Raw genomic sequence first — 1,153,433 nt, forward strand, 5'->3', positions numbered from 1 at the left:
TAAAGTGCTACATAGTCCTGTTTTTTTGTTTCAGCTAGAACAGACTAACACGGCTGCATTTCTATTACTATTCTTAAAGAGGCAGTGCACTTTCTAAGATTTATCCAGACTCTGTCTCCCTCCCTGGCTCTCCCACTTAGCCATTTCCCATCCTTTCTCCCCAAGGTCACGTCCCTTTTTCTGGGGGCCAAAGCCAGACCCTGATGACTTCCCAAAATTTGTAGAGTGCCCTTCCCCCCCCAAAAAAATGATAGCCCACTCCTGGCCTAAGTAACCACAGTGATCCAGTCTGGTCTTTGAATCCATGAAATTTGTGGTGTGACTACCTACAATGAAAGGTGTGACTGCAGGACCTCTAGACTTACCCAAGTTAGCTTTGATCTAGCTACTTCAAATAAGGGTACGCCTAGACTGTAAGGCTATTTCAGCATAACAGAGGCATCCCAAAATAGCTACTCCATGTCCAAGGAATTCATCCGCTATTTCAAAATAATTTTCCAACTAACGGAAAATTTTGGAATCCCTGAAAAACCTCGTTTCCTGGGGAATAAGGGAAGCCAAAAGATCACTGCCTCTGCTCCTCTGCATGAAACTTTGGGTATGTACCTGAGAGGCTAGCGCTTGCTGCCCCAACTTCACTGCTGTTATTTGAATTAGCTAGATGTAAGTGAATGTGGGTACACAGTTGCACAGATTTCAGTCACGCCTTTCATTAGAGAGAGACAGCCCCTGCCTCAAAAAGCTGACAATCTAATTAGACAATACAGACAAGAAATGGGAAACACAGAGGCTACGTCTACACTGGCCCCTTTTCCGGAAGGGGCATGTAAATTTCACGAGTCGTCGTAGGGAAATCCGCGGGGGATTTAAATATCCCCCGCGGCATTTAAATAAAAATGTCCGCCGCTTTTTTCCGGCTTTTAAAAAAGCCGGAAAAGAGCGTCTAGACTGGCCCCGATCCTCCGGAAAAAGTGCCCTTTTCCGGAGGCTCTTATTCTTACTTCAAAGTCTTTGAAGTAAGAATAAGAGCCTCCGGAAAAGGGCACTTTTTCCGGAGGATCGGGGCCAGTCTAGACGCTCTTTTCCGGCTTTTTTAAAAGCCGGAAAAAAGCGGCGGACATTTTTATTTAAATGCCGCGGGGGATATTTAAATCCCCCGCGGATTTCCCTACGACGACTCGTGAAATTTACATGCCCCTTCCGGAAAAGGGGCCAGTGTAGACGTAGCCATTGAGATAGAATAACTTGTCAAAGGCCTGCTAGCAGATTGGTGGTGGAAATAATACCAGAGCCCATGTACTCCAACACCACATCCCAGCAGGCCCCTAGTATCTCCTCTAAAGATACATCAGAAGGAGCCACTTTCCATGAGAAAAAGATTTGGGTCCCCTTGGGAGACAGGTCCACACGCCAAGAAGGCAGAACACCACAGTAAGGAGCAGCTGAGAAAGGATTGCAATGTCATAGCTAGAGTGTCTAGTCTATGGAAACTTGAGCAGCATTGTTTCAAGGGCAAACCCTGCCACTCATGGTTTTGGATGGCCCCCCGGCCGTGGAAAAATACAGTGCTATTCATACTGATCTTGTTGCTTTCCTTTTTGTACAAAAGTGCTGTATAAATTCTTCTTCAAATGATCAATTAAATCAAGCCCACTACTTTCACCTATCAATGACTCATTACTTGTTCAAAAAAAATCTGATTTGTCAGTTCTTAAACACTTGTTAATTCACACTTATGATCCTTAGTGCAACATAAGTTTCCTTCACATTTTTCATTGGCTCTTCCCTATAAGCCTACTTAAACAGATGTCACATCAGTTTTCTTTAGTCCATCATTTCTTTTGTTGTTTCCAATGAGTTTTTACACTTTAAAATGAGACACAAAGATGTAATGCTAACCCTCAATTATTGCTTCAAACCACACTGACAAGTGGTAATTCCACATCTTATTCAACACAGCATACTCATGTTACTGAGGGATATATCCTTATTTTAATGACAACGTTTTCACCAGGTATCTCATTAGTGTTATGGTATGTGAAATATTTGTGCCAGAACTTCAGCCCACCAAGCTGAGAATACACTGAATACTATAAATGAGAGTCTGATGTTGGGAAAACTGCAGCAGTCTTTAAAACTGAATCATCATATTGCTTTCACATTTTTTTTCATTTAATATTGTTTGCTTATTTTGCTTCACATGCAGAGATGCGCCAACTGAAAAAATACAGCCCCTCCACCATTGAAAAATCTGATTCACAATAAAGATTTGCCATGAAGTGAAAAGATTTTCCCTCCCCAGACAGAAAAGGAAAACACTGAAAACTCCCTGTGACATTGTAAGTGCATAGAAATTCTGGACTGTACTCAGGAGGTGGAATTTCACAACTCTTGCAGTGAATAACTGCTTTTTCTAACAGAAATGGCAAATGTTTCACCCTGGAGCAAATACACAAATGTCCATGAAAATATCAGTTTTCACACATGAATACTCTCAAAGTGAAAACTGGCAGATTAGTTTCAGAGTGCTAGTGGACTGATGAGCCAAAGCGAAGCCACATATGGAAACACACTATAGTTTTTTGTTGCTGTTATTGTTGAGGGGGGGGGAGGAGAAAGTTTTAGACTACAATATTTTTCCAACTATATGAATTGTAGGTCAAGCCTTGATTTAAAGTGACTAATAATTTATCTGCACAAGTCTTTGAATACTTCAGAACCTAGAGCGAATTATTCTAATAGTTTCACCCTTGCCTTGGCTAAAAGCACAGCTTTACATCAAAAGTTCCATTGCTGTTAAACATGTAGTTCAATTACAGGAATGAAACCCCTATGTTTCACTGACAGGTTGCATCTTTGTGTTTGTAGCTCAGAGGCACTGAGACCCCTGAGGCTACGTCTACACGGCAGCGCTATTTCAGGATACTGGAGGTATCCTGAAATAGCTATTCCACATCTTTTGAGCATGCCCATTATTTTGAAATATAACAGGCTTGCTATTCCAATGTCCCTGAAAACCTCATTCCACGAGGAGTAAGGGATGTTTCAGAATAGCAATTTATTTCAAAATAAGTGCTGTGTAGACAGTGCCAAATTTCAAAATAATCTATTTTGAAATTGACTTGAAACAAGTTACGCCATTTGCTTAGCTCAAATGGCGTAGCTTATTTCGAGATACGGTGCAGTTTAGACGCACCCTGACACGGAAAGTGAAGTCTGTTCTACAGCATTATCTAAGAGCTAGTTGGCTTTTCACCCCTAAGAATCCAGGTTCAACCTCCCCTGCTGAAAACCTGGGTACGTAGGCTTTACATACTGAACAAATCAAAAGGGGTATAGGGCCAAGAAAGCTATCTTTACCTGTATGAAGTATTGTGCTGAAATATTTCAATCTGGAAAATGATCTTCACTAACATAGGAAAAAAGTGTAGGAGTGAAATCTTGTCCTCACTGAAAGTCCTGTGACTACATTCAGTAGGGCTAAGATTTTACATTGGGACCTGAGCTTACACATGGAGCTGGACTGAGAAAGGCAAGTCCATTTCATGAAGAATTCAAATATTTCAAAACTGGATTTTATTCTGATTTGGAAGAAAATCTAAACATTTTGACATTCTCTGCAAAGGGGAATGGAGTTCTGTCTCCAGGACAGTTCTCCTGCCCAAGTGCTGTGGATTCTGAGGGCATGTCTACACTAGGAAATGATTTCAAAATGACTAAAAAAAAATTAACAACTCCCAATTAAACAAAATCGAAATAGCGGAAACCCCTTAAGGGAAAGCACTGAAAATAGTTAGAATTAGTCCAAAATACCATGTCCACACAGATTGGAGCCTGTGTCGGATTTAGAGCCCTCAGAAACACTATGGGGAGGGCACAAGGGGAGCGGACACTCCCTGTGGCTGCTTAGTCAGGTAAGCAGCGACGCGTGGTTACAGGAGCGCCTCTCTATGGCCGCGTCTCACATGCCGCTCCTCCACTGCCTCCCTGCTCGCAGGACACAAAAGGGACGCAGTGGGCATGCACCTTATCAGGCTCTGGTTGCCCTGGCAGACACCACAGCACTCACAGCTTGGAGCCAGAGCTGCTGCAAAGCAGGGCCAGGCTCACGGACCTGTGGGCAGTACTTCTAGACTGCCCGCATGCTGGTCCAGGAGGACAAGGACCAGGACCTCCAGGACCAACCCCAGCATGGACTGCAGGCCTTGCTCACTCAGATCCTGGCATTTCTATTGCTGTGTGTGTCCCCCAGCCCTCTGGACACTGCAGAAAGCCATTTCTGGTGGCAGGAGATGAGCTGAGACTGGTGGGACCACATCATCCTGCAGGTATGGGATGACCAGCAGTGGCCTCACAACTTCCATGTATAGAAGGCCACCTTTCTTGAGTTCTGGGAGTGGCTCGCCCCTCCCCTCAGGAGATGGGACACCTACATGCAACCCACCATCCCTGTGCAGAAGTGTGTAGCCATCACCTTCTGGAAGCTCGCCACACTAGACTGCTACTGCTCCATTGAGAACCATTTCAGCATGGGGAAATCCACAGTCAGGGCCATGCTCATACAGATAGCAAAGGCCATCAACCAGATGCTTCTATGGAAGGTCATCACTCTGGGAAATGTTGACAGCATCATGGATGGCTTTGACACCATGGGTTTCCCCAACTACAGGGTGGAGGGGCATAGCCTGCATGCACATCCCCAGTCTGGCTCCTGACTACTGTGCCTCAGACTTTATCAACAGAAAGGGATACTTCTCCATGGTGTTTCAGGCCCTAGTGGATCACAAGGGGCACTTCACCAACATCAACATCGGGTGGTTGGGAAAGGTGCATGACACCTGCATCTTCCAGAACTCCTGCCTGTTTTGAAAGATATACGCTGGCATTTTTTCCCCCAGCTGCACCATCAGCATCAGCGAGGTGGATAGAACCAGTCATCCTGGGCAACACAGCTCTATATGGGCAGCTTGAACCCCAACAAGGAGTATTTAAATGGCAGGCTGAGCAGGTGCCACATGACCATGTGCGTTCGGCCATTTAAAGGGGAGGTTCAGGAGTCTCCTCACCATCCCCTACCTCAGCAAGCACAAACATCCCATTCGTGGTGGTGGTCTGCTGTGTGCTCCACAACTTGTGTGAGAAAAAGAGGGAGACTTTTCTGTCAGGGTGGAGAGTGCAGAGATTTTTTGGCAGATCCTGTACTCCTCAAAAAGGGTGTGTCTCGACTATAGGGGTGTTTTTTCAAAAAAACTTTACCTGCATCTAGACTATTGCCGCGTTCTGTTGACAGTAAATTGAAAGAACATGGCGGTTTTGTCGACGGCAGTAAACCTCATTCTATGAGGAATAGCGCCTTTTTTCGAAAGTCATCTTTCTAAAAAAGGCTCTATTGCATGAAAACAGGGCTTTTTCGAAAGAGAGCACCTAGACTCTCTTTCGGAAAAGCGAGCCGCTTTTTCAAAAAATCATCTTGTTGTCTAGACACTCCTTTTCAAAAGTGGCTTGTAGTCTAGACGTACCCAAAATGAGGAGTACAGGATCTATCGAAAAGCTCCCTGCTGTCGGCAGAGCCGCAGCTAGACTTTACTTTCACTTTTGGAACGGTGCTTGATCGGCACAGCGCCCAAACATGAGTATGCAAATGAAGCCCAGGATATTTAAATCCCTGGCTCGTTTGCACTTTCAAAGTGTTTGATTTGCATCCCTCTGCCAACAGAGGGATGCAGTCTGGAGGCAGCCAGAGAGGAGGAGTGCACTGCCCCTTGCAGCCCATCACCTGCTCCCACATGTAGATAAAGAAAGTTATAGATTTTACCTGCAGTGACTCCTATGAAGCCTGGGAGACATCCTGGGATGGGCGGAGACTGGCTCTATGCTGAGGAGCAGGTCCTGGCTGGTGGACATAGTCACCTGGCTGGACTCCTCCTCAACTTCCTCTTCCTCATTCTCTTTGTCTGCCACCCTGCCCTCCTGCAGGCTGACGCTGGCTGTGTCCTGGCCGGAATCGATGACAGTGGGGGAAATGACTGGCTCCCCCTCCCAGGATGGCACCCAGCTGCTTGAAGTAGTGGCAGGTGTGCGGTGCTATCCTGGAGCATCTGCTCTGTTCCCTGGCCTTGTAATAGGGTTGCCGGAGCTTCTTCACTTTCATACAGACCTAGTCCAGTGTCCGGGTGTAGCCTTTGTCAGCCAGGCTAGCAGCGATCCAGCCATAGATGTCCACATTTCTCTTCCTGGTGCAGAGATCCTGGAGGTCGGTCTTCTCCCCCAGACCTCAATGAAGTCTGGGATCTCCACACCAGTCCACAGAGGAGCTTTCCTGCATCCCTGGCCAGTGGCAGCCGAGGGAGCAGCTGCAGTGCTGGCTGCCATGGGAGACTCTGTGGGAGCATTGGAGTCACTCATTGCTGCCTCGGTTGCTGCTGTGTCACATGGGGCTTTCACAGTTCACCACGTGGGACAAGCACTTCTCCTGCTGCCTGGTGTTTTAAACTCCACAGGACAAGGGGTGCAGTGGAGCTGCCAGATGGACCGAACTATACTCAATGCTTTCTTTGCCTCTGTCTTCACAGACAAGGTCAGCTCCTAGACAAATGCACTAGGCAACACAGTTTGGGAAGGATGTTGACAGCCCTTGGTGGGGAAAGAACAAGTTAGGAACTATTTAGAAAAGCTAAATATACACAAATCCATGGGTCCGGATTTAATGCATCCGAGGGTACTGAGGGTATGTCTACACTACAAAGTTAATTCGAACTAACAGCCGTTAGTTCGAATTAACTTTCACAGGCACTAAACAGGCAAACCGCTAGTTTGACCTTAATTCGAACTAGCGGAGCGCTTAATTCGAACTAGATAAACCTCATTCTATGAGGACTAACGCCTAGTTCGAATTAAGGGCTGTGTAGCCACTTAATTCGAACTAGTGGGAGGCTAACCCTCCCCAGCTTGCCCTGGTGGCCACTCTGGGCACCACCAGGGAAACTCGTCTGCCCCCCTCCCGTCCCCGGAGCCCTTAAAGGGGCATGGTCTGGCTACGGTGCCTATGCCAGGTGCAAGTCTGCCAGCAGCCAGCCAGCAGACCCTGCACCTGGCACAGCACGAGCAAGCCACCCGCTGACACCCAGCCCTCCGCCTCTTCCTGGGACCAGGCTGGCGGCTCCCAGGAGCTTGCCCAGGGCCGCAAGAGGCGGGCGCCCGCCTGGTCTAGTGCGGACATCGTGGACCTCATTGAGGTTTGGGGGGAAGCCTCCAACGTCCATGACCGCCGCACTAGGCACAGGAAAGTGGCCGTCTAGGGCAGGATAGCTGCCAGCCTGGCCACCCAGAAGCAGGTTTGCATGAAAATCAAGGTGGTCCAGTGAGACCCCGACCCTGAGCCCTGAGCTTAGAACATAAAAACATAAGAATGGCTGTACTGGGTAAGACCAAAGGTCCATCTAGCCCAGTAGCCTGTCTGCCGACAGTGGCCAACAGTAGGTACCCTGGAGGGGATGGACCGAAGACAATGACCAAGCCATTTGTCTTGTGCCATCCATCTCCAGCCTTCCACAAACAGAGGCCAGGGACCCCATTTCTGCCCCCTGGCTAATACCACTCCATGGACTAAACCTCCATGACTATATCTAACTTCTCTTTAAACTCTGTTCTAGTTCTAGCCTTCACAGCCTCCTGCAGCAAGGAGTTCCACAGGATGACTATGTGCTTTGTGAAGAAGAACTTTCTGTTATTAGTTTGAAGCTTACTACCCATTAATTTCATTTGGTGTCCTTCTATTATGGGAATTAATGAAGAACTTTATGTACCTTTATGTACCTTCTCCACACCACTCATGCTTTTATAGACCTCTATCATATCCCCCCTCAGTCTCCTCTTTTCTAAGCTGAAAAGTCCCATTCTCTTTAGCCTCTCTTCATGTGAGACCTGTTCCAACCCCCTGATCATTTTAGTTGCCCTTTTCTGAACCTTTTCCAAGGCCAAAGTATCTTTTCTGGGGTGAGGAGATCACATCTGTACACAGTACTGAAGATATGTTTGATACTTCCCCTCCTCCTTCTTCCCGTGGCTTCCCCCTTCCAGCTCCCTCCTAACGGGTTTCCTCCTCCCCTCTCCCACCCTCTCTCTTCTCCTCTCCCACCTCCTTTTCCCAGTCTCCCCGAGTTTTATTAAATAAAGAGAGTTTCTATTTTTGAACACGTATCCTTTATTTTGTACATCAGGAAGGGGGGCTAGGGAGGGGTAAGTGGAAGGATGTGAGGGAGGAATGGGGTATGAGACCCCGATGGGGAGGACTGGGGTGGCTCTGTGGGCTCCTCGTGGTGGAAACTCTTCTGCAGCCCCCCGATTGACCTCCCCCCCCAATGGCAGCCTGCGGCAAGTGCAGCCGGGCTGATGGCCAAGTGCTGTGATGTGCCTAGTGTGGGCATTCAGGGCACTCCAAGCGAGGACTGCTTTGCTGTCCCTCATCGAGTTAGACAAGCGAGCAGGGAACCCCTGAGAATGGTCTGTCCAGAGTTGGGGTCGGGTCCCTTTAAGCACAGCCCTCGGCTTGCCTGAGACAGCAACTCCACGCTCAAAGTCCTAATCTGATGCCCTGCCGGCACTGCTTCCGGCCAGCCTTAACCTCATTTCAGGGTCCACTCAATGTGGACATGCTAGTTCGAATGAGCAAAATGCTAATTCGAACTAGTTTTTAGGTCTAGATGCACTAGTTCGAATTAGCTTAGTTTGAATTAACTAATTCGAATTTAGTTAGTTCGAATTAGTGCTGTAGTGTAGACATACCCTGAGGGAGTTGGCACGTGTCATTGCGGAGCCTTTGACCATTATCTTTGAAAACTTGTGGAGATTGGGTGAGATGCCGGATGATTGGAAAAAGGCAAATGTTGTGCCCATCTTTAAAAAAGGGAAGAAAGACAATCCAGGGAACTACAGACCAGTCATCCTTACCTCAGTCCCCGGAAAAATCCTGGAGGCGATCCTCAAGGAATCTATTTTGAAGCACTTGGAAGAGGGCAAAGTGATCAGGAATAGTCAACATGGATTCACGAAGGGTAAGTCGTGCCTGACCAATCTGATTAGCTTCTATGATGAGGTAACTGGCCCTGTGCATATGGGAAGTCAGTGGATGTGATATACCTTGACTTTAGCAAAGCTTTTGATACTGTCTCTCACAATATTCTTGCCAGCAAGTTAAGGAAGTATGGATTGGATAAATGGACTGTAAGATGAATAGAAAGCTGACTAGACTGTCGGGCCCAACGGGTAGTGATCATCGACTCAATGTCAGATTGGCAGTTGGTTTCTAGTAGAGTGCCCCAAGGATCAGTTCTTGGACCGGTTTTGGTCAACATCTTTACTAATGACCTGGTTGAGGGGATGGATTGCACCCTCAGCAAGTTTGCAGATGACACTAAACAAGGGGGAGAGGTAGATACGCTGGAGGGCAGGGATAGGGTCCAGAGTGACCTGGACATATTAGAGGATTGGGCCAAAAGAAACCTGATGAGGTTCAACAAGGACAAGTGTAGAGTCCTGCACTTGGGATGGAAGAATCCAAAGCATTGTTACAGGCTGGGGGCTAAATGGCTAAGTAACAGTTCAGCAGAAAAGGACCTGGGGGTTACAGTGGATGAGAAGCTGGATATGAGTCAACAGTGTGCCCTGGTAGCCAAGAAGGCTAATGGTATATTAGGGTGCCCTAGGGAGGTAATAGAATCTCCATCCCTAGACATTTTTAAGTCTTGGCTTGACAAAGCCCTGGCTGGGTTGATTTAGTTGGGATTGGTCCTGCCTTGGGCAAGGGGCTGGACTTGATGACCTCCTGAGGTCTCTTCCAGCTCTATGATTCTATGAACTGCAGCTGCAAGAGGCTTCCAGAGGCCAATTATTTTGAACGAGCAGCACCAGAACGTCCACACTAACGCTATTTCAAAATAACAATTTCAAAATTAGCATTATTCCCCAAGAAAAGCAGGAGTACAGATTTCAAAATGAGCGGCCCGGTATTTCAAAATAACAGGCTTGTTCATGTGGATGCTCCACTTATATGTTTGACATAAGGGGGTTATTTCAAAATAACGCCCTCCTATAGATCAGAGCTTAAAGTCCTGTTTTCCTTACTCCGATGCAGTCTCCGAGGCAGTTATTCTTGTTTCTGATGGAAACCTGGCAGGGTTCAGTCTGAGCATGGTTGAAATTAAACCATTTCTCCAAAATATTTGGAACTCTTTTTTTTTTTTAATCTTGATTGACTGACTACAAACAATTGTCCAAGAGCCTATTCAGCTGGATGTTTTCTCTTATTCAGAAAATCAATATTCTCTAAAGAGTCTCATTTACTCTGATGTGCACAGATCTTCATGACCAATCCAATCACATAGAATCACAGAATCATAGAGCTGGAGGAGACCTCAGGAGGTCATCAAGTCCAGCCCCCTGCCCAAGGCAGGACCAATCCCAACTACATGCATCTACATGCAAGTGCTTGTCAAGTTCAAAAGTGACAGTAGCGTCTTTAAAGTTTTTTTCTGTAAAATGGATTGACATTGACTGGCTACTCAGCAAGCGCAAATAGATGGGCTAGTCCATAGCTCCTATAGATTTAAACATGGAGGGTTGTCTCTATTCTTTCTGTTTTGTATGGACTCCTCCCCTAAGAATCACAAGCACTTCCCATTCTCCTCTGTAGATCAGATTCTTTTTCTGAGAGCTTTTGTATAATTGTATTATGTTGCTGAACAAGGTTTTCTCTCCTCCAAATTGCCAATACCTAATTATCCACCACTACTTTCATGTACCTCAAGTGGCTTTTCTTTTTTTTCAGAAAGCAGTAGAAAATCTTACCGTGTCTGTCCTTTTCAACAGTAATCATGTCATAAAAAAACCAACAACCCACCTATTGATTAAAAGTATCTTTAGGACCCAATCCTGGTCCCACTGAAATTATTTTAAAATTACATTCACTACATTATGGCTAGATCTACACTATAGGTTTGTTTGGGGTTGTTTTTTTTTTTTTTGGAAAAAGCTCTGCAAATTGAGCACCACAATTTGCGTAGCTTTTTCTAGTCAATTTTCTAGAAGAGGCTTTTTCTGCCATTTGGCCCCGTCTAGATGTGGCCAAATGGCAGAAAAGCCTCCTCTTTCGGCAGAGCCCTTATCCCTCATAGAACGAAGTATACAGATGTAAGCCAGGGGTCTGAAGGACTGTTTGCAATGCAGCCAGCTGAAGTTGTTTAGCCCTGCAAGATAATTAACTGTTGATAGGTAAATACAGCTCATGCTGGGATGGGGAAGGAATCTGGGGTGTCATTATGTAAATCCAATTCATGCAGGGCTGATGGAGGATCGTTTTTTAGAATGGAATGTGATGTATTGTAACTAATTTGGGCTGTTGTGGAGTCACAAACCATGCTGCTCCTAAATGTGGGAACTGTAAAACATGACACCAGTGCTTTCAGGAGAGACGCCATCATTGTTAGGGGTCTCAGATAAACAAGCAGCCCCCTTCCAGAGTTGAGTGAACTGAGTTTGGGGGGAAAGGGCTTGAGCCAGCCTACTTCATGCCTACCAGGTGTGAGCTGTAATACTGGTTCAACCTGCCTTTTTCTCTCCCACCCCCCACCCGTTCTAAGGAAAGCCCTAAAGCAGACTCCATCCGGAGTCTTTTTGTTATTCCAGTGGGAGCTGGAATCTTTTGCCAGCCTAGGTGGTGGCTAAAGAGTTGAAATCACTAAGAGCTGAGGTCACTGATTTGGCCTGTAGCCAGACCCATTGTGGCCAGCAAAGCGGTTGGTGGGAGCGACCAGTGGGTGGCCTGTAGGAGCAGCAGCAGGCAGCCAGCAAAAGAAGCAGCTGGAAGAGCTAGCACACCACAGGAGCAGCACAAAGTGGCATGGCCTCAGGCTCGATGAGTGGAGTCATCAGGGTGATGTGTCAGGGTCTGCACTGACTGGACAGAGCTGTAAGTGGGGCATTTGAAGTGAGGTATGGAGAAAGTTTGGGTAAGTGAATGGGACCCTTACATTGTTGGACTAGTAAGCCTGAGAGGCAAATCTATTTGAGCTGGGACAGTTACTCGTGCAGGGTTATGAACTCTGTTTGTGGTATTTTCCCAAGCTAATGCCATGTAACCTCTCTCCCTCTTTCTTTAAAAGTTTCTTTTCTACACTCAGACTCTGTGCTTGCGAGTGGGGAAGCATTGCCTCTCAGAGGCACCCAGGGATGTGTGAATTCCACAGGATACTGGGTGGGGGCTCAAGCTGGTTCTATGTGAGATGGATGAAAAGGGACCCCTAGATATTGAACCCAGCTCTGGCTGCTGCTGGCACTACCTGGCAGAAGAGTTACACAGGGCTCCCCAAAAGAACCTTTTGCTCTTCTGCAAAAAAGAGTGGAAGAGTAAACGTGTTCCTTGGACACGGTGGAATTTTCTGGGATACCGGAGACATTCTGGAAAACCCCCACAGTGTAGATGTTCCCTATATATGGTTGATCTGAAAAATAACACTGTGAATAGTTTTAGACTATAACAGATCTCACTGAGAAAGCAAGTACAATATTTATGAGGCTCCCAGTTCCTTAGTCAAGATTTATGAAATTATGATACTGGGGGAAAATAGCAAGTGTAAAAATTATGGCTTTAACTTGAGTTTTCCAAAAGACTAGGCAGAAGAAACTGTTGGATCTGATTCTCCTCTCTCATCAATCTTCCTTTAACTTCAGTGGAATTACATTTGATTTACACCAGCATGACTGAGAGGTGAACTTTACTCCCTGTCTGACAACACTGATATAGTACATAATGTTGTCATAATTGTTTATATTGTAGATGTGCCTGGAAGCCCCAATCAGGACGGGAGACCCATCCTGCTATATATTATATATAATACAGTCCCCACACTGATGCCCTAATAATCCAAGTAGATAAGATTTCTTTTAAAAAGTGGGGGAAATTATCACTCCCTCTTCTTACAGCAGCGGCTCTGAGGCACAAAAGTGAAAGAGATGTGCTCAAATTCACATCGCAATGTTCTGTCAGAGCTGAGAATGGAACTCAATTTTTCTAAGTCTTTATCCAGTGCTTCCACAATAAGCCATCTTCCTCCCATTTTGTGCCTAAGGACACTCCTCCTGCAGAAAAAACCATGGAGGGGGTGGGGAAAATCTGGAAGAGTATAAGATTCTGTCGTGGTGGAGGAAGTGTTTACCTGATTGTGAGAGGAGCACTAAGCCCATTTCTGAAGACAGTGGGGAAGTGGCACAGTGGGATACCATTCCCCAGTGCCCATTTCTAGATTATGCTTTCCCTGGGAAAGCCATTGACTGGCACGATGCATTGCATTTGTAAGCAGGCAGCAGCTGCAGGGGGGAACTGATACAGCTTCTAGTGGCATTAACTCAAGTACCTGGATATCCACTGCAAATCTACCACTGTTTGTTGTATTTGAAGAGAGTAGATTCATGTAAAGCAGTTATTTCCTGGCATTTTCACACACATTCAGACCATGCTCCCCAACTAAGGCCTATCCAAATGTCCTATGGATGTGGGAGCAAGAGAAAGCTTGTCAGTGAGCTGCAAATCCCTCTTCTGCGGATTTCCAGGTATTCTTGTCTAATCCTCATTCTTGGCCTTACATTCACGTCCTAGTTTTTGTTTGGTTTAGTTTTCTTTTCCAGACAATATTTTATGAGGATGAGATATCAGAGGAATATAAAGATGAAACTGAGTCAATTGATTTAAACTGAAGAACCATCCCTAAAATGAAATTTCAAATCAGAGCTTAATCTCCACTAGTCCCTCAAGCGCCTTGTATATATTTCTAAATTATTTTTATCAAAATAATATAATTGGATCCAAGTAAATAAAGCCTCAGGTCCAAATACAAAATTAGGTGGTTCCTTTATCTCATTGGAATCAATTTTCTTCAAAGCCCTAATTTAGCCTGAACAATATCAGTGGAATTTTCTAAAGCACTCAGTATCGGCCTACCTCTTCTAAGTGGTCACTGACTTCAGTGCTTTGTGGGAGTAAAGGTAGGCAAATACCCAATACTTTTCGCAAATGTCACCCTACTGAACCCTCCTAAAGGCAAAGCAGAACATCTTACGCCATAAACACTATGCTGACTCAAACCTGTTGAGTAACCAGCCCTAAATCCTTCCTAAATCCACCTGTGGTGATTTGGGGTCTTGTCTCCATTTTCACATGGAAATGGTTCTTCCATGGTCATGAAAGGGATATGAAATTGTTACACGTCCCATGCACACAAAGTGCAAAGGTTCTGGAAAAGAAAATATCATTTGGCCAAATGAAGGATACTGTATATACCATCATTATGCCCCTCCCCTGGATTTTTTAATTGTAAAGCTAACCAAAACATAGGTAGTGTGAACGGGCTAAAGAGATGAATGGGACATCTCCAGATATAGCCACAGACGTCTGTCAGGGCAAAGGTTATAAAACCAATAGTGATGGAGAATGTTAAATGGGCAAAGGAGTCAATCACATTCAGTGGGCTAAATTGTCACCTGGGTTAAATCTGCTAAGATCCACTGAAGTCAGCTGATTTATCTCAGCTGAGGTGATCTTGTCAGGGCTACTGATGAGGACAGGGGAGAGGAAAAAAGAGGAGCAGTTGACCAGGGATCTAAAGGAGTTTGGGGTTCTGGGCCGCTGCCACCATTACCACAGTAGCAGAGGCAGCTGAAGCCACAGGCCCTATAATTCCCACCAGAGCCCCATACAGAGCTAGCCAGGCAATGCTGAGGGGGAGGTTTGGTGCAGTCCAGGAGGTGCTCAGGGCTAACTGTCCCATGTCCCTTCCAGGGGCATGGAGCCAAGCCCCGCTACCCCCTACTCACACTGCACAGGGTCCAGTGAAGTCTGTCATCAGCAGTGTTCCCTCTAAGCTGTGGGGCAGCACAGCTTCACAGGTGATTAATCAGCCCTGCCCACTCAGAGGCTCAAGGATCCTTGCACAGAGCTGACTGACTGGGTGGGGCTGTGAAGCTGTACTGCCAAGCAGCTTAGAGGGAACACTGGTCACCAGCCCAGGACTTAGTCCACACTAAGTGTGAATTAATTGGCATGTGTGTACCCTGCTCTCTCTCGCTAAACATTTCCCATTACGTGTTAATATAGTCCAATTTGGAATAGTACAGCATTAATGTGCACCAGGAAATCGCCCACAATCGGTGACAAATTAGTACCTTCAGCCTGCCAGGTAAGTGTTAATTCCACTTTTAATACCCGAAGAGTATGTCTTCCTGCATCACACAAACTTGTGTTGGCATCCTGCAAAGGGTAACAGTTCAGATTCTGCAGAAAAGGGTGTCTAGGCACTACATATTAGTTTGATAGAATATTTTAAAAATGCATCTCCATATGGAGGAAAAAAGAAACCCTGAACAAATGCAGCTGAAATGTAGTTGACCTGACTTGAAAAAGCACACCTCACTAAAGACCCAAATGAGGAAATAGTCTTTTAATCACCTTAGAATGTGTGATGGAGCTTTCCCCGTGCCAAAGATCACAAGTTTCCTCTGCATTCTGGTATGTGTGAGTGCATGGTTAAGCATGGCGACAGCTGGATGGATTCTGAATAGGCCTAACTGATTGCAACATCATTGTGCTCTCAGCTCATTATTCTGGCTTGTTTTGTTAGAATTATAGTGTTGGACAAAGGAACCATGAGCCTATGTGCTGATGAAATAAATGTTTGTCATAAATCTATAGAAAAGTACTAGATAGACACAGAATTGTTGCAGAGTTCCATACAGCTATATATCTGGCTTATTACAAGGACATGACTCTATATTATTTCCCAGCTTGATGACAATTATAGGGCTAAATCCTGTGCTGTGGGCCCACTGGAAGAAAAAGGTTGTTGTACACCGATATAGATTTTTGTACAAGAGTACAACAGGATGAATGGGGTATTGGCATGCAGATGGAATCATGCCATACCTCTCAAGAGGGTTTTGGCAGACATGTCTGCCTAATGTGCTTCATTGTGTTCAATGACCACAAGTGGTTTGAGTGCAAAGGGATATAGTTGGTCAAAAAATTGGCAAGCCTGTATTCTGCTGTCCTTCAAATGCAAGCCAGCAAACACATGGATCCTGTGGAACAGGCAAATTCCACTGCACTTAATTATGTAGCAGCCTGTCCAGGGATGGTAGGGTTTAGATCTGTTATACCATCGACACATTGTAGCATTCGTGTCCACAGTGTGCTAATATTTAGGTGTAAGGGCTCTAGCTCAGCAAACAATGAGGTATATGCAGAATTTTAGGAGCATAAATCTATCCCTGATCAGAAAAACATTCAAGCATGAACTCCGCTTTTCACAGAGGACTCCAGGACTAGTGCCATTGAAGTCAATGGAACTAGTCCCATGTTTACATTGAGGTCACTGCCATGGATAGAAATAAATGGTTCAGTAATACAACTGGGGGCACTATGGAGGATATGACTTAGTGCACTGACCATTCTAGACTGCATCTATTATAGATTTGCTTGGTTAGCATTTATAGCCCTTGGTGTATAAGTACCTTGACTGAAAGGAAATTATATTTTATAATGTCAGAGAAGAAATAATGTCACAATATTTGGACAAAGTCATCAGCTAAGGGGCAAGAATCTGGGGCCATTCTTTGTTTCTATATGTAGGAAGCATCATGTTAAAAAGATGAGAAATAAAATGGAAGACGATTGATTTAAATATCCATAGCTTGATTTATGTTCTCCTCTAGAAAAAGCATGGAACAATGTAACTTGTTTTTTGGTAAAGTGACTGTTGGAGCCAAGGAATATCTTAGAATGAAGGTAACTTCTGCTTTGAAACCACGTATCTTCAAAATAAGAAACCTCAAAAATATCTCTCATCAATTTTTCTGTAACTAGGGTATAATTAATCTAAAAATTACTTTTTCTAACACAGAGCTGCAATTTTTCATCCTTCTGACAATAATCCTGATAACTTTTTATATCATAAATCATGTGACAATTTCTTCTTCTTTTTTTAACATGAGAGTAAGGTGCATGTTGATACTTCCGTTTGAACATATCACCATAGCATGTTCTACTGATAGATACACTTAACTGTTTTTAAATTCAGTGAGAGATATAGATGCATCCGATAGGCATTCAATTAATTTATCCACAGGTATGTTTAACAATATGTACTTTGTTCACTCATTCAGCATTCTCTGAGAGATTCTGTAAAAATAATGAAATAAAAGTGTGGTTTAAATAGCTCAGAACTAACTGGTTGTGGTCCTTTGCAAATATATTCTTTGGGAATTAATTGAAATGGATTTTGTTTGAGATTTTTTTATTCTGCTCAGTTATGGCTTTATAACAAATATCTTTGTAGTTTTTAGACTCTGCAACCTTCTGCAGTAAGAATTATGATATGAGGGGTTAAAAGACTAAATTTGTCAACAGTTTAATGAGAGAGCTCAACTAGCTTTATATATGCATTCTTTGAGTAATGGTATGGTGTACATGTCCACTCAACTAGATATAACAAGCAGCAAGGAATGGTATTCTATGGGTGTCCTCCCAACTCAGTGCCCTATAATCACCACTGTAATTGCAATATTTCTGATATCATTAGTGTACTCTGGCTTGTTTCGAGTTTGAAGGGAAAAACAAGCAAATGACTAACCAAATAGAAGTGTAAGCTCCAAAGATTGCTTATACTTTATGCTCCTCTAATGCCCTCCTATGTCCCATTTTCCTGTTCTCCCTCTCTTCCAACAATTCCCATAGTTTTCCTAATATTCCACATTTAAATGGAGTTGAAAATTGAAATTCATTCTTTCCTGAATAGACTTTAAGGCAAGAAGAGATCATTCTGATAATCTAGTCTGACTTTCTACATAACATATCACAATATTTTACCCACTTGTAATTTGTCTGCTCATTTTATTCTATCATGTTTAATAAGTGTTTAGGCAAGTTTATAATTCTGACTAGTTTTGAATCGCTGATCCAGCATTCCAGGCAACTTGGCAGAAAGCAAATGGGCAACTTTATAAATACAGATTCTGGGTGAGTGATTAGCACGCTCTGAAAATCATGGCTCTTCAAGATATCTGAAATTTTGTACTTAAAAACTGATGCTACCAAAATCACTAGTCATTTTCTGAAAATGTAGGCCAATGGGGCCACTTCAGCTCTTGAGTGCTATTGAAGACAAGTAAAGCTATCAAAATCTAGTTCTTAAAATAAAAATGCTTTTTAGCCTTTTGAATGTGCTTAAAAAAAACAACCTTATCAGCTTCATAGAATGTTTAAAAATGCTTTGTTTTTTAGGATGCTTCTAAATACAAATACATTCTATGTGTCCTATGTTTGAGCATCAGCTTCTCATAAAATGACTAAGGATTGTTTCTGTTTATTCTAAACATGGAATATTCAGGGAGGGTTTCTTGGTTTTGTTTTTATTTTTTTAATCACACTGAAGACCCAGTGGCAAAGGCAAACATCTGTTGCAGAGCTCAATCTCATAGGTGGCTTCCAGGCCAAAAATCTTATTACAATGAGTAAATGTGACAGCACAAGAGGGATATGTTTTATTTAATGATGATTCACCTCCTTTTAATGACTTTTTTATGAAGAAAATTACTTCCAATTAAAAACCACTTTGATTTGATAAATATTGGTATGGCACATTGTGGAGAAGGAAATGTGCTACCACTCAAAGAAACATGCACTGTATATAAGGGGCACTTTCTGCAATGTGTATTGGGCTAGATTGAGATTTGGACTGTGTGCACCCTCATGAAAGTAAGAGGGAGAAACCTTCTAACCCTTTTACCTCAACACATTTACCTTGATGTTGGCTAAAACTATGTCATGGTAAGTAATGCTACTCGCCAGTTCATGCCCTCCTTGCATCAAAAGGGTGAATGATGGATGGAGAAAGAATCCCTAATATCTCCATAACTACTGTTCGGAGTACCTGGCTCACTCTGTGATGAGCCATAGTTCACTGATAGTATAGTCCAGCAGTAGAAAATTTTCCTTCAGGAGCAAGGAAGAACCAACGGCAGGCCTTATGACATTCATTTGCACTAATGCATGTTGGTGCACATTAAAAATGTGTCTATGCACATACCACAAACCATTAAAATGCACTGACTCTCTATGTGCTAGAAATTCTGGACTCTTCCTTCAAAATAGAGCAAATTTGCTTTGAATTGAGTTAATGCCGACTATTGTTCATGCACATGCAATTCCTCTGCATCTTACTTTGGCAGTACTCCAACTGCTATCCCATGTTGCTTTGCTTTTCTGCCCAAATTGTTTATCTGTGTGCCTGCCACTGCTCTGGGGTCCCCTCCACCTCTTAAAATCAGGCACAGGGCCTGGATCCCTACATGTGATCCTGGATTTGATATATCTGCATCACAGTGATATTATTCCAACAGGGTTATTATACTATGGTTCAAGCAGCCACTTGAAGGCATTGTATAACTTTCTTGATCTCCTTACCACATGAGAGGCAACAGTATAGCAACCTCTTGTGACAAGCCACTGTAATAAGAAACTTTTTAAGGACATTGCTTAGCAGATGGCCAAGAAGGGTCACAACCAGGAGACAGATCAGTTATGTAATAAGCTCAAGAATTTACAAGAAAACTAGGGAAAGCGGAAACAAGTTGTGGGATGCCCATTTGCCCTGTCCACTCTATAAGAAGCTGAATAGGATTATTGGTGGCACAGCATGCCAGTACAGAACCCTTGTGGTTTCCCTGTTGCCCACAAGGATTCACGGAAGGAGTAGAACAGCAAGGAGGTCTCCTCAGAACGCAAGACGCTGAAGGTAGTTATGTAAGAAGCCAGCTCGAATTCAGCCTCAAACCCATCCTGGGATATATAAGATTATCTTCTCAAGGGATCCTCAGCATGTACGTAGCTTTATAATTTGATTACACTCCACAGCTATGTTAAATTCTGTCTCAGGAGCCTTATGGCTACGGCCTTTATGGAAGGATGTGAGCCTTTTAAAGTCTTCAGACCCCACCTCCCTCTCTCGCTCACTGAGTGCTATCCATCTTCCTTCCAACTTGTGTTCAAAATGGCAGTCAGGCTAAATAATCCCAAACTAAAACTCATACTGCTTACAAACCCATGCTACTGAGGTACATATCCATCTACTTTCTTCCTTTTCCTCTTTGCATCTCTCCTGCCCACTGAACACGGTCTAACCCTGTCCCATTTTCATGCTAAAAATGGCATCTGCATGACACAGCCTCAATCTCACTCTCCGGCCCCCTGAATCAAATCACAAAACTATTAATTATGCAAAGTTAGTAAGTTTACTGAGGTAAGTGTTAGTGGAAAAGAAAAGTTGTGTTTTGTTTTCATGTTTTACCTGAGTTATATGTAGGCACAGGCCTGGCATACCCATGCAGATAATAAGGCTAATGCTCCCAGCTGAGGTATATATAACTTGTTGTCGTGCTGCAAACAAGGTTTCATATAGGAAAAGAAGATTAGGTGAGGGGCTGCATAGCTGCACCACGCTAAATTACTCAGCTTATGCATATCAACAGCCATTTCATTGTTAATGCAGTCAAGTAGACAAAAGAGGCATAATGACTTTTCATGGGCTTACATTTTTCATGGAAAAAGTCTAGGAGCCATTAAGGCTTCAAACAATCTGTACAGACCCAGTATATTTTTCTCCTCATTTTCTGCATCTCTTCAGAGGCGTTAAAGCATAATCATAGACTTTAGGGATTGCTCAGTTTTAGTATATACATTCAGTGGCATGGCAGCATGATCTTGGCTTCTGGCATAGTTCATGACTACTTTCTACTCCTGCAGCAACTCTGAAGGGGAGGTAAACACCATCAGAGCATATGTTGTTGGTCTGGCCTTTGCCCTTTTGAATAAGCCCCTTCTCCACCTTAGTCATCCACCACAGTAGCATTAATTAAACATTGGGACAGAATAAAGGGGAAGCAAAGGGGATTACACCTCGCACCCCCCACCTCCAGTCACCGCCTGATTCTCAATTCAGCCAACCACAACACTACACTCAAGAACAGATGCCACCCATACAAACACCAAGGGTACGTCTAGACTACATGGCTCCATCAACAGAGCCATGTAGATTAGTTTACTCGACAAAGGGAAAGGAAGCGGTGATCTAAATAATCACCGCTTCATTTAAATAAAAATGGCCGCTGCACTGTGCCGATCAGCTGTTTGTCGGCACAGTGTGGCAGTCTAGACGGGGATCTGCCGATCCCAGAACCCTTTGTCAGCAGATCCTTTATGCGTCCTGCCTCATCTACATGGCTCCATCGACGGAACCATGTAGTCTAGACACACCCCAAGAGGGCACAGCATAAGCTGCAACCCCACACTAAGCACTCAAGATCTCAGCTTCCCGGTCTGGCCCCCTATGCGCACACAATTTCCTCTCTCTCAGGTCTCCCAAGACTGAAGTAATTCTCAAGGGATAAAATTTAGAAACAGAGGATTAAAAATACTATCATTGCTGCTATGGACATAGGGGTAACATGAACATTAACTGCTTGTTCTTTTTCTCTCCATCTCCCAGTCACTGCGTCTGTAGTGGTGAGGCCCTGAAGGAGGAAGCCTTTATGAATGGCAAAATGGTTGGCTAACCTAAGGGGAGGATAAATGGAGATCCAAAGAAGAGATGTGTTTAGCCCTGCTTACAGACTCTCAGAAAAAATGGCAAAAAGTAGAGAAGTGTTGTTTTGAAGTCTGAAAAGGGAGGGAACAGTCAGGCAGATATTCAGAGATATCATTGAAGTGCTCTGGGATAGCATTGCAGTGACCAAAGACAGTATGGAGAAAGACGGGAACTTGCAGAAGCAACTCCTGGTGGCAATAATCCTGGAAGCTGTATTGTCTGCTGTTAGGCCAGGAGACAGACAATACAGCACCCTCAGCCATGATCCAACCATATTCTGCAGCCCTTGAGTAAAACAGGAAACTGAGAACTTAAACAGATGTTCCACACTGAAACCCCACACTTGTTCCCAAAGGCATTCCCCATGCTAGCCCTGAAACAGGTATTGAGAATGTGGGAGTGGAGCATATTTAGAATGCGGGAGCTCAGCTGATCCCTCCAATGCACCTGGCAGCTTTGAACCCCAACACTCAACCACAGGAGGACAAGAAACAGGCAAGATGTTTTGCAGCTGCCTGTGAACAAGAGCCCCTCTTCCTCCTTGTTGTGTGCTGCCTCCTTAATCTCAATGAATGTGGATTCTCACGTCTTCACATTTTAATCACTTGGAGCAAAGTTTATAATTTTGTCTAAGTATTTTTGTTATTGGATAATGTAGGCAAGAAGTTAAAAAACATCTGCAATGCATGGTACACAGAAAATCTACCAATTTTCAACTGCACGGCAGTGTTACAGGTTACGGGGGGGTTAGCATGTTGTGGTACTTTGTAATGGTATGCTGTATATGCTTTTCTATTCTAACATCCATAACATCAATGCCAGTGTTCAAAAACCAATCTGCTCACTGGGATAGCAGCTGTGTGTACAGCTTCTAGGTACCTTTTCAAAACCATTCCTGACAATATTGCTCTGACAGTTTGCATATTGCAGTGAACACCTTGCTGACTGTATACACCGCTAAGCAAGTCTCTGAATCTCAACCCCACCAGTCATCATCAACATTTTATCCTTTTCCAGGCTTCCCCAAACTGTAATGGAAATGATATGGTATAGATGAGACCCTAACCTTTTTTCTTTGAAGATATACCTTTGGTTGAATAAACAATGTTTGGTTTGAAGAAGCAGGTTTGAGGCTTGTCATGTTAATAATATTGGCAAATCAGGAGTGGCAACCCAGAAGTCTGATCTAAGAGTTGATGAACAACCTGTTTCTATCCCTTAGAGAAAATAGTTCAAAATCTGTCACTGTCATTCAAAATGGACTGCAAAAGCATATGAGGTGCGGTTCTCTCTGCAATCGTGACACAGAAAATGTAATGTAGGTTAGACATGTTTACACTGTTAAACTCACAGTAGAACAGTGGAAATGTGAAAGTTAAAGTTAACACTTAGGGCACATCTACACAGCAGGGCTAAAGCAGAAATAAGCTACGCAACTTGAGCTATGTCAATTGCGTAGCTAAAGTTAAAATAGCTTATATTGGCTTTTGGCACTTTCTACACAGCAGGAAGTCCAAGAAAGAGCACTCTTCCTCCAACTTCTCTTACTTCTCCTACTATGAGGGTTACAGGACTTGGAGTAAAGAATCCTCCATCTTGACATTATTTCTACTTAATGTCAAAATAACTGCTTGTAGTATAGACGTGGATTTTGTTATTTCGGCTTAATGTGAGTTATGCCAAAATAACGCTGCTGTGTAGACATTGCCTCAGGGTGAGTAAAGTGAGACAATTAGATTCATGCCCAATCCACACTGTTTACCAGTGGGAGCTGAAGGTATTCAGGACCTGAGAAATCAGGTGATTTTTTGAAGTGTCTCACTTCAGGCTGACAAATTTTGAAGAATTCAGATTCAAACAGCAAATAGGATATACAATGCAGCCAATCATTTATTAATATTATCTGTGACATAATGTAGGTGCCAGAAAAATAGGAACTGAAGAGATGACAAAAGAACCTCAATTATCCAAAGGTCTTGTGGGACACTCAGAGTCTTCAAATGATCAGAGGTTTGGATGCTCAGAGAAGCCAGCTCAGCAAACTTTGAAGTCAGCACTTCAGCTCCTTTGGACCTGAATACAGATTGCAATACTTTGCTGAGCCAGCGTCCCTGATTATAGACAGCTTGATAGGAGAAGTTCCCCTTTAAAAATAAATTCAGTACCCTCATGAAGATGGAGGGAGATATTGTAGATAACCCCCTCAACAAATGTTGGCCAGTTCCACAGGATTTCAGGGCTGTCTGCATGTGAAAGAATTAATCCTGCTTTAAAAAGAAATCTCTATTTTTCTCCCCCAAGGGATGCAAAAATCTGGATTATGCCCCACATTATAGTACCTTTTTTACTTGGATAGCACAGTGATGCCTTCAAAGCTATCTTCTCTGGGGATTTTGCTAACACAAGGAATCGATCAGTGGCACAGAACCACTATACCTACAGTGGCTCCTTCACCCCTGCGTCTATCATAGCTGATTTGGCCAATAGAATGTCTAGGGCCCCTCACAACTGTCTAATTTCTGGCTTCCAGAATACCCCCTGCTGGACCAATTTCTGTCATTGATCCAGCCCATAGGGTGTGTCTAGACTGCTGCCACATTCTTTCAAAAGTAAATCGAAAGAACGCAGCAGTTTTTTTGACCATGGAAAACCTCATTTTACAAGGAAGAACGCCTTTTTTCGAAAGTGCTCTTTCAAAAAAACGCGCTCTCTAATGCAAACTCTGCTTTTTTGAAAGAGAGCATCAAGACTTCCTGCGTGCTCTTGTTTGAAAAAGTGGCTTGCTTTTTCGAAAATACTGGTTGTAGTCTAGACCCACTTTTTTGAAAGAGGCTTTTTCAAAAGTATCTTTCGAAAAAGCCTCTTTCGAAAAAGGCTTGCAGTCTCAATGTAGCCTATAGTGAAGACATGCCCTCAGCCACGGGCAACTGATCTAAAAAAGATCCTTAAGAGCATAATTATATTTAGTGGTCTTTTTTTTCATTATCATCGTTGCTATCTTGGAGGAGTAAAATCGAGGGATTTTTTTGTTTTGTTTTTATACTTAAAATGTATTTCTACATATATTTAGCATAACAGATTGCAAATCAAATAAAAATGTGTCCAAGTGAAACAGAATACAATTTAGTTTGGTTTTTATCAGAACCAGAATTTCAGGCTTTTGGTTATACTGTAGACCAGGACATCTAGGGTACGTCTACACAGCAGCGTTATTTCAGAGTAACTGACATTATTCCAAAACAACATAGTGTGCGTCTCCAGTACAACCCTTTATTTCGAAATAATGTCTAGCTGGAGGACTTCTTACTCTGACTCATGGTAATGCTCATTTCATGAGGATTAAGGGAAGTCGAAGGAAGAGTGTTCTTCCTTTGACTTCCTGCTGTGTAAACAGCACCAAAAGCTGAGTTAAACTATCTCAATTTAAGCTACACAATAGCTGAAATTGTGTAACTTAATTCGACTTTACCCCTGCTGTGTAGATATACCCCTACCGGTCCAATTTTTTTTCTCAGTTCTACTAACGTAAATATGTAGTAGTGTCACTAATTGTATATCTGAGAACAAAATTTGGCTCAGTTAATGCCTGCTGTTTAGTTTGCATTGGGATTTTTTTATCAATGCTAAATATTTTTCTATAACTATATTATACAGAGAGAGAGAGAGAGAGTCTATAGTGGTTATTTATAGTGGAAAACTGTACAGTGAAAAAATGACCAAAGCTAGAAGCCAGGGGCATGTGAATCTTTGCTATCAGTGCAGTTTGAAATATAGTATTGAAATTACATTTTCATCCACGCTGTCTAACATTCTCAGCCATATACTTTATATTCTCTCCTGTCTTTGTGGTTAAGATTAATGTAAAAGATTGCATGGACTTTAAGAAATTAGAAAGTTACATTTTTAAAATAAAGTATTTTTTAAAAAGCTCTGCTTTTATTTGCTAGAAACTAAACTGAGCGTTATATATTTTCCCTGAAAGAGTTGGTGTAAATATATATGGCTATGTCTACCCAGCAACATTATTTCAAAATAACTAGCAATATTTTGAAATAATCTGTGTCTCACAACCAGTAGTTCTTTCGACATGTCAAAATACTGTCAAGCCGGAGGGACTTCTTACTCCGACTCTTGTAACCCTCATTTTATGAGGAGTAAGGGAAGTTGAAGGAAGAGTGCTTCTATTTCAAAATAAGTGCTGTGTATTTTGAGTGCTCCCTATTTTGAAATAAGCTACTGAATTGACAAAGCAAAAATTTGAAGAGCTTGCATAGGTGTGATGGATGATTAAGGGAAACAAACACAGGCTGGTATTATGAAAAAGGCACTGGAAGCCATGAGACTTGAGTTCAGTTCTCAACAGTGGGTCTGAAAACCAATTGCCAGGGGGTGATGGGATGTTTTTGTCTTTTATCATTTCTCTTCATGAGTTTGAGAGCATAGTGATTATTCAGTTTCACCCACAGAGGAGGTGTACCACATATGATAGGCATCTATAGGACACAGGGACATTGAAAGTGCATTGAGGGGTATGTAGCTATGAAAATGTGACTGGTTTTGCATCTGTTCTGGCAGTGTCTGAAGGTGCATCATGAACTATTTGACGCTGCCTTCTGATGATTTGGGGTTACGTGAAAGCCAGAAGAGGGTGGCTGGGAAAGATTTCTGTCAGGATGTAGTCCCCATTTAGTATAAGTTTGAAGAATGATAGGTGACAACCAGGAGTGCATAGTTAGTGTTGTCTTTTTCTCTACTGAAGTAGACTTTCTTGTGGGAATTAGGATGTCTTGTTCCATGATGTGATCTAATTCTCTGATTGAGTATCCTTGTTTAGTGAAGATGTTTTTAAATCTGTTTAAGGTGTTTATCTTGAACTTTCTCCTAAGGGCATATTATATGATATCTATGATCTGTAAATAACAGATTTCTTGGTGTGCCTGGAGTAGATATTGGATATTGGAGCAGATATTGGATCTGGGGGTAAGTGGACTGACCCAGGAATTTTTTGTATATATTAGGGTTCCATTGTTGAAGATGATGATGATGTTCAGGAAGATAATGCTGGTGTGGGAGTATTTTAGGGGGTTGGTGGAAGTTGTTAAAGTTTGTCCAGAGGCTGAAAATACCTTCTCTGGTATACCATAATTTTCATGTTGCATTTGTTCCAGAAACTTGAGATTGTTTATGAAGAAGTTGGCATACTGGGCATCTCAGTCTAGATGATAAATGCAAATTAATGCACATTGGAAAACACAATTCTTACCTACACATACAAAATTATGTGATCTAAATTAGCTGTTACCATTCAAGAAAAAGAACTTGGAGTGATAGTGGATAATTCTCCAAAAACATCAGCTCAAAATGCAGCAGCAGTCACAAAAGCTGACAATGTTAGGAACCATTAGGAAAGTGATACATAATAAGACACAAAATATCATAACACTACAATATAAATCTGTGGTACGAATACTTTGAATATTGCATGCAGTATTGATCCTTCCATTCCTAAAAAGACATATTAGAACTGGAAAAATTACAGAGAAGAGAAACAAAAATGATAGGGTATGAAATAGTTTCTGTATTAGGAGATATTAAAAGACTGGGACTGTTCAGTTTGAAAAAGAAATGACTGAGCGGTGTATATGTGACAGAAGTCTATACATTCATGAACGTTTTTAAAGAAAGGGAATAAGTGTTATTTACTTCTTTATATAATACAAGAACCAGAGGTCACCCTGTGAAATTAAAAGGCATCATCTTTAAAATTAACATGAGAAAGTAGTTCTTCACATAGCACACAGTCAACCTGTGGAACTCATTGCCAGAGCATGTTGTTAGGGCCAAAGGTAAAACTAGTTTGAAAAATAATCAGCTAAGTTCAGCAAGGATGTGTCAAGGGATACAACCCTTGTTCTGGGTATCTCTAAACCTCCCACTGATAGAAGCTGGGATTACACAACAGGAATGAGCTCTATTCTGTTCATTCCTTCTGAAACATCTGGGACTAGCTATTGTCAAAAGACAAGATATTGATGTAGAAGGACCATTGATATGACCCAGGGCTGTTCCCATAGTTTGGGCAAAATATTCATTGCTAAATGTAAAGTTGTTATGGGCTCAGGATGAAATGGATGAGAAGGGTGAAGTATTTGAGGTGGATAGATCAGTGTTGTCCATTGTCTTCTAAATATTGAAGCAGGCAGTTCTGCAGTCACTTAGGGATATTGACGTATGGGAATGTGATATCCATGGTGATAAGCATGGTGTTTTGAGAGAGGGTGTTAGTGTTGCAGAATTTTTGGAGAAAGTTGTTATGAGGTGGAGAAACTTACCTATTGTATGGAGAGTGGTTTGAGGATGGTTTCTACTAGTTCTAATAGTTCTTCAGTAAGGCTATGTCTACACTGCATCTTATTTTGAATTAACTCATGTTATTTCAGAATAACAGATTGTGCCTCTACAAAGCAAGCCCGTTATTGCAAAATAACGGGCCTCTCATTCTGACTTCTGTAAACTTCATTTCATAAGGAGTAAGGAAAGTTGAAAGAACAGTGTTCTTCCTTCGACTTCCTGCTGTGTAGACAGCGCCAAAAGCCAAATTAAGCTACTTCAACTTCAGATATGGAATTAACGTAGCTAAAGTTGCATAGCTTAACTCAACTTTAGCCCATAGTGTAGACGTACCCAAAGAATGCCATAGCCAGATACAATGATCTTCCTGAGTGCCCTTGTTTGTGTGTCTTGGGGAGTATGTAGAAGGTTTCTGGGGTGGGTTTATAGTGGTTAGGTAAAGGAAACACAAACATTAGAGCTGATAGTTGCTTCACTGTAATATTGAATGTTAGTGAAAATATCCCAGTCATCTGGAGTGCTACTCCATCTTTAAATCTGTGGGGTAGGGAAGCAGATCTGCAGCTCGAATTCAATGGAGTAATTTTTTTTTTTAACAGTAGCCGGGATCTGCCCCAGAAGTTTTTGATGGAAACTCTTATAAATGTGGTGTTTGTCTTCCCCTTTCCCAACATGTTTTAATGTGTATTATTTGTACTGCAGTAATAACTTTAAGGCCTCAGTCAAGTATCAAGGACAGCTAATGGTGACATATGGACAAATAACAGAAAGAGAATCCCTGTCCACAAAGATTTTGAAGCTTAGTTTTATGAAAGGATGCAATAAGTGGCCGAGCAAGACATTTTTTTTTGGATGAAGGAAGCTAAGTTGACAATAAAAGAAATGCACCTTTTCCTCATTAGGTGCTATAGACATAGGAGATTTGCCCACATCAGTTAGTTGACCAGTTCCCTTCAAAAATCAATTAAAGTTGGTCACTTTTTAAAATCAACCTCACAGGATTGAGGGGGGACATGATAGCAGTTTTCAAGTATCTGAGGGTATGTCTACACTACCACCCTAGTTCGAACTAGGGTGGTAGTGTAGATATACCCTAAAAGGGTGTCATAAAGAGGAGGGAGAAAACTTGTTCATCTTGGCCTCTGAGGATAGGACAAGAAGCAATGGGCTTAAACTGCAGCAAGGGAGATTTAGGTTGAACATTAGGAAAAAGTTCCTAACTGTCAGGGTAGTCAAACACTGGAATAAATTACCCAGGGAGGTTGTGGAATTTCCATCTCTGGAGATATTTAAGAGTAGGTTAGATAAATGTCTATCAGGGATGGTCTAGACAGTATTTGGTCCTGCCATGAGGGCAGGAGACTGGACTCGATGACCTCTCGAGGTCCCTTCCAGTCCTAGTATTCTATGATTCTATGACAGTAAGTATGTAACCTAACTGAAATCGTGCCAGAATCCTTCCCCTAACCGCCCCTCAGCATTCTTGAGTTCTTTTGAATATCACTATAGAAGGCCTCTTTTGGTGTCTATACATTGAGGTTTTCTCTGTCCATTTCACATCCTGTGTAACTGTAGGAGGTTTAAGAACCCTCTGGATGTGTAGGACTCCAGAACTATTATTATTCAAATGTATTTTTCACACAGACAGGTGAATTGATAAGTGATTTCCCTCTCTTGCATGCTATCCCCACCAAGCTTCTATTGCTTCATATGCCCACAAATATGAGAAAAGACCGTTGTTCATGCCCCATAGACAGAGAGAAGCTAAAATGCCTATCAGGTGTAGCAAGCATTCACTGGTGAATTACTGTGATTTCTGTGGTAAGGAAAGATGTTAGGAATTTGTTCTTATGATGGCTCTGGAGCAACTGACAATGCACTCTACCCCAGTCTCTCCCATGGACATTATTTTCATGCAGTAGGCTTCTATCTGCACTTATCCCAGAGAGAACCCTATTTTAGAATGGTTCACCAGGCTACGCTACCTATTCCTGCCATCCTGTCATGGTTACACGATGAGGACTATTTTATACCCTTTTACAGTGCCTCATGGTGCACCCTCCCAGATGCCAGGTTCTGCTGTCTCCACCTCTCTCAGGGTAAAACCCCAGGAATCTGCCACTTTTAGATTGAGTCACAGGGCAGCAGCTCTTCTGTTCATAACAGTGTTTCCTCAACAGTCCTAAACATAACTGGGATGGGCGAGATGCTCCTTTCTGGAAGGGGCTGTTCTGAGTCAGTTTAATAGGCCATTGGTTATATGCTCCCAAAGAGATGTACTCACCATTCACACAGAGGTACATAGCAAGCAGAGAACAGGGTTAACGCCACAAAAGTTTAGCCTGCCTGCCTCTTACCTAAAGCTTTCCCCTTTCTCAAAGCTTACGCTAGCCCAGCTACCTCAGATACATCCTGCGGAGCCTCTACTTCTGCTACATCTCTGATACATTCTCTGACAGCATCTCCCCTTGAACTGCTGCTGATCACGCTCTTCCCCTTCCTCCTCTGTCAGAGATTTTTTTAACAGTTCACTATCCTTTTGATGTTTGGCCAGCCCTCCGAAATGTGCCTGTTACCCTGCCTAAACCAGGCACTTTCCGATTAATAGGTCAACTATTGCTCCCCTTGGTGTCCTTTGAAGTGTTCTCCCCAGAGGCTCTCTCTCTAGTAGTTTCATTTCCTGTTTTCAGTCCCTAACAGCCTCTTCTAATGGAGACAGACAGAACAGTATCAAGCAGCTAAACAGAGGAACACGACATTCATTAAAAATAGTACCAACCCCTCCCCTGTTCTCCACAGTTTCTTTGTGCTAACCCTCCACAGCCAAGTTATCTGGGTGTTCCAAATGGCCAAACCCATAAAAGACAAACAGCAAGCCAACCCCATTTTCACCTGCATGTGAGTGTTCCCCAAACATCCCAGATTCCCTTGTTTAACAAGTGCTGTTTCTCTTTACACTTGAGAGGCACCAAGAAGTGAGCAGCTTGTGGAATTTGAACCATATTAAAGATGTCTCTAAGCTTTAAAGATGAAAGGTCGAGCTTTTCCCCCCAATTAGACTGTATGAATGATGAGATCCTATGGGCTCTTCCTACTTCAAAGGGTCATTCTAACATAACTTTCAGAAGAGATATCATAAAACTATTTTTATGAAGTTGGATAGGGTATGTTCCTTTCATGTTCTAAGAAAGGTTAAATGCAGCCCCAGATCATTGCATCTTTGCTCTTCTCCTTGTCTTTTAGGACCGCTTCTAAAAGCTTAGCTGTAATGATATAGAATAGCAGAACCTCACACAACTATATTTGGACACTTTACTCGCTTTGAGTGATACCTTATTCTGAAAGTACTGCCTCTGAAATCAATGAGATGCAGGCAGTCCTTATAATAAATCCAAGATATGTTCCAAAAGACTTGGACTTATAGTGAAACAACTTAAAGTGGGGCATTTTTTCCCCACAGCTGACTTCCATTTGTACAAATTGCGGAGGGAGGGGGTGTTGCACACCTTAAGAGTGGCGAATGGAAGGACTTACAACACTTCAGTTACTAGTGTCAGTGACTTTATTGTGGAATGGATGTATACCAGGGCAACTTATAGCAGGATGTCCTGTACTCGAAGAGTAAGGTACTACTTGATATGAGAAAGGTAGTGCAAACCTAGCCCATCTGTGGAGCAAGTTTTGCCTTCAACTGTGCAGGATCGACTCTATATTTCTAAAATTAAAGTTGTCCCTTCACATCAGAAAAAAGAACTTTCATAAATGTCTTCAAAGTTTGCACCTCTGGAGCAATTCTAGGTTGAAAATATTGACATCTCCAAACTCAGTGTGTATGCATGGATTTCAATTTTAATCAGAGGTCCCTCCACTATGTTTAAAGTGCTCTTTAATACTTGCATAATCAAAAATATAAAGTGCTGTTTTAGGATTGAATCCAGCCTAGGTTTGAAATAAGAATACGATAACAATGCTTATAACTAAAAAAACAGTGAGGAGTCATGCGGTTTTTACCCACAAAAGTGTATGTCTTGGAGTGAGGCACTATTTGGAATGGGAGATGGGCAAGTACAAGTCCACCCACTTCTAAAGGTTCCACGCCGGCCTTCTGTGAGGGACCACTGAACCTGGGTTTCAATTGATTTCTTCAATAAACAGGGTCGGGGTGCAGGTCACAGGTTCAGAACAAGGGAACTGAAAGGGGACACTGATCAGAAAACCTCGGACAGCACCCACTGCTCCTCAAAGCTGTCTAGAGAGGCAGTGGATACCACCCGGAGGAAACTAGGGAGGAGCAAAAATATGCCCAGCAGTCACAGAGTACCCCCTCATCCAGTATCCTCCTTGTGGTGTTGTAGATGGTGGCCTTCGCCAGGGCCAAGAGAAGGCTGATGAGTGGGTCTTGCAACTTTGTGGGGTCGCAGATAGAGGGTGTGCAAAAATGAAAAGGTGAGGGGAGAAGCGCAGCCAGACCCTCAGCAAGAGGGTCTGGCTGAGCCGGAACAGGGGCTGCAACCTGGCGCACTCAAGGCAGGCGTGCGCCAAGTTCTCCCCTCACACTGCAGAAGGGGCAGTCATTGGGAATAGGGGCAAACCATGTCAGATACATACCCATGCTCATGGCTTGGTAAAGGAGCTGCCAACTGATGTCCCCGATGGGCCATAGGATCAGGGTGGAATAAAGACTGGACCAGTGGGGTTCCTCACTTTCCACAGGTGTCTTATGGTCCTGCCATCTGGCATTGGGGCAGGACATGAGGGTGAAGAAATGGAGCGTGTAGAGCATGAGCCTGTACAGTTGGTCTCTGGGTGCAGTTCGGAAACAGATTGGCTACAGGTGCTGCAGCTGGCTGGATTTCCAAAGGGGAGGAGGTTGGTGGGGATCGTAAAACAGGGGCCCCTGTAGTGAGGTGGAGTGGCTGCCCACTGACCCAGAGGGATAGGAGCCCTCACTGAGCCCTGGGGGGCAGAGCCCAACCTCATAACAGCATGGTGTCTAGACTAGACTGTGTCTAGACTGGCAAGTTTTTCCGCAAAAGCTCCTGCTTTTGCGGAAAAACTTGCCAGCTGTCTACACTGGCCACTTGAATTTCCTCAAGAACACTGACTTCCTACTGTCTGAAATCAGTGCTTCTTGTGGAAATACTATGCTGCGCCTGTTTGGGCAAGAGTCCCTTTTGTTCAAAAGGGCCAGTGTAGACATATCAGATTTGTTTTGCGCAAAAAAGCCCCGATCGCGAAAATGGCAATCGGGGCTTTTTTGTGGAAAAGCGCGTCTAGATTGGCACGGACGCTTTTCTGCAAAAAGCGCTTTTGCGGAAAAGCATCCGTGCCAATCTAGACGCTCTTTTCCGGGAATGCTTTTAACGGAAAAGTTTCTGTTAAAAGCATTTGTGGAAAATCATGCCAGTCTAGACGTAGCCCATCTGACCAGAAGTCAGGAGATGATATGCTAGAGCAACAAAAGGCCATTGCAGGAGGCTAGTCAATCCCCAGCTGCCAGAGTAGCCAGATGCTTGCCCTGTGCTCCCAAGCTTGGAGGTGGAGGTATACCTAAAAGAGGCTGAGGACTGCCGGGACTACAGATAGACTGCAACATGGAGAAACTGCCCACTCTGCCAGAAGTTCAAGTCCCCTTTCCCACAATGATCAGAGGCCCTGCAATGGAGCCTGGGATGCCTATAGGGGAAGTGTGGAAGTAGCCCAGGGACAGCTGACCTTAGTGTGGCTGGCCCAGAGCCTGTAAGTCAGCATGTGGAGTCAGTATCCCCACTGACTGAGTGGTGGCTGTTAAGGCCATGCTCTGGGATGCAGTGAAGTGGGCAGGCCTGTTCTCCCCCTCTATCTTCCCCCTGGTCACACAACACATACTTGTCAGTCTCTCCCTCCCTTTGTGACTGTAAGCCACCAGTGCTGGGAAACTCGTCTGTTGCCCTGCCCTGAATCAGGGCCGGGGCCTAGCAACCGTTGATTCAGCCTGATCATAGGCTTAAGTCCCTGGCCTATTGTGGCCAGCCCACAGTGAGGGCATGGCATAATTAACTGTTGGCTTGGCCTGACGGTAGGCCCAAGCCTCTGCGCTTATTCACTGTGGATGCGGACTGACCAGAGGCCGGATACCCCAGCTAATGCCATGCCAGATTCCTCAGGAGAGACTGAGTAGGGGTGCAGTGAGGCAGAGTGTCTGCTCCCTAACCCGGAAGCAATGGATCCCTTCATTGAGTCCTGGTGGGCTATACACACACATAAATCTGTTAGTCTTTAAGGTTTTTGCAGATACACACCAATCCTGAGATTTATAACCCATGTAGTGCTTTGCATTGTACTAGCATTAACTAATTAATCCTCAACACTGAATAGTCAAGTATTATTTTATATTTAGGGAAATTAAGGGGGGGGAGAGGGGGGAAAACAGGTAGGCCAGGGCCACATAGTAAATCAGTGCCTGAGCTGGCCTGATTGCTCAGAAATCCTTGGCTGCTCGTCAATAGTTCATGGAAATAGGCTGGTAAAATAAAATGATTGGATTAATAGTAAAAGAAATTACCATTTAACATTTCTGCAGGGGCCTATGTGAGATGAGCTGATGGTATCAGTCCTGCTCTCACTGGATTGTTATCTACATGACAAAGATCAGCAGCACAGTGTGCTATGAACTGACACTTCTGCTATCATTCTCAGCAGAGGAGCCAGTTCCTGCCTGAAAAAGGATTAAGTTTAATTACTGGAGCTGGGGAGGATGTTTGCACTCTGCCTCTACTGTTGTCACCCTGGAACTTTTCAAGAGCATGAAATTCATTCGTAAGCAGCATTTTAGATTGCACCATTGCTACTCTCATCCTCTCTACAACTTAGATTTGTATTTTCAATATACAGACTTTTGGCACCTGGTTTCTCTGATGTCTTGTAAGAAAGAATATAGGCCTTGAATCACTTATTTTGTGCCTCTCTCCCTTTTCAACACAATTGCTATGATCACTGTGCTACTCATCACAAAAGTTATGACCAAGGCCAATGGAAGTTACCCCCTCTCCCTGCAAAAAATGGTAAAAACTGTAGAGAATGTTTTCAGTTTTAGCAAACAATTGTGGGAAATATTCCAGTTAGGGGAAATGCACCTAATTTAAAGTTAAATCCTAGCTCCTGTAAATTGGGTAGTGCAAACTTCCTGAAGCTGCACTGTTTGCCCCTGTGAAGGGTTCCACCCTTAGGACACACACACACACCTTGGTGGCTGAGCAGAGTCTTTTATAGTTTCTATTCACCTGTCTGCAGGCAAGGCAGCATCCAACAAGTGGCCTGAGATCAGGCCTCTTCTTTTACCGCCCCCCCCCCCCCAGGTGCACTTAGCAAGGGTGTTGGGAGGACCCAGGCCCAACCACTCCTCTGGGTCTCAGGTAACCTATAAGTAGCAGGTACCTGCTAAGTTTCAAAGTACTTAGTTGCTGTCACTTCTCTGGGCCACTTCCCTGAGATGGGGTATGTCTACACTACCCCGCTAGTTCGAACTAGGAGGGTAGTGTAGACGACACCCCCGCTGTCCCATCCAGCCCTGTAGGGCCTTGTGGTTGAGTTCCCCTTGTCCAGAGTTCTGCAGGGCTTTCTTTGGCTTCTTGGTTAGCCTTCAGGTGCAGATCCTGGCTCTGACCAGGTGCAATACCCCACCTCCCACTCAGAGCTGTCCATAGTGCTAATGTTCCCCAGTTAGCCCTGAGGTTTGCCTGAGTCAAGCTCCAAGAAGGAACTGACAGACTCTGGCCTAGCAGCTCCTTTTATATCCGCCTGCTGCACCCTGATTGGCTGCAGCGAAGGCTGCCACTCTGTTCCTCTTGGAGGGCCTCTCTACTGCTCCTGTTGCTGGCCAGGGTGCTGAAAGGCCTCCTGCAGGGATGTTGGGCTTTGTCCACCCCATCACAGCCCCGTATTTATATTGTGCTCAACACTACTCTTTAAGCCTTGAAGACTCCCTCATTGTCAGCACATTTAGAACCAGATCCAATTCCAACTGAAGTTCATGCAGAGTATTCCATTAACTTGAGGAAGCTGGGGCTCCTACTGCCTTACTGACTGCCCAGCCCTGTTTGTCCTTAGGAAGTCTGACACCCGTATTTTTGAGTGATTTCCTGGAGAAATTGAGCATGGAAAGTTTCCTTCAAAGTGCATGCTGAATTCCCCAGCCTATTGACAGTAGGGATCTCCTGGCTGCCATCTCTGAAATGAAGCTGTTATTGCAGAGCAAATTGCTCTACCCACTTGTATTTAACAAAAATTGGCACCATGGAAGTTTGGGAAAATCACAGGCCCACTGAAAACCCACTGATCCACCTTCCAGCATGGAATGCTTTGAGATATTTTTTTTTAATTGTAAGGGACCCTGTTTTGTATTTCTCTCCTCCATGACTGCAATGTGTGAATGACTGCAATATCAAGCACTTCTTCAGTTCCCCAAGGGAGACCAAGATCCCTAGCACTTTTCAGAAATTACCCTTTAAGCTCTCTCACCTCTGTGCAACTTGTTCCCACGTAGCAGGTGCAGATCCCCTCTACCCACTTTTTGCACAAGATCAAGTCCTCCCCAGAATCTTCTGGCCTCAGGCTAAACCTTTTTTGTCAGCAGCATGGCCCTTACAAACAGGGCCCAGGATTTTGCCCATAATGTGTAAATGCTTTACTTTCAGATGATTGTATGCTGTAAAGTTCTAAATTAGTCTACAACTGCATGGTCACATCTGCTGAACATGTTGGCACATTTGTGTGAGATTTTCCCTCATATTCCGTGAAGTTCCTCAGATCACTGACTGCACATCACGCTGAACTTTAAGACTTCAGTGCTTTTCAAACCTATGTTAGAGGTACATGCAAGTGATAGTATATGTATAACTCTACAAATGTACTGATCCAACTATTCTTAAACAAAATATTTATGCAATCATTCAAATAATGCAACAATATGCAGTCATCAGAACTGGAAATAATTAAATCTAGACACAGACCAGGAATGAATCAAAGGTGGCATTCTCAACATGTATCTGTTGTACAGTCAGGCTTTGTCAGGTCATTTGTGTAGTGACAAAGTACAGCAGGCACTTGGTCATTCTCAGTACTGGATGTAAAGCTCCAAACAGAAGTTACCACAAGGAGGGGAGATTAGGAAATAAAAAGAAATTATGCCAAAGACTAAAGGAGTGGGACAGCCACAATTTCCACTGAATCTTGAGAGTTTAGGAAGAAAGCCTTGTTCTGGAAAACAGGCTTCCTGGAAAAACCAGCTGTAAAGTGATTCATAATGCTAAATAATTGAAAATGCCTTGGCTCCAGATGAGTGGTTAATTCATAGACTTCCTCACCCAGCAGTAGCCTCAAAGAGCCTCAAGGCTTGGAAATATTTGAGTTTTGGCTTAGATCCCAATCCTAAACAGATGGCAGTCAACAGAAAGACTTACTTCCATTGACTGCATTATACTTTGGATCAGCCCTTTTTGGGTAAGATTTTCAAAACTTGTTTTATCCCTCTCACTTCCTGCTCACACACACACTCCAAGGAATGCATTCACACTTCTGACAGAGAGCTCAGGACTCCTAAAACTTTGAGTAGTTTATGCAGGGCCCTTGCCCTGGCTGTAGTACACACCAAGGCCTGGTCTCACCACAGTGGAAGGTTGAAATAAGATACGCAATTCCAACTACATTAATTACATAGCTGGAGTTGGTGTATCTTAAATCGAATTTCCACACTGTCCACACAGCAGGAGTCAAACACTCCTGTCGGCTTCCCTTACTCCTCACAAAAGGAGGAGTACTGGATGCTGGCCAGAGCTGCCCTAAGCGTTCAATGTACAGATCCAGACTGGATCTGTTAAATCAATGCCAGAACATTGACCTCTGGAGCATTGATCTTCCACATAGTATAGATGTGCCCCAAGGGAGTAGTTAAAAGTATTCACAATACCCCATCCTGAAATCTTTATTGAGCTTTTCTATGTTGGCTAATCATGCACCACCCAAATCAGTTTCAAACATCTCGTTGACTTTGATGTTGCAGGACAAGTTCTTTAGCACTTATCGACACACGAGTCCCATTGATATCACTGAGAATTGTTATTGAGCAGAAGTGTATGAGTTAGCTCAGAGACATCAGTGAGAATTCTGTTTGGATGAAAACTGATCAAGGCGAAAAGATTTGGCCCATATACTACTAAACCCCTCCAAGTGATATATTTTGCTTTACTTTTTTAATTAGAGCAGCTTTTTTTTGTAATGGTTCTTGTTGGGGGGGGAGGGGGAATTGCTAACATTATGATGTATTGCAATTAGCCATTATGAAGTATTCCAAAATAGACATTTGAACAGTATATGTGCATTGGCAAGGCTTCAATTGTAATTATAAATATTTAGTGGCAGTTCTGGCATTTACAAATAGCTTGAATGAATTGAAATAAATGATGGCATGCTGGCTAGCTAGGGACATATTTGCATGCTGTAAAAGGATGGGTATATTTCACTCTCCCCTCCCCCATTTAGCCCTCGAATTGTTATTCAGTGTTTATTTCATCATGTGAGATAGCAGATATCTCTCCAGCCTCTGAAATGAACTGTCACTCATTTCACACCTGTACTAAACTGACATAATGCTAACTGGCAGTGTGCTAACATCCCAAATTGCCACCAAACTAGTTAGCTCAGCAGTAGAATTCTCCCTCTGATTCCACTTGCAGTGCTCCCCACCTGCTGCCAGGGAACCTGTCAATACAATGCAAGGTTATAGTGCTGACCAAGCTAGGAGTTCCAGTATGTTGGGGTATGCGGTGCAAGCCACGTAGAACAAACTAAGTAGGCAATGCTTCGTTTATCTGTCATAGGCCATGTCCACTTTAAGCAGCCAGGGTGGAAGAAGAAGTAGCAGCTGGAACCACTGAGAAATGAAATCAGTGGGGAACTAAGACTAAATGTCACATTAAAAAAGAATAGAATTATTCACAGACATTTGAATATGGGGGTAAGTGGCATCTAAGAACGGAATGATCGATTCAGATGATGAGGGATGCATTAACTATAGCTAGGAATGGGCCATTAGGGAGTCGTGTATATTAGTTGAGGTGGAGAGGAAAGTGATGGCTAAGTGCAGCAAAGGAACAAGAATATAGGAACCACTAGACTTGGGGAAACTGACCATAAAATTTAATGTTCATCTTATTGATAGTCCCTGTCACAATTTCAGTGCTTTTTGTTTGTGAAATTAGCTTTTGTTTACAGTAGCACATTGTCCACGCTGTCAGAATCCAGTGTGACAGAAAGGTATTGTAGCAATTCATATAGTACATTTTTACAAGAGACTTTCATGCACTCGTGTAGTGATATAAACATAAAGCTGAAAAACTCTGGCTCTCCTGCTGCTCACATCATCTGGTACCATTGGTAGTATTTTGTGAACTAAAAATAATTTCAATTGTATTTAACTAGCTGGGCCAAAAATGGAAATACAAATACAAATCTTGTCTAATGGTGTTTTGGCTGGATCTGAATCCTCGCATATGAAATTACCACTGTTTGCTTCTGGGTTGGCTTTGCTCCTTGAAAGGGATTATTTGGAAATCTATGTTCCAACTAGGGGTCAGATAAGTCTCAGTATTGTGAGTTTTATTAGATAACCACTGTATGTGTATTGCTGTAGCACCCAACACGAAAGCCCATTTATAATAAAAAAAAGAGAAGGCAAACAGCAACTGGCAACCAAAATGCCTGAGAAATGTTTCCTTGCTTTAACAATCAGCTTATGTAAAATAAAAACAAACTTGCTCCTTTTTATTTATGAGTGGTGTGGAGAGGGCCGATAAAGAAAAGTTAATTATTAGTTCCCTAAATAGAAGAACTAGAGGACACCAAATGAAATTAATGGGCAGCAGGTTTGAAACTAATAAAAGAAAGTTCTTCTTCACACAGCGTGTAGTCAACCTGTGGAACTCCTTGCCAGAGGAGGCTGTGAAGGCTAGGACTATAACAGAGTTTAAAGAGAAGCTAGATAATTTCACGGAGGTTAGGTCCATAAAAAGCTATTAGCCAGGGGATAAAATAGTGTCCTTGACCTCTGTTTGTCAGAGGTTGGAGAGGGATGGCAGGAGACAAATCACTTGATCATTGTCTTCGGTCCACCCTCTCTGGGGCACCTGGTGCTGGCCACTGTTGGCAGACAGGATACTGGGCTAGATGGACCTTTGGTCTGACCCTGTATGGACGTTCTTATGTTCTTATGTTATTTATCTCCTCTCATAACGGATGATATCTTTTCTCTCTTACTTTGAACCAAAATCTTGTCTATCCAGAATTTTTGTCCCCCTCTCTCCCCGAGGGACATATTCCAGAGACCAGACACCACTTTCTCAGAAAGAGAATTCTAAGAGATAAAGTCAAAGCATGTGAACATGAGCTGACCTTGATGATTTCATGTTTTTTATTCCTTTCCCAGAGAGTCTTCAAGGCCTTTTTCAAACCATACACCATGAAGGTAGTGGGATAGGGGCAGTTCTTCTGCCCACATAGCTGGGAGGCATGGGGAAATCCTGCTGAGACTACCTGAAGACAAATTCAAATCAAGTACCTGAAGTCAAGTTCAAGGTCTCATTCTTTATCTGATTATTTAAAAGAGTCCCTACATCTCCACCATGAAGACTGTGGTTGACAAGATCCACTCTCAGGCAGAAAGGAATTTTTCACTGTAAGGATCAAGTTCATGAGAAGGAGAAAGTGCTTTCTCAACAGCTGTTCTGAGACATGGGAATGAACTCCCATGGAAACTAAGGATTATAACAAACTTCCACACTACATACCCAACCCCAGGGTGATAACAGAATAATTGTCTTTAATGTGTGCAATGCCACACACACAAACAGCTAATGATCTATAGTGATAAGAAAACCCTCACAAAGGTAGGCAGCCCCACAGATGTGTACTAATGTTTCCTTTTGCATTTCCAGGAGTTTTACAAGGTGTGAAGGTGGCTCTGGGCTCAGGTAGATGTCATCCTCTGTCTGTGTGCACATAAGGGAACTCTGATTTCCCTTACCTGCTGGGAACCAGGAGCAGTGTGAATGTGGATGGAATCTGGCTGTCCGTACAGAGTGTGTAAACCAGACATGTCCTAAGCCTAACCAGTATGGAAACAGCCTCCATTACCCTGATGGATGGTTTGGAAAGTGCAACAGCCAATGATTACTTGAACTATGTTTGCCACACTGGCATCCAAATGCATGTATAGGCAATACCAATAAAGGTTGTAACTGAATTCCCTTTTTCCAGGATCACTGACTTTGGGGTATGTTTTCATGAGTCAAGGCAGGAACAGGCATGCAAAGTTCCCGCAAATGAAAGTGGGTGTAGACACCATACAGAATCATGTAATTCCTGGAAATTAAGTCCTTTCAAGTACAACCCTGATCTCCTCGTTGCTCTGGCATCGGGAACCTTTCCAATGTTTTCCTGTGTTAGTATTTATGATTCTGCTTCTGTCATCCACTAAGCCTTGCACAATGAGCAAATAGCAACCTTTTCAGTTCTGTTACTCATTTTCCCCTTGGGGTGGGCAAAGTGAGGAGGATAGGGACCAATACTGGAACACACAGTTCTTGGAAACCCCGTGCCTTGCAAACATGCACAACTATTAACTTGAGAGTAGGCTTTCCAGACAGAGTGTAGGTTGCAATAGACCAACAGTTGTCTGCTGTAGCCAGGGACAATAGCAGCCTGCTTCTAAATCAGTACAGCTCCCCTGGATCAAGTGTTCTGGCACTGAAGGGTTATGGCAAGCTCATCAGACAGTCCCATGAAGATCTGTTTTCTCATTCAGAAATTAGGGGGAGGGATAGCTCAGTGGTTTGAGCAGTAGCCTGCTAAACCCAGAGTTGTGAGTTCAATCCTTGCAAAGGATTTATGGCAAAAATTTGTCAGGGATGGTACTTGGTGCTGCTGTGAAGGTAGGAGACTGGACTTGTTGACCTTTCAAGGTCCCTTCCAATTCTAGGAGATAGGCAAGCTCCATTAATTTAAAATTTGCACTAAGCTCCAGATGTCTCAGGTTCAAATCCACCTGGTGGTGGTTATAAAGGCTTACTTTATAACAATTATAGGTGAAACCTTGGTCCCATTGAAGTATATGACAAAACCCTCATTGAGGTCTAGCTTTTACTATTACTTTTATGGAAGTTGGATTAGGCATTTGAGCAATGGGCAATGTCTACACTCTTATTCATGGACAAATGATTTCTCCCCGTTTTCTTTCTAAATGCTTTCTTCCCATCATGGTTGCCTATTTAACAATTGGCTCAGACTGTGATCAGTCAGATTTCTCCAAGGCCACAGTTAGCACCACTCCACAATGCTTTCTTATTGGGCAATCTTTGAAAAGCACATCTGTCTGATATGTGTCAGCTGCAGCTTTCTCAGCTGTTATCAACCCAGGGACACTTATCCCCAGGCAGGTGTTAAATCTTAGTTGCCCTACATGAGTGCAACAAACCAGCAGACCTGTCAAATTTAATCTTGGCATTGTATTTTAAATACTACTGAAATGTACCATTGGGGGGAGGAAGGGATCAAGCACGACACTGCACAGTTGTGAGATTTCTTCCTATTGCCTACATTTATTTACTGCATACATATGAATAACAAATGTTTTATACTTTATTTATACTATTACGTCTGCCAAATTAATTGCCTATAGACATTTTATACACATAGTCCAGTAAATGGCTGAAGAAATTTCAGTGATGCATCAATACTGACAGACAGCAATGCGAAAAATAAAGCAAAAGATGCCATGTTTAAAAGGGACTTTTCTTTAAAATCTGGAATTAGCGATCTAGTGAAATAAAATTACCCCTTGTTATTAACTCTTCAGCTGTCTCGATGAGTACTTTAATGTTTGCCTAGTGAGTGCAGACAGGGGACCTACACATGGTCTCAGCACTGGGTTTAACTCTTTTCTGAAGGAGCCGATCAAAGAGCTGCAGTCGTTTCCAGAGAGAAACTTGATAGGCGGCTTGAGAGCCAGCCCAGCACTTAATCGTCTGTTTCCTCGGCGGCTGCCCTGTCTTCTGAAAGTAGCATCCATTTGTTGCAATCCTCTATTCATTTCATTTTCCTTTCGGGAAACCCTCTTAGACAACGACGGCCCCTCCTTGCCCGTTTTCTGCAATGCACAGCGTCAGCTGGCAGGGAAGTCTCTTTTGCAAACTCCGTTTGCGGGCTTTCTCCAGCAAGCCTCCAGAAAGGTGTTCCCACCTCCCGCAGACAGCACAGCGGCCTCTGATTTCCCATCCCCGCGTCTCTTGCAACATGCGGCAACACACCAGGATCCTATTGGATTAATGCACACGCAAGATAATTGCAGGATCTGATTGGGGCGGGAGGGGGGAGCAGGGAAAAAAACCCCAACCCCTCGCTTGCCAGACCCCTCCCGAGGGGGTTGCCTGGATCATTTATTTATCTTGTGCGCATTAAGAAACCACCATTAGACTGTGGTGGGAGGCGCTTTACTTTCGGAGCGCCAGCCTGCCTCGTTCGCACGCACAGGCGAAGTGGAGCAGCCGGCCGGATCGGTCTAGCCGGAGCGCTCGCGGGGGGTGTGCTCGCTGCAGGCTCTTCGCTGGCATTGGATCTGCCCGTAACGCCGATTGCCCCAGCCTGGCCGGAGTGGGACTGCCGCTCGGACCTGGGCGCCGCGGAGCCGCGGCGTGGAGGAGAAGGAGCGAGGCCGCTGTGTCTCCTTCCCCTCCGCTCTGCCTTCGGATTGGTCTCTCTCCTAAAGTGCTGTCCAAGGGTTGGCTGCAGGGCTGCTGAATAACAGGTGCGTTTGGCTGCTCCGTCGCCTCGCCAAGCGGCAGCCGAGGAACGCGGGTGCCTCTGCGCCGGGGCTAAGGCGGAGCAGAGCGGGGGGGGGGGCCGGCTGGGAGCCCGACCCAGGCGGAGCCGAGCGGGGCCGCCCGTGCGCAGGAATGTGGCTCATCCCCGGGCGCTTGGCGTGACACGCTCCGCGAGCGGATCCCGGCGACTCCTTCGGAGCGGAGCGGGCGCCGGGCGAGAAGGATGCTCAGAGCGCGGCGGCTCGGGGCTGGGGCCAGCCCGGGGATGTAGCGGATTCCGCAGCTGCTCGCGGAGATTGCCTGAGGAGCCGGGGGGGTTCCTGGGGCTGGAGACATGTCCCCTGACTGACTGGGGCTGGGAGAGCTTTGCCCCTCCCCTCCCCCTTCCCGGCTCTGCCTCTTCCCGGCCCGCCTGCCCGCATGCTGCGCGCCCCGGCAGCAGCGTCTCCCTGATGCCTGGTCTTCCCCCCCGAGGGGGTGAAAGGCGCCTAGGATGAGCGAAGGGGCTGCCTGCGCCTCCCCACCTGGTGCTGCTGCGGCAGAGGAGGGGGCGGCGGCGGCGGGGGGCCCGGACGGGGATGGGGCCCCCGGACCCCCGCGGGAGCTGCGCTGTAGCGACTGCATCGTCTGGAACCGGCAGCAGACGTGGCTGTGCGTGGTGCCGCTCTTCATCGGCTTCATCGGCCTGGGGCTCAGCCTCATGCTGCTCAAGTGGATCGTGGTGGGCTCCGTCAAGGAGTACGTCCCCACCGAGGTGATCGATTCCAAGGGGATGGGCCAGGACCCCTTCTTCCTCTCCAAGCCCACCACCCCGCCCAAGAGCCTGGAGACCACCACCGCCACCACGTCCCGGACGCCCAACCGGATAAGCACCCGCTTCACCACCATGACGCGGGCCCCCACCCGCTTCCCGGGCACCCGGGTCCCCATCCGGGCGAGCCCCCGATCCACCACTGTGCGCCATACAGCTGCCCCCGCGACCAGCCTCTCCACCACCGTCCCCTTCAGCACCACCATCCTGACCTCCCGCCCGCTGCCCGGGACCCCCAGCACCCAGCCAATGCCCATCTGGCCCACTGCGGCATACGCTACCTCCTCCTACAAGATCTATGTCCACGACTCTGCTCCATCCTGGACCTTATCTCCCTTCCAGGAGTCCACCACCACCACGCCAGAAACTAGCACAAGTCCCAAATTCCGTAAGTACGGCGCAAGCTGCCTTGCCTTCGGGCACCCCCTTCCCACCACACCCCCCGCTCGGGTCAGCCTTGGCTTGCGTTTCAGAGCCACGCTGGTGCTGGTGCTAGTTTGGATGCGGATGGCTAGTACCGTAGGCAGCCATAGGGTAGCGTGCAATTCCGGAGGCTGCAGAAATGCTGGGAAGCTCTTGGATTAAGTTTCTGCCCCCCTTCCCCGCAATTTATCTCCCCTCCCCGGCCAGTTCCCTCTTTGTGTGGTGGATGTTCACAGCGGTTTGAGGTGGAGGCGTCTCACTATGTGTGATAGGGACTTAGCCTTGCTCAGGGAGGGCTGTTGAGAGCCCAGTGGTCTGGAGGAGAGGTGAGGAGCCCACGTTTGTTAGTGGCTCTGGAGCAAAGGCGCTGCTTGTGTGGGCTGGAGTGACCTGGTAGGCTGCTTAGGGTGACCTGGTAGGCTGCTGGGGGGCGAAGGTCTGGTTGACAATGTGAGTTTCCTCTAGCCAGCCAGGCAATCGTGTTTCCCTTTCAAACCAATCTAAAATGTGCTCCGACCCGAGCTCCCTTTCCCTGCTGCCCGGCTGTGGAAAATCCCCTTAGCCAGCGCTGTCTGAGAGGGGCAGGAGCCCACCCCATGAATATGCAGAAACACCCAGAGCCGATCCAGTCCCGTCTATTTGTTCTGTGCCTCCCGCCACCTCGGCAGATTCCTGCCACCGCCGACTGGCGCTGGGAAAGGGCTCTGGTTCCTGTCTCTGGATGGGGCTGGGTGCCTGGCTCTTCTGATCGCAAAGCTCCGGATTCTGGTTTCAGTGGGAAATGCATTTGGATCGGGCCCCCTCCCTGCCTCCTGTGAAGGTTATCTAGGACGTACTGAAGCCAGCGGAACTTCTGGGCAGGGCCGCTTAGTAGAACGATGAATTGTACCGTATTAGAGTCTCGCCAGTTTGCTTGGATACAGGCTAGGAAACGAGGCGCCGGGTGCCCCCCATTAGGGGCTTCTGCCAGCCACGTCAATTCAATTGAACGTTATCAGCCGAATCGCTTCCATAGCCCGTGGCTCCCCGGTTTGCATGCTAATCTGCGGTTGTTCCGCTGGAGGATTTGGTTAGTTAGTCATTTAAACTTTTTTTTTCCCATTACATCTATTTGCTGATAAGCCCCGGGATAAAGAGTCCATATGCACAGCAAACTGATGCCGCGCATTGGCGAACCAGGCAAAAGAACGGGGAATCAGAAATGGGGGGGGGGGGGGGGGGCGCACAGCTGTCACTAAATCAGCCTGGCAAACAAGGCAATAACTCGCTTCTCCAGCCTTTGGCCAAGGTAAACGAGGGGGAACCTTCCCTGCAAGGTGCATCTGGCATGAGGCAGTGGGCTGGGTACAGTCAGGAAAACCGTTTGTGCCGCTCCGCTTCTCACGTCTGTATGTGAAGCTGCATCTGAAACACGCATCTTTGGGCTCTTCCGTTTCTCCCAAGGGTGCCTGATTTTCATCCCATGCGCCTGTGTTCCAACCTTGGCTAACGCAACAAGGCTGCGTGGCTTTTTTTTTCAAACTGCATTGACTTCTGTGGGGCTGAAATGCTGCACCTTGGCTCCGGGCTTGTTGGAGAGGATCCTGCTAGTCTTGCAATGCTACCGTGCCATTTTACAGCCCATTGCAAGCGCGCGGTGCCATCCTTTGGGGGTCTTTACAGAGAAATCCACTGCAGTTTCCGTTCCTCCACACTGTCTCCCTACGAAGCACTACAGCGAACACAATCCTGATTCATAAATAAATGATTAGCTGGAAGGGCCAGTCCAAACCAAGGCAAAACAAAATCGTGCTGGTCGGAGCAGTCACGCAAATGTATAAGCAATATAGGTCTCTCTAGATTGCTAAAACCAGGTAGATCAGGGTGGTTCCCCTCATTAAATGCCACTCCCTTATTGGATGACATGGAAGAAGTGCAAATCCAGCAGAAATTGACCCTGTTGGAGTACATTGATAGCAGAGATTATTATTAACGGAAGATTAAATAGATTACAATAAAAAGGATTTGAATTTATAGGGCGTGTGGATATTTTTAAGCCCTCAGCTTTGCATACTCGTTCGCTGAGGTTGCAATATAAACTGGGGAGAAGGAAATGTAATCTCTTTCATGAACTACTGACATAGTGTGACCCTATGACCCAATATCTGCATTTTTTCCCTTGCTTTGATTGTGATTAACAGGTCTTGTGAGAAAAGGAAGTCTCTTTTCTCTCTTTTTTTTTAAATTCGGCTTCAGTTTCCAGGTGGAGCTGTCTTTTCTTTCTCTGCCCATTGCCTCAGCTGCTATTAAAATGAAAGTCATGGGTCCTGTTGTATTGTGTGAATACAAATGTGATATGACAAGGCTGATGCTCTGGCTTTCAAGACAAGTGCAGACCCTTGTTTGATCCTTTGCCTTGGTAAGGCACATGTGTAGGCAGAGGTCATAGATCATTTAGCATTTCACAGTTTACAAGAGGAGCTTTGTCTAGATTGTTCTATGTTGCATTTTATTACATTGTTTCAAGAAGGGATAACTGGAAATTGGAAGGCAAATCTGGAGTTATTTGTTCAGAAAGATAGATTTATATCCATTTTGTGTCAGTGTTGGGGGGAATTATCTTTGTGGGGGGGAGGTGTTTATCGTCATAGATATCAGGATATCTTCCTGTTTGATTTTCATCCTACATATCTAAAAAATTCTTGGTTCAGTTTTGCTTATAGACAACTTACTATTTGCTGTTTTGAAAGCTCTTGATGAAAATTCTCCAGGTTCTGACCAAGCAAAAGCTAGTTGCTTATCAGTTCACGAAAAGCCAGTCATTAATCTAGAATTACCACCTAGCGTGGGGATAAAGGGAATCTACCTAAGAACTGAAACCTCCACGAGGCTTCATTTTCAAACCGTGGTTTCACGTCTAAATCATGCCCTGATTTTTTTCATTACGCATTTTCTTGGTATTCTGGGTCCTTTAGAAATGCTATGATGCAAACATTGAGATGTTGTACTTGACATTATTCATGTATGGATTCAGCTATGCAATGAGATGTTGCTTCCTCGTGCATCCCTACATCAAGAAGCTCAGTCAGGCTGCCTGGGTACACATAGTGCATAACAGCCAAGAGGAGAGATGTTACAGAACTCCTAATCAATAGCTTTTGTGAAATCCAATTGAGAGCTCTTTTTTTTAATCTGTGCAGACTGAAACCAGAGAATATTTTGATTTCTATTGATTTTACTATAGGATTATAAGACTGTTCCTGCTTTAATTCAGTATGCAAACTATGTTCTTTATCTGCTTATTTTGCACAACATGGTTTCAAAATATAAGCTTAGCACTTGAACTAAAACTGCTGGTTTTATTTCACAATGGATCAAATATTTTTTTCCACATTAAGGATAGCATTCGATAAACGGCACAGGAGGCTTTTACGAAGGACATTCCATGGGAACATTCTCTCACTGCTGTAAGAGGTGCCAAATCTTTATGAAATGTGATCAGCTCTTTTCACAGCTCAGAAATCTTCTACCAACACATACCTTGATTCTTCAAACTCTTACCTATGCTCTTAACTTTATTATCCTAGCTATCCCTGAAATCAATGGGATTACCCTTGGTAGTAAAGTTAAGCAGGCTCACAAGTGTTTGCAGGATCAGGCTCTTACTTTATTATCCAGGTTGCAATGCACTGAGAACTGATGAAACAGAAGAAGAAAAGTAAACTATAAAGAGCCTGAAAGGTAGCTGCTTCCTCTACCCCTTTTACATACATCCACCCAACTTTTGTTTTCCCCCATCTACAATAACTAAAGTAAATAAAGAGATTGTGTGGAACTAAAACCCATGCATTTCAAAATTACCAAGCCTCCAACTAATAAAGGAGAGTAATTAAAATTAATTTGATTTTCACCAGTTTATGAAGCCTTGTTGCTTTTTGCATTTCAATCAGGTTGGACAGTGGCACCAGACTTCATTTTCTATTTGTAGGCAATTTTCATTTCTGGTGGTCATGGACTAGCACATTGTCACTGTGTCTGAGGTCGAATAGCCTGCAGCCGAAGGTTTAAATAAAAATATATATATAGCAACATATTAGTATTTAAAATTTAATAATTAAATTATAGCTTTACACTTAAACTTAGAAGCTATATAGAGTGTTTGATGTTGACAATCCATCTAAAACAGTGATCAATTATAAAGCATTTAGGTGTTGCCCTTGAATACCATAAGAATATAAGTTTGTATCTTTCTTATTATTTAACCATGTATTATAGTAATGGATAGTAAGTTAACATGTAATTGTGTCCAACTGGAATGGTTTTAAATGGTTGCAAATTAGATATACTATAGTATAGTATACTATACTATACTCAAGTCTTTACCAAAGGTTATTGGAATCCCAAGATAGAGGAAGAATGCAGTAACAACTGAGCAGTACACACAGAATGAAAAACAGATGACTTATTTCCTGTAGAAATTGTTTAGATTCATAAGTCAAACTATTGATTCGTTTCATTCAGAATTAGTACAGTATATTTCAACCAATAATCCTAATTATCAAATAAAAGGGACCTTAATGTTTCAAATTCTTATGCTGCCTTTTAAGATTGAAGGACATACTGTTTGGGGGGGAAAGGCTGCAAGGCTATTCATTGAGAACATATAATCTGTGATCTTTGGTAGAAATGAACTTTTTTTAGAATAAATGTCACTAGCAACTGTACAAGGAGAGTATTTGATAAATGTTGATGACAACATAATGTTATTAAAGTGTTATCATGCCACAAAATATTACCCCTAGAATGATTAATGGTAATAGTCTGTCCAAACCCCCCCCCCCCCCCCCCAGAACATACAAGTTCAAGATTAAAGCAGAAAAGATCTGTCTCTGCCCACATTATTGGGTCTAGCTGTTGGAGCACGTATTTGACTTTACAGCATGTCACCCACCATTCAGAGACCTGCTGAAATACCCCAATATATAGGTATTCTTAGGATTTGGTTTTATTGTACTCCTGAATTCTTTAAGTATTTGGGGCTTTTAGGAGGTATTCAGTGTTACTTCTACACAGTTTTGTGTTAATTTTGTTTGCTTCTCTTACCATTTATTTGGAAATAAACTAAATAAAATGAAGACATGTCTATGAAATTACACGATGTTAACAATTTGGAGACTCTTATGAATCACATAAAAGACTCATCATCTAATAAACCATCTTGTTAGTCTTTAAAGTGCTACATAGTCCTGCATTTTGCTATAAAAGACTTCAGTGATTGCAGAATATGGGGCTGTTGAGTGAGCACAGTGACTGTATATATGGACAAGTATCTGTTCTCTGAAAGTCTCCTGACATTTTTTCTTAACTTTTCTTTTGCCTAGTCTCTTAAAACATGATCTCTTTCACATCAGCCTACTCAACTACATACACACACACATATCAACAAAAAGTCTTCAGAGTTCTGAATTTAGAGTCAGTCTATGTTAAGCAAGAAAACAAATGTTGCAAAAACATTGACTGTATGAAATTGTTTCTTGGGCTGCTTGTCCTTGCAATATAGCTGATAAAAATCAGCTGTGCTTTCCTGCTTACTAAGCTAATCTGTAGGAGGCCTTGCTGCAGCTGGGAGCCAAAATCGTTTTACATCAAGCCCCGCCTATACAGTTTAACAGTGAATATTTTGTCCCTTGGTGAGGGATGTGTTTAAAAAAAAAAAAAAAAAAAAAAAAATTGCCCAGGCACTATTATTTTAAATGTGTTGATAAGTATACAAATCAATATTTCATTATAAAGGAAATGGCATATACTGAGTAGGTGGGAGACCCAAAACCAAACCAATCTAGTTAATTCTTATTATGCTAGTAACAGATACTTTGAATAGCCATGTGAGGGTAACAGATGTCAAACCCTGTCTCTTAATAAGGAGGCTATTCTTAACAATTCTCCCTTACAAAACCTGATGAGGCTCCTTCTTTAGAACTACATTTCCCAGAATTCTATTCAGTCAAGTCTCTCACACTTTCTCCACCCTTCCCCCCAATCCACTCATTGCTAATATCCTGCTATTGACTGGAGTGTTTCCTCAGAAAAAGAGGTCTTCTCTAGATAAGCCTACCAAATAAGCCTACCAAAGCAATGACTGTGTGTTCATACCTTGAATTCTGTTTGCATCTTCATTCTGATTTGGTTGATGGGTAACAAATGCAGCAGTGAAAACACAAGTGGCAGGCTAGCTGCTTTTGTAGTGGTTGTTTAGGAACAAGTTCTTTCCCCTTTTGAAAGTAAATTCTCAGGAAAAAGAGATGGGTAGCCCAAAAAGAAAAGGGATGAGACAACAGAAAGGAGAAGTCTTTCCCGCTAGAAGGTGTCTGACAAATATTTAGTTGTCATGCTTTCCCAGCTTCCACTGGGACTGACAGGGAGGAATGCTTTTATTCCTGTCATGAACAGACATGTTCTCAGCTCTTCAACAAAGGTATGGGCAGATTTGGTTATACCCTGTGCCTATCTGTTTCCTGTGATTTTATCCCTTGCTAACTTATGTCTGCCCTCCACAACCTATGCGGTCAAATTGTGTTTAAAAATACAGGTAGAATTATGTGAAGTTAAACAAACAAGAAAATGTTTGACCAAACCTTTAGTTATTTTTTCAAGAATGTCTCCTACAGTTAGGCATACTTTCCATAAAATATTTGGCATCCATAGTGTAAATACAATTATTCAAAAGCGACGAGGAGTCCTGTGGCACCTTATAGACTAACTGAAGTGTGTCTATAAGGTACCACAGGACTCCTCGTCGCTTTTGCAGATTCAGACTAACACGGCTACCCCTCTGATACTCTACAATTATTCAAAGACTGATTTTTTTTTTCTTTTTAATGATTCTTTGCTCCTGATTCTCTTTGCAGTTTTTGAATAGCTAATTCAGAGACTAGGTTGCTCATGAGCATTGTCCAAACCCAAACTGAGCACAATTTTATCTGGTTTCTGATTTCACTGCAAATTGACACTAAACCACAAGTTACAAAGTTTAAACCATCTGAGTTGATTTTATGGTTTTTCATGAAAGAAACTAAAATCTTCTTATTTTGCATGAATGTAAAATTGAAACTTAAAAGCATGGAGTAGGGAGCATTTGGGGAGCCCAGACACTGCAATGACAGCATAAATAAATGGGTGGATAGACAGATGGAAGTGAAGTGTCACCTCTCAGCATCAGGCTTACTGAATGTTAAGAGTTACATACTCTGCTGAATGTAAACTGAGTTAGGCAATCTCCATTTATTTATATCTCCTAGAACTAGAAGGGACCTTGAAAGGTTATTGAGTCCAGTCTCTTGCCTTCACAGCAGGACCAAGTACCATCCCTAACAATTTTTTGCCCCAAATGGTCTCTGCAAGGATTGCACTCACAACCCTAGATTTATCAAGCCAATGTTCAAACCACTGAGCTAGCCCCCCTCCATTCAGAGAGCTATGTGCCCCCCCCCTCCAGTTTATATTTTGCACTATATGGTTGGTCCAAAAAACACTTGAGTGGCATTTGAACTTTGATAATAAATGTGGAAAATGTAGTTCCTAGTCCTATAGAAAAAGGAATTAATATTTTGGAAGCTATTTTGAACAGATCTCCCGTAAAAGCATTTTGTAACTTTGCACACACTCTGGAAAAAAATCATCTATGGAAATGTGCTTATCTGGCAAAATATGCATAAGGAGGACCTCAATTTGCAGTCTTTCATGTTAAGATTGAAATAGAATCCATCCTGCAAATACCTGTTTTTAACTTTAAGTATGTGAGCTGTGCAATGTGTTCCAAAGTTATGCATGTCTGTATATAAATGTTTATGTAAATATATTCGACTTTCCATGCAAGTTTTGTTATGTTTTGTTGTTTTTAAACAGTTTGTTAGAAATACCTACATGTGGTTAATATTCAGTTTCCACTAATGTTGTCTTTATTTTGTTCGATACTGTACATGAAAGACCCTCCTCTCCCCCATCCCCCCAAAAAAGTTTATAGTAAACTTTCATCTTTGTATGATACAATTGCTTTGTTCTAAACCAGTGGCTCTCCACTTTTCCAGACTACTGTTCTTTTGGCAGTCTGATTTGTCTTGTATATCTAAGTTTCACCTTACTTGAAAATTACTTGCTTACAAAATTGGCATAAAAACACAAGTGTCCTAGCACACTATTTCTGAAAAAAAATTGCTTATTTTTCTCATTTTCCCATACAATTCATAATGTACATCAATTGAAATATAAATATCGTACTTGATAGTACACTTCAGAGCAGTACAAACAAGTCATTGTATGCTATTATAGTTTGTACTGATGTTTTTATGTAGTCTGTTGTAAAGCAAAGCAACTCTAGATGAGTTGATTGTCCCCCTGGAATGCCTCTCTGTACCTCCAGGATATGCACATCCTTGCTTAAGAGCCATCTGTTCTTGACCAGCAAGAGTCATCTCAATTGTGGATTTTTTTTTCATATTGATTTTAAATGATATCCTCAAATTCAAGCTTGCTTCTGTTACAATGGTAAAATGCTGGGAGAATAGAGGGTACTTCATGATTTTTTTAAAAAATGTGTAGCTTTCTTTGTTGAGTTTGTAGGTAGAAATATGTTAACACGGACTTATTCAAAACACACTACCCACATGAAATGCTTTTTGAAACTTAGAAAATGACCTATTCCCTTGGTGTATTTTCAGATTTAAGTATTTGTTACAACAATGTAATTAAACTAAATTCATATGTTGTTTCCCAACATCATTATTGTTTTAAACTTCAGGATTTTAGTTCATAATGAGCTGAGACCTGCTTGCTGGTTGTTACCAGATAGAGGGGCTGTAGCACTGTGTAAGAGCGAACCATTAAATTAGTATTAATAGCAAAGAGCTTCTTTCTCAGATCTAATAATTTTCACTGATGTCAGAACTTGTAAAGCAAGCCATTGACATAAGACAGAGTTATTCTGTGGAAGTCTCTTCATTGGACTATTTTAGTGGAACAACAAAGGTTATTTCTTATTTTGTTTGCAACTGATTTATGAAACATGCAAGGAAGCCTGGAATTGCTGTTTCTAAATATAATTAGGATCTTAATGATATAAATTGTCATATAATTTGTGTCTGTGTACCTTACATTGTGCAACACTAAAATTTAACTCTTTCCCATATATGCACACAATAAAAACAGCCATGTATAATATGAGAAATGATGAAATGCTATTTCCTATAATGTACTGAAAATGGCTGACTGTTGTAACGAATGAAGATCTCTATTATGTCTGAGTGACTAAATAACACTCAAAATGTTAACCATAAATAAATAAAGTAAAACTTCAAATGTGTTAGTATATAAACAGGCTTAGAATTATAGCTAAAATAGCAGTAAATTATTCATTTGGTTGGCTTTTGATCTGTTCAGGTAATACCCAGTAAATAAATAGTTTCCAGGGAATTTCTCAAACATTGTGTTCTTGTTACAGATTTCTGGGGTGTGTGGGTGTCTGTGGGAGAGTTAATGCCCTCTAAATCTGTGAATGACTCTCCAATAGAGAAACAGGATTTTTGTTTGAACCTTGTGGAGATAAGCTGCACCAAAATTTTATGGTAATTTTTTCTTCATTTAATAGTATCAGAGAGAAAGGCTTTGTAATGGCAGGGTTCAGTGGGCCAGGAAACTTAACTGACTGGATTATCCTGATGAAATTTCAATGCTACCGACTTAGGCTGGAGGTGGTTTTATAATTATTCCACTGAGTGGCTGTTTCCCCAGGTTTCTGTTGTGAATAGCTTATTGCTTTTACAGTATGCATTTCATAAAGGGTTTAGCACATTTTCAAAGACTAGGTGTTTATTCAGTACCCTATCAATATAAATAAGTCAATGAAGGGGAAAAAAGAAGACTGGAAAATGCATGTTCAAAACTAGTAGAAATGTGTAAATTAGCAGTGTTCCTTGACTTGATAAGTTATTAAAATTAAATGATGCTTCTGAATCCATATTGTAACCTTTAGAAGGTACCGAAGTTGATGACTATTTTATAGGCGAAAACAATCCAGAAGGACGCTGCACTGATACAGTGTGTTTCTGTTGTCAAACACTAATGATGTGCTGGCATAATTTTGGGATAATGCTGTCTCCCTCTAGTAGCCACATACTGATATTATCCCACTACTGTGATCTAGTAATGAGATCACACTTACTATCTCAAACAGTAGTGCTCTGAGCCATGGAGATAAAGCCCCTGCATTTAGACCTTCTCAGTGACTCATGTTGAGGGCCATTACTTACAACATATGGCACACATACTGTACAAAGTGCAGAGGATATGCCATATGTTTACAATGGGAAGGCTCACTAGCCTTTTCTTTATTGATGAAGCTGGAGGCATAGTGCTTGAATCGATGGTGTCTTACCTCTTATCAATATGCCATGGAAAAGATGCCTTCTGGGTAATGAAGGTGAGCAGAAACCCCTCTTTCTATTATAATAAAAGTTTGGAGCTTCATATCTATAGATGTGAACGCACTTTACCATGGTGGTAAGTATTATCGGCCTTCTGCAGATATGGAAACTGTATGTTGAAGTGAGTATTGACAGAATGCCCTCACACAGCTCAGGGATGATGTTGTGGAGATACGGCTTCTGAATGGCTCTCCCTGTGTCCGTTTTGACCCCTTCTATGAGTAAGTAGTAAGGAGAAGAAGGATTCCTGGTACAGATCACCTGATAAGGGACAGTTTATTTAGCCATAAATGAATAGAAAGAACCACATTTTTTTAAAATTAGTGAATATGAAGCACTTGTATCATCTTGCAGAATTCTGAAGGACTTAAGTCTTATGTAGCTAAGTTTAGGCCAAATATACAAGCATGAGATTTAAGATCAGTTTATATTTGAAAAAGAAAAGAGAAATATTATGCAGGCATAATGATTATTACTTTCTCAAATGTTTTTCAAATTAGAATCATTATTTTATTCCCATTTTAATAGATTGCATGCTAGTTAAACTACCTGTCCTGGAATGTAAACATGCATTGGTCAATTGCTAACATATTGTCCATGCATATTGACACTTTAATCATTGGCTATACCACAAAGCAGGATAAACTCAGTGTTTAGACACATTTTGTGATCTTGACAGATTTAGGGTTTGGTAGCCAACTACACATCAGTTCCTGAGAAATGCATCTATAAATGTGAAAGTAATGCAGTTCCAGAGATTGTAAAGACTCTGGTATTCGTTTCTGGCTTGCTCATAATGTATAACTTAAAAGGATGAACAGAAATGTATTCATTTATGATTGCTGAAATCAGGGAAATGAAATTTAAACCATTCTTGGCTGCTGAGTTGTTGCTGTTTCTTTTAAAATGATGTACTTGTACACAATCAAGAAAGTACGTAGGGATTAAAGTCCAACACCCTTATAATAAGGAAATTATTATAAGAGAGAGTCTTACCATGAAGATAAAGTGTACTGGATTACAAAAAGAATAAATTATTCCAATGAAGTGTTTAATTTTCATGTGGTGAGGTTTTCATCAGTGTAAAAGCAGTTGTGGATTTATTAGGAGGTTTATTTGTTTTTCTTTTAAATGACAATCTCATAAGATACTGAAAGATTATATGTAATTAAAATATATACATTTCAATTATTTAAGGAGAAATTATTAAGTAACACGCTCTTAACTTTCTAGTGAACCCTTCATTTTTTTCTGATTTGTAATTGTTATTGTTCTTTATATGATGGCATAAACTCTTGGCCATTTTTTCTGTGTTTTTTAAAATAATCTCATTTATATTATTTTAGGTACAACATATTCTGAGATCTGTAGAATTAATATTAAGAAATGTATTGATATAGCAACTTAAATCTACCCAGCACTTTACACACACAGAGAATTATTTCCTGCCCTAAAGAATTTGCATTCTATAAGAGATCAGAAACACAAGAGAGCAATATATCAAAGGATGAGCAAGGAGAATATATTGGCAAAAAGAGTGAGGATGAGGATCATTGGCAGAAGTTGGCTTTGAGAGCAGACAGGAAGGAGGGAAGAGTGGAAGCATATTCCTGGAAAGATGTAAGATTGTGTGTGTAAAGTTAAACTCCTGCAGCTAAACATGTGGGTAAGTCTCTGTAGCATTGTGGCCATGGAGGAGTTGGGAGTAGTATGAAACGGGACATGTGAGGCTCTGAGTGTGTGATCTTGTGTGATGTGGAGGACTTCCTGTGAAGTGTGTAACAACACCTACTTTCAATGGGAGTTAAGGGAATACTTTAACCCATCCCACAAGGAAGCAGTAGATCAGGGCTACTCAACATGCAGCCCACGGACTGTTTGTTTGTGGTCTGCGGTGACGTTTGGGTTTATGTAGGGCTCACACAGGTGGGGATCCTTTGAACATGGCCTCCACTGGGAACATGCTCCACAACAGCGAGGCGTCTCCCAGGCACGGTGAGCACTGAAAGATGCAAGTGGACGGGCTGGCTGGAACAGACATGTACAGGCTTGTCAGCGTTTCTAGCCCCCAGGGAGGAGGTGCCGGGAGCACCGGGGCATTATGGGAAAAGCTTTGTATTTATGTCCATCAGTGTGAAATAAGCTATTTGCATGTATATAGCCACACTTAAGTTGCAGCCCTCGGCATGTGCTATGAGTATCATTGTGGCCCCTGAGGCTTCTAAAATTGAGGAGCCCTGCAGTAGGTTATAGTGTTCACAGAAGTCCTCAGAGTCCAGAACATGATTCAGTTCCTCCTACAATGTGTTGTTATCCAATCTGGTAAATGGAGGATCAAGAACTCCACAAATTCAACTCCGCTCCACATAGAGTAAGATTGTGATGAGCATGAACAAGGACTGGGGTAAGTAGAAAGAAACACGATCGGAGGTGTAGAGGAGATGAGATGAAGCAGGCTAGCAAATATGAGGACAGGATGGGTGATGTAATTGATCCTGTGAGAATGGAAAATGAGTGTGTGTAGATGGAAGAATTGAGAAGGAGTGACATGATGACAAAACACAGCTTCCTTCTTCTTCACTATTTTTTTATTCATTTTTTTTGTAACATGAGCAAAAAATAAACATTCTATAATCTATTGCCGACGTATGGGTTGTGCTGATGTATGGGTTGTGCATCTATTGGGTTAATATAATTCTCAAACTTCAAAATACGTTAAATATTTTATTTTGGCCCCTGGCCCCAAATCCTTTGCTGGTGTAAATGGTTGCAATGCCACTGACTTCACTGTGATTTTTCCATGTACACCATCAGAGGACAGATTTTCCCCAAGATTGCAATACTGTCATGAAAGACTGTTAATTCAATAAATTCAGTGAAAGATTTTTCATTCAAGAAATGAATCGTTTTGTAGAAGAGTCTGTAATGGCTACTGCTATATGTTTTTTTAACTTTTTTTTAAAGGAAAATCATTGATTTCTTTTCATGATATTTATTTTGCTGTTTTTTCAATGAAGAAAATACATTTTATGGGTCTGATTTTTTTAATCATAAAGAATGTGAGGTTAAATGTGGAATGCAATATATAGTTAAGGTACAGTCAATGATATAAATTTATTTTGAACAATTTCGTAATGGCCAGCAGTTTTAGAGTGTAGAATGGTTGTAATGGAAGCCCCATTATTGGGTCATTTAACATTAGGCTAGAAAAATCACTTGAAAACCAGGATCAATCCTGTCTTAACACAGCATAGGAACAAGACAATCCAGTAAGCTTCTTTCCTCTCTCATTCCTGTGATACCTTTGTTTCTCTTGCAGTTAAAGCAGGTTACAAGTGAGAGGTCTGATTATGCTAGCCATTTCATGCATGCAAATCCCATTGAAATCTTTCTTATATGTATTGTATATTCCATTGCAATGGACGGTGTAGTAAATATTATCATGAATATTGCCTTCTTATATTTGGGAACAATAATTGTAATGCAGTCATACACTACCCCTTAAGTCAATGTAAGTTACTTTGCTCAGAGTGTGAAAAAGCCACACTTTTGACCAATGTAACTTAAATTGACTTAGTGTGATGCAGACACAGCTCTGTGTCAGTGGGAGATGCTCTTCTGCTGATCTGGCTTTCGTTTCTCATTGAAGTACAGGCAGTCCCCGGGTTACGTACAAGATAGGGACTGTAGGTTTGTTCTTAAGTTGAATTTGTATGTAAGTCAGCACTGGCGTCCAGATTCAGCCGCTGCTGAAACTGACCAGCGGCTCACTACAGGAAGCCCAAGGCAGATTTGCTCTGCCCTGGGCTTCCTGGAATCAGCCGCTGATCAGTTTCAACAGCAGCTGAATCTGGACGCCTGGGACAGAGCAGCTGGGGCACTTCCGGGTAGGTCCCCGCAGCGCCGCACCTCAGCGCTGCGGGGACCAACCCGGCAGCACCCCAGCAGCTCTACCCCAGGGCTATGTCTAGACTGCAAGCCTCTTTCGAAAGAGCGTCTAGACTGCACGCGGAATTTCGAAAAAGCAAGCCGCTTTTTCGAAAGAAAGCACCCAGTGAGTCTGGATGCTCTCTTTCTAAAAAGCCTGTTTGCTTTCAAGAACGCCTTCTTTCGAAAGAAGGCATTCTTCCTCGTGGAATTAGGTTTACCACCGTCGAAAGAATGCGGCTTTTCTTTCGATTTAATTTCGAAAGAACGCGGCTGCAGTCTAGACGCAGGTGAAGTTTTTTCGAAAAAAGGCTACGTTTTTCGAAAAAAACCCTGAGTCTGGACACAGCCCAGGCGTCCCCAAGTCAGCCGCTGCTGAAACTGATCAGCGGCTGATTCCAGGAAGCCCAGGGCAGAGCAACTCTGCCTCTGGCTTCCTGTAGTCAGCCGCTGGTCAGTTTCAGCAGCGGCTGACTTGGGGACGCTTGGGGCAGAGCAGCTGGGGTGCTGCTGGGTTGGTCCAGTAGCGCCGCTCCTCGGCGCTACTGGACCAACCCAGCAGCACCCCAGCTGCTCTGCCCCAGGTGTCTGCGAGAAAAGCCTGGTCTGCTGGGGGGGGGCTCACTACCTGCGCCCCCCCCAGCAGACCAGGGAGCCGCGGAGGATGTGGGCAGCGGGACCGCGGCGCGTCTGGGCTGTCCCGCTGCCCGCGTCCTCGCGGCTTTGCTCCGCGTCTCCCTGGTCTGCTGGGCCCGCCCCCCAGCAGACCAGGGAGACGCGGAGCAGCTTTTCTCGCCCCGGAGGACGTGGGCGGCGGGACCGTGGCACGTCTGGATGGCCCTGTTGCCCGCATCCTCCGGGGCGAGAAAAGCCCCGTTCGTAACTGCGGATCTGACATAAGTCGGATCCGCGTAAGTTGGGGACTGCCTGTAAACTATATCGTCGGGGGAGTGCTTGCTCATTGATGTATGGTGTCTTCACCAGATGCATTGTTGCAGTACTGACGTAGTTCTGTAGTGAAGACAATTCCTGAGGGAAAAGCCCTTTGCGTTGTCTTCTTTCCAAGGTTATTTGTCAAGGCCCTGATCTACACTAGAGAGTTATTTTGAAATAACAAGTGGTGCATCCATACTACCAACCCTGTGTGTGTGTTTTTTTTTTTTTTTTTTTTTTTTTTTTTTTTTTTAAAATAACGGGCTGGTTATTTTGAAATAATACCTCCTGCTTTCCACAGGTAATAGCACTTATTTTGAAATTGTTATTTTGAAATAGCAATAATATGGATACTCCACTGCTGCTATTTTGAAATAACTACTCCCCAGAGTCATTCAAAGTAATTACTCCCCAGTCCTTCCTGGGGCTCTATGTCGAGGTAGCATGTCCACATTAAGGGAGTCTGCCTCGGAATAATTTTGGGTCTTCAAAATAGTGGACACACTATTTCAAAATAGTTATTTCAAGAGTTATTATTTCAAAAGAAATTGTTTTGAAAGTTATTCATAGTGTAGACATGCTCAAGGAGGCAGTAAAGTGCCTAGCCATACTACAAATTATGTGCCTGATCAGAAAGCCATGGGGATCAATGGGACTCTTTTCCCGTGAGTTTTGCATTCATGTGAATTCACTAATATTCATAGTGGCCATTACAATAACTAAACAGTTTGGCTGTACTTAGTAATAAAGGGATTAACTTTGCTTGTGTGACCTGTGGGTGGGCTAGAGATGCCCTTTCAGTGCCTAAAACAACTCAATTCTCACAGAAAAACACCTGGTGACCTAGAATTGAGGATTTTCAGCAAGAATTTCACAGAGTCAACCTCCTTGCAAACAAGTCCAAAAATACAGAAAGAATTACATTAATTCTTAAGTATCAACTTTATAACAACATCTTATGATAAAAATCCATAACGTTTACAATGTAACTTGGCAACTTTATAATCCACATACTTTATCTTCACAGTTATTCATAAACATAAATTAATGTAAATATGTCAGTCCTCACAGAAATAGTGAGCAGAAACTCAGAATTTCCAAAGGCTTCAAAGTTGAGTTTACCTGAGGCTCGGAATCTTTTACTGCCAAGTCTAAACAGTCTAAGTCAGGACTGGGCAAGATGCCTGGGGATCGGATCCGGCCCACCTAACTTTTTGATTTGGCCTGTGGACTGCATCTGGTCACTTTCCATTTATATCTTGTTGCCCATGCTACGAAATTCCAGGCGGTGGCTCAGGCAGCAAGATCCTATTTAAGTGGCCCAAGGTCATTGTGCTGTCCTGGCAGGGGCTGGAGCTATGAGCCCCCCTTTAAATAGCTGCAGCAACTCCAGGTGTTGCCAAGCAACTCAATAGCAGCAGGGCCAGGAGCTGTGAGCTCTTCGCTGTATTTTTAATTCAAAGCCTGCAGCCCCAGGCAATCCCGGGGGGAGGCTAGTTCTCAACCCCACACCTTCTGCCCCCAGACACTGCCCCTTCCGGGGGTGGAGCTGAACCACAACCACGTATTAAAATTCATTGTGGCCCCCATGAGAAAATTATTGCCCACCCCTGGTTTAAGTCAAAAGCAACATCTTCCCCCACACTGGCTTGTAGGCATCTTCAGTTGGAGTCCATGCAGACTCTTCCTCTGCTGAAATCACTGTTAGCCAGTCCGATGATGATCCAACTACTCAGTTAAGTATATTGATTTTATGGAAAAAAAACCAACCAACCAAACCTGCTGCAATACACTTCTGAGTTAGGGAACACAGCCAGCTTTCTGTTCCTGGGCTCAGCTTCTCTCAGCAAGCACAGGGCACATGGCCTTTTGTAAAATTGCTGCCCTCACTCCTTGCCTGCATGGAGTCTCTGAGTCCAGCAATAGGGAACCTATTGAGCATACTCACAACTTCCACACCCAGTTCCAGAAACTTCTGCACGTGGTGAGCCAATTGTAAATCTGCCTAGTAACAATGACCCAGACACAAGTCATTGGTGGATCTGCCACAAAGTTATTATTTTTAAAATGTCAAAGATGGTCAATAGATGCCGCTGTAGGTCTCTATTAAAAAAACCCATTATGAATCTTAATAATACTAGAAAGCAATCCCATATGACACGAAGATAAAATAGGTGATAAAGCTGATCCCCCCCCCCCCCCCGTACTCCTCTATACTGTTTTCCAGGATTCCCTGGTTCAAAAAGCATTAAAAAAGAGTGACCAAAATAACATTTGAAGCTGCTACTATAAATGGGTCAATGCAGACCTTTAATAATGGGTGAACCTCCAGAGTTGGGAATGTTTTTCTTTCTGGAAAATGTACATAGGAGTAGGCAAACTGGTCTGAAGTAAAAAGAAGAGTGGAACCTTTTGTTTACTCAGAACATCAAGCGACTCCTAGCTAAACTTTACAGTTTTAAAAAAAGTTTGATAACTATTGTCACTTTGTTTATGTATTTCATGTCTCCACATCCTAATTGCATCTGAAAACATAAGTGTCAGATGTGCAAGAGAAGACTGTGTATTTTATTGCCTGATTTTTGGGGATTAATATGGCTGTTTATATAATCAGATCAACTGGTAAGCCTATAACTTAACAGAAGATAATATGGTTTCTCTCTGAGAATCAGGCTACAAAGTCTTGCAATCACCCTCAGGATGTAGGCCTAGGACACTCACACTGAGAACAAAATATACCCTTAAAGATGTTAACTGATGGAATGGAATAGTAATCCAATGAAAAAGCAATCAACCAGAATTAAAAAGGAAATAGAATCATATAAGATGAGCATTGGGAGAAATCTGGGGATGTCATCTTGTGCATCCCTCTGCTCAAAGTGGGACCAACCACAACTAAAGCATCCCAGCCAGGGCTTTGTCAAGTCAGGTCTTAAAAACCATTAAGGAAGGAAATTCCACTACCTCCTTAGGTGCACACCCCAACCCATGAGGGGAATTTATAGGGCTGTGTGGACACTACTATTACCGCTGCCAGTATCTCAGAGACCTAAGTCAGTCTATCAGTGCAGGGAAGAGTCTGTAGAGCAGCTTTTTGATTATAGGGTGGTGTAGTCTAACGGCCAGTCTATAAAATATCCCTGGTTGCAGGGTAGTGTGGTCTCATGGCCAGAGTTTATGGCCTGTTATTAGATGGAGGGGTTGGGACAGCAGCCAAGGCCCACCCAATTCCACCAGGCCCTGAGCTAGGGCCCTGTCAGTGGTGGAATGATCCAACCCTAGCCCAGTGGGAAATCCCACTGAAACACGCTGAGCTCACTTGGGTGGGAGATGCCACTCACTTGCCCTCCCTGAGTCACTTTTTACTGAGTCTGGGGCAATCTGTGAGGCTGCAGAGTCCTCCGTCACTGTGACAAAAGTCACTCTCGAAGGCGCCACCAGCTCTGGAGGCTCGTTCCAGTCTCCTGAGTCTCTGACTCCCGCTGTCTGGGTCTGTGGCTGGTCCGCTTCTGCCAGAGGTCCTTCCATCTCCAGTACCCAACCTAGACTGAGTGGAATGCTAGCCCAGTACTTGGAGAATGCCCGGTATGGCTGGGAGCAGGGCTGGAGGGACAGAACTTCCTCCACCTACACTGTAATAACCCCTTTCAGCCCACCATGCTGTATTAACCCGTTCTGTCCCAGTGCAGGGTATGCACACCCTGTCACCATAACTAATACTGTTCTGTTCTACACTACGTGTAGTATCTTTTACTATAAAACTTCTTAGATTAACACAGTCACACTATTCCTTGATAACCTGGTGGCAAGAGATAAAGGACCAACCACCTCTATGGCATGCCAAAAGAGCACAATGGTCCAGGTTCTTCAATCTTTGAGTGAAAGATGAAAAACTTAGGGAGAAACCAGCTCACTAGAAAGTTATGGAAAGACCCAAGAAAACTTGATCTAAAACCAAGTTAAATCTTGGTGATTTTGCCCCTCTTATAGGGGCTGAGTACTATTTGCTTCCCTTCCATGTCCACACTTATTTTCTTCACCTAAATGAAATTGGGGCTCTCTAGGCTGGCATAGGCATCCATAATAAAGACAATTAGCTCATTTTCACATCTGGTATGTCTAGTGAGAGCTTGTTTGATGGTCGTTATTTCCATGTTCTTTGTGGTCTTCTTGTTAAACGAGCAATCGGTAGGCCACTTATCTATGCAAAATACACACACAGACATGGGCTAATTTGCTTTAGCTCCTACTGGATGTGGCCTGTAGTTTCCTTGTGTTACTGCCAAAGTACACTGTAGAGTGCTTAACCCTTCACTCTCCCATGCCCTGGTCCTTCTCACATGAACAGAGAGCAGCAATACCCGAAGTCTGGAGATACAAACAATTTGATATTCATTGGGGTTAGCTTCCAGCAAGCATGATTCCAGTTTCCTTTCCATTTTCCCTTGTTTTTTTGCAGCCTCTTCCTGTTTGTCCCTAGTATACATAGTAACATTTTCAGATATGCCTTAACCATTCATTCTACTGAAATTTGACTAACCAAGCCTAACTTATTGTAACATCTAATTGTTATATCCCTTAATTGGTATACACCCAGCAAAAAATATTGTACAGGAGACAGAAGCAATCAAAGAATCAGTCAGAGACCATGCAGGTAAAAATAGAGAGATGGGGAGCATAATAACAAAGCAGTAATCAAATGAGGATTTCACTACCCCAACTATTGGCAAGTGGGTCCTTGCCAGACTGAAAGCTATCAACCTGAGTTTCATTTAAATCTTCTTTTTCTGTAGACGATAAGTTGGATCATCTTTCTGACAGCCCAAAATTGCCTTATTTCAGTGTGACTGGTTTGGAATATGCCAAGACATGACTGCATCTTTCCCATCTTATGGATACTTTTGTTGCTTAGCCAAAAAGCCTTAGCTCAGGAACAAGTCCTCAGATCATATATGCAGACAAACTGTGAATTTGATTTTGATTTTACTCCTGTAAGAATACACCAAAATTCAGGCCATAACAGGCAGGCCTGAATATGTTTATCCTAACACAGATTAAGCCAAAGCTATTAATCTCTTACAGTAAAACAACATGCCCTTAAGAGAGTATATAATGAAGCAAGCAGACTAGCGCTATGTGCTCCAGTTTCCCATCCAGCCAGAAATGAGAATTATTGCAGTTTCACTAGATTCTTCTAATGAAATAGCCAAACTAGTTTTTGCATTCACAGAGTTTAAATAATTTGGAAAAGATTCAGTTGTTAGCAAATCAACTTGTGGTAGCATCCAAGAGCTGAACCCCAAGCCCTACTAGAGGTTCATTCATTAATTTTAAGGCATACCTTTTGGTACTAGAATCATTCAGTGTATCTCAGTAATCCTCTCTTTAACACCTCTACACCAGGATTTATTGACCATTAAATGACATAATCTGCTATCTGAAATGGAGAGCCAAAATTATTCTTGTCGCAGATACAATAATTAAACAAATTATAAACAAGAAGAAATAATAAATGAATGGAATCGAAGTATTAACATTTTATTTTTACTACTGTTTAAGCATCATTATGTCGAACACTCTACAAAAGACAGAGGAAGGCATAGGCCAGTAATTCCCAACCTTTTTCCCCATGGAGGAACCCCTAAAATAATGTTTTCATATCCCAAGGAACCCCTACCTATGAAAACGTTTGCTTGGACAGAAAAAGTGGACAATGGGGAGCGCAATTCAATTACTGCTAAATTTTTTCAATAACATTTATTTGTAAAGAGCTGTTTTGTGTGTGTGTGTGTGTGTGTGTGTGTGTGTGTATATATATATATATATATGTCAGCTTACATTGTAAGAAAAAAAATTGGAGCATTTTTCCTGTCTTTTTGTGTTCTCTAATCTTTTTTTCAAATATCAAATATCCTCCCCTTCCTGTCTCACTCTCTCTTTCTCTTCTCCTCCCCCTTCTGCCTCTCACTCTCTCTTTCTCTTCTCCTCCCCCTCCTGCTTCTCACTTGCGGAGCCCAAATGGTTGCTTGCTTCCGCGTGGCGGCCCATCTGAGTGGCACAGAAGTCAGCCAAGCACCAGGGCGGGAGGCAAAGGCCGTGACAGATGCTCCAGGCAATAAGATTTGGAAATTTAAGTCTGCGGATAGTGCCTAGGTAAATTCCATAATGTAAACTTGTGATTATATGAAACTCTTAATAATTTTACTATAGATATTTTTAGCATTTCATTAATAGAGAATATTAGCAGGCTGCACCCCATGCTCACTACACTCACCAAGCCCCCTTTCTCTGGCTACTTTTGCAGCCAGAGAGCATGAGAGCATGATGATGTCATTTAGTCACCCAGCAGGAAAAAACTTTTTTATATATAGAGAGAGAGAGATAATATGAATATCTATGAGTGAATATTATATCCTGTGTCTATTTGATTTATATGACCTGGTGTAAGAGTTAGGGTAAATTCTTTTTGTCTTGCATTCACTGCTCTGATATAATTTGAAGTCCCATGGATCCAAAGAAGGAGAAATCAAGCTTTTAGAAAGTTAGTCAAAATTATGAGTTAGGTTACTGCTTAAATACCCAATACACTGCTTTGTGGGCCATATTCTGATGAGTTCAATGATGGTATCAGAAAAAGTTGTCAGATTGCTTTGCTTTGTTTTGCACTCAAAATGCTTAAGTTGTAGCCTTAGGTTAGCTGTTTCTACTAGTTGTTAATGAAAGCTAATATCCACAATACTGCTGCAACTTACTCAGACTTTTCCCTATTATTATAGTTTGAATAAAAGTAATTAGTTAAAAGTTGGAGTTTACCCTTGAAGTATGGTAGGTCTTCTGTAGATGATTCAATTTCAAAACACTAGTTCCATTAGTTAAAGCCTTAGGAAGAAAGAATCAAGCCTTATTATCCAGAAAGTACATAAGGATACTGAACCATTTATTCTTATTTATTATTTTTATTACAGTAGCACCAGTAATTCTGCTATGTTTATTTTTTTTAATACAGTGAAACCTTTGTTATCTGGCACTCTGTTAACCAGAAAACTTTGTCAACCGACATTGCACCCAGCCACGTTACTGTCACATCTTCAGGCTCACAGGCCTGGCTTGGTTTACCATGATTAGCTTAATTTATTTAAGAAGTGCTAATCATCTTTAACTCAAAATAGAAATGTGAGACCAACTGCTTCACAGTACAAAACTACCAATATTAAAAAACTTGAGTTTTACTATTATTGTCCATTGATTTTTCCAATGTGTTTTTTATGATGGGACCCTCAGATAACCAGAAATTTTAGATAACCGGAACACCCTAATCCCTGAGCATGCCAGATAACACAAGTTTTATTGTATATCGAAAGGCACAGCTCTCTCAGTTTATATACAGTCTTGGTCTCTGAGTCATGAATCTTTGAATTTTTCTAAACGTTGCAGTTCCAGAGGCCTCTTAGGACCGTTCAAAGCCTTGATGTGCTTTCTTGATGTGAAAGGATTTGTGTGTCACAAAGCAGAACTGATTTGTGGCATCATTTAGTCACAGTGAAAGATTCACAGAAACTTCAGGGTCATTGTTGCTGAATCAATAGGAGTTTTGCATAAAAAGTGATGCTAGAAAAGAATCCCATGTATCATATATTAAACGGTTAACAGAGAAAAATTAACTCTGATTTCTGTAATGACCCTGTTGTTGCTTTCCAACACTATATGAAAATTGTATCACAAGCTAAGGTTTATCTTAAATTTGGATAGAAAATTGGTAGAAAATTTACTGATGTCCATCATCTCTTCTTAATATATTGTGATAATACTCCTTTGTTTGCAAACATGCTCAAGACCTGTGGGTGCAGGTCACTTGCTGGGATTACACATACATATCTTTGTAATTTCCTTGCCATTGTGGGAGGCCTGAGGTGCTGGAGTGCCTTTGTCTCTCCCATTGTTTGCTGGTGATGCATGGTATTCTTCTTTTGGCTGTAATACTTTGGCCTAATTTCAGCTGTTGAGTTTAGTGTGCAGATGCTGCAGGATATTGGGTAGCCTGAAACGTTGACTATAGGAATCCTTGGTTTTTGAAATAGGAAACCTGTAGAGTGTCTGTAGTGTTCCATATCGGTGTCCTGTATGATTGGGTAGGGAAACCCTTTCAACTAAGGCTTGGTATTCTATACATTTGTTAAAAAAATAATATTTTGGCTTTATTTTGCATACCAATAAAAGGAAAAAGTTAAGTTACAGCTCTGAACCTTTGAACTCTGATCCTGAGAATACAAGCACACTGCATTCTATTTATAACTGCAAAACAGCCTGAGGTCCATTGTTTGGCTGGAGCTACCCTAGGTTTTACAATGCCATTCAACCCAGAGCCCCATGAACTATGGCAGCAGACGTTTGTAAAGGGTGCAGTTCTGTCCTTCCGCAGTTATAGGCCCCCTGTCTGCCTCACTGCACTTTGGTGCTGCCTGCGGGAATGAGGTTTCAATGAGCTAGGAGACAGAGAGAACAGACAGTCCCAATTTTCCACTATTTAGGGAGGAGAGGGAAACATGGGGGCTACTGTGAGGCACTGGTGGAGAGGAAGAAGGATTACACATCACAACTTACCACTCTTTGAGGGGACAAGAAATGCCAGAAGGACAGCTGAGTAGAACATTACCCCCAGAAAGATGCATGTAAGGGGGATCACATTAAGGAACTGTTGGGAGATAGGGAAGCTGTAGGGTCTTTTGTGGTTCCTCTTCTAGGGTATGTCTACACTGCCACCCTAGTTCAAACTAGGGTGGTAATGTAGTCAACCGGAGTTGCAAATGAAGCCCGGGAAATTCAAATCCCGGGCGCCATTTGCACCTCCGGTTGACTACATTACCACCCTAGTTCGAACTAGGGTGGTAGTGTAGACATACCCCTAGATCCAAGTAAACATCCATGTTTTTGGATGCTCACCTGAACCCTGAACTCTATAAGCCTTTATGATGAAGAAAATAGTTTTTTGGAGTGATTGTACAAGTGATTGTTTTTTAAATGCTAGCAGCAACATGACTGGTATTGCAAATGCTAGAAATGTAATTGTAAACAGAAATATTCCCCTTCCCAAACCTATGTAAACAACATGCTCAGATGTGATTCTCATAAAATGTAAGTCATGAATGAAGTATTTATAACACTGCAAAAGAGAAAAAAATGACAAACATGCAGTCCCACAGTGTGTACATTGTACAGTTGGAATACGTGAGCAAAATCAAATCTTGTTGTACTTCTAATCGTTCAATTAAGTATTTGACAATTATTTTTCACTTTTCTGAGCCTGGTTGTTTGCCTCTGACCAAGGCAGTCTTTAAACAGACAACTAAAGTTCCAGCCCAGGGGATCTGAATGATGTAGGTAGCTAATTATCTGATCTTTAGGGTGCTTGTTTGATTTCAGAGGCTTAGAAATGTTTGATGTGTTCATTTCACTAATCGTCATATAGACAAAAGAGACTAAATTTCTTTGCAAACATCAGATGAAAGAGATTCTTACTCTATTCTGTCATTGGCAGAACCTATAGCATCTGCTAGGTAAGTATGCACGTAAGTAAGTATGGAAGTCATTTAATTTGACTCATGACAAGGGCATCTAGGGTGTATTCCAAAATGACATACTACTTAGAATATGTGTACATGCAACCATCAAACAAAATCTTAGTTTTTGCATTCTGTTTACATCTGCAATAACATTTTTTGTTCTTATTGCTTCAGAAGGGTAGCTGAGTTAGTCTGTAATGGGAAAAACTTAAAAAACAAATATTCTGGTAACACTTTAAAGACTAACAAAATATGTAGATGGTATCATGAGCTTTTGTGGGTTCTTCTTCAGATGACCAGAGCCTGAAGAAGTGGGCTGTGCCTGCAAAAGCTAATGATACCATCTACACACTTTGTTAGTCTTTAAAGTGTTACCAGATTATTTGTTGTTTTCTAAGTTTTCCCTTGTTCTTATTGTAATTTATTTGGAAAGCTGACATTGAAATAACAATGAGCATTCTATTTATGCCATTCAGTAGTGAACATTGTTTTCAGTGCTCCAAGCTGCTGCTTTCATTGTTACTGCTCAGTTATAAATGGAAACAAGTTCATAGAATTCTAGGCTCTTCTGTGTTTTGTGAAAATACTACAGAGAGGGAAATATTATCCTAAAAACCCCTCAGGTAATCCTCTTTGTGGCAGAAGGGTCTGTTCCATTTAAGAACAGCTGAAGAATAGTGCCAGGCAAACCTGTTTGAAGGCATGGCCCCTTTAAGTACAGGTAGTTGAGGGAATGATCACCAGACCAGTCTGGGAATAGGGCCAAGTACCTGAGTCATGTGGTCATTTGCTGAGGATTAAAAAGGAAGGCGAGAGATCTTAGAACTTGTCAACATGAGAAATAGACCAAAAATAGATATTGCAGAATAAACTGTTCAGCAATAGCTATTCCTAAATAAAAGTCAACTCGTTCTGTAATATTTAGCGCAGGAGAAATTGTTCTGGAATAAAATTGCTTATTTCAGAATAGTGTCCACAATAGTGTGAGGGAAATAAGGCATCTTACTGCTGAAAAAAATTATCCCACAATAGCTATTCTGTCCAATTTCCTCACATAGTTTAAAATGTGCACACCAACACTTCTCACCTTGCTAGTATGTTTATGTATCCAAAGAGTATACTTGCCCTCTGCCCCAGCGTCACACAGGGATGATATATGGAGATATATATCATAGAACTGGAAAGGACCTTGAGAAGTCATCAAGTCCAGTCCCCTCCCCTCATGGCAGGACCAAGTAACATCCCTGACAGATTTGCCCCAGATCTCTAAATGGCCCACTCAAGGATTGAGCTCACAACTCTGGGTTTAGCTGGCCAAAAGCCACTGAGCTACTCCTCCCCCAAGACCTTAGAGTCAACAGTTATGGGATGAAAGTTCTCCTTTGGTAAATCAAGATGCCAACATTCTTAGGGAAGGTTGCCAAGATTCATATATAGCTCAAAAAGGAGGGCTCTGTTCAAAAGAAGTAAAAGGTTGATTCCAGGGACCAAGGGGCTAAGGAGGGACCTGGAAGAAGGTTTCTCCAGAAAGAGCCAGAGACTGGAGTTGGACTGGCAATCTTCTCCTCTCAAAGGGAACTAGGGAGTCCTGAACCAAAGGAAATAAGATGCCCCAAGGAAGACAGGTTTGAATCTGGAATTGCTGAAAATTCTTGTGTTGTGGGGACTTAACTTTCTCCCTTGTGGGGCCTGATTGATAATGCTGAGTGGAGGCTGTGACTAAGGCCGTGTTTTCACTAAAAGGAAGATCAATGCTGCCACCATTGATTTTCCAGAGTTCCGGAAACTAGTTAACTTGTGGGTCTAGTTAAGACTTGCTAAATTGAACTCTGGACACCCCTGTCTGCACCCATTACTTCTGCTTCTGCAAGACGTAAGGGAAGCTGATGGGAGCATTTGCTCCCATCGGCCTCCTGCTATGGGATTGGCAGGAAAACTCAAAACTCAGTACACGGTCAACCTGTGGAACTCTTTGCCAGAGGATATGGCAAAAACTAGGACTTTAACAGGGTTCAAAAAAGAGCTGGATAGATTCATGGAGGTTAGGTCCATCAATGGCTGTTAGCCAGGATGGGTAAGAATGGTGTCACTATCCTCTGTTTGTCTGGAAATGGGTGACAGGTGAGGGATCACATGATGATTACCTGTTGTGTTCCCTCCCTCTGGGCCATTTGGTATTGGCCACTATTGGCAGACAGGATACTGGGCTAAATGAACCTTTGGAGTGACCCAGTATGGCCATTCTTATGTTATGTTTTTATAAGGTACGTCAACTCCAGCTATATAATTAACATAGCTGGAATTGTGTATCTTGATTCAACATTCACCTTTAGTGTAAACCTGCCACATGTGTGCTCCAGTATCACAGCTGGCAATACTCTCCCAACAGTCTGATGCATAATGGGGGCACCACAGAAGAGGCAAGAAGCATGGGCAGAGTTTCTCAAAAGTCCATTCCTGAGATCTCTCCAACACAGATTAGGAAAGCAGCAAGCCAGGCCTAGGTATCAAAAAAGGTTGAGAAACTCTGCTATAAAGCACACAATAGCTATAGTCTTTTGAGTGGCAGAGAAGAGGTGTGAGGGGAGAATCTGATCTTAGGCTAACTTTGCAGATCCACTCAGCCTTTTCAGTCCTCTCCACCCCCCACACCTCCAAAAAAATCCCTGGAAATTATGGGGAGTACCAAACAATAATTTAATGACACATTAAGATTCATAAAGTAAAAGCATGAAACCACTAAAACACATTGTCTACATATATAAATGATAAATAGCTTTAAATCAGACATTAAGCGGCATTTTTCTTACTTTGCTTACCTGTAACTTGTTATAGATGGAAATATTTTTGTCATTTTGTGTGTGTGGTAAAATGGACTTTTACTGCTAAAAATCAAGCTCTTCAGTCATACCATAGTCTATTCAGAATGCTTATCTCAGTAGATTCTATGGAAGCTTTTAGTAACAGTATTTCCTCTTGCCCGTCTCTCCATTCAGCTAATCTGTCCTTCCTGTTGCATTTTTCTTTTGTCACTGCCTTTTGTTCCAGAAATACTTATTATAGCATGGTGATTTTCCTTTGACAGACATCATAAGTGACCTGTTCTTGATTAACTACTTCTGTTGCTGTTTAGACAAATTATAATTTGTCTATATGGGTATGTCGACACTACCACCCTAGTTTGAAGTAGGGTGGTTAATGTAGGCAACCAGAGTTGCAAATGAAGCCCGGGATTTGAATTTCCCGGGCTTCATTTGCATGTTGCCGGGCGCCGCCATTTTTAAATGTCCGCTAGTTCGGACTCCATGCCCGCGGCTACATGCAGCACGATGTAGGTAGTTCGGATTAGGCTTCCTATTCCGAACTACCGTTACTCCTCGTGGAACGAGGTGTACCGGTAGTTCGGAACAGGAAGCCTAATGTGAACTACCTAGTTCATGCCGCGTGTAGCCGCGGGCACGGAATCCGAACTAGCGGACATTTAAAAATGGCGGCGCCCGGCAAGATGCAAATGAAGCCTTGGAAATTCAAATCCCGGGCTTCATTTGCAACTCCGGTTGCCTACATTAACCACCCTAGTTCGAACTAGGGTGGTAGTGTAGACATACCCTGTTTGCTTAACTTTTATGTCCCCTACCTGACTCAGCCTTACTGTGGTGGACCGTAGGGATGTAAGCGACTAGTGGAGTTACTACTCGACTGCTTTGCTCCAACAACAGGATTTAAGCTAATGCTGCAATGAAGTATTAATTCTGAGCTTTAAGATAACAATTGTGTGATACTTATTAGCAAGCATTTAGACTAATCAAGAACTTTGCTCTATAATTTTGCAGTGACTGCAGTTTCCTTCTAATCAGGCAATTTATTTTAACAATAGAAAATAGCATAATTTTTAAAGTAAAGACTATTTCTGTACTATTTTAATACCTGAAAAATTCAGGAGACACTAAAGAAATATTAACTTATTTAAATAAATTTTTATAATAAAGAATTTTGTATTCCCCTTACTGTGACACACATGCCTTTTTTATTTTTTGTATGTAAATTTATAAAATTATATTTTTAAATATGTGCAGTATGTACAGTAAAACCTACTAAGAATGACCACTCATAGAAGTTAGCAAAAGTGGTGATTTGTAAGAGTAGTTTCTTTTCAAATGTTTGCAGTCTTCAGAGCTTGGCTTCCAGAGAGCAGCAAGTGCTGGGCAGGTGCCTAATTGTGAAGGGAGTAAGAAAATACAGTTGTTAGTCACAGAGGACAGCTCTTTATAGTTTCTTCACAGTCAGATTATAGGGGAAATGTTCCATGGCTTTTGTAAATATTTGCTTGTAACAGGTAGCCTCTCTGCAGAAGAGGTCACTAAGGCAGGTTTACTGCATTTCTCCTTTTGGATTTAGACTTGTAGTAAGGCTTGCACTGCAAAACTTATAAAATACAGTTAAACTATGTAAAACATCTATATTGTTCTCCACTTTTCCAGTTAATGCAACTAAATATTACTATAGGTTGAACCTCTCTAATCCAGAAACATCCATCATCCAGAATGATTTTAGTTAACCATATGTCCACTTTTCATGAGTGTGGCCAAGTTTCCCATGATCTCAGAAAATTTGTGTACAGCCACCAGTCCTGTCTCTCACAGTTCTGTGCTGTTATGTAGCCCTAATTTACCCCCAATTGTCCTATAACAGCACGGTAAGCAGTGGAAGTGTTGATAATGCTGCTTGACCATACTGACCTCCTGTGTTCCAGAAAATTATCTTGTTCAGAACTGGGCAGGTCCTGAGGGTTCCAGACTATAGAGTTTCAATCTGTATTACAGACAAGCATAAAGATTCAACAATAGTCTTTCAAAATAAATTGCATGAAAATTAGACTAGAATTTTCACTACATGTGTTAAGGCCATGTAAGATTAAAAGCAATAAATGTATAAATTCATATTTAGTCATCTAAGTAAATAGTCTGCTTTTTCAGAAGTTCTGAGCACCTGGTAACTCCCACAGACATCAGTGGGATCTGTTGGGCACTCCAAAACAAATGCTAATTTTAGGTTGCCATGTTAAACACTTGGTCCTGGTAATTTAGTTAGGCCATGATTTTCAATGCAGTAGTGTGTACATTTCTCCAAAGCTTCTCCCAGATTGTACTTTCTGGTTTGTTGCAGATTCATTACTAGCTATTAATTCCTCAGGCCACAGTTTACCTATTTGGCTTTTACAATGTGTCAAACACGCAGATAAAAAGTGCTATGGAAATGCATGCTATTAATACTGTAATCTGTTTATCTCCTTGAATAAATGTGGTCGGTTACTGTCTGTGTTTGACAACAAGGCTAGTATTTGTAGAATGCTTTATTCCCAGGTATATCATCTTTTTTATATAACTTCGGTATTCGTGTGTGTGTGTGTGTGTGTGTGTGTGTGTGTGTGTGTGTGTGTGTGTGTGTGGCAATCAGCAGATTGTAGTATGGACATACTCTTAGGCTTAGCATCTGAATCTGATTAATTTGTATTATCTTTACAGCAGTATAACTCAATAACTAGTGAAGTTACATCTCATTTACACCAATGCAAATGAGAGAATCAAGCCTTTAAATCATAGCAAGGTATTGAAAATACTTTCCCAAAGTAATACCTTTCATCTGAAGAGTTCAAATTATTTTCTGAACAAGTCACCTTCTCTTCTCACTCCATTCTGAACTCATTTGCAGAGATTGCACAGTGAGACTGTGTTGGAGCATGAGTTGGAACCCTGGTTTTCGGGCTCCTATTTTTTTACTCTGGAGCACTCCCTTTTTCCCACCATAACTTGTCTCTCCCGCACGTTATACTCATGCTTGTTTGTTTTGTTTGTTCAGGGGAGGGAGAAGAGGAAAGAATATGAAATTAGAAGATTCAGTTTGAATTTAAACTATTTGAGCAATATATACAGAGCCGGTCTTAGGGGCGGGTGAGTTGCGACTGCACTTCGGCCCAACCTTCTGAACTCCCCGACTCTCTGGTGGGGGTTTTTTTTTTTTTTTGCTTGGCCCGGGGCCACTAATTGCTTAGAACCGGCCCTGAATATATGATACTGTTTTCTAGTTTCTGTCCTACCAGCATTAAAATAAATAATGGTCTTTGTTGGGTTGGACAAGAAAGCCTCTGTGAGTAGGATCCAGCCCACCAAGAAGGTTGATCCCGCCCGTGGATGTCATCATCTGGCACCCTGCGTGCCCCATTGAATGCGGCACCCTAGGTGGCAACTGAGTCCACCTATAGTCACAGGCCGCCCCTGCTTCCCGTGCCAGAAGTGTGCAGTGCTTAGAGTGAAACGCCAGCTGAAGAGCTGGCAGCTCATTCTAAGTGCCACACATCCCTTGCAGGGAAGGGGCAGGGAGCGAGATACTTCATGTGCTCCCCCGCCCCCAGCACCTGATTGACCTGGGAGCAGAGGGAGGAGACATTGTGTGCTCCCACCACCAGGGGCACAGGTACCTAATAGAACTCCCCGATTCTCTTGGGGAGGAAAGACAAAGACTTCACATGCTCCTGCACCCCCCGGCCAATCAGGGTCTGTGGGTGGGAGCATGGAAAATGTCCTACTCCCGCCCCTTCCATCCGAGGCACTGCCCCTTCCAGGATGGCTTGGGACCAATTCAAAAATGCGTAAAGTGGCCCCTCTTCGAAAATTATTGCCCATCCTGGTCTTGGTAGAAACATAGACAACATATATGCAAATATGGTACATTTCATACCACAAAAGTGGAAAAATTCCAAGGTTCATAATATTAGATAATGAAAATATGGAAGTGATAATTCTCTTTTTCATCTGTCTAAATTTTTTTATTCATATCCTTCGGTTAGATGTGTGTTTGGCTGGGGAAGACTGCAAAGGTCAAAAATTTGACATGGCTTGATAAACACATTGCTTCATCTTCCCAGAAATACTAACCAGCTTTTTTATGTTCATGTAGGTTATAGCTAATTTGTTTTGCTGGCATATGAAGCAGATGCAAGCAGTGGATCGGCAAGTGAAATTTTGGTGACTTGCCTATACTAATAGAATTTTAAAATTTTAGTTCCTGGTACAATCTGTAATGGATTATACCTTGAATATCTTCGAGATGCATTAAAGACCTCATTTGATGACTAGTTTAATGCTGCTTCCAACAGCAATTTGCAGAGATTAGGATTTAAATTGCGATATCATTGGAGGATTAGTGATTGCTTTTTAAGACATTCTGAGTTGACAGCTAATGGATGGCCTAAATTGATAGCTCTTTTGTAGTTGAGTGTATCTGGATAAAAAAATCAATGAGAAAGTGAATTTAACTTTGTTTATCCATTAATTTTTACTTCAACAGATACTGGATACTATAATAACCTGTTTAATTTGTTGTCCCTGGATATCAGGATATAGGTAACCGCAATTAACACACTTAGTACTTTAATTCTTTTCCAGTAGATTTCCTCATGACTACACAATGTGAATGACTCTTGGCATGTCAGAGGAGATGGAATGCATCTTTCCATATCTTCAGCTAAACAGAATTTAATTGTAGAAAGCTTTACCTGCCACTCCCTCTTAGTTCAAACTAACCCAAACAATTTGTCTTTGAAATAGTTACTTTTACTAATGAGTAGAATAATAACAATGATACTTCGCACTTTAATCAAACTTGCAGATCATAGAGTGCTTTGCAGATATTCATCTTTTAAACCTCTCAAGATACATGTCTGGTAAATATTATTGTCCCAATTTTTACAGATTGGTAATTTGAGACACAGATTGTGATATGACTGTGGCAGATTCTATAATAAATCCTGAGATTCCAGATTCCATATAATCTGTTCTAACCATTAGACATCACACTTCATACATGTAATGATTTCCATTATGGCCATCAAATGTTAATTGGGTGATAGCCCAGTAAGAATGATTCGCTTTTCAAGACTCTCTTCTCCTTCTCCTGCTGATCCCTGGCAGAAATCACTTATACACACCGTAATCCTTCCCTGACTAGCAGCCAAGATTAAGGCGACAATGAATTGAGGGAGGAGAGGAGTTGGAAAGAGAGGCTGGTGACGTTTCTAGACAGAATCCTTTAGAACAGCAGTTATCAAAACTAGCATTCCAGAAAGCAGTAATTGGCATGTAGGGTAAATAGCATTTTCAGAGAGAGAATTCTGGAGAAGATGATATAGACACCAATTTTATAAACTAGACAAATTAATGTGCATGAAAGATATTATAGAAATGTATGAAATAAACCATTTTACACTACATAATAATCCATTTTATACTTTTTAGACTTAACTTTAAGTAATAATGATGAACAATCTTATTTTCTCACCCACCAAAAGCCTCCAGACTGCCTTTTTCTCACAAGAATTATTTTTCTTCCTATCGTGCATGAGAATGAATGACAGCATTTTGTCAGTAGTAATGCCATACATTCTACATTTTGTGTGGGGGCGAGGGGGAATAGAGTTGCTACTTGCAATTATTTTGATAGATTTTTATTGAGTAGTTTCACTTTTATACTTTTAAGATTCTTTTTCTCTTATTGAAAGTACATACCACTTCTGTACAGAATGCATGATGGTAAACTTGTTCCAATATTCATAAAATATGAATAGTAGAGTGAAATTAATTTAAATGTACTATTCTGTTAGAATGTGTTGTCTTCCTTCTTGCTAAGCAATATTTTTTCCTGCTAGTGCAAGGTTAGATTTTCACATGCTGGTACTTATATTTACTTACTTTTTGGACATCCAATAAAATGCTAAGATAAAATCTTTAGTCATCTTAATCTTCTTATAATGACAATTTAGCATTAATTTGTACTTATTTCTCAGAGCAACCTCAAATTCTTCATGAGATTTGGTAATCTTTCCCTATTGCAACCTCACAGACATTTCTACAGATGGCAGGCACTCTTTAAGAACTTGTCAACAATCAGAGACTTTGTATCTATTTTCTCGAAGTGATGCTGGTGAACTACTGCTACCAGGGATGCAAGCAACTCTAGTATAGTGTGATCTCCAGTATAGACTGCTTCATTGGTAGAGACATCTTAGGAGGCAGAGTGGCTCTCTACAGTTTCACTGGCAGGAGCAGAATTTAATCTAGGGTCTGGAATTTTTCTTCAGATTAAAAAAAATCATATGGTGGAAGGAGAAATAAATCCATTCCTGAGCCCTGCAGCTGAAAATTTGAAGCATGAGACATAATCCAGAAGTGAGACTTCGGATGACGGGGCTGATCAATCCTCTTCCCTACCTATAAGCACAAACAACCACATTCTATAGTTACCTCACAAATAAAGTTCACAAGCAAGATGATTAATGTTAGTGGGAAACGATATCAACACACAGGCTACATGTACACTGCACAGTTCTTTCAAAATAAGATATTCCCGATTAGTTAGTCCCAAATACCTTATTTCGAAATAGCACCTCTACACTGCAGAGAAGCCTCAAAATTAGTCTGAGGCAGGCTTCCCTAATGTAGACGTACTATATCGAGTTAGAGCCCCAGGAGGAATAACTTAAAATGGCCCTGGTGAGGGGCTATTTTGAAATAGCAGAGTGGAGCGTCTACTCGTGTCTTATTTTGAAATAGCTATTTTGGAAGAGGTTTATAGAATGAGGTTTATAGAAGCTGGAATAAGCCGTCCATTATTTTGAAATGACAGAATTGCTGTGTAGACTCTTGCATAGTTGTTTTGGAATAATGGTGGTTATTCCAAAATAATTTTGCAGTGTACACACACCCATAGAGAATTCCATTAAAATGAGACCTGTTTTCTGTTTCATCAAATTTGGGCCTTTTAACTTAAGAATGCCAGCAAGTGTCCAAGACTGATTTTTATAACCTTACTCCAAATCCTTTAACTGCAGAACATGTTTCTAATGCATATTTAAACAAACAGTCCAAAACCTTATACGATACAAAGTTTAAAGGAATCAATGCAGATAGGGTGAACATATACTTCTTTGTGACCAGGGAGTTACATAAGAATTCACGTTCAGCTAGAGCAGTGGTCCATCTAGCCCAGTATCCTGTCTTCCAATAATGCTGATGCCAGATGCTTTGAAGAGAATGGGGGAAAAATAAGGCAATTTATCAAGTGATCCATCCTGATTCCCTAGTCCCACCTTTGGGTACTCAGAGGATTGGGGACACCCAGAGCAAGAGGTTGCATCCCTGATCTTCTTGGTTAATAGCCATTGATGGACAAATCCTCCATGAAACTTAGGTAGTTATTTTTTTGAACCCAGTTACATTTTTGGCTTTTACAGCTTCCCCTGTCAAGGAGTTTCACAGGTTGACTGTGCATTGTGTGAAGAATTACAGGTTGTACCTCCTTAAAACTGGGACTCTCCACAGATGTTCCTGCACTCGAGAGCCCTAGGGCAGGAGGCCCAGTGGCAGGGCAGGGAGCTCCACAGTGGGGGGGGGGGGGGGTGAGAGGGCAGGGGCATGGGAGCCCTGCAGCACAACCGGGAGGCAGGGGAGCCACCCGTTGGGGATAGAGGAGCCTCTGGAAGCATAGGAAACCCTGCAGCAGAGGACTGTCTGGTAGCGCAGTCAGATGACCCGTGGCAGGGGTCTGTTTGGCGGTGCAGGGAGGCCTATGGCATGGCTAGGAGCTGTGTGGTAGAGTGGGGAAACAGTATGGGGAGCCCCATAGTGTGTGTGTGTGGGGGGGGGTTCCAGGCAGGGCCAGCAGCATAACCGTCTGGAGGCAGGGGGGCCGGAAGCAGAGTCAGCAGTGGGCTGTGGGGGTGATGGCAGGGAACCTCCCCGATCCTGCAAAGTCCCTCATTCAGGAATCAGTCCATATTTGTTTCAATCTCTTCATACACACAAACTGTCCATGCCCTAATCTTTTTTGTTGCTCCCCTCTGACCTTTTCAAAGTCTAATATGCTTATTTCTTGAGAAGGGGAGGACAGAACTGCAGGCAGGATTCAAGGTCTGAGCGTGTCATGAGTTTACATAATGGCTGTGATAGGGTGTGTACCACTCACAAGGCAGAGAAGGTTAACAATTGATGGGCAGAACGCTGGAGAGAGCCAGAGTGTGTGTGGTGTGTTTTTTTTTTTTTTTTTTTTTTTTTTTTTGATAGCTCATCTGAGAAGGAACAGGCTGGGCTGGCATGGAAATTGGCAGCAGAAAGGGATTGCAGGGAAAGCAGGCTGTAGTCATTCCTCGTGAGAAGGGAGGTTAGTTTAGACTATGGAATCAAGTAGCTCATCGTTATTCCCTGGTAGAAGAGAGTTTGGGCAGGTAAACCCAGAGAAGGGGGAGCCACAAGCTGTAGGAAGAAGTCCAAGGAAATAGCAACAGAGTCTGGGAGCAACCAGACCACAAATGCCATTCATAGCTGTTACCAGATTTGCCCCATACTCTGGGGGTATGCTCTTTATTAGGATTAATCTTATGGGACTGGGGGAAGGTTATCAATTCTATCAGTGTGCTGCTTGTGCTTACTTGTGCTCTCATATGGAGCTGAATTCTCCCTGCTGCTAATATCCCCCTCCCACTGGAGCTCTCCTGCAGGAATTAGGTTCCTCAGGATCGAGTTCTTCCCACCTTAGCAACACACAGAGACACTTACGGCCACTAAAAGAACACGTATGAGAGGACTGAGTAATCAGCACTCCCAAGCTGACCCCTCATATGTCCCTGAACTCAGCAGGCTGGGTTTAACAGCAATGCCACACTGTACCCTCGGGTGCCTTTGGACTCAGTGAGTTGGATTAAACAGCACTTTAAGATGTCATCCTCATAATCCCCCAGGTTTAGCACCTCCTATCCCCACTTTCACTCCACAATCATTCACTGGTAAACCACAGGATGAGCAAATCCCACAGGATTTTGGGCACTTCAGGGATCTTTAACTTGGGTACAAGAAGCATTGTTGCAGAGCGAATGGGGAAGCCAAAATAACACCCCTTGAGGAAGAGTGAGCGAAAGAGAAAGGAAGAGAAGAAGCAACCATCTTAACAATGAAAGTTATTTATTTCTGGGTAGTGAATATATATATATAGGGAGCCAAACACACAAAACAGTTACAATATTAAATCTAAATTGAAACAGATTACAAATTTAGGGCAAGCTAACCATATAACAGTTTATATAGGGCAGAGTCAGGAGACTATACTTAAAGAGGTAGTTGTGGGGGGAGGAGAGAGGAAGAGAGAGAGAGAGAGAAAGAGACCTCACCACTCCGTGGAGCTTGCACTGATCGGGGTTCCTAGATCGTGATGGGAGCCGGGGGTCCAGAGGGCAGGAGATGAGCAAAGCAGTGCCCCCAGCATGATCAGACAGGAGATGATGAAGTTTCAATGGAACTGATGAAGTTTAAATCCAGGTATCACAACAGTTTTTCTTGGGCAAGGGTAGGAGTTTTTATAGGGATAGGACAATAGTTTGAAGAGAACACTGGATTTGTTTATGGGTAAACAGAGGCGAGACAATAGACTGATCACACCTGGTTATGGGTGATGATCCTTGAAGAAGCTCACAAAGCAACTAGGCAGTTTCAGTATTTTGGATGTCAATAGGATCCATTACTAGAATTGGTCTGACAATGACTAATTTGGGTGTGAGCAGGCCTGGGTTCATTAGCATCTGGAACAGAGTTTTCCCATCAGGCAGTGCTTCTCTGCTTTTGGTATCCCATAGTTCAGTATGGTTCCTGCTTTGGAAGTGCTGGTCTCCATTCTGTATGCTAATGGTGATGTCCCTCTGTGCTATCTTCCATGCAGATGAGGCTGGGGTGTTTCCTTAATTCTATCACCCTTGTCTGAAACAGTGTAGGTGTGTCTTCCCCTGTGTTTTCATTGCTTTGTCTTTGATTCTAGCAGAGGCCTGGGGGAAGGGGATGGTTTTCCATGGGTGTCACTCCCTGGCTCTCCAAGAGCACAGGGCTGGTAGGTAACATAGTTTCTGTGGACTGGAATCCAGAATACAGATTTGGGCTCAGGTCCTCTTACCAGCCCCTGGGGAAGTGGCTTTGACTGGGCAATAAAGGGAAAATTGTGGTTTTGGGTACAGACCTTGATACCCTCAACGGGGAGGCCTATGGTGACCTGACTTGAAGGCCAAATTATGAAGAGAAGGGAGTAACCGGAGCCACAGCGAGAGCGAGTGCGTGTGTGGGAGAGTGAGAGAAGTGGCAGGGTTTCTGAGCAAGCACCAGAAGAGAGCACTGAATCATGGATCCCCAGAACAGCCATTGGGAGGAACCCTAACATGCATCTGACGAAGTGGGTCTTTGCCCACGAAAACTTATGCTCCTACACTTCAGTTAGTCTATAAGGTGCCACAGGACTCCTCGCTGCTTTGACAAATCTATGTTGGCTTTTATTTAGCATCCTATTTATAGCCTATGTTGGCTATTGCTTAGCATCCAGTTCTGGGCACTGTATTTCAAGAAAGATGTGGAGAAATTGGAGAGGGTCCCGAGAAGAGCAACAAGTATGATTAAAGGTCTAGAGAACATGACCTATGAGGGAAGGCTGAAAGAATTGGGTTTGTTTAGTTTATAAAAGAGAAGATTGAGGGGAGGGGGGTGCACATGATAGCAGTTTTCAGGTATCTAAAAAGGTGTCAGAAGGAGGAGGGAGAAAACTTCTTAATCTTGGCCTCTGAGGATAGAACAAGAAGCAATGGGCTTAAACTGCAGCAAGGGAGGGTAGTCAAACACTGGAATAAATTGCCCAGGGAGGTTGTGGAATCTCCATCTTTGGAGATATTTAAGAGTAGGTTAGATAAATGTCTATCAGGGATAGTCTAGACAGTATTTGGTCCTGCCATGAGGGCAGGGGACTGGACTTCATGACCTCTCGAAATCCCTTCCCGTCCTGGTATTCTATGATTCTATTATTCGTTAGGTGCTACCAAATGGATTTTTCAACAATTTCTTCTTCTATTTTGTCAGGTGTGAAAGTTAGGCGTGCTGCTCTAATTCTACAATTCACTTTTCTTTCTCTTTCCAAAGGGTTGGTTCTACATCTGCTCTTCTTTAAGCTGAGACCTCACTCATCCTTCAGGAGTTCTCACTAATCACTAATGGTTCTAAGAGTGATTCAACTACTTTTTAAAGTACCCTAGGATGCATGTCATCACACCTTACTGATCTGAATACATCAAACTATTCTTTAGTATGTTCTTGACCTGGTCTGTCTTGCCTTTTCTCTCTTGTTGCCATTAATTATTAAGCATCACTAACAATGTACCTTTTTTTTTGAGAGAGAGGATTAAAGCAAAATAAGCATTTAACACTTCAGTTATCTTGTCTTTAATCCATTATTACCTTTCCTTCCCTGCAGAATGAGGGCCTATACTTCCTTTCTCTTTCTCTTTTATTAGTGCACCCAATGCATTGGTAGAAGCTTTTTTTAGATGCAGATCATTTTGTCCCCATGCTTTTGTACCACTTCTTAGCAACTTTGTCCATATTTCCCCTTTTGTAGGAGTCCTTAAAGAGTCCATTAAAATGTTTCTGATACCCCCCTACTGGACTGTAGTCATTTTTCCTTTCCATTGGGATAGTTTATATAATCTCTGAGAACCTGGTAGCTCTCGTGTACTCTTTTCCTTTATATTCTCTTTCCATGGGATCCTATCTACCAGTTCTCTGCGTTTATTAAAAACTGTTCTTTTGTAAGTCCACTGATCTGATTCTGCTGCTCTCTCGCCTTCCTTTTGTTGGAATCATGAAATCTATCATTTCACAATCACTGCCAGCCCAAATTGTCTTTTACCATCATATGCACAACCAATTCCTTCCTGTTAGTCAGATCAAGTCTAAAATGACTGCCTTTCCATTTGTCTCCTCCAGCTTCTGAAACAAGAAGTTTCCACTATATTCCAAAAAACATATTACATATTTTTTGTTTTGCTCTCTTACTTTTCCAATAGCTGGTTAGTTAAAGTTTCTCATCCCTCCAAATCTTGTGCTTTGGACATTTCTTTTATTTGTTCTAAAAATGCCTCATCCACCTCCTTCTTCTGATTTTGCAGTTTATTGTAGACTCTACCATGATATCACTTTGTTTTCTCTACCTGTTTTATCATCACCCAAAGACTTTCAACTTGTCTATATCTCAGAATAAGTGTATGCATTCTTGAGGCATAATGCAACCCCACTTTGCTCTCACAACTACTTCAACTCTGGTTTAAAATGTTTTTGTTAACAATGTTTTTGTTCAAACTGGAAGCTAACACATCCGTTAACTGTTGAATTTCACCGCAAAGCATGTAAGAGCTCAAGATCATCATCTGACTTCAGCATTTATACCTGATTTATAGAATACTGATTTACAGCTAGCACTCATTTAAACAATTAAATAATAGATTAAGAAACAGATGCTAAATCAGTGGAATTACGCCAACGCCAAATGCAAACTGGGGAATAACTGGCTAGGCAGCAATATTGCTGAATAGAAAATGGGGGTTATAGTGGATCATATACTGAATATGAGCCAACAATCTGGTGAAGTTGCCAAAAAATAATTCTGTGGTGTGTGAGACATGAGAGGCCCCGTTTTATGTGGTGCTGATGAGGCTTCAGCTGCAGTTTCGTGTCCCATTTTGGACTCCACAAATTGTGGGGGAGACCAGACGAGAGCAACAAAAAAGACAAAGGGTTTAGAAAACCTATGTAGAAAGGCTTTAAAATGGATTGTTTTAGCCTTAAGAGAAGGCAATCAGTGGAATAGGGATGTTAAGAAGCGTGTCATTTATAAATCGATAGATATTGTCAACTATACGATTAATCAATAAGGAGCAGCACTGCTACCACAGAGCCGGGTCTGGCTGCTACCCCCACTGTGGCTCTGCACTTGAAGCACTTGTACTGCAGAGCCACAGTGGGGTTTGAGGTCGGGTCTTGGTGCTAGCCAGCCTGCCCTGTGCCAGCTTTCAGAGCCAGGGTCCAGCATCAACCCCTGCTGGAGTTCTGCAGTACAAGCACTCAGAACGGTTGCATGGTCAGGCTGCTCCGTCCCGGCTCGTGCTGGGACCCCCACTGCAGCTCTGCATTACAAGCACTAAGAGCTGGCATGGGGGTTGATGCCAGGTTCTGGGGCAATCTGGGACTGAGCCAGTCTGTCAGCCTTCTTGCTAAAAAATGTACTTGTGGGGGCAGGGAGTGTTGCATGTAGTCAATAGCATTAACCAATTACTGGTTCACACTATTGACTACAGGCACTTGCTTATTGGTTAATTGTTTAGTCGACTACACTATTACATCCCTATAGTGGAGAAGGTGAGGGATGGGGGAAGGAGACCTGAGAAATCTTCAAATATATGTAGGGCTGCTATAAAGAGGATTGTGATCAATTGTTCTTTATATCCACTTATAGTAGGACAATTACTAATTAGCTTAATCTGCTCTTGGCAATGGCTGCTGGTATCTGTACCTCTGCAGGTATAGGTGATTGCAGCTCCCATTGGCCATGGATTGCTGTTTCTGGCCAATGGGAGCTGTGGGAAGTTGTGACTTAGTCCCCATAGTTTCCCACAGTTCCCTTTGGCTGGGAACCCCTGCTATAATATTAGGAGGCAGGGATAGCTCAGTGGTTTGTGCATTGGCCTGCTAAATGTAGGGTTGTGAGTTCAATCTTTGAAAGGGCCATTTTAGGGATGGGGGCAAATCTGTCAGGGTTGGTACTTAATCCTGCTTTGAGGGCAGGGGACTGGACTTGATGACCTCTCAAGGTCCCTTCTGGTTCTATGAGATAGGTATATCTCCATATATTATTTTAACTGTGATCCGTGGCCCACAGGAGCTGCAATCGCCTGTACCTGCAGAGGTGCAGGTAAATATAGGGACGGCAACCCACCAGGCTTAACCCTGGCTAATTGCTGCTGTTTTATTTCCCACCCCTGGACTTGATGATCTCTCTCAGGGTTTCTTAGGCTACGTATATGCTGCAGTGCTATTTCAGGATACCTTAGTACTGTATCCTGAAATAGATATCCAGTGTCTTCACAGCAAGCCTGTTATTTCAAAATATAACAGGCTTACTATTCCGACGTCTCTGCAAACCTCATTCCACAAGGAGTAAGGGACATTTTGGAGTAGCAGGTTATTTCAAAATTTGGCGTGGTGTAGACAGTGCCAAATTACAAAATTACTTATTTAGAAATAAGATCAAAATAAGATACAGTCCGCAATTAACTTAGCTCAAATTGTATATCTCGTTTCAAGGTACAGTGCAATGTAGACCACTCTTGTAGCCCTACCTTTCTACGATTCTGTGTGACGTATAGTCTGGTTTGATTCTGAGTATTAGTAACTTGTGTTTCTTGTTTATCTTTTTATATCTGCATTATGATTCATGGTACAGATCTATGCAGCAGTAAGATTGCATTAGTTGAAATAATCAGTAATATATCACAAGGTTATTTCTACACTTAAGGGCACACCTTCTAGAGCTGTAAATTAATTGCCTGCTTGTGTTTACATTAGGTAATATTGATTCTGTCCTTGAAGGTGAAGCTTGGAATGTGCTCTCTGTAAATATCTGCAAAGCTACGGTATTGTCTTCCTTCAGAGCCCTGCTTAAAACTCTCCTCTGCCAGGTTACCTACAGACATTTGACAATGGTTAGGCTGCTGGAGTGCTGAGATCATGGCCTATCATGCTTACCAGTATTGTCTCACTGTTTCCTTGTACACATCTAATTGTTTGTATCCATCTATTTTCTGGTTTTGGATTGTAAATTCTTTTCAGCCATGGATTTTTTTCCTCTGGTTGTATGGCGCCTAGCAGAGGGGCATCCTGCTCTTTGACAGGGGTCCCTAGCTGAAATTTCAGTACAAATGATCACATATATATTTTCACTGAATGTAAAATAAAGAAAATGGATTTGGGGAAGCTTAGGGTTTATTCTTTACTGCTTTGTCTGTTGCACACTGTTTTACACCAGGGCTCTGTCTACACTGCAGGCTTCTTGTGCAAAAGCTTTTTGTGCAAGAGTGCATCTGCACTGCCATGTGCTTTTGCACAAAAGCATCCATGGCAGTGTGGACTCTCTCTTGTGCAAGAAACCCCTGTTCCTGTCCACACTACCCCATTTGCTCAAGAGCACTTGCGCAAAAAGGCTTATTCCGTGTGGGAAGAGGAATAACTCTTGCACAAAAAGCCCTCTCTTCTGATGATTTACTGTAAACTTTCTTGGGCGAGAATGGGCTTGTAATGTGGATGCTCCGCAAGAATGTGGATGCTCTGCAAGTTTTTGCACAAGAAGCCTGCAGTGTAGACTTAGCAGGAGTACAAAGTGTATATAAATCACTATCAAGTTAAAATGCAAGAGTTCGCTCACTTTGCAGGTGTACATGTCCACACAGATGGAAAAGACCTAGAATATTACTTTAATAGAGCCAATTGGATGGTCACTGATATTTTTGGTATTAATGAAAGGGATTATGTACTGCTATGTAGATAAGTGAAAATTTCCCCCTTGCTTTGGTACATGATCTTCTCCCATTTCCATGGTAGCCTATAATTTGGTGAACCATTTCCCAGTATTAGAAATTGGATTTTGCATATCCCTGTGCTTTTTGCAAGATAGCCTGCCAGGATCAATAAAGGAAAGGCTTGTAGCCTTGCCTCCATCCCCTTTTTGATAAATGTTTGTTTCTTGTATTCTTATGCTGCTAGTAGATTTAATTGTTTAATAGTTATATTTTAATTAATATGTGACAGTGCATGTTGTCCATTAAAGTACTATTTATTTTTAAAGGTTACATTAAAAAACAGTAGTGTGAAAGGATTCCAGTTCATAACAGGAAACAGGTGATTCTGATTATGCCAATTTTCAAAATAATAATAAATGTTACTCATTATTTATCAGTGACGTGGCTTTTTAGAATGGTTATCTCTTTTAGAAGCATTTATTTTGGCTTTAGACCATAATTCCCATCTGTTCTTCAATTCAAGGGGGTCACTCTATTTAGTGTCAAATTATCATCATTCTACACACCGTGTTTTGGTTTGTTTGTTGGGTTTTTGTTCTGATGACTGTTTACATCTGAAGTAATCAACTTCTGCCTCTATCATTTCAAATTGATTTGTCCTATAGGACTGATCATAATACTTTGAGCGTCTTTTTATGAATGATTATTTTTGTTTATTCTGGGTGGGGTTAATATGTTGTGTATTACATTTGGGCCTTGGTGTGTATACGCTAACCACTTGTAAAAATAGAGCTTGTACCTTCCCTAAACCAGGACTCTCTGGTATGGCAACATCTGTGGTAGTACACCACAGAGCTGAGGAACAGGAAGGTCTGGTGGTGGGGCAGGGGCACGGTAGCGAGGGCTGGTGACACAGACGGGAGTTTCATGTGGAGGTTGGGGGAGGGGGACGGGGTTGCTGTGGGAAGTTCTGGATCCAGTGGCCAGGAAGCTCCAGCACCAGCGACAGTCAGGGAGTTCTGGCCCTGGTCCTGGCTGTGGAACTCCCTGGCTGCCACTGGGGCTGGAGTTCCACAGCTACTTGGCTCCATGACTGGGGCTAGAATGGGTCCGGAACCCTGTGGCTGGGAAGCTCCAGCCATAGTAGCAGCCAGGGAGCTCTGGCCCCCACCCCAGCTGCAGAGCCAGGCAGTTGTGGAGCTCCAGCCCCGGTTGCGGAGCCAGGGAGCTCTGGATCTGGCCACAGAGCTCCGGACCCAGCAACAGCTGAGCTGGCGGCAGCTAGAGAGCCCTGAGAGGGCTAGAGCCTCAGCAGGGCCAGGCTGTAGCCCAACCCAAGGGCAGCAGGGGAGGGACCACCTCTGGTCCAGCAAATCCCCTCATTCGGGACCGGTCTGGTCCTGAGGATGCTGGACAAGAGAGGTCCAACTGGTACTACAAATATACAAATGGAACTGAATCTATAAAGGAAAGTCTGATCCCATTCCTTTCAAACTGGTAGCATATATACAAGTCCGTTATTCAGTTAGTTGCAACAGCACCTAACATCTCATCATCACACGTCCCTCAATCTTCTCCATCAGGAAAACCTAGGAAGAAAGATGGGTGGTTAGGTGCAGGTTTGTAGGCTTGATAATACTGGTGATTTTTTGTTGTTTTGGAAACTGGTGGTAATAAAGGTGAGTGCTTAAAACCATTGTCCCAGCAGGTATTTGTACGGCAGCCAGTGACAAATGATCTTAGTTCCTAACTTTTGTTGCTTAATTCCTTTTTCCTTTAGGCTACTCATTGTTAGCATTTCCAAAAATGATTTAGAGACACAAGCCTAAATCTCCTGGATTTTTCAGTGTGTGTTAACACCTCAATGACTCAATCTTGTTAGCCACAAAAATATTTTTAAATCAGTTAATAAAATCTAAAAAAAAAAAAATGCATCCAGCAATCACTTCACCTGCTGCTGAAAGACAGCTATTGCTGTTGGGGAAACACAGGAACTGTAGAGTAGCACACAACATCATATAATAGTTTAGGGATCCAGAAGCTTGAAGAAATTGCAGGGAGAATTTACTTAGGAAGATTGTGATGACTAGAGCCTTGTGCAGATGTAAAATTGATATCTGCATCTGCCAAAGTGATCCACAGATATCCTCATCTGCATCCCCGGATGCAAATACCCACAGATATGAAGCAGATACCTGCAAATTAGCAGGATTTTAGACAACAAAATTTGTATCTGCCAAAATAAGCCACTGATATCTCCATCCACATCTGTGGTTAAAAAGTGGATATCCGCAGATTTCCAGAGCTTTCGTGATCACCCTTGTTGGCATTTGGCTGTCTCCACTTTGGTCTTCATGAAAATTTAGACTACAAATACATCTGCTACAATTTGTGGTCTGTTTTTTAAAACATTTCTACTTTTTAATTCTCATAATTGTCAATTGTTAACAAACATAATCCTGAAACAGTTTTGTGAAAATAAAGATGGAGTTTGGTGGACTGTTTCTGAAATTGTGCATGGCACTGAAATGACTTAAGATGAACATCTCGACTCTCCAAGCATCAGAAGGAAGGGGAAGGCAAGCAGCCTGATTTTTTTCAAAAGGGGGTGCCTTTTAACTGCTTTTGTCTGCTTTGGGGAGGGTGTTTCAATGGCCTGCAGAATTCCCTTGTGATTTTCCTTCCTGGAGTTTTTAGGAGGCATCTACCTCCTCTCTCTTTGAATGAACCCAGAAATGGTGCAAGGATCTCAATGGGGGAGCAGGTCTTATGTCATCACTAGCAATATCCCCATTGAGTTCCTTACAAAAATAAAAAAGAGAGAACTTGAATAAGTGCCATTGTCAATTCTGGGTAATTCTGTATTCAATGTCGCTTTGGTAGATAATGTTGAATTTTTATCAGTGAACAAAAAATTGATGGCTGCCTAGGCACAACTGATCATGATCTAATGTCAGTTGTTATGTGAAAACAGAATATAATTCTAGTCAGTTATGTGTGTGTGTGTATATATAACACACATATACACTTGGCGCTTTAAAAGGCCAATTTCCAAAGCCGAAAACAATCTTGAGCAAAGTTAAGTGGGAGAAAAAAATGTAAACCCAATACTGTGAATTATAATAATAGTAGTTAAAGAGTGCCTTATTATATGTGGGAGGATGGAAAACCATCATCCTGGTTCAGAGGGGAAGTGAAAGCAGCAACAAAAATAAAAAAGCAAATGGAGAAGCAGATGATGATGAGTAAAAATATGTAGTTAGGTACTGCAGACATTTGACAGAGGGGAAGGTGTAGGTATCAGAGTTATGGACAAAAAGGAAGAATTTTTTAAATATATTGGGAACAAACTAAATTCTAGGAAAGGCATAGATCCAATGCTACATATACATCTGTCAGATGCTGGAGGTGGGAGTGGAAATGTTTGGATGAATATGATATTTGTAAGTCTAAATGTTTCTCAAAGACTTGCAGATAGGAGTATTCTCACATTTGCAGTTGATGTCTTCACACATCTCTGGTTCTGATCCAGCTCAACCTGCTTAGCCAATAAGATATGATACGATCATAGCCTGAGGTAGTATGGTGATACATGCTTGAATTCACACAAATGTTAGCTTTCGCTTGAGTGGAGATAGGCATATTTTGGGAATATTGCAAATCTTTCTTCATAATTGATGTTCTAAATGTGTTACAATTATATGTATCTTGCTCACTGTACCCAATTGTCTTGTCACTGTGATGCATCAGAAAGAGATGAGTAATGTGTAAAGAGACACTTTTTATATAATTCAGCTAATACTTTATCATGCAGCTCTCTAATTTTCTACTAGACAATAATATTTTGTAATGGAATTATGAATTAAGTCTGTATAATGATTAGTATTAAGATGGGCAACTTAATGACAATCCATTAATTTGAAATTTTCAGTGATATTCTTTTATTCATGTGGGAGAGTTAAGTGATGTCAAAGATTCTGGGTTAATTTTTTAAAATAGTTTAAGGAGCGTAATTTGAATTGCAAGTTCAATAGGACTTATGCATCTAAATCACATTGATTTCTTTCAAGATCCTATCCTGTGGTAATACAGGTAAGAGATAAATTCACTTACGAAGGACTGGCATGTTTGTTTATTTTGTAACTTATCTAATAAGCCAGTATGTATCCCTTTACTTATTCTTTTCAGCATAACCTACATTCTCCATTACCATTTATGTCACTGATTTTAAATTTGGATTTTTCGTTAGTCAAGCAGCTGACACACATGGATTGAATTCAGTCCTTACAATTGAGACAAGCTCAGTAATATCTCTAACACGTAAAATATTTTTAATTTTGCTTCATGTTCCCCTAGAACTGAGTAAACATCTTATCCTTATTAAACTGCACTAAGAAAAGCCTTTTTCCCTGTGTAGATTGTTTTAAGAGAGATACGTGGATGAGAGAAGGGACTGGTTGACAGCTGGAAGCATGGTCTGGGCGCGTTAGATATGTCAGGCCCTTTCAGTTGTTACCATAGGAATACAAGATAAGATGATACTGCTACTTTATTGAACAAGGCCCTATACAATTGCTTTTGTAACTAAGTGATTAATTCGCCTTAAGGAAACATAAGATGTTCTTCTATGCTGATGTTTCCCAGTAGCAGCTTAATCAAACCTTTTTTTCCCCTTGACTATATGACTGAACTTTGAGAACTTGCAAATTGTTCCCTTTGAAATATAGAAAATGGCATATGTACAACAACAAGTTATGTTAATCAGTAATGTTTTTAAATAATGCAGTTGGTCCATTTGATGATAGATGTAGTAGGACCTTCCAGGAGAGACCAGGCTACAAGAATACCTGAAACTCTTTGTTATAAAAACATTATGCAGCTTGGTTAACTACCTAGCTTTGGCTGTGTCTAGACTACACCTCTCTGTCGACAGAGAGATGTAGATTAGGCACATTGAAATTGCTAATGAGGCAGGGATTTAAATATCCTGTGCTTCATTAGCATAAACATGGCTCCCGCTTTTTTCAAAATTGAGCTTTTTTGAAAAAAACGGCAGTCTAGATGCAGATCTGTCGAAAATAAACCCTTTTTTGAAAAATCCTTTATTCCTTAAAAAATGAGGTTTACAGGATCTTTCAAAAAGGATTTATTTTCAACAGATCCACATTTAGACAGCTGTTTTTTTTCAAAAAAGCTCCATTTCGAAAAAAAGTGGTGGCCATGTTTATGCTAATGAAGCACGGGATATATAAATCCCTGCCTCATTAGCAATTTCGACATGCCTAATCTACATCTCTCTGTCAACAGAAGTGTAGTCTAGAGACAGCCTTTGAGTATGTCCCTGCCAGCTCTTCAGTAGAACTGTATTTCTGACAAGTGGCTTTCTTGAATTCTATTAACAATGTCAAATTTTTCCAGTCTGAATAAAGAAGCAGGATATGTCAGTTTCTAAACTAATGGTTCCCTAATAAGATAGCACCTTAAAACCTAAGATACTCCATAGGAATGCTAACATGATTACTAGATATGATTTTCAAGTATTTAACTAATAGGAGATGCAGTAAAAAGTTGTCATCTGCTCCTTGATGTAATGAAAGGTAAAGCACAGACAATTGCTCTAGTTAAATATAGATGTTGTGGGTGATTAATACTTTATAGATAACTGTTTTGAAATAACACCTTGCAGGGAACTTTCTATGAGAAGTTTATTGACCTATGTCCATTTAAAGCAATCTGTATTTCAAATTACATTGCCCAGTATGTCAAACACCAGCATATTTTAAAACCGTAGACCCAATTCACAACTGTACTGAATCAGTTTTACACTAGGTATCTCCTCTGATGTCAGCAAGTTACATTACTATAACCTATTTAACTGATAAGCAGTTACTTCTCGGTTAATGGTCCTGAATAACCACAACACCCTTCCCCTGTGTGCTCTGCATTTAACACAGAGACTGGCAAGCTGGCTCAGTCCCAGTCTGCCAGTCCAAGTTTTAAATGAAGAGCATGCAGGGGAGCCACCTGCCAGCCTACACTGCTACCTCTAATATAGAGGCAGCAGCGCGCAGGGCGATAGGCAGGAGCTGTCCCATGTGAGGAGCTGGTTTGCTGCTGCCCTGTGCTGCTGCCTTTGTATCAGAGGCAGCTGCACGGGGCAGCAAGTGGGAGCCAGTCTGCTCAGAGAACTGATTTTTAAACTGGCTCCTCCCATGGACTGGCTTCTGCTCGCTCTCTCTCACTGCTGCCTCTGCATCAGAGGCAGCAGTGCGGGGTTGCAGGGGCCTCTCCGAGAGTGGGGCCGGGAGCACACTGGCTGCCAGCCCTGCCCTCGGGGGGGAAGCATTTTAGTAACCATGTAATTGCTAAGAATTGTTGTGACTACACGATTACTAAAACAAACGATTTCTAGCTTCCCTGGTGTAAAACTGGAGTAATGTGGTGATGAATCTGCCTCTAGATCTGTGTTTCAGTTTAATTCAGAAATGTAATTTAGTCCCTTTGTGTGGGGTATTCCACAAATAAGGAGGGGCGTGTGTGTGAGAGCAATTATTTTAATTGTTTTTTGTAGCTCTGCCATCACAATGTGTGATACGCTGTATTTAATTAGGTGTATATTTTCATTGAGGCATCATCCTAGGAAGAGTTTCTGATTAATGGAATTCAAAGTAAATGCTATAGGTCAAACTCACCCCTTCTAATCTATGATAAACACTATCATCACTTTGCACTATCCCAATTTGGCTTCTGTTCTAGGGATGTTATTGTGTAGTTGATTAACCCATAAGCAAAAGCTTATGGGTTAATGCTAAAGGTGATATGCATTCCCCCACGCCCTGCCAGTAATTTTTTTAGCAGGCTGGCCAGCAGCCTGGCTCAGTCGTCACTTGTGCCGGGTCTGGGACCTACCCCTGCTGAAGCTCTGCATTTAAAGTGTATTAGAAGTTGGGTGGGCAGGCAGACTGTCTCAGTTCCAGCTCGTGCTGGGTCCAAGAGCTTAGACCCCCACCCTGTACAGGGGCTGCCACCTGGGTCGACAGGCAACCGGTTTGCGAGGAAGCTGACTTTTAAACTTCCCTGGCAGACCAGCTCTTGCTTGGCACCCCATGCTGCTGCCTCTGATGCGGACGCAGCAGCACGGAGTGGCAGGGGGCTCTTTGGGAGTGGGGCCAGAGCACATTGGCTGCTGGCCCCACTCTCAGGAACTATAGAATAGTTGAGTAACTGATAAGAATTCATTCATAAAAATTAATGTAATTGACTATTCAATTAGCTGATATTTAACATCCCTATTCTGTTCCCTGTCCTGATCTGGCATTCCCCATGGTCAGTAAGAGCCAGAATCTCTGTGAAGCCAGCACAGCCTAGCCAGGCTATGCAGAAGTCGGGGTGGGGTGGGGGAGGGGTGGAGAGGAGGGATAAAGATCAAGTAATTTTTCAGGGATCCCTCCAGCTCATTAAAGAACAGCACTAATGAGGTTCATCGGGACTGGAGGTATGGGTTTAAGTTAAAAACTGGGACATTTGAGTGACGCCTCAGCATCTGTAAATATGTGGGGGAACCGTTGTGGTTTATTTCTGATTTTGTATTCTAAGCACATAATGGCTTCCTGGTTTGTGAATTTTACAGGCATTTGAAGTAGGGATGTTAAATATCAGTTGATTGAATAGTCGATTAATCTCATGAATTCTTATCGGTTAGTTGACTAGTCTACAGTCCTCTGGCAGCCACTGTTCAGGGGGGAGGGGTGTGAGCTCCCAGACCTGGCATGAGCTGGAACTCAGTGGAGTTGCCTGCCTGCCTGGCTCCTATAACACTTTAAATGCAGAATCTCAGCGGAAGGAGGTCCAGGATATACTGCAAGCCAGGACTGAGCTGGGCTGCTGACCAGCCTGCTAAAAAATTTACTGGCAAGTGGTGTGTGTGTGTGGGGAAATGCGTGTGTAGTCTCTAGCATTAACCTATAAGCTTTTGCTTATTGGTTAATCGACTATACTATTACATCTTTATTTAAAGACCCAAGAAAATGATTAGGCATCATATGTTCACTTTGTCTTTTAAACTTCTCTTCATATATTCTGCTCTTCCTTAGGAGCCGAAGAAAAATCAGATACAGTACTTGTCTTCAAATCAACACTACTGATATGTCCTCATCCGACTTCCTCTTATGTCTCCAATATTTAATTTGTATCATTTTTTACTAACAATTACAGCATTCCAAATTGAGTTCAGTGAGTATAGCCATTTCATAGCTAAGTTAACTGAGTCATGGCTGAGTGACTTGTCAAAGATCACCTAGCTCATAAGATGTATAAGTGAATTTGGAACCCAGAATGTCAGACACTGTCATCTCCTTTAAATTGTATTCACAACATTGGGAGGTCTTGCCAAGTACCCAAACACTCTAACCGAACTTATATATATGGCAACAGTAATTTCCTGTTTACAGGTCCTGCAATCAGATTATTTCTCGTGTTTATCTGTTATAAACTTTGTCTCCTCCCTCCAAAAAAATTGGATAGTTCAGTGGCTTCTTGATTGTAGGTTGCATTGTACCATGTTTGAAAGATTTAGGCCTTCATATCTGAGCAGCGGGTGTCAAAAATACTATCTCAGAGTTGACAAGTGATAAAAGATCAGCTGCCTACTCTTACCCTTTTGAGCAGCCAGCCGCCTCTATGAAGAAGTGGAGAATAAATTGTTGCAACAATTTTAATGGAGTATTCTGCATGTTGCAATAACCTAAATTAACTTCAGAAGCAAGCTGAGGATAAATTAACTAAACTAGCTTGCAAAATATCCATATAATTTATGTTTTGTCCTTCTGAACAGTAATCCTTAAAATTAGTTGACTTTCAAAAGTACCATTAAGGAGAAGGAAGCTGGCTGAATTAAAATGGAAATGGAGTCAAATTTTCACCCCCAAACTCAAAATAATTAGCTTTTTCTTAAATCTTAGATAATTTCTCCTGTATTATGTTGAATTTCCATGCACATATGCACTTTTTTATTCCAGTCACCAATGAGGCTAGAGTAGAAGCATGTACCATCAACATCCTATAATAGATTTTTTCAGCTGAATATTTTAGGGTGGAGAATTTCAACAAATATTTAGTCTATATGTAGCCTTTTTGTGCAAAAACATATGAAAATGAGGCTAAGCATGGAATATTGCTGTGCCTCATTTGCATAATTAACAAGTGCCCGTTTTTGCACAAGAGGCTTTTCTGCAGAAAGGAGCCATCTACATGGCTCCTTTTTGCGCAAACTCCCTCTCTTGCACTAGAGTCGTTCTCTGCATTTTTTTCTGGAAGAACAGTTCTTGCTCAAGAGGGGATTTTTGCTCAAAAGCCTCTTGTTCAAACAAAAGTTACACAATAACAAAAATAACAAAATAATGTAAACTTCGGGAATTTGAAGTGTGTGAACCCTATGGGATCAGGAACCAGAAGGCAAATAAAAAGGACCTTTGATTTATTATTATTATTATTATTATTATTTATTAATTTATTTCATTGACTTTTAAATAGTTGGGGTTGGCAGTGCTCCTCCTGGTAAATTGCACTGTGTGTATTCCCAGTATGTTGGTAATACTCCACTAGCTCTAAGGTCAATACAGTTGAGGTATTATAGGGAGAAAATGCAAATTGAACAAATTTAATTAAAATACATAGTTTAGGCCAATTACCAACACATTAAAAGATCACAAGGAAAGAACACTATATAGGCAAATTGTGTAAGAGTCCACCTACCAGAGGATGGGGGAGAAAAAGTTTCAGACTACTTCTTTTAGTGAAAAAGAAAGTGGTACTTTACTATGCACTATTTTTTGATTCCCTGCAATTGTTGCTTTATTTATGAAAGAATCTTAATGGATATTTTTCATTCACACGATCAAGATATATTTCAGTGGAAATGATAGATAATGGATTTCTTCACCAAACAGTCACTAAACCAACAAGAGGTGATGCCATTTTAGATTTACTATTGGTGAGAAGAATTGGTTTTAGAGAAGAGCATTGCTTCAAATGATTATTGGCTTATTCAGTTAAACTAAATTGAAAGATGAACAAAAATAGGTCCGCAACTAAGTACAAAATGGCAAAGTTTTAAAAAAAAGAAATAAAGCACTCAGTTAAGGAAGTGGTCTGGAGTGAAGAATTCAGCAATATAAATGTGGAGGAAACAAAATTTGACTTAGAAGTTACAGAAGTTATGTGAAGCCTGCAAGTGTGTGTGTGATGGGGGGACAGGGCGGGACTTGTAGAGATGCAAACAAAAATGAATAACCAAGCATCTCAAATATGTTACTAAAAGAGGGGTGAGCAATCATTTTGATGGGCGACCACTTCAAGAACTTGGTAAGTGGTTAAGGGCTACATGTTTCTATGTTACTAATGGAGGAGGCATGTGGTCTGTGATGGAGGTTGAATGCAGAAGGGACCTTGGGGTAGGGGAGTGGGGTACAGGAGGGAGCATGGAGTCTGGGAAATGGTTTAGGTGAAGGAGAATGTTGTGAGCTAGAGCAGGTGCAGCCATGCAGCTAAAATGTAGCTTTATGAAAAGTAATGTGCCTCAGTGTATTTTGCCAACCACCCTTTCTGAAAGCAGAAAGGACCTTTATCTTACTTTGGTAAAGGTGCACCAGACAAAATATAGTGTGAAAAGCTAATTCCAAGGCAGAAATACAGTCTTATTATTTTGTTTTAAGGTTTAAAATTAGTATTAGTAAAAGGGTATAATAATTGGGTGTTTTTAATTGTAATTAATGTCTTTGTTCAGATGTGCATACTGCTTCTCTGTAACAAAAAATCAACCTTATTATATATAGAAAATGTAAAAAATTAGAGCAAAGGCCACCAAACCAAATGTTCTAAAAAAAAGCCCCCAAATGAATGTAAAAATACCAAAAATTGATTTATATCCCCATTGAAATGTAAGCAGTCGGCAAATCGATGGCTCTAAAAAAAAAGGCAAGTATTTATCAACTACAATTAAATATTTGTAATCAAAACCAGTTTAGCATAGCAAAAAAGCCAAACCCAATTAAAAATAACAAACAGTCAAAACAAAACACAACAAAAAACAGCATAGCAATGCAAACCCCACTAATCCTAATAAAAAGAACTATTATAAAAACTGTTTTGCCTTAAAAGTGGGAATATTCTACCATGACTGGAACATCAGTCTGGACCGATAGACACCCCCTGCCCCCTCGCTCCTCTGCCTGTAATCAATCCACAGACCATAAACTGGTAAATATAACATCAGTTGGTAGAATTGTGTGTCTCTCTGTAAACATATGCTAACTGCTTTGCCATTGTATTCTCAATATTATCTGAGTGCCTTTTCCCCCTAAAAAAAGTCCCAGGTGCTTCTTATAAGCATAACATATTTTGGTAGAGAATGCGGTAAAAAAACCCAGCATAACAATGCAAAAAATATTATTAAAAAAACTGTTTTGCCTTAAAAGCGAGAACAACCTGCCATAACAGAAACATTAGCCCAAACCAGTAAACCCATGCTCCTCCATCCATAATCAATCCACAAACCATAAACTAATAAATATAACATCAAAACTAATAAATATAACATCAATTAATAAAACAGTATATATCTATGTGTATATGTGTCCTTGTCTGTCTGTCTATATAAGTAGCAACAAATAGTCTTATAGCACTTTAAAGACTAATAAAACATGTAGATGGTATCATGAGCTTTCATGAGCACATACAAACTAACTGGGGCACCCCTCTGGAGCTGTCTATATAAGCATATGCTAACTTCTTTGCCGTTGTATTCTCAATAAACGCAGTGTATTGCCTTTCCCCCCTAAAAAAAATCCCGTGTGCTTCTTATAAGCATAACCCAGAGGATTTGGGTGCGGAGAGGGTGCTTATAAGGGAGAAGAGTCTGACTTGGGGGGGGGGGGAGGGTTTCAGGAAGTGGGTGTGAGGTCTGGGTGGAGCTATGGGTGTAAGGGAGCTGATTTTCTTACCTTGGGAGGTAGTGCAGGGATTTTGGGTTGTGATCTGGGGCAGGGAGTTGGGGGGGAGAGACAGAGTAGGGCGGTAGGTGTAGGCTCTGACTAGGAGCTGCTTACCATAATAGGTGGGTCCCAGCCAGCAGCCTAGAATGATTCTCAGACAGGCTGCCTGTCTGCTGTGGCCTCACAAAATGGTTGGCTGCTGGGATCATGTGCTCTCTGTGCATTGCCTACACCACAAGCATGGCTCAGACAGTTCCCGTTGGCTGGTTTCCCTGGGCACTCTGGTGCTTCTCTTGGACATGTTGCTGCAAGCCTGGCTACATTTTCTGCAGGCTGCCATCCGGGAGGACCATCGAGGGGATGTCAGGATCCAGGAGTCCCTGTGGGAGAGCTTCCACCCAAGGAAGCACTAACAGTCTTCCAGGTCTTCCGCACTAGGGGCTTGTGCCTCATTCCTCCCTCATGTCCTTCCACTTATCCCTCCCTAACCCCCCTCCTGATGTCATATAAAATATACATATTTTCATGAACACAAATTCTCTTTATTTAACAAAACTGGGTGGGGGGGGAGGACAGGAATGAAACTCTGGTGAGACTGGGGAAAGGAGGCGAGAGAAGGGAGGAGAGAGGGTGGCAGAGGGAGGGGGAAACCTGAGAGGAGGGAGCTGGAAGGGGAAAGCAAGGGGAAGAAGGGGGAGGGGGAACTCAGGGCTCAATGTTAGAGGTCTCACCGGGCCAACTGTCTCCCAGCACCGTGGGTGCAGGGGCCTCAGTGTCCCCAGGGGGATGGGGAGGGGATAGAGGGTGTGGAGGATGTGGAGCGAGAAGCGGGAGGGGGAGAAGGAGCGATAGCTGCGGAGGCAGCAGGCGCTGGAGTGACAGGAGGCAGTATGCTCTGCACCAGGATCTGCAGGAGTTGGCAGAAGGCACAGCCCTGGGCAAGCTGCTCCCACCGGAGCTGCAGGTCTTCTTGCACCCAGTGCTGGAGGGTGTGGTGCAGGGCTCACAGTGCCCCCAGGTGCTGCTGTTGGTACCCTACAATGCATGGGTGGTCCTTTGGAGCCCTCAGGTGTGGGAGCATGTCCCAGGTGGTGTGGTGCACCCTGCACGGATAGCTGGTGCGGCTGTGGAGAAACAAGAAAAGTGGTCAGTTCTCCCTGGGGACACAGTGGGTGAAGCCGAGCCCCCTCTGCAAGGTGAGGATGACCGTTCCCTGCACCATCAGAGCCGATGTGTTTGCACAGAGACCATATTCGGAATGTCCTGCTATTCCCGAGAGTGGGAGCTGCCCCGAGACCGCACCCATGCCCCTGTGCTGTATATAGTGTGGCTGGGGTGGAGGAGAGATATCCCCTGCCTCTGTGCAGAGTGGCCTTGTGGAGGAAGGGAGTCCTGCTGTGTCCCACCCCGGAGTCAGGAGAATGTCATGTCTCTTCACACATGCATGTGGCTAACAAGGTAAGGCCCCTGTGTGGCAGCCAGCTGGGACCACATGCCCAAGGGTGGAGGGCACATGCTCGCACATGCATAGGTTGCTGTGTGATCTGTGGACAGCAAGGCCCATGCACACAGTCCCTGGTTTCCGTCCCCCACCCCCCGCATAAGGGGACAGTGATGGCACTCACCTTTTGTTGAGAGCTGGGGCAGCTTAGGGGTCCTGGCTGCTCAGCATGCTCCGTTTGGTCTGCTGAGGCTCCTGGCTCTCTTCCTTCTTCTCCTCAATGCCCTGGTCAGGGCCCTCTGCCCCAGGGTTGACGATCACCTGTGTGACACGGACCATCCTGCCCCCCCGGGATGTGGTCCAGGGTGTTGAAATAGGGGCAACTTGGTGTGTGTGCCCCTGGTTGGGAGCTGCCCCCCATGGCCATGGCATATGCCTGCCAAAGCTCTTTTATTTTCATCCACACCTGCTCCTGGGTGCGGATGTGGCCTTTGCTGGCCATGCTGGCAGCTATCCTGCCATAGACAGCTGCATTCCTACATCTAGTGCGGAGATCATGGTCGTTGGAGGATTCCCCCCAAACCTGAATGAGGTACATAATCTCTGCACTGGACCAGGAAGGCACCCGCCTTTTCGAGCCCCTGGCAAGCTCCTGGGAGCTGGCAGACTTGTTGGAGGGCTGGCTGCTGGTGACTTGCTGGCTCATATTGGGGTCACTGAGTTGGGGCAGGACAGACTGTTTGTTGGGCTGGCAGGCTTGGAGCTGGCACAGGCACTGTGGCCAGATTCTACCCCCTTTAAGGGCTCTGGGGAGGGAGAGGAGTTTTCTTAGTTGAGGCCAGAGTGGCCAGCAGGGCACCCTGGCAAGGGCTAGAGGCCCTCTATTTTGAAATATGCATCTACACAGCGATAATTTTGTAATAGCCGTGTCGAAAAAGGCATTATTCCTTGTGGAATGAGGTTTATCAATTTCGAAATAAGCCCTCCGCTATTTCGAATTAATTTCAAAATATAGGTTGGCTTGTGTAGAGGCTAGTAAAGTTATTTTGAAATAACGGCTGTTATTTTGAAATAACTTTGCTGTGTAGACATACCTTAAGGGAAGTCGGGGGGAAAAGTGCTCTATTTTGAAATAAGTGCTATGTAGATGTGCCCAATTTTGAAATAAACCATTGCAACTTAAGCTACACAATTAACTCCATTCATTTGAAGAAGTGGGTTGTGCCCATGAAGGCTCATGATACCATCTGCATTTTTTGTTAGTCTCTAAGGGTGTGTCTAGACTACAGGGTTTTGTCGACAAAAGTGGACTTTTGTTGACAAAACTAAACCTGCGTCTACACTACCGCTGAGTTCTGTCGACATAACGTCGACAGAACTCAGCAGTTTTGTCGATGCTGGTAAACCTCATTTTACGAGGAATAACGCCTTTTGTCGACAGAGTTCTGTCGACAGAAGGCGTTATTGCATCTAAACTGTCCTTTGCGTCTACACTGCCATGTCAACAAAGCAGCTTGCTTTGTCAACAGAACTGAATGTAGTCTAGACACTCTTTGTCGACAGAAGCTTCTGTCGACAAAAGCCTGTAGTCTAGACGTACCCTAAGGTGCTGCAGGACAAATAATTGTTTAGTTTTTTCAGTTACAGACTAACACAGCTACCCCTCTGAATTTATTATACAAGAATGCTGAACTTCAGTGCCAGAAAGAAGTGTACTACTGAATTATGATTAGGCTTCTACATCATATGTCAGATAGAAGTAGGTGAGAACTTTAAGGAAAACACTGAGAATGATCAAAATAATTTGAATAATGTAGATAAGCTCTATTATAACAATATTATTCTGGAAGACAAACGACCGGCTGTTGTATCTGTAAACAAAAATTGTTCCCGCCTTGCAGTAATTCTTATGTAGGAAAATCTGAAGGTAAATTAGTTGCAGTGCAATTAAAAATTTGTTTAGCTGATTTCAGGTTTTAATTAAGCAACTGTGATATTCATTCATGTTGATACAAGTAGTGGATTACAATACCTACATTAAATTAAAAAATGCATCATGCCCCTGGCTTTAATAATTTTTTTACACAAATAAATTAAAATAACAATGTAACTGGTCTACTGTCATCCTGGCCAAAAGGTAATTTGGCGGTTACTTTAGTTTACTCTGCAAAGGTCTACCTCAGACATTCGAATGCTTAGAGGAGCTGTCGGAAAGATTCTCTCACCTAGGCTGCAAACAGTTTGAGACAGAATAACTTCACTATGTATTTGTACAGTATCTGGTGCAATGGGCCAGCTAATCTGTGACTTGGGTTCCAATGTGCTACCGTTATAAAAGTTACACCAGGTATAGTATAACCATGAAGACTCAAAGGGTACGTCTACACTAGCTCGTTAGTTCGAGCTAGGTAGGGTAATGAGGGCAAGTGGAGTTGCAAATGAAGCCCGAGATTTAAATATCCCGGGCTACATTTGCATGTTCCCGGCCGCTGCCATTTTTAAATCCCCCTTAGTCTGAACTCCGTGTCTGTGGCTACACGCGGCACGGAGTTGGTAGTTCGAATTAAAGATCCTAATTCGAACTACCGTTACTCCTCATTCCACTCCTCATGTACTCCTCATTCCACTCCTCATGAAATGAGGAGTAACGGTAGTTTGAATTAGGATCTTTAATTCGAACTACCTACTCCGTGCCGCGTGTAGCCACGGGCACGGAGTTCAGACTAAGGGGGATTTTAAAATGGCGGCGCCCGGGAACATGCAAATGAAGCCCGGGCTATTTAAATCCCGGGCTTCATTTGCAACTCTGCTTGCCCTCATTACCCTACCTAACTCGAACTAACGAGCAAGTGTAGATGTACCCAAAGTGCCCTTTCCCCCATACTGTTGGTTCGTCTAGACATGTTGACGGGACATTGCTGTGATGTTTGGGCTATTGTTTCCCACAAGATCATTGTTCAGTGGGCAAACAAGGATGCCTGTTGCCAGATTTGTTGACCTGAAACCTTTCATAAGTGTTGTTATTTTTGCCTTTGAAGAGAAAGCTTTTCTTCATCTTTTGAGCATTATTATAACTGCTATGAAAAGTCTCACATTTTAAAATAAGCTTTAACAAACAATTAATTTGCATATACTAGTAAATGTGATGTTATAAATAAGATTCATTCAAATGCTTAAGCCTGCTAATTAATTTCATTTCTGTAGAAAAATGTTAGCATTTAAAAAAAAAACCACAGATAAATGCCAGTGGATCATACCAAGCAGAAGCCTTTGCCTTTCATGGGTTATACACATATCTTTAACATTAAAAAATAGAAAGTCTATATTACTTAAAGCTGACAGTGGAGAGTGTGTGTCTTTCAGACATCAGACTTCCAAATGATTTCTTTTTTCCCCTCTTGAGTCAAATCCAAAATACATTTAGTTATTTTTCATTTATCTATAGAAAGCAGTTGGAGAGAGAGATTTGTCCAGGGGTATAGTTTGATAGCCATGGTGCCTTTATGGAAGACCAAAGATAATGAGAAATCCGATCCTAAGCTTTTAACCGCAGGTGTCAACAGAACATGACAGCTTGGGTACTGCTTTCAGATGTGTAATGTGTGTATTGACTTCCATGGAGCTGTCCTCATCTGTTGGGTGAGGCTACAAAATTCATTCTATCTTCTCTCAAACTGGACCCACAGGTATATGACAATTATTCTCTAGCCCTCGATAAGGTACTATTCTTTCAAAATAACAAAATTGAAATTGCTTATCTGGTAGAGTGCTGATCAGCCCACAGTGATCATTTTCAGCATCTCTTTAAGGTCTAAATAATCCACAAATTTACTCCTGACCATGTGGTTTATTTGAAAATAAAATGTGATTTTAAAAAGAATAATATTAAGAACACAATTAACTGATGGTGTTTTTTCTGCATTCTCGCATAGTTGTTGATGGACAAATGCACATTTTAAAAACAGGGTAAGAATTGTGTGTATGGCACAAGGAAGCAGGGGCATGTATTTCTGTACTTTTCAGTCATCAGAACAATGAATCTGATCACAATTAAAAGTGACATTGCATAGACTTGTATAGATGTGCTACTGGTATAATAGTTAAGTCTGCTGAGCAGCATAGTAAACAAGAATTGTCACAGAATATTAGAAATTTAAAAGAGGAGCATTGCTTTGTAAGCAAATCTTCCCCCTCTAAAAAGTAGCCTTGAAGTATATTTAGTGTGAAATTTAGCCTTCTGTTTTGCATGTGTACCTCTGAATGTCGTGTGTATCTCTGTGTGTGGTTTTTTAACTCATACCAGAAACTGTAAGAAATGAAATCACTGGGCTCCAGGTTGAAAACTCATGATTTTTATCTAGATTCTTGCAATGTGTGATGCTTATCTCAAAGCACCAGCCAACCATCAAAATTATCATGATCAGTCTAGCCACACCATTTTTCTTTTCTTTTTGGGCTGAGCTGTTGCTACTCAATCTCGTGTCTCCTGATGATCTGTAATAACAATCATTTAAACACACGCTGCAGAAATGTGGCCTTTTAGAAACAAAAGGATTGTGGCCTCTTCCCCTTCACGTTTTAAACACAACTTTAATCTAGACAGCTGCCCACTCCCTCCAAATTGTAGGGGGAGTGATTCTCTCTTGCCCTGCTATCTCAGACTGTATTGATTAAATCTCCTATTCTTTCAGGGATGAATGCAGTCATTCAGGGATGAATGCAGTCTCTTTCTACCCTTGCTCTGTTCTGTGGTGTTTAACCAAAGCTTGTCCTCTCTTTCCTTTTTGTCATTGCTGAAAAGCTCAGTCCAGTTCTGATTGTATCACTGCCAAACTGAATCAAAGAATCATAGAACCCTTCTCCATCACCACTGACAACATGACTATCTTTCCTTTTGCTCAGCGGGTAACTGAGGGGTTGTCTTTGACTGCTCCCTCCCTTTTTCCTCTCACATCTAGGCCATGTCCAAAGCTTGCTGCTGCTTCGTCCAGAGCATTTCCCGAAATTGCCCTTTTCTCTCCCTCTCTCAAGAGATGACTCATTTAGGCTCCAGTTCTGGCCCATCCTGATTACTGGAACTTCCCACTGCTTCTCTGACAATTGAATTACTCACTGCCATCCAAACACACTCCTGCCAGTAGTGTCATCTTTGTTGTCCATTGATCTGACCGTGACACATGCAGTTTGCATTCTACTTGTTTTAACAGAGTCATCAGGTGTGAATAGGGTTGATTTTAGTTTTGTTTTGAAATCCTCTTCTGGATTGTTTCTCTCTCTCTTTCATTAGTCACCCTGTAGCTGTAGCAACTGCCCCAGTTACGATTGAAGTATGTTGGGACATTTACTCTTACACTGGATCATAGAATATTATCAATAGCCAGGTATCCTTATTTCCAGGTAAATATGTAGTGTATTTGTGTTGGGGCACCTTGAAGCCCAAGTCATGGGCCAGGGTGTGTTAGGCGGTATACCAAGAGAGCAAAAAGATAGTCCCTGCTCCAATGAGTTTGCAATCTGTGTGAATGTGTGTTTGTGCACTCACAAATAAAGACACTTTATAGAAATTGACATTTTAAGTAGCCTCAAAGTGAGGGGCTTAACGTTGACATCACTAACATTTTCAGCGTCATGAAATATTCTAATCACTTTAGGTGGAGTTGTTTACAAGTAGTTTGCTGTTCCTCTTTTATAGAAAAAATCTGTCATCTACCACACTTTTGCTGACAACTTTACTATTAATATTCGATAAAGAGATAGTACGCTTTTGTTGATGATCACGCTAGGTGAGGCACCCTGATGGGAGTAAAGAAAATCCCATTTTAACATGATGTCATTGTCTAGCAATAAATTATATGATGGTTTCATTGATATTAGTTATTATTGTTCAACAGTGAAGTTCTAATTCTGTGTCTGAAAAACTGCTCTAAAAAAATCTGATAAAAGAGATTAAGGGAATTACAGGCAGTCCCTGGGTTACGTACAAGATAGGGACTGAAGGTTTGTTCTTAAGTTGAATTTGTATGTAAGTCGGAACTGGTACATATTGTAGGGGAAACTCTAGCCAAACATTTCTCCAGAGCTCAGTTTTATTCTCCCACACCTCACTTCCCTCAGTTCTTTATTCTCAAGCTGAGGTGTCTGCTGAGAAAAGCTGCTCCGCGTCTCCCTGGTCTGTTTTGGGGGGGGGGGAGGGCGGGGCGCTAGCTTCGCGTCTCCCTGGTCTGCTGGGGGGAAGCAGCTAGTGCTGGGTTGCCTCACCCCGTTCGTAAGTAGGGATCCGATGTAAGTCGAATCCATGTAACCTGGGGACTGCCTGTACATGGGTATTTGGTGAAAGACCAAAATACCCTTCAAATACCATGCCTCATCATGTCAATTAAGGCAGCAATGCACTTTTTGCCAGTTACGAGCTTGAACATTTCCCCTGTGAGATTAGAGCCATTAGCGAGCTTACATTTGATGTCATAGTACTGAATGCACCTTTTTTATCCTCAGTGAATAGCAGATCAAAAAGTATGAATGTGGAGATAATGCTGAGTCAGTGGAGTTTTTGAGAAGAAAGGGAATCATTCCTAATAAATTGGCATTGTGAGTGGTATAATGCATTGGCATTGTGAATTGTATATGTCATATTCTCAAATGTATAACATTGTGATGATTAATGCAAACCTTTCTCTGCTTTTTCTTTCCTGCAGGGAAGATTTTGAGAGACACCTTTATCACTCACTTTATACTCTATGCAGATGGTTAGTCGCATTTTTGAATGTTTTATATTCTTGTATTATTTTAACATTGACTTTAAGATCACAATAGGCTCACAAGTACAGCTGTTTAAAAAAAACACCCAAGACTATTTGGGTTAAAAAGTTCACCCAGAATTCATCTGTTTTTGTCAGATTTGGTATTTAGAATATTTTCAATCAGTTCTACTCAGAAATCAAGTGTACTTCAAGAGTATGTTGGCTTATTTCCAGAAGGAAGCTTTTTTTTAACCCATCAGATTCTCTAATGGAATAGTCAAGCATTATACAACAGGAACTCGATAGTTTGTGATTGAGACTGACCTTTCTTTGAGGATGTTCTGTCTTAGTATTCTGAGTAGCAGATATTTTTCCCCTCTTTCTTGCCTACTTCTCCCAATACACATCACATGCACATTGTTCCCACAAATTATTTTTCCCCATTCCACCAACTCACTCCTGGGAACTTTCTTCTTGCCAAGTGTTGTAACATTCACTCCCATGATAGGAAACTTGTGATCCTTTTCCCTGTGCCTGAGTGCAACCAGTGCCTCCTTCCCCATGGTTCTCACTACCTGCTTTCATGCGACTTCTGGCCTGGTTTGAGCTTTCAGGATAATCTATCTTGACTAGGCAGAAAGCAGACAGTCTGCTAGGGAGTCATGATGGATTCATTTGGGAGTTCAGGTCTTGAAAACCTGGAGGGTTTTCTGAAGCTGATTTCCCAGGTTTGTGCTGGATTCTTGGGTTTGTTGCCAGCCCTCTTCGTAGTGTCACTAAAGGCCACAGTAATGAGCTCATTTCTTGATGTAATCCACTTGAAAATTATCTAGTTCCTTAAAGAAGAGAGTGATAGCAATCCACACTATTTAATGACCCAATTAATGAGACAATAGTGAGAACAATTGATATGGGCTAAATAGGGCAGAATTGGTCTGCAAAGCAGAAATATTGGCACTGAAAAGTGTGACGACTGAAGCTCCTATCAATGAAGGTGGCATTATTGCAGAATTTGTGCATATCTTAGTGATCTTTGTATCAATGCAGCACCCTTGTTTACCAACCTTTTTCCTTACGGGAATGTTGAGAGCACTGTGATAAAAACTGGTGAAACAGATTAGATTATATTGAAGTAAGAAATTTAGACTTCATCTCACTCCACATATTTATGGGTATCTTCTACTGCCTGGTGTTCTTGTTTTATCTAGAAGTTGTTTTCTTTTATTGCTCAATAGTCTCATAAACTGATGAGATTATTATATTCTGTTCATATACCAGTCTTCTGACAAACCTATAAAATGATATGTGCACCAAGCGTTATTCATTCAGAAATCACCACTGATCTGTCATTAATTTAAGATTAAAGTGGGCTTTTGTGTGATATTTATCGATAGGCATCTATCTACAAATGACTATCTTCATATCTGATTCCATATAATGTTTCTCTTGGTTGTTTCAAGAAGGGTTTGGATGAAAAACCACGTAAAGCAGCAATTTCAGTTACGGTTAGAATGAGAGAGGCATCGATATTTATTAGCTTAATTATTATCACAGTAGTTATCCCTGATGAAAGCATCCTATTTACTGCTAAATATTTAAAGTACTGAGTGGCATTCTTTGATAAAACACTTCAGTGTTTTAAAATTAGAATTGGAAGTGGTCTGAAATAATTAAAGTAATATGATGCTGTACAAATGTAGGTCATTGATTTTTGAATCCAAAAGATCAAGAGATGATTGATCTAGAGGGCACAAAGCCCATTGAAGACGATGTCTGTCTTTCTAGTGGGATTTAGATCAGCCTGCTAGTATCAACTTTATCTCTTTGGATGCGTTGGTTATACCGATATGAGTTCTACTGGGGAGGTGCCTGTGTCACATTTTGGCATTGGTGGCGCAGAGATTAGAAATAAAGAATACCAGTAGCTAAGGACTGCACTACCCACTGACCCACAGGGCTGGTCACTCCAGTGCAAGATTAATGTCAACACGCTGCTGAGGGGAAACAAGTAGTGATACTCTCTGTCCCATGGATAAATAAGGGGGATTCATTCTCCATTGCTGTCAGTGCAGAAATAACAGCTGCTCAAGATAATCAGCATTCTTCAGATAGAGGATTAATATGTAATCTATTATTACCTGCCCAAATATAGCTGGAGTACAGATGAACTAATTCTGTCAGGGCTCGTCTACATTGGCCCCTTTTCCGGAAGGGGCATGGTAATTTTTGAGATTGTAATAGGGAAATCCGCGGGGGATTTAAATATCCCCCGCGGCATTTAAATAAAAATGTCCGCCGCTTTTTTCCGGCTTTTAGAAAAGCCGGAAAAGAGCGTCTACACTGGCCAGATCCTCCGGAAAAAAGCCCTTTTCCGAAGGATCTCTTATCCCTACTTCAAAGTAGGAATAAGAGATCCTCCGGAAAAGGGCTTTTTTCCGGAGGATCTGGCCAGTGTAGACGGTCTTTTCCGGCTTTTCTAAAAGCCGGAAAAAAGCGGCGGACATTTTTATTTAAATGCCGCGGGGGATATTTAAATCCCCCGCGGATTTCCCTATTACGATCTCAAAAATTACCATGCCCCTTCCGGAAAAGGGGCCAGTGTAGACGTAGCCTTAATGTATATTTACTATGCAGGTGACCCCCAACTTGCAACCGCCCAACCTGCAACACCCCGCATTTATGGCCACCCTGCTCCGAGAGCCGTGGGGCTGCCTACCGTCCGGGTCAACCCCTGGCCAGCTCAGGGCACCGTTCACGCCCTGGGGCCACCTACTGCCCAGCCCAGCCTCTGGCCGGCCGGCTCATGGCACAGTTAACACAGTGCTGCAAGGCTGCCTACAGCTTGGCTCAGCCTCCGGCTGTTTACGTCGCACTATGGGGCCATACTGCCCAGCAGAGATCCCAGGCTCCAGGAGACTACAACTCCTAGGAGGCAAAGCGGGCCAGGAACGAAACCCCCATTCATAACATTGCCCCTATGGGCAATAAGGGTTCAAGTTACAATGACTTGACTTATGACAGTTCTCCAAGAACCAATTAGGTCGTAGGTGCAGGGATCGCCTGTAATGTTTTAGTGTGTGAGAATGTGTGTGTGTGTGCACATGCACGCGCGTGCATGCATGTGTGTGTACATGCACAAGAGCTAACCCCTTTATAGAAGTGTTTTTTTAAGCCATACATTTTACAATATCTGGCCACACAGAACCCTGTAAAGGCCCTCAGTCAGAAACTCTAAACTTCAATGGTATGTGCTTTCATGAATAGAGACTGAAGCACATATGCATAAATTCTTTCCTGAATTGGGGCCAAAATCTCTTGATAGCTAAACACAGGTTTACAGATTTTCAGCTGATATGATGGCTGACTTCTTGAGGCACTGTGCTGATAGGTACTTACTTTGAAAAGGATTCTGTTCTTCAGAGATGTGTTTTCTAATTTTATGTCAAGATTCTTTGATATGCAGGGAACACACAAATCTAAAGTTTGTAACAAAGATGGTTATTGTATGTATGTGTGTGAGACTTGACTCTCCCCCCATTCCTGTAAAAATATCATTGCCACAAGAATAGATTAAGAATGTGTTACATTTTTAAAATACCATAATCTTGTACAAGAAAGTGACATCATAGGTGTCTTTTGTAGAACAATGTAAGCTTTACAAATCCTTACTAAATGTATGGCTAAATCTTCTTGAGCTGTGTACTCATAATATGACTTCTTATGGAACATCTGCTATTAAATGGATATGTGCATATATTTCTTTCAAGATGCACGGTCATATATATTACTGAAAAGGTCAAATGAACATACAAGCTTGAATTTTAAAGCAGTTTTGTATTTGTACTGGCTAGCTATTCCACCTCTCTTTTTGCAGGTTGCAAACAGAGGCAAATAGGAATTGCCAACCAATCAAATTGAAAAACGTTGAAAATGTTATGTATGTAGTGCTCATAACTCTGCTTTGTTTTTAATTTATTTATTTAAAATATTTTACCCCACCTCTCTATTTAAAATATTCAAGGCAGCTTACAACATTTTTAAAACACAATATAAATATATATAAAATTAAGTATTTTGCAGAATACTAGTGATTAAAATTCTCATTTTTTGTGTGTGACAGAGTGGGTAATGAGAATAAAAAAATTACACATTTAATGTAGATTATCCAACATATCTGGTTAGCAACAAGTTTTGATTAATAAAAGAGTACTACAAAACTCTTTCAAAGGCTCTCAAATCCAGCTGACGTTCTTCTGACTTTGTTTCTTTGCAAACCTGATTCTCTGTCAAGGATCAAAAAAGTTGATCCTGAACAGAGTTTCCAGTGAGGCTGGAATCATTTTTATGGCTTTGCTGGATGTTTTGCAATATTCAGGGCCCAAATATCAACTGACTGTATTTTGCATGAGTGCAAATGGCTATTACTGGTATAAGTGACATATAAGATATGAAAGGCCAAATAAGGAAAGAACAGGTTACAGAATGTTTAGATGAAATTCATCCTGGGATACTACGGAAGTAAGCTCAGGCAATTTTGGAACCATTAACTATTAGTTTGAGAACTCCTGGAGGATGGGTGAGTATCCAGGGGACTGAAAAAGGAAAAATGTTACTTGTCTTCAACAGGGGGAAAAAAACAGCCAATGGAGTTTCAGACCAGTCAGCTTAAGTTTGGTTCTCACAAAGATACTGGAACAAATTTATTCAACAACTAGTTTATAAGTATTGATGTATACTAGTGTTATAAAGAATATCCAGTATGAAATTTTGAAGAGCACGTCACATCAAACCAAGCTAATTTCCTTCTTGGACAGGATTATTGGCCTAATTTTGGATAGAAGAAAGCATAAGATGTGATATTTATTGATTTTAGTAAGGCTTCTGACACAGTCCCACATGACATTCCCTTAAGCAAACCAGGGAAATGTGGGCTGAATGAAATTAGTATTGAGTGGGTACATGACTGACTGAAAGAGCATGCAAAAAGAATAGTATGGTTTGCTTTCAAACTGGTAGAGTACATCCTGACAGTGTTAGTCCGAGGCCTACTACTTGTCAATATTTTCATTAATGATAGAATAATGGAGTGGAGACTATGGATGATGCCAACCCGGGGAGTGGTTGCATGCACTTGAGAGGTCAGAATAAAAATGCAAAAGGACCTTGGCATTAGGGACGTTAAATTGCGATGAATCAGCTACTTGAATAGTCAATGCAATTAGTTGACCGGGGGGGAGACACTCGCTACCCCCGCTGCGGCTTTGCAGTTTAAATGTAGAAGGAGCTGGGCCCACAGCATCCCGGCTCCTACTACATTTAAATTGCAGAGCTACCGCAGGGTTAGCTCCTGGGGGTGGCATGAGCTGGGACTATGCAGTCCTGGCTCGCGCTGGCCCTGGGAGATCATCCCACTGCGGCACTGTCATTTGCATACCTTCTGAAAGAGCCGGATGGCTCTTACTACATTTAAAAGGCAAAGCTGCTGTGTCTCTGCCTCCCCTGCTCTCCCTGTGCTTGGAGGGAACTTTCTTTTAAGCTGGCTCACCCCAGCACTGGTTCCTGCTCCCCCCACCCCTTGCTTCCTCTGATATAGAGGCAGCAAGGTGGGGAGGGGGAAATGTGAGTAGTCAACTTAACTACCCTAGGCTTATTGAGTAGTTGACTATTTGACTATTCTTTTACATCCCTACTTGGCATATTAGAGAATTGGTCTATACTTGATCTTAGGAAGAAAAAGTCAAATACATAACTACAACACAGTAAATCATAGTGTATGTGGTGGTAGTGCTGAAAAATATCTGGCAGTTACAATGGATTACAAATTGAGTGCATTTTGATGTTAGGCAGTTGTGAAAAAGGCTAAAGTTCTGGGCTGTAATAGGAGTGTCGTAAGTAAGACACAGGAGATAATTATCCACTCTGGGACACTGGTGACAACTGAGTTGGAGTATTGTGGATAAATCGGGGGTGAGACTAGAGGCTAAACTCTGGTATGGGCTTCCATGGGAAGTTATGGAATCTCTGATATTAGAACAGTTTGTCCAAATGTCTTTCAGGAATTGTGTAGGTTTAGTTGGTCCTGCCCAGTACAGGAGGCCGGACTTGGTGACTTCTCAAGATTCTTTCCAGCCCTATGGTTCTATAAGGTACAAGGCAGGGGACAACCTGATTGATATGAAACCAGATAAAATGTAGTACTAACTTTTGCAAGTACTGAGCACCCTCCTGCTGGAAATCAGGCCATTTTATGGTGTCATAAATCAAATACCCCAAACCTTTAGTCACTTTTGAAAATTCAGTCTTTCAATGTTATGAAGCTCATGTTTATTTAGAAAATATATATATGGGCCTGATTACTTCTATGCATCGAGTTTTCTGCTGCAAGTTCTTGCAGGTTTGTGGAATTGCTGGTTGCCCTCATGAAAACCCATTCACTCCTGTGCAAAATTTTTATTGAGGAATAATTTTCTCTTGCTTGTCTTTTTGGCTTCTGTGGAAGTTTTGATGGAGACGCCCTGCATCTTTTGAAATCTAGTGGAGTTTTGCTATTGACTACAGAGGTTGCAGAATGAGCTCTATCAAATTAAAAGTTGGGCTGGTGTGCGCTCATCAAGCTAGATGGTCTTCTCAGTTCACTAGTTGAACTTTCATTAATGTCAGTGTGTGGATTAATGGCAGAACGTGGCTCTTGAGTGCTTGTGAAGTCTTATGGCTATTGTCACAGGGTTGTTGAAAAGTTTGCAAAAAGGGAATAAAATGCAGTGTGAAAGATGATGAAATGGGGGGGGAGGGATAGAGGAGAGAAGGAAAGAAGGAGAACATAATGTTACAAAGGGCATAACTTCACAATCATTTGTAAGCAAGGCATGATTTAGGGAGATAATTTTGTGGAAAGTTCCCCAAACATTTTTCTTAGTGTACCTTCACCATTATTAGTAGCAAACTTCTTCTTAGTATGTATTTCCAGCTTGTACTGAATAGTATGATAGCTTTTGGATACAGAGAAGTCTTTTAGAAATGAGTCAGGAACAGCAAACATGCCTGACTTGTGACCACACATTTGTCTTCAGGAAAGTATTTAAGCATGTGCTTAAGAGTAAGTTTAAGCTTACATGTTTTTCATAATATGGGGTGATGCTGCACCACATATTGCTCATAGTTATATGATTATGGTATAATTATGACATAATTATGATGCCTTTTTACCAGATATGTCTCATTTTGTGTCTTTGAAAAATTACTATTTGGTGATTATGATTATTTATTATTTCTGTATCTAAAGTTAGGAGTAATAACTAGCATATAAGTAATAACGGCTATGACTTAGCAAGGGCATGTGACCAGACTGCACTCCATTTTGATATATGTATTTTCCCACAAACTGGGCTGGGAACTGAGTGTAAAGCTATATAAGGTGGAGAGTGACATCAGCTAGTGGCCTCACCCCTCACACAAGGACAGTTCTGTAAACACCTGATCGACACAGACTGAACTTTGGAAAGTGCTGGTCCCAGGCTAAATAGATTTCTAGCATGTGTATGAAAACGTGATAGGCTACTTATGCCATCAGCCAGAGGGAAAAGCTGCATATGAATTAGGAATTTATCTAGTATATTAGGCCTAGTTTGCACTTTGTTTATTTGCTAGGTAATCTGCTTTGATCCCTTAGCTATCTGTTAGCTGTTATAATAATTTAAAATGTACTTTTTTATTTAATACACTTCTTTTTGCTTCAGCTAATCCAGTTTGTCTTTGAGTGAAGTGTTTGGGGCAACGTCTCACCGTGGTTAACACAGGCTTCCTGAATATTCTTCCCACAGAGAAGGAAAAGTGAACTTTATTAATGAGCCTACCTTGTACAGATCCCTGTGCAGTGCATGATGGTATTCTGGGATTACAGTCGAGCCGGGGTGCAAAGACGAAGTGCTGGGGGTTGTTTCCTGTTCATCCTTCAGTGGCTAAGGTATAGCACTCAGGTAAGCCGAGTTTGAGTGTGTCACTCCACCTGCTACTGTTTTGCGTGATAACAGAATCTGAAGAGTGTGAATCAGTAGCAAAGCAGTTGGGTGAATTGAGGGGCACAGTGTGTCCTGAGGCTCCCAAACTGCACCCCAGAAGTGATAACCCATCACAGGGCCACAGTGCTGATTTTAATATAGGTATCCCATGGCTAAAAGTGAATGTACTAAGGACCTGATCCATGCCAATTGACATCAGTGAGAATATTTCTACTTCAATCGGCTTTGGATCAAGCTCTTACTCTTGGAGCCACCATTTCATCTCTCCCGCCCTTGCACAATTAAAAAACTCACCCAAACAAAAAACATTATTACTTCATTAATATTGCTTAATGTTTCTTTCTTTTATTAATGGCCAAAACACATATGTTCCCAGGACATTATTTCTGGTCTTATATAATCAAGAAATAGAGCTTCTATATCTAGGAAGTTATTCGCAAATTAGTAATGTAAGAAAAGTGTATATTTGGTTAGATTCTAAGAATATCTGGTAAGCGGTCATTTGAATTTTACTTTTTTAAAATCCAAACTTGAAGGTACTGTCCATTTGTTAATGAATATGTTTGATATACTAAGAAATGCTAACCATTCAACTGATATTAAGTGTAAAATATTTTTCCCCTTCAGGCAGAGAAAAATGGTGGGTTTTTTGGTGATTGTAATGAAGATGACGATAAAGGCTCTGACCTTGGTAGTAGGTTTTATTCATAGTTGGTCATTTCCTCTGGAGGAAACAAACACAGAAAGTTAAGTCCAAACTTAATTTATGCCTATAATGGGAGAGCAGGATTTTTAAGGAAGCCAGACTTTTTGAGCTCCCTATTGAGAAATTCTGACTACTCAGCATTTCCTAAATTTTGGCCTCTTATTTGTACATTGACAATTAGCCTAAATGAATTGCCTATGGAGTCTGTTCAATGGTCTGTTCATTGGACTACATTGTCTGTGTTGTGTGCAAGTGATAGACATAAATCTTCTTCCAACCATTGACTATCAAACAAAAGCAGAAAAGTGGGCAGTTAAGATCTTTGCTATAACCTTATCTCTTTGGTCTGAAAAACTGGACCACCAATATCCATGAATAGGCTATTTCTATATTATTATTTATTATTATTATTTTGCTTCCCACAAGAAAAGAACACTAAAAAAGCATTTTTCACAGTATCCTGGCACTTAAGCCTCTGGTAGTAGCTAAAAGCAAGAAGTGCAAAGAAGCATAAAATTAATTTTACAAGAGTTAAATGTTTCTCAGCCCTCAAAATGCTGGAGGGTTTGGTTTGAGTTTTGGGCGAATGATGCAGATTAGTTCTGACAATATTATATTAAACTGCACATTTTAAATTTTTTGTTTAAATAATTGGATCCCGATTTGTAGATTCCTTACAGACACTGGGCATAATTAGAAACCATTTTAATAGGCACACTCCACAATTGAGTTTACATGTGACTGTCACAGGTGAAAAATAATGAACTGATTAATTTGTTAGCTAACCCTCTGACCTTGTGCTATCACTTACATATCAAAAATTTCCACCTAATTAAAGCATATACTTGTGGTAAATTGATCTTGTGGGTTTTTTCTCAACTTTATTAAACTACAAAGGGATTGAAAGGGCAATCACATTTTCATTATCAATAGATATATGCTTCCTGAAAATATTTGGAACAGTCCACTTTATCTTATTAGAGTATGTATCTCTTTCCCTGGTTGGGTTTATTCTGGGACTGGAATACAGTTGTCCTGAGCAGGTACAATACACTTCATTTGCCATTTGTTGAAAACGTTATCACAGTTCTCTCAGCAATGTTACTGATAAGAGATTCACTTCAAAAATATTTTGTACCTCATTAAAGACCTCTTGAAACTAGTTAAAGTAAAAACCATCCAGTTAAGTAGCTTGAAGAGTAGGTGAGTGGGTTTTTGCAAATATTAAAGGAAAGGTGCCACTTTTCATACAGCCATAGTGAGCAATTACTGGTTAGTGGGTGGAGGGGAAGTCATGAAAGTGTTATTCTACCCTACATCTCTGTATGAATGAGTACCTCTTCAGGTATAATGAGTGTTAAAGGTAGAGAAGGGCAAAATAATTGTAGCCAAAACAAGGTCTGTGATTCATTTCAGCTGGGTAATTGGCTCTCAAACTTAGAATTTTAAATTAAAAATGCATTAGAAGCAGTGTTTTCTGTAAGCTGTACACTTGTGCAGCCACTCAGGAGAGATTCAAATGCTGCCCAGCTGATTAGCAGAGTGCCCACAACTAGGTTTCTTTTGTTTTTACTGCTGGTGCACATTCACACATGTCTTGGTGCCCATGAATATTTATTCTGCACATAGAGGGGGAAAAATCTGCACCCGGATGGAAAATGTTAGAGGGAACATTGATTACAAGGCTCTATGTCAGTGTTTCTCAAAGTGGGCCCCGAGCCTGCTTTGAGAGAGCTGCTAACGGGCTGCTCTGGTTTGTTTACTTAACGACTCCACACCACAGAGCCTCACAGCTCCCAATGGCTGTGGTTTGCTGTTTTGAGCCAAGGGGAACTGCGAGAAGTGGCGTGGCTGAGGCCACTGCTGCCCATGGCTCTTCTTGGCTGCACACGGCGAACCAGAGCCAAAGGGAGCCAGGATGTTCTGTGGCTGCAGAGCCGTTAAGGAAACAAATTGGAGTGGCCCATTAGCAGCTTTGAGCCCACTTTGAGCAACACTGCTCTGTTTGCAGCAAGTAGCCACTACATATTTTAGTTCACTATGCAAGCACAAGACAATCTTTATATCCAGTATTAAAACATGAATCTGGTGCATATTTTTATGTTGAAGATTTGGTTTCATTGAAACTCTTCACAGCCTGCTTCAAAATGGTAATGAGATGGATGAATTGGACGGATGGAATCAACATCAATGGAAAGAAATTAAATCATCTCTGATTCATGAAAGATACCGTGTTGATCACCAAAAATATTATCAAACTGCAGAAAATGAAGCAGTAATTGAAGAAAGAACGCAATCAAGTTGGACTGGAAATTTACATCTCCGAAATGAAATTTGTGGTCTGATACCTTGCCAAAAGCCCCAATAACAATCATGGGAGAAAAAATAGAAGCAGTTGAGTAATGCATTGGTTTTAGCCAAGAAATTAAGATATGCCACAGCAGGAAGGTAAACTCTTGTGCTGAAAGAAAACAGGATGTCCTTCAAGGAAAAATCAACAAGGCAACATGAGCCGGCCTCTTCAACTCAACAGTACTGCCAGCAATGTTGTATGGCAGCGAAACAAGGGTGCTGAGAGACAGAGGAGCAGCAACTGTTTCCCACGGAAAGGGTGATGAAAAGAAGAATCCTTGCAATTTCAGTGTGTGGCAGAATCCCTAACAAAGTGATCAGATAACGTGGAACGAGGTGTACCAGTAGTTCGGAGTAGGAATCCTAGTCCGAACTACCTAGTTCGAGCCCCGTGTAGCCGCGCTGCACGGGGTTCGAAGCAGCGGGGATTTAAAAATGGCGGCTCCCCGCTTATGCAAATGAAGCCCGGGAAATTCAAATCCCGGGCTTCATTTGCAAGTGCGGTATGCCTACATTACCCTCCTAGTTCGAACTAGGAGGGTAGTGTAGACATACCCTATGGGTGTGTCTACACTACATGGCTCCATCGATGGACCATGTAGATTAGGTGATCGGCAAAGGGAAATGAAGCCGTGATTTAAATAATCACAGCTTCATTTAAATTTACATGGCTGCCATGCTGAGCCGACAAACAGCTGATTAGCTGTTTGTTGGCTCAGCGTGCTAGTCTGGACGCTCCTGCGCTGACCTGAAAGCCCTTTATCGACCTCCCCGTTATGCCTCGTAGGATGAGGTTTACCGGGGAGGTCGATAAAAGGCTTTCATGTCAACAGGGAAGCGTCCAGACTAGCGCGCTGAGCCGACAAACAGCTGATCGGCTGTTTGTCGGCTCAGCGCGGCAGCCATGTAAATTTAAATGAAGCCGCGATTATTTAAATCACGGCTTCATTTCCCTTTGCCAAACAAACAAATCTACATGGCTCCGTTGACAGAGCCATGTAGTTTAGACGTACCCTAATTGTGCATCTACACATCAGGGCTTAACTCGAAATAAGCTACACAAAGGGTATGTCTACACTACCCCGCTAGTTCGAACTAGCGGGGGTAATGCAGTCATCCGCAATTGCAAATGAAGCCCGGGATTTGAATTTCCCGGGCTTCATTTGCATAAAGCCGGCCGGCGCCATTTTTAAATGCCGGCTAGTTCGAACCCCGTGCCGCGTGTGTGAGGGGGGGTGACCTGCCAGGCCCTGTGTGTGTGGGGGGGGTGGCCTGCCAGGCCCTGTGGGGGGGGAGGGGGACCTGCCAGGCCCTGTGTGCGGGTGACCTGCCAGGCCCTGTGGGGGGGGGGGGTGACCTGCCAGGCCCTGTGTGCGGGTGTAGATGCTCACATAGTTATTTCAGAATAACGGCCATGATTCTGCAATAACTTTGCTGTGTAGACACACCCTGACTAGGGCACAGCCTCCCTCGGGATGAGGGAGTGGACAGGCTGGCTAGGACTTCAGCTGCTGCAGCCTCTGGAGGGTTGGGTAGGATGGCTGGCTGGGGCTGCATCTCTCCTTCACTCTCAGAGCTCCCACTGAGGTTTCAGTTCCACAACCAGTGAAGCTTTCGGTTGGGGCTTTCTGCCCAGGCAATCCCATCAAAATGGAATTAGGTCCCTCTTTCAGGTCGCAACCCACACTCTGAGAACTCCTGCGATCGAAAGATACTGTGGCATTGTTGCAAAAAGCTCAGCTGCAAGTGAGCAGAAGTGGTATTCACCGAAAGAGTGATTACATTCATGCCATTAATGTTCACTGGAAAAGGATTTCCCAAGGGCATAACTGACAGTGGAATACCCCTGAGTGCTGCTGAAATGCGACACTACTGCAGTCGCAATGATATCAAACAAAAAATCCTTCTTTAGACCATCTAAGAACTAATAGTCTAGTCGACAAAATGAATAGACTAGTGATTGTTTGCAACAGTGAGGCCATGAAAAGAAGCCTTATGTGAAATATTGTTTATTTTCAGGACCCACCCCATGCTTAGCAACTGGAGTTGTTTGAGTAAATAAGAGCACAGAAGGCAACTTACTATCTGTTCAGGGTTTTCATGTTCTCCTCTTTCCATCAAAATTTCTGATGAAACTATTAGGCTGTGTCTACATTAGCACCCCTTTCCGGAAAAGGGATGCTAATGTAGACTTTGGAATAGGCAAATCCACGGGGGATTTAAATATCCCCCGCGGCATTTGCATTAACATGGCTGCCGTTTTTTTCTGACATGGGGAAAAGCCGGAGAAAAGCGCCAGTCTAGACGTGATTCTCCGGAAAATAAAGCCTTTTCCGGAGGGTTTCTTATTCCTACTTGAAAGTAGGAATATGAAATCCTCCGGAAAAGGCTTTATTTTCCGGAGAATAATGTCTAGACTGGCGCTTTTCTCCGGCTTTTCCCCAAGCCGGAAAAAAGCGGCAGCCATGTTAATGCAAATGCCGCGGGGGATATTTAAATCCCCCGCAGATTTGCCTATTCCAATGTGCTACATTAGCATCCCTTTTCCGAAAGGGGTGCCAATGTAGATGTAGCCTTAGTGAATGTATTAAGAACAAAGAGAAAAAATGCAGAGACTATGAAAAGTGAAAGAAAGGTGCTGAATCTCACAAGTTTTAAATTGGAGAGCTTTGTTCACATCAAGCTGTCATACTGAGTCAAAAAACGATGTGCAGGATATTCATATTTTTGCAGGTAACAAAAATATGAGGAGATTTTATCGAGGGAAGGAATGGGGACATTTCATGTTTCCCTCCTCTGTTTATCAACCAGGAGATGAAGAAGAGATTGCTGATTTCCACAATGGATGAGAGTACATTGACAACACCAAAAGCAATAGGCAATCTATGGGAAGAGGAATTGTTCCATTGCCTAGTCTCGTTTGTGTTTCTCCAGGTGTTAGAAGGATGAGACACAGGAGGCTATTTAAAATACTGGAAGACTGTCAGATTCAAGTGACAACTTGAAAGTAACTATCTGAAGTTTTACAAAGGTTATTGGATAGAGAAAGAGTGTTGTTATATCTTATGTGCAGATAGCTACCCCAGTTTGAGATTGACATTTGTTCCTAGATGTTTAATGTAGGTTTGAGTCCATGAACTACAATTTTCCAGGATGCACTGAGGAAGGCTAAGAGGGAATAGGGGAAATAGTTGAAGGAAAGGTAGAATGCAAGATTTGTGAAAGAGAGAGGGGAGTAAATCTCACCTTTGCTGTTATCTAACTCCTGAGACTTCATCAAAGACATTCAGGTAGAAGACAGTCTTGGAGGATATTGTAAAGCTCTAAGATTCCTGTTTCTTGTGCAGAGGTTGAAAGTGAACTCCCAAACTCCCCAATGGAAATTATTTTACTTTTTATCATGGTAGCTCATAGAAGACCAAATCACAGACAATCATTCCATTGTGTTAGAGGTACAAAAAGAGTCACCTTATTGTCCTATATATCATTACAGAAATGTGGTAATGCAACATACATCCCTGCAAGGAAAATTAAGATACAGCTTGTGAAATGTTTAGCATGAAGCTTATCAGTAGAATTTGCTGCTGGGATTGTCTAGATTCACTCCGACACTTCGTATTTGCATTCGTTTATCAGTTTTCAGTTCTCAATGAAAAAACCCAGCTCTTTTCTTTTTTGAATTTAAGGTATGGTATTTGAAACTTTTTCTCTCTAGCAAGCGATAGGGGAATGAAGAAGGGGGGGGCGGGAAGAGGGCTTTTAATTTGTAGCAACATCAGGGAAGCTTCAGTTCTTTTCCAGCTGTATTTTGTAATCTAAATAAATAACAAATCCTGTCTCTGATTATACCAATCAGCCATCAATCAGTGTTTCCTATTTCCTATTGGTAATTAACATGTCAGAGATTGAAAAGTTTTTGACTGCCTGTTTTCACATTCTTTCTCCTTTCTATTTGGCATGGATTTTGATTTTTTTTATTCATTATATGTTTAATACAGTTTGTCCCAACATATTGAGAAATGTATTAATTATTAAACAAGGAAAGTGAAAATTAATCAAATAGCTTAATTATGGATTGTACCACTAAGGAATTTATCTGGATAATTTTAGAGCACTGAAAGTATTTTTGACCAAAGCATCATGGCCATAATATTACTGAACTCAGTAAAATTTATCAGGGTAAAACTGGCTCACTGTGTCTAAAGGAGACATAGCTATTCCATCATAAATATTAACAGAAAATAGATTGGAAGGGGAAAAATAAAGGATAGATGGGATTCAGTTGGATGATAAAACACTTTATTCTAGAAATTAAATCAATAGCATCTCAATCACAAGTTATTAGTAGTGTGTTAATCCTGCCAAATTCTACTGAGTTATATGTGATAGTCTTGTGATATGATTTTTCAGCTTGATAAGTACCAATTTTAGGGTTTTTTCTTCAAATTTGCAATTGAGGTTATCTAGAATTATGACAGCAGAAGTGACCTGTCAGTGATCTATCTGTTCTCCTTAAGTCTTCAAGGAGATGTTTCTCTAAGATAGTTTTTGCTCTTTATTGTCTTCTTGTCCTATAAATTATGCTCTGGTTTGTTGAAGATTAAAGTTAAGCAGTCTTCTGTTACATCCGATCTGTGACGACAGCCAGTAGCAGACATCCCTAGTGGCAGGTGATGGGACACTACAAGGGGAGAGCTCTAAGTTTCTACAGAGAATTATTTCTCAGGTGTCTGGCTGCTGGGTCTTTCTGAAAATCTAAAGGTTCAACTGACTGAAATATTTGTGACTGGGAAGGGGTTGGGTTTTTGGTTTGGATTTTTAGTTTAGTTTTGTTTTGTTTTTTTGGATGAGGGGGGTGTTTTCCTTTACAGCTTGGGGCACAGGTCCTTTGGAAGTTCAAACAAGCTGTTGAACCGCTCTAGTCCGGCACTCTCTGGTCCAGCACTCTCTGGTCCAGCATCACCTGTGGTCCACCATGATTTTAGTTATCCAGGTGTCCATTTATCATAGGTATAGCCAAGTTTGGCTTGTAAAGTTTGTTTAAAGCCACCAGTCCTGGCTCTCAGTGTTCTGTGCTGCTATATAGCTCTAATTTACTCCTAATTTACCTTCTATGAACCCAGTAAGTAGTTGGTAATGGAGGTTCAACCTGTAGTATAAATAGTGGATTGTATGTACCTTGAAGTCTTTATAACATGAATTGAGGGCATCAGTAACTCAGTGCTTATGGCTGTACTGTCAGGGTGAGTGGGTGAAGTCCTGTGGCCTGCAATGTGTCAGACGTCAGACTTGGTGATCATGATTGTCCCTTCTGCCCTTGAAGTCTGAGGCTATATATAAATGTAAAAAAGACAACTAGGAGTGCATTTATTTGCAATCCTTCAGGAGAAACCTGATCATCTTAATGCTGGAATTTTGGATTTCCATGCTCTTATTCCTAATCTCCTAATTTACATTGGAATATTCAAAACTAGAAGACTTAGCTGATATTGCTCGAGCCCCTGAGGGCAGTGGGCTGGTGGCTAGGAGAGTGCAGTAGTTTGGGCAGGGGTTGTGGGACTCGGGACAGGTTGTGGGGGGATGTAGGGATCAGTGCAGAAGGGTGGGATGTGTGGCGTGGCTCAGGACAGGGGCTGGGTGTGTGGAGGGTTCATGGGGCGGATAGGGGGTGCAGGAGTCAGGGCAGAGGGGCTTAAGATATGGGGCTGGGATATGTGGGGGGCCTCAGGGAAGGAATGGAGGCTCAGGACTTGAGAGGTCTAGGGGGGGGTTTACTAGGGCTGCCCGCAGTGAAGAGGACAGCGCTGCAGCTGCTGTCCCTTCTCCAGCTCCTGTGTGGGGTGAGAAGGAAAAGGCTGGGGCTGTTGTGCCTGGCTCTGGGCACTAGGCTCCTCTAGCCAGAGAGAGGTCGTGGAGGCTGGGGCTGCTGTGCCCAACCCAGGCTCTCAGCTCCTTTGGTGGGACAACTCGGAGGCTGGGGCTGCCAAGCCTAGTCCTAGATGCTGGTGGGGCTTCTCTGGTGAAAGTGGGGGCCAGGGCTGTGTGGCCTGGACCTGGCCATCAGTGGGTCTCCTCCTGGGGGAGAACAGAGTGACTGTGCAGCCAAGCCCCAGCCCTCAGTGGTTATCCTCCAGGGTGGCAGGACTGGCTGGCAATGCTCTACCTCCTCATCTGGCGCTGCAGCTGAAGGCCATTGGGCAGCAGTTGGGAGCAGAGGGGCCACTTACCTGGGCCAGTGGCTGACAACATGGAGAGCTCTGACCCCAGCTGGTCACTGTCTTCCTGGTGCAGCTGCCACTTCCCCCACCCTCCTGTCCACTGCACTTGTAACCCCCCAATGGTCATTCTGCCGTGTATCTGTCCCTCCTAGCAGCCCCCTCCATTCTGTGTTACAAAAAACAATCCCATTCTAGGAATATCTGACACAATCGAACCCTGACCTTGGTTTAAGTAGAGAGAGAAGAAGCTGCCTACTGAATTTGGTGGTCCTTGCTCTTTCTGTTTAGGAGTTCTTGAACAAATGGACTCACAGACAGATAGGTGCACAAACTCTCTAAAATATGTATAGATAACCAGGGCTCAACAAATGAGTCAATCTACTCGCCCAGGGCGAGTAGATTTTAAGCCAGCACGGCGCCGTAGAATGATCAGCGCATGCACAGCATGCCAAACCGCGCGGCTTGTCAAGCCCTGTAGATAATCGTATTCAAGGTAGGCTAGATGTTGCGGAAAAGAGTGAGCTTTGTGGTATGTGAGGAATAGTCTGTGTTTAGTATTTGATGTACTGTTGGAGGTATTATTAATCTTTAAGTAAAAATTGTACCTGTAATACTGTACCATTAATGTGAGCTTGAGTTATCAGCAACGTAACAACAAGTTGTTCAAGATGCTCAGCACATCTGATTTTTTTAAAAGAAAAGTTTAGATAAAAATATCTGCATTTGATGTTAATTCGCCTTTTCGCATCCTTTTTAATAGGCATTTTTTACTTGCGTAGCCTCTTCCATGTAGAGAGTAATTCAGGTGGAATACTAATGCTTTTACAGGCAAAGTTTCCTCTCAAATCTGCAACTGTAGAACTCTGATATTTTGAATAGGTTTGTAATAGTATGATTTAATGGGTCACTGTCTGTATTACTAAACTCAGATTCTAATAGTTTACTGTCTTCTTGAAATCGCAGATCTCCATCTTTATGTTCATGGGTCTCATGTAAAATGACCAAGAAACACGGTATTATATTCTGAATCCTGAAATCAACCAAGTATGATTTTACATTTCCTCTAAAAAAAGGAATAATTGATGCTCATGATCATAACTAAAAGTGTGCCAGTAGGAAGCTACCTGGTTACATGGCCATTTTTTCATATTTTAGTTAAATAAAGATTTGAATAATGCTCACGCAGTGACATCATGAAGATTTTTGACCCACCCTTAAGTTTTTGGCTATCGGTGAAAGAAATACATTCACACATACACATTTGCAATAAGTTTTGGGAGTCTTTTGTTTTTCCCCCCTGCCACTTAGGACAAAATGAAGAGGAAAAAAAGAGGCCCACATCTGAGGATTAACTAAAAAATGTTGGCACAATGCAGGGATTGACTGAATTGCTAATAGAGATCACTTCCAAATCAAATGGTTCTGTGATTGATCTGGGAGAGGGGAAACCTTTGCAAGAGTTAAAACTGAAATTTACTTTCTACATCAGGCAGGATTCCACCCTCTCAGGAGTTTTGCATCAGGAGGCATGGAGGAGAAGTCATCTTTTAGAACAGCAGTTCCCAACCTCAGGGCTGTGGACTGCTGCTGAGCCGTAACTTGTTGGCTGCTGGGCCACGGCAGCTGCCGAAGCTCAAGCCAGCTGTTCATGGCAGCTCAGCTCTGGCACTGTGGTGACTGAGGCATGGCAGGAGGAGGAGGCACCAGCCAGGTCTCTGTGCTCTACCTGCATGGTTGATTTTGCCAGTGGCGGTTCTGAGGTTACAGCAGCAGTAAGCACCTCCCTCCCTGCTCCCCTGCTCAGTAATAGCAGCCCGGCCAGGGTTCCATGATCCACCCCCCTGTACCCATGGGGGTGCAAGACACACTTGGGGAGCTAAAGAAGGGGCATGAAGGAGGAGGGAGAATGTGTGCCACCAACAGCCACTCCCCCTTTCCACATGGCAGTAACAGCTGCAATCCCTGGGGAGGCAGCCTTGCTCTGGGGAGTTTGGAGTGGGCTGGGCAAAGGGGTGCTGGGTGAGGGTGTGGTGGGGTCATGGTGCAAGAGGGTGTTACCATGGGCTATAGGGGTCAGAGGTTAAAGGGTCAAAGGGCATGGGGGTATGGGTGGGGGTCAAAGGGAGTTAGGCACTGGGCAGCAAGAGGCTAGATGGTCAGGTAACTTTGTATCTGAATATTCACATAGTCATAATTTACATAATGAATATACAAATAAAATGTTACCGATCTGCCAAATGTTTGTGAATGGGTTTGCTGGTCCCTAGCATAAAAAAGTTTGGGAATCACTGTTTTAGAATAGAGCTTAATAACTCTGTAAGAGGGATTTTGTTCCCTGCCTCTTAATGAATACACAGCGGGGACAAATAAAATGAAATTCTATAGAGATTCCAAGACAAAATATATAATAACTTATTAAGTCTAGAAGGGTTTATTAAAATTAACAGCACAATAAGGGCACATCTAAACAGCAGGGATAAACTCGAAAAAAGTTACACGACTTGAGCTATGCTAATTGCATAGTGTAAGTCAAAATAGCTTATTTCAACTTTTGGCGCTGTCTGCACAGCAGTTATTTTGAGAGAGAGCACCCTTTCCTGATTTCCCTTACTTCTTGTACAATGAGAGTTACAGAAGGCAGAGTAAGAAGTCCTTCAGCTCAACATTATTTTGACATTTTGTCAAAATAACTGCTTATGTGTAGACACAGACGATGTTACTTCGACATAGACATAGCCTAAAAGTCCTCAGAACATTGTTATTGTGCCCCTTTCTGAGGAATGGTATAGGGGAAAACAAAACCCTTGAGGCAAACTAATTCATCTGTAATAGGTCTACACAGCAGCATTTTTTTGGAAGAACTGATGTTATTGCGAAATAACAAAGAGCACGTCTCCACAGCAAGCCATTATTTTGAAATAATGGCAAGCTGAAGGACTACTGTAACCCTCATTTCGCAAGGAGTAAGGGAAGTCAGAGGAAGAGTAGCGTTCTTTTGACTTCCTGCTTTGTAGACAGCGCCAAAAGTAGAATTAAGCTATTTTGACTTCAGCGACGCAATTGACATAGTTGAAGTTGCACAGCTTCATTTGACTTTTGCCCTGCCGTGTAGATGTGCCCTAACTTCCTTCATCCAAAAATACAAATCCTGCCAAGGATTCATCTTAGTTATGGAGTGGTGATACTGGCTGTAGCATTCTTTATGTGCACAGACTATGATGTGCTCTTATAAAACCCTGATCAGTATTCTACTTGCCTAATAGCACTCATTTTTCTACTAATGGCCTGTTTTTTTCCTCTTATGGAACCTCGCTTCGCACCATGAAATCAGTGGGTCTAATGCAGAGCAAGGTCTTAGTCAATGTAAGTAAGGATGGCATAAACATATCCTATAAGTATGTCATCAATCAGAGTCCTTCGCTAACATATCTACGTATGCCAGAGCAAGCATTACTGGTGTTTTTTGTTAACTACAACATTCTTTAAAGGTTTTTATCTTGTATATTCTCAACATGAATCATAGAAGTGTAGGGCTAGAGATCATCAAGTACCACCTAGAGCAAGTGTTCCTAGGCCCATCCTGACAGCTGCATCTCATCTGTTCTTAAACTACAATGACTGAAGGTACACCTAGACTGCAGGCTTGTGTCGACAGAAGTTTTGTCAGCATGACAGATACTGTCGACAAAGCTTCTGTCGACAGAGTGTCTAGACTACATCCAGTATTGTCAATACAGCAAGCTGCTTTGTCAACATTAGTGTAGACACAAAGGACCGTGGAGATGCAATAACACCTTCTGTTGACAGAACTCTGTCGACAAAAGGCGTTATTCCTCGTAGAATGAGATTTACCGCCATCGACAAAACTGCTGAGTTCTGTTGATGTTATGTCGACAGAACTCAGCGGCGGTGTAGACTCAGGTATAGTTTTGTCGACAAAAGGCCACTTTTGTCAACAAAACCCTGTAGTCTAGACACAACCTGAGATTCTGAAACTTCCTTTAGGTATCCTTTATAGTTAGAACATGTTCCCTAGTATCTAATTTAACTCTCCCATGCTACAGATTAAGCAGATTACTTTTTAGCCAACCTCCAGGGGACATGAAGACCTATTGATCACTTGCTTGTCTTCTGTGTTAAAGCTTTTAATATATTTGAAGATTTACCTAGTTTCCCCCCCACACACACCCACACCCACACCTACACATTTTAATTTTGTCATGACTAAACATACCCTATTTTTAAAATATCCTCATAGGGCAGGTTTTCTAAACTTTTTGTAATTTTTTGCTCTCCTCTGGATTCTGTCCATTTTATATAATTCTCTTCTACAGTGTGATGCCCATAAGTGGATACAGTACTCCAAGTTAGGCCTTACCACTGTGAAGTAGAGTGTGACAGTTACTGCCCTAGTCTGACATATGACACACCTGTTAATACACTCCAGAGTATTGGCTGTTTTTGCAATAACATAATATTGGTGGCTCTCATTCAATTTCTGATCATTCTAACTGCTGTATCTTTTTCAGCAATACTACCATCTAGTCACAGAAGGGTAACCGTGTTCGTCTGTAACTTTAAAAATGAGTAGTCATGTATCATTTTAAAGACTAACAAATATATATATATATAGACAGAGAGAGAGAGAGAGAGAGAGAGAGAGACAGAGAAAGAGAGAGAGAGAGAGAGAAAATAAATGATAATAATAAGATTTCATGGGCAAAACCCACTTAGGAAGTAAGCTTTGTCCATGAAATCTCAGGATACTCTCTGTCTCTCTCTCTCTCTCTTTTTGTTAGTCTCTAAGGTGCTACAGGACTACTCGTTGCTTTTACCGTCTGATTAGTTATTGCCCATTTTGTAGTTGTGCATTTGATCCCCCTTCCTAAGTGTACTTCTTTTATGCTTGTTTTTATTGAATTTCATCTTGTTGAATTTGGACTAGTTCTCCAATTTATTATGGTCCCTCTTGAATTCTAATCCAGCCCTTCAAAGTGCTGGCAACCCCTTCCCACTTTGTGTCGTTTACAAATTCTGTTAGCACACTCTCTGCTCCTTCATCCAGTTCATTCTTGAAAATATTGATTACTCTTGAGCCCAGGACTGACCCCTGCAGGACTTTACTATATTCATTCCCACTACTGGCTAGTGACTCAGGAAGGACTATTGTTTGGGCATGGTCTTTCAATCAACTGAGCAGCTACTTTACACTACATTTCTCTAGTTTGCTTTTGAGAATGGGACTGTGTCAAAAGCTTTACTAAAATCCTGATCTATATCATAGCAAGGTCCAAGAGCCCTGATCTCCAGCCTAGTCCCAGAAGTCTCTGCTGCAACTGCCATCCTTGCAAGCTCAAGGCAGCTGGCACAGGCCAGCCAATGGCTTTAATTGTGGTGTAGACACCCACAGTGGCTGAGAGGGGAACAGAATAGAGGAATGGGACTTGAGACGTAGGGCTCTATTCCAGGCTCCGTCACTGGTCGCCTTATCAGGAAGGCGAAAGCACAAATGGAATTGCGACTGGCTAAGGATGTGAAGGATAACAAGAAAGGTTTCTACAGGCATGTTAACAAGAAGAAGGTGATCAGAGAGGGTGTGCAGCTTCTACTGGATGAAGGAGGTAACCTAATGACAGATGATGTGGGGAAACCTGAAGTACTCAATTCTTTCTTTGCCTCTGTATTCACGGACAAGGTGGGCTCCTGGACTAATGCACTAAGTGACACAAGATGAGATGAAGATGGACAGCCCTGGTGTGTAAAGAACAGGTTAAAAACTACTTAGAAAAGCTAAACATACACAAATCCATGGGTCCGGACTTAATGCAGCCAAGGGTACTGAGGGAGTTGGCAAATATCATTGAGGAGCCTTTGGCCATTATCTTTGAAAAGTTGTGGAGATCGGGCGAAATCCCGCATGATTGGAAAAAGGCAAATGTAGTGCCCATTTTCAGAAAAGAGAAGAAGTACGATCCAGGGAACTATAGGCCGGTCAGTCTTCCCTCGGTTCCTGGAAAAATCATGGAAGGAATCCTTAAGGAATCCATTTTGAGGCACTTGGAAGAGAGGAAAGTGATTAGGAATAGTCAGCATGGATTCACAAAGGGCAAGTCATGCCTGACCAATATGATTAGCTTCTATGATGAGGTAACTGCCTCTGTGGACATGGGAAAGTCAGTGGATGTGATATACCTTGACTTTAGCAAGGCTTTTGATATGGTTTCCCACAATATTCTTGCCAGCAAGTTAAGGGAATGTGGATTGGATAAATGTATGGTAAGATGGATAGAAAGATGGATAGAAGGTTGGGCCCAGTGGGTAGTGATCAATGGCTCGATGTCAGGATGGCGGTCGGTTTCTAGCGGAGTGCCCCAAGGTTTGGTTCTAGGACTGGTTTTGTTCAATATCTTTATTAATGACCTGGATGAGGGGATGGATTGCACCCTCAGCAAGTTTGCGGATGACACTAAGCTGGGGGGGAGGTAGATACGCTTGAAGGAAGAGATAGGGTCCAGAGTGACTTAGACAAATTGGAGGGTTGGGCCACAAGAAACCTGATGAGGTTCAACAAGGACAAGTGCAGAGTCCTGCACTTGGGATGGAAGAATCCCAAGCTTTGTTACAGGCTGGGGACCAACCAGCTACGTAGTAGGTCTGCAGAAAAGGACCTGGGGGTTACAGTAGATGAGAAGCTGGATATGAGTCAACAGTGTGCCCTTGTAGCCAAGAAGGCTAATAGCATATTAGGTTGCATTAAGAGGAGCATTGCCAGCAGATCCAGAAATGTCATTATTCCCCTTTATTTGGCTCTGGCGAGGCCACATCTGGAGTATTGTGTCCAGTTCTGGGCCGCCCACTACAACCTGGAGAGAGTCCAGAGGAGGGCAACCAAAATGACTAGGAGGCTGAAGCATATGACCTATGAGGAGAGGCTGAGGAAGTTGGGTCTGTTTAGTCTGCAGAAAGGAAGAGTGAGGGGCGGTTTGATAGCAGCCTTCAACTTCCTGAAGGGAGGTTCTAAAGAGGATGGAGAAAAGCTGTTCTCAGTAGTGTCAGATGGTAGAACAAGGAGCAATGGTCTCAAGTTGCGGTGGGAGAGGTCCAGGTTGGATATTAAGAAAAACTATTTCACTAGGAGAGTGGTGAAGCACTGGAATGGGTTGCCTAGGGAAGTAGTGGAGTCTCCATCCCTAGAGGTGTTTAAGTCTCGGCTTGACAAAGCCCTGGCTGGGTTGATTTAGTTGGGATTGGTCCTGCCTAGAGCAGGGGGCTGGACTTGATGACCTTCTGAGGTCTCTTCCAGCTCTATGGTTCTATGATTCTATGCATGGCCATGGGCAAGTCACTTTATTTTTGTGCCTTGCTTTCCGCATCAAGAAAATGAGTATAATGTTACTTTCCTTACTTTGCATAGTCTCTTGAGGTCTACAGATAAAGTATGATAAGAACTAAGTATTATTACTGCAGTATTGCCAGGTTCACAACAGAATCCTGATCTAGTCACCTCCTGTATTTTCCATTTCTTGGCTGATATGCGAGAATTGTCTCCACACCACTTTTCTCTGTGGCTTGATACTAAAATATTAGTGTTTTCTCACCATTTGTTTAATATGAAAAGTGAAGCTATTGGAGAGGCCACTGGAATTGAACTAAATGAAATAAAATATCTATGTGTGGGGAACCTTTAAAATGTAGCTTTGATGTTAATCTAAATGATATTCTTCCCTTTGAACTTAACTCTTCTTAAGACCTATGCATGAATGTGAAAGAATAGTTCTCCACTGTGCCCTCTACACATGGCTTATAGTTTGGGCATTGGAAAAACTTGGCCATCCCTGTTGGTGCACCAGTAATTTTTCTGACTCAGGGAGGAAGGCTGTTTCCCAGGTCTCTTGGGCCCCAGATTGTTCAACTCCCTGCTACCCGGCTTGCCCCACTGACTGGCTCATGGGTAGTAATGAGGCAGCACTAACAGTGGTTAGACAAGCAGAGGAGGCCTGACTGATCACTGTGATGTGCTTTGTGCAGTCACTGGAATTGCTGTCAAATCAATGGTCCAGCTAGCCTGTCTAACAGTTAGCTGCTTTAGAGGAAGAAAATGCTCCAGCAAGATGGGCACTGCCTTCCAGGCCTCCTCAGGCCTGCCTGTCTCTTATGGAGTTATTGATAGCAGTATTCCAACCCCCACATTCTCAGAGCATCTCCCAGAGTGCCCAGTCCCTGACCCACTGAAGACACTCAGGGTATGTCTACACTACAAAGTTAATTCGAACTAACAGACGTTAGTTCGAATTAACTTTGATAGGCGCTACACAAGGAAACTGTTAGTTCGAACTTAATTTAAACTAGCGGAGCGCTTAATTCGAACTAGGTAAACCTCATTCCACGAGGACTAATGCCTAGTTCGAATTAACTAGTTCGAATTAAGGGCTGTGTAGCCACTTAATTCGAACTAGTGGGAGGCTAGTCCTCCCCAGCTTTCCCTGGTGGCCACTCTGGGCACCACCAGGGAAACTCTTCTGCCCCCCTCCCAGCCCTGGAGCCCTTAAAGGGGCACAGGCTAGCTACAGTGCCCATGCCAGGTGCAAGCCTGCCAGCACCCAGCTAGCAGACCCTGCACCTGGCACGGCTCGAGCCAGCCACCCGCTGCCACCCAGCCCTCCCCCTCTTCCCGGGACCAGGCTGGCAGCTCCCGGGAGCCTGCACAGGTCCGCAAGAGGCAGGCGCCCACCTGGTCTAGTGCGGACATCGTGGACCTCATCCATGACCTCCGCACTAGGCACAGGAAAGTGGCTGTCTAGGGCAGGATAGCTGCCAGCTTGGCCACCCAGGAGCAGGTGTGCATGAAAATCAAGGTGGTCCACTGAAACCCCCGACCCTGAGCCCTGAGCTTAGAATGGCCGTACTGGGTCAGACCAAAAGTCCATCTAGCCCAATAGCCTGTCTGCCGACAGTGGCCAAAACTAAGGACCCTGGAGGGGATGGACCAAAACAATGACCAAGCCATTTGTCTCGTGCCATCCATCTCCAGCCTTCCACAAACAGAGGCCAGGGACACCATTTCTACCCCCTGGCTAATACCACACCATGGACCCAACCTCCATGACTTTATCTCACTTCTCTTTAAACTCTGTTATAGTTCTAGCCTTCACAGCCTCCTGCAGCAAGGAGTTCCACAGGTTGACTATTTGCTTTGTGAAGGAGAACTTTCTGATATTAGTTTGAAGCCTGCTACCCATTCATTTCATTTGGTGTCCTCTAGTCCTTCTATTATGGGAACTAATGAAGAACTTTTCTTTATGCGCCCTCTCCACACCACTCGTGCTTTTATAAACCTCTATCATATACCCCCTCAGTCTCCTCTTTTCTAAGCTGAGAAGTCCCAGCCTCTTTAGACTCTCTTCATATGGGACCTGTTCCAAACCCCTGATCATTTTAGTTGCCCTCCCCTCTCCCACCCTCTCTCTCCCTCTTCCACCTCCTTTTCCCAGTCTCCCCGAGTTTTGTTCAATAAAGAGAGTTTCCATTTTTGAACACACGTGTCCTTTATTTTGTACATCAAGAATGGGAGCTAGGGAGGGGTAAGTGGAAGGGGGTGAGGGAGGAATGGGATACGAGCCCCCAATGGGGAGGACTGGGCTGGCTTTGCGGGCTCCTCGGGGTGGAAGCTCTCCTGAAGCCCCTTGATTGACCCCCCCTCTGGATGGCAGCCTGCGGCAAGTGCAGCCGGGCTGATGGCCGAGTGCTGTGATGTGCCGAGTGTGGGCATTCAGGGCACTCCAAGCCAGGACTGCTTTGCAAGTAGGGAACCCCTGAGAACTGTCTGTCCGGGGTGGGAATCAGGTCCCTTTAAACACAGCCCTCGGCTAGCCTGAGACAGCAGCTCCACGCTCTAAGTCCTAATCTAATGCCCTGCTGGCACTGCTTCCAGCCATCCTTAACCCTGGTTCAGGATCCACTCAGTGTGGACATGCTAGTTCGAATTAGCAAAACGCTAATTCGAACTAGTTTTTAAGTCTAGATGCGCTAATTTGAATTAGCTTAGTTCGAATTAACTAATTCGAACTAAGTTAGTTTGAATTAGTGCTGTAGTGTAGACATACCCTCAGAGTGCCCACATCCTTTGCTCCCAAAGGAACTGTACACCACTACCTACCAGTTACATTGTAGGACACGGCTTCAGTCAACGGACAGCACTTAAACTGGTTTAGTGAGAAAGCAAATATTTGTTTATTTAACATAGGACAGAGATTCTAATGATAACAATCTGAAATATTGGAAATAAAGGGTTACATATACAATCATAGCATGTTTACTTAAACTTAACTACCAAGATACTTTCATAATAGCAGAAGCTCCCCTCAGATCCCTCTGTTGCACTTCCTCAGAGCTGCTGAGGAACAAACCCGGACAAAGGGTGGGCTGGAGCAGAATTGCTTGTGGGGTTGTTTATTGGTACAGGTTCTTAAGAGTAAAGTGATACTCACACACACACATCACATTCATGCTGACAGATTGGAGGCGGGATACAAGTGTCATGTAGATTACTTCTGATTTCACTGGTGGCTGGAGTGCTGGTCAGGCGTCAGCTTCCCGGAGACTCGACCATGATGTTCCTTAGGAGATCCCTTCAGATCTATGGGTGGCTTTACTTCCTCTGGGCCGGTCCCAGGTTTCTGCTGTGATGTTTCATTTTGTAGAGGAGAGAGAGGGAAGAGAGAGCTTCTGGCCACTTGTCAGTTAATTTATCTGCTTGCAGGGTCTTTGTCTGCCTTAAAAGGTCATGGATCCTAAAACTGTCTTCTTGATTGGATATTTCTCATTCACACCACACACACATTCCACAGGTTGCATACATATTCATAAGCAATATGGTTTCTAAGCAAAATGAGGCCTCATGGCCTTGGGGTAAAAGAAACTACAGTATCTTGCATTGTACTGCAGATAACATACCAAAGGCATGATAAAAAGCTTAACAAATTATAACTAAGGAAGCCAAGGTCAGGGAAGAAGGGAAAAGCAGAGGAATATGTCTGATCAGCTAAACATCAGTGAAGCTGAGTGGCGGGGAGATGGACGGTGTCGTGTCCGACCGGTTACACCCTCCAGTGTATTACAGCCAGGCTTGGCTATGGTCTTCTGTTAGTAAAACAAGTAACACCATCTTCTTCACTGAAAAGACCAAGAGGTTTTTTTTTTCTCTGTCTCTTCAGTTACAATCCAAAATCTACTGTCTGCGGTTGTTAACAAGGTAACCATGTTGCTTGTTTCTCTGTCTAGAGTCTCCGGTCCAGACTGGGCAAATCACTTGATTAGCATTTTGCTTAAATTGTAAATTGGCACACGTGAACCACACAATGCTCAAGTTACAGGTAAACCGGCAGGTTGATAAATATACCTTGCCTGAAAGAACCCTTTCTTCTCCATTCTGGTGATGATCCCATGTCCCAGACCTTAAGAACCATAATTTTCAAGATTTGTATGTACTAGAGATTTACCTGGCTTTGCTCAGGCCAAAAACTCAATTAATTTTTGTTGTATTTTTTAATAAATGAAAATGTACATGCTTCATTTAAATCATTGCTCAGGGTGGGGCTGGGGATGAAGGGTTCTGTATTTGGACTACCCCAGACCTCTCTCACTGCAGCAGCTTGGGGCCAGGTGAGAAGTGCCTTTCTATGGCTGCTGCAGCTCCCATGGGCACAGTTAGTGTCTGTCCTCCTGATTGGCGCAGGTCCAGCTTCATCTGCTCCCTGCATTACTCAGCCAGAGTGAGGAATGCAGCAAACTGTGCATATTCCCCTCACTCCCTGATGAAGGGAGCAACGTAACAACTTTCCCATAAAAATGGGGGAGGAGAGGTTAAGCTCCTCCTGCTCTCCTTATACGGTACCTGGGGAAATGGGAGACTCAGGGCTAAGGCAGTCCTGGATGGGGCGGGCGCACCCCAGCCAGCCCCTTTCACCTGCCTGGTGATTGTGTCTCTTTTTCTGTATGGCTTTAAGAGAAACAATCCCATTCCAAGCACATTCCATTTTCTTGGCATAAGCAAACCCTTCCTTTGCTTTAAGTTGTAAGAGGAAGCTGTGTACCAAATTTGGTGGTCCTAGCTCACACGGTTTAGGAGATATTTGAACAAATGGCTGGCTGGCAGACAGACTCTCTCAAATATATAGTAGATACATAACCGTAAACATATTTTCTAACCATACACTGCAGAATGGTTATGAGGACCAGTGTGACACAGACTTTTATTAGAGACCTGACTAGTAAATTAAACAGTGTCATGTATGTAGATAATAGATCTTGGGGATCCCTGTAACTCTTATATACCCTGAGCCTTCTGCCAGTTGACACCAAGAGAACTCTGGGTCACAACTACCCCTGAAAAGCTTTCCTGCTGACTCAATAATACAAAATTGGCATATGTCCTGAAACATGAAGAACGACATCCCTTCCAAAATGCATTTAAAAATATTTTCTCTTGTGAAACTGGATGTTATTGCCATCTGTAAAAATGCCTTCATCTTTTCAGAGTACAGAAGTTCTTGTGACAAATTCTTCCACAGGCTTATTGTGGTTGGTGCGTGTGTGAAGGAGTGGGAGGTTAAAAAAGGACACATTGACTTTGCCACGTTTAATTTAAACAATTCAGGTGCATTTTATGCAAGTTTTGTACTTGCTTTGCCCTGATTGAAATGACTGCACAGTGGGCAAAATATCAGAATTAGGCCCAGGAACCACCATTTTGCTAGGCTCTTCGGTGTGCTAAGAAATGAGGATAGAGGCTCCTTTCGCTCTGTCCTTATTCTCCTGTATGAACTAGGCTGAATTAGCTAGATTTGCATACCTATGCTGTTGTTTATTTGGAGTGCTGTGTGCTTACGCAATGTGACTGATTTTATGTATGCTTTATTTTTGAGTTCCTGTTACACAACCCACAAGCTATCTTTGCTGTATTTTGAAAAAAAGAAAGGGGTAGGCAACAGTCACGCGAAATACTTAGCTGTCACTGTGAATCTGCCGTTAATGCAACGTAAGCACTTTTCCTGGGCTTATTATAATTTAACATCTCTCTTATTTCCTGTTTAAAAAACTTGTCCTCAAAGCTGTAAAGCTGGAGGTGAAAAAATTCAAATTATTCTGAGATGGAGCAGGGACCTGCAGACAGGTGACTTTGCCTATTTTTAAAATAGCTCAGCATTAGAAGACAATTGCTACATTTTAGCAAAATCTAATCCTGTGACTTTGCCTGTAAACATGTATGCATGTCTTCAAGCACATCATTAATCCTGCTATGTGGGTCATATTTCCAGGCTACTGATATTTTGGCTGAAATGAAAACCAAAAAAGATACTGCCTCTTGGGATCCCTTGCAGATGTATGCTGTCCAGCAGCTGTTACTACACACTTCAGAAAGCTGGATCTTATGTTGCTGTCAGTGTTGGCTGCTGAAGCTTTGGGAGCATGGGACCACAGTCCTATCCCCATCTACTTCTGTGTTTATGATCCTGGGTGGTCAACATTACTTGCAGTGTTTCGCTTGTGCCCTCAGATGGCATTGCCAGAAGTGTTTTGGCTGCCTTTCACCTGAAAATCTTATTGCTGCATCACACCGGAAGAAAGAGAACAGACAATGGTGGTTTCATTAGGTTGCAATTTCATTTATTTAAAATGTCTTGGAGTACCCGGTGATGAATTGCAAAGGGAAAGTCATCGTGATTCTCTTAATCATTTTCAAATAAGCCCAGCCAGGCCCTAGCTATCCAATTCATGGGACTTCTCTTTGTTAGAGGTGAAAAAGGGCTATAAAAGCTGCTGTACCAGATGAAGGATCCCCAAACCCCATTCCTCAGATCCCTTAGAGATGGGGTTGTCAATCCTCCTGGTTTTGCCAGATTCTCCCAGAATCAGGCTCAATTCCTCAGAGGCTTCTGAAGCCAAACTGGGAGATCAGCCACTAAAAGTCCGGTGTTGGAGTGGGGCTAAAATAGGTTGCCTGGCTGCCTTAGCCCTATGCTGTGCCTGTAAGTGGCTGGCATATCCCGCCCTGCAGCCCCACAGGGGGGAATGGAGTCTTTGCTCCCACCTTGGATTACAACTCTGCAGCTCCCATTGTCTTGGGGAAGCATTGTCTACAGACAGGGGAAGCATGTGGAACCACCTGCTCCCCTGTCTAAGGACCACAGGGGTGTGCTGGCCCCTCCCAGGAGCAACGCTGGGCCAGGACAGGCTGGGAACCTGCTGCACTGCTGGAGACTCAGAACCGCCCAATGTAAGCACCACCCCAGCAGAGCCTGGATTCACTCTCCCTACACTGAGCCCCATCCACAGCCCACACTCCCTCCTGCACCCTGAACCCCACCCCAACCTTGAGCCTGCATACCCCTCCGGTACTTTAACCACCTGTCCCGGGCTCAGGTGGAGCCCCCTTCTACGCTCCAGACTCCTCCCAGCCCAGAGCTTGCACCCCCCTACACTCCAACCCCTTGCAGGAGGAGTAACGGTAGTCCAAATTAGGGACTTTAGTTCGAACTACCTAGGCCGTGCTGCGTGTAGTCACGGGCAGGCAGTCCAAACCACTGGGCATTTAAAAATGGCAGCACCCGGGAACATGCAAATAAAACCCAGGATATTTTAATCCCGGGCTTCATTTGCAAGTTCCAATGACTACATTAGCCACCCTAGTTCGAACTAGGGTGGCTAGTGTAGACATACCCATATAGTGTTATGTAATTTCTGTTACGTATTATACAGGTGGTGAAACTTCAGGAAGCATGTTAATAAAGGGTTCTTTTGATCAGTTCGTGATTGGAGGGTGTTTAGTGTACACTGGATGGCGTGGGGAAGGGGCACAAGCTTGTGGTGATTGTGTAACAAAAAGATTGAAGAATCCAGGCTGACATTGTCATAAAGGAGGGGGATCAGATGTAATAGGAAAGAAAAGTCTAGACTGCAGGCGTGGGAATTGTTAGCATTGAAGAGCGTGGGCAAGAGAAACTGAGGCAAGATCTTTAAAGAGGGAACTGATGTGCTCAGATCAGCAGTGAAAAAGATCAAATTACCAACCGCATTTTGCATGAACTTGAAGTGGTTTGGTAAGGCCAGAGTCCAGTAGTAACATTAATATTTTTCTTAGGACTTCCCAAGAGTCTTTGTGCAGTATAGTTAGGAGTAAAGTATTTTTACAACCAGAGGGAAGGCGATAGTCCTTGGGAAAGAGGTGTTCTTGTTGATATTCACCACAGGCTTAAGTTAAAGAACAAAGCTGAATATTTGACAAGTTTATCTCTCTTGTTTCTGCTTAGTTTCAAAGCACAGAAATTTCTTAGTCTGTGGGGAGTGAAAGATATTGCAGTGCAGACGTTTTCTGTAAGTGCTCCTTTACATAGTACTATTAATCATTTAATTACAAAGCAAGTATAATGTAGGAAACAAATATATAGTAAAGACCATACAAATTGGTGCCAGACAATATAAGAGTTGTGTACAGCCTTGGAAGAAGATATATTTCACACCATTTTTTAAAAAAAATCGACATAACTGCTATTGTTTTGATCCTTTCTGGGCATTTCACAGATGAAAAAAGGAGAAAGCTTGTTCTTCTCTGGGGAATGTGCACTTCTGATGCTCTTTGTGAAGGATGTTTCATGGGAGGAGATGTCTCTTGTCTGTATTTAGTAAGATGTTAATCTTCATAGAGTTTAAGGCTGGTAGGGATAACAGATTCTTTAGTTTGACCTCCTGTGTTTCGCAGGCCGTTACATTTCACCTAGTTACTCCTGTATTAGTCCTGTATCTACAGACCTTAGCACAGGGGTGGGCAATAATTTTTGGACGGGGCCAGAATTCTTCTGGGCTTTCCTGCCCTCAGACCATAATTGTTCTGGGGGTGGGGGAGCCCTCTTTGTCCCCTCTTCCCACTAGGCACTCATGCCCCTGGAAGGGTAGGAAGAGGCTTCACACACTCCCCCGCCCCCAGGCCCTGATTGGCTGGGGGGGCGGGGAAAGTGTGGGAAGCCTCCTACCACCCTGTGAGAAGCGTGTGGCATTTTGAAGTGCTGCGTACTTCTCGCAGGTCCAGGGCAAGGCGAAGGAAGCTTCGCACAGCTCCCTCACCCCCAGACCCTGATTGGCCTGGGGGTGAGGAGGAGGGAGAGGGAAGTGCACAAAGCCTCCTCCTGGCTCCCCCCGCCATGTGGGGAGTACGTGGTGCTACAAAATGCCACGCGCTGTTCGCAGGGCGGGAGGAGGTGTCATGCGCTCCCCCATTCCCAAGTCCTGATTGGCCTGCGGCGGGGGAGCTGTGCGAAGCTTCCCTCGTCCTGCTCCTGCTCTGTGTGAGCATATGGCACTTTGAAGTGCAGTGTGCTCCTCGCAGGATGTGGGGAAGGGCAGAGGAAACTTCGCGCTCTCCTCCTGCCCTCAGGCCAATCAGGGCTTGGGGGCGGGGGAGTGCGTGATGTCTCCTCCCACCTTCCAAGCAGCACATGGTGCTTCAAAGCGGCAAGTGCTGCTCACAGGGCGGGAGGAAGCTTTGCACGTTCCCCTGCCCCCAGGCCCTAATTGGTCTGGGGGATGGGGAGCGGCAGGGCCTCCACTGGTTGAATCAACCCTCTTGGTGGTCCGGATGCGGCCCGCGGAGTCCCTTTTGCCCACCCCTGCTTTAGTGGAAGATTTATTTGAAGCAGAGGAGCCGATAGCCTGTGTGGGCCCCTGAGGTGGCGGGGGTGCTCCTGGAAGGAGCAGCAGTCAGCCCCCCATGCCACACAGAACTGCATGGAGCGCCCTGTCCCCCAGGTCTCAGAGCTGCATGGAGCGCATGGGGCAATGCTCTGGCAACAATTTAAAGGGACCGTCTCTCCAGCCACTGCCACTGCTGTAGTAAATATTTTAGGGAGGGGTCTCACCCCCTCCTAAATCCTAATCTCCTGCGTCAGCCTACATCTTCATCTCATATTCTGAATCCCTCGGCAGCATTCTGCAACCCAGAACCCACACCTGCGCCTCCAACCCTCCTGCACCCCAATTCCTTGCCCCAGCCCATAGTCCCTTCCTGTACCATGAATGCCTCATCTCTGGCCCCACCCCAGAGCCTGAACTTCCAGTTAGAGTCCTTGCCTGCTCCCATGCCATAATCATAGTCCAGGGAAACTGCGGGACAGTGCAGGAGAGTGAATCTCCAAGGGTATGTCTACACTACCACCCTAGTTGGAACTAGGGTGGTTAATGTAGGCAACGGAGTTGCAAATGAAGCCCGGGATTTGAATTTCCCGGGCTTCATTTGCATGTTGCCGGGCGCCGCCATTTTTAAATGCTGGCTAGTTCGGACTCCGTGCCCGCGGCTACACACGGCACGGACTAGGTAGTTCGGATTAGGCTTCCTATTCCGAACTAGCTGTACACCTCGTTCCATGAGGAACAAGCACGTTCCACGAGGAGTAACGGTAGTTCGGAATAGGAATCCTAATCCGAACTACTAGTTTGTGCCGCGTGTAGCCGCAGGCACGGAGTCCGAACTAGCCGGCATTTAAAAATGGCCGCGCCTGGCAACATGCAAATGAAGCCCGAAAAATTCAAATCCCGGGCTTCATTTGCAACCCCGGTTGCCTACATTAACCACCCTAGTACAAACTAGGGGGGTAGTATAGACATACCCCAAGAGAGGGGGAGTGTAGTGAGTGAGGCAACGGGCCTCAGGAAGGGGCACGGCCCATCCACTTAGCATCTAGATCAACCTGCCCCCATTCCTGGCTTTGCTCCTTCTCTAACTTGCTCCTCTCTAACTGTGCTCCACCTGCATCCAGGGACTAGGGATGAGGGCATCTCCTGCTCCGCTCACTGGGCATTCCTGCCAGGGAGTAGAGTCAAGGGCTTGCTCTAGAGTGCTGGGGGGCAGGAAGAGTGGGACAAGGATCTGTGTCCTGAATGCTCAATGCTGGGAGCACCAGAAGGGCAGGAGGAGTGGGGTAAGGCCCTGCACCCTGACCCTACTCACCACTGGGAAGAATGCTGGGTGGGTAGAGCAAGATAAACCCAATCCCACTCATAGACTTTAAGGCCAGAAGGGACCATTATGATCATCTAGTCTGGAACCCCAAGCACGGCAGGGCAAAACCTTGCACCCGGTCCCCTTGGAAGCACCTAGCAGGCAGAGTGCTTGGGGGCAGAGCAGGGCAAGCCCTGAGCATTTCTTTGGGTAGTGTGTATTTTTATGGGGGTTCCTGGCCACAGTATCTATCACTCCTCCAAGGCCAGCTGGGGCAGAGAACGGCGGCTGCATTGCTCCTACCCCCGTCATTGCCCATCCAACTGAAGTCAGGGCCCACCCTCCTATCTCTCTTTGACGATGCTGCTGGCTACTATGGATACAAAATATTCACCTTACTGTATCCATCCCATGTGATGGTTTTAAGATGTCCATCTAATGGTCTGTGCACTGGATTACAAAGGTGTGCCTGGTTTGTTTAGAGATCCATTTGTCTAGCTGCCAGCCCCTCGTGTGGCATGAGAATAAAGGACATTTCATAGTGCCGTATTATGCTCAGCTTCTGTGTGCCTGGGCAAGGCACAAGGCAAAACCCAGTGGCCACCTGCATGAAACTCTGGGGATTGTCTGCCTTAGGTACAATGTGTTCAAGAGTGTGCTGGGGTTGAATGACACATTTTGGTCCCATGATGATTATTGCTGCATAAAGCTCTGTCTGCTTTCTGAGTATATTCGTCCCTTCAGAATCTGGACACAGGGCATAGCTCCAGTGAAATCAATTACAATGTTTCCTAAAATTACCGGTCAAATCCGGTTACATTAATACAGCCCCCACTGAAATCGCTGTCTCTGGTTTTATGTGCATTTGAGAGCTATATTTAGCTCATACTGTTCAAGTACAAAATGTGTTGGAACAATAATTAAAAAGTCTAGTCGCACTGTGCGTTTTCCTTCAGGTTACTCTGAAGCTGCATGTAAGGACTGTTACCAGAAACACATTGCTATTGTAATTTTAGCATAGCATCGTTTCTGAATAATCCACGTCAAGGATAAAAAACATCTAACCCAGTTTTGCTACTTATGATGAGCAGCATCTTACTCTAGGGTTGTGTCTAGACTGCATCCCTTTTCCGTAAAAGGGATGCAAATTAGACACATCACAATTGCAAATGAAGCGGGGATTTAAATCCCCCCCACTTCATTTGCATAAAAATGGCTGCCGCTTTTTTCCGGCTCGCTGCTTTGCCGGAAAAAAGTGCCAGTCTAGGCGCGGATCTTTCGGAAAATAAAGCCTTTTCCTAAAGATCCCTTATCCCTTTATTTTAAGAGGGATAAGCGATCTTTCGGAAAAGGCTTTATTTTCTGAAAGATCCGCATCTAGACTGGCGCTTTTTCCGGCAAAGCTCCGAGCCGAAAAAAAGCGGCAGCCATGTTTATGCAAATGAAGTGGGGGGGATTTAAATCCCCGCTTCATTTGCAATTGCGATGTGTCTAATTTGCATCCCTTTTACGGAAAAGGGATGCAGTCTAGACACAGCCTATAAGTAATCTCAACGGGAAGAGTAAAGTTATTTGGAATTTTTGGGTGCTCAGAACTCTTTAGAAATTTGGCTACTAATTTAGGAACCTAAATTTAGGCATTTTTTTTAAATGGCCTGTGTATTTCAAATCACATTTATTCCCCCCACCCTCTTTTTTTTTTTTGGTGAGAGGATCTTGGTATATAGTTATTTAAACTACCAGTTTCAGATTATATTCTTGTTGCTTTGGTTCTACTAAAGAGAAATCTCTCTGGATGGAAGAGTGGTAAATGGCACACAAGATGTACCTCTGTTAGCCTGAATAAATTTACTTTAATTTCCTAAACCATTTTTAAGTGACTAAAATTGTTTTACTTGAATTCGTTGTCTTTGAAGAGTCATCCTTTGTGTAGGCTTTATGATAGCGCTTGGTATTATTGCTGATGCTTCGCTATGACAATCTTAATATCAGTAAAATTATGCTCAAGTTATTTAAGTGGTAAAGCCATTAGTATAATCTGTATGTCGCTGCTAGATTTGTGAAGGTTTCTATTACTTTATGGCACTTCATTCAGCTCTTTCTTATTATGTCATCTTGGGGCAGCAGGATAGAAAAGGTGGAAGCTTCAGGAATTCAGGAGTTGGCATTTGGTTGATTCCCAGTTTTCTCCCACATCTTTTCCTTCATTTTCTTTCTTTCCACCATAACCATGGCTGCGATGTAAGTCCTGTTTTTCTTCCAAAGGGGGTCACACACATATGGTCTGGCTACCCTGTCTAGCCAGTCTCCATGAGGATAATCCAATATCTGTTCACTGGGGTATATTAAGCCTGCAGAGACTGAATGGAGTGCACCAACTAACTGCAAAAGTTTTGGGATATGACTAGACTACGGAGGGGGGGGCAGTTTCGGGATATCTCTGGTATCCCAAAAAACTCCATCATGTCAGGGAACACATTTGCTCTTCCTTTTTTTATTTTTTTTTGCAGAAGAGCAAACACACTCTTTCAGAAGTCCCTGTATTCCTTGCATTTGGCCTAGTTTAGATGGGCCAAATATTAGAAAAGTCTATTCCGACACAAGCATCAGGAAAAATAATGCAAAATGCAGAGCACATTTTGCGTACCTTTTTCCAACAAAAACTTGTAGTCTAGCCGTACCCTTGGGTCCATAGACATGCTTTTGGATCAGTGTCTTTCTGGCACTCCTCCTTTTTGAGAGCTGGAACCAAATGGACAACCCATGCGTATTTGGTCTTTTATTGGTTCTGGATGCTAAATACCTTTTGGGTGAACAAGATTTGTTTTCAGTAAGCTATTAGAGTCATTTTAATCAGCCCCATCATGAGCAACTGTAGGATAAAAGATTACAGGTGCAAAACAAACTTGAGCCTATGGGGCTAAAACTGTTGATAAAAGAAAATTAAAAGGCTAAAAAAATAATTTCCAAACCAGAATTAATATAGCATTGAGACCTACCCCATATTAGGAAGATGAATTTTTATAATGACTAAAAAAATCTCATAAATTTGTGATAGTTAGATGCAAACCAGCCTATGACTTAAGATTTATATTGCAAAGTAGAAATTAATCTAAGCACATATTCTATCTAGTTCTGTAAAAACTTGTCTCCTATCTCAAATAACAGAGCATTACAGTGCATCATTCTTTAAATACTAGCCAATTAGCCCATCATAAGACGGGATTTTCAGGTCTCTCCTCCAAGTCCATCTTCTCTCCTGAGCCTCTGGTCTCTCTCTCTCTCCTCCTTCTCCTACTGTGTCCCCCCTCTCTCTCAGCTTTCCTTGGCCTTCTGCCTCTCTCTCCGTCTCTTTCTCTTCTCCCCCTCCTGCCTCTCACTCTCCCTTTCTTTTCTCCTCCTGCCTCTCACTCTCTCTCCGCTCTCTCTGTCTCTGTTGGGGATGCACGCTCGTCCAGGGTGCTGCATGGGGAGTGCGGACCCCAACGGCCGCTTGCTGCCGCTTGCTCCCCCGCCGTGGCCCAGCTGAGCGGTGCAGCACTCAGCTGAGTGCCATGGCAGGAGGCAAGAGCGCCCCCCAGAGGGCATTGGGCTTTTATATATATGATGAGTCACAAAGTTCAAGATCCAAACTTTAGGCATGCGAATGATTAGATGCAAAGTTCCAGTGTGAGATAGTCGCCAATTATGGTTAAGTTTATTCCTGAAGCTTTCATCATATGACATTACTTTCAAGTAAGGATTAATCTTTAATTCCTGAAGACTCCAGGTCAATCCTGGAGGGTTGGCAAACCTAATTTGAGACCATCCATGTTTTAGATTATAGAAAATGAGACTACTTTCCTTCCAAGTAATGCAGGTCGCTTAGCAGGTGTTTCACTGATTTTTGTGATGGTAGAGAACAATGATCAGCGTTTTGCAAAGAGGTAAACAAACATCAAATTAGAAGAGTGGAAAAATCCTGAATTAATGAATGCTGTTTATCCAACCTCTTATAACTGAAACGCCTTTCTGAAAAAGAATTGCATTTCACTGGCTAAAGAGGACATCAGGAAATTTATGGTTTTCTAATTGTTTTCCTTACACTATTTGATAAACTGTTCTTTTCTTTCCAATTCACCTCCATTCTACTAGACTTAAAGCAACATTCTGCACAAGTCAAATATAATTATATATTCATCTCAGGCAGCCATGCTCATTTACCTGTTGTGTGCGAGTACATTGACAATATACAAAAGAGAATCAGTAAGAGATAATTTTATTGTAACAGTAGAATTGTGTTTACAAATCTCTGTTCAGTGCTTCCTTAAATCCAGGGGAAAATGATGACTAAAGTAATGCAAGAATAGCATTATAAAGTGCCTCATCCAATCTGCTGATGGAGAGAGAGTACATGCTAGAACTAGCTACTATATATTATTCTACTTGATGGCTGTACTGAGGGAAAGAAAGCAGTGTTTGCATATAATAAAATATATATTTTTCATTGTACATTTCAGTGCTTTGTAATCAAACTGTGTGGTGCCCTGTATATGCATTATGTAGGCAATTCTTGCTTTAGTCATCAGTGGAACTCAGCAGGTGGTCCAAGAGATGCATATAGCTCAACAGTTCCATAGTAGCAACCATGACGTAATTTGTTACATTTAATATTCTGGGGGAGGGGGAATGGCAAAGAACCCCCAGCTGCCTTTTTGAAGTTCAATGAAACTATACAAAAACGAGGAACCTGATACACAGAAATTAGAAGGAACAATCACAAAGGTAAAATACCGACAAGCCAAATGGAGGTTATTAAAAAATCCATAATAGAGATTCAAACTGTAGATAAAACTCCAAATAAACACAACAATAATAGAGGATCAAAAAAACCATAGTTAAATCAGCAGCATGAAAGAGGTAGTTAGAGGCAAAAAGACATCCTTCAAAAATAGGAAGCCTCATCTTACTGAGGAAAATGGGAGCATGAACTTAGCAAGTCTAGTGTAAAATATAACAAGACAGGACCAGAAACCAGCTGAAGAGCAACTAACAAAAGAAACAAAATTAACAGCAATATTTTTTCAACACAGCTAAGTCTGAATGCTTCCTAACAGGAAGCTACTGTTGATCTTCCAAGGTTCAAATTAGAAGTCTAGTTAAGACAGCTAATTCAGAGTGAGAGGGGCACTCCAATTGATGCCAGTAACCCTGCTTCCACGAGCAGTAAGGGAAGTCAAAGGAAAAGTGTTCTTCCTTCGACTTCTGTAGACTGTGCCAAAAGTCGAATTAAAGTACTTCGACTTGAGCTATAAAATTAACATAGCTGAAGTTGCATATCTTAATTCGACTTGTCCCGTAGTGTATAAATACCCTCAGTGGCTCACAATTAAGGTGCTAAGTGAATACTCCAGCAAGACAAGTCCATTGCAGAGAAGCTAAATAAAATCTTTGCATTGACCTTCACTTCAGAGGATATGACGGAGATCCCTGCAGTTGAGCATTCTTTTTTAGATAACAGATCTGCTCCAGACTGATGTATTGTTAGAGAAGATTTTGGAATAAATACATAAATTAAACAGTAATAAATAATAAATCTCCAGGAACAGAGAGTATTTACTCAAGAGCTCTTAAGGAATTCAAACATGAAATTGCAGAGTAGGTAAGCTATTATTTAAATCAGTCTCTGTACCCAGGCGACTGAAGGGTAGGTAATGTAACATCTATGATCAGACTTGTAGATAAATGCAATATATTTGGGAAGAGTCAGTATAACTATTGTAACTAGAAATTGTGACTCATCAATCTGTTAGAATTGTTTCAGAAAGTCAACAAGCGTGTGGACCAGTGTGATCCAGTGGGCAGGGACGGCCCGTCCATATAGGCAAACTAGGCGGTCACCTAGGGCGCCAAGTTAAACGGGGCACCAAATGGTGGCGCAATATCATTCAGGGGTTTGGAGGTGGGGCGTCGATTGCATGGTTCGCCTAGGGCACCAGATGCTGGCAGCTAGCCTAAGGCCACCCCTGCCAGTGGGTACTGCAGTGCATATTTGGAGTTTCAAAAAGGCTTTGACAAGGTCTTTCACCAAAAGCTCATAAGCAAAGTAGGATAAGGATCATAGAATAAGAGGGAAGGTCCCCTCATGGACCTGTAATGACTAATAGATGGGAAACCAAGGTAGGAGTAAATTATAAATTTTCAGAGTAGAAAGTGCTAAATCATGAGGTCCCCCAAGGATTTGCCATGGGACATACACTATTCAATATGTCCATACATGAATTGGAAAAAAGTCAACAGTGAGATGGCAAAATTTGAGGAAGGTTAAAATTACTCAAACTAGTTTGGTCCAAAGCTACCTGGGAAGAATTATAAGGAGAGCTCACAAAACTTGTTGATAAAATTGCAGTTGACATTCAGTGCTGATAAATGCAAAGTAATGCACACCGTAAAACATAATCCCAACTCTACATATAAAATGATGGGGTCTAAATTAGCTCTTACCATTCAATAAAAAGATCTTGGAGTTGTCATGCATAATTCTCTGAAAGTATCTTCTTAGTGCCCAGCGGTAGTCAAAAAACTATCAAATATTAGGGAACACAGGAAAGGGTTAGATAATGACTAAAATACCAGAATTACACTATATAAATCCATATTATGTCCACATTTTGAATAAAGAGTGAAATTCTGTACGTCCATCTTAAAAACAGAATTGAAAAAGGAGTGGAGAATACCAATGAAAATTATTAGGGCTTTGCAAGTTCTATATGGAAGAGATTTAAAAGACTGAGACAGTGCACTTTCGAAAAGAGACAACTAAAGGTGGATATGATAGAGGTCTATAAAATTATGCATGTTTCTGAGAAAGTAAATAAGGAAGTGTTATTTACCCCTTCACATAATAATCAGGGATCACCCAGTTAATAGGCAGCATGAAATAAAGGAAGTACCCCTTCATACAATGCACAGTTATCATTGGAATTCATTGCCATGAGATGCTGTACTAGCCAAAAGTATTTCTGTGTTCAAAACAGAACTAGGTAAGCTAATGGAGGATAGGTCCATCAACAGCTGTCAGCCACGCTGGTTCAGGATTCCGCTCCACTTTCTGGGTGCCCCTAAATGTCTGGCTGTCAGTTGAACCTAATTAACATTTCCAGCAAAGTCAGCCATGTTGAGGTATTCAGGCAAGCGCTGACAGCTTATAACAAATAGTTGCTGCAAAAGCACAGCCGTAACATGTGTATGTTGGGAATGAAGTGTAATGAACATTCAGGGTTTCTATAGTTTATTTTGCATGTCAATGAGCAAAGAATTATCTAAATTGTTGTTATTGTGATGTAATACATATTTGTATGAACTCCATGAGAGTATTTTAAATTGTGTTCATTCATAGGATTTCTGAACTTTGTTCCTTATTCACATGTTCTGACATTTATTTTAGTCTTCTACAGTTGGGGCATCTAATATCTATAAAGTAAATATGTTCAAGCAACCACACAGGAACTCTTCAGGCATAAGAGGGAAGGTGCATGAATATCTAGCAAACATGAAAAACCTGAAGAGAGTCTTTCATCTTAGTTGAATATATTTCTTTCTCTAAAAACCCTTTAACTGCAGTGTGTTATTTTATAGTAATTTTTCAGCATCACATGATGTTCCTAAATTTGTCAAGATGTAGCTAGAGTAAACCTTGAGAAATGCCCCAATGCATCTGAAATACATTTGCCTTGGTTTAGGAGGCGGGCAGCTCTTAGAAACCACACCTCAAGCCTTTTAATGTATTTTAATACCAAAAGCTTTCAAAGGAGACTTGGGATTCCCAGATAATGGATTACTTCCATCCACAGTAATAATACAGAACAGGTTAAAGATCTGCTTTCTTGTTACTTGATATCTGTGTTTCTATCTTCTTATTCAATGCTTTAAAAAATGATTGAAAAAAATGATTGAAAAATAGCTTTAGATTTTTTTTGGGGGAGAGAAAACTAACATAGCTCATTTGGAGGCAGAAAAGAGGAACACATTTTAACGTATTCCTACCATTTACTGAGATATTTTGTTGACTGAAATGAGCATTAAGTATAATTGTATTAAATATTTAAGCATCCTATAATAATATGATTGATTAGATATATCTGAAACTAATGTCCAAGTACAATGTGTGCTCAAAGCTGGTGACAGAACTTTAGGGGAGATGGACTCCCACTTTCCATTGGGAGATCCATGTTAATCTCTAAGATGCTGCAGGACTATTACTTGTTTTTTTAAGATCTTTTCCTATGAAATTCTCCCAAATCATATTATTGGAACAAAGGGCCACACATTCCATCAGAACTTTCCTACACTCTATGATGAAAGCCAGAGTGGGTCTCTTTGCCCTAATTTGTAATCCTATCCTGTACCATATGCCCTGCTAAGCGGTCTCAATATTGAAGTAACTATGGCCAAAGTAAGAGCCAAATTCAAAGTATATTTTCCTCTTATTGATGCTGGTGTAAATAAGGAATAAATCTATTGAAAACACTCTGGGTGCGTCTAGACTGGCAAGATTTTGCGCAAGAGGCTGTCTACACTGGCCTCTTGAATTTGCGCAAGAGCACTGACTTTGAGCAAATACTTTCATGCTCCTGCTCAGGAAAAAGCCCTCTTGAGCAAGAATACTTGCACAAGAGGGCCAGTGTAGACAGGGAAGAATTGTTTTGCGCAAAAAAGCCCTGATGTCTAAAATGGCGATCGGGGCTTTCTTGCAAAAATCGCGTCTAGACTGGCCACGGATGCTTTTGCGCAAAAAGTGCTTTTGCACAAAAGCATCCTTGCCAATCTAGACGCTCTTTTGCGGAAATACTTTTAATGGAAAAACTTTTCCGTTAAAAGTATTTCCGCAAAATCATGCCAGTCGAGACGTAGACCCTGGTTTTATGCTGGTGTAACTCCATTATTTGAAAGAAGATTTACACCTCAGATTCTATGCAATGTTTCTTATACTGCTTTATCAATTACAATCGCTTAGAATAGATCCTTCAGTAGTGTTTTCATTGTGCCATGCTTTTCCTTAGCCATTTTATTCTTAACCAACTACTGCTAATGAGATGATTCCCCTTCCTGTCAATGCCTTTATCCTCCAGGGCAGGGGAGGGCAATAATTTTTGGCCAGGGGCCACTTTAAATTTTTTTTTGAAGTGGCCCCAGGCTGCCCCAGAAGGGGCAGGGCCTAAACCGGAAGGGGCGGGGCCAGAATGCTTCTGGCCTTCCCATCCCCAGATCATGATTGGTCTGGATGTGGGGGAGCCCACTAGGCTCCCATGCCCCTGGCAGGGTAGGAAGAGTCTTTGCATGCTCCCTCACCCTCAGACCAGTCAGGGCTTGGCAGTGGGGGAGAGCGCAAAGCCTCCTCCCGCCCTACTTCCCCCTCCCCCTCCCGCCAGGAGCATGCGGCACTTCCATGTTTCTTGCAGGGCAGGAGGAGGTTTTGTGCGCTCCCCCAGGCCCTGATTGGCCTAGAAGTGGAGGAATGGCAGGGCCTCTGCAGGCCGGATCAACCTGCTTGGTGGGCCGCATCCGGCCCACAGAGGCCCTTTTGCCCACCCTTGCTCCAGGGTAGTAAGTACATATATTTTGGGCATGGCTGACACAGACATTTTGTGCTATGCTTCAGAATTGCTATTCGTCTTAACTATGGAATGGAAACTGTTTGTGCTGCATGGAAGACCTCTGTTTTTGTTTTTGTCTGCACAGGTGATTTTGTGTGCCTATGCTGATGGCATGTAGGATTTGTGTAAGAAGAGCATAACAAATTGTGTATTGCATAAACAGGTATTTTTAGTCTCACTGCACAGTGTCACCCAAGTTTTGTCTGCTCTCTCCGTTTTGAGGTCAATCTCCTACATGGCTTTCACACTGAGTTTACTGTCTTTCACAGCTCTGAGAAATTCAGCATTCATACTGGTTATCATGTCATTTACTCCTGTTTCTTTGCAAACCTTGCTCCTAAGAGAAGCTTGTTGGTCTGAAAGGTCAAAAACCATCTGAAATATTTTGGACATCAGAAAACTAGTACTGAGTTTGAAAAATTGTAGCAATTTTAACCCCACAGTATTTTCCTTCCTCCATTTTGCTAAAATCTAGCTTTCCTGCATATTGGAGTAGAGAAAGAGGGAAAAATTGGCATTGAGGTGAGAGAGTACCTAAAGTGTACAATATGATTTCAATTATATTTTGTTTCTTCTCTTCTGCTCTTTTGTTCATATTGTTTTCCACTGGTAACTATTACATGTTGACTGATTTTTTTATTGTATTTTTTATTTTTCTCTTTCATATTTTTGCCTAAGTGTCTGTGCAACCAGTTTAAAATTAAACTTATATTTAAGGGGTTCTAAAATGCAGCTGGTCAAAAGTCTGAAATCTTTTTTATGGGTAATTACCAAATTCTGGGGGAAAAAAATCTTCTGTTTCAAAATAAATAGTCAAAATTTAAATATTTCCTGCGCAAGGGAAAATCTTTAATAACTAGCCAATAGCCCATCATAACACGGGATTTTCGGGTCTCTCCTCCACGTCCGTGTCTCTCTTTCTCTCTCCTCCCTCCCTCCCTCGCCCCCTCATCTCTCCTCCGCCTCCTGCCTCTCTCTCCATCTCTCTCTTTCTCTTCTCCTCCCCCTCCTGCCTCCATGCTGCATGGGGAGCATGGAGCCCAAACCACTGCTTGCTCCCACAAGGTGGTCCAGCTGAGCAGCGCAGAAGTCAACCGAGCGACACAGCAGGAGGCGAATGGAGGCGGGGCGGTGACGTTCATGGCCAGGGGACAGGGCCTGGAGCCACTGTCACGCCGCACATCACCACCCTGCCCCCCTTCACCTCCCGCCGTGGTGCTCGGCTGACTTCTGCGCTGCTCAGCCAGTCCGCGGCAGGGGAGCAAGTGGCGCAGGTGGCCGTTTGGGTCCTGCGCTCCCCATGCAGCATGGGGGTGCTGCATGGGGACCACGGCACCCAAACGGCCTCTTGCGCCGCTTGCTCCCCTGCCGCGGACTGGCTGAGCAGCGCAGAAGTCAGCCGAGCGCCACGGTGGGAAGTGAAGGACTTGAGTGAGGCAACAGTGCCGGCCAGAGGCAACAACCAGCATTTCAGCGTTACAGCCTCACAGACATTGGGCTACGATTTATATGGTAAGTTTTGAAATATTCAAAATCTTGTTTATGTTAAAGTTTCAAAACAAATGTACTGGTTCAATCATGGTTCCTAGTACACTGTACCCTGGAAGTCCTATAGTCCCTGAGTTGGGACAGTCCACACAGTGGACCTTCTCTGAAGTCACAGATCCTAGAAATCCCAGCTCCTTTTGCATCACATCAGCTGAGTTGGCAGCAAAATAATCAGGGTTATAGAATCCTACCTGTGTTTTGTAGGAAGTGCATCAAAAGTCGGACATTTTTACCAAACATCTTGACAAATCTGCATTTTTCAGTGAAACTCTGCTTTCTTGTACAATTCCTTATCAGTTCCAGGTTGGAATTTGCTAAAACTAACAACACACAAGACATCTGATTTACTTGCAACACTTCTCCTTTCTCCATCTTAATTTTGTAGTCCTAATGCAAGTAGATTAGAAACTGGTTCTGTCTCAGACTGTAACTTATATTGTTTTCAAGGTAGACTGACTCTGCTGTCTTTATATAGGTTCCTATTCTTTTCAATTTCTGAAGCACTCCAGTTCCCAAATCATCTGTTTAACTTAAGTGTAGGAAGTCTCTAGTGATTTGTTGAGTTCAGCAATTTGGGTACTGGACCAGATATAGCTTTGATGTAACTCTGTGGAACTCAGTATCATGGCACGCGGAAACAGTGTTCCCTCTAGTATTTTTCCCATCCCTGTGTGCAATACATTTATATGCACCAAGGCATTTGCAGATGTGTGCCACTAGTACAAACAGAAATCTGCAAATCTCTTGAGAGCCAGGACCGGTGGCTGTAAACAAACTTTATGGGACTACGGGAAACTTTATGGGGCAACTTTTCAAAGCCACACCTATGAAAAGTGGACATCTGGCTAACTAAAATCATTCCAGACCATGGATGTTTCGAACCAGAGAGATTCAATCTGTTCAACTTCTGAAGCACTCCAGTTCCCAAATCATGTTTAACTTAAGTGTAGGAAGTCATAGAATAGAATGCGCTTAGTTGTCTAGGCAGTTGTTAGTCTGTGAGTGTTTTTGGCCTTTTGTAGACAAAACTATACCTGCATCTACACTACCATCGAGTTCTGTCAACAGTAAGTTGACAGAATGCGGCAGTTTTGTCGACAGCAGAAAACCTCATTCTACGAGGAATAATGCCTTTTATCGACAGAGTTCTGTCAATAAAAGGCGCTTTTGCATCCATACTGTGCTTTTTCTAAAGAGAGCATCTAGACTCTCTGTCGAAAAAGCGGCTTGTTTGTCGACAGAACTGGCTATAGTCTAGATGCTCTTTGTGGAAAGAAGCTTTGTCGACAGTATCTGTTGATAGAGCCTCTTGACAAAAGCTTATAGTCAAGATGTAGCCTGATGTGGCTTTCTGGCCATATATTCTACCTCCCATCCATTTCTGCCATATTTGTATTTGTCCAAAAGCAACAAACAGGGAGAGCTAGGACACTTGGCTATATGTGCGTGCTGCTAGAAAAATACCTCCAAGCCCAGGTAGGAAGAACACAGGATTTCACTAAAAATAGTAGTGTGAATGTTGTGGTTTGGCTGGCAGTTCTAGCTAGCTACCTATGCTTGGCTAAGCCAAACTGCTATCCTGGCTGGATTGTCGACACTGCTGTTTTTATCATACTAGCTTGAACGGAACTAGTATCACTCTATCTACTCTGATTGCTCCCAGCTTTTGTGTAGCTATACCCTTTCTTGGGGTGAAATTCAGGCCCCACTGCCATCAGTGGTAAAACTTCTTTCTATTAAGTTCAGTGGAGCCAGGATTTCTTAGCCTGTGACGGTCTCAAATCCATGGCATAGTTCATAATATGGATGTTTTAAAATTAGGACTGTTAGCCATCATCCATATTGTACGTATGAATATAGATACATTTATCCAATTAGTGTGTCCTCCCCAAAATGAAGTATTCAGAGTTGTGTTCACCTGATTATAATGGAAGCTAGCACTTAAATGATTCTCCACTTATTTTTCAGACAAAGAGCCTCAAGGACACTTTGGAGAGTATCTTAACTGAGCCAAAATATTATTAGTTCATACATAGCCTAGGGATGTAGTGAATGGAAGTTGTTGTACAATTGGCTTGGGGTTTTCTAAACTGACTTGGGACTTAGAGAGCCAGCTCCATAGAACTTTAGGTGAACTATGCATCAGTAAATGCAGATTCATCAAAATGGAAATTTTTGGGGGGATCATAAGCTTTGACAAGAAATACATCTCAGATCCAGGAGGGAATTTCTCACCAAAACAAGAGAAGGAAAGTGAGAGCTCTCATTCCGGAGCAGTCAATAGCCCAGTGCATAGATCACTCACCTGGGACATGAGACTCAGGGTCAAGTTTCCTGTCTACCTAATTCCAATCAGGGACTTGAACCTGTCTACAACATCCTAGGTAAGTGCTCCAACTACCTGGTTCAGCTGGCTTTGAAAAGCTAAGAATTTACACTCATGCTGGCCAGGTGCATCGCGTTGCGTCCCATTGCTGAGCTATGGCACCAAATCTAAGCTGTTACTTCTGCAATAATACTTAAGTTTCAGAAATAAGTAATTTTGCGTGCCTTCATTTTTCAGTACTCAGCTTGACATGCCTTAAAGGGGCCTTATTTTCAGCGTTGTGCACTTTTTTCTGGAAGTGAAACCCTTTTGAAGTGTCTCGAGCTAGATACCAAAACTTGAATCCAAAATCACAAGTCACTTTTGAAAATCGAGTTCTAGATTAATAGAGTCTGATAGAATGTAGCATTTCATGGAGCTTATTTGTGATGTTCTATTAGGCCCTAAAGATTCACTAATCTTTTATGCAGTGTTTATTGCAATGTATTGATTTCTTATACAAAGCTGAACATGATAATTTTAAATATTTTTATAAACTTTTGGTTCTTTTCATTTAATATTGGATCACTTTAGTCTTATTGCATTTCAGTAAGCAGGAAGAAATCATGTCACTAGGAATTAAAAATATTTCTATAAGTAGACAATATAAATATAAAATGTTGTGGCAGCATTGAAATCTTGGGAGTTCCAGGAGTTAATATCAATGTATTATCACTGAAACCTTATCTTCCTTCCTGCTGATATTAGCCTCCTTTCTGAAAGGCAGTTGTGTGTTTATAATATGCATGCTTAATAGTTAGTTAATGCCTGTTACGCCGGCTGTTGAGTAGGGCAGCAATGAAGGTTCTCCATTTTTGTTTGTCTTTGGCCATTTTCTCCAATATGTCCCAGTTGTAGTTCATTCTCTTCATATCTGCCTCAGCAGTATGCTGCCATGTTGTCTTGGGCCTCCCACTTTTCCATCGTTCTTCAGGCGTCCAGTGAAGTGCTATCTTTTCAATGGCATCTGCCTCCCTTCTCATCACGTGCCTTATCCATCTCCAGCGTCTTCTCATAATGATAGTGGTCATGTTCTCCTGGTGGTGTCACAGGAGCAGGTTGTGGTTGGAGATTGTTTTTGTCCAAAAGATGCAAAGTATATTATGAAGGCAGGTGGTGTGAAAGGATAAGAGCTTGGCACGGTCACACTCTGTCATCCACCAGCACTCTGAGCCGTATAGTAGTGTTGATATGACACAACTCTGGTACAGCTTAAGCTTGATGTGGACACTGTACTGTGTAGATCTCGATACATTGTTCATACTCCTGAGGACATTTCTGGCCTTACTTAGTCTGCTCTGGATGTCGTTCTTGGTGCCTCCATCATGGCGGATGACGCTGCTTAAGTACGTAAAGCTGTCTGTGCTGGGTAAGTCTGCATCATCTATCTTGATTGGTGCTGGTGAATCTATATTGAGAATCACAATCTCTATTTTCTTCTGGCTAACTCTTAGTCCAACCTGGCATCCAAAGGTGCATAGCCGTGTCTTTTCCTGCATCTGTTGATGCGTATGGGAAAGCAGTGCAAGGTCATCTGCAAAGTCAAGCTCTTCTAATGCGGAAAAAGGTGTCCATCTGATACCCCGTGACACATCGGCTGTTGTTCTCCGCATCAGCCAATCACCATGTTGAAGAGTAGTGCAGACATGACGCATCCCTGTTTGACCCCAGTCTTGACTTTGAAAGACAGATCTCAGTATCCCATGCTACATGTGAAGTTGCTATAAAAACTCTTAGGGTACAATTACACTTGCTCCCGAGTTCGAACTAGGGATGCAAATGTAGGTGACCGAAATTGTTAATGAAGTGGGGATTTAAATATCCCATGCTTCATTAGCATGATCTTGCCGGTGTGTTACTCCACTCAAAAGCTGATTCGATCCAGGAAGTGTGCGCCGGGACACGTTAGTTCCTACCAAACCCCTTGGTTCAAAATAACATTACTCCTCATTTCTTGAGTAACATTAGTTCAAACCAAGGGGTTTGGTTCGAACTAACACATGCTGGTACGCACTTCCTGGTTCGAATCAGCTGCTGAGCCGGGTAACGCGCCGGCGAGATCATGCTAATAAAGCACGGGATATTTAAATCCCCGCTTCATTAGCAATTTCGGTCGCCTACATTTACACTCCTAGCTCGAACTAGGGAGCAAGTGTAGACGTACCCTTAATGAGCTGGACCACTTGTAGAGGAATTCTGTAGGCTCTCAGAATGTGCCAAAAGCTTTCTCTGTGTATGCTGTCAAGAGCCTTCTCAAAGTCAACAAAGTTTATGTCCAACTGTCTCTGCTACTCTGTGCACTGCTCTATGATGTTTTTCAGGGTGAAAATCTGGTCTATACATCCTCTTCCCTTGTGAAATCCGGCTTGTTCTTTCCTCAGAGACTTGTTGACAGCATCTAAGATCTGCTGTCGACAAGTAGGTGTATTATGTATGCATAATACACCTACTTAAAGTAAAAAGAGCTTTCTGTATAGTGTGCTTTTGCATAAACAGTATATTGTATTCAACATACCATTTCAAATGCTATGAAAATGTATTAATTGTGGATTTTTTAATAGGAAATGATTCAGTGTTCCAATTTTTTGCCAAGAACTGAATTTTGGAGCGCTATGTTTTTTGTTAGTTTGTTTTGTTTTTGTTTTAAATCTAACTCCGAGGGATTTAAATGTATCCTTATGTAAAAAATCAGGAACATAAGATGACTATGTGAGCTAAAACTTATAGAGTGCTTATGCAATTGAGTAAAATCTTGCTTATGAGTACAACATAGCCATTGGGCCCTGAATGTATTGTGTGCCTGCTTGTTTTCCTCACTTAAGTGAATGGTCACAAAGCCCATTTATATAATACTGGAATCTTTTGGCTTAGTGAGATAACTTGCATGAGTGAGGACAACATCGGTGAGTAAGAGTTTCAATAACCTACTCACAAGTCTTTGTATAAGTTTGGAGGCATCTAGTCAACTGAATTCAAATAGTGCTCAAGTTTGAAATTTAGATGCCTTATTTATTGTATACGTGTATATTCAAACAGCACATATGGTGAAATTTAGAAAAACAATGAGTAGTTCTATCTCAGGGACTCTCTTTCTGCCCCACCACCCCCACACATATGATTCAGATTTGTGGTGATCTGGAAACCTGTTTTCTCCATCTCCATCTGAAGGAATATTTCCAGCACACCACTGAATATCACACTGAAGCCAGCCCCACAAGAGCCAACCAGCTGCACCTCTGTGTGGACCCCTACAGATGGTCATAACAAGAGTCTGGACTTCTACATTGATTGCTTCTGCAAACGTGCACAGGCTGACATTGTGAACAAACAACAACTTGTGACATATAACCTCAGCCATGCAGAACACAAGACTATCCATAGCCTCAACAATAATTCTAACATTATAATCAAAGAGGCTGACCAAAGAGAGTGCTGTAGTCATCATGAACAGGGCAGATTATGAACAGGAGGCTGCCTACAACTCACCAATACCACATACTACAGGCCTCTTTCCTCTGATCCCACTGGAGAATACCAAAAGAAAATACATCTGCTCATGAAACTCCTTGCTACAGCTTGGGACCAAATCTACACAAATACATCCCCAAATCCCCAACCAGGAATATTCTATCTGCTACCCAAGATCCATAGACCTAGAAATCCCAGACATCCCATCATTTCTGGCATCAGCACACTTACAGCATTATTATCTGGTTATGTTGACACTCTCTTCAGACCCTATGCCACCAGCACACCTAGCCACCTTTGAGACGTACTAACTTCCTGAGGAAACTACAGAACATCTTCCTGAAAACACCATCATGGCCACCATTCTACACAATGATGGATCATTAGTTGTCAGGAACACTATCCTTGATGATGCCACTACACACCTGGGGTACGTTTAGATGACACCTCTCTGTCGACAGAGAGATGTAGATTAGGCACGTCGAAATTGCTAATGAAGCAGGGATTTAAATATCCCATGCTTCATTAGCATAAACATGGCTGCCACTTTTTTTCAAAATGGAGCTTTTTAAAAAAAAACAGCAGTCTAGACGTGGATCTTTCGAAAAATAAACCCTTTTTCGAAAGACCCTGTAAACCTAATTTTTTGAGGAATCTACAACCTATCCTGGAAAACAGTCCTTCACTCTCCCAGGCCTTGGGGGTCAGGCCAGTCCTTGCTTACACACAACCCCTTAACCTGAAGCAAATTCTTTCCAGCAACCACATATCATATCTCCATCGTACTCACCCAGGAACTCAGATCCGCAATAAACCCCATTGTCAACTCTATCCACACATCTACATAAGCAACATCATCACAGATTCATGCACCTGCACATCTTCTAATGTAATATATGCCATTAAGGGCCAGCAATGCCCCTCTGCCATGTATATTGGCCAAACAGGATAGACTTTGTGCCAAAGGTTAAAATGTGCTTCTACTGGGTTTTGTGTATTACCATTACTGATATCCAACTTGTGTCCATTTAACCTATCTGGGCACTCATTCATGGATTTAAAAGGAGCCATTCTTCTACAAAGAAATTTCAGAAACCAACTACAGGGAGATGCTGCAGAACTGGCCTTCATATGCAAATTTTACACTATCCCTCTTGGCTTAAACAAAGACATAAACTGGATGGACCACTATACTCAACGCCTAAATGAAATAAAAAGCTAAGTATGGGACAATTATAGTCCACTCAGCACCGTCACTACAATTAACTGGTGTTTTTTTTCTCCCCCTCTCTCTTTTCTTTTTCTGTCATAGATTGGGAGGTTTCCCCTTTTCTTCCCATGAAAGCTCACAACTATATAAAATATATTGTTAGTCTCTGAGACCTGATTTACACTAAGGAATTATTTCAAAATGACTCCCCTTACTTTGAAATAAGAAGCAGAGAGTCCACATTACCATACCCATTATTTCAAAATAAGGGGCTGGCTATTTTGAAATAATAGCCCCTGCTTTCCACAAGCTTATTTCGAAATAATTATTTTGAAATAGCAGTAGTGTGGCTGTTCCACTGCTGCTATTTCAAAATAAGTACTCCCCAGAGTCATTCAAAGTAATTACTCCCTGGTGCTTCCTGGTGCTCTAAGTCGAGGTAGTGTGTCCACATTAAGAGAGCCTTGGACTAATTTTGAGGCTTCCCTGGAGTGTGGACATGCTATTTTTAAATAGTTTATTTTGGGAGTAATTATTTTGAAGTAATTTCCTAGTGTAGATGTGCCATAAGGTGCTACAGGACTTCTATTGTTTTCTTAAAGTTACAGACTAACACGGCTACCTCTCTGAGAGTATATGGTGAAGTTGAGCATAAATTTTAAATAAAGTTATCAAATAAGTCACCATTATTGTATAAACTATATCTTGGACCTTTAAAATTGAAAAAAAAGTACAGAAATAACGTTTTAGGATTTTATCTGTCTATGGATCCTTCTGCAAGCAAAAAATAGATTAGGATATGCTAATGGAGACATTAATGCATATTCAGCAAGTAACAGTATGTGACACTTTGCTTAAGCTATGTATTTCTTTGCCACCACTCCAAGAAGTTTTTACCCTACTTTCATAATAAAGCAATTCTAATAAAAATAAAAATTCAAGTTTCATTGCTAACTTCTAGATGATCATAAGAGATAATTTTTCTCTAAGCTACCCTTTGGATGTAATTATAGTTCAAAAAGTAGAAGCCATTTTTTCCCCCAGTGGAAAAAGATTTTCAGTGTATTAAATCTGGGATAGAGCCAAACTCTCTATACATCTTTGTACAAAGAAATTTACCAATATATCTTTGTCAAGCAATGAAATGTGCAAAAGGAAAGCAGATACTGTGACAGGAAGACGGTAGATTACTATATCTGGTCACTGACAGACACACAAGCACAAATAGTGGACTGCAGCTGTCACTGCTCCTGGCTGCACAAATATATTGAAGACATTAAATACAATAATATCTTCGGGTATGTCTACACTACCCTCCTAATTTGAATTAGGAGGGTAATGTAGGCATACCGCACTTGCAAATGAAGCCCGGGATTTGAATTTCCCGGGCTTCATTTGCATAAGCGGGGCGCCGCCATTTTTAAATCCCCGCTCGTTCGAACCCCGTACAGCGCGGCTACACGGGGCACGAACTAGGTAGTGCGAACTAGGCTTCCTAGTTCGAACTACCGTTACTCCTCGTGGAATGAGGAGTAACGGTAGTTCGAACTAGGAAGCCTAGTTCGCACTACCTAGTTCGTGCCCCGTGTAGCCGCGCTGTACGGGGTTCGAACGAGCGGGGATTTAAAAATGGCGGCGCCCCGCTTATGCAAATGAAGCCCGGGAAATTCAAATCCCGGGCTTCATTTGCAAGTGCGGTATGCCTACATTACCCTCCTAATTCGAACTAGGAGGGTTGTGTAGACATACCCTTCCAGAGTCTAGTCTCCCAAACAAATATAAGGATAACTTTCATTTACATTCATGTTATATGCACACATCAAAAGAATCCATTTCTTGCAGCTTTATCATTGTCTTAGCTTACTTTATGCATAACACTCTATTTATGACATATAAAAAGTTCTGGCAAAACATATTCTAATCAAATTAAGAGAAATAGAAGAGATATGTTTGGATAGTAACACAGACTGAAGTGTTTCTTTTGTTAAGGCAGTAATTTATAGATTAATTTAAAACCTGTTTGTAGATATTTCGTTCTCTGATGACTGTTACTGGTGTAAAATCACAGTCAAGGGAAGTAGAACGATGTTCCAGTGTCTCCACTCTGCATTTTTATATTTGGCTTTACTTATTTTTCCTCAAATATCTTCTGGATATAATTTCCTTCACCCCCTCATCCTGACTGGAGTGAATAGAGTTTGAAGTCTTCTATTTACCCTAGTGTGTGCTATCTCCTAATGTTGTCTTCAGGTGTCAACAATAGCTGACCTTTTCTTACTGGTGAGACATGTCAAGGATTTGGCCCCTGGACAGCTGTGTGTTGCTGATACCATGAAGCTGAACCATCCACTTAAAAATGTGTGCAGCATACAGATGAGGGTGCTTTCAGTGTATACCTAAGAGTTGGGGAATTTATGTACACAAAAATTACTGTTAGCTTTATGTCACCCTTATAAAATTGGCATGCAGTTGAAAGTGTGAAACAAAATGACTGTCACATAATTTAATATCCTTCCCCATTCACATTCAGTATTGCCATACTGGTTTTGTTTTGTTTTAATATGGTCCGTAATGTGTGATATGAATAGGAGAAATCCAATAGTCTGAGTGTTGCAACTATTCACATCAGAGATCCAAACTATAGAATCATTTTAATAATACTGGGCCTGATCTCTCAACCCTCAGAGGGTATGTCTACACTACCCCGCTAGTTCGAACTAGCGGGGTAATGTAGGCATACCGCACTTGCAAATGAAGCCCGGGATTTGAATTTCCCGGGCTTCATTTGCATAAGCGGGGAGCCGCCATTTTTAAATCCCCGCTGGTTCGATCCCCGTGCAGCGCGGCTACACGGGGCTCGAACTAGGTAGTTCGGACTAGGGTGCCTATTCCGAACTACCGGTACACCTCATTTCACGAGGAGTATTGGTAGTTCGGAGTAGGAACCTAGTCCGAACTACCTAGTTCGAGCCCCGTGTAGCCGCGCTGCACGGGGTTCGAACCAGCGGGGATTTAAAAATGGCGGCTCCCCGCTTATGCAAATGAAGCCCGGGAAATTCAAATCCCGGGCTTCATTTGCAAGTGCGGTATGCCTACATTACCCTCCTAGTTCGAACTAGGAGGGTAGTGTAGACATACCCAGAGTGATAACTTAGAATTCTTAAGTAATCAATATAAGTGATGTAATAAAATTTGAGCCTGCAATATCTGGTTTTTGCAGTTTTAGTATAAGGCCTGAGGCCTAGAAACAATGGTCAAGACTTAGTTAATATAAAGCAAAGTTAAGCTGTGAGCAAGAAGCAGGCTTTACTAACAGAATCTGGCGCAAACAGGGTTAATGATATAAAACACTAAGTGGTGCCGGGCAGAAGCTAGGGTTGTAACAGAACTCCTTGTGAGGAAATATTTTAGCACCAACTCACACCCCATAAGTAACAGACATACTGACCCAGGTACAGGAGAGAGTCTAAACTGACAGCATGATAGATAGTGATTGACAGCTCCACTTCCCCCGCCGTGTACATAGTAATGGGTGGTAACTAATCAACAGAAGTTGGCAACCTGATAATGTATAACTGTTTTGTACCTGTGTATAAAAGTATACCCCAAGGGAATTGTTTTTGTCCAACCTAGGGGGTAAGGGCAGATCCCATGCTACCGACTGAGTTGATCCCATTGTCACGGGCACACATTCTTAGCCTACCTGGAGCCATCTGATCCAGGCATGCTATTACTGTACTTGTTTTACAGTAAACCTGGCCTCGTGCCTTTGATCCTCATCTGATTTTGTGGTCTTTGGGGCTCTCTGAGTCCACTGTGGTCACTATTTGTGTAAGATAGCACAACATACAGAGGAGCATATGTGTGTAGCTGAGTGGTTATCATCATTGACAGGGCAGACTTGTTAGGACCAGCGATGTCTGACTGCCACAATAAATACATAATCTATAGATCAGGCTACAGATTTCACTATCTCAGTGTACTATATGTAATATGTTAAATTATGTCTCTTGCCCTTACTCACCATGAGTAGTTTCTTAATCTGAGTAGTTCCATTCACTTCAAGGAACATTTCAGTTTAAGTAAAGATGGCAAAATCTGCTTTTTGTTTTCCATCCTCCTAAGTAGAACAGTTCTTTCATTTTTGTCATTGTAACTAAGCAAAGGACTTGGTCCATTTTTAACCATCAGATGAATTATGCATTTGCTAAGATATTTGTAGCAGCTGTCCTGCATAATATACAGGCTTCACAATATCACAATGGTTCTCTTGGTCTCATAAATAAAATGATTCTGATGGTTGAATCTACTTTAAAGTGCTGAGTAACAGCAATATAGGTGCTCAGCTGTATGCAGTGAATAAATTGAGTGTCTAAGGTTGATAATTTGTGAAGTCAGTATTTGTATTTCATTAAAAAGGTCAGTAATAGAAATGTACTGATTTCTTGAAATATGTTGAATTTACAGATGCTGAAATCTTTTCTTTGAACAACAGTGAGCTTTTACCTTTTCTAACTTTGTAAAAAAATACTGTGGCTGCGTCTAGGCTGGCAAGTTTTTACGCAAAAGCAACTTCTTTTGCGCAAAAACTTGCCAGCTGTCTATACTAGCTGCTTGATTTTTCGCAAAAGCACTGACGTTCTACTGTCTGAAATCAGTGCTTCTTGCGCAAATGCTTTGACGTTCCCATTCAGGCAAAAGCCCTTTTCCGGAAATGTTTTTGCGCAAGAGGGCCAGTGTAGACAGCTAAAAACTGTTTTGCGCAAAAAGGCCTGGATGGCGAAAATGGCGATCGGGGCTTTCTTGCACAAAACCGCGTCTAGATTGGCACGGACGCTTTTCTGCAAAAAGTGCTTTTGCGGAAAAGCATCCATGCCAATCTAGACGCTCTTTTTCGCAAATGCTTTTAACGGAAAAACTTTTCCGTTAAAAGCGTTTGCGGAAAATCATGCCCGTCTAGACGTAGCCACCGATTTGAGCAAGAAATGTCAGTGCAAATTACATTACATACTTTGACTAAACAAAGAAAACCTTCTACCTCCATAATTAATTGCACCAAGGCCACACTATTGAAAACAATTACATATTAATCATGCTCATGAGAATTAACACATTGGATAAAAACCTGGCTCCAGTGAAGTCAGTGGGAATCTTGGTGTAGCTAATATTTTACTCTATGACTTGAAAGAGACTCTTCATATGCTTAAAGTTACAATGGTGAGCAGATCCTAACCCTGGAGTTTTGCACGAGTGATTCCCCTGAGCCTGCAATTAGCACTTTTGACACAGGCACTTGGGTCTACAAGCATGGAAGCTCATAAGATTCAGAGCCCTTGTGTACATGCATTGGTTTATAAAGGTTTGATCCTATAAGGTGCAGAGCAGCCTCGACTCTCATTAAAATTTCTTGGGATGAAGGGCGCTCAGTACACTGCAGGACTGACTGACTGGGATCTGTTAAAATAGCCTCTTCTTCCTCCTAGCAGGACAACTTTGAAGGCGAATGAATGAACTGTAAAATGTACAAATCATCCATTACACTGTACTTATACTTCAAATAGAAATATTAAATAACTATCATAAATGTGACTGAAGTACAATAACATATTTTTGAATTATTAAAGTGGTCTTGAACATGAGCAAAATATCTTATTGGTTACTTTAGATGGCTTAAAGTGGTTTCACCTTCAATGCGTTAAAAATGTGAATCTTTGTAACCCAAATGGTTATGATTGATTTTTGCTTGTTTCTTTTTACTAAATAGACTGTATTACCTTTCACTAAAATTTTAATAACCTATGCACTATTTCTGGATACAATCCACTCTCACTGATGCATCAGAGCCATATTTAGACAAACTTAAAAACAAGAAATAGTCTAGTCACACCTTAAAGAGTAACAAAACATGTAGATGGTATCATGAGCTTTCGTGGGCACAACCCAAGTTGCCATGATACCATCTACATGTTTTGTTACTCTTTAAGGTGCTACTAGACTATTTCTTGTTTTTTAAGTTTTTCCTATCACAGACTAACTCAGCTATCCCTTTGTAGCTTTTGTATTAAGACAACAAGGTTTATATAGAATTTGCAATTCTACTCAGACCAGCTTCTTTCTGTTTACTGAATCCAACTGATTATCGTTCAAAATCATCCACAAATCAGTACAGACAATCCACCTTTTTCACATTGTTACTTTAATTGGAGAAAGCTTATATTTTAAAATCTGTCCATTGTTGGAATCTTTTTCCATCTTTCTCCGACAGCTGTAGGAGCTCTAACTTGCTATTTGTCAAAAAAAAAAAAAAAAGAGGCAAAAATATCAACACTTTTGAAGCTATCCCTTCCTAATGCTAAGAAGAATACTTAGCAAAACATATCAGGATATGCACTTCCCAAAGAAGTCACAGTCAATTTAATAGACATCTGCCACACATATGTTATCTGGAGGGGCAACTAAGATTACCCCAAACCTCCACCTTGTAACAACATGTCAATAAATTTCCTTTGGTGGAAGATGCACCAGAAAGCAACTATGTAACTCTTTTCTCTCTCTAGAGCTAGAGGTGACCTGTTTTAAAGTTTGCATGCCAATAGTAAAACTCCTGTTGACTTCGCTGGGGCCAGAACTTCACCGTAGGCATTTTTACTAATCCTAAGGTTTGGCAAATTAATATTTATACAAGTCTGGCACTAAGATCATCCCATTATGTTTGATCTTTCAGTGTCACAACCAATTTGTATTGCCTTAGAAGAACACTAGCCATGTTGAAGTTAATGGGATTTTTTTTTCACTGACTTAAGTAGGGCCAGAATTTAATTCCAAATTTTTACATATATTAAGAAAACTATTATAATCAGTTTTCATTTTATATCCAAGTGATTTCAGTAGAATTTGAGCAGCTGTATAGGACGTAGTGTGTATGCTCTTTCTATGTAGCCAGAGGGAACATATTTATTTTACAGACTCTTCCTTGTTTGTCTAGAATATTCCATTGGGGGTGTGCATTCTCTGAGCCTTTATACTTTGCAGTTGCAAAGGTCTAGTTATAACACTGAATTCCCCCATTAAGCTGTGCAAAACAAAATCAAAACTCCAACATTTTATCTCCCTCAGAAATTCAAACATGAGAGCTTATATTAGTTCTTGTGATTAGTACCTCTAAAGACAAGTGAATAGATTTTGTTCTGCAAAGCTTATTATAATAATCTTGGTCATAGTAAATGGTACAGTTTGAATTCGGTAATGCCAAATCTTAAATGTTCAAAAATCACGTGATTAGCTTAAAACAGCATGAGATTTAAAAACAAATAATTTTGGGTTCCTTTCATTTGTTTTCTGATTTTAAATCTTTTCTTTGTAACTGAGATGGCTAGAAACAAAACAAAGTAGCTGACATAGTTACATGATTACACTGTTTAGCTGTGTTGGCTGGCACACTCGTGGGGATAGAGTCCTGTCTATCACTGCCTATTCCCTGACTCATGGACAGGGTGTAAATGAATTAATACCACATTTTATCTTTGTATACCTCAACCTAGGTAGCCCATGCAGCTGTTACATTGCACTATGCATTCATGCAATTTGTGTCTACCCCTTATTTCTGTAGAGTCTCACATGCATTGCAACAATTGAATAATTTTATTTTGCCACGTATTTCATTTGAATTTTATTTTGGGCATTTCAACTAGCTAAGAAGATAACACTAGCCTGGTTAGTTTCAGTTCACTTCAGTTTCTAATTAACTTCAGTCTCCTCATATGGCATGCTCTCCCAATACTATTTAAATAATAAAAGACAAGCTTATTATTAATGTTCACTGGGAAAGCATGTCCATGCTCAGTTCCCACATGATAATTATGTGCAGTAAGTGGAACCAATGATGAAGGTTAAGGTTGAGGAATTTGATCAGTAATATTATTATCTGCACTTTACGATGGGGAAAATGGTGGAACAGAGATAATCGATCACTTGCCAAAGGTTGCACAGGAAAGTGTGTGGCTGAGCTTCCCTAGAGCCACAGGCAGTTACTTCTGGGGCCTTTCACAGACCGGATCCCATGGCACAGAATTGTTCCTGAGGAAAATTTCATAAATTCCAGCTAGTATTCTATTTCTTTCAGATTGTCAATCATCTGGTGGCATAGGGCCATTAAGTATGGAACCCTATCCCCAGTCCCTTGTGTCTGGACAGCTGTTCCACCAACCCTCCATTCCTTCAACTTAGCATCTTAATTTTTTTCAGTGCTACCCCCAAATTAACCACTAATGCTGTGGCTTGAGCTGGCATTGTTTGAGAATCAAAACAGCTACATCTAAGCACAGTATGGTCAGTCCTTCTGCCCAGTTTCTCAAATATCAATCACTAAAAAGAAACAAACACAGGACAATATATATTGGCTGTGACCAGACATTACATTTCTTTCGCAGTGCATGTTTGTCTTACATTTTCCCCTTCTCTTTTAATTTAAAACTGACAATACTCATAAAGCCTTTTCTTGTTGTATTCTACTTCTTTGTTTTAATCTGGGATGTCAGTTATTCTTGTCAATTTTTGAGTGCATGTCCTAACTCATCCTAATTCTGTCTGAACTATTTTTATCCTTATTGTCATTTACAGTAGTTGGCAGTACAGTGTTGTTTCTACTCTTCTAAAAATTGATGCTAAATCTGGATAATAGTTATTCTATTGTCCTTTTTTCCTTAACTAATTGAAATGGTCATAGGTGCGCTGGCATATTAACACTTGAGCATATAATTTTGCATTTTATAATCTGAAAGATGACTTTGTAATAATCCCATTACTTTCCAGAACCCCATTTTCAAACCAGTGATTCCAGCAAATCACTTCACTTGCTATTTGTTCTTTGAATTATTTCATAATAGAGCAATGCTGGGCGAGGGAATAAAAAATGAATTCTTTTTTAAAATTCTGAAAATATGTGTGTAATGGATAGGAGTGTTAACCAGCACCTGGTGACTAAGGGTAAACTCAGGTAACGTGTTGGCAAGAGGCCAGAAGAACTAATGAAGAGAGAGTGCTGAAATTTGAATAGGATGTAGATACCTTGAATATGAGAGTTAAACCAGAAGTTGAGAGACATAGAATGATTTAAACCCAGTCAGGGCTATCATGCCTCCAAAGAATTTGGGGCATGGAAGTGGAAAAGAGAAGATTGTGAGTAAATAAAGGGAAAAAAGGGAATCTAGTCATGATTATGGTATTTTTCTTTATTTTGTAGTTTGGGTTGAACTGCTCTGTGAGAATCTATGTCTCCCCTTCCCATTTGCCATCTAAGAATTGTTCCCAGAGATTTTCTTTGTGTTTTAATTTGTTTATCTTTTGTTTTGTAATAAAATCACTTTTTTCCGATGATGATTTGATTCCTGTGTCCTGGAGAGTCTTGTGTTTTCTGTCCTGAAGGGGCCTACCAGAGACCATAGCTTGTTTTTCTCTTTTCTTTCTTTCAAGCTCTTTTGGGGTAAAAGAGCCTGTCATACCCTTCGGGAAGAATTCAAGTTTTTGCCCCTGCTTTTAGGGATAAAATCACTTGATGGTGGCAGCTACTCCCCCCCCCCCCCCAAAGATTCGGTGATTCTGGGAGAGTTTTTGTAATCAGAGCCTGTAGAGACAAGGTATTTTAAAGTATTTGTGGGCCCCCATCTTCTTCACTCAGAGTGCCAGAGTAGGAAGCAGCCCAAACAATGTGGTTATGCTACAATTATTTAGACTTTCAGAGAAAATACATAATTGAGCATTCCCTACTTACCCCCTTCGCCCCTTCCCCAGGGCCACCTCTTCTCCTGAGCGGGTCTCTGGAAGTATACATGCATTCTTAACACCATGCTAAAATAAAGGTACTGTGATATGTTTATTAGAATCTGGGATCTTCCATTATGTCTATAGTACATTTACCGGTAACAGAACTCTGATCTAAAGTCCACTGAAGTCAATTGAACTTCAGATTGTATGTCCAAATAAAAGTAAAAATTGCTTTAATTCAATAGGCAAGGGTATGATGCCATATGCATACAGAAATAACTTTTGTATAACAACATTTACAGTTTCTAAGAGTCACCAAACCACAAACAAAACAATTCTTCCCTGTTGAGAAAATTATCTTAAATTACTTGGAGATGTCGTGTGCCTTTAATGGACCTTTAACGAACATCCTTTGTTTCAAAGTAACTTGTTTTACATTTGTCTTTGGCTAGGGCAATGTATGGCCTTTATACCGGTGAACGTTCTTTCAAAAAATCAGTTCAATAAATAACTTAAATTTTTGAAGCTTTGTGAAATTAGTCTTGGCATTCCACAATCTCAGTTACAGCTGAAAATGCGATAAAACAGCATAGCAATTCCCTCCCCTTTTTTCAGTGTCTAGCATACTGATTATCGTAAACATTATTTGATAAAGTGGACAGAACATGAATTTTCATGATCTTTGGCCTTTCTGTAATTTGTGACATTTCTGAAAACCATCTGGGATAATGCACCTTAGAACAGTCTTTCAAATGTTTTGTTCTATCAGCATACACACACCAATAAAGCAATTCCCAATTGGGAATGATAGTCATATTCATCCAAATTAAAGCAGAACAAAGCATGTAAACCACCCTAAAAGGTTTCTAGCCATAAATGTGAGTCTAGCTATTCACTGAATACTGACCATATGGAAGCTTGATCTTTACAAGGAGATCAGGTAGGATTTAGATGTGTGATTTCCACAGCCTTGTTTGGAGGCTAAAGAGAGAGAGAGAGAGAGAACTGAGAAGTCTACCCATATGTCTCATAGATCATAGAATGTAGCTGTTAGCATTTTAAATTGAATGGATGGTGTAGCATAAATAAATATTTTCAGTTAGTCTGACAGTGTATGAGGTCTAAATCATAAAAAAAAATTGGGTGATGAAATCACTTACCACAGTAATATGAGGCTGTACACCTTGTATTGCATGCAAGATTAATTCTGTGCCATCCAATAAGGGATCTCATCTAAGCAGCTTTAGTTAGTTTTGTGTTCCATAAGGATTGATGGCAAATCCTCACACATGTCCAGTCATTATGTCAGAGATTGGGTAATCAAGATTTGCGAGCTCTGAAACAATTAAATCTCCCTTTTAAAAAAATAACTAACAGGGGTTCTCCCCCTCCCCTCCTGCGACTAGTAGAAATAAATTGCATCTATTGGGAAATAGCGGAACTTGGTATCCAGTGGGAAATATGAATCTAAAGATGGGATTTTTGAACAAATTTAATGTCACTGGTGGTGATATAATTTGGTATCAATCATGATTCATTCCTGAAACTTTTGCTATCACTGAAATATAATGATGTCCAATAAGTATCTTCCTCTTTGTTTTGACACTGAAGCCAGGTAGAGATGTTTAAAAAAATTGAATATAATTTATATATATATTGCACAACAAGGAACATGTTTGTCATGCAAAATTTTCCTTCCCTCTAAGCATCTTGAAATGGAGCACAAACAGTGCTACTTGATATATATATTTTTAAATATAAATAAAATGTGAATTCATGCTTGAATGTTGTATGCTATCAGATAATTATATAGTTGTACTGGATATATATTTTCTCCTTTTTTAAAATCAGATATAGTTATATAGTCCAATTCAACAGTCGTAATTCTGAAAATATTTTGGCAGATGTGTTCATGGTTTTGTACATTAGACATACTTTCATATGCTAAAATAAAAACTTTTGGGATAAAAATGCTATGCCTACACCTTGTACCACTGTATTTCTGCTTCTGAAAAGAAAGGTGAACACAAGCCACTGTAAGCACAATATATGTAGAATAGTGCTACAAATCTATTTATTCTTAATGAATTTATTTGTAAAGTTTTATTTCTACCAAATCAAATGTTGCTTTCCAGATGTAGTAATTAACCATTCCCCTTCAATATTTTCCATGATCTTAAAAGGGCATAATTAATTTCAGAAACATACGTCTGTCTGAAATGTTTATATTTTTAGCTGTTGCTATTGCCAGTAAAATGTGAAGATTATTATTACTGAAAGAGATTGGAGATAGATAAAAAAGGATTTTTCAGTTTTAATTTATCCACTTGACAGCATTTATGTCCAGTAAGTGTCAATATTTTTGTAGTCATTTTGTCCTGTTTGTAGGGGCCTTTCCCATAGGACAAGAGGGAGACAAACATGTAAAATGTGGATTTAAAATCCAAAACTGACATGAAGAGGCATGGGCAAATGCAGTTTCGAACATATTTTCATATGGCTTTCCTCTTTTTTGGACTAGTGGTCAAATTCCTTCACTCCCAAGAAATCTCTCTATAAGTGACTTGTATAATGAAAACAATGAATAGTCCGATGGCACCTTAAAAACTAAAAAAAATATATAGCACTCATGATTCTATATTTTTTTTTTATTATAGTCTCTTAAGTGCCACAGGACTACTCATTGTTTTTAAAGTTACGGACTAATATGGATACACCTTCATTATTCAAAAGATACAGATCCCTTCTTTTCATTATGCTAATATCCATCTATTTAGAAAGAATTCCCCTCAGATATGGTTAATAAAATTTCTTCTCTCCTTTTGAAATCTTGCATTATCTCTGTTCTTTCATTGCAGTGATGTTGTCAGCAAATAATGATGATACAGTACCATTGCAGAAACATAAGTGAATGGAAATTAATAACTTTTATTTAGGAATTCTTTCTATGCTGCCATATATAATGAATGCCTTTCTAATAGTTTGGCAATGTATATATATTAAAATATTAGAGGAGGAAAAATATTGTGGCATAAACTTGTGATGCCCATTTTTGTCAGGCTTCAGGTCATGTTCTTTGATATTCTTTGGTGAAAGAGAATAGTTCTCATTTCTGGATGGCAGACAGAGTGCTGTAAATGCTGTTCTAAAATGTTTCAGAACTAGGTTTCCCACTGTTTGCGATATAGTGCTTTATTAATTTCCTGCCACGTCTTTCATTTTGTGTAGGCACTCGTAAAAAGCCTTGAAGGCAGTCAATGAAGAAACCAGTAAGATCTTGAAAGCCAAAGGTGGGAATAAGGTGGCAGTGAGAGAATTCCATCAAAAAGTGTGTCTGTGTGTGTTTGATAGGAAACTGTCAGCTAACTATATTTTAAACTTTAGCTCATTAACAAAAATTTGCTGAAAAAAATGTCTTGGGGTCTTCATAAGACCATTATTAGCAGAATGCAATTATGAAGTAAAGGCTCTAAGAACATAAAGGGCTTAGACATTAATATTAGATCAAAGCTTAGTTTTCCTGATATCGTACCTATATTTTCAATGGCTTTACCAACTATAGAGCAAGAGAGGTGTTGAGGCACAAAGCAGGCTCAGAAATTTACTTTTGAGACCTATATTGGTGCAAAATACATTTTAGTCATATATGAATTAAAAAACACTTTAATTTGGAAGAAGATAACTTTTGTTTGATATGCCAATGACTATGGGCTTCAGGGTTGTGTAAGCTTTGGCAAGAGCCATGCAATAATATCATTTAAAATTCAGTTATGCACCACAGCATTTCCAGTGTATATGCCTTAAAGAAATGTAGTTATAATTTATTGAAGAAAGTATCCAAAAAGATGCTGTTATTTTTCAGTATCACAGTATAGCTATAAATGTGTTTGATTTGTATATTCTTTGCCTGGTTTGTTAGTTGATTATTGTCAGCAATTTTATAGGCCATGATTTGGCAAGATTTTGATATTCAGTAAGGTTTCTAATATGAGAACAATTCCATTGACAGCTGAAAAATATTGGGACTATTCATGTGCCTCAGGTTAAGCACATATGTAAGTATTTTGAGGCCTTAATGATTAAACCGTGGAGCTGTAATTGTCTCTCACATGTATGGGCAATATAGGCTTATCCCAGCTTGCTCTTGGAAATCTCACTTGTGGTCCCTCATATCTTGATGCTGCGTTCAGGAATTTCCTTGGTGGAAGGTTGGGACTGATTTCCCATATACTGAGGCAAGTGGTAAGATCTTGTGTGTTTATTTCTTATTACCACATGGCCAGTGCTCCTGCTGTTTTGAGGTAAGAATGCTCTGGTGCCAGACACTAAGATACAATTACTATTCTCATAATCTTATTTTGAATTCTAGTGTTACTGATCCTTTCTTTATGGGTTTGGCCATGTTTTGTTTGCATTGTTTTTTGTTTGGTTGGTTTTGAAGTGGGGGAGGGAGGAATTTGCCTTTGGCTTTCTGGATAAGGAATACACATCATTTTTGTTAAAGATCACTTGAAATAAATATTTCCAAAATTTGCCTTGTTTCCCCCCATATTATTCTGGTAGAAATATTCTACAGATTGAACTTCTCTGGTCTGGAACACTGTGGTTCAGCAACATCCATGGTCTGACATGATTTTAGTTAGCGGGATGCCCACTTATCATGGGTGTGGCCAAGTTTCCTGCAGAACTATAAAGTTTGTTTACAGCCACCAGTCCTGCCTTTCAGTGTTCTGTGCTGTTATTTAGCTCTAATTTACCCCTAAACATGTTCTAAGAGCCCAGCAAGCAGTGAAAGTGTGGGTAATGCAGCTAGACAATATTGATTTCCTGTGGTTCAGTAAATTCTCTGGTTCAGCATCTGTCAGATCTGGACTTAGAGAGATTCAACCTGTAATGTTTTTAATGCCTATATGTCAAAAGCTATGGCTATCACCTCACAGTGGTGGTGTGAATCTGAACTGATATGAAGTAGAGTAGGGGCACGTCGACGGAGCCATGTAGATTAGATTAGGGTTGTAGGCAAAGGGAAATGAAGTAGCGATTTAAATAATCGCCGCTTCATTTAAATTAAAATGACTGCTGCACTGTGCTGATCAGCTGTTTGGTGGCACAGCGCTGTAGTCCGGACACTCCACAGTCGACATCAAAGGCATTTGTCGACCTCCCCGTTACGCCTTGTGGGATGAGGTTTACTGGGGAGGTCGACAAATGCCTTTGATGTCGACCGTGGAGCGTCCAGACTACAGTGCTGTGCCGCCAAACATCAGATCGGCACAGCGTGGCAGCCATTTTAATTTAAATGAAGCGGCGATTATTTAAATCGCCGCTTCATTTCCCTTTGCCGAGTAAACAAATCTACATGGCTCCGTTGATGGTGCCATGTAGTCTAGACTTGCCCTAGAAGTGGAATCATGCTCTGTAACTCCCAAAGACAGAACTAATTACATTTCAATGAATGGGACAAACTGTGGCTCACTTTGTACAGGCAGCATTGAGGTATAAGGGAATGCATGGAGCCCTGTTACACCATATGCCAGAGATCTGCAACCTTGATAAAAATGCATAAGTGTATGCAGGCTCCACAGACAAGTGATTTTGCCCTGGTGCAGGTGGGTGTGAGGGGATGAGGACATAGTCTTACCTTTCCTCTCCTTCCCTCCCATCCCCAAACACATCCCAGCCTTACAGCAGTATAGACCTAGTTCAGTTTACTCCTTGGGATGAGTGGGGGAATTATGAAGGCAAATATGACTTTCCTGCCCAGGCTGGTTCTTTATTCAGGGCAGATTGTTGTTTCACAGTCTTATGTCTTATTCGTTGCACTTGTAAATTGTTTTGAAAATGACTGTTGCCACGATAGCCAAGAATGCCAATAAACATTGACCTTTACACGAGCATTCCAGTCTTGATCTGTATAATGGATTTTTTTACTAAGAGAAGAAAAGTGTGTGGGGGGGGAAGGGGCTTCATTTGATGGCACCTGGGGAAGAGAATGATCATCTTGTTGCCCTGCCATTATTTCTCCTTGTTTGTCATAAAATTAATTCTCTGGACCACAGCTGAATCATTCTACAGTATGAGAACAACTGGGTTCAGGGATACTTTGTCATTGGAAATACTATTCTCAGATTCGATTTAAATCCGAGATTCTGACTACATGGAATCATTCCGGGCCTGATACTAAAAGCTGTTAAGTATCTCTGATTCCGTTGAGGGCCTGATTCTGATACTATGCTTTCACTTCCAAATAGCTGGCAAGTGTTTTTAATGTAAGACATGCAATGTAAGTTAGGTATTTGGCTGTGCATTCCTAACTGAGACTCACATTAGTTCTCTTGCAGGAGGGTTTTTTTTTTCATACAAAAAAAATGGCAGCAAAGACATAGCCTGAGCAATGCTGAGCAACTGTCATTCCCATACTTCGTTAGATGGCAAGTTCCCAGAATGTCATGCAATATTAACTGCAAAAGGTCCTGTGACACTTAGCTATGATTTTAGGAAGCATTTTCTATTCTGTTTGGTCATATACTTCTATTGTTATAATCATGAACACTGTAAAACACAACGGATGTCATTTCATTAAAGTGAATAGCTGTAACTAGCTCAGAAACAAGTGTTTCAATTACTTAAATAATTTAGAAGGATATCAGGGAGTTGACTATTCTATTTGCATGTTAAATATGTTAAAGTGTATTCCTTTGCAATACCACTTAAAATTAAGTACAATAGATCTGAGTATTATCTGAAGCTATCAATTACTGGAATCGGAAGTGAAAAGGTTAATGGTGGCATTTAAATGGCAATGATGATTGTGTTTGTGTTAATAACCTATTGAGATGAATGGAGTAGAGTGGGGTGTAAAATGTTTTTTCCCCATCCATGAGAATTTTTGAGATGTCAATTAGTTTTCTTTTGCAAATAGAATGAAAAGTCAAAATCTGAAAAGTGCATGCAAAGTTGGGGGGAGGGTAATTGGGCCATTCCAAAACAGTTTGTTTCAATAACTTGTCAAAACTGAGATGAAATGTTTCCCTTTTAATATTTTAGCTTTTTATTCTACATTAATTTTATTTCTAAGTGAAACATTACTTTGAATAAAAAAAAGCTCGCTTTTTCATTCTGAAAACGTTAAATTGGGATGTTTTGACAATGTCATTAAACATATTGTCCCAATTTTTACCGAACAGGAAATGTATCTAGGCCAACTCTCTTCCACTAACAGTTTAGGTATTGATGCATTAGCATTTTCTGACCACTCCACCCAAAAACTGAAAAATTCCCAACCAGCTCTAGAATGGAGAACTCTAGAGTGGATTCCAAGCTCCTGATTTTGGTGTAAATTTTAAATTTTATCATGATTGAAGGTGCAAAACCAAAGAAAGAACTAGCACAGATATGAAGTAATTCTTCAAACAGCACAAGAGAGATATTTTTTCTGGCCAACTACAAAAATGAGACAGAAATCCTAGTCTGGGTTAAAACAGAGCAGGGAATTTAATTGTGTCCGAACAAACAGAGGTTTCACAGTTGTGATAGAATCAGTGTTGTGGATCACCTGATAGCACTCCATAGAGGCCTCAATTTGAGAAACACTGCAGGAAGTTCAGAATGTGGGGGAATGTCAAGCATCTGTGCAAATTTTCTTACATCAGCTTCACTGAATTTTCTGATCTACTGGCACTAGTATAAAAAAGTGAGTGTCCTCACCAGACCATTACGACTTGAATAGCACTTAGTATCCTACACACTTGAATCACACTAGGGTCAGAACATCTTCTGTGACAGAGATGACAGTGTTCTGTTTCTGGCTTAGGTCCATTTGGATGAACCTTAACAAAACTTAGCTAAAACTTAAAAAACAACAAATGGTCCAGTAGCACTTTATAGACTAACAAAACATGTAGAAGAACTCCAGTCATCTGAAGAAGTGGGCTGTGCCCACGAAAGCTCATGATACCATCTACATGTTTTGTTAGTCTACAAAGTGCTACTACACTATTTGTTTTTTAAGTTTATCCTGTACAGACTAACTCAGCTACCCCCTGAAGCTTCAGAATGTAGGTAATGAATGAATTCTAGGACTACGAGTCAATGGGAGGGATTAATGAAACATTTTTGTTGTAATCTTATATATGTCAGGTTTCTTCTCTAACTTCCTTGTGTTGCTTATCTGATCTGCTTCTTATAGAACACCAACTATTGTTACCCTTTAAACAACATATTGAGTTTTGGTTTTGTTATAACCTCAGTATTTGCTTTTGTTACCTTAACAGTTATAATATTCCCTAAATACTCTTGGTACTAAGTACGAATACTGCAGATACAGGCAGTCCCCGGGTTACGTACAAGATAGGGACTGTAGGTTTGTTCTTAAGTTGAATTTGTATGTAAATCGGAACTGGCGTCCAGATTCAGCCGCTGCTGAAACTGACCAGTGGCTGACTACAGGAAGCCCGAGGCAGAGTTGTTCTGCCCTGGGCTTCCTGGAATCAGCCGCTGATCAATTTCAACAGCGGCTGACTTGGGGACGCCTGGGGCAGAGCAGCTGGGGTGCTGCCGGGTTGGTCCAGTAGCACCGAGGAGCAGCGCTGCGGGACCAACCCGGCAGCGCCCCAGCTGCTCTACCCCAGGCATCGTTGGCGAGAAAAGCCTGGTCTGCTGGGGGGGGGGGGGGCACACTAGCTGCGCCCCCCCCCCCCCTCAGCAGACCAGGGAGATGCGGAGCAGCTTTTCTCGCCCCGGAGGACACGGGCGGCGGGACCGCGGCGCATCTGGGCGTCCCGCTGCTCCTGTCCTCCGGGGCGAGAAAAGCCCCGTTCGTAACTGCGGAAGTCGGATCCGCGTAACTCGGGGACTGCCTGTACTAAGATTAGTTAGCTAAGCCAAAATTGTAAAATAACTAAGAAAGACCCTAACATACCCCATATGTATCAAGTAGAAATAAGACATTGTGCAATAAAGGAAGACAAGTATATACCTTGACTTGCTACAAGTCCTACTTGCAATACCACTATCACACAGTAGTGAATGTAACCAACATTTACTTCATGGATTATCCTACTCAATATACAGACCATTACTGGTGTATATTCTCTGTGGTTCTTCCTCCCACACAGGAGCAGTTTCCTGATATATGAGAAGGAAATCAATGTTCGTTTTCCTTCTTTACCTGACACCTTGACAGGTACCATTAGTAGTATTAATTTTGTAACTTTAAGACCATGCCTAAGAGTATTCTTCAGTACTTTTAGAGTTTCATATCGTTTCCACTTTTGGTGGAGAAAATGGAGGTGCGTGATGCAGCCAAAAATAGTTACATTTTCTCAAAAGTGTAAATAATTTCTATGCTGCTCCCTAACTGCAGTATATTGCGGAAGAAAGCATGGCAAATACCTGTAGTGTACGTAGGTGACTGTGTACAGGGCATCTCTACTATAAGTCACCCCGGTATACATCCGTTCCACACTAAAGTTGTTGAAGCTTGTAGGAACTGATGCATTATAAGTCCTCCCATTTCCCACTCTTAAATCGCACAACCCTCCCCCCCCCCCCCCAGCCCAATTTGTGCAAATCGAAGTCAGCAAAGGGAAAAACATTCCCCATTTTAAGTTGTTTTGCTGTAAGTCCAAGTTTTTTGGAATATATCTTGGATTTATAGTGAGGATGGACAGTAGCACACTCCCTTTCTGCACAGCTGCTTGCATCCCTCTCTGCAAATAATCTGAGTTCTCAGAAATTAGGGTAGATGAAGCAAGTGAAGGGTCATGAAACCAGCAAGAGATGCTTTGTTTTTCATATTTCCCCTCCTGAGCCACATGCACACGTACATACATCACAGAATAACCCATGCTGTCCAAAGGAGTATTAAGTATTCTGCTGCATCCTTTGAGCCCCGTCAGAGGCATTATAGAGTGCAGCTGCAGGCTGCTGACCAGAGTTAGCACAATGGTAAGCTGTTGCTCTGGTTAGATGTAAAACTCGTTAGCAAAGCCAAGTGTTGGAGCCAAAAATCCCCAGGCATGTGTCGCATTTACAAGCCTTCCCCTGTCCATAATGTTACCACCATTAGCTTTTCATAGGAAAGAAGATGCTGGATTCCTCCAGTCCAGTGCACCATAGGGGGACGTGCCCCCTTCCTATGCTGATTTTCTATTCATTAGCAATGTAATCCCAAGTCTATTCAAGTAAATGGGAAAATTCCCTGCGATTTCACTGGGTGCTGGACTGGATTATAGGGGACTATAGATATCACACACACACACACACAAAGTATTTTTTAGGAAAAAACATTTTTTTAGGAAAAAAACAAAACAGATGAATGTGAATCTAATTTAGTTTCTGAGCCAAGTAATACACTCATCGCTGTTGGCATTGTTGAAAGCATTTCTACAGGTTAGGGCAAATTCTCACGAGACAGCATGTAGTAAGTTTATTCCCTTTGTGGAAGGATATAATTCAGTGTTTGAGTCTCTCAGTTGTGTCGTCAAGCTACTGTGTGTGCCAATAGGAGCTTTTACTCATCTCTGTTAAATCAGAAATCTGAATGCTAAATATACCACTGAAGGACTCCATGTGGATTTGTAACACTTTGAAGAGGATTTCAGGTTTGGAAATCAATGATAGGATTATACTTCATAACTGAAGGGTTTTTTCATCTCTGACAAATATTCTATTGATCTCCTTATGTCACTTTGAGAGAATACAAATTAGCTCCACAAAGCGTGTGTGAGGACTGCAGCATTCATGGCATAATCAAAATGTTAGCTTTCCATATATCTTGAATTTCACTAATAGACATACTCCATAAGCATCATTGCAAAACATTACAGTTGTTGTATTAGTGAATTTTAGATCAACATTGGTATTTTTCAGAGCTGAGATAAAACTATAAATGGAAGCTGCTTTTATGCATCATATGCTGTCTGTGGGGTCACATGTATTGCCTGAGTTTATTTTTGGTCTGAGGAATATTTAATTTTCTCACATTAAACCAATTCCATTTATTACCAAGAGTGGAAATGAAAGGAAGAGGCAGATCAGTTTAGATGGGAGAGTCAAAAAAGGCTTGGATGTGGCTAAAAGAGGGAAGTTTTAAACTCTTTTCCACCCATGTAATTTTATTGGCTTCACTGAATTTTGCAGTTCTAAATGGGAATTTTTTCCCCCACCAGATATATAAGAACTGTATGGGCAAATAAATTGATTGATCTTTGACCGTATTTTGCAGAAGCACAGAGACCCCACCTACAGCCTAGACCCACAAACAGATCCATGAAAATTAAAGATTAAGTCCCAGTCTTGCAAAGACTTTTCATATGTTTAATTTTAGTTAATGTGATTAAAGCTAAGCACATGTGTAAGTTTCTCTAGGAATGAGGCCCAACATCTTTTATAAATGCTACTACCATGGACGTGTGCAGAGACTCATGGCAATCTGTTTTAAAAATATGAACATTGATCTTTAGTAAGTATTATATTTGTTATTAATAATTATCAAGTTCATTTGCTTGAACTCATTTAACTGGTAATTAATAATCCACATATTTATTACTTTATGAGCAGGTATCATATTTAAATAACATTGCACATTGTTCCTGTCTGTGCATATTCAACTTCAGATCTCGTTCAGAAATTATTTTCAACTTATCAATATGCATTGAGCAAGCTATCAGATGGCATGGGCACAGCAGAGCCAGCAATTCATCTACTGAGTCTCTTTTTGGTTGTCAGAATCTTAGCATCTATTTGCCTTTAAAGTCTTGGGCCATTTTCAGCAGTTAAAGGTGACCTTTTAAATAGTTTCATAAGAGCATAGCCATGCTTGTTATCATTAAGGAAAGCTTTGTACTTTTAAACTGTGCAACAGTATGAAAAGGTGGAAGTTAGTGTTAACAAATAAATCTGATAAATACCTTGTCTTCTCCTAGACAGTTCAAGGGTATTTGCTTGGGTTGCTTCAGGAAGGTTACAGAAATCCAATGCAACAGGCAGGAACCATGTAGATTATTTGCAATCATCTATTGAAAGACACAAATTGGCATTTTCTAAATGACCATATTAATTCCTGTGGTGAAGGATGTAAGGAAATTAATGAAATTGTCTTTGTATTTGCACAATCTAATCTGAACTTTTGGTTGTATAGTTTTATAATCAATTTTGGTGTGCAGTGTGTGGAACAAAAGCTCTGATTATGTTTCACAGTATGATAAGCAAAAGCTTTCCTTTTGGCTGAAGCTAAATGCTGTTGTTTTTTATCTTTGTCATTATTTACAAAGAGATTCAGAACTGTGGTGCTAGAATTTTATGTGTTCGTTGCCAACAAACAAGCTGCTATATGAAAACAGCCCCAAGACATGAAAGAAAAGTTGAATTTCCTATAGTAAATCTACTCAGTTACTATGGAATCTATTAACTCTTAATAGTACAATGATAATGATAGTGAAGCATTCCATTTAGCGACATCATTCTGAAAACTAAAAAGATGCTACTAGCTGAAAGACCCATGGTTTTGGACATGCTCTGATTACCTCAAAACAAAGGGGAAACATGAAGCGAAAATCTAACACCCCTCAAAGCACTAACTCATAAGTGTAGGACAGACCATTCAAGATCCCAAGGTGATTACAGTTTCTCCACCAGTTTCTTGATAGAAGCAAGGAACAACTTTGTGGGGAGGCAGAAGGCTAAGAATCAAACGAGTTCTCTCAGGAATTCAAGGAAAGAAAGCTATACCTAGTCATCCAATTCCTATATAAAAAGGGCAGTGTTCTTGGAAGAGAAGCACTGCTCTGAGGAAACACTTGCTCTACACTTTCTGATTGAGACTTTTGGATGCTACAGTGATGAGAGCTATGTAAGAACCTAAATATACAGGTTGAACCTCCCAAAACCAGGACTCTCTGGTCTGGCAACATCCATGAATGTTCCAGGACCAGAGAGTCCTGGTGGAGGGATTGTGTCTAACAGCCCTGTGGTCCAGCAGGGCAATGGGCTACCAGCAGCAGGAATGCCCAGTGTGGCTGGGCGCCCAGTGCATGAGAGTGGGGCTGCTTGGTGGGGCCGGCTGGCAGTGGGGCCAGGGGCAGAAGGGTCAGACAGGACCTCCATGATCCGGCAAAATACCTCATCCCGGGACCAGTCAGGTGCCGAGGGTGCTGGACCACAGAGACCCAACCTATAATACAATAGATGTAGGTATCCTTGTCTGCTAATTTTATGTTGATAACTTACTTTTGAATGAGCACCTAGAGGACTGGAGGGATGTTGAAAAGCTATTTAGAATTCAAACAAACCAAAAGAATAAACATTATAGGGCCTGTCAAATCAGAAATTAATGTTGGTTATAGCTCAGATTTTTAGCATGGTTGTTATCCATTTATTTCCCTACCTAATCTACTATATATTTGAGAGAGTATGTCTGTCGGTGCATGTGTTTTCTCTCTCTCTCTTCCCCCCCCCCTAAATGATAAGAGCTAGGACTACCAAATTTTTATCATAACTTAAAGCAAGGTAAGTGTTGGGATGTGCCTGGAATGCGATTGCTTCTCATAAAACAATACAGAAAAGAGAGAGAATCACTAGGCATATGAAAGGGATTGGCTGGAGGCAAGCCCTTCCCCTCCCCCATCCTATCTGGGACTACCCCAGCCCTGAGCTTGCCACCCCCTCAGGTTGCTTTTAGGTAGGGTGGGGGGGCTGAAGCTTCCCCATCCCAATTCATGTGAGAACATCGCTGGCTGTTCCCCTTTCTCAGTGCAAGTGCAAGTGCACAGTTAGCTGAATTCCTTAATCTGGCAGGGGAGTGCAGGGGACAGATGAATTTGGACCTGCTCCAACTAGAGGACATGCACCCTCCCCTGCCTGCAGAAGCTGCAGGAGCCATGGAGAGCAGCTTCTCATCTTGCCCCAAGGTGCTGCGGTGAGCGAGAACTGGTGTTGTCCTCTCTCCCTAGGTTCAGCCTACATACTGAACCCCTCATCCCCAGCCACACCTCAGAACAATGGTTCCAATGAAGTGTGTATATTTTCATTTTATTTTCCAAAAAACCCCAGAAATTAATTGAGTGAAGGACCTGAGCAGCACCAGCTAAATCTTGTAGTGTTCTATAAAGAGATAAACATTTCATGGGATCACCAGGATTTTTCACTGAATAAATAAGAAATGTATTTATTAGGTATGTTTCCCTAGATACGTTTCTGTTTGTTATGGTTGGGTGTATTTAGATGATAGGTACAAATTCAATTTTTACTTTGATTCTAGTCATAAGAGTCATTTCAAAAACTTCCGATGTCTTATCTTCTATTCAGGTTGCTACTACCTACTGTCTTTTACCACAGTTGTTTCACAATGTGCTGCCTATTTCATTTTTCTCCAGTTATTAAATCTGAAATCATTGCTCATGGTAACAATTTCCACTTTATATTGTTTGTTGTGAGATTCATGCTGATATAATTACAGAGGAGGGAAACGGCCCTCTAATGATTTAAAGTAGTACCTTCCTTCACCAATACTGCTGGAAATCACAGCAAGAAGACAATTGGGACAAATGAATGTTTTCCTGCTATTTCTGTGAGGAAGTTTGAGGCATTACATTAGAAAAATACCGTTCTTATGAAACCTAGACATCTTGTTCCCTCCTAATAAATCAGAACAGATTTCATTTACCTACTAAAGAGGCTAAAAGATCCTGTCTGAGTGCTCTTCAAACAAACACCCAATTATGCTAATTTCTAGTTTTGACCTCTCTTGCAATAAGTAAGATATGTAATTATTAGGTCTGTTTCCCTAGATATGTTTACAGAAGTCCTGGCAATTCCCCATTTCTAAGCTGCTCTAAATCTGACAGTTGAAAATATGTTGATTAGTGTATCTTGTTAAATCATTTCTGAGGGGATACAACATCCAAGCCACTACCAGCTCTCCCTGCTCCTTACTGATCTCTATGCCTTCTTGACACAACCCTTCTGATGTTGTGAATTGTAAAGAAGGGGTTGAGAAGTTTCCCGAGCTTGGCAGAGTCATTGCTACTGCTCTGTGCTTCCAGGTGCAGACACACTGAATATGGATGCCCCGTACACGTACACACACACACACACACACACACACAGAGAATATGGATACCGCTTCCACTCTTGTTTTCCAGAACACCTGCTTCCCAAAGTTGATACTTTTCTATATGCTATACACGTATAGTGATCAATGCATGGTTCCCTCCTCCCCTAGCTCTAGCAACTGGAGATATGAATGTCTCTAATCCCAATATCCAGTATTCTATGAGGGAGACTGATTGTCCTTCTAGACTCTTGTAACTTGTTCTTCATAAGTACATGCAATGGATGCAGTGTATCCTTCATAGACAGCCACTTTATCGTTAGTCCAAATGACCCTTAGTCTTCCTTTGTTCCAAGGGTGCTAGTCTGGGTCCCTCAGGATCTGACAATGCCAAACCACGACAGATCAATATTGCTGAGCAACACTTCCACTAGGCTCTTAAAAGACATTTAGGGATGATTTAGAGCTAAATAACAGCTCAGAATTGAGAGTCAAGACTCAGTGTGTCTGTACACAAACTTTATGGGACTGCAGGAAACTTAGCCACATCCATGGTACGTGGACATCCGCTAAATAGAGTGCCCAACTAGAGAGGTTCAACCTGTAGAAATCTGAGAGTTTTACACTTAGGGTGTGTCTAGACTACAGGGTTTTGTCGAAAAAAGTGGACTTCGAAAAAACCACTCTTCCTAAAAAAAGGAGGTTTACATGGTTTTTCGAAAAAGGAGTTTTTTTTCTGAAAAAAAATTTGTCCAGAATACTTTCACTTTTGAATGACCCACTTTTGAAAAAGCGATCGGAAGAAGAACTTGCTTTTTTTTTTTTTTTTTTGAAAGAATCATGTCTAGATGACGGTTTCATTTTCAAAATGCCCTTTTTCAAAAGAACGCTGTGACATGATTATACAAATGAAGTGAGGGATATTTAAATCACTGCTTCATTTGCACTTTCGATCTGCCTAATTTACATCTCTCTTTTGAAAGAGGGATGTAGTTTAGACATATAGCCTCAGAAACGCATCTATCCCATCTCTACCTCTCTCTGCTATGGCTATGTCTACACTACACTTATTTTCTGAAAAAAGGTATGCAAATTGTCCTCCACACTTTGAAAATCCTCCTCTTTCAGAAGAGCCCTTCTTCCTCATGAAACAAGGTTTGCAGGGCTTCCAAAATACCACGTCTGATCTTCCAAAAAAAATTTCGGAAGAACAGACATGTTCCCTGGATGCAGCGGAGTTTTTCCGGGACACCTCCAGTATCCCGTAAAAACTCCATAGTCTAGACATATCCTCTTTCAACTGCCTCCTCTCTTTGCCCCTTCCTTTTCCATGTTATGGGAAATAGTCCCATTCCTGGCACTTCACATTTTCCAGGCACCTTGGTTTAATTTAGGGTAAAAGGAAGCTGCCTGCCACATTTTATGGTCCCAGCTCTTAGGCTACGTCTACATTGGCATGATCTTGCACAAGAACTCTTTTGTGGAAGAGTTCGTGTGCAAAAATTCTTCCAGAAGAGAGTGTCTACACTGGCATGTGCTTTTGGGCATGAGCATCCTTGCCAGTGTAGATGCTCTCTTGCACAAGAAAGCTCTGATGGCCATTTTAACCATAGGGCTTTCTTGCGCAAGAAATTCATGTTGCCTGTCTATACTGGCCTCTTGTGCAAGAACAGTTGCACAAGAGGGCTTCTTCCTGAATGGGAGCATCATAGTTCTTGCGCAAGAAGCACTGATTTCATACATTAGAACGTCAGTGTTCTTGCACAAGAATTCACAGCCAGTGTAGACAGGCAGCAAGTTTTTGCACAAGATCGCACCAATGTAGACACAGCCTTATAGTTTATGAGGAGTTGTTGAACAAATGGAAAAAGAGACACACAGATAGACACACTCTAAAATATATAGAATGATGTTGTAAATCAGGGTATGTTATTCTGTACTGTGCCCTATTAAAATAGGAGGGGGAGTTATGAAAAACATCATAGTTCTTTAATATCAACATTCCTAATCCTAAACATGGAGGTTTTTTTGGGGGGGAGGGCGTGTTTGTTTTCGGTTTTGCATTCAAAGACCAGTTTTATTTGTGAATCATTACAAAGAAACCTCATTACACATTTTCCTATGAATGCATTGTGAGGGGTGTCTTAGTTTTAGGGCTTTGCTATTCAATTGCTTTGGAGGGTACTTAAAAAAGATGACTTTGTGTGAAATTGCTTATACGTGATGTAATTTCAAAATCCAGTAACTTTGCATTCATGCTAGTTGAATAAACATTTAAAGTAAATTGATTACTGTAGAGCCAGTGTTGCAGTATGCAAAAACAAGGGATTATAGGATGTACCCTATGTACCTGGAACTTGCTTTATGCATGATATCCTCACAGCTACCTTCTCTCCTCTGGATTTTTGTTAATCTTAGAGCCTGACCTGCTGAGCAATCACAGGGTACGTCTAGACTACATGCCTCTGTCGCCAGAGGCATGTAGATTAGGCTACCAGACATTTAAATTTACATGGCTGCTGTGCTGAGCCGACAAACAGCTGATCAGCTGTTTGTTGGCTCAGCGCGATAGTCTGGACGCGCAGGTGTGGACATCAAAGGTATTTGTCGACCACCCAGGTAAACCTCATCCCAGGAGGCATACCTGGGTGGTCAACAAATACCTTTGATGTCGACACCCGTGCGTCCAGACTATCGCGCTGAGCCGACAAACAGCTGATCAGCTGTTTGTTGGCTCAGCGCGGCAGCCATGTAAATTTAAATGAAGCGGCGATTATTTAAATTGCTGCTTCATTTTCCTATGTCTGGTAGCCTAATCTACATGCCTCTGGCGACAGAGGTATGTAGTCTAGACGTACCCTCAGTTCACCTTACAGGAAAAGAGATGTTTAATTGACAGTAATGAGGATGAGTAAATGCACCAAGGTTCAAAGCACAGAATGGTGACTTAAAAGTTTAGATGCCCCTGTCCCGTTCATCATAAGTATACTGGGAGATGGGAAAGGCTGTCCAGGTATCAAGGGGTCATCTTATAAAAGACTCTACTATGCCAATCATGAGGGCTCAGTTAAATTTTATTAATTTTTTTAGTTCTAAAAATTACTCAGTCGTGTTAAAATACAGCAATATACATATTTCACTTTGGTTTCATCTTTGTATCTTATTCAGTTTTTTTTGGGGGGGGGATTCCTGTAATTTTCATCATAGTGTCCAAATGCAATAATCTTCTACAGGGCCAGCAGAAAGCACAGAGATACAGAAACAGTAGAATTGTTTGATAAAGCTGTACAATAACTTTGCAATGAAAAGACATTCACTCTCATAAATGATTAACAAAATGTGTGGCAAGGAATGCATATTTCAGACAGTGTAGCCTGCTACTGAAGACCACAGATATGGATGTGTTGTATTATTTTTTTGTTGCTGTTGTAAATTGTTGGATATTTGGGGAGTGCCTAAATGTGAAACCAAAAAAACTTCTTGTAACCAATAAGTTACGATAGAGTCCTTGTCAGGGACAGGACTTTGTGTTTTTTCAGTAGTAACCTACTGCATCCATTCTCAGACTGAATTACTTTGTAACAATGTTCCTTTTTGTCCTTTCAGTATCGTATCCGATTATCGACCCAACTGATTGAATTTCAGTTAGTATGTACAAACAGGGGGAGATTCTATAGTTTTGTATACATCTGACATGCGCTGCTTCACTTTGGCTGTTAAGGACTCTTGTGGCACTACTGGCATGGAGGTATTGTTTCAGGTAATGAGATGCCTGACACGTTCATTGAGTAAAAGAAAACCCCATTAATGCATTAGGTGTTTTGTCAAGATTAGCTTTGAGTCAGAGTTGATCATTGTAGAGAATTGGCCTTTCACTTTATGCCTTAAAAATGTCAAAAGAGTCTCGCAGTGGGATAAAACCTATATCTGACAATAAGCACCTTCAATATCATTTGCATGAATGGGACAATGCCGGCATTGTTAACAGTCTCAAACCAATATGACTAAATCAAACTATCTTAAAAAAGGCAGAATTCTTATGGCAGTGCACTGAGGCAGTTTATGAAATAACTGAAGTGGGACACGAATGCAAAGAATAGTCTAATAAGAACATAAGAACGGCCGTACTGGGTCAGACCAAAGGTCCTTCTAGCCCAGTATCCTGTCTACCGACAATGGCCAGCACCAGGTGCCCCAGAGAGGGTGGACCGAAGACAATGATCAAGCGATTTGTCTCCTGACAAACAGAGGCCAAGGACACCATTTTATCCCCTGGCTAATAGCCTTTTATGGACCTAACCTCCTTGAAATTATCTAGCTTCTCTTTAAACTCTATTATAGTCCTAGCCTTCACAGCCTCCTCTGGGAAGGAGTTCCACAGGTTGACTACACGCTGTGTGAAGAAGAACATTCTTTTATTCGTTTTAAACCTGCTACCCATTAATTTCATTTGGTGACATCTAGTTCTTCTATTTAGGGAACTAATAAATAACTTTTCTTTATCGGCCCTCTCCACACCACTCATGATTTTATAGACCTCTATCATATCCCCCCTCAGTCTCCTCTTTTCTAAACTGAAAAGTCCCAGTCGCTTTAACCTCTCCTCATATGGGACCCGTTCCAAACCCCTAATCATTTTAGTTGCCCTTTTCTGAACCCTTTCCAAGGCCAAAATATCTTTTTTGAGGTGAGGAGACCACATCTGTACACAGTATTCCAGATGTGGGCGTACCATAGTTTTATACAGGATGGTTTGAGGCAACTGCCTTGGGGACTAAAGAGGGTGGCTGGGTGGGGGTTGCCACCAGCAGCAAGGGTTGGGCCCTCCCCCTCACTCATCAGACATGAAAGGAAGCAGAGCAAATCAACCGCAGCCCACTCTGCTAGCTCCCAGTCCTCTCGCTTGGGGGAAGAGGTGGACACATCCCCTGTACTCACCAGCAGCAGGGAGTGGAGTGATGCATCTGGGAGCCAGTAGAGTGGGATGGGGACAGGTCTTTCCCATTCCACTTCTGCCAGGGAGCGTGAGGGGGAGGCCTCACCCTGCTCCAAATGTCAGTGTGCCTCCTCCTCTCCCCGCTAATCCTCCTGGGGATTAATCCCTCCTGGGATTGCTTGGGGGAGGAGGTTGAACAAAGGGATGGAGTGGGGGCAGACAGGGGCTGGGCAGAAGAAGGAAGAAATGGGGCAGGGTTAGGAGGTTGAGGGAAGAGGTGGAGTGGTACAGAGAAATGGGGGGAAGAGATTCATCCGGAGGTGGAGGGGCGGGGGCTGTCCCGGAACCTGAATTCATGTTTTAAAACCAGGGACTGAACAAAGACATGATCTGGATGGACCATTATATTCAGCACCCAAATGACTTCAAAAGCTAAGTATCGGACACTTCCAGCCCACTCTATAGGCTTCATTTAGCACAGATACTTTAACTGGCAGGTGTTTTTCTTTCTCCTCCCCCTCTGCCCTCTTTTTCTGCTTTACATTTTTGGGGTTTCTGTGCCCCTATGTGCCTCTTGCTCCACTCATCTCAACAGAGCAGAGTAAGTCTCTCCCCAAAGGTCAAGGGAGGAGGACTTGCTGTTCTGTCGGAAGTTTGAGGGGAGAGAGAGCACCATGACAGAGCATGGCCCAGCGAAACAGATGGTTTGGGTTTGAGGTGATGTAATGCATTACTGCTGGGGTTCCTGGTTTGGGCCCAAGAGTAGTGGATGGACCTGGGTCTCCCTCTCTTACCTCCATTTACCACAGAGCAGAGTGTCCATGCATGAACTGTAAGTTGTCACTGAGACAAGTGGCGGGACTGGGGACTGTCAAGTCCCACTGAAGAGGGAAGAGAACCGAATGGGGATCAGTCAGAGGGATGCATCCAGAAGAGGACACTGTGGTCTGGTGAGAAACACGGGTCCTAAAAGTGCAGGTGATGCCACTGCAGGCGTGTGCCCCGAGAAATCAAAAGCTAATTTGCAGAACAGTTAGCAGGAGGTGCTGTGGTTGTGATGCACACCCAGTTAAAGGGGCTATATTCTGGGAAGCAGCAACTCTCTAAGGGTATGTCTGCACTACAGCGTTAATTCGAGATAACTTAATTCAGAATAGTTAATTCAAATTAAGCTAATTTGAAATAACGCATCTATACACAAAAACTATTTTGAAATAGGGTTTTGCTATTTCAAAATAGCACGTCCACACTGAGTGGACCCTTAACCGAAGTTAAGGCTGGCTGGAATCAGTTCCGATAGGGCATCAGGTTAGGACTTAGTGTGTGGGGCTGCTGCCTGAGGCTAACTGAGCTCCGTGCTTAAAGGGACCCTACCAGACAGACAGTTCTCAGGGTTCCCCACTTGCTTGTCTACCTCGATGAGGGACAGCAAAGCAGTCCTGTCTTGGAGTGCCCTGAGTGCCCGCACTCGGGACACCACAGCACTCAGCCACATGGAGCCAGAGCTGGCCCTGGGCACACCGGTGAGTCTTGTGGGGTAGTTTCCATCAGCCCGGCTGCACTTGCTGCAGGCTGCCATCCAGGAGGTCCATTGCGGGGCTCTCAGGATCCAAGAGGCCCCGCAGGAGAGCTTCCATGCCAAGGAGCCCTCAGATCCACCTCGGTCCTCCCCACAAGGGTCTTGTGCCCCATTCCTCCCTCACGTCCTTCCACTTACCCCTCCCTAGCCCCCTGATGGCAAATAAAAGACACGTTTTTTCATAAACACAAACTGTCTTTATTTAACAAAACTGGGGAGAGGGAATGAAATTCCAGGGGAGACTGAGGAAAGGAGGTGGGAGACTGGGTAGGAGGAAAACTGGGAGGAGGGAGCTGGAAGGGGGAGGAGAAGCTCAGTGCTCAGGGATGGGGGTCTTGTCGGGCCACATGTCTCCCAGCATGGTGGGTGCGGGGACCTCGGCATCCCAGGAGGATGGGGAGTGGGGATGTGGAGGTTGAGGTGGGAGAAGTGGGAGAGGGGCAGGAGTGAGAAGAGGAACAGGAACAGTAGCTGGGGGGGCAGCAGGCACTGGGGTGGCATGGAGCAGCATGCTCTGCTGCAGGTGTGAGCACATGGTCCTGGGCAAGCTGCTCCCAGTGGAGCTGCAGGTCCTCTGGCACCCAGCCCTGGATGGTGCAGTGCAGGGCTTGCAAGGCTCCCCCAGGTGCTGGTGGTCCGGAGGAGCCCTCAGGTGTGGGAGCATGTCTCAGGTGGGGTTGTGCACCCTGCACATGCAGCTGGTGTGGCTGTGGGGAAAGAAGGGGAGTGGTCAGTTCACTCTGGGACCACAGTGCATGATGCCCAGCACCCCCTGAGAGGTGAGGGCAACCTGCCCTGCACCGTCAGAGCCGACGTGCTTGTACAGAGGCCATGGTCGGGAGGTCTGGCTCTCCCCAGGAGTGGGAGCTGCCCCAAGACTGCGTGTAGTGCAGCCGAGGCACTGGGGGAGATGTCAAGGCCAGCCTGAGCCATTTTGGTGCCCCGGGCCCCGTCGGGCGGCACTGCCCCCAGGCGCACAGTGCATGTGTAACAACCACCAAGGCGGATTTGAATCTGGGACCTTGGGAGGTGACTCTAGGAGCCTCTACCCTCTGAGCTAAAAGCCAGCTGGCTCCCAGCCCATGCTGTAGAGGTCTCTTGATCTTAACTGTTGCAGTGGTCTAGGTGCCACTTGCCGTACTCAGTAACCACACTAGGTGCGAGGGTTACACATGCGCGGCACGGCACGGCCATCACTGCTGACATGCACGCCGGGCTGTGCAGGGCCCTGTGGCCGTGGGGGGAAGGGCACTGCTGGCCAGCACCGCAGGGCCGGTGCTGTAGAAGCTGGGCTCATGGCACCTGATGGCAGCTATAAGGGACGCCACACGCCCCTTGCAGCTGCTATCAGGTGCCCCCCATCGGTTGGCACCTCGGGCAGCTGCCTGGCTTGCCCACCCCTCAGTCCGGTCCCAGGAGATGTCCTCTGCCTCTGTGTAGAGAGAGGGCAAGCTGCTGGGTCCTGCCCCGAGGTCAGGAGCATGTCAGGTCTCTTCACACATGCGTGTGGCTATCGGGCTATGGCCCCTGTGTGGCAAGCAGCTGGAGTCACCTGCCCAAGGGTGGCACGGCACGTGCCTGCACATGCACAGTTGGCTGTGTGATCCATGGGAGGCATGGCCCACGCATGTGGTCCCTGGTCTCCCTCCCTGCCTCCCTCCTTCCCCCCCAGGTAGGAGACAGTGATGGCATTTACCTGGTGTGGCCTCCCCTGATGACTCTGCTGACTCTGGTGCTGGGACAGCTCAGGGGTCCCGCTGGCGCAGCACCCTCCATGCTGGCCCCTCTGCCGTGACTGGGTCAGGGCCCTCTAGTCCCAGCTCGCTGCCCCCCAAGGTGGCATGGACCATCCCACCCTCAGGATGCGGTCGAGGGAGGGGAAGTAGGGCCAGGTGTCAGCCCCTGCTGTGGCACCACCCCTGGTGAACCCCTGCTGCAGCTCTTTAATTTTCAGGCGCACCTGCTCCTGAGTGCGCCTGTGGCCTTTCTGGGCCATGGTGGCCACTATGCAGCCATAGACGGCCACGTTCCTCCTCCTGGTGCGGAGATCATGGACATTGGGGACCTCCCCTCAAACCTCTATGAGGTCCATGACCTCTGCAACAGTCCAGGCGGACGCGTGCCATTTACAGCCCCTGGCTGGCCCCTGTGTGCTGGGGACAAGGTGGAGGACAGCTGGCTGCCTGGCTCATTATGGGGCCACTGGGTCAGGGGCAGAGACTGCTGGCAGGTCTGGCTCTGGCATGTGCCGTCTGGCCAGAGTCTACCTCTTTAAGGCCTCTGGGGCTCGGGGAGAGGATAGGAGTTTTCCTGGTTTGGCCCAGAGTGACCATCAGGGGAAACTGGGAAGGGCTGGAGGCCAGCTAATTTGAATTAAGTGTCTACAAAGCACTTATTTCGAATTAGCTATTTCCAATTTGGCATTACTCCTCGTATAATGTCTGGAATTAAATTCGAAATAGCGGTTTGCATGTATAGACGCTATTGAAGTTAATTCGAAATAATGGCTGTTATTTCGAATTAACTTTGCAGTGTAGACATACCCTAATACAGTTTTTTATGGGGAAAAGAGTGGATAATCAGCTGAATATGAGGTCCCTGTGTGATCTGTGATGGAAAGTTCTCATGTGATCATGGGATCCATCAACTCCTCTTAATTTGGCACTGTTGTAACTTCTGCTGGAATACTGTGTCTAATTCTGGTGTTCACAATCCAAGCAGGATGTTGATTGAGTGGAGAGGATTCAGCGAAGATCTGTGAGAATGATTAAAGGATTAGAAAACCTGGCTTATAAATAGTGGCAGACTGAAGGAACTCAGTCTATTTAGCTTAACAAGGGAAGGCTAAGGAGTATCTACATGGGGAACACATATTTAATGAAAAGTCCTTCAGCATATCATAGAAAAGTAAAACATGATCCAATGGCTGGAATTTGAAGCTAGACAAATTCAGATTGTAAATAATGCGTACATTTTTAGCAGTGAGGGCAATTAATCATGGGAACAAGTTACTATGGGTCCTTGTGGATTTCCCATCACTGACCATTTTTAAATCAATAATGGATGTTTTTCTAAATAATATGCTACAGGAATTATTTTGAAGTTTTGTGGCCTGTGTTGTATAAAACGTTAGACTAGATATTCATAGTGATCACTTCTGAGCATGAGGTGATGGATAGATTTGTAGATTTGGTTCCTAAAAGGACACCTTTTTTCCAGAATAAATGGCAAAAGCTCCAATTCTGCAGAGATCAGTACTCTAAATCACGTATGTCTGATAGGGCCATGCACTGTCACAAGGGGAAAGAAAAACCCAGTTCCCTTGTGCATTATGTTTAATGACTTCCCGATTTAGAAGACCATGTGGTCAAAAAGTACAGGGACTGCTGCTGAACTGCTCATACCAGGGATTTACAGGGAACTATATCTTCATCCTACCATGCTCTGGGGAACAAGTCTGACTGATTGAAGCTAGGAGTGCAGTTGAAGGGGCAGGAATGGAATATGCAGCAATCACTAAACAGCTGTCCCATTCCCCTCCTCTGCCTGCAACAGATCATCTCTGGAAGGCACTGTGCTTCTGTCACACTGGACGTGTTTGATGATCTGCTGTGGCAGTAAGATTTGACAGCAGCGCCATGATTCAGCCACCTATGATTAAACGAAGAGACAGAGGTATTAGAAGGTTTCAAATCCCAAGGAGTTGATCACAATAACTTCATCATCTCATCTTGTTGCAGATGAGTTCTGTGGGTTGAGACGATGCTTGTATTATCACCCTGTGAAATGCACTTCTTCTTGTGTGAAAGAAAGCTGGAATCATTCTGCATTGCTTAATAAGAAACAGATGAAAATAACCAGCATTTGACTGTAATGTTAGTGAAGTAACCAGATCTGATGAAAGCCAAAATAATAATTCTGCTTCCTTTTCTGTGTTAGGGTATGTCTACACTCCCACCCTAGTTCGAACTAGGGTGGTAACGTAGTCAACCGGAGTTGCAAATGAAGCCCGGGAAATTCAAATCCCGGGCTTCATTTGCAACTCCGGTTGACTACATTACCACCCTAGTTCGAACTAGGGTGGTAGTGTAGACATACCCTTAGTGAATAGTCAGCGCACACACAACATTGTAAGGGGAATAAACTGAAGTTCATTAATTTTAGCCACACACGTTGTAAAAGGGAAATTTATTACAGTATTTTCTTGGTTAACTTATTTTTCCATATATTAATTCATTAACAATCACTATATCTCCTGAAACGGCTTGGTAATGGAAACTTGTCTACTCATTGACAGAATGATTTTTGTTTCCTGTAATACAATACTAATCAAAAGAGCTGTTACATGCTGACTAGGGTCCTTTCTGGGTTTGGTGAATACACAATCAATAATTTCAAATTTAATATACCAAGCAGACAAATGCAGTGTCAATAACATACCAGTGAAAATATTGGTTATTTTTAAAATGTGTGTCAGAACAAATGCTTTTTGCAGTCCCCGTCATCTGCCAAAAATCTATATCCTAAAAGGTACATTTTGAACATTTTTTTGAGTTCCTGACCTTTGAGAGGTAACACGACCTAAACATTATCCAGCACAAATTTGAAGGGCATTTCTCATTCGCTGTACAGTACAGTAAATTGCACTATAGTGTTTTACTTGTTCTGTATATTACAGTTTTCTAGTGAGTGTGTACTACCATAAATGACCAAATCTCTCTGAAACCATAGCATAACTTGTTTGAATAGCCCATCCCAGGCCAATATTTTGTTCTATTTATGGATCATTGTAATTATGTAAGTGTTTGGATAATGGCTGGAGAGGTGACCAAATTATGGAACTAAGCACTCTGAACAAAGGGAGTCCATAGACATGAGGCCAGATACACTCCTTGATTAACACTAACGGTGGAGAATGAACATCAGACTTTGCCAGAAAAACCTTGCAATGGGGAAACTATTAATTTGGCATGATCTTATGACACCACAGAGGTTCCCCTGTGTGGACACTGACAGGAAGGGAATGGGAGTACTGTACTATGTTTAGGGATATAATTGTGTAGTCGATTTACTGATTCACCGATAAGTAAAGCTTAATAGATTAATGCTGTAGACTACATGCATCTCTCCTCCTCCCCCCAGCCGCCCAGCTTAGTCTAGGCTTATGCCCCTACCCCTGCTGCAGCTCTAAATTTAAAGTGTAGTAGCAGCTGGGTGGGCAGGCAGCCCTGCTCAGTCCTGGCTCACACTGCGTCTGGGAGCTTAGATGTCCCCACACCCAACAGGAGCTGCTGCCACCTCCATGCTGCTGCTGCCTCTATATCAGAGGCAGCACCATGGGGCGATAGGCAGCTGGTCCGTGAGGGGAGCTGGTTTTTAAACTGGCTCCTCTCGTGGACCATCTCCCGCTTGGCACCCCATGCTACTGCCTCTGATACAGACACAGTAACATGGAGTGACAGGGGGCTCCTTGGGAGCGGGGCTGGAGCCCACTGGCTGCCGACTCCACCCCAGGGGACTATAGAATAGTGAGTAACCGATACAAATTCATGAGATTAATCGACTATTCAATTAACCAATGGCTAACATCCCAAGCTATGTCTTAGCATTTCTCAGACCCAAGGGCTCCATCTCTGCCCAGGTTATGCAGTCAACTTGTTAACAGTGTGAAATGCTGAATTCAGATTCCAGTTTAATATCTTTTCAAATAAAATTAGTGACCAGGGCTGTTTACTGTAAATTACTGTGTTCTTGTATTGAGTTCACATCAATGGGGACAGGTGCCACTCCCATGCTCTATCAATGAAAGAATGTTGTTTTGTCCTCCACCTCATACGTCCTATCATGCCATAGTAGCTCAGCCACTGTGAACACACAATTAAGATGGTCTGATTCAACAGTGCTGGTTTGCAAACAGCTCAGATAAATTATCTTCATAGAGGCTGGGATGGCAAAAAACTGATTTTCTGTAGCCTTATTAAATCTGGCATTTCTGAATCCCTGTTATACAACACAGTCTTTTAATATATCTTTCTCACTCCAGTGCCCACCTTTATTAGTGTTAAATCATATAGGAGAAGAAAGCATAGTTATTTTCGGCCCAGTGTTAGCTGGACAGGAGATTTTAATTGAATATTTGCATGGCTGTATAGTGGGTACTCTCTGGAAAGCTCGTGTCAAGGTTAATATTGTACAACTTTGCCATGGTTCTGTCAACTTGTAATTATTACCATATTACAAAGCATTAAAACTTCTCAGTTGATGCTGTTTGGCAACAGAATTTGCTAAAAAGAATTGTCTTTTTTGGCTAACTATATTAACCTATTTAATTATCTTTGTTTATTGGGCTAACATGATATTTTCTATGTAGTAGTAGTTTTGTTCACCATTTCCATGTGATAAGCAATATGAGGGTTGCACATTCCAGTCTAGATAATTCTTTATTCATTTACCGGGTTTCATTTTAATGTGATTGGTATAACTGTGCATGTTTTTTTAAGTATATGTACTAATTTGATATGTTTATTCATTTCAAATGTATCTGAGAAATCTGGCAACTTGTATTGTATAGATTGAGAAATAATATATAATGAATTACCGTCCAACATTAGATATAAGATATTTGAGACATAAATGTTATAGGACTGACAGGAGAGTTTTTAACTCGTTCCATGATTTTTTGCACCATCAGCTTGCGCTGCATATGTATGACCTATTGTAAAGTGATTATGTGGATGCTGATAACAAGGGTACAAGTGATTCATTTAATTTTATTATACCTACACCACAATCTAGAAAAGCATTTAAGAACATGTTTAAAATGTGAAAAATGCCATTAATTTCTGGTGAAGCTTGTACTTAAATTTTCTGCTGGTTCAGAGCAAAGTGAGAGACCTACTATACAACATGTAAGAAAAGTCCATGACAAATAGAGCTGCCTACAGAAAGCACCAGTAATTTAGGGCTGAGACATTCAGGATACTTAGGTTATATGGATATTAAATTCCCAGTGACTTCAGGGAACTAGGTGTCCAGATCTCTTAGGCAGCTTTGAAAATCTGAGACCCAGTTGTCTATCTGATCTACATGCTCAGATACTGTTGTTATTGCCATCAGTTTAAGTGGCTAGATGTGTATATTCTATGAACTATGCTTATACAAACTATGGGGGAAAATCTGTATCCCTTTACCATTAATTGAGTTAATCACCCTATCACCTCCTCGTTCCCGGATACATTTAATTCCTATTGAAATTAATGGGCGTTTTGTTTACATGTTCAGTTATACTATTTGATTTTACTTCCTATCCCAGATAGGAGGCTTCTTTGGTGGAGAAGGATCATTTAGTTGTATTGTCTCTTTAAACCTTTAATGTTATGTGATCCTAATTTTTTTAAAAGAGGTAGTTTATTTTACAAAATCTGATGTTTACTGGATTTGAAGAGCAGAACCAAATCATGAGGTTTAATATTTGCGGAAAAGTTCTAATAATTTTTACATGCATAGCAATATTCCGGTGCAAGTGCTGTTGATATGAGAGACATAATTAGCATGAAAAAAAGGAGTGACAAGTGAGAGGGTGCAGTGAAATGTTCCAACTTCCATTACAAAATAATGACCTTCTTGGCCGAGTAAAATATTTTTAATTAAATACCAACAATTCCTAGTAATCAGTGAACCTATTAGCCATGAAATTTGATTCCCTTATCATGGACTGTTCACTTATCAAATGGAGGCAGAAATGAATGTGCATATCATTTGCAGTCTAATGTTGTGTACAGTTTTAAAATACTATTGCAGTGTTTGTGTAGTTCAGGGAAAGTGTAGCATTTATATTTCTGCAAAGGTTGTTAAATGGTTATCAAGAAGAGGTAGCTCATTCTTCTGTCCCTTTGCTTAAATGAAATCTGGATGGACACTGTCTTATGAGTCACATCAGCTGATCCTCACTAGCAATGAACTTTCTTCTCCTCTAGTTGGATTCCTTTCATCTCCTGGTAGTTTTATTAACAGGAAAACTAAATTTCAGAGAATGTTCAGAGAATGTTAACAATACTTTGAAAGTCATTAATAATTGGCTGTTCTGTTCATTAGCAAATGGAAATCAATAATGTGACTTTTCATGGAGCCAGAAGGTTATTGAGAAGATATATGTTGATTTGTATAATTGCAGCTTATACACTAATACTTCTAGTTTATTTTGACTTTCTGCAAACCCAACAAATCTGCAAGTTAAGGAGGTACATAGTCCTCCTCAGAATCACTGCAAGATCTAATTGAAACACAGAACTCTGATGGCAGAGTTACCCTCATGAGAACCACAAATATTCCTTTTTAGATCTTTGAGTTTCTGTTGTAATGTTTTACATGATTCTTAAATGTTTCAGACATGAAATAGAGGAGTCTTGGGCATTAGTGGGTTGATATAAAGCCCTTCCATTGGTTAATAGAGACGTATGGCCTGAGGCACATCTATGGTTGAGCAACTCTGGGTCTCATCCTATTCCCATTGCATTCAGTGAAAATGTTTATGTTCACCTAGTCAGTCAGAGCAGGCATTAAGAGAAGCTACAATTACACCCTCAACCTCTGCAAAGTCCCATACTATGGCAATTGGTGTCACTCCAACTTCTGGTGTTGCAACCTTCATTTTGTTGTGACGGCTTCCTCCCCATCTGACTAACTTCTTTGGCCTTTTTTTATTGTTTGTTTTTGGTTTTACTGCTTGTTACTCTACACAAAAGAGTTGCTTTGCCACTTTCTTGGTTTTCTTCATTAATTTTGTTGTTTGCAGCTCACCCTCATTTGTTGTAACCAGACAGGTAATTTACTCATTTAATTATTTATTAACTCTGTGCTTTTATTTATTTATTTATGCATTTATTAATGCTATGCTATTCTGACTCCCTTTGCAAACCATGCTTATCCACTGGTTTCTTTTCTCCTTCTACCTCAGCATATTTCCCTTTACTTTCTGTTCTCCTTCTCTGTACTAACGATCCCTTCTTCAAGAGAGATGTCCCTGTGGGTGCTCCACAGCAGGTGTCAGTATGTCCCAGCATCATAGACTGGAATCTTTACAGCTGTGCCTGGAGGAGCCTTGCATGCACTGGTCCCACCTGTTGTGACAATGCACGCACAGCCTCCTCCCTTCAGTCCCTTCTTATCGTTCCTGGCTTGAGACGGGGCTCAGCAGTGCTTTTCACTTACCGTCGTTACATCCTGTAGATAAGTAACTTGTTCTAGTTTTGTTGCTTATTAGTTGTTCCATCCAAATTCTCTCTCCTTTCAAAATAACCCCAAAATCTTCCTTTCCTTTTTTTCCCATTTGCTGTTGAACCTACCTAAGTTTGTTAATTACACTGGGGTTCACCTGTTTTAAAACATTACACTATCTGCACTAGTGCCTGTATTTGACGGGCTCTCTAAATGCATTAAAGGCCTGAGAGAATCTCATATCCAGCAGGTTTGCCACCATTGTGCTAAACAGAAAGCTTGAACCCACAGAAATAGAGATCTCCACCTCAAATTGATCATGCTGGAGAAATTTCAACACCCAGTTTCTGACCCAGGCCTTGAGGAGGCCAAAAATCCCTAAACAGATAAAGGGAAGAAGCCACCCAGAAAGCACACCTCATCGGTGCCTCATAAGGCTTAGTCACCCAAACGGTGCGAAATAATGAAATCAGCTCCAAGGGCTGAAATGGCACCGTGTCTGAGTACATACAATACACTGGGTGTCTCTGGCACCAACCGCAGTATTAACAAGCATAGTGCGCACAGAACTCCTGCCAAGGCAATTGGTCCAGCTATGCCTGCCTCACATAGCTCAGTGTCCAACACAGTACTGAGCTGTCATGACGTCACCACGTTGGTGCAGAGAACTCCTACCAAGTCACTGCAACAACCATCTACACCAGATACCAGCACCATTGTAGCATCTGTCAGCACTGTACACATCACAGCACTGACGGAAACCTTGGCACTGATGCTGGCGCCGGCATTGATGCAGACAAACACGGCACCGTCTATTCTGGGCTGAGGTACCTGCATCAGAGGGACTTACTTGTCTTCTCCACATTCAATTCACCTTTCCTCAGCACCAATACTTCACCCAGTACAGTGACACCGAAAGACTGTATGTCACCTCTTGAACTATCTAGTGCTGAAGATGATGGTGGGAACGTAACTTTCTGGTCCGCTCATGCCAGTTTGAGACTTCCATCAGGCAGGGATATCCCATCACGGAGACCACCATCTGTGGATGCCATCACTGATGCCATATATGCCACACACTGGCAATGCTGGAGCCCATGGTCTTACAACTATAAGGAGGAACCAATAGTCTATTATGCCTGTTGTGGCTTTTTTTGCCTGCATTTGAACTGAATATTACAGCAACAAGCATAGCATAACTGAGATTGTCTAGCACTGTCCATATTCCGTCTGTGCGCTGGACTGGGATTTTTCATTTCATACATCATTTGCAGCTTGCTGCAGTGATTCCACAAAATTGTATCCATCCCCCAAAAAGAAAAACTGAACACAAAAAAGACACATATTGTTGTGAAACTTTAGGGCTGTGTCTACATTGCACCCCTTTTCCAGAAAAGGATGCAGATTAGACAAGTCGGAATTGCAAATGAAGCGGGGGATTTAAATATCCCCCGCTTCATTTGTATAAACATGGCTGCCGCTTTTTTCCGGCTCAGGGCTTTGCCAGAGAAAAGCGCCAGTCTAGACGGGATCGTTTGGAAAATAAAGCCTTTTCCAAAAGATCCCTTATTCCTCTTAAAATCCCCTCTGCACCACCACAATCTCCATCACCACAACAAATGGAGGAGGAGGCACAGGTGCCACAGTATCGGCAAGCAGGACTGGACACATCTCCTGATATAAACTCATCATCATCCCCCGATGAGGCAGTGATGCCACCACCACCAACCAGAGCAGACAACTTTATCATGTTTCAAGACCTTTTCTAAAAGAGTGGAAGCAACCTTAACATTGCCATGGAGGAGGTCACAGAGAGTCAACATGAAATCACCAACATCCTCCAAACCACCCCATTGGCGAAAGTGGCTTTAGCTATTAAGCAGGCAGTAATGAATCCTGCAGTGACAATATGGCAGAGACCAGCAACTATTCCGTCTACATGTAAATGGGCGGATAGAAAGTATTATATGCCTCGAAAGGCTCCAAATTCCTCTTTACCCATCCAACTGCTTGGTAGTAGACGTGGCCCACCAGAGGAATAAGCTACAGCAATCTCTCTCCACCCCGGCCGATAGAGATAGTAAGAGACTGCACCTATTTACTGCTAAGGTGAGAAACCTCCTCTTTCACTCCCACCATCTCCCATCCCATTAATTCTATACATTGGGAGTAGGTAGAAATGTGACTCTTCACTCCAAAAGATTTTTGCTTTCTGCTGCTTTTTGCTATGCCCACATGCTCAACTCCTTTTCCTATCACTATAGAACCCTGGATCTCCCTGTTCTACAGATCTCCCTGTTCTACAGCCATCCAGAATTATAGTGGCTTTTCATTATTATGTGAGCCACATCTCAAATTGTTCCCAAAGGACAATGGTTAGACATTGGACTCACTCTCTCCCATTTCTGCTAATTCCAGGTCTTTTACACCGACCACTGGCTTTTTAAATATGGAATGCAAGCATTCTCCAGACTCCCTGTTCTCAAAAAGCTTCCCTGCCACATAAGCTTTCCCTTTAGCTATTACCCCAGCTCCACTATTCTCCTCAACTCTGAACTGAATTAACATGATAAATAACTGTTGTCTCACGCGCCTCTCCTCCAAAATGGCTTCCACATTCTCATATCACTGAACCACTTTCATTCATGCTTCTAATGACCTAATGTACTCTTCCTTGCTACTGTATCTGTTTTGTCTTTAGATGGTGAACTTCTTAAGAAAGGCATCTACCTTCTTTTCTCATTAGAAAGCACCTAGCATATTATGGGTACAACTGAAAATAATAGTGTTAACAATTTTTCCTTTGATTGCAGTATATTCTACAGTACACAGCAGAGCCATATGTATTTATATTTTCAAGATTCTTTTGCAGAAAAACTTCAGAATGCAACAGAAAACAAAACAAATAAATCTCCATCCACTTCGTCCTAAGCACCACTCCTAATATAGGAGATGGATTGCATGCTGCACTCCTAATTTTTCTCAGTCATGGGAATGTAGTCAGAATATGGGTTAGAGCCTCAAAATTGCTCTAACTTCTCCTAAGGTCCAAGCACAGGCCTAGATAGCCTGAAAAATATAAATAATCTGAAGTTCTTTAAGTCTACTATGTACACTTCCTTCCACCTCATAGCAATGGAAAATCAGGCCCATTGTTTTCCAGTGTGGTGCATGTATCTTGTGTCGGTTAAGTTTTGTTTCCAATGTATTTTGCGTTTATATGGAGATAAAAATCCCTTTCCCAGGTAAAAAGTAAAAATTGGCATGTTAGAGACGAAAGAAACACACTTGTTCTGAGCTCTTTGATGGAATCCAAGTTTTCTCCTTGATGCTTTTTGTTGGTAAATATCTTTTGGGGTGGAGAAATTCCTTTACCATCACCATTTTTACATCCTTCTTTCACATTGCTCCCTGCTTCATAGATTCCTACATGATGTATAGCATCTGCACCATGTTTAATGCTTGCCTTCTTAGAGAAAGGAGGCTTGCTCTAGAGATGCAGGACCAACAATTCAGAAGTGGTAGTTTGCTGTTTTTATTGACAAATTAAAAATACTGCAACTTGGTACCTTAAGTGCAAGACAGGAATTTCTTAATTGGAACACAGTTTGCATGGGGAATGTAGCCTGCCTTCTTTCTGGGTGAATGCCTTTCATTCTGTTTTCCACAGCTAGCTTATTAGAGTAATTAAGGAGGAGCCTTGAGAACTAGACATCTCTTCTGATTTTTCATCTTTGCTTTGTTTTAAGTATCAAGGGAGAGAGGATTCCAGGTCAAAAGAATATGTTGAATAAAATTACAGACAAGAAAAAAATCATCTTGTATGGTAATTACATTCATGAATGCCCACTGATGCCTAATGACAACTGTTGAGAAACATTCTACTTGGAGACAGTTCTACTGCATATAAGATATATGTTATGTAGTTCTACTGCATATAAGGTATATGTTATGTAATCCTTCCTTACCTACTGTATGTTTTATTTTTCAATATTACATTTCATTAACAGGTTTTTTTATGAAGAATGCACCTATTTTTCCAGTCCTTAGTTTTGTTCATTATCATTAAATTAATGTGTTGTGAGGTCACAATATGAGGCTTTATGATGGAGATATCAAGAGGCTATGCCGCTACCTCGATGTTTGTATTATAGAAAAAGTCTGTTATCTTGTTGACATTAGCTCTTGGTTGAGCAAGAGTTGGGATCTTAGGTCCTTGTTGAGACATTTGTAGTGATCCCATCACTATGCAACTGATTCAGAAGGACTCCAGTAGTGGCAATAGGGATCTGTGGAACAGTCCCTTGCCCCGAGATGGCTTTAATCTCCTTTCCAGCTTTGAGTGCTTGCATGTCACCTCCGTCTGATGTGAAGCCAACAGTTGTCTTTTCCATTGACTTCAGTGAACTCTCAGTCACACTCAAAAAGCCTAAATACAAAGTTCTCTGGAGGTGGAATGGATTTCACTTTATTAGGTCATGATTCAAAAGGCATTTAAAAGTAGACAACTTTAACATGAATGGTGTCAAAGGAGTCAGTGATTTCCATGGGACTACACATACCAAAATTCCTTGCTGAATCAGAGCCATAGCAAATAATTAATTGAAAATCTCCTGTGCACTTTCAGTTTGCAATTCTCTGACTTTCATATGTTAATTAAGTCAAACCCAATCTTCTCCAAAAAAGCTCAAACTCCTCCTGACATGACTCATTCCATGCAATATTTCATGTTAGATTCCCCTGCATTTTGTTCATAAAAAGGTGGTGGTGGTGGTTAAATGGCTTTCTTCAAAGCTTGCAATTCATCTTTAAGCCTGGAAAGTTTTGGTTAGAAAGCTGAAGATTCAGAAAGTTATGAGCCACTGAAAAGACTGGGTTAGAATGCAAACCCCTATGGAATGTTAGATACTGCCTTTGCTGCACTTTATCCTATAATCATGTATCACTGTATTAAATATACATAAGACTTGAATCCATTAAAGATTTGTGATGACTAGAACACATGATGACAATGAATTTCTCTTAGTAGAAACTCGCTGAAATGGTTAGTGGAGTTACTGTTGGTGTGAATGTGATTTAAGGTACATTATTCCTTATGACATACTATTCTATTTTCACCCTCTGAAAATGAAGAATACTTCTGTTATTATATTTAAATTACTTTTTCCTAAGGATGATGTGTTCATGACAGGGAAATGTAGTACTATTTGGATTATATGAGTCCTAATAGGAAAATCAGAGCTAGATCTAAAGAAGTCTGCAATGTATTCTATACATTGCTAACGAATGTTATCACTTTGAATTTACAGCATTGTTTAATATAATAAATCTTCTCTCCTTATGAATACTAAACCTGAATGGCTAAGTATGGTCTGGAAATGCAGTGCTGAAAACTGTAAATGCAGCAGTAAATAAGGTTAACTTGTCCTTTTGCTTTCATTATTGATATCATATTGATCTGGACCTCTTTGGTGCTGTGGGCTTCATAGACTTAACGTTTGCCACATTTTACCATGACAATGATTACTGTGATGAATGCAGTCTACTTACAATCAGAAATTCATGCAAATACCATAAAAATATATGTGTTATTTTTAAAGGCTACCACTACATATGGAGTGAAATGGATACATAGTTTATAAATTAACAGTTCCCTTAAAGAATACTACAAGAGGATGATGGAAATACCCTTAAACAGAGCTTAATTTGTGGAAGGGATGCCGCTTCCAACCCTGTGCAAGGCTGCTGACTGCCAGTCTATGTAGGCTGCGGGTCAGCAGCCTAGCACAAGGTTAGGAGTAGCCAGGCTACATGGAGCGAATCCTGCCTGTGGCATGACTGTCATTCCAGCCCGCTGTCCTTGTTTAATCAGTTAACATATCAAACTTAAACCAGTTAATTAATTTAATGGGATTTTACATCCCTAGCGTAAACATGCTGCAAACAAAAAATTTACTACATTAGACTAACATATATTTGGAATGACTGTTGTTTATTTCTGAAGACCACTAAATCCTAAAGACAAAATGGTGATTTGGCTTACTATATAGTCATGCAACTTCAATATTAGTGATAGCTCTCATCCTCTTTTTGAGAGAGGCTTTTTTTTATAAAGCTAGAGTCCAAATCCTGAGTTAGGATGTTAGATCAATGGCCTGCATTTCAAATATGCTGGACACCCAGCAGCTTACACATGCAGCAGTTGTTGAGTAATTAGCACTACTTCCTTGTAGCCTACTTGTTTAGTGTTGTAAATAAGGATGTTCAAAGAGCATGACATGCTTTAGATAGGTGGGTAGACATCACCTCATCGTGCCAGAACACACTATGTAAATTCTGAATGGGACTTAGAGGTAGGATTCCAAGCCAGCATATTTTAGAAGATACGTGATAGCTGGAGGGGGAGAAAGAATAATTCAGAGAAGGAAAACCCGTTTGGATGCTGTTGTTTCACCTGTCATTTCCTTTTAATCTCTGAAGCTAAATCAATTGAGTCATTTTTTTCTCAATAATAATTAATAACAATAATTTTTGAGTATTGTAAGGAAGACAGTCTAACTCGATTTAAGTCTGAATGGCTTTGATTGGCCACATATGTAGCAAGAGTTAGCATTTCTAAGAGATGTGGTTAAAGAATCTTTTTTTGTGCAGGCAAAGGGTTAGTCTTGGATTAAGCCATCGATTGATGGGTCTCATCTTCTATGATGCCATTGGTGAGCAACTAAACCAATCTTTGATTGGCAGAGCCAATTATAGATGTCACATAAAAAGTCGCCAACTGTTCTTTTTGGATCCTGTGCTTTTCCTGCAATGCCTGGATACGCTGACTCTCAAAGCAATTAAGAGCCTGCACAATGGTTTGTCACCAGGACAGTCTGTCCTGAACTAGAGTTTACAGATCATTGGGAGATATGCCGCATGACTTCATATTGGCCTTTAAGATATCTTGATAGTGCTTATACTGACCACCGATAGAGAGTTTTCCATGAACAAGCTGGCCATAAAAGGCCATCTTTGGAATCTGTGTATCATCCATCCTCATAACATGACCAGTCCAGCTAAACTGTTTGTTCATAAGCATTGCTTCCATGCCCATGGCACCACACAGCTTAAGAACCTCTGAATTAGGAATTTTGTCCCACCAATTCACGTGGGCAATCTTCCTCAGACAATGCATATGGAACTGATTGAGCTTCAAAACATGGCGATGATATAGGGTCCATGACCCTGAGCCACACAGAAGGACATTCAGGACAACTGCCTGATAAACTGCTATCTTGGTATGGAGTTTAATACCATGGCCATTCCATAGGCGTTTGGTCAATTTTCCAAAGACTTTGGCTAGTCGAGCAGATACATCATAATCCACATTTATGCTAGAGGACAGTACACTTCCCAGGTAGCAGAACTTGTCAACAGCCTTGAGGACTGTACCAGCAGCAGTGATCACTGGAGTTCTAGACTGTTTCCAGACAGGCTGAGGCATAACTTCTGTCTTCTTGAGGCTCACTGAGGCTATGTCTAGACTGCAAGCCTCTTTCGAAAGAGCCTCTTTCGAAAGAGAGCGTCTAGACTGCACGTTGAACTTTCGAAAAAGCGGCTTGCTTTTTCGAAAGAAAGCATCCAGTGAGTCTGGATGCTCTCTTTCGAAGAAGCCCTATTTACATTGAAGATTTACTTTTGAAAGAACGCGGCTTGAGTCTGGACGCAGGGGAAGTTTTTTCGGAAAAAGGCTACTTTTCCCGAAAAAACCCCTGAGTCTGGACACAGCCTGAGAGTCCAAAACGGTGAGCAGAAGTAACAAAGTGATCAAAAAACTCCTGTGCATCCTTCACTGAATGAGCCAGCAATGCAAGGGAAAGAGAAAGGGAAAGGGTTAGTAGGCTAAAGACAATATGCTTGTCCTAGCATCTACTTTGCTTCTGAGGCTGTTTTCCCAGTGTTGCATGAACTTAGTATCATGAAAATATGTGGAGAAGTGAGTGAACGTACCATTTGGAGTAAGTCCTGAATTCTATTTGAATCAGCAAGGCATTTGAGTGTGGAGCCTAATCAGAAACTTGCCTTACATTTCATACCACAACTTCTTGTGTCCTGTTTTTAAGAGATATATGTTTACAGTTTGTAATAAATCAGGTTGCAATACACCCATCCTAGCCTAGAACCTTCAATGTATCCCCAAGACACAGGTGTCAAGTCATTGGTTCCTGATGACCTGTATCAATATGCTGGAATCACTAACTGAACAAGGGCGTCCTTGGGGCTGGGCAGAGGAATGCTACAAAAGATGCCTATCTTGTGGAAAAAAGTGGGGGGATGAGGTGCGGACTCTGTTGCCAACATGTACCTTACTCCATTCCAATTAACCAAGCCTCAGGTTTAATTAAGAGAGATATTTAGGTCAAAGCCCTAATGCATAAGAAACCACAGATCATACCTTACCAAGGAAGACAGAAGTAAATATCAACTATAAGTCAAAGATAGAACTGTCAGTTGAGTGAGGGTATGTCTACACTACCACCCTAGTTCGAACTAGGGTGGTAATGTAGGCAACCGGAGTTGCAAATGAAGCCCGGGATTTGAATTTCCCGGGCTTCATTTGCATATTGCCGGGCGCCGCCATTTTTAAATGTCCGCTAGTGCGGACTCCGTGCCCCGCAGCTACACGCAGCACCGACTAGGTAGTTCGGATTAGGCTTCCTATTCCGAACTACTGGTACACCTCGTTCCAGGAGTAACGGTAGTTCGGAATAGGAAGCCTAATCCGAACTACCTAGTCCATGCCGCATGTAGCCCCGGGGCACGGAGTCCGCACTAGCGGACATTTAAAAATGGCGGCACCCGCAATATGCAAATGAAGCCCGGGAAATTCAAATCCCGGGCTTCATTTGCAACTCCGGTTGCCTACATTACCACCCTAGTTCGAACTAGGGTGGTAGTGTAGACATACCCTGAGAGGCTTTAAGGCAAGAAGGTACTGAGATCCTTCTATAGTGCAGTCTGAAATGTGTAAAATTTTCCAATGCCCACCACAGTTCATGTGCACACATAGGAATCTCTGCCTCCCTCTCTTTGTGTATGGCTAACTATTCCCAAAGTAGACGTGAAGCCTCAAGTCTGTTACTGAAACAGTGAGATATTCCCTGGATAATGTCAATATTCTAAAGTGACTGTCAGAGAAATGTAGGCATTGTGTAACATGGGAAGGGAAATATTTTAGCTAAACCAAGTTTACTATAATTTTCATGTACAGCAAAACTTATTGGAAAAAATTAACAGGAAATCAAGCTTACTACCAAAAAGAAGCTACCGGGAAATCATTCTGTGAATTGTACTTCCTTAAAATCAAGAACTAGTGAAAGCTGCTGTTTTCAGCAGACTTTGAGTTAAATTAATCAAGTTAAAGTCAAATCGATTCTCCCATCAACCTTTCTGTAAAACCGTAAGAAGTATTGTTTTTCTTAACTTACTCAGTATGATTTAATTACTACTTCTAGTAAGTGGCAAGCCAAAAAAATCAAACCATTGACTTACTCGTATTCTAACTGTAATATCAATAGGACCATTATAATGTATTTCCTGTAAATGAAGTCAGAAGAACTAAATTCTCCTAGCCAGTGGCATCTTTCACTTACAATTCAATTTGATTTATAACTAATCTTTTAACCTTGCTTAATCTATTACATGTGTATTAAAACCCCCACCCTGAACTGGTTTATTTCCCAAGACTTTGGCACAAAGTGTGCGTCTACACTGCACCCCAACTGTGAAATAAAATACACACTTTCATAGAATCATAGAACACTAAAACTGGAAGAGACCGCAAATTGTGTATCTTATTTTTATTCTATTTTGAATAGCTTATTTTGAAATTTGGTGCATTTGGTGCCAAATTTCAAAATAATGCACTATTTTGAGACATCATGAAACAAGGGTTACAGGGATGCTGAAATAACATACCCATTATTTTGAAAAATATTTTGAAATAATGGGCATGTAAAGATGTGAGGGAGCTATTTCGGGATACTGCCTAAATCCTGAAATAGCCACACAGTGTAGACATACCCAAAGAGAAAAAGGTGAAATCCTTAATAATCATTTTTAGTTCAATCCTGTATTTCAATAACTTAACATTGAGCCCTATTTTTCTTACAACTCCATTCAGCCCAAGAGAAGAATATAGAGAGCTAGGGAGATTAGAAACGTTGTGTAACCTAACATAATGAGCATCAGCTTTAAAACCTGAAAGCTGATACATCTGGGAGGAAATAATCTAAAACACATACTCCTTGGTAGGGAGGAATATAAAGCTGAATATAAAGCTGAATGATATGATTGGACAGCATATTACACATGAGTGTACAGTGCAAAAAGGCAGCATTAAAGGCCGATATAATTTGGGTCTACCTCATTCCAGAGCAGAGATAATGGTCCTGCTTGCATACCACTGAGTCAACTGAACTTGGAACATTGTATTAATTTCTAGGCATTGCACCAACAGAAAGATGCTGACAATTTGGAAGGTGTTAAGAGCCACAAAAGGAACAGAAGTACGGGGAGGGAGACTGACGACAGACAACCAAAACTAAATCTATTTAATATGAGAGAAATTTTAAAATGTTTAGGCCAAGGACTAGTTCTTTGTTATGTGTTTTTACAACACCTGATACCATAAGCTTTTGGTCCATAAGTGGAGCTGCTAGATTCTACCACAGTGTAAATAATAATAACAATAAGAGCATAATGACAAAGAAACAACAAAGATAATCAGATTGTTAAGGGAAGGATAGGACATACATAGCTAAATATAAGAAGGATGTGATGTCCTGGGAGTATGGCGGTAAAACTGCGAGTTGAGAGGGGGATGATTAGACTGAATATCAATAAGTGCTTCCGGAGAGGGAGGTGCATTAAGTTGTTGAATAGTCTCCCAAGGATAGTGAAGTACCTCTTGTGTTCTCTTAAAAGATATAAAATACAAATCATTTTCTACAGGAAATAATCCTGAAGAGATATGGAGACAACCTATATCATTTAATGCCCTTTCCAACTCCAGCATTTATGAAAATGTGATAAGCAAAGTCACTACAGCTGTTTGTCCTCTTATACCACATGCCCAACTTTCCTGCACTTTGCTGTATGCTTTGTAGTAGAGAAAAATGTTACTTGTTCAATAGTGCAGAGTAGCAACTCATATTTTACTAACTGCAATACGTGCTTCACCTGACTCATTAAGGAAAAATGTCAAATACAGGTGAATACTGGCATGTGAAAGGTTTATTAGGAGAGTACAATTAGAAAAACCCAAGATCAAAGAAGCAGTTATGGGTATTTAGTTCTCAGAAATGCAATAGTGCTTATATGTGCATGCAAGTGACAAAATGACAACACGGAACAAAACAGGATAGTAGAATATACATGTTTTCCTCTTTATTTAGTAAACAGATATTTTCAAAGTATAACCAAGAAAAAGTGAAGATCTATAACCCTTGGCTGTAAAATAATTCAGGGTGTCCAGAAAGGGGAAATCACCTTACTGTCCGTATGGAACTGTGATTACCTTTCAACATTCAGCCTCATCCTTTAAGGCTGTAAATATTAAACCGGGAAGCAGATCATGAATGGGAGAATTGGTTTCAGCTTGTTGGATCATCTTAGAATTATTTTATTAGAGCATAAAAATGTCCACACTGGCTCTGACCAATGGTCCATCAATCACAGCATCCTGTCTTCTGACAGTGGCCAGTGGCAGGTGCTACCCAGGAAATGAACAAAACAAGTAATCAACGAAGCGACTGATCCCCTGTAGTTCATTCTCACTTTCTGGCAAACAAAGAATACGGACCTTTCCAAACATGGTTTTGCATCTGTGCTAATCCTGGCAAAAGCCTTATTTTCCATAAATGTATCTACTTCCTTTTTTGAACAGTGTTCTCATCCTAGCCTTCACAACATCATCTGGCAAAGGCTAACTATGTGCTCTGTGAAGCAATACTTCCTTTTGTTTGTTTAAAATCTGCTCCCTATTAATTTCACTTGGTGACCTCTAGTTCTTCTGTTATGAAGAGTAAATCACACTTCCTCATGTACTTTCTCCACACCAGTCATAATTTTATGGACCTCAATCATATGCTCAAATGATTAGGGGGCTGGAGCATATGACCTACGAGAAGAGGCTGAGGAACTTGGGTCTGTTTAGTCTGCAGAAGTGAAGAGTGAGGGGGGATTTGATAGCAGCCTTCAACTTCCTGAAGGGAGGTTCCAAAGAGGATGGAGAGAGGCTGTTCTCAGTAGTGACAGATGGCAGAACAAGGAGCAATGGTCTCAAGTTGTGGTGGGAGAGGTCCAGATTGGATATTAGGAAAAACTATTTTACTAGAAGGGTAGTGAAGCATTGGAATGGGTTACCTAGGGAAGTAGTGGAGTCTCCATCCCTAGAGGTATTTAAGTCTCGGCTTGACAAAGCCCTGGCCGGGTTGATTTAGATGGGATTGGTCCTGCCTAGAGTGGAGGGCTGGACTTGACGACCTTCTGGGGTCTCTTCCAGTTCTATGATTCTATGATAAGGGGATGGTTGGATGAAATAACATGATCTTGGTAACTAATTGACCATTCATTATCAGTTGGAAATAGGTCAATGGAGGGATGATAGGAGTTGCTATAGGGAACTTTCTGGGTGTCTGGCTGGTGAGTCTTGCCCACATGCTCAGGGTTTAGCTGATCGCCATATTTGGGGTTGGGAAGGAATTTTCCTCCAGGGTAGATTGGCAGAGGCCCTGGAGGTTTTTCGCCTTCCTCTGTAGCATTGGGCACAGATCACAGCTGAAGGACTCTCTGCATGTTGGGTCCTTCAAAGTATTTGAATGCTTCAATATCTTTGATATAGGTGAGAGGATTATTCTAAGAGGGGTGGTTGAGATTCTGTGGCCTGCACTGTGCAGGGGGTCAGACTAGATGATCATAATGGTCCCTTCTGACCTTAAAGTCTATGAATCTATGAATCTTTCTTTTCTAAGCAAAAAAGTCCTAGTCTTATTAATCTCTCCTCATACAGAAGCTGTTCCATATCCCTAATCATTTTTGTTGTTCTTTTCTGTATCTTTTCCAATTCCAAAACGCCCTTTTTCAGATGAGTGAATTGGGTGATTATATCTGCAGGCAGTATTCAAGATATGGGTGTGCAATGGATTTATACAGAGGCAATATGATATTTTCTCTCTCATTATCTATACCTTTCTCAATGATTCCTAACATTGTTAGCTTTTTTGACTACCACTGCACATTGAGTGGATGTTTTCAGAGAAAATGATGCCAAGATTCCCCTCTTTTTAGTGTTTGATAATTCTATTATTTATTTTAATTTCAAACAGTTTGCCTGTTACTGAAGTTAGATTTACTTGCAAGGAGTACTTCTGGAGCCCTGGTATAAGATTATCTATTCATCTGTCATCTTGTATAGAAGCTGATTTAAAAGATAGCTTGCAACCTAGTTAATAGTTCTGCAATTTCTCATTTGAGTTCTTTTAGAACTCTCAGGTGAACACCATCTGATACTGATGACTTTTTAATTTAATTCATCAATTTGTTCCCAAACCTCCAAACACACCTCAAACTGGTACATTTCCTCAGATTGGTCACCTAGGGTATGTCTACACTACAAAGTTAATTCAAACTAACAGAGTTAGTTCGAATTAACTTTTATAGGCGCTACACGTACAAACCGCTATTTCGAACTTAATTCGAACTAGTGGAGCACTTAATTCGGAACTAGGTAAACCTCATTCTACGAGGACTAACGCCTAGTTCAAATTAAGTAGTTCGAATTAAGGGCTGTGTAGCCACTTAATTCGAACTAGTGGGAGGCTAGCCTTCCCCAGCTTGCCATGGTGGCCACTCTGGGCACCACCAGGGAAATTCGTCTGCCCCCCTCCCGGCCCCAGAGCCCTTAAAGGGGCACGGTCTGGCTACGGTGCTCGTGCCAGGTGCAAACCTGCCAGCATCCAGCCAGCAGACCCTGCACCTGGCACGGCACGAGCCAGCCACTCGCTGCCACCCAGCCCTCCGCCTCTTCCTGGGACCAGGATGGTGGCTCCCAGGAGCCTGCCCGGGGTCACAAGAGGTGGGCACCCGCCTGGTCTAGTGCAGACATCGCGGACTTCATCGAGGTTTGGGGGGAAGCCTCCAACATCCACAACCTCCACACTAGGCACAGGAAAGTGGCCATCTAGCGCAGGATAGCTGCCAGCCTGGCCACCCAGGAGCAGGTTTGCATGAAAATCAAGGTGGACCAGTGAGACCCCGACCCTGAGCTTAGAACATAAAAACATAAGAATGGCCATACTGGGTCAGACCAAAGGTCCATCTAGCCCAGTAGCCTGTCTGCTGACAGCGGCCAACACTAGGTACCCTGGAGGGGATGGACCGAAGACAGTGACCAAGCCATTTGTCTTGTGCAATCCGTCTCCAGCCTTCCACAAACAGAGGCCAGGGACACCATTTCTACCCCCTGGTTAATAGCACTCCATGGACCCAACCTCCATGAATTTATCTAACTTCTCTTTAAACTCTGTTCTAGTTCTAGCCTTCACAGCCTCCTGCAGCAAGGAGTTCCACAGGTTAACTATTTGCTTTGTGAAGAAGAACTTTCTGTTATTAGTTTGAAGCCTCCTACCCATTCATTTCATTTGGTGTCCTCTAGTCCTTCTATTATGGGAACTAATGAAGAACTTTTCTGTATGCACCCTCTCCACACCACTCATGGTTTTATAGACCCCTATCATATCCCCCATCGGTCTCCTCTTTTCTAAGCTGAGAAGTCCCAGTCTCTTTAGCCTCTCTTCATATGGGACCTGTTCCAAACCCCTGATCATTTTAGTTGCCCTCCCCTCTCCCACCCTCTCTCTTCCCCTCTCCCACCTCCTTTTTGCAGTCTCCCCGAGTTTTGTTAAATAAAGAGAGTTTCTATTTTTGAACACACGTGTCCTTTATTTTGTACATCAGGAAGGGGGGCCAGGGAGGGGTAAGTGGATGGAGGTGAGGGAGGATTGGGGTACGAGCCCCCGATGGGGAGGACTGGGGTGGCTCTGCGGGCTACTCGGTGTGGAAGCTCTCCTGCAGCCCCCCGATTGCCCCCCCCCCCGGATGGCAGCCTGCGGCAAGTGCAGCCGGTCTGATGGCCGAGTGCTGTGATGTGCCGAGTGTGGGCATTCAGGGCACTCCTAGCGAGGACTGCTTTAATGTCCCTCATCAAGTTAGACAAGCGAGCGGGGAACCCCTGAAAACTGTCTGTCTGGGGTGGGCGTCAGGTCCCTTTAAGCACAGCCTTCGGCTAGCCTGAGGTAGCAGCTCCACGCTCTAAGTCCTAATCTGATGCCCTGCCAGCACTGGTTCCGGCCAGCCTTAACTTCGGTTCAGGGTCCACTCAATGTGGACACGCTAGTTCGAATTAGCAAAATGCTAATTCGAACTAGTTTTTAGGTCTAGATGCACTAGTTAGTTCGAATTAGTGCTGTAGTGTAGACATACCCCTACAAAGATTGGCTCATGTTTGGAAATCTCGTTCACATCCTCAGCCATGAAGACTGATGTGAAAAATTCATTTAGTTTGCCTATGGTGGCTCTATCTTTTTTGAGTGCTCTGTTAGCATCTTGGTCATACAGTGGGTTGACTGGATGTTTAGCAGGCTTCCTTGTTCTGATGTGGGGTTTTCTGGGTTTTTTTGTTTGTTTTTGCTGTCTTGCATCATTTTTATTTAATGTTGGTTGAAAACATCCCAAAGCAGATCTGGTATTCAGCCAGAAAATTACTTTATTGAGGTCTCTGCTTTAAAGCGAGTACATACTGTGGTGGCAATAGATCAGAACTGTTGGAACTGAATTAAAATTTCATTTAATACAATGTGATGCAGAGGACAATTAGGAAGTTGGATTTCTTGTTTTAAGCCTGCCAACATTCAACCCTTGTGCTTTTCTTTGACTATCTCTTCATGAATTTCACCTGACATATGGCAGGGAATTTAGGGAGCTAAGTTTGCTACAAACAGGCAGTATTGATATGCAGAATAAAATAAAATTATATTTCCATTCTAGATCATTGTTGTGAATTTGTTTAATGTTAACTTATCACAATAGGCAAGTAAGTAAATTTCTCTTTAATAACTCTTACACTTTTCTGAAAAATGACATGAAACACTCTGACACAGTTAAAGAGAGCATTAATTTTATTTTGTGTGCTATGCCTTTTGGGGCTGGAATAAAGAGTCCAAACCATGTTGCTTGTCCCTATCTGTCTAGTATAGTTTACATTAGCTGAATCAATAAGGAAATCCATCTGTTGGGAGTTTGTTTCTTTTCTTAAATAATTGACAGTATAAAGCACTTGATTTTTTTCTTTTTAACCTGCAAGTCCTTTTATTATGTTTTTTTTTGTCAGCCATTTTATAGGACACGTGATTTCTATCTTTACAAAACATAAAAGATCAAATCTGATTTTCTTTTGAATTCCAACATTGATGGTCCACTGAAGTCTAAGGAGCAGCAGTCTAGCTGGGAGCAGAATTAGTCCCTCTACCAACAGAGACAATATAAGAATGTACATAGAACCCTTGATACATTTTATATTTCCTAATTCATCACTAGATTGACAGTCCGATAAAGCAGACATGCTCTTGACTTACGCTTGAAAAACTAGGGAACTAATATGGTGGTCCTGAGGTCTATATGAGTAACAAAATCCATTGTGAATAAACAAGCTTGTGTATTTGTTAATTTAAACTTAAAACAAGACAGGTACAAAACTGTAACACAAGGTTTAGGCTGCAGTTAACTCCAAAGTGTAAAACCCACAGAACGTAAGTGTTTAAAATGGCAACTTTTCACAGCCTGAGGTCAAGAAGCATAATCATACCATTACCTAAAGGATACCAATGTACCTTTCCCTCCAGTTATATAAATATTACTGTAATTACCCTCACTGAAACACCCTAGGGCTGATCCTCTTCTTCTTGAAACCCATTTTACATTGGCTTAACTTCCCTGGGTTCAAATGTGGTTGCTCTAGACTTGCACTGCTATATGAGATAATACTGGCATTGTCCCTCTCTAACATAGAATTGTTAGCTTTCAACAAACACAGAATCTGCATTAATTTACAGAGTATAATTGATCTAATTATTTAAACTCTCCAAATTTGTTGGGAATTATTCAACATGTTTGCTTCTCTTCTACCACCCAAGAGGTCTACAGTGCGTATGCAATTCCCCATGAGGAATTGGTCTTCAACTATTTTGTTTTGGAGGGAAAGAGGAGGAAGGAGAAGAATGGGGGAGAGAGGCTGTCCCCATTTTTCTTCTCATCAATGTTGAGACTGTTATTTCTTCTGAAGAAAATCAGAGGCAGATTTCTCCAGAATGTGAAGGCCCCTTCTCTTTGCTCTGACCAGGGTACTCAATTGTGTTTGAAGCCCCAGAATGCTGACTCAATGCAGGAACCTAGACGTAGGTTCACCTACCCTGCCACATTTGGGGGAATCTAGTCTGCCAGCCTCCTGATCTGGGGCTCCCAAAAGACACCTCTTCTGTCCCCAGCCAGAGGAGCCCCAGCCACCTCACGCACCTGAGTCACCTGGGCCACCAGTTGGAGATGAACCTTGTCCAACTCCAGTGGAGGGCAGAGCATGGGTGATGCCAGGGCCTGGGTTATGGGAGATTTAATCTCCTTTGGCCTATGACGCCTTCTGTTTGTGAACCTAGATTCCCTTCCACCTCATGTAGTCAACACAATGATCAACCAACTTGGGGGGGGTCTAAACTATACTTAAAACTATGTCACTTTGTGTAGACTTTGACAGGTCTTCAGTATTGTATTTCAAAAGAGAAGAGAGTGAGAGACAGAGGAACTAAAGTTTCTTTGTGTCATTAACATTCTCTAATCAGAAAGGCAGAATTCAAATAGAAAAGGCTCGTCGGCCATTCCTGACAAAGCACAGCTATTTTGTCTGAACAGAGCAAGTCCTTTGTCTGCAGTTGCCTCCGTCTTTCAACCTTATAAATTCTGTGTCCAGACTATTACTTTTGTAAGCTCTCCAGTGTCTGACCATCAACCAGTGTTTGATGCTGGTGTGACGGATTAGTTCACTTTTCGATGAATTCGCCTGCCTGCCTGAACAGGTCCATCTGGAGTATTTCCATCACAAGTTAATGTTCAGCCATATGTTTGGGGTTGCCATAACTGGAATCTTCTAGATATCTAGATAGAAGTACAGACCTTCCAAGAAAGAAAGGATAATATTTCTCATAGACTACAAATCATAAATTGTAAAGAGAGCTAGCCAGCTGAACCCTACCTGGAAAACAAGAAAGACATTGCATAGTTTATTCTACAATATTTGACATTATAAAAATAAGCAGTTTTTGTGTTAATAAATATGTTGCTGTTATGAAAATTGAACTTGTAGATGGAAAGCTTTTCTATTAGTTAAGTGAATATATTGGATTATGTGACCATCTGATTAGAGTCTCATCACTAGCAAAAACAACTGTGTCTTTAATATTGCATATTTTTTGTCTGTGCCAAGTGAAATGTTGATAAAAGTTGTCGCTGAGAAAACCCAGTGGACAATAATTGGACCTTAAACCTTTCAAGTCTGCCACACAGAACTTGGACATTTTTTTCTCTCTCAGCAGTAGAGCTGAGGAGGGATTCCATCAGCAGTTCCTAAAGTTCCACATGTATAATTGGTATAAAAGTAATGAGAACTGTGTATTCGGATTCAGCAGATATATTATAGATACAGTGGTTTCTGCCAGCATAGATAATCATGCTGATATCTGCCGCAGCCCCACAGTACTCTTTCAATGGCTTCAAAGATGTTTTAAGAGTGTGGTAATGTTCTGCAAGCATGGTGAAAACATAGCACTGTGAGAATGTACTTTGTCATTACCTTAGATCTTTCAAGTATTATTAAGTTACAGGAATTTCAAAATCCATGAGTGATATGACTTTCTCCTGCTAGCTTGTATTTTAAATATCAGTACACTGACATTCCTGTGTTGATCAGATTCCAAAAGGGATGTTTGGGGCAAATTTCTTTCTTCTGCTCTGTCTGTGTTTGGCATGAACACAAAAGGTATTTGTCTCCTAGAACAAGTATCTTATATTAACGAACGACCTCTTCTGTGGAGGCATGGCGAGAGACTTACAATGAAGGATTAATTCTGGAGGCAGGATGGTGCTATGGGATGTCACAGGGGGTAGGATATAGAAGGAAGGCAGACTGGGTCATTCAGGGTATGTCTACACTACCCTCCTAATTCGAACTAGGAGGGTAATGTAGGCATACCGCACTTGCAAATGAAGATTTGAATTTCCCGGGCTTCATTTGCATAAGCCAGGAGCCACCATTTTTAAATCCCGGCTAGTTCGAACCCCGTGCCGCGCGGCTACACGCGGCACGGAGTAGCTAGCTCGGATTAGGCTTCTAATCAAAACTAGCTGTACTCCTCATGGAAGCCTAATCCGAGCTAGCTACTCTGTGCCGCGTCTAGCCGCACGGCATGGGGTTCGAACTAGCCGGGATTTAAAAATGGCAGCGCCCGGCTTATGCAAATGAAGCCCGGGAAATTCAAATCTTCATTTGCAAGTGCGGTATGCCTACATTACCCTCCTAGTTCGAATTAGGAGGGTAGTGTAGACATACCCTCAGATATATCTGATGGAATAGGATTTGGGGGAAAATGGAGGGATTACTAGGGAAGAAAGATGCTTATGTGGAAGTGTTGAGGGCTGGGTGGGAGGGGGGATGTGCAGCTAGACAGGATGCTTGGGATAGGCAAGGAGTCTGGCCTCTGCCTTATCTACCAAGGCATTAGCACTGAAAGAGCTGCCATGTCAGTGGTGCCTAGATCCTCTGGCACATTGAGGGAATAGCAACATATAATCATAGAATCCTTGGCTGGAAGAGACCTCAGGAGTCATCCAGTCCAGCCCCCTGCACAAAGCAGGACCAACTCCAACTAAATCAAGCCAGCCAGTGCTTTGTCAAACTGGGACTTAAAAACCTCTAGGGATGGAGATTCCACCACCTCCCTGAGTAACCCTTTCTAGTACTTCGCCACCCTCCTAGTGAAATAGTTTTTCCTAATATCCAACCTAGACCTCCCCCACTGTAACTTCAGACCATTGCTCCTTGTTCTGCCATCGGCCCTCACTAAGAACATGGTGGGTATGTCTACACTACAGCATTATTTCAAAATAAACTATTTTGAAATAGTGAATTTGAAATAGCTTGTTTCAAAATAACACGTTTACACTCAAAATGCATTTCGATATAGCGTTTTTCTATTTCGAAATAGCACGTCCACACTGAGTGGATGTTGAATCACATTTAAGGCTGGTTGGAACCAGTTCTGGCAGGGCATCAGGTCAGAAGTTGCCTTGTAGCCAGGGCGGCCAGCAGGGCACCCTGGGAAGGGCTGGAGGCCCCCTATTTCGAAATAAGTGTCTACACAGTGTCTATTTCAAAATAGCAATTTCGAAATTGGCACTATTCCTCATGGAATGAGGTTTACCAATTTCGAAATAAGCCCTCCGCTATTTCAAATTAATTTCGAAATAATGGAATGGCTATGTAGATGCTAGGAAAGTTATTTCGAAATAACTGCTGTTATTTCGAAATAACTTTGCTGTGTAGAGATACCTGGTGCGATTGTGCCGCTCCAGCAGGGCAACTTAGGCATTTTGGCTCATTAGGCAACACAAGAGTCTTCTGTCATTACATTCAATCAGTGCCTCAAGGGAACCCAACAGTGCAGCTGCCTCAATCATATTAAAATATCTGGAGCTTCCATGAACCTTCCAAGCATAGATCACGGCCTTTTTGGTAGATATTAACATATCAGTGTAAAATGTTTTCTCCCACAGATCCTCAATTAAATATAGGGAAAAAAAATCCATATTTAGACGCAGTTAGTCACCCAAATTAAGCCCATTTTGATTAGCTATTTGTTAAATACAATTTGTTAGACAAGAAATGACACAATTAACCATGTTCAGAAAGTTTAAGACATAGTCTGTACTCATCTTTTAGATTTTATTTTGACTAATATGGAAAATCTTTCTCTATAAATGTGTGGAAAAAATGTGTAGATTGGTTAACTTTCACATTCTGGAGTGGGGTGGGTCCTGATAGATGGCATTTAGGTAAAAGTGCTAACTGGGGCTGCCAATTTTGGTTGGACATATTCCAAGAAGTTCCATCACTTTACTTAACTAAATATTAAAGATGTGGAGAAATTGGAGAAGGTCCAGAGAAGAACAACAACGTGATTAAAGGTCTAGAGAACATGAGCTTGGAGGGAAGACTGAAAGAACTGTGCTCGTTTAGTTTGGAAAGAAGACTGAGAGGGGACATGATAGCAGTTTTCAAGTATCTAAAAGGATATTGCAAGGAGGAGGAAGAAAATTTTTTCTCCTTGGCCTCTGATGATAGGATGAGAAGCAATGGGCTTAAATTGCAGGAAGGGAGGTGTAGATTGAACTTTTGGAAAAACTTCCAAACTGTCAAGGGGGTTAAACACTGGAATAAATTACTTAGGGAGGTTGTGGACTCTGCATCACTGGAGATATGTAAGAGCAGGTAGAACAGACATCTGTCAGAGATGATCAGATGGTGTTTGGTCTTGCCGTGAGGGCAGGGGACTGGACTTGATGATCTCTTGGGGTCCCTTCCAGTTCTAGTGTTCTGTGATTCTATTATTAATCTTTAATTCCTTGAGACTCCAGGCTGATCTTGAAGGGTTGGCAACCCTATATCCTCTTAAGAAGACAAGTGCTCATTTAGGAAAGTCTTTTGAACTACTCTGGAGTGATATTTTTGATTGTGAAGATTTATAAAGTTTTCAGCCAGGGGTGGCATTGCTTCATATACAGTGAAATGTACTGTTTATCATGAGCCCAGTTGTTGGGTTAGTCATTTAAGAAAGGCTAAAATGAAAGTAAAGAGAGGACTTCTTAAAAATGTTGGATTATTTTTGTCTCAGTCCACAGCTTTGCCTGCAGTTGATCGGGCATAGCTGTGGAAAAGGTAGGAAGTAGCTTTCCCATCCTAGAGCAAATTGGGGCCCTGTTTTGGCCTTGCCAGCAGTTAGTCAGTTTTAAGATTGTTCTAAAATATATTCTGCTGACTACAGCAGGGGTGGGCAAAATATGGCTCATGGGTCAGATCTAACCTGCCCAGCTGATTTGCAGAGTGTGGATACTGACAGCTAGTGGCATGTGTTCAGCTGCCCCTCCCTCAGCTTGCTCTGTCTGAAAACCCTCCTGCGAGCTGCGCAGGGTGAAGGTGGGAGAGGGGAGAGAGGCATGCTGAAGCCAGGGTGCCTACTAACTCATTTGTGCAGAGTACAGATCAGGGAGAGGGACAGACACAGCAGAGCTGCGCTTGTCTGAAGTCTGGATGACGAGTGACTGAGGTTCATACCTGTCGTAAGAAGCAGTGCACTGTGGCTAAGATTTCTCCAGCAGCCAGTGCTCTCTCTCACACACATGTCCCCTTGCCCCCACACGAATAGCCCATCTCTGCAGAGCAAGGAAGGGGGGAGAGATGACGAGCAGGTGAGCTCCCCCTGTCTTAAAGAGCATGGGGTCTCAGAAACTTACCCAGCAGCAGCCAGCTCTCACTCTCACTGCGTCACACACCCACACGCAGTCTGTCACACACTGATCTCTGTGTGTCAACACCTGGGCTCTGGCCTTCACGACAGTGCCCACCAGATAGTGATCAGTGCATTCTTTTTGTGCTGCAACTCTGCTGCCTTGTGCTGAAGGAAATAGTTCCTATGGCATGGGAGTCAGCAATGCGGGCTGAATGCCATCCTGGAAACCTCCAGCTAAGGAGACCTGCTAGTGTTCTGGATGTCTGCAGGGCTCAGAATTGAGCCCCTTGTAGTTTGTATCCAGATTAGCTTTCCTAAATCCAAGTGATACTCCTCTTTCATGATGACAGTTCTTTTGTTTAGGTGCAGCTGTAGCATTCCTCTCTAATGCCACTTTCTTCCTTTGGTCTCCTGGCCAGGGTCCATACACACTGACACAAGTATAGGTTGGACCTCCCTGATACGGCTCCACTGGGACTTGAGTAGTCCCGGACCAGGGAGGTTTCTGGACCAGGGGAGGTCAATGCTACCTGCAGGCTGCTGTACTCCCATGCTCCCGAGGCTGGGGCTCCCACTCACTACTCCTTGGGGTTCCTCTGCTGAGGCCGCCTGGACACCGCCAGACCTGCTTGGATGCTGCCAGCCTGCTGCCACTGCAGATTCCCAGGCTTCCCGGCCAAGGCTCACCTGCTTCCACTCGGCCCTGTTACCATTGGGGATTCTCTGGTGGGGATCACAAAGCCACCTTCAGCCCCACTGCCACTGGGTATCCCAGGGGTTCCCTGGCGGGGCTCCCTGACTGCCTAGCCCTGTTGATGCTGGGGATTCCCTGGCCAAAGATAAGAGGAGTTCTCCAGTCAGGGCTGCCTTGCCACCCAGTCTGCTGCTGCTGCGGGTTTCCCAGGGTCCCCTGCTGGGGCCACCTGGCTTCCATTGACTCCACTGCCGGGGCCTGTCCTGTTCCCGCTGGGGCTGCCTGACCCTGCTACTGCAAAGTTCCCTGGGTGGGGCAGGGACTTCCTGTTTGCTGCCTGGTCCTGCTGATGCTTTGCATTATCCAGCTGGGGCAGGGCTCCTCACTCCCTTCTGGCCCCTCTGATGCCAGGGCTCCCCAGCCCAGCCAGGGCTCACCAGCCCTGTGTTCTTCTGGCTGGCCCACTCTCTGCCTCCAGGGCTGTTTGGTCGAGCAACATTCGTGACCCTGCTGGACCAGAGATCTTGCCGGACCAGAGAGTCCTGGATTTGTGAGTTTCAGCCTGTACCAATCTGTAATATATAGCAGAACCTTATATGCTCTGTGATCACTAATTTTAAAATGCAAATATAATTTTTTAAAAGTGAACGGTTATGATTTAAATAAAATATTTAGTGCAATGTGCACTTAAATTTTAAAACTTTAATTAGTTGGGGAGCCAGTTACCGAAGAAACCACCTCTCACTATATGCCCATAGCAACAGTCGAGACAGCCTTGTAAAATTGTCTTGAAAATTTACCAGGTGCAGCGTAATGCTACTCACTGCCCATTACCATGATTGATTTAGGGTATTTTCAGTAGAGAGACCCTTAATTTCCTGCAGGGCTGGATTCCCAAAGGGATAAGAGCAATCACTAGATACTGATACAACATGGGCAGTTACTGTGAAAGCTTCTCCTAATAATTCTGCTAGTTTAACTCAGTTTTGACCTGACCTAGTCTTACCTCGCCACAGCAGGGAGAAATACCTATCATGCTGAGTTGTACAAAAGTGTGTGTTGATTTGAGGAAATGGAGGACCACTGCCTATCAAGATTAAGATGCAGCAACTAGACTATTTTTTATTTGTGACTCTCAACCAAGACTGAACTGTGCTTGCCAAAGATAAAAATTAAGCTACTCATAGAACAGCTACTCTTCAACATCAGGTAATGTTAGTGCCAATTTTTCTGACATTAAACTATACATTACATCTTTCTCTGTGCCTTAATTTTGGATGTCCTAAGTGTGAGTCATGAAGTGGTAGGTACTTTATCACTGTGTCTTCTGTTTCATGACATGAAATATGGATGCTACAGTGACTCTTATTTGAGGGGTATTGTGAATGGGGCTCAGTAAGGAGAACTCTACTTTTGCTTTGTTTTAATACACAAACGTTTCTGCACTAAATATGAAATATTGAGAAGAGGAGAATGTAAAACCCTATTGATTCTCCTTTTAAATTCTGGCAAAGCTAAAATTTCATGGTATATGAATTCCTTGGTAAAAACTATGTTCTGGGGACTATACTGTGATACTTGATCTAATTCTAATGACATATTCTGAAAGAGTAGTTTATGGTTATTATAATACCTAAGTCCCATTTAAAATGAATAGTGCCCCGATCAAATATGGAACAAGCCAAAGATAAGATTCCATCATGTGACTTCTCTGGACAAACATTTTTGCCTCTCTGAGAAAGGGCACAGGAATAATTAATTCTTTATATTTACCATTGCTGAAAATCATATTGATGTTTCCATAGAAGGAGCTTTACTCATTTATAAACTCTATCATCTTGCAAGGTTGTTCCCGACGTCTTAAAATTTAATTTAATTTGTTTTTATTTCATTGTAGCTCTTGTACTATAATTTTAAGTTTATGGAGTCCTGGTGGTGTTTCATTCAATATTGCTCTATGAAGCTTTGCTCATTAACATTCTCTGGGGATTTTACCCAGGGTATATTGTACTGAGTATTGACAATGTTGCTATATGGAAAATACCACAGAATCTACATGCTGAAGTGCATTTCTTGATGTAAACAGACAGCAACAAAAGTATCTTATAGCATGTTTTGTATGCTGCTAGTGCATTGTATGCATAGAGTACACAGCATAGAGTTAGACGCTGGTTTGAGTACACAATATTTGTGATGAATGCTGTCACAGAGATCTCCTTGAAAATGACTACAGTTAGTCTTTTGGTTCATGGACAGCTTGTTTCGTACTAGTACTCTTGGGGAATCTTTTGTCCGAATAATATTCTGGTGGAAAATGCAGTTTTTGAAATATCAGAATTTCGAGGTTTACATTTTGGTTTTCATGTTTCCATTGGAAAAATTAAACAATCAAATGTTTTATTTTGACTCAGTTCACTTTGGATCACAATATTTTGCTTTATTAAATTGACCTGAAATATATTATTTCAAGACAGTTCAAAGAAACAACTCACCTTTAGTGCATTGCTTTATGGGAGTTGTTATTCAGTCTTCTGCTACATTGTATAAGCAAGTCTCTCTTGATACATGATGCAGCTTCAGTTTGCATTGCATTGTGGGAGATGTAAAGGAATAATGAGATCCAGTGGTTGAAATATTAAGCAAGCCAAATTCAACTGACAAATAAAGTGCAATATCTTTAAGGGAAGGTACTGCTATCTTTTTCAGTTTCTAAAATTAGGACTAGATGTTGTTCTAAAAGATAGACTGGACCTTAAATGAAGGCTATGGGTCGGAGGAAGAAAATACTAGGTGAAATTTTTTGGCCGTTGTTATGCAGGAAGTAAGGCTAGACGATCACAATAATCCCTTCTGGCCTTAAAATTTTGAACTTTCTGCCAGCTAAAGAAATAATGAGAGTGAGCCATTCCTTCACCATTTAGCAGCTAACACTATTATACTTAATGTTTCTTTAAGAAAAGTCAATTTTGAAAATGTTATTGCTTATGAATAGCATATTTAGTTTTGAAAAGCTCATAAAGTGGAAAGGCAATCTGGCTGGTGAAGAGGCTTTTCAATCCAAATGCGTACAGTTTTTGAGATAATTGCATAGGTGGAAAATCACTTCATCTCTATTCATCCAGGCAGTTTTATAAACATACAACTGTTTTCCCCAAACAATATGACATACAGAAAATATTCCCATAGAGTTGGACGCCACAAATATTTTCGCTTGAGATGGGGATATTTATCCCTTCTGCACTCAGTTGAGAATACGTTAGCAGCGGCACCACATAGTCGAGATGAGTCATGCAGTAAAGTACAATTTATGTAATCATTATCCACATATGCTATCCACAGTACATTAGACTGTAAGAGAATGAAAAGTGGCAGTGAAGTTCTTGAAGATAAATATATTTCCTTTCGTTTCAGAGGGGTAGATGAGATAGTATGTAACAGGAAAAACTTAAAAAACAACAAATAGTCTGGTTGTACTTAAAGACTAACAAAACATGTAGATGGTATCATGAGCTTTTGTGGGCACAGCCCACTTCTTTAGATGACCGGAGTGTTGGATGTCCAGAAACTTTCCTTTAGTAAGGTTTGAGATATTTTCACATGCATCATTTAAATAAATTAATATATCTCTGGATTTTAATTAAATAATGGTGTAATGATTGAACGTGCAAACTCATTTTTTTTTTGGACTGGCAATGCAGTATTGGCAATAAAATCCAGATGATAATTAATTATATTTAAGAGTTTATCTAATTTATGAAAACAGCACATATACACTGATGTTTGATTGCCTAAATATGGATAATAAATTAGCATAGATTTATAAAGACAAAAGGTATAATGTCATCTAAATAAATATCAATTAAATAATAAAATAATAGTTTATAAGCATCAACATTCAATTAACAGAAAAATATATCACCCTATTAGAAATGTTTACATTAATATTTTCCTTTCACACTACTGGTGAACACTTGTTTTGTGTATGCTTATAAAAATATAGGACACAAATATAAAAAAAATGGTTAAAAACAGCTCAGCAAAAAGAACATACCAAGATTCTGCTACTGTATTTTAAAAAGTTAGGTAACACACCGATCTACAACTGCAATCTGTGATCTCTCATCTGACCAAGAAGGAATGCTTTTAACTGAACTAATCTGGAAGCTGGTGACTCTTTTAGTATTTGAGCCATCAGCCATCTAGTCCAGAAATATCATTATATAGTGTTCTGTCTTTTCATAAAGAGTTCCTAGTATGGAAACTGCAGAAACATTCTACTCACATGTTTCAAAACATCCCATGATTCTGAATAATAATTCTTCACTTTTGAATAAGGCCAGTTGGAAAATATAAACATCTCTTCTAATTCATCCTTAAATTCAGGGCAATCATTTTGTCATCCTCGAAGCAACACTTTAACGTGTCAGTGAAATAAACAAGTTGTGAGAAAAGGTTTGTGCACATGACAAGGACCAAACCCAGCAAGAAATATTATATCTTTGACTGTATGATAATCAGGCATTCCTATAACTAAATAACAGAATGGTTACTGTAATAACAAGAAGGAAGATGGCAGAATGACTCGGTCTCATGCAGTTTTTTCTATATGAGGAGTTGAGCTGAGCTAAATGTGGAATTTCAGACCAAATTCTGATATTTCAATGATTGGTTTTCATTCTAAAGCAGGACCAATATTTCAAAACATTTTGTAGAAGAGAAATTCCTAGAAATTTAAATCCTGAAATGTTTAAATATTTTAATTTACATGTTCCCCATCAAAGAATTTTGACATTCCTGTAATTTAAATATTTAGTTTTGTTTAGTAGAATTGACTGGAAATATTTCCTTAAAGTCACATCAACATTAAACTGCATTTCTTTTGATTTTTGGGAGCTATAATTTATAGATCAAGCACCATGGAGGACTGCATCTCTTGCAGTGCAATGCAGATGAATTGGCTTTATAGTCATCTGAAGAGTAATTGTCACTGAAGATATGAACACAACCTGCTTCTTTCCAGATATAGAAGAGAAATATTTCTGTTCCCTTTTCTGTAGCATAATTTAGTCTTACAGTGATCCTTTTCGTGATCCTCTATTTGAAAGCCTACATATCATGTAGTATAGATTTTGACCTTTCTTCTTCAATTTCCTAGTGAATAATAACAAGTTAATGTGATTAGAAAACTGTAGCAAAGTAGGCATTTCCTCCCCCTTCTCCAGTTTTACCACAGCTCTTTAGAAACAAAAGCACCTTTTTCCTAAAGGGGAATAAAACAAAACAAATACACATTCCCTTATATGATGCATGTTTAAATATAACCATTTAAAAATACATCTGTGTGACCGACAAAGATCCATACATTTAAGCATGTTAATACCATTATTTACATACTCAATATTAATCATAGAAAGCATATGCTAATCATAAACTCAGGGCTGTAGGGCCTGATTCTTCATTGCACTACATCTTGTGTAAAGTGGGCACAGAATACTACCAAATTAGAATAATGTTTGTTGTGTTCATCTTGAAAAACCTTTTTTCACAATAATGAGCAATGTAATTTCCTCAGAATTGTTGTGCTTTCTGTAAAACAAACAAAACCCCAGCAAACTCCAGCATTCTTGGAGGGCTTTGATATTTTCAATGAGAACATGAACATTTTTCAGGAAATTAGTATTTTCTGATAATTGTCATTTTAATATAAGAAAATTGAAAGACAAAGGTTTTGCATCCATTTTTCCCAGTCCTACATGACTCAACCAGATGCAGAGCAAAGGAACAATTGCACCCTTCCTTTGCTGAGGAACTAAACTTTGTTTTCACCATAGCAGGAACCTTTGAAGACAGTGGAGTCTTGTCATGTTAAGCTGAGTGCTCAGAGTGGGTGCTCCCCAGGCATTTCACTTCATTTCTTTCTTTCATTCATTCGTTCATTTTTGAGGCACCACATGCACCCATCTAACACACTAGTTTCTTTTTGAATTCCGAGATGCACTCTAATAACGAACTGTGTAACAACCTCTGTGCAAAGCCCCATTCAGCACAGCACAAAGATTATATTATTACAGTACTTTAGAATTATGCCTCAATTTCCCTCTTAAAAAGAAGAGGAAGGAAAAGAAATGTTGTGTGATCTTGCTAGTACAAAATTTAGGCCGGCTCCTATTGAAGAGATAATTGGATAATGTACTCCCTAGCCTGATTCTGAGCTTCTTATGTCCTGCCGGAGACGTAAGTCAAATTGCGTGGTTATACGAGAGGAGAGAATTTGACTCGTAGTGCTCTTTGGGATGTCTCTGCATCGCAAGTACATTAAGCTATGCTATGAATATATATGACTAAAAATATAGTTGTGTAAATAATATACTTTGTGAGAGAAGGGACTGAATACCTCCCCTGGGGCTTCCTGGGTCACAGGCTGTGGTCTTTAAACTCACTGAAGAAATACACCTTAAGTGCTTGTCTCCACTGGAATGCTCTAGTTTTGGCAGTGAGTATACCTTTTAGCCTTCCTTCATGAAAAAGCATTTTCTTTGCCTACACATAGTGTATTCTGATAGTGCCAGACAATATATATTATTTATTTAGTGCAGTCCTTTAAATTTCACTTTTATTACCAGACTTCATAACAGTAGGGCTGTAACATAACTCATCAGTGTAATGGTTAGAGAGGGGGAAAATATCAGCTGCTGTTGTCTTCAATAAACAATGCTTAAATACCAGAAGCTTTGTATTTAGCTTGTTATAACAGTCAATGAAATGCTACATTAACAAAGTTGGAAATCAGTGGGCTTTCCAAGGGAAAAGGTCTCTAAATGTGGATGTTTAGGGTTAGTATTTTCTCCATGTTCCTGTAGGCAGTTAAAGCTGAGTACCTTTTCATGGTCCTTCAGAAGTGGTGACAAGCCAGTCCTTTTTATAAATATCAAATCTCTAGATGGTCGGTGTTTGAAATAACAAAAATAAGAGCTCAATTCAATACAAAGATGTCCAATCTTGCTCACTGCAAAGCCCATGCAAGACAGGAAAAGGAAATTGATTTCTTGAGTGTTGCAGCTTTAGCCTGGACTTGATTTTGCAAGCATGGAAGCAGGACATACTTCTTTATTGATTTGTCTCTGAACTTCTCTAATCCTTGATAAAACGCAAATTGAAAGAGCCACCAGAACAGTGGTTCCAGTGATAGAGGGTGCATTTATAAGACTTTTTCATTCCCTCATACTATGAGAGATCCATTCAATCACAAGCATAGTAATTAGGTCAAGCCCCCAGGTATTAATGTATGGCATACAGTCAAAGGGTAGTTCTCGGTGTGATTGATGTCTGCAGAATAGTGAAAATAAAAGAAGAGGTTGATAATTTAATTGCAGAGTGACAGTGACAAGTGTGAAGCCTTTAACAGTTCTGCAAACTTTTTTCTATGTCCTGGAAATGTTGCACTATTTGTTACTATGAGAAGAGTAAATGAAAAAGAATGTGGGGGGAAACGAAGCTTTAAGAATTATCTGATTTTCATTTTAAGTTGCGTTAGACTAAATTTACAAAGGAACTTTGTACCTAGCAGTTCTCATTGTTCTGAATGGCAGCATTTTGCATTCTGGGTGCTTTTGAAAATCTGGACATTTAATTTTGCTGTCTAAATGGGAGCTAGGCTCTTGTGGTGCTGGTGGGTGGCTATTCAAATGGTTTGGAACCAGTTCTCATTGACACCAGTAGGAACTGAAGATAGCCTGCCCCTCGAGGGGCAGGAGTGAGAGCTAATTTTCATGTAGAAAAGGATTCTGGTTTTCCCTTTGCACTTTCATGGTTAAACAAATATAACGTCCATTTCTCCTCTCTGTTATATCAGCTTCACAGTAGTACTACTCCTGTGGATTCAGTGGAATTATTTCTGATTTTCTTGAGTGTATAAGTGGTGGGAGAAACTGGGCCAAGCTGATATATTTTTAAATATGTTTTGCTCAGGAGAGGAGGACACCAAGGTATGTTTTTTCAATAAAGATAATATCTGAAATAAGACGCTGTGTCATTCTCCAAACCACATTCTTCCAGGAATACTGCTGTTCTCTCTGCATATGCTAGCAGATAAGTTGGACTTATTCTTTCAACTTTATCATAAACTGGATTTACTCGTCGGTTTGAAGCAGATCTAAATCACATTGTCAGCATGCTGCTTTGTACTCTCGTCCTTAAAAAAAATCTTTATAGCTTTGCTGTACCCAGCCGAAGGCAGAGATAACGATGAACCATTTCTAGTATGTATGTAATTTAAAAATCAGCGGAGAATATTTCTTGGGCAAGAATCAATAAAGTATGAATATAAACCTGCCAGGTGATGAGAACATGCTGCAGAGTATCAGTGAGTTGTCCTTTTATTTTCAGGGACCAAGGTTCAAACCCACACATGACACCTTGGGAATATTATTATGCCCAAGAGGCTTTAGTAGTCCCAAAGGAAATAAGCTAATATTGATAAAAGACCCCAGCCAAGCTGGGTAATATTAAACAAAGCACTTATTTTTGTTTTTCTTTGGTAAAATAATATTGTGTGAGAGAGAAGATCAGCGTTTTAGGAATGACGAGCCCTTCTTGTTGATTGCTTTACACTCACTCCTTCCTCTCACTCCATAGTAAAGCTAATATCATCTTAGCATATTCAAGATTTGGTTTTGTTTGTGCGTGCTCACAAGGTAGCACTTTTGTTCTGAGATTCAGTGTCAGGCAAGATTTAGTCATATGTATTAGGAATGGAGGTCTGAGCAATCTTTTGCTGGAAATGGGGGCGGGAGGGCAGAATAGTGTGACTGATCCCTCTTTATTAGGAAAAGGAGATCAACCAACACCTTTCTCTTTTGTCTACGCCAGAGCTGGTTGCTATGGGAACCCTCCTAGAAGTGACCTCCTTCAGTGCTTAAATAAACAAGCTGAAAATCAGTGGTTCAAAAAAAAAAAAGAATATTTACTTGTCTTTAAGACAGACTGGCTACAAACTGATTCAACACGTTATCGATCAAACTTTCAGAAAAGGTATTAAATAAAGAATGTGTGGTGGGTGCATTTAAATATGCCATTTTACCTCTCTAAGGAGAGTGTGACAGAGGACAGGAAAATGCCTTGGTATCCTAGCTCCCCTCACAGCTATAGTTTTAATTACCTCTCTTACAAAGTTATGGATTAGTTTATGAAGTATCAGTTAATATCTCAAATAATTAGCTTTGATAAATATAAGTCATCGAAAGTTCTTCAGTCATTGTTGAGTCTTTACTTGAGAGATCTCTGCATTTTGGTGGTAGGTGAAGCGATTCCTATGCATATGTGTTACGAGTGTTTGGGAATGTATCCAATCTATCATACTTCTGCAGTGTAGTTGTGGGTGCTACAGCAGTCTTTGGGGGAGGACAATGTAAAATCTATGTTGTCATGACAGTGTTTAAAAGAGAAATTAAAATGCCAGATTTAAAAGTCTGAAGGTCCGGTTTCTCTTTGACAGCAGTAAAAAAAAGAAGTATCCCTACTGTTTGTCAATCAAAATTGGCCTGCAACTGTATACTTTCTTATGTCAACCTCATGTTCTGATAAAACTGCACTTGCTCGTGGTGAGAACTAGAGGTCTTTAAGAAGGAGATTCAGAAAATATTCTTACTTCAGAAGAAGGCTAGTGGCTTAAAAAACTTGGGAAACTGCAAAAGGGAAAAATAAACCTACTTGGAGGGAGGAAAACATTGTTTGTTTGTATGTAAGCACAGCTATCTCCAATTCCCTTTTACTAGCCTCTATCCAGTCAGGTAGGAATAGAAATGTGTGACCTTCATTAGAAGTTATCCCTCTTTCTCCTGATATAGTATTGTATATTATGTGGAAGAGGGTTGTTTCTGGCATCCTCCACAGTATCTGTTACACGCCCCTCATTGACTTGTTTGGGACTAGAAAATCCTGTGTCTCTGGTCAAAAATTACAATGCAAGATGAGACTGGTAGTGTCACCACACTGCAAGGCTTGAAAAAGCATGTAAGGCCATTGAAGACACATTTCATGTCCACTGGAGGTTCCCCCCTAAATAATGTGATAGGTGCTATTTGTTATTCCTGAGATTTACATACAAAAGGAATAGGAATCCAGTAAAACTGCAGTAATGCTGACATTGGCGTAAGGAGGAGCACTTGGTACAATAAAGTGACAGAATGCATCATTCCTGTCCCAATCAACTGAGCCAAATAGCTATTTTTTATGAAAAACTGAGTCTCTCACATTTTTAATATTGAAATGATGATGTACAATATTACTGCTCATCTAGTATCATGCAGTACCCAAGATAATGCAAGTGAAGCTAATTATGCTGTAACCAACTAATTCCAACATAAAATAAAACTTTATACCAGTAACAACCTACTGAATGCTAAGAAACAAAGTATTTTCAAAATGTAGTTGGCATGATAGTTTCACATAACATTCTCTTCCCATAATTCAGTAACTTGTCAGGCAGAGCTGAAAAGTCTGTGTCTGTATTCAAAAGATCTACAAATTGGAATCATGGGATTAGTAAGGATGATGTGCTTTTTATGGGATTTGTGATGTTTCTGTCACACTTAATTATGTGCCCTCTTTCTCCACCTGAGAGTACAGTGCGTATGGAATGTTTATAATTTTTATCTCAAAAAGCTGCCAAACCTCTATGAAACCAAGTGAAACAATTTTTGTACCTACATCTAAATTGCACAATTTCCTCTCATTTTGTTCATTAGTACCTTTAAAAATGTGATTAAAAGCATGCACTACTAAATCAAAGCTCCAGAGAGCTCTGTAGCTATGTTTCTGCGTAAGAGGCAGATACAGGATGTTGGATTCCTGCTCACAGAGTCCATGCTCAAGGATACTGGGAGCATAGGAAAATAGGAAATACCTTACTGGATTAGAGGCAGGGTCTGATCAGTCCAGTACTTTAGTCTTCAATGGCCGGAGGCAGTAGATGCTTCTTAGCAAGGTAAAATATATTCCACAATAAGCAGATGTGGGATCATCTCTCCTGATGGTCTTGATCTAACTCCTAATAGATAGGGGTTGGTTTAAGGAGTGATGTGGGAGATTTTATATCTGATGAAGAACTCCTGTGGTGTGATAGCTGCAGATATGGAGCTATGTGCTACAGAGACCTACGCCTACCTAATATACCTTGGCTGGATGGGATGTCACACCTACTGTGTATTCAGTTGTGAGTTCCTGCTCCCTGGTGGCAAGTGTGACATATTGAACATGACTTACTAGGTTCCATGTGTTGTTTCAGACTCCAAATCCAATGAGATTAAACTTCACAGTGGACCTCTTGTTGAGTCAGGGCTGTATTATGGATTTATACTGAAACCTTGAGACCATTGACACCATGAAAAATTGCATCATTTCTTCATTGGCAGTAACTGCTTGAGCAGTAATTAGAGAAAAATTTCGGTGACACAGATGTTCGTGGGATGAAGGCCTGATGCTGCTGATTAACTGGGTGGAGCAGCTGGTTGTGATAAACCTGGAAGAATTGACCAAAGGAGAAATTGGATTAAGACCTTTTAATTTTGGGCAGCTGTCCCTTACCCCATCATTGTGAAGAAAGAGCATGCCAGCTGCTTGCCTTCCTAAGTTTGTTTGGAATTTGAAAAAATGGAAACAGATCAGAATAATTTTAATTGTTTCGCATGAATTATTGTTCATTGAGTGACGGTCTGAAGTTCTGCACAGACGTGGCTGGTGTATAGCTATCCTAGAATACAGCATGAAGTAGTTAAATGAGTGAAAGTCTATTTAGCCAGTCAGATCACATCTTGCATCCAATTCAAACCTTGTGTCGCACTGTTCCCTTTTGTTTCATTATGGGAGTATTTTCTGATATCCCGACTAGTTTCTGTGAGCATGGTAGCAATTACTCTTATGTTTGGGGATAATTATGCATCATCTATGCTGTACACTCAATTGTATACTCAATATAACTGTTAACATTCATATTCTTTTCCCCTCCTCGCCACACCCCCCTTTTATTTATATTGAATAGCATTATATTCTGCTATTAATTACTAGGGATGTTAAATGTAGTTTAATCAATTAATCGACTAGTCAATGGATTTTCCATCGACTAGTGGATTAGTCGATAAGTGGGGGAGCTGCAGCGGGGTAAATTCCCAGCCTGGGAGCTACTCCAACTGTGCTCTGCCTTTTAAAATGTATTAAGAGCAGCCTGCTGGCTCTTAATACATTTAAAAAGCTAAAACGCAGAAGGAGGGACCCAGCGCGAGCCGAGACAGTTGATTCCTGGCTTGTGACGAGTACCCCGGGCCGTGCACCAGTCTTTTAAATGTATTAAGAGCCGACAGGCTTTTAAGTGGGCTCCCCCCATCACCAGCTCCTACTCCTACTAGTCAACTAGTCGCTTACATTCCTAGTAGTTACATTGACCTCAAATCATTATTCCACCTGTGAAAGGTTGAAAAGTCTGACCCGTAGCTTGCAAAGCTTTTGTTTTTAGGTGAAATAAGTTACTCATCTAATTCTGTTCTTCCAGGCTTTACTTTAACTGTACCAAGTGGAAAACATTTAAATCTGTTAAGGTTAAGCAATTAAATAGGCCCTTTTATCTTTTGGGTTCGATAGCCTCTTTTATGTGCTCTTTTATTTTTTGAATTTTAAAAGAAAAGTTGTTAAGAGGTAGCTAAGACAGTAAAAACATTTTACATAAAATATTAAATCTTTCCCATCTCTTTGAAAAATCAAGAACTCCAAAAAGATGAATAATGTGAGTATTAATATTGGACTTCCTAATTCTATAATCTGCATATGTAGTTGATAATTTAGTTACAGTCCACAGGAGCATGTTTAAACTACAAACTTCAAGTAATTCAGTGAAAATGGTTAGTGTCTATTCATTGTTTACCAGTTGGTAATTGTTATTTCTGGAAGCTCAACTTAATTTAGAAAAGTAACAGAACTTGCAGCCATCTGCTTCTGAGTAATTACTACCTATGCAAACTTGGTCAGATGATTCCGACTGAAAGATTGAAGGTCAGAGTCTCTCTTTTTATTCTTAGCATATAAAAGGAATCTCATCTTGTAAGGTCTATTTATATGCTGTAGAACAAGGTATCTCATTAGATGTAAGCAACAATGAGAGCAAGTACTCAATAGGTCAGTAGGTGATATTTAATTTGAAAATATTAAACCACACACCTGGAAAAAATATAAGGAATGTGTGTAATAGGCTCTGAAAAAAAGATTTAAGTGACCCGATGGACAGAAACATTAACCTGTTTTGAATGAAAATGAGAAATTAAGGGCCAGGTTTTCATAGTGACGCATATACCATCGCATCTTTTTGTGTGCACCTAAACTTTATGTGCACAAATAAATGAATGCGGAATTAGGGACTGATGTATATTTGTGCATGACTATGCATGTCTTATGCATGCATACATTTTGTGTGTAATTGTCTGTGGTAAATGTAAGGAAAAATGTATCTCATGATGAATTTTCTTTCTTTGCAAAAGAATATGTCAGGGATTATATTTGGGATCAGATTTTCAAAACCTTTTGTTTTCAAAGTAATATGACATCATCAGGTGTATCATTTTGATAATTTGGCCTAACAGTTATAAAAGGGAGTAATGCCCCAGCAGGAATATTGTGAAGAATTCTGCCTTGGGCTTCTAGGTCAGGGGTGACCAAGAATGCCTCCACGAGTCAGATTCAGCCTGGAAAGCCAGTTGATCCAGCCTGCAGCCATCATGCCACTCCACCTATCCCACCTCCTCCCAAACCAATTGAGATCTGGGTTAGGAGGGAGTGTGTGAAGTCTCCTCCCCTGCCAGGGGCATTCAGTGCCTAGAGTGAACTGCCAGCTGTTCACTCAAGGTGCCACGTGCAATTTGGGGCAGGGAGCAAGGGGCGAGAGACTTTATATGCTCCCACACCCCCAGGCCCTCATTGACCTGGGGGCAGTAGGAATGCACAAACTCTCCTCCCACCCTGCAAGGGTATGCGTTGCTTAGAGTGAACTGCCAGCTGTTGAGAACAGCTGGTGGTTCTCCCTAGACCCTGGAGGGTGGGGGGCAAAGACTTCACATGCTCCCGCACCCCCAGACCAATCAGGTTCTGTGGGCGAGGGGAGCATTGAAGTGCCCTGTCCATGCCCTTTCCATCTGAAGTCCTGGGACCGCTTCAAAAATTTGTGAAGTGACCTCCCTTCTAAAATTATTGCCCACTTCTGTTCATAGCTCTGTTTGCCTCTAGCAGAATGCAGCTGTCTCATTCCCTCATAGATGGCTAGTTTCATTAGTAAGTACAGATAGATGAGAGTCATAGCCCCTCCCCTTAACACTCCATGATTCATAGGCAAAGAGGGACAGCATAGTCCCTTGCTTCATGGGAAACAGAGACTAAATTCCCGTGTCCAGTGTTTTCATGAGAGCGGCTCCTGTGGCCTCTCCCTTATGGTAATTTACGGCATATTCCAGAACTTAGTTGACAGGTGCTTTGTGGTTATAACTGAAATGCTTTGCAGATTCTTTGGTGAGGCTTTATTGAATGTTGCTGGTGTTGAAAAGTGAAAAATTATGATACTTTGTTATTGGGGTAAGGTCTTTAGAATGAGGATTGGAAGATAATAGGGAGGAAATTCAAGAGAGAGCATATGTGTCAGGCTCATTAATTTCTGGTTTGCTGCCATTCCACATTACATCCTCTGGTATTTGGGAAGAAGTTTAAATGGCAATACTACTCCCCTTAAAGGTGAAGCAGTGGGGGAGGACTATTGATTCGGAGAGTGATTGAAGGAGTGTTGGCCAGCATTCGCTGACTAAAGGGTTACATTCAGATTCTCCCTTTCAGTCTAAGCAATGCACTTGCAACCTTCTGAAGACTTGTAGATAATCTGCTAGCTGGATTTGGAGAATTTGCAGTAGCCTATCTGGAGATGTGGCTGTATTCTCTGATTCATAGGCAGAACACCTAGAACACTTCCAAGCTGTCTTCCAGCACATAAGGGAGGCAGAGCTGACTGTTAAACCTAGGAAGTGTCAAGGCTGTTCCCCATGCTGGTTCTCCAAGTGCAGAAGACAGGGGCCTGTAAGAGACCTTAAAAATATCCTGTCTCTATAGGATTCTGCTTAAAATCTCCCCAAGGTCACAGATTTCCTGGCCTTGGATGATAGGCTGCCACCACCAAGTGAAAACCCCTTTCTTCTTGAACTCAGGAAGAAAGCACTTGGACTTCTTCCAGAGGGATACCCCCCAAGTTCTTTTACCCCAAGAGAGCTTATACATAAAGAGAGAGAAGACAATTTGCAATCTCTGATAGTTGACCTCTCAGTCCTAGGTGTGCAGACACATACCTCCTGTTACCTTCCAGAACACAAGAATCAAATCAGAGCCTAAAAAAAGGTGATTTTATTAACTAAACAAATGCATACTTGGTAAAGCATACTAGGTTGTGAAGTGTTATAAAGCAACTGAGCAAAGAACAGATTAAAACACAGATAATTGTATCCTTGGGATTCATCTTAATACAATGTATTGGGGGGGAGAACTTAGCACAGAGAAATTTAACCAAACCACAAAATAAAGACACTAATCTGCTCTTAGATTCATGTTTTAAGGTCCACTCCATTTCCATCCCCAGTATTCTTTGTAGGCATGGTAGTTCTGCCTGGGTCAATACATCATGTTCCCCCCACTCCTGGCTAAAACTCACACACAGGAAAACAGTAGGCTGGTATATCTTCCAATTCAAATTTCAACACCTTCTCCCATTGGCTCTCCTGACTCCCTGCCAACATCCCATAGCTGTCTGAGTTTAACCCATTAGTCACCAAATGCTGGCCAGTACTCCTCCTATCCATCACAGTTACCTTGAGGACTGAACATGCATTTCAGTGTCTCAGTATGTGCCGTATTTGATGTACTTGATGTTCTGGGCCCAACTGGAGATTTTAATTGAGACATGTTTCTGTTGCAATAAATGGCCAATTATATTAACTATGTTGCTTTTACAGTGCAATGTGACTCTATTTGTGGTCTTTAGGCACTTTTACTGTAGAAATAATAATCATAATGAGGTACATGGTGAGTCCTTAAGTGGTGAGTATCTCCCAGAGTTTCTGCCTAACTTATCAATTAATTTTACTTGTGATACCAATGGTTCTGCGATTGTCGAAGCTGATTGCCCACCCCTACTGCCAGATGAGCAATAATCATTTTTAAAAGAATGAAACTCAAGAAAATGATCTCCACCTTACCTAAAATACTGATTGCTGCTTGTTTGTAATGTCAGACAGAGTTAAACTGTTGATTATTTTTGGATTACTAAGGGTTTCATGCCCCCCTTGCCTTCCTGGTTACTTGCCTGGAAGTCCTGAGACATTGTAAGAGGACTTGTTCTTATTGTATTAGTGGGCCCACTCTAAGCAGAAATATTCAAACGTATATCATAAGAGTCTGTCCTCAGGACATATTTAGCCCATTATCACAGACTACGGTAACTGGGAAAAGAACTGCATAAGCACCTAAGTGATTCAGGAGCTTTAATCAATGTGAGATTGTCTTCACTAATAAACACCCACTTTGCTGTCCATAGATACACCATGGTTTCAAAGGGGATGTCTGAAAGACAGGAATGCTACATCTTCCCTTGCTGCTTTAACTATTAGAAACATGAGCAACAGAAGTATTGTTGTAGAAGTATATTACACATCACCAGGAATGTGTAATATCACTCAGAACCAGAGAACTCCTTCCATCTTTAACAAGATCTGCTTAACAAGTGCTATCAGTACTCCATACAAATCCATGTGCTCTGTTGAAAATAATGTACAAGATGTCATAAAAAGACCAGCCTGCTAAAACTGAATATGTGGCACGGGAGAAAACTAAGAAAGCCACAGACGATGGATAATTTTCCTTGTGAAGAGCAAGAATATACCATTCTTATAAGTAGTAGCCATGTAGATCTGAGCATCTTATTAATAAGCTACATAAATGGTTTGAAAAACAGTTGGGACTACTGCTTCTTTACAAGGTTTTAGTTTGATATCTAGTTATATTTTTTTTCATGCAATATTTTTCTTCCCACTACTCCAACATGTGGGAACATTCACATTTCAAAAAACAACCTCCACATCACAGATTCTGTTCTGCAGTCATAGGTTTCTGTTCTTTTGTCTTTTCTTCATGTGTGAGATTAAATATCATATACGCTTATGCAGAATAGTCAGTACATATTCATGATTCCAAGGCTAGAAGGGGCCATTGGCTTTTCATACTGTCTTGCATGACCTTCTCATAAATAAACTAGGGAAATTTTGCATAGTCTGAGCTACTATGAAGTAGATGCATAACCGATTGATAAATCATTCCTCGAAAGTTATCAGTGATTCACAGTCTAGCTGGAAGGAAATATTGAAGGGGGGGGGGGGGGGGTACTGCAGGGATCAGTCCTCTGGGTCTGGTTCTTTTCAACATCTGAATAAATTATTTAGCTAATGGCATAGAGAATACTCTTAAACATACCAAGCTGGCAGAGGTTGCAAGTGCTTTGGAGGATAGGATTAAAACTTGAAATGGTTTGAAGTAACTAGGTTGAAATTCAATTAGGATAAATTCAGCGTACTTCTCTGAGGAAGGAACAATCAATTGCACAGATATAAAATGGGAATTGACTACGAAGGAAGGAATGCTGCAGAAAGGAATCTGGGGGGGTCATAATGGATCATAAACTAACTCTGAGCCAAAAGGCTAACACTTGCAAAAAAGCGATCGTTCTGGGCTATGTTAGCAGGAGTGTTGTAAGCAAGACAAGAGAAGTAATTTTTCCACTCCACTCCACACTGATAAGGACTAAACTGGATTGTTGTGTCCAGGTCTAAGTACCACAGTTCAAGATTGATGAGGACAAATTGGAGAAAACCATAAAGAGTGCAACAAAAATTATTAAAGGTGTAGAAAACATGACTCATGAGTATAGATTTGAAAAGCTTGGGTTTGGTCAGTCTTCAGAACAAAAGACTGAGATGAGAACAGTTTTTAAGTACAGGTTGAATCTCTCTCATGAGTACTCTCTGGTCTGACAACATCTGTAGTTCAGCCTGATTTTCATTAGCCTGATGTCCACTTATCATGGGTGTGGCCATGTTTACCACTGTCCCATAAAGTTTGTTTGCAGCCACCAGTCGTGGCTCGCAGTGTTCTGTGCTGTTATTTGTCTCTAATCTACACCCTAAATATCTTCTAAGAGCATAGTTCGGAGTGGAAGTGTTGGTAATACTGCTAGACAATATTGACTTCCTACGGCTTGGTAAATTCTCTGTTTCAACACTGGTCAGGTCCTGAGGGTGCTAGACTAGAGAGGTTCAACCTGCACATAAAACTTTGTTAGAAGGAGATGGATGGAACATTGTTTTTGTTAACCTCTGAGGATAAGACAAGAAATGGGCTTAATTGAAGTAGGGAGGTTTACACTGAACATTAAGGAAAACTTCCTAATTTTCAAGGGTAATTAAGCACTAGAACAAATTGCCTCGGAAGGATATGTAATCTCCATCTTTGGAGGATCTTAAGAATCGGTAAGATAAACACCAGTCAGGAATGATGTAGATGATATTTACTCCTGCCTTGAGTGTAGGGGACTGGACTAGAGGACTTCTCAAGGACCTGTCATTCCTACAATTCTATAGTTCTAAAACAGTGATAATCTGGTCTGACCTCCAGTATAATGCAGGCCATAATACTATCCCGATATTATTCCTACTGCATATTTTCTAGAAAAACATCAACATCCAAAAGTTATTGAAAAATTGACAGTGATGGAGAATCCTCCAAGGCCTTTGGTAAATTGCTTCAATGATTAATTACTATCTCTGTTTAAAAAAATTACAATTTATTTCAAATCTGGATTTGTCTAGCTTCAACTTCCAGTTGTTTAATTGTGTTTTCCCTTTTTTCTGCTAGACTGAAGAGCTCATTATTAAATATTTGTTTCCTATGTAGAAAATAATATAAAAGTCTGTCGACATATTAGAGAGACAAGGTGGATGTGATGAGATATTTCATTGCATCAACTTTTGCTGGTGAGACACAAACTTTTGAGCTTGCACTGCATATAACCATGTATTTAACACGTACACAACACTGTCCATTTTCAGAACAGTTTGTAGCCATTACCTAGCTAATCCTCAAAAACAAAACTGTTAAAATAATGGATTTTGATTTGCTAGCAGTTCCAAAAATATTTGTCAATTGTTCTCAGGTCAGCTTGAAAACCAAAACCATCATAATCTTTGGCAACTCAAAAAAGCTTACAAATAATTGTTTAGAATCCGAATTTCTGTTTTTGGATTTTTTTAAAGTTAAATTGAAGGGCATTTCTAAACAAAGTCATTTCAACAAATGAGAATGTTTTATATTGAACATTTTGAGACAAAGTGGTTCAATTTTTTCAGATTTGGGGGAGACTTGGGCTGAAACAATTCAGTAAAACTGCCATGAATTTGCAGAATATTTTCATGTTGCTACATCTGCTTTTTTACTGGAAAAAAAATCAGATGTAGCAATTTTATTCAACTCTGTTGACAACTTCTCAAGTTCAATCCTGCCTTTATTACTTACCTGAAACTTCCAGTTAGCTTCCATTGCTCAGAGGAAGAAACTGCCTCAAAGTCACAGAAGAGTGAAAATTGCAGCTAAGGTTAGAATTTAGCAGTTCCTGGCTTTTAGACCTGTACTTCCAATCCACTTCTTTTAGGATCGGATCTGATGCCCATTGAATACAATGAAAAGGCTCCCATAAACTTCACTGATAGAGATGCAGCTGTGTTAGTCTGGTCTAGCTGGAACAAAAGACAGGACTATGCAGCACTTTAAAGACTAACAAGATGGTATATTAGGTAATGAGCTAAAATTAATCAAAAAATGAGGCTTACAGGATGTGTCGAAAAAGGGTTTATTTTCGACAGATCCGTGTCTAGACTGCCTTTAAAAAAAAAAAAAAAAAAAAGCTCCATTTTGAAAAAAAGCAGTGGCCATGTTTATGCTAATGAAGCGTGGGATATTTAAATCCCTGCTTCATTAGCAATTTCGACACGCCTAATCTACATCTCTCTGTCGACAGAGAGGTGTAGTCTAGATACAGCCTGGGTGGTTGCTGACAATATTCACAACCTCCATTGCGTGAGAACATGCTGTTTCATGATCCCACCCTGTTCTGCCTTGCATGCTGCTGTATGCTGTGTTGCATTCTGTTCTCACATCAGCCACATGCAGAACTCCTAACTGTGTTTTGTATTCCTCTCAAATAATTGCATTCCTTTCCTAGTGACTTACCACCTTCTAGCATGGTTTAACCATGAATTTTTATTGTAACTCACACATTTTACCTGTCACCCATCTCTCAAAGGAGCAATGGCAGTGTATGATCCCCATTTCTTCAGTCAATGTCAGTTCTTCCTTTATGTTTAGCATCTAATCCAAATCATCCAGTGCTGAGGTCCTATCTCTGTTCACAGAATTCCAACCTGCTGTGAAGCTAAAGGCAGCTCAGGGTTTCCTGGACAGTATTGACAGCTCGTTTTAGACAGATGAATGCTCGGTCTGAACAGATAATTTAGTTTCCTGGTTTATTCAGTGCTTGATCTCTCTGTTGAGATTGCCAACAAGGATGTCTTCCACAGACCATTGTAGTAGCTTTAAATAAACAAAGCAGAAATGTTGTGACTCACAGCAAAAGTGGCCTGCTCTTTTAAAAGTAAGACTGACAGCTTGTTGTTTCCATACAATGCACTTTAGGAATGAAGTGTCAGGCTTAACTTCATACATGTGGCCTTTTATTGATTTTTGTCATCATCTTCACCCTGTACTGTAGTTTTTTCTCCCTCATGAATTAGTTTGGTTTACTTGCTCAAAATGAAAAGACCATAGAATTGGAAGGAACCTGGAGGATCCATCAAGCCCAGCATTCATCTCCTGCATTCATGGCAGGACCAAGCACCATCTAAACAAGAGGTTTTCAAACTCTGAGTTATGGCTTGTTAGGGCAAGCTAGCTGGCCGTCAGGCACTTTGTTTACTTGCTCCTCTGCAGCTACAGGTGATCACAGCTCCCATTGGCTGCAGATCACTGTTCCTGGCCATAGCTCCCACAGGTCGGGAACAGCAATCTGTAGCCAATGGGAGCTCTGATCACCCATACCTTCAGAGGCACAGGAAACAAAGCATCTTGGGGCCAGCTGATGGCATGTAGATTCCACAACGTCCTTAGGCAATACACTACACTCTTTACCATCCTGACAGTTAAAAAGTTTTTCCTAATATCCAACCTAAACCTCTTCCTGCAATTTAAGTCCTCTAAGCCATTTAATTCTTTCCATTACATTTCTCATAAGGCATTATGTTGAGAGTTAGTCCTGAAGTACATTCCTGAAAAAGTGATAATTATTTTCTTCTTTAATTACAACTATAGTTAGAATTCAAATTGAGAAAGGGCACAGTTAAGGGGTTAGGGTGAGTCCTTGCTTATTTAGAATTAGGTTGCGCATATTTTGCTTATTTTATTTTCAACAAGCAATTCTGAAAATTGTATTTCTTCATTGTATTCCTTTGTTATATACGGTCATGCCAATTCACTTTCAGAATATGATCTGAAGAAATGGGTCTGCCCCATGAAAGCTCATCACCTAATAAACTATCTTGTTGGTCTTTAAAGTGCTACATAATTTTTTTCCTAATTTTTTTCCTTTTGTTTTTAAAATAACACGGCATTTTGGAGTGCACCCTTGTTTTGTGGCCCAGCATCACAGCTCTTGACGTAGTACATAGTTAACAGGCCCTGCATGTGAGCAAAATGTCATATATCACACAAACAGAGGGCTTTTCAAGCCGTTGTTTTGTGTAGGTGCCACACAAATACTTTCAGCTTAATAACAAATTACTGTTTGAAGCAATTATTTACCTTTTAAAGGTGGACATTTAGAATGTGCATTGATTTATGACAGTTTGGAGACAGATGATTTGTTGTGGCAATACTGATTGGCATATTAGGCTGCATTGAGATCATCAGAGGAAAGGCGCTGAGAGTACAGTATACAAAGTAGTTGATCTTGTCCAGTAAATAATAATGGTATAACTGTCAAAGGCAGGAGATAATTGGTCTCTGTTGGGTGACAGGCATACTACACAGTTCTCAAGAAAAGTGACATTGTTTCCTTTCATACCTGGTGGTTGCAAGGCTGTGTAGTTGTGCAACTGCCAAACATTGTAACAGTCAACAAAGGATTGCATTACCGCGAATCACCAATCCAATTTAAATGTGTGCTTGGGTAGATGTCTGAACAGCTATAACAAGTGGGTTACACACTTAGGCAGGATGTACTGCAAGTGGCTAGCAAGCAAAACATCTGTTTTGTTCCTTTGAACCCAGTCGGTTTTACAGACACCATTTTCCTCTCAACATCATACTCTTGCCAGTTTATCACTATGGAGCTTAGTAGCCTTTGTATTTATTAAACAATTTGACAAGATTGAATATAAAAACAAAGGGGGCTTAAAAGAAATGCTTTGTCTTTTTGTATTGCCATTGTTAGCCTGAGAAGTGTGACTTATTTAACACTTGTTGTTTATTGTTCCCGGGGGCTGGCTTTTTGTCATGCAGTGGTGAGCCCTGTTTATTCTACTTGCTTTAACAGGAAAAAAAAAAACAACTCTTGGAAAGCACTCAGCCATTACAGTGATTGGGGAGGATGTAATTAGCTAGCTAGTTAGCTATAGCATAATTAATATAAAGGCTGGATTTCCATTCATATTTCTGTTGTATCCTCCTTTAGCAGTAGTTTGGACTCTATGAAAAATAAGTTTGATGTCTAACAGGGCCAATCGGCCACTCTCGCTCATGATGTGTAGTACCTTCCTCAAGTCAGCATTTGCATGGATTGCAGTCTGGGCTACTTCTGTGAGAAGGGTGCTATTCGTCATTGGCAATGGATGTAAATGGGGGCTCCAATGACTAGCTGCTCTTCTACAGGGCTAGACCATTGCCAGCCTATGTGGCCACACAAGACAGCGAGAGGACATGAGGCACCCCGGACAGTGTTGTGTGGGCTGCCTACATTCAGGTGACAGACGTGATGGGAAACAGAATGTTTTTTTCTCCTCAGGGCAGGCTGAGCAGAACTTTATTGCTGCCTACTTCAGTGTGCTTGTGTGTCATTGGATATAATGGTGTGCAAATTACTTTTGTGCCCAGAACAGGAAGAAACCCCAATGCAGATTGCAGCTCTTCAGTGCACAAATTTCCTTTTTGGGCTGTTCCTGGGGTGCACAACAAGATGCTGCTCCTTGCTCAGGGCTGATCATGCTAGGAGTGACTTAGCCGTTTAGCCCGTATGGAGGTGCTTATTCAGCAAATCACTGAAGTGCATGTGTCCTCTTAAATATGCCGGTACAGGTTGGACCTCCCTGGTCCGGCGCCCTCGGGAATCGGCTGGACTAAGGGAGGTCAGTGCGAGCCCGTCTGCTGCCTCCATCTGTGGGTCTCCTCTTCAGCAGCAGCAGAGAAGCTGGCATTGCCTGAGTGGAGATGGAGGGGAGGACTCTGAGGAAGAGGCAGGGTAGCTGTGGAATCTGGCCACACTCCCAGCCCTGAGGCACGGGGCTTTGTAGCAACACTACCTCTTCCCCTGCGAGCCCTCCCTCCAGTCCTTACTGCATCAATGCTGGTCCCTCTGCTACTGCCGGCTGCAGGGATGCACTCCTGCCCCACCCCCTACTGCGGGGCTCTGCAGCCTCCCTGCCTTTTCTGTCCCAGCATTCCCCCTCTCCCATTCTTCTCCCTCCCTCCTGGAGCTTGAGTGCTGCAAGTGAGCTATTTGTGGTGCCCTGCAAGCTCTGGGAGGGAAGGGGAGCAGTTGCTGAGCATGGGACCCGGCTTTTCCCCTTGAGTGGTGCAGGCCAGGAGCACCCACAGGGACGCCGGACCCCAGAAGTCCAGAAAGGGTAAAGGTCAAACCTGTAATCCCATGTTGCTTAAGAAAGCATTTATTGCTTACTGAAGCCTCACCGGTGCTTTCGCACTGCTGTGCATGTTCTCCTGGCCCAGTCTGCCTGGTGGAGAGTGTGTCTGCGTTGCAAGGGAAACCCTGCAGAAGCAAACCTCAGAACCCAGGGCAACTGGCTCATGCTTGTGAGGCTTGCACAACGGTGTTACAAATAGCAGTGTTGACATTGCCATTCAGGGTTTGGCCCAGCCTCTGCGATCCTGAGAGACGGGATCGCTACTGTTTTTAGCCATCAAGTGTGCTCCTCCCAGCCACAGTCCCAGCTGAGCCAGGATCTGAAGCATGGACGGTGGGTGAGCCTAGGTCTGGGAGAGGTAAAGAGCAGGGGCTTGCTTTCCCCAGCCCTGCCTCTTTCACTCAAAGACCTCCCCCATTGGAAGGGCAGATCACCCCTCCCACAGTGGGTGGTGTATAGCCCCAGCCTCTCCCAGACAGAGCAGAGGGTAAGGAGAACGAGTGGCGCGCTGCCCCGGCTTTCCTTGGCTCTGCCTGGATACAAGGGACCCCCATTCCCAGATAGCGCGCAATCTCCCAGATTGGAAGGGTGTACCACTAGCCCCTACTAGCCCCAAGCACCCAGACAGCCCTGGGAGACTGGAGGTGACATGCTGAAGGGATGCATGGGCTGGGGGTGGAGTGTGGGTGGGATGAGGCTGGCAGTTTGAGAAGGTATTGCCTTCCCCTATCTCTCGTATCCGCTACTCATGATCTGAGGTTTCGTCCTATAGGGTTGTGCTGCTTTTTATGCATAAACATTCCCTACAAATCTACGGCCTGGCAGCTGTTAATAGGATAAATTGCATGACATTATTGTAAATGGTTCGTTAAGCCACACATGGTGCATTCCTCTAGAAATGTCTGCTCTGACATCAGCAAAAGGAGAAATCTCCGCTTGTGCAAAACTGCAGATATCACAGTTCATGGTCAAGCAGATTGTTTTGCTTTTATGTAGCAATATTTCACAGATTTTGACCGTTTTTGTTAAATGTATGTGTTGTTTTTGTTGAATATTATGATTATTACATTTTCCTGCCTGGATGACTTCCTTTGAGGATTAGAAAATTGCAGTAGCTTTCTTATCCCTTTTTGTGACAGAGCAGGAATGTCTGAATCTTCATCAAATAATTTTTCTCCTCATTATTTCCTTCCAGACAAACTAAAGCAGAGCAAAGGATGTGAACTTACTCGATCACCATGAACCATATTTATTTCAATATAAAACTTAATTAAGCAGAGCTATTTTTTTCCCTCTTATCCTTTTAAAAGTACTAAAACTATCCAAAACACGATGATTATTTTAATTGTGCCACCTTAACATTACATTTCAAGTTCTGGAGTAAAGAATTCAAGTTTCCTTCATCAAACTTAACTCAGCTATATTTCCCATTCTGTAGGTTTCATGACATACGTTCTAATGTATTTTTGTTTATATTTCAAGGCAAACAAGACAAATACATAATTTTTGACTCAGTGGTAGTGTAAGAGCTTATCTGGTTTATCTTCCTTACTAAATATCTATGTGAAAGCTTAACATTGAAATAACATGTTTGTTCTTTTTAACAGTGTCTTTGCTTCTGTTGTTGCTTTTTGTGTTACTCCAGGTTATAACAGCTAGAGGCTGCATCACTGTCTGGGTCCTTCATAGCATCAACTTTGTAGGCGATCCCATTTTCCCATCCTTGGTAAACCACTGACAACTTAGCTTTCAAGGAGAATGGCTGACTTCCTATCAGAGTCATGCCATGACTGCTTTTACCTGTCACACAAGAGACAAGCACAGTGATGATCTCACCTTTGGGTGCTTTATTTTTGAAGGACCATAGGTGCACTTCAAATCTCAGCAAGTATTTTCTGTAGCAATAGGTATTAGTAATTAGATCCACTTTCCAATTGCTAGGAATATTCACTTTTTGGAATCTTCAAAATGTTCTTGTCACACAATTAGAAAACTTGTTTTAAAGGCAGGCTAGTTACTGGCTTGTTGAGTGCAATGTTTTCGCTCCTTGAAGTTTTCTGTGGTATCCAGCTGACCTTTACACTTTTTTTTCTTTCCTTTTCGTTAGTATGTTGTCACATCTCCAGCATTTATAAGTCACAGAAGTTTAATTGGCCTAAACTGAGGAAGAATTCTGAGTGTGTGGAAAATTCAAGAAGTGAAATATTTTCTGATCTTGAGAAGGATGCAAATTATTCTACAGGGTGCTTGCTTGCTAGTTGTGGAAGATGGATTCAGACTCAAACCATGGATCTGGAGAAGCGAAACTCTAGGACTCTTTGGAATTTGGATCTGAATTTCCTTTAAGGGTTGAATCTTAATTCTAGCTCCAAATTTTAGGTAACACATAATCTACATTTTGCTGCTTAACCATCCCTCTCATAGCAATGTTGGAAAAACTGCTCTCTTTTTGAGGGGATAAAAAATCAAGAACTAAACCAATCCTTGAGTATAATAACAAAAACTCCAGAACTTCCCCAGATGATTCCTCATGTCTGTACAGAATGAACAAACATTTGGACTAACAGATCTTTCAGCATTTGCCAGAAGCCAAGACTATGTATAAAGAGAGATCCTTTATCCCCACACGGATACCTTCTTTTTGAATAGCATGACTCTGTTGGTAACATCTCCTGCTCATGGCTATGTGTGGTACCTCTCCAGGGTGGGGAGCGGAGTTTGTGAAGCAGAGGGAGAAATTAAAGACACACAATCAACTTGAATTATTTTATATTGACTAATATATGTAATTTGAAATAGGGTCTTTTACTTACCTAGTTACTGGCTTGTTGAGTGCAATGTTTTCATTCCTTGAAGTTACCTCTACTGTGGGTAGCACCATGGAGGATAAAACAGCATCTCTGGGGCACACTTCTCTCTCCCATGCCAATGTAGATGGGCAGTGTATGAGAAAGGACAGGGAATTAGAAGGGTCTTGGCTCCATTCTGACAATATGCTAGCCATTGTTGCTCTGCTCATGCACTGGGGAACAAACGCTGCACTAGGGGTGATGGAGGGTGATTCAGGGACCACCCCTGTTTTGAAAGAAGGGGAATCTAGGAGGTAGCTTGTGGCTAAACGCTTCTTGGGCTTCTCCATGTCCTGTGCAGTAATTCACAGAGCTTGTGGCAAAGTCACAATTGATTTACACATCAATAATGCATTTTAAGGTCCTATTGTATGTTTATACACTGTCAGGGATACAGAGATCCTTTTTCTGCTGTATCTAGAATTCCTGAGTATGGATAATTGAGCGCGGCCATTTCCTGGAGCTAATGATCTACTGTGGAAATTTAGATTTTATCGTCCTCTTATCTTGAGTTTTGAAATTTTAATGATGCTACAAATGATTCAGCTTCAAGAAATAATTGTATTGTTGGGAAATTCAAATGGAGACTGCATCGACGGAGAGAGACCAGTGCACGCTGTTTTCTTTCAACTCTCCTTATCCTTGTGATTCCTAAAGGGCAATCCTTTTCCCCAATATACAGTCCAGATAAATAAAGGTGCTAGGGATTTGGGGGACAGGGAAAGGAATCATCTCCAAAATTATGAAGTAACAGTAAGTCTAATCGACAGCTCCTAGAGTCGTCCTGAGGTTCCTGTACCTTCCCTGATTCCTGTGGGAGACTCTGGTACAAATTTGTTCTCTCCATAGGCTTTAACTTGGGCTGTTAGTTCTTCATTGCAATTCTAATATGAGTTAGTTAATATGGGTTAGATAATCTGATTAAGAACACCCTTTTTGCATCATAAATGGACCTAAAGAACCTCCGATGTATGTACAGTATGAGGTGAGAAATCTCTTAGTGAATTTTTGAGACCAATCCTCCTTCATATAGCATGATGACAAATTGACATACGACTACCTAGTAGCATCCTGGCATTTAAAAAAAATCCCAGTTTTCTAGCTGAGTGACACTGTTTCATTGCTGAATTTGAAACCTGTGATAACCTTTTATTTCAGGACTGTTTATATGTGATATAAACACATGACAAAACACTAGCCTCAAGTAGGTGATGTAACTGAGCTCTATTCTTGTATTTACAGAGACTGTCAAGAGTCTTTAAAAATTAAAAGGCAGAAATGAAATTCCTCCGCTTGCACCTTTTAAATAAAATTTCATATTCTGACACTGAAAATTTGATTCACATGCTGCTAATCAAATCCACTTAATTTATAATAAGGGATTATGGGCAGATGGAAAAGACGACATTACTGGTGAGGTGATTAAAGCAAGTGGTGAAATAGCTCTCCAAACTTTTCTCCTGTTTTTTGGATAGAATATGCAATGAAGAAAGGAACCCAAGCCCATGGGAGAGGGGAATTTATGGTAAATTGCCACAGAAAGGTAACCTTACCAATTGCAGTAACTTATGAGGAATCACATTACTCTCAGTGCTTGGGAAAATCATGCACAACATCATCCTGGAATGTACCAAGAAAGAGAACTTCAATGTAAAGAGGAGCAAGTGGTCCTCTCATTAACCCAGCAGTGGTTTGGCTGAGGACAAGGATGGATAAACAGGAGAGCTCATGGAAGCCTCCCAGGTATATAGTGAAATGATTATGAAATTACCCGCATTGTACACTCTTATCTGCTAGGCATTCCCAGGCATTTAAGAATAAAGTTGAGGTCCAAGTGAACCACATCCAGAGTCTCCTGTCCTTCTAGCATAGCTGGACAAGAAGATGGTTGACACAAACACATCAGTCTAAATTACCTGCTTGTTCCTCTTTACATTGAAGTTTGTTGTTCTTCATTTAAGTCATTGTTGTGAGGTAGGGCTGGAGATGAGGGGGTTCAGTATGGAGGCTGCCCCGGGGAGAAAAGGAATCTCCAACTCTCTCTCATGGCAGCAGCTTGGGGCCAAGTAAGAAGCACATTTCAATGGCCGCTGCAGCAGGCACAGCTGGGAGTTGGTTTTATTTCCCCCAGGTGGGGGACAGACACACTCTCTGAAATATATAGCTGATAGCTGTGCCCTTCTCCACCCTTGCCCCCTGCTAACTGAGTGGAGTTATAGCTGTACAGATCCCCATCTCTGTCCCCTTGCTCCCTCACAGTGGTTATTCTACAGTATCATTTTCCCTCCTACCAGACCCCTCCCTTTTCATTTTATGAATTCCAGGCAGATCCCATTGTCCTTACCCTGCTTTACGTTATGATAAGAGGAAACTGCATACCAAATTTGGTGGTCCTAACTCTCACTGTTTAGGAAGAGTTCTTGAACAAATGGACTCACAGACAGATGGACACACACAGTCTCTAAAATATATAGTATTTAACCCAAATCACCCCAAAGTGGTTAATTTTGAGAATGTCAAAGTGTATATATTCATAGTCCACAGCGAGGAATGTGATCCTTAAGTATGCAGAAAAAATATTTGTCCTATCATTGCAAAATGTTTTACTATATCTATAATTCTTAATCTTCTATAGAATATCAATTGAATATATTTTTGGTGCTTACACAAATTTCACCTGAGAAAGTATAGCACACAGAATTAATATGTAAGTGAGAAGTGAATATTATTAATCTAGAAGTCATTTCCCCCCCTTTACTGTTGACAAGAACTTCCTTGCATAATTTATTCTACATTTCATCATGTGCTTTAATACATGTTGATAAATGTGGTTAATTTCTCCTAAACAACATACATACATAATTAAGCTTAACTATACCTTACTTTGCTTTTTTCAAATAGTATCAATTTTATGTATATAGTTTGTTTGTGAGGGTGTGGAGTTTTTCACGAGGTTAGAAATGTTCTGATCCAAGATTAGGAAATATATTTTTCTCATTTTATTTCTAGATTTTTTACACAGACGGCATCAATAAAAAATGTTTAGACTGGCAGGTACATGGGTATTCATGATATGTAGTTCTCATTAAAATAGAAAATACAGTGGTGCAACAATTCAGAAGTATATATTGAGTTTTAAATTGATCTTACTTTATTCTACAAAAAGGCCTACTTCATTCGGGAGGACAGAATTGTGGTTAAAAACTCATACTGACATATAACACAAGTTGCTTGGTTGTTTTTCCTCTTCTGTTCTATATTGAGGTCTTCTGATTATCATTATTGTATGAGGCAATACAATGACTTAGCCTCAGATTCCAGGAAATATTTTCAAATGTTTTTGAAGGTCCCTAGTTGTGCTGACTCTGATGGAAGCAAAGGAAATATGTTGCCTGAACTCCTGCTAATCAGCAGATTTAAAATTTGAATGGTCAAGAAATGAAATATCCATTTAAAAGTATTATTGCATTTGCAGCAGGACCTTTTTGTTTCTAAATATTCATTTACATTTTAAATTCCTCAGAAGTCATTAATTCATGAGACATGAGAAAGTATAGTTGAAAAGAGTTTTTTGTATATAAGTGATACCATCAAATGTCAGTGTAGTGCTGTTTAATGTTATTATAATAGATGAAAGACTGATTTCCTTGCATGCTTTGTAACTGATTATATTGGAAATGTTAAGTCAATAGAAATATTTGATGCATTAATTGTAGCATACTTGATAAATTTGAATTGGCAGTGTAAATAACAATGACAATGAACCACATAAACTCAGTTCAAAATTATTTACCCAGGTAATCTGAACAACAGCAATGAACCCAATGCTAATATGGCTGTGAAGTACAAACTCATTATGTTCGATAGTTTATAGCTATGTCTATCTATATAATTGCAAGTATTGGAAATATGACATTAATAATGCCTGGTTTTGTTTTGATTATTCCTAATGTGAAGACATTTGATGTATTTGTTTTTTAAATTTAGTTTTGTGGAACTCTATTGCAACATCAGTAAATTTGGATATACAAATAAATTAATTCCAAATGACAATCATACCTTCCTATCTAGTAATAATTCATTTGATGCTGCTTGGTATTTTTCCCTTACTTCTCCTATCTGTATGATTATTGCGTATTACAAGAATTTACTTACTTGTGCTTGTTTGTATGATGGATGAGCAAAGTGTCATTTTTAACTGTCATGGTAAAGGGAAGAGTTGAGTAAAATCCTGATCCTATTGTAACCTATGGCATAATTTCTGTGGGATGAGTATTTTCGCCCTAAAGGTGAGGTGTTGTGTGGGTTCTCTCTTTTGTTTTGTTTTTGTTTTATTGGCATAAGTGTTTACCAAGTCTACCAAGTACTTTGCCCACTGAAACCACCAAGTCCCTCACATATTCACTTAGCACTAGTCTAGTTCTCAGGCTGCTTTTTAACCTTCTATAGGGAAGGGGTATGATCTGGTGATTAAAATTAGATCAGGAATTAGAAATTCTAGGTGCTATTCCTGGCTGTGCCACAAAGAGGCCTTGGGCAATAGTTCCTGCTCATGGGAGCTTACATTCTGAGGGTATGTCTACACTGCAGAATTTTTCCAGAAAAATGGCTGTTTTTCCAGAAAAACGACACTTACATCCACAATGCAATTGTGTTCTTTCAACAGAAAGTCGGAAGAATGCAGGGTATTTTCGGACAGCGGTAAACCTTTTTCTATGAGGAAGAAGTCTTTTCCCAAAAGAGCTCTTTCGGAAAAAGGCATGTGAGAACAGGGAAGAAGGGGGTTTTTTTCGAAAGAAGAGGCCTCCAGGAAAAAGCACAGGTGCCCTAGTGGTACTCCATCCATAGCAATCACAACTTAAATGCGATATAGAGTCCAATGAATGTGGACGCTATCTTTCAAAAAAGCAGATTGCTTTTGCTGTGCAGACTCTCTCTTTCGAAAGAAGTTTTCCCAGAAGATCTGTTCCAGAAAATCATCTTCTGAAAGAAGCCTGCAGTCTAGATGTAACCTAAATGTCGCACAAGAGACAACAGACAGGGTGTACAAGGAAACAGTGGTCTAATATTGTTTAGAGGACAATTCAGACAGGATGAGGAAAGGGGTTCACACAAGCAGAGTGAACAAAGTGATGAGTTTAGTTTCACAATTTGTTGGGGGTGACGGAGGAGGAAAAGGCAGTAGGTTTATTTAGTAAGGATACATCTACACTTGCTCCCTAGTTCGAGCTAGGGTTGCAAATGTAGGTGACCGAAATTGCTGATGAAGTGGGGATTTATATAGCCCATGCTTCGTTAGCATAATCTCACCTGTGCGCTATTCCACTCACCAGCTGATTCGAACAAGGAAGTGCGCTCCAGAACACGTTAGCTCGAATCAAACCGCTTGATTTGAACGAATGTTACTCCTCATTTTTTAAGAAGCAAGTGTAGATGTACCCTAAGGGTATGTCTAGACTACATTTCTGTGCCAACAGAGGCATGTAAAATAGGCTACCCGACATAGTCAATGAAGCGGGGATTTAAATATCCCTGGCTTCATTAAAATAAAAATGGCTGCCGCGCTGTGCCGGATCGGCTGATTGTCGGCACAGCGCATGAGTCAAGACGCGGATCGGTTGACTGGGGAAGCCTCATTCCATGAGGCATAAGGGAGCGGTCGACAAAGGCTTCCCCTGTTGACCATTCCGCTTCTTGACTCATGCGCTGTGCCGACAATCAGCTGATCCGGCACAGCGCAGTGGCCATTTTTATTTTAATGAAGCTGGGGATATTTAAATCCCTGCTTCATTAACTATGTCGGGTAGCCTATTTTACATGCCTCTGTCAACAAGAGGCATGTAGTCTAGACATAACCAGAGTGGTCAGCTACAAAGGAAAGCATGGAGAGGAAGGGGTAACAAGATTATTTGCCTTTACTTTTAATGCGGATTTGAGGTTCTGTTGTGGCTATTGATAATGGGATAGAATGGCTAGAAATCTGACAGTTCCTTATATTCTTTTGTTTAGTTTCAGTTAGGCTATGTCTACACTGGCAGCTTCTTGCACAAGAACAGCTGTTCTTGCGCAAAAGCTTTCCAGGTGTCTACACTACAAGAGCGTTCTTGCACAAGTAAATATACAGTATAGCGTTGTAAACCAAGGCTTTCTTCCGGAAGAGTTATTCCTCTCTCCATGAGGAATAAGCTCTCTTGTGCAAGAGCTCTTCCATAACAAGGCAGTGTAGACAAGCAACATGAATTTCTTGCGCAAGAAGCTCCTATGGTTAAAATGGCCATCAGAGCTTTCTTGCGCAAGAGAGCATTCGCACTGCCATGGATGCTCTTGCGCAAAAGCAAATCTCTTGCGTAAAAGCACATGGTGGTGTGGACATGCTCTTGTGGAAGATTTTTTCACAAGAACTCTTCTGCAAAAGAGTTCTTGTGCAAGAAGCTGCCAGTATAGACGTAGCCTTATTGTTTATCTAAAGTTGTTGAATGGAAGTGCTAATTGACACACTCATTCAGGAGACAAACTTTTTCATGACATGTACAGTTTAATACATAAATGTAAGAAGCCTCATTACCCTACATTTATTGTTATTGTTACAAATTTTGCAGGAATCAGTTGTTTAAGTAATTTCTTGGTTAGTTGAGGATTTAATTGTTTTGTGTAATGGGAAGAATGTCTGTGCAAGTCTCCAAAGATGTCTCAGTGGTGGGGGAAATCTCACAGTGAAACAGACAGGACACAGAATACAGAGAAAATTTTCTGTATTGATAATGTTTCCTGCAAGACCAGTTAAAAGTGCCGAGATCACAAATACAGCTTACAAATGCTAAATGTTTTAAGGACATTGTATTTGATTAACATGCTTCTGAGACTTCATACATAGATTTATCCTTCCACATCACATTATTAAGAAATCTGTTGCAAGCTCAAATTTTCTATCATTTCTATATTTTTGTGCCAAAGATGGAGAATCAGGTCCATTAAATCCATGAAAATATATATTTTAATGAGCTTATTCCTGGCAATATGTACAGTATTGGCATATCTCATTTCTGCAACACAGATTCACTAAAATGTCTCTAGATACATATGAATGAATAGCTCTTCAGAAGTTAGAAATAGGAATTCTGATTTTGAAGACCGAGTCATGTGATTATTTTGGTATTATGCTAATGGCAGTGAGGAATAGAATCTGTATTTTAAATTATAAATCTATCAATTTTAAATCTCGATACATTAGAATAAAATACAGCTTCTTTGATTGGTTCTAACACTTAGGCTAACGGAATTCTTTCATCACTATGCCTTGTCACTAGAACCGAAAGTATGACTCTTTACCTGCAGCTTCAGTAACACTGAGACATCGAAAACAAAGGCAGAGATGATTGCATGCTGTAAATGCGTACTCCTCATATGAGTGTGATTGAAAGCTAAAATAAATGAGTGATTTTTGTTTGTGAATAGTCCCAGGAACACAGTTCTGTCATTATCTCACCTTAAATTGTCAAATCTGTGCTGTGGCAGGGTCAGACCTACTCTTACATCCGGGACCCCTGCTCTGACCACAACCCTGCAGTCTCACTTGTCCTTTCCAGTGTTGTGGGCTTCTTTCCCTTGGCTAAAAGGGCGCTGGGCAGACGCCCTGGTCAGCCTGGGCTAAGTAATCAGTCCTCCTCAATCACTGCCTGGGCTCTCAAGCCGCTTAGGGAAGGGAACCCAAACAGTTCCTGTCAGAGTCCCTTACCTTCCTCATCTCTTCTGGCAGTGCTGACGGTCTGTTTATCGGTTTCTCTATCAGCGCTCACTTCCCTCCACCTCCTCCAAACTCCTCTTCCACTTTCCTCTTCGCACTCCTCACAGGGGAGGCTTTCAAAGAGATCCCAGGGCAACCTGAAGTCAGCCCATCTGGCCCTTAACTGATTTCTATCAGCCCTGTCCCAGCTGTTCCTGATGAACCAAGGCCTTTGCTGGGTTTTTTTCAGAGCTGCCTCTCTCCCCTGCCCTGTCACAATGCCCAAACATTAAGAAAAGAAAGAGGAAGTGAGTCTTGTAAGATGCCCTGAAGGTGACATACCAGGGTGCATGTGTGAAAGTCGATATCGAGTTTCTCCTGCTGCTTTTCCCTGATTGATATTTGCAGTAGAGGAGGGCAGTGCTTTTTTGTGACAGTACTGCACCTCCAGTCAGAGCTTACCTGGAAAGAACGGAGCATACCGGCACCTCTGTATGCAAATGTCCGGCAGTCGGCTGGGTTGCATGTCTTAAAAGGGCAATGCTGGCTCCACCCCACTCAACAATTTTTCCTCTGGAGTGCTGGTACCTTTAAAAAAAAAAACAGCACTGGAGGGGGCCATGTGACTGCCAGAATGCTATTCTATTTGCTGTAACATTTTAAGGACTCACACCTCTTCTTAAGGTTGTTCCAGTGTAAAGAGCCTTTGTTATTCTTCCTGCATGTTTCTGATGGGCAGACATAGGGACCTCTCCAAATCTATTGTTTATGGAAAACTTATAACTCAATATAGGCACAAGACCAGTTCTTTAATTGATCATCCAAATATGCAGCAGGGACCCATCCTAAGATGGTGTCTGTCTTAGTGCACCCTCTTTTTAGCATATGATAGCCCTGTTGATTTAAATTGAGTTTGTCACATGATTACAGTTAAGCATGTGCCCAAGTGCGTGACTGGATTGGGAGTCTATAGCTATGCCTGAGGATCTGGATCTCAAGTTGGTCATATACCAGTTGGCTTAATTGCTGCATCATTATGAATTTTTACAAATTCACAGTGTTTTTTATTTGACTGCCTGAGGTGCCATGAGAAAACTTCTGTTTAGATTGTTAGTATATTGCCTCTAATTATTAAAGACAGAGATAGCAGAATGGTAAAAAGGGCTTTATTCCTTTTGCAAGGGTTAAGCATCCTGACCATCACTGAGTTCACACAGGTTAGGAAGGATCAGCTCTGATGGTTCTAGCGAGAAGCCTCAATATTGTTCATCCTCAGGTGTGAGAAACCAGTATGGTAATCTAGAGATGGTAATCCTAGAATTCAGTGACTCATGGAGTGAATTAGTAGTTTTGTGAAGAGAAACTTCTCAAGCCAAATCACTGTATTTTATTATTCTTTTGTTTAGCCCTATCTAACATTGTTTACATGGAAATGATCTAAAAGCCAATACAAGTGTTCACATTTGAAAAGGCTAAAGAATCAGTCCTATACCTTAAGGCTTAGCTTGACTTAAGCATGAGTGGGCAACTTCCAGTGTGCAGGCCGGATCTGGTCTGAAAGGTTAGCCCATGGCGGGTCCCTACTTCTATATTTACCCGCACCTCTACAGATATCAGGTGATTGCAGCTCTTGTTGGCTGTGAAACACTGTTCACAGCCAATGGGAACTGTGGGAAGTAGTGTCTCAATCTGCTCCACTTCCTGCCGTTCCCATTGGACGCAAACGGCAATCCACGGCCAAAGAGAGCCATGATCACGCAATACCTGTGAAGGTGCAGGTAAATATAGTGGCTGAGGCACCCCAGGGACTAGCGCTGGCAGGCCATAGATTTTTTTATTTCCCACCCTTCATGTAAAGTATGACAACACCAAACCAGACAACGTCAAACCAGAAGTAGCCACATGAAAAATTCTGACTAAGAAATGCTCTCTCTTCTTCTTCCATGCCAGATAGAGCCTAATCACTTCTTTCTGTACCTCTGGATTCAAAATCTGTGAAGTTTTGCACTGCAGTATAGAAAGAGTTCTTCCTACTTGAATATATAATGCAAGTCACAGGTTAGTTTATGAAATGTAGTGTGCTGCAGTTTGAGAGTCTAAGGTTGGAGCATGAAGTCTCAAGGATCAAACAAGGACACTCTGCATGAATTGAAAAATGTGGGTTATTTATCTGAAGTTTGGAGTTCTTAAGCAATTTAAGCTTGCAAAATGCAATCCCTGAATGAATTTAATCTTTCTGTCAGCTTCTATGAATCCTCAAAACCAGTTAATATTTTTGCATAGTTTTAAGCAATGCACAAAAATAAAATCCCTCCTGGAAAGTGAAGATAATATCCTAATAAATGTCTCTAATATCCTGCTTTGTTCATAATATATCACTGTAATTATTAAATAGACAGAAGTGAATGCCATAAGAAACCATCTACCATGCCCCACGCTTCACTACATCTCATAAGCTTGTCTTGTAAACTCTAATTAAAAATATATTGCAATAAAAAGAGACATGACTCAGTGCTAATAAGTACCTGTTAATTTTGCTTCTTGTTTATGGTGCAGTTGCTTGAATCAGAATCTAATGTAACGTCTAAACTGTTGAACACATCCAGCAGGGGGCATCCCTGTATTTTATAGATTAGAGGTATGAGAAATGAGCAGTTAACGCTCATATTTGCATATGCAATGTTACTGAAACTGGATACCAGAGAAGTTAACTTTCTCCTTTTCTCTCAATGAGATTAAGTATATGTAGCTGTAATCATGGAGGATTGAATATCAAGACGGAAAGTATTTATGCCTGTGATGTTTATTTTGAAGCATTCAAGTACTGAGTCTTCTAAAGCGGTAAAGTCAGCAGGAACTTTTTTTGCTCTATATTTGTACAGCACCTAGCATAGTACTGGTCCCTGACTGGGGCTTGTAGGCGCTATGATACTAGACGTTTGAGAGTCACCATAAGGTGATTTACTGAGAGAAAAGACGACCATATGAGTTCACTTTTATGCACAGAAAAAAGTTCCCTTGCCTTTTTTTTCCATTTAAACCTTTTAAAACTTAAATTTTGAGCCCAGCTCTACTTCTAGGTTCACATTTTTATGCTGTCTCCAAGATTTTTCAAATGCTATTGCATCTTGTACGCTTTTTGTTTCCTGTGGGGATTCTAATTTTCCCCTGGGTGAGGCCATGTGTGTGTTCTTTTTTTCTTTTGAATGTTAACTGAGTCCCTCCTCTTTCTTACATTTTTCCATTATGATAGCTGATAGCTAATATTTTATAAAAGCTGCTCAGTTAAAGCCTTCCATGTGGAGTATGATTATTTTATTTGTCACTGTCCTGTTTTCTGGAGGCCCTTTCAGGGTAATCTCCAAAAATGATATGTCAGGATATGCAAACTAGCTGTTAAAACCAAACCGGTTCAAAACTCAGCATGTTATGCAAATCAAAGTGAATCTGAAACTTTTATAATATTCAAATAAGTTTGATTTCATATTCCCAAAGCTCCATTTTGTGGACCTACAAAAAGATGTCTCTCAAACTCCAGCATGCTTCTCTATGCCTCTTCTCCTACTGACTGTCTCAAGCTTTGTTCTCTTTGACCTTCCGAAATAATTGATATTGTCCCATTTAATACCGTGACACAAAGTTGCTAGTCCATTGTGGTCGGTGCTGTACATATGCGAAAAAAGACACCATTCCTATCTCACAGAGCTAACGTTCCCAGACAAAAAAAAATTATCTCTATCCACTTTGTATGTATGTAGATCCATAATTGAAGTGTTTCTGCTGCTTGTATGTATTCATTTATAAAGATACCTCAAAACTCTGAATCATCATTGGTCAACTGGTTAAAAGAAACCAATTCAAATAATTATTATGTGTAATCACATATTAAAATATTGCAGCATGTTTTCTTCCACAACTGATAAATATCTAAAGTGAAATTACAATACTTCCAGATACAGAGTCATTAAAAAGGAAATAAGTTTGATGAGGATAATGTTGTATTTATGCACTTTACTATCATTTTCCGTGCCCTGTGTTCAGAAAAATATACTCACAACTGAACAGTTTGTACATTAATGATGAAAATCCTCCCACAGCCTCTTGCGAAAACTCTAATGCAATTAGTTTTTTGCAACCTTCCCATACTCATTCCCTGTTTGCTGCTATATTGTCTTATTTTGATTTCACTGGATCTCCACACAGGAGCCTGCACATTTGGATCAGTTTGCACCATCAGGGAGAGTTTTCAAGCTTATCCATGCATATTTTGTCCATGGTAACATGCCATGCATACAGCTGGTGGTTATATGAATAATTATGTTAATTATAGTTACAGTTTAAAATGTGTATATGAGATATAGAGTGAAATGCTTATAACACAGACTAACAAAAATCACGAAATGAGAGAAGAAAGATGACCTTGCCTTGATGCATATAACTAGAAGTCAAATATAGGCTTTGAGTGTCACTTTGAGCCAGTCATTTAAACTCTTGTGCCTGTTTGTTTGTTTTGTGTAAAACAGGGATAACAATAACTACCAGCTGCTGAATGTATTAATGGCTGTAAAGGTTTTTGAGAGAGTGTTGAAGTTCAAACTTAATATTTGTTCAATGGTTTGTAGTCCTGTCTAACTATATATATTTTACAGTTATTGCATGATAGAAATGGACAGCACCAAAACAGCTGATGTGCTCAGCACAGGTAAATTCAGTTTGCACTCTGATGTTGACTAGGACGATTTCTGCTAAACAATAAAGGCTCCATTGAAGTCAACAAGAGTGTTACCATCAGCTTCATTAGACTGTAAGCTCTTTGGAGCAGGGACCCTTTTGGGGGAGGTTGTACCTAGCAGATCATGGTCCTCTATGACTTGTCTTAGCTACTATTGTAATACAAACAAACCATATTAGTCATGGAAATCATAAAGAGCTAGGGGTTCACCTTAAAGGTTTACAATAGGAAATTGCTGAGCTGTCCTGCTGTTGCTAGGGTTATTCTTTCAGTTGCTATTGCTGCCATAGTTGGAATTGCTGTGTTGTGATGACAGATAGTTATAAGGACTCAGTGTTTGTTGCATTTCTTCTATCGCATTTCAGGCTATGTCTACACCGCAAACCATGGGTGTGATCACACATCCAACTAGCAAAAGCATAAATAGCAGTGTAGCTACGGTAGCATAGGTGGTGGTAGAAACAGCATGGCTCAGTTGTGCAGAGTACAAACCCACCTGAGATGGGTAGGTTTGTACTTAGCGCACCTAAGCTCTGCTGACTATACTTATATTTTTGATAGCTCAATGAGTATGTGTATGTAAGTGAGGGAATCATGTCCCTGGCTCATAGTGTAGACATAGTCTTAAATGAAAAGATGGGCCAGGCACTAGCTTTGGACGTTAATTAAATGCTTTGAAGAATGTACTTCTGTCATACTTCTACGACTTGAATCAAGGTCATTATCATTCCATATGGGGAAACGTGGCGGGTCCCTCCAACCTACCCTCTCAAGTCCAAGGTCCTCCGGCCTGAGTCCAGAACACCGTTTAGGGTTGTAGCAGGGACGCACCCCAGGTAGGGGGACCTGGGCCCACCCTACTCCACCGGGTCCCGGCCCAGGGTCCTGTGAGCGACCGGGTAGCGGGTCACTCCCTCGGCGGGGCAATCCAGCCAAAACACACCAAGGTTTTCCGGACGGGAGAGGAGGCTCCCACTCCTGCCCTGGGCCACTTCCTACCTGGTTCCCTGGGGTTCCTTCCCCTGTACTCGCCCAGCTTGCTGCGACCTCCGGGCTAGCATCTCCTTGGCAGGCAGTCCCTGGGTCACACCAGCTCGCCTCTGTGCTCCCTCTGGCCTCTCCTGGAGTCTTGGGCAACAGCTGTGCAGGAGCTCCCTTCGTAGGTCCTTCTCCTCCGGCTGACCTCTCAGACTGAGTCCTTCCCCAGGCTTTTATAGTGGAGCTACAGGCTGGGCATGCTCGGTAGGGCTGTGGGGGAGGGGGTCTTTGCAGCCAGGTAACCCTGGCTGGGCCCTTCGGGTTCAGTGCGGGGCTACCTCGCCCCGTCACAGGAAAATATTCAGAACTTCTAAGTACAGCTTCCTAGCATACTCAGGTAGCCATGGCAACAATGACATCCATCTTTCTTGAAATGTTTGTCCCTTAATTTTGTTTAAACTCTCTTTTGGTCACTATGTAGGAACTGTTGAGTGTAATGCTTTGATGATCTGCAGTTGATTTTGAGGCAGTCCAATATTTTGCTGGAAATACAATAATTTATTCTTTTTCTATAGTCTTGTTTAGTTAATTTCCTATGAGTATGTTTCGAATTAGTGGATAGAAGTGTATGAAGAAGGAATCTCCTCATTCCTGTATCTATAGTTTGATGCACCGTTGGTGAGCTTTCAAAAACTGAAGTCAATGTAATCCATGAGCCATCTGACTAATAGTCATATTTAGCTAGGACTGCCCAAATTGTTTTTGGATAGAAAATCCTAATTTAATAGAAGTTAGATTTTTCCAAATGAAGTTAGAAATGGCTAACGTAAATGAATTTTATTCCATCCACATTTCACTTGTCTGTCTTCCCAGTTTATACCAATAAGGCAGTGTTATGTTAAATATAGACACAGTCTGACTGTGTTTCATGAATGTTATTCAGGGTTATATCAGGGTAACATGTAAAACCTTTGTTATGTCTTCCTACATACAAGAAGAAAGCATATTTTACCTTTGGCTGACTCTTTTTTTCAGAAGTCTAAATAAGGGAGAACTGTGCCAAAAATGTTCCTTGCCCATAAAAAAACTTTATTCAATACTAAGTATGTGAGCTCAGTAGGGGTACACCTACACAGCAGCACTATTTCAAAATAATGTAGTGCACGTCTACACAGCAAGCCATTATTTCAAAATGATGTCAGTATTGAGGACTTCTTACTCTGACTCCTATAACCTTCATTTCATGAGGAGTAAGGGAAGTCAAAGGAACAGTGTTCTCCCTTTGACCTCCTGCTGTGCAGACAGTGCCAAACGCCAAATTAAGCTATTTCAACTTCAGCTATGCAATTGATGTAGCTGCAGTTATATATCTGAATTTGATATTTGCCCTGCAGTGTAGACATGCTCTGGGTGTGACTCAGTGGGCAAAATGAAGAATGAGTTTATAAAAAAAGTATTTGCACAACTGTGGCTGTAGTACACACTTAAGTGTGCTGAAGGACATTATGCATGAGAAAAGAAGAGGAGGGTGGAATGTGTCCTAGAAACAAGGTCCTTTAAATAGTTGTTGAGAGGAAAGGTTGGCGTCTAAAGGGAGGATGTTCCATGAACTGGGGGCAGCATACAGAACTAGAGTCAGTGTGGGGATTCAAGACAAGGTGGAGTCTGGCCAACATAGTAAGAGAGTAGGATGACGGTGGAGAGCATCTGAATGGACTGGGTGAATCAGCGATGAGACAGGCAAAGAATGCTGTGTGTGGGGCTGCCAGAGATAAAAAAACTATGGAATGTGTTAGTGTATTAACAATAAGGCTTGATAGGAAGAGATGAATTTTGGGGCACTTTAAAACTGGAGACAGCAAGGTGTGGGGAATACTAAGATACATGTGGGAAAGAAAACAGAGGCTGATCTTTAGTTGCTGAGAGGATGGAAGATTACAAGTGTGGGTAATGAAAGGATGAAGCTGACGGTAAAGGAGGAGCAGGAACAGATGAAAGTATGAGAATCTTATCTTTAGAAAGTTCCATGTTTAGACAGGAGGGGCCAACTTTTGTGCTTACTTGTACCCTATGAAAAAAGAAAATGAGAGGGGTTGCAGGAGAGTAACTGAGCATAGAATTTTCCCCATTGAGGATCAAATGATGAGAAAACACGAAGAAGCAGGCAGACGTGTGGGACTGGACAGAAGGTGAGCGTGGGAGTATAGCGAAAGATTTGGAAGTCATTAGCAAATGAGGGGGCATAGAGGTGACTCTTGCCCTTGCCAGTTTTACTGAAAGAGAGTAGATGAAGGTGCATCAATATTGTCAGAATTCTTCCTGAGTGCTGCAGATACTGATGCTGTCAGACATCAAATACATATTTAATTCTCTAAGGTAATTGACAAGAGTTTAGGTGCTCTGCTACAGCAGAGGGCAGGAGAGTGAGTGAGCCTGCCTTAGGTGTGGGAAGGCTGACCGCACTGAAGTGCTTGTCTGTTTGAATAGTGACTGACCACAGCCAATTAGTTTTAGGAAAACAAAGCCCGATTAGAGTTTTATGGACCTGTATCTTTTCTTCATATATTTTGTTTGTGAGCGGATTGGAAATAGGGGTGTTAAAATGATTAACTGATTAAACAATAGAACATAACCAGTTAACCGTTTTAACTTAGGGCCTCCCACCCAGCCCCACCGTGGTTACGGCTGTGGGGTCCTGCCGTAACCATCTGTCCCACCAGCCCCTCTGCACCCAAGTCTGCTCTGGCTAAGGAAGGCTCGCTGCCATCAGAGTTCACCCACAAGGGCTGGTTAAGCAGTAAGCATACCAGTAAGCCTCCCTCCCAATTTCTGCATCCCTGCTATTCCTCCCTCCCAATTCCTTGCAGAATCTCACACCTTCTGGTATTAGCATTGGTATGAATTGTGAGGCACTCACTGATATATAAAAATACATGACTTGGTACTTTGGAAAAGTCACCTAGGTAACTAACGGTGTGATTCTGCCTGGCTTTCAGGTAAGGTCTCCCTTCTCTTTCCTGACTTCCTTTAAGTATCTGGCTGGCTGATACCTCGATGTTCTGGAGATTGTTAGACACCGCTCCCTCCCTATTCCCATGAGCTCTGACCACTGGGGCTGTGAAGAGAGCAAGGAGTGCTGAATGATTCTAATGAACTACCTGTCCTTGGTTGTTCCCATTTGGGGTGTCAGTGGCTTGACAGAGTAAGTGACACTGAGCTCCAGAGAATAAACAGAACATTGCGGCTTACTGCTGGATTTCATGTGAGGATGTATACGTGTGAGAAGAAGGGTTTCGTTGTCTCCCACCTCGAATAGAACTGCTGGATATGTTCTGACTTGAGTGACTTTATTTCTTATCTTTCTCTGCTGTGTTTCCTACTCTTACTATCATTAAATAAGATTGAGTACATATTTTGTGGATATTCCTCTTCTAAAGGATTCAGAGTCTAAAACAATTTGCTGTCACAATTGTAGTGCTTCTGCACTGAAATCATCTGGAAGGAATATGATGTGGGGTGTGTGGGGGGGGGTTGGTTTGGTTTGGGGTTTTTTGCAAAATCAGACAGGCCCACTGTCTGGGAAATACGTTGAATTTAAAATGGTGGTTGCTATTTTTTAAAAATGAATACACATAATTACTGTTTACGGTTAGTATTAGTTCCTTCAGGGTTTAAATGTGTGATTTTTAAATTTGGCTCTCTGTTTCTCCTGTATGTTTAAATTCACATGATGATGTTAAGCTGAGATACCATAACATGAAAGGCACTAGTGTAGGCTGCCTTTTACTATGAGGATCCTTGGTGCTGAAACCTAGCCTACAACTCCCATGATGCCTTGGGAAAAAGGAGGGAAACTATTACTGTCTTCCAGGCAGTGCAGGAAGAGACTTGGTGGGCTCCAGTTTGGAGAGAGGAGCTAGATTGTTGGTGTAGAGCCTTTTTCCAGTCCACGAGCTGCTGCTGGAAGCTAGAGCCTGCTGCTGAGAGCCTGTTGGGGCTTTGATCTAGCAGGCTTTGGGGGCAGTTGGTGATTGTCCCTTGAGGGGAGAGACTCCGGCTGTAGCTGATACTGAGAAGAGCCTGCATAGCAGTAACTGTAAGAAACTGGGCCGTTTGGAAAAGTGCTGCCTTGGACAGAGCACAGAAGACAGATGGACTCTGAGTCCAAAGAGAGGCAGAGTGATCTTCCCAGGGAACCAGAGCTGCAGGCATTTGGTGGGACCAGATCCAGTGGCAGAGGGATTTTGCAGTTGTTGCTTGCCTGGACAGACAGACACACACATACACAACCTGCACAGTACTGTCTTCACTTCAGCTGCAGGTTTTCAAGAGCATCCATGCAAGCAAGTGTCTGGGACTCTGAGATCCAGGGGAGTGTACGCTCTGGGGTGGGATAAATGGTAGCAGTGTAAATACCAGTTAGATAAGTTTCCTTTCTTTCTGTGTACTTTGCTAATTGATTCTATTCACTTTTAGTCTGTTAAACCCTGTTTCTTTAAGTTGTTAAGTGTGTTAATTCTAATTAATCAATTATTATTTATAATTGTTGTTTTGGAGTTAGATCCGGGTTACTACTGGAATAAGGTTAGTAATTCATATTGCTCCATTGCCATGACACAGGAAGTCTGTATGGGTATGTCTACACTACCACCCTAGTTCGAACTAGGGTGGTAATGTAGTCAACCAGAGTTGCAAATGAAGCCTGGGATTTGAATTTCCCAGGCTTCATTTGCATCTTGCCGGGCGCCGCCATTTTTAAATGTCCGCTAGTTCGGACTCCGTGCACACTGCTACATGCAGCACAAACTAGGTAGTTCGGATTAGACTTCCTATTCTGAACTACCGGTACACCTCGTTCCATGAGAAGTAACAGTAGTTCGGAATAGGAAGCCTAATCTGAACTACCTAGTTTGTGCTGCGTGTAGCCGCGGGTACGGAGTCCGAACTAGCGGACATTTAAAAATGGCGGCGCCTGGCAATATGCAAATGAAGCCCGTGAAATTCAAATCCTGGGCTTCATTTGCAACTCCGGTTGCCTACATTAACCACCCTAGTTCGAACTAGGGTGGTAGTGTAGACATACCCTATTAGACTACACTATTGGTCTTCTGACTCCTAAGCTAGCATCTAACTTCTGGAGCATGATTGGAGATATGAAACAGTTTAATTTTCAGCTAGAATTAAAATGGTCCCCGAAACTATGTTTAGTAAAATCTTTACAAATATCCAGTGGGGCCGACAGCCACTGGAGGCCTAGGAGCAAGTTGTGGGGGCAGCTCTGTGACCCTGAAGGGGGGGGACTCTGGTGTAAGGGGCAGGGTCAATGGCAGCCAGCCCTCAGTGCTGCCTGGAGTGTGGTGCAGCCCTCCTCCAGCACTCAAAGCTGAATGGAGTGCCCCGGCGTGCTGGCGCTAATTCAAAGGGGCCAGAGTTCCGGCCGCTATTGCGGCCACAGTAACAGTGGCAGTAGCTAAGAGCTCCAGGTCCCTTTGAAACACCAACTTCCGGTGCAACTGACTCTCCCTCCCGCCGTCGGCATGGCTCAAAATATCCTTAATCTTGTAGAAATCTGGTTTGGTTTGATTTTGTAGTAGCAATATTGTCCCAAGACATTTCTTGGGGAATAATGAAAAGCCGGGGTTAATGACTGCGCCCTTATATCTTGTGCCATCAATTCCCTCATCCATTCATTAATAATCAACAAAGGCCATATGTCTCCATCATTACTGCGTAATGAATGTTTCCCCAAGAGTTATGCAATGTTACCTAACAACAAACACAGGGGAAACTCTACAAACCCAGGCATGGTGAATAAGGAAACATAAAAAAAGTTGTTGTTGTTTTTTTCAATTGAACTGCTACCAAGATTTAAGAACAGCTAAAAAGCCTGAACAGGGAATGAAAGAAGAGCCTGCAGAACTTAAATTAAAGACACAAATTTGAATTTTGAGTATCATTCTATTCAGTAACAGGTTTCCCCCCCTTTATATTCTGTGCTGGAACTTGTTGAATAATGAACAAACAGATTTGGATAAATGACTTTAATTCAATTTGCCTTTGTTTGTGGTAGGATCTTAATATTTATTATATTTTGAATTACTACAATGCAATTCTCTCTGTCTTCTATCCACCTTCTCTCAAGTGGTTAGACAACAAGGAACATAATTAATATACTACGGTTACAACTCAGTGTCACACAAATAAAGAGGATCCAAACAGTAGCCAATCACAAAGGTAAAACCAGCAAATTATGGACCCATGGGTGCATGATGGTGTCTACAAACCCCACATTAGGCTATATGGGTTATAAAGCAATACTGGATCCAGGTAGCCCTGGTTGTCTGGGCCTGCTGAGCTTGCTCTATCTGAAAAAGGTTAAAAGGAGCTCAGCAGCCCAGGCAAAGGGTGATGGACAGCCTATAGGAATCTGCTGGTCTGAGACATGGTAGAGAGGGAGGGGCCGGGTGAAGGACCATGTCCCATGTAAGGGCTCAGGATGTTAAATTTAGATTAATTGGGTAATCAGATAGTCAATACAATTTGCATGGACTATTCAATTAGTCAATAAGGTCGCTTCCACCTGTAAAGTACAGCAGCAGCCCTAGGGCAAGAGCACAGCCAGCAGGGGACTCAAGCAGTCCCTTGCTGCCTTCAGGCTGCACGTGGCATTTCAAAGTGGCAGCACCGTGTGGAGCCTGGTGTCAGCTGGGGACTCCCCCACTGACCTTGGGCTCCACGCAGCACTGCCGCTTTGAAATGATGCAAGGAGTCCTGTGTCAGCCTCCACATGGTATTTCAAAGTGGCAGCACCACATGGAGCCCAGGGTCAGCGGGAGACTCCCCAGCTGATCTCGAGCTGTACGTGGCATTTCACAGTGGCAGACCCCGAGCTCTATGCAGCTCTGCCACTTTGAAGCACCACCTCCTCTTTTCCTGCCCCTTGCTGCCTCTTTTTGAGAGAAGCAGCAAGGAGTGGGGGAAGTGACTAGTTGACTAGTGTGTCGACTATCCTATAAGCATTTGACTAGTCATTCACTTCCCTAGTAAAGGCCAAGGCCCTGATGCAGGGGGAAGGCCCAAATACTCCCAGCCTGGAGTCAGGAACAAGACACTTCTACCACACACTGACAGGCAAGCCAGGCGTTGGAGGTCAGGTGTAGATCACTTGGCCCTCAGCAATTTATCACAGGGTGTTTTGGGTTTTGCTTTCATTAATTGGTAGAAAATACATTCTGCTGGCTATGATATAGGAAGATCAGTAGTTGTTTTCAAAATAACACCACTTACCCATGTAATAGTGTTCGAACATGAGAGTATTATTCTTACAGTTCGGTACATAATTCGACAATGGGCCATATCATACGTAGTAGCACCAGTGATTTCCTGAGTTGATCCATATGGATAAGGCAAGCAGGATTTGGTTCAAATATACAAAAATTCTCTTTTTAATAAATAGGTTAGATCTTGACACTGTTTCAATGGAGGAAATTTTATCTGTGATTGCAGCTGTTTTGCAGTGTTTGGTGTTTTGGTTGATTTTCTTTCCCAATAATTGTAGCTGACTTTGAACTTTTAACTTGTGTATAGAAATGTCTATTTAAGATTTCAAATTTTGTAGGCAAGAATGAACTGGGTTACTAATAATTTAGGAGCATGTAGCACACCTACACATCAGGAACACTTGAAAGACAACTTGTTTAAAATGCTAAGTGCTATGTTTTTAACTAAAAATGATACTTTCTCTAACGAATATGGATTTTTGAAGACAAGCATTGATTTGAGTGGCACAGATCAATCCTCATTTCAGGTGACTTCTGAAATTATGTGTTAGCTTTAATTTTGTCAAAAATAAGCATTGATTTTCAAGACTGGTTCAGTTGCTAGAATATTATATGCAAAGCAACGGTACTTGTAAATTAACACTGAAAGCAAAGGAAACCTGAAATTCTCCATAGTCCCTATATGATTACTGTATATTAAACCAAGTCAGGGGGTTAATTCTCACATGTTCTTAATAATTATAACTGATTAATGCCTCCTTCCTTCAGAGTACTTCTTTATTAAGAGGCTGGAGAAAGTAGGAAGTTTAATCATTTTGATTCAGAAATTCCCATTGCTCAACAATTGCAAGGGAGCAACTTTCCATAAATTATAACAGTATGGGACTGTGACAAAAGGAAGTGAACTGAATGGAGAAAGAGCAATACTCTGTGTTCTGATGACATTGCCTCATTACCAGTACCCCTCTGGTGCCTTCTTCACAAAGTTTTGGTAGCTTGTAAAATAAGGGCATTACTTGTGGTGGGAGAAGGAATCAGGAAGAGCTGGAAAAGAGCCATTGCATGAGGTTTGTGCTCATTTGAAAGAAATTAATGTTGTGTGGTTGAATGCTGCATATCATAGAATCACAGAATCTTAGAACTGGAAGGGACCTGGAGAGGTCATCGAGTCCAGTCCCCTGCCCTGATGGCAGAACCAAGCACCGTCTAGACCATCCCTGATAGATGTCTGTCCAATCTACTCTGCACTTGGGTTGCATTGGTTAGGCCTCAGCTGGAGTGTTGTGCCTAGTTCAGGGTACCACGCTTTAAGAAAGAAAGAGGTAGATAAATCATTTTTGTTGCTCTCCAATTAACCTAGCCTATGCGTAAAGGTTTCATAGACCAGGGATTCTCAGTCTTAAGAAAAGAAGAACGAGGAAGGAGTTGTGTTCTTCGAAATGTTAAGGGCTTTTATAATGTACGGTATTGAATTGTCTCCATGTCCGGTAAGGGCACAACAAGAAGTAATCAGCTTTATCTGGCATCATGGAAGATTTAGGTTAGATAATAGGAAAAGCTGTGGTGGGATGCCAGAGCAGCCTCTGTCTATTGGGAGCTTGGACCCCCCGCGGACAGGGGCTGCTGCCACAGTGTAGCCTCTCCCTGGTAACCTGCCATGGACAGAGGCTGCTTTGTGGCAGCCTCCCATGCCCACCCTTGTCCCCAGCACTGCTGCATCTGAAAGAAATGAAGCAGTGCAGGAGGGGGAAACAGCACCATGGAGCTGGTGCTGGGAGTAAGTGGCTTTTAAGTTGGCTCCCCCCAGCACTGGTGCCTGCCTACCACCTCCACCCCCTTGCTGCCTATGTAGGAGGCAGTAGGGGTTGGCAGGACGGTCCGCAGAGCCAGCATGTGCAGGGAGCCTGATTGAAGCCAGCTTCCTGAATGTATTGGCTCTGGACCTGTACCCTCACCCTTTGCTAGGGAGACAGGGAGGGCGGGCAGGCAGATCCAGTGCTCGTGGGGATCTGGCTGCTATGAACAAATCTTACACCGCAGTTCCGCACCATCCAGACAGGAGGAGGTTGATGGGAGCAAATGCTCCCATTCACTTCCCTTACGTCTTGTGAGAAAGGAGTACCAGTGCCAATGGGGCCGCCCTTTGAGTTCTATCTAGCAGGTTTTTACACTCATTAAATTGAACCCTGAAAGATCGACCCTGGAAATGTCGATTTTCTATGTACAGTGAGCCCTCGCTACTTCGCGGTTCGACCATCGTGGATTCACGACTTCGCGGACTTTTTTCATTACATTATGTATATACGTGAATCCGCGATGGTCGAACCGCGAAGTAGCGAGGGCTCGCTGTATACATGTTAAATATGGTGTCCCTACTTCGCGGATTTTCAACTATCGCGGTCGGGTTTGGAACCTATCTACCGCGATAAACGAGGGTTCACTGTAGTGTACATGTACTCTAACGGGGTTCAAAAAAGAACAAGAGAAGTTCATGGGTCCTTCAATGACTATTAGCCACTATGGGCAGGGATGGTGTCCCAAGCCTCTGTTTTCCAGAAACTGGGAATGGGTGATAGGGGATGGATCACTTGATGATTCCCTGTTCTGTTCATTCCTTCTGGGGGGGACCTAGCATTGGCCACTGTCAGAAAGTTACTGGGAAAGTATATGGATCTTTGATCTGACCCAATATGGCCATTCATATATTCTTAGGATCCATAAATACTGCTGTCTTTCCCTGTATCTGACCATCATCTAACAGGAATTAAACTGCAGGCTTTTTGAATGACTGGGTTCATATACAGTAATTCTGGTTTGTTGAGGTACAAACACTTCAGCATTTAATGTTTCTTCTGAGAACAGTCTGATAGCATCATCTGCTGTATGTTTAGAAACTGTCAGTACTGTGATCACTGGTTCACATTACATGTACTCATGCAGTGGACAAAACCAAAACGAAGAGCCCTGTAGAAGAAATGTTAAACCCGGGACTGTCTACTGGCCCTATTTATTTTGGGTCTGCACATCCTAAACTCAAAACTCCGGTCATCTGAAGAAGTGGGCTGTGCCCACGAAAGCTCATGATACATCTACATATTTTGTTAGTCTACACAATGCTACCAGACCATTTGTTGTTTTATGAGTTTATCCTGTGCAGACTAAGTTGGCTACCTCCGGAAGCTACTGATTATCAATGGAACTGTTCAGCTAGATGAGCTCCTAGTGGACAGAAAGTGTTTTATGATCCTCAGATTAGTTGCTCTTTGTCAGTCAATATGATTTTCGGTACTCTTGTATAATTTTACTACAGATGGATGTCTTCTCTGAGGGTATGTCTACACTACCACTCTAGATCGAACTAGGGTGGTTAATGTAGTCAATCGAAGTTGCAAATGAAGCCCGGGATTTAAATATCCCGGGCTTCATTTGCATCTTGCCGGGCGCCGCCATTTTTAAATCCCTGTTAGTGAGGACTCCGTGCCCGTGGCTACACGCGGCATGGAATAGGTAGTTTGAATTTGGCTTTCTAATTCAAACTACCGGTACACCTCGGTTGAGATTAAGCGATCAGATGAGATTAAGCGAATGAAGTGCAAGATTTGTAAATCAGTGCTTCATTTGCTTTTTTGCTTTTTTGATATCTATCAATGATTTAGATATCTGCATACAGAGTACGCTTATTAAGTTTGCAGATGATATCAAGCTGGGAGGGGTTGCAACTGCTTTGGAGGATAGGCACATCATTCAAAATGATCTGGACAAATTGGAGAAATGGTCTTAGGTAACAGGATGAAGTTTAATAAAGACAATACAAAGTGCTCCACTTAGGAAGGAACAATCAGTTTCACACACACAGAATGGGAAGCGACTGTCTAGGAAGCAGTACAGCAGAAAGGGATCTAGAAGTTATAGTGGACCACAAGCTAAATATAAGTCAACAGTGTGATGCTGTTGGAAAAAAAGCCAACATGATTCTAGGATGCATTAATAGGTGTGTTGTGAATAAGACATGAGAAGTCATTCTTCTTCTGTACTCTGCGCTGACTAGGCCTCAGTTGGAGTATTGTGTCCAGTTTTTGGCGCCACACTTCAAGAAAGGTCTGGAGAAATTGGAGAAGATCCAGAGAAGAGCAGCAAGAACTTGTTCCTCCTGGCCTCTGAAGATAGCAATGGTCTTAAACTGCAGCAAGGGGGGGGGGGGGGGGTTAGAATGGACATTAGGAATAAATTCCTAACTGACAGGGTGGTTAAACACTGGAATAAATTGCCTAGGGTGGTTGTGGAATCTCCATATCTGGAGATATTTAAGAGTAGATTAGATAAATATCTATCAGGGATGGTCCAGACAGTACTGGGTCCTGCCATGAGGGCTGGGGACTGGACTCGATGACCTTTTGAGGTCCCTTCCAGTCCTAGTAGTCTATGATTCTATGATTCCTCTTTCAAAAGAGGAATGTAGTCTAGACGCACCCAAGGAGTGTTGGAAAAGGATATGGTTAATGTAATTCTTGGTATCTTTCAGAATAAGAAATGAGCATGTCATGGAAAGACGTAGTGCCATCTGTATTGCTCCCTCATGGTATGCTGCCCCTCAGTCAAGCATCTTGAGAGAGACGGTTGGGCAAGCTCAAAGTTGAATTGGGAATACACAGCAGAGCCAATTCTCTATCTTTCCATCCTCAAACTATTTCCCCAGGTCTCTGATCCTTTGCTCCCTTGCAAGAGGCGGCAAGATCAGCCTGTAGAAATATGTGATAAATATTTCTCTACCAATGCTAAGTTGCTGAGCATTTGTTTTTCACCGCCTTAGTAGCATTAGCTTCATTTTAAAAATTCTTTCAGTCCTTCAGTGTAATCATCTTTATCCTAACTGCTATGGTGTGTGCATTTTTGAGAGAAGATACATTAAAGTTACTTTATTCCCTCTCCTCCATCCATGAATTATTTTCAGTGCATTGTTCAGACGGGCAATATTTATCATGGAAAATGCCATGTAAGAGCCAACGAAATATTTCTTCAAGAGTAGTTAATGAAGCTAAAATCTTTGAACTAGGATCCTTAATGTAAGTAAGTCTAAAGACTTTGAATTAGTCTCTTGAAGTCTGTCAAGGATTTATTGCTGTGAAAGAATCACAAGTAAAATGTTTTCATTGACAGGGAATCAGAGACAGGGACAAAATTCTAGTATTTTGTGCTGGAGTGTAGTAATGGAGGCATCTACCCAAGGAAACAGTTTCAAACTGAGAGACACACAGCAGAGTGCATGCTGGAGCAAGGCTGCATTATGACTTTCGTGGGCGCTAAGCACTTTTGCCTTTGTGGGCCCCTTCTTCCATAAAAAATATTAAAAATGATTTTTGATATAATTTTAAATACTTCAACATTTTTTTTCTGTTTTAGGCAAAATTTAATAGATTTTCATGGGCCCTAAAAGTTTCATTTTTTTCTGATGTGAGAAAAAAATTAAAACATTTTCTTCGACCCTAAAAGTTCTTTTTTTTCTGATTTTAAAAGAAATTAAAACATTTTCGTGGGCCCCTAAAAGTTTTGTGGGCCCTAGGCACCGTGCCTACTGTGCCTAATAGATAAGTCAGCCCTGGGCTGGATATGCAATATCTACGTGGGAGTTTGGAATTGAGGGAAGTAAGTGGCTAAGTAAGTTTTTGGAATGGACTGCCAAATGCAACATTTCTGAAAAAAGATATTTTGGGAGAACTAAAATCAAGTGTTAAAGTGAGAGCAGGGGCAGATGAATCGAGGTGGGAGCAATCCAGTTTATTGTAGACTGTATGACTGCTGTGTGCACCTGTAGTGTGTATTTGCACACACAGGACAAGTAAATCAGGGCCCTAATAGCCCATTTATTGCATCTGAATACCAGTGCTGCCAAGTGAAGGAGCAGAGAGATACAGAATTATTTATGATACAGCAGATAGGAACATTATAGCGCAGACCCACTGGCTACCCATATCTGCCAACACAGAACTGGGGTTAAGATGGGAGAGAATTTTTCTGTTTCCACATTCTTTGCGTTTTTCTTCAGAATGCTGCTTGCATTCATATATTTTGCTAAAATAAAGAAATAAACATGATTTTAAGTGTCTATAACACCTGCTAGGACAAAATAAGTGTAAATAATTCACAGCTGGAAAATAAATCTTTAATTTTCTAAACACACTCTGTGACTGAGAATTGGTAGAATTGGTTTAGTGAAGTCATTTAAAAATAAAATAGAAGGCACCTATGAAGCTGGCAAAACTGTTTGTAGTTGGAATTCTTTCTGATTGGCTACTGAAAATATTCAACAAAAAGGAAACTCCTCCATTTTCCTTCTTGCTATGTCCACAGCATGTGCTAGACTGATGAAAAAAAACACCTCAACTGTAAGATAAATTCTTTCCTAACATTGTAACAAAATATGCACACTTAAAAAGCAAGAGAGATCACAGTAACAATAGCCCCACCAGGCCAGGCACTGGTTCTTTCATTTTCCTTTTACATGCAGACATGGATTTTCTGCTAATATGCTTTAACTGCTAACAGTAAAATGCATGCTGCTGATTTGCATCTCCACGGAGCCTTGTATTTCTCCGAGCTTTATGTCTCTGTAACTCATCCTAAGAAAATGTGGAATAGTGATAGAAATGTAGCCATGTTAGTCTGGTGTAGCTGAAACAAAATACAGGACTATGTAGAATTTTAAAGACTAACAAGATGGTTTATTAGGTGATGAGCTTTCATGGGCCAGACACACTTCCTCAGATCAAATAGTGGAAGAAAATTGTCACAACCATATATACCAAAGGATACAATTTAAAAAAATGAACACATATGAAAAGGACAAATCAAATTTCAGAACAGAAGGCGGATGGGGGGAGGTAAATGTTTGTGAGCTAATGATATTAGAGGTGATAATTGGGGAAGCTATCTTTGTAATGGGAAATATAATTAGCCTCTTTATTCAAACTTGAGTGTAAAGTGTCGAATTTAAGCATGAATGACAGTTCAGAGGATTCTCTTTCAAGTGAAGTCTTAAAAGGCCTTTAAAGCAGGATGCAGGTAATCAAGTCGTTGAGACAATGTCCTTTCTGGTTGAAATGGCAAGAAACTTTTTTTCTTTGTGATCCTGTCTGATATCTGTTTTGTGGGCATTGATCCTTTGGCGAAGTGTCTGAGACGTTTGTCCAATGTACATAGCAGACGGACACTTTCGGCACATGATTGCATAAATTTTATTTCTGGATGCGTAGGAATATGTGTTCTTGATCTTATAACTCACTTGGTTAGGTCCAATAATGGTATCAGCAGAGTGAATATGTGGACAAAGCTGGCAACGGGGTTTGTTTCAAGGGAAGGTACCAGGGTTGGTATTAGTGCGGTATGTCCTGTGGTTTTGGTAAGAATCATCTTGAGGTTAGGTAGTTGTCTATAGGAGACTATGGGTCTGTCTCCCAGAGCCTCTCAGGCTACGTCTACACTGGCATGAATTTCCGAAAATGCTTTTAACGGAAAAATTTTCCGTTAAAAGCATTTGCGGAAAAGCGCGTCTAGATTGGCAGGATGCTTTTCCGCAAAAGCACTTTTTGCAGAAAAGCGTCTGTGGCCAATCTAGACGCGCTTTTCCGCAAAAAAGCCCCGATCGCCTTTTTCGCGATCGGGGCTTTTTGGCGGAAAACAATACTATGCTGTCTACACTGGCCCTTTTGCGCAAAAGTCTTTCGGAAAAAGACTTTTGCCCAAACGGGAGCAGCATAGTTTTTCCTGAAAAGCACTGATGATTTTACATGAGATCGTCAGTGCTTTTCCAGAAATTCAAGCGGCCAGTGTAGACAGCTGGCAAGATTTTCCGCAAAAGCAGATGATTTTGCGGAAAAACTTGCCTGTCTAGACACAACCTCGGAGTTTAGTATCCACTGGAACAGTATAGTCCAAATTCAATAATGTTTATAAAATTCAATGAGATCATGTGGTGGAAGATATGAGTATACAAATTACTATATTGCTGTTGTCATCTCTGGCCAGGATGATTTATAGGCTACGTCTACATTGCAGGCTTTTTGCACAAGAACTCCCGATCTTGCGCAAAAACTTGCAGAGCATCTACACTGCACGTGTGTTCTTGCACAAGTAAATTTACAGTAAAGCATCAGAAAATAGGGCTTCTCGTGCAAGGGTTATTCCTTTCCCCTTGAGGAATAAGCCCTATTGCTCAAGAGCTATTGTTCAAGAAGGCAGTGTGGACGGGCAACAGGAGGTTCTTGCGCAACAAAACCCCATGGCTAAAATGGCCATCAGAGCTTTCTTGTGCAAGAGAGAATCCACACTGCCATGGGCACTCTTGAGCAAAAGTATGTAGCAGTGTGGACACGCTCTTGTGCAAAAATTTTTGCGCTGAAATTCTTGCGCAAAACAGTTCTTGTGCAAGAAGCCTGCAGCGTAGACATAGACATATTGTATTTGACATTCTCCTTGGAAAAAAACATCAGGAGATTTACAGATACAATGTGCGAATATTGTTCCACTGATTTCAGTGAGAGCTGGGTTGGGCCTTCTCTGAGACACTGATAATGATGCCATATCAAAGCCACTTCCTGTGGCTCCAGCCCTTACCTGTCTTGCTGAAGGCAAGTGATATATCTCTGACTGGTATCAGGGAAACCATTAAAGCCATTTGACATCCTGACAGAAACCAAGTCGAATCTGTCCACAAGCCAACAGTGCGTTGTGAACTGCTGGCTGCGCAAATGCCATGTTCAGAGACCAATCTAGACTTGTTTTACCTGATCTATGAAAAACATGAACACATCACAACTCTCAGTTGAAGAAACTGTTAAAGGGGAGAGTTCATGTCTGAGCTATGCAGATCATGACTCATTATTACCCAAAAAAGAGCTGATTTTTCTGCAGGAGGAAGGTAACCAAAGCATATGACAAAGCAGCTTCTATAGCTGAAAATAACAACCTTTGCACGGACAAAAACATCTCTTGGCCTCAGTCATAGGACTCTTCTTTGCCCAAGAAAAATACTTGTAATGCAGATGGTCAGGCAACAGACTAGTTCTATAATCTCTTCTCCAATGTTTTGCCAAACTACTTCCCTAATACCATATGCTGGGCTATTACTCTGTGAGGAGATACTTAGGCAAGTAAAACTTGTATTACTAAGTTTTCTGTGATATTGCTTGAAAGTTTTTAATTGCTTTTAACAAGTAAAACATTAAAAGGCCTTTGATGTAATAAAAAGTGTATAAATTGGTTTTTTTAAGATTGGATAATTCATTTTCATTTTGTTTAATTTGTTTTGCAATCTTAAAATACTCTCCACTGTAGATGTAATACAGAGACCAATATGTACAGTGATAATGGCCAAGTATTACTCAAGTAGCGGGTGATGCTGGATTTTCAGTTTTAATAATGTTACCAACAGATGCTGCATCTTCAGTGCATAACCAATCTCTGTACATCAGTGTAGTCTAAAGTGGGAGAGAGTTAAAAGTATATTTTGAAAGAATTTATTAACTCAAAACATATTTACCTTAAGTACACACTCCTTTCAAGAAATGTGTGAAACAATGAACAATGTTGCCTCCAGAAGGCACGTTTATAACCATTTTATCTCCACACAGTTATAACAGATCTTTCTTTGATGCAAAGATAAGTAAAAGACACAAGGTCTTATTCTGATCTCACACCTGTTTCCAGCAAGAGTAATGACATTGATTTCTATGAGTTACTTTTCATTTACATGTATTTGAGTGTAGCAACAGACAAGTGTTCATAGACAGCTTACATTGAAAACATCATTCTAATGCAGAATTAATATTGCCAAGTTACATACACTGTTTCATTCTGATAATGATTGCTTGCTACTCTCTGTGCTGTACTCAGCAGTTCAGCTCAGCCTAGTATGAAAAGTCTTTTTCTGAGCTCTCTTTTTGTTAAGCTGTCTGCCAGAAATGTCAATATGTGCTGGCTTTATTCACTTTCATAAATTTGGCTGCAAGCAAAAAAAAAAATTGATTTTCATCCAGACCACCTTTCCTTCAAGCATAGCAGTTAGTGTAACCTGAAGAGGTGAGCTGTATAGAATGCTCATGTCATATACCAAATAAAAGCAGCACTAAATATTTTAAGTCTTAGAATTATTGACTAGATGCTGAGAAACAGTGATCCCTGTGTTCTGTTTAATCTAAAATTGGAGGAACATTTAATCACCTGCAGAGGGGTATGATTTACTCAGAAATGTCTTTTTCGGTGCATGTGATGTTGGGTTTTTGGTTTTTTTTTCTTTTGGCCTTCCTTTTTTAGATGACTCCAGCTCATTTATTCCTGATTTTAAGAGGAATAAGGGATCTTCCGGAAAAGGCTTTATTTTCCACAAGATCCCGTCTAGACTGGCGCTTTTCTCCGGCAAAGCCCCGAGCTGGAAAAAAATGGCAGCCATGTTCATGCAAATGCCGCGGGGGATATTTAAATCCCCCACGGCATTTGCAATTCTGACTTGTCTCATTAGCATCCCTTTTCCGGAAAAGGGTGCCAATGTAGACACAGCCTGTTAGTTTCATTTAGGGACTACTACTTCTTACTTTATGGGAACAAGTGTATAACTTTTTCTTATTCATTTTCTTCACATCAGCCATGATTTTATAGACCTCCATCATATTCCCCCTTAGTCTCTTCTCTCTAAGCTCAAAAGTCCCAGTATTTTTAACCTCTTCTCATATGGCAGCAGTTCTGAACCCCTAATCATTTTTGTTGCCCTTTTCTGAACTTTTTCCAATGCTGATATCTTTTTTTGAGATGAGGCAAACACATCTGTATGCAGTATTCAAGATGTGGAGTGGACATACATACAATGGATTTATACAGAGGCAATGAGGTATTCTTTATCTTATTCTCTATCCCTTTTTAAATGATTCTTAACATTGTTTTTTTTTTACTGCTACTGCACATTGAGTGGTTGATTTCAGAGAACTATCCATAATGACTCTTAAGATCTCTCTCCTAAGTGGTAATAGCTAAATTAGTCCCCATCATTTTATATGTATATTTGGGATTATGTTTTCCAATATGAATTACTCTGTAATTATCAACATTAAAATTCATTTGCCATTTTGTTGCCCAGTCACCTACTTTTGTGAAATCCTTTTGAAGCTCTTCACAGCCTGCTTGGTTCTTAACTACCTTGAGCAGTTTGGTATCATCTGCAAATTTTTCTAACAGAAAAAAAACTGATTAGAATTAGTGCATTAAACTGATAAAGTAGCAGCACAGAAGGGAGAGCTCGAAAAATATATATCTATTTAAGTTTAAAAGTTAAATATTTCGGAGGGAAATGATGTATATGAACATTTCCCTCTTCATTTTGGGCCAGTTCTATATGTGGGTTTTTTTCTGTCAGCATTATACTAGACTAGGCAAGTCAACCTATGCAGAATGTGTAAGTGAACTCAGCTTAACTTAAGATGAGCTGTTGTGGCAATCCCAGAGCGGGAGATTGACTGGAGCACATACTCCCGTTGGCTTCCCTTGCTCCTTGCAGAAGGAGGAGTACCACCAAATGCCTTCTTCTGCAAGGTTCGACGGGGACAGGTGACCAAAGCCCACGGGTAAGTGAAGAACATAGAGACCTGGGAGATGGGTCAGAAAAGGGAGGGAGTGTGGGCTATAATAGCAGAAAGAAAGGAGGAACAAGGCAGAACTGGGAGGCAAGATCAAATCAGTATCTTAGATGCCTATACACAAATGCAAGAAGTATGGGTAATAAGCAGGAAGAAATGGAAGTGCTAATAAATAAATACAATTATGACATCATTGTCACCACAGAGACTTGGTGGGATAATACACACAACTGGAATATTAGTATAGAAGGGTACAGCTTACTCAGGAAGGACAGGTGGGGGAAAAGGGAGGATGTGTTGCCTTATATATTAAAAATGTATACACTTGGACTGAGGTGGAAATGGACATAGGAGACGTGCATGTTGAGAGTCTCTGGGTTAGGCTAAAAGGGGTAAAAAATAAGGGTGATGTCATGCTTAGGGGTCTACTACAGGCCACCTACCCAGGCGGAAGTGGTGGATGAGGCTTTTTTAAAACAACTAACAAAAACATCCAAAGCTCAGGATTTGGTGGTGATGGGAGACTTCAACTATCCAGATATATGTTGGGGAACTAACACAGTGGGGCAACGACTACCCAATAAGTTCTTGGACTGCATTGAAGACAGCTTTTTATTTCATAAGGTTGAAAAAGCTACTATGGGGGAAGCTGTTCTAGACTTGATTTTAACAAATAGAGAGGAACTGGTTGAGAATTTGAAAGTAGAAGGCAGCTTGGGTGAAAGTTAACATGAAATCATAGGGTTCATGATTCTAAGGTATGGTAGAAGGGAGACTGGCAAATTAGAGACAATGGATTTCAGGAATGCAGATTTTGGTAAGCTCAGAGAGCTGGTAGGTAAGGTCCCATGGGATGCAAGACTGAGAGGAAAAACTACCAAAGAGAGTTGGCAGTTTTTCAAAGGGACATTGTTAAGGGCTCAAAAGCAAGCTATTCCGCTGCATAGGAAAGATAGAAAATATAGCAAAAGACCAGGAGATCTTGCATGATCTAAAAATAAAAAAGGAGTCATATTAAAAAAAATGGAAACTAGGACAAATTATAAAGGATGAATATAGGCAAACAATACAGGAATGCAGGGGCAGGATTAGAAAGGCAAAGGCACAAAACGAGCTCAAAATAGCTACAGGCATAAAGGGAAACAAGAAGACATTCTATAAATATATTAGAAGCAAGAGGAAGACCAAGGACAGGGTAGACCATTGCTCAGTGAGAATGGGGCAATAGTAAGGCTATGTCTAGACTCGCATGATTTTCCGGAAATGCTTTTAACCTGTTAAAAGCATTTTCAGAAAAGAGCGTCTAGATTGGCAGGACGCTTTTCTGCAAAAGCACTTTTTGCGAAAAAGCGTCCGTGGCCAATCTAGACATGCTTTTCCGCAAAAAAGCCATTTTCGCGATCGGGGCTTTTTTGCAGAAACCAAATCTCTGCGGTCTACACTGGCCCTTTTGCGCAAAAGTTTTTCAGAAAAAGACTTTTGCCCGAACGGGAGAAGCATAGTATTTCCGCAAAAATACTGACAATCTTACATGAGATCGTCAGTGCTTTTGCAGAAATTCAAGTGGCCAGTGTAGACGGCTGGCAAGTTTTTCTGCAAAAGCAGATGATTTTGCAGAAAAACTTGCCAGTATAGACACAGCCTAACAGGAAACTTGGAAATGGCAGAGATGCTTAATGACTTCTTTGTTTCAGTCTTCACTGAGAAGTCTGACGAAGGAATGCCTGACATAGTGAATGCTAGTGGGAAAGGAGTAGGTTTGGAAGATAAAATAAAAAAGAACAAGTTAAAACTCGCTTAGAAAAGTTAGATGTCTGCAAGTCACCAGGGCCTGAGGAAATGCATCTTAGAAAACTTAAGGAGCTGATAGAGGAGGTATCTGAGCCTTTAGCTATCATCTTTGGAAAACCATGGAAGACAGGAGAGATTCCAGAAGATTGGAAGAGGGGAAATATAGTGTCCATCTATAAAAAGGGAAATAAAAACAACCCAGGAAACTACAGACCAGTCAATTTAACTTCTGTGCCAGGAAAGATAATGGAGCAAGTAATTAAGAAAATCATCTGCAAATACTTGGAAGATAATAAGGTGATAGGGAACAGCCAGCATGGATTTGTAAAGAACAAATCATGTCAAACCACTCTGATAGCTTTCTTTGATAGGGAACGAATCTTGTGGATAAGGGAGAAGCGGTAGATGTGGTATACCTAGACTTTAGAAAGGCATTTGATATGGTCTCGCATGATATTCTTATCAATAAACTAGGCAAACACAACTTAGATGTGAGTACTATAAGGTGGGTGCATAACTGGTTGGATAATCATTCCCAGAGAGTAGTTATTAACGGTTCACAATCCTTCTGGAAAGGAGTAACAAGTGGGGTTTCTCAGGGGTCTGTTTTGGGACCAGTTCTGTTCAATATCTTCATCAATAATTTAGATATTGGCATACAGAGTACTCTTATTAAGTTTGCAGATGATACCAACCTGGGAAGGGTTGCAACTACTTTGGAGGATAGGGTCATAATTCAAAATGATCTGGACAAATTGAAGAAATGGTCTGAGGTAAACAGGATGAAGTTTAATAAGGACAAATGCAAAGTGCTCTACTGAGGAAGGAACAATCAGTTTCACACATATAGAATGGGAAGCAACTGTCTAGGAAGGAGTACGGCAGAAAGGGATCTAGGGGTTATAGTGGACCACAAGCTAAATTTGAGTCAACAGTGTGACTCTGTTGGAAAAAAAGCCAGCATGATTCTAGGATGCATTAACAGGTGTGTTGTGAGTAAGACATGAGAAGTCATTCTTCTGCTCTACTCTGCACTGATTAGGCCTCAGTTGGAGTATTGTGTCCTGTTCTGGGCGCCACATTTCAAGAAAGATGTGGAGAAATTGGAAATGGTCCAGAGAAGAGCAACAAGAATGATTAAAGGTCTAGAGAACATGACCTATGAAGGAAGACTGAAAGAATTGGGCTTGTTTAGTTTGGGAAAGAGAAGATTGAGAGTGGACATGATAGCGGTTTTCAGGTATCTAAAAGGGTGTCACAATGAGGAGGGCGAAAACTTGCTCTTCCTGGCCTCTGAAGATAGAATAAGAAGCAATGGGCTTAAACTGCAGTAAGGGAGGTTTGGGTTCCTAACTGTCGGGGTGGATAAACACTGGAATAAATTGCCTAGGGTGATTGTGGAATCTCCATCTCTGGAGATATTTAAGAGTAGGTTAGATAAATGTCTATCGGGGTTGGTCTAGATGGTACTCAGTCCTGCCATGAGGGTAGGGGACTGGTCTCAATGACCTCTCGAGGTCCCTTCCAGTCCTAATATTTTTTGATTCTATGCCAGTGGAGACTGCCGTCAATGTTCTATTGAGGAACATTAGTATATAGACCTGCTAAATTGAACACTATAGTGGACCTGCTAAATTGAACGCTAGAAGGTCAGCCTCCAGAGTGTCAATCTTCTTCTAAGCGTAGACATGCCCTAAGTGCGTATCCTTCTGGTAGCAACTATCATGAGATCTAACCTGGGTCATTTCTGTTATGGCCAACAGCATGAGCTGATCAGCTGTTTGTCAGCTCAGCGCGGCAGCCATGTAAATTTAAATGAAGCTGTGATTATTTAAATCACAGCCTCATTTCCCTTTGCCGATCAGCCTAATCTACATGGCTCCATTGATGGAGCCATGTAGTTTAGACACACCCCTGCTGTATTGTCAAAATGAGAAACAGGAATATAACTACAGGATATGGTTATCTTGACCAGTGCCATCAGAAAATACAGTGATACATTAAAGATTCAAAAGAGACTGTAAAACAATTAATTCAGTGTTCCAAGTTTATTAATAGGAGAACTGAGAAAGTTAGTACAAGAAAAATATTAAGGACATAAATTTTAGCCACCTTATGAAACTGGTTTGAAGGTCAGTGTAATTAGTGATGAATCATATTTCTGATACCTTTAGTCTTTTTTTTTAATTGTCTCTCTTTTTTGGGGAGGGGGAACATTCCTCTACACAAAGCACAGTTGAAATCCAAATTGCACAAGGCTGTACCTCCAATTACAGTAGTTTCACTATGAATTATCAGTGCTTGACACCTCTCACGATCACACTATCTTTACTAGGCATTGTATGGCTAACTCTGGTTGAGTATTTTGTAAATATAGAGGGGTTTTCTTTTTATTAAGATCTTCTAACTCTCTTGTTCAGAAGTCAAATGTCTCAACATTCATGCAGTACTAAAGACCTAATATTTGCTTGTTAGTACATGGTAATGTTGGATGAAATTCAGTCCTGTGCAGAGGGTCAGCAAATTGACCATGCCTCACTTGAATCATGCTTAAACCTTATTGTAAGGATTTAGGAGGCACTTAATTAGTGCACAGATCTTGTGCTGTGCTTCACATAGTCCTGAATTTCACCAACAGTTAGGAGAAGGAGGAAGTTCAGCATGTACCTTAATTGCATAAGGCTCACTCTGTGACAATTTACATTATTTACATCAGAAGCACTGAGCCTAGGAATTAAAAAATTCAGTAGAGCACACAGGGCAAGTAACATAGAGATAATTTGATCCAAAGTCTAGCAGCAGTAGCTCAGTGGACTGAAAATGACAAAATAACTTTTCATAACAAGCACTTCAATTGGATTAGAAATGCTTTTTTTTTTTTTAAGTTACTTTCCAGTTTGGTTGATAATGGTAAGTTGAACTTGGATGTCAAGAGGAATAAAACTTATTTCCCTGCCTCACAGGAGTTGTGTAAGAATTAATTTATAAATAGGTTTGAAGATTAAAAGTGCTAAGCATTATTATTGTGGAAGTATTCTTTCAGCTTCTTAAAAGGTGGATTGTCATATTATTTTCTTTGTATTTGTTAAAGTGTATCTGGTATTTACTGAAATATTTATGTAATCCTCTATATACTGTAATTACATTTTAAAGAAACAGTTTCTACTAGAATGGAAGTGTCCTTCTCACTCAGTTTAATATTTTTCTCAGTTAAGTTTTAATGCAGTAACTAGAACCAAGAATCTTTTTTTTTTTAAATCATTCTCTGAACAGAGATGTGTGGGAAGTGAAATCACTGCTTTGTGAACTATTCACAAGTGCTAAAATTACCCATGTTGTGGATATCAGTCGCTGAAATTAGATGCAATTTAGTCCTTGTACACAAAGATACTCGTATCAGAAGTGGTCAGAAAACCCTGCCAAAGGGACAGATGAACATCACAGTGTATTTGTAGTTTAAATAGCAGCAAATACATATATTAATAAATTTAGGAACATAAAAGAACAAAACTATCATACAGAAACTGACCAAAGGAACATCAAGAAGATGAGATTACTTAAATAAATATGTTTGCAGCACTGGGCTTTTTAAGGACTGCAGTGTTCCAATCCTTCATTTTTGTCAAATTTCTTGGCCAAATTATGGTTAAGTTCTGTTCAAAAGCATTTGGTGGTCCAGATATGTCCACAGTTTGCCTATTGATTATCCCTGATCCAGACTTTTATAACAACAGTTCCAGGATCCAGTTCCAATTGCCTGCTCAGTTCCAATATCCCATGTGCTTTTAATTTTACCTCAAATGTTCAGGTAAGAAACAAATTTCAACTCAAATCTAATGACCTGTTTTTGAGAGGTACAGAGCATTCACAGTATCCACTGACTTTGGGTACTTATCTTCTGAAAATTAGGTCATACATGTCTAGGAGCACAAACTCCATTTTTTATGGGGAACAAAAGATTTTGAATTTTGTTGTTCCACATTGGAGAGGAAAATGGAGAGGAGGGAGCAATTCACCCCAAACTAGCGAATAGCCCTGTACTTAGGGCACACATCTGGGATGTGGAAGGTCTGGTTCAGGCTTCTAATCTGTCTGATTCAAAACAGGAGCTTAGATCTGGATCTCCAAAGTGACTGCCCTAACCTCCAAGCTATAGAGATTGTATTCCTATACTCCTTTATGGATGTGAAAGCTGTGTGACCTATCAACAACACCTCAGGAGTCTAAAGAGGTACCACTAATTATGCTTTTTTAAGATCCTTCCCAGGACAGAGGCAATAATCCTCATGCACAAACTGCACTGGGCTGGACATTCGCACCACATCCTTCAGTGGAATGCCTTGCCCTCAAAGTTGAAAAGAGAGGGAGAGAAGGAAAAAGAGAACTTTTTCCCAGCAGGCACCTGACTTGTCAACAGGTGTTTGTACCTACCATTTCTGGATCTGTAGTTTCAGGATTGGATTCCTGAGTCCTCTCAGGATGCACATGTAAATTTGAGGTAGAGATTACTGAGATCTCCAGTTGAGGGATCGATGGGCGTATTGGTTGAAAGAAGCAGATTACTGTACTATGGAAAAAACAGATTATTTAGTTCAGTTCATGCTTAGTTTAAAAATCACGTCAGACAACAGACATAATAGATATTCAGATAAAAATCTTTTGCCAGCGGACCACATGTAAAATTAATATTAGCTGAGTTTTCATACACTCCTACACATACAAATCCAATTTGATAATTTGTGTTCTCTCACAGCATTTTAAAACCAGAAAACTACAAATGAGTTAGTCTAGATTTGAAATGGCATAATTGAGCTCAGAATTTGCCCAGTAACTCCAGGGACAGGATTTCAGTCACTTCTATTGTATGATAACTGTATAGTCAAAGTGGACATTTTGTTAAGACATTTTTCTTAATGCCCCTGTCCCCACATGGAATTAGAATAGCCAGTTTGACAACTCTTATTACAGTTTGATTTGTAATGGCTTGAACTCTAGAATCTATGGTCTATGTTATGCTAGTGGTCAAACAGATGATCATAATTGTCTGTTCTGGTCTTAAAATCAATTTAGAGTCAGAAATGACGCTGCTTAAAAAGTCACGGCAAGACAGACATTTCTTGTGTCTTATGTTAAATAACGCTATAGTTGTAGAATTTCAGATATTTTACACACAAAATACACTGTAACAAGATATTTGCACAGAATAGCTAACCTATCTAACCTTCCATTCCTTGTTTGAGAGAGAGAAAAAGATGCACCATTTCATGCCTCATAACAATTTAATAAATATCACTAAAATGTGGCAGTTGCCACAATGGCTCATTAGCAATCTGCCAGTATAATTTAAAGAAATCTGAAATTGTTTTGGGGGAGTCAGTCAGTAGATATAACACACAATAATCTCTGAAGAAGGCAAGAAACATATGGTGTGCTCTCATCAGCTAACCCCAGGGGACTGCACCAAAATCTCTCATTTTACAACTACATGACATTGAAAAGAGATGGAAGGAAAGATTTGTGAGGGAGGAAGGTTGACCACACAAACAAGCAAGTAATAGATGAAACAGTAAGGTGACGACCACAAAGCTAAAATGGTTAGGGAAAAAAATACACCACAGATTGACCTACTAAAACACTGTTCTTCCCTAGGCTGCCTAAACCATTAGTCTTGTATATCGTTGTAGGTACTTGCAGTTCTCCTTGCTGATTTCCCAAGACAAATGTCCTGCACTTACAGAACTCAAACACAATTGACACTTTTTAGTACCAGTAAAATATAGCCATACATAATTCTCACTAGTTTTTTTTTCCTGAAGGTTATCACTGTATTTTGGTTTCTTTTTTAAAACATAAATTAGTTACTCGTATTAATTCTATACTTAACCATTATCAAGTGATTTTCCTTGGATAAATTCAGGAGCTGTTGAGATATACAAGATAATCTATCCAATATTGCATTAATCATTAATTTTGTGTGTCCCAAAGACACATCTTGCCTGTAGATTTTTTTTTCAATGTGTGCAAACATTCTTCTGTTTCCCAACTGGTGGGCCAAAGAAGATTAATCAAATGTAAATTAAAATAAGTAAAGAACTAAATCATTCTATTGGTTCAGAAAGAGAGACATGTGGTATAACTCAGTTCAGAATACTTGTGTTGCCTTCCTTGTACATAAGGTGACTTGCTTCTCAGGTGTTTTAATATAATGAACTGAAGCCTCCTTTTGAAATGAAATCTAGTTAGTTAATCAGCCATTTATTCAAGGTCAAATCAAGATTTGATCATATTACTCCACTGCAGTTGTTTGTAGGCTTTATATTAGGTATTCCACTGACTATTTGATGGGAACATTTCCTATGACTGTCATGTGCATTGAGGGAAGAGCAGTCCATATATCTCAATATAGCTGCGCAGAGCTTCATACAACAGATAAGCACATAAGCAAATGATACCCATGTGGTTTGGAGGCTTGTCACAAAGCCAAAACGTAAACTCAGTACAGTACATCAAACCTCAGGTGAACCCCAGTCCACTATGTGTAGATTACTTACTCTTTATTCTCTTTTTCTTCCCCATGTGGGTGGGGCAAAGGCAGGTTGCAGAGTGAGCCCACAGTGGTGGGTCCTGGCCTATGGCTCTGGGCCCAGTTTCCTGCTTCAGTTGTTATGACAGAAGTGTGGCTGGGCTACGCATGACTGAGTGGCGCTGTCATGCCATGCTCTGGGTTGCATTAACACTTATTTCAACTTGCCCATAATCCCTGCTCCCATCAGGGTGGCCACGCCAAACTTGAGTGTTGTGGTAACCCCATGCAGGAGGTCATAATGCCTAGAACAGGTACTTACGCTTAGCCCTGCAGGACAGGAGAGGCAGCAGCTGATGCTGTGAAGCAAGTTTTATTTTCTGTTAATCATATTTGCAAAAGAGATGGGGCTGTAAATATGTTCTGTGAAGCAAAGGGTGCCTGTGATACATGGATACTCCGTGTCAGAGTGATCGATAATATTTAATGCTCTACAGAAGTCTTAGACAATCAGTCCTTTTGGAAATAATTTGCTTTCTGCATCACATTTTCTTTGTTTTCTCTTCTCTTCTTCATTGGCTGGTAACAGGAGCCTTATTTTTTTGAAAGTTTAATCTGCTTCTGGTTTTTGTTTCCTCGTGTAAATTCTAAACATGCTCACTGAATCGTGTGCACCACAGTTGGTGATGGGGAAACTTCAGATGGTTTGCCTATGCTGTCAAAAGTTTGTATATTTTAATCTGAAACTCTGAGTTGCCCACATCTCTGGTTCTTACCTCCTTTCATACGGTCTTTGATGCAGAGTGGGCATAGGGTGAGGAGGAAGCTAGAAGTCTATTCACATGTTTTATGCCCTTGTTATAGGGTGGCTTGTCAGTCCTGATTACATTATGAGCCACACCTGGGTTGAATCAATTGATCCCAATATAAAAGCAGCAGATAGCAGGGAGGAGTTGAGATTACTGCAAGAGACGGGAAGCTTTATAGGAAGCTGCAGAAGCCCAGAAACTGCAACTTATGTCCAACTCCATAGGGAGCAAGAAGGGAATGGAAAGGTGCAAGATGCAGGAGTGAATGAAGGGAGCTGTTCGGGCAGGGAGGCCTGGGAGAGAGCCTGTCCAAGTAACAGAGCTGACACTGCAAAAAACTTACTTGGAAAGGCCTGTGGAGAAGGAGTTCTTCAAGTTGGAGAGAGTTAGCACAGAGTCAGGGTGCTGCAGACTGACCTCTGACCAGATAGGAGGGGGCTATCTGGGATTGCAATTGTGAATAACTGAATAGCCCTCTCACAAATTCAAGAATCCCGTTATCTTTCTCTTAGGTGCTTGCTTCCAGTGGTACAGAGACCAGTCCCTCTCTCCGATGCACTGGAACCCTTTAGTCTCTCTACCTGTACCCCTGAATTCCCACTTTAAAATGTATTAGTCTATGTTTTGTGGTCCCTTAGGGACAACCAAGTTTTGAGAGAGCTTGTGAGACCAGCAGCTCTCGTGGAGTGAGGTGAACATGTTTGTTTGTCATGATATCCCGGCATAGCCATCCACATCTGGAGGAAAATGCCACAGTACTTTTCACATTTTAATGTGTCAGATACCTCGGCCCAGTTCATCTGCATCCAAAGATGGTTCTTGATTAGACTAGCAAGAGAGGTTCATGCAACCATCCTTTCAAGGACACGGGGAATGGAAATCGAAAAGCTGAACAGAGAGGAATGCTTAGAGGTGTAAGTGAAAGGTATATCTTGACTGAATGTTTTACATGGGCAGAGGGATACAGACTGAGTGGCAGTGCATGGTTAAAAGAGCAGAGAGCATATAGCAAATCCATGGAGGGATCTGAAAACAAAGGGCTTGCTTCTATGCTCATTCATGTCCATAGCAGAACTGCTAGTGGTGCAGGATCAGGCCCCAGGAGAGATTCTGAATTGATAAAAAGTAAACAAATCTCTTACCACAAAGAGCATGTCTAGTGTTAAAAACAGACCAGGAACATAAGGGGCCATGATTTTTGTATGGCTGAATTTATTAAGAAGCAGGCTCCTTGTTTAGTGCAAATTCCACTCATATAATGCATACCTGGATGTTTGCACCTGCAGTTCGGTTGTGGGTAAGTGAGCATCATCAATTCTGTTTTGCAGTCATGGACCCAGTTGACAAGCACAATTTACATCTGCAGGGAGGGACCCTGGACCAAAAATAAAAGCCTATTTGAGTGTTTAATACTCAGTTCTTGTTTTTGAAAACATCTGTTGCCTCAAAAGGAAATGACTAAATAAGACACTTAATTTAGAAGCAGTTCTCCTCTCACAATTAATTTCTCCCATTAAACAAGTGGGCATTGGTAGTCCTGTAAAAATAACATGCAGCCTATCAGATACCAGCAAAGTGTGTTCCACATGGGGAAATGAGGATATTGTAGAAGAGAATGTATCCAGCCTTTTGATACAGAAGAGTGTATGCTGCATATCACTAAGCGACCTCTGATTCAATGATTCATGATGCAGCACTAATTCTGACTGTAGAGGAAATTGCTTTGTCACAGTGTCCATAACTGAAGTGTGGGCCACCATCAGAGGATAAACATAGAACAGGAGGAGGTGGGAGATGTGGAGATGCAATTAAACTGCATAATACTTTAAATATGATTGTCAACCAAATAAGTACAGTATTAGAAATTGATTAGTATACAAAATATCTCCCAACCATTTAGTCTATTTAAAATACAGTCACAGCCTTGCTTGGTTACGATATCTTTCATTTTAAAATAAGTAAACTAGGCTTGCTACAACTCTTGGAATTTTGAGAGATTTTATTATGCAAAGCTTTACTACAATGTTAGTAACTATTGGCATTTCTGAGTAAATTTGAGGTGGGGGACTAAAAAATTAGGCCCAGATTGTTAAAGATGGTGTGATGCGGTGGCCAATCTTGCAACACCTGATTTAGCAGCACTCTTTTAAAAGTGATTTAGGCAAGGAGGAGCCAAAACGCCACCATCGGTCAACGACATTGAGTACTAAGTGCCTAATTCATTTTAAAAGTGAGACTTTGGCTCATAAAACAATAAGGTGTTGCTGCACTGACCACAAAATCTACTGATTTCCCTTAAAAATCTGGACCATAATCATTTTATACACAAGCAAATTACATGTATTATGGCTTGTTGATAGCATACATGGAATTATCCACCTACAATTTAATGGGTGCAACAAGGTTTTATAAAGTGTTAACTGGTAACTTTATTTTGTTAGCTCTGCTGTAAGTCTTTGCATTTCATAACTTTCTTTGAACGCATATTAAGATACATATGAGAGATTATTAAAATGCGGGCACAAAGAAAGGACGTTGTCTCTATTAAATTAAGTATCACTTTATTCCTTCTATGATTGACTTCAGTAAAGTAGTATGGTCTTTCCTTTTCTTTTTCTTTTTCTTTTTTTAAATCCACCTCTAAACTAAGGAAGAATCTTGCCTAATATGTTGCCTTTTCGGACCGGACAGTGGCTAATTCAATTTTTGGCATATTTCATCTTTTAAAATATCTATTCGGCCATTCATTCACATACCTATGTTTTAGAATCAATGGCGTTTTGTAGTCCCCACTAATGCCATTTGGATTTCTCCTCATGTGCACGTATCGAGAGAATTCTATAGTAATTAGTGGGAAAGTAGGAATGGGCAATACCGTTTCTATTCACCATCACTATAGTGCTTGGGAATTGGATTTGTTTTATTATGTGTTTTGCTATGCAGTGCTGAAGCTTGAACATACACTTCTTGAAGGGGATGTGTGACACTTCATAATGCACAGTCTGTTTGGACTATCTTTACATGGCTTGCCATGGACAGGAACTGTACGTGTATTTCAGTGATCTGCTTAGCAATAGCAAAGTTAGCAATTTTTTCCCTGAATTTTTATGAAAAATGAAACCTGGAAATCCCAATCATGCCGAACAAGGATCAGAACATAACCCATGATCAGTGACTGGGAAACTGCCAAGACCACTTTGGGCATCAAAAGTTACCTAACAAGCACTACCTGCAGGCCAATTGTGACAACAGTGAATAATAAACAGTGACACAGAGACACAAACTAAGCCATAAGGATGCAACTCAAATTCCTGGGAACAGACTGTGTATTAAGGGCTTGTCTATACAGGGCTTTAGTTGACTTGAGAGGAGTTTAAATTTTAGTTCCCCCTGGCAGCTTGTACACTAACTAGCTGACATGGACACTGCTGGCTGGCATGACAAGTTCCTAGTATAGGCAGTCCCCGGGTTACGTACAAGATAGGGACTGTAGGTTTGTTCTTAAGTTGAATCTGTATGTAAGTCGGAACTGGCGTCCAGATTCAGACACTGCTGAAACTGACCGCCAGTTCTGACTTACATACAGAATCAACTTAAGAACCCCAAGCTTCCCCAAGTCAGCTGCTGCTGAAACTGATCAGCAGCTGATTCCAGGAAGCCCGGGGCAGAGCAACTCTGCCTGGGGCTTCCTGTAGTTAGTGCTGGTCAGTTTCAGCAGAAGCTGACTTGGGGACGCCTGGGGCAGAGCAGCTGGGGTGCTGCTGGGTTGCTCCAGTAGCGCCACTCCTCGGTGCTACTGGACCAACCCAGCAGCACCCCATCTGCTCTGCCCCAGGCGTCCTGATTCAGCCGCTGCTGAAACTGACCAGCAGCGGCTGAATCAGGACCTGGGGCAGAGCAGCTGGGGTGCTGCCGGGTTGGTCCAGTAGTGCCCAGAGCGGGCGCTGCAGGACCAATCGGCAGCACCCCAGCTGCTCTGCCCCAGAGTCCAAAACAAAAGCCTGGTCTGCTGGGGGGGGGGGGGAAGCACACTAGCTGCGCCCCCCCCCCCTCCAGCAGACCAGGGACACGGGGAGCAGAGCCGCAGCGGCAGCGGGGACCGTCCCCAGCAGACCACAGGCACCCAGACTGAAGCGGCAGCAGCGGCGGTTCCCCGCGCCTCTGAGGCTTTGCTCTAGCAAAGCCTCAGAAGCGCGAGAACCCGCCCGGTGCCCCTGGTCTGCTGGAGACGGTCTCCAGCAGACCAGGGGCACCGGAGCAGCTTACGAACAGGGCTTTCTCGCCCCGACCTCCGGGGCGAGAAAGCCCCGTTCATAAGTGCGGATCCACCATAAGTCGGATCCGCGTAAGTCGGGGACTGCCTGTACATGCTAACATAGTGCTGTTTGGTGCTGCCAGCCTTAAAGCTTCCATTTTTTGCTGATTGCATATGAAAAGTAGCTCCCATAACTGCCAAGATTGGCAACTGCAGCATGTTCCAAGCTCAGCCTCTGCCCATGGGTCCTGAAGACATAGTGGGCCCTATGCATACTGAGCCTCTTTGCCCCCTCCCCCCTATGCTCAGCCTCTCCCTCTCCCTCATCCTTGCAATGCCGAGTCTTCCCATAGGTCATGTCTACATGTGGACTTAGGGGTCTGATTCTCTGCTTGAGGAGATATTCTTGAGCTAGCTGTCAAGCGCATGAAATAGCAGGAAGCTGTAGCAGTGCTATCCACCCTGTCAGAGACCCTAAGGACATAGGCCATCTGGCTCATCCTGCAGCTTCTGCGACCATGGCTACATTCTGCTTTTAATTCATGAGCATATCTCCATCAAGGTGAGAATCCTAATCCAGCTCCAAGTGTAGATATTCCTGTGTATTCCTATCTGGATATCATCCTAGTATGCTGCTGCCATTGCAAGACACCTAAGCAAGAGACTAAGAAGGCATAAAGCATCCTCCTTCTCCACTGTGTGAGCTATATGTCCTGAATTAAAAGCACAGAGATCAGCCACCTTAGGGCTATTACCAGCCAGCAGGAGTAAGGAATAGTGAAGGACTCTGTCCTATCTTTATAATCATTCAGTCAGGACAGCATGGAGAGAAAAATAGCTATTTACTAGTATAGACCAGTAATACATTGCATTCCTTCTACAAAAAAGAGAAAAGCAGTACCCAACTTGTAATGCTCACAATTAATACCCTGGCAAAAAATAAACCTGGTTATTGCAAGATTTATGGGCTAGTTTTGCAGTGCGGAGAAATGTGACTAAAAAGCCAAGACTTTCAGTGGTTATGGGATCCCAAATCAACCTCTAACCTTCCGAGCGTTGTTCATACAATTATAAACTGCTTCACTTGTAAATTCCCTGTAAAGATGCTCGAGTGAATGGTTTTGGCCTTTGAGAGAAAATTAGTTTGGGTTTTGATTATAAATCATAATAGTCCTTTTCTCTTGATTAATGAATTGAGCTGCATGAACAACCATCTAATTTAGAGTGATCTATTTTGGAGAATTAGAGAACTGCTTTCCAAGTATTGGTGAGTATATTTGTTCACAGTGCGAGGTATTTATAATTACAGCAATATGTTCTAGAGCTCTTGCACTGTAAAGTACCATTGCTAACTTTACAGATAGAACTGCTCTGAGTTGTAACTTCGTTTTCCAAGGTCATAGACTATTCATACTTATTGTGGAAAAAAAAGTCCTATGAAATGATTGGAGTGTCCATGATATAGAATATAAATTATTGATGAATAAAGTATTTATTCTGCCATATCAAATAATTTAGAGTTTTGTACTGAAAATTTGCAGTATACACTGCCAGTCCCCTTTGCTCCAATAGCATGTGAATAACGATTGCAGAATCTGTTCCAAAATTAGCAAGCTAATTGCTCTAAAGATGAGTGACACAAAATGGAGTATAACACACGTATTTGGGTACCCAATCTTGAGAAGGGGGAAAATGGGATTTTAATATATGAATATATTCAATCTTCTTAAATCTTTTGACTCCCCCATACCAATTAGAGTAGATATGAAAAAAGAAGCTGAAGAACAGTTATCAGATGTACAAAGATGCTAATATTCCTATTTTAAAGTGCAGAAAACAGCTTTGTGGTATGTTAATTAGCAGTTAGTTAAGTAGTAGACTGATGAAGGTACTGTCAAAAATATCAAACTTTGGTATACATACATTCTTGTATTTTGTCCTGTTCTGGGGCCTGATCTTGGGCGTGGCAGATCTCCTCATAACAAGAAGTTGAGATGAGGGCTGAAGGAAGGTGCATAAGTGACATAAAACTCATCTTTGTGTGCTCTGGGCTATCCCCCCTGTGATGTTCTCATGGCATCATTTGGGATAGCCTAAACACCATGGTCACTAAACTTGGCTGCTAATGGTACACAAGGACTGAAAAATAGCTGAGGCTATGACATAGGTGCTGAGAATGCTATCAGACTGCCTGGCTTTTTAAGAGGGAATCTGGTTCAGCCTTGCCCATGACCTACCAGATACTTCACAGCAGATACGGGCTCAATTAGCCTTTGTGATCCCAGCTGTGGAAGGGTGAGGGACAGTTGCATGGCGAAGGAAGAGACCTCATTGAGGGGTGGAGACCTAAGGAAGAGAAACTGGGGAATGCCTGCTTTGGTAGAACAGTGATAGAAATGTAGCCGTGTTAGTCTGGTGTAGCTGAAACAAAACACAGGACTATGTAGCACTTTAAAGACTAACAAGATGGTTTATTAGATGATGAGCTTTTGTGGGCCAGACCCACTTCCTCAGATCAAATAGTGGAAGAAAATAGTCACAGCCATATATACCAAAGGATACAATTAAAAAAAATGAACACATATGAAAAGGACAAATCACATTTCAGAAGAGAAGGGGGATGGGGGGGGGAAAGGAAGGTGAATGCCTGTGAGTTAATGATATTAGAGGTGGGGAAGGGTAGATGTCTGTGAGTTAATAGTATTATTAGAGGTGATAATCCCCCTGCATCCCCCTTCTGTTCTGAAATGTGATTTGTCCTTTTCATATGTGTTCATTTTTTTAAATTGTATCCTTTGGTATATATGGCTGTGACTATTTTCTTCCACTATTTGATCTGAGGAAGTGGGTCTGGCCCACGAAATCTCATCATCTAATAAACCATCTTGTTAGTCTTTAAAGTGCTACATAGTCCTGTATTTTCTTTGTTAGAGAGAGTCTAGAGAACCAGAGGGAGTTTTTGAACTTTGGGACAGTTTGTGCAGCCTTAAATCACAGTGATTTTTTTCACCCTAATTATATTCCAAAGTTTATATCTAATTTATTAATATAAGTCACCAATACTAGCTCAATAAATTTTACTTTCCTAATAATAGGAGATTGTTTATCTCCTAGAGATTGAAAGGTCATCAAGTCCAATCCTCTGCCTTCACAGCAGGATCAAGTACTATCCCTGACAAATTTTTGCCCCAAATGGCTTCTGCAAGGATTGAACTCATAATCCTGAGTTTAATAGGCTAATGCTCAAACCACTGAACTATCCCTCCCGCTTAGCAATCTGTGCTTCAGATTTCTTTTCCCCTGTGCCTACCTCACTTTCTTTTTCCTCCCTGAGGCTTAAATTTTGGTGTTTCCTGCCTCTGTTTCTTACCTCAGTAAGTTATGTGTCTGTTCATATCTGGCTTTTGCTTTTGTGCAAGTAAATATGTAATTAGAAAGATATTTTCAATTTTATTTGTATTGTACTTCTAAAAGTTTGAGAATTTCTTTATCTGTTTACTGAGAGCAGCTCCTATCTCCTGTTTCACACAATGCAGAGTGTTGCATTGTATCTTCAGTGGGACTATTCATTCATAGTCAGGGAAGAAGATGAATACAGATTGGAACAGGTGTACAAATGAGCTACTGAGATGATTTGGGAAATGGCATGTCTGTTTTGTGAGAGGAACCTAAAACAGCATGGCTTGGGCAGCCTAGCCAAATGAAGGCAGAAAGGTATTTGCTTTCTGTAAATACAGCAGTGGGTGAATAGCTGGGAGAATAAAGAGCAATTTAGGCTAAAGAACAGTGTTGTAAGAAGAACAAATGGGTATAAATTGGCTGTGAACAAATTCAGGATGGTAATGAGACTTAAGCACATGGTGGTGATCCATAGGACTTGTAGGGGCAAACAATGTAATTTGTTTAAAAGAAAGCTGGACATATTTATGAGGGGGATTGTGTGATGGGGTTGCTTGTGATTTTGGGAGGGAGGACAGGGCTCACAGCCTTGGTTCTTGTCTTTTATGTTCCTACAGTAGCATGCTTCAGAGGTTCAGCCAGTCACCTACAGACTCAGGAAGAGATTTCTCTCTTCTCGTTCTCCTCCCCGCCACTCTGGTTTTCTCCAGTGTGGCTGTTCCATCTTGAGCTGAAATTTGGGACCTCAAACCCACAGGGTCGCGTATGCTTGAAAGCCTAGGCCAGAATGTCCACGTTGCTATTTTTTTGCATGCTAGCTTGAGCCCTGCAAACAGCTTTCTGTCCTCCCAGGTTGGGAGGTTTGCTGCAGTGTAGACATGTCCCTAGGCTTGAAAAATTAGGCCAGTATTTTGAAGGCACTATTTGTTTTTAGGCATTATTCTTCACTTCACATTTTGTATAATCCATGGATGGGTGAGGCTTGCTGAGTCACCTGAAATGCTCAAATTTGGAGGAATCTGCTACCTTTTAATGACACATCAGGAATGTCATGGCAATTGTAAGGCAGGATGTCTGGGAATGATGCCAATCAAGATACCATCATCCATTGTTTTGATAACCAGTTTTGTAGTCAAAAGACACGTTATGTCTGATCCTCTAATCCCATTCAAGCAGGAATTTATTTTGCTGAATGTCTCCTCTGCATATTAGCCTCTTGTGATCTATTGGGGCTAAGTAATATTTAGATTAATATCCAGTCTGACTTAATATTTATCCATTGGACAGAATCATTGGGTAATCATTGCTTTCAGTTTATATATCAACTGGAATTTTAGTAGGCCTCAAATCTGATTGAAATGACTCTATCACTGCCAAAATAATCTTGGCAGAAAATGGGGGTAGGGGGTGGGTAATTAGATCTTTAAATGTAATTGTCAAAAATCTGCATGCGGTCCATGTATTTTTGTTGGTATTTGCCTCCCTTTTCTTTGTCATTCAACAAATTGCAGTGGCTACATCATCAATGTTGTCTACACCTCAAAAATAATCAGTAAACTGCAGCTGTCTTGCTTCTCCTAATGCAGCCTTTGAATTCAAATGTCCTTTAATGATGTGTTCCCACCCCTGCAGAGCAACAGCCAGACACACTAATAAGAAAAATTCACCATGTGAACAGAGCAGTAAGTGCTTGGAGTTGCCCACCTGGTGAGCAAGCACACTATTTTATTTAATAGAAAACCTCAAAAGCCCAGAATGTGCTTAATTAAAGTCTATGGAAGAATAAAAGTGAGATAAAAATTAGAATGAAAAGGGAAAGTTTTAAGAAAAAGCCCCGAGAGACAGAGAAGATATAAGGGAAGCAGGAAAAATATTGGTTTTTGGATTCTTTTTGAGCAAACCAATTTTTTATTACAAAAAAGCTGCCATGTGACCTATTTTGCTTGTGCAGCAGCATAGCTGCAGCTGAGCAAATCTCACCCATCTGTGCCTGATTGCCTCTGCCAGCAGGTCTACCTGCATACACACTTTCATTAATCACATCTGAATAAAATATTTTTCTAATACCTGGATGTCTAAAATTTGCCACCTAAATTTGGAGGGAGAGGCACTTCAGAAAATTCAGGCTGCTTTTATTTAAATGCAGTGCATCTCCAAATCTGACTGAACTCAATACGTGGGTGGTGTTTTCTGAACATCTGTCCACTTGGTATTTTGCTGGGCGAGTGTGTGGCAGGGAAACTTCTAGGCAAGATAGAACGGAAATCTATACAACTCTGCACAAGTGTTGCTGTCTTCTCATAAGCAACTAAGTGTGTGATCAGGGCTTAACTTTGTATTTAGGAGGGGAGTAGAAAAAACCCACAGGACAGAGAAAATAGACACCAACAAAATGGACCAAAAATAAAACAACCCCTGCCCTCCAGAAAGATAAAAGACTGGTTTAAAGAGGAAATATTTATATTGCCATTATTCCAAAAACATATACTGGGGATACCGATCTTTTTCTAATAATCTGGGGATGCAAAGTGTTGATTTTCAATTTTTTTGCTATGTTAAATTTTTTAATTGGCTCAATATGCTGACTCCCTTTTCAAATTGAAGTGGTTATGATTAAAATATGAAGATTTTCAGTTATTTTAAATTATTCTTCATTGCCCACAGCATTTGTAAAATGATTGGAGTGCTTCCCATTTTTATAAACTCTCGACTCTGTAAGTGGTTGGGGTTCTGAGTATCAGCAGTGTTAAAAGTCACTGGAGCACTCCTGAGTTTGTTTTTTTTATAGGTACTGCTTCGATTTGGTGCTTAACATTCTGATTTCAGTGGTTAAGGGGAAGAAAACAATAGAAAGCTTTTATATGTGCTGTTGAAGAAGGAGTAGATTGCAGAACTGGTCTGAGGACTTATGGGTGTAATTAAGAGGTTTAGTGAAATGACTTGTGAAGGCAGATCCACCACCATAGTATCTCAGGATAGTATTCTGTTGTAAAGTGCTTCGTTTCTTCTGATATGTCTGGGTGAACTGGTGTCTGCGAGACTATGAACCAGAGTGGAAAGGATTGGTGCTTAACTGCTCTACTTCACGTTTACTCCATAAAAAGGAAATAATGTACCTCTGGGAGGCTGTTGAGAAGAATAATTTATTACCATTAGTACCGAGCTTTGAAGGTAAACATTATGATTTAGCCAAATCCTGAAGTCTATCAACTGGATAGATGGTTTTACTTGTCTATAGAGTGAGTAAGAGGCTCAAGATTTAGCCTATTTGCTTAGATCTGTCATGACTGAGAACTTATCTACTGGATGGGTGGTAGGTGGTGGTCATTTCTCACTTCATTGATCTGAGGAACTCCAGACTGTTATGGATCCATTCCATGCCTTTGAGTAATGGTAGATGACTGCTTCTTCTTTTGGATGTTAAGGTGGGGCGAGGGGGAATAATTCAAGCAAAGGTGTGCAACTATCTGCAGGTATATTTGGGAGTACAAGAAGATTCTGGCACAACTGCCATTCGGGGAAATCTTGTGGCTCTTAAAACAGCTCTCCCATTGAAGTTACTAGGGGTTTTGATGGGCGAGCAGTGAAAAATCCTGCAAGTCTTAAACTCTTCATGTGAGTAGAGACCACTGCTAGCTTCACAAAAACACATCTGGGATGTGGGTGGTGATGGATGGTTCGTTTGGGCTTCTCTGAGGCCTTGTGGAACTCAGGTCATAAATGACCTGTCAGTGTGGACCAAGAACATTGATAGTAGCCTGGGAGCTGGTAGCGGGAGGCAAGAGGAGGAAAGGGGAGGAGAAGCTCCGGGTTGGGGGTCTCGTTGGCCCAACTGTCTCCCAGCACTGCAGGTGAGGGGGCCTTGGCATCCCTCGGGGTGGGAAGGGAGAAGAAGTGGGAGGAGGAGTGGTAGCTGGGGAGGCAGCAGGGGCTGGAGCAGCAGGAGGCAGCAAGCTCTGCCCCAGGGTAGATGGCCACCTGGGGGACACAGACTGTCCTGCCCCTCAGGATGCTGTCCACAGCATCAAAATAGGGGAAGGGGTCTGGGTCTGCCCCTGGTTAGGAGCTGCCCCTTATGGCCCTGGCATATGCCTGCTGCAGCTCCTTTATTTTCATGCAAACCTGCTCCTCAGTTCACATGTGGCCTTTTCTGGCCGGGCTGGCAGCCATCCTCCTGTACACGGTTGCATTCCTCTGTTTAGTGCAAAGATCATGGACGTTGGAGGCATCCCCCCAAACCTGAATTAAGTCCCTGATCTCCACACTGGACCAAGCAGGTGCCCACCTTTTCCGGCCCCCAGCAGGTTTCTGGGAGCTGGCAGACTGGTCCTGGGCAGTGGTGGAGGACTGGCTGCCTGGCTCATGCTGGGGCCACTGGGTCAGGTGCAGCGACTGCTGGCTCTGGGCCGTCAGGCTTGGAGCTGGCACAGCCACTGTGGCCAGAGTCTACCCCTCTAAGGGCTCCGGGGAGGGAGAGGAATTTTCTTGGTTGTGCCTAGAGTGGCCACCAGGGAACCCTGGGAAGGGCTGGAGGCCCCCTCTTTCGAAATAAGCAACTACACAGCGCTTATTTCGAAATAGCAGTTTCAAAATTGCTGCTATTCCTCGTGGAATGAGGTTTACCTATTTCGAAATATGCCCTCTGCTATTTTGAATTAATTTTGAAATAGCAGTTTGACTGTGTAGATGCTGGTAAAGTTATTTTGAAATAACAGCCGTTATTTCAAAATAACTTTGCTGTGTAGACATACCCTTTGAGATTCACCCGTATGTGTATAATACAAAAAATGCTTCAAGATATCTGCTAAAACATAGAAGTATGCTAACACGTGTATTATGGAGAGTGATCTACTTTGCAATCATTTTTATGGGGCTACTGCATTGCAGATGTATTAAAAGCCCAAATCTGACTTGTGTATATAAGTATCCTTGAAATTTGTACCTGAATAAATATTTTAAAAAGCCTCTGACAAGGTTTTTGGGGCGGGGTGTGGTGGTGTCTTACATTATTTACATACTCAGACTCCTGTAAATGTTATTTCCTCTGCATAAAGTAGAAATTTGTTGTGTATTTACTACATTAATTCCATTGCCTTATAGCAGGGGTTCTCAAACTTTGTGATACCACGACCCTCCTTCTAAGTTGCTGGCAACCCCCTAGGGGTCGGGTCCCGCAGTTTGAGAAACGTGGCCTTATATAACTCAAACACTATCCTATTCCTTGCATTGTTTTGATTATTTGCGATTCTTTTTGTGAATTTGTGTGTCAAGGGGATATTGGAGTGGACATAATTAAAGACCTGAGCCAAAATTTTCCAACTTGGTAACCAAAAATTAGGCACCTAAATCTATTTAGACGGTTAAGTGAGAGGGCTAATTATTTAGGCACTGAGTACTAGAAACTCTGATTGAAGTCAATGAGGGCTACAGGTGTTCAACCTTTGGAAAGCAATCCTTTTGATATTTGAATTAAAGATAAATGCCTAAATCAATATTTTTTTAAGACTTGTGTTTGAAAAATCACAACCATGAGCACATGGATTTAAAATAGGTAGGTTGTCTTTTGTATTCCACAGGAAAGGCAAAAGTGAAATCCCGGCTTGCCTGAAAGTCAATCGCAAAACTTCCATTTATTTTACTGGAGCCTGGATTTCACTGGTGGAATAATAATTATTTCTTCCTCACCCTCTTCTATAATTAGAGCCGTTATTAATGAGACTTTCTGGTTCACTGGCAATACTGAAAAAATTGAACAGAACAAAAACAAGGTTTGTATTTAAAATTTTCTTTAAAAGTTGAAAGAGAAGAAAATTATTTTGGGTGCAATGAAACATTTCCACAAAATTGAAACTTATTTTAAAAATCAATGTGGTCAAAATAAAATTAGAGTTATTTTGAATGTTTGTTTTTTGAAATAGTTTGATTATTTTTCAGGGTTATTTTTTTAACTGAAATGGTTTGAAAGTTGACGTTCACAAAACATTTGGATATCACCAAATCTTAATTTGTCTCTGAAAAAAGCGGTTCCTGGGTCATTGCTCCACTCTTCTCTCTCTGTCTGCTCTAGGAGCACAGAGTCAGGTCTCCAGCTGACACCTGTCTTGGGGCAGGGACACTTGTGACATACTCTTGTCACAGCGATGGCACAGCTGCCTGTCTTATCCTGTCCTCAGTAGCCCACGCTGCACAGTTGCTAGCACCTGTTCATTGCATTCCCTCTAAGACCTATGCTTAGTGTATTTTCAGCAGCTACAAGGAAATGCATAGCGCTCTCAGCAGTGTATTTATCGTAGCAAACACATTACAAGAAAGTATCAGAGAGGTAGCCGTGTTAGACTGAATCTGCAAAAGCGACGAGGAATCCTATAGACTAACCGAAGTGTTTGGAGCATAATCATTTGTGGGCAAAGACCCACTTTGTCAGTGAGCATCTGATGAAGTGGGTCTTTGCCCACAAAAGCTTATGCTCCAACATTCGGTTAGTCTATAAGGGCCACAGGACTCCTCGCCACATTACAAGAAAGAAACCCATGTACAAAATTTCCTGCTTGCTTACTGTAACTTTTCAGAGATTATCCCAACTCCAAAATAGGACTCTTGTAGGTGTCATGCTTTCCAACTCTTCAGCAAGTGGTGGGAGTAGAGAGGTGGGACCTGAGACCCAAAGTCCTATCAGTTTGTGGACTCCAAAGGGAACTGTCAGGTCAGTTCATACTTTGTTTCCTGGTATCTAGAAGAAAACAGCCGGAATGTCTATACACCAGCCACCCATGGAAGTGAAAAGTCTTTGGTATTTACCATCTCTGGGTGATCATCCCCATAGTGTCATAGCTGCAAGAGCTGTGATAACCGTCCCCATGAAGTAGAACACAATCATAGATAAACTGTTCACACATTTAAAACAATAGTTTCCCCCCCCCCCTTCCAGCCCACTCCAAAAATACTGCACGGGGTGGTAATGTCTGCTGCAGATTTTGTCTTTGTTCAGCTGTGGCTTTAAATTCAAAGTCACAATCCAGAGAAGTAGCTTGCATTGGATACATGCATTTATGATGGGCTTCTGTTACACAGAGTATTAGTAGAATCTGCTGTAATTAAGGAGAGAGAACACAGTCTGAGGGATGAAGACAAATAATATTGAAAGACAATAATATTCAACTAGCCAATTAGCCCATCAAAGATGGGATTTTCAGGTCTCTCCTCCACCTTGGTCTTCTCTCCTGAGCCTCCGGTCTCTCGCATGCGCTTTCTCTCTCTCCTCCTATTGCCTCCCCCTCTCTCTCAGCTCTTCTCCGTCTCCTGTCTGTCTCTCCGTCTCTTTCTTTCTCTTCTCCCCCTCCTGCCTCTCACTCTCCTTTTCTCTTCTCCTCCTCCTGCCTCTCTCTCCCCTCCGTCTCTCCCCGCACCCCTTCCTCTTCCCTTCCCTTCCACTGTGGAGCTCAGCTGAGTACTGCCTGCTCAGCTGGGCTACAGCGAGGGAGGGGGCGGGGTGGTGATGTGCATGACCAGGGGGCGGGGCCATGTATGTCACTGCCCCCCACCTTCCCCTCCCACTTCGGGGGAGCCCAAATGGCCCCTTGCGCTGCTGGCTCCCACGGCAGCCCGGCTGAGGGGCGCAGCACTCAGTGCCACGGCGGGAGGAGAAACGGGTGGTGACGTACACGGCCCTGGACGTGTATATCAGCACACCCCCCATCGCTTCCCACTGGGCTCAACTGAGCGGCGCAGCACCAGCACCGCTCAGCTAGGTCCTGGCAGGGGAGCAAGCGGCCGGTTGGGGTCTGCGCTCCCCATGCATGGCCATGGCTGTGTACATCAGCGTTACAGACTCACAGACACTGGGATACTATATATATGATATTTCAATATTACTGACCACAATAATATTGAAAGTTTGGTTTTGCAGGCCCCCCCCCCCCTTTTTTAAGATTTTATTCAATTTTTAAAGATTTTATTGATGATAGGAGTTACTGTAGAGAACTTTCTGGGTGTCTGGCTGGTGAGTCTTGCCCACATGCTCAGGGTTTAGCTGACTGCCATATTTGGGGTTGGGAAGGGATTTTCCTCCAGGGTAGATTGGCAGAGGCCCTGGAGGTTTTTTGCCTTCCTCTGTAGCATGGGGTACAGATCACAGCTGGAGGATTCTCTGCATCTTGGGGTCTTCAAAGTATTTGAAGGCTTCAATATCTGAGATATAGGTGAGAGGATTATTCTAGGAGGGGGTGGGTGAGATTCTGTGGCCTGCACTGTGCAGGGGGTCAGACTAGATGATCATAATGGTCCCTTCTGACCTTAAAGTCTATGAGTCTATGAAGGGCTGGGACTCTGTCCCTTAGTCAACTGTTTGCTATGATGCCTGTGATTATTTAAAGTAATCTTGCAAACTTTGATCAGACTGTAGTTAGCAAATTATGTATAGTGTCAACTAATTATCTTAATGGTTAATTTCCTCAAGTCCCTTTAAGAAGATTTGTATATTCCTTTTAATACTAAAGAACTGTGTTGCATACTGAATGGTTTCCAGAAACATCTGTGGAAAATATCTGAATTACAAATAAGTTTATTTTGGTCATATAGAGGATTGAAAGAAATATAGGAAGTTAAAGGATTCAAGAGAAGATAAAGAATTTCTAGGCCATCTAATGCATTTCTCCACTTACGTTATTTCTTGGAGCATATATGATTGTATTTAGTCCAGTATAGATTTAAGTATATCATTCAATGAAGTGTCTGTCTCTACCACTGACTAGTAGCCATCGCTGTTGGATGACGATTCTTGTATTCTGGGTAAATGATCCTGCAATGGGGTGGCATTCATCTCTAGCAAGCACCCATTGTGGCCGAGTGCATGTGCCTGCGCTCTCTTCTTTTGAAGCCACTTCAGTGACTCAGCACTCCAGCCAAGTCCCACACTTTGTGTGACTCAACAAACCCCTTTGGGGGTAACGTCTAACAGGGACCCATCTCGGTGCCCTCTGTAGTATCCCTCCGAGTGCCCTCTGTTTCCCATCCTGGCAGAGAGAGGTACCCCTAGGGCTTCCCTTCTTGGAGACAGCGTCTTACCTTAAGGCTTTATCTCAGAATCCCATCATAGTTCAATCTTCATTAAGCTCACCATGCAGAGCTATCCACTGTGCTGCTGCTCTGCCAATCAGTCACCCAGCCTGCCCATCTTGCGGTCTCCAGAGGAACGGATTGACTCTAGTCCTGTGGCTTTTTTTTAAATAGGGTCTTCCTTGTCCTTGATTGACTGCTTTTGTCTGCTTGGAGGACTTCTCTATTGTCTTTCTGGGGCAGGGCATGTCAGGACCACAAGACCTCCAGCAGGGGGCATCAGGACCTACTCCACCTCATCACAAATATCGTTCTTAATTCAATCCTGTATTTATCTATCACTTCTTGCTTCACTCTATAGCCCCTTTGTCTTTGGTGAGTAAATGCTTTGTATATTTCTAAATTGCAATAACATTCCTCTTTGGCTAGGTGTACTTTTAAAGCTTTCTTTGGAAGTTATCCTGCACCCTTGTTTTAGTAAGCTCCCTCTGGTTTGTTTCATCCAGACCTTTCCATTTTTAGATGTCCAGACTAGAATGGTGTATTCTACATGCAAACACCTAAGTAAGCAGATAAGGAGCGATTGTAACTAAACCTCCCTTCACTGCCCTTTTTCACTGCTATATCCTGTATCCGTACCAATAGGTCTCTTCGGCATTATTTCTTCCTAGGTTTCTAGCTCCCATTGAGTGTGCCTGTTTTGATTTGTTTTCTCTATATCCATTAGCTTAATTGTTGCCAAGGTCAATCTCATTTACTTTGTAGTCTCTAACTACTTTTCCTGTGTACCTGTCCTCACCAGTGTTGGCAACTGCTTTCAATTACATCACACTGGGTATTTTTCAGCTGAACTTTATGGTCCGGAAATGCTGATTTTTGTCAACTTTGAAAGGGTCAGTTTTGACAACTCTCCAGAAATCCCTTTCCATTTTTGGAAAAAAGTAAGAGACTCCACCCAGAAGAGCCAGGTGGGTGGGGGCACTTATAGAAAGGGGAGAGGTCAGAGTTCACATCCCTGTTTTGCTTCAGTCAAAGACTTGAACTCTCACATCCTGGGGGCAACTTAATCACCAGGGAATTGGCTATTCATAGGTGAGGGTTGATGTGCAGGTGCTTGTTCTCCGAAATAATTCGGAAGGTCAGTTTTGTCTGATGTGAAATGTATGGGAGGGGTGGGGGATTGAATCTCGAAATTCATGAGATGGAAAATCAGTTTCCCACAAAGCTCTACTTCCAATTTTGTATCGTGTGAAACTTATTAATATTTATTAACTCTTCTGCATCCATAATGAAGATAGTCTTGGACCTAATGCAGTCCCCAAGGTGTTATACCCCTTTGCAGTGATGTGGTATCACTGGTCCTTAGCAAACATACTTCTGCACTCGTGATTTACTAACCCAAGCGACTCTGTTTCCCCTGCACAGATATTGGTTCATTAACCCTGGTTCTGGTGCATGGATGCTACCCTATTAGCCCCTTTGTGTCAGCCTCCCTAAACTCTCCACAGCCTCTCTTTTGGCTGGTTCCCCCTGTGGGTACTCACTGCAGCTCCCCAAACGTGTAGCACATCTAAAGGCTGCTGCTGACCTACCCTATAGGCAAAGCAGAAGGGACACCGGGTGTTAGATGTGGGACAAGACAGGGCAGGCTCCCTATGGGAGCTGCGCCACCACAGCAAAGAGAAGCAGTGCTGGCTGACCCAAAGCCCACTCAAAGATGGTCACAGGAAAAGGGATGCTGTGTCAAATCTGACTGAGCAGAGGCACAAACTTGTGCTTGGGGTCGCGGCACCATTCTGTCCTACTCTGCTCCAAGAATTTGGCCCTAGGCATTGAGCGGGCCCTAGGCATTGAGCGGGCCCTAGGCATTGAGCGGGCTCTGTGGAGGGAAAATGGACCTTTTACTTTGCCTTCTCTTATGCATCTGCTGGAATTGAGGTCTAGTGGTACAGCTGAGTAACCATGGTAGCTGGTGATCTACTTTGTCCCAGGGAAGAGGAGTTCATCCTCATGTCTCCCCGGCACAGGCTGACTTGGGGCTATAAAGTTGCAACTGATCCCCAAATGATGAAAGATTTTTTTTTTAATTCTTTCATTATTTTTCCATGCTTTGAAGTCTGATAAGCTATGGGACAGTTCCTAAGATCTTACATCTTTCCTTTTTGGATGCTTGATACTTCTGTTGCTTCTTTCCAGGGGTTTTTGCGCAAAAAAGGAAATGTCCCCACTGCTTGTTTTTGCACAAAAAGCCCTTGTGCAAAAATGGCTCAAATAGATTATGCAAATGAAGCATGACAAAATACTAATAAATGCTTCATTTGCATACTCTCTGCTGGCAAAGCTTGCAGTGTAGACATAGCCTAACTGTTCCAAGTACACCCTGCTGGTATCAATTAAAAGGCACAGTTTGAACCTCTCTAGTCCAGCAACATTCATGGTCTGGCATGACTTCAGTTAGCTAAATGTCCACTTATCGTGACTGTGGCCAAGTTTCCTGTCATCCCATAAAGTTCGTTTTCAGCCACCAGTCCTGGCTCCCAGTGTTCTGTGCTGTTACCTAGCTCTAATTTACCCCTCAATGTCTTCTAAGAGCCTAGAAGCAGTGGAAGCGTTGATAATGCAGCTACATAATATTGGCTTCCTGTGGTTCAGCAAATTCTCTGGTTCAGCACCGGTCAGGTCCCAGAGGTGCTGGCCTAGAGCGGTTCAACCTGTATCTAGTTTTTGCTAATGCAAACTGGGTACCTTTTCGTTTGTGAGTGTAGTCAAGGGTCAGTTTTGACATTACACCATCAGGTCTACATGGGGTAACTAATGTGTAATACTTAGACCACTGTACAGAGCACATGCTTGTTTTGTGAACTGTTGTGTCTTGTAGATATAGACAAGTCCCTATAAATGTGCGTGTGTGTTTGGGGGGGGGGAGAGCGAGGGCTTTGGAAATAGTTCTTTTAACAACCCCTTTTGATCTTACACCTTCATGCATGGTCAAAGTGCTTCCATAAAATACAAATTCTCAGTTTGTCACACCAACAAAGCAGAAAGCAAAATCATGACAGAGATGAGTCTTTGAGGAAGTTGTTGTTTTTGCAATTACCTCACACCTGGCTCCCCCCAGGCCAAAATGGTTTACTCTTCCCAAGGCTAAGCCTGTGATGAAAGAAGGATAACAAACCATTACAGTGTCCTGGTCCAAGGAAAGGGAAGCAGATTGAAATGGCAGACACTGTCCAGGGAATGTTAGTCGGAGCAGACAAGTGACACTGAGAGTCAGCGTCTGCAGTAACTAACCTGTAACTAGCTCTCCAATACAACAGAGGGCATTCTGGCTAAGCCAAGGGACATGCCAAGCATAGGAAGGCAGTTTGCACACACAAAGCTTTCTCATTTTAAATCCATTTTTCTAAGTGCTGTGGACATTTTTGTCAAAGAAATTGTACCTGTGTTTGGAAAACGGTGTTTGTCACTGCAAAGCTACACTGTTCCAAGGTCCTGAAAGGTGCAAGGTCTACTGGGTATCAGGCGTGGCAACTGGGGTGGGGGTAACCCAGAGAGGAAGTCAGAGCGGTTGGATTATTTGTCAATACTTCTTACTCATCAGAAGTCACAAACAGACAAAATATTGACAACTAAGTGTAAACTCCTGCAGGGAAAAACCAGATACAGATAAAGAGGAAGAAATTGAATTGAATTAAAGGATAAATTAAAGGATAAATGCAATGTTTAAATCAAAGTTGGTCTCTTCCAAATGGAAAAACCAAGTGAATGTGTCTAATTTCTGGAAAGAAAACACGGGGCAGTTATCTTTTAATTTTTGTATGCATCTGTTTGTGCACTTTGAAATTAATAGAGAATACAAAAGAAAGCTGACAAAGCAAATTGAACACTTATGTTAAGTTCCTAAATTCAATCCTTGATTTACAGATAGGGCACAAGATGGTTTAGCGCATCAACATTAACATGTGAAGGAAGATCCCCTTAGTCATGGTGATGTGCAATATCTGAATTTGACCCACAGAGCAAAACTAGAACAAAGATATAGCTATATAGTATGTCTGAAGAAACCTCAGCCTTGTTTGTCCAGTGTTCAAGAGGGTGAAATGTGACTGAAAATATTTCAGCTTGGATGTGCCTGAAGTTGTTTGAGCTATAGTTGCTATTGCTACTTACATACTTAGCAAAAAAGCCCTTCTTTTTTTTGTTTCTCCAAAAGAGGAAATTGCAGTTAGACTTAGAAAAAAATGAAATAAGTAAACTGAGCTCAGAAAATAATCACATCAGATCCTGCTGTCAACCAACTGTGATGGTGGAGGACTAGGACCTCCATCACAAGCTTTCCCCCCACTTGATAAATGCCAGTCTTGCTGGCAGGAAGTACTTATTTCACCAGAAAACTAGTTGTTTGGGAAGATGGGGCACAAACCAACCAGAGATTTATATGTAGCATTGTTGCAGCTGGCACTGTCATGGGTATGCAAGAGAGAACTTGAGCAGGTTTCCTCTGCCACCTCCTAAATATATATATTAAAATGATTAAATAAAGAAAACACATGTTTCTTTCTCCTTTAGTTCCAACCCTGATCTTTACTGGTATGGGAGAATGGCCACCGTTGTTTGTAATAATTTATTACTTACCCAATATGTATAGATAGTCCATTGTTCTGAGCCCTTGCTGCTTTACATGACAGGCAGGTGTGCAGCAGCAAAGAAAATACTTTTGTGGTTACATCTTACAGTCAGCAATACTGCTATGTGTATTTCTCAGTTGTTCAGGGATAGCCATTTAATAATATTATCAGATGTTAATAAAATTTTATGTTAGCACATGCTTAAATACAAAAGTAACCTTACTTCAAGTATCAGTGTTCATTCTCTTCACACACTTACTGAGATTTCTTTAATTAAACTTTCAGAGTTTTCACTGGCAATTAGGTCTGAATTCACATATGGTAGCTCTTCATTAGAAAATAGTGTCTCCCATGTTGGCAATTCCTATAGCTATCCAAAAAGAGGACTTTTTTTTGTATTTGTTTGAAAATTGGTGATCTTTTATATGTTTAAACCCAGATTATTTAACACAATAATAAATTGTGTGTTTTGGCATCTGGTTAGTTTGTTTTTTCTGGGCACAAACTTTTTTTTCCCTTGAATACATTAGGTTATTTGTTACAGCTCTTTAAAGAGGCGGTGCAGATATATTTCTGCCTGTGTGTTATAGAACTATTAATTCCACTTTTCTTTCTAAGAGTTTGATCATTTTAGTCCCATGGTAGCCAATCAGGGAGTAGAAAGAATAAGCGTAACTGTAACAAACATTATTTAAAAATAATCAGGGTTTAAATATATAAAGATTTTAGCTTGTTGGGTCACAAAACGTTTACTGTGATTGCAGACACTTTTGCTGCATTGCATCTCGGTGGCACAGAAATAACACATTCACGGCAACCGCTTGAAGTGAAGGATAAGACTTTTAATGAATGGCCTTGATGAATCAGTCTTCCTATCATGCTATCTGAACTCACACAATGTCATTTTATAGCTCTAGTTAAATCCTGATATTCTGTGGCCAGCAATGGAAAGGTACCTTGCACTGCCAATAAACCTTAGTCCCAATCAGCCTTGTGTTTAACCATTCAGCCTCTTTCACAGAATGCTGTATTTTGTGCCATGAACAGATGTCCAGTTGGGATTGCGTTGGCAGTGCTAAACTAATTTCATTTGTCACTTTCTGCACGACACACTTTATTCTAGGTCACTAAAGGCAAACTGCTAGTGTTCTAAATCTCTGCCTTAACACATCTCTGCCTTGTGCTGCTGCTGTAACATCACTCTTCAGGCATGTACTTTGTACTGTGCTTAGATGTCATACTCAATAAGGTGACCACTGTGAATCCAAACAACAATAGAAGAAAATAAAAAGATGGGGGAATCGGGGAAATCTTTGTTACCTTTCCTGAAATTAAATAGTATCCCAGATAAACATGAGTGCACAATCTATACACAGTGCTCAAAATATTGGTAGCATGGAATACGCATGGTATTGCTTCATCAGTATTCAACATAGCTCTCAGGGCTTGAAGGTGGCTGTTGTTGTTGTTGTTGTTTTTAATGAGTAGCAAGAGCTAAAACCAAATTGCTCCCTCCACAGTACCTGAAATAAGCATGAGACAAAATTAAGAGCACAGAGAATGAGGAAATATATTAGCTTGTAGTGGTTGCTAAGCCATGTCTGCTACAGTTCAGGTTACTTCAGGGCTTTTATTATAACCACATTTTCATTTGCATCTTTTTCATCTTTATTTTTTGAATCCCACAGAGATGAGATTTCTGCAGCCTTCAGCAAAGAGAACATTTTTGAAGCACAATGGTAGTGATCCTTTCTATTTTGTAGGGGAGATGGGAGGGTAGATGAGGTGGGGAAATTTGAGCAATTTATGTTATCTAGCAGTGCGTAATCCAATTGATGGATGGATTGTGTTCCCAAAACTGAAAAATGTGAACATGTGAAAAACTGCATTTAAGTACAGACACTTGGCTTATTTGCAAAAATACACGAGTGACTGAGGTCTAACTCAGTTTTAGTAACTCAGTTTTCAAGCATGCACCAGTGATACCCAGCGTTAAGTGACCTGTTTTAAACAAATTGTGTATCGGGTATCTGCTTGATTTTTGTTTTTAGTTTTTTAGTTTTTTTTCTGTGCACTACTTTTTTTTTTCCTGTATACATTAGGTCATTTGTTATGGTTCTTTAAAGAGACTGTACAGATCTATTTCTGCCTATGGGGTGTACATGAACTGTTCATATCCTTTTGCTTTCTATAAGTTGGATCATTTTAGCCCCATTATATTCTTTTCTGTTCCTTGATTGGATAAGCATAACGGTAACAAATGAAGAGGAAGATACAATCAGTTCACTGCACCTTTGTTTCTCGCAGGAGATGATGAGCCATTTGTGAAGTTAGAGGATCAGGGACACAAGGAATTGAGAAGTTTTAGGACATTAAATCTTTTTCCCCACAAAGCAAATTTGTTTAAGCACAGCTCCATTTTTCTTTAATAGTGGAAAGCACAACAAATTAGTCTGTTTGGAACTTAACAGCATCAAAGGATAGAAAGACATCCTGCTGTTTATCTCAGGTATGCAGGAGAGAATTGTGGTGTGTATCAAACATGGCTAATCGAGTTAGCAAGACTCAGAGATCAACTCCTCCAGATTTGTGCTGGAAAAAAAAATAGTCCTCATAGTGATACAAGGTTGAGATTACGATTTTAGTGCCTTATGTAGCAAAGGAATATGCCAGAACAAATCTTTAATTGACTTTAGCAGAACTCTGTGCAGAAGTAATGGTTTGCATTTTGTGATCAGGTCTTAACATCCAAATCTGGGAGGGAGCTTTGCTATCATTGTTGTCCATCTGGAAAGGAAAATGCTTTGGTTGTGTGTCTCCTGGATCAGCTTGTGTGAGCCACTTGAACTGGAATGCTGGTATACACAGTACTTCTCTGTTTATGCGTAGATTAAGATTTTGGAACCTAACTTCAGTCTCCTTCTTTTTTTTTTTTTTTTTTTTAAATCTCCACTAAAATACATGTGGAAGTGTTGTGTGCACTCAAACACCGCCTGGGTGCTTTTATTGCATTACCAATCCAGAGGCTAGCCATCTCTTGTTGGTTTTGCTGTGTGTAAATACAGCTTTCAGAGTCCTTTACGTACACTCCTAGTGAAATCCCCTGATGTGCACTGTTGTAACACAGTGGGGGTATGTCTACACTACAACGTTAATTCGAACTAACTTAGTTCGAATTAGTTAATTCGAACTAAGCTAATTCGAACTAACGGATCCAGACTAAAAAACTAGTTCGAATTAGCGCTTTGCTAATTCAAACTAGCATGTCCACATTAAGTGGACCCTGAAGCGGGCTTAAGGATGGCCGGAAGCAGTGCCGGCAGGGCATCAGAGGAGGATTTAGAGTGTGGAGATGCTGTCTCAGGCTAGCCGAGGGCTGTGCTTAAAGGGTCCCGACCCCCACCCCGGACAGACAGTTCTCAGGGGTGCCCCGCTTGCAAAGCAGTCCTGGCTTGGAGTGCCTGGACTACCCACACTGGGCACATCACACCACTCAGCCATCAGCCCGGCTGCACTTGCCGCAGGCTGCCTTCTGGGGAGAGAAGGCAATTGGGGGGCTGCAGGAGAGCTTCCACCCCCAGAAGCCCACAGAGCCAGCCCAGTCCTCCCCATCGGGGGCTTGTGCCCCATTCCTCCCTCACCTCCTTCCACTTACCCTTCCCTAGCCCCTCTTCTTGATGTACAAAATAAAGATAACGTGTCTTCCAAAATGGAATCTGTCTTTATTGAACAAAACTGGGGGAGACTGGGAAAAGGAGGTGGGAGAGGGGAAGAGAGAGGCTGAGAGAGGGGAGGGCAACTAAAATGATCAGGGGTTGGGAACAGGTCCCATATGAAGAGAGGCTAAAGAGACTGGGACTTTTCAGCTTAGAAAAGAGGAGACGGAGGGGGGACAGGATAGAGGTCTCTAAAAGCAGGAGTTGGGTGGAGAGGTTGAATACAGAAAAGTTCTTCAATAGTTCCCATAAAGAAGGACTAGAGGACACCAAAGGAAAGGAATGGGTAGCAGGCTTCTAACTAGTAACAGAAAGTTGTTCTTCATAAAGCAAAGAGTCAACCTGTGGAACTCCTTGCTGCAGGAAGCTGTGAAATCTAGAACTAGAACAGAGTTTAAAGGGAAGTGAGATCAAGTCATGGAGGTTGGGTCCATGGAGTGGTATTAGCCAGGGGGTAGGAGTCCCTGCCCAAGGTTTGTGGAAGGCTGGAGAAGGATGGCATGAGACAAATGGCTTGGTTACTGTCTTCGGTCCATCCCCTCCAGGGTCCCTAGGGTTGGCCGCTGTCGGCAGACAGGCTACTGGGCTAGATGGACCTTTGGTCTGACCCAGGACGGCCATTGTAAGCTCAGGGCTCAGGCTCGGGGGTCTCAGTGGACCCCCTTGATTCTCTTGCACACCTGCTCCTGGGTGGCCAGGCTGGCAGCTCTCCTGCCCTAGCTGGCCACTTTCCTGTGCCTAGTGTGGAGATCGTGGATGAGGTCCACGATGTCTGCACTAGCCCAGGCGGGTGCCCGCCTCTTGCGGTCCTGGGCAAGCTCCCGGGAGCCGCCAGCCTGGTCCCGGGAAGAGGGGGAGGGCTGGGGGGCATCGGGTGGGTGGCTCAATCCGTGCCAGGTGCAGGGTCTGCTGGCTGGGTGCTGGCAGGCTTGCACCTGGCATGGGCACCATAGCCAGCCCGTGCCCCTTTAAGGGGTCCGGGGACGGGAGGGGGGCAATAGAGTTTCCCTGGTGTTGGCCAGAGTGGCCACCAGGGAAAGCTGGGGAGGGCTAGCCTCCCACTAGTTCGAATTAAGGGGCTACACACCTCTTAATTCAAACTAGCTAGTTCAAACTAGGCTTAATCCTCGTAAAATGAGGTTTTCCTAGTTCAAACTAAGCGCTCCGCTAGTTCGATTTAAATTTGAACTAGCAGAGCGCTAGTGTAGCGCCTATTAAAGTTAATTCGAACTAACGTCCGTTTGTTCGAATTTACTTTGTAGTGTAGACATACCCTAGGGGAGTCAGGTGAACAGCTGAATGTCAGTGGCTAGCCAATAGTAAATTACACACATGCACACACCTGTTCTTTAGAGCAACTTTGGTTATTTGATTGACTGTGTCACATTTCACATATATTTCATTGTACGGTGAAGGAAACTGAGGCAGAGAAATGAAGGAATTGGTCCAACAGCTGGAGCAAATCAGGACGGGATCTGAAGTTAGGACTTCTTCACTAAGCCTTGAGCTCATTCCTTGCCGATTATACTCCCTCTACCGCATGTACATAGTATTGCAAATGTAGCTGATACTTGTTCAAGTGCTTGCCCTTATCGATTCCGTTGGAGGTGTGTGCTTGCCCCGAGTACCACTGCCAGAAAGTGTCCCTCAGTGGTATCCTTCTGGTTGGCTGTGTTGCCCCCCTGCTCCCTCATAGCCCCAGTCTGCAAGGTCCTGCTGCCCCTTCAGTTCTTTCTTCTAGCTTGTGATCGCTACTAGAACTGTCGCTCGTCCTTGTGTTTTTCTTTAAGAGCCTCTTTCAATGGTCTTTAACCTGTAAATACTTCTTTTCTAGAGTTTGTTTCAGTGGGTTAGTAGCAGACCCCGCTAAGCAGGGCTAGCCCTTCCCTGGCACCGGGATATGCCTCAGCCCTTGTTTTCAAGCATCATGTCACAAGCCAATGGCAGATAGTGAACCACACTCCAGCTGCCTCAGGTGTCTGGGGCAGGCCCATGTGCAAGAGGATTGCAAGGGCTTCAGGCCCAGAACAAAGGACAGGGATAGTGGGCTGCTCTGGCAGGAACATGGAGCTGCCAGAGCCTTTCCCTCTGCAGGAAAAGACTCAGGCTGTGGGACATTACACTGCTAAAAATATCTGTGTAGATGTGGTAGTGCTTGGTCGTATGGAGAGCCCTGCAGGGTTCAGGCATGTTTATATGCCTCACTGTTTATACTGCCATTTGTACCCCGGTTAGTGGCAGGGGGGCATGCCATGTCTGGGCTCTGTACTCCTTTCCAGCATTGTCATTTTTATCTTCTCTTCTCTTTTTGATAGGCCTGTAGAAATGGATTCTCACTGAAGATGGTTTGATGTAAACGCAGGCATCATCAGACCCTCTCTTTCTATTCTAATTCTTATTTACACTGCAGTTATTTTTCTTTTTCATAAAACAAACAGTTCGGAGGGCAAGATGAGATGTCTCTAGGGTGCTTAGTGGTCTTGCAGTATAACATTGCACTTTGATGTCAGATTGTCTTTAGGAATTTAAGGAAATAGGTTTTTGCTTTGGGTAGTTTTGGTGGGTTTTTGTGCTTGCTAGCTTGACAATTTTTTGACAGAGAAAATGGCAGCAGGGTAGGGAGAAGGAATATAGTGTGTTTCAATAAACCAGACAAAAATTGGTTAAATTCACTCTAAAAACAGTAACAAAGATGCTTTGGCTCTTTTGAGACTTGTCTACGCATTTAAAGAAAAAACAGTTAATTAGCTTGAACTTGAATATGCCATTCATCAGGAATCATTAAGTGTTTTACAAAACATGTAATTAACTTCTCAAGCTCCTTGTCTGACTAGAAGTACAACATATATACAACATATGTAAGCTCCAGTTCTCTCTGCAAGGCACTTAAGCCTGTGCATAATTTTGAATAGGTTTGCCTGTACAAATATTCCATTTTTCAATCATCCCAAAATGCATTTGGCGATTGTTCCTTTTGTGACCCTCTTTAGTTGTTTTCAGCTGTTTATACAAAATGCCATTCATCTCAAAATTAAGACCATAGTCCAACGTAACTGAAATTGTAGTTGTTAGATACCTGTGATTTCATTTCTAGGAGTTATGACAGAGTCTTTTTATTACCCTGTCACCCAATCTAGGCTAGAGTGAGAATTTTTTCTAACTAGCAGCCTTCTGCTGGATTTTGTGTTCATAGTATCATAAACTGTACAATACATGAACATCCTATTTTCCTTTTCATTGGTTTCTGACATGAAAACAACTCAGCATCCCAAATCTGTACCTATTCTAGCTTTCTTAATTATGACTATTTATCTTCATGATCAAAATTGTTACAATTATTAAAAATGTATTCAGAATCTAGTGCCAGCAAGTGTGCTGGAGGCTAAACAGCGTGGTATGAAGATACGCCAGGAATTAAAATAAACTAGTAAAACAGAATCCGATATATAAAGAAACAGACAAAAGGTCTCATCTGCTAAACCAAGGATGGGCAATTTTTTTGGCCCAAAGGCCACATCTGGGTGGAGATATTCTATACTGGGCAATTAATGTAGGACTGTAGCAGGGGGATGGGAGGCTGAAGGGGCTTCAGGTGGGGGGCAAGAGAGGGGTGTAGGAAGGGATTCAAGGCTGGGGTTTGAGTGTGGGGAGGTGTTCAGGGTGCAGACTCCGGCCAGGTGCCAATTACCATGAGCAGCTCCTGGCTGACAGAACAGTGGGGCTAAGGCAGGCTCCTTGCCTACCCTGGCCCTGTGCTGCTTCTGGAAGCAGCTGGCACATCAGGCAGCAATCCCTGGGAAGAGGCCGAGGGCTCCGTGTGCTGCACTTGCCTCCGTGTGCATAGCTTACCTTGTCTCTGGTTCCCCATGCCTGGTCACTGGGAGTGCTGGAGATGGCACCTGCTGGTGAGGTCGGCATGCAGAACCCTCTGTTCCCCCCTGTCCGCACCTCAGGGAACTGCAGGGACATGCCAGCTGCTTCTTGGAGTAGCACCAGGCCACAGCAGGCAGGGAGCCTACCTTAGCACTGCCAGACTAGAAATCCTAAAGGCAGAATTAAAAGCCTTGATGGGCCCGATGGAGCACATGGGCCATAGTTTGCCAATCTCTGTACTGAGCTCTTCATCAAATTGCAGTGGGGGAGGTCTATGTTGGATATTAGGAAAAACTGTTTCCCTAGGAGACTGGTGAAGCTCTGGAATGGGTAACCTAGGGAGGTGGTGAAATCTCCATTGCTAGAGGTTTTAAAATCCCAGCTTGACAAAGGCTGGGATGATTTAGTTTGGCCCTGCTGTTAGCAAGGGGTCGGACTCAATGACCTCCTGAGCTCTCTTCCAACCCTAGGATTCTAGGATTCTATAATCTGCAAAACTGCTTTTTGAATCACTGACCATCTTACATATTGTCATCTCAAGAGGGTGAAATCCTGACGTTCTGAAGTTAATGATGCAACTCCCTGGCTGTTGATAAGGCCAGGACTTCACTCACACAATTGAGTCCTAAAAATAGGTAAACAGTACCAGGCCAAAGTGACAGAGCACTTCCTCATTTCATCCTGACTTCATTGGCACTCAGTAGGAAAAGTGATTACCCATAGCATTGTCCTTTAGCACCTTCCTGAACTGGAACCACGAAGAGCATTCCATGGGCAAAGAATATTGTAAATTTCCCTAGAAAACGCATGGATTAATTTCAAATGTATGATCATTTTAAACAAGAAGGAAGGTTACCATTTATTCATAATATTAAATTATAATAGATTTAGGATTATTGCTACCTCCCACCAAATACTGGACAGCAGTGCTCAGTTCAAACAATGTTATGTTTCTTAATACCCCAGGTTACAATGTAAGAGAAACTCAAGATAGAATCTTGACTATTTACTATATGTACAGATTGAGAAAGGCACAAGAAATAGCATTCTATATTAAATTCTCCTCTGAATATATTAAATCATTCACATCCTTTGCACTTAACTGTTCCAGTTCTCTCCTGCAGGCATTCAAAAATTGCTTTGTATCATCATAACTATAAACTACAAAATGTAGGCTCCTCTGAGAGAATAAGAACTTTTCCCAGAAACAATACAGATACTCAGTTTGAAATCTACATAATCTATCCTTGAAGAAATAAATCTCTTCTTGTGAGCCTGGATGGCTATAGCAGTGTGTGGATTTCTAACTGCAAATTGTTGCAAAAAACTTTTTTTCCTTTTTTCCACTACCTAAAGTTTGATTGATTTATACATTCAGTAAAACAAATATTGCCCACCAAAACATGATCCCGGAGAATGATTGAGGTAACAGGATATGAGCTTGGACCACAGCTGTAAATTTTGTTTAGGATTTTGGTGTCAGTTTGCACCTTGAATTCAATTCTCTGTTGAGCTGTTATCTGACCAAATGGGGTGATCTGGATCATGCTATACTAGTGTAAATCCCATGGAGTAGCACTAGTTGAAAACCAATATTACAGCGAGGAGACTCAGACCTCCTGAATCTTAGTGCAGAGTGTAATCCAGATTTGGCATTCTCAGAGGTGGATGGGATTATTCAAATCTGTGATTTTGCCTCTGCCCGATTATAAATGTATGGGGGCAAATCCTTTTGTAATTTACATAAGTGTAAATCACTTCCTTGTAGTTACCCTCAATTTACAAAGGTGAGCAGAATTAATCTCATGGATCTGAAATTGAGATCTCAGAGTTGGGATCTTTCTAATTGAGATTGCTGAGCAGGAAGTGGCTCTTGTTTTCATCTCCTTTCCAGATGTACATTTTCTTCCGGTTTGAATACATGAGGGCTACGTCTACACTGGCATGATTTTCCAAAAATGCTTTTAACGGAAAAGTTTTCCGTTAAAAGCATTTTCGGAAAAGCACGTCTAGATTAGCAGGATGCTTTTCCGCAAAAGCACTTTTTGCGGAAAAGTGTCCGTGGCCAATGTAGACGCGGTTTTCCGCAAAAAATCCCCGATCACCATTTTCACGATCGGGGCTTTTTTGCGGAAAACACTACTGTGCTGTTTACACTGGCCCTTTTGCGCAAAAGTCTTTCAGAAAAAGACTTTTGCCCAAAGAGGAGCAGCATATTATTTCTGGAAAATCACTGATGATCTTACATGAGATTGTCAGTGCTTTTCCGGAAATTCAAGCGGCCAGTGTAGACGGCTGTCAAGTTTTTCCACAAAATCAGATGATTTTGCGGAAAAACTTGCCAGTCTAGACATAGCCGAGGAATTTTTGGCATAAATGTTGGCCTTTATTGCCCAAGAGGAATATAAAATGTCCAGAAGAAGCTTCAGCATCCTTAGAACTCTGCATTAATGAATGACTTTGCAGTGAAGCATAGGCATTAATTCTTGCTGTTGTGCTATTATAAATACTGAGGGGCTGGCATTGTGAGGTGAGATGCAGACTTGGGGCCTCAATCTGCATACGCTCAGGCTTATGTTTAATGTAATTTATGAGACTGGTTTCTGTGGATTGGGATTATCCATATCAGTTAAATTAAGCATGTGCCTAAATACTTCCAGAATCAGAGCCTTAGTCTAATCTCCTCTCTCACAGGATGCAATCATAGGGCACATCTACGCAGCAGGGAAATGGTCAAATTAAGATGCACAACTTCAGCTACGTCAATTGCTTAGTTGAAGTTGAAATAGCTTAATTCGTCTTTGGCGCTGTCTACACAGCAGGAATTCGAAGGAAGAACACTCTTCCTGTGACTTCCTTTACTCCTCATGAAATGAGGGTTACAGGAGTCAGAGTAAGAAGTCCTCCAGCTCGACATTGTCAAAATAAAGGCTTGCTGTATAGACTCGCTCTTTGTTATTTTGCTGTAATAACACCCATAGATATTTAAATAAGTTTAAATGCAGCCAAAATGAATTATATTTTTGGAACTGTATTTGGTAGCAGTGTCAACAGGTAGAGTTAAAATAAAAAAAAGTCATCTTCCATTGAGGAAAGGGGAATGATACTAATAAATGGCACTGACCTTGCTTTATTTTGAAATCAATACTTCTACTTTAGTATTCTGATAAACCATTGTCATAATAGAGACAGCCCTATAACATAAAGCCAATAGACAAAACCTGTTCAAAATGCACACTGCTGGAACCACAAATATGTGATCTGCTGGATGGATGGTATTTTTCCATCCTCCCATCCCATCCCATCCTCCTCCTCGGAGCTGAGGAATAGGTGACTCCAGGGGAAAAAGCCACTCAATGAGTGAGGACTTCAAGCTCCTGTAAGCCGTACTATATGAGAACTAAACTCACTTTCCTATTTGAACTCTCTGGGGATTGCTGATTAATTCACTTTTCTGTAAGCGCTAGGAATATTTTTTTTTCTGTATCAATCAGTGTTCTTCAAGTCAAGTTTTCCTGTTATCTCTGAGAATCACTGAAATGTCCCGGGGTTTTTGTTTTGACAGTCCCCACAGCAATTATCAATATCGGGGGAAAATGTCTGAGTCCCATTCCTCCATCATTTAATCGTTGCTCAGGCTAAGATGCTAGGAAGATCAATGAGATTTGCTTCCTGCATTTAAAATTACTCATGTTCTTAAATATCTTGATAAATTGGTGCTTAAGAGCCCCATTATGCAAGTTGCTGAGCACCTAAAATCTCTTGACTACTTAGCCTCTGGAAGAAGCGGGCCCTAAAGGTCTGAATATATGGTTACAGATTTGGGTATTCATTTGGAAGAATTCAGATACTGTAGTTGTCTACATATTATTTAAATCTCTTAGGCTAAGAAATAACACTGAAGATACTGTAAAGCAGTGGATCTTGCTGTCTGCATTTTTAGTAGTTTCTTGCTTCTATTAGGTTGGGTATTCAAATAGTAGATTAGTTTATGGTATTAGTGACTCAGACCAATAGCAAAATTGTGACTCAAACCAATAGCAAAATTAAGTATAGTCTAACACTTGTTTGGAGACCCCTCCCTCATCTCCCTTTTGCCCTCAAAATTTTCAGAAAAGCAGACCTGATCTTTCACCATCTCTGTAAATCTTATTCTATGAGCCATACGGGATATGTCAAAAGAGCAGGTTTTTCTGAAATTTGGTGCTGTGTATATGCGCCAAACTTTGGAAAACCCTCTTTCGAAAGAAAAGCAGAAAAAGATACTCAGATTGTGGTTCTTTGTACTCTAGACGTAGCCTTTGTATCAGCTGTCATTCTTAAAACACTAGTAAATCAGTATACCTTTAGTTCCATGGGAAGCTTATTTCTTTTTGTACACATGAGTGAATATCTGAATTGTTTCCATTCAGTTAACAGTTACCTAGCTGTGAAAGTTAAAATGAGTTTTGTTTTTTCAAAAATCTGTACTGGTATCCAACTCCTTAGGGTTCAGTGTAAGCTTTAATTCAGGCAGGTACAGTGCTATGATACATATCAATGATGAGCTTTATTCAAATTCCATACATTTTTAAAGTATTTTGGAATAAACTGTCGTGGCCACTTGAGGTTAGATTATTGCACCTACTGTGTAATAGCAGTATCCTGTATTTAATTTTTCAGTAGATTGGGATACGCTAGAATCATACTTCTAGTCTTATATTCATGGTTCGTTATATACTCTGTATTATACCCAGAGGATACGTCTAGACTTGCCACATAAGACCGAATAGGCTTGCAAAGCAGGCAAGTCAGAATAGGGAAATCCGCGGGGGATTTAAATATCCCCTGCGGGATTTATAAAAAACATGGCCGCTGCTTTTTTTCCGGCTTGGGGGAAAGCCGGAAAAGAGCGTCTAGACTGGCGCGATCCTCCGGAATAAAGCCCTTTTCCGGAGGAACTCTTATTCCTTGCAAGTAGGAAGTCTAATTGTTTATCTTTTTAACTGTTTAAATTGTGGTTACAATTATACCAACCAGATGGGTTTATCTTGGGTTACACTTTTAAAGCACAACCATTTCCACACACAATCATTGCCATTAAGGGTGGTCAAATCATGATTTGTTTACTCTATACAACCTTTCAATATAGCATAATATCCAAACTTGAGGAAACTTTTCTGGGGAAAGTTTGAAAGGTCATTTCAATAGATGATGCACTCCAATTTAGCAGATACTGCTGCCTGTCTAGGTGGTATATACAAAACCTCGTACCCAGTCTTCAAAACTAAAATTCTGCATGGCTTGGCTTGTCACTTAAACCAGAGATGGAACCAATGGCAGCAAGAAAAATATTTCCCTGAGGTACAGTGAAATGATGGATTTCTGCTAAGGTGCAGGGGTAGAGCCACATTTTGTCCAAAATCAAACAAACATTTGTGGAAAATATTGGGCCTATTATATCAATTAAAAACAATTATAGTTGATTGGCTCAAGCCTTGTCTTGCCTCTGTGAAACCTTAATTCAGCAACACACTTAAGCAAAAAAAAAAAACTAATTTTAAGCACCTGAGTAGCCCGATGGGATTATTTACCTGCTTAAACATTAAGCGGATGCAGAACGCACTTGGCTGGATAACAACCCATTAGCCTACATGCTAAGATGCCAATCCAGTTAGAGAAGAAATGACTCAGGATGGACAATTAGGGCACCTGCATGCTGCAGCCAAATTAAACAGCAGTGTAGCATGCATCTTGCTGCACACGCTATCCAATTATCTTCCACTTCATACCCTGAGAGTTTATAAACTTCAGTATCTGTCTGAATATATAAGTTCTATCTAATTTATAGGTCTGTCAATATTAAGGATGTCTGTTTTGCAAATTTAGTTTTTTTGACAATACTATTAGGACAATGAATTAAAAAAAAAGCCAATTAATCATTCTTGAAGTTTTTGCGAAGAAAATGCATTATGCTACATTTCTCTTTGCCTCTGTCTCTGTCTCTCTCTGTGTACTACACAGTAGAAAATATGACATGGCATTCACCCAATTTTATGGGGCTACGTTAATGATTGGCTGGCCCCTTCTAAGTGAAGTATATCCAACGATCTTGATGACTAGTCAGGAATGCCCAAGTTGGGACTAATGAGGGGTGGGATGCAAAGCTGTCCTTACCCATGCACAGAATGTGCAGTTGTGTAGGATACCCGAAAATTTGGGGCACTGCTGGGTCTTAAAGTCTTTCTATTCCTGTTCTGTGGCTCTGCTGCCTCAGGAGAGGATGCAGTTAACTTAAAAATGAGAGAGCCTGCCAGACCTTATTGGCAGAACATGGAAGCAATGAAAGAGCTATTCAAGTGATAGTGAAGACATTTAACAGGCAGTTGCCAACCCCAGGTATATCCGCCGGTTTCTGAATTGATTGTGTGAGCTGACAGGACCTTAGTTTAAAATTTGTTTTAAAAATGTTTCAAAATGTTGCTGAAGATTAGATAATCACTTCTCTAAAGTCATCATGTGCCCTGGCGGCCATTGGGCATAGGGCCCCATAAATCCTAAGGATGGAACTGGTGGGATAATACCTGAATTAGTACGTAAAAAGACAACAGTAGAGAGGTAACCCAAAGAGGAGGAAGCTGAGGAAAGGGGCTAGGAGAGGGGCCTTAGAAAAGAGTTTCAGGAGGGGAGTGAGCTCTGGAAGTGATTGCCCTAGAATGAAGGCCAAAGAGGCTGGGAAGCTATTCAAAGTTTAAAGAAGCTGAGCAGGAATGCCGAGGGCTTGTGTCTAGGAGAAGGGAGTTGAGAAGAAAGAGCTTACTGACGTTAAATTGGGATGTTTATACATGAAATGACACTAAGGCCATAGTTATTTGAAATATTAGGGTATCTATATCTGCAATGAGTGATTTCTAGCTCAAGATGGGTTGGTGAAATAATTCCTGATTCCAGCAAGGAGAGGCATAATTATGGCTGTCTTTATTGGCCCACCGTTGGGCAGTGCAGAACCCTCAGGCTACATCTACACTACAACGCTATTTCAGAATACTGGAGTTTCCCCAACTAGCAATTCTGTGTCTTCACAGCAAGCCAGTTATTTCAAAATATAACGGGCTTGCTATTCACATGTCCCCATAAACTTCATTCCATGAAGAGTAAGGGACATTTTGGAATAGTGGGTTGTTTCAAAATTCGGCACTGTGTTGACAGTGCTAAATTTTGAAATAGACTATCTGGAAATAAACACCGCAATTTGCATAGCTCAAGTTGCGTAGCTTATTTCAAGCTAGCGCCGCTGTGTAGTCGCGCCCTCAGAGACCACACTATTTGCAACAGGTTTGTGTAGAAAGATGAGGTGGTGCCACGAAAGTTATTTAATAAGCTCTGTGAGGATCGAGGAACATATAATACTGTGGTGTATATAATGTACACACTCTTGTCATTTTTGATAGCAGACATCTGAGGATATAGGAAAACGACCAGGAAACATTTTAGAATGCTGTCTCTGGGTCAGAGTGCTTCGGTTAACTACAGTCCTTGCAGTTCTACCACTGCCAGAGGTAATTGGCTCTAAGGAAATGTACATTTAATGCTAAGAAGCCAATCTCTTATAATTTGTAAACAAAGAATAATATATAAATTAATGATATGAGCTTTGTAAAAATACTTGAGGAATACAGTTTTATCAGAAGCTTATGGCTGTGATGACTGATAGTTATGCAACAACAGGTTTTTACTAAGATAAGTTATTATATACGAACTTTTAAGATCTAAGTGGATTAGGCAGCACATACCAGTCGATTTCTTTCCTTGAGTTATGTTGTATTACACAATATTCATCTGACCCCGCCCCCCCATGCTCCCAATAAAAAACAATCCACTGGCCCCTACTTGAAGGTAAGACTTGGTGTGACTAAATTCCTGTTAGTAAGTAAAGTTAAACACGTACTTTAGTGTTTGGGGGATCCAAACTTTTAGACTATAAAATCTACAGGGGTAGAACTGGCACTTGGAATACAGTTTTACTAGCACAACAAGGTCCATGAGTTGAGATGAACCTTCAGACACCAGAGTGATTTAAATAATTGGTACACTTAGAAGTTTTTGTTCTACCTTTTATCATTCCAGAATAATACTGATGCCTTTTTGCCTTACCCTGTTGTAAAACTAAGAGGTTCAAATTTCTGTGTCACCATTTCCTTTAATTAGACATCCCCCTCCTCCAAAATGGGCAGCTACTGGACCTTGCATCCCATAAGTTTAAATCCTGGACATTTTTCACATGCATAACCATACTCTACTTTTTTTCAAGTACGATATGTACAATAAGAAGATTTGATCCAGTACTTCCAATATTTTTCTTCACTGTACACAGTCAGACTTCCTCATGGAAGAAAAATGACTGTGGTGAAGTTGATCACTCAATTTTGAGTTTCATGAATCTTTTCAAAGAATGGGACTTTACCAATCTGATTTACTGAAGTTTATTAAATTCCCTTTTTTTCTCTGCACACACACTGTAAAACATCACCCTTCATATTTCAACATTGTCATGCGCACTAGAGGGGGTGAAATTCCAAAAGGTTGAACTCAGCTATACTCTGATGGAAACATTTGTTTCAACCACAGCATATGCTCAGGGGGCAAGCTGAAAAAAAGAGAATCAGTGTTTTACTATGGAATAAACTAACAGTTCCAAATTGCACGTGGGGTTTACCTACTCATTTTCTCACGCTTTAACTGAAAATCTATTATTGTAACAGTCGCATCACAATAGCTTCAATTAAGTCAATATTTACTAACAAATCCACATATAAAATGTAAATAACATATTTTTGTACTGCTCTTTGGGAACTAATATATTGTAACTTGTAATTATTTTATATATTTCACTTCTTACTGGGGTGGTTGGTTAGGAAACCGCTTTATAGAGAAATCATGCATTCACAACATCATGACAGTGTCTTCAACAAGAACTCAGGTAAATTGACTCCTTTGCATATTTAAAGAATTTACAAAAAGCATTTTGTGGGATTGTCGGCAAAAAAGCTGAGTACTACCACTGGTTTTGGTCTAGAATTTTAATGCAGAAAATGCCTAGGTGTGCTTTCACATTGTAAATGCCTTTCATAAGGCAGAAGCAAAAACATGTTCCTATTTAATACATAAAAAAAATCCATTTAAATATTGGAGGGAGAAAAAAAATTTATTTCAGATACATTATCAAGACTGAGTTTGTTCCTGTATTGCTGGGATGCCTTCACTGTAAACAAATTGAGTTAACTGTATAAAATAGATTGTTTTAATGGATTCACTCCTGTCTCATTTTCTCTAATTACTGTAATTTCAGTGATGATTGGAGGGTATTAATAATTAACTACTGCAGAAATACATGTTTCATTTTATTCGTCAGATTAAAGATTTATATGGTTAACATTAGGCAGTCCAGTAGATTACCATAAATTAATTAACCCTTTCATGATTAATAAAAGTGACTTTTACACATAAAATATACAATTTTCTGTGTTTGTTCCTTAGAATGGAACCAATTAGAAACAGATGGACAGAGAATGAGGCAGTGAGCTGTTAATTGGTCCATAAGTTTATTCTTTGTCAATACTGAAGATGCCAGACCAAGTTTTTAAATTAACTGTATGACACCACACTGTATTAATCCATCATACATTTTATACTGGTCCCATAGCATGCTGAGAGATCTTTTTAGTCCTGTCCCTTCAAACATTGCATTTACTGCCCAGGCCCAAGCAACAATTGCAGTCTCTGCATTCTCATGACTCTATATATTGCACATTGATAAAGGTCTCTTGTTGGGACCCACCTCTCTTTCCCTTCCACCAGTGAAGCTGGCTGATCACAAACAGGCATGCATTCTGCACCCCATAAGAGGCCTCAGGGAGTTTTCACTGTAGTTTTAACCCAAGCACCTAGTCAAGAGTTGAGCACTACCCGCATTCCCATTCACACACACAATCCTCTCACCCAAGTTAAATACCTGGACTAGGTAGGCTGACAGGGGATATAGGCTAGAGCCCTCAGTCTGATTTTTCTGTGGATGGTAACCCATCCACTTTGCAGTAAGGAGACAGTCTAAATCACTCAAATTCTTCTAGTCCCCGATACCTTCCCACAATTCCCCTAGTATGCTTAGGACAACATATCTCCCACAATTCACTGGGAAAGAATCACATTGCATCTCAGCTTACTGCTTCACAAAGAACCATGGGGTATGCTTCCAATGCCCCTACCAACACACATAAGAAAAGCTAGCTCAAGTAAGGGCATAATGACTGTGGTACAAATGAGGTAAAGCTTTGCAGGGTAGCTATTCTCACCTAGACTAATCCAGACGGTAATCACTCTGCAGCCAAGACATACCCAGACAGGCATGCATTCTACAGAGATGCCACTTCTGACATCAGAAGAGCTACTTTCTCAAACATGTACAGAGATAAATTTTAAAATTTATTTAAAATTTAAGCAACACTAATTTTTGGCTGGAAGCATCCTCGCAGTCGGTAACACAATACAAACATGTTTTTAAAAACTCCATATAGGAACACTTCCCCCCTTCTCTGGCAATTATGTCTGGAGAGCATCTCTTTATACCACTTCTTATGAGTGTGTTATCTGCCTTTGTATGTGTTTTGTTGTCAGTACACAGTTTCTCACACTGGGAACAGGTTTGAACCAGTGGGCCATCTTCAGTTTAGGAAAACCTATTCGGTTTTTGAAAGGTTAGCTTTGAACTCAGGCTTACATAATACACTAGCTTTTGTTACAGCGTCCTTCCTACGCCGTGTCGCAAACAGCATTTTAACGGGAAAAAAAGCTAGGAAATAATTAAGGTTTTCAGTGAGACCGTATGTGGAAAAAATTGAGAGATGGAGGAAGGAGTTCCAGTTTCTGGAGCTCTAGTAAGTGTGGCCATTCATCTATGAAGAGTTGCAAGGCAAGGGCAGAGAGAAGGCCAGCGCTGATGGAGGAGAGTTGAAGGAATGTGGCAATAGGGGTCTGAAGGGGCAGAGAGTTCACGTGGCGCTAGCTGATATTTAGCAACACTAATAATAGGAGGCAAGCCGATTCCTGGAGTGGGGGTAGGGGTGATTGTGTAGCTCAGTTGCTAAAATTACCTCAGAGCCTCCATTCCTGGCTCCATAACAAGCTTGGGGTTGTGGGCATGGGAAAGGGAAGTGTGCACCAGAGGGGTGTGATTTGTATGGAACACTGATGTGCTGTGCTCGGTCCTGTTGGCAGGACTGTCAACTGGGGGCGGGAGGGCAAAAGAGGCAGCTGCCCTGGGGTCCAGTAATTTGAAAGGGCCTAGAGCTCTTGGCTGGTGCTGCTTCAGCAGTGACCAGAGCCCTAGGCCCTCTAAATTTCCACTGTAGCCCCAGTCAGCATGGTCTGGGCCACGCTAAACCACCCAGGCCTTCCCTTCCATCTGAGACCGAGCCCCTTCCAGAGTCCTGGAACCACCCCTCTTGCCCAGGGGCATGGCAGTTCTGTCATCAGCCCTGTGTGCTAGTTTGCACTGGTGTCCCATTTCTGCTATGCAAATGCATACTGGGTATGCTGAAGAGCATGCCAGCCACATCTATGTGGGGTAATTAGTGCAACACAGTCAAGCAGTCTAAAAGTCACACCAGTCTAGTCTGCTGTGCTGTGTCATGTAGTCACACCATTTACGTGTGACTCCATAAGTTATTATTCTCACTGTGCCCTTGCTTTTCTGTCTCTAGCATGGAGCTAGTACTACTACTATGCTCTCTCATTTTGTTTATTTTGTCTATTTAGCCTTTGTAAATTCCTTAGAGCAAGGAATATAACTTACAGTGTGTTTTGTGTAATTATGCGTAGTGCGGCAGGAGGAGGGGAGAGGTTCTTATTTTAGCTGAATAGATTTGTACATTACTAATGAAAACTATTTAATTTCAATACATAAATAAATAATGCCCATCAGAATCCCAGAACAACATCCTTCAGCAGACTAAGAAACCAACAAGAAATCTGTTCTTTAAAGGGAAAGTCTGTTGATTCTAGCAAGGGATTTTATTTATATGCAAAATCGGACCAATGTTAGATTCTCAAATTGATCCACAATGAATGTGTTTCACTAAGGCTGTGTCTAGACTACATGCCTCTGTCGGCAGAGGCATGTAGATTAGACAGATCGGCAGAGGGAAATGAAGCTGCGATTTAAATAATCGCGGCTTCATTTAAATTTAAATGGCTGCCCCGCTCTGCCGATCAGCTGTTTGTCGGCAGAGCAGGGCAGTCTAGACGTTCCCCTGTCGACAGAAAACCCTTTTGTCGACCGCCCCGTTATGCCTCGTGGGATGAGGTTTACCGGGGCGGTCGACAAAAGGGTTTTCTGTCGACAGGGGAACGTCTAGACTGCCCCGTCTGCCGACAAACAGCTGATCGGCAGAGTGGGGCAGCCATTTAAATGAAGCCGCGATTATTTAAATCGCGGCTTCATTTCTCTCTGCCGATCTGTCTAATCTGCATGCCTCTGCCGACAGAGGCATGTAGTCTAAACACAGCCTAAGATTTTGAGATTGACTGAGTAGGTTTTGCATCATCTTACTTGGCTCTTCTTCAAGGAAGCTTGGAGAGAACTTTCCATGAATGGAAATCAGCCTTTTGTAAATGAAATATAAATAATGAAAGTCCGAGATCATAGTATACTAGGACTGGAAGGGATCTCAAGAGATCAAGTCCAGTCCCCTGGCCTCATGGCAGGACCAGCCATGGTTTATATGATTCCTGATAGATGTCTGTCCAACCTGCTCTTAAATATCTCCAGTGATGGATGTTCAACAACCTTCCTAGGCAACTTATTCCAGTGTTTAACCACCCTGACAATTAGGAAGTTTTTCCTAATGTCCAACCTAAACCTCCCTTGCTGCAGTTTAAAGTCCTATTCTGCATTTTGCCCTATTCTCAGAGGCCAAGGAGAACAATTTTCCCCCTCTTCCCTGTGACACTCTTTTAGATACCTGAAAACTGCTGTCATGTCCCCTCTCAGTCTTCTCTTTTCCAAACTAAACAAGCCCAATTCCTTCAGCCTTGCCTCATAGCTCATGTTTTCTAGACCTTTAATAATTTTTGTTGCTCTTCTCTAGACCTTCTCCAATTTCTCCACATCTTTCTTGAAATGTGGTGCCCAGAACTGGACACAATACTCCAACTGAGGCCTAATCAGTGCAGGGTAAAGTGAAAGAATGACTTCTCGTGTCTTGCTCACAACACTCCTGTTAATGCATCCCAGAATCATGTTTGCTTTTTTACAACAGTGTTACATTGTTGACTCATACTTAGCTTGTGGGCCACTATGACCCCTAGATCTCTTTCTGCAGTACTCCTTCCTAGACAGTCACTTCCCATTCTGTATTCATGAAACGGATTGTTCCTTCTTAAGGGAGTACTTTACATTTGTCTTTATTAAACTTCATCCTATTTACATCAGCCCACTTCTCCAGTTTGTCCAGATCATTTTGAATTATGACCCTATCCACTAAAGCACTTGCAACCCCTCCCATCTTGGTGGTATTTGCAAATTTAATAAGCATACTCTCTATGCCAATATCTAAGTTATTGATGAAGATATTGAACAGAACCGGTCCCAAAACAGACCCCTGTGGAACCCCACTTGTTATGTAAAACTGAAAGTTATTCCATTGGTTCTGATGTCTCTGGAGGAAGAGGGGGTGTGGATTTGTTTTGCTTGTACTTTCACATTCCAAAAGCTGGAACAAGCAAATAATATAAATGCTTATGTGGATTCATTGAAGGTGAAGACAAAAATTAAAAAACAACAAACCACCTTGTCTTACTAACAAGGCCAACCCCAGTGAAGTGCATCAGCCTGTACAGCCCCTTCATTGGTCTGGAGGTGCCCTAGGTCTCTCTGGAGCATGGGCTGAGGAGGCTCACCTGGAATATAGTGTACCCACTGTTGGTCAGGGGTGCCCGTCTGCTGGGTTCCTATGCTCCCCCCTGCTAAGCCTGAGCTGGGACCTCCATACTCCCTGTCCTTTGCCTTTGAATAATGATGGGACTGAGGTGCGCACATGGTGGCAGGGGAGATGCATGTGCAGCATCCTCCTGCCAATGCCGCCCTGGGCCTGGCAGGGGCCCAAGAGCCCACAAAAGAGGTAGAAATGGTGCAATCTGGGTGCAGGTGCCACAGGGGAACCCTACTCTCTGCACAACAGCTAGTAACCCTTGACCTGGGCCTAGGCCCTCTGATAGGGAAAATCCCCCAGGCCCTTGTGATTCAAAAAGGCCTGGGGGTCCTGGACAGTGTTGCTGCTGCAGCACCAGCAGCTGGAGCCCGGGGTCCTGTAAATCACCACCAGAGTGTGTAGCGCTGCTTCTGCCCAAGACCCTGTCCCTTTCAGGGGCACAGAGCTGGGCTACTCCCACCTGACCCAGACGCTAGAGTATCTTTTGGCCCCACTGTCCGTGCCTGCCATGGCCCCACCAGCTATGTCAAATGATATGAACTGCTGGTGGGAAGCAGGGCCAGACACACCACCTTGCTTCCTGCTTGCTGTCTGACTCTGCCTGCCCTGTTCAAGACAGAAAGGTGTTGTCATTGGGATGTTGAAGTGTGGGGCTCAGAGCGGTCAACCCAATTTTCCCTACCCAAGGGATGTCTCTTGTGACTAAGTTCTCATCATTCAGATTCCTTAGATGCTTTTCTGAAGACATGATTCTAAGGCTCATGCTTCTCATTGCTTGTCTAAATGTGTGACAGTTCATGCATATTTATATTCTACTATCTTTCTTATTCAGAGGATGTTGTCAAGCATGTAAATTGCATCATACTTGGAAAAACAAATGTGTGTCACCAGGACATGCAAAATATTTTCCCTCAGTTTGATGGTATTTTCTTTATTCTCTATAGAACCCATTTAATTGTGTCTCACTTGCTGTTGTTCTTTCTCCTCTTTGACTGTGAAAGTCTTCCAATGGTTTTAATTTAATATCTCCTAATGTTTTGTCTCTTTCTTTGCTCCACATGGAAGGTGGCAAAACATTCCCTATAAACAGAAATTTACAATTTCCGGTTTTACCACATGGCTAGAAAGTTACCAAGTTCCTTTTTGGAAGAGGAAAACAAATCATACTTATTTTCAGCAGTGCATAGGGCCTGATACTTCCTTCGTGCTGTAGCTTTATACCTGCATAACCCCATTTGTTATCTTGAATATGTTTATGCTGTTTTTGTTAGCAATTCATTTTCTATTGCATAGATAATTTAACAAAGATCGATGGTTTCATGATTGGCAAAGAACTGAATTCAAATGAATAAAAAACAGCATAAAATACTTTGTGCTGTGTGTAACTATGATCACCATTAAGTTCATATGTATTTTTTGACAGCGGTGTCCTTATAATGTGCAAAAAGAAAATACAACAGCAAGATTGAAGATTTCTAGGAAGGCTCAGAACCACAGTTGCATTATATTAGCAGAACAGAGCAGTTATCACTCAACAGCAGAAGTGAAAGCTTGGGGCTAAGCAGAACTCATCATTATTTTTAGATATTTTCTAAAAAGCTTTAAAACTTTAAGCTCAGATACCTAACACAGAGTGTGTCCTTGGTTACACATGAATGCAGCTCCTGTTGTGCTCCAACGAGAGTAAAACGTACCTAGGTAAAGACAGGGATTTTGCTCCGTTTTCATAAAATACGTGCTCAAATGAATTGATGTTGATAGTATTGTATTGGGTAGCTCTGACAAACATGCTAGTTGATTTCTGGAAAATACACAAAAGAGAGGTACTTACCCAAGAGAGCCTACTGTGTCTGGTGGTGGTAACAGCAAAGTTAGAATATTCCTTTCACCCGTAAGGAGATAATGAAGAGGGCTTTTGATTGTAGATTTACAATCATACAGTTACTGAGTTTAGCATTTTGGAGGCTCTTTTAAAAAAAACAAACCAGGAAAGTACACAACCCCCTCAGGTTTTTAGGTGGTGTTGAAGTAGTTCATTCTTGACAAATGGAAATGGAGATTCAGCTATACAGGCAGTTCCCGGGTTACATTCAAGATAGGGACTGTAGGTTTGTTCTTAAGTTGAATTTGTATGTAAGTCGGAACTGGTACATATTGTAGGGGAAACTCTAGCCAAACATTTTTCCAGAGCTCAGTTTTATTCTCCCACACCTCACTTCCCTCAGTCCTTTACTCTCAAGCTGAGGTGTCTGCTGAGAAAAGCCGCTCCGCGTCTCCCTGGTCTGCTGGGGGGAAAGCAGCTAGTGCGGGGTTGCCTCACCCCGTTTGTAAGTAGGGATCCGATGTAAGTCGGATCCATGTAACCCGGGGACTGCCTGTATTTTCTAATGCCAAGCATAAGGGGAACACAGAAGGAAATAGGAGAGAGAAATAGATGAATATGATATAGAGGCTAGTGAAAAGAATAGGAAGGGAAAATATGAAAGGGTCCTGGTGAAAACTGGGTGGGGTCTATGTAATACAGACCCTTAAAATCAAGGAGAAGAAATAGGAACTTGGAAGTTCAGCATGACATGAACTCAGTAAAAAAAATAGGTATCTTTCCCCAATTCAGCAAGGATGGTAATAGGCAACTTCAAACATATTGAAATGATGCAGATGCTTCACAACAACCTTCAGTCTTAAGAGGGAAATTGCATGGTCAACATGACAGTAAAGAGCTTTGATTTGTGCAACAGTATTTTGGATTACCTGTTGGATGCAGGAAGTTAGTATGACAAAGACAATTTGCACAAATCATGATGTGATATGGGTGTACCTTATAAAATGACACTAAAACATAGAATGCCCATACAATGTGGAATTTTGAAACTCAGCAGAAGGCTTGCAGGTTGCAAAATGGAGAGTGTCCATTCATGTAAACTAAATAATTTACAGAATCCCTCCTCTCCCAATGAGCTATTTCTCCGAGTATCTAAGGCTATGTCTAGATTGAAGGCTTCTTTTGGAAGAACCTTTTTTTGGAAGAGATATTCCGAAAAAACTTCTTCTAAAAGAGAGCATCCACACACAAAAGCGATCTTCTTTATCAAAAGATAGCATCCACACTGAATGAATGCTATCTCGCATTTAAGCTGTGATAACTATGGACAGAGTGGACACCAAGGCACCCGTGCTTTTTCCTCTTTCCTTTTCTTTTGAAAGAACTCCCTCTTTCCTGTCCCCACACACCTTTTTCCAAAAGACCTCTTTTGGAAAAAGGCTTCTTCCTCGTAGAAAGAGGATTACTAACGCTGGAAAAACCCCTCTGTTCTTTTGATTTACTTTTGAAAGAATGCAACTGCAATGTGGATGTAACTCAGGTTTTTTTCAGAAAAATGGCTGGTTTTCCAACAAAACTCTGTAGTGTAGACTTACCCTCAGCTCTGAGAAGGATTTGTTATCTGCAAAATTGTCAAAGGATATTGCAAACAAACAAAAACAAAACCCCCAATATTGTGTGTTGTACTTCAAAACAATAGTGAATATGCTCAGAGTATAGCTTGATGTAAAGGGATGAGAGGAAGATGGGGCTTCAGCCTTAAGACACGTGTTTTTGATTTTTTTTTTTCTGGCTTGAAGTCAGGACCATATTTTTATTTGAAGACTTATATATTTTATCACCCATGTGTCCATGCCTCATTATTATTGCAGACCTTGGTTGCTTCTGATTTGAGTCCCTTGTACCAGAAACATTGTGACACCGAAGTCTGGGATCCATCATACAACATGTGCCGACATACTAAAGAGCAGGCAAATTTTAAAAATTGCCTTCATAGTTATAATAGAAATCTATTTTTCTTTACAAAAAAAATTCCTTGCATATCTTAGTATTGACAATATCAGATTCTATGCTTGTATACAACTTATACAATTGTAGGACTGAAAGGTTTTGTGTAACCTGCTCTTAAAATTTCTAGTGAGGGAGATTCCACTACCTCCAGCTGCAATTTATTCCAGTCCTGAACTACCCTGAGAAGAAAAACTTCTTACTACTGAACCTAAACTGCCAATACTGCAATTTAAGCTCATTTCTTCCTGTCCTATTCTCAGTTTTTAAGGAGAATAGTCCTCCCCCTTCCTTCTTGTAACAACCTTTGTGTACATGAAAACCATTTATCATGTCCAGTCTTCAATCTCCTTTTCTCCAAAATAAACAAACCCCATGTTTTCTATCTTCCCTCATAAGTCATGTTTTCTAGGGCTTTAATCATTTTCTTTGCTCTGTCTGGACGTTCTCCAATTTGTCCACATTATTTCCTGATGAGCCTCCAGCTGAGGCTTAACCAGTGTGGAGTAGAGTAGAAAAATTAATTCTCATGTCTTGCTTACAACACTCTTGCTCACACATTCCAGGATGTTTGAATTTTTTGTAACAGTTATTCTTGATGCATATTTAGCTTATGATCCACTCTGTCCCCTTGATCCTTTTCTGCGGTACCCCTCCCAAGTCAGCTATTTCCCATTTTGTATGTGTGCTACTGATTGTTCCTTCCTTACTGGAGTACATTACATTTTTCCTTATTGAATTTCCTCCTATTTACTTCAGATAGTTTCTACAGTTTGTACAGATAATTTTGAATTTTAATCCTGTCCTCCAAAGCATATGCAACTTCTCGCAGGTTGGTTTTGCCTGCAAACTTTATAAGCATATTAGCAGATTTACCTAACATTGCTTGGGTCAGTAATTTGGAAATTCCATCGAGTGTACAGTAGATTTCCGATAATCCGGAACCTATGGGACCTAGGTGGTGCCGGATTATCAGATATGCCTGACTATTGGAGTTTTAATGAATTTCAATGCAATGTAAATGTAATGGCTGGCACCATTTTTAAATGCCGGCTAGTTCGGACTGCATGCCGCGCGGCTACACGCGGCACGAACTAGCTAGTTCGGATTAGGAATCCTAATTTAGTTGTGCCAAAATAGAACATTACTCCAAATTTCTCTGCTTAATCTTTTTTCTGTAAGGTTTATTGAGAAGCAATTTGATTCCATGATCATCCTATTTTTCTGGCTCATCTTGGCCATGGTCTTTCAATATTTGCTCAGTTCTCTCAATTTTGAGGAGTGTGATTCTGTCTCATTTCTTTTTGGTCTTATGAGCAGCAATCCCATTCCAGGCTCATCCCATTTTCCTGCAACAACCAAAGCCTTATGTTGCTTTAAATTATAAGAGGAAGCTTTATACTGAATTTAGTGGTTCTGGGTCTTACCATTTAGGAGGAGTTCTAGACAAACTCTCTAAGGGTATGTCTACACTACCACCCTAGTTCGAACTAGGGTGGTAATGTAGGCAACCAGAGTTGCAAATGAAGCCCGGGATTTGAATTTCCTGGGCTTCATTTGCATCTTGCCAGGCACCACAAGGCTTCTTGCCAGGCTTCCTATTCCGAACTACCGTTACTCCTCGTTTCACTACCTAGCCACATGGCACGGAGTCCGCACTAGCGGACATTTAAAAATGGCGGTGCCCGGCAAGATGCAAATGAAGCCCGGGAAATTCAAATCCCGGGCTTCATTTGCAACTCCGGTTGCCTACATTACCACCCTAGTTCGAACTAGGGTGGTAGTGTAGACATACCCTAAAATACATAGTAGACCTTCTATGCCATTATCTAAATCACTGACGGTATGGAATTGAACCACATCCAAAACTAATTCCTGGGGGACCCCACTCAATATGCCCTTCCAGATTAGAATCATAGAATCATATTACTGGAAGAGACCTCAGGAGGTCATCAAGTCCAGCCCTCTGCCCAAGCAGGACGAATCCCAACTAAATCAATCCAACCAGGGCTTTGTCAAGTCGAGACTTAAAAATCATGTTGACTTTGAGCTGCATATGTCCTACTAGAGGTGAAATTTGTAGGAAGAAATTATTTACAACCTACAATGGTTTGGGAATGTATAGAATTTCTGGCAGCTCAGAACTGTCTGAATGCCAATGAAAGTGGTAAAGTACTTTTTTGCCTTTAAAATGTTTTTATTCTCTATGTCAATGAAGCACTATTTTCCAATCTGACAAGCAAATTAAAATATGATGGTTTGGGGGGAAAAATCCATATTGTATTCTGGTGTGTGTATTTAAACACACATACCATCTTTAAAGAAGTGTTTAAATATTGTGAATGGGTGCACTGGTCATGCTCCCTAATATCATGACCAAATTTCTTTAAATTTCTCCTACTTTTCATTTAAACTAAATGCCACTTTCTCCAGATGTGCATGTCCAGTTGAAAAAAAAATAGCTAAATATTTCTAGATTAGAAGCCTGCTTGAGAGAAAGTGTTTATCTGTAGACCGAATGAAGTCCCTCTTTGCATTCTGGCAGTTGTCTCTGACTGCTATACTTATGTGTTCTCAGAGCCATAGCAAGTGTTACGGAGCCCAAGAGAGGATCTTCCATGGTCTAAGAGCCTCCATTTGTACAAGTGCTAATGGCATAATGTTGTCTGAACCAACAATGCACAAGCAAATGAGATTAAATAAGATTTCGCTGTTCGTCAATGTGTGAATATTTAAAGAAGCATAGCTAACCGTATTAAAGCACACAGCTAACTCTACCCTGTGCAGCTGAGGGGGTTCACAGAAAAGCAGACAAAAAGACATGGTCTCTCTTAAAAAAAGCTTTTAGGGTCTAGTCCTGAAAGCTGATGTAAGAAATAGTGCTCTTAACTCCTATTATTAACAGTGTAATGGGCATCTGTTGGAAGCACTCGGCAGTGCATCTTGAAGGATCATAGTCTAAGCAACCTGCCATCACCCTGCCCATGCACCATGGTTCCAAGTGGGGAGGGCTGCTTACCATGGAATGCTGGATTTACTTAACGCCTCCCTCAGGAAATGCTTCTATGCCAGTAGGTGTGGTATGGAGCCTGATCCAAAGGCAGTGGAAGTATTTTAACAGACTTTCATGAGATTTGGATCACGCCTTTATATGGGTCTGATTCCCCTCCTGTGCTGGTTCAGGTAGGATTCTAGAAAATAGGAGCTGCTCAAATATTACATTTTAGACCAATTAGATTAAATGCTGCTATATGAAAGGAACATAAAATACAACTTCCATTTTAAATCTTAGCTATTTTAAACTACTCATGTGACTTATGTCCTGAAAACCACAAGATCCTTTTCCTATCTGTTTCTGCCATCCCACTATAATTTCTCGGAGGAAGACTTAGTAATTAGAGTAGGGAGATATGCACCCACCATGCACTTTCAGAGGGAGCTGGATGCCTACATTCCCAATTAGCCTTTGAAAATCTACCTCTGTCTTAGTTTAATCATCTGTATGTACAGTAGGGATTCTTATCTGTTTACCATACAAAGTGTGGTGATTTGGGGATTCTGTGTTTACCATATACGATTTCTGTGTGACATGAACTCTGTTTTTATCAAGCTGAAAACTGAATTTTGAAGGATCCAAGTGGCTGAAATGCAGAAAGTAAAACATAAATGGCGTATGTCCATCTTTGAGGTCCATGATTAGCTATCGGCCACTCGCACAAGTTCCCTGTATATTTGTCCTTTAACAATGTTTCTTTTTCAGTTAAAACTTTAAATAAGACCACATAAAGGCAAGTTCTGATACTTGTTTGAAATCTATGCTGGTTAAAAAAAGGTGTTTTCACTCCAAGAGATTAATGATGCCAAAATCTGAATATGATTAAAAATTAAACATGAACTTTATACGCATAAGGACAGTCACATGTACATTACATTTGTTACCTATATTGCAATATTTGCAGCCTTGCCAGCTCCATTAGGAGGAGAAATTGCTGATAGAAGTTAAATATTAATTTGGCGTATTCCAGTTTATTTACAAAGAGTGTTCTCTGAACACAGTAAAAATAAACAAATAGGAGTCGGTTTCCTTGTTCAGAAATCCATGTCTGCCTTTTCAGCAAATCCTCTAACCAAAAAGAAGCTTGGTTTCTTGGCTTCCTCCCATGGTGGTATACACTGCTTCTCCCCTCTGTCTGCTGGCTTTTTCCTTGCTTTCTGAGTCCTTTCCACGGGCACACAGAAAGCTGTGGCTGCTCCCAGTCAGTGGTTCAGCCCCTGCCTTTTCAATCAGTCTCCAGAGAAATCCCTTGAGACACATGGCTTAGTTTCTGAAAAGTCCTCTTCATATTGTCCCAAGCCTTTGGTGATGGTATCCATTATTTTGGCTATCACTAACAAAGGGGCATTTAATTGCTCCCTCGTTTCTCCTCATTTAAGAGTGTTTAGTAAACCCATTCATGTTTACCAGGTCTGTGTCTGATGGCTGCTATTAATGCTTTCCAGTATTATAATCTAAAATGAGGATTTGTGTGGTTTAAAACATTTGTTTCATCAATGTATGAACTTTTATGCTTGGTGGGTATAAGCTAACCACTAATAGATGGGGATAAGAAAAAAATATACTGGTTAGCTGAACTATATTTATCCATTACAGGATTTATTTATTGTGCTTGCATCTGAACCATCTAGGAGTTTCCAATGTCTGAAATAGGATGCTGAATTAATGGGATCACTGATATGATCATATGGTAATTCCTGTGTTTCTATATTCTCGTGTACTCAGAACTGCAGAGGTTTCAGTGTGCTATGAACCTATACTGTGCATGTGTGTGCAACATGTATAGAACATCGAGTACATGTATTCAGAGCCTAGGCTTATGCTAAAAGTCCACTTACCTTTTCCCTCTGTGATTGCTTACGTATCTAAATACTTACTTGTATGAGGGCACTTCCTTGAATATCTACTACAGTACCTGTGGCATATTGTTTTGTGGATAAATGGAGGACTTCAATTTCAGTGTTCTCAAATCTGAAATCCGTCAACTTTCCACAGCACTCAATTTAAGAGAGAGAAAGAGAGATGGAATCTTGTTTTCTGAAATGTATTGCCATAGTTTTATCACAGCAATAACAGTAGATTTTAAGATTTCTGCCCCATAAAAATGAAGGTCAAATATTGCTGAGGGTTTGTTTTTGAATTTTGTTTTTAAACTATGTTCCAAGTATGTTGGCAGGCTATTGATGCAGTATTATGAGTATTTCTATTATCAACTTCTGCAGATCTGCATATAAGGTTGTTATAAATCCCCCTGTTTCACACGATCGATTTGATTTTAAAAGTAATTTGCCTCCAGAGAAGCACAGTGCATATTTTTTCCTATTACGGTGCAGACAACTGGGATTGATGACAGCCAGATTTGATGCAGCTCTAACTCTCAATTTATGGAGATTAAGTTGTCGTTGGAGGAAAATCTACTGGAGGCTTAAGGAATCTTTTTTTTCTGGAAGCAGTGTGAAGAGATGACTAATAGACAGTTCTCTCTGTAGTTCCTTTAATGGTATGCATACAATATTCAATGAATATCAACCTCTCGCCAAACCAGACTGTTTTTATATCATACAGTTATATTGTTCAGGAGATGCTTCTAAGTGGCATATTACGTCTCTGGATAATCTTAAGGAAGTAACTTGTAAGTAGTTACAGTGTTCCCACATGTGCTCTATGGGATAGTGGTAAAAACTGCAGAAATAGGAGAATGGTTCAGTGCTTGGAGCACAGAACTTGAGTGTCACGCATTCAAGCCTCTGCCCTGTCACAGATTTCCTGTGGGGAAGGCAAAGCAGGTGCCAGCTCATGCTGAGGCCCAGGGCTTCACTGACATGGAGAGCTGGAAACCAGTCTTGCTGAGATGTGGATTAGAATAGCTAACATAGATAGCAGTGTTATAAGAATGTGCTCAGTGTTTAGATTCTGTGGAAGGCTTGTAAGCTGTGGCATGTATTAATCCAACCTCTAATATTTGTATCCGATCCAGTTATAGTGGAGCGTTGGCATTCTAACCCTGTGCAACTCAGCAAACAGGAAAAGAAGCATTAATTCAGGGAAAGTGCTCATCCTGCACACAAGATGCCCAGTGATGGTAAACAAGGCATCAAGTATCATCAAAGGGAAGAGACATTATTGATTTGATTCCTCTGCTAATGGGAGACCTGTGCATGAATTTATCCCATCAGCTTGAATTCTAGGGTGAAGGTGCTAAAAAATCCTTGACAAGGAGAAAATAGGTCTGTCTGGACTGGGCTGTCTTCTGGACTCTGAAGGGTAAAGGTTCCTAAATGTAAGCAAGAGATCCCCAGGTTGCTTGGCCTGGATCAGCCATAAGGGATATAGTGCTGCTTGCCATATGAACTGATCTATATACATTTAGGACTATAACTCATTTGTGTGTGCTCTGATTTAACCTTGGAAATAATTTTTAGTAACAGGTGTTGTCTTTGATTTGAGAGCTGAATACGATTAATCTAGCAGTTGGGACTGGGAGTCACTTGGATATTATAATTTCGGGTGTACAGCAGGGGTCTCAAATTGCACAATTGCTACTGCCCAGGAGTAGTGTTCCCTCTAAGTTGCAGTCCCTCTAAGCAGTCCAGCCCCACAGCTGCTTAATGAGCCCCACCCAGCCAGGGGCTCAAGACTCAGGCACAGAGCTGCCTGGCTGGGACAGGGATACTTTCCCTCAGCAACAGCTTTCTGCTGTTGCCGAGGAGGAATTGTCCCATCCCACCTCCATGTGTAGTACCCTGAGCCCCTGGCTGGGCAAGGCTCATTAAGCAGCTGCAGGGCTGTGTTGCCACACAGCTTAGAGGGAACGTTTCCTTGGAGTCCCCAGGATGTGAGGGCTGTCTAGTCCATTTCCCCAAACTCTGCCCCTTCCTGCCATCACACTCCACTTCCCTGCTGCCCACCAAGGGCAGAGAGGGAGGAGAGTCTGACTGCTGCTGTGTCACACCAGGCCCCTTGGTAATCCCTGAAGCCACACTTGGGGACAGAGTGCCTTGTTGAGGGGAAGGAGAAGGCAGGGAGTAGGGTGTTGGCAGGAAGGGGCAGGGTTTTGGGAATGGGCAGGCCTTCTTCCACCTGCCAGGACTCCCAGGGCAGATTGCACAATGGCTCTGACCAGGATGGGCAGAGGGCTGTGAGTATGAGACCCCTTGTGTAAAGTGACCATGTTCCTTGGGTGGCCAGATAGACTGGAATATCCAAGTCAACCGTGACTCCGTGACAAATCTGTTCTAATGTTTTTGAAGTTCACACTTGTTACTGGTTTAGTGAAAACTAACTATACAATGTGCAATCCATTTGATGGGGGCTGTGGGAGTCTCTGCTTTTTTGACTGCCTCCCCTGAAGTTAGTGAGCCATTCCAGACAGCATGACAGGGGGCCAAGAAGTACTCCAGATATGTTGAAATATTGTGTATTTGCATTTTTCAGACTTACAGGGGTTTGCTTAATGTATAGTTTTCAGTAAATTGAAAACTTACTGTATGAGCTTTTTTCCCCTGTGCGCTCCCTATTCATGTTCTTGCTAGGTAAGACTTGAAAAAGGGGCAGTGTTGTGTGTTATTTGATCCTAAGTTGTTAGTATTGCATTTGCTGCTAGAAATTAATTCCAGTTCAACTGTCTCACATTGTAATTGGGGTTTGAATTCTTTTGTAGAAGGATGGATACTTTTAAATCCTATTACTGAATGTCCAGGGAGGTTAAAGTGTTCACCTACAGGTTTATGTATGTATGTAGGATGTGGAGAGCATGATATGTTTCTTCCTAGGTCAAAGTTTCAGAAATCCCAAGGAATTTCAGCTACGGTGCTGAGTTTGTTTTGGGCAGAGAACGCAGAGGTCCTACTTTTGGCTTTCTGCTGCTGTTCACAGAGGCATGGGTATGTACTCTGTCACTTGCTTCCCATTGGTGGAAGCATATTTTATGACTTATAAAGAGTTGTAGTAGTTTCTGCCGTCATCTCTTTGTGGAAGCTGCTCTTGTAGAGAAGAGTAGAGAAAAGAGAGTACAATGCAGCCCCCTATGCTTTGTCCACACTGTTATGTTTAAAGTGCAGCCGCGGCAGCACTTTATTGCGGCAATATGGTCACAGCAGTAGCACTGGGAGGAGAGGTCTCCCAGCACTGTAGGTGAGGCACCTCCACAGAGAGAGTAAAGAGGCTCCCAGCTTTACAGCAGTGTAAACAAGCTCTTATTCTCTCATTTGGGCATGAATTTCTAATCTGTTTCTGGGAGAAATGGAGAGGAGAAATGGTCCTTGCTGAGCAGTTAACGTGCAGGCTGCAAGTTGGAAGATATGGGTATCATTCTCATCTTTGAGGCAAACTTGTTATAAGCTACGAGGCAGGTAATATATTTTCTCCCTAACTCAGTTATCCCATATATTGGATGAGGATAATAGTATTTCATGAGCTCACTGGGATGGTTAGTTCATTGATGTTTGTAAACTATTTTGCACTTCTCTAACACTTTCCTATTGAAGGCTCTCACGCTATCATTATTTATAAATCAGGAGGGGGGATGTCCATTTCAGTGTGTCCAATTATTATTTAGACCCTAAATAGCATGCTCAGCAGGCCTCCGGCATCATACAATTCACCTGCTATTGCAGAGCTGTAAAGGCATCTGCAAGAAATACACACTGATCAATAGCCACTGAAATGCTGCCAGTTTCACTACACTGCAAATGAGAAATATTATCTGTTTCATATTATTTGTGGGTCTGTTTAATGTAAGTCTCCATTTTGAAGTTCCGTCATTTTGGTTTTGAACAGCCCACAGAGATGGGGCAGTGTTTGGCCCATGTATCTCCTCTGAAGCTTCTCCTTGAACACACACCGAAATTTCTGGATTTTGACACATTAGCTTGCTACATCTAAAGGTATCATTTCCTTAAGACAAGGGAAATTCAGAATTTCTAATTGTCAGAAAATGTCAACATTTTAACATTTTGTTTTTCTCCCAGATTGGGATGAAGAGTTGAAATTTTCAAGTATTTCATGGAATGGAAATCCTAAAATTTTAAAATTTTGAAATGTCAAAACACTGCATTGCAATGTGTTTGGTCAAAGTGAAACACAAACATTTCTGACATGAGAATATTTTGTGAGTTTTTGGTCTATTATACTAATCAGAAATGTCAAAGGGGTAGCCGTGTTAGTCTGTAACTTTAAAAACAATGAGTGGTCCTACTGCACATTAGAGATTTACCAAAATATATAGAATCATGAGCTTTTGTGGACAAAACCCTGTTCATCAGATGAATTGGAGTGGCAATAACAGAAACGTGTGTGTGTGTGTGTGTGTGTGTGTGTGTGTGTGTGTGTGTGTGTGTGTGTGAAGCTCATTAAGTGGGTTGGATGTGTTCCATACATAGCTTTTGACGTGGAAATGCAGGTATTAATGGCAGGAGAAATTGGCTTTGTAATGCACCAACTAGTTTAATGTCTTTGCTTACAGCCAGGGAAATGGTGTCAAATCTGAAGATAAATTCCAGTTCTGTAGACTCTCTCCCTATTGGGTGGTGAAATGCCTTTGTAGAATGGCTACTTTTAAATCCATGATTGAGTGACCAGTCAGGTTAAAATGTTCCCCTATGAGTGTTGTCTGATTTGTGTCCATTGTGATCACTGCCTCCTGCAGGAGTTTAATTCTCCAATACGAGTGAGGTTTCCTGGCCAGATACACTCCCATATTGTAATGCACCTCACAGATGCTAACTCTGTGGGAGTTCCAGGGTTGGAGCACTCATGGAAAAAAAAAATCCAGTAGTTTCTTACCATCCATGGAAGCCAAGTTCTCTCCTCCTCCTTCCGGCAGTGCCTCTTGCTTGCCGGAGCCCCTCCCTTCCAGTGCTTCCTGCCTGCCACAGTCAACTGTTCTGAGACACACAATAAGTGCTGGGGTGGTGGTGGGGGAGAGGGACGGGGGGAGTCCATGTTCTGGAGAGGGGATGGGAAGAAGCAGCGCAGGGATGGGAGTCTAGGGGAAGAGGTGGAGTGGGAATAAGGCTTGAGGTAGAAATGGTATTGAGCACCTCCTGGGTAGAGAAGATGCAACCAGTTATGTGACTCCTGGATGCCTGTGATGCAACCAGTTATGTGACTCTTCCTGTTATTCACCACACAGGTAGGTCAGAGGAAAACCTGCATTACTTCATCAAAAATGTAATTCTTAGAACCTGAACAATAGGAGAAATGTGGACCTGAAATACAATACTAATAAGGCAATGATAGAAAAACAGTGTAATTTCTTGTTGAGCTGGCTCAAAGCAAAATAGTTTGGGTCAGTTTTTAAAAAAATGTGCTTGAGGTCAAGTATACTTGATTTTGATCTGCCCAATGAAAAATCCAAACATTTTCCCCTTTGAGCTCTGAGTATTTGCCTGATGGCTTTTCTTTTTCTAATTGCTTTTAAAAAAGGAAGCCACCAGAAACCCCCTCATGTTACAAAAATAAATAATATATATAAATCAAATGGAAAAAAAATAATAAACGGACAGCTTTCTATTTAAATCAAACCAATGTGTAAATAATTAAGGCGAATTAGTACATTCAAATGTGGATGTGTTTTATTTGGTTCTGGAAGCTGGAAGAAGTTGATTTAAGTTCTAATTAACATTGACATATTTTACTACTTGGTTATAAAACTAACATTTGTTCCACTGAAAGGCAGAGATAGTTACTTCATTTTGTAGCAGATCTAATTCATAGACACTAACAATTTTCATCAAGCTGGGCTGACAAGTGTAAATGTAGAACACTGAAAAAATCGGAGTGAAACAGATTGATTGGAATCCCATTATGTCTTCTCTTAGATGGTAAACATTTTGGGGCAGGTATTGTCTTTTGTTCATTAGTTGTACAGTCAATGAGTAGATTCCTAAGGGCTGTTGTAATACAAGTAGTAATCCATTCAGTGCAGATAAGCATTTTTATTAATTTACAATAATGTAACTTTTTAAAATAATTCTAAAAAATTCTAACAACTTAAACCTGGAGAGAAATTGTGGTGCCATGGAAGTCAACGGATGTTTTTGCCATTAACATCAATTGAATCAGGATTTCACCCCAGGCCTTCTGCCATGATTATATATAAGTAAACAACACTTTTATGCTAATTAAGTGGAAAATTGTGTCATTTACTGATTCTAATGTTGACCAAACAGCAGCAACAAGGCCTTGGAATGGCAATATGTAGACCAGTGGTTCCCAACCTTTTTAATACCAGGGACCAGCAAACGCATTCATAAACCTGTGGCAGATTGGTAACATTTTCTTTGCATTTTTGCATATTTATTCTACAAATAATAACTATGCAAATATGCATATAAAATATTACCAGTCCACCAAAGCCCTGGCCACCAGCGTCCCCCCACCCCCTCCGCCAGTGTCAGCCCTAACATCTAGAGCCCCCCACCACCAGTCACTTCCCCCCCAGCACCAGTCACTGACCCCAGAGTCCCCTGCATCCAACCTCCCTCAGTGCCAGTCCCCCATCCCAAACGTCTCAGTACAGCCCCTGCTCCTTAAAGATCCCACCACCAGACCTCACAGTGCCATCTTCCTGTTTCCAGAGCTCCACTGCACCCCCCAGATTCTCCCTCAGTGCCAGCCTCCTGTCCCCAATATTAGCCCCACCCCCAAAGCTCCCCAGTGCCAGCCTTGCCTCATAGCACCCCAGTACTAATCCCGCCCCCAGAGGCCAACAAGTGCCAACTCCCCACCCCAGATACCCCAGTGCCTCCTAGTGTCAACCCCCACCTCTTAGAGCCCTCCACCTGCATTGCCTGCCCACTCACCCAGCCCTGTGCTGCCTCCCAGCTGCCAGCTGAGCGCTGCTATCAAGGTCGTTGCTGCTTTAAGTCTGCCATGCCAGGCTCTGCATGGACCTCCCACCATGCAGTAAAGTGCTCTTATGCATCCGGGAAGAGACCCCGCCCCGACCAGTGCTGGTTGGCTGAGAGGGTATTTACTTTTGGGGCTTGGAAAATCTCCCCAAAACATTTTTGGGATCGTGTATTTTCTTATTAGCAATTTTTTTTTCAAAATTAATCAGTCTAATACATTTCATGGCTGCCAGTGTAACTCAGGCTATTTTTTGTATTCTGAGACTCTGTTTTTATTAAAATTATATTACTGATACTTAGTTTTTCACTGCCATGCTTACAATTCGATATTTACAATATGTTATGAAAATCAAAATAGTGAACTAAAAATAAGCCATTCAAACGTCATGAGAATATAACATTTAGAATACTGTGTTTTCTGAAAAATTCAGAGATTTTTGTTTTGTCCCTATCTGGGGGAACACGAAACTTCAAAATCTGTTTCCACTGGTATGGGAATTCCATTTTTCAACTAGTTCTAATAACCAGTTTTAGGTCTGGTAAACCTACACACCATATCACTTTCTACTGTATATAGCTTGGAAAGAAAGTCATCATGCAACATATAAAATGGTTGGTACCTGAAAATATAACTGATACCTGGCTCTTAATTAAAAACAAACTAACTCCCACATGCCCAAATGTCTAACTAGAGCCATATGTGAAGTTCTGTGAACTTTTTAAATTTGGAAGTACACTAAAATTTCCAGGTATTTATTTATTATAGGAGGAAAAAAAACTTATTTGTGAATCTTGTAGGAATAACACGGTTATATTAATTGAAAGAGTGGGCTCAGGCTTTCATCTTTTTCTGTAACACATTACTTCATCTGCATTAGAGATTGGGAAATCAACCATTTCATTGTGTCTTGTATTCATTTATTAAAAGGTTAAGCAGGCAGTTATAAAATATATATAGGTTTAAGCAGACTATGATGCTACCTAAGTGCGCTTAATTCTCCTAACCTAATTACAAGTAATTCATGGCTATGGTCAAACTGATATTACAATTTGAATACAACTGATAAATCAGTGAATTCCATCACTGATAAGCCAGTGGATTGATCTTTCTGCCTGCCACTTACACAATTAGTAAGTAAATCATACAGAGTAAGTTAAGAAAAAGAATCCTTCTTACAGGTTTTAAAGAGAGTTTGATGATTCCTTAAATGTAATTAAACTCAGTCATCTGAAAGCAGCAGCTGTTATTCCATCTTGATTTCTGAGGAAGTAAACTCTCAAAACAGTTTCCCTGTAGCTTCCCTTTTGGCTACCTCTCTCATTAAGCTTTGCTGCTTTCAAAGATTATATCAAGCTTAGTTTGCTAAATATATTTCCCTGTCCATGTTACACAATGCCTAGAGTTTTCTGGCAGTCTGGTGCAAACACATCGATTTCTAAAACTCCAGACTTACAGCAGCTTTAGAATGACACAGGTTTAATCCCCCAGGATGCTTAGTTTTTCAGTATGATGTATTGTTGCCTTTGGGGAACTGTTAATAACACACACAGCCCAGCACTGGAGAAATCAGTGTCCCTCAAATTGCTGTATAGAGGGATCTTCACACCTTCTTCTCTTCAGACGCTCTAATGCATATGATTGGTCCCAGTTTAGAGTTAAATTTATTAGTATTTTGTCAATATTAAGAGATTATAAATATGGACTTTTGCATTCCGTGGAGCTTTGGTTTTCTATCTACTTGGTTACAGTTCAGACATGATATAGTTGATGTCAGCATTTTTCAGTTCTTAATTTCATCCGAAGAATGGAGCAGAATAGAGCTTCAGGTGTCTTGTTGGTATGAGAGACCCCTGCGCTCTCACATGGTTGCCATCTTTTGTGAGGTCATCAGTTGGGGGTCCTAGTATGTTGGTATGTCTTCAGGGGCCAAGTTACATTGAAGGATCCAGGCTACCATGAGCATTTTGTAAACAGTGTCTCCGCTAACATTTTCTATCCTTGGGAGTGTTGAATTGGGGGGGGGGGAGGCGGGTTGAAATTTTGTATGTGCACCACCAATATTGAGGTAGTGTGTTTGTGAGTGGATGTGCACCACCAACACAAACAAAATACACATAATTTTAAGCAGTGCATATGTGTGGAAGAAAATATAAATATGTATTTAACAAGGAGCAAGATATAAAATATTTTATATGAAATCAAATAAAAAAGAAAATTAACACTACCCTTGGAGAGTACATGTATCAACTTTCTAACAGCTCAAGCTAGTACTTCCTACGCCTGACTCATAAAAGCCAGAACTCTACCAAATAGTAAAGATCTGATCTCAATGCAATACAACTTACCATGTATTGATTAGTAACAAAGATTTTTAAAAAATCACTAAGTTCAGAGTTTTAGATCTCTGAAACACTCCAAAAACATTTTGTTAAAATAATCTTTTTATTTCTTAAGCCATGAACCCCTTATGCAAACTTTGTTTGAAATGCAATCATGCAAATGTCCTGACACACACACTTCCTTTGCAGCCTGCTCCTGCCTCAACCCAGTCAGAAACGGAGGACTGCAGCTAGTCAGGACACCCCAAACACACTGCCCCCTGCCTCTACCTCACTACACAGATGCCAGCACCCCACCGTCTCTTTCCCCCACCTACTCCATGCAGTCAGCCCCTTATCTCTCCCTTCCCAGGAGGCTTGAGAGTGCTGAGTTTCTGCCTCTCTCTCCTCCTGGGATGAAGGAGATAAGGGACTGACTGCATGGAGTAGGTGGGGGAAAGAGAGGGTGGGTGGGGTACTGGCATCTGTGCAGTGAAGTAGAGGCAGTATGTTTGTTTGTCTAGATACAAAAAGCTGCTGGAGGTATCTCTTAGTACTTTTGTTATGTTTGTCCAAAGTCATTCAGGCCTGCCTCTGGATACAACCTGTATTCCTTACAGTCTTTTCTGCTTTAATTTCAGTCTAGGGGCATCCCCTTTTTCTAATGCTCCCTTATCTCACAACAGCAGGTCCTTGCCCAGGGTATCAAGGAAGTGGGATTTGTGATGGTCATTGGTAGGAGGCATCTGCCTCCATTGCTGTGACTATCGGCAAGTAGGATGAAGCACATGCCGAGAATAAGATGGACCGTTTCCTGTCACTTCTGGCATATTAGCCCTATCTCCCCCATCCCCCTTTCTGTGGGCAGAAGTTACTGAGTTAGTGGTTACTGTGTCTCTAGGTCTGCTATGGGCACTTCCAAAAAGCTTGGTAGGGTGTGGATGACATTTTCTCACCCTGTTGCTTGGCCTGAACAGAATGGCTTTCTGCCTTCCTCATGACAAGTTGGAGGCCGCACTGTGAGTTTCATATTTCATCATTTGTCACAACTTCTCTGAAATCCAGTGGGGATACAGGATTGGGAGGCAGTTTCTCTGTAGCTAGGGTATGTCTAGACTACAAGCCTCTTTTGAAAGTGATCATCTAGACAGCCACAAGACTTTCAAAAAATAGATCCACTTTTTCGAAAGAGAGCACCCAGGCAATCTGGACGCTTTCTTTTGAAAAAGCCCTGTTTGCATTCAAGAACACCTTTTTTCGAAAGAGCTCTTTTGAAAAAAGGCGTTCTTCCTTGTAAAAGTAGGTTTACCAATATCAAAAAAACCGCCGCATCCTTTCGATTTAATTTCAAAAGAATGTGACAGCAGTCTAGATGCAGGTGAAGTTTCTTCGAAAAAAGGCCACTTTTTTTTAAAACACTCCGTAGTGTAGACACACCCTAGCATTGCATGGGTGCATAGGATGTCACAATGGGGATGAGTGATAAAGGATGCATGACCTTGACAGTCAATATTTCATCAAAGAAGACAGAAAGAAGAAATGGACGGATATGAAGAGGTATCTCTTCTGCTTGCACAGCTTCTTGATAAAGCTGTTTTATAGCTCCCCTAACTCTACCATTTAGTACCAGCATCAACGTGTAATACAGTTGTAAGTAAACAAGAAAAGTTTTTAGACGTGGAAATCACTACCCAATCCAAAGTATCTATTTGTAGAAATGCATGCACCATGAAAATAATTTCATACCAAACTCAAGATGTGATTTATTTTTCTGAGACTCACATTAGTGCAGAAATGCAGATGCTGACTCGGACTCTTCGGAAGATGGACAAACAATAAAGGAACAATATTTTCATTCTAAAAATTACTCATTTAGACTTACTACAGTATTTGTCATATGTAAACCACCAACCAGTGCATTTTTGCTGAGCAAGGAAAGTCAGTTTAAGTTCAGCTGTAATTCAGTGTCTTCAGTGAATATTTCTGGTTTCAGTTTTGCTATGTAGATTTTTATAATACCTCTTTAAATCGTGGTATGTATTCCGTGGTCATTGACTAAAAAGTCAACCTTCTTAATCATTACCACACAGTTACCACATCTATCTACTAATGTAATCAGTTTTGGTACTTAGAACCCTGTTAATTGTTTTGTTAACTGTGATTTGCAATTAGCTAGCTTCAATACATAATATATTTCCTTTACCAAAGCAAAGTGGAACATTACGTACTGCCTCTGTTGTATGGAGAGTTATGTCTGATTACTTGGTAGTTCTTGGAGGGACACTTACAGTATAATGGCCGTCACTCTAAGCCCTTATCTACACTAGGAAGTTATTTTGGAATAACCCCCTTATTTCAAAATAACAAGCGGAGTGTCCACATTACCAAGCCCATTATTTCAAAATATTGAGCTAGTTATTTTGAAATCTGTACTCCTGCATTACCCGGGGAATAATGCTTATTTAGAAATTATTTTGAAATAGCATTAATGTGGAAGATTCGGTGCTGCTAATTCTAAATAATTAGCCTCCAGAGGCCTCTCATAGCTGTACTTGTGGCCACTCTGGCCACACCTGGCATCTCCACTGCTCCCCTGGGTTCAGGATCACTTCCAACCAGACATACAATCATGAAAGGTTAAGCATCTTCTATGAGCCTTTAGACAAATAAAAAGTGAAATCAAGGTGAGTTTCAGGTTTTTGTGATTTCATATCCCACCCCCTCTCAGCTGTTTCTACTGACAAGGGCCAATATAGCAGCTGGGTTTACAGAATAATGTATCTAGTCAAATTTCTGTGACCTACATTCTATGCTATCTGTGAATGTATTTTCCAAGAATTTATAGGTATCACTACTGGCACCTTTCTTTGGATTTTACAACATCCAGCTCTACTGGTGGATCTTGATAAAATTGCCCCACATAAGTCCTGGCAATTCTTGCCCATGTGGGTAGGGGAACTGAGTTGACAAAGCAAACTGGCTCATGCAAGACCACTCTATGAATCAGTGGCAGATCGCACATTTGAACTGATAACCTCCAGAATAAACTGCTTTGCAGGTCAGTCATCTTATTCCTGGGTCTTTTTGTTGAGACTGCTGTTTGTGAGTGTTATCTGATGTGGTGATCTACCCACTAGAGGGAGGAGTGAAAACATCAGCTCACTGAATTTCACCATTTCTGAGGTGGCTTGGTCACTGAATTAGATGCAGTCAGATGTGAACTGGTGGTGTCTAGATTAAAGTCTGTCTCTATTACCAATCCTAGGAATTATCTAGCCCTGATGGTAAGGCCACTTTCTGGTAAACATAGAATTTCCAGAAATTTTGTTTTAATTAATCCAATGTCAGACCTAGTGTTATCTGGCCTAATTGTAGCTGAAGCTCAACTAGCGGGACTTTTTTTCTTTTTTTTCTTTTTAGAAAGGATATAAAATTTCCAATTATATAGTTTATTAGCAGAGGGGCCCTGCTTATGTGATGAGATTAAGAAGCAAAGGCTCTTGGGGGAAAATGCACTGTGTCAGAAAGCCAGTAAGAATCCCTGTTTTCAGAGTTTTTATAATATAAAATGATGGGTATTATTAGATGAGCAATGGGATTTATGCTTATCTGCTATATGCCTCTCTTGAGTCCCTAAATGTGTCCCCTGTTCTTGAAAAAAGAACATTTATTTTACTCTGTCACAGGTGATTTTTTGTAGAAACATTTCACTCTCTATCACTGATCAAATATTATAATTAAAAATTGGATGTAGTTATTTTAGCCACAGGCATTTGTTAATGCTTCTTAAAGCAGCTGGTTGCTTTGCTACATACAGAGATCATAGTGGACCAGAACATGTGGCCACACCAACTGTGACCAGCTGTGAGCCCATCATTCTAGTTAACAGAAGGCCAGTGATTATAACATTTAATGAAATGGTGTGATCTGTGTCAGACTGAGATGATTATTTGTCGTTGCTGGAAAAGCTGCCCAATGCTCCCGGTAAATCAGACACACTCTTTGGGTGATATGCAGTATGTATTACTTAAATAACAAGTAACAAAAAGTGTCAATACAGCCAGGAACCTGTTTACTTTGTGAACTCCATCAGTGAGATGAATTAGGATTGAACGGACTATAGACTAGTGCATTGTAAATAGGATCCAATAATCCATAAAAGTACAAGGAACAAAAGATCCTGTGGACAACACATGTATTTTTATATAGTATTCCTGTGTAATATCAGCTTAATCTTTCTCACCTACAATTCTCATGTGTATATATATTAAATAATTTGAACCTAACTGACACGAAGGGCCAAATTCATGCTCAGCTAGATATAAAGCAGTACAGGTTGAACCTCTCTAGTCTGGTGCCCTTGGGACCTGACTGGTTCTGAACCAGAGAATTTTCTGGACCATGGGAGGTCAATATTGTCTAGCAGGATCACCAACACTTACACTACTTACTGGGTTGTTAGAGGACATTTAAGGGTGAATTAGAGCTAAAGAGAAACACAGAACACTGAGAACTAGGACTGGTGGCTGTAAACAAATTTTATAGAAGTATGGAAAACTTGGCTATGCCGATGAAAAGTGGACATCCGGTTAACTAAAATCATTCCGGATGATGGATGTTTCTGGACTAGAGAGGTTCAACCTATATAACCCTCGCAGCTAGTTTTTCATTGCCACTTGGAACAAGTGGTCTATATCAAATGTGTTGCAGCTTGTTACACATGCAATCCACTGGAGCTTTGCACTTCCAAATGGAATAGATGCACATGTAAAAAGTACTTGTGCATGCAGTTACCTGGTTTGTGTGCAGCAGATGTTCATGCAAGATGCATTTTGTAAAACTCAGCTTTTCACCAGAGCTTTAGAAACATGTCCCACTATGCATAAATAAGATGATCCAGCCCAAATAGTGATTGCCTGTATTTTCAGTGGTGCACTATATGCATGTTATTGCTACACAACTGCAACTGAACTGTCTGAATTAGTACCAGAGGATTTTTGACAATTATTGTAACATATAGCATGACATTTCTGGCTGAACATTAATCATTCTTTCATATGCAAACTGCTATTTTTAGCCTGTCCTTTAAACTTTTTCTAAGTTTTCTGTGTATGTTGAAATAAATTTTGTCTAAATACAGGCAGAGGGGAAAACAAACAAAAATCAAATTAAAGATGGGGATGAAGATTGTCTTGGAGTATCAGAGAGACTGGAACAAGGCAGAATAAATAAATAAATCTCTTCTAAATAACTCATCAGATCAGATTCTAAAGTTTATTAACCCACTTAAGCTGACCTGAATCAACTCAAAACTTAAACATATTTGCCAGATGGAGAGTGTCAGCAGGAATGGTGTGTTCAAACCAAAATATTCCCATCATCTGTTCTCCTACTCATCAAGGAAAACTGGTGGAAGATCTGCGTTGGAGGTCTTGTACGTTAATCAACTTGAGCTTTCAAAGGGAATCACTGAGAGATTTTTTTCCAGATGGTGTACTCCACAGAACCTGTTTGTCTGCCGTTCTGAGCAGCCAAAGATTGAGCAGCACTCAATCAGTTGTATTTCTACTTTAATAGCAATTTGTCGGCTACAGATTTTTTTTCTTGCTTGCTTTGCCTAGAGTCCCTTGGAAAGTGAAGCAACATGATGCCTTTCTGATTATTAGTATTTTCAGTTTTTACCACCTTGAAGAGCCAGAGTAACTAATCTTTCTCAGATCACTTCTTCTAGGATTGGGGAATTGTCTGATATAAATTATGAAGGGGAAACTGGCAGTGATTCAGTAATAAAATACATTTTTACCTCTCCAACATGTGTCTTGCAACTGACAGGGAGAGAGAAAATAGTTTCTAGACTGGAACATAAAACTTCAGTCTGCTTTCTGAGAATGCTAGGAAGGATCAAGTTAGTGCTTCTGACAGTTCTCTGAAAGGCTGTAAAGGTCTGTCATCTATGCTGAAAGTAAAAGATGGAGATAGAATCACAAACTGCAGGAGACAGAGACAAACCTCCTCTCCATGACATGCGTGTGCCCAGAAACAATGCGCAAGCAGCCCACAAGGTTTCAGGGTTCTCATGTGAACCCTTCCAAACCCATTGTGTCTGAGTCTCCCTGGCAATGGGGTGGTGTGAGGGGTCACCTCCCCCTTGGTCCGGGGTCCCCTCCTTCACCGCCCTTGTCCCAGCCCTCCTGACTGTGTCCCTCACTCAGGGTGGCCGCAGACTCCTCCTTTCTTTATGCTTCCCCCCTTGCTCCGAGGTTGAAGGGGGCCTGGGCCCACCCTCTCTCCAGGCCCCAGCCCAGGGCCCTAAGGTGGGGGTGCTCCTTTCCGACGTCACCCACCTGGCTGACGGGGCTAACCGCCTAAACACGTCAGCCTGCAAGAGGTTCTCCGTCCACCTGCCCCGGCTACTTCCTCGCCCCTGAGCGTCTGGATTTCACCCTCAGCCTCCCACTCCATTAGCCTCAGTTTCCACCCTCCTCCCTCGGTTCAAGCCGCTCCTTCCCCTGTTCTCTGCCTCTCCTCTTTTTAATACTGCCGCCTCCTCTCCTGCACCTGCGCCGACGTCCCGGGGCCGGCTCCCTGCCCCGCTCCCTTTGTCCTCACCTGACCTGCCCCCCCATTGCACCTGCGCCGGCGCTGCCATGTCTGGGGCTGGAGGCGCATGGGCCAACAGGGAACGGGGTGCCGCTTGCCAGCTCCGCTCCGGCCACCGACTCTCCTCTCGCTGCGGTCCGGGGGAGAGCAGCTCGTCCGGCCCCCAGCGGAGGTCTAGTGGTGGGGACGTGCCTTGCTCCATGACCCCGTCACAGGTGGCCTAGTGGTTAGGTCCTAGAATTAGCTGGCAGAAAAGGGGTGCAGAACCCTGCTGCTGGCGCCTAGAAACTCCAGCCCAATATATGAGTATAGTCCTTGAGTTTGGGGCCTGGCTCCGAGTCCAGATTTACCCCTTAGCTAGGGTTCTAGCAAATTTGAAGCAAGATTGGAGGCTAACTTGCTCCTGTAGCTGTCCAAGTGGACGGGCTTTCGTTCCTGTCCTGCAGACAGCAGAACCAAGCTCCTGTCTCCTTGGTGGTCATCATCTAAGGGCATGTCTACACATCAAGGCCATTTCGGAATACCAGAGATACCTTATTTTTATTTTAGAGTGCAGTGTAGATGAACCCTACCTGAGCCAGGCTCCTTCCTTTTATCCTCCTTCTAGGCCTGGAGGTGGCTACAGGCAAAGCAGGGACGGGGCTAGCTAGGCCAAAAGGCTTTGTGATGCCAGGCCCTTCTCTCCTCACTCCCTCATACCCATCAATTCTGTTTGAACCTGACAAAGTGGCTACAATTGAAATGTATCTCTTGTTTGAACCAAATTCCTACAGGCCTAGTAGAAGGTGAAAAAAATCACTCAGCAGTTTGCCAGTTTTGTGAAAATTCCTTCCAGGCCCCTAAGCTGATGATCAGCCATCCTCTCAGAACTGAGTGAGGAAAAAGCTACAGGATGATGAGGGTGGGGTTGGAAAGCGCCTCCCTCACCACCACTGCTGGTAGATATAAAACAGTCCCCAATCCTCTGCCCTTCCAGAGGCAATGACCGTACTCCTGGGCAGGACAAGCCTTAGAGCCTGTATCTGAATGCAATGTGTGGCACCCCCATTCATTTGCGCCGGTTGAGGAAAGGGAAAGCAGAGCATCAGAACTCCGCCATCGAGGAGATGGGTAGCAGTGGGAAAGGAAAGGCTGTATTGTACTCTGCCTCAGCTGCTCCAAGCTTAAGTGATCTCTCTCCTCTCCCCCCATCCAGGGTGTCCTCGCTACTTTTGCAGGGGGAGGAATCTTCCATTCAACTAGGATTCTGTGAAATGTCAGTCGCTATATAGAGTCAGTACTAAGTGCTGCTTATTCCTGAGTTCTTGTTTCTTTATAGCTGCTTTGAGTAGGGACAATTTATGGGAAATTATATTGTTTGGCTTTTGCTATTTTATATAGATAAATATGTTAGTGACTCCACAAGACAGAACACTCTTCTTATTGATATGTTCCTAATGCAATCTTAGCAACTCTCTTAAAGCTGTTTTTCCCCCTGTTATTTTTCTCTTTTGAATTCTTCAGAGTTCATATTCTCCATTTCTTGCATTCCAGAAATAGATGAATTTGTATCTGTTTAGGTACCTCCATATTTCCTTATAAATTAAAGAAAATGATAATAAAGATTTTTTTCTTTTTGCAATAATAGCAACAGATAGCTTCCCCAGACTCATTCTTTACACATGTACACAGGGGAAAGATCTTTATTAGATAATATTTTGTCTAGTTATCAGCAGAGGTGTGTTGTTCTTTGCAGCTGTGGCATTTGGAGTATTCCAAAGCATTGAGGAAATTCAAAAAGAATCCAAAGCTGCATAGTCAATTTATGATTGGTGGGTGGATGTCTTGGGTCAGTCAGAATGTAAAGGAGGAGATGAGTTTCTCACAGTGCTGCTTTCTTCCTACCAGAGGTACTGCTTCTGTCTCTCCCGAGTTCAGTTTCTGCCAGATGTTCTCCATTCACGTACTAATCTTCTCTAAGCAATGGAAAAGCTGGAAGATGGTAAAAAATTGTTACCACCTGCTTATTGGTGACTTGTTCACAAGCTTGTTTCATCACAGCTTTGGCAAAAGATTCCTTGTCATTTCCGAGTGTGATGGTCTCCAAACCCTGCATCATAAACATCTTGAACAACTTCCCATTTCACTTCCCTATAATACCCACAGAAACAAACTGTAGTATTTTTAATGTGGCTGACATAATTCCTTTAAGGTCCAGCTCTTTCTTCTTTTTGGACCATTTTTCTGTGGTGTTAAATGTTTCCTGTGGCCCCTCAAATGCCATTAGTCAATACAGGTGACCCCCCGCACTTACGACCTAATTGGCTCCTGCAGAACCATCGTAAGTCAAACCCTTTTTTGCCATAGGTGCAATGATAAAAATGGGTTCAGTTCCTGGTCCACCTTGCCTCCTGGGAGTTATAGTTCACAGTGCGAGCTGGTCCCAGGACCGGCTGGGGAATGTGTAAGAGGAATGTGGTGTGGCGCGATTGCTCCCAGGGCTGGCTGGGAGCTGTGCCGGGGGTAGGCAGTGGCTGGAGCAAGGTGGTCATATATGCGGAGGGTTGTAGGTTGGGCTGTTGTAATTTGAGGGGTCATCTGTAGAAGTGGAAAGTGCTTATTATACAAGTGGACTGTTGCTTTTGTTATAACATATTCCTAGGGTCTTGGTGTGTTCCATTTAATTCCCATTGATGTCAAAAGTGTAGTATCAAGCCTTCCCCTAGTGATATGGATTTGCAATGCCAATTAGAAGTAGCATGTATTCCTCTTCTTAATCTCAGATTATATAAATCTTGTTTTCCTAACTCCCACATATAGGAAGAGCATGAATTGTTTTTCAATTCTAATTCTACTTTTTCCTGCTTTTCATTATCTCTTCATAATGTCATATCAAACTATGACAATTGTCAAGTTGCAATCTTGCCATCTATTTATGCCTCTCTTCTGATTTCTTATTCACATTTGTACTTTTCAGTGTTTTCCTACACACACGCCCCACCATGCTGTGTGCCTATGATTATAAGTGGCACTTATCATTGCTTCTCATGTATCTTATGAAACTGCATATAGACTGTCAGTCTCTGTAACAAATTGAATTTGGATGTATGGTATTTGGGAAAGATGGTTTTCCTCTGTTTTTTATAGCACTGAGCACATGGAGAGTATTAAATTCATAATGATCTAGATCGCGGAAGATTCAGTTCCATGATATTGGCTAATTACAGATTAATTATACATATAAAATGATGGGGACTAATTTAGCTATTACCTCTCGAGAGAGATCTTGGAGTCATTGTGGATAGTTCTCTGAAAACATCCACTCAATATGCAGCAACAATTAAAAAAAGCAAACAGGATGTTAGGAATTATTAAAAAAGGAATGGAGACTAAGACAGAGAATATCTTATTCCCTCTCTATATATCCATGATACCCTCACATCTTGAATACTATGTACAGATGTAGTCATCTCATCTCAAAAAAAGATATCTTGGCATTAGAAAAATTCAGAAAAGAGACAAAAATTGTTAGGATTATGGAATAGCTACCATATGAGGAGAGATTAAAAAGACTTTTCAGTTTAGAAAAGAGAATACTAAGAGGGGAGATACGATATAGGTCTGTAAAATCATGGCTGATTTGGAGAAAGTGAATAAGGAAATGTAACTTGCATCCATAACATAAGAATTAGGAGTCACCAAATGAAATTAATAGGTAGCAGGTTTAAAACAAACAAAAGAAAGTTTTTCTTCACACAGCACACAGTCAACCCGTGAAACTCCTTGCCAGAGGATGCTGTGAAGGCCAGGTTCTTTAACTGGGTTAAAAAAAGAGCTAGATAAATTCATGGAAGATAGGCTAATAGCCAGGATGGGCAGAAATGGTGTCTCTAGCCTCTGTTTGTCAGAAGCTGAGAATGGGCAACAGAGGATGGATCACTTATGTTCTTATGTAATATCACCAGTGGATTTACATGTTTTTCTTATGATTTCCTCTTCCATGCCATTGATTTGCAGTGTAAAATTAACAAAGTTGGCTACAAACCAAACATATTCATTCTTTAGGAAATTCCATTGGAAATATTTGCTTTTGGCCCAAATCATGACAAAATCCCAAAATATTTCCTTTTTCGATGCACAGTAAGCTTTGCAAAAAACTGCATTATGGGAGATATATTCCCACTAGGGAGCTTGGCCTATAGGGATTAATGAGGTAATGAAGCACCTGAACTATAACTCCCTTGAGACAAAATGGCAGCTTAGGCAGACAGATTAATGTTGAACTAATGAAAACATTTTTTATTTGACTCAACAAACTGATTTTTTTAGGTCAAACACTTGAAACAAACTATTTCATTTAGATTTTCCCAATGGAAAACTGAATAAAAGCAAGATTTGAAAATTTCCCAGGGAAGATTGTGATTTTTTTGCAGAACAAACAATTTAAACTTAAAAAACAACCTTCAACCGAAAACTCACAACCAGATTTACTAGCTCAAGTTTCAGATGCCTCCACTTTTATGTCATTTCTTACCATTTCTTTTTATGTCATCTCCTTAGCCTATAATATGTTGTGGTAGGTGAAAAGAAATCTGTATTTGGAATGCAAAGCAAGAATGCCTGCTGCTGTTTCAGCCCTAATTGTCATGTAAATAATTTAATCAGATGTATTAAGCTTGACTTATTCTCTTTTAAACTGTGCTTACCTTCTGGACAACCTTTGTCTTATCTGGTCCATTGTCAATAGACAGAATGTTTCACAAAGCTTAAGTCTGATTTTTAAATTTGTCGTTTTCTTTGATGAAGTCTTAGTTGTATTTTATGTAATTCGACTTCTAACCACAAATACCTCTTCAGCTTTCAGTAAGAAGGTAAAAATCTTCATAAAACTACTTATTTTTCTCTGATCTTAGTAAATGTAAATAAATATTGCTGCTCTTTCACACTCTACTAGAGGATGCATGCAGATTCATAGGCTTTTTATGTATCATTCTGTGCATTGAGTAGCTATTATTCCTTCTTGCTTACATTTTGTTTTACAAAGATTATGAAGAATAAGGGTATGCCTACACTACAGCATTATTTCAAAATAGCTTATTTCGAACTAAAGCATCTAGACACAATGCATTTCGAAATAGCGTTTTGGTATTTCAAAATAGCGCATCCACACTGATAGGATGCTGAATCGCATTTAAGGCTGCTTGTGTGGCTGCTGCCTGAGGCTGAGACCTGTGCTTAAAGGGACAACCCTCTCCCCTCCCCCCCCCCCCCCGGACAGCCGGTTCTAAGGTATCCCTGCTTGCTTGCCTACCTTGCTGAGGGACAGCAAAGCATTTTTTCCTCTGTATGCTCTGGTTGCCCTCACTGAGGACACCACAGCACTCTGCAGCATGGAGCCGGAACCACTCCTGGGCACTCTGGTGCTTATCCTGGACATGTTGCTGCGAGCCTGGCAGCACTTTCTGCAGGCAGTAACAGTCTCCCTGGTGTGCCCCACTGGGGGCTTGTGCCTCATTCCTTCATCACATCTTTCCACTTACCCCTCCATAATCTCCCTTCCTACTGTACACTAAAAGACACGTGCTCATTACAACAAAGCCTCTTTATTGAACAAAACTGAGGTGGTATGGGGGGGAATGAAACTGAGGTGAGACTGAGGAAAGAAGGTGGGAGAGGGGAGGGGGAAACCTGGGAAGAGGGAGCTGGCAGAGGGAGGAAGGGGGAGGAGAAGCTCAGGACTCAGGGTTGGGGGTCTTGCCGGCCAAATTGTCTCCCAGTACTGTGGGCGTGGGGGCCTTGGCATCCCTGGGGGCGTGGGGAGGGTGAGGAGGAAGGAAGGAGAGGAGCGGTAGCTGGGGAGGCAGCCGGAGCTGGAGCAGCAGGAGGAAGCAAGCTCTGCCCCAGGGTTGATGACCACCTGGGGGGCATGGACTGTCCTGCCCCCCAGAATGCAGTCCACGGTATCAAAGTAGGGGCATGGATCTGGGTCTGTCCCTGGTTGGGAGATGCACCCTGTGGCCCTGTTACAGGCCTGCCACAGCTCCTTTATTTTCATGCGAACCTGCTCCTGGGTTCGCATGTGGCCTTTGGTGGCCAGGCTGGCAGCCATCCGCCAGTAGACCGTTCGTTCCTCTGTTTAGTGCGGAGATCATAGATGTTGGAGGCATCCCCCCCAAACCTGAGTTAGGTCCCAGATCTCCGCCCTGGACCAGGCAGGTGCCTGCCTTTTCTGGCCCCTGGCAGGCTCCTGGGAGCTAGCAGACTGGTCCTGGGGAGCAGTGGAGAGCTGGCTCATGCTGGGGCCACTGGGTCAGGTGCAGCGACTGCTGGCTCTGGGCTGGCAGGCTTGGAGCTGGCACAGGCACTGTAGCCAGAGTTTATCCCTTTAAGGGCTCCTGTGAGGTGGGGAGGGAGAGGAGTTTTCTTGGTTGTGCCCAGAGTGGGCACCCTGGGAAGGTCTGGAGGCCCCCTATTTCGAAATAAGCATCTATACGATGCTTATTTAGAAATAGCAGTTTTGAAATTGGTGCTATTCCTCATGGAATGAGGATTGCCGATTTCAAAATAAGCCCTCCGCTATTTTGATTTAATTTCGAAATAGCGGTTTGGCTGTGTAGAAGCTGGTAAAGTTATTTTGAAATAACTTTGCTGTGTAGACATACCCTCAGACTAATAGATACCGATGTCTGTACTGAATGCAGGTGCTTTCCTGGGTAATTTCAGTGGAGCTACAATGGCTTATTTCAACTGAAGATCTAGCCATTGAACCTTAAATTTGCCTGGAGCTATTTGGGTAGTAGCAAGTGCATACATCTTGCAAGTATTCTGTGCTGTTGGATAGAATCAGAATGCTTATTTATGAACTGATTTTTACACATCTTAGTCACACTGAACAGTGATTAAGTGAATAATTCCATCAAATCAATGAAATTATTTGTGCGACTACATGACTCCTAATGTAAGGGCTAAAGAAATTGTCATATAGAGCCTAATCTTCCAAAGCCCTTAAACACATGCTTAATTTTAATAAAATTTACATAAATAATCCCATTGGCTTCCAGAGAACTACTCATATAGCTAAGGCGTATGTAAATGCGGGTGAACAGCACCATAGGCTGTAAGCTCTTTAGAACACACTTTTTTTGTATTACAGATCTGAAAAACATAATAGTGAAAGTTTTAACATTTATTTCAGTATATATGCAAGAATGAAATAGTTTTGTAGAAGTTAATTGTCTTGGTCAATTCCTTTCTTTTATCCTGCAGGGTCCTAGGACCTCTTTCCTCCTCCCTCCAACTTATTTTTTTCCATAACAGAATGAGTGAAATTCAGTCAGTACATATGAAAGAAATCAAAGCTATACACTAAGAACCACAGAAGCCTTACATGGGATGCACAGTTTATTGCAAAGCCAGGGTCATGCAGCTGATCTCTGCCATGAGTTCTGAAATACCTAATCACAAGAGAATGATCTTAGTAGTATGTAAGAATGAAACTCTTTATCCAGAATACGTTTTCTTTTGCATATTTATATGCCAGCATTAAAAACGGTAGTGTATTCGGTATTTCCAAGACATTTGTTTGAAGATAGAGATGCCAGTCACTCCTCTCCACGTTGTATATAAATTTGGTTGAGAATATATATAAAGAAAATATGTTTGGTTTATTTCACTGTTTTACATAAAAGGTAAATATCCATTACACAGCAAAAACAAACAAAAAAACCCAACCAACCAGCCAAAAGAACAGGTTCCAACCCACACCTTTAGCATTAGAAATGATACCTTGAGATCTCTTCCATGCAGTTCCCCAAGAATTCAGACTCCTCTCACATATCTGAGGTTTCTTTATGTGGCATACAACAAAGCCAGGCTCCAGAGCAGAGGGTGGATGGGTACAAGGCATAGCAAGCACCCAAAGTTACATAGCAAACATCTTCCTTTAAATACATTTATACATTGGCTTTGTCATTGGATAGGCAACAGTCCTGTTTAGCACCCAGTGTCCATGAAGGGCTTACCCTTTGTCACATTACATTCCAGGTTTCTCTAATCTATTGTTATCCTGTCCCCTGTAAAGGCTCCCTGGGTATTCTCCCTTACCTAAGCTAGTATAGATATTCCCTGTCCAGCTTTCTGATTGATTTCTCCCAATAATTTTATCTCCCAATAATTAAGGCCTGACCCATACTTAATTACTCATGTCAACAGTCCTACAAAATAGTTTTTTTAAATGGTCTCCAGTGAGCCTATTTTCCTGTGTGAACTTTGTATCTGAGGAGAAGTTGGTTCTGCAATAAACCATTTGCTTTAGGATGTTAAAAGTGTGTTTTTAAAAAAGGACTTCTTTCTGTTTCTTGGAACTTGGACACTAAAGACAACTGTGTGTTGTTCCATAGGGCAGGCCAGCCTGTGTAATATTTTATATGTTCAGAGCAGCATTAAAAGACAGACTTGAAAAAGCCAGAGGTTTTCTCACTTTGTGCTTTTGATTCCATGTTTCCCAGTTCAATCCATACAGCTTTGCTTCATTTACCAAAGCATACTGAAGTTCTGTACAAATTCTGCCAAAATACCTAACGGTACCTTTGAAGCGGCACAACATTGATCTTCTAATGGTTTCAAAGGAGTGGTTGTGGTGTGCAATGATCTATGGCTACATCCATACACGCACATCACTGTCAGCCAACTGTGTTTTGTCAGTATGGGGAATAGAACTAACGACATTTGGGTCCCTACACAATAGCTCTGCTAGCTCAGCCAGTAGGAATGACAAGCTGCAGGGTCACATGACATGCCAGAAAGGGCAACTGAGCAGGTATGACCTGCACATAACCCAGTTCATCACATTGGTGCTAGGATTGTTCGGCATGTGCATAGCATGTCTAACCCATAGATTTCAAAGCAATGTCAAAGTGGACATGGCTGAGGCTTACCTACTTTACCAATTGAATCTGAATCGGAAAGGTTGGCAAGGGTGAGGGTAGAAATTAGGTCTTCTGATTCCTAGTCCAGTGCACTAGTCCAGTGGTGTTCAACCTTTTTTAATTCGCGATCCCCAAGGCCAGGAAAATTTTTCTTGAGGGGGGAAAAAAACCCTCCAGGAACATTTTGTTGCAGCCCCTTTAACTTAAAGCACTGGTCCACTCTCGCCATGCATACGTCAGGCGGCTGAGCCAGGAAAACAAAATGGCAGCTGGCCTGTCACAGCGCGTCCCCCAAGAAGACCCATGGGTTGCGCACCACTACACTAGTCTACTGGGGAAAATTGTCTCCACTATGTAAATATGATATCTCGTATTAGAGTGCATTGGGAAATTAACAAGTGATCTTTTCTGAATGTCACATTAAGATGTTACAATTGTCCTTAGCTCAAATCTGTTCTCAATTGCTTTACCAAATAACTTTCAAGCCAGTACTTCAGTCCATGCCTGAGTGCTTCACTTAAATGCTTTTCTGAAACAAGATGTAGGCTACCAAAAGCCATTTAGAAATAATTCCATAACCCAGCACACCTTTTAAAAGCAATTTTTCTGTATTTATTTTTCACAATAAGTCTTCTAAAGATTTGGGCTTGGATTTACATAGCTCTCAGTGTGTGGACCTAACACCACTGTGGCAATTAGTTCTGTTTATTTCCACTGATGTCAATGGAAAGTTTTGGCCAATGCTGAGTACTTTTAAAAGTCCTCCCCTTGTGTGTTGACTGACATAGCCCCACCATATGCATAGTTAATGTTTCTATCTGCTTTAAAGAATATATCTCTTCTGATCCTAGGTCACGTTTCCATATGGAAACTAGATCAAGTTTCCATATCACAGATGCTTGTGCTGAGCTACTGTAGGAAAAAAATACCATTTCTCATGCAATTATCCACACAATCAAACTATCAAACCACTCCTAACATACATGAGAGCAGCCTATCGATTCAAACAACTTTGTATCAATTTACATGATGATGTGCAATAATGAAACACAAGTATGATACTAGTTATATTTTTTAATCTAGGATTTGGGGTAGAAATAAAGGAAAGAAATTTGAAGCTACAGAAAAGAGATTTAAAATCATATTAGCACATGTAATCTGTGGCTTCTTGGTTACAGTCTTACCATAATTCAGTATATACCCAATATCACTCCTCTGCGATGTACGGTTCCATTTATGACTAGGGCTTTGTCTACACTACCAAGTTGTGTTGCCAAAAACTGCTTTTTGTTGACAAAACAGTAGGAGCATTCATACTGCAATGTGACTTTTATCAGCAACAAAAAAACAGTGTAGATTTTGCTGTTTGTTTTGGCTTCTGCCAGTATCCCACAAGGCCTGCACTTATGGCTATGCTCAGTGTTTTGATCTCTGCTGCCCTGCAGGGATGCACTCATCCCCTTTCAAAGCTCTGGGAAGTTTCTGACAGCTGAGTGAGCAGCTCCATTTGGGGAACAAACAAAGAACAAATCAATGGAGTGCTCCTGTCCTGCTCTGCATTAGGATCACAGCAACAGGCAGACTGCTACTGAAGGGGGAGGAGGGAAGATGCTGTGTTGCTTTGACATTCCTCAGCACAGAGAGCTCACAGAACTGCTCATGATACAGCTCCCTACAGCTGAGACTGCTGTGAGACCTCAGAGGGAATCCCAAGAAGTGCAGGGATAAGCTCTGCCATCCCATAACACTGCACTGTGGGATACATACCTACAGTGCACTGCTCACGCTGTTGATGATGGTGGACATGATCTGCTGACAGAGTGAACAAGTGCAAAACCCCTTTGGCAATTTTGTTTTGTTGACTTTTGAGTGTTGACATAAGTTTTGTCAGTATAATTTAGTAATATAGACATATTCTAGTCCAGTATTTCTCAAACTGTGCTCCACAAGACATCTCGAGGGGCTCCGTGAGGTTGACAAACTGGAAACATCGATAGGTACAACACATTCAATCAGTGGACCGCATCTCCAGTGGGCTTCGCATAAATTTTTACGCATGTAAAGGGCTCCGGAGCCCAAAAGGTTTGAGAACCGCTGTTCTAGTATAAGGATGTTAAGTATCAGGTGATTGACTAATGAAATAGTCATTGTATTTTTGCGTCGAGTATTCAATTAGTCGATAGGGCACCTCTGCCTTTCAAGTGTAGCTACAGCCCTAGGGGGCGAAAGCACCGAAGCCTGGAGTCAACTGGAAACTCCCCCCTCACCCTGGGCTCAGTGCGGCGCTGCCACTTTGAAATGCTGTGGTGGTGTTTCAAGGTGGCAGCACCCACAGAGCCCGGGGTCAGTGGGGGAGTCCCCACCTGATCCCAGGCTCTGTGTGGTGCTGCCTCTCTGAAATGCCGCTAGGAGCCTGATGCGGGGTTCTGTGTTGCACTGCTATTCTGAATTACCCCCTTCTTCTCCCCTCCCCGCTTGTTGCCTCTATCTGATCGACTAGCCCTTCACATCCCTATTCTAGTATAGATTGTCTTGAATGCTATTACAACTCAGCTAACCCAATTTAATTAGATGTTGATGAGATAAGTTTAATTTCTGTGGGTTCTTACAAAAAAGATGAGTAAATGCTGTCATTTGCCATTCAAGAAGCCATTAGTCACAGCAGTTTTCTTCTAGTGGTAGTTGAAGCTATGAGAGAGCTGTTTGTTTAATAAAATTAAAGGCAAGTCCCACTATTTAAACTGCGAATCATTTTTCTCACACTTCAGTTAAATTGCCACATCAGTATTCCTGGCACCAAAATGTGTTGCAGACCTTAAACTGAAGTATATACTAAGCCACATAGAAGAAATATATGTGATATAAGTAAAATTTGGAACAATAGTATGTTATATACCACACTGCTATGCACACTCTTAATAGTACCACTTTGAGAAGGCAGTTTAAACTGTAAACAATATTAAAACATATATATGCCAGTCTGCTATTTCAGTGGTTTGGGAGCAGTAAATACCATGTATCTTCTGAGTTCCTGGAAGCCAAGAGTATCTCATTTTCATATGCTGACATTTAAACTTTTTATTGTTCCCACTACTGTTTATCCTCCCCAAATAGTCATTAATGTTGTGCTCACTTTACTCAATCATTTTAAAAACAGAAACAACAAACCACAAGGTAAGGCAATAATCATTCCCCACCTGTTAGCAATAGCCAGGTATTGGCCTCTGCTGCCATGATACCCAGCCACATCAACACAAACTTTCCCTTGGTTTCCTTTACTCCTCGTGAGGAGCAGGAGTGTTGGCATGAACAGGGACACCTCTGAGTTCGATTTATTTCATCTTTGCCAGCGTTCTGGCTAAGCTGCGCGGCTGCCCAGCTTTACAGGTGATTAATCAGCCCCACCCAGTCAGTCAGGGAGGGGGCTGATTAATTACCTGTGAAGTTGTGCTGCCGCGCTGTTTAGAGGGAACACTGGTCTTCACTAGTCCCTCAGACGATTAATGTGGCAGCGTCGATTTTTCCAGTAGTTCCCTAAGAGACTAACATTCCCAGTGCAGCCATATATGTGTAAGAAATAAACCAAAGAACTGAAGATCACAGAGCCTCACATATTCTTAACTCTGACAACTGTAAATTGATAGGGCGAGAGACAACATGGGCTGGTAAATACCATGACAGGTTGGAAGGCCTGAGTTCTATTTCTGACTTTTTTACTGCTGTGCTTTGCATCTTTGGTCAAATTATTGCTGTTTGTCCTCCTTCCGTTTGTCTGTGTTGTCTAATTACACTGGAAGCATGTTGTGGGAGTGACTATTCTTTAATAACTAGCCAGTTAGCCCATCATAACACAGGATTTTCTGGTCTCTCCTCCACGTCCTATTCTGTTTCTATCTCGGTCTTCTCTCCTGAGCCTCTGGTCTCTCGCTCTCCCTCCTTCTCCTACTGCCTCCCCCTTTCTCTCTCTCAGCTCTCCTCCACTTCCTGCCTCTCTCGCCATCTCTCTCTTTCTCTTCTCCCCCTCCTGCCTCTCACTCTTTCTTCACTCTCCTCTGCTCTCCTCTGTCTCTGTCTGGGATGCACGCTTATCCAGGCTCCACCCCCTAGCCATGTACGTCACCACCCCATCCCGCTTTGCCTCCCGCCGTGGTGCTCAGCTGACTTCTGCGCTGCTCAGCCGGGCCACTGCGCAGGAGCAAGCGGTGCAAACGGTCATTTGGGCTCCACAGTCCCACTTGCTCATACGCGGCAGCCTGGCTGAGCAGTACAGAAGTCAGCTGAGCGCCACAGCGGGAGACGAAGGATGTGACAGAGGCAACAGCGCTGCCCAGAGGCAACACCAAGCATTACAGCATTACAGAGTGTCAGACATTGGGCTACTATATATATGATGTGTTCTTACAGTCCAAAAAACAATGGGTCCTTAATCTCAGTTGCAGCCATGAGGTGTTACCATAATGCAAAATTAAAAATAGTAAGAACAGGTTAACATCTCCATGTAGCCAACAAGGGAAGGATTCAGAGGTGATAAGTACTAAGACACACAGCTCTTCTACAATCTCCTCTATATAAGGTGTGCATAGGCCCACTCCAGGCATGTTGATCTTTTGGGGGGTTACCTCAGTCTCTGTGGGGAGGAAAAAAAACAAAAAAAAGTTGCAGCACCAAAGCCTGTGAAGCTGGGTCAAAGGTCCTCGTGAGGTTTACGTGAATCCATTCTAGCTCAGGACCTCTCCCAAACATGGCTTGCTAGGGTGGCAGCCTTCTGACCATACAAAGTAGAAATAATTTACAGTGTGAGGAATCGTAGGTTACCTCACTGAAACTGTGAGAAAAGCAAAGCATCCAGTAAATTGCATAGCCTAAGTCATGCCTCTGTCTGAAGGCCCGTAGCAAACCAAATTAAGTTGGAGAACAACAGATTGGATGAATGATTGCTCACTTACTCTACCACTGTACAGATGTAATTAGAGGTACATGCAAGTTTTTAAGCATTCAAATTTGAAAATACTGATGATATTGTATAAAAGGAGGAGGTGCTGCTGCTTGTATTTATGGACTTTGAGAAACATTTCCAATTGGATTACTGGGTAAAAGAAGTCCACCATGTCTTCTAGTATGAACCAGCAATGCCCCATGAGACAGGGGAAAGTAATTCCAATCCTCCTGCATCTCTGCTAATCAGACATGAATCAAAACTCCTTCCCAGTTTCAAATATGGAGATCAGTGGGACGCTGAGTGAATCTTCAAGGCCCACCAGCCAGACATCTGAAAAGAATTCTCTGGAGTAACTCTAACTCCTCCCCACCTACTGCCCATCACGAGCTGTTGGGGATGTTTGCTAGTAGCAGTCGCCAATTGTCTATCATGGCATACGGCTCATCACCTCACACCATCACCCTGGGTATGTCTACACTACCCTCCTAATTCGAAATATGAGGGTAATGTAGTCATACCGCAATTGCAAATGAAGCCCGGGATTTGAATTTCCCGGGCTTCATTTGCATAAAGCCGGCCAGCGCCATTTTTAAATGCTGGCAGTTCGAACCCCGTGCCGCGCGGCTACACGCGGCACGGAGTAGCTAGTTCGGATTAGGCTTCCTAATCCGAACTAGCTGTACTCCTCGGTTTATGCAAATGAAGCCCGGGAAATTCAAATCCCGGGCTTCATTTGCAATTGCGGTATGACTACATTACCCTCCTATTTCGAATTAGGAGGGTAGTGTAGACATACCCCCTCATAAGCTTGTCAAGCTCAGTCTTTGAAGCTAGTTAGGGGAATTTTTCCTCACTGCTCCCCCCTTTGGAAGGCTGTTCCAGACCTTCTCTCATCTGATAGTTAGAAGCCTTCATCTAATTTTAAGTCTAAACTTCTTGATGACCAGTTAATACCTATTTGTTCTTGTGTCGCATTGGCACTTTCCTTAAGCTACTAGACATTAAAGACAGAAGGGATCGTTCTGATCATCTGCTCTAACCTCTTGCACATTGCAGGCTACAGAGCTTCACCCACTCACTCCTGTATAAGACCTATAACTTCTGGCTGATTGAAGTCCTCATATCAAAAGAGAATCCACCATTTATAATACTAGTTTAAGCCTGCAAGTGACCCATGGCCCATGCTACAGAGGAAGGCAGCCCCCATCCCCCCACAGCAGGAATGACCCAAAGGAAAATTCCTTCACGACCCCCAAATAGCAAGTTGGATCCAGAGCACACTGGCAGACCCACTAGCTTGACATCTTACAGAAAATTCCTGTAGTAACTCAGAGACCTCTTTGTCTAGTGTCCCATCACCAGGTATTGGGAATATTTGTTGTTAGTATCAGAGGGGTAGCCGTGTTAGTCTGATTCTGCAAAAGCAGCGAGGAGTCCTGTGGCACCTTATAGACTAACTGAAGTGTAGGAGCATAAGCTTTCGTGGGCAAAGACCCACTTCGTCAGATGCAAGTAGTGGAAATTTCCAGAGGCAGGTATAAATATGCAGGCCAGAATCAGGCTGGAGATGACGAGGTGGATCCAATCAAAGAGCATGAGGCCCATTTCTAGTAGCTGGTCTGGAGGTGTGAATTCCGAGAGGAGAAGCTGCTTTTGTAGTTAGCGAGCCATTCACAGTCTTTGTTTAATCCAGAGTTGATTGTGTCAAACTTGAAGATGAACTGTAGCTCAGCAGTTTCTCTTTGAAATCTGGTCCTGAAGTTTTTTTGCTGCAGGATGGCTACCTTTAGATCTGCAATTGTGTGTCCAGGGAGATTGAAGTGTTCCCCTACAGGTTTTTGTATGTTGCCATTCCTAATATCTGATTGGTGTCCATTGATTCTTTTACGTAGGGTCTGTCCAGTTTGGCCGATGTATATAACAGTGGGACATTGTTGGCCACTAAACACATTCTGGTAAGACTCATTCTGATAACACACAAATGAACAGGTCTTGGTCTACAGCTATGAACTTGTCAGTTCTTAGCTAATGCAAATAGCCTTGGCCAGAGCTGGCATTTGCTTTACCACTGTCACTAATATGTCTCCAACTTATAGGAAAAGCTTTTGCAGTTAGCTCCAGGGTGTATGACTTTGCACTATAAAATTTCATCCCATTTCTAGTGTTCCAGTTTTCAAGGCCCTCTAGATCTTTTTTGTATGATATTCCAGTTTTCCTCCATACTGACAATGTCTCCTATGCGTAACCAATGGCAGACAACTTAAGAGAAAAAAGGGTGTCTATATTGCATTGCTTTTCTGTCAGAATTTCAGAGGTAGGAGTTATTTGGAACTCAGTAGTGATTCTTTGTAACACTTCAGCTTTCGAAATTTCTTGGCAGTAACAGTGTGTGTATGTGGTGGCGAAGCATTTTTGTAAGAGCCAGTGATTATATATATTTCTGATCATACTAGGATGTGTAAAAACACCGAGAAGTCCTGTGGCACTTTAAAGACTAACAAATTTATTTGGGTACAAGCTTTCATGGGTAAAAACACTTTGTCAGATGCAGGGAGTGTCTCCCTCCCCCCTCCCCAAAAAAAAGCTTATGGACAAATAAAACTGTTAGTCTTTAAGGTGCCACACGACTCATTGGTGTTTTTGTAGAAACAGACTAACATGGCTACCCCTGTGAAGCTTCTATATGTGAATTGAATTATGAATTGATTACTGCAGCCACTTGTATTGGCTGGTGAAGATCTGTAAGCACAGATTTTTAACTTCAAGCATGTGAATAGTCCCGCTGTAGTCTTTACATGCAGATAAACTAGTCTGTAGGAGTGGCACTTCAGTAAAGACTATGAAGAATCTAGGATTTGAGCCATGTGATCAATAATTATTTTATTCCCCCCCCCCTTCCTTCTGAATACTTTAAATTAGAGCACCCAAATATCCTGTGACACACAAACCAAGCTCCCTATATTAATAAAAAACATTTCCTACTTAATTCCGTACATTTGGGATCAGGAAGGAAGGGGAGGAATTTTTTTTTACTACAGTTTAGACTTTCTACAGTCTGGACTTTCCTTTTCTGGCACCATCTGTGGTCTGTCATCCTTGTGGTGCCCCCAGGTTGGAGTGCTCACAGGGAAGAGCCAAGGGCCCTGCACTCAGCAGCTCCTCCCCCATCCTCCCAGAGTTTCTAGAGTGCCAGAATAGCTCATTTTTCGGCATTCAAGCTCAGGGAGAGAGGGGGAGAAGCAGGAACAGGGAGGTGCTCAGGGAAAGGGCAGGTGTGGAGCCCACATCTGGGAGCCAGGAGCAGAGCGCCACAGCCGACAGCAGGGGCTAAGAGTGTAGACGAGTGGCAATGGAGCTCAGTGTGCTCCAGTGGGACTGTGTTTCTGTCCTCCTAGGCAGTCTGCCTCTTCCTCTGAGTGCCCCTCCTTTTCCCCCATTTCTGCTCAATTCATGTTGGCCTCACTGCTGCCACCAGACCAGAGCCCTGCAACCAGTGGCAGCAGAGGGGCCAGCATTGACCTCCCCTGGTCTGGCAAATTCCCTGGTTCAGGACTGGTCAGGTCTGAAGGGTCCAGAACTAGGGAGGGACAACCTGCAATTGGAACAGTCAGAAATGGCATGACTAGGATTATTTTCACCAAGCTTATTTGTGCGTGTATGTAGCTATACACATTTCATCGCCAACACGCTGTACTATGCCACAGCAAAGACCATCTAAATACTATAACCAATCTGAATCATAGTATAGCATTATGAAACAGTGATTTAGAACTTGCACTGTTGCTTATGTCAGAGACTTCAAATCTTTCACTTAGTTGGAATGCTTTCTGAGAAGCAGATTGGTCTCATCTATGTTACCGAGCAGGAATATGTGGTAGGTGAGAGATTATTTGTAACATTGAAAGCATAAGTAAGCTTAAAAATACTTGACAATGTACCCTTTTAAGAGTTACAGGCTGCTTGCCCTGGACTCAGAATTCTGACTTGGATTCATCTAGTAAACAGACATTCTCTGGTCCTTTCAATACCTTCACTGATGTGGCTAGAATGTGTGAGCAGCAGACCGGCTCCCAGATCTGAACCAGCTGACTGTAGGCTGTTATGCTTGACAACAAGCGGTAATTTATAGGTTCTGCCTGAAAGCCAACTCCACTAGAACTTAAACAGAATACTGAATACACTGGTGAGGGTAGTGTGTTACTTTTTAGATATAATGCACAGAAATCTAAGATGCAGAAACTACAAAGATTTCTAAAGAGAGTGCTCCACAATAGATGCATATTTAAAAATTCACTGAAAACCACCACAATTATGCTCATTTGTCTGGTGCACATACTCCTCAGAGGGGAAGCTTGTTGCACAATGGTAATATTTTGTTCTTGTGAAAAAATTGCAGCAGGAACTTTTCTTCCCTAGTCTGGGGAAAATAAAATAGCAAAGGCAGTGGGGTGGGGGGGGGAGGGAGAAATGCACACCACTCAGGAGGAAAACGCTTTCAAATATTGTTACAGAAACAACCCTTTGTAATATAAACCAGCTCTACACACCTGGAATAATGAATCTTAAATTTAAAAAAATAGGTCCCAGTCATTCTGTACTCTGCTATAGGCCTGGTAATCGTTATTTCAGCTACTCAATTAGCATTTATCCTTCCAGTATGAGCATCCAAAAAGTTTTTCACGGATGGAACAAGGTTGTTAGTGATGTGGATTTGATAACATAGTTGTTTGGGGGGGAAATCTGCATTTTATCTTCAGTTCTCTCTCTGAAAACAGCGTGGTAAATATTTCTTGTAAAGCCAACTGAAACCTGGATGTTCTGAGGGCTTCTCTTTTCCTCATTTGCCATATAGATGAGCCAATTGTTTTAACAAGACATTAGTTAAAAAAGGCAGTACCTCATAATTATTTTAATATCAGGTAGTGCCATACATATGTTCATCAGATGTCATTCTGACTGGGTCTTTGGAGATGTTGTATTATTGTTTGCCATGGGTGACCAACTATGGAACTGTTTGAGGGTCACATTTCTAATGAGCTATTAATTAAGGATACCTTAAAGTTTACTTCCCACGTTTACTCATTTACTTTGCACTTAATTGAAATTTGAATTCATAAATACCTCCTGAGGCCTATGCAAAAATACTTAGGTAGTTAAAGGAATGTCTATAGTTAAATGTTTTTTCAAAGAAACCAGTGACACCTCAATGCCTAATTCCTATGGGCTTTGTGTACCTCTCTAAGATCTAATACTCCACCTACACCTTGAAAACTGAGTAAGAATGGTATTGTGGCCTGCAACAGATGTGCCATGTTCTCTTCCCTGCCTGAAGCCAGAAATCCTGTATGTGAAGTAGAAGTTGTTGGCCATGCTAGATTGAATGCTCCTTGGTTTGGGTGAACACCCTCAGATGCTCCAAAGAATCAGAAAAGCTGGAGAGTTAATAGAGAACCATGTTTGGGAGAGAGAAGTATCCCATGTTCAAGGAAGAATGGACCTGGCCACAAAGAAAGATGTCACACTGGTGTTCTACCCATTTGGAGACAGATGAGGAGAATTGGATAATGGTCACCAGGGAGAAGAAAACCAGGAGGAACAGCTGAAAGTTTCAAATCGGTGCCAGGTTCTCAAAATGGGAACTACGGAAGATAACTCTCTCACAAGTGGATGGCAATTGGCTCAACTGTTAAGAAAAATAAGCTTCCTTGCAAAGAGTTCTCCAGCCATCCAAGACAGGCAGAAAATACTTGTTGTAGATACTAACAAAGAATCATAATGATAGAAATGTAGCCGTGTTAGTCTAGGGTAGCTGAAACAAAATATAGGACTATGTAGCACTTTAAAGACTAACAAGATGGTTTATTAGATGATGAACTTTCGTAGGCCAGACCCACTTCCTCAGATCAAATAGTGGAAGAAAATAGTCACAACCAAAGGATACAATTTAAAAAAATGAACACATATGAAAAGGACAAATCAAATTTCAGAACAGAAGGGGGATGGAGGAGGGGGGGAAGGTAAATGTTTGTGAGCTAATAATATTGGAGGTGATAATTGGGGAAGCTATCTTTGTAATGGGTAAGATAACTAGAGTCTTTGTTAAGACCCCGGCGTAAAGTGTCGAATTTTAGCATGAATAACAGTTCAGAGGATTTTGAAGCAGGATGCAGGTAATTAAGTCGTTGAAACAGTGTCCTTTCTGGTTGAAATGGCAAGAAACTGTTTTTTCTTTGTGATCCTGTCTAATATCTGTTTTGTGGGCACTGATCCTTTGGCGAAGTGTCTGAGACGTTTGTCCAATGTACATAGCAGACAGACACTTTCAGCACGTGATAGCATAAATTATATTTCTGGATGTGCAGGAATATGTGTTCTTGATCTTATAACTCACTTGGTTAGGTCCAATAATGGTATCAGCAGAATGAATATGTGGACAAAGCTGGCAACGGGGTTTGTTGCAAGGGAAGGTACAAGGGTTGGTATTAGTGTGGTATGTCCTGTGGTTGTTGGTCAGAATCATCTTGAGGTTAGGTGGTTGTCTATAGGAGACTATTTAACACTACCTGTTATTCCTCCTGCAATGAGGTTTAACAGGTAGTTCAAAATAGGGCTTTATTTCAAATGCCCGTTTCACTGCCACATGTAGACGCGGGCAGTTATTCCGGGCTTTTAAATTTCAAAAATGGCGCCTGGCCTGGAAGATGCAAATCAAACACAGGATATTTAAATTCCAGGCTTGATTTGCAATTCCGAATGCCTACATTTGCAGCCCTATTCCGAAATAGGCTGCAAGTGTAGACATACCCTTAGCATTTCAAACACATAACACAATGTTAGTTATAACTGAGTCTGGGTCATAGTGGTTAAAGCTCATAATGAGATTTCCCTGAACCAGGGTCTTATTCTGGATGTGGTATTTTAGTTTTATGTGTGGGTGAATGAAGCCTCAGGGTAGACCCTTTACTATGCCAAGGATGTAAGATGGAGCAAGGACAGGGATATTTGTAGCCTGGCAGGGACAACTCTGGCTTATTCCAATTTTTACTCTGGGTTTTGGTTTGGATCCCATGAAAATATGCTTGTTCACCGGTAATTGCTTTTTAAGGTCTCTGAGAGGATAATGTTCCTTGTACGCTAAAGATCTTTTTAAATATTTTTCTCATCTAATCCATCGCTCAGATATTTCCAAAAATAGCAGTAATGAAACTGATGGCCCAGGGGGGTTGATTATGCAGTATGAAGCCTTTTAAAATGTCCTCAAAACATCCTCTCCTTGCTTCTGACCAGAATATTGGAATGGTTTAAGGGTGGGTATTCTTTGGTCTTCCTAAATTCCACAGAATAGCCAGTGTGTGCACAGACTGGACTATGGGACTAGATACTACTGGGCAGCAGCCCACTCACCATGGATGTACTTCAAATTACAGATTTTTCTTTATTACTCATAATCAAAAAAAGGAGGAGGATTCTGAGAGCTTAATTCACTGACCTCACAGTTGTTCATCTCTAGACTACAAGTTCAGATTTGGCAAAGGTCATTGTCATGGGAAAACTGTCACCACCTGTTTGCTTCTTAGGGGCTTGTTGTGCTACTATTTGGTGTCCTAGTGATGTTCATTCACCTGTCATGTCCATGCAGGCTCAGCACTAATTGGTAGTTTTTCTGATGGTCTGAGCAAAACAGCCAAGGAGTGTGTGGGCACGGAGGTTTATCTGCTGCCTCACACAGCAAAACAGATCTTCCAAAATTGGACTCAGTCACATTGGCAAGAAAGTTTGCACTGACATTTACCTGTTCTGTGGCCAAGTAGTTACCCTTTGTGTTGCCAACTTATACAAATCTCATGTGCCATGTGTGCAGAGTGGGGGAACTTGGATAGAAAGGAAAACTACTGTGGCAATTTTTCGTTTGAAAACTTAGTAACCCAGTAGGAGAAATGCAAATTATTTAGCACAGCCCATCACTGAAAATGTTTATGCGCAATGTGCTAACAGTGCAGGTAAAATAGCAAACCAAGCAAAGGTATGTGCTGCGCTAGAAACACAGGAGAAAATGTAGCAATTGTCAAATAGAAAGAGACAAGATGCTTGGAGATGAACAGTTTCAGGCTTCTAAGAAGTCATAACTAATGAAGTACATTAAAGACAAAACTCCCCATACTCATCCCATTAATTAGTATGGATTTTCAGGTGGTTTTTTTTTTTTTTTTTTTTTTTTCAGAATCTGCTTCCAAAAAGATTTTGGACCACATCCACTGTTCTGAGATCAGAGCAAGTCCAAAAGTGGATGCAATATGTGCATTAATTTTACTCTTTCAGCTCTTCAATCTTCAAGACAGGAATTGATATAACCTGAGAACTGTTTTATCCACAGTTAGGCTGAGCACAACGGCGCTACTAGAGCAGCTATGCTGACTGTGTGCTAACAGATCATTCTGTCCTAGAAACATCCTCTGCTGCTGGCTCATGAGGTTGGCTGTGCTGCTAAAACCAGCCGGACCCACTGTACTTGTGAGCTTAGTGCAGGTAAATAAGCTTGTTAACCAGGCATTCTTTTTGTGTTTCCCTAGTTCTGTGGAGGGTTTCATTTAAGCCCAGCCTATCAAATCATCTGTCAGATGCTGCTGACTGTGTTACTTGGGATTTATCGTTGCCAAACAGAAGCTGAACACCAGTGCATCCTAACGCAAATACAAATCACCTATAATTTTGCTTGAATTAAGAGGAATGGTACTAATATGAAACAAAATTACCTCCTTGTGTGTTGTTTCTGGGGCTGACCAAGGCTGGGGACCCGGCATGATTAACCAAAACAAAATGTAATTAAAAAAATCTCTGAGGGAGGCATTATTATCATTATCAATGTGTCTCAGAGAAGCATTGCTACACCTCATATGCTGGAGCTGCGGGAGGGATGGGTGATGTTTACCAAATGGCTGGCTTTTTTCTCTCCTGTGTTGCCAACATAAGGACATAATGCACAGCATATTATTTCCGAAACTCAAAGCAAATGAGGGGTGAAGAACTTAGATATCCACCACACACACACACACACGTCAGGGAAAATGAACACACACATAGAGTCAGGGAAAATAAATACACTGTTCTTTGAGCAATATAAAATTATGAATGTCCCTTCCTGAAATGAATCCTCTTACTTGCTTTCCTGAACAGTGCACTTTCTTTGGCCATGGTGCATTACCACCATTTCTCTACTAGCTTAGCTGCAACATCACATTCCTTTTGTGTGAAAATTTCCACAAGTGCTATCACTAACCTCCCACCAAAGCCATAAACTTACAGAACTGACAGTTGATTTCTAATTATATTTTATTTTGTTGATTTTGCGTTATAGTGTGTGTAGGTGTGTGTGTGAGAGTGTGTGTGTGTTTCTCTCCGCTATCTTGACTGTATGGCTTTTTAGAGACCCTAGCTCACAGCCTTCCATGGAACCTGGCCTGCTTTTGTGTGTGCCTCAGATAGAGCTCATTCAGGCTTTCTTTAAGGAGACCTGTGTGTCCCTTAACTATCACTGGACCTTCCTTAGTCCTGTCCCCTCAATCTGGAAAGCACATCATTAATTACGCCACAGGTAGTACTGCTTGTAAAGGGGCTAGTCACGATCTGACTGGGGCATTATTGGGGGAATTCAAAAACAAGAAGTCCCATGAATTCCTGTCAGTCAATATTAACATCTTTTGGAGCCAGCTATATTGCAAAGTTCACTCCAGTTTTTCATAGCACCAAAACTGGCAATTGTTTTCGCAGTGGCGATATCACTAGATTTTTTTTTCTACTGCCAAAAATCCTCAGGCAGAGATTCACTATCTGAGTCATAGTCTAATGATACAACAAGGTCCCTGACAGCTGCAGCAGTGATATGTTGGCAGGTCTTTGAGTAATTTTGGAATTAAGAATCACCGGTTTCTTATAAAGTCCCACTAATGAATAGCCTAACATAATAGGAGATGGGGAATATTAACTTCATCCTCTCTGTGTCAGACCTAGAGAGAAGAGCTGATAATAAATGTAAGTTATAGTAGTTTGTGGGCTGTGCAGTGTATTGCTATGCATGTGGCTTAGGCTTAAAAGTGTAATTAGTAGAAATGACTTTGTCGGGATTTTAACGGTTCACAAGTACAGGAAGTCCCCAACTTATAAAAGGGTTGTGTTCCAAAAGTTCATTTGTAAGGCAGTTGTTTAGAACTCAGAACACATTTTCCCATAGAAACAATGTTGCAAATGGTTGTTAGGTTTCTAGACTGGCTCATAAAAACCTTTTTAACCCACAATGTATCTGAAATACCATATATTTGCAATGAAAGTAGTAGTTTTTTTAATGTAACTTTGAATGCTAGTGCTTGGGGAAAGGCAGGTTTAATTAGAGGAGGAGGAGGAGATAGGCAGAGATTCTGAAGTGACTTCTGGACATCCCCTGGCTGCGTCTCTGGCCTCTCTACCGCCTCAGCCTTCCTGTGGGCTGCACCTAGCTCCTGCTCACTATGAGGTGACGAGTGGCACGAGCATGGGTTGGAGGACGTCAGAGGAGCAGGAGGTGGCCGTGCAACTGGAGAAAAGTGGTGGTTGCCCCTTTAAAGTGATGCTGCTTCTTCAGCTGCTGGCTGTGCAATGACTCCTGTCCCTCCTGAGTCCTCCAGCCAAGACTTGCACTGCTCGCCACCACTTATGCCTCTTGATTGCAAGGGTACCATTTTGAAAGGGTAGCAGGGGGCAGCAGCCGTATGCTTCAGAATGCGGCTTGCTTTTCATCTCGTTCCCCAGACACTAAGGGAGTGAGGGGAAAGTGCTTGCAATCCATGCATGCCTCTCACACCAGCCAGGTGTGAGAGGCATGCATGGAATGCACATACTTTCCCCTCACTCCCTTAGAATCTGGGGAAGGGGATGAAAACCAAGTCATGTCCCGGAGCACACGGCTGCTGCCCCCTACTTTCACAAAATGGCACCCTTGGTTGCCTGCTCCCCAGGGCTGTATGTGCGGATGTTTGTAAGTTGGATGTTTGTAATTTGGGGAGTGCCAGTATATTCATAAATTATTAATGATGCATTTTCAGGCCATAACTTGCAATTTCGGTGGATGTGAATATCAGATTTGTAGGTTCTATGTGCTGTATCTGCCTAGTGATTAATTGCTCTTGTATTAAATTGCTCTGCATGCGATTCATTGGACAGTTTAAGGATTTTTATGTGTCAAATGAAAAAGCTCTGTTGATGGTGGTACTATGTATTACTCGTTAGAAATTGTCCGTTGTAAGGTCTATGATTTTATGAATGTTAGTCACCGCACTTTTGTAAGTTAAAGTAAATATTCTTCCTTTGTACATGTACTTCTCTCTACCTTTTATCCATCTTTGCACTTAGTATCCTAAATCTTGTATCTACAGTAATTAATGTCTCCTGCCCATTATTTGGATGACAGGAAGTGGAATTAAGTTGTTAGTATTGTCTCCCAAAAACCTCCTGCATCTTATTTTATGTATATCACAAGCCAAAGGTGCTGACTTGTTGAACTTAAGATATTTTGTCCAGCTCTTGAAAGTGAAATAGTCATATTGAGATGAAAGATGTATATGATAGACTGAATTTCTCATGAGTAAAAGTAGGAGATTACAGTACTAAAATAATCTAAAAAAGAAAATATTGGTTGATGAACATGATATATATATCCTGGGTTCACTTGGAAATTATAACTATTAAGAAAAAAGGGCTTGTTTGCTACTGAAGAAAATCCTTGTATTACTAGGTATACATCTGTAAAACACCAATACCGGTGAGGACTTAAACTTGAAGGCTACGTCTAGACTGGCATGATTTTCCGCAAATGCTTTTAACGGAAAAGTTTTTCCGTTAAAAGCATTTGCAGAAAAGAGCGTCTAGATTGGCACGGACGCTTTTCCGCAAAAGCACTTTTTGCGGAAAAGTGTCCGTGCCAATCTAGACACAGTTTTGCGCAAGAAAGCCCCAATAGCCATTTTCGCGATCGGGGCTTTTTTGCACAAAACAATACCGCGTTGTCTACACTGACCCTCTTGCACAAAAGCATTTGTGCAAGAGGGCTTTTGCCCGAATGGGAGCAGAATACTATTTCCTCAAGAACACTGACAATCTTACATGAGATCATCAATGTTCTTGCAGAAATTCAAGTGGCCAGTGTAGACAGCTGGCAAGTTTTTCCACAAAAGCAGCTTCTTTTGCGGAAAAACTTGCCAGTCTAGACGCAGCCAAACAGTATGAATACTGAGACTAGCATACTCTCATACTAAAACAGGAAGCTGAGGAGATTCCATTCTTCTTCCTCCCTACTAAGAAATGTATAGTTAATTATCTTGACAGAATATAAGAAGAAAAGCAATTGGCTGCGGGGGGGGGGGGAGGGTTTGGGGGGAGCAAATATATGTCAATTCATTTTAATGTTACTGACACAATTTTATTTTATTAGTTGCTAGCTTCAGAGAGCCTGTTCAATTTTTGAAAACTGTTTATGTTCAGAATTTTATGGATTTCTTTTCTATCTTTCAGGCTCTCTCCTTATTAATTCAGTGATATTACTGGGTTGATTTAAAAAAAAAGTGCCATGCAAGCAATAGTGACCTTATGCTATTATCTCTTCTCAGTAACACAGAAGTGAAGAAGATTGAATGATAAATATAACATTACAGAAGTGAGGAAGAGTGAATAATAAAAATGATAAAAATGTGTTTCCAGAGACTGATAACGTTGAAGGGATAAGGTTGGGTGGGAATGACTCTTTCTATGTTGTGGTTTTTGTTGTTGTTGTTTCTTTTTGTTCTCGTTTTGTTTTAGCGCACCTCATCTTTTTTCTAGACTCCCATAATGAAGGTGCTCTCTTGAAGGGCACCGTGATGTAGAAACATTTTTAAAAAACCACACTAATTGCAAAAAGATAAATACTGGAGTTAATTTTGTATTCATTAGTATCTGATTAACTCTTCAAGGCCTTATGGTTCATTAAGATTTTTAAACAGTAGTTCTTATTAACAACTATAATTCTTAAGGGACTTTTTCATGAACTATAGCTGTGGTAAATAATTACTTGGATACTGTTAATTAAGATTTTTACAATTATTTTATTAAAGGGTCACACTGTTAAGAGGCAGATTGGGGCATATAAAAACTAAAAAAATCTTAGCTCATATTCAGAAAGTTAAATTAAGTTTCAAAAGCCAATAAAGAATATTAGTGAATTTGCCAAGCACAAAATAGCCAATCTAAAGACATAGAAGTCAATGGAAGGATTTATGGATGAATAGCTAGCATCAATACTTAATAACCTCACAAGATGTGTTGGCAGCAATATTAGTTGTATGGAATAGTATTGTGCCTTGACCAACAGAGAGGGTGGTTAGGTTTTAGAAAGGGTGGTTAGATGAGAGATGTGAGCTCTGTATCAGTTGTGGTTGCTATTGGGATTCTACCATAGTATTGCCTCAGAAACTCTTCAGGTATGCAGTTTTGACAGAGACTTTCATGCCAATTCAATCATGTTGTAGTTCCTCAACACTTTTGAGTGGCTTTCTGACATCAGTTTAAGATCAGAAAGAATAGAATTGAATAATACTTAGAGTTATATCTCTTCAAAACACTTTTCAAAATTAATTTTTCCATACAACTTCCTTGAGCAAGTGTAGATAACAAGTACTAAAATATCCCATTTACAGGTAGAGAAATAGAGGCAGAGATTGTGACTTTTCCAAAAATCAATGGCAGTAGATGGGACTTATCTGATTGGTAGATTTATTTTCCTTCCTCTTATCAGCATTTCACAGTGCACTTTTTTGTTGTAAGAGTTGCAATTTTTGCTACAGATGATCACAATATTACTCCTGAGAACTGCAGATATCTTTGTAATTTTGTTATGTATTCCCTCCATCCACCTGTTTGTCTCTCAGACTGTAAGTGCTTTGGACTGTCATTTACTTTCTGAGCTATGATTTCAGGATGTTAAAAACTACTTGACTGGTCAATCTCCCACTCTTGCTGCCTCTATGAAATAGAGGGGGAGGGAGGGGCACTTTGAAACCCCAAAGCAGCAACTATGCACCAGGCTGCCCCTTTAAAATGCCTCTGAGGAGATTCAAAGGAGCAGCCCTGGAACCTGGGGTCAGCTGGGGAATCCCCAGCTGATCCCGAGTCCTGGGGAAATGCTGCGGAGAGCCTGGTCCCAGGATCAGCTCTGCGGTGGGCGACCCCTTTAAAACTCCACCTCCGCACAATTCAAAGGGGCAGCTATCATTGATCCAGGGCCAGTTGGGGACTCTCCAATTAACCCCAGGTTCCAGGGAAGTGTTGTGTGGCTCCCCTGCCTCTCTGGGTTCCAGGGAAGTGCCCAGGTGCCTCTGCCTCCCCTCCGAATCGTGCAGAGGTGGCAGTTTCAAAGGGCAGCCACCAGACAGCTGATCAACTTTGAGGCCACTGCCCCTTTGAAACTGCTGCCTCCGCACGATTCAAAGGGGCAGGGGAGCCCATAGCATGGAGCCTGGGGTGAGCGGGAGACTGTGAGTCCCCTGCTGACCCCAGCCTCTATGGCTTTGAAAAGCACAAGAGGCCCTGCTGAGCCTCTTGTCCATTTCAAAGCAGGTACCCTCATGCAGCCCGGAGTCAGTGAGACTTCCCATTGGCCCCAGGCTGTAATCAGAGTTCCACATTCCTCCTTTGAAATATACAAGAGCCACTCCCTTGTACATTTCAAATGAAGAATGCGGAGGTGCTGTTGACTAGTCGATGGAAATTCTATCGACTAGTCAATTAACGGCATTTTAACATCCTTAGTATGAATACCATAAAGAAGCCCCAATCTGTTTGGCCTCTAGGTGCTAACCCTAATAAAATGTCATCATCTGCTGTTGTGTTCATAAAGCAACCAATATTTCCAAAAGACTCAATGCTGTTTCCGTGTATCATTTAAATTTGGTAAAATTATCTATACATCTATCGATACACTTACCAATACTACAATGAGCAAACATTTAAATTCTGTTGTCTGTGTCCGAGTATTGTTTTTGAGAACATTTTTATGAATGAGTTAGTTACACCATTTTTTGGGGAGGAATAGAATAGGGATATTTGTGCACAAAAGAAGATACATTTCCAAATCACTCATTGGCTTAAGTTTCATTCATCCTACAAGGCAATAGCAATAATAATATGCAGCTTAGCTGACTAACTATGAATCCTACAAATAGTTAAATAGACAAGTTTCAGAACAACCTGCAAGTTACAAATATTCAGCACAGTTTGGACAAACAAAAGATGGATGAACATTGAAGAAATGACATCCTGACCCCAGATGAAATGTAAGGCTATGTCTATTCTTACCACACTGGAGATCGATCTTACGGGCTTTAAGTTAGTGGGACTAGTAAAGCCCTGCTAAATCAAATGCTAAGAATGCCTCCAGTTGGCGCCAATACTCCTTGATTCATGAGGAGTAAGGGAAGCTGACAGGAGCATTTGCTCCCATCGACCTACCGCTTTGAAGATGTTCCCAAGCTCAGCATAAAGTATGTTGACTCCAGCAACTTTATTTACATATCTGGAGTCGTGTACCTTAAGCCAACCTGTGCCCAGTATAGACCTGGCCTTAGACTGTATTTACCCATGGGCATAATTAAAAGATACTAGGATATAAAATGAAGAATGATCATTTCCGTTGTTGAGGTTTTGCCAGAGACTCTTGAGAGTCTGATCTATGTTGTGTTAACTTTCATAGGAAAGTTTATCACATTTCATTTTGGTGAGATTACACAAAGTATCCAGTGAAAAGATAGGGATAACAAATACAATTGTAAAAATCAGGATTTTTAAAAATCCTTCACAAACATAAAAACTGCTGAATTATGAACCTCAGTATGTGTATAGGCTGTATGACATGCCATGGCTTATGTGAGGCATAGAAATCTACAAAATATGTTGGCACTATAAAAATAAACATCCATGTTCCTCATAACTTATATATTTTTGGTATTCTTATGCTTTCATTTATAGCCATTTTTGTTCCTATACATTTCTTTTTTTCTCCTGTTTTTGAAAAAAAACACACACCCAAACAGAAAACCTTTTCGATCAGATTCTGATAACTTTATATTGGGCTACGTCTAGACTGCAAGCCTCTTTTGAAAAAGAGCGTCTAGATTGCAAGCAGTACTTTCGAAAAAGCAAGCCACTTTTTCGAAAGAGAGCACCCAGGCAGTCTGGATGCTCTCTTTCGAAAAAGCCCTGTTTGCATTCAAGAACGCCTTTTTTCAAAAGAGCACTTTTGAAAAAAGGCATTCTTCCTTGTGAAATGAGGAGTACTGCCGTCAAAAGAAAAAGCCCCGTTCTTTCGATTTAATTTCGAAAGAACACGACTGTAGTCTAGATGCAGGTCAAGTTTTTTTGAAAAAAGGCTACTTTTTTCGAAAAAAAACCCTGCAGTCTAGACACAGCCTTGGATAGCACTTTCTTCCCTGGTGATCAGATTAGTTACTAATGGAGTAAGATATGGGCACTGTATTCTTTGCACAAGGTACAGTCTTGGAAAAATGGTAAATGCAACTGTTCTTCTAAACTGTGGTACATGAAGAAATGTTAAGGAATAATTTTGGTAGTTCTTTCCAAAATTATGCATATTGGTCATTGTAAAAGTCATGGGGAATTGGAAATCCAAGATTCAGGAAATGCCACAGCTAGAAATCACTTTTGGAGAGTAGTGATTAAGTAAGAATATAAATATTTTATACAAAAAAAATTATCTTTTTGGGGGGAAGGTCATTTGCCTATGGAAACATGCAGTGCAGATCTAGACTGTCAGTAGAAGCAATCTTTGAAAATGGTTGACTGGTTTTCATATCAAAACTGCTGAAAGGCTCGTTACCATAAGGATATAATTGAATAAGGATATTGTTTATCATGGTATCTATTTGCATCTAAATTATTCACAAATAATTCACAGTGCCTGCTGTGAAAGTGTAAGATATGGATCATTGAACAAGGATCCTCCGTTGGGCTCAGGTAGGTCAATTTCCTGTGTTTACAGAGCATTGCATGCACTGCTGGAACAGCGTCCTTCCTGCCTTATATATCTGTTTCCAAATATTTTTGTTTTGTCTACGGGAGTAAGGTGAGTCGATCAGTGAATCGAAGCCTTGCCTCATCATTGCCTGTCTGGCAAGGTGCACGTTATAGAATATGAAGCCAAACATTTAATTCCATTTATTAGATATCTTCCATTGTTATTTGCAATGTTGCAGCTTTGTTGGTTCCAGGATATTAAGAGATATGGTGGCTGAGGTAATGTGTTTTATTGGCCCAACTTCTTTTGGTCAGGGCTGCTGCTGGGGCAGAGGAAATCTACTAGATCTGTATATTCTATTTTGGTGCATGTCATTTTTGTGTGTGAAATAAGAAATATAAAGTACGGATCTGTTTATAGTTCTAAATAAGTTGGTAAGGGCCATTGTTGGTGCCCCAGAAAAGTAATGACTCAGAGTTCAGCTCAAAGACTTGGAAACAGCCTTATTTGTCCAGAAAGCCCAAACAGTGGTTGGTCCTAGAAAGACATGTGTCCCTACCACCTGATACTGGAATCCATTTTGAACCTGTTGTTTTTTATGGGAATGGGGGGTGCCAAACTAAGGATTCCTGTTCCGGGAAAAAATCTACGTAAGCAATGGGAAGCAATCAGTCTTTTGTCTTCAGCTGGCTTTGGAAACTGCCTTGTTCACCCTAAGAGGATAGAAAGGAACTTTGAAGAAGGCTGTAGACCCAAATCAGTAAAAGTACAACTTTGGTTTGAAGCTTGTATCTGAAATAAGGACCGCTGTTTAGGGTAAGATTTAGCTATGCATTTTCTGTTCATTTTAATTTAGTAACTTACTTTGATCTGATTGTTTTTACTTGCAACCACTTATATCATACTTTTTATACTTAATAAAAACTCCTTTGTTTGTCATTAAGCCGAGTGTACATAATTGAAACCTGGGGAGAGCAACCACTGCATATCTCTCGTTCATTGATAAAAAGAGCTGACCTCATGAGCTTTCATTGCGTACACATTTTTAAATAGACTGATTTTTTTCGGGATTGATCCCTTTTGAGGGTTGGTTTCCTGAGTGCTGAGTCCTAGAACTGAGTCCTCCCAAAGCTGAAGTGATTCAGTGTCTGCATTGTTCTACAACAGGGCAGTAACTTTGGATAGGAGAGACCAGAGGATCTGGCCCAGCAGGCCAGAGTGATAGAGAGCCCCAGAGAGCAAGGCGACGCATGTCAGTAGCATGATCAGCACAATGGGAAACATAAGAATGGCCATGCTGGGTCAGACCAAAGGTCCATCTAGCCCAGTATCCAGTCTTCCAACAGTGGCTAATGCCAAGTGTCCCAGAAGGAATGACTAGAACAGGTACTCATCAAGTCATCCATCCCTTGTCACTCTTCCCCGCTTCTGATACAGGCTAAGGGGCACCATTCCTGCCCCAGGGGGATTTCTGTGATTCCACCCAGTCACAGGGAAAGGGCATAACTGCCCTGGGGCCCAGGCTTTCAAAAGGGCTTCTGCAATAGAGGCGGCACCCAAAGAGAAGCTTTTGAGTTCCACAGAACTTTTCTGGGTTTCTGGGAAAGCCATTCAAACTGTCATAGCTAAATACAAGATACAAATTGATTAGCATAAGCATTTAACACTTATTCTGAGGGACTATTCATGCTGAAGTATTCCATTAACACTACTGCAGTCATAAGACAAAAAAAAATGCAGAGAGGGGAAGCAGTGGATTACAGATCGTTGTAATAAGCCACCAATGCAGTCTCTTTATTAAGACCATGATTTTTAGTGTCTAGGAAAGTTACGGTTTAAGCTTGCAGGCTCATCCTTTTGATGGTGTTCCACAGATTTCCTTTGAGGCTCTGGACAGAGAGGTCAAATATGAAATGATTGTTTTGTGAAAAATGTTCACCTATAAGGGAACTGATGATTTTACCTACGTATTAGTAGGCCTGTATCAAACTATTGAATGGAACATAAATGCTGGAGTACCATGTTCTAGTTATGCGGTAAACAAAGAGGGATGAATGTAGCAATATAAATGATTATTAGAGTAGTTTTATGTAGGCATTCATTGCTTGTCAGTGGAATTGTAGAGAGAAAACCAGTCTCAGAATAATTATTCTGAAGCAGACATCTGAGAAATTTTTCTCAATAATGTGAGGCGCATATGATAAAGTGCACTGTAAGCTTTTCTGTCCATATCATCAACATTTTAAAATCTTTTTATTGCCTGGGGCTAGGGGGAGACTTTTAAATGAGGCATGCACTATGAATCAGTAGCAGACAGCATGGGGTAGTATGGTATGGTTGGCTAATTTTTTCACATCTTTATTTTTTATACAAAGTTGAAAATTATATACTGATACTTCTAGATGACAAGATGCCTATTTCTATTTAAGTGAGTAAAATTGTTTAAATGAACTGTTGCACACTTATGACAGGAGGTAGAATGGAGGTGGATTTATTTGAATCCTAGAGTTTAAACCCACCCTTGTGAGTTTGATTCACTAGTTTGCATGACTAGAAAGGATTGATGCAAGTGAATCCAATCTGCATGTGATCCAAATGTGGAAATCTTGTGGAAATGGCTGAGATGACATTTCTATTTGATGTATAGAAATCTTACAAAATTATCATATGTATATTCTGCCATTAGGGATCAATATCTCCCAATAACATCTTGCCCAATTTTTTTATCCCCAGATTCCAGTCCTCCTTCAGTTAGGACAGACATTCAGAAACCAGCTTCCTAATCTAAATCTGCGATATTGTTAACATGGTTGATCTTTAATACAGTTTAATAACATTCTACCAGGTTGAATTTCATGAATAGGATGTTATGGGGATAAATTAGTCTGCTCTGCTACAGCAAATTGCAGTTTAGTGTTGTGTGCTGACAGTAAGGCCATGACAGTTTCAGCAGTGAATGTCTGATAGCACAACGCTGGTTGGGGTCAGGCAGAGAAATGCTCTCATATCCAATTCATGTTACAGGGACAGAAATAAACATTTAACAGGGTAGTAGAATGGAGAAAGGAAAAGGGTGAGTGAGCTGTGATAGAAATGCCTTAGACCCTCACCCTCTCTTTTTGGGGGGATATTGAAGTAAAAGACCTAAGCATCCAGTAAGAAGATTAAAGGAGAGAAAATGAGATTTAAAAAATAAAATACAATGAATGATATATGGGTCTCTTTATGTGAAGGGATTCTGAGAATAATGTAAATGTTTCATAGCCTGATTGTATATCCCCTGACCATGAAAGTGTCAAAATGATAGATGCTATAGTGAATAATAACTTTTAGATTGTCTGCCTTGGAAGCATGTACCAGTTTAGGGTTAAAATTGCATTATTTATTTCCTTCATTTTTATTCAGGACTTCCTAGCTCTTTGGAACAAGAGAGAAAACTAGCAATAGCCCTGTGACAATGCATGTCTACATCTTTGGTGTTAGTTTGTATGTACAGCACTCTTATTTTCTATCTTACCATGTCTTTTCTCCTCAGAGATTTGTCCCAGCATCATAGACAGAATGACAAGATGCAAGAGTGGTGGTTTAATTAGGTTTCAATTCTTTTAACTTACCTGGAAACTATTTGGCAATAACTCCAACAGTGAAGGCCATGGCTCCTTCCTTAATCATTTCCCCTTAGTTGAAGGCTGCTTCTTCCCTCCAAACCTGGTCCCAGACAATTGCGGGGATCCTGTTTTCCCTTTGTATGAGTGCTAAGGGGCTGGAGAAAGGGATTGTTTCCCCACTATACTAGGCATTAAGAGCCCCATGTCTCAGCTTCTTTGGGGGGGGGTACAGAGGTGCTGGCTTCCCCCAGCACCTTTAGGGTGCTCAATCCCCCTCTCTGTGCCAGGCCTCACCCCCATTCTGCCTATTCCTGCCCCCTCTCCTTCCCCCAATTTCCGACTCACATAATTTCCTATCCCCTTCCCAAGCTTACCCCATCCTTGTTCCTCTCTCTTCCTCCTAGAGCTTCCTGCATACAGCAAAACAGCTGGTTGTAGTTGTCAGGAAATGCTGGGAGGGAGGAGGAGATATTGATCTGTAACATTGCCAGCAGGTGGCAGGTGCTGGGGGAACTGATGATTTGAACCTCCTGAGATGACAACTGAGATGCTGAAATGCCACCTCTCCCCCACCCCAGTGGATTCCTTTTCCATGGTCTTGTTGAGCCCTCTGGGCCCCAAAGCCTCCTCCAACAGAGCCCACAGACAGGGCCACACCAAGCACAGGTGATACACACACTGAGATCAGCTCTGGAATGACTTGGCTTAAGGGACATGCCCCAGACCCCAGGTGTTCATCCTCTCTGTGGGGTACAAAACCAAAGTTATATGAAATTTGCCTCCTCCCTCAATGTGGAGAAAGGTATGCACAGATTCCAGCTTTCTGAGATAGAAAGTCTATAAACTATGTTCTACTATAAACCACAAGTAAGTTTCTTAACCATAAAAGGTATATTTAAGTGGTCAAAGATGTAGATAACAGAACAAAGCAGATTTTTAAAAAATTGTATAAAGTATACAAACTAAACTAGATTCACCGAAGAAGTTGGTTACAAATAGTAATTCCTCACATGGACATTGTTTCAGGCTGAGTCCTTCACAGGCCAGATACTTTTTTTTTAATCCTGGGTTTAGCAATTCACTGCTTTTCCATCCCTCTTCCCCCCACATCCGCCACACAGCTCAAGTCCTTTTGTTTCCATGTGTTTAGAGTATCGGGTGGGACATCAGAAAAAAAAGGAAACTAAAGGTAATCATTGAATTCCTTGCCCACCTTATATAGAATTTCCATAAGGCAGGAGTCCTTTGTTAATTTCCCCACCTACCAGTGGAACAGTTCAGTGGTCCAAGAAGAAGGTTAGTATCAGGAGATCAGGTCACCTGACTCAGTGTCTATGAGTCATCAGCAGTATGGAGCAGCCACACAAAGGTCCAACCTATTCATAGTCTGCTGTCCTTGCTGATGGGCCATCAGTCCTACCTGGGGTTTTTTTTCCTGGGTAGCCTCTAAAGTGTCAGCAGTAGAAGTGTCCCAAAGTATCAGATATGAAATACAGATATACAGATACACTACAAATACAAAAGGATACAGGCATATAAATGGGGTAATCATATTGAGTAAATCATAACATTTCCAAAGATATCTTACGTGAGCATAAAGTATATCTATGTAATGTCATGTTTGATCATAAGCATAGTTTCCTAAAGAGTATGGAAGTTTCACAGAGGGAAAGAGGAGCTGTCTGCCAGTGGGTGCTGAGTCAGCCCCTATGGAGGGATATCTTCCCCTATGTCTGCTTCCAGCTCTAGTTTATCAGGAAACCATATCTCTATGGAATGGGGACCTGCACTGAACATCTCTTGTTTGCCAAGTTGACAGCTTGAACCTAACCTCCCACCCGCTCAGCTGGATCCTGATCTCCTGGCTTATAGCCGTCGGGAAAAAAATTCCCCAGTACCCAAGTAGGCAACTAGCACAATGCCCATAGCAAAGCATAGACCCCTGTCCTTTGCAAATCCAATGGGAGGAGTTATTGATTCAAGCAAGAAGAGAGAACTCTGTTACGAGGAATAGAGTATATATAGACTCCTCCATGTAAGCATATCTGGTGACTCAACTGAACTCTTTCTGGTCTGCCTCTAGCTCACTAATGACATTCTTCCTCACAGAAGGGTATTTTTGGGAACCCTTAAAGGAGCCATGACCATTTTTTTTCTCCACTGACCAGACAAATTCCTTTGTCTTCAAGACTGAGGAATAATTTGTTCATAAGAGCAGTAAAATGTATACATGTATCATTTAATTTCCACCTACACTTGAAGGAATTGTAGTGTGTTTACCAAATGGTCCTTAATTATAACTTTAAATGACCGTCTCTGTACTCGTTCCACTTGAACTTTCTTATGAGATGATATTTGAAATTTTGAACATGTAGATTAGTCCAGTTATATGACTGAGATTAAGCTGCCTTGCTTGTAGGCCTGTCAGCTACCACTGAAGATAAGTCCATGATTGGCATCAGATTTAGAATTTTCTTCCACAAAAATTGGCTAATTAAACTAAAGTAGATAAGCCCCTCAGTCTTTGGAGGTGATGCTGGACAGATTTTTGTGCTGAATGTTTTCCAGCAATGATTTTTAGTTGCAGATCTTGGGAGGATATGTTTCCCGAGTCCTGGGAGATCTTAGTGCAAGTATTTTAAGATCATAACACAGAAACTTCTGGAAAATGCCAGGCACTTCAGGAATACCAGGGATGGTTTGTACTAGAAGAGCCTAGGTGGTTCTCAGTCTGGGTTCTGAGGCAGCCTGGGGAATTGTGAGCAGGTTTCATGGTTGGTGGAGGAGGGAGGGCAGAGGGGGTAGTGCCAAGCAGAACTAACTTTAGACTCACTGGTACCCAGGGCAAAAACCCAAAGCCCTGCCACATGGGGTTGAAAGCAAAGCCCTGAACCATGCCACCTGGGCCTGCAGTGAAATCCTGAGCAATGTAGCTTCATAGCAGCCCCTGTGCCATGGGACCCCAGGCAGTTGCCCTGATAGCTACCTTCTAATGCTGCTCAGGCTTTTATGTGCAGCAAACCAGGTTTTGTGGCACAAGTGTGAACTTTTTATAGCATAGAAGGGGGCTCAGAATGATAAAGCAAAACCTAATTGCAGTCTTGCGCTATGTCTAGACTACGTTCCGCAGGAATTTGCATATCTTCTTCCAATCTCACTTTTGAAAGAGATCTTTCCAAAGTGAAAGTAGTCTGGACATGGTTTTTTCGGAGGGGAAAAAAAAAAACCTTTTAAAAAAAACAAAACATTCTTCCTTAAAAAATGAGGTTTATGCAGTTTTTTCGAAAAAGGGTTTTTTTCTCCAAAGAAACCATGTCCAGACTACTTTTACTTTTGAAAGATTCTCATTCGATAGTGAGATCCGAAGAAGATATGCAAATTTCTGTGGAATTTGAATACCCTCTTTCGAAAAAAATGTAGTTTAGACATACCCTTGGATAGCTAACATTGCACAGAGAGCAGGAGGAATACAAACGGGCGAGGTTTAATGAGGTTTGGTTTTCTTAATTGTCTGTACACCAGTTCTTCAAGAAAAATAGTTTTACCAGAATTAAGGCTTTTCAATGTTACAGCTAGGTATATAAATTGAGAGAGAAATCTATCTACAGTTAATCTTCCTAACATGTCATAAGCCCAGCATTTCATAAGTAAAATGGCTTGTTGTCAACTGTAATTTCTTAGGACAAACATGGATAATTGGATATATGATAACTCTGTAAGCTCCTCGTACCTCAACGGTATGTTAACGAGTTGTGATAGTCCATAAATAGCCATCATTGTTCAGCTAGCTGCCACCCATAGTTTGAACGCCGTGGAAGAACAAAAGAACTGGAGATGCTTGAGCAGTCAGAAGTAGCATTGGTAATGATGACTCTCTGATCAGGAGTCTATCAATGTAATTTTAACAAAACCATCTCTTTGCGGAAATTAAAGCAAACTGAGTATGAAGGGTAAGGTTAAAAAATATAGTGGGTGTTAGAAGCAAAAAGAAAAAAAAGTATCTTTGGACCACATAAATAAAGAGCATTTGGGGGGACGGGGTAGATGTTTAGTGCAGGTACTCGTTCCATAGGGGTATGGTTCTCTGATAAACCAGAGGTGGAAGTAAATATAGGAGAAGATATTCCCCCATTGGAGCTGACCAACTGGCTCAGCACCCACCAGCAGACAGCTCCTCCTTCTCCTGTGATATTTCTATATTCTTTATGAAAATATGCATATGATATGAATATGACATCACTGAGATATACTTTATGCAAGATGGCTCGTGTAAGATATCTTTGGAAATGGTTATTATTTACTGAATATGATTGTCCCATTTACTTTGAAAGCCGTGTTCATTGTATGTCCCTTGCAGTTGTATTCTCTGACACAAACAGAACATTGAATTCACTTCAGAGATGAAATAACAAACATATTGAAAGTGTTCTTTGTATAGGTACCACAACATTAATTGTTAGGAAGATCAGCAGTTAAGAGGACCCAAGGAAAAGTAGGTGCTACTTCGGTAGAATACTCAGCAGCAGTAGCTTCTCTCAACCGTCACAATTTCTTTTGGATTGACTTTCCAGGGAGTGAAATTAGGTTGAATTAGATCCATTTTCACCTGGGGATAGAGATCATAAAGTCAGGATTGTGCTCAACAACAGGAGAAACTTTTTCGTTGGAATATTTTTGTTTTGCTTTACATCTCAAAACAAGGCAGCAATCTCCCAACAAATCCAATCTCTCTTTAAAACAGTGTTTTACCCATCAAGTACTATCAAGAATGCTGCTATACAGTGTAGCAGGGCTACTGCCCATGAAAGTGATTCTCACCTTTTCCCACAGTGTACAACCCTGGGTTACAATGGGGATAGGAGTAGAGCAGGAAATTTTTAGGGCTCCTCCCTTTCATTTAGTTACCCAAAGAGTGTCCTCTTTTTATATGTCTAGACTGCATCCCTCTGTCGGCAGAGGGATGCAGATTAGGTAGGTCAACATTGCAAATGAGGCAGGGATTTAAATATCCCACACCTAATTTGCATAAAAATGGCCACCACGTTTTGCGGGCTCAGCACTTTGTCTGCAGAAAGCAGCAGTCTAGAGGGGGATCTATCGAGAAAGAAAGCCTTTTTCAACAGATCCCTTATGCCTCCTGCAAACATGGCAACCATTTTATGCAAATTAGGCACAGGATATTTAAATCCCTGCCTCATTTGCAATGTCGACCTGCCTAATCTGCATCCCTCTGCCGACAGAGGGATGCAGTATAGACATACCCTTTGCCTTTTTGTGACCCCTTATGGATCATAACTACAAGGCTGACAACCCATGGCCTGGGCTATATTCCACTTAAATTAGAACAGGTAAGACTTACACTTACAATTTAGGTCAGTTATGTATGTGAAAATACAACCTTGTGTAATTTCTCGTGTTTTAGTAAATCACATATTTACATTATGAAGAAGGAACTGTCCTTTGTAATTCACATACAATCAGCGCTTGGTCTGCTACGTATGATACCCAAAGAAATTACTCTCATTAGAACCAGACATGAGCTCCTTCAACATTTGTGTGCTAACAAACGTATAGCGCTTGGAAGAAAACAGCCCTCTCCAATTGATAATGAATAGTTAATCCAGGAAGCCAGCTGTAGTCAGAGGTAAATTAGATTCTATAGATTATAAGAGCAAAATAGCACTGCATTTTGATGTGTCTTAGCTATATATCACCTTTTGGGGAAAAAGACAAAGACCTCTAGCATGCTGTATTTTGAAGGCACTCTTGAGAGTTTCCAAGGTCTAATGTATCGGCATATTAAGAAATACATGGTAGTTTACTCTGCCCACTGTCTCTGTTCTTGTACAGTAGGGGTTTGCATAAATGCTTAAAGTCGTGCCTTTGCCTTATTATTTCTACCGTGTATAATCAGTTTTAATGCTACTTGCATAGGGTATACCATAATGGCATTGGTAGTTGTAATACTCTAGCTTTGTGTGTTTTGATTTAATAGCAAAACTGTATTTTTAGCTTGAACTTTTCCTTTTTAATTTTTTAAAGTATACTAAATCCAGCCACATAAGGATGTGAAGCAGGCATAAAGAATATCATATCACTATCCAATTACATTACTTTAATGGGATGCTAGTACAACTCTGTAATAACTTTACTATTGGCCATGCATATATTAACTTACTACAGTGATGGAATGGTAAAAACAAGCCAGCCTAAAACCCACCAGATTAAAGGAGGACAAAGCAATTTCTTTACCTTTTTAAACTTCTCTGAGCTTTCGTGGGCAAAATCCAATTTTTTCCTGAGACAGTGGGATTTGCCCATGAATCCTCATGATACTATATATATTAACAGAGGTGTATCTGCAGAGTTTACTTCAATCCCAAGGGGAGGAAGGGAGGAAAAGAGGCATCTTACTCGCTTCTCTGGTTACTCACCATCCACCTGCTTACCGCTCTCCGTCTCTGCTCTACGGGCTGGTTGTAGCACCTCTCCATCACTTCTCTGTTGGCTGCTTGTCTTGTGCCTCTGTCACATCCTTACTGGCCACTACTTGTGCTGCTGCTACCTTGCTGGCTGCTTATTGCATTGCTCTGGTGCTGCCCTGCTGGCTGTCAGTCACCATTTGATGCCATCTGCCTCTTGGTTGTGACTGATGCAACTCCCAGTGATTTCACTCCTAGCAAGCAGGGTAGAAGAAACACAACTTCAACACAAAAAGAGGCTCTTAATGGTGCTTATATAGCTCTGTTTTTTGAACAACTGACGGAGTGGTGGGGGTGGGGGCAGAGAAGGAGGGAGAGAGGGAAACCAGTCAAACCAGCTGAGGCAAAGGAGGGTATGCAGCTTCCTAAGGAGAATCACTTTCCCTCACCCCTTCTAGTCTTATAGCGTATGTCTACACTAGCTCATTAATTTGAGCTAGGTAGGTGAATGAGGCGACCAGAGTTGCAAATGAAGGAGGAGTAACAGTTAATTCGAACGAAGGACTTAATTCGAATTAACATTTCACTGCCACGTGTAGCCGGGTGGCAGTGAATTAGGGCTAGTGAAATTTCAAAATGGCGACCGGACGGGAACATGCAAATAAAGCCTGGGATATTTAAATCCCCGGCTTCAGTTGCAACTCCGGTCGCCTCATTCGCCTACCTAGCTCGAATTAATGAGCTAGTGTAGACATACCCATAGAGCTCTGAAAGTCCAGCCCCTGCTTAGTGAGGTTCTTTTTGCGACTTCTGAGCCCTTCCCTTTGGAAAAATTTACCACAATCCTACTTTTTTGTATTCCCACAAAAGCTCGAACATTGGTAAGCATATTTTAGCTATCTCTGGAGTCAATCCAAAGATAGGTAGTTTTGGATCACAAATTACGTTGATTGCAATGAGCAAAATACTACTCTGTTTGCTGAATATCACTTTGGTATGTAAAATGATAAGGTGTCTACCATAGCCCTCTGGGAGGGAGCATGGTCTAGAGCAGTAGTTCTCAACCGTGGGCCATATGGCTCCCCAGGGGCCACACCCTACTTCTAGGGGGCCACATGGAAAAAATGGAACATTAGGTAAATTATGTACCTTTTTTTCCAACTAACAGTGGATATGAGGGGGGCCACAGAGGTAAATGAGGCTCAGAAGGGGGCCATGAGCAAAAAAAGGTTGAGAAACACTGGTCTAGAAGTGGGCAATAGAAGTGGCTCTGCCACTGACGTGCAAGTCATGGCATCAGTCTGTGCCTCAGTTTCCCCATTTGTAAAATGGGATCTCATGTATTTTGAGATCTACTGACGAAAAAATACAGACAGGTCTTTGTAATTGCTACTGTCTAGTTTCAGTGTTATAAACTGTGTAAATCAGTTTCCATCATACTTGATTCTTCTGTGACAAAGTATGTGGTCATGAAACTAAAATCTGGGGAACTAACATTTCCCAAAATGATTCTGATTAGTGTGCACTTCAGTGGAGTTACTTTTTGGGAGGGGAATTAAGCTGTGTGCATGTACATGTATATTGGGATTACTAAAATGTATCTGTTAACGTTTTTTATTGTTAAAGCAACACAGTGGAAGTGGCCATTTTATTTAGGTGTGAGGAGAATTGTTTATGTACAGAAAAATATGTTCTTAGAGCAGAATGAGCCAAATGTTACTGACACAGATATGACAAGGTGCCTGGAAAAAGGCACACTTAGAATTCCACAGTCAAAGACAGACTGCAAGAAAAAGGGCAGCTATGCCTCTTTGCAAGAGTTTTGTTTTATATTTAGTCACCAAACCAGTGTGAAAAGAGCTTCTGTAGTACCACCTGGGTTAACAAGAAGCCATAGTCCTCTTTAGCGATTCCAGCCCTTGGCTCTTCGCTAGGCAAATAGGTCTAATATAATTAGAGGTTCCTGAAAATCCAATTCACCATGAGGTTCTATTAGACACTTAACTCCCAGATCAATATGTCTCTCAGATCTTACTTTAGCAAACTGAAAAGCTTATTTTCTTTTGTTAATACATCTTTATTGAACAGTTAAAAGTTAATCTTGTATTTCTTATGCATACACGGGTAAACTAGTTAGTCATTTACATAAGACAATTTGCCAGTCTTTCATTATAACAGAGATAGATAAGCTGAAGACGGTATAATTGATATTATTAATTTCCCATGTGTCTCACACATTTGATCTTAAGGTTAACCTAACACAGTCACATACATAAAGTGAAGGCAATTAAGACATGAAAAATAGTAAGCGTCTAAAAACTAATTTGGTTACATTGGTAAACTTCTAATAGGATATAGGTGAAACACACTTAGCATCTATTTTATGATTCTTATCAATACAAAGTGAATGAGTTGGGGATTGATAGCCTAATTAACATTTCTTTAATACCTGTGGATTGTCTTGATTACAGTTGCAATGCCACTTAAGTTATGCATCATTAATAGGTTAGTTGGTTTGCTCCCACAATAGGCATGTACTATCAATTTTAAAACCAGCAGCTGTACTGCACAAATTGATTGCTGTGAGATTCAGTAAAATCCTTCAATTCTCATAACAGTTATCTGACACAATTGAATTTTCAAATGCTCTGTAGGAGACTGTTTCTCCCATAACAGAAGAGTACAGATTGTCTGTTCTTAAGTAGCTGCGAAGGAGAGAACACAGAATGTACTGTCATGAATATATTGCCTCTTGAATATCTTTTCATACCTTTCTTCCGGTCTATGTAAGTGTATTTATAATCAAATTTATATTTTTTTTTCTGACAAAGTGGATGCTGTTATAGCATCAGGCAACAGACATACATTGGCAAACAATCGTGAATTTTGATGAATATTTTATACCAGATTTTCTGAAGAGTTCAAGGCCAATTTTTCAAGTTGTCAGCACCCAACTAAGCAGCCACCTAAATTAGTGGTTGATTGTCCAATTACTCAGGAATTTGCAGGTCCCATTGTCTCTTTCATGGCTGGATTTTCAAAATAATGTAGCACATTGGGTGCTCAGAATTTCTGGATTTTTAATTGCTTATTTTGGTGCATTAATCAGAACTGAGCTCTTCTAACATTCTGACCCTAATTACAGGTGATGAACTCTTTCGATAGTCTCGTCATTTGTGTCTACTGGGGGTCTTTTCCCAACTATTTCCTACTCATGAAATTTCTGTTGGTATCCGTGGGAGTTCTATGCAAAGGTATAGGCAAGAACATAGCCTAACAAATCATCAAGATGTTGCTATATGTAAATATCCTATGTCATAAATCATTATGAAGAGTTTTCTTTTCTAACTCTTTCCTGACATTTTCATGTTGTCAGACACTGTTGAACAGATATTTTGTATGTATTAACTTGTATTTTCAAAATAGGAAAACAGTATTTTGACGGCCTGTGTCTAGTCTAGAAATGTGTTAATGGGCCTATAATTTAATCTCAGGCAGCCTGTTCTGACTTCATGCGGTCATTTGCACGCATACAGACAACTTGGAACTGGCTTGAGACTTCATTAATATGTCTCATTGATTTGAATCACTCTACTCCATGTGACTATGTTGTGATGCCAAACAGGGAAACTGTTATGAAAACTTCATTAACCCCTTTCTCTTTTTTTCTGGGAACAAGGTCACATTCTATTTCAAGTACAGATTTAACCTTTATACTCTGGGATTCTATTGTCCAGAAACATCTGTGCACTGGCATCCTTGTGGGTGCTCCTGGGCTAGAACACTTATGGGGAAAAGCTGGACCCCACGCTCAGCAACTCCTCTTCTTCCCTCCTCGAGTTTTTGGAGCATTGCAAATAGCTTATTTGCAGCTCTCAAGCTCAGGGAGTGAGGAAGAGGACCAGGGATAGGGAGGACGCTTGGGGAAAGAGGCAAGGTGACAGTGGAGATCTGTGGTGAAGAGCAGCCGAGGGGCCAGCAATGACTTCCCCTGGTTCAGTGGATTCCCTGGTTTGGGACCAATCAGATATCAAAGATGCCAAACCAGGGAGGTACGATCTGTATTTGATTCTGCACTTGGACTCTAGGGAGCATGAGGGAAAATGGGCTGATTTAAGGAGCTGATTCAAATTTATCAACATGACCGAGCCTCTCTCTGATTTCCAGCAAAAAATACAGTGGCTATTATTTCTAGGCAAGTAATTGGTGGCATGGTGCTTTTGTGCTAGAAAAATTAGAGAAATGTATTCTGCTCAATCATTGTTGTGATTGCTCCTTCATTTTCTGCATTTCAGTATGAGTGTGTTGAGTGAAACTACCATGGGAGCCTCTTTTTTGTTTAAGACAAAATTAAAGACATTTGCATAAGTCATACATCCTCTCTCCCATTGTTAAAAAAATAAATATGGTAGAATAAACTCTATCAGCCACACAAACTAGACTTTCTATTCCTTTTGCAAGGTTTCAAGGCATATCTGAATTTAATAGAGTTTAATACTATGACATTGAAATGTGATCATTTGTCTGAGACCACATGTCTAGGAGATGTGTATTGGAATCTCCAACTTTCATGGTTTTATTGCTAGTTAATACAATGCTGCCTTTTTAGACACACATTTTAAAATTTAACAATATTATTAAAATATGAGTGATGTTTTCCATTTTTGAGATAGGTATTAGGAAACTTAGCTCAAAGAAGCTAATTAAACCAAATAAAACGCCTGTTTTCCAGCAGAAGCTTAATTTGTAGAATGCTGTGTTTAGCTTTTATCTGTAATTTATCATTGCAGCTTTGGGGGATTTTTTTAATTAACAGAGCTGTTTTTCTCTGCTAATGCCACCACAGCATGTGTTGCCAAAGACAGAACCTCTCCATTTCATGGCATTTTTTCCCTGGCCTGTGATAACTGCATCAAAATCACTTTAGTTTTGAACATTTTTCTTCATAGTATCTGATTATTTATTAAACACTCATCCTCATTCAGTAGCATGAGGCTAAATCTTAACAAACATTGGTACTTAAAAGGCACTTAAACTTGTTACATTTTCTTAAAGAAAGAAAAATGCAATGCTAGGGTGTTTGTTATACTTTTTCCCTAGATGACACTAATCTGGCTATTATAGAAGTACTGTATTCATACTTTTTTATTTCACATACATGTGAATACACAGAATAATATATATGCTGTTAAATTTCTCTTGCATGCAATGTAGACCACAGAAAGAGTGTCTAGTCCCCAGGAAATTATTATACTATTGGGATAGTTATATGCTGCTACTCCCCACAAAAGTACAAGTCATAAAAGTGAAATTCTAATCCCCTTATGTCAATGGAAGTTTTGCCAATGGCTTCAATGGACCCAAGATTTAATTGAGTTTTCATAGAATCACAGACTGAAAGGTATTCTAGAAGCCATCAAGTGCAGTCCCCTGCACTCATGGCAGGGCCAACCTCCATCTAGACCATCCCATGTTTTCTAGTAATTTCCAGTTAGTTTCCGTATGCTTGTTTGTCAATCTTAATGTTTCACTACTAATTTTCTTATTTAAAAAAATGTGTTTGATAAATTTCCAAGCTTCCTATTGGGCATTCTGAGTGAAATATGTTGTTTTTGGAGAGTTTTGCTCTTCTTTTTTTCCTTGTCTACTGTCTTCATCAAATATGAACAGTGTTTTATGAAGTTCCCAATGTACTTAGTGCAGCTTAGGCCTCCTTCTCCACAGCCTTAGAGAAAAGAGAAAAAAACATAGGCTTTGCCACGTGTCTGAAAGGTTAAACAATTTGGGCAGACTCCAGGAGGGTGAGTGATTTTCAAAACTGGTGCAGTGCATGAGTGGATACAAAGGGAACTCCTAGAGCAAGGGTGGGCAGTAAAAAAGTGGCCAAGAGGAGCTGTGATCGCCTGATACCTGTGGAGGTGCGGGTAAACATAGAGGTGGGAGCCCACCAGGGACTAACCCTGGGGGAGCGGATCCAGACCATGGACCAGTATTTGCCTACGCCTATCCTAGAGTATCGTTTTTTCCCTTACATTTACCTATATGTAAAGCTGTATGTCTGGAAAACATTCCTAATGATGAGGGCTCTGTGAATTAGTTGGATTAGTTTTCCACAGCAAATGCAGAAGACCTTACATTACGTTCATTTTAAAACAGGCTTAGTTATCAAGCCTGTACTGTTGATATGGACCCCGTAAATATTTTCCTTTTCCAGGAAAACAAAACTGATCTGCCTTTCAAACTGACTATGGCAAAAGCAGTTGAGCTGTCAGGAACCATCCGGTGCTGGCAGGTGACAAAGGAGATGATTGGCTAATCCAGGGTTCGGATGAGAGAAGACACAATAAGAGAAATAAAATTAATACTTTGGGACCCAAACATTATATAAAAATATTTCAGTTAAAAAATCTATTAAAATTTTCTCTCATTTTCACTTCAGAACCTAAGTTGTTTGGAAATTAAAATCCTAAAGTTCCCATTGCTAAATGAAGGATGTAAAGCTCTTTCCATTAAATCAAATTCTTGTTCTCTTGCTAAATCAAGGTCAGGTAACAAGTCCGAGCTCAGCCCACTAGACTCATTCATGCTGCTCCTTAATATGCTTTGTAAAGAACGCAAGCCAACGAAGGAAAGGGAAAAGAGAACCTAGAAATTCTACATCCTAATTTAGAAGGATGGATTCTAGCAGAATTCCTGGCATTTGACAATCTGTAAAGAAAATTGTTGTGTTGGAGATTGACTCTACTTCCCAGTGATTTGTTCCAGAAGCCACTTTCTGGCCTTAACACAAGGAGCTCATCTTATCCACCGCTAGATTTAATTTACTCCAGTAAAAAGTAGTTTTGAATAAAGTTCAAAGGGGAATAGGAAAATGGAGCTATAGGGAAGAACAACTTCATTTACTAATTTTATAAGTGACTCTGGGGATTGGAAGCTCAGAAAAAGAGCGACCAAAGCATGGGTTAGTGGCATTTATATAGCCTCTATTTGAGAACATCTGGGCCCACATGAGAGCCTTTACAACAGAGAAATATGTTTGAATGGTTCTGCTGCCCACAAGAACTTAAGGTAAACCAAAAATGGGTAACATCAGTGACAATTCATGTAGGGGAAGGGAACTTCAGTATTTGACAGTAGGCTGGAGAATGGTAGATGTCGGTTGCAAAAGAAGGATCCTTCAATGTAATCATCTTAAAGAAATGACCACTTAGAAAGAGTTCACACATATGGATAGTAGCCCTTTAATTCTTTCCCATGTTTTCCCCTAAATTCATGACTGGGGTCCTATTCAGAACAACTCATTTTATACATTTGCTTTTTGTTGCAATTACATACTTTACATATATAAAGAATTATCATGGGGAGAAAAAGTAACAAGAATAACTAAAATGTTAACCTTTCACATCCAAAGCTGAAAGCTTTTCATGGAAAACTCAAGGGACATGATTTCCAATTTCAAAAACTAGGGCTGTCAATTGACCTGCATTAATGCCTGCAATTAACGCAGGACAGGATTAATGGGTTAATCTGCTCTGGAACTTCAAAGGCGCAGTGCACGCAGAGCCAGGGATCAGCTGGAGTGCCCTGCTGATCCCAGGCTCCTAATGGGTTGCCCCTTTAAAGCGCCAAAATGGAGCAGCACTTCAAAGGGGCTTTGCATTGCAAAGCCTGGGATCAGCTGGACATTTCGCTTGTGCTGTCCCTTTGAAGTGCCGTTTTGGTGCTTTAAAGGGTCAGTGCTGCATGGAGCCGGGGATCAGCTGGCATCACCAGCTGATCTGAGGCTCTTAATGCGCTGCCCCTTTGAAGTGCTGCCACAGCACTTCAAAGGGGCAGTGCTGCATGGTGCCTGGGGTTAGCAGGGGATGCCAGTTGATCCCGGGCTCCTGTAGTGCTGCCCCTTTGAAACGCCATCGCTGCATTTCCAAGGGGCAGCTGCACTGAGCCTGGGATCAGCTGAGGACTCCAGCTGATTCCAGGCTTCCACAGCGCTGCCCCTTTGAAACACCGCCTCAGCATGAAAACGCCACCTTTGCAGTGAAAATGAGCACTGTTCTCACTTGTTTAGTGAGAGGGAGCAGGATTAGACCAGGATGTATGATTTTGTATGTTTGTGCAGCTTCACCATATTCCCTTTGGGGATGTGTTTGTGTAGTGGTATAAAATATTTCTCATACAGGGCCATAAGGTTAAAACTGACTTCTGTGTACAGTAACTGCATTAATATACAAATGGACTGCATAGTGTACTTACATTTAGACAGTACTTCCCCATAGTGGCATTTCTCATTACTTTTCTAGACAGTACTCAAGACCCGAGTAAGTCAAATGACTCTTCTTCCTTTCTTTTTTGTGCCTTCTGTCCTTTTGAGCAGTTGAATCAACATGAATAAATGCTTCAGACTGTCTGTTTTCTCATACAAAGGGGGAAAACAAAGGAAGCTAATGAAGCAATTTGCTGCCAGCTGTAGAATGTTATCATTTAACGATTTTTTTAAACATAGCCAGTCTGGGTGATGGGTGGAGGAGGTTTAGTGGAAAGGATGCAAAATGTTTATGAATTGCAAGGGACTTTTTTTGGCTTAGCAGCAGAAATATTGTAATGCATTCCCATAAATGTGTTCACATTTTTTAAGTGATTATACCAATAACCACTCTATTCTGAGGGAAAAATGGAACAGGCAACAGAAAAGGAGGTCCAGAATTTAAGACTGTGCTACTGCCATGTTATACCTTTTATAGCTAACCTAAGTTTTATGTTCCTTGGAAATATCATTATTACATTTTCCCAGACATTAGGAAGACTATATCTCCTAAGCGAGTGACTCAGCTTAGGTAAAAGGTCTCTGAAATCAGTGCCCTTTAGGAAAGAGAATCTTCAGCCGGCTCTTTTCACCTTCTCTTCCTGACCTCTTCTTTGTGGTTGAAGCTGTTTAACTTATAGTATAATTTTTTTTAAATAAAAAAAGTTAAAAGATTCTTTTAAAAGAAAACCATTGTTGACAAGAAAATAAATTTAGTAAATTTAATTCAAAAAATTTAACCAGCTCTGACTGGAAATAAATTGTCCCTCTTATTCTCCCCATACATATGGCTGGTTTAAGGATGAAACAGGTTGCTGTTCCTGTGATACTGTGCCGCGGCAGGCACAGCCAAAGCATGACAGATTTCTGAAAGTGTACCAACAAAAGGAAAATTACTAAGGGTTTCATTCAGACTCATCTATGCAGTGGATAGATGTAATATGTGGTTGTTAGTCATGGAAAAAGACCAGATGGACTTTTGAGGATAACCAGTTTCTGTAAAAGTAGCAAGCAAAAGTAGGCAAGTCACATGTTTAAACCTACCTTGAAATGAAGTTAATAATTTGGATTGTCTTGGTCAACCCAATGGCTTTGAACCCATTGATTTCAAGAGACTTTAATGTAATTTGTAATGACATTCCACGTTTTAATGGTAGTCTAATGGCATTTCTCTCAATATGTTTTCTTCACAGATACCACAACATATTCCACTGAGCGATCTGAGCACTTTAAGCCATGCAAAGACAAGGATCTTGCATACTGTCTCAATGACGGGGAATGCTTTGTGATTGAAACGTTAACAGGATCTCACAAACACTGTCGGTAAGGCCCTTCGCCAAATGTTTGACAAAAAAAAAACCTTGCAAAAATATTTGATAATATCCAAGACTACAACTTTCAGAAAAAAGAAATGTACTGGCCTGGAAATCAAATTTACATTTAAAAATTAGTAGAAAGCACAGCTGATTGGGTCTGTGTTGCTTGTTTTTTCCAAGTGTTATCGTTGCAGGAATAAAATAGGGGCAAAAGAAGCAATGCTTTGTTTGGCTGCATTGATGAGAATAATTCTTTAATACCCAGATGTTTTCTGAAATGATAATCCAGTGCAAATACATACATTTATTCTTATTCCTATAATTTAAGATGTTATTTTGCTGTTTTTTTAAATTATTAGTTATTTATTTTTGATAGTCAGATCAGCATTTTGATGATAGTGTTCAAATAGGAAAAAAGAAGCTCTATTCCTGGATCCAAAGTATTAACAGCTGTTATATGTAACTGTTCACTAGAGAAAAGGTCTGTGAAGTTTTCATGAAGCTTATGTGCATTTTGACTCATTTACACTTGCCTGTTAACGTCTATATAACACCTGAAAGGAACGTCATTTTAGAAGTAGGAAGCTATTTTAAAGATTACTGAAAAAGTGATCCATCATACTAAAGGTAGCCAGAGGTACTAGTAAGAGAGAAGAGAAAAAATCTTTGTTAACTCTGTCCTCAAAATGGAAAAAAAAAAGGGGGGGGGAGGGGAGAAGGGAGAAGATCATGCAGACAGCTGAGGTGTGCTTGTTTTTGTTTTTAAATATCCAAATATTTAAAAAAATAGAATCTGAAACAGGATGAGATAATTTGAACATTTAAATTCTCCTTTTCGGACACTTTAATTTATATAAAAATGGGCATATAAAATGGATACCTACAAGCATAAATGTCAAACTGAGCCATCCATATATGAGACAAAATCTGTAGCAAAATTTTCAAAAACACCTAGTTTACTGGGAGGCTAAGGCTCAGATTTTAAAAGGTCTTTAGGCATTGCTGTACTGAGCACTGTAGCACCTAACTGATTGAAGAGCCTGAGTATAACTTAGGCGCTTAAAATCTTAAGTCCCACTGACTTTCATTGAAGTTTAGGATTTCAAGATCCTAAAACTAGGGTGTCTTTGAAAATTTCACTCCTCTTCTTTGAGTGTCCATGTTTGAAAGTTGGGCTATTAAAGGTTAATACACCAATCAAATTATTAGAAAAATATCCCTCAAAGCTTTTTATATTTTATGTTGGGCTGGCAATTTGTTTTTCCTTGCAATTTGTATATGCTTCAGTAATCATTTATCTCTCTCCATTATTTACTCTCCTCATATGACACACTTATTAAATTAATTATTCTGAATCATGAAGCATGGAAAATGATGACATCGCCTCGCCAAGCCATCATAAAATTTTATAACTATTTTAAAAAATGTTTTAGTAAGGCAAGTAAACAATTTGTACTCTTTATTTGGAAACTATGTAGGGAATCTTGTCAAATATTTGGGTACTTTTTTATACCCAACAGAAAATATAGTCACTGTTAGGCAGATCATAAGGTTTGCTTCTGTCAGCAGATATTTGGCACTCTGTTTTTGCAATTGTATATGAGTTATATTGACTAAATACCATCACGTGTAAATATTGACAGGGGTTTGCTATTTTCTTTGTTCTACTTTCAAGATTTTCCAGTTGGTGCTCCACAAATTCCTGTTTAATCAGAGTGGCCATAATGACACTTAAATGGCGGTTCTCACAATACTGAGATGGCACTCATACTGCAACTTTCCTGATATTGCTATTCCATTACCAAAATCCCCTACTATTTCATGTTGTCATTTCTCATGGGACTAAAAATCACTGGCTGTTCCTTCAAAGCTTCTGCCTAGGACATATGAGAGACCAAATATTGAGTTATCCCTCATTGTGCGGGCATGATATTTCACCTTACTTCGTCTCCTGCATTGCTTTTCTGACAGGGAAAGGTGCCGGTTCAAGGGAAATGCAGCAAGAGGGTTCTGTAGAAATTATTCTAAAACTTACAAAATTTAACAAAGAACAATGTCCCACTTGGATCTTCTAACAGATTCCATAACATGAATAGAATACTTCATAATAGTTCATAAAAGATGGCTCAAGTTCTGCTAAATTCTATCAGAGTTTTCCATAAGATTATCAGGTACCCAAAGTATATAAGGCAGCATCTCTCACTGAATCTCTGTTAAGATACTGACATACTTGCCCTAAATAAATTGTGAATTTTTTATAACATAGCATCAGCTAGTGACTCCCTATTTGAATGGGGCAATAATTACTGAGTCCTCTAAATTCTGAGGTTAGGATTCACTTTTCCTAACACGACGAAACCAGAAAAATGTATACTTTTTTCCCCTGCACCAGAGCACTACTTTAGGCACTAGTAGGGATAGGGGATGGGAATTTTTCCATGTAGTGTCAGTACTCTGCTCCGAGAGAGCAGTTAAACTCATAACTTGGTTAGCGCATGTGTCATTGGTAAAATTAGCGTAGATGATAGGTGCAGAAAACTAGGTAGCAATTTTCCTGCTTTAGATGAGGATTATTTAACTCCCATTGAGATTAGTCATTCAGTTCTACCACCCGACACCATCTTGAAGATTTAGAGAGAAAACTAAGTTTTATGATAGATTCTCATTTGAGTTTGATTCTGCATCTCATCCATGAGTAGAACTATTTATTTTGATGGGACTTTGGCAAGCGGAAAGTCTGAAGCTTGCAGACCGTGACATTGGCACAGTCATTGGTTCATGTGGCTCAGGTCGCAAAAGGTGAGTGGATGTAACAGTTCACCTGAGGATAACTCTTTGTGAGAGTGTATATTGATACTGGAGTGCGGTTTCTGAGGAAACAAGCTTTAATAGTTCTCTCAGCAATTCTTAAACATTTTAAGCAAGGTCCTTGTCTATCCAAATGCTGCCATTACGTCATTGACAGCACAAAGGGAGTTTGAAGCTCTCCTGCATCGAGGAATTCATGAATTGAGAAAAGCCATAATAGCTGCCTCTATACCAGTAGTTCTCAACAAGGCATTTGGGTCCCCTTGGGGTGGTGTGAGCAGGTTTCAAGGGGGGCTGTTAAGCAGGGCTAGCCTTGCTGGGGCCCAGGGCAAAAAGCTGAAGCCCCATCCAAGCCCACTAATGCTGAGGGGCAGGGAGGCAGAGGAAAAGAGCCACTGCCCTCGGGGCCCGGTGACTCCAAAGGGCCCACATTGCTACTGTCACAGCAATGGATCCCAGAGCCCCGGGCCCTTTAAATTCACCACTCCCACAAGTCTACTCTTCAGTTCAGGACCAGGTGTGTGCATCTTTATGCTCCAATACAGGAAACAATTGGGGGGATTCAGTTGAAAGATATAAATGGGGGTTAGGTGCTTATCTGCCCTTTCTTCAATTTGAAAAACTCACGCATAACCCACAATGATTTAGTGGGACTTAACAATGTGGTAGAAGTTGAACAGTGCTTAAGCAGTTTCCTGAATCATGGGCATCACCAAGTGGCCAGTGATAATTACTGTTGTTGATGCTAAAACGTGATGGTCACAGTCCTCTACATCCTCCTCCACACCTTCTTACACTGTTCTTTGCTTCAGACATGCACACACTCCTCCTCTTGTTACATCTTCAATGAGATGCGAGCTACATTGAAATCAGTGGCAAAATTCCCATTGACTTCCGTGATGACAGAGTTTTTCCACATTAATATTGCTTGAAACGGATAACCTGAGTCATACCAGTATTTGGGGGCAAAAACAATTTTCACTTTAGAAAGAGCAATACAATCATTGCCTTCTATTAAAAGATATTTCCTTCCCCCAGGTAGTACGTTGAGTATTCATAGTGTCTAGCACTTTATGTAATAGAGTAATTTTACTTTCCACTGAGCACCTTCAGCAGATCAGATTTTGTTAATGATTTCCCTTTGGACAACTTTGTTTACTAAACTGTTTAATTTTCTGAATCCCTTCCTATTTTTGTAAGCGCTGAAGCTTGCACACAAGGTTCATCTTATGAATCACCAATGAAGGTGCAAAATTGCACTCTAAGGATTATTTCAAACACACATCATTGTACAAGTAAAATGGATGCCTACATATTTTAATTTCAGGTAGAACTCATTTGGATAGTTCAATTGACTTTAAACAGTACCCCACAGAGAGGGGAAATAAAAGTCACAGTCCATTCATTATTGTTTGAAATGTTCAAATTAATATTCCCCAAAGCTCTGATGAACATATACATGAGGAAATGAATGCTGTAGATACATAATAATCTAACATTATTGTTGGGATCTGGACAAAAGATAGTGATTATAAATTTGAGCCACCATACCTTTAGTGGACAGAGACAGTGATATGAGTTACACATTTTTTAAAAGGCTCCGTTTTAATAAAACACACAATAAGAGCACACGTGTTTATATAATAGTTGCCAAATGAAATCATTATACGCTTAATACCTGAACAGAGTAGTTTTCCCCAGACACAGGGGACTATCATATTCCAGACAATTGATAATCCAATCCAATGAGTCTCTGAATAGAATGACTGAAACCTGCAAGGACACATGTGATGTTTGAAGGGCTTAATCCAATTCCCACTGAACTCAGCACGAGTGGGTCAGAATCTGGGTTGAACAGTGGGCCACTGACCTCATGCTTCAGCAGGGCAGACGAGACATTCAGCAGACATACCTGCCAACTGAGCAGGGAAGGGATGCTTTCCCTGTAATTGCTAATGATCTGTTCATGGGAGAGGGAAGGAAGAAAACTACTTTAAAATTGGCTCATCTCACATTGGCAGGTACTAGCTGCTATTCATATGAATGACTCTCTGACCTTATCCCCACGCCTGCAGGGATTGAAGACATTTCTTAATCCATCTGCCAGTAATACAAGTTTGAGTATTGGCTAAAGCCACCATGTTTGAGTGACAGATGCCCACTAGTATAGATAAATCAAACCCATCTTTTATCAGCTTTCTTCCTGAAAGGCTAGCTAGATCCAGTTTATTTATGAAAGATACGATTTGCCTCACAAGTGCAGTCCTTCCCTCAAACACAAAGGCAAATATAATTACAAACCTACACAAGAAAGAAGAAACTACCATTCAGTAGTTGCTGTCTGTAACATGAATACAGAATTAAGAGATGGAGATGGGCAATTACCAAGATACAAACAAATAACACAGAAAAGACTCCCAAAGATCTTCTTTCTCTGGCAAAGATTATCATAACATTACAGAAGAGCTTGTTCACACACATACTCTCCCAAGCTGAAAAATAAAGGCAAAGCACACAGTCTAGACTCCTCTATGTGCTAAAAATATAAACATTTCTTCAAAAGCCTGAAAAAATCACAGCCACAAATATCAAGCACACTTACGCTAATACTAAGTATATACTTTACTAAATAAGAAACACATCACATCACAACTATGTTCAACCCAGTGTGTCCAAATGATCAGTCAGTAACACATTGGGGGGGACTCACTTTCATATAAGCTTAGAATGGGCCAGCCCTTTTTTTCCACTATATTTTTCTACTATCTCCTTTAGGCTAAAAGACTTTGAAATGTGCGCCAATCAGATATTTTCAAGTGTCTCATTTACATTCTCCTCTTCACCAGCATTTTAAGTACATTAAAACCAGTAGCAATGCCAAATCCAGTCATTTTTCTACAGACATTGTAGAAACCTTAGAGATAAAAGGTTAGCAGAAGATGAAATGTAGCTCTCTTGCCAGTCAAACTGACTAAAAACAAACAAACAGAAAAAACCAGTATTAACTACATTTAACAACCAAGAGAAACTGCATCTGAAGATGCCATACACTGAAATTAATTTGGAAGAGAAAATAAACAATATTTTGCTGCTGAGTTTTAAAATAAAGAAAACGGGGCACACATCGGTGCGGTGATACATTGTCATGCAGAGTCAGAGCTCTGGTCACCCCACACCAATAATCTGACCACTCATCTATTTCACTGTGTGTGTCTATCTTCACAGTGAATAATTTCATCTATAAAGATGCAATGCCATAAAAATAACAAAGCAGATTATGAGCTGATACAAAATGACATCGCTCGGTTGTAGTCAATGATTACAGTGGATGATTGACCATTGTTTTATCAGGCTCTTATACATCTGTGATAAATGAGTTCCTGATCTGTTTTAGCATGTCATAAACTCCTCAAAAGCTTGTGTACTGTTGAGCAAGCATTTCAGCGGCCTCTGATGACTTGGTAGAGTAGTTGTAGTTGAAGCTCAGATGGAGTGATCACAGAACGGTTGCAAAAATGGTCTTTGTTACTTCAGTGTCTCAGTTTATATTTCTGCTTTAGCTTTCCCCTTTGTAAACTCCTTGGATTGCTATTGGATAAGTATAGTGCATTCCTGAAAACCTAGTGTCAACATTTTGCACCATAAGACTTGCTTGTTACTCATGTGAAATGGTTGTGTAAGTTTCAGCATGTAGCTACAAAAGATACGCATTATAATGAACCGCTATGTTGGTCTGATGTTGAGTTACATTATTAAAACATGAATCAGATACAACATTCGATGCAAAAGACAGCAAGTGATGTCTGTGAAATTCTCAGAAGACCCTCCTATCTGATGTCATAAAGAAAAGCAACATAGGTACTTAACTTCAATTCTTATACTCATTTCTAAGCATTCTTATTGTGCCTTTTTTATGACCGGGAGTATAATGGCAATCAAATAATTATGTTCAGCTGACAATTTAGAAACACATATTTGCATGTTTTCAAGCTTGTTGAGAAAAGGCATGTTTGTTTTCATGTGGATCTGGGTGTGATTTTTATTTACAAACTGCATTTCTTTTAGACTTCCCATCCCTGGATTACAGTACATTGACCCAACAGTATGAATCATTCCAGATTCTCAAACAAACACCTATGAGTCACTTCAAAACCTAAGTAAGGCAAGGGAATAGACATTGATCCTAATTTGAATGGCTGGCAGTGTCTCAAACTCATTTTTGCTGTTTCAAGTTGTGCCTTACCTTGTAGTTCAGACTTGTGATGTCACTTAGCTAAACTACTGTTGCTTGAAGCTACGGGATCTCTGAGAATTGTAAGATTTATGTGGAGACTTTATTTAAATGCAAAGGAGACCAAAATATGTTGTCCATTGGCCTTCTCCCTCCTTTCCTCCCCCCCCCCCCAAATCGCTGTTAATAATCTTTATTTTGAAAACTCTGGCAGAGTTAATTCAGAGTTCTCAATTTCCATATAGTAAACACATCATGGTAATCTGTTTCTTACATTAGTAACTCTTTTCTTGTTTCTCTCCTAAATGGATTGTTCAGTACCATCTAGGGCAGAGTCACATTAAAATGCATCTTTTGCAAGCTCTGCTTTTATAAAAACAAAGAAAAGGTAGAAGGATTACTTCAAATATCTAAACATTTGCAACCTTCATCATTATGAGACATTGAGCCCTTTTGTTCTTCTTGAAATCATGTTCTTAAATATAATTAAATGAAAAGCAGCTGAGAAAAATCTACTGTTCAGATTTAAGTGTGCACTTTCAATATAAAGGAAATGTTGGAAAAAGCTTAACTGTAATATTTCAAAGTTAAATCTTAGAAGTAAATCACATAAACTTCACTGAGTTAGGAATTGATTGGTTGCAGAGCAATGCTCACTTTCATGAATCCTTCACCACGTATGTATCATTGTTTAATCAAACTGAGCAGAACTATTTACAGGATCCTACACGTATAACGAGCAAAATATGGATCAGCCGAGTTTGTCTTTGAATAGTACCATGATGGTGGTGATTTCAGCATGTGGTCCCTTGACTAATGCTCAGGAGCATTATGCTGCTGCAGGTAAAGGACATCTCAGATAAGCTTTATATTTCTGCAATTTATTCCATGGTATTGGTTTTACTTTGAAGAGAAATCCAAGCCAGGCTACATTTTCTCTATTAGAGATAAAATTGAGATCCTGACCATTACTGATTGTTAAACCTCCTTTCTTGCAAGGATAGGCTTGTTACTAGCTACGTCCCAGGCTTATTTCAATATCCATATTAGAGCTGAGTGAAAACCAGAATTTCTATCTCATGGGAAATTCCCATATTTCAACATTTCTTTTCATCCCAATTTGGGACAATGAGTGAAATAACTTTTTTTTTCAAGGAAAGTTCAAAGTAATGACATTTTGGAAATGGTGAACTGTTATATATTTTAATGTAAAGAAAAGGTTTTGGTATTCCTGAAGCAACATTTTTCAAGTCACTTCAACATTTACTTTGTACCCTAAGATATGTTATCCCTCATGGAGGTTGTAATTTAGCTGCCTCATGCTCTTGTATCCCCTTATAGTCCAGACTCCCTAGACAGACTATTCATAATATAAAATCATTGCACTGAAAAATTCCCAACTATATTTAATAAGTATCTTTTCTGACTACATCAATTCCTCCTGGAGTAATGATAGTATATAGCAGTAGTTCTCAACATTTTTGAGCTTATGAACCCCTTTTCAATATATTAAAATTTCATGGACCTCTGTGGGAGACAAAAAAAGAAAAGGAAAATAAAAAGAAAAGGAAAGTAAGAAGAGAGAAGTAAGGATTTAAAACTTTAAAACTTTTTTTAAAAAAGTTAAAACTTTCCACGGACCCCCCCCCCCCCCCCTGCAGTACCACTGTGGACCATCAGGGGTCTGTGGACCACAAGTTGGGAACCAGTGATATAAGGTATACTTGTCCGTTAATTTCAGCAAACAAGATGCAGGAGTTAAATGATTCCTTTATTTAAATACACTAATAAAAGATAGACACAAACCATAATCTTTGTCTCTTCTCCTTCCCCGAGCTGCTCTTTCCCTTCTCATTTATGTGTTGTATCCATGCACTTACAGGCAATGGCTATTTTTCACTTCTTGCCAAAGAACACGATTACATTGGAGTGACAATAAGCAAAACCATTAGACAGGGATGAACCAAAAGTGGTTTTTTTTTCTATTGAACACTCCCTTGTTCTCTCACACCCTTCAAAAGAAAGCGGGGACTGAGTTATCATCCCTCCTCCCACAAATATTTAAAGACATGTCTAGAAGGTTCAGTAAAGTCCATCCTACAGCCAGGTTTAAGGCGGAGGTTTAAGTATAAAGGAAGGTATTTTTTTGGAATGCTCCCTTCTACCATCCCTTCAGCTACAGGGAGCAGGAGCTGGCAGTATAATTGGAATGTGTTTCTGATCACACCATCTGTGTCAGCTTACCCCAACTCTGGCAGTAGTAATGCCTGTTTGATTACTTTTTAAATACTTTGCTCTTCTCTTCATTCACCCTGCTTCCTTGTGCTGTCTCTCTCCAGATAAATGGTGGATGTGGAGCATTTCAAGGCAGAGTTGCTATCCCTGCTCAGGTGAGCAGCTCTTGTATGACTTCAGTGAAGGAGCTTTCCATTAAGTGAAAGAAGTGAGACTGTTGGCTCCTTTGAACCTATCTACATGGGAATACTTAAGAGAATTAGGGCAAATCAATTACATGTATTAAAACACATTACCACCTGTTGGCATATGTGGCAAGTTATATGAGCCTGTGGTGTCCCAGCACCAGGAATATTCCTTAGCTGGTGCTGGGCTCCACCAAACTTCATTGCCTGCTGCCTCCTACCCCCCTTGCTGCCCCCTGGTGACTTAAAATGCTCCAGGATCCCCCACTGCCACCAGCAGCAGTACAGTGGGACTTGAGTGGCTTCCTGCTGGCCGCTTCCTGTGTCTGCTGCTGTGTATATCCCTGTGACCCAGGCTGGAGTCTCTGAACTGTGCACTGCTCTAGCTGTTGGGTGTAGCACCTAGAGACCCCCAACACCTAAGAGCCATTGCTAGAGGGGGTTCCTCAGTTAAGTGTGGCACTCCAATCCCCCTTGTGCATCTCACTCCCTCCAGAGTCTGCACCCCACTCCCTCCTGCCCCAACCTCCATCCCAGGGCTTGCACCCCGCAACCCATCTCGTGGACACATTTCCCACCAGAGCCTGTACCCCAGATCTTCTCCTGCATCCAAACTGCCCCCTGGAGCCTTACACAGGTGGTAGATGTGGGGAGAGGGTTGCAGGCTCAGGACATTCTGGGCACCACCATCATTTCTACAAACTTGCTGCCTCTGCCTATGAGGATGCTTTCATTCAGCAGTAAATTTCCGTAGTCACTCTAAGTCACACTAAGTAGCTTTACCCTCCAAGACTACTTTAATCCTGAGGGAGATCATCCATACACAGATTTAATACTCATTGACTTGTCATCTTTAGTCATTTTACCTTAAGGTTTCTGGAATGTCCCCATGTAGAAGATCCCCCTTTCACTCCCACCCCAATTATCCTGAAACACATTAAATAGAAGAGGAGAAGAAAAGGAAAGAAGGTTGCATAGAAGTGGGCAGCACTGCAGATTGAGATATAGTATAATGATCTGGTTAAAAAAGAAGATTTGTAGCTCTATTGTGTGACTTCATTGGGAGATAATTGCATGGATTCTATGTTGAGATGGGAACAAACAAAAAAACCTCGGTCTTAATGCCATCCAAACATTTGGAGGTCTGAATTCTAGAAATGGTTCCTAACTTTAAAGCAGGCCAAACCAAAATCTGGGACCCAGTCTAGGCATGGATCTCCGTTTTGTGGTATGGTACCATTTCTATTTGAAATCCTTTTCAGTAAAGATGAATGAATCTTCCATTTAAACTATTTTATAATCTTACTGCAAAGTTATCAATTGTTTGTTTTTGTATTTATTAAATTCCATTTGACTCAAATATATGCATATTGATGATTATTTTGCACATGTGTGTAATACTACAGCAGAGCTATTATTAAAAGAGAACTTGAAAATGCACCAATAACAAATACTATGCTAGACAATTCTCTTAAGCCTTAATAAAAAACAAACCTCAGTAATAATAGGTGATTTCAACTATCCCCACATTGATTGGGTACATGTCACTTCAGGACAAGATGTGAAGATCAAGTTTCTTAACACCTTAAATGACTGCTTCTTGGAACAGCTAGTCTTAGAACCCACAAGAAGAAAGGCAATTCTTGATTTAATCTTAAGTGGAGCACAGGATCTGGTCCAAAAGGTGAATATATCTGGACTGCTCAGTAATAGTGACCATAATGTAAGTAGAATTAATATCTCTATGGTTGGAAATATACTATAGCAGCTCAACGCAGTAGCATTTAATTTAAGAAAGGGGAGCATTTAATTTAAGAATTAAGTTGATCTGGAAGCGGCCGCGGGTCCGGCCCCGGGTCCTGCGCCACTTTGCTCCCCGTCTCCCTGGTCTGCTGGCTCCCGCAGCAGACCAGGGAGACGGGGAGCAGCTTTTCGCGCCCTGGAGGAGGTGGGCGGCGGGACCAGGCATCCCACCGCTCCAGTCCTCTGGGGCGAGAAAATCCCCGTTCGTATCTGCGGATCCGACATAAGTCGGATCCGCGTAACTCGGGGACTGCCTGTATCTGCAGTTTTAAAAAGGAAGGATGTCACGCTGTTAGAATTGCTTTTCAGTTTATTTTTATTTTAAGGAAGGACATGCATGAAATAAGCAAACAATATATGTAGAAAATGGTGAAGGGAAATTAACCCTCCTTTCCCCCAAAACCTGCCTTTTTTCACTGTAAATTCACTATGGTCCTCTTCATTGCAACTTTAACCTTCTACAATAAAAGTTGTTATCCATCATGTTGGTGGAATGGCGGTGCCAGTTAATAAAATATTCTGGATAACAGACTTTTATTTTATTTATGGGACACCAATTTTCATAGGAATAAAATACAGTGAAGTATAAAATACGATTGAGGTACTCACCAGACCAGTAGTAGTACCACACTGCAGAGTGGTTGGTTGCTTGAAGCACTCAGATAAATGGGTAAACTTTTCTATACATCAATTATCATTGTAGATGTAGTTGGGGGAAATTGGGCTGAATCTGTCACGACCCTAGGACACATCCTGGAATTTTCTTTTTTTTTAATAAATCTCTGATTTCAGCTTGCTTACTTTCCTTTTGTCTCTTTTGCATAAAAGCAGAGTGCAGAATATGCAATTGCATAATGTGCTGGACAGTATACTGGTCATAGTTGCTAGACTGAAGATTTGTATTGTGAAATACCAGAAATGTCAGTTAATTGAGTGACAGCTAACAGAGCTTTTCTTTCCAGTAACCACGCAACACACCTCCACCATAATCATCCAGGAACACAGCCCTGCAATCAGCCAACTCTGCCCATACCTACACTAGCAATTTCATCACTGAACCTAACCACATCAGCCACCAAATCAGAAGCTCATTTGACTGCACATCCACTAATCTGATCTATGCCATCAAATGCCAGCAATGCCCCACTGCAATATACATTGACCAAACGGGACAGTCTCTATGGGAAAGAATTAATGGACACAAATCAGATATCCAAAAAAGTAATACACAAAAACCAATACACAAAAACCAGTTGGAGAACACTTTAATCTCCAAGTCATCGTTTTGTTTCAGGCCAATTCCACAAGCCGAATACACAGAGAAGGGTTGGAACTTAACTTCATTGACAAGTTTAATTCTTATGCAAAAAGTATGAATAGGGACATTGTCTAGCTCCCACACTACCTTACACATCTTAATGACTTAACCAGCCAACCAAACAATGGAGATGCTAATTGTTCTTTCAGCCTCTTGTAACTATTTGACCCATCTACTCACTGCCTCTTTTTTTTCTCCCCTCCTTTTTTCTCTTTTTTTCCTCCACCCCTCTTTGCTTATTTAGTCTGGGATCTGGACTTCTAATACTGACATCTGAATATGTGGGTTGTTCCCATGAAAGCTCATGATACCATCTACATCCTGGTTTTTTAAGTTTTTCCTATTACAGACTAACTCAGCTATCCCTCTAGAGCTTTTACTGTGTATTTAGTTTGATCATATTCCTTTTTTACAGTGATATTATCTCTGTGGTGTGAATGGCTGAAAGGGAAAAATCATAATACTTATTAATGGATTTTAAAGCCAGAAAAAATCATTGTGATCATGTATGCTACCTGACTGCATAACTCAGGCCAAAGAATTTCACCCTTTGAATTATATACTGAGACCCTAATGTTCTGCTGTTCTTTGCTTGAAAGTTTTGGTGTGTAAGATTGTCTAAGTTACGAAATATTGCTTCTTGCAGTGACATTGTTTTTGCTGTGCATAAGCACTGCATGATGTATACAATTCCAGCATACTCTTTTCTATATAAATTGTTTCAGGCAAAGCTTGTAATGGAAATAGTTGTCTCCATCTGATGAAGGTTCAACGGTACATGTGAAATGAGCTTAGTTGTCAATAGGCAAGTAAGGGTGTCTATATGACTACTCTTTGTGCACTTTAATAGTGGTCTTCAGAGCAGTGATCTTTCTAGAATCACTTTTTTATTTAAAAGTATTTTTGGCTGAAATTTTTGTTTTCCAATGAAAATTTTCAGTTTGCTTGGTGAAAACTGTGAGGAAAAAGTTTACAGTTTGACCGAAATGTAGACCTTTTATGCAACAGGAAAGAAATAATTCAATAAAACCTACTGTTGTTACAGGAACCACTTTTGTACTTTCTCCAAACCTGCCTCACCCCCTTGGGAAATATTCCTCATAAACAACAGCACAACTATCTCATTATCCAGTTCCTATCTGCTCCGATGCCTACAAAACACTTAACGGTTAAGTTGTTGTTGTGCAAAGACCACTACCTAACATGCTAATCAGTGTTATGTGTTATTTACTTGGATTTCCCATCTGTCTACATCCTTTAGCTGCCTTCTGTTGGATACTTAGATTGTAATTTTTTTGTGCAGGGACCATGTTTTTGCTCGATTTGTTATAGTGCCTAGCACAAACAGGGTATTCGTGCTTCCTGGGGCTACAGTAATAAAGGTATTAGATGACAGGCAACACTATGGAAGCCATAAGTTAGAGAAATTAAACATTTTTTGCATATCTTTCAAAATGTATCTTTTGATGATGATACCCTGATGCTTTAAATCTCCGTTTGCCTTGATGAACGGTTTATCCTGCTGTGCACTTCCCCACAATCACATTAGCAAATAAGTAAAACACCTTATTTTCCTTAGGAGAAGAGAAAATGTTAAGACTCCAGGTCTGTTTGCATTAATTAAAATAAAAAATACCACAAATTGATGGAAGGAAAAGACAGCAGAGGAAGAAAATGTTTTGCCTTCTGACCTTTCCTTTGGAGTAGGCACTAAGCAGATTGTGCTGCTTCCTACAGCTCACGTTGGTTGGGAATGGCAAACTGTGGCCAATGGGTGCTGTGACCAGTCATACTTTAGACGCTGAGGTAAATAAAGCATCTGGTGGCCTGATAGGGGCTAACTCTGGCAAATTGTGTCTGGCCCTTGTGCCACCTATTGCCCACCCCTGCTTTAGAGGTATCTGTATTTCTTGTTTACTGGAGTATACTAGGTATTTTGCAGGGTTTTTAGAAAGCGGCGGATGCAACACATGCATCCCACGTCTATAGTTTTTTAAGAAGAAGAACAGAACAAAGGTCATTTTACTTGTGTTTTAAATCTGGACCCTGGATAGAGCGAATGCAGACACATTTCTATCAAACATATGTTTCTGAACTGAAATATGAACTTTTCAGATTACAAATGAGGACCGCAAGTAAATAGCCAGAGGCTACGTCTAGACTGGCAAGTTTTTCTGCAAAATCAGCTGCTTTTGCGGAAAAAACTTGCCAGCTGTCTACACTAGCCACTTGAATTTCTGCAAGAACACTGACTTCCTACTGTCTGAAATCAGTGCTTCTTGCAGAAATACTATGCTGCTCCCATTTGGGCAAAAGTCCCTTTTGTGCAAAAGGGACAGTGTAGACAGTTCAGATTTGTTTTGCGCAAAAAAGCCCCAATCACAAAAATGGTGCTTTTGCGGAAAAGCGTCAGTACCAATCTAGACGCTCTTTTCCACAAATGCTTTTAACGGAAAACTTTTCCGTTAAAAGCATTTGTGGAAAATCATGCCAGTCTAGACGTAGCCAGACTGTTTTATACCACACAGATATCCAGTGACAGACATCATGGTCCATACCTTGCTCTTTATTTTCACATGAAAGAGCCATTAAAAGAAAAAAAATCTGCAAGTAAATTTATGGAAAGATAAGCTGTATTCCTATTAAAATTTAAAGCATATAAAAAATTCCCCATACTACAAAGTTATCAATGATTCTTTTGTCTAAATGGGTAATCTCATAAAATTCATGTTAGCTTTGATTTGCTTTCATCAACCTCTTCTTTCAGGACTCCTCCCAAGGTATTTCATGTAATATTTTTGTGTGTAGGTGTTTAAAACTCTGAGAATTATTGCAGTCAAGGTGATATAATTACTTTCTCTTGATACCAGGAAATCTCTTTGAAAGTGAGATTCCAACTGATTCAAAATGCTGCTGTTACAATCTCTTAATCATTTATTGAATATATCACAATTCAATGTCTTATTATTAATACTCATATTCTTATAGAATTACTGAAACCAATGGGTATTAAATATACTACATCATCCCAATTTGATTATTAAACTTTTTAAACTGCTATTTAGTTATGCTTTAGAGAGAAATGAACAAGTCGTGGTGGTAACATATAAACTATCAAGACTACACTATTTAATCTAGAACTGACTTGTATTTCATACTTTCCTTTCCTATAGCTACTGTCATTATTATCTGGGTGGTAGAAGGGGAAAGTCTGAGGACCCAATTCTACAATCAGATCCATAAGGGCAGAACTTTATTTTTGCAGCAAATCTCCTTGAAATTATCAGAGATCTTCTCAAGCACAAAGATTAATATTGGATCTACTTTTCCAGAGGGAATGTGTATGTGAGTTGTGGCTGGATTCTCTCCTATAGATCTGACTGCAGTCTGCTTGCAGCTTTAAACTTACGGTATCTTATTCACAGACTAGATACCATTTCCCGCCTGTGTTTAGTACTCCTCCCTCATTTCTTTTTACCTTGTTTCTTAGGTGTTTCCAACAGTTCTCCTGGGAGGGGAAATCTGAAAAATAAAACCAGGCTTAAATAAGATTTATATAAGGCAGGGATCTTTGTTTTCTAGTCTTAACTTACCCTGCCTTTTAGTGGAAAATTATTATAAATCCAATATGGTGTTTAGTAGCAGGTGACAGGATTACTTGACCTCGTAATGTCCCAGCCGAGTCCTCTCAGGAGGAGAGTGAAAAATAGTTAACCCTAACCTTAAGTCTTGTTTCTTCCTTAATGGCTCATCAGGTCTAAGCCTGGTGTCTGGTGGATGTCTTCCAAAAATACACAATGGTAATTGTTACATAGCCCATATTCCTAAATTGAAATACAGAAATGATACATGCATGCAAATTGGATAATCACATTCAGGAAATCATAACCTTTTCAATGATCTTTCACATGAGCCATCTGGCACAAAGTATCTTTGTTTTGTCATTCATATTATAACAGTGTTTCTATGAAGAAATGGGGTGTAACGTCACAACAGAGAGACAGAAAAAAGCACCCCTCTACAAGTGAAAAATAATGCGGGAAGCACTAATCTGTCTTCTCAGGGAGACATTTTTCTTCAGGTTTCATTCAGACTCCAAAAAACCATTTTTTAACCATTTCACGTATTCCTAAGAGTAAATCCAATACCATATGACTGTTTTTCACTCTTAGAGTCTCAGAGAAACATGATATAAGCTCTTATGTGGTTAAGTACTTAGAATCATAGGGTTGGAAGAAACCTCAGGAAGTCATTGAGTCCAACCCCTACTGCTACAAGCAGGACCAAACTCAATTAAATCATCCCAGCCAGGGCTTTGTCAAGCCAGGACTTAAAAAACTTAATGGATGGAGATTCCACCACCTCCTTCAATAATCCATTCCAGTGCTTCGCCACCCTTCTGGGAAAACAGTTTTTCTTCATTTCCAACCCAGTCCTCCCCCTCTGTAATTGAGACCATTGCGCCTCATTCTGCCATCTGTCACTACTGAAAACGACCTCTCTCCAATCATCTTTGGAATCCCCCTTCAGGTAGTCGAAGGCTGCTATCCAAAGCTACTTACATGGTGTAAAGTGAACTTCAGCCTGAGGTTACCCCCTGGAGCATGGGTGGCAGCTACAACAGGCCAGGGAAGGCTCAGCATTCCCCAGCACAGCAGCTACCACAGGATGCTGTTTGCGGGTTTTTACTCATTATTAGGCACCATGCATATTCTGGGACAGCTGTGGAGGCTGTGTCTGCAATTCAGCTTCCCAAGTTCATCAGTAGTCTTCTTGGACACAGCATTTTTCCACTGGGATCTGGGGAGGCATGCCATCCTTCCCATTCTTGTCCAGCACAGCTCCACAGGGCTGGCATTATTTGGGCAGCTGGGTCCAGCCTGGGGTCAGTACAGTCCTGCTCAGGACTTGGGGCTGCTCAGGCTGGCCTAGAGCCTTGATTTCTCTAGCTGGGTCTCCTCCAGCAGCCAGGGGGTGGGTATCTCAGGGTTCTAATGGACCTGAGGCTTCTCCAGCTGTGGAAGGAGGGGTATTTTGGCCTCGTTCTCTGCCTTTGATGTAGGGGCCTCATACAGAAGGTATGGGGCCTGGAAGCTCATCTCCCAGAAGGCAGTGTCCACTCACCACCCATGCCCTTGAGAATTCTCCACTGGGTACATTAAATCTAACTCCCTATAGCATTAATATTGGCTAGAGACAGGCAGCTGAGAACTTTTGTGTTTGAAGCCAAGCACAGCAGTGGAAAATTGAACCCTGAGGCTCAGCTATGTTAGCCAAGGTCAGGCTATGTTTGGTAGGAGAAAAGATTTATTTAAATTACACGGGAATGTGTTCCATTTACTACAAATAATTATCACTTTGTGACCATTGTTTTTCATTGTCCAGTGTGTCCTGAGATACACATTTTTTACAGGTTGCTTTTCACCCCTCCAAGATGCTGAAAGGCAAACTAAAGGACAAAAGTACACATTTCTGATGATGCACAATAGACATGTGTTGAAATCAGAAGAAACGTACCCACAAGGACAAAATATTAGACTGCTACTGATAATACCCCTGGAAGGTTTATTTTTAAACCCAGTGAAACTTGTGTGTGCTCTCAATCTGCAGTGACCTTTTGGGATAGGCTATTAATATTTGTGAATAGTACAGAGAACAATTATTGAGGAGAAGGTATAGAATAAATCAGTTTTCATAAATCACTCCCAATTCCCAAAAGCTAGATCAAAACACTACTCACATTTTGATGTGTAAACCAAATGCTCTTTTTAATTGTATTTCCCTGCAGCTCGAATAAATAGTTTAAAAACCAAAAGTACCACTTTAGTCTTATTTGCTTCTAGGCAAGGTTTCTGAGGAATGGTATTATTAACATTAACCACATCATTCTAACATTAGTATGAGATGTTCGCTCTGAGGCTTGATTGGATATCTGAGGAAAAGGGTGTAAACAAGACATTGTGAGGCTATAGGTTCTCTGCAGTCAGGCCAGGTCATTAGAACAGCGCTCAAAAACAAGTGCCAAGGGTCAAAGCTGAACATAGAATCAGGATGGGACTGAATACAGCATGGAACTGAGATCTGACAACAGCCTATTGGTCAGGATTGGGATCGCAATCTGTAGACAAAATCATAGGCAGAGTCTGGAAGAATGCTGGAGGTCAAAGCTGGATTAGAATCAATCCAGGAGTCTGGGGGTCAGGAGGCAGATGCAGGGCTGGAGTGGGTCAGGAACCAGGCTTATGCAGAGTGAGACTTGGACATGGGCACGGCTGAAGTAGGCTGGATCAAGGGCAGGGCAGGAGGGAAGGCTGGAAGATTCCTTCCTTCCAGCAGGAGGGTTCCTAACCCAATGGTATGGTTGCATAGACTGACTTGTATGGCTCTGGTAGAGTTCATTGAAATACTTCTAATCCAGGTCCTGCCCAACAATTGCCCCTCTTCGTACCTGAGAGATGAGTCCCTGCAGGCTTTGTTGCAGGGTGTGTTACAGCTGGATGAGAACGCCGGGTCCAGAGGTGGGTTTGCCTCACAGGCATGAATACATTTAAGCTGGAAACCAAAGAGAGATTTTTAACCCTTAGAGGACTATGGTTTTGGAACAACCTCCAGTAGGAATGGAGAAGGCAAACAGTCCAACTAAATGTTAGGTAACATTTGATACATTTATAAAATAGATTGTGTGTCAGATTTGCTGGGGACTGGCTTATGCGGGACTGGACCCGCCAGGGCTATGTTTCTATGAAAATTACTTGACTGATGATAAGTTTGTACACTGCTTCCTACACCCACCAAGTTTGAGATCTTTGGGCATTGTTGCAATAGAAATAATTGATGATGATTACAATACTTTTCTGTAATATAATAGAGGGAATTACAAACCACTGATAACTCATGCATCCAAAATGGGGAAAAAACCAACCAATCATGATACTGAAGTTACACTGATGGATATAGAAGAAATAATTTCCAAACTGTAGTATCTGACTTTTGATTCGCAATGCTAGATTAGTTTGCTAGTCTTGTCTAGTTGTTCAAGGTTATTCAAGACCAATCAGAGATATTAGTGAAAATCAATAAGAAGTGTATCTTTGCAAGGAGGTATCACATTAATTTTTATTCTGAAGTATTAGGAGGAATTCATTCAGAATTAGCGAGTTATATAAATGGCCTGCACATCCCACTCCAGTATACTCCACTGGAAATTGTGTGTAAGAAAGTAGAAACCTTTCCAGTGCAGAAGGGCCACATGAAAGCCTATACTCCTAAAATCCCACTTATACCTTGGTTTGAAAACTTAAGTGGAACTTAAATGGCTTTTAGGTCTTATGTTTTTGTTCTGTGTGAGGTAGAGTATTTGTTTTATGCCATTCTTTCAGGTGCCAGGTGTACATTGAAAATATGATTTCTCTAAATCTGGGATATTATTTTTGTCAAAACAAAAGAGGAATTTTGATTCCATGAATAGATTAAGGCAGGAACCTTTGATCTACAAGTGGGCTTCTCATTTGCTTGCAGCTTTCTTGGATTTTTTTTTATCTATAGGAGATATAAATATTGAGAAAAAGAAAGAGAGTGAGAGTGTTAATCTTTTGAATGGGGGAGAAAACAAACATATACATCTATGTGCATTTATATATAGAACACAAAAAGGACAATACACAGAAAAGGGTAAGAAACAAACAAACAATAAAGTATCAATCTAGCAATTGGTAGGGGATCACATATCCAACAAAAATAGCTGGAAATTGCAGAATTTTTCAGTTTGATATAATATAGGTAATAAAGATTAATTTAGAGGTCAAAATGGTGAAAGCTAGTATTGCTAGTTAGACTAATATTCGAAGTGCAACATTAGCTTAGGGACATATACATTTATTTTCATCTAACTACTTTTCTGTGTGCGTGTTGAAAGTGAGTGGACATTATCTAAGTTACTAACACTGATGTAGGCTGCTTCCTTAGCAACAAAAGATACTCCTTTTTTTCCCCAAGACTTTTTCCTCTCAAAAGTCATCTGAGGTTCTCAGTTCTATTAGTAATATGTGATTTAAAAGCAAACAAACTACAAATAGTAGCAATATCATCAGGCAAAAATATTGTTCTCTGGAATGAAAGGTTACTGAATTTCCAGCTGACCTGGCATGAGAGAAATTGGCTGTTAGATGCAGTGTTGAAAGAGTGATATATTGCAACGAGAATAGACTAGCAACTGAGCACTTTACAAGATAAATTATGTGAAGTCTGACATCTGAACTGGGTAACTTTTCTAGCTGGTGGAATTTTTAACTTGGTTTTAATTGAGCATGACTTAAATCATGTCTTTGTAATAGAGTTATCTATATTGAAGGTCTTGTGGATGAAATCCTCTCTCTGATGAATTCAGCAAAGTGTGTTTAGTCATGGAGTCACTCTTAAGGTTACAGTGCAAATTACAACTAAAGAAATAATATCTTTCATTTTGCATTGTGGATTTGAATTCAGTCTCCATATTTGTCCAAATATCCCTTCACGGGGCAACTGCATTTTCAATTAAACTTTTTTTTTTTAGGTTAAGATATTACTTTACTAGATTTTGTGGAGAAAATATTTCACTTTAATTAGAATATGTTAGCAAAATTACCACAGGTCCTGTGATGTCTAAATAAATATTTGCAACATCTTTGATACAGGCTATTTTGAAATTTTAATAATTAGCAGAGTTATTTCCCATAACTGGCATGGTCCTTGAGACATCAGAGGCAGCTCTGGAAAGTGGAACACAAAGTTTTGAACATCTGACTACTTGGGCTTCAGCTCTCTGTCTCTCCTTGTCCCATCATAACTTGTCTCAGCCCTGTTGATTAAGGGAAAAAAGGGGGATATAGAAGAAGTCAGGAGCTGAGATGTGGAGGAAGAAGTCCAGATTCTTAGGAGGCCTAGCGCTTGTAGCTTTGCTATAAGACAGCAACCTGACCGAGAACCTATTTTGGTAGAACTGGGGCTCAGTTGGAGAGAGATGAATAAATCTGTCCAAGGATGGAGAGATGGGGATTGGGTATAGGCAAGGGAAGAGGTGTGTGTGGCTAGCGAGCAGTGCTGGAGAACTTAGGGTGGCCTGTACTGCTGTAAAGACCTTGTCTGGTCCACAATGTGAATTAATGATTGCTTGCTCTATACTCCTGTAATCCTATTCCCAATGGAAAATCATATGGCTATGAAAATAAAAAGGAGGGGAAACCCATTTGCTATGTGAGTTAGGGAAAACAGTGAGATCATAAAAATTGCCATTGAAGGCAGGGAATTGGTGTCAAGGAGTAATTTGGAACCCCTGCTTTTTCGCCCCCACTCCCAACTTCTCATCTCCCTTTGCCCATGCTCCTTTAACTAATTCCCCCTGCACCCAGACATCTCCCCTCCTTCTCCTCTCTCCTCCTCCCCCCCCCCCCACTTTATCTATAAAAACTAGTCCTAGCAGACCGAGACTTCACACCAGACTGTAACTCCCATTGTGTGAACCACCGGAGCAACTGGAGCAAGGTTGCTATCTGCAATTCCTGTGGCATCTTCAGCACTAAGTCTGGCCCTCAGCCCTCCACCTTTTCTCCTCTCATCACCTTGCAGTCCACATGCTTTCTGTGAAATGATCATTAGTCACTAAAACTGGTAGACATAGGTGACTGGAGCTGAAGGATAGTTTTTATACAGAGAGTGGGGAAAGAAGAAACTGTTGTGATAGACAGGATTTTGAAGGGTTTGCAATGAGCTATTGAACTTTCTACCATTTACATTTTGGGGTCCACAATCTACTGAACTTAACTCTAAATTAGCATTTTTATGTTTGTGAAAACTTAGCCCTAATTTCAAAATAACCCCCCACCCCTTAGGTTGAATTTCTAAGCAGAACATCTACACTACCAAGCCCTCTATTTCAAAATCACAGGCTGGTTATTTTGAAATCTGTACTCCTGCTTTTCTCTGGGAATAATGCTAATTTCAAAATAGTTATTTAGAAATAGTGTAGTGTGGACGCCCTGGTGCCCTTATTTCAAAATATCTATTCCCCAGAGTAATTTGAACTAATTGCTCTCTAGTGCTTCCTAGGGCTTTAAGTCAAGGTAGTGTGCCACATTAACTGTGCCTGCCCCGGACTAATTTCAAGACTTCCCCTCAGTGTGAACACACCAGTTCAATTTTGTTAAATTGGGACTTAAGTTGAATTTAGTAATTTTAAAATAATTTCCTAGTGTAGACATGGCCTTAATGGTTTCCAGTGATAAATATGGAATGCCATTAGATTTCAGTTCAGTTCACTTTTTTGACAATTGGGGATGTGTTTTTGATTTATTACATCAATTACTGGAAAACCAATTAAATATATGAAAAATGCTGAGCTTTTCATGTCAACTGTGGAACTCATGTCAAACAAGTTCATAGCTGTGAGAATTAATAATGGGGTGTAGGTGATTTTATTTTTTGAATAAGTACAGCAGCATAAGAATAGAGAAAATACATGAACTCTGGTGATCATTATGAAGGGTTTTTTTTCCCAAAATAATTCTGTGAAAAAATGGTGCATAGTTGTGTGTAGCAGATTGAATTCATCATAGATACCACTGGAGATTTTGCTTTCTATTGTGCTTAATTATCAAATGAATGTTGCAGATTTTTCAGAGAAAAAAAAGTTCACTAGTCACCATGTCATGGTAATACCTTAGCAGAGATTTTACATCTTCCATGTGTATTTATATATGTATTTACACACTGACAATAAAACCATGCATTGAGATTATCTGTTTTAAGAGTGGGCCTACGTCTATACTGCCTCTTTTTTGTGAAGGAAGCAATGCAAATGAAGCGCTCATTAGCAACTTCTCGTGCTTCATTTGCATATTCTCTTCCGCTTTTTGCGGAAGAGGTTTTGTAGATGGGTCCATTTTGTGCAAAAAACCCATTTTGTGCAAGAACCCTTTTTCGTCAAAAAAGGAGGTGTTCAGGTTCTTACACAAACGGGTCTTTTTGCATAAAACGCACCCATCTACAAAAACCTCTTCCACAAAAAGCGGAAGAGAATATGCAAAAGAAGCACGAGAAGTTGCTAATGAGCGCTTCATTTGCATTGCCTCTTCTGCAAAAAAGAGGCAGTGTAGGCATAGTTCCCGAGTGGCTTGCACTTGTTAAGTAATATGAAGTATTGTTCTCTTCTTGCTCATGCCCCACTCTAAGGGTGTGTCTAGACTACAGGATTTTTTTGAAAAAAAAGTAGCCTTTTTTGCTTGTAGTCTAGATGCTCTCTTTCGAAAGAGGCCTTTTCGAAAGATTTGAAAGACGTAGCCCAAGACAGAAATGCTATTTTCTGCCAGAAGATGGTGTCTTATGTCTTGTGAAAGAAGAAACGGTATCTAAATTTCAGTGCCAAAAAACAAGAGCAAAAAAAACTTATGACAGATTTTCTCAGAGCATGTTTCATTTTTTAACAGAGTTATCTTCACAACACTCCAATGAGGTATATTTTACAGGTGTGGAACTCAGAGACAAACATGCAGACCAGAATAAGTGTCCATTAGTTTTGGGTGCATATCTTGTCACAATCGGGGCCTGATTTTTCAGAGTACTTAAGATTTGTATAGCAATGCGTTTGTTCAAAGCACAGCTCCAGAAACTTCTGTGGTAGCTGCTCAATACATAAGAAAATCGGATCCCAAGTGTCTCACATTTGGAACAAGAGGAATACATAATGGGGTAGAGGGGCCATTTTCACTTCAGAGGTAACTCAAAGTGTAATTCAAGTGTTTCCTCCAGAGCTCCACCTCAAGTCTTGTCCCCATTAAAGCAAACAAAACAAACAGCATGCAAAAAAGTACCCTTAACGCACATGTGGCAGTGCTTTTAACTCAGAGGGTGTGTCTAGACTACAGGGTTTTGTCGACAAAGGTGGACTTTTGTCGACAAAACTATACCTGCATCCACACTGCCATCAGCAGTTTTGTCGACGTATGTAAACCTCATTCTACGAGGAATAACACCTTTTGTTGACAGAGTTCTGTCGATAGAAGGCATTATTGCATCTACACTGTCCTTTGCGTCCACACTGTTATGTCGACAAAGTGGCTTGCTTTGTCGACAGAACTGGCTGCAGTCTAGACGCTCTTTGTCGACAGAAGCTTTGTTGACTGTATCTGTTGACAAAACTTCTGTCGACAAAACCCTGTAGTCTAGACATACCCAGAGAGAATAGCTTAAAGATTAAGTTAACACAACTTGTCATCTGCTAATGCAAGCACTCTGTAGTGAGGATGCAGGCTAGCTCCACTCATGCTACATTAGTCCTCCACTACCTTCTCACATTTCCTCCGAGAAAGAAGAGACAAGTACTGTATTGCTACTTGGAAAGAAGTATAGAATGGCTCAGGATACAGACATGCAAAGTACTTTGGATATGCTTCAGGAGTCTTAACACCACAGACAAGTGAGCATAACATCAGTGTGGACATGCCAGCTTGAGTGTTATTTCCTTGTGCGATTGTTCTCACTCAAACCCATTTGTAATTGTAGGTTGAAGGGCAGGTTTAGGGTACTGGTCTGTTTTTACAATAAAGTATATGAAGGAAAACCTAGAGCAAAGGACAGGGATTCCTTTTGGTTAAATGAGTTTATAAATCAACATAAGTCTAGAAAATAATGATTTTCTGAGCCAATAAATATGTCAACACTTGACTGATCATGTGCCTAAATGATAAACTTTTGGTATATGGACACAGTCAAAAAATCATTATGCAGTTAAGAAAATGACATATAAGGGAATGTTGGACATAAATTCCTGCTGCTACTTTTATTCTAGATCACTTATGTACCCACATGACTAGCTAGCCATAAAATAGTTCAAAAGGCATTAAAACTTTACCTAACTGTATTTCCCAGGGTCTATATAATTTTAACTTGTTTAGGACAATGGCTTATCTGTTTTATAAATCACTGAGTTTGTTGCAATAGCTTTCAAGCTAAGAGCAGTAGATTATTTTATGTTACTGAACAGTGAAAGAATGTAGCATTACAGCTGTGCTGGCAGAGCATGTATCAATGAGATATTGATCTAGCCATGATAAAGAAAAGTCAAGCTGAATGGACTCAAAACTAAGAGTGTTATCTCCATATTGCAGTGTTCAAAAATACACATTCATGGAAAAATAGTAGCATGCCTTTCCTCCTTTTTTATCTTTACACACAGTCTTTTTGACAGTAGTGACCATTTTATACATCTGGTGTGATGGCTGTTTGTGGACCTTTTGACAGAAAAAAAATCTTATACACCTGGCCACCTACATAAAATAATATAAAACAGATAGAATTAAAATATTTCATCAATTACCTTTTACAGTGTAGAATTCAGCCTTGTATATTATAGCCTTTCAGTTACAGCTATGAAATTATGGTCCTATTGAAATAAATAGCAAAATCTTCATTAATTTTCAATAAGATTTCAATCTGTAGCTGCAGGGAGATTTTTTTTTTCTTTTTACGTTCCTGTGGTAACCAACACCCATGAGATTCAAAATTATGGTTATTCTTGCCATATAAACACTGTGTGATATTTTGATTGTCTTTATTAAATCACAGAAAACCTAGTAGAGTATTGTATCAAATGTGCTGTGAAGATAGCAGTAAAGACAAAATAGTTATGGGATTGTGGGTTTTCTTCCTTTTGCTGGTTCCCTTTGTAAATCTACAGTTCTTCCAGCTCCCACAACAAGCTCTCAGTGTCAATGTTTGTGTGACACGAATACACAGAGTTTGAAGAAACCCACTCAGATGGAAAGCAAATCATTGAAGGAAGCACAATGCAGATACAGTACTTAGAAATGTACAGACATTGACAGTAGGTTGGTTTTGTGAAACCATACAGTATTTTGGATGGTTTATCATTTTTAGTGGAAGTTTGGGGTCAAAAGGAATGATAGGAATAAATTGCTCTTGGATAAGATGAGTTAGAAACATATGATATACAAATATTAACTTAAAACTGGGAATGACAGCTAATCTGTCCAAAAATACCACACAGTAATATGTAATTTATGAGAAGAGAAAGCCCAGTAAATAAAGCCTGGTTATGTATAAGAATAAATCTGCGTACTTTTGAAATGTAGGGAGTTGGGATTAACTCTCTTCTTTTCTTTATACAAGGAACATTTCCTCTGAATGCAATATATTGCCGATATAGCTGACAAACTGCCTTTTAGACATTTAATGAGAGCATCTTGCTTTTAAAGATAAAAGCCACCATCTGATAGAGGCCAAGTGAACTAAAAGGCTAAGTGAAGCCACCTGCTGCCAATTTTAAAGAACATGTTGTTATACTAAACAGAGAAAGGTCATCCTTGAGAGCACTGTATCTCTAATCAAATGAGGTAACTTATACACTGCCAACCATCACTATCTTGTTTTGCTTTATTTCTAAGGGCATGTCTATTCTACCAAGTTTTGTTACCAAAAACTGCCTTTTGGTGGCAAAACATCGAGAATGTACACACTGCAATGTGACTTTTGTTGAGGAAACCACTTAATATCCGGGAAAAGAAATCTTCCACCCCTCCAACACACTTTTTTCTTTCCCCTCCCTTCATTGTCAACAAAGAGCCAGTGTAGACTCTGGTGTTTGTTTTGTGGACACAACAGGCTTCCGCTAGTATCCTGAAATGCCTTCCCTGATGGCTCTGCTCAGTGTTTTGATATCTGCTGCCCAGTAGACATGTGCCCGTCCCCTTTCAAAGCTCCTGGAAGTCTCTGTCAGCTGAGTGTCCTGTTCCCATAGGGGAACAAATCAAGAGCAAATCGCTGAACTGCTCCTGTTCTGCCTTGCACTAGAAACATAGGGGCAGGCAGACAGCTGCTGCAGGGGTCAGAGGTGAGAGACTGCAGAGCTGCTTTGATATTGCTCAATATGGAGAGCTCACAGGGTATTCATGATACTGCTCCTAGCAACTGAGGAAGATGTGGGGGAACCTGGATGGAATCCCAAGATGTACAGGGACCAGCTCTGCCTTCCTACAATGCTGCTCTGTGGGATATCTACACACACTGTTAATGATGGCTCTCCCAGCGTGGATATGATTTGTCCACAGAGAGAGCAAATGTGAACACCCTCTGGTTACTTTGGCTGTGTCTAGACTGCAGGGTTTTTTCGAAAAAACTTCACCTGCGTCTAGACTACAGCCACGTTCTTTTGAAATTAAATCAAAAGAATGTGGCTTTTCTTTCGACGATGGCACTCCTCATTTCACGAGGAATAATGCCTTTTTTCAAAAGTGGTCTTTCGAAAAAAGGCGCTATGTAATGCAAACTGTGCTTTTCCGAAAGAGAGCATCGAGACTGCCTGTGTGCTCTCTTTTGAAAAAGCGGCTTGCTTTTTCAAAAGTACTGGTTGCAGTCTAGACACTCTTTTTCGAAAGAGGCTTTTTCGAAAGTATCTTTTGAAAAAGCCTCTTTCGAGAGAGGCTTGCAGTCTAGACATAGCCTTTGAGTCTAAGTTTTGATCACAAAACTGGGTAATGTAGACTACGCCTAAAACAACGAAGTTATTCAGTTCTTTTCATGGCTACTGAACTGCAATTAACATTTCAACTCTTACTGAATTGGTCAGATAGCATATTGAATGGACCTTTATTATTACTAACTGATAGCTTATTGATTTTGTTAGTAGTAGTAATAGTTGATGCTGAGTATTTTTGGGGATATCTATAAAAATAGATAACGAGCCAATGAATTCCCCTCCCTTTATTGTCGACAAAGAGCCAGGGGTAGACACTGCTGTTTGTTTTGTCGATAGAATTCGCTTCCTGGTGTTTGAGTAGAGAATAATGCTTTTTGCCTAGAAGCAAAAATAATGACTAAAAGGATGCAGAACACTTCCAGTTCTCAGAGATGTCAATCACGTTTTAAGCTGACGATCACATTCAGTTTGTAAGACAAATACTACTACTAATATTTATCCTTTTAGGGTGCTGTTTGTGTGTGGAATTTAAAGTGATCTACCAAGCAGACCAAGTATCATTGCCCTACTTTACAGATGGGAAAGCTAAGCTATATACAGGCAGTCCCCGGGTTACGTACAAGATAGGGACTGTAGGTTTGTTCTTAAGTTGAATTTGTATGTAAGACAGAACTGGTACATATTGTAGGGGAAACTCTAACCAAACATTTCTCCAGAGCTCAGTTTTATACTCCCACACCTCACTTCCCTCAGTCCTTTTCTCAAGCTGAGGTGTCTGCTGAGAAAAGCCACTCCGCGTCTCCCTGGTCTGCTGGGGGGAAGCAGCCAGTGCAGGGTTGCCTCACCCCGTTTGTAAGTAGGGATCCGATGTAAGTCAGATCCATGTAACCCGGGGACTGCCTGTAGAGGTTAAGGGAAGGTTTCCAAAGGCACAAGTGAATTAGACACCCAACCAATTTCTCAAGATCTCTTTTCTATGCCCTTTGAAAACATCTCCCAAGTGACTTACCTGACATTACACAATAATTCTGGCCCTGATTAGACCCTGCAAGTGCAGAATCACATGGAAATGATTGGGGATGTGTATTAGGATATCCAGATGGATATGGTGAACCGGTTCAGATAATGTTGAGGTCCTGTCTTTTTTACTGGGTAGCAAGCAGAATACTCCTGAACAGGTTCTGAAACCAAGAACCAGCAGAAAAGTTCATGACGTGCAAAATTCTCATTTGGAGACCATCTGACTTTGTTTAACATTACTGTAAATGACATTATACATGTTTAAATATGTAGATATCAATACTTAAAGTACATTTTAAAGTACTTAAACCTACTGCTGGAAAAAGAATATAGAAATTTCCTTTAAAATCTTAAGGCTAACCCTTTTTCTGAGACATCAGAAAAGTATGACATTGATGCCTATTGCCTTATTTTAAATATTTTGAATGTTTGCATTTGTTTAGCACCAAGTGTGCTATACCATCTTTTTCACTTGTATGTAAGCAGTTACTCAGCATTATGCTCCAGAACACATAAGTGAAATGTGTGAAACTGTTATTAAACATTAATGAACATTTAAACTTTCAGGGATAAAGATATCACAGTGAAGCATATTGGCCATTTCACAGGGCTGTCAATTACGTTTATGGATAAGATGAATCCACTGGATTTAGCATTTTCCAGGCAGTGTCACTCGCCCATATCATATCATGGAGTGCTGGATTTATGTTTGATGCATTGGTTTAGCAGAGACGTATAAATCACACACATGTCCTAGAATGTTTCTTCTGGTTTCTGCCTTGTTACTGCCAGCTTGCATGAGAATATGCAAACTGATTGCTGCCTGCCTCCCTGTACAAGAATAGCGCAATCCTGTTATCCACCATTATTTCTTGTCCGTTTCCAGGTCTCCTAACCTATCTCTGCTGTTTCTCCCTTCCTCTATTTCCTTGCCAGCACATATACCTTCAGTTTCCAGAAGCTTACGCCCCCAGAAAAGACAGTGTAGCATCTTTCAGGGGCACTAGCCCCATTACATATTTAGTATTATGGAAACTGTCCTCGGTTGTTAGACAAGTCTGCTGTACTAGAGGAACAGTCTCCCAGGAACTGTCAGAATACAGATATAATGTGCACTAAAACTAGAACAAACTCTTACACTAGTTGCAGCATTCAAATATACACAGAATAGTTTATTATGATTTAACTATGACTTTTCGAAAACTTCCAGTGTATTATCCCCCACAACATAGATTTGTAGAGTTACTTAATTGTCCTCCAGTCTGGTCAAATTTAATTGTCATTCCTGTGTTCTCATCTCATTGTACCCAAAACATAATTAGCAATCACTTCCTGGACTTGTATTTGCCAGTTCTTCAGAGAGATCACACAATCATTCATGTTGACAGTGGCAATCCCTTCAATTGTATCTTCTGTGGTTTGCTGTCAGAGTTCCTTCCACTTCAATATAGAAGGGAGGCAGACACATGCAGTATCTTTTATCTGTCTTTGAAAAATAGCAAATTCATAACTCCCATGTCATTATTATGTTATTCTTATTTTAGTTGAAGACCTCTTAAACCAAGTTTACCTGCTTTTCATACATTTATAATCAGGGCTCGACAAATCGGTGTATCTACTCTCCCGTGGTGAGTAGATATCAGCCGGTCACCCTGTTCACCAGTGGTGCGCGCATACACAGTGCAGGTCTGGCGCATGCACTGTGCAGGGCTGGCGAGTGTATTTCACTGCGATTTGTTGAGCCCTGTCTATAATTAACCCAGGACTACAATAATAAAATAAATTGTAACTCCTCCTTTTCCTCCTGATTTAGGGTGAAGACTGGATTTTGAAGGTATTTAAGCACCTTGTTCCCTTTGAATTAATGAGAGTTAGGTGCTTAAATGCTTTTGAATACCGTGGTTAATTGACCAAAATATTATGCTGTCATTTTAGTCATCTTAGGTCTTTCTTTGGTAGTTTATATGCTCATTAGAGTTTAAAGTTAAATACAAACATCTGTGATTTGATAGCCAATTTTGAGGGATGAATTTGAAGCTACCTTTAAGCCTTTTCACAATGTATCAAAATACATATGCTGTCTTCAAAGGCATGTGGCAATAATTGATTTCATAATCTGCCCTCACAAGCTGGTAAAAAATACAAAGGGGGAGGGGGAGGAGAGCATAGCTAGAATGGGTACACTTAGTGGATAGGAAAAGAATCAATGTTTACTAGGCTCAATGCAGGGCATATACTTAGTAACACCATGTCAGGGACAAAACACAGTCTAAGAATCATAGACTCAGAAATGTAGAACTGGAATGGATCTTGATTAAGTCATCTGGGTCACTTCCCTGCAGTGAGACAGGCCTAAGTATTACCTAGACTGGTGTGCACCAACCAATAGATCAGGATCTGCTGGCAGATATTGGAGCCTCTGACTGGTGATCCTAACTGGATTGGCTAAGAGGTTATCAAGCACAGCACTTCAGCTGCACTCCCTTCCTCCCCTCTGCGCCCCACCCTCCCCCCGGATTGCTGAGCATCTCCTGCCTTTTGCCTTGGAGCTGTCCCCCTCAGGAGCCTCCTGCTTGCTGTGCAGGGCAGGGGAGGGAGTAGTAGAATAAGAGATCCTCTGGAAAAGAGCTTATTTTCCGGAGGCTCGCATCCAGACTGGCGCTTTTCTCTGGCTTATCTACAAGCCGGAAAAAAGCGGCAGCCATGTTAATGCAAATGCTGCGAGGGATATTTAAATCCCCTGCGGATTTCCCTATTCCAAAGTGCTACATTTGCATCCCTATTACGGAATAGGGGCCAATGTAGACACAGCCTATGTGTATAAAGTTTTGTTTTATTGTTATATTAATCCTTTGTTGTTTGATCTGGTTTCCATTTCTTCTTTTGAGTTTCAGATCATTGAAGATCTCTTGTTTTAAGACAGAGTGGTCTCTTACCATACTATACATTGGTGTAGTTTGCTCTTAATAACGTCTTCTACAAAACCTGCCAACTGTTTTGAACTCTTCTCCCCTCTTACATTTTCTTCCCATGAGATTTTATTTTATTTGCCAATTCTCTGGTGAAATCTACCTTCTCGAAATCATTGTCTTTATTACATTGTGTTTCCTTCTACTTTGTCTTGCAGTCATGAACTCTATCATATCAAGATCACATTCATTCAAGATGCTCTGCACCTTCATATTCTCAACTAGTTCCTTCCTGTTTGTCAGAATTAAATCCCGATAGTTACCAGGGTAGAGGTTTTCTGCACCTTTTGCAGTAACAAGTTGCTGCCAATGCACTCCAAGAATTTTTTGGATAATCTGTGCCCTGCTGCGAAGGGATTTCTGCATTGTTCTGAAGCCCCCATACCTACCAAATCATGTGTTCTGCATGATTTTGGTTTTAGTTGTTTATAAAAAGTCTCACCACCTCTTCTTCCTGGCTTAAGTAATCCATGGTAGACCATCTACTTTGATTTACCCATTTTACCTTTATCTAAGGCTATGTCTACACTACAAAGATAAATTGGAAAAAGAAACGGTATGCAAATTGCATATCTTTTTCCAATATACTTACAAAAGAGGCTTTTCCGAAATCTGGCCTGTCCACACAAGGACAAATGTATAGGTCTGCCTCCCGCTTCTATCTCACCTCCAGTGCAAGTGTAAACATTTTTTTATATATAAGGCATCTTCCTTTTTTTCCTAGTTTGTCCTCATTGAATGGGCTGCACTCTTTTATACCAATATGCCAGTCATGGGAATAATCCCATGTGAATAATCCCACTTGAAGCCAAATATGTCATAATTGTGATTATTCCACATACTTCCTCTTTATTCCACATACTACTTGCATTACTATACAGATATCCACAATTTTATTACATTTTCCCTCTATATTGCCTTGTATCCACTCAAGAAACTGTTAGCAGCTGTGCAAAATTCCAAGGACAGTAGACTGTGTTAATGACCTTTGCTGGTACTTTCTCCCTCACTGAAAACGTAGAAAAAAATATACTGCATAGATTTGTAATCATCGAAGAGTGGGGCTCCATAAGTGAGTCCCAAGAAAAGATCCCTTTTGTACAACAGCGACAGGTACAGCTCCTTTAGGACTCAAGTTCTTGTAACCACAACCAAAGCAAGAGCATTATAAGAACAAATTGTTGCCTTGCAAAATGACTGATATATGCTCAAGTTGGTGGTGTTTGAGTGCTCGATCCTGCAAAATGCTGAGCATTCCTGCTTCTGACTCTCCGTGGCTGTGAATTGAAGTTGAGGGTACTTAGCACTTTGAAGGATCAAGCTCTCGCTGTAGACTGAACCACCTCCTCTCTGTGGTTAATGCATGGAATATTCCTGAATGAGAAGAAATATCTACTATAGCAGTGATTTGTACGCGACATAGTCATTTAAACCCGACTTCATGGGTTTTAGGTCAAGTGCAAAGTTCGAGTCCTCATTCCTCATGCATGATGGATAACAATATAAAATCAGGGATAGCTATGTAAATCCTAAAGTTGCCAATAAATCTTATCATAAGCTGAATAGTCAGCAAACTATTCCACTTCTTCTCTGGATCAACTTTGTTCTGTTTTCTTTCCTTGCTTTGCTTATTTTTTGTCAAAACTTATCTGAAAAAAAATGCTGTACTTTGGGAAAATGGTAATCCTGAATGTTTCAGGACACAGCTGTAGAGCTGTCCCAAATTCTGCAGTTTATGGATTTAACTAATAAAAGAACACCATGGTTTCATAGGCCCCTTATGGTGGTGCTTCATTGCTACTTTGGTGGAAAGATTATCTGATTCTGCACCTGTTCCTGAGTCAGCTTTACTTGTTCCAACTGTTTTGAATGTAAAGTTTGGTGTTGAAAACTGGTGGCATTGTTTTAGAGCAAAGAGAGGAAATGCACAGGGCTGATTTCTTTCCATGTCAATTATACATTTGATACGAATGTTCATTTTATAATAGTGTTCAATGCTACTCCTAGGGACTGATCCAACCCTATTGGGACCTGGGTTACAAAAATAATTGTGTTTTCAATGGGCTTGATCCGAAGCCAATGGCAGATAGGGTGAAACGCATCAGTTTTCAGAGAGCCAGGAAAATGAACTTAAATGAACAGTAAGGGACTTCTGTTGGCTTTAAATGGCATGCTTAGAGGAGAATTCATTTCCAAAGAGAAAAAGCCTCAATGGTAACTTCATATTTTGGATAGATTTTATGTCTACATACCAGATTGTCATTAGCTGATTCTCCTTCCAACAGAGTTTACTCTTACCGAATGTTTTACCTTAATCATTTACAGACAAAAGAAACTCTTTTCAAGGACCCTCCCAAACAGTAGCAAAGCAGTACAGTATTCCATCAACTGGATACTACACTTGCTCTGAGGCTGAACAGTGCACGTATTCACCGTTTATTTTAGATGCTAACAATCTGAGACCATGTCTCCAAGATGCTCATTTGAAACAGAATACACAGTTACTGTCCTGTTTATAAAATGTAGTGATGAGATTGCTGTTCAACTCTGTTTAGGCTTGCTACCACCGAAATAAGTGATAAAACTCTCACTGATTTTTGTAAGAACAGCACTGAACTTTGACAACAGTGTCTATATTTTTATTCTTCAGAGTAAAACAAGATTGTACTAACAGAAAACAATGCTCTGCTAACCTGTTTTGAGAGTCTATAGGATAAATGCTGCTGCCTGTATAAAATAAATTCTGCTTCATTTGAAAAACCATTATGATATCTTAAATTATTATTTCAGCATATGATAATCTATCCATTTCTGGAACTGCTCTAGGTATTTGATAAGGCAACATTTTGGGAATTCACTAATATACTATTTTCATCACCTCTTTTCTGTTTCCATTATTTCGCCCATTTGATCTGCTTAACTTCATGGAATACTTTACAGTATTTGGAATTTTCTGATTACATCAAGTCTGCTGGCTTAATGCGTGAAAATCACATCATTTATTTAAATATTATTATGGGCAGCCTACCTTCTATACACTATGTATCTTGCAAAAAGAGAGAATGTCTTTGATGTCTAACTAATTAACATTGTAGAAATTGAGAGTTTTGCTTGAATATGTGTAGTGTAAAGGAATTCTTGTTTTTTCTTTACTCAAAATGTTTTGTGTCTCAGTTCTCTCAAGAGGTCTGAAACCTGATTTCAGATCACTTTTACCTTTCTGAATTCATGAAGAGCAGGTAGATTTAAAAGGTTGCCTTCAGGAGTTATCTTCATATGTAGAAGCATGAGATAGTCGAATTGTGGGAATCTCTATCTAGTTTCCATACAAAGGGCTTGGCAGTTCAGCAATCGTTGCTCAATGCCCATGACATTTAAATTCTATGACCTGAACGTCCAAAGGGGACACACTCTTCTTTTGTCCTACCGCCCTCTTTCTCAGGCGCTCCATGACCTGCCCATTTAACTTTGTTGTCTTCAGACTTGAGGGGCAGTGGTCTAAATTGCCATTATGTTTTGTCTTGATACCAGTTTCCTCTTCCCTCAGGCAGGGTATTGGACAGAGGCTAGAGAGCTTTCAGGAAGTCACCAAGTAAGGGGTCTTAAATTCCTAAAACAGTAACCTTCAAGCCACTTACTTAACAGAGTGGAAACATTCTTTCTGCTGTGTAAGCCCCCAGTTGTGTTGAACTGGTAGCTGATAATGCTCCATCATTATCTAACACTTGCTGAGTTATGGTTCTTTAAAAAAAAATGTTCATGCTTTAGGACATGTCTGTATGTAAAGCACTGCAATGATGCTGCTATACTGATACAGCTGAGCCACTGTGGGTGCTCTATAATGATGGGAAAGCGCTCTCCTGTTGACATAAAAAACTCACCTCTACAAGATGCATAAGCTATGTTGAGAGAAGATGTTCTGCCAAGAGCACTGTGGGTGTGAATGTTTATGTCACTGAAACTTAGGTTGCCCAGGGGTTCACACTCCTGATGATCTGGGTTTTACCAACATAGAGGCTATGTCTACACTATGTCTTTTCCCGGAAGAGGCAATGCAAATAAAGCGTGGATTAGCATCTTCTCGCACTTCATTTGCATAATCTCATTTGATCCATTTGCGCAAGGGGTTTTTGTGCAGAAACAAGCAGCGTGGCCATGTCTGTTTCACACACAACCTCCTTTTTCCCCAAGATCACTATGTCTCTGGGGATCTTGCACAAAAAGGGTTTTTTTCACAAAATGGCCACAGCCACATTGCTTGTTTTTGCACAAAAATACCTTGCACAAAAACGGATCAGAAGAGATTATGCAGATGAAGTACGAGAAAATGCTAATCTGCGCTTCATTTGCATTGCCTCTTCCAGCAAAAGCCATAGTATAGACAAAGCCAGTATTGTAGACATAGCCTTAAGAACTACAACTGGATTTATTCTCTTCAGCTCTTTAGTTTCCAGGTAATTTGATACAATTACATGGGGAATCTCCCATTTTGTGGTCAATTTGTCTTTCATAGCCTTTTTTCACATGAAAACATATTCTTCTATGTTTAAGGTGACCCTGCCAATTTCTTGTCTATGGGCTCAGACTTTCTTTATTGCTAGGGAATCCTTTTTTTATTGAAACTGTCACTACAACTGTTGTGTGCATTCATACACATACTACCTCTGCCCCATGAGAGCAAAAGTTTTCTTACAGCATACACATAATTGTCCAGTAAAAATGGTTAGCAGTAGCATCTCTTCTGTGTGGTATGACATAGTCCTAAAAACACCCTTCTTACCTCATCCAGATGCAATTTATCATGGTAAAAAAAGCAAATGAATGCTCTGTATCTAACCTGAAATAGAATTTACCCAAAGGTCCCTGCCCTGAGAACCATACTTTTAAAATTAAACAAATAAACTAAAATTATGAGACTGCTGCTGATGGTGAAGGGAGAACAGCAGAGAGAGAAGAAAACAAGGCAAAAGAACTGCTCTTTGGAGAACATTATTAACAACAGAACTTTATTCACAAAGATTCAAATAATAAATTTTCTTTTCCTTGTTCTTTCAGATCAGGCACTAGAGAGACATCAGATAGACCCAGAACTTATAAATATGCAAATTATGTGGGAACAATGCATTTAGAGCAGCGATCTTTGAGACTATATTTACATTTTTTTTAACAAACACCTTCTAAACTTTATCATATGTCACTTAATCTAATAACATTTATATCCCTGTATTTTCATGGTATTGACTTACAACTATGTGTTGAATTGATTGTAGTGCAAACATCTTAAGAAATAGATATCTTGTCATCTTATGATATTTGATCTGGTAAACATCAAAAATACTATATTAAAATGTTATTTTAATTGTCATCTTGATAGGGATTGTCTGATAATTTATAAAGTGGTAAACATTAACAAAGGCATTATTATTTATGGTGATGTGTATATGTAGTATACATGTAGGCTACGTCTAGACTGGCCCCTAATTCCGGAAAAGTCATGCAAAGCAGGTAAGTCAGAATAGGGAAATCCGCGGGGGATTTAAATATCTCTTATTCCTACTTGAAAGTGGCCATGAAAGTAGGAATAAGAGATCCTCCAGAAAAGGGCTTTATTCCGGAGGATCGCGCCACTCTAGACGCTTTTTTCCGGCTTTTCCCCAAGCCGGAAAAAAAGTGGCGGACATGTTTATTTAAATCCCGCGGGGGATATTTAAACCCCCACGGATTTCCCTATTCTGACTTACCTGCTTTGCATGACTTTTCCGGAATTAGGGGCCAGTCTAGACGTAGCCGTACATTTTAAGAATAGGAAAATGATGCAATTTATTATAATGAAGTTAATATTTGGTAGTTACTATACAGCCATGATGCATCAACTCAAAACTGAATAGTTTTTTTAACTTTTTAATCAGATTGCAGTTGAGAAAGGAATTTATCCTGGATAAACAGGGGGGCTGTGTCTAGATTGGCAAGTTTTTCCAGAAAATCAGCCGCTTTTCTGGAAAAACTTGCCAGCTGTCTACACTGGCCGCTTGAATTTCCACAAGAACACTGACTTCCTACTGTCTGAAATCAGTGCTTCTTGTGGAAATACTATGCTGCTCCCGTTCGGGCAAAAGCCCTTTTGCACAAAGCTTTTGCGCAAAAGGGCCAGTGTAGACAGCTCAGATTTGTTTTGCACAGAAAAGCCCCGATCGCGAAAATGGTGATCGGGGCTTTTTTGCAGAAAAGCGTCCGTGCCAATCTAGACGCGCTTTTCCGCAAATGCTTTTAACGGAAAAGTTTTCCGTTAAAAGCATTTGCGGAAAATCATGCCAATCTAGACATAACCGGGCACTCTAGAGTAATTGTATGCCCTTATTCATTAGCTAAAGCCCTCAGCCTCTTGTTTGTGTGATGGAATTTACCACACAAGTTCAAGCTCACCAGACCCCCTACTCATGATCTTCGGTGGCTAGTCAGAGTCTCCGTTATAGCTGCAGTGTGTACATCACTATTTTTAGCTTGTTACCTTGAGCCTTCCTAGTATAAGTCAGTCTGCCCAGGCTAGAAATCTCATGCCCAGCAGCAGTGTTGCCTCAGGCATTAGGCTAGAAGGAAGAAAGATGGACATATGGATTAAACTGGTGGATGGGGAGTTTTACTATATGAATTATACAAGGGCTAATCATCCATCCCTTTTAAATGTAATGTTCTTTTAATACAGTGAATGCAGCCTGGAGCTGCAGAATTCAGAACTGTATCCTGGAAAGCAATGTCTCTGGAAAGGATCTACTAGCACAGTGGACAAACAACTCGATTCTAGTTTCAGAGGAGTAGCTGTGTTAGTCTGTATCTGCAAAAACAACAAGGAGTCCTGTGGTACCTTAGGGTGTGTCTACACTGCACGGTTATTTCGTGTTTAATAGTGTTATTTTGAAATAACACTGATGTGATTGTCTATACAGCCATTCTGTTATTTCGAAATAAGTTTGAAATAACGGTCGGCTTATTCTGAAATCTGTAAACCTCATATTACGAGGAATAAAGCCTATTCTGAAATAGCTATTTCGAAATAAGGTGTACGTAGATGCTCCACTGCTGCTATTTCAAAATAGCCCCTCACCAGGGCCATTTTAAGTTATTCTCCCCAGTGCCTTCTGGGTCTCTAAATCGAGATAGCACATCTACATTAGGGAAGCCTGCCTTGGATTAATTTTGAGGCTTTCCTGTAGTGTAGATGTGCTATTTTGAAGTAAGCTATTTCAGAATAACTATTCTGGAATAGCTTATTTCAAAATAAGCATGCAGTGTGGATGCATCCTTAGAGATGAGCAGATTTATTAGGGCATAAGTTTTTCTGCATAAAACCTTCTTCGTCAGATGAATTAGAGTGGAAATTACAGAGGCGGGGTATATATGCAAATTACAACAAAAGAAAGAAGTTTCTTGTCAAGTGTAGGACCATTGTTAATGAGGCTAATCAAGTCAAGATGGATATGAATCATTCATAGTAGCTTATGTGGAGATATGAATGTCAAGAGAGGAGAAATTGCCTTTGTAGTGCATTAATCAGTTAAAATCTTTAATCAGGTCTAATTTGATTGTATTGAATTTGCAAATGAATTGGAGTTCAGCTGCTTCCCTTTGTAATCAGGTTATAAAGGTTTTTTTGTAAAAGGATGACTTTTTTAAAATCCATTACTGAATATCCAAGGAGGTTAAAGTGTACTCCTACATGTTTATGTGTGCTCTTAAATCAGACATCAAGAAACGTAAGAACAGACTAGATATTTTCATGGTCCTTTTAGGCTTTAAACTCTGTGAATCTGTCAATTAACTGACTTCGCTTCAGGTTCCTTATGCGTTATGGCGTAATACTACTTCCTTACGTCTAGAAGTGCTGTGTGGTTCTACTGGGTAGAAGAGTACTGCTCTAGTTTCTACTGATTTGCTATTTTATCCCTTTAAGCAAATGGCTACAAGTAACTTGAGGACCCTTCCAAATGCAAATTGAGATTGAATTAACGAGTACAGAAAACACTGGGTCTGAAAAAGATCATTTATCTCAACTTATTAAAGTGGACTAATTTAGTGATGATACATAGTCAATCAAATTAAAAAAAAGGTTTGTCTGTATTCCTGAAACAGTTAAATATTTATTTGCTCAGAAAAGGATTTACATTTTTTTTTCTAGGTGACTAAACATAGTTCATAGTCAAAAAGTCTGGAATAATACAGGTTTATACAGAGGGTGACTAGACAGTCCTGTATTGAAGCCCTCCTGCAGGTGTCATTACTTTTTTCCCTAAAAATGGGCAGATTTTCCTGTGTTTTCAGTCTCTCTCCTCCCATCAGTACTCGTGGATCATATTTCAGGTCACAGCCTGGCTCTCTGCCTGCCCATCCAGCAGCCATGAGTAGTCAGGGTCTTGTGGCTGACAGTGGGGGTGAGTGAGCAGGGATGGTGGTGGGGAAAAACTGCACTTTGTGGTGGCAGCCACTCCCTATGCTGGTCCATCAATGCAGTGCCTGCTGGGTACTTCACTCCGACCTCCTCCTTCCTATCCTGTTTCCAGTCAGCACTGCTTGCTTGCTGCAGTTTGGTGAGGTGCCGCCTCTGCTGCTTGCCCTTTAGGTGCTCCCCCTCTTGCAGTCCTCTCCCTGCTGTGCCCTTTCAACCCCTCTGCATGGCCCCTGAGGCTCTTTTATGCCCCCCCCTCCACGGCAGGGCGCAGCCTGCTGCTATTGCTGGGCAGAGAACCAGCCCCGGTCAGATCCTTCAGCTCACTAACAGCTTTTTCCACCCACCACTGCCTCTGGGTGGGCTGGCAGCCATGGAAAGCTCAAGACTCCCTGGACCTGGGATGCTGGCCAGAAGAGCCAGGTCCTGCATGTGCCAAGGTCCTGCCCAGCGCTAGCACAGGGAGGCTTCTTTGCCCCTCAGCTAAACTCTGGGGTGGTGGGGTGGAAGCTACTTCCAATCTGTTTGTGCTGAAACCTTCAGGATCCACTGCAGCTTCACCAGCAGGGGCTTAGAACCCTCTTCACACACTGCATCTGCCCTAAGTCCTGCCCCTAGATGGTGCTGGGCTTCCCTGCCCCCTACGCCTCCTCTCTGGCCGTGTTGGCTGAAGCCCCTCTAGTCAGATTCCCTGGATCCTGGTGTACAAGCATCCTTAGAGATTAACCCCTTCCTGCCCACAGGGGACAGGAGGTGGCTGGGATATGTCAGTGGCCAGTAGCAGCATGGAGGCGTTAGCTGCCTTTCTATGGGCAGGAAGGAACAAGCTGCTTCTGGCCACAAGGAGACATGGGGAGGATGGAGGGCAGAGTTGATTTTTGCAAAGACATGGGACAAGTCATCTCTGTGTTTCCCCCCTCCTGTGGCATGTCCCCCACAAACTGCCTCAAGAAGCCATAGCACTGTGTACCATGATCTTGGTAACTAATTGACCATTCATTTCCAGTTGGAAATAGGTCAATGGAGGGATGATAGGAGTTGCTATAGGGAACTTTCTGGGTGTCTGGCTGGTGAGTCTTGCCCACATGCTCAGGGTTTAGCTGATCGCCATATTTGGGGTCAGGAAGGAATTTTCTCCAGGGTAGATTGGCAGAGGCCCTGGAGGTTTTTCGCCTTCCTCTGTAGCATTGGGCACAGATCACAGCTGAAGGACTCTCTGCATGTTGGGGCCTTCAAAGTATTGGAAGGCTTCAATATCTGAGACATAGGTGAGAGGATTATTCTAAGGGGGTGGGCGAGATTCTGTGGCCTGCACGGTGCAGGGGGTCAGACTAGATGATCATAATGGTCCCTTCTGACCTTAAAGTCTATGAGTATGAGTCTATGAGGAGAGGCAGGTCCCTCCTGGGGGTCCAGCCAGGCAGGGAGGGTGGCGAGCACTAGGCAGGGATGTTTGGGCAGGTCCATCAGTCACCCCCACCCCGTGTGAGAGAGATATAGGTGGGAATGTGTGTGTGTCACTTCACTCTGTGCACACCTTAAAGATACAAAGAAAATTACAAAGACTTCAGCTATGCAGGATTTCTTTTTAACCGAGGCTCAGTCAGCTTGATGTTAATTCAAATGTTTGTACTGCATAGTTCTGATTGATTGAATTTGCTTGAATATGAGTAATTTTACTAGGTGTCCTGTATTCAGCATAGGGAAATATGGTCACCCTATTTATATGCTTATAAATATATACATTTGCATTTATAAAACACAGATCTAACTATTATTCTCCTCAGTTTCCATTGGCTGTACCTGTCACGCTTTTATCCTTTCCTAAAACTAAGAAAAATATTTTACAGAGAAGCAATAGTGAGAACAAAGTGTGAACATATTGAAGAGTTTGATGAGGTTATTCAAAATTAGAGATGAAAATCTAGCGAGTACCTAGTACTGCATTTGGTTATAAGTCATCACTATGCAGAGGACCAGCACAAGGTGTGGGTGAGTGCCATGTAAATCATTAAAATAGGGCACAGATGGAAGTTAGATGCAGCAAAGTCCTTTTGCTGACCCTCTACACAGAGGTGAACATCACCCTTTGTGAGTAACAAGGCACATGCCTATACTATGAAAATAGTCTCGTTCTCTTTTTAACTGTCATTTGTTTCCAGTGTGGGGAATACTCTGTAAATCGTTCAGTGATACATGAAGTCTCACCATACAGGCACTTGATGTCCAGCTTTTAGAAACAACCAGCTAATCATAACTTTCTTCGATAGGTGGGTTATCATGTCTTCAGTCATCTCAGTTATCTCTAGAGAGAGATTCACAAAACGAGTAGAAATGTCAGCTACTGTTGAAGTCCAAAGTATGGCTTTGGCACCTGTGAGCATGATGAAAACACACCATTCATTCGACATGTGTGCACAGGGAAACACCTCTAAGGGCATGTCTACACTAGGAAATTATTCCAAAATAACTTATTTTGAAATAACTCCTGAAATAATAATTTTAAAATAGCGTGAATACACTACAGGGAAGCCTCAAAATTAGTCTGTGGCAGGCTCTATTAATATGGACATGCTGCCTCGACTTAGAGCCCCACGAAGCACTGAGGAGTAATTGGTATGATTGACTCTGGGGGGTAGTTATTTTGAAATAACAGCAAAGGTGAGTCCACACTACCAATATTTCAAAATAACTATTTTGAAATAAGCGTTATTCTTCGTGGAAAGCAGGAGTTATTATTTCAAAATAACCAGCCCATTATTTCAAAATAACAGGCTTGGCAGTGTGGATGTTCTGCTTGTTATTTCGAGATAAGCGGAGTTTTTTTGAAATAACTCCCTAGTGTAGACCAGGACTAGTGTCCTTTGAGTCACTGTTTCTTTCCAATAGTGTCTGGCTGATCCACGTGGTGCCTAATAATTCATGTTTAACATATTTCTGGCTGTGTCCTTCTCTTAAACTCATCTTCAACAATCTCAGAGGTCAAACTGGATGTTGTGCATTAAAATCTTACACAGCATATGGCCCGTAACACAGATTATATGTAACATCATTTTATAGTCAGTGTGAGAGAGAATTACTTGTTTATTTCAGCACACTACTGAATGTAATATGGTAGTTTATAAATCTGTTCGCATTCTATGAGACTCTCAAAGAGAGAAGCATTTACTGTTTCTGAGAAGGACTATCGATAAAGGTAGAATTATTGTGTTGTAGAGTACTGGTTTATATGAAGACATATATCCATAGCATTTTGGGGCTATTTCTTGTCATAAAAAAGACCATTGTAGGTTCCTCATCTCTCAGGAACCAGCTCTTCTACTTATTTCTCTAGAATTCCCTCTTTGGAGCACTAATAATCACCAGAAAAATAGCTAAAGCTTCTCTCCATTATAACAAATGACAGATGGACAGTGTGGGAGGGTCTTCTGGCTCTGAGTCCATTTGCTGCCTCATCTTCTCTGTGTGTCACCACTCAGTTTTCTCTCTCAGATGGTTGGCCACGAATTTCCAAAGCTTTCAGGTCATTGAGGCTGAATTATCCCTCTGGCTAAATCACAAAATTCCACTTCTTTTGGAGTGAACATGAGTATATAGGGTATGGCTATCCTCCCTCCCATGCCAGCATAGAGCAGGGATGGCCAAATTAACTGACCCTCTGAGCCACATTCAGCAGTCTTGGGTTTCAGCCGTGGAGGGCGTCTCTGCTGGGTTTCAGGGCTGGAGCACTGCTCCTGCTGAAGCCTCAGTCTCTAACAAGTGCAGAGACATCCCTCTGCCGGCTGGCTAGAAGCCAGAGGTGATGCATGGGAGAGCATGTGGAATCATGTGCCCCTTCCTGGATTTTTGACAGGTTTTGCTGGTCCTGTTTGTCATATGGTGCAGCAGGGCCCTCTCCCTGCATAGTAGTAGGTACCCAGGTGTACTTTTTTTTTTAAAACTAGAACACCCAATTGAAAAGGGATCCTAGCAGCTCCCATACACACATTGACTGGGTCATTGACTGTCCGGTTGGCAGTGCTGTGCAGTGGGGTTGGCAGGCTCCCAGCTAACCTTTCCCAGTGAATTCCTGGGAAGCAGCCAGCCTGTCCTCCTTCTGACACCTGTATGTAGTAGCAGCCAGTGGTCTCCGCACACTGCTGCTGCCTGGCCATGAGCCTCAGCCTGGAGCCCTCTTCTGCACCCCCCCAATCCCTCGGCCTCAGCCAGGAGCCACCTCCTGCATCCCAAACCCTCCATCCCTGGTGAGGTTGAGCACCGACCCTCTTCAAGACCCAGCTCAGCTGTAACATGCTGCTGTTCAATCAATGACTGGGCCTGAGAAGCCATCGGTTTTATTACACACAGCTTCCTTGTAAGACTAGCAGTGAGCTTCTTGCCACCCAAGTGAAATCAGTGAGCGTGTTTCTTAGTGGCCCACGGGCTCTGTGCTACCTGCATTTGCTGCTAGAGAAATGCAAGGAAGCCATATAGGGGTTTTAAATAGCCAACTGGGAAATCTGTGGGAAATTGCATAGGGTCTTGACAATCTTTAAGGTGCCATTTGCCAACAGGGGTTTGCTATAGCTTGGTGCTTCCTTTCTAGTTCCATGAGTCAGAGGGCATGGCAGGAACATGTTGAATTCAGGCAATCAATCCCTGGCTGGCAGCTACCCTTCTTGATGCTGTTATAGCCAGTCATGTCTGGGAGTTGTACCAGCCACCTGCCCCAAGGATTGGGCAGCAGCAAACAATTCCTTGTCAGCCTGTCCTTGTCTCACCCCTGTTTGCCCCAGTGGGTGATCGGTAGAGCAGAGGACTGAATAAGTACTACCTCAGCATGGAACTCCATACCATGTTCTGTCAGCCTGGGTCTGTGTAATCTTCAGATTACAAAATAATACTGTAAATCCACTTTTACTTATGTCCGGTGTATGGCAGTGTGATCTTACTTCCTATGGCCTATTTTCTTGGAATTCCCTTCCTCCTATTAGCTACAATGTATTGTTTAAAGGCTTCCATTTATATGGGATGCAGTTCCCTAAATAAATTAGGAGAGGACTGGGAACTTGTGACTAAGATCAGGAATTGTAAATATTAAATAGCTCATAGAAATACAGAGACAGATTCTAATTATGCCATAAGGAGAATTCGGCACATGCTTCCGGTTGTCTTATTACAAATTCCCATAGTTTGTTCCCTTACATTGTTTCCCCATTATTGTTTTATTGTCTGTCTAGGATGAAAGAAAAACATTCAGTGGTATGTTTATTGGACATTTACAAAGTAGAATATGCCTAGTTTAAAATTAACACTGCAAATTTATCATAGAGCTTACAATTAAGAAGGAGATGCTAAATTGGCAGGCTTATGCAGATGGCTTACAATTGTTCTTAGAGTGAATCCTTCCTAAAGCATCAAACTCCTAGAATGCTGTAAGTCACAAACAAGTTTAAAAGCTGGATGTGAAATGCTACCAGCTTTCCTGCTTAGCTCTATCTGTCAAGATTTCTGAAGTGGAAATAAATGTTCAGTATCTCAGCTGTTTAATGTCACTGTATAAAACACTGGAAGAAAGGGAATATAAGCAAAATGCAACTTCTCTGGTTTAGCAGTCAGCTCACAAAATGCATTTGATTTTCAGCAGGATGTACTGACGCTTGCTTTTAGTAACAAGAATCACTAAAACCTGTTAGAATGGTGCAGGGGAAAGATGAGTGAAGGAAAAGGTGTTAAATACAGTTCAAAATTGTTAGATACTAACCTGGTGTGCGTGTGTGTGGTTTCAGAATGTGCAAGATGAGATGGTAAAAGATACAATTAATTCAGTTATCAGAGTCATATGCATCTCAACTTGCCACCAGTTGAGAAAGTCATAGTATGTGATCTCTACTCTGAGTAGATATAGATGTGGTGATTATTCTAACTGATCTAAAATTATAAATATACAGGCATTTGTTTCATACATATAATATGTTCTTCTCACAGGATATGTCTAGACTCCAGGCTTCTTGTGAAAGAGAGTGTCCACACTGCAATAGTGCATTGAAAAAGTGATGCACTTTTTCTAAAGATAGTGTCCAGACTGCTGGGATGCTATCTTGCATGTAAACAGTGATTGCTATGGACAGAATGGCCACCGGCGCACCTGTGCTTTTTCCTCTTCCCTCTTCTTCCAAAAAAACTCCCTCTTCCCCATCCACACACACCTTTTTGCAAAAGAGCTCTTTCTGACAAAACTCTGTAGTCTAGCCATAGCCACAGCTGACATTTTGCAAAATACTGGATACTCTTAAGAGCTGTGTGATGCAGCTCGTACAACTACCACATGTTCATCAGACTCTTATCAGCTACAGGTTAGAGCAGGGGACTTGAAGTCCAGACATATGAAATGTCTTCCTGGCTCTGCTAGTGAGCCATCTGGTTATGGGGAAATTATTTACACCCCAGCTCTATGCAGTGCTCAGTTGGTTGCAGAGAAGAGCTTGTTAAGTCTCAGAATCAGGCTAAGCTGTCAGTTATTGCTTCATTTTCACATTAGTAAAACAATTTTAACATAGCTGCACTGCAGGTGTGAGTGCAATTTCTTCAAGGTCTTTGAAACACTAAGGTGAGAGCTGCTGTATAAGCACATAGTGTTATATAAAAAATAGTAATTAAGGGCTTTTGTTTTTCACCAAGGATAGGGTTAAAAGCAAGTAAGCAATCACGTGTGCAAATGTCAGTCATCATGCTTGAATTTAGGCACATACTTTCTTTTATTAAGACCTGGTCAAACATATCATATTTGTTTTAATTTGGGAAACTAGATATTTGATTTAATTTTAAAAGTGAGTGGTCCTGTGTCACCTTAGAGACTAACAAAAATATAGAGCATCATGAGCTTTCATGGGTAAGAGCCACTTCATCAGATGAGTTGGAGTGGAAATAACAGAGTCCAAGATATATATAACATCAAAAGAAGTACCTGTCAATTCTAGGCCCCATGTTAATGAAACTAATTAAGTCAGCTGGATGTGTACCATTCATAGCTTTGGATGTGAAAATGTGATTTTAAAGATAGGGGAAATAGGCTTTGTAGTGCATTAACCAGTTAATGTCTTTATTCAATCCCAGGGTAACAGTGTAACATTTGTAGATGTCTCAAATCTGTAATTGGGAGGTGAAATGCCTCTGTAGAAGAATGACTACTTTTAAATTCATGATTGAGTGACCAGGTAAGTTAAAATGTTCCCCTACAGGTTTACAAGTGTTATAATTTCTGATGTCCATTTATCCATTTGAGTCCATTTATCCTTTGTCACAGAGACAGTCTGGTTTGGCCAATATACATGGCAAGGGGAAATGTTGGTATTTGATGACATATATCACATTAGGAGATATGCAGTTGTATGAGCCCTGATGTTGTGGCTTATGTGGTTAGGTTCTGTGATTGTGTTGCCAACTTTGTCCACACATCCATACTAGCAATGGTGTTTGTTGCAGGGGTAGGTTCCTGGGTGTAACTGGGGTGTGGTGTATAGCTACTGGAAAGGATTTGCTGCAGGTCTGGGGGTTGTCTGTAGATGAGGAGTAGCCTGTCTCCCAAGGCCTGTGAGAGTGAGGGATTGTTTGTAGATTGCCAATGATGTGCTAGAGCAGTTTAAGATGGGGGGCTGTACGTGATGACCAGTGGTGTTCTGTCATTTTCCTTCTTGGGCCTGTCTTGAAGTAGTTGACTTCTGGGTACTCATCTGGCTCTGTCAGTCTGTTTCCTCACTTCCCCAAGTGGGTATTTAAGTATTAAGAATGCCAGATCAAGATCTTGTAGATGTTTGCTTCTGTCTGTGGGATTGGAGCAAGTCCTATTGTATATTAGGGCCTGGTCTCTGATGTGTTCTTGATGGAAGCAAGAGGCATGTAGGTAAGAATAGGGGTCAGTAGGTTTCTGGTATAAAGTGGCAGAAATGTGGCCATCATTTCATTGTACTGTAGTGTCAAGACAGTGGTTCTCTTGTGTGGACTAGTCTAGGCTAATGTTGATGGTGGGATGGAAGTTGTTGAAATCCCTATGGAATTCTTCCAAGGGTCTCCTTTCTGTGGGTCCATATGTTGATGTTATCAATGTAGCATAAGTAGAGAAAAGGTGGTAGTGCATGAGAGCTAAGGAAACATTGTTTGAGGTCAGCCATAAAGATGTTGGCATATTATGAGGCCATGTAGGACCCATAGCAATGCCGCTGACTTGAAGATATAAATTGTGCCCAAATTGGAAATAGTTGTAGGTGAGGAAAACGTTACATAGCTCAGCCATCAGGTGTGCAGTGGCATCATCAGGGATAGTGTTCCTGATAGCTTGTAGTTCATATTCATGTGGAATGGTGGTGTGAAGAGCTTCTATATGCATGGTGGCCAGGCTGGTGTTTTCAGGAAGATTACCGATGTTCTGTAGTTTCCTCGGGAAGTCAGTGGTATCTTGAGGATAGCTAAGAGTGCTGGTCTAGCTACTTGATTTAACATGATGAATATTTTTTTTTGCTCACCTAGAATCTTAGGGCTGATCCAAACCAACTAAAGTGATTAGAAAGACTCACAATGACTTCCCTCAAAAGGGTTTTTAATCAAGCTCTTAGTGAGGTATAAACCCAATGTTCAGCATGAATATCAAAAACAGGTACTTGGGTGATGACTGAGGAAAGTAGGAGAAAAAAATCTTCCATCTCTCCCAATGTATGGCCTCTTTTGCAGTGACGAATGTGGCTGAAGTAGCCTACGTGACACACTTACCTACCATTTAATATGGTGGGAGTTGGGGGCGCAGTGCTGGAACACAGAGAATGGCTCTGTGCAGCTCAGAGTGGCACACTCACTTCTTCTGTGGAGCCATACCAATTCCTCTCCCCAAAACTGTAGAGCAAGGCCCTGGATTTTTTCCTCCACTTAGTTTCCTATATGAGCAATGACCTAGTGTCTGATTTTTATTTCATGGTGGCTCAAAGCTGTAGAGAGGATTGTGAATAAATCTTTGGAAAATATTTGTGAGTGGAAACCCCACAACTTCCTTTGGAATAGGACTCAAGACATAGACCAGATTGCTATCCATTGGGTAGAACTAGAAGACACCGTGACTCACAAACAAAATTCCTCTCATGCTCTTTCCTTGCTCCAGGGAGTAGTGATGAACTGGTAGTATTATACCATACTGCTTTGGCCCATTTGGCTACTGAATAGTACCAAAAATCTATCCATTATCCTCCCTCTGACCACCCTCCTTGTTCCAGGCAAGGAATAAATACATAAGTATACTAAGGTCTGTGTAGCTTCTATGGGAGGAGTTAAGTAGGATAGTTCTTATTCACTGGAAGGGTGTGAAGTGCTAAGTCTAAAAAACTCAGTTTTGCACTAATTCCCTTTCAAGATGGTGTAGAGAGGGCCTATAAAGAAAAGTTATTTATTAGTTCCCTAAATAGAAGAACTAGAGGACACCAAATGAAATTAATGAGTAGCAGGTTTAAAAGTAATAAAAGAAAGTTCTTCTTCACACAGCATGTAGTCAACCTGTGGAACTCCTTGCCAGAGGAGGCTGTGAAGGCTAGGACTATAATACAGTTTAAAGAGAAGCTAGATAATTTCATGGAGGTTAGGTCCATACAAGGCTATTAGCAAGGGGATAAAATGGTGTCCTTGGCCTCTTTTTGTCAGAGGCTGGAGAGGGATGGCAGGAGACAAATCGCTTGATCATTGTCTTCGGTCCACCCTCTCTGGGGCACCTGGTGCTAGCCACTGTCGGCAGACAGGGCTAGATGGACCTTTGGTCTGACCCTGTACGGCCGTTCTTATGTTCTTATGTAAGATAATATCAGAAATATACAAGGAGGGGGAAAGACACATTCGCTGTAAGTTACAGAACCATGAGAGACCCTCCAAAGAGTTGCAGGAACTCTGCATGAGAAAATTACAAATGGAGGATTAAAGGAGTTCTCAGATTTATAGTAATATCCTGCCATAGTTTCTTAGCTGGTGATTATATTATTTAATCTTATACTGAGAGTACTGTGAGCTCCAGCATAAATGAAGGAGAGCTGTAGCTCTTTCTCTGCCCCATTCAGAAAATGTAAACCCTTTGAAACAATTAATTGGAGGAGGGGAAGAAGTGTAAACCACACAGGAAAAAAATATTTTCTCTCAGACCCAACCTATTGTTAACATGTATATCTGTGCAACCTCAGCATCTAGCTATATGAGACATAAAAGGGACTGATACCGATTATTATGGAATGCATGTACTTATCATTTCTTGAAATTGATGGAATTACTTGTGTGAGTAAAGTTACTCATATGCCTGATCGTTGTATATTTTTACTGGTCTTGGATCTCAATTTTTGCCTGAGAGAAATATCTCTGAATGGCAGTATTAATGACAGATTTATCGCTCATAACTCTTATTTTCAGAACCCATGGGAAAGTATTCCCTTCCCCCCAGACATAGGCTTTCTCTTTTCTTTATGTTCCCAAATCTCCCTCTAAAATTATAGCTCAACTAACTAAAGTAGCTCAGAGCACTGAAGCGTTGCAGAGAAAATTAGAAATACTGTATGTCTGGAGTTGACTGTGCGTGGCATGCGATTTCAACTGTGTGCAAAATGGTTGTGTGGTGAATTCTTTATCCAGAAAAATCCAATTTAATTTTAATTATTTCTCTTTCTCTTCAAGTTAGTTGTAAATTAAGAAGCAATACGATTATAAATACTGGTAAAAATTGTAATCAGTTTAGTGTTTATAAACTAATGCCATAGCTAGCTTTAAAATATTTCAGTTTTGTTTCACTACAATCTAGAGAACTAGATTACATTATTTGAGTATTTTTTTCCTTTCACTTTAATATTTGGCCTTCAATATTTGGCCAACATGTTCAGTTATTTGGGCACTGAAATTTTTTTAAGGGGGTCCACTTTAGTTAGAATAGGCTTTCCTTAAACAATTTATTCTAAGTTAGCCATCATTCATTTTCAGTGATGGGTTTAGTATTATGGCCTGTGTGGAGTAACTACACTTTTTTTGTTATTTTCTAAAGTAGATTAATTTAAAATGAGGGTAAAGTGTATATTTTGTCTCACATTGAGACCGACAGTTGAATTAGGATGTATTTAATTTGTTGATAATGGATTTTTAGAACACATGTGAAACAATAAAAAGCAATTGAATGTACGACCAAATCTGACCACGGTTATGGTGTAACAGCTTTGGAAAATTAACTGAAGATTTCACGTAAAGCCTATGCAGCCTTTTACCAACCCTAGACAAAAACCCTAGGGCAAATCTAAGGGTTCAGATTAGAATAGCTCTTTTTTTTTTCAACAGAGATGATATGAATAACTTAGTGCCTAAGGCTCGAACTCAATTTACCTTAAGGCCAATGCTAATCCTCAAATCCTTCTAGCAAGTCAGTGAGTACCCCCCTTTGGCAGTGGCTTCCTTTTGCTAGCTCCACATCAATACCAACGTCCTTGTGACCTGGGGAGAGATGTGCGGACAGGGCTGGCCTGAGCCATTTTGGTACACCGGGCCCGGGTACGCGGCGCTGCCCCTGGGCACATGGTGCAGGCCTGCCCCCCCTAGGGTGCACGAGCCCGCCCCCCTGGGTGCACAGTGCATGTGCTGCCCGGCCCGGCCATGGCTGCTGGTGTGCAGCCCGGGGCCCACACCCAGGGCTCATGGCGCATGCGCTGCCCAGCCTGGCCTGGCCACCGCTGCTGGCATGCAGCCTGGGACTTGCCGTGCCTGGCCATGCAGGGCCCCACAGCCATGGGGGGAAGGGCGCTGCTGGCTGGCGCCGTGGGGATGGGAGGGCCAGTGCTGCGGGAGCTGAGCACGCGGTGCCTGATGGCAGCTATAAGGGACACTGTGCGCCCCTTACAGCTGCCATCAGGTGCCCCCTATAGGTTGGCGCCTGTGGCAGCTGCCTGGCTCACCCACCCCTTAGGCAGGCCCTGTGTGCAGAGCGAACCCATGCAAAGGTGTAATCTGAGAAACTATTAGCTCCCCCTGACGATTCATACAGGGACATTGCTGGCTGTTCCCTTTCATTAGGGAGTGAGGAGAAAGTGCATAGTTTGCTGCATTCCTCACTCTAGCTGGGGAGCACAGGGGCAGACGAGCTGTGTACTTTGCTCACACTGCCTGACAGGGAAAGGAAGGGGAAGAGTAAGCAGCCTTGGTTCAGATACTGAGTGTGTGTGTGTGTGGGGGGGGGTTGCTTCCCACCCACCCATTCCCTTATACACCCACACACAGAGTCAACTACCCAGAGCCCCTTCTAACCCCCAAACTCTGACTCTTGCACCCCCAACACCACCAGCCTCCTTCCCTGAGCCCATTTGTAAGGACATGAGCAATGCTGGATAAATATGCTAGTCACCTGTAGGTGTCAAAATACTATCCTGGTTTTGGGTTTGTGGTGGAAATGTTTAGCATTGCTAAAACCAGCACAGACTTAATTACAATTGGCTAAATAGTATTCACAAGCTAATAACGAATGCTGAATGCTTCTTTGGTCTGACAACTGGAAGGTTCTTGCAATCATAGATTATCAAAAGTGCCGGGGCAACAACGAGACGCAGGTGGTAAAACCTATGTCGCCTTGGACTAAGGATTTTATTGTAGGAGACCAATAATGTACAATAATGAAAGAGTTACAAACCCCATAGCAGGCATGTCAGATGAAACCATTCAATTGTAGTAAATTTAACACTAGAAGACCAGACCTTATTACTTGTATTATAGCCAGACATTTGTTACAACTAGCCTTCCATCCATTAGTGGGCAGTGGAACAGATACACCTACCTAACATGACAAGTAGTTCTGGGACTTGAGTCATTCCTAAGTAGAACAAAAACCAAAGTAGCCGATGATAGTTGATTTTACTCTTTTTTTTTTAATGTGATGACATGTCAAAGGATAGACTAGTAATGTTCAAGGAGGAAACATGGCTCTCTTGTCTTTGAACATCAAAACAAAGACCAGTGACATCTATAATGCATATATCAAATGAATAGGAGCTGTTTGGCAGTAGGAGAGATCCATGCTTGAACGAATCCTCAATCGGTCCATTTGGAAGATTACATTAGGCTTTGGAGCTCTCTGTTGTTGCATTACTGTTAGAAAGATGTAAACAGGGAAAGTGCATTTCCCGGCCTCTTCACCCCATCAAAGAGAATCTGATATCATCTCCATGAACACATTCTATGTCTCCATGCTTCCCTCTCTCAATTATATGGGCAATGGGAAGGGAGAGGGATGCTGAAATATTGTACATTAGATTCATCCTGTGTCTGCTTTGGCACAAAAGTTTCTGCTATATTGGTTTGTATAGCGTAGCTAAGGCAACATTGTTTTTTTAATGATCTACCGTCAAGCCCTGCTAACGCAGTTTTTCCCTTTGATGTGTATTCAGCTGGCAGTGAAGAAAAGAGTAGTACATATGTGCAGGAAACATACAATGATGTTGCATAAAATTATTAACCAATTTAAAGCATTGTTAGTGGAAACTGTCCATCATCCCTTACAAAAGTTGGATGTACCAAATTATTACAAAAGGGACTGTGGACAGAATGTAAAATTAATTTCTCACCCTCAGTTATTCTGGTAGCTTTGTTTTGAAAAAGCATGTCTTCAATTACTACAGTCTTTGCAGTTGGTAACACAGTGTGTGTTTAATTCAGTACTAAGCTTATGTATCTGCTGTTGTGGTTAATGCACATAAATGTCAATTACTACTACTACTGCTGTTTAGCTCTCTAAGGCTATGTCTACACTGCCACTTTTATCGGAAAAAGGCACGCAAATTGTGTAGCGCAATTTGCGTACCTTTTTCCAATAGTTTTGTCTGAAGAGGCTTTTCCGAAATTTGGCCCGTCTACACTGGGCCAAATTTTGGAATAACCTCCTCTTTCAGAAAAGCCCTTCTTCCTCACTGCTTGAGGAATACAGGCTTTCCAAAAGAATGTGTCTGCTCTTGTACAAAAAACATCAGAAGAGCAGACGGGTTCCCTGGACGCAGCGGAGCTTTTCCAGGATACTGTTGTCTAAGATAGAAATATATTCACCTGGGCTGTGTATACACTGCACCCCTTTTCTGGAAAAGGGATGCAGATTAGACACTTTGGAATTGCAAATCCGTGGGGGATTTAAATATCCCTCGCGGCATTTGCATTTACATGGCTGCCGCTTTTTTCTGGCTCGGGGTTTTTGCCGGAGAAAAGCGCCAGTCTAGACACGATTTTCCAGAAAATAAGCCCTTTTCCTGAGGATCCCTTATTCCTACTTGTAGGAATAAGGGATCCTCAGGCAAAGGGCTTATTTTCCGGAAAATCGCGTCTAGACTGGAGCCTGGGGTCTACCACCTTACCTTTCCAAAATGGAAACCCAAACCATGTAACAGTTGATGTGCCCACGAAAAGCAACTTCCAGGTCAACATGGATAAGATGCATTTAAAAGCAAAAATCAATATAATCTTTTTTTATTGTTTTAGCTCCAGGAACTCTGTAGTTTTTTTTAAATCTCATTTAAAAGCAAGTAAAAACAGCTGTTTGTTTATTGCTCTTGGCCACTGGCTTTTGGGCTGTGTACACACTTCCCAGGACACCTAGCCCCTTTTGGGCAATCCATGTTGGTGGTAAACATTTTTTTTCTGTCCGCCTGCCATTTCAGACACAAAGCTATGCTTCAGTGGAGGTTAGGGCTACTTCCAGCACCAAGGCACTGCTGCTGGATGAGAGAAGGTGTCCTGAAGAAATTGGACCTCTAAACTAGTGTGGGGTGGGAAGTTGGCAGGCTAGAAGTGCCATTTAAAGTCTGGTATTGTAAGTGGCTGCCTATGTGGTCTTTGCCTAAGATTGTCTCTTGTAGCCAGCCAATAAGCCTGGGATTTTCAAAGAAATCTGAGAAAGGCCCCAAAAATTCCACGGGTGTAGTGCACCTAATGCCCTTACGGCTCATTTGAAAATCCCAGCATGTTTTACCAGTCCTCTTTGTGTGTATCCATTCATAAACAGACACATTTGCAATCGCAAGTACGTCAGAGGAGCAGAAGTCTATATTTTAGTTTATGTATTCATAGCAGACAACTGTTGCTGTGTGGACTTAGCCTCTTGGTGTCTGTCTCAGCAATATTCAATTTAGTATTATTTTTGCAAGATGGAGTCAGCATCATTTTGCCTTATGTGAGAAATAGCTTTGAATCCTCTAGTGCTCATTTACTAGGAGATAGTCATAGTTGCAAGGCTGCCTGACCTCTGACTGCAGGAATGTGTGTACATGTACTGAGCAGCAGGATCATAGATTTGTGACACTTGTTGTGGCATTTCTCTCTTCAACAGCAGCTGCACTACTTGTGCTAGTAAAGAAACAGCCAGAGTCCATTTTGAATGCTCTTCTGCCTTTTTGAGAAGCTGCTAGGAAGCAGGGCAAACCTAAGGTGGCCTAACAGTCAAAGCAAGCGTTGAAGTCAAAAGTTAAGCTAAGAATTAGAGCCAGAGTTGGAATTGAGAGCCTGAGCAAGGGACAAAGCTAGAAGTAATCAGAAGTCAAGCCAAACATCAGATCAGATGGACAGAAGGGGCAGGAGCCATAAGCAAGACAAGGATCAGCCATGAAGGAACAGTAAGTCAGGCGCTAGGAGTAGGGTTGGAACCTGAAACTGGACAGGAATGGAGCAGGAATTTGGAACAGGGGTAGATTCATATCACTGGAGATGGGCAAGAAGTGGGGTCTGATGTGACAGCAACAAGATCCCCGCTGCTCAGGCAATGCACACTTCCCGGCTTGAGTAGTGGGTAGGTTCAAGTCAATGAGGAGCCTCTGGCTTTGGGCATCCTGTTAGGACTTCTTGCTGGGCCTGTCAGTCAAGGATCAGTGATCTGCTGCTTCCTCTCTTTCTTGGTGGCAGCGAGGGGATGTTGGAGACCTATGGCTGCCACAGTCCTGATACAGAAGATCTTTGTCATCAGATCCTTACAGAAACGTATGTGCTACTGTGAATTTGACTAGGGAAGTCAAGGAGATAGTAACATTGAACAGACTTTCAAGTTGGTTTTTAATGCAACTTTTGAGGCTGAACCCGATAAGCTTCAAAATATCCTGGGGCTAATTATAGAAAGTCTAATTATTTTCTCAGAAGCCTAATGTTTAACACTATTAAGGGTTTAATCAGGTTTTTTTCATTGAAGTTACACTGTGATTCTTTGCCGTTGTTTAAAAAGAGTTGACAGCCCTTTCAGAAAAGGTGTTGGACATTTTAGGCTCCTCCTTTTCAGGAGAATGGACGAGTTGGCTGTGAACGATTTGGCTAGCGATAGATTCTAAAGACAAAATATATTTGGCTAACGGGGCCTGTGCTAAGCGTAGGTGAGAAAGGGGTTGCTCTAGGTGCCCCTGGGCACTCTGGTGCTTCTCGTGGATGCGTTGCTGCGAGCCTGGCTGCACTTTCTGCAGGCTGCCATCCGGGAGGTCCATCGGGGGGCTGTCAGGATCCAGGAGGCCCTGCAGGAGAGCGTCCATCCTAAGAGACTCCCTGGTCTGCCCCACTGGGGGCTTATGGCTCATTCCTCCCCCACATTGTTCCACTTACCCCTCCCTAACCCCCCTTCCTGATGTCAAATAAAATACATGGATTTTCATGAACACAAACTCTATTTAACAAAACTGAGGGGGAGGGGGAGAATGACACTCTGGTGAGACTGGGGAAAGGAGGCGGGAAAGGGGAAAAGAGAGAGTGGGAGTGGGGAGGGGGAAGCAAAAGGAAGAAGGGGGAGGGGAACCTCAGGGCTCAGGGTTGGGGGTCTCGCCGGACCAACTTGATTTTCATACAAACCTGCTCCTGGGTTCGCATGTGGTCTTTGGTGGCCAGGCTGGCAGCTATCCTGCCATAGACGGCTGCATTCCTCCATCTAGTGCAGAGATCATGGACGTTGGGGGCATCCCCCCCAAACCTGAATAAGGTCCATGATCTCCACTCTGGACCAGGAAGGCGCCTGCCTTCTCTGGGACCTGTCAGGCTGCTGGTGGAGTGCTGGCTGCCAGTGGCTTGCTGGTTCATGTTTTGGGGCCACTGGATCAGGGCAGTGACTGCTGGCTCTGGGCTGGCAGGCTTGGAGCTGGCACAGGCACTGTGGCCAGTGTTAACCCCTTTAAGGGCTCTAGGGAGGAGGGAGGGACAGGAGTGTTCTTGGTTGAGGCTGGAGTGACCACCAGGGTACCCTGGGAAGGCTAGAGGCCCCCTATTTTTATGTGTGTCTACACAGCACTTATTTTGAAATAGCTATTTCGAATTTGGCATCATTCCTCATGGAATTAGGTTTACTAAATTCAAAATAAGTGTTCCGCTATTTCGAATTAATTTCGAAATAGCAGTTTGCCTGTGTAGAGTCTAGTAAGGTTATTTCAAAATAATGGCTGTTATTTCAAAATAACTTTGCTGTGTAGACATACCCTCAGAGATTAAGGAGTATCCTCAGGATCAGAACCCCAACACATGTATAGGAAATGGAGCTATTTTCTTCTTATCATATCTCACGTTTTTGTGATACGTCAGGTTTTCTTTATTTTTAGTCATCTGGAGTCCTAATCTTTGTGGAATAACAAGCTCCAAATAAAAAGGTGAGTTTAAAGTTTAAGATTAAGCTTTTGCATTTCCTATTGGTGTGTATCTGACTGGAGATACTTTATAATCCAAAAGTGTCTGCTTTTCAGATGGTCAGTTGAATACTTTCTCAAAATCTGAGCCCCTTTTTAAATTTCTTGATTTGGGCACCAAGACTCTATAGTACGGGGAGGAGGGTTATGAGGAGAGTGGGAAGAATCTTGATTTAATATTTGTTTAATGAAACTTCATACTTGGCCATACTTAATTTATGCTTCCAAAGGCATTTTCTGGCCTTTCGTTTGGAAGCGGCACCTCTGATCACAACTTAATCTGATGCTACCGCTGAATGATTTTTTTTTAATACGGGATTGAATTTGTATTTCTAATACAGCAGGAATAATCTTCAGGTTTAATAAGAGTAATTTCTTTATAGTTCTATGGTCTGGTTTTTGAAAGGTATAGCAACAGCACAATCTGGATAATTTCTAGTGTAATTTATTTACGCCATATCTATAATCCCTGCTTGCAGGAAACCAGATGTGCACACTGGTCTGGTAATTTGACTTGCATATACGCTGGCTGAGACTACACAGAATTCTTGCTCTTGCTAAAAACAGTTCCTTCTTTCTCTCTCCTGTGTCTCTGTCCCTGTGCTTTTAGCTCATTGTCTTGTCTTCTAGTCTGCCTGTGATTGTATTTCTATATGAGATGCTTCTGAGCCCACAATCTCTAGCCTTTGGGCATATAAATTTCATGTTCTAAAAATTAAGCCAACACAAACTAGATTTGAACCGCATTTACCCATACTAGCTCTATTGTATAATGTACTGATTAGTAAATCATGAAGCCTCAAAGACATAGACATGTATGGGTTTTCAGTGAATGGTTGTGCTCTTATTTTTCCTATTTTGTTGAAATTGAATAGCCAAATCTCATTTGGATTTGATTAGGAATTTATAAACATGAGGAACAAATCCTGTGGTGAACAAATTAAATGTAATTAAGGATGGAATTTTGGACCTGTTTTACTCTGACTTGATGGTTTTTACATGACTGCAACCACATTGAGTTCAGGCCTAGGAATGATTTCTGGATTATGCTGGACAAAACTGGGCTCACATCATTTAGAATTTTCTAAATAGTTATTTAATGCATAGTCGAGACATTTAAAATTTTAATTTTCTCACAATTAATAAATGTATATACCCCTATAACATTGGTCCTCAGTTGTCCCCTATCTTATCAGAACAGTTTTAATCTTTTTAACCTCTTCAGATTTGGAAATTATTCTGTACCCCTATTAATTTTGTTCCGCTTCTCCAAATTTTAATATTTCCATTTTGAGATAGGGTGAACACAATTTCACTCATCCTTCAAGACGTGGGTATATGCTCTGTTTAGAGAGTAGGATTATGATATTTTCGGCCATAATTATCTATCTTTATCCTCACAATACCCTTGTGGGCACAACCCACTTCTTCAGATGACATCTGAAGAAGTGGGCTGTGCTCACGAAAGCTCATGATACCATCTACATGTTTTGTTAGTCTTTAAAGTGCTACCAGACTATTTGTTGTTTTAAGTTTTTCCTGTTACAAATTAACTCAGCTACCCCTCTGAAACTTTCTAGCAGTACCTAACATTTTTACTTTTTTGACTGCTGCTGCACTTGGAGCAGATGTTTTCAGATGACTATCCACAATGAACCTAAGATGCTTCTTGAGTGGTACAGGTTGCACCTCCCTAAACTGGGAGACTCTGATCTCACAACATCTGTGGTCTGGGAGGACCACAGCTGTTCCCAGACTAGAAATCCCCAGTGGCTGGGAGTCAGGCATGAAGAGGGCCAGCTGAACTTGGAGCCCGGTGGACCTAGCAGAAGCCTGGCAGCAGAGCTGGGGGCCAGGGCCACAGCAGCCCAGCAAGGGAGCCAGGGCTGTGGTGGTATGGCAGTCCAACAAGGATTTCAGGGCTGAGGTGTGGCAGCCTGCTGAGCTCTGGCAAGCGGCACAGCGGCAGGCAGCATGGCTGGGACTGTCAACATTCTGTGGAACTCTGTGCCAGAGTTGGGACTGACCACATCCTGTGGAACTCCTTGCCAGAGGATGTTGTAAAGACTAGGGCTTTAACAGGGTTCAAAAAAAGTAGATACATTCATGGAGATTAGTTCCACCAATGGCTATTAGCCAGGTTGGGTAGAAATGGTGTCCCTAGCCTCCGTTTGTCTGGAAATGGATGGCAGGAGAGGGATCACGTGATGATGTCATGATCACGTGATGGGCTAGAAGCAAAGCCAGTGGCAGGCTGGGGAGCTGGTGACAGGAGACCTAACCCTGGTCTGGCAAATTCCCTCATTTGAGACTGGTCAGTCCTTAGGGTCCCAGACCAGGGAGGTCCAACTTGCAATCGCTAATTTAGACCCCCATAATTTTTTATGTATAGTTGGGATTATCTTTTCTAACATTCATTCACTTTGCATTATCAATATTGAATGTCATCTACAAATTTGTTGCCCAATCACCTAGTTTAGTGAGATCCCTTTGTAATTCTTCATAGTCATATTTCAACTTCACTGTCCTGAATAATTTTGTATCTTAGGCAGATTTTGCCTTTTTGCTGTTTGCTCCTTTTCTATGATCATTTATAAACTTGTTGAATGGCACAAGTCCCAGTACAGATCCATGGGAGATCCAGCTATTTATCTTTCTTCATTGTGATAACTGATCATTTAGTCCTACCCTTTTGCTTCCTATCTTTTAATCATTACTGGTCTACGAGAGTAACTTTACCCTTCTAACATGTTTGCTTACTTTTTTTAAGAGGGACCTTGTCAAAGGCTTTCTGAAAGTCTAAGTAAACTATATCCACTGGATCACTCTTGTCCAATGCTTTTCTACACCTCAAAATAATTCCAGTAGATTGATAAAGCATGGTTTCTCTTTGGAAAAGACCTGTTGACTTTTCCCTGACATATGTTTATGTGTTTGATGATTCTGTTTCTTAGGGTGTGTCCACACTGCACCATTTTTCCAAAATAATGACTGATATTCTGGATAAACAATACTAATGTCCACACAGCAATTGCATTATTTCAAAAGAAAATCAAAATAATTAACATTAGTAAATGTCCTCCAAGAAGAATAATGCCTCTTCTGAAAAACCTCTTTCAGAAGATGCTGTGTGTGAATGCTCCACTGTTTCTATGTTGAAATAGCTCCTCACCTCATTCTAAGGTTATTCCTCACCAGTGCCTCCTGGGGCTCTAAATCAAGATAGCACAACCACATTAGGGGATTCTGCCTTAGAGTAATTTAGAGCATTCACACTACAGGGAAGCCTCAATTTCGAATCTTCTGGAATAGCTTTCTCCTAAATAAACTTGCAGTGTAGACGTATCCTTAGTGTCATAACAAAATTGCCTGGTGCTTAGGCTTACAGTATTGTAATGGCCAGGAGCACTTCTGGAGCCTTTTAAAAAATAGTATTACCTTAGCTCTACTCCAGTTATCAGATACAGCGGCTGTTTTAAACAATAGGGTACATACCACAGTCAGTCATTCTGTAATTTCATTATTTCCTTCACCACTCTAGAGTGAATACCATCTGGCGTGGTGATTTGGTACTATTAAATATATCAGTTTGTTCCAAAACCTGCTTTATTGACACCTTAATCTGGGATAGTTCCTCATATCAGTCACCTAAAAGGAATGGCTTGTGTATGGGGCTCTTTTTCCCATCCTCATAGTGAAGACTGATGCAAATAATTCATTCTCTGCAAGATCCTTGTCTTCCTTTAGTGCTCTTTTAGCATCCTGATTATCCAGGAGCCCCACAATTGTTGGGCATGTTTCTTATCAAATACTAAATAATAGTAATAATAATAGTAGTAATAATAGTAATAAATAAAATGCTGTTAGTTTGTGCCTTTGGCTAGTTGTTCAAATTCTGACTCGTTTGGCCTTATACTTTTACCCTTGACAGAGTTTATGCTCTTTTATTCAAAGGCTTTCCATTTCCCCACCCAAAAACTCTTTTGTTCCAGTTTCCTGCCTAGATCACCTGCTGCTGTAGTTACAAGCCACATTGTAACTAGGCAAACTTCAAATTGACTGACACTCACCCTATCCTTTAAATATCTGGAAATGGGGGTTATCTGAAGCATCTCTGTGTATCTGTCATCCGCTTCTGCCAGAGTTTAACCCCCTGAACTTATATCGCAAACAACAGAATGACAGGCAAACAGAGCATATAGTATTCATAGAAATATTATAGGCAGCTCCCATAACTTTCAAAACAAAATAAATTTGTTCCTGTCAGTTCTCTGCTATTCCACTTATGCATACCATGACTTGGTCACATAAAGAGACAGAATTGAAAAATGGGGAAATGCTTACTTGTCTCTGCTTTTAAGATTAAGAAATAGAGTAGAGGAACACAGTTAATAACAATTTTTCCCCAACCACTGAAAGATTCATTGAGCTTGTAGTTTCTTTAACATTTTAATTAGATATGTTCATTCCATGATCAAATGCCTTCCTAATGCTGAGTGAATATGCTGCACATGAGCTCATATTACTCCTAGATATATAATACCAGGAACACCCTTGTTTTATCTGCAAAATCACATTCCCTTAAATCCCACTTGGCCTTTATGTACCAAGCAATAAAATATTTTCTCAGTCTTAACCACGAAGACCTTGCTGAGATTTTTAAACCCCATTGTTTATAGAGTTTGGCTGCTAGATCAGTTAGTCAATACGACTTATTTCCTCTCCTGAATGGTGTTAGTTATAACACAGTGCATTATTAAAAGTAGGATTCTGGAGTCCTCTGAAAAATTACACTTCTTAACTAGCACAAGAGCAAATCAATGTGAGCATGTACTTATATGGAGACAAACACCTGCCCTGCGGTTTTTGCTCTACCTTAAAATTTTAATTATCTTCATTTCTCCAGGCCCCTTTTGTTCTGTATAAAGAGTAGTCCAGTCACATTGAACTGAGTGGGCAAAATGTGTCATCAGAGGTAACAGTCCTTGATTTTATTCCTGTGAAAATTATTTCCCATCATTTATATAGGGAAGGTGTTGAGTCAACTCATTAAAGAAAATTGTGTCTGACAGATTTCTATCCCCATTTTAAATATATAAGTTTTAGAAGTCTTTAACTAATAAATGACATATCCATGTTTAAATTTGAAAGAAGATAAATAGCGAATGGTTCTAGTGGTAATTCATAAATGTTGGCATTCATAGAAAATCAGCCACATATGCAGATAATAGTATAAATTAATAATTATAAAGTAATGATTTCCTACAATTATCAAAATTAGATCATTATCCTTAGAACTACTCATTATTTACTCATTTTTTGTTTTTTCCCCAAATGATATGGCCTTTTATTTTTTACTGTAATTCAAACCCAGAAATCCCTCTTTAGCTTCTTCATTATAAATCCAGCTAGGTTAGTGAACCTGCTTCTCTGTCGGGGTCCATCTTTTTTCCCTGCATTATTCTTGTGCAATACCTTGGATAAAACAGGAAAAGAAAGGCTCGGCTCTGAGAGAAGAAACACATTGCTACACAGAATACAAATTATCTCTCTTCTCGTGCAATGATATTGAACTCATTGCTCAAATTTCAAATGTGAACACCCATGTCGGGGTCCCAATTCTGTGTCAGGGTACTAAAATCAGTGCATAGGTGCTGTTTATGTTAAATACCAGTTAGGGCAATCAAAGTCAATATATAAGTAACCCATGTGACAAACCTGTGTTGAAAAAATATCCCCAGTAACTAGGAACACAAAGACAGATAGAATAGCTCATCCGAAAGCCTGTATTCAGGCCTACTTGTGCCGGAGAGTTTACTTGTGTTTGTGGTCTAACAATGGCCCCTGAGTCTTGCAAAGAGGTCAAGGGATTAATCCCTGAGGGAAGATGTTTGCATTATTGACCTCCTGGGTTCTAATGGGAGGTGGCAACTTTAAGCTGTGAGGCATCTGAATCTGTGCATTGGCCATCCCTGCCCTAGACAGGCCAACTACCTTTTGGTTGGCATTGGTTTTGAAAGAGTCATGTTGAGAGTGTGCCATTCACAGTGACTCAGATGCAAGTGACATCAAGTATGTTGTGCTTATGTTAAGACATGCTACATAGACTTGGAGGGTGTGCATGTGTGTCCCAATTTGGAGAGTAAATCTGTAAAATACATTTGTTTAATTTTCTTTGCCCCAGTGCAGACCAAAAGGTCTAGGCAAATTATCAGCACTCACAGTATTCATTGTCTCACTGTGGCAGACTATATCAGACCCTGCTGAAAGCAGAAAGGGTGTATGAGGAGCAGCCAATCAGGGCCCATCAGGCCAGTACAAGAAGTGCAGGAACAAAGTGAAATAAATGTCTTGCTAGAGCTGGAGGAGCCTACTTGGTATGCACCTGAGTAAGGGAACTACCATTGTGGGAGGAGTAAGAAGCAGTTCCTGGCTGGTTTCTGGGGCTGCATCAGGACAAAGCTCTGAGGAAAGGGTGAAGAAGGTGTATGGCCATGGGTCAGTGGAAACAATGTTCCCTGCTGCTTTTTCCTCATCTGTGGAACCTTTTTTTTGTTTTTTGCTTTGTTTGTGTTCCTTCCTGTTTGATGACTCTTACTTACTTCTTAAATGCAAATTAAGAGCCCAAACATGCTTTTGAGGCAGGCCGGTTTGCAGTCCTCAGTTTGCAATCTTATAACCACCAATACACAGTTTGTCAGGACAGTATTGACCAGAAAATCATGAATTTTCAGATGATACCTTTTAAGGAATAATTCGTACAAAGTTTATTACAACAGTTTTTAAGGTGTGGACATGGGTCCATTTTGTTACTGCCTTAACAAAGCACAAGTCAGTAAATGACTGTAGCATGCTTAAAGTAAGTTTTTGAGCTATAAAATATATTGAGTGACGCCAACCAAAAGAGGGAAAATACATCTGGTGTATTTTACAGCTCCAGACTTACTTTAAACATTCAGTGTGCAACCAATGGTGATTAAAATTTTGATTGACTGCTTTTGCCGTATGAAACAGATGTCTCTATTAGAGTTGCTTGAAAATTTTTAAATAGTCATTTGCAAATATACAAAATTGTCAATATTTAATTTCTCCTGAAAAATATTTTGCCGTTTAAAAATGTGTTGTATATTACTTTTGTTGAGTATAAGTGCAAACTTTTACCATAAATATAAAGTATGCTTTTTGATGCTTCAGCTAAATGAGTACAACTGAGCAAAAATTGGACTTTTCCTCCCAGGTTAAAAACTGATGCTACACAATTTTCATCTCACATTAGGAAGGAAATGGGAAGTTTAAAAAATCATTGGATTATATTGCAGCATTTTGTTTCGGCTTGCTTCACCATTGATGTGACCCTAGAACGGCTGGGATGACTCACAGGAGTTGACGTTTGAGCATCTTATGTTCCTGTTTTCCTGTAAGGCCTGAATAAATAATACAAAATAAATATAGGTCCCGGGACTTGATCCAGTGTCCTTTAAGATCAATGAGAATATTTTCGTTGTATAGGCAACCAGATTCCCAGGCCCAAGGTGTTATCTCTACAGCTATGTCTAGACTACGTTCTAGTTTCGGAAGAAGAGATGCAAATTCAGCAGGAATTTGCATTTCTTCTTCTGATCTCACTTTCGAAAGTGGATCTTTCAAAAGTGAAAGTAGTCTGGCCACGGGTTTTTCGAAAAAAAACTCTATTTTGGAAAAAAACGCACTTCCTTAAAAAATGAGGTTTACCTGGGTTTTTTTGAAAATAGAATGTTGTTTAGACTTACCCTGCCACTGGTTGCATTTTCCCCTAGGATCAGGTGACAGGAGGCCATTCCCTATGTGCCTTCCCTCAGGAGTCCTCACCCAAAGATCCCATCCCCCTCAGGGCACCGTGCATGCGCACGCACACACACACACACATATGCGTGCACACACAGAGTCACTACAGAGCAGCACAGATCAGTAGGAATCACATACAATGCAACAAAGCAACCAGAGTGAATACAAACCCAGAGTGAATACAGTCCCCACTACGTCACATAAACTTTGCCCTCTTTAGCAATCTTAGAAAAAGAATCTAGATCTGCAGTGTAATGGAGGCTTACCTTTTCAGTGTGGTATCAACCCTGGTTGAGTTGCCCTTGAACAAATGAACCAGGGATGCTGTTATTCCAGACACTGTGCGCTGATTATATTCCATATAATTTGTTATGGATTATCCTCCAGTGCTCTCTGCCCCACCAAATCATCTGCTTTGTGGAAATAAGCAGAGCCAAAGAGCCACACTGTGCTAGTGTTGAGTTTCTTTCGGTCAGGTTGAGGCCTCCCTCTTCCACGTATGTGCAAACAGGCTTAAGGGCACTCAGTTGGGGTATGTCTACACTACCCTCCTAGTTCGAACTAGGAGGGTAATGTAGGCATACCGCACTTGCAAATGAAGCCCGGGATTTGAATTTCCCGGGCTTCATTTGCATAAGCGGGGAGCCGCCATTTTTAAAACCCCGCTGGTTCGAACCCTGTGCGGCGCGGCTACACGGGGCACGAACTAGGTAGTTCGGACTAGGCTTCCTAGTTCGAACTACCGTTACTCCTCATTTCACGAACTACCGTTACTCCTCATTTCCCGCTTATGTAAATGAAGCCCGGGAAATTCAAATCCCGGGCTTCATTTGCAAGTGCGGTATGCCTACATTACCCCGCTAGTTCGAACTAGCGGGGTAGTGTAGATATACCCTTGGAGAAGCACAGGATGGCGATTATTGTGTCTCATCTTTGCCTTGCACAAAATGTGTATGGTGAGCACTCTGACCTCTATGCCCAGAACTCCAAAGGGGTCTGGAGCTAGTTTCAAAGGACATGGTCATTACACCAGGGAGACCTTCTGGAAGGAATGTTCTGCAAGGGAGCCACATGCAACCTAGATATTGGTTCAACAGCAGTCCTGTTTGATAAGTATTACCTGAGCCATCCCTCTGAGGAACATCTGAATTTCTCCCCATATACCCTGGAGGGAAATTCAGACTCTTTGCTACTATTTCCAAATGGAAATGGAAAAAAATACACCTACTTCTGCTTTTGACCCCGAATAATTACTTACCTTTCTATAGATCACCATATTTTTGCTTTTGCCAATCAGCAATGAATTATTTGATTGACAGATGGCAAATGGAAAGAATTAAGAAACAAAAGTTAACCTGCTTTTCATACCTGCTTTCATACCAACACCCATGACTTCTAAATTGAGGGAAAGTATCTGAGGCATATAAATGCCAACCAACAACCCCAAAAGAGAGAGAGAGAGAGAGAGGATTATATTAATCTTTGTTCTTTATAATTAATTGTCTTGGAAGATTTCATATATGTATATGTATGTACAAATTCTCATTTGAAAGTTGTAGAATGAGTTTTGGAGGACAGTGGAGATGCTAATGTCACTGGACAACGTGGAGGGAGAACATTTAGGGAAAGAGCAGTGAAGGAAGTTAGGCTGATGTCAGGGAAGAGGGCAAAGGATCAGAGAAACCATTTCTTTGAGCTAGGTTCTAAGCTTGGAGTTCTGTGAATGAGTGTTTTATCCTCAGAATTCTAAGGACTAAAGAGTATGTCTTCCTCACTCATTTTGATCAATTGTTTCTACTTGTTTAGTTTTTTTTGTCATTGGTTCTGTTTGTTTTTACATGACTATTGCAAATTATAACCTCAATGCACGTCTTATAGTACTTTATATTTGAATAATAAACATTCTGCACCCCGATGATATCAGACTATGGTTCAGACATCCATTCCTTTTTGTCTTCCTAAATGGACTGGATAATTTTTTGTTCTAATGTGCATTGGATCAGAGGGCTTCATGTGATAGGCGGACTCTGAATTTGTAGATCCTTTTGCTGTATCAAGTGTTATAATATTTGCTCATTCTTTTATATTTCCAGATCACAATTTAATGATTAAGCATGAGAAACTCAGCTTTTTTTCTTTTAATTAATTTTGGTTGTGGAAAATGTAACTTCTAAAGCCTCAAAAATCCTGAAAACAAATACAAATAATCCACCGCTTGTTTTTGAATTCTCATAATTGATTCTAGAATGTTTGAGATTAGCCATGCTGCTTACATCACATTAATTTAAAAGTGCTGTAAACACCAGTGTTTTTGGTATACTCAATATTCAGGATCAGCTTTAAAATACAGTATTTTTAAAGAGAATTCCATGAAGAATTAATAGTTGCGCTCCTTCAATGGTTCCTTACCAGAGAGATTGTTTTTGACAGATTGATAGTTATTAAAAGATACAGATACATTTCATGTAGAAATTGTTACCAGTTCGACTTGCATGACTTAATGTAGAAGAAAATTATTTTGATCAAAAAGGTGACGGTTTGTAATAGATGAAGAAATTAATATTGACTAGAGCAGAGGTTTGGAAGAAACACTGAAGCAAAGCTTAGATGTGAAATCAATCTAAAATGTCATTTATTGTATTTATGCTACAAAGCAAAAAATTGTGAATGTCATTGTTGCACATGAATACTCTGTTCTCTCATTGACCTGTGGGATGGAAATACTGTGAAAGTCTTTTATCAGGCTTTTCTCTGACACTATTTACACCATGGCATAAATGGGTAACTTAGTTAATTACTTCTTACTAGTTTAATTACTAGCAAATTGAATAATAAAATGGTACATAACAGTTTGAAGGTGGTTCTTCAAAGGAGGTAACTCCTAGAAAGTATAATGTGGTATGTAAAGAGAACTACATGATCGGACAATTATTGCACCAATAAGAATGTCATAGATACTCAAGAGGTGATGACTGATTTTTCTTGGATTCTGACCTGCTGGGTTTCTGCCCTTATGTAATGTGCAAGAACACAATTGAGCACAGCAAATATTTATTCCCTGCTACTTGCAGTATAACCCGATTTGCACAAAGAGTTCAAAATTATCCTAATTACTGAGTTTGAGATCATGAATGAAGAGGGCCGGTCATCTTACAAAAGACTGTTATGGATCTTGAATCCACATGCTTACCAGGTCCACACTGTTCATTTCAACTCAGGCTGCTCTCCACAGCCATTTTCTTAGACTAGAGCAGAGGGAGGGAATGTTGGCTGGTACAGAGAGGGTGTCTTCTGTGTACCCAGTGCTGCAGCATATTGATGAGATTCCAGGAAACGTGGAACAGGTGAAACGCCAGTTCTGCAACTACAGCACACCTCTGAGGAGGCCAGTTGATTTCAAACATTCTGCACCGTGGATCCACCTCAGCCTTGGAAAACAGTGATGAGAATGGCAGTTGGCTTTGCTGAGACAAGGTGGGTGGGGTCAGGGGAGCCCACAGCCACATCGAGCCCCTGGGCAAAGTATGGAGGGCAGTGCCACGTTCCCAGAAAGAGCGGAGTCTCAAGCAGAAGGGGCGGGATCTAGGGCAGCCAGCCCTCAGTGCTGCCAGCACTACACTCCTATGCCCCACACTTTGTAGAATGCACCACAAAATGCCCCCAGGCAGCCCTGAGAGCCCCACAGAACAGTGGCAGTGGTTGGAGCCTCGAGCCCCTTTGAATTGCCCTGAGACAATTCCCCCTCCTTCAGCAGGCCTGGGTGAGGTAATATCTTTTATTGGACCAACCCCTGAGGAGCTCTGAATAGTTTGAATGTCTCCTTCACCAGCAGAAGTCTTGATATTCTCGGATCAGCATAGCTACAGCAGACATGTCAACCCTGACAAGAGATGCAATTTAGAAGTAAAATGAAGCCTCATTCATAATCTCACGATAGAATTCTCAAATCACAGGATATTCTTCTATGGGGACAGTTTGTTTAAAACCTGACAAGGAAAAGTCTCTTGCAGCTTCCCAGTGTGCAGCTATCATGAATCTTGGAACCTTGAAATGTATAGATGCCTTAGTATGGTAGCAGTGTCTTGACAGAAGTGAACTGACATTGTAATCAGAAGTTGTGATCATTCTATCTCATTTGACTACTAGGGAAAAAAAGTTAAAATGAAAGTGTACAGTGTGGTTTCTAGACTGCAGGTAGTAGAAAATTTCCCATTTCCATTTTTAGATCCAGTGGTCTGTGGTCAGCTGGAACTGAAGTACATTAAATAGGATATCAGGTCGGTGTATTAAAATTGATCTAATCTACTATGTGCAAGTTTTAATGTTTAGAAAGCGTGAATATGTTCATGCTAGTGAGAAGCTGTCTCTACAGCACCATTTCATTTCAGCACACTCCTGCGGTGTGCTAATCCTCAGCGGTTCGTGAGCAAAGGCCTCCATTTGTACCCACCCAGTGGCTTCTGGGTAATTGGTGACTAGAATTCTAATGCCACGGTGATGTTTACTTGTGTGACTTTAGACAGACGTTTTCACCTGGCGTGTGTAGTTGGAGGGCACTGCTACTCATTGTGACTCCCAGGCGCTGAGCGATAGGAAATCCAGGCAACAACAGGAAGTGGGTGGCAGCTTCCTGGCCTCAAGGATGAGAGGGAAAGTGGTGTCCATCTGAGTAGCCATAGAGGTATTTTGTGTGTATTAATGGATGGCATTTCAAACTGAAATGATTGCATCCATAGCCAGAAGAGTAGAGGTAAGTCAACAATCCAAAAAAAAAATGAAACTGTTAAATTCAATTATAGGGTGAGAGGGATCTGACTCATTATTTTTGATGACTTGAGGCTGGCAATCCTGTTGCAACAATACTATAAACAGCTATGGGCTTTGCTGACCAACTTTCATTTTAAAAGGTCAACATTACATCTGCAGGGGACAACAGGTTAACCACAGTTTTGTCATTCAGTGTTGCAGTGTAGAGTTGAACAGTATTCCAGCTTTCACTAACTCCCAAGGGCCACAGGACTACTCACTGTTTTGAATTCCAGGTGATGATTCCTGCACGGTGCTGTTTGATTTTGGGAATCATGCATTTCAAAACAGATTTTTTTTTTAAGGAAGATGCAGCTTCTCAGTGGGATGTCCTCTAACACACAATAAACCATGCTCATTGAATGTGTATGTGAACACAGTACCTGTTGATGCTGGGGGTGGAGTGGGGATAGAAATTATATGGAGATAAATGGGTTGGCTAAATGATTTAAAAAACTACTGGCAGACAAATGTATTTCCACATATGATGAAAATCACATAATGTTCAATACCATGACCACTGTTCCCCATTTTTAGGTAGAAAATAAAGGCTAAAGAAGAAAATTAAAAAAGTTGACAAAGGATTTTTTTATTTTGTTTTCTGTTTCTTGGAAATAATAAATGTCTTAATTCATTCTACCAATGTTCAGTTACCTCTTGCCTTAAACTGATGGAAGTTATTCTGAAATGGTTTATTTCAAAATAGCATGTCTACACTGATGGGAAGCCTCAAAATTAGTTGGAGGTAGACTTCTTAATGTAGACATGCTATCTCAAGTTAGAACCCCAGGAGGGATAATTTAGAATGGCTACTTTGAAATAGCAGAAGCGTAGTGTCTATATGTGCCTTATTTTGAAATAGCTATTTTGGAATAAGCTTTATTCTTTATAGAATTAGGTTTACAGAATCAGAATAAGTTGTCTGTTATTTCAAAATTATTTCAAAATAACAGAATTGCTGTGTAGATGCTCACATAGTTATATTGGAATAACAGCCATTATTCCAAAATAACTTTGCTGTGTAGACACATCCCCAGTGACCTAAAATAATAGAATACAGGAAAAAAATTAAATTACCCCATCATTTATCCTTTCAGGATCTGTTGTCATGTACATCCTGCAGTGTATTATCTAAGTCTAGCATCGTTTTTGCTTAGCACACAAATGGGAGAGAGACAGATAGTGGCAGGGTGAGAAAGCTGCTGTTAAACAACAAGGCAACATCTTCACTGGCGCCCTTTTCCGGAAATGCTTAAAACAGAACAGTTTTTCCGTTATAAGTATTTCCGGAAAAGCGCATCTACATTGGCAGGATGCTTTTCTGGAAAAGCACTTTTTCCGGAAAAGCGTCCGTGCCAATGTAGACACGCTTTTCTGAAAAAAAGCCCCGATCGTCATTTTCGTAATCGGGGCTTTTTTGCAGAAAAGACTACTGTGCTGTCTACACTGGCCCTTTTCCGGAACAGTTTTTCTGGAAAAGGACTTTTGCCCGAACGGGAGCAGCATAGTTTTTCCGGAAAAACAATGACGATTTTACATTAGATCATCATTGCTTTTCTGGAAAAGCAAGCGGCCAGTGTAGACAGCTCGCAGCTTATTCCGGAAAAGTGGCTGCTTTTCCAGAATAAGTGGCCCAGTGTAGAGACAGCCCCAAGAGAATTGTATTTGATTAACTGTAAAATGCAGATATGAAGCTATAAAGTCTTAAGACTGACAGTGAAAGAAAAGCTCAGTCCGATGTTCACTCTGCAACTTGCCATCATGGCTGCAGTTTCATCTTGACAGAGCTGGTGTGTTACTCTGAGGTGCAGTATACTGGCAACAGTCAGCACCATTTACCAGCAGTATACAGATGGCTATGTCTAGACTGGCATGATTTTCCGGAAATGCTTTTAACGGAAAAGTTTTTTGTTAAAAGCATTTTTGGAAAAGAGCGTCTAGATTGGCACAGACACTTTTCTGCAAAAGCACTTTTTGCGGAAAAGTGTCCGTGGCCAATCTAGATGCACTTTTGTGCAAAAAAGGCCCGATCGCCATTTTCGTGATCGGGGCTTTTTTGCTTAAAACAAATTTCAGCTGTCTACACTGGCCCTTTTGCGCAAAAGTTTTGCGCAAAAGGGACTTTTGTCTGAATGGGAGCAGCATAGTATTTCCGCAAAAAGCACTGATTTCTTACAGTTACAGACTGTCAAAGGAAGTCAGTGCTTTTGCGAAAATTCAAGCGGCCAGTGTAGACAGCTGTCAAGTTTTTCCAGAAAAGTGGCTGATTTTCCAGAAAAACTGGCCAGTCTAGACACAGCCATACTGAAATGTGCAGCATTGCAATGAAGACTCTTATATTTTATGCTGCAGTTAATATAGTATCATACAGTCAAAGAGCTTGTCTGCACAGAAGATTTCCAGGAAAATTAATCTGAATTAACTAAAGGAGTGTATTTGAAGTGGATTAGCTAAACTATATTAAACCTATATATCGGTTCAAAATTTAAATGGCCTTAATTTGGTTTAATATAGTTCTCTTTCAAAGTGGATTAAATTAGACCTAATTAAGGTCACTTAAATATTCAATGAGTATTTATAGGATGGGTTAAAGCAATTAAACTAATCTACTGCAAATTCACACCTTTAATTAATTCGGATTAATTTTCCTGGATGTTCCTGTGCCGAGAAGCGCAAAGACCTTATTTTGGACAGTACTCTTCAAATAGATTCAATGCCTGGTGTTTCTAATCCAGAAATAGTCAGGCTGGAGATAAAATAAGTAACTGCAATTTACAAAAGAATAGGTGAAATCCTTTTTCTTTCAAAATATGCAAAATAATGAGGACTTAACTACAACACAGAAGATAGTGCCCAATCCTAAAAGCAGCCATTTGCTTAAAATTTCAGCTATACCATATGTATTGAACAGAGCCACAGATTATAAGTAAAACACAGTTTGAGCCAGGGCCATTTGGGTTGTACCTCTTTGAATCAGGTGTAAACTCATATGTGTGACTTTGGTGAAGATAGTTTGCCTCTAACGTTCCCCTGATTATGCAATTGGGATAGTGACATATAGGAACCTCATAGGTTGTTGTAAAGCTTGATTAAGTAAGTCTGGGAGATGTGAGGTAGTTGAACTGATGTTTATAAACGTTTTGTGATCCAAGCGAACAGGGGACTGTCAAAGGGAGTTTGAGAGGGAGATTGTAAGAGGGAGTCCTAGTACAACCCGTGGTTTGGAAGGCTTTCATCACCTGTGCCATCACTGGCCCTGTGTGGTTTTTGAGGGACGGTGGCTCACATTTCCCACTTAAAGAAATCCAGACTGGAGGGACCATACAATGTGAAAGGTGCCAACTGGTGGAATCTCACAGGAAGCAGGTGGGAGAGCTACAGAAAGAGGTGGTTAAGCTTAGGAGCATCCGTGCCCATGAAGAATTCCTTGGCAATATTTTATGTGGACACCTCTAAGGCTAAGGAAGCTGTTCATCTACAAAGGATTGCACGATCTTCTTATCAATAAACTAGGGAAATAAAGCCTATATAGAGCTACCATAAGGTGGGTGCATAACTGATTAGATAACCATTCTTAGAGAATAGCTTTCAATGGTTCACGGCCTTGCTGGAAGAGTATAACAATTGTGGTTGAACAGGGATCAGTTTTGGGACCGGTTCTTTTCAATAGCTTCACCAACCATTTCATTAATGGCATAGAGAGTACGCTTATAATGTTTGCAGATGACATCAAGCCGGGAGGTGTTTCAAGTGCTGTTGCAGGCTAGGGTCATAATTCAAAATGATCTGGACAAATGGTGTGAGGTAAATAGGATGAAGTTCAATAAGGACAAATGCAAAGTACTCCACTTAGGGAGGAACAGTCAGTTTCACACACACAGAATGGGAAGCGACTGTCTAGGAGGTTTACTGCAGAAAGGTGTCTAGGAGTCAGAGTCACCCATAAGCTAACTATGAGTCAAGAGTGTGACACTGTTGCCAAAAAAGCAAACTTGATTCTGAGATGCATTAACAGGAGTGTTGTGAACAAGACACGAGAAATCATTCCTCCACTCTGCTCTGCACTTATTAGGCCTCTATTGGAGTATTGGGTCCAGTTCTGCACACCACATTACAGGAAATTGGAGAGGGTCCAGAGAAGAGCAACAAAAATGCTTAAAAGGTCTAGAAAATGTGACCTGTGAGGGAAGACTGAAAGAATTAGGTTTATTCAGTTTGGAGAAGAGAAGACTAAGAGGGGACATGATAACAGCTTTCAAGTACCTAAATGGGTGTTACAAGGAGCAGAGAGGAAAAATAGTCTTAACATCTGATGATAGGACAAGAAGCAATTGTTTTCAATTGCAGCAAGAAGGCTTAGATTGGGCATTAGGAAAAACTTCATAATTGTCAGTGTGGTTAAGCACTGGAATAAATTGCCTAGGAAGGTTGTGGAATCTCCATCACTGGACATATTTAAGAGCAGGTTAGACATCTATCAGGGATGGTCTAGTAGATGATCCTTTGTCCTGCCATGAAAACAGGGGACTGGACTTGGTGACCTCTCGAGAGCCCTTCCAGTTCTAGTATTCTGTGTGTCTAGATTAGAGGATTTTGTTGACAGAAGTGGAATTTTGTCGACAAAACTATACCTGCATCTACACGACATAACATCGACAGAATTCGGCAGTTTTGTCGACGGCAGTAAACCTCATTCTATGAGGAATAATGCCTTTTGTCAACAGTGTTCTGTCAGCAGAAGGCGTTATTGCATCTACACTATCCTTTGCGTCTACACTCTCATGTTGACAAAGCGGCTTGCTTTGTCGACAGAACTGGATGTAGTCGAGACACTCTTTTTTGACAGTAGCTTTGTCGACAGTATCTGTCATGAAAGCCTCTGTTGACAAAAGCCTGTAGTCTAGACATACCCTATGAGTCTATGATGAAGTGGAAAGTACTATATATGTGCAAATTTTGTCGTAGTGAAAAAATGTGATTTAGGGTTTATCTTCAGATGAAAATTATTCTGGACTATGATGATATGAGTTTAAAACAGACCAGCTATTCCGGAATAACTCCATGTGTAGACGAGTACAAAAAGTGCCTGTGCTCCTTTATTTTAATGCTTGTTTATAATTCATTGAATACTAAACTTTAAACATAACAGGTTTATGAAATCACAAGCAGAATTAGAGTTGATTTTATGATCACAGTATATCCCAAAAATCTTTAATTTTATTATATGCCATAAATTTTACTCCACAATTGCTGAAAGTGATACAGTGGAATATTGCCAATTAAAACTAATTGTAGCATTTGTGTATAATAATATTTCTGTTATTTTGATCCTTTCAAAGTATCTTTTATTGTTACTAATTTTGTAGTTTTGTAGCATATATAAATGCACTTCAAGTCCAACAAGTTGCACCCAATGACCAAAGAAACAAGCTGTTACACAGAATAGTTCCTTCTCTAGGAGTACTAGAAATGCACTATTCAAAGTTTATTAAGGACTTGAAAAAGACATATTGCTGTGACCTGCAGTCATGCACGCAGCGTTGGGGCTGGAGGTAGGCCCCCTCGGGTGGATATATATATCAATAGTTGTGTGGGAACTGCTATATTTATGAAATGTACTTCCGATGACCCATACTGTTTGTGGCACTGTTCCAAAGTCTATTAAAGACAATAGAGGGAATTACCTTTGGATCAGGCCCTGGTTTTTCATGTATTATAAATATAAGAACAATTGATTTCATGAGAGGGAAGGGGAACAGAGAGAGATTTTCCTGGTTTCTCCTAGTAGGGTTGTTGGTTTTGGTTGGATGTATTTCTGGAGATTTCATCACATGACATACTGCAAGAAGAGGGGGTGCTGGAAGTCTGCCTCCCCCAGGAGCAACTGAAAGGTACAGAGAGGCTGCTGGAGACAGGAGCCAGCCCCCGGAGCCCTGCCCCCACACTAGACCAGTTGCGAGGCAGAGAGGGTGAGGGATGGGCAGCCACAGCCTCCCTGCACATGCTGCAGGCTGGCGGGGGCAAACCAGGTGTAGGCTGGGGATGGTGATGCCTTATGGATCCGCAGTTCTCCCCCTCAAACAGGCTGTATGGCAGGAGGCCCAGCTGGAGACTGGTACACCCTGCAAACCCTTCCCCCCCCCCCCCCCCCCAGACAAGCTGGAGGCTGACACTGGTTCCCGTAGCTCCCTGAGAGGAGCCACTATCAGGGGAGTGTAGCACTGGCCCCCAGGAAGAGACACTGGTGGACCAGCACCACCCTCTCTGCCACAGGCAGCCCAAATAGGCTCCCCTATGTCCTACCAGCCCCCTGCCCTGACCCTTGTATCCATACCCCCTGCCCTGAGGCTCCCCCCATACTGCACCCTCTGCCCTAATTCCCCCACCCCTGCCCTGAGCCTCCTCAGACACTGAACCTTCTACCCTGAGCCTCTTGTAACGTCACTGCTGCACTCTCCCCCACCACCCTGAGCACTTCACTCCTTCGTCTGACTCCAGCCCCCCACCCAAACCCGTCCTGTCTCCTGCACCCCTACTCCCTGCTCTGAGCCTTCCCAACACACTGAGCCCTGTGCCCAGATCCCGCCACCTCCTGACATCCCTCCAGCACCCTCCATGCCTGCCCTGAGCACCCCCACTCCCAGCCTCTTCCCAGAGCCCCACATGCATGCAACCCCCAATCCCTACACTGACTCCTACATTTTGCAACCCCTGCCCTGACTCCCTCATAGCTTCCTGCCCTATGTCCTGACTCTTGCACCCCCTGCCCTGAGATCCCTCCCTACTGCTCTGAGCCCCACCTCCCAACCTCCTGTCCTGTACAATCATTTAAATGTAAAAGAGCCCAAAAAGTGCATACAGACAAAGACCAGAGCAACGCTGCGTACATCTGCTCGTATTCCATAAAAGTCACTATCATAAACCACTTCAGTAGTTTTCTGTGGCACATATCTCTCATGTAACAGCCATAGTACCTACTTCTAACTGTGAATTTCATCCTTCAAAGCATTGCAGTTTGAACTCCCTCCTTTACATCAGTTGTGCTTAATTGACTTTTCGACCATTCTCTGATTGCCATCAGCCCTTGGGAATTCAACATTTCCAAGGATAAGATTTTTTTTCTCCAAACTAGATGTATTGGATTAACATTTCATTTCAAAGTCGATTTTAGGGCTACTGGATGCACATCAACTGCAATTTACAGATAGTTATTTTAAAATTCTCATTTTTTTAACAATAGAGACCATGTCAAACTTTCCTCCCGTTGCATCTGATTCTTCAGTTCACTTAGGGTACATCTAGATTACATGGTTCCATTGACAGAGCCATGTAAAAGAATTTACTTGGCATAGCCAAAGAAGCAGGGATTTAAATCATCCCCGCTTCATTAAAATAAAAATGGCCGCCACGCTGTGCCGACGATCAGCTGATCCAGCACAGTGCTGCATTCTAGACATGGCGCAGCTGACAAGGGAAGCCTTTGTCGACTGCTCCGGTAAACCTCGTTTCAGCTTCTTTGACTATGTCGAGTAAACTATTTTACATGGCTCCGTCGACGGAGCCATATAGTTTAGACTTACCCTTACTGTTCATGATGCTTCACTTACTGGACCACATCAGCAGTCTGCTTACTGGACCACTTACTGGACCACATCAGGAGTCAATCAGCACAGCTCCATTGAAAGTCTCTATACATCCCACAACATGGCACAGTGCGAATTAATGTGAGAAAATGCCATGTCTCATACCCACGATATGCAGGATAAAACTACGAGCATCTTGAACAGAAAAAATGGATTGTTTGCTTCGCTATCAATGTTAATCATAAAGCAATATTGGCTTCTGCACTTCAGCGGTGATCCAAAGAGCAAGAAATTACAGTTTGTCACTTTTCCACCAAATTTTTAACAACTTACAGCTCATACATGAGGAAGGCATTTACTCACTTGTCATTTTCCACAATCAAGAAATTAAATCAGAATTCCATGCTACTTAATCTGTCCCCATCAAAATGAATAATACATTTCTAAAAAATATGTAATCTACAGTTACATTTGTAGCTCATAAAAATAAGTGTATGATCACTTGGCATGTCATTTGGACTAAAACTAATATTTTATAAGGTATCTTTTTTAAGTTCGAGGGGCATTTATTTTGATACTCATTTTGTGAAGACTTGTTTTACCTCCCCTCTCTATGTACAGTGAATTCCCACATGCAGCAAAGAAGAAGGTTTTATATGTAGGACAAAAGTTTATCCAAGGCAGCCTTTGTCACTTTAGAGCAGCTGAATTGCTCTTAATTAACATGTTGAATCATCATTATCCAAGTGACATCCTTTGGCTGTCAGAGTAATTCCTAGAATTCAGGTTATTTACATTATGCAACGATGTGACATTAAATTAATAATTTCATTAATATTTGCATGTTATCCTGAAGAAAGCCTTGGAGCATTTTCTGCCCTGCTTTTTACACTTTTTAGACAGATGGCAGGTGCTTATGTTCCAACATGTCACTTTTTCATACAATTTATAAAGCTGCTAGAACAGATTTTCAGAGATCATCATTTAATAATATTATAGTGGTTGTGTTTCGTTCTGTAATGCCTTTCTCTTGATTCTAAGCAGAAAAGGGATAATTATTGTAGGTATAAAATTTGTTCAAAATGGCTTAAGAACACAGCTGGAGTCTAATATAATATTGCAGTGTTAATTGGAATTGGGAGTATTCTAGAGATACCAAATAAGATTTCTTGCATCCATATTCAGGCTTTTTGTATGTGTGTGTAAGCAGGGTCAGGATAAGCTCTACCCTGACACCTGTTGGTGAACTGTGGCAAGTCAGGGTCAGGATAGACCCTACCCTGACATCTGGGGGTGAACTGTGGCAAGCGATGCAAAAAGACTTCAGGGTCAGATTCATTTGCATAGGCATCCCCACCCTGCCTAGTATGTGCTCTCAGCAGCCAAATGGTCACTTTGGCCACTGTGGGATCTCAAGTCTCTCTATTATCAGAGGGGTAGCCGTGTTAGTCTGAATCTGCAAAAGCGGCGAGGAGTCCTGTGGCACCTTATCGACTAACTGAAGTGTAGGAGCATAAGCTTTCATGGGCAAAGACCCACTTCCTCAGATGCAAGTCTCTCTGTTATTGAGGCAGGGGGGATAGAGTCTTGTTACCCTGATTATGTGAATCAAATAGTGGAACTGTTTTTCCATAAAACAAGTAGCACTAGCTAGACAAGGGGCATGAGTTCCAAACCCAGTCAGACTGAGAGAGGCTGGGGACAGGTCTTTGTACATGGTGGTAGGGGCCCTGTCTGAGGGCCCAAAACACACCGATTGCACCTCCTTCTCTTTTGTTGGCTTCACTGTGGGCCAATGGTGCACTTGCACTAAGGCTCTTCTACTGTGAGCTGAACTTACTGAAGAGCTGAAATCACTGTGTACTGAGGGGAGTCTGGTGCCATACTGCTGAAGAGCTGAAATCTACTGTGAGCTGAAATCACTGTTGCTGAGCTACTAGCAGAGCAGATCATGGGATGACTAGAGGAGCAGTTTGCGGGGGCAACTGGTGGACGCAGGCGAGCAGCTGGCGGGGATGACTGATGGGCAGCCGGTGGAGCAGCTGTGGGACCTACCAGCTGGTGGCCTGGGAGCGTGGACCGAGGCGGCCTGGCGGAGCAGACACTGCTCCGTGGAATGGCTGGAGCGGCTCACAGGACAGCAGGTGAAGTGTGGCAGAGTGATTTGCGTCATTGGCGGCAGTGGAAACCTACGGAGAGGCGGAGCCGTCAGTGGACCACATAAGGTGTATCAACCCCTGTTCCCTCTATTGCACCCAGGTTGGGATGGTAAAACCCTGCCAGCTGAACTTTTGAACCCTGGGGCAGCACTGACCCAGGGCAGAAACTTTTGAGGTGTCGGACTTTGGGTGATTTTTGGATTGCTTGACTCGAGAGACTTTTGGGGTGTTGGAATTTTGGGGACCTTGGGTGATTTGTGGCTCGGGGGTGTGTCTTTGCTCATGTCTGGTTTATGAATCTGAGTTGTGGTGTTTTCCCACTTCAATGCTGATGTCGGTCACCGTGTGTTATTAAAGATTTGCTGCTATAGCAAGGCTCTGTGCTTGCAAGAGGGGAAGAATTGCCTCTTTGAGGCACCCAGGGGTGTGTGTAAGATTTCCCAGGTCACTGGGTGGGGGCTCGAGCTGGCGTTGTATTATGTTGTTGGGAGGAGACCCCTAGATATTGAACCCGGCCCTTGCTGCAATTAACTTGTCCTGGCAGAAGGGTTACATGTGTAAAAGAGAGAGACAATAACTTAAAAAGGTTCTTTATTTTATTATTGTTCCTTCAAGTCCAAAATCAATATAGGGCTTGGAGGAATCAGAGCCTTGTACCAATCTATCAGAGCACATTTGTATACCAGTTCTCATGCCATAGTCAGGGGTAGTGGAGAAAGGCAGGAAGGGGATGGAGCAAAATTAGTTGCTCCAATAATTGTTTATTATATTAGGTCAAATAAATATCCTGTGAGACTGGAGTTGAAAGATACAAGTTTGTTGCCTCGTTGTAACGAATTGTAGTTTTGACATCCATAACAGCTAAGAACTCAAAACCCGGAGCCCTTGCATTACTAGGGAAATCCACTAAAATCTGCTGTGAGGAGTATATGACTGAAGATTAGAAGCCAGGTGAAAAAGACAAATTTAGAAATGGTATTTAACATCCTTTGTAGACTAAAAAAGCAAAATGTGTAAGATGCAATGAGAAGCTATTTTTTGTAAAAAAAAAAAAAATGGTGTGTGGGTTGAGAAGTGTTGGAAATGGCTGTTCTTTTATATGACCTTGGTGTCAGTGCACAGCACAAGCTATAAAACATATGCAAAGGCCAAAGAGCAGTCAGGAAGTCAATAAAATAAAGTACTTCAGTAGTCCAATATGGACGTGCAGAGCATAATTTGTTTTAATGTTCAATCAATACAATGAACAGATATCCCTTGAGTGGTAAAACATGATCTGAACACAGATGCACAGGAGAAAAACTGAGTTAAGTGTTCTACCCAACTCCATAGCAATCTAATTCTCTAAAGTTTGTGGGGGGTTTTTTTTGAATCAACTATACTGTACTTCATCATGAGTGACAAAATCCAGATACATTTAGAACCTAGATCCATACATAAGGAACTTTATTGAAAACATCAGATTTACAGAGAAATAAGCTAAGTTGGGCACTTTCTTAGGAAACCGCCTCCATGAGATCAGCACCCAGTAGATTTGCTAATGTACCTCTGAATAGTTGGTCTATAATATTAGAAAACGGATATTAGAAAGACAATACCAATACCAGTGTGGGGAACTTTAATGTCTTAGTTTTTGTCTAAGATCACAAATCTAAATACATCCCAGGTGAGAGAGTTACCAAAAGTCATTACTACCTGATACATTTTCAGTGGCTTCTTGGTGGCCAGATGGATGGTCTTTATTGAGATGGGTGGTCTCAGGCAGGTCTTTTGAACAGGCCTGAAAACAATCACCATAGCAACTGGCTCTCTTCGCCATTCTCAGAATGAAAGTGAATGAGTTTGGAAATCCAACACGGTGAAGTGATTCCACCAAGTTGCCTTTGAGACCATTGTTGTACAACAGGGAAAAACTTGCCCTGTCCTGCCTACAGCTATTCAGTGAATAGATATTAGAGCTTCAGGTACCTGAATAGTTAAGTCACCTATGGATACTGAATGTACTCTCTTTTTTTTAAATGTAAGTAATAGTAAAGGGTCAAGAACAAAGCCAGAGGGAACTATAATTGAGAGGGGTTTGTATAAAGTTCATTCTATAAATGGAGACTGGAAGGGAATCAAATTCCACAGTCTCTGACAATCTCATCATTTGTTCCCTGAGTGATCCATTGATGCACATTGCAATAAGCCACTGATATGTGCAAGAGCAGCATAAACCCACAGGAAAATATAATTGCAGCCATACTTAATGGTTAACATAGGGCTTGTCTACATGGCAGGGTAATGTGCTCCATGGGGGTGCGATTTCTAAAGCATACTAACATTGTGAATCAATTGTTCCCTGTAGATCTTGTTGGTACACATACTAAAGGTTCCCCAGAGCAGCATGAGGTCAGGTCTGTAATCTGGATGGGACAAGCAGGGCAGTGGCCCAGAGCACAAAGCCAAAGAGACAGAAAAATAGGGTGGAAAATGCTGGGGAAAACAGCAGTAGGGAGCAGATCCCTGCAGGAGACATGGTATGGCTACTCTTACTTCTGTACTGCTACTGGTGGTACCGCTGCCTTCAGAACTGGGCACCTCATCAGCAGCTGCTGCTCTCTGGCCGTCCAGCTATAATAGCCTACACTGTATCTAGACTGCTTTTCCGGAAATCAGCTGCTTTTCCGGAAAAACTTGCCAGCTGTCTACACTGGCCACTTGAATTTCCGCAAAAGCACTGACTTCCCACTGTAAGAAATCAGTGCTTTTTGTGGAAATATTATGCTGCTCCCGTTCGGGCAAAAGTCCCCTTTGCACAAAACTTTTGCGCAAAAGGGCCAGTGTAGACAGCTGAGATTTGTTTTGTGCAAAAAAGCCCCGATCGTGAAAATGGCGATCGGGGCTTTTTTGCGCAAAAGCGCATCTAGATTGGCCATGGACGCTTTTCCGCAAAAAGTGCTTTTGAGGAAAAGCGTCTGTGCCAATCTAGACGCTCTTTTCCGAAAATGCTTTTAACGGAAAACTTTTCCGTTAAAAGCATTTCTGGAAAATCATGCCACTCTAGACGCAGCCCACTATTCAGGGATTATTGGTGTAAATCAGGGGAGGAGTAAATAAATGTCTCAATCGACTATCAAGTGTGTGTATTCCACACACCTACGGGGTGTAATTCACTGTCCCATGTAGTGGCACTTAGACTACTTACAGAGAGAATGAATGTGCTCTCCAGCCTTAGCTGAAAGCCAGCTGGTTTTTAGCTGATTCTGTAGATTCACACTCTAAGCTCCAGAGGTCCCAGGATTGGTGCCAGCAGTCAGTGTTACAGTGTACAATCTGAAGGTTTGTTTGACTTTGGGGCGACTGTTGTGATAGCACTCAAAACTAAGCTCTGTTTAAAGACATAATTAGTGTTTACAGTCTAATTTTACACTGGACATGAGTGCAACAAACAATGAGAAGTGAGAGGAGGAAAGAACAATGTAACATTAATTACAACATGTATTTACATAGGCTAACCATGGGCATGACTCCATTTTCCTTTGTTATTACCATTAGAAGGAAAATTAGCTTTTTCCTAACCAAATTGAGATTAAAGAGAATCAGCTCAGAAGATATAAAATTAAGACTGACTCCAGCTCAGAATTTCCATTATTCAAGACATTCTTACATTCCCATAATTGTTTTTATTATGCAGTCGGACAAAAGTTGAAACTTTGAAGATTTCTCTGGAATAGAATTTTCAAATAAATCTTTGATATGGTATTGCAGAAATATTTCATCTTAACATTCTCAGTTGGAAAAAAATAACATTCCTGAATCAAAATGTTTTATATGGACTTGAGAATGTGACTTGTAATACTTCCTTCCAAGATGTTTCTAAGGCAATGTCTACACTTATGGGTTTTTTCTGGGATACTGGAGTATCCCAGAAAAACTCTGCTGCGTCTAGGGAAGTCGTCTGCTCTTCTGTGTGCTTTTTTGTTGTTGTTGTTGTTGTTGTTGCAGAAGAGCAGATGCGCTCATTTGGAAGCCCTGTCTTCCTCATTCTATGAGGAAGAAGGGCTCTTCCAAAAAAGGAGGTTTTTCTGAAATTTGGCCCAGTGTAGACAGGCCAAATTTTGGAAATACCTCTTCTGAAAACATTATCAGAAAAAGGTACACAAATTGTGTATTGTAGTTTGCGTACCTTTTTCTGATAAATCATAGTAGTCTAGACACAACCTAAATTAAACTGCATTTCCCTGTGGCACATTGCCTCATGGGTGTTGTTGTTACAGCTCCCTTTCTCTTCTGTGGACTAGGTTTTCTGGCCAGACTCATCCCCAGAATAATTTCACTTTCTTGAAGTACCACACAGAGGAGAATCACATTGCTTAGGCATGAGTGTAGAGGTTTAGGCATGCACTACGTGCCTAGACTCCTAGACTGAGGTGGCTGTGCACAGAAACATGTGTGCTTAAAAGACTTGATCAGTGGAAATTAAATGCCCACAGAGTTAGCCATTTAGGGGCTTTAAAGCTCTCATTGGCACCTGAATCTTGGATTTAGGTGCTTAAAGTGACAGTTAGAAGCTTTAGTCCTTTTGTCGATCAAGTGATTTATCCAAGGAGACCCAGAAGTCTGTGACAGAACAGGGACTTTTGTCCTTAGGTGTCCCAAATTCTGACCTCTCCCTCTACTTACTGAACCAGTCTCCTGATGTATAATTTTCAACATCAGAATCTGTGCAGCAGATTGACTTCCTGTCCTTAATACAGTTTGTATTCTACCCCATCAAAAATAGGGTACTACAATACAACAATTCTAAGTGGGGAAAATCTATTAACATTGATTGATTGTCTGTTGGAGCTTTAGTGTATTATACTTCTCACACCAAAGTAAAGAAGACAAAATAAAGCAAATTAACATTTCAATATAATTTTACTTCTCTCTGGCAAAAAATTTCTTGCCTAATGTTGATTGATTAGGAAACTGTTATTGTTTCTTACTTGCCCCTGTTTTTCAAAAGGAAGAAGAAAATATAAGAGACATTTGTTATTAAAGCAGATGCTGGAAAACATAATTTTAGCCAGTGTGGTACTTCCAGCCATTTGCTGTATTAATGCATTGCCTTTATAACTTTTAATACTGGATAATTATTAATAATCTTGTTTATCAAAGTAGTGCCTAGGGATCAACAAAGAATAGGACTCTGTTGTACTAAGTGTATTATAAACACAGAGTAGCCATAAGTCACTAACTGAAAGGTTTCCAATCTGAATAGATAAGACAGAGGAGGGTGTATGACACACACGTAGAGTGTAATATGTTGGCAGCAAATATCCTATTAAATCTTTGGGTTTTCCTGGCCTTTCGAATGGAGAGTAGACGCAATCAATTAATGGGGGAAAAGTGAGCAAAGGGTTAGAGGTGGAGAGATGATGAAGAGGGGTGGATTGAAGTGAAGAGACTATAGGCGAAAGAGAAGAGGGTTGGGAAAAACAGATGGTTTTCAATCACCGGAGGGCAGGCAAAGAGCAGTCAAGACCAGAAAGTTCACTGAATGTCTAAAAATCCCTAACTTTTGCATGATTCAGCAACTACGTTTGTTTGTTTACTTCCTTCCTGCTTTGCTTCCCAGAAGTATAGATAGTCTGAAGCTCTACATTTACTAGAGAAGTACTGTGAGCCTAAGTGCTATGAAGGAGTAGCATTTGTTTTTTATCTTCTAAGGAATAGGAAGAAAAACTGTGCTCTCCAAGCCTCCACTAACAAGATCTTACTTCTTGGAAAGTACAGAGAAGGAAAAGGTCGACAAACCTGTTTGAATGTATTAAGAACCATCTTTTTTCACAACTCATACTAAAGCCTTTCTGAGTGAGAAAACTTTGGCAACTAATGAAAATAAACAATTAAACATCATCATGCATCCACAACGTTGTGAGCAGAGGCAAAAATACCATACCGTGAAAAGATGCCCTTCCTGGCAAATTTCTTACATGATTGGAAACAGAAAGTTCTGGAAATCCAATTACAGGAATCCTCTTTCATCCTAAAAATCTAGAGTGAAATCGTTCCTTCATTGAATTCTATTGCGAAGGAACCAGGGTTTTACCTCTAAACTTCTGCATGTGTTTTAGCTCAAGATGCTCAGAGGATCATTAGATTATATTCAGCTTTTATATTTGGGGTGCGGGGGGGGAGGGGGACAATGAAAATTGTTTCTCACTGAAAACTTGCTGCCTCCTTTTCTGATATTGGTTTTAAAACTGTGTGGGTCTAGTCTTTCCTCTTCTCTAAAGGGGATCCTTGCTGCAGTGTTGACTTCACATCTGGGTCCCACTTGCTTTGCATATCTGATTTCCATAATTAAGAAGCAGTTCTGCATTGTTTACTTCCTGCTCTGTAAATTGGAATAAACTTTAACTGCTTTTTCCAATCCAGTTCCTCCAAGCCATCAACCATCAAGCTTCTTCCTGTATTATTTCCAGAATGTATTGAGGCACACATTAAAATTCTATTCATTCTCTGAGCAACTGAGTGCTTGACAGCTATAATCAGGAGAGGAGTAACAAGTACTAACAAGTAGTATTGCAACTGAAGAGGAGGCCATGTATTTGTTCTGGTTTTTATTTAATTTTGAAGAGATGCAGGATGAATGGTTGGATGAAATCTACACTCAAAGCAGTGTTTATGCAATTGTTTGAGTTTAAGCATGGACATGTTTTGCTTTGAGTCATCATCTATGTCATGACATTCACATATGGCTAAACTGGAATCAATAGAATAATCTTCATAGAGTATTATACTAGATTGCAGTAGTGTGGGTTGAGCTGTTGATCAACAGATCTCATATTCTACCTCTATGATGCCATTAGTGAATAACCACTAAGCCAATCCTCAATTAGCAAATCCAGTGGATGTTGTACATTCCTTTTGGATCCCAAGTTTTCTTGTAACGTCTAGATACGTTGACTCTTGAAGCATTTGAGAGCATGTACAATAGTTTGCTGCCAGAACTGTCTGACCTGAGCTATGATTTCCAGGTCACCTGGAGATACGTCGCATAACTTCACATTGGTCTTTAAGATATTTTTATAGCACTTATACTGATAGAGCACTTTCCCCAAACAAGTTGACTGTAGAAAATTATCTTTGGTATACATATATCATCCATCCTCATAATATGACAAATCCAGTGAAACTGTTTGATCATAAGCATTGCTTCCATGCCCATGACACTGCACAGCTTATGAGCCTCCATGTTAGGAATTGTGTCCAACCAATTCACATGGGCGATCTTCTTGAGGCAGCAGATATAGAATTGATCTAGGTCAGTGGTCTCCAACCTTTTTAAGCATGAGATTATTTTTTGAATTTAAATGCAATCCAAGATCTACCTGAAACCCAAATACCCTTGCCCTGCCTCCTTTGTGCCCCTTCTCTGAGGCCCCACCCCTGCTCACTCCATCCTCCTTCCCTCCTCCACCCTCCCTCATTTTCACCAGTCTGGAGCAGAGGGTTGGGGTGCAGGCTCTGGTCTTAGATTAGGGGATCTAGAGGGGCTCTGAGCTGAGCCTGGGGCAGGCAGTAGAGGGGCCAGAGGAGGTTTGGATGTGGGGTGCTCAGGGTTAGGGCAGGGTCTTGGGATGCAGGAGGGGGTTCATGACTGATTTAAGGTTTCAGGATGTGGGCACCAGTTGGGCATTGCTTACCTCAGGTGTTTCCTGGATAGTGGTGCAGTGGGGCTAAGGCAGGCTCACCCCTGTCCTGGCCCTGCACCACTCCCAAAAACAGACAGCAAACTCCATCACAAGTCCTGTTGTGCCCCCTCTCTGCTCTGTAGCTCCTGAGGGGACAACTCCAAGGCAAAGGGCAGGAAATGCTCAGCAGTCTGCGAGGGGCAGCTGTAGTGCGGGGCTTGATAACCTCTTGGCCAAACCAGTCAGGATCACCTGTCAGAGGCTCCAAGATCTACCAATAGATCCCGATCTACTGGTTGGTGACCACTGATCTAGGTTCAAAATGTGATGGTAAACTATGGTCTGTGACTCTGGGCCATACAGCAGGCTATCAAGGACAACTGCCTAATAAACTGTTACCTTTTTAATGAAGTTTAAAACCATGGTCATTCCATGAGTGGTTAGTGAATCTTCCAAAGCCTCCACTGTTTTGGCTAGTTGAGGAGATATGCCGTCATCCTGATGGCTAGGTCAACTCTTGCTTGTCTTGGATGTCTCTCAGAATAGCCCACACAATAATATGAATAGCCTGCTCCAACCTCTGTGAACTGGCAGGTACCAGAAATGTGTGTTTCGCTTAAGGCTGCGACATCAGTCTTAGAACATTCAAATTGACTACCAATGACTTCTGTCCTGAGCCCATTCCAGGATGCAAAGCATAGTTTCTGTTTAGTTATTGATTTTCTCTTGTGACTGAAAAATTGGACAATCAGTTGATTGCAGTTAAGTGACAGGAATCAACTGTGGTACAAGCTGTGTTTAGGGACAGTTTTCTTTCCCCCTTTTCTTTCAAGGAAAGCAGTACTGTCCCTAAACAGGGCTTTTTTGTCACCTGGGGGACACAACACTGTTGCTCCAGTTCAGCATACAGACGACCATCAAACCTGGGCCATCTAAGTGCAGGTTTGTGGCTAGATGCTTCCAGTGGTATCCTCTGCCTGCATCTGATGTCACCTGCCCATCGTTGTAGGAATTTTCTTAACAAGAAGTAAATCATTAGCATCCAGAGATATACCTCACATGGGTTCAAGTGAGGCTGGCTTGTGCATTCTAACCCCACTCTCTCTTCTTATTCTGACCCCATCATACACTGAGTCAGGAACTGTGACGTGCACTGGATGGGCATAAAAGGTTTAGTGAGCTCTGTCTGCTCTGTTTTTGAAATCAGAGTTTCCCTTCTCCTAGGAATTGTTGCTCCACCATGCTTTATTCCATATTATTTGGTGCAACCCCTCTACAGAGGGCTTTCTCAATCAACAATCCTAAGGATGCATCTCAATGCTGAGTACCACAGCACGAGGTATCTGAATAGTACTGATACAAAATCGGAAAAGCAGTATTCATTTGGAAATATCTTTTTATTTGCTGTAAATAGTCCTAAATTCTGGATTTTGGTTCACTTTGGAGTCATTCCTACAGCAAGACCTTGAGTTATAGGTGACCTCACACCAGGATATGACCTCAAAGAAAATTGAGGGGTGGGTGGGTGCAGTACCTTGATGGATCAGAGCCTCATAAAACTGTGAGTTTCCTTATGCTGTCCCACAGTATCTTCTTAATTTCCCTGCAGCTGAAAAAAGCAAGTCTGTCTGTCTGTCTCTTTCTCTCTATTACTGTAGGTTCATAGTAAGACACATAAATTGCATTAACTCACAGCTGTTTAATGTCCAGGAATTTTATCAAGGAAGAAAGCAAAATATAGAAAATAAATATGACCCTACTGATTTTTGTGAAGGATTACATTTAGTGATGACAGCATTTTATGCTAGTAACCATTAATTAATTATATATAAAATGAAACAGAGGGGACAAAAAGCCAAACTCTAAAGCACATGGGGAAAAATAACTACTTGAAAGAAATAGGATAGTCTCTCACCATGCCCTTCCCTGCCACCTTCCTGATACATCTTCTATTGTACTGCTTCCAGTTAATAGTAATTTTTGTGCAGAAGATTTACAAGGTTTAGCCTAGGGATATGACAGAAGTGAGATACACTACAAAGACTGATGGAAATGTCCAAGTATTGCTCGTGACTTGGATTTTTTGAATCTTGTTTCATTTTAGCTTTGGGCTGGATTGACTTTTCCTGGGTGTGTTTGCACAGTTCTTAGTGTAAAATGGGCCTCAGGTAGGATTTGTGCCTTTAGATTGTCATTCGTGCTTAAATTTGACACTTTATGACTGGGTCTCAACAAAGATGCTAATTACCTTACCCATTACAAAGATAGCTTCCCCAATTATCACCTCTAATATCATTAGCTCACAGACATTAACCTCCCCCCCCCCCCCCCCGTTCTGAAATTTGATTTGTCCTTTTTATATGTGTTCACTTTTTTTGATTGTATCCCTTTGGTAAATATGGTCATGCCAATTTTCTTCCACAATTTGATCTGAGGAAGTGGGTCTGGCCCACGAAAGCTCATCACCTAATAAACCATCTTGTTAGTCTTTAAAGTGCTGCATAGTCCTGTCTTTTATTTCAGCTAGACCAGACTAACACGGCTACATCTCTGTTACTATTTTAGATTGCAATGTTTGTAAAAAGAAAACAAAACAAGCTATTTAGTCTCGGATACCACATAAATCACTCTGGATTCCCCTCCCCCCCCTTCATCTTTAAGATACTCTTCTGTCATTCGTACAATTTCATCCAATGATGTTCTTCGCTTCCCTCTATCACTCAGACATAGCCTTCAACACCTCATCATGAAAAGTCATTGTACTTTTCCCTAACAACTCTGCTATTTATTTCTCTGTTTTTTCTCTCGCTCTCTTTCTCTCGACCAGAAGTACCATCCTGATCCTGAGAAACCATTTTGATGAATCAGCATTTTCCCCCACTCCAGTAGAGGAGTCGTTGGGTAATAGAAATGTTGCTGGAGTAAATATTTGTGAATTTTATCCTGTAGCGATATATTTCATTTTTATATTTCAGTATGTTATGAATATCAGTTCAGAAACAAAGTTGTGCTATATTGTCTCTGTGTGTGAGTATGAGTGTAAGCGCATTTACATATGCAATACAGACACACACACACTTCATAAGCGGTGTAGAGCCGTTCACACCTCACAAGCTATATGAATAGATAATAATGTGTAGAATAGCACTAATAGTGGAAGAGCAGCTGAATGATTTCCGTCCAGGAATGGCAAAAAGTTGCAAGCCTAATTCAATACTCAAAAAAAAAAGTCCTGGTTGTTTAATATCTACACAATGACAAATGAGAATTTACTAACTTAGAAAGGTTTATTTATGCAAGTGACCTTTGTATTGCTAGCTACTCAAAAAGCTATGAGAATGTAATTGTTCTGGCTGCCTCCCGGTGTCTATGATCACAAACTGGCAGGATGCCTTAGTTTCCCTTCTTGGACTGTTCAAATAAAACATCCTGTTTCTTGGTCAAAAACACCCTTCATTACAGACTAGGTTTATTAATATAAAATAAGTGGTACTTATTAATAAACCCATTCATAAGTCCATACTATTTCCACTAGTCACTGCCCTCAAGCAAAAGCCCAAGCAAATGTTTGAGAATTGCCTAATGCACTAACCTCTGTCAACATTATGTGTTCCCAGTGAATTATTGGAGATAAGTTCCAGCCTAGGGGAGCCATGAGGATGGTACTGGGGTGTGGAGCAGTGTGTGGAGACCCACTGTCCCCTCTCCTGAAGGGGTTCATGGAGACATGCTTGCTAGTAGCTTCCAGTTGTGCTTTCAGGAGTGGTATGTCTCGGGCTGGGTAGTCAAGCAGACTGCCTGAGTGCCACAGTGCACTGCAGGATATTTTCCTCTCGCCCAAGACCGAAGGGTCACAGTGGGCTGGAGGAAAATATTTGGATGTGGCCCGTGGGTCGTATTTTGACTACCTCTGTTTTCAAAGATGAAAGTTTTCCAGTCATCAAGCCAGCATGTTGCTGTATCTAGCAAAGGAAACATCCAAAAGAAATGCATCATGCAATTAATACAAATTTGCTGAGATTTTGTGGATGCATTTAAATCTTGTGAGGTTTACTTTCTCCTTTTGTTCAACCTCCGTGAGATTTCCTTAGTTTCATTCCCATAGTTCTCTTGCGGTTTTTTAATACCCTTCCATACCCAATTTTATTATTGGGTCTTTACATCCTAAATCTGGTGTGCAACTTGATTAATCTTGGCTCAGTCCTATTGCTAGTAATGGGATTACCCATGAAGCCTTCCAAGTGTGTGTGAGTTTTGGAAATATAAGATTATATATATTTTCTAGTCTTTCATTCGCAGATGTTTAGACTCTTTCTCTGTTCACAATTAGAGAGATGAGCTGGATAGTTTAGCCAAAATGTAAAATCACCGAAGCTGAATTTGCCGTTACATGGGGAAAAATGTAACAAAACGTTTAAACAGAACTGTTTTAGCCCTGATTCAGTCAGATTTAGTTTATGGTACAAATAGCCTGAGTCAGCCCTATACTGTTCAACACAGCTGAGATTTGAATTAAGTCAGAGAACATCCTCAGGGTATGTTGGTTCCTGGACACAGACTGAAAAGCAGTGGTAATCCAGATCATTCAGACGAACAATAATGTATAATAAACAATAGATCTAGTTATAGTGTGATGCAACAAAAATAAATAGCTTTACAGAAGTATCCAGAACACACTTTCCATTGACAACCTAAACAAACAAGCCAGGAAATGTATCTATACAACAGAAAAAAAATTAACTTCTGTGAATGTTCTGAGTCTTGAAATTGTAACAATACCTGAAACGAGTGACTGAGATGTATGTGATTTCATTTTGAACGTTTCATATAATTCTAGCTATAATGGATACATAGCAAGCCCCTCTACACCTTCAGAAAAAAAGTCCTTGGGAAATCTTCATGTGCTCGTTTTTCAAAAGGACTACAGACATTTCTTCATAGCAGAATGAAACTTCTATCTTTACTCTCTAAGAACTGATTTCTGCCAAGGGCATGGAGTGTGATAATCCTGCTATACAATTTATCTTGGTGATTCTTCCCTACTCCTGTAAGTTCCCTAGGAAGATTTCTGAATATAATAGCTGAATATGATGCTTCAGAAAACAAAATGAAAAACAAATAATGGCTAATATAACAAATCCAAAACAAGGGAGAAAAATTGCCAGTCCTAAAAAGTGCTCCAATGAGGGATTAAAATGGCTATTGGTAGCAGACTGGAAAAGAAAATGGAAGGACAATTTCTGTGGGGTTTGGATTTTTTTTTTTTACCTTGGTTATTGCAAAGGGTAATTTTCAATACATTAAGGAATAAATCCAGCTCCCATGGCAGTAAATGTGGGTCTTTTCACTGATTTCAGTGAGTTTTGCATTGGGCCTTAAATGAATGATTTGTCTATTTGTATGTAAATTGCTTCAATTTGTATGGTCATGATCAGTACAACCTATTTTAAAATGGAATAACACTCTTGTTAAATGAGAGAAGATATTTTCAGCAAATTGAAAGAGAAATAATAAAACCATTTTGCTTTTCCCTCCTCATAGTGCTTTCATTCTTGTAAAAAAGAATGGGGGAAAAAAGATCTTTCATATACTATACGATATCTTCAAAGTATACGAGGCTTATATGATAGTTTCAAAACACAAACATGTTACTTATTTCCTTATTCAAATGTAACTTGTAAAATGAATATATATTAAATATATTTATTATAATTTTAAATAGAAATTTGTAACATATCTACCTACAGTAAGCAGCTCAAAACTGTTTATGTATGGAATAGCATATGCTGTAGTGAATTGTGGTGGGGTGAAATCGCCATTTCACTTAGGAAAAAAAAATCTGGCTTCTAAAGGAAGGTTTCGGGGTGGGAGTGGGGAGGTTAGGGAAAAGATTTTAGTTTTGTTTCAAGCTATGAGAGTTCACATACACACCTTTGAATTTGATGTTCAAAGTCTGACTTTCATATGCATGTAAGATTGCTTACATTTTGCTTTATTTTGATACAAAAAAATAAGCGATTGTTGATTGGCTTATGAACTTTAGCAAACTTTTTTACTGGTGTGGTCTGGAATTCCAGTCTCCAACTGAATCAATTGAGAATTATGTGGTTTTGTTCCAAATACATTATACTGTCACATCATGACTGGATGACACTTAACACTCATATCACTATAGAGATATACACTAGAACTGTGAAAAAAACCCTCACTCTTAGCAACGTAAGTATGCTAGAGAAAAAGGGTTGAACACTCTCTGGTCTAGTGACATCCGTGGTCCAGCATGATTTTAGTTAGCTGGATGCCCACTTATCATGGGTATGGTCAAGTTTCCTGTGGTCCCATAAAGATTGTGTACAGTCTTCAGTCCTGGCTCTCAGTGTTCTGTCTATTATATAACTCGAATGTACCTTCAAATGTCTTCTAAGAGCCCAGTAAGCAGTAAAAGTGTTGGTAATGCTGCTAGACCATATTGACCAAATTCTCTGGTTTGGCACAGATCGGATCCTGAGGGTGCCAGACGAGAGAGGTTCAACCTGTAGCTAATGTCATTTGTGGAGGTGGGATCTATTATACCAGCAGAACTTTCACCCCAGGGACTATGATGACATTGTCTACACTACAGAGATTTAGCTATATATGAGTGCAGCCCTACATATAGCAAACCTCCAGTGGCAAATTCAGTCCTGCCATCGTTTCACTGACCTCAGTGCAGTTTCAACTGCTTGCATGAGTGCTGCGGTTGGCACTCTTGCTCAAATGAGAGAAAAGCCACCTGTTTGCTGTTGTCTTTCTCAATTAATAAAGGTTCCTCCATGTCAGAGGCCAAATAATTAATATTTTCAAACTGATTAGCTTGCCCGTTGCTGTCTCCAAACAATACATATTTCTAGTTGTTGACTGAATGTGTGAGGACAACAGCATGTTCTGGGGAGATATTTAGATTTCTCCATTAAAAGCTTATTCAATGTGACATGCAGACATGTTTTTTTGCATAAACTCTCAACATCACTTTCCTTTCTAGTCTCCCTCCTTGTGCTGAAGAACTTTTATGACTTAATTTCTTTGTTTCATGTACTTGCTTTCTGTTCTGTCTGGCATTTTCAAACAAGTTACAATGAACAATGAAATAAATTAGTCCTACGTAAATCTTACCCCCTTAAGGGTATTTTCTGGGTTATCCTGTCCGTGACTCTGTCCATATGGTTCAACATTTCCCTTCTGTGCTTCAAATTATTTAAGGACATGGGCATATTTATGCAGAATAGCAACATAATATCTGTAACCCATTTATACTTAATATAGTTCTCATTAAATTTCTACAGCATTGTTTAGGGGAAAAAGAAGCACATAAAGGAAATCTGCTTTGAACCTCTTCTTTTATAAATGTCACAATTTTGTTCAGTATATAAAATGTGCAGTATGTATTTCTTTGGCATTTAACTAATAGATAATGCTTCTTACATGTCAACAGCATTGTCCTTTCCCCTTATAAGTTCACACTTCCTGGATGCACGTTGTTTTAGTGTAATCACTTCGCTATGCCTCATCCCATTCTGTGGATAGGGATGGGGAGGAAGCATTTGCAAATGAAAATACCGAGGGCATGTCTATACTAGAAATTGTTTTGAAATAACTTATTTTGAAATAATAACTCTGCACATAACTTTTTGAAATAAGCATTATTGTGGAAAGCCGGAGTTATTTCGAAATAACCAGGCCCCTATTTTGAAATAACGGATGGGCGTGGTAGTGTGGATTCTCCACTTGTTATTTCAGAATAAGGGGAGTTATTTAGAAATAACTCCCTAGTGCAGATAAGGATCTTAAGGTCTAGTTGATTGCCCCCTCCCCCCCGCTGCCTTTATCAGATAGAGGCAGCAAAAGGGGGAGGTGGACAAAGGGTACTTCAAAGTATCTGTGCCGCACAGCTGAGCCAGGAATCAGCTGTGCAGTGCTACTGCTTAGAAACCCCTAGGCAGCTTTTCAAAGGGGCAGCTGCCGCACAGCTGATCCCTGGCTGAGATGTGAGGCGCCGCCCCTTTAAAACTTCGCTTTAACGCAGGATCAGCTGTGCAGCGCTGTCCCCTTGAAATGCGGAAGCAGCGTTCAAAGGGGCAGCTCTGTGGAGCCCGGGGTTAGCTGGGGACTCCCCAGCTGATCCTGGGTTTTGCTGGGGAGTCTCCAGCTGACCCCAGGCTCTGCACAGCATGCAGTGCAGCAAGGAGCCCAGGGTCAGCGGGACACTCAGAGTCCCCGCTGACTCCAGGCTCCATGAAGGAGCTGTGGTTTTGAAATACACAAGAGCCCCCACTGGGGACTCTTGTGCATTTCAAAGCTGCCATGCCCACGTGCAGCCCAGAATCTGCAGGATTTTCTGTTGGTTCCGGGCTGCACGCAGAGTTCCGCATTTCTCCTTTGGAATGTACAAGAGCCCCACCGGGGACAATTGTACATTCCAAAGGAGGAATGCGGACGTGCCTATCGATTAGTTGAGTAGTTGATGGAAATTTCATTGACTACTCAACTAGTCAATTAACTGCAATTTAACATCCTTAGGTGCAGACCAAGGCTGAGAGAGACTGCGTATGTTTCCTTCAGCTACACAGATGTTAGCCTTCCTAGAAATATTCTTCACATTTTGCCTGTTGATATTACTCAAGCAGAATTTGAATAAAGATTAACTGCTCTAATAAACTGATTTGCCTGTCAGATATAATCACATAGGTGCATATCTTCCTTATCTTTTTCAAGAAAGGTACAGTGCCCATAGTATGAAATGTAATCTACATTTTACAGTACAAATAAAAGTAAATAAATGAAAGTGTAGTATGAGTGATATGCTTGCTTATAAAAATGCTAAAATGCATGCTGGGGGGTGTCTGAGTGAATGTGGGTGTCTATGGCTCACTTTTAAAAAAAATAACTGGTGATATTGGGTATCTCAATGTTTGTGTGCTCAGCTGCAGATGCCTTGAAAGCATCTGGTCTATGGAAGACAGAGTTCTCAGCACTTTCTGGAAATCACACCCCCTTAAGATACCTCAAGTTAAAAACCCAGAAAATAAGGCCACTAAAATCCACTGTGCTCTCACTAGAACTCTAGAGCTGTAGTGCCTCTGTATGACATAAAACTCAGGGTATGTCTACACTACCCCACTAGTTCGAACTAGGGGGTAATGTAGGCATACCGCACTTGCAAATGAAGCCCGGGAGTTTCCCGGGCTTCATTTGCATAAGCGGGGAGCCGCCATTTTTAAAACCCCGCTGGTTCGAACCCCGTGCAGTGCGGCTACACGGGGCTCGAACTAGGTAGTTCGGACTAGGATTCCTATTCCGAACTACTGGTACACCTCCTTTCAGTCTCGAATCCTAGTCTGAACTACCTAGTTCGAGCCCCGTGTAGCCGCGCTGCACGGGGTTCGAACCAGCGGGGTTTTAAAAATGGCGGCTCCCCGCTTATGCAAATGAAGCCCGGGAAATTCAAATCCCGGGCTTCATTTGCAAGTGCGGTATGCCTACATTACCCCGCTAGTTCGAACTAGCGGGGTAGTGTAGACATACCCTCAATGTCTTGGAGTATGAGCCCAATGATCAGATGTTGGTATCCAGACTGGTGAATCCAGTATCTATTATTATTTATTGACATACATTAATGTATAAATACCTTGTAGAGATGTAGTGAACTGGGGATTGTTGAAAAGCTGTCAGTAGCCAGACTAATATTGCAGACTGGTTTCCAAGAGGCATTTGAACTTTTGGATGCTTATTCAAACTGAAACTGATTTTTCCACAAGCCTAATCTATATTATTACTAGCAGACTCAACCGGCATTGCTTGCGTCCTAATCGGGCAGCCTCCGAGGGTGTTTTTTCTCCCCCTCACCATCCCCAGGGCCACCAGGGTGTTTTCTCTCCTCTCAGCCCCCTTCCCCCAGCTGCCAGGGGCTTTTTCTTTCCCACCACTCCAGCACTGCCTCCAAGGGCAAAGAGGGAGAGAAGTGTTTGAGGGAAGGGAGGTGACTTACTGGTGTGCTGAAAGGCAAGATGGCAGAGCCCTAGCCCTGCTGGCTACTCTCTTGATGGTACAGTTACCTCCAGTGGACACTGCATATAGCTCTCATATGTGGCCTCGCTGCCCTAGTGACAACTCTCATAGGGTATGTCTACACTACAAAGTTAGTTCAAACTAACTTTCATATGCGCTACACTAGCGCTCCGTTAGTTTGAATTTAATTCGAACTAACGGAGCGCTTAGTTTGAACTAGGAAAACCTCATTTTAGGAGGATTAAGCCTAGTTCGAACTTACTAGTTCGAATTAAGGGGTGTGTAGCCCCTTAATTCAAACTAGTGGGAGGCTAGCCCTCCCCAGGTTTCCCTGGTGGCCACTCTGGCCAACACCAGGGAAACTCTTCTGCCCCCCTCCCGGCCCCAGACCCCTTAAAGGGGCACAGGCTGGCTACGGTGCCCATGTCAGGTGCAACCTGCCAGCACCCAGCCAGCAGACCCTGCACCTGGCACGGGTCGAGCCACCCACCCGATGCCCCCCAGCCCTCTCCCTCTTCCTGGGACCAGGTTGGCGGCTCCCAGGAGCTTTCCCGGGACCGCAAGAGGCGGGCAGCCGCCTGGGCTAGGGCAGACATCGTGGACCTCATCTCCGCACTAGGCACAGGAAAGTGGCCGTCTAGGGCAGAAGAGCTGCTAGCCTGGCCACCCAGGAGCAGGTGTGCAAGAGAATCAAGGGGGTCTACTGAGACCCCCGACCCTGAGCCCTGAGCTTACAATGGCCGTCCTGGGTCAGACCAAAGGTCCATCGAGCCCAGTAGCCTGTCTGCCGACAGCGGCCAACCCTAGGGACCCTGGAGGGGATGGACCGAAGACAGTGACCAAGCCATTTGTCTCGTGACATCCCTCTTCAGCCTTCCACAAACCTTGGGCAGGGACACCACTCCTACCCCCTGGCTAATACCACTCCATGGACCCAGCCTCCATGACTTGATATCACTTCCCTTTGAACTCTGTTCTAGTCCTAGCCTTCACGGCCTCCTGTAGCAAGGAGTTCCACAGGTTGACTCTTTGCTTTGTGAAGAACAACTTTCTGTTATTAGTTTGAAGCCTGCTACCCATTCCTTTCCTTTGGTGTCCTCTAGTCCTTCTTTATGGGAACTACTGAAGAACTTTTCTGTATGCACCCTCTCCACCCCACTCATGCTTTTAGAGACCTCTATCCTGTCCCCCCTCCGTCTCCTCTTTTCTAAGCTGAAAAGTCCCAGTCTCTTTAGCCTCTCTTCATATGGGACCTGTTCCCAACCCCTGATCATTTTAGTTGCCCTCCCCTCTCCCAGCCTCTCTCTTTCCCTCTCCCACCTCCTTTTCCCAGTCTCCCCCAGTTTTGTTAAATAAAGACAGATTCCATTTTGGAAGACACGTTATCTTTATTTTGTACATCAAGAAGAGGGGCTAGGGAAGGGTAAGTGGAAGGAGGTGAGGGAGGAATGGGGCACGAGCCCCCGATGGGGAGGACTGGGCTGGCTCTGCGGGCTTCTGGGGGTGGAAGCTCTCCTGCAGCCCCCCAATTGCCCCCTGTCCCCAGATGGCAGCCTGCGGCAAGTGCAGCCGGGCTGATGGCCGAGTGGTGTGATGTGCCCAGTGTGGGTAGTCCGGGCAATCCAAGCCAGGACTGCTTTGCAAGCGGGGCACCCCTGAGAACTGTCTGTCCGGGGTGGGGGTCGGGACCCTTTAAGCACAGCCCTCGGCTAGCCTGAGAAAGCAGCTCTACACTCTAAGTTCTTCTCTGATGCCCTGCCAGCACTGCTTCCAGCCATCCTTAAGCCCGGTTCAGGGTACACTTAATGTGGACATGCTAGTTCGAAAGTTCAAATTAGCAAAACGCTATTTCGAACTAGTTTTTTAGTCTGGATCCATTAGTTCGAATTAGCTTAGTTCGAATAAACTAAGTCGAACTAAGTTAGTTCGAATTAACGTTGTAGTGTAGACATACCCATATTGTGTCCCTCTGAACAGCAGCCCCTCCCTGTCCTTTTCCTGGGGCTTCTGATTGTCCTGGCACAACCAAACCCTGATGTTCCTTTAAGGTGAGAGAAAAGGAAGCTGCTTATCAAATGTGGTGGCCCCAGCTCTCACCATTTTGGAGGAGTTCTTGTAAAAAAAAGACTCATAGGCAGAGATACTTATTATATATATATAATAAATATGTGGGAAAGGGACACTACATTTCCTCAGTTATGTGATATGTAAGTTTTCTGTGGGCACTTATTGAAAATCAGAATGATGGTGCTATATATTAGGTGCAGTCCTGACTGTCTAAGAAATAAGTTTAAGGGCTTTTATACTTATCTTATTATGATGTGTGTAGTTTGTACATGTGTCAACCAACATAATTAAGAACAATGGACAAGCACCTTTTAATCTCTTTGGACATTTTTTATGTCAAGAATAATTGATTAGATGAGGAGGATTGTTTTAATATTCAAACTGCTCACATTGACAAGAGCTTTTGAAAAGCTACCTTCATTATCACTCGAGGCTTTTTTACTGTTTTTTTTTTTTAATTAATTTCACTCTTTCTAAAGACAAATTGTGGTTCTTTTGATTTTCTTTTTTCCCAGGGGACAATGTATATTTGAATGAGAAGTTGAAGGTTATTCCATTTTACTGCCATTTAGATGAAGGACCTAGCAAAGCTGTTTTTGCAGTAACTGTAGCCTTGATAATTGAGACAAAATAACAAGCTTTTTTTTAAAAAAAAAATGACTTGCAAGACACAGTGAAATTAAAATCAATGGTATCTCTTTAATATAATTAAGACTCTGGCTATCTGAGTTTGCTGTACAGGCAGTCCCCGGGTTACGTACAAGATAGGGACTGTAGGTTTGTTCTTAAGTTGAATTTGTATGTAAGTCGGAACTGGTACATATTGTAGGGGAAACTCTAGCCAAACATTTCTCCAGAGCTCAGTTTTATACTCCCACACTTCACTTCCCTCAGTCCTTTATTCTCAAGCTGAGGTGTCTGCTGAGAAAAGCCGCTTCGCGTCTCCCTGGTCTGCTGGGGAGGTGGGGGCGCTAGCTTCGCGTCTCCCTGGTCTGCTGGGGGGAAGCAGCTAGTGCGGGTTGCCTCACCCCGTTTGTAAGTAGGGATCCGATGTAAGTCGGATCCATGTAACCCGGGGACTGCCTGTATACTTTTGTGAATATTCGTATTAGATGAGATCTGCTCAAGTCTTCATTAGCTGTCTCTTCTGGCTGAACTTCCCTTGTCAATGTTCATTTAGCACATGCTATAGCAGCTGCCATGGCTTCTTCCCCACTCTGGCACAATAAATACAGAAGTAGGAGCCAACAGAAGTACCCCAAAACATTATTTACCAGGCTTTGGTATAAAACTTGCTCCCAAAATCTTAACAACCTAGATTTTGGGACTAAAATCTCCACTGCCACCACCCAAATATGCTAAAGAAATCAGAGAGAGACTACTTGGGAAATCTCACCCCTAAAGTACAAAACAGGACAGAAAAATTAACCAATACCCGGTTAATAAAAATAAAAGAGAAAGAACTTTTATTATCATCACAATATTCCTGTTGCATGCATAATGACTAGATGGAAAAGTAACAAAATAACAGAACACTCATGGAGAAACTCAGCCATGGGCCTAAAACTTAGTTACAAAGGAAAGCCAAAGCAATTGTTAAACATGCACCGACATCAGATCCCACTTCCCAAACCATAAACCAATAAAACCTAGTGGATTTATCTAAACTTTACCCGCCTTACAGAAAGTGAAGAATGGTTTCTTGGAGAGAGAGACGTGTGTGTGTGTCTCAGTAACTGGAGGGGAACTCTCAGGGTTAAAGGAGAGGAAAAAAACAAAAATTCCTTTATCCCAGTTTGAAATTCCTACCTACATTCCTATTGGCCAACTCTACCTGAATTAGGTGCAGTTAAAACCTTAGTCTATGTCTACACTGGCGTGATCTTGCACCAGAGCTATGCAAATGAGGCTGAGTGGAATATCACCGAGCCTCATTTGCATATATAATGAGCCGCCATTTTTATGGAAGAGGCTCTTGCTCAAGAAGGAGCTGTCTACACTGCCCCTTCTTGCACCAGGAAAACCCTCTTGCGCAATGCCGCTACGCTGATTATTTTTGGGAATAACGGCATTGCGCAGGAGGGTTTTTCTTGTGCAAGAAGGGGCAGTCTAGACCCTTCTTGCACAAGAGCCTCTTCCGCAAAAATTGCGGTTCATTATATATGTAAATGAGGCTCGGCGATATTCCACGCTTAGCCTCATTTGCATAGCTCTGGTGCAAGATCGCACCAGTGTAGTCATAGCCCCAGTCCCCAGGCTTCTGGCCATCTTTCATGATCATGACAACGGCTTATTTTCCTATAGTCATATACAATTAATTATCTCTTATGTGCTTGGAAGTTGTTTTTTTTTAATTGTTATTATAAGTGCAAGATTCTGAGCACTGCTTTTAGGTTCTGAGCACAGTCAACTCACAGGCTATGTCTAGACTGCAAGCCTCTTTCGAAAGAGAGCACCCAGGCAGTCTGGATGCTCTCTTTCGTAAAAGCCCTGTTTGCATTCAAGAACGCCTTTTTTCGAAAGAGCACTTTCAAAAAAAGGCGTTCTTTCTCATTAAATGAGGAGTACCACCGTCGAAAGAAAAGCCACATTCTTTTGATTTAATTTCGAAAGAACGTGGCTGTAATCTAGACGCAGGTGAAGTTTTTTCGAAAAAAGGCTACTTTTTTCAAAAAAAACCCTGCAGTCTAGACACAGCCACACTGAGTAAAAGGCACTTATCTGACAATATCAGAACCTCGGTAAGTTTTTTTTACAAGCTATACACACATTTATTGTTTACAAGGAATACTAGGAAGCGTTTGTTTTTTCTCTTCCAATGCCATTTTTTTCTCAAAACGTTTGAAGAAATCTATTATCTCAACATTTTGTTAGTCTTTAGCTTCTATTTGTGTAATCCCAAAAAGAAAAGGAAAAAAATGCATCAGAAATGTTGTGTAAACAGCAATTATGACTGTTTGTCCTAACACTCTCTTACATATTTTAAGGGCTACTGTCATGGGCTTAAATCATTTAAAATAGTTTATTTTAAGTATGAAGATCTGGACCTATTAAAAGGGTTAATATGTTCCAGTAACTTCAGAAATCATAGACGAAATATCCATTTTGCTGGCACTAGAGCTACATTAATTATCAGCCTCCATTCAGAGGAAGGCAGGTGGCTGATAGAGTTGTCTGGGGAGTTTCCCATCTGTCTGTCCATCTTTTTGAGCTCTGCCAAGTGATGTTTAAAAAAAGTTGAAAGGCTATGATGATGATCTACTTTCTACTATATCTGTTTTAGAAAATATTGCAGAGATCTTTCAGCTTCTCATTTGTGCAAAGACAACCCTCTGTGTCCACATGCACACAAAAAGCATTTATTTACTGTTGTTATAAGCAACAGTTATACCACTCTGACAAAAGTGTATGCATAAGGTACACATTCATTCTTTAAATCTCTGCTGTGATTTTTTTTCCACATTGTCAGTGACAAAAAAAAAAATTCTGAATTAACTAATCGTGTTAATTTAATTGTGACTTAGTTAAATAGCACTAAAACTCTATCTTCAGAATTAAAGTGAACTTAATTCGATTTAGTTTAATTCGCTTAGGAAGTTTCAAAGAAATGGGTTTTCTTCTCTCTCCCACTGATCTGATTTGGAAAAGTCTGAGACTCTTCTGTTTCAGAAGAATCTGGTGAACTTAAGTAGACAGTAGCTCCATTTATTTACTCCCAAAGATACAAGATGAAAGGAGCAATGTTTCTTGGGCCTTTATCACCGAAGAATCAACAGCAGGAAGGGAGGAAACAAGAGCACTGGCCTCATTCCTGCAAAAGACAGAAACACTAATTGGGGAACACCATATCATCTTGTCAGCAAGTAGGGAGGCTGGTGATAGTTATGAGGCAGGAGAATGTGCCATTGTATGATTGTGTTAATGGAGCCTAACTTCTGAGCAATCTGCTAGGTAACTTATCTTCCAATTTTGAGTACCCCAAATCATGTGTCATTTGAGACCTTCCCATAATACAGGTTTTGTAGGAACAGACCCTACTGTTTTGTCATTTATTTGGTTGGAACAGGGAAGGTGAGAAGCATTTTGAAATCATAGGACCCTAGAAGATTAGAGTTATCTAGTCCAACCCCCCTGCTTAAAGCAGGACCAACCCTTCTAAGGCTGGCGAATCCACCATCTCCCTAGGTAACTCATTCCAGTGCTTCACCATCCTCCCAGTGAAATTGTTCTTCCTAATATCCAGCCTAGACATCCCCCACTGCAATTTGAGACCATAGTTCTTTGTTCTGTCATCAAGTATAAACATAGTTGTAAAGTTTTAAACATAGTTGTGTTTTAAACCCTCACCAATGTTTTTTTGCTACAACTTTTGGGCAAGCAACCAAGCTCATTCTTACTTTATCTCAGCCATACCTATAGCAGACATTCAGAAAAGCTTATCAGTGGTTTTGAGACATGTGGCATTGCCATTCTGAGAGAGTACAATGAGTCTCCTCTTCTATGGCAGTGAATCAGGAAAGGAGCTCAGAAGGACACTGAAAATTGCCCAGATGTTCTTTATAATACTTAAATATAAATGCCAATTCTTGAAATGAATGAAATAAAATGTAATGTTTAGCACGAGGGAGAGAATGAGCCATTAATATATGCCTAATATTTGAATATCTCCTTTTGCCTTGGACCCAAGACAATGAGAGCTTTTTTAGGGGGAACTAACTCTACTAAGTTGCATGGGAGCATGATGAAACTTCCCAGAAATGAAACTAGAGGGAGACTTAATTAAGCTTTATATAAGTAAATAAAGATGCATGGCACTCACGCCCAAGTTGTTCAAAAATGTGTTTCCTTTTATTTTCATCAACAATATCCCCCTTCTTTTTGTCTTTTCCTCCAAAGTCAGTGAACAATAACTAATTAGAACTAAAAACAGTTTACACTCTTGAATAGAAAATGTTGAATAGTTCATTTGAGAGCTGAAGATCTGTTTTTACACATCTAGGGTGCATCAGCACTGCAGGGCTTAACTCAAAATAAGCTACGGAAATTGAGCTATGTCCATTGCATATCTTATTTTGAAATAGGGAGCATCTACACAACACTTATTTTGAAATAGACCCCTCTTCCTCCAGCTTCCCTTATTTCTCATACAATGGGGCTGTATCTACATTGGCCCCTATTCCATAATAGGGATGCTAATGTAGCACTTTGGAATAGCCAAATCCGTGGGGGATTTAAATATCCCCCGCGGCATTTGCATTAACATGGCTGCCGCTTTTTTCCGGCTTGTAGATAAGCTGGAGAAAAGCGCCAGTCTGGATGCGATCCTCCGGAAAATAAGCTCTTTTCCGGACGATCTCTTATTCCTTGAAAGTAGGAATAAGAGGTCCTCCGGAAAAGAGCTTATTTTCCGGAGGATCGCGTCCAGACTGGCGCTTTTCTCCAGCTTATCTACAAGCCGGAAAAAAGCGGCAGCCATGTTAATGCAAATGCTGCGGGGGATATTTAAATCCCCCACAGATTTGCCTATTCCAAAGTGCTACATTAGCATCCCTATTACGGAATAGGGGCCAATGTAGACACAGCCTGGGGGTTGCAGGAGTCGGAGTAAGAAGTCCTCCAGCTTGACGGTATTTTGACACTATTTCAAAATAACTGCCTGCTGTGTAGATGTGGACTAAGTTATTTCAAAATAGTGTTGCAGTGTAGACGTTCCCCTATTAATGTGCACAGTACAAGGACTTTTCCAGATTGTATCACACCACACGTGCAGAATTAGCATTTTAGCACAGTATTTAAGGAGTGCTTTTTTTTTCAAATAATGTGCATATTGTTGGGTAAAATAGATACTCGCTTCCATATATTTGTGAATACATAGTAACTGGAGAAGATTTAATGCAAGTAAGCATGTCAAGTGGTATTAAATTTCATGCACATTCCTCTTATCTGTCTTCACTCTCCAGAATCTCAATGAAGATAGAAGCCAATGAGATAAAAATTTCCCGTTGGATTCAACTTTTGTTATGCAGCAAAAATAGATTTTGCACTTCTTTCATCTGAATGGCTGAGGAAAAGTCATTGAACATAAATGTATACAAAAAACTTATTGCTTTATCATTTGTTAGATCTTAGATTTTAAAATTCTGTTGTCATTGACTGTAATTTAGTGTTTTCATGCAGACAGTGAAATACAGTATGTACTTTTGAGAGAAATGCAGAAACTTTAAAGGTAAAAGGTGTTACTAATTGGGTTATTAATCACTTGAGGTTGTTTCGTAGCTTGATATAAATTCTGTGATTTTTGCTTTAATTCAGTTGGTCTCTCTGTTATAAATGAGTATGAGAATTATTGATCCCAGATGCATTAAGTCAATGTTTACCATATATAGTGTGTCCATACATTAAGCATTTTTTCTGTAATGATTGAAGTGGTTTATTAGATGACAAGGTGTTTCATATCTCTTAATTTATATAAAAATCTTGGAAATATGGAGGCTCACATCTGAGCGCCCACCGGCATTTGCCATGTTGCCATCATATACTCATTCTTTGTTCAGTGACATCACTTCAGTGATTGTTTTAGCTACCATGCATTGCAGTGTAGATGGCAGCCATCAGGTCGTGTTCCATGAGTGGGCAGAGGTTCATTATGGCAGGTTAGGGTCGTAATGAAGTCCAGTTGCTGATTTCTGTAGGTAGACCATCACAATGTCATGCAAGTGTAGATTGAGGGTTGAAGTGGTTGTGGCAGCTGGTTTCTCACACGTGTTATGCACTGGCAGAATCAGTAAGGGGATATGCGTTTCCTCTGAACCAGAAGGGCATGTTTTCCTTCATGAGATTATTGACATAAGTGTTCAACTGTAGCCGCGTGTGTACCCAATGCACCTGAATCACAGCTTTAGGAAATCATACCAGCAGGCATTGCATGTATTCCTCCAACCCCCAGCTATCCTTTTGTGCCAAATCAAGGATATAAAGGGGAGTATTTCAGCATCTCTTTTTTAGCTCCTATGTGGAAAATTGATATTCTCCATCACTTTGAGCTTTAGTGACCCAGATTTTAGAAAAATCCTTTCTGCATAGCATGCAGTTAGTTTCGTCTTGTTAGTCATTTTGTGAGTTTGAGTGGAGTTTAATGTGCAGAAATAGCCAAGATTCAAACAATGTGCCCCGTGAAGGTAAATGGTCTCTCTTAGTATTGAGCACAAAATGTGCCTAATCTGCTAAGGCAAAAAGCATGTAAGAGACAACTGTCCTATTTCTACTTCCTTCCTGACAAGCACAAATAAAGAACAACTTCTTGAAAAATCACGGTGTCCTACTTCAGAGCCCCACCCTGACCATGAGTGAATGGAGACATTGTCCATGAGGTGTTCTTCTCTGGTTGCCCAGTTCCTAAGCAGAAGTGAGGTGAGAAACATTGTCTACCTTCTCCAGGCACCTCCTCAAAGTGTTCATATCCCTCCTCATACTCAAAGATTGATACATGTTCAAAGTCTTATTCTTCTCTTCACCAGGCTGTGTCTAGACTGCATCCCTTTTCCGTAAAAGGGATGCAAATTAGACACATCGCAATTGCAAATGAAGCGGGGATTTAAATCCCCCCTGCTTCATTTGCATAAACATGGCTGCCGCTTTTTTCCGGCTCGGAGCTTTGCCTTTTCCGAAAGATCCCTTATTCCTCTTAAAATAAGGAATAAGGGATCTTTCGGAAAAGGCTTTTTTTCCCGAAAGATCCACGTCTAGACAGGCGCTTTTTTCCGGCAAAGCTCCGAGCCGGAAAAAGCGGCAGCCATGTTTATGCAAATGAAGCAGGGGGGATTTAAATCCCCGCTTCATTTCCAATTGCGATGTGTCTAATTTGCATCCCTTTTACGGAAAAGGGATGCAGTCTAGACACAGCCAAAAAGTCTTTGAAAAAGTCGACTGGTGCTAAATTAATGTCTTACAACCGTAAGCCCTAATAATCATAGGCATTCTTGGATCACAGGCGTTCATCATCAATTTCAGCATTAACAAGGTCAATGAGACTACTGCCTTCTCCCCTACCAGAGAGATCACTGTCTCTGGTGCCACTGGATGTAGTACCACCAGTATGAGTGGACAAATATTTCCCTTCACTGTAGGTTCCATTGATGCTGCAGGCATTCTTTGCAGCAAAAACATTCTTTGTGTCTCTTTCCCAGACTCTCTTTTATTTCATTATCTTGACCCAGTGGTTTTTATTTACTTACCCTGTTACTAGCAGTTCCATTCACTTTGTCAATATATACTTCATCAGCTCCATTGGCATCCTGACGACTTCATCTACAAGCACTTTTGGTTACTTTGCCAACCTTCATTCCCTTGGGAAAACACTAGGTGTTTCCAATGCTGAGATCTCTTCTAACACTCGCTAGGAGCACCCCTCTGTTTACTGAGGAGAGTTATCTTTTCCCAATCTGACTCTGACCGTCCTGGAGCTATTGTAAGGCAATCTTTCCCCAATGCTACTCAGAAAGCTAAAGATACTGGATCTGTAACACAGTATAAGTCACCTTGAACCTTCAGCAGATAGTGTCAAATTATTTGGTATTGTTCTCCAAATATACTTTCATTAAACTGGTGAGTGATTTTAAAATGTGTGGCCAAACACTCTGGGTATGTCTACACTACCACCCTAGTTCGAACTAGGGTGGTAATGTAGGCATACCGCACTTGCAAATGAAGCCCGGGATTTGAATTTCCCGGGCTTCATTTGCATAAGCCGGCCGGCGCCATTTTTAAATGCCGGCTTGTTCGAACCCCGTGCCGCACGGCTACACGCGGCACGGGCTGGATAGTTCGAACTAGCAAGCCATTCCACGAGGCGTACAGATAGTGCGGAATGGCTTGCTAGTTCGAACTATCCAGCCCGTGCCGCGTGTAGCCGCGCGGCACGGGGTTCAAACAAGCCGGCATTTAAAAATGGCGCCGGCCGGCTTATGCAAATGAAGCCCGGGAAATTCAAATCCCGGGCTTCATTTGCAAGTGCGGTATGCCTACATTACCCCGCTAGTTCGAACTAGCGGGGTAGTGTAGACATACCCTCTAGGAGTTCAGGATTCAGGTTTTGGCCACTATGTTAGTAGATCATCTTACTGTTTTTTAAGTCCATCCAAGCAGCAATTGACACATCAGATGTGTCATATTTAGTGGCTACAGGCAAAAGACCTGCAAAATACAACAGAATAGTTGACATTTGAAAGTGCTAAACTGTTCTCCCAGAAGTCTAACTATATAATGTGGATGTGGAAAGACTTCTGTGTCAGTCTTAATTTGAAAGGTACTTTATACCTCAGAAACTAAGGCTATGTGTACACTACACGTTTTTGTGACAGAGAGTATGCTAATGATGGACTCATTAGCATGAGTCACAATGTCATTAGCATATTTTCTGCCGATGCTTTTTGCACAAGGGGTTTTTGTGCAAAAAGAAGCAGTGTAGCCACTTCCGTTTTTCATGAAACCCCCTTTTGCACAAGATCCTTATGCCTCAGCATCCCTTGCACAAAAACCATTGGCAGAAAATATGCTAATGACATCGCGACTCATGCTAATGAGTCCATCATTAGCATACTCTCTGCCGCAAAAACCTTGTAGTGTAGACAAAGCTTAAGAGGGATCAGTTTAAGCCCCAAATGTAGAACAGACCCATCTATCAGTAGATGCCTTTAGATTGAGGCCTGAGACTTCTAGAAATTGGCCATTAACTCTAGTCTTCGGTGGCTCAGAAACAGGCATTTTATTGTATCCATCAAGGACAATGTTACCAAACCTCTCATCTCTTGTTAGACACCTCCAACCATTTTAGAGGTGCTTATGTCTCCTATACGGTGCCTGGATAAAGATTACTTTACACAAGTGCTGGCTCAGCACAATAAAAGATACCTTCTCCAATTTACCCACCCTCCTGTCCCTTTTCATGGCCACATCTCATACTGACTTTTTTTTAAATAAAAAAGGACAGATTCTATTAGAGTGGGGAAACAGGGGAAGTTTCTTATTGACACAGAGGAGAAAGTTTCTATTTTTGCTATTTTTGATGCCCCCAAAAAAGAGGCATTCTTTAATCCATTCTTGGACTCATGAAAATCAAGTTCAGGGTTGTGACACTTGCTCCTGTTATCTCATTGCTGGTGATTGCTATGCTATCCTGCAGGATGCTCATTCTCATGTGGCAATACCGCCAGGCCACGTAAAGTTTCTTTGATTCATGATAAGCAATGTGTACTACCTAATAGGAAGGTTTGCTCTTCCGTCTGTCTTCCACCACAAAGCGGGTCTTGAGGTGTATGCATGTGGTATCAAGGATGACTGTTCTGTTAAGGAATTCAGATATTTCCCTATCTGGACAATTGGCTAATTAAAGAAAGCCAAAGTCACATGTCCAAATGTCCTGTTGTCAGACAGCTGTTCTCTGGTCTAGGTTAAAAAAAGAGAGGATTTTACACCAAAAAAAGGGCAGACTGTGATGCCATATCTGCATTGGCTTGCCCTCCTGAAGAACTGGTTCCATTACCTACTCTCTGTCTGAGAGTCATGGGTCCAACCCAGGAACAACAGTCTGTGTGTGTCCCCAGTCATTGGAGCACAAGGCCTTATGTGGCACGCACATGACTCAGCATGCCAGACTTTACCTTGGATGTTTGCAAGCCTGGCTTCACTCAGCATATTGTTCAAGCAGACACACTCTGTGTGTGCTGATTTGTGCATGTACACAAATTGATGGTCACGCCCTCAGAATGTGTGCAGACCGGCTGCATGCCTGACACCAGAACCAACTTTGATTCTGGTAAAGGAGGTTGTTACCATCATTCATTACCATCTGAAGGGATAAGTAGTCCAAATTCTCACTGACAACACAACTGCTGTGTTTTAGCTAAGCAAGTAAGGAGGCACAAGTTCACCTTAGTTGTGCTAGAGAGTGAGTGATCCACTTGTGGAACTTCTATCCAGTAGTTTGCTATTCATCTTACAGGGGTTAGAAACATTTTTTGAAGGGAAAACTGAGACATAAGGCATTAGTTGCCCAAATTAAGATGGTAAATCCATTCTGGCTATTCCTGTGCAAGCCATACCTACAAAACAGAGGAGTCCGACTTGGAAGCAGTAACTCTGAAAAAGATATGGGAGTTGTGATGGATAATCAGCTGAACATTGAGTTCCTTGTGCAACACTGAGGCCAAAGGGAGAGTGCAGTACTAGGCTATATAACTAAGGGAGTCTCCAGTAGAAATAGAGACGCTAATTTAACTCTATACTTGACACTGATCTTTCTGGAGCCCACAGTTCAAGAAAGATTTAGGGCAGGTTCAGAAAAGGGCCTCAAAAATGATTAAATGATTATTCAAGGAGCTCAGGCTATATCTACACTGCAGGTTTTTTGTGGCAGAGGAAAGGCAAATGGAGCGCTCATTTGCATATCTTCTTCCGATCCTTTTTGTGGAAGAGGTTTTTGCACTAAAATCCCTGTGTAGATGGGGGCATTTGTTGGAAAAAAAACCCCTTTTGTTCAAGAGCCTATAATCTTCATTTTTTGAGGAATAAGGGATCTTACGCAAAAAGGTTTTTTTTCCAACAAATGGCCCTGTCTACACAGGGCTTTTTAGCGCAAAAACCTCTTCTGCAAAAAGGATTGGAAGCAGATATGCAAATGAGTGTGAGATATGCAAATGAGTGCTCCATTTGCATTTCCTCTTCCATAAAAAACCTGCAATGTAGACGTAGCCTCAGTGTACTCAGATTAACAAAGAATCAGTTAAGGGGGTGACTTGCTCACAGTCTATAAGTACCTATATGGGTAAAAAAAATTGAATTATGTGCTCTTCAGTCGAGCAGATAAATCCAGTGTCTGATGGTTGAAGCTAGACAAATTGACTGTTCATAAGGTGTTCATTTTTAATTGTACATGTCAGCGTTTCCCAAACTATGGGCCGCGGCTTCGTACCGGGTTCTGGGAAAAAAATACCCGGCCTCAGCGTGGCTGCCGGTAGGGGAGCAGAGTGGAGTGGGCTGGGAGGAGGTGGCGGCGGGGGGGAAGGAAGAACCGGCTGCCAGGAAGAAGGGTTTGGGGCAGTGGGGCCCCATCACTAATAGTTGTAAAATCTTTTTTTTTTTTTCTAAAAGATGCTCTAGGAATATTTTCGGGAAGTTTTATGGGCTCATGATGCAAGAGTTCAGACTAGGGGGAACGTCTACACTACACAGCTATTTCGAAATAAAGTATTTCAGAATAGTTATTCCGAAATAGATAATTTCAAAATAGCACATCTACACTTCAAGGATGCCTCAAAATTAGTTGGAGGTAGGTTCCCCTAATGCAGATGTGATATCTCGACTTGAGCCCCAGGAGGAATAACTTAAAATGGCCCTGGCGAGGGGCTATTTCGAAATAGCCGCAGTGGTGTGTCTACACATGCCTTATTTTGAAATAGCTATTTCAGAATAGGCATTATTCCTCATAGAATGAGGTTTACAGATTTCGGAATAAGCCGTTCGGTATTTCGAAATCATTTTGAAATAATGGAATGGTTGTGTAGATGCTCGCATTGTTATTTTGGGATAACGCTAGTTATCTCGAAATAACGGTACAGTGTAGCTGCACCCTCGGTGAGCACAGTGGCTCCTTCTGACCTGGGATTATGAGTCTCTCTTCTGAGTGCTTGACTTTTCAAACTTAATACATTTGAAGTGCTTTAATTTGGTAACCCTGGGAACCAGGGTTTGGTGAATTACAGATTTACCGGGCCATGGAGGGATTGAGGGAGATGGGGGCAGGGCAGGGTGCTTACCTGCTGCTCCATGTCCCCCATCATTCCCAAGCACTGCATTCCCACCTTTATGAGAATGGCGGGGAAAGGCTCTTGAAGAGCGCACAGGAGCTCCAGCTGCAGAGGGTGGGGCAGAAGCAGCATGAAGAGCCGCTTTTCCCTCTGCCTGCCAGAGTCCGTACCAGGGGTGCTCCTGAGGGACTCCCGGAATATGAAGGTTATAATGTATTCTTTATAATGCAGGGGAGTTAAATGTATCATACAATTTAACATGCCAAAACCCAGTAATGCTTAGAAATAGCCAAAAGCTTTGATTTGGGGGCACAGTTAGGCAATGACTTTAAAATTACAGCAGAAACACAGTGGTACCTATCCTATGAGATAGCTGTAAGTTGTTAATGCTAAGTACGTTTCATTGTCCAGTCATATTTCTATATTATTATACAGGTTGGACCTTGCTGGTCTGGCACCCTCGGGACCTGATGGGTCCTGAAGGAGGGGATTTCCCAGACCAGGGGAGGTGCCTCCCCTCCTGGCCCCTGCTACCACTGCATCAGGGCTCCAGCCTGCCGCTGCTGCTGCTCCAGCCTCCCTGGGGCTCTCTAGATGCTGCCAGCCCCACCACAGCCAGGCTGGACCAACATGCAGAGCTCTGCAGCCTCCTGGCTCCTTGGCCGGGACCGGAGCTGCACAGGTGGGGCAGAGCTCCGCATCTGCCTGGCTCCAAGACCAAAGCCAGAGCTGAGCATCCAGGGCTGGGGCTGAGGCCAGAGCTCCGTGGCCTGGGACAGAGCTCCACAGCCACTGCTGGGGTTGGAGCTCCAAGGCCGCTGTTGGGGCCAGAACTTCCCACTGTGCCACCTGTTTCCCCCTACCCACACACACACACACACTGGGTTACCAGTGCTCCTACTATGCTCCTACCCTGCCATCAGAACTCCCTGTTCCATGGTGCATATCGGACCAAGGATGTTGCCAGACCAGGGAGTGCCAGTTAAGGGAGGTACAACCAGTAGGAATTCAATTAATGCCTGTATAATATATGAATAAATGTATAGTATAGTAATAAATTGTATCTTCCAAGCAGCATGAAATCATATAGAACTACTAGGGGACTGAACCCTCCGCTCACTATGCTTTCCTACTCCCCTCTCTCTGGCTGCTTTTGATTCGCTGAGAGAGCCTGTTGACAGTAATGTCATCATTCTATCACCTGGCAGGAACATTCTGTCGTCTGTCAGGAAAATCTTTTATATATAGAGAGAGAGAAAGTGATCATTTCATCATAAAATTAATGTATTAAAGCATTACCAGCCCCTTAACTTCACCAAATCTATGACTACATATTCAAAGAATAAATAGAAACCTGTAATGCCTAAAGTCTAATTTTCCTGGAATCTTTTGCATAACAGTACTCAGAGATTTACAGTCTCTGTTAGGATTAGGTTTTCACCAGGAGTGACTCTAAAAAATAAAATATATTGGCTGTCTCAGTGACTTCATGAATGGATGTCTCTTCTAACCCTTAAATAGTGTCTGACTCATTGCTGCTACTGCTTTATACTTCTGTTCAGCTAACTTGTGTATTAGGAGATTTGCCTGCTACTTTACATGCTATAAAACTTAAAAACAAAAAAAACAAGAAAATGTCACCGGAACAATAGCAGATGCTTCAGTGATTCTCTAAAAAACTATTGCATTGAGTGTTTTTTCTCATCTGCCTTTTCACTGAAAGGAGCAAAAAAATTTGACAGTGATGATAATTGGTTCCACTGTATAGTTTTTGGTTGATATTCCATTATGAAGATATTTTTTTCATGTGAGTTAAATTTTGTATCCACGCTTGTGGACATCAAATGGAAATACAATTATATTCTCTAGTAGATATGGATTGTTTACATGCATGTTCTCCTTGGACAAGCAAATTTCTTGCACTGTAATTTTTTTCAGTAAATTGCTTACAATAGAGCAGGAGTATTCAAAAGAATAACATTGGAATGTGCAAGTGTTCTTGGTTCAGTGTAAATGGTACCAGCTTGAGACCATAAGGATACAAAGACAAAATGAAAATCTCAAGGAATCTAAACAATGAATGTTTTTTTCTCTTACATCAGAACAGCTCCATAGCGTGTCTAACTTGTCATAGTCTGCTATGAATGGAACTATGACAATTTATATCTACCAAGGGTCTGCCCCTTTATCTTTATTTTTTTATTTTTAATAAATCTGCTTATATATTCACCTATAGTGTATTGCTGAAGAAATTAAAAGTGAGTAATTCAAGCAGAGAACATGAAAATGGAAGCTGCAATCACCAGTACCAATGGAGGCAGAAGTAAATATAGTGGCAGCAGCCTGCAAGGGGCTAACCCTTTGCAAACCATCACCATTTTATTGCCCGCTCCTATGTTAAATGCTATTTTATTGTACTTCAGTATTTATTGATGAACTAATATCATTGTGTGTAAAAATGTTATGTACCATGTAAGACAGTATCTCACAAGACCCTGTCTTAGGACTGAGATCCAGAAAAGCACTGAAGTGTCAAAAAAGTTGAGCCAACTTAGAATCTAAGGATTGAATTCTGGCCCCATTGAAGTCAATGGGAATTTTGCTATTCAATTCAAATAATGGCATTATTTCACCCTACATACCTAATTCACAAACTGAATAACCAAGTTGGGAATCTGGATGTCTTTTGGGGATGGAGGCTCACAGTAGAAAATTAACCATGTGTTGTCATTTGTGGGTAACAGATATTTATTATAAGATTTCTAGATTGAAGGACTAAAAGTGGGACTCTGACAGCCTCAAGCGATATAGAGTGAGAGAATATCTTCTTTGAGGTAATTGCATTAAGAGCTGCAAAGTACAATGTTGGGGTGATGGACATAACTGTGAAGTGGTCATTGACTCTCTTCATGTGACATATTTTTTTGCCCTCCCATTCCAAATCCTTGAATTATGGCAGCTCACTCAATGTGTTTAATTACACTGACCACAGAAATTAGTTAGTATTCACTTATATGAATTCACTTATTACTGACCATGAAATGACTTAGTTTTCACTTACATGAAGAATGTAGTGTATGAACCAGATGGTTTCTTCTCTTCCTTGCTTTTCTCCCATTTGATGTTTTTAGTTTAGCTAGTTCACTGCTTCCAGAAACACCCATTACTTAATCTATGAACAATATATAGAGACATATAGATCTCTACCTAAAGAAAGCAACAGAGAGAGATCCATTGTTACTCTATAGCTATGGGCACTCTGTGGGTGTCTAGCAGATTGACTGGCATTGCTCAGTGTGTCCAGGCCCCATGAGTACATAGGAAGGGTGGGGGGGAGGAACAGGAGGGAATCTCCAAGCCTAGAGTGAAGTGACATGCTGGGTGGGACAGGAATCCCCACTGGGAGGAAGGGAATTCTCAGGCTCCAAGACGAGTGGAGTGGCGGGGGGAGGTGGAAAGATGGCTTCTGTAGGCCCCAAAAGGAGTGGCATCGGGCGGGGGGGGGAGGTTAGAATGGCATCCATAGGCCCTGTGAGGAGCTATGTGTGGGGGGTGGACTCCCCAAGTCCAAGGTGAAGCAGCAGGGAGTTGGGGGGGCAGGGAAAGGGAATCCCTAGACCCCATGAGGCGGTGCGGGTGGGGCAAAGGGAATCTCTATGGTCCAGGTGAAGTGTGGGGAGCAAGAGACTCCCCAGGCCCTAAGAGGAGTGGGGCGGGGGGGGGAGGAGGGCACCCCTAGTCCCCATGAGGAACTGCATGGGGTGTGTGTGTGAAGGGAATCCCTAGGCCCTGGGTGAAGCGGTGTGCAGTGCGGGGGGTGGAAGGGAGGGAATCCCCAGGCAGGGGTGGATGAGAGTTTTGTGGGGCTCAGGGCGTGGGGTCTATTGAAGCACAGGGCCTGGGGCAGAACAGTTTCGTGCATGTGCCATGGCTACAGCTGACAGGTAGTAGCATGTGCACGGGGGCTCGGGCAGCCGCCCAGCTCGCCCTGACCTATATCTGCCGCTGTCCCCAGGCCTTGTGAGGAAACATGGGGCGAGGCAAAGTCCAGGCCTGCCGAGAAGGAGGGGCACAGAGGGCAGCTGCCCCAGACTCCAATGATTCAAAGAAGCCCGAGGCTCCTGGGTACCACCATCACTGCAGCTGCGGCAGCAACCAGAGCCCTGGACCCTTTAAATTGCTGCTGAAGCACAGTGTGCTCCATGTGGTTCTGTGGGCTGCGAGGGCATGTAGGGCTTGCTGCCCTGATCCTGCCCTTCCATGCACCTTGCAGGGGTGCGGAGCTGCCCGGGGCACGTGGAGGCTTTCGACACCCCTGATGAAGTCGTAATACTTTGAGTGATGTGGAGTATACCAGTTAGGAACATATCTCCTTTGGTTTGGTCCCTTATGGCAAGAGAGTGGGAAATAAAAGCTATAAGAGGAGCTCATAAGCTAGCACTGGTCTCCAAAGAGCATAGACCTTTGGACAAGATGAGTAGTAGCAGGAACTGTGGATCCGATTCCATGGTGCATTGTGGATGTTGGACCACCTGTCTGACAGCCTAGGCAGCCATATCCTGCTGTCACATTGATCCATGCAGGGAATTCTGAGGGCTGTGGAGATTTACAACAATATCAGCAGTAATATGTGACCCTTTTGCATGGTATGAGGCAAGGAGATTGAGGGATCAGAGGCATTTTGTGATGGGAAGTGATTGCCAGAACTTACCCACGCTCTGTACAGAAGCAATACAGGAAAATGAAAGATTAAAGAGGTGAGTCGCATAGATACAAATTGTTCTGCTTCACTGTTCAATTAATTCAATCAGAAATAATTCCAGCATCACTGTGATCAGCTGAAATGTCCTGAAGTAAGTTTTAGAAGAATGCCATTGTCTGTTAAAGGTGGTTGCTGCCTAGTAACCCAGCAGACTTGTTTGTTCACTTGCTCAACTTCTGTCCCTTTGTACTTGCTAGGCTATCGTGCACGATTGACCTTGAAATCTCCCTTTCTTGGCAGTGTTCCGATATAGTGATTGTAGCCCCATTGTGCTAATTTAGAAATATTTATTAAATTAGAAGTAATATGTGTGTTGATTAATCTGAACTTAAATTAAAAAAGACGATTTAGTAAGGAAACGATAACACTGCAATGACAATGAAGACTCTAAAGTAAATATTATCTGGGAATATCATACAGCCCTTGTAAAATGGATTTAAAATTTTATTTTATCTTGTCCTGAGTTACATTTTATTTTATTTCATTTTTCTGTCAATATTTTGATTGCAACTATTTAGTTTATGATAATTAGAAACTGAGAAATTACTAGAGTATTCTGAATAGTGTGTGTCCAAACACTTATCATTTGCATATAATGATACAGCTCCTGCTCTGTTGTATTGAGTATGCATTGAATCAATAGAAATAATAAGAGTTTTCATTAAAATTGTATGAGTCCATTTAACTTTGCCCAGTGGGAGTAAGGGACATTACTGCAAGCTGATTCTTGGTTCCATAATGAACAGTAAGTATCCCTAAATACAGAGCAGAGCTGCTACAGATCATTGTCATTTTTCTAAAGATTAGTTTTGAATTAGAAGGTAGTTTGAAAAAGACTTATTGCAAACAACAGATGATAATGTACTTCATCACAGGCTCTCAGTTTGGTAACTGTTTGCTGTAACAACAGATTAATTTATTCAAGGTCATGTTCATTACTGTTTGTATGTATGGCTTCTGTATTATTTTTAGCAAGAACTCATAAAATCTCTGTTGAGAATTCCCTTTATAATAGCAGTATAGTAGCTTTTTCATATTTGTGTTTCTTTTTTCTATTCATTAGATGCAATTAGGCATAATTAGCCAGGGAATGGGAGTCATTCTGCCCAGAAATATTCTTTTCCCCCAATTTATACATTCTAGTCATTGACGATTTCTTGAGGGCAACATCATATGTTTCAGAAGACTTGGCAAAGTTCACAAGAGTCATGATGTCACAAGAAAGATGCATCCTAGAATATCTTTTCTGAATCAAAAGATAATAAGGGAGTTTAAGTTCACAGAGGGGAATGATTTTTTTAAATTTATTTTTAAGTTAAGTAAAATATGCCTCTAGACATGGATTTGAGGTACATTGTATGAATACTTATCTGAATTTGGAATTCACTCAGTATTATACTAAACAAATCAAGGGTGTTTCATTCCAGAATGTTGGCCCACTGTGGAAAGAAAAGTCAGGATACAAATGCAGATTTAGCTTCTGCCTTCTGGCCTCTCACTAAAGTTCAGATCCAGATTTTAGGTTAGGATTGGGCCTCTTTCTGCTTCTATGTTTCATTCTGACATTCAGCCCTGTAGCTTAGATAGTGGGGATGTTCAGCGTAGCCATTTATACTTAACTCCATGTTCATTTTTACTTTCCCTCTTGCCCTGAATATGGAAGAAAAGGTGTGATCAAATGCCATTCACGCTGCTGGGAATCCTGTCTGTTTAAACCAGGTCAAGATGATTCCCAAACTGTCAGCTACAAAAGGAGGTGAATAATCTATGAAAAAATAAAAACAGAATTACATGAATTACATTATTAATAATTCATGAATTAGTTTGCAGGGGGAAAATAATTTCCCTGCCACCTCTAGTAAACATCTCTGAATCTGTTTTTGAGAGAATGCACTTAAGAAACTCAGCAATTTGTATGAAATCCACAGGGGTCCATTTTACTATAGATCTATTCATGGCTGATAAGAGTGATGTTTTAGCCTCAACTGCACGTGCACACAACAAATGGAATGCTTATGGCGCTGATCTACTACACAAGCTTACCTAGGCTGGCCAATGGACCAACACTGGGATTCACCATGGTAGCTAGCCAACATTGGAATCATTGACACACAAAGGTAAATGAGAACCACGCAAGTTAGAAACTCAGCCAACATCCCACAGCCTCCCACAGACTGAATGATCAATAAGATGTTGTGGTTCAGTGATGGTACTGAAAGACTTGCAGATAATACATCAGATACTGCAGTATTCTCTTGTACTTAACATAGAAATGACTTGAACGCTGCAAATTCTGAGGCTAGTTCACTGCAGATCATACTCTCACTTATCTACAAAACTGGGCAAAGTTTTGAGTACAGCAAACATTTTTAAACTATGGCTTTTCACATGGACATTTTGTGCTCCCTGTCTTGTAAGAATGACACCCTCATTTGTATGGTTTTGTGCCACTGTCATGTGCATCTGTGTAATACCATGCGTAGTGGTATAGAAAAAAATTGTCTCTTATTGCCAAGAAGATAGCTACTACAGATCGAACAAGATTCAGAGAAAGATAAGCTGCATCAAACGACTTGAATTTTCAGCCACACAAATGCAGTTGGAGTTAAAGGGAAAATCTTCTAAATTTTCTAGATTTCCTATTTGGAATCAAGACATAAATGCCCCCAGAACAAAATGTTTCACAGTATTTTGGAATCTCTTCTTCAGATACCATATGGAAACTAGAAATACAGTGTGTGAAAATGAAAAATAACAGAGTAAATGGGGATGAGAAAATATCATTCATGTGTAAAATTAGAATGAATAGGCTCCAGTTCTGTGTGAAGAGTTGATTCTTCTGCCTAAACCATTAAATTTAATTAAAATAAACTAAGTAGTAAGGATGATCTAACTTAAATTCTTATAGCTACACAAGTATCCTGTATGATTTTTCCTTCTGGAAACACTACTCACTTTTAAAGTATAAATATTTTTCCATCAGGATAAATATACATTAACCAAAATGCCATTATTATTGCTTGTGTTTCTCTGCTGCTCCCAATATGGAGTTACTTTATTAGGTTCCCACTTTCCTTTATGCTTCACATAGGCCTTAAGTTGCATACTAGCCATTTTGCTGCCTCCTAAACCAGCAATTCATTCTATAATATGCTACAAATCAGACTTTGGAATGTTGGTTTTGGTTGAAACTGAACATGTCCCAGAGGTAACTGACTAGTCAATTAAGGAAAGCACATTCATCCACTGAAACCAGTAAGTCTGATTGACCTTTTGATTTAGTTTCAGACAACATTAGTTCATCCTGCACTGCTAAGAACTGATTAGCTGTGACTTGCCTACCTTAAGGCTTTTGGTTTCATAGATTCAGAAGTAACAGTCACTGTGGGTTTTTAATTTTTTTTAAAGGTTCCACTGATTGCAAAACTTCACCATGTGACTGTTTATATACCGGGAGAAAAATTGAGCCTGAATATTAATTTCCAGTGAATGACTAATTAAAAATAAGTATCAACATTTCCATTGTGGAGTATTCAAAAGTCTTACCATGTCAATGCAATATTTTAAAGTATTTTTCAGCCACTGTTGAACACAATGGCATTGTAGTGAGCAAGTTAAGTAGTAGAATGACCATTGCCTGAAGGATAATTTGAGGATCAGAGAGCAGGAATCATGGTTCCAAAGCAAGTCACGGGGGGTATGTCTACACTACCCCGCTAGTTCGAACTAGCGGGGTAATGTATGCATACCGCACTTGCTAATGAAGCCCGGGATTTGAATTTCCCGGGCTTCATTAGCATAAGCGGGGAGCCGCCATTTTTAAATCCCCGCTGCTTCGAACCCCGTGTAGCGCGGCTACACGGGGCTCGAACTAGGTAGTTCGGACTAGGGTCCTATTCCGAACTACCGTTACTCCTCGTTTCAGGAGTAACGGTAGTTCGGAATAGGACCCTAGTCCGAACTACCTAGTTCGAGCCCCGTGTAGCCGCGCTACACGGGGTTCGAAGCAGCGGGGATTTAAAAATGGCGGCTCCCCGCTTATGCTAATGAAGCCCGGGAAATTCAAATCCCGCTTCATTAGCAAGTGCGGTATGCATACATTACCCTCCTAGTTCGAACTAGGAGGGTAGTGTAGACATACCCTGGCAGTGTTAGCACAGTACCCAGAGGCTGGATTGCCTTGCTTGGAGAAATCACAAGAATGAAGCAGATTCACAATAAAAAGTAAAAATGCAATGTGTCCAGGTGATTTTCTCCTGGAGAGGGAAGTGTTCTAGCGTGTGCCCCCTGCCAACTCGGAAGAGACTTGTGACTATGGGAAAATGAACAATCAGACCTAGGGAGGTGGAGACCGTGGAAGGGCCATGAAGGGAGCCTGAAGGGGAGTCTTAGTACCTTAATGTCCTATTGGAACATCATCTGAATCACTGGGGATACTGCTCTTTAAAAAAAGGTAGTTGCTGGATCTGCTTTTCTCCTACTACCACCCTGCCAGCAAAAAATGGAGTACAGCCTTGCGTGGGAATGGGGGGAAGGGGGTCCTCCACTAAGTTAAAAGGCAGAATGATGCAATAGAGCTGCCACACTCTTTTCTGTACTTCCTGTGAGCTCTGCCGATCGGCTGTCCATCACTCCCATCTCTTCTTCAATCTAGCCCAATTCCCCACCTTCTCTTCTCCCTTTCCTTAATAGGTTTACAAGAATTAAAATCTCCAGGAGCTTTAGCTCCATATTTATCTTATTTCCTATACTGAAACCAAGAGAGTATTGAATCCAGTATGTACTTGCACCTTGTTGATTCTAGTTCAGAGTCCATTCATAATGAGCCCATAGGAGTTTGCCTGTGTGATCCTAGCTATGCAGAAGTTAAACATGCCCAGCAGACTTATTGCGGAATATTTTCAGTAAGAACCTGTGCGTTTCTTTCCCATGATGAGTAGTCATCTTGTCTAAAGAGCCACTGTTAATATATTCCTCATGAAATGACAATCAATTCTATCTGGAATCAAGTAGATCTCTACACTAGACAGAGGAACACGGCTGTCTATGGCAGGATAGCTGCCAGCCCAGCCACCAAAGGTCACATGTGAACCTAGGAGCAGGTTTGCATGAAAAATCAAGTTGGTCTGGCGAGACCCCCCCAGCCCTGAGCTTCCCCTCTCCCTTCTTCCACTTACTTCCCCCTTCCAGCTCCCTCCTCCCAGGTTTTCCCCTCCCCTCTCCCACCTCCTTTCCCCAGTCCCACCAGAGTTTCATTCCTGCCCCCCCCCCCATTTTGTTAAATAAAGAGAGTTTGTGTTCATGAAAATATATGTATTTTATTTGACATCAGGAAGGGGAGTTAGGGAGGGGTAAGTGGAAGGATGTGAGGGAGAAATGAGGCACAAGCCCCCAGTGGGGCAGACCAGGGAGGCTCTTAGTGCTCCTCAGGATGGAAGCTCTCCCGCAGGGCCTCCTGGATACTGACAGCCCCCCCGATGGACCTCCCAAATGGCAGCCTGCAGAAAGTGCAGCCAGGCTCACAGCAAGGCGTCCAAGAGAAGCACCAGCACATTATTTTAAGGTATTAGTTGGGTGTATAATATAGTCTAACAGAGCAAATATATTAAACAAAGTCAATTTGAACCTGTAAATTCTGCAAGTTCTGTCCCCTTTATAGCTTTGAAGGTTAAACATCATCCAAGGCTGTCAAAGCCTCTAATCAGCCTGAGGTAAAATATATCTTATTTGTAAATTCCCTTGGTAGATACTGATATCTTAGGCTTTTATAAGGCTAGATGCTTTCCTTCTGAATATTTCAAACCTCTTTTGACCCACATTCTGAACAATACCTCTGCACATTTGTGTCTGCAGTTCAAAGACTGATCTGTCAATCACATTTTTTTTTGCTGACATTCAGAGTCAGCAGATATTTCAATGCTGGGTATGGGGCTTAAAATTTTATATTGAATTATGGTTCCATAATATATATTTCTTTGTTACTTTTACTTTTTTGTATAGCAATTTCAGTACGTCACAGAATATAGATGACCAATGTATAAACTATAGAAGTGTAGGGCCTCATCCTGTATGCTGAGCTCTGTGCATGTTACTTCTATAAAAGCCAGTTGGAGGGCTTACAGAAATGTGTCCATATTTGTTTGAAACATTTTGCTTGTTAAACAGATTGAGTGTATGTTTACCTCAAACCAAAGTATATACACAAGAGATTCTCAAACTGTGTCTTACATTACTTTGAGCCATCATTAATTCTCCCATACCACATCATTTTGCTATGCAGCATACGTATCTTTTTTGGAAAAATTAACTGCATTCTCTTTGTATGCCTTCTCTATTAGGGCTGATTCTGATGTCTTTTTCCCCATAAAAGTACTCAGAATCTTTTGGTAACTCTGCTTCCTCAAATAACAATAATATTTTTCCACAGGCAGAAATGAAATAGTCCATGAAATCTGGTATTTTTTCAAATCTCCCTCACCTACAATTTTTTGGGGGAAGATTATCTATCCATCCACTCAACTGAAAAAATACTATGGTAAGAAGCAGGAATTTATAAAATAAAAAGATAAATTCATCATGATGAGGAAATTTCAAGTGATTTGGTTGGTTAAAATAAGCCAGCAGGCAAAAGATCACAATTATTCCAACTTCCTGGACCCATCTAGGTTTAAAAACTATCCTCAAATCTCATGAGAAAATGGCATTCCTGTGAAAATTTCCTACTGTTGCACAAATCCACAAAACTATTGTTTTCTATCTTCTGGAATTGGTGGTGTTCAACTGGGGTTGGCAGTAAAACATGCAGGTGAATGTAAAAATTAAAAATTAAGGTCTGTATGGGAGATGTAACTGATTTTTTTCTCCAAGCCTCAAAACATTGTAGTTTTTCCTTGGGGAAAATGTTTGGGATCATTTTTCCTATATCAAAACCAACTTTGACCATTTATAATATTATGTAACCATGCATGGCTGTGGTTATGTGTGACAAATATGTTTTGGAATTAATGGCTAGTGTACATGATTTACACTTATAGTCATGGTCAGACATCAGGCCCATTGTGACAGGCACTGTGCATATACATATTAAGAGACGGTCTCTGTTCCAGAGAAATCACAATCTAAGTAACAAAAACTCATGCAAAAGAAGGGAGCTAGTGTATTTTTATCACCTCTATGTTACAATTGAGAAACTGGGGCACCGCGAAACGATGATTGTGGAAGAGGTAGGAATTGAACTAAATTGAACTGCCATGCTAACCTTCCCCCCATTCATTATTGTACTTATTTGTGTTACTTACTTGTCTCTTCCTAAAATTTATTTTAAAATAACTTAAGAATTGTATCTACATGTGTAATTTTGTTTAAAAATAAGTAAAATCCTTGAGGATGAATAGTGTGCCTACCGAACAGAGTAGTGTATGAATGTATGAATATGTTTGTATTCGTATCTCTGTCTCATATACACAAAGAGGCATTGTCTTCAGAAATAAAAACTACACCATATCTTTGACATTCACTAAATCAGGGTTTTTTATTTCTGTAGTTTTAATATGTGTTAATTTAGGAACAGGGACCAGAAGCATTTGTGTGTGTGTGTGTGTGTGTGTGTGTGTGTGTGTGTGTGTGTGTGTGTGTGTGTGCCTGAACATCTGTTAGTAATCCTTACTTTCATGAACATTCACAGCTAATCATGATATGTAAGACATCACTAAATCGTAGTAAAATAGGTTAGTGCTATTTTCTAACACACAGTAAAAATATGCCTATATATTTATACCTGTCTCTGGAATTTTCACTACATGCATCTGATGAAGTGGGTCTTTGGCCATGAAAGCTTATGCTTCAATAAATCTGTTAGTCTATAAGGTGCCACAAGACTCCTCGTTGCTTTTGCAGATTCAGACTAACACGGCTACCCTTCTGATAGTAAAAATAATGTCTTTCATCTAGGATCTGTGGGCTTGCTTTATTTTTAACAATGCAAGTCTCAACTAGTATTTGATGTTGAACAACAGTAAATTAAGTTGTGATATGGGACTAAATTATTTCATGTAACCTAAATTCACTCTCATTGTGTTTTGAATGAAAGGTATATTTGTACAGGATACAGCACGTGTGTGAAATAGTGAAATGGCAACAAACAAACAAACAAACAAACAAAAAACAACAACAAAAACCACCCTCCTCATGTCTAAACACTTTGAATCAGTACCTCAATACTAGGAGAGTTTTAGAGGATAGCGGCTTGAATATTTAAGAATAGCATGACAAGACTTTGGCCAAAAGAGTGGTGATTTTAATTTATGGTTTTGAACCTGTGTAGAGAGCAGTGCAGGTTGTAATGTGTTCATCTGCACTCCCTCCCTGCCCAGTCAAGTTTTATGATATAGCCTGAGAATAATTGTTCAAATTTTTCAATAAGGGTTGTTATGGATAATTCTCCTTTAAATGTTACACATTTCTTTTCTTAAAAGTGATGACAGAAATCTCAGGGGCCATGCTATCACATTTAGGGACAGGGAAAAACAGCCACCGAAAGAAAAGTAGTAGTTTGGGTGAGACATGAGCTCCAGCTCATCTGATTAAGTGGATTTTGGCCACTGTCAGGGCTGACCACCAGTTACCACTGCACCTTATTGCAGACAGTTTGGTTAGAGCCAGCGGTGAGCCAGTTTTAACCACTGATGAGCTGGCCCAAGGCCTCCTTAGCAATCTAAACAACTTGTGAGATAATTAGGCCCAAGGACATGAGGTATGAGAACTAGATAGCGGTGGTGTTTCCTGCCGGAATCTGCCTGTGGATGTTTACGCCCCTAAGAAAGGAATAATTATAAGACGTCCGAAAGGCACTGATCCGGGGAACAGTCTCACCTGTGAACCTAGGCCGTGTGGGTGCCCAGGGACTCCCCACACTGGAGCAGCAGCCGCTACTAGCCCTCGAGAGCACGGACGGAGGGTTTGGGACTGTTGGTAGTAGAAGGGGCGTAAGCATTGGATTCTTGCTTGCCTGTCTGCTTGCTAGCTTGTTTAATTGCTTGCTTCTCCACAGTCAGAAGCACATATTTAGTAACACGTGAAGACTATGAGGCGTAATATGCCTGGCAATAAAACCCCTTATATTTACGCACCCAGTGTGGTTTCATTGAGTGTATCCGAGCCTTCCGTTAGCGCGACAGCCAAGAAAGCTCATGATACAGATACTGTATATTTTTGTTAGTCTCTAATGTTCTGCAGGACTAGTCATTGTTTTTAAAGTTATGGACTAACACAGCTCTCTCTCTCAGCCCCACTCTACGCTAGGGAGTTATTTTGAAATAACCCCCTTCTCCCAATAGAATTGATAAATGGAGCATCCACACTACAAAGCCTGCTATTTCAAAATAAATACTCCCCGGAGTAATTTGAACTAATCATTCTTTAGTGCTTCCTGGGGCTATAAGTCGAGGTAGCACATGCAAAATAATGAAGACTGCCTCGGACAAATTTCAAGGTTTTCCCTCAATGGAGACACACTATTTCGATGTTGTTAAATCGGGAGTTAAGTCAAATTTAGTTATTATGAAATAATTTCCTAGTGTAGACATGGCCTCAGACTTGTAAACATAGTAACATTACTGCAATCAGCTCTCTTTGAAATGTATAGCAAATGACCAGTGAATGATGGACTATGGGCAATGGCCTTATGTTAATTTGTATAGTTAATTACTAGCATTTCTTAGGAAATAAGCTAACTTCAAAGTCCCGATCATTGTCCGTTATACTAAAAACACAGAGAAGGCCTGGATCTGTATAAAAAGACCATTGGGTCCTGATCCTTTCTATCTCAAATCTGCTTAAGCTTCATCTAGGGACATTGAGTTACAAGACTGAGAGCTCCAGTCCTAAACTGGATTGACCCTGAATATGGACATTGGACTATACCCCATGGAGTAATTCTGAAATAATCCTTTACAGCTTCAAAGCTCACCATCTCTACTATGACTCTGATATCAGAACTGTATTCTTGACTTTAGCAAAGCTTTTTTATATGGTCTCCACAGTATTCTTGCCAGCAAGTATGGATTGGATAAATGGACTGTAAAGTGGATAGAAAGGTGGTTGGATTGTCAGGCTCAATGGGTAGTTATCAACAACTCAATGTCTGATTCATGGTTGGTCTCAAGCGGAGTGCCACAGGGGTTGGTTCTGGGGCCAGTTTTGTTCAACATCTTCATTAATGACCTAGAAGAGGGGATGGATTACACCCTCAGCAAGTTTGTGGATGACACTAAGTTAGGGGGAGAGGTAGATATATTGGAGGGCAGGGATAGGGTCCACTGTGACCTTGTCAAATTGGAGGATTGTGCCAAAAGAAATCGGATGAGGTTCAACAAGGACAAGTGCAGAGTCCTATACTTGGGATGGCAGAATCCCAAGCACTGTTACAGGCTGAAGACTGACTGGCTAAACAGCAGTTTGGCAGAAAAGGACCGGGGGGTAACAGTGGATGAGAAGCTGGATACAGTGTGCCCTTGTATCCAAGAAGACTAATGTCATATTAGGGGAGCATTAGGAAGAGCATTGCCAGTAGGTCTAGAGAAGTGATTATTCCACTTTATTTTGCACTGGTGAAGCCACGTCAGTAGTATTGTGTTCAGTTCTGCCCCATTACAGAAACTATTCGAAAGGGTCCAGTGGACGGCAACAAAAATGATTAGGGGGCTGGAGCACATGACTTACAAGGAGAGGCTGAGGTATTTAGGCTTGTTTAGTCTTCAGAAGAGTGAGTGCGGATTTGACAGCAGCCTGAAGGGAAGTTCCAAAGAGGATGGGTAGAGGCTGTTCTCAGTGGTGACAAATCACAGAATGAGGTGCAATGGTCTCAAGTTGCAGTGGGGGAGGTCTAGGTTGGATATTAGGAAAAAAATATTTTATAGGAGGGAGATAAAGCACTGGAATGTGTTAACTAGGTAGGTGGTGAAAGCTCCATCCCTAGGGGTTTTTAAGTCCCACCTTGACAAAGCCCCGGCGCGGCTGATTTAGTTGGGGTTGGTCCTGCTTTTAGCAGGGACTTGGACTCAGTGACATCCTGAGGTCTCCTGCAACCCTTTGATTGTATGATTCTATGATTCTCAGGTCTGTATGTGTAGTGATCTTTTAATGAGTACTTTCTCTTTTCTTTTTAAATAAACTTTAGTTTAGTTAATAAGACTTGGCTATAAGCATGTATTTGTGGTAAGGTCTGAAATTTTCATTAACCTGGAATATAATGTGTCTGATCCTTTGGGATTGGTAGAGCTTTCCTAGATGATGAATAAGATTTTCATTAGTCATCTCTATATTTGGACTTGGGGCTCTGTGTGTGTTAGGCTGGGTTGCTGTAAGGTAAATGTGTTGTTGGCTTCTGTATAACCATTAAAGTATTATAGAAGCTGTTTTGTGCTGGGTTGGTAAATGTAAGTATTGGAATATCCACCAGTTTTGGGTATTGGCTGTAATTTGAAAGTGAAAAGTAATAACAAAGGAAGAACAAATCATCTGAATTATTTATAAAATCATTCCAAACCATTGTGCAGTCCAAAATGTGTTTGTTTTCTGCAGTTTCATGGTGCCCCTTTTTCTGCTTCTGCTTCTTTTATCATACCATATATGCATTGGATTGTGGTGTAGCATGCTGTTTTAAAGTTTCTTTTACAACAGAAGTACTGGCAGAACTATAATATTTTTGATGTAACTGGTAATTTTTGTTCAGTGACCCACGCAATTGGGGTGAATAAGCACTCCATGAAAAATCCATGTCCTTGTCAGGTCTGCCAAAATGTTCACTTATCCCACCTTCAGCCATGCAAGAAGTTTGAAAGGGAACTATTAGCAAGTGTATCCAAGGATGACCTAAAAGGCATTATGTAAAGAGGATGAGGCCAGCATAAAATCTGCTTCTGAAGCCCTGATAACTTCTCATGCATCTTCCCAGACATCAGGATTTGGAAATGACTACAGATATAAACAGGCTTTTCCACAGTCAGGTCAGCATCTTTTCATAGTTTGATTCTTTTTCCACAATGAACCAAACATAAATATCAGGTCGACCTTCTTTCTGAATATTTGAATGCTAGAAACTGAGTACTAATCTTGCATCAAGATACGTATCTCTTCAGAGCCATAGAAAGGCGATGCATGTGTCCTATAGGAACACAAATCTGGAGTGTTATAGCAAAACTTCTTTTGGCTTCGGTAAGTCCAGAATTTCAGCCTATTGTTTAAATATGAGGTGTGATAGGTAGGGTCAAGAGGAATGTGTGTGTGTGTGTGTGAGGGAGAGAGAGAGAGAACACATCCTTTCAGAAAAGGAAGTGGAGAATTTTGTCTAAATGCTTCCCAGAACCTGAAATTCCATCCACCCAAGCACATGATGAGAAATATTTAAGCCTTCTGTGAATGGAGTGCACAATAAATAGGGAAGGGAAATCCACACATGAATCCCAGAGCTGGCACGACACGTTATCTCCCAGGCATTTATAAACTTCATGCAATATCAATCTTCTCAGGGTGGTACAATCCCATCTTTCTTCTACAGCTGTCATCGTTGACTGGCTGTTATGTCAGGGCTGTAGTTAGACACCCTCCTCTGTCTCAGGCCACCTGACTCAAGATTGGGCTTAAGGGGTTATTTGACTGAGATGTAGATGTCCATGCTTACACTAGAACTCAGGTTCTAGGACCTTGCAAAGTGGAAAGGTCCTAACATTCAGACTGTAGGCTGAGCCCCAATATCTACATTGAAATTAAACAGTCCTTTAGCCCAGGCATGGTCTAGCCACAGATATATAACATATCCATATAGAACATGGTGCAAAGGGGTCATACAGAATTGCCATTCCTGTTGTTGCAGAATGAGGCTTAAGTTGTGAACCAGACTTTGTGCTGTCTTGTCACATCAGGGCAAGTGTTAACTAGATTATTATTGTCCTTTTTACATTTTACTCAAAATAGAAAGAATGTTTCACATAGGACCATCCCTGAAGTTGCTTACTAGGGCACTTTAATACCATGTTTTATAACTACTTGAAAAACATCAATGCGTCCTTTTAAATCTTTTTCTTAATTAAGTTGGGCTACTATACGATTTAAGAGTAGAATATTGCATTTTTCAGGTTCATTTGTTAAGACTATGCCTACCAAAGCAATTACATGGAATCCTGTCTTACTTTCCTATAAGATAATAAAAATGATAATTAGCAATCTGCTACTTCATTCCTCCCCTCCCCTATCTTTTGACCTTGCTTAAGCATTTTAGAGCTTATCATTTTCTGTATAATTTTTAGAAAGTTATCTAAAATTATTTGTTTTCAATTTTTCAGCTATTTTTGCTAACCTATTTTTTTCAAACCATATTGCCAACACTTTTCATAAATGTAGAGCCAGATTCTAGACTGGTGTGAACGATTTTGAACAGAGCTAGGCTGATTTACCGGAGCCATGTTTCTTTCTTACGGAATTCAAGGTCGTCTTACAGAATTCAAGGGTTTAGGAGCACGGACTGGGAAGGAAGACATTGTCTGAGGTGACCCAATGGTAAAAACAGAGGTAATTGAATGAATCTGAATAACGGGAAAATTCCTAATGGTGAGATTAATTAATCTAAGAAAGAGTCTCTCTCCCAGTGGCTGCGGTGAAAGGCCCATGGCTTTTAACATTTTAAATCAGAGTGGACATAGCACTGGCCTGTACAGCAAAGGACTTTTGGCTGGGTGATGTGCTGTGATGAGGCCTGCTGACAGGTGTGGGCAAAGGGGGCAAGTGCCGTGGGGCCCAGTGATTCAGAGGAGCCCAGAGCTCTGCAGCAGGTCCTTGAAATCATCGCTGTAGTGCCAGGTCATGTGCTCCAGGCAGTGCTAAGGACTGGGAGGAAGGGGTATAGGCATGCTCCAAGCAGCGCTGAAGGCCAGCTGCCCTCAGCACTGCCCCTTCTTCCCTCGCCATGCCCCTTCTGGGAGGGAAGAGTTGCCCTCTACACACTTTGCCCAGGTTCCTGCAGAGGCTCTTGGCTCTGCTGGCTATGGTCGACATTTCTAAAAGCTAGGGTCTGAGGCTATAGATTGGACTTTATTCTGGTGTTTTCATTGTAATCTGTTACTCTTTTGAACACAGCTTAGCTCATTAGGGCTCTGTCTACACTGAAACGCTATTTCGGGATACTGGAGTATCCCGAAATAGCGATCTCACATCTTCAGAGCATGCCAGTTATTTTGAAATGTAATAGGCTCACTATTCCAATGTAAACCTCATTCTACATGGAGTAAGGAGCATTTCAGAATAGCTGGTTATTTCAAAATTGGGTGCTGTGTACATAGCGATTTTAAAATAAGATATGCAATTTGCATAGTTCAAATTGAGTACCTTATTTCAAGATATGGTGCAGTGTAGACACACCCTAACAGAAGCAAAGGTGGTATAGTCTCAGTGACAGAAATTGCTCTCTATGGATAGGGAGCACTCTTTGGGAGTGTCTACACTACAGCGCTAATTCGAACTAACTTAGTTTGAATTAGTTAATTCGAACTAAGCTAATTCGAACTAACACATCCAGACTAAAAAACTAGTTCAAATTAGCATTTTGCTAATTCGAACTAGCATGTCCACACAGAGTGGACCCTGAACCGGGGTTAAGGATGGCCGGAAGCAGTGCTGGCAGGGCATCAGATGAGGACTTAGAGCGTGGAGCTGCTGCCTCAGGCTAGCCAAGGGCTGTGCTTAAAGGGACCCGACCCCCACCCCAGACAGACAGTTCTCAGGGGTGTCCCGCTTGCAAAGCAGTCCTGTCTTGGAGTGCCCTGATTGCCCACACTGGGCACATCACAGCACTCGGCCATCAGACCGGCTGCACTTGCCGCAGGCTGCCATCTGGGGAGAGGGGGCAATTGGGGGACTGCAGGAGAGCTTCCACCCCCAGAAGCCCGCAGAGCCAGCCCAGTCCTCCCCATCGGGGGCTCGTACCCCATTCCTCCCTCACCTCCTTCAACTTACCCTTCCCTAGCCCCACTTCCTGATGTACAAAATAAAGAAAATGTGTGGTCAAAAATAGAATCTCTCTTTATTGAACAAAACTGGGGGAGACTGGGAAAAGGAGTTGGGAGAGGGGAAGAGAGAGGGTGGGAGAGGGGAGGGCAACTAAAATGATCAGGGGTTTGGAACAGGTCCCATATGAAGAGAGGCTAAAGAGACTGGGACTTCTCAGCTTAGAAAAGAGGAGACTGAGGGGGGATAGGATAGAGGTCTATAAAAGCATGAGTGGGGTGGAGAGGGTGCATAAAGAAAAGTTCTTCATTAGTTCCCATAATAGAAGGACTAGAGGACACCAAAGGAAAGGAATGGGTAGCAGGCTTCAAACTAGTAACAGAAAGTTGTTCTTCACAAAGCAAAGAGTCAACCTGTGGAACTCCTTGCTGCAGGAGGCTGTGAAGGCTAGAACTAGAACAGAGTTTAAAGGGAAGTGAGATAAAGTCATGGAGGTTGGGTCCATGGAGTGGTATTAGCCAGGGGTTAGGAGTGGTGTCCCTGCCCAAGGTTTGTGGAAGGCTGGAGAGGGATGGCACGAGACAAATGGCTTGGTCACTGTCTTCGGTCCATCCCCTCCAGGGTCCCTGGGGTTGGCCACTGTCGGCAGAAAGGCTACTGGGCTAGATGGACCTTTGGTCTGACCCAGTATGGCCATTGTAAGCTCAGGGCTCAGGGTCAGGGGTCTCAGTGGACCACCTTGATTTTCATGCAAACCTGCTCCTGGGTGGCCAGGCTGGCAGCTCTCCTGCCCTAGACGGCCACTTTCCTGTGCCTAGTGCAGAGGTCGTGGACAAGGTCCACGATGTCCGCACTAGACCAGGCGGGTGCCCGCCTCTTGCGGTCCTGGGCAAGCTCCCGGGAGCCGTCAGCCTGGTCCCAGGAAGAGGGGGAGGGCTGGGTGGCATTGGGTGGCTGTCTCGAACTGTGCCAGGTGCAGGGTCTGCTGGCTGGTGCTGGCAGGCTTGCACCTGGCACGGACACCATAGCCAGCCCATGCCCCTTTAAGGGGTCCGGGGCCGGGAGGGGGGCAGAAGAGTTTCCCTGGTGTTGGCCAGAGTGGCCACCACGGAAAGCTGGGGAGGGCTAGCCTCCCACTAGTTCGAATTAAGGGGCTACACACCCCTTAATTCGAACTATTAAGTTCGAACTAGGTGTTAGTCCTCATGGAATGAGGTTTACCTAGTTCGAACTAAGCGCTCCGCTTGTTCAAATTAAGTTCGAACTAGCGGAGCGCTAGTGTAGCACCTATTAAAGTTAATTTGAACTAAGGTCCATTAGTTCGAATAAACTTTGTAGTGTAGACATACCCTATCAGAGGAGTAGCCATGTTAGTCTGGATCTGCAAAAGTGACAAGGAGTCCTGTGGCACCGTATAGTCTAACAGCAAAAGCTTTCATGGGCAAAGACCCCTTCGTCAGAGGCCTGTAGCGGAAATTTCCAGAGGCAGGTATACATATGCAGGCCAGAATAAGGCTACAGATAATGAAGTTAATTCAGTCAGGAAGGGTGAGGCCCACTTCTAGCAGCTGATGTGGAGGTGTGTACACCAAGTGAGGAGAAACTGCTTTTGTAGTTGGCTAGCCATTCACAGTCTTTGTTTAATCCTAAACTGATGGTGTCAAATTTGCAGATGAATTGTAGCTCTGCAGTTTCTCTTTGAAGTCTGGTCTTGAAGTTTTTTTGCTGCAGGATGGCTACCTTTAGATCTGCTACTGTGTTTCCAGGGAGATTGAAGTGTTCTCCTACAGGTTTTTGTATGTTACCATTCCTAATATCTGATTTGTGTCCTTTCATTCTTTTACGTAGGGACCGTCAAGTTTCACCAATGTATATAGCAGAGGGGCATTGCTGGCACGTGATGCTGTATATTACATTGGTAGATGTGCAGGTGAATGAACCAGTGATGATGTGGCTGATCTGGTTAGGTCCTGTGATGGTGTTGTTGTACCAATAAAAGCAAGCAGGATCTTATGAGGGGGATAAGGCAAAAAGCCACATTTATTGTAAAAATAATAATAAAGAATAAAGAAAAGATAGAAGCAAACAACGTTGTTTAACTACTTAACCCTTATACATATAAACATTCATTCATCCATTCATTCAGGTTCTGTGTATTTGTTATAGTGACCAGCCTGGAAGTTGCTTGTGACAGAATACTGGCCAGGTATTCTGTACACAAGTGATGGTAGTGGGGAGCAAAGTCCTGATCAGATGCGCATCTGAAGCTCCTGGTAGGCTGGCAGCAGAACCTTGGACTCTGATTCCATAGTTTTTTAGTCCAGTTCTTATAGGAATTTCTTCCTATGCCAGTCTATGGAAATTGCTGAATCATGCTGATGTCTTCAGTTTGTCTGCCAGGTGCTTGTCAGTGATCTCATCGGGTGGACCTCCAGTACTTGGTTTTCTCCACTTGACACCTTTTGGTTGCACTGGCACCTGACGCCTTCTTCAGCCCTTTGTTGCTGTATTCTCAGGCTGGCATCTCTCAGAACCATTCATTCATCATCCAAGCAATCTCTCTTTTACATACATTCCCTAATTAATGTTTCCCATACAGTATTTCGTATAATAACAACTTTACATATTTAAGAGTTGTAGTTACAAAAAAGTCACAAGTTTCTGGGTGGCATTTCTTGAAACATTCTCTGTCTGAGTGCTGAGTTAGTTACAGTTGCTTTGAAGAGAACAGGCGTTAATTATGTAACAATGCCCTTAGTCAATTACAAGGCTTTGCTCCCAGAGCAGAGTTAGTGGCTTGACAATGCATTGTTACAATGTATCTCTCCAATGTCAATTTCAAGCAGTCCCTTGCACAAGCTTGAGCATGCCCTGGGACACAAAGGGAGGGGGAAAGCTATTTCTGGCTACACAGTCCTAATATTATATTCCTAACAAATTATATTCTAGAGGGGCAATAATTATAAATCTAAACATTTAACAATCTTAACAAATAATAATAATAATAAATCTAAATACTTTAAGTTGTGAGGAACAAATTATGGGGAGTCACTTCCAATTGGGGGAATCATTTTTAATACATTGATATGTTATCCCTACAGTGTAGCTGGTGTCTTGTTCTGGTGATCCTTTGTGTTCAATACTCAAGACAAGACATGTGCTACCACCACTATGGTAGTGCTTAGGCAGGTCATGAGAGGAGAGAAGAAGACAGTTTTTAACCTTTTCGTCCAGCTGCGAAATGTCTTGTAGACACTGTACTGATGTATCTCTGCCCCTCACTTCCCTTTTCTCTCCCACAGCCTGACTAGCTAGTTAGCACACTCTAAACACCCAAGTTTAATGAAAATGTAGCATAAATATTTTTAAAGTGCCTAACGTGACCTAAAAGTCCAAGTCCAATTTAAAGGGACTTCTAAGTATCTTCTTTTCAGAATAGGAATATATAGAATAGAATACTTAGGCTCCTAACTCTCATAGGCACCATTGAAAATGTTCCTTGTTTGCTTTCATATTCCTCTTTTACTGACAAATCTCAGCTGTTTGGTTTACATAGCCTCCCAGAAGTCTACAAGCCTCAAAAAAGATTGTTGTGCAGGTTTTTTCTTAAAAAACCAAAGGATAAGCAGAGCTTTTTAAACAATAATGTTGCAGCCATTCTGCTGACATTGTTACTAATTATGTCTCAGTGCTTGAGCAATATTTTGTGTTGGGAATCTTGCTGCAACTCTGTATTAGTTGGTTTCGTCTTCCTGATGTTTTAGAGCATGAGTCTAATTATGATGCCAGCTACACAGAACAGCAGGCAAACTTTTCCAAAGGATGAATAAAACAGCATTAAATATGTTCTGTTATGAATGGCATGTGCTTTCTTATTGCAAACAGATTTATTGAGTTAATTAAGAAGGGGAACAAAAAGAAATCCTTATATTTTATCTCATCAGCTTTTGGATGCAGGCTCTTTTTAAATATGTTTGTATCTATATTTCTGCACTGCTTGCTGTATGTCAAGTACCATAATATAATTATGAATAAGCCCATGCAGCAGATTATAACAAATAAAGGATGAAGGCAGACTTATCACCTGGGGGTTATTTTCTTTAGTCACTGGTTAGTAAGGGCTTAGGTTTTTACATGTAAATTACTGTTGAAGACTATGGAATATAAACCATGTTGATATCTTCTGGCCAGATTTGAAAATATAATGCTGCTTTTTTCATTAGTATAATTCCATTTTGATGCTTTGTATATAATAGTTTTAGACTAGAGGTACATGGCTATTAAATTATGTGTGGATTTAAATGCTCATAGCTCTGTGTAAGTGACAATGCTGTCATTTAGCAAAGCTGTAGCCTCAAAGTATTTCTGGAAATGGGCTAGATAATATGTGCTCTCTTGAGTCCAAAATAGTGTCTGGTTTAGAATATAATTAGAGGTTTAGAAAAAGCACTTAAAGATGTTTACTGGAAGCTTATTCAAACTCTGACTCTGTGGGTGAATAGTAATAGATATGTAGCCATGTTAGTCTGGTGTAGCTGAAACAAAAAACAGGACTATGTAGCATTTTAAAGACTAACAAGATGGTTTATTAGGTGATGAGCTTTCGTGGGCCAGACCCACTTCCTCAGATCAAATTGTGGAAGAAAATTGGCACCACCAAAATCATGTCAATTTTCTTCCACAATTTGATCTGAGGAAGTGGGTCTGGCCCACGAAAGCTCATCACCTAATAAACCATCTTGTTAGTCTTTAAAGTGCTACATAGTCCTGTATTTTGTGGGTGAAGGCACACTAGATACAGATACACTGTGTACACACTGCTGTTATATTTGGGACTGGTAACACCACTTATTTGTAAGGTTGTCCAGTGCTTCCCATTATAAAAACCTGTATTGAGTTGCTTAGAAGTTTGCTCCACTTCAGTTGTTTTGGCTGAGTTTTTTTCATGTCAGGCACTTGCCTCAAGCTGACAATTTTGGTTGCTCTTTTTTCTGTTTCTTTTAATTCCAGACAACATATTTTCAGCCATTTTGAGCAGAAGGCTACACGAACATACATTGTTGCTGCTGTGTTAAAAAATTCTGATGTTCTTTCCTTTGAGAAATGCTGGTGCCCCCTCACTTTGGAGCAGGGACTTGGAAAATGGCAGGAGGGTGGCCTTTTGGTATTCCTTTGAAAATCGACTCAAATCTGCCCCTCTGAAAAATCTCAGCTCATTCAAGCACAAGAAACTTGCTAACGCTACCTTGCTACATTGGCTGAAGATGGCCTGGGTATGCTGCAGTGTAAGGATGAGCAGATTTTTTCACACAAATAGTTTCCAGCTCCTTTGGGCTGTGCCAGGTCCAACCACTATAACTGAGGAGGGTTGCCAGGTGCCTAGTTTTCGACTGTAAAGTTGGGGTAGAGGGGGGCACATAAGGTGCCCAGTCAGAAGTACTGACCGGACAAGACAAATCTGGTTACCGCCTACATGGGTGCTGGAATGGGATGGGGCCTGCACATGCTACAGCCCGCCTGCTCCCTGCCAAATTGACCTGTGGCTTGGGGATGGTGAAGGGCCAGGGTTAGGGACACCATGTCATCGACTCACGACAGTCCCTTTTCAGCCAGGCCTAAGCTCACTCACAGGGCAATAAAGGGAACAGTTGCCCTTGAGCCCAGAGATTACAGGAGACTGTGGCTCCTGGGTACTGCTGGTACAGCTGGTGCAGCTCTGAGGCCTGAGGGAGGGCTGGCTGCCTCCAGCCCCATCCCTTTTGCCTGAGGCCCTGTCCCTTCCAGGAGCACGGGGATCCGTGGAGGCTGTTGGCTCACTTGGCCAGGGCCATCTCCTACCTGCATTTCTGGGCAAGCAAACAAGCTCTGTCTCTGTGTCAGTTCCCATCCCAGCTCTGTAGTCAGCAGGCGAGTCCTGTGGAGAGGAAGGGCAAGGAGTAGGCAAGCGACCAGGGGAAGGAGAGGAGTGATTGACTGGGGAGGGGATTGTAGTGTACAGTTTGAAATTTGAGAGTTGGCAGCCCTAGAACTAAGTTGGGAACTTCTCTCCTTTGCTCACAATGCTCTGGCCTTGCTGCTGGGTCCAGGCAGTCTGGAGGAGAAAGGATTGACTTCAGAGGATGGTTTGGGGAGAGGAGATTGTACCAAGGAACCCCAGTGTGGAAGGTGGAGATTGGGGCTGTAGGAAAAAGGGAAACTAGCACTGGGAGTTGAGAGGAGACTGGGAATGGGAGCCAGGGAGGAAAACAGGTAGGGAATTTGCAGCCAGTGAGTGGCGGTGTCTGAGATTAGATGGGGAGCCAAAGGAGATGACTAATACTGTCTGGAAAAAGAGGCAGGGAACAAATGGTGCTAGGGGAAGTAACTGGGAGAAGTGTAGACAAATCTGATGAGCACCCAGGTCTCAGGAAGAAAATTGGAACTTGCAAGGCAAAGAGATTGGAATAAATTGCTAGGCAATGAGAGGGAACACATTCATACTGGACAAGGAGCCTGGGGATGAGGGCTGAGATGAAGACAGAGGAGAATGGGGAGTGTGAGCTTGGGGGAGATGCCAAACAAGGAGTTGGGAGGGGAAAATTCACACTAGCTGGGCAATTAGATCAGGACTGGTACTGGTGGGAGAAGGAAACTGGATGGGCAGACTAGGGTTGGCTGTGCAAGGAAGCGGGGATGTGGATGATGATCCTGAGGAATAGAGACTTGGACTAGCTACATGAGGACCCGGGCTTAGGATGAGGAGCCCAGGGATAGGAAAGACAGGGTGGAAACAGGAAGAAGTTAGAAGGGTGTGGCAAAAGAGGTCTACTGTGGAGGGAAAGGGGCAGAAAAGTGTGTGTCCACTAGAGTATAGTCACCTCCAGAGTCTGGAATGGAACCTATTCTACCACTTTTCTGTCAGAAAATACCCATGGACCCCCCGGCAAAGTCTATCTTTCATCCTCCTGCAGTGATGATCCACATAGAGGACAAGTTGCTCCTGGTCTGTTGTTCCATTAACTCAAGTGACTGAGGATCTAAGTGATTCAGTCCTGCTGGGTGTCAATATGATACCACATGGTTAGCTGGTTGTTGTTGGGTTTTTTGTTTTGTTTTTGTTTTTTTGACAATGCGTAGTCCTGTAGCATCTGAGGACATGTCTACATGGAAGCATTATTTCAAAATTGCTAATGTTATTCCAAAATAACAAAGTGAGCATCTACAGAGTAAGCCTGTTATTTAGAAATAATTTTGAAATAATGAGCTTCTTATTTCAAATTTCATGAGGAATAACACCTATTTGTGGGTGCACATTGAGCGACAGTCCAGAGCACACAGCCACAATGAGGCTGGCACACAGGAACCTTGTGCTTCTCCTCACAGGGTTCCTGCACAGGCCTGACTTACTCTCAGCCCTGTAGTGGGACACCTACCCACCATAAGCTGTCACTGAGGAAGATGGGGTCATAGACACACACACAGCAATGCTGCACATGGCACAGGCTCATGCCCACTCTCTTGAGGCACCAACTGCTCCCAGGCAAGCATGTCAAGATGGAGGACACCAGTCCCTTACCAGGGGATCTTGATGGGAACGGGGCAGTGGAGGGGACCCCTGTAATACACTCGTCTGCTGCTCTCACACACTTTTCCCAATGCCCTGCCCCCCTGTCCTCCAGAGGACAGGGATACAAGTCCTTTCCCTGTGGTATGTCCCCACACTAGACTTGACGTGTGCATAGCATGGAGGGAAAGCGAGCCGCCCCATCACTCCCCTCCCACCCGCAGGCTCCTGGCCTAGCAGGCACCTTCCTATGCCTGCTTGTACCCAGGTCATGGGAGTAGCAAGGCTCCACCCAGGATATCTATGCCCTTATCTAGGAAAGGGCCCACTATCTAGCCTCAGATGGCCTTTCTCGAGGCACATTGCCATCATCTGAACCGATGTCCTGTCACGAGAAGCAGTGGTACACGGTGTGCAGGATAAGGCATGAGGGTCTGTGTTGCATGAACAGCCTGTGGAGAGAGGTGAGGAGGTGTCTGACAGGGAGCAGCAGGTCCTGTTCCTTCAGTGCCACGAGGGCAGCCTGCAGTAACTGCACCAGGAGATGCAACAGCAAGTCTAAGAGCTGGCGACTGCTTTCCAGCAAAAGTCCAGTTCTCTGGCTGGAGTGTTGTGGTGTCTGTAAGGGCAACCAAAGCACACAGTGGGAACACTTTTCTGTCCCTCAAGAGAAGATGTCAATAGAGAAGATCCTGAGACACAACTGTACGGGGGGGGGGGGGAGGGAAGACGGTCCCTTTAAGTGCACGCCTCGGTTAGCCTCAGGAAGAAGCTCCAGGAAGTGAGTGCTATACTGATGCCCTTCCTGAAGTGCTTCCAGGGGCTTTAAATGTGATTCAGGCTCCAGTCAGCGTGGACCCTCTATTTCAAAACATCTCAGTGCTATTTCAACAGGCATTTGCAGTGTGGACACACTATTTCGAAATAAGCTGTTTTGGAGTTTTTATTCTGAAATTAGCATGTAGTGTAGATGTGCACTTAGAAACTAAGGCTGTGTCTAGACTACATGCCTCTGTCCGCAGAGGCATGTAGATTAGACAGATCGGTAGAGGGAAATGAAGCCGCGATTAAAATAATCGCGGCTTCATTTAAATTTAAATGGCTGCCCCGCTCTGCTGATCAGCTGTTTGTCGGTAGATCGGGGCAGTCTGGATGTGCCGCGTCGACAAAGAAGCCTTTCTTGATCGGCACAGGTAAACCTGGTTTCACGAGGCATACCTGTGCCGATCAAGAAAGGCTTGTTTGTCGATGCGGCGCGTCCAGACTGCCCCGATCTGCCGACAAACAGCTGATCGGCAGAGCGGGGCAGCCATTTAAATTTAAATGAAGCCGCAATTATTTTAATCGCGACTTCATTTCCCTCTGCCGATCTGTCTAATCTACATGCCTCCGTCGACGGAGGTATGTAGTTTAGACGTACCCTAACAAACCTATATATAATCATTAGCTTTCATGGGCACAACCCACTTCTTCAGATAAAGAAGAGGGTTGTGCCCACAAAAGCTCATGATACTATACATATATGTGTATGTTTGTTAGTCTCTAAGGTGCTGTAGGACCACTCATTTTTTTTAAATTGCAGACTAACAGGGACTTGTTCCTGATATTGTTCCCTCTGAGACTTGTTCTTCTGATATTTGTTAAAAGCTAGGAAATTGCACGCACATCCTTTTTCTATGTGAAGAGAGTTTAACTAGCATTGCAAAGTCAAGCACTTGCAGAATGAAGGTTGCCTACATAATCTGTCTTTGGCCCCCATGTATGTATTCATTATGACCATCTTTATTACATGATCATGCATTTTTTCTACAGGACTACTATATCATTCAATGCTCGAGATGTTTTCTTTTCTCCTTATTGGGCAATGCTTGGCCTCATTCCTTACTTACTTCACACTATTCAAACTCTGCTTCACAAATAGAATGATTGATTTCCTCGTGGGCTTTTCTTATGGACCATATCACTGTAATATGAGTGCTCCTCAAATATGAATGAAGTTATTTTGAGTAAAAATATTAAATAGCTGCTCATTAAATGAGCTCCATCCTGTGCAATGACTGAGATGGGTCCTGCTGGAAAAAAGTAGCATATGATCATATAATTAAAGACTGTATCATAATATGTGTTGAGATGGAGATTAATGTAGGTTGCTTGGGCAACCTTCAATTTGACATTTCCTAATTTGGGACGCTTAATATTGTAGTCTAGGTAATGTTCTTTTAACCTAGTATTTTTGGGTGTACTGTATTATATTCTAGTTGAATTAATAATCAAGACTGCCTTCTGGTCTTCCAGAAAATAATATTTTCAAGAGAATATTTGGTTCTCTTAGATAATCTACCATGGATCAGAGCAGCAATGTAGTTGGTTTAGTCTGGCTTGGGAAAGGGTGGGGGAGAGAGTTGAGAACAAGGCTCTTTCCTCTCCTAGACATCACACCTATCCTTTTTCAGTAATGCCAGCTTCCTTCTACTTGTCTCATTAGCAAAATCTTCATTGACAGAGCAAGAGTTAAACATCCCTGGCAGATTGTCTGCTAGGGCTTGCTGCAACTGGATTCAGATTTGGCATGTAGTGAAAACTGATTCCCCAGAGCCCATTTTATGTGTAAGAGCATGAAGGGTTTGGGTTAAGTGCCCTTTTACCACAAAATGATTAGATGTAATGAAATGTCATTAGTCTGAAATATTACAACTGGTAGCTAACCAGGATATTGCATGGTAGTCAGATGGGGTTCCTCCTTAGATTACTTCCCTTTTAATTAGCATGTTTGTATAGGGGATAACCCACTAGAATTTGAAAGCTAAGTGAGATGAACAATTCTGTAACCCTAAGAAGCACCCCAATCCAGTTGATACATTGTTTTCTTGATATATACAAAAATGGTGGCACGTAATACATCACTGGAAAACTAATAACTAATTAGAATTGTGATGTACATATGGTTCAAATCCAGAAAAACTGTATAGATATATGCTGGAGATATGGCATTAAAATACATTTAGTAAGAGGGACCTAAGCCACACCCTGTTCCAGAAAAGAAATGCAGTTCTGCCTGCTTGAATATGTTGCCAATGTTAATTAAGACAAAGAAGAACACATTTTTACATGCAAAGTAAACAAAGCCATCAGGAGAGCAAGTGGGGAAAGATAACCTCTTAATCCTGCAGTGGGGCAGCTGTCCCAATTTGGCACAGCAGGGGTTAAAGCAGGCCACAGAGTCTGTGCAGTGCCCCACCCAATCAAAGAAGGGGCTATTGGGAGCCAATCAGGAAACAACTTGCTGAAGCAGACCAGATATAAAGGGCTGCTCGGCAGAGCAGAGATCAGTCTCTTCGTGGAGCACAAGGGAGAAGAACTGGCTGCTTGAAATCATCACTACAGACAGAGCAGTGCTTGGCAGGGTCAACTCCAGGCTGACTTCCAGACAAGGTCCTTGATACGGGGTAGAGAAGACACTAGGGCTATGGGGAGGTGGCCCAAGGAGACAATATTGGAGTATGGGAATGGTAGAGGAGGGCAGTATGTGGTTGCCACTAAATAGTCCCTGGGTTGGGACCCAGCATAGTGGGTGGGCCTGCGTCCCCCACTCCTTATCCCCTCTTGCTGTAGAGAGGAGTGGCCAGCACACAAACTGGAAAGAGTGCCTAGCCTAGGACTCCAGCTTGGCCAGCAAAGAGAAAGAGGAGGGCTGTGTCTAGAAGTGGACACTATGGACTGGGATTGCCAGGGTCCTGAGGAGCTGGCCAGGTACACAAGCTGGTGTGTCAGGGAGCTGACAGGTAGCTTAGCAGCATCAAAACTCTCACAACCTGAGAGGGGTAACACACTAACTCACAATTTTGGCAATTTCAGCAGATTATCATAATAACCTAGTAGAAAATGACTTTTTGGACCCAGAAGGGAAGCCTTAAAGTGATTGAGGTCACTCACAAGATGTACAAAAGCAATGCTTAGACTGACAATTAGAATTCAGGATTTCCCTGCTCAGAAAGTTGTACCATATCTATTTAGCATGTCCAAAGACCTTCCATGAAATGTAGAAGAAACTCATAGCCTTTATTCAGGGCACAATATGCTTTGTTACCAGAAGGCAAGCTGAAAATAAGAATGTACTATAATAAGGTAAATAGTCCCTAAACATTTGGAGGGAAATGTATTAAAATATGTTTTCCTGCAGATTTGTTGATGTTGTTGTTGTTGTTGGAAAGATTAGTGACACTAAGTGGAATGTCAAAATTTATTTAAATTAAGATTCTCTTTGTGAGAAAGTACAGCAAAGACATGCTTTAAAAATGTAAGTAAGTGCCATAATTTAATGTTATATGCATATACAAAGTGATGGTATTGCATGATATCCAAAAGATGTGAATTAAGATAATTAACTGGAGTATATACTGGACATATGCCTTGATTTATTATTATAAAAAAATTAGGTGGAAATGGTCAATAAGAAAGAGTACTCAGATGGGAAGTTCAGTGAAGAATGGATTCTGTAGGTAAACAAATACTATTGTTTTCTTTAATAGCTATGCCCAAAGCTAAACTTGTTTGTTTAAAGAAGTACGAAGTTGCTTCCATCTGAGTATAAAATAATTAAATGAATTTTACCTTAGATATATTTTCCCTGAATAAATGTGAAAGAATCAGTAAATTGTTCTTTAGTGAAATTTGTTTCTGTAAAAGATTGGCTTTATGACATGGTATGTATGGGACATATGTCATATTTCCAATTTTGCTGAATTACAGATGAGTTTTACTTGTTCTAATAATTAATACTTTGCCACTTTTGTAGATGTTTATATAGGACCATTGTTGCTATCTACTCTGAATTCTGCCTGGTGTGTCCACACAATCTTAATTTAAAGACTTCAAGTTCATGAATTCCCACCTCATACCTTAGTATGAGGGATTGTCAGCTACTGTTATTGTTTCAGTTTGAATTTCTTTAACCACAGCAAGTAATCATGGGGTTTTGTGATGACTTGTGTGCTAGCTTAAATAGCCTTCTATTCTTAGGTTTCTTCTCCCTATATGGTCACTTAAAGTCCATGACCAGGTCACCTTTTAATATCATTTCTAATTATAGGCACTATTTACTACTATGATTGACTTAGTTAGACCCTGGTTTCAGTTGGAATGTCTAACTTTAACCAACTGGGTTGAAATTTTGTGGTGTGTCCATATCAGACTTTTTTTTTTTATGTAATCCAAACAGATAAGGCTTCTTTAAGAAACAGAGGCAGGGAAAAGTGTATTTTTTCCCCATCTCAAAAATGTGACAGTCTAGTTACCCTCAATCTTTGTGGGATGGACTTCAGTTTTTGCCATCATCATGAGAGTCTGTTTAAATTTGACCAAGTTATAAATCTTTGAAAAATCACAGATGACACATGTTCTTTAGAGATTAGATAGAGCTTTACAACTAAAATTTCTCATCGAACATGTTTGAGGGTCTCACGGAAACTAGAATCATAGAATATTAGAACCGGAAGGGACCTCAAGAGGTCATTGAGTCCAGTCCCCTGCTTTTAAATACCTCCAGTGATGGAGATTCCACAACCTCCCTAGGCAAATTATTCCAGTGTTTAACCACCCTGACAATTAGGAAGTTTTTCCTAACATCCAACTAGTGCTGACCAGACTCTGCTTACTACAGAGTGACTGAGCATGCTCCAGAGCTATGGAGTACAGAAGGACTCGTAAAATATTTTATCCTTGTTTCTCAGGGGTGAGGTCTGGCCAGGGACCAGAACTGAGAGTAGATAGCCTCTGTCTCTCTTGCTTTCTTAATACTGCTCCTCACCCACTGGCACCAAGACACTGTGGCGGAGGAAGGCCATCTGAGCTGAATGAAAGACAGACCAGAGTGTAGTAGATGGAAATGAATAGATTCAGATAAGAAGTCTGATGAGGAAGAGAGTGAATAGGGGAGAGAAGTTGTGACTGGAAGTTAGGGAGTAGACTGGGATTAGATGAACAAGGAGAATTGGACTGGCACATGAGGGGAGGAAGACTGGGAGTGGTTGTGTGAGAAAGCTGGAACTGGGGCCAATGGTGAAGGCAAGAACAGAGAGTCAGTAAAGGGAAACAAGAAAGGGACTGGGTGCCAATGGGCTGAGGTAGGATATTGAGATAAGTTAAGGATTTTGGGATGTGAGCTGGCTGGATAAGGAGACTGGTGAAAAAGGAGGGATCAACCATGAGACATTCCATTCTCTTCTTGCAATCCCTGCCTCATAAACTACATGCTTTCCAGCTTCTGCAACAGCTGTGGTAGGCACCTTACAAACAACATCCTCCTTTACCACAGAAACCTGGGTCACAGCCAGAGCAGGTCAATCCTGAGCACAGTGTGAGGCAGACGTCCTTTGGGAAAACAGAATGTGATTGTCTTATTAAATGTATATTGTAATGTATACACACAAAGGTAACCTTAAGGCTGGCATTTCCAACTTTTGTGTACTTGACATTGCAACTTTAATCATGTTATCTTAGAATGTGTGCTGCTATATAAAATAGGCTCAACAGACTGAGCTCCTTAAGACCCTTGCTCTCAAACATTTTTTCCAGTCCACAAAGTGTTCTTATGATTCTTCTATGCAAGGTCTCAGATGTTTTAAAATTCTGTTCTGGATCAGATAGGGTCTACAAGTACAAAACCCACTTGTGCACATATCTTTCAGGAAACTTAGTATGGCTACCTTGCTTTTTTATTAAACATTAGTAACACAAACACTTGAAGAGATCCGTATGCTTCTGAAGTATGAAGAAATTATTATTTTTTTGTTTAGAATAGGTCTATTCATGGCACAGATGAAAACATTAGACATAATACAGAGGATAGAAAGACCAGTTACTCGTTAAGGGTGCATTTATATTGGTTACCATAGAAATCTTGGATTTAGGTTAATATATTATTCTTCATACAGAGTTGGGGTTTTTTTAAGATTCCAAATTGAATCTGCTCAAAACTGAGATTGGACTGGCAGATACTTTCAGTGAATCATCATGTGGCAGAGTCTTCAGAACTAGTGATTGAAGATATATATTATGTCTGTGTATCCTATGGCAAATTGGACCTAAATGACTTGGCATGATTCCCTGGTTTGGCAGGCTAGAAATTCTGCAGCAGCTTGAGAGAGGTTTTTTTAAAGGTTTGTACTGAATTAGATATGAAAATGAATTCACGCCAATGGCATATTCATCACGTTCCTGATTTTTGGGTAAGATTGTCAAATCCAAATAATGGGCAGCACAATATTGCCCTAACCCTGGAGTAGTTAAAGAGGAAGATGGTGACTTAGGGTACGTCTAGACTACCGCGTTTTGTCGACGGAAGTTTTGTCGACAGATACTGTCGACAAAACTTCCGTCGACAAAGAGCGTCCAGACACATTGAGTTCTGTCGACAAAGCAAGCTGCTTTGTCGACAGAACTCCGTAGTCTGGACGCAACGTTACAGGCAATAACACCTTCTGTCGACAGAGTTCTGTCGACAGAAGGTGTTATGCCTCGTAAAATGAGGTATACCAGAGTCGACAAAACTGCTGAGTTCTGTCGACGTTATGTCGACAGAACTCAGCGGTAGTGTAGACGCTGGTATAGTTTTGTCGACAAAAGTCCACTTTTGTCAACAAAACTAGGTAGTTTAGACACACCCTTAGAGTGAGAGTCTAGTCCTTGTCTTGAGTGCAGTTTACTGTGACTCATCAAAGTATATGCTCCTCCAAAGACTGACATTACTTGTGATTCTGGTGCACTGGTTGGGTGGAGTGAAGGCTCTGCTCCACTTTCTGCCTCTTCTAGCCACCGGCATGAGACAGAGCCTACTTCCTGCTGTATGTTGGAAGAGGGAGTACAACCTCTCAGAGCAAGGAAGTAAAGAGTACCACAAGCCCTCTCTGTTCCCCCATGCTGGCTCACAGTTTAAATCAGTTGATGTTACACCGTTACCAGTTTCTAAAGTTCTACACAGTTTTTTTGTTTTAATTGGAAACATAACTTCACCAAACTCTTTTGAATATTCATGAGCAATGTTGCTAGAATACATTGATGGATAGCCTTTCATCCAGAAAGACCCCTATTCCCATCAATAGCTGATCCACAAAGGAATAATTAAACTCTTCTTTACTAAAATGCAGCTGTAATAGGCCAGCTGTTTCAGCACAGATGTTAACCTGTAAAGAATAGAGTCTGAGGACCAGTAAGGAGAATTTATCAAAATATATGCATAACTATTTTAATTGTTATTCCTATTTAATAAATAAATAATCATAATAAATAATAATAAATGCCTGATATTGATTTGGCTATATGTATTAGTCAGACTTTTAAAATTCCTGTTCTTTTAAAGTCTACATAAATTTTCATAAAAATAGAACAAAATAAAAAATATAAAATAAGCTAGAGCATTTAAAAATTAAAATAATTATGTTATTATCATACTTACTCTATCAGCATAATAGAGGGTAGGTCAGCACTAGAAACATTACATCCGTGCAGCTGCACCAGTGTCAGCGCTGTCCTTGGGATTTATGGGGCCATACACAGGACTATTAAACTAGAGCCCATATGCCTGACAGCAGCCTCAGTGGGACGTGGGAAAGCTTATAATTTTTTAGAGATGCAATTTTATAATCTTCAGCATCACTCTAAGGAAATGTTAAACTACAGTCCTATCGACTAGCACAATAAATTCAGAAACTGACAGTATATACCTGGCATTTGCACATGCCTGTTAAATGGCTTCATTACCACTTGAATGGCTCTTCCCCAGGTTTGATGTTCTGCTAATAGGTCTGGCAGATTTTTGTCACTTTTAAGTTAACTATATCCTCTTGGGAGGAAACAGAGCCACAAAATGGGTACAGGAGAAGGCAGGTGGTGGACCTGAAAATCTGACAGGGCCCCAGATTTTCAGGAGCCCTACGCAATTGCACATTCTGAGTATGTATAAAGATGGCCCTGCCAATGTAGCCGCATTGTGCTCTCCCATTGGCATAATTACTTCATCTCTGCAAGTTCTGACATAGCACTGGTGTGGACAGCACTTAGGTCATTGTAATTGCTGTTGATCGTGGTGTTTTTTCACACTCTTGAGTGATGTAAGTTACATCAATTTAAATGTTAATGTAAACCTGGCATGAGATGTGCTCATTCCCTGTTTCTTCTACATCCACAGAATCATAGAATCCTAGAATTAGAAGGGGCATCGAGAGACCATCAAGCCCAGTCCCCTGTCCTTATAGCAGGATCAAACACAGTCTAGACCATCACTGAGAGATGCCTATCTAACCTGCTCTTAAATATTTCCAGAGATGGAGACCTCTCTAGGGGTATGTCTACACTACCCCGCTAGTTCGAACTAGCGGGGTAATGTATGCATACCGCACTTGCTAATGAAGCCCGGGATTTGAATTTCCCGGGCTTCATTAGCATAAGCGGGGAGCCGCCATTTTTAAATCCCCGCTGCTTCGAACCCCGTGCAGCAAGGCTACACGGGGCTCGAACTAGGTAGTTCGGACTAGGTTCCTATTCCGAACTACCGTTACTCCTCGTGAAACCCCCCATTAGCAAGTGGGGTATGCATACATTACCCCACTAGTTGGAACTAGCGGGGTAGTGTAGACATACCCTAGGCAATTTACTCCAGTGTTTAACAACCTTGACAATTAGGGAGTTTTTCCTAACGTCCAACCTAAACCTCCCTTGCTGCAGTTTAAACCCATTGCTTCTTATCCTATCATCAGAGACCGAGGAGAACAATTTTTCTCCCTCCTCCTTGTAACACCCTTTTAGATACTTGAAAACCGCTATCATGTCCCCTCTCAGTCTTCTCCTTTCCAGACTAAACAAGCCCAGTTCTTTCAGTCTTCTTTCATAGGTCATGTTCTCTAGACCTTTAATCGTTCTTGTTGCTCTTCTCTAGACCTTATCCAGTTTCTCCACATCTTTCTGGAAATGTGATGCACAGAAGTGGAGACAATACTCCAAATGAGGTCTAATGAGTTCAGAATAGAGCAGAAAAATGACTTCCATAATTATAACTGGTTTTTGTTGTTGTTTTAGTTTTACAAGTGAAGGTATGTGAACAACAGTTCCTTTCTCCTTTCCTCTCTAGTAATGTTGTAGATGTTCCAAACCCCAATCCAGGGGTTTGGAACATCCCTGGATGTTGCTCATATTCTTTTTGAAGCAAATATGCCCATTCTGTCATTTCTTCTATATTCCATATGTTATTAAACTAGTCATCAAATGAAGGGGTAATACAGATTTGCATGTGTTCCTTTTCCTTATACATTATTGGTTTGTATAAGAGCAGACTAGTAGTATGCCTCATTTTCACCAGATGGCCTCCCATTTTGCCAGTTACAGTCTACATTTTAGTCTTGCCAGAAAAACATCTTATCTAAATTCTTCTTAAAGCACCATGTGAGACTCTTCTAATTTACAGTAAACAAAACATCAAGGTTTTTTGGTTCCTCAGCCATGCTGTTTGGTTTGTATCTCTTTGGGATACACAATACAAGCCAGACAGAAAGAAAAGATACTTTCAAAGCCCTGTATCAGTGTTTTTCAGAAGTGGGCCACAGGACCACTCTGAGAAATCTGCTAACATGGCACTCTGGTTTGTTTTCTTGCTGGTTCTGCAGCCACGGAGTCTCACAGATTCCATTGGCCATGCTGCTTCACGAGGCTCCCCTTGGCTGTAAACGACAAACAGCGGCCAATGGACTCCATGAGGCTCCGTGGTTGTGGAGCCGGTAAATAAACTGGAGTGGCCTTTTAGCAGCTTTCTCAAAGCAGGCCTGTGGGCCACTTTTGAGAAACACTGTCCTGAATGAACATTTTAATTATCCAGCCAGTGGAGAGAGTAGCTTTATATTGCTGAGAAAACAATCTGTACATACCACAGATTTTTGAGAAAAATCAAAATCCCCTTCACTGAGATGCAACTGAGTATTCTGACAAATAAACATAATAAATGTGGAATAAATCTGCCTTAATTTGTGTTCGGAATGATGTAACTCTTATTCTGCCTTTTAGTCGTGTTTAATCATCTGCAGTAAGAGATCTTGTTGATGATTTTTTTGCTTATTAGTTTAGTCTCAAACTCAGTGGCTCCATCTTAAATTCATCCAACACCTCCTGCCTTACAGTTTCTGCTAGCTTAAGGTTTGGGAGATTTTGTCTGCTTTCTGTTCTTTGGTCTCCATGGCATTTTTTAAAGACACCATCTGTCCTAATGAGGTTCTAACGGCTTTTGTTAAATCATGCCTCTTTGTATTTTGTATCTTTCAAAAAGAATTATTGCCAGTATTCTTTGGGGATGATGCATGACATAGTTCAGAAGATAAGTGCTCATTTGATAATGTTCTTAGTATTTCTAGAACTCGCCCTTCAAGTGAGTAAGTAGCTTGATCTGCCAAATGAACTGTGAAACAGAAGACAACACAGATCATGCTATATTAGCTATTGGATCCAAATCAGTTCCTATGCACTATGCAATTTACGTACCTACAAAATTGTCACTGAAGGTATGTCTACACTTGTACCCTCTTTTGAGAGAGGGATGCAAATGCAGCTGAGCGAAAATAACTGGTAAACCTAATTGTATGAGGAATAAGGGTTATTTTGGAAGAAGGGTTTTCTTCTGAAATAACCACATCTACACAGCATTTGTTATTTCATAATAGGGTATTTCGAAATAACGGCGGTCCGTGATTATGCAATTGAAGCGCAGGACATTCAAATCCGCGCTTCATTTGCAATTTTGCTCAGCTGCATTTGCATCCCTCTCTCAAAGAGGGTGCAAGTGTAGCCATACCCAGAAAGAACAAAGATGACTGATATAAAAAGAGTTGCTATATACTCTCAATAAACATTATATGTTCTTTATTAGTCTCAGAAAGAGCCTGCAAAAGCATAAAATTCTACTAACAATTAATTGTAAATCAAAGGGCACCTTTTGTGACTGAAATGATTGTGAAGAACATACATTGTTTGCTTGTTCTTCAGTCTGTAACAATTTGGCAATTGTGCTAAAAATGTATGTAAATATCTGTTAATTATGTTAATAGCTGTATGGGAAAGGTTGGGCTCTAGTATATAGGATCCAAAGACAGTCTGTTTTTATTTTACAACTAAAAATACAAACAGATAAACACATCTTATGGGCACACATTACATGTATTTCTATAGTTCCCTTGGCAGCAGTACTTATTTTTTTTGCCTCTAAATTAAGCTTTCTGCTATTCTAAATTGCAAGTAAAACTTCTGCTAGGGGAAAAATGCCTATAACCTACTCTGCTGGGCCTTTAGTGAAGAATTTCAAGGGACTCTGAAGATGATGGCAAAGCATCTATTTCTGCCTGAACACTGCTCCTTATCCTGATTCTTCACCAATCTGGTGGAAAGGGCTCAGTGCTAGAGAATGCCTTCCACCCTGACAAAATAGCCAATGAGAGGACATTCCCTAGATTTCTCATCTATCTCCCACTGGACCTTGACTATTGGTATTCTGCATATTCTTTTCTGTCCCTTGTTCCCCGACTCCGAAACTTACCAAAATGAGAAGGTGTAATCCAGTAGCCTATCCAAATTTGGAGGGCACTTACAGAAAACCATGGATCTTTAATACATTCTGCATGGTTCTATCCTGTTTGTTCATATGGGAGGACGCACTAATATGCCATAATTTTGCCTCATGTACAGTATCAACACCTATGATGTAGATTAAAAGGTGCAGAAGTGCTACAAAGGTATCAAGTACCCTATTGTGGATCTGGTTTGAAATGTTTTCCTTGCTCTTTCAGGTTTCTGAGAGGTTTTTTTTTTTATATATATAGTTTTGTTGGAAATATTCTTTCCTTTCTCTCGCTTTTTTTGTTATAAAAAATCTGTTGGTGAATTACATGTGCTCATAAATATACATTAATATTAAATGAGATTTAATAATTAAGAAAATCTGTCTTTGTCATTTGATAGTTAACACATAAAGAGATGTGATAACTATTCTACAAACTTTATTCACAGGAGTAAATTCTCCAAAGTCAATGGTTTAGTCATGATGGAGTGTAACTCATTTGAATCAGAAAGGATTACTCCGGGCGGGAGAGACAATTGGGTAAATCTTTGCAGGATTGGGCACTGTAATCAAATCCTCTATTCTGTGATTAACAGGGGCGTCAAGAGTGGGTTGTATTTCAGTAATGGTTAATGGAATCCATTGCCCAGTGTACTCTCCTAGAGGCCAGTAAGGCTACATCTACACTGCAGCGCTATTTTGGGATACCAGAAAAAGCTATCCAGTGTCTTAACAGCAAGCCCATTATTTCGAAGTATAACAGACTCACTATTCCGATGTCCGTCTAATCGTCATTCCATGAGGAGTAACGGATGTTTTGGAATAGTGGTGTATTTCAAAATTTGGCACTATGTAGACAGCGCCAAATTACAAACTAAGCTATTTTGAAATTGACTCGAAATAAGCTACGCAAAGCAGCTCAAATTGCGTTGCTTATTTCGAGCTATGGGTGCAGTGTAGCTGCACCCCATCAGTCATTAGCGATTGTATACATCTAATATGGGGGACAGATAGCTAAAGCATCACCTTGATTTCCATTCACATGCAGTGCAATATCATGATAATCTGTGCAGTGCAGTGCAGTGCAGTGCAGTGTAGTTGTAGTCAGTCCCAATATATCAGAGAGACAAGATGGTGAGTTAATAGCTTTTATTGGCCAACTTCTGTTAGCAAAAGAGACAGTCTGTTCCTGCTTGCATTTAGCTGTGCTCACAGTATCTTTTCCAGATGATGAATTCTGCGTGGCTTGAAAGCTTCTCTTCTTATCAGCAGAAGCTGGTTCAATAAAAATCCATACATTTGATGTAAGGCATGGTTTATGTAATGATGTGCCCCAATGTTTAGTGATTGCTATTTAAACTTGAAAGTCTTAACAATATAGTACCACTATTCCTGATTAGGTAGCAAAGATGAAATTCAGCCTCTGTGCCAAAGGGAAGCAAAAAATTGAGTCGCTTTCATTCCATCAAACCCTCTGATTTTGTGTTAGGGATGAATTCCAGCCTAAACTCCTGCCAAAGCATTGATATTTAAAACATATTTCCCCCCTCCTGTGTAGCCAAAAAGAAATTATTTGAAACCACAAATACTAAACCATATGAAGGCCAAATCCAGTTTGTCGTATTTAGTAAAGTAGCCCCTATATAACTTAGGCAACTGTCTAATATTTGAAGAGTTGGGTTTTTTTTTTTGCTTTTGTTTGACAGGATATTTAGAAATCATCTTCTCAGAGCCGAACCTTCTTCAATGAATGGCAATACTCCAATCTTCTTAAGAGGGAGCAAAAGTGAGCAGTACAGAATCCTCAATGAAATGCAGCACTATTGTATTGTATTAGCGGGTCCATGTCTGTTTTTCAACACAATGGACAAAATTCTGGTATCCTTACACAGAGTGAATAGTCATACTCTGCGAGTATTCCTATTAAATTCCATGAGATGATTTACAGTAAGGTACTACTCTGTGAACAGGTGATAGAATTTTAATAGGATAAAACAAATTATTATACCAAATTCGTCATCTAGGTTTTTGTTTGTTTGGTGTGGGGAGGAGTTGGGAGGAAAGAGAGAGTGAATAAAAAAAATCAGTAATTGAGAGCTGCATTACTTTTGGAGCTGGATTCCTGTTATCCATTTTAATAATAGGTATTGAATCCAAAATACACAGAGCACATTTTAGTCAAGCAGATGATAGGTAATATTGTGGTTCACTGGCTTTCCAAATTAGATTTGCATGTCTCTCGTGTCTAGATACAATAAATAAATGAGACAAACAGGAGCTTCAGTTGGATGAATGCATGTCATAATCAAAATTCATAATAAGGGCTCTGGGACTCTGGAATGTATTCCGTACCTCAACACTTTACATCCACATGTTCTTCCCTTCCTCCAAAATAGCCACAATTCATGACTTCCATTGCATTCTTGGAAAGTTGTTTGTTTGACATAGTTTGAGAAAAACTGAAGGTGGGGACAGAAAGGAGCTGTCCTGTGGCATTGATTCGTTGTGTTAATGTATTATCACTTATGATTGTTGAATGCAATTGTCAGGCCAAGTTTGTATGCGTTATCCATGTATCATGTTACAAGGCTGCTGGATGGTCGTTATGTTTTGAAAAAAAGCAAGTTTTCAAAATTAGAGATTTTGAACATGGCATCTGATCAGTTCCAAAATGTACAGTGTAGGTAACAGTGACAAGAACCTTACTGATTTTGGGGGAAGCATGGAAACCAAATGGGGAGAAATGGGGGACCTATTGTGCCCCTGTCATCAGTTTAGTGCAGTCACAGATTCAGACATCTCTGCTGCTGTTTATAGCTCAAACAACTTATTGAAGTTGGCCTTCTAACACGTGTTCATCTTCCTCGTAGAGTTTACACTTTGAGTGAGTTCTCTCCCAGATAGTGAAGAATGGTGAGAGGAATGGGTGGGCATGGGTAAAGGGATTAATGAAGACTTGCATGCTCTTCTGAGAGTGGGGGGCAGGAGTGCAGTGTGGGCTCACAGAAACTAGGAGAGGAGAAACTGGAGGTACTGGATAAGGGGACGTGTAAAGTTCTAAGCATGAGGGGGAGGAGAAATGAGGGGAAGACTAAGCCCCAAGAAATGGCAAAGAGGTTCACACAAAATCCTTGGCAGAGCAATAGGGGATGGGGACATCTGAAGAGCCCTTGTTGGGAGGCAGGAGATTGGAACACTGTGACATGAGGGTCCTGAGAGGAAAGAGGAGAAACGGGCTGCAGTCAGAGCCCCTGCCAGGGGGGAGAATGAAGGGCCCTGGAATGAGGAGAGAGAGGGAAAATGGAGAGACAGAATTTCTATGGGAGAGACTGGGGAAATCTCTCCTGGAGTGGGCAGGTGCCCCAGCATAAGGGGATGGGTCAGTAGGGATTAAGATGTCCACAGCTGCTGTCATGGACAGAGAATGAAGGATTTTTGTATGGGAGGAAGTAGAATTAAGGGGGGAAGATTAGGGAGAATTGCAGAGAGTTTCTGAAGTACAGGGGAAAGGAAAGTGAACCACAGGAAGTTAATGGATTGAAATGGAAGAACACAAGGAGCTGCTGGTGTGTGCAATAGGCTTGGCCTACACAAACTGCAACATGATTGGCCCTCTGCTTGTAGTCATGAATGACATGAGATTTGCAAAAGCTTTCCTGTATAAAGGTCCAATATTTATCTTCATTATAGGTAAGTTTGTCTTCCCACTACCAGTACCACTGGAGAGGAGATAACCGTTATTAGACTAATTACACTCTGTACAGACCTGATCCTATGAATAACTTTAATGCAGGGATATGCCACAGTATAAAATGTAGGGGGTAATGAGATGTCTGAGGTGGAGCTGCAAAACTGCATCATGAACCATATCCAATGGTATGAACAGGTCTATACATTATGTCCTTGAGAGAGAAGTTGCCTTTGGCAAGTGTACATCATAATAAATAATTTAGCCCTTTTTTATATATTCTTATGGAACCAAAGAAAATTCAAATACCTTATGAGAGACACTTCATTTAATTAGTATCACGCTGTAACTTCGTTAAAGGTGAGATTGATTTAGAGATACAAGTTAGATATTGTGTTAGTGTGGATTTTCCCTCTCCCTTCTCTATACAAATTATTTTTAGAGGCATTGCCCCCTAAAAATAAACTGATGAATAAAACAGGTGTTGTCTCTTTCTTTATTCAGCCAAACACACTTAGTGCTCTCCAGAATGCATCACGTTATTCATATTATGTCCTCAGTGTGGCTAGTGTATTCATACACTGCTTCAGAACCTCCAGAAAAAAATGAAATGCTAAGTACCGTGCAGTTTTAATTAATGTAGTTTTAATGAATGACTCTAAAGAATTGAAGCAGGCAAGCATTTACCTGCTGTGTTTTCACCTTTATTCTCCTGCTTCTGAGACGGTTCCCAGTAAAATTAAGTGTCTTAAGGGAGGTTGCACTTGAGGGTGGAGATGACCCCCAATTTCTCACAGTAACTAAAACTGAACCCACAATGGTAGAGAATGTTTCTGCAGACTGTCACCAGCATTTCAATGCTGTGGTAGTATAATAAAAGTCTGATGCTCTGTATTTTAATATCCCCGTGACTTTGTCCAGTGGTTTGCACTCTCATTCATACTGCCATTAGAAACATGTGGTGTAACTCCCTGGGCCTGCTGCATGTTGCAATGTGAAGGATTTGGCAAGGATTGGAATTTCTCTCCAATGCCACTTGTTTCCAGGATGATGAGATGTGCTGCAGTGAACGTTACCATCCCAATTATCTTCCAAGTAACCTTTTCCAAACTGTGCAGGATGACTTACTTTCTCCCTTTTAGTAGGAAACATTGTGACATGGTTTCATCAAGGTCAATCACACAGGAATACTCATAAGAGAATGCTATCTGTATGCTAGTCCTGATCACATGATCTAGGTCCGGGTCATAAAATCAAGCAGGTATAATAGACATGGTGCTTAGCATGACACAGACCATCTGGTTGCTTTTTGTGAAGACATTTCAGAAGGGTAAGTCTAGTGTAGTCAAGACTAGACCATGATAGTATCACTCTTTCCCTCATACTAAAAGTGAATCCTACATCAAACGGGATGATAATAATACCATTTGCATCAGAGAACTGAAAATCTTGCTATTATGTTTCTTCTCTTCTCAACTAATTTTACACTGGTATTTATTCCCCTAGCTGTCCCCTGGCAATGTCATCGGTATTGCAATTTTTTGGGGAGGAGCGTTGTAAAAAAATGATGCTAGAATTCAGTACTGCAGAAAGGTATCTAGGGGGTCATAGTGGACCACAAGCTAAATATGAGTCAACGGTGTGACACTGTTACAGAAAAAGCAAACATCATTCTGGGGTGGATTAACATGGAGCAAGACATGAGAAGTCATTCTTCTGCTCTACTCTGCACTGATTAGGCCTCAGTTGGCGTATTCTGTCCTGTTCTGGGCACCACGTTTCAAGAAAAATATGGAGAAATTGGAGAAGGTCCAGAGAAGAGCAACAAGAATGAATAAAGGTCTAGAAAACATGAGCTATGAGTCCAGGCTGAAGGAATTGGACTTTTTTAATTTGGAAAAGAGAAGACTGAAAGGGGACATGATAGCAGTTTTTAGGTATATAAAAGGGTGTCACAGGAGGGAGGGGGGAATTGTTCTCCTTGGCCTCTGATGATAGGAGAAGATGCAATAAGCTTAAACTGCAGCAAAGGAGGCTTAGGTTGGACATTAGGAAAATCTTCCTAACCGTCAGGGTGGTTAAACACTGGAATAAATTGCTTAGGGAGGTTGTGGAATCTCCAACACTGGAGATATTTAGGAACAGGTTGGACAGACATTTATGAGGGATGATCCAATTGGTGCTTGTTCCTGCCATGAGGGCAGGGGACTGGACTCGATGACCTTTTGAGGTCCCTTCCAGTTCTTGGATTCTACGATTCTGCCTTGTAATTCACAAGAGGGGTATGAGCAGCACAGGCCTACCCCTGCCATTGCACACAGTGTCTGTCTTTGGACTTTCCTATGTGGAAGGTCTGCCCCGGGCTAGAACTGTTTCTTGTGCTGTCTTTCACGGCTCTCTCCCTGGGGTGGCCTCTCCATCAAGTCAGTAGGTGGCATCCCCCTCAGTCAAGTGGCAGTGTAAGGCCTAGTGCTTCCAGGATTTCCTGCTAGGCTAATGCAGCTTCACTCCATTACTAGCGTACCTCTGTTGTAATGCAAACAAAATGAGTCCTATATATTTTTGTACGCTCTGTAATGGACATATTCATCATCTTTGGTTTAGTTAAGTAGCTTTGCTGCCGTGATTATTTCTAGCATTGTCCCTTGATAATCCCACAGTAATCTCATTTATTCACACGGGTCCAGAAGGGGTGCCGCTAGGAGTGTGACGTGGCTGAAGCAGTAAATCAAGGCTTTGACAAAGTGATTCATGTACCAAAAGAAGGTGATTTGGAATTCTGATCTGACAGGCTAGCCAGAAATTGATGGATGTTTAAAGTCAATGAAGGTGGTAGGCAGTTCTTACGTAGGACTGTCCCTCACAAACCTTGTATCAGCTGAGGCAGCACAAGGATTCCTTTACCGAGCAGAATTATTGAAATGCCTGTATTGATGCTTGAGGATACTGAAATGTGCAATCAATATATTTTGCTTTTGAGAAAAATCTGTTTAATGCAAGGCATCTTGTGCACCATTGGGGTACCTTTTGAGAATATAAAACAGCTTATGACTTACAATATTTCAGTAAATTGAACAGAAAGTATAGTCCTTCCATAGGAAAAAATTTCTTCCCTTCATTCCCCCGCCCAAAAATGGATACTGTTAAGTCACAGAAGAAAACCCCTTGTTCTTCACTTTGACAGACTCAATCTATTTTGCTTTATCCCTGTGAAAAATAACTCTTGGCAGTCCATGTAATGTTAAAAAATGGTAATTTATTTTTGCTATGAAAACAAGTAGAATGAGAAGCATTAAAATTAGAAATAACTTTGCCAGGGGAAAAGCTTTGTTATGAGGCGAAATTGAGCAAGTTTGTTGACACTGGTATCTAGCTTTTCCATTTAAAACTTAGCTGTATGCTTTCTGGTTCCTTGGATTTTCCAAATAATAAAGTTGTTTGTGGTCTATATGATTGGAGCCTAGATATTCTCTAGTCAGTCTCAGATAACCAGGAGACACACCTTTAACATTAGCCACAGCTGGCAGACCAATAGGCTTTACATTATCTTACACGGGGCAACTGGAGACAAAACACAGCAAAATCCAAGTAAATCAAATATGCAGAGAGCGATGCTTACATAAATTAAAGAACTTTTTTTTTTACTATCCTCCTGTGAATCTTACTGCTAACACAGCAATTATAAAATGCAAATAAAAATGCTTGACCTTTCAGCTTGTAGCTAACAAAAAGAGAACATAGATATCATAAAGAAGTAAACTCCAAGATGACTATTCTGTAATTCATAAAAGAAATACATGCTTTATTGACTTTTTTACTGAGAAAATAGATGATCTGCAGAAACAGCATCACTGGTTGAAGAGTATGTTAATAAACAACCTTGAAAATCTGGAGGTAAAAATGCTGACACTGTTGCAGAAAAACTTCTTACAGAATTATTCAGCAAAGAAAAATCTGGTTACTCTGGTTACTCTTCTGGTTACTCAGAGGAGAGACTATATTAGGGTTTTATGAGCACATCCAAACCATCTGACCCCTGGACTGTCCTAGTGAAATTTCTAAACTATTCAGTCAATTTACAAAAAGTCAAACAAATGTGTTCAATAATAGAAGAATAAAACCAAGATTTGTTTTATCAAGGCTTCAGGGGAGTAAATGCGTGTGGGTGAAACTATAGAAGTATGAAACATCAATACTTTCCATAAAATATAAACCTTAGCTGACCAAAGAGAACTAGAGGTTGATGAATGTTTTGTTTTCCTTAAAAGAAAAGGGGCCAACATTTATTACTGGTGTAACTTTGGTAGGTTGCCAAGGCTGAATTTGAATATGTATAGTCTCAAGCTATGTGCCATTTTTGAGGTAGTCAGTCTCAGGTGGACTTGCTGAGCAGAGCTCTCAGTGTAAAAGAGGAGCACTGTTGCCCAGAAGTTCCATCTCAACTTATTTAACTGCCCCCCTTTACCTCCTGCTGCTTTCGCTCGCTCTCAGGCACCCTCTTTCTGGTTGTATCCCTTCAGCATTCCAATGTGCCAATTCCCATTATTCTGTTTGCCTTGACCATCTTTTCTCCCTCTGTCTTTAGCCTCCATCACCAAGATTCCATTAATAGGAATCTAAGTTACTATTTTCAGAAGTGCTGAGCACTAAACATCTCCCATCAGTACTCCTAAGGCCCATGCTCAAATATGGATTTAAGAGCCTGATGCTGTTGAATATCTTGGCCTGAGTTCTGAAGGATCTGGCCTATTCCTTGGTCCCGTCTCTGTCTTTTGAATCCTGTGGAATCCTATTTTTGTCTTTTCTGTCTCAGTCACCAGGGATATTCTTCAGGTCAAAAAAAAAAAAAAAACCATTTTTTTTAATCTGTTGCTACTGACTGCTGATCACTGCATTCTCTTAGATTTCCTTTCCTCCTGTGGATTTTTTGACACTTCTCTTTTCCTGGCTCATCTAAGCCCTCTCCTCCTCCCCCCTTTTTGTTCAGCATCCTTTACGATTCTATGCCTACTCCTTTCCCTCCTTCCCTTTAGGGTGACCTCAGCTGCTGTGACATGTTCGGTTTCCATAGCTCTACTGACAAATGCCAAATTTAACTCTTCACTGCAGACTGTTCCTACTCTATTTAATCTTTTAGATATTTTATCTTGGTAGATTCCACTACCTATTTTTAACTCAGTAGGGCAAAATGTACCTTTTGTCTAACTCTGTAAACTGTCACTTCTTGTCCCATTTCCCTCATTTAATAATTCTTTCTGTGGTTTGAAATCTTGATGACTTATCTGCCCCTCTTTCCTTATGGCACTCTCTTTCTATGAAGCCTTTTACAGACTTTGCCTTACTGCCTTATTTATCAAATTCAAGTTTCTCATTCCTGCCTTTGCTCTATTCCTGTAAATTTGGCCGATTCTATACATGTATGAAACAGTGCTGGTCAATTTGGTTCATTAAGACCTGGAAATATGGACTAAGAGTAAAATACTCTCATTTTTACTTGATAGTTACATTTCTGTGTAAGTGGCAGCATCTGAGAAGGTGTAAGTGAGCACAATTTAACTATTCCTGTGAACTAAGTCTGAATTTCAAATGTACTCAAGGAGATGAGTTAGTATAATGGATCTGAATTTCTCATGAATGTATTTCTACAATTTTGAAACACATATAAAAAGATGAATGTTTTCACAGCCTTTATATAATTAGATGCTACTAGGTCAGCTAATTTACTTTCCTTGATTCTACATAGAAATAATTAGGGGCTCTATTATTACTCTTATTTTCATTCCAGAAAACTTGATATAGTATATAAAATATCATTATTGTATATGCCTAAATTGCCGTTTGTGCTGCTCTTTTTGTATTACCTATCTACCCAAAACTGTTAGGTACTGTATTTTGCTTATAACTATCAAAATTTAATGGAAATTTCAGCCCTTTAAGATTGGGATTTTTTTAGTCTTTATAAGCTCATGGGAAATTAAAGGCTGATGAGCTGAGTATTTGACCAACAAACATAATAATGAGAAGACCCTTCATTTTTCCCTTCAACGCTGATGAAATACTGACTATAAAACCCATTGTTCTATACAAACTTTTTCTAGCACTGTCATGCCTTAACATTTTTTATAAGCTCATGAATCAAAAACTTCATTAATACATGTTAAGGTGAAAATGGAATCTACCAAAAATGCACGGATAAAGGAAGACACAGTAAATTGTTGCTGTTTGATAAGTGCCAAAAGAAGGCAGCAACCTTTCATTGGAAATCCTTGTTTCAGAACTTTTGCTTAAATACATTCTGAGCAACAAATCACTGGAATTTCTAAACAGTGATGTACACAGTAGTGCAGGCCTCCCAACAGGGGGGAGGGGCAAAGAGGGCAATTGTCCTGGGACCTGAAGATTCAAAGGGGCCCAGAGCTTCCAGCCACCACTGCTGACAACATGGCAGGAGTCCTGGACTCCTTTGAATTGCAGCCAGAGACCACCTCTGCTCAGCTCTGAGAACTGAGAGGGGCCAGCACCATGGTCTGGACAGTGTTAAGGGCTGATTGCCCTCAGCCCTTCCCCTTCATCCCCTGACCTCCCTCTTTCTGGGGGTGCAGAGCAACCTCTTCTTCCCCCCCCCCCACAACCTGTCCCAGAACCAACATTGGCTGTTGTCTGCGCCGCAGCAGTGACTCTGAAATATCCACTACCTTGAAACTTATTATGCAAAGCTCATTTTTCATGAAGTTATGACCCTTTTCCATCATTTTGCTCTGATTCTCTTCCATCTCTAAGTCAGATCCAAACACAATTGCATAGAAATATCTTCTTGAGCTCCATGCCTACACTAGGAAATTATGTCAAAATAATAACTCCCAAAATAACTATTTCAAAATAGCGTGTCCGCACTACAGGAAAGCCTCAAAATTAGTCCGAGGTAGGCTTCCTTAAGGTGGACGTGCTACGTTGACTTAGAGCCCCAGGAAGCACTGGAGAGTAATTACACTGAGTGACTCTGGGAAGTAGTTATTTCGAAATAGTAGCAGTGGAGTGTCCACACTACCACTATTTTGAAATAACTATTTTAAAATAAGCATTATTCCTCATGGGAAGCAGGAGTTATTATTTCTGAATAACCAGACCCTTATTTCGAAATAACCATCTTAGGAGTGTGGGTGCACCGATTGTTATTTCGAAATAACTCCCTAGTGTAAACAAAGGCTTAGTGAAAAGCATAATCGAAAAGTACAGTGGTGATCTGTAACAACCAGGACTGATTAATGCAAGGTCTTTTGAGACTACAGTGTAGGCCTTTGAGCTAAGGGGAGGAGACCGAAAAAATCAATCCATAATTGAATACATCAGTGGTCACCAACCCATTGATCGCAATTGAGTTGTCAATCCTGGAGCCTCTGCCAGCTGATGATGATCTCTGGAACTCTGAAATGTGTGGTGCTGGAAGGGCTGCAGGGTGTAGGCTCAGGCCAGCCAGGAGCCATTCACCACAGGCAGTTCCTAACTGGCAATGCAGTAGGCCTCAAGTAGGATGCCTGCATGCCATAGCTCCATGCTGCTCCTGGAAGCAGCTGGAAGCTGGCATGTTTCTGCAGCCCCTCTTGGGGTCACACACTCCCTCTACTGCCAGCACCTTTCCCACAGGGAATTGAACAATGGGAGCTGCAGGGGCAGCACTTGCAGGTGCAGGCAAGTGTGCAGAGACATGCTGTTCACCTTCCCCTGCAAGGGCACGCAGAGACGGGCCAGCAGCTGGCCACTTTCGAGAGTGGCATGGAGCCATCGTCTGCAAGCCCTGCTGCATTGCCAGTCAAGAACTGCCCACAGTAAGGCCGTGTCCAGACTCAGGGGTTTTTTCGGGAAAAGTAGCCTTTTCCCGAAAAAACTTCCCCTGCGTCCAGACTCAAGCCGCGTTCTTTTGAAATTATTTTGAAAGAACGCGGCTTTTCTTTCGATGGCGGTAAACCTCATTTCACGAGGAAGAACGCCTTCTTTCGAAAGCTCCTCTTTCGAAAGAAGGCGTTCTTCAATGTAAAGAGGCCGTCTTCGAAAGAGAGCATCCAGACTCGCTGGGTGCTCTCTTTAGAAAAAGCGGATTTCTCTTTCGAAAGATCCGCCTGCAGACTAGACGCGATCTTTCGAAAGAGGCTCTTTCGAAAGATGCTTTCGAAAGAGCCTCTTTCGAAAGAAGCCTGCAGTCTAGACATAGCCTAAGTGTCTTCTGGCCTGAGCCTGCACCTTGCAGTCCCTCCAGCACCTCAGTCCTCTCCTCCAGGTCAGAACTTCCTTCCGTACAAAACTCCCTCCCAGAGCTCACACTCCTCACCCTGGCCTCCAAGAAACTAATCTAACAGCTGTGGGAGAAGTTGGCTATTTTGATTTAACTCACTTAACAATATTCTACATGTTTTAAGGCTGAAATGTAGCCACAGAACAGTTTTGTGGTAATTCAAAGGCAAGTTTATTATATTGTTAATAGTCTCAATGCCACAGTTGTGATTATTGTGTTTAAAATTAGGAAAAAAGGCTCGTATGCATAGGCCCCACCAAATCTAGTAGTCCCAGTTCACAGGAGAGTTAATCCAGCCGTGCTCAGAACTTGTCTGGTTTAGTTACTGTAATAATCATTGTTGGCGCCTGTGCCTCTTTTGGAACAAGCCTTATCCAAAATTTGCTGAGTAGATATTAAGTGGAGTAACAAACTACAATTTTATTGATGGCACTTTCACTTTTGTATAGCAGCAGCATGTGGCCCAGGGTTAGGTGAACCCCCATTTGACTACTCCTGTGAACAAGTCTGAATGCAGAATATATTCAAGGAAACACAGCTAATACTATGGATCTGAGTTTATTTTGAATGTTTTCACACACAGCATCCATCTCAGGTTGATGCAGAATAATCATAGAATACTTAGAATCATAGAACTGGAAGGGACCTCAAGAGCTCATCGAGTCCAGTCCCCTGCCCTCATGGCATGACCAAGAACTGTCTATATCATCCCTGATAGTTGTCAGTCTAGCCTGATCTTAAATATCTCCAGTGATGGAGAATACCACAGCTTCCCTATGCAATTTATTTCTGTGTTTAACCGCCCTGACCAATTTTTCCTAATGTCCAACCTAAGCCTCCCTTGCTGCAGTTTAAGCCCATTGCTTCTTGTTCTATCCTCAGAAGCCAAGAAGAACAATTTCTCCCTCTCCTCCTTGTAACACTCTTTTAGATACATGAGAGCCACTATCATGTCCGCTCTCAGTCTTCTCTTTTACAAACTAAACAAGCCCAGTTCCTTCAGCCTTGCCTCATAGCTCATGTTTTCTAGACCTTAAATCATTTTTGTTGTTCTTCTCTATACCTTCTCCAATTTCTCCACATCTTTCTTGAAATGTGGTACCCAGAACTGGACACAATACTCCATTTGGGGCCTAATCAGTGCTCTGCTAGATTAAAATATAACCTAGCCCTTTCTCAGCTTGCACAGGAGAGCATACTGTTTCAGTTCTCTGACAAAGAGGGGAAAACAACCAACAAAATTTACCAAAATTACTGTTCTGAGGTAGTGCTTTCCCCTAAGTAGTAGCTGGCGGATTAAATTGGAGCTCCATGTTCTCTCCTTTCCTTTTCCTGCTATTACAAACAGTGGGAGGAAATGATGTTGAGAACATATAAAAAAGCCACTTTCCACAATAAGGCCCAACCCTACAAATACATATTCATGCCCTTGATAAATGTGAGTACAGTAGCTCCTTGTTTAATGTTGCAGTTACGTAACTGAAAAATGCTACTTTAAACAAAATTATGTTTAGCAAATTCTTTTTCCCCACAAGAATTAATGTGATCTGGGCAGGAGGGTTAGATTTCAGGGAATCCTGTAACTAGTGGACAAACCAGTCAGCCACACATCTTTATAATAGAACACTGCACAATTTTAAATGAGCATTAAGTGAGGAGTAACTGTATTCCCATTGAAATCAACCTGGCTACTCATGGTCATAAAGTTAAGTGGGTATATAAATCTTTGTAGCATCAGAACCTAATTGTATTTATGATTGGTTTTATTTGTAAAGATGCTCCTTTGAGAACCATTTTATTTCCAATTCAGGTTGTTGCTTTACAGAAATCTAACACTGAAATCAGCCACTGGAGAAGTGCTTTTGAGCATGATATCTCGAAGGACTTGAGCATCCATGCTGCTGCTACCTCTCTCTAGTCTCGTTTTTCTAGTTGTGGAGTATTATTTGTAAGTCTGAACTTCAGTCTGTGTTTCCAAAGACCATAAGGACCCAAGCATGGCCACACTGGGTCAGAACAATGGTCCATCTAATGCAGTGTCTTGTCATCTGACAGTGGTCTCTGTATAGTGAAGGATCATTTATAATTGCCTGTTCTGTTCAATCTCTTGGGCTCTACTCCCAGCTTCTGGCAACCAAAAGGTAGAGATATCCACATCATGAGGTTCCATCCCTGGCCATCTTGACTACAAACCACTGATGGACCTCATTAAAGATTTGGCCTTCACAATATCCCTTGGCCAGGATTTCCCACAGGCTGACTGTTTATTCTATGAAGAAGTGCTTCCCTTTGTTTTAACCCTGCTGCCTATCCATTTAAATGACACTTAGTCCTTGTGTTATGTGAGCGAGTAAATAACACCTTCTGATTTACTTTCTCAACACCATTCATGATATTATAAACATCCTATGATATCTTCTCTTAGTCATCTTCTTTCCAAGCTGAGAGGTCCCTGTCTTTAATCTCTCCATTTATGGAAGCTGTTCTCTATCCTTATTAATTGTGTTGTATTTCTTGTTCCTTTTCTACTTCTAATATATCTTTTCTGGGATGGGGTGATCAGAACTGTATGTGGTATTCAAGGATTTGGGTAGGGGCATTATGGTATTGTCGGTCTTAGTATCTATCGCTTTCCTAATGGTTCCTAAAATTCTATGAGCTATTTAACTTTTGCGGTACATTGAGCTAATGTTTTCAGAGAAGTATCTATGAGGACTCTAAAATCTTTGTTGAGTAATAATGCATAATTTTGATCCCATCATATTGTATATGTAGTTGGGATTATATTTCTCAATGTGCATTACTTTGCATTCATCAGCACTGAATTGAATCTGCCATTTTCTTTCCCTGTCACCCAACATAGTGAGTATGCCTTTGTATCACTGTACAATCTGCTTTGGATTTAATTATCTAGAACACTTTTGTGTAGTCTGTAAATGTTGTCACCTCCATATGTTCCTCCTTTTCCAGATCATTAATGAGTATTTGAGCATCACTGGTCCTAGTTCAGGTCCCTGGGGGACACTATCTTTTATCTTTTTTGTCTCTGTGAAGTGACTATTTTGGTGGCTTCTCTATCACTGGCCATTTTTAAATCAAGATTGGATGTTTTACTCAAGGAGATGCTCTAGGGGTATTTGTTGTTGTTTCCCTGCTCTTAAACTTGGAAAGCTATAGAAATAAGAGGGAGTAGGGGTATGTCTACACTAGCTCATTAATTCGAGCTAGGTAGGCAAATCAGGCAACCGGAGTTGCAAATGAAGCCCGGGATTTAAATATCCCGGGCTTTATTTGCATGTTCCCTTCCGACCCCCATTTTTAAATCCCCCTTAGTTCCTCATGGAATGAGGTGTAACAGTTAATCTGAACTAAGGACTTAGTTCGGCTTAACTTTAAACTGCCGTGTGTAACTATGGGCAGTTTGTTTGAACTAAGGGGGATTTAAAAATGGTGGCCGAAAGGGAACATGCAAATAAAGCCCGGGATATTTAAATCCCAGGCTTTATTTGCAACTCTGGTTGCCTGATTTGCCTACCTAGCTCGAATTAATGAGCTAGTGTAGACATACCCTAAGAGAGAATTAACTCATGTGGCTCTTTGTTCAAACTGTTTTTTTAAATATCTTTGAAGTACACAGGGACAAAACGGTAAGTGGGCTGTTTCATCCACGACATGAAAGCAGCATGTTTAAAGAACAACCCTAAAAGTCTAAGATTATTGTATCCAATTAAGCAGGGCACTACCTGCTCGTGGTGAGTCTGGAACACAGCCAGCAATGTTAATGACACTACAATCATGCCAAATCATGCTGACCTGAAGAATTTCCCACATTGCCCTTAACAGATGGCTTCAGTGGCTCAACTATAGGAAGACTAACAAATGTTGAAGGACTGGGAGTGAGTGGTGGTCTTTTCATACATTTTCATGGCTCCTCCCACGATTTGACATTGTCAGCCGACGGTCAGGGCAGTGAGTCCCTTATGACCGGCTGAAGTTCTTTTAAATTGTGCTTGGTTCTGTTACAGCAACTGAAGGAGTCAGGTTAAAGCTTAAACAGTTACTATTTTATTGTTACAGGGCAAACTTAGTTGTTAAATGCTACTACTGTGTTACAGATAACACAGACACTACAAAGGACAGAACAGAAATTACACTAAGAAGTCACTTACAGGTACCATGAAACCCTTTGGTTCTCTGAGCTCTTATTAAATGCATGCAAAATAGACACATAGCAGGTATATTCTCACCCCTGCGTTCCAGACTTGGCGTGGCCAGCGTCTTTCTCTCAATCCCTCGGGAAGAAGTAGGGCGAGGTTGGGCGTCCCACAGACCTCAGGAGACAATCAATACCTGCCAGCAGGTATAGATGATTGGAGCTCAAATGGGGTGGGCTGCTGAACCTCTTTTATACCCCTTGGGTCATGTAGGCTTCTTCCTGGGCTCAAGTGGCCAATTAGGAAAAATGGCTTTGAATGCCAAGTTTCCCACGAAGGGTGCAAAGCATAATTCACACCTGGGAAAATGCAGACAATGGGCACCTCTGGTATGTGATGGGCGAAGATTCCTCTCTGGGACAGTGCAGGCGTGTCAATTACTGGTACTAGCCATCAGAGCGACGGGAGGCCCCGGGTCATCAGCTAGCCCATTTACTGTCTGGTTTCTGTTTATGGTAGAGTCAGGGACAGGCAGCAAACCTGTGTTCCCAGGGCATCAAAGGCTGACTGCCTTTCTCTTGCTCTCTGGGGCGCGGGGGGGGGGGGAAACAAGATGGGGCTCGTGGAAAAACAAGATGGGGTTTGTGTCTGGCTACATTCCACCCCCTTGACACGCCTCACTATGTCCCAGAACGAAAGATGGCGGTGATGCCAGCGCCCTTTGCCCTCCTTGGAGGAAGCTAAAATCGCCCTATCAGCAGGGTCTGATCAGATAATTTGGATCAAGGGATTGATTAGGATCGCTTCCCAATGCCATATACCAGATTTGTGCAGAGGAGGTAGCAGTGTACACAAAACGCATAACAATACATAGAAACATGCAGCAAGCAATTACAACAAGTAAAATGGTTAATATAGTATTTACAATAGAGTGAAGGAAGGGAGTTAACGAAAGTCCTAGGTGTTGGGCTAGACAATCTAGCCATGAGGCTTTACATTTTTAGTTACAGCATGTCTTATCCAATACCGTTTGTTGCCACTTCCCTTGCCTCCCCCCTTGACCTCCCCCCAGAGTTATTTAGAGGATTGCGATAGTCGCTGTCATCGAACCATACCGGTCCCCATCGGAAGATGTCACTTTGTTTCACCAGTCATTTCGGCTGAGAGGGACAAACTCGATTCCCAGTCCAGTAGAGGAGTCAAGTAAGGTGTTCTGGTACAGCAGTAGCAGTTGGGATGAGGAAGAAGACCATGGCGAGTTGGAGTGCCATGTCTCATTTCAATAGTCTGTAACTAACAACAGTGGTTGCAAGCGCTACAACAGCAAGCGGTGTATATATATATACAAAAGTTCATGGTGGTTTCCCGTATCCACACCAGCATTGGGAGGGATCCATCCCACTGGAGCACTGTTCAGGGTCATTGCCTCAGTTTCCTGTGATAAAACATAAGGTTCGCCGGTCTTGGATACAATCCAAGCCTCAGTAATAGTTATTGGTGTTAGCCCAGCATCTGCAGTGGTCCAGACTCCTTTTCCCTTGTAGGAGTGCAGTAAATGGGTTTGTGTTCCCAAACTGGGGTGTTGGGACCAGGGCTATTAAGTGGTTTAGTCCCATGACTGTAAACAACCCTGTTGCCACTGGGGTTGAGTAAGCAAAACCAATTCCTGAAACAATTTTTACTCCAGTTAAAACCTACTTCCACCCTTGCTTACTGGTGGGTAGTGTACCAATATAATTTACTTGCCAGGTTGCCCATAGTATTTTTCCATCTCTGAGCCTGGCAAATCATTGCCTTTCTGTTATATGTTCTCTGAGTTCAGCACATAGGGTGCAAGCTTGTACCAGATTTCTGGCTTGTTTGTGGGTGATAGGCCACCCCCTGGCATGTGACTGCCGCACCAGCTCATCGCTTTCTGTGTGTCCCAAGGTTTCATGTAGCCAAATGTACAGGCGTTCCCAATCCACCTGGGCAGCAAAAAAATTGTACTGCTGCATCTGCTAGGTTATTTAGCTGTGCAGCTAGAGTGTTGTTTCTTTTGGACACATGACTTATGCTTAAGGCATTTTGGGTTGCATACTGGTATATCCATTTCCAATATTCCAATCTCCAAACAGGCTTTCCTATTTCCCAGTTATTATTCTTCCAATTAGTTATCTACTGGGTGGCTCCAGCCCATACAGCATAGGAGTTAGTGTAGATGGTACTGGCCCCTGCCTCACAAGCTAATTGATTGCTGCCAGCTCTGCAAGCTGAGCTGTTCCTTCTATGTTTGTGGACAGGGGTGCAGTGGATGTGTCTGCTGAAACAGCAACAGCCTTCCCTGTCCACTTTCCTTTGAAATAGCCAGGCAGCCTGTATTCACATATAATGTTGAATTTAAAAGCAAGCCAAAAGTGTTATCAACTCAGCCTTGAAAGAGACAGTTAAGTTTTAAAGCTTGAGTTTCTATACTAATAATTTGGTTTCTAGAAAGTTAAATGTCCTTTGAGTGCCCAACACAAGCACTAACCAATTTGTGCCTTGTCTGTTTGCAATTTTAAGCAAGAGGACATTATCCAAAACAAAATAAAACTAGTTCATTTGAAACCTACAAAATAGAGTTACAATATATAGAGCTCATTCCTTTATGCAGTTAACCAATTAAGTTTTAGTAGAATCCTTAATTTTCCTTTGCAGATTTAACAAAGGTGTCCATAGACAAAATGTTTACATTTGATTGTTTCTTTGCATAGATGGTTTGCACATTGTTAAGAGGCTGCAAAGAAACAAGGTGTCATTTTTAAAACAAGATTTCCCTTCACATATTACAACCATCACTTAATTCCTTCCACACTCCCATGAAGTCCACCTTTTATCTTCACATTCCCTCAAATCACTTGCTTTGTCCTTTCAAAGAAAATGTCTCATTCCTGGTAACTTTCCAATGTCTGCTCTACTTTCCTTATTCCTTCAACTCTGCCCATAGGGCTCCAAACCTTTTGCCTTCCCCTTTTTACATGCTTTTTCCTTCTTATGGTCCATCCTAATTTCTGCTAAATGACTTTTCCCAATGACACAGGTTTGTCTACTATTAATTTGGTAAGGAGGGTGAGCTTATTCACTAAGCCTCATACCTCCTGGTCCTTTTCTTAAGCATATTCCTGAGGGAAGAAAAATAAATACATCTGAGAGTTGCTTTAACTCTCAGCACCCATCCTTAAGGGAATCTAGCTCTGTCTGGGTACTGAGGGACATGCATTTCTACCTCTCCACTTCTGCAGCAGAGGCTTTTACATTTTTCCAGTTTCATATTTGTATTCTTATATTCAGACAATTTTGAAGAACACCTCATTACAGGGTTTCCATAGAAGTTAAGCTGCAGCTGTTTCCCTCTTCATTGGAGCCAAGCGTTTACATATTTACAGGTAGTTAGCCACTTTGTCTTTTAGGTCTGAAATTGTATGGACAAGCAGTTAACACTTGATCAGACCAAGGGCTATGCCCGAACCTTTGCAAGATTTTGTTCAAAAGGGGTAACATCTTTTACAAATGCCAATTGTCTCAGTCTTCTCTCTGCCTTCTTAAAAGACTGCTTACATTTAAACCTTTCTAGTATACCCAACCTGCTATTGGGACTAAAATAGCAATACCAATACCTTATTTTTCTTTCTTTCTGGAGGGCTACAATTTGAACTTTCTGGTCTCAGGTAGTTTGCTAATCAAACTTAGCTATTACCTGCAAAGCTTCTTTGTGCTGCCAGCTAGGGCATTTGCACCACAAAGGAAATCACAACTGGTGTGGCTCCTGGAGCTTTCACAGCATTTTAGTCTGTTTGCAGTTTTTACTCATTCTATAGTTTACAGGAAAATGTGCAATCTTTGTTTACAACACTACTTAGCCACATTCAACTTTGCATATAGTGTAACTCTTTCTTTATGCTTACAGTTTTCCTGTTCCTTCATTAAACAACTTGGACTACAATGGTCTTAACAAACCACTTTGTTTTAAACCTACAAACAAGATTACTGGACCTTGAAAACTTCATATTATTTACACTATATATATATATATCTACACACAGATACACATACATTCTCTCTGAACCTTTCTTACACTATTTCTACATAGCTATACAACAATTACATTCCCTTTTTATTCATTGGGGTAGTTCAGTTCCAATAGAACCCCCTCCCTTTAGAGTTCTTTTAGCAGTTTCTCTAATCAAATGTTCAGATTTGAGTCAAATTTGCCTGGGTTATTTACAGACATTCCTTTGGAAAAAGGGCCCATTTTTCCTTCAGAATGACTGTAAAGAAACCACAATTTTCTATCTATACCATTTTAGCATTTGCACAACTGCTCAATTCTCTCCATTCTCTGCAGAATTTAAATTCTCTGTGTTTTTTTTTTAAAAACACTTTCTTATCTCTAAAATAAAAACTGGCCTTGTTTCAGATATTACTCTTGTAAGTATGTTTAAGGATTTAGATTTCCAGTACTTACTGCCTTTTTCTTAGTTCTACCACAAGGCTTTCAATCTTATCTGTTACCTGCCTGCTTGTCTGGGCCTGATCCTGTTTTTCATTTCTGCCTGCTTGTCTGGGCCTGATCCTGTTTTCCTTGCAAAATGGAAAGTGGCTCCTTTCCACAGACTCAGGCTTTGTCCCATTCTTTAGCTTGCAGGCAGTTCTATAGTTACAGAACTGTACCCACAACTCCTCAGGATTTCCCCAATCCTTTTCTAACATTTCTCTATCCCATTTTGGGTTGCCCCAACCTTCCTGGGCAAACCCTTTCTCTATACCACTAAAATCCATGTCTATCATGACAGGCTTCATGTTGCTGTATGTGAACCAGTAGCACAATCCTGCCGACTACGCCAATTCTGTCAGCCGACGGTCAGGGCAGTGAGTCCCTTATGACCGGCTGAAGTTCTTTTAAATTGTGCTTGGTTCTGTTACAGCAACTGAAGGAGTCAGGTTAAAGCTTAAACAGTTACTATTTTATTGTTACAGGGTAAACTTAGTTGTTAAATGCTACTACTGTGTTACAGATAACACAGACACTACAAAGGACAGAACAGAAATTACACTAAGAAGTCACTTACAGGTACCATGAAACCCTTTGGTTCTCTGAGCTCTTATTAAATGCATGCAAAATAGACACATAGCAGGTATATTCTCACCCCTGCGTTCCAGACTTGGCGTGGCCAGCGTCTTTCTCTCAATCCCTCGGGAAGAAGTAGGGCGAGGTTGGGCGTCCCACAGACCTCGGGAGACAATCAATACCTGCCAGCAGGTATAGATGATTGGAGCTCAAATGGGGTGGGCTGCTGAACCTCTTTTATACCCCTTGTGTCATGTAGGCTTCTTCCTGGGCTCAAGTGGCCAATTAGGAAAAATGGCTTTGAATGCCAAGTTTCCCACGAAGGGTGCAAAGCATAATTCACACCTGGGAAAATGCAGACAATGGGCACCTCTGGTATGTGATGGGCGAAGATTCCTCTCTGGGACAGTGCAGGCGTGTCAATTACTGGTACTAGCCATCAGGGCGACGGGAGGCCCCGGGTCATCAGCTAGCCCATTTACTGTCTGGTTTCTGTTTATGGTAGAGTCAGGGACAGGCAGCAAACCTGTGTTCCCAGGGCATCAAAGGCTGACTGCCTTTCTCTTGCTCTCTGGGGGGGGGGGGGGGAACAAGATGGGGCTCGTGGAAAAACAAGATGGGGTTTGTGTCTGGCTACAGACATGTGACCGTTTATGATATTTTGTGTTGTATATTGATACTGAGGTTCTCACTGATCTCATTAGCACTGCTGCAAATCAGGAATAACGTCAATGAAATCAATAGCATTACACAAGTACAAAACTGAAGTGAGATTAGAATCAGGCCATGAAGCTTGACTTCAGAGTTTCCTATTCAGTATTTATCCAGCCATTGATGTCAGTTCAAGTATGGCATTTTTTTTTATTCCTGCCTTCATATTTTTGCACTTTCCCCCATTTTTCCCTAATTGAAAAGAGAATCTATTTTCCCTTTGAAAGCTGAAAGAAACCAACACAAACTATTGATTTTTCTCATGTACACCCTCTCTTCTTTCCCTGTTTCCCCCAATTTTCAGCCCAGCAGCTAGGGAAATGAATTGAAACAGCTTCGTCTGTGTACTACTGGCTACATGCACTAATTCCTGCTGACAGACTGTGGACAAGAGTACTTTAGTTAAAATAGAATCACATTGTACAGCTTCTTCTTGGAAGAGGACTCTAGGCTTATCACAGAATCAAAGTTGCTTGTGGGAAGACGTGAGAATGGTGGGAGGGAAGAGGAGACCAGATATGGAAAGGCTTGCAGGGAGAGAAGTTCAGTAAAAGATTGGAAATAAATGTTTTTTCTAGTGTCTTCCTCTGGAAGAAAACAAAGAGATTCAACAGAGTGTGCAAACAAGCTCCCATGTCAGAATCTGTCGAAGAAACAGACTACTTCCTGGAGAGGTGAAATGTCTGTTCATTCAGAATGTCAGCGTTCCTGGCAGTGCTTTTTTAAACCAGGTTTATTTAGAGATAAACTAAATATTCCATGAGTTAATGATGCCTCTCTTCTTCTAGGCATTGCATAGTGGGTTGCACAAGACAATATTCCTGGGATTGCTTGGAATCACAAATGCACCTAATAATTTATTAATCATTTCTTTTAACTAGAGCACTGTGATAAAACTGCAGTGCTGGCTGCATTATTATGCAGAGGCAGCCTCATGAGGGATTCCTTGCTAAAGGGAGAAAAGAATGGAAGTGGATCAATATGAAATAGGGTTTTCCGTACATTTTCATCATAGAAGAGGAGAAAAACAATGAAGGGACTGTTACACGTACCACTAAAGTGAAAGTTGATCCTTAAAGGAAATGGAAAGAGAAGATTCTGAATGATGATTAAAAAATAGATTGTTGCCTGTAAGGACAGTCCTGCAAAAATAATATGTATACACTCCACCACTCTGTATGGAATTGAATCTCAGGCACATTGTTTCCCCCTCCCCCCTTCTCATTTCGTGTCTCTGGAGTTAGTAATTTCCTGCAGGTCTTACGATGATGAGCAATTACAATAGCCTTTGCATCATCTCTAAATGTCATGGGCTCTGTCCCTGCCCACCTGTTCCAGGTGTGAATAGCCAGTATGCAGTGCCCACTTACTACTGCATGCCCAGGTACTAGTGTATATTGTGTGGGTTGTGATCCAGCTCTAAATGAGCAAGTCTCACAGAAATGTTGACACTATTCCTACCTACTCAGATGTCCCATGGGACTGGAGGCAGGAAAATACACATCCTCCTGATTCCACCTATGGTCCTCTCCATTCTAAGAACTGTGGGCCCATTCTGTCCAGTATATATGGGGGAGAGGGTGGAAGGGCGACAGTACTACAGAGCTAGCTGGCAGACATACCCATACTAATGGGCATGTATGATGCTTTTCTATTCCTGTGCTCAGCCGTATCATGATGAGATCATAAAACAGGGGTGGGCAATAATTTTTTGCCGGGGACCATTTCAGAAATTTTTGAAGTGGCCCCGGGCCACACTGGAAGAGGCGGGGCCTCAACCGGAAGGGGCAGAGCCAGGATACTTCCCTGCTTCTCCACCCACAGACCATGATTGGGCGGGGGGGGGGGAGTGTATTGCCCTCCTTTGCAATGGGAGGAGACTTCACATGCTCCCCCTTCTGCCTCCAGGCTAATCAGGGCTTGGGGGCAGGGAAGCACGCAAAGCCTCCTCCCGCCCTGCCAGGAGCGCATGGTGCTTCTAAGTGCCACGCGCTCCTTGCAGGGTGGGGACAGGGTGGAGGAAACTTCACACGCTCTCCCCATCCCCAGGCCAATCAGGGCTTGGGGACGGGGAAGTGGCAGGGCCTCCGCGGGCTGCATCAATCTGATTGGTGGGCCGGATCTGGCTAACAAGGCCCTTTTCCCCACCCTTTTTAAAAGCATAAACAACAGTATTTATTATTTCAGCTGTTCAGGAGCTTTGAGACTGATCCTGCCATTGCTATCAGAGGAAACAGTATTACCGTGTGTGTGTGTTAATTCATAAATATTTTGATAATAGGAAAGGAAGACAAATTTATGGACTAATTTATTGAAGACAAAAAATTTGACCTACCCTAGGAATCATTTAGCAACTTACCAACATCAAATATCACAATCCAGCTGCCCCGACATCAAGGGATAGTCGGTATTCAGTGCCCGAAAAAGGAATTTGTACTGTCCATTCTAGCGGCCTAAAGGAATGAAATCTCCATTTATTAAAATGAGGCTCATTGGGCTCTTCACACTCAATAAACATCATTAAGAATGTTCATCTAAAGGAGAAGTGTGAAACAGCTAATCAATTACTAATCAGCGTAAGTAATTTAAGAAACCCTTTTTGTCACAGCTTTCTTGTTTAATAAAAGAGAGTAAAATGTGTCACGGTTAAACTGTACTCTATACAAAATAATCTGAGTGGCTGTTCAGTGGCCTAAAGAATCCTCCAGTGTATGTAACTGTGGCTGTCATGTTGATTTCTGCCATTCTTCAGTGCATTTGACATTAAAAAACACTGCTACTGCTTATCTGACATAAACTTAACAATGATGTTTATGTCGATAACATATTGTATTATATTCTGTCATTCTCTATAGCATTGTATCATAGTTTAATGCCATCTAGCTTTGATTAATGTGTAAAGTGCTTTGAACATGGCAAGTACAATATAAGTGCTTAGCATTATTATTAATTATTGAGTAATACTGTCTCTAAGGTGTATATCATGCAACTATCTTACGCCATTCAACTACACAAGAAAACACAGTGGAAGAGGCAACGCTTGTCTCTATTAAGAGTATTTAGGACGAGTAATTCTTGGTAATCCTACCTTATTGCTTTGACTTAGAGCAACAATACTGAACAGATGCTCTTACTGGCCCAGAGAATGAGGTCAGCAGAAAATATTGGGTGGGAGATGGTGATCATAAAAAAAAGAAAAGATCAATTCAAATTGCGAACCAAGTAACTGAAGTATTGTTGCCTAACTATAATTGAGATTCATTCTTCTAAAGGCTGGTTTCCCAGGGAGAATTGCTCTTTGTGCTGTGGCTTTTCTTTTGCTTGTCTGAGTTCTGATTTGAAAGGAATACAAGCACATTTGTCATCTTTAACCTTTTTGCATTTGAGAAGCCGTGCGCGAGTGGGTGCATATATGTAAAACAGGACTGTGAGTGTGAGCCTGCACACAAATCATGGAAAGAAACATTAAAATAGGCAGGTGATTATGGAGAGTATAGAAGAGATGCCCTTTTGTTGGCACAAACAGATCCTGGGGCTGTTTTTAATGTCACTGCTTGTAAGCTTTCCAGAAGAAATCACCTGCTTTTCTGCTGTATGTACCAGGGAATGATAGCAGCAGAGCAGATGAAACAGAGTGCCACTGGTCAAGGGTTAAGCCTAGAAGAGGCAGATCAATAGCACCTCTTCTCCCTAAACTATTGAGAGACAGCTGGGCAGCAACTAACTCTCTTGTGTTTTCAACACCAGTAAGCAGTGTAACTGCATCAACTCAGTTACCTTCTCTCCCGCCTTTTTAAGACTGTGTACCTTAGGGGAAAAACCACAAATCATTTCACGATGGTAACTTTTCTGGCATCTTATAGCTTGTGTGAGCTTAACTTAGGGTCAGTTCCTGCACTCTCTTGATTTCCAGAAAGTTCATAAAAAGCCAGAAAATTATTGCTTTTGTATGGAACTTTTCATAAGTGCATCCCGAAGTGCTTTACAAAGTCCATACTGTTAACCCCATCAAAATATTGAATAGAATAGACATAGTAATACATTTTATCCTTGATAGAATGCATAGGCATTCTTGTTAAGAATCATTTTTGTTCATCAAGAATGTAATCTAAAGCGAGAAAACATTTGACATTAAAAAAGTTAACATGTTTATGAATAACATCAGTGAAATACACTTAGGGCTTATGTAGACTACACTAAAGTGTCGAAAGAGGATATGCAAATTCTGTGGTAATTTGCATATCTTCTTCCGATTTCACTTTCAAAAGCAGAGCTTTCGTGAAAGCAGTGTAGCTGCGACTTTTTCGGCAATCCCCCCTTTGTCGAAAAGCCACGTAAACCTCATTTTTGAGGAGTTTGCATATCCTCTAGTCTTTCGACACTTTAGTGTCGTCTAGATAAGCCCTCAAACCATGCACATGAACATGAATACACACATAGCTATGCTCTATCACTTTTCAATTACACAAATCAAATAGGGAAACTCCTTTTTTCTTCTATTGTTGACCTCACATTTCCTTTTTCTGTCTGTGAATGTTCACCATTCTTCTCTTCCAACATCTTTTAAAGAAAATTCTCACATTGATTACAGAGGAAGGAGTGTCTGTGCGTGGTGCCACTTATGTTGTGATGAACTAGAGTTTGGATTTAATGATATTAGCCATTTTAGCTTTGATTTTTTTACTGTTATAAAATATTAAAGTTACTTTTGTATTAAGGGTCTTTTCAGTGGCCAGCTTTTACCATAGCAATCATAGTAATAGTTTCAAACATTTACTTGATGTACAATAAAAATATCATAAAAGGACAAAAATATTTAGAAGTCTAAAAATTAAGCAGCTGTTCTGACAGATTTCCCCTTCTCTCTTTTTACATGCATTAAAATCCATTGTTACCAAAGATTGTTACCAAAAGCCATTCTTGGAGGAAAAAGGGCCAATCCACTGTTGGACTTTGGTTCAAGAATTAATTTTTAAGATTAATTTTACTCTTTAGAAAAACGTATCCAAGATGGAAAAAGGATGAGAGAATAGAAAAGAAACTGAAGATAATAAGTAATAGTGAACATATATTTGTAAAGAACAAATCACGGCAAACCAACCTCACAGCTTTTTTTGATAGGATAATAAGACTTGTGAACAAGAGGAAAGTGGTAAATGTGGTATACTCAGACTTTAGTAAAGCATTTGATATAATCTCTCATGATCATCTTCTAATTAAACAAGGGAAATACAACTTAGATGAGGCTACTGTAAGGTGGATGCATAACTGTTTGGATAACTGTTTTCAGAGAGCAGTTATCAATGGTTCACAATCATGCTGGAAAGGCATAACAAGCAGGGTTCCACAGGAATCAGTTTTGGGACTCTCTTTTTTCAATATCTTCATCAACTATCTAGATATGCTTATCAAGTTTGTGGATGACACCAATCTGGGAGAGATTGTGAGTGCTTTGGAGAATTTGGTCATAATTCAAAATGATCTGGGCAAACTGGAGAAATGGTCTGAAATAAATAGGATGAAATTCAATAAGGACAAATACATGTACTCCATGTAGGGAGGAACAATCACTTTCAGACATACAAAATGGGAAGAGACTGTCTAGGAAGGGAAAGGGATTTAGGAATCATAGTGGACCACAAGCTAAATATGAGTCAACAGTGTTTGCCACAAAACAAACAAAATCCCCAAAAGCAAACACAATTCTAGGATTCATTAACAGGTGTGTGGTTACCCAAATACAAGAAGTACTACTTCTACTCGACTATGCTTTGATTAGGCCTCAACTGGAGTATTGTGTGCAGTTCTGGACACTACATTTCAGAAAAGATGTGGCCAAATTGGAGAAGGTCTAGAGAAGAACAACACAAATTAGGAATGTTAAATTTAGATTAATTGGCTAATCAAATAGTCGATGCAATTTGCATCAACTATTCACTTAGTTGATAAGGATGCCTCCACCTTTGAAGTGTACCAACAGCCCGAGGGCTGTTGCTACATTCCAAAGGTGAAAGCGCTGCGGGGAGCACGGGGTCAGTGGGGGACTCTGAATCCCCAGCTGATCCCATGCTCCATGGAGCACTGCCACTTTGAAACACCACAGGAAGCCCGGGTGACAGCAGGGGTCCCCAGATGATTCTGGACTCCACGTGGTGCTGCCACTTCGAAATGCCATGAGTAGACTGGGCCAGCTGGGGACTCTGGGCTGTACACAGTGTTTCATAGCAGCAGCGCCATATGAAGCCCAGTGTCTGGCACAGGGCTCTATGTGGTGCTGCCAGTTTGAGGCGTTCTCTCCTCCCCTCCCCCCCCACTGCCTCTTTTTGAAAGTGGTAGTGACTAGTTGACAAGCTTATCAAATAGTCATTCACATTCTTAACACAAATGATTTAAGGTCTTGAAAACATGACCTATGAGGGAAGATTGAAAGAACTGGGTTTGCTTAGTTTAGAAAAGAGAAGACTGAGGGTACGTCTACATAGCAGGACTCAAGTCAAATTAAGGTACGCAACTTTAGCTATGTCAATTGCGTAGCTTAAGTCAAAATATCTTAATTCGGCTTTAGGTTCTGGCTACAGAGCAAGAAGTCGAAGGAATTACACTCTTCCTTTGACTTCCCTTATTCTTCATGAAATGAGGGTTAACATGAATCAGAGTAAGAAATCCTCCAGCTCAACATTATTTCGAAGTAAAGGCATGTACAGGCAGTCCCCGACTTACGCGGATCCGTCTTACGTCGGATCCGCACTTACGAACGGGGCTTTCTCGCCCCAGAGCTCACAGGCAGCAGTCCCGCCACCTCGACCTCCGGGGGGAGAAAAGCTGCTCCCGGTGCCCCTGGTCTGCTGGGGACCGTCTCCAGCAGACGAGGGGCACCGGGAGCAAAGCCGCAGCCGCGGCGGGTTCCCGCGCCTCTGAGGCTTTGCTCTCCATGTCCCTGGTCTGCTGGGGGGGGGGGGGGGGCGCAGATAGTGTGCCCCCCCCCAGCAGACCAGGCTTTTGTTGTGGACCCTGGGGCAGAGCAGCTGTTGTGGACCCTGCTCTGCCCCAGGCGTCCTGATTCAGCCGCTGCTGGTCAGTTTCAGCAGCGGCTGAATCAGGACGCCTGGGGCAGAGCAGCTGGGGTGCTGTTGGGTTGGTCCAGTAGCGCCGAGGAGCGGTGCTACTGGAGCAACCCAGCAGCACCCCAGCTGCTCTGCCCCAGGCATCCCCAAGTCAGCCACTGCTGAAACTGACCAGCGCTGACCACAGGAAGCCCGAGGCAGAGTTGCTCTGCCCCGGGCTTCCTGGAATCAGCCGCTGATCAGTTTCAGCAGCAGCTGACTTGGGGACGCTTGGGGTTCTTAAGTTGAATCTGTATGTAAGTCAGAACTGGCGGTCAGTTTCAGCAGCGGCTGAATCTGGACGCCAGTTCCGACTTACATACAGATTCAACTTAAGAACAAACCCACAGTCCCTATCTTGTACGTAACCCGGGGACTGCCTGTAGTTTAGACATGTTCTTTGTTATTTTGGAATAATATCAGTTATTCCAAAATAATGCTGCTGTGTAGACATACCCTGAGAGGAGACATGACAGCAGCTTTCAAGTACTTAAAAGGGTGTTACAAGGAAGAGAGAGAAAAATGATTCTCCTTACCCTCTGATGAGAGGACGAGAGGCAATGGACTTAAATTGCAGCAAGGGAGATTTATGTTGGACATTAGGAATAAACTTCCCAACTGTCAGGGTGGTTAACCATGGGAATAAATTGCCCAGGGAGGCTGTGGAATCTTCTTCACTGGTGATTTTTAAGAGCAGATTGGATAAACATCTGTCAGGGATGGCCTACATGTTCCTTGGTCGTGATATGAGGGCAGGGGACTGGACTCAATGACCTTTCAAGGTCCATTTCAATTCTAGTGTTCTATGATTCCATAAAAAGAAGTTTGTCTGTCTTACCAATGTTTGCTTCATTCTTGAGCTATAGCCATACACAGACAGGACTGTCAGGACCCTGATTTTTAGACTCTGGATCTTGGCTCCCTTCCCTTCTTTGGGACCTTATCAGGCTGCCATACTGTTGCCTAAATCCTAAAAGACCTCACCTGCCCACTGAGGAGCTGCTCCTTGTCAGCCAAGCCAGCTCTTATCTTCTCTCTTTTTGCCATTCCGAGAAGAAACGGAGAATTCTATCACACAGATGGCTGAACCTGATACAAGCAGAGGCAGGGGTAGATCTAAGTGAAGATTGGGAGAGTAAAAGGCACAGTATGGTGAAACTATTGAGGTCCCTATTGAGTTTAATGGTAAAATGCCTAACCAAGGAATGATTTTGGCCCAAGGACATTTAATATGTTTCAAATGAACTTGGAGTTCTATAGCACCTGGTAGACAATTCTGCCTGGTCCCTGAGACAATACTCTTTTGTGAAACCCTCCAAATTATGAAGCTGCATGTTGCTTTTGCTGTTTAATGCCTCTGTTTTTAAATGTGTTCACATAAATTCATTGATACAATCTCTTGAGACCATTCCTGGTCTCCTGCTGACACACACACACACACTTGAATGAAAGAAGATAGCATTTGAATTTCTAAACCGAGTTTCTATGAATTTAGTGTGGTGTACAACTCTGCGCCTGAGAAGGAATATATTGCTGTATGTTGCAGTTTATTTCTGGATGCTAGGATTTGGCTATGCACATAATCTAGATGAATGGATTAATCTTCCCAGCCCCCTAGATGTGAAATTTCATGAACAGTGTCTTGTTTTTTATTGCTTTTTACAATATAGCTTTTTCATAATATTTTTCATTAAAATAAAACAGATGTAAATTGGATATTTCATCAGCTTATCTTTTATGCATTTTTATGTTTTTTAAAGATGAACAGCCTTCACAGTTAATTCGAATGCAGTGCATCTGTTAGCTCCTGTTCTTTCTCCCTCCTTCTAATTAGCTTTATTGTCATTTGGAATGTGATGTGACTACACAATGTACCTGGTAGAGATGGAATTCTTGAATAAGCCAATTATGTCTTCTGTGTATGTACAAGATGATTGTGTGTGTGTAGTGTGTGTGTGTGGGGGGGGGGGGGGATATGTGTCTGAGATAAAATTGTTGAGTCATGTGAAGAATATAACTTATTGTGCACCGGTGACAACTTCACCTGATCTCTTCCCGCCAATCTCTCTCCTTCAGGCCTTGTGTTAGTAAAACCTGTGCACAACTTTCTATTTTCTAAATTTTTTAGAAAGCTTTAACACAATTTTATTTGCACTGTTATTCATAAATCTTCCTCTTGTAGAATGAGGCTCCATTAGAGTGCAGTTACATACACCTCATAGGGAGAGGTGAAAATATAGAGGTTTCTAAAATATTTGTTCCAAGTATTGCTTTAAATAGTCTCTTCATATGTATTAATGAGTCAATGTTAATATGTAACCTATAAAGATTGCAAACAAGGGTCTTGTCTTCAAGGCCAGTGTCAGGTGTATGCAGTTGGTTCTCCCGCATATGGCCCCAAATTTTATTATTGACCCCACTCCAGGACCTATTCTCATGTACTGGAGGTTCGGACAATTTATTTTATTACATATTAAAACAATAATGATTAAAATTTCAGATCATATTAAAAATAGCTATGTACATACATTAGTTTTGTACAAGTAAAATGTTCCTTATGACATATACAAATAAGATGGAAATATGTACGTTCATTTTAAACCAAGTGCCATAACAAAGTCCGTCATGCATGTGCTGCAGTGTAAAATATAGAGATATGCTCATGCAACATGCACAGTGGGCTAACAACATATTTTGTCAATATTGAGTATGTTAACGATGTAAAGGTGGTCAAAAGTGGTTCTGGTAAAAGTTTTATGGTGAATTTCTTTTTTCTTCATCATTTTTTGCACCACCCAGTATATACATGAGTCATGTGGCAAGGATAAATATATATGTTTATATTTTCTATCCTGAAAATATGAAATTAGGAAAAACGAGCTATGCTGGAATTTAGTAATAAAGTAATTCACAGTATATTTCATTCTGGACAACTAGATATTGTAAATAAACTACAGGAGAATACATTATGCAGAGAAATTGGTTCTTTATGGAAAAGTAGTTGTGAAGGAGCACCGAAGTTCTGTATCGAAGTGATGAAAGCAATGCTGCAAGGTACAGATTCTTTTTGTTGGGCAAAATGAAATTCTGCAGCAGATTATAGTTCACATTTCCGCTATACATGCTGGTTTCTTGAATGCCACATCATATTTTCAGAAGAGAGAGCATGTTAAACCAGGAGGGGAAAATCCTGAGCTCAGCACTTAACTTGAATAGTTGGGTTTACACTAGGTTGCCAAACCAGGAGATGGGAGAAATAATCTTCCCATGCAGGAATGCAGTCCAGCAAACACAAATTCAGTAATGAGACTGTAGTAGCAGGTAGGCTCCACTTGACCTATTCTCCAGACCTGTTCCCTGACTTGTTCCTGCTAACTTCCTCCTGCCATGTAAGTTTCTGTTTTTATTTTCCATCTAAAAGGACTGTACTGGTTCTGCTACCAAACAAGTTTCCACAGCTAAAGAATGTACAGGATTTTTTTTCCCAATCTCTCTTTGAGAGCTTGACACAATGCGCTATAGAGTCAGCAAAGTATTATTTTTTGCTACACTGGACAAATTATGCCACCAGTTGCACATATGAAAACTCTTTGTAAATAAAATTCTGTTCTCATTAAGCAGATGAACTAGTGTAAGTGGAATTCACCTCTTATACCAAATTTGAATTTGGCTGTTGTTGGGCTGAAATCCACTTTCATTTAGCCCTTTAAGTCAGAGGACCTGCATGTAAAAATTACATATTCACAATTTTTAAAACAGTATTCATTAGTGATGGGTAAACCTGAAATAATCAGCAGTTTGATTAATGATCCAAATACCTTACAGGATGTCTTATGGGTTTGTCTTTGGCCTAGAAATTTCATGTGAATAATTTTTCCTTAAAATCCAGTCCTACACAGTCTTTAATTAATAGTGTACATTCTCAGTTCACTCTTCACTGGAATACTAAATCTGCATGACGAAAGAATATGTTATACAAGTGCCTCTATCTGCAGCATTATTTAGGATAATGCTCTGAGCCTTTGCAAGACTACTGGGTACCTGGTGTTCCCTACTGTCACTCTTTGACAGTGTTACAGCATTGGAAACCTCTGAGGAAACACACTTTTGTAAGTTCAAAGCATTTTTATTATGATAGTGTGTTCTCTGTCATGACCCATCGTACAAGCACGGGTTGTTTAAGCCTACCTGTGTGGCAGATAATTAATGACATAAATATTTTATACAAATGGACAAATTGAGCCCCAGAAAGGTTAAGTGACTGGGTAGAAGCCACGTAACAGGTCAATGGAAAAGCTATGCTTGAATCCCAATCCATGGTGATATCTTGATGCACTGTTTCTAGACACAGTGACCCTGCAGAAACATAAAATATCTCTCCAGGTCAATTTTACAATCCTCTGTTTCAAAATCAGGTTTTTTTCTTCCCAGGATTGCATAATATTGTCTTTTTGGTGTTGATATTTAGCCTTTGTCATGAAGAAAATGGTGTTCACTCAAATTTTCTCTCTCTGTACATATATGTGTGTATGTTCTTTCCATATCTAACCAGAGAAAATGGTTTGATTTGGTAGTACATTTAGCTATCAAAATGTACTGATGGTCTCTTCACTCCCTGTTTCTTGATATACTCACCATATTTGGTGTTCATTATTCTGGATTATTGCATTTTGGGATTTAGAAGGTGTCAGTTTTCAAGGGCTTCTCAACACTACAAGTCTTTAATTGGTTATAACTTTGCTGAAGCCAGAGACTTGCAAAACTTATTCAGAATCTGGAAACAGAACTATCCTCCAGTTGCAGTAGATTTTTGGGCAGTGAATTTTCTGAATTGGATTTACCCATGTGGTCTGAGTTCGACTGTGTTCCAGGTCTTACGTCATTCATTCCTTATGGCAAAAACTTGAAAGATAACGAACAGTCTTGCAACACCTTAGGGTATGTCTACACTACAGCACTAATTCGAACTAACTTAATTTGAATTACTTAATTCAAACTAAGCTAATTCGAACCAGTGCATCTAGACCTAAAAACTAATTCGAATTAGCGTTTTACTAATTGGAACTAGCATGTCCACATTGACTGGACCCTGAAATGAAGTTAAGGCTGGCCGGAACCAGTGCTGGCAGGGCATCAGGTTAGGACTTAGAGTATGGAGCTGCTGCCTCAGGCTAGCTGAGGGCTGTGCTTAAAGGGACCCGACCCCCACCCCAGACAGACAGTTCTCAGGGTTCCCCGCTTGCTTGTCTAACTCGATGAGGGACAGCAAAGCAGTCCTGTCTTGGAGTGCCCTGAGTGCCCACACTCAGCACATCACAGCACTCGGCCATCAGCCCGGCCGTACTTGCCGCAGGCTGCCATCTGGGGGGGGTCAATCAGGGGGCTGTCAGGATCCAGGAGGCTCTGCAGGAGAACTTCCACCCCGAGGAACCCGCAGAGCCATCCCAGTCCTCCCCATCGGGGGCTCGAGCCCCATTACTCCCTCACCTCCTTCCACTTACCCTTCCCTAGCCCCCCTTCCTGATGTAAAAAATAAAGGACACGTGTAGTCAAAAATAGAAACTCTCTTTATTTAACAAAACTGGGGGTGGGGGGATTAACCTCTGAGGAGACTGGGGAAAGGAGGTTGGAGAGGGGAAGAGACAGGGTGGAAGAGGGGAGGGGGAAACCTGGGATGAGGGAGCTGGAAGGGGGAAGCCAGGGGAAGAAGGAGGAGGGGAAGTATAAAACTGTGGTACGCCATATCTTCAGTACTATGTACAGATGTGGTCTCCTCACATCAAAAAAGATGTTTTGGCCTTGGAAAGGGTTCAGAAAAGGGCAACTAAAATGATTAGGGGTTAGGAACAAGTCCCATATGAACAGAGGCTAAAGAGACTGGGACTTTTCAGCTTAGAAGAGAGGAGACTGAGGGGGGATATGATAGAGGTCTATAAAATCATGGGTGGCATGGAGAGGGTGCATAAAGAAAAGTTCTTCGTTAGTTCCCATAATATAAGGACTAGAGGACACCAAATGAAATGAATGGGTAGCAGGCTTCAAACTAATAACAGAAAGTCGTTCTTCACAAAGCAAATAGTCAACCTGTGGAACTCCTTGCTGCAGGAGGCTGTGAAGGCTAGAACTAGAACAGAGTTTAAAGAGAACTTAGATAAAGTCATGGAGGTTGGGTCCATGGAGTGCTATTAGCCAGGGGGTAGGAACGGTGTCCCTGGCCTCTGTTTGTGGAAGGCTGGAGATGGAAGGCATGAGACAAATGGCTTGGTCATTGTCTTCGGTCCATCCCCTCTGCGGTAGCTGGTGTTGGCCGATGTCAGCAGACGGGCTACTGGGCTAGATGGACCTTTGGTCTGACCCAGTACAGCCATTCTTATGTTCTTACGTTCTAAGCTCAGGGCTTAGGGTTGGGGGTCTCACTGGACCAACTTGATTTTCATGTTAACCTGCTTCTGGGTTCGCATGTGGCCTTTGGTGGCCAGGCTGGCAGCTATCCTGCCCTAGACAGCAACTTTCCTGTGCCTAGTGCAGAGATTGTGGATGTTGGAGGCCTCCCCCCAAACCTGGATGAGGTCTACGATCTCCGCACTAGACCAGGCGGTTGCCCGCCTCTTGCGGCCCCGGGCAGGCTCCTGGGAGCTGCCAGCCTGGTCCTGGGAAGAGGCAGAGGGCTGGGTGGCAGCGGGTAGCTGGCTCATGCCGTGCCAGGTGCAGGGTCTGCTGGCTGGCTGCTGGCAGGCTTGCACCTGGCACGGGCACCGTAGCCAGACCGTGCCCCTTTAAGGGCTCCAGGGCCAGGAGGGGGGCAGAAGAGTTTCCCTGGCTTGGCCCAGAGTGGCCACCAGGGCAAGCTGGGAAGGGCTAGCCTCCAACTAGTTCAAATTAAGTGGCTACACAGCGCTTAATTCGAACTACTTAATTTGAACTAGGCATTAGTCCTGGTAGAATGAGGTTTACCTAGTTCAAATTAAGCACTCTGCTAGTTCGATTTAAGTTCGAACTAGCGGTTTGTATGTGTAGCCCCTATGAAAGTTAATTCGAACTAACGGCTGTTGGTTCGAATTAACTTTGTAGTGTAGACACACCCTTAGGGTATGTCTAGACTACAGGGTTTTGTTGACAGAAGTTTTGTCGACAGATACTGTCGACAAAGCTTCTGTCAATGAAGAGCGTCTAGACTACATCCTGTTCTGTCGACAAAGCAAGCCGCTTTGTTGACATAACAGTGTGGATTCAAAGGACAGTGTAGATGCAATAATGCCTTCTATCGACAGAACTCTGTCGATAAAAAGCGTTATTCCTCATAGAATGTGGTTTATATATGTCGACAAAACTGCTGAGTTTTGTCGACGTTATGTCGACATAACTCAAAGGCAGTGTGGACGCAAGTATAGCTTTGTCGACAAAGTTCACTTTTGTCGACAAAACCCTGTAGTCTAGACACACCCTTAGAGACTAACAAAACATGTAGATGGTGTCATGAGCTTTTATGGGCACAACTCATATCCTTATGGCAGTTTTTTTTAGCACTTTCTGAATATTCTCACACTGTGATCTTCCAGACTATGAAGCAAAACTGGATTTATGGACATTAATGATTAATTCAAACAGATTTCCTGTATCCTAATATTTAAGTATTTGTATTAAAATATTAAACTCTTCTCTGGAAAAAATAAAATATCTGAAGGGGCTAATTATTCTTTCTACGTTTCAGGGTATGTCTAGACTACAGGGTTTTGTCGACAGAAGTTTTGTCTACAGATACTGTCGACAAAGCTTCTGTCGACAAAGAGCATCTAGACTACATCCAGTTCTGTCAACAAAGCAAGCCGCTTTGTCGACATAACAGTGTGGACGCAAAGGACAGTGTAGATGCAATAATGCCTTCTATCAACAGAACTCTGTCGATAAAAGGCGTTATTCCTCATAGAATGAGGTTTACATACGTCAACAAAACTGCTGAGTTTTGTCGACGTTATGTCGACATAACTCAAAGGCAGTGTGGACGCAGGTATAGTTTTGTCGACAAAAGTCCACTTTTGTCAACAAAACCCTGTAGTCTAGGCACACTCTCAATAGCTACAGTTTGTTTCTCTTAGCTTCTCCTCTCCTCGCTTTTAAACATTTTATTGCTTTTAATATGGTGGATCCTTAGAGAAATATATGAAAAGGAGAAGAAAATCCAAAAGGTGATTTAAGAAAAAAACTCTCAAGATCGGAGCAGTGAAATATACTGTCAGAGCCTGCTTAAAAGTCACAAGTAAGGGAATGGAGGTGAAAGTAGAACATTTTGACATGAATTATTCAACAAAATATGAGTGCCAGCTTCATTCCTGGGTCATTTTTAATTTGATATGTATGAGTTTTGATTATTTGATTAGAAATGATGGAAAGGTTTCCAATGAGTCTGTGGAGAATGTAGATAAAAATTATCTGATCAGATGAGTGGATGTCATCTTTTGCGTTAATGAATATAAGACGTACATGTGTGTGAAAGAAAAACTGAAAAGGTGACTTATACCCAGTAATGGAAAAATATCGTCATATTTCCACAAGTGAGAAAATGACCCTTTTAACTCACATTTACATGTGGATTGTAGTAATAACACCCATTGCTATGCATGCATTATAACATGTATTACCTTTAAAATGTTGCTTTATAACTTCTGTTACAAGCACCGTTAAAGTTCATGTCTGGATCAGAGATGACAAGGTCATTGTGCTTCATAAGTTATTTAATTTTAATGTTTAACCGACTTTTAGTGCTGATTTGACATCCTTGGGGGTTCCTCTCCTCCATTTACATACAGAATAAATCACATTTCCTTCATGCTGCTCCAGCATTATGTCTCAGATCTTTCTGAAAAGGCCACTTTTCAAACTTCTTGGAGCTTGTGCTAAAATTTCCAACAAAGCCACCATGTGTAGTTTGAGTGAAGAACAAAAGTTTAGATGATCATCTAAAGTAATCTAATTTAGGGGACTTTAGTTAAGGAACTCCCCTCCTAATCTTTCAATTTGCATCAGCCCTCCGCTCCTTTTACCCACTTTGCTTTCTTGAAGGTGAAGTATCAGACAGATACAATAATTGTATAGTCACCTTTTTTTCTTCCCCCCCCCCCCTTCTTTTTCCTTCTCTCCCCCCATCCCCTATTTATTTAGAAACTGGACCTTTAATAACTCCATGTATCTGTTGAAGTGGGTTGTGCCCACGAAAGCTCATGATACCATATACATGTTTTATTAGTCTCTAAGGTGCTGGAACACTATTTTCTTTAATTTTTTCCCTAACATTCTGTTTGCTTTTTTGACTGCCACTGCACATTAAGTAGATGTTTTCAGAGAACTACCCACAATGATGACAAGATCTCTCTCTTCAGTAGTTATAGCTAGATTAATCCCCATCATAGTGTATGTACAGTTGAGATTATTTTGTCCAATGTGCATTACTTTACATTTATCAACATTAAATTTCCTTTGCCATTTTGTTGCCCAGTCACCTAGTTTTGTGAGATCTTCTTGAAGCTCTTCAGTCTGCTTTGGTCTTAACTATCTCAAGCAGTGTATTATCATCTGCAAATTTTGCCACCTCACTATTTACCCCTTCCTCCAGATAATTTATAGATAGGTTAAAAAGGATTGGTCCCAGTATGGACCCTTGAGGAACACCACTTGTTACCTCTCTCAATTCTGAAAACTGACCATTTATTCCTAACCTTTGTTTCCTGTCTTTTAACCAGTTATCAATCCATGAGAGCACCTTCCCTCTTATCCCATGACAATTTACTTTAATAAGAGCCTTGTTAAAGGCTATCTGGAAAATGAACATGCATTGGTCTGTGCTGCTTTGGATCATTATCAAGTAGAACCCATTAATAACATGGGTGCATGTTCTCCCAAATGGTGATTCAAGAATGAAGGGACATATGAATTTTTAATGTGTCTGGCATGTAAATATTTTGTGATGCTATGCGACTGCCTCTTTTCACTTTCAGGTGACATAAACAAGTATCAGGCAGCATTAATTCTTGCAAATATAAACAAACTTGTTTGAATGGACAAGGAGGAGGACTGAGTGAACTTTTACACTTTACATTGTTTTATTTTTAATGACGTTTTTTTCCTGAATAATTCTATATTTGTAAGTTCTGCTCTCATGATAGAGATTGATCTACAGTACTTGTATTAGATGAATTGAAAAATACAATTTCTTTTGTTTTTCACAGAGCAAATATTTGTAATCACAAATATATATAAAGTATGTACACTTTGTATTCTGTGTTTAACCAAAAGCAATATAGAAAAATCCAAAATACTTAAATAAATGATATTCTATTATTAACATAATTAATTGTAATTAATATTCAAATAAGATGATTAATTACAATTAATTGTATAATCACTTGACAGCCCTAAAACCACAAAAACTGTGAGGTACATGATAAAATCGTGACAACTGGAAATATTGATAAAATTTGGAATATACTTAGCTGTTATATAACACTTCTTATCCACATACCTCAAAGCCCTGTTCAGATCTGATTATACTATACTTAGTTTACAGATCTAGAAATTAAGCCATTCAAAAGTGTAATAATTTGTCCAAGGACACACAGCCAAGAAACAGTCCAAGAACCTATGATTCTGTTAGTCCTCTTTTATGGAGTGAATTTAATGCACATGAAGCATTTATCTGGCTACTTATAAATGTTGGAGCGTGAGAGGGGGTATTACTGTATTCTGACACCACCACTCTTAAGAGATTCTACCATTTAGAAAAGAGCCTAAGATATAGCTGTAAGTTTGGATTTAATTCCCTCTTGTGATGCATCTTAGCTCCTGACTCTTCACTTTTAAATATCACATTGGCCATGGTCTTCAGAAGTGCTAATGATATTATTTGGGGCTATCCAACTTTGAAAAAGGCCAGATTTCCAGAGGATGGGTTCTCAGCAATTTCTGAAAATCAGTTATCTTGAACATGGCTCTAGATGGTCCCTAAGAATGTCAGTGGAGTAAAAATGTGGGTGCACTAAAATCACTAGTGACTTGAAAATCTTTGTTTTCATTACTTCCAAAATTGTTTTAATGGCTTAATGTTTACCTCTCTCCCCTTCCTTGCACATTTTGGTGGACCTTATTAACAAAATTGTTATTTACTAATTTGGTGAGTTAACCATAAAACTTTTTAGAAGTTTTGTTTTTTTAAAGGAGAGCTAGTACTGTGTGTAGTTGTGCCTAGTCACCATATAGAGAATGATAGGTATAGTTGGAAAAAGGGTAATATGCACAATATGAACATTAAGAATAGATGGTTCTAATACTTCTACCATCAGAAGCCATAATGTTGCACTGTCTAACACCCATACTCATTTTTGGGACCACTCCTGGTACATTAGGTTGAGCATGTGTGCAAATCTCTGTGAAATCAGGAAAATACACAGGACAAGAACCACCATTCAAACATTTGAAGACAATGTTAATCAAAATCAGAAACTGACACTTGTTTTTATAAGTGCTGCAGGCATTTTCTTCTGAATTATAAAGATTTAAAGATTACTAAATTAGTCAAGATTAAAAAAGCCCATTTGTTTAGCTCAAAGTTTTAGTGATCGCAAAAGGAGTTTCTGTGCATAGAGCCTTCATTTCACCATTTTTTAAAAGAACAAACTTATCTTGAGCCAAACCAGTAGTACAATCTTTTCCATGCATATCTTGTAGGTTCAAAGTAATAACTGAAAGCTTGCTCAGCTGTTTACGTATAAAAAAACCCCCATCATTTAGTTCTTTCCAACGAACCTGAGTCCCGGAGACAAAATCACAAAGGCACAAGAAAAAGTTGACTAAAGAACATGATGAAGTACAAATGGTTTGCAGTTTTTTTCAAGAAAAGAACACATAGATTGACAGTAAACAGCAGCCAGGGCAGGCTTGTCAGTGGAGGTCAGTTTCACATGACGGCATTCAGTTTGTTTTGATACCCGTAGTGAGTTATTAACTGGTTGTTCTTGTTGTACATGGTGGGTATTTTCAGAGATCTAAAAGAAACCCTTTCAAATAGGGATCCTGGGTCTAAAGTTAGTGGTCATTTCAAACATCTGGCATTTCACCATCCATCTTGCTTTTTGACACGTTAGAGGAAGGGCTTGTTTTCCTCCAGATTATCTGACATTCTCTACTGGGTGCTGCAAGCTGAACCCTTAGTATAAATTAAATTCTACTCTTGATGCTGTGCTTATCAGCTGCCATCACAAAAAATCGGCTTCCCCTGCCACAGCCCACACTACTCATATCCCATCCTCTTCCTCTTTTCCCTGTCCTTTAATAGAGGCAGAAAGATAGGAAATCACTGGAGTTTCTAAAGGACTGGGACTATGCATAAAGCAATCCTGCTCAGTGAGGGTACGTCTACACTACAGCGCTAGTTCGAACTAACTTAGTTCGAATTAGTTAATTCGAACTAAGCTAGTTCGAACTAACGCGTCTAGAACTAAAAACTAGTTCGAACTAGCGTTTTGCTAGTTCGAACTAGTAAGTCCACATTGAGTGGACTCTGAACAGGGCTTAAGGATGGCCGGAAGCAGTGCCGGCAGGGCATAAAAGGAGGACTTAGAGCATGGAGATGCTGTCTCAGGCTAGCCGAGGGCTGCGCTTAAAGGGTCCCGACCCCCACCCCGGACACACAGTTCTAAGGGGTGCCCCGCTTCCAAAGAAGTTCTGGCTTGGAGTGCCCTGAGTGCCCACACTGGGCACATCACACCACTCGGCCATCAGCCCGGCTGCACTTGCCGCAGGCTGCCATCTGGGGAGAGGGAGTAATTGGGGGGCTGCAGGAGAGCTTCCACCCCCAGAAGCCCGCAGAGCCAGCCCAGTCCTCCCCATCTGGGGCTCGTACCCCATTCCTCCCTCACCTCCTTCCACTTACCCTTCCCTAGCCCCTCTTCTTATTGATGTACAAAATAAAGATAACGTTTCTTCCAACATTGACTCTGTCTTTATTGAAAAAAACTGGGGGACACTGGGAAAAGGAGGTGGGAGAGGGGAAGAGAAAGGCTGGGAGAGGGGAGGGCAACTAACATGATCAGGGGTTGGGAACAGGTCCCAGATGAAGAAAGGCTACAGAGACTGGGACTGTTCAGCTTAGAAAAGAGGAGACGGAGTGGGGACAGGATAGAGGTCTCTAAAAGCAGGGGTTGGGTGGAGAGGGTGCATTCAGAAAAGTTCTTCCTGAGTTCCCATAAAGAAGGACTAGAGGACACCAAAGGAAAGGAATGGGTAGCAGGCTTGAAACTAGTAAGAGAAAGTTGTTGTTCTTGACAAAGCAAATAGTTAACCTGTGGAACTCCTTGCTGCAGGAGGCTGTGAAGGCTACAACTAGAACAGAGTTTAAAGGGAAGTGAGATAAAGTGATGGAGGTTGGGTCCATGGAGTCCTATTAGCCAGAGGGTAGGAGTGGTGTCCCTGCCCAAAGTTTGTGGAAGGCTGGAGAGGGATGGCACGAGACAAATGGCTTGGTCATTATCTTCGGTCCATCCCCTCCAGGGTCCCTAGGGTTGGCCGCTGTTGGCAGACAGGCTACTGGGCTAGATGGACCTTTGGTCTGACCCAGTACGGCCATTGTAAGCTCAGGGCTCAGTGTCGGGGGTCTCAGTGGACCCCCTTGATTTTCATGCACACCTGGTCCTGGGTGGCCAGGCTGGCAGCTCTCCTGCCCTAGACAGCCACTTTCCTGTGCCTAGTGCGGAGATCGTGGACGAGGTCCACGATGTCCGCACTAGCCCAGGAAGGTGCCCGCCTCTTGCGGTCCAGGGCAAGCTCCCGGGAGCCGCCAGCCTGGTCCCGGCAAGAGGGGGTGGGCTGGGGGGCATCGGGTGGGTGGCTCTGTGCCGTGCCAGGTGCAGGGTCTGCTGGCTGGGTGCTGGCAGGCTTGCACCTGGCACGGGCACCGTAGCCAGCCCGTGCCCCTTTAAGGAGTCCGGGGCCGGGAGGGGGGCATAGAGTTTCCCTGGTGTTGGCCAGAGTGGCCACCAGGGAAACCTGGGGAGGGCTAGCCTCCCACTAGTTCGAACTAAAGGGCTACACAGCCCTTAGTTCGAACTAGCTAGTTCGAACTAGGCGTTAGTCCTCGTAAAATGAGGTTTACCTAGTTCGAACTAAGCGCTCCGCTAGTTCGATTCAAATTCGAACTAGCGGAGCGCTAGTGTAGCACCTATTAAAGTTAGTTCGAACTAACGTCCGTTAGTTCGAACTAACTTTGTAGTGTAGACATACCCTGAGACTCTTAACCAAAGCCCTTGAATTTAATGGAAAGGTTCTGACTTTAATGAGCTCCGGATTGGGGCCTGAGAAAGAGAGAGAAAGAGTATTTGTGTGGGAAGGAAACTCATTAATGTGTTGGTGAGTTTGCCTGGACAGCTTGTTGCCTGGCCCAGTGACTGGCAGCAGTGGGTTTCGAGGCACATCCCAGTGATAAAGATTTGGAGTGGATAATCAGTCAAATGATCTTCCTATGCATGTGACTCATTGCAGGAATCCGCATCCTGGCTTACCCTTTACCTCTGGGATCTGTTTCCGTGTAATTGGCACTGGAGTTGTGAAGGTCAAATCTCTCATATGGAAAACTCAACTTGCTTCTCTTGTGAGGTACACATGTCATAGGGATGAATTTGATGCTCTTATTCACATTGACGATGAGCAGTCTCTTGACAAGCAGTCTCTTGACAAGTGAAGTGTAACTAATCCAGGCTAACAGTATCGGACTCTGGCGGATGATGTTTTGAGGCTGTGTGTCACAGGGACCTGTCCTGTGAGAATTTGTGAAATCTTCTGAGACACTGGGAATTCTCACTGAATTTCCTTCACAATTTGTTCCAAACAGTCCAGATACCTTTTCATCACACTTTGCTGAAATGAAGAGATTAAAGACACAGGGCAGTGGGCACTGAGCAGCCAGGAAGACTGCTTTTTCCTCAAACCTTTTCGACACCCGAGGCCATCATTGATTTCTTTTTAAGACTGGCATGGAATATAAGCTCCTCAAGATATAAGAACAGTGTTGTGCAAAGTTATGCTGCTACATAAATATTTCATAAGCGTAAATAAATAATAGATTTCTCAAAGTCGTAGCTCTGAGAGACCTTTAGCTGGAAGTCCATGGAATAGATGGTGTGTTTAGTTATCCAGAGCACCACTCTTACCTTTCAGGTCAGGAAATACAGCCCTTGTTTGCTGAATTATCTTGTTAGTTTGAGCTCAGTGCTTGTAGCCCTCTGAACAGAACAATGCATTTGACCTTCTAGGACTGCTCTGTTTGATCTCAAGAGAAGCACAGAATTAAATAACTATTTTAAGGGGGGAATCCTCCAATTTAGGATTAGAGTGAAAAAATGCTGGAAATGTTATAACATTAGTAATTGCAGTCAGAAAAGTAGCATTTCGAGAGGAATTTTGGCTGTCATCAATGTAATAATGTGTTGGTTTTGAAAGAGTGGATCACTTGAGGCCCATTAACAGGTGGGGAACAAAGGAGTCAGCTGACCTAGGGTTTGGCAATTGAAAAGGACCCGTAGCTCCCTGCCACCACTGCAGGGCAAAGGCAGTGGCCAAAGCTTCGAGCCCTTTAAATAACTGCCAGAGGCCTGGGTGGTATGTACCAGGTGGCACAAAAAGACTTCCTGGGGCAGGCTAGCCTCAGCCCTACTCCTTCCACGTGAGGCCCTGCCTCTTCTGTGGGGCCAAAAGCCATCCCATATCCACCTTGGCAAGATCCTGGTGAAATTTTTTTGCTGCCTTGGATCACATTCTTTATATCTGCTGCCCATTGTGCTTTCCCTTTCAGTCCACCAGCAAACACTACACATTATGGCAGTTGCTGGATAGTATTTTGAAATTTAGCTTCAAGTTGAACCTCTCTAGTCCGGCACTCTCTGGCCCGGCAACATCCGTGGTCCAGCATGATTTTAGTTAGCCAGATATCAACTTATCATGAGTATAGCCAAGTTTCCGGCGGTCCCATAAAGTTTGTTTACAGCTTCCACTCTTGGCTCTCAGTATGTTGTGCTGTTATTTAGCTCTAATTTACCCCTAAATGTCTTCTAAAAGCCCAGTAAGAGAGTGGAAGTGTGGGTAATGCTGCTAGACAATATTGACTTCCTGTGGCCTGGCAAATTCTTAGGTTCATCAATTGTCAGGTCCTGATGTACCAGACTAGAGAGGCCCACACCCTGGCAAATTGGAGAGGAGTTTCAGAATGCCCACTGTATGCTCTCATAATTTAGATACATGCCAAGTCTCACTGCAGAGAAACTATATCCCAGAATGTATTTTTGGCAGAAACACGTCAGCAATCATCTCAAAGCACAAATGATTTTCTCACTCCTGCTGCATTGGAGATAATAGTCAGTAAATCTGGTTGTCATCTTGTTTATTTCTCTTCTGTCATTACGTGACCTACATCCACACAAACAAGTGCTATTTTTTTTCTCCATGATCAGCAACTGATCCAACCATCATAGGGGACTTAGCTTACAATTTTCTTCCCTTCCTTGAAGAAGCTTAACATGCAACTTTAGGCAAACTATCAGGAATAATGAAAAATGCTGAAAAATTAATGCATGCAACAAATCTCCTAAGAATAATTAAGACTAGCAATCATAAGCATTTCATTTTTTCTTGTGTTGTTTTAAGCTACTGTGTCAAATGGCTACAGTTTTATTCCTTATTTTGTTAGACAATGTGTGTGTATATAAATAAGTACTCAATATGATGCCAAAAACATAAAAGTCCATTAACAGGCGTTGCAAATGTAAAGTATCTTTCCATATACTAATAGAATGATATAACTGGAAGGAACCTCAAGAAGTCATCAAGAAGACCAGTTAGTTTAACTTCTGTGCCAGGGAAGATAATGGAGCAAGTAATTAAGGAAAACGTCTGTAAACACTTGGAAAGTGGCAAGTTGATAGGGAACAGTTAGCATGGATTTGTAAAGAACAAATCATGCCAAACCAATCTGATAGCTTTCTTTAATAGGATAACGAGTCTTGTGGATAAGGGAGAAGCAGTGGACGTGGTATACCTAGACTTTAGTAAGGCATTCGATACGGTCTCACATGATAGTCTTATCAATAAACTAGGTAAATACAACTTAGATGGGGCTATACGGTGGGTGCATAACTGGCTGGATAACCATACTCAGAGAGTAGTTATTAATGGTTCACAATCCTGCTGGAAAGGCATAACAAGTGGGGTTCCGCAGGGACCTTTTTTGGGACCGGCTCTGTTTAATATCTTCATCAACGATTTAGATATTGGTATAGAAAGTACGCTTATTAAGTTTGAAGATGATACCAAGATGGGAGGGGTTGCACCTAATCTGAGGGTAGAGTCATAATTCAAAATGACCTGGACAAATTGGAGAAATGGTCTGAGGTAAATAGGATGAAGTTTAATAAAGACAAATGCAAAGTGCTCCACTTAGGAAGGAACAATCAGTTGCATAGAAACAAAATGGGAAGCGACTGTCTAGGAAGGAGTATGGCAGAAAGAGATGTAGGGGTTATAGTGGACCACAACTTGAATATGAGTCAGCAGTGTGATGCTGTTGCAAAGAAAGCAAACATAAATTCTGGGATGCATTAACAGGTGTGTTATGAGCAAGACACAAGAAGTCATTCTTCCGCTCTACTCTGCGCTGGTTAGGCCTCAATTGGAATATTGTGTACAGTTCTGGGCACCGCGTTTCAAGAAAGATGTGGAGAAATTGGAGAGGGTCCAGAGAAGATCAAAGAGAATGATTAAAGGTCTAGAGAACATGACCTATGAGGGAAGGCTGAAAGAATTGGGTTTGTTTAGTTTAGAAAAGAGAAGATTGAGGAGGGACATGTTAGCAGTTTTCAGGTATCTAAAAGGGTGTCATAAGGAGGAGGGAGAAAACTTGTTCATCTTGGCCTCTAGGGATAGAACAAGAAGCAATGGGCTTAAACTGCAGCAAGGGAGGTTTAGGTTGGACATTAGGAAAAAGTTCCTAACGGTCAGAGTGGTCAAACACTGGAATAAATTGCCCAGGGAGGTTGTGGTATCCCCATCTGTGGAGATATTTAAGAGTAGGTTAGATAAATGTCTATCAGGGATGGTTTAGACAGTATTTGGTGCTGCCATGAGGGCAGGGGACTGGACTCAATGACCTCTTGAGGTCCTTTCCAGTCCTAGTATTCTATGATTCTATGATCAAGTCCCTTCCCCAGCATTTATGGCCGGACCAAGCACCATCTAGACCATCCCTGACAGGTGTTTGTCTAATCTGCTCTTAAAACTTTCCAATGATGGAGATTCCACAACCTCCCTAAGCAATTTATTCCAGTGCTTAGCCACCCTCGCAGTTAGGAAGTTTTTCCTAATGTCCACTGTAAACTTACTTGCTGTAGTTTAACCCATTGCTTCTTGTCCTGTCCTGAGGTTAAGGAGAATAATTTTTCTCCCTCTTCCTTGTAACAATCCTTTAGGAACTTAAAAACTGTAACATGTCCCTTCTCACTCTTCTCTTTTTTCCAGACTAAACAAACTCAATTCTTTCAGTCTTCCTTCACCGGTCATGTTTACTAGACCTTTAATCATTTTTCTTGTTCTTCTCTGGACTTTCTCCTATTTGCCACATCTTTCCTGAAATATGATGCCCAAAAGTGGTCACAGAACTCCACGTGAGGCCTAATCAGCGCAACCCCACTTTCAAGTATTCCTTTTTTTCTGCTTTTTAATATGAAAGATTAAATTTCATTGTAATTCAGTAGACCATAACTGCAATGTATTTTTTGGAGGTGAGGTGCATGCTTTCTTGGCATGGAATGATTTATTTCATGACAGCAGATTGGCCTTGACAATTTTTTTTCCCGGAGAACCCTGCACCTCGAATAGACTGGCTTACCGTGTTAAAATATGATTATCCGCTTAAGTATCTTAACATTAAATTTGTCACCAAATTTTAATGGGCTGGTTTACAACCCTGTTACAGTTGGCTTTCTATTCATATAGACGCAGACTGTACATCCAAAGAGCCTTCAGACGTGGATATTGAGTGGAACATTCACCATTACAATGAACCACAAAGAACATGCTGCCCTTTAATGTGTAATATCACTTTTTATACATATCTCTACAAAACAGAAGGCAGACATTTTATACTAAACAACAAACATTGTCTCACAATAAAATATATTTCCAAATTTTCCTTGGGGAGGAAATCATTTTTCATTCAACTAAATTTCACTGTCTTGCCATTGTTATTCTGTTTAACTCACACCAGAGAAGGAACAATATAGATATTCCAAAAATATTCTGAATATGTGTTGTGCTTATAACTATTCAGTGACATTTTGCTAAATAGTCTGAGAGGTGGTTGTATTAGTATGTAACTTTAAAAACAATGAATAGTCCTGAGGCACCTTAGAGATTAACCAATACATGCAGTATTGTGCGCTTTCATGGGTAAGACCCACTTAACATAAGAATGGCCATAATGAATCAGACCAAATATCCATCTAGCCAATATCTGATGCCTCAGAGGGAGGGATCACAACAGGTAATCCTTATGTGATCCCTCCCCTATCACCCACTGCTACAGAAGCAGAAACTAGGGATACCATTCCTACCTATCCTGTCTAATAGCCATTGATGGACCTAACCTCCATGAATCTATCTAGTTCTTTTTTGAATCCTGTTAAAGTTCTAGCCTTCACCACATCCTCTGGCAAGGAGTTCTACAGGTTAAGTGTGCTGAGTGAAGGAAAAATTCCTTTTATTTGTTTTAAACCTGCTGCCTATTAATTTCATTTGGTGACCCCTACTTCTTATATTGTGGGAATAAGTAAATAACTTTTCCTTATTCACTTTTTCCATACCAGTCATGATTTTATAGACTTCTATCATATCCCCCTTAGTCCTCTTTTCTAAGCTGAAAAGTCCAAGTCTTTTTAATGTCTTCATACACCACCCATTCCAAACTGCTAATCATTTTTTTTTTTTGCCCTTCTCTGAACCTTTTACAATGCCACAATATCTTTTTTGAGATGAGGCGACCACATCTGTACGGAGTATTCAAGTCATTTGTTCGGAAAAGGGGTGTTTCTATACCAATGGAAAAAGCCCTCCATCCGCACAGTTTGCATCTACATTAATGGGCTATGGTGGTATAACCATGCTGACACAGCTGTGCTGCTAAAGTCTCCATAGCGAAGAGACAGCATTGCTGCCATTTGCATCATGACACATAGCTATCAAGCAGTGAAGACTTACGTTAAAAGTCACAGCTGAAAAGCTGCACACCAGAAGCCATTTGCAGTGCACAGCAATATTCTATTAAACTTGTGAACAAGGCTGCATATTCACCAGTGCCATCTTAATTATCTTTTCACTGTTTAGCTATCTACATGCAATCACTTTTTTGGTAGCGCGCCTGCATAACAACATAACCTTTGATTCGTATGGTCCATATTGAGAAACATAGGGATCTTTCAAGAACACGAATTTAAAGAGTCAGTTATTGAATACTCCTTCAAAAAGTGAACATTGAATTCCATTTAGAGCAAATTAGTACAGAATTTTGCTTTTGGATCTCCAGTGTGGGGCCTCCTTTGTACACTTTGTCCTTGAAACCGGCACAAAACATTGACATCAAATGTAAATTCTCATGCAGTCTCAAGCTGTTAAGAATTTGATGTGGATTTGCAGCAACAGAGGGAGAAGTTTGCTCTCTTAATAATGACTTTGGCCGCTTTTGACAGACATAATCCTGCTCTCTTTCAGTACGATAGGGAAACTGTCCTTTTTCCTCAGCGCTGCAGTCTGAAATTTAAAAAGATAACAGGTACATTTCAGCAAAAGTAAATTCAGAAATGCACATGAAAACTAACATGACATCAGCTTTTGAAACTTTGAACTTCAGGGATGAACCAAAATGAAAAGCGTCATTTGTTAACTGTTTTATATCATCATGTGTGAAAAATATAGCAGAACAGAAACTGTTGGTCACTTTTACTTTTCCAGTCTGACCCTATGTGTCCTTCCAGGAAGTGCAACGGAGCTAGAATCTAGCTCAGTGGTCCCCAACCATTTGAGGTTTCCAGGCGCCAGGGGGTGTGGCCGTTCACCCGCCGGGCGCCAGAGGACGGGGACACTTGCGCGCCCAAAGGTGGGGCCCCTCCCCATAGCCGCGTGCCCGGGGGTGGGGCCCCCCCATGTGCCACACGCCCGCGGCTGGTGCCCCCTCCAAAGCCTGCACACCCAGGGCCAGTGCCCCCTCCAAGGGCCGCACGCCTGGGGCCGGCACCCCTCCCCAAGCACCGCGTGCCTGGGGCCAGCGCCCCTCCCCAAGCACAGCACCCAGGGCCAGTGCTGCCCCCAAGCACCATGCGCCCGGGGCCAGCACCTCCCCCCCCCAAGCACTGCGGCGCGCGCCCAGAGCAAGGGCGGCTAATCCGTGGTGCTCCCAGGGCTGGCACTCACCGTGTGCCATGCGCCCGGGGCTAGCTCCAGCACCATGCATGCGCCACGTGCCCGGCGCCAGGCCAGCCCCGAGCACTTGGCGGGCGCACACAAATGCCCCCACAGGCACTCTGGTGCCCATGGGCACCATGTTGGAGACCACTGATCTAGCTATATCTGGCCATCAGATGATTCTCATGATGGTATGAACCCTTCTGTGCTGCCTTCCTCCCGCTTTCTTCTCATTTCAGCATTTGGGGGCATATTCATGGCACCAGTGGGACTCTGCTCTCCTCTTTCCCAATCCGCATATCCTCCCTTCCTTAAGGCCATTTTAAGTGGTCAGTGACTCACGTTAGGGATGACACATATTAACTTACATAACCAGTGAGTCTCTTCAGCAGCCCTCCCTCCAACTTTCTCCACTCTGTCTGATATGTCCTTGTGGCTCTAGAAAGTGAGGATGTGTGTAGCTTTCTGTGGTATGCAGCATATTTCTCATTGATGTTACAGTCCACACTGGCTTTTGGGGTATGCTATACTTTTCACTTATCAGCCATATCCTTTAGAAATTATGCAAATCAGCTGTCTGATTTTGTAAATGATAATGATGATAGAAAATATGGTTTAATATAGCAGGGTCAGCAGAGGAGTTTTTGACATACAATACTGCAGATTCATATTTTCTAGGAAAATTCATTTTATAATAATAATCCATATTGTATATTAGGAGTCAAGTCTTTCAGTACAAATCAAGAAATGCTTTAAGAAGAAAATTGGTTGATCCCTTGGATCTTTTATCCTGAAGAATGCTTTCCCAAAGTCACAGGTGGGCTCCTCAACAGGGACAATATTTAAAAAAAAGAATAGATTTCAGCTGCCGAGTGTAGACCAGGATCTAGATTAGCAGAGAAAATTAGGAACAGTTCCTTTCACTACTTTAGCCACCTGTTCGTCTGCTGAAATATCTACAAACCAGTTCCGCTATTTACATATGTATTCATTTGTCAGAAATTATTTTCAGGCTGTTTGCAAAAATCTCTACACAAACTGCTGTTTTGAGTATTAAATATTAGCCAACCAATCACACAGCACAAACAACGATCTAAATAACTGCTGGATGTCAAGCAGTCCCATAGAAAGTTTTCAGAATGCCCACACAAACAATGCTGGTATGAGTGCTCCTGCAAATGCATGCTCAATCATTATGGCAAACAGAACTTTGATCCCCTAAATATTTGCTGAAAGTGAATGGAAATACAATTGAAGGATATATGAGGCAGTGTGTGGAAATGATCATAACCCCAGTTCCAATTCTGATCCATCCATCCTTAATTGTAGCTTGGTGTTTAGCAGTACTGACATAACATGGACATTGAAAATTAACAACCTTAGAGGGAAAAGGAGAAGGGTCATCTCATATTCAGTTGCCAAGCTTTGTTAGGAATATACTTAAGACTTGTCATGTGAAAGCATATGAGAATTATTCCTTGAAATAAAAGCTTTTGAATTAGTCTCCATTGATGAATCGATTAGTGGGTTTGTTAGATAATCAAACATGAGAAATGTCCTCTATTGCCATTGTTATGCTGAAACACCACTATACTGAGCTGAGGTACCCAAGAAGAAAAGTCTATTTTACGTAGCTTTTGTTTGACACACATGTTATATTTAGCCCAAAATCATAGAATCATAGAACATTAGAACTGAAAGAGACCTTGAGAGGTCATGGAGTCCAGTCTCCTACTCTCATGGCAGAGCCAAACACTGTCCAGACCATCCTTGACACGTGTCTGTCTAACTTGCTCTTAATGTCTCCAGTGGTGGAGATTCCACAACCTCCCTAGGCAATTTATTCCCGTGTTTAACCACCCTGACAGTTAGGAAGTTTTTCCTAATGTCCAACCTAAACCTCCCTTGCTGCAGTTTAAGCCCATTGCTTCTTGTCCTATCCTCAGAGGCCAAGGAGAACAATTTTTCCTCCCTCCTCCTTATAATTTCCTTTTAGATACTTGAAAGCCGCAATCATGTCCCCTCTCAGTCTTCTGTTTTCTAAACTAAACAAGCCCAGTTCTTTTAGTCTTCCCTCAAAGGTCATGCTTTCTAGACCTTCAATCATATTTGTTGCTCTTCTCTGGACATTCTCCAATTTCTCCTCAAAAGCTGGGCCTCAGTTGATGAAGCAGTAAAACTAGCACATTGATGGCAGTAGGAAATATGAAGAGTGCCTGTATGATGCAGGAGCTAAACAATTTTGTTGTTTATATTGCTGAATATAAGTGTTTACAGGATTGTGCGTAGGCAAAAGCAAAAAGTGCTGTTTTTCTTGTGACAATTTTATTAGCACATACGGTATGTATTTATCTGAATATTAGAGCCACAGCTACTGATCTGTTAGTAAAAAAATATTTGGATTACAAAATACAGCTTTAATTTGATCAAGGTATATGGAGAAGTCTTGTTGGCAGAGCAGCTGCTTCCTATGGGAGAGCCTTTGGTGAAACTCCAGGAGTGTTGTGCTGCAGGGAGCGTGTCTCTGTGTGGGCATGCCAGCTCCATCCTCCTGCTGAGTCCCTCAGATCTGCAGGTCTTGGCACTGGCTCATTCCAGGGGAGGCAACCACTGCCCCCCTCAGTGGTGCTGCTAGGTAGGAACTCCCACAGGCTAACAGGCTCTCTTACACCGACATTCCGTTGCACTCGTTTTAGAACCCCATTGTCAGAGGCTCCCAAGGTACTCCACTTTCCTTTTGCTTCATTCTCTGGGATTCACTTTCTTTTCTTGTGGAGTTAAACATTTGCTGTCCATTGCTATCAAACACTGCTGCTAATGTATAACTGTCACCTGCCTTCAAATTGAAGTAACAAGTAATAACATAGCAGAGGAGTAGCTATCTTTATGCGTATCCAAATAAAACCAACTAGGAGTCCTGTTGCACCTTAAAGACTGACAAATTTATTTGGGCATCAGCTTTTGTGAGCAAAAGCCCACTTAATTGGATTTTTTTTTGTAAGAATGTATATTTCAGCATGATCTTGTTATGGCAAAGTGGGAAAAGGCTAGATAAATTGATGAATGATTTTCAATTTACAAACCTGCCTAAAAAGCAAATGGGATATCTCTGTATGTATCAGTATGGCTACGTCTACACTGCATACTTATTTTTGAAAAAGCTATTCTGGAAGATATCTTCTGGGATAGCTTATTTCGAAATAGAGCGTCCACACAGGAAAGCCTCAAAATTAGTCCAAGGCTGGCTCCCCTAATGTGGACATGCTATCTCTACTTAGAGCCCCAGGACGCACTGGGGAGGAATAACTTTAGAATGGCCCTGGGGAGGAGCTATTTTGACATAGCAGCAGTGGAGCGTCTACACATGCCCTCTTCCGAAAGAGCTTTTTCAGAAGAGGCATTATTCTTCATGGTATTAGGTTTACCAACATCAGAAAAAGCCCTCCGTTATTTCAATTTTCTTTCGAAATAACACAATTGCTGTGTGGAAATATAGCTAGCGGCTCAGTTACATAGCCAGGGTTCTAAGTGGAGTTGTGCAGATCATGCTGCTATTGTTATTGAACTAGCTAGCTCAAAGCTAGCTCAAATACACTTACATGTCCCAGTCTTGTTTGCTCGCAATATAGACATACTTAGAAAAGTTATTTTCATCTTAAACACCTAAGATGACCAATTGCTGAAATAATAATCATAATATTTATTTACTAAAATTAAAAAGGGCCCATCTTCTATTTGCACAGTGGTTAGGAGAGTGGGTCCATATTCCTGATGGATCCCAAGGCTTTGTTGCAATGAACACAATTAATCATAACTTATGTCCAATTTTTTTGCATCTATTTTTTTAAATTTATGCCCATGGAACTGATCTTTTATGTATATTATTGATTTTCATATTCAGCATATAGTTCTCAAATACATAATTTAATCTATCCATTATCATCCATTGCTAAATTAGGAAGATCTCTAGGGAGTGAGCTGGATCTGACAGTTTATGATGACTGCATTCATAGCCAATTAGAGAGCTGCAATGAAGCAATGTAAGGGAAATGATCATCGTAACTAGTTAACATTCCACAGAACATTATCCTTACATCTACTGTAACTCACAGATAATATAGACTGAACACATCCTGCACTGAAAAATATAAGACACAATAATCATCTTTCAACAGAGCTATTTAATAGTAAATTTGTTTCAGGAAAACATATTAGTACTCATCTGCACATGATAAAACCATGAATGATCCTAATGATTCATGTAAATGGAAAGAGTTCTCAATAATGTTATGGATGACAAGCTGTCCTGCATTGAAAACAGAAGCCAATGTTGCACACTGTATGGAACAGTAAGCTGAACATGGTCAAGATGCAAATTTGGGATGTGGACCTAGATTAATGCAGAAAGGTTAAATGCCGAGGGGTTAATTTTGTTAGTCTATAAATCACTTTTGTTGTAACCTCACATTTGCCTTTGGCAGTGTTTTATGAGAAACTGAGATGTTGACTAGTCTTTGTAGGATAGAGGCAAATGTAAGTCCAAGTTGAGAGACATTTCTCATGGGGCCAAATTCTGACACTGGGATCAATCAATATTACACTTCAGTAGCAATGGGGCAGAGTGTAGGGGGAGGAAAAATGTTGCATATGAAGGCCATACTGAGCGGGAGTAAAAGAGAAGAAGAGGGCAGAGTATGGCAGATACAGACACAATTGGATGGCGTATTATACAAAACGCAATTGACTAGAAGTATAAATCCATTGTGAAATGTCACCTTTGACAGCTGAACAGAGGATTACAGGGTAGCTCTCTTACTTTCATACATGTAGATGGAATAACACAAGGCAGCGTAAAAAATTTAACATAAAATGCATGTAGTAATTACTTTTAATGGACAAGTGAAGTTAAATTCCACAACTTTCCCAATAGTGACTTCAGGAACACAGTCTACACTGCACATTGTTGCGCAATAAGATATGCAAATGAGCCACCATTTTTGTGGAAGGGGCTTTTGCACAAGAAGGAGCTGTCTACACTGCTCCTTCTTGCACAAAAAACCCCTCTTGAGCAGGAGCCGTTCTTCCTGAAAATAAGCAGCAGAACGGCTCCTGCACAAAAGGGGATTTTTGCGCAAGAAAGAGCAGTGTAGACAGCTCCTTCTTGTGCAAAAGCCCCTTCCACAAAAATGGTGGTTCATTAGGTATGCAAATGAGGTGTGGCAATCTTCATTGCTGTGCCTCATTTGCATATCTTCTTGTGCAACAATGCGCAGTGTAGACGTACCCTAAGAGTATGTATACACAGCAGCATTATGTCAGAATAACTAATGTTATTCTGATATAACATAGTCTGTGTCTACACACAAGCAGTTATTTCAACATGTTAAAATAATGTCCAGCTGGAGGGCTTCTTACTCTTGCTCCTGTAACACTCAATTTATGAGGATTAAGGGTAGTTGGAGGACAAGTGGTCTGCCTCAGACTTACTTCTGTATAGGCAGCACCAAAAGATGAAATAAGCTATTTTAACTTAAGCTTCATAATTGACATAGCTCAAGTTGCATAGCTTGTTTTGGATTTAGTCCTGATGTGTAGGCGTACCCTTAGTGACACCTTAATGCAGTTTGGAATAGTAGTTACCCTCTCTTCCTTTGCTGTTTTCTACTTATAATGGAATGATGCTAACTAAAATATCATGTGTTTGACTTACTTTGCCTTTATTCACTCACTTTGCCTTTATTCACTCACTTAGCACTCAAAAAAATGATTGTCTGTCCTTGATACATACAGTGATACCCTTACTCTCTCTTCATTATTGGTATCTTAGGAAGAAAGAGACCAGGTGAAAACTGACAGTGTGATATTGGAACTAAAATGAGTATTATCGTATCATTTATTGATGATAAAAGACTGGGAATGCCATACCACAATCCCTCATCTGTATCTGAGTAGGTCTGCAAGAGGCTGGGAGAAGGGGTAATAGAAAAGTTGTTTGGAAGGTGAAGATACTCACAACTGCATGGCTCTGAAGGGTCTTCTATGAGATTTGTATTTTCTATCTTTGTCGTAAATGTCTGTCCATTGACTTTTTCTTTGACTCATGTGCCTAGATTTTCAACTTCTGTCCCTTGCATCTTCACTGCTCCCAAAACTTTCACACCTGCCTTGTACTATTAAAAATTTGTTTGCTTTAATCTACTGCAGTGACTGATCTAATGCAAAATATAACACACATAGCTGGATGACAAGACATGATTTAGAAGGTCTTGCAAGACTGAAGAGTGAATCTCAAAAAGCTATCCTCTGTCTTTATGGCTTCCTGAGGTGTTTTTTTATTTTATTTTATTTTATTTTATTTTATTTTATTTTATTTTATTTTATTTTATTGCATGAAAAGCATCTCTCCTGAAATTATTTAAATATATCATTATTATAGGAGGCCTGCAAGACCAGGCAGCATGAATATCTTGAATTTTTACTTCAAATTAAAGACCATACTTTAAATGTTGCCACTGTACTAAGATAGCCACCACACACTCTATTTATTTCCTGTGCCTGAAGACAAATCAGTACAGGATATCAATGCAAATTTCTGTGTGCTGAAATAAAATTACGTCCAGTGAATGTTACAGCAGTAAAGAAAGTTTAGGAATAGTATTACCCTAAATAGAATCTCATGTGGTGAGCTGATGGGCATTAATATATCTAATGTGGGACTTGGTCTGTATGAGATGGGTGTTGGAATCTGTGAGTGACATATGCCGAATACCACATTTTTCTCCTTCAAAAGTCTTCAGAGCTCTGAGGAAACTTCTTTCTTCTAACACTACTTCATTGTTGGTGATGGACAGTGGGCCATGAGAGGGGATTTCCTTCCACCAACATAAGTTCCATATACTGCCCTCAGTACTGTAGAGTATGAGTGTCTTCCATTAAGAGATATGACTAACTTCTATTTGTGGGCTGTGCCCACGAAGGCTCATGATACCATGTTTTGTTAGTCTATAAAGTGCTACCAGACGATTTATTGTTTTTTCGATACAGACTAACTTGGTTAGCCCCTGAAGCTTCTATTCTTGTGTTGCTCATTCTTTCTCTTACCCTCTCTCCAGGTGGAAAACTATGCATACTGTAATTGTGTGGATAGCATAAAGGTTTGCTTTGGTAGGATTATTAGCAGGTTCTTCCTTTCAATTTTTTTATGTTCAGATTGCTAGATATTTATATTAATGAGGGAAAGGTCAAAGAAAGGAGCTGAGATCACTGTTGTTCCAGAATAACCTACCAAATTCAGGCCCCAAACTCTCATCCTAATGTCAGCAAAGCATTATGGTGCCACTAAATTTTTGAGTGCAACTGTGGCGGAGTAAGCACTACTGTCACTGGAATGACTTCCTTCCAGGTGCAGACACCGCCTCCTCGGTCACAAGGGGGCTGGCTGTCACTATAATCCGGCACACTTCACCAGTGTCCGGGTAACTTCGAGTCCATAAGCAGCTGGGCTCACCAAGCAATGTGGCCCAATGGCCAGAGTCAATATATATGCTTCAGTTCAGGGTAGTGTGGCTTACTAGACACAGTTGGTAAATGGTAGCCGTCAGTTCAGGGTAATATGTCTTACTGGCTAGGTTGATACATAGCCCTCAGACCAGGGCGATATGGCCTACTGGCTAAAGTCCAAGGCAGTATGGCCTACTTGCTAAAGTCCATAAATAGCCCTGAGTCCAGGACATTATGGTCTACTGACAAGAATCAATAAATAGCCTGCAGCCCAGGGCAGTATGGCCTATTGGCCAGCATCAATATGGTTGGGGCTAACGCACCCGTAGGGGGACCTGGGCCCACCTTGCTCCGTCAGGACCCAACCCAGGGTCCTCTGAGTAGCAGCACAGTCTGCCACTCCCTCGGCAGGAATCCAGCCGAAACACACCGAGGATACCTGGATGAGAGAGGCCTCTCCTGTACCCTCCCTGGGTTACTTCCTACCGCTTTGTTTGGATCAATGTACCACATGGTAGCTGGGTCTTCTGGCTCTCTAGCAGCTGCTTCTCCCTGGGATTTCACAGGGTTTGCGTTGTGGCTCTCTCCTGGGTCTCCAGTTCTTGTCTCCGGGGTGGCTGGCAGCAGCAGTTCAGGAGCTCAGGAGGTCGTTCTTCGCTGGTCAGCCCAGATTGAGCTGCTTTGCTGCCTTTTATACTGTTCCAGCACTTGGAGCATGCCCAGTCTGAATGAAGGGTCGGAACTTCCTCCTCCCAGAGTCTTATCATCCCCTCTGCAGTTTAGGGTATTTGCTCCCTGTCACAGCTACTCTTTGAGAGAGTGTTTTTTAACAAGGTAACAAGGGATCTATTTCATAAACAGATATGTACCTGGTTAGAAGGAACATACTATTAGTTAGTATCCTAAGTACCAAAGCGAATAGCGGATATGTTGGGACAAATTCTTGACATAGCTCCACTGACATCAGTGGAGTTTTACCTGAAGGTGTTGGTGGTGAATTTGGCCCTGTATTTTCAAATGCAGTTCATTCAAATCTCAGGACCATCCAACTTTGATGAAATAATAGTAATCTAAAAGTTTTCATTTAGCTAGAGGTCTTAATGGGGGACCTATTTGTATTATATTTGTGCCTATAATCCCCAAATGATATCAGAGCTTCACTGTGCATCGGAGAAGCACATAGAATGAGTCAGTGCCTGTCCCACAGAGCTTGCATTCTGAATAGACAAGGGGAAGAGAAGGGGAACAGGCCATCTAGTCCACAGGGTTAATCTCTGATGGGCCACCACCTCCATGTTTACCTGTGCCTCTCCAGGTATCTGAGGATTGCAGCTCTCATTAGCTGCGAATCGCCATTCATGGCCAATGCGAGCCATGGGTAGTGGCATCACGGTCCACTATGTTTCCCACCACTCCCGTTAGCAACGAATACCAATTCATAGCCAACCAGAGCTGCGATCCTCTGCTACCAATATTTTTATACTCCCAATATGATTGTTAAAAACATTTAAAATTCTACCTAAGCCTTGGTTGATTAATGAATTAATGAGGTTGGAGGATTAAAACCTGGTTTTAAAGATGCCACTAGTAATATTGGGCCACTGCAAACACTGCTGTTTACAACCAAATATCACACCTTAAAATAGAGAGAGGGAAATGAATGATCAGGTTTTTGCTTCATGACAGTGTCATTACTGAATCTTGTTTTCCTTATCTTTAAAACACCTTGAAGGTGTTTTAAATTTGCATGTCACTATATATTTACAAAAAGACAGAGCATGCCTCCGTGTAAAATGCTGTCTGTGCCTTGTTCAATGTTTTTGAAAGAATGAAATTGTGTTTCCATATGGTCAAAACGTATTGTTTTCAAGACAGAACTAAAGATTGATGGTATTAGCATATCAGTTAAAAAAAATGAAGAAAGTTAAACCACAAAACTATACATTAACTTTTTAAAATCTTTTAGCAATAAACTTTTAGCAGTTCTGAACACTGAGTTGAATTTAAAAATTGTGGCGTGGAAAAATTAATTCCAAAACAAAAACAAAAAGTCTTGGTTTCTTAAAACTGATTTTGACAGTTGGTGATCATAATTAAGGTTCCTTTGTAACCAGTGCAGGTGCACTGAATCATATCAGATTTTGGAAAACTGTGAGTCCAGATGTCACTGATTTGAAGATGGTGATGAATATTCTAGTACCTTCTTAAAGATTTTGTTAATTACCTATCCCATGAAAGTCCTAATTGATTAATTTATTATTCATTACTCTTTTGGTGGAGCTGTTTTATTCTGTCTAAATGTGACCTGTGCATTTGGAAATGCATCTAGAGGAATTCTGTAAGAGTAAGATAGTACCTGAACATTATGAACATGATTAGAAATAATCTTAGCTAATAATAATCTTAATGTAATAATAATATAAAAATAATAATAATCTTAGCTAATTGTATGACTACTATTACTATAACATCTGGGTGCCAAACAAAGCGTAATGTATTTATCCTCACAATGGCTATGTCTAGACTACAGAGTTTTTCTGCTGTGTCCAGGGAATGTGTCTGCTTTTTCGGAACAGTTTCCAGAAAGCGGGTGCATTCTTTCGACATCACTGTATTCCTCTCAGTGAGAGGAATAAGAGATGTTCTGAAAGAGGAGGTTTTTCTGAAATTTGGCCCCATGTAGATGGGCCAAATTTTAGAAAAGCCTCTTCTGAAAAAATCGGAAAAAAATCGGTTCGCAATTTGCATATTTTTTCTGAAAAAAACCTGCAGTCTATATGTAGCCAATGCCTCTGTGACGTAAACAAGTTCTATTAATTGATTTTACAAATGGGGAAACAGAACAAAGAGCCAGATTTTCAAAATTATTTAGGTACCTTGTATGTGCCTAAGCAGGTTAGGCACTTATCTGAGTTGTGCATAGTCATATAGGAAGTCACTTGAATCTCCTGAATCCCAGGCAATCACTGTTGCCACTGGACCATCGTTCCTCCTTTTTCTCATCTTTTTTTCTCTTGTGTACTCCGAGATTGAAAGGCCATCTAAGTCCCCATATGCTGTCTGAAGGATGTGATACCCCAGTTCTAAGTAGGCATAACTAATTATGGCCTCGGTTCTGCAAACTGATCCTTGAAGGTGGAAATCTGTGCCTGTGTAGAGCCCTAGTGCTTCAGTGTTTCTTTCTAAGGGTATGTCTACTCTTGCACCCTAGTTCGAACGAGGGATGCAAATGTAGGCATTTGAAATCGTCAGTGAAGTGGGGATTTAAATATCCCATGCTTCATTAGCATGATCTTGCCGGTGTGTTACTCTGATCAACAGCTGTTTCAAAAGTGAAAGCGTGCGCCGGGACGCGTTAGTTCAAACCAAACCCCTTGTTTCGAACTAACGTTACTCCTCATTTTTTGCCAGCAAACAGCGGCAGCAGAGGGGCCAGCACTGACTCCCCCTGGTCTGGCAGATTCCCTGGTCAGGTTGCCAGTGTGCTGGTCCAGGGCGGTACAACCTGTACTTACACAAGGCTGCGTAGTGTCCAGATTTATAGTTCTGTAAGTGGTTCAGCAAAACAACAATTCTGGGTAGGATTTACCCCACTCTCTAATAATTATGTATGTATGTAATATTTATTTGCCTTGTAATATCTTCGAGGGGCCTCAACGGGTGAGCAGGGCTGGAGTCTGACAGACGTGGTACAAAGATGGTTCCTCCCAATTATATTTTTGCTAGTGTGGTGGTTGATAACTCAAGGCCTTTTGCTTTACAGGCCTTGAAGCAGGACTGACTTCTTCCCCCACATATGCACACCAAGGAGCCTATTTAAGCATGTAATTAAGTTCAGGAGCCTATTTAAGCATGTACTTAACATTAAGCAGGGAACAATCCCATGACAGACCATTGAATCAGATAACAAAAATTAGACATATGGAGAAAATCCTAACTGAACTGGGACCTAAGGTGCTGATCCAAACATTTATACATATGAGTAACTTTACTCACGTGATTAGCCTAAGTTTCGTGGATCTTCCAAGGTGAGTAACCTTACTCACAGATTTAGATATTTCAGGATGAGGGGCTTAGATATTTTCAGAGAGATGTAAAAAAAAAAAAAAAAAAAAAGAAGAAGAACCTATATTCTATCGTATTATAGCTGCTCTTATCTTACCTTGTGTAACTGTGGATGCGCTCTGATCCATATCACAACCTTTTGAACTCTACTACACTCTTACCTTCAATGATATCTTGCGACAATGAGTTCCACCATTTAATTATATGGCATATTAAAAAAGAAAAGAAGGATCCATTGATTTTAAACGTGTTACTTTTCAATCTCATTGAACATTCCCTTGTTTTTTGTTATATCATGAAGGAAGGTAGAGAAGAATATTGCTTCATTACTATTACTTCCAAATTATACGGCTAAAATGGATTTTCAAACATGAGAAATTTGATTCTCCAAGGGTGAGGTCTTTGCCAGAAATCTACAGGGGTGATCTCTTTGTTATGAATTACAGAGACAATCATAAAAGTAAGGTATGTAATTACTACTTAGAAAGTAAGCGCCTCTGTAATTTGCAGTTGTGTAATTAAAGAATGCCATTGGGGAAACAAATAAATCAACATGCTAGAAAATCACTGTAATGTTCTTGGCATATTTTAAATTCTCCTTTCTTCTGTTACTTCTCTGGATTTGTATCAGCCAAAGGAATTTGTAGTCCTCTATTTCCCATTAAAACAGAAATATAATTGTCAATAAAAATGAAAGCAGGTTTGTTTTCTTTATACCATGAGTAACTATAAGATTTGAGCATGAATCTCTCTTTATTTTTGGACTAAAAGGCAAAACCAAAAAGGAATAAAAGAGAAATCACCTGAACAGAGCATGGTCTGTTTGTTTCTCCAGGCTGCTTAAATTTTGCTTCTCAAAATAGTTGCCTGATTCTGCACTTCACCATCCCGAACGTATACAAACTACATTGTTGAGATACATACGTCACAGAAATCTATGTAGAATCAAACTCATTATCGGTGGTTTAGTTTAAGGAAAAGCAGAATAAAGGGAAGAAACACCTGGATGATGGGAGAGAGAGGATAGTGTGATGGGAACTAGACCAATCGCTAATTGGTGGCGCCTCCTTGTGACTCATCTGGGGAATTAGTGCAGCCACCTAGCCTGAGGCACCTCTCTGTGTGCCATTTCTCTCAGTTACTTGGTGGCCACACTTGTACTGGAAATGGCAGCACTATCATCTTCATAGTTTAGCCCTCGTAGAATGAGGTTTACCACCTAATTCAATTTAGGGCTTTATTCCGGAATCCCATTTCACTGCCGCGTGTAGACACGGGTAGTTACTTCAGGCTAGTCAATTTCTAAAATGGCGACCGGCCGGGACCATGCAAATCAAGCGTGGGATATTTAAATCCCGGGCTTGATTTGCAATTCTGGCCTCCCTCATTAGCCTCCCTTGATCGATCTAGGGGGCTAGTGTAGACGTACCCTCAGAGATTTATGTGTCTGTCTGGATGTCTTTGAGTCCATTTGCTCTAAAACTCCTCCTAAACGGTAAGAGCTAAGGCCACCAAATTTGGTATGCAGCTTCCTCTTCTCCTATTTAAAACAAGGTCAGGGATTGGCTGTGCCAAGGCAATGGGAAGTACCAGAAATGGGGCTGGTCTCAATAACTTGTAAAGAGAGGGGCAGTGAGAAGAGGGATGGGACACTGACAGTGGCCACCGGGGGCTGCAAGCCCACAGGTAAGAGCTATACTGTAGAGTGGCCACTAGAAGCAGCAGCACCACCAAGAGAGAGTGCCCAGCAGGGCTGGGGCACTACCATCTTACCTGCCACTAGTCTGGGTAGCCCTGTCCCAAACCCCTCCCCCCAGCCCTTGGCCACAGCACAGGGGGAGGGGAGAGAAAGCCCCTGGTTTCCAGGAGGAGCTGGGAGGAGACAGAAGGCCCCTGCCGGCAGGGAGTTGAGGAGCTGGGGACAGACAGAAGGCTCCTAGTGGACAGGGAGCCTGCGGAGAGGCAGAAGGCCCCTGGCAGCTTAGGGAGCTGTGGGGAGCCAGAAGTCCCTCCCTGACTCCTGCACACACACACAAACACCACACACACACCCCACCAGCTCCTTGCCATGTAGGACCTGGGCAATGCCAAGTAAATCTTCAAGTGGAAAATAAAGAGTAGATATCAGTATATGCCTATATTCTTACCATGCACACAGGTCTCGCAGCTGGTGTTCTAATTACCAGTCCCTCTTATTGCATGAGCAATCTAGTAGCCAGCTAGACTGAACACGAATAGGTGAGCAGGCCTCTGTCAGTTGTTCAGATGCTCTGTTGTTGCAAGACAAATGCAAAATCTCTCCGCCCTCACCGGTCTTTTACAGTGGTCAGTCTCCATTCTGGTCTATGGATCTTGCTGAGTCATGTTTGGACTGTGAATCACAAACCAATTGTTTTTCAGCCAAGTTGTTTTTGCAATCATCCTCCATCTCCTTATCTTGTATTTTGTTCTTGATTTTAGGGTGGATGCCTTTGCACTTTAGGTTCATCAATCTGCAATCTTCACCTATCAGGATAATGATGCCAGTGTTTTTTAGCTTCTTTCTTCTCTTCCCTCTTCATATAGACAGGCATAGCTGTACTCTGGTGCCTTATTGCTTACCATCTTGCATCAACAAACACCCCTCTAGCATGCAGACCAGCTCACTGATTTCGGGGAAAAAAACTTCTTACATGGTAGAACAGAGCAAAACATTTCTAACCTTAGTAGGAAGAGAGTATAGCAATGTCTTCTTACTAATTTAAAACATATACTAGCAAAATGAATACAAGTATTGTAAGTTAAAAAAATTGCATCAATTTGGCCTACACTAGCACTCCCTAGGTTTCCTCCAGGTGCAGTCTCTAGGTTCATTGGTCAACTATAGCCCTTCAGGCTTTGTTCAGAGTGAATATGGCAAAAAACTGAGAATTTTCAGCCAAAAACTACAGAGGACCGGAATGGTTTTCCAAAGAAAAATGAAAACATTTCAAGGAAAACAAACTTTCTGAAAACAAATTTGTTTGGTTGAAAGCTCAATATGGTAGAAACTCCTTCAGAGGAGGTTTTACAAAAAAGAGCCATGGTTGAGACACAACAAATCCCGGCTTTTCTTAAACAAAAAACAGGACTATGTCCACTTTAAAGACTAAAAAGATGGTTTATTAGATTATGAGCTTTCATAGGCCAGACCCACTTCCTCAGATCAAATTGTGGAATAAAATTGACACAACCATATATACTAAAAGATACAATCAAAAAAATGAACACATCATCTTGAGGTTAGGTGGTTGTTAAAATCTGTGTGGAATGTCTCCGGTGTTTATTGGCCATGGGTCCAGATCATAAAGATGTCATCGATGTAGTGTAAGTAGAGAAGAAGTAAGGGGATAGGCTCTGAGGAAACGTTGTTCTAAGTCAGCCATAAAGATGTTAGTGTACTGTGGGGCCATGCGTGTACCCATGGCTGTGCCGCTGATCTGGAGGTATAAGTTGAATACTAAACTCCGAGAGGTTCTGAGAGACAGACCCATAGTCTCCTATAAACAACCACCTAACCTCAAGATGATTCTTACCAACAACCACAGGACATACTCCACTAACACCAACCCTGGAACTTTCCCTTGCAACAAACCCCATTGCCAGCTTTGTCCACTTATTCACTGTACTGATACCATTATTGGACCTAACCAATTGAGTTATAAGATCAAGAACACATATTCCTGCTCATCCAGAAATATAATTTATACTATCATGTGCCGGCAATGTCCGTCTGCTATGTACATTGGACAAATGTCTCAGATACTTCGCCAAAGAATCAGTGCACACAAAACAGATATTAGACAGTATCACAAAGAAAAAACAGTTTTTTGCCATTTCAGCCAGAAAGGGCATTGTCTCAATGACCTGATTACCTGCATCCTGCTTCAAAGATCTTTTAACACCAGACTTGAAAGAGAATCCTCTGAACTGTCATTCATGCTTAAATTTGACACTTCACACCTAGGTCTTAACAAGGACCCTAATTACCTTACCCATTACAAAGATAGCTTCCCCAATTATCACCTCTAATATCATTATCTCACAAACATTTACCTCCCCCCTTCAGCCACCTTCTGTTCTGAAATTGATTTGTCCTTTTCATATGTGTTCATTTTTTTTATTGTATCCTTTGGTATATATGGTCGTGCCAATTTTCTTCCACAATTTGATCTGAGGAAGTGGGTCTGGCCTATGAAAGCTCATCACCTAATAAACCATCTTGTTAGTCTTTAAAGTGCTGCATAGTCCTGTCTTTTGTTTAAGCTAGACCAGACTATCACTTCTACATATCTAAGACTTTTATTAGGGAGTTAGACTAGATGATCCTTGTGATTCCATCTAATCCTATTGCTCTATGCTTTCATGATTCTATTGAAAACAATTTGCAATGTAAAATATTTGACCAACCTTGTTCAGAATGTCCAAGAGAAGAAAATGTGTATACTCCATGTTTAAAAGCTTAGAGAAAAGAAAATTATGTGTTTAGTTATTATTATTGTCCAATTATACTGTCATAATTTTATATGGTGCTTTATAGATAAGATCCCTACCCTCAGAGGTTTATAGCTTAAATTAAAGAAAAGAAGAAAATCAAGCAAGGGAGAAGGTAGAGCTAGCAGTGATGGCTGGACAATAACGAGAATGGGAGTTAGTGTGAATTAAGTGTTAAGTGTTATGTTCTAATCTTTTTTAAAAAAATGGGGGCTGAAGGAAATAAATACTAGAAGAGCAGGAAGCACGGAAATGAGAGTAATGGGTGGAAAGTTAAACATTAGAAGTGGGATTTAAAGAATGATCTGAAGGAGCAAGTGAAGATTCACAGCAAGAGAGACTTCATTCCAGGCATAGCAATCACTTTAGAAAAGAATGTAAAGGTTGAGAGCAGGAGGAGGAGGATAGGAAGAAACAAGGGGAAATGAGTGGACATAGTAGAGGGGAAAACAGAAGATAAGTTGCAGATGCTGAAAAATGAAGATGGGGAATTTGAATTTCACATGAAAATCTGGACTAGCAGATGAAACGAGGGGAAGCTTTCACAACATCAAAGGAGCAGCAGTAGCAGCTTATTTCAGTTGAGAGAAGAGTTTACAGTAGTAAATGAAATGATAGAAGTTACAGCAATCAGGGAAAGAGAAGCACTATATGAAACAGGATTTAAACAATGGGAATTATAGGTGAAATCCTGGCCCCTTGGAGGTCAATTGAAGTTTTGCCATTTACTTAAATGGGGGTGAAGATTTCACCTTGTAATAAGAATAGGGTGATGACATTTGGTCAGAATCTGACTGTGAGGAGAAAAAGACTTGGCGAAGTCAGGGATTAGCCTGAGGAAATGCTCTCAAGCACTAGGGATAATAATCAGTTGCCAAAGGTTATAGAGAAAGGAGATGAAAGATGGTGTAGAATAAGAGACAAAGATTCAAATTTTTGCCATATTAAATTGAAAACGTGGCAAGATGCTCAAATTGAGACCAGAGCAACAGGAATTGATGCAAAGCTGAACACAGGGTGCAAAGGTAGAAAACTATGTGAGTTTGAGTTGTAGGCATAGAAAATGTAAAAGTCCATAGAAGCAGGTGAAGATGATTTTAGTGGGTGAGTGGAGGAGGGGGAAAATAGGAAGGACCAAGGATGGATTTCTAGGAACACCTGTGTGTAAGGAGAGAAGAAGGAATATGCACATAGTGCTTCTAAACTGGTTGGGAAGGTATGCACATTTCATAATTAATTATACTTCTTGTGCAATTACTTGTTGATTTGGATTGATTTTCCTTTGGGAGTGTAGGATTGACGTATAACGGGAAATCTTATTCACCAAAGCTGTTGATTAAACTATACATTTAATCCTGTATGGGAACAAAATGAAATTTTCATTATTTTAATACTTACCTGACTCTGTAACCTGAGTTTAAAAAAAAAGGTATTGACACAAAATATTAAATAAAGAATAAAAATATATTTAAAATCAAATCTCTTAGACACTATAATAGTACTTAATTGACATGAAATAAATCTGTAGGTGCCATTATGAGCAAGATGTGACTGCAGATGTATGAAACACTTTCATTATATTGGTTCAACATCTCCTAGAGACAATGTTACATCCATGGAGTCACTAAGAGCTGTGCTTTTAAAGAAGAGTACAGTGTTTAGGAATAGCACCATGCTGCCAACTCTGAAGACTGAGGTCCCCTCTAGCCACAGAACTAGAACATCAGGAGCAGTGTCTATTATGTCAATGATGCTGAAATGATTTGCTCTGGAAAGAACCCTTCTCAGCATTCCATGATACCTACTGTCCTTCCAAAGCCTCCAGAGAACAATTGATCCAGTTTCTTCACAGATATAAAGATCTCCTATCTTAACCCCTCAGCTTTATAGCCCAGGAGGAGAACAGCACAGAGGTTGTCAAATCCCCATATGTTAAGACCCCAGACCATGAAGAAGAGGACAAAGTAAGCAAAAAAGGAAGGAAAATGGCTCTAGGGATCCAAAACTATCCCCCTATCATTCATCCTGTACCCCTGTAATGTACACTACACCAAATTAGTGCCTGTAAAGGAAACTCCCTGCAGTCGATACACCACTTTCATTCTGTGCTTGTTTCGAGGAAAAGTACGGTGCAAAAAGCCTATGTTGCATTTTATACTATAATTATCTCACACACATCATCGGGCTGCAGAAGCTCTCATACCTACTGACATGTAGCTATTTTCTGAATTCTTGCACATGTGCTTCCAGTCAAAGGACTTGGTTGCAAGCATGCAGCAAAATGCCCGTGATACAGCGAGAGGGGCAGGCAATGGAGACAATTTCCTGTTGCTCAAATCAACCTGAGACACAGCAGCACCAACATGGAACAGAATAAAACCAGCTGAGCAAGCTGTATATGTTTAAGGACTCCTTTTCACAGTTAGCAGCAGAGACTGCCAGGCATTACATAGCTTTGTTAAACACATTACAGTGTATACTCCTCCGTCTGGACTTTTCCATAATTTGTTCACTAATAAGCTAGCACATGTGGTACAACAGATTAAGGTATTAGATCTGTTAATTCTGGCAAGGTATTTTCCTTCTAACAAGCAGATTAAGCCATACCCTTCTACTGATCAGCATAATGGGGAAAAGCTCTTTTGTTTGTACTCTGTAAATTTTGAATGCTTATTAAATTTACAAATGGTGCTTAATTGGAAGGAAGAGTTTTAATACAAGCTAGATGCCACTCACCCCACTGTCTAATTGTGATACTTTATCAGCAAATACTAGATTTCTCTATATTATAGAATTATTGGATAATTATACAGTAACATTTCCTCTAAAATTGGTCAGATACTAAAGTACTGCTCCTTGAAGTTGTTCTACGGCATGGGTGGGCAAAATAAGGCCCATAGGCTGTATCTGGCCCATCAAAAATTCACCTCTTGGAGGGAGGGATTTAACATTTTTCAAGATCTTGGGTTCTCCCATCTTCAATGGAGATCTTGCCACACTCACTCTTGTAAAGCCTGCTTCCTCGAGGCTGGGCAAATGGAATATCCTCTGCCCGAGGCTGACCTTTTGAGATGACTCACCTAATGCAACACGGAACTTCTCCCTGCCTGGCAAGGGCAGACCAGAAGGAGTATTTTATACCTATGTTCTAGTCTCTGCAGAGGCTGCTTATTTACTTCAGGTGAAATTTAAATTTTCTATTGCAATCTATAAAATTCTAAGTAGGCTGGTCCAGATTGCTTCTCTTTCAGCGTCCTTTCCATGACAAGGGTGTTTGGAAAGAATCTAATAGTTTAAATGTTCGAGTCCCACCAGGAGGCTTTATCCCTATCCATATGATCGATGGGCCATATCTCCAGCTGGTGTAAATTGGCATTGCTTTCTTGATATTTGCCAATGGTTTACACCATTCTTACTAGGATTTTGATGTATCTAAATTATGAAAGTACTTTTAGATGCTATAGAAAATGCTTGTCATTAAGGCATGTAATAATATAAATAATAAATTGCAAACAGTTGTTCATTTTTATTAAATCATTATATGAATACACATTATAGTGTCATATCCTTGAATGCTCAAAAAGTCCCTATGTTTGATCTTTGAATAACTATACTATGAACTATATCTCAAATACAATTAAGCTATGTTAAGACTGGATATAAGCAAGGGCAAGGGGTTTAATGTTATGCTACTCTCACTGCAGGTTTTTGTTCACATGACTGGCTCAGTTACATGTTTAAGTGTAACTCCATTCTTTAAAAGTTCAAACAATAACCCCAATGTACAGCTGTACTTTTGAGGTTGTGTTCCTAGAGGATGGGAGACTATTTTAAATACATGGAAAGTAAATTAGACTTTTTTAAGCCCTTCTCAGTTACCAAGCAGATGTTTGTTAACTTCGTTATCAGTGTTCTCCTACTACAAGTCATTAATAAAGAATCCTTCCAATTCATCCGTGCTGATTCGGGAATGGAACTGTGTTTGAGTCTTAACAAGTAAACTTTTCATAAAATAATGAACACTAGTTTTAAAGGAAATTTTGCCAAATACTCAAATTTCCATGGATTAAAATCAAATTTCCACAGATCAATTGTTTGGTAAGCAATATTATTAGCTAGCCATATTCATTAAAAATCTTAGCAGGTTTCTTTTAGTTATATGTTTGGCTTGCCTACATTACCATTGCCAGAGCTGAGAAAACACAAATTTTAATGCAGAAGCCTGCTTTCCCATCATTTGTATCATTAAATGAGGGACAGTTATATTGAATGATAATCTTTCCTGTAATAATATGTACAAAAAGAGGGATAACTAAAAAGAAGTGTCTCATAATCATACATAAGGACTTGTCTACACGGAAGCACTCAAAAATTAATCTAAATTAACTAATGTTATGAATTAATGTAAATCAGGTAAATCACATTAAATCCCTGGGTGGATTCTCTCATTCAAAATTAAAGTGCCTTTAATTCTTAAGCCCATACTGGATTAAGCGAAACCACTTGATTCTGAAGGAGAGTGTCCACTCAAAGTTTTAATACTGTTAAACTAATGTACTTCGCAAGTTAATTTAGATTAACTGTGTCTCCCCTGCCCCTCAAGATAGGACAACGTCCACCTGTGAGCAATACGTGTAACCCTGAAAAGATTGAATAAATGTATAATTTTTCAGAGTTGAACGATCCTAATCAATGTGTGCACTCATGTACATTTATAGATTTAGGGTCTCTAAATATATTCTTATGTTAATAACCGTGTTCAAGAAGAATAATTTGTAGAGGGTTATGGTATGGTTGGAATGCTTATTGAGGGGTACTCTTTTCTGGGGAAATATTTTGTAAAGGGTCTTTCTCTGGCATTTTCCTACACAGACAACACATTTGGCTGTTTTATAACTGCAGGCCTTGGAGAACAGTGAAGAATATTGTGGTGTAATTGTAAGGAACATGCAACATCTTTCTCAACTATCTGCATTACCTGCATAATCATGTCTGAGTGCAATTCAAAGTGATAAATTTGATCTGTAAGGCCCTGAATGATTTAGGCCTTGTCTACAAAAAAACCCCTAATTCTGTCTGTGTGGATTGGAGTCACTTTTATTAGCAGCATATAGAGTCAAACAATTGAGAAATTAGAAGCCATATCTCTTTAATTGAAGAACCATCAACTCTGGAACTTACTTCCCTATTAGTGCTAGATTCTACTGATCTTCAGGGCAAGTGATGAAGCTTGCCTATTCATGCTGGCTTTGGGAGGTGGAGATACACTCTGTAAAGGGAGTATTTGGGGATCTCCATTTAGTGTGATACTGTTAATGTGATATTTATGATTTTGTGACTTTTTACATGTGCTTAGAACATGACAGAGAAGTACATTTTATAAGATTTTTAACATGCATGAAAAATTATTAATCCATTGCATAGATAACTTCTGTGCCAGGAAAGATAATAGAGCGGGTAATTAAGGACTTCATCTGCAAATACCTACAAAAAAATAAGGTGATAGGTAACAGCCAGCAAGGATATGTAAAGAACAAATCATGTCATACCAATCTGATAGCTTTCTTTTATAGGATATCAAATAAAAGGAGAAGTGGTGGATGTGGTATACCTAGAATTTAGTAAGGCATTTGGTACTGTCTTGAATGACCTTCTTATCAATTAACTAAGAAAACTTAGATAAGGCTACTATAAAGTAGGTGTATAACTGGCCAGATAACCGTTCTCAGAGAGTAGTTATTAATGGTTCACAGGCTTGCTGGAAGGGCATAAAAAGTGGGTTTCCACAGGGGTCTGTTTTGGGACTGTTCAATATCTTCATCAACAATTTAGATATTGGTGTAAAGAGCACGTTTATTAAGTTTGTGGATGATACCAAGCTGGGAGGGGTTTCAAGTGCTTTGGAAGATAGGGTCATAATTCAAAATGATCTGGACAAACTGGACAAATAGTCTGAGGTAAATTGGATGAAGTTTAATAAGGAAAATGCAAAGTATTCTGCTTAGGAAGGAACAATCCATTTCACATATACAGAATGGGAAGTGACTGTTTAGGAAGGTATACTGCAAAAAGGGATCTAGGGGTCATAGTGGACCACAAGCTAAATATGAGTCAACAGTGTAACACTGTTGAAAAAAAAGCAAACATGATTCTGGGATGTATTAATAGGAGTATTGTGAGCAAGACAAGAAAGTCATTCTTCTTCTCTACTCTGCACTGATTAGGCCTCACTTGGAGTATTTTGTCCAGTTCTGGGCACTACATTCCAAAAAAGATGTGGAGAAATTGGAGAAGGTATTGAAAAAAGCAACAAAAATGATTAAAGGTCTAGAAAACATGCGCTATGAGGCAAGACTGAAGGAACTGGGGCTTGTTTAGTTTGGAAAAGAGAAGACCGAGAGGGGACATGATAGCGGTTTTCAGGTATCTAAAAGGGTATCACGGGGAGGAGGCGGGGAAATTGTTCTCTTTGGCCTCTGATGACAAGACAAGAAGCAATGGGCTTAAATTGCAGCAAGGGAGGTTTAGGTTGGACCTCAGAAAAAACTTCCTGCCTGTCAGGGTGGTTAAACACTGGAATAAGTTGCTAGGGAGGTTGTAGAATCTCCATCACTGGAGGTATTTATTACACAGACATGTATCAGGTATAATCTAGATGGTGCTTGGTCCTACCGTGAGGACAGGGGACTAGACTCAATGACCTCTCAAGGTTCCTTCCAGTTCAAGTGTTCTGTGATGAATGGGTTCACATTTCTGCCAATACCTGTAATGAGACTGAGAAAAATTTGAAAAAATGGCATCTCTGATAAAGAATTGTTGCTGTCACTAGCCCACAGTATAACTTGAGCCAATGTAGAATGAAGCATTTGTCATCCTCTACACTTGTGTAAGAACAGTATAAAATACCATGCCTGTGAGGGAAAGTCTTTGGCCATTTGACCTCATGAAGCACAGCCTGGTAAATTGCCTAGTTTTTAAAAGGAGCACATTTCTGTTGCCTACAGGACTTGACTGTTTCAGAGTCTGAAAGCATTGACAGTTGATTGTACTCTGTCAAATCTCAGGAAAGACAGGGTTCTCTCTCTCTCTCTCCCTCTCCCTCTCCCTCCATACAAAGTTACCAGCTAGCTCTCCCTCCCCCCAAAATAATCTATTGTAAAATTAGTAAGAGATCGTTTAAATAAGTGAACACTTGCCACTACAGGGAGAGAACAATATTGAGAGGAAGGGAAGGCACAGAGATAGGAAATCTGATACATTGCACTCTAGTTACACCAGATCACCCCATCCTATACAAGTAGAAAAAATAGCTCTGACCCCCACAAATGGTGGTGTTTAAATTCACAGCTATGGACTGAGATTATTGTGAATAATAGTGATTGATGCATGTTATCCATCCATACATATTTTCAATTGACTTGTCCAGTAATGAGTTTCAAGCTTCTCATTTATTATATATCTTATTCAAGGTCTGTAAACCCTAATCTTCCCATCAAAGAAGTGTTATGAATTTAAGACCCCAGAAAAAATATAAAAATCCCCAAACTCTGTATCTAGCAAGATGTGTACTCATTTTAATACTGATCAGGCACTTTGCTTTTTGGTGAATCCTTTAAAGCATTCTTCATGTAGACTGAGATCTTTTGGGGGCCAAGGACCACTTCTTTGCATCCTATATAGCATTTATGACACTTTGGGCATGATAAAAGTAAATGTAAAAATGTACACAGCTGTTTCTATCATCTTTTTAAATAATTTAATGCATCCTATTAATTGCTTTACAGTGGCATTATTAAAAATGGTTTCCTTCTGATCTAACATTTGACTTCTAAACAGTTAGTTTTGTTTTTAGCTGAATATATATGTTTCTGTAGCCATAGTACCAAATGATAATGTAAACTTCCAATCTGGTGATTTAGCTTCCTTACTTAGATGAAGAGAATTCTTAATCAGTGATTGCTTGTTTGCATTCTAAAAACCAATCACCTGTACTAGACCAGAGCAGAAGCCAATGGGGAAAAACAAACAAACAAAACCCTCAAACCAATAGCTAAGCATATCAAAGCAAACTATCTTTTATTACCTACTTTTCCCCCCACAATTATAATTCCTGCATGCATCCTTAGGTTATTGCAAAGGTAAAACTGTACACTACAGTGTTTTAGTACAAAACTGATTCAGTAAGTGTTGTACATATGATGGATAAGTGGCCACTGGATGCCGCTGTTCAGTTTCATATCACCAGATGGGACAGAGGTTCTGTCACAGCAAAAATGTGAAACTGGAAAGACCCATGCATGTAGTAGTTATACGTCAGAAATAAATGGCTGCAGTTTTAGGTTTTGGGAAATAGAACCACAAACAACATTTTCTTCTCTGTGTTTAGCTAGATATCGTATATGACAGTACAACATTGTGCTTCTCCTTTTCATGTCCTGTTTGCCAGCACACAGCCGAGACTGTTAAATAAGGGAGGATTAGAAAGTCACCTTATTCTTAGAAAGCATTTTATCGCTCATTGCAAGCTCTTTGGCAAACACAGCTAATCTGCCTGCAAATTTTCTAAAATGAAACACTTGCTTGTTAGGGTTCTGCTGAGACATGGGAGACCCCAGTTTAGCAATGACTTCAGCTGTCTCAATTTTTCAGCCAGTAGAACTTAAATACGGCTTAACTGGAGAGATGGGAAAAGAAGGGTGAAGGCTAATGTTCCCTTTAATCTTTTCCATCCGTGTGCAGAATAAATTTTTATGTGCAATGGGGCAGGTGTGAATGTGCACCACAAAGAGAAATACAAAACCTAGTTGTAGGCACTCTGTTAATAAGCTGGGCAATATCTGAGTTTCTCCAGAGTAACTGCACAAGCATACAATTTACTGGGAACCCTGGTAAGGACCACTTACTGCGTGATTACTGAGAGAGAGGAAATATTTGAAATGGTTCTCTTTGGAAAAAATTGCAAAGCTTTTCTCCAAATCTTACAGGTATAGAAATTAGGCAGTAAATCTTATGAAATAATACTCTGTATCTTGTTTTTGTCCAGAGTAGAAATATTGTGAGACTGTTTGTTTGTTTGCAAAATTTTAATATTTTACTTTTAGCCAAAACAAGGAAGCAACACATTTTTAAAAAATAATTTACTAAACATTTTCATAGTTTCAGGTTTGAGTATACTTTGAATTTGGGGGCAGGAATTCAGATTTTATGCCCCATTCAATATACATTATGACAACTTTCTATGATGAGGTGAACCAGGCAATTATTGAACCAGCTCACGTTTTTTTTAGATAATCATGTTACCCCTTGTAGTGTGACAGCTGATGTTTTAACATATTTGTGGTACTAGAAGATGCACATTTCTGACAGGTTGAGATTAAAATCAATCAAATAAACTTGAAAGATGGGAAGTCCATGAAATAAGTTCTTTACCAGCACATTATGCTATTATAACACAAAAAAGGAAACAAAAAAAGAACATTTCATCCTAAATTAGTGGTGGTCAACTTATGGTCCACTGGGGTTCTGTGTGTGGCCTACAAGATATTCTGTTTATGGTTGCAACACTTGAGGTTACCAGATGCTGCTGGTTTCTGTCTGTATCATTTTTTTTCTTACCAGCATTACTGAAGTGACGTGCATGTAAAATGAGGGCACATGAAGTGAGGTTTGTGATGATTGCACACAACGTTGATTGTGAGAGCTATGAACTCCCTCTGCATCTGTTCAAAGTGCTGCTACAGTTCAATTGGCACACCCCACAAATTTTAGGTGTGCAAGGACAATTAGCAAAACTACCTTATCCTGGGAGACCAACTTGGTTACAACTATCTTGCAGCCACTGAAGCGAAGGAGGGCCACTTGTGTGGCCCATTCATTAGCCTAGGTTGCCCATTACTGCCTTACATGGTATAAAGGAGAATGCATTAATCATATCAAGTGTAACCTAGAGCCACTTGAAGTCAATGGAATGGGCATTCGCTCAGGCTTATAAGGATCTATGTATTTCATATACATATGAAATATTGTACTACAAGGGCACTACGGGTTTTTTTCCGAAAGGAGATATGCAAATTCAGTGCTAATTTGCATCTCTTCTCACCACATTTTAAAAAGCGGATCTTTTAAAAGTGAAAGTTGTCTGGATGCCTTTTCTTTGGAAAAAAACCCTTTTTTGAAAAACCGCATAAATCTCCTTTTTTTTAGGAAGAGCGTTTTTTTTCTAAAAAGGGTTTTTTTTTTTAAAAAAAAAAACCCACGTCCAGACTACTTTCACTTTCGAAAGACCTGCTTTCGAAAATGCGATTGGAAGAAGATATGCAAATTAGCACCGAATTTGGATATCTCCGTTCAGGAAAAAAAGTAGTCTAAACGTGTTTCAAGTGAGTAAATATGGGGTGTGCTCTCGTGCTTAGACCTAGGAGTCAGGATTCTTGCATTTTATTCATGTTTCTCTCAGGACCCTGTGTGAATTTGTATAAATCATTTATACTCTATGGTACAAATTTTTTCTGAAATAAGTAGATATAATCCCAATGAAGTCTCTAGGCCAAATTTAGAGGTGTTACAATTTGAGTGATTACTGTTAGTCAATGAATGAATGCAAATGGCATAGAAATATACTCTTAATTTGGTATTCAGATTTTCTCCCCAAAAGACCTGGTAATATTGACTTCAAAGGACTTGCTCCTGATTTCCTTTGCTGTTAGTGAAAGTCAAATCAGACATCACAGGGTTATCTAGCTAAGGCCACATCTTCATTGTGCTGAAGATTGACGTGGCCACTGTTGATCTTCCAGAGTTCAATTAAGCAGGTCAACTAAAGACCTGTTAAATCGAACTCAGAGGGTGCTGGTACTCCTGCTCCATGCAAGGAGTAAGGGACATCAATAGTTTTAGGTTTGAGTATATAATGTGGAGTCAGTGAGGAAGCATGAATTAAGGCATGTTGATTTCAGCTACATAATGTATCTGGAGTTATGTATCTTAATTAAAACTCCAGTTGTGGCGTAGAGCTGAACTAACTAACATAAAATCAGAAACGCAAAAGGAAATTCAATTTAAGGCAGGTCCTATCCTTAGCTCCAGGGTTCAGTGCACCAATGTGCCCCAACATAGGTAGACAGAGTCTATAGACTGGACCTTGCTGGTCTGGCACCCTTGGGACCTGATTGGAGCACCACGGCCAGAGCTGCACAGCCAGGGCAGAGCTCCACAGCCGCCTGGCTCCGTGGCTGGAGTCGGAGCTCTGCAGTTAGGGCAGAGGGACAGGGCCACAGCTCCCTGGCTGGGGCAGCAGCTGGAGTTCCCCAACCCATGGAACCAGAATATGGATAGAACTCCGTGGATGGAGCTCCAAGGCTGGGATGGGACCTGGCCATGGCCACAACCAGAGTGTGTCTAGACTACATGGCTCTGTCAATGGAACCATGTAAACTAGTTTACCCGACATAGTTAATGAAGTGGGGATTTAAATAATCCCCGCTTTATTAAAATAAAAATGGCCACCATGCTGTGCCGACAATCAGCTGATCCGGCATAGCGCAGCAGTCTAGATGCAGCACGGTCAACAAGGGAAGCCTTTGTTGACCGCTCCTGTAAACCTCATTTCACGAGGCATAAGGGAGTGGTTGACAGAGGCTTCCCTCGTCAACCGCGCCGCGTCTAGACTGCCGCACTGTGCCGGATCAGCTGATTGTCAGCACAGCAGGGCGGCCATTTTTATTTTAATGAAGCGGGGATTATGTATAATTTATATTTCCATTTGCAGTATGTCTAAAATTATTCCTCTGATACCAATTAATTATTCCAAAAATACACCAGTGTATCTTCAATCAGAAACTGTGCATAAAATATCTCACCATGATTAAAAATGGTTTGAAGTTCTATAACACCCTTGAATGAAAGTTGTTATATATGGCTGTATGGCTATTTATTATCACATGGAAGATAGTTGCAGTTCACTTGTACAGAAAATGTAACACAGGGAAAACAATTATTCCTTTCACAGATATTATTGTCCAGGGCTACGTCTACATTGGCAAAATTTTGTGCAAATACTTTTAATGCAAGAGTTTTTGCATTAAAGTATTTGCGCAAGAGAGCGTCTGCACTGGCATGTGCCTTTGTGCAAGAGATGTACTTTTGCGCAAAAGCATCCATGCCAGTGTAGACACAGCCCAGATCTCTCCGTGATGGTGTTTTGGCTCCACATTGCTGATTGTACTTTGTCTAGATAGTTAGATAGTTCTTGCATCTTTGTCTTCCAGTTAAGTGCAGTACTTAGACATCACTACCAATATATCCTGTTCACTAATCTTTCAAAATAAAAATAATAATAATCAGAATAATAGGATTCTAACAAAAACATTCCTTCCTGCTAACAAATTGAGCATCAACTGGAATTAAATAGTCATTGACTAATTTCTCTTTCTATTTCCCTTTAATGCTATTTGATAATGAATGTTGAGTATTTGTAATTGCTGTGGACACCGCTGTGAGTTTGTGTATAACTGCTTTCTTAGAGGAAGAAGCTGAAATAGGAAATGAGATTTTCCTTTTTGGAGGGGGGAGGTTGAGAATCAACACAGCTGATGTGTCGCTTGTCAGTCAGAACACACCTGTGCTCTGCTTTTGTGACAGGATTGGAATGGGTTAAAAATTTATGCTTTGTGGTATTTATTACTGTTCTACTTGTTATGAGCTGTGAAAAATGTTTTCCTGGATGGTAAATATGTTGGTTTTATTTACATTTAGTTAATGAAAGCCCACCACTTAGCTCTTTTTATGTCTGAGCCTGTGTGGCCTATTTTCTTTTTGCATGGCATCTTGTAAAGTTAAATGTTAGCTATAACAGATCCTTATCCTGGACTAGCAGTATTATCCACCCAGTGCTCATTCACAGGATGCATCATAAAGCTTTAAAGGACACCCAAGGAGACACTTACTATACAGTCTCCCTGGCCCATCTTAGAATGAATTAAGAACTTCATTATGCTTTGTACTTGTTTCTCTTTCAAATACTCCCCCATGTGTCCCTCTTCTGAGACTTTTCTGCTCTTCTCACAATGTAGCAGTATGGATTCACTCTGTACACTCATTATATCCCTTGTTAACATAACTTAAAAGTTATCCAGCACAAACACAAGGAGATACAAATGAGAAATGAAACATAAAGTAACCAACTGAGCTGTAACTATAATACAGCTAATATTTGTGCTACTAGAAACATTTGTTCTGAGAAGGTTAATCCTGAGAACACTTATCAACATATGTGCTTTGATGTCTTTGCTTTGACTTTTTTCTCACACTTGGACAGGCATCTGAGCTTGTGAAAGTGAGTGTACCCTTCTGTTTCACACTACACTCCTTCACCCTCAGGGAACGTAATGGCTTTCTTCCAGTGAGCTTTTCTGGAGACTAAATCTGGGAGCCTCAGACTACCTCAGTTTCAGTCTACCCATTTAATCCTTGGAGCACTGAGATTTATCGTCTGAATGCCTCAGAGGTGATTCTGACAGGTTAATTTACAATGATGACTTGTGGAAGAGGAGATGACAAGAAACTGAATTCAGTGAAACTTTGTTATCCAGCACTCTTTTAACCAGAAAACGTTAACAGGCATTGCCCCCAGCCACAACACCTCTGCATCTTCAGGTGCACTCACCTGACTTCTCCCTGTCTGGCCAGCCATTGTGAGACTTCTGACAATGGACACTACTGGCTGACATCATCCACAGGCATCTCCTTCCTCTTCAACCTGCTTCGAGCTGCTAGGAGCTGGATCTTCCAGTAGGGGGTAGTGGCAGAGCCATACGCTTTGTTAGCAGGCACATTTAATTAATCGGCAAGCCCCATACCCTGTGAGTACCAGATAACAAAGCTTTCACTGTATTTCCGTGACCTGGTTTTACACCAACTAACTGAAAATACCAAATTTGGGCCTCTACTGAGCACAGATTCCTTTTGTCTATAACTTACCAATGGTTTTTTTTTTCCCTCTGAATGGTCATTGAGGTTACATTTCTTCAATCCAATTTACAGAAAACTGTGCTATGAAGAGTTAGTGAAAATCTTCGGATCAGAACCAAAGGAATCTTTATTCTTTTCATTCTCCTACTGTAGACGGCAGAATAAATATGAAAGAAAAATAAACATGGGGATAATCTTGAGCACACAAGCACACACTCTAATGAATAGTATCTCACCCATTGATATCGCTTACAAGAACATCATCTGTAACAATGAAAATGGTTCTTATTGCAAACATTCTTTGGTGACTGCTGTTTTTGTACTACAAGGCGGAATTCAGATAACCTTGGGCTATTCATCTTAATTTTTCACTGACGTGAGAATGGAACAACTTGCTCTTTTCCTGCTTGGCTTAGTTTCAGAACCTGAAAGCAGATTTCAGCCTACCTGTTTGAAATATTTGTTGATTGTGATGTGTGAAATTGGAAAAATTGAGGATAAGTGCAAGTCTAACTCCCGAAGAGTTTCTGTGTTGCAAGTGGGAATGTACTCAGGCATTGACTCTTTTGAGAGGTGTTCTCTTGTTAAAGGAGTGTCCTTTTAAACAGCTGTGTTACAAAGCACGTCTTTTCACCAGGCTTGCATATAGACACCACTTTACCCAGCTTCCTGTAAGACAGTTTATTGTGCAAACATAAGCAAATAAAGTTGTCTCTTTGTTCAGCTTTATCCTTGTTTCACAGGCTCCTCTTCCAGAATCCCTGTTGATCCTACGTCCAGTTTGTGAGGTCTGCTTCTTTTCTGGAAAGTTGTCCCTTGGTTAACCATTTTGGGGACCTGGCCCCATTGATCCATGGACCTACAACAGGCATTGTCCCCAGTCTTCTGTGGTTTCTCTTCCCCAGCCATGCTCTGTCCCAGTAATGTCTCCTTTTACTGTACTCTGACAGGCCTTTACAGCCCCATGTATAGCCCTATCTCCTTTAATAGGCTCAATAGAGCCCCACCAGATGGCACAAGGGCTGGGCATGGTCTAGTCACAGGGACCAGCCACTCTGTACCAGTGTTTTAATGTAAATGGATGGATGCAGTTTAGTCTGGAAAGTAATCAGGATCTAAATTCTCCTCTGAGTTACAGCTGCTTAAATCGAATAACTACCGTGAACTGAATAATGTTACTCTGATAAACATAGGGGCAACTGTGACCTGAAGTTGGCCCAAGTATATTCAATCCAGCTCTACAAATTACAGGAAGTGCATGTCAAATGTTGGCTCTTCTTATGGCCAGATGCTGGTTAAGCAAACCATATTTAAACAAACATAGACACTTGGGTATTTAAAGATTCATAGCTTTGAACTAACAAAATAAGATACGTTCAAGCCTCATCAACTATATTTTCTGTCTGGCATTACCCACAGAATGCCCCTGGAGAGTTTTGTGGTTAATTCCCCTTCTGCAATAGAATACAAATTCACCCCTAAAGTCAATAAGTGAAAAGAACAAAACAAACCATCAGTATGTGACTTTTTTAGCGTTACTGAACTAATGGTTTTTGAACTATACATGTTACCTTTTTTCCAAATAATGCCATGATGTATTAAAATGCACTCTTTAAAATATGCTTCGATGAAAGAATACAGGAAAGAAAAGAGAAGGAATGGGTATGGGGACTGGTTTATCACAGTCAAACATGATCAGATTCTGTTCCTTTGAAAAGTATCAAAGCAAAATACAGAGGCTTGGAAGTATTTCTCATGTGACCACAGTATGTCTTGTCGTACCTCGGTGTTTTCGTACCTCGGTACCTTCGGTGGTCTGGACTGTCAGTGTCAGCGTCGTCTGGTCAGGGTTGTCCTGGCGCGCTCCTGACAGGACCTCTACTCCGTTGTTAAACTTTCGGCTGCGTGCGTAACAATGGGTACTCCCTTTATCTAGAGTGTTAGACCCCGTGCACTTGGGTCAACACGAGATCTCTGAGAGGCCCCGGAAACGACAGATGCAGGCAAGGTTTGAAATCAATCGAGCAGGTTTATTGTCAAATGCGAAGCTCTACCAGTTGGTAACAGAGATCAGTACAATGTTACACCACTGGGCACTATGGCCCGTGTTGACAAGGTACCAACACCGGGCAGGCCTATTGCCATATAACAAATATTAACAGCAGTTAGTCAAAGTTAAGCTACTGTGCACTCTGTAAGTTTAGGCAATGACACCTGCCGTTCAGGCGCCTAGTGCGCCCCCCCCCCCCCCAAGGTCGGCCGGAGAGCACCCTCTGCGGTGTCCTTTTATAGACAGGTACAAACAACTTACATCATTTCTTTACGTACCAGGTTACCACCCTCTGTTGCCTAGTTACCACCCCTCACCTTATGGAAGGGGGGCTTACTTACTATCCTTCATGCTGTCAATTTCGACCCAGTCCTGAACCTAGGTTGGTATGTGCATTAGTTTTTAGGGAGGTTTTGTACCAAGACATTTCTATTAAGATGTTCCAATACTCCCCTTTGGCTCACAGTCTGTACCCAGTGCCTCCCTGTGTCCTTCCATGCTCGACCTAACTTACACAATCGCACAGTTATCAATAGGGCCTCTTTCTTGGCTCCTGTTACTGAACCAAAGTCTTGCTCACTAGATTGCAGGCCTGTTGCTGTTTTCATGTTATAGGCCTCTATTTAGGCCTGCTGACTCCATGTTACTGACCTCAACTTACTACATGTCTCAGTACTTTTTCTTCCTTCATTGTTTATAAGGGTTTATGAATTTCAACAAAAGGACGTTTAGATTCTAGGTAAACTACTGAAAGCATCTAACTGTGGTATCTTTTAGAGGAAGAAATTAGAATATAAACATTATTGCACAGATGATAATATTTAAGTAATATAGTTCTATTTGTTTTTAAATAGTAATATTTTTCTGGAGTTTGGACATGAATCACAATTTTCCTTTTGCTGCTAATTCTAATGAGGTGAAGAAGGATTCCTTTGGGCCCTTGGGCATATTCTGTGAGACGTGGTCATTGTGTGCGTAGGGCATGAGGAACAAATTTTCAGACCTCAGTTTTGGACTCTCCATTTTCAGGATAGTTTAAATCTGCTATTTTGGTTCAGTGTGCTGAAAAAAAAAATAGAAGACAGCTTTTACGTCTGAATTGAGATGCAAGTTCTGGTTCTAAAGCCTCCCTGAATTTGAGTGGATTAAGTTACAGGGTTTTTTTTCCCTCTGCATGCTGAATTCCCAATAGCTTGCAATGTTTTTAAAAAAATCGCTGATTATAAAAGAACTAAAGCTTTGAGATGATGAAGGGCCTGATATGTTGCTGAATCAATGAGATTCGGCTGCAAAAGTGGGCGAAAGTTACAGATTTCTGAAGTTCATGGCACACTTACAGTGTCCACCTCAGCGCCAATGGCCCCCTGTGACACCACTCAGCAGTATTTCACAAATGCATAGATTCAGAGATTATAAAGCCCTGATTGCTGTGGTAATCTAGTCTGATTTCCTATTTGGAGGATGGAGCCAAGAGATCTACTGGCACAACGTTCTATCTGCTCTTGCACCAAGTGCTGAAGGTAGAGGAGCAGTGAGGGTTCCTGGAACCTCAGGACTTCCCCTAGTTGTTGCAGAGCAACTCCACTGCTGCTTCATGGCTTAAGGAAAAGAACATCTTTTATAATTTCCCCAGAAATCAGGGCTTAATCAGGACTGGTGCAGGAGGCAGGATCTGAGCATGCGAAAGCACATTTACATCTCTTCAGTGAGCAGTGTGCTGTCAGGGCTCCCACAAAACAACAAAAACTTATTCAAAGGAGGAACATTCTTGGTATATAGTCACCTGCTGCTGCTGCTTACTGTGCCTGTTCTTCATGCAAAAATCATGTATCTACCCCAAATGTACTAATAGATTTGAAAGGCAGAAGAGACTATTATAATGATCTTGTCTGACCTTCTACATAACATAGATCTTCAAATTTGACCCAATAATTCCTGGAAAAATACCATATCTTGTGGTCGAACTACAGTTTATAGTTTTGAAATTGCTAATTTAAAGACTTGATATCATGGAATATCCACCACAGGTCCTGGTAAATTGCGCCAATGATTAATTACTCTCATTTGGAAAAAATACCCTATTCTTATACTACTATCATTTCTATCTAGCTTGATCATCCAGCCATTAGATCTTGCTATTCCTTTGCCTACATTAAAGAACCCTCAACTTTCAAAAATCTCATCATGAAGGTTCTTATAGAACATGGTCAACTGGACAGGACTATCCTTTTCCAAGGATTCTAAGGAAATTGAGCACTAGAATCTCAAATAAGAGTCAGATTTGAATAGCTAACACACTGAAGCTCCTTTGAAAATCCCTGCCTTACAGTGTAATACAGCTATGACACTGCAAGTGAGGATCATAAACTAAAAGCAGAGAAGGTAGAAGCAAGAATACAATAATATGATCCTTGTAGTTTCTGAGTAATATATGTACATATCTTAACGATCATTGCATTTAATTTTTAATGACTAACATTATCTCACTTAAGGTTTTTCAGAATCGTTTCTGTTCCTCACCATGACATAGCATTAGTAACGTTAATAGCATGGCACTCTTTTGAATTTTCTTCACTGCCATAAAAGCTATTTTAATGTCATGAGACAGGTTAGGCCTCATTCTCATTTATATGAAGAACCCTTTAGACTGTCAGAGCATTTTAAAAGTGTAAATAAGAATCAGGCTTCTTGTATAAAATACACGTTTGTATCCTGTCATGTCTAAGCATATGAATATTGTATAGACTTTGAAATCCCATTCCAAAGTTGCTATTCTGCTCCAATTCTGCAGCATCATTAACCAAGAAGAATGGACCATCATGACCTTATTTTAGCTTTATATTCATAGACACTCTCACAGTTATCTTATCCATTGACAATGTAGTGTGGAACATACAGACATCTGACACAAATTTTAGGAAAAGACAAAATAAGAGACTGTTTGGAAATTGACTATTAAGGGTATTTACTGAACAGGTATGGGACATGAAATAACCCATCTTAACTATTTTTCCAGTAACACTTCCCAACTGTGATTAATTAATGGTTATTTCTAACTGCAATCAATTCACACCAAGTTCTAGAAAGAAGTGGTTAACAAGGTTTTATGGTTCCTAAATTAAATTTAGACCACCCTCTCAATTACTTTTTAATCTGCCTCCAAACTCCAGAACACCCTAGTAATTTGCAATGGTGTTATTACCAGGTGGCTGCCAGTGGGCAAATTCCAAGCCATGAAAAAGTGTTGCCATTGACAGAAAAAGCCCCACAGGGATTTATTCATCAGAAACTCGAAAGCATGTTAGAAGCTTGAAACATATGGTCTATTGCTTTTTTGTGGATCCAGTTGACAAAAAGGGGGGGGGGGGTGATTTTCTAATTAAAGAGTTGCTCTTTTTTCTGTATTCACTTTGTCTTGGTGTGTAAAGATTATATTTCTCCTTTGTCGTTTGAATTGGAAGAGGTCAGGGCTAAAGTTCTGACAATATCTCACAGTGAGCATGGATTGGTAACTTGTTTTGTTTAGTTGATGGTGGCAGTAAATCACATGTAATTACATCTGAGATTATGAATCAGTCAGAATCTAGCCAAATCGGAAGCCCGCTTTCCTTGCTTGTTTTTTTTTAAGTGAGTAGACTATTATTGTAGTTGAACATGGGCTTTTTTCAAGTACAGAATACAACAAATATTTAATGACAAATTCTTTGAGTGAAATTCACCCCTGTTCAGAGAGCCAGCAAAAAGCTTATACCCCTCTTAATTTGTGTTCTGGGGCCACAAACGGTGTTTAAGTGATGCAGAGCCCAAGTGTGACACTCTCTACAGAGTTGAATTTCATCCCCATATCTCTCTATTGTCTGATCATTTCTATTTTTGAGGCAACTTCAAGAAATATGTGACTGTTCCTTTAATTTAACTGTGCAACTAATAAAATGGTATGGTTACCATTTCAAAATGTTAGTTAACCATTGCCACAACTGCATCTAATTTAGTAAAAATGAGCATTGGTTCTTATTTTCAGTAGCATTTATGCCACGATGGGACAGTCAGCACTGCATAGCCCCTAGTTGAAAAAAGTGCCCACCCCCTTGAGAAGGATTAGGATGCCTTATTAGTAATTAGGATGCATTATTAATATTATTACAATGAAGTAGCTGAAATGGGAGAACCTCATTGGTGTGGCTAAAGAGATAAGATGTCCATTTTGTCAGCAGGGATGCAGTAAAGGAAATAAATAGCCCTGGGTAAAGTCACAAACCAACATAAGTCACAACATTTCAAGTTAAAGCTCCTGCTGTCATACTTACTGTCATGGGGCACATAGCAGAAAGAGGGAGGACCATTTTAACTGAGGCAAATATCAAACAAAGAGGACGGATTTATACAAACAGAATGGAGTTACCTCACCCTTGTCTTACAACCAGAGAGCTAACTGACTGCAGCTTCCTGCCTCTCGTGGCTGACTCATGCTGCAGCATGTTTTAGTGTAGCATCTGGTCTACTCTAAGGGTACTACTCTAAGACTACAGGCTTTTGTCGACAGAAGCTTTGTCGACAGATACTGTCGACAAAGCTTCTGTCGACAAAGAGCGTCTACACTACGTTCAGTTCGGTCGACAAAGCAAGCTGCTTTGTCGACATGGTAGTGTAGACGCAAAGGACAGTTTACATGCAATAACACTTTCTGTCGACAGAACTCTGTCGACAGAAGGCGTTATGCCTCGTAAAATGAGGTTTACCAGCGTCGACAAAACTGCTGAGTTCTGTCGACGTTATGTCGACAGAACTCAGCGGTAGTGTAGAGGCAGGTATAGTTTTGTCAACAAAAGTGGACTTTTGTTGACAAAACCCTGTAGTCTAGACACACCCTAAATTGTGCCAATGGAGTAAGACCCTTCACAAACAGTACAGAGGTTTAGTTCAAAGACAAAGACCTTGCCCAGACTTGGAATGTTCTGTCTTGCTCTCCCACGACATACCCCCTACACCTATGCCCTCATGTGGGGTGGAGTTACAGTTGCAGATTTGATTCTTGCACACTGACATCATCAGGGTGTTGCCCTTTGACCAGGGAATTTTTTGCAAAACATTTTTGTCCACATTATATTACCTTATACTTGCCTGATGGGTGCAGCAGGGATATAACACAGTAGAAAAGGAAGCTCAGAACTGCATACAGTGGCACGCCTATAAATAGTAATAATTCTTGTCATTCCAGCTACCACTTAATCTGGCAATCTGTCCTTGTCTCTTTAACACATCAACCAGAAAGTTATTGGTAGCAGACACAAAGAGTTGCTAAACGTGAAAATAATCACACCAACACCAGGCAGATTGTCTGAGTTGCTGTTCCGCATGACGCCAGTAAATGTCAGCCTGACAAGTGGAGCGTAGATGAGATGAATTGTAAACTTTTGGTTAAATAATATATGAGCTGTTTATGTAAGGCATATTTCCTTTCTTAAATATTGTCATTGCTCTAGAAAAATAAGAAAATTGTAGCTTATATGCAAAACTAACAGCAAATGAAAAAACTAACACCTGCATTAGATTAGAGGCAATTTGTAGTGTAATAAGATTTCCGACTGACCCTAAAATTCATTGGTCTAAAACTCATTGGCCAGCTCATTCACATCATGAGTTGTTAAATATGAACATACAAACTGGGAACATATAAAATTACAGAAAAAAATAGATTAATGATTTGGCCTAAGGAAAATGCAAAGTATTTAAAAGGTATTAAAATGTCCCTTTTGTTCTCAAAGCAATAAATTCCATGCAGTCCATCAATTTCCTTTCTCTTTCAAATGTACTCCTCAGCGTTGTATCAGACTACCTAAATTGTCTGTCACTTGGATTTTGTTTGTATGGGGGAACGGTTGCTGAGGATCAAGGTTTCCCATTGTCTTTGAGGAGGGTCATTGATAAACGAGGTTCTCAGCAGAATTTTAGATGATAAAGATTCAAGTCATCTGATATACATTGTGAAAGGCTATTTTAGAGGGGGTATAAAAAACAGAAGTGTTTATTGAAAGTTAACATCTACCTGTTATCAGCCCAGTCTATTTTATTCTAGAGGAGACACTTCCAAAACTATCAAACATCAAAAAACCACATTTATTCTGATTATTTATAATACCATTAAAATCCATGGCTAAAATCCTCTATGAAATAAAGGATAAGGGATCTTTCAGAAAAGGCTTTATTTTCCGCAAGATCAGCATCTAGACTGGCGCTTTTTTCCGGCAAAGCTCCATGCAGAAAAAAAGCGGCAACCATTTTTATCCTAATGAAGTGGGGGAGATTTAAATCCCCGCTTCATTAGCAATTGCAATACATCTAATTTACATCCCTTTTACAAAAAAGGGATGTAGTCTTGACGTAGCCTATCAGTATACATTTGCTTAGAAAGAAAGCAAACCTCAACAATCACAATGTAACTAAATAAAATAAATGACACTGTGACAGACAGACATTTTCCAGTAATCTCCAGAATGAACTTTATTGAATTAAGTTTAGCATTTTTGGAGTTCACGGTTTTAAAAATTCAGAGTGCTATTATGAAATTGTATGGAATTTCTTTAGCAGGAGGACATGATTAATGCAACCTGTGGAAGGCATTAGAAATCTCAAAGGGCTTTTTGGAACAATGTGTGATATACTTTTCCTAGGAAGCACATGAAGTAACTGAAATGCAAATTCTCCCCTCCAAAGTGAATCTTTTAAAGATAAATCCTGAGAGAGAGACCCACTATATACTAATTACCAAATTCTGGAAACTCCAGATCTCAGGCTCCTAATCTCAATTAACGTACATAATCTCCTGACCATCACTCTGTTATCAATCTCTGAAGAGAAAGCAAGCGTCCTGGGGAACCTAGGTTTGCTGGGAAATGCAGGGTGGAGGAAGGGAACTGTGTAATGTGGGGAAACCCCAGTAAAAAGGGAGAGAGAATTGCATGTGTCTGCATCCAGTGAGGCAACAGCTGGGGAGCTGGAATTCAAGAATGGGTGCCCTTGCTGAACCACTAATGGAAATACTCTTTCAGTTGCTCTGAACTGTGACAAACACATTTCAGATCAAGTTACCATTCACTTACAAATGAAATGAGTGCATTGGATGCTGTATCTGTAACCTCAAGTGAGCCGTAGATCAAACCCCATCTGCTTAGCTTCCGGGTCAAGGAGAGTGGCTAATATTGTTGAAGATCAGCCCAATAATTGGATATTTCCCTAAGGCAGGAACATATGAAAGAGAAATTATGAGTAGTGTTTTGCACTGGAGAAGAGAGCAAATTGCCCATGTTGTGACAGGCTGGCAGGCTGGAAATTCTCGTTCACAGAGATCTGCATTCTTCCATGGGCCAGGGTGAATGGATGCCATTTAATTTCTAGACAAGCGTGAAACAATCTGAGGCCGCAGTGCTTAAAGGTCCTTAGGTATGTATGCAAACTTAATCATGGGAGAAGTCCTGTTGATTTCACGATCTGGGCCAGTGTTGTGTTTGTGTAAAGGTCTAAGTCATGGGTCTCAAATTCCCAGCCTGAAGATTATCCCCGTCTCCTGAGGATGCAGCTTTGGCGATTCCTGAGGGGGCCTAGCACGGGGTGAGTGCAATTGCTCCCCTTCCCCGTAGCTCCTGCCACTGTGGGGAGTGTGTGTGTGTGTGTGTGTGTGTGTGTGTGTGTGTGTGTGTGTGTGTGTGGGGAGGGGGGGGCGGCTGACCTCTACTGCCATCCCACACCAGGTCCCCCAATACTTCCAAAGGTCATGTCTCTCAGGGGATTGGGTGTCATGGGAGGAGAAGGTGGGGCACTGCTGGGAAGGGATGGGGATTGGAGGATGGAAATAGACAGGCCCCTCTCCCGGAACTCATGGGTCAGATGATGCAACTGCTCCAGCTGGGGATGGCCCATGGGCTGGAGGTTTGAGACTCCTAACTTAGACCATCGCTAACAGGTATTTGTCCAGCCTACCCTTTAAAATATATGATAGCAGAGATCTACAATGATGAGCTACCTAGCAATTTGTCCCAGTGCTTAACTACTCTGACAGTTAGAAGTATTTTCCTAATTATCAACCTAAACATTCCTTGCTGCTTCCTTGTTCCTATCCTCAGTGGTTTACAAAGACAATTGTTCTCCCTCCTCCTTGTAACAACTTTTTTATGTACTTGAAAGCTGTTGTCATGTCCCCTCTCAGACTTTTCCTTTCCAGACTAAACAAGTCCAGTTCTTTAAATCTTCCTTTATAGGTCATATTTTCTATATTTCTAATTGTTGTTGCTCTTCTCTAGATGTTCTCCAATATGTGCACATCTTTCCTGAAATGTGGCACCTGGAACTGGACATTATACGCCAGTTGAGGCCTAATCTGTACAGAACAGAGTAGAAGAATTTCTTCTTGTGTCTTGCTTACAACACTCTTGCTAATGCATCCCAAAACGATGTTTGCAGTGTTACAGTGTTGATTCATATTTAGTTTGTAATCCACTGTCGCCCCCAGATCCTTTTCTGCATACATCTTCATAGGCAGTCATTTCCTATTTTGTGTGTACACAACTGATTTGTTTCTTTGAAAGTGGAGTCCTGTGTATTTGTCCTTAATGAATGTCATTCTATTTATTTCAAACCATTTCTCCAATTTATCCAGATGATTTTGATTTTTAATTCTTTTCTCCAAAATTCTGCAGCCTCCCCACATGGTATCATCTTCAAACTTCGTAAGTGTATTGTTTGCCATTAAGTTATTTATGAAGATACTGAACAGAATCAGACCTAGAACTAATTCCTCTGGGAACCCACTTGATATGCCTTCCAGTTTGACAGTCAGCCACTGATAACTACTCTCTCGTAATGGTTTTCTAAGAAGTTATGTATACGTCTTATAGTACTCCATCAAGGTTGCATTTATTTGTCTGTTAACGAGAAGGTCATGTGAGACAGTATCAAAAACCTTACTAAAGTCAAGATATACCACTTTCCCCATCCACAAGGCTTCTATACCATCTAAGGGTACGTCTAAACTACATGCCTCTGGCGACAGAGGCATGTAGATTAGGCTACCCGACACAGTAAAATGAAGCGGCGATTTAAATAATCGCCGCTTCATTTAAATTTACATGGCTGCTGCGCTGAGCCGACAAACAGCTGATCAGCTGTTTGTCGGCACAGCGCGATAGTCTGGACGCTCTCCTGCCGACATCAAAGGTATTTGTAGACCACCCTGGTATGCCTCATCCCAAGAGGCATACCTGGGTGGTCGACAAATACCTTTGATGTCGGCAGGGGAGCGTCCAGACTATCGCGCTGAGCCAACAAACAGCTGATCAGCTGTTTGTCGGCTCAGTGCGTCAGCCATGTAAATTTAAATGAAGCGGCGATTATTTAAATCGCCGCTTCATTTTACTGTGTCGGGTAGCCTAATCTACATGCCTCTGTCGCCAGACGCATGTAGTCTAGACGTACCCTAGACAGCTATTAGATTGGTTTTGCATGGTTTCTTTTTAAGAAATTCATGTTGACTGATCACCTTATTATCATTTAGATATTTGCAAATAAATTGCTCAGTTGTTCATGCTATTATCTTTTTGTGCACTCAGGTTAAGCTCACTGGTCTGTAGTTCCCTGGGTTGTCCTTATTCTGCTTTTTTTTTTAATGGATTCGCACTATTTCCAATCTTCTGGACTCTCTCCTGTGTTTTATGGCTTTTCAAAGATAATCACTAATAGTTCAGATATTTCGTCTGGCAGCTCCTTTAGTATTTGAGGGTGTATTTCATGTGGACATAGTGACCTGAAGACCTCTCATTTGTCTTAATTATTTTTAAACTTGTTCTTTCCCTATTTTAGTCTTTAAGGGTGTATCTACACTGCACCCTAAACTCAAAATAAGATGTGCAATTGGATTTTATTTTGAAATAACTTATTTTGAAATTTGGCACATCTACACAGTGCCATATTTCAAAATAAAGCACTATTTTGAGCCATCCCTTATTCCTTGTGCAATGAGGTTTACTGGGATGGGAAATAGTGTGCCTGTTATTTCAAAAAACATTTTGAAATAACGGGCAGCTTGTGCAGATGCAGGATAGCTATTTCGTGTAGACATACCTTAATACTATATGATTTTCACTGGCATTTCCTATGTTAGATGTCTAATCCCTACTCAAGTTTTTAGTAAAAAAAAATATCAGTTAGCAGTGCACATATCCCATTTCCATATTTCCCTTTGTTGTTTTCCTCCCTCTTGTAGTAATGGGCCTACTCTGTCCTTTGTCCTTCTCTTCTAATGATCATGTAGAATTTGAAACAAAAAAGACTAACAAAATGGCTTAATAGGTGATGAGCTTTCGTGGGCCAGACCCACTTCCTCAGATCAAATGGTGGAAGAAAATTGTCACAAACATATATACCAAAGGATACAATTAAAAAAAAACTGAACACATATGAAAAGGACAAATCAAATTTCAGAACAGAAGGGGGATGGAGGGAGGGGAAGAGAGGGAGGTAAATGTTTGTGAGCTAATGATATTAGAGGTGATAATTGGGGAAGCTATCTTTGTAATGGGTAAGATAATTAGCGTCTTTATTCAAATTTGCGTATAAAGTGTTGAATTTAAATTTCTGGTCTCTGTCAGTGGGATTAGAGCAGATGCGGCTGTATCGAAGGGCTTGGCTATAGATGATGGATCGTGTGGTGTGTTCTGGATGGGAGCTGGAGGCATGTAAGTAACTGTATGAGTCAGTGGGTTTTCTGTAGAGAGTGGTGTCTGATTTTCCATTGTTGATTTGCACTGTCATGTCCAGGAAATGGATCTCTCATGTAGAATGGTCCAGGCTGAGATTGATGGTGGGGTGTAGGTTGTTAAAATCTCTGTGGAATGTCTCCAGTGTTTCTTGGCCATGTAATCCCACTGACAGAGACCAGAAACTTCAGGATCTCTACCAAGCATTTATAAACCTCAACTACCCACCCAGAGAAATAAAAAAGCAAATTGAAAGAGCCAGACGAATACCTAGAAACCAACTACTTCAAGACAGACGCAAGAAAACCAACAATAGAACACCACTTGTCATCACCTACAGCCCCCAACTTAAACCTGTCCAACACATTATCAATAAACTACAGCCTATACTGGAACAGGATACTAAACTCCGGGAGGCTCTGGGAGACACACCCATAGTCTCCTAGGGTATGTCTACACTACAAAGTTAATTCAAACTAACAGACGTTAGTTCGAATTAACTTTGATAGGTGCTACACTAGCGCTCCGCTAGTTCGAACTTAATTCGAACTAGCGGAGTGCTTAATTCGAACTAGGTAAACTTCATTCTACGAGGACTAACGCCTAGTTCGAATTAGCTAGTTCGAATTAAGGGCTGTGTAGCCACTTATTTCGAACTAGTGGGAGGCTAACCTTTCCCAGATTGCCCTGGTGGCCACTCTGTCCAACACCAGGAAAACTTGTCTGCCCCGCTCCCGGCCCCGGAGCCCTTAAAGGGCCACAGGCTGGCTACACAGTTTGTGCCAGTTGCAAGGCTGCCAGCACCCAGCCAGCAGACCCTGCACCTGCCACAAGATGAGCCAGCCACCTGATGCAACCCAGCCCTCCCCCTCTTCCCGGGACGAGCCTGGCGGCTCCCAGGAGTCTGCCCAGGGCCGCAAGAGGCGGGCGCCCGCTTGGTCTAGTGCGGAGATCGTGGACCTCATTGAGGTTTTGGGGGAAGCCTCCAATGTCCACGATCTCCACACTAGCCACAGGAATGCGGCTGTCTACAGCCACATGGCTGACAGCCTGGCCGCCAGAGACCACCAGGGGACTCGGGAGAAGGTCCGCTACAAAATAAAGGACCTGCGGCAGTCCTATTCCCGGGCCTGCCTGCCAGGGGCCGACCCGGAGGCCTGCCCCCACTTTCACGGCCTGGACCGCATCCTGGGGGCTCACGCCGTCCATGCCCCCCGGGTCGTCATCGACCCCGGGGCAGAGGGACCGGTTCTGGACACCGAGGAGGAGGAGCCGGAGGATGCTGAGAGCCAGGAGCCTGCCGGGAGCCTCCCCAGGACCCAGGACCCCCGAGGAACCCCACAGACAACATCTCCTATGTCGTCCGAGGCCGGGGAGGCTTCCACCTGTGAGTACCATCATGCTCCCCTTATGTGTACGGGGGGGATGGGAGAGAGAGGGAACCCAGGGAACGTGCGCCTGTGCCTTGCTCACCATGGAGCAGCAGCTGGATGTCATGCAGGGGCCTTGGCCTTGCAGAGAGGGGCTGGGTTTCACCCACCTTGTCCCCAGGGAGAACTGACCACTGCTCTTGTTTCACCACAGCTGCAGCACCTAGGACTGCAGGGCGCACCACCCCGCCTGCAACAGCCACCCGCGCCTGGGCCAGCAGGCGTGCCAGAAACCAGGAGGACTACCAGCGGCGGCACCTCCGATTCATGGAGCAGCTGCTCCGCAGCCAGGAGCACTGGGTCCAGGAGGACCTTCGGCTGCGCCAACGGAGTGTGGATGCGCTGGAGGAGCAGTGCCTTGGCCTCAGAGGCCACCTCCAAACCCTGGTAGACCGGTTCCTGCCTTCTCCTTCTCTTTCTCCGGCTCCTGTGGCTGCCGCAGCTCTCGCTCCTCCTCCCACCCCTGCTGCCCCTGCTCCCTCTGCTGCCCCTGCCCCCTCTCCCGCTTCCTCCACACCCCCGTCCCTCCTGCCCCACCCTCCACACCCGCTCCCTCCCAAGGCCCCCGCACCCGCAGTGTTGTGAGATGGGAGAGCCAGCCGGACCCCCAAGCCTGAGCTTTCCCTTCCCTTCCTCCCCTTCCACCCCCTTCCAGCTCCCTCCTCCCAGGTTTCCACCTCCCCTCTCCCACTCTCACTCCTCCCTCCCCCCACCCCAGTTATGTAAAATAAAGAGAGGGGTTTTTTGCCAAAACAGGTATCTTTATTTGACATTAGGAAGGGAGGTTAGGGAGGGGAAAGAGGAAGGGGGGGAGGGTGGAATAAGGCCCCAGTGTGGCATGCAGGGAGAGTTCAGTCCTCCTCCTCCACCTGGAAGCTCTCCCGCAGGGCTTCCCGGATCTGGACGGCCCCCCGCTGGGCTTCCCAGACGGCGACGGTGCGAGGCTGAGCGTACTGGCCAGCCATGCAGTCAGCCTCAGCCATCCAGGCTGGCAGGAAAGCTTCCCCCTTTCGCTCACACAAATTGTGCAGCACACAACATGCTGCCACCACGGGAGTGATGTTGTGCTCAGCGAGGTCGAGGCGGGTGAGGAAGCACCTAAATCGCGCTTTCAGTCACCTGAAGGCCCCCTCAATGATGATGCAGGCCCTGGTCAGCCTCGCATTGAAGGCCTGGAGGGAGGGGTTGAGGTGCCCCGTGTAGGGCTTTATGAGCCAGGGCTGTAGGAGGTAGGCCGCATCCCCCACCAGGCAGACGGGCATGTCCACGTCCCCAACCCTGATGTGGCGGTCGGGGAAGAAGGTCCCGGCATGCAGCCTCTGGCACACTGAGGAGTTCTGGTACACCCTGGTGTCGTGTGCCTTGCCGGACCAGCCCACATTAATGTCCGTGAACTGTCCCCGGTGGTCACACACGGCCTGCAGGAGGACAGAGAAGTACCCCTTGCAGTTCATGTACTGGGAGGCCTGGTGTTCCGGGGCACGGATGGGGATGTACGTCCTGTCGATGGTCCCCCCGCAGTTGGGGAAGCCGAGGGCGCCGAACCCCCGGATGACGGCGTCCGGGTCGGCGAGGCGGATCACCCTGCAGAGCAGCACCCGGTTGATGTCCTTGACCACCTGCGGAGAGACACAGCAAAGCGCGAATCAGTGGGGTGCCCGGGTAGCTGGGAGTGCTCGTGCCCTGGCAGTGCCCCGCACCCCACTCACAGGAGCAACCCCCCCGGGCGGCATGTAGTACGGCCGGGAGAGACCGGCCCCTCCGCTGCGGGGCACTTTTGCCTCCTCCGCCCCCCGACCTCCCGTTTTCCCTGGGGCGGCCCATCCCCTCCTTGCAGCCCCCCTCGCCCCCGGCCCAGTGGCCGACGAGTGCCGTACCTGCATGAGCACCACTCCGATGGTGGATCTCCCCACGCTGAACTGGTTCCCGACAGATCGGTAGCTGTCCGGCGTGGAGAGCTTCCAGAGGGCGATGGCCACACGCTTCTGGAGGGGGATGGCGGGCCTCATGCGAGTGTCCCTTCTGCGCAGAGCAGGAGCGAGCCACTCGCAGAGCTCCAGGAAGGTGTCCCTCTTCATCCTGAAGTTCTGGGTCCACTGTTGGTCTCCCCAGTGCTCTAGGACGATGCGGTCCCACCAGTCGCTGCTGGTGTCCAGAAACCAGATGCGGTGGGGCACGCCGGCTCCCGGGCGCTGCCGCATTTGCTCCATGGCCCCAAGGGTGGCCAGGAGGAGAGGCAGGGGGCTGACGTGCATCAAGTGGAACCAGGCAGCCTCCAGCCATTGCTGGCAGGCTTGCAGCAGCAAGTCCATAAACTGCACCAGAAAGTGCAGGGCAAGTTCTGGCTCCATGTTGCCACCTGCGGCGGCGTCCCCGAAGGGAAGCACCGACACAGACGGGCGCAGAGAAAAATGCTTTGCTGTCCCTCGGCGAGGTAGGCAAGCAAGCGGAAAAACTGAGAACCTGCTTTCCAGGGGGGTCCCTTTAAGCACGAGCCTCAGATAGCCTCAGACAGCAGCCACACAAAGCAACTACTGACCTGATGTCCTGCCGGAACCGGTTTCAGCCGCCCTTAAATGCGCCCCTGCGTCCAATCAGTGTGGACGCGCTAGTTTGAATTAGCAAAACGCTAATTCGAACTAGTTTTTAGTTCTAGATGCACTAGTTCGAATTAGCTTAGTTCAAATGAACTAATTCGAACTAAGTTAGTTCAAATTACCGCTGTAGTTTAGACATACCCCTATAGACAACCACCTAACCTCAAGATCATTCTTACCAACAACCACAGGACATACCACACTAATACCAACCCTGGTACCTTCCCTTGCAACAAACCCTGTTGCCAGCTTTGTCCACATATTCACTCTGCTGATACCATTCTTGGACCCAACCAAGTGAGCTATAAGATCAAGAACACATATTCCTGTGCATCCAGAAATATAATTTATGCAATCATGTGCCGAAAGTGTCCATCCGCTATGTACATTGGACAAACATCTCAGACACTTCGCCAAAGGATCAATGCCCACAAAAGAGATATCAGACAGGATCACAAAGAAAAAACAGTTCCTTGCCACTTCAACCAGAAAGGACATTGTCTCAACGCCTTGATTACCTGAATCCTCCTTCAAAGCCTTTTAAGACTTCACTTCAAAGAGAATCCTCTGAACTGTCATTTATGCTTAAATTCTACACTTTACACGCAAATTTGAATAAAGACGCTAATTATCTTACCCATTACAAAGATAGCTTCCCCAATTATCACCTCTAATATCATTAGCTCACAGACATTTACCTCCCTCCCTTCCCCGCCCTCCATCCCCCTTCTGTTCTGAAATTTGATTTGTCCTTTTCATATGTGTTCACTTTTTTTTTTAATTGTATCCTTTGGTATATATGGTTGAGACAATTTTCTTCCACCGTTTGATCTGAGGAAGTGGGTCTGGCCCACGAAAGCTCATCACCTATTAAGCCATCTTGTTAGTCTTTAAAGTGCTACACAGTCCTGTTTTTTGTTTCAGCTGCACCACACTGACCCAGCTACATCTCTACCACAATTCTACATGTAGAATTTCTTCTTGTTACCATTTATATCTCCAGCTAGTACCTTATTTTCTGCCTTGGCCTACCTAATTTTGTCCCTACATATGTGTTATTTGTATATATTAATCCTTTTGTAATTTGATCTAGTTTCTACTTTTCATAGGGCTCATTTTTTAGTTTCAGGTTATTGAAGGTCTCTTGATTAAGTTAAAGTGATCTCTTGCCATATTGGCAAGAGGATATTGCAGGAAATTGTAGAAAATTGCCATAACTGTCACAGTCTCTAGCTGTACCAGCAGTGTACTCTTGAAAATGGCTGCAATAATTCTGTTTCCTCAGACAACTGAAGAAATCTAGCACGAGATCATGGGTTTGTATGCTTAGTCCTTCGGTATTTTTGTTTTATAAAAGGCCTTGAGTCCAAGGCAATTCTTAAGTAATAAAAACTCATAATATGGGGCCTTAGTTACTCCATCTGTGAGGTGCTCAAATTATGGGACCATAAGAAATATTCTTGAACTAATCATTCAAGTTTTGCACTCTTCTCATGGGCACAATCTTAGTGTCATGTGACAAATAAAATAAGACCTAACAAGACGTTGTATACATGTTTAGAATGTGTGAGCACATGGATTCAAGATTTTTTTTTCAGTCTAATGTCACAAGACTTGGGAAGCTTCACCAAAAGAGGCACACTTACTGGGATATAAGATTGTCCACACAAGGGTGATATGAGGGATTATATTAGAATATATGTAAAACTTTCCCATGGAGGCAAGGCCAATAGCAGCAGGAGGAGACTATGTAGGAGCCACACTACTTTTTTTTTTTAAATCCAGTGTTCTATATGCACAATGGGAGGGAAAGAGTGCTTGCTGAGGTAGACATTGCTCATTTGGTATTTGAAGCTCCATTGCGTGGCCTGAAAGTGTGTGATTTATGTGTATGACAAAACCTGAAAAAAAATAAGACCTAGAAATTCCATAAGTCCACTAAGGAGTTGGCTGTTGCTAATGCATTCATCTCGGAAGGTGTTTATAAACTTTTTGGATGCAGGAATGTAGAAAGACAAAGGGCATGTTTATATAACTACATCCATGTACATAATCTCAGTTGGTACAAAATGTAGTTTACATCAGTTCAATTTAATTCAGATTAATCTTCACTGGTGTAAAGCTCCTACATTAGGAATTTGCAACTGTGTAACTATTAGGTACTTAGTGCAAATGTCCTCAGTGTAGACACCTACTTAAATTCAAAAAAGCCAAAATTGAATGCTATTTTTACATACATCTGACAATATTTGAAAATTCCTTCTTCTCATCTATTTACTGTGTCTTTTCTAATGAGAGGGAGAGTTCCTTTGTTCTTTTTCTTTCAGATATGTTTTTAGTCCCTTGAACGTTCTCCTTAAATATTTTTCTCTCCATATTTTCTGTCAGCTCTGTATCCCTGACACAGTGCTTCATACATACTTTTCATGGCCTCTGTCATTGTTTTTTTCTTCATCATCAAGAGAAGTGCTCCATGTTGTGACTACACTTCCTCTCCTCCTTTTTTCATTTGCCACTCACAACCTTCAGTGAATCTTCTGATCCCAACTTTTTCTGCATTTGTTAAAAAGTGCATCACCCAAGTCGTTCTACTTGTTTTTATTTTTCATTGTATGTTTTTAGTAGAATGCACGTGCCCATTGGGAAGCCTTTCTAGGGAACATTAACCATTCTACAAGATATCCCTATGGTCCAACCAAACTGTAGTTCACTGAAATTATTTTCAAAATATCTGTGTCTGAGGATGTTGAAGTAAATAATTCTGTTTAACATTTTTGTTCATTAATGTGCTGCATGGATTTATATTCCGCTTTGAAAATAATTCACTTTGTAGTTGCGGGGCTGTTTTCATGATGTTTAAATATGTTTTCATCTTTCCAAGGCATTAAGGATCAGTAGTGATTGACTTTCAACAATGACTTTTGTTTTCTTATAGGTTGATACAATTTGTGTGCCTTTAGTATAAGCAGTAAAACTTCCCCATGGAGGCTAGGCCTGACAGTAGCAGAAAAAACTAATACTTCAATTTTTCCTGTTTCAGTTGTAGTAAGATGAGAGCCTGAAACATGAGCCCACATATCACAGGTGTGATGTGAGGCCTAGGCACAATGGTCAATACTTCGCTAATATAAAGCAAAGATAACCTCTGAGCAAAAGCAGGCTATGCTAACAGAAACTGACACAAACAGGGTCAATGGCATAAAACACAAAATGGATGAGGCACAGGCTGTAAGCACATTCTAGAGGGGTCATGACAGAACACATCATGAGGAAACATCTTGGTACCAACACATTCCCCACAACTAACAGACATACTGACCCAGGTTCAGGACAGGGTTTAAAACAGGGGAGGGCAAGATGCAGCCCATAGTCTGGGGCTGGCCCATCAAGCCACCAGCTCCAGCTTGCACACCCCTCTGCCAGGACCCTCAGACACAGAGCAGCCCTGCACCACTTTAAAGGACTGGCTGCTTGCTGTGGCTCTCTGCTCTAGGCGCCGGGGGGAGGGAGGCCTCACACGTTGCCCCCACCCTTACAGAATTTCTCAGTTTCGACTGGCCATATATAACCAGAGCTGAGAGCTGCAGGGAACAGCCAGCAGTTTTGTCTGCATCAGGATCCTTCAGGGCTGATGGCCAGGAGCTGCCCGGATAAGTGCTTCCAGCTACAGCCTGTTTCTGGTACTCCCTCCTGCACCCCAACTCCCTGCCCTAGGTCACCACAACCTCCTACTCCAGGACAACACCCAAATTCTCTGCACCCCACACTCTGGTCACATCTCCTTCCCAGACCCTGCACCCCTTCCCCAGGTGAGAATCCTCTCTTGCACCTATACTCGTTCCTGCACACAATTCTCTGCCATAGATCACAATCCCCTCCTTCACCCAAACTTCCTCTCAGAATCTACACACACTCTCCATACACCTGTCCCCTACCCCAAGCTTCCTCCTGCTCCCAACATCCAGTCAAGGGGGCAGTGTCACTTCCCAGTCACTGACTGTGTTGAGTCCATTGTCACAGGCACACATACTTGGTATCCTCATGGATTACTGTGCTTTGTTCACAATAAACCTGGCCTGGCTGCCTTTAATCCTTATCTGATTTTGTCATCTTTTTTGGGGGGGGGGGAGGGATCTCTTGAAGTATACTATATTAACTATCTGCACAATCCTACTATTACATACAGAGGGAACATACGCATTCAGCTAAATGGTTGTCATAATGGGGCAGAATAAGCAACCTGTAACTTTGTTACCATACTGATAACTTCTGGCAACCTAATCAGTCAATTTCTCCTATGTTTATGAGTTTTCCATGTTCTCAAGTTAGCATCTTTTAATGGTAACAAGTATTGGATTTTTGTTTCTTTTGTAATTTTCATTTAAAGGAAAACCTATTTACTGTGAAGATCTTGAACTTAAAATACAATCCTTTTCTTCTTGCTTTTCATCTTTTCCTTGATGTCCCCTGATAATTCTCTTTTTTGTTTTTCCTTTTCTAATGCCACAGTGAAGTTATAGTGCTAATGTGGGAGCTCTGTCACTTTCACAGTATCAGTATATTAATAAAAATACAGCTCAGGATCGAGCAACAGGTTGTGAAGAATATTGCTCTCCTTTAATCACTTGGGCTAGCATTTCCCAAAATGTAGGGCAAAAAGGACTACCCAGGATTGCACAGAAGTTATATCTGTTAAGATTAAGAGGCACTTTTATAACATATGGTGTTGTGTAGTGGCGAGGGAGGTGAAATTGGTTTCATTTTCCTGAAGGAAAAAAAAAATTAGGGAATGCTGTTTTAGGCCTTCATCCAGTAAAATAAAAAATCTCATACTTATCTTTAAACTCTTGAACAATTCAATCGATAACTCAAGTGTTTAATATTAAGTGTGTGTGGATGTGCTCTGCTGGTTAGAGCTGTTAATTTATTTTTTTATTTATTTAAAATGTTGATAGTAAAAGGAAACCTATCCAATAAACTAGGTGCGTTCCTGATATAATTTAAAATCAGTAAGAAAGATTCAAATGTGTTGCCTGTTGATTCATATTCAGATATAGTAAGATCTATATAATTGTGAACCTCCAAGATTCTGAGAGCTCCCACAAAGTATTGTCCCCACAACTTCCACTGTATTACCTGGAAGTCTAGAATGCCTCGCATATGGAAGACTCATAGCCCAAATTATTAATCATTATTGTTTTTATTTTATTTTATTTGAAAGTGTAGATAGAACTTTATGCCCATGTTCCTTTTTCTGAACATGAATACATTAGTAAGATGAATAGATGTTTTAATATACATGTAACAAACTGTACTAGATTGTTAGAAAGTCCAACAGGTTGACAGTTTTCTTATGACCGACCTTCAGTGTCACATTGTTCTTTCAAGTATCAGAGGAGTAACCGTGCTAGTCTGAATCTGCAAAAGCGGCGAGAAGTCCTGTGGCACCTTATAGACTAACAGAAGTGTTGGAGCATAAGCTTTCGTGGGCAAAGACCCACTTCGTCTTTTCATCTATAAGGTGCCACAGGACTTTCAGTATCCCATTTTAAAACAAAAGCTGCATGATCAAGTTGCATATTTTCCCATTTTATAAATAGATAAGGCTTTTTAAAAAAAAATAGATTTTTTTTTATTCATCTCATTTGATTTTCCCCAGGTATTGAAATGAATGTTTCTTCACCTTATCTGCTAATTGCTAAGTCTGTAGTCAGAGTGGTTGTATTCTCATCTAAGTGGGGCTGATTTACACTTTTATTCCAATTACCATTAATGAGAAAGTATATGGAGATGCCATCTTCCGACTGAACCATATTTAATATTCATATTCATTTTATTTTTTAATTCACATATATTTTTAATTCACCCACTCCTACCAATTAGTGACAATTGTGGTGGGTTTTGAAATGTTTCATACCAGCCCCAGCCATGAACCGGACTAAGATTGCTAACTCCTCTCACAGTCACTGGGCGCTCATCAGATATTGATATGTTTTGGTCACTGCTAGCTTGAGTTCCATTGTGGCGGGCAACCAAGACTACATGTATTCTCATGGGGGGATTACACCTGTGGGTACACACTGCAGTGAAAGGCAGTTGCTCCGTGTTGCTGAAGACTTTAACTCTGGCAAGAAAAGAAAGGAGGGAGGCAGTGGGGAAAGGCCTCAGCAGTGTCTCCCCGCTGCTGGAGTTTTTCATAGGAATTCCAGTGACAGGACACCGCACTGCTAACTGTAGCTGTGTAGGGAGAGGAGGCCTTTCTTGGGTGTGTAGAGAGCCAAGTAAGCAGGGTGTATCCCTTGATGATTTAAGTGTTTAAGCCCCCTAACCTCCCTATATTCTGGGCCCCCTCTTCTCTCCCTTACATCCCAAGGGTGCCAGGTGCATCCATCTCCAAGATTGTGTATAAGGAAACCTATCCAATAAACTAGGTGCGTTCCTGATATATTTTAAAATCAGTCAGAAAGATTCAATTGTGTTGCCTGTTGATTCATATTCAGATATTCATATTCAAATTCATATTCAAAAAATGATCAGAATTGTGAACCACCAAGATTCTGAGAACTCCTACAGCGTATTGTCCCCACATCTTCCACTGTATTGCCTGGAAGTCTAGAATGCCTAAACACACTCCTCTATTCACATAAGCTACGCCACACTGTCTGTGTGGCTGTTTATTCTCATGCTAGCTGCACATGCATTGTCTGACCATCCCAAATATATACCCCAAGAGGTAAAATGTTCCATATTTTATTTGTGAGAATGGTGCCATACCGTGGGTCATGTCCTTATTTTTATCTTGGAAGGTAGACAGATCGTACTGAAGGGTTCCAGACCATGAATATAACATGAAGTATTAGAAGATACTTTACAACATGCTATTTGTGATCCTAAGGATGAAGAAAAGTGAACCTGTGTGGAAGGAACAGCATGTCACACCATTAAAGGCTGCACTGTAGATAGTACAAAGAAAGCAGTCAATTTAAGGTTGCGGTGTGGCTTGGGTGAATTCTCACTAGTGATGGAAAAGAGGCTGTGGAATTTTAATCCTTCACATTCTTGTGCAAATTAATTGGCAATATTTTTTATTTGGGGAAAAAAAGAGTAGAATATGCATGTTGAGTTAAGCCTGCCGTTCTGTCGAACGGCTCTGAAAAAATTAAATGCAAACAGATGAAATGTTCTTTGTACATTTAATCAACTTCATACATCATTACCTTTGCATGTGGTTATGTGCATTATGCCTGAGTTTTCCCTAAATGAAATTAATTGATTAGCTATTTTTGTCATGCTAACACTGCTTGAGCTTAATAATGGGCAACAAAAGCAAGTGATTGCTGGTGCTGCAAAGTGGTGTGTTCATGGAAATTGCTAACAGAAGCAAAGAGAAAACCATCAAATATTTACGCTACTATCTTCTTATAAAGTGTCTATTTATTTCACATTTCAAATAACACCATTGATCTTGAGCTTTTTTCTTTCTTTTATTGAGGACTAAACAATTACTCTGAAACCAGTGTTGTATTTTATCAGCTTCACTTTGCAAAAACACTAAAATCTAATCAATAAACCTGGCAGTTCTTTACGCATAATCATATCATCCACACGGATTTATGTTTCTGGCAGCTGATGGTCAATAATCTCTCAAATCTTCTGGGAAACATAAACATAAATAACAAGCAGCAAGGGACTGGGAGGTGATCCCTAGGGTATGCCGAGACAGACATAGCACTCACAGTTATTTGCCAGCAAGCATGAGTAACTGCTTCCTTTCAGGGAGATATGAGCACATTCAATTTAACACACCTGCTGACAAATCCAAACATTTCATCTTCTCAGTTAGTAAACCATGATCAGCTCTCAGTCAGCTGCCTTAGACAAATCAATATGTGTGGTCCTGTGAAGGAGTCTTTGTCTATCTCGTGGCACCACTATTCACAGCCTTCCTGTTATTGTTTTAAATGGAGCTTAAAAACACAACTCCTACTTTGTCATTCTTGCCATAGGAAAACATATCTCTCCAATTTTAACTGGTCAGCCTGAGGTAAGGTCCATGTTGGATGAGCCCCCTTCAGGTTGTTTTCATGGAGCCAAGTTAATTTTCAGTCTTAGGGTATGTTTACACTTGTAGCCTATTTTGGAATAGGGCTGCAAATGTAGGCATTCGGAATTGCAAATCAAGCCTGGGATTTAAATATCCCGCGCTTGATTTGCATTTTCCTGGCCGGGCACCATTTTGTAAATTGACAAGCCTGGAATAACTGCCCACGTCTACACGCGGCAGTGAAACGGGCGTTTGAAATAAAGCCCTATTTCGAACTACCCATTATTCCTCCTGCAATGAGGTTTAACAGGTAGTTCAAAATAGGACTTTATTTCGAACACCTGTTTCACTGCCATGTGTAGACGCGGGCAGTTATTCCAGGCTTGTCAATTTCAAAAAATGGCACCCGGCTGGGAAGATGCAAATCGAGCACGGGATATTTAAATCCCGGGCTTGATTTACAATTCTGAATGCCTACATTTGCAGCCCTATTCAGAAATAGGCTGCAAGTGTAGACATACCCTTATAGATTACATTTATGATTTGTCCATGAATTAGTGTGCCTATGTGCACTAAAATCATGGCATAATTCTTATCATAATCCTGTGTTTAGAGCCTGATCAAACCAGGACACTCATTGCCATGGGATGTTGTAAAGGCCAAAAGTATAAATGGATTCAAAGAAAAATTAGGTATGTTCATGAAGGATATAGGTTCATTAATAGTCAAAACAGCCAGGGATGCAACCCCATGCTCTGGAGATCCCTAAACCTCCAATTGGAAGAAGCATCTGGCACTAGCTGGTATCCGAAACAGGATACTGGTGTAAAAGGATTATAGGTCTGATCCAGTATAGTACTTATATGATTGTAGGGAAAACTGCTTGGTAAGGATGGGATGAAATTAGAATCTCAGATCTAAAACAGGTGTTTTATTTGGAAAAGTGAATAACTCCAAGGGTATATTTGATATACAGACAAGGTAGATGTTTTCCCCCTGTAATGGAACATTTCAACACAGTATTATTCAAGGCAGTGTCCTCCATGCTCAGGCTAGAAACACTGGTAGGAGTGTGTGGGAAAGTGCCATCCTGCAGGTTTTGCCATACCTGTCTCCGTGAATTATCCAGGGACTTTGTTTGCTAAGTTTAGCGCTTATAAGGGCATGGAATTAAGATTTGAATAATTAGTATCATGGAAGATAAATGACATCCCACATAAGGTGAAAGTAATTGGAGAAAAAAATCACTGCTAGATGAGAGAGGAAGGTTTCCCACATTCCACTTGTGCACAAATAACCCTCTAGCATGACTACCTAAGTTATCACAGACATTTTCTCCTTGTAATTCAAAGTTAATAAAAGAACATATTACATGATTACTATCATGGAAAAAGCAAGCGACCAAAGAATCACTCTGTAGTCATTATTAACTATGTTTTCATTTTAAGAATCATAACTTCATTTTTTCATTTCATCAAAAATAAATGTTTGAATATGAATTAGAATGGTTGGGTAACTAGTTTGTAATCAGGTGAATTAACAAAGTGGCCATCCAGAACAGAGCCAGATGGTCCTTTCTCTGGAGAAAGAACACTCCACCATACCTCGGGTGTTTGTTGACATTATTTTTCAGTACAAATAACAGTTTTTATTATTTAACCAACTATGCAAAGCATTTCAAATTGTACCTGAAGTCATACTTGAAATTTTTACATCTGTTACCTGGGATTTCCATGATTAATATTCAGTACCATACAATCCTCCGCTGAGTAAGGTCAGACTCAGAGTGCAATTGGATACTAACATAAAAATCCTAATATTGATCCTGGAACGTATGCAATGTCCCATTGATTTCAGTTGCACTGTGAGTGGTGAAGGAATCCAATATATGATCAGCTCCATAAATTGCCAGCATGTGAAACTTAATATTGCAAGTACCATGCACAAAAAAGGAGTTTTTTAAGTCCATTAAGAAAGAGCCTTAGTGTGAGAGAACCAGAAAGCAAAACAGATTAGTCTATAAATAAGAAACAAGAACTTCTGTTTTAATTGCCTAAACTAAGTAAAATGTCAAAAGTAAACAAAGAGCAGAAATGGTGAAAAGTATGTAAGAATCTTAAAGTTATTTTCCTTTTACTTGTTTAGAAAGAAAAGCCAGCCTTTAACACTTAAATGTAACTAAAATAGTGACATGGACTTAATGGAACTTAAGTCTTAACATACTGTAAGCCCTCTGAACAAGGGGACAGAACCTCGGTTGGTGGAAATCTGTATAGTTCTGGTGCAGACAGCGGAGCTATTACATTTTATACCTATTGAGCACCTACGCCCAATTATGAGAGGTGACATTCAGAATTCCGTAAGTAGTTGTTAGTTGAACTAAACAACACTTTTTAAAATTACTGAGTCAAAATTCAAGTTGTGTCACTGACACTCATAGCTCTGAGTCATGTCTGCTCTCTGCCTCAGGAAGGTCAGTAAGGCTTACCTACATGTTGCAAAGGTGTTGAATGGCATAGCTAGTTATTATCTGCACACTGCTTCAGTCATCCCCAGGGAGACTTACATTCTCTGAAATCCACTTAATCCCACATGTTCAAAAGTGACCGTTTATTTTAGGCGCCTCAGTTTTGCATCCCCAAAGTTAACAGGCCTGCTGTTGGGGGAATGTGAGAGGGGGGCAACTGCCCTGGGGCCTGGTGATTTAAAAGAGGCCAGGAGCCCTGGCTGCCACCATTGCATTCCTGGGCCCCTTAAATTACAGCCAGACCACTGGATGCCACACTACAGGTGGTAATGAAGGACTCGTACGGGGAGGCTAGTCCCCAGTTCTGCCCCTATTACCCAAGGCCCCTCCTCATCTGGGAGCATGAAGCCACCAACACCCCCATTATCCAAGGGCTTGGCCATTATATTGGCCCCCCCGACCTTCATCACCTGGTAGAAATCCTGTCCTCACTGAAGTCAATGGGTGTTTTGCCATTGATTTCAATAGAATCAAGATTTCCTCCTTAGAAGCTTACTTTGAATGGGCTCAGTACTATAAGGTGGAGATGGACGTAGAAGACAGATGTGTTGAGAATCTCTAGGTGAAGCTAAAAGGGGTAAAAAACAAGGGTGATGTCATGCTAGGGGTTTACTGCAGGCCACCTACCTAGGTGGAAGAGGTGGATGAGGCTTTTTTTAAACAACTAACAAAATAATCCAAAGCGCAGGGTTTGGTGGTAATGGGGGACTTCAACGTATGTTGGGAAACTAACCCAGCAGAGAACAGACTATCCAGTAAGGTATTGGACTGCATTGAAGGCAACTTTTTATTTCAGAAGGTTGAAAAAACTACTAGGAGGAAGCTGTTCTAGATTTCATTTTAACAAATAAGGAGGAGCTGATTGAGAATTTGAAAGTGGAAGGCAGTGTGGGTGAAAGTGAACATGAAATCACAGCATTCGTGATTCTAAGAAATGGTAAAAGGGAGAAATGTAAAATACAGACAATGGATTTCAGAAAGGCAGATTTTGGTAAGCTCAGAGAGCTGGTAAGGAAGGTCCCATGGAAAGCAAGACTATGGGGAAAAACAACTAAAGAGAGTTAGCACTTTTTTCAATGGGACATTATTAAGGGCCCAAAAGCTAGCTATTCTGCTGAGTAGGAAAGATAGAAAGTACAGTAAAAGACCAACTTGGCTTACCCAGGAGATCTTGCATGATCTAAAAATAAAAAAGGAGTCCTATAAAAAGTGGAAACTAGGACAAATTATAAAGGATGAATATGAGCAAACAATACAGCTATGCAGGGGTAAGATTAGAAAGGCAAAGGCACAAAATGAGCTCAAACTAGCTACAGACATAAAATAAATCAAGAAGACAGTCTATAAATATATTAGAAGCAAGAGGAAGACCAAAGACAGGTGAAAAACAGTAACAGAAAACTTGGAAATGGCAGAGATGCTTAATGACTTCTTTGTTTCAGTCTTCACCAAGAAATCTGATGATGAAGGAATGCCTAACATAGTGAATGTTAATGGGAAGGGGGTAGATTTTGAATATAAAATAAAACAAAGAACAAGTTAAAAATCACGTAGAAAAGTTAGATGTCTGCAAGTCACCAGGGCCTGATGAAATGCATACTAGAATACTCAAGGAGCTTATAGAGGAGGTACCTGAGCCTCTAGCTATCATCTTTGGAAAATCATGGGAGACAGGAGAGATTCCAGAAGACTGGAAAAGGCCAAATATAGTGCCCACTTATAAAAAAGAGAAATAAGAACAACCCAGGAAACTACAGACCAGTCAGTTTAACTTCTATACCAGGAAAGATAATGAAACAAGTAAGTAAAGAATTCATCTGTAAATATCTGGAAAATAATAAGGTGATAGGTAACAGCCAGCATGGATTTGTAAAGAACAAATCATGTCAAACCAATCTGATAGTTTTCTTTGATAGGATAATGAGTCTTGTGCATAAGAGAAAAGTGGTGGATGTGGTATACCTAAACTTTGGTGAGGCATTCGATACGGTCTTGCATGATATTCTTATCAATAAACAAAGCAAATACAACTTAGATGGGGCTACTATATAAGTTGGGTGCATAAATGGCTGATAACTGTTCTCAGAGAGTAGTTATTAACAGTTCACAATTCTGCTGGAAGGACATAACATGTGTGGCACTGCAGGGTCTGTTTTGAGGATTCTGTTCAATATCTTCTTCAATGATTTAGATATTGGCATAGAGAGTACGTTTATTAAGTATGCAGATGATACGAACCTGGGAGGGGTTGCAACTGCTCTGGAGAACAGGGTCATAATTCAAAATGATCTGGACAAACTGGAGAAATGGTCTGAGGGAATTAGGATGAAGTTTAATAAGGACCAATGCAAAGTGCTCCACTTAGGAAGGAACGATCAATCTCACACATACAGAATGGGAAGCGACTGTCTAGGAAGGAGTACTGCAGGAAGGTATCTAGGAAGGAGTACTGCAGGAAGGTATCTAGGGGTCATAGTGGACCACAAGCTAAATATGATTCAATAGTGTGACACTGTTGCAAAAACAGCAATCATGATCCTGAGATGCATTAACAGGAGTGTTTTGAGCAAGTCACGAGAAGTCATTCTTCCGCTTTACTCTGCACTGATTAGGCCTCACTTGGGCTGTGTCCAGACTCAGGGGTTTTTTCGGGAAAAGTAGCCTTTTTCCGAAAAAACTTCACCTGCCTCTAGACTGCAGCCACGTTCTTTCGAAATTAAATCGAAAGAATGCGGCTTTTCTTTCAACGGCGGTAAACCTCATTTCACGAGGAAGAACGCCTTCTTTCGAAAGTGCTTCTTTCGAAAGAAGGCGTTCTTGAATGTAAATAGGGCTTCTTCGAAAGAGAGCATCTAGACTCACTGGGTGCTTTCTTTCGAAAAAGCGGCTTGCTCTTTCGAAAGTTCCGCGTGCAGTCTAGACGCTCTCTTTCGAAAGAGGCTCTTTCGAAAGTATCTTTCGAAAGAGCCTCTTTCAAAAGAGGCTTGCAGTCTAGACATAGCCTTGGAGTATTGTTCCTGTTTTGGGCACCACATTTCAAGAAAGATGTGGAGAAATTGGAAAAGGTCCAGCAGGGCCGACTTATCCATTAGGCACAGTGCCTAGGGCCCAAGATACTTTTAGAGGCCCATGAAAATGTTTTAATTTCTTTTAAAATCAGAAGAAAAAAAATGAACTTTTAGGGTCGAAGAAAATGTTTTAATTTTTTTCTCACATCAGAAAAAAATGAAACTTTTAAGGCCCACGAAAATCTATTACATTTTGCCTAAAACAGAAAAAAATAAATGTTGAAGTATTTACAGTTATATCAAAAATAATTTTTAATATTTTTTTATGGAGGAAGGGGCCCACGAAGGCAAAAGTGCCAAGGGCCCCATGAAATTCATAATGCAGCCCTGAGGTCCAGAGAAGAACATAAAAAATGATTAAATGTCTAGAGAACATGACCAATGAAGGAAGACTGAAAGAATTGGGCTTGTTTAGTTTGGAAAGGAGAAGACTGAGAGGAACATGATAGCAGTTTTCAGGTATCTAAAAGGGTATCACAAGGAGGAGGGAGAAAATTTGTTCTCCTTGGCCTCTGAGGATAGGACAAGAAGCAATGAGCTTAAACTGCAGCAAGGGAGGTTTAGGTTGGACATTAGGAAAAACTTCCTAACTGGCAAGGTGGTTAAACATTGAAATAAATGGCCTCAGGAGATTGTAGAATCTCTATCTCTGAAGATATTTAAGAGAAGGCTAGATAGACATCTATCAGGGATGGTCTTGATTGTACTGGGTCCTGCTGTGAGGGCAGGGGACTGGACTTGATTCCCTTTTGAGGCCCCTTCCAGTTCTAGTGTTCTATGATTCTATAAGGTATTAAGTGTTCTAGACTTTGATCTAGTTAAGCACTTATGCACATGCTTATCCTTAGGCACGTGTGTGGTCCGATTCAAACCAGTGCAACTACTCACATTTGAAATTAAGTAGGCACTTAAGTGCTTTGCTAAATCAAGATCAGTGTGCCAAGCCCCAAACAGACGCTAAGTACCAGCAACTCCCTCTGACAATTGTTGGAGTTTCAAATACTCAACATATGAAAATTTGCACAGACATGTAGCTACCTAAATCTGTATCTTGGTGGCTAGATGTGAACTAGAGAATATTTCTGAAAAGTCTACATGTGATGCTAGTTTGCAGTCTTTGCAATGTTGCAAGTCTGACATCTGTTCAGCGTTTTACAATAATCTGAAGAGACAGCTCTCCTTCTCTGCAAGAGCGTTCACAAGTGTATGATAATGCCACAGGGTCTGTGTTTACAAAACATAGGTGTACAAAATGAGGAAAGTGAATTAAAATGTAGACAGTGAAGTAATCTATATTTTTATTTACACATATGAAAGATATGTTAACTTTGGATCTAAAATGAGATCAGAAGAATCAAACAATACGAAACAACCTCAAAGCCCAACCACCTTGGCTAAAAACAGAAGAAAAACAAAACAAGACAAACACATGACGTTCACTTTCCTTTGTTGTTTAAAATATTTCTATTAGGCTGCTTGTCAAGGGCTATTATTTATATACAGCGATATATCCTGCACACACCTAAGCAAACTAGTTGTACTTGAAAAGATACAAGAGTGTTGGGCACTGGTAACCTCTACAGGGAAAAAGGAGGAAGGAATCTGACTCCAGAGTGGAACTGGGATTGCAGTGGTCAATCCATCCTAGTGGTTGGAATAACCTTTATGGCTTTAATCTTCCCCACTGAGGCTGTGTGAGAAAGGGGACCTGAGGATTTGCACATAAGATCCATTGGATTGCACCTTTGCTCCTCCACCCTCTCCACAATACCATGGGTCTGTGGCTACTCATGGAGACCGTACAGAACAGTGCTGTGCATGCTTACAAAATCCGGTCCTCTTGCATGTGTAGGGGAACTACACCTTTTTTATGGTCACATAGTTTTGCAAATGCGTGGAGGAGGGAGCAGGGTTTTTCCCATGAGAAGAATAAGAATAGACCATGTTGTAAGTGCTGATCTTTAGTTCATCAGTAGAGTCTCATATCTTTAATTATAAACTTTTTAAGAGCAACAGAAGAGGCTTGGTTTACCAAAGAGTCAATCTTGAAGGAAGCCATGGGCTGAGCTCAATTTACATTACATTTGGCTCTGGCTCATAGGAAATACATAAGAAAGGATTGCTAGCCCACTTGTGAAGGATGCGCCAAGTGTGCATCTCTCATTTCATTCATGATGTAGCCCGCTCCCAGATACAAGCAGTTCAGCCTTGCAGATTTTCCTCTGTGTGTTGAAAAGGAATTTCTATCATCTTACCAGATGGTCAGAGGTCTTGAAATGCTGATTTAATTAATGGAAATCCTACCACCAGATGACAGCTTTTCTGGAATGTCAAGCAGTAGTTCAGTGTTCTGTCATAGGGGCAATTCTATCCTAAAATGGAATTTAATAAGCATCACGACAATTATTTAAATATGGGTGATAAGCTAGACTGGGAGAAGGAAAAAGACACTAAAAAGACAAGTGCATTTAAATTCTGAAAGTCCTCAAAAAGTGATTAATATGAGTCTTGTGGGGATTGCTGCGACGGTGCTAAGCTTTCAAAGGTCAGTGTGTAGTATTAAGGACTTTTTGGACAGCATAGCAAAGAGTTGCGTATGGGTGGAAAAACATAATTTGTGAGTGATATAATGCAGAGGTCTTGCAGACTATTCAGGTGACATGTTAACACCCAAGCATTATGTAACTTCTGTTTCAACCAGAAGGAACAGTAATTATTCACATTGCTTTATAATCTCAATTGGAAGTGTTTCCTTTCTTGCTCAGCTGCTTATGACAGTCCATAATATCCCCCTCCCATGCAAAGGTGAAGTCAAGTCACTGCTGCAGCATTGCCTTCCAGTGCTGAAGAGCCACTGTCAACGTAGACAGAGGGGCTGTGTCTACACTGGCCACTTATTCCGGAAAATCAGCCGCTTTTCCGGAATAACTTGCCAGCTGTCTACACTGGCCCCTTGAATTTCCGGAAAAGCACTGACGATCTACTGTAAAATTGTCAATGTTTTTCCGGAAAAACTATGCTGCTCCTGTTCGGGCAAAAGTCCTTTTCCGGAAAACTGTTCCGGAAAAGGGCCAGTGTAGACAGCACAGTAGTGTTTTCCGCAAAAAAGCCCCGATCGCGAAAATGATGGTCGGGGCTTTTTTGCGGAAAAGCCCATCTACATTGGCACAGACGCTTTTCCGGAAAAAAGTGCTTTTCCGGAAAAGCATCCTGCCAACGTGGACGCGCTTTTTCCGGAAATACTTATAACGGAAAACTGTTTCGTTTTAAGCATTTCCGGAAAAGGGTGCCAGTGTAGACGTAGCCAGGGTATGTGGAGACTGAAATGATTGGAAGGAGCAGGGAGGCAGGGAAATAAGTATAATTCTCTCTCTCCTGCCCTAGTTCTCTTGTCTTGTGATGTGCAAGTGAATCAGATTATGCTAGATGAATGTCACTAGAAGTCTAGCTATTGCAGAAGCTCAGGGCTTCTGTGTGATCTGCCAAGTTTGGGGACAGGCTGTGAGGCCAATTCTGCATGGGGCCAAGCCCTTTCCTACTTTGAAATTATAGGGAAGAAACTGCAAGATAATCCACTTGGAAATCATCCCACCCACACCCCAACTCTCTCAGCACCCTCCTTTTCTCCCAGCCTTTGGCCTGACAGCTACTGGGCATCTGACAGCTACTGGGCATCTGTGGCAGAATCATAGAATCACAGAATACTGGAACTTGAAGGGACCTCAAGGGGTCATCAGATCCAGTCACCTGCCCTCCCAGCAGGACCAAGGACCATATAGATCTTCCCAGTTAATACATTCAGGGCCTGTTTTCTGCCAGCTTCATTGGGGGAGTGTTCAAATGAAAAATTAATTTGATCTCAGCCTAGACACGGGTGGATGTTTATCCCCAATGCAACACTGCTTCCAAATTGTATGTAATCTATACTGTCTTCTCAAGAGAGGTTTAGAGGTCAGAATACCAAGTGTGTTGCAAACCTGGATTGAAATGTATGAGAACAGATGTTTGCAATGAAGTATGCAAATTTGCCTGCTCTACTTTCTCTTCCAGCTAGTGTTGCTTCACTGTTATGATTTTTTTAAGCCTCCCAACCCCCCTTTTTTTGGTACTGAAGCTAATGAACGCATATCCTGAGCCAGCTGGGAGATGCAAAATAAGTTATGGCTATATTTTTGTAAAGAAAAATTCTCTTGTCTGATGAATAAAATTACACTAGGCTTTTGACAGAGGCTGTTGAAAAATAGAAGCCAACATAATGTTTTACAAATGCTAGTATTGTAATGAAATCATTTTCTGTAGGTGCTTTCTGATAGTCTAATTAGTGTAACGTCAGCCACGCTTGAGAACAGTGTCTTTTTTATAACCATCTGTTTTGTTGTGAAGTTCTCTTTTCAAGCCATATGCATTCCTAACATTTCTCCTTTGTGTCTGATTTTTCCTTTGTTTCCACTTTTTTATCTTTCCATGGTATGATTTACCATTGCAATCAAAGTGGGATAAAAGGGTCAACAATCTCGCATGCTATCATACAGCAGTAGGGCGTGGAGGAAATTTTCTGTGAAGTAATTGGTAGGTAGAAAACTTACTGGTGGAGATAAAACAATCAGACATTTCCCTGAACCCCAACAGCTCAGAAATGACATTTTGTTTTAAACTCCTCCCACTCAAAATGCTCTGTCGCCTAAACAATCAAGTATATTCACCACTGACAACTATTCTGAATGCCCTGTGCAGTCAGCAAGAACCACATGCAAATGGACTGGCATTCATCCATCAAAGGCATATCAAAGGGTTATATATACCGTAACTGCTGCTGCTGCTGCTGTTAGTGGTGGTTCTTTACATTTTCAGTAGCACATAGTGGTCCCAAATGAGACTGAGGATTAGTTCTTCAGGTGCTGTATAAATCATGCTTTGTCCCTGTCTTGCCTGGGTAAAAAGGGGTGTGTTTTTTTAATCTGTTTGCTCCATGCATTTAACAAAATATGCCAAAAATCCCCATCAATACAAGGCTAAACATTGTAGCTGGCTGTAATAGCCCCTAGCCTCAATCATGTCCAGCAAAAAAGTCCATAGACGTATCTGATTACATCTAGGCTCTCCTTTGCATTGCATTGAAGTAATTTGACTCAACTAATATGAATCAATATGAATCCCTGTCCCAAAGATCTTATAATCTGAGTAGCCAAGACAGGAAAAGGGAAGGAGGAGAGGAATTGTACTTCTGGAGTGTGTTCTCTGGGTATGCCCCACATGGTTGATTTAGGTTAAATTTAATATTTGTTTCTAAGGCTGTTGCTTCTTGTGAATGATACCCAGAAGTAACCTAAGTAATAGCTAAGATTTAATATCCTAGCATTTATCACCCTCTGCCATTTTTCAAGGCTATTTCTGGGATCCTGAATGTTCCATCACTGAAGACCTCATTCACTGTGTGATTTAGCACTGTGGGACTCAACCTTTATTGTATGTGCTTTATTGAGTTTTAGGCAAAATATGTTCCCTTGAAATCACGGGAGGCAAAGCTGGAAATCAAGCTGTGTGGAAGCCTGCTTATCTGTATTTCCAGATTGTTAAGTTCTTTTTTTTTTTTTTTAAAGAATACTTTTTTTAAGGACTGTGATTAAAAATATTATGGCATGTCTGCGATGTTATTTTTGAGAGGAAGGAATAGTATTATTGAGAACAGAGGTGTTTATGGAGGGTATTTTTCATCTCTCTAGTTTGTTAGACTGGTGATTTGTTAAGTGTTAGCACTGACAATAGAAGTAGCTTTATTATCTTAAATTTTCCTGTATGCAATTCCATGGTTTGATATTATTATTCCAAATAGACATAAGTTGTCTGAGAAGCTGAGACAACAGCTCCAGCTATATAAATTTCTTCTATGTAAAGTTAGTCGAGATGATCAAGACGCCTCAGACGCTGTTTATTCCATTCCATGCAGGTCTAATTCAGCCACTTATTTGCCACCTTTGGCATCTGCTTAGAAATTTATTACATGAAACATCAAATAAAATTGGGATTAGAAATTGGACGTTATTTTCTTCTAAGATTTTAAGACCTTTGTTGGATGGGGTGAAAGAGCAAAACCAACTGGAATTAAATAGTCCCAAACTATTGATCAGTTTATTGGTGTTAAAATATGTTGGATATTCGGGAGGAGTCTGAAACCTCTGAGAAGTGAATTTTAAAGTAGGACACAACTATCTGAAGGACTGTTGTGGGAAACAGTCAAACAGAGGCCATTTCAGTTGGCTGCCTCTCAGATAATTTGATTTGAGAGAGTGCTGAGTTGCATAAGATGTGTAGACGTTTTTTAAATTACTTGTAACTTTCTTTATGACTGTGATAGAATTTTCAAAATAGATTTTAAAAGAATCGCGTATCAGAATTGATGGATTTCTTTTTTTCCCCTGATATGGGTTGAGACAAACACTTGTGTATTAAGATTTAAGTCTCTTAAGGCTGAGTTTCTTAAAACAGAAGCATAATATAATATTTTTATCCAGCAAGAATTTACATTTACCTGAAACAAAAAAGTTCATTTTTTAGAATATGATGATATTGCAATTTTGCCTATGTTAATTTTGCCATCAAAGGATCAGGCACTTGAAAAATGTATTGATTTTGAGTGTACAGACTGTCTTCCCTTCCTGAATTTTAAATTAACAAAGCATAGATGCAAAGCCTATGAGGTAGTTCTATAGATAGTATAGATCCTAAATTCTTTGGAATATGTTTAATATGTTCTAATGGCATTTTGATTAGGTGTTGCTGCTTCTGTTTATTCATTTATTTATGTAATTGTCCATTTAATTAGGCACCCGAGTAGAGTGCTCATATTTTTTTTTTTGTCATAACCGTGAGAGTTGTTGGGTGCTGAGAATTTTGAAAATAAGATATCACAGATGCCCAAATATCGGTTTAAGGCCTTTAGGGATGCATTTTAAAAATGTTGGCCTTCAGATTTTATCATACTGATTTAGTCTTTGTAAGATCATGTTATAAATTGGTTCTTGTCCTGTGTAATGCTGTATACCTTCTTAAATATATTTTAAAATACCATGATAAAAACAAACTTCTATTAAAGCAGAGTAAGTTAATGAGCTGCATGAATTAATTTAAAACAGTGGTCACCATCCAGTAGATTGGCATCTACTGGTGGATCTTGGAGCCTCGGACAGGTGATACTGACTGGTTTGGCCAAGAGGATATCAAGTGCTGGCACTTCAGCTGCCCCTCCCCACACTGCAGCTCCTCTCCTGCCCTTTGCTTTGGAGCTGCCCCTTCCCTTGGGGAGCCTCCTGCTTTCTGTGCAGGGCAGGGGAGGGTGAGGAGGGTGCTGATGTCAAGGTGCCCCTTCCCACTCTGTATCCTTTCTCTTCAGAGTACAGAGGGGGCACAACATGACTTGGGCTGGAGTTTGCTGGCTGCTTTAGGCAATGGGCCAGGGCACGGGTGAACCTGCCTTAGCCCCACTGCACCACCACCCAGGAGACACCTGAGATAGGCAGGGCCCATCTGGAGCTCACAGCCTGAACTTTTACCCCAGTCATGAACCCCCTCCTACACTCCAAGCACCCCTGCATCCAAACACCATCCCAGAACTTGTACTTAGAACCCCCTCCTAACAGGCATCCTAACTGCTTGCCCCAAGAGCAGCTCAAAGCCCCTATCACACTCTAGATCCTTTAATCCAAGACCAGAACCTGCACCCCAACCTGCTCCCCCAGCCTGGTGAAAGTGAGAGAGGATGGGTAAGAGAGGGAGGATGGAGTGAGCAGGGGCGGAGCATCAGAGAAAGGGCGGGAGGGAGGCGGGATAAGGGTATCTATATTTGAAGTAGATCTTGGACTGCACTTAAAAAAGTGATCTTGTGCTTAAAAGATTGGAGACCACTGATTTAAAATGCTGATAAAATAATTTATGACCAGCTCTTTAAGCCCATAAAGTAGGGGAAACACTATTATGAGAATATTTGCATCATTGTATTTTACTACAGTAAATAAAGGGTTAATTACAAGTTCTAGCTTCTAAGATGGCTACATTGCTGTTTTGATCTCTGCCATGCATTGTGGGGACTTGTGTGCCAAATAAAACTTTACAATTTTAATAAGGAATTCCAAGTGAGTGTTCAGTAGCTATTCAGTTCTAAGTAGATGGGTACCATTTCTCAAGTGCAGATGATGTTTTTCGCAGACAAATCCCAATCACTCCAAAACTCTCAAACAAATAACCTTAAAAAAGTGCAATCCTACTTTATTTTCCTCATCCATTTAAATGTTATTTATTCATTTATATTTCTGTTTTCTTAAAGCAACATGAGGTGTCATGAACCATCAGAAAGGTCATCTGATTTTCCCATTACAACCTTGCCCCCTTTAGTTAAAGTCCTTCCCTTCCCTGACTGTGTGGCTAAAAGACTATTAATTCTACCTCCTCATGTGGACATGATGACACATCACGTTATCATTTATCTTATCTCCCTTCCTTGTCTTTCTCTACAGAACAGTATAACATAGTGCTAAAAATCAGGTTACATTGTTCTTTCTTTCACATTGCTACCATATTTATGACTTTGTGTTTGACATACATAGGGACAAGTTACAGAAACACTTGTCAAAGATGGTCTAGGTGTGTTTTCTCCTGTGCCAGCACAGGGGTTGGATTACACGACCTCTCAAGGTCCCTTCCAAAGCTACATTTATATGATTTATAGTGTGAGGAAGATTAAATAAGCTATACATGATTTACACATAAACATATATTTTCCAAAGGCTACTTCTATTTTTTTTAATAAACACTGTATCCTTCTTTCAATATCATATTTGACTGCAGAAAGTGCTGTTTATGTAAATCCCTCACCACCAATAAATTATTGTGTATGGAGGTGGGGGAACAAAAGATGAAAGATAATAGTTATTATACAGAAGACAACCAAAACAAGCTGTAAATTACTATTTAGAAGAGCAAGCCAGGAAGCAAGTTGGGTTTACTGATCTCTTTATTGATGTTTAGGGGAATTCATGAATTATTTCACAGCAGTATAATTAGCAATGCTGGCAAAGGGCTATTGAGGCTTAGAACAACAATGAATCTGTAGAATAATGAATGCTGACATGATGCAGTTGATATACAGTGAGATTTATATTCCATTTACACATGCATGGACTCACAGACTTTATGCCATCGGGGAACCACCGTGATTGTCTAGTCTGACCTCTTGCCCATTACAGGCTACTGAACCTCACACACTCACTCCTGTAATAGACCCATAAATTCTGGTTGAGTTACTGAAGTTCTCAAATCATGATTTAAAGACTTCAAGTGACAGAGGATCCACCACTTACATATTTAAACCTGCAAGTGGCCCATGCCCATTGTTACAGAAAAAGACAAGAACACACAATCAAGGGTCTCCACCAATCTGACCTAGGTAAAATTCCTTCCCAATTCAGTTGGCCTGAATGTGTATGTCAACATGGTCCATCAGCTGGGGAAGAACTCTAAGTGGTAACTCATAGCTCCCCCCATCTAGTGTCCCATCATGAGACATTCGGGTTATTTCTTAGTAGTAGTGGCAGACTGGCTACATGCTATTCATATCGTCCCTATCAAGCTCAGTCTGGAAGCTAGTGAGAATATTTGCCCCATTGATCCTCTTGCAAGGCTGTTCCAGACCTTTACTTCTCTGATAATTTGAAACTTTCATCTAATATCAAGCCTAAACTTGTTGATGGCCAGTTTATATACATTTGTTCTTGTGTTAACATTGATACTTAGTTTAGGCCAGGTCTATACTACTTGGGAAGGTTGGCTTAATGTACATAATTCCAGCCACTTAAGTAACTTGGGTGGAGTCGATGAACCTTAAGCCAAACTTCAGTGCCATTCCTAAAGTGATGATTATCTATGTACCCTAGATACTTACACCGCCACCACTATTGAAGTGTCTGGACATCTGTTACACTAATGTTTACCTCAACATATCAATCCCAAAACACCAACCCCTCACCCCCCAAGCAAAGGGAGACTTTTGGGTTATTTTGTCTGGAAATAAGTGACAGGGGAGGGATCAAGTGAGGATTACCTGTTGTGTTCCCTCCCTTTAGGGCATCTGGTATTGGCCACTGTTGGCAGACAAGATACTGGGCTAGATGGACCATTGGTCTGACACAATGTAGCCATTCTTATGTTCTTAGGTAAGCTATCAGTTAAAACATGTGATAACCATAATCCGGGTTAAATCAGCACTAATCGTGTCAAAATACCATTCCAGACCTGAGTGGTAACAGCAGACCCTGAATGGCTGTTCACAAACAATAATAAATACACACAGGAAGAGGAAATGGAATACTGAGTTTAGAGAGCAGAAACCAGGAAAGAAAAAGGAACAAGGAACGGGAAGGCACCTAGGCCAGACATCGCAGCACCTCACACTCTTTAATGTATTTATCCGTAGAAGATTCCGGTGGCAGTAAAGCACTCTTATTTCCATTTTACAGATGGGAAACTGAGGTGTGCTGAGGCTTAGTGATTTGCCCAAAGTATTACAGGAAATCTTACAGAAAAAGACTTTAACCCGGGTGCCTTAAGTCCTGAACAGTGGACTGTCCTTTCTTCTCCCTAGACAGTCCTTTCTTCTTTATATCCTTTTTCCACTGTGTTGCATGTATGTGTCTTTTCTAAAGGAGAGCTTTACCTTGTGTTGAAAGTAACTGTTTTGTTTTTAATCACTGACAATTTTGTAAATGAAATCATAACTAAAAAGTCCTGTTACAAGGGAAAAAATTGCTCTAAAATAATTTATTTTGGCTGTAGAGTTCAGAAATGTAATACACCGATAAATGGGTAATCGGAATTGTAATGTTTAACAGTGTTCCTAGAACCTTAAAGCTCACTTGTCTTTCAGAATGAATTCCTACAAAAGGGATTTTAAGGCTTCGGAGCCATCCTAACTTTGCAAAATTATTTGACTTTTCTCTCACTAAGATCAATTTTGACCAAAAAAAGATAACTATAATTCAGTTTTCTGTGACCCTCACCTGAAAATATTACCGGGGGTAGACCTGAGTAAAGGAGAGGCTATTACTCTCCATGCACATTTTATGCTCTGTAGGTTTTGTTCTTTTCTTCGAATTACAAGTGACTGGACATACCCAGTTCTGAGCTTTGTGTTTAGAGGCCACAACAGGAATCCATTCCACTGTCTAGAAGTGCAATTAGTATGACTAGTTTTAAGCTTAGACTTCATAAGCAGAGACTGTCAGATACACTTAACTGAGTTTAGTGGGTTATAAATAGAAACTCAAGTGAAACCGATAATTTCATTTTCTTAGACCTCAGTTTTAATCTACAGATTTATTTTAAATATAAGGCAAGTGCTTTTATTTCTGATTATCAGTCTCAGCCCCTATTATTTTACAAATGGAATCAATCTAGAATCTATTCCTACTTAACTAGCATGATGTAACAACACTCAGATCTAATCAGTGCTAGTTGTTGCAGTGAGCTAGTGATGTTAAGCATCTTCTTAAACGTCTTTTGTAGCTAGGTCAATTTTTTGATGAATTACAGGTCAATACTGCTATAGTTAGTATAAAAAGAGCTGGCAACAGATGTATTTTATCAGCTACCAGCCAGATGGTGGACAGTCATGCACAGATAGATTTTTTTCAATATTTTCATGTCTAAATGTTGCGATCAACTCCAATCCAGCACATAATATAAGTATGTGTTTAAGTGTATAAGTAGTCCTAAAGCAGTCAATAGGACTATTCACATGTTTAATACTAAAAAATGTGCTTAAGCTCTTTGATGGATTGGGATCAGATAGCTTTGGAACTTGAAGAATTGAGTTCCTGTGGAGGAATTCATCCCTGTGTGCTTTGATTCAGGCACAAAGGGGAAGTAGCTTTTTCTTCCCCAATTCTGGAGGCTGTTTTGGCCTCTGGTGCAAACTAAGGCTACTTGTGGTTCAGTCCCTATGAGCCTACACATTTCTGGAGGAAAGCCAGAGGCCAGGAATGACAGAGTTGTGCTTCATCCCATCCCCAGTTAATCAACTGGGTTGCTGGAGCCGTCTCGCCATTTCATGAGGATGAAGTGGCTGCTACAACTAGCTTCTGTTTCTGCAGTGCTCTTGGTGCTCCTCCTACTATTGAGCTCGCTCCCCCAGCCCCAGTCCTCTGCAGAGCAAACTATTCACCCCAAAACCTTAATAGGAAAGAGTAAAGCCAAAAAAATGTGCATATTTACTCCAAAACATCACTTCTGGCATTAACTCGATTAACTTCAATTAACTGGAATCATGGTCTTTGCCTCCAGCTAAAATTGTACCTTCTGGCCTCAGCTAATTGCTCCCCGACAGCACAGGACTAGCAAGTCAGGTGATTTGTCCCTCAGCGTTCTCAGGTTATTGTATTGGTTGCTCTAGATCCATGCTTGCATCAGGTATTGCTTCCAGCATATCATTAGTATCCATATAGCTATAGCTATATCCTTATAGCTATAAATAAATAAATAAATAATTCTACCCAAGACCCCTTATTTTCTGGCTCTTCCTTTTTAAAGAGTCTGGTAATTTTAATGAATCTTTAGCCATTGAGTCTAGCTACCTGAAATAAATGTTTTTAACACTATGTGTAACCGGCACTGGGCAGATTTGAACGTGGGATCTCTGGAGCTTAGCGTATGAGCCTCTACCACTTGAGTTAAAAGCCAGCTGGATCTCACCTTGGACTGTGGAGGCATCGTGTTCTTATCTGTTGCTGTAAGTGGTCTAAGTGCCACTACATGAGACAGTGAACTACACTAGATGTGTGGGTTACACCTGCACTTTTTGTATTCTAAATAATATTTAGTATGGTATGTGAATATTATTCTGAAAATGTATCTTTAATTGGTCTTTGTTCTTATATAAAAAGTGAGATTTGTGCTAATTGTGTAAAATATGGTGGTAGAGGCATTTTTATTTCCTGCTCTAAAGACAGAGGGTGTTGTTTATCCCAGACCATCTGCCAAGTGTATTTCAAGTGGAAGAACTAGATCTCTTTTGATTATTCTTTTCAAACCAGGTACCAATTCCTTTCAGAAATCAAATCAAATTCATGTGAAGGGACATTTGGGATGACTGTGTGCCTCAGGGGTCATCCCTGGCTAACCAATGGTAATGGGACATCCCTGGCTAACCAATTTAAATTCATCTGAGGTCAGTAGAAATATTTCTACTGTCCACTAAATAGATGTGAGGTCCAATATGAAATAAGTTAATGGTGACAGCTAAGTTCCTAGTAGATAAGTGGCCACACTACAGTTAGCATTAGAGGCTAGTCCAAAACCCCTAAAATCAATGGGACTCTTTTTAGATTAGCTTCTGAGAGAGCAAATTGACATTTTTGGTGGCAGTTTCAACAGGCTAAGGGTTCAGTGGACATGCAAAATGAACTAACTGTGGGGTGTTTAGGCCCAGAGTTAATTTTAATGGGTTCCTAAAGTATTATTGCTAATTCTGGATTGTAGCCCTGAAGACCATGGCTCATTTTCAAAACTGCTGAGCGCTACTTCACATCACAGCAGCATTCTGTTTACAATATTTTAATCCTATTATCTGATCATCTGGTTTTGTGTGGGAAAATTAGTAAATGAAGACCATATAGCATAATGCCAGAGGTGAACATAAGCTGATATGGGTCGGTAGATCGTTCCTGTAAGAAAATGGCCAAAGCCGTGCAAGTAAGCCACTTTGGAAAGTCACTGTACTTCTCCCAATCTCTCCATGGATCTGTTTTTCAGGAGAACAGCCCTGGGGCTGGGCAGCTGGGAGGGTTATGGTAAATGGAGGAGCTGCTGGTGCTCTTCTCTGTTCCCCATCTGCTGCTGCCTCTTCCACTGGGGGAAGGAGCACAACACCCGGCCCTGTCTTCTAGCGGGGATGCCACTGTGCCAAGTAGGAAGAGAAGCATCTCTGGGAAAGCATCAGGGGTGAGACTGGGGGTTCTGCTGTTTTCCCCTCTGGGGGGATCATGGGGAAAGAAGCAGAACTGCCAGCAGCTCCTCCACCTCTTGTATCACCCTCAGATAATGTGAGGAGGAGAAGAGTGTGGAGGTCTTGGGCTAGGGAGGGATGAAGTTGTGTGGAAGGTCACATGGGGAGGTCACACAGTCTCCATTTAGCTAGTGTAATCCCCCTGTACTGGCAAAAAAATTAATTTGCTTCTCCCCCGCATAATGCAATGCATAAGGAGGGAAGGATTAAGTTTGTGCAGGAAACTTTGATTCTTGCCATTCCTAACTTTTGAGTGCTTGACTTTACAACCTTAACGTTCAAATAACCTGGATTTTTTTTGTTTGTATGTTTGCGTGCAATTAATTATTTATATCGTGGTAGCACCCAAAATGTGTTAGATACTTTTAGAAATGGAGGATGTCATAGTCGCAGCACTGAATTTCTCAGAAGTTTGTGTGTTTCTTAGAGCTTCACATGTATGAATAGCATATCGATACAGTATTGAAGCAGCTGAGTGAGGACTGTGTACAATCATTCTTCTGGCAGACTGGGTAGATATCGCTGATGGATACAATCTAAACCTTGTATTTACTTTTTGAAAAGTGTTCAAAACTTCTATTGTATAGATTATCTGAAATTTCTTTCAAGGTTCACAGAGGGGTAGCTGTGTTAGTCTATAACTGAAATAACTTTAAAAACAACAAATGGTCCTACAGCACTTTAAAGACTAAAAACAAAAACAAAAAAATTCAGATAGCACAATGCCCATGAAAGCTCATGATGCTATCTACATTTTTGTTAGTTTCTGAAGTGCTGCAGGACCATTCATTATTTTATATGTTTTTTTAAGGGCTTGAATATGCAAAACTGGGCTGGAAATTTGGGGATAAACAGACTTTCTCAGAAGGATACTTTTATGGTGTGGACATACATGTAGGCTAGAAAAATTAGAAGAACGGCCTTTCACAAAGTCTTAGAGAGGTAGCCGTGTTAGCATGTATCTATTTAAAAACAATGAGAAGTCCTGTGGCACTTTAGAGACTAACACATTTACTAGGGCATAAGCTTTCATGGGTAAAACCCACTTCATCAGATGTATTGGAGTGAAAGTTACAGGAGCAGGAATATATGTAAGGGAGAAGTGTCATGCATTAATGAAGTTAATCAAGTCAGGGTGGAAGTGGGACGTTCACCACATTTGATGTGGTGATATGAAAATGCAAAGACGGGATTTTAATCATTCTTCAAATCTCAGTAAATACCATAAAGTGCAGAAGCAAGCAAAATAGTTGTGGGCTCTTTTTAAAAGCTTTATTTCATAACTTGGTTGAAGATTTGAGGCTGACACTTTCTTTAAATACCATGCAGCTAACAAATTCAAATAAAAACATGTGACTGTTATATGGGAATGGCTGGATCAGTATTATACTCAGTTCCAGTTACATAGGCAGCCATAAAATCTGGTTGTTCTACTAGCTCTGGGATATACTTTTGCATCTCTCTCTTTCATCGAAGCATCTGTTAGGATTGGTTCATTTACTATCATAATCCCTAGTTTTAACAAATGGCCAATTGAAGATCAGACAGGTTTCCCTTGATAGTGTTTATGTATCTGACTTAATTTAGCTCTTTCTCAATTGATTTTCAGACTTTTTTTTTTCAAAGTCCAGTGCCTGGAAGATATTTTCAATGAGAGTTCTGAAGAGCTTGTATAGAGATGGTAATCTTGAGTAGACATAATATAAAGCAAAGGTTTCATTTCATTTATTTTTTTTAAGTGCTGAACCTTGCTTTCATCTATGCCTTAGCCATATGAAGCTTTTAATATGAAATCATTTCCCATTAAGTCAAGAGCTTTTTCATAGCTGATGAATACCATACATAATGAAAGGCTATATTCATTTATCCTCCATAGTAAATCATTTATCACACAGCATATATACACACACATATATTAGTAGAAAAACCTAATCAAAGGTTTTCAGTTCTTCTGATTGGTTAAAATTCAGTATAACAGGGAAATGATTGCTCATTAATTAAGTTAAAACTTTTAGACGTAGAAATTGGATTTATGGGATTATACTCAAGTAGTGACGATGCCTTAGCATTACTGTGATTAGTGCATTGGAATTCACATAGACTATAAAGTTTTTGTTTGGGGTTTTAAATATTTTTGTGTGTACGTTCATGTGTGGCTCAGGTCCACGAGCCTGCAATGGGACCAGTGGAAGTCTCCCTTGGCTTTTCCCTGTAATTATATTAGAAAGCTGCTGGAGTTTGATAATGGAAGATGCTTAGGCAGCATGCTATGATTCGAGCTGAACAAACAGTTGGCAGTGATGAATGTATTCTTTGTGTCTCTATGATGTAAAGTGAGCTGAGATAGCACAGAGAGCAAGAAGTTGCAATTTTCAGCTGGTGTAGGTCAGCAGTAAATTACTGCCCCCTGCAGCAAAGAGAAAGCAGAGACAGGTATTGTTTCTCTGAGGATTACATGCTATATGTGCATGTGTCTATTCACATTTGTGACTTCTAGTTTCTCTGAAGAAATCTAAATCAAGGTAAGTATTTTTAGGCTTCAGTTTTGTGCATGTGACCTGTAGATTTCATCAGATATATCTTATTTCTTTTTTGGCACTAACACATTTATGGCAAACTCCCAACACAGTTTTGCCAATCCTTATTCTGACTTCAGTTGATATTTGCCTGGATGAGGACCTCAAGATCTGGCTCTTCATTAAGTCACACACATATTTCTTGGTGATCTTATTGGATAGAGAATAATTTCTTCAACTTTGTTTTGGTGCAAAACTTTCATAATTACCAACAGACATTCTGATTGAAAATCACACTTAATTTTTGTTCTGTGCAGATAATTGCAGCTATCTCTTGACTGCCATTGACTGTTTTTAATTCTTAACAAGCCCTGTTAGATGTTCAGTTTTGTATGCCAATGATCAGACTGTGTCAGTAGACAAGACATGGGATGGTTCATCCAACATTTCTCATACTTACACACCTCCTGCCTATCAGAATGAGAAGGTGGAGAACAGTTACTTATTTTGCATGCATAATTATATTAATATTATAACTGATTGCCTACAGAGAGCTATATTTTGGAGTTGGCTGAGATAGAAATACTTTTTCCTGTGAGAATTTTTAGGAATGTGTCATTTAAAACATTTCATTCTGATAATTTTAAAACATTTTGTTTCAGTTTTGAACTTTCTTTTATTTTTACATATTTTGCTTTAACTTATTTCTAAACAAAGCTGTAATACACAAAAAGGAACCTTTTCTTTAAAAAGATCAACAATTTCAAAATTTGAAACTTTTCAAAATTGGAAATTGATTAAAATGACCCTTTTGTGCAAACTATTTTGATTTTAACAAATCAGCATTTTCCAATAAAAAAAACTTTTTACTGACAAATTCCCAACTTTCCCTAATACACAGTTTTCCTTAGGTAACCCACCATACCACATACTCTGACCATGATGCAAAATAATCAACTGTCAGAATAATTAAATTGTAATCAGCACCGGACTATGCATAATCTGTTTGAACGCACAAAACTATTCAATGCCTGTCTTCTGTATGACATTTTCTGATATTAGAAATATAGCCAAAAAGATTTGAATTAGCTAATGTGTCGCTGTCCATGACTTTGCAGTAAATGTAAACAAAGGCAAAAGACATTCAATGTCATGTCAGCTAGTCATGGTTAAAACCTACTGGGACCAGGAGTTATCCATGGATAGCTGACATAATGCTGAATATGACTTGTCCTTGTCTGTGTCTATACTGCCTGCAAAGTCACAGTTTCTGTGTCAGTTAATTACACTTTTTTGCCGTCATGTTTTGATATAGTTTTGTAATCAAGTCCTAAAGTACTTTCTTTATGGACAAGGTATTCACAAACTATGGTTATTAGTGACCTCTTTATTCTGTCATTTCTCTTTAATGACAGACTAAAAACTTTATTTCAGAATGATGTGTTGCAATGATGTTGCCCTTAGCCTATTTATCCATTGAGCTGTATTGTGAGCTAACAACTGATTTCTAGAAGTTGGCCAGTTTGTTCACACAGTTGTTGACATTTTAAATACTATCCAGTCTTGGCATATACTTCCCCATCTCATTCATTTTTTATGTTGACATGCCAAATGCCCAGTTCTCTCTGTGGTATTTTTAATTTTAATATTTCCAGTCATGTTTCTGTAGCGGATAAATTCAGTTCTATCCCTTCTGATGACTTCTGCTTGACAGCACACTGAATTACCAATCTCTAATTGTTGAACTTTTCCTTTTAATCCTCCTTTCACTATTACCAATTATTCTATACCTCAGATGACCTTTGCCATGTTTGGTTTCTAATCATTTTAAGCTCATATAGTTTTTACATTGATAGCACTTGAGTGTTGTCTTTCAGAAAGGCAGTGTCAAAAATCATTACATTTTTCCCTCACAAGGTATGTCTATACTGCAGAGTTTTGTTGAAAAAACAGCCATTTTTATGACAAAACTTGAGGAACATCTATGCTGCAATTGCGTTCTTCCGTAAGAAAATCAAAAGAACAGAGGGGTTTTTCCAACATTGGTAATCCGCATTCTATGAGGAAGAAGCCTTTTTGAGAAAGAGCTCTTTCACAAAAAGGCATGTGTGGACGGGAAAGAGGGAGTTCTTTCGAAGAAGAGGAAAGAGGGAAAAAGCACAAGTGCCCTGGTGACCATTCCATCCATAGCAATCACAGCTTATATGCAAGAGAGAGTCCATTCAGTCTGGATGCTCTGTTTTGAAAAAGCAGATCACTTTTTCGATGCACTTTTGCAGTGTGGATGTTCTCTTTCAGAAGAAGTTTTTTCGGAAGATCTCTTCCAAAAAAAGCATCTTCCGAAAGAATCCTGTAGTCTAGACATAGCCTCAGACTATAATGTTAGTGTTTTGATCGATAAAATATCTGATTGAGAAAAAAGATAGAGTGAAGAGGAATTCATAACTTGAAATCACAGCATGAGGTAGCTTCGGAACTTGGGTATAGTATGTTGAGTCTTTCATTTCTGTTCAAAATCCACACTAATTCATCTAGAACCTAAGTTTAGTTTTGGTTTTGGTGTGATTTTTTTTTAGCTGCTAATTGGCTTTCAATATATACAATATGTGAACGGATTGTCATAGACTAGCTCCTACAGATCGATATAATGTCCCCATTCTGCAAGATTTTGAAGTATCTGCCTAATTTTAAGGATGTAAGTAATCCCATTGACTTTAATAGGACAACTAATAAGAAGTCTCCTGTTGACTTCAGTTGGCCCACTCAAATGCTTATGTGTCTTGCTGAGCATTGCTGAAACACCATCACATTTGGCAGTAATTATCCATCATAATTTATAAATAATCACTCATCCTGTAATGACACTTTTGTCAGCATCGTTAGAAATTCTACGGATTTCATAGATATTGAGCCTGGACTACATAGGCACCTATGTAGATCATCACCCAGGGGTGAGACATGATGAAAGAGGAACATGGGGAAATCTTGTTGGAGTCTTTTCAGAGGATTCTGGCCAACCTGAAGCCTATAGACTTACATATCCAAATGGGGAATCAGTGTCAGTCCCCTCTGCGGGGGGGGAGGGTAAGTATATTTCTTCTTATGAGGAATTTGACAGCAAAAATCTTTTAACCACAGATGTGATCGCCATACCACTGTGGTATTTTTCTCAGTATAAAAAATAAGGTTAAAGAAACCGAGGCAGCATTTCCATAGTTTATTATTATTTGTGTGTTATTAATTATATTACTATAGCACCTAGGAGTCCTAGTCATGGACCAAGACCCCATTCTGTGATGTGATGTACCAATACCGAACAAAGAAGTAGTCTGTGACCTTATGAGTTGATAGTCTAAGTGCGAGAAAAGAGAAAACAAATGTTCACAGCTGGTAGAGTGCAAGCAAATAATGAGGCAGTCTTGGTCAGCATGATAAACGCTGATCTCTGAACATTGGCAGCCTCACCGTTGTCAAGCTGGGATGTGAACATAGATAATGAGGTAGCTTTGTGGATGTTTACCAGGAGCACTTCTCAAGTGGGCTGGGGAGTAAGGGAGTGTAAGAGGTTGTGGCCCTCCCTCTCCATCAGTCTTGGAGGGAGGCCACGTCCCCTCATTAAAGGCAGCGTTTCCGGGGAAATTAGCAATCTCTGAGGCACTGACACCTTAGACAGGGCCAAGAAGCAAAGTAGTGAAGGGCTCTGTTGTCAGGCAGGGCAGCACACCAAAAGTCTGAGGGCTCAGGCAGGGTAGAACAACAGTCAGTCTTGGAGGGAGACCAGGCCTCTTCACTATAGAGACAAAGCACAAATTACCTTGTTTGAAAGTCTAACAAGTGGAAAAGGGAGGCTGGCATGGTGGATTTATCAGAGGCAAACATCAACAACTCACCAACGAATGAGAGATGACATACAGCGGGAAATGGCCAGAAAGGATCTTGAAAGGAAACACAAGCAGTTTGTGTTTGCCATCAACTTGAGATCTAGTCAGTTTTGAAGAAGTAATGTCATTTTAGGGACTGTCCATGCCTCGGCCATTCTGCACGTGAAAACATTTTTTTCTCTCCCCATCTCTTTGTTAGCTAGAAAGGCAAAAGTTGTCAATGGAGCAAGAGAGGAGGGATAATGCCATTACTGGCGAGGCTGACCTGGGATTTTGGAGAAAAAGGTTCAAGTCCCTGCTCCACCATGGATGACTGTGGGCAGGACATTTTAGTCTCTCTGTGTATTAGTTGTCCCATCAGCATCAATGATTATAAGATCCCCATTACTAATCAGAGACATATTTGTTCAATCTGGATCTCCCTGGGCCGCCACCTTTGGGACCTGATTGGTCCCGGATCAGGGATTTTGCCGGATCAAGGGAGGTCATATCTGCCCTCCCCCACCACTGTCGTTCTCCCCAGCCATGGCCTGACTCCTGGCTTCCTGGCTGGCCCCCCCTCTCACTGGCCTCCACTGCCCTGTCTGCTTCCACTGTCTTTCTGGGAAGCCTCACCCTGTCTGCACGCACCAGGCTCCTCCTGCCGTGCTGGGCAGTTCCGCTGCCTCCGAGCACCAGGCTCTCACTGCTGCACTTGCAGCTCCTGCTACTCTGCCATGTGTCAGGCTCCTGCTGCTTCACAAGAGATGATACCAAGCTGGGAGGGATTGTGACTAATCTGGAGGATAGGGTCATAATTCAAAATGACCTGGACAAATTGGAGAAATGGTCTAAGATAAATAGGATGAAGTTTAATAATGACAAATGCAAAGTGCTCCACTTAGGAACGAACAATCAGTTTCACACATATAGAATGGGAAGCGACGGTCTGGGAAGGAGTATGGCAGAAAGGGATCTAGGGGTTATAGTGGACCACAAGTTAAATATGAGTCAGCAGTGTGCTGCTGTTGCAAAGAAAGCAAACATGATTCTGGGATGTATTAACAGGTGTATTGTGAGAAAGACACGAGAAGTCATTCTTCCGCTCTACTCTGCACTGATTAGGTCTCAATTGGAGTATTGTGTCCAGTTCTGGGCACCGCATTTCAAGAAAGATGTGGAAAAATTTGAGAGGGTCCAGAGAAGAGCAACGAGAATGATTAAAGGTCTAGAGAACATGACCTATGAGGGAAGGCTGAAGGAATTGGGTTTGTTTAGTTTAGAAAAGAGAAGGTTGAGGGGGGACATGATAGCAGCTTTCAGATATCTAAAAGGGTGTCCTAAGGAGGAGGGAGAAAACTTGTTCATCTTGGCCTCTGAGGATAGAATGAGAAGCGATGGGCTTAAACTGCAGCAAGGGAGGTTTAGGTTGGACATTAGGAAAAAGTTCCTAACTGTCAGGGTGGTCAAACACTGGAATAAATTGCCCAGGAAGGATGTAGAATACCCATCTCTGGAGATATTTAAAAGTAGGTTAGATAAATGTCTATCAGGGATGGTGTAGACAGTATTTGGTCCTGCCATGGGGGCAGGGGACTGGACTTGATGACCTCTCGATGTCCCTTCCAGTCCTAGTATTCTATGATTTGTTCTTCTTCGCGTGATGATCATGTCCATTCTAGCTAAGTGCGCACGCAATGAATGTTTTCTCCCTTATCAGCACCCATTGGGCCATCTGGGGAGCCCCTTTGAGTGGCACTGCTATATAAGCCAATATATAACCCTTCTGATCCCCCCCCCCCACACACACACACACTGGCTACATCTACACTGGCATGAATTTCTGGAAATGCTGGCAACGGGGTTTGTTGCAAGGGAAGGTACCAGGGTTGGTATTAGTGTGGTATGTCCTGTGGCTGTTGGTAAGAATCATCTTGAGGTTAGGTGGTTGTCTATAGGAGACTATGGGTCTGTCTCCCAGAGCCTCTTGGAGTTTAGTATCCTGTTCCAGTATAGGCTGTAGTTTATTGATAATGTGTTGGACAGGTTTAAGTTGGGGGCTGTAAGTGGTGTTGACAAGTGATGACAAGTGGTGTTCTATTGTTGGTTTTCTTGGGTCTGTCTTGAAGTAGATGGTTTCTAGGTATTCGTCTGGCTCTTTCAATTTGCTTTTTTATTTCTCTGGGTGGGTAGTTGAGGTTTATAAATGCTTGTTAGAGATCCTGAAGTTTCTGGTCTCTGTCAGTGGGATTAGAGCAGATGCGGTTGTATCGAAGGGCTTGGCTATAGATGATGGATCGTATGGTGTGTGCTGGGTGGGAGCTGGAAGCATGTAGGTAACTGCATGAGTCAGTGGGTTTTCTGTAGAGGGTGGTGTCTAATTTTCCATTGTTAATTTGTACTGTGGTGTCCAGGAAATGGATCTCTTGTGTAGAATGGTCCAGGCTGAGGTTGATGGTGGGGTGTAGGTTGTTGAAATCTCTGTGGACTGTCTCCAGTGTTTCTTGGCCATGCGTCCAGATCATAAAGATGTCATTGATGTAGCGTAAGTAGAGAAGGGGTAAAAGAGGTCCCGTCTGCCCTTGTTGACCTCCAAATATTCTACTGATTCAGAGGCATAGTCTGCCATGTCATTGCAGGACTCCAGGTCGAGGTCCCAGCCATGTCATTGCAGGATTCCACCGGGGTCCCTGGTTGTCCAGGTGGTTAACCAGTGGGAGAGGTAGGAGCAGCTGGGTCCAGTGCCCAAGAGTAGGGATCCCAAAAAAGTGGACCTCCTGGGCAGGAAGGCCTAAGTCTTGTGGGGTCTATAGCTTTGCATAGTGAATCAGCACTGCTGAGTTGCTATGCTTAGAATACATGAGCTGCAACAGACACATTCACTGAGCTTGTTCCATGAGATTTCCCACCCCAAGTTTAAGTCCCTCTCTGAAGAGGGCAGGATGGTCTCTTGGGCAGCCCTACAGGTGGCCCTGGTCGCCATGGATGCAGCAGCCTGCACCATGGCCATGGGTCTTGTGTTACACAGTTCTTGGTGAAAGCTGTCTGGGGTACCCCTGGAGCTTCAGACTGCCTTCCAAGACCTCCTTTTAAGAGTCCCATCCTGTTTTCAAAGTAGACTGACCTTCATCTGCATGGCCTTAAGGACACCTGGGCCACATTGAAATCCCTTGGGATTCATATACCCACCCCTCAGAGGCACTCTCGTTTGAGGAGAAATGCCCCCTGGTCCTTTCCAACAGGGTGTTTTCCTGGACTTCTCCCAATGCAGAGGGAGGAATGGGATTGAGAGGAACAATAGGTATCACTCCTGTCCCTCATCAGACCAAGGGGTGGGTCCCTCCAACAAGCCACAAGGTCCCTGCCAAGGGTTTTGATGGTGCACCCAAGGACAGCCTACCAGCCTCACCTCTCCAGTTTTTGGACCACCTGTTCCCTTTCTACCGTGCCTGGGAATTCATCACCTCAGACAGGTGAGTCCTAGAAATGGTAGGGAGGGGATGAGCCATCCCCTTCCTTTTGACCCCTCCTCCCCATCCTGTCCCTCTTTGGAGACCCTTCTCATGAGCACTGGGAGGAGGTGCTGCAGCTTCTAAGGATAGGAGCAGCTGAAGTGGTCCCCCTGGAGTTCATGGGAAGGGGTTTTTACTCCAGGTATTTTCTAGTCCCCAAAGCGAGGAGGAGATTTCACGCTATCCTAGTCCTCAGAGATCTAAATGTCTTCATCGCCAAAGCCAAGTTCAAGATGGTGATGCTGGCATCAATTATTCCTTCCCTCAACCTCAGAGACTGGTATGCTGCCTTCGATTTAAAGGATGCTTTTTTCAAGTTTCTATCATCCCTCACCCCAGGAGGTTCCTGTGTTTCACTATTGGCCAGGACCATTATCAACTTATGGCTTTTCTTTTCAGCCTTTCTATGGCTCCTTGGGTCTTTACGAATGGCATGGCCTTAGTCGCCGCCTTCCTGAGGAAGTGTGGGGTCCAGGTGTTCCCCTACGTAGACGATTGGCTAGTGCAGGGCCCTTCCATGGATCAAGTTCTGGCATACATTGTTATGGTGCAGGACCTTTTCTTGGAATTGGGCCTCCTCCTGAATGTGGCCAAGTCTACCCTGGTCCCCACTCAGGTTAGAGAGTTTGTGGGTGCTTGTCTGGATTCTACATTGGCCAGGGCCTCTGTACCCAGTTCCTGGCTATCAGGGTATGTCTACACTACCCCGCTAGTTCGAACTAGGAGGGTAATGTAGGCATACCGCACTTGCAAATGAAGCCCGGGATTTGAATTTCCCGGGCTTCATTTGCATAAGCGGGGAGCTGCCATTTTTAAAACCCCGCTGGTTCGAACCCCGTGCAGCACGGCTACACGGGGCTTGAACTAGGTAGTTCGGACTAGGCTTCCTATTCTTAGTTCGAGCCCCGTGTAGCCGCGCTGCACGGGGTTCGAACCAGCGGGGTTTTAAAAATGGCGGCTCCCCGCTTATGCAAATGAAGCCCGGGAAATTCAAATCCCGGGCTTCATTTGCAAGTGCGGTATGCCTACATTACCCTCCTAGTTCGAACTAGCGGGGTAGTGTAGACATACCCTCAGAGCAGTTACCATGGCTATGCAAGCATTTCCTATGACCCCAGCCAGAAACTACATGCATCTCTGGGGCTCATGGCCGCTGGCACATACGTGATTCAGACAATAGTCTTCAATTTATATCTTTGCCAACTAATATGCTCTAGCTTACCATGCTAGTGAAGATCTGGCTCTTGATAGGGCTGTCTTCCATTCAGTAGAAGGTTAGAACTGCTTTGGAGTCACCTACGGGGAATGGACACGAGCATTCACTCAAAGAAGAAAAACAGTTTCTAACCTCCGTAACTATTCTTCGAGAAGTGTTTCTGATGACTATTCCAAATCCTGACCACTTCTCTTCTTTGGAGTAGTCTGGTAAGAAGGAACTGAGAGAGTTGGGGCCAGCAGGGGTATTATTAGCTGCTATAGCAGCGCCACTCTAAGGGGTGGCTGAAGGGGTACTGCTAAGAGAAAAAAAATTTCCAGCGACTGTGCAGACAGCACACACACGTTTACATGGAATGCACATGAGCAACACATCTTGAAAAACAACAGTTACGAAAATAAGTAACCATTTTTTCAGAGGAAAATGAGAGATGAGTGATCTTTAAGTTGGTAGCTTTGTAATATTATTTTACGTAACAGCAAAACCATATTTCTATAAACAAAATGGTGGGAGTCTGTTCTTGTGGCAGAGGCCTGAAAAACCCTTCCGTCTGACAGCCGTCTCCTAATGCTATCACTCTTACTGATGTTTATGTTACATTATTACACGTCTTTTCTTTTTTGTGGAGATGCTCTACCAGATCCTGGGCAATATTCTCAAGAATGTATTCTTGTTACTGCTAACTCACCTCAGGGTACCAAAGATTTAACTACATGTGTGTGGCTGTATGCAGGGAAGAAAAGGGCATTTTCAATACATGATGAAAATAAAAAGCACCGTTAGCAATAAAGGCTCAGTGATGTGGCCCTCAGGAATCATCTGTAAAAGAAAAGACATTTTTCCCTTGTCCTATTAGTATGGTAACTGCCTTCCGCCCTTACTGATGAATGTAAAAGGTTAAGTGACTGTAGGATCCAGATTAATAGCACTGGACATTGTGGAACAGGCAGTTGCGGTATAAACTTTCTACCATCAGACAGCCACAGAATGCACTCCAAACCTGAGGTGGGTATGCCACTTGTAAGGTAAAGAGTAGTTCAGTGTCCCTTTACCATTCAGTACATGGCATTCCTGCTTAAGACTTCCAATAGTATGAGCAAGCTGGGGATTTCAACCTAATGGCGGGAACTGAACCTACTAACTAATTTTACCCAGACCACCAAAGGAAACAGACTTCTAGTTGTTACCTGTATTGAAGAGCATGGCTGACGTTATTTTTTATTTTCTCTCACCTGCATCCCAGGTATTGACACAGAATCCCCTCTTCCCACTCCAATCTTTTAACTCCTTTTCACTGTGCACCCTAGCCAAGATTTTTTTGAAAAATAGAGCACAGATTAAGACTTCTACGGCCATATTTAAAACAGTACAAGGGCCTGATGTTGAAAACATCTGAGCTGCCAAAGGTTGTCACTGTAGCCAAGGCCTCATCAGTTAAGGTATCTAAACACAGACCCAATTTAAAAAATCTTGATGAATTTTTAATTTTTTGTTTGTTCTTGGTTGGTTTTGTTTTTGCATAAACAGAAACAGCAGCATCCTTTTCTTGTTTTTAATAGTCCTTTTTTTTTCCAAGTTCAAGCCTGTTTGACATAACGAAATGTTGAAATTATACAGATCCTGAGATATAAACTATCAACAGTTGCACATTGGAGCTGAAGGATGAATTGTTATATATGCTGTAGTTTACAGCAGCCACAGAAAAAATGGTATCGTTTAACTCTTGAAATCAGTGAGTTGACACTTAAAAATTATTTTCAACTTTCAGGAACTGTCTTTTGTTTTCTGGTTGCAGTTTTCAAGCAGATAATACTTCACACAACAATTGCGAGCACAAAATTATGCAAGTACAGATGGTAACAGTAGGATTTTTTTTTTGCAGGCGCAAGTGAAAAATGTGTATTTGTTTTATTGGCCTTATCCCAAGCCTCTAAAATCAATGGGAGACTTTTAAATTATTTAATAGGTATTGGATCAGCCCTTGTGCATGTGGAGTTTCATAGAAGCACACTAGTTATTGGTGGATATCCAATACTAATGTCTCAGGCAAAAAAAAAGCCATATACTGTAATTGGATAATATACAGATGTACTCTGGCATATTTTCAAAGGTGATTCTCCTACTGTTTCTTTATTGTTAATTATAATAACCATAGAGTGTGATTCCTTAATTACTGTTTTCCTTAAAGTAAACCATGTAATTTTTACCCAACTTGACTAAAATAGAAACATCTGAACTGATCTAATAAATGGTCTGTAAATCTAGTCTAATTCAAGTTTTGGAATTTGGCCTCAGTGACTATTTTCTAATGTGCAACATCTAGTTTTGTGAAATCAAAGGTCCTTTTGCCAATTTTAACACATTCATAACCAAATTCAATTGAAATCCTTTTAAAACAGATTGGTTGTGTCTAGACTGGCAAGTTTTTCCACAAAACAGCTGCTTTTGCAGAAAAACTTGCCAGCTGTCTACACTGGCCACTTGAATTTCTGCAAGAATACTGACGATCTCATGTAAGAAATCAGTGCTTCTTGCGGAAATACTATGCTGCTCCCATTCGGGCAAAAGTCCTTGCGCAAAAGCTTTTGTAGACAGCTTTTCCGTTAAAAGCATTTGCGGAAAATCATGCCAGTCTAGATGTAGCCATTCTGAAAGTGGTGATGACATCAGAGTAGCATGTTGAAATTATTGTGGGATTTTAATAGTACTTCCAGGGTGAGTAAGGGTGACAGAATAAGCCATTGTACAAATAATGTCTCTTTGTTATGGCTGGCTGTTATCTGCAGAATACGTCCCTTTCTGCATTTTCATTCTGCTCCAAAAAAGCAATTAGTCTAAGGACTGTTCACAATCAGAGATTCTCTTGTTATCAAAAAATCTAAACACCACAAATATGGTTTTCCCCAGCAAAACAAAATTAGGTAAGAATCTTATTTCTTGTATTTATTTCTTAATATTCCAGGAAAAAAGTCATTTCCATTGCTGAATGCTGAATGCTGAATGCAATGGCTCAGTGCCAAAAACATTAAAAATAAACTGTAAGTCCTTAATTAGCTAAAATTAAGGACACTGACATTTTTGGCATCGCCCAGACCAGAAAGGAGATTGGCCAATGCAGCTGTGGTTCAGATGTCAGACATCACTAGCCAGAAGATTTCACCAGCTGGGTTACTCCTTGAAGGAGGACAGGGTGTCTCCAGTTCCCAGTATCTCCAAACATGCCCTCCCTGAGTTCTTAGCTATCAGCCAGTTGGACTATTCCCCTGTGGTTGATCACCCCTGAAGGCATGAAACCATTGCCCTAGTTATTAGTTCACTGTAGTGCCCACAGTCCATATTGTTTGCATACAAGAGACTTGTTTCTGCAATACATAAACATAAAGGCAAAACCTCAGGTTTTACATTTGCCTAGTAGATACAATCCCTTTTCTAATCCAAGTTGCCTCTGAACAGTTTTCCAGCATGCTACCTAACTATAGGGGAATCCAGCATTCTAATCTGAAGTCTCTGCCTCAGTTTCTGGATGAAAACCTTATTTTCAAACCTCTTATTTAAAAGATTTTTTTCTTTTTTTCTCCTGGCATAGTACCTCATGGCTATTTGAATTGGGGACATTCCCTCTTGACTTGATAACTGGGATATTAATTTCATTAACTGGACAATGGGTGGTCACTTGAAATTGGTTTCTGGGAAACTACTAAATTGGGGGTTACCCCTCCCTGCCAGACTACTTACTGCCCTGCTGGGAAGTGAAGCTAAGTTCACAAGCATTGTTTTCGATATACATAGATACATGCTTCCATAGCCATAGTCTGTGTGTACATATTGCATAATGACTATGGGTCGTCCTCGCTATAAATCCAAGATATGTTCCAAAAAACTGGGACATACAGTGAAACAACTTAAAGGGGGGAATTTTTTTTCCCGTGGCTGTCTCCCATTTGCACAAATTGGGGGAGGAGGGGTTGTACAACTTAAGAGCAGGGAATAGGAGGACTCCGAACGCATCAGTTCCCACAAGCGACAATGACTTTAGTTCAGAATGGATGTGTGCAACTTATAGTGGGATCACATTCTGAATGTTGAAAGTTTTCATAAAAGACTTTCCTCAGTACCACAGCATGCAGTGCCCACCCCACCTCCTGGGTGCCCCTTGTCCTACCTTCCCCATGCTGGAGCTGGCTACAGTTCTGTCTGTCTGCTCCTGGGGAGGGACTGGAGCCCACCACCCTGTGCTCCCCATGTGAATGCCCTATTCTCTGGGGCACTACAGGCCCCATGCTGCTTTCCAGGTACCTCTTAGCCTGCCTTCCCCCTTCTGGAGCCTGCTTTGGTTATGTTGGTCTGCTCCCAGGATCAGGGTGGGGGATTGGAGCCCATCACCCTATGGTCCCCAGGTAAATGCCTGATCCTCTCAGCCACTTCAGGATCCACTGCACCACCCTACCATCAGGGTGCCCCTTATCCTGCCTTCCCCATGTAGGAGCTGGATCCAGTTCTGGGGCAGCCAGTGTTGGCAGTCCTGTCGCTCCTGGGGGGCATGGATAAGGGTATCAACTGCTAATTGTATGGGAGAAAAAGGGGTATGAAACCTTCTGTTCTTCTTGCAGGTTCCTGGACCCTGATTATCACAACCATGTATCTGTTTCTTTAAAATATGCATGTCCTGCTCAAAGCAAACATGCCATTAATATTATATAACAATACACACAAACACAAATCAAACCGGGCTCCCTCATGATCGCTATTCCCTCCCATGCAGTACTGAAGAAATTACAGGGAAAGATCTCCATACAATCATTTCACACACACACACCCTCGCGTCCCCCTCCATTAGCTCAAAGGAAGCCTGGAAGGTAAATAAGCTTGGCAGCATGCGTTCTTGGGTCATCCGCCTCGTCTGCCACCTGTTTAAGCTCAGGAGCTGTTCACTTGAATGGCTCCAAGGACCTTTGCTGTCATGATGTAGCTGGGTCAGGAGAAACCAGGTAGTTACAGCTTTCCTGCCAAGAATAAATGGGGGGCGGGGAAGGGAAAGTGTTGTGGGCTGCTGCTGAGATGTTAACATCCAGCTACCAGTGGAGACTGTGAGCTTGAACAACAGAAAGGTGGGATGGCTCTCGCAATCAACTGATCTCAACTCCATTTCCTTCAATTGCTTCCCCCAAGATTACCTCAGCTTTGTCTGGCTTGAGCGTTATCCAGCTGGCTGTCATCCAAGCCACAATCTCCATTAGACCCTGAAAGAGCCAGTCAACTGCACCATCTGAGTTGGAATAAATAGAGACATAGAGCCATGTGTCAGCCGCAGGCTGAGTGCACGGCACTCTGCAAGAGTTCGCTGTCGCCACTAACAGCCTCATTAAATTCTGAACCAGAGGGTGACAAAATGGTACCCCACATCAAAGAATACTCAGAGCAGATGAGCAATCATCCAATAACATCCTCTTTTGCCCCTAAAAGAAACAAGAAGGAATACTAAAGACAGTATTAGAAAGATAGTAACTGAAATACTGCATTCCTAGCATATCTGGTGTGTTTTAGCTTGTGCTGATGATAGCTAAATTAGAGTCCAGATCCTGAGCTGGTGTAAATCTGTGAAGCTCAGCTGATGGCAATAGGGCTATGCTGACTTACACTATCAGAGGAGGTGGCTCTAAGTGGCCAAAAGAAGACCTAAAGGAAGATGGACTCTTCAAAAACAGAGCAACTGCAAACCTACACACAAATTATGGCTGCATCTAGACTAGCAAGTTTTTCTGCAAAAGCAGCTGCTTTTGTGGAAAAACTTGCCAGCTGTCTACACTGGCCGCTTGAATTTCCACAAGAACACTGACTTCCTACTGTCTGAAATCAGAGCTTCTTGCGGAAATGCTATGCTGCTCCCATTCGGGCAAAAGCCTTCTTGCGCAAATGCTTTTGCGCAAGAGGGACAGTGTAGACAACGCGGTATTGTTTTGCGCAAAAAAGCCCCGATTGCAAAAATGGCGATCGGGGCTTTCTTGCGCAAAACCGCATCTAGTTTGGCACGGACACTTTTCAGCAAAAAGTGCTTTTGCGGAAAAGTGTCTGTGCCAATCTAGACGCTCTTTTCTGCAAATGCTTTTAACGGAAAACTTTTCCGTTAAAAGCATTTGTGGAAAATCATGCCAGTCTAGACGTAGCCTATATGTTTGGATAATTTGACTGAATTCCAGTGAGCTGTTGACATGATCTCTGATACAAATGTAACACATCTCGGATACAAATGTAACAGCAATGTACTATGTCCATAGAAAACTCCAACAAGGGCAGCAACATTTCTGTACTCAAATCCAGCAAGCAAAGTAATTCACGGTATCTCTCTTCCTCATGCTCACCTCCGGCCAAAGAGCAATAGCAATCCAAGCAATAGGAAAACACACATGCATGCAAAATGCACATATATGCGTGCGCACACATACCCCACTTCAGTTCTACTTATTTAAAGTATGTAATAAAATAAAGCAGAACAGCAGCGTGTCCACATTCATAAGGCAAGAAGAATAAGACTATCCAGCTGGGATAAAGCACTTTTGATGAGTAAATCTCCTTCTTTTGTATGGCTGGTTCAGAACAGCAACTACAATTTAATCAGCAGATCTCAAAGCATGTTACAATGCAGGGCAGTATTATCATCATCATTTTACAGATGGGGAAACTGAGACAGGGAAAGGTAAAATGATTTGCCTATGGTTACCCAGGAAGCCAGTGGCAGAGCTGTAAAGAGTATCCTGAATCCCAAGAGGACTTATCTATATGAGGATATTTATCGGCAGAGAAAGTCACTTACTCTGGTATCAGTGTGTATGCACAGGTAGTTATACCAGAGCACATATAGCAGTAGAATTATACTGCTATAATTGTGCTGGTAAATTTTCCTGTGCATAGATAAATCCTAAAACTCCAAAGTTTCTTCAAACAAAACCATACTTAGTAACTCTTTAGACTTCATCCATTCTTCTCTACAGATGTAAAGCTATAGCTTGCACCATGATGTAGTCCTTTGTATTGCAGTGACCATGATGTAGTCCTTTGTATTGCAGTGACAATGTACAACAGCCCTTGGAGGAAGTATTTAGCCACAAGAGGCTCATCACAGGGATTTTCCAGTGGTGTAGAGTGAGTGAAACAGCTCCTGTTCCTGCCACCAGGGTAGCTGTAGAAAAAGTGGGCTTCCCTTCCATGTTGTTGGATGCAAAACAGCCTGTCTGTCTTGGTCACTTTTTGAATAACATTCACCACCAAGTCAGGAAGAGCTGGTGCCACAAAAGTATTTTCTCTTCATCATTCTCCTTACAGATCAGTTCTGTTCCTTTCAAATGTGTCATATTCATCTGTAATTTTCCTTGTGAACCACTGAGACTATAGTTATTAACTTTAGAACTTGTTTGCCAGCAATGCCAGGAGACAGACATTCATAGAAACCACATATCCTTACCCTACCCTATCCTGAACAATCCACAGTGATGTATTATTAGAAGAGGTTGACGCGAGGAAAGCTTCGAGAGAGTTCTTTTGTCACCAATCAGAAATGCTAGAAGAGGCAAAAGTTCTAAACAAATAAAATGTTAGTACTTATGACAGGCTTTTTCCTGTTGCAATTTGGTTCATTGAACTGATTCATTAAATTCTGAGTACTACATATAAATTATTTTTTCTGAAAATTAGGGAGTAAAGTAACAAATCCACGAAATTGGTTGGGACCCTGAGTACGTCTACACAGCAACATTATTTTGAAATAACTTAGTCCGCATCTACACAGCAAGCATTTATTTTCAAATAATGTCAAACTGGAGGACTTCTCACTCTGACTCCTGTAACCCTCATTGTACAAGGAGTAAGGGAACTCAGAGGAAGAGTGCTCTATTTCAAAATAAGTGCTGTGTAGACACTCCCAATTTCGAAATAAGCTATTTCAAAATAATATACTCAATTGATGTAGCTCAATTTGCATAGCTTACTTCAAGTTAAGCCCTGTTCTGTAGACACCCCTCCTATGACTAGCATATTCTGCTATACAAGAAGCCAGCTAACACTGGTTTTATTTACTGTCGTTATTTACCTCTGTTGGTATGTGGGCTTCTTTTATGTTCCTCATTTTTCTTTATGCTAAGTTAACAATTAAAGCCTTGGGAGCCCAGTTTTTAATCATGGCTCTTGTGACCAAGGTTTAATCCTTGGTCCAGATTTACTGGTGCATTCTGGCTTCTTTTGTGCTGTTCTAGTGACATCAGAGCACCATACGTTCAGTTAACCATTTTGCCTAAGTTTACGGCATTGTTGCATGGTAGAAGCAGCTGAGTCATAATGGTTAATCTTGTTCTTCTGGCAAGTGTAGAAATGAACTAATGAATTGTTCGATCAGCTAGGCTGCGTCTAGACTGGCATGATTGTGCGGAAATACTTTTAACAGAAAAGTTTTTCCGTTAAAAGTATTTCCGCAAAAGAGCGTCTAGATTGGCATGGATGTTTTTGCACAAAAAGTGCTTTTGCACAAAAGCATCCATGCCCAGTATAGACATGCTTTTGTGCAAGAAAGCTCCTATGGTCATTTTAGCCATTGAGCTTTCTTGTGCAAAAAATTAAGGTGCCTGTCTACACTGGCCCTCTTGCGCAAGTATTCTTGCGCAAGAGGGCTTATCCCTGAGCAGGAGCGTCAAAGTATTTGCGCAAGAAGCACTGAATTCTTACATTAGAATGTCAGTGCTCTTGCGCAAATTCAAGTGGCCAGTGTAGATAGCTGGCAAGTTTTTGCACGAAAGCAGCCGCTTTTGCGTAAAATCGTGCCAGTCTAGACTCACCCCTAGAGTCTTGACTTACCCCTTTAGTGAAGAATATACAGTTTGTACACCTGACATCTTATAAGAATAGTATCACAGGAGAGTTATGGGTTGCTGGGGAAGGACAGTATTACCCTGTTTTTTTTTGTTTTGACCCTAGCTGGTTCTGTATCCCCATATTGGGGGTTCAAGGTGACTCTGCCATTCATTGTCTTCTGGTGAACTGATCCCAACTGGTTGTCTGCTGTAGACAATGAATGAAATGCTACATCTCACTTAGCCATCACACATGTTATAAACTGGTCAGGGAAGTATGATGTCTCCATGCTAGCAAGAAACCTATTTAGAAATAATGCAGCAGCTAGTGTGGTTGGACAGTAATACCACAGATGTGGCCCGGATGCAACAGGAGAATCCTGTGGAAATTGATGGGTTTTCTGTAACTTATACAGCAAAGTTATTTTGGAATAATGGCTGTTATTCCAAGATAACTACGCAAGCATCTACACAGCAATTCCACTATTTCAAAATAATTTCAAAATAATGGACAATTTAGTCTGACTTCTGTAAACCTTGTTCTACGAAGAATAACGCTTATTTCGAAATAGCTATTTCAAAATAGGGTGTGTGTAGATGCTCCACTGCTGCTATTTCAAAATAGCCCCTCCCCAGGGTCATTCTAAGTTATTCCTCCTGGGGCTCTACATCAAGATAGCTCATCTACATTAAGGAAGCCTGCCTCGGACTAATTTTGAGGCTTTCCTATGTGCTATTTCGAAATAAGCTATTTCAGAATAACTGTTCCAGAATAGATTATTCTGAAATAACTGTGCAGTGTAGGTGTAGCCTTTGAAGCCCAAAGTTTCCTCTCAGGAAGAGAATAAGAATCCATGTCTGTATTCATTTCTATATACTGTGATCTGATATTAAAATCAAGAGAGAGGATTAACTTAGGTCAGCATCCTCTGTTGCTATGGCACTCTCGTGACTGTTGTTGTTTTTGGCTCTGTCGCCTTTCCTCCTACTTCTTTTCATTTTTCTTGCTTTCTGCCATACAGACACAGGGAGAACAGACTGCCTGCTGTCTGAGCTCCCAACGCCCACGTTCATTCCCACTATTAAGAAAAATAATACTTTTTCCGTCCTTTAACAATTTGCTTGTTAAACGTGGTTACATGAGCCCCTTATAAAAGAATCTTGTTAATTCTCAAAGCCTTGTGTGAGCATCTGCATCACAATACTGAGATGTTTCTGCAGTCTCATGAAAAGAAACATGCCATTTCCTCCACCCTGCTTGATATACACTTTGTGATCAGACTCCTATAATTTCTGGCAAGCCATCTATAATAATTATCTGATTTGGAGTTTAAATAGCATATTTATGTTGTAATTCTGTAAGGATCGTAGTGGGTGTAAACCTAATTTTATGAGTGCTAACTCCTTCGCAGATTTTGACATAACTTAGCATTGCTCATACAAATCACTCATGATACCACACTATCATCTCAGAAAAAGCCACCCACAGCCAAAAAATCCAGCAATGTTTTAATGAGTCAAATCCTTATGGCACTCTCTCAGTCCTGTTTTAGAAACCCTTTCCCTTTCTTCTTATATCATGCATGAAATCTTGGCGGTGCTGAGGTTAATGGTAAAATCCATGGCTAGGACTTCATTTCTTTAAGTACTAATACCCGAGGATTCTAGTTTTCACACTATGATTTCTGGTTTATGTCCTAACTCAGATTAAATTTCTTTGGCACAGCCCAATGACTGCATTGATCAAATCGTATGGACCACTGGGACATTTCCTAAACTAGATTTGTGATTTCTGGCTCTGAGAATAAACACATATGCCATTCTGACTAGTGCTTTTGAGCTTTCCATAATTTAATAGCTATAAATGGTGGCATGTGAAATACCTTGCCCAGCAGAAATTCTAACATGATTTTTTTTTCGAGTTAAGACTACTCTGGTTTTTCATTTTTTTGTAGATATGAAGAAACATGGTTATCCTGGGTATACTTGGCCTTTGCTTTCATTCTGAGTAGGAACAATCATTTCACTCTTTCATTTCAATCAATTCTCTCTTTTAAATTAGTATGCTTCCAGTTTATGAGGTAATAACCTTGTTGTGGGCTTATTAAACCCAACTCTCTGCCACAGCCTCTTAGAGAGTCCCATTTAATGCTCCTATGTATTTGCCTTTAGCTCAAGGAATACCATGTTATACAGAGTACAGGGTATGGCTGTTCTACAGAAATGTGCATTCTGTCATCTGCATTCTGATTGGCTGCTATTGTTTCCTTTGCTTTCACTGAAAACTATTTTCAGAATTCTCTTTTTGTGAGCTTAAAACAAATACGAATGCCACAACTTCAGAGCCCTTTTCTGCAACTCCTAATCCAGTCTTCACAATACCTTTCCGGTTCCTCCTTACTTCTTTAGGAAAGCTTAGGTGTACATCTTACTTCCATCAAGTATTTTGTATTCAGTTCCTGTGATTAGGTGGGGATAAGGTCAGAAATCAATTTAAATAGACGTGTTTGTTGTAGTCATATATGTGGAGATTTCTGAGGGCAGTAGTTGATTAAAGGGGTAGGATTTTCAGAGTATCCTTTCATTTTGATCATCAATAATGGCTATCATTCTGCACATTATACCATTTTTAAGTAATAACTAGAGTTATTTTAGTAAATGAAGCCCTCTCAGCCAGTCAGATTTGAGGAGGTAAAATAGTTGAGAAATATCTATAATAAATTCCTGTGCTAACATTGAGTGAAATATATATTTCAGTATCATTTACTATCAATATTAATAATAGATTAAATGGTAGTCTAAACAGGGAGAATAAACAGGAGTATCTTTTTTATCCTATCACATTTATAGGATTCAAGAAAAATACAGAGGAAAACAAACTGATTCTCATAAATCAGTGGAAAATATATTGTAGCTATAAAGCACTGGGAATAGGAACCTTGATCACCTTTTTTTTGTGTTTGTGTTTTCACACAGTGGATATCTTGAGTGATCTACATGTTGTAGAATAATGTAGTCAGTTTAGTGTCCTGGACAACATGATCAGAGAGAAAGTGGACTGCCAATAAAAAGATGAAACAGCCAACCTACTAAGTTGTGACTAAATTAAGCAAAATTATGCTTATTTAAAAAAATAAGGGAGTGGGGCTGTGGGCATTAGCAAAATTTTCAGTACTTTTCCACAGTCTTAGTTGTCATTCTTTTTTTCCCCATAGTATTCCAAATGTAACTCATTGCATTTCATTCCCATCTTTTTTTGTTCTAATTTCTAGGTGTACACACTTACCTTGGCATTCAGAATGAACAAATAGAGAAGTTGATTTCCTTAGTTTATTTCAAGGAGGAAAAGATGCAAACAAACTACATATGGTTTAGGAAGGCCCTAATTTACCGAAACACTTAAGCATTTGCTTAAGTCTGTTCATATACAGCAAAGCTCTTAAGTGATTTGCTGAATAGGGATGGAGGTTAGCATGTGTTCGATCTGCTCTGTTGAACTGAGTCTTACATACACCTTGAAAGCTTTTAGTTCCCAGAAATCAATGTCTTCTGCAACCTCCATTTTTTATAAAGACATGCTTAACAAATCCTTGTATGTTATGTAATAAAATAGTCACCGTTGCAATAGTCTATTTCATCTAAGTATTTTAAAGATTTTGCTCCTTAATCACAGTTTTTCAAATGCAGCCATAAATACAATTTTTATCATTTCCACAGCTTGTTGGCAATATTCAGCCAGCTCATTTAGGTTTTTTTGAACTTATTAATGTGACATATCTGTGATTTTTAAATGGGGAGGCTTTCATTTGTCACTTTCTTAAAGGCATACTGACAATTAAGAGTGTTATGCTTAGGCATATCAAAGATGATGGGTACAACTACTGCCAATTTAGAATCACAGAGGCTGTTTTAGCATGGGTTAGAGAGCCACAACATTATCAAGTTTCATTATCTCTTACTGCTCTAACTGTCAAATGAGAGAATAAAGTGGGTCTGCAAATGGTTATTACTTTTTCTGCCATCTCATGAGACTAGATTGCAAAGCCTTCAAGTTCAGTATTATTTATAGTATATTAGGTCACATTGCAGCTTGAAACATGACAATTCTTAAATTAAACACTTTAAATAATTGGTAAGACATAAGAAACAACTTATAATTCCCACTTAAATATTGTTTACTTTGTGTAAGGCTCTCTTTGTGTGTGTTAAATAAACCAATATAGTTTCACCTATGAACAATATTTTTTTAATTATAAAAGTACTGAAAATATATGAATAATTATATGTTATACCAACCTGTGCAATGAAGTGCCTGATTCTATATGCTAGCCCATGTCAACCCAAGCAAGTAGTGAGTGTTGCATTACTCAGTCCTTCAGAGCCCAGTGGAATTATATATTAATGCTGACACAGAGACAAGGAGAAAGGTATGCTGTGGAATCAATGTGGAGGCTGCACATTCGTTAAAACAATTAGCCAGTGGGGAAGCCCAGCACCACCACCTTTTCTGACTACCAAGCATTGCTGTTCCAAATATTTTAAATGCCCACCAGGAGAAGTGAAAAAAACAGATTGACAGAGCCAGAGGAGTACCCAAACATCAGCTTCTTCAAGATAGCCCCTACAGAGAAAACAACAGAGCTCCACTTGTCATCACCTACAGCCCCCAACTTAAACCCATCCAGTGCATTATCAGCTGTACCACCTATCCTGGAAAATGACCCTTCACTCTCACAGGCCTTAGGGGACAGGCCAGTCCTCGCCTACAGACAACCCCTTAAGCTCAAACAAATTATTTCCAGCAACCAATCAGCACACCTCCATCATAACCACCAAGGAACCCACCTCTGCAATCAGCCCTGGTGCCAACTCTATTCACACATGTATACAAGCAACATCATCACAGGACCTAACCAGATAAACCACATCAGAGGCTCATATAACTTCACATCCACCAATATGATCTATGCCCTCTGCCATATATATTGGCTGAACTGGACAGTCTCTATGACAAAGGATTAATGGACACAAATTAGATATTCCAAAAGGTAACACACAGAAATCTGTTGGGGAACATTTTCACTTCCCTGGGCACTCATTAATAGATCCCAAAGTTTCCATATGATTACAAACCAATTTAAAAAAACAGCTTGAAAGGGAAGCTCGAGAGCCTAATTTCATTTCCAAGTTTGGTACCTACCATACAGGTTTGAACAAAGACCTTAACTAGATTACCCGCTACATTCCACATCCTAATGCCACACAACACACCCCCCCATGCCTCCCCAAATACCAGTACTTAAGGGTACTTCAGACCCTCTCTATCAGCTTCATTTAGCATGAAAACTTTAATTGACTATTCTTTTCCTATTTTTCTCCTCTCCTCTTCTCTCCCTCCCATTCCCTCTCTTTCGCTGCTATTTATTTGGAAACTGGACCCCTAAAACTCCAGTAATCTAAAGAAGTGTGTGATGCCCATGAAAGCTCATGATACCATCTACATGTTTTGTTAGTCTCTAAGGTGCTGCAGGACTAATCATTGTTTATAAAGTTTTTTCTAAAGTTTTTTAAAGTTTTTTCTATTTTTTTTCAGACTCACATGGCTACTATTCAGTTATTTGTGACTCAGCAATAGCATTGTACTGTAATTTTACCATATTTGAACAGAACTTCAAAGAATCCACATAATTGACACAATAGATTCTTAAATTTTAAAGTCCGAAGGGATCATTATGATTGTCTAGTCTGACTTCCTGCATAACACTAGCTTTAGGACTTCCTGACTGGGATTAAACACTGGTATCAGTAGAGAATGGTTTGTCCTGTGCTCACTGATGGCAAAGTTGTTATCTAACACATTTCTTCATTGCCATTATCAGGTGCAGTAATGTTTGGTAATTTTATAATATGGACAATACCAGGGATGTTGAGGTAGCCCAGCAAGAGAGAGAAGCTTTGATATAAACACATCCGTAGCTTTGATTTTTTTTTATTTTCTAAATTTATATTGAAGTTGAGTCTGTTGTCAGCACAGATGTTTGAATGTTTGCAGCACAGCTGTGCTCTCACATAGTCTGTAAATATGGTATTCCGAGCTCAGATCTTAGGAGATGCCTGTCTCACCAAAATATATATTTATTAACCTAAAAGCAAGAATTTAAATACCACTTCTCATTTCCAAAAGCAATTCCTTAAGGAACCATGACTAGAAACATTATGTCATGAAGGAGGCAAGGTTTGCTTCTGTTCCACAATGCCGTTACGTGAGCCAAGATTTCGTCTTCTTACTCTTAGACAATTTGTCAATACTAAGATGAGCATATTGTTTACGTCCTATCCAAATACTTTAGTGATGAAGGGGCCTCCTTGCTGACATTTATAAGTCATTGCCACTTCCCCTACCCAACAAAAATATACATTTATGGAAGAATTTCAATACCCTTATTCATATTCCCGAAGACAATGGGGCTATGTCTACACTGGCCCCTTTTCCGAAAGGGGCATGTTAATTTCACAGGTCGTAATAGGGAAATCCGCGGGGGATTTAAATATCCCCCGCAGCATTTAAATAAAAATGTCCGCCGCTTTTTTCCGGCTTTTAAAAAAGCCGGAAAAGAACGTCTACACTGGTCTATTCAAAGTAGGAATAAGAGATCCTCCGGAAAAGGGCTTTTTTCCGGAGGATCGGGGCCAGTGTAGACGTTCTTTTCCGGCTTTTCTAAATGCCGGAAAAAAGCGGCGGACATTTTTATTTAAATGCCGCGGGGGATATTTAAATCCCCCGCGGATTTCCCTATTACGACCCGTGAAATTAACATGCCCCTTTCGGAAAAGGGGCCAGTGTAGACGAGCCCTGGGTGTAATGTGGAGTAAGCACCTATTTGGTGTAATTAACAGTATTAGAATCTGACCATAAAATAAATAAATGTGTTAAGGCAGCAGTTTGCCTGCTCCAGATTGGTGAGAGAGAAATATTGCCGAAAGGCATCCTACCCTTTAGGCATGGCAAGAAAGGACCTTAAAATTAATGGCAAGGTAAATATTCACTATTTATTAGGACAGTCAAAGCCTGAGAAGCTGTAAATGTGCCATCTGGTACAGGACCGAGGCTCTATAAACCTGTACACCAATGTACTGATCATTTATTTTAATGCATATCACTGCTTTTTTACTAGCCTTAAAAAAAAACATTTAAATGTTTTCTTTTGACCAGGCCCGCTGGCCGGGGAGAGGAAGGGGGCAATTGCACAGGGGCCTGGTGGAGTTAAGGGAGCCTGGCAGAAGTGGCAGCCCTGACCCAATCCTTTTCAATAGTGTCGCTGTGGCAATGTGGAGGTCCCAAGCTCGGATCCACAGAGCAACAGAGTGGGAGGGGGGCCCGGAGCTCCTAGATGCTCTAAGCCCCATGCTTAGATCAGGGGAGAGCTAGGTTGGGAAGAGAAAGAGGGGGCTGAGCTCTAGGGGAAGAGCCGGGCATGGGACTGCAGGGAGCGAGGGCCGCGTTGGGAATAGGAACTGGACTGGGAATGCAAAAGAGATGAGGGGTGCAAACAAGGGTAGACAGGGATGGCTGAGAGAAAGGAGCTGAGGACAGGACCACTGGGGGGGTAGTGCTGGGCTGGCGGTGCAGAGAGGAGAAGGAGGATGAGAAAAGTGCCTCCAGGCAGGTGGGGGATGAGGCAGCGACCAATCAGAGCACCCTCTGATTGAGGGGCAGTGCTCAGGGTTTCTCAGGGTGGGGAGGTGGGTGTCTTGTGACTCCCTCCCAAGGAGGGGAATGGGGGACCACTGTTATCAGGCCTTCTTTTGATATAAAATGATCAAGAACTCTTCAGGGATCGTGTTCTTGAAATAGAGACTATTTTCTGTCACCCAATTTATGTACAGCAATAAGCTGTTTCTGCAATACTTTGAATTATCAGGCCCCTATGCACGTCCTCTGGAGCATTGCTTCCAGCTGACAGGATGTCTTGAATTTAACTTTTTACTACACCATGCGTATGTTTGTCATTTATCCCCTTTTTCTCAGGTGCAAAGAGGGCTACCAAGGAGTCCGCTGTGATCAATTTTTGCCGAAAACCGACTCAATCTTGTCAGATCCAAGTATGTCAAATGTTTTTTCTGCTATCTTTATCACATGCTGGAGGCAGCTCTTGCCATGAGAGATGACCCTTTGCTTACTGTTGGAGATTCTATTATGGCCCATTTCAATTGCTTTTAAAGAATGGTATCCCTTTAGCATAAGTCTTATAAATCTTAGTGATCGGATAATTTTTGCAGGAGAAAAGGACATACCTCTATAAGTGATTTTAAAAAAGAAAAGAGGTATCCATAGCAATAAAATATATTGGATCAAAATCTCAGCTGGCATAAAATGGCATAGTTCCATTGACTCTGGTGGAATTGTGCCTATATTTTCCAGCTGAGGATTCTAATCTTTATTTTTTGTACCCTTTTGTTTTGTGCTACTGATAAAACAATATGATTCCAAAGAGGGAAAAAAAAAGATCAACTGAAAAGTACAAAAATTCATATTCCTTAAAGTTTAACATTAAATATATAGCAAATAAGTGGTCTCCTCTTTATTTGTTCTAAACATTCTGGATTAGAAAGTTGTACTTTGCTTGCGAAGTAACGCTTTACTTTCCATGAGCAAAAACAACAGAATGTAGCTCTATGTTACAACTCCTCTTGTATGCCCATATAGGCACATGTTCTTTTTTTGTCTTGTTGCTGATTTTTAGTCTGTTTGCATACAAATGTATGTAATTATCTTAGCAGAACAAGGCACATGTCTTAAAAAGGGATCCCATTCAACAAATAAAATGAAAGTATTCATTTCATTTTCTTAGCTGATTTTTTTTCTTGAAGAAAAACAAAAAATGCATAAAACAAAGGGTCATGTCTAGTCTCATTAATTTCTTCTTTCTGGAAAAGTAATACATTTCTAGAGAGATTGTTTTAAAATGATACTTGTTTTTCTCTATTTTTGTGGTTGCTGGTTATTTTTGTTGTTTTCTTCCTTTGCTAGGTGTCGAAAAGGCTATTTGGATGACTGCTGCCAGAGATACCTGTTGCTCTGCAGTATTGTATGTCTGATGGCTCACATTATAGATTGCTTTGTGTTTGGTCTAGCTTTTCTTATAGCCTGCCCTTTCATTGTAGTCATATCAGTCTATTCATTGTAGACTATCCTAGCCCACTAAGTTGTGTGCATTAGGGTCACCAGCTGTCAGGCAGGCAGGTTCCATGGATTTTAAAAACAAGGGAAAGAAAAATCAATCCGTAACATTAAGACAATGTGATGCTTATCTGACTTGGTTTTATCAGGAGACTGTAGTCTAGTATTTCTGGGCTGGAGGAGCGATCTTGCAATGAATTCCAGTCAAGGCCTGATTCAATGCACAATGAAGTAAATGGAAAGACTTATTATGGTGCAGTTAGGCCAAAAATTCCAGAATTTCTATTATGAATGTGTCCAATGTTTCCTCAAGATTCTCAAGCATTGTTTTCCTATTGTTTTTGACATCGTGTTTATTGTTTGTACTAATTTCCATTGACATGGGAAGCACTGTTACTCCAGTTGGCTTATATTGGTACTGACTACAAATATTTACGCAGTCAGCAGAGTCTGTCCTGTAGTTTAAATCTCCACTGAAATCTTCCTCTCAGACTTCTTGATAATGAAGGATAATTTAATTTTGTTCCACCTGGGCTGTGTTCAGAAATCTACTTCTATATTGACTTCAAAGCAAGCATCTAGGTCCTCATGTGATGTGAATTGTTATAGCCTCACTGAAGTCAAAGAACAACCCAAGAATTTTCCCACTCAAAAAGAAAAATTGTGGCAGGGTTGACCACTAGCTAAAGATTTGCCCAGGCAAGCCTGGCATTCAACTTGTATGTAATACTTATCTGTGTTCAACAGTCAAACATTTTGTGTTGCTTGTGTTTGTGCATACAGGCACATTTGGTGGGGAGTGCATGTGACCATATCTGTGTTGGTTCTAAAAGTTGCTTGCCTCTTTTATTGATTGTGTTAACTCCTTGTTCTCTGGTAGAAAATGATGAAATGTTATTTTAGATGATAAGTAAATTCTGTATTTTCCCTTCTATTTCTCTTCCCTCTGGACAGGACTAATGAGAACCCCAAATTTATTATCATTATTTAGTTTCAGTAATGATTGTTGTTTATATAACTTCAAGAGCGTGCTTAGTACTTGGCATTATTTCTTGTCCAACACATCTCCATAGCCCTTAGAGGCTCTGATACTTCCCGAGCTTCACCACATTTTAGCTGTGTGTCTGAGCAGCTGTAGAGCTAAGTCAATTTGTCAGATGTAAATATTGACTTTGAAAAGGCTTAGATCCCTACTTGTGAGTTTTTGTGTCAACACCACACTGATTATCTCAGGCCCGCGGGCCTGATCCCAATTGACTTCAGGGAGACTACACTGAGTTGGAAGCACTGCACTTTGTAGTCATCATAACCAGGATTGGGCCCTGTGATTCCTAATTCTATGACCATTAATAATAGGGGGATAAACATGACACTAATCCTTCCTTTGACCTGATCGTCCAGATTAGCATTTTCATAGTGGTTATTTGATTTGTAAATAGACAGTAAACAACAAGCAGAAACAGAAGAATAGGTGATGGAAACAAAGTGTAGACCATAAATGTCTAGCCACTGACAACAAAGCAACTAAGTTGTCTTAAGAGCTCTACAGATCCATTTCCATTTTAGGAGACCTCCCACTTTGCTGTGGTCAATTTTAAAACCCAGGAACAAAGGCCACTTGCATTGTATTTCCAACAGGCTTGATGGACTATAACCCTGAGGGTGGGTGTTGAGGCCATGGCCCCTGCCCTTTGCCCTCAGGTGTGTCCAACTATGGGAGGCCAGAACCCTCGCCTGCTCTCTTCTTCTGTGCTGGAGGTAGATGATAGGTGGGGAGTCACGTCCACCCTTCTCACCCAAATCATGAACTGCTGTGCTCATTCAGGACCAATGACCAAGTATCACTCTGGGTGACAGGATCTCACATTGGACCTTTCTAACTCTTCACGTCCAGCTGAACCTGCCAAAAATGTCTTAGAGGGGTAGCTGTGCAAATGACCAATTTGCAACCCTAGACCAAGTTATCGGAACACTAGCTAGAAAGTGGAAAAAGTACACAGCAGTATGGTGATTTTTCCAAAATCCTTTCCAACCCTGAAAACTCATGGTTCCATGAGGGCACATGTGAGACAGGAGAATGTGGAAAGGAGAGAGAGGGGTATCTCATTTCCATGCTGGCATCTACTGCTGAAATGGGCTGAATAAAACCTTTGGTTTGAGGTCTGTGTCCAGAACTGAATTTTGTGGCCTGAAGGGAGGGGTTTTAATCCCTTCTGCAGTAATTACACTATAGAAAAAATCCATCTGTTTATAGGATCAGAGCCTTCAAGTCCATAAAGCTGCACGCAAAGTTTATCTGGAGTTAGTCACTTTCTTTGGCCAAATCAATGTCAGGGTTTTTTTAAGACTAACGATATAACACACATAAGATCATAAAGTAAAAATCTCAAAGGTCACTGAGGTGAAGCAGGCTAACCATAACAAATGTGTTATCAAATGTTTGTATCCCGGAGGCCAGTAGGATTAGAAGAAGGAGCTGCATTGACCCCAAATGATCAGGTGGAGTCCTTGAAATGACAGGACAAGATTGGATTTGTGTATTTGGGGTAAATGGGCCTGACATTTCTGTTAGCAATAAGTTGTAGGGTTATATAAATGGAGTGCCCTTAGGGTGCAAGGCAGACATCACAGATCAGCCTAGCAAAGCAATGAGAGGGCCCCAGAGCCAATTGTGAGTATTAAAGAAGAAATTCTGATTGGGTATGTGGAAAAAAAGAAGTAGAAACACATTTGAAATTGTTCTGAATTTAACAGGCAAGAAAAGTCACATCACGTGGAAGTGCAACATTCAACATTGGGTTGTCAGTTCTCCACATAGACTTAGGGCTATCATTCTTGTTGTCATCATTTGGTTCCACGTAAAACTCCATAGACAGATCATGTTCTCCTTCCTCCTCTGTTTTAACAATTTATTAAATCATGAGACGATGAGGAAGTTGTAGGTAGTTATTTTGGTTTGCTTTTATCTTTAAGAGGGAAAGTGGAAAGAGAGGAAATCCAAAAGGGAAGTAGGGGACCCCTTATCTTGTTCTTCATGATAAAATTTCCATGATGCATGTAGCAATAGGCAAGGGCCCAGATTTCAATGGTACGTAGCCATTCCTGTGTTCAGCATTGCCTAACTGATTTTGGGACCTAAATCTTGTTTTCAACAAAGATTTAGCTACATTGGAGTATCTGTGAATAGATCATAGCAATTCCTCTGTATCCTTAAAAATCTGGACAGGGTGCTTTCACCTGAGTCTGTCATGGAGCTTTACAATTTCATCTTTCTTGTAGGAAAGGAGACTTTTCTTAGATAGGAACTCAGTGGACTTCATTCTGCAAAACAGGCACTTTGCTGCCAAAGAAGTGGAATTGTAAGGCTCCAGAATGTACTGTCACAAGAACAACCATGTAATATGATGTTCCAGTAGTGTGTTGCAGCACTACAGCTGAGATATGATAGAACATATTGAAAAGCCAAGGCCCAAGAGAGGAAAGGGGAAATCATAACTATGCTGCCTTCTCAGGAGAGGAGAGAGGATCCATTGTCTTTCAGCTCAGGTAGCCAAATTGTTCCTCAGAACATTTAAAGTGAAATTAAAATATTATAATTTTTGGAGGCAAGCTAATTGTGACTCTAAAAGGCTCTGTAACAACACCTAGCTCTTATATAACACTAAACGCAGCATAGCTGACAGTGCATTGTAGGTGTCATTTAGTGATTTTTTTTCTGTCAACACCATCAAGCACAAAACAAGGTTATGGTGATGTGCACTTAAATAATGTGCTGGGGAAAAACATTAAATTATTAGTATGCTTCTCAAATCTAGAAGTAAAAAAGCTAGCGAGAGAAAAGTTTCAAAGTGCCAGTAAGATTAAGCCCTGCTTGCCCCAGAGAGGTGGAATACTGGCCAATCCAGAGGCATGGAGACCGGGCCATCCCGGGCAGGAGGGAAACTAGACCAGCTGGCAGTGGAACCAGCAGGGAGTCCGGTGAGGTCTGCTGATAGAGGGAAAGCCCATAGTTCATCAGCAGAAAAGCAGATTTGACCTGCCCTGATCCATCATAATCGCTTGTCTGGAACTAGTGAGGTCCTCAAGGTGCCAGACTAGGGAAGTCCAAACTGCACAAGGTCTAGGCAGAATCTAAATAGACTATAACAAAGAATACATTTTGAAAAGCCAACAATAGGACTAATGGCATGTCTATGAGGGTATGACTACACTACCACCCTAGTTTGAACTAGGGTGGTAATGTAGGCAACCGGAGTTGCAAATGAAGCCCGGGATTTGAATTTCCCGGGCTTCATTTGCATAAAGCCGGGCGCCGCCATTTTTAAATGTCCGCTAGTGCGGACTCCGTGCCGCGCGGCTACACGCGGCACGGACTAGGTAGTTCGGAGTAGGCTTCCTAGTCTGAACTACCGTTACTCCTCGTGAGTACGTGAAACGAGGAGTAACGGTAGTTCGGAATAGGAAGCCTAGTCCGAACTACCTAGTCCGTGCCGCGTGTAGCCGCGCGGCACGGAGTCCGCACTAGCGGACATTTAAAAATGGCGGTGTCCGGCTTTATGCAAATGAAGCCCGGGAAATTTAAATCCCGGGCTTCATTTGCAACTCCGGTTGCCTACATTACCACCCTAGTTTGAACTAGGGTGGTAGTGTAGACGACACACTAATTTTCTTTTCTTCCTTCCCTCAAAAGTCCCCTTTGTGATAGTGAGGATTGTTTTTAAGTCCCATTTTCAGTGGTCAGCTTTAAGAACGTTATACACAGTCTATGAAATTCTACCGTAATCACAGGCACATTACAGTATGCATAGCTAGTTACTCTCATGACCTAAGGATGTGGAAAGACCCAATCTAGAGTAAAACCAGTGCTGCTGCCACTAGATCACACTAGGTTGGAATTTGGCTCTAAGTGTTTTTAAATTTTGAAAACATTTTTTTCCCTTTTTCCACCTTCACCTCTGTCTTGGAAATTTGGACAGCGCAAAGTGTGGTAGCCCAGTGTTGTTATGTAATTTTTTTTCATTATGAGGGATTCTTCATTATACTTTCATTATAAGTAAAAGGAGTCCTTTGTCCCCTCTTTCTCCCTCTCACCTTGAACATTCCCTATGCCACCACCGGCATTCAGTCAGACTTACAGCTAATGAAGACTGCATGTCACTGGCAGACTATGGGGAGAGAAGACATAGGCTACGTCTAGATTGCACTGTTAAATTGGAAAAAGATACTCAATTTGCAGTATGCAAATTGTGCATCTTTTTTTGATTTACTTTTGAAAGAGTCTCTTTCGAGATCTGACGCATCTACACAGCACTGAATTGCGAAAGAAAGTGCTCTTTCAAGCCATCCCTTATTCCTCATAGAATGAGCTTTACAGAGGTGGTGGAAGAGCACATCCACTATTTTGAAGTTTTTTTCGAAAAAGTGGGCATATTCCTGGGACGCAGGATTGCTATTTCAGGATTCCGAAAAAGCAATTCAGTCTAGACTTAGCCTTTGGGAAGATAAGATACTTTTGGGGAGAGAGAGAAATCTGCTTCCCCATCCTTCCTTTTTACAACTGACTATAGCAGGGAGAGGCCACTCTGAGCAAGGAAATCACTGGAAATAAGGATCTTTGAGACTTTTTGTTCTGTATAAATCCCCACAAGCAAGTAGAATGGAGAAATCAAACTGTACAAATTTCAGCACATAAGTGAAGAGACATTTTAATCGATAAATCTTCTTATAAGACATAGACAATACAGAGCAGGGGGGAAAAAAAGCCGTATGGAATGATGCACGCTCTCAGACCAAACTACTGTCTATCTGTTGGCAAAGGGATTTGGACCTGCATCTAGATTAAGAATCTCTGGAATTTTTATATTGCTTTCCTTATTGTGTACTTTATTTGAAGGATTTTTTTTCCTGTGAATGCAAAGAGACAAGTCTCTTGCTTATTATACAATGATCACAGCAGATTGCTGTGAATAAATAGATTGTGCATATTACATAAGGAAGCCAGTTGTGAGCATTTACTCACACTGGTGAGCATTTACTCCCATGAATATGTCTGTTGAATCCAGGTTGAACAAGGAGGCTGTTTAGTGCAGTGTTTTGGGAACTTAGATTTATAGAGGTTTTGTGTACACCACTTCTCTCCCCCCCCCCTCCCCGCCATGAAGTTTTGAAAACAAATTCACCGTTTTTCTGATTCTATTTTTGTCCACTTCAAGTCTTTTGTTTTTGAGAAAGATAGTGGATACAAGTCACAACTGGAGATATAACATCTGTGAAATTTTGAGACCCAGTTATCTTTGTATGGTGAACCTTTCTGGAGGTAACTACTCTGACTTCTGACCTTATATGCATGGATAGCATTGTATCTTACTATCAATGTCACTCTGTCACTTCTACTGTTTCTAGTAAACTCTGATTATGCTTGGCTGGACAAGGTGAAACTGTTTGTGTAACATGTCAGATCACATTTGCAGCCAGCAAGGTAAGAAAGTTCAGCACTTCAGAGCCACATTCTTGAAGCTCAGGGAAACAGATGAGCAACATGGATCAACCACAGATGGTATTTTGGGATACTGTATAAAAAAAAAATTTCCAAAGTGATTAAGCTGAAGAGCGTTACCTATGTTTATTACATCGGCTTCTATCTTAATCTATAGATTTGCCATATAGCTGCCTGAATGATGCTGCCATTTTGCTTTATCTCTATGCTTTATACAAGTCTCTTGAGCTAGTAAAGGCTTCAGTACTGGTTGAGATGGCATTGATTTCACGAAGGTGCCATGTTATTACAGCATCTTAGTCAGTGAGAGCATGAATACTTTCAAGAAAACCTACAAATCTCCCTTATTTCTAATGCAGTGGTTCCCAGACTTTTGCAATGGTGACCCCTTTCACACAGCAAGCTTATGAGTGTGATCCCTACTTATAAATTAAACATATTTTAAATAATTTGAACTATTTTAAATGCTGGAGGTGAGGCAGAGCTTGAGGTGGAGTCTGACAGCTCACAATTCCCCCAGTAATAATGTTGAGACATCTTGAGGGATCACACCCCCAAGCTTAAGAACCCCTTCTCTAAATGATGCCAGATTTTGGAATGGTGCTCACTGAATTTAGATATTAAACAGAGTATGTTGTCTTCTTTTGATTCCAGTTACCTGGTAAAAGCAATGCCAGTAATAACCCAATAGAGTCTTAGTGAGCCAGTGCTCAGTTGTCAGTCAATAGGTGCTAGATCTGTACAGTAGTGATAGCCTCTCTCCCTTCAACACTGGGGGCAGATTTAAGGTCTTGAATTGGTTTTAGATTGACCATTCTGACAAGGAATCTGAAGCAAATCTGGATCTGCAAATTCACCTGTAGCACTTAAAAGAGAGGCTGTTCTTTTCTACCCTATGATCTCAATGCAGCCTCTTGCAAAAATGGAAGAAGGAAATTGAGAGGACAAACTTTGGTGATGATAGTGCCTGAAGTTTGTGGGTTTAATGTTAGTTGCAATAACAATGATAATAGTTACAGAACTAGTCTGTGAATTGAATCACTGCTCTGTCTTCACAGGCATCACATTAAAAATGGCTTAAGACAAAGCTAGCATGTTTCAATTTCTTGTCATGCATTTTCATAATAAGCCTCACTATTGAGCGCACTAAATAAATGAACAGGATAGAATGGCTTAATTTTGTCATCACAGGATCTCACCACATAAGCCACACTAGAGGTTCATCCAGCTGCACATCCACTAATGTGATATATACCATCAAGTGCCAGCAATGCCTCTAACCTAGGAATTATTCCTCTGCCCCCTCCCTTCACCAGCCAGGAGTGAGAGGCATGCACAAAATCCAAATACTTTCCCTTGATCCCTGATAGTCAGGGGAACGGGTAGAAAAGGAAGCAGCTTTTCAGTACGCATGGCTGCTGCCCCACCTCCCCTTTCCAACCTCCTGAAATAACTCCCTTGATTACAAAGGGAATAGCTGAACTAGAATTCATTTGCAAATTCAGCACTGTCAATTTAGGATTGAATAAGGATCTCAACTGGTTAACGCATTACAAAGGCAATTTCCCCTCCCTGGATGGTCACTTCTCCACACCACATGCTGTGAATGACCTATCTTTTACTCTGACTTGATTCGCTTCATTAACACAAGCAACTTCTTCCATATATATATATATATATATATATCACTGCTTCTGTAATTTCCACTCCAATACATCTGATGAAGTGGGTTTTACCTGTGAAAGTTTATGCCCTAATAAATCTGTTAGTCTCTGAGGTGCCACAAGACTCCTCATTGTTTTTGCAGAAACGGATTGTGATGGATAGGAGGAGTGCTGTCCTTTTCTGAACAGCCCACCATACAGTAACCAAAGGGTTAAACACAGGTAACTAGGAGATGTTGGAAGGAAGTCAGGAGAGCCAATGGGAGAAGGTGTTAGGATTAGAATTGAAAGGAGCCCTGCTTCCTTTTTCCCCCCTGTGTGTGAGTTTAAGCCAGGAGCTGGGAAAACAAGATGAATTGAAAAAAAAAAAAAAAAGATTAATTGAATCAGCCATGTGTACAAAGAATACTGGGCATGGAAATGGGCTGGGCCTTGAAGCACAGATATGTGAGTAGATAAGGAATGTCTATTTAGACACGGTCACATTATTTTCTTTGCTTTTTTGTTTGGCTAAACTTCTCTGTGCTAGGTCCATGCGCTTCCACTCTGTAACATTAAGATATATCCCAGGGATGTAATTCTGTGTGTTTTAATTTGGTCTTTTTCTCAGTTGCTTTGAAACACCCAGCAACCAAGTATGCGTTACCAAATATATCTTTTTTGTTTTGTTAATAAAATCACCTTTTTTAAAGGCTATGATTTGATTCTTGTGTCCTGGAAGGTAATAGGAAGTCTGTGTATGCATACCTAAAACTGAGAGGTCAACTCTCCGAGAAGATTTTTAACGCAGAAGCCTATAGAGGCAAGGTATTTTTAAGGCCTCTTACAGGTCCCCAGCTTGTGAACTCAGAGTGCCAGAGTGGGGAACAGCCTTGACATAGATTAACATGGCTATCCCTCTGAGTCTTTTCATTTTCTCGGGAAGTATCAATATACAATCACTCTGTCTAGTACATTGTGCAGTTATATCAGGATACCAATGGCCAGCAGACATCCATGAATGACTCAAATTTTAATCCAGCTTTCTGAAAGTTTTCAGAAATCCTCAAGCAACATGGGCAAGAAAATGTCAAATTAACAAACATGCTAATGCATAGTGACAGTGTGTGACAAGATTGGTGATAACTATGCTATTAATGAATTAATACAAACATCTGGATGATTATGACTAAATTGGTAATAGTAGCAGCAGAGAGTGCCACACAGGTGATGAAAATCTCTGATATTTAACAAATAGGCAAAGTGATAATTCCACCTAACCTGTAAATAAGGTATAAAAATTACTGGTCCTGAAAGTCAAACTAAGAAATTCTCTAAAGTTATTCTGGCCATGCTAGTCCTGTTCCCACCTTAATCTTGCTGGATTATCTCCACAAGCTTGAGTTTTCTCCAGTTGGTTTCAATGGTGAAATTCAGGACCAAGCACCATGTGTCTTTGAAACCAATAAGGTGATTTCACAGCTGGCTATATGGAATCAGAGTAATCCAATCAGTGATGAGCTATGCAGTATAATGTATGTTCTGTGGGGAGATTGCTTGGTGATCATAGATTAGCCTGGACTCCTTTGAAAGGTAGGCGCTAGTTTGGCTAACAAATGGCAGTGTAGCAGAGCTTGGACTAGCATAGAACTAGCACCAGGGAGAAGCAGGGAAATTCCTTATAGTTTGCTTTGAACTTTCAAAGCTCCACAGCATCCATTTTTACCAGGACACCTAGCAGCCAGCTCTGTAAACTCCTTCCTCCTGTATTCTGCATGCAATCAGAGAAGAGTTTAGTAAAAAGAATAAGATGAGAAGGGAAGCAGAAGGAACATTTCTATGGGATGCAACACTGATTAGAGTTTAGACTGAGATATTGAGATTTATGAAATGTGAGTTCCATTCCTGGATCTGCTACAGACCTGGTGGAAATCCTGATCCCATCGAAGTAAATTGGAGTTTTGCCATTGATTTCAATTGGGCTAGAATTTTTGTAAGCCAGATTTGTAAAAGCATTTAGGCCTGTTGGGATTTTCAGAAGCACCTCAGTATCTATCATCCACTGATTTCAATGGGTGTTCGGTGCCTAGATGACTTTGTGCTTTTGTTTCTCTATCCATATAACTGGGATGTTAATGGATTTAATGTTAATGGTTCAGTTCTTTAGAAAGGTACTTTAAGGCTTAATTTATCAATGTTTGTAGCACCTTGGGGTCTTCAGCTGGAAATTGCTGTAGGCGAGTGAAAGTATAATGATGATTATTTATCTTTATTAACCTTGTTTGGCAATCTGACTAACGAATAAAAATCAAGGAGCCGAAGAACAAAAGCTCCATTTTATTCATTCTATTCTTTAGACTATTGCTTCAGGGAGATAAAAGCTCTTTTCTGACACCAGACAGTTACTTAGTAGAATTTTGCAGTGACAAAGGATAAGCTGTTGGCCAATTAGAGTTTGAAGAAAAACATTTAGTCATGATGTTCTAGTTATGGCCATTTTTTATCTTCTGTGACCCACCCTTAGTATCTATATAGGACTTGTGAATGCCAAAAATCAAATATTGATTTGATTATCTTAATTACTTTGCAAAAAATGGACATAAAGATAAGCATGTCCTTAAGTATCTCATTGAAACAGGACCTAAGGCTTTATCATTAAAGACATTGATTCTGCCGAAGACTGCATTGTACTGCTTTAGATGCTTTCAAATACACTTCATTCTGAGTTTATTTTTAGCATGACTGATGATCAGACCTTCTAACTAGACTGCTTCCTGAGAATCCTTATAAGTTAGTGTTTCGCTAAAGGAAACTGTAATGAGTCAGCTATAAACATGTCTCCCATTTAGACACTACTGCTAGCAGTGCAGCATTTTCTGCTCAAAGCTTGTAAAAAAAAGACGTTTTTGAAATGTGTATTGGCATTGACCTTTCCCTGTAGAGAGAGAGAGACTCAGCTACTTATAATTACCTAAATGGAATGTTTAGAGATGGGAAATGTATGTGGGTATGATATTCTAGGTTTTTTAAGAGAAAAAAGCAAAATAGACAACTAAATGGTTGGTCTTCTTTTGTTACTGCTACTTAAAAATCAGATATTTGGCAAAGTAGTCATTGCACGGATTGTTGCAATGCCAAAGCATTCATAGACTAGTAATACTCCAGTGCAGTGGTGGCAATTGTACTATTGCAGATCCACTGTTTGCCTCTAATCTATGCTAATATGAATCCATCTGGTAGGTGGTTGTGACCCTATCAGATTGTCCTGTTCCATCATAACAGCAGTGTATTTTGAATGACTAAAGGACAGGTTTCTCAATTACAAATGCTATGGCTCACCCTTAAAAGACATAGATTAAATCTATGGGTACGTCTACACTGCATGGGGGCTATTTAGAAATAGAATATCTACACTGCAGGGAAGCCTCAAAATTAGTCTGAGGCAGGCTTCCCTAATGTAGAAGTGCTATCTTGATTTATAGCCCCAGAATGCACTAGGGAGGAGTAACGTAAAAGGGCCCTGGTGAGGGGATATTTCAAAATAGCAGCAGTGGAGCATCTATATGCACCTTATTTCAAAATAGTTATTTCAGAATAGGCGTTATTCCTTGTAGAATGAGGGTTACAGATTTCAGAATAAGCCGTTCATTATTTTGAAATTATTTCGGAATAATGGAATGGCAGTGTAGATGCTCGCATTGTTATTTCAAAATAACTGTGCAGTGTAGATGCACCCCCGTGTGTTTGGTGTGGAAGGTAGGCATCTGTTTTCTATTTACATTTCAAAGTACTTTGCACACTTTAATAACACACATAGATTTAGAGCCTGATGTGGATTAATTGGTTAATCACTGATTTAAATATGTAGAAATCATAAAGTCAAACATAGTAGCTATAGTCAAGTCAAAGCAGAGGAAAAAAGAGACTCCATAGAAGGAAGCAATTAGACAAAGAAGGCCTGGGATGATAACACCTGTAATATATTTAGCATTCAGATTGTAGATAGGATTGTTTCATGATATCCACTAGAAATGCCAGAAAAGAGAGAAATTGAGCACATTTATAACTAAAACATTGGAGGTTACCATGAAACATGTTCTTAATTGTTTCTTTGTGATCATTGTCCACTAGCACGCAGGGATACATTGGTGTCTGGATTGCAGCTGGAGCTGTCAGAGAGCTCCCAGAAATCACCAACACAAGTTGAAGTAAAGCATCATTCCTCCACCTCTTCTTTTAAAAGAAGAGGGAGATTTTCTCTTCTCTGCCTCCCTTCAGTAATCAGCACTCCCGTACAGTTCCTCCTCTTGTTTGGGACAGTGAGAGTTCCATCTCCTATTTCATCAGTGACAGTGGTACCTCAGCTAACCTTAGAGATGATGGGGTATTCTTCTTGTTCCAAGCCCAACATGCTCTGCTAGCCAGTCTGGAGGAGGGCCAGAGACATGACCCAGTCCTCAGATTGCTTCTCCATGCCTGTCTTGGGGCAGATAGCTAGGTGCAGGAACTTGATACTTTGTAACAAGATTCTGCCCCAGCCTCAGCACAAGTAGCAGGCCATTTGTTGCACCATGTTCCACTTCTACATCTGCTCAAAATCTGTTTTTTCAGTGTGACTCCCCTAAAGGTGACATACTGCACAGTAGAGGCGGGAAGCACCCAATAACCATCTTACAGTTGGGTGGCAATCAAGAGTGGGAGCCTACTGTATAGCCAGGTAAGGATGAGCCAGCAGCCAACCAGGAGCAATAAAGGCAATCACAATAAATAAAGAAGCACCTAAAAAATGTTAAGAACTCAGCTAGAATAGCAACAGTTTGACTGGAGGGGTAGAGAAACCCAGTAAATGCCTGAGAGAGACAAAGTCTCCTCCCAGTTACACCAGCACATCCCCATGGTCTTCACTGAAACTTCACCGGAGTAAGTGAAAGTCGAGTTAGGATCCAAGTGTCTAACTGAAACAGCAGTATGGACAAAGGCTGGGTAATTTTTCAGCTTTCTTGACATGGTCTCATGTTTGTAAGAAGAGCAAAAAAAGCAAAGATATGAATATCTGTTGCCCTGTACTTTATGCAGTCATTTCCACCAGTCCAATGTGGGTATATAACTGTGCTGTCTACCCACTGTGGCTTCAGGCTACATACTGCTAGTTTTCCCTTACTTAGGTTACATACCCAGCCTTCCCCATGCCTAAATCTCCTTGAAGTCATAGTTTAACTCTTCATACATAAAACTTAGTAAAAACATAGAAATGGGGGGATGTGTTCCTCTGTTCAGTGCCAACAGGCTTTTCCCCTTGTCTAGTGCTGAAATGAAAACACATCCTTCCCTCCAATCTATCTGCTTTAGGGACTACTGGAGGATCCACCTTCACCTGCAGCTCCTTTAACTGAACTTTCTCAGTCATTTATAAGGAACGTCTGACCTCTTGCTAGCTTGTTCTGGTAGCTGAGGAGGGATTACTGACCACTTGCCTCCTGATCCTTGAAGGGGCAGGCCATCCTTTAGAGAGGGCAGTGCTCTACAAAATCAGAATGGCAGCACTTGACACCCACTCTGCTTTGATGGATGTGAATTCACAAGGCACAGGGAAAAGATGGAGATTCAGGCCCACGGTAATCATTGCTTTGTTATTAATCCTCATTTCAGCTGCCCCGGCAGGACAGGCAAAGTATTCGCTTCCCCTATGAGTAACACACTAAACAAGAGCTAGAACTTAAGCGTTACCTTTTGTATGAAGCCCATTTGCTGATACAAAGAAGCTTATTAAGGCAATTTGTTCTTAGACTGCTTACTTCACAGGAGACGTGTGTTAGATGATCCTTCAGCTCATCTGAATCACTTCTGTTCATTAAGAAAATTCTGGAAGTGCATAATACAATTTTAATATACTAAGTGTTCTTTGCTATTATGAATAAGCGATAATTTCAGTTCAATGCATACATAGCGGCAGCTGTCTAGGACGATAACCTTACAAAAGCATTAGATATCAGCATTATTATGAAAATTGATTACTTTCCTGGTGTAATTTAGTTGTCTGGAATGGGAGAAGGAAATGCTCTGAGACTCCTTAAGGCATTTTTAGATGTCATATGCTCAGAGTTTACATAATGGTACAATGTAGTGACACATGACAGAAAGTCACTATGTTCATGTAACAGGGTCCACCCGTTTCTGAAAGCTCCTCTGTGGCCAGCTCTTTGCCTGGCCATCTGGTACTTCCTTGCTCCCTGGGTCACTTCCCCCCGAGGCTGCCCTGTCTGGTCATCACAAGTTTCTGAGGCTGGGATCTCACTAGCCCTCTCCACAGTGCTATCAGTTCTTGTTTTCAGCTTGGGGCCAGTCTTCGGCCCTTGAACTTGGACCTCATCCACGTCTAAAGTTCAGATTACACTCGGAGCTGTCTGTAGTGCTGCTGTTCTCCCAGTCACTATATAGAACTGCCTGGGTGGCGCTCCTGTGAGGAACTGACAGTCCCTAGCCCAACAGCTTCTTTTCTACTGATCTGCTGAGCCCTGATTGGCTGCCAGGGAGACAGCCATTCTATTCTGCCTGGAGGGACCTCTCTTCTGCTCCTCTTGCTGGGATGGAGTGTGGCAAGGCCCCCCGGCCTCACGTAGGGGGCATCAGGGCTTAGTCCACCTGATCACAGTTCAAAATGTCCCTCCAGGGGCCATTTATACAATATTTCTCCATGCATCCAGATGACCACAGGTGAATTCTAACTGCACCGAAACTCAAAATAAGATACGCAATTTGAGCTACGCAAATTGCGTCTCTTATTTCAATGCTATTTGGAAATAGCTTATTTTGTCATTTGGCGCTGTCTAGACAGTACCAAATTTGGAAATAAAGCGCCAATCGAAGACATCCCTTCCTCCTTGTAGAATGAGGAAATGTCCCTTTCTCCTCATAGAATGAGGTTTACAGGGACATCGTAATAGCAAGCTCAAAATAACGGGCTTGAAGTGAAGACATGGGATAGCTATTTCGGGATACTCCAGTATCCCAAAATAGCATTGCAATGTAGACGTATCCTCAGTGGAAGAGTTATCACTGACTTATTTGGAGTCTGGATTTTACTGCATTTGCACTTATAATTCATTTTTTGAGAAATGACTTCCCTGCAGATTTGAGGACTGATGTTTGAGGGCTAGATGGAAGGAGTATAGCCACACTGTCATAGGAGCAGACCAAAAAACGAATTTTGACTCAGTGACAGACTCAAATTTACTCCTTCCCAGCTCCTCCATTGCTTTGGGTGGGGAGAAGTAAGTTACTTCACCCATTCCCATGGAGCAACATCCTCCTTCTGATCTATGAATGGAGTGGGAGGCCCCCGGGTGTCTCCTACTCTCTGATCTCTCCCCCGCTACTTACTTTCAGTTGGGAGAATTCAGAAAGTAGCCCCTGTTCTTCCAACTGCAGCCAACAACACAATCTGAGTAGGGGAAGTAAGGAAGGTCCATACACCTAGGTATGGTCCTCCCCTCTCTGAACCCTGGTATGTGGGGGTTTTTTGTGGGGGGGGGAGGAAGAGGGCTCAATGCCATCAGGCCTTTTGCATGATCTCTTGGTTGGGTAGCAACTCTTCCCATTTCTTGTTCTCTGCTTTATAAGTTACTCCCTTTTTTCCCTCTCAGATAATTTCCAGGTTTATGTCCACTCCCTTCCCCAGAGGACTCTCTTCTCTTGCCTCCTCCCTCATCTAGATTCTCTCCCCACTGCTGTATTCACGTTTTCACCTTCACTTCTGAAGTCTGTACACCTGCCCTTTGGCATTGTTCCCCATCCTGAAATTTCCCCCTTTACCAGGTTTCTTCTGATTTTTCTCTCCTCTCTGTGTATTTTCCTCCTCTTGTTTCTGGTGCCCCCCACACCTAGTCTGTTCTCTATCTCATCTCTGCCTCCCCTTGAACTCTCTTGCCTCTCTCTGTCTGTGATGGAGCTTTTGCCATGTATGATCAGAACACATACGATTTTCTTTGGAAATGTTTGATGCACACACAATGGTCACATGGGATCAGACCAATGGCCAGTGCCAGTTGCTTCATGGGGAATGAACAGAGCAGGACAATTATTAGGTGATCCATCCCCTGCGGTCCAATCCCAGCTTCTGACAATCAGGAGCATAGGATGGCATCTCTAGCCATCTTGGCTAATAGCCACTGATGGAGCATTCCTCCAGGAACTTATTTTATTGTTTTAAATTTTGGCCCTGTCACCATTCCATGACAATGAATTCCACAGGTTGACCGTGCACCACCTGAAGTACTTCTTTGTTGGTTTAAAACTTCATTTCCTTGGTTGGCCCCTGTCTTTGTGATATATGAAGGGGCAAATAATGATTCCTTATGCATTTCCTCTGCACCATTCTTGATTTTATAGACCTCTATCTAATTCCTCCCTCAGTCATCACCTTTCTAAGCTAGTCCCAGTCTTTTGCTTCTCTTCTCAAATGGAAGCTGTTCTATACCTCTAACCATTTTTGCATTCTTTTCTCCAATTCTAGTATATCTTTTTTGAGAAAAGGGGACCAGACCTGCATGTTCTATCCAAGGCGTGGCATGTTGTACCATAGATTCATATAGTAGTAGTCTGATATTTTCTCTTTCTTTATCTGCCCCTATCCTAATGATTCCTAATACTGTTAGCTTTTTGGACTGCCACTGAACATTAGGCAAGTGGTTTCTGGGAGCTCTCCACGGTGAGTCCAAGATTTCTCTCTTAGTGGTGACATGGTTTTGAATGGGTATCTGGGACTATTTATTCCAATGTACATTTCTTTGCATTTCCCAATATTGAATTTAATCTGCCATTTCATTGCCCAGTCATTCAGTTTTGTGAAAATCCATTCACATTCAGCTTCACTATCTTGAGCACTTTAGTACTGTGCAAACTTGGTCTCCTTACTCTTTATGCCTATGTTCCATATCATTTAGAAAGTCTAAGTACACTACATATACTGGATCATCCTTGTCCACATGCTTGCTGACTGCCACAATGAACCCTAATAGGATGATGAGGTATGACTTCCCTTCAGAAAAGCCATTGTTGATTCATCTCCAATATATCATGTTCATCTGCATATTCAACAATTCTCTTCTTTACTCTAGTTTCAACCAATTTGCCTGATACCAATGTTAGGTTTACTAGCTGGCAATTGCCAGGATCAATTCTTGAGCCTTTTTTTTAAGGCATTGCATACACTATCCTCCAATCATTTGGCACTGAGGCTGATAGGTTGTGTGCTAAGTTTAGTTCTGCAACTTGATATTTGAATACCTTCAGAACTCTTGGGTGAATGCCAGCTGGTCTTGGTGACTTATTACTGTGGAATTTATCAGGTTTTTTTCAAAGCCACTTCTGCTGATAATTCATTGTAGAATACTTCCTCACATTTATCACCTAAAAAGATTGGCTCAGAAGTGGGAATCTCCCTCTTATCCACTACATTGACAGCTGACGCAAAGAATTAATTTAACATTTCAGCAACATCCTTGACTTCCCTTCAGTGTTTCTTTAGTGCCTTGATCCCCCCCAGTGGCCACACTGATTGTGTGGCAGGAGTTCTGCTTCTGATGTATTTTAGAAAAAAAATAATTTTTATCTTTTGGTAGTTGCTCTTTGGGTGTTTTTTTGGGGGGGGGCCTGCCTCCTTATACTTCCGTATTCACACTTTGACTTGCCACAATTTATGTTTTTTTCTATTTTCCTCTGTAGGTTTTGAATTACAATTTGTAACAAAAAATTGCCTCTGAGCACCTTTTTCCTTACTCATTACCCACGCTGGCATAGGTTTTTGTTGCTCTGCATAGTCTTTTTGTTATTGTTGTTGTTATTGTTATTTGGGATACATATAGTTTGAGTCTCTGTTGTGTTTTGAAATGGTTTCCATGCAGCATGCAGACATTTTACTCTTGTGGCCCATGAGGTGGACAAACTTGCCAGGCACCTGGGCAAATTGAGAGGGTGGGGGACAGGGCCTTGGGCTGAATGGGTGAGGCTCAAGCAGCCAGCCCTCAGCACTGCCTGGAGCATGCCACATCATAGCTCCCCTCTCCTCAGGCAGCACTCAGAGACGCCCAGAGTGTCACCCCTTTTGCCCCTCCTCTCCCCCCATCAGCAGGCCTGCTTAAGACTGTTCCTTTTAAGTTCTATTTAACTAACTCTCTCATTTTTATGTAATTCCCGTTTTTGAAGTGAAATCTACTTTGGTGGGTTTCTTTGGTGTTTTAACTGACCCCAACCCTAAGGATGTTAAATTTAAATATATTATGGATGCTATTACTAAATAGTTGATCTATACTCACTTCTTGGACCAGATACTGTGCTGCAGTTAGAAGCAGAACAAGAATTGTCTCTTCCCTTGTGAGTTCTAGCAGTAGCTGCTCCGAGAAGCAGCCATTAATTGTATCTAGAAATGTTATCCCTGAATCCCATCTTAAGTCAATATGCAGATAGCTGAAATTCTCTATTATTATTATTGGGTTTTCTGTTTCTGTAGCTTTTTTAATCACCCCGATGATTTCACAATCACCATCACCATCCTGGTTAAGTGGTTGGCAATTTATTCTTGCTGCTATACTCTTATTATTGAAGCATGGAATCTGTCAGAGAGATTTCATGTTGTAGTTCAATTCATTTAAAATGTTTACAGTAGCTGAGACTTTTTCTCAAATATTACCAGTCCCTTGCCATCCTGATTCACTCATTAATTCAAATATATTTTGAACATTGGTATTACTGTGTCCTATTGTTTTTCACCATTCCACCAAGTTTCTATGACACCTATTTTATGGATATCCTCCTTTCATACCAGGCCCTCATGCTTATCCATCTTAATTTTTGCATTTCTATAATTTGTATAAAATCACGTATACAATTTGTCAATACAGTAGACTTCCGATAATCCAGCACCTTTGAGAGCTAGGTGGTGCCGGATTATCAGATATGCCGGTGTATCGGGAGGTACTCCAGTGGCGGGGCTGTGACGGGTCTGCCGGGACCCGCACTGCATCCAGGGGGTGAGCGGGGAACGGCACAGCAAGGGGCGAACCCTCCGCCATTTTGTAGGAAGTTGGGGGAAGACCTGCACCACTGCTGAGAGTTTCCGGGAGGGGAGGGGAGCAGGCTGCAGTAGTTATCCCCGAGCAGGGGGGTGAGGGGCGGTGCTGCGGGACCAACCCGGGAGCACCCCAGCTGCTCTGCTCTGTAGCTTGCCCAAGTCCGCCGCTCATCAGTTTCATCAGCGGCAGTGGCTGACTTGGTTAAGTGGCACATAGCAGAGCAGCTAGGGTGCTGCCAGGCGCCAAGCACGGGGGTGAGGGTCGGCGCTGCAGGACCAACCTGGCAACACCTCAGCTGCTCTTCTCTGTGTGGCTTTCCCAAGTCCGCCGCTGGTCAGTTTCAGCAGTGGCAGTGGCAGACTTGGGGAAGCAGCACGGAGCAGCTCCGATTGTCCGGCTGGCCGGAGCACTTCCGGGTTCCAGTTGGTGCTGGACTATCGGGAGTGCCAGACCACTGGATGCCGGACAATTGGAGTTTTACTGTATTTAGTTGCCTGCCTTCATGTCATATGATTGAATGGACTAAAAGTCCTTTGTATTGTGATTTTCAGCAGATGTCCCACAGGCTATTTTGTTGTTAAATGACATAATTCAAGTTGCTTGAGATGTTGTTCTGGGAAGTGAATTTAAAAACATGCACCTATTTTTAAGTTTACCAAAGTTGCTGCCAAAGGAAGCCCTGGAGACTGAAGTCCTGGGAATACATGCATCATGTGCAGGATCAGAGCAGGTTAACAATGTCTCTCCCTTTCCCAGGAGGGACAAGATAATTCAGTATCATTGCCCATTCATATTTGGAGAAGGTGCCACTGGCCATGCATGACTATGATACTGGCTTGATACTTCATTGGTTACTTGTTGTTAGTGTTCAAAAGAACTACTCACAAGAGGAAAATTAAGCACATGCTTAAGTCTTCAAGGGACGGGGCTCTTCTATAATATTTTATTAACCTAATGAGCAATATTTATTTACCCCCAAACTAGCAATTTGGTTAGTAATTCAATCAAGATGAACACATTAGAGTGTTTGAAGAAAGACTCAGTAGCTGAATATTTGTAAGGTAGGAATTTAATTTATTTGGCTGAAAGAAATCAGTCTTCTCCTGACAATTCAGAACACTGTAAGAAAGAGGTCACTGAGCTTGCAGATTGATATTTGTATTCAGAAAAGCAACTATAGTGCACAACTTATTTTACAAAACTATTAAAAATTAAGGCCATTTTATTCTTGTAAAGAAAAATAGCCCCTTGAGTAAACTGCTGTACAGGAAGAAATGTGAATCTGAGTTGTCCCTCACCAAATATTGTCTCCCTACAGCAAAAATTGTAGTGATTGGGAAAAGTGAAATTAAGTTTAATAAAATATGGTCTGAGTTTCATAGTAATAAGATGTTAATAGATATTTTGTGACAAAAGTATTTTAATATATAACAAGAATGAGATATTGGAAAATGTGCACTAACTTCATTGCAGCTAGAAGTCACAACTGAGATCAGAGTTCTATTATGAGACAGTCCCATCATATATATATAGTAGCACAGGGTATGTCTACACTACCTTCCTAGTTCGAACTAGCGGGGTAATGTATGCATACCGCACTTGCTAATGAAGCCCGGGATTTGAATTTCCCGGGCTTCATTAGCATAAGCGGGGAGCCGCCATTTTTAAATCCCCGCTGCTTCGAACCCCGTGCAGCGTGGCTACACAGGGCTCGAACTAGGTAGTTCGGACTAGGTTCCTATTCCGAACTACCATTACTCCTCGTGAAACGAGGTGTACCGGTAGTTCGGAATAGGCACCCTAGTCCGAACTACCTAGTTCGAGCCCCGTGTAGCCGCGCTGCACGGGGTTCGAAGCAGCGGGGATTTAAAAATGGCGGCTCCCCGCTTATGCTAATGAAGCCCGGGAAATTCAAATCCCGGGCTTCATTAGCAAGTGCGGTATGCATACATTACCCTCCTAGTTCGAACTAGGAGGGTAGTGTAGACATACCCACACTGTCTGTGCGTCTGTAACGCTGACGTACATGGCCACACCCCCTGGCCGTTTACGTCACCACCCTGCCCCCCTTCTCCTCCCTTCGTGGCAGTTTGGCCGAGCGCTGCGCCGCTCAGCTGGGACCCGGCGGGGGGGGGGGGGCAAGCAGCAGCAAGCAGCCCTTTGAGGTCCGCACTCCCCACACGTGGGGAGCGCAGACCCCAAATGGCCACTTGCCACCACTTGCTCCCCCGCCACTGCTCTGCTAGGCCCGGTGGCAGCGTGCCACGGAGGGAGGAGAAGGGGGCCGGGGCACCATGCAGGGAGGGGAAGGGGGCGGGGCAGGCCAGAAGAGGGGTGGAAAGCAGAGTTGGGGGGGATCGAGGGGCTGTGGGGCTGGAGGGGAGGTTGGGGGGACCCGGAGGAAGAGGGGAGGGAAGCAGCGCTGGCAGGGGATGTCCGGGGGGCCGTGGGGCTGGCTGGCAGGAAGAGGGGGTGGGAAGCAGAGCCAGGGGAGGATCGGGGGGCCGTGGGTCTGGGTGGGAGGAGGGGGGCAGGAAGAAGACTTGGCGGGGGGGAGAGGGGTGCAGCCACTGGCCGCAGCTGGACCGCAAATGGCCGCTTGCCGCCGCTTGCTCCCCAGCTGCATCCCAGCTGATTGGCGCTGCTGCTGTGGTGCTCAGCTGAGCCCCGGTGGGACAGGAAGGGGGGGCGGTGATGTACATGGCCAGTGGTCAGAGCCGTGTATGTCACCGCCCCCTCTTCCTCCTCCAGCCGTGGTGCTGAGTGGTGTGCCCCTCAGCCGGGCCGCCGCAGGAGGGGGAGGGCAGTGATGTAGACAGCCCCGCCCCCTGGCCATGTACCTCACCGCCTCGCTCCTCGTCCCCCTCAGTGGCCCGGCTGAGCACACAACACTCAACTGAGCCGCCATGGAGGGAGGGGAAGGGGGCGGGGCCGTGTACATCACCACCCCCCTTTCCCTCCTGCTGTGCCCCTCAGCCGGGCCGCCAGGGGAGCCAGCAGTGCAAGGGGCTGTTTGGGCTCCCCTGGGTTGGGAGGGGAAAGGAGGGCGGTGATATACATGGCCCCGTCCCTCGCGGCAGCCCGTCTAACCAGGCAGCACTCATCGAAGCACCACGACGGGAGGGAAGGGGAAGGGGAGCGAGGAGAGACAGAGGGGAGAGAGAGGCAGGAGGAGGAGAAGAAGAGAAAGGGAGAGTGAGAGGCAGGAGGGGGAGAAGACAAAGAAAGAGACGGAGAGAGAGGCAGGAGGCAGAGGAGAGCTGAGAGAGAGGGAGGGAGGCAGTAGGAAGAGAGAGAGAGGCAGAGCGAGAGAGCTCAGGAGAGAGCTCTCGTCTTATGATGGGCTAATTGGCTAGTTCCTGAAGAGTTGACAAGGACAGGCTAGGAGAAGGAAAATATTATTTTATGGAGAGGAACTGAGGCATAGAAAAATTAGGCAACTTGTAGATCACATAAAATTTATGTGGTGAAGTCAGCAATTTAATCCAGATTGTCATAGTCTAGTGTTTTAACCACTAATAGACAATCTTTTTTCACATTTTAAGTTATCACATTAGAGCAGGCTGCCCTACAAAGTCTCTGCCTTCGCCAGGAGGGACAAGATTATTCCATATCAGTGCCCATTCATATTTGGAGAAGGTGCCACTGGCCATACACGAATGTGTTACTCACTTAGGCCATGATACTTTAATTTAATGTCTATGGAATGGAAAAATCTTTCAACTAGAACTGTTCAAGCGTGACTATTACATATGCCTATTATATATTTACAGTACAACCTCAACTTTTCAAACCTCAATCATGCCAACAATGAGCTATGACAAAAAATATCACATAACAAAAAAGTGATATAGATGAAAAATGAATTGACATCTCTTCATATTCCGGTAGAAATGCACTGGAATTCACTTTGCAGTTACTAGAGAAAAAGTGATGCAATTCACTACACTGTAATTTGCACATTGTATCGTGATTTTCAGATTTAAAATTGTATAAAATTTTTAGATTTTATGAACTCTTCATTCCCCACTATATGTAAAAATAGGGCTTTATTGTAATTGCATTTTATTGTGGAATATAAAACATTGAGTTCTGCGTTGTGTTACAATTCAGTTAGAGGTTGCCAAAAGATGTTGGGTATTAAACTCAATTAGGAGATTTAACTACATGACTCTCATTAATTTCAATGAAAGTCATGAACCAGTCCTTTACTTACCTTTGACAATCTCAGTCTTTTTGCCCATTCTAATTTTTGTCCTCTCTTACATATCAGCACAGAAAGAGTCAAGCCAGGCATACGAGAAGGGTCTTGAAGTGAGGTAGGAAAGCAGCAACTGGGAACAGACAGGGGTCTGGGATAAGAAGAGCAGGAATGAGGAACAGACTGGGAAGCAGAGCTCAGGAGGGCCAAGCAAGTAGTCAGTGTTCATAATAGCAGCCAGCCAAGAATTCTCCTAGTAGCTCACTCAACTTCCTGTGCCTCTTTCTGGTTTATGGAGAGCTTATCAGCTGATCAATGAGGCTGGATATCTTCCCCAATCAGGAGCTTTGTGGGAAGGGCTCTTTGAAAGCTGGAATTTTACTGGCCTTCTTGGCTATTGGTTTCAGGTGATCTCCTAGGTTGTGGCCATAATCTGAGCACTGCCGGGGAATGTGCAATCCCTCATAGGAGATCTGTGACTGAGAAGTGCTATATACCAACGTATTGTACTAACACATTCAAAAACTCACTATTAATTTCCTACCCATAGCAAGTAAATTCTCCCCAAGAGCAAAGTCCAAGGAAATGAGTTGTTTGATGACATAGTTGAAATGGATTTGTGAATTGTCTCATACTAGCACTTTATAAATGTTTTAGATTCAATAAGAAACCAAGGAAGTCAAGGCATAGCCAGTACAAAGTCATAGATTTGTAAAGTCAGAAGGACTGATATCTGCTATCACCCAGACCAAAAAAACTCATTAATAATTTCTGCATGAAGACCATAATTTCTGTTTGTGTGCTATCCTATCTTTTTAAAAGAGATCAAGTCTTAAATAGTAGGACCTTTCTGATGGGTAGATGTATGGTTACTGCCTTTATGTATTCTATGAGGTTATATATAAAAAAATATTCTACTTATCATGAGGCAGGCTGTCACAACTTGACTCTTGCCCTTTGATTTACTTACCTCAGGTCATGATCAGTGCATGGTCAACTGCCCGTGCTGTAGCTGCTTTTTGGGATTAGTAGAGGAGTCAACATTTTGCAAGAAAACCAATAAACACTTGGTTTTGTGTTTTGAATTGCATGCTGTGGATTGCTGTTCAAAAGTTACCGAAGTAAGGTCATCCAACTTACTTCATTTGTTACTTGATGTGAGCAGTAAGTGCACATTTATTAAATTAAAAAAAGAAAAAAAGAAACACAGATGGGCAAGACACTTACTACTGAAAAGATAAAATCAACATTTTTTTAAAATAAATGGCCAGTGATTTTGACCTATCATATGTTTTAGTACCCTGAAATAAGAGAAAATGGTGGGTTTGTGATGATGTTTATTTAGCTGTTTATATATAGCTTTGGAATTTGTTCTCATTAGTAACTCTAATTTAGGTTTTTATTCAGCTGAGCAGTGCAGGTTTCTGTTTAATTCAAGCTGAATCTGCTCATTTGTTGTTAGTGTTTACTCCCAAAAAGCCAAAGATGCTGCTGTTCAAAAGAGTGAAACTTCTAACTGAGCACTTCACTAAGTAATGCCTCCTCATAGGTTGCCATTGTCAAATTTGGACTCTAGTTTGGGGATGCTATTGTACCAGTGCCTGTTATTGGTAGAGATATTTTCTGGCCATTACCTAACGAAAAGTTGGGGAATCACATAATAAATCTACAACAGAAGCTCAGTGTCAGTCACATTCTGAGGTTAACAGACCATGATATTGTGGAGATTTGAGGAGGTTTGAGAGATTTGTGATTTATTTTACGTGTGTTTCCAAATATATGGGTTCATTCCCTGTTCAGGAGCTCCAGCAACTGAAAATTGTACCCCTGTTGTGTTGGACCCAGGGGGCTTGACAGGCCAGTATGGCCATTCCATTTCCTCCACTTCCCCTGGCTCCGTTCCACATCTGGTCTACCCTGGAGTTCAACGTATGCCTGGGGCTGTTATGGAGCCCTAAGGGGAATGAGCTCCCATTCTCTTGTGGTATGCAATATCTTGTTCTTTCCACAGACACAGCTGTACAGGGCTGTCAAGATGAGACAGTCTGGATGAGTAAGATTTTTTTTTTAAATCCCAATGACTGACATTTTTAAATATTTCATTGAAACTTACTATAGAATCCTTCATTGCAAGAGTGAGATACGTTAAAAACTGTCTGGAAGTGAATTCCAAATAAGCATTTTGTCTCCACACTCAGTGTGAATATCCTGTCATACCCCTGAGGGTCCTTGGTAGATTCTGTGCAGCCTGATTCTAGGACAAGAACCTTATTATCATCAGATCAGTTGAATTGGCGAGCCTATAATCCAGACCATCCAAATGAATAACGTTAACATTCTTAAATCAGGCAACAGCATTCCAACCATAGTTTTCATACAGCAAACATTTAAACACAGTGTTGTGAATGTGATTTGAAAAACTTTCTATTAGAAATTATTTTAAAAAATTGCTTATATCCTTTTTGTGAAAACCTTGAACTTCGATGGTGGCTCATCTCTAAAGTGAAAAATCTATACCAGTCTCAAGAAATAATAGTATTCTTTTTTTTTCTCCATTTGTATAATTTGAATAGAAAAATGGAATACTTGTTTGCCACTAGCAATATCTAAAAATATGTGTAGGCATAATTTCATAGTGTCTGTGTTCATAGAAAAATGGATAACATATTATGAAGGTCAAATAAACACTTTAAATCAGAATTTACTATTGTGTATTTGTTTGTTTAAGTCCAATTAAATTGAGAAATGGTTAGGGATGTCATTTAAGAATGAAATTAATAGATCTCTATCAGAATTTATGTTTATTTGTGTCGAAAAAACTTTGAGATACTGAACCAGGTCCTCATTAGTCGTAAATTGGGCTGACTCGACTGACTTAAGTGGAACTACACTAGTGTTCACTAGCTGAGGATCTGCCCCCACTGTCTCCCACAAGGTTCTTGCAGTCTAAGGGTGTGTCTAGACTACTGAGTTTTGTCAACAAAAGTGGACTTTTGTCGACAAAACTATACCTGCGTCTACACAACCGCTGAGTTCTGTCGACATAACGTCGACAGAACTCAGCAGTTTTGTCGACACTGGTAAACCTCATTTTACGAGGCATAACACCTTCTGTCGACAGAGTTCTGTCGACAGAAGGTGTTATTGCCTGTAGGGTTGCGTCTAGATTACAGGGTTTTGTCGACAAAGCAGCTTGCTTTGTCGACAGAACTGAATGCGTCTAGACGCTCTATGTCGACAGAAGTTTTGTCGACAGTATCTGTCAACAAAACTTCCGTCGACAAAACCCTGTAGTCTAGACGTACCCTAAGATGCAACAAATGAGAGAGGAATGAGACAGAGCTTGTTTGCCAACTAAAAACTAATCATCTCTTCCTCCAGACATATGTAAGCCAACTGTGTTATCTGGGTGAAAGGTCCCAGACAAAAAATACTAAATTTGCCTTAGCTCAATATACAGGATATGGCCTCTTGGTCCCTTGTGTTACAGCTAAATTACTTTATGGTGGACCTATAAACTTATTATAATAAAACAAATAATTAAACCGTACATTTATGTAAGAAAATAGCTATATCTATGGGCTACCATGCATAAGCATGTAGGCTACAACTCTCAGTAGTGAGTATTCATAGTGGAAAATGGACATGGAGAGTTATGGAATTCTGAGCAAATCTTTACAATTATTCCTATTTGGGGTGCTTCATTGGCCAACCTATGTAGTGCCTAAGTAGGCAAGGTGCTCACACCTAGAGATTTACAACTTTTGGCATCTAAATAACTTTTGCACATCTGACCCAACATTGCTTGATGGCAATGGAAGTTTTGAGTGATCAAAATATGCAGAATTTGGCACTAAACTGATAAAACTATTTTATTTGTAGTTCTGTACATTAATTGAACTTTATACCATATACAGAGAAACGTTTCTTATCTGGCACTTTGTTAACCAGAAAACTGGCATTGCCCCCAGCCACAATACTGTCACATCTTCAGGCGCACAGGCCTGGTTAGTTTACCATGATTGGATTAACAATTTATTATTTCAGTCCTAATCATCTTTAACTCAAAATAGAAATGTCAGGCCGACTGCCTCACACTAGAAAACTACCAATCTTAAAAACTTGAGTTTTACTATTATTGTCCATTGGTTTTTCCTAGGTTGATGGGACCCTTCAGATAACTGGAATTTTTAGATGACCAGAACGCCTTAATCCCTGAGTGTGCCGGATAACACATGTTTTACTGTAATGAGTTTTTTCCTCAAGAAAGAAGGAAGAAATAATTTATCCAATACCTTATATAGTCACTTCAGAAATGTAATGGCTCACAGACTATTATCTTAAGTATAGCAAAGATCATTAAAATGTTTCCTGATGTCTGAAATTCTTAACAGAGTAAGATTATTATGATTATCTAGCTTACTGTGCTTTAATGTATATTGTATTGATTTCTCATAAGTTTCTGTGAGGCATGATCAGAGATATATTTTGAACCATTTTTGCTGTTATACAGGCAGTCCCCGGGTTACGTACAAGATAGGGACTGTAGGTTTGTTCTTAAGTTGAATCTGTATGTAAGTCGGAACTGGCGTCCAGATTCAGCCGCTGCTGAAACTGATCAGTTTCAACAGTGGCTGAATCTGGACGCCAGTTCTGACTTACATACAGATTCAACTTAAGAACCCCAGGCATCCCCAAGTCAGCTGCTGCTGAAACTGATCAGCGGCTGATTCCAGGAAGCCTGGGGCAGGGGCTTCCTGTAGTCAGCCACTGGTTATTTTCAGCAGCTGCTGACTTGGGGACACCTGGGGCAGAGCAGCTGGGGTGCTGCTGGGTTGGTCCAGTGGCGCCCAGAGCAGCGCTACGGGACCAACCGGCAGCGCCCCAGCTGCTGTACCACAGGCGTCCGGAGCAAAGCCGCGGAGCACGGGGGCAGCGGGACAGCCCAGACGCGCCGTGGCTATCCTGCTGCCCTCAGGCTCCGCGGCTTTGCTCTGCTCTACTCCCCCTCCCCCTGGTCTGTAGACCAGGGGGAGGGGGAGCAGAGCAGAGCAAAGGGGCGGAACACGCGGCCAGCTGAGAGCCCAGATGCGTCTGGGCTGTCAGCTGCCCGCGTGTTCCGCCGCTTTGCTTCCTCTCCCTGGTCTGCTGGAGACCAAGGAGAGGAAGGGCCCCGTTCGTAACTGCGGATCCGACATAAGTCGGATCCACGTAACTCGGGGACTGCCTATAAAAGGGAATTGTGCTAGTTGCAAAGCAAAGATCCCCAGAGACAATCTGGGTACCCTGAAAAAGAGTTTTGGGAAACAGCCAGTTTATTATACCACTGCCACCATTTGGAATTGAAAACAGTGACTCGCCTATGCATATATGTTTCCTGTTATAACCTGTCAATGACTCTCACTTCCTTTCCTTAGCTAATAAGACTTTAGTTAATTTACAGTAGAAATGGCTACTTGTGTTGTCTTTGTGAGAGCTAGAGTACTAATTGATCTGGGATAAGTGACTAGTCTTTCGGGACCAGAAGCAACTTAAATGTGATATGATATTTGGTATAAATAACCATTTTATTGCAAACTCGTTTGTCTGGGTGGCAAGACAGACTGGAGAGTCTAAGATGACTGTCCGTGACTTATTTATGGTATGATCCTGCTGTTCACATTTGTCACTGACTTGGTGAAATCTAATTATAGAAACCACTGCCAGTTTGGGATCTTTTAACAATGTCCCCTGAGGTAGGCAACCACCGTCATGAGCCAGCATGACACTATTGATGGACAGAGTTCACTCTCCATTTGTATATAGGCTCATAATGGTCTGGATCGGTTTGTTTTGGGGAAGGGGGGCAGACACATTTTACAGATGTTGCAGGGCAGAGTAGGCATGGCCATTTGATAAGGAATGCTGTGTCACAGAAGAGAGGTACATGAGGCCATTAATTGAGTCCCAAACCACATTTGCAAGAATTCATGAGTATGACGTACAAAATTAAGATCTACTTCAACTTTCTTTCCTCTATAGTGATGTGCATTTTGAATACCCCATGGCATCATAAGGAAGAAGAGGGAGAAATCTAGGGGGATGGTTCCACCGGAATGGAAGCACACCAAAACTTTGGCTTGTTTTTATAACTTAAGCTGGAAATCCCTCCGATTCACAGATTAATCCAATCAGGCATGGTGACAGAAACTTACCAGGCTCCTGTGCTTATTCTGATCCCAGTTCTGCCACCCACAAATCCCCAAGTCTAGCTCCTAGGAGTGTGGACCTAGGATGTGCTTTCACTGCCCTGGCAACATGGCCTCTTTGGTTACCAACTTCAGCTCCAGGGTCACTTCTTGCCTTTCATCCAGTGGCTGATTCTGTTTGGCTGTGACTGTGCATGGGGGGTTGTTGAGATGACATCCCCACTCAGCAGTTCATAATACCCCACAGTGAGCTCAGTGCCCACCAAAGAGGCAAATTCTTCAAAAAAAGAGCAGGAAAATAGGGAGAAGTGCCATCAGTATGCTTGACTTTGCGGTAGTCTGTCTTCAGTCACCTGATTTACCCTCTGCATTGTTCTACTGTCCAGTTGCCTCCAGAAACTCAGGCATAGCTTTGTAGATATGACCATTTTTTTAAACTTTTGCTGCCATCAAACATCTTGCTCACCTTGCCCTAGAGGTTAACCAGAATTTAGTTCAGTTTCTCTGGCAAGTTAGTAGTGCACTTTGATGCAGTATTTCTTAGCTACACCTATGAGGGTTAATTGTGTTTCTAGCTGAGCAGTCAAAAAAATTGAAATGTTAGCACCAAGTAGCTGCATTTGAAATAGGAGACTGCTTCCAGTTCTTGGGAAACAAGTGGGAAATCTGGGGATGAAGGAGCTGAGAAGCACAGCACTGGGTGCGGCGGGGAGTGGGGTGTTGAAATTTATCAAGTACTGTTATGAGGAGGTCTGCGTCTGTAACTGGAGAGTTTTATATTCCATATTTATCAGCAAATTTGGATCAAAGCTCCAGTGATCTGATTGAGTGACGCAGATTCCATTTGGTACACAGACAAGCGTTCTTGTTTATAGCATGTTCCCTTTATTATCCATAAATCTCTGAACCAGTGGGCATTAACAATTACGTTACTGTCTGGATATTGAATGTGACACACAATGAGTTCTAGGGCATGAGAGTCTCTGACATAAATGAAAAGGCACTAAGAGGAATTTTTTTCAAAAGTACCCAAGTAGCTTAGGCCTAAGTGCCTCAATCTTTTTTTCAAAAGTAGCTTGCGGCATAAATCCTATTGCTATTCAATGACACATAGGTTACATCTAAGCCACTTTTGGAACTGGGATATAGACACTTAAATCATTTAGGAAATTATGCAAACTTCTTCCTAAGACCTTTTTAAAAGTATGAAAAGAATAAATATCAACAATTTCTGATCTGGTTTTTGAAATACACACTAGTATTTTATTCCATGGTACATTAGACTGAAATAATACAATTTTGTTTTGAGTAGCTTGATGACCATTTCAGACTTCACCATCCAACGTGACTCTACATTATGCATACAAACCCATCCCTCCCTTCTGCTTCTCCCTTTGGTCTCTTTATTTCCCTGTTTCCTGCACTGTGAGTTCCCTGGGATAAGGGTAATCTTTATGCTCTTAGTTTGCATAGCCCCTAGAACAACGAAGCACCAATAATATCTGCTGGCAATCATTAAACACTGCTACTATAGATAAATGGTGATGATAATTTACTTGTGTTCTCTCAAGATGTTTTTTGGAATAATTTCTTTACGAGACCTTCTGATTGAAATATTGATCAAAATTCTTGTCTGGTGAAAGTTCATTGTTCTCCATGGATTTTTCTGAAGAATTAATTTCTTGGTCTATTTTGAATTTAATAATCTATTCAGTGTGCATAGAAAGTAGTAATTCTCCTGTTTGCTCCATCTTTAGGCATAGCTGGAAAAAAAACATTGAGAGAGAAAAGGAGAGGGCTTAGGCCTGCTGCAGAGGAGAAGAGCATATCTGAAAAATACACAGCAATTGTTGTTCCATAGATGTAGAAAGAAAAGAGTACTAGAATTATAAGAGTTTAATTATTTCCTTTACAGAAGAGGACCAGAGGTAATTGGAGTTCAGCAAAGAACGATGATCTCTGTGCATGAGCCATCTGTCAAGGAAATTGTCATTTTTCCCCTTTCTGTAAAAGGGCTGGAAATTTGCAAATATCATCCTCAGGTTCTTCAAGTCTTCTCCCTTTCAATTTTCTCCAGTTCCTGAGTTTCCCATCATATTAGACAGATGAGGTCAATCTAGTAATACTGTGGGAATGGTCTTTTTCAAGGTATTTCTTTAATTCCAGGAGGTGCAGGACTTTTGAAAAAGGATGATGATTTGGTTTTTAAAATTGAAAACTAACTAAAATATCCTAGACAAGTATTCAGTTCTGGTTTGTTGAATATTTCTGTGGAAGGTTGGGATTGTTTCTTAAATAATATGACCCAGTTTATCTTTCCCTAACCTCACCAATAAGTGTGACCTGAAAAATTATGTGCCTTACTATGAAAGAGACAAGTAAAACAGAGTCAATATCCAGAATATAATGCAGCGGGTGAAGCACAGGGAGTGTCTCTCCTTTGACTACTGCCTCCCTTTTCTCAACAAAGATTTTTCATGCTACCAGAGGATACCTTATCTCTTTTCTCGCTTCCATCCAATTTCTCCAATAAATCCCATCTGGCTCTGAAATGTTATCAGACTTTGCACATTTCTCTGGTGCCTTTCTTCAGATGTTAAGTGAGGAGTCCTTTCCGTGTATATTTTCCTTATATTCTTGAAAAATGCATCTGTTTCGGGCAGCTGGATTTTATTTAATGTTTGATGTATGAAATGGGCCTCTCCTCCACTTCCTGTCTTACCTGAGTGTAAAAAGCACAGCTATGGTGAGGAGGAGTTTCTGGGTAGGGGGGGGAATTGTTTTGCAATAGCAGTATCATTTATCAGTGTTACCCATTTCAGAGGAGGCATTGTCTCCTTATCTTCCAACTGATTTCTTTCATTTGTTATGTACTTTACAAAGCCCCTACTTTACAAAGGAGCAGAAAGTGGCTTTCCACTGTAGGGCTGTGTCTAGACTACATGCCTCTGTCGGCAGAGGCATGTAGATTAGACAGATCAGCAAAGGCAAATGAAGCCGCGATTTAAATGATCGCGGCTTCATTTACATTTACATTGTTGCCGCGCTGAGCCGAAAAACAGCTGGTTAGCTGTTTGTCGGCTCGCGTGCTAGTCTGGACGTTCCCCCTGTCGACATCAAAGCCCTTTGTCGGCAGCCCCGTTATTCCTCGTGGAATGAGGTTAACTGGGGCTGCCAACAAAGGGCTTTGATGTCGACAGGGGGAACGTCCAGACTAGCACGCGAGCTAACAAACAGCTGATCAGCTGTTTGTCGGCTCAGCGCGGCAGCCATGTAAATGTAAATGAAGCCGCGATCATTTAAATCGCGCCTTCATTTGCCTTTGCTGAACAAACAAATCTGCCGACAGAGGCATGTAGTTTAGATGTACCCTAGGACTGAGAGCCATGTATCTTCAGGAGAGTGCCAGAGAGATGAGCCTTGAGGCTGCATGGCCTCTACTAGCACAGTTTTTTGCACATGGGGGTCATGCAATTTACACAATTAGAATGAAGTAGATTGCTCTCCTCCCACCTCTTCACAACACCGCTTTATCCAGGGGTGAAGTACCACTCCTCAGATCAGAGGGCTGCTCTTGTGAGTGGCCCCACAAAACCGGGGGCAGTGAGAGGGAATTTCTTACTTACCCTTGCATTGCTTAACTGAGTCAGGGGCCCTGTTCATGAACTGGCCTTGAATCTTTTCTGGGATGCTGAGTCAATGCCAAAGGGTCTGTGTTTTACAGCCAGTTCTCTCTGAGCTGGTCCCAGATACACTGTGGCCCGAATAGAAGTGGCTCACCTCAGCTGACTGGCTCTATCCAAAAGAGAGTGTAGGTCACTGGGCACATGCAGTACGATATTATCAATATTCGTATGAGAGATCGTCCTGAGATGCTCTGGTTGGGCTTAGATTTCGAACAGCACAACCTTTGGGATGTTAAAATCTCAAGGCCTTGATCAGTTTGAGAGAGGAGGCAGCTACAAAAGTAGGGTTGCCAGGTATCCAGTATTGACCCTGACAGTCTGGTATTTTAGCTTCCTGTCTGGTAAAAAATTCAGAAAATATCAGACACCTAAAATGTCTAGTATTTTTCGATTTTTTCCCGGCTAGGAGGTGAAAATCCCGGGTGCTTACCGGGTTCTGCAGGGGAGCTGTCCGGCCTGGAGCAGGGAGACAAGATGGCAGCCTGTTAGGGCCAAAAAGCCTCAAAAGCATTTCTTAAAGGGTGCACGCTATTTTTTAAATTATTTTTTTATTTAACAACTCTCAGGGTCCTTTTTTTTCTCAACAACTTTGGTATCCCCCCCCTTTTTTTTTCTCAACGGAATTTTTTTCCTAGTGTGTGTGTATGTGTGTGGGGAGGAGGGGTTTGAGGGAGATGTTCAGTATTTTTGGTTAATCCATCTGTAAACCCTATACAAAAGGCATATCTTTCTGGATTCATACCTCCCCTCCAAAGCTTAAGGGGGGTGCTATGAGGCGTTATCTTGAGACAACCCTTTAATTTCATGCCCTTCAGGTTGCAATAACCATTCTCTGAAGCCAGTTTACCTTGTGTGATAAATTAATGCATGCATAAGCTGAGCAGAGAGGACTGCACTGTATTATTAAGTGACAATGTAGGTAGTCATATGGGACTCTCTTCCATATAGTCAGAACACATACGGCTATAGCAAGGTAGTTAGTTCAAGTCACACCATTTTCAGAGCTATTTTGGCTGGAGAATGTGGAAGAAAAATGATTTTGTTATGAAAAAAGCAGCACATAGGAACACCAAAGCTGGCTGACAGCCAGGACTCTGACTGCAGTCTTGAATACATGCAGAAAGCAAATACAGGAGCACCAGTCATAAAGATGGGAAAGTCAGAGAATGGGGAGGGGGGAAGAGAGAGAGAGGAGTGTCAGCTAATGGGCAAGATCTGGGCTAGGCAATATGCAGCCCTGTCTGGCCCACCTAACACTTTGATCTTGCCCCTGGTTAGCATCTAGCCACTTTCTGTTTATATCCTGCTGCCCATGCAACCGAATTTCCAGGCAATGGCTCAGGCAGGAGGATCCAATGTAGCTGGCTCCTGACCTTAGTTGTAGTGCTTCCCCGGGCAGGGGCCAGAGACACATGGCCTTTAAATAGCAGCAATTTAAAGGTGTCGTGGCCCTGCTGCGACCACGTTGCCTTGTAGCCACCCAGGGTTTCAGAGGGCTCTCGGGAGGGGCCGGAGCTGCAAGCCCTTTGCTGTGTTTTTAATTCAAAACCTCCAGCCCCAGACAACTCTGGGGAGAGACTACTCCCCAGCCCAGCCTCTTCCACCCCAGGCCACACCCCTACTGAGGGTGGAGCCAGCCCATGACATACCAAAATTCATTAAGTGGTCTCCCTGCGAAAATTATTGCTTATGCCTGTGTACGAGGCTGGAATCTCCCTGTGTTTCTCATTCACTCACCTTTGGACCACCCAAGCAGGGAATTATTGGGGTTTTTTTCCATTTCAAAATTATTTTTCATGCGTTTTATCTACATTTTACTTTTTTTTCTTCCAGGCACACATGACATTGTTTTCCTGGGGGCTGTGTGTTGTGTGCTGAGAGTAATAAGACTCATGCTTCCTGCTCCCTGGCACTGTAATAACTTACATTGCTTTGTATTTATAAAAGGCAATAAGGAAGCTTTCAAGCTTTAAGGGTGACATAAGTCAGGCTAGTTGGTTATGCCAGCTGAAGCTGTGCACTGTTTCTTTAATGGAAGCTGTGTGGTTCCTGCACTGAATATTGCTTCCAGTTGTTGTATTTTCATTTGTTTATGCTAGTGGTGGCTTTGATCTTTTCTTCTTTGAACTTAGTATTTTTACTGGGAGATTCTGCCAGTTTAACTGTGCTACTAGCCTAACCGACATTCTCTTTCTCTCTTTTTCTTTTTCTTCCTGTTTATAAGTTTGTTTTTAATCAGACTACTTTTCTTTTTTTCCATTTGCTTTCACAAAGTGGTTAATCATCATGTGATGCCTCTCCTGTCATCCATTTCTAGCCTCTGACAAACAGAGGCTAGGGACACCATTGCTACCCATCCTGGCTAATAGCCATTGATGGACCTAATCTCCATGAATTTCTCTAGTTCTTTTTTTGAATCCTGATAATGTCCTGGTCTTCATAACATCCTCTGGCAAGGAATTCCATAGGTTAACTGCGCACTGCATGCAGAAAAATTTCCTTTTGTTTGTTTTGTCTGTTCTTGCAATTATGTGGCATTCCATATGACTTATGTATGCAAGTATTACCAACAACAGCCAGTTCAAAAATCATGACATTGTCTTAAAAATGAGAAATGTGAATTCTTTTTTTGTTTGTTTGTTTCTGAGCCTTTAGAGATCACATTTCTAAAATGTCTACCCTTTTTAAAAATGAAAGCTGAGATTCGTACATACTGATTCCAAGTTCTAGAATTTAAGAATAGCTCCAAATATTGAGACTTATGATAAAATCATGAAAACTGGCAACTCTGTTATTGTAAGAGCCCTAGATTGCTCTAGCCAACTTGCAACAATCAAATTGCAAGAGCCAGGCCTTATTTAGCCAGTTTAAATAGAATGGTCTTGATTCATCACTTTCATGTGGGTGTAATTCTAGTGTGGAATCATTTCTCTAAATGTAAAAAATAAAGGAAGGATCATAAATGTATTATAAACTTTTGTTTTAGGACACCTAATATCTGAAAGATCTCTGGGCTTGTACCCAAATATAATATTCATGCTTTTCTCTTAAATAGATATCTACCTGGCCAGAGATGTGTATGGCTATGTCTAGACTACATCCCTTTTTTGTAAAAGGGATGCAAATTAGACGTATCGCAATTGCTAATGAAGCGGGAATTTAAATCTCCCCCACTTCATTAGCATAAAAATGGCTGCCGCTTTTTTCGGCACGGAGCTTTGCCGGAAAAAAGTGCCAGTCTAGATGCGGATCTTTTGGAAAGTAAAGCCTTTTTCAAAAGATCCCTTATCCCTTATTTTAAGAGGCCCATAAAATCTACTAGCCTCAAGCCCGAATAATAGTTAATCTAGCCCTGTCCATGCCAGCCCCTACTCAGCGAGAACTGCTCCCTACCTGCATCGGGTGGCGGTCCCTCCAGATCTGGGTGCGGGGGACCTGGGTGTGGGGGAGCAGAGGGGAAAAGCATCAAAGAGAGGGAGGAAGAGGAACAAATGAGGGGTGTGGCATTGGGGCATGGGTAAGGCCTCAGAGGAGAAGAGGCAGAGCAGGGGAGGTTCCAGCATTCCTATTGGAGCCTCTGAATTTTGCAAACTTGGAAATCCTTTCTTTATATGAGGGAAGTGGCAAACCTGGGATCTTCTCGGGGACCAATGTGATGGAACCATCCAGTAAACTTAACTATAAGAACATTGTTGGGGTAGGCCCACTCCAACCTTACTTCTGTCCCTGTTAGAGAGACACAGGGATGCTGCAAAAGGGTCTGCTACGGTAGAGTAGACACTATAAACTCTGGACTATAGGGTCCACCTCCCAAACTAAAGAGAGATGGGTCACAAGTAGCTCAGGGCAGTGGATTTAGACTCTCTGCCAGAAGGACCTCACTGATGTTGCTTTAGACAGGGCCTGGATTGGGTCTTCGGGAAAGGGAGGCCCCATATCTCCCTACCACACCTCTTTAAATGTTGAGACCTAGATGCAAGAGGAGTCCTGAAGATTTCTGGCCTAAGGTCAGGAACCAAGCACCTGGCTGCCCTGTAAAGGGAGCAGGGGCCTGGACATTAGGTGCATTAACCATTAGGCCATTCTGTCCTCTGAACTCTCTGTCACAAACTCCAGTTCATCACTGTATTGCTTCATAATAAAACTGTAGTAATAAGACATAAATCAGTTCCATAACTTTATTTCTGTCTCTATTTTAACGAAGAAGGAATGTTTCCTGATAATTGATAAAGTCCTCAGACATAGGGTGTTCCTTTTTTCATCCATTTTCGTTTACTATAATTATTCCCTCATTGTAGTAAGTACATTTAAATATGGCATCTTTGATTCATATCTGATCAATCTGATGTTCCAGAGAAGCCTCCAAAACTTTTAATATGTAAATGCTCCATGTGGTTACAAAATTTTGTATCAGCATCCGCTTCTGTATCCTCAAAAATGAGCCACGGATATCCACATCTGTGGATGCAGCTACCCACGGACATAAAAGTGGATTTGCAGAGCTCTGTAAATCTTTCATGGTTTATCTGATCTGGTATCACATAACCCCTATCAAAATAAAGCTAACTTGTTATAAGTTAGGCTGTGCTTTAGTTGCCATACTACTTCTCATGGTCTTGAATATATGATACAAACATCAGTCAATCAATCAATGAAATTATTGCTGTTCCTAATAACTGTACCTTGTTTCACAAAATGTATAGGGTTGTTCTCCTACCTGCCATGTGCTGCATGCACCCTCACAAATACCATTGGCCTCAATAAGAGTAGAGTGCACACGGCTCCTCACAGGATTATGCACATTGATTATTTGATCTACTCTTGTATCTAGTTCTGTTGCCACTTTTATTGGTGTCTGTGACATTTCCCAGGGTACACTTTCAAATTCCTGGCCCCAGCCTTGCTCGCCCAGAATTGCTCATTTTGTGCTGCCCAGCATGCTAAACTCTGTCACTTCATCAAAGGAAAATTGGGTTTCCCAAACACTTTAATCCACACATACACTGGCTACGTCCACACTGGCATGATTTTCAAAAAATGCTTTTAACAGAAAAGTTTTCCGTAAAAAGCATTTTTGCAAAAGCGCGTCTAGATTGGCAGGATGCTTTTCCGCAAAAGCACTTTTTGCGGAAAAGCGTCCGTGGCCAATCTAGACGCGCTTTTCCGCAAAAAAGCCCTGATCGACATTTTCACGATCGGGGCTTTTTTGCGGAAAACAGTACTGTGCTGTCTACACTGGCCCTTTTGCGCAAAAGTCTTTCAGAAAAAGACTTTTGCCCAAACGGGAGCAGCATAATATTTCCGGAAAAGCACTGACAATCTTACATGAGATCGTCAGTGCTTTTCCGGAAATTCAAGCGGCCAGTGTAGACAGCTGGCAAGTTTTTCCGGAAAAGCTGCTGATTTTCCGGAAAAACTGGCCAGTCTAGACACAGCCTTTGGGTATGACACAACAAGAAGATCATAGAATCATAGAACATCATAGCACACTAGAACTGGAAGGGACCTCGAGAGATCATAGAGTCCAGTCCTCTGCCCTTGCTATGCTTAAAAGAAACACGTGAGATCTTTTATAGGGGAAAAGACAGTAGGCTGCATTTATTGAGACTCCAACAGTAGCATATGCTTTTCAGTCACTCACACACACACACACACCATACACACAGTCCCGCCAGATGATGTTATAGTTACCAGTCCAGAGTCTGGATCAATCTAGTGGCCAGACAGATCAATCACAGAGGGAGAGCAGGGCCTTCTGTCGGTCGCAATCTGATGCTCTTCTGGAGTTGGTGGCAAGATGAACCCAAAGTTCTATAACAAAGCACCCTGCTTTTATAATCCCTTTTCTCAGTTGAAGTCTATGGATTTTGCTGTGTCAGTCTGTGACCGGGGTGTTACCCTGTTGATTCCCAAAACATCTCAAAAGGCTCATCCTGTAATCAATCATCCTTTAGGGGCGCCATCTCCACTTTAGGGCCGTTAATCTGCCAGTCCAATCACTCTTTGACCATGGGCATGCACTGATGGTCCCTCTGATGCTAATAAGTCTGTTTTCACCCTCGCTTCACCCTTCCTTTATTTGTCCATCTAGCTCAGAGGATAACCTTCGCACCTTTGTCTCGACACATTCATACCACTTTCACACACAAACAATCCTCTATAAGGACTTTCAAAGAGAAGCATAATACAACAGTATACCATATTGGGCAAAGCAAAAAGGCCTTGTAAATCAAACAATTAAGACTTCAGCCTTCAACATTCCTCCAATCTCATTGACATAGACAAAATACCAAAATTCTGTCTCTTTACTTACTAAACTCACTAAGCTTTAAAACAAAGGAATATATATCTTACTAAAGGGCTTAGTTTAATAAAATATTAAATGTGATAATGTGTTACCTTATACTGCGACATTATTAATTCTAAAATACAAATATAAAAAGAATAAAACTTTTAATCCTAACATCCTTACGGCAGGACCAGTACCATCTAGACCATCCCTGATTGATGTTAACAAGATAATTTTGTTAACTTTAGAAAGATTTTAAGTGAGTATGAGTGATAACGCAAAAGGTCAGGCCTGGTTACAAAAGAAAATACACGAGTAATACACAAGCTAATACCTAACTTCACAAGGCAAGTGAACTTAAAAGCAAAGATTTTGTCTCACCATGTGCTATTGTACATTTCACATGATGGGGTTCCTTCCAGTCTGAGACCAGTTCCACTTAGTTCAGTTCTTTTGAGAGCTGATGACATGATCAGAATGAGAAGAGGAGGAGAGGAGAAATGAAGTGTTATCCTCTCCCTTTGTAACTCAGTTTCTTGAGTGGGAAACACCTTTGCTGGGTCATGGTGATTTAAGGTTTGAAAGATTACTGTGATGCAATGTCAATCTTTTGTCTATACCTTCCTGTTGCTGAGGATTAGCTCCTTAAGCGAGTAACACCTCGTTAGGGTGCTATAGTGCCTTTGTCTCTGAAATACTATTTTGGACCTGCTTGTCTTAACCTTGGAGCATGTTATAACAATGATACACAAAGAATCTAATAACTTCTCCTACATTTTACCAGGACAAACATATTTAACAGATTGAGTTTTGAAGTGAGCTCACACAAGGCGTACTTTGTACAACATTTATCACAGTCTTTTAAAAGTAGTGACCATAATAGTACAGCCCTCAAAGTGTCCCACTTTGTTCACTGATGGGGCTGGTTCTGGAACAAATGAGAATATCCTGGCAATAAAACAAAAAGCTGTTACAAATCCTAAAGCCAGATTTTTTTTTAGCCAAAACAATTGAGTGAACTCAACTCAAATTCGATACATGTCTCAGTTAATCCACATCTGCATTTTTCAGCCAAAAAAAAGTTTTGGCAGAAAAACTTCATCCAGCTTTAGAAAAAAATATTTTCCCATTAGTTTTTTAATAAATCAGATCATCTGTTTTCTCTGGGGTAGTTACAGATTGCTTAGTATAAGAGGGAATGTCTGCAAATGCGGGTCAGCTTAAGAAAATGCACACTCAATGCCTTTAAGGAAAAGAAATGTTGATACTATTTAAAGGAATGGAGCAGAAATGGAATTCAATATTTTCTAACTTACACATAAGATCCATAAAAGGATCCATAGATAGCAGGGGACTGGACTCGATGACCTCTCGAGGTCCCTTCCAGTTCTAGTCTTCTATGATTCTATGAATCAGCTATTTCTTTCAGTTGCTGAATATTTTTTTTTATTTATTTACTCTGCCTAGAAAGTATTTGGTGTGATTAAAATAAATCAACATCAGTGGCTGCAGGAAAATTGAGTTGTTCAAATGGGACTCCATCATGATGTGTAACAATGTTAATTTAGATCAGATCAAACTAGGGTAGTTCAAACAATTTATTTTCTATTAGCTAGTACTATCAAAAGTGTTTAAAGGGGTTAGGTGTTTTGTTTGGGTGGTGTTGACCTGCTCTGTGGTGCTGACTTTTCAATGGCAATTGGCTCTCTTGTAATAAATTAGCATGTTGATTATGAGATGCCATGAGTATCTATCTAATTTACTGAAAATGTCTATCAAATATTAAGTATTGTATACATGGCCATACATTCTGAACACCTTTCAAGAGTGATGTGTACCCAATGGGTTTCATTCTGCCTCCAAGAACCATTTCGATAAACAATATAGCCATCATAGTGCTCAGTTTGAGGGGAAAATAATATTTGTGTTATACAAGCGATCAAACTAGAGCCTTACAATAGGTCCCTTCTGGTCTTGGAATATGAATCGGGAGACAATGAACCAGTTCTGAAAGTTATGGTTGTCTCAATTGTTTCTCTGGGCACTTAGGCAGATGTACTTGCATAGCCCCCTTCGCTCTGTGTTATATATCATCCTCCTCATAAGTAATTTACTCTTCTCTTGGTCACAAATATTTCTTCAAGTGCTATGATGATTCACAGATACCAGTATTTTATAGTTCTTCTGTCTAGTTACTACTATGTGTATTAAACTTAAATTTGGTTTACATTTGTTTGAACAGCAGTGTGCTCAGAGAAGAAAACAAGTCAATAATTTGACATTAGTGTTATTGAGTTGTTCAAACATTCTGGGTAATATCCACAAAAACAAACAAAAACTGAACAAAACAAACAAAACAAAGCAAAAAACACAGCAGGCTGTGTCTACATTGGCATGATTTTGCGCAAAAGCGCTTGCTTTTGTGCAAAAACACGCTGCCTGTCTACACTGGCGGGGAGTTCTTGCTCAAGAACACTGATGTTCTAATATGTGAAATCAGTGCTTCTTGCACAAGAACTCTGATGCTCCCACTCCTGTTCTTGCGCAAGAGGCCAGTGTAGACAGGCAACATGAATTTCTTGCACAAGAAAGCTAAAATGGCCATCGGAGCTTTCTTGCACAAGAGAGCATCTACACTGGCACGGATGCTTTTGCGCAAAAGCACATGCCAGTGTAGATGCTCTCTTGCGCAAATACTTTAACGCAAAAACTCTTGCGTTAAAAATATTTGCGCAAAATCTTGCCAACGTAGACGTAGCCAGCAGAGTATAGACTCCAAACTTTGTTATCTATCTTTTTAATACCAAAAACTCAGTTAACTGGCCTCTGTCATAGATGGCAATATAATTCTTTCTTCACTTATCCGGAACAATTCCAATATCTACCCAGCATCATTTTTTTGATATTTTCTGACACTTGTAGAAGTCATATTTGTAAACTTGCAGCAACAAAGTTTGTTCATGTCGTGGTTCTGGGTAATACCATTATCAGATATTATCTAACTTATCCTGCTACTCTGGCTCGTATCCAGTGAAAAATTTATGAACCATCTGTGTAAAGTTTGAGTAACCAGCACATTTGATTAATTGGCAACCCCGTTTCCCCATGAGTGCCTGATAACAAGGCTTGTACAGTATACATTAATCTGATCTGAGAGTGTAGGGTATCCTTACAATAGATAAATAGGGGAAAGCACATCAGATATTCATGTATACTACATATATGTATGCATATATAATGGCATAATATAACTAAATATTTCACAATGTCTGTATGTATCTCAATTTCTGTAAGTAGTTGAGTTTTGTTTCAAATCAAAGCTTTTTACATACAGTTTATATTTTGTTTTAAAGGTAGCAGAACTTTCTCATGAAAATTTCTCCTCTATACTAGTTTTTGTTTGAAAAATGAGTGAACGTGCTTGAAATGGATTATATTTAATTCTTTTGCAAAATCACCAGATGAATATGATGTAGAATCTGTGTCGTTTCAAGAGAATGATTTAAACTATAAATTGAGCCACAGGGGAGACCCGTTCAGTCCTAATGCACCATTAAATAAATGCTTAAATAACTTTAATAAAAAAGCAAACTAGGATATCTTTATCTCATAGCGGAAAAATCAAAAGAAATCAAATTTTGGTGGCACCATAGGGAAATCATTCTTCTGACAAATAAATGATATACATATTCACTAGTGGAGCTACTCAGTTAAAAATTTAATGGGAAAAAATATTAGTGGGCAAATTTAAACTTTATAGCGCAATAGTCATCTTGTGCAATTATTGTAGACAAAATCCATTCACAGGAGTTTGATTTTTGTTCTGGCTGACTTGGACTTTAGGAACATTCTTCAGATTTTCTTACAGCCACATTAGAAATGGTGTGAATAGTGAATGGTGAGAGTATAGCACAGGGGTGGACAATCATTTTAGATGGGAGGAGGGCATTCCAAAATGTTGGTAAATTGTCAAAGGCTGCAATTTTCTATGGAGGGAGTGCAGTGTCTGGGATCAAGTTTGGGGTAGGGGACTGGCGTGCAAGGCAGGGCGTGGGGTCTGAGAGGGAGTTTGGGTAAAGGAGGGGATTGTGACCTGGAGCAGGGGTTTGGGATGCAGAGTCCGGGAGAGGGTATGGATGCAGGAGAGGTTTCTGGCCTATAGGAGGGATGTAGGACCTAGGAGGGAGTTGGGGTGCAGGAGGTGGTGTGCCAGAGGCAGGCTCTCTGAGGGCTAAGGGGGGGAGGCTTTGTGCACTGTCCCCCCCCCCCCATATAATCTCTCATCTCCTATTGCCAGAAACTGTCCAATGGGAGCTGAGAGATTGTGCTGGGAGCAGGGATAGCACGCAAAGCCTTCTCCATGAGTGGTGCAGAGAGCCACAGCGAGCAGCAGCTGCTTCGAGCTGCCCCGTACAGCAGAGACGGGCCATGAGCTGGATTAAAAGGCTCGGTGCAATGGGTCTGTCTGGTGGGCTGGATTTTGCCCAACCCAGGTAAAGCATATAGCTCACATATTGTGTTGAAAGGTGCAACAGGTGGTGATTTACAACACCTATGCTCTCCAGAAGGGGTTAGCTATATTGGCAGGTATATTGGGAGGTGGAAAAAATGTTCTGCCCATTCCTTTTCCCCATTCTCCTGCTCCAATTAAAGAAGGGTGTAGGTAAAGTCTAATCAAGGAGGATAATGTGGGTCTTCCTTCTCTCTCTCCCTTGTTTTGACATCTATTCCAAGTTGCAGGTATGCCTCTCATGCAAAGCTGCTTTAGGTTTTCAGCATTTCAAATATTCTAGTGACCTTCTAAGAATACATTAAACTCTCTCCCATATAAACCTTGTGATGATAAGGTAGCCATGTTAGTCTGAATCTGCATAAACAACGAGAAGTCCTGTGGCACCTTTTATACTAACAGATTTATTGGAGCATAACCTTTCATGGGCAAAGACCCACTTCATCAGATGCATGCACGAAAGCTTATGCTCCAATGAATCTGTTAGTCTAAAAGGTGCCACAGACTTCTTGTTACTAGTGATAATAACACGTGTGAGTTTGTATATCAATCCCACACAAATGATTCGTTAGATGTGCCTATTTCTGGTATTACTAGATTCACTGAAAAAGGCAACATAAGGAACCAGACCGTTGGTTGGTATAAATCACTGAACTTCCACATGCTTCTGTTTCTTCTTTCTAGCAAAAATAACATTTTCTGTAGTCTTTTTAGTGGCTTTTGTTAGAAACATATGTGATGGAATCTCCCCGCCCATTCTATATGAAATGGACTTAGGGACACAAAAATGCATAACTGAAAGATGCTTTGGACATATCGCCTCATGTAACCTATCAATCTTAATGCCTTAATAATAACTATCAGCAGGGTAGCCGTGTTAGTCTGAATCTGCATAAACAATGAGCTGCATATCTTATTCTGGGCTGCATATCTTATTTTGGTGTGTGTGTCACTCTTCTATGTAAAGTATCAGAGGGGTAGCTGTGTTAGTCTGAATCTGGTCATCTCTAGCCTGATTCTGGCCTGCATATTTATACCTGCCTCTGGAAATTTCCACTACAGGCATCTGACGAAGTGGGTCTTTGCCCACGAAAGCTTATGCTCCTACACTTCAGTTAGTCTATAAGGTGCCACAGGACTCCTCACCTCTTCTATGTAAAGTTAGAGATATGAAGTATAAAATCGTTTATGGTTTCTGAATGTGCAAGGAAATCCATCAAGGGTGTTTACAATACTGGGATGCCTCAATGTCTGGGCAATCATATGCAAACATCCTTTTATGTCCTTTAAGTCTTAGCAGTGGTTGGTCTCAGGCAGTCACATGACCTCCCTAACTGGTGGGAATTGCCCAAGTAACTTCCCATGTAATACGGAGTCCATAAAACAATGGGAAGCTTAGCAGGGTTTTTGTCTTTGGCTGGGGTACTCCCAGGAAAGGGAACCAGAGACTGCAGGGAGAGGGAACTTCCCTAGTTGGAAGGCTTAGCTGGAAAAGGAAACGTTTTAGGGTGAGCTTGTAATAAGTGTACTGAGGTTTTAGTGTTAGAATTAGCTACGCGTTTTCTGTTATTTTAAGTTTGTAATCTACTTTGATCTCCCTGTTTTCACGTATAAACACTTAAATCCTACTGCTTGTGCTTAATAAAATCACTTTTATTTACTAGCAAAGGCAGTGTAAATAATTGTTACCTGGGGGAGCAATCAGTGTGTACATTCCCTCTTTCGTTGCTAAAGGGGGCTTACCTAAATAATTCATTAGTTCTGATCCCATTTCAGGAGTGATATTCTGGGAAGCTGGGCCCCAAACCACATTCTCCTTGGACCTAAAGAGATTCAGTGTCTGTACTGCTTCTTGGGAAGGGGCACTGATCTCAGCTTTGTGCCATGGCTGGGAGAGACCAGGGAGCTGGTCCAGCAGGACAGAGCAGTGAGAAGCCCCAGAGAGCAGGAAGGTGAGTGGCAGTGGCCTTGTCAGCACCCCAGGAAGCACCCCCAGAGGTCTTCTGTGACTGCACCCCGTCATGGTATTTATATATAGATAGATAGATAGATATAGAAAGTTTCTCCTTTGTAGTTTGTGTGTGATTCTGTTATATTTTTTGCCCCTTTTCTTCTTCAGACTAGTAAGTGGTATCCTTTCAGTCTGAAGGAAGGATGCTCTTCATCTTCTGGTTTCATGTATTTATTTCCACTCAGGTTACAAAACGGTGTAGGTTTTAATAACTTAAAATCACCATTGCAGTGATCGTAGGCCTCAACTGGCCCTCTTCTGTACATGCACCAGAAGACATCATCTCTGCAGTGTCCACTGGGCCTGTCCCCAGAAGCTGGGATATACTATTTAAGCATTAGTGCTTTGGCACATGGCTTGCACATGTATTGTCATGCCAGCAGTGTTATGGATAGATGCTGCTGTGGTAGTTACAACCATACCAAATGATGGTCTGGAAATTGTGGAAGCCTGAAGTGAGACCCTGCTGGGTACCCATTCCTGGATAATTAATATACTCCAGGCAGAATGTGTGGCTGACATAAATGGAATAATGGGACAAGTGACATATTGATTTAAATGATCCAAATTAATATTTGAAAGTGACTGAGGGTGTCAGAGAGCCAGATGCATGACTAAAGAGAGCTGTTGTGCTCCAGAGTGGAGGGAGGGTTCACCCTATGGGTGAGGGTAGGAACCTGCACGCTGCTTTAAGTTGTACCAGGCTCCATGAAACCTCCATAGGGCTATAGCTAAGAGATGTCCTGACTCAAAACTTACTATGAATAAAACGGTTTGATATAACTAACGACGTAACATTTTCAAAAGTTTCTAAGTAATTAAGTCTCCTGTTGAAATGTGACTTTGGACCAGTTTTTGTAAGTGTTTTGGTATCTAATGATGCAGATAAATGCATTGAAGTCAGTAGAAGTTAGGCCTGCGGGTGTGTTTGGAAATCTCAGTATGGGCCTATCTGCATCATTAGCCTAAATACCTTTTGAAAATGTGTTCATAAGGGATTTTTAAAAATAGGATTAAGCTCCTAAATAATGTAGGAATTTTGAAAATGTTATCCTGTATCTGACATGCCATTACATAGACTTAGGATACGTCTACACAGCAGCATTATTTCAGAAAAAAATATGTTAATCCGATATAGTCCATGTCTACATTACAAGGAATTATTTCGATATGATGTCTGTCGAAATAATGTCAAGCTGGATGACTTCTTACTCTGACTCCTGTAACCCTCATTATATGAGGGGAGTAAGGAAAGTCAGAGGAAGAGTGCTCTTTTTCAGACTTCCTGCTGTGTAGACAGCACCAACAGTCGAAATAAGCAATTTCAACTTAAGCTATGCAATTGACATAGCTGAAGTTGCGTAGCTTAATTTGGCTTTAGCCCTGCTGTGCAGATGTACAGAGATGAATTCAGCTGTCAGTTGGATCCACTTAGTCTCAGTGAAATTAAGTTTCAGCGTAATATGCTGGTGTGAGGGCAGCAAATATGGGACCAGGAAAAACCCCCAGTAGCATGGGCATAGAAAAGTCTCCAGTACAATGGAGAAAGTCTTTTGCAGTATCATTTTAAGAAGGAAGAAAGTGGTTGAGACAATGCTAAGGTGAAAACAGGCATGATTTCAACCTACAAAGATGTGTCAACCAAATTTTTACCCTAGCAATAGTCATCCAAGAGAGCACCACTCATCACCAATTTCATAGATTTTACAAAAGCATTTGACAGCCTTCCTTGCAATTCAATCTCTCTCCACTTGGATGTGTTACAGTATGCTAATAAAATTAATTAACATACTGAAGACTTTATATCAAGATGAAGACTGTCTTAGGTTGAAGTACACATAGACCTGAATGAAAGATTTATTATAGACACTGCTGTCCAATAAGGATGAAATTTTTCTCACTTCTCCGGTTTGGCATTCTCATGGTCTTCATTATGAGAAAAAAGTGTAGGGAGATGTAATACCGGCATCAATTGGCTTAATAAAGTATACTAGAACAGTGGTACTCAAACTTTTCCTGTTGAACCCCCTCACCAGTAACCGAATCTGTCTGTTCCCCCTTCCATTACTGGACAATCAGGGCTTCCTCAACAAAGGGGCGGGAGATGGAATTGGGGTTGGGGGAAGGGCTGTGGGAAGAGGTGGAGAGGGAAGAAATGCAGAGCAAGGATTGGGCCAGAGCCAGTGGGGGGAGCTGTGGCTAGGGTCAGAGCTGATCTGTGGTCAGAGAGTGAAGGTGAAACAGGACCTGGAGAAGCGTAGCCCCACCATGCCCTCCGCACCTCTTGCAAACATTCCTCCTTGCCTCCCTATGAGGACACCACCCCCACTTTGAGAATCATGGCAGTAGAAGATTTAGATTTTGCAGATAGCATAGCTCTTCCACGTGTCAGCACAACTAGCATGCAAGGAAAGGCTCAAAGGCCTTTGTCCAGCCTCACAAAAAAAGATTTGGTCATCAAAAATCTACAGCTGAAAGAGCAGATTACAAATTTCAACTCAATTACTTTTTGCATCTTAATTTATGGTTGTGAAAGCTGGAACTCCCCGAAAAAGGAGCAGACAAACATCTAAATGCCTTTGAAAACAAATGCCTCGGGAAATGCTAGATGCTAACTAGAACGAGTTTATAATAAATGCTGAGATTTAGCAGAGTTCAATGACCTCTTGTCTCTAAAACTGTCCATAAAAGAAGATGGAAATATATGAGACGTGTTAAGAATGAAACCAGACCATCTGCTTTGGCAGGTGGAAGAACCTCGGAAAGGGGCCAACCAAAACAACCCTTTCTCAAACAGTAGTTAAAGAGGGAAAATTATGGGCTCTAACAATGTGGAGGACGTGCAAAGAGCAGCCCAGTGCAGACAAAGATGGAGTCTTGTTTGTGGCCTAAGTGTAGTTTGATGATGCAAGAAGGATTCAGATTTTATATCTAAAACACACCCATACAAATCACTTTTGATATTGGATAAAAATATCAGTGTCAAAAAATGTGGTTGGCAAGTCAGATGAATGGTATTAAACGAAAGCTGAAAAATCAAAGGATAAAGAGCATCATCCGGTACATGCAGAGAATAATCACAGCTTCAGTTTAAAGAAAAATGTCAGCAAATGTGTCTCATATTTAAAGTCTATTATCCCCATGTGATATTTCTGTCACCTGTATTTAACTAAGTGACCTCTTTCTTTACTAACTCACTCAAGTTAAAACTGTTGTAATCCCATCATGTTGGGGTAGGAAAAGCACATATATCCTTCATGGCAGATACATATGGTAAACAAAAATATAGAGACAGCTGCTTCTGCAGCTTAAAATATTTTCAGTGGTTGATTATGTATAGTGCACAGCTGCTGAAAGAAAGAAGGGGACTACAAATTTGCCACGGCCATCCTTTGAGGAAAGGAACAATATTACTGCAGATGACAGTATTCGCTGGTGCTGAAGCACAGATTTTAAACACATTTCAGAAATCTAGCCAGAGGCATGTTGCTCATACTGCAAGGGGCCTTAAGGGCTTCATAGTAACACATATGTTGAAAACTGGAAACATTGAACTTTTCTTTTAGAAATCAGGTCCTGGGTCAGAGGATGCAACTATGGAGGGCTCTGCCTTGAACTCTGTTAAAAAGCTGATTTGCTTTATCATCAGACTAAAATTGCATAGTGTTTGTATACTCTTACTCTCTGTTAAAACTCGGGAGACTGTTCCTCCATTGGTGCAAAATGTCATCGCTTCTGATGTCAGTGGAGCTGTGCCAGTTTGCACCAGCTGGCTCCTGTGAACTTAGGGTACGTCTAGACTAGAGGCTTTTGTCGACAGAAGTTTTGTCAACAGATACTGTCGACAAAGCTTCTATCAACAAAGAGCGTCTAGACTACATTCAGTTCTGTCGACAAAGCAAGCTGCTTTGTCGACATGGTAGTGTAGACGCAAAGGACAGTTTACATGCAATAACACCTTCTGTCAACAGAACTCTGTCAACAGAAGGCGTTATGCCTTGTAAAATGAGGTTTACCAGCGTCAACGTTATGTCGACAGAACTCAGCAGTAGTGTAGATACAGGTATAGTTTTGTCGACAAAAGTCCACTTTTGTTGACAAAACTCTGTAGTCTAGACACACCCTTGGGGTACGTCTAGACTACATGCCTCTGTCGCCAGAGGCATGTAGATTAGGCTACCCGACATAGTAATATGAAGCGGCGATTTAAATAATCGCCGCTTCATTTAAATTTACATGACTGCCGCGCTGAGCCGACAAACAGCTAATCAGCTGTTTGTCGGCTCAGTGCGATAGTCTGGACGCTCGGGTGTCAACATCAAAGGTATTTGTCGACCACCCAGGTAAACCTCCTGGGATGAGGTTTACCTGGGTGGTCGACAAATACCTTTGATGTAGACACCCGTGCGTCCAGACTATCGCGCTGAGCCGACAAACAGCTGATTAGCTGTTTGTCGGCTCAGCACAGCAGCCATGTAAATTTAAATGAAGCGGCGATTATTTAAATTGCCGCTTCATTTTACTATGTCGGGTAGCCTAATCTACATGCCTCTGGAGACAGAGGCATGTAGTCTAGACGTACCCTTATAGTTACATAGGCAATAAAAAAGAAAAATAAGTTGGACTCTTATTCAACAAGGTGAAACTGGGATGTGTTTAAATTCCAAGCATTTGCGTTTGGGATCAGCAATGGCTTTTGGCAGGAGAGCAACCACAGAGTTGCATGCAATTAAATATTAAAAGTATGTGTCTGTTGTTTAAGAGACTGATACAAGTATGATGATTCCAAAAAATAAAAACACTAACTTCCTGCATATTGTATACAGGCAGTCCCCGGGTTACATGGATCCGACTTACATCGGATCCCTACTTACAAATGGGGTGAGGCAACACTGCACTAGCTGCTTCCCCCCTGCAGACCAGGCAGACGCAAAGCTAGCGCCCCCCTCCCCAGCAGATCAGGGAGACGCGGAGTGGCTTTTCTCAGCAGACACCTCAGCTTGAGAATAAAGGACTGAGGGAAGTGAGATGTGGGAGAATAAAACTGAGCTCTGGAGAAATGTTTTGCTAGAGTTTCCCCTACAATATGTACCAGTTCCAACTTACATACAAATTCAACTTAAGAACAAACCTACAGTCCCTATCTTGTACGTTACCCGGGGACTGCCTGTATTAACATACAGGATGGAAGCGATTTCCACTTGTTTGTTTTTCATAAAAAATGCTAATGAGTATATTATGCATAAATTCCTTGGGTTTGATGACGATGGGATGATGGACATTGACATGTCAAACCGCAGTTGGTTAGTTCATTGTTTTATTTTCTAATCTTCTCTTGGAATAGATATACCATAACCACCGGGGAAATTAACAAAAAACTTCTGTGCATAAAAGCTTCTCCAGTTTTTATGGGTTCTCACTTTTTATACCTCATACTGAACCAGTCTCATTTAGTTTACAGAAAATATGCCTTTGGCATTTAAAGTCAAGTTTTATTTTGGCCATCTTCTAGAGCCAAATTGATAGGGATGCTCCTGTTGTTAAAGAAGTCAAGATTTTGCCCTTTCAATTGTAAGTGCTTTCTGAAATATAAAAGAATATTCCACCAATAAGAAAACTTTTCTTGAGATTCCCTTGAAATTCCATGGTACTGGGAATGAAATTCACCTCAGAGTATGTATACGAGGCCTCATCTCTTATTTTCTGCTCTAATATGAAGCTTAAATGGAATATAAGGACTTCAGCAGGCCCGCTGCACTGGGATGAATTTCATCTTTCAAGAATATTGTAAGAGTTATCACTTACATGGAGATTGTTATCTTTAAACTGTTTTACAGACTTCTAAAAATAGATCAGCCTCCCAAGGCCTCTGGGAGATAATTATGATCATTCCCATGCTGTGGGTGGGGAACAGAGCAGGCCAGTTATCGTCATAATCCTGTTTTATTAGTCAGTGGCTCCAACCTTGGGGTCTGGCCAAGCTGTACCTATGGCCCCTCAAAGTCAGCTTTGCACCTAGGTGCAAGTCAGGGAAACACTACATAGTATGAAATTTACCTCAGTAAACACAGAGCTCTGTTAACTTGAGAAGCTTTCAGAGCTGAGACATAATCTCAAGCATTATTGGCCTCTTTCACCACTAGATCATGTCTCTTTGCACAATTAATTGTCCCAAATTATACTCCTCTCCACATAATCATATTTTAAAGCTTGAGGAAGCAGAGTTGCTGAGTTCTTGGTGATAGAGGTTTATAAGACTAAGTACAAAATCTTGTAAGTTTATAGAATTGTGCATCATTGCCAAAGTGCAGTAGTAATATTCACCCATTTTTAAGATTGGGTTTCTTGTTTCATTCACTCCCTCATCTCCCATTGTTCCATTGGTACAGATTACAAGTGGATTTCTTCCCCAGCTCAGTGCCAGCCCAGTTCTGCCGATGGCAATCTAGCCATTCTTCATACGTGTCTGGCTGCTCCTAGCCACTCGCTTTAGAGGGAGCATAACATCTCTATGGAGATTGCTGTCCATTCCCCAATCACATCTGGACCCGTAGACACATTTCACCCTAGACTGCAGGGTTTTTTCGAAAAAAGTAGCCTTTTTTCGAAAAAACTTCACCTCCGTGAAATTTGAAATTAAATCAAAAGAATGCTGCTTTTCTTTCAACGGCGGTACTCCTCATTTCACGAGGAAGAACGCCTTTTTTCGAAAGTGCTCTTTCGAAAAAAGGTGTTCTTGAACGCAAACAGGGCTTTTTCGAAAGAGAGCATCCAGACTGCCTGGGTGCTCTCTTTCGAAAAAGTGGCTTGCTTTTTCGAAAGTACTGTTTGCAGTCTAGACGCTCTTTTTCGAAAGAGGCTTTTTTGAAAGTATCTTTCAAAAAAGCCTCTTTCGAAAGAGGCTTGCAGTCTAGACATAGCCCTAATTCCTAGTGTGGATACGTAGGGCAAGGGCAGTCTTGCCTTTAGCCCAGTATAGAAGGTGTTGGGTAGAAAAATGTTCAAGCACAAGAATGGTTATTTGTATGGAAAACAGACACACAGAATTCATCCTTCTGACTAAAATGGTGAAGGCAATAGCACAAGAAAGAAAAACTAATTCAAGCCTTGTAGTAATTTATTCAGTCTGCAGTCTCATGGTCCTCTCGGAATACTGTATCTTGGATAGAAAGCAGAAAAATATCAACATTCGGCAAATATAACATTACAAGGAAAAACTTAGATAAACAGTTAACACTACAGATGAAAAATTACCCCCTAGGTAAATTAATCTGAGGAAATGTTATTCCCTTTTTGATAACTGAAATGTGTGGATATAGTGATACATGAGCTAGAAAGCTGTCAGGCAGTAGGAACTTTAGACTGTAAATAATTTATTCAAGGATAATTTACTGTCTCCACAAACTCCAGCTTTTATGTGACTTCACCATGAATATTTTAGTCACCTTCTAAGTCATCTATTGTAAATCTTCATACTCATGTTTGTATACACAACTATGTCTCACAGCTCTTTGCTGTACCATATTTTCACACTTAAAATACGACTTTGGCATTTAAAGTCAAGCTTTAATTTGGCCAACTGACCCTCTTGCTCTAGGTATTTTCACCACCTACCTCTTCTTCCTTTTGGTTTACAATGATTTTTAAGGCTAATTCATGGAAACAAGGTAGCCTCGTTTTCTTTTACAAAAGCAGAATGAGATTTAACATGATAATCCTGATAGTGCTTTGACATACGGATGTCTGGGAAGCACTTTCCCACTATCCTATTTAAAACTATTGTCCCCTACAATGTAATTGATAGTGCTGCATTATATTTAATCCTTTCCCTACCCACAGCTAAAATTCTTTTCTTATGAATGTGTCCCTTTAGGCAGTATAATAAAATGGTCTAATCCAATGGGGTGCAACTTTCTCAGCCTGAGCATTTCAGCCTGAGCATGCTATTTTAGATTAAGAAGAGCAAGGCCTAACAGGCATAGAACAAGCATAGCTGTGCTACCCTCCTTCTGCTCCTTGCAGTTTTGACAGTGGTGAAAAAGAGTGGCTGGAACATGCTGTTTTACAGCTATTCTCAGTTAGCAAATGGTCCTTTGGGGGCATGTGAGAGCAGCATCCCATATGGTTTTCTTGTATCTGGGGCTGGGGAAGAGGATCCAAGTGCTGTAACTTGGTCAGTGTTTCTCAGGCTTTCCTCCTTCCCTGTCTTGTATGTCTGATAGTAGCAGAGTGGAACCAGCCTTTGCTAGATACTCCCCGAAGCTCAATCAGACCCAGGAAAGGCACTACTCTGCTCTCTCTCAGGTTCCACTAGTCTGGCTAGGAAGGAGGCAGTGGTGCTTCCATTGTTACTCTTTAGAGCATTCATAATTAGTGTGAGGTGTGCAAAACTAATTATCTTATTCAAGACAGTGGGCTTCCAACTGTTGAAAATTATATAAGAAATGACAATCTCATATCTATAGAAACCACAGTCACCACCATGATTTGAACCCCAACCCATCAGCAACAGAAAGACACATATCAGCAACTTGAGCTGAAGCAGCTAACTTGCTTTATCTAGTGACTTTTATTGACAATGGCAACAGCCATAGAGGCGCAGCATGGTCACATGAGCCTAGCCAATATGTTACATTCATGCATGTCTGCCTTTAAAATCCTAGTTTAAGCTGGTAACATTATTTATTCCTCCTGTTTAAAATATGCTGACATGATTAGCAGATGCAATCTTTCATTTCTCATTAGCAAGGGACAGTTGTGAGTTGCTGCAGAGTCAGTACTGAGGGCTCCTTTCAGCATGAATTAATGTTAATAGCAAGACAAATGTGTACAGAAGGCGATGGAATGTTTGCCAGAACAATATGATATACATCAAGACCCAGAAGCATAAAAGCAGGTATGATAAATGAGTGTTTGACTGAGAGGTTGCCATTTTTACTTCTGATATTTTTCATCATTTAAAAGTCAGTACTTCCTTTGTACCACTTCAGCTGGATAATCTTTTGCTCAAAGGCTGCCAATATGTTGAAATATATGTTATGTTAAATACACTGATTATAGTGGAATCAAACACACGATCAAATATATGTTTAGGAATTACATATCTTCTATCACTTCCTTTTCCTCAAAAGATTTTCTGTTTATTGAGAGAGATCATAGAATCATAGAGCTGGAAGAGACCTCATGAGGTCATCAAGTCCAGCCCCCTGCCCACGACAGGACCAATCCCAACTATCCCCAAAGTGTGCCTCAAAATGTGGCAATAATTCGTTCAGTCCATTTCTAATTCCAGTGTTAGCCTCATATCGTGGTTTAGGAATTTATAATTAACCCTCTTTTCATCTTATGTTTTTCTGTCAGAAGAAGGAAGTTGGCCTTGGCCAGAAAATAGTGTCTGTCTGAAGATTTTCTGTACAGTCAGGAGCAGATAAGAAAAACATTATGACAGTGACCAATGTACTCCTGTCTCTCAGATGTCATGATAGAGCATGCATGTTTACTATGGCTGTGTAAGATGAACAAGAATTCTTTCTGTTGTTGCTGTTTGAAATTAGGGAAAACACACAAGTAATTTTAATCTCATAACTCTGTACGTACCAAGGGTAGAATACAAACTCTCTCATCATACAGTTCTAAAGTTCACAGGGGACTATGCAGACTTTAAATCAAGTGATGCAGAAAGAGGAAAGATGAATTATTATTCCAATTACAGGTTCACACAATTTACCTTCCCTTTTGATTGCGCACTCAATTCCAAAAGGATTTCCCTGAGCAAGGTAATTACAGATAGAGAAAGTTAAACCCATGAGGCCATATCAATAGGCACAGATTTGTGGTGATATGGCTGATTACTCATCTGCATCTGACATCATCTATCTGTAAAAATAATGGGCTGGATTCTTGGGTGCCACATGGCTCTTCGCAGTACAACGTCTGTGGAAACTGACTCAGAATTTCAGATTGACTAGCTTCCTTGTCCTAAAAGAATATGGTGTCTGTTTACTATGGACTCCATAGTAGGCAGGCTTGTATGGAGTATGGATTCATATGGTGGGATTTAGTCTGTGTTTGCTTTGTTTTGAACTTCAGCTGAAATATGGAGTGAAAATGTAAAGGCACCTATATCCCATTTTTAAAAATAAATCAGGCATCTAGACTTAGTTTATATTAAGATTCCATATTGCTAGTTTCTTCTCCAGCTGGAAGCTTATCTCCAAAGCCCAGGCCATCTACTACTGTTCACTAGAGGGGTGATAGTTGTGTAACAACAGGATGCTAGTTTCAGAAGAAATGATAGCACTGTATCCCTATAGTCAGTTCTGTTACCCAAAAAATTCCCACTGGAGACCACCCAGGGTTACACTAGTATGGATTTATTGATTGAGGAATTAACACCATTATATGGTTAAACTAAAGAGGATACAGCTGCCACTAAAGGTTTAAAGTAAAGGGGAACCTGCTATCACTCTCTCTCACTCACTCACTCACTCTCACACACACATTCTTGCCTTCAGGCACTCACACACTTACACAGGCACATGGATTGCAGAAGGAGCCAACACATGTAGATTCTGGAGGGTCTGTCTGCTGATCATGGTTGGGGACCTGGTCAGAAAGGAAACTGGCTGCAGAAAGAGGAACTTCTCAGAAGAAGGGTTTCTGCCACCTGCTCTCTCCTTTTATTGTCTTAGTACAACTCCTGTGACTCATCCACATTCCTCACCAGGGAGCATGCCCAGACTTCCCTTGATCCAACAGAGCAGCAGTGTCTCCTTTGTTTGCTCATCCTTGATTAGTCTGATGACTCATCACTTGGCTCCACATGCTCAGCATTGCCGTTTCAAATCCCAAACACTCAATAGTCTCCACTCACACACACACATATCTTAGGGGAGAATGCAGTTTAGAGCAAGTTACAAGCAGAGTGGATGTAAGTTACAAAGATTACAAAGTTGCAAGGCTCAACAATCACCAAGCTTACAGTAGGTTTCTGAACTTAAAGCAAAGTTGCTGAGTTACAAAGTTGCAAGGTTTTACAAAGATTACAGCGTTGCACGGTTTAAAAGTCAATGCAGCTGAAACAATTATAAAGCTTCAGAGAATCATTTACAAATCATCAGTAATGAAGTGATTTAGAAGACATCCCCACAGCAATGGGGAAGGGATAGCTCAGTGGTTTGAGCATTGGTGTGATAAACCCAGGGTTGTGAGTTCAATTGTTGTGGAGGCTGTTTGGGGGGGGGGGCAAAAATTAGGGATGGTACTTGGTCCTGCTGTGAAGGCAGGGGACAGGACTCAATGACCTTGCAAGGTCCCTTCCAGTTCTAGGAGATAGGTAATCTCCATTATATTTTTTAATGCAGTTATCAGGAGGGTTTTGTCAGTCTCTAAGCCATGTGTTGGCAGGACCTTACAGTTTAGTGTATTTCCAGAAAATCCATGTGTAACATGTCTTTGGGTAACTGATAGAAATGCATTTTCATGGACCCAGGTTTTGAGCCGTGGAGTGGGCGATGAATTTTATTTCGCATGCATTTCTACTTATTGTACAGGTTAAAATGATATTGTATGTCAGGAGATGAAGGATGGCAGAGATGTCTTTGTGCTACTACCAAATGAGGTGACAGGAGATGAGTGCAAAAGAATATATCTAAAATAACAGTAAAAGGTAAAATATAAATCAAAATAAATCAACATAGTTATCTAGAAAAAATAGAGACTCAGATTCTCACAGGAAGTAGAGCCACTAGGCTTTGCGGTGAATTCTGGATTTACTGACAGTAAAGTCAGCCATGAGAGACTGCCATTGTAGGGAACATATATAAAACTTTCCTACATCCCAGTCATTCCCAGCAGCCATAGTGCCCCTTGGGATATTTTGTAGCTGAAACAAAGTAGAAGGGCCCCTGAAGCTGCTCTAATAAGTATGAAAGTCAAGACAGCTTCCTGTAATACTTTTTGACATTTGGCTAGCCACTATTTGAGAGTTATTGTGTTGCTTGCTAAAGGATAACTAGGGGTTAAGTCAATTTTTGTCTACAGTGACCAAAGTTTTGTGTCCACCATGCTCTGATCAATAGGCTGCCTGGTAACCCCAACGGGGGAGGTGCAACCAGGGAAAATAAAATGAACATCCTTGGAGAGGTAAAAAACTTAAACTCTGAAGCCAAGAGTGAACGAAGAAGACAGTGACTGCTAGGGAACAGATTGGCCCTCCGCTTCCAGAGACTGGGAGTTCTGGGATCCGTATTGACTGCTAAGTAGCAATTCAGCATTAAAAGACCTGGGGGTTACAGTGGATGAGAAGCTGGATATGAGTCAACAGTGTGCCCTGGTAGCCAAGAAGGCTAATGGCATAATGAGGAGCATTTCCAGCAGATCCAGAGAATGATTATTCCCCTTTATTTGGCTCTGGTGAGGCCACATCTGGAGTATTGTGTCCAATTCTAGGCCCCCCACTATAGAAAGGATGTGGATGCATTGGAGAGGGTCCAGTGGAGGGCAACCAAAATGATTAGGGGGCTGGAGCACATGACCTCTGAGGAGAGGCTGAGGGATTTGGGCTTATTTAGTCTGCAGAAGAGAAGAGTGAGGGGGGATTTGATAGCAGCCTTCAACTTCCTGAAGGGAGGTTCCAAAGAGGATGGAGAGAGGCTGTTCTCAGTAGTGACAGATGGCAGAACATTGAACAATGGTCTCAAATTGCAGTTTGGGGGTCTAGGTTGACTATTAGGAAATCTATTTGGCTAGGAGGGTGGTGAAGCACTGAAATGGGTTACCTGGCTGGGATGATTTAGTTGGGATTGGTCCTGCTTTGGGCAGGGGGCTGGACTTAATGATCTCCTGAGGTTTCTTCCAGCCCTATGATTCTATGATATCCCTTCGATGAAGCAATCAGAGAAGGTGCTGAGCGAAGAGACTGAAACATCCTACACAAGGTAGTCATGTTCCCCTGCCCCAATGGATGAAAAGATCTTTGCAGTGGCAGATTCGTGGTACCTCCTTTTCTCGGTGCACTGATGTATGTTGTGCAAGGCTGTGATACCACTCCCTCCCCCCCCCCCCAAACAATTTACTTTGTGACAAATGAAGTTACGGTTTTGCTTTAGATTTCAAATTTACATCAGTGGGATCTTTGTCCCATTGAACTCAGTGAATGCAATGTTTATGCTAGATCCTCCATGGGCATGTAGCCACTTTTGCACACAAAAGGGCCATGAAGCCTGACTGGCCAAGGGAGTATCCTACCCCACTGAAAGTGTGACCGTCATGTGATTTAGGAGCCCCTATGCCACTTCCTAAGGCAGCCGCCAGAATAATGGTACACGTGGCAGAAGGAGAGGAGTCTGTCTGACCTTCTCCCATACCATGTCAGCCACATGGGTGTATGTTAGACTAGTTCACAGCTTGGTCTGTGTTAATATGGGTCATGCTCACTGTTCATTGGCTGCAGCAAAGTCAGAGTCCTGATCTATAGCCAGGTGAAGTCATTGGCGTTCTTCCGATTTACTTCAGAAAGGTTTGAATCTGACCATGCACTGGTGAGCTTTGTTACCTTTCCACCATACCTCCCCTTACTTGTCCTTTCCCATAACTGAAGTTCTGATCCTTCTATAAGCTGAGTAGAAGTGCTCACAGACACATATGCACAGTAATATGCACAACTCATTGGGTTTGGGCAGCTAGTCCATAACTCCTGACAGGAACAAGGAAACTAAATGGAGTCACCTACAAAGAGTGTTTTTCTTCAACCCCTATTTTTTTTGCTACTGTCATGACTTTTTTGTTTGTTTGTTTCATACATTTTATAAAAGCCTGCCACTTTAAAAACTATCTGCTCTATAATACTGCCAGTCTGGAGAACTCAATTTTGTATATAAGCCTATAACCCAGTAGCTGGAATATTACTATCTGAGGTCCTCTCTACCAACTTGTGTCGCAGTCCAGTTAAGCTTTTCCCACCTAAGTACTTATAATATTGAGTTTTAACGTGATGGGTTGGTTTCAACAGAGTAGTTGTGTGTGAGTAAAAATAAAATAAAAATACCAACCTGCAATAGGATTGTCTACCTTTTTTCCTGCTATACAGCCTGATGTATTATTTATTTCTGCTGTAATTTTAAATCACTTTCTTCTCTGTGGGTCACATGCACCACTGACATTACAGCTTGTTTAAAAGCTTGCCAAAAGTAAGAAAGCCAGGAATTCTGATAGGATGCAGTATTTCTACCTAGGAGACTGTTATTCATTTCTTACTCCTTGGTTGTATGGTCTCATTTTCCCTTTCTATTTTGTTTCAAGGGGATAAGCTTGATTTTGCTTCTGCTGAAAGGCAGAAAACTAAGGAATGTTTCAGCAGGTACTGAAGCAGTGTTGATCTCTTTTTTTTCCTGAAAACCTGGATTCAAAATGTATCTAGACTATAAATCAAACTAAATATGTATTCAGAGCCTTACTTATCTGGTGCCTCTTTGCACCAATTCAGAGACAGTACATAGTGGATGTACAATCAGAACAGTAGTGCTAGCGTGGTTAGCCTAGTACAATTAAGGCTTAGGGGGGAACCTAGATTGATTTTACAGTCCTGAAGGTCTCCGATAATTTGCTTTTGCTCATACACTTATCTCTTCCTGTAGCAGGGCATCATCCTTAAACTATCTCTTGTGGCCCTGCCTTTTATAGAGTACCAAGACCTCCTTGTTAGCCCCATAAGTCCAAATCTCCTTCTGGTCCTGGGCTAAAGCAACAATAATTTCCTCAAGTTCAACACTTCCCAGCCCTCTCCCTCCTCCAAACAGCCTCAGTTTCCTCAGATACATAGGTGTTTAACCCCGGATTTAGTTGCCCAAGGCCTGGTCTACTTAAAGGCTACATTGGCATAGCTGTGATGGTCCATGCCATGAAAAATCCACATTTCTGTCTGATGTATTCCAACCTAACCTCCAGAGGAGATGCAGCTATGTCAAAGGAACAAAATTTCCTCTGACATTGCTCCCGGTGTTCAGGAAGCTGGTGGTTTTAGCAGCAGGAAAATTCCTACTGTGATATAGGCAGCATCTGTGGTACAGGCTTATGCCACCATAATTACAGTGATGTAGTTATGTCTCTGTAGTCTCTATGGTGTAAATATACTCTTAGTCCAGTGCTCAATGTGTAACGAAAGAGATGCGGGGGCATTAGCAATTTTTATATTCGTAGCTGATGTAACTGTTGGGAACTGTCAAGCCTCAAAGTACCAGCACTCAGGCCTGGCAAATCCGGAGGCAAATTAAACTCTTCACTAGCCCCAGCTTTAGGTTCCTCTGTGGTCCACAAAACTCTTGATCAGATGCTCCAAAACTATGGAGGCATCTAAACTCGGTTGATACAGAGCCGTCCTTATTGATAAATGGAATACGCAGAAGACCTAATTGCGTAGCGTGCCTGGAAATTTGGGGCACCATCCATCTGTCTGCCATGTCTATCCACCTGCCTCTTCCTATCCCCTGTGCCATGGCTCTGTTTCTGGTTATAAATGATTCACCATATATACTTCACCTCCTTTCCTATCTGTCCCCCTTATTTTGAAATAACAAGTGCAGCATCCACACTGCAAAGCCTGTTATTTCAAAACCAGGGGCTGGTTATTTTGAAGTAATAACTCCTGTATTCCATGAGGAATTACTCCCCAGTGCTTCCTGGGGCTCTAAGTCGAGGTAGCACATCCTCATTAAGGGCACGTCTACATAGCAGCGTTATTTTGGAATAACAGACATGATTCCTAAATAATTACGTGAGTATCTACACAGCTAGCCCATTATTTTGAAATAACGAGTGGCTTATTTCAACATTTGTAAACCTCATTCCACAAGGAATAATGCCTTTTCCGAAATAACTATTTTGGAATAGCAGTAGTGTGGACTCAAATTGCATATCTTTTTCTGATTTAACAGTGCAGTCTAGACATAGCCTCAGACTAATTTCCAGGCTTCCCTGTAGTGTATTATTTTGAAATAAGGTATTTTGAAGTATTTCTTCCAAAATAGCTTAATCCAAAATAATCCTGCAGTGTAGACTAGCCTAACGGAGCCTCCGCTGAAATAAATTATTTTGAAATAATTTCCTAGTATAGACATGCCCTAAATTACTGTGTTAGATTCAGAAAGAAAATTCTGATGTGGTGTAGATATAGAAATCACACAGTGGTAAATGGTTGTTAATCTAAGGGAATCAGAGTATAGGAAAGTCTAAATTAGCATAATTTTTCAGCAATCGGTTCAAAGAAGGTGTTAATACACTAGTTTTACTGTACACCAATTTCCTCTGAATTTGGCCCTTAAACATTTTTTTTTCTGCCACGGCTAGTATGCCACTGTTGTGGTGATGTGGCCAGACAGCCCGCCTCCATCACATCCATCTTATTTGCCTCTCTGAAGCATACAGGACAGAGAAGGAGCAATAAAATCAGCATAGTCTATGCTGGCTCATCTGATCCTGAGAAGCTGAAACATAGATATGAGGAGAGATCAGGATATGCGAGACTGCCACCGGCTGGCACATATGTTGATTCGAACACACACACACAGTCCCTGGAAGAGGAATTTCCCACTGAGAAAAGAATCCCCAGTAATTCCAATTTAGTTATCTCTCTTACAAGTGTAAATTAAGTTCACAACTCCCTTGTAAGAACTGGTCTCACAAAAGACAGACCAGCCCCATTTGGCATAACAGATAAGAAAGAGAAATACGTAACCCCATAAGTATAAAAGATGGGCCCAGCACACACTCACTTTGAGTGTCATTCTACCCTCTACCTGCTGGTCGGGTTAGGTGTTTGACCTCCCGAGGTTCTATGGGGACGCCCACCTCGTATTTTCGTCTTTCCTAGGAATTGAGGGGCCGGCCCTGGCCTGACATGCTGGAGTCGAGAGGCACAGAAGGGGGTAAAAATTGTACCTGGATGTGGTCCTCTGTCTTAAGTGTACACATAGAAAGAGTAAGCTGTTACTTGGTACCATTATTTCTATTTTTCTATCTTTATCTTCTTTGTAACCATTTTTAAGATCTATATTTTGCTAGTAATTAAGAAATAGAACAATAGCCATTGCAACCATATGATTTATAAGCTTCTTTAATAAACCTGTAACTGTTTAAGTTTTAACCTGACTCCTTCAGTTGCTGTAATAGAACCAAGCACAATTTAAAAGAACTTCAGCCGGTCTTAAGGGACAGATATAGGGAGCCCTGACCGTCGGCTGACAGGTGACAAGAATAGCAGTGGTAGGGTATGAAGAAGCATTTTAATGCTGTATCTGTTGAGAATTTCATGCCTATTAACATATATATTCACACAGATCTTCAATGAAAGTGACACAAATCTGGTGAAATATGCTAAAATTAAAAACAAAAAATGGATTAAGCAAGTAATTAAATATTGTTGTTTCCCCCCCACTTTTCTGTTTCTTTTAACAAAATTATATTCTAGAACGCATTTACCTGTCCAACACAGATTGGAAAAAATGAAAAACCCTCTTTCTCTTTTTTTGTTACCCTTAGGAATATATGCCTATAAATACAAAATTAGAAATGCTCTGTTTTTAAAAACATCCCATAGTATTTAATAGAAATTTATACACTAGTTATGGAACAATATAGGATTTAAAAAAATAAAAACTTGTGAATATGTCTACGATATGACCCCATCTAAAATGCCTGTCTGAGGCAAGGCCTGGCATGTCTGTCTCAGTTTCCTCTCTCAGGTCACTCAAAAGCTTCCCTTCAGGTTTTCTTGTCTCAATACTCTCTCTCTCCCTCTCTCTCTCCTCTTTGTGTCTGGCTTACAAGTCCAAACACTCCATAACAAAAGTTCCAAGCATATAGTCCATTTCTTATACCAGTGCAAGTAGACATAAGAACTCAAGACATCTCGTCCCTTCATGCCCCACATGCCAGCAACTTTGACGACACTTGGTCTCAGACAATCCTCCCCTATCCTTCTACCAGGGCAATCACACAAACTATCCATCTGGATTGGGGCCAGCCATTCTGTGAAAGAGCCCCATTCTTTATTACATTATATAGGTTTTAGAATAACATCTATATATTCCCATGGCTTTTATCTCTATTGAATACTATAGGGATTTTCATAATAGTGAAATGCAATTGAATGGCGAGGCACTCATTGCTTTTCCAGGTAGGTTAAAACAGAGGACTTCACATCTAGGCTCTCATCAGGGCTCATCTAGTCTATGGGGAATGGTCGAAAGAAGATATGCAAATTCTGCTTTCAAAAGTGAAAGTAGTTAAGACGCAGCTTTTTTCGGCAAACCCTTCCTTTGTCGAAAAGCCACGTAAATCTCCTTTTTTGAGGAAGATCGGCTTTTCGACAAGGGGGGAGGGTTTAGCCAAAAAAGCTGCATCTTACCTACTTTCACTTTCGAAAGCTCTTGAAAGTGCAATCGGAAGAAGATATGCAGAATTTACATATTTTCTTTTGACCGTTCCCTGTAGTCTAGATGAGCCCTCAGTTACTGTTACGGTCTCTGTCACTGAGTGCACTGATGTGCTGTGTAACCCAGCTCAGGTCACCAAGCTATAAATGGGTGTAGCTCTCACAGGCCCCAATTCAGGACAGCATCTGAGCATCTGTTTAATCTTAAGCATGAGATTATATCCCTCTGACATCACTTTATGTATTAAAATTAAAACTGTGTTTAAGTGCTCTTTTGAATGGGGTCATTTCTTGAATCAAGTCCATAGGGAAGTGTTGTAAATGCTTTGAGATCCTTGGATTATCTTGTTATGGGGAAGCAAGAAGAGAGAAAGAAATGTAGCTCTGAGATATTGTAAACAGAGGCTTAAGCGAGGTTATTTAGAACAGGACAAAAAGTCATTCTTAATCTGCTTGCTGATTTTTTGTTTCCTTTTGCTTTGGAAGTCTCTTCACAAATTGAATTCATGTTGCCTAATGTGTTTGTTTTGCTTTTTAATCAAGGGAAAAGGCTTATGAGAATTTTGGAAAGAATTCTAACTTTTTTTATCATTATTAATATACTGATCTCTCTGGGAAAAACTTAAAAAACAACAAATAGACTAGTAGCACCTTAAATATGTAGATGGTATCATGAGCTTCCATGGGCGCAACCCAGTTCTTCAGATGAGAGGAGTATTAGAAGTCCAGATCTCCCCAGGTTATTTGTTTCATAAAATGGTAATTTGACATGAGGCTGCTGCAGGTACCAGCTTGTGGGTACCCTATTGATTTGCTTCCATTTGTATCAGAATCTGCACAAGCAACTCACTTGAAATCTTCATTTTACTTACTTCAATATTTATATGAGAGTTTTTTTGGCACAGTCCCCATATATGATTCATAAACATTAACGGCAGTGTAAGAGCACACGTTAGAGCCTACATTAGTTTTTTGCTTTTTTTTTCCAAATTGTGACTGCTGCATGTGACTTTGTTGCAGTTCACTCTCTGTTGACTGCATGATATTAGGAACTAGAGGTACTTTTTTCATCTGTAGTGACTGAACTTGTTCAAAATCTCCTATCAGTGTGATCCTAGTTATCCTAGACCGTAAAGGTTAAGAAATCTTATTTGTTTTTTACAGCCAATTATAATCACAATGTAATCATTTTTGGAAAAAGTTGGGTATTTTGAATGACAGTGAAATTGCAGGATGGTAACTGTTCTTATTACTGATATTATGCATGTTGATTACTGTAATGCTCACGAGGATTAAGGGACGTGAAATTTTAACAGAAAAATTAAGCAACTTATCTTCCCCAGCACATGGGAAAATCCTTCCTAAAAGGAGGAATTTCTCTCTAAGAAGAGTTAAAATTATTTGAGAGAGCCCTATTACAATCTTGTGGGTTATTCCATTGCTGTAGGTTTTGAAGTGGGCCATTTTCATTTAAGTGAGGATCTTGAAACTGAAACACAACCAAACTCCGATTAATGTACCTTCAAATAATTCTGTCTTTACATAATTTGATATAAAAATCCTAACATTAAATGATTTTACTAATACCATCAAGGCAACAAATATCTAATCTCTTCAATTCCCAACAATTAGGCAGATAAATAATTGGCCTAATTTCTGAAAGAGCTGAGTACTCACTGGTACCAGAAGTGGAGGGAAAGTAATTAGGTTTGTGATGTTGATAAAAACCTACCCAATTTCCTCTGCCCTTGCAGAACAGTAAACACGATTCCATCTGAACATTTTTATGTAGGCAAGAGAAGGACTGCTTAATGAGCTGTGAAAGGTGTAAAGTAACATTTACAATGAAAAATGTTCATTAAATATCACATTTTGATCCCTTCATTGTTTCTGTGGAAGATGCTTAAATTTTACACAGCCATGTTATCAAATGGTCACTCACCAATTACACTGCAAAAGCCCCTTCAGATATTATGGAATTCAGTATTTTTGGGGGGGTGGCAGAGAAGGGTGTAACAAGCCAAAAGACGGAATTCCAGTTTAATTTTTCAGCCAGTAACAAGATAAATAATTTAATTCATGCATACTTCCAGAACTTTCCAGAATTTGTATTGTTAAAATGACTGTATGTTTCTTTAGGATATGGGTCACACATTTTACTACCAGTAGTTTCTTGTAGATTACCTCTCATCACCCCAAAACCCTATCTAATGTTAGGAGACTTCACTGCCATATCCTAGAAAAAGGACCAATTTCTATAACTTTAAGGCTAAGAATTTCAAAGGATCTCAAGGAAATAGATACCCACATACCTTTGAGATTCATTGGGAATTAGGTGTCTAATTCCCTTAGGCCATGTTATTTTGAGACAGTCCCAAAAAGCTGAAACAAGCTTTTTCAACTTAAACTACACAATTGATGTAGCTCAAGTTGCGTAGCTTATTTCAGCTTTCGCCCTGCTGTGTAGACATGCCCTTATTGGAGTTGGAAAAGCTCAGCTAAATACATTTAAAAAAGCAAATGTAGCCACCAGCATACCTGTAGGGGGAAACTGACAAGGCTGCAGGATCTGTGTGGTTTTACTATGTAGAACTAAGGAGCTGCCCAGGGGCCTTGCCCAGGTCAGAGCTCAGACTCGTGGAAGGATGGAGGAAACTGGAAGTAGTACAGAATGAACCAATCCTCTTGTTGACTCCCTAGCAGTGACAATGCTATTAAGCAATTACAATAACTCTTAGGGTTGTGTCATAGGGTATGTCTACACTACAATGTTAGTTCGAACTAACATTCATAGGCGCTACACTAGCGCTCTGCTAGTTCGAATTTGAATCGAACTAGCGGAGCGCTTAGTTCGAACTAGGAAAACCTCATTTTACGAGGACTAAGCCTAGTTCGAACTTACTAGTTCGAATTAAGGGGTGTGTAGCCCCTTAATTCGAACTAGTGGGAGGCTAGCCCTCCCCAGGTTTCCCTGGTGGCCACTCTGGCCAACACCAGGGAAACTCTATGCCCCCCTCCCGGCCCCGGACCCCTTAAAGGGGCACGGGCTGGCTACGGTGCCTGTGCCAGGTGCAAGCCTACCAGCACCCAGGCAGCAGACCCTGCACCTGGCACGGCACAGAGCCACCCACCCGATGCCCCCCAGCCCACCCCCTCTTCCCGGGACCAGGCTGGCAGCTCCCAGGAGCTTGCCCTGGACCGCAAGAGGCGGGCACCTTCCTGGGCTAGTGCAGACATCGTGAACCTCGTCCACGAACTCCGCACTAGGCACAGGAAAGTGGCCGTCTAGGGCAGGAGAGCTGCCAGCCTGGCCACCCAGGAGCAGGTGTGCATGAAAATCAAGGGGGTCCACTAAGACCCCCGACCCTGAGCCCTGAGCTTACAATGGCCGTCCTGAGTCAGACCAAAGGTCCATCTAGCCCAGTAGCCTGTCTGCCGACAGCGGCCAACCCTAGGGACCCTGGAGGGGATGGACCGAAGACAGTGACCAAGCCATTTGTCTTGTGCCATCCCTCTCCAGCCTTCCACAAACTTTGGGCAGGGACACCACTCCTACCCCCTGGCTAAGACTACTCCATGGACCCAACCTCCATGACTTGATCTCACTTCCCTTTCAACTCTGTTCTAGTTCTAGCCTTCACAGCCTCCTGCAGCAAGGAGTTCCACAGGTTAACTATTTGCTTTCTGAAGAACAACTTTCTCTTACTAGTTTGAAGCCTGCTACCCATTCCTTTCCTTTGGTGTCCTCTAGTCCTTCTTTATGGGAACTCATGAAGAACTTTTATGAATGCACCCTCTCCACCCAACCCCTGCTTTTAGAGACCTCTATCCTGTCCCCCCTCCATCTCCTCTTTTCTAAGCTGAACAGTCCCAGTCTCTGTAGCCTCTCTTCATATGGGACCTGTTCCCAACCCCTGATCATGTTAGTTGCCTTCCCCTCTCCCAGCCTTTCTCTTCCCCTCTCCCACCTCCTTTTCCCAGTCTCCCCCAGTTTTGTTCAATAAAGACAGAGTCAATGTTGGAAGAAACGTTATCTTTATTTTGTACATCAATAAGAAGGGGGGCTACGGAAGGGTAAGTGGAAGGAGGTGAGGGAGGAATGGGGTACGAGCCCCCGATGGGGAGGACTGGGCTGGCTCTGCAGGCTTCTGCGGGTGGAAGCTCTCCTGCAGCCCCCCGATTGCTCCCTCTCCCCAGATGGCAGCCTGCGGCAAGTGCAGCCGGGCTGATGGCTGAGTGGTGTGATGTGCCCAGTGTGGGTAGTCCGGGTAATCCAAGCCAGGGCTGCTTTGCAAGCGGGGCACCCCTGAGAACTGTCTGTTCGGGGTGGGGGTCGGGACACTTTAAGCGCAGCCCTCGGCTAGCCTGAGACAGCATTTCCACGCTCTAAGTCCTCCTCTGATGCCCTGCCGGCACTGCTTCCGGCCATCCTTAAGCCCTGTTCAGGGTCCACATAATGTGGACTTGCTAGTTCGAATTAGCAAAACGCTAATTCAAACTAGTTTTTAGTTCTAGACGCATTAGTTCGAATTAGCTTAGTTCGGATTAACTAATTCGAACTAAGTTAGTTCGAATTAGCACTGTAGTGTAGACGTACCCATAGACTTTAAGGTCAGAATGGACCACTGTGATTGTCCACTCTGCCCTCCTGCACATTGCATGCCACAGAATATCACCCACCCACTCCTGTAACAGACTCCTCCCCCTCACCTCTGGCTGAGTTACTGGAATCGTCCACTTACGATTTCGATTTGAAGATTTCAGGTTATAAATGATTCACCATATATACGTCACCTCCTTTCCTATCTGTCCCATTTTTCAAATAATTGATAGAAAAGGAACATAGTCTAACCATCCAACAGCAGGACTAAGTGTTGGATCTTCCTGTCACTGATTCTTATTGCAACCTTGGGCAAGTCCTTTTACCATATCGTCTTTCTTCCCCATGTAAAAGAATATGATGATACTTGTGAATCTCAAGGATAATTGAAGTGCATTGTGATCCCTGGTGAAGAAGGTGGTTGATTTGGATGGGTATAATGCTAGATGGCTCTCTGAGCACGCCTGTATTACGAGCTGTAATTAGCTGGCAGTTTCAGTTCTTTAGTGGTTTGGAGTTATTTTTGTTTGCGTTTTAATGATACAGAAAAAAAGGCAAGTTAGTCATCTTTACCATGGTTAGAATGTGTTGAAAATGAAAAAGGAATTCAGCTGAAAAGCATTTTACTGTATTACACTTATCAATTTAAGCAGCTACTACATAATTTATATTTCTGAATGAGTGGTAAAAGGGCTCTTTCAGGTCTCTGTCCTTTATATATATCACTTACCATCTACATATAGGCTTTTTTTAAGAAAGAAAAGTTAATGGATACAAATAATTTAAATGATTTGCCATTGGCTTTCCCGAGTGAACTATTTGCATTCTGTAATCTAATTCCCATGTTCCAATGTGAAAATCCACATCATCTATATGATAAATTTGATATTAGCTGTACAATGATGATCATTTTAACTTGGTCCTCCTTAACTAGACTCTGCTGTTCCCCCCACTCATCACACACAATTTTCATCTAGGTGTGTATTGTTCCTATGACAATACCATTAATTGTGGGAAAACTGCTCCCTGAATTGCTTAGTATTTAGCTAGTAATGGACCACCTTCTTAGGTGGTATAAATCAGAATTGCACATTGGCTTCATTGGTTATATGCTGACTTAAACCAGCTAATGGTTTGGACCTCTGTTTTGAAAATATAGCCTGTTGTTTAAACACAACATTGTCTTGTGAAATCGACTAATGAAATAAAAATCTCAATTTTCTGACAGAAAAATCTTTTAAATATTATCTCCTGATTTGTCTTCTCTCTTTGTGATGAGTTCTTTTTGGCTAGGGAAAAGTTTACTGCCTAATTCTGGAAAAAAAATTGTCAGTGCTTAATTTTCTGCACATGGGTTTGTCCCGTTGAGTGTAAAAGGGACATGGACACTTGCAATGTGAGACCCTATTTGAGTACACAGAGAACAATGAGCCAGTATTGGACAATATGACAGGCAGTGGTCTCACCTGCTGTCCGTTTTTTTTTGTAAGCATCATGAAAAGGAGGATTTTTAAAGAGAGATTTAGAAGGATAATGCATTAGCTTTGCTTAGGTTTAGAGGGAGCTCTTCCCATGGGCAAAGGGCATCGCGGGAGAAAGTGCAAAGGTGCTTGTTTGACAGCACAGTAAGTGGGCGATGGAGGCCGGCATCATTAGCCAATCAGAGGTGGGAGGTGATAGTGATGATTGTGTTATATCAGAAAATTCTTTGGCAGTGATTTTGTTAGGAGACGTTAAGAAGGCGTTTAGTTGTTGGACAAATGTAAAAAGCATGAGAGTCGAAGGGTTGCTGCTTGATTGTAGGACAGGCCCCAACAATGGGGAAGAGGAACAAAAGGGGCACAGGCAATTTAGAAGGGTCTGGGGGTTCTGGGCCACCAGCAGCAGCAACACAGAAAGATTAAAACAGGCCTCCTGCCCTCCTGTGCTCCACACCATGCCCGGAAGTGGCTGTCAAGTCTCCGTGTGTGAGTGCGTGTGTGCACGCCCCCCCTATTCCGGGCACTGACTCTGCAGTTTCCATTCCCCAGGAACTGCAGCCAGTGGGAGCTGTGGGGATGTTGCCTGCGGGCACTGGCATATGGAGACACACTCTTTCCTCCCTGCCCCCGCCTAGGAGCCATTGCCAGAGAGGTGAGCTCGTTGCTTTCAGGAGCTGCCTGAGGTAAGTGCCAATCTCTTGGGCTACTCCTGAAACCTAGCCCCAGTCCAGAATCAACACCCATATCTTCTCCCAGAGCCTGTACCCTGGCCTCCCAACTCTCTGGCCAGCCTAGATCCCATACTCTGCACCCAAATCCCTCCCAGAGCTGACAACCCCTGCACTCAAACTCCCTCCAGGGCCTTGTGAAAGCGAGTGATGGATGGAGGGGGGGAAGGACTGAGTGGGAGCAGGGCCTCAGGGGGACAAGGGTGGGGCATGGGGCTTCGGATTTGCGCAATTAGACAGTTGGCAACTCTCCCGGGCAGGTATGTGGAAGCCTTGGTATTGCTGGAAGAGCACACCCAGGAGCACAGCCACTGGGCACCAGCTAGCACAGGCGCAGCACTGCCCAAATGTCAGATGGCCAGGATCCACACAGGTGTGGCTTGTGCATGTGTGGGGGCCTATTAACTCTTCTGCCCTGATACCTGGAATTGCTTTTACTGGGCCTGAGGTAGGAGCTGTCTTTTTGTTGCATATGTCTGCAGCTCCTAGCACAGTGGGTACTGGTCCATGACTGGGGCCCTTCAATGCTACAGCAATAGAAATAAGAATAGAGTGGTTGTTGAAAATACTGAATGAAGCCAAAAAACAGGAAGAAAAAACAGGTATAAGGAAGAACCTTATTTGTTCTCATTTGTTCTGCCAATTATAAACCAATATAGTTGAGATGCCGAGTCTGCAAAATCTCAGGGTAAATCTTGGCATCCCAGTTACAGAAATGCTTATTTTATTAGATGCATATTGATGAGTGGGGTTTAATTTGAAAGAAGCTTTTAGAGAAGGCTATCGAATTCCATTCAGAAAGCTAGTAAATTAGTGTAAGACTACACAGCACACTTATTTTGAAATAAGCTACAGCCGGTCCCCGAGTTGCGAACGGTCGACTTATGACCGTTCGCAGTTATGACTGAAACTGTCGTAAATGGCGGACCCCAAGTTACAAACGCGATACGCGCTTATGAACAGCATGGTCACGTGTAACTCAATGGGGTCCGACTTACAAACAAACCGAGTTACGACCATTTGCTTGGTCCGTAACCGATTCGTAAGTCGGAGAGAGGCTATATTTTGGAAGAAATACTTTGAAATAGCTTATTTCGAAATAGCACATGTACAATACAGGGAAGCCTCAAAATTAGTCCAAGGCAGGCTTCCCCAATGTGCTATCTCGATTTAGAAGCCCTGGGGAGTAGTTACTTTGAATGGCCCTGGTGAGGGGCTATTTTGAAATAGCAGCACTGGAGCATCCACACTACTGCTATTCTGAAATAGGTATTTCGGAAGAAACATTATTCCTGGTGGAATGAGGTTTACAGATTTTGAAATAAACTCTCTGTTATTTCAAAATGATTTCAAAATAATGGAGTTACCATGTAGATACTCACAATGTTATTTCAAAATAATGTTAGTTATTTTGAAATAACTGTGCTGTGTAGATCATAGAATCATAGAATAATAGGACTGGAAGGGACCTCAAGAGGTCATCGAGTCCAGCCCCCCGCCCTCAAGGCAGGACCAAGCTTTGCACCCTTAGGTACACCATTTGTTACATGCTCAGATGCAAGAGAGGTATCTGATCACTGACAGTCACATTGGTTTTAAGTTTTTGATAGAGTTGCTTAAAAGGAGCATCAATAATGGTATTAACCTTGTTGATAATGAACCACCAGCAGTTGTACAGATCAATGGTCAGTAGGTAGATGGCTTCACTTTTGGATAGTGCACTTACCAGTTTGTTCACATCCAGTTCCATTTGTGTGAGCTGAAACTATTAGCAGTTAAAACTCAAGATCATCTTTATTTTTTGTGTATTTAGACAAAGCATGACATGGAACCAAATCATTAAGATTTTGCTAAGACCTTACTTATATGGACAAGTTTATGACCATATCTGGTTTTCACAAATGAAATAAATCTGAACAGAAATATGTTTCCATGTTCTTTTCTTACACAGTTTCCAGAAAAAAAACATGATATATCATTACATTTGGTTGGCACCTAGTCTTAAGGATTTTTGCCTTGCTGCGAGACAGCTCTTTTAAGCACGATTCCCTTTTGTTGCATGAAAAGTTCCATTGGCTAACGTGGAACTACATACATATTAAAATTAAGTACAGGCAGTCCCCGAGTTACGCGGATCCGAGTAAAACTGACCAGTGGCTGACTACAGGAAGCCCTTGCCCCGGGCTTCCTGGAATCAGCCACTGATCAGTTTCAGCAGCAGCTGACTTGGGGATGCCTGGGGTTCTTAAGTTGAATCTGTATGTAAGTCAGAACTGGCGTCCAGATTCAGCCGCTGTTGAAACTGATCAGTTTCATCAGCGGCTGAATCTGGACGCCAGTTCCGACTTACATACAGATTCAACTTAAGAACAAACCTACAGTCCCTATCTTGTACGTAACCCGGGGACTGCCTGTACACACACAAGTTTCTTTTATTGCATGTGTAGAAAAAACAGGCAAACACGCTGCAGTACTGTGTTAAACATAAACTACTGTAAAAAATTAAGGGAATTTTTTTTTGAAAAAAAGGATTTGACGAGGCAAGAAAGCTGTTTTTATACTTGTTTCATTTAAATTATGATGGTTAAAAGTAGCCTTTTCTTCTGCACAGTAAAGTTTCAAAGCTGCATTTTGTCAGTGTTGAGTTGCAAACTTTTGAAAGAACCATAACTTTGTTCAGAGTCACGAACATGTTAATTACGAACAACCTCCATTCTTGTGGTGTTTGGAAGTTTGAAGTTCTACTATATATAAACACACACACCAATAGTTGATAGCATAGGGCCAAATCCTGTACTGACTGCAATCATAAACACCACCGTGAGGGTTGCTTAGGTATAAGTCAATGGCAGATTAAGCAATTAAAGGTCAGCGCAGATTCAACAATAAATTACTTATTAGCATAGCTACCTATAGAGCTAACATAATTATATTAAATATTGATGATTTATTTAAGAAATCCTTTTAGGTTGGCAGAAAGGCAAGATTATCTGGGTTGAAATTGTAGGCTCCAGATGGTGCAGTTGTTTGTATTTCTTGCATAATTCTCTGAAGGGTGGAACATTATTATTTATTTTCAGAAGTCAGAAATAATCTTTCTGTTCTGGTGGCAGAGAAAAGCAGTGCCACAAGCAAGTTCTGCTTTGTCATCCAAAGGGAAAGAAAATCAATAGTTTATTCCATTCTTCAGCACTGTATATTATTTATACCTCATAAGAACAGTTTTTGTTGGACATTTGTCAAATCTGAAGTGTTCCTTTGGTACTGGATCAATGGTGTTTTGGGGTTCCATCTTGCAGCTCTGTCAGGGTCAACCCTTAGGGCACGGCAAACTGCTTTGCTTGCAAAGCAAATCCAGCTGATACTTTTTTCTCTTTTGCTATTTTTTGTAACAAAAGTTGGAAGAATACAATTAACCTTTGGATGGTATCTTCAATCTAATGTTGTGATTTTGAGGGCTGCTGCACAATATAGAAAAAATAGAATCCTTAGAAATGTTGGGCTGGAAGGTACCTGACAAGGGTATCTCCCTTCCACCTCAAACCTTTGCATCTCCCCTCCCTCACTCCGCTCACACTGAGTTAGGAGAACCAAAATCAGTCCTGCTAGGTGTTTGTCTAACCTGTTTTTAAAAACATTCAATGACAGGAATTCCACAATCTCCCTTGGTAACCTATTCCAATATTTAATAACCCTAAAGGTTTTTCTTAACCTCTAACCTAAATATTCCTTGTTGCAGCTTAAGCTGCATTATCCTATCTTCAGTGGACATAAAAAGAGGGCTTCTGGGGTAGATGTGACCACCAGTGATTGTTCCAAACAATTGAAATGGAATACAAGGTTTGCAAATCATGGTGAAAATGGTCCACTTTACGATTTCTAAATTTAGACCCTTAAAAAATTGCCTAATTTTCAAAAATGTGCTGAGTGTACCCAGTCACTGTCCCTGATTTCAACAGAAGCCACTTGAAAAAAATCAATTTACATAGCAGCCAAAGTGTGGATTTAGGACACTAGCTTTAGGAATTTATTTTTTTAAATCTTGTTTTATGAAATTTTGATTGAAAGTGACAATAACTCCCTCTGCTTATTCATTAAACGTTATGTTTGTAATCAGATTTCAAAACATTTTTCACTGGTTTATACTAAAAGCACACCAGATTTTAAATGGTTTGATATGAAATGGCTATTTTAAAAATGATGAATAATGAAAAGTTTGTTTTATGAAATGACCAAGCACATCTGGAAGGATGAACATTCTTTTTGTCACTTTTATATAGCTTCCCATGAGGAAGAAGGGCTCTTCTGATAGAGGATGCTTTTCCAAAATTTGGCCCAGTGTAGATGGGCCAAATTTCAGAAAAGCCTGTTCTGAAAAAACTATTGGAAAAAGATACGCAAATTGCGGAGCACAATTTGCATACCTTTTTCCGATAGATCACTGAAGTGTAGACATAGCCCGAGTGTGAATCTACCCTGCCAATCTTTATTTCAAAATAATATCAATCTGGGGGACTTCTTACTCTGACTCCTGTAACCCTCATTTCACGAGGAGTAAAGGAAGTTGAAGAGTGTTCTTCCTCCTACTTCCTGCTGTGTAGGCCAAAAGCTGAAAGAAGCTGTTTTGACTTAAGCTACGCAACTGATCACATCCTAAGTGTGGTGATGAATGAAATTGTTACACATCATATAGAATTTCCCTTATTGGCAGAAAAATCCCCAGATGAGGAGATCCTGATGCAATCCAATGCCCTTACACCGCCTCAGGGGTTAAAATGGGGTCAGGTAACAGCAGGCTCTCAGTATCTTAAGTTCAAAGAACTGTATACAATAGAAAAAGAGTAAAAGTCTACAGATGGTCGTGTAGTCACTTCTAAGACATAGTACAATGATTCCTTAGGATATTTCTTGTTGTTTGTCTTATCCTGTTCTAACTATATCAAATAATATTTCCATCAGTTCTCTAAGAAGTATTTTCTGAAGTTTAAATTGTTTCCTTTCATCCCAATGGAATATGTAAAGGCAAAATGGATCATCCAAAGCAATTATTTTCCCACTGAAGAAAATGGTTCCCACTGAGTGTTTTGTGTATAAATACATCACAAAAACAAATCAACATAATCTCCTAAAAAATTACTGGGCCTTTTTAAATGACCCGGGGTACAAGAAAAAATGGCATGTACTAGAGAGGTGAAAAGACAAGGGTGTTTTTTTGTTGATGGGATGGGTGGAGGGGGCATGGAATTAAACAAATCAAAATCTCTAAATATTAGTGACTGGTTTAGTGAGCTAATCCTGAAAACTCCCTATAGACTTTGAGCAGAAAAGCTTAGATGCTGCGATTCCCCATTGAAATGGAGAAGTATCCTTGTCCTAAAACACCCTGGGCTTCCATTTATAAAACAGACACCAATCTGGGTTCAAAAAACTGGTTGCTTTGGTATACATATGTAACTTGTCATATTGCTAAGCATTACGGAGTCTGCTAACAGGGTGAGCCCTATGTAATACCAACCATCACAGGTCACAGTGGAAAAAGAAATAGAAAGTATTATTGTACATTGCTAGGAGACAATGTTACTCTTATTCAAGCACCTGTGAATTCTTGCTTGAGTTTGAGAGAATTTGGGCAGGGACTATACATATAATCTTCATCTTCCCTCCTGCCACATATGTCTAGAGCTTTTCAGCTGCCCCCCTATCATGCACCTCAGATGAGAAATCACATTTCCTCTACCTAGGACAATGGAACTAATTCCATGAGTTATTCACTGGGGTTCACTTGGGGAGGAAGTTACTAGCACTGAGAGTTCTCTTCTCTTTGCCAAAGTCATCCTAACCTTAGAACAGACTATAATGGCCACAGTAGCCCCTGGAGACTATTTTCTGTTCTGGCTCTGTCATTTATTGGCCAATGCCATTTACTGATTGACTTTATATTCTCATTTATTTCGTGGATTAGGGGGCAGATGGGACAATAAACCCTCCCTTTTGAACTGGGAAAAATATCATTTCAATAAGACTGCCAGGAAAAAAGCTCCGCAACTCAGACTTGGTGTCACATTTTCTCTTCAAGATAGTAATAAATTAATCCATTAGTGAGCCCAACTGTATGCTCATTAACAGGTGCCTATGTATTTATAAAGTGTAATTAAAGTGACTTTAAGACTAGCAACAAATCCTCGCAATACAAGGACCATAAAGCACGGCATTTTTCCCACATCAGCAACTATCTATTTAGAAAGGTATGTGTAACATTTAATATTAAAATGAATAACCTTCCCATCCTAGTAATAGGTTGGGCTTTCAGAACATAATGATTCAAAACAGAGCAAAAATCACGATAATAAACTATGATACAGTCATATTATTTAATGAGGGGCTCCTGTGAGGTGATGCATGGACTCCAGTAACATAATAGCTTATATGCATTGTTGTTATTTTGAGTCCTTAAAGAAACTACATTATAGGATGATGAATTACAGGATGCCTCCAGATTTATAGCAACCTATATTAGCTTCGATTAGGTGAATTAAAAAACAATGTTATGGCTGTTGAGGGTCTCCTGAATTGCACACTGACAAAGGCTAAGGAATTCAAAGTTGGGGCTGAAACCTTTCCCTAATGTATATCTCAGTGTATGTCTACACTACCAAGTTTTGTTACCAAAAATTGACATTTGGCAACAGAACAATGAGAGTGTACATGCTGCAATGCAACTTTTGTCTGGAAACACGCCCAGTTTTGGCAACAAAAATTTCCATTCCATGAGAGACTCCCTCCGCCCCTCCTCCCTGACTTTATTGTCCACAAAGAGCCAATGTAGCTTCTGCTGTTGGTTTTGTCAACAAAACTAGCATCCCCCAGTATTTCATCATGCCTGGCCTGATGGCTCTGGTCTCTGCTTCCCTGCAAGCATGCACCCTTCCTCTTTCAAAGCTCCTGACACCTGAGTGAGCTGCTCCATGTGGGGAAGAAGCAAAGAGAAAACCGATGGACTGCTGTTCTGCCCTCCACTCGGAATACAGCCGCATGCAGAGTGCGGCTGTGGAGAAAGGGACAGGAGCCTGGGGCAGGATGAATGACTGTGGTGCTTTGGGGGAGGGCTAGCTCAGTAGTTTGAGCATTAGCCTACTTAAACCCGAGGTTGTGAGCTCAATTCTTAAGGGGGGCATTTAGGGATCTGGGGCAAAATCTGTCAGGGATGGTACTTGGTCCTGCTGAGAGGGCAGAGGACTGGACTTGAGGATTTCTCAAGGTCCCTTCCAGTTCTATGAGATGCTATATCTCCATATATTGTTATTATGCTTTGACATTCCTCAGCATGGAGAGCTCACAGAGCTATTCAGGCAGCTGGGGAAGATCTCAGGAAGGAATCTCATGATGGCATCAGCTCTGCCTTCCCACGACACTGCACCGTGGGGTGTATACCCACAGTGCTTTGCTCACACCTGTTCACAGAGGGAGCAAATGTGAACACCCTATGATGATTCTTGGACAAAACTTTGTAATATAGACATACCTCAGGAGAGGAGGGGGAGTAAATATAAATCTTTCAAACATTATTGAGACTCTTCATTCATTTTTCACACATTGGTCTCAGTGTCATTTTCATCCTGCATATGTTTCATAAAATATTCTACACATAATGAACTATTTCATGAACATCCCAATCTCCCTGTGGATGGATAACCTGTGAATGAAAAAATTCCTTGCAAATTATCCATCCAGTTCCGCTTGTGCCATTGTGGGCAGAAATATCTAATGGATGTATTTTTAGACTCTTTCATCATTTTACTCATTTTACCTTCTTTTCCTCTCCTTCTCATTTTACTTTTATTCCTTTGTCTCTAGACCATGCGTTTTTATGGAGGGCAATCTTTTCTAGCATGTCCTTTATTAGTACTGAGCAAAGAGCAAATGACACAGGGATGTAACTGTAACCTAGAGGCACTGAGGCTGCTGAGAAAGGAAGATTGAAGACTGCTCCACAGCCTTAGCAAAGAACCAATTGGCTATTAACTTATGTAGTAGAGGTCCATGGCTTTAGTCCCTAAATTCCCAGATATAATCCCACTTGACAACAACCCAGGTCTGTAGGCTTTGCACAGATAATGAGACACCGATCTAAGAGAGCAGGAAGAGACACTAGTCACAACATTGAACATGATGTTAAAATGAATATAAAAATAACACGTTCAAGGTAGGCTCCAGCTGCTGCTGAAATCAACAAAAAGACTCTCATTGAGATCTGGGTCAGGACTTACATGCAAATTTTAGACCAAAGTGGATTATTTTCAATCCTTTCCTTGCATCGTCCCTTTCATTCACCTGAATAAATCCTGGTAACAACACAAAAGACCCTATTAATCAATGGAATAAAGCATGATCTCAATCACACTTCTGCCTGGAAGTCACTGGCGTTTCACAGGTATTGCCGAGAGCAGGGATTTAGTTCTCTGTTTCAAACGTAGAGTCCATTGAACAGCCAAAATTCCTGACGATTTTAGTAATGTAGCCCTTTGCAAGCATCACATGACATTCTGTTGCCAAGGGAGCTGCCTGAGGAGAGTGCCACTCAGATCCAGCATCTCAAAATCCCAGGCGTGCCCCAACCCCCTACCCCATGTCCCTTCTCACACCCAAACTGCCTCCCAGAGCCCATGTCCCACAGCCCCTTCCATGCCCTAACCCCCAGCACTGAATCCCCATCTGCACCCAAAGTTTCTCCCCAAGCCCAAACTCTGCACTTCCTCCTGCACTCTAAAACCTTTGGCCCCTGCCCGGAACCTCAAATTCCTGTACCTCAAACCCCTCATTCCTGGCTCCATCCCAGACTCTGCATCCTCACTCCTGACACACACCACCTCAGCCTCAGTTCCCTTCCCATACAGCAAACTCTTTGTTAAGCTGAATATTTGACTAACCAGCATTCCCCACCCTCCATTTCCCAACAAAGTTTTTACTGTACCTCACAAAAGTCTACTGAGGAGACAAAGTACTGCCATGGATTAGAAGGGGGATGAGGGACAGAAAACAGAGCACGGATAAATGGTTAGTTTTCAACATGGCAAGTCTTAAAGTCAATGAGACTACTCACGAGCTTAATATTAAATTTGTGCATAAGTACCTTCCTGGAACAGGACCTTGGACCAGCATTGTTTAAGATATTAATGAAAGGAGAAGTGAGCAGTTAGGTGGGGAAATCTGGATGGCACACAGTCATTTTGGTTATTCAAGACTGGGACTTCCATTGTGGGGAAGGTTCAGTTTTCTGGACCGCTGAAATGAATATGGTGATTAATATTTTCCAAGACATCTGAGGGACTTATGTATTTGTGCTATTGAAACTCTATGGCTGCGTCTAGATTGGCATGATTTTCCGGAACTGCTTTTAACGGAAAAGTTTTCTGTTAAAAGCATTTTCGGAACAGAGCGTCTAGATTGGCACGGACGCTTTTCCACAAAAGCACTTTTTGCGGAAAAGCGTCCGTGCCAAGCTAGACATGCTTTTCCGCAAAAAAGCCCTGATTGCTATTTTCGCGATTGGGGCTTTTTTGCGGAAAACAAATCTGAGCTATCTACACTGGCCTTTTTGCGCAAAAGCTTTGCGCAAAAGGGACTTTTGCCTGAATGGGTGCAGAATAGTATTTCTGCAAGAAGCACTGATTTCTTACAGTAGGAAGTCAGTGCTTTTGCAGAAATTCATGCAGCCAGTGTAGACAGCTGGCAAGTCTTGACACAGCCTATGAGATTTAGGAACTTGGAAAATGGGACTTAAGAACATCGTGTGGAAGCTTTTGAGAGAGATACTCAAGGTCATTATAATATATTTATGCCTCATCTGGAATATTCTGTTCATTTGTACTCAGTCTATTCCTAATATGACATAGAAAAAAAAAGGGTACAGTTTGAAAAGGATGGGACATTTACTGTACCACCATATTTACCATTTGTATGTTATTTTCAACATTCCCTATACTGAAAATGGGAGAATTTTATAATGTTGCCATATCTTTAACTGAGGATGGTATATCTCTGGTAGCACAGAGATAACATGTTTATACTGTCCTGAGTACGTGCATTCATTTTGCAGCAGGTATTTCATAGGAAATATGCTTCCTTTCAGGCAATCTCAAAGTTCCTCAAGAGAAGGTAATATTGGCATTCATTTAAATAAAATGGCAATTTAAGGAGCTAACAACATTTTTCAAAAAACTCTGAGCAAGTCACAGCATTATCATTATTGACTTTGAAATATGCTTTTGCATTTTTTGTGAAATGGTGCAGTGAATGCTTTGGCTGCTGGGAGGATAGAGAATAAGAGGTAGAACTGAACGCAGGGGCTGTGTCCATTAAGCTGCAAATTAATTTCTAGAATAAATTTTTGTAGGGTATGTTTGTGTTGCATGGCAGATGAAGATTGATTTCAATATGACAGCAATTTCTTTTTGGTAGGAGCATCTACCCATCAGAGAGAAACTGCTGACACTCTGTGTGCACATGTGCGCGCACACACCACATTGTGTCCATAATGTTGGTGCATCGTACAACTTTCATAAAATAGCTATTATCTAAGAATGAAGAATTTGCTTGTCAGAAAATTCAGAATAGTTTACAATTGTGCATTGGTTATTTTGTGTCTAAAACAATGGAGACTCTAATCCCCATTCACCCTCCTCCATCCTTCACCCTTATTTTGGTCCCTTTCTGTGTTTCACTTTGTTGCATGACATGTGAATTTAGAATCTAACATTTTGGGGTTCAAGACTAAGGGCCCAGCTTCCCTGTCCCCCCGCTCCATCTTGTTGTCATTTGCACTTATACAAGTGGATGAAAAACGCTTCCAAACCAGAATAGTAGCATTCTTCCCTTCCTCTCCCACATCCCTCATCCCCATACAGGTGCAAAAGGCCACCAAAGGATTCAGGCAGTGGAGAATGAGGTTCTGTGACTCTGATAGTTCTTATGATGATCCCAGCACACTTAATCATAACACAATACTATTTACTTTACATCAGACTGGCCCCTGTCTATCACGGCCTCATAGGGAGTAAAGAATCCAACCCATGTTCTATGTTCTGCATGAAACAGTAATAATATGTGGTTAAGTGGCCTGGTGTTGGTTATAAAAGCTTAGCATAGGAGCCTCTACTGCTTGAGCTAAAAGCCAATTGACTCCCAACTTAGGCTGTAGAGAGCTCCCTTGTTCTTATCTCTTGCTGTAAGCGGTCTAAGTGTCTCTCCATGGGAGAGTGAACCACACTGAGTGTGTGGGTTACACTAGCATTGCTCCTCAGATCTTATTTTCTCCCAAGTACACAATTGACGGGGAGGGAGCAGGAAATAAGTGGCTATCTGGCCCTCCCGGTGGATATCTCCCATGCATTCATCAACTGGCTGTCTTTGGAGAAGGGAAGGAAATAGGTTGCACCCCAGAAAGGGGTTTCCACAAAATTGATCCTGACTCGGCTGTGTGGTAAAAGCTGGATCCGAGCCAAGGTTTCCATTGTGACAAGGACTGTCATTATGTAAGTTCCAGTTCCTGATTCTTTGCTCCGGCCAAATAAGAGATGCTAGGGGGTGCCAGCTGACAAAAGCTGGGATTTCCAGAACTCATTATGTTCTAACCATTGCTTCCCTCATGCTCCTCCTCCCCCTAATATACCCCATGGTACAAGAAAGGTGACATAGCAAGTTGGTCATACTCCTCTGTATATGCCGGGGACTTTCACAGATAAGGGGCATTCCCAGCAGAGGAGATTTAAGGGAAGTTTCCATTTCCTTATGTCTACTTCTATGTTTGCCAGAAGTTAGAAAATACAGTATATCGATTTTATTTCAGTAGTTAGTATTTGCTGTCAGCTCGTTGAGAGTTTTTTGTCCTCTCTTGTGTCTACTTCAAACAAAGCCAACCTGCGAAACAACAATTTTATCTTTTCTTTTCTGGTCTTGGCAACCTCATATCTTTTTCTCTGGAATGGAAACATGCTACTGTGTGAACAGTGGGAATGGCTGGTTTTCTGAATGACTGCTAACATTCCAGAATTCATTCCCATGTAGCACGTTATTTAATATCCTCAAAACCGCAGACTGGGTTTTCTGCTAAACACCGCTGGGCTTCCATTAATATTAAGGAAAATAAGTCCTTAACGTTAACTATTGGAGGAGACCTTGTATAAAGTCAAATTCCTGTAAAATGAGGCTTCGAGGGGAAAAGTGTGTTTGTGCATGATGTCAGGGGTAGAGGAAGGAGAGTGGAAGGGATCTTGTTATATTCCGACTTTAGCAAATTGTAGCCCAGGTTCCTTAAGCATCTTGTGAAGATTTATGATTGACAAAAACAAAAACCAGAAAATACAACCCTTCAAGGCCCAGTAATCAGGATATTCCAATACTATTTACTAATTCTGGAGCACATAGTTGCTCCTGCTATCAAAGTGGGTCTCCTTTAAATCATTAATCCAGAAATGTAAAGCAGAATGATTATGTTAGTGTATTCAGAAAATAGCCCTGAAAAAAATTATTGTAAGTGCTAAAATGTACCACCATACAGGATATGAATGTTTCTGTATTTCACACTTAAAATTAAAACAGGAACACCTGATTTATAGGGAGGAAAATATACAAATAAAAAATGGTGCATTGCAGGAGCATTTCAGCATTACTTCTATGATGCTAAAAACTTCCTAGGTCAATTCAAAACATGTAGTCCTTGGGGCTGTATCAGCTATCATCTATAGCAGTTCTCATTTCAGGTAGCGGTTGCAAATAGTCTGGGAATCAACTGCCCTGTCCTGCATGATTTATCTTAGTATATATCCAAATAATTCCAGTTGTCTGGGTACAGCAAAAGGAGGACAGGAGACACTTAATATGGATTTTAATCAGGTCTCAACATTATTATACAGATGTCTGGGACACCCAGCAGATAAAATGTATTGTGCAGATCAATCTTACAAAAAGGATTGATATCCTATGCCTACTTCTTGCGTGGCAGGGAGGGTATGAGGTTGGGGAGGGAAGAAGGTTTAATCAAATACATATTCCAGCCTGGGTAGAACATAATATGTGCATGGAATCTTCAAAAGGTTTTTACTTTTGTTTGTTCTTTGGGTTTTTTTCATGCCTAGGTGCCTTTTTTTAAAATTTCTTGAGAACTAGAAATAGTATTATCATTTGGAAGTTGGGATATTGGTCTGTGAAGGATTCAACTCTTTTTCATCAAAATCTATACAAAAAAACATTGTCGGCAGTATATTATGCCAGTAGCTGATGCGGCTTTCTAGGCATGTGGGATATATAAAATACCACTACCTAATATTTCTCCATCTCTGTTCCCCATCGGTCACTGATACCAATAAAAGTTAGTGCTTCAAACCAATCCTCCATTTTAAAGAAGCCTACATAATAACCTCTTTCTAATATATATAGAGAACCTCTCACAGGGTTAGAAAAAAATTCTTTGTGTGGATACGTAACATTCACTTAAAAAAAACCCCAAAAAATCAGCAGACTCTTTTAGGAGACTGCAGATTGCTGATGAAAAACATTGGGTTTTTTATGCAATATGTTTGACCCAGTTTGTGAAAGAGAATTTTTTATCAGCCATTCTGCATAGACTTGAAGACAATATGTCTTGATCTTTCTTCATAACTGAAGTCCCTTGGCAACCAGACTAGAGTGTTTGATCTTCACTATAGTTTTTTTTTTTAAAGTAAGCTGATGATGGCTTTATAAATATCTTGATTTAATTTACGGTGTTTAAGGAAGAATATAAAATAAATAGTGTGGGATTTTCAGGTAAATACTATATGAAAATTGCATGTGTACACATGCAATGTCACATAATTAAAACAGAAAATTCTGGAAGGAAACTAATTTTATTTCTTAGAATATGCTATGTGCTCAGATTACTATCCACTCTTGAACTTTATGATCTCATATTCCTTTGTACATTTATAACTTTGAAAAATAATATATCCCATCTATAGATGTTAATGTCAATTTATAGCATTATAAAATATAAGGAACATGTGTGACCTATGTATTTCATGCCTATAATGAGAGAAAAGGTGTTGGGGATTATCTGCATAAACCATCTTTGGATTCACCAATCCTGAGTAATGCTTTCATCAAAACTTATTTTGATAAGACTATATACTGCATGACATTATCTAGTGCTCATTCTTTGTAAAATGTCTGTTGTGCATTTTGCAGAACCACTCTTGTTCTCTGTAGCAGGTACTGTAAAGAAGATATGATTGTAAATGAATACAGTAAACTGCAGTTTGATACATTTTCCAAGGAGTACAGCAAAACATGGTGTTGAATGATTGGCTCCCTGGTTTTTCAGCAGGCACCATGTGATTTAACATCACACTGAAAGAGATGAAATCTAGCATCAGTGTGACAGAGACATGGCTGTACTTGCTAGTTTTGCTTGTGGAAAAAAACTGTGCTTGACTTCATTGTGTATAAACACTTCCAGATCGGATTCAGAGTGCTGAATTCCATCTTGTGCTGTTGATATACGTATTTAGTTAAATTGGAAAGTTCAGTACATTCTGAACCTTTTAAAAGGTCTTGTCAAGTACCCTACTAAACATATTTGAGAGAGATTTGAAAGCTCACACAATACTCGGTATTTTTATTCATGATGTTCTGTACATTGCTGCCGTCACTCTGGGTAATATAGAAAGAAAACAGTGCACAGTTAACTGGAGTAAAGGCCAAGGCCACAACTTTTACTGAAGTACAATAACTCATTTTGCAGTGCTTCCTAGTAGAAGCAGTCTCTCAAGTAGCGAGGAGTCAGATTCTGAGCTCATGAGCTCTGGATCCAAGAAGATGTAATCTTCAAGCTCAGCTCCCGAGCCATAGATAAGTCCTGTGAGCAGGTTTCAACCAGATTCATTTTAGCATTGTGAATGCAATTATTTTTATTTCCATTTTTACTACATGAACGACAGACCTTGGCAAATACCCAATGGGTCCCTCTTTATCGGGGTTATTTGCATATCAAATGAAAGGAAGCAGAGAGCAGTTAAAATGCCTTCCTTTCACATCTCCCGGAGAAGAATGGTGAGATGGTTTTCCAGCAGCCTGTGTTATCTCTGTGCATATGTTTTGCACACTATTGCCTGTGGGGAGGGGGAGCAATTTTTTTATCAGACTCTCTTTTTGGTGGAAATTTGAATTTTCAACTAAATGGATTTTTGATGAAAATAGTTTGCTTCTGCAGAAATTTCTAGGTGTTTTTTTAAAAATGAAACAAAACAGCTAAACAAAACTCCCTGAACCACCCTCCCCCCTGAAAATCATGGCTAGATGTTCAGCACAGCAATGCCATGCCTCCATTGCGGCTACTTGCATTGCCTCAGGTACCCTGCTCTTTATTCTCACAGGGTATGTCTACACTACCACCCTAGTTCGAACTAGGGTGGTAATGTAGTTAACCGGACTTGCAAATGAAGCCCGGGATTTGAATTTCCCAGGCTTCATTTGCATGTTGCCGAGCGTCGCCATTTTTAAATGTCCGCTAGTTCAGACTCTGTGCCCCGCGGCTACACGCGGCACGAAGTAGGTAGTTCGGACTAGGCTTCCTAGTCTGAACTACCTGTACTCCTAGTTCTACCTAGTTCAAGGCCGCGTGTAGCCACGGGGCACGGAGTCCGAAGTAGCGGACATTTAAAAATGGCGGCGCCCGGCAACATGCAAATGAAGCCCGGGAAATTCAAATCCCGGGCTTCATTTGCAACTCCGGTTGACTACATTAACCACCCTAGTTCGAACTAGGGTGGTAGTGTAGACATACCCACACTGACTAGGTGAGAGCTTGCACAAGTGTGTGTAGGCAGGCAGGGGAATCACACTCCTGCCTCACAATGTAGGTGTAGCTGACGTATATGCCTACATTGCAGTCATTGGGTGTGGCTCAGGAGACACGCCCAAGCTATCTCCAGTCTCAAGTATCTAATTTGCAAACTCCACAAGTAATGACCCAAGATTCTGGGTAAGCTTGTACAGCCTGCCCGGAAGGGTGCTCAGACCAATACCTGAGCTTTCTAGATTAAACCTAACTCAGTTATGTCTTCATGAACTGCAGTCACACCCCATGATTGCAGTGTAGACATAGCCAATGTCTAAGAAAGCTTGTATCTACATGAAGGAGAAAGCCGCACCTCTGTTGTGTTGGTTAGCGACCGAGGGTGGGAAGTTGAAGAATATAGGAGACATCTAGGTGAGCATGTCCATGGGATTTTTGCTCCTTGTGCTTTTGAAGACCTCCTCCTGCATCCCTAGAAGGGTGACTTGAGATATGTTTGCCAAGTATGAAAGGAACTATAATGAACAAAACTGTGCCAATTCTTCATCACATTTATTTGCAGCTTCCTCTCCTTCCACCTAGATGCTTCGGTCTTTAGATTGCAAGCCCTGATTGATAGAGATTGTCCCTTTCCTGCGTCCGTCCAGCACACAGAACAATGTGCCCCTGCTCCCATTGGGGGCCCTGGGATGTTAACATAATATAAACATTTAATGATGAACATTTGTTTGTTATTTGGGCTCCAGTTCTGACATTTTCCTCTTTTTGTTCTTCTTTTCCATGCTTTCTTTGGTATAGCAGACCACTTAGGAATTGAATTCATGGGTAAGTTTTCACTTTTCTTCCTTTATCTTACTACTGTTGATCTTCTGGGGTTTAGTCCCCTGCCTGCTGAAGCCAGTGGATAGGCTGCCATTCACTGTAGAGGTCTTTGGAGTCATCACTTAGGGACAGATTTAAAAAAAAATATGTGCCAAGAAGGATTTTCAAAAGCATCTAGGTGTCTAACATGCATTGATTTTCAATGGGAGTTAGGCTTCTAGCTGCTTTTTGAAAATCCTTCTAATACTCAATGAAATCAAAGAGACGGCAAGATGCTTTTTAAAATCTCAGTAGATACCTGAATCCCTTTAAAAATCTGGCTCCTCCGTGTTTACATTTTGCAACACAATTTGGACTCATTTACTACATTTTTAACTATCTCACAATCTCAGCATCATGCTCACGAGCATTATAAGGGTCGAAAGTTCCCAGTGGCACTTTGTTATTTTTGTGTGTGGTATTACAATATATAATGGAAAATAATAGGCTGTATCATGGTAACTGAGAAGATAATACTGTAGACAAGATTTTGGGCACTGGAATAATATGTGTCTTTCTGAAGAAGTACCATACATGTTAAAACATTTTTAAACTTGATTTTTTTTCCATTGAATTAATGTTGTAAAAAAATGGTAAAATTTAACAGGGTCTGAAACAAGATGTGCATATTTCAGGATGATAGTGAGGCATTAACTTTATTTCAGGACAAAGTCTTTTATATAAAGTAGCAGAAACTAGCGATTGATGGAGATAACTTCAGGCAGGTTTAGAAACGTCAGAGAAGAACATAGAAGTACCTCAAATGCTTAATCGGCTGGAGTCTTGAGTTTGCCCAGTCAAAACCTTACCTGAAAACTGGTGCTCAGCTGGGCTATGTCTAGACTGCAAGCCTCTTTCGAAAGAGGATTTTTTGAAATAATCTTTCGAAAAAGCCTCTTTCGAAAGGGAGTGTCTAGACTGCAACCTCTTCTTTTGAAAAAGTGAGCTGCTTTTTTGAAAGAGAGCAGCCAGGCAGTCTGGATGCTCTGTTTCAAAAAAGCCCTGTTTGCATTCAAGAATGCCTTTTTTCAAAAGAACACTTTTGAAAAATGCATTATTCCTAGTGAAATGAGGATTACCGCCATCAAAAGAAAAGCCGCGTTCTTTTGATTTAATTTCGAAAGAACACGGCTGTAGTCTAGACGCAAGTGAAGTTTTTTTGAAAAAAGGCTACTTTTTTCGAAAAAACCCTGCAGTCTAGACACAGCCCTGGTAGCACAAACACTTTCTTCAAGGAACTCAGGCTAATCCTTTGCAGAGTTAGAAAACAAACTCATCATATGAGCTAGGCATTTTGCCTAAACCAGTAAGTGAGGTTGCTAATATCTTCAATGCAAATTTTAAACAGAATTCCTTAACTCATTTGTTACTTGTTGATCTTATGTGGCTAAGCCGTACGTTTGTTTTACTATATATTCCTGTTAAAAATGACATGAAACAAATATTATTTTGGCACAGTCATGAGGGACATTTATTTGAAACACAAACACATACAGAGCACAGCACAACACAAAAAAAGACCGAGCCCTAAATTTGGAGTTTGGTGTTCAGAAGGGCTTTAAGGTGAGTTTTGGCCACTGTTTTAGCTTTGTCATGTAATTTCCCCATGATTTGGAACTTATATCAAGACATGACCCTATTATTTAAAAAGCAGAAGTGTATTTAAACAATGACAAGAGGTAAGTTTTTTAAAATAATTTATTTATATTTATCTACATCTCAGTAATTGATAAGGTTCTTACTGATAAATTGACAAAGCATAGAATCATAGAACCATAGAACTGGAAGAGACCTCAGAAGGTCATCAAGTCCAGCCTCCTGCTTTAGACAGGACCAATCCCAACTAAATCAACCCAGCCAGTGCTTTGTCAAGCCGAGACTTAAACACCTTTATGATGGAGACTCCACTACTTCCCTAGGTAACCCATTCCAGTGCTTCACTCCCGCCTAGTGAAATAGTTTTTCCTAATATCCAGCCTGGACCTCTCCCACCTCAACTTGAGACCATTGCTCCTTGTTCTACCATCTGTCACTACTGAGAACAGCCTTTCTCCATCCTCTTTGGAACCTTCCTTCAGGAAGTTGAAGGCTGCTATCAAATCCCCCCTCACTCTTCTCTTCTGCAGACTAAACAGACCCAACTCCTTCAGCCTCTCCTCGTAGGTCATGTGCTCCAGCTCCCCCTAATTATTTTGGTTGCCCTCTGCTGGACCCTCTCCAATGCATCCACATCCTTCCAATCCAGAGATGTCATTATTCCCCTTTATTCAGCTCTGGTGAGGCCACATCTGGACAAAAGAGGTGGCCAGACCAGCACATACCATCTAAGATGATTAGCTCTGCTCTTACTCTCACCTGAATAGACATTTGCAAGATCAGACCACATAAGGGAAATTTTGTTTTAAAGTCTTCTAAATGCTTCATGGAATTTTAAGGCTAGGCATGATCCATGACAAAGCACTGGGTGAGACGATTTAGTTGAGGTCAGTCCTTCTTTGAGCAGCGGGTTAGACTAGGTGACCTCTTGAAGTCTCTTCCAACCTGAATTTTCTATGATTCAATGATTCTATAGTACACAGAAAGGGCTACAAGAGGGGGAAAGCATTTCCTGTCTCTGCATCTGGCAAAGACTCAGGTCATTAAGGGTACATCTACACTCAACACCAAAGTATCCTGAAATAGCTATCCCGCCTCTTCACAGCAAGCCCGTTATTTCAGGCTCACTATTCCGATGTCCCTGTGAACCTCATTCTATAAGGAATAAGGGATGTTTCGGAATAGCTCTTTATTTTGAAATTTGGCTCTGTGTAGACAGCGCCAAATGACGAAATAAGCTATTTTAAAATAGCATCAAAATAAGATACGCAATGGCTACGTCTACACTGGCATGATTTTCCGGAAATGCTTTTAACGGAAAAGTGTTCCGTTAAAAGCATTTTCGGAAAAGCGCGTCTAGATTTGCAGGACGCTTTTCCGCAAAAGCACTTTTTGCGGAAAAGCGTCCGTGGCCAATCTAGATGCACTTTTCCGCAAAAAAGCCCAATCGCCATTTTCGCGATCGGGGCTTTTTTGCGGAAAACAAATCTCTGCTCTCTACACTGGCTCTTTTGTGCAAAAGTCTTTCGGAAAAAGAATTTTGCCCGAATGGGAGCAGCATAGTATTTCCGCAAAAGCACTGACAATCTTACATGAGATCGTCAGTGCTTTTGCAGAAATTCACGCGGCCAGTGTAGACAGCTGGCAAGTTTTTCCGCAAAAGCAGATGATTTTGTGGAAAAACTTGCCAGTCTAGACACAGCCAATTTGTGTAGCTCAAATGGTGTATCTTATTTCGAGTTACAGTGCAGTGTAGATACACCCTAAAACTGCATACTTTGAGTATATTTTCTCATTGTTTTAGAATTTGCGTTTGAAAACAAAGCTAGCCCATAGGACTTATACTAAAGGGCGGTTGGAATATTTATTCTGATTTCCCAACTGATGAGTTTGCCCACTGGCTTACATGACCTCAGAAGAGGCCCTAATTCTGTCTAAATTGCCCAGATCTTATGCACCTAGGCTGGGTATATCATGAGACAAGCTTTCTGAAAGACTTTATGTGGTTTCAGTCAGCATAGAACCAGGAACTTCAAAGTGCGTGCAAGAACAGTAAAATATATTTTAGAAAGGTTGTCCACATTTTTATAGTTCTTAAATAGGAACTATAACAATTTTACAAATCTTTATCATAAGTATATAAAATACAGTATTAACAGTTATAAAAATGAACTTTCTTCTTTGTTTGCAGAGTCATTATGTGATGATACAGTAATCAAGGGTAAAACCTTGACAGTCATTCAAAGCTTTTTGTGCGTGTGTAACTTTATTACTGAAAGAAATCAGTGTAATCAGTGGAATTGCTTCCATTAGGAAAACTGAACACCTACACAAGTCTTTGCAGCATTCAGGCTTCACTGTACAATCCTTTACATAATCCAAGAGGCATTGTTTCTGGGTATTCTTTGTACAAGCATAAGACTACCCGCATGTTAGCAACTTAGCTCTTTTATCTTCAACTCTGTGGATAAACCCATTTCTGAAGTTTTCTTGAATTTAAGGGGCAACAGTAATAGGTAGGGGCTGACTGTCCATTTTCACTGCTATAGCAGATCTCTGGCATTTGGCATCTTCACTGTGATTTTTAAAAAAATGGTGAGGTGTTAGAGACAGGACAGGTGTAATTTTGCTTTATTTTTACCATTTCATGAGAATTTAGCTGAATAAGTATGAAAAAAACACACACACAAAAATGATGCCACATTAAGGACAATGTGTGAAATTTCCCAATGTGTGATACTTTTGAGAATGGTTTCATACTTTTGCCACTAATTTATCATAAAATGAAAGGTGGGATTTGTACACAAAATTAAGAGTAGATGTCTTAAAAATACAAAACAAGCAAAAAATGAGAGAAGCAAGAGCATCACAGGGGATGCTGGTTTTCATGAGTGAAAAAGATCAAATCCTGTTTTTTGAATTAGCTATTCTGTTTTCTAGATGATATTGGCTATACAGATACGGTGAATGTCTGAATGGCTGGACTTCAACAGTGTTGCTGGCTTCAGTTTGCAGGGCTAATTTTTGAATCAAGAAAAATCTTTGTTTAAAAATGGTTAAAATGCTAAAATGACTTTTGATGTATTCCTTTACATTTTCACTCTGGAAACAAAATTCTGTTCCTGCTCACATACTAGGGATGTTAATGGCTACTTGGTTAACTGGCTAACCAATGAGTGATTAAGTGATTGCTTATTGGTTACCAGTCCTGGTAAACAGCCCCCCGCCCCCAACCCCGCTCTGCATTTAAAACTCGGACCGGCAGGCTGGCTCAGTCCCAACCAGCTGGTTTGAGTTTTAAAAGAAGAGCATGCAGGAGAACAGCTTGCCACCCCATGCTACTGACTCTGTATCAGAGGCCCCCACTGAGAGGGGCGGGGGGCAAGAACTGATCTGTGTGGGGAGCTGATTTTTAAATAGTCTCCCCTCGTGGACAGGCTCCCACCTGCTACCCCATGCTGCTGCCTCTGGGAGTGTGGCCAGGAGCTGGGAGTGCCTTGGCTGTTGTCCCCACCTCCAGGGAGAGTACTGAGTAACCGTGTAACCAATAAGAATTGTTATGGTTATACGATTTTTAAAATAAATGTTTTCTAATATCCCTAATGCATACATGGGCAGCTTCTATTGAACTCAGTGGAAGCCACATGAGTCTAAGAATAGAGGCTGGCTTAGAAAATGGGCATTTTTGTATTGTGACCGGAAGTACCAGTTTCATTTTCTTATGGTTGTCTAACATCAAGAACTTGAAGGATAGTCTTGTGATTCAGTCACTGGACCTAGACTCGGGAGTTAAATTCAATTTTCAGCTGTGGTACAGACTTCATGTGTGGCCCTGTCCTACTTACTTGATACCTTTGTGCCTCAGTACCATATCTGGAAAGGTGGATAATAATATTACCTTTCTCTCACTTTTTGTCCGGCTTGTCTATTTAGATTGCTGGCTATTTGGAACTGATGCTGTCTCTTAGCATGTGTTTGTACAGTGCATAGCACAATGAATCTGATCTCAGTTGGAGTTCTGGGGTGCTACAGTAATATAAATGTATATTAATAATCTTCCACCTGAGGATCTCAAAACACCTAGAAATGGCAGTAAATTTAGATTCTTAGCATTTCTAGCACATAGGCAAGCTGACAAGTAAAGATTAACATGGTGAAGAAGAAACAAACTTGATCAAAATATAGTCTGTGTAAAATACATTAAAGGGCAGAAGGGCAGAGTTTTTTTGGTTAGTAGTATAAAGTGGTAGAGAAATTTAGGAGCTCAGAGCCGGTATCATTCTAATAACAAACCTTAGGGGTTGATTAATAGTACTAAGTAAGGATGGAATCTATCTTACTCTCATCGTTGTCACATAATACAAACTAAAAATATGGAAGTGAACCAAAGATTTTCCCACAGGAACAACAGGCGACTGACTGCTAATGGAAAGAGACTCATACCATTGTGTATTACCACCATTGCTAAGACAATATGTTACAGTGAGTTACAGAATCAAGATCTTCAGAAATAGACAACATACCGAGCCTTGGTAATCTGTTTTGGTGATTGTGATGTCCTGTTAGAACTGATAGGGTCGAGTCAAACCAAGGTGTCTGTGCTCTTGATCGCATTGTACACTGTGAAAGGGACTAAAGGAAACAGCAATGAATGAAAGAATCTCTGCAGAGGTAAAGAGAAAGCCAACCATTGCTGGAAGTGTTGTTTGACCACCATCGTGCGGAGAAGACTAATTAAGGACAAAAGATGGATGGTGGAACAAATCAGCTGGCCCATTACTTGAGGAACCAATAACAGGAGAGCCTTAGCACCAAGTCAGAATACCCATATGCCCAGACCCTTCCAGTCTTCTTGTGCCACAGCAGTGCATAATGGGATACAGAGGTAAAATAACATGCCTCATGCAGGGACAAGAAGAAATTCATTGAACTACTGAGGAAAATATAGTTGTTATGCAAAGAGGTTATCTTAATAGGGTGGTAAGGCGGTTTGGAGCCAAACTAATACCAACTGTATAAACTAAATCCAAAATCATGCAATAATAACAGAAACCTACCCATATGTAACTGCAAAATAAATATTGCAGCTGCAGAAGAATGCGTGGCAGTATGGATCTGCAAAACCAATTGGCGAGTGGCACTTCGAATCTGTTATAATAACTTCTGATTTACACTGGTGTGAAATGTGAATCACTCCCAAGAACATTTAATTAGGGCTTTAATTAGGTGGTTCTTTAGGGATGATTCACATTTCACACCAGTGTAAATCAGGAATTTAAGTCGGTAGAGTTACATCAAAATAAAACCAGTGTGTGGCCAGAATCAGGGTCTTAATTAACCAGGCATAACTACTCTCAGAAATGAAGTGAATTGAGCAACGAACTAAAACAGGAATAAAATATCACTACAGTTATCCTTGGTGTATTTTCTTATGATTGTGAATATGTGAAGAGTTTTCATTGTTCATGTTCCAAATATTAAAAAAGTCTATATCAGAAAAGCTGGTGCTTTCATTTGGTTCTTTCACTGACACCTCTGTAACTGCCCTCTGTATTTTCAACTCTTCTGATTGTGACAGTGTGTGACCACTGTAATCATATGAGTGAGACTTGGGGAATACATGATGTGGTTAGCTAATCTATTCTCTGACCTTGAATTTTATCGTCTACTGTGACAGACACATTTTGATTGACCACGCTTAAAAAAAAAAATTGTACTGGCTATTGGGCAATAGCAGAGAAACAAAAAACAGAGAATTTTGCTGTTTTGTGTAAATAAATAAAAGGCAAAATGTTTCCACACAGCTGGTGATCTATGCAGTTTGTCGGCTGGGCTTCACACTTGCAGCAATGTTTTAAAGCAGCAAATAAAAAGACAGACCTGGGATAGCACAGAAGGACTTTTCTATCATTGAATATTATCACCCAGACTCAGCTGATGTAAATTGGTACAGTGTTATTGATTTTAGTAGAGTGACATTGATTTACATCAGCTGAGGATCTACCTCTGTGTACTCTAACGGTGATATATTCCAAAGATAAATTTCAGATTTTCCTGGATTCCAGTTTTCACAAATAAGCGCACAGATCCTTTTTTTATATATAGTATCTATTTAGGGCATGAACTGTGCTTCTTGGTACAGTGTCTATCACATAAGGGCCCTGATGTTGGTTGTTCCACTGAGTGCTAAAAAAATATAAACCTTAATGCTTTCATCCATAATTGCTAATTATAACAATTAAGATTGTTATGATACAATTGTATTGATTTTACTAAATTGCTAAAGACCTAGGAAATCAGAATGGAACATCAACAGAACAAGGCAAAAGTTCCAGGAGAAGGAAGGAATCCAACCTTTAACTGAACCAATAAGGGGTGCATTGTAATACATTAGGATTCAAACTAGACCAGTAAGGATATGTCACCTCATGCCCAACAACTCTGGGAGCTGTAAATGCTATGCTGCTGGGGTTTATAGCCATTAGTATCAGCCAGAGTATAAGCATGCTTGGTCACACCCTGGCTTTTTTTCAGAATAACCCCCACAGCATTCCAGTTCTGAATTTCCCTAGAACTGTCTATCCTGCAGGGTCCAGCCCCCGCAATGAATACTCTCAGAATTCAAATAGCCTGCACTTTAAAGAGGTCAGTACATGGCAGTTTATTAACTAGAATAAATGCACCTTTCTCTTCAAACACAGCATTGCGTTGATATATAGTAAAAATAAATCAAGTTTATTAACAAAAAAGGGCATTGATAAAGTGATTCCAAGTGGAAGGATTAAAGATAGACATAAATGCAAACAAATTACTGGAAAACACGCTTCTAAAATTAAAACTTAATCAGCTGTCGTTCTTGTTCAAGATGATTTCCTTACTCACAAAAAATTCTCCAGTGTCATCTGTCTGTTTCAGCCAAGAGCCATCCTTACAGCATCAAAATGCTGGTGTGTTTGATCTCCCAAGAGATGGCTACCCTAAAGTCTTTAGTCAGTTCATTAAATCTTCAAAGTTTATCTTGGACTTCCAAGTCAGGAAATCCTCTTTGGGCACTCAGCTTGGCTCTGCTTGATGGGTCTTCCAGGAAGTTAAAACTATGTCAATTTTGCAGTCTCCTGTGATTTTACAGTGCAAATGATAGTCCTATAATCTCTGATGCAGATGAATAATCCATTGTCTGGGTTTCTGGCATGGTGTCAAATGACAGAGCTACTTGTCTTTTACTTTGTTTGGAAAAAAATGCCTGTTTTATCTCCTTCATCTGTTTAGTCTGCAAACGATATCAGAAAGTGTCCATAATTTCACCCAAAGCGTTACAGACATTTCACAGTGAGATGAACAATCAGTGTGATGTTAGCTTTCAACTGACAAGATGACACCCCTTTAATTAACTGTGATGGCAGTAGTGTGTGAAGTGTACTGTGCTTGTCAGGCCAGCTGAGTTTTATTGTTACCTATCAGGGAGCCCTTTGGCATCTGGCACTGGGGTGCTCTGAGGTCACAACCATATTGCTCCATAAGCCTTCTGCTTCCTCATTCAGTCTGACCCTATTGCTTGTTATCCTATTGTTTGTTACCCTTACTCATTGGATTTTTTATAAAATTAGGCTGTAAGACCATGTGTTTCTATATGTTTTGTGGTATGCCCAGCACTTTTATGTTGTTGTAGTAGTAGTAGTAAATAATATAATAGCTTGCTGAGAGATGACATGATTTTGGAATTTTAGACCAAACATGTTCCAAAACAGCGCATAAGGATGGTGTGAGGCTTATGACATTCTCTCCAAACTCTCCATGCTGAGCAAAATAGCCACTTAGCCCTTTTGAGCCATGTCTGCACTGCAGTGCTATTTTGGGCCACCGGAGGTATCCTGAAATAGCTATTCTGCGTCTTTTAGACGTGCCCGTTATTTCAAAATATAACAGGCTCTCTATTCCACGTAAATAGGATGAGGATTAATAAAGACAAATGCAAAGTGCTCCACTTAGGAAGGAACAATCAGTTTCATACATACAGAATGGGAAGTGACGGACTGGGAAGGAGTACGGCAGAAAGGGATCTAAGGGTTATAAAGGACCACAAGTTGAATATGAGTCAGCAGTGTGATGCTGTTGCAAAGAAAGCAAACATTATTCTGGGATGCATTAACAGGTGTGTTATGAGCAAGACACTAGAAGTCATTCTTCCGCTCTACTCTGCGCTGGTTAGGCCTCAGTTGGAGTATTGTGTCCAGTTATGGACACCACATTTCAAGAAAGATGTGGAGAAATTTGAGAGGGAGCAATGAGAATGATTAAAGGTCTAGAGTACATGACCTATGAGGGAAGGCTGAAGGAATTGGATTTGTTTAGTTTAGAAAAGAGAAGATTGAGGGGGGACATGATAGCAGTTTTCAGATATCTAAAAGGGTGTCATAAGGAGGAGGGAGAAAACTTGTTCATCTTGGCCTCTGAGGATAGAACAAGAAGCAATGGGCTTAAACTGCAGCAAGGGAGGTTTAGGTTGGACATTAGGAAAAAGTTCCTAACTGTCAGGGTAGTCAAACACTGGAATAAATTGCCCAGGGAGGTTATGGAATCTCCATCTCTGGAGATATTTAAGAGTAGGTTAGATAAAAGTCTATCAGCGATGGTCTAGACAGTATTTGGTCCTGCCATGAGAGCAAGGGGCTGGACTTGATGACCTCTCAGGGTCCCTTCCAGTCCTAGTATACTATGATTCTATGATTCTATGATTCCAATGTCCCTCTAAACTTCATTCCATGAGGAGCAAGGGATGTTTTGGAATAGCATTTATGTCAAAATAAGTGTTGTGTAGAGAGCAGCAAATTTCAAAATGAGCTATTTCAAATATGACTCCAAATAAGCTACACAATTTGCATAGCTCAAATTGCATAGCTTTTTTGAGCAATGGGTCCAGTGTAGTCACACCTTTGGAGACCAAAGGAATTGGCATCCACAACTCAGGAGAGAGTAAGATTTAAAAAGTTGATGAAAGTGGAAGTGTTTTTAGGGACTGTGAGAAACTGGTGATGGTGTGTATGGTGGTGAGGTGACAGGGAAAACCCCTATGGGTTAAAAGATAAACAGCACAAGTTGCATCAGGCTAGGACTACAAATTGTTTAAAATGATATTCAAACTTGATGCCTGATTTGGGGAAGATGCAGTTCTGTGTGACTTACAACCTGTTGTGAGCCTTTTGTTCAGCATCACTCTCTATATTTGTCTCTATGTGTTGTTTTTCCAATTTGTTTCCATTTCCCCAACAAATTACCTTAAATTACTTTAAAGTGCTTGTGAAGAACAAGAAAGGGACTTACACTGCATTTAGTGTAGGTGGATTATGATAATATGTAGCAATTTGTGGCTATTTCCACTATTAAAATTGTCACTTCATGGATTACATGGGCAAAATTATTCTAATACATTTAATTTACCTCAATGACCTTCTTCTCCCACTCCTGATGTGACAATAAATCAGTTTTCTTCAGGAGAAAAACTTTGTGTAGGTATGGTTGTTTCTTTCTCCCATCTCTGACATATATTTTTGACATTTATAGTAAAATTCCAGGAAACACAGAAAATTTATATATATAAACAAAAGCCAAATTTGTCAGTTTAGGTGTTTGTAAAAAGGATATAAGTGCAAAAACTATACATTGGTATATTATCATTGATGCTGCATATAGCTCTTATTATTATATCATTTTCCTAGAGCAAAATGAGTCAGGGGGTATTCTGGAGGGGCACTGGGATCTGTATTGCGAACAACTTATTTTCTATGGATTATGAAGGAATATTTGTGGGGCCTTGAAGAACTTGATCATTCATACAAAGTTCCAGGTAAGTGTTGTCATGGTCCTCCTACGCCTAACGTCTTGGCTGTGCATTAGAACATGCACTCCACATTGTCACACTCAGACACAAGGGAATGTGTACCTCTGAGACCCAAGTGTGTGAGAAATACACAAGCAATAATGCATTGTATGTGTGTACAGGGTATGTGATGAATCATATAATTATTGGCGCAACTATGCATGCTTTTTGTGGCTTTTGAGTTGGGTTCAGGAGTGTGCCTCTTGAACTTCTTTATGGCTGGTACATCTCAGGGTACGTCTAAACTACATGGCTCCGTCGACGGAGCCATGTAGATTTGTTGTTTTGGCAAAGTCAAATGATTTAAATGATTGCGGCTTCATTTACATTTACATGGCTGCCGCGCTGAGCCGACAAACAGCTGATCAGCTGTTTGTCCGCTCAGCGCCCTAGTCTGGATGCTCCCATGCTGACATCAAAGCACTTTGTCGGCAGCCCCGGTAAACCTCATCCCACGAGGAATAACGGGGCTGCCGACAAAGGGCTTTGATGTCGGCAGGGGAGCATCCAGACTAGCGCGCTGAGCGGACAAACACCTGATCAGCTGTTTGTCGGCTCAGCGCGGCAGCCTTGTAAATGTAAATGAAGCCGCGATCATTTAAATCGCGGCTTCATTTGCCTTTGCCTATGTGTCTAATCTACATGCCTCTGACGACAGAGGCATGTAGTCTAGACACAGCCTCAGTGTGTAGCACTGTTTATCTCAAAGTCCAGACAATTCAATTCCATGACCAGGGAATGCACAGAGGTGCATTTAAATGTGACTTCTTTTTTACTTTTTCGCCGAGGCAATATCTTCTATAATACTGTCTCTCTAACATGCTGGGACAGACACAACCAAAACAACCGTTAATGCAAGGTGTTTCACAACTTGCATTTTGAATGGGAAATTTAAGTAAATATTTGATTTTTTAGCCTGAGAAATTACTGACACAGGCAAACATTGCAGAGCAATATTGATACCGTCAAACGGCTTATTATCAGAAGGTTTTACTCTTCGTTTTACAAAATGCAGCTCATACATTCTGAGCATCATTGTAATATGACCATCAGGAAAGAGGCAGAATCCTCTTACCAAACCAAATGCCATGATGGAAAAGGATGTTTTAGGGTCAATGTCAAATTTTTCTTGGATGAGAATGCCTTTCTATTAACTGGTACCAGGGGGCCTATGAAGCAGTATTGGAGATGCTAAGTACTGCACATTCCACATGTGATGCTAAGTACTGCTCATTCCAGAGCTCATTGTTACTCAAGTTACTTATTAACTGTTTGACTTTGTTCTTTCTGTAACTTTGCCCTTTGTCGTGCACTGAAGTGTTCCCTGCAGGAAGCCATGATTCTGAACACCAATGTCCTGATATATTTGTGTAACTATGAGGGAGTTGGTGCCACTTTTTCCCCCTTCTCTGAATCACAGGGGCCACACCAGTGGCAATTGCATCCGGCAGACCATACCAGTATAGGGTGGCTGGTCAGTTCCGGGAGCATCTACCTCCAATACAATGGTAAGTGCCACAATAAACGTTCCCATGGCACCTGATGCATTTGTAATACACGTAAAAATGTGTAACAAAAACTACTGATGTTTCTGAAAGTGAACTGAATCTTTCTATGTCCTCTATGCCTAGAATGAGTAGAGAGGCTGTTCCTCCACTAGCGACTGGAAGAGGGAGAGAAGGGTAAGCAGTGTGAAAATATTGCCAATGCACTGTAGATGCCTTTGAATTATTACTTTTATGTACACTTTTTTTCTCTTTTTCAGGAGCGGATGAATATGAAAAGGTGAAAAAAAAGTGCTGAGTGGTAGCTGTTGCTGCCTGTTTGAAATACCGCTATGTTCATGTGCATTCTGTAATTGTGATTCATTCTACCCTTCTCCTGCATCTTGAACATGTCTTCATCTGTGTTTTGAAACTAACCTGGAGGCCAGAGTCTTTCTGTAACCATTGCATGGTTTCAAGATACCAGCCCTTGCCTCTGATTAGAAAGAAGTAGGTGACGGTAATATAGTCGCCCATGTACTAGATCAATTAGTCATGCTAAGCATCAGGCCAGGGATAAAATACAGAATATGCAGAATACGTAACCAAACATTTAGTAATTATGTTGTCCGTATCACAGCCTTCCTGCATGTTCAGTTATGGAAGTCTGTTTGTGTTGTGTAATGTAAATCTTCTCATCTTTAACATGGCAGTATGGATACTGAATTTTACAATATTCTTTCATGTCTTTTTTGTTCTTTTTTGGGCATAAATCAGAACTTCCTCCACTCGTAGATTGTTATCTCCCAATATCTGCACATAAATTTTTCTCTTCAGCAGGCGCAAGGTGATATACTTGCGATCTTCTTATGAAATACTCTTTAGGTTTGAATGCTTTGATTAGCAGGCAAAGTCATTTTGCCTTTAGTTTTACTACAAATTATTAATAGTCTAGTCAGTTATACTGATGATTTCAAGTAAAAACAAATGGGGAGACAGAAAATATGAAAAGTATGAAAGCCCCTCGAGAGTTAATCAAATGATATGCAAAATGCTTTAGCATATGTGACAGTATGATACAATCCAATCCATACCACCTTTTAAGATAGCAGAAGCAGAGACGTTATGAACAAAATCAAAGAACAAAATCTACTGATAGAAAAGAAAGGGGATAAGAAAAAAAGTGAATTGATCCCTTTTGTAATTTATGGAGGCATGTACTGTGTATCAACACCATACTTGTACCATTATTAAAGAACCTTTCTCTCCAAAAACGCTTGCTTCCTAATGTTGTGATAGAGCACTCAAAGCCCACAGAAGTCAATGGGAAACTTTTCATTGGATTTTAATGGAGTTTGGATCAGTCTATCAGGGGAGACTTCCCATTGACTTTAATAGCATTAAATCAGACTCCATGACATTTAAAACTGGGAGACCGATAAAGTCAGGCAGCCACTTTCTCTCCTTACTGTAACTTTCTTTCTCTCTCCTGGCCCCCTTCCTCAATTTGTCTTGTTTTTCCCATGCTCATAAGTCCTCTCCTGTAGTTTTGTAAGATTATTGATCAGTGGAGGTAATTTTTGTATTGAAATGAGTATGAATTATTAGTAGAGTAAATGGGACTCATTCTTAAATAACAAAAATTTCTAGTTATCTTTAATATAGAGAGAAACACCCATCCAGCCACCCACCCACATACACACACAAACACATTTGTTACTCCTAGACAATTTTGTATTACTTCACATACACAAAATTCATGTCCTACTGCAGAAAAATGAATTCCACCGAGGAAGCAAAGGGAAGCTTAAAGAGAAGTCATTTGCCCCTCCCAAGCAGCACTGGCAGCTTGGTTTGGACTCCTGGAGCAGCTGGTCGAGACATGAATGACTGCTAAGGGGAAGGAGGGTGTGTGTGTGTGTGTGTGTCTCTCTCTCTCTCTCTGTCCTTCCCACTTGTTACTGAAGCATGCTTAGCATATAGGGGCAGGGTGTTTGGGTGTTTCAAAGGAAGTTGGCGTAGGGCAGGCTCTCTCGTCACAGGGGGTACGTCTACACTACATGCCTCTGTTGGCAGAGGCATGTAGATTTGTTTGTTCAGCAAAGGTAAATGAAGCCGCGATTTAAATGATCGCGGCTTCATTTACATTTACATGGCTGCCGCGCTGAGCCGACAAACAGCTGATCAGCTGTTTGTCCGCTCAGCGTGCTAGTCTGGACTCTCCCCTGCCGACATCAAAGCCCTTTGTCGGCAGCCCCGGTAAACCTCATCCCACGAGGAATAACGGGGCTGCCGACAAAGGGCTTTGATGTTGGCAGGGGAGCATCCAGACTAGCGTGCTGAGCGGACAAACACCTGATCAGCTGTTTGTCGGCTCGCCGCTAGTCTGGACGTTCCCCCTGTCGACATCAAAGCCCCTTGTTGGCAGCCCCGTTATTCCTCGTGGAATGAGGTTTACCGGGGCTGCCGACAAAAGGCTTTGATGTCGACAGGGGGAATGTCCAGACTAGCGGCGAGCCGACAAACAGCTGATCAGCTGTTTGTCAGCTCAGCGCGGCAGCCATGTAAATGTAAATGAAGCCGCGATCATTTAAATCGCGGCTTCATTTGCCTTTGCTGATCTGTCTAATCTACATGCCTTTGCCGACAGAGGCATGTAGTCTAGACACAGCCAGGGATAGCACAATGTAACAGCCAGCCTGAATAGTATCCATTGTCTTTGTGAATATCCTTAGAGTACACAAAAGTGTAAACATTTTAACACTCCATTATATTGCCACGGTATTGTAAAAGATAGAATGGCCCTTATAAATGAATGTGGTGCTCTAGTGATTAGAGCTGAGCTATATTTTTGGACTAAAAAAGTTTCCTATCAAAACGTGACCTACTTGCTATGGCCTATCTGGGAATGGTCAGGAGCCAAAATAAATTGGGAGTTTGATTCCTCAGGCCTCATTTGCTGTTCAGTTGCCTGTGGTGTAACACTGACCATTTGACTGCTTATATTTGTTGTCTAATAACTCAAAATTAATGGTCATACCTGGATACATTACTGTTGGGTAAAGAAGTTTAGGGATTTTCTCCAGTGTTGACCACTCTCATTCTCCAGCCATTGTATTGTAATCTAAATTAATTACCAAAATCATTGAAACCAGAGTGATTCTATTGTGTTATTTTGACAAATAAAATATGCAGATTTTTTCAGAATTTTAAAATAATGTGCACATTTCAAAAACTTTTTGGTGCAGAATTATTATTATTGTTGTGGGGGGGGGGGGGAATGCAGAATTTCCCCAGGAGTAATTTGGAAGGTTTGCCCATTTGTATTTATAATGGCTCCTCTTATCACCACAAATGATCAACTGTGTCAAAAAGTGCAGTTTCAGTGTGAGTTAGGGTACATCTACACAGTAGCATGTACCTTGAAATAAGCTATGCAATTTGAGCTATGAAAATTGCATAGCTTATTTTGAAATAGCTTATTTCAAAATTTGGTGCTGTCTATACATCACTTAATTCAAAATAAATCGCTATTCCACTGACTTAATCCTCATACGATGCGGTTTACAGGAAGTTGGAGTAAGAAGCCCGTTATTTCAAATTTATTTCAAAATAACGGGCTTCTTGTATAGACAGCGCATATCGTTATTTTGGAATAACGGACTTTATTCCAAAATAACTCTGCTGTGTAGATGTACCTTTAGATTGCTGGGTTCATAAAATATGGATGCTTGGAAAACAAATAAAGCCATGTTAACTAAGTTAATCAGTTTCACAGAAACAAAAGGGCATTTTAGTTACTATAAGATGCAGTGGAATGGAATATTAATGAAGTAATTACCTGTACAATGCCCTGTAATTTGCCCATTGTTTTCATTCAGCTAACTTCAATTTTAAATGTGATCTTGCAATAGCAGAGGTTTATGTCTGATGGGAGACACTTAGGGTACGTCTAAACTACATGCCTCTGTCGGCAGAGGCATGTAGATTTGTTTTTTTGGCAAAGGCAAATGAAGCCGCGATTTAAATGATCGCGGCTTCATTTACATTTACATGGCTGCCGCGCTGAGCCGACAAACAGCTGATCAGCTGTTTGTCCGCTCAGCGTGCTAGTCTGGACGCTCCCCTGCCGACATCAAAGCCCTTTGTCGGCAGCCCCGGTAAACCTCATCCCACGAGGAATAACTTTTTCATGAGTCTGTAGAAATAATTCAGCCTTTCTATAAACCATATATGATGTCTCTGAAGTTACAAAAACAATGCAAGGGCCTACCCCCGTGTGTGTGTGTTGTTTCAGGATCAAGGCCTGTACTTGTGAGCACGTATGGTGGGATTCTCTGGATAATTACGTCCACTACACGCTGCTCAAATAATGCAAAGGAGACATTAAATGTAATAAACAGAGCGTTATTCCAGTGAACAATTAGGCATAACATCACTAAGGAATCCAAACATCTGTACCAATTGCCTAAACTAGGCAGCATGGATTTTTCACTTGGACATGGATCAATATCTATCCCTTGAGTGCAAATGTTATTTATTTATGTATGGGCAATTATTTCGGACCTGTTTCTGCTACTAGTGTAGTCTGTGGCAGAATTCCTGTTGAGCCCTGAAGGGTATATACGTTTGAAAAAGAGGAGACTGTACCCTTTCATATTCTGTGTTGATGAATATATTCTGGTCAACAAATAATTTTTAGAATGTTTCATGATGGATTGTTGCACACCTGTATTCAAGTCGCTTATAGCATGGTGCTCGTATGTGCACTACCTTTTCAATGTGCTGAAACATTCACTGAACGTGTGACATTGTCCATGTCAATAAAGTCAGTTGGACTCTAGGCAGGGATAAAGGTCCGCTTGTGTGCATCCTTTTGTAGGACTGGAGTTTTAATTGCCATCGGTGAATTGCATTTTCCCGTCATTTTTGCTTTTTATATGAAAAGCTTTTGTAAAGCAATCCACTGTCCTCATGATCAGGTCAGAGCTTGCGGAGATGTTGTGGCAGCTCATGCTAGGTGTTAAAGTTAGTTACTACACAGATTGGGTGTACAGGCATATAGTCACATTCCCTGTCTGTACCCAGTTGCCTCGATAAAGTGCCTCTACCACTCCAGTTGAGCATTGTGCTTCTGCTTGGACAAGGCAGAAATCCTGGCTCTATTGAAGTCAGGAGCAAAACTTCCATTGATTTCAGTGGGTGCAGGATTTCACGCTTCTCTACCTCCCATAGTACTTTTTCAGGTGATTTCTGATGTTGATTCCCAAAAGGAGAAATGCTAGTTTTAGCTCTGTCATATCATTTTGTTTCCAAAGTGTTGAAGTAGTAATGACTGTTGCTCTACACATCCCATAAGGGTTAATTTGGCTGCAGTCAATGGAGCCAGCAGCCTCACCAGGCTGGCAGGGGCAGCTCTTTGCTCACTGCCAAGACCATGGCACTCCCTCCAGCCCTCAGAGCTGCTTGAAGCACAGTGCTCCAGCAGCGTTTGAAAGCGCCCAAGGCTCTGAATACCACCGCTGCTGCTGGGCAATTGCCCCTTTTGTTCCTCTCTACCAGCAGGCCTGGCTGCGGTCCACATATTTTTTTGTATGGTAACGGAGCTTGCAACAAGATCTTGACAAAATTTACTCAAGATCTCCAGAAGTACACAGGGTTAGCACATCTATCACCACCGTTTCATAGCAATGATGGGTTTACAGAGAAAAAAGCCCTGCTAGTTTACTGACTAGTGCCGTAAGTGTTACATTTTACTTTTCATTTTGCTTGATTGTTATTCATTATCAATACTGATTTTATGGCTGTATGAGGCTAAAAGGAATCTGTTGAAAAATTTAATATCAAATAGTATGTCCTGCCATGCTCCTTTTCAGAAGAGGCTGTGAATCATGCTAAACTGTGCCTGGTTTCTGGTAGTTTTGGGGTGATAAATAAGAACTCATATAACAATGTGAAACTCAATTTTGTTCACCGCCAAAGCCAATGTCTCAATGTAGCTTTTCACAGGATAAACCTTAGTCCACAATGACGGCAACACATTACTGTCGCTGTATACAATGAATGAGTTTATCAATGGATTATGTTATATGCTTTGTGAAAATATGATGTCACTTATGTTAAACATCTCTTCTGGAATTCTCTCCATCACCATCTGAATCTTTAAATATTGCTTCTGCTTAACTGAACCAGATCATGCTATTCCTGCTTTCCTATGTCTTAAACCTCATCACAGTCATATTGTTCCATTGATTTTTTTTCTATTTTATTTCTCCATTGGATATTTTTTTATTTAACCTTTTTTTTTTATTTTGTAATTTTGGTACTTTCTGAATCCTTCTTCCATCATTGCATATCAATTAGATACAAAAAAGTCTTCCTGTCTACCATGTTGTTTGCTGGAATGGTGTATTTCTATCACTTAATTTTTTTTTTTTTTTTTTTTGCCAGAATAGATTGTTGGCCTATCCCTCAGTCTCCTACCAATTGTCTGCTTTTCATAGGATCCCTACAATTTGACCTGTCTAGGATGGAGTGAAAACTCCAATCAGCATAGCTGTCAGGGTCATTGGAGTACATGGATCTTCCCACCACATCTAGCTGAAGTCCTTGGGAAGAATTGGTATCTTGGAGCCACACAGATATATATTCTTGTTGCCGTCATGTGTATGTGTGTCTGAACACAAAATTAAAATATACACACTTACAGTAATAGATGGAAAAGCTGCTCCACAGTTCAATTGCTTTTCCAGTTAAAATGGGATGTGTTTGTTCAATTTAATCGAAGTGATGCATAGAATCCAGTAGGGCCCAAGGGCCAAGGACACAGCTATCCATAGGTATCCTATGAGGAAATTAGGTATTTTACCAATTAAAATGGAGGGAGAGTGGGACCTGCTTCAACCTGATGCATGTAAAAAGGAGACTTCCAGTGCAAGGTTGCTCCTTTTAAAGCCTGGATTCCCAGACTGATCCCTTTTGCAGCAGTTTTCATCTCCCCCCACTTCCAGGCAGAAAGCACTGTTTTCCCCATTTGGGCAACCAGACAACTCCCCCATCCCCACTTAAAAGTCATTAAGGGGATTGTTTGGGTTAAGTACTTACTGTCATCTGGATGGAGGCTAGCAGAGGAATCAACCCCACAAGATGCAGTCAAACCTTTCTGTTGCAAAGCAGCTGCACAAAAGTAGAGTTAATAACAAGGCATGCCTAAATTAGTTTGTTCAGAATTTTAGAGTCTTGCTTTCATGCTACCAAACGTAGTGATTTGATCCCAGGTGAATAGTACAGGCCATGGACAAGAGAGAGACACTGGATACTAAAAACAAAGTGACAGAAACCAAAAATGAAAGGGAGTTCTGTTCCTGCCAACAGACCTGAAGAAGATCGCTGTGTAAACTTGAAACTTTCTCTTACCAATAGAAAAATATTAAAAAATATTGCCTCACGCACCTTGTCTCTCCAGTATCCTGGGACTGACAGGGCTGCAATAACACTGCATGAAACAGGACATTAGTCAGCTTTGTCATAGCAGGAGTGTCTGCAAATGGAATTATCAAGATACAGTTTCCTTTCTTCAAGATAAGCAGGAACTGCGTGCATTTTGTGAATAAATACATGACACTAAATATACCCTGAGTTGGGTTGTCCACCAATTTGTCTTCCAGTTGGAAACCACTGCAAATCCCCTAAAAAGTGATACTCCCTAGCAAAGAACCAGTAGCTGTAGGTGAATAAAATATGTATTTCCCCATATAGAACTCATTTTCACTTTTGGACCATTTAGCAGAACTCTCTTTAAAATATGATGTCCAAGGAAAACATTTCCTATGAATCAGTTATGTCCAGGAGTAACATATAGTAGCCAAAACGTGGTCTGATATGGGCCCTGTTGATTATAACCCAGTGACATTTTCTATTCTAGTTAATTATACATACACACTTTGATATTATGCCATAATTTGATACAAAAATATTTTGTTGCAGATCCTCTGCAGATGTAAACCAGTTGAGGATTTGGCCCTTTGTTTAAAAACGCTATGTTTCATGTGTATTTAGCCACAGGATATACATGTCTGATATTTTTTACAAATTTCATATATTTAGAATAAGTTGTTAAGACTGATTTATACACATTGCACAAATTTATGCAACAAAGTCCTGTAAAGACTTATGCACATGTTTATCTTTAGACATTTTAGGGCTCTATACTGTGAAGTGTTTAGCACTCCATTCCTCATCAATGATACATTTAAATGTGTGCTTATGTGAGTTGCTGAAAAGCTTTATTGACTTCCCTAATGTGCTTAAAGTTAAGCTAGTTTGTGGACACTGTTCAGCATTGCAGGATGAAACTAGTGTGTAGCCCCGACTCGTGTGTAGAAGTTACAGGATTGGGGTCTTATTTTGTAACCATATAATAGACACTTTATAAAATGTTCTATGATACATTTTCCAACTGTTTTTAATGGAAGTTTTTCAAACCATTCCCCTCTACCCTAAAATAAGTATGTAATAAAAAGTCTTAATATAAGTTCAAACGAAATCATGTCCTGCTCTTCTCAAAAATAAATCCACTGACATGACATTGCTAGAATCTCTCGTATTTCATTCTGTATGATATTGGGGTACACATCTATCAACAGCCTTATCCTCTTGTCATCTTTATTGCTTGCTCAATCTCCTCTCTTTGATACTTTCATTTGCTCATTTATTCATTTTGCTCCTGGTCTTTTAAAAATATTGATAGTTGTGTTGTTAGTCTAGATGTGATGATAGAGATGCTGGTGAAGTCTTCTATGGTTCAAAGGATGTTATCTCTTGTTGTCATTACTCATCTGTTAGTGTTCTTGAGGGAGCACCTTTTTTGATATTTACTTCCCTGTATGGTTTTCCTTTTATTTTTTATTGCTTTCCACTACTCCGTATACGCCACCATTTCTTTTCATTTCTCACTTTGGTATTACCCTTGCTCTCACTGTCAATATTTTTTTCTAATCTCACCAAAAATTCTGCTACTTGTTTATAAGTGCATGTGGTAGCACCTTGCATCTATTATTGAAACTTTCTTGTTTTTTATAACTCAAACCCTGCTATATAGTCCAATAGTACGTTCTAGTCTTCTAATATTTTTCAGCTTTATTTCCACTGGACTTGTTCATGTGTTTTGTCTGTTTCCAGCAGGGTGACCCAATCCAATATACTATGGTCATTTCTGATATTGATCAAGCTATGTGCTCTATAGAGGGTTTGCTAGAATAAAATCAATCTCAGCCTTTGTGCCCCATTTTATTTTCTGTGGATACTTTCATTCCCTGTAAAATCTGTTTAGAGCACTCTATGTTTCTACTATTGATATTCTTTTGCAACATTCAAGCCTCTTTCCTAACTCTTCATCCAAGAATATTGCTCTTCGTTCTTTGTCCTTTTAACCTGCATTGGCACTATGGTTTCCAAAACAGTTTTTTTCCTTTTTTATATACCAGTTTTGGGTTTTTTTAAGGTTTTGCCTCAAATGCTTCTTTCCATTTTTTCTCTCAGACTGTCTTCAGCCTTGATCCTGCAAAGCCATACGGATGTCATCAGTTATTAGTGCTATTTACTTAAATGGGACTACATAGCACCTTGCAAATGAAGTGGGGACATTGCAAATGAAGTGGGGATTTAAATATCCCATGCTTAATTTGCATAAAAACGGCCGCCGATTTTGCTGACTCAGCACTTTGTCGGCAAAAACAACAGTCTAGAAGTGGATCTGTCGAGAAAGAAAGCCTTTTTCCACAGATCCTGTAATCCTCCTTGTAGGAGGCATAAGGGATCTGTGGAAAAAGGCTTTCTTTCTCGACAGATCCCCCTCTAGACTGCTGCTTTTAGCCAACAAAGTGCTGAGTCGGCAAAATTGGTGGCCATTTTAATACAAATTAAATGCAGGATATTTAAATCGCCACTTCATTTGCAATGTTGATCTGCCTAATCTGCATCCCTCTGCCAACAGAGGGATCCACTCTAGACATATCCCATGTGTTTGTAGGACTAGGGTCATTTGTATGGAAATCTGAAATAATTTCTTTTTATATATTTGTATTTGTTGGTGTTTTCTTAACCCATTATTTCTATTTTCTATTATGATTATTATTATTTTATTTATTATTATCTATGTATACTCAGACCTCTGCCTATGTATAATGCTTTTACATTATTCATGTATACATTACATAATGGTTATTGAAAATGTGCTCACTTAATTGCTGAAATCCTGCCATAACTCTACTAGTCCTGATTTATTTCTGTAATTTTAGAGAGATTTTGATATAGTATATTACTAAAATAAAGTTCCCTCTCCAATCCATCTAAAACCACAGTATTTTTATAAACATTAATCAAAAGTGGGTTTCTAAAAGTGGGTTTTTTTAAGTTAATAACAGAAAAGTTAAAAAGCTTCTCTCCTGACATTTTCATTTAGTGTGTGACACTAATATAAAGGTTTTTTATTCCATTGTCTGATTTTATGCTAATTGTTAAATTCTGCATTTAGATGCATAATTGAAGAGGACATCTAAACACCCCTCAAAGGGTAGAATTAAAGTTCTTAATTGAGAAAGTACGACAGGTCTAAGATAAATGTATCAATGAGCATTATAATTGTCACAAATAAGTAATGAAGTAAGTTACTAGTCTTGACTGGCGATTAACTGAATTCATTCATTTAACACCTTGTATAGGATGGCTAACAGCACTCCTTCAGGAAACTGCTGAAAAGGAAGGGGTAATTGGGTACTAATAGATCTTAAATATAATTAAATGCAGTACCTAGAAAATCTAAGAAAAATTATGTAAGGCTAATGCATTATTCAATTAGAGATAAATATGTTTAAAATAAATGTGAAATATCTCTTCAAATAACCTTTCAGAGAATCATAGTGACTGAGTTCTAGACTATTTGGAACTTTTTTTATCAAATAGGCCATGAATTGATGAAATACTTAAGCACGTGTTTACTTTTGAGTAGCCCCATGAGTGTTTATAGTTAAGCACATTGCTGTATACTATGCTAAATCAGATACATAATCATGAAGATGGATAGACATTCAAGAAAGAATTGCAAAAATATGAATGCAACACACTCAGGGTCTTAGCATTGCGAAAAGAGAGCAGTGAAAATCTAGTTGTCCCTCATAGACAGACAAATTAAAAGACCTGTTTTTTACAGTATATTCCAAATCTATGAAATCTAGTGATTTTTAATAAATGCTTTAAGAAATAAGTAAAATGGCTTTTTATTCATCATTCAAGAGCTCTATTTACAAATTTGCAAAACCAGTATTGTGTCTGGGTATTTCTGAGATTTATTTTGCCTAAGATACTTTATGACATCATTTTTTTAAACTCAGGTGCATCTATTCCATTTGTATGGTGACAGTGAAGAAGCAACTCAATAAATCCAAGTGAAGTTAATAGACTATTCCTTTTCTTCTGTTGTTGCTATGACAACCCTATCAGCTAAAGGAAGAAAATACTAATGATTTCCCTTTAGGGACAACTTTTCCTTTGCATCCTCATTTTACAGATTGGCCAAACTTCCTTTTTAAATACTTTTATGCAGTGAAGCACTTAAAAATGTATATTTAAGATGCCATGTGATGTATTATTAAATATGATTATATTTTTATTATGCTTTCCAAACACAAAAGAGAACATGGTTCCTGTCCAAAAAATGTGCAACCTGAAAAAAGAAAATAAACAAAGCTGTAGAGGAACATGGTCAACATGGTCAAACAGTGAAGACAATAATTAGGCGTATTTCAGCTGAGGATCAAATAGTGTATATTTTTAAAACAATGGGTTCTTGGTTCTTTTGAGAAACTGAATTTCTTATCCTCTGTACCTGCGACTTTGAACAGCTGGTTAATGTCTAACGGACATCATGGGTCTTCTGGAAGGATTTGAATACAGCGAGAGCAGGGTACTGGGAGATTTGTTGTAAATACAAGAGACAAGGGTGAATGAGTGGAGAAGAGTGGTAGAGAGCCTTGAAGCTGAGGAAAAGAATCTGGACTTTGATGTGGTATAGGAGCAGGCACTTGAAGGGTTTAAATGTGAAAGTAAGTCAGTAGTCAGCAAAGGAAGATGGTCCTTATGGTTGTTTTGAATGAACTGAAGAAGAAAACATTATGTGGGTCAATGCAGCGAAATGTGGAAAAGGCAATAAAAATAATGAGAAAATAGACAAGAATATGTGCTACAGGGAAAGAGAGAGAAGCAAATGCTGGAAATGACTTGAAGGGAGAAAAAACAGGTTTAAGATGTATTCTGGATGTGTGGGGCAAGGAAGGATTTGTGGTGCCTTGACAGAGAATGAGGAAAATCGAGAAAGTCTGGGAAGGAACGTGTAATAGGTAAACTTGTAAGAATGAATAAGGACTCTCTTAAGTCTACAGACAGTACAACAGCATCTTCTTATAATTAAGGCTGTCTTGCAACAGAACTCAGGATGATATTTGCTGCAGAAAAAAAGTGCTTGAATAGGCACTTATGCTATGAATTGAATTAATCAATACAATTGCATAATTTCCCAAACAGCTGCACATGAACATCTGTGGACAAGATGATGATCCATGTCAGATACTGTTTAATTTACATGACAATGCAGTTTTTGGATTAGAAATTTTTAACACATGTAAGATACCACAATATGTGGGTAACTGGCAGCTAATTGAATAGCTGGAAGGATAATGAGAGCTTCCAGGGAATGATTAAGAAGTAGGATCAAGGAAGGTTAAAACACAAAGCTATAGGGGATAAAGAAACTTTGAGATTATATTTTATACTAAGGATCCATTTATAAATATTTTACAGTGCTAATCAGTCAATAAATATTTTAATAAATTGATTATCAATATGTCAATAGATTGCTTACAACCATCTAAAGCACCTTCTATTGGTGTTGCTTATAGCACATAACACTCATAACATCTATGAATAAATTATTAACTCCTTATACAGTATTCATAAATGTATCCTTAATAATAAATGTAACCCCATTAGGATTTCATTTTTATTGTTGTTATTTTCTATTTCCCTTTCACAACCTAACACTATTTTAATTTTCTGCAAAAAGCTTCTGAAAACTTCCAGTGAAAATTCCCAATAAGGTTTTATGAGAAGAGACACAAAACATGCACAGCATTATTCAGTTCATTACTTCATTTACTCCTGAAACAGACACATACACATTGTTCGAAATAAAATACTGGCAGTATTATCAGTGAAACATAAAAGCAGAATAATTGAACTGATAAACTTCTACCAACTGATTTGATTTTTTAGCACTTTTCCGATTACAAAGTTTGTACTAAACAAATCTTAATATGCTCAAAATATATCTGATTGATCCTGAGCTGTATGGAATGGACAGACAAATAGAACAGACTTCTGAAGTCAACTAACATGTCTTCCCACCATTTTGATTCCATAACCACAACATAATTTGTAAATAGATTTGGTGGAGAAATATGGATCTTCAGTTTCAGATTCTAGAAGGATAAGAAGGAACAAAGGTCACATTCCTCAAGCATGCTTCAGTCTCTATTCTGGATTCAATGTATGACTTTTAAATTTGGGATCAATTATATTGACTAGTTAATGGATTGATCCTCTGATTTTTTTTTATTTTGGTCCTTTTGTGGTTCCATTTTCGTTATTAATTAGTTCAAGTTCCTCTTAGGCTACACCAGTAATGTCACTGACTCATAGTTTGTGAGTGCCTCCAAAACCTTTTTCAAATGTTCATGTACTGTTTCTCTGTAGAGCTCCTTGTTGTGCAAAAGAAGTGCCATGCTCCAAGCAAATTTCAAAATACTCATTGCAGAGCTATGGAAATATAGAGACGTGGTCAACCAAATCTGAGGCTGATTTTTTTTTTTAAATTCCATAATGTGCCTTAAATATTGAATGACTTTCCTTTTCATTAAGATTAAATGATGTGCTGAATACTCTTATTCCCAAAAGTTTACAGAGGATGCATCTGATCGGTTCTGTTGTCTTCCTTTTTGACTAAGACGTCTGTCATACTTTTCTCTGGGTTTTGGATGGTATCTTCAGCAACTTGAACACAATAGTCACACCAGTCTGGTGTTTTATGACCATTCCAATAACCTTCATTCTCCCTTCAAATGGGATTTTTGGTGGTGAGATAAAGCCATCAGAGTCTTCACTCTGCAGGAGATGGGATCTTTGTAGAGGAGTCTTGTTGTGCAAATATTGCTTAGATGTGTATTATTTTATTTGTTTACCTATTGTGCCAATATCTCTGTCAGTGGATATGCCAAAGAATAGAATCCTTGCCACAGAAGACTAAAGGTATGATTGCATATATTGGACACAACCATTTGGACTGATACCACATAGCTAAACAAGACGGGAAATGTAACCATGCTAGTCAGAAAGGTTTTACAGAAGAAGTATGTTTTCAAAGGGATTTGAAAGAGGAGAAAGAAGACATTTAATATATGAAGAATAGGAAGTTTTTAAAGTATGTTTCAACTGTTCAAGGTGAACAGCTTGTCTATATAATATTTTAAAAGCATAAAGGGTGCTATCAAGGAATTTTAATAAATGTTTAAATCTGTTTTCCCTTATTCATAATAGTCACTTCAAATATGAAAATAAAATTGTTTTAATTCTGTATTTTGTTTTGTTTTTCATTTATGTTTTTCATTTATGTTCCACTCTGTCATTTGAATGGAACATAAATCAAAACGGTCATTTTTTTAGAGTGATTTTGGTTTCTCTAACTTATCATGCCATAATACCTTTCTGTTTGCAACATCATCAGTTAGCATCAATGAATTTCTGTATTTTTGATTTAGGTATCTGCTGCAGAGCTGCCAACAAGGGAAGCATGAAAGATTTCAGCTTGTGAAACTCAGAAATATACACTCTCATTTTTAATGACTGTACATTGTGTAGGAGCTTTTTAAAAAAACAGAATAAAGACACATTCTTCTTTTAGTTTATTATAAGGATTTTACAGTTTAGGGTATGATTTGCTCCTTAAAACCTGAAATACTTCTTTCAAAATATAATAGCCTCAGATGTAATGCACAAAAGTGAGCTTAGTCCACATGATATGGGACTGCAAAGTAGTGACCCATGTCTTAATGGTATTGTAAGAAGGGATGAGCCCATATGACATGGACAATGAAAGAAACAGTCACTGCATGTATGAATACATTGCAAGCATTGATTCACTTAGGAAAAGAGAAAATACAATGGAAGCCTATCCCTATGAACTAGAAAAGAAGAACGCTATATATAACATGTTGACTTGGTATCAGAGGGGTAGCCGTATTAGTCTGGATCTGCAAAAGAGACAAGGAGTCCTGTGTCATCTTATAGACTAACAGATTTTTTAGAGCATAAACTTTCATGGGCAAAGACCCATTTTCTCAGATGCATGTAGTGGAAATTCCAGGGGCAGGTATAAATATAAAGGCATAAGAAAAGAGTTCCAATCAAGAGTAAGGCTGGAGATAACGAGGTCAATTCAGTCAGAGAGGATGAGGCCCACTTCTAGCAGCTGATGTGAGGAGAAACTGCTTTTGTAGTTGGCTAGCCATTCACAGTCTTTGTTTAATCCTAAACCGATGGTGTCAAATTTGCAGATGAACTATAGCTCAGCAGTTTCTCTTTGACTTAGGGTATGTCTACACTGCAACACTATTTCAGGATACCAGAGTAGTTATCCCATGTCTTCACAGCAAGCCTGTTATTTCGGGCTCACTATTCCAACGTTCCTGTAAACCTCATTCTATGAAGAGTAAGGGACATTTTGGAACAGTGCCATATAAGGAAGTAAGCTATTCTGAAATACAATGAAATAAGATACACAATTTGTATATCTTATTTCGAGTTACAGTGCAATTTAGACGTACCTTTAATGTGCTATCGTGTACAAGCAAATATGAGAATGTTTCCTGTGTGGAAAATGACAAAGTGAATTACTGCAGTTCATTTGGATAGAGAATCAAGGTCATTTCAGGTAATAGTGGGTACTGTTGACTCTTGTTTTGTGTTTTGCGACTGAGTTGTGTCTAGAATTAGTGATGTGCAGTCTTTTCTCTCCCCCATGCAGTTTTGTTTTCTAATCAGTAACATGATACCTATAATTCAGACAGCTTTAAATAATGACATGAAGTACAAAGGTGATACTAACATACTTTACTATTACTTCCATGTAGCTCATGTTCTGCTAATATAAAGGAAAACTTAAAATAATGTTCTGACTATATATTAAATTATTGTGAACATATTCTACCTTGTTAAATATATATAAAAATATATGAAATGAAGACAAGAATGAAAGAAATGTAGTACATGATGGATGGCACAGAGTTTCTGTACTACAATCAGAAACTTTATTGTGATTAGTTTAGAATATAAATTCTGTTGGCTTACTAAAGGATGGAACTTAACTGCTAAACTCTTAAGTGTTGTCTATCCTTGGTGTATACATTGTTGGAAGTGTTCTCTCTCTTCAGTGGGTAGTCTGTTTTGTATTCACCACCCATTGAAGCATCCATAGGTGCATTTTCACTTTGTCATGTAGTTTTCAAACATATTCTGCTTATGATTCCCATGCACAGAAAAGTCAGTGAGCTGTAATTCTAATTAGAACTGGTTAAAAGGGAAGCCTTCCTAATTTACCCAGACATAATTAGAGCAAGTCATCAGAATGAATTGTCCTCTCCTGCAAGAAAAGCATGTGGAAAAGCATTAATATATTTTATCAGAAATAGATTGTCTAAGTCTGCTTTTGGTGTTCTGTGAACCACTAAAGAGCTAGGCTACATCTACACTGGCATGATCTTGCACAAGAACTCTTTTGCAGAAGAGTTCTTGTGCAAAAACGCTTCCAGAAGAGAGTGTCTATACTGGCATGTGCGTTTGCGCAAGAGATGTGCTTTTGCACAAAAGCATCCATGCCAGTGTAGATGCTCTCTTGCGCAAGAAAGCTCTGATGGCCATTTTAACCATAGGGCTTTCTTCTGCAAGAAACTCATGTTGCCTGTCTACATTGGTCTCTTGTGCAAGAACAGTTGCAGAAGAGAGCTTATTCCTGAGCGGGAGCATCAGAGTTCTTGTGCAAGAAGCACTGATTTCATACATTAGAAAGTCAGTGTACTTGCGCAAGAACTCACGGCCAGTGTAGACAGGCAGCAAGTTTTTGCACAAAAGCAGCTGCTTTTGGGCAAGATCGCGCCAATGTAGACACAGCCTTACAGTTCTTCTATTGTCAGGAATATATTGTTACTAGAAAAAAAATTCTTATTCACAAATCCCACATTTATCTTTATCTTTCTTTGCTCATTTGTTACTCTACTAATATAATGGACTCCTTATCCCATCTGCTAAAATAAAACATTGCAAATAATTAAAACAAATACTTCCATTTATTCAAATACTTCGGAGGGAAGTGCTCCCCTTGGGGTAAAAGGGTTTGTGGTTTGCTATTATTATCTTGCTGCTGTGGAAGTAGAAGCAATAGTCAGTTCAATGAAGGACTGACTTTCCTGGGAGAAGATGGGGGCACACTGTAATAATTCATGATGCAAATTAGGGAAGATTGAATGTATTTTATCTGATTACAAAACACCTGAGTCATGGGTTCAAAACTGATCCACACACTCAAAAATGTTCAGGCTCAGTGTATAAGTCTGATAAAAACATAAAATTGTTTCCTGTCTAAAGGTTTATATTTACTTACTGATCCTAATCATGGTTAGGATCATATCATCATCATGTTCCAGTTATGCCTATGGCATTTCGGGGAGCCATGAAGCTCCTTCACTCCTGTCTGTTTCTGGCAAGTCATTCAATGGTTCCCTAGTGGCATTTAGGGGAGCCACGAAGCTCCTCCACTCCTGTCTGTTTCTGACAAGTCATTTAGCAGTTCCTCACCTGTGCCCCAGGTTTTTCAGCTCGGCTTTCACAGCTCTTTGCTGTGTTGTTTCTGGGCAGCTGCATTTTTGCTTGCCTTTGGGCATCCATATTATTCCTCCTTGAGTAATGGAATCAGTTTCTATCCGAAGCACCTGGACAATCTATCTCCAATGCCTTCTGTCAATGATGATGCTCGTATCTAAATTATATACACCTACCTCCAGTTTATTCCCTCATGGTTGCTCTTTCCTCAGTAATAATCTCCCTACAAAATCAGTCCTCCCATTTCATTAGCTAGTCCACTTCCACAAAGGTGGAAGAATAATATGAGTGGCCACCTGACTGTGTAGCACTGAACTCTTGGGCAGTTGTGTTTTGCATTGTGGGTGGTCACAGTAACTGTGCCACTTTTACATTCCTCCATTTGTTGTTCTGCTGTCTTGTGCCATGAGCCGCAACCTGTCAAATTGACTGGCCGTTGTATTTTGAGGGCTTTGGAACAGCTGCCAGCAGATTTAGAGTTGCTCACTCAATAAAGGTACCCAACTGAACTTGGGTGTGGGTGATTATAGTCCTCCATCTCTCCCTAAGGCAAACTATACACCTGTGGATTTCTGCTCAGTGCTGCTTTCAGATTCCGTGTTTTCGGTAACAACCAAGGGCCACTTTTATAACTTCCAAGAGTGTGACCGTGCTCTCTGTCTCTCCCTAAACGAATGCATGTTCTATGCTACCTGTCTGTCTGTCTGCAGCCAACTGCTGCTCTGTCCTACACTCAGTTAGGCTATGTCTAGACTGCAGGCTTCTTTCGAAAGAGGCTCTTTCGAAAGCATCTTTCGAAAGAGCCTCTTTCGAAAGATCGCGTCTAGACAGCAGGCGGATCTTTCGATAGAGGAAATCCGCTTTTTCGAAAGAGAGCACCCAGCGAGTCTGGATGCTCTCTTTCGAAGACGGCCTCTTTACATTGAAGAACGCCTTCCTTCGAAAGAGGAACTTTCGAAGGAAGGCGTTCTTCCTCGTGAAACGAGGTTTACCGCCATCGAAAGAAAAGCCGCTTTCTTTCTAAATAATTTCGAAAGAACGCGGCTTGAGTCTGGACGCAGGGGAAGTTTTTTCGGGAAAAGACTACTTTTCCCGAAAAAACCCCTGAGTGTGGACACGGCCTTAGCAAGCTACGCTCAGTTGACAAGGGTGTCTGCTGCTTTCTCAGTGGTTGGGGAGGACGAATGATGTTCTGTTATCCAAAAATCATATTCTCTGTGCCTGACATCCATCCCTCTCAAGACACTACTGCTAAGTCACTCAGGTAGAAAAGGATACCGTCACTGATTTTTAGGGAAGAGGAAATTTCCATCACAAATACACTGGCACATGCTGCATGGCTTTGCTGCATTTGTTCAGTGTGGAGTCATGATGAAGCAGAGGTGATGGAAAGCAGCAGCTCCTGCTGTTGATCTGTAATTTTGGGCCCAGCAAATTCAGTCAGTGCCTGATGGTGAAGATGGGTGTGATAGGACAATGGCTGTTAAAATCTCCATAGCCAATGTCAATCCAGAAAAAAAACCAGAAAGAAAGATCTGCGGTACATAGGAGTCACCCAAGCTGGCCAGACATGAAGTAGGACTGTAAATCACTCCACTCAGGCTGTTGTAGATTAAATGGGATGGCATCTGCTAACACAGGTGGAAATGCTGGAAAGAAAGACAGTAAAGGGCAGCCATCTGATGACGAGTTTCCTGAGGTCACAGAATGTGGTAAGTTGTCTGTCTTTCACCTTATAATTAGATTGTAAGATCTTTGGGAAGGGACTGTTGGTTTTATTTTTTAATATACTTGAATAGCATCACATACAACATGACTAGGGTTTCTCAGTGCTGTCATCATTCAAATAAATTATTATTTATTTACAAATAATTGGGTGATGCACCCTGAGAGGGTATACATCTGGTGGAATCCCAACAAATGAAATAGACTTTGTCTGGCCAATTCTTAGGCATAAGACAGGGCCACTTCTAAGGGAAAATGTAATTTTGAATTTGATTCTTCCCTTCTCAGATATCTTTCTTTGAAAAAAAAAAAAACAATTTCTGTGGTATAGAGGAGTTTGTTATGCATATCAATAGCTCACCAAACATCAGACACTCAGAGGATGACCCAAAGCTACTTATTCAGACAAAACTTCTAAACAGACAATGAATCGATCAACAAATGGTCTGGTAGCACTTTATAGACTAACAATACATGTAGATAGCATCTACATGTTTTGTTAGTCTATAAAGTGCTACTAAACCATTTGGTTTTTTTTCTGTAAGGGTACGTCTAAACTACATGGCTCTGTCGACAGAGCCGTGTAGATTTGTTTTTTTGGCAAAAGCAAATGAAGCCAAGATTTAAATGATCACGGCTTCATTTAAATTTACATGGCTGCCGCGCTGAGCCGACAAATAGCTGATCAGCTGTTTGTCCGCTCAGCGCGCTAGTTTGGACGCTCCCTTGCTGACATCAAAGCCCTTTGTCGGCAGCCCCGGTAAACCTCATCCCACGAGGAATAACGGGCTGCCGAAAAAGGGCTTTGATGTCGGCAGGGGAGCGTTCAGACTAGCGTGCTGAGCGGACAAACAGCTGATCAGCTGTTTGTCGGCTCAGCGCGGCAGCCATGTAAATGTAAATGAAGCCGCGATCATTTAAATCGCGGCTTCATTTGCCTTTGCCTATCTGTCTAATCTACATGGCTCCATCGATGGAGCCATGTAGTCTAGACACAGCCTAACAGACTAACTCGGCTACCCCCTGAAGTTGATGATTTCATCCAAAGTTTTGCATCTATGAGACATACAATACCAAAGTGGTTGGTGCTCGTGGCAGAAAAATGAGGAACGTTATAGAAAAACCATGTAACCTTATTTCCACATTTTCATTGTGCATTGCTTTTATAATGAAAGCATGATGTGTGGACCATATATTTACTTTTAGAATGAAAGAACATAAAAACAAAGGCAAAAGGAGAAATGTTTTGTGCTAAAAGACGCTGATTGATCAAATGAATGCCAGTGTTTATCCACACAGGTCTAAGTTACCATGTACATGCTTGGCAAAATTTGATTGTAATATTTGGTAATTTCAATGGATAACATTGACATTTATTTTTATTTTTCTCAATGTTTATCATATCCGTTTAAATGTTCACAGCTGTGCAAAGTTAGGCATGGATCAATATCACACATCAAAATATACAAAGCAGAAAAGCCTTTAATCAACCTCTGATAAATTCTCAAATAGCATTTTTCTTTGCCTATCAGTAAACTTCAATTATTATTGATGGATATGTTTCTGTTTGTTTCTACATGTATGGTGATACTGACATCGCCACCGTCCTCTACTACAAATCTAGCCCTGCCAAGCCTAACCAGTTAGTATGAAACTTGAATTAAATTTGAAGTTTTGCCATTGACATAGATGGAATAAGGATTGGGCCCTAAATGAAGATTTGTTGATTTACATCAGGTGAAGAGCTGACTCTGTAGCTTTAATTATATAAGCAGCCAAAACCTGATTATACAAAGATCCTTTGCCCCCTTAGCAGACAACATGACCATTGCAGGTATCCGGTATTAAAATGTGAACACAGCTCTAATAGATGCTGAGAGGACACATGTTATCTAACCAGATCTTGCTGTGTAGGGCACTCTGAGAGGTAATATCATGGGAAGAGCATCTGAGAAGGTTGTGAAGAGGATGCAAGCGAAGCAATTACAGCATTCATTTCCTCCATTTGTTGTCTGAGTAATAGCAGAAATGTTGTTAGTGAACAACATTTAATTAAAATGTTATCAACTTAACTTCAGAATATTTCATAATCTTACCCTTGGCAATGCTTCTTTATTAGGAAAAGGCTTAAGTGACTGTACAATGTAATGAAAAGCCAGGGAAAGATTTTTACAAATAGCGACAATGCTAATCCATCTGAGACTAGCTGGTGAAACTTTCATTATTCAGGGATGTAATACAACTTTAAAAGTGATCTGGAACTGTTAGGCTCTTTCCAATTTATCCATTCTGTTTATGTGAACTGAAAATAGTGTCTATGAAAAGTATAGATATGCACAGAGTTGGGATCAGCATGTCTTAGATGGAAGGACTTTTTTCGTAATTGTTTTTGAATCTTTATTACTATTTATTTGTGTTGAAGCAGTAGATAGAAGCCCCAGTTATGGTTCATGGTAAAGCATTGTGCAAATACACACAAGAAAAGGAAGCCAGCTCAATAATCAGTCCTTAAGTTGTTTGCAATTTATTTTCATCTGGGGAAAATGTTTATCTGTCGGTAACAGCTGGAGTCAGGATGTGCAAGTTCATTTTCTGACTGAGCCAATGACTATGTCCATTGTCACAGTAGACAATGCAGATTACTTAAACTCATTGATCCTCTTTTTTGTATTGTCGAATATGTGTGCTATAATAATACTGCCGGCCATACAGATGTTGTGCTAGCTCAGGCCAATGATTGTGAAGAATTTTTGAGATCCTCAGATGAAAGGTGCAATATGAGGGAAACATTATTCTTTTGAGTTCAAGGTCAATCTGGCAAATATTTAAACTGACGGACACCACTTTCTTGCAATGCTAAAAGGAGAAGCCATTCACAATAGATTTTGCAGCATCTTATGTGATCATCCCCATCCATGGCTGTGTACTTTCACCAGCAAGGACATAATGTAAGGGAAGATGTTAGTGATGACCGGAGATCGGCTTTATAGGTAATGCCCTGTTGTTCATAGAAACCAGTCAATTCACAGTTCTCCCAACTCTTTTGTTTTGGACTTTCTACAGACTCATGTAGTTTGGTTTCGATCTGACTTTTATTTGGAAGATCCTCTTTGCAGCAAGCAGGTACCCTTTTAAAATGAAGATTAGATTCTGAGACACAAATTCAACCTTCAGCAACTGATCCCTGACTTGCATGTTTCTTCTCTCTTTCTACTCAAATAAGGGTAGCCGTTCCGTGGCACATTCCAGAAAGTGCTTGCATGGCAGTTTAGTTAATTCCTTACAACCACTAGATGTTTATGCTATTTTTTTCCTTCCACCACACTTTTGCAGTGTTCTGTCACTGATGGGAATAAATTAGTGTGCATGTTCTGAAAGTGTATACTAAGCTTGGGAGAGTAAGTAGAGCAGCCCTCACCCTTCCAGAACAGCATTAGTTACTAACACAAAGAAACAAAGATAAGTAAAGCTAGGTAACATGAGTATTCTTGTCTTGAATTATTAAGGAAAATGGGCCTGGGGTTCTTGTGCAAAAGGAGGAGATGATGGGGTATATTTTTTATCAGAAAAACATGCGTTAATAAAGTACATGGCAGTTACAGTTTATACAAATAGATTTCTACAATAAAAACAAATAACCTGACAGAAATTCAAGCCAATCATTCTGCACATATTTTTTTGGCCAGGATAAAAAAGATTTTAAATAGCTACACATTTAGTTAAGAATTTCCAGTATTGAAATTGAAATATAGATTTCCCCCCCTTTTTTTCTTCCAATCTTGTCCCCCAAGGGCATATCTACACTAGGAAATTATTTCAAAATATCTTCTTTTGAAATAATAACTCCCAAAATACTAATTTTGAAATCGTGCGTCCACACTATAAGGCAGCATCGAAATAGCACAGAATTATTTCGGAATAGGGCATCTATACTGACTGGAGCCTGCATCAGATTTTAAACCCCCCAGAAGCACTGGGGGAAGGGCACCAGGAGGCTGAAGGCACCAGAAGGCTTGGCTGCTTGGTCAGGCAAGCTGAGACATGTGCTTACAGCAGATCCTCTCTACGACTGCGTCTCACACGCCATTCCTCCATTGCCTACCCCCTCTTGGGACACCAAACTCACACTTCGTGCTCTGGTTGCCCTTGTGAATGCCACAGTACTCACATAGAATCATAGAATCTTGGAATCATAGAGCTAGAAAAGACCTCAGAAGGTCATCAAGTCCAGACCCCTGCTCTAGGCAGGACCAATCCCAACTAAATCAACCCGGCCGAGACTTAAACACCTCTAGGGATGGAGACTCCACTACTTCCCTAGCTAACCCATTCCAGTGCTTCACCACCCTCCTAGTGAAATAGTTTTTCCTAATATCCAACCTAGACCTCTCCCACTGCAACTTGAGACCATTGCTCCTTGTTCTGCCATCTGTCACCACTGAGAACAGCCTCTCTCCATCCTCTTTGGAACCTCCCTTCAGGAAATTGAAGGCTACTATCAAATCCACCCTCACTCTTCGCTTCTGCAGACTAAACAGACCCAACTCCCTCAGCCTCTCCTCGTAGGTCATATGCTCCAGCCCCCTAATCATTTTGGTTGCCCTCTGCTGGACCCTCTCCAATGCGTCCACATCCTTTTTGTAGTGGGGGGCCCAGAACTAGACACTATACTCCAGATGTGGCCTCACCAGAGCCGAATAAAGGGGAATAATGACATCTCTGGATCTGCTGGCAATGCTCCTCTTAATGCAACCTAATATGCCATTAGCCTTCTTGGTTACAAGGGCACACAGTTGACTCATATCCAGCTTCTCATCCACTGTAACCCCCAGGTCCTTTTCTGTAGAACTACTACTTAGCTGGCTAGTCCCCAGCCTATAACAATACTTGGGATTCTTCTGTCCCAAGTGCTGGACTCTGCACTTGTCCTTGTTGAACCTCAACAGATATCTTTTGACCCAATCTTTCAATTTTTCTAAGTCATTCTAGACCCTATCTCTGCCCTCAAGAGTATCTACCTCTCCTCCTAGCTTTGCAGTGTCATTTGCAAACTTGCTGAGGGTGCAATCCATCCCCTCATCCAAGTCATTAATAAAGATATTGAACAAAACCGGCCCTAGAACCAAACCTGGGGCACTCCGCTAGAAACCGACCACCATCCTGACATCGAGCCGTTGATCACTACCCGCTGGGCCTGACCTTCTAGCCAGCTTTCTATCCATCTTACCATCCATTGATCCAATCCATATTCCCTTAACTTGCTGGGAAGAATATTGTGGGAGACTGTATCAAAAGCCTTGCTAAAGTCAAGGTATATCACATTCACTGACTTTCCCATGTCCACAGAGCCAGTTACCTCATCATAGAAGCTAATCAGATTGGTCAGGCACGACTTGCCCTTTGTGAATCCATGCTGACTTTTCCTAATCACTTTCCTTTCTTCCAAGTGCCTCAAAATGGATTCCTTAAGAATGCCTTCCATGATTTTTCCAGGAACCGAGGTAAGACTTACTGGCCTATAGTTCCCTGGATCATCCTTCTTCCCTTTTTTGAAGATGGGCACTACATTTGCCTTTTTCCAGTCATCTGGGATCTCTCCTGATCTCCACGACTTTTCAAAGATAATGGCCAAAGGTCCTCAATGACATTTGCCAACTCCCTCAGTACCCTCAGCTGCGTTAAGACCAGCCGTGTGCTTTGCCTACAATTCATACAGACTGCCCATGTTCTCTTCCAGCAGGATGATGACCAGCCCCAATCAGAGCACCTCTCTACCCAGGTCCTGGCACTCCTGCTGAAGCAAATGATCCTCAATCCCCTGTACACCATGGAATGCTGCTTCTGGCGATGTGAGATCAGTTTGATCAGGTGGGACTGCATTGACCTGAAATCATGGGGCGACCAGCAAGTCTCCAGAACTTCCGCATGCAGAAGGCCGCCTTCCTGGAACTCTACAAGTGGCACACCCCTGCCTTCAGGTGACAGGACACCCAACTGCGACCCATCACCTCCCTGCAGAAATGCGATGCCATCACACTCTGGAAGCTCACCGTGCCAGACAGTTCCCACTTCATGGGGAACGTGTTCGGCATGGGGCAATCCACAGGCGGGGCCATGCTCTTGCAGGTAGCAAGGCCATCAATAACATCTTGATGCAGAGGGTCGTCACTCTGGGGAATGTTGATACCATTGGGGATGTCTTAGCCACTATCGACTTTCCCAACTTCAGGGGGCCATAGACAGCACCCATATCCTCATCCTGGCCCTTGACCACCGTGCCCTGGAGTATATCAACAGAAAAGGGTACTTATCTATGGTGCTGTACGCCCTAGTGGACTACAAGGGACGGTTCATGGACATTAATGTGAACTGGTCAGGGAATGCACACAATGCCCGCACATTCTGGAACTCCAGCCTGTTCCAGAGGATGCTCAGCACCTCCCCCAACCACACAATCAGGGTTGAGGACATGGACATACTGATCTACATCCTGAGTGATGCAGCCTACCCCTTGCTCCCCTGGCTGATGAAGTCCTAAATGGGCAGTCTGGACCCACCAAAGAGAACTTCAATGCCAGGCCGAGCAGATGCCGTATGGTTGTGGAGTGTGCCCTCAGCCCCCCTAAAGGGGAGATTCACGAGTCTCCTCACCCACCTAGACATGAGCGAGCATAACCTATGTGGGAGCAAGGGAGAGACTTTCCTGCCAGGGTGGAAGGCTGAGGATGAATGGCTGGCCAGGGCTTATGAGCAGTTGGACAGCAGTGCCATACAGAGAGCACATCAGGGGACTGTGCTATTCCGGGAGACATTGAGGGAGAGTTTCATCCAGGGCCACCTGTGAGACTCTCCACAAGGGGCCCCTGCATTCCCTCTGTGTGCCTTTCCTCCCCTACTCCTCCCTTCCCCCATCCTCCCTTCTCACCTTCCACCCCCCCTGCAGAGCAAATACAAAAGCCTATTTTTGGGGAGAAGGGAAACTACTTTGTTTGTGTATTTGGGTGATATACATCAGGGGAGGCATTGGGGAAAGAACATGGAATAGGGAAGAGTGAAGTTGGGGGAAGGGTTGCTAAGGGATGGGGCTGGGACTGGCATCTGCCACAGGTAGCTCGGGAGGCTTTGACTGCTTGAGAAGTCCCAACGCCGTGTGTTCTTGGGCCCCAGTGGCCCCAGGGAAAGCAAATGGGGAACAGGGCAGGGGCAGGGAGTTGTGAGGACAGGAGTGGGGAGGTGGCTGGTGGCCCACTCCATGCACACAGCCATGTGTGCTCCATCACAGAGGTGAAGAAGGAGCACATGGCCTCATTCTGGTGTGCCAGCTGGTCCCAGGTGGCCTTCTGCTGCTCCTGGTTAGCCTGGTGATCCCCGCCAATCAGCAGACCACTAGTGGCACTCCTCATCGAGCCCCTGGATGAGGGTCTGCAGGCAGGCCATCTGGTCCCACAGCAGGTCTACCCGGCTTCTCTTCCTCTTGCAAATCCATGGAATGAGGAGGATGGCATGGAAAGTGGCGTACACATCACACTTGCAGCTGGCCCAGCTGTGAAGGAAAGTTCCAAAGGCAGTCATCCAAAGAAATACTGCGTATGAAACCTAGCCCTAATTTCTGAGCTGACACTGAAGGTCTTACTTCAGATGATGGCCATGTACTTTGAGCAAGGCCATCTGTTGCCTAGACAGTGGGTACTTTCCTGCAGGAGCTCGGATGTCCCAGAGCTGATGGGAAGATGCCAGCCAGGCCAGGAGCCTGTGAGCGGGAGGGAGGGATGAGGCAGCTCAGCTTCCTTCTGTGTCCTGCACACACCAGGTCCAGCACTGGCGGTGTTCCACAGAGAAAGAACTTATATCCCGGCCCACTGGAAGAGGAGTGTGTATGTTGAGGGAGGTGTATGTGAGTGGCAGAGGCTGCTTACTGGAGAGTGTGCTATGGGGATTCCCATCCATAGGACTGGTCTCCTCCAGATCACCGTGCTTGATTGGGAGTGGATGATTCCTGAGTGTGGACATGACCCTGTGCTGTGTGCTTCCATGATGCCGACCTCCTTCATGGTGGCTTGTTGTGGGAAGGTGTCCAACCACAGAGGCCAGAGTAAGACAGGCCTCTCCTGTGTGGGAGTTCCTGTGTGGGAGTGTCATGGAGATGAGTGCATCAGACTGGCGCTCCATGTGTACCACATGCACAAACTGTTGTGCAACTCCCCAGGCCGAGAAGCCTGAGCAAGACATGGGTAGCCTCTTGCAGCCCCCCTCCTGCTCCTGAGTGAGTATAGGGAAAGTTATATAACTCCCTTGAAGTGCCTTCGCCGGGATCTTCTGAGGCCTGGAGACATCATGGCAGTGGGGACTTGATCCAGGATGAGGAGCAGGTCCTGGCTGGTGGACATTGTGGCCTGGCTGGCCTGCTCCGCCTCATCATCCTCCACAAATCCACCCTCATGGAGGCTGATGCCAGGTGTGTCTTGCCCAGACTTGATGACAATGGGGAGAAGGTGACCCGCCCCCCTCCCAGGATGGCATTGACCTGCTCATAATAGCAGCAGGTGTGAGGAGCCACCCAAGAGTGTCCACTTTGCTTCCTGGCCTTCTTGTGGGCCTGCCAGAGCGCTTTTATTTTCGTGTAGACCTGGTTGAGGGTCTGCATGTGTCCTTTTCCACCAGGCTGGCAGCCATCTGGCTGTTGACATCGCCATTCCTCCTCTTTGATGAGGTCCATGATCTCCACACCAGTCCAGGTTGGTGCCCTCTTGCATCCCTGGCCAGGGCAGCCAATGGTGCTGCGGGAGTGCTGTCAACAGTAGGGGGCCTCTGAGGGAGCACTGAGGTCTGACATGGTTCTGAGATGGGTGTGGTGTGGTAGGGGCTGTGAAAAGTCTACACATGCCACAGCCCTTTTCCTTCAGCTTGCTGCTTTAAGCTCTGCAGGAGAAGGAGACCATCGGAGATGTCTGGTGTGAGAGGCCTCTGGAGACTAATTATTTAGAAATAGCAGCAGTTGAGCATCCACATTCATGCTATTTTGAAATAAGAGTTATTCGTTGTGGAAAGCAGGAGTTATTATTTCGAAATAACCAGCCCCTCATTTTGAAATAACAGGCTTGGTAGCTTATTTCAAAATAACTCCCTAGTGTATAGCAGGGCCAAATGTGTTGTGAATTGTCATTTTAAAAGTGATAGCTGTTTGTTTTGATAGGAACACATCTCACCTTAATTGTCATGATTTGCTGCTCAAGGCTGCTTGCCAGCTACAGAGAAGAGAGCACCTTAGCATGGCAATTCTTTTTTACTTTTTTGGACTCTCATTTTACAACCATCATTTCAGGTGATGGTGGATGTGTGCATCAGAGGTCATTGAGTCCAGTCCCCTGCCCTCATGGCAGGACCCAGTACTGTCTAGATCATCCCTGATAGACATTTATCTAACCTACTCTTAAATATCTCCACAGATGGAAATTCCACAACCTCCCTGGGCAATTTATTCCAGTGTTTAACCACCCTGACAGTTAGAACTTTTTCCTGATGTCCAACCTAAACCTCCCTTACTGCAGTTTAAGCCCATTGCTTCTTGTTCTATCCTCAGAGACGAGGAAGAACAAGTTTTCTCCTTCCTCCTTGTGACACCCTTTTAGATACCTGAAAACCGCTATCGTGTCCCATCTCAGTCTTCTCTTTTCCAAACTAAACAAGCCCAATTCTTTCAGTCTTCCTTCATAGGTTATGTTCTTTAGAGCTTTAATCATTCTTGTTGCTCTTCTCTGGACCTTCTCCAGTTTCTCCACATCTTTCTTGGAATGTGATGCCCCGAACTGGACACAATACTGTAACTGAGGCCTAATCAGTGCAGAGTAGAGTGGAAGAATGACTTCTCGTCTCTTGCTTCAAAACACACCTGTTAATGCATCCTAGAATCATGTTTGCTTTTTTTTTACAATAGCATCACACTGTTGACTCATAGTTAGCTTGTGGTCCACTATAACCCCTGATCTCTTTCTGCCATACTCCTTCCTAGACAGTCGCTTCCCATTCTGTATGTGTGAAAGTGATTGTTCCTTCCTAAGTGGACTTTGCATTTGTCTTTGTTAAACTTCATTCTGTTTACCTGAGACCATTTCTCCAATTTGTCCAGATCATTTTGAATGATGACCCTATCCTCCAAAGCAGTTGCAATCCCTCATCTGCAAACTTAATAAGCGTACTCTGTATGCCCATATCTAAATTGTTGATGAAGATATTGAACAGAACTGGTCCTAAAACAGAGCTCTGTGGAACCCCACTTGTTATACCTTTCGAGCAGGATTGTGAACCATTAATAACTAGTCTCTGGGAACGGTTATCCAGCCAGATATGCACCCACCTTTTAGTAGCCCCATCTAAGTTGTATTTGCCTAGTTTATTGATAAGAATATCATGCGAGACCGTATCGTATGCCTTACTAAAGTCTAGGTCCACCACTTCTCCCTTTTCCACAAGACTTGTTATCCTATCAAAGAAAGCTATCAGATTGGTTTGACATGACTTGTTCTTTACAAATCCATGCTGGCTGTTCCCTATCACCTTATTATCTTCCAAGTGTTTGCCGATGATTTTCTTAATTACTTGCTCCATTATCTTTCCTGGCACAGAAGTTAAACTTACTGGTCAGTTCCTGGGTTGTTTTTATTTCCCTTTTTAGAGATGGGCACTATATTTGCCCTTTTCCCATCTTCTGGAATCTCTCCCGTCTTCCATGATTTTCCAAAGATGATAGCTTAAAGGCTCAGATACCTCCTCTATCATCTCCTTGAATATTCTAGTACTTGTCTTTGTCTGTTTGTTTTTGTTTTAGCACAGTGAGGAACCAGAGTCGCTCTTTGGCATGGGTCAGAGTGATCAGTGTAAGGCCCACAGCTGGAAGAGAGAGGTGGGGAAGGGGACAATTGCCCTGGGTCCAGAGATTCAAAGGGGCCTGGACCTTCCAGATACCGCTACCATTACTGCTCTAAGGACTGGGGTGGAGTGACACATCTGGATGGTGTTAAGGTCTGTCTGTCCAATGCCCCACCCCTTCCACCTGATGGCCCACCCCTTCCAGGGCATGGAGTTGTGCCCCCCCGCACATATGCACCCTTGCTCCAGGGCCTGTGGTGGCTGTCAGTCCCACTGCATCAGTGTCAGGCTAATTTTATTCATCCATGCTTCTGAATGCACCATAGAGGAATGTATTTCCTGAAACTAGGGACATATTAACCCCAATGGCATTTCATTACAATAAATAGATATGTACTTTCTAAATATGCATTGCAGATGCTGGGGTTTTCTGTTACTTAGTGGAGCTACATATACAGTTTAATACTTACAACTTACAGTCACACCCCACCTAGCGTCTAAACCAAAAATTGCATCTTATTACAGTAATTCCTCATTTAACACTATAGATGTGTTTCTGAAAATGTTCATGCTAAGCGAAAACTTGCTATGAGAGGTCAATTTTCCCATTAAAAACAATGGAAAAGGTGAGGGTTGCATTTCAGGTGGTGGTGGCAAAGTCAATTTTTTGTTGGTGTTCGGTCATCAACGTCAACATTAGATATCTAGCAACACAAGTCATCTAGCAACACAAGTCACCGCGGTTTGTTAAAACACAAAGATAAACAAGTGAGTGAGCAGAGGGGCACTGTGACCACATGTATTCATCCACTCGTGCATATTACCACTGTTTTCAGCACCTTATATTGCCACACGAAGTAGTCCGCTACTCGATTATTTTCATGTTATTTTGGGGATGGTTGTGTTATTCAAAAAAACGTTCCCTAAAAAAAATGGTGCTATTGCGAAAGTGAGTTAAGTGGGCATATGTTAAATGAGTAATTACTGTAATTTAAAATTCCCATATCAGAGTCTTAGTAGTGCTGCAGAGATGTAAGTGAAAGTAAAATTTGGCTCTCTATCCCCACTTCATTTATTAGTGGAAAAGCAAGCAAAGTAAAAGAGGAGATCTTTTACACTGAGAAAAATGCAGCATGTACACTTCATGATTCAGACAGCTGTGCACAACACTGAGGCTATGTCTACACTGCAACACTGTTTTGGGATACCAGAGGTATCTCAAAAGAGCTATCCTGCATCTTTAACAGCAAGCCCGTTCTTTCAAAATATAACATGCTCACTCTTCCGACATCCCTGTAAACCTCACTCTATGAGGAATAAGGGACATTTTGGAATAGCAGGTTATTTCAAAATTTGGTGCTGTGTAGACAGCGCCAAATTATGAAATAAACTATTTCAAAATTGACTCAAAATAAGCTACACAAATTGCATAGTTTATTTTGAGCTACGGGTGCAGTGTAGACATAGCTTGAGATAAAATAGGGTTACCTGCCTTAAGAATATAGCTAAGGTGGATGCATTGGAGAGGGTCCAGCAGAGGGTAACCAAAATGATTAGGGGGCTGGATCACACAACTTCTGAGGAGAGGCCGAGGGATTTGGGCTTATTTAGTCTGCAGAAGAGAAGAGTGAGGGTGGATTTGATAGCAGCCTTCAACTTCCTGAAGGGAGGTTCCAAAGAGGATGGAGAGAGGCTGTTCTCAGTAGTGACAGATGGCAGAACATTGAACAATGGTCTCAAATTGCAGTTTGGGGGTCTAGCTTGACTATTAGGAAATCTATTTGGCTAGGAGGGTGGTGAAGTACTGGAATGGGTTACGTAGTGAGGTGGTGGAATCTTTGTCCTGAGAGGTTTTAAAGTCTCAACTTGATAAAACTCTGCCTCGGTTGATTAATTGGGATAGGTCCTGCTTTGGGCAGGGGGGCTAGGCTTGATGACCTCGTGAGGTCTCTTCCAGCTCTATGATTCTATGATACCTTGTTAATATAGATGGAGTTGAGCATCTTCCCCTTTAGCGTAGACGGGCCTTTAGAGAATTGTAGATTGAGAATTATGCAATGCATACTTTTATTTAAAAAACAAGAAATAGTCTAGTAGCATCTTAAAGACTAACAAAACATGTAGATAGTATCATGAGCTTTCATGGGCACAACCCACTTCTTCAGATGTGCCCATGAAAGCTCATGATACCATCTACAACTTTTGTTCGTCTTTGAGGTGCTACTAGACTATTTCTTGTTTTTTAAGTTTTTCCTGTTACTAACTCGGATACCACTCTGAAGTTTTTGAACATATTTTTATTTGTCTTGTAATCATGTATTTTCTTAGGGTATGTCTACACTGCATGCTTATTTTGAAATAAGCTATTCAGGAATAGTTATTCCAAAATAGTTTATTTTGAAATAGCGCGTTTAGGGTACATCTACACATCAGGGCTAAAGCTGAAATAAAATACACAACCTGAGATATGTCAATTGCGTAGCTTAAGTTGAAATAGCTTATTTCAGCTTTTGGTGCTGTCTATACTATGTACAAACACTGGGGTTCTCCGAAGTGGGCTATTGCTAAGGCTGCGAGTCTTTCACGGAGGCCACAGAAGTTATGGATTCTTGGACTTTTTGGGACCTTATGACTTGTGCAGCTGCTGGTGTGGCTAACCCCAGGGCTGTGCTGGCATTCTTCCTCCAATTTCCCTTACTCCCCGTAAAAGGAGGGTTACAGGAGTAGGCGTAAGAAGTCCTCCAGGCCAACATTATTTTGACTTTATGTCAAAATAACTGCTTGTAATGTAGACTTGGACTATGTTATTTCAGAATAATATCAGTTATTCTGAAATAACATTGCTGTGTAGACATACCCCTACACTGCAGAGAAGACTAAAAAATAATCCAAAGTATAATCCTTAATGTAGACATGCTATCTCAGTTTAGAGGCCCCAGGAGATACTGAGGAGGAATAACTTAGAATGGTCCTGGTGAGGGGCTATTTCAAAATAGCAGCAGTGGAGTGTCTATACACGCCTTATTTAAAAATAATTATTTTGGAATAGGCGTTATTCCTCATGGAATGAGGTTTACAGATTTTGGAATAAGCCAAAATCCGCTTATATAAATGCCATTTCTATTTTTAACTGTTACTACTGTCCCCTCCATCACAGCCTCTTCCAAATGTTGTCATTTTTATCAAACATGTATTAATCAGTGGAGCTAATGCTGATTCAACTAGTTGGATGCTGTTGGAAAGCACAGACAAAATGCAAGGGGTGTGTGTTTTTCATGTATTAGTTACCTCACATTATTTCCCAATAACAAGAATATGTATTTTAACATCTTTGTGGACACAAAGTAACATATGTGGAGTTATTAGGATTGGTATCTATTATGTTACTATCACAGAGTTTACCACACCAACTAGAGCTGAGTGATAATCTATAGGAACTATGAAGCATGAACCATTTAGCAGCAAAAATTCAGTATCTTCAAAGTCAGGTGTTTGCAATCTAAATTGTCTTGGTTAGATGTGTTTGATCACATAACTCATATGATTTGTGTTCCCTGGTAGGGTAAGTGTAAGACAACATGCATCTCAGTGTAAGTGGAGGGAAGGCAGTGTTAGGAGAATGCTCCTCCACTGCATAAGCTCTGTCATATTCAGGGCTGGCAACAGACTCCAGCAGGCCCTGGGCAATCTATGGGAGGTGTGTGGGAGGGGCTCAGTTCAGCCAGCTCTCTATATTGCCTGGATTGCACCACATATGGCTCCAGCAGAAATTAAAAGGGCCTGTGGTTATGGATAGCAGCAGTAGTAGCTTGGAACCCAGGCCTGTTTAAATTGCTGGGCCCTGGGGCAACTAATTCCTTTCTTCCCCACTCCCCACCAGACACACTTTAGCAGCCTTGACCATATCATTCTCTTCCCTCAAATTTGCATTGCTCCTCTCTGGAGGGCTGCATAGTCATAGAGACCAAGAAAAGGGTATCTCTGGGTTGGAAGGAGACAGGCCAGAGTATCCCAGAGCAGGATTTAGCTACCTGTAATGTGCAAACCCATAGGGCAAAACAGCACACCTCAAAACAGGGCTGCACTCCCCCTTCCTCTTCTTTTTGGTTGGGTGAGTAGGTGTGATATGGGAACCAATAGGAACTGCTCCTGCAGGAACTCTGAAGGGACAGTAGGAGCTGGTGGTGCATAGTAGACTGGATTATCAAAGGGGAACAGAAATCCAGTTTCTTCCATGGAGGGAGAAGAAGGATGACAGAATATTAAAAGAAGGAACCATCAATTCCTATGAAACCCTGCAAGATATTACTCAGTTTCTTCTCACTCAGGCATAAATCATAAAGAAGACATAGAAGCTTTACATATAATCAAAAAGCTATCAGCACAAGGAAAGGCACCAGGTATATTGGGGTATAGGGAATTTTTTTAAATGTGAAATCTGGTTTTCTTTCTTTTGCCTTACCTAAAGCATCATGTCATCCCTTCACAAAGCCATGCTAAATAATTTCATGACCACATGCATTAGGTACTATTTGCAAAGGAGATGGTCACACTTGTCTGTGGCTTATTCAATTGCTTCTCAGTTTGTCAAAGAAATCCTTCAAGGATATTTCAGAAACCTGGTCCCTGCAGTGCTCCATCATGCATCTTATAAAAAATACTACTTCCAGTGTAAAAGCAACAAGGAGACCTATGGCACCTTAGGGTACATCTACACTGCAGCATTATTTCAAAATAACTAGTATTATTTTGAAATAACTTAGTCTGTGTCTACACAGCAGGCAATTATTTCAAAATAGTGTCAAAATACTGTCAAATTGGAGAACTTCTTCCTCTGACTCCTGTAACCCACTGGCTGTGTCTAGACTGGCAAGTTTTTCCGCAAAATCAGCTGCTTTTGCGGAAAAACTTGCCAGCTGTCTACACTGGCCACTTGAATTTCCGCAAAAGCACTGACTTCCTACTGTAAGAAATCAGTGCTTCTTGCGGAAATACTATGCTGCTTCCATTCGGGCAAAAGCCCTCTTGCACAAATTATTTGCGCAATAGGGCCAGTGTAGACAGCACAGTACTGTTTTGTGCAAAAAAGCCCCGATGGCTAAAATGGCAATCGGGGATTTTTTGCGCAAAAGCGCATCTAGATTGGCCACGGACACTTTTCTGCAAAAAGTGCTTTTGCGGAAAAGTGTCCATGCCAATCTAGATGCTCTTTTCCGCAAATGCTTTTAACGGAAAACTTTTCCGTTAAAAGCATTTGCGGAAAATCATGCCAGTCTAGATGTAGCCGCTTTGTATGAGGCATAAGGGAAGTTGGAGGAAGAGTGCTCTATTTCAAAATAAGTGCTATGTAGACACTCCCAATTTCAAAATAAGCAATTTTGAAATAAGCTACGCAATTGACATAGGAGTCCATTTCCTCAGATGAATGAAGGGGAAACTTAAGTTTGGCAGGGATATATACACGTGCAAAGATAAGAGGGTTACATAACATGATTACATAGAGGACCAGTGTTAACAAGACCAATTCTATCAATGTGGATGTGGCCCACTCCCAACAGTTGATGAGAAGGTGAGAATATCAAAAAAAAGAGGAAGTTCTGTTTTATAGGGAGCTAGCCACATCTAGTCGGTTATTCAGATTCAATCTGATAGCGTCAAGTTTGCATATAAATTCCAGTTCTGCAGTTTCCACGTTGTAATCTGTTTTGAACTTCTTTTGCTTAAGTATGGCAACTTTGAAGTGTGTTACTGAGTGTCCAGGGAGGTTGAAGTGCTCTCCCGCTGTTTTTTGACTGTTACCGTTCTTGCTGTCAGATTTGTTGCTATTTATTCTTTTGTTTAGAAACAGTCTGGGTTGGCCAATGTTCATGACATAGAGGCATTGCTGGCACAACATGACATATATCATATTAGTAGATGAGCAGGTGAACAAGCCCCTGATGAAATGGGGGGGCTCTTGTGATGATGTCGCTAGGATAGATATGTAGATGGTACTTGTTGCAGGGATTGGTTCTGGGGTTATTATTTCTGTTGTGTGGGGTACAGTTTGTGGTCACACTGAAGATTCCACTTCATGCATCTGATGAAGTGAGCTGCAGCCTACAAAAGCTGATGCCCAAATAAATGTGTTAGTCTTTAAGGTGCCACAGGACTCCTCATTCTTTTTTGCTGAAAGAGACTAACATAGCTACCCCTTCGAAAATGTCACTTCCAATGTGAAGCCATGTACACAAGATTTTAATATTCACTAACTTCAAGGACTTGCAGTGTCACTGCTTATATACCTACAAGGGCATGACTTACAACATTCTAGGGGGTCAAAGGAAATGTAGCTCTCAGAAAGTCTGGAAGGTTCCATAAGATCAAGACCATCCTAGGAAGTTAGGGTATGTCTACACTAGTTCTATCTAGGGAGGCTAATGAGGGCGACTGAAATTGCAAATGAAGCGCAGGATTTAAATATCCCATGCTTCATTAGCATGTTCCCAGCTGTTCGCCATTTTAGAAATTGACTATCCCAAAGTAACTGCCTGTGTCTACACGCAGCAGTGAAATGGGATTCCAAATTAAAGCCCTAAATCAAATTAGCTGGTAAATCTCATTGCAGGAGGAATACCAGCTAATTTGATTTAGGGCTTTAATTCGGAATCCCATTTCACTGCTGCTTGTAGACGTGGGCAGTTACTTCAGGCTAGTCAATTTCTAAAATGGTGACCAGCCGGGAACATGTTAATGAAGCCCAGGATATTTAAATCCCGTGCTTCATTTGCAATTTCAGTCGCCCTCATTAGCCTCTGTAGATCGAACTAGGGGGTTAGTGTAGACATACCCCTTAGTGAAAATTGAAAAATGAATCCACATGCTGAGTGCACAGATCATTTCACCTCAGACATTCTATTTTCCCTTCTATGCCTAATTAAAAAAGAAGACATGAACACAGTGCTCCTGTTCTCTCCCTTTCCCCCACGCCAAAACCGGTACCACAAGCAGTCACCTTTGTTACCTGCTCCTGAATCTGACTCTGCTTGAAATCATGACATAGACCTATGGAAAGTGGCCTGCGTTATACAGGAAGTCAGACTATATGATCTCAATAATCCCTTCATGCCCAATAACAGGAATCTATGAAATATGTCTATGTGTCAATACAAGTGTATTTTAGTATGTTTCTCAGAGAGGTGCACTTGTTTGGTTTCTTACTTTTTTTGTACTATCTATAGCAGAACTATCCAATACATTCCAAAAGATTAACACCTTGTATTGTATGAGAAAGCAAATAAACTTGAAATCTACAGTTCCCAGTTATCTTATTTGTTGCTCATTAGTGCTAATTGTTGTTCATTAGTGAAATAAGATGTAATCAATGTTCAAAGTAAAAAAACCTAGAGTCTCTAGTGTGTTGTTAATCAAAAATTTTATTCCCTTGGCAGCTAATTTAAACAGATTCTTCCACCCAGCAAAGCCTCTATGCCTGAGAGCATGTACTATAGTTCAGTTGCAAAACAGCTTTCTTTATACCCTGTGTTATTTCACGTACTCATAACTTTTTGAAACATTCACTTTCAGGGCAGAAATTTTTCATGTTTGTTCTCTAGAAACTAATTCTCTTGGAATGTTTGAGGACCACCAATGGTCCATACAATAGAATTTGGGAGCCTCAATTTTAAAAAATATGATGGTCATTTAAAGGTGCTCAGAAGGTTGAAATAGTATAGGGCTCTCCAGTAGGGATGGTTTAATAGAGCACAGTAGGGTGAGGAGGTCAAATTTATGAAGACGGAATTCATTCCATTTATTTTTCTATTCCTTCTTCAGAGCATCTATGAAGCCCTAGCCAGCAGAGCTATTGCTGACAACGGGCTATTTGATTAAGACACATCATTTTTCCTTAATTTCACAGCTAGATATTTTTCATGACCAGAAGCTTTCGTTTCATTCTGTTTTACAGAAAAGATTTACTGTATTAGTTTCAGACTGAAGTGATAAAGATACAGTGATTTAAGCTCTTCCACAGTACTTGAGAATGGGGTAGTTCTGAAGTATCTTTGGATTCTTGGAGTGGTAGAAAGAGTTACTCTCATCCCTGATCTACACTAAGGAGTTATTTTGAAATAACAAGAAGCATGTCCACACTACCAAGTCCGTTATTTCAAAATAAGGGGCTGGTTATTTTGAAATAATAACTGCTGCTTTCCACAAGGAATAACATTTATTTGGAAATAGCTATTTCGAAATAGTGGTGTGTGGATGCTCCACTGCTGCTACTTCAAAATAACTACTCCCCAGAGTCATTCAAAGTAATTACTCCCCTGGGGCTTCCTGGGTCTCTAAATCGAAGTAGTGCATCCACATTAAGGGAGCCTGCACTGTACTAATTTCAAGGCTTCCCTGTAGTGTGGACATGCTATTTCAAAATAGTTATTTCAGGAGTTATTATTTCAAAATAAGTTCTTTTGAAATAATTTCCTAGTGAGGACATGCCCTCATAGTATAGGTTGAACCTCTCTAGTCCAGCACTCTCTGGTCTGGCAACAACCGTAGTCCAGCGTGATTTTAGTTAGCTGGATGTCCATCTATCGTGAGTTTGGGCAAGTTTCCTGCAATCCCATACGGATTGTGTATAGCCTCCAGTTCTGGCTCTCAGTGTTCTGTCTATTTAGTTCTAATTTACCCTTAAATATCTTCTAAGAGCCCAGTAAGCAGCGGAAATGTTAGTAATGCTGCTAGACAATATTGGATTCCTGTGATTTTGCAAATTCTCTGGTTTGGCACCGGTCAGGTCCTGAGGGTGACGGACTAGAGAGATTCAACCTGTACTTCAAACTGGGGATTCAGCAGCACTCCTAGGGTATGTCTACACTACCACCCTAGTTCAAACTAGGTGGTAATGTAGGCAACCGGAGTTGCAAATGAAGCCTGGGATTTGAATTTCCTGGGCTTCATTTGCATAAAGCCGGGAGCCGCCATTTTTAAATGTCCGCTAGTGTGGACTCCGTGCCGCGCGACTACACGCGGCACGGACTGGGTAGTTCGGACTAGGCTTCCTAGTCCAAACTACCATTACTGCTCATTCCACGAGGAAGCCTAGTCTGAACTACCTAGTCCGTGCCGCGTGTAGCCGTGCGGCACGGAGTCCACACTAGCGGACATTTAAAAATGGCGGCTCCCGGCTTTATGCAAATGAAGCCCGGGAAATTCAAATCCCAGGCTTCATTTGCAACTCCGGTTGCCTACATTACCACCCTAGTTCGAACTAGGGTGGTAGTGTAGACATACCCCTAGTTCCTACATGTCTGATTGGAGATCCTGCTTTTTTCTTTGAGTAAAACTCTTGCCTGTTGGAGAGTAAAGCAAATGATCTGGAAAGTCATTAAGCAATGTTAAAATCAGAAAATCCATGATTCTAGAGCACCCATGATTTCCTAAGAGCCTGATTTCAGAGGAACATCAAAGTGATATGACCAGCACCTTTTACATGCTGCTTTTTCTCTTTCTCTTTATCCTGGAATAAACTGTAAAGTATTTTTTGTACATTTAAAAAAATTGAATGTGTGTTCACTGTACAAGTTGGACCTCCCTGGTCTGGTACCCTCAGGACCTGAGTGGTCCAGATCCAGGGAGTTTGCCAGACCAAAGGAGGTCACTGCTTCCCTGCTCACTGTGGGCCCTCCTTCCAAAGTCCTCTCCTGGCTCTGGGGCTTCCAAGGCTAGCCCTGCTGATGCCGGGGCTCCCCAGAGCCTATGCTCCTACTGTGTTGCTGCCGGGCATTACCCAGGGATCCACGCAAGGGCTTTCCATCCACTTCCAGCTCTGTTACCACTGAGGGTTCCCTGGGGTTCCTGCTGGGATTGTCTGACCACCGCCAGTTCTGTTGCTGGAATCTTTGCTGTCTATCAAATAGCTGTGAAACTGATTCACAAAACATGTGTTTCCATTTTCCTTATAGTGGCAGGTCAACATACCAGAGAGCAATCTCCTACTGCTTTCTGTTCCTTGATAGCTCAAGTGATAGTGATGCTCTGGGCAGTGGAGCTAAAGGTTCCAACCCAGCTGATGACCAGTGTGGCAATAAGGCCCTATATGATGAAACTGTTGAGTGTTCATTTTTAATACAACTCTGGAAATTACATAATATGTTAAGGTTGTAAAGTCAATCACTCAAAAGATTAAACATGCTAGAATGAATGCTACTCGGGCAATCTTCATTTGCCCAGCCTAGAGTATTTGTGTTAAAATACAGTCTTTAACTATGTGGTCACTCACTATCTTTCCACAGGACCCCGTTCAATTAATTAAGTCTGCCATCTCCTAAACTTTCCATGCTTGACCTTGCAACATTAAAATCCTTTAAACATAGGTTGGGTCTTGGTTTTTTTTGATGTACGGAAGCCAGTGACACTTTGCCTGAGGTAAGGGTTAAAGGATTCTGTGGCACAGATGGTTGGCACAGATATTCTAGAACTCTGCAGGGAGCCCTCATGTTCAGCCTTTAAGGAGAAGGGACAGGCCTGCTGATGGCAATTCCGGGCATTGTGGCAGAGGAGCTAGTGGGAACCCACACGTTCATAAGCCATACTTGTGTGGACCCAGTCCATCTGGCATGGCTCATGCTGTGCTTGCGCTGGCCAGTGAGCTGCCAGCTGCATAACTGGGCGCTCTCTTCCAGCATGACCAGAGTTCCCACTTGCCTGCCTGGCAGGGTTGCCAGCTGTCACTTCAGGCAAACACAAAGACACTTGTTTCTGTCCCATTCCTTCCCTGAGACCAAGCCCCTGTCCCATCCCTTCTCTGAGCCCCTGCCCCTTGCTCACTCCACCCACCTCCCTTCATCACTCACTTCTCTCTACCCTCACTTTCAGCAGGTCGGGGCAGAGGGCTGCGGTTCAGGCTGAGAGAGGAGTTGGGATGCTGGAGAGGCTCCAGCCTGGGCTTAGGGCAGAGGGTTGAGGCGTTAACCTGTGAGAGTGGGTGCAGGCTCTGGCAGGGCATTTGGGCTTTGATTCTGGGCTAGGACAGGGGGTGGAGATGCAGCAGACACATCCCTCTGGCAGTGGCTTCTAGGTGGGGAGACCAGAGAGTCTCTGCACACTGCTCCCTGCAGGCACTGACCCCGCATCTCCAAAGTCTAATCCGAACTAGCTACTCCGTGCCGCGTGTAGCCGCGCGGCACGGGGTTCGAACTGCCGGCATTTAAAAATGGCGCCGGCCGGCTTCATGCAAATGAAGCCCGGGAAATTCAAATCCCGGGCTTCATTTGCAAGTGCGGTATGCCTACATTACCCTCCTAGTTCGAATTAGGAGGGTAGTGTAGACATACCCTCAGGTAGTCAAGGAGCAATAATCTTCAGCCTTACATACAGCAAGCAGCCCATATGCCATCAGAGCCAGCTGCTATTGTTGCTCTTTTGAAAATTAGCTGTCCCCAGAGAAGGTTGTGTCAGGGACAATAGAGTTTATTTTCCTTGTTTGGATTGTGGTGTCTATGTGAGTAATAGCCAAATGCTAATAACCTTCACTGACCAGTGCATTGTGTTAGCTGGATGAGAAATAAAACGGCAACCTCTTTCTGAATAGAGGGCTTTTTTCCCCTTTCCCTTATAAAACACTTGTCTGGTCTGTAAGAAGAACTGGTCTCTGTTCCCAGTTTCTAACATGCTTGGAACTCACTGTACAATACTGAACTGCTTTTGCTGTGGGTGATTCAGCCTGTGTTCCTGTAAATGATTTCACACGTGCATAACTTTACTTGTCAGTACTTTAGCGTGGGCCTGATGAAAAGCCCATTCAGCACATGGGAAGATTCCCATTGACCATGGTGAATTTTAAATAAAGCCACATATTGATAAGTACCTGCCGATTATAGCCTGGGATTCTGTTTAAATATTTACTAAAAACATCAGAAACTCTGGACAGGTATTTTTAGTTAGATGTGCACATTTAAATAAGTAAACAAATTGATATTATGTCATAGAGTTGGTTGAAAAACACGAAAACTATTTCCTGAAAAAAATGAAGTAGTTGAAGTGGATCCACTTTGCATTTTCTTGAAAACTTTCTAGGATATTTATATTACGATTTTTATTAACATTATTTTTGAAACTCTCCATTGGCTGATAACTCAGTTTCCCATAAGAAAGAAAAAACAAATGTTGAGTCCTCGAGACAGTTTAATGAGTTAGAGTATATGTGAATTTTAGCATTGGGGCCAGCCAAAATATGTCAGACATCATTGAATTCAAACAAATACGATAGAATAACAGATTCATTTGCCATATTTTGGTTAAAGATTATTATAATCTTTGAGATTCAAAATTCAAACTACCCAAGTATTGTCCTTAAGGTAAAAACACACTAACATTCACATTTTTACAAATGAAAATCGAAAACTGATGATAGATCATAAATATATCGCAGATACAGAGTTTACCCATAAATCATTTCCCCACAATTGGCTTGTCCATATGAATTTATTGAAGCAAAAATGCACACCTTGGAGCATTCTTCTATTGAGGTTTATGTCTCATAAGTGACCTCCATGAGTCAATTAATTTGGAGACATCCATAAAATTTGATTGAGGTGTCAGTCACTTATGAGCCTCTCTATAAATTTAAATAAGATAGGTCAGAAATGACTGCAATGTCATCATACTCCACTGTACAATCTTCGGCTCCTTGGTGTGCAGTGGCATGATAAATTGGATGAGATTTTTAATGCATTTAAACCAAAACAAGCTGTGGGTTGGAAGCAGGAAAAATGTAATTTCTTAGTCAGTGAATTAATAAATCAGAATGTTGTTATAGTAAGAGGATACTGAAGTTAAAGAGGAGGAATGGGAATTAGGAATAAATGCAGATAGGCACTAAGTTCAAGATACAGAATGGTCCAACTTTCCAAAATGTTATAATGTAGAGTTCAAATATCTTCATGTAGGCAAATATTTGATTTATTTCAAAACCACACCTTCTGTGAAAATATTCTAGTGTGAGGATAGTTGGCCGCACTTAATAGAAGATATGATGAACAGAGTATTCACTTAATCAGGCCACTTGATGGGTAATTTTTTTTCATGTTACTCTTGATAAGAATTGACTCCTGTTTTGTTGGAACACTTCAAATTCCATGTGACAGATAACAGGAGCTTCTAAGATAACTGTTCAGAAACAAACAGTTAATATAAAGTATATGAGCAGAGCTCAAGTATGGATGATTGATCTTATTCCAGGCAACATATGGTGATTTATTGTCCTGATTCTGGTTTCTCACTGGTTTTACAGAGTAAATCTTTACATTTCAATGAAGTCCCTCTTACATTGTTGCAAATGAGACCAGAAACAATTACACAGCTATATCTTCTCTTGCTGTACTCTGCAAGTGGAACAAAGCATCTACTAGTTTGGAAAATGGGGGTCTTAGATGAACATGTCGCAGCTGTAACTCACACCATTTGGAATAAAATTTCCATCTCAAAAAGTGAAATGAAGAAAATGAGACTTTGAAGTGAGAAAATCCTAACGCAACAAATAAACAAATGAAAACGCCCAGTGGAGGAACTAAGAATTAGTCTTCTTGCCATTTTCCTTCAGGCACATTTTAAAGAGGCCAAGATCTTTACTGAGATGGAAGGCAGAAGATCTTGCTACACAGATGAAAAAACAAGTTGTTTACACAGATGGAGAATTGAATATCACAAAGGAAGTTCCACCATGTTGTGTTAAAGGAGGAACATGGTGAGAGGAAGGATACAGATTTTCACGCTGAGCTTAGCTGGTTATCTAAAATGTTGTTCCAACGTTCCATCAAAATACAGTGGCAGAGTATATGTTATATACTTATATGTTTTGTTGCAAACCAGACAGATCCCAGGCTGTGGTCAGATATCAAAAAGAAATTGGTCAGAATAGTTTGCTAGATTGTTTACAGGATAAACTTTTTTGGAGCAGAGACCTTGGCTAAGTCTAGACTGCATCCCTCTGTTGACAGAGAGATGCAAATCAAGCACATAAAAATTACTAATGAAGCAGGGATTTAAATATCCCGTGCTTCATTAGCATCAACATGGCCGCCGCTTTTTTCGACATGGAGCTTTGTTGACAAAAAGTGGCAGTCTAGACATAAACTCTTCTTCGACAGATCCTGTATTCGTCAAAAAATGAGGTTTACCCTCAAGAGGATACCCTCTTGGTTTTAGAGATCTCTCTGGTGACATTAACAACAGGAATAATTGCCTTATTATTGACACACAAGAAAAAAGTATTATTAGACTGTGAATTTTTAGTATCAAACTATATTGTGTGAACAGTTTACTGTGTCTAGATTGTTCAAACCCGCAGAGCATACAGTAGATTTCACAGCAATAAATTATATGTTTAGTTACTATATCAACAGCTTGGACTCTGCTTCTGTCCTCCGTCACAAAGAACACTTTCACTGTTGTGCACTAAAAAAGTAAAACACAGCTTTAAAATAATGGATATATTTAAATGTGTATTCTGGCAACATTTGGAAGTCTGAAACAAATAGGTTAGGCATTATAGGCCTGACACAAACCCATTGATGTAATGGGAAGCCTTTTAAATGACTTGATTTGCTTTGGATCAGACCCTATTTTACTAAATAGATTAAAACTTTTTAAAAAAATGCTGGAAGAGGAATGAGATCAACATCTATTTTCCAATTACATAGTTCTCAATGTTGCAAAATAAATTCTGCTTGAATAAAAATGAGCAGTTGGGAAGGATGGGGGAGGAATTAAACTTAAATTTTGAAAGCTGTTTAATGAAATATGAACAGGTATAACTTTCACTCAGTAGATCTACATTTAGCAGAGACTGGTAAATTACTAGCAACCATATGCAAGGGGCTAGTCAGAAAGGGAAATACTTTTGCTGTCATTGAAATTGTATTTCAGTGTGTTTCTTCCCAACCTCCCTCAACTATTGCATTGCACTAACATGGTTTGTTGTCAGCTAATGTCATTTGCAATGCTTGTCCTTCTCATTCCCTCTCCCCATTTTTCTTTTGTGTCATCTGTAGTAGATGTCAGCCATTGCCTATCTGCTATCTGCTTTGCCCTCCATTCACTTAAACCTTCATCTGACTATAGTGGCTTTTTAAAAGAACTGTATCTTTCATACAAAGCCGGGTCAAAGAGACTTATATAAGCTAAATCATTATCTGCTACACAACCTGTGTGAGTTGTCTTATTCCTACTCTAGTTAGTATTTCCGTTAGACGTGTTCATTAAGCCATAAATGTGCTAACAATGTTTGTTTGAGACTTAGCACTTACATGACCCTATAGACTCCGAGTGTACATCAGTCTCTGCCACACACAATCATGGGAATATGTTTAAAAGGCAAGAACCAGCGACTTCACAAAATCATGCTACAGGAAGCATTCATTGACAAGCGCTAATTTCCCAGGGCTGGTTAGGATAATCTACTGGTTGGTCAAGGCTTTAGATAATGATGTGCAGAAATGTGACTTTGCTGTAATGGTTCAACCTTTGTCAAATTAAATTCGTATTTCTTTGTGTTATGTCTGTCCATCACAGCCCTTCCGAATATGTATATTTATATTATGGCAACAAGTAGCTGTTTGGTTAAAAATACACAGTTTATACTGAATGGATATACTGAAAAACTGTGCGTTAAACAACACTTACAAACAAATAAAATCATAAGGCAATTCTAATTCTGCTACTGTAACAGGCCATGGCAATCCACTCAGCATCAGACCTGGAACTTCTGGTTTGCGATACTGATCAGAATCCATTTGGAAACCAGCCTTCCACAGGAGCAGTGCGCCCTTCAGCTTGTTCATGCAGTTGCTGTGAAAAGTATCTTCCTTCTCTGGCATAATCTTGAGCCAACATATTTGCCAGATGCTTTGAGAAGAACACCGGGTGAGAGGGAGGGAGAGGTCAGGCAGGCAAGCCTGAAGAGGGCAGGTGCTTTCCCAATGGTTGCATGAAATGTTCAGTTAATGTGCACGTTTTTAACAACTGCAATAACAAATAATTTAGGTGAAAGCCTTGCTGAAGGCTTTTCCCAAGTATTATATAGCATAAAAAAAGAAATAGAATGAATCTTAACTGTATCGTGGCCCAGCAAAACACATAAGCACATAAATAGTCTTGATGATTTCACTGCTCATGTGCTTAAGGTTTGTGAAGCAGCCTGCATTAAAAATGTTGTCGTGTATCAGATAAAACAAAACAAAATACCAAATCACCAAAGGGCCCACGGGAATTAATTTTACAGGCTTGGGCCTTAGTCACAGGTCAGGAACTCATTATAAACCGATGAAGTTCAAATGAGTCTATCAGTAGCTCATATTCTAAAGGGATCGATAGGGAAAATAGTTGTGGTTGGCGGTTTTAACTGTTTGAACCATCCTGGGAGAACTCTTTTCGTCCTTCTCCAAGGAGGTGCTGTGATTTTCATGATAGATCCAAAGTGTCAGCATATTCCAGACGAGAGTAGAATAACCAGTAAGAAAGAGGTGTCCTTAGTAAAAAAAAATATGAAATCACTATTAAAATATTTGAGGAGTGATGCTTTTAGAGAAAAATATCAATTACTAACTCCCAGTGATACTCCAGGCTCTGGTGTTTCCTGTGTTCATGGGTACATGGGTACAGTTGTGGTAATAAAGTTAGCAACAAGTTCTAGTGGTGATGGATCTATTTAATTTATGTGGGGAAGTTTATATTAGAGAATTACAGCTCTATTGGGTCAACTTGCCACGGTAATTGCAAAAGGCTTATTCAGTTTCAAAGTGGAATATTACATCTCTATGGATCTTTCTGGTTCAAGGTTACAAGAAGAAATAAATACATTGGAAAAGATAGCCAATAAATACTATAGGATTCAAAAGGCAGAAAACTCCAGCATGAAAGATGCTCTGTCTTGTTTTGGTCCAGTCACATTGCCAATGATTTGCTAGTTACTATTATCAACCCCAGCAGGCTGGTTCAATGGACTGTACCTCTGGAGCAGTGCAGTTGGACACCAAGCCAATGAGAGCTGTTTCTATCCAGCACAGGGATGGCTGCTCCTATCTGGCACAAGCTGGCCCTTAATCTTCTTTTTGGTAGATCAGTCATTTCGGCTGTCTCTCAGTTTCTGTGGATTTCTGTTTGTACTTGTCCTGTAATGTGATTCTTTTGTGTGTGGCTCCTTAAAATTCCTATTTTAAGGCAGGAATAAGTCATTGTTTAAATAGTTTTGTTTATGCAAAGGGGTCTATAAAGTGTGTCAACATGGTATTAGTAGGAGTGAAAGGTGGAGCTCATACTCATCACAAGTAAATTACTACTCATGGTTAATGATCTGCTGATCACTTAAAATACTTGAATCAGCATGGCCGGATTGTGATAAAGCAAGAAACAATTAACACTTAGGCTGTGTCTAGACTACATGCCTCTGTCGTCAGAGGCATGTAGATTAGACACATAGGCAAAGTCAAATGAAGTCACGATTTAAATGATCGCAGCTTCATTTAAATTTACATGGCTGCCGCACTGAGCCGACAAACAGCTGATCAGGTGTTTGTCCGCTCAGCGCGCTAGTCTGGATGCTCCCCTGCCAACATCAAAGCCCTTTGTCGGCAGCCCCGTTATTCCTCGTGGGATGAGGTTTACCGGGGCTGCCGACAAAGGGCTTTGATGTTGGCAGGGGAGCGTCCAGACTAGCGCGCTGAGTGGACAAACAGCTTATCAGCTGTTTGTCGGCTCAGCGCGGCAGCCATGTAAATTTAAATGAAGCCGCGATCATTTAAATCGCGGCTTCATTTGACTTTGCCAAAACAACAAATCTACATGGCTCCGTCAATGGAGCCATGTAGTTTAGACGTACCCTTACAGTTGTCATTTTTTAAACATCCACGGAGCATACTGAGTTAGATATCAATTTAGGTCCCAATCCTGCATGTCGCTCTACATAAATAGATCCTCAGCCTACAGAAAGCCATTTTAATTTATGGGGTGTGGTATGGGAGCAGCGGCCTATCTACATACAGATCCCCAATTCAACATGGGCTTAGATCGGGGTGGGCAATAATTTTAGATGGGGGGCACTCCAAACATTTGGAAAGTGGTCAAAGGATGCACTCTTCCATGATATTAATGGAGGAGGTGTGAGGTCTGGGATGGAAGATGGGTACAGAGGGGCGCTTGTAGTAAAGGATTGCAGTGCAGGAGGGAGTGTGGGGTCTGAAAGAGAATTTGGGTGAAGGAGGCAGTTGTGACCTGGGGCCGGGGACTGGAGTGCAAGGTTGGGGAGAAAGTGCTGGGGTTTGGGCTGTGACCAAGAGTAGAAGGGTGTTGTGACTGGGGCAGGAGTTTGGGGTGCAGGGTCAGGGAAGGGGTATAGGTGCAGGAGGAGGGACAGAGGATTTGGGTTATGTGGGATAGAGGATCAGGAGTAGGGGGCAGAGGTTGGGGGGGGAGAGGCAGGCTCTGGCTGGGATACTTTTCTGGGCGACTCAGCAGCTGCTCTTCCAGCAGCTCAGCAGGAAATCAGCCAATGGGATTGGGCTGGGGGTGCGGCAGTGCATAAAGCCTCCCTCTCTTCCATGGTCTTGCAGCTCTTCAAAGACAAAGAGGGCCTAACAGCTGGGGCAGAGCGAGCGGGGAGGCTGCCCTGGGCCCTGCGCGTCAATGTGCCCCGCGCATGCTACTTCTGGTCGGCTGGTGCCGAGGCGCATGTGTGAAATTGTGCCACCCCTGGGCCCTGCGGCACTGCCCTGGGCCCCTCAAAATTATCATCCGCCCCTGTGCGAGGGAGCGGGAAAGGCAGAGAGCCTGCCTGAGACTTCCCACTGCATCTGTGGGGCTTGGCGGGCCAGATCCAGCCTGAGGGCCATATTTTGTCCAGCCCTCGCTTAGATCCAAAGCAAAACACTTAAGCCTTGTGAATTGACTTCAAAGAGTTCAGTCTTGTTTAGTTAATCAAAACAAAGATTGAGAGGCAACTTGAAGATCTAAATATCTGTACAGGGAGGAGGAAAAAGATACTAATGAGCTCTTTAATCTAGTGAGGAATGGCATAATAAGAACTAATGGCTGCAAGCTGAAGCCAGCAGATGTATTCTGAGCCCTGAGCTTAGAATGGCCGTACTGGGTCAGACCAAAAGTCCATCTAGCCCAGTAGCCTGTCTGTCAACAGCGGCCAACACTAGGTACCCTGGAGGGGATGGACCGAAGACAATGATCAAGCCATTTGTCTCGTGCCATCCATCTCCAGCCTTCCACAAACAGAAGCCAGGGGCACCATTTCTACCCCCTGGCTAATACCACTCCAAGGACCCAACCTCCATGACTTAATCTCACTTCTCTTTAAACTTTGTTATAGTTCTAGCCTTCACAGCCTCCTGCAGCAAGGAATTCCACAGGTTGACTATTTGCTTTGTGAAGAAGAACTTTCTGTTGTTAGTTTGAAGCCTGCTACCCATTCATTTCATTTGGTGTCCTGTAGCCCTTATATTATGGGAACTAATGAAGAACTTTTCTTTATGCACCCTCTCCACACCACTCATACTTTTATAGACCTCTATCATATCCCCCCTCAGTCTCCTCTTTTCTAAGCTGAGAAGTCCCAGTCTCTTTAGCCTCTCTTCATATGGGACCTGTTCCAAACCCCTGATATTGTAGTTGCCCTCCCCTCTCCCACCCTTTCTCTTCCCCTCTCCCACCTCCTTTTCCCAGTCTCCCCGAGTTTTGTTCAATAAAGAGAGTTTCTATTTTTGAACACACGTGTCCTTTATTTTGTACCTCAGGAAGGGGGGCTAGGGAGGGGTAAGTGGAAGGAGGTGAGGGAGGAATGGGGTACGAGCCCCCGATGGGGAGGACTGGGCTGGCTCTGCGGGCTCCTCAGGGTGGAAGTTCTCCTGAAGCCCCTTGATTGACCCCCCCCCTCCGGATGGCAGCCTGCGGTAAGTGCAGACAGGCTGATGGCCGAATGCTGTGATGTGCTGTGTGTGGGCACTCAGGGCACTCTAAGCCAGCACTGCTTTGCAAGCGGGGAACCCCTGAGAACTGTCTGTCCATGGTGGGGGTCAGGTCCCTTTAAGCACAGCCCTCAGCTAGCCTGAGACAGCAGCTCCACACTCTAAGTCCCAGTCTGATGCCCTGCCGGCATTGCTTCTGGCCATCCTTAACCTCTGTTCAGGGTCCACTCAGGGTGGACATGCTAGTTCGAGTTAGAAAAATGCTAATTCGAACTAGTTTTTAAGTCTAGATGCACTAATTCGAATTAGCTTAGTTCGAATTAACTAATTCGAATTAAGTTAGTTCGAATTAGTGCTGTAGTGTAGACATACCCCCTGTGAGGGACTGGCAGTGGGGTTGGGGAACCGGAAATGACCTCCCTTGGTTGGGAAAAATCCCTCATCTGGGACCAGTCAGATCTTGAGGGTGCTGGACCAGGGAGGTCCAGTCTATAACAGATTTGAGTCAAATCCAAACTGTTCCAAATTACCAATCTATAGCAAATGGGCTAAGGAGATGAGAATTCCTGTTATGGAGAGGAGGAGTGCTTACCAGCACCCGGTGTCTCAGGGGTTAAACTCAGGTAGCTAGTAAGAAGGTTGGGCCAGAGGGCAAGAAGAACCAATCAAGATAGAGGTTTGAAATTTGAATTGGAGATAGACACCTTGCCTGTTTTCTTTGTGTGGGAGTGTTAAACCAGGAGTTGAAAGATACAGAATGATTTAAACCCAGGCAGGATTACCATGCCTCCAAGGTATTCAGGGCATGGAAGCGGACTGAAACAAGAACAGATTGGAAGTAAATAAAGGGAAAAAGTAAATTTAGTCACGATCAGGGTATTTTCTTTATTTTGTGGTTTGATTTGAACTGCTGTGTGTGAATCTACCTCTTCCCCATTTACCATCTAAGCATTGTTCCCAGAGATTTTTCTCTCTATTTTAATTTGTTTTCCTTAGTTGCTCTGTAACATCTAGCAACGAAGTATGCTTTATCAAGTATATCTTTTGCTTTGTAATAAATACCACTTTTTTAAGGTGATTATTTGATTCTTGTGTCCTAGAAGGTCTGTCTGTGTATGTTTATCTGCATGCCTCAGACTGAGAGGTCAGCTACCAGAGACTGCAGCTTGTTTCACTCTTTTCTTTTTTCAAGCTCTCCTGTGGCAGAAGAGCTTGGGGTGCCTCTGGGGGAGAATTCAAGTGTTCATCCCCAGTTTTAGAGATAAAAAAAATCTCTTGATGGTGGCAGCAAACTCCCCTTTTCCCCCAAAATCTGTGCATTTGTGATTCTGGGAGAAGTTCTTGTAACCGGTGCCTGTAGTGGCAAGGTACATTTAAAGTCTTTGTGGTCCCCCATCTTCTGCACTCAGAGTGCCAGAGTGGGGATCAGCCCTGACACTTCCATAAGATATATTCATGCATTTCTATTAACATATTCTGTGACAACTTGCAGTGGCCCAGTTTGGAGGGTACTATGTATTGTGACATTTGGAAATAAAGCCAGATACCAAAATGGCAACACAGGCAGTGGTATGCCAGGTGTCATCTGGTCTGATTCCTGTCAAGGGGCTCACAATCACAAAACAAGCACCACCAGTTAAGGCAATAGTCACATACATACCAAACCTCATGTGTCAAAATAAATAGGTTTATTTTTATGCATACAGTATTCTCCTGATCATCCAGATATCAAGGAGGACACAGATTTTATTTGAGTAGTCAGGAGTTCAGATAATAAAGAGAGCAGCAGCCCTTCGGGAGTGGGAAGGCCTCCCCCGTAGCTGGGGCCCACCTCATCCTCACAGTCTTGGCTAAGGGTCTCTGCTCTGCTTTGCAGTACCACAGCCTCCCTTTCCCCCCTTGGACCTGTGGGGACTGAGTGTCACTGCCCCTGCAGCTGCTCCATTACAGCCCCGCTCACTCACTTTCATAGCATTGGGACTGCAGAGGGATCAGTGAAATGCTACAGGAGCCACGTAGTGACCGGGTGGCCTCCCCTAAAGCCAGGGGCTCATTCTCTGCTGCCGCCTCAGACTCTTGGCTAAGGAGGTCTCTGGTTTGTTAGCCAAATCTCCACATTACCAGAATCCCTGCCTCGTCCACCAGTGTGAGCTACAAGGGAGCGATTCACATAATGTGAAAGTAGAGATAAAAGGGTTTCAGATCAAAAGGAGTGTGCCATTAGTAGCTTTTGTGTGACAAAGGAGTCACAGAACACTTTTAAACAGTGATTTTTAGAAATACTAAGAATGTAATGATTGGGTATCTGATCCAAAACCCGTTGAAGGTGCCGCAAAGAATGCCATTGACTTCAACAGGATCTGGAGTAGACCTTACGTAGGTAAATAAAACAATCACAATCTATTCAGCAATAACACACGCAGGAACTGAAGCGCATCTGCATGAGTCAGTAAATGTGCCTAAATGGCTTTCTCACTACGTGTTCAAATATCACCATAGCAGCAGAGCGGAGCAATGCAGGATGGAAGCCCAGCTGAGCCTTTGCGTATGGAGTTTTCAGAGAGTGACTGGTACAACTAAATCTCAGTCTAGTACAGTAGAAACATTAATATTGCAAGTTAAGTTTCTCTATTGTAAATCTTTATGTTGTGGTCCTGGCCAGAAAGGGGGAAAGAAGAGGTTAAAAATGAAGATTTCCACAAACACAAATAGTAATTGGGCACCTAATTTGCTTTATCTTTGTGGATGTTTGGCACCTAACTGCCATTTGTGCCTTTGAACATCTCTCCCAGAGGATTAGGACAATGGCAGGAAGATAAAAGGGAAATGGATGTGCAATGAAAAAAACCCAGAAGAGCACAAAAAAGATAAAATAAAAATGAAAGAGGTAGGATGGAATAGAGATAGCAAGAAGGAAAAAAAGCTGCTGAGAGACGGACAGAAAAAGGAGTGGGTTGGAGGGGAGTAAAGGGCTGGTTGATTCATAATTTCAGTGGAAGCGTAAAAAGCATGGTTTTCCTACGCAGGAAACATACAGACCTTTGGATTTTAGAGCATTCTGAACAGAGAACAAGTGATGATGCTCTGTCTTTGAAGAAAGCTCCGTTTGAAAGGGTTGACAGATCAGGCAAATCATCTGTGTGTCTATATAGGCTACTGCCAACCACTGCCATTCAAAAAATCACGAGTTAATCTTCCAGGGTACATGAAATTTGACTTAAAATTATGAAACTCCAAATAAAAGTTGATTTGTTTGTATTTACATTTTGGTTTTTTGAGCCTTTAAGGTTCATGTTTTCCAACATATCTTCATAACCATGCAGACTATAAACTTTACCCCTTCTTCCCCCCTTTTTTCAATATAAGCAGATTGTGATATGTGCCCATGACTTCAGCAAGTGGGGCTTTAAGGAAAAGAAATCATAATCAGAAGAATAATGTAATGAAAGTTGATAATGTGTGTGTATGTGTGTGTGTGTGTGTACGCACATACACACACACACGCAGATGGAGTTCTTTGTGAAGAGCAGCTTTCATGAAGTTTTGTACATCTACATTCCAAGTAGATCCTAATGTATGGGTACGTCTGAGGGAATCCAGTACATTCTCTCTCAATGAGAGTTGTGTGAAACCTTGAAAATTCAGTCCGTGTGAAAATATTGTGGAAGTTCCTGCCAAAACCGTTTCAGATATTTTCACAGTCTCTGGATAACAATGGTCAATAATGGCACACAAAAGGCATCACTTGCGGGAGCCAACACCCTCCATGGGCCCCCCCAGGCAAGGTGTGGGGGGACAGCTCCATGTCTCAGAAGGGGTGGTGCTTTGGGTGGAAGAGGCAAGGCCAAGGGCCCAGGACCATGGAGCACCATCCCTTGCCCTCCGCCCCGCCCTCAGAGCCACCTGGAACATGCGGCACCTCCGCCTCCCCACGCAGCCCTAAGAGGAGCCCTTCCTTGATTTAAGGGCCTGGGACTCTCGCTGCAGTGGTAGCCAGGAGCTCTGAGTCCCTTTCTATCACCAGGCTCCGAGACAACTGCCCCTTTGCCCCAGCACCCCCGTCGGCAGGTCCAGCAGCATGCATCCTGTTGAAGTGCTAGCCGGCTGGTTGACATGTTGCATGCTGTGGAAACTGATTTAACATCATAAAAGCAGCCGTACTCGGTAAGACCAAAGGTTCATCTAACCCAATATCCTGTCTGCTAACAGTGGCCAACACCCCATCTAATGCTAATATAACTAATTATTTCCATGCATATAAAGCAGGAGTTCCAGAGGGCAGCACATATTTTCTGTTGCAATCTTAGTACCAGTCCTTGATGGAGCTTTAAGAAAAAGAAATCAGAATGACTCCCAGTGTCTTACAGCAGACAGAAATATAGGTGATTTGCCAGATCTGTAACTCTTAGTATATCAGGTTTCCGGAATCAGTTTATCATCTCAGTTTCTGGCTCATTCAGAACATTGTGTGCATTGGCGGAAAAAAAGCTCTGTAGCTGTGGATATGGTTAGTCTCTTCCAGTAATTTATCTTTTCACAGGCAGCAGACCTGTTTGGAAGTTAGCTGCCCTTTTTTATTCAGATTATTTTGTAATTCACATTACATTTAACTACATTAAAAATAGGGCCTAGATTGTGTGGAAAATCTCCCTTCTTTCTTTCTTTCTTTCTTTCTTTCTTTCTTTCTTTCTTTCTTTCTTTCTTTCTTTCTTTCTTTCTTTCTGACACACATGTGCACAATTGATGTCTCCTAACTGAATTCTTACTGTTATTGCAGCTCAAGAAAGTCATTTAATAGGACGAGACCATGTATATGAGTATTGGCAGGAGTTTGTTGGTACATGGAACCTGCATGATAAACAATGATAAGATTGAATTTTTCCATTGAGGCGAACAACACAATAACACAAGCCTGATGGGACTTAGATAATGAATTTCACTGATAAGCAAATGACATTATCGCTCTTAGCTAAAATGGAATGCGAATGGAGAAGGCTGATAATGCAATCAAGTTGTCTTGATGGTGGAATGTCAATACATGAAAACTCCTAATCAGTAATATCAGCCCTTTTTCTGTAGAGAACGAGTCACCCCTTGATCCCATTAACTGTCTATGAAGCTATTTCCGATCTAAGATTTAATGAATTTATTACATTGAAACTACCTAATTAAGGCTTATAATGATAGTTAGATTTGAGTGCTGATTATTCCTGACACAAATTCTAAACTTGCCCTGCGACCAAAGGAAATGATTAGTTTAGAAGAAACCAAATTTAAAATCAATTTAGCTTCAGAATTACAATATTGGTATTTAAAAAGGGAAAATCAAAATATCGTGTTACAGGAAGCAGCTGCTCTTGCCATTGTGGTACTGCTGAGACTGTTAGCATTTCTGCTTTTAACCTACCTATATATTCTGAAATGCAATGGAACCTCAGGGTTACAGACACCTCAAACGTGGAGTTTATTTGTAATTCCGAACAAAACAGTATAGCTGTTCTTTCAAAAAAATTTAACTGGAGAGAGCCTTAATATAGCTTTGAAAATTTACTACGCAGAAGAAAAATGCTGCTTTCCTTTTTTCCCCGAGTAGTTTACATTTAACATAGTACTATATCGCCATATTGCTTTTTAAAATCTCTCCTGCTGCCTGATTGTGCACTTCCAATTCCCGCTGAGGTATGTGGTCGACTGGTCAGTCTATAACGCTAGTGTTCGGAACTCTGAGGTTTTTCTGTAAATTAATGTTGTCTGTTTCTCCCCTTCTTCCCCTTTTAAATGTAGGATGATAAAAGCAGAAATTGTTTAGGAGGTGAATTCGATAGAAATAATTTAATAGATGTATACTTTGTGGTACAGCCATGCCCAGAACATCATTTTGCAGCTCAGAAGACTATACCTGGAATAGCTGAGAAGCTAAGACTTTAAAGAAAGTGTATAGCTTTGCATTATTTTTCCATTATGATGACTTTCTGCCATATTTAATTTGTAGTCCTATTCAGTACTGAATGCATTATAACTCGTTTTTACAACAGTGGTGTTGTGAAATTTTGCACTCAAAAATTCATGCCAAAAGTGAAGGTAAAACACTCAACTGTTCTTTTCAATGTTTTCCATACATACAATACTGTCTCTTTCCTATGCTAGGTAGAGGCCACTCTACCTAATTATATGGTCTCATTATTGTGAAGTATTGGTTGTCAAACACAATGTCTGTGGACATTAGCATGATACAATGATTATATATAGTGGACCCAACATATTTCATCTTAAAGATTCGGGTTCAGGCTTTGACATTTTCACATTGGCCCATACCGAGGGGGATGTGGTCCCTCACCATTGCAGGGGTCAGTGCAGAGACGGCTTGTTCCAAAGGAAGCGCACAGTTCTCCAGCACTATGTTGAGAGTGCTCAAGAGTTATTGTATTCACCCACTTGTTCTTCCAGATGCAAGGACCCCATTGCAGGCCATTTCTGTCCAAGCAAAACTACACTAGATGGAACTCCCCTACTCTTGCCTAAATACGAGGCCTGCAATTGTCTGTAGAGTTTACACAGAGAAGAGAAGACAGACTGCCTGCACCGTACTCCCAACTCTGCATGCCCACAATAGATTAATACAATATAGACTTCCTTATGGGTTGGCTGCTATGCCATGCTGCCTCTTCTGTTCTGAGTCCCAATTCTTAGGAGTGAAGCTAGAATGAGTTCTGAATTTCCTGACATGAGTGTGGTGAAGACTAAAGCACAGAATTATTTTAACATAGTTTGCTTTGGCACTTATGTGAGAAAAAAACACGTGGATTTCAAGTGTGTGTCAGACATACCCATGAGAAGATACAGGCCTTTTAAATTTTTTAAAATGTATCATAAAGCATGCCGTTATCTTCAGCAAACCCCAGCATGTCTGTTGAGGATGAGAGCAAGGAAGATAAAGGATTACTTAAGCTTTACTACTTCTAAGAGAAAGTACAGTATGAATATAAATATACACATATGTTTAAAGACCAGATTTTAAGAAAATACTACCTAACATATTTTATTTAAAAATGAATGAATAAAATATGTTTATTTTTTAGTTCTTCTTTTTTTTTTAAGTTCTTTGCTCCATTGGATGTTGGTGGGCTGATTTGATATTCATTGACATAGGAATTGCAAAGGGAATAGTTTGATGAGTTATTGTTTTTCTATAATTTTAGCAGCTCATATGCACAATGTCGTTCTCCATTGTGGTTTTGTGGAATGTTTTCCAAAGATATTCAATAAAGTTCCTAAACTTGCAAGAGAGTAAGAGCATCTCACTGTCATGGGCAGCATTGTCCCTGTTTTTTTTAATTACTTACAAATGCAATGCAATCCATTGTAACTGAATGAGTCACACTACATCTATGTCCCATTCACATGGTTAATATCATGTCTGATGTTCTCTGAAGCTTTGCAACAGTGTTCTCCCTTTTCATTACAATTTACTAGTATATAAAGGCATGTGTCTCATTTATATGACAGAAACAATATTTTCGGAACTGGCAATTTAGAGAAAAATAGATTGTCAGTCTGAGTCTGCTCCTGCAAAGACGTATGCACATGCTCTGTTTGCACATACTCAGTAGCCTAAATGAAATCAATGAGCCTATTCATAGAGCATAAAGGTAAGTCCATGTGTAGGTTTCAATCAGAATCTTTAAGAGTGAGTTTAATATGGTAGAAGAAACTCAGGGACAAGATTACATTCGAAAGTATATGCATAAAGTTGTATGCATTTTATTCAGTACCAGATAAGATGAAATGTGACTACATGGCAGACTAGTGAGTGTTGGAAGAGTTACTTTTATGGATCTTGGGCAATCATTTTGCATTTGATGGCATAGTAACATAAGGAATTAGTTCACTAGAGATCAGTAGTCTTGTGAGCAGTTTAAAGTCAGACTGAGTGGGAAAAGGTGTCAGAGGGTGAGTGAGGTATGAGAGATATATATATACTCTGGCAATTAAAGAAAGAAAGAATAGATAGCATAAAAACATAGAGATTAATTTAGTGTTTCACATGGGCAGCAGGATTTGGTCTCCAGGACCGAAGTGTCCATAGTTCTCAATGATTTTTGTCTGGTTGTTACATTTTAGGAAATTCCTTCTTTCCACACTTTTCATTAAACAAATGGCTTTGAATCACAATATTTTCCTATTTCATTCCTGTGAGTGTGCATTTTCTAGAGTATTTTGGAATACTCTTTGAAGACAGTATCTGAGCTCTAAATGGACATATTCTGTTTCTTTAGCAGAAATATTTATATTGCTTGAAATGTTGCTTTATAGCTCATGAATCTTTTCTTGTTTGTTAACTAGATGATGTGGCAACTACCTAGAATATTTATTTTAAGAATATAATTATATTGATTTATTTAACAAGGTGCGTAAATATGGAAACTCAGAGGGAAGCAACGTATTTTCAGTCACACTTTAAACTGAGATGAATTATTTGGTAAAAGAGCAGTAAGAAGGAAATACAATAGATGCCATCTATTTTGCATCTTCAAATAAGGTAATCTCAGAGTATATTTATTATGGTTTGTTAATAATACATAGATCAATCCCCAGCTATATTAAAGGTAGAATTTCAATTTATAAACTACCATCAGTGCTGTGTATGTCTGGGGCAATGTAGATCACAGAGCTCAGAAGATAGCATGTCTGAGCTGCGGACACAGAAGTTTCAAATATGAGGGGTCAACCTATGGAACAATCTTTCAGAAGACTCAGAGGGATCCAGTGTCCTGCTATCTTTAGGAAATGTTGCAAAGCCTTCCTCTTTGAAAAGGCCCTTCCATTTTAAGAATAACTTAAAAAGCAACGAATAATCTAGTAGCACCTTAAAGACTAACAAAACATGTAGATAGTATCATGAGCTTTCATGGTACAACCCACTGCTTCAGATGAATCATAGAACACTAGAACTGGAAGGGACCTCGAGAGGTCTTCAAGTCCAGTCCCCTGCCCTCAAGTTAGGACCAAGCACTGTCTACACCATCTGAGATGGATGTCTGTCCAATTTGCTCTTAAATAACTCCAGTGATGGAGATTCCACAATATCTCTAGGCAATTTATTCCAGTGTTTAACCACCCTGGCAGGTAGAAAATTTTTCCAAATGTCCAACCTAAACCTCTCTTGCTGCAGTTTAAGCCCATTGCTTCTTGTCCTCTCCTGAGAGGCCAAGGAGAACAATTTGTCACCCTCCTCCTTGTGACACTCTTTATGGAGCATTAAAAGTCCAGATCCAAGAATAAATAAGAGAAGGGGTGGGGGAAGGAAGGAAAAAAAGTGAATTAGAATGTTCAAGTTACAAGAAGCTGATAAGAACAATTTGCACCTTCTGTAAATACTCACTGTTTAGTTGGTTAAGTCATTAGGATTCAGAAGGACACTCAAAACATAAATACATTCCCCTAAAAAAAATGAAAGGAAACCTCGGCTGCAGGAAGAATTTCTACCACAAACAAGGAAAAGTTTAGCAGAAATTCCATGAAAATTACTGGGGACTTAGTTGTTGATATAGATTTTATATGGAAGGTCTTCCAGTACTACATTGGTATAGTTTAACGTATGTGCCTGTCTATATTTGCATAATAGTAGCACCTAGGGTATGTCTAGACTACATGGCTCTGTCGACAGAGCCATGTAAACTAGTTTACTCGACATAGTCAATGAAGCGGGGATTTAAATAATCCCCGCTTCATTAAAATAAAAATGACCGCTGGGCTGTGCCGACAATCAGCTGATCCGGCACAGAGCGGCAGTCTAGACGTGGATTGATCGACAAGGGAAGCCTTTGTCGACTGCTCCCTTATGCCTCATGAAACGAGGTTTAGAGGAGCGATCGACAAAGGCTTCCCTTGTCGACCAATCCGCGTCTAGACTGCTGCGCCGTGCAGGATCAGCTGATTGTCGGCACAGCCCAGCGGCCATTTTTATTTTAATGAAGCGGGGATTATTTAAATCCCTGCTTCATTGACTATGTCGGGTAAACTAGTTTACATGGCTCTGTTAACAGAGCCATGTAGTTTAGACATACCCCTAGAGACCTCAGCCTTGACTGTGGCCTTATTCTCCCAGACAACAGTGAAAACACATAATAATTAGAGCTGTAAAGTATTGTTTTCCCTACAAAAATCGTTTTAATTCAAAATGGTGAAAGAGAGGAGTTATGTCATAATTTTGAAATGAAAAATTTCCTATTTTTCTTGTTTTTATTTCAAAAATTGTAGAAGCAAAAAAATGACAAAACCTGATTTTTAAATTGAAGAAAATAATAATTGAAACTTTTTTGGATGAAGAGAGAACTACCACCTAAAATGACATCATGGGGATAGGAAAGGAAACTGAAATGAGGGGACTTGTCCCCAGTCACATAGAAGACCAAGAACTTAAGCTTGAAGCTCTGATTCTTGGTCTCGTTTTCTATCCACTAGATCATGTTGCCTCTTGTATATTAATACATCATTTCATAAACTTACTATGGGAAATACTGATAAAATGAAGATAAGTACTTTGAGACAACCAATATGCTTTTAAGGATGACCCTGGTAGAATTGTATGTACAAAGGTTCTACGAGCCTGTTCCTATTTAAGGGATTAGGTGTTTTCAGTTTTTGTTCATTGACTCTTTGTTTCAGCTTGTTTCTTTTCTGTGGGAGTGGAATTGTGCTTTGTATTATTCAACCTTAATCCATCCAGCAGATTAAGGAAGGGATTTAGTGGGTCCTTATGGGAATTCTATTTAATACTGAGCCTGAATGGATGATGGCTGTGATATTCCTGCTGTGGATGACGATGAAGTTCAATCAAGACAACAAATAAGGCTCATAAAGAAATGCAGACTAACTCAATATCAATAAAAAGGGTATTAAGAACAAGGGTGTATGACAGAGAATGGAATATTACTAAATATTTTAAGACATTAGATACATGAGTTGAGGTACTTGAACAAAGAGTTAATGAATGTACCCAAAAGAAAAGTTGCTGAGAATATGCAGTTGCACTAATCAATGAGCAGTTCTATAAATACATACATACTGTACAAAGCAAATAGCAACACCAAAAAGAAAGTATTGATTAGCATGAGTAGGATCTAGTGACAAGGATTAAGTTTACTATGCAAAGGTCTTAAACAGTAAAGATCTTCACTTAGGCTACATCTACCCAGCAGCGTTTTTTTTTTTTCAGAATAACTAAGGTTATTCTGAAATAAGATAGTCTGTGTCTACACTACAAGCAGTTATTTCGACATAATGCTGAAATAATGTTGAACTGGAGGACATCTTACTCCAACTCCTGTAACCCTCATTTTACAAGGAGTAAGGAAAGTCAGAGGAAGAGAGTTTTTTCTCAGACTTCCTGCTGTGTAGACAGCGCCAAAAGCTGAACTAGGCTATTTCTATTTAAGCTATGCAATTGATGAAGCTCAAGTTGTATAGCTTATTTCAGCTTTAGCCCTGCTGCGTAGCAATGCCCTTAGTTATTTCAGCAGAGTAATACTGTTTGTCCCTGGGATGCCTTTTCCTTGGAGAGAAGTGTTATATAAATCCTTTCACAAAAATTCAGAACCAATAATATACTACAGCCAGATGAAACACAGCATTTCCAAAATGAGTAGCAAAAGAAACAGAAATGTTCTTGGTGAATATTTTAAGATTATCACATTCATGGCAAACAAGATTAGTATCACAGGACAGCAGAGAGTGCCTAATGTTGTTATGATTCCTGTATTTCAAAAAGTCACAAGAAAAACAGCTATGAAACTAGAATTTTTGTGTGTTGTGTATGTTGTGTATTAGAACCTAGAACCCAGTTTCACAGACTTCTGAGCACTAAAAAGATACTTGCAAAGTAAAGGTGAAAAGAAATGTGAAGTTGAACCATGACTCAAAATTCGACTTAGATCGGTTTCTGTGACAGCCATATCAGGTGATATTATTTATAAGATTTTATACTATATAATAGGGTATGTCTGAATAGTGCACTCCTTTTGGTGATGCGTAGAGCATATGTAGCTAGCTCCTACAGCATGAGTATAAGTAGCACTGTAGATGGTGTGGCACTAGTAAAACATCCTTGAACTCCGGGGGAATGTATCCTACACAGCTCTCTACTAACTTAACCAATGCCCCCTTTCTACTTTTCACTACAATGAGAAAAAGGCTCCTGCAGCTCCCTGAAAGAGAATCACTTTTATGGTGTTGGTTTTTAATTCTCATCTCCCAATTCTTATACTCCTTCTATGATTTAGTACAACCTATCTTACTCCACACATGTAAATACAGCAGGATTGAGTCCAGTATTAGTAAATCACCCAGCTGTTAGCCTTCACTGAAAGACTAGGGATCAAACATTGCTTGCACCATGCCTTATTGAGCATCCATAACATTTACAATTTCAAATAGAGGTATAAAAATGACTGAAGGACCTGTTCTCCCAAAGCTAAATGCAAGTAACTTCCATTAAACACTGAAATTATTACATGTGTCTATGGAGATAAGCTGGTCAGAAAATCATAAAAAATCTTCCTTGAAAAAAATCAGAATGTCACACTTGTTTCTATTTTGCAAGTTTTAAAAGAGACACCTTGTAAAGTATATTGAAAACATTATTAGGGAAGTTATTGAAGTGTTTCATTTACCAAAAGTCAGGTGGTCTGTAACGAAAACATTTCTATAACAATATGCATAATGTTCTCATAACAAACTTGATTAAATTGCTGTGAAAAAGAATTGTTTGTAAAAACAACCATTGCGGTGTCATTGTTTTGAAAGATTTCCTTTTTTGTCTAATCCCTGCATCCTCCTTTTTTATCAGAAAATTTCAATGAGCTCTTTTACAGACATAACCAATCTCACTAACTTGCATATTTCACTGCTGGGTTTTCCCCAGTTCCCATCAGAAAACCTATTTGGCCATTTAGATATTTCCATATCTATGTACTTTCCTACAGCCTTGTGCCTGTATCTCCTCCTATGATATGTTAAGGGAGAATGATACGAACCGAACTGATTGTCACCTTACAACCGGGAAGAGGAAAGCTGGGGGTGGGAGAGGCCTTGTTTTTAAGGAGATATTGACCAAACTCAATATGTGTTGCTCCGGTTGTGTATTAACTAGCTGATGTCTCCACACATACATCTTTGTGGGTTTTTTCCCTAGTTTTTCTTGTTTTTTTTATTATCATTATTTTCATTCAGCTTCTGCTTTCAAATTAATTAGAAGATGGTGACGTTTACCAAGTAAATTACTTTTAGAAGCTTCCATGAAAGTAATGACCTGTGCCATGTAGCATAGCAGTCTTTGGATTTCACGAAACTCTACTGATTTTTTTTAATAGTACTGTGAATCACTCAGTGTTTTATGTTGTTTGTCAGCTTGGAATCCAGGGTGTGGCATGGAGAACAAAACATAGTACAGGTTGGACCTCTCTGGCCCAGCGCCCTAGAGATCTGACTCAGCGAATTTGCGGAACCAGAGGAGGTCCCCTGCTATCAGCTCCTCAGACCACCTTCCCTCCCTGCTGCCAGCCCCAGCCACCCCTCCGCCCCCGCCGGGCTGCCACGCTGCTGTGGCCCCTGGAGTCCAGACTGCCCTGGCCCTAGCCCCACTATCGGGGACTCCCAGCCAGAACTACCTGGTCCAGGAACACCCGTGGTTCTATTGGACTGTAGATGTTGCCGGATGACGGACTCCCAGTTTTAGGAGGTCCAACCCACTAAGTAGTAACTTAGTCAAAGCAAAACTGAACTTCATTTTTTGGTTAGGAAAAGGCTTGAATTCTAGTGAGCCAAGTGAAACTTAATTGTTTTCCTGACAACAGTTTCAGGGGAGCATCAAAACTGTTGAGTGTTTAGCTGAACAAAAACTCAAAAATCTCTCTCATTTGTGTGTTATTTGTTAAAATAATAATGTATCAACAACCATTTTTTCTCCATTTTACCATCCACAGAGAGTGAAGAGGTGTACCAACGCCAGGTGCTGTCTATTTCCTGTATCGTCTTTGGCATAGTCATAGTGGGCATGCTGTGTGCTGCGTTCTACTTCAAAACAAAGTAAGAGCCTTCATCTAGCATTCAACTCTCCATTGTTGTCTAGTCTGTCCTGTTTCATGGCTTTCCAGCATGTTATAAACCAGTAACGTCTCTAAAAAGCGTCTAAACAGCAGGTCTCTCCATAGTGATCTCAGAAGGCCCTGTGCGCGAGTCTTTATACAAAATTAGACTTTACAAGTACTACGTGTTCTTTTTTCTGATATCACTAAAAGACAGTTGTTTCCCTTGAAGTAGCTGGAAATGCCCTTTTCCTTGAATTTCTCTTGTGTCTCTTAGTTGTAAGATATTTATAGGCATGTTCTGATTTCAGTTACACAAATGTAAATTCAGTGCAATATTATAGAGCAATAAATGTTTTGTCCCTTTGGAGGGAAAAAAAGGTTAATCACACTGTCTCCTGTTGCGGTTTATTTCATCTCTCCCTGCCCCTCTTCACTCCGCTGCTGTCCACTGGAAACAAGGAACATCAAAATATCCAGCCCACCAGCAAGCGTTGATAGCTCTCTAGCTTTCTATGGAGAATAATTTGTGAATATTTTACTTACATTAATATCCCAGTAACAAGCAAGAAATATATGAAAGCAGTCTATACGAAGTCCATCCCTTGTAATAAAATGTTTCCAAATAGCTGTACTCTCCATTGTTTAACCATTTTTCTCTTCTCCCTATTGACCATTATCTTTTAATATTGTTTGTTGAAGTATGTGTCTAATTTAAGTTGTAACCACCTCAGAGCAGGTACCTGGATGCTTATTCAAACCTCTTGTGTTTGCAAAACTCAGTGGAAAATCTTATCAAAACTGCCTCCTTTTATGATGTTTTGTCATTTCTATTTTCAGATGAAATCAGGAAGTGCACAGGCACTGTATAAAGATAGGAAAAAATAGCAAATTTAATAAAAGAGGTTTTTTACTAATCCTCAAGAAAGCTTTGGTTTGAGTTTCAGGTGAAGGCTGAGGTTGGTTCATATTTTACTGAAGTCTGTTCACCCTAGTTTTACAACTTTTGCTCTTCTGAAGTAATCCTTGATCCCAGAGTCTTGAAGTAGTGTTGCTCAGATGGTTAGAGTGGGAGAAGAGGAGGAGAAAGGGGGAAAAAAACCCTGTCTATTATAGCCTCATTTAGCACGGGCATTATGACTGACAGGGTTTTTTTCTCCTTTCTCCTCCCCCTCTCCTCTCTTTTTCCTTAAAATTTGGGATTTCTGTACCGCTCTGTGCCTCTTACTCTACTCATCTGAGGAAGTGGGATTTGCCCACAAAAGTTCGAGATACTATATATTTTTTTTGTCATTCTCTAAGGTACTACAGGGCCATTTGTTTTTATTTTTTTTAAAGTTACAGACTAGCATGGCTACCCCTCTGAGACTTTTAGAGTACGTCTAATCTACATCCCTCTTTCAAAAGAGGGCTGTAAATTAGACAGATCAAAATTGCAAATGAAGCCGGGATTTGAATTTGCATAATTGCATCACAGCATTATTTTTGAAAAATGCTATTTCGAAAGAGAAACAGCAGTCTAGATGTGGTTCTTTCAAAAAGAGAAGCCTTTTTAAAATATCCTGTAAACCTCATTTTTTGAGGTTTTTGTTGTTGACATATGCCCTATGTAAATGGTGGGTTGCCTACATTTCCTTTTCCCAGAGGCCTTACACACCATATAAATCAACCAAACCCACCAGCAAGGGTGCTATTCCTAATTCCCCAAAGGCAGCTACATCTAGCACTATTACACTATATCAAAATTTAAATTCCTCAACTATTCTCCTCTTTTTTGCTCTTTGGAAATCTGTGATGTGGTCCCACACAGATAGTCACACTGACAGGTGGTGGAGTGGGTTACCCACAGCTCTGAAGGAGGTAGGCCTTGTTTGGAAATATTATGGGATATGTGGAAATGGCTAGATCTGGGCACAGGCAGAGAAGAAGCTGGATGGAACCCTATATGTTTTTGAGTCTTGACAGAGTATTGTCCAAACTCTTCCCTTGATGGCAGGAAACATCCTGGATTTGACCCCTTCTTCCAAAACCAGCATATTCTGGAGAATCCACTGTAGCCACAGGGCTATCTTCATGAAGGCAGTCATCACCTGATTCCTCACCACTGTTCCTGGCTCCCTAATAGCCTGGCTCAGTCACACTGTCAGCTTTGCCTCAGTGGTAAACCTAGGGATGCTCTCCTCTGAAAGATTAGTTCCCAGCCACAGCACAGGCTGCATATCCCTCCCCTGCATTGCCCGACCCACACGTATCATTGTGTGTACATTAATATTTAGTTATAAATAAATCATGTCCAAAAAATTAAAATTTCCCTAAAAGAGAATCTCTGACCTTACCTGAAAAAGAGCTGTGTGAAGTTCAGTAGCTTATCTCTTTCAAATAGGTCCTATGAAAGATGCTGTGTCAGCCACCTTGTGTCTCAGAAAAGCTCTGACAGTGCTAGCAAAAATAACATTTACCTGAACAAAAACATTAAATTGATTGTTACACAGTTTGGGCTGAGCTAAGAAATCAACTGGATGGTCCATTAAAAAAAAAACAGTCTTCCTTACATTTAACACACCATTGACAACAAAAGCTAAGTATGGGACACTTCCAGCCTACTCAATTACCTCATTAGCACTTGTACTACTATTGACAGGCAATTTTCCCCCCTCTGCTTTCTTTTACAGTTATAATTCTGATAGTTCCCCCTTTTTCTCCACTCAAGATCATCTGAAGAAATGGGTTTTGCCCACAAATATATATTGTTAGTCTCTAAGGCTACGTCTAGACTACATGCCTCTGGCGACAGAGGGATGTAGATGAGGCTACCAGGCATAGGAAAATGAAACGGCGATTTAAATAATCGCTGCTTCATTTAAATTTACATGGCTGCCGCGCTGAGCCGATCAGCTGTTTGTCGGCTCAGCGCGGTAGTCTGGACGCGCGGGTGTTGACATCAAAGGCATTTGTCGACCACCCAGGTAAACCTCATTCCAGGAGGCATACCTGGGTGGTCGACAAATGCCTTTGATGTCGACACCCGCGCGTCCAGACTACCGCGCTGAGCTGACAAACAGCTGATCGGCTCAGCACGGCAGCCATGTAAATTTAAATGAAGCGGTGAATATTTAAATTGCCGCTTCATTTTCCTATGCCTGGTAGTCTCATCTACATGCCTCTGTTGCTAGAGGCATGTAGTCTAGACATAGCCTAAGGGTGTGTCTACACAGCACCCTAAACTCAAAATAATATACACAATTTGTGCTACAGAAATTGAGTATCTTATTTCGAAATAGCAGATGGCGCATCCAAACAGGGCCAAATTTTGAAATAAAGTGCTATTTTGAGACATCCCTTAACCCTTGTTCAATGAGGTTTACCAGGATGGAAAAATAGTGTGCCCATTATTTCGAAAAAAAAATGTTTCAGAATAATGGGTGGCTTGTGTAGATGCAGGGTAGCTATTTTGGGATACCTCCAGTATCCTGAAATAGCCATGCAGTTTAGATGTACCCTAAGGTGCCACAGGACTACTAGTTTTTACAGTTCCTGCTGTGAGGCTTATTTTATATTTTTCTGTAAATTTTCAACATAGATATTTAAAAACAAAACCTTTAAAATATATTGCCAAATGAATTAAAGGACTCTCATTCACCAAGTCTTCGTTATTGGGTTATCACAGAAATATTTTAAGGGTTAATCATAGAGGGAGGCTATTGCAAACAGAACCTAGACTATTCTGTATCATTTTGATTTGTATGGACACTGATGACTTGAATTATCATTTCTTACTGAAAGGCAGAAATAACAGCGATTTTTACCATCTGTTAGCAGAACATCTGTAAAATAAGACCCATTTGCTTTTCAAATAAAAATTCAAAATAAATATTTAAATTGTCTAATGACTTTTAAATAGTAACCAACCAAGACCAGCTGTTTCTGGTTTTTATAGTTTCTAATACAGCTTACATCTTGATGCTGGAAGTTAATATACACAAACCCATATATAACTCTAGGTTCCATATTCATAAAATAGAATGCAAATATGAAATAATAGATCAATTTGATTCGTGAATAAAATGTTAGAGTCCCAGTTTAGTTTATTCCAAATGTTAAATCTTTCAAGAACTTAGCTAAATATCCATCTATGTTTAGACAACATTGTGGTGAAGAAGCGTGGCCACACAGAAATAAATCCTCAGATTTTTTTCTTTCTCTCTCATTATAAATTTAAAATTAGGATTTTATTATTGTATTTATTATTATAAAATAATTTTATCCAAAAGCTTAACCACATTGTACTACTTTTGGTAATCTGTTTGGCTGTTATTATATATGAATGTAAATATAGAATCTGAATATATTTATAAACAGTTTATTAAAAATTATCAAATTACATAGGTGTTTACCAAATGGTTTATTGATTGTTATAGACACCAACAAGTGAGCAGCTTTTGATCCTGGCTTGTAAGAAATCAAATTGTCTGTGGGAATATATTGATTCATCTAAATCAAAATAATTTGCAGGAGAGGGTTGGTTTCCATGAAAATTATGTGTTGATTTTTTTTTAGACAACCCAAATCATTGGAACACCCTTAATGTTTTCAAAATGAAAAACTTCAATTTTTGGTTAAATTCAATATTCATATCAAACTTTAAATTAATAGAGAGTAAACAAAACATTAAATAGATCAAAATATAAATTAACTATTTCGAGTTAAAATAGCACATTATACTTGAACCAATCTGTTTTTTTCAAATTGTTGAGATATCAACATTTCATCCTGTTTGGGATGCTAAAATTTTCAATGTCTCCAAAATTTTTATAGTATAGGAAAATCATTTCTAACCCATGTATATAATGTCTTCTACCCACGAGTTTAAATGACGTATCGCACATGATGCTCACATTTGTAACGTGTTTGTAGTGTCTGTTAATCAATTTGTATGCTATATAAAATTGGAATCTTAATGGAAATTAGTGGTATGAGAGGGCACTCAGGGCTATATTGGTAGAATGCGATGAACTTTTTCATTGAAATGTCAATTTTAACACAATAAGGGAAGAAAATCTTATTTCCTCCCCTGCGTTTTCTATTTCAGTTCAGCACTTTACTGGAAATACTTAGCTCCTTCTAAATGTGGGCTTACAGTCAGCTGTTGTCATAAGGCTATTGTTGGTGTGAAGGGTGGTTCTTGCTCTTTAGACAGACATGGTATTCATTTAAATATTATGTCAACTTAGCTTCAACTATCAGCAATGTGGGAAAACCTTCTCCTGACTATGCTGCCAAAACCCCCATGTAGATGCAGCTTTGATGGAAGAGAGCATCTGTTGATGTTGCTAACATTAATGGGGAAGATGTTGTTTCTAAATTGACAGAAAAACTTTGTTGGTGTCAGCTGCATCTGCACTAGGAGCCTATGCCGACATAACTATCTTAAAATAGGCTTATCGGGGCCACTCATGGAAGGCTGTTGCAGCTGTTATATTATTTTCTGTAGCAAAAAAAAAAAGTGTAATTAGTTTTTATGGATAATTTAAAGTCTGATGGAGTCACTCTGTAGATTATCAAGACTGAATGAACAGTCACCAAGATAAAAGGCCAAACAATGTGTCCAGCTAATAATCATTGCCCAGCTGGGCTTTCTGCATTTGAAAAATAAAAAGAAATATTTAAAATGCAGATAATTGTATCCCATCCTCAGTGATGGACCGGTTTTTAGAACTCAGATTGATGGTTCAGTATGGAACCAGATAGAAAAATGCAGTAGTAAAATCTGTAATTGTTTACTGAATATTGCTGGTCATTATGGCTCAACTAGTATTGTCCGCAACCTCAGGTTGGGAGTTTATGCTCCTCTCCCCCAATCATTTTTCTCAAATCCGCTGTTGCTGGTTGGGCTCATGCCAAATGCATGAGTGCATGAGGAAATCTGGACTGGTAAAGTGATTAAACCAAGATCAGATCTATACTGCTTTTCAGATAACAGTTCTGTGGCAGTTGCAGAGGCGGCCAGTCCATATAGGCGAACTAGGCGGTCACCTAGGATGCAAGTTAAATGGGGCGCCAAATGGTGGTGCAATATCATTGAGGGGTTTGGAGGTGGGGGAGCCAAATGCATGGTTCACCTAGGACACCAGTTGCTGGCAGCTAGTCTAGGGCCGCCGCTGGCTTGTCATAATAAATTGGCAATAACAATGGTCACATGGCAAAAAATATTGCTGCTACAAATGAATACATGTTCTTCAGTCATCCAAAGCTATTTGCAAATTGTGATGACTGCACATTGGATGCTCGATGTTAGATACAATATCGGTATCAATTTTAATAGTAAATGCAGTATGAAGGTTATTTAAAACAGGATTTCTTTTCTTCCCTGCATTAAACTTTATTAGGTAATGTCTGCGGCATTGAAATATAGAGAGATGCTGGTAGATTACTTACCAGATTGCCATGGTTTGTTAATCCACTAGGAAATATCTCTGTTTAATTACATAAAGTTTTTAGTATCACTGATGAAAGACAAGATGAGGCAGGGGCAGGGATGGGGGCATAAGAGAATGTCATAGTTATTGTAATGGAGAAAACAAGTGCATTCCTATATGAACTGTATTTCTGCCTGCAGGAAACAAACTAAACAAATTCAGGAACAGCTGAAAGAGACAGAGAATGGGAAAACCTACAGCCTAAATGCTTCCAGCATGATGGCAAAATCAGAAACCGTGGCACAAAGCCGAGTCCAGCTGCAAAATGTAAGTAATTTTGCCAACTGCAATACTTAATTGTCTAGCGGAGTTTGTGTTTTTGATAGCATCAGATTTGCATATTGCTATTACTCACACAGAACCTTCATTCACACTCATGATTGGTAAAAGAACAGGGAAAAGATATTTCCACTGGATTTCAACTGATTTAAAACAGTTGAATAAAATATATTAAGGATAAAAATAGTTCTGCATAGGAAGCTTCTGTGGATATGTCATTGGAAATGCCATTTTTCTAAATAATTCCAAAGCTGGAACTAGTATGCATGTAGGTCAATTTTTTAAAAAAAGAAAGAAAGATGATGCTCCAATGAAGAAACTCGAGATCATCCTGAAGATTTGACTTTAGATGAAAGAATATCAGACCACAACCAAAATAGTTGAGAGCCACAAACAGCTCTGTACATACTGAGCTATCTTCTGAATCCAGTGACACGTAATTTTACATGCAATTTCCCAAGCATCAGATATATAAAACAAATGAAGATTGAAACAGGGAAATTGTGTGATAAATCCCAAAGGTATCTTACATTCTTAGACACTTTTCTAAAAGGTACCCTACCCTCTGGCCCCTTTCCACAAATCACACCTTGTTAGTACTGTCCATTTTTAACGAGTGAAGACTATGGAGAAAGGAAGAAAGATATTGCAATAAGAAAATAAATACCCTGGTAGCATACCCAGAATTACAGCATAATAGGCAATCACATGAAATGCATTAAAGCTCTCCAAATGCTTAAATCCTTCTGAGTTTGTATTTTATTTGTGAATCCAAGAAATCATCATACAAAATGCCATTTACACTCTGCTGAACAGATGTACTAAGACAATGAAATGTAAAACCCATAAATGAGAACCCATGTCTCTCACACAAATGTTGTTAAGCTTCATTTTTACCACAGGTGTAGATTTGTTTCTTGTTCTTTATGATAGACGAGAGAAACAATGGCCTTTTATCATGAATAGCAGTTCAGTATTCTTACCATTAAGGCTGCCTCATAATCTCTCCATGCCTCTCCATCTCTCCATACCTTCCATACCAGCTCCGTCTGAGGGTTTGTCAGACCTTACAAGTTTAAAGGGCTTTCAGTTGAGTTAGAGTCCACCAAAAAAACTGAGATGCAGCAGGAAATAGAGAAGAAAATTTGTACTTCTGAGTCAATATTAAAACTACCCGTCCTCAAAGGTTGCTAAATTCATACAGTAGACACATCCGTGCTTCGGCTGACACTTATTTAATGAACTGGTTTAATGGGCTGATCGAAAACTCACTGGAATAAATGGAAATAATTTTAGTGACCTCCATGGATTTTAAAATACACTCTAGTTGCCTTTTTGTTGCCTATGTTGAACAGAACAACAGTTGAAACAGATCATCAGTCTATTAGCCAGTTAAGCTAGGTTTATAAAACTTTTTATATCCCCGAGGAGTGGCTGGCTCATAACTGTGAATATTATGTTCATTTTTAGCCAGTTCAGGCTAACTTACTTTAAATATAGTGTGGCTGAGCAGAGAGGATAGGGGGTCAACTGTGTTTAAATCAAATTAGCTTTAAACAGTGCAAATGGTTAGGAACCAATTCAGAACATTCCAAGTGAATACAATCTTTTTTGTGCAGGTCTCTCCAAAGAGTGAGAAAATGAGCAAATGCTCTATAGTTCGCACCTTGCCACACTTGTGTATATTCATGTCCTTAGAGTAGCTCCATTTAACTACATCGACAAGTCTGCATTGACACCTCTGGAAAGGTGCTTTGCAGTTCCAGGTATATTTCAGCATACACAATTAGGTGTAGTATTTAATTCCATAACCTCAGTCATGCTTTGCCAGTTGTTTGTAACATCATTTGCAAATGAAGGCATTTGATATTTTCTGTGTGACCATGTAATGGATGTTTTGGATCTTTCATTGGCTATGATCTTTCCCTTTGACCTTCCTCCTGATAGCTCAGGCTATGTCTACACAGCAAAGTTATTTCGAAATAACAGCCGTAATTTTGAAATAACTTTTCTAGTGTCTACACAGCCCAACTGCTATTTCGAAATTAATTCAAAATAGCAGAGAGCTTATTTCAAATTTGATAAACCTCATTCTACGAGGAATAACACCAAATTCGAAATAGCTATTTCGAACTAAGTGCTGTGTAGCCACTTATTTTGAAATAGGGGGCCTCCAGCCTTCCCAGGGTGCCCTGGTGGCCACTCCAGCCTCAACCAAGAACAATCCTCTCCCTCTCCCCTCCCCAGAGCCCTTAAAGGGGTTGACTCTGGCCAGAGTGCCTGTGCCAGATCCAAGCCTGCCAGCCCAGAGACAGCAGTTGCTGCCCCTGACCTAGTGGCCTCAAAACATGAGCCAGCAAGTCACTGGCAGCCAGCCTTCCACCAATTCCCAGGAGCAGTCTGCCAGCTCCCAGGAGCCTGCCAAGGCCTGGAGAAGGCAGGAGCCTTCCTGGTCCAGGGTGGAGATCATGGACCTTATTCAGGTTTGGGGGGATGCCCCCAACCACCATGATCTCCTCACTAGAAGGAGGAACACGGCCATCTATGGCAGGTTAGCTGCCAGCCTGGCCACCAAAGGCCACATGAGAATCCAGGAGCAGGTTTGCATAAAAATCAAGTTGGTCTGGCGAGAGCCCTGAGCTTCCCCTCCCCCTTCTTCCCCTTGCTTCCCCCTTCCAGCTCCCTCCTCCCAGGTTTCCGCCTCCCCTCTCCCACTGTCGCTTCTCCCCTCTCCTGCCTCCTTTCCCCAGTCTCACCAGAGTTTCATTCCTCCCCCCCCCAGTTTTGTTAAATAAAGAGAGTTTGTGTTCATGAAAATCCATGTATTTTATTTGACATCAGGAAGGGGGGATAGGGAGGAGTAAGTGGAAGAATGTGAGGGAGGAATGAGGCACAAGCTCCCAGTGGGGCAGATCAGGGAGGCTCTTAGTGCTCCTCAGGGTGGAAGCTCTCCCACACGGCCTCTTGGATACTGATGAACCTCCCGGATGGCAGCCTGCAGAAAGTGCAACCAGGCTCACAGCAACACGTCCGAGAGAAGCACCAGAGTGCTCTGCGAAGCTCTGGCTCCATGTTGCAGAGTGCTGTGGTGACCCGAGTGTGGGCAACTAGAGCACACAGAGACAAAATGCTTTGCTGTCCCTCATTGAGTTAGGCAAGCAAGCGAAAGCTGAGAACCAGCTGTCCAGGGGTGGTCCCTTTAAGCACAGGCCTCAGATAGCCTCAGGCAGCAGCCACACAAAGTAAATCCTGACCTAATACCCTGCCGGACCTGGTTCCAGCCGGCCTTAAATGTGATTCGGTGTCTACTCAGTGTGGATGCGCTATTTTGAAATAACAACACACTATTTCAAAATGCATTTTGTGGATGCGTTATTTTGAAATAACTTATTTCCAATTACAGGCAGTCCCCGACTTACGCGGATCCGACTTACGTCAGATCCGCACTTACGAATGGGGCTTTTCTCGCCCCGGAGCTCACGGGTGGCGAGTCGCCACCCGTGTCCTCCGGGGCGAGAAAAGCTTCTCCTGGTCTCCCTGGTCTGCTGCTGGGGGGGTCCAGCAAAGCCGCTGGACCCCCCCCAGCAGACCAGGGACAGCCGAGCAAAGCCGCCACCTGGGCGGCTTTGCTCGTTTGCCCGGGAGCAAAGCTGCCCAGGCAGCGGGAGCCCCGCCGCCTGTGCGGCTTTTCTCCTGTCCCCCTGGTCTGCTGGGGGGGTCCAGAAAAGCTGCTGGACCTCCCCCCCAGCACACCAGGGACACCCGAGCAAAGCTGCTCGGGTCTCCCTGGTCTGCTGGAGGGGGAGGGGGCGCAGATAGTGTGCCCCCCCCCCCCCAGCAGACCAGGCTTTTGTTGCAGGACGCCTCGGGTAGAGCAGCTGGGGTGCTGCCGGGTTGGTCCTGTGGGAACCTACCGGGTAGCGCCCCAGCTGTTCTGTCCCAGGCTCCAGATTCAGCAGCTGTTGAAACTGATCAGGCTGATTCCAGGAAGCTGGGGGCAGAGCAACTCTGCCTCCGGCTTCTTGTAGTCAGCCCCTGGTCAGTTTCAGTGGCAGCAGCTGAATCTGGAGCCAGTTCCGACTTACATACAAATTCAATTAAGAACAAACCTATAGTCCCTATCTTGTACGTAACCCAGGGACTGCCTGTAACTATTTTGAAAGAAGATATTTTGAAATAATGCTGTAGTATAAATATACCCTCATAGTGCTATGCCAGCCTGTATAGGCTTTCCACATCCTGTTATTCCATAACTACTGCTACTGCTATTTACAATGGGGTCTCATTTGTTAGGCGGTTCATTAGATGATACAGGCATACTGTACTAAGGAATAGCAAAAGGCTATACCAGTGGTTCACAAATAAACTAGATTGGCTCCCCACTTTGAGGTAAGTACCTTCTGGCAGTTGTTGTTATAGGCACTAACTTTCCCTTTCATCTTCTCTACATTAGCTTTGAAGGAAGTGTCTGATCTAATGTCATCACCAGGGAGATAGGGTTTGGATAACTAGCCACTGGGATTCCATCAGAGGTGATGTTTAGCTGCTGCTTGGCTTCTCAATGGCATAGGTGAAAGGCTTGGTCTTCTTTGGGTTGACACAACACTGCTTCTTTTTCCTCCCTTACAAAAACTATTTTGAAAGATTACAGACTCATAATAGCTATTGTCTATGTTTCCAGCACATTAGCAGGTGATATGAAGTCTGTAAAGTTCTTTTTGTGATAGTTTTTTCTAACATATGCTGTATACATTTGGTCTCAAATATTACAGTGCGTAATATTGTCCCTTTCCCTTTTGCTTTAATTCAGTCCAATATATTTTGCTCCAATTTTGTAAATAATTACTTAGTGTTTTTGAGCATTTGACAAACATATCATAAGCTTTATTGATGCCCTATTCTTAATGTCATAATAATGCTTATTATGCCTCTTATAATGGGCATGATGGCTGAAATGATCATTTTGGATTCCAGTTTTGGGGTATTTGAAATAATAAACAATAGCAATGATTTTCAGCCAAAGTTTGCTTTCCTGCCAGTGCTGTTCAGAATTGTGATTATCAATTATGGTTAATTAACACATAGTTTTCCAGATCTTGTTGCTGTTGGCAGGGAGATGCTCTGGCCTTGACTTTAATGTGTTTTGCCTTTGGGAGCAAAAACATTCAAGAAGAAAAATAGTGTGACCTTGCGTGGTTCAGGATGTAGCATAGCAGTGCAGGGTAATAATGGTTTCTATTGTTGGAAAGACTGTCGTGCAGAACAGCACTTCTTTAAATATTCATAAACCATCACAGTAAAATCAACAACAACCACCACTTTAAAACTCGTTCCATAAACTGGGAAAGTGCAAAATATCAACCCTCGGGGCAAATCTTGCCTCCTCCTGAAAAGCTGTAATAAGGTTCTGCTGTGAAAGAACTGGGAGGAGGACACTGGTGGGAAGGCAGAATGTTCCCATAAGGAAACAGAAGTATATTGGGACCATACAGTGCTAGTTCACTGCATGAGCAGTAGTAGCCTCCATGGAAATTTATCTCAGCTTCCCACAATCTGTTGATGATAGGAAGGATTCCAGGCACAGACCATAAACTTGAATCCCAGACCCAGCTATTTTGACAGGGAACTAGACTAAGCATTTGGTGCCCTAAGTGCGTATTGTTACCCTTGATCCTTCTCCCATTGAAGTCAAAGGCAAAAGTCAAAGTGACTTCAATGGGAGGAGGCTCAAGCACTTGCCGTGGCGAAAGATCACTGGTGAAGATTCTCATCCTCAAAAAAATTAGAAGTGTTTACGTGGTATCCATGAGAAGTGGGCATTGAGACTGTCAACTAGTAAACCTTGTTAGTGGCAATGGAGGACCCTCAGAAGACTTGTATATTTGATTTTCATATGTCACACTCCCCTCCCCGCCCCACACAGTGCAGGTGTTCGTATATATCTCTCAAGTATTCAACTTGCCTACCCATTTGAGTGGATGTCCCAAATCTCCCCCCGCTTTCCTACCTCACAAACTTTTTCTCTCTTCCCTCTCAGCAAATACTTCCATACTTAACTCCTCCTCCTCCAAACTGGGGTTGTGGCTTCCTCCAAACTTTATACCCTGTTAATTTCCCTTCTGTTCTCTGTAGTAGTTGTGAAATTGGATACGGTAGACACTGTTTGTGTAAGGTTTATTACTTTAATAAAGTCAAATAGCTGTGGTATTTCAGGCCACTCAACTCATTATTGTTGAGTTATTATTGATTTAAATTCAATCCAGCTGCTTATCTGGTACTACTACTTTTCTCATTATACATTTGTAAAATCTCCTTATTCCCACCCACCCCAAAAAACTTACTATACCCTCACAAAGAACCACCATGTAAATGTTAAAAAATTGCTATTGTAGGTAAACGCTATATTTAATTTTAAATCAAGCATTCAAATGCATTACAAATTTCCATTTCACTCTAGCCTAACTCATTATATTTGCAGCTGTTTCAGGGAAAAAAAGATTAATACATTTCAATCCTTTTGATAGCCACCTCTTTGCCAATTAAAGCTTTCTTTACAACAGTTTGATTATGAAAATCACAGGCAAGGTTAAAAATTCTGGCTGTTTGCTTTCAAAATACTTTCCATTTGTAATGCAGTCTCTTGCTGCATCCTAAAATAAATGTCATCTGGTTGGAATTCTTTTTTCAAATTGTGATGTTTAACAAATGAATTTGAAGTGTGGGATGTTCACCTAAATTATGGATGGGTTGTTTTTCAGTCATTTAACGAGATGTGAAATAGATGTTCAAGTTAAGCAACGTGATACTGATAAAACAACGGAGATTGTTGATGGTCTGAAATGTAGAAGCATTAGAATTCATGTTGTTCACATCCTTTGTGTTTCTCTCTCCCTTCGGGAGAATATCCACAGCCAGGACAGGAAAGCTATCTAACAATAGAGAGAGTTGTATTGCCTGGGCAGATCTACTTTGTAGACATCTATCCAGACATCTGTTGGGAAAATAACACAGCAGGACACAGATTATCAGACAATTTATTGGAATATATTGCAAGCATTTTTTAAATTTCAGAAGCTACTGGAGGGGAGGCATTATAGATTTGATTTTAACAAAAAAGGGGGAGGCTGAGAATTTGAAAGTGCAAGGCAGCTTGGGTGAAAGTGATCATGAAATCATAGAGTTCATGATTCTAGGGCATGGCAGGTGGGAGAACTGCGAAACAAGGACAATAGATTTCAGGAAGGCAGAGTTTCGCAAATTTGAGGAGTTGGTAGGTAAGGGCCCATGGGAAGCAAGTCTAAGAAGAAAAACAATTAGGGCACATCTACACAGCAGGGCTAATATCAAAAAAAGATACGCAACTTGAGTTACGTCAATTGCGTAGCTTATGTAGAAATAATTTATTTCGGCTTTTGGAGCTGTCTACACAGCCGGAAGTTCGAGAAAGAACGCTCTTCCTCTGACTTCTCTTACTCCTCTTACAATGAGGGTTACAGGAGTTGGAGTAAGAAGTCCTTCAGCCTGACATTATTTTGACATTATGTCAAAATAACTGCTTGTAGTGTAGACACGGACTATATTATTTCGGAATAAGTCAGTTATTCCGAAATAACACTGCTGTGAAGACATACTCTTAAAAAAAGCTGGCGGTTTTTCAAAGAGACATTATTAAGGACGCAAGAGCAAACTATTCCACTGCATAAGAAATATAGAAAGTTACAGACTAACATAGCTACCCCTCTGAGATGCTGTCCTGGGAGATTTTGAAGAACAGGCTAGGCAAACACCTACCAGGGATGGTCCAAATGGTGTTAGGTCCTGCCATGAGTGCAGGGGATTGGACTTGATCTCCCAAGGTTCTGACCAGTTCTATCATAGAATCATAGAACTATAGAGCTGGAAGAGACCTCAGGAGGTCATCAAGTCCAGCCCCCTGCCTAAGGCAGGACCAATCCCAACTAAATCAACCCAGCCAGGGCTTTGTCAAGCTGAGACTTAAAAATCTCTAGGGATGGAGACTCTACTAGTTCCCTAGGTAACCCATTCCGGTGCTTCACCAGTCTCCTAGTGAAATAGGTTTTCCTAATATCCAGCCTGGACCTCTTCCACCGCGACTTCAGACCATTGTTCCTTGTTCTGCCATCCATCACTACTAAGCTCAGCCATTCTCCAGCCTCTTTGGAACCTCCCTTCAGGAAGTTGAAGGCCACTATTAAATCCCCCCTCACTCTTCGCTTCTGCAGACTAAACAGACCCAGCTCCCTCAGCCTCTCCTCATAGGTCATATGCTCCAGTCCCCTAATCATTTTGGTTGCCCTCTGCTGGACCCTCTCCAATGCACCTACATCCTTTTTGTAGTGGGGGGCCTAGAACTGGACACAATACTCCAGATGTGGCTCATAAGATCCGAATAAAGGGGGATAATGACATCTCTGGATCTGCTGGCAATGCTTCTCCTAATGCAACTTATTATGTCATTAGCCTTCTTGGGTACAAGGGCACACTGTTAACTCATATACAGCTTCTCATCCACAGTAATCCCCAGGTCCTTTTCTGCAGAATTACTACTTAGCTGGTTGGTCCCCAGTCTGTAACAATGCTTGGGATTCTTCTGTCCCAAGTGCAGGACTCTGCACTTGTCCTTGCTGAACCTCATCAGATTTCTTGTGGTCCAATTCTCCAATTTGTCTAAGTCACTCTGGATCCTATCTCTGCCCTCAGGTGTATCTACCTCTCCACCTAGCTTAGTGTCATCTGCAAACTTGCTGAGGGTGTAATCCATCCCCTCATCCAGGTCATTAATAAAGATATTGAACAAAACTGGTCCAAGAACAGATCCTTGGGACACTCCGCTAGAAACTGACCGCCATCCTGACATCGAGCCGTTGATCACTACCCGCTGGGCCCAACAGTCTAGCCAGCTTTCTGTCCATCTTACCGTCCATTTATCCAATCAACATTCCTTTTACTTTCTGGCAAGAATATTGTGGGAGACCGTATCAAAAGCTTTACTAAAGTCAAGGTATATCACATCCACTGACTTTCCCATGTCTACAGAGCCAGTTACCTCATCATAGTAGTTAATCAGATTGGACAGGCACAACTTGCCTTTTGTGAATCCATGCTGACTATTCTTGATCACTTTCTCCTCTTCCAAGTGCCTCAAAATGGATTCCTTAAGGATCCCTTGCATGATTTTTCCAGGGACTGAGGTAAGACTGACTGGCTTATAGTTCCCTGGATCATCCTTCTTCCCTTTTTTGAAGATGAGCACTATATTTGCCTTTTTCCAGTCATCCGGGATCTTTCCCAATCTCCATGACTTTTCAAAGATAATGGCCAAAGGCTCCTCAATGACATTTGCCAACTCCCTCAGTACCCTCGGATGCATTAAGTCTGGACCCATGGATTTGTGTACGTTTAGCTTTTCTAAATAGTTCCTAACCTGTTCTTTATCCACCAAGGGCTGTCCATCTTCATCCAATTTTGCATCACTTAGCTTATTAGTCTGGGAGCTGACCTTGTCCGTGAAGACAAAGGCAAATGTACTTCAGCTTTCCCCAAATTATTTGTCACTAGGTTACCTCCTTCATCCAGTAGGGGCCCCACACCCTCTCTGATTACCTTCTTCTTGCTAACATGCTTGTAGAAACCTTTCTTGTTATCCTTCACATCCTGTGCCAGTTGCAATTCCAATTGTGCTTTCGCCTTCCAGATAACCCCCCTGGTATTTTCGAGCTATACATTTAAACCCCTCCCTGGTCATTTGTCCCAGTTTTTACTTTTTGTAAGCTCCCTTTTTGTGCTTAAGTTCACCAAGGATTTCCCCTGTAAGCCAATCCGGTCTCCTACCATGTTTGCTTCTCTTGCTACGCATCGAGGTAGTTTCTTTCTGTGTCTTCAATAAGGCTTCTTTAAAATACTGCCAGCTCTCCTGGACTCCTTTCCCCTTCATGTTAACACCCAAGAGGATTCTGCCCATCAGGTCTCTGAGGGAGTCAAAGTGTGCTTTTCTGAAGTCCAAGGTGTGTATTTTGCTACTCTCTTTTCTTCCTTTGGTCAGGATCCTGAAATCTACCATCTCTTGATCACTGCTTCCCAGGTTGTCACCCACCTCTACTTCCCCTATTAGTTCCTCCCTGTTTGTGAGCAGCAGGTCAAGCTGCACATGGTTCCTGGTCAGACTCTTCGGCACTTGTACCAAGAAGTTATCCCCAACATTCTTCAAAAACTTGATTTTATCTGGCAGGCATGTGAGCTACAGAACATTTGTCAGTAAATCTGTTCGGGAAGTGGAGCTCAAGCCACCGTGAGATCCAAAAGTGACATCAGCCTACACTCATCCTCAATTTATTAATGCTTGAAAGTATTCCAGTTATGTCTCTGGAAAAGAGAAGAAGGGAGGATAAGTGTGGATTGGCAGGTGCAAAATGCTTGTAGAGCCCAATAAACCTGAAGATTACATTAATTTCTTCTTTATGAATCCCTTCTGAAAGCCTACCCTTTTCCTTTTCCTTTCACCCTTTTCAACAGGGTTCACAAAAGAACTAGATAGATTCATGGAGGTTAGATCCATCAATGGATATTAGCCAGGATGGGTAGGAATGGTGACCCTAGCCTCTGTTTGTCAGAGGCTGGAAATGGATGACAGAAGAGGGATCATTTGATATTTCCCTATTCTGTTCACTCCCTCTGGGGCACCTGGCATTGGCCATTGTTGGCAGACAGGATATCTTCCCTTCTTCTCCATACTAGACTAGATGACCCTTTGGTATGACCCAATATGGCTGTTCTTATGTATGTTCTTATATTCCTTCTCCATATAAGACTAACCAGGGCAATCATCCTCTGTTGTAAAAATCCATTGTAATAGATTATAAAACTAATACCTCTTCCATATAACACGTGGCAGACCTGCCTCCCTGATCAGGGAATGAAGCATCATCTTTTCTAGTTAAACATCTAACCTAAGTCTGGAGTCAAGAGAATGATGCTTTATGAAGGTATATGTGTTAGGAATAGAGACATTCTTAGCGAAGTAAGCTTTACTCCTAATAATGTAACTGGATTACATTTAAAGTACAAATCATTTAGAAAGATCTAAGAAGAAAACACGTGGCCTTTTGTTTTGTTCCATAAATTAATAGCATGTAGGAAAATGTACGAAGAAGGTTAGTTCTTTCTAAATCCCAATTAAGTAAGCATTTAACCTAGAGAGCATCTGCAATTTCACCTCTTCTGGAAAGTTATGAGGCTTAAAAAGAAACACAGGAAGAGCTGTAGAGTCATATGAAAATGTAGCCATCTACCCTCAACTTAGTATATTGCAAGGAATCATTATCTTATGTTATACTATAAAATCATATCTGGGGTGGTATAAAATCATGACTGTTGTGGAAAAAAGTGAATAAAGAAGAGTAATGTACTCCTTCCCATAACACAAAAACAAAGAGTCACCAAAGGAAATCAATAGGTACCAGATTTAAAACAAACAAAAGGAAGTATGTCTTCACATAATGCATAGTCAACCTGTGGAACTCCATTCCAGAGGATGTGGTGAAGTCCAAGATTATAAAGGGTTCAAAAAAGACCTAGATAAATTCATGAAGGTTAGGTCCATCGGTGGCTACTAGCCAATCCCTAGCCTTTCTTTGTCAGAAGCTGGGAATGGGCGACGGTGGGTGGATCACTTGATGGTTACCTGTTCTATTCATCCTTCCAGGGCACCTGGCATTGGCCCCTGTTGGAAGACTGGATACTGAGCTAGATCTTTGGTCTGACCCTGTGTGGCTGTTCTGATGCTCTTATGTCATTTAGCCATTTTACAATCCACATGACAAACTGTCAAAGCTTTCTGAAACAGCAAATGCTTTACTGCTATAATCCAAATATGCTACGTCTGCCATTAACCACTAATTATGCAATTCTATAAAACAAATCAGCAGTCTTGTTTGTTAAAGATGTATTATTATTTATAAACCCCTGCTGCTTATGGCTTGTGATTTTATTACTCCCCGTTTGTTTTTTTCCCTCTCAACACTTCTTCCATTAATTTTTAGGTATTTAGTCTGGACTTATATGGTACTAATGGGCAGGGTTACTTTAACTTTCTTTTCTCTATTACTACATTCATTATTTCCTAGTTCATTCCTATTTGTCTGTCAGTTAAAAAAAAAATTTCTAGCAAATTTCTAGCAATACTGTTCAGCAATTTAAACTCCAGCTGATTCCTGGGATGTCTTGAATCTGGATCAGTTTGTATATATTTTGCAAGTGTTGTCATACTTTACTTGTTGCTTATCAATAGTAATTATCTTCTTCTTTGAACATCTGCTTTTGTGATTTTTTTTCTTTTTAAAGATATATTTAAGACAGTGCCATTAATATTGGGTCAATATTGATTTAAATTCAGTGCTACTGCTTATCTGGTACTCCTACTTTTCTCATTATATATTTGTAACATCATCCTATTTCCCTCCCACTGCACCTTTTGCAGGAGTTTTCTTAATTCCTCATCACCGTTTTGGTGTATAGAACTCTTGTTCTGCTTCATTTTCTGGCCACAATCTTCATCCGGATTGGTTTCAGGGATTTGTGGTCATTGGCTCCAAATTTGCCCATTATTCTCATATTCTCCATGATCAGAGTCCCAAATCCTTATTCCAGTCTTTTCACATTTTGCTGCAGGGTGTAAAAAATAATTTCTGTATTGGACTGTTCTATAGAGAAATTGAGTCATTTGTTGCATAACAAGATGTTGACATTTAAAGCTGCTTTTTTAACTGTATGGCAATGAGTATAAATCTAAATAAGTTTGAGACAAGGGGCATCAGTACACATTTCTACAGACAAGATGTCATTAAAAGTTCTCAAGACAAAAACCAAAAAGTACTTATAAACTTGTATCTTGACAGATTGCAACTGGAGTCCTTGTGTGTTTTGCCATTGTGGGCAAAAGTATGGGCTCAGGCCATACAGATCTATTATTAGTTCCTGTGTGAATTAACATCATGATTATGGGTAAGAGGTAAATGTAATACTGAAGAAATAAGGCTGTCAGTTAAGGTACACTAGTAATTAATCCACTTAAATGCAGAGTCCCTGTTGGAAAATATGGTAAATAGGCTGGTATTTTATCCAGCCTTCATGGACACTTAGAAATACATTGTCCCTCCTTCATGTGTGAGGAGAACAGATAAATTGTACCATCTTCTGCCCCAGCCCGCAATGACTGTTCATACTAGTTCAGTGGTTCCCAAACTGTGGGTCAAGACCCTAAAGAGTGTGACAACCACATTTTAATGGGTCTGCCTGGGCAGATTGACATTTGCCAAGGTGTGGAGCTGCAGCACCAAACCCCACCATCCGAGGGTGTCAGCCACTGGTGGCAGGGCTCAGGTTATCGGCCCTCTGCCTTGGGCTTGCCTATTGGGCTTCACTGTAGCCCTCACCCATTCAGAGTAGCATCGCTTGGGCTTTGGCCCTCCCACTTAGGGCAGTGAGGCTCAGGCATTGGTCCCTCTTGCTGGGTCATGTTGTACATTTTGTTTCCAGAAGGGGATAGCAGTGCAGTAGAGTTTGAGAACCGCTGTCCTGGTCCATCAAAAGACAAAGCAGAGCCCTAACTGTTGTTTATGGTTCACTGCACACTCATGGTCTTACAAGCCATTTGGACCTCCAGTTAATTGCATGCAAGAAGGGAGAGGAATAACTTTCTCAAGCTAACAGTTCATTCTTTTTGTAGATCAAATTGATTTCATAAAATCATAGAATCCTAGGGCTGGAAGAGACCTCAGGAGGTCATCAAGTCCAGCCACCTGCCCAAAGCAGGACCACACCTAACTAAATCATCCCAATTTATTCAAATTAAAAATCAAAGGCAGTTTCCTTTCTGCATCTGGCAGGGAAGCCATTAAATTATGAAACCTTTAGGAAAGCTGGCACCATAAAAGTCTTGTTTCAGTCTGAAAATATTTTACCTGCTTTTGTTACGAATGATAACTAAGCTCACAGTGACTGAAATAGATAAGAACATATAATCCATTTACTGAAGTTTGCCAATGTGTTTACTTTTGCATTTGACAACACTTTGTATATATAGTTACTTTCATTGTCCTGTCTCCCTGTGCTTTAGAATCATTTTACTCTGATGTTTGTGTGGATGTTTCTCACAGCAAGCAGAAAGAAGAAAAAGACAAGGGGAAAACGTGTTTGTTTAGACACAGAAAATGGCCAGGTGATTCAGGGGTGGAAGTAATAACTAAAATTATTTTAACTCATTTTTAAAATTGGCTAGATCTCAGATTTCTGCCATCCCTTTTTGATTTCATTGAAGACAGTTGGACATGATGAAACTGAAGAAAGGGGGTATTTTAGTTTTTATGTGCACTAAATGTAGGGCCTTTTCTGTTAGGCGACAGAATAACTATGACAAAGAGCCGCGTTCTGACAGAAATTGTACCAGTTCTTCACCATGGACAGTTTATATTGAATTACTGTTGCCCTTTTTACTATAATGGTTGTTTAATAATATCATCTGGGACTTTCTAGGGAACTTAAATGATTTAGGCATCCTGGCATTAACTTGTATCATGTCATATCTTGCACAAGAGTTTCTTTATTGCAAAGAGAATGCATATATTGGTGATATATAGAAACACCAAGTTGGAAACAGGACCAACCAGGCTAACTTTAAATAACTGTTGGGTAGCCTAAGAAAGGTGCCAACTGCACTAGTTCTTTAACATCTATGTGAAAATGCAGATCCAGTTCTCATCTCTCTGGGATATTACCCAGTGGCCTTTATGGATGAGCAAACTGGTTTGTTAAAATAAGAACCAAACAGCAAATGTATCCATTCCTCACATCGTACAACATGGAATTTATTTTGAGTTTTTAAAAGTTATGTTATTCTTGTGTTAGTGCAGAGATTATATGTAAATATTTTCACATTCCATCCTAGGCCAGAGTAGAGAAGCACTCGCTGTATTTTCCATCAAATCTCAAAGCAAGACAAATTAGTATGTCATCAGAAGAGAGTCTGTTCCTATTTCATTTCACTCTCCAAATTTCTAGATTATAGAGATTTAGATGAGGATCAATGCTCACATACCATACCCTAGTACCACTAAAATACCAACTACTTTTAGATTGTAAATGTAAACCCAGTGTAAATGTAGGGCCTGAGTCACTAACTACAAATCTGGATGTAGACTTTCCCAGAAGGATGTTTGGATCTACCATTTGAATTATTTATTTGAATACAAGTTTTTTTTCTTTGGGATTTGTTAGTTCCATCTGTTAATGGAAGGAGGCCACTATGAAGTAATTACTTCAAATTACTCTGTGGAGTAGTTATTTTGAAATAGCAGCAGTGGAACGTCCATACTACAGCTATTTCAAAATAAGTATTTTGACATAACCAGCCTGTTATTTTGAAATAACGGGCTTGGTAGTGTGGATGCCCCATTTATTATTTTGAAATAAGGGGGGTATTTCAAAATAACTCCCTACTGTAGACCAAAGCTACTATAGCATTCCCTAATACTCAGAGTAGAGATAATTGTAAATACTGCAATACCACTGAATATTTTCAAATGGTAAATGTCAACATTTTAACAGTATCACATTAGTGCTTTCCAATATGCACAAGTTATTCAATTAATTCTTATTCTCCCAGTGAACATTTTACATTAAATGATTTCACCACTCTTCTTTTTCATTTCAGATATTGATAACATGAACTCTGTATTCTGCTTTTAAAGTATTAATTGCTTTTGTTCTTTATACCACAGTATTCAAAGACAGACAGGCATCCTGGACCTGTGATGGGAAAAGTTATGGAGTCTAGTTTTTCAGGCACTCAATCTTTCCCTGAAGCCTTGTCTCCTGACAGAGGAAGACAGCCTATCAAGCAACATAGGTAAGGAAATGGCTTTCAGACCAGAAAATTGGCAAGCAACAATGTCCCTGGTTTAGTGACACAGATACAAGATGATGGAGAGACACTCAAGACAGTATGTACTACCAGACACCAATCCAATAATTAAGCAGATGACCAAGAATTTTCTTAGCTGTAGACATAAAAATGCATTATCGATGCTCACAGACTATATCTACCTTTTATAAGGAGCCTAGAGGAACCATTAAGAGAGACTGTCAAAGCTGTAGACAGAGACTAGTGAATTAAACAATTATATTCTGTTAAGGTATTGAAAGAAGATTTTTCCTCTCCTGCCTTATCTTAGTTCATGACGTTAATGACTCATTCTCTCCTCGGCAAGCTCTATTGCAAACATGCAAACTTTCACAGTGTTTCTTTAAACAAATAGGATTTTACATGAAAAATGGTTGATTGTTCTATATTCATAAGTAGTAACAGCCAGCGGTGCTTTTCCTGACTAACCTTTTAAAAGCTTGAATAGATAACACTTCTAAGGTTTGGGGTGTGTGGAAAGGGTCAGTTTCCAACAGTGAAAGAGATGTCATTTTGGATCCATTTTTTAACATTTCTTATTTTTCATATGACAAATGTGTACGGTAGGTTGAGATATTAGAAATCAAATTCATTCCTGGTGTCTAGTTATGCTGCATAAAGCTATTATTTTGTGGTGATAACCTCTTGCACAACAGATATGAATTATTTGATAAGGGGAACCACTGAAAATCTCAAAACCAAAGAAGGCAGAGAAAAATGAAGTCAGAATGACTTCAAGCAAAGTCTAAAGAGAAAAATGTAATGATAGTGAATAAAGTCTATTCCTGAAGACTATTATACTTAATAATGTCTTCCTTTGCCTACTTTACTGTAACTCTTCTATTATTTGGCTTAATTCCAAAAGGACATTTACATTCCAGTTACCTAGATCAGCCACAGTTTCTCCTTTTCCTATATTCGAAAAGATTGGAAGGCTAAGCAAATCTATCAAAGTGGCAGAGACAATTGGATCCATTACATTTGCCTCAGTTAAGCCTTTTACCTTGACAAAAATGCCAACACTCATGTAAAATTCACTTACCAGAGCCCCGGTTTCACAAAATGTTTATGAACTGTCTCTAAGTGCTTTGGTGAATGAAAATGGATTATTGAATTGGCGCCTAGAACATTTTCCATTTTCTCATTTTAGTTAAATGGAAAAGCAGTTTTATAACCCTTTAAAAGTAAAATATTTCAAATGAAAGAAATTTACGTATATATGATCTCTCTCTGAGTATAAAATCATATGATAAAGTTTAATCAAGAAATGTCACTTGAATCTTATTTATATAACATATCATGAAATCATAAAAGCTCAAAATAGTTTTAAACCTCCCAAAGATTTCCCTAATATATAAATCTTGTTTAAAATAAAAATCTAATAAGAACATTGATTCAAACACATTCATTTGTCTTCCACAAGGAAGTCACCATGTAAGCCATACTTAGTTAAAATCTGCTAGAATAGAATTCTTATACATTTGATGATAAAGTATCCAATCCAATATTCTGCACTGCTAATGCTGCCGCCTCTGCTGAAAAAAAAAAGAAAGAAAAAAACAGGATCAAGCACCTTATTTGTAGGATGCCGGCAATAAATTATATTAATATTTCTCGCTTCAAAGATGTGTTCGCACTGATTGATGAGCTTGCCTTGATTTATAAATAATTGCTTTTGTAATTTTATAATTTGCAATTTAATATATCAAGCCTTTGTTGTATAAAACATGCAATAGACTTCAGAATGTCAGTGATTTATAAGCCTATTGTTGATTTATGCATCATGCAACCACTTCATAAGTTACTCTGTGTCACTGGTTTACAAGTGCTGCACCACTGATTGATCTGTCTGTCTTTTTTCTTGTTAGTTTGGGCCTAAGTTCTTTATAAGTTTTATGTCATAGATTTCCAGCTAGTTATAATTAACTTTTGTTGATCTGTTTCACATTCGACCAATTTTGGAAAGTAACTTTAATTACTAGTGCTCAGTTATGTCCTAAATGTTATTTATATCAAGGAGTTGAGATCCCTGGGCCTCTCTAGACCTCCTTATGGGCTTCACCATATTTTTCAACAACTACTCTTGTTGCTCAAGTTGTAGTTTATATAAATGGAACAAATGAGCACTCTGCTACTTATGAGACTAGATGTTGATCTCCTTACTCTTTTTGAGTAATAGCTTGCAATGCTCTGCAATTAATCCTGCTCATTTCAATTCATTAATTTGATTGCTATTAACCAAAGAGTACACTATGCTTAAATGCTAATTTTTCCAGCTAGCTCGTTTAGAGCTGGAAACATTATTCTGGTGTAAGTAAGCTTGTTCTTTCTATATTCAGCAAACATTTCACATATCTGAACAGCAGAAACTAGAATAGTAGGTCCTTATCTGATATATTTATCCAGGAGCTTGTGAATGTCTGCAGTGCAAGATTCGTTAATAAAACTTTAGTTATCATATTCAAATAGCCTGAGTCGTGGGGCTAGGCAGTTGAATTTCTTGGACAGAAATTGGGTACTATAAAGCAGCTACAACATATGCAAGAGGAGGAGAGAAGTGCATGGCCAGCTGTGGAAATTGTGGCCAGATTTCAGTCTCTTTACAACTTTCAGATTGAGAATCTGGCTGGTAATGGTAGATATAACAGTTCAAGAAATAAGTGCTATGGGAAAACGTAATCATCCATGCTTGGATTGAACACAGTCCTGAAATACTTTTGGTGCACCAATACTACCTTAGCTCAATGGCTCTTGATCTTTCCAGACTACTTTCAGGAGTCTAATTTGTCTTGCGACCCCCAAGTTCCGCTTCACGTGAAAACTCCTTGCTTACAAAATCAGACATAAAATTACAATAGGATTACAGCACACTGTTACTGGAAAACTGCTTATTTTCCAATTTTAACTGTATAATTATAAAAGAAATCAATTGTAATACAGTATAAATATTGTACTTACTATATAGAGCAGTATAAACATGTGATTGTATGCAATTTTAGTTTGTGCTGACATTGATAGTAAACTATTGTAAAACTAGGCAAATGATGAGTTGATGCGCCCTCTGAAAGATCTCTATATATACCCCCTGGGGTACAGCATACTCCTGAACCACTACCCTGGCAAAAACATGAGAGAAAAAAGTATTCAGATGCTTAAAATTTGTCTTGCTGCACACATTGTAAAGTAAAAAAAGAAAGGGAGGGGGGGCAGGGGAAACCCTGCTAAATACACATGAGTTTTTTGTTATAGGTATTTATTTGTTTCTTCCACAAGTTGATATACTAAATATCATGATAATCACTGTACTTTTAATAACATGCACAGTTTTATGCAGGTCCCAAGAATGCTGTTAATATTCTCTTAGGGTACGTCTACATTATTCTGAAATAATGTTATGCGCTGTCTACACAAGTAGCCTGTTATTTCGAAATAATGGGCTTCTTACTCCAACTTCTTGTAAGCCTTATGGTATAAGTAGCGGAATAGTGATTTATTTCTAAATAAGTGCTGTGTAGACAGCGCCAAATTTCAAAATAAGCTATTTTCAATTTGTGTTGCCCAAATTGTGTAGTTTATTTTGAGGTATGCGCTATTGTGTAGACATACCCTTAGTGGCAAATATTATAAAGAGTGTTATTTTTATTGGCTCTTTGATTTCTGTGGCAAACCTATTACAATACATACGAAACCCAATCTGTCTCTGAATTATAACTAGTGAAACATACAAATACAAAACCAAGAATTTTAAATTTTCATATTTATCAACAGACTGGAGTATGTTTTCAATGTGGATCAAAAGAAAATCAGATCACAGCTCGTATTGTATTTACTTAATCTGCTGTATGTCTGGTGAAGATTTCTCCAAGTCTCTCCTTTGGGAGAACAGTGTATGGTATAGAATGTTCTGGAGGCTGATTCACTCTGTATCATCATTAATCAACAGTCTGACAAAGATCTTGTACAATATTACGTCAACACACCATATTTATTCTGGTAGACACTCATATTGGGAGATATAGCAGATCCATAATTATTAAAATACTTAAAACTGATCTAAGGTGCATCCCATTGATCAGAATAAATGTTAGCAGCAGATTGTCTAAATGTACTAACGTTAACAATATGTCTGCTTCTAAAGAAATATCAGTTTATTTTTGTCTGACAACTAATTGTTCTTGGGGTATATATTTGCTCCTGCTGTCGATAGGGGAAGAAACATGCATTTCAGTTTTTGCAAAGTATTTACACAAAATTGTATAAATCCTCCCATGGCAATACTACTGAACCATCATCTGTGTAAAATAAATATATATGCAAAGCATCATCCGGCAAATTATGTAAAAATATACCATTTTTGCAACTCATCTTCTGGAAATAGACATATCAGTGTTACAGTTGTGTAAGCATCTCATTTTTACTGCTTTAGTACAGTGCTATTTATATATTCACCTTTTTTTGCCTAATTAACATTCCCTTTAATAATGTAGAAAATATTTTTTATAATGGAGAAATGTCAGTTACTTGAAAACCACAATAGTTAATGTTTTCTTCGAACCGGTCAAAAATGGTAAGCAGTTTTTGCAAAATAATAACAATAATAATTCATTCTGATAGCTTACACAGAAGCAGGAAGCTCAATAAACAACCAGTGAGGCCCTTGTATGATCAAGATGCTAAAGGAGCACTTAAAGATGATAAAGTCATAGCAGAGAAGCTAAATAAATTCTTTGCTTCAGTCTTCAGAGTTGAGGATACTGGGGAGATTCCCAAACCTGAGCCATTCTTTTTAGGTGACAAATCTGAGGAATTGTCCCAGATTGAGGTGTCATTAGAGGAGGTTTTTGAACAAATTGATAAACTTAACAGTAACAAGTCAACAGGACCAGATGGCATTCACCAAGACTTCTGAAAGAACTCAAATGGGAAATTGTGGAACTATTAACTGTGGTTTTTAACTTATACCTTAAATCGGGTTCCATACCAAATTGAAAGATAGTTAACATGACACCAATATTTAAAAAGGGCTCTAGAGGTGATCCTGGCAATTACAGACAAGTAAGTCCAACATCAGTACCAGGCAAATTAGTTGAAACTATAACAAAGAATAAAATTATCAGACACGTGGATGAATATATTTTGTTGGGGGAAAGTCAACATTGTTTCTGTAAAGGGAAATCATGCCTTACTCATCTGCTAGAGTTCTTTGAGGGGATCAACAAACATGTGGAGGAGGGGGATCGAGTGGATATAGTTTACTTAGATTTCCAGAAAGCCTTTATCAAGGTCCCTCACCAAAGGCTCTTAAGTAAAGTAAGTCGTCATGGGATAAGAGGGAGGGCCCTTTCATGGATTGGTAACTGTTAAAAGACAGGAAACAAAGGGTAGGAATAAACGTTACGTTTTCTGAGTGGAGAGAGGTAATTAGTGGGGTCCCCCAAGGATCTGTCCTGGGACTCATCCTATTCAACTTATTTATAAGGGTATGTCTAGACTACAGAGCTTTCCCGGGATACTAAAAGAATGCATTTGGTTTTCCAAAAAAATTTTTGGAAAAGCAGACAAGTCTTTTTGGCATCTCTGTAAACCTCCTTTCACAAAGAAGAAGGGATGTTCTGAAAGAGGCTTTTTTTTTGGACATTTGGTTCCATGTAGACAGGACAAATGTCAGAAAAGCCTCTTTTGGAAGAAAAGCAGAAAAAGATACTTTTCTTTGTAGTGTAGACACAGCCTTTGTGATGTAGAAAAAGGGGTAAACAGTGAGGTGGTAAAATTTGCAGATGATACCAAATTGCTCAAGATACTTAAGACCAAAGTGGACTGTGAAGAGCTTCAAAAAAAAATCTCACCAAACTAAGTGATTGGGCAACAAAATGGCAAATGAAATTTAACATTGATAAATGTAAAGTAATGCACATTGGAAAAAATAATCCCAACTATATATTCAATATGATGGGGGACTAATTTGGCTACAATTACTCAAGAGAGAGATCTTGGAGTCATTGTGGATAGTTCTCTGAAAACATCAACTCAGTGTACAGCAGCAATCAAAAAAGCAAATAGAGCATTAGGAATAATTAAACAAGGGATAAAGAATAAGACCGAAAATATATTATTGCCTCTATATAAAACCATGGTATGCTTACATCTTGAATACTGCATATATGTGTGGTCGCTTCATCTCAAAAAAGATATATTGGCATTGGAAAACGTTCAGAAAGGGGCAGCAAAAATGATTAGGGGTTTCAAACAGGTCCCATATGAAGAGAGATTAAGAAGACTTGGAATTTTCAATTTAGAAAAGAGGAGACTAGGGCTATGATTAGACTGCAAGCCTCTTTCGAAAGAGGCTTTTTCAAAAGTATCTTTCGAAAAAGCCTCTTTCGAAAAAGAGCGTCTAGACTGCAAACAGTACTTTCGAAAAAGCAAGCCGCTTTTTCGAAAGAAAGCAGCGAGTGAGTCTGGATGCTCTCTTCCTAAAAAGCCCTGTTGGCATTCAAGAACACCTTTTTTCGAAAGAGCAGTTTTGAAAAAAGGCGTTCTTCCTCGTGCAATGAGGTTTACCGCCGTTGAAAGAAAAACCGCATTCTTTCGATTTAATTTCAAAAGAACGCGGCTGCAGTCTAGATGCAGGTGAAGCTTTTTCGAAAAAAGGCCTAAGGGGGGATATGATAAAGGTCTATAAAATCATGAAAAAAGTGATTTAGAAAAAAGTGAATAAGGAAAAGTTATTTACTTATTTGCACAATAAAATAACTAGGGGTCACCAAATGAAATTAATAGGGAGTAGGTTTAAAACAAACAAAAGGAAGTTTTTCTTCACTCAGCGCAAAGTGAACCTGTGGAACTCCTTGCCTGAGGATGCAGTGAAAGATAAAACTTTAACAGGGTTCAAAAAAGAGCTAGATAGATTCATGGAGGTTAGGTCCATCTATGGTATCCCTAGCCTCTGTTTCTCTGGAGTTGGATGACAGGGGAGGGGTCACGTGATGATTACCTCTTGTGATCCCTCCTTCTAGAGCATCTGGCATTGGCCACTGTTGGCAGACAGAATACTCGACTAGATCCACCTTTGGTCCGACCCAGTCTGGGTTCTTTCGTTCTTATGTAAAGAGCATTTTTGTTTATTTTAAATAGTTCACAAATTTTGTAGAGAGAATTTTCAGTTTTGTCTTATCCCGTTTTCACTTCTCTTTTTTTTTCTTTATTTTAAGTTCCTTTTTTTTTTTTTTTTGTGGAGGGAGGGTTTTTCCCCCCCTTTCCTTAGAGAGGTATCCCTCGTGCCAGAGAGCATAAGTAACGTATCTTAGAGTGCATCAAGAGTGTCAGAGCAGAACATTCACCCTTCTCTTATCTATTTCACTCAGAACTACTACTCAGGGCATCAGGATTAGAAAAAAAGGAAAAGAAAAAAGCTTATAAGTTTTAAGAAAAGTTGTTTTGGAAACTAGAGCAAGGGGAGAAAAATATGAGGTGGAGCAAAGAAGGGAGAAGATGAATAGTATGCAGAGAAAAGTCACAAGAACACCGGCAGACATTGAAAAAGAAGTAGATCTCCTTGGACAGTGAGACTGTGTCTACACTGCACTTGTAGCTCAAAATAAGCTACACAGTTTGAACTATGCAAATTGCATAGCTTATTTCGAGTCAATTTTGTATTAGCTTATTTCAAAATTTGGCACTGTCTACGCAGCACTTATTTCAAAATAACTTGCTATTCCAAACCTCCCTTACTCCTTGTGGAATGAGGTTTACAGGGACATCGGAATAGCAAACCCGTTCTATTTCAAAATAACGGGCATGCTCAAAAAATCCAAAATAGCTATTTCGGGATACCAGAGTTATCCTGAAATAGCACTGCAGTGTAGACGTAGCCTGAGAGACAAATGGGGGATCAGGAGATGAGAAAAAGAGATATTGGAAGATAAGGGATGTGGGGGAGGAAAAACAGAAATGGGGGCCAAGGAAAAGGATTGTAGGAAAGGAAAGTGTGACAATGATACTTTTAAAAAGACGGAAGAAAATGGCACAGATAGGCCTGCCAAGAGAGGGGAACAAAGGAAGTATTTCCCTGGGGCTTGGTGGACTTAAACTATCCACCAACTGCCCAGGTGCTTTGAAATACTGTAGTTGCTGTGGCATTAGCTGCAGGAGTCCCAGAGCTCTTTCCCACTTTAAACCTTGCTTGGCTCCGCAGAGCAGCAAGGCATGGGGACCCAGAGCTCCCTGCTGCTTTGAAATTCATGGCAGGTCCCCAGAACAGCGGGGGGAGAAGAGGCAAAGCTCTCTGCTGCTTTTAAAAGAACTGCAGCCGTGGCAATGCGAGCCCCCATGGTGGGGCCTTTTATGTGATAACATGTGTGTGTCCATGCTTCCTCTGCGTGTGCACTTATCCTTTTTTGCAGCAGTGATTATCTAAATGCGCTTTTGCATTTGTGTATTTTTCTGTCAGACCCTCTGTTTTGTTTGTGTGTCTGGAATAGAAAAAAAAAACATGGGGGAAAGAATAAATCTTTCCAACACCATGTCTGGGGCTCAGAGGAATTCTAGGGTGAATGAATTAAATATATTATGAATCTACACCGGTCTGCAATTATTTATAGACCGGCAGACTTTCCCTAGGCTGTAGCTGGTTAGTACCCCCAGCCACACACATGTTACTACAGAGGAAGGTTTTTGTCTGAGCTCACATTTGCTTTGTCATTGAAGGCTGTGAACGGGTGCTGGATTTAGGAGGTGTAGTACATGTTTGAGGGAACAGAGTAGCTGACTCCTGCCTCTTCCCAGGTGCCTGTCTCACCCAACCCAGCCACATTGCACTGTATGGCCCTGTCCAGGCTCCTGCAGCCCTGTCCCTGACAAGGATCAGACCCACCTGTGAGCGACGCCGCATGAGGAGAAAGTTGTAAATAAAACCCCATGTTAGCCACGGATCCACGGAGCAAATTAACCACAAGAAATTCCAAAGGACTGCTTTAAACCCAGCTCAGGTCCACGGAGCAGCAGGATATGGGAGTCCGACGTGCCCTACTTTGGTGCCAGAGAGAAAAGTTTTCAGGGGCTTTATTGGTAACTGCACAAACCCACGGGGCTGCAGATTGTGTCTCAGATGCAGTCTGGGCAGAGACAGATTTGAAGAGGAACCTTAGTTGCATATCCCCTGCTTGTGATATATAAAACTTTCTCAGTATAGAGCTCCATTTTCCTACCTGGGGAGTCAGAAAATGGTCCAAAGAAGCGAAGAAGGAGCACTCCAAGGGCAGGGCACTCACCTGATGCAGTGCATAGCCAATCTCAGTTCCAGACCCTGTCCGAGACTTCCTGTGTTACCCAGGGCAAGTCTCATGGGCTGTGTCCAGACTCAGGGTTTTTTTCGAAAAAACCTCATCTGCGTCCAGATTCAAGCCGCGTTCTTTCGAAATTAAATCAAAAGAACGCGGCTTTTCTTTCGATGGCAGTAAACCTCATTTCACGAGGAAGAACGCCTTCTTTCGAAAGTTCCTCTTTCGAAAGAAGGCATTCTTCAATGTAAATAGGGCTTCTTCGAAAGAGAGCATCCAGACTCACTGGATGCTTTCTTTCGAAAAAGCAAGCCGCTTTTTCGAAAGTTCAACGTGCAGTCTAAACGCTCTCTTTCGAAAGAGGCTTGCAGTCTAGACATAGCCATGAAGACAAAGCCCATCTATAAAAAGGGGAATAAGAACAAGCCAGGAAACTACAGACCGGTCAGTTTAACGTCTGTCCCAGGGAAGATAATGGAGCAGGTAATTAAGGAAATCATATGCAAACACTTGGAAGGTAATAAAGTGATAGGGAATAGCCAGCATAGGTTTGTGAAGAACAAGTCATGCCAAACTAATCTGATAGCTTTCTTTGATAAGATAACGAGCCTTGTGGATAAGGGAGAAGCGGTGGATGTCATATACCTAGACTTTAGTAAGGCATTTGATACGGTCTCGCATGATATTCTTATTGATAAACTAGGCAAATATAACTTAGATAGGGCCACGATAAGGTGGGTGCATAATTGGCTGGATAACCGTAGTCAGAGAGTTGTTGTTAACGGTGCTAAATCCTGCTGGAAAGGGATTACAAGTGGAGTTCCGCAAGGGTCTGTTTTGGGACCCGTACTGTTCAATATCTTCATCAATGATGTAGATATTGGGATAGAGAATACGCTTGTTAAGTTTGCAGATGATACCAAACTGGGTGGGGTTGCAACTTCTTTGGAGGATAGGGACATAATTCAAAATGACCTTAGCAAGTTAGAGAAATGGTCAGAGGTAAATAGGATGAAGTTTAATAAAGAGAAATGCAAAGTGCTCCACTTAGGAAGGAACAATCAGTTCCATACATACAAGATGGGAAGCGACTGTCTAGGAAGGAGCATGGCGGAAAGGGATCTAGGGATCATAGTGGACCACAAGTTGAATATGAGTCAACAGTGTGATGCTGTTGCAAAAAAAGCAAATATGAGTCTAGGTTGTATCAACAGGTGTGTTGTAAGCAAAACTCGTGAAGTCATTCTGCCGCTCTACTCTGCACTAGTTAGGCCTCAGCTAGAGTACTGTGTCCAGTTCTGGGCACCACATTTCAAGAAAGATGTGGAGAAATTGGAAAGGGTACAGAGAAGAGCGACAAGAATGATTAAAGGTCTAGAGAACATGACCTATGAAGCCAGGCTTTATGAACTGGGCTTGTTTAGTTTGGAAAAAAGAAGATTAAGGGGGGACATGATAGCGGTTTTCAAATATCTAAAAGGGTGTCACAAGGAGGAAGGCGAAAATTTGTTCCTCTTGGTTTCTGAGGACAGGACAAGGAGTAATGGGCTTAAAGTGCAGCAAGGGAGGTTTAGGTTGGACATTAGGAAAAAATTGCTAACTGTCAGGGTGGTCAAATTTTGGAATAAATTGCCAAGGGAGGTGGTGGAATCTCCCTCTCTGGAGATATTTAAGAACAGGTTAGATAGACATCTGTCAGGGATGGTGTAGACGGAGCTTGGTCCTGCCTTGAGGGCGGGGGGCTGGACTCGATGACCTCTCGAGGTCCCTTCCAGTCCTATGATTCTATGAAAGCTCTCAAAGCATTGAAGTATCCAGATGTAAGTGGGATCTTAAAGAATCTCAGTGCCCAATTCCCATAGGCACACCTCAGTTCTCAGGCTGTGAAATGGGGATAACTGGACATGTCTGCCTCATAAGGCGGGTACTAAGGACACATGCAATAAAAACACAATGTGCTCAGTCATAATGGTGACTGGGAGAGGATGGTTTATGTGTATCTCAGGGTATGTCTAAACTTCAGAGGATTTTTTTGGAAAAACGGCTTTTTTTCAGAAAAAATACTCCTGTTACATCCACACTGCAGTTGCATTCTTTAGAAAGAAAATTGAAAGAACAGAGGGGTTTTTCCAACATTGGTTAACCTCTTTCTATGAGGAAGAAGCCTTTTTCCGAAAGAGCTCTTTTGGAAATAGGCGTGTGTGGACAGGAAAGAGGGAGTTCTTTTGAAAGAAGAGGAAAGAGGAAAAAGCACAGGTGCTCTGGTGGCCTGGATTACTCCTTCCATGGTAATCAGTTTAAATGCGATATATTGTCCATTCAGCGTGGACACTATCTTTCAAAAAAGCAAATCGCTTTTTCAAGGCATTTTTGCTGTGTAGACGCTCTCTTTCGGAAGAAGTTTTCTAAGAAGATCTCTTCCAGAAAAGCTTCTTCCAAAAGAAGCCTGCAGTCTAGACATAGCCTCAGATAGAAAAAAATCTCTTATTCTGGGTATGATGCAAAGATTCTTGATGTGAATGGAACAAGACCTTCCATTGCCTTCGTTTGGCCTTTGCCTATCCCCCAATGCAGCAATTCATGAGTATTCATCTCCCGAGAAAACTACTGCTGTGGTGACTTGATTAACTTGAGCAGAAATGTCTAGTGTACAAAAAGTGTTTCGTCCTCGTGAGGCCAGACTCAACAGCCGATTACAACTCGCTGGGGAAGAAACCATCCCTTATGGTAAAATGTGAGCTATGTCGGGCCCCATGTTCACAACCCTAAGTCAGCAAAAATTCTTAGTTTTTGCTCATAATGTCAATGGTAAAGGTCTTCACACGGATCAATGGAGCTATCACTAAGACAGAGCTAATGATAAAGAGGATGGTTCTCATAAAGTCACAAGTTGTCGCTGAAGAATAGCAATTTGATAGCCTGCAGGTTGTCTTGGCTTTCCTCCTGCCTCTCCCTGCTGCTTTGTTTCAGCATGAGGGCTTGATAGTCCCCAGGCTGGAAACAGAAGAAAAAATGGCTTATGCAGGTCTGGATTGTGCAGCATTGGAAATATTCGCTGAAAGATGCTTGTATGTAAGAGACTGTAGAGCAATATGGAATTAACATCAGATTTTCCAATTCTTGTAAAACACAGTGCATATTTGGTATTCCAAGTTGATCTCATGCATTGATTCTTATAAAGTATAAGACAACTTCCTTCAGCAGAACTCCTATACCTAAAGGTCAAGGCAGGTGCAGGGAGGGTAAAGGAAACAGAGTCTGTTTCTCTGTATATTTTACAAGGGGGTTTCCTGATATTCTGAATTTTCTTTTAATCTCTACCTGGGAGGGAGATTTTATAGAAGACAAAAACTTACAAAGCAGAAGAAGAAAAGCTTGATGTTAAACAATATTTTTAATATTGCAAATGATCCTGGAATACATTGATTTCTGCCAGTTCTTCCTAAAGCCTTTTTGATTAATTTAAAAATAAGAGATGTCATCATCCTTTCTGGCTTCTTGCCTCGTGGCGTTTCCTTTGACTTTTCTGCCTCCTCTTTTTCAGATTTTACCTTAAATCGGTTTGAGAATCATTTTCCTGTTTGGAATGTAAACCAAATTGTTTCTGTTTGTGTACTTTCTCCTACCCCAAGCATATAAACGTTTGGACTCATTCAAGGGAAGTTTATGTTGAAGCCAGTTTCTGATTGATTACTGTTACAAATGGTTAAATGTTAGCCTCTTTATGTTAAACATCCTGTGACACGTAATTGATTAGTTTGGACACATAAGAAATCCTACAACAATGAAATCTTATTCTTGAAAATTAATAAAAACAAATTCTAGGGAGGTTGTGGAATCTTTATCCTTGGAGACTTTTAAGAGTAGTTACACAGATACATGTCAAGGATGGTTTAGATGGTGGTTAGTTCTGCCAGGAGTGCCAGGGACTGGACTTAGAGGTTCCTCTTTTATGATTCTATAAAATACTGTGAGTCGGGGCTGGAGCATCATGGCTACAGCTGGCATGGGGTACCTCTAGACAGGTGGGAGATGGGTCTGTGGCCAGCCCAGGGGTCCTCTGGGCAGGTTGGGGATGGGGCAGCAACTGACCAGAGAGTCCTTTGGTGCAGGTATGGTTCTCAGGGTTTTTCTGGGTGGTGGCAGGCTTGTGGCTATGTCTGAGTATGGGGGACAGGAGGCCCATTGATTGTCCTGTCCAGGGACCTGGAATTCCTGTCAGTGGGCCTGGGCACAGAATATTAATAAGCTGAGTAAACAATCGTCCAAAAGAGGAAAATGAAGTGAAGGACAGCAAAGCATTACTGGGAGATGGAAGGAGACAAAGAGGAAAATAGAGGAATGAGAAAAGTAAACAAGGACATTCTTCCCTTTACACCCACACATTTAAGAACAAAATGTTGTTTATGTAGCTTCATTTGGTCTGTGAGGTGACAAAGACAATGATGATACTGGGATTCCTGGGATTATCAGAGACAAAAGAAGGGAAAGTTATGATCATATATTGGCGAAAATCAGAAAACCTGGAGCCAGTTTGGTTTTCATTGTGTATGTACAGCTACTATTTCCACTCAGGAGAAAAAATATAAAGGGGGAAACTTGTCCTGTTTTGTTAAACAGTGTCTGAATTCAATCCTGGAAGTATATGAACTACTCCTGTTTTACAGATTTTTTATCAGGTTATAAAGCACTTCAGGATCTATTACACCAATTGTAATTCTTTTTTGCACAGCTGTAATCAGGTGATCTGCTGAAAAATCAGGATGTTGGCCATTCTAATATCTTCCTATGGCTTGCTATAATTTTGCTGCTTCTGAGCCACTATCCCAGATAAATAGTTGGTGGGTATTCCCTGAATCTTGTTTGGGATGTTTAGCTTCCTGTTGCAATAAAGTACCATCTGATTTTTATCTCAAGTTTTATCACTTAAATTGTGTCCCTCCTGTTAATGCTTTCCATGTTTCAATGAAAGGTGCTTTTGAATGTGCTCATCCATAAGGAGCTGTATAATCAGTTTTATTTGGTAACAAACTAAAAAAAGAGCAAGAATTATTGCAAATTCGATGCAATGCATTTTCCACCTCATGCACACATTTAACTCTGCTGAAAGCTGTGCATGTGTACTGAGAAGCAATAAGCCACCTGCTGAGCAGGGGTTTGGTTCTATTCAGCTGTTTAACCTGAGGAAAAATTCCACACAAAACAACTTAAAAATTCATGGGTAATTCATCATTAAGCTTAGAGATGGTTGAACTATTTCTTCAAATGCATTAATTGATCAGGGCATTATAACTTTCTGACTTGTGAATTGTTCCTAACCTAATCATAATTTATATGGATTTATTTATTAATCATAATTGATTAGTAATTTTGTCACTGATTTATTTGGTGCATCGTTTGAAAATTTGATATTTTGCAATAAGGCTTTTGATTGTTTACCTAAGCATGTTTTCCCTCTTTGATTGGATGATGCAACCTTTATAAATAGGGACAGTACGTGAAGAAATCTTTAGAGCATTGACTGACTGAGGGAGAAAAGCACTTTATAGGAGAAAGCTAGCAGGAAGAAGTGTCTTAGAACAGTTCTAAGTTATTTTGAACCAGCTGGAATATTCTATCAAGCTACATACATTCAGTCCAGATATTAAAATAGTTTTCTTTCCTTCTGTTTGAGGGAAAGACAAAATATATAGGTCTGATTTATTATTATCTGTCTAGGAGTACATCTACACTGCACAACTATTCAGAATACCTTCGGTATCCTGAAATAGCTACCCTGTATTATTTAGAATATTTTTTCTAAATAAGGGGTGTGCTATTTCACCATCCCAGCAAACCTTGTTGCATGAGGGAGAAGGGATGGCTCTAAATAGTGCATTATTTCAAAATTTAATGCTGTGGAGACACACCACATTTCAAAATAAGCTATTTCCAAATACAATCGAAATAAGATATGCAACTTGCATAGCGCAAATTACATATCTTATTTCAAGTTTACGATACTCTGTATATGCACCCTAGCAGATTTTACATTTAATTTTGTTTTTCCAAATTATCATAAATAATTGTCTCAAATGTAGAGTGGCCAGATGAGCAATTTCTGTGCAAATGTGTTTGTGCACATGAAAATGTTTTTGTTTACTCATAGTTGTCTGTGTTTACACAATGAAAGCTTCTCATGGCTTTGTGAGCAGATTTACCACTATAATAACTGCTGAAACAGAGGGTAGCCCAATAATTCAATACAGTTTAAGCTTTATGGATGTTCAAAATGCATTATATTGGTGGAGGGGTTGTTTAGGGCTGTTAGCAAGTTGTAACTGAACTTGTGGTCAGTACCTAAAGAAAGCAAGTGCGGGACTGGGAGATAGCTTGGAAAAGGGGGGGACTACGGCCTATAATGGCAAGGAGAAAGGAGGGTCAGGGCACAACAGGGAGGCAAGATCAAATCAGTATCTTAGATGCCTATATACAAATGCGAGAAGTATGGGTAATAAGCAGGAAGAACTGGAATTGCTAACCAATAAATACAACTATGATATCATTGGTATTACAGAAACCTGGTGGGATGGGACGCATGATTGGAATATTGGTATGGAAGGGTACGGCTTGCTCAGGAAGGACAGATAGGGAAAAAAGGGAGGAGGGGTTGCCTTGTATATTAAAAGTGTACACACTTGGACTGAAGTGGAGATGAACGTAGGAGATAGCTGTGTAGAGAGTCTCTGGGTTAAGCTAAAAGGGGTAAAAAACGAGGGAGATATCATGCTAGGAGTCTACTACAGGCCACCTAGCCAGGTGGAAGAGGTGGATGAGGCCTTTTTTAAACAATTAACAAAACTATCCAAAGCCCAAGATTTGGTGGTGATGGGGGACTTCAACTATCCAGACATATGTTGGGAAACTAACACAGCGAGGCACAGGCTATCCAATAAGTTTCTGGACTGCATTGGAGACAACTTTCTGTTTCAGAAGGTTGAAAAAGCTACCAGAGGAGAAGCTGTTCTGGATTTGGTTTTAACAAATAGGGAGGAACTAGTTGAGAACTTGAAAGTGGAAGACAGTATAGGGGACAGTGATCACGAAATAATAGAGTTCATGATCTTAAGGAAAGGTAGAAGGGAGACCAGCACAATTGAGGTTATGGATTTCAGGAAGGCAGATTTTGATAAGCTCAGAGAACTTGTAGGTAAGGTCCCATGGGAAGCAAGACTGAAGGGAAAAATAACTGAGGAGAGTTGGAAGTATTTCAAAGGGACGTTGTTAAGGGCCCAAAAGCAAACAATTCCGCTGTGTAGGAAAGATAGAAAATATGGCAAAAGACCAGCTTGGCTTAACAAGGAGATCTTGCACGATCTCAAAATAAAAAAGGAGTCATATAAAAAATGGAAACTAGGACAACTAACAAAGGATGAATATAGGCAAGCAACACGGGAATGCAAGGGCAAGATTAGAAAAGCAAAGGCACAAAATGAGATCAAACTAGCTACAGGCATAAAGGGAAACAAGAAGGCCTTTTATAAATACATTAAAAGCAAGAGGAAGACCAAGGACAGGGTAGGCCCACTGGTTAGTGAGGAGGGAGAAGCAGTAACAGGGAACTTGGAAATGGCGGAGATGCTCAATGACTTCTTTGTTTCGGTCTTCACCGAGAAGTCTGGAGGTGTGCCTAACGTAGTGAATACAAGCAGAGAGAGGGTAAGTTTAGAAGATAGGATACACAAAGAACAAGTGAAAAATCACTTAGGAAAGTTAGATGTCAGCAAGTCACCAGGTCCTGATGAAATGCATCCCAGGATACTCAAGGAGCTGATAGAGGAGGTATCTGAGCCTTTAGCTATGATCTTTGAAAAATCATGGCAGACAGGGGAGATTCCAGAAGACTGGAAAAGGGCAAATATTGTGCCCATCTATAAAAAGGGGAATAAGAACAACCCAGGAAACTACAGACCGGTCAGTTTAACGTCTGTCCCAGGGAAGATAATGGAGCAGGTAATTAAGGAAATCATATGCAAACACTTGGAAGGTAATAAAGTGATAGGGAATAGCCAGCATGGGTTTGTGAAGAACAAGTCATGCCAAACTAATCTGATAGCTTTCTTTGATAAGATAACGAGCCTTGTGGATAAGGGAGAAGCGGTGGATGTCATATACCTAGACTTTAGTAAGGCATTTGATACGGTCTCGCATGATATTCGTATTGATAAACTAGGCAAATATAACTTAGATAGGGCCACGATAAGGTGGGTGCATAATTGGCTGGATAACCGTAGTCAGAGAGTTGTTGTTAACGGTGCTAAATCCTGCTGGAAAGGGATAACAAGTGGAGTTCCTCAAGGGTCTGTTTTGGGACCCGTACTGTTCAATATCTTCATCAATGATGTAGATATTGGGATAGAGAATACGCTTCTTAAGTTTGCAGATGATACCAAACTGGGTGGGGTTGCGACTTCTTTGGAGGATAGGGACATAATTCAAAATGACCTTAGCAAGTTAGAGAAATGGTCAGAGGTAAACAGGATGAGGTTTAATAAAGAGAAATGCAAAGTGCTCCACTTAGGAAGGAACAATCAGTTCCATACATACAAGATGGGAAGCGACTGTCTAGGAAGGAGCATGGCGGAAAGGGATCTAGGGGTCATAGTGGACCACAAGTTGAATATGAGCCAACAGTGTGATGCTGTTGCAAAAAAAGCAAATATGATTCTAGGTTGTATCAACAGGTGTGTTGTAAGCAAAACTCGTGAAGTCATTCTGTCGCTCTACTCTGCACTAGTTAGGCCTCAGCTGGAGTACTGTGTCCAGTTCTGGGCGCCACATTTCAAGAAAGATGTGGAGAAATTGGAAAGGGTACAGAGAAGAGCGACAAGAATGATTAAAGGTTTAGAGAACATGACCTATGAAGCCAGGCTTCATGAACTGGGCTTGTTTAGTTTGGAAAAAAGAAGATTAAGGGGGGACATGATAGCGGTTTTCAAATATCTAAAAGGGTGTCACAAGGAGGAAGGCGAAAATTTGTTCCTCTTGGTTTCTGAGGACAGGACAAGGAGTAATGGGCTTAAAGTGCAGCAGGGGAGGTTTAGATTGGACATTAGGAAAAAATTCCTAACTGTCAGGGTGGTCAAATATTGGAATAAATTGCCAAGGGAGGTGGTGGAATCTCCCTCTCTGGAGATATTTAAGAACAGGTTAGATAGACATCGGTCAGGGATGGTGTAGACGGAGCTTGATCCTGCCTTGAGGGCGGGGGGCTGGACTCGATGACCTCTCGAGGTCCCTTCCAGTCCTATGATTCTATAATTCTATGATACGTAATTCTTCAGCATCTAGTCTGACCTGCAGCAAGAAATGGGCAGCTAATGTAAATACTTTCCTGCAAATATTTGATGGAACTCATTAATGAATTGGTTTTTCTCAAGTTCACATTTGTTTTTTGTGCACATAATCAGAAAGACTTGATCAATCACCTCTTACTTACAAAAATATCCTAGGAAAGAGAATTTCACCTGCACATTTGAAAACATTCCCAGAAATAAACTGTTAAATTTCATATGCAGGTTTTTGTGTGGAAAATTCCACACTCTCATCCAATCAGAACAGGGGAAAAATAGTATGTGACTTAGGTGATCACGCACTACTAAGTGATACAGCCTCCATTTCAAATATCTATGATCAGTTTTGAGAGTAAAATATTCCACAAAGAGTTTAAAAAAGAATAACGAATTGGCGGGCACTGATATATCCACATTTTTTTTCACCATGAAAGAAGAAATTATCCACTATGTATTATTCAGTTGGCTGTACCTTTTCAGGCTCCCTCCTCAGAGTCCAAGCTCAGATTGTTGATTGTTTTGTAGTCGTGTAAGGAGAATAAATTTTCACAAAGGAGGAAGCTGAGAGAGTAAAACTCATTTCCCATTAATATATTTTGAGAGCTAAACCCCAGTCTTAAGAATCAAAAGTCTAGTACTTCAGCCCACATAACGTTTCTAAGAATGGTTCCCTAGAGTTCTCATTGGCTACGGAAAAAATAAGTTTAAGGAGATTGTTGAAAAGCCCTTATTATCGCTACAGGTTGTTTATCTTTTCAATTAAAAAAGTGGCAGAGCCTGGGCTGGAGAACAATATAGGAAGTTTCTAATATGAGTGGGAGAATAGCTACTTGAAGAGAAAACAAGACAGATAACTTTTGAAGGCAACATCTGTTTTACTTCAGGGAGGAAAATTTGATTTTAAGTGCAGCCCTAGCAAAAAAATAAAGATCACATTTCATACAAAGAGAAGCTCCTTTTAATGAAAGTACTACAAATGGAAGAACAAATATAAAAGCAGTTGTCTGAATTGCATCAGAGACTGGGTTTATGCGTCTAGCAAAAAGTTACACTTCTTTCAAATACATGTATTTCGTCCATGTAGCCGAATAGTTGGTCTTCCAACTGTGGCCAGTTCCAGATACTTCATAGGGAATGAACTTCCCTGTTATCCATTCCCAGCTTTTGGTAGTCAGAGGTCATTGTCGACAGAACTCAGCAGCAGTGTAGACGCAAGTATAGTTTTGTCAACAAAAGTCCACTTTTGTCGACAAAACCCTGTAGTCTAGACACACCTCCAGTTTTGTGAGATTCCTTTGCAACTTCTCACAGATATCTTTGGATTTAACTATCTTGCAGAATTTTTTATCATCTGTAAACTTTGCCAATTCATTTTCACCCCTTTTTCCAGATAATTTATGAATATGTTGAACAGAACAGGTCTATGTACAGATCACTGGTGGACCATGCTATTTAGCTCTCTCTTCTGTGAAAAATTGACCCTTTATTCCTATCCTTTGTTTCCTATCTTTTAACCAGTTCATGAACCATGAGAGGGGACCTTCCCTCTTGTGCCATGACTGCGTATTTTGCTTAAAAGCCTTTGGTGAGGAACCCTGTTAAAGACTTTCTAAAAGTCGGAATGCACTTTATCTACAAGATCACCCTTGTCTCCATGCTTGTTGTGACTCCCTCGAAGAATTCTAATAGATTGGTATGGCATGATTTTCCTTTAAAAACCTTGTTTAATCTTCCTTAACATGTTGTATTCATAGTCTGGTTCCGAGGTTAAAGTTACTTGTCTCTAGTTGCAAGGATTGCATTTAGAGCTTTTTTTAAAAAATCGATATTACATTCATTATCCTCCAAATATCTGGTAGAGAGGCTTATTGAAGTAATAGTCTGCAGACCACAAGTAGTTCTGCAATTTAATATTCCTCCAGAACTCTTGAGTGAACGCCATCTGCTCTTGGTGACTTATGACTGTTTAATTTATCAGTTTGTTCCAAGATTACATCCAATAAATCTGGGATAGTTCCTCAGATTTGTCACCTAAACAAATGGCTCTTGTGTGGAAATCTCTCTCCCACGCTCTGCAGTGAAGATTGAGGCTATTAATGTACAAAGCTTCTCCCCAATGGCCTTATCTTCCTTAAGTTCTTCTTTATCACCTTGATTGTGCAGTGGCCCCACATGTTTGGCAGCCTTCCTATATCTGATATATGCAATATTAGTTTTTGTAGTGTCTCTTTAAATTCTTTTCTGGCCTGCCTAATTTTGCTTTTTCACTTGACTTGCTGGAGTTTGTGCTTCTTTTTGTTTTCCTCAAGAGGATTTATCCATTAAAAGATTTATTTTTTTGGTTCTGTAATTGCCTCTTACTAATCTGGACGTAGTGACTTTTTTGGTCCTTCTACTTCTTCTCCTTCTTGTTTGTTTATTTTGGGGTATATATTAAAATAAAAATTAAAAAAATCCACGCAGTTTGCAGGCATTTCTCTTCTTGTGACTGTTCATTTAAATTTCTATTTAAGTAGCTTCCTCATTTTTGTGTCATTCTTTTTTGAAGTTAAATGCTACTGTGCTGGATTTTTTTTTATATTTGCTCCCTACAATGATATTAAATTTCATTATATGATAGTTGCACATGGGTTCCAGGAGTAGCCTCTCCAAGAAGCAGTTACTAATGATGTCTAGAAATTATTATTATTATTATTATTATTATTATTATTATTATTATTATTATTAGGTTTTCTGCTCTTTGAGTTTTCTGTCTCTTGTCTCCGTGAGCCTTTCACAATCACTGCCACCATTCTGGGCAGGTTTTTTTGTAGTATATTAATCCTGCTATACTCTTCTTATTATATTGCAGAATTTCTATCTTTGGAGAAATTGACTTAGGATTTTTACTATGTTTGACTCTATGCTTTATCCATAAGATTTTGCCATAGACTAACTGATAATGAAGGAAATGCACAGATGAGATACTGCAAATAAGTATAGCAGAAAACAAACAAGTCAGTGAGGCTATGCTATTGTGACCAGCTAATGATGGAAATAGTTTGTGGGTTAATGGTGTGTTTCCTTATTTTTGCATTAGCAACAACTGAATTCAGCTCTAATGTAAAATAACTTTATCTAGATTCCAGATCCCTTATGTTTCATGCAGTAAATGGGAACAATTCTCAGCTCCCTTAAAATTAAAAAAAAAAATGAAAAGGTTGCAATTTTCTAAAATAGGAAAAACACATCACTACAAAAGGTAACTGAGTTGGTACTAAAGTGGACAGTGCAAGTTGATAAAGCATTGGTAGACATGCCTAAAATTTAAGGTTCAGATCCTCAGCTGTTTATCTGACCCTAAGTATCAGGATGATGATGAGAAAATAGAAGGGCATCTGACCAAATAGAGAAATTACAAAAAATCCACTGTTTATTTATATTCCTCCAGGAGAAACTGAAATTTAAATATGGCATAAACAGCAAAGAAAGAATTATAGCATTATATTTTCATGGAGAACTGCAGCTGACATCACAAATGACAACAGCAAAGTTATAATATTGTAGTTCATGTATTATTAATTCTGTAATCTTACGCTATACATTGTTATGTTGGGGCTCTGGTAGTTTTTAACTGTATTCTTGCTCTTTTCCCAGAAGTCTCTCTTCATGCTGCAGCCCAGGACAAAGAAGTGGAATGCTACACAAGAATGCCTTTCGGCGGACTCCACCCTTACCTCGGGGTAGGTTCAGTGGAATTACAGGACCAGCATATCAACAGCTAGAAGAGTCAAGGATCATAGATCAGGACACAATACCTTGTCAAGGGTAAGTAATAAAAACAACTAAGGCTATCAACTGCAAAATAAAATAAATAAAAATCTCTTACTTAGAAAATCTCTTTTGCTATTACAGTACTAACTACAGGTTGAACCTCACTAGTCCAGCATCTGACCAGTACCTAACCAGAAAATTTGCTGAACCATGGGAGGTCAATATTGTCTAGCAGCATTACCAACACATTCACTGCTTACTGGGCTCTTAGAAGATATTTAGGGTTAAATTAAAGCTAAATAATAGCACAGAACATAGACGGCCAGGACTGGTGGCTGTAAACAAACTTTATAGGGCCCCAGGAAACTTATCCACACCCTTGTTAAGTGGACACCTACCTAACTAAAATAATTCTGGACTATGGATGTTGCCGGACCAGAGAGTGCTGGACTAGAGAGATTCAACCTGTAGTTTTCAGAGCATTATCCATTAGGTGTATAATGTTAAAAGCAAAAGTACAGTTTTAACACATTGGCCTTTGAGGATATCATATTTTTATCCTCATCTCCCGGGGATAGTCACATCTATCAGGGATGGTCCAGACAGTAATGGGTCCTGCCATGAGGGCAGGGGACTGGACTCGATGACCTCTCAAGGTGCCTTCCAGTTCTAGTGTTCTATGATTCTATGATTCTACGTGGATGGATGCTAAAAAGCCTGAAGAAGAAATGATCAGCATGGACTGAAAGGGATTACCCACTTGCCACCTTTTATAGCTATTGTATTCCTCATGTACCAGTGTTGGGATCTGTAATTCGAATGAGTTGTACTCGGCATTGTCTCCACCACCAGTACTGACCTACTGTGGGAAAACAAATAGTACAAAGCTAATATTTAGTGTACAGTTATAAAACATAGTTCCTTACATACATTTGGGCTGCTTCTAGACTGGCATGATTTTGCGCAAAATCTTGCCGCCTGTCTACACTGGCTGTGAGTATTTGTGCAAGAACACTGACTTTGTACTGTACAAAATCAGTGGTTCTTGCGCAAATACTCTGACGCTCCCGCTCAGGGATAAGCCCTCTTGTGCAAGTATTCTTGCGCAAGAGGGCCAGTGTAACAGCCCTTTTAACAGCCACGTTAATTTCTTGCGCAAGAAAGCCCGATGGCTAAAATGGCCATTGGAGCTTTCTTGCGCAAGAGAGCATCTATACTGGCATGTGCCTTTGCGCAAAAGATTTGCTTTTGCGCAAAAGCATCCGTGCCAGTGTAGACACTCTTGCGCAAATACTTTTAACAGAAAAACTTTTCCGTTAAAAGTATTTGCACAAAAGCATGCCAGTCTAGACGCAACCTTGGGGTAGATGTAATTTTTCACTGGCCTTTGCTCTTTAAAATGCACACGAAGTCAGGAGGTTTTTCTTTCTCCATCCGTATTCAGTAAAAGATGCAGCAGTTGTATGCAGCATCAGTGTTACTCTTAAGGCTTGCATTTCAAAAGTTCAGCTTCCTTTCAAGGCAATTGATGTTGCAGCTGCTTGGTTCCTCTGAAACCCAGTTCATAATATTTGAGTATACCTCAGTGTTTCCAGAAGATCCTCCAGAGCCTGAACAAATACAATTCTTGTCAGATGAGGAAGAAATGTCAGGGATGTGATGTGTAAATGCCCTGCATCTGGCACTTAACTTAATTCACATGAGCTGGTAGAAATCAAGATGAATTGCACCGAAATCAGTGGAGACCTACTGATATAAAATGAGTGTAAACTAGAATATAAGCAGCTTCCAGAATTTCCAAACTGAGTGCCACATCCAAAATGAATAAAATCAACTGAAGAGACAACATGGGCTTATGTATGATGGCATTTGTTTATAGTTTTGAAGGTCAGAAGCAACCATTGTGCTCTTCTGCTTTGACCCCCTGGATAACACAGGCCACAAGTATTTATTGGAATATATATCTGTATTCAGAGAGTGCTTTTCTCCCTCAGGTTCCCGAGCACTTGACAGACTGCATTCTGTGTACGTAGCAATACAGACTTACCTTTGGGTTGGAGGATACCATCTCAGTGGCACATGGTATACTCCACAGCAGTAGGGGAAAGCAATTTCAACCTGGACACTTGGGCCAGTCATAACTCTAATAAAAAACTGTATCAAATCAGATCAGAAAGAAACCTGTTCTGAGCCCCCTTCAGATAATTGTACCACTAGGGACTATTGAGAACAGTCAAACACATTTATTTTAATGGTCTTTTTGGCTTTTTATTTTAAATTATTTTTTTACCTAAGTCATTACAATAATCCCTTTAAATTACTTAAGGGATTCATTGGCTAACAAATACAATATCTATTGTGAGGCCGTTTTATTGTACTTCCTTAAAGTATAGCATGTTTAAGGAGAGCTGGTTGCCATAATATTTCAAGGCTTTGAAAGGGCATTTGACAAAGTTCCTCACTAGAGTCTGCCAAAAAACAGAAGAAGTCAAAAGGAAAAAAACGAAAACAAAAAAACACTAAGACGGGAAGCAGCTTGTAGGAATAAATAGTCAATTTTCATCATGTTGGAAGTTTAATAGCAGGGTGCCTCAAGGGTTCAGTGATGTTTCAATATATATATGAGTTCTGGAAAGGGGGAGGAGTAGGGAGGTAATAAAAGTCACCAATGGGGCACAAGGTTATTTAGGTTCTGAGACAACTGAGGAACTTCAGAACGAATTTGCCAAGCTAAGTGAATTGACAACAGCATGGCAGATAAAGTACAATGATGATAAATGCAATGCAATACAATGTGGAGGGATACAATCTTTCAGGATTCTAAATGAACTGTATCCATGTAGGAGAGAACGTTGCTCAGCGTGCTACTTTCTAGTCAAAACAAACAGGAATGATAGGATGCATGAGGAACCTCGTGGAGAATCAGAGAGAAATTATTATACAGAGAATATATAAATCAATGGTTCGACCTCTTCTGGAATGAGCTCTGCAACACTGCTCAACCCATCTCAAAATAATATTTCAGAACTAGAGAGGTTCCAAAGACAGATGATTAAATTGATCATGGTTACAGAAAATCTCTCATATGAAGAGACACTGAAAGGGCTGTGATTGTCTGCCTCAGGAAGGAGACAAATAAATGGGGGCATGATAGAAGTATATAGAATAATTATAGTTTAGAGAAGGTAGGTTGGGAGATTTTTCTGTACCTGTCTCATTACTCATGATTGAAGGGGCATTCAATGCAATGAAAAGGTGCCAACTTCATAAATTATTAAAAATATAAAAAGTACTTTTTCAAACAATGCATAAATATAATATTAGAAAAAGGATGTGATATTTAGGTGGATAACACTGATAGACTTATAGTAGTTAATGCTAACAACTTTGGAAGGACGTAAAATCACACAGTCAAATATGTAAGCCAATCTCTGCATAAGATGTGGGCAGATTATCACACAATTGTCTAGTGCAGGATATCCTATACCTTCTCTGAAACAGTTGGTGCTGGCCATTGCCAAGATGGGATACCAAACTATCTGGAACTCAGGTCTGATCTAATCTGTCGATTCCTATGTTTCTATAAAAATAATAAAATTAAAAAATGGATATATGTGGGTGAGAGTAGCAGATTTTTGCTACATACTTTTATGCTTTAGGGGTTTCCATTGCCTGCTATTGGGTATTGCATAATGTGGGTTTGACAAAGTCCATTGGGTTCATTCATTTAATTCAATAGCTATTGTTTCAGGCCATGTACAGGCAGTCCCCGAATTACGCGGATCCGACTTATGTCGGATCCGCAGTTACGAACAGGGATTTTCTCGCCCCGGATGACGGGAGCGGCGGGATGCCCGGTCCCGCCGCCTGCGTCCTCCGGGGCGAGAAAAGCTGCTCTGCGTCTCCCTGGTCTGCTGAGGGGAGGGGAAGAGGAGCCAGATCAGCGCCGCGGTCCCGCCTGGGTCCTCTGCCGCTTTGCTCAGCATCTCCCTGGTCTGCTGGGGGGGGACGCAGCTAGTGCGCCCCCCTCCCCCAGCAGACCAGGGAGACGTGGAGCAAAGCTCTGGGCCTGTGGTAGAGCAGGTGGGGCACTGCCGGTTGGTCCCGCAGCATCGCTCCTTGGCGCTACTGGACCAACCCGGCAGCACCCCAGCTGCTCTGCCCCAGGAGCCCTGATTCAGCTGCTGCTGATCAGTTTCAGCAGTGGCTGAATCTGGACGCCAGTTCCGACTTACATACAGATTCAACTTAAGAACAAACCTACAGTCCCTATCTTGTACGTAACCCGGGGACTGCCTGTACTTTTCTCTTTCTTCTAGTTGTTGCCAGTATATACAAATATGCCCCCAAACAAAACATGAATGGCCTCTCAGTGTGCCTGTAGAAGCTCTAGTGCTTATGTGCATTCCTACACTAGAATGCTAGGAAAAGGTCCCCAGATAAGCACAGCTGTATCCAGGGCCAGGGTCACAGAAATAATTGTAGCCAAAAAGTAGCAAAAATTTGCACTGGAAAATGATAGAAGAATGGAATCTTTTTGTAGATTGGCAATTCTGAAATCCCTTGGTGCAAGTTTTAGAAGGTTCTGTCACTGAAAGTCTGTTCCAGACCTAAGATTTGTCTTTGCTTGGGGTAATTTAATCCCAGCTACATGGATATCAATGCCACTGTCGGAGCCCATCTCTGGGGCATACATAAAAAGCATACATTGACATAAGGAGGTTGTTTGGATATCCTGCAGGGGATGAACAGCGACTCCGAAGTATGAGCACCCTGATCAAGTTAACAGATAGGTAGGGAAGTTGTGTGTCCCCTTCACTGGACTACATAGTTTTTTGTTGAAGTAAATACAGACAAATAGGGTCAAAGTTGAGGTTCTCCTATTGGCAGAGATCCAGTTGCCTGCTTAACCCAGTCAAATTTCAAATAGTGCTGGGGTTTTGCGGATAAATCGGGTCCTTAAAAGGGCACATTAATTATAGGATATTTATTATATGATGAGTTGAATCTGTCAAACTCGTGTCATCTCTATGTCTGTGCATGCTCAAGCCACAGAAGGTTTTTCTTTTTTCTTAGGAGCTATCAATCTGAAGCAAATAAGGAAATTCATAGTCCCACAGAAGTACATATGAACAACTGCAATTTCAATTTATTTTATTGGCTGGTTCTGTTAGTTTGCAGTGGTTGTTTTTGGTCACTATTATATTTTAGTTGTATTTGATCTCTTTTTTTTTAAAGTAGGTACCCATGGAGATGCAAATTGGAAAGGGTTCAGAAAGGAGCCAAGAGAATGATTTCAGGTCTGGAAAATCAGCTTTCCAGTGAGGGACTTAAGAAGCTCAGTCTATTTAGCTTATCAAAGAGAAGGTTAAGACATGACTTCACCAAAGTCTATACGTACCTACGTGGTGTGAAAGTTTCTGACAATGTGTTAGCGGGGGAGGTTTTTAATGTGGAAGATAAAGGCATCACAACATTCAGTGGCTGAAAAGTGAAGGTACTAGAAAAATCTCAAAGTGGAAATGAAATACAACATTTTAATGGTGAGGGTAAATTAACCATTGGAATACCGTTGATGAAAAAATGTCTTTTCTGTCCTCTCGGAAATTCTGAGATGTTGACATTTTTATTTGTCACAAATTGGGTCAAAAAGACAAATTCTCTTAATTTTTCACCACATGAAATATTCTGCAAGATTCCATTCCAGAAGTTATCAAAACATTTCATTCAGAAAAAGTCAGAGCACTGTATCTCAACCACTTTGACATTATCAAAATGTTCTGATATTTTTTCCCTGAAAATGAGAATGCAATCAATCATTGTTGCTAAGCTTTCTGATTTTGTCACATCAGCATTTTCCAGCAGACTAGGTCTTTTGTCACAAAATGCTGATATGACAAAACCAAAAAGTTTTACAAAAAACTTTCAAGCTCAGACATCTTTCTACAAGGTATACTGTTGTCCACTTCAACCCTAAGTTAGTGGGCTTAACACACAAGTTACTGGTTGAATTTGTACAGTATTATATGAAGTCAGACTAGAAATATTACAACGGGGGCTGCTTTGGCCTTCAAATTTTTGAGTCGGTGGACAACTTCTTGGGCCACAGAGCTGAAGAGACCACCTGGACCACAATCCACAGAGCTGGGCCACAATCCAACCGCTTTTTGTTGGAGTGGTGCAAGGCCTCAACAACGTTCATTCTGTCATGCGAGAGGGGTAGCCAGCCCAAACCTGAGTGGTGCTGTGATAATGTGAGCCCAGTGACTAGCCTTTGACTGTATCAGTGTAGTACATACTTCTCCCACTGCCACTGCTGATACCGGCTGCCTATTCCAGCCTCTTTTTTATGAAAGCCTGCCAGACTGAGTGCATCCAGTAATAGCTGAAGGTATATCAGGAAGCTTTGCAGGAAAGGTAGAGAGAGTGGCTCGCTCAGAGAGCTGTTACTCATTCAGATTTGAAGGGAATGAGGGGTAGGAACTTATGTACAAAGGAAGTCGGATCTGCTGGTGAGGTAGAAGAAGGTAGCCTTCAGAAAGAAGGGGAAGAAGGTCACCAGTGGGGAGGTAAATCTGTTGCCCCCACTCTGTAAATAGTGTTCTGCAATTCTTGGCATATCTAACCATGGCTTACAACAGGGCCCAGGTTAAAAAAAACCCAGATTCGTACTAGCATTAATGTATGTGGCATTCTTATTATCTAAGGCTGAGTCAGTTTGCTATCTGCATACATGTGTGTGGTTTAAGTCTTGAATTCTGTTATGAAACCCAGATCCTACAAGCATGAGGGGATGTCTACACAGAAAAGTTATTTCGAAATAACAGCCCTTATTTTGAAATAACTTTCCTAGTGGCTACACAGCCAAACCGCTATTTTGAATTTATTTCGAAATAGCGGAGAGCTTATTTTGAATTTGGCAAACCTCATTCCAGGAGGAATAACGCCAAATTCGAAATAGCTATTTCGAAATAAGTGCTGTGTAGACACTTATTTCGAAATAGGGGGCCTCCAGCCTCAACCAAGAACACTTCCCTTCCTTCCCCCCCCCCCCCCCACCAGGAGCCCTTAAAGGGGTTGACTCTGGCCAGAGTGCCTGTGCCAGCTCTAAGCCTGCCAGCCCAGAGCCAGCAGTTGCTGCACCTGACCCAGTGGCCCCAAAACATGAGCCAGCAAGCCACTGGCAGCCAGCCCTCCACCGCTCCCCAGGAGCAGTCTGCCAGCTCCCTGGAGCCTGCCAGGGCCCGGAGAAGGCAGGCAACTCTCTGGTCCAGGGTGGAGATCATGGACCTTATTCAGGTTGGTGGGGGGATGCCCCCAATGTCCATGATCTCTGCACTAGAAGAAAGAACGTGGCCGTCTATGGCAGGATAGCCAAATTGGTCCGGTAAGACCCCGAACCCTGAGCCTTGGGCTTCCCTTCCCCCTTCTTCCCCTTGCTTCCCCCTTCCAGCTCCCTCCTCCCAGGTTTCCCCCTTCCCTCTCCCACTCTCTCTTCTCCCCTCTCCTGCCTCCTTTCCCCAGTCTCACCAGAGTTTCATTCCCTCCCCCCGAGTTTTGATAACTAAAGAGAGTTTGTGTTCATGAAAATCCATGTATTTTATTTGACATCAGGAAAGGAGGTTAGGGAGGGGTAAGTGGAAGGACGTGAGGGAGGAATGAGGCATAAGCCACCGGTGGGACAGACCAGGGAGGCTCTTAGTGCTCCTCAGGGTGGAAGCTCTTGTGCTCCTCAGGGTGGAAGCTCTTCCTGGATACTGACAGCCCCCTGATGGACCTCCCGGATGGCAGCCTGCAGAAAGTGCAGCCAGGCTCACAGCAACGCGAGAGAAGCACCAGAGTGCCCAGGGGCAGCTTTGGCTCCATGTTGCAGAGTGCTGTGGTATCCCGAGTGAGGGCAATCAGAGCAATCAGAGACAAAATGCTTTGCTGTTCCTCATCGAGGTAGGCAAGCAAGCAGGGAAACCTGAGAACCGGCTGTCTGGGGGTGGGGAGGAGGGATGTCCCTTTAAGCACAGACCTCAGATAGATAGACTCAGGCAGCAGACCCACACAGTAAGTCCTGATCTGGAGCCCTGCTGGAACAGGTTCCGGCCAGCCTCAAATGCTATTCAGAGTTCACTCAGTGTGGATGCGCTATTTTGAAATAGCAAAATGCTATTTTGAAATGCATTTTGTGTGTAGACTCGTTATTTCGAAATAGCTATTTCGAAATAACACTGTAGTGTAGACGTACCCTGAGAGTTTAAGAAATCCTCATATTGATTAATCAACTAGTACCAGCTTGTATTCATTTACATTTCAAAGGATGGAATTCTGTAAACTGCTCACCGTGCCTTAATCCAGAAAAACACACATATGCACAAATTGCCACACACACATACATTAATTTTGTGTGTGTGTGTTTGTTTGATATTTTTAGTGTTATTTTTAAATCTCTTGTTCTCTGGCATACCAGCCTGGGCCAAACACAAGGGTACAAATACTCTGAGGCTACGTCTAGACTGCAAGCCTCTTTTGAAAGAGGCTTTTTAAAAAGATATTTTCAAAAAAGCATCTTTTGAAAAAGAGTGTCTAGACTACAAACATTACTTTCGAAAAAGCAAGCCGCTTTTTCAAAAGAGAGCACCCAGGCAGTCTGAATTCTCTCTTTTGAAAAACCACAGTTTGCATTATATAGTGCCTTTTTTCAAAAGAGCTTTTGAAAAAAGGCATTCTTCCTCATAAAACAAGGTTTTCCACGGTCGAAAAAACTGCCGCTTTCTTTCGATTTACTGTCGGCAGAACACGGCAGCAATTTAGACTCAGGGGAAGTTTTTTTGAAAAAAGGCCATTTTTTTCAAAAAAAATCCCTATAGTCTAGACACACCCTGAGAGAAATCTGTTTCTGACCCAAAAAAGGAAGTGCCGAAAATCACACAATATGGCTTTCCCCTTGAGATTTACAGTGCAATTGACTGTAGATCTCACAAGGAAGTCTAGTCTTGCAAAAATGTTTGTTTAGCTCTCCAACCCCTCCATTTTCCACATAAATATCTGAAGTTCTGATTGCAGAGCCAAACCTACAAAGTACTCCACATCTTCTGGGGCTCATTCATCATCTGTCAGTCTACAGGTTTGACAGAGATTGCACATTCATCTTTAGCAAAGGAGAGCTGTTATAATTGCTTATGCCTGGCTAACACAAATATACTCCATCTGCTGATTTTTCTTGTCTTTTCTTGCTTGGGGGAAGTGTTTGCTGCTTTCCAGAAATGCCATGTCACCTGATTTGTAATAGGGCCCAACAGTTTAGAGTTTGTTGAGCAGAGTTAATATCAGTTGATTAATTAGTGCATATTGCTAATTCAATAGTAGAAAAAAAATTAAATCCATAAACAAACAAAGCACCAGCAGGCCATTTGCATCCTCAGAGACTGACTGTGGTTGGAGGGTGACAGTCTATTTTTGATTAAGTGGCCAGCATTTTGACTGCAGGTTATAGACAATAGCTGCTTACATTTCAGGATAGTAACTTACAATTTGATAGAGTACTGCCCTGTTTCAGATTATGTAACCACACACATCCAGACGTGTGTGTATAATACAGACCAATGATGCCATATAATGCCATTTATAATGCCCAATTGAAGTGAGTTGAAAGATTCCCCCTTACCTACGTGGCTTTATGTTTTGACCCATACTTTGAATATTTAGAGCTGGTTTGCTGTACAGTCCAACCTGCTTTCCAACCCAAACCTCCCTAGCTGCAATTTAAGCCCATTGCTTCTTGTTCTAGCATCACGCATTAAGGAGAATAATTTTTCCCCTTCCTCCTTATAATGCCCAATCAGGTACATGTCAGAACTCTCTTAACCAGGATTCTCCGGTTCAGCAACATCCATGGTCCAGCATGGATGCTGCAGGACCAGGGAGTGATGGGGGAGGGCCAGCAATAAAGTTCTCTGCTAGGCTGGCAGGGCAGTGGGCTACCCACAAGGAACTGACAACAGGACTGCCCAGCATGTGGTAGTGTGGCTGTCCAGTGGGTCTGGAAGGCCTGATGCATAGCGTGCACGTGCTGGCCGAGGGAGCCCCAGTGTGCAATGCACAGAGCTGCTCACAGAGCCCTGGTGTGGTGCGCGCAGCAGCTAAGGAAGGCCTGGTGCACAGGGCTGCCCAGTGCCCTAGCGCCGGGCTGCCTGGCAGAGCCTTGGCAGTGATGGCTGCCCAGCAGGTTGGCAGAGCTGTGGGACCAGCAGTAGGTGGGGAGCTGGCTGGGAGGCCAGTGGCAGGCCAGGGGGGGGGTAATGGCAGGGGTCCAAAAATGACCTCCCTCATTCTGGCAAAATCCCTTATCCGGGACCAGTCAGGTCCTGAGGATACTGGACCAGGAAGTTCCAACCTGTACTTGAAAGCTGCTATCATGCCCCCTCTCAGTCTTCTTTTTTCCAAATTAAACAAACACAATTCTTTCAGTCTTCCCTCATAGCTCATGTTCTCTAGACCTTTAATCATTTTTGTTCCTCTTCTCTGGACCCTCTCCAATTTCTCCATATCTTTCCTGAAATGTGGTGCCCAAAACTGGATACAATACTCTAGTTGAGGCCTAATCAGTGAAGAGTGGAGAGGAAGAATGATTTCTCATGTCTTGCTCACAACACTCCTGTTAATGCATCTCAGAATGATGTTTGCTTATTTTGCAGCCATATCTCACTGTTGACATATTTAGTTTTTGGTCCACTATGACCACTAGACCCCTTTCTGCAATACTCCTTCCTAGACAGTCACTTCCCATTTTGTATGTGTGAAATTGATTGTTCCTCCTTAAGTTGAGTACTTTGCATTTGTCCTTATTGATCTTCATCTTGTTTACCTCAGACTATTTCTTCAGTTTGTCCAAATGAGACCACTCTAGCTATAATGATTTGAATGTTATATAATAATTGAATTCAAAGGAAACAACAGCAGGCACAAGCCAACAAGTTTGTTCTGGTTTGTTTTGTTTTCATTTATTTATTAAACTGTCCTCTCTATAGGTGGACTTCTTTCATCAATATAGATTCTTTGAGATGTGGCAGCAACAGATTTTGATACTTGGACTTGAAATATGTCTATTTTCAGTCAGTTTTGCATGTTTCTTTATCATTTGCCCAAAAGTTATTTTGCAACTTTCCTGAATACTTCCACAATGATTCACAACTGATATCTCTTCAACAGGAGGAAATCCACAAGGTATCTCAAAAGGCCTGTCAAAATTATCCAGTATGCACTGCTACTTGGAGTAGGCCAGGAACATTTTGGACACAGAGGGTGTGTCTACACAGCAAAGTTATTTCGTAATAACGGCCATTATTCTGAAATAACCATGCGAGCGTCTACACAGCAATTCTGTTATTTTGAAAAAATTTCAAAATAATAGACAGCTCATTCCGATTTCTGTAAACCTCATTCTACGAAGAATCATGCCTCTTCCAAAATAGCTATTTCGAAATAAGATGTGTGTAGATGCTCCACTTCCACTTTTTTGAAATACTCCCTGTCAGCCGACGGTCAGGGCAGTGTGTGTGTGTATGTTTCCGAGAAAAGGTTTAACGTCCATGCCTTTACTGCTAGGACCGGGGTCCCATCGCAGAGGGTGGCCAGCAGGCCAACAGACGCCCCGTTATATAGGAAGAGCTTATTACATCTTAGATTTCAGCTGCTAGAATTCAGAATTCCTTCGCAGCGGGCAGCCTTGGAGAAAGACTGAAAAATGCCCCAGTGGATCCTGTCACCTGGGAGTGACACAGATCCAAACGCCCAAGCTCTTCCTATAACTGTCCCTTTAGACCGGCTGAAGTTCTTTTAAATTGTGCTTGGTTCTATTACAGCAACTGAAGGAGTCAGGTTAAAGCTTAAACAGTTACAGGTTTATTGAGGAAGCTTATAAATCATATGGTTGCAATGGCTATTGTTCTATTTCTTAACTATTAGCAAAATATAGGTCTTAAAAATGGTTACAAAGAAGATAAAGATAGAAAAATAGAAATAATGGTACCAAGTAACAGCTTACTCTTTCTATGTGTACACTTAAGACAGAGGACCACATCCAGGTACCATTTTTACCCCCTTCTGTGCCTCTCGACTCCAGCATGTCAGGCCAGGGCCGGTCCCTCAATCCCTAGGAAAGACGAAAATACGAGGTGGGCGTCCCCATAGAACCTCGGGAGGTCAAACACCTAACCCGACCAGCAGGTAGAGGGTAGAATGACACTCAAAGTGAGTGTATGCTGGGCCCATCTTTTATACTCATGGGGTCACGTATTTCTCTTTCTTATCTGTAATGCCAATTGATGCTGGTCTGTCTGCTGTGAGACCAGTTCTTACAAGGGAGTTGTAAACTTAATTTACACTTGTAAGAGAGAATTTGAGATGATTAAATTGGAAGTACGGGACATTGTTTTCTCAGTTGGAAATTCCCCTCCCAGGGACTGTGTGTGTGTTCGAATCAACATAGGTGCCAGCCTCAGCCTCGAGGCCAGCTTATTGACTTAGCTGCTCTCTATCCACATATCTGTGTTTCAGCTTCTCAGGATCAGATGAGCCAGCATAGACTATGCTGATATTATTGCTCCTTCTCTGCCCTGTGCTTCAGAGAGGCAAATAAGATGGATGATATGGGGTTAGTATGTCTGGCTACACTCCCCACCAGAGCCATTCTATTCCTCCTTGGGTCTAAATTGAGTTAGCATGTCTCCATTAGGGAAGTCTGCCTTGGACTAATTTTGAGGTTTCCCTGCAGTGTAGACGTGCTATTTCGAAATAAGCTATTTTGGAATAACTATTCCAGAATAACTTATTCCGAAATAACTGTGCAGTGTAGATGTAGCCAGAGTATATAATTCTTTGCTTCTGAATCACTTGAATGGGGTGTTAGAGTAGAGAAAGTGTTGAATTATATGTCCAGTGATTACACATGGGCTGTGTCCAGACTCAGGGGTTTTTTCGGGAAAAGTAGCCTTTTTCCGAAAAAACTTCACCTGCGTCTAGACTGCGGCCGCGTTCTTTCGAAATTAAATCGAAAGAATACGGCTTTTCTTTCGATGGTGGTAAACCTAATTCCACGAGGAAGAACGCCTTCTTTCGAAAGTGCTCTTTCGAAAGAAGGCGTTCTTGAAAGCAAACAGGCTTTTTAGAAAGAGAGCATCCAGACTCACTGGGTGCTTTCTTTCGAAAAAGCGGCTTGCTTTTTTGAAATTCCGCGTGCAGTCTAGACGCTCTCTTTCGAAAGAGGCTCTTTCGAAAGTATCTTTCGAAAGAAGGCTCTTTCGAAAGTATCTTTCGAAAGAGCCTCTTTCGAAAGAGGCTTGCAGTCTAGACATAGCCATGCTGAAGATGGATATACTGAATTGTGTGTACAGCAATCAATGTTCAATAATCACGCTAACTACAATCAATGGAAATCTGGTGAACATGGTGCCTTAGGGAATCTATATTTCTTTTTTATTAGTTCTTTAGCTACTCAGACTAAATGACACACTACAGTGACATGAGGTAGTTAAGTACGTGAGTACTGCAATGCAAGTCAAGATGGCTAGTTTCTAACAAGTATCAAGCTACATTTGGGCCTTGAAGTAGAAACTCAGAAAGGCCAAATTGCATTATGGTCAAATCTTGTTTTTCCTTACTCGTGCGCAATGCATGTAAGCTTTTGCTTTTACATTGTCTGATTAAATAGTGTTGTGAAAATGTGATGAATGTAAATGAACTTTTTCAACAGATGTTCTGGTTGTGTCATACAAAATGAAAAAGCTATTTTTTTTGTTATTATTTTAGGTATTCATCCACTGGTTTAAAACCGCCTCAGAATACTTCAATAAATATGCAACTGCCTTCACAAGAGACAACTCCTTATTTTAATAATGTGGATCAGAAGGACTTGGTTGGATATTCTTCATCAAGGGCCAGTTCAGTTCCCATCATCCCCTCAGTGGGCTTGGATGAAGCCTGCATGCAAATGCAAAATGTTTCTGAAGTAACAGGCGTCAAATGGTGCAAAAACTCCTATTCAGCTGAACTTGTCAATGTCAGTGGCCCAGGCAACAATCGTCTTATAGCAGAGCAACAGGAAGTGAAAATTTTGCTAGAAACTGTCCAGGAGCAGATTCGAATTCTGACTGATGTAAGGAGGTCAGAGGACTATGAACTGGCAAGCACAGAATCAGAGAACAGTGCAAGTGAAAACACAGCTTTTCTGCCCATGAATCCCATGGCGAAATCAGAACGAGAGGCAAAGTTTGTCTTAAGAAGCGAAACACACAGAGACTCAGCATTGACCAAGTGACTGAGGAGAGTGGGGGGGTGGGGAAATAAAGGATGGGTGCATTCAATGCTTTGCTAAACATGAAGGAAGGAAATTAAATACAAATTATTTATATGCATTAATTTAAAAGCATCTACTTAGAAGAAACCAAATAGTCGATCACCCTCATATCATAGTGTTTTTTAATAAAATATTTTTTTAAAAGAAAGAAAAGATACAGGAGGGATAAAGCATACATCTAAAGATTTTTTGTTTTGAGGTTTTCTTTTTGGGAGGGAGGGGGAGTTGGGTGTTTTCCCCCTGAGTTACCCATTCAGTTGCAGAATACAGTATGTTTTTAAAATGTCCCATTTGGCTGTTAGAAGGTTTGGGCTATGCATATTTTTCAAAAAGGCCAAATTCATTCTTAGACTCTTTGGTTTCAAAGTAGAGCTGCATTGATCTGTCCACCAGCAATTCATTCGCTGGTGAGTAAGTTCTTCTTGAGTAGCCTCAAATAATACAGGCCCATAATTTCCCTCCTGATTGCCTGTAGTTTAGTCCCTGAGTCATAATTTTAAAACTAATCAACACACACACACACACACACACACACAAAGCCTCATTCTTTCCAAGTCTAAATGCTGAAGTATGGTTCTAAGCCACCTAAAATCTGAAGCAACAGTAAATCCCTGATTCAGCCCAATGCTTAAGCATGTGACTTCCTTTAAGTACATGAGTAGTCTCAGAGAAGTAAATGGGACAATCCCTGACCATTGAGTTATCACGCACATCCTTGGCTTGTTAGATCAGGGCTTAAGAGCAAGAGTTGCAATGTTCAAATATTGCACTGTGCAGCTGCATCTCATTATGAACTATGCTCATGAAATTTGGATTTTCAATGGCTACGTCTAGACTGGCATGATTTTCCGGAAATGCTTTTAACGGAAAAGTTTTCCGTTAAAAGCATTTTCGGAAAAGAGCGTCTAGATTGGCACGGGGGCTTTTCCGCAAAAGCACTTTTTGCGGAAAAGCGTCCATGGCCAATCTAGACGCGCTTTTGCGCAAAACAAATCTCAGCTGTCTACACTGGCCCTTTTGCGCAAAAGTTTTGCGCAAAAGGGACTTTTGCCCGAACGGGAGCAGCATAGTATTTCCGCAAAAAGCACTGATTTCTTACAGTAGGAAGTCAGTGCTTTTGCGGAAATTCAAGCAGCCAGTGTAGACAGCTGGCAAGTTTTTCCGGAAAAGCGGCTGATTTTCTGGAAAAACTGGCTAGTCTAGACACAGCCAATGAGAGAGGGAAAGAAGAAGAAAAGATAGTGTTGGGGGGGGGGTGTTATGAATTTTCTACCAATGGGAATTTAAACCACATTATTTTGTCACAAAAATCAGTTTTTTGAAAATGTTCTACTTTGAAAACATTTTTGAGCACTCCAAATGAATACTTTTAAAGTATATTTTAGTATGGTTTGTTCAGAGATCAGTTGGGAAGATACAATATGATCAATAGTTGACATACATTTGTTCATGCTGTACTAATTTATTTCCATATTCAATTTTTCCCAGTCATTTTAAGTAGACATGACTTTATGCTTGTGAACTTTTAAGGCCCCCCCTTTACTGCAGCTGGTTTGGCATGGGTGGGTCCATGCATTTGCAAAGAGCTGTCTTGTCTTAATAAGGTTGTGGACGGGTGCATATGTTCTGTCAAATAGATCCATTGGGAGGATAAAGGTTTTAGAAAAGAAAGATCATTTGCTGGTTGCAGTGAGGGTGACCAGACAGCAAGTGAGAAAAATCAGGACAAAGGGGTAGAGAGTAAAACGCATCACTATAACAAAGAAAGCCCCCAATATCAGGACTGTTCCTATAAAATTGGGACATCTGGTCATTCAAGTTACATTTTCTGAAGCACTTGCTTTCTTACATTTTTTTTTTCTGTTTTTCTCCTGTATCCACAATATATGGTATGCCACTAATACAGTGACCTAAATTCAGTAATGACATGTGAACCACTATTTTGAAATGCAGTCTGTTTAAATTATTTGTTTTAAAAAATGAATGAACTGTAGTACATAATTACCAAGTAACATTCTCTGTTCAATGCCAGGAAACTGGTTTCTTTATTAACAAAATCTACAGTATACACAAAATGTATTCAAATACAAACTCCTCTTACAGCAAGGAAATTGCTAAAGTTATCAGATATGCCCCCACTTTCCAGTTCACAAGTCTCAAGAGTGAATTTCCAAAATAGAACAATCGATCGGTTGTATGGTGAGATGGAATAAAGCAATATTTCAACTTCTGTCTAGTGAACTGAACAACAACAGAAAAAAGCTGAAGGCATATGCCGTTTATTTTCCCCCAGTTAGGGCATTATGGAAAAAAAATAGTATTCACATTAAGAAGTTGTGGGGGGGTTTTAAAGCAAAGGTAATGGAATTGTCTCCTTTATACAATTTTCTATGGCTATAATCTTTGCTGTGTGTTTTCAATAAAAATACATACGATAGCAAATTATGATTTATCCCCCTGGAAGGAGCATCTTTGGTTTTGACATTCCTTTCTTCAAACATCACTAGCTCAGATTCAGCTGGACTTGAGGAAGGAATTCTCTGAGAGAGGGAGTGGGGTGTTTTGTTGTCAAAGAAAGCTCTAATCCTGCAATTTGAGATGTGTGGATAGTGTCCTATTTACTTTAGCAGGGCTCAGGGTGGGTGTAGCAGGCTGCTTCCAATGAGGGAACTACAAGATCAGTGTATAATATATACTTTTCAATTTGAAACCTTTTTTTAAACTGAGGGAAGTTTGGCCTTATTGCCCCAAACCCAACTACGTATTCCAATCAGAAAATTCACCTTTTGAAATGTATTGGAAACACACAGCAGGATTTCTGGAGAAGAAAGAGGCAATGCCTTTCTTAAAAGAAAATGTTAGTTTAACGTGCTCAAAAGCAGGAACGGTGGAAGAACGATGTATTAAAAACTGACGGGTGTCTGACTGAATAATAGATGAAGATCTGAAATGGGGGGAAATCTTCAGCTCATGTTAGAGTTGCTGTCTTGTATTCAGCAAAGGATGTGTGACTGTGATATGTTACCTGTGCTATTCAGTTTCAGCATGTTTGAATAGAGAGACCTTAATGCTAACCTTACGCTAGACTAGTGTATTATTTGTGAAGAATATCATTTCTGCAATTATTGATTGAAAATTTCATTGTTCCAAGAGGAAACAGTTAAAGAAGATCTAGAAAGACCACTTTAATATGAATTATATGTTTCTCTAATGTTAAGTATTTCCTCCTGAACTGCTATATTTTATAGTTGACTGGAACACAATTTTCTCTGACTTCTGGCATTTTAATTATGCTGGCCACAGAGAAGAATTCATAAAGTTACATTCCTGAAATACCAGCTCATATTTTTGTTCTAACTTGCACTCCATACAATCCCCCTGAACACAAGATGATTAGAAGGGGTGTAAGTCAGTGCACTATAGAATGTAGTGCACTATAACAAAATTACATCTGTTCCCCAGCTGAGAAACCAACTAATAATCTTCCGTGGAAGAAGCTCTAAACTCACTGAGGTACACACAATATACAACGAATAGTCTTGCAGCATCTTAGAGACTAACAAAAAATGTAGAGGGTATCATGAGCTTTCGTGGACACAACCCACTTCTTCAATAATTAAAATTTACAGCTGATCTGTAAAGATCAAATATGTTAGGTGTGAAAAATCCACATAGGTTGTTACACTTCTCTAAACTGGGAGAATAGCTAATTAAATGATTTTTAATTGGCCAAGGGAAATCAACATTTCTTGAGCATATTACTATTGAACAGAATTGTAAAATACGAACCTAGAAAGTTGTAGATGTTTTGCTTCTGAATAGGGTTTCTTAAAAACAACCCCCTTCATGCCTCCCTATTAGTAGAGGGCTCCCAGCAATCTAAAATGGGAAATGTAGTGATTATGGACACATTTTCACATTGTTTAAAAGTTATTAACCATTGAAAACATTATAATTCCATAAGGCAATACTGTGGCACTCTAACTTACGTTAAATATTCCTTTACTTCATGAATAGCCTTCCTGAGTAAGGCTATCAGAATCAATTAGGGAAAAACCATTAGATAGTTCCCAAGATTCTCAACTGATGTATATTCATACAGCTCCATTGAATTTAGTGGAGTGATGCCAATTTACATAATCTGAGAATCTGTCTCAAATATCTTCTACCAAATTGAACTGTTCAATACAGTTCAGAAAAAAGTAATCTCTCATGTGATATACAGAGTTCTGCTTTGATCCATGAGGCTATATTTGTTTTTAATGTGACACTTCTACTGATATCAATGAAAGTTTTGTGCAAACACTGTAGAGTGTGGATCACAGTGGTTGACTGTCAGGAATGATTACAGTATTGTGGCTATCCCCCCACAATAATCCTCAATGAGGCCCAGGTCAGCAAAGCACTTATGTATAGCTTGAGTTTACATTTGGAAACCATTGAGAACCATATGCTCACAGTCAAGTATTTTTAGATGCCTTGTTGAACCATAGCCTAAATGAAGGTCTGTGGAAGATACCAGACCACCTTCAAATCAGCTTACAAACATAAGTGCTGTCATGAATGTATTTTTAAAAAATCCCTGGATTTCAATAAATTGTCAGGGACAATGGTGCATAAGCACTGTTTCGTATTTATGATCAGTTGTATGCACTGGTAAAACACTAAGAACCTGATCCTGCGATTGCAAAACTCTCAGAACTTCAATGAGAGCAAACCTGGATCCCAATCAAAATAGCACAGCATGGAAAATCAAAGGTGCCCACTCGCTTTATCATCTCATAGGACATTTTAGATGCTGGCACCTGATGTTTTGTATGTACTGTGATCACAGAAAACTGGAGTGAAATCCCGCTCAATTTATTTATGCCAGTTTTCCCTTTGGACGGAATAATGAATTTCTTTGGCCCTTAGTGTGCAGTGTTTGGACTTGATATTTGCAGATTAGCCACATTATATTCTTCTATGGATTTTAAATTGCAGATTTGAAAAGTTCAGTCATTGAAATGTACATCAAAGAGTGCAAGCTATGTCAAAGCTCTAATGTTCTTACTGGACAGATATTGACATCCGTGAGTCTTTGTCCTGTTGACTTGAATTAGCTTGGTCACTGGATTGGAGCTTACAGAGCATTATTTTCTAGTTTTTTAATATCTAGCTAGAAAGCATATAACTGAAAACTGGAAAGTTATTGGAAATACACCCTTGATAAGGATACAATAGTTAATAGTACCTGTATACTGCACGCTGTTAAGATGATGTAATCTTTACAAATGTATGAGTTGTTAAAATTGTGTGTGCATTGAAATTGCCAAAACACAATCTACCTGAACTTCTCAATAACTGAGTTTGTAAATTTTAAAGAAGAAGGAGAGAGAAAGCTTTTAATTCCCTGCTCTTTATTGATTGGTCTTACACTGGGGGAATGGCTAGACTGCGGGGGGATTTTGGGATACCAGAAGTATCCCAAAACAATTCCGCTGTGTCCAGGGAACACATTTGCTCTTCTGCTTTTTTTTTTTTTGGTGGCGGTCACCACCCTCTGATTCTTAATTTTTTTACCCAAGCATCATTACTGAAGTCCTGAGTTATAAAGACAGAGAGATTTGCTGCTTTGACTTATTTTCTTCAAAGAACTTGAATAGTTCTCTTTGTATAAAGGTCCTGCAAAGAAGGAGATATTTCTAATGCTCCAGACTGCTATTTTAGTGAAACTTTTTATTTTCAAATTAGTACTAATAATGTAAAAAAATCATAGCAAACAAAATCTACATAATTTTTTCTATAAAGGGAATTATATTTTATATGTATAATTAATACTTTTTTACTAATGATTAAAGAGTATAAATTAAGTATAAAACATACCGTATGCATATGGCATGTATATTCTGTGTGTGTTGATATAGCCTTCAGCAGTATCTAATCTAATTGCATCAGAACGAGACCTTTGTTCCATTTAAATTCTCTATTTCCATTCGGCACCAACTACAATATGTAATGTGTGACAATGGGTGTTCATGCCTTATAGATAAGCTTTGTCTCATCCTCTTCCTTTCCCTTTAACTTGAAGGCCCTGTTCTTCACTGATTTCCATTCCATGCAATATTACTGAAGTCAAAGGGGTTGCAATGGCTATGGAACAACACAGAATGTAGATCACAATGCCATATTCCAACACCCTTACTATGGTTGAACTTAGTTTACCCACATAAGGAATAATGTCATTCAGCATCTGGCCTTCAAGATCAGAGGACTTAACTTGTAAGTCCAGAAGCAAGTAAACTTAAGCTCCAATCCTTCAAGGATTTAAACAGTTAACTCTATGTACTATGTGTAGCCCCAACAGGGATTTCCCAGTCTTTGCAAGATATGGGCTTAAGTGATTTTAAACGTTAGCATATTTTTAGTATGTCTTGATGTTGTTCTTTTATGATTCCATGAGGTTTGTAACACTTCACAAATGATGGAGTCAAAATGTCTCCCATTATTTTGTTGTCTATTATGTAACCATAAGGCCTGAGAGGTTTTGATCTCTCTTCTTTTGGAAACTCTATTTTTTTCAGTGCCAAGGATACCCAATACTAATATCTACATGAAATAACAGAAATAAATGCTGGCAATAGTCTGACTTAACCAGATTAAAACTTCAACATGCTTGAGGTCCAAGCATACTAAGCGGCCAGCTTTTCTGACCAAACAAAGTTATTTTGGGGAGCTGATGATTCTTTACTATACTACAGTGAATACTTTTGTGTGTACTACTGCTGCCCCTAACAGTGTGAAATGTTTTCTGAATATACACTTACATTAAACAAAAGTTATGTATGAATTCCTATTAGTATAAGGGGTGAAATAGGACTGCAAACCCAGTCCAGTACTAGCTGAGCTGCATATTTAACTAGATTTCCTTTTATTGGAAAACTCGTTATTATATTGGAAAACTAGTCCTAATGAATGTTTGGCAGTCATTAACAATGAAAAGTTCTATTAGTAAAATAGCTTCCAACTCTTTCAGAAAACCAAAGACCAGTATCCACACATGAAGTTACCTGAGTTATAATTTCAAATGTTGCTTTTTGCATCCCAATATTATTAAAGTTCCTCAAATGGTTAAGATTTTGAACATATATCGAATCAAATAATTTGATGGGATTAATGCTAAACCACACAAAGTAGCTATCACAATAGATGTATTACCATTTTAAAATAATACTTGCTTTGGAAAACTAATAAATGTGATTTTATCTCAATCAGTGTCATGAATAGTTGGAATCTACTTATGTCCAACATTTTAAAAATGGTATTCTAAATTGGTTACAACGAAACAGTTGGTGTCTGTTTTTTTCCAAAATAAATAGTGTCAGCAAAAGGTAATAAGGAAGAAGTGGGGAAATGAGAAGATGACTTAATGTGGTCTTTTCTTATTTCTGGTAGACACTACTCAGCATCTTGTACTTTAAGAATTACATGAGAATATTTTGAAATAATATTTGTCTCATTGGACAAAATTCAGTCCTGTACAAAATGAGCACAAGCCTTATGTAACATTTAACAGCCAAATACATTTTTAAATAGTGCTTAAGTGGGCCATATGTGTGCTATAGACTTTGGTTGGCTGTCTGCATAAGAATGAATTTCAACCTTTCTGAAGGTGCATCTACACTGCCTGGCTTAACTCAAACTAAACTTTGCAAATTGAGATACATCAATTGTGTATTTTATTTTGAAATAGGGAGTGGCTACACAGCACTTATTTCGAAATAGAGCACTTTTCTTCTGACTTCCCTTAATCCTCGTACAATGAGGGTTACAAGAGTCAGAGTAAGAAGTCCTCCTACTTAACAGTATTTTGACACTATTTCAGAATGACTGCCTGCTGTGTAGACGCGGACTAAGTTATTTTGGAATAGTGCTTTTTATTTTGAAATACAGCCTCTCCTCGAGTTAGGAACGAATTACGAACCAAACATTTGGCTGTAACTCAAAATGTTCATAACTCGGACCCCATTGAGTTACTTTGTGACTGCACTGTTCATAAGCGTGGGTTGCGTTCGTAACTCAGGGACCGTCTTTACGACTGCTCAATGGGAGTTTTGGTCGTAAATTAGAATGGTTGTAAATTGACCGTTTGCAACTCGGGGACCATCTGTAGTGTTGCAGTGTAGACATATCCTGAGAGAACTCTGATCTTGTCCAAGGGAGAATCTGTGAGTGTACTCAGAAAAAGTAGTAAAGGATCTAGCTTTACATTAAAAAAAAAATTTGTAAGCTAAGGAATTACCAAAATGAAAGCCATTTCTTAAATCAGGAATATCTTAGAAACAGTTCTGATTTCGCTGATTCTTGAATGGAAGTAACAAATCAAATGGAAACATTAACAGCCTGTATTGCCACTTGTTTAAAAAAATCATATTTCTCCTGTTTTCTTTTTATGAAAAAACATTTTCACGGGTAAATCCAGAATAGATTAAAGGAATGTAGAGTAGTATGAGAAACTACTCTTAACCATAAACTACTCCTTCATGCTCTTCCTGGCTTAAATGATTCCTCTAGTGATCTCAATACTTTTCCATCTGAGCTGGTTTAAATTTTTTGAATTTCAAAGTTTTAAACCTTTGAAATTTTATAAATTTTGCATTTGAGAGGGAGAAGAGGGGAATGTAATAACAAATACATTGTGACATTTCCTCTTCCTCCTCTCTCCCCACTTTTTTCCATCCACCTTTTCTTGCCGTATATACTTTCTGTTATACTAATGAAAAAAAATACAAAGGAAACAAAAGTGTGTCCCCACCCCCACATAAATATATGAGGACAGCCATCCAGGTTTTGTTTTGTCTGTTTCTGTTTGAGAAACTTGAAGCTATAAAAGCTCAACACCATTCTTGCTGTACTGCTAACCTGCCATTTAAATCAATGGGAGGTTTTGGTATAGGTTGGTGGTAGATTTGGGCCTAACATGAACATTTTAAAAATCTAACAGATGGAAAAATTCTGATCACAACGCCTAGACCAGAGTCTGATCTGATGTAAATAGATGTGCTTTCATTGAAGTGAATGAAGATAGACCAGAAAGGGGCTTCCAGGGAACACATTGTGGAATTAGATCCTAGCTGTAGTGGCAAAATTCTGATTAGCTGCAATGAAGCTATGATTTTCACCCAGATGTTTAGATGCAATCTAATATACCAATATCATAAGTTAATTTTTGTCTTTGTGTATTCACAGTGCCGGAACTATTGTGGTTCCTCTTCTACTGCTAAAGAATATTTCTAGTAGAATCCAAACATAGTTTAAGAGTTATTTTTCTCCCTGACTATTTAGTTAAAGAGTTAAAAATATAAATATATAGGGCCAGATAGACTGCTATGTGAGACCTGGCATTTGGATCCATGCTAATTTACATTGAGGATCTGGCTCATGGTTTGAATTAACCTGTTCTTTTACATATCATTTTAAATAATTGTAATAATCCATTCTATATGGGTGGTTTCTGCAGCATTTAATTCCAGCTACCCTCATCTTTTATTCTCCTTGACCTTTGTACAGCCTCTGCTACTGTCTGCAGCCCTGTTAAAAGTGGCCATTGTAGTTCTGCAGTTATCAGAATAACTAATATTGGTGAACTAATTTCGCTTCAGTTCTGCCTTTTGTATGACGAGCACTTCCTACCTTTATCTAAAAGCTGTATTGTCTCTCACATGCAAACATGCCTGTGAACACACGAAAAGAAATAATCACTCTGTAGAAATCCTAGAAATTCAAATCGAGTCCCAGCGTATGTGATGTGCTGTGTGTTCTAGGTTGGTTTTCAGACAGACAGTTGTGTTGAATAAACACAATAAAAGTATATTTTGAAATTAGTCTCTAAGTACTCTTCCTGTATGTTGTATACTCAACACGCTGGTGAGTACATTCACCTCTCTTACTTTTTTAACTCAGGGTGCATCTACAATGCACTGTTATTTCAAGATAATTAGCGTTATTTCAGAATAACAATACAAGCATCTACACAGCCATTCCATTATTTTGAAATAATCTTGAAATAATGGACAGCTTATTCCGAAATTTGTAAACCTCATTGCACGAGGAATAACACTTATTCCAGAATAGGTATTTTAACATCAGGCATGTATAGATGCTTCACTGCCGCTATTTCAAAATAGCCCCTCACCAGGGACATTCCAAATGATTCTTCCTGGGGCTAGCACGTCTACATTAGAAAGTCTGCCTCTTACTAATATTGAGGCTTCCCTGCCATGCAGATGTGCTATTTTGAATTAAGCTATTTTAGAATAACTATTTCAGAACAGCTTGTTTCAAAATAAGCATTCAGTGTAGACGTACCCTTAATGAATAAGGGTGGGTTTTTCAAGGAGCCTATCGGTAGTTAGATGCCTTATGCCCTTAGAGATTTTTGAAATGTCCAGCCCCAAAAGGAAGCTAATTGAAGACTTGTTAAAAAATAACGGCCCTCTGAAGGGAAATAGTTATTCCAAACAACCTGCGTGGGGGCTTTTTTTTTTCTTTTCCAAATAAATTGGGTCTTATATGAACCAATCTACATAAACAGTTATTTCTGTTATCTTATTTGCAGACTGGGACATGGCATGAATACAGGCAGGAAGTTTAAAATTGATTAGGGGTTTATAGTCTTTCCTTACAATTCCAACTTTAGAGAAATTCATGCTTCCCAGTGTGCCCTGGCTTAAACTTGAACAGTTTAGCTCAGTTCGATTCCATTCTTCCATGTTGATGTAGAGGGGCAAAGAATGCGAGAGCTAGCATTGAATACTTACCATTTACTGTATGTCTGTGCATAAATAAATCTGCAAAGGTATGCAGTCCTGGAATGCGCTGGGTACTTAGGTCTTGTAAGGCTGAGGGAGATCAACACCTCACAGAGTAGGGCCCAACACGGAGAAATATGCAGTGTTTAGCAATTGAGGCTCTCTCAACCTCGGCACTGAAATGAGTGCTGGTGTTGATTTGAGCATAGATGTTTGCATGCAGGATTTTAAATTACTCCTATTGCAAATGGAGGACTAGAAACTGAATTGTGTATATTTAAGAGTAGAGGTGGTCAACTCATTTTCAACATAAAAGTTTTTCCTTGGTTTTAATGTGGACGTTTTTCAAAAGAAAATTTTGCAAAACAAATGGCCAAATTTTCTTCTGATTTGTTTCCTGACAATGTTGACAGACGTTTTCACCAAAAAGGGCACCAAGACTGTTGTATTGACACCTTTAGTCTGTTGCAAACTCAATTTCCAGTAAATCAAACAGTTTGATAGCCATTTTGATAATATTTTCAAGAAACAAGTGTTATCAATGCCTTTTTTTTAATGCTTTTGCATTCCTCCCTGTCTACCTTGGTGATTTGTTTAATTAGCTCTGTTTAAGTGCTGGATTCAGAAGGTACTGAGGGCATAAGAGCTGATTGTTGACACAAACAAATGTCAGGGTTTTAAGAAAATACGATCTCCAGCAGTCAACTACTCAATATCTTGTGACATGTTCTGAGTCAATAGTGCTCTTATTGGCCTCCCCTCCTGTTCTTGCTCCTTTCAGCTTACTTTATTGGATCACATGAGCAACAAAACACCATGCTCAGCCCTTGCTAAAGCTACTTTCCAACCCCCTTCTGCTGAGAGAATGATGATTGAAAAATCACATGAAATGCAATGAAAATTAGGAGTATGTTGTTCCTTCACTGTTTATGTCCAGCTGGTACATGTGGGGGGAAATGATGTGCCTGGCTTGCTGATTAAATGGGTTTTCAATACTCACCATTTAATCAACAGGGTTATAAAGATATCCCTATAAACCTGCACAACTTGTTCAGTTACTGATATCAGTGTGGACACCCACCCCATAGCTCATATTTTTCTTTGAAAACTTCATTTTTAATGACATTGCATGAATCAGGGTACATTTCAAGTAGAATTCTCTTAAATGTCATGTTATACTTGATTTAATCAATTTTTCTTATTGAGCATTGAAAATTTGCCATGCTACACCAGACTGTAAGAGCTAAGCTTACAAAAATGTTCCATAACTGTAAATGATTTGGAAGTCTGAGCATTTTTATTGCACAGATGGACAGTTGTGATGTCTTTTCCTTAGTAAGTGAAACCTTAAAGCATTGTTTATCTGTAGCTGAATCCTGGGTAATAAATTATCCTACCAATTCACTTTTATTGTTAACATTGGTAAGGAACATTTAATTGAACTGGGGGCCTTTTATACCAATATTACATATATTGGTAGACAATTTATAAAACCAGTATGGTATAATATATGTATATATATATTATTTGTAAAGAATTACATGAATATGAATGCTCCAATTTGAGGTTTAAGCCCCTGAAGAGCCTGGGAAATGTTCTTGGTAATGGATAGTCACACACAACTTAAACAAACTGGAAAAGGGGAAAGCTAGAGAAGGGGAAAATTTGTTTCTTTTCAACTGCCTTTGTTTCCCCCATCTTCTTTTCCTCTTTTTTTGTTCTGTGAGGGGGAAAAATAATGGTAGTGCCTATGACAAAGATTGTGTTTCAAGGAGTGTGCAATGTGTTCATTGTTTTATTCTTTTATTTAGGTTTTTTTTTAAATCGCAAATGGAATCCATTCTCACAATGACAATGACTAAAAGGAACAACCTTGGAAAAAATGTCACTTGATGTTTCAGCAAATGTTCTGATTCATTATGTTTGGCCTCCACTTTTGTGGAGATGTACATTCTTGTCCATGGTTTTAAAGGATAAAAAAATAAGAACCGGTTTTAATTATCAGTATGTATTTTGACTCTTTTGTCTTGGTTTTCATGCGTTATTTATTGCAAAAATCTACAGCTAATCTAAAGAAACATATTTTTTATACTTGGTTTATGCAAATTATTTTTTTGTAAATAATTCATTTAATCCCGCCTTTTTCCCTTAAGTAATACTACCCTGATTGTGCTATTTATCAGTGATCTTTATTTGTAAAGCAGGGTTTTTCATTTGTTAATAAGGCCACAAAGAGGGAGACAAATGTTACCTTTCTAAAAGCAAAAGCTTTGTTCATTCTAACTGCATTAATGCAAGGATAAACCAGGATTAGTCTGAGTAGGAAATAATAAGGTTCATGGCTCTCAGGCATTACATATACCATCACATACAATGAAAGGGCCCAGTCCTGCTACTAATGAAGTCAATCATTGAGCAATTCAATTTTTTTTATAAGCCCATCTACAAAATATTATAAAAGTTCCATTTGGAAAGAGAGACACGGACAATACTGCACTTTCACAGGGAAATCAACTGTGGTTAAAAATAAGCACAACATACATTCAAAAATTATTGTCAAAGGAGCAAAAACCCTCTGGGAAATGTACCTCCATTATATTGAAATGGACCATCATCCTAGGTGGCATCAGTCTCTTTACATACAAACAAAACTTAAAGCATTAGCAATACTTTACATGGTAATTTGCAGTGCAGGCAATCCATGTCATCCTCCATTTATTTCTCATACCAGCCTTAAACATGAATCATTGGAGTCTGTCCGTTCTACCTAGCTTTACATCACAAGCTAATTGTTCCCATTCTTTGGCCATGCAGTTGTGGATCCCGTTAGGACATAAAAGATTCTGTTTTTTCAACCCAAATTCTTATTGTCTCAAATAAAATTCATTGTGCTGAGGAAAAGGATGAAAAAAAAAACCCAGGACAAGAGTGTAAGAATATAACTATGAATTTCCACCAGGCTAATAAGAGCCGGGTGTTGTTGGACACTGCCTCAAGCAGTTCACTATTATTAGTGACACCTAAAATGTCTATCAAGCTGTCTGTGTCTATTTAATGACTTTCTCTCATATGTTAGTGTCCCCATCTTGATTCCTTACTGTTCTTGCAGTGACATTAGCTTGTGTGCCTTTGAACAGGGTATCACCCTGTCTGGACTGGTTCACAGCCATAGGTCCCTACGTTGGGACAAACTGTCAAAAGCAGGCAGACACCCCAAACTGGTGGTAGGTTTTAGAATTTTATCAACTCAGTAACAAATGAGAACTCTTCGACCACTGGAACAGTCTTTTCATTGAGTCACAGATAGTCCCTTTGGGTTCTCCAGTCTATATTGCCACTCAAGCAAGATGCTCTTTGTGATTTTTGGTGTAAGTCACCATTTATCACAATCACAAAATATTCAGGCTGCTGACTTGCGACAATCCCCAGATTGATTTATACACCAAAGACAAATTTGGTAGCCAAAGACGGTGGTAAAATCATTACGGATTTATTAACTAGGAAAAAGAAATTAGAGTTATTTATATATTTAAGTTGGCAACATGTATGCACAAACGAGTTCCTGCTGCGGTTCCAGCAAGATCATCAGTATGTAGCAATCTGTCAGCATTGAATGACTTTTCAGGGCTTCACTCAGGTTGACCTTGGAAATCTCTGCTTGTTCATTTCTTAGCTCCTACCCTTGTAGGAGTTGAAACAACAAAGAGATGAAACATTTTCTGGTGAGCCTGTTCTACTTTAACATTGACCCTTCCTGCCAATGAAACAAGCTCCCTTACATGTAGCAGTTTCAAGGTGTCATAGGGGCATTCACCAATCCTTTGTCTTGTTGCTTAAGAGTCTGTTTAATCTTGACAGTCCTCATTCATGAGAGAGTGGAGGGTCTTCCAGTGCCTGGGTTTGCAAATTAAGAGCAAACATTTTGAAAGTCACAAAACAGAACTTCCATATTTTGGCAGAGCACAGAATACAGATATTGCAAGTAAGATTAGACTCTAGGAAATGCTTGTAAGTTCTCCATGCATTCAATTCTAAACACTTTTTACAGACTAACAACTATTTTGCACAAAGCTAAATTTGTTTGTTTGTTTGTTTGTTTAATGAGTCTACAGAGCACAATATATTTTCACAAGAAACTGTCATTTAGAAATATCAAATGCTGATTAGTGCACCATGGTGAGTTTATCCTGAAGGCTTGGGTGAAAACTTAATGTAGCTTAAAGAAGTTGCATGCAGCTTTGCCTAATGGAATGTGTTTTCTGCATTTTGAGTTTGGCAGAAAGAACAGTGAAACACTTTCCCACAACATGAAGTAGAAAATTGCCCAGCCTTCCAAGGCTGTGTCCAGACTCGGGGGGTTTTTCGGGAAAAGTAGCCTTTTTCCGAAAAAACTTCACCTGCGTCTAGACTGCAGCCGCGTTCTTTCGAAATTAAATCGAAAGAACGCGGCTTTTCTTTCAACGGCGGTAAACCTCATTTCACGAGGAAGAACGCCTTCTTTCAAAAGTGCTTCTTTCGAAAGAAGGCGTTCTTGAATGTAAATAGGGCTTCTTCGAAAGAGAGCATCCAGACTCACTGGGTGCTTTCTTTCGAAAAAGCGGCTTGCTTTTTCGAAAGTTCCGCGTGCAGTCTAGACGCTCTCTTTCGAAAGAGGCTCTTTCGAAAGTATCTTTCGAAAGAGCCTCTTTCGAAAGAGGCTTGCAGTCTAGACATAGCCCAGAAGCTTATTTCTGGGCTTTGGGGGTGAAGCAGAGAGATGACTATTAGATACAGATGGCCCAAATTAACTTGTGATCTAATAGCTCATCAATGAAAGGGTTCACCATTAACTGATCCCAAAACTCTAAACTCCAAGAACCACCTCTGGGATAAGGTGTCTGGCGGGGGGGAAGGGAGGAGGGTCACATTGTCAAATGGCACACCAAGAGAGTCCATCTTTAAGAATTCCATCCACATAAAAGGGGAAATAAAATAGGCTGGGTACTTCCCAGAAGGAGATTCAAAAGAATGCTGAGTTCCTCAGGTGCAAACACAAGTGTCCAGCTTTTGGTTCAGCCCTCTCATCTAAACTTCGCTTCCAACAGAAAAACTCCAAACTTGAACTTCTTCATGCTCACACCCGGTTACTTTCTGGCTACGTCTAGACTGCAGCACTTTTCTGGGATACCGGACGTATCCCAGAAAAGAAATGCCGCATCCAAGGAATGAAATTTTTTTCAGAAAAGCGGACGCGCGCTTTCGCCATCCCTGTACATCTCATTCTATGAGGAAGAAGGGATGTGTTGAAAGACCAGGTTTTTCTGAAATTTGATGCTGTGTAGACGTGCCAAATTTTGGAAAAACCTCCTTTGACAGAAAAGTGGAAAAAAGTATGCAAATTGCTTATCTTTTTCTGACTTACCTTTCTAGTCTAGACGTAACCTCAATCTTCCAGTATGGGTACGTCTACACAGCAGCATTATTTCCAAATAACATCCATTATTCTGAAATAACTATGCAAATGTCTACACAGCTGGCCCATTATTTCAAAATAATTTTGAAATAACAGGCAGCTTATTTCAGTGTTTGTAAACCTTATTCCATGAAGAATAACGCCTCTTCCAAAATAGCTATTTTAGAATATCAGTAGTGTGGATGCTCTACTATTTCAAAATAGCTCCTCCCTCAGGCCATTCAAAGTAACTTCTCCCTCTGTGCATCCTGGTTCTCTAAATCAAAGTAGCGCGTCCACATTAAGGAAGCCTGCCTTGGACTTATTTCCAGGCTTCCCTGTAGTGTAGACGTGCTCTTTCAAATTAAGCTATTTCGGAGTATTTCTTCTGGAATAGCTTATTCCGAAATAATTGTGCAATGTAGACATAGCCATTGTGCACTTGCTTTCAAGAATAGCTAATAACTGCATTTAAGAGTGTGGCTCAGATCCTCTATGCCAATGTGTCTATTCCATAACTAGTTATGAAGTACATTGTATTTTTTTTTCTCTATTGGGATGATACAGATCACTTCCCTACCCATTTGGTTCGAAGTTTTCTTTAAAGACATTTTTATTGTTTCCTCTGCATAGTAGCCAAGCTTAGTAGGATGAGTTAGACAGGGGAGGAGACAGAACAATATTGACTTAGCCTCAACCTAGGGATTTCATTTGACTTGCTCTTTCATTTCTTTTCCACATGGCAATCTTTTTGCCTGTCACTTTCCAGCTCAGAAGTCTGGTACTTATTTTGAGTGTGATTTACTATATGATGGACAGTTCCTGGAAAACAGTTGGCATGATGAGGAACTGTTAACATGAAAAGGGCTATTTAAGTTTGAAGAAATAAAAATGTAGCAAGAGTGCTTCGTAAAATTCCTAGTAAGAATCATGTTTGACACTTGATTAAAATGGAGCTCACTCATGGAATTGCACCTGCCGTTGTTAAAAACACATTAATTATTACTGCCCCTGAAGCAAGACTAGCATGTGTATTATATGGCTTCAGAAACTTCCTGTGAAATTTGGAGCCTCATAATTCTAGCCACTTTTCTTGGGCATTCATGTGCAGATGCCGAAACTTTGCTTGGGCATTGAAATCAATTTAGTGCCTTTAATACATACCGTATTTTCCGGCGTATAAGGCTACTGGGCGTATAAGACGACCCCCTAATTTTTTCGTCTTATACCCCAGCGCCCCTACGCCTTCCCCGGATTTGCTCAGAAGCGCGGCACCCCGCCGCCGCTTCGGCTTTGCTCCCGGTGCCTCTGGTCTGCTGGGGACCGTCTCCAGCAGACCAGGGACACCGGGAGCAAAGCCTCTGAGGACACCCCGGCAGCGGGACAGCCCCGCCGCACCTGGGCTGCCCCGCCGCCAGAGCCCCTCCGCGGCTTTGCAAAGCCACGGGGGAAGCCGGCAGCGGGGCATCCCAGGCGCACCTGGGCTGCCCCGCCACCGGAGCTCCTCCGCGGCTTTGCAAAGCCTTGGGGGAAGCCGGCGGCGGGGCCCCTCTGTGGCTTTGCAAAGCCTCGGGGGAAGCCGGCGGCGGGGCAGCCCAGGCACGCCTGGGATGCCCCGCCGCCGGCTTCCCCCGAGGCTTTGCAAAGCCGCGGAGGGGCTCCGGTGGTGGGGCAGCCCAGGCGCGCCTGGGCTGCCCCGCCACCTGTATACCTGGCGTATAAGACGACCCCCAATTTTTGGGGGATGTTTTTTAGTATCAAAAGTCGTCTTATACGCTGGAAAATACGGTATGTATCTGGGTCCAGACTTCTAAGAAATGTGAACAATTCCCTCGACAAGGAAATGTTAAAGCAATATTAGGAAATATTGTAATTATTTGCTAGCAAAAGGTTATGGGGCTGTAAGTGATGCTGCACAAAAACTGAAGTTTTTTGGTTACATAAAAAATGCTAGCACAATTTGGAGACGCTAATATGAACAGAAACTCAGGTTACTGTAATGGTGGCTGCTGTAAGCACAGTCATAAAAATGGAGGAGGAGGGGGGGTAGCTGTGCGTGTCAGTTCTCTCACTGAGCATAGGGTTTTATGTTTCTCAGAGACAACTCTTCCCTCATGACCTGCAGCACTCATTGTCCCAATTCCCCGTCTCCCCCCAAGAGCTCATTGCAGTTAGTTTTTCTGCTCTCGTTAGTTTGCCGATAGGCTTCCGGTCCTGCTGCTGTCCACAAAGATGACGAGGGACTGATTTACACCAAAGAGACAGCCAGTGAAGAAAGACATAAGGTATCCACTCATGGTTCACTGAAGTGTGTTTGCTTCTCCTGGAGCTCTAAAGACAGATTATAACTAATAGGCACAATGACATAGCATCTTCGTAGCTGAAAAGTACTCTGCTATAGTGACTGAAGCAACATGGCAGCCTGCCTGGAAATTTTCCATAGACCATAGGTTGAGAACGTTTCTTTTTTTAAATTAAACCTTAAATCAGCCTTTTTCCCACTGCATTGGTGTCTTCTACGGGAGATACAGCTGGCAGGGGAGAATATAAACATGTACAGAAGAAAGGATTTAGGAGCAGGCAACTGCCCAGGATACTGAATTTAGTGGGGGCTGATCTTCAAAAGTTTAAGATGTGGAGGGGGTTGCCAAAGATTTTCCTCACCTTGGGTGTCATTTGGTATAGGGCTGACCCTGTTTACAGCACAAGTGACTCTATGCTATCCTCTTTGCAAGCCCCAGTGTGAGAAGTGCACTAGGGCCAAGAAGGCACATAGGACATGCCTTATGGTGATTCTGGGATGCTATACATTAAAGCAGTTGGGGACACTCTGCATGCCAGGACTTTCAGTGCACTGTGGTACAGTCCACTGAACCAGCCTGCTGGGGTTGATAATAGTAACTAGCAAATCATTGGCAATGTGACTGGACCAAAACAAGACAGAGCATCTTTCATGCTGGAGTTTTCTGCCTTTTGAATCCTATAGTATTTATTGGCTATCTTTTCCAATGTATTTATTTCTTCTTGTAACCTTGAACCAGAAAGATCCATAGAGATGTAATATTCCACTTTGAAACTGAATAAGCCTTTTGCAATTACCGTGGCTAGTTGACCCAATAGAGCTGTAATTCTCTAATATAAACTTCCCCACATAAATTAAATAGATCCATCACCACTAGAACTTGTTGCTAACTTTATTACCACAACTGGTCTATTAACACCTTTTCACATGAAGTTGTTATTTCCATGTGGCTACAGTAGCCTCAAGTAATTTCATCTGAAGTATTACTTAAAGACATTTACTTTTGCACTCCATTGCTGAAGCTTACTTCAACTACTAATGTCTCCAAATACTATGAAGCAATAATGTCTGAGAGGAAGGATTTTTTTTTAAATAAAAACCATCAAACAGTCATTCAGAGAATGCTTCAGATGGTAGTATTCATAGCTGTTTATCCACATTATATCAGAACCAAGTCTTTGTATGTGTGACAGTGCAATTAACTTGTTTATGAATAGTAAAAATCATGCTACCAATCAGCTGATAGTCCAAATTGCTCAGTTCTTATGTTCTTAGGACTATAAGATCATCAGAACATAAGAAAGGTCATACTGAGTCAGACCAAAGGACCAACTAGCCCAGTATCCTGTCTGCTGACAGTGGTCAATGCCAGATGCCCCAGAGGGAGTGAACAGAACAGGAAATCATCAAGTCCCGTGTCCATTTCCAGCTGTCACCCATTTCCAGCTTCTGACAAACAGGCTACAGATACCCTTCCTACCCATCCTAACTAATAGCCATTGATGTAATGCCTGGTGACTTCAAAGCCTGTTGGCCTGGGCTCTTAATTCAAAACACCCCCATTTTAAAGCTTGCCCTTTCCATTTTATAGTAGATACAAAATAGAAAACTCATATTGTATTCAAAGAGAAAAGTCAGTTTTAACGACAATTTCCCAAGAACAGATGCACATCACAAAAGTGTGTGCCTTTTGCTTGTCAGTTAATTTCTCAAGATAACAAAAATCTACCTCATGCCACGCACTAGAAGTGGGAAATGGGGAGCGATGAAGTAGAAATTAGGGCATAGATGGGGATTTTTTTGGCATCTACAAATAGAAGTCTTTCACGCAACAGGAGCGATTATCAGGAATTATTATGGATTAAATATCATTTTAATCAAGCAGCTGCCTTAAGTAGCCAATTTAATCATTGTCATCAACATCAAAATGATTGAACCCGTCATTATTTTAGTAGCTGATTATCAAGAGGTGGTGTTGTTGCCTCCGTTGATACTGGAGCTATTCATAAAGCATCAGAAGGATCATAGTATCTGTGCATTACCTTCCGTGTTTTATTTAGTTTCCTTGAAGGTGGTGTGCAGATATTTCTTAGGGAAACCTTTGTTCAGAAAAATCCCCATGAAGATAATTAATATGTTGCTCATAAGAGACTAAATACTTTGCCCAAGAAGATTCATTTATATTTAAAAGAGTGCATAAATCCATGTTCATCTGATTGTTATAGGTGTTTTTTTTTAAACTTGGTGAACCTACAACAATCAGGTGAGCAGCGATTTATGCGGTTTTTAAATGTTAATAAATAAAAGTGTAAAAGCAAAGGCAGGTGGAGAGAAATGAGGCATTGAACCACATTTGTTTTTCATTTTCATATATTGCCTGAATTATCCCACTCTGGTACAAGCTGTAAATGTGTGATTGAGAGACAGCCATTAACATGAGCAGGCTAAGCCACAGAAAAAGAAGACAAGAAGGGACCCCCCCCCACACACACACACACACCTGAAATGACAGAGGACTCAATACAACTTGTGTTCCTGTCATGTCCAAATACCAGTGAGAAATTATGGTATTTGGACATGACACTTCATGAGGATATGGAATTTGCCACTTACCTTAAATCTTTTCTTCCAGAAGCAAAGGAGGATGGAATCTGAGCTCCCTGAGCCATGTTAGTACAGACTGGTGTCTAACATGTATGAAGGAAAAGAAGATTCTATTCACATGTGACACTTCTGAATGATTGAAAATATTTTTAAAATCACTTGGCATAACAAGGAAAATGGACAATATTGCAAAACACGTGAGTTGAGCTCAGTGCTAGTTCTATGAAAAAGTTGGCCACAAAAAGGATTTTTATAAATTTAAGCAAATCCAGGACAAAGCATCAGAAGTGCCCGATGAATTCCTCTCACCCAGTTGAGGAAATGGAGGAACACCATATTGAAGGGAAAATGGGACTTAGGCACCTAAGGCCCAGCTTGATAAAGGACCCTAGTACTTAAGGCCCAGATTTTTGTGAGACAGCAATTCAGGAGACTTCTGTTTGGAGGCTGCCTTAGCTTGTAGGCATCAGAGCTTACATGGAACCTAAAGTTTTACTGTAAAAGTTCTTAAGAGCCTACAGTTTCTTCATCTGGGCATGCCCTCTGCTCCCCCATTCTGAGCATGTCTTCTGGACCAGGAGGCTCCATTCAGTATCCAGCCACATAGAGTGAGAATGACTTTATAGCCTGGTGGTTAGGCAGGCCTGTTGACAGGGGGAAGGTGAGGAGAGACAAAGAGGACAGTTGCCCTGGAGCCCAGCAATTCAAAGGGCCTAGGGCTCCCGGATGCTGCTACTGCAGCTAAGGCCAGAGCACTGGACCCTTTAAAGCACTGCTGGAGAATTACGTTGTGCACCCCATGCGGCTCCAACATGGGCACCGTACTGTGGAAGACATGAAGGGCTACTGTTCCCTTCTGTCTGAGGCTCCACCCCTTCTGGTCATCTGGAGCTGGGGCTCCCCTGCCCTGTCCAGGGGCCTGTGAAGGCTGTCAGCTCCACTGTGGTATGGGCACTTGCCTGGGAGTTGTGACTCGTGGTTTTCAGTCCCCCTCCTCTAAGAACTATTTAATCAAAGTGGAAAAACTTCATTAGGGGAGAATTCTCACAATGGAACATTCCAGTGCCCAGTGGAGACTTCTCTTCAAATCGCTTTTCTCCATCAGGCAGAGGGCAGGCTCAAACCACATCCAGCAAGAGTGTTTTACCCCACCGGGCTGAAAGCTGTAAAAGTGCTGGAGGCAGCATCGCCATCTCCTGCCCATCCTTGGGCCCTGGCTCCAAGAAAAGGGTTCCTGGCTGTGGCTCACCAGCAGAGACAGGTGCTTCCCTACAGCCTGGCACTAGAGCTGAACCCTGTGAGGGGGTGGATCTAAGGACAACTTGTTGGTTAGTTTATCCTACCATGCTGGCTTTTGGGGACTCCATTCTTAGGTGCATCTCTCTCCCTGATCATTGGATAGGGAGCAGAGGAACATAACTCAAGTTTTGTGACTCCCAGTGATTTTCAAGGACCCTGGATTTAGGGTATTTCATTGCTCAGTATTGCAATGCCTATGTCCCTTTGTAGATCCAGGTCAAAGTCACTTAGGTGCTTTCATGCTTCTGAAAATCTGCTAAGCACCTAAATACCTTTAAAAATCTGGCCCGAATGCCCATGGATATCAATGAGTTTTAAGTATCAGAGGGGTAGCCGTGTTACTCTGAATCTGCAGAAGTGATGAGGAGTTTTGTGGCACCTGACAAAGTGGGTCTTTGCCCAGCTAATGCTCCAATAAACCTGTTAGTCTATAAAGTGCCATTGGACTCCTCGTCACTCTCAATGAGTTTTAAGTGTTTTTGAAAATTCCACGAGGCACCTAAAATCAGTCTTTTAAGCCTTGAAATGCTGGACGGGACCCTCCTTCCTCTCTAACCTTCTGTAATCACCCAGATGAATTCCACAGTTCTCAATAGCCAAGAAAAGACCTTCAGGGCAGACAAGTGCTCGTGCGATGAAAGTGATTTTCCTAGATTCTTCCTGGCTCCCTGGACCCCTGAAGTGCTGCGGACACAAACTATCGTTCATATATTTCTCCAAAGTCTGTAGGAGCAGGGATGTGGATTGAGGGTACAGCTGTAAAAATGATTTCCCAGTCTTGCTCCTCCAAGTAAGTGTCATTTCCTTTTGTTTTGTAACACCACTAGAAGCCTTAAGGGCAAGAGTGGGCAAATTATGGCCCATGGGCCAGATCCGGCAGAGCGTGCATTGTGGCTGCCTGCAACGTGTGTTCAGCTGCCCCTCCCCCACCTTGCTCCATCCTGCAGCGGAGCTGCTTCCAGGACCCTCCTGCTAGGTGTGCGGCAAGGAGGAGAGGGGGAATGAGGGGAATGAGCAGAGTGCTGAACTCAGGGTGTTCTGCTGGTTCTATACCCCATCTTTGTGGAGAAGGGATTGGGAAGGGGGACGCGTACAGCAGAGCTGCTCCTGTCTGAAATACGGAAGATGAGTGACTGAGATTAGTGCCTGTTTTAAGAGGCAGTGTATCGACGCTTTCTCCAGCATCCAGCGCTCTCTCTCTTCCCCAGACACACACACACACACACACCATCTCTTCAGAGTGGAAGAAAGGAAGACAACAGAGCAAGAGAGCGTTCTCTGTCTTAAAAAGCTTGGCCTCCCTCAGAAACATACCCAGCATCAGTCAGCACATACGCTGTCACTGTCACACACTGGTGACAAGTGACTGTGTATGTGTGTGTGGTACAGCGATAGGATGTATGGATGCTAGATAGCATGTTAAAGACTAACACATTTTTTGGCATAAGCTTTCCTGGGCTGGAGCCCACTTGGTCAGATGCATGAAGAATCCTCAGCTTGGCAGGGATATTTGCACATGCAAAGATGGGAGTGTTGTATTTTCATGCGGAGGAGGAGTGCTAACAAGCTCAATTCAATCAGGATGGATGTGGCCTTCTCCCAAGAGCCCCTAAGAAGGTGAGACTATCAGAAGAGGGGAATGTTACTCTTTGTAGTTTTTTAGATAGGCTACGTCTACACTGGCATGATTTTCCGCAAATGCTTTTAACGGAAAAGTTTTCCGTTAAAAGCATTTTCGGAAAAGAGCATCTAGATTGGCACGGATGCTTTTCCGCAAAAGCACTTTTAGCGGAAAAGCATCCGTGCCAATCTAGACGTGCTTTTGCGCAAAAAAGCTCAGACTGCCATTTTAGCCATCGGGGCTTTTTTGCGCAAAACAGTACTGTGCTGTCTACACTGGCCCTCCAGCACAAATGATTTGCGCAAAAGGGCTTTTGCCTGAACGGGAGCAGCACAGTATTTCCGCAAGAACACTGACGATCTTACATGAGATCGTCAGTGTTCTTGCAGAAATTCAAGCGGACAGTGTAGACAGCTGGCAAGTTTTTCCGCAAAAGCAGATGATTTTGCAGAAAAACTTGCCAGTCTAGACACAGTCTCAGTGTATGGCATCAGTTTTTTAGACTGAATGGCTAGCTAACTACAAAAGCAGATTCTCCTCTCTTGGAATTCACACCTCCAGATCAGCCACTAGAAGTGGGCCTTATCCTCCCTGATTAGATCCACCTCCTCATCTCTAGCCTGATTCTGGCCTGCATATTTATACCTGCCTCTGGAAATTTCCACTACATGCATCTGATGCAGTGGGTCTTTGCCCACAAAAGCTTATGCTCCAACACTTCGGTTAGTCTACAAGGTGCCACAGGACTCCTCTCCACCATTTCAGATTAGGCGTTCTTCCTCATAAAATGAGGTTTCCAGATTTTGGAATAAGCCATCCGTTACTCCAAAATTATTTTGAAATAACGCTATCGCTGTGTAGACACTTGTATAGATATTTCAGAATAGTGGCAAAGAGTGTCCTGGGAGGTGCTAGTTTTTGAATGCTACTATTCTTGATGTCTGATTTGTCCATTTATGAGATTGCCGCTTGTCATTAAGACCACGTGGGGCCTCAAATTTTCCAGTGACTTAGGCAGCTGCATATTTTGTGTATGGCTAAGGATGGCCCTGCTGGTCAGTAGTGCCATGCCTCTGACATAAGTGGAAATAGAGTCACAGAGATGACAAAATATGTTACTTACATCAATCTGCTGCGTTGACACTAAATTCTTCTGAATCTCTTCCAGCGGTAGAACAGCTTCTTTTCCATTTTTCAATCTAATTTTGGCATTTAGAATTAAGTGCTGGAAAGGGGATACAGCATTTACCCAGGATATTCTGAAATGCATCGGTCTAGTGAGTTTAGAGCACAACGGAAAATAATGCTAGGTGTCAGAAACTGCTCTCCTTAACACTATTGAGCTGGCTGATTTTCTTGTACCTGGAATGTATTGGGAATCTGGCAACTTCCCATAACCATGGAAAAGATTCAGAAAACTTATAAAAATGTTACCTTGACCCTAAAAGCAATGTTTAAAGATCAAAGGTGAAGCTATGTGGTCTTTTAGATTGGTGAAAAAAAAAGAGTAATTTTCTTTATAACAGAATATTTCTGCAGAAAATACTAAGGTTTCTGAAAACCTCTGATATGCTAAAAGCAAATCAAATTTTTGCTGCAGCATAAACAAATTCCATGAAACATACAAGAAGTCCTAGAGGCACTTGAATAGGTTTAAATTGACTTACAGCTGTTAGTCAAAGATTGTTGCTGTGCAGACAGCTATGAAATGGAGAGAGACGTTGTCATCTCTGGCACTAACACTGCTCAAGCTATGAGAGTAAGCTTGTCAAAGAAGGAGCTGTGAAAAAATAAAACAATGGCTAGAGCTGAGTATCAAATAATTCAAGCACAGCTTAAAGCCATGACTGCAGGAATAGAACGTGCAAATAAGTGCATGTCCCCATATCTAAGATAAAGGAAAGTAGAAGCTGATAACACCACAAACTAGCAGCATCAAGGGCATAAAAAATGTTTTAGATATGATGTGGAAGACATAGTAATGTTGAAGTGTACACTAATTCCTTTGCAAAATGTAATAAATATGATTCATTTACAAAAGTCTGAACTAAACTAAGCAAAAAATAAAATTCCAAACCCAAAGTGGTGCATAAAAGTTGCTGACAGAAATAAACTTGATATTAATTCTTGGTATGACAGATAAGGGAATTTCCTCACATTTTCTTTGGAAGACTCCCTGAATTAAATGTAAGTATCTGTAGAGTCCATTGTACTAAATCCTAGCCTTATAACTAAATTCCAGTTATGTATTATTTTCAGCCTTACAAGATCAAAGGAATGAATAATACATCGGAAAAGAATGAACTTTTGGAACAGTACACGTGATGCGTATTTCCTAGGAAATATTTAAGGTGAGATGAATGCAAATTTCCCCTCTTGATTATGCAAAATCCCAGCTCTTTGAAATTATACCTGGATATTTGGTATATCAGGCACTGAATATCTGTTCCCAGGGTCACAAGACCAAAGTCCCAAAATGGATGAGGAAGTGACTCACAGATTCATGGATGTGTTTTATCTGTGGTTACAAGTTCACACACATCAGAACAAACTCTTGGTAGGGTTTGGACAACTGATCATCTGTCCGAAGCAGATGTTGGAGAAGGGGTGGTCACCAGCAAGCTTATCATTATGTATGCAAGTTGTTTTATTGTTTCAACGAGGTTTCTCTGCAATGCTTTAACCTTAAGAATAAATGTGCTTGCTTAGAAAGTCCTGTGTGCTTATTTATAACCATGGACAATTATGCTGTTCAAGGCCCCAGATAAAAAAACAAAATTGGACTTGCTGAGGAACTCACAACGTGGGGTGGGAAAAAGCTGGTCAGGAGAGGGAAAGAAGCAGATTTCTGTCCAACAGAGGCAATGGGTCGAAGGCAGAAGCCTGAGAATGGGCATCTTTGATGGCTCTGAAGTGTGGCTGTTAGATCTAACAATGTTCAAGATACAAACTGCTCATGTATATTCCAACACATTTGCTGTTAGAAACACATGTGAATATTTGAAGGCCAGACTTGGAGAACAAATTCACACTATATGCTAGATGTGATTGGGAATCTGGATCACAAGGAGTTAGTGAAACTCTAAGGAGGCTGAGCAAGAGGCAGCCAATTAGAAAAGGTCTGTAAGGAGCAGCCAGTCAGAACTGAGCAGTCTCATATTAGAAGAGCTGCAGGCTCTTCAGTAGCTGCCTGGAGTTTGTGGAGAGATCAGGCATCTAGCAGGAGAAAGGACTGCCTAACAGTGATGGTGGGATCTAAGCCCCTTTCTGGTTGGCTGCAAGGATTTGCAAGCTGAGGCCCTGAGGCAAGGGTCAAGAAGGTGCTGGGGTTGTGGGGAAGTGCCCTATGGAAATGAATTGAGGAATTGGAGGGAATATAGCAAGTGGTGGCCATCTATAGGGTCCATGGCAGGGATCCAGAGTAGTGGGTGGCCTTGGGTCCCCTCGCCTCGCCACTGATGGCGTGGCCCGACAATTGGCTGTAGTTGCCACCAAGAGAAGTGGCTAGATAGCAAACTGCAGTTTCCCCTGGAACAGGGGAGGCAGAAGGAGGGCAAACAAAGAGTGATGAAACTGGAGAGCTGTGTCATGAAGAAGATTCTTCAGTCCTGGGCAAGACATAGGCTGTGGAGCAGAAGCGATGATGGAGTGACACCACCAGAAGAGGGTGCAGTGGCTAGCCAACCTAATTCCTCAGGCAGTCAGCAGGAGCCACTGCAGTGGTGAGTGGACTCCATCACATCAGATTATATTTAGAGTCCAGTGTGTATTATAGCACTGTTCCTTTTGTCTGATGTGGTGAGGAGTATAAAGAACTAGAAAGCAGATCCAGGAAAAGGTCATATGTACATGTTTTAGACACAGAGGGCATGTCCCCAAGTGGTACTCTGGAAAAATGAGCTAAATTAACAAAAGGCCTACATGTAATATGCATTAGTTAAAGCTCATTAGAAGACTGGCTGCTCTCATTCAGAAGTTGAATGATTTCAGTTCTTTTCAGCTTAATCCACTTCTGCTGTAACCTGACTGATGGTCACTAGCTCCTGGAATTTGACAATTAAAATGACTGAACAGTCATCATGACTAACCACTTCCCAATGTATTAGGCTATGCTAAGTACTTCACCCACCTTTTAGCATAATCACATGACAAGATGAATTCCAATGTGCGATGGTTTAGATGCGCAATTTGTCTCTGACTATATAGTTTGCCTTGGAAAAGAAATACAGCAAATGAAAAACAAAGATCTCACCAAATGCGAACTAGCCTTAGAGATAAATGACAATGACAACAACAAAACTGTTGTTATTATTATTTATTTGTCTTGGCATCTAGAAACACTGGTCACATTCTAGAATCCCATTTTGCTAGGTACTGTACAAATAGGAAACAAAAAGACAATCCCTACTCCAAAGAGTTTAAAAACTAAGATTTATGGCAGCAACCCATTTTCCGGGGTGATCACTGATTCTTTAGTATCTTTGAGATGGTACAGTGGTCTGTGGGCAACAAAGAAATACTGAAAATGCATATCATATTTGCATTCTGCCTGGATGTAAATATTATTACAATCATTATCATTTCCTTGAGACCGTAGAAAATCAACAGGTCTCTGAACTTGGTGAGGATGTCCTTACTGTACACCATCATAAGGCACCAAAAGTGAGAAAGATAAACCCACCAAACAGGTACATCCAAACCCAGGATTTCCAACTGCAATCAAATATGGTGAATTGCTGAGATGAACGTTTGGATATGTATCCAAACTGAAACCAAAGATTCAATTTTGTCCCTTGGTAGGTAACAGAAAGTTAGACAGCTTAAGGATTCTTTAATTAGACATTTATACAAATCATGTTTAAATCACTGCACAGTTATCTTACATATGCCTTTAGTTTGCATGAACTTCATTTTCCATGCAGTGCAAATCTCAAATGTAGATTCTAGCTGCTAACATTCGTTCAGTAGGATATTTCAGATCTTACTGGTGTAACAGGGCAGCTGCCATGTATTGGCCCTTTAAGAGCCAAACCCCAGCCTGGAGCAGGCCTGGGGAGTTCAGCCCAGCTGGGCGGCGTTGGCCAATTAAGGCCCAGCTGGGAGCCATAAAAGGGAAGGGCTGCTTCAGAGGAGGGAGTGTGAGCCTGGCTGCCGAGGGAGCAGGATGCTCTCTGGAGCTAGGGCAGGGCTAGAGAGTCAGGCTGGGCCAGGGCGCTCGGACAGCCAACCGGCCAGCCTGCTAGGCCTGTGGCAAAGCCTGCTGGAGAGACACCAAACCCCCGGAAGGGGGGCTCAGAGTGAGTGACTTGGGCACTGCCGGAGGGCAGTGTGGCGAAGAGAATGACGTGACGTGAGGATTCCAGAGGGGAAACGCCACATGAGCGGAGGCCTGTGCGGGCGAAATGGACTGATTCCGGGGTCAGACGATGGACCCCCGCTACGGGGTGAGTGACCCTATCACACTGGTCTTGTGTTTTATTTTCATTGTGTTCTTATTTTGGCTTGGTTTAATTGTTTCTTGTTAGTTTCCCCAAAACTTTTTGAAAAAAGCTAAAAGCCCATGACTGTTTTTAATTACATATATTTTCTAAGGAAACATAAAGCACTTCATTACTTTTACATGTAATATAGACATGTCTTCCTTAAAAACGCATGTATATAATCTGTTGTGAATGATTACAACTCTTGTACAGATATGAACCAGCTAATCCTCTGATTTTCAGAGAAAGTCAGTTCCTGCATAGATTAAATAACTATACTTCGCTTAGATCTACAACTTCAGTTTTCTAGGCTGAGGAGATAAATTCATTTAGAAAATTGTGTCTAGGACATGGTTTTTAATATCTACTGGGAAAATTGTATGAAAGGGCATGAAGTCTCAGGAAAAATAAAATCTTAAGTGCATAAAAATACACGGGGATATATTTTTTATAAATTAAATGAAACTGTGTTTATGGTCTTCTCTAGGAAGAAGAAAATCTGTACATTTAAAAAATCATTAGACGACATTTCTCTCTTTGATTCAAAATCTGCTCCCTGCCTTTCAGGAGTGGTAACAATGTATAATGATGCATTAATCGATTTTTAATATTTCCTACTTACTTCTATTTCACTTTCCAAATGCCCTTATTTGTAAGCCTGATTTGGAACCCAAACCCTCTTTTCATGCTTAAGTGATCACTTGCACATGTAAGTTAGGATTCCCTAGTCCAGAAACATCTATGGCAGGGACCACAGATGTTCCTGGACCACAAAGCCCAGGAGGAGGGAGATCTGGCAGCAGAGGCAGGAGCGCCAGAAGGGGTGCTGGTGACGCATCTGGGAGTCCAGAGTGTGTGTTGGGGGAGGGAGGATGAATAGCATGGTGGGGAGTTCTGGCCCCAGTGGAGCTCCCTAGCCCCCATGGCCAGGAAGCACTAGCCTGGCCACAGCCATGGCCCTCTAGCCCTGGTCGGGGAGCTCCAACCCCAGTAGCATCCAGGAAGCTCTGGCCCCAGCCGTAGAGCCAGGTGGCTGTGGAGCTCTGCCCTGGCTGCGCAGTTCTGGCCGTGATGCTCCAGAAGAACCCTGGAGGGCTGAGGTAGCAGCAGGGGCAGGCTGGAGCCCTAGCCCAGTGGCAGCATGACTATTAGGGGGAGGTACCTTCCCTGGTCTGGCAAATCCCCTCATCCGGGACCAGTCGGGTCCCCAGGGTGCCAGACCAGTGAGGTCCAACCTGTACACGGCCAATGTTAGTTTTGAGCAATGCTGAATCCAGTCATTAGAAGGGTGTGGTGCACATATATATTAGCCACTTCAACAGTAAGAAGAAAAATAGTGTGGATAAAGAAGTAGAGCATTGAAAGAACAGTTTAAAGCATTAAAGGCCATTTGTAAATACAGAACTACGGCATAAAAAACAGCAGTCTCACTCAGATTGCAATTAGCAGAAATGATCAGTGGGCAGAAAATCCATTTTGTTTAGGACTACAAGAAAAATGTATTAAGGAAGGAATAAATTAGAGTAATACTCAGCTGGCCCTTGTCTACAATGTTAATGCTCTACAATCAGTACTTGCTACTTAGTCATTACTAGATCAACTTCAAATTTCTACTACTGATTTACATGGCCCCACAGTGAATAGGATCCTGCTATCTGGTGCTCTCAGCTACTCTAAAGAGTATCTGATACACAACATTTAATGGAGTTCATCTGTAGATTTGAGGAAACAGGAAGCAACACTTTCTCAAAAGCAGGTCTAAGGCTCTGGAACAGTCTCAAAGCCCTGGTCTACACTATTTAGCCCATTATTTCAAAATAACGGGCTGGTTATTTTGAAATCTGTACTTCTGCTTTCCTAAAGGAATAATGCTTATTTGGAAATAGTTATTTCAAAATAGCGGTAGTGTGGATGTTCTGTTGCTGCTATTTTTAAAGAATTACTCCCCCGAGTCATTTGAAGTAATTCCTCCCCCATGCTTCCTGGGGCTCCACGCTGAGGTAGTGCATCCACAAAAATGGGAGCCTGCCTCAGACTAATTTCAAAGCTCCCCCATAATGGGGGAGCAATTTCAATTTTGTTATTTTTGGAGTTATTTCAAATTTAGTTATTTCAAAATAATTTCCTAGTGTAGACATGCCTTTGGTGTGCTGAGAAAACCAGATGAAACTATTTCCATCCATATAGCACAGCATTAAGGACTTCAATGCCGGTCAGTATTAACATTAACAATTTTTAAAAGGAATTTGTCATTTATAGGGCAATATATTCATCAGTACTAACATTTTCAGGCAGGAAGATGGATCTGTTCAACCAGGGTTATGCATTGCTTTCTAATCTCTGCAGAAAGCTACAATTATGTTTTTTAATGCTTTCTACAAATGAACTATTATTTCTGGTGTTTCCCCCTCTCTTCTCTTAGGAAATAGTAGATGCCATTAACAGCCTAAATTCTGAGAAGCCTCCCAGAGAAGATTGATTCTTACTAAAACATTTTGAGTATTTTAGGGAGTAATTAACTTCTTGCTGAAGCTCTTTAACTGCAAGCAGGATTTGGGGGCTTTTTTCCATGTAGAGGAGAAGAAAGGAAAAAATAAACTCTAACAGAGAAACATTCTTTTATATTACTTATCTTTGAGCCCAATGCTAGCATTCATTTAATATGCTGACAAGAGTACAGCAGTTGGAACTCTTGGGTAATATAAGAGAAACATCGCTGGCCAACTATAATTACTGCAATATAAAAGTTGATGCCCTTGGAAATTTTAAAGAAATGTTGGTTATCCTTACACGAGCTGTAACTAAAGTCAAAGTTATGGGCTTGATGAGGTAATAACTTGGTGAGATTCTGTGGCCTGTGTTGAGGGAGGTCAGACTAGATGATCATTATATTTCCTCCTGGCCTTAAAATTTTTGGCTCTGCATTTTGGAGAGGGGTGTTTGCCTAATATGTTTCCCCTTTAAGCCCTCTTGTTAATATCAGGACATTTCCTTCTTATTCAGCAAATTGTCTATGGGCACATCTATACTTACCAAAAGATCAAAGTTCCAGAGATTGATCTTCTGACATTCGATTTAGTGGGTCTAGTATAGACCTGTAAATCGAACACTGACGGCAGGTCCTGCCAGTGTCTGGTATTCCTTCTTTTGCAGCAAGTAAGGAAAACTGACAGGAGTATTTGCTTCTGTCAGTTTCCCGCAGTGTGGATGCTGCCAAGGCTCAGGTTAAGGAAAGCCAACTCCTGCTACACATTTTACCTTAAACCAACCTTCCCCATCTATTATAGACCTGGCCTATGTGCACTTTGACAGCAGTATTTGTATATGTAAGGAGAGTTTCTATATTTATTCTAAATACTTGCTTTTTAAAAAATGACCCACTGTGCCTAATCTTCTCAGGGCTTTCCTAAGTCTTATGTAGAGAGAAAATGTTGTTTTCAACATGTGCATGGATCAAAACCAAAAATAACTACCATGAGAAATCGTGTCAAATTTCACCCAGGGGATAATTTCAGACACTTACTATTCCAAATTTAGCACATAAAATTATGTAGCATATCCATAAAGCACAACCCGCCTTCCCTCCCGAACTTCTGTGAGATTTCATAAGGAAAGTCTACATACATACAGAGGAAAATCCAGAAATCTGTACTCATGTAAGCTTGTTACAGAGTGTAACTGCAGATAGGGAATTATGACTAACACCTTTATAATTAACCAACTGGCAACAACCACACAATCATCACTAGACTTTACCTGCAAGGGAAAAAACCACTTATGGCCAGATTTTCACACTCTCACTTACACTGATTAGTATTTCCAGTAACTTCACTGATACCACACAGGACTGAAGGTAAAACTCAACAAGAATAATGGTATTGCAATTGGGCCATTATATTCTGCTTCTTGGGGTTTTTGCAAAAGAAAGAACAAACTCTTTAGAGTAGAGTCTGTCTGGCCACATCAAACACATCATGTTTGATATAAAAACTGAGTATAATAAAAGGTATTACAACGGTCGAGAGATGATGACGTAACCATGTTTGGCCCAGGATAGGAGACAGACAAGGTGAGTGTAGCTCCTTCCTTCCCTGGACCTGACAAAGAGCTCTGTGTAGTTCAGAAACTTGTACCTTCCACCAGCAAATTGCTGCAATAAAAAATATTGCCTCACTTACCTTGTCTCTCTGTAATATAGAGAGGTGAATAGCCTAATAAAACCCAGCCACCCACTTTCTCTTCTAAAAATGAATTTAATAATAGTTATATTTATCAAGAGATGTATAACAAATGCAATTATCATGGAAAAGTTTGATAAGAAGACATCAAAACTACATTTGTAGACGTCACAGCCTTTTGAATATATGCAGAGAGAAGATTTTCAGATTTTTCACTGAGTCCCTTTCTAAATTATTTGATCTCTTTACTTTCTGAATCCTACAGCTGTGATACATGCAGCTGGCTTAAAAACATAATAATAATAATAATAACTCCCCCACCACCACCATTCTAGCAGTTTCTTTTTTCAAAAGTCTATGGCAGATGTGTTGTACATATTTGTTTGTTTTGTCCTTTTCACTGAAAGGATTTTCAGGGAAATTAAACAAAATATAAAAGAAAATGAAACTCCATCTTTTGGAGTAAAACCTTGTTAAACATAAATAGTGAATGTTACTGAATAGATAATTCACTTTGATACTTTTTTTATTTTAGTTCTGTCTTCACTTCAAATGGCACTACTTAAATGAAGAAAAAAATGTTCATCTTTACAGTGTTAAGCTGAAACAAGTATGATATTTATGTCAATAAACAACCAGCTTTGAAAGGCATTGCATAATCTCTGAATGCAGGCTGTAAAGCCACCAAAGCAAACATATTCTCAAAAGTCACAAAGACAATCATTGCTAATTAGTACGCAGCAAAGGCCTGGAATATTACCAAGAAATAAATTTTAATTGTTCGTGCCCCTTCCTTGTTGTTTTTGCAAAGGTATGATGAGTGGGTCCTTTCTTTATGGAATCTTCCAAGACTTTTTTGGCACATAGAAATAATGGATTCTCACTGAAGATTGTGCCAACTTAATATCAAAAGTGCTGGTTAGGTCTTTGCAGTTGAGCATGTATTTACCCCTGTGTAAATGACAGACAGAATGACAGTGTTACTGAGTTTCATCTGATAAGTTATTTTAAGCCCAGAAAAACCCCCACATAGGTTGGATTTACTAGAACACCTTTTGCTAATGAGTTTATTTTATACAGATACAATTATTGAGCAGAAAAACTGCATCTTTGGAACATACCATAGGGAAAAAACAGAAGTTCATTAGAAGGCGTACTCAGTCTTAATTTCAGAGCTGCAGCTATTCACCCTCTTTCCCTGTGTATTACCACCATTATGAGAAATGCTCCAATGGTTTAAGATAAAACGCTATGACACTTAGGGGTTCAACCCATACTGTTAACTCTATCCTACAATTCTGGGTTCCTGCTGTGACTAGAACCCTGGCACCAAACAATTCAGACCCAATCTTTCACTACCTAATTACTTTTTGCAGTGTGACCCCCCCCCCCCCAATCCCTTCTCAGTACAATATTTTCCCCAGACTGTCTACCCTGTAGAATCCTGTCCTTTCCTTGAATAGTCACAGAAGTTGAGTTTGCTACCCCTTTCAAGAGACAGTTAATAGTTCATTTAATTTAACATTTAATATGCTTGTAAGACTACAACTTAATTGTAACAAGTTATAATCTTTGCCTAATCAGGTATCTCTCCTGTATTCACTTCCCGGTGAATCCTGGGTAAAGGATCCAAGGTTCTGTGCATGCAAGAGCTCTGGGCCTTTTCATTTGTCAAACAATGAATGGCAAAATGGCTTTCTATTCCAAACTTCAGTGACCTTGCTTCAGAAGGCAGGAAGTCCTTCTAGAAGTTCCAGACAGTCCCCTTAGAAGCTCAGCCGGCTGTGCTCACCCCGGAGCATATGCCATGTTAATGTTTGCAAGTTGCCTCTCTTTGTGCTTCCAATCCTGGTAGTTAGGAGTCTATTTTCCCCACTTCCTTGTGATGCTCCAGTGTCTGCCTCCTTCTCCTGTGTGTGGCTAGTTGGAAAAGAGGCCCTGTTCCCCACAATGTCAGCTTCATCATACGAAGAGACACAGGCAGTGAGGGAAAACTTCTAAAAACTCACAGAAGTGTTTAAATGAACTTCACTGAGGGTGAATCAAGCAACCTTCAACCTTAAGGATGTAGTCAGGCCATAGCACAGCAATGTGTACCAGCCTTATCCCTTGACAGGTGTTGTCAGCAAATTTCTTATTTTTTTTCAGTCTCTGGTTATGTCCAGAGAGTGTTGGTGTACTCATTCATTCAGCTGGTGAGTTTGGTAGTGGGATCTAACTTTTCACCCTGAAGTGGAGTCATTAAGGGTGGGGTTTCCTACTCCAAGAGATCTTTGATAAAGTAAGTGGCAGATGAGAAAAAGACCTGAGGTAAGTAAGTGTAACTCTAACTCTGGGGTCCCCAAAGTGGTGCCCATGGGTGCCGTAGTACCCACTGGGCCATTTATGTACGCCCGTGCCAGTGTTTTAAAACAGTGGTCTCCAAAGTGGGGTGCGAGACTATCGTAGGGGGCGCAAGCCACCATGCAACAGCTGAGAGAGGAGATGCTGGTTCAGAAGACATCCAAGAGAGCGCATGCGCATCGTGTTCAAACACCTGCACAACAGCTGAGAGGGGAGACGCCTGGTGTGCTGTGACGTCACGGCCCGGGACTTTAAATTTTAAAACTGCGTGGCCCGGCTCCAGGCCCAACACCTGGTCTGGGGTCATGGAAGCAGCTGGGGCCAGGCCTGATCATAGACTCAAACTAGAAGGCAGAAGGTGGGGTGTGGGAAAAATAGGGGGAAGGGGTGGGAGAGGAAGGGGCTTGTGCTGAGGGGAAGGGGGCAGGTCAGGAGAAGAAAGGGGAAGGCACCAAGGGACAGGCTGGAGGAGAGACAAATGCCAAGGGGTGAAGAGGAGAAAATGAGGAAAAAGGCAGGAGGGGAGGAGTCAGTGGGAGGGGGACAGGGTGATGCTGGGAGAGGAGAGGGTAACAGCACTGGTGGCTAGAGGGAGGAGGGGGAGGTGCTGGGAGAAGGCTTGAAAGAAGGGGTGGGCGTGAGGATGGAGCAAGGCATGTGTGAGGGCACAGGGGGCATGAGGGAAATGGAGACAGAGGATGGTGAGGGGGTGGGCATCAGGGCAAAGGGGGCAGGGGCAGTAAGGGAAGGGGGAGGAACCAGGAGGGTGCAGAGCTAAGGGAAGGTGCAGGTGCCAGAGGATTCTGGGGGTGAAGCAGAAGGGCAGACACCTGCAGGAGAGGGACCAGCCTCAGAGGAGAGAGGCAGGGCAGGTGTGTAGAGGGAGGTGGTAGAGGGGATGAGGAGGGGTAGCTCACATGATCAGAGTGGGGCTACTGGAGGGGTGGGCACAGGGGGGGGAGAGAAGGGCTGGTGGAGGGGGGCAGGTCTCAGGAAGGCTGAGGGCAGTGAGAAGGGCAGGAGTCAGGACAGCAGAGGAGGGTGAAACTAAAATGAATTGGTTGAGATTCCAGGTTGCATTAGGACAATTCAATCCTGTCTTCTTCTGTGCCAAGCCAACACAGCCATGTATTACATAGCATTAGCACAGTGTTGCACTTAATGAGATATTTGACAAAGTGAAGGAATTGCACCAGACACTAGGTTATAATATTTAAAAAATTATTACTGTTATGATATGCCAATGTTCAGCTTATGGAAAAGATGGGAAAAAAACTCAGTTTTCCAAGCTAACAATTTTCCTTTTCTACATTTTAAGTTGTATTCCCCTCCCCCTCGTCCTGGAAAAATGCATGAGGCTATCTTGTGTTGGTTTGAAAAAATTATGCAATTCACTGGTGAAATCTTAATATCATTCTGACCCCTATTTATGGAGTATTTGAGCAAACTTGAGCAGCCATGCTTCAGTTCATTGTCTCCTGTCCAGGTCTAGCAACAGGGCTTGTCCAAGAGAAGACAAGGCAAGAACAGTTCAGACTTGAACTTTACTGAAGGGTAAAGATAAAACCTTAGCTTTACTGGAGGTAAAAGAAATCCCTGATCAGAGACAGAGCAAGTTTCACAAATTAAAACTCTTGGAAATATATATGTGAATATTAAAGTTTAACCATGAATGTATATGGAAGCTTTACCCATGACTAATTAGCATCAACAAATAAAGACCAAAGGGATTAAATATAACAGACATACAAGTTTGCACTAACCACTAATTTCACAGTACCAAATAAAGGTGGGGAATAATAAACTGCCATTCATTCAGATGCCGTAGAGAGGGTCTTTACTATACAAGAATGGGCTGTGTACTTCAGATAGCAGCTAAAGTTACCTCTGGTGTAATGTCATACTATTCATTTGCAATCTATAAACCACTATTGTTTGTGTGAAATGTCTAGTTGCAATATACCATGGTTGTAAACAAAAGGTAATAGTGAAAGAGATTGTTACTTAGCTGATTAGGGAAGTAGACTCTTACAAAAAATAAATAAAGGATTTAATATGAATTGAAGAATTTAATAATCCACACATCAATTCCTTCCAGAGTCCCTTTTATGATCCTTAGGCAGGGAAGATTAGTTATCTTTGTTCTGCTGTTTCCCACTTATCAGACATACAAGATGACTGTCCAATAACAGACACAAGGTTCACTGAACTACCCATGTGCATTAATGACTGGCTTTTTTTTGCCTTATTCAGTCAAAGATCTTCTAATGTCCTTTTGACCTCAGAGACAGGAGGGATAATTTAAATCAGGGGAAATTTTGAACATACTGTGATCAATCCCACCAAATTATCTCCCTGCCTTTTTTTCTCCAAACTTTATGAGCAAACTCTGCATTTTCCAAATAGACTTGTTATTTGTAACAGTGTCTGTATGGCCCTGATCCTGGAGAGAATTTCTACACTAGAGGGTGTACTGTATTGTCATAGTTGGACCTAGCAGAGAAGAACACAAACACTGCAGGAGTGGATTTAAACCCCTTTATCTGCTGGCCTGACATTAATTTTCTGCTACCAAACAAGAACAAACTGAAGTGAGGCTCTGCACCGAGTATAGAGTGTTCAAACATTAAAAGGGACAGGACATTACAATGATTCATGCTTTTCTGGGTTGGCGCTATACAAGCATATCTCAATCTAAGGATTTTTCACAAATGTTAATTCACATTACTTGTTTTTGTTGTGTGGATGGTCACCTTGTTCTCTAAGGCCTGGTCTAAACTAGACCAGGCTGGTTAGCTTAAATTATGCCATCCAGCTACTCAAAATGTGTAGCTGGATTCAGCCTACCTTAAACTGAGCTGTGTCAGTATCTATACCGAGGGAGGCCAATGGGAGCACATGTTCCCGTAGGCTTTTCTTACTCCTCACAGAATGAGGAATACAGGAAGCTGATGGGGGCTGGCTTCAATGTTCGATTTGAGGGGTCCACAGTAGACCCACTAAATCAAATGCTACAAGATCAGTCTCTGGAGGACTGATTTCCTCCATAGTGTCGACATACCTATAGTGTCACATTATAGAATAGTATATTCTAATAGTATTCTCCATCCCTTGCTGGGTAAGGAAACAGAAGGGAGCATTTGACCAATCCATTGGGTCATTAATTCTTACAAGGAGAAGATAAACAGAGTTGGAAGGAGCTGCCAAGATTAGGGAACTTATAAGATACTTAAAACTTCTCTTTTTTAAGAACACTTTAATTACACCTTGCTATACTAGGAGTAGATACCATTTTTGCTGTCATATGTACACACAGTAGTTAGTTTTGAAGTATGTACCCAAGAAGAAAAATTGCAGAGATATTTGGATGATTTCATTACCTCTATGCTGGGGCTCTAGCTGCAAGAGTTTTACAATCCTACACTTGCTTTACTCATTTCACTATATTTGGGCCAGAGCCATGACACAAAGTCTGGGGAACACATTCCCAAAGTGCAAGTTGTTAAGCACCTATGACCCATCTTTCATTCAGCATTATTTCATTGTTTCTACCAAGTGCACTTAGGGTCTAATCCAGGGGTTCCCAAAATTTTTGACACGGGGACCAGTAAATCCATTCACGAACTTTTGGAGGACTGGTAATGTTCATTTGCATATTAATTAATCAAGTGGTGAATATTCAAATACATTGTTTCTGGTCCTCCCAAAACCCCCAGAGCCAGCTTTAGCAAAGCTTTTGATATGGTCACCCACAATATTCTTGCCAGCAAGTTAAGGAATATGGATTGGATAAATGGACTGTAAGACAGACAGAAAGCTGGTTAGACCAGCTGGTTTCCCAAACATTTTACTTTAGTTGGAACCCTTTTTTTTTTTCAGTACTGTTTTTTGCAGCATGTCTGGTATTTTCTCATTAGGTAAGTTGTATTATTATTAGATGTATCAGTTGGTAGTTTTGAACTATGTTCAGGCTGCATGAGTGTGTCTATCAGCCAGATAGTTCGCAGCTACTCGAGGGGGAGTGTGTGTGGGGGGGACAATAGAATCCCCAAGATGGACTAACTCATGGTTTGTGCTTTGCGGGGGGGAGGGGGGAATGGGGGCAGTGCCCCAAGATCTACATATGTCCAGGTCAGTCCCACTCCCCGCAGGCCGATTCATTCCTCCCCCCTGCTCCCTCTGCTGCGCCTCTGGCCAGCCCCACTTCCCCCAACCCCTTCCCAGGCAGCCAGTTCTCCCCCACTTCTCCTCCCAATCTCCCTTGGCCAGCCCCGCTGCCCACGTCCAGTCCTCCTTCTGGCAGCTGCTTCTCCCCCCCACCCATATCTTCCCCAGCCAGCTCCCTGCCCCCAATCTCGCACCCCCCTCCCCGGCAGCCCTGCTTCCACCGGCCTCCCAGTCTCCCCAGCCTGCTCCGATTCCCCCATCCAGTGCTGCTTCCAGTGGCCAGCTCTCCCCTCCTCCTCACCCCAGAATCCCCTGGCACCTGCACCTTCCCTTAGCCCTGCACCCTCCAGGTGCCTCCCCCTTCCCTTACTGCCCCTGCCCCCTTTGCCCTCTCTTTCCCTGATACCCACCCCCTCAGCACTCTCTGCCCCATCCCCTCTGTGCCCTCACACGACTTGCTCCATCCTGGCCTTCCTCATGCCCGCTCCTTCTTTCAAGCCTCCTCCCAGCACCTCCTCCTCCAGCCCCCAATGCCCTTCCTCTCTCCTCTCCTCTCCCAGCATCATCCCGTCCCCCCTCCCACTGACACCTCCCCTCCTGCCCTTTCCCTCATTGTCTGCACTTGGCCCCCTGGCATTTGTGTCTCTCTCCTGCACCCTGTCCCTTGGTGCTTTCCCCTCCCACCCCTCCCCACTGCCGCCTCCTCGCCTCTGCCCAAGCCCGTTCCCTACCTTCTGCCTTCCACTTTGCGAGGTCTAATCCAAAGTCCAGGAAAGTCTATGGAATAGCTCACACTGATTCCCTTGGGTTTTGGGTTATGCCCTTTTGGAATTTAGTGTCCTTTTTCTTTCACTAACCATTCACCACAGTCCTTATCATAATCACATTCTAATTACACAGCAGCAGAAATACGTACGTTGGTCAAGTTCAGAAAGGAAAGCTTCCATGTCTTCACTGAAAGATGGTGGGATTAAAGTAATATGAGATCACTATTGCTTCTAAAAGGCTAAATGTTTTAAACCTGGACACCTAAAGTTAGACACCTAAATGCCGTTATTCCAGAAAAACAATACTAGCGTCAAAACAGCAATTGCATTATTTTGAAATAACAGAGGGGTTTTTCCAACATTGGTATATCTCATTCCATGATGAATAACACCTCTTCCAAAAAAGCTCTTTTGTGTGTGGACGCTCCACTGCTACTATGTTGAAATAGCTCCTCACCAGGGCCATTCTAACGTTATTTCTCCCCAGAGCCTCCTGGGGGTCTAAATCGAGATAGCACTTCCACATCAGGGGAGCCTGCCTCAGACTATTTTTGAGGCTTCCCTGTAGTGTGGACGTTCTATTTCGAAATAAGCTATTCTGGAAGATTTCTTCCAGACAAGCTTATTTAGAAAGGGCACGTCTATACTGCAAGCTTCTAAGTCATCCAACTTCCCATTAAACTCCATGGAATTTGTGAGTGCCTTGCACCTTTAAAAAGCAGGTCACTTTATTTAGGCACCTAGATACCGACTGAAGCATAACTTTCTAACTCAGTGTTTCTCAACCTTTTTTTACAAAATACACCCATTAAAAAAATTATAAGTACCCCAAGTACCTACAGTTTTCAGACACACAATTTTTTTTTTACCATTGCAACATATTTGTTTAAACAACTTAATTGTAGCCAGGCGGGTGATGAAATTTTGGGGTGTAAAAAGTATAAAAATAATAAAGTACTGTAAAACTTAGAACAAAAATTCAGTTTCCTCCAAATTTCAGTTGTTGATGTACCCTCTTCCCCCCTCCCCCCAGACTTCTCTCAAGTACCCCTAAGGGTACTTGTACCACTGGTTGAGAAACACTTTTCTAACTAACCTAAGACTGTCAGAAGCAGTTTGATTGCAGCAAAATAAATGCTTAATTGTCTATAGAAGTAGCTGGACTCCACTCAGAAGAATCAGATCCATTTCTTGGCAGGCACAAGAAAAAAATCAGTTTCAGAAGACCATAGCAAAATGATTGTTCGGAGGTGAATATCAGTCAGGTTGGGGGTGAATGCCCTTCCCGTGAATTTCCACTTCAGCAACTATCTGTGAGCTGAATCCCACATCAACGATAAGTAAAGATCCCTTCTAAATTTGCAGGTGCCACCAGCCAATCTTGTACCCACAACCGCCTATCATTATAGACACCTGTTTGTTGAAGAACATCATATTTGGTACTATGTGGCTTGCGTGATGTTTTGAGCTCTTTGTTTAACTTTGTCACCGAAGAGACCAGAGTCTCAGTAAACTGCTTGAAAAGGGTGTGACACTGGTGTGTGTGAAGATCCATTCCTATAATCTCACCTTGAGTCTGAAGGCTTATCTGAGACTGAAGCTCACAGCAGTAGGGAGCTGGGGTCAAGGTATTAAAGTGGAAGGCAATAAGACATGCAGTTGCAAAGCTCCCTTAATTTCCATATAAATGCAGAGACTTACCGTGGATTTTGCACCTTTCATGCAAGTGAAAAGCTAATGATAATGTCATTTTTATGTCATTTATTTTTTAGCTTTTGCTGTAGCTATTTAATTAGTGGATGTCTGTCTTCAGTATCTAATATTCAAGCTTTTTACCTTGTTATATACATTTGAACTGTGATCATTTTTATTGCTATTAACAGTTGTGTTCACACAGGCGTTTGTTTGCTTAAGACAATTGAAACACATGATATGAGGCTAAATGAGGAAAATCTGAAATCCTGGAAGCTTCAGGATTGGGGGGGGGGGGGGAAGCTTTAAATAGCCAATATTGGGCACCAGTGTAAGAACACAGCCAGAAAAGCAGCTCTGCCCTGTCATAGAAAAGACTCATGATTTCTTTGTGGTGCTAGCTTGTGATTCCCTATGTCAGCAGGATTCCTTAGGTACTATGTTCAGACTGAAGCATAGATAAAACCTTGTGTCAAACCCTAAGGAGGACATTTTGCATGTGGCATAAGTGCCACTATCAGACTTCATTTGTTCTACCAAGCCCTTGCTGAGTCTGTACATGGTATGGGGCTTGTGTCTGAATTCCTTTGGGTTCTAGTGGTGCTGCACTTTTAGCAATAACGTTACTATACACCTCTGCTCTAAGTGCTGCTGGACCAGTCTTATTGACTACATCTCGACTGAATCCCTCTGTCGACAGTCAAACCTCAAAAAATGGGGTTTACAGGATCCGTCAAAAAAGCTTTATTTTCGCGAGCTCTGCATCTAGGCTGCTGGGTTTTTTTGAAAAAAACCCTCAGTTTTGGGGAAAAAAAAAGCGGTGGCCATGTTTAAGCTAATGAGGTGCAAGATATTTAAATCCTGGCTTCATTAGCAATTTTGACCTGCCTAATCTACATCTCTCTATCGACAGAGGTGTAGTCTAGACACATCCATTGAGTTGTAAGCCCTTTTTGGAAGTTCAGGCTGTACACAGAATCAAGCTGATAAGTCAAAGATTGACAGACACATACCTCTGAGACAGCGCTCCACTGACCCAGTGCCCTGGTTTGTTTCACCCCCCTCAAATGGCTGCATGTCCATGATATCAACATGTTGTATTCGTTTGGGATTCTTTGGCATAAAAAGTGCTCTATTAATGTTCAAATGAGGGATATCACATATGTGAAATATTGTTCAGCTGCCTAAATTCACGGATTCAATTTTTCTGGAAGATCACAACTTTCCAGTCATGAAAGTTGCAATAGACCTTCATGACTATGGGTCCAATGGCTCTACAAGTATATTTGTACTGGTAAACCCTTTTTAGAGTAGCCAGTCCCTTTTGTGTCTTGTCCTGGAGATTGTATTGTGTTGCTTAGTTACTTTAGAAGTCCCATAATTTGAGGTGACCTTAGATTCAGACGTCCTAGATGGATGAAATTGTTAGCTTGGTGGACCTTTTATGGATTTGCACTTAAGTTAATGGTCACGACTGTCTTCAAATTATGTATGTCACAATTTTTGTCTTTATGAAATAAATGCTGTTGACTATTGAAATGTAGGAGAAATTTTAGTATCCCTTTCATATAAATGCTTAAATGCATTTACAATTCTAATTGAATTCCATAGAAGAATTTTTCCACGTACCCTGTAGCTCTGTACAATGCATGGAGTGAATTCATTTGCCTTTGGTATTCCTTTAATTGTTTGTCCAACATTTGTTCAGCTTTCTCAACATATGTTTCTTTCTACGTAAGTGCAGACATCTTTTGCAAGGATATCATTTCATTTGTCTTTGGAAGATGGTTATATATGATTTTTGAATGGGGCAATTTAAAATGGCTCATTTTAGTATGCTGCATTGGCACTTTTTGTTGATATTCTTTCCTTAGGACCATTTTCACTTCTGCTATGACTTTTTGCCATGTATTTATTCTTCTCTGCTTCTTTAGAACAGCTGTGGAATTGCCACAGTCACTTACTATTTTAAACAGTGTCAAGAATACCCTGAAGGAATAGTGTCTCCCACTGATGTTCATAATAGCATTTAACCTATTCTAGCCATAATAATTGATGTGTGGTTCTGATTAAAGAGTGAAGAGCCACGTACAGGGCCAACCTAGCATGAGTTCCTAGCTTCTCCTGAGATTCTCTCTATCCAGGCATGGAAATATTATACGAACTCCTAGATCTCATTTTATTTTAGCCCTATAAATAGTTTCCTGAGCATTAAAAATAGCTGTGAAAAACTATTAACATAGAAATAAACCACAAGGGCTTAAAAGGCAAATCAGTGCCTACCTCTGGGGATAGAAAAACTAGGGACTATGAAGAGGAGAGAGAAAGGAGATAGAGGAATACAAAAAAACAGGATAGATCAAAAGAGGACTTGAGATATAAGAAAGGGATCCTGGGTTATATCTTTCAACGGTGACCCCAAAATAGGTGAAATTTCATGATTTCAGTTGAATTTCATTTTGAGCTTTTCAGACTTATTCACATTCAAGGGATGTGAATGCATCTGAACAGCAATGCAAATAAACATTTCTGCTGCAAACCCCCGCAAACTGAAACCACTGGGTTTTTCAAGGCTGCTTTTGTTGTAGTATGCCAAAGTAATCATTGCCAGCACAGAAACTAAACCCTTCAGGATTTCCACCTGGAAATCTCCAGAAAACATAATACTGCTTAATGCAAAAGAATTGCAGAATCAGTAAAACTCTATGGGCCCTGGTCTACACTAGAACCTTATTTTGAAATAACCTTTCCTGCCTTGTTAAATTTATAAGCAGTGCATCCAGACGATCAAGCCTATTATTTTGAAATAACAGACCACGGAATTCAAACTCCGTATTCCTGCTTTTCACGAGGAGTAATGCTAATTCCGAAAAAGTAATTTTGAACGGTAGTGTGGATGTTCTGGTGCCACTAATTCAAACTTATTGGCCTCTTAGTAGCTTCCCGCTGCTCCCCAGATTGATTCCTGAAGCTCTACATCTGAGGTAGCTCATTCATATTAATGGAGCCTGACTAGAACTAATTTCAGTGCCTCCTCAGTGAGGACACGTTAGTTCAAATTTGTTAAATCAGGAGTTCTGAATCTGAATTTAGTAATTTTGAAATCATTTCCTAGTGTAGACATGGCCTGGGTGACCCGACTGGGTTACAACAACCACTCCGGTGACATCACGCAGCATGGCACACATATTAAGGGCAGGACAGAACTTGGGTCACAGGTTACAGCATGTACCAGAAATGAAAACAAAGCAAAACCTTAGTGCAAACGCCAGTAAGTTACTCAGTGCATAAACAAACAGGATATAGTCAGAGTGTGGGAAGAAATTTAGTCAACTAAATCCCTAGAGATAAGGCAAATTATTGGGCTTTGTGAGGGGAACATGACAAGATTTCGGAGGGAGAAAATGATCTATCTTCCAGTCTCTTTGTGGCTTCTGTTTTGTCTATAGGCTAGAATAACTGCTCCCTGTCCCTTCTGTGGGAATTTTAAGGATGGTTCCTTCCCAGAGAGTTTTCAATCTAAGTATGAGACAAGGCACCCATCAGTGGAGTGAAGTTCATTGTAAGTAGATGGAAGATCCATGGGATTTCACTGTAAGCAAAGACCTTCATGCATTATAAGTGGATCCCTATTGAGTGGCTTTGTGACCTGTAGTACATCTAGACTACAAGGCTATTTTGGGATCCTGTAGGTATCCCAAAATAGCTACCCCGTGTCCAAGGAATGCGTCCACTATTTCAAAATAATTTTCGAAATAACAGATGCTCTATTTCAGCAACCCTGTCAACCTCATTCCACGAGGAACAAGGGATGTCTCGAAATAATGCTTTATTTTGAAATTTGGTGCCGTGTAGATGTGCCAAATTTTGAAATAGCCTATTTCGAAATAAAATCGAAATAAGATACACAATTTGAGCTATGCAAATTGCATATCTCATTTTGACCTACAGTGCAGTGTAGATGCACTCTAAGTATAAAAAACACCACTGACTTTATCTCTAAGGAAATCTCGTGTAACACAAACAGTGGGTGATATGTTTAAAAGAATAAGGATGACGGGAGTATCAGTCAGTACTATCACTATGTTCCCTGCAAACAGTGCAGCCCTGCTAGCAATCTGCAACAAGATTTGTTAAAGCCGTCATCAGCTTTAACAAATGATTTTCTGGGGAAGGTTCTCTTATTATCCTGTAAGTACTTTTCCTCTCTTACAGAGGCGAGCTGGCTTTTATTAGATAACGGTGCTGTCAGTAAGGCATCTGTTGATGGGAACCTCCCATGCTCTGAATGCTCAAGTGATGTTTCCTTTTCTTTGTGACTGAAGCATGAGGGCTTCATTGGGATACTGCTGCTGTACTGCATGTGTGGCTTTTGTTGCTCTGCAGTCCTGTTACAGCCCTCCTTTTCAGGATTTTGCTGAATCAGAGTGGAATTTTCTTTGTGCACTGAACCAGGTTGTTGCTAAGGGTTATTAAAGTGACTTGCATGGTATAGGAATTTATATAATTGTAATCTCTCTCTCTAAACACTGCAGGTAAATAAATACCAATGAAATCTGGCTAGTTAGCAAGTGTAAAATCAAACATTTGCATGTTGTATATGCATAAGCTGAGGCCAAGAAGGGGTGAGCTAGAAATGCACCACAGATAAACACCTGCTGTGGCTGCTAAGTCTTCAGAATATAATCATAGAATAATAGGACTGGAAGGGACCTCAAGAGGTCATCGCGTCCAGCCCCCCGCCCTCAAGGCAGGACCAAGCTCCGTCTACACCATCCCTGACAGATGTCTATCTAACCTGTTCTTAAATATCTCCAGAGAGGGAGATTCCACCACCTCCCTTGGCAATATATTCCAATATTTGACCACCCTGACAGTTAGGAATTTTTTCCTAATGTCCAATCTAAACCTCCCCTGCTGCACTTTAAGCCCATTACTCCTTGTCCTGTCCTCAGAAACCAAGAGGAACAAATTTTCTCCTTCCTCCTTGTGACACCCTTTTAGATATTTGAAAACCGCGATCATGTCCCCCCTTAATCTTCTTTTTTCCAAACTAAACAAGCCCAGTTCATATTACAAGACAGTGGTTTGGTATGGCACTCAGTTTGAAAGTGCTACAGCACAAATTATGCTATTTTGTAGCTGTTGTTGTTTCTTCTCACTAAGCTATGTTCTCATCCTCTCTTTCACTCAGAAAGCACTGCTGGCACTGCTAGTATGATATATATGGGAGAGATTCAGATATTAATTGTAACCGACTCTTATCTTCATTTATGGTTGCCTGGATTTAAAGAAAAACAATAGTTGTTTTGGTTTTTGTATTCATTAGATTAAATTTTTAGCTGATGAAGTAATTTGGAATTACGAAAGGACGATGAATGGCACTCCAAAGAATGCATTGAGATGGCTATAAACCTGTTCAGATTCATTTTAATTACAACTATACTATGATTTGAAGATGTCTTGTGAGACAATTCTGTGCATTGTCTATATTTTGTATTGCATCATGTTTCCTGATTTTTTTAATACCTTAATATCTACCCTTCTCAAATTAATGGGCAGGGTAAAAAGGAAAGAATGATCAGTTTTCACTGTTCAATTCTGAACATTTCAATCACATCCCCTGTAGATGTCCCCTTTAAAAAAGACATGGCATTTTGAATAATATCTTGTGTTTTATGTGCTATGTGTGTTCTGATCACATATGTGTTACATGTCCACTTCAGTCCCTGATCCACAGAGGATGTGAATGTGCTGCTGATCTTACTTTAAGAGCCTTTTCATTTCCATTGAAGCTCTAGAGCATCATGTTTGGACTAATAACTCTGAAGGTTATTAGTCCAATTTCTGCCACGTCTGACAACATGGCAGCTGTTGCACTTCATGCCACTTTATTGTCTTTTTCATTGTGACAAATATGCGTTCAGTCAGTGAGATGGTTATGGCACAATATTTGAGCTCAATCCTGAATTCCATGTTTGCCCAAAGTAGCTGAAAAATTCTTTTCCTAGTAAGAAATATTTAATATATTTTATCTGAATACAAAGAAAAGAGAGCAGTTTCAAACTCTGACTGTCCAAAACTTGTCTTAAATGACAGGTAAAGTCAAATTATCCATATGCATGTTCTTTCTCTAAAGCATAGTACATCAGTTTCACTTTCTCCCTTGGTATATCATCCATCATATTGCATGCTTCATTGTATCATTTTACTAGGGTTTTTTTTCCCCTTCAGAGCCAGTAAAGGACAACTGTATCACAATGGAAAACTGCTCCTTTCTGTGTGGGCAAAAAGCTCCTTTCGCTCTATGAATCAATTCCCAAATAATGAGAAGTAGGCAGAAATACCCAGTAGTTTTGCTGCGCAAAATGTTTAGTGCAGAAAATTTCACCAGTTCATGGGCCTGTGCCTTCTATTATGAAGCTAGAATTCCCAGACTTCTTGATTCCACTCTCCACTCCACACCGCTGAATAAATGTTCAGTGAATAACTGTTCTGCAGACTGAGGAGGTGCAGTGTGGAATTGTCACCCATAAGTCATGGAGAGGCACTATACAGCCTCAGGGCTGTTCTCACTCCACAGACCTGGTGTCCCTTCACTATGGAATCCACTGGCCCCATCAGAACCCACCCTCCAACCCCACACAATGCTCTGTGTACAAAAGGGCATTGAACCTGTTGGAGCTGTGCATTGTGGGGCACAAAGGTACTATGTTACGGAGTCCCAAACTTGTCTTTCTCCTGCCCAGCAGAACACCTCAGGTCATTGTTCTTTTCAGGCCTTCCTTGGTTCTTTACTTGAGTTGCAGGATTCCCCCCAAAAGAATAAACCGGAATTAGTAAAACTCCCAATTAACTCAAGAGAGTTGACCATTTTTCTGTTTCTAGATGATATTTTTCCATTAAATTTTAGAATATAATAAATTAGGCAATTTCATTGTTTTGTTTAGACAGAAAACTGTACCTATCAAGAGAACATTCACTTATAGAAAGTTTGTTTGGTTTTTTTAACACAGGTCTTCCCAAATGTTTGGTATTTAATTTTGCATAGATGGAAAATCCACTGAGGATCCCTAAGAATTTAACATTTTTTTTACAATACTCAAGTTAAACGGAACTTCAGCCAGTGCTGTGCAAATCAGTGAAGCCAATGAAAAATATATTTGCTCATTATTCGGAAAAAAAGGGGAAGCAGTGCTCACAAATATATGGGAACTGTGATAGGGTACACCACACCCTCTGGAACCTGCTGGAGGTCTCAAGGTCCCACCATACCTCCCCCCCCCCCCCCCATTAAAGGCAGTAGGGAAGGCCCTCCAAGCTGCCTAGAGATGCAGTGGAGGTAGGTACTGGGCTGGACAGTGGATGGTGCCGTGGGCTGGCTGATGGGACAAAGCTCTGAGGTAAGAGTGAAGAATATGCTGGAACTACATGGACAAAGCCCAGGGAATGGCAGCAGCAAAACAGTTTATTTGAAGGAACCCAGCAGACAATTGGTATCTGTAAGGTCCTTGGGCTGGACCTGGAGTAAGCTGCCCCACATATTCTCCAACCAGGAAAAAGTGGCCTGGACTTTGACGTAACTCATAAGGAGAACTGAACTCTTTTAGTGGACTTGCTAGAGCTGGGCCCAAAAAGGCCTAGAGAGGTGAAGGAGAGAGCCCTTGGAAATGTGCCTCATACCAGAACTGCATGAAGAGCAGGGACAATTTGAGAGAGCCCAGAATGGACGGAGACCGTTCCAACCAGGGAACTGTGGTAGGCCGCACTGAACTGACTGAGTCGCAAGTCCAGAGACAGGGCTTCCAATCAAGAGATCACTGTGGGCTTTGAGGCAGGCCTAGTTGGACTTATACCCAAGAAGAGATTTTCTTTACTTTTATTACACAGAGAGACTGTGTAGCTTGTTGGGGGGGCTGAGTCACCGAAGACCCACCAAAAAAGGCAGAGAGATTGCAGGCACACACCCTCAACCAAGGGATGCTCATGAGAGGTGAGTGCTTCTCATTACAGGAACAGTTGTCATTGACACATGGGACAGTTAGATGGGCTTAGATGGGCAATTTTCTCCTATTTGCATAACTAAAAATTACCCCTTTAAAGACATCCATGCATGTAAAATATAGCAAAATGCTGATTCTAGGCAGTGGTATCTAGGGCTTTGGGATTTTCTTTAGTTTTCAGTGTTCAGTTTGTTTCCTAAAAGGTCATCACTTTTTTCATCACACATGAATCTGTGGTGAGTGTGTGTAGCACTTGTACATCTTAGCTTTCTATTAGAAACAGCAAGGGGACTAATTTCCAAGGATCATGAGAGAGTCACTCTGAAAAGAGGTTAGCAATAGCCAGGAAGAGAGATGACAACAATGAAACAAAAGGATCCTTCATCCAGTCTCCCTGTGTAGAAAGACATCTGCTTTTCTTACACCCATTTCTACAGCCATTGTTCATTTGCTCAGTCCCATGCTTGCATTGAGGTCAGTGTGATTATTCATGTGAGTGAGTACTACCTCATGTGAATAAAAGTTGCACAGTTGGCTTCCTTGCAAATGACTCTCTAACATCTGTACACCTCATTTCCTGGCCAGAAGTTCAGGATGTGCTATTTTCCAATCTGATTTCCAAGTAATTCATAAGTGCTGCCCATTGACTGATCATCCTTAAAAGTTGATATGCTCTTAGAGTTAAAGATATGATGATTAATGTTTCCTTTGCCCTGAACTATGAGCCATTATCTGATGTCCTGATTTTTTTTCTTTTTAAATCCCTGAAGCTTTAGGAAATGTAGCCTGGCTTTCAGTTTACACATAAGAGTCCAGCTTTGTCTTGGGACAGATTTTTTTACTACATATTTATTGGTAAATAGGTGGAAAGTTGTTGCTGGAGTGTGTGTGTGTGTGTATATATATATATATATATATATATATATATGCTGTCTAAGTTTGCATCTACCTTTGAACTGTGGCGAAGAACAGGACTGTCATCTAAAATATTTGGACAACTGTTGTAAGAGTTTCAACACACTGTATTTTAAAGTTGCATTTTGAGAGTCGATAGCATCATACGACATTTTGGAGGTCTCAGATATTCTTCTGGTGTGCACAGTGGGTAACTCCATAGGGGAGCGCCTGCTGTGATTCAGGATCCACATGTTGACAACTAGGTTTGGAGAATTTGCAACTCCAGAAACTCTGCTGTCTGCTCCCTTTGCTCTGGGGATGGGTTTCTGGAGTGGGAACACTTCTGCTTGATGGAGCTTTCTATTTTACCCCAAAACTTACAGGGAGGAGTTCCCACAGGGCGATGGCAAAAAGCTCATTAAAGTTAATGAAAAGACTTCCCTGGACTCAAAAAGGTTTGGATCAGATCTAGAATTCATCAGTCATCCATCCCATTGGCACAGAAATGTAGCCCTAGTCCCTGACTCAGCCCCCACTGACGTGAGTGGCTGTCAATCCATTGACTTCTGGGAGTACTGTCCCCGGTTGACATCTCTTCATGCTTCCTGTGTGGGGAGTGACATGTTTTCCTTGTGGAAACAAAATAACTCTTTGTCCTCACGGGTATTGGCTCAGTACTGTGGAATATGGACTCCTCTTCACAGGCCACAGAATTGTGTTAAACCTCTTACTCCAGGATGGGGTCCAAAAACTGCTTCCTGCAGTTTCAAACAAAGCCATGAAAAAAGCAAGAAAGTAGACAACTATCTAAGAGCTAGGGAAGGATATGTTGGCACAGCTCCAATGATGCAGCTGTTCCACTGTAGCCTGTCTGGTGAAGACGCTCTATGCCAATGGAAAAGAGCTTTCCTGTCGGCATGATAAATTCACCACTACTGTGAGAGAAGCTCTCCTGTTGACATAGTACACTGGCATTTAGGTTGGTGAAACTTTTGTCACTGGAGGATGGCGTTTAGTCACACTCCTGTGATAAAAGATACAACAAAGAAAGAGGTACTATAGACTAGATCTAATAAAACAATGTAAAAATAAAAGTGAGAGTTTGGAAATGCATTGAAAACAGACTATGTAAATAAACCTCTCCTCACCCCCCCCAAAAAAGTAGACTCGGCACTTCTAGAATGGGAACTCCACTGTGGAAAGTTTGCTACAGTCCCTTTTTTTTTTTTTTTTTTTTTTTTTTTTTTTTTTTTTTTTTTTCTTCAGAGGCGCCCCTTTTTCTCTGTGTATACATTTTGTGATAATCTTTCTAACACCAGTCCCTTGACTTTCAGGGAGTCAAGCAGTGTGATTTTGGGCCCCTCTCAGCTATGTTGATAAAAGCAAGCTTAAGCCCAAATTTATCTCCAAGAAATTTCTAAAAGGGCTTGGTAGGGCTACAGGGGGACATGAGAAATCTGTGTTAAAACTAACATTCAAAAATCATGCAAGAGCATGTTTGTTAAAATAGCTGAAAAGGCAGAGGAGATGGAGCAGTGGATGAAAGAAACAAGAGGATAGCTGAAATGACTACAAGAGCAAGGGGAAATGTTTTCCTACATCACAATTAAGATATCGCTGTACCTTCAGGTAAATGATACAAACCAGAGCAAACTTTGTGCCCCACATTACCACACCGGTCTCCATCTAAAATGTGTTGAAATGGAGAGAAAGTATAAGCCTACCTCCAGAAATATCATCTTCTGTCAGCTTCTGAGTCGTTTCTTGATGAGGCTGTCTGAAGATACTCTATAATCATGTCATACATGTGTTAGACAGGTATTATGTAGACTAGTCCTGCAAGCATTGCATTAGCAATCGTTTCAATGTTAATACATGCTGCCTGCCACATTACTAATGGCGTATGACAAAGCAGATATACTGCTTGTGATTTTTGTCTGTGGAGAAAGGATTTTAATTGGATGCTGTTTTTCATCCTAAACAGTGAGTGAAAGAGAACATGTTACTGAAGAAAACATGGTTCTTAATTTTGTAAGTGTGATTAATATACTTTGTTATACTCCTTTGGACTAAACAGTATTCAAAATATGTAGATCAGAGATCTAAGCTGCCAAAGACAAATGGGGGAGTGTTGATCAAAGGTTTTTTTTTTCTATTTTGCTTTGTCTAGGCCTATTTTATTTAAAATCCTGCGAATCCATTACAGTGGGAACTGGCACAAGAATGTATGTTTCTCTTCAGTTACATTTCCTAGCATTCAGTCAGGCTAGCTAGGGTTGCCAACCCTTCCAGTTTCTCAGGGAGTCTCCTAGAATTGGGTTCCATCTTTCGGAGGCTAGAAGGCTGCTGGAGATTGTAGGCCATTAAACGTCCAGCATCATAGCTGGCCTAAGGCAGGCTCCCTGCCTGACCTGGCTTCCAGCCACTCCCAGAATTGGCTGGCTCATCCCTGCAGCCGCAAGAAGGAGCCGGGGGCTCCATGCACTGCCCCTGCTCCAAGTACCAACTCCATAGGGAACTGCAGCCAATGAGAACTGTGGGAACAGGGCCTGCATGTTGGACAGTGCATGGAGCCCACAGATCCTACACCCTTCTCACACCACAACTCCCTGAGCTCTGAGCCCTGAGCCTGCTCCTGCACCCAGACTTCTGCCACAGCTCAGTGAAAACAAGTGAGGTTGGGGGACAGTAAGTGATGGAGGGACCATTGGAGAAGGAGTGGGGTAGAGTCTAGGCAGGGGTATTTGGGTTTCTGTGATCAGACAGTTTGTAACCAGAGGACAAGCGTATGTCCCCAAAATTGGTCATTGTGGCTCTCATACGTCTAAGTATTTTCACGTCAAAGGGTAATTTGTTTGAAAACATATGGGAAACTGAAGATAAAAGTTTACAAAGGGGATTTAGGTTTTGCAGTGCTAAGCATTGGAATGCCTAACTTGCAGGCAGCCTCCATGTCTAGCTGAATTTTCAGCCTCAAGTTAAGTGCCTGGGTTAACTACATGATGTATAGAGAAAATTATGTGTCTGAACAGGTGATTCATAGAAGACAACATGCTAACTCCTGTTTAAAATTATTTTTAAAATTTCTAGAATAATAGATAACTGTGAAATTCTAGTGCAACCTAGAAGGAAGAACTTTGCATGTTTCTTGCACTTCTAATGTGTTGTACCATGAATTCAATTAGAAAGAAAAGGGGCTACATTTAAAATATACTTCCAAGGATTTGTATTATTTTAATGCCATAAGAGTCTGCAGCAATTCTAGGCATCCATATTTATAACTTAAAATAGGCAAATAGTTCATATCCCAATGGGCCATTTGGTTTCATCCATTTATGTAACATAGCATTTTGCCTTAAAATACAGTTCAGTTTGTTACTAGAAGGGGAAAAACGATAATTTTACACAACACTGAGTAAGACACATACTTAACTAATATAAGCAATTTCAAAAATCATTTAGCATAGGCAATAAATTATTGATTGCCTAATCAAATTATCTTCATACTCAATTACCGAGTAACTGATGATTTGTCATTCCTTCAATAACTGATATTCTCCAAATGCTTTGTCATGGCTAAGCAACTTGCCCAGCATCCATCACATTTCTTAACAAATTAAAAACTTTTTAATACTCTGGTATGTTAATCAAATGTACCCTTTCCCAAGCCTTTTATACATAGTTTTACTCTCTCTCTTCTCTATCTAGATTAATCCTATCATGCACAAGTTTATCCACCTTGCTTTAAAATGTCCTGTTTGAATAAAGTTTTCAATGAGGCAACTTCTCTGTGTGCCAGTAGGGATGTAATTGGCTATCATCAATTTGTCACCCTTTACTTAATGGTTCTAGATAAACTGGTTAGTGATGGGTGAACCTTAAAAGGTTCAGCTTTTGAATTCAAATAAGTTTTCCCTCTCCAAAAAGTTCAGAACATTTTATCTGAAGCATTCATCTATTGTAGACCTCAGGCTGCAATCTCGTGAAGTGAGGTTCTTTTGTTTTTCTAACACTTCTACTAACTCTTGCATTAAGGCTGAGCTCCTCAAACTACCTATTTGTAGCCTGGTGATTTAACTTCCATTTGCAGGGGGCAAGTAAGAAAGCAAAAAGTTGAGAAACAATTAAGACAATTTGCAAGAGATGCTATGTGAAAGCTGCAGAAACATTCCAGGTGTTCCTCTCCTTATAGAATGCAAGTGTTATCTACTATATATTTGAGAGTATGTCTGTCTGTTTGTTCAAGAACCCCTCCTAAACGCTAAGAGCTAGAACCATCAAATTCAATATACAGCTTCCCCTTATCATAATGTAAAGCAAAGTAGGCTTTGATTGTGCCAGGAAAATGGGATATGCCTGGAATGGGGTTGCTTCTCATAACAGAAAACACCACAGCAATGTTTTATATCAACAGACGGAGGGGGGTATTTCACACTCCTCTCCCCATGCCAGAAAGCTCTCGTGCTATGGCTCTTCTGTATAGAGCACTCATTCTACGCTCCAGGGAGATAGTATACTTGCAAGCATCATATCTCAGAAGATCTTCCATGGTCACAAGTGGTCCCTCACACAGACATCACAAAGTCAGTCTCCTGCCAGTGGGGATTTGTTCACTACAAGATGCAACAGGAAGTAACAGCAGTTTTGCTACTACCTCAGTCATAGCCTGACCTCCATCACAGGTGTATTCCTCCTTGTGGGAATGTTGTCTCCTATGCACTCCACCTATCCCTCTCACTCACAAAACATGGAGGGATTGTGCTTTGGTGATATTGTTAGCTACAGTGTGCCCTGCCAACACTGGCATGCACGTCAGCTAGAAATGTCCATGGAAATTCCAGTCACCTTGCCACTCTCCCTGGACTTACTAACTCAGACCATCTCTGACACTGGAACCTCAAGTTGCTGCACCACAGGGTATGAAAGCACCACGACTAACCCTTGCAGAGCTTTCTTGCTCAGGATGACTTGTCTAACTTGATCTGAGCATCAGGAAACCATCTACAAGAGCAATCTATCTTGCCAAGTGTAAATGATTTTCATTATGGTCCATGCAACACTGTCCATCCCTAATGCTCACCTCTGTGCCACTTAAAACTTGACTTTCTCCTGCTAGCAGGGGCTGTCCATGTGGTCAGTAAGAGTTCACTTGGTCATCATCTCAGCCTTCGAGAGGGCCTTTCCTTAAACACCTCGAAAGGCAATTTCTGGCAGCCTGTCCCATTTTGGGACCTCAGTCTGGTCTCTGTCCAGACTTACAGGACTGCCCTCTGAACCTTTGGTGACACAGCCCTTTATCTCTCTTACAAGGTGATGTTTCTGGTAGTGATAACCTCAGCCAGGAGGTTGTCCCAATTTAGGACCCTAACATCAGAGAACATGTGCACTGTGTGTTTCAGGAGACCAAGGTTCAGCTTAGGCCTCACCTGGCTTTTTTCAGAACATTTCTCACATCAACCAGAACATCTTCCTCCCACTGTTCAGTCCTAAGACACACTTGAGCAGCAGGAAGGAAACACTTCCCTCATTGGATGTCCACAGAGCACTGTTTTTCTACACTGCAAGAAGAAAACTGCTCCAGAATTCCATCTAGTTATTTGTGGCAATGGCAGGCAGAATTAAAGGTCTTCCTGCCTTTTCCCAATGGATTTCATCATAGACCACATCCTACATCTGTGAAGGCTACCAACAGGCAGGGTGCCTGCTCCTGCAATCACTGCACACTTCACTGAGGCTCAGAAATCTTCAATGATGTTCCTGGCTCAGGGTCCCACTTAGGAATTCTGCAGAGCAGCGATTTGGCCCTCCATACACACTTTCACACAATCCACTCAGCAGGCAAAAACAATGCATCTTTGGAAGAACAGTGCTCCAATCCTTCGAAGGCTCTGACCCCATTTCCTGAATTTGGGCTAGTGAGTCACATGATTGAAATCAACAGGAACAAGCAGTCTTGAAAAGGTGGGTGACTCTCTTTTTCTTCTTTGACTGTTGTTTTTCAAAATGTATTGTTTGTGTCCTTTCCAATGATCACCCTCCTTCCCCTCTCTCAAAGTAGCAGTGTCAAAATATCAGAAGTCAAAACCGATAAATATGAAAATAAAGCTCCTTGTAAATAAAGACTAATATCTAAAATTGCCCTCTTGCAACTTTAAATGAAATATTCACCTATTAATTCATTTTTTGGAGGGGGAAGGAGGAAAGAAGGCTGAAGATACCCAGATCACAATCTTTTATTCTCTTTTTACTATATAAAACTACCTATTCTGGATTTTTTTCTAATAATCCTAACAATAATTTTTCTTAGCCAGGAGACTAGTGTTAGTATTATGCAAACAGCTACTTGGACCCGAACCATTTGGTACCACATGTTTTATTTTGTCTGAGCTCCATTATGAACAGAACAATTATCCAGACAATTGCAATCTGTAGTGAGAACCTTCCTCTGGAAGAATGAAGTGAGCTCGTATGTGAATCTGCCGAAGCACTTCCCATGTTTGCTATGAATCTGGAAATTATATAGAGCCATAGAAGTGAATAGGAATATTTGTGTGAACTTCCATGGAAGCTGGCTGAGGGCTGTTATCATGATGTTATATATGGTTATAAATCAGAGCTACTTAGTAGTCACCTGCTTGTTGTTTAAGTTTCCTTTCCCTCTTTCTCTTTACACTGGAGGTATAAAGTTAAGCAGGGAGGTCACAGCTGATTTGGTGTGACATATAAAGACCAAGTAACAGTGCAGCTGTTGCCTTTGCCAGTGTGTAGCAGTTTAAGTGTACAGATAGATTCAAACTTTAATATTTTTTTGCACATGTCCAAGGCAGGACCCAGGCATTTTGCATGCCATTGTGAAAGAACCGGCATACTCAATATCGACTGCATTGTTCTTGTACAAATTGGTTTTCTCATAGTCCGTGATTAACAATATTAACTTATCTGTATTTCTATTTTAAAAGCTCAGCTCAGACAGTCTCCTTAGCACTAAGGGCAGAATGTGAAGGAGAAGAAATTTCATGATCAGCCTCCTCTTTCCTAATACAAAGTGCTTTCTTAATTTGTAATACTTAACTGGGAAGAACTAGAGAAGTTTTGGGAGTTAATTTATGTACCTGCTCTTGCAAATTACTGTCTAAAGGTACCTGGGGACATAAGTATAAGAACTGGAATTTTATTATATATTTAAACTTACTCCTCTGGATTATTTATGACTGTGTTTTTAAGTAGGGTTTAAAATGAAGGAATAAAGTGATTAACAAGGCTCTCCCGTCAGCACAATAGTCCCCTCCAAACAAAAACATCATTAGCTTTCAACAGCTAACGTTGCTCAGGCGCACATCTTACCAGGACAAACAATAAAGAGACAAGGAAATGATTGTTATTTATTCATTTGTATCAGAGTAGAACCCACAGGCCTCAGAAGGATGTTCTGGATTCTGCATGAACACATTGCAAGACAGTTTCTGCCACAGAGATTAAATTTGAGATCTCTTCCTGAAAGCTGCTCTGCATAGGGAAAGTCCTTTCCGTGCTGGAAGCAATGGGCCTATGAGCAGGCACAGGGGATAGCCCACATGCAGAGCAGCTTGGAGGATCAGAGTCTACATCCCAAATTAATTTACCCCTTCACAAGCCCTATGGATACATCTAAATTGCACATTTATTTCAGAATAAGCTATTCCAGAATAGTTATTCCGAAATAGCTTATTTCGAAATAGCACATCTACACTGCAGGGAAGCCTCAATATTAGTCTGAGGCAGGCTTCCCTGAGGTAGACGTGCTATCTCGATTTAGAACCCCAGGAGGAATATCTTAGAATGGCCTTGGTGAGGGGTTCTTTCGAAATAGCAGAAGTGGAGCATCTGCACAGGCCTTATTTCGAAATAGCTATTTTGGAATAGGCATTATTCCTCGTAGAATGAGGTTTACAGAAGTTGGACTAAGCCGTCTATTTCAAAATTATTTTAAAAATAATTGCCGTGTAGATTCTCGCATAGTTATTTTGGAATAACAGCTGTTATTCTGAAATAACTTTGCTGTGTAGACATTATGAGTGCTATACTTCTGATGCATTATATAAGTTGCCCCTTTGTGTTTTCCATTAATGTTATTTGCCAATGCACCCCCAACCAAATAGAGTATGTTATCATGTGCTGCATAGATACCTTATGAGTTTCAACCATTAATTTTGAGCTATGAGATATGGTAATGTTGAATGTTACCTAACCCATGGACACCCAAATAGTTGAGGTAGGAGACAAGAGAAATTCTTAGGGCTTGTAACATGAATGGGATGACTATGAATCCCATCCAATCCAGGATCCAGGTTGGTTAGGGGAATGTAAGATAGTTCTGGTCTTTTCCTGATCCCTAAGGGGACGACAGCCTGTCTGTCTATACTTGCCAGGAAGTGTAAGATTAGATCTGAGGTTCCCAAATGGTGCGGTAAAAGGCAGGGTGGTTGCAGAGTCTCGCAGTCGGAGGTCAGGAGCACAGTCCCAGAACCAGCAGGGGAGTCGATGAGCACAGCACAGCTGCCGCTCCTAGCCCCTAATCATGAGGCTTTGCCCCCAGCCTGCAGCCACAGTGGGGAGGTGGGTGCTGGTATCCATAGTCACCCTGCTTCTTCCCCCGATAATGCCCCCACAGTCCCTGTTTGGTCAGTATTTGCCCCTCTTCTGCCACCAAAGTGAAGCCCGGCAGCCAATGGCAACAGAGACCAATATTGACTTCGCCGAGGGTTCCAGACCCGGGAGGTACAGCCTGTACAGTAAAACAGTTGTCCTTTAAAAAGATGCCATTGGATCTGTGATCATAGTTATAGTTTGATAAACTACACGGACAAAAAGCTTATTTTATATCTCCCCTGCTAACAGTCTGTCCTTGATTTATGGTGTGAAAAAGAAAAGGGCTAATCTTACAAGAGTTCAGCTTATATATTGGGCCCTTCATGGTCTGAAAGAGGAGATCCAGTCTCCATCATGGAATCATGCACATCTGCACCAAATGCCAACATCAGACAGCGCCCTGCCCAGTAGCACTTCAGATATACACCTAAGTAGCCAGCTGTGCCTGGAAGATGGGTCAGTTTTGAAGGGGTATGACCAGATTAGGAAAAATTCAAGGGCCCTCAGGCACTTATTGGGAACGTGTCCATCAGGAAAAGGTAGCATTGTGAAGTAAAAGCAAGCGCTCCAGGCTTTGTCCTGAATTACCCTCATGTAGAAGGTGCATTTTGTATAAGTAGCTTCTCATAGACAGGTGTGCTAAGTGAGAACTATGATTACATAAGCCAGGACCCTGAACCCACATCCCAGAACTCACTAGCAGAGTGCAGCAGCAGTAAAAAATATCCACCTTCTGTTACAGACAGGGATCGATACTTCCCTATTTGTTCCAGGGATATCCCTACTTGACATCAGTTCCTGTAGAGTTGGGCCTAGAAAGAAAAATGGGCAAATAGGCTGCCCTCTTCTTAGCACATAGTCAAGGGAATACGCATATGCAGACTTACCACTGCAGATTGTATGTACTGCATTGTATGTTGGAGGTGACACAGGTAGTGCAGGTTGCTTAATATTTTCCATTAAAAGGCGTTTCTGAGCTTGTTGAAATTAAATTGGACTGAAATTTTTCATGCTGTGTGTTTGAGGCAAAATGGCTGAACTCTTCTAAGAAAACGTTTTGATAAAATAGTTACATTAAGAAAAATAGCTATGGAAAAGACAAATGGTTTGATGCTTGCCTGCCCAGCTACATAATTTTGTATTTGAACAAAGATACAAGCATATACAAGGTGAAATATCAAATCTATTGGACCCCTAAACCCACTACAGAAGACTGCATGGCATAAAGACTATTACATGTTGGGCAAAGATATTTTGGTCGCTTGGACCATGTATGCTCACGTTCACACAATGCTGTGATAACAAACAATAGTGAATTTAGTCTGTTATAAAAGCTAACACATCTAGTTTATAATCTTTTTAATTTTCTCAAGCAGGCAAAAACCAAGTTACTTTAAAGTCTGGAATACATGCACATTGCAAAATCTAAACCCCTTTCTTATGGAGATAGGAAAACAAAAGTCCTTAGGCCTTTATCGTAGTCCTAAAGTGCTCCCAAGAGAATGATTTCTTCAGGCACCACTCTAATTTATACATCTTATATCATTCTAGAATGAAGCACATGATTCTTATGGAAATAATCACACCAAACTATTAGGCTGTGTCTAGACTGCATCCCTTTTCTGTAAAAGGGATGCAAATTAGACACATCGCAATTGTAAATGAAGCGGAGATTTAAATCCCCCCTGCTTCATTTGCATAAACATGGCTGCCGCTTTTTTCCGGCTCAGAGCTTTGCCGGAAAAAAAGCGCCAGTCTAGACGGGGATCTTTCGGAAAATAAAGCCTTTTCTGAAAGAACCCTTATTCCTTTTTTTAAAGAGGAATAAGGGATCTTTCGGAAAAGGCTTTATTTTCCGAAAGATCCCCGTCTAGACTGGCGCTTTTTTCCGGCAAAGCTCCAAGCCGGAAAAAAGCGGCAGCCATGTTTATGCAAATGAAGCGGGAGGGATTTAAATCCCCGCTTCATTTGCAATTGCGATGTGTCTAATTTGCATCCCTTTTTCAGAAAAGGGATGCAGTCTAGACACAGCCTTAGAGTGCATCTACGCAGCACCTTAGGTTGAAATAAGCTTTGCAATTTGTGCTATTCCACTGACTGAGATGTCAGAATAAGTCTTCTGTTATTGCTGTTCAATAGACATGGAGTAGCTATTTCAGGATACGTCCAGTATCCAGAAATAGCTCTGTAGTGTAGATGTACCCTTAGTGAATCCTCAACACTAACAATGATCAGTTTATAAATCATCCATCAGTTAAAATTTGATCATCCATGCAATTCATTAAACAATCATGAATAGCAAACTATTCTGTAAATTAACTTCCTATCCTGATACACTTTACAAAAAGGGCCAGGGACTACATTTGCTGAATATATTATTCAGTGTTTATTATTGTGCTCGCAGTACTGGAGACTATGAGTTTGCAATGTGATTCCATAGGACCTCATTTAGTTCTCGGGTGTCCTTTGAGTGGGCCCCATAATGAGTTCAGTCCCATAACATAAAATTCACGATCCTGTTAGTTGTAAAGCGTAGAATGCTGAATAAGTTTCCATCACAAAACACAGCTGTCAAGTACAGTTTAAATCTAAAGGCTCATTGGAGATAAATGATTTTGACAAGGATTTTCAACAGAGACTAAGGCAGTGTCTTTGTTGGCTAATTCCCTTAGGCAATACTGAAAAACTGAGCCTCAGGCTTTACTTCCAACTTCAAAAGCCAAGTGAAACAAAAAAACTATGGATTTCCATTCAGATATCCTGTCAGGTATTCACAAATGAACATCCAATGTGGTAAGTACATAAAATTACTATCCAGTTATAACACTGTGGTAAATGTAGCCAAATGAGTTTTAAGCCCACAAAAACAATGTGTATCCAATCATTATGAGAGTGATAAACTACATTAACAATCCACTTAGATTATTCCACTATTTTTAAAACCTAACATGAATTTTTTGTATGATCCAGTCAACCACTCTTCTTGCCGTAGCTGCCTCTGTCAACTGACCAAAATGTTTCAATAGAAATTCACAGCATAGGAGGCATTCCTATTGGTCATATGCTGGTTTCTTTGAAAGACTGCTGTTAGATCTTTTAGGAAACAGTAAGTCCTAAGGCAATGACTAAAATGAGGAGGGAATAAGTAATTTCATATCCTCAGAGGAGTCAAATGTCCATCCATCTGTAGATTTGGCAAGACATGGGCTAACGGTTTATTATCTCCTACCTGTGAGTTTGCTTTGCTCTGTCAAAAGAAAGATGACAGTACAATATATTATGTGGTTTGTGATTGTGATACTGCATGTGGAAATATTGTCGTTTAGGGCCCTAGCTAATGATATAGCCAAAGAAATACTTTAATACGCATCTTATCAGATAGAATGCACATCCAGGAGATGCGGTTGAGATGACTGTATGCGAAGAGACAGGCCCATTAGCTATAAATACAGGAAATAAAATCCAATAGAGTGTTGCAAGCAATGTAAACACTTACATAAAATACACATACTTCATAAAATACACATACTTGATTTAGCTTCTTATACATTTATCAATTTAATTAACTTCCAAGAAAGGATGAATGTAAATGTGATGAATATCTACTGCTCAATGCAGGTTTAAAGGACAATGCAGAGAATACAAATGCAAGGAATACAAAATATATAGATGGGAGACCTCTAGCTGGCTTGTCACCAATGACATAAACAGAGTATCAATTGTTAAAGCCAAAGAGGAGTGGGCACTAAATAAGAAAGGACTGACATAGAAGTGCTACAGCTGAAGGAACAGGAACTCTGTGTGCCTGGATAGCGAAAGAGTCAGAAATTACTGTGGGATGACCTCCAATTTTTGTCCCATAACTTAAGGGTTCCTGTGTTGACCCATCTCATTGGAGACTCTTTTTCTTTGATTTTTTCATACAATTTTTGTCCCAAGCACAATCTTACAACCATCTTGCTCCAGAACTAATGGTTCTGAGATTGCTTTAGCTGGTTCCTTAAGTATCTAAGATGAATTTCATGATGTCCTGCCAGTTTGAGCACATCTAACTGATCTAGATATTCTTTATCCTGCTCTTTTCCTGTTCTGCCTTGTGACCCCGCCCCACCCCATAGTCAATAACAATTGTATTAAACATACGGTCAAAATTAACATTTTTAAAGAAGACTAACGCAAAATAGGCATTAACATCTCAGCTTTCTTGAGGTTGCCCATTATTAGCTATCATTCTATGCTAAGTACTGGACTTACACTTCCTCTCTTCTTTCTATTTTTCCTAATACATTTATAGAACTTATTCTTGCATTTTATGTCCCTGGCTAGACTAATTTTTTTCTTAGATGCTCTGATTTTGTTTCTACATTTTTGTGCCTTAGCAATTTTTTCATGTTTCCATTTTCAAGTCATCAAAGAACTCCTGCTGGAACCGTAATGGCCTTTCACTGTTTGTCCTGACTTACTTTTGCATAAGGATAATGTTATGTTTATAAGAAACACACAGAAGCTTCATAGGGGAAAAAAAACAATACACCACATTAATTAAGAATACACTAGTAAAGCAGCTAGCATACGCTTACATAGACAAGCACACAACATACGCACACGCTAGGGTGGCCACCCATCAGCTATGTCTAGACTGCAAGCCTCTTTCGAAAGAGGCTCTTTCGAAAGAGAGCGTCTAGACTGCATGTTGAACTTTCGAAAAAGCGGCTTGCTTTTTCGAAAGAAAGCATCCAGTGAGTCTGGATGCTCTCTTTCGAAGAAGCCCTATTTACATTGAACGCCTTCTTTCGAAAGAGGAACTTTCGAAAGAAGGCGTTCTTCCTCGTGAAATGAGGTTTACCGCCATCGAAAGAAAAGCCGCGTTCTTTCGATTTAATTTCGAAAGAACGCGGCTGCAGTCTAGACGCAGGTGAGGTTTTTTCGAAAAAAGGCTACTTTTTTCGAAAAAACCCCTGAGTCTGGACACAGCCATCCTGTTTTTAGTGGGACTGTAAAGGTATGTCTACACTACAAAGTTAATTCGAACTAACAACCGTTAGTTCGAATTAACTTTTAATAGGTGCTACACAGGCAGAGCGCTTAATTCGAACTAGGTAAACCTCATTCTATGAGGACTAACGCCTAGTTCGAATTAAGTAGTTCAAATTAAGGGCTGTGTAGCCACTTAATTCGAACTAGTGGGAGGCTAGCCCTCCCCAGCTTGCCTTGGTGGCCACTCTGAGAACCACCAGGGAAACTCGTCTGCCCGAACAATTCAGCATCTTAAATAAGAGAGGATACGGGCCCCCAGGGGTATAAAGATGGGTCCAGCAGCACATTTTCTCTGAGTGTCAATCTACCATCTATCTGCTGGTCGGGTTAGGTGTTTGATCTCCCGAGGTTCCAGAGGGGACGCCCACATCGTATTCGTCTTTCCTAGGAATTGAGAGACCGGCCCTGGCCTGACACGCTGGAGTCGAGAGGCACAGAAAGGGGTAAAAATTGTGTGTGTGTGTGTGTGTGTGTGTGTGTGTGTGTGTTCTCCTTAAAGATTAAGCTGTCACTTGGTACCATTATTTCTATTTTCTATCTTTGCCTTTTTCCTGTAACCATTTTTAAAATCTGTATGTGCTAACATTTAAGAAAGAGAGCAATAGCCATTGTAACCATGTGCTTTTATAAGTCTTTTAATAAACCTGTAACTGTTTAAGCTTTAACCTGACTCCTTCAGTTGCTGTAATAGAACCAAGCACAATTTAAAAGAACTTCAGCCGGTCATAAAGGGACAGACATAGGGAGAGCTTGGGCATTTGGATCTGTGTCACTCCCAGGTGACAAGATCCGTTGGGGCACCTTTTCAGCCTTTCCTAGGCTGCCCACTGCGAAGGAACCCCTGTGTTCTAGCAGCTAAAATCTAAGGAGTAATAAGCTCTTCCTATATAACGGGGCATCTGTTGGCCTGCTGGCCACCCTGTGCGACGAGACCCCGGTCCTAGCAGTAAAGACACGGACGTTAAAAACCTTTTCTCAAAAACACACACACAAACACTGCCCTAACCGTCGGCTGACATCCATCTAGCCCAGTAGCCTGTCCGCCGACAGCGGCCAACACTAGGGACCCTGGAGGGGATGGACGGAAGACAATGACCAAGCCATTTGTCTTGTGCTGTCCATCTCCAGCCTTCCACAAACAGAGGCCAGGGACACCATTTCTACCCCCTGGCTAATACCACTCCATGGACCCAACCTCCATGACTTGACCTCACTTCTATTTAAACTCTGTTATAGTTCTAGCCTTCACAGCCTCCTGCAGCAAGGAGTTCCATAGGTTGACTATTTGCTTTCTGAAGAAGAACTTTCTGTTGTTAGTTTGAAGCCTGCTACCCATTCATTTCATTTGGTGTCCTCTAGTCCTTCTATTATGGGAACTAATGAAGAACTTTTCTTTATGCACCCTCTCCACACCACTCATGCTTTTATAGACCTCTATCATATCCCCCCTCAGTCTCCTCTTTTCTAAGCTGAAAAGTCCCAGTCTCCTTAGCCTCTCCTCATATGGGACCTTTTCCAAACCCCTGTTCATTTTAGTTGCCCTCCCCTCTCCCACCCTTTCTCTTCCCCTCTCCCGCCTTCTTTTCCCAGTCTCCCCGAGTTTTGTTCAATAAAGAGAGTTTCTATTTTTGAACACACGTGTCCTTTATTTTGAACATCAGGAAGGGGGGCTAGGGAGGGGTAAGTGGAAGGAGGTGAGGGAGGAATGGGGTATGAGCCCCTGATGGGGAGGACTGGGCTGGCTCTGCGGGCTCCTCGGGGTGGAAGCTCTTCTGAAGCCCCTTGATTGACCCCCCCCCTCCCCCCCCGGATGGCAGCCTGCGGCAAGTGCAGCCGGGCTGATGGCCGAGTGCTGTGATATGTCGAGTGTGGGCACTCAGGGCACTCCAAGCCAGGACTGCTTTGCAAGCGGGGAACCCCTGAGAACTGTCTGTCTGAGATGGGGGTCGGGTCCCTTTAAGCACAGCCCTCGGCTAGCCTGAGACAGCAGCTCCACGCTCTAAGTCCTAATCTGATGCCCTGCCAGCACTGCTTCCGGCCATCCTTAACCCCGGTTCAGGGTCCACTCAGTGTGGACATGCTAGTTCGAATTAGCAAAATGCTAATTCGAACTAGTTTTTACGTCTAGATGCGCTAATTCGAATTAGCTCAGTTTGAACATCTAAGTTAGTTCGAATTAGTGCTGTAGTGTAAACATATCCTCAGGTATTTAAGCTTTCTCACAGGAGTCCCAACTTTTTTTAAAAGGGGGCAAAATGTCCATATTTGCATGCTCCCTGCTGGTACTTGAGTTCTTCAGTCAGCGCAGCTTCCTATTTGTGACTGGAAGAAAAGCAGGCACCAGCATATCGTGTGTGGAGTCAGACAGGGAGCTGAGGGAGAAACTAGGTAGTAGCTTCCCTGCCTGTGCACCCTAAGAAAGGCCAGAAGTCTGCCAGCCTTTCAGGAATCGGGGGCTGAAGCCCTGGCCACTGTTGTCTCCCCACTTTCCCCAAGCTGAAACCCCTTTCTCTGGTTGCAGCCCCTTCCCCTTTCCATGGATTTGAAGCCTGTTGCCACCATGTGGCTCAGACTGGTTCCCAGGCAGCCCCCTTCCGCTGCGTGGCTGAAGCCCCATTGTGGGCAACCCCCACCTGCCTCAAGGCTCAGACCAATTTTTTGGTGGCCCCCACTCACTGCAGGACTGAAGCCCTTTCCCTGCCATGGGGCTCAGCCCTGTCCTCAGCCTGCTGCCTCCCCCTCCCCCCCACAGTGCTCAGTCCTCACTGTGGGGCTAAAACCACATTCCTGAATGGCCCCATCCACGGAGCTCCAGCCCTGTTCCCAAGTGACCCTGGACACAGGACTGAAGCTCAGCCCCCCACCCCATCTCATTTTTTCTGCCTTCCCCCCCCCCCCCTACTGTGGGGCTCAAGCCCTGGGCTCCAGAAGCTTCTTCTTTGGGTTAAAGTCGTGAGTGCCAGCAGCCCCCTGTCCCTCATATCCCATATTTTGCATAGGGAAATATGGTCACCCAGGCACAGAAACACTCAGATGTGTGCATGTGCACGCGCGCGCGCACACACACACACACACACACACACACAGTCTCATCAATCAAAGTTATATTTACCAGTCCATGGCCCAGACACCTGTAGGGGCCAACCAGATTGATCACAAGCACGAGAAGCGGGACTCTATTGCCCGGCCCAATGCTCCAGAATCTTGGCAAGACATATCCAAAGAGGGAAAGCAGCCCCCTTTTATAGCAGTTTTCCTTCATTGGAATCAGTAAGTTTGGCACCGTCATGCTGCTTGATGAGTGTTTAAGTTGTTATTAATTTAATTTAACAGCTATCATGTCCCAATTGATGGGTGCTTACCTTATCTCTTAGAGTATGGCTAGACTGTGAGGATCTATAGGAAAAAGATATGCAAAATGCACTCCGCATTTTGTGTATCTTTTTCCAATACTTTTGTCAGAAGAGGCTTTTCCGAAATTTGGCCTGTCAAGACTGGGCCAAATTTTGGAAACTCCCCCTATTTCAAAAGCCCCCTTCTTCCTCGTGGAACAAGGAGTACAGGGGCTTCCAAAAGAGCGCGTTTGCTCTTCCGCAAAAAAAAACAGAAGAGCAAATGCATTCCCTGGATGCGGTGGAGTTTTTTTAGGATACCAGAGGTATTCCAAAAATCCCCAACAGTCTAGCCAAACCCTTAGAGTCATCAATCTTCCTTTAGTCTGAATCTCGATAGGAATATACAGCAATTTTCTGTTACTTTTATGTCTCTCCTCGGCTTCTCCCTAGAACATCTGGTCTGGTAATGGCCTTCACACCTATCTTCTAACACACATTCCTCATTCACACACACAATACAGAATTGATTTCTTTATTACATAGGCACAATATGAATATTTAAGCAGGAAAATCAAATTACAACTTAAAGAAAACAATTATGCCTGCCTCCTTATTTCACAATATTAATTTTAAAACTTAAAACAAAAACTATAAGAATAAATTCTTGCCTTGGAATCAGCTTGGGGCAACCTGGGCACTCACGTTAATGGGTCTCCAAGTCACCCTGTTGTTTCAGGCCAATTACACAAACCAAATACACAGGGAAGGGTTGGAACTTAACTTAATTTACAAGTTTGATTCCTATCAGAGAGGAATGAATAGAGATATTGGCTGGCTAGCAGATTACCTTCCACCAACCAACCAAGCAAACAATGGTTACTTATAGAGGTGCAAATTGTTCTTAGCAGCCTCTTGTAACTTGAACAATCTAATTTAATACTTTTTTCTTTCTCCCCTTCCCTCCCTTATTTATTCTTGTATCTGGAATTTACTACTAGTCATCTGAAGAAGTGGCTTGTATCCACAAAAGCTCATGATAACATCTAGATGTTTTGTTACTCTTTAAGATTCTGCTACACTATTCATTGCTTTTTTTAAGTTTTTTACTTTAATAGTTTACTGTTTTGCCTTTTATATTGTCTCTTTGAGAAGCTGCCAGTGTTCCTGAATGCCTCAGATTTTCTTCACATGGGACATTGTGTACCAGTTCAGAGTTTGTTAAAACCTGCTTTGATAAAGTGCACCTCCCTTATACTGTTGCTCTCATTCTTTCCCCATCTGAGAATCATGAAGTTTATAATTTCATGATCATTTTCATCCAAATTCCCTTTCACTTTCAGATTTGCAACCATTTCCTCCATATTAAAATCAAGTCTAAAATAGCTGTTTCATGGTTACTTCTCCACTTTCTGAAACAGAAAGTTATCCCCAATACATCACAATGATGTATTGCATGTTTTGTGTTTTGCTGATGTCATGACTAGAGTCTGACTTACCTGGAGAGAGAGAAAAGGCTTAAGCAACTGGAGATGCACCTGAGGGAGGGGGCTTCAGGCATTCAGCCAATGAAATGCAGATAGGAATTTCAAACTGAGAGAGGGATGTTTTTTTCTTACTCTCTCTTTTGTTTCAGGTCAAAGCATTTTTTTCCCCAGGTAACAAGAGAGTCCCAGGAATGGACTCCTGAAAATCTGTAAGTAGGGAAAAGTTTAGATAGTCCATCAGGTTTTATTGTTTTCCTTGTTCGGGGGTTTGGAAACTATGTCTGAACTGGCAAATTGTTTTTCTCTTGTATAACTAAGGATTATAACCTAGTGATTTCCCCTAAGTCTATTTCACTCTATGGCTATTTAACACCCAGTCATCTACTATGCTTGCAACAGTAGTTTTGTTTTGCTAATAAAAGTGTTTTCCTTTTTGCTTAGATTAACCAGTATTGGTTGATTGTTTTATCCTTAAGCTTGCAGTTACCCAGGAGGAGCAGAGTTCCATTGTTCTCTGAGGATTCCTTCTGCTTGTTTTCCCGGCTCCAAGTAAAATGGAGGTTGGAGCGGAAGGGAGGGGAGTTTTTCCTTAGGGAGGTGATCCCCAAGGGTATGTCTACACTACCCCGCTAGTTCGAACTAGCGGGGTAATGTAGGCATACCGCACTTGCAAATGAAGCCCGGGATTTGAATTTCCCGGGTTTCATTTGCATAAGCCGGGTGCCGCCATTTTTAAATCCCAGCTAGTTCGAACCCCGTGCCGCGCGGCTACACGCGTCACGGAGTAGCTAGTTTGGATTAGGCTTCCTAATCCGAACTAGCTGTACTCCTCATTCCACGAGGAGTACAGTTAGTTCGGATTAGGAAGCCTAATCCGAACTAGCTACTCCGTGCTGCATGTAGCCGTGCGGCACGGGGTTCGAACTAGCCGGGATTTAAAAATGGCGGCGCCCAGCTTATGCAAATGAAACCCGGGAAATTCAAATCCCGGGCTTCATTTGCAAGTGCGGTATGCCTACATTACCCTCCTAGTTCGAATTAGGAGGGTAGTGTAGACATACCCCCAAGTGATTTCTTTTTATTTTTTTTCTTGGATCTTAGGGAAACTGAGACCAGACAAATTTGTCTCTGGGAGTTACAGAAACAGGATTTACAGAGTTTATTCTGCTAGCTGGCCCCCATCTTTATGCTTGGAGTGTCAGATTGAGGAACTGAGCTGTGACAGTTGTATTTTCCAACGAATGTCTGGGTTGCTAATGTCCCCCATTGCCACCAAATCTTATGGTTTTGAATATTTTTGTTAATTGTTCTACAAAATTCCTCTTCCAGATTTGGTAATCTCCCATGACTTTCTCCTTTTTCCCCCCCTTTATCTTTGCAGCCTATCTGATCCTGGACTTCAGAACATGGATTATCTGATCCTGAACTTCAGAACAAATGTATATTCTTGATATATAAAACAATATTTCTTTATTTTTTTTCTTCTGTCTTTTCTGAACAAGCTATACCTTTCTACATCAATGTTCCAGGCACAAGATTTCCCCCACCAATTCTCAGTGATGTCAAATGTCATAATTTAGCTAATGAACTAATACTTCTAGTTCTTCATGTTTATTCCTCACATTCCTTGAATGTCTGTATAGGCATATAAGTTTTTGACCAGATTCCCTCACTGTATTCACTCTTCTTGCTCCTAGGACCCTAGTACAATTTTCCATTCTTCCCCAAGCCCAAAATTTAGCCCTTGATAATGGTCATGCTGAACACAATTGCTTAAGCACTTATTTATTCTGGTTTACATTTAAAAAATATATAGTTTATGAATTAAATCAGTCATCTCAGTTCTATAGTATTGTAAGAAACCAAAGTTTTACTGGAAAAGAACACAGTTATGGGGACACACTATGAAGACAGAGATGCAGATGGAATTATTATATCATCAAAACTAGGGCCATTGTCCACTACGTTTGCAAACAAAATTGTGGCGATAAGTCATAAGTCTTTTGCGTGTATGTGGTTTTACTGATTTCAGTATTCTAGGAACACAGAAGTGATTATATTATTCTCTCGAGACAAAGCAATGGAATTTACTACATGATGTGATCTTTAAGAATCCCAGTCAATCATTCCACAATTTTGGGTAAATCCATGCTACTCTAAATTAAATCAGAATTTAATTGAATGGCATAGAAATAACTATTCTGAAAAAAAAATTCTGCTGAGTTTCCTGCAATATCATTAATTCAGCTTTGATTAGCACATTTCATTATGAGAATTTTCATTAAGAGGACGCCTCAGTTTGCTAATACGTCAGACTCCAAGGACATCTGTAATTACATCCACAATATTTATGATTCCATTCATTTTCTCTTTCTCTCTACCTCTGACTGTATTATAAGTATTTTAAAGGGCTTTCTCTGTAGAATTCTGGCACTGTACATTGATTACAAAAATGCAGTAATACATTTTTTTGCAAGGGCAATCTGTTCTTTAGTGTACTCTTGGCTTAATCATGTGCTTAAACATAGTCAGATTTTCTTACTTTTCTCCCTTTTCACTAGGGTGAAGATGTTTCTTATAATGTGACTTGACAATGGTAAAGATAAGTCTCTTCCTGAACTTTCTTTGAGCATGTCTACACTAGGATATTATTTCAGAATAACTAAATTCAAAATAATTACTCCCAAAATAACAAAATCGAAATAGCTCCCAATCTACAGGTGAGCCTCAAAATTAGTCTGAGGCAGGCTCCATTATTGTGGATGCGCTATATTAACTTAGAGCCCTATGAAGAACTGGGGGGTAATTATTTCAAATGATTCCGAGGAGTAATTATTTCAAAACATCAACAATGCAGCGTCCATGCTAACACTATTTTAAAATAACAATTTTGAAATAAGCATTATGCCCTGCAGAAAACAAGAGCACAGATTTTGAAATAACCCGCCCATTATTTCAAACTAATGGGCTAAGTAGCTCCACTTATTATTTAAAAATAAGGGGCTTTATTTTGAAATAACTCCCTAGTGTAGACAAGGGCTTTGAGACACTGTTCCAGAGTCTTAGACCTGCCTTTGAGAAAATATTGCTTCCTGTTTCCTCAAAACTACAGCTGAATTTCATTGAATGTTGTGTATTAGATACTCCCCAAAGCTGAGAGCATCAGATAGTAGGCTCCCCTTCAATATGGGGCTGTGTAAATCAGTAGCAGAAATTTGAAGCTGATCATTTTGTGTATACATCCATATAATTACTTTCTAGTATTGTGTTGGGATTGGCCTTCCCCTCCCCTTCTCCCCACCCCCGTGCTGTTGCTGTTAATTTATTAGGCAGCAAATTAGAGGGGGGATTAAGATTGTGAGATGCCTTTATTAGAAGAAGTAAATCTGTGCAGAGCCTATGTAAGAGAGGGGGCTGTCAACAGAAGGGTGGCTGGGAAAGCCTGCAGTCACTCTATGGAAAGAGTGTTTGGTAAATGCAGAGATGCATAGGCTGCTGTTACTCCCTGGACAAGAGATAATATAGCAGACCCAGAAAAGGAAGGGAGAACCAGAAGGTTAGGATGAGGCATAGGGAAATGCAGCAAAGTGCAGGGTGGAACAGATCTAGACTGAAGACTAGAGGTTCCCTGAGCTGGAACCTGAAGTAGAGTATGGGCTTGCCTTCTCCAACCAGCCATTAGGGAAATGGCATTGGTGGAGTAGTGCAGCTGCCTGAGGCTGTTTGGAAGAAGAGACATGCCCCTTCTCCCCCCCCCCCCCCCATACACACATGAACCCCTCCTGACTGAGTTACTGAGTGGACGTTCCTAGTACCTAGAGTGAGAGGGTCCACAGAATGAGACAAGATGGATGAAGATACCACCAGAGGAGGGGTACAATTCCTGGAAGAGCTAATCCACAGTCTGGCCAGGAAGAGGCACCACTAATGGTGAGTGAACCTTTTCACAAGCATGCTGAATTGATTGCCTCTCAAATAAGATGGGCACAATTAAAGCCTGTTGAAAAATTGGCCTTGAAAGTTCATAAGGTTTATAGCAATGACTTTTGTGCTAGGTTTTTACTTTCTGGTGATTCAATCAAAATACCATTGTTTTCTACTTGCTTTAGACTCACTAATTCAAGTGAACTTTCCTCATCTCTCAGTTTTTTACACTCTACATTGGAAAGCACAATTAGGTTTCCTAAAATATAGAGTGTCAGGTTTCAATGACTCTGGCTGTCTTAGCCTGTGTATTTATTTCTCTCCCAAATAAATAGTTTTCTGTAACCTTCATTTCTTTTCCATTTTCTCTTACATTTGCCTCATGCCTAGAATATAGCCTTGGTTGTTCACTCATCTTGTGAAGTTTGTTGTGACATGTTCACAGCATTTTGATCAGAATCTGAACAGGTATGCATTTTGTGCATCAACTTAATTACCAAGCAGCTTGTAAAGGTTATACTGTGTTCAAAGGGACCCCAATATGGGTCCATCACAATATTTGGTTTGCATATTAGTCCTACTAGGTTATTAACACTAGAAACAGATATAAAAGTTGCAACATCTTCAGCAGTAGGGGCACACCTACACTACGAGATGAGATCAAATCTAATATGGTTGATTTCTTACCACCCGATTTTGCAAAGTCGAAAGTCCATGTCTTCACAGTGGGGAATGGCCACCAGGCATGTCTTGGCTGGACTCCATGACCACATTGGGGAAGCTGGCTGACTTCCCCTTCTCCCCCACCATGGCATTTAACTTCTCATAGTAGTGGCGTGTATGAGGTGCCATACCAGGCCATTTTCTTACCTCCTTGTGGTAGGACTGCCTCAGCTCCTTGATTTTCACTCGTGACCCCTGGGTGTCCCTGGAATAGCCTTTAACCACCAGGCAGTTGTGATCCTGCCATAAATGTTATCATTCCTCTTGCTGGTTCAGAGCTTGGAGAGGATGGCTTCATCACCCCAAGATCTCCTGGACACGCCACGCTGGCACTCTTCTGCACCCCTGGGAACTGGAGCCCATGGAAGCAGAAGTATTCAAAGTCATTGCACTGCTGGTAGGATTGCTCAAGGTCATATGTATATGTGCTGCTCACTCTGAATGTGCTCGCAACATTGGCCACACAGGAAAGGCCAACTGACTTTTCCCATGGCTTTTTGAGCTCACCAGGGAGAGCAATAGAGGCACAAGTTCTGTCCAGAGTGATCAGGGCAGGGAAGTGTGGGACACCTCCCAGAGGCCAATAGCCTCAACTTTCCACCAACACTGTGTCTATACTACCATATATTCAACCATGCAAGGTCAGGGATAGAGTTACTCCTTGTGAAAAGCGGGAGTATTTAAACCTACTTCAGGGACCCATAAGTTTGACACAACAGGGTTGGTAGTGTGGATGCATCGCTTTGAAAATTGACTATATGTGGCTAAAGTCTGTGTCAAATCCCAGTGTAGACTAGGCATAGGATATAGAATATCCTTTCTATTCAAGCAATGCTGTTATTGTTACACATAAAAATATTAATTTCTAGAAATCATGAATTTAGTGATTTGAGGTAAGGTAGTTTAAACTAACTGTTACATTGAAATAATTATTAAAGTGAGTCTCAAACTCTAATCTAAAAGAACATCTTAATAAAACCTTAAATTTGGTGTTATATGTCACCTTTAATAATAAATGTTCTCACAAACACTCTTGTAGTTTCTGAAATTAATTGAATAGGGTTAATTATAAAGAGTGATTGAAAAGTTTCTATTTTAATTGGTTAGGATTTCAGCTACGCAATTTATTTTCTTCAATGTGTCTGCTTTTCACAGAAAAGGTTGAGGTTTGTATATGAAAGCTCTGTATGGAAGAAAAAAATCATTTTCTGGCCAGAAAAAGTGTTAAGGATGAATAAAAAAAACTGCTTGTTAGTGAATAGAGATTAAAACCCTCTGCATTCTGTGGAATGCAGTTGTTGGGGCTCTTTGATTTGTTTCTTTTGTTTTTTTAAGATGATATACAATGACCATTAACAGATGTATACTTGCTGTGTGGTGGTGTTTAATTTGACAAGGTATTTGGGAAATTTCAAAATAAAAATGGTACATATTTTATAGTACATTTAGTTACTGCAGGTTGGAAATGCTTAAATTTTAATGACGTCCACTGTGTATTTTTATTAGGAGATAAACACTCCACAAAGATATCTTATGGTTTCTGAATAATACATGTAGAACAAGCAATTGCAAGAGAATAATTTATAATGTAACAAACAGATCACCATTGAATACAAAAAGTTGTAGGATCAAACCTAATTAGAATTCTCACATGTGAGATCAGTACATTTTGGTATGCCAAATGTCAGGAGGGTTACAAAACCAAGCAACATCCAAGTAAATCCAATTAAACTTCAAGTTGGGGTTATGTGGTTTGTAATAGTAAAAAAAAAAATCTCATAAAAGTGCTAATTGTTTTATTTCTTTGGGGTCAAAGGCCCATTGTGGGCAGATATATTAAGAGAAATTGCCAGAGCAGGAAATATGTATTTCAAGTAACAAAGCCAGGAAAATTATTTATGGAGTGTTAGGTCATCTAGCCCATCCCCCTCCAGTATAGGACTGCTCACTCCAACACATTTTCTAGGGCTTTATTCAGCTCAGTTTTAAATGTCTCAAATGTTGCTTCAGCTCACTTCTCTTCACAGACTAAGAAATATAGTTGATGTTGAAGAGAGAAATTCTGAAATGGCAAGAAACATTTATTACAGCAATAATATCATAGCCAAGATTCTCTAAAAAGAATGGCATAGAGTATAAGAAGTGTCACAGCTCAAATCCCAATTCTACTACTGTAACAGGGAACTGACATTCTATATCATGTCCTCTTTTTTCCAACACAAAGCTTGGATAGGGCAGAGAAAATGAGTTGATTCCATCCGTATCTGCTTTAAGCCACCACTGAGCTTATTGGATGCTGCCTGGACAGTTTTATAGACTAATCGAATACTAGGACTAGAAGGGACCTCGAGAGGTCATCGAGTCCAGTCCCCTGCCCTCATGGTAGGGCCAAATACTGTCTAGACCATCCCTGATAGACATTTATCTAACCTACTCTTAAATATCTCCAGAGATGGAGATTCCATAACCTCCCTGGGCAATTTATTCCAGTGTCTGACTACCCTGACAGTTAGGAACTTTTTCCTAAGGTCCAACCTAAACCTCCCTTGCTGCAGCCCATTGCTGCTTGTTCTATCCTCAGAGGCCAAGATGAACAAGTTTTCTCCCTCCTCCTTATGACACCCTTTTAGATATCTGAAAACATGCCCCCCCTCAATCTTCTCTTTTCTAAATTAAACAAACCCAGTTCCTTCAGTCTTCCCTCATAGGTCATGTTCTCTAGACCTTTAGTCATTCTCGTTGCTCTTCTCTGGACCCTCTCCAAATTCTCCACATCTTTCTTGAAATGCGGTGCCCAGAGCTGGACACAATACTCCAACTGAGGCCTAACCAATGCAGAATAGAACGGAAGAATGACTTCTCGTGTCTTGCTCACAACACACCTGTTAAGGCATCCCAGAATCATGTTTGCTTTGTACTGCATTAAATGACTTTCTCCTTGGACGTCCCTGGTCTCTGTTTCCTGCCACCTTTCCATTGAGAACTATTGTAGACAATCAGTGTGGGGTCATTCTAGTAATATGGCAAAGCCCATTGTGGTTGAAAAAAATAAAAAAACAACAATGAATAGTCCTGCAGCACTTTAGAGAATAACGAAACATATAGATGGTATCATGATATTTTGTGGATACAGCCCACTTCTTCAGATGAATGGAGTTTATGGGGTCCAGATTCCAAATAAATAGCAGAGAAAGGCAGGAGTTGGGGTGAGAGGGAAGGAAAGGAGGGGGAAAAAAGGGAAAACCATTGCGGTTGGCACTTGACGTGTGTCGCTCACTTTTGATCTTCTAAAGACGTTTGCCATGTCTTAGTCTATCTTGCTTTGTCTTCCAAGCTACATTTTTTGTTAGTCTCTGAAGTGCTGCAGGACTATTCATTGTTTTTTTTTAAGATTTTTTTTTTCTATTTTAGACTAACAAGGCTCTTAAATGATTGCACAGAGTTTTTCTCTCTATTTGACTCCAGTTTTCACTGAAAACCACTCTGTCAACTTGCCACTGATTTGCACTTCATGCCAAGCTACAGCGTAGAGACTCCGCAGTATTTTAATCAACTTGGTGAAAAAAATCATACCACTGGAGAACCATCCACAGAGCCATTCTCTTAACCATTGAATGCTCTCTTAAAGTCCATCAGTATGGAAAACATATGGAACGCTCTGTGTGTCTCCGTGATTTGACAAACCTCTCATTTGTGGTGGTACATCCAGGTCTATGGCCAGCTTGTGACTCAACCAGATTAAATCTGTCTTTTCCATTTGCCTGAGAGTCACTGTACTGTGATTCCTCTGTAGTTCTCACAATCTGTCAGGTCAGTTTTGCTTAAAGAGTAGTACAATGACAGAGCATCTGCCACCTTCCAGTACTTCCTCATTCATCCAAATGAGGTTAAATAGTTTGCAAAGAAGCATTACTGTCTCTCTTCCACCATGTTTTAACACTTCAGGCAGTATATTGCCTGGACCAGGTGCCTTCTTTTTTCAGGTACCCGACTAGAAGCAGAAACAGAAGCCACAATGTTTTGTTGCCTTCACAGCAACAGCTGAGTGGGATGCAAGAATGTAGACATGGAACTTTCTGAGATTTGACTTCTCCTTGTGTAGCTGTGTTTTCAGAAATATTGCATATTAGGTTGATGAAGGGAGAATTTTGCTGATGGCAATCTATACAAAAAAGTGGTATTTTTAATGACATTTTAGCCTGTCATTAATAATGCTTCTGGTGTCCATCCTGCAAAATGCTGGAGGTCCAATAGGTGCTGAGGGTCCTCCAATGACTTCAACTAAGGCTCCAATCCTGCAAAAACCCAAGCATGTTCCTAACTTAAAGCATTTGAATGGCCCTATTGAAATAGATGGGATTATTTATGTACTTGAAGTTAAAAACATGCATAATTCTGGCTATGTCTACACCGCGAAGGGGGGGGGGCGGATTTCGGAAAAATATATGCAAATTGCGAACCACAACTTGCGTATCTTTTTATCCTTTGTTTGGAAGAGGCTTTCCTGACATTTGGCCTGTTTACATGGGCCTGTTTACATGGGGCCAAATGTCAGAAAAAACTCCTCTTTCAGAACATCCCTGATTCCTCCTACAATGAGGAATACAGGGATGTCGAAAGAAAGTGTCCACTTTTTCGGAAACCGTTCCAAAAAAGTGGAAGTGTTTTTTGGATGTAGCAGTGTAGACATAGCCTGTTTGTGTGATTGGGGCCTTATTCCACAATAGTTCTTTCTACCACATTAGCATTTTAGCCTGTAAAGAGCATTACGTTTAATCTTGTTATCTTTTCCCTGCTAATTGTACTTTTTGTGTTAGTTTGTAAAATCAAAAAGGCGACTGTAAAGTGGACAAGCATTATTTGGAACTTTGCAAATACTATGACAAATGTGTTAAAAATGAAAATGCTACTCAAAAAGTCCAGATCAACAAGTTGTTTTTCCACCACATCCTAAAAGCATATTGAATGAATACAATGTCTATTTCAGATGGAGTTCAGTTTTTTTCTTTCACAGATGTTTATTCATTAATAATTCAGTGATAAAAACAGTACTGAAAGCAAACACACTTGACATTGAAAGCTAGAGAAGACCAGCAAGGAAATTTCCTTAGGTTTAATGGAATTGAGTGAATATAAATGTCAATTAAATTAAAGTGTGTATGCACACGCTTACAGACAAACAAACTCACTGGTAGGCAATTTGGACTGCAGCGTAGATTTCCATAAAAGATCATGGGCAGAGCATTTAGTTCTCTGCCCATTTTATGAATAACATTTTTGTAAACAACATTTAAAATTAAGTACAAGGAAAATGATTCTCAGCTGGTGCAAACTTTCAGTTTTATTGACTTCCCCTCTCCAATCCTAATTTGATTAATTTCTCTTTGAGCCTTTCCACAGTGAATGGTTCTGTAATCTCCTGCTTTGTCTCTGTCTCATTGTCCTACTTGGGAATTTTCCCTTCTCTATTCCACCTACTCCCTTAAGACTTTAGTAAAAAGGATCTTCTCCCAGCTCAACCAAACTCTGAAGTTGCTTCATGCTGAATAGGTGGCCATTAAATTCTAATTGCCCACCATCGTCCCTCATCTGGAAGGGACCTCTTTAAAGCAATGGTGTCTACACACAGCGGGGCATTCAACTTCAAAATATCAACCAGAATACTTTAGCCATACATAAGTTCCTCAAATCATCATACCCAAATACCATCAGCTGTTACCTTTTCTTTGCCTCAGTACTTTGATGGCATGGTATAGGCAGCTTTATCTCATGAATGTGCAATCTTCTAATTCATATGCAGTAGGGTTGTAAATCTTCAAGTCCACCATCACATTTTGTCTGTGTGGTGAGAGATTCTCAGAGCATCTTTAAAGTTACCGTCTTAACTCTAATTCTCTCTCTCTCTCTCTCTCTCTCTCTCTCTTTCTCACTTCAATTTCTGAGCTATGCATTTTGTTCATTTGGGGTTAAACAGGGGTTGACATTTTTGTTTCAAAGGAATCCAAACATTCTTGTATCAAACAATTTTGGCTTAAGTCTTTGATTTTAACTTAAATGATTCTTACCGATAGACTATAAACAAAAATCGTCCCAGAGGAGGCATTGTTTCTTCAGTTTTGAGAGAGGTGTATCATGTCTTTGAGTGTGTTAAGGAGATTACAGAAGCCCTGCCAGATACCGAATTTCTAATGAATACAAATAGTTTATACTCAAGTGGCTTCTTATGCTAATAACCAATTACTGCAAGGCCATTTGATTACACATGGGTACCGAAATCTCACTCTTCACATAGCAATGGCATCAAGGTTTTTACATTATATGAAAGCATTTAGGTATCAAACATTTGCAAATGAACCTCACAAAATGAACTTAGGCCATTTTAAGCATTTCAGGAACAAATGTTTTCACCCTTTAAGTTGAGGTAACGTTCAAAAGAAAAAAATGAAACCACAGGTTCTTTTTCCTCTCCCCAGACCTACCATTGAGGAAATTAGCAACTTGATTAAAAATACATTAGATGAAAAAATGCTACCTGGTTTAGAATGCCTAATGCTGCTTTTCAGAACAGCATTCCACAACTGAATTTCAAACTGCTTTATACAGGATTTATAGCAGAAATGACCACTGTTGATCCAATGCCAAAAAATGTTTTCTGTTTATCTAATGTATTCTAATTCCCACTTCTTCCCCAGCTACAAGTCTATGTGTTACATGCCTCATTTCTCACATGTGACTTCACTCTAAAATGGGACCGTATCATTCATTTCAATCTGAAAAGCACCATCTATTCAGAGAGGTGAGGCAGGGGCATGGGGATTCAATGCTAATTAATACACAAACTATTAACAACTGAGATACTTTGTGTTAGGATTAAATAAATCAAAACATCTATCCAAAATGGCCTTTCTATTCTATTTGTGTATGTGTACTTGCATTATATACCAGAGAACCAGCATTTTCTCTCATCCAAACTATTTGTTATTCCAGTTTGGGAAATATGATGTAATGGTTTTCCCCATGGGCTGCAGAGCCTAAGACTAAGTCAACCCTGATTATAGCATGAGCGTCACCTGAGAAGAATCAGGAGCTTCCAGTAATGGAGCCGGAAGTTACAATAAAGGGGAGAGACTCAGGAAGCTGCAGGAGTCTATAGAGGGTAGGAAATTAATCCAAGAGGAGAGAGTCTGACCAAGTGTTGGAAAGACCATATACAAGCAGAGGAGAGACTGCAAAAACCTCTCGCAGGAAGGCTTGAGAGGAGGAAGAGAAATCTTGGCTTGTGTGGACTTTTAAAAGGACTTTGTGTGGATGGGGAAGAGGTGTGTTTTTTTTTTTTTAAAGAGGCCTCCAGGAAATAACACAGGTGCCCTGGTGGCCACTCCGTCCAAAGTAATCACAACTCTAGAGTTCCTGTCTCCAGGCCCCTCTTAAAGAAGCAGGCACCCTGGACAAGCCTTGTGACAGGAAGCTTGCCCTGGAGCAGCACCCTGACTGCACAGCTCTTCCTGTCACATGCCTGCTGACCCATGGCACAGCCACAAGCTCCCCAAGACTCCCCTGGCCCTCACAGGGAATATGACCAGGGCTCCCAGGGCCCACTGAGGGGTACCCAGCAGCGAGCACTCGTGGTCTGCAGTACCAAGCACTCATGGTCTGCAGTGGAGATCCTGTCCTTACTCGAGCGGTGAGGGAAGCGCGTATCTCAGCTAGTCTTTGGTATCAGCACACAGAAACAACTGGTGACTTAAAGCCCTGGCTGAACTGGTTCCGGGTGGCCTTATATGCGAGATAGCTTCCACACCGATTGGACGCTATCTTTCAAAAAAGCAGATTACTTTTTTGGTGAGCTTTGGCAGTGTGGACGCTCTCTATCAGAAGAAGTTTTTTCAGAAGATCTCTTCTGGACAATCTTCTTCCGAAAGAAGCCTGAATTCTAGACGTAGCCCCATATGGGCAAGTTGTTTTTCCTTAGTTTTAACTTTGTCCTATAGGGAATGTAAACTGCATTGTAAATCCTACTGAACTTTGGAATCTCTCAATATTTTTTGCTTGGCAACCAATCTCCAACCCCACTGATATTCAACAGTTACAAAATGTTGAAACGTAATTTACAGAATGGTGGGAATACTCGTAGGTGGGAATTCATCAGATTTGATCATTGACTAATTGAATGGTAAATTAGTGTTGAGCTATCCCCTTCAAAAAGCTCCTAAAATATCTGGCCAGAAAGTATTAAGGAATATATTGGTAAAACTTTTTATAACACAGGGTATGTCTACACTAACCCCCTATTTTGAACTAGGGAGGCTAATGTAGGCATTCAAAGTTGCAAATGAAGACCGGGATTTAAATATCCCAGGATTTATTTGCATCTTCCCATCTGGGTGCCATTTTTAAATCCCCTTAGTCCAAACTAACTGCCCGGGGCTACACACAGCAGTCAAATGTTAACTTGAACTAAGTCCTTAGTTCGAGTTAACTGTTACACCTCATTCTACTCGTCCTGTAAACTTCCTTGCAGGAGACATAAGGGATCTGTCGAAAAAGGCTTTCTTTCTCAACAGATCCCCCTCTAGACTGCCGTTTTTTGCCGACAAAGTGCTTAGTCGGCAAAATGTGGTGATCATTTTTATGCAAATTAGGCATGGGAGATTTAAATTCCTGCCTCATTTGCAATGTTGACCTGCCTAATCTGCATCCCTCTTCTGACAGAGGGATGCAGTCTAGACATACCCTTATTGCTCAGCATGGCATGTCACTGAATTCATCTTTCTTTTAAAGACGAGATGCTCTTTCAACTTTTTCAAAGAATTAAAAAGAAAATCATCCAAGCCTTGATCCAGATGTTAAGCCTCTCTCTACAACAGAAATTCCACTTGAAAATTTTTAAAGGCTAATTGGTTCACCATCATCATCTAATCTAACATGATGAGAAGAAATTGCCATTTAAAAACCTTGATATGTGGTTACAATTTTCATTAACTTACTCTTACAAATGTAACTGTTTTAATGTTTATCTATCATTTAATTATGTATTTTTCCATAAAAGTCTTTTTATAACATTTGCTTAAAATTCATTGTCATTAAAAAGTTTTATTCAGACCCTCTTCCCCTCTGCTGAGAAGCTAAATGAGGCTAACTTTTAACTAGCTACTTTAATGCTATGCAGAGATAACATTCTTAGTTCATGTGCTCATTCCTTTAATTCTAATTTGTTCTTGTACTCCATTGGCCCCCCACACTTGAAAAAAAGACCCCCATAATGCCCACATAGTCTCAGAGCAAAACTCAGGATTAGCTGAATGGAAAATATTAATTTATTTTAATATAAACAAACACATTTCTGGCAATCCCATTCTGAATGATCTTGGTAGCCATCTGTCCTGTCTCAATGTACCTAGATTTAATGAGGAACAGTTGAACTATGGCAGGACCCTATTAGGCTGTAAATTAGTTAAAATTATGACTAGCTTTTAAACATGATTTTTAGGACCTGTTGGACTTGTTGCCCAACCTGTTTCCCATTATGTGTCTATTTCTCTCTCATTCACACTGATCCATCAGAGGTGTTGTCTTAAATTCCCATTTTCTCTGTTTTGATTCCCTGTGGACACAGAACACCCTTGAGCTTTTCTGCCAGGATATACCACTTTTCTTCATTCATATCCTTCCATAAGACTCACTTTTTCAATGGGGCTTACAAGAAACTAGCCAACTAAAGACATGATTTAACACTGTTTGAAGTCAGAGGTAGGCAGGAGGTCTCCCAATGGGCTTCAGATCAAACACTGTCACACTTTTCCCTTTAAACAAACGTTGTTATGGTGTCTTGCATCAGAATTTCAGTTTCTGCATTCTTATTTGTCATTTCCATCCTCCTTCCCAGATCCCTTCTCACTACTTTGCTAGCCTTTTCTCGCATCTTAGCTCTCCTACTCCCTGTGTGCATTATGTCGTTTTCATTACAGTGCGCCTGTAGATCAAGTTCTGTGTATTCTATTGAAGAACGTCAGTAGCAAATGGTAGTGTCCCATAGTTCTTATACAGAGGTGCACAGATTTACATGGATTGCAGATTTAAACTCAGACATGTTCACCATGTCTTCTGGCAGACCCTTTCCTATCTTGGAAAGATAATTGAAGAAGAGAGGGAAGGGTAGGGATTCAGCACCACTAGTCATTTTTTGACTGTGTTGTGATAACTGATTTCTAATACTTGTCCTTGAGCTCTGGTTTTCAGAGGAATTAAGTCACTCAAATTCCCATATTCTTGATCCCCTGCCCCACACCCCTTGGATTAATCTATTTTTTCTACCTCACATTCTCCAGTTTCCATCACCTGTCTCAGCATTCTAATCACTCAGGGGCAGCGGTATCTTTTGCACTGGTTAGGCGTCAAACTATCCAGTGTGATACTTGTACCATGGCCTGTTCTCCCCCATGTGCCTCTCACTGCTGCATGCCCTCTTACTTAGCCAAATTTCCACCAGAGCCCTGGCGACTCAGGTCATTGTAGAAAGACATAAGTGAAGCCCCCTGATGTCAGAAACACACCAGTTAACCAGGTGGTGCCTAATAAGAATCCCAGTGTTATCCCAGGATTTTTTCCACAGACATGGCCACTAGGGAACTTACACATACAGCGCTGCAACAGCGCAGCTGTACTGATAAAAGTGCATCACTGCAGGACAGGTGGTAAAGCTGCTCTTTGCTGATGGTAGTGAGCTCTCCCATTGGCAGAAAAATCCCACCGCCATGAGCAGTGGAAGGGATGTCAGTGGAAAAGCTTTCTAGGGGTGCGTCGACAGTGCACTGTTATTTCGAGCGTTATTTCGAAATAACAATGCGAGCATCTACACAGCAATTCCATTATTTTGAAATAATTTTGAAATAACGGATAGCATATTCTGAAATCTGTAAACCTCATTCTACAAGGAATAATGCCTATTCCCAAATAGCTATTTTAAAATAAGGAGTGTGTAGACGCTCCACTGCTGCTGTTTCAAAATAGCTCCTCACTAAGGCCATTTTAAGTTACTCCTCCCCAGTGCCTTCTTGGCTCTAAATTGAGAAAGCACATCTACAATAGCCTGCCTCAGACTAATTTTGAGCCTTCCCTGCAGTGTAGACGTGCTATTTCAAAATAAGTTATTTTAGAATAACTATTCCAGAATAGCTTATTTCTCACTAAGCGTGCAGTGTAAACGTACCCTAGCTGACCCAGCATTTTGCTCAAGAGAGCTTATGTTGGTGCAGTGTTTCTCATGCTGCTGAGCAACATAAGTTATGGTAGCAACAGATGTAGTGTAGACATAGTTTTAGATGTTCACATGTTGTTTCTCTCCACAAAGCTTCACTTCTTTATCTTCAATGCTGGTGGTATTATCATAATCTAATGCCTATGTGGACATGTACTGGAATAACTTCTATCTTCTGCTATCAGCTATTATAGTGGCAATTTTATTTGGCTATGCAATACTGTGTACTCCTTAATGTAAATATGTTTCTTATTAGGTGAATGAAGTACTCATTGTATATGGTACAAATGTTAAAAGCAAAGAGCAGATTGGAAATTATATTGTCTCTTTTACTCATAAAGATGAAAAAAGGCCTCCTCTAAGAACATAATGGCCATAATGGGTCAGACCAAAGTTCCATCTAGCCCAGTATCCTGTCTGCTGACATTGGCCAATATCAGATGCCCAAGAGGAAGGGAAAATAGCAGGTAATCCTCATGAGATCCCTCTCCTGTCATGCATTTCTAGAAACCATTCCTACCCATCCTGACTAATAGCTATTGGTGGACCTAACCTCCATGAATCTATTCCTCTATGAATCTAACCTCTATGAATCTCCATAAACTCCTTTCTAAATGCTGTTAAAGTCCTAGCCTTCACGACATTCTCTGGCAAGGAGTTCCACAGGTTGACTGTGTGCTGAGTGAAGAAAAACTTCCTTTTGTTTGTTTTAAACCTGCTACCTATTAAATTAATTAGGTGACCCCCTATTTCTTATGTTACGGGAACAAGTAAATAACTTTTCCTTATTCACTTTTATCCACACCAGTCATGATTTTATAGACCTCTATTATATCCCCCCCTTAATCTCCTCTTTTCTAAGTTGAAAAGTCCAAGCTTTTTTAATCTCTCTTCATATGGGACCAACGTGTTCCAAACCCCTAATCATGTTTGTTGCCCTTTTCAGGACCTTTTCCAATGCCAATATATATCTTTTTTGAGATGAGGCAACCACATCTGTATGCAACATTCAAGATGTGAGCATACCATGCTTTTAAATAAAGGGATTGTATCCCTGGAGAGTAATTTTTTTCTACATAGTCCCTTTTTCATATGTGGAAAAGTTGGAATAATGTTTTTAATAATGAGAGAAGATGGATTGTTTTGTGGGTAAGCTGCTATATGAGTGGGTGAAAGGGGTCTCAGTTCTTGGCTCTGTCCTTGTTTACAGAGCTTTGGAAAAGTTTGCCTTTTTTTTCTGGAGTATAGACAGCAGGTCTGTGCACAGTATTCCAAAAATGTCTCACAAATGCATACATCTGTAATAACACCTGTCTACTCAATATTACCATGAATTTTCTTCTTATGCCAAAAGAAAGCACAGTAAATCAAGGAGCAGAGAGTGAAAAAATACAATGAAAAATGTAAGTAGAAAATACTGTAGCAAGTGCATGATAAAACACAAATGCCAGTTGTGACTGTGGATCACAAAGACGATATATAGAAACTTTAATGGAAAAGTAATCCGAGTAACCTAAATATGTTATAACTTAAAAAATAACGAATAGTCTAGCAGCACCTTAAAGACTAACAAAACATGTAGATGGTATCATGAGCTTTTGTGAGTACAATCCACTTTTTCAGATGACTGGAGTATTAAAAGTCCAGATCCAAGAATAAATAATGGAAGGCAGGGTGTGGGAGAAGGAGGGGCAAAGAAAAAAAAAGAAAAAATAGTAAATTGGATTGTTCAAGTTACAAGAGGCTGATAATAATTTGCACCTAAGTCCCCCCCCCCCCCCCACCTCCCCGTATTTATATTTGGATCTGGACTTTTAATACTCCAGTCATCTGAAGAAGTGGGTTGTACCCATAAAAGCTCATGATACCATCTACATATTTTGTTAGTCTTTAAGGTCCTGCTAGACTATTCATTGTTTATTAAGTTTTTCCAGTTACAAACTAACTCGGCTACCCCTCTGAAGCAAAATATGTTACGTTGGGTGTCCACCAGAGGGCACTGTTACATTTAGTCTTACAGGTTCTTTCTTTTAGCACTGTAGTGTCTAAAAAAATCCTTGTAGCTCTGTTGTGATGTGGTGCACTTTCTTTACAGGTCAGCTGTGGCAAACAGGAAGAGTTCATATTCTACCTCCATCCCTCTACCCTAAGGTAATTTGAGGTGGGGGCATTTTTATTTTCTGCAAATGATGCATGAGTGTTTTGATTGAGAGTTTTGAAACAGGAAACTATCTGCACGCTGTTTCCCTGACTATTCAATGACTGGTGTGCACCAGGTAAAACAAATAAGTTGCACCAAGAAAATATCTGACTCCACATTACTGTTTTTTTCTCTATCAGAAAACTGGCCAGAAAGGCCCTGAAATAGACATCTATTACCTCTCCACAGAGAGATGACCATCAATATCTACTGTAAATAGGGAACCTACTATGTGCCAACTTAGCTTTAGAAAGCTCTCTCTCTCTCTCTTTCATACAGTTAAAAGTAGAGTCATCCCCTTGAGATGAGAATAGTATTACTGCCCATTAAATGGACTCATGCAGGGGAAAAATAGAGGTTTAAATCTAAACTCCTATAAAATAACTGAGAGGTTCTCAATATTTCAAAGTCTAGAAGTTTTTTTCATGACCCCATTGCTAGGAAGGACTTTCTATTTAATGTCGGTTATGAGAACAGGACATTGCCTAAAGTAACAGCTAATTTTGTGAACTTGATCTGTATAAATAATTTCCGCTATTCATCTCTTTTAGTATCTTTCTGCAGGTTTCCAACAGATTCCTTATGCCTGCTATATAATCCTTAAACTATTTGTAATGTCACTGAACTGCCAGGATTTTAGCTGAAGTTTGGATTCTCTCTAAAAAATTAATTATGGGGACTTTGGACTGATACTCTTACATTCTTTATAAACCAACAGGAACAGGAAAGAAAATGGAGTCACAGCTGGCAGGCCAGATGCAAACATTGCTGCTTTTATTATTCAAAACACAACTCCCAGCACTATATAATCTATGTAGAATTTCTCCAAAGTTGTTACTGTTCACAATCGCTAATTAGCCGTTGTAAAATCACTGTGCTGAGCCCTTGTCTGGTTACTTTGTTATCCACCTTCAAATCTGCCATGTTGAGGTGACAAGCAGGTGAATGGCTCAGACATATTGGAAAGGTTTAAATGCCGGGGGGGGGCGGTAACATTTTAATGTATATTAACTTTTGGGAGTGATACAACACTGCTCCTTCTCTCATATACCAAGCATTTAATTAGCACAGTAATAGTTACAGGGCTATAGCCACAAATCAAACAACAACGACACTCCCAACTCAACATCACAAATTCAACTCTGTAATGAAAACTCACCCACTGCCTTGCCCCCAACAGAGGCCTTTAACAATATATGCAGATAGATGACATTTTTTCCCCCGGATTTTCATACTTATGAAAATCAAACTTGTCAACACTTATCCAAATTCAAATTTGGTATCTGAAACAACAGGAAACAACAATGTGTCCAGAAGACCATCAATATTATCTTGAGGCAAGCTCATCTCATCTGAAGCAGTAGGCTTTGCCCACTAAAGCTCATGATATTATAAATATATTTTTGTTAGTTTCCTAGTGTAGATATGGCCTTAGAGACTATTTCAAAATTACTAAATTTGACTTAAGAACTCCTGATTTAACACATTTGAATGAGCGTGTCCTCACAAAGGGAAAGCATCTAAATTAGTCCGAAGCAGGCTCTGTTAATGTGGCTGTGCAACCTTGGACTTAGAGCCCCAGGAAGTACTCTGGGGAGCTGTGGGAGACCTTCTGGAACCCAAGAAGTTCCAATTAATGGCACCAGAGAGTCCACAATAATAATATGTTGAAATTACTCATTGGAATAAGTGTTACTTCTCATGAAAAGCAGGAGCACAGAGTTTGAATTCCATGGCCCATTATTTTCAAATAACAAGCTTGGTTGTGAGAACACCCTGCTTATAAATTTGAACAGGGGAAAGGCCTTATTTTGGAAAAGGTGCTACTGTAGACAGGGGCTAAGGTGCTACAGGACTACTACTTATTTTTTAAAAGTTGTTTTTAAAGTTACAGACTAACACGGCTACCCCTCTGAGATTATCTTACTGCATCTTCCTTGCTGTTTTTATGGGAGATGATTGACTTAGGTTCTGTTCTGAGTATCTTGAATATCTCATCTGTAAACTGTAACATACCAAGGTGTGGTCTAGCTAAGGCTGGTTGTTTCTTTAACCAATTTAGATAATTCAATGCAAAAGGAAAATTCTCTCAAACTTAAATTTCATAAAAAGATGCATTTGGCTTAATGCTAAAGCATGTTCATGATTGTGTTTTCAAAGCAGAATAAACACAATTCAATATTAATGAATTGAATTTTAAAAAATACATACAGTCGTCAACAAGAACAGAAAACTATTTTTGGCTTTTGTAGGATTTGTCTTTACAATATACATGCCAAACAAGTGTGCTGAGTTTGATAACAGGTTTTTCCTCCACCGTTTCATCATAAATCGGACAATTTAGACTATATAGAGTAATTCACCAACTCACATTTTCTCTTCAAATAAGCAATCTGTTGTGCAACTCTCAGAAGAAATGTCAAACTATGAAGGGTCGTGGAACAAAAATGCAGCAGTTGCCAGAACTAGCAGTATGGAAGAAAGAAGTACAGGCAGTCCCCGAGTTACGTGGATCCGACTTATGTCGGATCTGCACTTACGAACGGGGCTTTTCTCGCCCCGGAACTCACGGGCGGCGGGACCACCCAGATGTGCAGTGGTCCCGCCACCGCGTCCTCCGGGGCGAGAAAAGCTGCTCCGGGTGTCCCTGGTCTGCTCGGGGTGTCCCTGGTCTGCTGGGAGGGGTCCCCAGCAGACCACGGACACCCCGAGCAGACCAGGGACACCCGGAGCAAAGCCGCGGAGGCGGCGGGGTCCCCGCCTCCAAGGCTTTGCTCCGGAGCAAAGCCGCAGAGGCACAGGACCCCGCCACCTCTGCAGCTTTGCTCGGGGTGTCCTTGGTATGCTGGGGACCCCTCCCAGCAGACCAGGGACACCCCAAGCAGACCAGGGACACCTGGAGCAAAGCCTTGGAGGCGGTGGGGTCCCGCGCCTCTGCAGCTTTGCTCCGGGTGTCCCTGGTCTGCTGAGGACCCCCCCCCCCCCCCCCAGCGGACCAAGGACACCCGGAGCAAAGCCTTGGAGGCGCGGGACCCCGCCGCCTCCGTGGCTTTGCTTCGGGTCTCCCTGGTCTGCTGGGGGAGGGGGACACAGCTAGTGCGTCCCCACCCCCAGCAGACCAGGCTTTTGTTGTGGATGCCTGGGGTAGAGCAGCTGGGGTGCTGCCAGGTTGGCCCTGGGGGGACCTACCCGGCAGCGCCCCAGCTGTTCTGTCCCAGGCTCCAGATTCAGCTGCTGTTGAAACTGATCAGTGGCTGATTCCAGGAAGCTGGGGGCAGAGCAACTCTGCCTCGGGCTTCCTGTAGTCAGCCCCTGGTCAGTTTCAGCAGCAGCGGCTGAATCTGGAGCCAGTTCCGAGTTACGTACAAATTCAACTTAAGAACAAACCTATAGTCCCTATCTTGTATGTAACCCGGGGACTGCCTGTAGTTTCCCATCTGATAATACAGCGCCATCAAACTATTCTAAGATGAGGATCTGCTACTGAGCAATGAAAGTTATGAGAGATGATTTAGATCAGTTTTAGATTGTGCTTAAAATCATTATTTTATTTTGAGCTTTATATTTGTGTTGATACTTAACAACTGGCTTAGAAGATCTTATGCTCTAAGGGGGAGGGATAGTTCAGTGTTCTGAGCACTGGCCTGCTAAATCCAGAGTTGTGAGCTCAATCCTTGAGGGGGCCATTTAGATTATGTCTAGACTGCAAGCATCTTTCAAAAAAGAACATCTAGACTACAACCAGTACTTTTGAAAAAGCAAGCCGCCTTTTCGAAAGCGAGCACCCAGGCAGACTGGATGCTTTCTTTCAAAAAAGCACAGTTTGCATTACATAGCGCATTTTTTGGAAAGAGCACCTTTTAAAAAAATACAGGACTATGTAGCACTTTAAAGACTAACAAGATGGTTTATTAGATGATGAGCTTTCGTGGGCCAGAACCACTTCCTCAGATCAAATAATGGAAGAAAATAGTCACAACCATATATACCAAAGGATACAATTTAAAAAAAATGAACACACATGAAAAGGACAAATCACATTACAGAACAGAAGAGGGATGTGGGGGGGGGGGGGGGGAAGGAAGGTGAATGCCAGTGAGTTAATGATATTAGAGGTGGGGAAGGGGAAATGTCTGTGAGTTAATAGTATTAGAGGTGATAATTGGGGAAGCTATCTTTGTAATGGGTAAGATAGTTGGAGTCTTTGTTAATTCCCCTGCAGAGAGTGTCGAATTTTAGCATGAATGCCAGATTTGTCCTTTTCATGTGTGTTCATTTTTTTAAAATTGTATCCTTTGGTATATATGGTTGTGACTATTTTCTTCCATTATTTGATCTGAGGAAGTGGGTCTGGCCCACGAAAGCTCATCATCTAATAAACCATCTTGTTAGTCTTTAAAGTGCTACATAGTCCTGTATTTTGTTTCAGCTACACCAGACTAACACGGCTACATCTCTATCACTTTTTAAAAAAAAGGCGTTATTCCTCGTAAAATGAGATTTTCCATAGTTGAAAAAACTGCCACATTCTTTCGATTTACTTTCAAAAGAACACGGCAGAAGTCTAGATGCAGAGGAAGTTTTTTCAAAAAAAGGCCACTTTTTGGGGGAAAAAACCCTGTAGTCTAGACATACCGTTAGGAATTTATCAGGGATCGTATTTGGTCCTGCTGTGAAGGCAGGGCACTGGACCCTATGACCCTTCAAGGTCTCTTCCAGTTCTATGAGAGAGGTATATCTCCTTATATTTATTGTTATATGTTCTCCAGGGCTACGTCTAGACTACATCCCTTTTTTTATAAAAGGGATGTAAATTAGATGTATCGCAATTTCTAATGAAGCGGGGATTTAAATCTCCCCCGCTTCATTAGCATAAAAATGGCTGCCGCTTTTTTTCCTCACGGAGCTTTGTCGGAAAAAAGCGCCAGTCTAGATGCTGATCTTGTGGAAAATAAAGCCTTTTCCAAAAGATCCCTTATCCCATCTATGAAGATCCCTTATCCTATCTATGAAGATCCCTCATCCCTTTTATAGAGGGAATATACGTTGCTTTCTGGATCCTACCTATACCTACATAAGCAAGGCTCCATCAGGAGTTATATTCCCATGTATTTCCTGCTGGTAGATACTCCAACCTGCTCTCAATGCAGAGTGGTCTGGAGGATCAAATACTACTGACAGTCTCAGCAATATTTTTTATTATAAAGAAATGGTCATGGTTTTAGGGGAACCGCTGTTGCTAAGGGAGACTGCATGCAACCTAGACGAACTCAGGTGCTACGCATTTAATTTCAGAAAATAGTAGCAGAACATTTAAAACATTTGCTCAGCTCTGCTCGGTCATCAGATATAGGTAACTTGAGCTTAATTCTGACATGCATTGAGCACTTCAGTCTTGAGCAAGCAAAATACTTTTTCCATTGAAGTTGAGCTTCTGTTGACTTCAATGGACTTTGGATCAGGTCTGATGACATGCTTATGTATAATATTATTGATGTTACAACTAAGCACATATTTAATGGCTTGACTAGATCAGCTCATCGTTGCTCAGTTCCTTGCAAGATCAAAGTGTTATACCAGATGACTCTCATTTGACTGTAAATAGTTCACCTAAGAAATAAAGGAGTTTCCAAAAGCATCTATAAGCTGCAGGCAATAATAATACTAATAACATAAAAAGATAGGAATAGAGAAATACCTTTCTGGAGCTACGCGAGAGACATGAGGTGATACAAAGAGTAATGTTTTAACTTGCGAAGGACCTGCTTGCCTCCATTATAGCTAGCTCTGCTCATTCATTAACTCCCATCTGTGTATCAGCCAACACAATAATATACATTGGTAATGTCTTCAGAAATTAAGGTATGTTGTACACGTGCCTCTTCCCATAATATGCCATTTTCCATGTGTTTAACCATAAGCTTTGCTAAAAGGCAATGAATTTCAAAAATCCCTGTGTTGTAATCAAACAAAGGCTGCACTGGCACAGCTCAGATGATGTTGGATTTTTGCATCAATATCTGCCTTGGATGAAAGATAACTTCCAAGGCAAAGAAAATGATCAACATTCTCCAGTGATTCTCTGTTGATTTTAATAGATGGTAACTCATTTGAAGAGGGATGATGGAGCACTATGGTCTTCTTGATGTTGACGGTGAGACCAAGATATTTGTAAGCATTAGCAAACACACTGAAGATTGTTTGAAGATCTTTCTCAGAATGGGCAAACACTGAGTCAAAGGCTTTAGTTAGATCAAATAAAAGCCATGTACAATGCTCAGTTTTGCTCCCAAAACTTTTCTTGCAACTGCCGTGCAATGAAGGTCATATCCACAGTTCTATGACATGTTTGGAAACCATGGTTGGACTCTGGTAAAATTTCTTATGATGGGGCAGAAGACAGGTTGTAAGGACCCATGCCAGAACATTGCCTGCAACAGCAAAGAGAGAGATACCACAATAGCTTCTACAGTCCACTTTATACCCTTTCTTAAAGAGGGTAACAATCAAGGCATCCCTCATTTCATTGGGTATCTCCTCCTTTATCCAGATTTTAAGGATAAGCAGCCTAAGCTGACAAATTAACTCTGGTTGACCATTTTTAAATATTTCAGTGGGGATTCCATCTGGACCTGATGCCTTCTTATTCTTCATCTGTTTGATGGCACTGTATACCTCATGCAAATTGGGATATTCTTTGAGCTCGTCCCTAGAAGGTTGTTTGGGGATTTTCTCAAGAACTTCATCTGCAACCATAGAATTACAATTAAGAAAATCTTCAAAATGTTCTTTCCGGTGAAAATTAATGTTGTCATTGTCCTTCAAAAGTGTGGTTCCATCCTTCATGCTATGACAAGCTGGCCCATAAACAGCCTTAATGGCACTAAAGAAACCACATGTCTTATGGGTGCTCATAAAATGTGGGAACTCTTACACTTTCTCAGTCCACCATTTCTTCTTGAGTTCTCTGGTTTTTGAAATCTCCCAGAAGGATCTTATCTTCTTTAGGGGCCTCTGATAAAATGGTTTCCAGAAAAGAGTAGAAATCTTCTTTTACATTCTCATTGGCATCCATTGTTAGCACATAGGCCCTCACAATAGTTACCTGTTGGTTTTTGGTGAGACTCAACTGGAGTGTCAAAAGCTGCTCATTGATGTCTCTTGGCAGCTTAGAGACACCATACGATTGTGTTCTTTATAGCAAAGCCTACCCCATACAATTGAGGTTCATCTAAAGATTTTCCCTTCCTTAAGTAGGTGAATCCTCCTTTCTCCTCACTTACTTGTCCTTCACCAGCTCTTCTAGTTTCAGACAAGGTAGCAATATCGATGTTAAACCAATTCAATTCATGAGCAATGACAGCTGTACATCGCTCTAATTGGTCACTGACAGAGTTGTCCATCAGGGTGCTTATGTTCCAGGTTCCAAAGTTGAAAAGTTTCTTACATTTTTTACTGCTGTTGTGGTGATCCTGCTAGATGCTGCTATCCAGTCAAGAAGAAATGCAGCAAGACTATTTTTAGGGCATTTTTTGTAGCCCTCTCCCCATGTGGGTGAGCAGAGTTGGCCCTGAAAAGGACTGCTCAGTCATGGGTGCAGAAGCCAAGATGCTCAACCTGCCTCAGTCCTCAAGTAAGACACCCACCACCTTTGTGTAAATCTCTAACTAGGAACTTCTGGATCTTCCTGTCCTATTCCTGTTACCACTCACTGTTTGCCACCAGACTTTTGATTTATGCAGGTGTTGTTTTCTCAAAAACTGGAAGATGCCTGTGCAGGTCTTCTCTTGAATTGAGGAGGCCAGTGCACAACAGTCACCACACTGTCCTTGGAAGACAGAGGGCTTGAAACCAATGGCATGGACACCACAACAATTGGAAATCCTTTGTCTGCTATAGCCTTCATAGCTGCTGTAACATTACACAACAGTTTCACCTCCATTGTGCTGTTATCCTCCGTCTGCTCTGCTGTTGAGGAATTTTTGGGTCACACTTTTTCTGGAACCTCACCCTTGACTGCTCTACCATGGGTGACTCTAAGGGAGTACATGACTCCAGGCAGCATCATTTCAGGGGTCATTGTAACATGCAAGTGGCTCCACCACTATCAGGTGAGGATCCATGGAGAGAGGTAAATTATAACAGACTTCCTAAAAGACATAGTTTCAGATATCAAACCAAAACATTAATTGTAGTAACTGTTGAGTCCTCTCAAAAGTAAAAGAACCTCTCCAAAACAATCCTACTTGCAAAGAGAATAAACTTTCTATGCACCAAAGTTAGGCATTGACATAGATTTTTATTCACTTAGGCCTAGAGAGTCAGCAAAACACTTTGGCATGTTACTTAAGTCCATCCCTCTTCTGCAAGCCTCTTAATACATCATTATGTCCCCATTGATTTCAGTGTGATTTAAGCCAGGAATTAAAGTTCTATGCATGTTGAAATGCTTAGCTCAATCAGGATCAGCATGCACAATCTCTGGCCTCATTACACAGGGCCTGACACAAGGCCAATTGACATCCGTTGAAAGATTCTTGTTGTCAAACAGCTTTAAATAAGGACCTTACAGCAGTTAGTTGTGAAACTAAGACTTGGTGGTTGTTTGTGTTAAAAAATAATGATTAGAGGTATGTGGTTAAATCCACTGAACTCAGTTACACACTTTCCTGTATGGGGATAAAATTATATGTTTACAACGAGTTTTTGAATTGATAGTAAATCAGTGGGTCACTATGGCTTGTACTACACTTGATATTGCATGCAGGATCCAACCTTTTGTTATTAACAAGAGAAAGTAAACTGGCAGATCCACTAAGATTCAGCCACCCATACTTTCACCTACAGTTCTTAATGGAACGCTTCATCATGGTCTGGCACTATTTATTGATGGCTCAGAATGAAAACTAATTCAATGAGATCTAGTATGTGTCCTTGGTTCAGCTGAGAGGAAGTTCTAGAATTAAGTGAATTTGTGAGAACTTTTTAAACAGATGGACAATAAACCTGTTAACCCAGAGCATCAGCCAAACTAGAGTAATAAATCATGACAGAGAAATAACCAAAAGATCTTTCCTTTTCTCATTAGATAAGGAACAAGAAATGTGGAAGAAAAGCCATTGTTTTATGTCTGAAAAACAACCAAATCAGCTCAGACTTTTTAAAAATTTGAATGAGCAATTATACGCTCCAACTTGAATCTTCCCAAATTGACTGAGCAGTGAAGACATGTATGTCTTGTTCTTGTGTCTCTATTCTACTCCCTCCCACCCACCATTATCTGCATGCTTTTTTGGTAGTCATTGGGATCTAATGACACAGATCTTAGCTCCTCCAACATCCTCTAATTTCTGATGAAGAAAGGCTTTTAACAATAAGCTTTGTCCTTTTCTTCATGCCAATTATTGCAAAACAAACCTGTCTTCAATTCCTTTTTATTAAACAGTTCAAATAATCTGCATGGGTTTCATTAATTGTTTTATCTTCTGTAATACCAGTCATAAATCTCTCTTAGGAAATATATTATATTTGAGGCTGATACCACCATTCCCTGTACTCAATATTAGAAGCATACCAAAGCCATGAAAGTTAATCTTATTTCCTCATGGAATTTGTTTTTACCTACAATCACTGGAATAAAGTAATTAAGTAAATCATGTCAAAGAGCAAAAACTTTGCTGATATTGTATTGAAAACAAAAGGACACATCTAATGTAATGTGATGTGTTATATATATACAGAAGTATTTCCTATATAAACAAAGGGCATATACATTCCACTGTTGATAGAACAGAAGCACTGTGTTCTCCTATGTTCAAATCATATGTAACAAAATAATGTACAGACACAAAGTTTTCAGGTAATCAATAAGAGCAGTCATCTTTATGGAGAATATTGAGCATGAACAGCATCGACTCACACTGCCAGGAAATGAGAAGTAAGTATTCATTCCACCAGCAGCTCACAAGTGATTACAAATCTTTAAATTACTAAAAGCTCTTGGATTACTTGAATATTATTTGAAGCAGTAAAAAACAAAGTATTATTTAGAGATCACTGATATTATAAGTGTGAAAAAATTTACTTGTTAATTACTGGTAAATAATGGTTTCTGTGTAGCTAATATTTAATCATTAGCAAGATTTTCTTTGGTAAAAATTGCGAGAATGGCTTCTTGTGATTTTCAAATATCCAAGGGAATGACATTTCATTTCAGAAATATGTTCCACATCCACAATTTTAATGCTCTATTTAACTCTTATATTTATTGAAGCCATGTGGACAGGTGAACAGGGCATGGGAGTAGGAACCAAGAATGTTATCTTTAGTTGGAATGCTCTCTTTGACCCCAGAAAGCTGTCTTTACCTCTAGCCATTTAATCTCTGTCTTACTTAACTTCATCCGAGAAGAATTGTTTTAATTAGTTGGTTAATGTCAATACAGCACTTGACAATTAATCATAATAATACTATTTCTAGAGGCTGTCAGATGTGCCCAGAAGTGAACAGAAAGGCTATCTGAATCCCTTCTTGTTTGCCACAACACAGAGGCCAAGACCAATCACAATACCTGAGCTTGTCCTACTCTCGTCCGAATGACCTTAGCTTGTCGAAAGGGCCAGATAGTTGGTCATTTAAGACTGTGTTGAATAACTATTAATAAATAAATTGAGTATTAAAAACAATGAATTGGTTGTGCTATGGATGACTGAGATGAAACTACATCAGCAGAACAAGTTCTTCAACAAAAAAGTCTCTCTTTACCTGAGTAATGATCCTATGAAGTCAATAGGAGTTTTGCCACAAGGCACTCAATCCAGATGGCTGATTATTGTGAAACTTCCTATGTTCTCCCTTATGAAATATTTTATTTCTTCTGCATTGAAAGGACACAGCATATTTTGGCAAGAATGAAGGTACTAGAAGTCTCCCTATGTTTGGAAAGGAGCTTCGGGGGTAGCTGAGTTAGTCTGTTACAGAAAAAAACAACAAATGATCTGGTAGCACTTTATAGACTAACGAAACATGTAGATGGTATCATGAGCTTTCATGGGCACAGCTCACTTCTTCAGACTCTGGTCATCTGAAGAAGTGGGCTGTGCCCATGAAAACTCATGGTACCATCTACATGTTTCGCCTATAAAGTGCTACCAGACCATTTGTATATTTGGAAAGTAATTCAAGGTTTTTGATGACTCTCTCTCTAATGGCTGTGCAATACTGCTTCATTTCCACATCCAGCCATATCTTTCTCCTATTTCTTAGCCTATGTCTACAATACCACAGAAAGTCAACCTAAGCTACACAACTCCAGCTATGTGAATAATGTAGCCTGAGTTGATGTAACTTGAGTGGAGTGACTGTGGGGTCAAAACTGCAGTAGATCAGTGGGAGAAACTCTCACATTGACTTCCCTTACTCTTCTCATCTGTGAAAGCATAAGTAGGTTGGCTGGAGAGCAAACTGGGATTGACTTAGCAGGTCTTCACTAGATCCACTAATTCCACTAAATCAACCACTGCTGGATTGATCTCAGAGAGCTGATCTCTGCTGTAGTGTATATGTAGCCCTATCTTCAGCATCACCTAAAGAAGCTAAGTTGAATGCGGAAAAAGACATTCCACCTATGTTTGCTAACATCTGTAATAGGCCATATAGAATCTTATCATTCTATATGTCTGATTTTGTATTCATATTTCCCCAAGAAGCAAAGTGTCAATGAATTTATCTGCATTCAGTCAGACTGTATGTGTAAGTGTTTACTTATGAGAAGATGTTATCAGGTTTACATGATCAGGTATTGTACCCAGGTATTAGAGCCAATATGAATCATCTGAAAGGGGCTCATTTTTCAGAAATTTGAACATTCAACATGAGAAAATCAGGTCTGTATCAGATCTTCCAAAATCACTGGTCATTTTTGAAAATGTAGTTCTAATAAGCATGTATTTGATGCGGTACAATTGCCTCTGCAGCTCTGCACATCTTGCAGATATTTTTGCTGCTCATCTTTTCTTTTTTTAACCAACTTTACTTCTTACTGACTTATTAAGAAGTCCTTAATAAGATGCATAAGGAGCTGTGATCATTATTCTAATAATACTCCAAATGGGCAGGTCGATATTGCCATGAAGTATGACTTTCCGACTAACCGGTTATTCAAGTTGCTTAAAGCATCCTAATTTAAATGAAGATGCCCATCAGAATGAATCCACAACAATCATGAATTTCATATCCCATTCCCAGTTTAACCTTTTGACTACTAAACATAGCGGCTGTGTCTACACTGGCAAGTTTTTCCAGAAAATCATCTGATTTTCCAGAAAAACTTGCCAGCTGTCTACACTGGCCGCTTGAATTTCCGGAAAAGCACTGACGATCTAATGTAAAATCATCAGTGCTTTTCCGGAAAAACTATGCCACTCCCATTCAGGCAAAAGTCTTTTTCCGAAAGACTTTTGCCCGAAAGGGCCAATGTAGACAGCATAGTTCTGTTTTCCGCAAAAAAGCCCCAATCGCAAAAATGGCGATCGGGGCTTTTTTGCGGAAAAGCGCGTCTAGATTGGCCACAGACACTTTTCTGGAAAAAGCATTTCTGGAAAATCATGCCAGTGTAGACGTAGCCATCTGGTTTAACACACTACATCATCAACTTGTCTATTTTCTCTTTGGTTAAGTGGCACCTGCCAGATCCCTTTTGTATTATTTGATTGTTGTTGGTAGTTAAGAATGTGTCCTGTCTTTTCTTACAGCTCTCACCTTCTCTAGCTCACAAAGCTCTGGTTTTGAACTAACCACCGGTTTTTATGCATATTTTGTTTCTTAAGCATTGAACTTCTTGACATTTGCAGCCGGGGGAAGAATCAGCCTTCTCATGATGTTCTCGATATGGGTTCAAAAGTTCTTAGGAGAGGGCAATGATGTAAGTGACTCAGTGGAGGAAGGACAAACATTTTTTAGCACTCTTCAAAGATTGAAACCTGGAGAGAGTTGAGCAGGATTAAATTATGTTTTAGAAAGAAAAGGGGAATGTCCGCAGCATTCTTATATGTCAGCAGTCCCTGACTGCTAGACTCCTTCCGTGATGCTTTCGTTTATGCCAGGAATTTCCCCAGTCACCATAATGGGGAGCATAATAAGGTACTTTATCTCTAAAGCTGCTTTTTACTCTATCCTTCTGAGCTGTTCTCATTGATGCTTACCTGCAACCCAGGATGTGGGTCTCTTGCAGGGCTGGCCAACCTAAACCTGAGAAGGAGCCAGAATTTACCAATGCATGTGGCCAAAGAGCAACACTTATATGTCACCAGTCCTGATCATCTCCCCACCACCACTCTCAGCACATCCCGCCCACTGGCAGCCCCACCAGTCAGTGCCTCCTTCTCCTTTTCCTCCTGCCCACTGTGATCAGCTCTTTCTCAGTGAGAGACATTGGAGGGGGGAAGCATAGGCATGATAGGCTCAGTGGAGAGGGTAGGAAGTGGCAGGATCCTAGGGAGAAATTATGCAGGGTGACAGCGCCTAGGGCAGAGCTGGGGGTTGAACAGTGAGCACCCTCCAGCCCAGAGAAAAATTGGCACCTAAAGCTCAAGTCCTGGATTTGGTATCAATGTAAGGAGCTGCATATTAACTTCTGAAGAGCCGCATGTGGCTCTGGAGCCACAGGTTGGCCCCCCGGTCTTCAGTATAGCAGAGAAAAAAATGTCCACAGGACTGATGGCCACTGAGCTGGCTTGAAGTAATAGGAATGGAAAACCATCCAAAGAACAATTATTTGCAAGCATCTTGCTCTGGGTGGCATTACACCATAAATAGTCACCTTCTATTTCAGTGTGAATTATAACATCAAGAGGCTGGACTCTTCACTCACTTAAATTATAACAATTCTGAGAAGTGCAGTGCAGACTAGAAACTTGTGGGTGCTAAGCCATTTTCCTTTGTGTTCAGATGTGGCCACTCTAAGAGGTTTTGCTGAATTGGATGATTATGTTTGCTCCTGCTGGATAGAGGAACATAGTTAAGACTTTACTTTGCTTTAGGATATTTGTTCTTCTATTACACAAAGAATGTATTCAACAAACCAGTGGAGATTCTCTGGAAAGATGTGGGAAAAATAATACAAAAGTAGCAGTGAGCTATGTCTCCTAACATGATTATAAAACCTCAGGACAGGTTTAAGGATACTCTATTAGACTATTGTTTTCATCAAAGCAATTGGTCTTTTGTGACTCAGTCATCCACTTTCTCTCCATTGCCTTAGGACTGACTTTAAAAAGGCATACCATCAAGTGAAATTGGAATTATTTTCCTCTTTTTTTTTTATCAGATACTGCTTTTAGGCATCTCACATAAATAAGGGTGCACACTTTTCTGAACATTGCTGCTCATGGATCCCCTACCTCTTTCTGTTGGTGACATAGAAATAGGCTGCCTTTGCATCTAAAATACAGAATACGGTTACAATGAATGGTTAATTTCCGATATTATACGTAAATTAGAATCACACACAATAAAATAAAAATACAACATGATTTGAAAGACACATATGAACAAAACACTCTGAAACAACAGGGCAGCTAGGAGATTAACTCCATGTGGTAAGGAAAATCTTTTGTCTTCAGGATAAACTCTCCCCCTCTCTCTTATGGGCATTGTTATCAATTTGTCAGTAGAACCAGTGTGGTTCCATTGCACAGGAGAAGATGTTTCAAGATGGATGGGGATCAGGGTTGCCAACCCACAGACATTTCGTTTACGGACAAAATGGGGAAAATGTACAGACAGATAATTTTTTTATGGACATAATTTTGCGTGAGAAAATGCGTGATTCACATTACATCACCTCAACCATTGAGCTAAATAAACAACTAAAACATCCAATTTCAGCTTCTCCACAGTAAAATGGCTGAAGCAGCACAGAAGAAATTTAATCGCTAGAGAATGAGTTCTGTTTTTAAAATTTTATTGCACTTTTACAAAATTTATGGGCACCTAAATTTTTTTACGGACTTTACGGACATGTCCAGTTTTGGCTAATTTTTTATGGACTCTCTGTAAATTTACTGACCGTTGGCAACCCTGATAGGCATTGGGGTGGAGGATTAGCCGCATAGCTCCTGCGTAGCCTGAGGAAACTATGTGGGTAGTGGGAGTGGCAGGGAGGATGGCTTTTCCTTCTCCTTGTCTGATCTCTGGAGATGCTCAGTCCAGTATCTAGGTTGGACACTGGATAAAATAATGTAGTAGCTGATTTCTCTGTTTTTTGGATGCGGATGGAACTCCCAGGTGCTCAGGCACTATGGTGTCAGGTACAGCATAGGAACCTAGAAGGTTAGATAAATATCTGAAGCATGGGGAATAGAAAATGTCACTGCCTGCAAATCAATAAACAGAAGTTATCTATATAGTGAATGAGGGAACTGAGTCCGTCTTCCTGTTCTACAGTCCACTCTGGAATAATGCTCAAAGTTTCAAAGGCTACACACAGAAATTAAATCGCATGGGCACTTTATTATCATGGTTCTCCCTTCCAAAGACATTCCCAATGGACAAAATTCTCTGGAGTGAACTGGGAGCAGCTAGTATCATATCAAGAACACCCATTTCTTATATGCTACTTTTCAACAGTTGATCTCAGTGCGATCTTGATGTTTCTATTTAGTCAGGAGTAGCACTGTCTTACATGCCCTCCCAGCTCAAATGCATCACTAAATGACTGATAACACCTAGAACATTCCATGCCAACCCTAACATCCCTTACAAGAAGAGGCTGAAGGATTTGAGCATGTTTAGTCTGCAGAAGAGAAGAGTGAGGGGGGATTTGATAGCACCTTTTAAACTACCTAAAGGGGGAGTTCCAAAGAGGATGGAGAGAGGCTGTTCTCAGTGGTGACAGATGACAGAATGAGGAGCAATGGTCTCAAGTTACAGTGGGGGAGGTCTAGGTTGGATATTAGGAACAATTATTTTACTAGGAAGGTGGTGGAGCACTGGAATGGGTTACCTAGGGAGGTGGTAGAGTCTAAATCCCTAAAGATTTTTAAGTCCAGGCTTGACAGACCCCTAGCGGGGATGATTTACTGAGGGTTCATCCTGCTTTGGCCAAAGGGTTGGACTCGATGGCCTCCCGAGGTCTCTTCCAGCCCTAGGATTCTATGACTCAAATGTGGGAATGGCAATAGATTTTTCTGGTCTCTTTTCTGTCCCAGATATCAGCGTTGTCATTCACATGAATGCAAAATGGGTATAAAATGCTACTGAGTCAGACTGGTGGTCATTTAAGGATATTTTGCGCAGACATAAATAACTGCACAAGGTGCAAGTCAAAGGAGGCTTTCATACCTTGTGTTCCTACAATATATGTCATGTTAATGACATCACTAAGGATGGGAAATGTAAATGCTCCAAGTTAGGTCAAATAATAATGACAGCAGTTCTTCTGAGAGGGTATGTCTACACTACAAAGTTAATTCGAACTAACAGACGTTAGTTCGAATTAACTTTGATAGGCGCTACACAGGCAAACCGCTAGTTCGAACTTAATTCGAACTAGCGGAGCGCTTAATTCGAACTAGGTAAACCTCATTCTACGAGGACTAACGCATAGTTCGAATTAAGGGGTGTGTAGCCACTTAATTCGAACTAGTGGGAGGCTACCCTCCCCAGCTTTCCCTACTGGCCACTCTGGGCACCACCAGGGAAACTCGTCTGCTGTCCTCCCGGTCTCGGTCCCAGTCTCTTTAGCCTCTCTTCATATGGGACCTGTTCCAAACCCCTGATTATTTTAGTTGCCCTCCCCTCTCCCACCCTCTCTCTTCCCCTCTCCCACCTCCTTTTCCCAGTCTCCCCGAGTTTTGTTCAATAAAGAGAGTTTCTATTTTTGAACACACATGTCCTTTATTTTGTACATCAGGAAGGGGGCTAGGGAGGGGTAAGTGGAAGGAGGTGAGGGAAGAATGGGGTACGATCCCCTGATGGGGAGGACTGGGGTGGCTCTGCAGGCTCCTCAGGGTGGAAGCTCTCCTGCAGCCCCCCCGATTGACCCTCCCACCCCGGATGGCAGACTGCGGAAAGTGCAGCCAGGCTGATGGCCGAGTCCTGTGATATGCCGAGTGTGGGCATTCAGGGCACTCCAAGCCAGGACTGCTTTGCTGTCCCTCATCAAGTTAGACAAGCGAGCGGCGAACCCCTGAGAACTGTCTGTCCGGGGTGGGGGTCGGGTCCCTTTAAGCACAGCCCTCGGCTAGCCTGAGACAGCAGCTCCACGCTCTAAATCCTAATCTGATGCCCTGCCGGCACTGCTTCCGGCCATCCTTCACTTCGGTTCAGGGTCCACTCAATGTGGACATGCTAGTTCGAATTAGCAAAACGCTAATTCGAACTAGTTTTTAGGTCTAGATGCACTACTTTGAATTAGCTTAGTTCGAATAAACTAATTCTAATTAAGTTAGTTTGAATTAGTGCTGTGGTGTAGACATACCCAGAGATATTTATTATCCATACAAATAGACACAGATCAGCTAATTGTGCACTATTTACTGTTACTTCAACTTGGTGCCTCTTAAGCTGATCAGCTTAACAGCTTTCCTACTGCAGACAGTGTTCCTAGGTTTTAGTTTTTTGGTAGTAATCACCTTTCTCTTCCTTACATTGCTTCCTTCAGTGATGTTGTCAGCAAGATGATGCCTAAGTCCCAATTAGAAATGCAATCAATATTTACATAATGAGGGTGCCAGCAAATCTGTGTCAGTTAGTTCAAAGACGCAGATATATTACTGTAGCTGTTCAGGACTCAAGCAATTTAGGACACCTTGATGAAAAAATAAAAAAAAAGATGAAAAGCTTAAGGCTAATTGTCACTGTGGCAGCTTCCTAAATAAGCTTTAGAACCTTGTCTTTATTAAATTTATTTAGAGGCTGAACAGAAACATTAAAAAATAAAACTTGATAGAAGATTCAAAATAAGGGTGAAGTTTTAATAACTGTTCCTGATCCTCATATGGGTACAGAAATTTGTCTAGTTCAAATGGGAACTCTTAAGTGATGGAGCCTATCCTTCTAGACATAGAATTGCACATCCAGCAATGGTTGAATTGTCATTAGACCTCAGTTCTTGCATGTGCTTTTACCCTTATGTGATAGTGCTCTGCTGAAAGTTTTGGCGAAGTGTTGTGCTCATAGGCGGAGGTCACCTTTTCAAAATGACACCCTTGAGAAGGAAAACAATACTGTTCCCCAGCGTATGGCTACATCTACACTGCAGCTCTTTTCCGGGATACCAGAGGTATCCCAGAAAAACTATGTTGCATCCAAGGAACATGTCCACTTTTCTGAAAAAAGTTTTGGAAAAGCAGACACGTTCTTTCACCATTCCTGTAAACCTCATTGAAGAAGGGATCTGCCAAAAGAGGAGGTTTTTCCAAAATTTGGCACTGGGTAGATGTGCCAAATTTCAGAAAATCTTTTTCCAAAAGAAAAGCGGAAAAAGATTCGCAAATTGCAAACTGCAATTTGCATATCTTTTTCCAACTTTTTTTTTGTAGTGTAGACACAGCCTATGAGAGCACCATTCCTTTCCCATACAAAGAATTCTGCACCAAACTTTGCAAACTGGAAAACTTCAAAGACAGATTCTGAGGACCACAGAAGTCTGAAGTGTGAATTTGGCATTCGGCAACATTTGGGCCACTTGCTGGAGAATTTTATTTTAAATAAAATAATGCCAGAGCCACTGTTTCCATTGTGCCTGGCAGAAACAACTATGCCCTGGAAAGTGGGGCTCCATTTTCAGTTGGACCCTAGGTCCTATGGAAATATGCATAATAAAAATGTGGAACAAGTCTGCTCCTTTGTAACCTCATTCTACCAATCATGCTCAATTTCTCTCCACACGTGAGCAGGAACATCAGGAGCAGAGAGGAAAAATCCAACTTCAGTAGTAATAAAGGGCACTTCTATCTTTCTGCGTGCCCAAAATGTATATGTATTTGTTACAAATCAGTATACAGTGAGGAGCAAGCCAAAGCCTGTTTATGGGAATGGGTGACAGTTCAGCTGGGCTATAAACTGCTCCAAACCTCAATCAAATTCTGGTCAAATCAGACTGAACCTATTGAAGATTTGAATTGGTTCTGAAACTACAGCTGTACACTTTCCTAACCCCACTATGTGAGATAAATTGCAGAGGCCCATTCGATACAACACTTTCTCTATGGGAGCCACCAGAGCAGTGACTGGGCAGAACTGACTTTGCAGCCCCACACTGGTACTCCTGGCAATGCATGATGGGGTTCTGTTTATATTGTCTTGCTCACATCATTTAAACTTGTGATTTACACATGTGTAATGCAGGATCAAGCTCTAAATCAGGGCTATTCAACTTTAGAAGCCCAAGGGGCCAGAATGATACTCACAGCACATGTTGAGGGCTGCAATTTAAGTCTGGTTGCATTTACATGCAAATATATATGCAAATACATGCAAATAGCTTCTTTCACACTGACGGGAATGAATACAAAGATTAAGGCAAGACTATACAACACACAAGCCCCATTTATGTCAGTTATGCTGATATTAATAAAATGCAATATTGACCTCATTTCCACCCATATGACAGCACTTTTAATGAGCAATGACAGTTCAGGAATTTAACTGCTAAAACGCATATCAACAGAAGACCATTATATTGACTCTCTGTTGTGGAGCATGTTCTCAGTGGAGGCCATGTTCAAAGGATCCCACCCATGGACTGCATGTTGAGCCCTGCAGAAACCTAAACCACACTGCTAGCTGCAAATGGCCCACGGGCCGCATGTGACCCACCGGCTGCATGTTGAGTAGCCCTGCTCTAAATGATGTTGTAATAGCTAACTGAATCAGGTCAATATGTGAAAAAGGAATAGGAAAATAACCTTTGAATTTTCATTTTATTCTGGCTTCGTGTGGGGATGGTCCAACTCAGCACATTCACAGGTTGAAGGTGACTTGAGTTCTTCCAAATTCCAACTCACCATCACCAAAACAACCAGGATTTTGATCTCTCCTTAGCACCCAATATGCTGCTGTCTCAACAGAGACCCACAACTGAAATACGCTTTGGAGAAAAGAGCTAGTCAAGAATATTTGATAATTTTTTGGGGGCGGGGGGACGGAATATGACAATCTGTTGAAATTTAAACTTTTTATGGAAAAAGGTCTGTTTCTTGGGGTGGGGGAGAAAAAAAAGCCTTTTCTTGTTCAAAAATTTAAGCTAATAATAAAAAATTCAAACCAACAAAATTATCAAAACTGAAATTAAACATTCTGAAATTATCGAAGTAAAACGCTTCAGTGAGACCAAATTAATTTTTTCCCTCATTTTTGGCTCACAGGAATTTTTTAATTTTTTACTTTTTTTATGGTTCAATAGGTTTTTTTTTCTAAAATATCAAATATTTATGGGATGCAGAAACCACTGACAATCTCTGGTGCTACTCAGAGTTGTGTGGCACATCACCAGCATTTGCTGTACCTCAGATCTCTGAAATCAATACTTTGGTAACAGAAGCACTGCTATCTCACACCTCATTCTCTTTGTGGAGGCTAACAATAGGCAAACACCAATCCATGAGTGGGCTAAAGATAATAATGGACAAAATGATGCCATATAAAACAAAAGTATAACATGATTCCTAGAATTTAAACTTTAACAGACTAAATCCTTATCTACGGCAGGTTACCTCACCAAAATCTTCCAGCATCTCCAGCCTGGTTTGGTTTTTTTTTTGTTTTTGTTTTGTTTTTTTGCTTCCTCAGTGAAGGATGCCAGGGTATTCTTTTGACTTCTGCGTATGTTCAGTTTACATGTGAACTGAGGCAGACATACCAAAATGCATCCTTTTGTCGGGAAAAAACCTTCTTGAATCAGACTTTAAAACATATTTCCAATATACCTACATAACTCCTTACATGGTAGTTGTGCATACATTTCACAGCAATATTTATGACCAGGGTGATCCTGGCTTTCATTCAAGACCTCGATGAAGTTCTTTTAAGGATAAACACTGAGAAAGCTGTGTGCTAGGTGTAATGAGTTTGTCAGGCCTGGTAGGATTTGCTGCTACAGAACAGTGAACACTTTACCAATTGGTATTGAGGGCTCTTAGGATTACAGTCCTGCAGCAATAATGCAGACTCAGTTATCCTCTCAAACTTTGTATGGTTGTGCAACATGGGGAAGCTTGCCTGGCCCCTTGACAGCATTGAACTTGTACTTGTTCTACTGATAGCCAGATGACTTTCATCTCTAGGTTTATAATATTGCGGTCTTTCATGACCACTAAATACATTTATTAAGGGAGCAAAAAGAGAGAGGTCTTACAGAGGCAGAAGCAAGAGACAATATGGTCTAACTCAAATGTATGTTAAATCAGTGAAATTATTTATTGCATTCAAAACCCCTCATTTTCATTTTTTCAGGTTATATAACCACGACACTGTTCTGTTCACACTATGGCACAGAGTGGTATTTTCAAGGTTACTGAGGGAATAATCAAACACTCTACAGTGCTATGCATATTCATATCAAAACACATTCAGAAAAGTGCATAAAGGGAAATACACAATTTAAATATATACTGCAGCAGGGACTGGAGCCATGAAACAGTAATTTAGATAGTGAAAATTACCTGTTATTTACATAGGTAAATATACTGCATAATATATGTGATTATGTATATTACTCATTTTTAAAAGGATTGATTTAACCAGCCTTAAAAATATTTATTTTTAAAGATAAAAATGGAACAAAGGATCAGTTGCTGAGCCTAGAAACTGAACTTTCATCAACTCCATTCATCTGAAGCAGTGGGCTGTGCCCACGAAAGCTCATGATACCATCTACGTTTTTTTATTAGTCTCTAAGGTGCTGCAGGGCTACTTGTTGTTTTTTAAGTTTTTCCAGTTAGTACGCCTCTGAAACTTTTGAACTTTCATCAGCCCGTCTGTAGCTGCACCAGTTCACCAGCTTGTGTTATGGGGTTCCAAAGCCAATTAGGGTCAACCTGGGCCTGTACATGGACGAAAAACAGCCCAGCTGCTGCAAGACTTAGCTTGGGTGATTCAGCAGATGGGACCATTTTCCATGGGCTAGTCCAAGGGTTCTCAAACTTCATTGCATCTGACAACAAAAATTACTACATAAACCTGGAAAAGGGCACCAAAGCCCAAGCCCTGCTGCCCCAGGTGGGGTGGCAGGTAGGAGGCTAAACAGAAGCCAAAGGACTTCAGCCCTAGGAAGGGGGCCTGTAACCTGAGCTCTGCTGTCTGAGGACAGAAGCTCTCAGACCTCAGCTTCATCCCTGTTGAGTGAGACTCCATCTTTAGCCTCAAGTGGCAGATTTCTGGCTTTGGAAACAGGCCCCAGAAACTCAAAAGCCATCCTGGTGACCCTATTAAATTGTCCTGACCCACAGTTTGAGAACTGCTGGTTTATCTAACTTTATTTGTGCTAACAATGATTTGTGAACACTTGGAATTGAAGTATGAGCCTCTGTTGCTTGAAGTAAAGGATTTAGATATTCAGGTGGCAACTGTAGCAGACGCTTCATCTTCTTATGTGCAGAAGCCAGCAGAGGGGAATCAAACACACTCTCCCGATGGGGATTACATCTCGATAGCTCATTTATTAAATTTTCCTTCTTTTGCTTGCAGTGGGAGGTGCACATCTCTGGACTAAGGGTTTTGGTTCAACTACTGTGTCATTCAATCCTGTTCAGATCCAGTTTAGTTAAAACACTGGCTGCTATGCCCTCCACCTCAGCACCCCACCATAACTGTAGCCCAATAGAGTGAGGAGGAACAGAAAGGTAAGGATGGAGAATGAGCCGCCTCGCGTGCACCTCAGAACGTGATGTTTATCGCCTCAGGCTGGGCCCAGCTCCCTGTTCTGGACATTGAAACTGGACACGCAGTCACAGCACCATCCAGGTTTGGCTTGGCCTCCTGCACAGCTCAGTGGAGCATCACATCTTTTTCCTTTATGGAAGGACAAAGGAGTCAAACCACCATCAGTATGACCCTGCACATCATGTCATAATGTCTAGAGCTGGGAGATGGGCCCATCCCCACAGACCACTACGGGAGTGAATGCAAGGTCGAATCGCTCTCCGGTCCCCATACCGCTCTTGTGACCCCCTGCATGGGAAATACTGCTATAGCATCCCCACCTTCATTAGTACAAATTAAGCTCCACAGGCGGTAATGCAACAGTGGGGGACTGAAGGGAAAACAATAGGTGAGAGACGCGTGTGAGTCAGTACTGAACTAATGCCCCAGCACGGTATGAGGGGGCACTGTTTTGCAATTGGTGCCACATTTTGTAGGAGATGTAAAACAAAGCTTTTTACCTCTAATGATGTGATTGCTGCATGGATACGTATGTTTATCCTGGTGAGCTAGCCAAATCCCAAACCGAGCAGCTGCATTTGGTCTTGAAAATTCCACCTGCAGTTTCAGTTGGGTAAGGTATTTTATTCACCCCTGCAGGATATGGGGCTTGTTGTTTAAATTAGGGTGTTGTTAGACACGTAGAGTGCTTTGAGAGCAGGTGGGACGAAAGAAGCTCTATTTTGAGATAAGAAATCATTATTTATTATCCCATACTCCAGATATGGTTGAGTGCTCATTTTAATGATGGGAGCACTGTGTGATGTGTGAGAGAAATTGCATAGGGACTAAGCAAGAAGCTTGTAGCAAGTAGTCACGATGTCACTGCAGCATTCATAATGCAATGCGAGCCCAGACAAATAACTAACTCTGCTGATACAGAGCACATAGAGCCCAATTCTACAAGAATGGAAACAATTCTGTAGCAAAATGTCAAGGAAGGAAGTGCCTGATTTCAATCACAAGGGTAGTGAAAAGAGCCCTTGGAAAGGCCAGCATTCTCATTGGTAATTGAGCCTTCATAAGTAGTTTGTATCCCAGTGTGCCAAGTAACGCAGGCATACATCATTTAAAGCTCCAAGAGGCAATACAGTTGATAAAATGAAAGCAAGTCAAATCGCATTGCCGCAAACTAGACATTTTGCAAAACCAAGAGGCGCAGAAAGAATAGTGGCTGTCTCTGACTCAGGTGACCATGAGAAGACAGAACCTCAATGTGTCAGATGCTCTAATAACCATGGATTTGTCTGATGTGGAAATCAGATTGAAACTCTGTTGTATCAGGATTCTGGTGTTCCCCAAGAGAATGGAAATTAAGAATACAGTAGCTTTTCTAAATCTGTTATTGCGCTCTTAACCATCATTTTTATTTTTTATTTTTTTAATTTTAAATAATGATGAAGGGGACTGGATTTGGTGATCTTGATCTGAACCTGTTCTCTTGCTTTTAGACCCTCATCTGCTCCAAAGTTACAGGTGTGTGAGTGTGAAACTGCATTTCCAATGTGAATTATTTAGCAATTCCAAAATGGGCAACTATCCTCATGGTATTGCTTGGATTTATGGGCTGAAACCTTACCTGTGTTTGAGGCATTTCAGTCCCATAGAAGACCAGTTCCATGACAGCAGCAGAGAGACACTGGGACAGAAATCTTTTGGAGCTTGTAGATTGGAGGACTGGGGTTGATCTTTAGTTCTTACCCTCTGGTACTGCCTCTCAGCTTGGTTCCTGGACTATGACCACCCTGGGCCCAGCTTTAACTGGGAGGCTGAATTCTTATTTCCTCACCTAGGCCTGCCTGCCCACAGGCTGGCCAGCTACAAACAGTGGGATTTTCCAAAATGCTTAGACATAGAATTACACCCAGGGCTAGCCTTTAGACATCTGACCCTTAATGCTCAAACGAGACTTAAGTTCCTAAATACCTTTGTGAAGGGTAATATGTCCTTTCTCCTACCTTTTGTCTTCTTTATTTATACCACGTTTTTCAAGACTATTTATGTGTTTCCATGGTGCCTGGCATAATGGGGTCCTGAACTCTGGTGACCCTTTAGGTGCTACTGTACCACAAATACTAATTCTCTATTTGCAATATACTTCTGATTGTCCTCATCTTCTTAATGTATTTCATTTCCTTCCTTCCTGCTGATTTTTAGCTCTCAAGCGTTTTTGTTAAAGATCTTAAATGTGCATTTTTGCCAACCTGGCTTTCCTAAACTCACAGGCTAGTAATCCTGAGGAAATTTGCATAGGGCACTAGTTTTGGCACAAAGACTAATGATCACTGATGTGGACAACTGATTCTCTCCTTGCAGTCTAAAAACAGTGCAATAAATTCCATGACTCTACCAGAAATGTTAGTCCAGATGAGAAAAAATAAGCCTTGCACCAGAAAACATGTAAAATATCATGATGAACTTTTGGGTGCAGAAAAACAATATCTCTAGGTATTTGTGTACAACATTTGATTTATATAAATGACATTTTGCAGGTAAATATACAGCCAACCATTTCATTGCCTGCCAGGAGGCATTTGCGCTAAACACAATGAAACCCCACTTAATGCAAAATGTCATGTTCTCATGAGCAGCTAGTACAAAGGTTATCATACACATCAAAAAATAAATGAATTTAAATTGTTTGCCAAATAATTAGCTCCATTAACTTTGAAACTTGTCTTGCTGATGCTGAGCTATTTTTTTTTTTTAAGGAAAAGAATTGCTGATGATGGGTCATAATATTGGGACTAACCTGAGACTCTCTGGGCCTCATTTTTCAGAAAATGCTGAATGTCCAATCTCTAATGGAAGCTATGAATGCTCAGTACCGCTGAAAATCACGTGCAAGATATCTGAGAGAACTCCTGCTGCAGCATCTGCCTGGGGGTTGTCCTGATTGATTTCAGTGCAACTTTGCACATGTGCAAAGGATCGCTGAGACTGATCCAGTTTGCTGGCTCTAGCCTTAGTCACACAAATTTTCACAAATGACCTCAAACTTTCACATTCCATTGGAGGTTGGATTTTTTTTTTTGCAAGCGGAAGGTAACAGGAAATAATTTATTTATTCACAGTCACACTCCTCTGTCCCTTTCTCTGTGGCATTATTTCAGAATAACAGACATTATTCTGAAATAACAAAGCCATTATGTCTACACAACAAGCCATTATTCCGAAATAATGTCGAGCTGGAGCACTTCTTACTCCAACTCCTGGAACCCTCATTTCATGAGGAGTAAGGGAAGTCAAAGGAAGAGTGTTCTTCCTTCAACTTCCTGCTGTGTAGACGGAGCCAAAAGCCAATTTAAGCTATTTTTACTTCAGCTACGCAATTGACGTAGCTGAAGTTATGTAGCTTAACTTGACTTTAGTCCTGCTATGTAGACATATCCATAGAGTTCAGTCTGAAGAACTCTCAGAACTTCCACATTCTGTTGGAGGTCAGGCATGTCCCTGTGCCACCAAATGGATTCCAAGGACTCGTGTGCATTTTCCAGCTGTCTGACAGTGTGACTCTTCCAAAAAGACCCTGCATCAATTTCCCCTACCTCAAGGAGTTTCCCACAGTGTAGACCATGACACACTCAATATAACCCATGGCTATAGATTCCACCTGGCATTAGTTTGTGTGTGGTGCAAGTAGTGTGTATCTATTGACCCTCTATCTTCCTTAGCTGTAGATTCCTTTCCCATGTAAACAGCCTGAAGATGTGACCCGGGCCTCTGTTTTTGGCCAGACTTCTAGCCAATTGTACATTCAGATATGTAAATTCAATTGGTATTCAAAATTTAAATAATATTTTCTGGTCTTTTAAAATGTTATCAAAGGCTTAGTTGGTAGAGTCCCCTTTTGCGATGGAACCCTACAATACAGAAGGTATTGGAAGGTATTGTATGGTGTGATGTTGCCTACAGTTCATAAAATAACTTTTCCACTTCTAGGCAGTTGAAAGAGAACTTGTGGTCTCTTTAAGTACATTCCCTGGCAGATTTCAGATGTGTAGATTTTGTTTTCCTCCAAAGATACTGCACAATATTGCAACCTTCCAACTCAGCTACGTCAATTAGCTCTTTTTTTTGTTTCCTCCTCCCTAACAACCTACTATCCACAATAATGAAAAAAGAGGATTGCATTTTTCTTTGTCTCAGGAACTACACTCTGTTCACTTAAAAAGATTAGAAATAAGGTAAGACCAAAGGGATTTTTCCTTTCATTTTTTCCCCTTTATATCTTTTGAACTTCTTATTTTAAAAATCACAACAAGAAAGATTTAAAGGAAACATAAAAGGGAAATGTTCTTTCATTTGAAAATGACAATGGATTTGATGTCTCATTTCATTACAGGTATCACATTTCCATCCCACACAAATTGGTGTAGGATGCCACAAACTGAGGAACACTCCATACACAGATACCATGGCCCAAAGCATAGTACTTTATTTTTTTCCAGCTGTAGATATTAACTAAGCCTTTTCTCTAGTCAAATGCTTCCCCAGTTTTTAGCTATAGGTTAAATGTTTACATCTTTATTCATTTTCTCTCCAGGCAAACAAACTCCCACTGATGTAAGTGGGCGTTTGTGTAAGGGCTGAATAATAACAGAATGAGAGCATAAAGTGGGGGGGAAGGGCGAGCTATAAGAATATATCCTATAGTTTAACTGATTATAAGAGGTAAGGTCTTTCTTTGGAGCCATGAGGTTATAGATCCAAGCCCCATATCAACATTTAGGCTCTCAGGAGTTCCTCTATTATAGAGAAATTATTCCTATTGAATTTAATAGGTGCTGGTTCTGGCCCACACAGAGTCTGATATCCATGCAATATCTACCAAAGAGGAGGGAGGCCTTTTGGATTGTGGTTTGTGGGATAGCCTGACCCAAAGTGGCTTGGAGGAAGGAAAACAAGGTTCTGTTATAAAGATCCCTGAGAGGGAGTTGTGGAGAGTTCTGTGCTGGGAAGAATGTGGTTGTACTTTTCCAGAGGTAGCAAAAATGCCATTCCAGTGTGCAATCCCTACGGGGTGTGTCTACGCAGCTAAGTTATTTCAGAATAACTGCTGTTATTCCAAAATAACTATGCAAGCATCCACAGAGCAATTCCGTTATTTTGAAATAATTTCAAAATAACGGATGGCTTATTCCAACTTCCGTAAACCTCATTCTATGAGGAAAAATGCCTATTCTGAAATATCAGTTTTGAAATAAGGTGTGTATAGACACTCCAGTTCTGCTGTTTCAAAATAGCCCCTCACCAGGGCCATTCTAAGCTATTCTTCCAGAGGCTCTAAATTGAGATAGCATCTACCTGCCTCAAATTAATTTTGAGGTTTCCCTGCAGTGTAACCATGCTATTTCGAAATAAGCTATTTTGGAATAACTATTCCAGAATAGCTTATTCTGAAATAACTGTGCAGTGTAGACAGCCTCAGAGTCCCAGGAGGAATGCAGACCAAGTCAGTCTGTCTCCCTGTAACATCACTCGCCATTAGGTGGTTCATGGGGCAAGAGGTGCAGAAAGAAGAGGTTAGTTAAATATGTTAGAAGGAAGAGAACATCAAAGGCAAGTATAGTTCTTCTGCTTAGTAGGGAAAGGAAGCTAATAACTGATGGCATTAAGTAGGGCGAGGGGTTTAGTGCCTACTCTTTCATCAGTCTTCTCTTAGAAAGTTAATAGTGACCAGATACATAGAACATTTATGATTAACAACAAGGTACAAGGAACTCATGCAAAAACAGGGAAAGAATGGGCTGAAGAGTACTTAGACAAGTTAGCTGAATTTGAGTTAGCAGGACATGATCAAATTCATCCTCGGTTACACGAGGAACTAGCTGAAGAATTCCAAGAAACATTAGCAATCATCTTTGAGAAATCATGGAAAATGGGTGAAAATCCAGAGGACTGAAAAAAATGTAAATGCAGTGTCTTTTAAAAGGGGACAAAGAGGACATGTAGAATTATAGACAAGCGAACCTAGTTTTCATACATGGAAGGACACCGGAACAAAATTAAAAAAATGTGTTCAATATTATAAGGTTTTATGGAATAGCCAGCACGTATTTGTCAAAACATAAATCATGCCAAACCAAACAAATTTCCTTCTTTGACAGTGTACTGGACTAGTGGAGAGGAGAAAAGTAGACATAGGAAACTTAATTTTTAATTAGGCTTCTGATATTCTCATAAGCAAACAAGGGAAATGTGGTCTATATGAAATTATTGTGAGGTGAGTACACAACTGATAGAAAAAGTATACTCAAAATATCTATCATTGGTTTCCTGTTAAACTGGAAAGTCATATCTAGTGGAGCCCCACAAAGGTCATTTCTAGATCTAGTACTATTAAATATTTGCATTAATTAGTTGGATAATGAATTGGAAAGTATGTTTATAAAATGATACCACCAAGCTGGGAGAGGTTACATCTTGGAGAGCAAATCTGGAATTCAAAATGAGCTTGAAAAAACTGAAGAATTTATCTGAATGCAACAAGATGATACTTTAAGAAAGATAAGTGCAAAGTACAAGTACTTCATTTAAGAAGGAAATGTCATACGCACAACTACAAAATGGGGAATAACTATCTCTATGTGTCAATACTATTGAAAAGGAGCTTGTGTTATAGCAGGGTCACTGCTGTAAATAAAAAGGATAAAATTATTAGAAAATCTGACCTATAAGGAAAGGTTTAAATAACTAAGCATGTTTAGTAATGAGTAGTGATGACACAGGGGGAGGGACTTGATCATCTTCAGATACGTAAAGGGTTGTTCCAAAGGGAAGTGTAATCAGTTGTTTTCCACGTCCACTGAAGGCCAGTCAAGAAATAACCTTAATTCGTATCCAAGGGAGCTTTAGTCAGGTATTGGAAAGGTAGTGTGTGGAGATTAAAGGGTAGTTAAGCTTTGGAATAGGCTTCCAACGGAGGTTGTGGAATTGTTATAATTGGATAGTGGTTGTTTTTTTTCAGAACAGTTTTGGGAAATCACCTGTCAGTGATGGTCAAGGTTTGCTTGGTCCTGACTCAGCACAATATTGCTCATGTTTCACCTTGTTCCTAGATAAGTAGTCTTTATCTTGTGTCTCCTCTGTAATTCAAGGAAATCATTCTGCCTTGTCAAATGTTCAGTATACAGAAGACAAAATAATTACGGATATGCATAAATACATATGCACAAAACCTCTTTTTAAATGGTGGGGGGAGGGGAATAGTATAGGTTATAGGCCTAACCATTGACTCACTTACTACAGGTTGAACCTCCCATAGCTGGGACTCTCTGGTCCGGCAACATCTGTGGTCTGGCAGGGCCACGGATGCTGCTTGACCAAAGAGCACTGGAGGCGGCAGTGGGAACCAGCTGAGACAACATGGGGGCTGGGGAGCTCAGGCTGGGCCAGCAGTGGCTGGGCCAGGCAGCAGCTTGGGAGCCCAATACCTGGCCAGGAAACCCCCAATGTCAACAGGGCCAGGCGTAGCTGCGGAGCCCTCACCCCGGAAGGGGAATCCCTAGCTTCAGCTGGGCCAGGCATCTGGGGAGTCCTGGCCCCCAGCCAGGGAACCCCCAGCTGCAGTGGGGCTGCCAGTGGTGGGAGGCCCAGCTAGGGAACCTCCAGTAGCAGCATGGCCAGCAGCAGCCAGGCGGTCCCTGCTGGAACCCTGGGAAACCCCAGTGGCAGCAGGGCTGGGGTGACTGGGCAGCATAGCTGAGAATTCCCCAGCTGAAGCAGGGCTGGTGGAGGTGGGTGGCCCCACCAAGGAACCCCAGGGAATTGTCGGCTACAACAACATCGGCCCCAGAAGAGGGGCAGGGTGGCCAGGTGGCCCCTTACAGGGAATCCAGAGGAACACCCTGCGGCTGCAGGGCCACAGCAGCCAGGCGGTCCTGACTAGGAGCCCCAGGGGATGCTGAGGCAGCCTGCAGTAAGCAGTGTGGGGACCTCTGCTAGGCCAGCATTAGAGGGGGCAGGACAGGGCAGGGAGCCTCAGAAAGAGGGGCCTGGGACCAGGCAGCTAGCAGGGGGAGCACTGACCTCCCCTGGTCCGGGCAACTCCCTGGTTCAGGTAACTCGCTGGTTCGGGACAGCTCAGGTCCCGATGGTGCCAGCCCATGGAGGTCCAACCTGTACAATCATGGGCTGGGATTGTGTAAACTTAAGCACATGCTTACTGTTATGCATTGGGGCCGTGTCCAGACTCAGGGGTTCTTTCGAAAAAAGTAGTCTTTTTTCGAAAGAACTTCCCCTGCGTCCAGACTCAAGCCGCGTTCTTTCGAAATTATTTCGAAAGAACGCGGCTTTTCTTTCGATGGCGGTAAACCTCGTTTCACAAGGAAGAACACCTTCCTTCGAAAGTTCCTCTTTCAAAGGAAGGCGTTCTTCAATGTAAAGAGGCCGTCTTTGAAAGAGAGCATCCAGACTCGCTGGGTGCTCTCTTTCGAAAAAGCGGATTTCCTCTATCAAAAGATCCGCCTGCTGTCTAGACGCGATCTTTCGAAAGAGGCTCTTTCGAAAGCATCTTTCGAAAGAGCCTCTTTCGAAAGAAGCCTGCAGTCTAGACATAGCCTAAGAGTAATACTACATTTTTTCAAGACTGGGGGCTAAGACTGGATCTGAAGCAATGACCAGGGTTGAAAGACATTCTAACTCATTACAAACACCAATCACTTTATCTCACTATTTTGTAAAGGCCTTGGGACTTTGGAATGAAGGTGTTATGTAATATTAAATTGCTTCTCTTTCTTAATTAAAATATGAATGAGAACGTGCAGGCTTTCAGGAAATATTCCTTTTACATTGTCTGAATTCAACCACTTTCTATTTTAACAAGAAAATAATTTTAACCTAACCGTTAGGTGTGAAATAATTACCATTAATAATTGACTTGGTTGGTCTGTGCTTTTCCCATTCAGACTCTCTATGAACATGGAAGACCTAGTGAGTGTGGATCTGGGAGGTCATGAAATACATAAGTTTGTAAACTGAAATAATATGGTGAAGTATTGCTGAGAAGGAACTTACTCATTCTAAAGTACAGTGTAAGTATAATATTTGGTGTTTTAGATTTACATCATTATTTTTTTTCTGAAAGCTAAAAGACATACTTCCATAAAATATATTTTATAATGTTTAATTGATCTGTGGAAATCACTAACAAGAGTATCATTGGTACTAAGAATCTAGTCGGAGTTTATTACTAATAGTCATAGTCATAGTCATAGTCATATGTATGTATGTATGGGTAAATCCATTAAGATTACAAAATCAAGCACCTGAAAGTTAGGAAATGCCAGAATTTTTTTGTACAACCTAAATTCAGCTTCTAAATTCACCTATTTTTTCCATTGATAGTTGTGAGCACTCACTTTTCAAGCAAGGCACCAGGTGTCTCAAAGTAGGCATCCAGAAAATTCAATATACACTTAATAGCCACCTGTGACAAGTTTTAGTTTAGGTAACTTGCTCATTCTCAAATAGGAAGTGTGTAGCAAAAACAGGAGAGAATCAGATTTTGTGTGGGTGCATTCAGCTGCCTTAATGAAACCATCCATTCTCTTTCTGCAATCACCAGCCTCCTCCATGGCTCCTCTTCCAACTTCTTCAACAAATGAGACAGGAATTATATAGACAGTGGTGTATTTCATTACAGAGGGCTGATATATTCCCACAACACAGTCCATCCTGTGCACTGAAAAAGGCCAGAGATAACTAGTTTCTTGACATCTTACATGACTGCTTCTTGGAGCAGCTGGTCCTGGAACCCATCAAAGGAGATGCAATTCTTGATTTAATCCGAAGTGGAGCACAGAATCTGGTCCAAGAGGTGAATATAGCTGAACTTCTTGGAAACAGTGACCACAATATAATGTAATTTAATACTCCTGTGGCAGGAAAAACACCACACCAAACCAAAACTGTGGCATTGCATTTCAAAAAGGGAAACTAGACAAAAATGAGGAGGTTAGCTAAACAGAAAGTAAAAGGTACAGTTCCAAAAGTAAAATTCCTGCAACCTGCATGGAATTTTTTCTAAGACATTATAATCAAGGCTCAAATGTATCCCACATTAAAAAAACAGTAAGAGAACCAAAAAAGTGCCACTGTGGCTTAACAACCAAGTAAAGAAGCAGAGAGAGATAAAAAGGCATAATTTAAAAAGTGGAAATTAAATAGTGAGGAAAATAAAAAGAAGCATAAACTCTGTCAAATGAAGTGTAAAAATATAATTAGGAAGACCAAAAAAGAAACTGAAGAACAGCTAGCCAAAAATTCAAAAAGTAATAGCAATTTTTTTTTAAAGTATATTGGAAGCAGGAAGCCTGATAAACAACCAGTGGGGCCACAGAACAATCTAGATGCTAAGGAAGCACTCAAGGACAATAAGGGCATTGCGGAGACACTACATGCATTTTTTGCTTTGGTCTTCATGGCTGAAGATGTGAGGGAGATTCCCAAACCAGAGCCATTCTCTTTAGGTGACAAATCTAAGGAATTGTCCAAGACTGAGGTGTCATTAGAGGAGGGTTTGGAACAAATTGATAAACTAAACAATTGCAAGTCATTTTGACCAGATGACATTCATCCAAGAGTTCCGAAAGGACTCAATTGTGAAATTGAAAAACTATTAACTGTTTTTTGTAAAAACTTAAAAAACAACAAATAGTCTGGTAGCACTTTAAAGATTAACAAAACATGTAGATGGTATCATGAGCTTTTGTGAGCACAGTCCACTTCTTGCAAAGTATCCTTTAAATCAGCTTCTGTTTTTCATGTACCTCATGACTTGAAGATAGGTAATGTGATGCCAATTTTTAAAAAGGGTTCTAGAGGTGATACTGGCAGTTTCAGAGCAGTAAGTCTAATGTCAGTACTGGGGAAATTAGTTGAAACTATAGTAAAGAGTAGAATTGTCAGACACATAGCTGAACATAATTTACTGGGGAAAAGTCAACATGGTTTCTGTAAAGGGAAATCATGGCTTACTGCTCTACTAGAGTTCTTTAAGGGTACGTCTAGACTACATGCCTCTGTCGTCAGAGGCATGTAGATTAGGCTACCCGACAGAGTAAAATGAAGCGGCGATTTAAATAATCGCCGCTTCATTTAAATTTACATGGCTGCCGCTTTGAGCCGACAAACAGCTGATCAGCTGTTTGTCGGCTCAGCGCGATAGTCTGGACGCTCCCCTGCCGACATCAAAGGGAGCTGTCGACAACCCAGGTATGCCTTATTATTATGTATTTTGATGAGCTGAATTCAAATATGACAATTAAAACAACTGATTGGCTACTGTTTCCAAGATATTTAAGTTTTTACGTCGATGTATATTGTGTAGATAGTAGAGTTTTAATCATATATTGTAAACCTAGGTCTTTTCGTGTGTTTATGGTTGCTTTACATGATAATATTTCACCTGTCCTGTTTATGTAACACTAAAAATCAAAGCAAAAGGGTTATATAAATAAAATTTATTATGAAACAAAAGGCAAAAAACTATTATGTACATAGTTTAGTCCTATTCAGTGTCTACTCAGAGCTTCTTGGCTTGTCTCTTGTATTCATTAAATGGAGCATCTCTTGTCACTGTCCAGCAATAGTCTGCAAGCATTGATGGGCTCCATTTGCCCTGATAGCGTTTTTCCATTGTTGAAATGTCCTGGTGAAATCGCTCGCTGTGCTCGTCGCTCACTGCTCCACAGTTCAGTGGAAAAAAATCTAGATGAGAGTGCAAAAAATGTATCTTTAGTGACATGTTGCAACCAAGGCTTTTGTATGCCTTGAGGAGGTTTTCCACCGACAACCTGTAGTTGTCTGTCTTGTTGTTTCCGAGAAAATTTATTGCCACTAACTGGAAGGCTTTCCATGCCGTCTTTTCCTTGCCATGCAGTGCTTGGTCAAATGCATCATCTTGAAGAAGTTCACAAATCTGAGGACCAACAAAGACACCTTCCTTTATCTTAGCTTCACTTGACCTTGGAAATTTTCCACGGAGGTACTTGAAAGCTGCTTGTGTTTTGTCCACGGCCTTGACAAAGTTCTTCATCAGACTCAGCTTGATGTGTAAGGGTGGTAATAAAATCTTCCTTGATTCAACAAGTGGTGGATGCTGAATACTTTTCCTCCCAGGCTCCAATGACTGTCGGAGTGGCCAATCTATCTTGATGTAGTGTGAATCTCTTGCACGACTAGCCCATTTGCAGAGAAAACAGCAGTACTTTGTGTATCCAGTCTGCAGACCAAGCGAAAGAGCAACAACCTTCAAATCGCCACAAAGCTGCGACTGATGTTGGTCATAGTTTATGCACCTCAAAAGTTGTTTCATGTTGTCATAGGTTTCCTTCATATGGACTGCATGACCAACTGGAATTGATGGCAAAACATTGCCATTATACAGCAAAACATCCATGACTTCTAGGAATAACATGATGCAATTCATATAATGTATGACGCAATACCAGCTTCAGATTGCATCGTTCATTGTTTTGCCTAAAAAGCAAGTACTGACCAAACACAGTCATAGATTTATTCATCGATCCAGTCAAAGATGTATTTTAGTCATTTCTGATTTAAATTGAGATCTCTTCCCTTTATAACTCACTTATCCTCCGCCATTCACAAGTCAAGGGTCGTATATACTGACCCAATAGCATATCTTGAAAACTAGAGCCAATCAACAATTTTAAGCATCATTTTCGTTCTCAGTGACCCAGAATTAGTAAACTTTGACTACATTTATTTCAGAAGCATTTTGGCTGTAGAGCAGTGTTACCTGTTCTGTCCATTCCTTCTTGGGCACCTGGCATTGGCCACTGTCAGCAGACAGGATAGTGGGCTAGATGGACCTATGGCTGTTCTTTATGTTTTTATGTTCTTATATTCTTTAAGGTTAGTGAGAAAATAGCTTTCTCTGGGATTCACTCCTTAACTGGATAGAGATTCTTGCATCTTTGTTTACAGTTTGTGGTGTAGGCCACAGACAGAGGTAGGATACAGACATGATAAGGTCTGAGGCAATGTCATTTTCCCATGTGCTGATCAGTACAAATATCTTTTTTTATTCTTATTTTTCATTTGGAAAAATCTTCACATTTAAGTGTTTATGAGTGATAAGTATTATCCATGACTTTATGTCAATAGGAAGACATTATTTTTGAATTTTTAAATATGATACTCAAGTGACCTTGGGATTTTAAAAAAATCTCCAAACATTTGTTTAGCTAATGTCACAAAATTGCAGGGTAGTAGTAGCATGCTCTATAAAAAAAAAGGTATGTGGAAAGCAATATTACAGTAATAGCAGTTGGTTCACAGTAATTAACAGACTTAATTTCCCATTTAATTAGATCAACTATTCACTGGAAAAAAAGACATTCAAAAACAGTTCAAGGCAATGCAATATAAAACACAGGTGGAAGTAAAATGTATGTTTCTCCTCCTTTTCTGTATGTCTAAATGCAAGCAGGTATGTTTAAAAGTATGTGAATATCAGTAATTGAGCTGAGAACAACTTGATTGGTTTAAAATGTTGCTTTAGGAAATGGTCTAGAAAAATGGTTGAGATTATAACATAATTTTGAAGACTACTGGCGCTATTTCACAAAGTAACTTATTTTAACCAAAAAGCAATAACATAGAATTCTTCCCTAAAAATATTTACCCTTCTCTTTATTGCATGTGTATGTCTTTGCAGCATTGATATATTAGAGAGTCTGTCTGTCTGTCTATTCAAGAACTCCTTGAATGCCACAAGAAATCTGATGAGGTTCAACAAGGACATAAGAATCCAAAGCATTGTTATAGGCTGGGGACCAACCATCTAAGTAGTAGTTCTGCAAAAAAGGACCTGGGGGTTACAGTGGATGAGAAGCTGGATATGAGTCAACAGTGTGCCCTTGTAGCCAAGAAGGCTAATAGCATATTAGGTTGCATTAAGAGGAGCATTGCCAGCAGATCCAGAGATGTCATTATTCCCCTTTATTCGAGAGTATTGTGTCCAGTTCTGGGCCCCCCACTACAAAAAGGATGCGGATACATTGGAGAGGGTCCAGCGGAGGGCAACCAAAATGATTAGGGGCTGGAGCATATGACCTATGAGGAGATGCTGAGGGAGTTGGGTCTGTTTAGTCTGCAGAAGCGAAGAGTGAGGGGAGGATTTTATAGCAGCCTTCAGCTTCCTGAAGGGAGGTTCCAAAGAGGATGGAGAAAGGCTTTTCTCAGTAGTGAAAGATGGCAGAACAAGGAGCAGTGGTCTCAAGTTGCGGTGGGAGAGGTCCAGGTTGGATATTAGGAAAAACTATTTCACTAGGAGAGTGGTGAAGCACTGGAATGGGTTACCTTGGGAAGTAGTGGAGTCTCCATCCCTAGAGGTGTTTAAGTGTCGGCTTGACAATTTAGTCTGAGTTGATTTAGTTGGGATTGGTCCTGCCTAGAGCAAGGGGCTGGACTTGATGACCTTTTGAAGTCTTTTCCAGCTCTATGATTCTATGATTCCTCATAAACAATCATTATCAATGCACACAAAACAGACATCTGACAGTTTCACAAAGAAAAAACAGTTTCTTGCCATTTCAACCAGACTGGGCATTGTCTCAATGACCTAACTACATGCATCCTGCTTCAAGAGACTTTAATACTAGACTACAAACAGAAGCCTCAGAACTGTCATTCATGCTTAAATTTGACACTTTACGAATGGGCCTTAACAAAGATGCTAATTATCTTACCCATTACAAAGGTAGCTTCCCCAATTATCACCCCTACTATCATTATCTCATAGACACTAACCTCCCCTCTCACTCTCCCCCACCCCCATTCTAAAATCTGATTTGTCAATTTTATATCTGTTCACTTTTTATTTTTATTGTATCCTTTTGGTATATATGGTCATGCCAATTTTCTTCCACAATTTGATCTGAGGAAGTGGGTCTGGCCCACGAAAGCTCATCACCTAATAAACCATCCTGTTAGTCTTAAAAGTGCTGTATATTCCTGCCTTTTGTTTCAGCAAGACCAGACTAACACGGCTACATATCTATTACTCTTCCTCATACACAGTAAGAGCCAGAACCACCAAATTCAATATACAGCTTCCTCTCATTATAACTTAAAGCAACTTAAGGGCTTGGTTGCACTAGGAAAATGGGATGTGCCTGGAATGGAATTACGTCTCATAAAACCAAACAGAAAGGGTATGTCTACACTACCCTCCTAGTTCGAACTAGGAGGGTAATGTAGGCATACCGCACTTGCAAGTGAAGCCCAGGATTTGAATTTCCCGGGCTTCATTTGCATAAGCGGGGTGCCGCCATTTTTAAAACCCCGCTGGTTCGAACCCCGTGCAGCGCGGCTACACGGGGCACGACCTAGGTAGTTCGAACTAGGCTTCCTAGTTCGAACTACCGTTACTCCTCAGGCAGGGGAGTGCAGGGGGCAGATGAGCTGTGTACTTTGTTCTCACTCCCTGACAGGGACAGGAAGAGGAGGAGCAAGCAGCCCTAGTACAAATCTTGGGGGAGGGACTTCAGTGCCCCCTTCCTCCCCCCCGCTTTTCCCACACACACCCAGGCCCCTGAGCTGAGCCTGTCTTTACTCTCCAACTCTACTCCTGCACCTCCCACACCCCAAGACCCCTGCCCTGAGCCCTGGGCCATCACAAGAGGGAAATGGGGGCTTGGGGCAACCCAGCCCCAGTGCCCCAGGTCTGTGGCCCTGGGCAACCCCTCGTCATAGTCTCCATACCTGCTCCATGCACAGTGGACCAGGAGGTTGGAGTGATGAGGCCAAGCAGGCTGACAGGCCATTGTGGCTCCCACTGCCTATGTGGTTCATGGTGAGGGGCGATCCCTGCTGTCTTCCCACACCAGGATCCCGTAATCTCCTGGGTCTCTCCCGTACATAGGACAGTTGGGGAAGCTGCTGCAGGTCTCCCAAAATTGCAGGACCTGTGGCAGCTGCCCTGATTCATCCTATGGATGGGACAGCTCAGCCTGAACCTCTCCTCACCTTCCAACCCTGACAGCTGCACTCCACCACATACACCAATACCCTGCCCTGATGCCTCCTCATACCCCAGCCCTGACTCCTGCACCTCCCATACCTCCAACCCCATGCCCCGAGCTTCCCACATCCCCAAGCCCCCTCCTTAAACCCCCACACCCTGACACTCCCTAATCCCCTGCCTTGAGCCCCCCATATTTTACCCCCCACAATCACATTTCTTATAGGTACTGTTGTATCATAACCCTCCCCATCTCCTGTCCTGAGCCCCCCAGATCCCCTCCCCTGCCAGGGGGATGTTGCAATATGAGAGTACCTGTAAGAAAACAATGAGCCAGAAAAATAGGATGACTTTGGAATAGGATTGCTTCTCAATAAAACTTACAGAAAAGAGATCAAACAGAAATTTGGAGTAGTGCCCTGTTTTGGTACATGTAAATCAATGCTTAAGGTTTGAAAACTAGAAGAAAATGTTATTGCAAACCAAACTGATTATGGCCCTTTTTTGTTAAAACACAGCAAAAAATAAGGCTACGTTTAGACTGGAATGATTTTCCGCAAATGCTTTTAACGGAAAAGTTTTTCCGTTAAAAGCATTTGCAGAAAAGAGCGTCTAGATTGGCACGGACGCTTTCGCACAAAAGCGCTTTTTTGTGGAAAAGCGTCCGTGCCAATCTAGATGCGGTTTTGCGCAAGAAAGCCCCGATCGCCATCGGGCCTTTTTTGTACAAAACAGTTTTTAGCTGTCTACACTGCCCTCTTGAGCAAAAGCATTTGCACAAGAGGGCTTTTTCCTGAGTGGGACCAGCATGATATTTGCGCAAGAACACTGACAATCTTACATTAGATCGTCAGTGTTCTTGCGCAAATTCAAGCGGCCAGTGTAGACAGCTGGCAAGTTTTTCCGCAAAAGCACCTGCTTTTGCAGAAAAACTTGCCAGTCTAGACGCAGCCTAAGAGTTCATAGGGAAGAAGAAAAAATATACTTGATGGTATTCCCATTTAGAAAACTTACTAAAAGCAATTACATGGAAAGTTTTTTACAATCCTTTTTTAAAGAAATCCCAAATAAAAATTAACTTCATAAAAATAACACTGTATTTTTGAAAAATTACCATAATTTAAATAAAAAGCAAGCAATGCTGGATTAATCTGCTCATCTTATTTAACAGTGTTCTCCAAGACAGCACATGTTTACTTCATCATCAGCCACTGGGTTATGTTTTTAATGGCAATATAAGCACAACTTTCTTTTCTTTCTTCTGTGAAATCCCATTGGTGGCTGAGCTAGTGCCTGCTTTTCCAGGGTGTCATACACAATATGAGAGGTCACATATTTCAACCATTTGGAAACCATGATAACTGGTCTGTAATATGTAATCATATTGGGCACAATCGATCTTTCTCGTGTACCTTTCTATAACGGAATAGGATCATTTAATTACTTGACAGCACAATATCCAATCTGAAGTTCTGCTTTATTTAGTAAACATGGAGAATCTGGGTTAATTACCATATTACCAGTAAATTTGGGTAATCCACTTAATTTCATGAATCTACAACAATTATTAAAACAATCCCTTGTAGGTAATATAATTAATTGTAGCTACTGTGAATCTTCTTGTGATCCTGGCCCTAATCCTGCATATGCAGACATTTGCACAAAGCTCCATTAATGTCATTGGGTCTTCATGTGGAATAAGGGTCAGCCTGTGTGTGTCTAAATGCAAGATCAGAGAGTTTTGTTTGTGTAAAGTTGGCTAGAAATAGCGAAAGTCTATTTGATATTTTGTCCAATTCATTTTAGTAAATAAAAGCTTTTATAATTCTTTCAGCATCAAGGCAAGTAAGTACATTTCTTCTTTTTGTTTTTAACAATGTTTTGAGCAGTCATGGAGAGAGAGAGCTTCTTTTCAAGGCTTTTCAAAATAGAAAAAAAACAAAACTATTTCACACTCTCAGCATGGGAAGATCAAAGTATCCTAGTGCTCACTCAAACCAAAATGAGACTGAAGAGAAGTAGAAGGTCATACTTGCATAAACACACTGTTGCATAAGTTAACTGTGCTAAAAGTAAGACTAGCATGAGTTTAAACAGAATACATTATAAAGAGAAGACAGAAGATGCTATTTTGTCAAGGTCAAATTTCCCTTACATGCGTGCTGGTATGAGAGGAGAGGCAGAAATACTTCTGTCATTTCTTAATGCAAAGAATATTATCTAAAATGGAATGGATGAGTCTGCCATGGTTTTTCTTTCACAACAAAGAGCAGAAGGAGCTTTATAGTCTTTTTTTTCTTCCTACATATAAAAAAGAAAAGAGAAATTCTTTCTGTTTGACTGGTTCCATTGATAAGGACTTAAATTTGCTAGTATTCTTGGGGCTCCTATAAACTTCAGCTATTTTAAAAGTGGCTGATAAGGTTGGAAATTATCAGGTGTCTGATTAGGAAACCTGAATTTTAGCTGTAGTGTATTCCTTAACTTAATGTGAAATAATATCAGGAGAAAATTCAGACAGCTCCTTCAGAGAAGACCAGGTACAGTTTCCACTTCCTTTGTTGGTTTGCATATTCGTGTATGTATGTGTGTGTGTGTGTGTGTGTGAGCGCGTTGGTATATTTGTAAATTGGATGTCTATTTAAAAATTGTTCAGACATTTAAATTCAATCTGTAAATAATGCAAAATATAAAAATTCTGATATGCAAAATGAAATTTTTGAAATAATGTAAAACTAAGATTATACAGTCAGAACTTTTGTGTGGTATATATTCTTAAAGGATTGACTTAAAATATTCCACTGTTATTTTTCATGTAATTAATTTGGAAGACTCAGGGAGAAAGAAGTATATTTCTGTTGTCTTGCTGTAATTATCCGTGGTGTAGTGGTAATTTTTAAATGTATGCAACTGGAAAATAAATGTGGCACATGGTCCCTGAACTGAGCCATGCCTCACTAGACATATTCTCTAATGATCCATTGGTGTATTAGATTTAGAATATGGAACAATTCCAATGACTATCTAACACACCAGGTCCTGATCTACACTAGGACCTTACTCTGAAATTAGCCCCCCACAGTCAATAATCTATGCCAGAGGTTTCCAACCTTTTTTATACTGCAGACCATCAAACCCATTCACAAACTTCTGGTGGACCAGTAACATTTTATTTGTATATTAGCAAATTCATTATGAAAATATTAAATATGCAAATAAAATGTTACCTGTTCACCTAGCCTCAACCTAGCCCCTTTCTCCTCCATGCCTAATACCCTTTGACCCCCCAACCCTTTGACCTTTTAACTTCTGACCCCTATAGTCCATGCCAACACCCCCACCCTCCTCAAGTGTGTCTTGCACCCCCATGTCGGGGCCGCACAGAGGCCTGGATGAGCCACCATTACTGAGGGGGGAGGAGGGACAGAAGGAGGTGCCTCCTGCTCCACCTCCTCCTGCTGCCACCTCAGTCCCAATGCTGCTGCCAGCAAAATTGGCCACGCAGGCTGATGGGGGAGCGTGATGTCCCGGCTAAGCCACCATCTTATCTGGATGGGAGGGGGAAGGGAGGCACCTCCTGCTCCACCTCCTCCTTCAGCTGCCTCAGTCCCAGCACAAAAATCAGGCACCATGGCTGCAGGAGCTGAACTGCTGTGAACAGCTGACTTGAGCTCAGGCAGCTGCTGCGGCCTGGCAGCCAGCAGTTTGTGGACTGGCACTGGTCTTCAGACTGGTGGTTGGGAACCACTGATATAAGTGATGCATCCACACTTCCAAGTCCATTATTCCACAGTTAGGGACCATGGAATTCAAATCCTGTAGTCCTGCTTTTCACAAGGAGAAACGCTATTCCTGACTCTGCATGTCTGGAATAACGGTAGTGTACATTATCCAGATACTAATTTTACCTAACTGGCCTCCGAGAGGCCTCCTACAGCTGTCCAGTGTGTTCACTCTGGCCACACTTCGCCTCTCCATTTCTCCCCCTCCTGGGACATATCCTGGGAACTGGGGCAGTGCCTGTCCCATGTGGCCAGTGTCATGAGCCATGTGCGAGCAATCAGCACACGGAGACATGAGTGCCCCCAGCATCCCCTCAGACACCTCGACGGCTGTGAGCACTTCTGCTCCCACAGCCTATATGGGCCAGGGACCCAGAAGAGCTCCAGCATGGCAGGGAGCACCTCTCCTCCTCCTCCAGTGGCCAGGGTTAGACATTTTCTCTGTGTGGGATGCTGCGAGTGCCAGACCCAGCTTGTGCAGGACAGAGAGGAAGCTGAGCCACACCATACCCCTATCTCACCCACAGGCTCCTGGCCTGGCCAGCACATTACCATGTCTGCTTGTCTCTGGGCAGTGTGTATTGCAGTGCTCCCTTGGGACATCTGTGTACCTGATGGAAAGTGCCTTCAAAGTTGTTGAAGCTTGGTTACCACTGGAAGGGACCCCCTCCCATACACACAAAAAACCCAGCCTGGGACATTTTGAGGAAATGTGGATGTTTATAATGAGGCTTTAGCCTCATCTAAAAACCTATAAGATCTAGAAGAACACTTATATGTTGGAAAAATTGAGATTTGGAACATAGACATATAGAACATAAGACTGGAAGGGACCTCTTGGGTTATCAGCTCTATTTCCCTGTTGCCACAGGCACCCATTTTACATAATTCCTTTAGAAATGTATCAGGCTTGCTCTCCTACTCCTTTTGCAAGGCTATTAGAGAATGTCACTCAGATCAGAATGTTGCAGCTTAATCTCATCCTTAAATATCACTAAACACATTCTACAATTTGGAGCCTATTGTGTGTAATCAACATAACCTTCTATTCCTCCTCCTCTCGTATGTGACTGGAATAGTCATCGAGGCCATGAATCCATGAATTTCACTTCTTGCTCTGGACAACTTTTTATGTCTTTCTGTGGTGCTTATAAAAAGTTCGCCTTTTTGATGATACCATGCGACCAATACATTTAAAATAGGAAAATGTATAGGTATCTCCTATCTGGAAGCAATGTTCAATATTCTCATTTGAACTGGTTACAAAAACTGTGTTAAACATCAACTGGTTCGGAGGCCCCATACTTGAATTAAGTCATCGGCATTCACAAGAAGTCCCAAAGCCATTTTACAGCCAGGAATGTTTTCCAATGGTCCTTCTCCTCCAGGTTAGCTGCAGTTTGGGATGCATGTGAGTAAGCTCACATTAATATTGCTCATGTTTCACTTTGTTTATAGATAAGCAAATGCTAAGGCTATATCTACACCCTAGCGCTATTTTGTGATATCTCCGATATCACAAAATAGCTATTCCACGTCTTTTGAGTGTGCCCGTTATTTTGAAATATAATGGGCTCACTATTCCGATGTCCCTGTCAGCCTCATTCCACAAGGAGTAAGGGACATTTTGGAATAGCAATTTATTTTGAAATACGTACTATGTAGACAGCGCCAAATTTTGAAATAAGCTATTTCAAAATTGACTTAAAATAAGTTACTCAATTTGTGTTGCTCATTTTGAGCTATGGGTGCACTATAGATGCACCGTGAGTCCCTCAGAGTATCATTCGTATTTCCCATCTTCCGTAAGTTTTCAATGATAATTGCTAATGGCTTAGAGAGTTGCTCTGTCACATCTTTGAGTATTCTAGGATATATTTCATCAAGCCCCACTGAGTTGAAGATATCTAACCTGGTTAATCTTTATCTTGTTCTTTCTCTGTTTTAGCATCAGATCCTACCTCATTTTCCCTGCTGCTTACCACACTACACAGCCAATCATTGCTAAACTTTTTGGCGAAAACTGAAAAAAAAAATCACTTTGCACAGCTGCCATTTCCACTTCTCCCCATCATTCAGTACTAGGCCTATCCTATCCTTCGGTAAAAACTATGGTTATTTGATCCTTTGACCACTAAATCTTTCTATTTGTTAGGCAGCTGGTACTATCTCTGTGATAAGTGTCCAAGGGGAAATTTTACTTGACTCCAGGGATCCCAGAGAGAGAGAGAGAGAGCTACTATCTCTATAAGATTCCTAGATACTCTTTCAAAACAGTTCATATTCACTGACTTCCTCCTCAGACTCCCCAGTTGAGGTGGTGGCGTAACATAATTTCATATGATATGAAATATAATTTCATATTAAATACTTCTCCCTTTTCTTTAATCACATTAATGAGGGCAACTGCAGAAAATACCAAGAAGCATTTAATAAGAGAATGCCTGGAAGACCAGTAGGAAGAAATATATGCATTTGATTAATTTATCTCCTACCCAAAATATGCTATATATAAGTAGAAACATAAAGTGAAGAGTGAAGCAACAGAAAGCCAGAGTGCAAATGATGTAGTGAAAACAAATCTTTTACGTGGAAAAATGAACATTTCCTAGTGGGACCAGGATTAGGCTGCATAATACACAAAACGGATGTATTTTTAGAACCTGGATACTGTCTCAGAGTTCAATTCATGGTCAAGTTTGGAGCTGATCTTCAAGAATTAGGATTTGCAAGCATTCTCTAGGTTAGCCAGTCTGTACATGAAGATACTCTTTCCTTTGGAGGTAAACCCATCTCTGCTCAGGAGTCCTTCTTGGAATAGTATCCCATGGTGAAATAGCTGTATGGTTTTGTGTGAATTACAGTTGCCAGTAACTAAGAGGTTAGGGTATGTCTACACTACAGCGCTAATTCGAACTAATTAGTTAATTCAAACTAAGGTAATTCGAATTAGTGCATCTAGACTTAAAAACTAGTTCAAATTAGCATTTTGCTAATTCGAACTAGTGTGTCCACACTGATTGGACGCTGGGGAGCACTTAAGGGCATCTGACACCGGGTCTGGCAGGACATCAGGTCAGTGGTTGCTTTGTGTGGCTGCTGTCTGAGGCTATCTGAGGCTCGTTCTTAAAGAGACCCCCCTGGACAGCCGGTTCTCAGCTTTTCCGCTTGCTTGCCTACCTCGCCGAGGGACAGCAAAGCGTTTTTGTCTGAGCCCGTCTGTGTCGGTGCTTCCCTTCAGAGACGCCGCTGCAGGTGGCAACATGGAGCCAGAGCTCACCCTGCAGTTTCTGGTGCAGTTTCTGGACTTGCTGCTGGAAGCCTGCCAGGAATGGCTGGAGGCTGCCTGGCACCACCTGGTGCACATCAGCCCCCTACCTCTCTGCCTGGCCACCCTGGGGGCCATGCAGCAGCTGCAGCAGCGCCCAGGCACCGGCGTGCCCCACCGCATCTGGCGTCTGGACACCAGCAGCGACTGCTGGGACCGCATCATCCTGGAGCGCTGGGGAGACCAACAGTGGACCCAGAACTTCAGGATGAAGAGGGACACCTTCCTGGAGCTCTGCGAGTGGCTTGCCCCTGCTCTGCGCAGAAGGGACACTCGCATGAGGCCCGCCATTCCCCTCCAGAAGCGTGTGGCCATCGCCCTTTGGAAGCTCTCCACGCTGGACAGCTACCGATCCATCGGGAACAAGTTTGGCGTGGGGAGATACACCGTCGGAGCGGTGCTCATGCAGGTACGGCACTCACCGGCCACTGGGCTGGGGGGGAGGAGGGGCTGCAAGGAGGGGATGGACTGCCCCAGGGAAAACCGGGGGGTACGGAGGAGGAGGCGAAAGTGCCCCACACCGGAGGGGCCGGTCTCTCCCGGCCGTACTACATGCCGCCCGGGGGAGTTGCTTCCAGGAGTGGGGCGATGGGCAGTGCCAGGGCACGAACACTCCCAGCCACCCAGGCTCCCCAGTGATTCGTGCTTTGCTGTGTCTCTCTGCAGGTGGTCAAGGACATCAACCGGGTGCTGCTCTGCAGGGTAGTCCACCTTGCCGACCTGGACGCCGTCATCCGGGGGTTTGGCGCCCTCGGCTTCCCCAACTGTGGGGGGGCCATTGACGGGACGCACATCCCCATCCATGCCCCGGAACACCAGGCCTCCCAGTACGTGAACCGCAAGAGGTACTTCTCTGTCCTCCTGCAGGCCGTGTGTGACCACCGGGGACAGTTCACGGACATTAATGTGGGCTGGTCCGGCAAGGCACACGATGCATGGGTGTACCAGAACTCCTCCGTGTGCCAGAGGCTGCAGGCTGGGACCTTCTTCCCCGATCGCCACATCAGGGTTGGGGACGTGGACATGCCCGTGTGCCTGGTGGGGGATGCGGCCTACCCCCTACAGCCCTGGCTGATGACGGGGCACCTCAACTCCTCCCTCCAGGCCTTCAATGCGAGGCTGACCAGGGTCTGCATCATCATTGAGGGGGCCTTCGGGCGGCTGAAAGCCCGATTTAGATGCCTCCTCACCCGCCTCGACCTCGCAGAGCACAACATCCCTCCCGTGGTGGCAGCATGTTGTGTGCTGCACAATTTGTGTGAGCGAAAGGGGGAGGCTTTCCTGCCAGCCTGGGTGGCTGAGGCTGACTGCATGGCTGGCCACTACGGTCAGCCCCGCACCGCTGCCATCCGGGAAGCCCAGCGGGGGGCCGTCCAGATCCGGGAAGCCCTGCGGGAGAGCTTCCATGTGGAGGAGGAGGACTGAACTCTCCCTGCATGCCCCACTGGGGCCTTCCTCCACCCTCCCCCCCTTCTCCTTTCCCCTCCCTAGCCTCCCTTCCTAATGTCAAAGACACCTGTTTTGGCAAAAATAATCTTTTTATTTTACATAACTGGGGTGGGGGGAGGGAGGAGTGAGGGTGGGAGATGGGAGGGGGAAACCTAGGAGGAGGGAGCTGGAAGGGAGTGGAAGGGGAGGAAGGGAAGGGAAAGCTCAGGGCTGGGGGTCCGGCTGGCTCTCCCATCTCACAACTCTGTGGGTGCGGGGTCTTCGGGGGGGAATGAGTGTGGGGCAGGAGGGACGGGGGGTGTGGAGGAAGCAGGAGGGGGAGCAGGGGCAGAGGGAGCAAGGGCAGCAGGGGTGGGAGGAGGAGTGAGAGCTGGGACAGCCACAGGAGCTGGAGCAGGAGGAGGCAGGAACCGGTCCACCAGAGTTTGGAGGTGGCCTGTGGCCTGGACGGCGTGAGCCCCCAGGATGTGGTCCAGGGCCTGAAAGTGGGGGCAGGCCTCTGGGTCGGCCCCTGGCAGGCAGGCCCGGGAGTAGGACTGCCGCAGGTCCTTAATTTTACTGCAGACCTGCTCCCGAGTCCGCTGGTGGCCTCTGGCGGCCAGGCTGTCAGCCATGCGGCCGTACACGGCCGCATTCCTGTGGCTAGTGCGGAGATCATGGACATTGGAGGCTTCCCCCAAAACCTCGATGAGGTCCACGATCTCTGCACCTGACCAAGCGGGCACCTGCCTCTTGCGGCCCCGGGCAGGCTCCTGGGAGCTGCCAGGCTGGTCCCGGGAAGAGGGGGAGGGCTGGGTGGCATCGGGTGGCTGGCTCATCTGGGTGCTGGCAGGCTTGCAACTGGCACAAACTGTGTAGCCAGCCCATGCCCCTTTAAGGGCTCCTGGGCTGGGAGGCGGGCAGACAAGTTTCCCTGGTGTTGGCCAGAGTGGCCACCAGGGCAAACTGGGAAGGGCTAGCCTCCCACTAGTTCAAATTAAGTGGCTACACAGCCCTTAATTCGAACTAGCTAATTCGAACTAGGCGTTAGTCCTCATAGAATGAAGTTAACCTAGTTCGAATTAAGAGCTCCGCTAGTTCGAATTAAGTTCGAACTAGTGGAGCGCTAGTGTAGCGCCTATCAAAGTTAATTCAAACTAACATCTGTTAGTTCGAATTAACTTTCTAGTGTAGACATACCCTTAGTGTTTCTAGGCCTGCTGATGTGGGGGAGGACAGTTGCCCCAGGAGCCAGTGATTCTAATGTGGCCCAGGACTCTGGGTTGTGCTGCCACTGCTACTGCAGCAGCTGTGGTGCCTGGAGCTCCAGGCCCTTTAAATTTCTGAACAGCATTGAGGGTGGAATAGAGGGGGTTGTGGCAGGAAGAGCTGGTTGTCCCTAGCTTTGGCCCATCTACCTGAGGCCCTGCCTCTTCCGGAAGCACAAAGCCTGTCCCCGCCCCTTACCCCGGGGTCTCTGGAGGCTGTTGGTGCCCCTGACTATTTCCCTAAGCGTTTCTGCTTTTTCTATTTCATATTTCATTTTCTGATACTGGAACAGTGATCATTGAAATGCGGGTTATGTATCAATGACAATTAGGGTATCTCTAGCCTACATGGCTCCATCAACAGAGCCATGTAAAATAGTTTACTCTGCATAGTCAAAGAAGCAGGGATTGAAATAATCCCCATTTCATTAACATAAAAATGGCCACCACGCAGTGCCGACAATCAGCTGATCCAGCACAGCACGGCGTGGTCGACAAGGGAAGCCTGGTATGCCTCAGAGGTTTACTGGAGCAGTCGATAAAGGCTTCCCTTGTCGACCGCCGCGTCTAGACTGCCGCGCTGTGCCGGATCAGCTGATCATCTGCACAGCGCGGCGGCCATTTTTATTTAAATCCCTGCTTCTTTGACTATGCCGAGTAAACTATTTTACATGGCTCATGCGGCAGAGCCATGTAGTCTAAACGTACCCTTAGTGTGAATTAAGCACAAAGGTATATAAGTGTGCTTCCCCCCCACTTTACTTAATCTCCTCTGTGTAATGGAATAAGAAATACATGTACAGGCTCTAGTTAGTCTCCCTGACTGGGAAGCAAGTAAATGAAAAATTAGAACATCGCTTAATCTCTCTGACACCTCAGAGAAACATACAGGAAACAGTTCTGTCTGTCAGCCTCTATTAATTGTTGCCAAGCTGCCTTTAGAGCCAGCTAAGAGAACCCAGTTTGTGATTGCCATTCAAAAACAAAAAAACCCCAAACAAACCTCAGGCTACCTGATTGACATGTTGAAATGTGGCACAGCAGCAGGGAAGTAACGGGGTAGAGGACTGCAAACAAGAAATGCAAAGGATGGCTAGCAGATATGTATGTTTAACCTGAATTCAAGTGCCTTAATTTAAGCATCAGAAAATGACAAATGTATTGTGGTTTTGGTTAACGCATGTTTTAGATGGAGAGTCATCAACCACCATGCAGGGCTCAGAAGACTCACTACTTACAACTGCAGAGGAGCAATTGACACTACATTTTGCGTTGAGATTATTATTAATCATCTTCATCGTGGTAGCATTTAGGGATGAACCAAGAATGGGGCTGCATTGTGTTAGGCACTGTACAAATGCACAGGAGCAGACAGTCCCTGCTCCAAAGATCTTACAATCTAAGGGTATGTCTAGACTGCAGAGTTTTTCCAGAATACCAGACATATCCCGGAGCATGGCCTAGAGATGGAATAAATAATACGTAGGTGGCAAGTGTTATTTGAAGTCCATTATTTTTGGAGGCTAGAGGTAAGGGTGAGTAGAAGGGGATAAGCTAAGGAAAGAATCATTAAAAGAATAACAAAAACAGGGCAGGACAAGAACATGAGAAACAGAGGATCATGAGTTCAACTGAGCATAGAAACCAATAACATTTAAACCACTCAGGGACAGTGAGATCAAACAAGGCTGTTTTTTCCATCTGAACCCATAGGAAGTCTATGCTGGGGAACGTGTTACTTATCTCTTGAGAGAAGCCAGCAATATTGATACAGAATACAATACATAAAAAGATGGCCTTATCACAAACAGTAGAAATGCTTTGAAATGTGATTGCTGTCAGGAAACATGAATTGTATACAAATGGCACATTCTTAAGCAGCAATAGAGCTCTTCCAAATTTTTAAATTTTAATAAAAAGGAAAAAAAATAAATTATTTTTTTCTGATTTGTCAAAAAGTTCTAGAAGTTATTAATTTGTATTGCCTCAGTGGTTAGGGTGTATGATTTAGCAGACCAGGTACACACAGGAAAACCAAATAATTATTAGCAACTAAGGCTATGTCTAGACTGCAGGCTTCTTTCGAAAGAGGCTCTTTCGAAAGCATCTTTCAAAAGAGCCTCTTTCAAAAGATCGCGTCTAGACTGCAGGCGGATCTTTCGAAAGAGAAATCCGCTTTTTCGAAAGAGAGCACCCAGCGAGTCTGGATGCTCTCTTTCGAAGACGGCCTCTTTACATTGAAGAACGCCTTCTTTCGAAAGAGGAACTTTCGAAAGAAGGCGTTCTTCCTCGTAAATTGAGGTTTACCGCCATCGAAAGAAAAGCCGCGTTCTTTCGAAATAATTTCGAAAGAACGCGGCTTGAGTCTGGATGCAGGGGAAGTTTTTTCGGGAAAAGGCTACTTTTCCCGAAAAACCCCCTGAGTCTGGACACGGCCTAAGAGAACCCAGCAGCTTCAAATAGCTGCTCAGTCACCCAGAGGCTGACAGCTGTCACAGGTTTTATTCAACAGATTTTAGTAACAAATTGACAAAGTTTCTGCTTAAAGGTAAAAGGGGGAAAAGTGTTGAATAGTTTGACCAGCTCTAAGCAGAATACATTTGGGCAAATGAATTGTTTATAGAGCTAAAGGAAAACATGATTCTTGCCACCAATAAATGTGTATCAAGGAAACTCCTATCACATCCAGTACACACAAATGACTGATGTTTCGCATATTCTGAATCCAGAGAGGTCGGAGTCTTTTGAAAAGCTGTTGGAGGCTGCAATCAGAAACAGGTCTTCCTTCTGGCAATGAATCCATGTGGATTAAAAAAAAAGCCTGGATCATAAAAAAAGAGGGAGAAAAGTCTGATTTAGTCCAGATTTAGAAGCTTGTCATTTCCCAGATCAGTGATGGAAAAGAGGTAAATGAACCAGGTAGCTCAGTGAGCTACTGTGTTAATCTTTCTCCACTGGAAAGCTGAGTTCTGATCCTATTTTCGATCAGAGTTTTGTGCTGTTTTCCCAGTTCATACTTTGCTCACATCATGGAAATCATTGTGTACTATGCTATTGCAGAAACAAGCCGACACTCATTGCTCAGAAGGAGAGATAGGATGAGCTGTATAGGCAGAGCTGTGGGAAGCCCTTGAACAGTGTTTGCCTGAGGCAGACCTGGCTCTAATCAGTGCTATCATTCCTTCAGTGTCATGGAGAAACAGTCATTCATGGGATTTAAAACAGAAAAGAACCAGAAGGAGAAACTAGGTTGGAGATCAGCACAGCAGGGAATAGGCCCCTGTGAAGTGCATTTTCTTTGATTCACTAGAACTCCCTTGCTCACAATCCCACCACGAATTATTTCTGTTTCCTACCACTGAAATTATGGAATTGGCTTTGTTTAGCATGCTCCATTCACTTCTCAGTAACACAATTCTATTTACCTGTGGTACAGTTATATGGCCCCCACTATGCCAGGATCAGTTTTTAATGCAGTTGTTTTGACAAGACTTCTGTGATCTCCTGTGGCTAAGCTAGGTATAAGCCTTCCTCAAGTCAGAGCAAAAACAAAGGCTACATCTAGACTGGAAGTCTCGTTCGAAAAAGAGCATCTAGACTACAACCAGTATTTTCGAAAAAGCACAGTTTGCATTACATAGCGCCTTTTTTCGAAAGAGCACTTTTGGAAAAAAGACGTTCTTCCTCGTAAAACGAGGTTTTCCGCAGTTGAAAAAACTGCCACATTCTTTTGATTTACTTTTGAAAGAACGCGGCAACAGTCTAGACACAGGTGAAGGTTTTTTGAAAAAAGGCTACTTTTTAAAAAAAAACCTGTAGTCTAGGCACACCCAAAATGTTTTGCTAAAGGATGCATTATTAATATTAGGTAAACTCCATATATCTAGTACTATTCTACTACTAACAAAAGGGATGGACAACGGAGGCCTCCCCTCGATGGAATGGTGAGGACCAGAACTCGCTGTGTAGTTGCTACAGTCTGCTCAGCGCTTTGGTAGTCCTTGTATTTCTTGTGCTTTGTCTCCACTTCCCGAGAAATCGATGCTGCCGATATCAATCTCCTGGGGGTCCTGATAAATTGATCATTGAGTGTGCCCCAGTATTCCATCAGGGCACAACGAGTAAGGGAAATCAGCAGGAGATTTTATGCCATTGACTTCCCACACTAGGGACTCTGCAGAAATTCAAACTAAGATACATCAACAACAGCTACGCTATTCATGCCACCTAGTTCGACTCTGTCCCCTAATGTAGACCTAGCCTTGCAGACATGCTCTGTGAGGATAGGAAGTGAGGCCAATGGATCTGGCTGCTTTTCCAACCCATAAGCCCTCTGTAGATGACAGGATGCAGTGTGCCTAGAAGAAGCATGAATGCTGATGCATCACCCAGTAGGATGTCAGCATCCTGCCTAAAAGCTCTGCTGCTGTCGGGATCTATCTGTCTCCAGAGCTGGATGAAAGGGATTTCCCCCATTTGTAAGATTGGCGCTTCATTTTTGGATAGATGGAAACATGCAGTGCCATTGTGCAGGAACAGCTTCAAAGAGGGTCTGACTCAGCTCAATGGAAAATGTCTGTTACAATTCAAAGGTAAGTTACAGCTGAGATTTGCCTTTCCTGGACATTATGATAACATGAATGAAAAATACATCCGTTGCATTCTAAATCTTACTGCATTTGTTTTATTGGCTATATATTTGTGTGTCTGTGTCTGTTTTCTCAAGAATGCCTCCTAAACTATAAGAGTGAGGCCCACCAAATGTGATATGCGGCTTCCTCTTATCATAATGTAAAGTATAGTCGGGGTTTGGATGTGCCGGTACAACGGGAATTTCATGGAATGTGTTTGTTTCTCATCAGATAAAAAGGGAGAGCTTTGATAGCAGGGATGGTTATATCCAAGAATGACCACACGGGGGCAGTAAGCAAGTGCACACCCACCTCCTCGACAGCGCCCTGGAGAGCCACGGAGCAGCTGCTGCCTGGGCAGTGCAGCTCCCATAGCCATGGGCAAGCCCCAGGGAACAGCCAGTGGCCACCTCCACGCCCTGCCTGACTCCTGCACCCTTACCCCATCCCCTGAGACCCTTCTCACCCTAACCCTGACTTCTGCACCCCCACGCCTCCAGCTCTCTGCCCTGAAGAACCCGAGCAACACCAGGTAAATCATCTAGTAACAATATATTAGCTTGTGATAGAGACGTTTCAATGTAGCGGTTGCTTAACTTGGATTCCAAACCCCACTTACAGGCTAAAACGTGACCTAATGTGCAGAAGCATCATTTGCAGTTCTCACTGAAGTCTAAAGGAGCTGTGGCTGCTCAGCACCCTTTGAAAATCTGATCCATCTTTTACTTTGATGTCCAAATATGACTGGCTAGCTGGGTCTGAACATTCAGGCCCCAATCAAGGATGCAGTTTTTCTCGGGAGCACGGACAGCGGGACGGAAGTGTGTTTGCGTTCCACAGGCAAATATTAGCTACCACCCATAATCCTTCAAGCTGTGTGACAGAGAGAGAGAGAGCTTGAGCTAACACTCTGATCACTATTCTAACCAATTTAAGTCCCAAGCAGGTCAGGAGTGTGCCTCATTACTAGGCCACAATTGGCTTAGGAAAGTCATGACCAGGAGGAAGCCAGCCAGCCAGGCTAAAGGGAGAGTTTTGCATGGAGAGAGCTCAGGCAAAAGGGGATGATGATCGTATGCCCCTGAAACTAGAACTGATGCCCTCTGACTCACGCTGTTTCACTGGAACTGCAGAAGGGCTGGTGGTTGAGCTAACAGCCATGGGTCCAGTCAGAGCCATTTGTGTGGGCAGACAGGAAAATGGACATTTACTGGAGATGCTGGTGCAAATAAACCCATCAGGGTAACAAAAAGGTGTGTAAATTGGAGTAGCTGCTTTTGGTTAACATCAGTATCATGATATTTTCTGCTGTGTTGAAAACAAGGGAAAGGGAATAATATTTATCATGAAGAAAATGTCTGCATTGGTACAGATTTAAAAATATTAGAATTTTGAGAGCAATAAAAGAGAGCAAAAATGACTGATGCGACTTAATTATATTCACTGAACCTAGACACCCATGGTGAATTAATAAATACATAACCACAATCAATACAGTATGTAGACGCCAATAATTGAGTTTTTCATTAAAAGCTAATGGGAATAAGCTGCTTCTAACTGGCATATGCATGTACATTTCAATAAAATACTCACTGCAGTTTGCAAACGATCCTTCCAGAAATAATTTCCTCTACTCACCTTCTCCATTAGACTTAGAGTTGGTTATGAATAAGATACTGTTTTGTACAGATAATTTTAAATACATTGTTCCATGTATAATACAGAGGGGGGAATAAGAAAATGCAACTGGACTACTCAAATGTTATAGTTTCTGCCTTTGAGAAGAACAAGAACGGTAGTCTTATGGGTAAGAAAATTAATACCCAATAAGACTATTAATGCCCTTATGCTGAAGTTTTGCTTGAATGCTAACCCAAGAAGATGATTATTTATTACTACTTCTTTCTACTACTACTTTAGGAAATCAGTCCCAAGGTATTTAAAGAACTAGTTGAAGCAATCTTGGAACCATTCCTAATTATCTATGAGAACTCATGGATTGTTCAAGTCCGAGAAAACAGGAGAAGGCCAAATAGAGTACCTATCTTTAAAAAGGGGGGAGCAAACATATTTTGGGGGATTACAGACCACTCACTATAGTTCTGATACCTGGAAAGATACTGGAACATATTATTATGCAACCACTTTGTAGAGAGTTATCAGGAATAGACAGCATGGATTTGTCAAAAACAAATCATGCCAAACCAACCTAATTTTCTTCTTTGATTGGGGATTGTCTTAGTGGATGGGGAAGCTATAGATTTGATAAATCTTGATTTTATTTGGCCTTCAGAGACAATCCTGTGTGATAGTCTCATAGGCAAACAAAGGGAAATGTTGTCTAGATTAAATTACTATAAAGTGAGTGTACAGCTAATTGAAAGATCATACAGGTTGTAACTCCCTAAACTGGGACTCTCTGGTCCAGCAATATCTGTGGGCCGGCAGGATCACAGCTGTTCCTGACCACAGAGCCCAGGAACAGGGAAGTCTGGTACTGGGGCAGGAATGTGGTGGGGGGGGTCAGCGACTCAGCTGGGAGTCCCATGTCAGAGGTGTTGGCGGCACAGCGGGGAATTCTGGCCCCAGCAGCCGGGGAAGTCCAGTACAGCCACAGTGAGGGAGCTCTGGTCCCGCCTGCAGAGCTCCAGCCTCGGTCATAGAGACAGGGAACTCTGGCCCCGGCTGCAGAGCTACAGCCATGGTGATCCAGCCCGGGCAGCAGCTGAGCCGGCAGCAGCTAAAGAGCCTTGGGGGACTGTGGCAGCAGTAGGGCTGGGCTGAAGCCTAGCCTGGGGGCAGCTGGGCCCAAAGCCTAGCCTGGGGGTAGCATGGGCCATTAGGTCCTTGTTCGGGACTGCTCAGGAAGGGTATGTCTACACTACAAAGTTAATTCGAACTAACAGCCGTTAGTTCAAATTAACTTTAATAGCGGTTATACATACAAACTGCTAGTTTGAGTTTAAATCGAACTCGCGGAGCACTTAATTCGAACTAGGTAAAACTCATTCTATGAGGATTAACGCCTAGTTCGAATTAAGTAGTTCGAATTAAGGGCTGTGTAGCCACTTAATTCAAACTAGTTGGAAGCTAGCCCTTCCCAGCTTGCCCTGGTGGCCACTCTGGTCCAAACCAAGGAAACTTTTCTATCCCCCTCCTGGCCCCAGAGCCCTTAAAGGGGCACGGTATGGCAACAGTGCTCATGCCAGTTGCAAGTCCGCCAGCACCCAGCCAGCAGACCCTACACCAGGCACGGCATGAGCCAGCCATCCGCTGCCACCCAGCCCTCCGCCTCTTCCTGGGACCAGGCTGGCGGCTCCCGGGAGCCTGCCCGGAACTGCAAAAGGCGGGCGCCAGCCTGGTCTAGTGCGGACATCGTGGACCTCAGCGAGGTTTGGGGGGAAGCCTCCAACGTCCACGACCTCTGCACTAGGCACAGGAAAGTGGCCGTCTAGGGCAGGATAGTTGCCAGCCTGGCCACCCAGGAGCAGGTTTGCATGAAAATCAAGGTGGTCCAGTGAGACCCTGAGCCCTGAGCTTAGAACATAAAAACATAAGAATGGCCGTACTGGGTCAGACCAAAGGTCCATCTAGCCCAGTAGCCTATCTGCCGACAGCGGCCAACACCAAGTACCCCGGAGGGGATGGACAGAAGACAATGACCAAGCCATTTGTCTCATGCCATCCATCTCCAGCCTTCCATAATGTCGGCAGTTTTGTCAACGGTGGTAAACCTCATTCTACGAGGAATAACACCTTTTCTTGACAGAGTTCTGTCAACAGAAGGCGTTATTGCATCTACACTGTCCTTTGCGTTTACACTCTCATGTCGACAAAGTGGCTTGCTTTGTTGACAAAAGCCTGTTGTCTAGACGTACTCTAAGGTGCCACAGGACTACTCATTGTTTTTAAGGTTAGACACTATTACCCAGCATTGTCCAGGACAGGTCCTTCAGGACAGGGAGCTGGTGCTATGTGGAGGACAGGGTGCAGGAATCAAGGCAGGGCCTTGCTGATATGGAGAAGCAGTACCGGGGGCTGTGGGTAGGGTAGGGTGTGTGAGAGTGAGATGTGGGGGGGGCGGTGAGGAGGAGCTTAGGGCATGGGCTCCCATCCACCAGGGATCTTTTCTCTCCCTCCAGCAGCAGGGGCTTTTTCTCGCCTCTCCTCCAGTACCATGGCCAAGGCAAAGGATTTGGGGCAGGTGGGCTATTTACCCAGTGTACTGGCAGTCAAGATGGCAGAGCCCTAGCCTTACTGATTAATCCCTTAATGGTACAGCTGTTTCCAGTGGACAGTCTGCAGGATAACACTCCTCTCCGGGCTCACTGTCCCCAGTGGCCACTTTCCTATCACGTCCCTTTGAACTTCCCCATCCTTTCCATGTTATGGAAAACAGTTCCTTTCCAGTGCTTATTGCTGTCCTCACACAACCAAACCCTGACCTTGCTTCGAGTTATGAGAAGAGGAAGCTGTATACCAAATTTGGTAGTCCTAGTTCTTACTGTTTAGGGGGAGTTCCTGAACAAATGGACTCGTAGACAGACACAAAGACAGAGGCGCGCATAAGCATAGATGTACACTATATTTTCACAGCATTATCCATAACACATCTGTGAGAATACAGCTGCCGTGCCATCACAGGGAGGAAGCAGAGGAAGTATGCAATCCCTGACCTCACAACTTCTCTGAGGTTAAAAAGATCAGCTAGGAAAATTAAAAAGACAAACTCACCTTAAAGGTTTCTCTGTCGGTTGCATCCCAAGCAAGCTGGCAGCTCACAGTTCATGGCGAGAATTAACATTCTGCCTTATCTTCCTCTAGCAGTGCCTGAAGCAGGGGCTCAGTGTATCAGTGGTTCCCAACCGTTTTTATACCACGGACTGGCAAACCCATTCACAAACTTTTGGTGGACTGGTGGCATTCTATTCGCATAGCCATTATGTAAATAATGAATATGCAAATAAAATGTTGCCAGTCCGTCAAGGAGCCAGCACGAACAGCTGGCTTCAGCTGTAGCAGCCACCTGCCATGTGTTGGCTGCCAGAGCTGAAGTTGGCTGTGGTGAGGCACCTCAGGGAGCAGGGGCACACCCCAGTCCCGGCCTCCAGAGCTGCCGCAAATAGCTGGCTCCAGCAGTTGCCACATCCTGGCAGCCAGCGGTTCACGGCCCAGCACCAGTCAGTGGACTGGTAGCTGGGAACCTCTGTAGTATGTAATCCATCAGGTTAATCTACTGGCAGGCTACAGGATTGTTTATTTATGTTGATGGTCCACAGGCACAATCTCCCACAACTTCCAGTGGCTGTAATTCGCTGTTCCCAGCCAACTGGAGTGCAGGGAGCTGTGCAGGCCACAGGCAAGTTCTGGTTGCCGCATCCCACAGCTCCCATTGGCCAGGAACCGTGGCTGCTGGGAGCTGCGGATTACCCTGTTGGGCCACGTGCCAAAGGTTGCTGACCCCAGACTGAATTTTGCTGGAAGATATAATTGGAACATAATTCCTTTTCAGATCTACCTTTTGTATTGAAGGAATGTACCCTTAATCCATCACCTGAAAAAGCTAAAACTTTCATCAGATAAAAGGTGCACATAAATGGTTCTTAAAATCATAATCTTTAATTGAACCAAATTTTTAAAAAGATGCACTTGAAAATGGTCACCTGAAAAAGAATAAAATGTCATATGATTATTTACATATGAACACAGTACACTTACTGTAGCATCCCGTTTTCTGATCCATGCAACTCTGTACTATGTGTAGTACAGACAATTACTGGACATGATCAATATGGTCTACAAATCCCACAGTGACATAACTAGAAGTTCTCATGCCTCACATATCTCTGTGCACAAAGCCTAGATATGGGGGTCTTTTATTTTGGCAGGTGGTGGAAGGTATTTTTTGCTGTTGTTTTTTGTTTTATTAATGTGCTTCTGCTTCACCTAAATCTTCATAATTTTGAATACAAAAGTAACATCTGGATTGCTTTCAACAACATTTCATGCAGCAAATGAAAATACAGTTTTGTATTCTAACAAAAGAACCTACGATTGCCATTCTAATGGACGTTGATACCTATATTCTAACTACCTTAATGTCATGGATTTACAAGAACTTTCTATTTGCTAGGAAGGAAATATAAAGCGGCTAAATGTTCAGTCCAAAACATATCCCTTAGGATGGCTTTCATTTTTAATACCACGGGCTAATCTGTAACTTTCAAATTCTTCCATTTGACACATTTTTAATGTCTCTACACAACATGTAAAATCTTTAGCTGTGTCTAGACTGGCAAGTTTTTCCGGAACTTTTGCGGAAAAACTTGCCAGCTGTCTACACTGGCCGCTTGAATTTCCGCAAGAACACTGACGATCTCATGTAAGAAATCAGTGCTTCTTGCAGGAGTACTATGCTCCCATTCGGGCAAAAGTCCTTTTGCGCAAAAGGGCCAGTGTAGACAGCTCAGATTTGTTTTGCGCAAAAATGGCGATCGGGGCTTTTATGCACAAAAGTGCGTCTAGATTGGCCACGGATGCTTTTGTGCAAAACTTTTCCGTTAAAAGCATTTGTGGAAAATCATGCCAGTCTAGACATAGTCTCTGTGTTAAGTCTCCAATACGGATCATATACAGATCGTGGCCTGTTACTGATAAATTAACACCAGATATTGTACGTTCATATGCGTGTATACATATATAAGTACACACAACAAAAAGTATGCCCTGAAAAAAAAAGGCACAGGAAGGAATTTTTAACATGGAATTGTTTGGAGGATATTAGGGTTTTTTTTTGGGGGGGGGGGATTTTTTTTTTTGAGGGGTGGGAGAATTGTACATTGAGAAGGGCAGAGGTTTCTTTCAGGCCTTATGTAATTTACTTGATAGCCAGTTAGGATATCTTCAAAAAGCAATTTCCATGCAGTGAAACATATACTGTCAGTTCTTCTTTGATTTGCTACTTGAATTTACAGATTTACTATTTGAATTTCTATATCTGTTATATTCATTGCTTTGTATATGGCAATTTACTTGGCAATTTCTAATGCATTATTCCTTCTATCCTCTACTTCATATCAGTGTTATATTTCATTACTTTCCAAATGCACCCATAAAGAGATATGAAAAGTGCCTCCATTCTGAGCAGGAAGTATCCACAATACCCTAATTATCCATAAACATCTTTGGTGAGCAACAGGAATGGTGCGGGCAGGCAAAGAAAATAGAGGTTTTGTTTGGAAGAGTATTTGTGAATATATTTCTGATGCATTTGCCTAGATCTGCTTTCTTCTTCATGTTAAATGACGAATAATAGTATTTTATTCATCTATCATTTGCATCTTACAAAACCAAACCTAACCTGACATGACAGTGGAATTGCATCACACCTAACCGTTAAATCACAGCAAAAAGCTTACTTGGAAAACCAACCTGCCTACATTCTAGCTGTGTCTCACCTCTCCCCAATCCCAATCATCCCCCCAAAAGTGTGTTCTTAACTCAGGTTCCATAATTCAGGCTAAGGGTATCTTTACACTGTGGGCTAAAGTCAAGTTAAGATACGCAACTTCAGCTATGTTAGTTGCGTAGCTGAACTTGAAAGCTTAATTCGGCTTTTGGTGCTGTCTACACAGCAGGAAGTCAATGGAAGAACACTCTTCCTTTGACTTCCTTTATTCCTCATGAAATGAGGGTGATAGAACTCGGAGTAAGAAGCCCATTATTTTGAAATTATTTTGAAATAATGGGCTTGCTGTGTAGATATGCACTGCGTTATTTGAAAATAATATGAGTTATTTTGAAATAAGAGTGCAGTGTAGACATAAATTAAGATAGCAAATATCCTTGCAAGGGGAACCTGGACTGAACTCAAGCTGCAACACTGAGTTGAAAACAGAATTGCCATGTCTTCACTCCCATTCTATCAAAGAGCCTACTTCGTTTTCTGTGTACATAAGTATGCACATGCATGGCTATCTACCCTTTCCTGGTTACTCTTTGCAGCCAGTGCGCAGTCATGTCTAATAAAAAATATAATTTAATATATAATACTAATTCAAATTGTTCAGTATTTATTAAATAAGTGAAAAACTTCATATATAAAAGGACAGGTGAAAATGTAGTCATGGATATAGAGGTACTACAAACCAATAATCCATGATTTAAAAAAAAAGAAAAAAAGTTAAAATATGGAGAAATAGATATAAATATAACAGGACATTCAGGGTATGTCTAGACTGCATGGCTCCGTCGACGGAGCCATGTAGATGAGTTTACTAGACATAGGAAAATGAAGCGGTGATTTAAATAATCGCTGCTTCATTTATATCAAAATGGCCACTGTACTGTGCCGATCAGCTGTTTGGCGGCACATCAGGGCAGTCTGGACACGCTGCGGTCGACAAGGGAAGCCTTTGTCAACCGCTCCGGTACGCCTCGTGAAATGAGGTTTACCGGAGCGGTCAACAAAGGCTTCTCTTGTTGACCGCGGCACGTTCAGACTGCCCCACTGTGCCACCAAACAGCTGATTGGCACAGCGCGGTGGCCATTTTGATGTAAATGAAGCAGTGATTATTTAAATAGCCACTTCATTTTCCTATGTCTAGTAAACTCATCTACATGGCTCCATCGATGGAGCCATGTAGTCTAGACATACCCTCAGACTGGAGCGCTGGATCACTGTTTGTCACTGAACATAGTCATCAGGTTGGTAGTGGCATACAACATGAATCTACATTTGCTTTCCTTGAAATTCTTTCCTCTCTCAATTCTCAGGAGCCTTAATAATTCATCATTATTTTGGCTCCATTGGCCTCGAGCCCCAATTACAAGGCCAAAAAGTAAACATTTCTACTCCCAGTTAGTTCTTTAATATACTTCTCCAAATCATACTAATAGGTCACCTTTTCCTTATGGGCCTTCTCCAAACTATCATAATTGTCTTCCCATCCAACAGTAACATTCACCACTGCTGCGGTTTCCTCTCTAACAAAAACGACATCAGGCTTATGCAAATAGCCATCTTTATTCCTTAAATAAGTGAGCTGGTAGCACTAACTTTTGTATCCAAGATCATTATTGGCAGGGAGCTTATCTGGAGATGGTTCTGTATTTGTCTCGCTTACATTGGAGGAAAATGTCTGAAAACCATTAATAAAACCAAATCCAACCTTAAAGTATATGTGAAGCTGATACTTGACCCAATCTGATATTGGCCTGCCTTATCCATTTTATTGTTTTTACATTGCCTAGTGTACTTTACTAATGAGAATTCAGCATTCCCCTCCTTCATCCCTATAACATACCCTCGGCTGTAGGTTGTTTTTATGTGCGCGAGAAAGGAGTTCTATGGAAGGGCCATCTTCCAATTGTCATGACTAGGCTTATCCTTGTAAATCAGGATTGCCTTTACAATGCTCACTCTCAAACTGGTTGTAGGGTCTGCTTAGCGCACCACCATTCTTCTTCTTCTTAATGCACATATTAGATCTGTAGCTGGTTATAACCCTTTTCATCTTGCACTTAAATCCCTGGCATTTAAGCCTACTAACGAGAGGCTAGTTTCGCTGTAGAAGGTACACAGCTGGCCTGTTCTTTGCAAAAGTCATGCTGTTCTGTGCTCTCTAGTGCTCTCTGCCTGAGAACCAATCTGTACTTTCCTGGTGTTCATTTTGTAAAGCTTCAAGATATATCTTCCCCTCATGGATCATTTTTTCCACAGAAGCCGTGCTGAGGAGCTGTTTGAGGGCAGCCATTATAAACACAAACACAGCCGTGTCACAGGGATGTGTGCGAGGCAGCCTAACACAAGACTTTGTCACAGATTACAACGGAATTAATTGAGTTTGCTATTTTCAGTTTGGTTGGTGAGTATTACAGTGAGAACTGGAGCAAGCTGTTGGAAAACTAGCAGGATTTTTTTTCTCTGAAAGCAAACTACCAGAAAATATGTCGTTCCTGGAGATAAGAGGCTAAAAATATTTTGTCCCCTATTGGCAAACTGTATTTTGACTAGAAATAACTGCTTGTCATTCTGTGATACCCCCCTGGCCTAGCTTAATGCTATAAAGAAAGAGCTTGCTCAAATTCAATCAAGTTGTAGACATGCCCAGTTCCTTATGGGCCCTCAGCAGGCTGGTCTCTCAAAAATCAGGCTCAGAAAATGTACTTGGTTCCCATTCAAAACTCCTTTTATTGAAATACTTCTCTGAGCAGTTCTGTTGACCCTGATCAGGGGCATGGCATGGAAACATTGAATAATAACATCTATAATGTTTGAATTACATTCAATCTATATGCCCCTCTGCCATGTATATCGGCCAAACTGGACAGTCTCTACGGGAAACAATTAATGGACACAAATCAGATATCCAAAAAGACAACACACAGAAACCTGTTGGAGAACACTTTAACCGGCCCGGGCACTCATTAATGGATCTTAAAGTCACCAAGTTGTTTCAGGCCAATTCCACAAGTAAAATGCACACAGGGAAGCATTGGAACTTAACTTCATTTATCAGTTTAGGACCTATCACAAAGGCATGAATAAAGACATCACCTGGCTAGCACACTACCTTCCACATTCCACGAGGCGTACAGATAGTTCGGAATAACTACATAGTTCGAACTATCTAGCCCGTGCTGTGTGTAGCCGTGCGGCACGGGTTTTGAACAAGCCGGCTTTTAAAAATGGCGGAGCCGGTTTTATGCTAATGAAGCCCGGGAAATTCAAATCCTGGGCTTCATTAGCAAGTTCGGTATGCATACGTTATCCCCCTAGTTCGAACTAGGGGGGTAGTGTAGACATACCCTAACTTGGCTACCCCTCTGAAGCTTTTATTTCCATCTGTGTTACAACTCTGTGAATAATATTACGGGCTGGAGAAACAATTTTCAGTAACCTTCAGCCCCTCTGTTTGACTGAAATCTTAGACTTCAGAAAACTTCACACTCAAATATGGAAGTTCATTTCCAGTCTTTGTTTCTTGATATTTAATATTCACTATCATGCTCAGGAGATAATTTGGAAACTGGCTGGAAGCAGAAGGACTGCAATAGATGTGGCAATGAAACAACCCTGAGAGAGCTTCTTGGATGGAACTGTACTACACAGAAGTGTCCACTGTTAGAAGAATATGAAAAACATTCTGTCCGAACTTTGCCATACAGAACTATCCTCCTTTGAAAAGAAGATGTATTTGAAGCTACTAATCTCTCAATGTCACAAATGTTTGAGGTACAAATGTTTCTGAGGCTCATGCTGTTTCCCTAGATAAAGGAAAATGTATAAGCTTTAATTCTGAAATTATTTATTGTTTTAGATTCAACAAATTTGATTGATGCCCAGCGCTGTATGCTGCTTGGTGTAAATGCAAGTTTGCTGACCCCAGTTCATTGTTATAAAAAGTTGCCAATAAAGTAAAAAAGTAGAGTATCTAAAATGGTAATTATATCCTTTCTAATGTATGGAACAGAGACTTGGACAGCCACCAGATAAGAAATCAATATGCGCTCCACCACAGAAATGAAAATATTGAGATAGTCAAATGACTGGCACTCTGTGATGGGAAATGAAATGGGATTGTAAAAGGCCTAATATAGGTTGCTCCAAATGAATACCGTGAAGGAGAATGGGCTACGGTGGCATGGGCATATCCAGCAGAGACCAGAGCGTTAATAAGTTACCCGAGTCTTTTAATGATTGTGCATGAAAAACGACCAAGGGGGAGACCAAAGATTGAGTCCATGGACCAGATCTCAACAGATTTCAGAGGGACCAATCTACATGACAAATTGGCATAAAATTATCAATTTTGGAAGATGGTTATAAAAGTCACTAAACCCAAATAGAGAAGTGGCACGAAAAATAATAAACAAATTAAGAAGGAACATAAATAGAGTCACTCTTTGGTTACAGGCTGCATCAGTTCAGATTACAAAATGGCTGTTGTCTATTTGACCAGACAGTGTTCTTAGAAATTTAAGGTGTGATATCAATAAAACAAAGCATGCAGGTGTTGAGCTTCCTTAAGGCTTAGCTGTGCGACATTCTCTGCATTTAAGGCTCAGTTATTACTCTGAGGGCATGTCTATACTAGGAAATTATTTTGAAATAACTAAATTCAAAATAACAATTCACAAAATAGCTATTTCCCAAGGACTGCAGGAGTACAGATTTCAAAATAACCAACCCGCTCTTTCAAAATAACGGGCTTGGTAGTATGGACACTCTGCTTATTATTGCAAAATAAGCGAGGTTATTTTGAAATAACTTCCTAGTGTAGACCAGGGCTCAGAAACACAGTGCTGAATTCTGTAGTAGGGAAGAGTTGCTTTCCATTCAGCTGGAGCAATGGCATTCTGCTTGCGTGAGAAAGGAGCAGGCAAAAAATGTCTGTGTAGTTGCATGGTAGCTCCAGGCTCCTGCTGCACCTTTAGAGAGGGTGTAGCTTGCACTTAGCCCCTCAGTATCCTCCTCTCACTTGCTGTGTGAAGTGAGGCACTGTCCCCAACTTCAATCAGCTGTTAAGGTGAACCCTACCAGCAATGTTAGCAACCCCTCTACCCTTTGCAGTTGAAGGCAGCTTTCTCTGTAAGCATGTTTCTGGGAGTGCAGGATGAGGAATGGGGGGCATGTGCCAAGTTGGAGGTGCTGGTGCATTATTTCACTGTACCAGCTAGCCCATTTCAATCCTTTTTCCCAGGACACTGAACATTGCATGGGTACATAGCATGTGTTTTGTTTACCTCTCTGCCTTCTTGGTTATTTATAGTTCTATGAAAAGTATACACGCACCTTTCCATCTTTATGTTCAGCTGTTCCCTTATGCCCTTGGTATTCTGTTACACTTGAAGATCTTTTGCCTCTCTTCTGGTCCTTTCTGATTTAATTGTTGCCTGTCACTGGCCATTGTTCCCTTTCACTGCAACTAGAATGGCATTTCTTTGTTTTTCTTACCCATCTGCAATGACGGTGACAGAAGTTATGTTACTTTTCCCTCCTCTGAGTGCTCTGACTCATGGCTGTGAGCGTGCCTCAGGCTTCTATAATTGGCCCTATGTTTACATCTTCCTAACTCCTGTCCAGCATGAGACAGTGGAATGCAGTCTGGTTGTGCACATGACAGTCTTCTGAGCTGAGTCTGTCTGACTGTTAGCATAGTTAACAGCCTGGTCTACACCAGGAAGTTAGGTCGGTATAACTACATCACTTAGGTCTGGTCCGCATGAGGAGTTTATGGAAAACGTAGCTACATTAGGTTGATATTCCACAAACCACCATTCCTATTCTGTTGATCTTACAAGGCTGTTAAAGTTAATTTCAGTTCTGCTTTTCACGATTAGTAATGGGAAATTCTACCTTGCACAGCATTGTGAATGTTGAGGTTCTTGGCCTCTGGGAGGTGTCCCACAATGCCCCAATGTGACCACACTGGCCAGGACTTTCAGCTCTATTGCTCTCCATGTGCACAGGAAAAGCCCTGGGAAAATTTGAATTTCATTTCCTGTTTGGCCAGGATGGTGAGTAGACATCAGAGCAGGCAGCATGTGTCAGCAGCACACTTGTCAATGAATGACCTTGCTGCTACGTAACTGATACCACTCACTACAACTCCGTTTGCTCATCCCCAACAAAGCATGGTGTGAGCCACTGCCCTGCCACCATGTCGAGACTCCCTCCCATCTGCAGACTCCTCGCTGTCCATGTGAGCCCCTGCCCTGCATGACACCCGGACCCTCTCCCACCTGTGAACTCCCGTGGGAAGGGAAAGTTGCACTCTCCTGGAAAATGGGAGCTTGTGCACAGTGAGGACATGCAGCTTTGATTTTACAAAATGGGGTGTTAAAAAATCAACCTTAATACATTTGATCTTATTTCATAGTGTAGACAAGGCCTTATTGGTGTGAAATATCCATACCCTCCCGCTCCCCCTGAAGGACAGTTAAACTAACCCAACTCTGACAGCACTAAGTCAGTGGGAGAATTCTCCTATCAACATAGGTACAGTCTCTCAGCTACAGGGAGTACAGCAGTACCACTGCAGTGTTTTCAGAGTAGATCAGCCCAAAGTCACTTACATCCTGTTCTATTTTTCCTTTGCTAATTTTCTGCACTTAGACACAACCCAGAATCTTTTTTTTCCTGAAGATGTTCCAAGTATACTTGACTACAACCATCCGGTCTAGCACCCTCTTTCTCATTGGTCCTGATCCACACGGTATCTGTAAAATCCTAGGAAATTGCTACAAAGGACAAGTATGTTTTCTACTTATAAACACAAATCAGCTGAAGCATCTTTTACTGGCAGTTGTCAAAGACTGGTTATTGGACTATGCATGCCACTGGTATGGTGCAGTACCACAATTTCTATGTCCCTATTAGTTTTTTTATGTTTATTTTTCTAGTGGCATTCAATATCTCTGATAAGTACAAATAACTCCTTTAAAAATATAATTCTTGGTCTATATGAAAAATTTACTATAGTTCTCAAAGTACCAGGGTTAAATTTATCACCATATTGGTGTGCTAGCTCCTATTCTTTCTGTTTGTAAAGAGTGATAGGACTAAATGAACAGTGGTGTGTTTATATATAAATAACCACTGCCATAAACAATAGAAACTACAAAATAACAAGAGAAAATGTGCTGTACTCACTAGAAAATCTGACCATTCTGAAAGGCATGTGAATAACAAACTATTGTGAACTGTTTTCATTCTTTGCTGCTACAGTCTTTTGCCATTGGAAAAACAAAAGCATAGACATGCCAGGATTAATTCTTGAAAGGCTACTTTCATGCCCAAAATGAGGCATACCCTTTGGACAGAACAATTGTTCTCAATAAAATACAGTACTACAATTCTTTGCCCTTGTTATACATGACTCTTGTGAAAAAAGCTATAACTGACGATCAGAACAAGCCAACATAGGGAAAATATGGTATTTGTTCTGTATTCCTTGTTTAGGTATAACTGTTATCTCTAATGATGCACTAGCAAAAGGTAACATGGAAAGGGGTATCCATGTCTAATAGTATAGTAGAGGTGGTCTGTGTTCTGCTGTGACAAGCCAACGCCTTGCAAAAGGTCAATTTGTTTACTTGTTGCAAGAGGACTTCATAGAGAAATCTCTATGACTGCCAATAAGCATCTAAATAATTAAAACCTGTGTTAAGAAAAAGTCAGTTTCTCCCCAGTGCTTTCTGGGTGGCCAGTTAGAGAGAATGAGTTGTCATTAAAAACAATTTTGGTGTTAAAAATATGAGCACCATAGTTTCAAGAAGATTGTTCCCATTTACTTTCACTCTCCCCACTGTTGCCAGACCTAGGGGGGATCTGGCACTTGACAGTAAAAGATGGCTCCATTTCTCTGGTGTACTTAAGAAGGTTTTTTATCTTTTGCATCCTCCTTAGTTTTTCTGCCGACAGAGCATTCCATTATACACCAAACATCTCCTGGAACTGAATAATCAAGAAAGTGGTTCTCATGAGAGCTGAATCACAAAAGAGACTGATTTGGAGATAAGCAGGATGGTAAAGCATCATTAAGAAGATACATCAAGTAATCATCTATTCCTTTTAATTGCTCACTCAGTTGTTAATTCTTGAAACTTCCATTTTCTTTTCCTGTTAAAAAAAGAGACAGAGTATTTCGAAAATCTGCCTTTCCAGGGAAATACTAAACCATGCTGGACTGGGCTTTGATTATGCTTGAATTAACATAGTTCCCCATTCAATGCACATTCCTGTGACACGAACATAAGATATATAGTGGAGAGGGGCAGGAGAAAAAAGAAAGAATAAGAATATGTGTATGGCCAAAAGGCAAGTTAAACTGTTGGAATAGCAAGTGAAGTTTGTTGAAGCTCATTGGGCATACTGATGAAAATGCTGAAGATCAGGGTAAGCAGGAAATTTGCAGCTAATACACAATTATATAGTCCACGAATAGTCAGCTGGAAGTGGAAATTGCCTTTCTGCACTGAACTCTGTATTTTATCCAATTCATGGCCATTATCTGAGGTTTGTGTTAGAGGAGCATAAGCCACTAAATTCGTAGGACAAAATCAATAGTCTGCCTTGGAATTGGCAGGCATCATCCCAATAGTGGGGGCAGCACTTTTACTGCATGCAGATAAGTTGCTTTGACATTTTAGGACCTTGGAGACATTGTCTGAAGACTTCGAAAGGAAACAAAACAGAATTTCAAGTAGGGTGTAGGATGGTAAATACCAAGTGCCTCTTCGTTTTGAAATGAGCAATACCTGCTCAGCCATGTGAGTATTATTAGTCTCTGAGGATTATCAATGGGACTGTGCTCCCACACACCAATAAGGACCTACCCCACACTCCAGTTTTTGCAGGATTATAAATGGCAGATCCATCCTTAGGGCAAGGCGAACAAGGTGGTTGCCTTGGGCCCTGCACATTCAGGCCCCCGGGCTGCCTGGTGCCCAGCCAGCTGGCCGCTTGCTCTCTGCCCTGGCTGGGGACTGCCCGGCCACGTGGCACAGTGGAGTCAGTGTGCCGCCTTGGACCTCACAAACTCTTTGGCCAGGCCTGATAAATGGCACTGAGCAGGTGGGAAGGAGTAAGAAATGAACTTTTGTCTGCAATGGCCAGGACAGAGGATTTGGCAAGGAGGGTATCCTAAATTGCTAAGCACATCTGCAGTAAAAAGGGGGGCAACTCCACCTGAGAGGGGTGTCCCTAGTAGAATGGCTCCTAGAGCTGTTAATAGAATGGTGAAACTTATTCACCTTCTCTTGCTTAGAGCTGTGTGCCTCATCCACAATTCCTTTTATGGGGATGGTGTCATTGGACTGTTCTCCTTTGCTCACTATTGACCACAGCTTGATGGCAATACAACTCACTAGCATAGAGCTCTTTCATCCAGGCCCTTGACCAAGGGCTAGTAAGGGATGAACTCTTTACTTCACCTTATAGGTTGTGGGTTTCTGTATATTTTTTGTGAACATCTGTCGATACAACAGTAATCTTAGGAAAATAAGTTTTATTCCAAACAAAATGTAAATTAAATTAAAAGAAACGCAGGCTGCTTAACCTCTCTAAGGGTATGTCTGCACAGCAAAGTTATTTCAAAATACTATTTTGAATAAGATATTTCAAAGTAACACTGTAGTGTAGACACACCGTAAATTGTATGTCTGGTGATTGCGAAATGCAATAAGGCATTTTCTTCTTGTTCCAATGAAAGAAATCACCCTGAAAGTAATCACCTCTCTCTGATCACTTGGTCAGCCTGCCAGCTTCCCTTGCTGACTAGATACCAGCTCACCACTGTATCCAGGGATCTGTTTCACCAAGCCACTCCACCTACGTCCCCTTAAATTTCCAGACAAACGTCCCCTGATTAGGCCATTCACCTCTGTTATCCAGGCCAGGTTTTTTTTTCCAAATAAACTGACACACAATAGAATTTACTGCTCTCTGCTTTCTCAAAGATATGACATCTGAGGACATAAAGACCCTGATTAATAGCGGCTTTTCAAAGGCTTAATGGCTTGACATAGATACCGCACCTCACAGGCCACTCTCCACCTCTTCGTCCCAGTCTGGCTTTGTATTTTCTTTTCAAATCAGCAGCTTGGAGTTCTCCTCAGTGCCCATGTCTTTGTTTTTGTCCCCATTCTGTCTCTGGTTTTATGGAGTATAAGTTAAAGACAGCAGTCTGGACCCTCTCTCATAAGAACACCAAAAAGCATGTTGACTAAACAAGCAGAATTGACCTAACTGCTTGTAACCATAGTCACTGGTGTCTATGGCTTTGGGGTTTTGTCATGTGCCAAAAGTATTGAGCTTTGTCCTCTGTCTCCGCTCACCTGAGCCCTGTGGTATGAGCCTAGAGCAGAGAGAGCAAAGCTTGACTTTTCCAGTCCCGTTTATAGTACTGGTAACTAAGAATTGTAAACTCTGGGCTTGGTCACCCTGACTACAGGACTTACCCCACAAATGCAACAGCTGAGAAAATAGTGAGTCTGTAGTTTCTGCAGTGGCATCTTCTCTAGCCGTAGCTGCCCTAGGATACCGTGCAGCAACAGGCAGCCAATTAGCACCTGGAAATAGCAGAGACATTCCACCAAAAAACAGAAAGTAACACGAAACTGCTTGCCTAGTGTGGATGCAGAGCCAATAAGGCCACGTCTACACTACAGAGAAGATCAAAGCAGCTACAGTCGAGCTTCCGGGGTTTGAATTAGCGGCTTTAGTTAAGACAGCTAATTTAAACTGAGGGCACTCCTGCTGAAGCCAGTAGTTCCGCTTCCACGAAGAGTAAGAGAAGTTGAAGGGAGAATGTGCTCCCTTCGACTTCCCACAGTGTGCACGGTGCCAAAATTCAAGATAAGCTACTTCAATTTATGCAACTTCAGCTACATTAATTGCGTAGCTTATCTTAATTTGGACTTATCCCCTAGTGTAGACTGGGGCAAATGAATAAAAGTGTGGCCATCAATTCTAGTAAAGAATCATTTGAAGTTACTGTCATATCTTTGCTATTTAAGGATCCAAACTTTATTTGCTCTGGCACCGTTGGGGGAGCAGTTGCCAAGATGAACAGAACCTGGAAGAACCTCAAATAAAATTGTCCTCCTAGAAGGGCATTGCCATGGCAACTAAGTAATTTTAGCTACAATTAGATCAACGCTTCTCTTGCCTATGCATATGTCAAGATTTCCTGCAGTTGTATAGATCCACAGAGGAAGCTGAATTTTTAAATAAGTAGCTTACAATTAGATGCTTCTTCCAGATTTCTTTGCCTTAAAAAAGAAAATGGATTGGTTTGCTAAGACCGCTAAAACATTGTTAAATGGCTAACCGTGGGAATAAACAGACTCTTGTCTGAAACTCAGAAGGTAGGATTGAGGTTCTGGTGGTGTGAGACTGGTTTTGCAGTAAATTGGTATGTGACTGAACAGTGGGAAGGAAAGAAGACTCGCTGGCTGCTGTTGAAGTAGTGATTTGGGCGCCCTAGCCAGGCATGGGCCAGGACCCCCTTGTAGTAGGTGCCCTGTACACACAAAACCAAAAAGAGCCTACCGTTTATTTGCTGATGAATTTATTTTAGTCATTTGCTGATTCCGAGTCATTCTGGCATTTTCAGTACAATGAAATGTAAAGCTTATTTTGAAGGTTTTATGCTGGTAGCAGCATTGGTGAGAGAGGCAGCCACATGAGTCTAGCATTGACATTCAAGAACTTCTGTGTTCTAACCCAAGTTCTGATACTACCTGCCTCTGTGGGGTCAGATAAGTCACTGAGGGCATATCTAGACTACGCAGAATGGTTGAAAGAGGATATGCAAATTCTGCGGAAGTTTAGCTGCAGCTTTTTACGTGGCTTTTCGACAAGGGGGGGGGGGGAGGTCGCTGAAAAAGCCGCATCTAAACTACTTTCATTTTCGAAAGCTCTGCTCTGCTTTCGAAAGTGCGATCAGAAGAAGAGATTCCCACGGAATTTGCATATCCTCTTTCGGCCACTCCGCATAGTCTAGATGAGCCCTTAGGCTACGTCTAGACTGCAGGCTTCATTCGGGAGAAGCTTTCCTGGAAGAGATCTTCTGAAAAAACTTCTTCCAAAGGAGCACGTCCACACTGCCAAAGCACATCGAAAAAGCGATCTGCTTTTCAAAAGATAGCGTCCACACTGAATGGACTCTATCTCTCATTTAAACTGTGATAACTATGGACAGAGTGGCCAACAGGGCACTTATGCTTTTTCCTCTTCCCTCTTCTTCCGAAAAAAACTGCCTCTTCCCTGTCCACACACAGCTTTTAACGAAAGAGCTCTTTTGCAAAAAGGCTTCTTCCTCATAAAAAGAGGATTGCTGATGCCAGGAGAAACCCCTCTGTTCTTTTGATTTTCTTTTGAAAGAACATGATTGCAGTGTGGATGTAATTGAAGTTTTTTGGAAAAATGGCTGTTTTTCTGAAGAAAACTCTTTAATGTAGACATACCTTTAGGCTACATCTACACTGGCCCCTTCTTAGGAAGGGGCGTGCTAATTTTGAACTTGGGAATAGGGAAATCCGTGGGGGATTTAAATATCCCCCGCGGGATTTAAATAAACATGGCCGCCGCTTTTTTTCCAGCTTGGGGAAAAGCCGGAAAAAAGCGTCTAGACTGGCGCGATCCTCCAGAATAAAGCCCTTTTCCAGAGGATCTCTTATTCCTACAAAGTAAAAGTAAAAGGAAAAGGGCTTTATTCCGGAGGATCGCGCCAGTCTAGATGCTTTTTTCCGGCTTTTCCCCAAGCCGGAAAAAAAGCGGCGGCCATGTTTATTTAAATCCCATGGGGGATATTTAAATCCCCCGCGGATTTCCCTATTCCCAAGTTCAAAATTAGCATGCCCCTTCCGAAGAGGGGGCCAGTGTAGACGTAGCCTTAGGGTGTATCTACACTGCAGGGCTTAACTTGAAATAAGCTACACAAATTGAGCTACATCAATTGTGTGGCTATTTCGAAATCAGGAGCATCTATACAGCACTTATTTAGAAATAGAGCACTCTTCCTCCAAATTCCCTTACTCCTTGTACAATGAGGGTTACAGGAGTTGGAGTAAGAAGTCCTCCAGCTTTACAGTATTTTGACATTATTTTGAAATAACTGTCTGCTGTGTAGATGCAGACTTAGTTATTTCAGAATACTGCTAGTTATTTCGAAATAATGTTGCTCTGTAGACGTACCCTTAGCTCTCTTCTACAGTTCCCTGTCTTTAACCAATTAATCCTTAGGGCAACATGGAGATAAAGCAAACCCTTCTCAGTTTTAATGTGGTATGTGTAATATACTTTGAAAATTAAGGGCATTGAGATGCTAAACATTAGTATTATTTCATTATTATTACATGGGAGAGGAAAAAATACTATTCACCCAGAAAGGAAAAAATGGGAGAAGATTCTCTGTTTTGAAATGAATGGAGCTACACAAACATAAAGCAAGTATAACATGGAATCTGATATAGTCATTTAATGTAACTGCTCTTGCTCACTATAACCTCACTTTAAAACTGAGTAAACTTAGCATTTAGTCTCTGCTTAGGGAATTATCACAGTCACCAGAGCAGGAGTGTCAGGGCTGTGCATAAACAGGAACTATGAAAGCTTTTTAGATCACTCTAGTGATTAATAACTAATAACATCCCTTTCAGAGTCAGACTTGGGGCTTTTGTGAGCAGAGCCAGCACTTGTGACTGAAATTGTGACAAGACATGCGGGCTGTGTCTACACTGGCATGAATTTCTGGAAATGCTTAAAATGGAATACTATTTCGTTTTCAGTTTTTCCGGAAAAGGAGTGTCTACATTGGCAGGCTGCTTTTCCGGAAAAGCCCTTTTTCCGGAAAAGCGTCTGTGGCCAATGTAGACGCGCTTTTCCGGAAAAGAGCCCCGATCGCCATTTTCACGATTGGGGCTTTTTTCTGGAAAAGACTACTGGGCTGTCTACACTGGCCCTTTTCCGGAACAGTGTTCCGGAATAAGGACTTATGCCCGAGTGGGAGCAGAATAGTTTTTCCGGAATAGCGGCTGATTTTGTACAGTAGAGCATGATTGCTTTTCCGGAAATTCAAGGGCCAGTGTAGACAGCTCGCAGCTTATTCCGGAAAAGCGGCTGATTTTCCGGAATAAGTGGCCCAGTATAGACACAGCCGTGGTGTTTTTGGTGATGTTATAGAATAAAAACACTCACATGTATTAAACTAGGAAAAAATAATTATATTAAACTATCTGCAACAGGTGTAGGTGAATAAAACACCAGATTGTACTGACACTATAAATCAGTGGTTCTTTAACTGTGGGTCAGGATTCCAAAATGAGTTACAACTCCATTTTCATGAAGTGCTAGGCCTGGCACAGGTGTGCTAATAGCAATTCTGGGTCCCAGGACAGAGCAATCAATAATCTCCGCCCCCTCCCCACACACACACAGTCGTACTTGCATGGGCACAGTCCGCCTGACATCTGGGTGGTTCTGCACCCAGAGAGCTACCAGCTGTGTTGCTGAGGGCATTCTTCTGGCACAGACGAGGGTTCCACATGCCCCCAATGTAGGGTTGCCAACTGTCTGCACAACCCAAAGACCCTTGCCCTGCCCTGCCCCTTCTCTGAGACCCTGTCCCCACTCACTCCATCTCTGGCTCTCCCCCACCCTCACTCTCTGTCACCATGCTGGGGCAGAGGGGGTAGGGGGCAGGCTCTAAGCTGGCGCAGGAAGTTGGGGTGTAGTAAGGAGTGTGGGCTCTGGCAGGGATTTTGTGTGTGGGCTCTGGTTCGGGGCAGAGAGTTGGGGTGTGGACTCCAGGCCAGTGCACAGGAGGGGTTCAGGGAGTTGGGCATCTCCTGAAAGCAAATGGCACACCCCTGTAGCGGCAATTCCTGGCGGGGGGAGGGGAAGGGCAGGAGGCTCCGCCTAATGCTGCCCACAAGCACTCCCCTCTGGCTCCCGTTTAAGGATTTTCCTAAAATGTGCAGCTGAAAAAGTCTTCAAAACATTTTTTAAAGGAAGAATTTAGGAGCTTTTAATCTAAATTTCCCCCATCCAACAAATCCCCCACACCAGACATTCCCATCCGGCAATGCTTTTTGTCCCAATGCCATCATGCTGTTTCCATTATCCTTTTCACTTTCATTTTGTGACAGATGGTCTGATATCCTAGGGACAGCCATAATATTACTGCCATAAGAGACCATTTGATCTTCTAACCTGAGCTCCTATCTATGACAGATCACCCCCCTCCCCCACTACCCATATGAAAGCCCAATAGTCAAAAGTAGACCAAAGTATTCCAGCTGTCAGGAGACTAGACTGCTCTGTGCACCTGTGCCTAAGGCTGCTAGAATATCTGGGAAATGATTACATGAAATAAATAACCAGTTAATCCCAGCAAGGGACTTGCATGCCCTGAACACAACAGAGGAAGGGGAAAAAAACCCACAACCAAGATCACTGTAAACCTGATGGGAGGGAAAAATCCTTTCTAACCCCACAAATGTCAATCAGTTATACCATGAACATGTGAGCAAGAACCAGCCAGCTAAGCATCTGTGGGAACGCTTAATGACACCAATTCTGGCCCACTCCATCCAATGTCCTATCTCTGGCCATGGCCATCTGAGATGCTTCAGAGAAAAGAGACACCTCCTGCCATCTTCTACCAGAAAAAGAAGCTCTCTTGGGAAGGGAGAAATATTTTCCTGACCCCTGCAGGTAGCTTGCTGCAGTCCTGATGCATGAGCTTTTAGAACTAAAAGACACAAACTGGAAATGTCAAGAAGCTGTTATGCCTTGCACTTTACCATCCCAAGCATCCCTGTCATATGAGCACACTCATTCATTGACTGGCTCTCTTTCAAAACTATTTAAGTTGTTTGCCCCCACAGTGCCAATGGGAGGCTCTTCCAGATTCCTACCCCTCCACTGGTTAAAAATCTTCTCATTTCCAGCCTGAATTTGTTCCTGATCTGATTTATATCGATTTGTTTGTGTGCCCAAATTGTCCTTCAGTATAAGTAGCTCCATATTCGCCCTGGTATTTACCCCCTTCATGTCTTTACAGAGGGCAATTATTTCTCCTCTCAGTCTTCTCTTTTTGCCAGACTAAATGAGCCAAAATGACCCCAGTCGTATTTAGAGCTCAGTGCCCTCAAGTTTTCCATTTATTCTAAATGAAATATTGAAACCTCTGGGATTGCTGCTAATGAATAACCTTGTACATGTGTCTTCTTCTTTCATTTGAGGGGAGTGCTGTCTCTTTTATTAAACTCAATGAAGGAAGAGGCTTCTTCCTTATCTTATCATGGGCTCACATCCTGAATGGTCTTGAAGCCTCCTAATTGAATATTCAGGTTAAGAGCATACCCCATTATGAAAATCACTGAGGTCATTTCAGTATTACAAATGGCTGAGTGCCTCTCTGCATTCAGCCCATTAGCATCACTCCCACCTTGGTAACAGGCTTTATTTACAACTCAAAACAACACATAAATCTCAGCCCAGGTTTCCTTACTGTTCTCCACAGAGATTCCACCCCAGACTGTCCCTTGTTGCTCATCTCAGACAGCACCTCCCTCACAGCCATGCTGCAGGTAATAAATCACACCTGCATAAGGGCATCATCAAATCTTTAGCAGCTCTTAAGCTGGGTTCTAACACCTGGGAATGAGGTAGATTTAACAGAGGAGCTCCGCAACCACATTAGAATACAGCAACTTTTCTTCAATGCTCAGGGAGAATCTACATGTAGAACTGATATAGATCTATTTTGCTGAATAGCCACAGCCATGTGTGTGTTTCATTTTCAGATTTATACCTAAATCATCTCTTGTAATTCACAGACTCCATTTCAGTTTTTAACTAAATATTTGGGCTACATCTAGACTGGGATGATTTTCCGCAAATGCTTTTAACGGAAAAGTTTTTCTGTTAAAAGCATTTGCGGAAAAGAGTGTCTAGATTGGCATGGACGCTTTTCCACAAAAGCACTTTTTGTGGAAAAGCATCCGTGCCAATCTAGACGCGGTTTTGCGCAAGAAAGCCCCGATCGCCATTTTTGCCATCGGGGCTTTTTTGCGCAAAACAGTTTTCAGCTGTCTAAACTGGCCCTTTTGCGCAAAAAGCATTTCCGGGAAAGGGCTTTTGCCCAAACGGGAACGTCAAAGCATTTCCGCAAGAAGCACTGATTTCGGACAGTAGAACGTTAGTGCTTTTGCACAAAATCAAGCAGCCAGTGTAGACAGCTGGCAAGTTTTTGCGCAAAAGCAGGTGCTTTTGCGGAAAAACTTGCCAGTCTAGACGCAGCCTTGGAGTGGAGGAATTTAAGAAACCATTATTTTCTCCACAAAAGCCAATAGAAACATTTTTATAATAAACCAGTAAGATTCAACATGGTGTGGGCCGGCATCGATATATGCAAGTATCATCAAGTGACTTAAATGTAAGGGGTTTTCTTTAAAATTTAAATTTGGAGTGTTGATCTATACATACTCATCTTGTCAAATATCCACCATACCTTAATGTTCTTTATATGTTGTGTGTGTGTGTGTGTGATGCTGATTTTAGGGCCTGGATAAGGAGTTAAGCAGTATTGCTTTAGCCTAGGGATCTTCAAAGGAATTTGGTTAGAAAGGTATGAACAAAACGAACTGTTCATCAAGACAAGAAGTTTCCACTATCTTTGCCAGTGGCAAGATTAAAGAGTTCTAATTCCCTTCTGCTTTCCTGGAGTGACGATCTTTTTTTAATGAGTCAGGACCACAGACTTCCCCTCACCCCCTCTCCCCCCGTTTTCTCAATAAAAACTTGACTTTTATACAGGCTGGACCTCCCTTGTCTGGCATCCTTTGGACTTTAGTGGTCCTGAACAAGGGAGTTTGCTGGACCAGGGAAGTCAGGCCTTCAGGCTCTCCAGGGCTCCTCTTTCTGGCCTCCGGCCCCGACCAGCTCTTGCATGCTAGGAATCCACAGCTTACGGCTGCTGACCGCAGTTCCATTGCCTGGGTTCTGGCTGATGGCCAGCAGGGTTCTGGCTGATGGAACCACTCCATCAGGCAGGGCACCATGCTCCCAGTTCCGCTCTGGTAGCCAGGACTCTGCTCCGGCTGGCAGGACTCCCTGCCCATAGCCATCAGCCTCACTCTGGATACTGGGGCTCCATTTCCTCTTGCAGCCAAGGCTCTCATGCCAGCCTCTCTGCCCCCAGCTGCTGGTCAGCCTCTCTGCCCCCAGGCCACTGACCCTGCGACCTGCTGACTGCCAGACCAGCTTTGCTCCCAGCCTCTGGCATCTTCTGTAACTGGGGATCTCTGGCCAAGGGGCTCTCTGGTCCTGAACATCCATGGCCCTGCTGGGCCACAGGTATTGCCGGAGCACAGAGTCCTGAGAGGTTCAACCTATATTTTATTCTTGAGTTCACTAGAGAGTCAACTGTCTTCCTTTTCTTCCAACAGAAGCCAATTCTGTTTCCTCCATCACTGCAGGTCACTTAGCAGCACAAGACATCCAGTTCTTTTCCTTTCCCTTATACCCCCCAATGGGCCTAACTTAGACCCCTGGTAAATATGTGATAGCAGTTCAAAGAAACTCACTACTGCTCAGATAAAGTGTAAGAGAGTCTGTCCCTCCTTTGGCTTGAAGCAATCACCTCAGTTTCTGGAATTTAATGTCACCTGCTGTACAGAAAAATAAGGGGATTGTTTGTTTTTAATTGGGCGTATGCTCCTAAATTGTTCATCCATTCGGTGCTTAATGTGTTGGGCAGGATATGGCAAGAGAAAAAACACATAATTAAAGGTGACAGTAACAAGAAAGTCTTCTGATTTGAACAAACGTTCACTAGTACAACCCAGATTTCCTCAATTAACAGAGACCAGTCAGTGTGGCAGCAATTTTGTTCCACAGTAATCTTGTCTGTTTATCTGATGTGCTGCAGATAATGTCCTCTTTCCCCCACTGCCTTTGCATTCCTCCTTCTCCCTCTCCCCTTCCAGCGAAGGCAGAATAGCTCTGCTTTTCAGCCACTAAAACATTACAAACTTTGCACCATCACTCGGGCACGAGAAAAGAACAGATTGAGATGCTTTTCCTACTCAAATATAACTAGGACTTGAGTCAGGGGACCAGATATCCCATTTGTAAAGGCACAGTCCTGTATTTAAGTCCTGTATTTAAGCAAGTGTCCCTACTTTTTTTATAAGATGGGCCAATTGTCTCGTATTTTCTGACTCTCCTCTCCCATCAGTACTGGTGGGTCCTGCTGCTGGCCAGATACTTGCTCACCAGATGCCCACCCACCAGTGTGCGGGGGGAGGGAGAAGGGGTGTCCAGTGACTGATGATGGAGTTGGCAGTACAAGGCTGGAGGTTGGATGTGGCCACAGCGTGCGGGTCCAGCCACTCCCCCTGCTGGTCTATCAGTGCAGTCCTTGCTGTGGTGCCTCTCTCGGCCTGCAGGCCCCCTTCACCTCCCATTCTGTTTCTGGTGGCGCTGACTGCTTACTGCCATGGTTGGTGAGTGTGGGCTGGCAGTGGCCAGTAACGTGTCCCCTCTGCTGCCCACCCTTTGGCCCTTTGCATTCTGTCCCCCTCTGTCTCTCCCTGCTGTGCCTGTAAACCCCCTCAGCCCTGTTGCTCCTCCATATCGCCCCCTGTCCTGGCTGGATGATCCCTGCTCCTGGCACTGTGCGGAGAACCACCCACTAGTTGGCTCATTCAGCTCACTTACAGCCTGGCTGGCAGCTTACTTCCTTACCCTCCTGCCTCTGGCTAGGCTGGCACCCCAGGAAAGCTCAAGACGCTATGGCCCAGGGTGCTGGCCAGGGGGAGCCAAGCCCTGCACGTGGCAAAGCCCCACATAGCGCTGGCCTGGGAAAGCGTCTCTGCTCCTCAGCTCAGCTCTGCAGTGGCAGGAAGGAAGCTATTTCCAGCCTGTTTGTGCCCCAACTCTGCAGGCTCTGCAGCAGCCCCCCAGGCCAGGGCATAGCGCCCTCTTCACACACTGGCCCTGCCCTAGGCCCTGCCCCCAGAGCGTGCGGGGCTGCTCTGTCCCTCGGCACCCTCCCCTACTGAACCACCTCTCTGGCCTCATTTGCTGAAGCCTCTGCAGACACATTCTCTGAACCCTGGAGCACAAGGCACTCTGAGGGCTAAACCCCTCCCTGGCCACACTTGGGCAAGGGAACAGGAGGTGGCTGAGTTATGTCCATGGCTAACAGCAGCTTGGGCCAGCAGCAGCTTGAAGAGAAGAGGTGGATCCTTCTCAGGGGCCCACCCAGGCATGGAGGATAGTGAGCACTGGGCAGGGATGGTTGGATCAGGTCGGTCAGTTGCCGTCCATTCCCATGTGAGAGAGCTGTCGGCGGGAATGTGTGTGTGTGTGTGTGTGTGTGTGTGTGTGTGTGTGTGTGTGTGTGTGTCCTCTCCCTGTGCACACCTTAAAGATACGAAGGTAAATAAAAAGACTCCGGCTAGGCAGGATTTCTTTTTAACCAGGCCTCAGTCAACTCGATGTTAATTTGAATATTTGTACTACATAGTTCTGATTGATTGCTATTGAACTCATTTGACTAATTTTACCAGGTGTCCCTTATTCAGCACAGAGAAATACGATCACCCTAAACTTAAGTTAGTTTCAGCTGCTATTTCTTAAGTATATAGGCTTCAGGAAAGTCTCTTTTTAACAGACATGTGCCCATTTATTTGACATGAAACACAGGCACTTCTTAAATATAATGGAAAAGCACACATATCCAGTGTCATTATTTTACAGAGGGCCAACATTTTTCTCTTATTTACTCTAGCGCAATCATATTGACCTCAGTGGAGAGACATACACTTGGGTGAAGGCTTAATTTACTTGGCTGTGTGTGCTTGTGTATAATTTTGGTTTATTTTCTTATAATACCCTGCTGTCAGCTGAAATGGATGATGGGAAATTACTCAGAACATGATGCATTTCTAAAATCCCCACAAAATTGACAACATATAACTCCAATATGACTGCTCTTGTCCTGCCATTCTACGACAAGTTTGAGAAATACTTGTCAATATGTCCATATATGGGCATCTTGGATTGTCCCATCTCTACTTCATTATTCTGAGGATGAATGAAAGACTTCAGGTCCTGTCAATCAAGAATGTTTCTTGATTCCAACATTCACACTACTGTCTTTTTTTTAGTTTGAAAGAGAAATGAATATTGCTAAATGTTAAGTTATTGTTCCAAATCTCCCAAGCTTTTCAGCTCACAAACATATAACAAAGCAATTATATTCCTTTGTTTTAACCAGACTTTGCAGGCAAAAAGCACAGTCAGTTTATTTAATTTAACATGAAAGATATATTTCATTATTTGATTTACTATTTTTTTCTTCAACTAGCAGTCACATTTTTCTTCATATAGCTGTTTATAAAGGTCTCACATTAAGGACAATATTTGCAAGAGTTGTTCTGCAGGATATCATTTGCATGAAATTCATTCAGACACTCAGCTATTTTCATCTGGACCATTAGCATACAAGTCACATTTCCTTTCTATACTCACCAGCCAAATCCTTTATTAATGTGAGACTGTCGTTTTAATTTAATTGTCTTCATTTTTATGTGAACTGCTGAGATTTACTTTGTCATCAGCATATGAGAAAGGACTTCAGACCCTTGATGACAGGCTACCTTATACAAACCTAGATAGAAATCTTGGCTGATCGAAGGTCTGTGGGGCGCATTGGATAGCATTTGGATACTGGGTCTGGTTAAGATAATTTGGAGAGTGCTGTAATTTGTTCAGCGTCGGATGTGATATTTTCCCTTTTTAATTTTCCAGTGGAAGTAGTTGAGTGTTTTATGGAAAAGATTGAATATACTAAAAACCAAGCAATGGAAGTACCATAACAAGGATTGACAGACTTATTGGAGCATAAGCTTTCGTGGGCAAAGACCCACTTCATCAGTTGCATGTAGTGGAAATTCCAGAGGCGGGTATAAATATACAGGCACATGAAAAGAAGGGAGTACCAATCAAGAGGAAGGCCAAAGGTAATGAGGTCAATTTAGTCAGCAAGGATATGGCCCACTTCTAGCAGCTGATGTGGAGGTATGAACAATGAGAGAGGAGAAACTGCTTTTGTAGTTGGCTAGCCATTCACAGACTTTGTTCAATTCTAAATTGATAGTGTCAAATATGCAAATCAATTGTAGCTGTGCGGTTTCTCTTTGGAGTCTGTTTTTGAAGGTTTTTCGTTGCAGGATGGCTACTTTTAAACTTTTTATAATAATATCGAACAAGATCAAAAGCCACATCTTCCCTGACTGATTGGTACTTGATTGGAGAGATGAGAATTGAACCTACATGTCCTGAAATTCAGGGTATGTCTACACTGCAAGGCTATTTCGGGATATATTTTGAATGCATCCACTACTGTGAAATATAGTGGACCTGCTTTTCGGCATCCCTGTAAACCTCGTTCTACGAGGGATATGGGATGTTTTGAAATAATGTGTTATTTTGAAATTTGGCACTGTGAAGACGCACCAAGTTTTGAAATAGCTTATTTTGAAATAGAATCGAAATAAGATATGCTAATCGTGTATCTTATTTCAAGCTAAGGGTGCAGTGTGGATGCACCCTCAGTTTAGTGACTTCACTTCAAGATGAGACTTCCTCTTGTTGACTTTATTTAGTCCGGAAAGACAGATCATTAAGAAGGTTTAGGCAATAGAAAGAACATGACATTTCAAGGGGGAGATTTACAAAGGAATAGGAGCAAGGAAGAATAAAAAAACAAAATCTGAGCGATAAACATCCCATCTTTTGATGCAGGATAAGCAATAAAATCGTAATCACTATTTTGGGAAAAGAAGGGGCTTCAATCAATTAAATCTCTGCAGCATAAGTAGCTAAAAACAATTCCAATTATGCTTGTGAGTAGTCAGCGGTCTACCAAGGTATGAATTATATTTATGTTCAGTGCATACTGGAATTGGGAGACGCAAAAGAGGACAGATTTATCATGAATATCATGCAGAGTGGGCTATACCAATTGCCCTGACTCACCAGTTCTGCTTTTTTAACTTCTGGTTCAAGGCAAATTGCCAGAGCCAAATATGTAATAATAAAGTTATTCTCTGTAATTCACAGAAAAAAATCAACAGCCTAGTGGCATACAGGTTATACTGTATGCTTTTGATCCTGTGTAGTGCCATCTGCCAACATGGCCTTGTCTCTCTGACTCTAAGCCTTAGAATGATCCATAGATAACATGCGACCCTAACATATATTCTCGCTGTTTTTTACAAAACTATATGGAATATTCAGTATATAAGTTGGAAAATAGCTGTTCTATAAATTGTCCTGTTTTGGGGGTTAGTTTTAGCTGAATCCCAATGTTTAATAATTTAAGGGGCCCCCTAAAGGGGTATTTTAGTTTAAGATATGCAGTTTCTAAGGCAAATATTAAAATTACATATTAGTGGTTTCAAACTCTTAAATGTCTTGGGTTTTTTTCTTGAGGTTATTTTGATCTGACCAATGGAAATTCAGTAGGATACAGAGATGATCAGTATCACACTGCATTGCCCTGAGTGATTCTAAGTTAGGGATTTATTTAACAATTTAAATGAATATTTACAATGTACAACTGACCTCATCTAAATCACTCTCCTCTCTTCTCTGTCGCTATTCACTCACACCCTTATTCTCCCTCTCATGGAAGCCCACAGCTTTTTGCAATTCTCCCCTTGGTTTGACTTGCACATGTAGGCCGTGTCCTAATCAAACTTTGTTTTTCCACAACATTTATAAGTTCTACTTATCTCTAATACACACACCCTCCCCAGACTAAGGGCCTCATCATTATCTGTCCTTATCATTGCACCTACCTACTCTCCAATCTCCCTGACACACACACAAAACCCATGGACAAGACAGGTGCTAAAACATCACTCCAACCACATGCCCCTCAGCTAGTTACCCCAAATCAAGTTTAAGCTTCTTATCCACAATTTCAAGGCCCCTACCAACTCTTCACCTCCCAGTCTACCTGCTCTTATCTCTAGTCCCCACTCAGCACATACACTTCCTCCACTCCAACAATTCCAGCCTCATCCACTCTTTGTCACCATTTTTGCAAACGGGTAGATCCATGACTACTTCAGCACTGATGTTGTCTCTGTCTTGTTTTCTTACAATTGTTCTGTTACACCACTTCCCTCTGCTCTTTTATGTCTAGCTCACTTCAAAACACACCTTACAAACATCACAGTAGAAATCAGACAATCAGGGATGGTAGTTTGAGTAACAATTAGGGATAATTGTCTCTTCCTTATCTAGTTACACTAACAACAACAAGCAGCTTTCTCACATCCACAGAAATGAGAGGGAGCAATCCCCTGAGCATCTTTCCCTTTATATATTTGTTTTCTTCCAATACCATCATACTGAAATTAATAGTGTGTGGGTAGATTCCTGGGGCTGCAAGAGATCTATGTGGTCTCAGGCATATGCCCACTCACCATTCCTTCAATAGATAGGGCCTCAGATTGTCACCACCTCGAGGCATGGCTTGTGTGTGTTTACAATAGCACAAAGTACCCCAAATCCTGCTTGAGACCCCATTTTGAATGTTGAATAATGATGATAAATTGATGTATCATGGTATTATACCCAGAACAAAAATCAGACTCTATGGATACACCAGATTTGCTTGCTAGTTTATACCAAGATTACATCTTTTCCATAGATTCACATATTTGCATATATGGCCATATACATGGATGAATATAATATTTAGGGACATTACTCTATAGTGCCATGCATTTCAAGAAAATCACAAGGACTCTCAGCACTTTCAGAAGATGGATTTCCCTGCTGCACAGAATTCTCTGCTAAAGTATCAATGCTTCATCTATCTTAGGAAACATGAGATGGGCCTTGCAAATAGTAAGTTTTTAGCTCAACTTAGTTCACTGTTTTCCAAAGATTGAAAACTAGGTGCTAGGTTATAGTAAGACCTTCACTTCATAGAGGCTAGGTGTTGTACGTAAAAAATCACAACATACATTATCAAAATATACGTTTAGCTCTAGAACGTAGAGTAGATAGTACAATATAGTTGGGAGCATAATAAAACATTGCATCTATAAAATTATTGTGAGACATTTCATAGAAAACACTGAGTGCTACTAGTAGAATATCTAGATTGCTAAAAGAGGACTGAAAAGATGTAATGAATGTCAATGATTTTGTACAAGTGAGAACTCAAGTAGCACTCTTGGACCAAATATATTCTCCTGGGTGCCCTCCTGTAAGAGAACTTTAATAGTAATGTCCGTGTTTAATAATAAAAAAAATGGTGGTGGGAAGGAGAGAAACAGTGAAAAGTTTAGTGTATTCCTTGACATTTTTTGCCGGCCATACTTATAAACTTGTTTCAGTATAGTTCTTTCTGTTAGTTTCTGTTCTACAGTATTTGAAGCTCTTCACAGAAACAACTAAGTGATTGGGCAACAAAACGGCAAATGAAATTTAATATTGATAAATGTAAAGTAATGCACATTGGAAAAATAATCCCAACTACAGTATTTATACAATATGATGGGGGCTAATTTAGCTATGACTACTCCAGAGAGATCATGGAGCCCTTGTGGATAGTTCTCTGAAAACATCCACTCAATGTTCAGTGGCAGTAAAAAAAGCAAATAGAATGTTAGGAATCATTTTAAAGGGTATAGAGAATAAAGAAGAGAATATCTTATTGCCTCTGTATAAATTCCTGGTACGCTCACATCTTGAATACTGCATACAGATGTGGTTGCCCCATTTAAAAAAAGATATATTGACATTAGAAAAAGTTCAGAAAAGGGCAACAAAAGTGATTAGGGGTTTGGAAAAAGTTCAGAAAAGGGCAACAAAAGTGATTAGGGGTTTGGAATTGGTCTCATATGAAGACAGAATAAAAAGACTTGGACTTTTCATCTTAGAAAAGAGGAGACTAAGGGGAGATATGATAGAGGTCTATAAAATCATTACTGGTATGGAAAAAGTGAATAAGGAAAAGTTATTTACTTGTTCCCATATCATAAGAATGGGGTGGGGGCACCAAATGAAATTAATAGGTAGTATGTTTAAAACAAACAAAAGGAAATTTTTCTTCACGCGGCACACAATCAACGTGTGGAACTCCTTGCCTGAGGATGCAGTGAAGGCTAGAACTTTAACAGGGTTCAAAAAAAAGCTAGCTAGCTTTATGGAGGTTAGGTCCATCAATGGCTATTAGCCATGATAAGTAGGAATGGTGTCCCTAGCTTTTGTTTGTCAGAGGCTAGAAATGGATGACAGGAGAGGGATCACATGATGATTACCTCTTCTGTTCCCTCTCTATGGAGCATCTGGCTTTGGCCACTGTTGGAAGACAGGATACTGGGCTTGACGGACCTTTGGTCTGACCCTGGACTGCCCTTCTTCTTATGTTCTTAGTTGTGGTGCGGGTTTTGATTTTTCAACTGCTAAGCAAAAATTAGTCCTATCTAACAAGAATCATTTGCAGGTACAGTGCTGCTTCCTATTGGATATACCTTGACAAGAAAATAAAACTATTACATATTATCTTGCCAGCTTTTGCTATCAGCTCCTCTTTACAACACCTTTGACCCCAGTGCAAGTCGTGTTTCTATAACAAAGTTCAGCACTTGGCTTTCAGAATCTAAAAATTTGATAGAAATACAAAAGAAAGTGGATGGAACATGACAAAAAAGAAGAGCAGTGGATACTCAAGGGAATATTGGAAATAACTTTTCATTTCTTGAACACCATTTGAATCTAGCTCAAGTTGGCTGTGAACAAAAGGTTTTGCTATTACTAACAGTGATTCTGTTTTTTGTTTTTATTGTTGTTGTTTTGCCTAACTTCAAGCCCACTTTAACATTGGTCTTTGAAAATTTATGTCAAGCATGAACACCTGAAAGCTATTTCCTTGTAGAAAAGAATGTAAAAAAGGGAGAAGGGGGAGTTAAAAATACAAGTTATGTATTTTATATAGATCATCCAAATGTAGCAGCCTAGTTAATTAGAGGAACGTCTTTGTTCCTGAGACAAAGCCAACACTTTCATTAGCTCAGAAATGTTATTTAAAGCTTGAATTTACCTCAGGATTTGCAAACCCTTTAACTCCACAATATTCTCTGACCTCATCCCATCCTGTTTCACCAAAGCTACAATCATCATGTCACCCCACTCATTTTTAATGGCAGGTTTGGTAGACAAGCCCAGGACGGATCAGCGCAAATGAAGGCTGAAAATGGCCTTTATCTCTCTTGGATTAAGGTAGAGATTGAGTGACAGTGAAAGGGCACTGTGAAGGACGCATTCCATGCTGACTTACTAGGCTTTGCATACTTTGTGGATAAGTAGAGGGCCTTGAGTTCCGGAACTCTGAATTCTTCAGCAGCGCTAAATTTACACCACCACACACCACAGTCAGTGCAAACTGTAAAAAGTGCAATAGGACCATTGCCACTGACTGATCGTGCTGACAATTTAATAAATTGAAGAACACTTAACATGAAATGTTCGCTCTGCCTTATAGACATTGACTGATGAAAGACAAATCCACTAATCTTCACCTGTCCCAATGAAAGAGGCCATTGGATTCACCAATGAGTCTTTTTTCATCTGTTAGCTGAGCTTTACATTGTCTTCCTCAGCTTACATTGCAGCTAGGGACAAGGAGATATCTAAAAGGAAATCATTTCCTCCTGCTCTCAGGTTCCTACTTTTAATATGTATGAGAAGTATCCTGCCATTATGGCTGAGGATTTTGAGTGGACTTGAGCAACAGGTAATTCCAATTATCCCAGGAACATAGGAATCTATGAATAATTCATTGTCTGCTCACCTTGAATAAAATAATACACGTGCGACTATTTCACAAATAACTTAAAGGGCAGTAGCAGGAAGGTGTCTGATATTCCAGCTTGGGATAATACTGTCATGGAAAAACTGGTGGGGAGCCAACAACTATATAAGCGAAATGTGCTGATTTGCAAAGCTGCATTTGTACATGCAGTACACTAAGCAAATGAACGCTGTCTGGTTAAAAGAAAAACTCCCCATGGCTGCTATTATTTTATCTACTAATGACAGCTTTCCAATGACTTGATAATTACTTGAAGCAATTGGTGAAAAATGCAAGCTAAAAGATTTAATATAACTGCTATTATCCTGCTCTATAAACTCTGAAATCAACTGTAATGTATATGATGCACTTTAATAACGCTCTTCCTTTTTATATCAAGACACTTTTAGCTTTTAGTTTTCTAAAGGGCTGACTTGCACTGTGGTATCTGGGTAAGATCTGAAGTATATTTTGATCTGCTGTGGATGCCTGACTCTTTGGAACTGCAAAAACCTAATATAAGTGATGTCTAGTTTTAATGATCATTTATCACAGAAGTTTGGTTTGTCTGGGTTGCATAAGAGTCTAGAGGACTTGAAGGGGACCATCTGTGGCACCATAATAACTGGTAACATGAGAACTTGTAAGTAGTAGTTCTGCAGAAAAGGACCTGGGGGTTACAGTGGATGAGAAGCTGGATATGAGTCAACAGTGTGCCCTTGTAGCCAAAAAGTCTAATGGCATATTAGGTTTCATTACGAGGAGCATTGCCAGCAGATCCAGAGAAGTGATTATTCCCCTTTATTTGGCTATGGTGAGGCCACATCTGGAGTATTGTGTCCAGTTCTGGGCCCCTCACTACAAAAAGGATGTGGACACATTGGAAAGGGTCCAGCAGAGGGCAACCAAAATGATTAGGGGGCTGGAGCATATGACCTCTGTGAAGAGGCTGAGGGAGTTGGGTCTGTTTAGTCTGCAGAAGCGAAGAGTGAGGGGGGATTTGATAGTAGCCTTCAACTTCCTGAAGGGAGGTTCCAAAGAGGCTGGAGAGAGGCTGTTCTCAGTAGTGACAGATGGCAGAACAAGGAGCAATGGTCTCAAGTTGTGGTGGGAGAAGTCCAGATTGGATATTAGGAAAAACTATTTCACTAGGAGGGTGGTGAAGCACTGGAATGGGTTACCTACGGAAGTAGTGGAGTCTCCATCCCTAGAGGTGTTTAAGTCTTGGCTTGACAAAGCCCTGGCTGGGTTGATTTAGTTGGGATTGGTTCTGCCTAGGGCAGGGGGCTGGACTTGATGACCTTCTGAGGTCTCTTCCAGCTCTGTGGTTCTATGATACTATGTAACTCATTTTGGAAATACACATTTGTTACTGAAATCTTGTGACAGAATATGCCACCACTTTGGGGTACATGCCCTGTTTTCTGTCAGTCTGACCTCAGACTGACACTCATACGCTATGTCTAAATAGCGGCACTATTTTGGGATACTGCAAGTGTTCCAAAATAGCAAGTCTGTCTTTAAACACACCCATTATTTTGAAATATATTTTGAAACAACAGGCACACCATTCCAGCATCCCTGTAACCTTCATTCCATAAAGGTTAAGGGACTCGTTGGAATAGCCCTTTATTTCGAAATTACCTCGAGGTAAGGGTGAAGTGTAGACACATCCTTAGCTGTGTCCTGCACCAGGAAGCATGATTATGATTTTAGTACTAAAGCCAATGCTTTTAAAACTCCCCATTTCTCAACTGGATCCTCCTTCAAAACACAGGACCAGTATCTGGAGCTTGTCTTCCCTGAGTATTCTCATGACAGCCATAACGATATAGACGAGAACACATTTACTGGCATGAGAATATTGTGTGCTTAAATACCTATATTTGCACATCTAAAATAATCCCCCTGCACCAATCATATGTATATTAAACCCATGTCTAATATATATTTAAAATAATGTATCTTGAATATCAATTCTCTCAAGTGAGAGAAATTTTATATTTAAAAATCACATGGGTTTATTGATTTATACTTTCACTCAGATCAGAAAGGGAGGAGATGCTCTGATGGCATAGACTAGTAATACATCTGGTTTCAGTATATTTGTCTCTGACAGTGGCCAAGACATAATGCTACAAAGGAAGGTGTGCCACCCCTCCCAACCTTCATAATAGACTTAATCTATTCCAAAAAAGTATGTCATGGAGATGTGGTGTGGTGGTTTTTTACATCCTGGCATTGCGTCATTTTATACTTGAATTGCTTAAGCAATGGGAGTTGGGGAGCAGAATAAATCCTACCATTGCATGGTCACATTCTGCTTTAGTAACCCAGCTCCACTGAAGACTTATTTTAACTCAATCTCCAATCAATTTGCCATTCACCCATGACTATATGACTTGCTGTAGAGCAAGGACAGATAAGTCTGGTAATTTTTTTAGTCTTTCTAATGTAGTTGAAGATGTATTGCATTCCCATTAGACTGTTAGATTAACTCTGCCAGATACCACTTGGGAATAAGAGCTTCTTGCAACAAGGCTGATATGCAGTTTAATGAGTTTTATGGGAGGGAGAACTCACTCACTAGGCAGGTTTATTCAAGGATTTCATGACTCTAGACAGAAATATCCGTTCACGAGGTAAAGAGATTGTAAAATGTCTTGAAACATGGTACATTAAAACTATAAAGCCATGTAGAGCAAAATCTAGAGGATAAGCCCACAATGTTCTGTTTAGACAAAGTTCAAATGTATTGGAAATTCCAGCAAATGTCAGAATGGCCTTGCTCTCATATTACTCCTTCAGATGCTGGAGTAAATGACCTAGAAGTTACTTCATGATGAATTGCAAACACTCTCTCAATTGATATGCAACAGTAGAACCTGGCAGTTTCCGAATGAAAGACAGCAGCCACAAATCAAAGTCAATCTCCAAACCTTAACTTTAAGAGTCTGAAATGCTTGTAAATACATTGGATCTGTTGAAACTCAAGTAAGATCAGGTAAAAAGTTTTGCCATGAGGTCTTTCTTGGATGCAGGCAATAAAGTTCAGTACTCCTTGTGCTAGTTATCAAACATATAGGGTGCATCTAGACTGGCAAGATTTTGCGCAAAAGCAACCGCTTTTGTGCAAAATCTTGCTGCCTGTCTACACTGGCCGCGAGTATTTGTGCAAGAACACTGGCTTTGTACTGTACAAAATCAGTGGTTCTTGTGTGAATACTTTGACACTCCCACTCAGGGGTAAGCCCTCTTGTGCAAGTATTCTTGCGCAAGAGGGCCAGTGTAGAGAGGAAAGTTGATTTCTTGGGCAAGAAAGCCCGATGGCTGAAATGGCCATCGGAGATTTCTTGTGGAAGAGAGCGTCTACACTGCCATTGATGCTTTTGCGCAAAAGCAAATCTTTTGCGCAAAGGCACATGCCAGTATAGACGCTCTCTTGCGTAAATACTTTTAATGGAAAAACCTTTCTGTTAAAAGTATTTTCGCAAAATCATGCCAGTCTAGATGCAGACATATAGTACTGCATATGTAGCTCTTGTATACATTGTGTGGAAACTTTCAATGCAGTGTCTTTTCCTCAAACTATATTTGTCTAGTAATGGACATTACCAGGATTGTAATGTTGAATACAACTTGTTTGAATGAGGTTCTTTACTATGACAATTCATTTTACTATGAAAAATTTTACATTTTTTCAGGAATTTACATCATTTTACAATACAAAGAAAACCAGCATTCATATTAACTAATCTATAAAGCATTTATTGACTCTCTAAGGCTACGTCTAGACAGAAAGCCTCTTTTGAAAAAGATCATCTAGATTACAACCAGTACTTTTGAAAAAGCAAGCCGCTTTTTTGAAAGAGAGCACCTAGGCAGCCTGGATGCTCTCTTTTGAAAAAGCACAGTTTGCATTACATAGCGCCTTTTTTCGAAGGAGCACTTTCAAAAAAAGGCATTCTTCCTCATAAAAGGAGCTTTTCTGGGGTCAAAAAAACTGCTGCATTCTTTCAATTTACTTTTGAAAGAATGCAGCAGCAGTCTAGATGCAGGGGAAGTTTTTTTTAAAAAACCCTGTAGTCTAGACATGCCCTAAGTATTTGCGGAAAAGAGCATCTAGATTGGCACGGACGCTTTTCCGCAAAAGCACTTCAAAGTAGGAATAAGAGCCTCCGGAAAAGGGCACTTTTTCCGGAGGATCGGGGCCAGTCTAGACGCTCTTTTCCGGCTTTTTTAAAAGCCGGAAAAAACCGGCGGACATTTTTATTTAAATGCCGCGGGGGATATTTAAATCCCCCGCAGATTTCCCTACGACGACTGCTGAAATTTACATGCCCCTTCCGGAAAAGGGGCCAGTGTAGACGTAGCCCCTGAGTATCATATGTTCTCTCTCTCTCATTCTCTCTTTTAGACTTCACAAAGATTACTGTATAGTTTAGAGGCCCCTTTTCTGGATGTCCAAGAGGAACACTGGCAAATTGTCCTAAAACATAGACCATCATGTAATATAGTGTCTGCTCAGTTTGACTTCAAAAAAAAAGTATGCTTCTCCCCAAACAATCATGTGCAAGAACAGTAAAGCATACTTTGTATCTTTCCTGTATTTAAGTCAGCTCCTATCTTTTGTGTGGTTACAGCTTCACAGTATGAGCTCATCAGCTGTCTTGTAGCAGTTAATCTGGTTCTTTCAATGTCAGCTTCCTAAAACAATCTTATTATTTCCCTTTGGCTTTCTGTAATCTGTTCTCGTTAATGTAAGATTGTTTTATTGAACTGGTTGGAAAACAGAAATATTTTGGCTGTGTCTAGACTGGCAAGATTTTGTGCAAAAACTTGCCAGCTGTCTACACTGGCCGCTTGATTTTGCGCAAAAGCACTGATGTTGTACTGTCCGAAATCAGTGCTTCTTGCACAAATGCTTTGACGTTCCCATTCAGGAAAAAGCCCTCTTGCGGAAAGGTTTTTGCACAAAATGGCTAATGTAGACAGGCAGCTAAGACGTTTTGCACAAAAGCAGGCTAAACGGAAAAAACCCCGAATGGACGCTCGGAGGCTCCGTAGCCACAATCAACTCTCAGACTTCCTGGTAACCCGAGCCTCCTTAAAGCAGACGCAGGCTGCTGAGGTCACAAAGCAGGTCACAGGTCTGCCACGTGGCCCCTGCCATCCAGCAGACACCCCCCCCAAGCATGATGGCAGCTCCAGGTGGGGATTAGCCACCCGCCCCCCCAGTACAGGAGGCCCCCAGGGCCAGAAAAAGAAGGGCCCCATCCTGGTCCCCGGGGCAGCTGGAAGCCCTCCTGGACCTCTGGCAGGAGGAGGAGGCCCTGTGCGAGACCCACTCCTGGTGCCAAAACGCCGACATTTTTTCCCTCATGGCCCAGACGCTCGCCCAGCAGGGTCATCCAGCCCGGACCCTGGAGCAAGTCCGGGCAAAAGTCAAAGAACTTTGCCTGGGCTATGTGTGGGCCAGCGAGAGCCGACACCTGCCCCCATTACCAATGACTCCACACCATCCTGGGCCAGCCAGCACCAGAGGTACCGGATGTCCCTGTGGACGACAGCATGCGCCCCCCCGTCACCAGGACCACCGAGGCGGGGGAAGGAGACAGCAGTGCGTCGGAGGATGAGGCCAGCACTGCCACCCTGCAGGCCCCCTCCAGTAGTCCTGATGTCTCCCGTGCATTCTCAGAAGCCGGGGAAGGATCCACCGGTGAGTCTTGCACTTTGCACTCACAAGGGCGGGGGGGGAGCAAGGCACCCGAAGTGACCAGCACGTCACTCAAGCCACATGAGCTGCACGCTGTGTAGCATTAGGCAGGAAGCAGCACGTACCACCACGTGCAGCCTGGTGACCGAGTGGGATGTGGCCACGGCAGGCAGCTGCAGGGAACGCCTGGGACCGTGGTGCTCTCACACATCCGGCGGGACCAGGGGGAAAGGTGGATGCCGGCTGGAACCAGCCCCAGGGGCTCAGCCCAGAGCCCGCACCTCCGCAAGGGTGCAGCACGCAGAACGGCACACTGTCCCATGCCTGGCTGTGAGGCACAGCCAGCTGCTCATGGGAAAACCGCAGCATCACAGCCCTGTGAGCATGGCCCCCACTGAGCCCCTCGCCTGCTCCCGGTGCCTTGGCTGGCCCCCTGAGGGAAGTCCCCACTGCGGCCACACATGTCCCTGGGCTACGTGTGTGAGGGCTAGCAGGAGGGGGAGGGGGGAAGCGCTCGGGCTGGCCCTTGGGCCACCTGAGTTTTGCTGTAAGGATGGGACACTCCCCAGTCACTCTCCTGGTTCCATCCAGGAGACATCCCACGTGATGGGGATCTGAGAGCCCAGACCACCTCTGCCAGATGTGCTCCCAGGCACTGTCTGGGGATTCATCTCGCTCTCTGTCAAACACCAGTGATTAGCCCAAAGCCTCACAGCCTCCACTGGCAGGGAGTTCCACAGGTGAACACAACACAAGCGCCCTCCCATCCTCCACGGGGCCAGGACACAGACATGGAGGTTACAATACATGGAGGAGGATCCTATTCCAGGGGCTGTCCTGTATGCAAACACACAACACGGGGGACAGGGAGGTAACCAAGTGGGCCCAAGCCACACTACTGTGGGATCACCTGGGCTCAGGGGTGGAGGGCATGAGGTGTGGGGACAGTGTCTGGGCTGCCTGACTGACACATCCTTTCTTCTCTTCCCTGCAGCGGGACCAAGCACAAGCCGGGGATCCTCAAGTCCTGCAGCAGCAGCAGCACCCCCAGCCACCCAACCACCAAGGCTGCTGCTCCGCTACCGGGACCAGCTCCTTCAGCGACACGTGCAGGCCGTCGAGTGCGTCGAGGCAGCCATCACTCGCTGCGTGGAGACGGATCAGCAGTGGCGCCAGGAGGCCTGAGGCTCCTTCCAGGTCCAGTGCGTCTGCATGGTGGATTCTATCACCACCCTCACCGTCCACATTGGCCATGCTGTCCACTATGGCATGGCCTTGCCCCACGCCCCCACCATCCCTCCCTTTGCACTGCCCCTCGCCCCTCCTGCAATGGCCCCTCCTGCTCCTTTTCCTGCCCCTCCTGCTCCTGCCCTTCCTGCAATCTCCCCATGCAGCCTGCCCCAACGTGGCCTGCCCCCCATGTGCAGGTCCACCCCTACAGGAGCGGTCGCAGGGGCCACCCCTCCCAGGAGTAGCTCCTCCCCCTCCCAGTTCAAGGTCTTCTCCCTCTCCCCATTGTGAATAAAAACATACAAGTTTTTCTGTTGAAAACAAAACTGTGTTGGTGTTTATTGGGAGGTAAGGGGAGGAGAGGGGGAAGGGGAGGGGATGGGAGGAAGTTGTATGGGGAGACCGAGGTGACCCTACTATGGGGCCTGGGCGAACATGCCCGTCAGGGCCTCTCGGATGCCACCTCATCCTGGTGTGCCTGGAGGATGGCAGCTGTGTGGGGCTGTTCATAAGTCTGGGCCTCGGCTGCCATCCATGCAGGGAGGAAGGCCTCCCCACTCCGCTCCAAAACGTTGTGGAGCACGCAGCACGCGGCCACTACCTCCATTGCATTCTGCTCACCCATCTTGAGACGGGTGAGCAAACAACAGAAGCGGGCTTTTAAGCGGCTGAAGGCACACTCCACTTGATTCAAGGCCCAGTTGAGGTGGTCGTTGAACCGGGCCCGGTTCTGGTCTGGCCGCCCTGTGTGGGGCCGCATTAGCCAGGGCAGCAGCGGGTAGGCCGCGTCCCCCGACGATACAGATGGGCATAAGCACATCTCCGACAGTAAACTCCTGCCGGGGGAAGTAGGTGCCCGCCTCCAGCCTGTGAAACAGTCCGGAGTTGCAGAGGATGCGGAAGTCATGTGCCCTGCCGGACCAGCCCGCATAGACGTCCAGGAAGCAGCCACGGTGGTCCACGAGGGCCTGAAGAACAATCAAGCAGTACCCCTTCCTGTTTGTGAAATGGGCTGCTCGATGCTCCGGGGCCCGGACGGGGATGTGGGTTGCATCCAGGGCTCCCCTGCAGCTGGGGAACCCAAGGGCAGTGAAGCCAGCCAGCATAATGTCCATGTCACGCGGGTGGATCACTCTTGGGAGCAGGACATCGTTGATGGCGTTGACGACCTGCAGAAGGGTGCAGAGAAACACAGGGGAACACATCACATAAGGCAGGGGTGAGTGTGCGCTCCCTTGCCCCCCCCCCCATGATTCCCTCTGTCCTCATGCACACACACACGCACATGAACACACACACCACAGCCCCCCCACCAGCAGGCCTGTGCAAGGGAGGGACGGCCCAAACCCCTGGGCATGGAGTGCAGCACCCCCTCCCACACACCCCACTCCCCACTCCCCCTGGGACTTAACTCCATGACGATGACACCGATGGATGATCTGCCCACCCTGATCTGGTGTGCCACTGATCAGTAGCTGTCCGGGGTGGCCAGTTTCCAGACTGCGATGGTGACTCTCTTGTTGACAGGGATGGGTGCCCGCAGCTGGGTGGTGCCTCTCTGGAGCACAAGGGCGAGCCAGGCACACAGCTCCAGGAACGTCCGCTTTCGCATGCAGACGTTTTGGAGCCATTGCTGGTCATCTCATTGCCCCAGGACCAGCCAGTCCCACCAGTCCGTACTGGTGTCCAGTCTCCACAGTGGCCTCTCCACCCTGGGGTGGGGATGCCACAGGGACGCCATGGCCTCCCTGGTGAGGGAGTCCAAAGCAGTCTGCGCTTCCTGGTCCTTGAACAGGAGGGCACCAGCCTGGAGCACCAGCTGCAGGCATTCCAAAATGGCCGGCAGGGGCCAGAGCAGGCACATGGCCACCCCTGGCTCCATGGCAGACAAAACAAGGCAAAAGAAAAAAAACAGGCAAAAGCACTAGGTGGCAAAAGGCAGTGGTGTCCAAAAGGCAGAGAGCAACCACCAAAACTGCTACGGCTGTCAGTCCCTGCAAGAGGTACTAAAGCACGGAGCAGGAGAGAAACGTCTGTCCAGGAAGATCCCTTTAAGCACGTGTCTCAAAGGAGCTCCGGCCCTGCCCCCAGAAAGGGCTGGTGCCCTTTTGCTCTCTGCAAAATGGTTCCGGGCTTCTGCTTTTGCACAAAAGCGCGCCGCCAATGTAGATGCGCTTTTGCGCGAAAGCTCATCGTTATAACGATAACTCCGTGCCAATCTAGACACGCTTTTATGCAAATACTTTTAACGGAAAAACTTTTCCGTTAAAAGTATTTGCGCAAAATCATGCCAGTCTAGACGTAGCCATTAGGAATATTCTTTTAGTTTTCCCTTGTTTGTCCAAATGAAATTTGGACAAAAATGTTTTTACATGACTCCTAGCTACCTCCAGCCATAGGGAAAGGTAGGTTCAATACTACAACCAGTAAAAATGATCTAAAAAAACTATGTGTTGCCAAAGAGGTTGGTTAAAATCCATGGTGGTGCACAGCTATTTCTTTCAGCTCTATTTGATGAATGTAGAGTGTTTTATCTTCCCAGGCATTCCAACATTATTAGGTGATACGTTATTATGCTATTTTATATTTCTTAACGAATGACCTGAGCTATGAGGCTAAAATCCACATCTGAAGTTCCACCCAATTCAGAATTGGGATTTTGGTGAGAGAAGACTAGGCTGCAAAGTGTGGAACTGGATTTGGACACACCTCTGTTTTTTTACACAGCAGCCTTTGTAGTAACAATAAAAAAATCACACTGAGAAATGTTAGATTTGAGAAAAGAACAGGGGACCCAGTAGCAGATGGAATAGACAGGCTTCCTTACTGCAGGTACTCATTCTGCCTCGGACCCCAAACACCTCATCTGAGTGAGCAAAAAATTAACCCCTAGCACACTCCTAGTTAGTACGTAAGTACACACATATGCGTTACAACTCCTCTTTAAACCCTTCTTTAGTTGTGAACACTCATATAATGAAGAGTAATAATCATGTGATGAATATGATTAGACCCACCCCTGTTTACTGCTTACAGCATTTTTAGCGGAATCATGCAGAGCTCACATCACACACTCCCTGAATTTATGGGAGAGTGGGGGGAGAGGATATGTGACCCTGAAATGTATATTTCAGAGCAAATGGGACTGCATCAATGGGGAAGGAAGATAATATAACTTAACACATAGAGCATTCATTCAAAGATGTATCCTTGGTACCGATATGTGCTTATCTATCCCAAGCAAGCAGAAAAAAAAGGGAAAAGTAGTATCAAAACATGTCTATAAATCCATAGGAGCTATGTCTGCCCATGCCAAAATCCTATTATCGTGGTAGTAGCTACCCAGACCCCTTATTTAGCCCTTAGACATTCCCAGCAGATCAGAGAAATTCCTTAATACTGCTGGATATCTCCCCTTTCAGAAAGGTAGATTGGTGAAGTGAATTACAAAGATGGAGTTGTTAAAAAGAAAGGTGTCTGAGATGTAAAAGTGATAGAATACTTTCTTCTCTATCTCTCAAACCCTAATTACAGTGATATAAGAAGAGAATATAGCAATGGGGAACAAAATGGTGTTAGTGACAAAATGCTATTACACACTTCAAAATAAGAGAATTTCTCCTCCATAGGCAGCTAAAACCTGGTTCACATTATTAATTAGTGATTCTGTGTCCCTGTGATGTAATTGTGACTACAAACATGTGCAATTAGAACACCTTATTTAGATTGAAGGATCATAGTAATTTTTATTATCTGGACTTGCTCAGGCAAAAATTGGTAGCAGGAGCTTTTAAGGTGCAAGTTTTATTGATCTGTGTCTTCTGAATGTCTTAGTAAAGAAATAATCGAAAAACTATACGTTTCAAAGGTGTAGACGTGATAGTCTGTGTTAGCAAAAACAAAAAGGAGTCTTGTGACACCTTAAAGACTAACAAATTTTATTTCAACATCAGCTTTGCATCTGAAGTGGGTTCCAGCCCATGAAAGCTTATGCCCAAATAAATTTAAGAGTCTCTAAGATGCCACAGGACTTCTCATTGTAAGAAGTGTAATATGGGAGCCTGTGATTTTTCATTTATTTTACAAGATATTTTGGGGGGATCATTGTAAATAAAAATGTCCTTCATTCTATTTCCACAGCACAGTCATATCACTGAAGTAATGTGAAAGAATGAGGCAGAAGCTCAGCTTGAAACTCCTGTGAGATAGTATTTCATATATCATAGCAGCTCACAGTCACTAGCTGGCATTGCTACCTCGGGAAATCTTCCACCCACAGCAATCAAAAGGACAACAGGTAGATAACATATTTATCCTCCCATTCCTCTACCTTTGAATTATGCTGAAGTGCTAATTATTGTATTTCCTCCGTTACGGGGACATATGGTGATACTAGTTCAACATGATATTTATAAAGTACTTGATTTATATAAAGAAATATAGCTCTTAGAACTAAAATTAGTGGCTAAAAATTGAAAGGAGAGTGGGGAATTGGATGCTCAAGGGTGTGATAAGGGAACATAAGAACAGCCTTACTGGGAATATTAAGCCTTTCCAGGCCAGATTTCTAGTTAATATGCTGCCTATATGGTAGTGGTAGTGACTAATTTCATTGTTTAGTAAGTGCTCAGGAGGCAGGTTGGTGGGGCATAAGACAGAGCAATTCTACTGAGTGCTCAAGCACTCTGCTCAAACGGAAACTTCCTAGGCTATTTTACACTGGGATTAACACACTTATTAATACAGCTCAGTGTTTCCCAATTTTATTTGGCCACAGAACCCTTTTAAACGCGAAAGAATTTTGCGGAACCCCTAATAAAATCTAATATATGGAGCTGAAAAAGTAGACCACAAATAAGTAAAGATAATAATAAACAAATGCTAAACAAGGTCATTATATCAACATTCAATTTAATTGCACATATTTAAAAACAAATGCCACATAATATTAATTATTTTTTTAAATAACAAAATGTTATTGTAATGGAATTTTCTCTTATTTCTCTCTTTTTTCTTATTTTCACTTCACGGAAACCTGGGGTTCCACGAAACACCATTTGGGAAACACTGATATAGCTACTACCATGCTTAGAATAGGATACGTAGCCTTACACTGATTAGCAGGCCTATATGGAGTAAGGTTGAGATTTTAGTCCACTTCCTGTTGGTTGAGTTTCAACATCACAACTGTCATCCTTATTACAAAGCTTAGAGAACAGGCCAAAGATTTGTACAGCATCTACGCTAACCTCACTGTCCTCCAGATCAGTGCGTGTCTCTAGAATACGTTGACACACACTGGCAGGAGCCAGGGCCACTGCTGTGCTGCCTTTGTTTAAATTTGTTAAAAGAGCAACATTCTAGGTGCCTTTCCAGAATGCTACACCTCTAATAATTCCACTGCAAAAAATAACCAACGCTGCAATTGAAACTCCCACAGTATTACAGCAGTGCGCTACTGATGATAGTGAAGGTAATTTGTGGTTTTGTTGTCATTTGTGTTCTGACTTTGATGCCATATTGATCTTTTTTAACTTTCACCCACACAGCAGAGAGGGAAAATAATGTATTAACACACACAGGTAAAATACCAGAGGTAGATAGGCAGAGGAATGCTTTCAAAGCTGTTCTAAAGAGACCAGCTTTCTGTAAGGAACACTAATTGACAGTGCTGCTCAAAATTATTCCACCACTTTTTGTCCTGCCAATTTATTTTAAATACCTGTGAGGGGCATGACATTTAATTGCAAAGTAGGTGAAATAGTTCACTGCTTTTTCACATGCCTACTAAGAAATGAAAGAGATTTGTTTAACTTTTTACTGCACCTGTGAACTGAGTTAGGGGTTTTTCAGTGTTGTTTATATTTTCCCAGTGGGTTCTCTTTGCCATATTCAGAAAAGAAAGGCGTTTTGAATGATGGAATCCATTTACTCAGTGTGTTCTCTTCAACTTATTTGAAAAGGTAGCACATATCTCTATGAAACCAATTGTCGGCTTTACTCAATATAGTGCCTAATATTACTGCACACCCAGAAATTAGGATGGTAAAACAGTGAAATTGCTCTACATTGCAATTTCAGATCTGAGGTTCTTCTGTTTATAATGTTGTTCAAGTTTCCTAGGGCTGCCATTTCAGCCTGTTAGGCTCTCTATATATGAGAACAGCAAACTTTTCTGAGGGGGCTTTCACTCTGGAGCAAACGGAGAAACAGAGCATTGATACAAACAAGAATGGCTTTGCCCAGTGTCGTTTCATGTTCTCTTTGCTATTGTTTCTGTTTTATTTATTCATTATGGTAGTCAGATTCGCCTATGCGTTCAGGGTGAAATTCATAGAAATGATGGGCCTACCTACGTTTTTCTGTACTACATGTGAGAAAGTACGAAAGGGTTCAGTCACAGGAGGCAGGACTCCTCTACACCCACTGAGCTTCCCGTTATTTGGTGTGGACGAGTCCGTCAGGTGCAGACTGAGGAAGAAGCCAGGGGATCTGTGCTGGTGCAGATCCAATGCCCCAAAATGTCTCTGAAAGCTTGCAGATCATTGGTAGCATATGCCTCTTTCCTCCTGCTTCCAGTGGGGGCAGAACTCACAGTTCTGCCCCCTGGGAGAGGATGAGCGAATGGATCACATGTGACGGATGGTAATCTCGTCACCTAGCACTCTCCTAGGGAGTGTTCAGATGCTGTGCTGAGGAGGATGGGATAGGAACACAATAGAATTCAAATGCCATATACTGACACAGCTATTGAGAAGGTGGCTTTGTCCAGTCCTGTTGCATGCCTGTAGATTAGGGTCTCAACAAAGGGTTTGTAATATTAATGGGAACTTTGTTGGAGATGGATTAGTGCCAGTGGGCAGCAATGTTCCTTCTATTGCTTTCCATCCATGTGCAGAATAAATTTTGTTATGTGCACCAAGACATGTGTGGATGTGTACCACCATAGGAACACATGCTGCCAGCTGCTCCCAGCTTTGAGCACTTTGCTGATCATCTGGGCAACATTTGAATCTCTCATTGGTGGCTGCACAAGCACCAATCTTACAGGGAACACTGGTGGGCAGAGTGTAGGTGAGGTGATCAGATGCATGATAAATGCAAGGTACACATGGATACATCACTACAAATAAGTGAATTTTCTTCTCTAAATAACAAGGAATACTGTTCTGCCTTCAATAGGCTGAGCAAAGGGATGGGTGAGCAGTCATTGCTACAAAATTGGATGAATAATTTAGGTCTAACATGCTATATGGCATACAGCGTTTGTTGTTGAAATGTATGCTATACATCTGGCCCAGAGCCACTTGCCAATGCCATGCTGAGTTAGCACTTTGGAAAAGCTGTAACACCTCACAGCATTTTGGAAGAGCAAAGCCTTTAAAGCCTTGGATTAGCACGCAGGGAGGGAATATGTCCCCGGAACTGTTTTTGACCTACACTCTGACTCAAGAGATGAAGAATTGAGGCTTCATACAGGACCAATAATGGAATATATTATTCTGTTTCATCTGGGATTCCCCTCCCCACTACCTGCTTGTGGGTATGTAAAAAGAGTTGGTCCGTGCTGCAATTATTATTATTATTTATTTTGCTATTACCTACATGTGTGTTTAGCAAAGATTTCTATATTTCACTGAGTATGGACGAATTAAATGAATGGCAGGCTAGCATTTACCAAGGTTTGTTTGCTGGGTTTAGGACTTAAACCCTCTATAAATTACTGCTTTGTGTAGGGAAAAAATGATGCTGAAATGTCAGCAGCTCAGCTTGAAACTCCTGGGAGATAGAATTTACAATCCTGACCTGAATACATGCAAACTCTCTGGATTCTGGATTACCAAAGTGCTGTGTTGTCAGTATAAAATAGCAGTGTTATATCAGTGTGCCAACAGCAATAAAGATGTACTGCACATGTTTCGTGCATACCAAATTCCCACGAAAAGTGAAGATAGCAAAAGTTTCACGCATATCTGTCATATTAGCCATTCCAGGAGCTAGCGCTTGTTTCCATTCGTAAACATTTCTCTGTGTCCTGCAAATGTCCAAACTGTACAGAACAAACTAACATCAGAGGAGAAAGCCCTCCCACATTTGCGTGATGTGGTGTGCAAATGTCTCATTGATTGATTCTGGGTGGACACAGACAGAAGTAGTTGTGGAAGCTGTATCAGTGGCTCAGGTGATTTAAGGCACTGCTTTTCAAACTGGATTGTGATGTTGGGCACTGCGTCCCGTTGCTGCAGGGGGATCAGGTGACCAGTGGGGAGCTAAGGCAGCTCCCTGCCTGTCCTGGCACCACAGACTGCACTGCACCCCAGAAGAAGCCAGCAACAGGCCTGGCTCCTAAGTGGGGGGGGGGAAGGGGAGCATAAGTATCTGTGCACTGCCCCAGCCTTGAGCAGTAGCTCCACACTCCCATTGGGTAAAACCTGCTGCTGGCTGCTTCTGGGGAGCAACACGGTCTGTGGTGCCAGGAGAGGCAGGAAGCTACCTCAGCACCCCTGCTGCACCTCTGACCGAAAGCTGCTCTAGGTAAGCCCCTCCTGCCCCAGCCCTGACACCCCAAAAAGCCAGAGCGCTCTCATCCAGACCACAGATCTCATCCTCAGTCCCATTCTGGAGTCTACACTCCAGGAAAATTAAAATGGTCCACAGGCATCGACAATTTTTTTCAACAGGGGCATGAGAAAAAAAGGTTGTAAACCACTGATCTAAGGCATAGACGGGTAAGAGGAAAAGGCCACAGTTGGTGCCCTGGAAGACACTGGTGGAAGAGGAACCAATGTAAAGGAAACAAACCAAATGACCAGATAGGTTAGAGGAGAAGCAGGAGAGGATGAATACTCCAAAGGCAGGCGTATGATCAGTGGTGTAAAAGGCCAGGGAAAGTTTGAGGAAGATGATGATGAAAGAGAGGAGCAGAGATTGGGTCATTAGCAGTTTCGTGAAGAACAGTTTCAGTGGTGTTTAGCCACTTAGCAAACAATCAAAATGGCTAAAACCTGCCAGCTTATAAAAGTTTGTAATGCTTTCAGAAAGACACTATCAGACGAATCTCTACTTCTAATTAAATTCTGGTCTGTTGGATTCTTACAGGGGTATCAGGAACCCTGCCTAACCACATAATTAGCCAATACTACAGAAATGTTCTTTTCTATCGGGTACATACAGCAATAAGGACATTAAAAAGCTTTGAGAAACCACATGATGCTAACTACCTAATCAAATGCCATAGCTACATGATATAGTGTTTAAAAATACCAGTACTGCCGCTTTTAAAGAAGTGAAATGAAACCTATTGTGGATAGTAGAGTGAATAATTTCAGAGTCCTATTGTCCCATTCACATTTTCTCTGATCACCCTTTAGGCTTTGTACAATCATGTATCCTCTCAATATGTTTTGGATACAGTTAATTCTTTTTGTATCTTAATTTTCTTTTTTAAGACCCCGTTATTCTCAGCAGCTTCATTTTGGTGAATCTCCAGGCTGGTGCTTACATACAGCATGGACTGATCAACTGGCGAGTTTGAGATTACAAAACAAAGGCTCTGTTCAAAAAAGTAGAGGTGTGTGGGGCGGGTGTGTGGAAATTGTCAGGTTCATGGTTAAGAAGCCACAATGATGTACACAGCAGGGCCTGGGGAAATCTGATTCGGAGGAGAATGACAGACAGCTGAGTGGCAGAACACATTCATCCTTAAGGTGCACTGCATCTGCTGTTCCACAATGCGGCAGAGGGAGACAATGGAAAGTTTGTATGAACTGAATCTGATTCTGAGTTATACCAGTATAAACCAGTCATAACTATATTCAAGTCAGTCGAGTCACACTGATGTGAAAACACTGTACATATGAGCCCCTTTCTGCTTTTAAATGACAATCACCCATGTGCAGAAGGCCTGCAAAGAAGTCTCCAGTCAGATTCACATGCTACATAAGACCTGTGCTGGCTTTCATCAGAGAAGAGAGTTTCATCCTGAGAGAGGCAAGTTTCCCTAGTGAACTGATTACATTATTGTTTACTTAGTGCCACGAACATGGCAAGGAGGGGTGGGGATGAAGTGGAAGTGGCTGAAGTGTTATATGGAACTTGGCTACACATGTACATTTTGGAAAGTTTTAGTTCACACGAGATTTAGTCCACAAATGTCCAGTCAGGAGATCTACTACATTCCCACTAAGCATCTGGCAGAAGGTACTATCAGGTTCAAAATCCTGACTAGTCAGACCTGGCATGGCAATTCTTGTGATTTTGGGCTTGAATCAGCAGGTTCTGTTCAAAAGCTTCTAGCAGAGAATGGCTGTGATAAATCAGGCACATCTGAAGTAACAGTAAGGATTCTTTGGTGTTTCAGATCCATATTCTACTGCATTTGTGTAGAACTCAGCAAACTTAGCTTGTTTGATGATTCTGCATGCCAGTAACACCACTGAGTAAATCTCATGTAATATTATTCAAGCCACATGTTACAATTATTTTTATGTCTTATAGCTTAAACTTAATAAAGAACAAATGATTCCTGAATTCAAATAAAAACACATTGCACTCCTTGCTGTAGCAAATGCATAAACAGAAGATAAATTATCTATACAGTTATACCATTTAAATAAAAGTAAGCATAAACCTGAAAGGATGAAATGTTAATGTACAAGTTTCCAGACACATAGTGTCCAAGGGTTTCTCTGTAAATTTAGAGAAGGCCATAGGGCATTTAAATAAAAGAAAAGTAAACCCATGCCATTTGTAGGTAAAGATAATACGATTTGTTAAATTAATTTGTTCTATGAAATTTCAATCATGGCCATATTCTGTATTCAGATTTTAAAAATAGGTAAAAGCAGCCTTGGAGAGTACATTTAAATTATTCACCATGCTCAGCCTATTCTTTCATTTAAATTGTTGTAAAGTCAGAGTAGCTCCACTGAACACCAAAATATTGCTTTAGAAACCATGTTCTGATGTCCTTAAATGCATGTGCCAGCTTCAACTTTGCATTAGTTTAGCATTTGGCATTTAATGAATACTTTCTGATTCTCCCTTAAGGGATTTGCAAGTCCATTAAATGCAGAGTGGTGCAAGATGCTAGTCTAGAGGGAACCCCTATGCAGGATGTGAAGTGCATGGAGTACTGCATTTTAGACTTGCACAGCCAAAGTGGCAGTGCCATCTACAGTTAAGGTGGCCCAACACTTCCCGTTGTAAAACCTTATTTTCAGTTGCCTACAACTTTGCCAAAATGTAACCATTTGGTCTGATATTGTCCTTGATGGATGTCCGCCAAAGGCTGATTAACTGGGAAAACAATACATGATCATGTAATTAAAGACTGTGTCATAATGCCAGCAGAGCTGAATGAAGGTTACATGGCTCTTCTTAATTCTGATTTTCTTAACTTAATTTTGTAGCCGTGACATTTTTAACACAGGCTGTGAATGTAATAGTACCTACAATAATAACCATATATCTCAAAGTCTTCTTGTTTGCTTCTATCTGGTCTTTCTGTTACCTTCCTTATTTCAGTGCTAGTATGGAGTGACTAATAACCTGTAGGGATGAGAAAAGAGTAATGTTTTGCTACTCCTGAAAATCCAAATCCAAACCTGTAATTTGCCCTTTATTCAAATCATCCCCACAATGCAAATCCCCTTTTTAATTACTAAAACCCTGTTCCCCATGCCTTTCTTCATGTCCTCCACAAGTTACTCAGTCTTTGGCGGTATCTCCTCCATTTCCACATCCATGTTAAGAACTAGGGGTCACCAAATGAAATTAATAGGTAACAGGTTTAAAATAAACCAAAGGAAAATTTTCTTCGCACACTGCACAGTCAACCTGTGGAACTCCTTGCCAGAGGACATTGGAACAGGATTCAAAAAAGAACTAGCTACATTCATGGAGGTTAGGTCCATCAATGTCTATTAGCCAGGATGGATAGGAATGGTGTCCCTAGCCTCTGTTTGTCAGAGGCTGGAAATGGATGATAGAAGAGGGATCACATGATGATTCCCTGTTATGTTCACTCCCTCTGGAGCATCTAGCATTGGCCACTGTTGGAAGACAGGATACTGGGCTACATGGACCTTTGGTCTGACCATTCTTATGGCCATTCTTATGTTATGTGCTTATGAAGTCCTGTCCTATGCAAGCAAGGGATCAAAGAATTATTGTTTTCTTTTCCAAATATTTCTTCCTGGTGATTGCCCTGTCCCAGGTCACGTGAGTCCCATTCCAGTCTCCACATATCCCACTACTCCCCCTTCACTTCTCCTAGACCAGAAAGATGGGAAGTGGTATAGTGGTAAGGAGGTTGAGGTCCATGCTGCAGAATCCTCTTTGAATCCTCTTTGGATGTTGAACTAGAAGGGACAATCTGGGCTTTAGTTAGCAACATTGAAACATCATGCAGTGTCTATATTAGGGCTCTTTGAAGAGCACTTCAAAGGAAAGGTGACTGTGAGGGCTCTTTGAATCCATTTAGGATTAAAAAATGTATGAGTTAATTTCAGCTGCTTCCAGAAATAGCTTAACCATCAAAAGCCCTCATGGGGAAGACACAATGATGTGTTAGCTCTCTGTTGGTGAACAAATTATCAGCCCAAGGTGACTGTAAACCGCTTCCTTACAAGTCTGATTTTCATGAGAATGAGGACAAGGAATAAACAAGAGTTATTATTCTCTGGGAGTCTCTGGCCTATGAAATTATTCTCGTCTGTTTCTTGCTAGGTTGGTTTATAAGTTGGTTCTATGTGGGAAGGATTTACTTTTCCCAGATATAAAATGTGCTTTTTCCCCCAGATATAGTATGTGCTAAAAGGAGAGGTCTCCGGGCATGGGTGTGTGTGGGAGAAATGACTCATGGCAGGTAAAGCTGTCCATCTCACCTTAGTATATTATTTTAGCACAGTACATTAGGTGTGCTTCCTTCTTTGGCCTTCTTTTATTTGATTCTTCAGAACAGTGAAACGTAGCCAATTACGTCATACGTCAGAATTTTGTGAAATTCTGTATGACTGGAATGATGATCAGAATTACAGAATAAGTATTTTCAAACCTTTCTAAAATACAAACAATTTTTTGTGTCAGTTTCCATTCACGAGGTGGGATGTATTTGTTTTTAAAGCTAATTGAACATCTGAAAATTCGTAGGCTTTACTAATCAAAGTCTCTGTGGGGCTTAAGGAACTTATTAACTTTTTTGTTGGAGACTGGGTTTTGCCCCTGTTAGGGTTCAGTTTTAATGGCATTTATTTTATTTATATAAAGCCTTTCGCTTAGCCTGATGTAGATTAATACATTTCCCCACTTGCCAGATCTTTCTTAATGTAAAACAAAACACAAAATGCAATATCCCATTACTGTTCTAACCAGACTAGAAAGAAAGAAGAGGTGGCCCTGTGGAACACAATGGTCTACAGCACTGCAGTTCATGAGAAATCTGGCACAATGCTTTCTCATTTTCAGTATGGCAACTGTGACCCATTTTAATTCAGAGCTCACGTACATTAACAGCAAATGCAATAATATATAGAATAATATCAGTTCTATTGCAATATAGAATATATGCTGAAGTAGGAAGAAAGGTGGGTTTGTGGTTTAAAAGCTTCAGGGGGTAGCCGAGTTAGTCCGTAACAAGATAAACTTAAAAACCCAAATCATCTGGTAGTACTTTAAAAACTAACAAAACGTGTAGATGGGATCATGAGCTTTCATGGGCACATTCTTCGGATGTAGTTTAAGACACTGCATTTAGCTTCAAGGGATGTTGGCTCAAATTCTGGCTCTGCCATAGACTTCCTAGTGACTTCATTCTAGTCTCTAAGGGTATGTCTACACTGCCAGCCTAGTTCGAACTAGGGTGGCTAATGTAGGCATTCGAACTTGCAAATGAAGCCCAGGATTTAAATATCCTGGGCTTTATTTGCATGTTCCCGGGCGCCGCCATTTTTAAATGCCCCGTAGTTCGAACTACCTGCCCGTGGCTACATGCGGCACAGGCTAGGTAGTTCGAATTAAAGCTCCTAATTTGAACTACTGTTACTCCTCCTGCAATGAGGAGTGCTATTTTGGGATACATCTGTTATCCCAAAATAGCATAGTGCTCATTATAACACCATGCCCGTTATTTCGAAATAGATTTGAAATAATGGGTGTCTTATTCTGTCTTCCTGTAAACCTCGTTGCATGAGGAATAAGGCAGATGCCTGAATAGCACTCAGTTTTGAAATTTGGCACTATGTAGACAGCACCACATTTCAAAATTGGGAATCTTGAAATAAGCTACACAGTTTGCGTAGCTCAAATTGCGTAGCTTACTTTGAGCTATGTGCGACTGCATAGATGTACCCTTACCCACAGTGTCTCTGAGTTTCACATCTGTGCATGAGGACAATAATGCTCTCTTTGTCTATTTAGATTGCAAACCCTTTGGAACAAAGATGCTTTCTTTCCATGTGTATGTACAGCAGCAAACATGAGGAACCCTCAACTAAAGATGGCTGGAAAATAGTATTTTCTTCCAGTGGAAAAATTTTTAATGGGGGAAAGGAGGATATTATCCTGAATCAGAATGAAACATTAAAAATAAAAACATGAATGAAGGAAAAATTCTGGAAAGTTATGTTGCAGGAGAACTGAAATGGAATTTTTCAGCTTGTTCCCAGCTGGTCAATTCCCCAGCCAGCTGCCTCTTAGAGCTGCTTGTTCTGCAGGGAGCTGAGGGTCTGAGGAATGGACACTCCTTGGAAGCAGCTGCTGAGCTGTCAGGGAACCAGCTCACAAAGCAAGTCTCTTTCCAGACTGCCTGGGTCCCCAAGGACCTGTCTGCTGGGCAAGCAGGGAAGCGAAGGGAGCTCAGGCTGGCAGCGTACCAGGATACCAGTTCTGCTGGAATCAACACGTTCCGGGAGATTGGTTTCATTCTGTCGAATTATCATTTTCCAGCAGAAAAGCATATCATTGGGACATTTCCAGCCAACTCTAGCTCCACCCTTAGCTGTGGTCAGGCCTGCCGACAGGGGAGGGCAAAGGGGGCAGTTGCCCTGGAGCCCGGCAATTTAAAAGGGCTCAGGGCTCCCTGTCACCACTTCCACAGGAGCAGTGGTGGCTGGAGCCCCAGGCCCTTTAAATTGCTACTAGGGTGTCATACAGTCCCGCCCCTTCTTCCTGAGGCGCCACCCTTCTGGGAGCATGGAACTCACCCATCTTGCCCAGGGACTAAGCAAGTCTATTTGTGCCCCTGGATGTGGTCTCCAGGTTCTGCTGTGGTTTGTTATTGTTGTCTTTTATTTTTCCTTCTTTTCCTTTTAAGACCTCAAAACAGACTGCAACCTCTTCTTTCGAAAAAGTGAGCCGCTTTTTTGAAAGAGAGCACCCAGGCAGTCTGGATGCTCTGTTTCGAAAAAGCCCTGTTTGCATTCAAGAACGCCTTTTTTCGAAAGAACACTTTCGAAAAAAGGCGTTATTCCTCGTGAAATGAGGATTACCGCCATCAAAAGAAAAGCTGCGTTCTTTCGATTTAATTTCGAAAGAACGCAGCTGTAGTCTAGACTCAGGTGAAGTTTTTTCGAAAAAAGGCTGCTTTTTTCAAAAAAACCCTGCAGTCTAGACACAGCCATGGAGGAAAATCCTGCAACTCAGACCAATGCAACTTTCTTCCTTTCCGCAGACCAACCTGTGTTACTGGGAGAGGAATGTGGCTGTTTTTATGTGAACACCGACTTTCATAACACTTCTTCTGTATGGAGAACTTGCCGTGAAGTGGTGAATGCATTTTGTTTGAACTTTGTGGCCCTTATATACATTTTTAATTTATCATAATTAATGAATGACTCTAGTACTGATGCTATCAACATGTTTCTCTTCATTGTAATGTCTGAGTCCTCTCTAGTGGCTAATTAACATCTGGAAAATCTTGTTACTTTTGACCTAAAAATTTTGTGAGGCCTGGGGGCTAAATGTGTCTGAAGTGACTAGAAAGTCATCTATGAATCCAGTTCAAATCCTCCTACTTTAAAAGAAGCAGTGAGAGCCCCCTTTTTAATGGATAAATCAAGCAATAGGATTTGGTATTTAAAAAGATCTTTAAAGGAAACCCTTTTGCCTTGATAGTTTCACCGTGGGGCCTACACCTCCTTGTGTCCGCAAGTTGAATAAGCAGGGGCTTCATTCCTGAAACAGTAAATAACCAGGAGAGCCAATGTTCTAGCTTGCTGTTCTGTTTTTTCCTGGCCCCTTGCTTTGTATGTTCCTCATGTTAGTGCAGATGTCTGAGCTGTGCCAACAGAGCATGCCCGGCTGACTACTGCTCAGAAAAATCTTCCCTAAAAGGTTTTCTCTGGAGAGAAGAGGATTTGAAGACACTTGGGATATTTTACCTTTTCTCCATTGGTTGAAGGAGCAATACATATAGAAAATACAAGTCCTCCCTACCCTTCCCTGTGCACTGATCCCAAACCCTACAGAAGGCTGGCTCTGCACAGGTCCAGAGACAGGGGTGGATGGTATTAAAGAAGGAGTCTGCCTTTTCCTTGAGCTTTGTTCATGAAAAGGCCCCTGAGTGTGGCTCTGCATGGATATTCTAGGTCAAAATCTTTGTGCAGGTTTTAAAATAATCATTGTCCTGGCTGCTTCTAATAGTGGGGTTTTTGATGATCAGCACTCAAATCTATTTCTTCAAATGAACTTTCTCCTTCATTGGGCATGCAGACTAGCTGGTTATCTGGGGGTTGTTCAGAAGCCCTGGGTTTGCTGCCTGCAATTGATTTTTGTTTGCGGTGGAGTTTGGGGGGATACTTAGAAGCATTTATTCTAGTTTATTAGGTGATGAGCTTTCATGGGGCAGACCCACTTCTTCAGCCCACTTCTACAGACTTCCATGAGAATTGTTCCCCATCTCAACACATGTATAGTTGATGCTATATTTTCTTTCTAGGAGCCTCATTCTCCATAATGCAGCTGGCTTCAGGCACGAGATATTGGCAGAGATAGAAACTAGGACATAGGAAGCACTCCTGATTATATGTCCCAAGTTCTCCCCAAATCCTGTGCACAGGTAAGCAACCCACCCCACACTTCACATCCTACCCTCCAGTCAAGCTGATTATTCAGACTGGGGCTGGCACTTTGGATACCCCTAGGTATCAGACCCAGTGCAGTCCATTAGACCAGTCCATCAGCCTTCACTTACATCTGGCTGGTGGATGATACCCCTAACTCTCACCCCGAGGAGAGGACGGAGGGCACAGTGGGAGGTGGGAAAGGACGAGGAGAGAACGGTGAACGAGGAGGGGTTTGAATGCAGCGCTTTGGTCTGACCTCATCTGGAACACTGGCACAGAAAGAAGCTGGGAGGAATTCGGTGAAGTGTAACAATATCGAGCAAGAGGCTAGGGCAGTGGTTCTCAAACTGTGATCCGCAGACTACTAGTGGTCCACAGCCGCCTTCCAGGTGGTCCACCCCTCGAGCTCAGCCCCCCTTTACATCCTCCTTCCCTCTCTCTTCCGGTAGCCCATGCTGGTCCTCCAGTTCCACCCCCTCCACACACCGCGAGATTGGAGTGCCAATGCTGGCTTCTTTCTGGGGAGGGAGAGACCCGAGCTTCCCTGCCGGATCTGCCTTGTGGGGAAAAAGCAGAACTAGACGTGGCTCTGTGTGCTGCCACTCTCCCTGCCCTTCCCCCAGCCGGGGAAAAAGCAACACATGGATGCACTGCTGGAGTTGCAGCCAATGAGAGCAGTGGGTGGCTGTGCCTGGGGCATGAAAGCAAGAAAATGTCCCTCCTCCCTCTCGTGCCCAGACCCCACACCCTCCCCCCTGATCAGACACCTACTCACAGCCCACTCCTGCATACTCCCTCCTGGCTAGTCACCCTACCCCCAGACTACTCCTGCACCCTCCTTTGCTCCTGCACCCTCTCGCCTGGTCACACATTGCACCTTCCCTTGCTCCTGCACCCTCTCTCCTGGCCATACATTGCACCTTCCCTTGCTCTTGCCCCATCTCCCTGGCCAGACACCCTGCTCTTAGCCTGCTCCTGCACCCTATCTCCCACCCAGCCCTCATCCCCTCACCCTCTTCTGCACTCAACCTCCTGCCCAGATCCTGCACCCACATCCCTATCTCACTCACTGGCAGCCCTGTCCCACACACTGAACCCCTCATTTTTGTCCTTACCCCAGAGCCTTGCGGGGAAGGAGAGGGGACAATATCCACTAACCCCAGAAACCCAGAAGAGTAAATCCAGCCCAGTAAAGCCCTGAACCTCAGTCCTCCCTGTCCTTCCTCCTTGCTCTGTGGAGCTGGAGTTCCAGAGGAGAGAGGTGGCTCAGTTGGAGGCCACATCAGTGAAGGGTGTGCAGTTTGGGGGGTTTTGGGGTTTTTTTTTTTTTTGCTTCTCACTTGTGTGGGCCCCAACTGATTTTTCTGTGGGTCAGTCTCCCCCAACCCAAAAAAGATTCCCCATCACTGCCATAAATACGGACAATGTTGAACCCTTTTGTGTTGGACATAAATTAATGTTTTGATTTATTTAAAGTGAAGTTTGGTAAACATTAAAAAGTTATAGCACTTAATATGTTTAATAATTTTTATTATTTTTTTTTCTTTTCTTACTGGTTAAATTAAATCCTTCTCCCTAGCTGCAGCACTAGCAAAATGGCATGAGCATAATTATGTAATTAACAGCAAGCCCTGAGGGTGGTGTGGGGCCAGGGCAGGGGTGGGCCTACCTTGACTCTGCTGCTTGATCCCTGGGGAGGCTGTCTGGTTGCTCCTCAGGGTGGCAGGGTGGGACTTGACCCCACAGCCTTGCCTGCCCTGGGAAAATGGCCTAAACCCTAACCCGTTCTACCTCACTACCTGTCAGAGGGTCCCTTATCTTTCCTTCCTAACATGGGAGCTAGATGGTGGTCCATGGAAAGGGTTGCATTGAACCAGGTGGGCCATAGGCCAAAAAATTTGAGAATCACTAGGCTAGAGCCATTCACTTAGTAGGAAATATTTTAAAAAGCTAAATACATGTAGTTTGGCTAAAAGACAGAAAAGAAAGGAAATAACAGATGTAAAAAAACCAAAACAAGGACGGAGAAGAATTGCTGAGGACGGTTCCTAAGACATTGAAACTAAGAAAGGGTTTTTCTTCCCTTTCTTGATCCCATTCTCAAATGATAACCCAAAGTTGTAGGAAATTGTGACTAGACATCATGATAGCTACCAAAGTCAGTGAGGAAGTGCATCTTGATTGTATTTGCTTCAGCCACTATGACTACGTCTACACTGCAGAGGTTTTGCGCAAAAATGGGTATTCTTCCACAAAAACTCACAGCACGGCCACACTACCAGCGCATTTTGGTGCAAGAAAAAGTACCGTAGATAGTCAGAAGACAGGGCTTTTTATGCAAGAGTTATTCTTCTTTCTCTGAGGAATAAGCCTTTTTGCACAAGAGCTCTTGCACAAAAAAGCATGTGTGGATGGCCAGCCCTATCAGAAAAACCCCTATAAAAAAATGCACAGGTGCTCTGATGGTCATTCTGTGAATGGCAATCATATCTTTCTTGCACAAGAGCATCCATGGCAGTGTAAACACTCTCTTGTGCAAAAGCACATCTCTTGTGCAAAAGCACGTCAGTGTGGATGCGCTCTTGCCCAAGAACTTTTTGCAGAAGATCTCTTCCACAAAAAGTTCTTGCACGAGAAGCCTGCAGTGTAGACGTAGCCTTGTGAACCCCATGCAAGTGCATCTGAATGTTCATACACACCTATAATTCAATTTTAGAGGGAAAATTGAGTTCATTATCTCAACTGAAAGAGTGTTCCATTTGCAGGGCTTGCAAAAGTGTTTTGACATAAACAATTTGCAAACCTGTTTTGAACCTATCTGGAAAGTATTTTATACAACTCTAGTTATAAATTACCCATTCCTTCCACTCCCTCTAAGATATTCCATAGCTTGTGAATCCCTCCCCCATTTTTTCATTTTATTGAGATAGAAATTTTGTGCTTCTGCTTTCTGCTGGAAGTAAGCACTGGCTGCGTTCTGCTGTTTCACCACTGAGAAGTAGTTAGATTGAAACGTAAATGCTCTCCGGACTATAATTCATTTCAATAAAGTTCTTCTCACTTTCTTATACAGTCCTTGGGTGCTTGTTTTACGAAAAAGGCAATAGTTTAGCATTACTACCCTCGAGAAACATACTGGCTTTATCAGACTGTGCTTATTTATCCTTCCTGTGCATGTCTTAGGAATAAGCAGAAAGTGGCAATGAAAATGGTCCAGTAAAACCACAGGAAAAGTGTGTCCTTTCTATGACATTGTGCATTTTTTTTCTGTCAGTATGAAGGTAATTCAAATCTTCCTTGACTGTGTTCTAACTCCCTCCCCTTGACCAGTCTAAAGATTTCCAAGTCTGGCTTTATCCTGCTCTGGAGCTCTGCTGAAATATTCCCATGGGTACATCTACACAACAGCATTATTTTGGAATAACTGACGTTATCCCGGAATAACAAAATGCGCATCTACGCTACAAGCCTTTATTCCAAATTAATGTTGAGCTGGAGGACTTCTTACCGTGACCCATGGTAACCCTCATTTCACAAGGAGTAAGGGAAGTGGAAGGAAGAGTGTTCTCCCTTCGACTTCCTGATGTGTTGCCAGTGCCAAAAGCCGAATTAAGCTATTTCGACTTCAACTACGCAATTGACGTAGCTGAAGTTGAGCAGTTTATTCTGACTTTATCGCTGCTGTGTAGAAGTACCCCAACTGTGTACCTTTTACTTTGGTACAAATTGACTATGCTGCTGTAATCAGTGTGCATACACTATTTCTTTCTTCTACCATCAACTCCTCCTCCTTCAGTATATTCACACATGCCCTTTCTTTTCTGTTGGAATCTGCCCTTTGTATAGTCTCTGTGTCCTGGAACTTAACAAGTTCTGTCAGTTTCTGATTAGATCAAGTCTCTCGCATTCCCATTTACTTCACATTTCTTTCCAAATTCACATCCTTGCAGTTCTTACCTCCTTAACTATTATGTTCCTTGTATTTGTAATTCAGTATTAAGCATTAAACCTGGCTTTTACAAGACCTACAGCTCTCTCATGAACCAGACTCGCATAATCCTAAGAAGGGAACAATACAAGCTTGCTAATTTTTTTTAAAGAAAGTCATGCAGACATTTTAACACAGGGCCCTGCTCTTTTGACTGAGCAAGGTCTTAAATCACTGACAGGGATATATGGAAATTGATTATTCACTGTTTTGTTGGGTGCACAATATAACAGAAGTCCAATCATGTGTTTGAAAAGTAATGAACTATCTCAGACAAATATTTTTATCCCGGATGTGGAAAGAGGAACAAATGAGATTTGAAATAACCCTACTATAAGTATTAGCAAGGGATAAGCAATTATCAGAACCAGCCAACACTGAAATCAGCCTGTCATATTTGTCAGCATCTGCAAGGTTTAGTTCAGCAGACTTGGGAACATATGTGCCTTTCTATTATGAACCATGTTAATAATTAGGGAATACATACTGATCAAACTTGGGTACTAGAGATCTCGTTAATTACTAAGATTGAACCTGATTTAGTAACAACAAAGATAGAATAGAGTGTACATTGCTCAGTGTGTCATTCTATTTAAAAGTATCATTCTTAATACCATCTTTTCCTTTGCTACCTGTGGCCTCATTATTTCTTTCTGGTTCAGTAGCACCTATCTATCAGTGGCTTTTTCCCCTAAATCTGTAAGTCTCTTTTTTTGTCCTTATCCTTTATTCCTTTGTTTTATTTCAGATTCCATTTATGTAGAATTAATATGAATAGCCAGTGTTTCCACTCTTCTTTCTTCTGTTAAGATAAAAACAGCTTACCTCTTTGCTTTTGCTTCACATATCAAAATGTTTATTTCTTATTTGAATATCCTTTTATGGAGCTCTGTCATTAGGGCTGTTACCACCACAAAGTGAAAACTGCCATTTTTCTGTAGCAAAAGGGTCAGTTCTGACTATCTATCTATCTATCTATCTATCTATCTATCTATCTATCTATCTATCTATCTATCTATCTATCTATCTATCTATCTATCTATCTATCTAGGAGAGTTCATGCATTTGTCTGTCCATGAATCAATCTATTTGTCTGTGAGTCCATTTTTCAAGAACTCCCCCAAATTTGATATGCACCTTCTTCTTATTCTAACTTCAGGCAAGGTTATGGGTCAGTTGTGCCAGGAAAATGGGATGTGCCTGGAATGCCATTGTTTTCCATAACATGGAAAGGGAGAGGGCTGATAGAAGGGGAGAGTTATACTGCAGAGTCACTATTGTGGGCAGTGAGTGTACAGGACAGTTATACTTCAGAGTGGCCACAGGGGGTAGATGCATAAAGAAGACTATAGCCAGCTCCATGTTGCTAGCCACTGGGCCAAGTAAGTGGCCCCCCGGACGGGGTGGATGCCAACTAGCAGCCCCACTCATCAGCAACCTCGCTTCTCTAGAGGAAACTGCTTCATGACTTTTTAAATTTTGTGGGCCAGCAATCCAGCTCTCTTTTGGTTTAAGTGGAGCCCATCCTTCCTGTATAGGCCCACCCTTTCCCAAAAGTTTCCCAAGTTCCTAATAAATGAGCATCCCTCCTCTTTAACAATCCTCTCATTCACTCATTGAGACCTTAAAGTTCTACTTGTCTAACTGGCCCTGCACATGAAACTGGAAGCATCTCAGAAAATGCAATCATTGAGATCCTGCACTTCAACCTCTTACCTAGCAGCCTCAATCTGGTCTCCAGGACCTCTCTCCTATCCTTCCTTATGGCATTGGTACTTACATACACCATGATCACCGCCTCCTCCCCAGCACCACACATGTAGATCTTTCAAGAGATCTGCAACCTTTGCATCAGACAGGCAAATTATCATGCAGTTCTCCCAGTCATCATAAACCCATGTCTATGTTTCTACTCCAAATCCCCCATAACTATTACCTGTCCTTTCCTAATAACTGGAGTTCCCTCCCCTGGAGAGATATCTTCAGTATGAGAGGATACCACAGCATCATCTGGAAGGAGGTTCCAACTATGGAATTGTTTCCCTCTGCTGCAGTTGAATGTTCTCCTTCCCTGAGACTTTCACCCTCCTCAATGGCACAGAGGTTGTCACACCAGGAATGGGACTGTTCTATGGTGACCCAGAAAGTCTCTTCTGTGTTCCTCTGTGGCTCCCTTAGCTCCTCCAGTCCTGCCACTCTGGGCTCCAAAGTCTGTGCACGGTCTCTGAGGGCCAGGAGCTCCTTGCACGGAGTGCACACGTATGCTACCTGCTCATAGGGCAGGTAATCATACATGCTGCATTGGATGCAATAAACTTGATCGCTCTCTCTCTGTTCCTGGACTCCTGCCTGTATTATCTTCTTGCTCCTGAAGCTCATGCCTTGGTTTTTGTTTTGTTTTTATCAGGGCTTTTTTGGCTTTAAGTTTACAGATGTGAAGTGTATCTAGTTCTTCCTTCCGATTGCCCTTCCAAACTCCCTCCTGGAACTCCTTTCTTAGCTGTTTCTGTTCACTAGCTCCAATGTTTCAAGGCAGAACTGGAGTGAGAAGCAGAGAATTTCTATCCACATCTTAGTGAAGCTATTCTGAAAAGTGAGAAGACACAAAAGATAATTCAACTTCACTATGCTGGAACTAGGCCCTTTAAAAGTCTATTCATTTATTTGCCAATGCTTATAATTTAACAATGCAACATACCAGGAAAAAGCAGTTTAGTATTTGCAATGTAGACTGACACACTAAAGCAAACACTTGAGATAAATATGCAGCCCTGCAAACCAGTGAGATGTTAGTAAGATCCAAACAGGAATTCTGTTTCTTTCCTTTTAGCAGTGCAGACATAGGCTGGAATAGGGCATAAGCTGATGAAAATTCTTTCTCCTCATTAGACAAGATTAATTTTCTTGGGGTTTTGTTTGTTTGTTTGTAATGAAACATATTGCAGAAGAATCAATCTCTCTTTTTTTCCAGGCATGATGATTGATCTTAGCTTTAGATTTATGATCAAGTGGGACACGCCACATAATTGTAACCAACTATTTTCTACTTTAGGAGCATATTTTGACCCCTTTATACATGTTGATACCTTGACTTATACTTCAGCACAAGTAGTCCCATGGAAATAAAAAATCTAATTGCCTCAAGGACCCATTATGTGGCCAGAGCTCACTTGTGAATACTGACGTCTGGCCATTTCTCCTAAGGTTGCCAATTCTGGTTGGATATATTCCTGGAGGTTTCATCATGTGCCTTACACTTTAATTAGACATTAATCGTTACTTCCTGGAGATTCCAGGTCAGTCCTTAATTCCTCCTCCTACCTTACGCTTATCCCCACACTCAACTGTGACGATGCCATTTCCAGGCAGAGATTGCCACTTGTCATCACTGTTTAAGTGGGGCAAAGGAGTCAGAGGGAGACCAGGTTCAAACACTATTGTGAAGCATGTAGAAGAACATAATTTGTTGGACAAAAGTCAACATGGTTTCTGTAAAGGGAAATCCTGTCTTACTAATCTATTAGAGTTCTTTGAAGGGGTTAACAAACATGCAGACAAGGGGGATCCAGTAGATATAGTATACTTAGATTTTCAGAAAGCCTTTGACAAGGTCCCTCACCAAAGGCTCTTGTGTAAATTACATGGCCATGGGATAAGAGGGAAGGTCCTTTCATGGATTAAGAACTGGATAAAAGACAGGAAACAAAGGGTAGGAATAAATGGTAAATTTTCAGAATGGAGAGGGGTAAATTGTGGTGTCCCCCAAGGGTCAGTCCTGGGACTAATCCTGTTCAACTTATTCATAAATGATCTGGAGAAAGGGGTAAGCAGTGAGGTGGTAAAGTTTGCAGATGATACCAAACTGTTTAGGATAGTCAAGACAGAAGCAGACTGTGAGGGACTCCAAGAAGATCTCACCAAACTGAG

The 1,153,433-nt window shown here is 41.5% G+C and overlaps 1 protein-coding gene across 1 annotated transcript; it reads left to right on the plus strand.

Moving 5' to 3' along the window:
- Positions 1–42,301: 42,301 nt before the first annotated feature.
- Positions 42,302–954,777, plus strand: NRG3 (neuregulin 3). The gene is made up of 9 exons (XM_006112415.5): positions 42,302–45,087; positions 412,276–412,405; positions 718,416–718,489; positions 807,527–807,553; positions 885,054–885,156; positions 891,772–891,898; positions 907,705–907,832; positions 930,133–930,303; positions 944,047–954,777. Exons 1-9 carry the CDS (start codon positions 44,382–44,384, stop codon positions 944,552–944,554), a joined length of 1,974 nt encoding a protein of 657 aa, XP_006112477.2. The 5' UTR covers positions 42,302–44,381; the 3' UTR covers positions 944,555–954,777.
- The last annotated feature ends 198,656 nt before the right edge of the window (positions 954,778–1,153,433 follow it).

The sequence above is a fragment of the Pelodiscus sinensis genome, chromosome 8 (genome assembly GCF_052426305.1).
Source record: "Pelodiscus sinensis isolate ZL-2025 chromosome 8, ASM5242630v1, whole genome shotgun sequence".
Lineage (NCBI taxonomy): Eukaryota > Metazoa > Chordata > Testudines > Trionychidae > Pelodiscus > Pelodiscus sinensis.

Coding starts and splice junctions, on each gene's coding strand:
- NRG3 (XM_006112415.5), top strand. CDS start 44,382: ATGAGCGAAGGGGCTGCCTGCGCCTCCCCACCTGGTGCTGCTGCGGCA. Junction 412,406..718,415: donor GGATCTCACAAACACTGTCG/GTAAGGCCCTTC, acceptor CCTTTTTCTCAG/GTGCAAAGAGGGCTACCAAG. Junction 718,490..807,526: donor CTCAATCTTGTCAGATCCAA/GTATGTCAAATG, acceptor TCTTTGGTATAG/CAGACCACTTAGGAATTGAA.